Raw genomic sequence first — 1,104,579 nt, forward strand, 5'->3', positions numbered from 1 at the left:
TACCCAGCTTCAAGTATTCTGTTATAGCAACAAAAAATAAATGAAAAATGAACACACTTTACAAGTGAAGAAACTGAGGCATGGGTAAATTCACTTGCCCAAGTTTACATAACGATTAGTAGAATGAGGATCCCAGCAGAATAAGCTACCTGCAGAGCTGTGTGTGTATCACACTATTTCCTTCCATGGATTAGATGTCATGATTATTTTGTTGATAAGGAAGCTGAAGCTCTAAAAAATTGTCAATCATGACAGCGCATGCACTAGAGTAAAAAATCAAGCCCAAGTTTGCCTGATGTCAGGAACCACATGTACTTGGGGATGGGGTGGGGGCAGGAGGTGAATTGAGGTCCAGATTCACTGCAATCTCATCCTTTAATCGTTTTGATTTTAGGTAATCAGCAGTGAACAATGAGCAACAAGTGGGGTTTACAAAAAAAAAAAACACATTTGTCTTTAGTTTATTTCTTTATTTCAACATCAAATAAGTTGAGAAAATGGTTTACAGGTGCTCCAGCTAGATTCTTTTATTAAGGTGCAAAAGAGGTTTACAAGTGTAAATTTCATTAAACAAAGCAGTGCAGCGACAAAACAGAATCACATTGTAGTATGCATTGGTAGAAGGGCATAGTAATCTGTCAAACACAATTTGGCATTTGAGCCTTTTCCCATAAAACAAGAGCTCTACACTGGAGAGTAGATAGTGCACAAAAAGCATTGTTTATAAGTTGTGAGAGAACATAAACTGGCAAAAATGTCACTTATTAATTCAAGTCTGTATGACCAATGACCTCTCTGTGAATGCAAAGGGGTCCATGTCTGAGGCACCTGCTCATGGGACTGTATGTTGTTTTCAGGGTGCACAGTTTTGTACACGCACACACGAAAGATGGTTTTGGGACATGGCAGCATTTACGTATTTTAAAAGTTCAGGCACATTTGGATGCAAAAAAAAAAATAGAAAAATTTTTTGAGTTTCCAAAAGACAGTGCAAAATTGAAGTGCCATACTAGAGGCAGCAATAACGTACGAAACAATCTTGAATGACTTTAAAAGAGGCCACAGTCTTTACATGGAAAGGCAATGCAGCTGGAAACAGCATAGTCACACGAATGAAAAGATGAATATTTGGGACCACAGTTAAATTCATTTGCTGCAGTTGAGAATGAGTAAAGTTCAGGGGTTAACCTGGGAAGTGTATGTTATTATCTGGATCAACCACCCAAGACATTCCCCAAAGAGAATCATGGTTGCCTTGGGAGCTACTGTCTGACTCTGTCTTTAAAATGATTGGGTTCTCCAAGCCAATACACCTGTGACTATTGGACATTACCACTGTCATGAAATCATTCCCAGTGTCCAGAGTCCATCTCAGAGTTGGAAAGTATGATAAGAGGTTTGTAACTGGTTCTAAGTAGGGATAGAGGTACTCTAAACCAACAGCCTAACTCATTGGCTTTTTTAATGTAGAAGATTCAGTGTGAGGATACTTCAGTGTGATTAAAAGTAAAGAGTCTTGTTCAGCCCCGAAAAGGCATCGGAAATGCCTTGGCTAAATTCAGGAAATCTAAACAAAGGCTGCATTTGCTTAGGGGCTGGGTGTTGCAGTCCAGTTCAATGGGGTTTTCTCTCTGGATGAGTTTGTATCTCCTACTGCTACATGGTAACTACAAAATCACTGCAAGTAGGCTAGGCAATGGCTAAGAAAAACATGGACCATTAGCTGTTCCTTGGACTCACAGCTGAGGCCCTTGCTTCTTCCCCATGATTGATGTTGGCTTTTGGGGAACGGCTGTCAGTGGAGTCCTTAGTTTTGGATAATTGTGTAGAAGTTGAATACCAAAAACGGGTACACAATCCAGGTACCAGAAATGATCTGCCTCAAAATACTTTCAATATTTTGATCACCATATTTCCCATTCTCCAAATTCCCTAGCCCATTTTTCCACCCTACCCCAACCTCCTGGGTATATCATGCCTTTCAAATTGCAAATGACCTCAGAGTGAGGGAAAAGCACAAATTTCTCCAGCAGGGCCCCTCTACCCCACCGCAACATCAGCTGGAAAAAGTCAGCTGCCCATTAGTGACACTTCAAATAAGAAGCAAAACAGATTTCTAAAACACTGAGACTCTTGGGCTAATATTTCAACCATCTGATGTTCTCTGCCCATTGCAAATGTAGTAGTTTCTTAACATGAATACAAGTACATTAGATGAATAATGTAAAACCCTCCACTGTATTATTGTTTGGATTTAGCTGGTATTACATCATCTATAGTTCTAAAGTTTTTTTGTTGTCTTTTTATTTTTTTAAAAGAAAAATCTAAGTATAAACATTAAAAAGAACCCACTGACCCATTAGCTACTGTCCAAAAATATTACTACTGATATTTTGGTAGAAGCAAAATTAGCTGCCCTGAATAATTTTCCTTTTCAGGCATAATCTCTGCTACATAAGATTGTCTAGCATTCAATATCCAACAATAGGCATCTGGATTAGTGCTATTTTGTCTACTGTGGATACAAAAGTTGATATGAAATGTGATCTTCATTTAAATGAATAAATCACAAGGTTTAGGCATCCATGACTGCATACATGACAAGGTAGCTTGAAAAGTATACAAAAAAACTAAAGATTTCCCCCTTGGTTTTCACATGTTAACCCAGTCAGTCAAATTAAATCCAGAACATAATTATTACATTCAATTGTCCAATAAACAAACAATGCAATTTCAAAAAAATATATATTATACTATATAAGGTGCTTCTTTGATAAACAAAAGAGTCACGTTCTTAAACATATTCTTAACGCAGATACATAAAATTGTCCCCAAATTTAGATGCACATATAGGAAAAAAAAAGTTTTTGGCCCTCCCAGTCTCCTAGTTCTTTGGTGCTCACTTAACTGGGCAACCAGAAAATAGGGCAACCCACTTATCCAAGCAGAACACACCAAGGGAAACCTAGCAGCTCACCTCTCAATAGGGTTTGAATTCTAAGCAGTGAAGTTGCTGGAGGGAAAAAAACCCTTTTTAGTTAATTAAAAAAAGAATAATTCATAATTGTACTAGGGAAGCCAAGACACAAGGGAGGCCCTATGTGTGGGATGAGCCATTTGTTTTCAGGGGCCAAAGGATTCCTGTGGCCCAATTCTGGTTTTCTGGTTCTCCTGGCTTAGGAAGTTTAAGGGCATGGTTTGGGGGGGGTGGGGAATTAGGGGGGTGGAGCCAAACCCTGATTTTTGGTGAGCCCTAAACCACCAAAGGCATGTGTGGTCTGACCAGGTGCCCAGCAGCCTGAGCAGTGAGTGGGCTGATTCCAACACTCTTCCCCTGCCTGGGTGTGCAGGATGAGATGGAGGAATGCAGCTGTCCCCTGCACCTCTTTGTATCCAGGCCATGGTGGGCAGGGAAGAAAGGGCGGACCACCCAGCGCAGTCCAGCTGTGTGGTGCAGGGCTATGGGGAGCTTCCTCCTGCAGCAGGGCCACCCTGAGCAAAAACTCCTCCCACCTCACAGTTTCATGCAGATCTGACTCGATTTCCCTTCTCGTTCTCTAGCAGCCACAAAAATCACACGCATTTACTTAAATCCCCGTATCCCAGGGCTTTAAAAAAAAAATCACCAGAATGCTGGTGCTGGCTCATTGAAATTGCCTGGGGTGGTTCATTGGCACTAATAATTCACCTTCAGTGTCCCACATTGGGAAGAGCCAAGTAGAGTGCCCTCTGCTGGTAAATTTGAGATTCTCCCCTCTCTCCCTACCCGACCACAGCTGGTCCTGAAGTTGACTTTACTCCAAGACCTGGAAGGAGGTTTTCTCCTACAAAATGAAAATAGGGACAATGAAAACTGGAGCTCACCCCTCATATAGGGATATTGATATATGTGGAGGTTACTTTACTTAGATCCACTTTTTGTTTTTCATAGGTCTGTGGGCAGCAAGAATGAATGGGAACCCAGGACCTGTACATGGTGCCCTGGAATGCCAGCAGTAGTGCTTCAAGCCTGAAGGTGCAGTGTACTAAGGTGCTGTCGTCTTGAAAGGGGTTCTTCCTTTCCTTTGTGTATCTTGTATTCCTATAGGTGAAATGGATCGATAATCACCAAACATTGTGCTACAGCCATGCAATGGAGCAACAGGTATCATCACTTTCATAAAATGATGCATGACTATAGGAATACAAGAGGATGCTAGAACTAACTCTTGTGCTAGCTTTCTCCAAGTCAGCAATGAAAGGAGCCACTTTGAATTCTTTCCTGAGGCTATTACAAAGTGCTTTTTCAGAGGTGAAATAGCTACTCCCCAGGCCTGGCTCAACAAATAGATTCAATGCACATAGTCATCCCATAGGCTGAGTTCCATCATCAAGAGCTACAGGAATCCTCATGCTTAGTCATGGAGCAATGGGGAGAAAAAGAGCTGTTACCAAGATTTAGCCCTGGAATCCCTGTGGCTGTTCCCAACAGAAGACGTGTCACTAAGAACTGAGCAAGCAAATGAATGGCCACTCATATTAGAAAGCCACTGGTGATGGATGCATGCCAGAGTGTATGCAGGAGACAGGATTTGGCTACAGTGATGCATGGCTTGGGTGAAATGCTGCAGGGATTCACAGAACCTTGGGGGAGCTGGGGAGCTCTTAGATTGTGCTGGGGAAATCCTCAGCCTCTCCAGGGATATAATAGGTTTGCAAGGAATGTGCTGAAGCAGCGCTGGTGGTAGTCAGCTGGCCCTGGGCGGGCTCCTCCATGGGCACACCCCCACGGTTGGCTGGAGCATGCAGGCGGTGGGCATCCAGCATCTCCAGCAACAGGTCATACAGGGGCACCACGTTCTTGCACTTCATATTGTACAGATGTTCCATGCCTTTGTTACTACAGGGGGAGGACACAAAAAGGACCACATTAGACTTAAATCCTTAGCAAGGAAGAGTAAGAAGAACCACAAAGAGACTCCAAAGCCAATCTGTTTGGGGCAGGTGGCTGGGACTCATTTGTGCACAATGTTTATCTCCCATCTCCTACAAAGATAGTCCCACCCTCCAAAACCCTCCCTCCATTCCCTTTCAAGGTCTTTGCTACACAGGTGAACTCAAGTGAAAATCACCTCTATCCCCAAGACAGAGAAGAAGAGAACGGGGGGTACAGTGAGGTTTGCAATGTGGGATGCAGTTCACAAGACCCCCTTGTTTATCCCTCTTTAGGAGCCTCCCTCCTCATAGAGCTTGTCCTGCCCCTTGGAGGAATGAAGCTCCCTCCAGACTTAGGGCATCTGCACTCATTCCAGATGCACTTTCCCCAAATCTTCCCATGCCACCCACTCTGAGAAGCCTTCTAATACATCTGTGGCCACTGCCTCAAGCCCTATAGCAGCCTCAGCCATTCTATTCCATATTATTCCATTTTCTATATCATATTTGTCACAAACTAAAATTCTTCTTTCTACAAGGGGTCTTCAAGAAGTTCATGGAAAACACATTCTGAAAAAAAAATTATACCAAACTTATCTTTTGATTCTATTCTCCATGAACTTCTTGTAGTATGCCTGTATTTGTGTTTCTTCTCTCTGCCCCAAACACACACACACATGAACTCACACTGCAACCTCCAGGATGACAGGGATTTGTCCATCACTTTGGTTAAAGGCTCAGAAAACTGGGGATAAGTGGGTAGAGGGGAATATAGGCAAATAACTTCTTCCTTGCCTTCTCTACCAGAGAACACTGTCCCCTCCACACCACCAAAGGGAAAGGGTGGGGTGGGAAGAACAACCACTATCTAGGTAGAAATTTTTTCATAAAGATTTATGCCTCATGAGTAGGTAGGGCCTAGAGAATGTCCTAGAAAATGTCTGCATTATTAGGAGGGGAAAAGTCGGCACTATTTGGAGACACAGCCTGGAAACACAGCATCAGAGCAACCCAGGCCAACAACACAACCTGAGTTAGGTGTTTCTTTGTTTTTGTTTTGCTTTTTAATCTAAAATGTTAAAGTTAAATGCCCCCTGGATCTGCCACTGGCTTCCTCATTCAACCAAATGAATCACATTTACAATTAGATGAAACCCACTATTAAATTTTCTGAGTAGCAACATATGGCTGAGGCAAAGCTTAACAAAACAGTTCTGTGATTGAGATTGACTGCAGTGAGGCACCAAAACATCATTGTGTCTATATGTGTGTGTGAGAGGGAGGGAAGGAGAGAGAAAAGGAAGCTCAGAGCTTCAATAGACTAGCAACATCTCTCCAGCTTTTCACACAATTCCAGAAGAAGCTCTACAGAACTCTCATCACTGCTGCCCTCTGCCAAACATTGCTAGCAAAACCAGCCAGGGCTGAATAGTGAAAATATATGTAGTATTAACTAATTAGGCTTGCTAGTGCTGACAAACAGTAAATGGATGTGAAAAGTCAGTCATTCCTGTCAACAAACAACATTTCCTTATGACTACAGTTTCTACAACATCATCGAAATTGCTAGCTCAGAGTACAAGGCAATGTTTTTTCCAGGGATAGATTACTTTTACACACAAGTGACATGGCAGATACCTCATTCTGATCCTTTTCCTGCTTCCATCCCTGAGCTAGTCATGAAAAGAAACAAGCAGCAATGTAGGGAAATTTTTACTCTGAATGCAGGCTCTTACTCTGCCTGGCAAATGGGAGTCCTTCATCTGCTATGTAGGGATTCTTGGGGAGTCCTAAGAAGAGAGACTGATCGTTTCTTTGCCAAGTGCAATCCTTCAAATTCCAAATTTACAGGGCAGAGAAAAACCTGCCATGAGTCGTTCGTCTGTTCACTCATCCATTCTTTGATTTGCTCAGTGATGATATTAGGAGCACACACTACATGTAGAACATCTATTATCAGAAGAAATGATTCTGCAAGACTGTCCCTGGAAAAGGTTGGCACCTTCTTGAGCCACAGTCTCGGCTTGAATGCTCCTTAAAAATTAATGAAGGACTAAAATGCTCAAAAGGTGTTTGGATTAAGAGACAGATGCTTTTTTTCCACTGCTTGGGTCCCAGCATGAGACCAAGGTCACGTGGGCTGCATCACCCATGACTACCTGTTCCTCTAGTATGTGTCACTACTTCATGCCATTGCTGTGGTCTTTCTGGAATCTGCGGAAATGACTCTTCCCTGCAGGGTGAGCTCCTCTTATGAGAATGGCATCCCCTAAACTCTCGGCAAGCCAAAGTACACGATTAGAATGGAAATGAGGCTAATTTCAGCATTTGACACAGAAAGACTATTTCCTCTGCTGGTGTCTCTACTTGATTCCTATAGAAATTACTTACTGAGTCTTTTGCCTAGCACTGCATTAGGTGATATTGGGAACACAGAGTATGCGAGACAGATTATGATGATTGCCTCACAGAGCTTACTGTTCTATGGACAAAAAGAAAAGGGGCAGTTGCAAGAGGGTAAAAGAGGGTGTAATTCGCAGTATGTCAAAAGGGTCAGGGGATGATTTCTACAAGAAGTGATATCTAAGCAATAAATTGATGACAGCTCAAAAATCACTCCATCTGCCGTATGTTCATGATCCTTAACTATAGGTTCTGACATGTCATTTGCTTGACCAGTGGAGTGTTAGTAGACGTGATTTAACCAAAGGGTTCAAATACACTTGCCCAAATGTGTGCTTTTTCATACCTTGACCATCACTAAGAGAACATATTCAAGCCAACCTCCATGTACCAGGAGGCGAAAGGCCTGAAACTTAGGGCATAGGCTCGCCTCTCCAACCTGCAGAGCTGTGGTTTAGAGTCTCCTATCTCTACCCCTCTGATGTATGGATGAGCCCAGCCGTGATACACAGGGCTGCCAAGCTAGGCTGCAGCCTACAGTAAAGCCTCACAAGGAGGTCTCAGTACATTAAGCAAGGGCTAGATCACAAGGAATATGGTATACATACAAAACAAAGGGATTTATCTTTTATCTCAAAGCAACAAGAAACTACTTATGGTTTTAGGCAAGAGGACAGCATGATTAGATTTGGCCTTAGAATGATCATTCCAGCTACATCATGGAGAACATGTTAGAAATAACCAGGAATGAAGGCAGAGAGACATGATAGGTAGCTGGCACAGAAATCCAACAGGAAATGATAGTGACTTGGAACAAGGTGATGGCAATGGGGTGACAAGGGGTTTGAGAGGTATGGGGGAGTCTGCATTGAATCTCCTAGAGGCATCTGGTCTGAGAGCCCCTTAATTGCTAGGGTAAGAAGGGAGAAAATGAGATGGGAGCAGTGATGGATGTACCCCATGCCTGCCGAGTAGGCTTACAGAGCCCCCTAGGCACCCACACTCTAAGACCCTGCATGTGCTTCAGTTAGAGTGACAATACCATTTATAACCACTCTTGTCCTACACTCTTAATGCCACCCTCTTCTGTCCTCCTGTAGCATTTACACTTACTATATACCAGGAACTATTCCAAGGGCACTCTGCATATCCAGGCATAAACCCTATAGTTTAGTGCAAGCTTCCTTTATGTCTCCCCCAGGAACTCCTGGACACCTCACCTCATGTGGCGGATGTGGGAGAGGATGAGGAGGAGCTGGGCCAGGCGCCGGTGTTGCTGTTGCAGAGTCAGACCCGCCTTGGCCATCAGGTGGATCAAGGTGTCTGTGATCTTGTCCAGGACACGATGGATATGGTCCTTCTCTTCCAGAGATTTGAGGGTGCTGGACAGAAATGTGTACACTCCTGAATGTGCAGAGAGAAAGAGAAAGACTCTCAGAGATGAGGTCTAGGAGACTGGGATTGTCCATGGGACATAGTCATCAACCAGGATCCATATTTGCAGAGTAGGAAAACCATGGGGGTGTTTAGGACCCAGATGAACCCAAATGACCATGTGTAACTCCTAATGAATGCACATGTCTGAGAGCACCCAGAACCAATGTGGCCTCCTATGCATGTGCCCAAGTTCCTGCAAAAGGACAGGGCCTTGGGGGCCATAATAGAGAGGCTGACCATGCCTTCTCAGACAGATACCAACCCACGCTGTGCATTTAACACTGACAGTCCTGAGAGGGAGCCATTATTGTCCCTTTTCCATGGAGATGCCTTAATCCATGAGGGTAGCTTGGACAACAGTCCCCGAGCTCAGACTGGACACAGTCTGCTGACTCCCTATCTGCTAATAACACTAGGGGCAGCTGAAGCTCCTGGTGAGATTCACAGAGGAAGGGATGAGGGATTGGCCACCTGAAAGGAAAGTTTCCAAGAACTTGTTTCTCTGTTCCCAGTGAAGGCTGGGGCATTTGTCAGCCTCCACTGAAAGGTTTGTGACAACGGTGGGTATAGGGACCTTGGAACAACAATTTCCACTGCCATGCAAGTTGCAAGTTTTCTCTCTTGTTTTTCTTCTGCTTTCTAGGCCACAGTAGACTCAGAACCAAAGTCAAGACCATCATGGCACTCCAGGCTTCTAGACCCCATTAGTCTCAAGCTAATAGGTCTCAGGACCACTCTGCGTTGAATACACAGGTTGTAAGGCAGAATTCTCTCCTCTAGGGTTGCTAAGCTGGGAGAATCAGACAACTGTACATGGCTGTGAACAACCTTCTTCTCAACACATGGAACTCCTGTCTGCAGAAAGGAATAGAACAGCAGGGGTGGTTTGTCGGAGGAGGGATGGGGAGAGGGAAAGCGGGAGGGGCAAGGATCGGGGACAGAAAAAGGCAGAGTGAGGGAGAGAAGGAGGGGGAATAGGGAGAGGGATGGAAGGGGGGAGAGAGCAATATCCAGTTGCAATCACAAGGTCCTACTTTTTATAATTATCATTTGACCTGGGTCCTTTCATAGTATCCTTCCTAACATATGAATCAACAAATTCCCTTTTTGCGCAAATAATGTAACTTAGGTTTATATCATTTGTTAATGGAAAGAATCCTATTTTAGTAAGTTATGAGCTCAGCCCAAGGACGAGGAAGGGAGAATGGAGCAGGCCTTGGGTCACAATGATAGATTCTTCTCTTAAGTGAACTCTCCAGAAATAAGCTTCAGCCTGCTTGACCACACTGCCTGGCAGGGACAGATGGTGCATGTTTTCCAGCCAGATGCTGTGTGTTTAGCAACATATTTTTGGTCTTCTATTCTACTCACTGACCATCTCATTCATATATTTCTTCTCCTCTCCCACCCCATCCGCTTCAGCCCCTTCATGTGAAAAGCCTCCCAAGGCTATGGACCCCTGACTTTACATTGGTCATGTGGAGTGGAGGTACTGCTCACTTAGCATCCTGGAGGCTGGAAATGAGGAGAACACCTACACAGCAGAACTTACAGTAAACAGGGCTGTCATTGCACAGAATGGAAAATAGCTAAGGTTTAAACCAAACCGAACAACAACAACACAAAATGGCTAGAATCTTGGTTTACAAGACAAAGGGCAAAGTCCTGTAGCTTTTGCTTTGATTGAAAGCTCAGAATGAGTATGTAGTAGACAGGCAGGGGATAAGAAAGGAATTGCTAGATGGCTTCATTATATTTCATGTGGGCTTTTAAGAGGGAAGAATGTGTCCATCAGAAAGACAGACATCCTGTGGTCATGGGGTTGGCTTGGAGAAAGCAGGTGGCAGGGGGAAAGAAAGCAGGCTGGAGTCTGGGTCAGCCCCAGCTGAGTCCCCATTGGCTCTGCCTCTCCAGGTCCTCTGTGTCATCATTCACATCTCAGTCTCACATCTTCCAGAGGTCCTGCCACTGGCTGAATTCCCCAGGAACCCAACACACTCAGGCCACAGAGCTGAATTAGTCCAATTGGATGATGTACTTTCTACCAATTTCCTTCTTGGTTACCTTCCAGGATGCTGGCCTCATTCACAGAGAGTCCTTTCTTGTTCAAGGAAACCAAAGAATGGAGGATCAAAGGGCTCGGATGTTCCTCCCTGGGAAGGAGACACTGTGCGTTTTACTGTGTGCTCAGTGTTACAACACAGTGTGCTGGAACTACAGCAGTCCCGACGACCAGCCTTTCCAACAGAGGTAAACGACTTGGCGCTCAGCCTCCAGCAAATCAAGCTTTCTCTTGGGCTGCCAATCCCCCATCCCCTTCAGTGCGCACACACATGTGTGTTCCTTCATCCAGTATGCATTTATTGGGAACCCATTGAGTGCATGCCTATGTTAAGAGACAGGGATTCCTTTCAAGTGTTCATGTTTGAGAGGAAGATATTGCCTGTGGAGAGAAAATTTTCTTAGCATGGCCTCTCAGGATGCAAGCCATTCTCAGAGCAAGCCTGTTTTTCCAGTCCTGTTTTGGCACCAATACAGCTTATCATCTCATCCTTGTCAGCAGATGCTTGCTAGCCATGCAAATATACTTAGAAATAAAAATACAGTCCTGTTGAAATTCCAATAATTGACAACAGCAGCCATCATCTTTTGGACTTTTCTGGCAAAACACAGTTGGTGTCAGCTACCTGTTGCCCCTAAGCCATCTGAAAGATACTACAGAAACACTAATTCCCAGAATGCTTCAGGGGCTCTGGCAACTGCTGTTAAGAAGCAAGAGCAAAACACAGAATCTGATAATTTCCAAGTCCTTGGTGATGTCTGCCACCCCCATTCCCAGCAGCACAAAGTCAGTGAGCAGACATAAGTGCCTTCAGAAGGATTCTTGCAGCAAAGCAAGCCGTTGCAACTCTGGATCCTGCTCCAAGTCCAACAGATAAAATCTGTATGTCATTAGTCAGTCTTGAGGCATTGCAGGCAAATCTGAGCTTCCAAGCATTCTGCATCCGGTGGCCAATACTGCAGACTTGGGAAAAGGCCTTGGGAAAGTCTCATGGTAGGAAAGAATGGAAACTGAAGCCACGTGGCACCCCCATGCGCTATGGGTCTTCATCAAGTTCATGGGAACCTGTACTATTAAAAAGGGAAAGTATATCTGGATTTCAAAATCTCCTGCACCAGAAAAAACTAAGCTTTTAATTTCACTTTGCCATGAACTCTTGGAAGTGCTCACACAAGAGAGATGGTGACTCCACCTCTTTCCTCTAACTACCCATCATGCTCTCCCTCACCTCCTCATTCGGCCAGGATACTCTCCCTCTTTCCTTTTCAGTCATCACCCCTATTCAGATAATGGAGTCTGCTGAAGGCAGGTGTGCCCCCTCCATTGCAGTGCACAGCATACCCGGCAGGCAGCACTGGCACTGCCGGGGGCCCCCAGCTCCCCCTGCCCTTGGCCTCCACGAGGGTCACCTCTGACTGTTCCTGGAGAAATGAGGATTGCTGACACTTGTAGCTTACCAGAAGCTTGAGGATACTTTTCAAGCAAAGCCATGCTTTTTTTTCTTTCTTCCCCTTCCCCCCTCTCCCCACCTTCTTCTCCTCTCTCTCCTCTTTCTTTCTTTTCCAAAAGGAATAATGATACAACAGACCCTGGGAGAATTCTGCCTTTGACTGCTTGGTTAAAAAAAATAGAAAAGGAAAGGACTCAAAGGAAAACAAAGAAAATTGCTGTAAGCCTGGGCCAGAAAGCGTCCAGCCAGCTTGGATAAGGGACAATTTCCAGTGACCATACAGGATCCAGTGGTTAATCAGCACATCAGCCTTTTGGGGTTTCTATTGGGAATTGCTCCCAGGACCACAGAGCGTATTTGCTCAGAAGTAGTTTTGAGGCTAACAGTCTGAGGAGCACCATGTTTGCTGTGCACTTCACCTTCTTTGCTGTTCTCTTGGGAGTGATTCTGTCCCCAAATGGACATTTGGGCAGCTTGCTGTCTCTGCTGCCACTCAGGAGAGGCTGTGTATGGTTTGTTTTCACTCTTTATTCTGCTGAAGCTGAATGTTGTAAAAGGAGATTCAGGTTCAATATACCATGAGGGCTGGGGTATGGAAGGATAATCGAGGTGAGTGGGCTCTGGACTTCTGCCACCATTTCTCCTGCTTTAATCAGAATAGTTTACTTCACCCGATTTATAGATGTAAGTTTCATGAGGTTCTTTGTTCATTTACAAAAGAATTTTGATTCTGAAAATTATTTCAAAACTGCTATACCATTGATTTTAAGACCTTTTAAAACCATAATCCTGGAATTCTGTGTCTTTAATTTTTTGCAAGGTAATGTTTCTGTCTTTCTTTTCTTTCTCTCTCTCCCTGTCCACTCTGTCAAAAAAAAAAAAGAGAGAGAGAGAGAGAGAGAGAGAAAGGTCTTCCTTTTCCATTGATTCACCCCCCAATGGCCCCTGCAGCCGGTGCACCACGCTGATCTGAAGCCAGGAGCCAGGTGCTTCTCCTGGTCTCCCATGTGGATGCAGGGCTCAAGCACTTGGGCCATCCTCCACTGTACTCCCGGGCCACAGCAGAGGGCTGGACTGGAAGAGGAGCAACCGGGACAGAATCCAGCACCCCAACTGGGACTAGAACCCTGTGTGCCGGCCTCGCAGGCAGAGGATTAGCCTATTGAGCCACGGCACCGGCCGGTAATGTTTCTTTAGTGAGATAAACCTGTCACAGTGTTATACTGTTTCAATACAGTTTGTAAGCACTCTAGTGTTCACTTAAAATGGTGTAACCCATATACCTAAAGAGTATGTATTCCTCCATATGTCCACTTCTTGAAAATGGCTATTTCTGGTACTAGTTAACTTTATCAAAATAACCAGAGAACTCAGCCATTTCAATTCTATATGTAGGATAAACAAGGAAAATATATCTGAAGTTTTGTGACTCAAGAGATAAATATGCAACTCAGAACCAAAAGATGATGATGCTATTTGTTGGTGACTGGCGCTGACCACCAGAAGGTACTTAAGTGCCCATTGCCCTCAGGACACATGGACATCAACCAGTGTTGTGTTCTTAGACGGTATGTCATCTTTTTTCCAAAGCTGAGGCTAAGTAATAGTGTTGATTTTATATATAAAAACTTCTATCTATACTAGCTCTGTTCATTGATTTTAGCAAGGGGTGGAGGGACATTTTTTCATTATTTTATTCATATAATATCTATTCCACAAAGAATTTTAAATTGTTTACCCATTTCACACAAGGAGTAAACCAATAGCTGACATAATCTGGATAAATGGAGAATAATATGAAGAAAATAACAAGCCCAGGAGTCAAATTAGCACACAGAAATTCATCTGTATGGTTCCCAACAGGGGCCGCAAATCTGGCCGCAGCAAAGAGAACATATTCCATTATAAAGTTTACAGGCTTTTAATAAAAGTAAAATAAACTAGGCCAGTTGTTCAACATAAAAACCCTCCTTCAGGCAAATCATTACAATGTCTGCTTTTCACCACCAGGACTTGGTAAGGTCATGCAACTGAAAAAGTTAACTAGTCTGGTAAGAGACTAGAGTGCAGATTTTGGGTATTGGCAATTAGGGCTGCTCTGTTTGTTATGATAACCATATGGGCTTTGGGCAGGCCTCAACGTCTCATGCTGTATCTGCCAGGATGGACTCCAGTCCCTATGCCTTATTATGACTGCACCAGCATGGCTGGGACAAGGCACTGATAGGCAGCAGGATTCATAAAATAGGACAGTGGTACAAAAATGCTATGACCTCTCATGGTGTAGCAGATTGGGAGTCCAATCTGCCTGTTTTCAATCACTTTCACTTGACTGGTATAGATGTCTATGTATGTTCTGGTTACTGTACTGTGCAATAAATTAACTCAATGTTGAGAGGTGAAACAAAGGTTTAGATTCCATTGGTCATGAATGGGCATGAATTGGTCATGATGGGATGCAGAATGAATGGTTTATCTCATCCTCATGATGTCTGGGGCCTCACATAGAGAACTTCATCAGCTAGTGATCATTTGATGGTTACAGGCTGGAGTCACACTGGTTCATCTTTACTCACATCAATTGAAGCATGAAAATACTAGGAGTTTCCAGGATTTAGATGGACAGACTGATGAATAGGAGCACAGAGAAATTTTAGGGCAGTATAATATTGTATATGATACTACAATTGTGGATACACTCATCAAAAGTCATAGGTTGTACAACACCAAGGATGAAAACGAGGGGCTTCAGGTGATGTGATGTGTCAACTTAGGTTCACTGACTGTAATAAACATACCACTCATATAGGGATGTTAACCATGAGGAAGGCTGTGTGTTTTGGAAGGCCAGTTTGTTGTATGGCGTTTCTCTGTGAACATAAATCTGTTTCAAAAACCAAGGTCCATTAAAAAATAAAGTAGATGTCTAAATGTAAATTTAAGAAACTGATTCAGTTCAACTATAATAAATTGTTGGGAAGTAGATACCCAAAGGAGTTAAGGAACTGGGGCTAGTAGATGCTAAAGCAAGGAGTAGGTTTAGGCAGGGCAGCTACCCTAGGCTTGCCCAAGCTGGTAACATGAAGTGGCAGAGCTGGAAGTAGAACCTGAACCTCCCTTACTCCTGGGTCAGTGCTCAAAAGCTACATAAACAATTTTTGAATTTCAAGTAGAAACTGGACTTCCTCCAGAGATATTTGAGAAAACTCATCCTAGAATGATTCAGGAGCCATTCTGATTTTCAAAATGTGCAGGATGGCATGGAGAAAAGAAAGAATTGAGATGCTCAGGCATCTTCTAAGAGTTTCTTGAATTAAGGACTTTCATCAAAACATAAAAGAGGGAGAGAAGGGGAATGAGGAAAGGAAAATCATTATGTTCTTAGAGTTTTATCTAGGAGCTATATTGAATCTGTTGAAAACTAATTAAAATTTTAAAAAATAAATACTCACTTTGAGGTGGTAAAATTATGTTGACATGGGAGACTTTTTTTTCTTGGTGGCTTTTCTGTATTTCCCAAGTTGTCTGCCTAAGGCATATTACTTTTATAATTTAGTGGAGGAAAAGGCTATTAAAACACAAAATCAAAGTGCCTCTCATTCCTGTAATTTCATGAGTTTTGTCAATACCTCGCCTGTGGAGAGGGAAACATGGCTGGTGTATGGATAGCCCAAAGCAGAGGAGCTTGCTGTGGGGGTATTGCTGATTACTTTTATCATGTTTACATAATTTCTAAGACTGTTCACATTTCTGAATGTCTTTAAGGCTCCTCACTGCAGCAGGACATGGAGCTAGCAAATCTGTTGCTAGAGATTTTTTGAATTTTCTTAGTTAGGAATGCCTCTGCCATGGGCATCATCAAAACTCAAGCAATGTATCCGAGTACAAATCCGGGCATCTAAGACTGACCGTATGTCATTCCTGGAGGACTTGCAAGTCAGGGTGCTGAGAAAGCACAGCATTAAGATTTGATCAGAAGGTGCTAAGGGTTTGATTTCCACTTAATGTGAAGGCTGTGTGATCTAACTTAGTGACTAACACATGATATTCCAAGAGAAAAGGGCAGATCCTTCCCTTGTAAGATGCAAATGAATTCTACACTCTGGGTGTTACTCATCGCTGTTGGTGATGCCAAGTTTGAAGACTAAATAAACTTCCCCTGCCAGTCCCCATGACATGCATGCTTAGCCGTCCTCAGAGCTGACCACCTGGACCATGGAGCCCAACATCTACCTTCAACTGGAGAGGAGCTAGACGTTAGAAAACACCTGCTCCTTGTGTCTCCTTAGGATTGACAGGGTGCCATTTGAATGATCAATGGAAAAGGCCATGGCTGGAGTGACAGTGTAGCCACAAGCTGCTGCTTTCAAGCTCTTTACTGATCAGGAGGAGTCACATCAACTAACCAAGCCCTAGTACACAGAGCAAGTGAAATCGTGGGGCAGCTAGAAAAGTTTTGAAAGAGAAATGCACTTACAGCTATTCAATCTCTTGTCTTTCAGTGGCAAAGGGCCAGTGGCAGAAGGTGAGATATAAAATGGTCCTACTGCTTTGAGCACCTGCCTGCATGGAATAAGGCAAGTTTGCCAGTAGAGTGTGCAAGTAACAGGATATTTTTCAAAATATTGATTTATTGGGTCCGGTGCTGTTGCGTAGCATGTAAAGCTGCTGCCTGCAGTCCCAGCATCCCATATAAGTGCTAGTTCAAGTCCCGGCTGTTCCACTTCTGATCCAGCTCTCTGCTGTGGCTTGGGAAAGCAGTGGAAGATGGCCCAAGTGCTTGTGCCCCTGCACCCACGTGGGCGACCTGGAAGAAGGTCCTGGCTCCTGGTTTTGGATCAGTGCAGCTCTGGCCATTGCAGCCATCTGGGGAGTAAACCAGCAGATGGATGATCTCTCTCTGTCTCCCTCTCTCTCTGTGTAACTCTGCCTTTCAAATAAGTAAATCAATTTTAAAATATTGATATATGTATTTGAAAGGCAGAGTTAGAGATCAGGATCTTCCATGGCAGGGCTGAAGCCAGGAGGTAGAAACTCCATCTGGGGTCTCCCACACAATGGTAGGGGCCCAAGCAGTTGGGCCACCTGTTGCTTTCAAAGGTGCATTAGCAGGGACCTGGATTGGAAATGGAGCAGCCAGGACACGAACAAGTGCTCATATGGGACGTGGGCGTTGCAGACAGCTACTTAATCTGTTGTACCACAACACCTTTCCCCTGAAGTTATGGAACTTAAAGTTTACTTAACAAGCACCTGTACAGATCAGAAAATAAAGCACAATTCTGTGATAAAAGATACTTTTCTTCAAAAGGAGATGATTTTAACATAAGCTGTGTAGAACCCTTGACTGGCTGGCAAGAGGAAGGGGTGTGTTCTCTGGGCTGCAGGCAGCTCTGACGACTCATGTTCCACACTGTCAACTGATAGACAACGTTTGCTGGACTGTTTGGCAAATGCTTCCAGAGCTTTAAACATGTTTACACTCCTTTCAGCCAGTAGATAGACTTTTTTTTTTTTTTTTGACAGGCAGAGTTAGTGAGAGAGACAGAGAGAAAGGTCTTCCTTCCACTGGTCTTCCCCGGAAATGGCCGCTATGGCCGGCATGCTGCGCCAGGAACTAGGCGCCTCCTCCTCGTCTCCCATGCGGGTGCAGGGCCCAAGCATTTGGGCCATCCTCCATTGCCTTCCCGGACCACAGCAGAGAGCTGGACTGGAAGAGGAGCAACCAGGACTATAACCCGGGGTGTTGGCGCCGCAGGCGGAGGATTAACCTAGTGAGCCGTGGATAGACTAGTAGATAGACTTCTAGTAACATAGGCAAAAGTAATAATCAAAAGTGGATAAGGGCCTGCATTGTAACACAGTGGGTTAAGCCACTGCCTGTGACACCAGAAAACCATGTCAGAATACTTGTTCGGGTTCCGGCTATTTTCTGATGCAGCTCCCTGCTAATGTGTCTGGGAAAGCAGCAGAAGATAGCCCAAGCACTTGGGCCCTTGCCACCTCTGTGGGAAACCTGGATGGAGTCCCAAGCTCCTGGCCCCACCCTGGCCATTGTGGTCATTTGGGGAGTGAATCAGCAGATGAAAGAGCTCTTTCTCTGTGTCTCCCACCATCACCTTTGTCTCACTTTGCCTTTCAAAAATTTAAATTTTGGGGACCGGCAATGTGTTGTAGTAAGTTAGGCCTCTGTCTGTGGTACCAGTTCATGTCCTGGCTTCTCGTCTTCCCAACCAGCTCTCTGCTAAAGCAGTGGAAGATGGCCTAGGTGCTTGGAACCCTACATTCACATGGAGACAGGAAGAAGCTCCTGGTTCCTGGCTCCAGATTGGCCCAGCTCTTGTCATTATGGCCATTTGGTGAGTGAACCAGCAGATGGAAGACTTCTCTGTGTCTCTCCCTCTCTCTGTAACTCTACCTCTCAAATAAACATTTTTAAAAAGTGAACAAAAGGCATAAAAAGATTTCAAAGCAATTAGTATTCATAATACTAAAGGAGAAAAATCACTTGTTTAACAGTTTCAAATTTGTTGACTAAATCATGTTATGTCCTCACAACTGATTACAAAGCCGATCAAAAATGCATTTTAAAGAAAAATATATGTACAATCCTAATCAAACTGTGTAAATATAATCATGTGGTATAACAAGGTTTCTAGCTACTATATGCCGCATATATGACAATGGTCCCAGAAAATAATAAGCTGAAAAATTCCTATCTCCAGCTGATGTGATAGCCAGAGTAACATCATAGGGCAATACATTACTAATATATTTGTGATGTTGCTGGCATAAATAAACTTACCATGCTCCAGTCACAAAAAACTATAATACATACCATTATGTACATTGCATCATATTGATGATAAATAATCATATTGCTGGCTTAAGTATTCACTATAGTGAAGATTTTAGAAAATTATAAATATTAAAAAGTTTACTATGAAACAGTGTGCTGGATTATACCAGCAGCAGCCTCACCAATCTCATGCTTGCTGCATGTTCTGATTGTATGAAGAGGCCATCTTCTAAGTGTGTGTAAGTGTACTACATGCTGTTTATACACAGACAAAATCATAGTTCTCCGAAAGAATCCCTGATATTAAGCAGCTCATGACCTAATTAAATGCATACACAGTATGGCTAGGAAAGAAAATAGTAGGTAACACAGAAAGCAGGCCTTGTTCTAAGAGCTAACTGGCACTAACAATACCCTGTGAGGTAGGCACTTTAATCTCCATTTCATGCACAAGGAAATGGAAGCACAAAATGTTTAAGCAACTTTTCTAATGTCTTAAAAGCAAGAAGTTGCATAAAAGGGATTTGAAGGCCGGCACCGCGGCTCACTAGGCTAATCCTCCGCCTTGCGGCGCCGGCACACCGGGTTCTAGTCCCGGTTGGGGCGCCGGATTCTATTCCGGTTGCCCCTCTTCCAGGCCAGCCCTCTGATGTGGCCAGGGAGTGCAGTGGAGGATGGCTCAGGTGCTTGGGCCCTGCACCCCATGGGAGACCAGGAAAAGCACCTGGCTCCTGGCTCCTGCCATCAGATCAGCGCGGTGCGCCGGCCGCACTGGAGGGTGAACCAACGGCAAAAAGGAAGACCTTTCTCTCTGTCTCTCTCTCTCACTGTCCACTCTGCCTGTCCAAAAAAAAAAAAAAAAAGGGATTTGAACGTGGCATCAAAGTCCATTGCTCTTAACACTTACAGGATATTCCATTAAGATGCCTCAAAATGTCAATATGGTTGGTTAACTTCAGGCGATTTTATATTTCCTTAGTTACATTTTATATTCTTAAATTATTTAAATTGAACATACTGTTTTATAATCACAATTTAATATTTTAGAAAACAATTCTCATGCTATGTCTGTCTGTATTAGCAGACCATGAGGTCCTTGACTTAGGGGCTGAGTTTTTTTTTTTTTTTTTTTTTTTTTTTTTTTTGACAGGCAGAGTGGACAGTGAGAGAGAGAGACAGAAAGGTCTTCCTTTGCCGTTGGTTCACCCTCCAATGGCTGGGGCTGAGTTTTTAATCAAACATTATTTCTGCTATCAGTATGACCATGAAGTCACCTCTGTGGAGCAGCCCTGGGGTTCCAGGGACTGGTTCTCATGCCTCACTTCATGTAAACCACAATGTAGGAACTACTCTTCCCAGCATTTTCTAGATGGGACAAGCACAAGCAATTTTGTGTTTCTAACATTTAGCACAATGCCTGGGGAGTAGTCAGTCCTCACAAGGAGGTGGACCATAGGTGTCACTCATTTCAACGGCTGCTGCAGTCTTCCTTGTAAGCCAGAAGAAAAACAAAACCCCTAAGTGAAAATAACACAAAAAATCTGAGAAAATAGAGTTGAGTCAAACTGCATGAAGCTCAACACATAAATACAGCCCCATGCCTTCTGGGGAACGTGTGGAAGGAGGCTCCAGAGGGGGAGACTGACAAGAGAGAGAACTTGGAGCAGAGGTGTGCTTTAATAAGCTGCTTCGCTTGGGTCAGAAGGCACATAAGGGAGAAATGGAGACAACAGTGGAAAGAGAGACGGAGAGGTAAGTCTTCCAGCTAAGTGCATGATGCATGGCTTAGACTCAAAGCTTTGTAGAACAGCCTGAAGTTAGACTTCAGTTTTCCAGGAACTACACATACCCTGAAACATACACAGCTCATCAACAGGCTTCTATCACTCCCACAAGTAAGTGGCAGAATAGCTTCTCTCGAATCCAAGTACTTTCTGATGGCAAAGTCTAGGACACGCCACATTTCCAGGAAGCTAATGCAGATCATGAGGCTTGTTTAAGCCCATCCCAGAAATTGTAGCAAGGAAAACCTCCAGAAGCTGACTTGGCTGCCTGCAGAATCCACTCAGAGAGACAGAAAAAAGGATCCACTTAGTAACTCTGAAGTTTTGTTTATCTCAAAATAATGACAATAAGCAGATGCCCTGGAGAGGAAGCTTGGCATTACAAAGAACTCAAAAGATAATAAAATCAAATCTCCCATGTGACAACAATGGGCATCCCTGACAACGTGCCTGTTCCAGTCAGAATTCTACATTCAGTGCTGAGAATTAATGATTCTCAATGTTGACAGTCAATATGTTTTCAAAACTTTCTTTCATCTAAATATAGGGACTGTCTGAATCATTGGCTTATTTATAAATCAAAAAATATAAATGCTCTGAGTAACTGCCTAATAATACAGAGTGAGCACAAATAACCCTGCTCTGGAGGGAAGATACATTTTTTGTGGCAAGAGCTTGTTGTAATAAATCATGAAATAAACATTTCGATGACCAGAGTGTGGCCTGGGATGAATATATTTAAGCAAAAAAATAGGAAGGAAGCAGCTTCAGCATCATGCATTTCAGCTGGCCACCATATCAACGAAACAGAACTAGGTGACAGACAATGGCTCACACCGTTTTGATTGTGATATATATATATTCCGGCTCAACATCACATGTCCCATTTTTATGCTAAATGTAGGCCACTATGCACACTTCAGAGATACTGCCATAATTCTCTCCAGTATCCTGATTTTTTAACTTTTCAATTTGGATTTTTAAGCTTCTATGGATTTGGCCTCATTTTCCTACTTATTATTCCATTAATTAAAAGAAAAATGTTGCTTAAAGATCGGCTTTGGGTGAACAGGTGATCACGGCTACATTTCAATAGCATAAACATTGCAGGTGTAACAAGTGGTGCTGCTAACTGTGACACAGAGAAGAATCTGGGCAGCTGCAAGTGGCTTGTGGATGAGAAGAGGAAACAGCACCCACAGGAAATAGAGGACCAAGGAGCTGGAATCTGCAGTCTGACCAGCTATGCCGGGAACCAACTGAAGAAAGTTACCAGGGAGTGAAGAACATGAAGCTCTTCAGAATCACATATATGGCCTCAGAAAGAGGCTCAGACAGCGTGTAGAAACAATTATTAAATTGAATTTGAAGGTCAAACTAAGCACTTATTAGAGATCGTGAGTCTCGAAAAGCGCCCTCAGAGAGAGTTGTGGTCTGACCTGCGAGGATGGCGAGGAACAGGTCGACTGAAGGGTGGTGAATGAGCACGTGGTGGCTCCGCGGTGGCTCACCTCATTTTCATTACGGTCTTTCAACACTGAAGTTCATATCGCGTCACTCTCAGTCACTATCCATGGGATAGGGCTCACTAACTTTTTCTTTTTTTACAGGAAGAGTGGACAGAGAGAGAGAGAGACAGAGAGAAAAGTCTTTTTTTTGTTTTTTTTTCCATTGGTTCACTCCCCAGTGGCCTCTGCGGCCGGTGGGCTGTGGCCAGCGCACTGCACCGATCCGAAACCAGGAGCCAGGTGCTTATGCTGGTCTCCCATGCGGGCGCAAGGCCCAAGCACTTGGGCCATCCTCCACTGCACTCCTGGGCCACAGCAGGGAGCTGGACAGGAAGAGGAGCAACCAGGACTAGAACCCGGTGTGCCAGCGCCACAGGCGGAGGATTAGCCTATTGAGCCACGGCGCCAGCCAACATTTTCTAAACATAATTAAATACTATTGAGGAACAGCAGCTTGCTTTTTCTTCATACCATTTGTTGAACTCTTAGTGTACAGTTAATATTATGAGTATATAGTAAACTGAAAAATCTTTGTAAAAACTAAGCGTGGGAATAGGGGAGGGAGGAGGAAGAAAGGTGGGAGTGTGGGCAGGAGGGAAGGTGGGGTGGGAAGTATCACCATGTTCCTAGATATATTAATATGAAATACATGGAATTTGTATATCTTAAATGTTTTTTTAAAAAACTTAAGTAAAATAATTTAAAAGCCTAGGGTAAGGTCACAGTCTCTATTATTATTATCATCCTTGAGTTCTGCATTTTTTTTGTCAGCCTCACTGGAGGTATTTATTTGTTTATAAGATTTATTTATTTTAAAGGCAGAGTTGCAGAGAAAGAAGAAGAAGCAGAGAGAAATCTCCCATCTGCTGGTTCACTCACCAAATAGCCACAAAGACCAGGGTTGGGCCAGGCTGAAGCCAGGAGCCAAGAGATACCTCTGAGTCCCCACATGGGTGTCAGAGGCCCAAGGACTTGGGCCATCTTCCACTGCTTTCCCAGGCACATTAGCAGGGAGCTGGATCAGAGTAGAGCAGCTGAGATTTGAACTGGTACCCATATGAGATGTTGGCACTGCAGGCACCAGCTGAACCTGCCATGCCACAGTGCCGGCTGCTCTACTTCTGATCCAGCTCCCTGCTGGTGTGCCTGGGAAAGAAGCAGAAGATGCCCCAAGTCCTTGAGCTCCTGCAACCAAGTGGGAGATCTGGAGGAAGCTCCAGGCTCCTGGCTCAGGATCAGCCCAGCTCTGGCCATTGTGGCCATTTGGGGAGTGAACCAGCAGATGCAAGACCTCTCTCTGCCTCTGCCTCTGTCTCGGCCTCTCTGTAACTCTGCCTTTCAAATAAGTAAATAAATCTTGAAGAAAAAACCCAAAGAACTAAAACTCTTAATTATTTTAGAAAAAGACTTTGGCTTACACCAAGTGTATGTACTGAGATTCTAATCAATGATCACAGCTGTCATTGACAGAAGGGTACTGAAATCCATTAACTGCAAAAGACACATTAAATACAATTTCTCCTTTACTCTCAGTGACAGAAGATGAGCATTATCTCTCCCATTCAATAGTTTGATCTGATCTAGATCCCTGGCACACTGAAAAGGATAACATGTCTCAGGATGGTGGAAACATTGGGAAAAAGAGTACTTCTAGGTCCTCCTGGCCATGTTTGGCACATAAGCATCTATTAAGTGATTGATTGAATGATGTTGGATTTGTTGACAGTCCACAACCTAAAGAATGTGAGGAATAAATAGTTTATTGGGAAATTAGAATAAATGTTGAATTATTGGCTAAATGAATGCAACTATTGAGTAAATGAGTGAAATCATCATAATATAAAGTATATACTGACTCAAGGAATTAAAATAGTCCGAAGAAGGAAGATTCATTATGGACTTCGGTAGCTGCAAGACTTCCTGAATAAGGGGAGACTTTATCTAGGTCTAGAAGATTTATAAATATTTAAATGATCACGAAGAAGAACTGAAGTCACATTGGCTAGAAGGAATGCCATGAACATGCACAGAGCCTTCTTGGTCCCTGTTCATGGCTCTAATTCCCCAACCCTCCCCTCCACTGCTACTTTTCACAGCCTTTTTCTCTTAGTGCATCTTACAATTCTTATTCTCAGAATGCCTCAAAGCTGGCATTGATTTTGCAAAGCTGCCTTTGGATGGATCAGGAATGTCTCTCTAGGGTGGCATGGAAAAACAGTATTTGTCCTATGGATCATTCTGAGATTTCAAAAGCAAAGTAATAAAATCTTCTTAATGAGGCAGAACTCATGGCAAATGTCTCCCACTCCCAAAGAGCCACAAAGAGTGCTTCCCATGGAAATCCCGGCATTTGGGAGATCCTCGCAAGGCTTCCAAAGGGACATTCCTAGCAGGTTCTCACAACAGCCTTTCATTTCCCCTCATGCTTCTACCCCAAAGTCAGGGCCAATATGAACACAACCTCCTCAGCCTCTGGCAACTGGGGCTTCACATGAAACCATGGGTTCCTCTATACACTGAAGTTCTGCTTCCTGGTCATTGGAAGGCCTCCTCTACTCAGGTTTCCTGAAGCATTGCCAGCTTGGCTTCTCTCAGAAATTCCTGAAGTTAGAGTCACTCTGTAATCTGCCTCATGCTAGGTAAAGAGTAACCCCAGCCTGGAGTCATATGAGTCAGCTGGAGTTTTAGAAAAATTCTTTCCTCTGGTTGTGGAGAGGAAAAGTGCTCATGGCAGCAAACTTCACAGCAGGGATTGCTTTTTTCACTCTGAAAAAAGGCCCTTGGTACCAATCCCCTTGTGTTTCAGAGTCTATCCTCCTTGATTCTGTTTTTCCAGGAGCGGTGTCAACCACCAGGAGCTGAGCTCAGCTGGAGATCCACTCTTCCAAAACATAGCTCAATTTTGCATTGAGCAGAGCACTTCCCCTTGTTACAGGGTGTAGGGACGGCTTCTGTTTTGTTACTCCTTTCCTGAACCAGCAGCATTGCCTTGAGAGAAAGATAAACTGCTGCCCCATTATCTCATTAAAAAACAAACACAAATGGTTAAACTGTGTTAGCATACAGTGTCTTGCATTTCCAAAACAGTGTTCCAACCTTTCAAGAGCAAGTAAATGCCCAGAAGATCCTAAGAAAGAAGTGAGAGGACAGAGGTTGAAAGCTCAGCCTGTGTGAAATGTCCCATCAAGGCCAGATCCTAGAATGGGAAAGATAGCATTGAGGCTCTGGTGCTAGTATTTAAGAAAAGATTTTCCCTTGAGCACTGCAAGTGCTTCCCCCCTGGGCTGTGAACTGGGTCCATGAATCCAATGCTCTCATGGCAAAAGTCTTGACTTTTTAATATTTTTTCAAAAAAGAACCTACTCTGTCCCAGAAGCTGAAACAGAACAATAATGCAGAGAAAGGTTAGATGTGTCAGAAGGAAATATTTTTAATGACCAAGATCAGAGCCCTTCACTTGTGTTGTCAATACAAGTCTGGCTGATTTCAGTTCCTATCTGGGGTATTCTTCCTTAACTAAAGTGGGTGGGGGGAGTCATTATCCCTGATAGACCTGTGTTTGCTGAAGTTAACACATTGCCCACACGAGAGCTGGCCGCACGTGCCAGGCCTCCACCAGAGGAGGAGCAGGTTCAGGACCTGGCACCATGCAGCCGAGTGGCACTGCTCCCAGAATTCTCACCCAATAAAGAGCCATTGTGAGATCTGGACCCTTCAACATATTGGACAAGTGACTCAAATGAAAGGCACAATGCGTGTGAGTGGGACCTGAAACTTGAATGGAGTGGCAATCACTTCCTTAGTGCAGATCACAGTATTTATCAAGCAACTTCACTGTGCAAATCAGCCCTGGCCCAGCATAATATTACAGACTTCCTTTTATCAGATGATAAGTGAGAATGATTATGGTGAGAATCATTCAGCAATATGAGTTACTAGCATTGGTGGGAAAGAGAAGTGGAAAATTGTGAGGGGAGGTGCAACAGGATCTATATTCATGAGGAAGAGTCAAAAACTCCAGAAGAGAGAAGGTGGCACTGAATCTCCATGTCTGATTGAAACAAAGTTCAGTTGTGCAACTGAGAAGTTGAGACTGTAGACAGTGGGAGAGGAAACTACAGTAGGTCTAGGTTTGCAAACAGCTCTGATTACCGTAGGTGAGTGAGTGTGAGGCACGAAGTGGGGCCAGGGGTACGGGCCCAGGTGAAGTGCACCTGCTCTGCAGCTGACACTCAATCGTGAGCTGCAGGTCCCACAGGCTGAAGATCAGTGCTTAGGCCCAATCACTGGAGATTTGGGAGGATTCAGGTGCCAATTCAGGCTGAACCACAGTTTCCATCCAGGGGAATGCAGTGACCCTCACAGAAGAGCCAACCCCTTTCCAAAACAAAACAAAAACAACAACAAAAAAACACAAACAGATGTTCTCTTAGTGAAGGTTTCTCGAATGAATAAACAGGAAGGGCCAATAGAAGCAGACCCACAGATCAAATAAAAATGCTCTTCCACCTGGATGCATATACTTCCTTGCATGTTCCTCAGTTTTGGAACCAGAAAGCTAAGCCAACTATAATTGTGGCTCATCAATTTTTACCAGAAAAAAACGTGGTCTGTTTCAAGTAACCCTCTTTCCTTATTATGTGGAGCTTGGAATTGGTCACAATACCTTAACAAGGTCACTGTTCTACTTACTTTCTGACACACACCTATGTCTATTAACACATATCATTTTAACCAAACATGCTCATATCTATGAAAAGATACACACACTTCAACAAAAAGGCCATGTGATTCAGTGTCCAATTACCATTTTTCATTCATCATATTTGACCAGCACAGTTCTCCCTCTATAAATAATCTATACTACAATAGTTTATTTTAAATGTGTGTCACTATTTTTTGAATTTATTACACTATGCTTTTGGAGTGGGTAGATTGTATCTGGTTGAAAAATACATATTAATATTTCTCCTAGCAACCCAGCATTAAATTCATGTTATCAACTCACCAGAATTAAGTAAAATGATAGATTTGAGGCACACAAATTCCTCTCCCTGCAAATTCATCATACGTAACCGAGACGATGTAGCCAGCAACATGTCAAAGATTTCCACCATGCCCTCTACACATTTCCCCTGGTTCCTGTGAAGACACAGCAAAGAAAAAAAAAGTGTTAAAGAACATAAAAGCATTCACAAACATGATCAGGTTTGCACAGATAAAAATCTACTGGCTCCAAATTTGTGTTTTGTTTGTTTGTTTGTTTCTTACAGGCAGAGTGAAGAGAGAGAGAGAGAGAGAGAGAAAGGTCTTCCTTTTTGCCGTTGGTTCACCCTCCAATGGCCGCCACGGCCGGCACACCGCGCTAATCCGAAGCCGGGAGCCAGGTGCTTCTCCTGATCTCCCATGCGGGTGCAGGGCCCAAGGACTTGGGCCATCCTCCACTGCACTCCCTGGCCACAGCAGAGAGCTGGCCTGGAAGAGGGGTAACTGGGACAGAATCCAGCGTCCCGACCGGGACTAGAACCCGGTGTGCCGGCGCCGCAAGGCGGAGAATTAGCCTATTGAGCCACAGCACCGGCCTGGCTCCAAATTTGTAACCACACACTGCAGTCCCTTCTGCTCCTGGAGCAGGAACATTCATTTTAATTAGAGAGGGTAACAAAAAAAAAAAAAAAAAAAGAGAGATTTTCCATCAGTAAAACATTGTCACTTTAAATTCTTAGAAGAGATGTATTGTTAAATTCCCAAATATGCCATGCTATTATGAGTGGAATTCTTCAACCAAAAAAAAAGGACAATAAAAATGATTAGAATTCAGATAAATTACTTTATATGTTAGTGATCTACAGCTGTATTCTAGGCATTGTAGTAGTTATGGAAAGAGAAAAAAACACAGCCTTTCCTCTCAAGATGCTTATGGCCTTGAATTAATAGAATAAGTCCCAAATGATGTATTTTGAAGTGCTTTTGAAGTACAGGAAAAACAACAATAACTATAGACTATGGTTGGGCAAAGACCATTGATATTGCAAAGGAGGGTAGGCAAAGATGTGCCTACTACGTGCTATTTGAATTAACATTCTAAGAGAATGAAGGATTTCATCAAAGAGGTGTGGCTGCATCATGGAAGTGTGTCCGTCCTATTCACAGGAAGCAACATGAAAGAACATGGAACAGTGTGTGGTATAAGGAGACAGGTGATGAAAATGTCAGGTGAGAAGGGATGTTCTTTGGCTGTTGAGGAACAGTTTCTTTTTTCATACTATCTGTTGAGCTCTTTACTTAGTGTAGGGTTAATCTCATGTGTATAAAGTTAATTGAAAATAGATCTTTGTAAAAATTAAGAATGGGAATAGGAGAAGGAGGAAGAAGGAGGGTAGGAGTGTGGGTAGGAGGGAGGGATGGGTGGGAGGAGTCACTATGTTGCTAAACTTATATATATGAAATGCATGAAGTTTGTATACTTTAAATAAAAGATTTCTAGGTTAAAAAAGGCATCTATAGATAGGGGCTCACATTTTGGCATAATAGGTAAAGCTGCTTCCTACAATGCTGGCATCCCATATGGGCACCAGTTTTGTCTCTACTGCTCAACTTGCTATTAGCTCCCTGCTAATGGCCTGGGAAAAGCAGCAGAAGATGGACCAAGGACTTGGGTCCTTACCATCCACATGGTACACCCCAGGATGAAGGCTCCTGGCTCCTGGCTTGGGCCTGGCTCAGCCCTGGCCTTTGTGACCACTTGGGGGAGTAAATCAGCAGATGGAAGGTATCTCTGCCTCTCCCTCTCTCTCTGTAACTCTTTTAAATAAATACATTTTTTAAAGGAAGAAAAAAGAGAAAGGATGTTCTACCCCATTCTAAGAAGTTCAGGGCTTTTTTCCTTTATAAGACAGCCTTAAAATCAAGGATTTAGCAATAATAGTTGCAAATATTAAATAAGCAAACTAGAAGGTTCATACATGTAATATTTAAAAATGCAAATGTCACTATCTTTTTCCATAAAGTTGTTGCAAAAATTAATGATACTACATATAAAGGAATTTATTCATTTTTTGTTGACAAATTGAATTTTATGAGATCAGGAAAAAGTTAAAATGTCCTAGGAATATGCATGCATATATCTTGAAATACATAAACATTTGAAACACATTGTTTAGCATCTTGCTTTTTAAATTAACTGATTAAATTATTAATTACATAATCAACTTTTAAACAATCGAATAGTTTCTTCTTTTACTTAAAATGCTATAATTTTTAACATCTTCTTGTTCATTGACATTTGATTTCAAGGATTTTGCTGTCACAAACATTTCATTTAATGACCATCCTTACATTTATGTCTTGGGACACCTGTATAGACAGCTACAGAAAAGTTCCCAGAGGTAGAATTGCTAATTAAAAGGAACTCTGTGTTTTCAGTTTTGATAGACAATCAAACACTACTTTGAAAAAGCTTATGTTAATAGATTATTAGTAGGGGATCTATTGGTATAAGCTCTTCCTCTGAGATGTCTGCTTTTGTCCCATGCCCATACTTTTTTGTTGGGTTACTGTTTTTTTTTTTTTTTTCACATTGATTCATTTTTTTTCCTTTTTCTAATTTTAAGGGTTTTATTTAATGAATACAAATTTAATATGTACAGCTTTTAGGAATATAGTGTTTCTTCCCTCCATTCCTGCCCTCACACCCCCACTCCCATCCCACCTCCTACTTCCTCTCTCATTCCATTTTTCATTAAGATTTGTTTTTAATTGACTTTATATACAGAAGACCAACTCTATACTAAGTAGAGATTTCCACTGTTTGCACCCACACAGATGCACAAAGTATAAAGTACTGTTTGAAGACAGATTTTACTGTTAATTCTCATAGTATAACTCATTAAGGACAGAGGTCCTATATGGGGAGTAAGTACACAGTGACTCCTGTTATTCACTTAACCATTGACAGTCTTATTTTTGATGTCAGTGACAATCCAAAGCTCTTGACATGAGCTGCCAAGGCTGTGGAAGCCTTTTGAGTACATAAATTCTGTTGGTATTTAGACAGGGCCATATGCAAAGTGAAGTTTTCTCCTCCCTTCAGAGAAAAGTACATCCTTCTTTGAAAGCCCCTTATTTCCACTGGAGTCCCACTTACAGAGATCCTTCATGTAGGTTATTTTTTGCCACAGTGTCTTGGCTTTCCATGCCTGAAATGCTCTCCTGGGCTTTTCAGCCAGCTCTGAATGCCTTAGTGGCTGATTCTGAGGTCAGAGTGCTATTTAGGGCATTGTCATTCTATGAGTCTGCTGTGTGGCCTGCGTCCCATGTTGGATCATTCTCTCTCTTTTTTTAATTCTATCTATTGTTATTACCAGACACTTGGTTTTATTTATCACATTGATTCTTAACAGCTATTGATATATTAGAGCAATTGACCCTCTCTCATATGTCATAATTTTAATATTACTCTGTCTTTCTGTGTTCTTTTTTCTTGTATTTTCTTCTGCAAAAACAATTATTACAGAACCAAATTTATTAAACCTAATTCATGGACCTAGAATAGTATATCTTGTTTGAAAGGATTCCTTTCAATAACAAACAACAATTATACTTCCATCTACTATAGTTTAATATTTTTGTTTAAATGTTTGTCCTAATTAATGGGATATATGAATTTTTAATAAAACTTTTCTTACTGAGATATAATAATATACTTTATAATTCACTCATTTAAAGTAAAGCATTGCAGGAAATTAGTGTATTCATAGAATTGTGCATCAATCAATTGGGATTTATTTTGGTGTTAAGACATGAAATAACGATTCAGCTTAATATTTTTCCAGGTAGCTAGCTTTATTGATACTATATATGGTATATTTTTCACACTGACTTGAAATTTGATAGATACTTTTGATGTATTCATTTACTTCTTTTTTTAAAAAAGATTTATTTATTCATTTGAAAGTCAGAGTTACACATACAGAGAAGGAGAGGCAGAGAGAGAGAGAGAGGTTTTCCATCCACTGGTTTACTCCCCAACTGGCTGCAACATCTGTAGCTGTGCCGATCTGAAGCCAGGAACCAGGAGCTTCCTCCCGGTCTCCCATGCTGGTGCGGGGACTCAAGGGCTTGGGTCATCTTCTACTGTTTTCCCAGGCCATAGCAGAAAGCTGGATTGGAAGTGGAGCAACTGGGTCTTGAACCGGTACCATATGGGATGCTGGTACTGCAGGCGGTGACTTTACCCACTATACCACAGTGCTGGTTCCTCATTTACTTCTTACAATTGATATCTAAGGCTAGCATTATTTTTAATATTTTCCAAATGAAAGAACTAGGGCTCAATACTGTGAGGCAACCACACTGCCTACCAAGCAGAAGAAAAAATTCCTACAGGATGTTTTTGTCTCCCTATTTTGTACTATGTTAAGTCATTCAACAAAATTATGTATTTCAGTCCTATACTAGAAATTAGAGTACAGAGAAGAAAACCATGGATATTTTTGTAAGGAGACGTAGATCAGGGAAAAGACAAACCATAAGAAAGATGCAGTGCAATGGGATTCATGCCCTGGAAAAGGTATAGAAAGAAAATCCCTTATATCAAATGCCAGTCCCCCAAATTAACCCATAGGAAAATGAAAGCAACTATTATAGCATTCACAGAGCAGATAAAATGAGTTTTCATGTCAAGTGCTTTGAATGAAGTGTGGAACCAGGACTATATTTAATCTTTAGTTATAGGTACAGCATTGATAAATACACACTCATAAACACCAAGTGAGGGATTGGCCTTTTTAAATTTAGCATTGAGAAAACAATTTCCATGTGTATGTTCTTTAACTGTAGAAATATAGATATTCTTGATAAGCAGGGAGGAAAGTTTAAACGCTATCAATATGGGATGACAGTAGTAACAACAAAGGCCAGATGGCCTTAAGTGGGGTAAACCCACTAAAAGTGGGTTTTTGTTCATGTAGCTGAATCCTTAAAAAATTATTACATTTTCTTGTGTGTGATAAAATAAATAAGGATGAGAAAAATGTTTGGAGGATGGAGCTTTAAAAATAACAACCCATAGCCAAAATAGAGAAATGTTCCTTTCTCAGGATAAAGCCTCTGTTTTCTTAACAGACTGTACACCGGCAGGGGAGGAAGTCTCAGTGTGGGAGGGAGCCTGTGTTCACCTGCTGTGAGCAAAAGTTCAGTTCAGAAACTGAGAAAGTGGATTCTTAACAATTCTCTCTTCTTATCCCTTTTAAATAGTCTCCCATATTTTCCCATGAGGAGCTTGTTCTTAACTCTTTCATCAGAAGTATATTTTTCTCAGCCCCTTCGCAGTGGACATTCTGTTATTCGCAACCAGTGATTATTGCCCATGTACCGTGACATCCTTGCTGTGTCACACACATAAGGAGGTGTAGGTTGTGCCCTTGGGTACATGTATACTACAAACTCTCATTTGAGTTCTCAATGTGTGCATGCATATGTGTGGAGGGGTGTGGAGGGGTCAAGTGCTGACCATTTGTCATACAGACATTATTACGTAGGACCCTAGAACCTGCCTTCATGTGAACATGCCATGTTCCGTGTTTTGGTGGGCTGTATGTGAACTTGGAGGTCTCCTGGAGGGATATCTTCATGGTGGTCAAGCCACAGTTACTAAGCCATGATGTGACAGGCTGAAAGAAGTTAACCCTGATGACTCCACAGGAATGAACTCACTATCCTTTTCAATAGGAACTAAATTGGTCTAAATACTTCAGCCATTTCACTATTTCTGTAATAAATAAAATTATGCATTTTAATTTCTCTGATGAGATTTTCAGTAAATTATTAAAATGCTGCCTGGATCCCAATGACTCCTTACTTATGCGGTACCTGTGGACCTCTCAGTAGTGCTATTACAGGGTGAAAAATCTTGCCATATAAGCTAAGGAGCAAGTGACAAGTCAACCTGTGATCTTACATGAACCTATGTGGACTCTGAAGGCATTAGACACCTGCCTGACACAAAGAATCCCTCACTTTCTGCCAGAGTCATTACACATTGTGGTCAGGTCTTCATTTTCCAAATCCTGTCGAGATACTCTATATGGCCTTTAAGGAGCAAATTAGAGCAGTTAGCTCAATTTCAGAGGGAAAGGATGAATTGATGGAATCTGAAATGAGATGATTACTAGGAATCTCGGGGTAACATTAGTATGAGATTAGGTTAGTCTAAAGACATAAGGTGGTCCTGAAGCTGATAAACATGTAGGGGTGGAAAAACAAGATTATTTTTAAAGAAAGCACAGCCTCAGTCACTGATCAGATGTAGTTCCGTGAGCAGACCAGCCTACGACTCCCACTGTGAGACGTGACAGCCTGCAACCACGAACTCCTCCACTGATTGTATCAGTCTGGTTTTCAGTGTACCTTGAAATCCCCTAGTGGGGAGGCTTGTTCTGCCACTTAACACTCTTCAAATGCAGTCCATTTGCACTTAAGTAATGAGGGAAAGAACAAGTCCTGAAAGAGCATTTTCCTATTGCATGTCCTGAAAGTTTCTGCTCTATAAAAATGAGAGCTTGTTTATCTGAAGCCCTAAGGTACGTCTTCCAACACATGGGAAATAAAGAGCTCTAATGAGAAGACCAAACCTGCACTTGTAAAAAATATACCTTACCAACTGTTGTTACCCATTAACCTCTCTGTATAAAGAAAATGGAGCAGTGAAAACAGAAAATCCAGGAGACCAATCCAAGACATTTAACGTAACTGTCCTGAAAGAAAGTATAATACATTTAGGAAAGAGATGCTGCTTAAAATTAATAGTGGCAAGATTATTTGTATTTAAAGAGTTTCTGTGTCTGGATGGTACAGAATTTCTTAGCATGTGCTCTGAAGAACTGTGATGCCACAAATACATGATCAAGAGGTTTGTATTTATAACTCTTGGAAACATGAAAGAAAGCACTAAAGATGGAAAATTGTAAGTCATATATATCTTGAAAGAAACAAGAGTTAAAGAAAAGTGGTTCAGACTCTGGAGTGCAGCAACCTGGGTTCAAGTCCTCATGCCACTATTTTCTAACTATAAATTCTGTATGCATAAATGAACCACCCACATTGGACTATAAGTTGAATAGAAAGTAATTAAGCAATAGGGATACTGTAGTTATTGATATAGAAGCAAGCCCATATACAACCAAATCAGAGCTAAAGGAGAGTAATAAATTCTTAATGCTTCATGGCATAGCAGGGAGATTATAGTTCACAATAACCTAGTATGTATGCTCCACGCCTGCAGTCATAAAGTAATGTCAAAGTAGAGTGTCAAAATTACTCTATCTTGATAAATAAACATTGTATACATGTATTGAAATGTCAAAATGTAGATCATAATCATGTACAATTATTGCTAAAAATTAATGAAAATAAAGAATTTGATACTGGGATGTGGAGTACTGCCATTTAAAATGTTTACTTCCTAATGGCATGTAGGAATGTAGTATGGAAACTGATATTACAGCAAGCTAAGAAGCTATGTTACAATACTGCAGAATATCTAGTTTGAAATAAGTTAGCAGGTAGACTATGCACATGGAGAAATGGTCAGAAGGGGTTGAACTGACTGTGTGCAGAGTATGCTAGAGGTGCTACAAGAAAGACATGAGCTTCAGCAAGAATTGAATGATTCTCAAGCAAAAACTAAAGAGAATGGAAAAAGATCAAAGTTAAATGGTCTTACAAGTTTGGAAAAGATAATTGTTTCTGGCCAGAAAATATTAAGAGATGAAATTGAAAACCAGCTTGAATATGAAAAGGTCCAGTAAGACTTTCCACTTACAAGGTAACTCAGTCTTGTGGGAAAGGGTGATATCAAAAGGATATGATCTCCCCATCCAAGTGAATTGTTTCAAATAGACTAAAGAAAGTCACCAATAAATCATTAGGGAAATGTCAAAAGAGTAAGAAGCAAACATAAGAATATTAAGTTTGTTGTAGAGGATGTGGAGATAGGGGAACCATTGTATACTAGTAATGGAAATGTAAATTGGAATAGCCATTATGGAAAAAATTGTAGATGGTCCTCAAAAAGTCTACAAAAATCTACAGGATCCAGCAAGCCTACTTCTGGGTATATATCCAAAGGAAATAAAATTGTTATGCTAGGATATATCTGTACTCCCATATTCACTGAGGCATTACTCACACTAGCCAGTAGATGGAATCCATCTAACTGTCCATAAAGTAATGAACGGATAAGATCACACACACACACATACACACACACAGTGGGACACTACTCAGCCTTAAAAAAAAGAAGGATACCTTGCCATTTGCAATAACATTAATAAAACTGGAGGACATAAGTTAATGAAATAAGCAGACAAGACACAGAAAGTCAGATAATATCACACAATTTAACTTTTATGTAGAATTTCAAAAGCTTTGACTGACAGAAGCAGAGAGGAAACTGGTGGTTACCAGGGCCTGGAGGTTGGTAAGGAGCTATTGGTCAAAGCATATAAGACTGGAGTTATACAGGAAGAACATGTTAAAGAGATCTGTTGTTTAAGATGGTGGTAATGATTAATAGTAATGTATAGTACATATGAACAATGCCAAGAGAATAGATTTTAAGTGTTCTCAATACAAATAAATAATAATTAGGTGAGGTAATGCTTATATTAATTATCTGGATTTAGTCATTCCACTATGTATACATATTTCAAAAAACATTATACTCCATAAATATATACAATAATTATTTGTCAATCAAGAAAATAAATAACAATGATTTATAAAAAAGGCTTGAGAACAATGTTCAAGAAAGGACTTTGGGTGTGGTTCTAAGTGGATAGGAATGACAAAAAGTAAGTAGACATTTCTTATGCTTCTGAAGCAACTACACTGCCAAAGAAATTATAAACTGAACCATGAAACAAAGATTTTGCTATTCAAGAGTATAACCCTTAAGTCACAAATATCTACTGACAAGAGGGATTTGACCATCAAAAGGACAAGATTCTCAACATCCACTTCAGATGTGGCCAAGGAGAAAAATACAATGAAAAATCTGGTAGAAGAAAAGAAAAATATAAAGCTAGCTTTTCCCAAAGAACATTGATTAACCTAAAAACAGTCCAGCCCTTCATAAGAGAAGCCACTTCAACTCTACCCAGCGAAATACTGTAACTTCTATAGAAAAGTGATGCTAGCTCTTTCCTGCTTTTCTTTTTCTGCATGGAAGTTTTCACTGCCATTGTTTTGCCCTTGCTCCACCACCGGGTATTCCATGCATCTGTGGGGTGAGGCTGCCAAGCCAGCAGGAGCTACAACATACCTGACAGACAGGACTACATATCATGGCAGACTATTGAGCTGGCTGCCATGAATGGATGTGACTTTGGTTTGTCTCTCTTGGGGAGGCACAGAGTATGTTCCAGGTATGGGATGAATTGATAATCAGAAACCAGAGTGAAGACTGTGACAAAGAATCTTCTGTTCACCAAAACATGTTTCCTTGTCCTGTGTTACTTCCTACAGTCTACAACATTTCCAAGGTTTCCTTGCAGTGAAGAGTGTGCATGTGACAAAGTTCTGACCAATGGAGAGTTAGTGGAAGCTGTTTATATATCACCTCTGTGAATGAATTATTTGAGAAAGAGATGTGTCTTCCCAGTCCTTATCCCCATCCAGGGCACTTCCTGTACCCAGTAGAGGGCAGAGCTACAGGTTAGAAGAATTCTGGGTCCCACAATAGGGTGGTCACTAACCAAGGACAGTGACTTGAACAACAAATAAATTATTACTGTGTCAAGCAGTTAAAATTTTAGGAATATCTGATTTCTCCCTGCCCCAACCTACTCTTAACATACAGAACCACAAGAACACATATGACACAAAACTATATTTATCTTCTGTAAACATGGTTCTTGAATAACCAGAGATATGGAAGATGTGTCTTCCAGAGAATCTTTCTATATTGATGCCAATCCCTTCCAACTGGCATGATTAGTAATGGCATAAACGATTGTGTAACACTTGATGAGGGTCTTAAAGGCTTGGCTGAGTAAGGAGGAAGGAAATTCATCAATAAATAGCTTAGAGGTGGGAGAAGAAAAGGCATATTTGAGGAGTATTCAGTAATCTGGCTCATGGGGTTTGGTATTCATAGGAAGAGAAACTCACACAGTAACTCAGTCAGTGTGTGAAGTGTTGATAATAAAATGCTAAAGAGATAATAGTGAGATGGTATGGAAGAGAAGATCATTAAAAGCTTACCAGTGAATGACATATTCAAGCAAACACTTGGGTATGATCGATTTGGCATTGGTTTTCAAAGAGAGAGAGAAAAGGAGGTTGGAAAAGACTGTAGGAATCAGGAAGGCAGATAAGGAAGAGACAGAGACCAGGGCCATTCAGAGAATTAGGGAGTATTTTGAGAATCCTTAGTTCAGGAAGAAGCAACAGACTTAGATGAATGGTCTACATTATTGGACAAATAGAGATTTAAAGACTCTTCTGACATTTTGTGTTGGGATGTATGGAGATATAAAATAATTAAAGATACTGATACTAGCGGAAAAGGAAGTTCAGAAGGTTTGTCATTTGCCATTAAGTAGAAGAAAACAACTTCTTTTAAAATTTTTTATTGAATTCAAAATTTCATAGGATGATCTAAGTAGAGATGACAAGCAGAAAACTGAGTATGTCACTCTGAAACTTGGGGGGAGAACAGGGTTAAACAAATCAGTTTGCACCAGATTTTTTTACTTACCATAGTAGACATCTTTTCAACTCAGTACAAAAAATGCATCTCATTTTTAAATGGGTGTCCAGTCTTTCACTACATGAATATTTATGTAAGTGTTCCCCTATTGATAATCATTTATATTATTTAAAATATTTAAAAATACAGTGTGTTTTTGAAATTATTCCATTCTATTTTCTCACATAAATAACTTTTATTTTTTCTGGGATAAACCTTTTCAAAAACTTACATAAAGAGTACAAATTTTATGTATATCACATACAGTTTTTAGAACATAATGATACTTCTTACCCTACCCACCCTCATTCCTTCACCCCTACTCTCTCTCCTCCTTCCTTGCTTATTTGTCCTTTAATTTTTACAATGATATACTTTCAATTTACTTTATAATCACAAGCTTAATCCTCTACTAAATAAAGAATTCAACAAGTAGTAAGAGAAATACCACTGTCTCTCAGAAGTATAGACAAGGTCATAAGCAATAATCAAATCTCAAAAATGTCAATGAAGTTATTCTTATATGTGTGTTTTCTACACTTGCAAAAGCACACAAAAATCCTTAGACATGTAATAGTGGAGTCTAAAGAGTATGAATATGCAACATTTCACTAAATATAGGCAACATGTTTCCCAAAAATGTTATACCAATTTTCATCAGCCCCACGAGAACATGAAGATATCTGGAAATAAAAAAATTTTTTGAAATCCCTGAATAGATCCCTGAATAGAGGTAGATGAAACTTAGAAACAAGATGTGCTTACTTGGTCGGTTGCAAGGATGGAGAGGGAAGGAGAGAGGAACAGGCAAACAGGAAACAGGGGGAGCAGCAGCATCTCTGGCACAAGAAAAAAAGTCGAGGCAATCGAGATGAGGAATGGTCAAAGACATAGCAAGACATGCTGCAAGTCATAAGGTCAAAAGTAGCGCTGGAGAATGAAATAGACTAAAGGAAGGGATTGAGGGAGAGAAGGAAGGAGAGAGTCACAGAACACAGACAAGGACAAACTAAATATCTTCCTAGAAGAAGAAATGCCTTTTGCTAAGAGAAAAAACACGCAAATACCAAATTCTGAGAGGTTAATGGTAGAAAGTTCCATGTCAATTTTTTAGTAAATGAAAATTACACTGTTTGCAGAAATCATGGGAAGGTAGGCTGAAGCTGATACGGGAGCTATCAGTAAAAGCTGATGGGGCTTTGGGATTGGATGAGGCTCAAGTTCCTTAACAGTGCACCCAGACTTCTGGCTTTGTTCAGTTTCTCCAAGTCCATTTTTTATCACTTACATAGAACCTTATATTGCAGAATATTCCTGAAAAATGCAGATATTTCCAGAACACTCATGCTATCTGCTCGGATTATCACACCCTACCCCACTTCAGTCCATTTTGCCCTCAGATATCACTTTCTCATCTTTCAAGACTAACATAGTTTCCAAAATTCCTATGACAGTCTGCCATTGTCTATTCTTTTCTCCCTTGAGTTATATAATTTTCTAATGTGCTGTGAGACTATCCTTTTTATCAGTGCCAACACACTTTTTCTGTAGAAGACCAGAAGGTAAATATTTTAGGCCTTGTAGGCCATATAGTCTCTGTTGCATACACTGAACTCTGATATTCAAGGACAGCCATAAACAATATGTAACTAATGAATATGACTGTGTTCCAATGAAGCTTTATTTTAAAGTGGTAGCAGGTCAAATTGCCTTGTAGACTATACTTTGTCTCCCTGCCACATACAATCTTATTCAACATATTGCGTACTGACAATGCTTTGAGTTGATTGAAAAAAATATAGTGAAAAGCAGGATAAGAATGTGCCTCTCTCAAAAGGAGTTTACAATCTATGTGGATGACAGTTTGTAAAAAATAAAGTTGCGTGAAGGAGAAAATTATGATATTTAACTATAGTGTGATAGTGAAAAATAGGAACCCTACGTGGGAGAGAAGTTGAGACAGCCACAGGAGGTTAAAGCAGACCTTAGAGAGTTACGGAGCTGAAGATCAGAGAAACGTTTGGTCTGGGAGTTGCCGAGGAAAAGTATCTGCCTGCACAGAGGGACAGGAGACAGCATCTTGGGGAACAGAGCCTAAAATGAAGACAAACCTGCAAAAGGCACACAAGAGAAGCAGGGAAGGTGGAAAGAAACCAGGGGGGAGGGGCATCACAAGCTCAAGGGGAGGATGTTAATAGTGTTGATAGTTTAGGGAAATCAGGGAATATAGGAAAGAATTTGTGGACCAGATTAAGATGGTGTCATGGCTTTTTCGAGCAGCATTGCACAGCCAAGTGATGAAAGTGGAAGAAGTGGGTCTGATCCAAGGTAGAAGATTGACTCTCAGGGCATGAAAAAAACGTTGAGGGCTTAGAGATTCTAGAAGGTAATTTTAAAGTGACTGATCATGGGGTTTGGGATGGACCAGGAGGAAAACTGTATCAGAAAATTGTTTAAAATATGGGTGGATACTTTGTGGAGCAGATAACATAGCACCGGGATGCCTGCATTCTATATGGGAGCACCTAGTTTTAAGTCCTGGCTCTGTTCTCAATTCGAGCTTCCTGCTAACGCACACTTTGGAAGGCAGCAGGTGATGTTCAAGTACTTGTGTCTCTGTCACACACGTGGGCAATGTAAATTGAGTTCCCAACTCCTGACTTTGACTTTTCCCTGACCCAGCTGTGGTAGGCATTTTGGGGAGTGAACCAATAGCTGGAAGATACCTCTCTTTCTTCTTTTCTCTGCCTTTCAAATAATTATTGTTAAATATATAAATATTTTTAAAAAAAAAAACCTCTAAAGTAATAATACAATAGCAGTAGTAAGTATTATAGCTCGAATAGGTTCAGTAGGAATGGGGTTGGAGAAGTGGAGGCTACAGAGCATAAAATCCTTGACTGGGAGCTTCTAGCTTAAAATACACTGGTCATGGAGTTCCTGGGGCAGAGGGTGTCTCTATTACAACAGAGAAGAAATCAAATAAAAGAAATGTAGGAATGTAAGATCACTGAGATTAAGGTCATTATCATCGTAACAAAACACAATGTATTTTACTTATTCAGAAACACATACATACACAGAGGTATACGCTCTAATGGTTCACTCCTGAATATCAGCAATAGCCAGGCTGGGTGAGCTGAAGCTGGGAGTTCAGAACTCAGTCCAGGTCTCCAACATGGATGTAAGGAACCCAATTACATCAGTCATCAGCCTTCTGCCCAGTCTGTGCATTAGCAGGAAGCTGGAGAATGAGCCAATGCAGGGATTGAACTGAGGTGCTCTGACATGGGCTGCAGGCAGCTTAACTGGCATCTCAGTCCCTCGACCAAAATTCTGCCTCAATACATGATATTTCATGACTGATTACCAATTGACAAAAGGACTGGCTTCTGAAAATTCCAGGGCTCGCTCCTTCCTTCCTTCCTTCCTTCCTTCTTTTTTTTTTTTTTTTTTTTTTTTTTGACAGGCAGAGTGGACAGTGAGAGAGAGAAACAGAGAGAAAGGTCTTCCTTTGCCATTGGTTCACCCTCCAATAGCCGCCGTGCCGGCCGGTGCACGCACTGATCCGATGGCAGGAGCCAGGTACTTCTCCTGGTCTCCCATGGGGTGCGGAGCCCAAGCACTTGGGCCATTGTCCACTGCACTCCCTGGCCACAGCAGAGAGCTGGCCTGGAAGAGGGGCAACCGGGACAGAATCCGGCGCCCCGACCAGGACAAGAACTCAGTGTGCCGGCGCCGCAAGGCAGAGGATTAGCCTAGTGAGCTGCGGCGCCAGCCAGGGCTCATTTATTTCTTACTTTTCAAAGCCCTCCATACTTTGATGTCTTTTCCTCTGCAGACTCTTCTGAACAAATGCAATGATCTGAAAGTTATAGGAATGGGCTTGATAAGCCCATCAGAAGAACATGCCTTTCTCATGTACAACCTTCCTCCTACACAGTTGTCAACATGTGAATCTAACATCCTTAAACCACATCTGTCCTTGTGTGTTAGTGTCCTTTAACTACCACAAGTTATATGCCAAGGCAAATAAGCTTAAAATGTATAATAACAACTAGCAAAAATCTTATTCCTCTTAGAGCAATGTTTAGATAGGCAACTAAAGGAGAAAAATAGAATAAAAATTAAAAAAGAGAAATTTAAAGAATATGGCCAGAGGATCATCTTTTTAGAGTTATTATGAGAAAATAGAGATAAAAACTATGTTGTATGATTCATTTGGAAGGATTAGGTTTCAAGTGGAAATGACTTTTGGTCCATTACCTTGAGAAGAGTTGCTATGAGACAGGGAGCCAGTATTTGCTTCTATGAGAGTATAAGAAATAAATGCGTGGAGCAATTTTGCTAGCATATTAGAAACATAAAATTCTCAAAAGGCATGCTCTGAGTCTACCAAAACTTGCCAAAGAAGATGGGCAGCATGACTACAGAAAGTTTTCAGCCTCTTGCTGTCCTTAGCATGAGTTCATATTTACCTTTGTTGCTGTTGTCTATTTTGTTTATCTTTAAACATATTGCTTTGTTCAATCTTCCATTTTAGAACTGGGAAAGTTAGAGATCAAATAAGTGAAATGTACAACCTTAAGAACACTGAAACTTGGGCTGGTGCCATGGCATAGGTTAATCCTCTGCCTGCGGCATCAGCATCTCATATGCACGCCAGTTCTAGTCCTGGCTGCTCCACTTCCAATCCAGCTCTCTGCTATAGCCTGGGAAAGCAGTAGAAGATGGCCCAAGTGCTTGGGTCCCTGCACCCACACAGATGGGCACAGCTCTGGCCATTGCAGCCATTTTGGGTGTGAACCAACGGAAGGAAGACCTCTCTCTGTGTCTCTCCCTCTCACTGTCTATAACTCTACCACTCAAGTAAATAAATAAAATCTTTAAAAAAAGAACACTGAAATTAAGGTCTTTATCATAAAAAGGCCCATATGTAATGGCTGATTAAGGTTATAAAATAGAATAAGTATTCCTTGTAGTATGTATATATGTATGTTATTTTGGAAAGGAGGAGGGGAAGAGCAGAAGAAGAGGAGGAAGAGAAGGAGGAGGAGGGGAGAGAGGGAGAGAGGGAGAGAGGGAGAAAGAGAGGATGTCGGTAGGGGAGGAGGGAGAAAGGATGAGAATTATGCATGTACTGGTTTGCTCTCCAAATGCCTACAACTAGGACTGAGCCAGGCCAAAGCCAGGAGCCTGAAATTCAATATAGATCTCTTATGTGTGTGTCAAGGACTCAAGGAACTCACATACAGTCCCCCAGAGTATGTATTAAAAGGAAAACTGGATTTTGAACATAGTGGGGATTCAAACACAGGAACTCTGACATGAGATTAAGGTGTCCAAAGTGGTAACAACTGCTGCACCAAATGCTCACGCCTCTGTTGTGTGTGTGTTTAATTTGAAATATGTGGAAATCTATTAGCAAGTAAAGACAGTCAACATAGGTGCCTAGTGACTACATTTTTAATGAAATAGAAACAAAACAGAGCTAGAAAGATACTTTTAGTCTAAGAGAGTCCATGATCATTGAAAACAAAGAAAAGGGTATTTCTCTAAGACAATGTCATCAGGGTATGACTTTTCAGATTGAGGGAGAAAAGTCATTTTTCTTCAGAGACTTGCTTTACTGAGGTACTAACTCACTGATTACTACAAATCTAGTTCTGTATCTAACCTACTCCCAGAATGAAAGCCCAGTCCATGCTGTCCAACCATGACCCTGGCCGAGAGGACTCTCATCCCCTCCTCCTCTTTCTTGGTTACCATCTCCTAGGGTGGACCTCAGCCTTGGGAGCTTCCCTCCAAACCCCAGTCACAGTGGACAGATAACTGATCCATCTCTTCCCCGTGCTGAAGGATTCAGACTCTGAATGGTGCAAATGGGTGTTGCGGAAATGACAGGAAATGTTATATTGACCTATCTGAAATATGTGCCTGGATTTTAACTTCAAACACTTAATCACACAAGGTCCAATTATCTTTATTAAGCTACCTGACAGACAGAGTAAGGATCCATGGAATAGTTTGCTGTTTACTTTTCTCACATAAGGGGGCTGATAGTCAAAAGTGTTCTTAAGCCAAGAGATATTTTCTAATAGCTAGAACAAACCTTAACATGTACTCTTTTCATATACTTTTGGGTGCTAAAGTGGCAAGAAAGGAGGTTGGAGTCGGTTATTACAGATGCTTCTGTCAGAATGTGTAAAACACACTTCTGGGTTTGAATAGCTTTGCCAAAGAGAGATGGAATTCTGCACTTCTTACAGATAATAATCCACTTAAGTTTCCTTGTTGAGTTTATATAGTTTAAGAGCTAAAGTAAGTCCATAGAGGAAAATTCTGTAAAGGTTGTGTGTACTCCAATACTCAGCTGAAAAGAAATTCAATCAATCTTCAAAGATACCATATCAAGTATGTAACATCAAGAATATAGCATTCATTTTTCATTGGGATATTCTGAAATTATACAGAGTAATTAGGCAGTTTTCTCCACTGCACTTAGAGAAACCAACAGTAATGAAGGAAATGAGTACACAAAGTGCTAGTGGGGTTTGTATTTTTGATAAATCAAGAATCGTTTCTCTGTAAAGAAAATAGGATTAACACTTCATTTGTTCATTATGTAAATTTTAGTTGAGTACTCTTTCCCTAGTCCATTATATGGTATAGTCTCTTCTAGGCACTAGTGACACAAAACTCAATTTCATTCATTCATTCCTATATAAATTCAGATATTTATTGTGTCAGAATCTAGTCTGTTCCAGGAATTGAACTGAGCACAGGGGATCTGGCAACAAGCACATCAGACATAGTCTTGCCCTGCAACAGTGTACAGTTCAGCAAGAGAGCAGACACTGAGTACATACACAATGATGAAATAAAATAAAACTATGAATTGTAATGAATGGCAAAGCACATGGAGATTAATGAAGGAGGACTGCAAGGGGATGAACTTTAAGGTGGAAGGTGGTTGTCAGGAGACCTCTTGGGAGATGTGACATTTAATCTCAAACTAAAGATTTTGAAATTGGCAAGAAAAAAAATTGAGAAGAATATGCCAAGGAGAGAGAATGTTGGACTTTAGAAGCAAGTGAGGCAGCTGAGAAACTGAAAGAAGATGAATGTGTGGGAAGTTAGCTATCCCAGGCATGCAATTGGCACTGGCTGAGGCCACAGGACAATGCCACAGGAGGGCACTCTTAATCCCGGGAGCCAAGAGAGGTCATTGCAGTTTTAAAAGTGATCAAGATCTGTGTTTTCAATGGATAAGACTCTGGAGGAGGGCATTTAGCCCAGTGGTTAACATCCCAGTTAGGATATCCACTTCCCACATTGGAGCACCCAGGTTCCATTCCTGGCTCCAACTCTTGACATCAGCTTCCAGCTGGTGCAGATGCTGGGAGGCACAGGTGATGCCTCAAGTAACAAAGTCCCTGCCACCCATGTGTGAGACCTGGATTGCATTCCTAGATCCTGGCTTTGTTCTGGCACAGGACAAGCTACTGTTGTAATTTGAGGAGTTAACCAGTAGATGGGAGTTCTCACTCTTTATGTTTCTCAAATTAAAAAAAAAAGAAGACAGACAAAAGGGAAGAATAGGAATCTTTCCTCAAGGAACTCACAGACAAAATATTGTCTCAATTCTCTATGGCTGTCAGAAATTAAAGTTCACATTTCTTAATCTGGACATTGCATTGGCAAAAGATCTTGTGCACTCAAGAAGTCAAGACAATATGCACCACAAAAAACATTTCTGAATCAGTGAAACGTAAACATTGAAATGTCTTAAGAAAAACCAGTGCCTTTCTTTCCCCTCTTCCTTCTACATAAAATTTCAGTCTACTCACTATCCTTTAAGATGAGTGACACTTTTCCAACAATGTTAGAATTCCAACAATCAAACGAATGGGCCAGGGGTTCTCATGTTGACCTTTTAGATTTTCTAGAATTAAGTAGTACCCATCAGGCTTTTACTAGGTCCTATGCATCTTGCTCTTGGTCAAGGCCCCTCACCCTCCTGGAGCTTATAGTCAAGTAGTGTGGGCAGACTCAGACTACTCACTATACCTATAGGAACAAAATAATCTCCCCTTGTAATATGAGCTGTAACAAAACAAAGAGCATCAGGACAGGTTGGCTAGCTTTTACCTGAGACAGTCAAATAAGAAAGAGTGGCAAGCTGTTTTGAGGTGATCCTGACTGCAAGTTTAGAACAAAAATTTTAAGAGTTTTTCATTAGGGTAAGTAAAAAGTAGTTAAGGCTACAAAAAGGTATACTGATCTTGAAATCCAAGAAGGAAGACCAATAAATGCAATGTATTAGGCCAAATGATTCAAGAAACTTGATATTATAAAGTAGAATTAAAAATGGCTTAAACATTGTCTTCCACTTAGAAACTCAAATCTTTTTATGCCAGAGTTGGAATTGGAACCCTTAGGAGAGTGATGGCTTTGTCTGAATGTCTGATCACCCATGAGGGCCACAAATCAACTGAAGATGGAAGGCCTTCTTCCCTCACATTCACAGCTCTCCTGTTTAACTGAATACATCTTTCCTGCTTCCAACTCTTGCATACTTTTGTTCCTTCATTCCCTTTATCATGTCTTTTTAAAATTAGTATTAGTGTTGTGGAAACTCTCTGCCTTGAGTTTACCAAATAATTTCTAGTCTAACTTTTCATAATTCTACATTTTAGTCAAATAAAAATAAAAAAGTAAAACAAGCACATTTATTTGAAGTTGGGCAAGTTTCATTGTGTTGTTTCCAGTGGGGTGGGGAAAGTGGCTATGCATCCACCTAGCCAAATACTAATTTGGTTTTTGAAGATCTTGCATATATGGGCAGATTTGGGAGCATATTTTCTAAAATTTTTCTTTTGATTATGCTAAAATATAACAAGCACAGCATTTGAGAGCATCACATAGTGGGATGAGCAGTGTATTGGGAAGGAATGGACCTGCGTCCTTGGATCCACTTTGTTGGCTAATGGCCTTCCCATCCTGGGCAAATCACTTACCCTTTCTGGAATTCCCTTTCTTTATCTTCAAACAAGGAGGTTGGACTATGTCAATGGTTCTCAAATCATTTTTAGAAGTAGGATCATCTTAATCAGTTAAATAATATGGGATGCCCCAATCATGCAACTGAAGCTCTGGTAGAGCTGGGAGGATACCCTAGAGGCCCAGCCTTAATTTCTGCTTCCATCTAGCTTGCAATCATGAGCAGCTAACTTATCTGCTACAAGCCTCCTTCTTCCTGCAGGAAGATGTGTTTTGCAATATCTTAGAATCCCCAAGGGCTCTTTGAAGGATACATGAGAGCACGTGTGGGGTAGCACACTGTAAACCACAAGTATGATACAGAATATCAAATTGTCACTGAAATTTACCTTTGTTTTCTATAAGGATTGACTCTAGGTATTTTTTAAAGCAATGCAATATGGAAAAAGGAATATAATAGCTTAAGGATGCATATGAAAAACTGAAATAAAAATTAATAAAAATTCATGGAGTTTTATTCACAGCAAGGCTCACCAACACCTATATGGCTTTAAGGACAAGAAGGACCCTTTGTAGTCCTACCAGAGGCTTTACTTCTGTAATCATGTGTGTTGGCATTTTCAGGGAAGAAATAAGAGACCAAATGGATGTGTTTATGGATCAATATGCCTTGTTCATCAGAGTACCACAAAGGATAATGTTTTGTTTTTGTTAGGTTTTTCTTTTTGATTACATATTCCTTCTTTCTCCCCCTCCCTCCCACTGTCTTTCTTTCCCTACCTCCATTAAATATTTCCATGGCTTCAAGCTACCGTACACACACAAACGATATCTTTAATCTAACAAAGCAGCACTAAATTGAGCCAGTGGCATTTCTCTGGTTTACCAGAAGCCTCTACAAGAAACAAAGGTGAAGCAGGGCCCAAAGCACAATCCTGGCTCTACAATATACTATCTTGGGAACAAGTGGTAAACAAAATTTGAGCCCATTTCTGGGCTTTTAGACAAAAACATTGTTATCTTTTCTTCCCCCAGTCTATTCCCAAGGACTTCATGCTGCACTCTGCCCGCTCCCTCACCAGACTCAATGATGGTTAAAACTGATTCTGAACCAAGGTAAACAGGGTTCCTCCCAACAGTCTGGAGAGCTCCAGTCTGCAGAACGCTAATGAAGCCCTTGAAGCAGCTTGCTTCTCTTCCACCCACACTTCATTGAAATGCTTTTGAGTCTTATTGTGTTGTAATTACATGCTATAGAAAACTCAACAAACATCTATTTCAAGGATTGGGCATGTGACTCTTGCTAAAACATTTCAATTCCATTTTCCTGAGCATCCAATCTCTAAATGCATCAGTAAGGGTCCTCCACAAGTATTTCCATTTCACATTTCAGAAAACTTAAAAAGTGATGCAGGTTCCTGACTTGATACTGGATGTAAACTGAATGCCATTATCAGTGATATAGGTTTATTTCTCTTTCCTTAATATATTTTTAGTGCAATCTGGTCCACATAAAAATTGTATAAGTACATGGTATAAATCATAATAAAAATAAATACCCATTTCTCTGGCAACATGTTTTCTTTTTATTTCTTTTATTAAAGTTCTTTAAAGAGTGGATTTTATAGCTATTTCTTTGATGATCATTACTTTTTGCATCTTGTTTAATACCTAAGATAGATATTTTCCTGAAAAGTCTTAGTTTTGGCTCTCAATTTATTTATTCATTCAACTGGAATTAATTTTTCACAGGATACAAAGATCATATTGTTTAGTTTAGACAGCATCATTACTTTAATTTCCTTTTCCTCATACTCTCAATGCTCACTCTGCTGTTGGTCAGCTTTTCATGAATGTGGGGGTTAGTTTCTGAACACATTTATATTCTACTAGTCATCATGCTATTTCTATACCATCACATTATAACTTTATGATTTTTATAACAAATATACTTTTTATCTAGTCTCCTAATCTTCCTTTTAGTCTTCAAAAGCATTTGATTATATTTGACCCTTAACCTTTTCCATATAAATTTTAGAATGAGCTTAATATTTTTGACTGAAAATACATTTAATTTGCAGATGAATTGGTAGAGATCTGACATATTTTGAAGAATGAATCTGTCTAGCCATAAATACAGTGTAGTTTTCTTTTCAATGTAGTATGTCTTTGGTGTCTTTTAACAGAAATCCATAATTATTTCTATGGAGCTCTTCAATTTCTTTATTCAATTTATTTTTTTTAAACTTTTATTTAATGCATATAAATTTCCAAAGTACGACTTATGGATTACAATGGCTTCCCCCCCATACCGTCCCTCCCACCCACAACCCTCCCCTTTCCCACTCCCTCTCCCCTTCCATTCACATCAAGATTCATTTTTGATTATCTTAATATACAGAAGATCAGCTTAGTATACATTAAGTAAGGATTTCAACAGTTTGCTCTCACACAGAAACATTAAGTGAAAAATAATAGATGATTTTTTTTAAAATGATGATGAAATCAGATCAGACCTATTGTCATGTTTAATCCCAGTGAGAGTCAAGTTGGGAATTGATAATTTCTTTTTTTTTTTTTTTTTTTTTTTACAGAAGATCAGTTCAGTATGCATTAAGTAAAGATTTCAACAGTTTGTACCCCCATAGAAACACAAAGTGAAATATATTGTTTGAGTACTCGTTATAGCATTAAATCTCAATGTACAGCACATTAAGGATAGAGATCCTACATGAGGAGTAAGTGCACAGTGACTCCTGTTGTTGACTTTACCAATTGACACTCCTGTCTATGGCATCAGTAATCTCCCTATGCTCCAGTCATGAGTTTCCAAGGCTATGGAAGCCCTCTGAGTTCTCCGACTCTTATCTTGTTTAGACAAGGTCATAGTCAAAGTGGAGGTTCTCTCCTCCCTTCAGAGAAAGGTACCTCCTTCTTTGATGACCTGTTCTTTCCACTGGGATCTCACTCGCAGAGATCTTTTGCCAAAGTGTCTTGGCTTTCCATGCCTAAAATACTCTCATGAGCTTTTCAGCCAGCTCCGAATGCCTTTAGGGCTGATTCTGAGGCCAGAGTGCTATTTAGGACATCTGCCATTCTATGAGTCTGCTGAGTATCTCACTTCCCATGTTGGATCACTCTCCCCTTTATTTACTCCATCAGTTAGCGTTAGCAGGTACTAGACTTGTCTATGTGCTCCCTTTGACTCCCAGTCCCTCCACCATGACCAACTGTGAACTGAAACTGATCACCTGGAACAGTGAGATGGCATTGGTACATGCCACCTCGATGGGATTGAATTGGAATCCCCTGGTATGCTTCCAACTCCACCACTTGGGGCAAGTCAGCCTGAGCATGTCCCAAATTATACATCTCTTCCCTCTCCCATTCCCACCACCATGTTCAACAGGGATCACATTTCAGTTAATTTTCAACACTTAAGAATAACTGTGCATCAATTACAGATCTAAACCAGTCATATTAAGTAGAACAGATAAAAAAACTACTAAGAGGGATAATGTATTAAGTTGTTCATTAACAGTCAGGGCTATGCTGATCAAGCCACCGTTTCCCATAGTGTCCACCTCACTCCAACAGGTTTCCCTCTTGGTGTTCAGTCAGTCGTCACCGATCAGGGAGAACATATGGTATTTGTCCCTTTGGGACTGGCTTATTTCACTCAGCATGATGTGTTCCAGATTGCTCCATTTTGTTGCAAATGACTGGATTTCGTTGTTTCTTACTGCGGTATAGTATTCTAAAGAGTACATATCGCATAATTTCTTTATCCAGTCTACTGTTGATGGGCATTTAGGTTGGTTCCAGGTCTTGGCTATTGTGAATTGAGCTGCAATAAACATGAGGGTGCAGACCTCTTTTTTGTTTGCCAATTTAAATTCCTTTGGGTATTCCAAAATACATTATAGTTTTGGTTGCTAATATAAAGTATGTGTAATTATAAATAAGTTTATATATAATTATGTTTAATATTAGATTCTGCTATAAATATTTCATTTTTTCTTCATTAACTTTTTTATTAACATGTATCACTGTACTTTATGGAGCACAGTATAATATTTCTAGAGCTGCATACAATGTAAACTGATCAAACCTGGCATCCCTCCCTCCCCATCCTTTCTCTGTTTGGTGCCTACAAGCTCATCTCCTCCTGTTCTTTACGTAGTACATTCTACATTATGATAATCTACAAGCACTTCAGAGTACTGTGTAACTCTACAACCTAAAACTTCTGTGTTTTGATACCCATTATCCAACCTTTCTCAATCCTTCTATTCCCTGCCCTTCTCAGTCCCACTAGTCACTATTCTAAATTCAGATTAACTTTTATTTTTCTGTGCCTAGTGTATTTCACTTAACATAAGGATCTCCAGCTTCATCCATTTTGCTTCAAATGTCAACATGTCACTAATTTTTATGGATGAGTAGAGTTCATGCCAGATTTTCTTTACTCATTCACCCATTAATAGGCATCTAGACTGTTTCCATATCTTGGCTTTTGTGAACTGTGCTGCAATGAAGGTATCATTTTAATATCCTAATTAATTTCCTTCAGATGTATACCCAGAAGTGGGGTATCTGGATGATATCATAGGTATACTTTTAGTTTTTTGAGGAAACTCCATACCTTTTTCCATAATGGCTGTACTAGTTACATACTCAGAAGTATGTATCATTTTTAAACTTAGGGATAAACGCCATTCTAACTGGAATGAGTTGATATCTCATTGTGTTTTAGTAGATTCTAGCATTTGTTGGTCATCTGTATTTCTTCTTTTAAGTGTCCACTTTTTGCCCATTTCTGAATTGTTTGTTTCCTTGTTGAATTCCTTGAGATCCTTATGTATTCTGTATATTAATCCTGTGTCATATGAATGGTTTGAAATCACTTTCTCCCATTTTGTAGGTTGTCTCTTCACTCTGTCGATTGCTTCCTTTGCTTTGCAAAAGCTTTTTATTTTGTTATAAACTCACATCTCTAGCTTTGCTTTTATTGACTGTGCTTTTGGACACTTAACCAAAAAATTATTTTCTTATTTCAAATTGTTCATATTTTCTAACGCTTTGAAGTGTTTCTCCTAAGTTTTCCTCCAGTAGTTTCACAGTTTCAGGCCCAGCATTTAGGCCTTTCTCCTACTTTGAGTTGATTTTTAAACAGGCTGAGAGACAAAGATTGAGTTTGTCTTCTGCTTGTGAAAATCAGTTTTCCCAGTAACATTTATTGAAGATACTATCTTTTCTATGGTGTCTGTTTTTGGTGCCTTTGTCAAGAATCAATTGGGATACGGATGATTGGGTCACTTCTGGGATCTCAATTCTGTTCCATTGTTCGATGTGTCTGGGTTTCGTGTATGTGTGTTTGTGTGTGCGTGCACGCCAGTGTCATGCTATTTTGGTTATAGCAGCTCTGTAATATACCTTGAAATCAGGTATTGTGACACTCTCAGCATTTTGTTGTTATTGTTGCTCATGATTGCTTTTGCTATTTGGAGACTTTTATGCTTCCATCTGAAATTCTGGGTTGTTTTTTTCTAGTTCTATGAATAATGTTTTTGGTATTTTGATGGGGATTTCACTCAATCTGTAATTCACTTTGGGTAGGATGAACATTTTAGCAATATTCTTCATTTTAATAATATTAATTCTTCCACAAACATGAGAAATCTTTCTACTTTGTGTGTGTCTTCAATTTCCGTTATCAATGTTTCATAATTTTCATAATTATATATATTGTGTATATATATATATATGCAATGTATTTGTGTGTGTATCTGTATGGTGGCCATTATGAATGGGAAAACCTTTATAATTTTTTTCTAGTAAGTTCTTTATTGGTATACAACAGTGCTGAGGATTTTTGTATGTTGATTTTAATCCTGTCACCACTGAATTTGTTCATCACATATAACAGTTTTTGGCAGAGTCTTGGGTTTTATATGTATTTATATATGTACATCTATTCATCTAAAGTCATATATAAAGACATACAATTTTGTCATCTACAAGAAGGGATAATGCTGCTTCTTCCTCTCCTATTTGCACACATTTTATTTCTTTTTCTTGCCTAAATGCTCTTGCTAAAACGTCTGATAGAATATTAAACAAAAGCTGTAAAAATGGATATCTGCAAGATTCTATCAAATGATCCAACATACAGATCCTAGGAATTCCAGAAGGCATAGAAACAGAGAAAGGATTAGAAGGCTGTCTTAATGAAATAATAGCAGAGAACTTCCCCCTTCTGGAAAAAGAGACATCCAAGTTCAGGAAGCACACAGAACTCCCAATACACATGACCAGAAAAGATCCTCACCTAGATACATAGTGCCAAAGCTCTCCTCAGTAACATATAAAGAAAAGATCCTAAAATGTGCCCAAGAAAAATGCCAAATCACATTCAGAGGAAACCCAATTAAACTCACCACAGATTTCTCATCACAAACTCTACAGGCAAGGAGAGAATGGCGAAACATACTCCAAGTCCTAAGAGAAAAACACTGTCAACCCAGATTATTGTACCCTACAAAACTCTCATTTATGAATCATCAGAGCTGTATGCCAACAAACTGGGAAACCTAGAACAAATGGATAGATTCCTGGACACATACAACCTACCTAAACTGAGCCATGATGACATAAAAAACCTAAACATACCCATAACTGAGACATAAATTGTGTCAGTAATAAAGGCCCTCCCAACAAAGAAAAGCCCAGGACCAGATGGCTTCATTGCTGAATTCCACCAAACATTTAAAGAAGAACTACAATTCTTCTCAAGCTATACAACACAATTGAAAGGGAGGGAATCCCCCCAAATTCCTTCCATGAAGCCAGCATCACCTTAATCCCTAAATCTGGAAAAGGTGCAACAGAGAAAGAAAACTATAAACCAATTTCCCTGATGAACACAGACACAAAAATCCTGGCCAATCAAATTCAACAACACATCAGAAAGATCATTCACCCTGACCAAGTGGGATTTTCCCTGGTATGCAGGGATGGTTCAACATTCATGAATCAATGTGATACATCACATTAACACATTGAAGAACAAAAGCCATATGATTATCTCAATAAATGCAGAGAAAGCATTTGATAAAATACAATACCCTTTCATGATGAAAATTCTAAGCAAATTCGGTCTAGAAGGAACCTTTCTCACCATAATAAGGGCAATTTATGACAAACCCATGGCCAGTATCCTATTGAATGGGGAAAAACTGGAAGCATTCCCACTGAGATCTGGAATCAGAAAAGGATGCCCACTTTCTCCATTGCTGTTCAATATTTTCCTAGATGTTTTAGCCAGAGCCATCAGGCAAGAAAAAGAAATCAAAAGGATTCAGATCAGAAAGGCTGAAGTGAAAATATCCTTATGTGCTAAATGATATGATTATATATATAGGGGAACCGAAAGACTCCACTAGGAGACTACTGGAACTCATAAAAGAGTTTGGTAAAATAGCAGGATATAAAATGAACACACAAAAAACAACAGCCTTTGTATACACAGACAATGCCATGGCTGAAAAAGAACTTCTAAGTTCAGTCCCACTCACAATAGCTACAAAAAAAATTAAATACCTTGGAATAAATTTAACCAATGAAGTCAAAGATCTCTATGACGATAATTACAAAACTCTAAAGAAAGAAATAGAAGAAGACATATAAAGCCAGACAAAACTTCCATGTTCATGGATCAGAAGAATGAATATAATCAAAATGTCCATTCTTCTGAAAATAATTTACAGATTCAATGCAATAGCAATCAAAATACCAAAGACATTCTTCTCAGATCTGGAAAAAAATGATGCTGAAATTAATTTGCAAACACAAGAGGCCTTGGATAGCTAAAGCAAACGTATACAACAAAAATAAAGCCGGAGGCATAACAATACCAGAATTTAAGACATATTACAAGGCAGTTATATTAAAAAAAACCTGATGCTGATAAAAAAAAAAAAAGATGGATAGACCAATGGAACAGCATAGAAGCATCAGTAATCAATCCAACAATCTACAACCAATCTACATTCGACCAAGTAACTAAAACCATTCCCTGGAGCAAGGACAGTCTCTTCAACAAATGGTGCTTGGAAAACTACATTTCCACATGCAGAAATATGAAGCAACACCCCTACCTTACACCTTACACAAAAATCCATTCAAAATGGATTAAAGACCTAAATCTACAAGCCAATAACATCAAATTACTAGAGAGCATTGGGGAAACCCTGCAAGACATTGACCTAGAACAGGGTTCCTGGAAAAGACTTCAGAGGCACAGATTAACAAGCGCGATTACATCAAATTGAGAAGCTTCTGTACAGCAAAAGAAACAGTCAGGAGGCCGGCGCCGCGGCTCACTAGGCTAATCCTCTGCCTTGCGGCGCCGGCACTCCGGGTTCTAGTCCTGGTTGGGGCGCCGGATTCTGTCCTGGTTGCCCCTCTTCCAGGCCAGCTCTCTGCTGTGGCCCGGGAGTGCAGTGGAGGATGGCCCAAGTGCTTGGGCCCTGCACCCCATGGGAGACCAGGAGAAGCATCTGGCTCCTGCCTTTGGATCAGCGCGGTGCGCCGGCCGCAGCGGCCATTGGAGGATGAACCAACGGCAAAGGAAGACCTTTCTCTCTGACTCTCTCTCTCACTGTCCCACTCTGCCTGTCAAAAATAAATCAATAAATAAAAAAATTAAAAAAAAAGAAACAGGAAAGTAAAGAGACAACCAATAGAATGGGAGAAATTACTTGCAAACCATGCAACTGATAAAGGATTAAAAATCAGAATATATAAAGTGATCAAAAAACTCAACAATAGCAAATCAAACCACCCAGTCAAGAAGGAATTAATTCAAAGGAATTAAATAGACATCTCTCATAAAAGGAGAAATGGCCAACAGACACATGAAAAGATGCTCAGGATCACTAGCCATCAGGGAGATGTAAATCAAAACCACAATGAGGTTTCACCTCATCCCAGTTAGAATGGCTTACACACAGAAATTAACAAACAACAGATGCTGGCAAGGATGTGGGGAAAAAGATACCCTAATCCACTGTTGGTGGGAAGGGAAACTGATAAATCCACTCTGGAAGACAGTTTGGAGATACCTCAGAAATCTGAATCTAGTCCTACCATGTGACCCAGCCATCTCACTCCTCAGAATTTACCGAAAGGAAATGAAATCAGTAAATAAGAGAGTCATCTGCACTTCCATGTTTATTGCACCTCAATTCACAAAAGCCAAGACACGGAATCAACCTAAATGTCCATCAACAGAAGACTGGATAAAGAAACTATGGGATATGTACTCTAAGCAACACTACACAGCAGTAAAAAAAAAAAAAAAAAAAAAAAACGAAATCAGGTCATTTATAGCTAAGTGGATGAATCTGGAAAATATCATACTTAGTGAAATAAGCCAGTTCCAAAGGGACAAATACCATATGTTCTCCATGATCTTTGACAACTAACAGAGTACCTAAAAGGAAACCTGTAGAAGTGAAACTGCCATTATGAGAAGGAATTGCATGAACAGCCCTTGTCTTGACTGTTGAGGAACAGTTTATTATTTCATTTTATTTATTTATTTATTTTTATTCTTTTTTTCTCAACTTAATACCATTGGTTGAACTCCTTACTTAACATAGAATTTTTATAGATATATTAATTCAATTGAAAGTTGATCTCTCTCTCTCTAAATGGACACTATGAGAAACAATGACTTGATCAGCCTTTGTCCTGACTGTTGATGAACAACTTACTATTTTATTCCTTTTCGTATTTTTTGTTCTACTTAATACCATTGGTTGAACTCTTTAACACGCAATTATTTTTAGGTGTTTAAATTTAACTGAAAAGTGATCCCTGTTAAATATAAGAGTGAGAATAAGAGAGGGAGGAGAAGTATAGTTCGGCATATGCTCAGTGAGACTTACCCCTAATGGTAGCGTTAGAAACATGCCAGGGGATTCCAATTCAATCCCATCAAGGTGGCATGTACCAATGCCATTTGACGAGTCAAAGTGATCAGTTTCAGTTCATAATCGATCATAATGATAGGATTACGTGTCAAAGGGATCACATAAATAAGACCAAGTGCCTGGTAATAACAACAGATAGAATTAAAAGGACAGAAAGTTCTAACATGGGAAGCAGGCCACACAGCGGACTCATAAAATGACAAACACTCCAAACAACACTCTGACTTCGGAATCAGCCACTAAGGCATTCAGATCTGGCCAAAAAGCCCATGAGAGTATTTCAGGCATGGAAAGCCAAGAAACTTTGGCAAAAAAAAAAATGACCTAAATGAAAGATCTTTGTGAGTGAGATCCCAGCGGAAAGAACAGGCCATCAAAGGAGGTACCTTTCTCTGAAGGGAGAAGAGAACTTCCACTTTGACTATGGCCTTGTCTAAATAAGACCAGAGTTGGTGAACTCAAGAGCCTGCCATAGCCTTGGCAGCTCATGACAAGAGCCTTGGGTGATTACTGACATTATAAATAAGAGTGTCAATTGTTAAATCAACAACAGGAGCAAGTCGCTGTGCACTTACTCCCCATGTAGGATCTCTATCCTTAATGTTTTGTACTATATGAATTAATGGTATAACTAGTACTTAAACAGTACTTTATACTTTGTGTGTCTGTGTGGGTGAAAACTGTTGAAATCTTTACTTAGTATATACTAAATTGATCTTCTGTATATAAAGATAATTGAAAATGAATCTTGAATGGAATGGGAGAGGCAGTGGGAGATGGGATGGTTGAGGGTGGGAGGAGGTTATGGGGGGAAAAAGCCACTATAATCCAAAAGCTGTACTTTGGAAATTTATATTTTTTAAATAAAAGTTAAAAAAAAAAAGAAATCAAATGGGGAAAATAAAGATGTTGATCTCGGGGCCAGCACTGTGGTGTAGGGGGTAAAGCCAACCCCTGCAGTTCAGGCATCCCATATGGATGCTGTTTAGAGTCCTGGCTGCTCCATTTCCCATCTAGTTCTCTACTATGGCCTGATAAAGCTATAGAAGATGGCCCAAGTGCTAGGGCCCTTGCATCCATGTGAGAGACCCAGAAGAAGCTCCTGGCTCCTGTCTTTGGATCTTGGTACAGCTCTGACCATTTGGGGACTGAAACAATGGATGCAATACCTTTCTCTCTCTCTCTGCCTCTCCTTCTCTATGTGTGTAACTATGACTTCCAAATAAACAAACAAATCTTTTTAAAAAATAGATCTCACTTAAAAATCAGAGTGGGAATGAGAGAGGGAGGAGCTATACAGATCGGCACACATTCCCACAGATTTACCCCTAAGGGTGAAGCTAAAATCTTGCCATGGGACTCCAAATCCCATTTAGCTGTGTGGCAGTAATCACATCTTATTTGATAATATGATCATATTAAGTATGGAACTGATCATATAGATAGTACCATAAGTCAAAGGGATCACATAAATAAGACCAAGTGCCTGGTAATAACAATAGATAGAATTAAAAGGACAGAAAGTTCCAACAGGGGAAGCAGGACACACAGCAGACTCATAGAATGACAAATACCCCAAACAGCACTCTGACTTTGGAATCAGCCACTAAGGCATTCGGATCCGGCTGAAAAGCCCAGCAGAGCATTTCAGGCATGGAAAGCCAAGATACTATGGCAAAAAATAACCTACATGTAGGATCTCTGTGAGTGAGACCCCAGTTGAAAGAAGGGGCCATCAAAGAAGGATGTACTTTTCTCTAAAGAGAGGAAAGAACTTCCACTTTGCATATGGCCCTGTCTAAAAACCGGCGGAGTTTGTGGACACAAAATGCTTCCATAGCCTTGGCAGCTCATGTCAAGAGCTTCAGGTGACTACTGACACCATAAACAAGAGTGTCAGTTGTTAAATAAATAACAGGAGTCACTGTGTACTTACTCCCCATGTAGGACCTCTGTCCCTAATGAGTTGTAATATGAGAATTAATGGTAAAACTTGCCTTCAAACTATACTTTATACTTTGGGTGTCTGTGTGGGTGCAGATAGTTAAAATCTCTACTTGGTGTAGAGTTGGTCTTCTGTATATAAAGTCAATTAAAAAGGAATCTTAATGGAAAATGGAATAGGAGAGGGAGCGGGAGGTGGGATGGGAGTCAGAGTGGGAGGGTGGGGGTAGGGGGAAGAAAGACTGTATCTGTAAAAGCTGTACATATAAAATTTGTATTCATTAAATAATAACCTTCAAAAAATGCATGCATTTTAAAAATAAAGACAAATATATGTAGAAGTAAAAGGATGAGATAAGTTATTCCACACAAACAGAAACCAAAAGCAAGCAGGCATAACTATATTAATATGAGACAAATAAAAGACTTTAAGAAAAAACTGTAAATAGAGCCAAAGAAGGTCACTATATAATGATCAAGGAATCAATTCAACAAGATGACATAATACAGGTTAATGTATACAAATCTATTGCTGGAGCAGCCAGTTTTATAAAACAAATATTACTAGGTCTCAGTAGAGACAAAAACTACCAAGTAATAGTGGGAAACTTCAACTTTCATCAATGGAAACAAAATACCACCATTCAAATATATTGCAGAACAAATACCTAACAAACATCTACAGAACTTTTCACCCAACAGCTACAGAATATACATTGTTTTAAACAGAACAGAGAACATTCTCTGCAGTAGACCATTATGCCACAAATAAAAAAGTTTTAATTGAGACTCAATGCTATAATGAGTACTCAAACAGTATATTTCGCTTTGTGTTTCTATGGGGGTGCAAACTGTTAAAATCTTTACTTAATGTATACTAAACTGATCTTCTGTAAAAAAAAAAAAAAAGAAGAAATTATCAATTCCCAACTTGACTCTCACTGGGATTAAACATGACAATAGGTCTGATCTGATTTCATCATCATTTAAAAAATCATCTATTATTTTTCACTTTATGTTTGTGTGGGAGCAAACTGTTGAAATCTCTACTTAATGTATGCTAAACTGATCTTCTGTATATAAAGAGAATCGAAAATGAATCCTCATGTGAATGGAAGGGGAGAGGTAGTGCGAAAGGGGAGGGATGCGGATGGGAGAGGCGATATGGGGGGGAAGCCATTGTAATCCATAAGATGTACTTTGGAAATTTATATTCATTAAATAAAAGTTAAAAAAAATAAAAATCATCTATTTTTTCTGACCACAATGAAATAAACTACAAACGAATATCAAAAGAAACTTTAAGAATCAAATAGGTAGAAGCTAAACAACAGATGTCTGAACAAACAATGGGTCATTAAAGAAACCAGAAGGAAAATTATTTTCTGAACAAAATGGAAATAGAAGTTATCAAAACTTGTAAGATACAGAAAAGCAATATTAAGAGGGGGAAGTTAATTGATAAAATTTTTAAAAAATTTATTTGAGAGGGTAGAATTAGAGGTGGAGGTAGAGAACGTGAGCAAGCTAGCTATCATCTACTGGATCACTCTCCAAATATTAGTAACATTCCAGCAGGTATTGAAGTCAACAACTAAGAATCCAATCCAGGGCTCCCACAGAGGTGGCAGAAGCCCAATTACTTGAACCATAACTGACATCTGCATTTGCCAGAAGCTGGAATCAGGAGTTGCAGCCCAACATTGAACCTAGACACTCTGATGTGGGACACAGGTTTTCTGACTAGCATCTTAACTGCTAGGTCAAAATTTGATTTAGTGTATTTATTATTAAGCAGACTTTCTTTTAACATATTGACAGATGTCAGAAAAAAAATAAGTTCTAATCTAAGAATTCTTCAAATGATGTATTAAATCTGTCTAAATCATTCATGGTTTTAAAAAACTCTTTTTTTTATTTTTTGGGATTTAACTTCAAGACATTATAAAATAATCTGATTGACTTTCTATCTCATGACTAACAGATTATAAAAACTGAGTATATAAAATCTAAAGTGGCTTCTTTGTGCAAACTTGAACTACATATAAGCTTAGCAATCATCTATTGCTCAAAAAGACATGCCAACCAAGGAAAAATGGACTTTGCAAGCCCTATGTGCTGGCTCAAAGTCTGTCTGATGATGGATAATGCTGAGTCTGTGGCATTTTTAGCTTGTATCCTTTGATAGTTCCTGATAAACATTTACTGTGATTTGGATCTATGATTTACATGAGTCTGTTTTGACAATTTAGCTCTTGATATATTGCTATCCACAAATTCAATGAAAAATGCAATCGAGTATTTCAGAATGAATTAAAAATACTAAAGAAGAGGAGAGAACTTCCACTTTGACCATGGCCTTGTCTAAATATGATCAGAGTCGGTGAACTCAGGGGGCTTCCATAGCCTTAGCAGCTCATGACAAGAGCCTAGGGTGATTACTGAGGACATAAACAAGCGTGTCAATTTGTTAATTCAACAACAGGAGTCACTGTGCACTTACTCCTCATGTAGAATCTTTGTCCTTAGTGTGCTGTACATTGTGATTTAATGCTATAACTAGTACTCAAACAGTATTTTTCATTTTATGTTTCTGTGTGGGAGCAAACTGTTGAAATCTTTACTTAATGTATGCTAAACTGATCTTCTGTATATAAAGAGAATCGAAAATGAATCCTCATGTGAATGGAAGGGGAGAGGGAGTGGGAAAGGGGAGGGTTGCAGGTGGGAGGGACGTTATGGGGGGGGAAGCCATTGTAATCCATAAGTTGTACTTTGGAAATTTATATTCATTAAATAAAAGTTAAACAATACTAAAGAAAATAGTCAAAGCTTTGAAAGAATTAGTTGTATATTTTGGAACTAGAGAACTCAGAAATGATATGGTCAGATACCAAAAAAAAATTAGGAATTGAGACATTTTAAAAACAAATTTCAATTAAAGAAAAAACATTGGGAATATAAATTAAATTATGCAGAACTAAACACCAAATAGATACACCTTCAGGGGCATAAAAAATAGAAAGGTAAACACTAAAAGAAAACGTGGCAGGCATTCGGTGCAGTGGTTAAGATGCTACTGAGGATATCTGTATCCCTTATTAGAGTGCACTGAGTTCAGCTTCCAGCTCTGTCCCAGATTCCAGCTTCCCACTAATGTGAAGCCTTGGAGGTAGCAGGTGATGACAAAAATTCTTGGGTCCCTGCCACTCAGTGGCAGATAAAGACTGAATTCCCAACTCCAGCTTCAACCTGAACATTTCTGACTGTTGTAGCAGATGGGAGCTATTTTTCTCTGTTGTTTCTTTCTTGTATGTATTTCCCTCTCTGCCTCTCATATTAAAAAAAATAGTAGAGCAAAAGAACAAAAGAATTTCAGAGAAAGTAATATAGAAGACAGGTTAAAAATACCTCTGTATGTAAAATGGAGCCACCATAGAACATAGTTCAGTTATTTCTCAAAAAGTTAAATGTAGAAGTGCTTTAGATCCAGCAATTCCACTCCTAGGTGTACACTCTGAAGAACTGAAGACAAGTATTCAAACAAAATCTTGTGCACGAATAATCACAGCATTAGAGACAACTTAAATTCCTATAAGCAAATGAATGGATAAACAAAGTATGGTATGTCCACTCAAGGGAATATTATTCAGTCATGAAAATTCTCGCTGGTACACATTACAGAGAGTACACACATCAGAAACACCATGCTAGGTAAAAGAGCCCAGACACATTGAGGCACATATTGTAAGATTCTATTTATATGAAATATTCAAGATATAAAAATCCACAGGAACAGAATGGAAAGTACTAGTTGCCCAGGTCTGTTGGGGAGGAATGTATGGGGAGTAACTGTTTAATAGGTAACTGGGTTTCCTTTGGGAGTAATGAAAATGTCCGGAACTAGATCATGATGATGGCTGTACAGCTCTTTGGATGTGTTAAATGCTACTGAATTGTTCACTTTAAAGATTGAAATGGTGAATTTCGTTATGTGCTTTTGCCACAGTAAATAAATCAGTCAATTTTTAAAATTAAAAAAAAATACCTCTCTATGAATAAATGGGTCCTGAAGAAGAAAACCAAAGCAAAATAGCAAAACAATTATTTAAAAATAAATGAAGAGAATAAACAAGTAAATGAAGATTTCACTCAATATATCCAAAAGAGCATGTACCTGAGAAAAGTGTATCTGTGGGAGTAGTAGACACATTGGAATTCTCTGTATCATCTGCTCAATTTTGCTAAATCAAAAACTGCTCTAAAAATTAAAGTCTATTTTTTAGATCTCAATCACTATTAAGAGAAAGAAAATCAGACTCTCTTCCAATTTCCTAACAGCAACACTTTACAGCAAACAATGAAGCAATAATTTAAAAACACTTAAAGAAAAATGAGCCAAAGATTTTGTATGCAGCCAAACTTTTCAACTGAAAGAGCATATAAAAACAATTAGAAACATTTTAAAATAAAATGTTGTCCTCATGAGTCTTTTCTGAAAAACTTTCAAGAAACGAAAGAGAGGAAGAAACTCAGGACTATCAAACAGATTAGAGAGGCATTAGCATATGGTTTGGGGGCAGATGTTAAAAATTGGGATCGAAATGAAAGAAAACAGCAAACAAGTATTATAAACTCTAGTAATATACAAAATCAGTCAGTAATAAAAATGAGAAAGGAATAGTCATAGAAATTATTAATAGTTTATTATCAATTACCTCATGGATATTAGCTGGGAGTAAATGAGTATCACCTGATTCTGACAAACCAAGTAGTAGACTTAATACTTCAAAGTTTCATATTAATAGCTAAAACTATTGGCTAAAATTGGAAAGTAGCCAGGGTGTTAAATTACTTGGCTAACATCACTTCTGTGTATAGTAGGGAATGAACAGTTTCTAAAGGAAGAGTTGGTTTAGGTAGATATAAATCTAACAACCAGAACAAAACTAAAAAACACCTACAAACAAAACAAATCAATTAAATCAATCAATAACTAGCAATGAGATAATATATGACAAATATAAAATACAACAGAACTTGAATCAAACAAAATGTTGATATCTATAAATTGTATTAAACCACCTATTAAAATATTCTCAGATTGGCTAACAAAGTAAAATTTAGTTGTAGACTATATAAAATAGAAAGCAAAAGCAGTTATTTCACTTTTGAAATAAAGAACAGGAAAAGATATTTTAAGTAGGTGAAGAATAAAAAGCAATTAGTGATCATAACCTTGATGTCAGACATGGTAAAATCCAATTCTCCTAAATAATGAACCAAAAACTTTGTAACACAGAATATATAATTCATAATAGAGATAAAGGAAATACAAATATTTATGTAGTAGATAACAAATTATGCTTCCTTGAAGGAGAAACTACAGGTACAAGATAGATATAGGCATATAATCTTGGACCTTGTATCTTAATAAGAATAAAGTGAACCTTCATTTCAAGTATATATGTAACATTTATAAAGGCTGAAATTATATTAAGCTATCATGTCAAATTTAATAAGCACCCAGAATAATTGAAATCCAAGCAATATTCCCTGATCCACAGGCAAAAAATATTAATAATAAAACAAAAATTGCTCTGACAACCTAGAAATTAAATTATTTAAAAGTTATATGAAAGGAAAAATTAAATATTCAACTGCAAGATTCTTAAAAGATAATTATAATGAAAGTAAAATATATTAGAATTCATGAAACAGTTTTGAGGAAATTCAGATTATTTACCTAAATCAAAAAATGAGAATAAATGAAGTAAATATCAAATCTAAAAGCAAGAGAAATAACTAAAATTTTACCTGACACAAAGCTTAGAGGAAGACTTAATAAAGCTCAGAACATAATTTAATGAATTAGAAAGCAGAAAACCAGCTTAACTAATTTTTAAAATAAACTAGTTCTCTGGGGAAAAACAGCCAACAAAATAGAGATATTGAGATTAGTATTTTACTTGCTGATCTCTGCTTTCTAACAAAGATAAACACACAGAATAAATTATAAGGTAAAAATAATCATTAAACCGGAGGAAATTTTAAAAATCATCAGCAATCATTAGTCCAAACATAATAAATTTGAAAACTCAGATGAAACATATAACTTTATTGGAAGACCTCATACACAAAAACTGACTCTTTAAGGAACAAAATTCTGAAGAGATCAATTACTACAGGAGAATACACTTTACATAGAGCTCCCCTGTAAGAATACACCAGGTTTAGATGGTTTCAAATGGGAATTCCACCCACATTTTAAATTTCAAAAATCAAATAATCTCGGCACTATTTACACTTTCCTGAGCAAAAAAACAGAAAGAAAAATTCCAAGTGATTTTTGTAATGCATGGGTAATGCTGATAAATAAAGAGGATACAGAGAAAACATTCACACTAAAGTTTCATATGAATTTTGACACAAAACAATAACCTTCATTCCTAAGAAAAACTTAGTAATACAGAAATGCCTAGAAACTTGTACTATGAATATATATATATATAGAATATGTATATAGAGAATATATATATATATAGAATAAGAAAATGGTATCTAGGATTGTCACTATTTTTATAAGATATTATTATTGGTGTTGTTCATGCAACTGGATAAGAAAATAGATGCTTAGGGATGCAAAGTAAAAGTCAAACACTCTTTTTGTAGAGATATGCTTTTACACTACCATGAGAATTAATGGAAAAACAAAATAATAAGCATGCAGTAAAGTAGTAGCTTATAACAACATGTAAAAATAAATTATCTACCAACAAAAAATAATCAGTGAAGAGAGATAATGGAAGAGGAACCTCTATTTATATTAATATATACAATAAATCTCTCTATGTATAGTAATATGCTATAAGTACTATATATTTACATAAATATATATATAATATCAAGGCATAATCTTGAAAATATGATGAAAAGTACATTTAAGGATACTTAGAAACACTGCTTGAAAGACATCCTTGTGTGGTCCTGAATAGGAAGGTTCAATGACAAAACCATGTCAATAATCCAATCTGTGTTTAACACAATCTCCAAAACATTACCAATACATTTTCTTACAGGGCTAAACAAGTTAATTCTAAAGGTCTCATCAAAAAAAGGAAACAAAAAAGAACCATCTTTAAAACTCTGAAAATTCAAGGGGAAATAATTGGGGTGATAATACGGCCAGATTTAAAACAATTTGGAGATTCTATAAATAAAATGTTCCATATTGATTTATAAATAGACTAAAAAACTTCAGCAGATAATTAAAATCTCAGAAAATGATTTAAGTTTATAGAGGAATACATCTCAAATCACTTGAAACAATATTGGCTTTGTAATAAATGGTGTTGGGGCAACTGAATAGCCATTTAAAAATAAAAAAGTCAATCTTTATTTCACACATACATCAGGAAAAATTGATTTTAAGAGTTCCACCTGATGCTACTGCCATCAAATACTAGAGCCCTGCTGCTTCCCTCACTGGCAAATGCTTTAAAGAGCTGATTTATTGTGAACTGGGATCTTTCCTTGGACTAGCGCTAGGTGGTCCCATTCTCTTTGCTGATGCTGGGCGGTAGCAGCCAGCACAGCTCCCAGGCAGCCTCTGGATTGTGAAGGGAAAATACCTGATGATGCTCCGCATTGTTGAGCTATGATGTAGGCTGAGGGTATTAAATGCATTTTCTACTTAGAACATTTGCAACTTATATTTTCAACATAACCCCAACAGTAAGTCAACGAACATATGTATAAAGAAAAATTCACATTTCCCACACATAAATTCTTCCTCTCATCTTCTAATCTTGATAAATACCATCACCATCCTCTCAGTTGCCAAGATCACAATCCAAAAAACCCTCCTCCCTGCTCTCCAGATCACGCTCACACAGAATTCAAGCACTCTCTCAGGTTCTGCTGCCCTCACAAACAGTGATCTATCTACATGCTCAATTGCACACAGGAGTCAGGCTTGTCTTAACCAAACATAGAAACACATAACCATAGATATATAGTATATAGGGTGCCAGGGTATGGTAAGGATGCAATGAATAGCCCCCTCATCATAACATGTACTTTGCATCCTATTTTTCAATGATAAAGTCACAATGAATCTTGGCATCTATGCCAATGGGAGAGTGGCAAATACAAAAGAAATACGAAAGTCGGTTCAGAAATGGATTCTCTGCTGTGGTGTAAAATCGAACATGAAACAGACAGTGGGAACTTTACATCTCCTTTCTATCTGATAAAATGAAAACAGAAAATAACAACTAAGAATATTAAATAAGTTTCAAAAATGCCTCTAAAAGCATCACAAGAAACATCATCCTTATTCTTTGTAGAAGGAGCCCACAAAGAAGTTTTATAAATAATACCAGCATAGATATTGGAATTTAATCACAGACCATGAGGGCATGTAACCAAGACACTACTAATAAAGACAATTTCAACTTTTAACAATAAAGGGGTATGGGCATGCTAACTCTATTTACTTTGAAGCTGAAACTCTATTCACTCATAAAATGAAGAGCTGACATAAGAAGAAACTAAGCACTATTCACACATCGGCCTATAGAATATTTCCAGGATATGGAAACAGTATTACTCATCTACCTGTCAACACCTTTTGCTTCTCTCCTTCCAGACTCCAGAGGGCCAACATATAGAATAACTCCACTTTTAAACTCAGAGAGATTAGGATATACTTTCAGACAAGATAAATACAAAGCAGTATGGTGTATTCTCTGCATGGAAATGTCAAGAATGAATGCAAGTTTATAAATGCAAGCATAAGCCAGGGATTGGTTTTTGCTTCAATCCATTGGCTTTAGAAAGAGGTAGAGAAAGATGGACTAGAGATGAATGATGCAAGGTGTGGTGAGGGCCTGCTTCTCGCCTCACTCACTTTTTTACTATGTTACTCCACACTAGATAGTAAAGTCTCCTAGGGTGTATCCGTCTCTTACATATCCATTATTTTGTATCCTCCAGAATCATTGAAAACCCTGTGGATAGGTGAGTGCTTAATATATACCTACTGAGTTGGATTAAACTGAATCCTAACACAAATTTAAATATAACCTCCTGTATAGCTGGATTTTAACAGTAAATATAAGACTTTCAAATATCAACAAGGAGAAGTTGCAATGAAAGGATACATGAGGATGGAATTACTTGGTTATCTTTGTAGTATGTGTGACTTAATACTACTATATTTTAAATTAAACTCTCAAAATATACTTTGACCATATTTTGAGAAATTTACCTGATGTTTAATTGTTCATAATACTTGGGAAATAAAAAAAAAATGTGTGAAAAATGTAAGAACAGTCAAATTAACCTCCTACACAAGATTAATTCTCTGGCTGGAGTTGTGTCTGCTCCTCTGGAGCAATTTTATACTGAGTGGATTCTCGCTGCTTACAGGCTTAATTCTCTTAAGGATTTAAAGACTTGTGGCTTAGAAAGTTTTATAAAATAATGTTGCTTAACTGTTTGTGTTTTTAAGGAAAATTCCTGGCTTGAATTTTTTTTAACTTTCTTTCTTTCAATAGAATCTTTTCAAGCACTTTCACAACTGACGGCCCTGTTGCTAAATTGAGTTTTCCTAAAAGTCCAACATCCTTGTGATTGCATGTGCTTCATATATGTACCAAGATGTTCATATGCGATACTTGAAGTGTACAATTCAATTGGTTTTAAATCTAATAGAGTTTTTGATTCATCTTTAATTAGAAGTAGTAGTAATACTGATAGTTTGGCTAATTTCTTCCTTGTTTTGGCCCAATTTTTCTCCTTTACAGTTTCATATTCCCAGGATCTGTCTGGGTACTAAGCCACTTTCAAGAACTAATCAATTGGCACCTGCTGTTGAATAATGAAGGGCTCAGAACTGGAAAGAATCAATGGATCTGAGGCCAGAATATAAACCATCAAAACTCTCTCCTGCCTGTTATCTCACACTGAAGAAAACACAAGCCAGAACAGGGCTGAATACATTAAAAAGATAACCACATGTTGGTCCTTTCTTTTCATTTATTCACCCAATTATATATGATAGTTCCGAGAAAAGTTCTTAAGATATGAATATGGTAAAGAAGCATTCAAACCCAAATGCACAGGCCTAAGCCTTCCTGGGAAATTGAGCAGGAAACATCAAAACTACTGGGGCTACGGAAACTGTCTCTTGCCCAGAACAGACCTCACTCATAGGTGAGTCGCTCACTGTGCCGTCTCTTCCCCCATTTAAACCTGCTGCTCCAGCTGTTATACTGTGTGGGGCTCTCCCCTTCAGTGTAGCACTCTGTGTCCTTCAGTGCAGCATAGAATTCAGAGAATTCTGAAAGGAGACCATAAAGGGAAGTCTTTCTCTTCATGCCCAAAAAACACAAATGGATGATTTATATTCTGAATTCATCAACTCACTGTAGAACTTCATTTTTGTATTCTTCCAAGAACAAAACCAGCAAAGAATTTACACAAAGTCTTATATGAAAAAAAAAAGCCAAGAAAAATATTGCTACAGCATTGCTTTTTTTTCCTAAAATATTTACAAATAAACAACCTAAAATGAGAATGATCTCGTTTCTAGGAAAATGGCTTTCTTTAGCTGAAAATTAATTTGTAATTGGAAAACAGTACCTTAGTAGAAGAGGCAAACATTCTCTTTCATGCACCAACCTGTTTTTCTCTTAAAGAAGAGAATTCATCCCTGTTCCTTGCCTACCAGTAAAAGAATTTTTGTGTCCAATACTATTTCCTGCAGGCAAAGCCTCTTGATGCTGCAGAATGGAAACACCTAGATCAACAACTCCCTGGCCAGACGCTTGGTAGAGGAGAATTTCTGCTTGTCAAATTAGTCCCTGCTTTTCAAATGGATGAATAGTTCCCCACCACCACCCCCAAGTGAACAGGAGTCAACAGAGAGCACTTTAGCTTCTCTGAAAAAATCCACAAATATTTCTCAGAATTTGTTAGTACAGATGGTGCCAGCAAAAAAGAATTAGACATCCCTTGGAAAGTGGACAGTCATTCTGCCTTCTAGTGATAGTAAACTTCACTCTTGGAGCAACAGAGACTCCACAAAGAAGGATGCATGATGAACTGTTTTGCCCCTGTTGTCAGCCTATATTTTTCCCTTATGAGCACTCACATGGAACCAAGTGAGAGATGCATTCCTAGTAGTCACAGCAGACATACTTTATGTTTTCTGTTGCCAAAGCACACCAAAGGATTAGGTGCTAGAATGGAAAATGAGTTTTTTCCATGTCCTGATGATTTTCACAGGCATTATTTTAACCTTCCTCTTGTGAAATATACATACACAGAACAAGAAAAATCACCAGGCTCTTTATTTATACCTTATAATAACCTTTATTTCTCAGTATTCACAAGAAGAGATGACTTCATTAAGTGCTGGGACTTCACTGCTGCAGGACACAGCGGGAGACTTAGAAATTGTGGGCAGCCTAAGCATGCATAAAACTAGCTTTTAAGCATATGTCTACCAAGAAAGTTATAAAGTACCAGAATCAAGATATCATCGGGGTGTAAATCAAGCAATAAATTTTTATAAGTGCATTCAAGATAGGAAATATATCCTCTGGTCACAAATATGAGGTGGCAACACAGTAGGTTTTCCTTTTCCAATAATAATCAAATGCCACTGGCCAATGCTAAATAGTTACCAGGAAAGACTGGGGTACGGTCTGTTTTCCTGATGGCCTTGTAAGCACAAATGCCTGGATTAGCTGGGAAGATCTGAGAGAACAGGACATTGCTATAAGCCACTGCAGAGAAACACTGACTCCAATTAGCAGCATTGGTAACCCATGGACAACAGGGATACTTGTAGCTTCAGGCTTTCTCTTGTCCCCATTTTCATGCCAATAAAAACGGTCTGTACGGGTGACTGACCTTAGCATCATCGAGATGTAATAAAAATGATCAACCTAATACATGCCTGCTGCCTCCCAGTCCTTGATCAAACACTTAGCTTTGGATTTCACAGATATATACATTTTGTTACTAAAAGGGTTACTGTATACAATGTGCTGAAAGCCCAACAGGAAGATCAAGATTATGTATGCTAATCAGAGAGTTCTCTTTTATCTAAGGCATTGGAAACATACAAGGTAAAAACATAAATGGCATTCTCAGCTACCACTCAAAAGCCATTGTGCATATGTATAAAATTTCAAATAGGCTATTAGTCCAAATATTTTTATTATTATATATCCATCAATGTTATCAAAACCAGTTATCCTCACACACTAAGACAAAATGGTAAAATTTAATAATAATAAAGAGAATTGAAAATGAATCTTGATATGAATGGAATGGGAGAGGGAGTGGGAGTTGGGAGGGTTGTGGGTGGGAGGGAAGTTATGGAGGGGAAAAGCCACTGTAATCCAAAAGCTGTACTTTGGAAATTTATATTTACTAAATAAAAGTTTAAAAAATTAATAATACTTATGCACATGTTGATGATTATAAAAATAGATAATTTTATACAATGATAAATATTTAAACAAATATTATTTAAATATTATTTAATATTATTTAATTTTATTTAAATATTATTTAATATTATTAATATTATTTATTTTATTATTATTAAATTTATTCTGTACTTTATACATTAATATTTACCAATTACTTTTAAATGTAGTGAGATCTTTATTTTATTTTATAGTGGGTTCTGTTATGGAAAAATAAGATCCTCTGATTATCCACATTTGGAATTCAGAAGAAGTTACATAACAAGTTTATAGAATATAAAGAAACATATAAGTCCAAATTAAGTGCACTTATAAATTAAGAAAATCCTTCCAAAACAGATAGATGTAATTTCTACAAAGTCTCAAGGAATAATCCAAAAATTAATGAATAGTAATGACAAGTGAGTTTGATGACAGTAACAGCTGCATGACAACTGAAAGATGTGGATTCTCTTCCAGACTCTGCAACATGTAACCTGGGTGACCTTGCTGGTGCTATTAACATTTGTTTGTTATCATGGAAAACTTTGTACACTGAAGGTAACACAAAGATGAACAAGATCCAGTTCCTGATCCCAAGAAGTTTATGAGCTTGTAGGGGAGATAAAACATACAATTGAAACGTATAGTAGGATAAGACTAAAACTTTTAGAGAAATACAAAGTAACTACATTGAGAATTTAGATAAAAGGAAGATGACTAATTTTTGCCTAGGAGGAGAGAATTTGAAGGAAAGTTTAATAGAAAAGTGGCATGAGCTTTTAAGAATGGGTAATACTCTGAAGAAAGGAAAGAAAAAGAAAAAAAGGGAGAGGGGGGAAAAGAGGGAGGAAGCAAAAGACCACATATTCTTAGAATTGTGACTGTCAACTACACTGAATCCGTTCTCCTTGTATTAATGTGACATTAAAATGAGAATTGATGAGAACTATGTTTTAGTAATTAACATGTATTTGCTGTGACCCTGAGATCTAGCATATCAGTAAATTTCTTTAAAAATAAAGTTAAGAAAAGAATGTATAAGATTCTGACAAGGAATCCTACAGGTAGAAAACTTCTCACAGAATTTGACTGGGTGATGTTACATTCACAGCCCTCAAGTCAAACTCAGCTGCCAGATGAGCTTAGCCTGTACAAGTCTCCTGGTCATCTAATCCGCGCACTCCCTTTGGGACTCTCACCAACCAGCCTTCTTCATGTATATAATCTGACTGGCTTAGCAGATAGTTGTACTAATGACACTCAGAGAAGAGATACAGAACGATCAAGGTGAAGAACCTACGGGGTACTTTCCAAGAATTGAGAGGCCACTGGGCACTGAGTTAGGAAGCATCATGATCACAGCTATACTTCAGAAAGCGTCTAGCAGCACTACAGTGGAGGGACTGGAAGAAGGGGAAGACAAGAAAGAGAGACAGTGATAGAGACAGGCAATCTGAGGAGGAGACGACCAGAGCCTCTGCTAGGGCAGGGGAGTAGAGATGAAGGGGATGGATTCAGAAGCAGCTCAGGAGAGTCCTGATTAACTGCATAATCTAGTAAGGGAGGAAGTGAACTCAATAGTTAACTTAAAATCTATAGCTCCAGTGTCCAAAGGATTGTTGATGTCACTAACATAGAGCAGAACAGAAAATAACAGGCTTGATGAAGAGCATAATCTATTCAGTTTTAGGTATGTGTGTTTGAAGAGTTTGTTTATAGGGCATTGAAGTTGGCAAGTCTAGAACAGTAGTTCTCAACAGAGAACAACTGGCCCTTCTCCCAGCCGCTGCCACACCCAAGTGTGGTGAACATAACCTGGTAGGTGGGCGGGCTTGCTGTCAGCATCTGCAGGTGGAATCCAAGGGATGCTGCTAAACATCCCAGATTGCACAGGACATCCCTTACCAGAAAGAACGATCTGACCCCTGTGTCAGCAGTACACAGGTTGATAAATACTGGTCTAGAAACAGTAGAAACTTCAAACATGGAGTTTTAGAAAGCAGGAATGGATAATGATGAGAATTTGGTCACACATGCCTCACTGAGAGCTACAATGAGTTTGCGAAAAGGAAAGCAGGAAAGGTGCGGATACATTCCTAGGCAGTGACACCTCATTGGCAGTATGAGTTCACTGGGGTGAAGTACTCTGTCAGAAACCCTTTCATATTCAAAATGCAATGATTTTATGAATTTTTCATGTGTGAACTCAAGAAGATATATATAACTGAGAATGGAAATATAGAGTAGGTAAGTTCATCCAAAAACTACCAACATCCAAAAATCTAAACAAAGACACATTCAATTTGAAGCAGGTAAAGATCATATGTGGTCTAGGACTTTTATGTGGTATAACTTGGTCACAGAACCATACTACTTTAAGTCAAGAAACTTTTTAAACAGATACAGGAGGAATAAAGAAGAAATCAAAGGAATACAGAAGAGAATGAGATTGCAAGAGAAAAATGACAACACAAAGACAACAAAGAAAGGGATGAGAACAAAGGAAAAAGAAATAACAAAAGATAGTAAAGTGTCAGTGAAGTTATAAGCAATAGCACCAGTGACCATTCAGTAACTTTGTAAAAGTGTGATACCAGAATACACTGCATGGACAGAAAAATCTGCTTCTTGACCAGAATCACCACAGTTCTCTAAAAGTTATACTGGGGTAGAGCAAATGGTGGCTGAATAAGATGTTCCAGTGATATTCTCTCCACAGAGGTAACAGTTTGAACAGCTTTTCAAGTGCCAAGCCACCTTTACAAAGGTGAGAGACCACAGTGGTTGGTTTTAGTACAATTTTTTTTTTAAATATGCATTCGAGAAGGCAGGAAGGTAATAACTGCCATGTCACCCCTCTCCTAGCTCTAAGTAGTACAGTGTGTGTAGAGATGCCTGGCTTCTCAAATCTAAGAAGGAAGGGAATTAAATCCAGGACTTAGACTTGAAAACCAGTACCAGGCCTACCCCAGTAAATCATAGTACTAGGTAGACCCCTACAGCCCCTGTTCCCAGGCCAGTATCACTAGACTCTATCAGGAGGCTTTTAAAGCCTACTTAGCCAGGTAGCCAAAAGATGATTTCCACCACCCCTCCTGCAACCTGTGTCAGAAAGTGGAGTAATGTTCCAGCCATTGGGAAGTACAGTGGGAAACTGAGCTTAGGACTTTGCCTTGGAGTTCAGAGCTCAGGCTTTGGTAGTGAGACCTAGCACTGGATAAAGCCTCAAAGTCACTACTCCCAAGCCAGTATTCACAGTCTAGGCTAACCCTGACATCATGCAGAAACCTATGCTGTGATGTGATGAACTTCAAAGGATGGAATCATTCTGGTGTGTATCATGGCCAGACTCACCTCTGAGACTGCACATACCACTGACACTGCACAAGTCTGGTGACTATGAGACCCAGATGTGATCCAGCTTAGAATCAGTGTAGAAAGCCGTGGGGTTACATTTAACACCCCTCCTTCAATCATGAGCAGATAGCAAAGACCTCTATGATATACCTGGAGACTCAGTGCCACATTGGTGAAATCCAACATGGAGCAGATCCGAACAGTTCCCATACACAGTCAAGTCCTATGGACAGAGCCTCCGGACCCGCCCTTGGGCAAGGTAGGGTCCCAGTGCCCCAGTGGATTAGGTTTATATCCCAGTTGGCATCACCAGGAGCTGGCTGCAACAGGCTCAGGCTGTGAGTCCACCTCTGCAGCAGGCCATCCCTAGCAGTGTGGACTTCAGACCGGGTTGTGCTGGGGTTGGTAGGATGTGGGCTCCAAGTGTGCTCTAGCTGTATGGCATTGGAGACTACACAAGATATCTGGGCCTACTCCAGTCTAAGAGAATCTTGCAGGGATGGACTACATCTTTTTAGATACCTCAACCCTGTTGATTCTAAAGAACCCATAATTGTAGATTTGGGGCCAATTTGGGGTATCCTCTAAAGTTAAAGCAGCAATCACACAACAGACTCCAAACAAATTTTCACTTAGGGTGCTATATAGTATTGAATTAGCTGAAGTGTCCACAGACTCACAGAAAATAAACAGATTACTTAGGATTTCTAGAAGGACAGGGACAAACAATGCCATATTTCAAAAATTAATAAACCTAATCCTTCAAAGTGTAGACAATGTTATATACCAATGAATGCCAAGAATTGTTGTCCTTTTAAAAAGATTTACTTATATATTTGAGAGACAGAGTTACAGAGAGCAGAAGAAATAGTGAGAGGTCTTCCATTCACTGGTTCACTACCCAAATGGCAGCAATTGGGGAGCTAGGCTGATCTGAAGCTAGGAGACAAGAGTGTCTTCCAAGTCTCCCACGTGGGAGCAGAAGCCCAACTATTTGGGTCATCCTCTACTGCTTTCCCAGGCCATAGCAGAGAACAGATCGGAAGAGGAGCAGCCAGCACTTGAACCAGCACCCATACTGGATGCCTGCACCTGGCAGAGGTTTAACCTACTATGCCACAGCTCCAGCCCCAAGAACTGTTGTCTCTTGCAACAAAATGGATGCAATTGAAAACCATTTTGTTTAGTGAAATAAGCCAGTCCCCAAAAGACAAATATCATGTTTTCCCTGATTGGTGGTAACTAATATAAATAGTACATAAATTGCAATACATATTAATGGAATTGACATTTTGAGATTTGATTGTTGTTTAGAGCTCTTGTCTATGCTCTTGAGGAACAGTGGTTTTTCTACTTTCTACTTGTTAACTTCTTTATTTGTTTGAGAGCTAAGCTTGTTATAATAAAATAAACTGAAAGTATGTCATCGTATAAAAATTGAAGGAGAAAATAAGGAAGGAAGGAAGGAAGGAAGGAAGGAAGGAAGGAAGGAAGGTAGGTAGGTGGGACTGTAGGTGGGAAGGAGGGTATGGTAGGAAGTATCATTATGCTCTTTTCTGAATATATATGAAATACATGAAATTTTGTCACCTTATATAAATAATTTTTTAAAAAGAACATTAAGAGAAACATGATCTCATTTAACACATAAAATAAGGCATCAGAAATCAATTAGACATTGCAAATTATCAGACGAAGAACTCTGTCAGACAGACTTAATACAGAGATGGAAGTAATTTTTTAATATCAAACAGAGATCCTTGATCTAGAAAGTACAGTGAATTAAATTTAAAATGTGATACAAGTCATCAATAACTATTTTTTATAAAAGAAGAAATGATGAGCTTTAAGGCAGTATATTTGAAAATATACAGTTGGGGAGGATAAAAATAAGAGAAATTAATAAAGCTAAGGAGAACTTTGGGACATTAAAATATCAAATATCCAAGTTACTGGGGTTCAAAAAGCAATTGAGACTGCCAAAGAAATAGAAGGCATGTTAAAAGGCATGTTCTTTGTTCTTGCCTAACCTAGAGATACAACTCTACAGGTACAGGAAGTTCAGAGGTTATAGGACAGATTCTAATTCTACCCCAAGATATATATTATAATCAAGGTCTCCAAAATTAGAGAGCAAGTGAAAAAATAAAATATAACACATAAAGAAGGCATAACACAACCTAAAATATAATGTAACACATAAAGAAATTCACCTGGCTGCAGACTTCTTGACAGAAATCTCACAGTCTAGAAGGAAGGAGGAGGAGACTTTGGCATTCCTGAAGGAAAACAATCTTCCAATCAAGAATATTATATCCTGCAAAGCTATAATTCATATATAAAGCAGAGATAAAGACATCTCCAAATAAATGAAATTTGAGACAATTTATGACCATCAGGACTCTTTATTATAAGAAATGTTAATGGAAGTTCTTCAAACTGAAAGAGACTTTAATAAAGTAAAAACTTCCTAAAGTAGAAAACTCACTAGTAAGAGTAGCTATTCCAGGGGCCGGGGCCGTGGCTCACTTGGCTAATCCTCTGCCTGTGGTGCCGGCATCCCATATGGGCACCGGGTTCTAGTCCCGGTTGCTCCTCTTCCATTCCAGCTCTCTGTTGTGGCCCAGGAGGGCAGTGGAGGTTGGCCCAAGTGCTTGGGTGCCTGCACCCACGTGGGAGACCAGGAAAAGCACCTGGCTCCTGGCTTCGGATCAGCGCAACGTGCTGGCCATAGCGGCCATTTCGGGAGTGAACCAACAGAAGGAAGACCTTTTTCTCTGTCTCTCTCACTGTCTAAATCTGGCTATCTAATTAAAAAAAAAAAAAAGAGTAGCTATTCCAGAAAAATTCAGAATGTTCTAATATTGTTAACATAGTGAAAACATTCATATGTTTAGCATGGAAATTAAAAAATAATTTAAAAAATAATAATTGTATGCTGAGATAGAAAACATAGAAAGACATTATTAAATTTCTTGAAACAAATGGAAATATAAACACAACACACCAAAAGCTTGGGATGTAGCAAAAAATGAGGAACTTTATAGAAACCAAGGCATACATCAAAGAAGCAGAAAGATCTTGCATAAAAATCAGAAAATAAGAACAAATCAAACCCAAAATTAGCAGAAGGAAAGAAATAATAAAACTCCAGGAAAAAAATAAATGCAGATTTTTTAAACTATCCAAAAAATCAACAAAATGAAAATCTGATTATTTGTAATGATAAACAAAATTGACAAACACTTAGATAGTAAGCTCAAGTAAACAAAGTTTTAAAATAAAAGATAAAAAGTGTTGAAGATTTGGAGAAAAGAGAACTTTTGCACACTCTCGATGGAATAAATTTGCAGAGACATTGTAGCAAATACTACAGAGGAGCCTTACTAAACTAAAACAGAACAACCATATGATCCAGTAATCCCACTACTTGGTTTATAGCCAAAGGAAATGAAATGACCTTGCTGAGAGATATATGCATGTCCATGTTTACTGCATTAGTCACAATGGCCAAGAAAATGAAAAAAACCTACTTCCAATAAAAAATAAATGAATACAGAAAATGTGGTATGAATACACAAAGGAATATTATTCAGTCATTAAAAATGAAATCTTGTCATCTGCAACAACATGGATGGAACTGGAGGGCATTACGTTAAATGAAACATGCCAAGTGCTGGACAAATATCGCATCATCTCATTCATATATGGACTCTAGAAAAGCTTATCTCATAAAAGTTGAAGGTATATTGGTAGTTATCAGAGGCTGAGGAGAGGAGAGGAGAGGAGAGGGAGTTACCAGAGGCTGGGGAGTGCAGCGAAGAGGGTAAGCAGGGGGAAGTTTATTTAATACCTAGTAAGATATAGTTAGATAGGAGTAAGAAGCTCTGGTGTTCCATTGCACTTTAGGGGGTGATACATAATGGTCATACACCATTTATTTCTCTTAAAAATGGAAAGAAAAGATTTTGAATGTTTCACCATAAAGAAATGATAAATGTTTGAGGACACAGATATGTTTACCTTGATTAGACATTACACAATGTACATCCGTATGCAAGCACTACATGGTGCCCCCATAAATATGTCTCAGTTAAAATTTTTTAAAAATTTTGGGCTGATGTTGCGGTATAATGTGTTAAGTTGCTGCTTGCAATGCTGGCATTCCATATCAGAGTGCCGGATCAATTACTGGCTGTTCTGCTTCCAATCCAGCTGTTTGCTAATGTGCCTGGGAAGGCAGCAGAAGATGGCCCAAGTACTTGTCACCCATGTGGAATATTCAAATGGAATTCCTGTCTCCTGGCTTCAGCCTGGGTCAGCCATGGCTGTAGTGGTCATTTGGGGTGTAAGCTAGCTGAAGGAAGAGTGCTTACTCTCTCTCTCTCCACCTCCCTCTCTCATCTTCTCCCTCTTACTCTCTCCCTATCACTCTACTTATTTTAAAAATTCATTTGATTAACCAAGTGAGGCATTCGGTTCCAGCTAAAAATCCCATGAGAGTATTTTAGGCATGGGAAGCCAAGAAACTCTGGCAAAAAAAAACAAAAAAAAAAAAAAAAAAAAAAAAAAAAAAAAAAAAAACACCTAAATGAAAGATTTCTGTGAGATTCCAGTGGAAAGAATGTGCCATCAAAGGAGGAGGTACCTTTCTCTGAAGGGAGGAGAGAACTTCCACTTTGACCATGACCTTGTCTAAATAAGGTCAGAGTTTGTGAACTTAAGAGGCTTCCATAGCCTTGACAGCTCATGACAAGAGCCTAGGGTGATTACTGACGCCACAAACAAGAGTGTCAATTGTTAAGTCAACAACAGGAGCCACTGTGCACTTACTCCCCATGTAGGATCTTTGTCCTTAATGTGTTGTGCTATGTGAATTAACGGTATAACTAGTACTCAAACAGTACTTTACACTTTGTGTTTCTATGTGGGTGCAAACTGTTGAAATCTTTACTTAGTATATACTAAATTGATCTTCTGTATATAAAGATAATTGAAAATGAATCTTGATGTGAGTGGGATGCGGGAGGGAGCAGGAGATGGGAGGGTTATGAATGGGAGAGAAGTTATGGGGGTGGGGGAGCCACTGTAATCCAAAAGCTGTACTTAGGAAATTTATATTTATTAAACAAAAGTTACAAAAATCATTTGATTTTAAATCTAAAAAGCTATATTATTGCAAAATGACAAAACAGTAAACAACACCTTGTCTAATTCTCTTGAACTTCATAAATTTTGCTGTACTCTGCTCCAGGAGGTGCTGATGCAGGGATCCCTAGAGTAGGGTTGGGAATGGGGAGGTAGTATCGTGCCCCAACATGAAGGACTGTGAGAAATCAGGGTCTTGGAGCGCTGGGCACAGAAGCAAAATAAATCTGTAAGAAACAGTAAGTTTATGGTTCCTTCCCAAAAAGCCAAGATATACCTGGAAGCAGAGCTATGGCAGCAAACCAAAGGAGGCAACACTGGATAGAAAAAAGCAGGAAGAACAAGTTCCCAGGATAGAAGGTCACAGGGCGTTCCAGAGGCAAAATGATTTTAGATTCAGATCCTCATCCCACCATCAGCTGGTTCTGTGCTTTTTGTCTCTGTGATGCAACTTCCTTTCCAGCAAAATGTGAATGATAAGCTTTCTGCCTCCCAGGAATGTTGTCATGATTAAATAAGACCATGTGCGGCCGGCGCCGCGGCTCACTAGGCTAATCCTCTGCCTTGCGGCACCAGCACACAGGGTTCTAGTCCCAGTCGGGGCGCCGGATTCTGTCCCAGTTGCCCCTCTTCCAGGCCAGCCCTCTGCTGTGGCCAGGGAGTGCAGTGGAGGATGGCCCAAGTGCTTGGGCCCTGCACCCCATGGAAGACCAGGAGAAGCACCTGGCTCCTGGCTCCTGCCTTCGGATCAGCGCGGTGCGCCGCTGCGGCGGCCATTGGAGGGTGAACCAACGGCAAAGGAAGACCTTTCTCTCTCTGTCCCTCTCTCTCTCACTGTCCACTCTGCCTGTCAAAAAAAAACATGTGCCCCAAGTGTTTAGCAAACTTCTTGGTATAAGGTGCAGATGCCTGTAGTGTTAGTTGATGTAGAATAATGCCTAAATCCCATTATTCCAAGAAATGACTGATACAGAAAAATACGATCTACATTCTCAGGGATCCCAAGGATGATTTTTTAAAAAAATATTTTTGAAAACTGAAACAAATTTATAGAACTGGAACTGGCCTTCAGAACTTTTTGGTCAAATTTCTTCATTTTATTATTGTTAATACTGGAGAAAGAAATGAAAATGCTATTGTGGTTTGGATCAACACTTGATTTTATTAAAGGGAGGCTATTCATCAATTTTATATAACTCAAGAAGGCAGTTAGGAAACTGTAGTTCATTGTGTGTATGTGCAAGTGCTTGTGTGTGTGTTACAAATAATAGAGGTCCCCTCAGGAGCTTCTTGCAGAAAATAGCTCTTAGCTTTCTGTGAACTTAACTGGCCTTTAGTACCCAAATTCACCCATTTATAAAGCAAACATATTTAAGGGTTCCCTGAAGATTCACCGAGTTCTGAATAAAACAGTTTCAGTGACCATGAGGGATACGCTTCTCCTAAACCACAGTCAGGCCACTCACCTGTCCAGGAGTAAGTTAGGAGCAAATAGAAGCTTCCCTGGGTGCTCCATGGAGCGCCAGACAAGACCGATCATCAGGATCTCTAGCCAGGCACATTCCAGAAGGTGGACCTGATCATGAAGGGTCAAATCCACAAAGCCTGAAACAAGACAAGAGAAATTCTGCTCACTGAAAATGAAAACTATTTATTACCAATCAAATTTATGCAACTAGGGATTTGAACTGGAAGAGTCTGCTATGAATTGAATGTAACCAAGTGTGATAGAAGCAGGTTTTATAGGGAAGTAACTATTTTTTAACCTATTGATAACAATGAATCTCAATGTGGCATTAAGTTTTCTAGTGCCTTAGTGTCATATCTACAGAAATATAGAACTTATGCAACCCACTCAAGTTTTCTATAATGTTCTGATCTAAAATAGAGTTAAAACCTCAATTTTCTTCTTAGTCATTTCTAATAGCCTTGAGTGACTGTTATTATTCATTTTGTTTAGTTGAAGACAGAAAGTATAAGAAATATAAATTGCTTACATAAAACCATACAGTCATGACCAAATTACTACGTCTCTATTTCTTTGCAAATCCACGACCTTTTATCTTAATGTGTAATGACAGATCAGTGATGCCAGTGTATGTAAATATATCACTTATAATGAATCAGATGAACAATGATAACATGATGATTTCTTCTGGTAAAAACCATTGAAGTGCTCTTTAAGTCCAAAGTTATTGCACCTCCCACTACTGCCTCACTGAGCCATGCCAACTCCAATGAGAGTGTAACCTTTATCAAAGCAGGCTTCTTTTCACTAGAACGAGAGGATTCCAGTTATATAGAGCAGGGTTCACATCCAGAAAAATGAGAAAGTGAATGGCTTTGTTCATAAGAAAATCTAAAAGATTAGAAAGCAATGATTGGGTATCAGAATACCTGGGGGTTAGGGGAAGGCAACAGGTGTTACAAAAATATACAGTTATTTACCTATTGAGCACACTTGGATCAAAACGGATGAAACTGGCTCTAGAGAAACATCACCTGATCCAACAACAAGCACTTTTCTTTCTCAGTATTGTCTAATGTTTATATTCACGAGTGAGATTCTTTCTCTGTTCTTATGATATTCACTGTTTTCTGTAGGAAAATATGTAATCATGTAGCCATTGAGTTCTCCAATTTATCTATGAAGAAACCTACCAGAGATTATTCAATACGCTAAACAAACTTCAAAAATTACACATGATGAAATCTGGAAGTGCCTCTTGAGTTTCCAGAACTTTAGTTAGCCAGGGAACCAATCAATTTTGGAAACCAAAGACCTGCTTTACAGTAGCAACTTTACATTTAAACACAATACTTCCTAATTCTCACTGTAAGATTTCAACGTTATTTAAATCTGCCAGTATAGTTGTCTTCCAGGAGCCAGAAAAGCTCCCTATAATCATTTGTAGCACTTAAGCAGGGTAATTATGAGATCTGCCTCAAGTATGTCTGACTCTTCTGTTGGAAGTCAACAGGATTGCTGGGCCCTTTTGTTGAAATGTTGTAGGCTGCTCAAAAGAAGTGTCCACTTAATTATGTTTTCTGCCTGTTCGTATTGCTGGCACATAGGGGTTCTGATTTCTGTTGCCTGGTGTCCCCTGCAAGTTCCTGGGACAGAATTGAGGGGAAGGTACAGAAAAGACTGTCAATTAACTTTCTCAATAATACAAGGACTGTGAAAGAAAGTTGTAAAATGGAGTGTCTCCTTTTTTCTAATGTCCTAGTTTTGATATTATTTTTAACCATGTAGGAGCTAACTATCATTTTGTTGTGGAACAGATGTTCTCAATTCATAGCCAATAGGAAAATTAACATAAATCTGAAATAAAGTTAAATAAGGCCAATTATGTACAGATATTAATTTTCAGTCCCTTTTTAATGTTTGGCATCTACTAAGGGGGCTACAACATCCACTTATTTCTGAGGACTGATCTATCAAGGGCAAGAGGCTTCTCTTCTGAGGAGCTGTGTCAAGACTCCTTTCACATCATTGTTCTTCAGGCTGTGGATGAAGAGTACAGTATGGGGGTGACCACAGTGCACATCACTGAGGCAGTTGAGCTTAAGGAACAATGAGTAACAGCACAGCTGAGGTAGACCCCAAGGTAGACCCAGAACAAGGGGAAAACCCAGGGGTGAGAACCATAGGGGGAACATATTTTATACTTGCTTGCATTGGGGGTTAGCTCCATCCTTGAGGAGAAAACCCTGAGAGTAAGAGAAGAGAAGCCCAGTGGTTGAAACCAATCTGTCAATACAGTTGGCATCTACAAGATGTTACTGATAAGGGTATCTGATCTAGTCACCTTGAGAATTTCAGTGCCAAAAGAGAAGGCCAATCACATCATGAGGAAAATGTGGACCAGGCTAACCCAGTAGGTGGTGAACCAAGACATGTGGATCAGCAGGCCACAGAAGCAAGGGTTCATGATGACTGGGCAATGGTTGGCAGATGGCCTCACATTATTCAAGGGCCTGTGTGGTTAGATGTAAACTCTCTGTTCCAACAAAAATCTTATAAATATATACCCAAATGAGCCATCCTCTGCAGGACATGTTATTGTTATGTCTGGTTGTTCACCAGCATTTTGGAGACTGTCAGAGATGTGAAACAGATACCAGCAAAGGACAAGTTGTGGATTACATGAAGATTCCAAATGGATCTTTTATAATAACTTTGGCCATTCAAATTAACCAAGCCTCTTGTCCTTGATAGATCAGTCCTCAGAAATAAGTGGATGTTGTAGCCCCCTTAGTAGATGCCAAACATTAAAAAAGGACTGAAAATTAATATCTGTACATAATTGGCCTTATTTAATTTTATTTCAGATTTATGTTAATTTTCCTATTGGCTATGAATTGAGAACATCTGTTCCACAACAAAATGATAGTTAGCTCCTACATGGTTAATTTGGCCATTTCAATCTATCTTGAATAATTGAAAGTGTCATAAATATGAAGATGGGATCAGTGCAGTGGCTTTGGGATTTTGAGATACACACTCTTAGAGGAGGCACAGTAAGCACTGTCACATGTAGACCTTCACCTTAACGACAATGACCAGGGGGTGGTGGGCCTATGGATTCCACACCAGAGGGCCAGAATACCTAACTAAAAAATAGTTAGGATAGTTTCTTGAGGCAAGGTGAAATCAGATACTTAGAAATCTCATTTTTATAAAATTTAAAAAATTAGGAAAACAAGGATCTTTTCTCCCTAGTCTACATTCCCAGTCCTAATACTAGGGTATTCAGAGGTGAAATACACTACAAACAGAGAAAAATGCCTTAAATCCCACCCCCAGCTCTCTTATGGATAGTGATCTAGTTAACTAATGAAATTGGGGGAGGCCTCTTATATAGAGAAAGGCACCTCCCACTATCCACTCAACCGGCTCATTTTCAGCCTCATCACCAAGTGAAGACACGTCAGCCTGTGTCCTCCAATATACAGGAACCTTTTCCTCATATCCCCAAGATATTTTTACCTTAGTTTCAGCTTAGTTTTGATGGCATATACACCCCCCTTCTCGCCTCTGCTCTACTAGGGATTGCTGCACATATTGCTTAATTTTCCTTGGCACACAAAGAGATCCTTAAGGGCCCATCCTCCCTTACTGGGTGTGGCAATGCCCTTAGAAATGATGTTGAAAAGTATACAGAGATCCTTAGGCAAAATGACTCACATAATCTGAACGCTTGTAAAGTTCTACACTGCCTTAGAAAAAAACATAAATCAGAGTAACCCTTCAGTAGACACATGAGAAAAATTAAGTTCTATAATAATTATATTTTTTATTTCCACAGAATACAATCTTTAAAGACACAAAGCAAAATAGAAACCCTGTGAAAGATAAAGGCAGCATATTTTTTTCTGGGGAATGCTATCTATAAAACTAGAAGCCAGGTGGTTGGTTCCTTTCATAAATCCAGTGGAAAAAATATTGGTCCTTGACCTTCAAAAATTAATCATTTTCTCAGTCATAGGATGACCCCAATATTCTCCAAAATGTCAGTTTTGAAATTGCCTGTTTCATTTTTTTTCTGTATAGCCTTCTTCCTCAATGTAAGATGAGTTGAATAATGTATCTCTTTTCATTTTGATACTAAAATTCAGTGCAAGAGAAGAGTAAACTGGGAAAAAGAAGAAATCACGGAAGGTGAGATTATAGAACAAGACAAATATAAACTGAATAAAACTCGAGATTCTGGGAGAGAATCTATGGCACAAATATTATCAGAAGAACCTAGAACTCTGTTCAAATGCCAAGCAGTTTTCCTGTCCTAATTTTGTAATTTTTTCCAGAAAATAGTAATTTACTGCTATACCATGAGACATGGACCTAATGGTATAGTTGAAAATGACCTTTGTTTCCTCCAAAATGTTTCTGGACTCTCTCTTATATGTGGTTCTGACATAGAGATTCCTAATCTATAATAGGTGTTTCCAGCAGCAACAGAAACATTGAAAAATTATTTTTGTAAGAATAGGTTCAATTTCTTTACTCAATGTATGCTAAACTGATCTTCTGTATATAAAGAGAATCGAAAATGAATCTTGATGTGAATGGAAAGGGAGAGGGGGTGGGAAAGGGGAGGGTTGCGAGTGGGAGGGACGTTATTGGGGGGGAAGCCATTGTAATCCATAAGCTGTACTTTGGAAATTTATATTCATTAAATAAAAGTTAAAAAAAAAGAATAGGTTCAATTCATTTAAATCAATTATGCCATTCATAATTCTTATTGAATATTTATTTCTGTTAGAAAATTAAATAAATGCAGCACACATCACCAAAATAAACAGTAACAGGATCAACATTCACTTTTTTGGAAATCTTGTAAAACACAATGCAAGGGCATGTGTTTCCTCCCAAACCTGCCTTCCCTTGTCATCCTCTGTGTTCTGGTTTTCCCTTACTATAGTAATGGAAGTGTTATGTAGGCTCCACCCTGACCTCATACCTCATCGTATCACCTTTCTAATGCTCTTACAGAGACACCATATTAATATTCACCTTACTAATTCCAGGCTGACTTTTTCTTGAAGCTACAACAGCCCTTATCCTCAGGCCTAACAACTGGCTACTTCCAAGTCATGACCCAACATGGGACAAGTTGGGTATCTGGAAGGAGCACCCCAATCACCACTGCCAGGAAAATAAACAGGTCAAAAGCTAGGAAGAGAATGAGCTGAACAGTCAAGCAGACCTGACTTGCAATTCTTCGGTGGCTTGCAGCCAGTTCCTGAAGATGTCTGAAAGCCCGCCCCATCTGTAAAATACAGATGGATGGATCCATCCATAAAATTCAAGGGGTTAGCAGAAGTCCCAGAGTACCACAGCAGCTACTCTCTTCCCTACTTCACCCCAACAGGTTGCAACTTGCGCCCAGTAGAAGGGAGAACTGGTTTTGAAAATACCAAGAGAAATGTTCTGCTTTAAAATATTTTAGATTTAGAACTTCAATGGTAAATGGGCATTTTGTATTTTCCCTGACTAGTTCATGATGTCATGTTGTGTTTTCTGTTTATTTTTTTTCTTTTTATTTATATAAAAATAGACTAGTTTAAAAGGCTTCCTGGACATCAAACAACTCTTAAATCATAAAAAATGTTGTTTTGTAAAAGTGGAGGGAACAAGATCATGTGGATTAAGTTTTACTGAAAATACACATGCAAAAAAATTAGAAAAGAAGGCACATTTTGGAATTTATTATACCCAAAGCATTTCAAGATGTTCAACATTTCCAGAATGCAGCTGTCTTTGAATACCCCCAATATAGATATGTGATGTTTTCTATTGAACCCAGTCACCTTCTACACTCCATTCTCTCCTCATTACTTGTCTTGGAATAGGCAGAATAAACTAGCCCTGGGGTGACAACCTGCCTTGAGAAACAAAGCAGTGTTCTTCAGGCAAACTCTAAAATGATGTCACACTTAGTATAGTGGATAGCCTTATTAGTTTGCCTTGCATTACTATAATGAAATGCTTGAGGCTGGGTAACTTTATAAAGAAAGGAGGCTTATTTTTCACACAGTCCTGGAGGTTCAAGGACTCTTAGTTGGTGATGGCATTCTTGCTGGCTGCATGGCATCACATAACAAGGAGACAGGGAACATGTGTGTTGGTGCCTCTGTGTGTTCTAATAAAGACACTGGTGTTCAATTGTAGGGTTCCACCTAGAGAACTTTATATAATCCTAATCACCCCCCACAAAAGCCTCAGCTCTAAGCACCATAGTCAGATTATGTTTCTGCCTTCTTACCACCTCACAAATGGGATTAAAATCCAACATGATTTTTTAGATGGTAAAACTATATTCAATGCATAGCAACAGCCAGTGAATCTGAGTAAAACTTGACTAGTTCAGTTCAGATCTTTTAGGTATTGCTTCTTAATTTAATGATGCAAAACCTCAACCCATATTAACCGAACCCATATCTTGAAAGAGTTATGGAAGATGACAGTTTTATCTAGATAAACTACAAACTTTACAACCTTGACCATGCAGTCTGACAACAGAACCATGTATTATTTTACATGACAGAATGAATACTTTTATGATACCGTTATCAGATAATTCAAAACAATGTGGTAGAACTTAACACACCTTACCCTGAGAATTATTTTTGCATTTACAGATTAAAAGTTGATGGTTCTATGGCACATCCAAAGTAAAAGCTGACAGTATTATTTGTAGAAATTCTACTCCTTCCTCATTGCTATCTAAACAAAAGAAAAAAACCAACAGAGGGCAAGGGGTGTTTCCTGGACCTCTGTCTTGCAATACATACTGGCTGTAGAAACTAAATGCAGGAGACTATCTTTCCTTTGACAATGTCTTAGATCAAGTGAGTGGCCTACTGACTGTATAAAGGAAATCTAATAAAGGAAATCCAAACACAAAACAGATTTCAGGTTTGCAAACAAATGTCACCTGCTTTTAAATCCCATCCCAGAGCTATCTTCCAGGAAGTATACTCATTACAATGCTCCCCTAAAAACCTATTAGACTTAACCCTAAAAGTGTATCAGACTCTACTTCAAAAATTTTCTAACAGTTCTTGCCTACTTTGGACATTGGTTCATGTTTATTGTTTAATCATCACCTATATTTCTGACAATGTGTTTTTGTGTTTAATATTGTTTTTGTATCTCCTCATACAACAGAAGTTGACTATGTTTACACATCAACATATGGAATATAAAAATGAATTACTTCTGCTCTAACACAGTCATAATAGACCATCTGTGTTGAGAAAGAAAAATGGACTACAATGGAAAAGCCCCTCAAGGCTGTAGGGTTTAGAATTACAACCACTGTGGATGTAAAATACTTAGAATATAGAGAAATTTCACTCCTAAGAATTTACCCAAATGAAATGAGCATATGAAAGGGTTATCTGTACTCCCCATGTTTATTACAGATCAATTCTTAATAGCTAAGACATCAATCAACCCAGACGTTCATCAACTAATGACTAGATAAATAAAATGTAGTATATATACACTATGGAATACCACTCAGCTGAAAAAAAAAGAATGAAATTTTATCTTTGCAACCAAATGGATGCAACTTGAAACCATTATACTTAGTGAAATAAGCCAGTCCCTAAAAGAAAAATGGCATGTGTTTTCCATGATCTGTGGTAACTAATAGAATAAAAAATAATATCATGTATATTAGTGAAATTGACATTTTGAGAATTGATTATTACTTAGCACCCTATCTCTAATGTTGTGGTACCTTGGCTTTTTTTTTTTTCCTCTTACGGTTTGCTGAATTCTTTACTTAGTGGAGGGTTAATCTTATGATAATAAAACTAACTCAAAGTATGTCATTGTAAAAATTAAAAGAAATAAGAAAGGAAAAAGAAGAGAGGGTGGAGGTGTGGGCGGGAAGGAGGGTGGGGTGGGAAGTACTATGCTCCTAAATCTGTATTTAGTAAATACATGAATTTGTTCACCTAATATAACTTTTAAAATTTTGTTAAAGAAATAGTCCCGTTACCCATTATTTATTTATTTACTTTGCAATATGTCTTTTAATGGCTATTTTGTTTTTTTTCCCCAAAGTTGGCTGTATCTTAATTTTGATCATAGCATAAAGAAATCTGAAATATTGTATGTATTCCTTTAAAAATTATGTCCTCATTTTGTGCAGAAAGTTGATATGTGAACATACCATTGCATCTTGCAAAGCAGAGGGTGAAGATAAAGGGCTGTTTCCCCCATGTAAGCAATCATTTATCATATTTCTCTCTCAATGTAGTAATAGGCAAAGGTTTCTTCTAAAGAATTGATATGTTCCTTTCTGTTCACTTTGAAAAATGAAAAAATCGACTGCATTTTGTATGCAGTCCTACCATCAGAAGCATAGATATTAACACAATGTTCAGAAGCGAAAACAAATTTTCCTGTTGCTTCCTAGAAAAATTATTGACTTATTAGTCCCCTGCTCTGGACCTCACTGTCAACATCCACTTCATACCAGCCTATACAGAGAAATGTCATGAAAATATGTATATTTGTTTTCACACACACATAATTATCCATCTTTGCCTCCATTTAACAAAGGTTAGGGTATGTGATGACAGGTGAGGAAGTAGTTTAACAGGAGAAAAGAAGTCAGCTATATCGACTCCTAAAAGAAAAATAAGTCAAGACTTTCAGATTTGGGGATCAAAAAAAAAAATGTCCCTCAGAGAAAACAAAGCAGATGGCATGTCTACCTTGTTACCAGCCCCATCTGTATTACACTCTGAGCCTTGGTTTATGAAGAGAGGGTTGTCATGACAATAAGCATTTGAGAAGAGTTCTAGAGAAGCTAATGAATCTAAGAGTGTCTCCTAGCTTCCCAATTTTCCAAAAGCACATGAAAAACCAACCTCCCTCCCCATCCAAATAAACAATTCGATTACTTCTGGTAGGGCTACAATTATTCATATGAGATTTTGCACTCAAATCAAAATCCCCCAGCAAGGCACGAAACAGGACTCTATTCTGATACCATATAGCTTGAAGGTAAACTCATCTTTTATTTTTTATTCAGCAAAAGCTATTATATTAACTACAGTTTAATTTTTCCCCTTATGAACTCAGAAAGAAATCAATTTCAGCTTAAATGAGAAAGGGGGAAAAGTAAAAGAAATTATTTTCCTGTTTCTGAGAGTAGATGGCAAACTAAAAGAGGAAAAAATTAATACACCATGAAGTAAAGTACTTAAGACCATCCTTTTAAGTGCTCGTCAAATGGACAGGAAGGCCGGCCACTGTGGAGTAATTCTGAGTTACCTGACGAAGAGCACAGACTGGCTGCATTTGAAAAGTCAACAAGCACTTGTACTTTGGAACATACATTTTTTCCTATCTATCTACCTAGAAGCAGGCCTACAGAGCATTTCAAATACAATTGTCAGCAATCTGAGCTTTCCGGATAACTATATGCTCTTGGTAAACACTACAAATGTCACCAACACAAAGACCTTAAGAGGAAGGCAGGATCCTTTCTAGAGCAAGTCCCCCAAGCAAAGGAACAACAATGGCTTCCTCCCACCTCCACGGGGCTCAAGCCCTCGGTGAAGCCAAAACTGATGATGACGACAGCCTGATAGTGTTAGTGAGGGCTTCATCACACATACACCTGCAACTATCTGACACATGCAAAAGGAAACCTGGTGTGATTAGCGACTCGGGGCATTCTAATTCCACAAGCTCTAGGAGAATAAAGGGGGCTTATGCTCCCATTGTTTCACTTCAATTCAGAAGGAAGAAATGGAAGTACCATAGAGCAAAGTCATCAACAGGTATCAGAAAGTCTGAGTATCCAATCACATAATTGTGCTTCAGCTGAGAATCAGGGGACAAGTCACATGTTCTGTACAAAGAAGGGGTGTGCCAGGAAACCTGGGGTCCTCTAAGAACTGAGGGTCTCACAAGTGCATGGGATATTTATTTAGAAAACACTGTTTATTCCCTCTCATCTTCTTACAGTTTCCCACCTCCCACGACTGTTCCATTATCCAACACAAATATCAGTACCAGAGACCATAACCAACAATAGGAAGGAAAAAAAAAAGATTATTTCACATCAGAAGTCAGTGGTCTCTGAACTTATAAACATCATTCTAGGGGCCAACGCTGTGGTGTAGCAGGTAAAGCTGCTGTTTGCTGTGCTGGCATCCATTTGGGGAGTGAACCAGTGGATGGAAGACCTTTCTCTCTGTCTCTCCCTCTCACTGTGTGTAACTCTTGTCAAATAAATAAATAAATCTTTTTAAAAAAATCATACTAGAGAGAGGCTGAAAGGATATTAGAGACCCAGAAAACTATTTGCATTTAACCTATGGTGAATCTTTTTTATAAGCATAGATCTTGCCAGATCATTAAATAAGCACTCTAAAAATGATGTAGGTAGATGGGCCAGCCTAGATGAGACATTCTAAATTCTAATTACCTTGAACGCAAGACAATTCCATCTGATGCTGGCTCAACATGATCCCTGGCTCAGAACTAGATTCCATCAAAAATTATGATTTTCTAAAGACTATAACAAGAACTACAATTGCATTGCTAATAAAGAAAAATAATTGTATCAGTTTTCTAAGGCTTCCATAACAAGCACCTAGGGTGGCACAAACCTGACCTAGTAGTAAAATTATGTTCAGTCCTTATGATACCAAAACCTCTTGGTTTCAGATCACAAATGAGATATGGTCTGAATTGGGATACCTAAAAAAGACCAACAAAACCCCACACAACAAATGACACATACACCACACACACCAAATTAATAGGAAAGTTTATAAATATTTAGCAAGGCAAAGGAGTAGGTTTCTTTTCTTGACTATAAGGACATACGGATGCCATGACTGAAGTGGGATACTCTTACTCTGTCATGATTACAAGTGAGGTTTAATCCTGGAAGGGAATTGGATTACTCCAGGAAACCCCTGCTTGGGCATTGATTCATTCAGACGATGCTTGAATGAAGAAAGGTAGAACTACTACTTCCCAGAAAGATCTACTTATATTTCATGTCTATATAAAGAGAAAAATATCTGTTGGCTACCTCCTTAGAGGTCCACATTTCTCAACCAGATTTTTAACTTTTTCAGTGTAGAGTAAGTTATTATGAGATACAATATGCAGTGGAAAGGATGATGGCCACTGCTGAACTTTTCCATTGGATACTTATGTGGCATTGGGTGAACTATTTGATCCCTGGTATAATTCCTCTTAGTTTATACTCTATGAATTGTTTTGAATAAATTAATTATTCCAGGCTTCAGTTTCTTTATCTGCAAAATGAGAATAATACTGTCCATGCAGTATGTTACTATGAAAACTAGAAAGAATATATAAGTGAAGATCTTATTATAGTGCCTGAACATATTGGTGCTCAACAACTAAATAATAGCTATCATTGCTATTAGGTCATTTTTAAATAATAAAACAGTATCAAGATATTTTAAGTAGTAAAATGTGCCAAATATTATTCAAGTGATACATTTTCTTCTTTCTGCTTGACCATTAGTTTCACATTAAAATTAATAGTTTGAGACATATTTATTACAAGGTTCCTAAATATTTTTGTTCCATTTGGAATCCTGCTGAAGTCTATGAATGCCACCTCAAAATAAGGTTTTCAGGGCATAAAACAAATGTTTTTAAAAAACACAAAGTGAAACAAATTCTACTGAAATCCAGTTCTTCTTAAGGATTATGGGTAATCATACAGCCCACATTAGGAATCTCTATTAGGGTAAAGATAGAAGTCAGTGACTTCCCAGATAACAAAACTACTGGAAGCTTATCTTGTTACATTCATTCTGAAAACTGTGACATAGCTTGAGTCATTGCATATCGACTCCTTAACCTAAAACACAACAGATGGAAAGAACATTTCTGGTATGCCACAACACAAATAAGAAAGTCCCTTTGTTCTTGTGATACTCTTACAAAGTTATTTAAGAGCAAAGAAAGTATTATTAACTATTAGAAATACTTGGTATAGGGGCTGGCGCTGTGGTGCAGTGGGTTAAAGCCCTGACCTGATGTGCCAGAATCCCATCTAGGAGCTGGTTCTAGTCCCGGCTGCTCCTCTTCCAATCCAGCTCTCTGCTATGGCCTGGGAAAGCTGTAGAAGATGGTTCAAGTTCTTGGGCCCCTGCACCTATGTGGGAGACCAGGAAGAGGTTCCTGGCTCCTGCCTTTGGATCGGCACAGCTCCGGCCATTGTGGCCATGTGGGGAGTGAACCACCAGATGGAAGACCTCTCTCTTTGTCTCTACCTCTCTCTGTAACTGTCTTTCAAATAAATAAAATAAATCTTTTTTTAAAAAAAGAAAAAGAAATACTTGGTATAAATGAAGCAAAGTTATTTGAAACAACATTGTAATAATTATCTAGTAAAACAGCTACTAATTTTAGAGCAGGTACAGGAGTTGGCCTTAATGACTCATTTTCAATGACTCACTTCATAAGCTATTAAGGGAAATCAGTAATATCCTTATCTAGTTAAAGAATGCCCTTGAAAAATCATCAGCATTTGAAAATTAAACAATTGAGCTCTAAAATGCAGACTGTTATTTTAATCAATCATAGAATTATTTTCAAAAAATATATTTTATTTACCTTTAAGAGATAGCAAAGCCTGTTAATGAAGAGTTATTTATGTAATAAACAAGTAAGGAGCTTCCTCTGTGGCCCAGTGGGTTAAGCCACTATGTACAGTGCTGGCATGCCATATGGGTGCAGGGTAGAGATCTGGCTTCTCCACTTCTGATCCAGCTCCCTGCTAATGCACCTGGGAAAGCAGCAGAGGATCACCCAACTGCTTGGGCCCCCTCACCCATGTGGAAAACCTGGAAGAAGACCCTGACTTTAGGCTGGCCCAGCCCTGGCCGTTGTAGTCATTTGGGAAGTGAACCAATGGATCTCTCTCTCTCTCTTTCTCTTTCTTTCTCTCTATGACTCTCCTCTCTCTCTGTACCTCTAATTTTCAAATAAATAAATATTTAAAAAAGAAATAAATAGGTAAAACCTCAAAATTACATATTCCTCATCTTTCAAACCTCCCATGAAATTTTTCTTATTTATGATAAACTTTCTGTTTCATGAATATTAACTGGCCAGCCAAGGACAGACAAGGAAATCAGGACACCCATTTAGCCATTGACTTTCACACAACCATTATAGAGGCTACTAGAATAGGCTGATGGACTGTTCACTAAACCTGCTTAGGAGACCATTTATGGATTCTTCCCATAAGATCTTAAACACCAATAAAAGTCAAATTTTAGGACTAAGGATCAATGACAAAATCAAATTGTCTACAAGTCATGCAAATGCATGAAGGATTCTGCTACGGATGGTAAATGGAAGTGAAGAATACCTATACTTTGGAATGCAAGCTGAGAAGAATAATACAGAAACTATTCATAAATGCATGGGGAATCACCAGTCAGGGCAGAACTGCATATACTTGCTTAGAGAGAACAACAAAGAGTTTCTATTTAGAGTCTGCAAGACTGTGAATGCACAATGACATGCACTCAGAAAAATGTAATTATTGACTTAAAGGTTTCTGATCCTTTTCCTTAACCTTTTCATGGTTCTAGAAGATGCTCCTTCCCCAGTGCATGATTTACTGGGTCATATATGGCACTAGACTTAAGACAGAGAAGAATGAAGTTTCATTTATCTATTGCTTTCTTCAAAGATTTCTAGAACTGTGCATTTTTACAAATATTATATTCAAAAAATACAGAAGGGAAAAAAGAAAAAAAAGGTGATTTTATTCATAACTATAATATACATTGGTGTGGCCCACGAGACTAGGCATAACCTTTGAGGTTATGTGTAAATGGCACATTTTTTCACATGGATTTTACCTAACCATTTAATACTTCCTTAAATTGGCATTCTTCAGAGAGATAACCAAGGTAAGGGTAACAAACTATTCCTAATCACACAATACGTATGGGAGCAATTTTTCTAGTAACCAGCCCAAGGATAATATCTAACTTGTTAAATGGAATATGAAATCAATATCCTAATGCTAAATTTTCAAAAAAACATAGATAAGAAATTTGAAAGATACTCTAAAACAAGCCTCAATCAGGGGGACAAAATGCCAACAAGTGACCAGAAGGGATAGGATTTCTCACTTCACTCATGAGAGCTTTCAGGGACATCTTCCCTTAGCTTTCCTTGGTTTGCTTCTGAGTGTCCTGAGGAGGGTGACATTATTAAAACTTTTCCATTCCCTTTTACTGCCCTTATTGTATTTCTGGTTTTTTTTTTTTTCCACTGCTGCATCCAGTCGAGTTCTAGCAAAGTGAACATGACTTAAAATCTGAACTCTAACAAATGTTCCGGATAACTTTTGCCCTCCTAAAAGCACAGTCAGTGTCAGGAAAGAGACAGAAAGAGGAATGATGACTTGTTGAAAAACACCTTAAGTTCTTGGGCCTATTAGCTTTCAGCAATCATAGCTATTCTACGCTTTATTCTTAGGGTGGATTTTTCTCTTGATGCATCACTATTAGCAGTCATAATGGGTTATGCTTGTCCATTTGAAGTTCCTACAAGTATGTTAATCCTAGAAGACCTTGGGGTTTTTTTCTCATTTTGAAACACATGGACTGTGGTTTTAAAAAATTATCAGAGTGTAAAAATCATCCCAAGTGCCCCAAGGTTGTTGGAAAAAGAGATCACTTAACTTGAGCACAGGGATTGGAGTTTGCCATTACCCAATGTCTCAACTTCTATTAGTCATCCACAGAACCTTTCACTTACTTAGCAGTTAGTAATTATGGATTAATAAAATGTATTTTAGAAAATAATTATATTCTGAGAAAATAAATATAAAAAAATAAATCCAGAATACAGACAATATTGACTGCTTACAAGGATTAATCAAATCCATCCCATTCACTAGATTTGGCCCAAACAATAGTGAGATGTTGTTCTTCACATGGTTTTTATTTTGTGTTCAGCTGCTGTTTTTGGTTTTGTTTTAGCCAGGACTAGAAAGGGTGCTTACATAGGGAGATATAGCACCTGCTTTTTGAAAGGCTCTTATTAGCCCCATTTTGGTAGCTAGGATGAAGTATTAGAATGACATCCTCAGATGCACTGGAAAATTTTTTGTCACTCATTTCCATTTTGTCCTTAATAGGACAGGTAATGAATGGCTCCGTACCTGTTTGAAACAACCCAAAAGATGGGATGCCTTACATTTTCCTCTGAGCATGGCCCTTTCGGCTTTCCTCAGTGCAATCAATGTAACACAAATGTCATCACACAAATGTTTACTGAAGGCCTATTACACCCAACGTGCTGTGGTTTCAGTGCACTTTACTTCAAATATTGTGATGGACTCCAAAGCTCTAATTTTGCCTCTTAGTGCCATGCTTATTGCTCTTTCGTGCTAGCAAATGAATGGTACACAAAGAGTTTTATAACACAACTGCATATTATAAGTAGCAAAATAAGATATCACAGGACTGAGTGTTAATCCAGAGTCATGTCTTGCAAGCCCAAAGGCTTTCAAAAGAGAGAATTGATTGTAAGTCAATGGGGAACTCCCTATGGTAGAGGGGTTTAAGCATGGTTGACCATAAGACATAAGTGAAGACAGCAGGGTGGAGGAGGGGTGTCACATTTCTGTCACAGAAAGCAATGTGCAAACCACACAGGCAAGGACTTGTGGTTGGGAAGGAGCATAACACAACCCGAAGACAGAGGGGAAGCTGCTCCAACTAAAGTAGAGTACATAGGTTGAGAGGAAGAAATCATTGTCTGGATGAAGCACAGGCCAACTGACAAAGACCTCAAAGCTTGGATGAGAAATCTGAAGGTGATTCTGTGGTAGCCACAGAGGTGACCACATCAGGCAATCATGAGGTCCCAGTGCTTTGCAAATATAGATGTTGATCATGAAAGATGTTAATGTTCTTGAGAGGCAAGTTCTCTAAGGAAACTGCACTGTAGGTAGATAATACATTCAGTGTGATACAGCAGTAAGTACTTAAGAGTATGGCTGCAAACAGATGGGCTTGCCTGTGACCTCAAATCAGCTGCTTCATAGAGGAGACACCTCAAGAAGGCTATTAACCTCTCCATGCCTTGTGCTCAGTTTTTCATCTGAAAAGGGAGCTACAAAAAAGAACTTTCCCCATCAAGTTCTCATGATGAGTAAATGAGCCAGTAGGATGTACTAGAACGGTGTCCAGTACCTGGTGAATCACTCACTAATTTGTTAGCTCAATAGCATTAGTAGATCTCGTTATGATTCAAGGTGGAAGAATGGGTTCTGTTGCCATTAGGGAACTCAATTTCCTCTAAAATTCTGGTCATTCATGTGAAATCAAATGAAGTAATAATGATAATTCAGTTTTTGAATATTTAAGAAAAAAGTGTAACTAGAAAATAGAAAGTGAGAACACAGTATACCTAAAATTTCAGTGTTGAACTTAAAAAACACTGTCATTAAACATTAGATGTATATTTTAGGTCATACGCAACTTTGCCAAACTCTCTTATTAGTTTTAATGATCCCTTAAAAGAGTCCTTTGGTTTGCCTACATAATAGATCATGTCATCTGCAAACAGGGATAATCTGATTTCCTCCTTTCCCATTTCTATCGCTTTTATTTCTTTCTCTTGTCTAATGGCTCTGCCTAAGACTTTCTGAACTATATTGAATAGTAATGGTGAACGTGGTTATCCTTGTCTGGTTCTAGATCTTAGTGCAAATGCTTTCAGCTTTTCCCCATTCAGTATGATGCTGGCTCTGTGGTTGTCATATATTACTTTGATTATATTGCGGGGTGTTCCTTCTATACCCAATTTACTTAAGGTTTTTATCATGAAAGATGTTGTATTTTATCAAGTGCTTTCTCTATATTCATTAATATAATTCTATGTTTTTTAACTTTTATTTAATAAATATAAATTTCCAAAGTACAGCTTTTGGATTACAGTGGCTTTTCCCCCCCATTACTTCCCTCCCACCGGCAACACTCCCATCTCCTGCTCCCTCCCCCATCCCATTCACATCAAGATTCATTTATCTTTATATACAGAAGATCAATTTAGTATATATTCAGTAAAGATTTCAACAGTTTGCACCCACACAGAAACACAAAGTGTAAAGTACTGTTTGAGTACTAGTTATACCATTAATTCATAGTACAACACATTAAGGACAGAGATCCTACATGGGGAGTAAGTGCACAGTGACTCCTGTTGTTGACTTTACAAATTGACACTCTTGTTTATGGCGTCAGTAATCACCCTAGGCTCTTGTCATGAGCTGCCAAGGCTATGGCAGCCTCTTGAGTTCACCAACTCTGATCTTATTTAGGCAAGGCCATAGTCAAAGTGGAAGTTCTCTTCTCCCTTCAGGGAAAGGTACCTCCTTCTTTGATAGCATGTTCTTTGTTCTTTCCGCTGGGATCTCTCTTACAGAGATCTTTCATTTAGGGTATTTTTTTTTTTTCCAGAGTGTCTTGGCTTTCCATGACTGATATACTCTCATGGGCTCTTCAGCCAGATCCAAATGCCTTAAGGGCTGATTCTAAGGACAGAGTGCTGTTTAGGACATCTGCCATTCTATAAGTCTGCTGTGTATCCCGCTTCCCATGTTGGATCGTTCTCTCCTTTTTAATTCTTTCACAGTTAGTATTAGCAGACACTAGTCTTGTTTATGTTATCCCTTTCACTCTTAATCCTATCATTATGATCAATTATGAACTGAAACTCATCACTCTGACTAGTGAAATGGCATTGGTACATGCCACTTTGATGAGATTGAATTGGAAACCCCATTGCACATTTCTAACTCTACCATTTGGGACAAGTCCGATTGAGCATGTGCCAAACTGTACATCTCTTCCTCTATGGTTTTTATTCTTGGATTTGCTAATGTCATATATCAAGCTTATTGATTTGCATATGTTGAACCATACCTGTATACCAGAGATAAATCCCATATTTCTTATGCTTATTGTTTATAGTCCTTGCCTATACTCCTGAGGAACAGTGGTTTTTCTAACTACTGCTTGTTGAATTTTTTATTTAGTGGAGTGTTAAGCTTCTAATGATAAAATAAACTGAAAGTATGACATTGCAAAAATTTAAAGAAAAATACAAAAGGAAAGAAGAAGTGAGGGAAGGAGGGAGGGAGGGTAGGATGCAAAGTATCCTCCTGTTCATAAAACATTCTATGTGAAATACATGAAATTTTCCCCTTGACATAAATTTAAAAATCTAAATATTTTTTTAAACATGGACATAACATGCATCCTGCAAGCTTTTCAGAAGACTCTATACTGCATTATGTCAAGAAAGGAACAAGAAAGCATCCATCCTTACTCAGATTTTTGGGACTCACTTTTGATAAAGGGCTTTTTTATGCTGCCCAATGTCACACACTGAATAAGAAAGAGAGGGCCTGTCATCCCATGCCCTGAATCAGCAGCACATTGTACATGTTAGGAGATCAGCAGGCCACTGTGTTTTTCTTTGAGTTTTATTTGAAGGAATATTTCACAACTTAATTCCACAAGTTTATATTGAGTGTATGTCCTTGGGTTTGCCAAAGCTCATCAAGTGATACAAACCAGAGGCCAGAGATCATGTGTAGAAAGTTCTCAGCAATCTGAGCAGAGGTTCTGTGTTGTTTTGAATGCTGATGTGCTCTGAATTAGTGTCTCCCATATCATGCAGGAATGAGAGAATCTAACCTTCAGGCTGGAATGGTGCCTAAGACTTGTCAAGCGTAGTCCACTTGAGGTGTCAATGAGGAAGCTTAGGCTGAGAGAGAGGAAGGTACTCAGCATGAACCATATCTCACAGATTGTCTAGATTCAAACGGAGTACATTTGGACTTTGGCCACCAATCAGACATCTCTGTGACCTCAGTAACTTATTTCATACCTCCATATTTCAGTCTCCCAATTTCTAAAAATAATGATAACGATAGTAAATCTACTGCAGGTCTTTGTGGGGGGGGGATTAAATAAATTTCTATATATCATGCTCATTCCACCTGATACAGAGTTAGTAATCTGAAACTCTTCATTACTATCACCATTGCTACTTTTAAATATAAAAAAGCCAAGAGACATCTGTGGTGGAATGGAATTTCTAGTACCACTTTCTTTAGAAAGAAAAACTAAATGCTAAAATAAGTGACAGTGTGGTCTAAGGGAGGACATCAGTGCACATTATAGTTCCTATGTTCTAGCTGCTCCACTAAGTAGCTTGTGTAGCTTTGGTTGACCCACTCAGCCTATCCAAACCTCAATTTCCTTATCTGAGCAGTGGGGATAACAACACCAACTTTACTTCCTGCCAGACTGTTGAAACACTCAGCTAAGATAGTGGATAATAAGGCAAGCTGTCAATTGCTATTCTGTGCCTCCTAAAAACTGCAGAGTAGAAATCTGGGGTCAAAGACCAGGAACCCAAGAAGAGAGTCGACAACAAGGAGCTAGAGCTGGAGCTATGCCCAGGGCCCGGGAATAAGTCATGTGCCCTCATTCTTCTCTCAACCACCCCTTGGCTTGTTACCTTTGTGGTTCAACTTTTGTAACTCAATCAGGAAGTTGTGACCTGAGAGGGGTAGATTATCATCACTTGTTCTGGGCCAGGTCTGACTCAAAGAAGTTAATATTAGACCCACATATTCTGTTCCACATCTTTCTGACTGGATACATATAAAACTTTTGGGTTATTAATATAAAGATTATGTATATACACATATTATATATGCATATATACACTTAAAACCTTTGAATTAAGGAAGAACTAATTATCTAGTTTATAAATTAGCCATCTAAAACATACCAATTTGTTTATATCAAGGAGAAAATTAATTAAATACAAAGTTCCCTTTCCTCCTCATAATTTTATTTCTAAAAACTTTGAGCAGGAGCAAGTGTTTATCTTAGTGGTGAAGACATACGCATCCCACATCGGAGGGTCAGGGTTTGATTTCTGGATCCAGCTCTTGATTCCAGATTCTTGTCCATGAAGACCCTGGGAGACAGGGACGATGGCCCAATTGATTATGTTCCTGTCATACATATGGGAGACCTGGATTATGCTCCTGGTTCCTGGTTTTAGCTCCAGCCAAGCCCCAGTCATCACAGGCTTCTAGGGATGAACCAGTATATGGGAGTGTTCTCTTTCTCTCCCGCTCTGTTTGTGTGTGTGTGTGTGTGTGTGTGTGTGTGTGCCAGCCACTCAAAACTGTGAGTGGATGCAAGCACTTCTCCCACATTCCATTTTGCAGGTCAAGCAAAAAATAAACAAAAACAAAAAAAAAAACACTGAAATTAGCAAGCTAGGTATGCTTAACCACACAACACAGTGAGTACCTGCACAGGAATGAAAAGTAATCTGAAACTCTTCATCACTACATATATAGTGTATCAGATATGTTTACAAAAAATACTACATGCCCTATTTCCTGAGGTTTGAATGCCTATATAATCTGCTTCTCTTCTCTACCACTGGGGTAGGTGACTAAGACAGTATCCCTCACACAAGCCACAGAAACAATCGTTCTTACAATAGGAATAAGGTACCCAGGAAAACTGAAGACATTTGTCTCTGCAAAACTTTATGTTAGTGCCCCCCTGCAACAGAAGCTGTTCCAACACTTCAACAAGGCAAGCCCTTCCCAGTTCTGCCCAACCACCTTGCCCAACCTCATCTCTCCTATTCCTTTTCCAAACTCTATGCCACCATCTCTCTCTCCATATAAGAGTCTCAAGTGCCCCTTTTTCTTTCTGGCATTATATTTCCATTCAAAAAGCATTAACAGGGGCAGCCTACTGGGTAAGATACCCATTTCCCCTAACAGAGTGCCTCGGTTCTATTCTTGGCTATGGCTCTGGCTCCTGACTCCCATTTCCCACCAATGCAGGCAGCAGAGATGGTCCCTAACTGAAGTAGTTCTGGCGACTGATAGTGTTGATGGTTGCATCACAATATGAATGTAATTAATGCCATTTAACTGCACCTAAAATGGTAAATAATATATAACGTATACGTTACCAGGATAAAAAAAAGTTTAAGCATTACAAAAAATTGAATAAAACACTAAAGTATCTGCCCCTAAAGAGCTGGGATTGGCAGATAACCATAAAACACAGCAGTGGGTGCAGCAATAGACAAACTTGGGGCTCACAGCTTGGTGTCAGGGAAATTTCCTTCAAGGCATGATGGCCTGCTCATGTTATTTAAAAAGATGGGGTATCAAGTCAACCAGGAATGTGGAGATGTTTGGAACAAGGTGAAGGAGTGAGTAAGGGGCGGCCAGCCAATGGAGCACTCCCGTCTGAGAGCAGTCTGCTAGAGTTCCCTATGGCCAGGTGGGGAGAAGGCTTGGAGTTTGGGTAGAGAACTTCACACATGTCAGTGCTGCAGAAACAAAGAGGAAGCAGAGTCACAAGACAAAGCAGAAGTGGTGCCTCAAGCTTTTGCTTGCAGTATAATTTTCACTGCAATATCTTTTTCCTATCTGGCCCCTGATTCTGCACTCCATCAAGACAAATCTGATCAATCTTCCCCAAACCAGTCCAAGGCCCATTTTCTCTGTGAAACCCTTTCCAATATAATTCGTGATTATCTATCCTTTCTCTCAACTCTCATAACGCTTCCCTACTACCCATTTGCTCCTAATCACTTGCTGTTTCTGGGTCTTATTTTCCCTTAACTGTATTTGGAGCCTTTGAGGGCAGAGACCAGTGTTATTTTGTTCCTTGCAGCATCTGGAAAGTGATATTAGAAAATTCTTTTTTAATCAATTTGTTCAGAGTAGAATTCTTCTTGGGTTTCCAACTACTAGTTCCTAAGGCAATAAAATAAAATGCAAAACCTAATTCTACATAAGGCATGTTTCTTCCTGAAAAATAATTCATGTATGGATAAAGAAGTTCACAATTACAACAAACTGAGATTCCATATTTCCACACCTCAGAGGTATTAAAAAGTCAAGTCAACATTTCTTCTGTGTTGTCAAACAAAATCAGGAGTCATAGATTACTGAAATTAATATGCAATCAGTATCAAGTTAATAGCAAACAGGCTCTTTGCTTAGCATTCTCCTTTAAAACACCATTTTCTTAAGGGACTATATTTTGCAAAGATTCAGGGAACTGAAAGAGATGTGGAGGTAGACTTACATTTATGAGTTCTAGTCTTTTTTCTGGGAGTACTTGGAGGCTTTGGGCAACTAATTTAATTCTTCTTCCACATATTTATTCTTGGTATAGGATAATGTCCTGTATATCTGTTTATAAATAACTTACAATCTACTCATAGCTGTAATAAGTAGCAACTAAGCAAAATTAAATCACACAATTAAAAATGGAAGTGAAGGGCTGGTGTTTGGCACAATAGGATGATCAGACATCTACATCCTGTACCAGAGTGCTTGGGTTCAAATTTTGACTCTGACTCCAATTCCAGTTCTCTGCTAATGCACATTATGGAAGGCAACAGGTTATGGCTCAAACACTTTAGTCCCTGCCACCCATGTAGAAGATCCTGATAGAATTCTAGGCTCCAGTATTTGGCTTGGTCCAGCCTTGGCTGTTCTTGGTTTTTCAGAAGTGAACCAGCAGATGGGAGATATATCTGAGATCTCCCTCACGCCCCTCTCTCTGCCTAAATAAAAACCAAATTATTAAATAACTTTAATAGAAGGGAGAAATGACATGCTTGTTCATTGACTTTTACTGATAATTATTCATACATTTATATCATATTATCTCACAAAGGCAAAGCTGAAGCTACATCATTTCACTGTTGTGCTGGGGATGATTCACTGTCCACTAGAATTCACAAGAATTCTCCATTCTCTTCCAACAATGTATAGTAAATACTGGGAGGAAACTCCTTGCCCAGGTACCAAACTTATTCACCCTCCCACACCACACAGATACACAATAGTTTTAAATATAGTAATTTTATAATACTTATGAATTTATATGGAACTATAAATATGAGCACTCCTATTATTCTGGAGAAAACAGCAATAATGAAAAGTGAATCTTCTATACTCATGAAAGCATATATTGAACTTTCACTGCATTCTCTTGCTTCTGATAGGTATGTATTTTGTTTTTTTATAATTGAGAAAAATACATTGCTGATGGTAGATCTGCTTACCAGGACTAAATTTCATTTTTAAAGACCTTAAGTAGACAACATTAGGAAAAAATCCCAAATAAATAAAAGTATTCCAATAATTCACAATGACTACAACTCTTTACATAGAGTTAATACATTAACACACACATTTTAGTGTGAAATTTCATGTCATGAAATTTTTGGAGCTGAAGATCCAGATAGCATCAGGATGATTGACGGGTGATACAGCGGGAAAAGAAGGAGCAGCTAAACTAGACTAAAGCATAACACAGACTCGAAGTGTGGGAGGCCCTGTTCACAGCAAAGCCCACATGGACCCAGGCTGCAGGATGAGAAACAACCTCTGAAGAAGTGGCAGAAAGCTGCCTGTATAAGGCCATTGCCCCCAGGGTAGGAATTCTTAATGTAGGGGAGATGGGAGGGTGGGGGAGAGCTACACTAGCCAACCTTCCAAAACTAGATCCTGCTTGCAAAATAGATATAAGCATGCACACACACACATACACACCCACGCACACACACCGCCCCAAACACACACACACACACACACACACACACATAGTGTCTGGCCATGCAACGAAACTCGAGAAAATGGCTCATACAAACACAGAATATGCCTATAAGAAATACAGTGGCTTATTTAAGAAAGATAGATAACCCAGCTCTGAGACAAGAAAGTGGAATCATAGGAATAATGCTTATAGATAAGAGTCCACCAGCATTCCAATTGCACAGACCTGTGTAGAACACAGGCAGCAGAGTTGAGCTGTCTACTCAACACCTTCAGTTCATAACAATGATGAAAATCCTGTATAAAACGTTCTGCATTTGTATTCATAGATACCATAAGTGTTGATGTTAGCCTAGCTTCAAGTGCCAAAACTGATTGTCTCACAAATTGAACCTATTAAGATTTATTACATCCTTATAGTTGAGCATGAAGTGTCATTCTAGCTTTCTATGAAATCTCTCTGATATCACTGTAACCTATGTTTCTCAGAGACAAAAGAAATTTTAACAATGTTCAGACATAGCAGTAGTATAGACAACCAATGGGGTTAAATTTTGAGACAGCCTCCTGTGGTGAGAAGGATAAAGATACACTAAAAAAGCACAATCAAGGATGACAGCAAAAATTTCCCTTTCTGAATATTTTAAAGAGTAGACAGTTATCTTGTAGAGAACAGTTTTGAGAACATTTCTAGATTCACAGCTTGTTCCTGTCTGTGGGTTTGCTGTTTTATTTTTATGTTGAAATTTTATGTTTATTGTTTTATTTTTATGTTTTATATTGAAAACCTTCAATATGGACCTTGTCATCTTAGCCAATCACAGGCAATGAGATGAGGGATGGAGGTTTTGTTTAAAAAATGTTTTTACCACTAGAAATGAACAAAGTAAATTTGCTTATAATGAAAATATCTTATTCATGAGGCAACCTTGAAAATAACAAGTTAAAAATCTGAGCTACAGGAAGCAACCACAATTTACACCATGGTCACATCCATATTCACCTCTCTGAAAAATGAGTACCTGAATGATATGTAGACTCTAAGCTACCTGAGCTCAGGGACTGAATCTAACTGAAGAACCAGCACCCAGTCATGCCCCACATATAAGTAAATTTGCAATAAGTTACTGGCATAGTTTGTTTCTGTTTTGAATTTAGTTCCCACATAAAAGGGAGAACATGTGGTTATTTGAATTTTTGTGTTCATCACTCAATATGATTTACTCCAATTGTATCCATTTGGCTGCAGATGGTAGAATTTCATCTTTCCATTTTATTATTGTTGATATAGCCCTTGCCTGTATTCCTAATAAAACAGAGTCTTTTTATTGTTGAACCCTTTATTTGGTAGAGCATTAAGCCCTTGATTGTTCTGTAAATTAGAAATATGTTATTCAAAAACCAATGAGAAAGGGAGAGATGGAGGAGGAAGGAAGAAGGAAAGGAATATCATTATATCCTTTGAATTGTATCTATGAACTATATTTCCTGTAATACTTTATCCATTTTAGTATTTTTTTCTTTTTTGGTTCTAGTACCATTGGTTGAACTCTGTAATTAATACACAATTATTCTTAGGTGTTTAAATTTTAACTGAAAAGTGCTGAAACTTAACTGAAAAGTGATTGCTGTTAAATTTAAGAGTGGGAATAAGAGAGGGAAGAGATGTGCAATTTGGGACATGCTCAAGCTGACTTACCTCAAACGGTAGAGTTAGAAACATACCAGGGGATTCCAATTCAATCCCATCAAGGTGGCATGTACCAATGCCATCTCACTAGTCCCAGTGATCAATTTCTGTTCACAATTGATCATAATGATAGGACTAAGAGCCAAAGGGATCACATAAACAAGACTAGTGTCTGCAAATACTAACTGATAGAATAAAAAAGGGAGAGAATGATCCAACATGGGAAGTGAGATACACAGCAGACCCATAGAATGGCAGATGTCCTAAACAGCACTCTGGCCTCAGAATCAACCCTTAAGGCATGTGGATCTGGCTGAAAAGCCCATGAGAGTATTTCAGGCATGGAAAGCCAAGACACTCTGGGGAAAAAAAAGAAAAAAAAAAAACTAAATGAAAGATCTCCGCGAGTGAGATCCCAGTGGAAAGAATGGGTCATCAAAGAAGGAGGTACCTTTCTCTGAAGGGAGGAGAGAACTTCCACTTTGACCATGGCCTTGTCTAAATATGATCAGAGTCAGTGAACTCAGGGGGCTTCCATAACCTTGGCAGCTCATGACAAGAGCCTAGGGTGATTACTGACGCCATAAACAAGAGTGTCAATTGTTAAATAAACAACAGGAGTCACTGTGCACTTACTCCTCATGTAGGATCTCTGTCCTTAATGTGCTGTACATTGTGATTTAATGCTATAACTAGTACTCAAATAGTATTTTTCACTTTATGTTTCTGTGTGGGAGCAAACTGTTGAAATCTTTACTTAATGTATGCTAAACTGATCTTCTGTATATAAAGAGAATCGAAAATGAATCTTGATGTGAATGGAAGGGGAGAGGGAGTGGGAAAGGGGAGGGTTGCGGGTGGAAGTGACGTTATGGGGGGGAAGCCATTGTAATCCATAAGCTGTACTTTGGAAATTTATATTTATTAAATAAAAGTTTTAAAAAAAAACTAAAAAAAATAAGTAAAGTTAAAAAAATTAGTATCTAATTGGATCTGCTGTTGCTATGTTTCGCTATTTCCATAGATTGAATTGGAGCATTCTCCCTCTTCCTCTCTATGTAGTTAATTCCTATTAGCTTTTCAAGACCAACTGCCTTGCTTTCTTTTTTAACACCCCAGAGCTCTGTGTTCGTGTGTCTAATACAGCACTAATCAATTATATATTTGTCATTCTATAGCTATATTATCTGATACGATACAGTAGCCACTGGACACCTATGGCTGTGGAACATTTAACATGTGATTATGCTGCTCAGAAAACAAACACTAAATTTTACTGAATCAACTTACATTTTAAAACTTAGAATCCAGTTCTCAAAATATGTTAAGGACACTTGAAACAACTTGAATACATAAATATGTTTATTTGATCCTAAAATTCAAGTGATCTAGCTTCACATCAAATATGTCAGGTGAAAAGATTTTTTTTTCCATTTTAAAATATAATTTATTTTCATTATAATTAAAAGACAAGGAGACAGATGGGTAGACAGAGAACTTCCATACACTGATTCACTCTACAAATGCCCACAAGAGCTGAGGCCAGGCTGGGCTAAAATCAAGGGCCAGGAACTGAATTTGGGTCTATCATATGGGTGACAGGTCCCAACTACCTGGGCCATCACTGCTTATTCCCAGGATTCACAGTATCAGGAAGCTGGAATTGCAAGAGGAGCCAGGACTGAAATCCAGGGCCTCCAACATGGAGTCACACTCACCAGGAGTCACCCTCACTACTTCACCAAATGACCACCTCTCCTGTGACACTTTAACATCCAAATGAAAAAAGCTGTAAGTGTTGTAAAATGTAAATTGGTATTCAAAGATAGAGCATAAAAACAAGAATTCAAAACAGTTTTATATTGATTACATGATGAAATGCTATTTTTAATGTATTTGATTAAATAAACATATTATTAGAATCAGCCTAACCTGTTGCCTTTTTACTGTTTTAATGTGGCTAGAAAATTTTACATTGCACATGTGGCATGAATTACATTTCTACTGGACATGCACTGTTGCAGACATTCTACAAACTCTTTCTAAATGTTACTCACTGAAATCAACATTTTTTACTTTACCAGTAAGGAAACAGAATAGACCCAGAATAGACCCAGAAGCACATCTGAGGAAGAAGCTGAACCATTCTCCAGGGATCCTAGGTCCTAGCTGTGATCATTTTCTTCCCTGGTATTCATGCCTCAAATGGCTCATTAGACTATAACCTCCTTCAGCACAGACCTATAGTTCTGTTACACACTCAAAAGCCTACACTAGGGAGACAGTCAAGAGAGTTTTGAGTGAATGAATTAATGAAATCAGATTTGCCTATGTCAATATGCTTTTAACATGTAAAGGAACTTACATATTTTTGGATTAAATATAATCTTAAATTCAAATTCACTACTAATACAGACTGGATGAAAAAGGATCTACTACTTTTTTAAGAAGCACTGAAGAACTCCTTAAATATTACTCTTGACCAAAGAAATGGCTTCCCTTTTGAGGAAAATGGGTTCTGTCTGACATGAAGAGTATGACTCAATGACAGACAAGCTGCTGGGAAGACAGATGGGGCCAAGAAATGTCCACCAATGGAGGAAGGATATTAAACAATGGCACACATCTGCTTTTTTAAAGGTCAAATAGTTCAAATTGCTAAAATTATTGTAGCAATCATTTTATCTCTCAGGTCTACATTTCAAAAGACTTTTTAACAGGTACTCCATACATATTTTTCAAGTCCATCCTATTGGACTTGATCTGTCACCAAGCAATATCTTATGTTTAAATGCAGATTCGTTTCTCAGGGAGAAAAACTTAAGGTGCTTCAGGAGAAGCATATAGGAACTTCAGCCTTGAAATTTCCCTGGAATTGAACACTTCTTTAATACTGTTTTCTATATACCCATTTACTCATTTACTCTAAGAACAATCTTAATTCAATTCCACAAAACTTTGGACAAACGCATGATGGGTGTCACTCACTGTGCTTGGTGCTGGTTAGTAAAGAGTGAACAAGACCATGAATAATAACTCTGGCTTCATCATTTCTTTTGCTTTTTACACCGCCTTGAAAATGAGTCATTACTTTAAGAAAGGCTATATGGGGGAAAGGGAGTGGCAAATACAAGTTAGAAGCAAAGCAAGATAAAATGCTCCCAAATCTCAAAACACAAGTATAGAATGAACAAGAAGAACAGAGCTACTGTATAACCACAGATAGAAACTATTCAGAATATACTGTAAGGACATAAGAAATGAAGTCTAACCCTAAAGTTCATGGTCCGGTCATTCTTTGTAATCATCAGAAAATAAAATTAGTCTCCTACTAAGACACCTGCAGCTATTTGAAAACTTCAGATGGCTCCAGTTTGCAAAACTCATCTATCTGGATTTCTTTTCGGTAAGATAACCTAGGCAGGCCACATGTTACAGACTGCTAGGCTAATTCTGCCCTGAATGGTCACTCCCAAGAGAAAAGTTCTCAATAGTAGCTAACTATGCCAATTACTTATCTACTTGTCACTTGTCTAGAAAAAAAAAAAAGCTTAGATCATCTAGAAAAAAAATATGTTTTTGTCTCCTATTTAGGGAAAATTATATTCTTTCCTTTTTTGCTACTCCCACCAGCGAAGTTAAGAAATGGTCCTTGAACAGATGCCAGACACTGAAAATTACTCCAGGCATTATAGTGACACATCAAAGAGAGAAGCAACTGGGAAATTAATTGCCAATGAATTTTTTGGACACTCTAACAAGTGCTTTAACTGGTGTGTAGGAGTGTCAAAATCTAAAAATGCAGAAGGGGAAGACATCAGAGGAAGAATACGAATAGGATGTAGCTGACCATTTAAACTTATTTTCTTGCCTAATCAAATTAGCAAGCAATGTGTTCCAAGAAAGACCATCACTTACCAACCAACTGAAGAGCTATTTCCCCTAAGAACCCTTTCTAAAATGTGACAACTACAGAATGCATTGTTTGAAGGAATTGTTCCATTGCAGGCAAGCAAATATTTAATAAAATGTCCCTCATTTTAAAAAAACACACTGTTGAAAATAACTAGGCAATAAATAGCCTCATGTGATTTGGAAAATCTGTCCTGACTATTTTTAAAGTTCTTAAGTAATCCACTCTACAACACACACACACACACAAAACTCTTATTTAAAATCGACAGTCATCAAAGAGTGTCTGTATTAAGGTTATAGCAGGAAAAGCTCATTAAATCTGAATGCCAAATGTGCCCACGAAAAAATGATTAATAAAAAAGCAATATTGCAAAAAATACAGACGAGGAGGAGGACTTACTCTAGTCAAAGTGATTATTTTCAAGAACTTCAAGAGAACTATGTATAATTAATTTTGAAATGGCCAATCATTATTATCTATCCAGTGAAGCAGGCTCCACACTCTACTTTCCCAATCTGAGTTTTTATACTTTCCATACAATAAATAAAAATTTGATTTTATGTGATTTTATTTATATAGGAAAAGAAGAAACAAGGGTAGTTTATTTTATTGAGGTTTAAGAAAACTCGTCAATCCACTAATAAAATCGTAAAAGGGTAACTCTGGCGTATGAAGGTACTTCAAAAACTCATAGAAAGTGGAATTAAAAGATAATTTTATTTTCAGGCAAAACATTTTGAAACCCATAAATAGAGGAGTCTTCAAAAAGTCCATGGGAAATATGCATTATGAAAAAGTATGCATGGATTTAAAAAAAATTTTGCACTAAAATAAACATTTTAATTCTACTTCTACCAGAATATGCTTGTTTTCATTTACATAAAACTGCTTGATGTAATACCCATTTTCTCTGAAAATCATCTTAGGATAAAGAGCCAAGTTTAACCCTCCAAAAGAACTTTGTTCCCCATGTTTTCTGGAAGGAGGGATTATACCATAAACTCATATTTATAATTGCTTTGGCGGCTCCCTGTCCCCTCAAAAGTGATATGCTGAAATCTTAATTCCCTAGTACCTTAGAACATTACCATATTTGGAGACAGGACCTTTAAAAAGGTGAATAAGCTAAAATAAGGTCAAGGGGGTGGGGTTAGGATAATCTAGCACAACTGGTGTCTTTATAAGTGGAAATTTTGATACACCAAAGGGACACCAAGAGTGAAGGTCATAGAACTTGTCAGCATCCCCTTCCCAATTTATATGCTATCATTGTTCCATCTTTCAGTTCTATGTAATTATTAAACCTTCAAATTCAATGTTTATAGATGCATTAGTCAATGCTTATTTTCCTGTGCTGGCATACTTCTCAATATTTTACTCACTGTTCCTTCTTATATATAAGCATTCTTTCTAGAACTAAATTTCTTAAGCCTGAAATACATCCTGAAAAATATTCCTTAGTGATTTTTTATAGGAAACTATTCTTAATCTGAAAATACCATTACATCTTAGTCATTCTTAAAACTACTCATTAATAAATGAATCATTCTTAAAATGATTTTACTATGTACACAATTTTAAGTTGAAAATTATATTCTCTCAGCATATTGACAGCATTCTACCAGCTTGTCATTTTCATTGTTGCTGTGGAAAAACCAAGCATCTAATTGCCTTTCTCTGAAGGTTATCTGTCTTTTCTCCCTGGTTGTATTTAAGATACTCATCTTTGATGCTTTCCCATGCTGTAAGACAGTCTTGAATTTTTTTTCTTGCTTGCAATCTGTAGGGTTCTGCATCTGAGGATTGGTATCTTTCAATATTTCTGGAATATTCTCAGCTATTTTTTTGAATGCTGTGTTTTTCCATTCTTTTCACTACTTTTCTATGGTTCCGGTTACAATTTGTTACATCCTCATATAATCTTCATATCTCTTAAACTAGTGTCCATATTTGCCCCCTCTCTCTAAGCTTCATTCAGTGTGAATTCTCTGCTTATATTTTCCAGTTCACTATGTCTTTGTTTTGTAACATTCATTCTACTCTTTAACCCATCAGTGACTTGAATTTTCAACATCATTTTCACACTTTGTTGGTTTTTTATTTCCAAAGGCTCTATTTTATGATGTTTTCAAATCTTCTTGGTCATTTTTCAGCTTCTTACTTGTTCTTCTCATCCTTAATTTCAAATACATTTCACCCACTTTTACTTCTTAAGTACCTTTCACATTTGTTTTGGGTACCTAAACCTCCAGTATCTGCACCTTATGAGTCTAACAGTATTGTCTTTTTTGGATTCTGGCCCCCTCATGCTAATTTGTTTTTGAAAGGGGTAGTTGGTTTGTGATTTCTGACAATGGGTGCCTATTCTGTGAAACATTTTTAGTGAGAGATCTTTGAGAACAAACTTTCTTCAGTGAGGATTTGTTTCATTTCCCCAGTCCTGTGAGTCACTATTGACCCAGGTCCACACGGAAAGCACACAGCCTTGCTGGAGCATTTTTTTGAACTACACAGCTGACCTCAATCCTGGTCACAAATCACATGATATGGCCAGCCGGTGGTCAGCATTCTCCAGGAAGATATTCCTTTCTTCTGCCTAGACCCAACGTTTTATCAGGTGAGTTTAGTTCCTGTCCCCTTCTGCCCAGAAAATGCATCCCTCATTCATCTTAATACCCCAAGGTGAAGTTTTTTGGAGCCTCAGATTTATGTAGGGATTTTCTGCTGGACCATGTGCAAGTCACAACAGAAACCGTTGGGCTTCTCAAACCTCTTCAGGCTCTCTTGCCTCCCAGGATTTCTGCTTTCACCTCCTTTTGTTCTATACAATGGTATACTTTCTTGCCAGCTCAGTGATGCATTTTAAAAATACTTTTAATATGTAATTTATCATTTATACTGTTTTCAATCAGTTCTCCAGGTTACCTTGCCATCAAAATACCAGCCAAATCAGTCTCCAAATGAACTCAAGGATTTCAAAAAGCTTTACTTCAAAATTTTCTTACCATCTTGATTGGTAAATTTAATTTTAACTATATACTTGTATAATTACATATATTTGTGCATAAACAAAAGTACTTCAAAAAGTTTGTCAAAAATGGGGTTTAAAAAATTGTATTTGGGCACAAAAAATTCTGAAATCTGTGCATATGAGGAGGTCTTCAAAGCACACTAACATGTATATTATGCAAAAAACTGCGTGGCTTTCAAACATGTATCACTCCAAAATAAACTTATTTTTAATTTCATTTTACACAAACATTTTGAATAATGTTCATATATTTGTGAAAATTCTGGAGTTTCTATGAGTGGTAAAAGAGGGACAATCATCAGAAATATTTTGCTATGAAGGGAATATACATGAGAAAAATGCTACATAAAAGGTTATGTATTTAAGAAATTGAGTGAGAATGACTAAAAGATTATTTCATTCCTATTAATAGTTAAGATGTTATTTTTTGAATTTTATTAGCTCTATGTTGGGTTTGTCTCAATAGAAAATAAAAACTAAAAAAGAGGAAGAAAAGAAAAACTAAATATAAGAGAGTTAATACTCTTATGGCTTTCTCAATTAAATCATAAGAAATGTTATTCTCATGAGATGCTTCACTATACTTTCGACAATCCAGGACCTTAAACAACAAGTTCAGTCAACTTTCTGTGAAGAATTTTAGTTTAGTATCTGGATTAATACCTCACAACAACTGTATTAAACCCTGTACAGATAAATACCTATATTAAACCCTCAAAAAAGTGTAGTCAATGGACTCAGTGTTTTGCTTTTAAACTAATAGTGGTTGAAAGCCAAAACCTCACATAAGTATTACAGAATCTGAGTCTTAGATGAAAATAAGCTAACGATGCTGCCAAATAGCAGACAACCACACTTCTGTAAGCTACCTACCTCCTCCCTCTTCACCATGGATGTCTTTTACATTCAATAATGAAACTTATTTTATTGAACATAAAATAAAATCACAATCTCTTTTTCAAAAAGGAAGAAATCTCTTAAAATTCTTGGACTAATTAAACCAATATACACTATCATCAACCCCATCGTTGGCAAACAGCATTATTCGAAATTTATCAGCATATTATATATGTCCAAGTCAGGCTGGGGAAATCTACCAGTGGGTAAAGAACAATGAAACTATTTCAAGCTGTTTCCTGAGGAGGCTTGAGGGGCCAGCATTGTGGTTCAGTGGGTTAAGCAACTGTCCGTGGCCTGTGATAGAGCATTTCTGTCAGAGCACTGGTTCAAGTCCCTGCTGTTCCACTTCCAATCCCAGCACCCTACTAATGTGCCTGGGAAGGTAGTAAAGGATGGCCCAAGTGCTTATGCCCTGGCCAAATGTATAGGAGACCCAGATGGAATTCCAGGCTCCTATCTTCAGCCTTGCCCAACCCCAGCCATGCAGTCATTTGGGGAGTGAAACAGCAGATGGAAGATCCCCTCTCCCTCTTTCTCTCTCCCTCCTTTCCCTCTCTTCTTCTATCCCTTTCTCCATCTTTTCCATTCTCCCTCCATGTGTCTGTGTATAACTGCCTTTCAAATAAATAAATAAATCTTTACAAATGAAAAATAGAAGGCTTGATTTCTGTGTTACACAGGACACTGCCCAGAATGACCAGCATTTTCCCTATTTCAGGTTTACAGACATACAATGACAGGTTGTTTTTAATATGAAAGTCAAAAACACAGAGTTTCCATCTGGTTCACTCCCCAAATGCCCACATTGCTAGGGCTGGACCAGGACCAAAGCCAGGAGCCAGCTCCCTTACATGGATGGCAGAAACCCAATTACCTGAGCCATTTCCACTGCCTCCCAGAGTCAGCATCAGCAGGAAGCTGGAGTAATGATCTGGGGCCAGGAATACAAAGTAGGTACTCCAATGTGAGACGAGGGTAAATGTCCTCTCCATGATGGCTAACACCATATCAACTTGGTCCCCGGTAATTGGCCAAACACTACTCTAGATGTTACTGTGAAAATATTTGTAGATGTAATTTACATGTAAAAATCTACAACCGGTAGACTTTACGTAAAATAGATTACTCTCTAGAAGGTAGGTGGATCTCACCCAATTTGCCAAAATCCTTAAAGACTAAGGTTTCCTTAAGATAAAGGAATTCTACCTCAAGACTGCAACATAGAAACCCTGCCTGAGTCTCTAGACTATTGTCTTATCCTGTAGGTTTCAGACTTGCCAATGCTCACAACTGCATATACCTCATTCCTTAAAAATAAATTTTTCTATCCATAGATAAATGATAGCTAGATAGACAGATACACACACACACTGGTTCTGCTTCTCTGGAGACCTCCGACTGATATAGCAAATGGATTTAGGCTCTTACTAGAGGGAAAGAGGGGTAGGGAAAAAAATAAGAGGGGGGAGTGACTAAGCACTGTGACATAGAAAAGGAGCAGCACTGGGCCGGCGCGGTGGCTCACTTGGTTGATCCTCCGTCTGCGGCGCTGACATCCCATATGGGTGCTGGGTTCTAGTCTCGGTTGTTCCTCTTCCAGTCCAGTTCTCTGCTGTGGGCCGGGAGGGCAGTGGAGGATGGTCCAAGCGCTTGGGCCCCTGCACCTACATGAGCGACCAGGAGGGAGCACCTGGCTTCCGGCTTCGGATGGGCGCAGCGCTGGCCGTGGCAGCCATTTGGGGAGTGAACCAACGGAAGGAAGACCTTTTCTCTCTGTCTCCCTTTCTCACTGTCTATAACTCTACTTTCTAATAGAAAAAGAAAGAAAGAAGGAAAGGAAAGGAAAGGGAAGGGAAGGGAAGGGAAGGGAAGGGAAGGGAAGGGAAGGGAAGGGAAGGGAAGGGAAGGGAAGGGAAGGGAAGGGAAGGGAAGGGAAGGGAAGGGAAGGGAAGGGAAGGGAAGGGAAGGGAAGGGAAGGAAAAGAAAAGAAAAGGAGCAGCGCTCAAGTTTGTCTCCATTCCATGACTTTGTGGGGAGATATGCTTTCTTTTTATCCCAGCCTCACTTTTTTTAAAGAAAACTTTTATTTAATAAATAAAATTTTGAAAGTACAACTTTTGGATTATAGCAGTTCTTCCTCCCATAAATACCCTCCCACCCACAAACCATCCCATCTCCCACTCCCTCTCCCATCCCATTCTTCATTAAGATTCATTTCTAATTATCTTTATATACATAAGATCAACTCTATACTAAGATCCCAACAGTTTGTACCCACACAGGCACACAAAGTATAAAGTACCGTGTGAAGACTAGTTTTACCGTTAATTCTCAAAGCACAACACATTAAGGACAGAGATCCTACATGAGAAGTAACTGCACAGTGACTCCTGTTGTTGACTTAACAAATTGACACTCTTAATTATGACATCAGTAATCACCGGAGGCTCTTGTCATGAGCTGCCAAGGCTATGGAAGCCTCTTAAGTTCACAAACTCTGACCTTATTTAGACAAGGTCATGGTCAAAGTGGAAGTTCTCTTCTCCCTTCAGAGAAAGATACCTCCTTCTTTGATGTCTTGTTCTGTCCACTGGGATCTCACTCACAGAGATCTTTCATTTAGTGTCGCTCCCCCTCTTCGCGGAGGAATGACACTAAACCCTGCCTAGGTTTCCTATCCTAGTCACGGCACCATTATGCCTCCTAGGCTTCCTATCCGAGTCACGAGTCACGGCACCATTATGTCGCTCCCCGTCTTCGTGGAGGAACGACACAGGACCCTGCGCTATTCTTTTGTCTGCTCGGCCCTTCCCGGGTTTCCTGCTGGTTCTTCCCGGGTTGGCTACCATCCCTTCCACCTCCGTGGAAGGGCGGTTCCCCCTGCCACTTTCCCCACTTCCGCGGGGGAGCGGCACACCGCCGGCCGGCTCTCTCAGGGGCTGCTCAGGTGTTCCCTTTAGATGTTCCTTCAGATAGATGTTCCTGGTGCATGTTGTCTCTCTCCTCCTTTATAGTCCTCTTCCACCAATCCCAACTCTGCTACCCACACGCCGAGTACGCTGCTCTCCTCCAATCAGGAGCAGGTCCTGCTGTTTATTGGTTGAACTGGAGGCAGCTGTGTAGAAGCTGTTTACTCCTCTCCCAGCGCCATATTGTGGGAGAGCAGATGCATAGAATAAGTCTTAATTCCAGTAACAGTCTAGTCCGAGTTGCTCCCCACAATTTAGGTCATTTTCATTTTTTTGCCACAATATCTTGGCTTTCCATGACTGAGAAACTCTCATGGGCTTTTTAGCCAGATCTAAATGCCTTAAGGGCTGATTCTGAGACCAGAGTGCCCAGCCTCACTTACACCCACTTCATTTCCTCTGGCTGAGTGACCTAGAAAAGTCCTTTTGAAAAAAAATTAAGCCCTGTTCAGCAGAGCAAAGGATGGAGAGCAGGAATGGGCCAGTCTCCTTGATAGCATAGTTTTCACAAAGTTCAAATTTATGATGCAGATTGAACTGTCTTGCTAAAGATCGACATAGCTGGCACAGTTTTGAGTACCCATCTCCCAGTTCCTTTGATTTCATCAGCATGACCTCCAGGAAAATGTTAGCAGCTTACTCAATGATAGCATCTAATAGGCATAACACATATTTTTTTTTCTGTGCTTTAAATCAGGAGTTGGGAAACTATAGCCCAGCCTGATCTTTCATTTTTTTTTTTTAAGTTTAATTGGAACACAACCATGTCCCTTGTTCATATACTACCTATGACTGTTTTTGTGCCACAATGGCAGCATTTATGTGGTGCCACAGTGACCAAATACTCACAAAGTCTAAAATATTTACTATTCGTCCCTTAACAGAAAAGGTTTGCTGACATCTATTTTAAATTGAAGGTGAAAATTGAAAGACACACACCACACTGCTGGGTATCTAGCATGAGGTAAATAAACCAATGGGAGCAGAAAAAGTCCAAGAGCCATCTGTGAGCCAGGAAAGCCTGGAAGTGTATGCTGCCAGTCCCACTAACGTTATCCGTTTTAGGAAACCTCCCATGAGTGTTTACGACATATGAAACTCCCCTTTCTACTAAAGTTGCACTTAGCACCCCTCCTATGAAACTGCAGCTTGATCTCAGAAGCTTTTGCAAAGTTATGGTAACTTGTACACTGGCTTTCTCAGTGTCTGCTTCTAACACAGCAGGGGAGGGATGGATTTGCCAAGGCCAGAGGTGGGAGCATAGTAGGCACTCAGGTAATGACCACATCACTTGACTTCATTGGCAGCTCACTGATTGCTTTGCATAACTCAGACATGCAGCCTCAAGGACTCCCTGCCATCTCCCAGAGCAAGAAAGCTCACTTCTGTAGAACCTGTCATGTAGTCAAATCCAAATATATTCTTTAGCTTGTTTACAATTCAGGAACTAAAAAAGTAGCACACACTTTTTAAGAAGAGATATATGCATTTATTTATCTGAAAGAGTTATCAAGAGAAGTATAAAAATTATTTATATATATATATATATATCATACTTCCTCGATGGCTACAGCAGTATTAGGGGAGTGGGTAGAGACAATAGTGTAGTTTGACTTCATTGAGTTACAACATTCTGAAATGATAAAATATCTAAGGTGTTCATGACTCACAGTAGAAATAGTAAGCAAGTCAAGTTGCAGCTGTCCCCACTGCTGTTTGGGGAACCTGTCTGCTTCAAGAGGAGAAGTAAGTAGGAGGGAAATGCATTTCCTGCTAGCTGGACATATTACTCCTATTGTTGGCACTGGTGGCTCCTGCTCAAGTCTTACCAGAAGCATTGTCACTGCAAATGGTGAAATTACTGCCTCCACCCAACACTTGGCTGCCTACCTCTGCTGGATTGGTTAATGAGAGTAGACGTGGAGAAATGTTCCATGTGTGTCTATGTGTCTGTGTGGAAGTGAACATAGGGAGAATCCAAGATGGCTGAATAGGGAAAAGACATGCTGATATTGACCATAGGAAGATAATAGAAGAAAAGGAGGGCAAGTACATTTCCAAGGGAGAGTTGGAGAGAATTTTGCTGTGTAAATTCTACAAAAAGACAGACACAGTGGAGCAACACGGACAGCACAAATAAACAGCAGCGAGCTGTGACCCCACATCTGGAGGCTCAAGGAGATGCCATATTCTGGGAGTGAGGTGAGAGGAGACTGCAGCAGGCTATGTCACTGGTGATACTGCCCGAGTGAGAAACGTGTGGATGATACTGCATCTGAGTCCAGTCTGGAGCACTGGTGTGGGGCAGGGTGCCCACCTAACCCCATGAAGGGAGAACTCATTTCTTTCTCCCCATCCCACAACAAGGGTGCCCAGTGACTAGCAAGGAAAAACATCATCTCAATATCGTGAGCAGAGGCTGCTACAGTTCACGCATGTGTGGCTGGGCATTTTATCAGAACCACTGACATTGAGTCTGGCCTGTAGGGTTGGCAAGGGGTGCGTGCTCACTTAGGATTGTGAGGAAGTGCCCTCTACTCACTCTGCCACAGGCACCCATGCTCAAACTGCCAAGGTAGAGCAACAACAGGCAACTGGCTCTGGGAATGGCTCGCTCTGCTGTCTCCATGCACAGGGTGGTCTCACAGATACCCTACACCCTGTGACTGAAAGCCTTGTGTGCTATGACTATGGGAATTCTCTGACTGCATGATAGGGTGTGGGCACTCACTGAGCATTCACTGTGTCTGGCTTCAGAGGCTCAGAGTTTCCTGAGTTCCTGGGATGGGTCATTGCAGAGGATTCCATGCTCCCATAAGGACCACACAGATCCTTTGTGTGGCTCATGTGCCTGCATGGGTGGGGTGTGTAGCCACTGTGGGCTAACCTCAGGCATTGATCACCTTGGCAGAGAGGAGGTGAGGCTATGATTAGCCCAGCAGATGTGAACATAACCCTCCCTCCTGCTGACAAAGAGGATACCTACCACGCCCAACTAAAGAGTCACCCTGGACTCTAGCCCCACCCTCGGGCACTGACTTGAGCTGACCCCACCCAGCACACCCTGATGGATATCCACAGAAGGAGCTGACACTCCACTAAGTCAAAGAGGCATAGTTCAAAGATAAAAGCCACCAAAGGAGAAAACCAACGTTTCCAAAAATGTCTAAAAATAAATGCAGAAGCACAAGAAACATGAACAAAGACGACAATATAACTCCCTAAAAGGAACACTTCAATGAAAAAACTTCAATATTAGAATGTGAAGATGAAGAGATTGGTGAAATGCCTGAAAAAGAATTTTGAAGAATGATCATAAGATAACTCAAAATCACAGAGAAAAAAATTTCAGGAAATAAAGAAATCAACACATGAAATGGATGAAAGACTTTCCTGATAGAAATATTGAAAAGAAATGTTAGAAATGAAGAATTCAATATGATAAATAGAAAAATAGGGGAAAAAAACCTTAACAAAAGACTTGGTGAGGCAGAAGAAGGAATATCAGAGTTGAAAACAAATCTTTGAAAATAACACAGACCAAAAAACAAAAAAGAAGAAAATTTAGAAAAACATAAAATAGTGTTCAAGAGTTATGGGACGCTAATACATGCCTTAATATATTTAACAATGGCTTAGTAATTTCTGAAGACGTTGAAAGACAGGATGGATTAGAAGACATATTCAGTGAAATAGCAGAAAATTTCAGTAATTTGGAGAAAGGGATATCCAAGTAAAAGATATACATAAAAATCCTAATAGATTTGATCAGAAAAGATCTTCACCATGACACATTATAATCAAACTTTCAAAAGTAAAACATAAAGAAAGGATTTTAAAACGTAAATGAGAGAAATACCAAATTAACTTCAGAGGATCCCAATTAGACTAACAGCTGATTTCTCCCAGTGATCAATTTCTGTTCACAATTGATCATAATGATAGGACTAAGAGCCAAAGGGAGCACATAAACAAGAATAGTGTCTGCAAATACTAGCTGATAGAATAAAAAAGGGAGAGAATGATCCAACATGGGAAGTGAGATACACAGCAGACCCATAGAATGGCAGATGTCCTAAACAGCACTCTGGCCTCAGAATCAGCCCTTAAGGCATGCAGATCCGGCTGAAATGCCCATGAGAGTATTTTAGGCATGGAAAGCCAAGACACTCTGGAGGAAAAAAAAAAAAAAAAAAAAAAACACCCTACGTGAAGATCTCCACGAGTGAGATCCCAGTGAAAAGAACAGGTCATCAAAGAAGGAGGCACCTTTCTCTGAAGGGAGGAGAGAACTTCCACTTTGACTACGACCTTGTCTAAATATGATCAGAGTTGGTGAACTCAAAAGGCTTCCATAGCCTTGGTGACTCACGACAAGAGCCTAGGCTGATTACTGATGCCATAAACAAGAGTGTCAATTTGTTAAGTCAACAACAGGAGTCACTGTGCACTTACTCCTCATGTAGGATCTCTGTCCTTAATGTGCTGTACATTGAGATTTAATGCTATAACTAGTACTCAAACAGTATTTTTCACTTTATGTTTCTGTGTGGGAGCAAACTGTTGAAATCTTTACTTAATATATGCTAAACTGATCTTCTGTATGTAAAGAGAATTGAAAATGAATCTTAACGTGAATGGAAGGGGGGAGGGAGAGGGAAAGGGGAGGGTTGCGGGTGGGAGGGAAGTTATGGGGGGGAAGCCATTGTAATCCATAAGCTGTACTTTGGAAATTTATATTCATTAAATAAAAGTTAAAAAAAAAATAAGAAACCGTACAGGTTGGGAGAGAATGAAGAGACATAGTCCAAGTCTTAAATGTAGGAAAAAAAAAAAAGAACTGTCAACTTGGAATACTGTACCCTGCAAAGCTATAATTTATAAATGAAGGTGAAATAACAACCTTCCAAAACAAACAGATACTAAACGAATTTGTCAACACTCATTCAGCCTTGCAAATGATACTGAAGTATGTGCCAAACACAGAAACAGAAATTTTTAAAGTAACGTTATGTTAACCAGTTATTTTCTTTTCTTTTTCCAGATTTATTTATTTGAAAAGCAGAGTTACACTGAGAGAGAGAGAGAGAAAGAAAGAAAGAAAGAAGAGAAAGCGAGAGAGAAAGCGAGAGAGAGAGAGAGGGAGAGAGAGGGAGAGGGAGAGGGAGAGGGAGAGGGAGAGGGAGAGGGAGAGGGAGAGGGAGAGAGAGAGAGAGAGAGAGAGAGAGAGAGAGAGAAAGAAAGAAAGAAAGAAAGAAAGAAAGAAAGAAAGAAAGAAAGAAAGAAAGAAGAGAAAGAAAGAAAGAAAGAAAGAAAGAAAGAAAGAAAGAAGAGAAAGAAAGAAGAGAAAGAAGAGAAAGAAGAGAAAGAAAGAAAGAAAGAAAGAAAGAAAGAAAGAAAGAAAGAAAGAAAGAAAGAAAGAAAGAAAGAAAGAAAGAAAGAAAGAAAGAAAATCTTCCATCCACTGGTTTACTTTCCCAAATGACTGCCATGGTATTCAGTGGTATGGGTTGATATGAACCCAATAGCCAGGAATTTCTTCCAGTTCTCCCACATAGACTTGGGCCATCCTCCATTGCCTTCCCAGGCACACTAACAGGAAGCTGTATGCAGTGAACTGGAGCAGTTGAGCACCCAGGACTCAAACCCATGCCCATATGGGATACTGGCATCTCAGGCGGCAGCTTTACCCACTACGCCACAACACCAGCACTAAGGAACAGAAATTGATAATCACTATTATGAAAGAATATGAAGGCAGAAAGCCTCCTTGTAAAAGTACAAAGCAAATCCAAAGCAAACATCAGGAATATTTAGGAGAAAATGGCAGGTACAAAGTGTTATTTATCAATAGCAACCTTGAATGTAAATGGCCTAAATCTCCAATTAAAAGATACAGACTACCTGAATGGATTAAAAAATAAGACCTGTCTACTTGTTGCCTACAAGAAGCATACCTCACCAACAAAGATACACACAGATGGAAAGTGAAAGGATGGAAAAAGATAACAGAAAGCAAAAATGAGCAGGTCTAGACATCCTAATATCAGAAAAAATAGACTTTAATAAAAAATGTTAAAAGAAATGAAGAAGGGCATACTTAATGATTAAGGAGCAAATTCAACAGGAAGATGTGACTCTAGTAAACATATATGCAACGAACCCTAGAGCACATAGATATTTAAAAGAAATGTTAATGAATCTCAACAGAAACATAATATTCAACACAAAAGTAACAGAGGACTTTAAAACCATACTTTCATCAATAGACAGAACAATTAGACAGAAAATCAACAAAAATACAACAGAGCAAATTGACATTATGCACCAAATGTACCTAACTGATATCTGCAGACCATTTCATACCACAGTTGAAGAATATAAATTCTTTTCATCAGGTCATGGAAATATCTCTAGGATAGACCATATGCTAGGGCACAAAGAAAGTTTCAGCAAATTAAAAAAAAAATTGAAATCATACCATGTATCTTTCCTTACCACAATAGAATGAACCTGGAAATTAATAATTTAAGAATTTCAAGAAAATATCCAAACACATGGAGACTGAACAACATGCTCCTCAAAAAACAGTGGGTCATAAGGGAAATCAAAAGATTCTTAGAAATGAATGAAGATGACAATACAACCTGTCAAAACCTATGGGACAGGCTGGTGCCATAGCTCACTTGGTAATCCTTCGCCTGCAGCACCAGCACCCAGGTTCTAGTCCTAGTTGGGGTGCTGGGTTCTGTCCCAGTTGCTCCTCTTCCAGTCCAGCTCTCTGCTGTGGCCCAGGAGTGCAGTGGAGGATGGCCTAGGTCCTTGGGCCCTGCACCTGCATGAAAGACCAGGAGGAAGCACCTGGCTCCTGGCTTTGGATCGGTGCAGCACGCCGGCCGCAGCACACCAGCCATAGCGGCCATTTGGGGGATGAACTGACGGAAAAGGAAGACCTTTCTCTCTGTCTCTCTAACTGTCTAACTCTGCTTGTCAAAAAATAATAATAATAATAATAACTATGGGACACAGCAACAGCATTGTTAAAAGAAAGTTTAAAGCAATTAGTGCCTATATAAAGAAATCAGTAAGGTATCAAATACATGGGTTATCAATGCATCTCAAGGACCTAGAAAAACAGCAAACCAAGCCCAAAATTAGTAGGAGGAAGGAAATAATTAAAATTAGAGAATAAACAAAACTGAATTAAAAATAGCAATACAAAATAACAGTGAAATGAAGATTTTTTTTTGAAAAAAATAAACAAAATTGATATACCATTGGCCTAACTAACCAGAAAAGTGAACAAATGAGAAGATCCAAATTAATAAAATCAGAGATTAAAAAGGATATATAACAGCAGATTCCACAGAAATAAAAAAAAATTATCAGGAATTACAAACAGCTATATGCCAACAAATTTGAAAATCCAGACAAAAAGAATATATTGCTAGAAACATACAGTGTACCAAAATTGAGTCACAAAGACATAGAGAACCTAAACAGGATGATACCCAAGACAGAGACTGAATCTTTAATAAAGATCTTCTCAACAAAGGAAATCCCAGGACCACATGACTTCACCACTGAATTCTACCAGACTTTCTTTTTTAAACATCATACGCTGTTGTTTTTAGCCCTTGTTTATACTCCTATGGAACTATGATCTCCCTACCTTTTATTTGTTGAACATTATGGTTAGTAGTGAATGAAGCCTATGAATATGCAATTGATTAAAATTATGTCTTTGCAAAAACTATTGAAGGAGCACAGAGGAGGAAGAGAGGGAAGGACCTAGGGGTGGGGGAAAGGAAGGAAGTGTAGTTGTGTTCATGGAACTGTACCTATGGAATGCATAAAATCTGTACACTTTGTATTCAATTTTTAAAACTACACATACTGTGTTGTGTGTGTGTGTGTGTGTGTATCTGTGTGTATGAACACACACTCCCTTGCAGGGACTCATGCTTGCTGTATATCTGAATGGTTCATTTAGAAAAAAATATTTTAAAGTATTTTGGAAAACAGAACTTACTACGATTTGCACCTTCCTTGCACATGAAAATAAAGGCCAATTTTTCATTATAGGTTTACAAAGGAGTCACTCTGGACCAAAATATATGAATAATATATAACAATAAAGTTCATGAATCTATAGAAATACAAAGCCTTACTATGTGATTCTTGTAAGACACTGACTTTTAGTAAGATGTTATCATCCTGGAAATGTAGTTCTTTATTGCATAGCAAAGTAAAATACATGTATGAAAAAATAAACTAAAAATGAACATGAAAAGAAAAATAATAAATAAATCTGAAACTGAAAAGTGATCACTGTTAAATATAAGAGTGGGAATAAGAGAGGGAAGAGATCTACAATTTGGGACATGCTCAAGCTGACTTACCTCAAACGGTAGAGTTAGAAACATACCAGGGGATTCCAATTCAATCCCATCAAGGTGGCATGTACCAATGCCATCTCACTAGTCCCAGTGATCAATTTCTGTTCACAATTGATCATAATGATAGGACTAAGAGCCAAAGGGAGCACATAAACAAGACTAGTGTCTGCAAATACTAACTGATAGAATAAAAAAGGGAGAGAATGATCCAACATGGGAAGTGAGATACACAGCAGACCCATAGAATGGCAGATGTCCTAAACAGCACTCTGGCCTCAGAATCAGCCCTTAAGGCATGCAGATCTGGCTGAAAAGCCCATGAGAGTATTTCAGGCATGGAAAGGCAAGACACTCTGGGGAAAAAAAAAAACCTAAATGAAAGATCTCTGTGAGTGAGATCCCAGTGGAAGGAACGGGTCATCAAAGGAGGTACCTTTCTCTGAAGGGAGGAGAGAACTTCCACTTTGACCATGGCCTTGTCTAAATATGATCAGAGTTGGTGAACTCAGGGGGCTTCCATAGCCTTGGCAGCTCATGACAAGAGCCTAGAGTGATTACTGATGCCATAAACAGGAGTGTCAATTTGTTAATTCAACAACAGGAGTCACTGTGCACTTACTCTTCATGTAGGATCTTTGTCCTTAGTGTGCTGTACATTGAGATTTAATGCTATAACTAGTACTCAAACAGTATTTTTCACTTTATGTTTCTTTGTGGGAGCAAACTGTTGAAATCTTTACTTAATGAATGCTAAACTGATCTTCTGTATGTAAAGAGAATCGAAAATGAATCTTGATGTGAATGGAAGGGGAGAGGGAGTGGGAAAGGGGAGGGTTGTGGGTGGGAGGGACGTTATGGGGGGGAAGCCATTGTAATCCATAAGCTGTACTTTGGAAATTTATATTCATTAAATAAAAGTTTAAAAAATAAATAAATAAATAAATAAATAATTCAGAGGGGATTCCATACCAATGAAAGGGATAGAGAATACCCATATGTTTCTTCTCTCTCCCTTTCTCCCAGTGTAGGAAGCAGATGGGATCTACTACAGCAGAAATTCAAGTACAGGAAATCACAGCTCAGCACACCAGAAGTGACACTGTTCTCCCTAGAGGACACAGTTCACACCCTAAAGTGAATGCTAGCACATTTCACTATGCACAGCCTTCACAACAGCTTGGGAGCTGTGTCCTCCCCTCTCTCTCAACCAATAAACCTGAGCCATTAGCTTTCATGTAAAGCCTGAGTTCTGCGTGTTAAAACTGAGTGATCTGAGTGAAGAAGTTTCCTTTCCAGAGGTTCTGATGCCAAAGAAAGAGAAAAATGAATTCCAACCCCCATTGTAGACAAACTGAAAAAAATAAATAAACCAAGAGACGGTTCTGACCAAGACTATGCCCAGAGAAATTCTTTTCTATTGACATTATTCCAGCCTGTCTTCTACTTGCTCCCACCATCAGCCTAAAGCTTTTCCTCAAAAAAGAAGTGCTCCATCTACTGACCCAGAATCAGATCAGCTCTCCCAGTGTGGGAAATGCAGGGAAACAGGTTCAACAATCATAATAACATCACAGAAAAGCTACCCTTACCCAAGTTGACTCTAAGTAGTATTAACACTATAAATAGACCACTAGGATCCACAAAAAATGGGCAAAATCAAGAACAAGAAAGAAAGGACACAAAATGGGCAAACAACACAGTAAGTCATGAAAAAAAAATCAGAGATAATTCTATCCATAAAGCCGGAAAAAACTGCAATGAAAAAGGAATGTACTGAGGTTAGTGGCTTCCCCCTTTGCAGTCTTTATTACTCGTTACATTCCAAATAAGGTACATAAGACAGGATCATCAATGAAGATCTGAGTAATGACAACATGAGAGAAGGATGTGCTTGTCCAACTGCAAAAAGTGAGAAGGATGTGCTGGTCCAACTGCAAAAAAACAAAAAACAAAACAAAACAAACAAACAAAAAAAACTGGAACTTAAGGGTGAAGGTACAGGGTAGGAAAGAAAAAAAAAAAAGAGAGAGAAAGGGAAACTGATGGAGATGATGACTTCTGGGCTTGGCCAGGACCACTAACAACTGTTTACCCCATCACATCCTGCTCTCAGAGTGAGCTCTTAATCAGCTGCAGGGAAGAGTGAGTTCTTTCTGATTCTCGCAGGGTGTAGAGTTTCAGGAAAAAACAGAATATAAAAAATTGATTCTCAGAAATTGAAAATGTAATTGCTAAAACTGAAAATAAAAAGACACAGAAAATAAAACTGAAAACAGAAAATACACAGAAAGAATAATATAACTGATGTGATCTAGGAGATGGTGTTCTAGACGTAAGAGTATTCTAAACATAGCATAAAAGGCAAAAAACAGAAATATGCGATCATCTCAAAGATGTAGAACATACATAATGGGAATTTATTATCTATCAAAAGGATATTCATAAAATAAAAAAATAGAGAATAAAGAAGAAACCAAACAAAACAGAAAATTTCACAGTCTTTAAGAAAGTTGATCCTTTAATTGAAAATTTTATTGAAGGCTTACATGACTGATGAAGAAAGAAAAAAAAAAAACACTCACACCTAGAGACATGATAGAGAAATTCCATCAGTCAGAAGATGAATGGCATTTTCCTAGATGACCAGGCCATGTGATCTCAAAGCAGTAAGATTCAGCCTGACACAGAAATTTCTCTTTACCAGAAATGGATTCTAGAATATCATTGTAAAGTATCTTCAAAGTTCTAAAAGGGAAAGAATTTGGACCTAGAATTTAAACCATCAGAAAAAGTGAAGGCAAACTCTTTGGACATGTGAGAGAATAGAAAATTTAAAAACCATATTCATATTCTAAAAAAATTAATGATATATTCTAATCAAGAGAAAGGGGAGTAGGAATTTGGCCTAGTGGTTAAGATGCCAGGGAAGACTTCACATCTCACATCCAAGTACCTGGGTTCCATGCGTGGCCCTGTACTTCAATGAGCCTCCTGCTTGTGTAGACCCTTAGAGGCAGCAAGTGATGGCTCAAGTAGCTGGGTCACTGTCACCCATGTGCAGACCTATATTGTGTTCCCAGCACTTGGCTTAAGCCCTGGCCCAGCCTTGGCCATTGTAGGCCTAATATGGAATGAACCAGTGGATAGGAAAAATCTCAATCTCAATCTCAATCTCAATCCCTCCCTCTCTCCCTCCCTCTCTCCCTTTCCTCTCTCCCTTTCCTCTCTCCCTCCCTCTCTCCCTTTCCTCTCTCCCTTTCCTCTCTCCCTTTCCTCTCTATCTCTCATAGGAAAAAGTAAGAAAAGGAAAGGAATTCAAGAAAGATGATGCAACATATAAGAGTGGCCATCTAGTTATACCCAGAAGAAATAAACTCTATGTTTAGTAAATGCTTCTTTGAGCTTCACTGCACAATTACAAATACTAAGTTACAAAATAATATTGTGAATGCTAGTTGTACTCAACTTTTCTCTAAGTCATGAAATAAATTTTTTAAAATTTATGTATTCATGCCAGCGCTGTGGCTCACTAGGCTGATCCTCTGCCTGCGGCACCAGCACCCCGGGTTCTAGTCCCGGTCGGGGTGCTGGATTCTGTCCCGGTTGCTCCTCTTCCAGTCCAGCTTTCTGCTGTGGCCCAGGAGGGCAGTGGAGGATGGCCCAGGTGCTTGAAAGCCCTGCACCCACACAGGAGACCAGGAGAAGCACCTGGCTCCTGGCTTCGGATCAGCTGCGCGCTGGCCATAGCAGCCATTTGGGGTGTGAACCAATGGAAGGAAGACCTTTCTCTCTGTCTCTCACTCTAACTCTGCCTGTCAAAATATATATAAAAAAAATATGTATTTATTGGAAAGTCAGAGTTACACAAATGCAGGGAGGGGGAGGAGGAGGGAGAGGGGGAGATCTTCTATTCTATTAACTGGTTCACTCCCCCAGGTGTCTGCAATGGCCAGAACTGGACCAGTCCAAAGCCAGGAGCCAGGAGCTTCATTTGTGTCTCCCACATGGGTGGCAAGGACCCAAGCATGTGGCCCATTTTCTGCTGTTTTCCCAGGCACATTAGCAGGAAGTTGGATCAGAAGTTGAGCAGCTATATGTGAACTGGCTCCAATATGGTGTAGTCTTCTGCATCACAATGCTGGCACCAGGAGACACACTGTATACCTAGAGAACAGTAGCTACAACAAATCGTGCTGATCCAAAGGCAATAATAAAACTAATAAATGGGATAAAAGGAGAAAGAGGAAAAATAAATGTGCAGATTCTTTCATCTTTTATAGCCAGCCAATAGATATGTCTAGAGATGATTAATGAAACATACCAATTTATGTATTTTTTTATTTTTTAAACTTTTATTTAATGAATATAAATTTCCAAAGTATGACTTATGGATTACAATGGCTTCCCCCCCATACCGTCCTTCCCACCCACAACCCTCCCCTTTCCCACTCCCTCTCCCCTTCCATTCACATCAAGATTCATTTTCGATTATCTTAATATACAGAAGATCAGCTTAGTATACATCAAGTATGGATTTTAACAGTTTGCTCCCACACAGAAACATAAAGTGAAAAATAATAGATGATTTTTTTAAATGATGATGAAATCAGATCAGACCTATTGTCATGTTTAATCCCAGTGAGAGTCAAGTTGGGAATTGATAATTTCTTTTTTTTTTTTTAACAGAGGATCAGTTTAGTACGCATTAAGTAAGGATTTCAACAGTTTGCACCCCCATAGAAACACAAAGTGAAATATATTGTTTGAGTACTCGTTATAGCATTAAATCTCAATGTACAGCACATTAAGGATAGAGATCCTACACGAGGAGTAAGTGCACAGTGACTCCTGCTGTTGACTTTACCAATTGACACTCCTGTCTATGGCATCAGTAATCTCCCTATGCTCCAGTCATGAGTTTCCAAGGCTATGGAAGCCCTCTGAGTTCTCCGACTCTTATCTTGTTTAGACAAGGTCATAGTCAAAGTGGAGGTTCTCTCCTCCCTTCAGAGAAAGGTACCTCCTTCTTTGATGACCTGTTCTTTCCACTGGGATCTCACTCACAGAGATCTTTTGCCAGAGTGTCTTGGCTTTCCATGCCTGAAATACTCTCATGAGCTTTTCAGCCAGCTCCGAATGCCTTTAGGGCTGATTCTGAGGCCAGAGTGCTATTTAGGACATCTGCCATTCTATGAGTCTGCTGAGTATCTCACTTCCCATGTTGGATCACTCTCCCCTTTATTTACTCCATCGGTTAGCGTTAGCAGGTACTAGACTTGTCTATGTGCTCCCTTTGACTCCCAGTCCCTCCACCATGACCAACTGTGAACTGAAACTGATCACCTGAAACAGTGAGATGGCATTGGTACATGCCACCTCGATGGGATTGAATTGGAATCCCCTGGTATGCTTCCAACTCCACCACTTGGGGCAAGTCAGCCTGAGCATGTCCCAAATTATACATCTCTTCCCTCTCCCATTCCCACTCCCATGTTCAACAGGGATCACATTTCAGTTAATTTTATTTAACAATAGAGGAACTAAAACTATAATAAAAACCAATACATAGATAGAAGGGAATACAGAGAAAGAAAAGGTAAGAGTACAAAATTTCTCATGTTCAAGAGTGGGAATGTGACAGAAATGGTCTAAAGTTAAATGATTTTTTCGAAACAGATGCACTGAATAATGTTCTGAGAATAATCTTCCAGGTAATGGAACTGGAAGAGGATTACAGAAAGAAAACTTGTATTTATTTTTACAGTCTTTTACATTGAATTTGTTTACCATTTGCATTGTTTATAGCATCATTTATATAATTAATATAATTTTATTTATAGAATTTTTAAAACTACAAAAATATATTCAAAGTAACAAGCAAACAAGTATTTTACACACAAACACATATATACATGTATAAATAAAGATGTTGAAAACCAGAGCATATTTGAAAAATTTTTAGAGCTATCAAGATGTACTTCAAAAGATTCATGGGAAAATGGAATTAAAGGATAAATTTATTTTTGTGCCAAAAATTCTGAAATCTATGCAAATGTTTTCACAATATATAATTTCCATTAGCTTTTTCAAGATACCTCACTTTCATGGATTTCCAAAAATTTTTATACCAAGATAAATTTGTTTTTTAATTCTGTTTCCATAAACTTTAATTATGTTAATGCATGGAAGTAATTTTGGAGGAGAAGAAAACATAGCTTTTGCCTCTTAAAATAACATCCTTTATCATTTCAATTTTTTAACAAGACTGTATATATCACACAATTAAGGAAATAGAAAAGGATAGTTGTTGCTTGCTGAAGATATGATCTAATACTTTGAACAATCCCAAAGAGGCCACCAAAAAGGCGTTAGGACTGATAAATGAATTCAATTAACTTGACAGATACAAAATTAAAATACAAAAATCAGTAGTACTTTTATACATTAATAACAAACTTATCTAAAAATAGTTTTTTTAAAAAACCTATTTATAATAATTTAAAAAATACTTAGAAATAACAAGAAAATCAAAGATCTCTATACTGAAAACAATAAAACACTGATGAAGAAATGAAAAAAAATACAAATGAATGGAAAGATATACCATGTACACAAATTGGCAGAATTTATATTATTTAAAATATCTATTATACTCAAAGTCCTATTGATTCAATGTAATGCCTACCAAGTTCCAATATTATTTTTCACAGAAATAGATAAAACAATCCCTAAATTCATATGGAACCACAAAGACTATAATTAGCCAAAATAATCTTGAACATTAGAACTAAACTGGTGACATGATGCTCTCTGAGTTAAAAGTATCAAAGTGGATATCCCAGTATGCAGGGATGATTCAGCATTAGAAATCAACCAATGTGATATACCACATTAACAAATTGAAAAACAAGAATCATATGATTATCTCAATAGATGCAGAGAAAGCATTTGATAAAATACAACATCCTTTCATGATGAAAACCTGAAGCAAAATGGGTATAGAAGGACCATTCCTCAACACAATCAAGGAAATAACATACTATATAAATATATAATGCATACAAATTGGAAAGGAGAAAATCAAACTATCACTATTTGCAGATGACATGATCCTATAGATAGGGGATGCAAAAGACTTCACTGAAAGACTACTGGAACTCATAAAATAGCTTGGTAAAGTGGCAAGAGGCCGGCGCCGTGGCTCACTAGGCTAATCCTCCGCCTAGCGGCGCCGGCACACCAGGTTCTAGTCCCGGTCGGGGCGCCGGATTCTGTCCCGGATGCCCCTCTTCCAGGCCAGCTCTCTGCTGTGGCCAGGGAGTGCAGTGGAGGATGGCCCAGGTGCTTGGGCCCTGCACCCCATGGGAGACCAGGAAAAGCACCTGGCTCCTGGCTCCTGCCATCGGATCAGCGCGGTGCGCCGGCTGCAGTGCGCCGGCTGCGGCGGCCATTGGAGGGTGAACCAACGGCAAAGGAAGACCTTTCTCTCTGTCTCTCTCTCTCACTGTCCACTCTGCCTGTCAAAAAAAAATAAATAAAAAATTAAAAAAAATAAAAAAAATTAAAGTGGCAAGATATAAATGAAGCACAGAAAAATCATAGCCTTTGTATACATAGACAACGTTATTGCTGAGAAAGAACTTTAAAGATCAGTACCATTCACAATAGCTCCAAAAAGAATCAAATACCTTGGAATAAATTTAACCAAGAATGTCAAAGATCTCTAAGATGAAAATTACAAAACACTAATGAAAAAAATAGAAGAACACATTAGAAAATGGAAAAATCTTCCAAGTTCATGAGCTGGAAGAATCAACATCACCAAAATGTCCACACTACCAAAAGCAATTTAAAGATTCAATGTGATACCAACCAAAATACCAATGACAATCTTTGCCAATCTAGAGAAAACTATGCTGAAATTCATATAGAAACACGATACCCCGAATAGCTAAAGTAATCTTTTACAACAACAAAAAGCTGGAAGCATCATAAAACTTGATTCTAAGACATACTACAGAGCAGTTTTAATCAAAACAGCCTGGTACTAGCACAAAAATAGACTTACAGACCAATGAAACAGAATAGAAACTCCAGAAATCAATCCATGCATCTACAGCCAACTTATCTTTAATAAAAGAGCTAAAATCGTTCTGTCTCTTTTAAAAATGGTACTGGAAAACTGGATCTCCACATGCAGAAGTATGAAATTAAACCCCTACCTTACATCCTAAACAAAATCCACTTAAAATGGATCAAAGACCTAAAACTACAACATAACACCATCACATTATTAGAGAACATGGTGGGGGCGGGGGGGGGGGACTCTACAAGGCTTTGGCATAGGAAAAGAATTCTTGGAAAAGATGAAGCACAGGCAATCAAAGCCCAAATTGACAGATGGAATTACGTCAAGCTGAGAAGCTTCTGCTTCATCAAGCAAAAGAAACACTCAGCAAAATGAAGAGGCAACCAACAGAATGGGAGAAAATATTTGCAAAATGCACAATTGATAAAAAGTTAACATCCAGAATATATAAAAAGCTCAAGACATTCAACAACAAAACAACCTATTAAAGACAAGGACAAAAGACTTGAACTGGCATTCTTCAAGAGAGAAACTTCAAATAGCCAACAGACAATTGAGAAAATGTTCAGGATCACTAGCCATCAGGGAAATGAAAATCAAAACCACAACAAGGTTTCACCTCACTCCAGTTAGATTGGCTTGCATACAGAAATAAACATATGACAAATGCTGGCAAGGATGCAGGAAATTGATACCCTGATCCACTCCTGATGGGAATGTAAACTGGTGCAACCACTGTGGAAGACAGTATGGAGATAGCTCAGAAATCTGAATATAGACTTACCACATGTTCCAGCCATCCCATTCCTGGAAATTTGCCCAAACCAAAAGAAATCAGTATATGTAAGCATTATCTGTACCCCCATGTTCATTGCAACACAATTCACAATAGCTAAGATATGGAATCAACCCAGATATCTATCAACTATTGGCTGGATAAAGAAATTATGGTATATGTACACAATGGAGTACTTCTCAGCTGTAAAAAAAAAAAAAAATCCTTCTTTTTGTAACAAGATGGTCACAACTGGAAACCATTAGACTTAGTGAAATAAGCCAATCACCAAAAGACAAATATATATTTTCCTTGATCCAATGCAACTAACAGAATACCTGAAATGTAATGTATTGGAGCAAAACAGACATTTTGAGAATGGATGATAGTTTATAGCCCTTGTCTCTTCCATTGAGGAACAATCTTTTGTTTAGTTTTGTTTAATTAGTTTCATTTCCTTTCTTTTCATACTATTTGCTGAATTGCTTTACTTACAGTAGGGTTAAATATATGATCACTAAGTATACAGATAATAGGTCATTGTAAAAATTAAGAATGGGTACCTGAAGGGGTGGGGAGGGTTGGAATGTGGGGAGGAGTGAACAGAAGTCACACTATGTTCCTAAATCTGTATATATGAAATATATAAAACTTGGATGATTTCAATAAAATAAAAAGGAAAAACCTAAAAACAAAAATAATTTTAAAAATAAAGCTACATCTGCTTTATTAAAAAAAATTGAACATTGAAGGAAGAATTGATTAATGGTGCTGAAAATACTGGATGTCCACACACTGAAGAATTAAAAGGACCCCTTAACTCACATCATATACTAAAATTATTTAAAAACTACTTGAAGATTTAAACATAAGAACTGAAATAATAAAGCTACTAGAATAAAACATTGATCAACTGCTTCACAGCATTGGTCTGAGAAGTAATTTTTTGGATACAACAGGGAACAAAAACAAAAACAAACTCATGGGATTGCATAAAACTAAAAACTTTCTATATAGCAAGCATGCCAACTGGCAAAGTGAAAAGCCAATCTAAAAAATGTAGTAAATATTTGCAAGCCATACAACGTAATATTCAAAGTACTTAAGGAACTCAACTCCTACACTCCTACCTTCCTTCCAGAGAAAGGAAGCGACTCAATCAAAAATATGGTCCAAGGATTTGCAAACAAATTAATAAGCAACTCAATCAAAAATATGGTCCAAGGATTTGCAAACAAATTAATAAGTATCCATTCTCGATGGGGGAATCACTCTATCCTTAATTCTACCTCCATAAAATAGTCAACTGGTCTTTTACCTCAAGAAAAAATGACAGACCTCAGAAGTTAATCAGCCCCAGAGGAAATATTGAAATAGACCCCATTTACCTAAAAGCCCTAATGAAGTTGCATACAAGCTGCAATGTGTATTTTAAGTCACTCCTGGTTGAAAATGAATGACTGCCCAAGTATTTATGATAAGCCTCAAAGATCAACAGCAAGAAGGAAAAAAGGGATGGAAAATCTACAGGAAAAAACAATTCAGAGAGCAGGAGAAAAGTATATTCTTAAAGATTCTTAAATTCTTCTGTTAATGAATATCCTGACAGATAAAAGGAGACATTATAAGAAAGAATCAAATTATATAGAAATATATGTATATATCCAATTTATATACATATATTAAAATTTTTTGATGTCTGTTAGAAATTAAAAATAAGCCAGACTTAATTTTTAAAATTTCATTAGAAGAGTTAGAAGATAAAATTCAATTAAATATTAGAAAGTAGCATTGCCACCTTCCCATTAGAGATAAAGTGAAATGGTCCACTGAGTGTGCACCCAACACAACAGCACAATGAAGGACAAAGAGCACAAAATTAGGAAATTTCAAAATGCTGGCAGTAAACAAGCCAGAAGTCTTGGATAAAGCGTGGAACCATGATAAAATTCATCAAATTTGGTTGGTTTGGTTTGGTTCCCTTGGTTGTGGCTTTTGTTTCTACAGGAAAAAAAAATCACTATTTAATTCTTTGCTGGATTAAGGGTAAAAGTTTCTATTTGAAAAGGACTTGCACAAACCAGCATCCCACACTATACCTGGTATGCATGGTGATGGCTTAGAATCTGCCCAAAGCAGGCTGGAGGGTAGGAAAACAAAAAACCCATTACAGGGGACCCCAGGGCTCTGCTCAGGGAACACAGAGAAGATCTATTCTGGTCTCAGATGCCTACTTCTGTTTTAAGCAATCACAGAAATTCTCCCATCTAAACCACTGCAGGACCTCAAGACAAGACTATAGAGAATGCAGGACTCCAAACACATCAGGAGCACATTCCAAGGCTTCCATGCAGAGTCCAGCTTCTGGGACTGCCTGGAAGCAGAACACCTGGAAGATGCAATAGCTCTTTTTTACACATAAAAAGAAAATATTTCTTATGAATTAATAAATTACTACATTTTCATTTGAGAGGCAGGAGTGCAGAGATTGAAAGAGAAACAGGTATCTCATCTACTGGTTCACTCCAGCAACAGCCAAGGTTGGACCAAGGCTACAGCCAGGAGTCAGGAACTCAATCTGGGTCTCCCATTTTGGTGGCAGGAACCCAATTACTTGATCCATCACCGCTACCTCACAGCATCTCTGTATTATAAGGAAGCTGAATTCGGGAGCTGGAGCCAGAACGCCAACCCAGGCCTTCCAATATGGGACACACGACATCCCAGCTGGCATGTAAACCAGTATGTGAAGCCAAATGGCCCAACCCACAAGAACTGGCCTGAATTATAAGGGATAATCAGTACCCGTGAGTCCTACTCCCTTTTCCCTACCCACTAGCCAGTTAAAATCCACTCTCCCTGCTCACCTACATAGTTTTCCATGCACACTCATTAATATCACTCTCCATAAACCTACTCAAATCCCTGGTCTCTCTCTTGACTCATCATTCTTATGTCCCAAAATTGTTAACTCAGTTAAATTCCACACTTTGATACAAATACCCTTCATAACCCAAGCAACAAATGAGTCTATAAGCATCTCAGGTGCCAGATTAATCAGTTATGACCCATCCCTCTCCATCTCTACTTGATGACTGTTTCTCCTACTCCTGCCATTTCAACCTCTCATTTCTTCTCCCCAACACTCACTCTTAGAAGATGGCCTGAAGCAGATGGAATTGAGACAATCACAAGAGAATCTCACAAAATTACTTCTGCTGTGCTGTGGGCACTGTACCCATACTCTGCCTTCCTGATTATGCAGCACCCTCTGTGAAAATAACCCCTGGTCCAGTGCCCTAGATTCTACCCTTCTATTTTATTGACAATACAATAGCCATTTTTTCTCTCTCCTTTGAAATCAATACAAATGGACTTATTATTTTTATTTATTTGAAAGCTGGGGACAGGGAGAGAGATCTTCTATGCTCTGATTCATTCCCCAAATGCTTGCAACAGCCAAGGCTGGACCAGAACAAAGCCAGGAGCCAAGAATACAATCCAGGTCCCCATGTGGATATCAAGTATTAAATACCCAAGTATTTAAACCAAGACCTGCTGCCCCCAGGGTGTGCATTAAGAGGAAGCTGGATCAGAAACAGAGGCAGTTCTTGAGGCACGTTGATATGGGATACAGGCATCTCAAACATTGTCTTCCTCTTCTTCCTCCTTAGAAAAAGATTATTATACTTGTTTCTTCTAATTCTTTCCATCATATTATCTCATGAACTCACTCCAAATATGCCTCCACCCCACCTCTCCAATAAATATGTCTCCACCCATCCCTCCGTCAATAATGCTGTTGATAAGATGGACAATATCAATTCTCATTGTATGTGGCCTAACAGCAGCATCTGGTACAGTTATTCACTTCTGCTTCCTGGCTCTTCATTTGTCTTTCAAGGAGCCACAGTGAAACAAATTCCATCTCAGGCTCCTTTGCCAGTCCCTCTTCTTCTCTCTGACTTAATGTCAGAGCACCTCAGTACTCAGCCTTTGGTATTCTCTTTGTCCCAATTCTCACTCCCTTAGCCATCTCACAATCTCTATGCTGTGCAATCATAACATTATATCAAGCTAGACTCTCTTCCAAACTCTGGCTATCTCACTCAAGTTGTCTAACAATACTTCTTAAACTCTCCATGGCCAACACTAGGTGAAAGGTATCCCCATATCAGCTGTTTGTGACCCCATCTTGTAATTGCTCAGGCCAAAAGCATTGTCCTTGACTCTATTCTTCTCACTCCACATGACATCCATAGCACAAGAAAATCAGCTCCATCTTAAGTTTTATGCAAAAATACAAGCCCTCCCTACCACCTCTCCATTGCCACCTTTGCCAAAGCTGCCATTAATTCTCAGGTATTACCTACTTTCTTCCTCAACCTCTTGGTCCCCATTAGGTCTCTTCTGAATCCAGAAACCCATGTAAACACTTGTAAAAACAAAAGTCAGTTATGTCTCTTAAAATCCTGCCATGATCCCCCATTTATTTCAGAATAAAAGCTAAGATTTAATTTCCACAATTCCCACAGGAACTCACATGACCTTCCAAATCATATCATCTCTGATGCACTGTTATCCCATCACAGTCTCATTCCCCTTTCCCACTCTAGTCACATAGGCCTCCTGTTCCTAGAATATTCCAGAGCTGTTCCTGTTGCCAGGACTCTGCGCTTACTGGCATGCTATTCCACTACACAGCTAATTCTCTCCACTGCACCAGTGGTTTCTTCCTCCCTCAAGGTTTGCTCCACTTATCTCTCAGTGAGTCTTCTCCAGCTTGGAGCTCTCATCCCACCTAGCACACCTGCACAGCTATCGTTATCTTCTGTTTGCCTTTGTTCCTGTCAACTTCTAAAAAAAATACAATTGACTTGTTTTTTTTCCTGTTTCCCCCGCTGGAATGTAAACTGGATGGAGACAGAACTTGATGGTTTCGAAGCACTCAGAACAGTGCTGGTCTCAGGGCTTGTTCAATAAATTGCTGAATGAACAAAACAACCAGTGAATCTGCTGTTGCCATTTCCAAACCACAGGCTCATTAAGGCTGCATTTTGGGCTTTTTGCAAGTGTGGAAATTCCATTTGAACATTGTCGAAGTCTGAGGACCTATCACTAACACCTGCCACCAAAACACATATATTAGTTCATGTAATTTTAGTGAATGTTGATTGAGAAAATATATGATAAACAAAAATCCATTGGGATCAACAAAACATGCATAAACTAAACATGTATTGTTACCATTCAACAATTATTTATAAGTGCTTACTATGTTCCAAATATTGTTCCAGGAACTAGAAATAAAAAAGCAAAATAAAATGATAAAAATGTTTGCCTTCATATAATTTACATTCTCCCAGCCCTTCGGGGTTATAGATGGTTGGTGACATATTTCACACATGCGCACCACATATTACTCAACGTTGGTGTTCATGAGAGTAGTGGACATCTAACATTAATGCACAAGTTCTCAGTAAAGATAATCATCATCTCGAGGGGGCCAAGGTTAATTTTGATTGGTCAAGAAATCTTAACTATAAGGGTGTCTTGTGTTCTTCTAAAGCTCAACCTGTTAGGCAAAATCTTGTTCCTTAGTATTTAGTTGTTGTCTCCAAATTCAATACAACTAAATTTTTCTCCTTGATGTGGAAGAAGAGTGGGAAAAGGTTGACAATATGACAGGCCCCTTGGGTTCATGGATCTCAGATTTACCACCCATTCCCCAGTGAATCCTCACCACCTTCACAACCTCTGAGAGCTGCAAGTCTGCAAGTGCCTCAAAAGCTGTGTCTAGGTAGGAGTCACCCACCACACAGCACTGCCTTTCAGGCCTGACATGCTAGAATGTAGAGATTGAGAAAAAGATTAGTCTGGGAGAGGGAACAAGGAAGGAGCATGGCTGTGATTACTCAAACAAAAATAAAAAGAAAGGGGGAAAAGGGGGGAAATGGGGGGAAAAGGAGAGGAAGGGAAGGAAAAAGAAGGAAAGGGAAGGGGAGGGGAGGGGAAGGGGAGGAGAGGGAAGGGGAAGGGAGGGAAGGGGAGGAAAGAGGAAGGGTTAAAGGAAGGAGAAAGAAAGAAGGAAAGAGGTAGGAAGAAAGGGGGTGGAAGGACTCATGAGAGAACAAATATTTGCATTAGTTCACCATAGAGAAAGGTGTGTGCCACACCAGTGGTTCCTAACAATGAAGAGCTCATGCCTTCACAGATGACTGAGTGGTCTTTCACTGAGCTTGATTAATGGGCTGACTCAAACAAAGATGGAGGAAATAAGCAAAGCTCTACACCTGAGAAGGCAAGGGTTTAAGAGAGGACATTTCCTGCTGAATGCTACATACTTAGTAGTCCAAGCCCTCCTCTGCACCCATTCCATTCTCCTAGATAAAGCCAGGACCCATGCAGGTGCATAGAAAGTCTCTTCAACTAAGCACACACACACACACAATGGTTAAAATAGGACAACATTCCAAATTCATCTTTGAATCCCAATAGGGGCAAAAGCAGAAGTCATTCAAAAATGTCAGGTGATAGAACCTACTGTCTGTCCATCAACAAAGAGCTAGACTCTGGAACTCAAGAAAGTGGTGCTTCTTGAAGACAAACAGGTCTTCAAGTTGCTTAGAACACATCCTCACAAAAATAGAAGTTGACATTTTGTAGAAAGAAATCTGCCTTAAAAATAAGGATAGTTCTCAGATGTTAATGAGAATGTACACCTTTTGATGTACAAAACACATTTTAAAACTCTGCATACAGTACAATCCAGTATGAACAGAATCTAAACAGTTGGGCCAGAATAGATGACAATTAATCCTCAGATGACCAACTGCAATGTTTGAAACTGGTTTGAATTGCAAAATGCAGCCATATCACAGGAAGTAGACTGCTCGGGGCTCTGCAACTCCTTCCTTCACGACACCTGTGGGAAAGCTACTCATCATATGGAGCACTCTGTTTCTTTATCAGTAAAGTGGCCACAATAATACCTGACTTATGGGGGTACTGGGAAGTTAATAAACACTAGACAGGTGATAACTTCTTTCCCCAATATGGTCTTCCTTGTGAATTTTATATTAATGTGTTCTGATTAAAAAAAAAAAAAAACTTATTTTGAAAGCCAGAGTTAGAAGAGACAGAGAGAGACAGAGACCTTCTATCTTCTCGTTCACTCCCCAAATAGCCACGATGGCCAGGGCTGGGCCATGCCAAAGCCATGAGCCAGAAGATTCGTCCAAATCTCCCACATGGGTGGCAGGATTTCAAACATTTGAGCCATCTTCCACTGCTTTTCCAAGACCATTGGCATGGAGCTGGATCAGGAGTAGAGCAGCTGAGAAATGAACCAGTATCCATATGGGATGCCAGTATTGCATGTGGCAACTTTAACTACTATGCCACAATGACATCCCCATGATCCTTAAAGTTCTGAAATATCTATAATATGAAGTGACATTTGGTAAGTTAGAATACTCATTAAATAGGCAACAAACTTCTGAAATTAGTATGTGAAGCCTGGTATGATAGCAGAAACTTATATTTGCCTGTCAAAGGTCTGTTCAACTCTTCATATTGGTAGAACTCAGATATTTGTCCAGAACCAATGTGGGGAGCTTAAACACTATTTCCCAAAATCTCTTGCAGCCAGAGGAATTGTAAATTCTGACCAAAGGACATAAAAGCGGGGCTGAGTAACACTTCCAGGAAAGCTCTGTGAGAAGACTGCTCTAGCAGGGCCAGGGTCCCTACTGCTTTCCTGTCTTCTGCTTTCTCACTGTGTGTACCACGCCTGTGATGGCTGACTCTCCATGGCTGAAGCAGAGGATCACGGCTGCCTTCACATTCTTCATGCAATAACTGGCCTAGTAGAATGGAAGCTCTCTGAAGGCAGAAATTTTCTCAGTATTATTCATACATAGGATAGTACCTAGCACACGAGAGGAACTCATCAAATAATTGTTGAATGAATGAAATCATCTGTAATCTCATTGTGGAAGAGACTCCATAGGTGCCTAAGTTAAAACCTATTTCTATTTATTCCACCCTCATTTCATTAGTTTATCAATATATCATCTTATAAAATGTTTATGTTCTTTAAAAATTAAAATTAAAGTTTTGCATGAGGGAAATCACTTCCAAATTCAGTATAATTTTTATCTATTTCTTTTTCCATAAATTGGTTTTTAACAAAGTATTAATTTTTTTCTTAAGCCAAAATATCCTGAGCATAAAATTTCCATTTTAACAAATTTTAAGTGTGCGATTTAGTGTCATAAGTATATTCACATGGCTATGCAACCATCACCACTATCCATCTCTACAATCTACCTTTTTAAGGCAGATTTCTTTCTACAAAATGCCAACTTCTTTTTTTTTGTAAGGATGTGTTCTATGCACAGCTGCAAACAAATGCAACTTGAAGACCTATTTTAGTTTAGTTTATTAGAAATAGTCAAGGGGCTAGAGCTGTGGCGTAGAAGGTAAAGTCACCATCTGCAGTGCCAGCATCCCATATGGGCACTGGTTCGAGTCCCGGCTGCTCCACTTCCAATCCGGCTCTCTGCTATGGCCCGGGAAAGCAGTAGAAGATGGCCCAAGTGTTTGGGTCCCTGTACCCACATAGGAGGCCCAGAAGAACCTACAAAACCTGGCTTTAGATTGACCTAGCTCCTGCCATTGCAGCTATTTGTGGAGTGAAGCAGCAGATGGAAGACCTCTCTCTCTCTTTCTCTTTCTCTTTCTCTCTCTTTCTCTCTGCCTCTGCCTCTCTGTAACTCTACCTTTAAAATAGATAAATAAATATTTAAAAAATAGAACTAGTAAAGAAAAATCAGAAACTGGTTAACTGGATTAATAATTGCCCATTTAAAATTATTTACTTATTATTTACCTATTCATTTGAAAGAGTGACAGAGAAAGAGATATGGGGAGAGAGAGAGAGAGAGAGACAGACAGACAGACACACTTCATACAGCTGCAACAACTGGGGCTGGGCCAGACTGATGCCAGAGAACAGAAACTCTATCTTGTTCTCCCACATAGGTGGTACTGACTTAACTACTTGGGTCATTTGCCACTGCTTTCCCAGGTGCATTAGCAGGAAGCTGGAAAGGAAGTAGAGCAGTCAGGACTCAGACCAACAGTTAGATATGAGACACTGCATCATAAGTGATAGCTCAACCCATTGCATCAAAATATTGGTGCCAATAATTACCCATTTTGACAATCACTGTCCTGCTAAAGAGCTTGTCAAATGGGTCATGCTATTTGTTATGTAAGAAAATTACAGGTATTTAGGTAGATGATTCTAATTTCACAAGATTGGAGTCATGTGTTCTGATATGTATGAGATATTAGTTGACTGTTTTATTTCATTTGTTTATATATCTATATATTAATTGCTAAGCCCTTCATCACCAATCTTAGCAGAGCCCCTGACTTCTGCAGACCTAATGTCAGGGCAAGACTGTTCTGAATCACAGTCTGGGGAATTCAAAAATCTAATTGGGAAAGGACAATATATTTTTCAGCTCATATCTCTGAATTGTAGACAGTAATAAAAGAAACCAAACCTGATTATATCCATTTCTGCCTTATTGGTACAAGAAGGAAAACTGACATATAAAACTTGAATGTGTGCTATTGTACAATATCCTTCCACAGCTAAAACCCTTGAATGATTTTTAGATTCAAAGCATTTATCGACTAGTTTCAAATGTCCTAAGTAAATTTAGGCAAGCATCTTGACCAGGTAAAAAGAACCAAGTGTTATGATGTGACACACTATTCCAGGAACAGACACTTTAATTCCCTCCAGAGTAGGAAGTGCCCACCATTTGATTAGATTTCATGTTTAAGTAATAGTCAATAATGAGCACATACACACTACAAAGAGAAACTTGAATTTCCTCTAGAGAAGGGCACTGCCACCATTTTATTAAATTCTGTCTTTATTTAGCAGCCACACTTCTAATTTTTCCTACTATTGTATTGGGGGCTCCCACAGATACAACTAAGGGATAAATCCTAGTCCAAAAGTCCAGGCAACTTGCTTTCTGAACCTGGTGAATTGGTCTCAACAACTTTCAAATAGAACTTAGATTTTTCGAACATCAACAACCTATTTACAAAGGAGAAGCACCCACTAAAGGCTGAGCAAACTTCATGGAACAACATGGTAACCAAGGCAGCAGAACTGAAACCCTAAGACTCCCCAGAATGAGGGAGGTGCTCCAGGAACAGTCAAGTCCATCACTTTCTTTTTTGTAGAAGATGAACTGAACACTAAGCACCTTGTGGTGACTCTGTTGAAATTAAACATCAAGAACCCCAAGCCCGTGTTCCGTATTTCAGGTTCAAACACCATAAGCAATACTACAACTTTACCTCTGCAGTTTTTCTAACTCCCCATCTTCTATGTAACTGCAAGGGTATAGGGTGGGCACCTGTTTCCCTAAGGATTATTACCTTTCAGTTATGAATCCCATTAAGAGAACAGTCAGAGTGTCTGATCTGGGCAACAGATACCTTGATTTAGAGAAATTGTTATTATTTGATATAGAGAAAAAAAACATCTATGATACATCTAGTCTAATACTTTTCAATTAGTTTCAGTGATTAACTGTCTGCTTGAAGAAGTGGATCTATTTTCAAACTAGTAAGAAAAGTGCTTAGCAAGAGTATTTGAAAGCTAGGAGTGTAATAAGGGGAGAGAAATTATAATTTTTCCAAAAATAAGCAATCAGTTTGAATTGTAGCCTAGCATAGAGACTATGGTGAAATCCTATTGATTGGAGACCACTGATTCTTGTAAAAGACAGTGATAGCACAATGGTGTCGGCAACCAAATTTCAAATCCATTTATGAGGTTTCTCTAGAAAGCTATTGGTTCTATAGGGAATTACACAGGTAAGAGGTAAATTCTTCTCTCTTTACCATAAGATTCCTACAAAGGTGCTCATTGTTTTTGATAGCTCCACCTGCCTAGACCTCATTAAGGCCAATACTGGTTTTCTTTGCCTTTTTTGCAGTTCTCTGGCCTTTCAGTCCTAAAGAAATATACATCTTATACAGACTGATGATACTGATGTGACACAAGGATCTAAACATGCCACTGTTGGTGACACATGGATCCCAGGGATCTAGATACAGAGTCAGTTATGCCAGAAAAATTCAGCGCAGTCACCCAGAATGTCAGCTGCATATATCTTTGAGAAGCTGTAGAGCTTCAAGTCTAAGTGTGCAGTTGTAATATGGACAATCCAAATAGTCACTGTTAATCTTATGTGAAAACTTGTTTTTCAATAAAAAAGAAAAGATCTGTCAAATAATGCTCACCTCACAGGAGTACCCTGTCACAGGTTTTATTTAAATGAAAGACATCCTTCTTACATTAAAATATGATTGAGTATAAATTCATTGTGTATACAAATGACTTTTAAAGAACAAGTTCATGACTTAAACAAATTAAAATCAGATCACAGAAATAATTTTCCTTTCACAAAATCCTCCAGACAAAAATAGAAACCCAGTCAACAAAACCTATTCATGTTTCCTTTTCAAAACCAAAATCAACTATACTATTATCAAAAGTTATAACAATTTCTTTGAAGGGTCTTAATTGGCTTTATTTTGCTATTATGGAATCAAGCAATACTTCATTCCATGTAACAGAATAAGTGTTTCAACGAGCAGAATAGACAAGATTGGTTTTATAGACAGAGAAATGCTGACGAACAGAAATAAAGAACAAACTGTGGATTGGTCATTCCAAAGTTACTTTCCTTGTAAGGGAAGACCAGGAGACCAAGCAATAGAAAAAGCTGATTGGTTAACCTCACATTACTTTATGTCACATTCTGTAAGGACTAAGAGGGTAAGAATTAAAGCAGAGGGAATCTTATTCCCATGCCAATTGAAACTGCCCTTTTGGGAATTTTGGCTGCTATTCCTTTCTCTCCTGGATTCTCGGAAGGTCAGATAACAATTTAGTTTCAGTTTGACTTTTACGATGACTGACTCCATTTTGATATTTTAGTCTGTTGGTACCCAGTGCAGGAGCTTAGTCCAAAACAATGACTTCCCATAATTTTTTATTTAACAATGTAAAAGAATTACTTAGCAAGAAGTCCATCATGAATGAAATAAGAAAATATTTCACAGCTGTTACTGTGTTTTTTAGCCCCAGTTGATTCAGTTATGCAGTGCACTTCCAGCAAGATATCTAGGACCAAAGACTTGTTGTCGTGGTAGAGAGAGGGGGGAATGGGGCAACCTCAATTGGACATTGTATTGTTAAAGTAATCTAAGGTTTCAGGAAGGGAAAAAAAAGCCTAGAATATGAATAGAGAGGGGAGAGATTCAATTGAAGACAAAAAAAAAAAAAAATGATACACTTTGTGAAGGGGAGAAGCACAGGGAAAAGGTAGACCAAGATTGCCTGACATAAGCAGATCATATTGGAAAGTAGAAATCAAATGAGGACTCTTCTATAATGGCCTTTCCCAAGAGTTTGTCTACACGAGGTTCATTTAGGTTAGGCACCTTGGAGCATAACCTGGTTCTACACCTTAAGCTTCAAAGGACACTATCATTTATGTTAAAACAATTGGTAAATTAGATAATAAGGTCCCGATGCTAATTTTTAACTGAATAGTTGCCCCCTTAATATTCAATATCGAACTAGAAACTCTGAATGCAACCTTATTTGGAAATTGGGTCATGGGAGGTGTAATCAAGTTAACCTGAGGGTAAATCCTGGGTATTTGTCATCCTTTTAAAAAGAGGACAATTTGGACACAAAGACACAGACACAAGGAAGAACACCAGGTGACGCCTATAGCAGAAATTGGAGAGATACAGCTAAAAGCCAAGCAATGCCAAAGATACCCAGCAGCCACCAGGACTGGAAAGAGAGAGGCATGGGGCCTCTGGAGGCCATGGTCCTGTGCACCCCTTGTTGTCTGACTTGTAGCCCCTAGAACTGTGAGTGGGAGAATACAGCAGCCACAGGAAATCAACACAAGGAGGAAACCATTTTGAAATGATGATTTACAGAAAATACTTTGGGGTGACAAGCAGGATGAATTGAAAGAGTCTGGAACCAAAAAGACCAGTTAGGAGGATATTACAGACATTCAGCCTTGTAAACAAATCAGAAGGTAGACCAGGCTGGGCACAGGGGAATGGGAAACCATGGAGGTGTTGTAAAGAAAGAACGGGTGGTAAATGGTGAAGAAGAGCCAGGCCCTGAGCTGATTTCACAGTTGGATAAAGAAGAAGGATGGAGTTCCTGGAAGATATCAAGGGGACCAAGGTAAACAAATGAGTTTGCTGGTGAAGTAGAGAAAGGGAATGATGGCTAGTTTGGTTTCAGACATATTGGTGCAAACGTGCCATTCAGTTGTTGTCTGTGGCTAAAGTAGGAATGGACCAGTTAGATGTTTAGACTTCTGTGAATCATGAGCCTAAAAGTGGATGGCTGATGCTCTGACAATGCTTCCACTTGACTAAAAGTAGCAGCACACACCAGGTCGTGTACAGGAACCTTTGTGGGGTCATTTACAACAGACAGGAAAAGACAGCAGGGAAGCCTCGCACATCCTTTGTTTGCTCTCCTAGGGGAACGATTTTGATGTCCTATGAAAATGAAAAGGTAACTCCCCCTATTACCTCTTAGCACTGGTATCTAAACATCTCATGTCTCATGATGTCTGCCTTTTATTTCCAAGATGAATGGAAGGTTCCTGGATATACTTGAGCTAGCTAAAGAAAAAGAAAAAGAAAAGAGGCTCAGGTAGCTCACAGTTTTGATTTTTAATTTCAGATCTGAGAAAAATAACAAAATGCATGGATCATAGCCTTCACACTACTTTAAAGACTCTGTTAAACAAATAGTCAAATTTGAAGGACAACTATGAAAGAAGTCTTGAAAAGACTTCTGTAGAATACTGCTTAACAAATGGAACTGCAGGGGCTGGTGCTGTGACATAGCGGGTAAAGCTGCCGCCTGCAGTGCCGGCATCCCATATGGCCGCCGGTTCAAGTCCTCGCTACTCCTCTTCCAATTCAGCTCTCTGCTATGGCCTGGAAAAGCAGTAGAAGATAGCCAAAGAGCTTGGGCCCCTGCACCCATGTGGGAGACCTGGAAGAAGCTCCTGGCTCCAGGCCTTGGGTAGGCCCAGCTTCAGGCATTGTAGTCATTTGGGGAGTGAACCAGTGGATAGAAGACTTTCTCTCTATCTCTCTCTCTGCCTCTCCTCTCTCTGTGCAACTCTGCCTTTCAAGTAAATAAATAAATCTTTTTAAAAAATGGAACTACAAAGCTGGGCAGCTCATTGAGTAAAAGCCACATTGTAATCACACCTCATACTGTAGACCAAGATGTATTCAAATAGAACAAAGACACAAATATACAATGAAAAACTATTAAAGCACCACATAAAATATTCTTCTGTATGTTAAAATCTTTTACAAGGCATTTACCAGGTGGATGTATGGTACTAGCACAGTGCTAAATGAACTTAAAGCCAGAATTCAGGGAACCCCTTAGGAGACCGAAGAGGGAATACACAGGACTATACCCCACAGCAAACATTCCTCTTTAAATCAACAGCTCTTTACTGCTTTGCTGCAGAATTACAAAATAAGAAATTAGTTTTAATACACTTTTTTATTAGTTTCCTAAGGGCACTTATTCAATGTACGAAAACTGTGTGGCTTTTAAAATAACAGGAATGCATGGTCTGACGTTTCTAGATACTAAAAGCCAACATTCAAGGTGCGAGGGCGGCCAGGCTCTCACTGCAGGTCCTCGGGAAAGACCATTTATGCCTCTTCTAGATTTGGATGCCTGCCAGAAAACCTTGGTATTCCGTGCTTGGAGAAGCATCACTCCAGTCATGACCATCTTCTCCCATGTGTCTTCACACCATCTGTTCTCTGTGCACGTCTATCTCCTTATCCAAAGTCCCCTTGCAGTAAAGATGCCAGTCTTTGAATTAGGGCTCTCATGTTGATGACTTAATTTGAACTTGATCCTTTAGAAAGACTCTACTTCCAAGTAAGGTCCCTGAGGTTTTGGACAATAGGACTCCAACATATGTTTTCAAGGAAACACAATCCAACCCATAAGACTTCCATAGTAATATTCCTTTTTAGCCAACAAACAGTTAATAAAACCAGACATTCTCCATACCAAATTATCCTTGGCACGTCATAGCAACACTTAGGGTGGCCTCGGATGACAGCATGTTCTGTGCTCAGGGGAAACATCTAGATTCTGAGGTCCAACCCAGACTCATTGAAACAGAGCTGTGAAGGTGGGGCGGAGGCCCAGATGGGACATTTTTCTCAAATACTCTCAAGATGAGAAAAGGATATTTCAAGGCTTTGTAGCACGCAGGCCAAGACGAATTGATGGGGCTTCAAGTTTCACATGAAGGAAAAATCAAGTAAGTAGCTTCTTTCCTTGGACTCTGCCCACAGCTTCCGCAGGAGCCATGGAAAGCTGGGCAGCACTGGCTTGGAATCAGAGCCCTGCTGGGCGGTGCCAGCCAGAGGGATGTGCCTACATTCACACCACAGTATGCAAGCCCTGGCCAAAGGCTCTCATGAAGCAAAGGCTGCAAAATCTAAACCACAGTTAGTGCCTTTCAGCATTTGCATCTGTGACCTCTCCAAAGAGTTACGATACTTCCATGTCACCTCTGTGCCACACTGAAGCAGGCTGGAACACATGGACCACCTGGGAGCAGGGGCTGGTGGCCTGACTGCAGTTAGGAAGCAGGGTACTGGGCAGCCTTTCCAAGTCCCTGGAATCCACAGGAGCCTCCCAGAATAGAATGTTTGCCTTGAAAATGCTCCCAATTCCCAGATTGAGGGGTTGTGCCCTCTCCCTGCCCTCTTGTCCCTACCCACTGTGAGTTTTTAAGTACACTCACTATGTGGAACTCACTTGCCAATAACAAATGGAAGAATGTCCGAGTCATCGGAGCTCCTGTCTCTACATTCATCCTGGCACCTCTCTCTGCCCCTTACAAAAGAAAGGTTAGAAACAGAGTCTTACTAGGACAGCTGCCAGAGATTTCCGAGCAACAGGTAGATTCTGAAGAGAGGTGAAAAGGGCATATCACAGCCTTGACAAGCAGCCCCAGGTCATAGCAAAAACTGAGTTCTAACAGGGCTCAGAGATTTTGTAAATGAGTCTTTAAAGTCGCCATTCAGTTGTTCACTTATTCCTTTATTCAAGTCCTTCCTGTGCTCAGTTCATTGCTAATGATAGATGAGGATGCTATATTAGAGGCAGGGAAGCTAATTTCTGGATCCCTGGGAAGACAGTCACACACTATCAGAGATACCACAGAAACTTCTGAGAAACCTGAGCTTGGAGATGGTTGCAGGCATGTCCAGAAAAAGTGGATCCTGGGTCCATGGCCAACACTGAGCAAGGAAGGAATCTAAGGTAAAATGGTGTGGAGCTGGGGATTAGGGACGCCCCTAGCACTGGATCAAGAGGGCATTGGTAGGAAAGGGGAAGGAAAAGGTTGTTTGGCTTGCCACTAACAGAAAGGAAGTGGCGAAGGTAGCACATCTCCAGCTCACCCAGCCAATTTCCCTCCCAGTCCTGGGCTCAACCCTCCATGAGGCAATAACAAGCCCAGGACTAGACTTCTCCTCAAATCTTGACTTAAATATAGACCCAGGACACAAATTTGACAAATGGAGTGCCTTTTGAACTATGTAAAATTATAGTGAACTTTGAGAAACACTTAATTTTTAACAATTCGAAGTGACATTTTGGTGACGCATTTTGAGCTCCTGCTGAAAAAAATCAGATGTATTTCATTAACACCAGAACTAAGAATCCACCACTCAATGATGCAGAAATTAAAGATGAAACGCTTTTGGCAGTCATAGTGTTTTTCCTTATTTGAGCCTCAGTTAAATGAGTTAACATTTACTCACTAGATTCACTATGTGTAAGATAATAATAAATTAAGATTTCATAACTTGATTGCTTAATACTAAATCTCCAACCACAGATTATAAAATGCCAATACACATAGATTTCAAAGCAAACTGAAAAGAGAAAAGCCTTCTCTACAACTAAATATCAAGGAGTAAATATACAACACAGGCTACTTAAAAATCCTTCTCGGAGCTGGCTGAGTAAATTTTATGTTTCTTGTTGCCTCTGTGGTTTATAAATCACAAAAGGAAAAAAATAAGTTCTTACTTCTGTCTTTGTTCAGATCTTACACATGTACTTTACAGAGGAGCTTGTCTATCATAATGTGATGGTATTATGAATGATTATGTTTTATGATTGTATTATGCTCTCCATATCTAAATTCTTAGGAAAGAGAAATATCAAGTAAAGACATAACTTGCAAACATCAAGAGAAAGGAAAATTCAACTTATAATCATGTTTACAATTCTGACAATATTGTTAGTAAAAAACATGGTCTATGACTACTATACTGGTTGCTCAAAAGTGTTAATTAAATTTTGTCATTTAAAATTAAATTAATTCAAAACTTCAGTTCAATTCACAGTCATCCTAAGAATTATCCCAATATCCTCTGCAGGTTTTTGTGTCATTTAGCTAATCACAGGGACTTTTAGAACTGGCTTCCTTGTTATTCTTCTTGCCAATGATATATTTCATTCCCTCCTCTACAAGTTGCTATTATAATTATCAAATGATTACCACAAAAATATAATATTGTCTATATTAGATTTTATTGAAAGCTATTTGTTTAAATAACAGAGGGTATTTGGATCTATGTGGCTTTGTCAAATGTTCTGAAGACATTCTTCTTCATAGTCCTTGCAGAAAACATTTTTCTTTCCTCATTTTTCATCTTTTTTAAATCAATGGCAAGTTTTAATTTGCTTGGTCAGGAAAGAAGTCTTTTGATGTTCAACAGCTGTATTTCAGTGGCACACACACATACACACACACACATACAAACATGTATATATATATAACTGAATTTTCATCTTTATAGTTATCCAAATCAACAAATAACAAGATGTAATTTGGTCCAAGGATTTTTGAATCATCCAGGTCTTTTAAATGAACGCCATGATGTTCTATAGAATTTATTTCCATAAATTTGTCTAGTTCTGGGCTTATCAGTAGGATGGTTATGCCTGGTTATTATTTCTTCCTTCCCTGATTTATGTCTCCACTTTTATTCCTGAATTCAGAAGATAATTGTCATGAATTCTTTCATCCACTAGTAATGTATTTTAACTTACTTTGAGTTACTTCAAATGCTCTTCAAAGTTTTATAATTATAATAATAGCAGGATGGGAATCTACTGATAAGTATGAAAAATGTAATCTTGTATTCAGCAGGCCAAGATTTCATGAGGGAAAAATATATGCTAACAGGACAATAAAACTTAACAGTAACCACACTTGGCTGTCAGGGATGTGGCCATTAGTTTTTTTCTTTGCTTGTTTCTCTTCTCCCAAAGGATAAAAACAAGAGCATAGCAAATATAAAGGAAAAAAATCTATAGCCATATTAAGTTTAGATCCCAATATGTGCATTTAATGTATCTGCTTCGTTAAGAATGCTAGAACATGTAGGTGAACGAGGAAACTCTTAAGCCAAAAAATGACCAGGAGTTTTTGTTTGCCAGTTGGACTGACTTTGAAAACCCAAATTTGCCCATTATTACCCATGCTTTCAAGCAACCCAATATCCACCACTCCATTCACATATGCAGATGCCTTCCAACAAGTGGATCTCAGACCTGGTCTCCCACCCCACCCCCATTTAAAGGGCTGCATGCTTATATCTTGGTTTATAAAAAACACAGGTGAGAATCTCTGAGGCCAGACATATATTCACTTGGTCTATCTCATATCAGTGACTCTTGAAGTACAAACACCATACTCTATATCTTTCGGTTCACTTAAAATATCCATTAATTAAAGGCAATAGTTTCACTCATGAAAATGAATCAAATGAGCAAATCTCTATATAAATCCATCTCTCACTTGCCCCGTGAGTCCAGAAAAGAGATTTAACTTCCTCCCACTTGGTTTTATCCTTATTAATTCCTGAATGGGTATACTGGGCTGTGGAGAAGGTCATTTCCTAGTCTTGTTTCCATAATAACTAGAGTTATTCTCTCCGATCAACAAGAACAGCAGTCAAGTTTTACAGAAACACCACTTCTGAGAAAAATCAATGTGAGGACAAAAGCATCACTTGAACCATTGTGTCTTTGTACCAGCTCTTCTCTAGGATAAAACTCTAATTGATTTTTCTATTTTAGTTCCCTTTCTCCTAAAATACTAAGTAAAAACCATGTTAGATAAATAATTGGCACAGTTCATAAACCTATCATTATTGCCTTAGTCCACAGAAAAGATTTTAAAGGTAAAATGCTTATTAGTAATTGAAGTATTTTGGAAAAATAGTTCTCAATATTTAAAAAATGTTGTGGCTCATTTAATGTTAAACTCTTCTGAAAAACTGTGAACATATGATAGTGAATGTATTTATCATGTAGGGTCCACCTTAAATCTTTTTGGCAAATACTCTGGGTTGAAAATACTTAAATTATGTCAAAGTAATGCTTTTTAACTGTCTATATTTTGATTATAAAAGATTGTTTTCTGATTTCTAAGAGAATCACAGTGCACTGATATTAAATATTAAGAAATTATGATGCAGCCTTGAAATCAATGGAATAGTAAGGAATTACTTCCTTGTCTCCTACAGTTTCTCCCATGCCATCACAACCAATCCTTGAAAAGCTGTTGAATCAAAATAAAAATGAACTTAGTCTTCTTACCTGGAACCCTCTTTGCCCAGTTGATCATGTGAACTAGCTCTCTGTCTGCCAAGTTGGTCAGTAGGCCCATCATCGAGGCCTCACTGAAGGGTCTGGTAGGGTCGTACTCAGAATAGATGATGGGGGGCTCAGCTTCCAACAAGGCACTGACCATCTGATCGGCCGTCAGAGACAAGGCTGGGCTATTCTTCTTAGTGTGCTTGATCAACAGAGGGCTTGGCCAGAGGTTGGCAGCCCTCATGTCTCCAGGGGGCCCTGTTTCATTCCTGCCTTCCCCATCATCTCTCTGGCGCTTGTGTTTCAACATTCTCCCTCCTCTTCGGTCTTTCCGTATACCTGAAAACATGAATGAAAATATTAGTTTCGCTTTTTTTCCACAGAAACTTTTATACAAAAACCAACTTCAAAGATAATATCTTTTTATTTCACTTAAATAAATGCTTAAGGTTTAACAACTGGCTCTCCAAAAGAAAAAAAAAAGGAGTTTGGATTTGTAGCTTTTGCCAGTCTCCATGGTGTAAATATTATCACCATAACAAACTTCAGGACACTTCTCTGGAGTCAGGTAGCGTAGAAAACTCCTGAAATTTAGTAGCAGGTTTGGTGAACCATTAGAATAGAATCTGGCTCTGACATACCAGTGTGTGTGTGTGTGTGTGTGTGTGTGTTTAATAGATGCTATAAAATAAAATTATAATAGTTATTATTGGGGGGTGGCGCTGTGGCACAGTGGGTTAACGCCCTGGCCTGAGGTGCTGGCATTCCATATGGACGCCGGTTCAAGACCCAGCTGCTCCACTTCTGATCCAGCTCTCTGCTATTCCCTAGGAAAGCAGTAGAAGATGGCCTAAGTCCTTGGGCCCCTGCACCCACTTGGGAAACCCAGAAGAAGCTCCTGGCTCCTGGCTTCAGATTGGCGCAGCTCCAGCCATTGCGACCAATTAGGGAGTGGCCCAGTGGATGGAAGACCGACCTCCCTCTCTCCCTCCCTCCCTCTCTCTCTGCCTCTCATCTCTATGTGTAACTCTGACTTACAAATAAATAAATCTTTAAAAAAAGAAAAAAAAGTTATTTTTGACATACAACTATCAGACTACTTCTATAAATCAGTATCGTTTAAGTAGTAAATTAAAAGGACTTTTTTCAATAATTAGGGGGAAAAGAATATGACATAGTATAACCCCTTAGTGACTGCCTCCCCACAGAAATGTCTTAAACAACTAATCACTTAGAGTATTACTTTACTGGGAACTATGGAATCTAGGTGAGAGAACCTGGTAGTAGTTCAATAAGAAAGGATTCCTTGAACAAGGCAGGAAGGAAAGAGCTGCCCAGGTCACCTGTCTGCCAACTCCAAGCACTGCAAAATGGAGACAACAACTCCTTGGGGGAAGGAAGTGAATTAAGTCAAATCCTTAGACTTGGAATCCATGCCAGAACTTAGGACAGTAAAATCCAGTACTGGACACAGCCCCATAGCCCTTACCGCTAAGTCAGTGCCTGAGGTTGGAGCCTCTGGATCCACCTTAGCCTTGGCAGCCAAAGGATTTCCTGTTCTACCCCTCCCCAACCTTGAGAAGCATAGGAAAAAAACTGTTGGCAGGAGGGAAGAAAGTACAGGACTTTGCCTATGAACTCAGCCCTGGGTTCACCATGATGAAACTCAATGCAATGCGCAACACAGTGGACCCTGTCCAGGCCAATGCTGAAAGACAGACCCTCTTAACCTGCTCAGAGCCAAGCAGAGGCCTTGGTGAGACAGACTTTTCCAGCCAGCATCACCTCAAGGTGGCTGTAGCAGCCTCAAGCCATGAATAGATCACACCAGCACACAGGCCACAGCAGTATGGACTTTGATTCTCCCTCAGTGCTACACTGGTCATCATGATCTTTGAGCTCTGGGTATGATTTATTGTTGCTAGATCTACAGAAGCCACAGCACCTCATCCCACTTCCAACTCCAGGCAACATAACAGGGAGAGTCAGTTTCTGTTTATGGAAAGAAGAAATTTGTAGGTACAAGGGTACAAGTATTGATTTGGAATCTGGGATCAGACACTCTACAGCATGGCCCAGTGCCAAACAGAACCCTTCAGTGCCTCATCACATAGTGGTGATGGTGGACAGTTCCTCTGGACCCATCTCAGCCTCAGATGGAGGCTGATGGAGAAGGCCTACCTTTCCAGGCACTCCACAATTAAGTCTGCAAGAGAAGTAAGAAGGAAACTACAGAAAGCCAAGGCCAAGGCGACAGGGCATGTGGGCCCATGAGAGCTCCCTACAATGTGGGCCTTCATTGACCCCGCCCTTCTGTCCATTATCCTCAGTCTCTGATGCTGGGCTGTGGTTGGATGAGTGTTTGAGGTCTGTTTTGCAACAGGGCTTTGAAGGTGCCCTGGAACTCTTTTATAATGATATCAGTTAAGGACAAGCCAATGGCTATTATTGAAAAATGAAATGAAAAGCTAGAAGTTTCCAGAAGTGGTCATTGGAGGGCACAACTCTCCTCCCAGGGAAGGATCTAGTTTGAAGCATTGATAATATCAGGATAATACCAGTTCTAAACAAGCCTCTACCAGAGTTCCATGAATTCTACTAGAATTGAAGAACAAAAATCAAATTTATAGTGAAGTTTGAGTATTATATTGGCAAAGTCATTAATGCTTTATGAAAAGTTTGTTGGAACAGTGCTGCCTGCACCAAACCATCATTTTGAAAATAGATAACTCATTTTAAGAAGGAATGAGATGATGTGGAAGATGAAGTGTATAGCCGCAGACCATTATACAAATTTGCATAGATAGAATCAATCTTGTTTATGCCTCTATTGAAGAGGACCAAGGATTAACAGCAGAAATAGCCAACATCATAGACATCACCACTGGTTCACCATAATCTGTAACTAAAAGACTGAAGTCAGGCAAATTTTCACTTGATGGGTGCAAACACTTTTGCTCCAGTTGCAGATGAGCAGAGCTTTCAGTGGAAATTTTAAGCAACTGGAAGATCCTGACACATTTCTTCAAGAATTGTAACAAGAGATGAAGCAAGGTTTTATCAATATGATCCTAAAGACAAAGCACAATCAAAGCAATGGCTATCACGGGGTGCAAGTGGTCCAGTCAAAGTAGAAGTAGACCTGTCAAGACCAAAGGTCAGAGGCCCATGTTTGGCACAGCAGATAAGATGCCACTTGGGATGCCTGCATTCCATATCAGAGGTCTTGGATTTGAGTCCCTACTCTGCTTTCAATTCCCACTTCCAGATAATGTACACCCTGGAGACATGGATTAAATTTTAGACTCTGGGCTTTGGCTCAGCACCCCTGTTGTAGGTATTTGGGGATTAAATAAGAAAATGGAAAATCACTATCTGCCTCTGCCTCTCATTTTCTGTCTCTCCAATTTTCAAATAAAAATAAACAATTTTATAATGAAGCTACAGAAAACCTTGAAAATAAAACAAAATGACAGTAGTGAGACCTTAGCTAGCAGTAATTACTATAAATGTAAATGAATTAAATTTTCCAAAAAAACTATATAAAAATTGAATTAATACCCCAAAAAGGCCAGATTTATGCTGATGATAAAATATTCATTTCATCCCTAAGGAAAATTCATAGACTGAAAGTGACAAGATGGAAAATTATACTTCATGCAAACAGGCTGTAAAAGAAAACAGGAAGCCAGTGCTGCGGCTCACTACGCTAATCCTCTGCCTGCAGCGCCAGTACACCAGGGTTCTAGTCTAGTTCTACTTAATACTATTGGTTGAATTCTGTAATTAATACAGTTATTCTTAAGTGTTGAAACTTAACTTAAAAGTGATCCCTGTTAAATATAAGAGTGGGAATAAGAGAGGGAAGAGATCTACAATTTGGGACATACTCAATCGGACTTGCCCCAAATGGTAGAGTTAAAAATATACCAGGGGATTCTAATCCAATCCCATCAAGGTGGCATGTACCAATGCCATCTCACTAGTCCAAGTAATCAATTTCAGTTCACAATTGATCACACTGATAGGTTTAACAGTCAAAAGGATCACACAAACAAGACTAGTGTCACTGATAGAATAAAAAAGGGAATTATCCAACATAGGAAGCGAGATACACAGCAGACTCATAGAATGGCATATGTCCTAAACAGCACTCTGGCCTCAGATTCAGCCCTTAAGGCATTCAGATCTGGCTGAAGAGCCCATGAGAGTATTTTAGGCATGGAAAGCCAAGACACTATGGCAAAACAAACAAATAAACAAACACACTTAAATGAAAGATCTCAGTGAGTGAGATCCCAGTGGAAAGAACAGGTCATCAAAGAAGGAGGTACCTTTCGCTGAAGGGAGGAGAGAACTTCCACTTTGACTATGACCTTGTCTAAATATGATCAGAGTCAGCAAACTCAAAAGGCTTCCATAGCCTTTGCAACTCATGACAAGAGCCTAGGGAGATTACTGATGCCATAAACAAGAGTGTCAAATTGTTACGTCAACAACAGGAGTCACTGTGCACTTACTCCTCATGTAGGATCTCTGCCCTTCATGTGCTTTACATTGTGATTTAATGCTATAACTAGTACTCAAACAGTATTTTTAATTTTGTGTTTCCGTGTGGGTGCAAACTGTTGAAATCTTTAATATATACTAAATTGATCTTCTGTATATAAAGATAATTGAAAATGAAGCTTGATGTGAATGGAATAGGAGAGGGAGCGGGAGAGGGGAGGGTTGCAGGTGGGAGGGAAGTTATTGGGGGGGAGCCATTGTAATCCATAAGCTGTACTTTGCGAATTTATATTCATTAAATAAAAGTAAAAAAATAATTAATGACAAATCTTTTCAATTATTCAAAAAAATTGAAGAAGAGGAATTCTTCCAGATTCATTCTGTGAGGCCAGCCTTTACCTGACAAAATCCAGGTAACAAACAAAAGAAGCCTATAGGTCAGTATCCCCAATGAACATTGAGGCAAAAACTCTCTACAAAATCCAATAAACTAAATCCAACAGACATCAAAAAAGCATTATTCATCATGATCAAGTGGATCATCCCATAGATGCAAAGATGATTCAAAACACACAAATCAATAAACGTGTTACACCCCATCAACAGAATGGAGAACTCAACAGACTCACAAAAAGTATTTGATAAGATTAAATATCTATCTACTTACGATCAAAGCTCTGAACAAAGTAGGTATAGAAGGATCATACCACAATATAACCAAGGCCATATGCAGCAAATTAACCAACCCACAGCTAATGTGATACTGCATTGGGAAAACCCAACAAATTGATCTCTTAACATTTATAACAAAATCAGGATGCCCACTTTCATCAATCCAGTTCAATACAGTACTGGACATCCTAGCCAGAGGAATCAGACAAAAGAAGACATGCAAATCAAGAAGGAGGAAATCAAATGATCACTGTTTATAGATAACATGATCTTACATATAGAAAACTCCAGATACCTCCAGAAAAGCATTGTAACTAATAAATGATTCAGGAAAGACATAGCATACAAAATGAACACTCAAAAAATTAGTGTTTCTTTATACCAATAATAAATCATATGATAAAGAAATCAAGAAAACAATCCCATTTTAATAACAACAAAGAATACCTAAGAAGTTGTCGCTCCCCCTCTTCATGGAGGAACGACACTAAGTCCTGCCTAGGCTTCATATCCGAGTCACGGCACCATTATGTCGCTCCCCCTCTTCGTGGAGGAACGACACAGGACCCTGCGCTGTTCTTTCGTCTGCTCGGCCCTCCCCGGGTTTGCTGCTGGTTCTTCCCGGGTTGGCTACTATCCCTTCCACCTCCGTGGAAGGGCAGTTCCCCCTGGCCACATTCCCCACTTCCGCAGGGGAGCGGCACACCGCCGGCTGGCTTTCTCGGGGGCTGCACAGGTTCCCTTAGATGGTTCCCTTAGATGTTCCCCATAGATGTTCCTGGTGCATGCCGTCTCTCTCCTCCTTTATAGTCCTCCTCCACCAATCCCAACTCGGCTGCCCACACGCCGAGTACGCTGCTCTCCAATCAGGAGCAAGTCCTACAGTTTATTAACTGAACTGGAGGCAGCTGTGCGGAAGCTGTTTACTTCTCTCCCAGCGCCATATTGTGGGAGAGCAGATGCATAGAATAAGTCTTAATTCCAGTAACTCAGTCTAGTCCGGGTTGCTCCCCACAGATCCCCCTTTCTTTTTATTTTTGGCGTTGATACGCGCCTGTCTTCGGTGTCCCGCGGCACACACTCTGCTCTACTTGCTAGAGTTGCCACAGGCTCTTACAAGTCCTATCAGGCAAACCGAATCCGGGTCCTCTCTTCGCCATGTTATGAGGAGGTTTTTAGGCGCTGATGCGTGCCTGTGTTCGGTGCCCCGCAGCGCATGCTCTGCTCTGCCTGCAGGGGCTTACAAGCTCTATCAGGCAAACCAAATCCAAGCCTTCTCATTGCCTTATTGTGGGGGAGACTTATTAGTGTTGGTTCGTGCCTATCTTCGGTGACCTGCAGCTCATACTCTGGTCAAGCTGCTTGCTGGCGCTTACCGCCTTAATCAGGCAGACCGAATCCAAGCCTCCTAATTGTTGCATTGTGGGGAAGCCTTACTGATGTTAATTCGTGCCTGTCTTTGGTGACCTGCGGCGCACAAGCTGCTAGCCGCCCAGGTGCTCATCGCCTCACTAAATCAGGCAGACCGAATCCAAGCTTTCTTATTGCCATGTTGAGGGGAGGCCTTTCTATTTCTCTATTTCTCTATCTCCGGGCATTCCTATTTCTCCCATTCCACTTCTATCTTCCAGCATTCCTATTTCTCTCACTTTACTTCTAAAACTTCTGTTTCTCTTATCCCTGCGGCTTCCCGCTCTCATTCTTATCCCCGCGGCTTCCCGGCTGCGCCCGCCCCGAGGCTGCTTCTCGGCAGCTTTCCGGCTGAGCCGCTTCAGCCCGCGCCTCTCTCATCTGCGCAGCTTCCCGGCTTTGCGCGGCTTGGCTTCGCGCGCTCCGCGGTCTCCACGCCCTTCGCGTCTGCACCACGGCCTACGCCAGCCCCGTTCCCTATCTATTCACGCCCCGTGCTCTCTCTGCACACGGCGGCTTCCGCGAGTAACACAGCGTAGCTTACGTGTCCGCCACTAGCATTCAATCTAAGTTCCCCGGGCTAGCCTGGCGAATTCAACCCAGCATACGTCTCCGCCCCACGATTTGGCTTCCCGTCCTTTGCTCCCCGGGCTAATCAGACGGATCCCAATCTGGCTTACGTTTCAGCTTCTGGTTTCAACTTTTCGCCCCCTATTCCCGGGCTAACTTGAGAATCCCAAAGTGGCTTTCGTATCCGCCTCGGCCTGCCCCCCGCGGCTTCAATTTCCCTAACATTTTTCTCTACCCGGTATGTTTCCCTAAGTTTTCTTCCAACAATATTCCTCCCTCATTTCTCCTGGCCTCTCCCCACAGTCCGTATCCAAGTCTAAGTTTCTTATAGGTTTCACTTTCACTTTCAACCTCCTAGCTTCCCTGCCATAGTCCGCATCCGAGTCTATGAAAGCTTTCACTTTCGCTTTCAATCCTAACTTCTTTCCCACAGTCCATATCCGAGTCTATGCCTAGGCTTTCAATAGCTTCTTCTGGCACCTAGGCTCTTTGCTAGTCTCTCTCTCCGGTATTTTCCCACTTCTTTCCGTTTCTTCCCTCCTAAGTTTCCTATCCGAGTCATTTCTTCCCTCCTAAGTTTCCTTATCCGTCCTAGGTTTCCTATCCAAGCTAGGTTTCCTATCCGAGTCACGGCACCATTATGTCACTCCCCCTCTTCATGGAGGAACGACACTAAGTCCTGCCTAGGCTTCATATCCGAGTCACGGCACCATTATGTCGCTCCCCCTCTTCGTGGAGGAACGACACAGGACCCTGCGCTGTTCTTTTCGTCTGCTCGGCCCTCCCCGGGTTTGCTGCTGGTTCTTCCCGGGTTGGCTACTATCCCTTCCACCTCCGTGGAAGGGCAGTTCCCCCTGGCCACATTCCCCACTTCCGCAGGGGAGCGGCACACCGCCGGCCGGCTTTCTCGGGGGCTGCACAGGTTCCCTTAGATGGTTCCCATAGATGTTCCTGGTGCATGCCGTCTCTCTCCTCCTTTATAGTCCTCCTCCGCCAATCCCAACTCGGCTGCCCACACGCCGAGTACGCTGCTCTCCAATCAGGAGCAAGTCCTACAGTTTATTAACTGAACTGGAGGCAGCTGTGCGGAAGCTGTTTACTTCTCTCCCAGCGCCATATTGTGGGAGAGCAGATGCATAGAATAAGTCTTAATTCCAGTAATTCAGTCTAGTCCGGGTTGCTCCCCACAGAAGTGGCCAGTATTGTGGTTCAGTGGCTTAAACTGCTGCATGCAATATCACCATCCCAAACTGGAGAACTAATTCAAGTCCCTGTTGCTCCACTTCCAATCAAACTCCCTGATAATTCACATGGAAAGCAGCGAAGATGTTCCAAGCACTTGGGCCCCTACCACACACGTTGGGAGACCTGGATGGAATTCCAGTCTTCTGGCTTTGACTTCAGCCCAGAACTGACCATTGTGCCAATTTGGGGAGTGATGCAGTGGATGGAAGATCTTTCAATATCTCCATCTCTCCTATAATAAATGGAAGGCCTAGAAATATGGAACTACTCAACCAAAGCCAAAAAAAGAAAAAGAAAAAGAAATAAATGGCATTACATCAAAATAAAGGAAACAATCAAGAGTGAAGAGAAAGCCTACAGAATGGTATAAAGTTGTACCTCTGACAAGAGGTTACTAACTGGAATATAGAAGGAACTCAAGTCAAGAGCAAAAAATAGTAATAATAATATAAATAAATCCAATTTTAAACTATACACTAGATCTAAGCAGACATTTTTCAGAGTAAGACCACAATTGGCCAGCAGACGCATGAAAACAAAAACCCAACATTACTAATAATGAGGGAAATCCAAATCAAAACTCAGAGAGCATCTCAATTTACTTAGATTGGCTATTATCAAAAAGACAAAAAAAAATAACAATTTCTGGTGACAATGTGGAGAACAGGAAACACTTACACTGTTGGTGAGAATGTAAATTAGTACAGTCATTATGTAGAACAATATAGAGATCCTTTTTTTTAAAGATTTATTTTTGTTATTTATTTGAAAGAGTTACACAGAGAGAGGTCTTCATACGCTGGTCCACTCCCCAGATGGCCGCAACAGCCAAAGCTGTGCCGATCCGAAGCCAGGAGACATAAGCCTCCTCTGGGTCTCCCATGTGGGTGCAGGGGCCCAAGGACTTGGGCCATTTTCCACTGCTATCCCAGGCCACAGCAGAGAGCTGGATCAGAAGAGGAGCAGCAGGGACTAGAATCGGCGCCACAGTGCCAGCCCCGTAGAGATCCTTTAAGTTATTAAGAAGAAAACCACTATATAATATAGCAATTCCCCTACTGACTATGTTCCCAAAAAATGAAATCAATACATTGAAGAGATGTCTGCACTCTCCTGTTTACTACATCACTATTCACAAAATCCAAGAGGTAGAAATAACCTAAGTGTCCAAAACCTGATGAACACATTTAAAAAATGTAGTATACATATACACATGAAAATACTATCCTGCCATTCAAGGGTTGTAATACTGTCATTTGCAAAATATGAATGAAACCAGAGGTCATCATGTTGAGTGAAATAAGCCAAGCACAGAGACAAACACCACATGTTCTCATCCGTATTTGGAATCTAAGAATGGTGATCTCATAGAAGTTGAGAGTAGAACAGTGGTCACCAGAGGCTTGGGAGGGTAGTGGGTAGCAGGCATGGTGAAAGGTTGATTAATGAGTCCTAACTTATAGTTAGATTGGTAAATAAGTCCTTGTGTTCTACTGAACGTGGGATAACTAAAGATAATCATAATGTACCATACATTTCATAAACAGCTGAAAGAATCCTGAATGTTTTTACTACATAGACACGATAAATATGCGAGGAAATGGAAATGCTCACCCTGATCTGAACATTACAGAATGTACTAAAACATCATGTTACTCCATAAATGCTTACAATTTTATGTGTCCATTAAAATTATTCTAAGTTTTTTAAAAAAATTATAAAAATGCACATTTTAAAATCATTTAGTAAACATCCTATCATCCAAGTAGAGCTCTTAATGGAGAATATTAAAGAACAATGATTTGCCCAAAACACACATGACAGCCTCTGGATCCCACGGATGTGCAATCTCTCACTTCTACCCAGCTACCTGCACTGTATCACCTTTAAACTGACCCCCCTTCACCAAGTAGCTTAAGTGGTCTCCAGCTTTCCACAAATTCTCTTCCCAATATAAAAGTTTTAAATAGTTGAAAATATTTTCCCCTCAAAAGTACACCCAGTTGTTGTTTTCAGCAACTAAATGATGGAATGGGAAGGACAAAGGGGATCCAATCTCTCTGATGCGATTACTCAAGGACTCGGCTCAGCATCTTAGCCTGGAAACGACCATGCTGTGCTTCTGAAGTGTTATCTGCAAAAGCAAATATTTCTCCCTATGTTTTCAAAAACTTTACTATCTACAAAATTTGTCAGACAGCAACAGTTCTTAGATTTATATCAAGGAGACAATCATTTGGGTAGAAAGTTTACCACTTATTTTTTATATTAAAGAAATGAAAAACAAACGCTTTTAACATATTACTCTTGGGGCCGGTGCTGTGGCGCAGCAGGTTAATGCCCTGGCCTGAAGTGCCGGCATCCCTATGGGTGCCGGTTCGAGACTTCGCCACTCTACTTCCGATCTGGCTCTCTGCTGTGACCTGGGAAAGCAGTAGAAGATGGCCCAAGTCCTTGGGCCTCTGCACCCGTGTAGGTGACCTGGAAGAAGCTCCTGGCTTCAGATCAGCTCAGTTCCAGCTGTTGCAGCCAATTGGGGAGTGAACCATTGGATGGAAGACCTCTCTCTCGCTCTCTCTCTGCCTCTCCTCTCTCTGTGTAACTCTTTCAAATAAATAAACAAATCTTAAAAAAGAGAGTTTTTTTAAAAAAAATCATATCAATCCTAAAATGTTATATATTTTTTTTACTCCATCACAAATGAATAGCTAATATGAAAACTTCATTATCTTTGGTGAAATCTGACAAGGATTTGAAAAAATGTGTTACTATGAATTTCTTATAAATATATTTTCTTTTAAAATTTATTTTCTTTGATAGGCAGAGACACAGGTCTTTCATCTGCTGACTCACTCTTGAAATACTTGGAACAGCCTAGGACGGGCCAGGAATCATTAATGGAAGTAATACTCCCACTCTACCCTTGGATCAAAAGAACATATCCGAAGTACTGGGCTCATTGTTGGATGTTGCACGTACCAGGGTAATTCAGAAAGTTTGTGGACAATCACAAAAACAAATTTGAGGCCGGCGCTGCGGCTCACTTGGCTAATCCTCCGCCTGTGGCGCCAGTACCCTGGGTTCTAGTCCCGCTTGGGGTGCTGGGTTCTGTCCCAGTTGCTCCTCTTCCAGTCCAGCTCTCTGCTGTGGCCCGGGAGGGCAGTGGAGGATGGCCCAAGTGCTTGGGTCCTGCACCTGCATGGGAGACCAGGAGGAAGCACCTGGCTCCTGGCTTCAGATTGGTGCAGCGCACTGGCCGTGGCAGCCATTTGGGGGGGTGAACCAACAGAAGGAAGACCTTTCTCTCTCTCTCTCCCACTGTCTAACTCTGCCTGTCCAAAAAAAATTTTTTGAAATCTGTACAGTTTTGTCATAATATGCATTTCTATGAATTTTTTAAAGACCCTTATATGCATGGGCTTCTTTTTTTTGCACCAAAACAAAAAATTCATTTTCAATGTACTTTTTGAACTATCCTCATTTACAAAGGTATTCAATTAGAGTAACTAGAATGTAGAAGAGAGGTGAAATCAGGTCACATGGAGAAAACTGAGTAATAAAGAGGGGTCCACCTAGAGAAAAGCAGCTTTGGAGGAAACATGAACACTGACCTCAGATGGACTGTACTGTGTAAGATATACTTAACTCTTCCTTTATGAGCTCAAGGGCTAAAAGATAAACAATGTGTATGAACCATGGGTAGCAGTTACAGCTTAATATAAGGAAATTTTGCACTAGTCAGAGCTGCAGCAAATGACACTGCTACCATGGGAAATGCTGGCTTGGATCAGGAGGGTTTCAAGAATAAGATGAAAACTTTGCAGGGTGCAGTGTGGCAAGTCATGAATGTTCCCTTCTTGGAGGGATATAGAGATAGACCCCCCCCCCCAGTTCTGCCATATCACTATTTAGAGAAGTGAGTTGAACCATCACACCATTTGAGTTGTTGAACACAAGACAAAAATGACCACGGGTTTGCGATTTAGAACTATAAAATACAACTGGTGAGATGAGAAGAGAGGTGACTATAAAACAATCAGTCAGATAAGGAAAGGTAGATTCCAATAACATTCTCCCTAGTTTACTCCAGATATATTATATGTTTAGGAGCAAATATCCCTAAAAATGTACAAACAAAACAAAAATAGAAAATGCTATATATTGTCTGGCCACCATACATGACAGATTTCAGGATATGACTCAGTGACGAAGAATTCCTTTTCTACTTGTAAATGGCAATTATAAATATTATGGTGAAAATATTGCAGGGATATTTAATAATTGCTTTAAAAAATCCTATTTCAACCTGAATGGCAAAGGATGAAAAATAACTCAACTTCCATTTCCATTTTGCTCTAGGTTAAGTCAGAACTGAAGATCAGAACCAATGATTACAGGCTGCATCATAATGGAACATGCAGATAATTCTTAATTATGCAGAGTGGCAGGGTAGAGAGATGGCAAACATTGAAACAAGAATAAAATCAGAAACACATGTAATAATCTCTTCTAAGACAATTTCCAGAATTATGTGGGGAATTGCAACAGAGTGATGATTTTTTGTTTAAGCTCACTCTTTTTTGTCTACTTTTTTTTTTAATTATCAAAGGAAGAAGTCAAAAGACTAAATGACAGTTCATAAAGCAGAGTGGGGAAAGAAATCAAGTAACTTAGATCATGACAGCCAAGAAATTTATTTGTGGCAAACAGTATTTTGGCTTGTAATGCCATATAAACAAGATGTGTTGCCATTCAGTACATGGAGATGTTATTTTCCAGAATGGTTGAGCAATATATTCAACAGCATAATACACATGTCATACAGTGGATACATAGTATACTCAAAAGTTGTATCACTGATCAGACAGTATTATAAAAATTCAAGTTGAGCAATTATTCAAGGACTTTCTCAACAAGGCCACAGGATTTTTGTGAGTAATTGAGAAAGCAAACTTTCACCTGGCAAGCTCACCATTAAGTGTGAAATACCATCAGTTTGAATTTTATCTCTTTGGGTTAAGGCAACTCTAATATTCTCATCACACTATAGTAAGGGTCTAAAAAGGCCAAAGATAGAACCTCCACTTAGTAGTACTCCACGTGGATCTGAGTGATTCTAATCCATCCTAAGAAGAGTTGGCTCAAGGGAATTTATGCCAGTAAACACAAGCGATGGGAGTGAAAATGAAAGAGAGTGGGGGGATGTATAAGGCGCTCCCTGGAGAAGGGAGCTCCCAATGAATCTTTTCAAAGCCTGCCTGGGCTTAGAGAGGCCAGCTGAATCATGGTGCATAGACTGGGTCCTGGCAAGAGGAAGGGAGGTGAAGACGTGTCAACGGCTTAAACAGCTATGCTCAGGCCTTAAAATAAAAAGATTTTTCCTAATGAGTCAAATGTCTGAGATATTTTGAAAGACTACCTCGGATTACTGTGGAGTTTCTTTGAGCATATTCTTGTCGCTATTTATACTCTTTGGCTTGGCCATTGTACCTCAGGAATAATTAAGACAGTGTCTGAATATTCATTAAGGATAGAATTCATTGGATTACTTGCCTTAAAGGCATTCTATTTTTTAAACCTTTTTTTGAAATGGTCTTTTTTCTCTTATTATCCTCTGCCTCTACACAAAACTAGTATAACATTAGTAAAGTTATTTTTCCAGTTTCCTATAACTAATGTATCATTAAATATTTCAAAAATTTGCATAATCATTTTTCTTTACTTTCTCAATAATGACACATTACTCATGAGTATTAAAAAGTCAGACAAAGAAGTACACTAAAAGCTTTTTTAATTCAACATGTTGAAGAAAACAGAAGTGCTGATTAGTGAAGAATGAATAAGATAAGAACTCATACAGCATGCCCCAGAGTAGCTCCCTGGATTAGTTCTGATGCTCTCCCTTAAAATTCTTGAGATAAATCCTATAAGGTGAATAATGTTATTATACTTGATTTAACAGAGAAGAAAGAAACATCAATTAATCATCATGTTCAAGATCATACCAGGGCAGCATAAGGATCAGAATTGAGATTCATCTGATTCCAAAGCCTCTGTACCACAACAGCATTTATTATACAGCTTCCCTAGGACTGTTATATCATTAACTTGGGCCAGGCCAAAGCCAGGAGCCAGTAGCTTCATCCTGGTATCCCTTGTTGGGTGGCAGGGGCTCAAACACTTGGGCCAGGCTGGCATCGTGGTACAGGTTAATCCTCCACCTGCGGCACTGGCATCCCATATGGGTGCCAGTTCTAGTCCCGGCTGCTCATCTTCCAATCCAGCTCTCTGATGTGGCCTTTGAAAGCAGTAGAAGATGGCCCAAGTCCTTGGGCCCCTCCACCTGTATGGGAGACCAGAAAGAAGCACTTGGCTCCTGGCTTCGGATCGGCGCAGCTCTGGCCATTGCAGCCATTTGGGGAATGAACCAACGGACAGAAGACCTCTCTCTATGTCTTTCCCTCTCACTGTCTGTAACTCTACCTCTCAAATAAATAAATAAAATCTTAAAAAAATAATCACTTGGGCCATCTTCTACTGCTTTACCCAGGCTATTAGCAGGGAGCTAGATTGTCCTGGATTAGCAGGACACTGACCAGTGTCCATATGTGATGCTAGCATTGCAGGTGATGGCTTTACCTGCTACACTACAATGCCAGCCCCTATCTTAAATTTTAAAAGCCTACCGAAAATAAAACCAAACCTTGAATTAGGATCCATGAGTTTCCACAGAGTCTCCTAAGGTACCATTCAAATCTATCTTCACAAATCCCTTTCACAGCCTTTATTTTGTATGAAGCAGGGTTAGGCCATGTCTTTTTTATACTACTTGTGAATACCATCGTGCTGGGCTCTTTTTGCCCTCTTTTTCTGTAGGCTTTAAAAACTAATTTAAGTCCCATTTCATGCACAGTCGCTCTTAGACTTCCGCCTGCTCTAGTGGTTCTACCACCACTTTCATGTAGTTTTTCTTCCCTGTGCCATTCACTGGGCAGCTATCATGTGCTGATTTCCATATTAAATTATACCCGGGTTCCTCCTCACTTGTTGTGGCCTTGAACATCTTCAGACAGAAAGTTGGGGAAATCTTACTGCTCAGCCCATTTATTTTCTCTTTCTCAAGAAACAGTATCCCACAGTATTTCATACCCAAGGTTTACAAACAGTCATTTCATACATTTTGTCCAATTTTTTATTTATTTGCTTGTTTCATGCTTCTGATGCATGGGTAAGTTTGGTCTCTGCTACTCTATCTTTGCCAGATGCAGAAGTTCCCAATAATTATTTGGGTCATTAGGTTTAACAAAATCCTTTATCCCTATCTTTTCTATGTTAACAAACAAACTACCAATTTGAAATTGTGCATTTCTTCTGTTAGAGTTTCATTCATATGGATCCTGTTAGAATTTCCTTTTTATCTCCTTACATTTTAATGAATAAGGAAAATGTCAATCCCAATTTAGAAAAAATGAGTGTAAAGGAGGTAAAATTTATCTTCAGTAAGTACAGGACACCATTTACCTCCCCCAATCCAGCCCTCTCCTCAAGTGGCAAGTTTAGGGGCCTCATATCCTGAATGCTTCTCTCCATGCTTCCTAGAACCGTGGTCCTAGCTTCAATCCTTACCCTTCTCATCTGCCAACCTTGAGAACATGTCCATCCTCACTCGTCTGAAGATCCTCTCCAATTCCAAATACAACAGTCTGAAGACAAGGTTGTTGTTAGGCTCTTCACGGTGGCACATGGAGGAGCAGGCACCTTCATGATGACCCCAAATGAAGGATCTCTCCTGAGACATGCAGCCTTATGCATGCTCTTCCTGTTTCACCTTGCAAATATAACTCTTTTTTATTCAGTGTAATTATTTATCTCCCTGTGTAAGAGCCAGTCCCCAGGGCAAGTTAGAAAAGTCTTCCTGGCTCACTTCACATAATGGAAAAGGCATAGATTAATATGACTAAACTGTCCTAGGACTTGAACAAAATCCAAAGTAAAAACTTTCCTTTTCTGGAAGTTCAGAATCAGTATAAAGAACCTAAAGTTACAGAAATTTAGCAAAACTAAGAACAATGGGAGATTCTATCATTTAGGCAAGTACTTCAAAATGACCTGCTATTTATGGGGCATTGTCTGAACATTTTTGAAATATGCCATTTCATTAACTACTTGGTGTAATGAACATTTTTTTTTCTTGATTTCCTGGTATCGCAATGCCTTCCCACATTTGGTGAACCCTCTAACATGTGCACTGCTAGATGTTAGGACTCATCTGGGACAGTTACTTCTGGCTGTGGCTTCCCTCTGAGACCATGAAGCCAAGACACACAACAACCCAATCCTCTATCCTGTGAAGGCTCTAGTGCCCAAGAGTGGAGGCAGTGGCTGCTTCCAGACTGCTCCAAGGAACCACATGTGGAAGTGGGGCCCATGCTTCTCTCGGTTTCCACTTAGCTTCCATGCCTACTTCTTCAGTCTTCACAGCAAACCTGGGACCTAACCAAAATCACTCCAGTAATTTCTATTTCTGCTTAAGTGACATATAGTTTTTGTTACTTGGGACAAATAATAATAATAGTTCATAATTATTGACTCCTTGCTATGTACCATGGGCTCATCTAAGTTCTTTTCCTAAACTATATCATTTAATTTTCAAAACCACAGTGTGGGGGCTACCATTTAGTATAGTAAAGCTACTGCCTGAAATGCTGGCATCCCATATGGGTACTGGTTTGTGTCCCAGCTGCTCCAGTTCTGATCCAACTCCCTGGCTAAAGGCCTCAGAAATATAGAATATGGCCCAAGTGTTTGGGCCCATGCCAGCCAAGTGGGAGACCTGGAAGAAGCTATTGATTCATGGCTCTGGCCCGGCCCAGTCCTGGCCATTGCTGCCATCTGGACAAGAGGCATAAACAAGGAGGAGTGAGGTGTGTGAGGCCAGTCTCACAGAGCCACAGAGACCAAGGGGGAGACTTCACATTGCATTCTGAGAGGGATGAGAAACCGTCACTTTTGAGCAAGGGAATGGCATTATAGGATTTAAGGTTTATTTATTTATATAAAGGGAACAGGTTTCATATATTTCATTTTTACAGTTCTAAGAAAAAATATTTCCTACCTTCACTCTCACCTCCCTCCTCCCTTTCATTTTTGCTTTTAATTTTTGCAATGACATACTTTCAATTTGCTTCATGATTACAAGCTTAATCCTCTACTACATGAAGAATTCAACAAGTATAAAGCAGATTGACCACTGTTCCTCAGGAGTATAGACAATGGCTATAAACAATAATCAAATCTCAAGATGTCAATTTCACTTATAGGCTTTTTTTTCTCTTTTGTAGCTCAGGGGACAACTTAAAGTCAAGAGTGGATGCTACAAAATAAGTTAGGAAGCCACTGATGTGATGACAACACAAAGACAGAAGGGAGCAATTGGGAACGCTATATTATAATGCACCAGTACTACACAAAGGTAACCTTTAAAAGACACTTGCATTAGGGTGGCAGCAAAGATGCTGGGAAGTACTGAGTTTCTGATATATTTTGTAAGTAGTCTCAACAAGATTTGCTGAAGGACTGGACTTGGAATGTGAGAAAAGAGAAAATTTTTAAATAATTGTGATTAAAGTTCAATGTCAAGAGTACAAATGGAAAAAGTAGACAACATACAAGAACAGATGGGTGAAATAAGCAGAAAGAAGTAAATTCTAGGAAATAATAAAAAACAAATGTTATAAATTAAAGACACTGTAACAGGAATGAATGATGTCTTTCACGCCTGATGAAAATACCTTCTCAGCAGTCTCAACACGGCCAAGGAAAGAGTGAGTAAACTAAAAGATGTCAATAGAAATATCCCAAAATGAAATGTAAAGATCCAAAATAATGAAAATGCAAAAGATGTAATATATGCATAATTGAGATATCAGAAGGAAAAAAAGGAGAAGAAATATCTGAAGCAATAATGACTGGGATCACCAAAATTGTTGACAGCCACAAAACCACAGACCCAGGGAGTTCAAAGAACATCAAGGGGAATAAATTCACCCTCCCCCACAAAAAGCTACACCTTTGAACACCATATTCAAGTTGCAGTAAGCCAAAAGCAAAAAGAAACTCAAAAAATTTAGGAGTAAAAACACCCTCACATAAAGATCACATAAGAATACAGTGAGCTTCTTTTCAAAAACCATGCATGCATGAATAGTAGGATGCATGCAGAAAATATTCAGAGTAAAATGACCAACATAGAATTCTAGATCTAAGGAAGTTATCCTTCAAAAGTAAAGGAGTGTCCTTTCCAACATGGACCTGACAAGACGGCTCCCACAAAGAAGGGTGCCAAGAAGAAGTCTGTTCTGCAGTGGTGACCTGGGAGTACACAACATTCACAAACACACCCAAGGAGTGTGCTTTGAGCAGAGTACCCCTCGGGCACTCAAAGAGCTCCAGAAGTTTGTCATGAAAGAGATGGATACTCCAGATGCGCACATGGATACCAAGCTCAACAAAGCTGTCTGGGCCAAAAGAATGAGGGACGCGCCATAGCGCATCTACTAGAGATGGTCCAGAAGACATAATGAGGATGAAGGTTCACCAAACAAGCTCTACACTTTGCTTACCTATGTACCTGTCACCACTTTCAAAAATCTATAGACAATCAATGTGAATGAGAACTAACTGCTGATTAAAGTTGAAAACTGAAAAAAGTTAAGGATACATAAAGACAATCAGAGGAAAACTGAGGGAATCAATCACCAGCAGACTTGCTCTGAGGAAATGTACTAAGATGTTCTTCAAGTAGGAAGAAAATGATAGAGCTCAGAAACTTGGGTCTACATGAAGCATGGATCAGCAGAGGAAGAAATAAGTGATTCTTTTACAAACGTTAATCAATTTATAGAGTAACTCCTTGGCAAAAGCAATAACAGGAAATACATTAGGTGATTATACTTCTAGATAAGTGAAATTAATGCCAGCACAAAGAAAAGGGGGGAGAAATTGGGAATGCTCTATTTATATCATGTAGTACCAGTACTACATGAAAATGGAATAGTGTTATTTGAAAGTATACTCTGACCAGATAAAAAGGTGTACTATATAATTTAGGGGGCCACTACAAAAAATATAAAGAAGTATAATTGAAAGTCAGAGAGAAAATAAAGTGGAATTATATAAAATGTTCAAATAAACTGGAGGGGGGCAAAAAGAAATATTTTGGAACAAATATGAAATAGTCATAAATATCATTATATCAATCCAAATATATCAAAAATTACTTTAAATGTAAACGGTCTAAATATACCATATAAAGAACAGAAATTATAAAGTGGAGAAAAAAACAAAGAAAAAAAACATGAACTTATATATTGTCTACAAGAAACCTACTGCAAATATAAGGACTCTGATAGGTTAAAAGTAAATGTACAAAGACAAGCATACTATGCTATTATTAATCAAAATAAGGTTGGCATATATATTAATTTCAGGGAAAGTTGATTGCAGAAAATCATAAGGAATACAGAGTAGGATTACCTAATAATAAAGATGCCAATGCTACATGATATGAAAACAGTAAATGTCTGCATACCTAACAATGGCCCAAAGAAAATACATGAGACAAAATAGTAAGATATGAGAAGGGAAGTAGATAGCAACTGGTGCTTCAAATCAGCAGAGAATCAATACAGATATAATTGAATCAATACAGATATAACCAGAACCACATTATCAAGATATTAATTTAGTTGATATTTTTAGAATAGTCTGTCAAACAACAACTCAATATACATTCTTCTCAAGATCCAATGGAAATTCACAAAATAGATCACATTTGGGGCCTACAAAACATCCATAACAAATTTTTTAAAGTGGAAATCATACAAAACATTTGTCACACCAGAATGGAAATAAATTGGAAATCAAAACTGGAAAGATAGATGAAAATTTCCAAAAATTTAGAGATTAAAACTACACTTTCAAAGAAAATGATAGCTTGTTTTACATATCATAATGATCTACAATTCCACTGATTTTATTGCAACGTAAAGATCTCATTCTTTTTATAGCTAAGATTTATTCTATAGTACATAGCATACATATATGTATATAATATATATACCGTATATTCTTTATTCATTCATCCAGTGATGGACATCTATGTTTATTCCATATCTTTGTAATTATGATGCGGGCTGCAATAAACATGGAAGTGCTGGTATTCTTCCATATGCTGACATCTTTTACTTTGGATATATTCCCAGGAGTTATCACATGTTTTCTCTCATATGTGGAAGTTAAATATATATATAATAGAATATATAATAATATAATAAATATAATACAGCATCCATGATTTTTGAGATTATAGATATAATTATATATGTATATTTACAAATGTGTCTTCATTGAATTTTAATCTTTACATAATAATATACCCTTCTTTCCTCGTTTTAGTGTCTTTGTTTTTAATTTCACATTATATGATATTATTATATCTAACCTACTTCTTTGTGTTTGCATTTTCCTCATGTATATTTAATTCACAAGCTTTCTAAATCTTTCTTTCTGAAAGTATTTTTTACATATAGGAAAAATTAATTTGAAAATTATTTAATCTTAATAAATAGCTTCATTTATTTTAAAAATGCATACTATTATGGGTCAAAACAAATATGAAGAGAAATTTCAAAAGATTTTGAAACATGTGAAATGGTATTTCTGGGTTATATGGAAAACAATACTTAGAGAGAAGTCCACTGAGTTGAATAAATAGATAAGAAGAAAAATATAGTATCAATAACCTAAGTAAGTTTCCATCTTTGGAAATTAGAAAACTAGATAAACTTAAAGGAAGAAGAGATAAAAATAATAATTAAGACAGAAATCAATAAAATTGAAAGCAGGAACACAATAAGGAAAATAAATTAACTAAAAACTGGTTCTTTAAAAAGATGAATAAAATTGATAAACTTCTAAGACAGGCTAATTAAAAATGAGAAAGAAAATATAAATTGTCAATACTACAAATGAAAGAGGAATCACCACTACTATAGCCATGTATATTAAAAGATAATAAAGAAATATTGTAAACAACTCTATAACCCAAATTTGATAAGTGAGATAAAGTGGACCAACGTCTTGGATAATATAAACTATCAAAACTCATACAAAGTGAAACAGATAACTTGAATGTCACTATATCTAGTAAAGAAATTGAGTTAATAATTAATAAATGTTCAGAAAAGAAGTCACCAAGCCCAGGATTACACAATAACTTCTAACAAACATTTAAGAAAGACATTTCTCTAACTCTTTTAGAAAACAGAAGCAGAGGAAAAACTTCTTTATTCATTATATGAATCTAGTGTTATTACTCGAAAATAAGTTTAAAGCATTACAATAAAGGAAAACTACATAAATCAGTATCTTTTCTGAGAACTGTCACAAAATTTCAACAACATGTCAGCAAGTCAAATGCACCATTGGATAAAAGAATATACACACCATGACCGAATGGGATTTACTGATGAAGTTCAATTGCATACTGTTACGTGAATGCGGCCAGTCTGAAGAGGCCACATTTTTTATTGATCTAACTATATGGCATTTTAGAAAAGACAAAATGAAGAAACATCTAAACAGATCAGGGACTGCCAGTTCAAGGGAGGATGGAGGAGAACAATAGGTAAAGCATGGAGAATTTTATGGGATGGAGAAATCTGTGTTACAATAATAAAAAACACTTTATTCTATAGTAACTATGCTAATACAGTGGTGAGTACAATACATCAAATACTGGTCTAAACTCTTGAAACATACAGGACAAAGAATAAACCTTGACGTATACAAATTTTAAAGTAATTTAGGAAGTCAGAGGATATTGGGATAGAGAACAGAATATTGCCAAAGAATCCAAATACATAACAAACGTATCTCACTGCAGGCAATGGGAAATAAGGTGCTAACCTACATTAATTTTAAGTAGATTCTGAAAAAATAAAAGAACTGTATGTAAACTTTGTATTCTAGTTGACAAAGCTGTTACCTATCTAGTATGAGACAATAATTCTGAGCCGGCGCCGCAGCTCACTAGGCTAATCCTCTGCCTTGCGGCGCCGGCACACCAGGTTCTAGTCCCGCTCGGGGCGCTGGATTCTGTCCTGGTTGCCCCTCTTCCAGGCCAGCTCTCTGCTGTGGCCAGGGAGTGCAGTGGAGGATGGCCCGAGTACTTAGGCCCTGCACCCCATGAGACCAGGATAAGCACCTGGCTCCTGCCATCAGATCAGCGTGGTGCGCCGGCTGCAGCGCGCCGGCCGTGGCGGCCAATGGAGGGTGAACCAATGGCAAAGGAAGACCTTTCTCTCTGTCTCTCTCTCTCTCGCTGTCCACTCTGCCCGTCAAAAAAAAAAAAAAAAAAAAAAAAAAGAGAGAGAGAGAGACAATAATTCTGAAAAATCTTTACATATATACTGGAATTAAATAATTAAGAAAATGAATAGAGGTCGGTTTAGAAAGTGACAAATAACAGGGGAAGATTGGAATTAACCATGATACAAGAATTAAAATTAATGACATTAGTATGTTTATTTTAACAAAGATACAGAAGGCATATACAGATATTTCTAGATATGGATAGATAGGCAGATGGATAGAAAGACAGGTAGGTAGGTAGGAGGTAGATAGAAAAATAGATAGATAGATAGATAGATAGATATGGCTTAGTACACATACATACACACACACATACACACACAGTTTCTTGCATTGTCAGTTTAGAGGTTTCAAAAATAAAAACACTGTATAATAAGCATACTGCCACATCTTGGTTCCCAATCAAGGGAACCATCATTCCTTGGTGAAACAGCTGACTAAAGGACCAGAGCAAGAGACATACAACAAAGTCTGAACCCACTGTGTAGTGACAGAGAGCAGAAAGTAAGAAGGCAGAAGGAGAAAAAAAAAAAAAAAGCAATAAAAGCCCCACAACAGTAAGTTTATGTCAAATAGATCCAGAAGCCAATGGAAAGAACTCCCAAACATCAAATCTGAAACAACATAAGCAACAAAATATCCAAAGCATAAAGTAAATATTCATGAGTTATTTATATTGAAAAAATGATTGAACAACTAAATGGAGGAGAAATAGACAATTCAAGTAATTTAGGTAGATACTCCACCCTGAAGGAGGTGGAAAATTACTCCCCATTCCTTAAGAATGAGCTGCACATAAGGACACTTTTCCACAGAGTGCTGAATGGAAAGGGAGAAGCAAAGAGTATGCAGTCGAGAATCCCGACAAATACTACCTGAGTCAGCAATCAATGTTAACATCAACATAGATAAGTCACACTCATACATAAACCACTGACACGATATGGGCGGTGAACCAACGGAAAAAGGAAGACCTTTCTCTCTCTCTCACTGTCCACTCTGGCTGTCAAAAAAAAAAAAAAAAAAGTATCTCACTTAACTTCTGTATCTCCCTCCCTAAAGCATATCAAGTTCAGTCTAGCCAAGAGAAAAAACATCAGACAAATCCAAATTGAGAGGCATTCCACAAAATATCTGATTAGTTCTCCTCAAAACTGTCCAGGTCATTAAAAACAAAGTCTCAGAAACTGCCAACACCAGGGGCAGCCTAAGGAACCATGATGACTAAATATTGTGAACCCTAATGACACCCTGGGACATGAAGTGAAAACTTAGGATGTCTGAATAAAATACAGATTTTGTTAATAAAGAATCAATATTAGTCCATTAGCTGTGTTGAATGGGTCATATAATTAAGATGGTAATAACAGAGGAAACTGGGTAAGGGTTATATGAGAATCCTTACTATCTTTGAAATAATTCTGCAAATCCATAAATGATCTACAATTAAAAGTTATTTTTTAAAAAAGTAGCCAAGGGTGAAACATTGAACGGGAAGCATTTTTATGTAATACTAACATTGGTTTCATACTGCCCCTCCACTGCCTAGAATGATCATGAGTGTCTGCCACTCAAGCTCTATAGTGAGTTTCAGCTAAGATATAATTTTATAACAATGATTGCATCATATATGAGGAAGACAATCAAGTTGGTAAAGAGGGAAATTGAAGTTGTCAGAAAATCCAGGATGCAAAGCAAAACAACAAAGATTTTATCTGCACTACATAAAACACTCCCATCTATAACTTTAGAGTGCTGCATAAGCTTTGCTAACTGGGTTTCAGTTTTTGATCTTTTCCTGTGGGAATCAGACACATGCACACTTGCACCTGGGGGTAATGGGAGTGGGAGGGCTTCTAAAAGCTTGTGGAAAATGGAATCGAAAGAGAAGTTTATTTGGTACAAAAATTTCTTTGAAGTCCTCACACAGTTTTTTTTAAACATAAACTTACATGAACTTTTAGAAGATCCTTCCTACATATACCTATAGATATACCTAGAACATGTGCCTAAAACATTCTTTCTCCCTCATGGGTCCCCTTCTCTCCCTTGCCTACTTAATTCTCATTCATCTCATTGAGTCCAGCCGACTGTCCTTACTTCAGTTAAATTTTCTCAGGCTCTCCATTAGTCACACAAAATACTGCTTTCATAGCACCCAACGCTTCTCCTTTACGGCACTTGTCAAAATTAGAACCAAAATTACAATGCAAATATCAACTTATACTTCAATGCTCAAAAGATTGTGTATTCCCAAACATGCTCATCACGGGGTCAGCACGTTATAACCTGAGTCTAATACAACATTGTAGTGGGCCTAAGTTAGGAGTTGTTGTATGAATGAATAGATTATTTTCAAAGCTAATAGCTCCCAAAAGTCCTAAGACCACTAAAAACCCTATTGTAACAAAATTGGCTCCCAGATAATCAACTATATGATTCTAAAAATCCTAACCTAAGTACCTGGGACACTAAATTTTTTTCTAAATGAGAAATGAAAAATCAAAAGTGCTAATGAGTCCCATAAAAGTACATTTTTATTCCTTAACAGTGAACATAACATGCATTTAAATTAAAACCTTTTTCCAATTAAAGAAGTAGTCACTATAAAATGTCAAAGACAATTAGATTATAAATTGTATGGGTGCTTGTGCAACATGTATCTTGTTCACTATTGCTTCTGTCCAGAATATGTTAGACTTCAGTAGGCATGTGTGAATTAAATAGATAAAGGAGGCTAGTTAGGTGTGATGTCAAATCAGATTAAGGGTATATTAATAATCCAACTTTGATATATTAAAATATCTTGTTCATTATCAATTGTTAAAATTTTATTATAGCAGTCCTCAAAATAGACCTTTCTGATAAGGTACCTCACTCTTTATAATGAATGTAACAAAATTTTACCATTGCTAAGTCAAAAAATAAGTTAGAATCCACCCTGGTGCACAAACCCCTTCATCTGTACATATTGGCTAAATAGTATGAGACTTCATTATACAGCTGGGCTAGGTCTTTCTGTTCTCTTCCCATATTGCTAAGTTTTGTTTTCATTATCTTATAAAACTTTGGAATACATCTTCTAATAGTGAGGGGGAAGTTGCACACATGGTATAAATAGGACTGGCCCATTAGTTCAGTTTTCTCTAAAAGTGATGTTGCCAAATTTTCCACCACGCAACTACAACAGCCATCAGTGAATCTCAGTTATTCCAGGTCCCATTTATGAACTGACTTTGTCCTTTTCTCCCCTCCTAGCAGCCTATCGCCCACTTCTCAATAAACAGCTATATGGATAGGTAATTACAATGCCCCACGATGTCACCCACCCACATCCTAATTCAGAAAGACTGGCAAGTCCTCTCAAACCAGGATCCCCTGGGGTGATTAACCAAGGAGGATCAATGGCCCTTGATGAGTGGTCTATTTTCCCCCTCCTCCTAACCTAGAGCAGCCACACTTGTGCTGTTTCACGTGCATAGGGAGTAGCCAAGGCCCATTCTGGAGACTGGCCCTGCTCCCCTTGCCCAGCCTAGGTTCTCCTTACGCTATGGCCCAGAGCCAGGTGCCTCCTGTGGCAACAGGAACTCAGCAGGGAGGGAAGGAAGCAGCTGCAGCAGTGTGACTGAGGAGAACGTAATTAACTTGTTGTCAGCCCTGCCTGGCCATGGCCGCCCCACCACAGGGCATGTGCCCACAAGTTGACGGCAGCCCAACTCTGCCCTGCCGAGCTCATACGTTCAGACAGAAAAGCACTAGACAGACACAAATTCCAGGAAAACGCAGAGATTTTCTCTGCAATTAGCATGTAACAAAAACTTTGTGGAAAAATCTAACTAAATGGTGAATTTATTTTGCTGAAAAAAATGGTAATCCATGCATAATTTTCCCATACTATGTAATTTCCATAAACCTTTTTTTTTTTCTTTTTTTTTTTTTTGACAGGCAGAGTTAGACAGTGAGAGAGAGAGAGCCAGAGAGAAAGGTCTTCCTTTTTGCTGTTGGTTCACTCCCCAAATGGTCGCTATGGCCAGCGCACTGCGCCAATCTGAAGCCAAGAGCCAGGTGCTTCTCCTGGTCTCCCATGTGGGTGCAGGGCCCAAGGACTTGGGCCATCCTCCACTGCCTTCCCGGGCCACAGCAGAGAGCTGGACTGGAAGAGGAGCAACCGGGACAGAATCCGGCACCCCAACCTGGACTAGAACCCCGCCGCAGGTAGAGGATTAGCCAAGTGAGCTGCGACGCCGCCCAATTTCCATAAACTTTTTGAAGATTCCCTTATATGCATGGGTTTCAAAATGTATTGGTACCAAAATAAGTTTATCTTTCAATTCCATTTCCTCCAACTTTGTGAAGTACTCTCTTAAGTCTTCTGCAAAGCAAATACATAGAAGTGCTAATCTCCTCTTTTGCCAAATCATTTTGTAAAATCATAATTTATTTTGATAACACTTGTTTCATACTTAATCCTTTAATGGCATTTCATTGTTCCTGTCCTGACTGGTTATATACTGCTTAAAAACTGTCCCTGTGGAAACCAAAGTGATTGAGGGGGTAGTCCTTGGATAAGAAGGAACTGCTTTGGAATGTTCCCAGTAGTCCAGGCAGGGAGTATAGAGAACAAGTAATCAATCACAGGTTGCCACATCTTGATTTGCATATCAAATGATGTTACCTTATTCCAGTCACCAAAAATAAAAGTCAAGGGCCCACCGGTACCACGGCTCAATAGGCTGATCCTCCACCTGTGGCGCCGGCACACCAGGTTCTAGTCCCAGTCGGGGCGCCGGATTCTGTCCCGGTTGCCCCTCTTCCAGGCCAGCTCTCTGCTGTGGCCAGGGAGTGCAGTGGAGGATGGCCCAAGTGCTTGGGCCCTGCACCCGCATGGGAGACCAGGAGAAGCACCTGGCTCCTGGCTTTGGATCAGCACAGTGCGCCAGCCGCTGCGGCCATTGGAGGGTGAACCAACGGCAAAGGAAGACCTTTCTCTCTCTCTCTCTCACTGTCCACTCTGCCTGTCAAAAAATAAAAATAAAAAAGTCAAGGGCCAACCACCCAACAGGTTCCCAGTGCTCTCCACTTAGACTCAAATGTATAATTTTTACTCTTAAAACTACTATGTATATTATTTTAATAAAATTTCTGCTAGTAGAACCCTAATTCTAAAGACAGCTGTGGCAGGCTATTCCATTAGAATCTGATTTATTAATAACAAAATTGATAGGGTGAGGAGAAAACCAATGTGTATTTTTCTTGCCTGGCTTCATTTCCCTGTAATATCTTAGTGACAAGTCTCCTGCTGGCAGGCATTCTGTAGCCAAGAGGAATAAATAAGACACCAAGGTTCTCCCATTCCTCAGTAGTTCTGCTGCTCAGAAATGTGGTTTTTCTTCTCTAACTTGTAAAAGAAACAGTTTGTTTCATCACTTCCCCATGTGACTCTTCTTTGTCTCATGCAGCTCTGAGAAGTGTTAAATACAAATAAAGTCCCTCCTGTCTTTTGTTTGGTCATGGAGGAATCTTCTCTGCCTTGCTTATGGGTTACCAACATGAAATTACACTCTCCTGGACAAGAAGTACTTGCCAGTGGGACAGTCATCACTCAACAGTCCTACAACTGGATTACAAACTGGCTCCCCCGAGCTGACAGCTGAATCCACCAGTGGGTGCATGTCATAGATCTTAAACAGTGAGAAGAGATATTCATTTACATAAAGTCTTATTTGTGAATTATGTTACCTTAAGTCTCTCATGGATGTCGAATTATTCTGAAGCCCAGTCCTGGGCAAATTGTATATTGAATGTTTGTCTTTCCTGGTGGTTAACAGAAATTTCTAGGGCCAGCAAGCATGATTCTCTTCTAAATTACTGATCTGTACAGTGTTGGTAGTATTAGAGGATGATAAGACGGAGAGCTGTGAAAAGCCTCAATGATCACAAAGTTCTACTACTATAAGTTTAGTAGCGAAGCCATCAAGAGACAACATCTCACTCTTATCATAAGCAATTCCTTCTCGTGATGCTTATTCCAAAGGACTAACCTCTAGTTCCCAGCCAGAGAATTTCTAAAACATGCAAAATTTAAAGATGTCTAAACAGGGACAGGAATTGTGGTGCAGAAGGTTAAGATGTCATTTGCAACACCCACACCCCCTAAATAGGGACTAGTTCAAGCTCTGGCTGCCCAGCTTCCAATCCAACTTCCTGCTGATGTACCTGGTATGTAGTTCATGATGGCTCAAATTCTTGGGCCCCTGCCACCAGGTGGAAGACTCAGATGGAGTCCTGGGCTCCTGGCTTTGACCTCCCCCAACCCTGGCTGTTGTGGGTACTTAAGGAGTAAACCAAGGAATGAAAGGAATGGAAGATTGATATCTCTCTTTCTCTCTCTCTCTCTCTCTCTCTCTCTCTCTCTCTGTCTCTCCCCCCCTTTCTCCTTCTCTTCCCTCCCTCTCTCCCTCCTGTCTCTCTCCCTCCCTCCCTTCTTTTCAAGTATATTAAACAATAAGTATTTTTAAGTGTCTTAACAATAAGGGCCATGTTTAAACTCTTTTTACTTTTCACTACTCAATTCCATACCTTATAAATAAAGTACCTTTCCTAAGAATGATCAACGAAAACTCCATGCATGAAATTGAGCCAGTACCTTTTAAAGATGACAATATTCCGACAATATTCCACACAGGGCAGTAGTAGTACCCCAAGGCCATCCTCTCTTCTATAGAATTTGCATTTCTTTTTCTCTGACTGCCTCTCAGCATTAGTGACTCCTCAAGGATTTAATCCAAGCAAAGTAGCGGATTTATTATACTGTGATTCATTCCTGAATACCAAATATCTTGCCCCATCTGATTTGAATTCCATTATTCATTCTCACAAGTTCTTATCCACTTTTCAGAAAAATTAATGCATCTTGATGCAGGCAGCATGTCCACATCTGTTTACTTCACCAAATACCAACTGGATCCTTTGCTTATAGTAGTCAAAGCCGAAATTGTATTGAAAATATCTAAGCAAGCTTGTACATCAAATGTCAAATGCTAAATATGCACTGCTCCAGAATACTTATCCTTCAGTGGGAAGACACTTAGCAACCTGACATGACTAGCGGTTTCCTATAAAAACATATTTTACTGCTAGAGATGGAGAGAGGGAGAGAGAGAGACACTTCAGTTAAAACACAAAAATTGGTTTAAGCTACATCTGTGACAGTTAGGGAAACAGATGAAATTTCAAAGTAAGCTAACCAGAACTGTTAAATCCAGGTAAGACACATTGAAAACTTAAAAAAAAAAAACTGTATATAGGTAATTCTTCAGAAATAGTTAACAATCCAATCATAATAAGTACAGCAGCATAGAAGGGTACTTCAAAATTTCATGGAAAATTGAATTAAAATAAGTTTATTTGGATGCAAAAAAAAACGAAATCCACGCAGTTTTTGTATACTATGCAGTTTCCAGAAACTTTCTGAGGCTCCCTCATTAGAGATAGTTCCATCTCATCATTCAGTTTTTTGAAGTCCTAATACCTTGTAAAGATAACTAAATGGGTTCTTGGACCTGCCTGTATTGTACCTGTGTTCATTTTGAAAATCAGTTCATTCTGCCTGTGTGTAGTAGAAGTCACAGGTTATGACAAAGGATTGAGTATCAGAATGAAGATTTCAGCTTAAATTGAAAGGCAAAATGCTTTTAATATAATTTCAGGAATAACTTCTTAGACCTTATTTACTACGATCACGGTATGTTTCTAAAAAAGTTACAGGTAGAAAATTAATAAACATATCCCAAGCTTTCTTGGCAATGAGGGCTTCCCCAGATGCATACTTTCCCTTTTGGGAGAAATCACAGCAGGAACGTGAGCCCTTTCACTCAGGCTAGTGCCACATAAGTAAGCAACTTCATCAAATTTTTTGGTACTTGGCAACCTTTTTTCAAGCTCACTGCATTTTTTGAAGTGATTTCGGCACATAAAGTATACCTTCATTGTGACTGTAGGTCCCCCATAGGCAATCTGGAAGTATCCTATTTAAGTTTGCAAGGGGCTTTGAGGTAACAAGAAAGAGACAAAAATAGATAAGTTTGTGGACCTTTCGGTGTATTCCTAAGGATTCTTCAATGTCTGAGGCTCAAACCTTCCAGATATGTCTGTGTAATAAAAAGACTAACAAAGGCAGCTGAATGCTCGGACCCCAGCATAGGTGGGAAAAAAATTATTTGCAGCAAAGCGACCAGGCTAGCAACATTTTAAAAAGCTTTAAGGATATTTGGTTGAAATTTTATCAGAAATGACATTCAATCTGTTACTTTATTTAAATTTGATACCAAGTTGTGTGGTGGCAGTGAAAAAGTCAGTTTAGCAACCCACACAAAACACTTATCAACCATGATTAACAAAAAATGTTTCCTTATTGAAGTAAATATGATTGCCTATTCTGAATTCAAAACAGAAGTGCCATTTTCAGGAAGTATGAGGGAACTTCTGAAATATTTACTGTACCATATGCTTTGGTGGTGCTTTATATATCACTTCATTGAAATGTGAGGTATTATTCCTTATTTTATAAACGGAAGAAAGTAACAATTGCTTGGCCCAAAGGCACGCAATTTGGGACAAAAACTTAAAGCATTTCATCATAATGTCCATTCCCTTTTCCCTGCTCCACCATCCCCACTAGTAGCATGATTTATTACATTTCCAATAAAACGCTGATTTGCCCTTGTAGGCTTGTTGACTCAGTCCACTATATATGCAGATTCTCCTAATTACTTCTTGGTTTTGCATTCATTACAAACCATTTCACTTCAACTTCACTACACACAATGTAGTAACTTAAATATGCTAGAAAATTATTTCACGTTATGTGATGATTTGAAAGCTTCAGGATTTACTTCACTCTGATTAAGTAGGATGAGAAGTTTGCTTTAATCAATAAGCAGGTAGGTGTTAAATATGGCAATATACAGATGAAGTCAAAAGAAGACTAAAGTCTTTTTTTAATGAAAAAAGTAGACAGAAGTACAAAGGATAATCTGAGAAGCTCAAAGAAATTGTGGGCCTGAATTGCAGAGAATGGAGCTGAGTAAAAAGTTCCTTAGAGGAGACACAAGAAAAAGAGAAAATTGGCTTACAGAAAATGACGAGGGAATTGGACACAGGGATAAAGAAATGACAGTTATTTTTCCCATGATGTTATAGTGAAGGAATAGAACACAGAGCTCCTGAAACTAAAGATTTTATTTTTCAAGAAGAAAGCACATTAAGACCGCATGCAGTACAGAAAAGAAAAATTTAAATTCTGATTAAATGTCCTGAATGGAAACAAGAAGAGAAATAGGGGAAAAAAAAGTTCCTAAAGATGCTGCTTGGAAAATTACAAGATTATCACAACTGTTAAAAAGGAATCATTTTTGAACCAAGGAGCTGATTGTTAAAAGCATTTTCTGGTAATTTGGTGATGCTTATAATTTTTAGCCCAATACATGAAAAAAAGATATAGTCTTATTTTTCCTCAGAATATACTTTAGCAAAATCGGAAATGCTACACCAGAGACTTGGCTTTCTTTGAGACAATGAAATTATAGCTGAAGATTTCTATACACTAAAATGGGGGAAGCAACCGCTTTGGTAAACAGCTCCAATAGAGTAAGTTGTTCTGCTTAAGTTTTATAGGAATTTTTATAGAATAAACTTCCTACAGTTATTACCTATATATTATGAGCTAATTACTACTGAACACAATAACTGGCTTACTTCTAAAGATATTAAACTATCATTTTAACAATTCTCCCTTGTGCCTGTAAATGTCACTATTCAAAGGAAGGTGAAACTTAACAGAATGAACTTGTTAAAAATAAAGTGTATGCATCTACAAAATCTTAATTATAATTACACATCATTTGTGATCATTTTCAATCGTTCGTGGCAAAGACAAATGAGCATAATGAGATCCATTAATGGACCGAAGTGTTCTGTTTATGTGTGAGGAGGGACTTAATAAAAGTGTCATCAAGAGCAGGAAGGAATACAGAGTGAACCAAGAGCCAGAGGGGGAAATCTGAGCCATGGTGTGACTACAGGTATCATGTAATAGGGTTTCAAGAAACATGAGAAAAAGATTCTTACCAAAAGTCAGTAAATACTCAGCTGGTAAAATGGTTCCTTGTAGCTTTGAGCATGTCAATAAGTAGAAAAATATTAAGAATGTGAGTCTGCTACTTCTAATAATGTTCCTGATCCCAAATGACTCCTCAGTAGTATCCTATTCAGATGTTTATATTGCTGTATTATTAGAGCATGAGATTTGTCCCTCCCTAGGATTTCACAAATGTCATGGTAGAAAGTATTACTGATACCATATTTTCCTTTGGTGGGATGAGAAACCTTGGGGTTATTTTCACCAGCTGTCCACCTCTTCCACAAAACAATATAGATTGCAGAATGAATCACTCCTATGATTAAACTGTTTTTAAATAGTGCACACAACTCCAAACAGAACACATGGAGTGAGTTCTGCTGTACTGACAAAGGAGATATATTGAACAAAGGCAAGCAAAGCCAATCTTGTAAAATTAAAAGACATCTCGTCATGTACTTAAGTGAACCCAAATTTCTTGCACTTGAATTTGAAAGTTTAAAAATTGGAGTGGGGGCTGTGGCTCAGCAGCTATAAACATCATTTGAGACATCTGCAAACCATATTGGAGTGCTGGTTTAAGTCCTGGCTGCTCTGTTTTCTATCAGGCTTCTTACTAATGCATCCTGTGATGCAGCAGATGATGGCCCAAGTGCTTTGACTGCCGCAACCCACATAGGAAGCCCAGATAGATTTTCAGGCTTCTAACTTTTGTCTGGTCCTGCACTGTGGGCTGTGGGCATTTGAAGAGTGAACTAGCAGATGGAAAAAATCTCTCTTTCTCTCCTTCTCCCTCTCCCTTTGCCATTCAAGTAGATGAATATAAATAAACAAACATTAAAACATTTTTTTGGATGTAATATAAGCTACAGCACCAACCAGCCCCACAGAAGGCACTGGAGTCTCCCCATTCACAGTGTGTCCCAATTGTTCTGCTATCCGACAGAACTCTCTGTGCTGACAGAAAGGTTCTGCAGCTGTACTGTCAATATGGCAGCCACAAATCACTGCTTAAGATTATTTAATTTGAATTCATTTGCCTTTCAATGGCCACCTGTGACTTGTGGCACCTACAGGACCACACAGTAGACTAATTTGCAACAACTGAGAACTATCTCTGATGCTTCACAGTGTTGGGGATAACACACAGCAGCTTTGTCAGCACTGTTCAACTTTGGAGACACGATAAAGGGCCCTGGGTAACTGGGACCCCAACCCTATCCTCGCCCTGAGAGTCAATCTTAACTGATTTGGGAAGGAGCCCATAGTGGTATTGCTCTCTGAATCAGAACAGTACCTGAGGCACTGAGGCAATGTAAGGATGAGGTTCCAAGAGCTCCTACCACTGCATTCCTGGATACAGGCAGCTGTGAGCAGAAAGGGAGGCCTCCCAGGGGTGAGTCAGAGCAGGTGACAAAGGGAGACTGCCCATTCTGAAGTCTCATTGCTTTTGAGAGAAAGTTGGAGGAAGCTAGAAAGATAGAAGGCAATGAGACTTGTAAAGGGACACAAAGCAAAAGGAAAATTCACTGAACACAGGATAATTTCAAGACCTATAACAAGAAAACCAGGTAAGATAATTATTGGAACTATTATAAAGAGAAACCCATTCAGTAACTACACAAGGATACATCAGAGAGTTCACGGAAAACAAAATTAAAATATTTTATTTTGATGAAAAAATAATTTTAGATCCATGCATATGAGATGTCTTTCAAAAGCTCATGAAAAATGTGACTATGAAAAAAATGCATGAATTTCAAAATGTTTTGTGCCAATTTAAAATTATATTTAAATTCCACTTTTTATGAACTTTTTGAACATTATCTATTACTAAATTATCAAAATATCCGAGAATAGGCTAAGTGTCAGGGTTAGCCTTTCTATAAAATAAATTATTTGAACAAGAACTCAAAATTTTTTGATTGTATATTTCAATAAGGTAAATATATTTGAGTAAGCATTCCCATAAAATGTAGACACTATTAATGTACTAGTTATACTAATGTATTACGTGCACACAAGACATAAAAGCTAAAATACAATTTTCTACATGACACTAAAAATTATTTTATTCCCATACTTGAATAGACTGCATTACCAAATTCCTGTTTCCCAAACTACTTTTGATATGACAACTGTACAATTTGATAAGAATGTTTACAATCTGCCCATTCACTGTCTATTGCTTAACACAGCATCATTAAGATTGTAAGCATCTTTTACAGATAGACATACTGTGGCACTAGGAGAGTCTTGAATTCCATGAGTGTGTTGGGTCTCTATAAGTAGATGGATTTTATCACCCCAGGCAAAGGCATTTACATTTTATAAATTTAAAAAATGAGTACTGAGTCTGGCATTTAAGGCACTACCTGGAACACCTACATCCCATATCAGAGTGCCACTTCTCACTCTAGCTTTCTGATAATGCATAGCCTGAGAGGTATCAAGTGATAGCCCAAACACTTGGGTCCTTAAACCCACATGGGAGACCAAGATTGAATTCAAGGCTCCCAGCTACTGCTTTGCCCATTTGCCCAGTTTCAGCTGTGTGGTCATTTGGAGAGTGAACTGGTAAATTTAAAATGTCTGTTTCTGTCTGTCTGTCTCCCTCCCCACCCCCCACCCCCCGTCATTTAATCTCTCCCCCTACCCTCCCTCCCTCCAACCCTGGCTTTCCTTCCCAACCTTTCTCCCTCTTTGTGTGTCTGCCTTTCAAATAAACGTACATAACTTAAATAAATACAACTTTTAAAAATGAGTGCTACCTATTTGTGGGTAGCCACAAGGCCAAGGCCAAGGGGAAAGATACATTTGTGTTTTGTCCTGATCTTTCATTTATAATTATTACTTTACATGTATGCATTCTCAAATCAAAGGCTTGCCGCTGCTATTTACTCTAGCACCTAGGTCTACTATGTCCAATATAACAGCCACTAGCCACATGTTGCTATTTAAATTTACATTGAATTAAAAACTGAGTTTCTCAGCCACACTAGAAACATTTCAAGTGGCCCAAAGCTCCTTGTGGCTAATGGCTACCAAACTGGGCAGAATACTCTGTCATCATAGAACATTCTATTAGACAATGCTGTACTATATATGTAAAAGGGGTCCTCAACAGGCTTATAGAGAATGAGTATTAGGAAAAAGCTACACATGGATTTCAATGTTTTTGCACTTCATGATGTAATTCCACTTACTTACTGATGTGCCCTCAGAGTATGCTATAATGGAAACATTTCAGAAATGAAAACTAGGCTGCTGTCAATAGAATATAATCTCTATGTAGTTTTGCCTACAATGTTGATTGGTTCAGTATTCTCCCTTTGGTCCTTCTGTGTCCACATTCATATATTCTTGCAGTTGCACGCATTGGTGGCCTCTACCTACAGTTTAGTCCCTCCTTGGCCCCATGCCAGGTATATCAGCATCCCTAGCCTATCAATCTGGTGAAGTTAATTAAATCATGCTTACAGACACAGCGTGGATTATACATCCATAGTCAAGGCCTGTTACAGACAGCTGTGCAGCTCACAAAACATCCTCCTCTCCTTACCTACACCACTCCATGATGGCTGAGTTGGTCAAGTTCCAGGTGTCATGCTTCTGCCCAGGTCCTCCAAGGTGAATCTCAGCCTGGAACCCACTGGTAGGTAGTTCAGGGACTCTTTTTATGGCATTTGCCCATGTCTTAGGGATACACTCAATCTCCAGAGATCCTCCCTGATCGTAGGTGCCCTGTTCCCAGTAGATAGCCTGACACTAGCTAATGCAGCCCTGGCCACCTGAAAACTCGCCTGGAATCAAAAGGCACACTCTTCTTTGTTACATGTATTGAATACCTACCTCCTGAAGAAACTTAACTTTTTCCCTTCCTCTGCTGTGCCTGGCCTAAAGGGATCTAGAATCTCCCCATCAGGCCTCAGCTTCAATCCCACAAGACTCAAGTTGGAGACTCCTTCAGTCATGACCTGATTCACTTAAAAAAAAAAAAAATTACACTGCTCTGCTTTGCCCAGCTGAGAATAGTTAGCAGATGCCAGATGCCCAGGGAGTCTCTGCCAATGACATTGTATTTTTTTCTCTGAGATTCACTGTTGATAATGAGATAGCATCCATGACCTTGGTGTCATTAGCACCAAGCTCACCAGCTGAGCTAACCATCTCAAAGTTTCAGGAGAAGTTTAAGGTCACAGAGATTGGGTTGCCTTTTTTCCATTTTATTTTCCAAAGATAGGGTAAATTACTTTGATTGCAAAAGTTGCCCAAATAAAAATATTACAACTCTGAGATTTTTCAGAACAGTATGTACTGGTAGTGGATTTGGAGCCAGCAATCAGAATGAGTTTCCATGTATCTGTTAGGAAAATCATCTGAAAAGACACCTAATGACAGCGAGATGTCTTGCTAGAAAAAAAAAAAATCTTGAAACATAAAATCAAACGCATTTCCCATTATTACTTTAAGAAAATGCATTGCCATAAAAGGACGATGCAGGCAAGGCAATTGTCAGGACAAGTTTTTCTCAATGGTTTAGACAGTATTAACTGTTCCTTATCTAGTACTGCCCCCATACTTTCAAGAAAGGTGGAGAATGTCTTACACAGAATTGGAAAAGTTAACTTCTCTACATCTTCATGAAGTAGCTTCTGAGTGACTCACACCAATCATTTGTGCTACAGGATTAAGCAAGGAGGGAGAAGACTATAGAATTAGCAGCTTATCAATATTCTTGCCATTTGGAATAGTGGCTGGCTTCCATCATTAGAAATCACAAATGTGTAAGAAACAAGCACATTAATATCCAACAAACTATAGAAACCAGTCATTTGCTATTGGTATCTCAATACCATGATGATGAATCTGAATGAGTCCATTCAATGGCTCACCTAAAATATAATTAAATATCAAATGGAGAATAAAATAATTAAACTGTTAAGTTCAGGTGCTGGATACAATACAGATCATATACACCATTGTTATAATAAGACAGTAGGCCAATTACACATATAATCTTTTGGGACAGGAATAAGCAATTAAAACATTTAAACATTTAAATAGAAAAATAATTACCATAAAACATTCCTGTGGCCGGCGTCATGGTTCACTAGGCTAATCCTCTGCCTTGCGGCGCCGGCACACCAGGTTCTAGTCCCAGTCAGGGCACCGGATTCTGTCCCAGTTGCCCCTATTCCAGGCCAGCTCTCTGCTGTGGCCCAGGAGTGCAGTGGAGGATGGCCCAAGTGCTTGGGCCCTGCACCCCATGGGAGACCAGGAGAAGCACCTGGCTCCTGCCATCGGATCAGCACATAGCGCCGGCCTCAGGGCGCCAGCTGTGGCGGCCATTGGAGGGTGAACCAACAGCAAAGGAAGACCTTTCTCTCTGTCTCTCTCTCTCACTGTCCACTCTGTCAAAAAAAAAAAAATTCCTGAAAATTAAAGAAATCAGAGAAATGTTATCTCACTAACATATATAAAATATAAAAGAATTTACATTTTATTCATAAATAATGCAGGTACATTATTGCATTGTTTAAAGAAAAAAATCAAATCATACAAAATTCCCTTTTTTAGGCTAAGTGCTGCCAACTCTTTCATATATCCTCCAGAATCATTTATTCATTCATCTATTCAGTCTCTTCCTTATAGCACAGATAACCCTATATAGCTTAAAATGCTTAAATATTATGTATAATTTTCTTTCTTCATGATACATTCCATATCAATATATACCTATTCATTATAATTTGTAACACTTGAGGAATAAACTATTTACATATTAATATTGTGGGGAGCAATCCGGACTGGACTGAGTTACTGGAATTAAGACTTATTCTATGCATCTGCTCTCCCACAATATGGCGCTGGGAGAGGAGAAAACAGCTTCTACCCAGCTGCCTCTCACCAACTTGACAAGCTGTAGGACTTGCTCCTGATTGGAGGAGAGCAGCGTACTCGGCGTGTGGGCAGCCGAGTTAGGATTGGCGGAGGAGGACTATAAAGGAGGAGAGAGACGGCATGCACCAGGAACATCTAAGGGGAACATCTAAGGGGAACACCTGTGCAGCCCCCGAGAGAGCCGGCCGGCGATGTGCCGCTCCCCCGCGGAAGTGGGGAATGTGGCAGGGGGAACTGCCCTTCCACGGAGGTGGAAGGGATAGTAGTCAACCCGGGAAGAACCAGCAGCAAACCCAGGGAGGGCCGAGCAGACAGAAGAACAGCGCAGGGTCCTGTGTCGTTCCTCCACGAAGAGGGGGAGCGACATAATGGTGCCGTGACTCGGATATGAAGCCTAGGCAGGATCCTGTGTCGTTCCTCCATGAAGAGGGGGAGCGACAAATATGATATATTGTCATATCGAAACCAATCACTTTTGGTTTTTTGAATATATATAGATGTATGTGTGTGTATATATGTATATTCAAGAAAATATCATACTTTGACTTAAGCTTTCAAATTCTAGGAGTGACTCTTAAATGAATAATTACTGTGATATGCAAAATTAATGAAATAGCTGTTTGTAGAGATGGGTGTTTGGTACGATGGTTAAGTGGCAGTTTGGGATTCCTGTATCTCATATCAAAATGCAGATTTGAAGCTACTCCACTCCTGATCAAGCTTTGTGATAATGCATACCCTGTTAGGCAACAGATGATGGCTCAAGTATGTTATTAGTCCCTGCCACCAATGTGGGAGAACTGGCTAAAGCTCCAGGGTCCTGAGTGCGGCCTTGTTTGGCCACTCTGGACTGTTGAGGATGTTTGGAAGATCCATCTGTCTGTCCTCTCTGTTTCTCTTTCTCTGTGTCTCTGCCTTTCAAATAAAATTAAAATAAGTCTTTTTAAAAACTGCTCCTATCTTTTGCACCAAATAGATGCGACTGGAAACCATTATACTTAATGAAATAAGCCAGTCCCAATAAGACCAAAACCATATATTTTCCCTAATCTGTGGTAACTAACAGAGTACAAAAAAAAAAAAATAATACATAAAAGTTGCTTATAGTCATGCTTAAAATTGTGCAAGTGATCTGGCACCATGGCTCACTTGGTTAATCCTCCGCCTGCAGCACTGGCATCCCATATGGGCACCGGGTTCTAGTTCCAGTTGCTCCTGTTCCAGTTCAGCTCTCTGCTGTGGCCTGGGAGGGCAGTGGGGGATGGCCCAGGTTCCTGGGCCCCTGCACCCGCATAGGAGACTAGGACGAAGCACCTGGCTCCTGGCTTCAGATCAGCGCAGCGCCAGCCGTGGCGGCCATTTGGGGAGCGAACCAATGAAAGGAAGACCTTTCTCTGTCTCTCTCTCACTGTCTATAACTACCTAACAAATAAATTGAAAATTTAAAAAATAAAATAAAATTATGCAAGTTAGAAATAAAGTATCTATCTAATAATTTAGGAAATAAATAAATGATAGTATTCCATGCTGGAATATTAATGAAGTCCCAACAATCCTGTGCTAAAGTATACCCACCAGCATGAGAAAATGTTAATGAGTAGGCAATGTAATCCCAAATTTGAAACATTATAAAAAAGACATGATATACATTGTGGGGAGCAACGCAGACTAGACTAAGTTACTGGAATTAAGACTTATTCTATGCATCTGCTCTCCCACAATATGGCGCTGAGAAGGGAGTAAACAACTTCTACGCAGCTGCCTCTCGCCAACTTGAGTGTTGACCTGCAGGAGCTGATCCTGCTCCTGATTGGAGGAGAGCAGCGTACTCGGCATGTGGGTTGCAGAGTTGGGATTGGTGGAAGAGGACTATAAAGGAGGAGAGAGAAAACATGCACCAGGAACATCTAAGGGGAACATCTGGATAACATCTGAGCAGCCCCCGAGAGAGCCGGCCAGCGGTGTGCCACTCCCCCGTGGAAGTGGGGAAAGTGGCAGGGGGGCCCACCCCTCCACAGAGGTGGAGGGACGGCAGCCAACCCAGGAAGGACCAGCAGCAAACCCGGGAAGGGCTGAGCAGACGAAAGAACAGCACAGGGTCCTGTGTCATTCCTCCGCAAAGAGGGAGAGCGACAATACATGATATATCTAAACCAAATGGACAATGTAATTTTAAAATATGTCTAAAGTGTCAATAAAATGAGATAGCTATGTAAAATATTAAAAATGTGCAAGATCTTTTGGGGAAAATTGAAAAACTTTATTGAAATTCATTTTAAAAGACCTAAAATAAATGGAGAGCTATATAATGTTAATGAGCAAAAAGACTACAATCACAAAGGTATTAATTCTCCTTAAATTAGTTTATAAATTTAATACAATTTCATTAAATGTTGATTTAAAAATTCATATAAAAGCAAAAGTTGCCATAAATACTAAAGACTGTTTTGAAGATGGACAAAGTCCCTTTCTAGAAGAATTATAAATTCAAAATAATTACAAAGTTCCAGAAATTAAAACTCATGTAGTGTAAACATTGACAAATAGAATAAAGAAATAGCAGAGGAATGAGAAACAGATTCTCACACATAGAAGAACTTCATAGAGAAGGGAGTTACTTTTCCAGATCAGTGGATAAAGAGCACATTGTTTAATGTGTAGCCCTGGGACAAATCACAAAAAATGAAATTATACTGCTCTTTGCCAAAATACACAATTATATTCACCAGGTAGAATAAATAACATGTGAGAAAGATAAAATTTGAATGCTTTAAAACTGAAGATCGGGGCCATCATGTGTTGCAAAGGGTTAAGTCACCTGACAGCATCCCATGTGGGAGCCGGTTCAAGTCCTGACTGATGCATTTCCAATCCAGCTTCCTGCTAGTTCACCTGAGAAAGCAGTGGAAGATGGCACAAGTACTTAGGCCCCTGCATCATGTAGAAAAACTGAATGAAGTTCCAGGCTCCTTGCTTTGGCCCTGCCCAGCTGGTGACACTGCAGCCATTTGGGTGCTGAATCAGCAGATTGAAGGTATTCTCATTCTTTCTCTTTCTCTCTCTCTCTCTCTCTCTCTCTCTCTCTCTCTCTCTCTCTCTTCCCCCCCCAACCAGTAACTCTACCTTACAAATAAATAAATAAATCTTAAAAAATTAAAAATTGTGCCAGGGGATTCCAATACAATCCCATCAAGATCGCATGTACCAATGCCATATCACTAGTCCAAGTGATCAATTTCAGGTCACAATTGATCATACTGATAGGTCTAAGAGTCAAAGGGATCACACAAACAAGACTAGTGTCCACGAATACTAACTGATAGAATAAAAAAGGGAGAGAACGATCCAAGTGGGATCCACAGCAGATTTGTAGAATGGCAGATGTCCTAAACAGCACTCTGGCCTCAGAATCAGCCCTTAAGGCATTCAGATCTGGCTGAAGAGCCCATGAGAGTATTTTAGGCATGGAAAGCCAAGACACTCCGGCAAAAAAAAAAAAAAAAAAACAAACCTAAATGAAAGGTCTCTGTGAGTGAGATCCCAGTAAAAGAACGTGCCATCAAAGAAGGAGGTACCTTTCTCTGAAGGGAGGAGAGAACTTCCACTTTGACTATCATCTTATCGGAATAAGATCAAAGTTGGCGGACTCAAGAGCTTTCCATAGCCTGGGCAACTCATGACAAAAGCCTTTACTGACGCCATAAACAAGAGTGTCAATTGTCAAGTCAACAAGAGGACTCACTGTGCACTTACTCCCCATGTAGGATCTCTGTCCTTAATGTGTTGTCCAATGTGAAGTAATGCTATAACTAGTACTCAAACAGTATTTTATACTTTATGTTCTGTGTGGGTGCAAACTGATGAAATCTTTACTTAATATATACTAAATCAATCTTCTGTATATAAAGATAATTGAAAATGAATCTTGATGTGAATGGAATGGGAGAGGGAGCAGGAGATGGGAGGGGTGCGGGTGGGAGGGACGTTATAGGGGGGAAAAAGCCATTGTAATCCATAAACTGTACTTTGGAAAATTATATTTACTATATAAAAGTTTTAAAAAAATTAAAAATTAAAAAAACAAATACCTAAGCAGGGAAGGACACAAAGTACAAAGAAAAATTATTATAAATTCAGAATTTAAAAATTAAAATTTTTGTTAAAACATACAACATGTTAAAGTGGCAAAGTTGAGCTACATACATAAAATAACCTAAAAATCAGTATGCAGATCATATAAAGAACTCTGAAAATCAGTAAGAACGGCAACTTAAAGTTTCTATATTTTTTCTTGCTGATATTTGTTGGTATGGTAGTAACAAATTCAGAGCAGTTATGTGTTTCTCTGGGGGATCAATTTTAAAATCCAGTCAATTATTCATTTAACTTTTGTGCAGTCCATTTTCATGAAATGTTACACATATTTTATGATTCTGGGATAAAATTCATTATCAATTTATTTTTAATGGTAATTATATGTTGTTTATTTCCATTTCAGGATTTTAAGCTATTTCCTTCCTAACCATTCCTCTTTTGTCCTTGTTGTCTTTCAAAGTAGTATCCACTCATCCATACTGCTCTGGGCCCTCTCATTCCTGGAAATTCCCTGGGTTTGCTCCAGCAAGCTCCGCCTTCTCCTCTTTGACTTATTTTCAAATGGACTTGTGTGTTCTGCTGGAGTTTTATTTTTGAAATACATGCAGTGTTTTGGAAATTATCTTGCTGAGGTTTGTACTGTTGCTTTTTTGTTTTGATTTTGCTTGCAATTATTTGACCTTGTATCAGATAACTCTGATTCTTTTAATTGAATTTAAATCTGAGAAATCGTGTAGGACTGCTGCTCGCTCCCCCTTTGTCCCAGTTGCTAAAAATTGCAAAATGCAATCAGTGAATAAGCATAGATACAGATATGCTATGTATATGGACACATACAAGGCACTTTCTTTGACCCATTACCACTATTAAAAGTCTGAAACTAATATCTCTTTGCAGTAAATAGTACATCTGTCAGAAGCAAATCAATTCCACATGTATGATATTTATAATTAATTCAGGGAAAACTTAAAAAATGGTAAACTACAGCCCTGGAGCAAGTAAAATAATTATTGCAAAAACAGTTATTATTAAAGAAAATGCTTAACATATTTTAATCTCATTTAATTAACTGAAATCATATTCATGGAAAGAAAGAGTATGTGTGTGTGTCAATGTGCTGAAAACCAAATGGAGCTACTATCCACATAAAAGAAAGATAGGAAATTCATGGTGAAATGTCAAACTATAAATAGAAATTTAAGAAAATCCTCTTATATACATATTTATTCATCTATAAAAAGCAGTAAACATAAAAGTTAAAGCTAAAGCAAAAATAAACAGAAAAAAAAAACAGAGGAATTCAACAGTAAAACTTAGATCTAAAGCTTTAGAAAAAAAAATCTTTAAAGAGTGTTATCTGTCAAAAACTATTTATCTTGACTATGATATTAAATATTATTAAAATAATTTAATAGCAGCCAGCGCTGTGATGTAGCAGGTAAAACCTCTGCCTGCAGTGCCAGTATACCATGTGGGCACCAGTTCAACCTCTGGCTGCTCTACTTCAGATCCAGCTCTCTGCTATAGCCTGGGAAAGCAGTAGAAGATTACGTAAATCCTTGGGCTCCTGCACCCAAGTGGGAAACCTGGAGGAAGCTCCAGGCTCCTGGCTTCAGATCGGCACAGCTCTAGCTGTTGCAGCCATCTGAGGAGTGAACCAGCAGATGGAAACCTCTCTCTCTCTCTGCCTCTGCCTCTCTGTAACTGTGCCTTTCAAATAAATAAATAAATAAATCTTTTTTAAAAGATTCAATAAGAAAGCTTTACTTTGATATAAATTTGCAAATGGGTTTTTAAACCCTAAAACTTGCTTTTCTTTAAGTTAATGTACACGTTTATTTATTGTTATGATAGTTGTAGTATTGGTGTCAATATTATTTATGACTATAATAAGATTCCCACAGATCTATTCATTATGCTAAAATAAATAAAAAATACAGGAAAAAGGCAGATAGACAAGAAGATAATTATGGTATTACAATTATGAGATCACTTCAATTATGCTAATGTAACCTGAATAACAGTGTTAGTCAAAGAATGATTTAGCTACACTAAGATAAATCATCTCTTCTCGTTTTTCAATTTCCATCTAAATTGAACATCAATAATGAATGTTTACAAAGGAATAAAACAGGAATATGTCTGTGTCTACCTCTAGAAATTAAAGTTGTATAGAGATATATATTTTTTAAAATACTAAGTTGTTACCTTGGCTCAACTTTATTTGAAATATAGAAGGCAAATTCTATATCTCATTCAATTAATTTTTCAATAAAAAAAAGATATATAAAATGGAGAGCCAATTAGTCAGCTGAGTGTCAGCGGAAGAGCAAACCAAAGAGCCCAGGGCTAACTGGCATGGCCACTCTGCAACTCAAAAAGCCAGCCTGGGATTGGAGTTGGTGATATTACTGGGATAAGAACTGAGGGGCTGGCAGATCCATATGTGAGTCTATACACAAATCTGTACACAATTAAGTCTTTCAAGGAAAGAAAACTGGCAGTCAGAATAATGACATCAAGTACAAACTTCAAGCCTAGTGCAGATGGAATCACGCCAAAGATCAGAAATGAAGGTGGAGCATAGGGCAGTGCTTGAAATATATGTTAAAACCCAAGGGGTGAGGTCAGGCATGAGCTGAGAATCAACAGTTATCACTGACTGCAGAAACTGCTCTCCCACTGTTCAAAGTGACTGCACACAGAGGCGTCTAACTTGTCCTCAAGATGGCCAGGAACAAACCGTTCAAAACGTGGGTTATCACAGGGGCTGAAAGCAGTCAACCCAACCTTCTCACCAGATGCAGGGAAAGAAGAGCTAAGGAACTCAGAGGGAAACTTCCAGGGAGGTATAAATGAGTTAAAGGGAAGGTGTTCATAAACAGGGATGTTTATCAATATTATTATTACTAATATTATTAATAACTAGCTTCAGATTCATAAAGGCACAATGGGACAAAATATGTTTAGTAGTTAAATAGAGAGTTGGGAGCCCAAGATAGCAAAAGGATAATCCGAATCACATGGGGCTAAAATAGATAATTAACAAGGAGAGAGGACACAGGCCAGAGATAGAGCCATGGGAAATTCACACAAGGAAGCTCAGGTGTCCAACAGAGACTGGGCAGGTCCATGCTGAAAGAGCAAATAAGAAAGGGAAGCAGTGGAGGTGTGTGTGGGGGGGAGGCACAGCAGAGACTCGAATGGGAAGGCTAACACCACCCCCCAGTAGACTAGGGTAGACAGGAAATCGAAAGTCCACAGAGCCATAGATAGCAGTGGGACTGGAAGCTTGGTGAACTGTGTTTTAAATTCTACGCAGGAAGAAAGAGAAGGTATCTGAGAACCGAGAGGTCAGGCATGCTCATGCAATCTACGTCTCCTCCCTCCCCCCAACAAGACCTGCAGCTGGATGGGAGAAGCCATATTGATCATTTACATTTTCAAACATAAGTAGGGGGCTACTGCATTTATCTCATGTGCACACACCTATCAATTATGGGGACCACCTCCCCACACCCCCCCACCTAAAAATGAGGACCACTTCAGAGTAATTTTTTCCACACCACGTAAACTGAACAAGAAGAAGCCTTGAACACTGAAAACTCAAGATTGTTTCATGCACCAGCAAGAAGCAAGCTGGACCCCCCAGTAGGCAGGCTTAGTGCACTAGAGCTGGGTTTTTGAAAAAATAAGCAAAATTGAAACAGCATTGGCCCAACTAACCAAAAAAAGGAGAGAGAAGACCCAAATCAACAAAATTAGAGATGAAAAGAAAATGTAACAGACACCACAGAAATATAGAGAATCATCAGAAAGCACTACAAACAGCTGTATGCCAACAAACTGGGAAACCTAGAAGAAACAGATTCCTAGATGAGTACAACCTACCTAAATTGAGCCATGAAGACATAGAAAACCTAAACAGACCCATAACCAAGATGGAAACTGAATCAGTAATAAAGGCTCTTCCAACGAAGAAAAGACCAGGACTGGATGGCTTCACTGCTGAATTCTACCAGACATTTAAAGAACTAACCCCAATTCTTTTCAAGTTATTCAAAACAATTCAGAGAGAGGGAATCCTCCCAAATTCATTCTATGAAGCCAGCATCACCTTAATTACTAAACCTCAAAAAAGATAAAACAGAGAAATAGACTACAGACAAATTTCTCTGATGAACATACATGCAAAAATCCTCCAAAAAATTCTGGCTAATCAATCCAGATGATCATTCACCTGGACCAAGTGGGCTTTATCCCTGGTATGTAGGGATGGTTCAATGTTCCCAAATCAATCAATAATATACATCACATTAATATTGAAGAATAAAAACCATATGAGTATCTCAATAGATGCAGAGAAAGCACTTGACAAAATACAACACCCTTTCATGATGGAAATGCTAAGCAAATTGGATTTAGAAGAAACATAGCTCAACACAATCAAGGGAATTTATGACAAACCCACAGCCAGCATCATACTGAATGGGGAAAAGTAGAATGCATTCCCATGGAGATCTGGAATCAGACAAGGATGTCCACTATCACCATTGCTATTCAATATATTCCTGGAAGATTTAGCCAGAGCCATTAGGTAAGAAAAAGACATCAAAGGGATATAAATTGGGAAAGAAGAAGGCAAACTATCCCTATTTGTAGATGACATGATTCTATAAATATGGGGATCCAAAAGACTCCACCAAGAGATTATTGAACTCATGCAAGAGTCTGGTAAAATAGCAAGATATAAAATCAACACACAAAAAACAACAGCATTTGCACACAAAACAATGTAACAGCTGAGAAAGAACTTCTAAGATCAATCCCATTCACAATAGCTACAAAAATATCAAATACCTTGGAATAAATTTAACCAAGAGTGTCAAAGATCTCTATGATGAGAATTATAAAACATTAAAGAAAGAAATACAAAACACTAAAAAATGAAAAAAAAGTCCATGTTCATGGATTGGAAGAATCAGTATCATCAATATGTTCATTCTTCCAAAAGCAATTTATAGATTCAATGCAATACCAATCAAAATACCAAAGACATTATTCTCAGATCTACAAAAAATTATGGTGAAATTCATTTGAAAACAGGAGAACTCAAATAGCAAAGCAATATTATACAATAAAAACGAAGCCAGAGGCATCACAATACCAGATTTCAACACATACTACCAAGAATTTAAAAATCAGAATAGCCTGGTACTGGTACATTGGACAGATTAATGGAACAAAATAGAAACACCAGAAATCAATCCAGGCATCTACAACCAGCTTATATTTGACCAAGGAGCTAAAACCAATCCCTGGAATAAGGACAGTCTTTTCTACAAATGGTTCTGGGAAAACTGGATTCCCACATGCAGAAGTATGAAGCAGGATCCCTACCATATACCTTACAGAAAAATCCATTCAAAATGGATTAAATACCTAAATCTATGACCTGGTACCATCAAACTATGGAGAGCATTGGGGAAAACCTGCAAGATACTGGAACAGACAAAGAATTTCTGGAAAAGACCCAAGAGGCACAGGCAATCAAAGCCAAATGGGATTACATCAAAATGAGAAGCTTGAGAGTCCTCTAAGTTGGCAGAATAGGGAGGGAGTACACTGATAGTCCAGAAAAAGACAGCCTAATAAAAGTGGAGATATTGTAGTTTCAGGGAAAAGTTAGGGAAAAAACTGCAGAGAAAACTCTTCCGGAACTAGTGGGACATGGTAGACCTACGTGGAGGGCACGGGCGCCCACAGCTTGGGACCCCAGCCACCGCGTCTATGCACCAGCGCTGGAAAGGGAGGTGAGGCAAAACCTCAGTAGCCTGAGACATTGGCGGGGAAGCAGCAGAAAGAGCCTACAGGGAATGAGGCTTGAAGCTCCTTGGGGGAAAGTTCACCAGGCTAACCAGAAGAGAGAGAAAAATAAATAAATAAAAGGGACTGGTATGGACACGATTTTCTCTCTCCACTCACCTTACAAAGGTGAGAAAGACAAAGAGCAGGCACCATTTTGGACATACATAAAAGCTGCACCACCTCAGGGCTGCGCCCGCCCTCACCCAGACAGAAAAGCCTGACTCTGGTGGGGAGAAATAATAGGAGGTTAGGACCTACAGAATGTGTGGAGCTTATGAACTGAGACCGTGAAAAAAAAAAAAAAAACCTTAGGTTGTGGGAGAGAACTCATGGAGTATCTGAGGCCTGAGTACTCTCAGGAGATGCCACAAACTCGGTAACCTAGGCAACCCAGTGGGAGACTGCAGGGGAATATGAGCTTCCGCTGAGGACTGCACAGATCCTTTGTGTGGTCCTTGGGACAGAGCAGACAAATATTATACCCACAGGGGCCAGAGCTCAGACACTGACTGCTTTCAATTCCACTCAGCTATGTGGAATTACTTCCCTTCTGATTAAAAAAAAAAAGAGAAAGAGAGAGAAGATTTACCACGCCTAACCTGAGTATGTCACGTTTTGCACACCCTTAACCCTGAAGAACCGAACAACCAAACAGAGCTCTCTGGCCACACCCATCACAAGCCTCAAAGGATCCATAAAAAGCAGACAGGCCACTTAATCTAAAGTCATAGTATAACGAGAAAATCCACCACAGCAAAAAAAAAAAAAAAAAAAAAACAACCAAAAAAACAAATAATATCTCCACAATGCCAAGCAACAAATGCAGAAACTGAGGAAACAAGAACAAGGGAGAAATTATGACGCCCCTAAATGAAATGAACAAGACATTCCAATTCAAGATTATGAAGATGATGAGATAGAAGAAATGTAAGATATGGATTTCAAAAAATTTATGATAGGAACATTTAGAAGTTCTCAAAAACAAATTCTTGAACCACAGAAATCCTTAATGGACAGGGTAGAAAATCTTCTTCATGAAAATGAAATATTAAGGAGGAATCAAAATGAAATGAAGAAACTAGTAGAACATGAAATTGTGATATTGAAGAGAAATCAAAATGAAATGAAGAATTCAATAGATCAAATGACAAACGCAATTGAGAGCCTTAAAAACACAATCAGTGAAGCAGGAGAGAGAATATCAGACGTAGAAGACAGAGAACAGGAAAGCATACAGTCAAACCAAAGAAAAGAAGAGGAAACTAGAAATCTAAAAAATATTGTCAAGAATCTACAGGATACTATTTAAAAAACCAACATTCAGGTTCTGAAGGCATGGAGAGAGAGAAAGGATTAGAAGGCCTTTTTATTGAGATACTAGCAGAAAAACTTCCTGGGTTTGGAGAAGGACAGAGACATCCAAGTACAGGAAGCTCATAGAACCCCTAATAAACATGACCAAAAGAGAGCCTCACCACAACACACTGTAATCAAACTCACCACAGTGAAACAGAAAGAAAAGATTCTAAAATATGCAAGAGAGAAATGTCAGAGTACTCTCAGAGGATCTCCAATTAGACTCACAGCTGACTTCTCATCAGAAACCCTACAGGCTAGGAGGGAATGGTGAGATATAGCCCAGGTACTAAGAGTGAAAACCAGCCAGCCCAGAATATTATATCCTGCAAAGCTATCATTTGTGAATGAAACTGAAATAAAGACCTTTCATAGCACACAGAAAATGAAAGAATTTGTCACCACTCATCCAGCCCTGCAAAAGATGCTTAAAGATGTGCTACACACAGAAACACAGAAACATAATAATCAATATGAAAGAAGGTAAAGGAAGAAAACCTCCCAGTAAAAGATCACAGGAAATTCAAAGCATATATTAGAACTTATCTTTGGCAAATGGCAGGGCAAAGTTACTACTTATCAATAGTCACATTGAACATTGAACTGTCCAGTTAAAAGACACAGACTGGCTGAATGGATTAAGGAACAAAAACCCATCTATTTGCTGCTTACAAGAAACACATCTTTCCAACAAAGATGCATACAGACTGAAAGTGAAAGGTTGGAAAAAGATATTCCATGCCAACAGAAATGAAAAAAGAGCTGGCATAGCCATCTTAGTATCAGACAAAATAAAATTTATCACTAAAACTGTTAAGAGAGACAGAGGGGCACTATATAATGATTAAGGGATCAATTCAACAGGAAGATATAACGATTATCAATGTATATGCACCTAATTACAGGGCACCAGGTTATTTAAAAGATATGTTAAGGGACTTAAAGGGAGACTTAGACTCCAATACAATAGTACTGGGGGAATTCAATACTCCACTATCAGAAATAGACAGATCAGCCGGACAGAAGATCAAAAAGGAAACAGCAGATTTAATCGACACTATAGCCCAAATGGATCTAACAGATATCTACAGAACTTTCAAACCTACATTTAAAGAATTTACATTCTTCTCAGCAGTGCATGGAACCTACTCTAGGATTGACCACATACTAGGCCATAAAGCAAGGCTCAGCAAATTCAAAAGAATTAGAATCATGCCATGCAGCTTCTCAGACCATAAAGGAATGAAGTTGGAAATTAGCAACTCAGGAATCCCTAGAGCATATGTAAACACATGGAGATTGAACAACATGCTCCTGGATGAACAATGGGTCACAGAAGAAATCCAAAGAGAAATCAAAAACTTTCTGGAAGTAAATGAGGATAACAGCACAACATATCAAAACTTATGGGATACAGCAAAAGCAGTGTTGAGAGGAAAGATTATAACAACAGGTGCCTACATCAAGAAATTGGAAAGGCACCAAATAAATGAGCTTTCAGTGCAGCTCAAGGATCTAGAAAAACTGCAGCAAACCCAATCCAAAACTAGTAGGAGAAGAGAAATAATTAAAATCAGAGAATAAATCAACAGAACTGAATCCGAAAAAACATTACAAAAGATCAGCCTAACGAAGAGCTGGATTTTTTAAAAAAATTTAAAAAATTGATACCAGTGGACCAACTAATAAAAAAGAGAAAAAACCCAAATCAATAAAATCAGAGATGAAAAAGGAAACGTAACAACAGATACCACAGGAATAAAAAGAATCATCACAAATTACTACAAGGACTTGTATGCCAGCAAATAGGGAAATCTATCAGAAATGGACAGATTCCTGGACACATGCAACTTACTTAAATTGAACCAGGAAGACATAGAAAACCTAAATAGACCCATAACGAAACAGAAATTGAAATAGTAATAGAGGCCCTCCCAACAAAAGAAAAGCCTAGGACCAGATGGAGTCACTGCTGAATTCTACCAGACATTTAAAGAAGAACTAACGCCAATCCTTCTCAAACTATTCAGAACAATTGAAAAAGAGGGAATCCTCCCAAATTCTTTGTATGAAGCCAGCATCTCTTTAATCCCTAAGCAGGAAAAATATGCAGCATTGAAAGCAAATTACAGACCAATATCCTGATGAACATAGATGCAAAAATCCTCAATAAAATTCTGGCCAATAGAATGAAACAACACATCAGAAAGATCATCCACCCAGACCAAGGGGATTTATCCCTGGTATGCAGGGGTTGTTCAGTGCTCACAAATCAATTAATGTGATATACCACATTAACAAACCACAGAAGAAAAATCATGTGATTATCTCAACAGATGCAGAGAAAGCACCCTTTCATGATGAAAACTCTAAGCAAATTGGGTATAGAAACAACATTCCTCAATACAATCAAAGCAATTTATGAAAAACCCACGACCAACATCCTACTGAATAGGGAAAAGTTGAAGCATTTCCACTGAGATCTGGTACCAGGCAGGGATGCCCACTCTCACCACTGCTTTTCAATATAGCTCTGGAAGTTTTAGCCAGAGTCATCAGGCAAAAAAAGAAATCAAAAGAATATGAAATGGGAAGAAAGAACTCAAAATATCCCTCTTTGCAGATGATATGATTCTTTATTTAGGGGATCCAAAGAACTCTACTAAGAGACTATTGGAACTCATAGAAGAGTTTGGCAAAGTAGCAGGGTATAAAATCAATGCACAAAAATCAACAGCCTTTGTATACACAGGCAATGCCATGGCTGAGGAGGAACTTCTAAGATCAGTCCTGTTCACGATAGCCACAAGAACAATCAAATACCTTGGAATAAACTTAACAAAGGACGTTAAAGATCTCTATGACGAGAATCACAAAATCTTAAAGAAAGAAATAGAAGAGGATACCAAAAAAATGGAAAAATCTTCCATGCTCATGGATTGGAAAAAACAATATCATCAAAATGTCCATTCTCCCAAAAGCAATTTATACATTCAATGCAATACCAATCAAAATACCGAAGACCTTCTTCTCAGATCTGGAAAAAATGATGCTGAAATTCATATGGATATACAGGAGACCTCAAATGCTAAAGCAATCTTGTACAACAAAAACAAAGCCCGAGGCATCACAATACTAGATTTCAGGACATACTACAGGGCAGTTGTAATCAAAACAGCATGTTACTGGTACAGAAACAGATGGACAGACCAATAGAACAGAATAGAAACACCAGAAATCAATCCAAACATCTACAGCCAACTTATATTTGATCAAGGATCCAAAACCAATCCCTGGAGTAAGGAGAGTCTATTCAATAAATGGTGCTGGAAAAATTGGATTTCCACATGCAGAAGCATGAAGCAAGACCCCTACCTTACACCTTACACAGAAATCCACTCAACATGGATTAAAAAACCAAATCTATGACCCGACACCATCAAATTATTAGAGAACATTGGAGAAACCCCACAAGATATAGGCACAGGCAAGGACTTCTTGGAAAAAAACCCAGAGGCACAGGCAATCAAAGCCAAAATTAACATTTGGGATTGCATCAAATTGAGAAGTTTCTGTACTGCAAAAGAAACAGTCAGGAAAGTGAAGAGGCAACCTACAGAATGGGAAAAAATATTTGCAAACTATGCTACAGATAAAGCATTAATAACCAGAATCTACAAAGAGTTCAAGAAACTCGAAACTCCATAGCAACAAAACTTAAGAGATGGGCCAAGGACCTCAATAGACATTTTTCAAAAGAGGAAATCCAAAGGGCCAACAGACATATGAAAAAAATGTTCAGGATCACTAGCAATCAGGGAAATGCAAATCAAAACCACAATGAGGTTTCACCTCACCCAGGTTAGAATGGCTCACATACAGAAATCTACCAACAACAGATGCTGGCGTGGATGAGGGGAAAAAGGGACACTAACCCACTGTTGGTAGGAATGCAAACTGATAAAGCCACTATGGAAGTCCATCTGGAGATTCCTCAGAAACCCAGCCATCCCACTCCTTGGAATTTACCCAAAGGAAATTAAATTGCCAAACAAAAAAGCTGTCTGCACCCTAATGTTTATTGCAGCTCAATTCACAATAGCTAAGACCTGGAATCAACCCAAATGCCCATCAACAGTAGACTGGATAAAGAAATTATAGGACATGTACTCTATAAAATACTATACAGCAGTCAAAAACAGTGAAATCCAGTCATTTGCAACAAAATGGAGGAATCTGGAAAACATCATGCTGAGTGAACTAAGCCAATCCCAAAGGGACAAATATTATATGTTCTCCCTGATCGGTGACAACTAACCAAGCACCAAAAAGGAAACTTGTTGAAGTGAAAGGGACACCATGAGAAACAGTGACTTGATCAGCTCTTGTCCTGAATGTTGATGCACAACTTAATATTTTATCCCTTTAAGTTTTTTTTTTTTGTTCTACTTAATACTATTGGTTGAACTATTTAACTAACAATTATTCTTAGGTGTTTAAATTTAACTGGAAAGTAATCTGTTAAATACAAGAGTGGGAATAAGAGAGGGAGGAGATGTACAATTTGGGACATGTTCAATCAGACTTGCCCCAATGGTAGAGTTAAAAATGTGCCAGGGGATTCCAATTCAATCCTATTAAGGTGTCATATACCAATGCCATCTCCCTAGTCCAAGTGCTCAGTTTCAGTTCACAATTGATCATAATGATAGGTCCAAAGTCAAAGGAATCACACAAACAAGACTAGTGTCTGCTAGTACCAACTGATAGAAATAAAAAGGAGAGAATGACCCATCATGGGAAGTGGGATACACAGCAGACTTATAGAATGGCAGATGTCCCAAACAGCACTCTGGCCTCAGAATCAGCACTTAAGGCATTCGGATCTGGTTGAAAAGCCCATGAGAGTATTTTAGGCATGGAAAGCCAAGACACTCTGGCAATAAAGGGCCTAAATGAAAGATCTCTGTGAGTGAGATCCCAGTGGAAAGAACAGGCCATCAAAGAAGGAGGTACCTTTCTCTGAAGGGAGGCGAGAACTTCCAATTTGACTATGATCTTGTCTAAATAAGATCAGAGTTGGCGAACTCAAAAGGCTTCCACAGCCTTGGCAACTCATGACTAGAGCCTAGGGTGATTACTGATGCCATAAACAAGAGTGTCAATTTGTTAAGTCAGCAACAGGAGTCACTGTGCACTTACTCCTCATGTAGTATCTCTGTCCTTAATGTGTTGTACAATGTGAATTAACACTATAACTAGTACTCAAACAGTACTTTACACTTTCTGTTTCTGTGTGGGTGCAAACTGTTGAAATTTTTATTTAATATATACTAACTTGATCTTCTGTATATAAAGATAATTGGAAATGAATCTTGATGTGAATGGATTGGGAGAGGGAACGGGAGAGGGGAGGGTTGCGGTTGGAGGGAAGTTATGGGGGCTGGAAATGCCACTGTAATCCAAAAGTTATATTTTGAAATTTATATTTATTAAAATAAAAGTTAAAAAAATTGAGAAGGTTCTGTACTGCAAAAGAAACAGTCAAGAAAGTGAACAGGTAACCAATAGAATGGGCAAAGTTATTTGCAAACTATTCAACTGATAAAGGATTAATAACCAGAATATATAAGGAGATCAAACTCCACAACAAAACAAACAACCCAGTTAGCAAATGGGCAAAGGACTTTAACAGACATTTTTCAAAAAAGAAAATCCAAATGGCCACAGACACTTAAAAAATGTTCAGGATCACTAGCAATCAGGGAAATGCAATTCAAAACCACAATGAAGTTTCACTCATCCCAGTTAGAATCACTTTCGTACAGAAATCACAAACAACAAATGCTGGCAAGGATGTGGGGGAAAAGGTACCCTAATCCACTGTTAGTGGGGATGTAAACTGGTAAAGCCACTATGGAAGACAGTTTGGTGATACCTCAGAAATCTGAATATAGACCTACCATACAACCCAGCCATCCAACTCCAGGGAATTTACCCAATGGAAATGAAATCAGCAAATAAAAGTTATCTACACCCCAATGTTTATTGCAGCTCAATTCACATGGATAAGATATATAATCAACCTAAATGCCCATCAACGGAAGACTGGATAAAGAAATTATGGGATATGTACCCTATGGAATACTACACAGTGGTAAAAAAAATGAAATTTTGTCATTTGCAACAAAATGGATGAATCTGGAAAATATCATATTTAGTGAAATAAGCCAGTCCCAAAGGGACAAATACCATATTTCTCCCTGATCTGTGATAGCTAAAAGAGCACCTAAAAGGGAACCTACAGAAGTGAAATTGACACTATGAGATTCAATGACTTGAACATCCTTGTCTTAACTGTCAAGTAACAGTTTATTTATTTATTTATTTATTTTCCTTCTTAATACCATTGGTTGAACTCTTTACTTAACAAAATTAATCATATGTATATAAAGTTGATTGAAAATAGATCCCAGTAAAAAGTAAGAGTAAGAATAAAAGAGGGAGGAGCTGCATAGTTCTGCATTCATTTCCATGGACTTACTTCTAAAGTTAAAGCTGAAAACTTGCCATGGGACTTCATATCCCATTAATCTGGGTGGCAATAATGCCATCTTACATGTTAAAGTGATCATATTTAGTGTTTAATTGATCATATAGATAGGATTAAGTGAAAGGGATCATATAAATAAGGTCAAGTGTCTGATAATAACAGATAGAATTAAAAAGGAGAGAATGTTCCAACATGGGAAGCAGTCCACACAGCAGACTCAAAGAATGACAAATGGCCCTAAACAGCTCTCTGATCTCAGAATCAGCCCTTAAGGCATGCTGGTCTGGCTGAAAAGCCCATGAGAACATTTCAGGCATGGAAAGCCAAGACACCATGGCAAAAAAAGTCCTACATGAAGGATCTCTGTGAGTAAGACCCTGGGGGAAGAAGGGGCCATCAAGGAAGGATGCACTTTTCTCTGAAGGGAGGAGAGAATGTCCACTTTGCTTATGGTCCTATCTAAATACTGATTAAGATTGTGTACTCAAAAGGCCTCCATAGCCTTGGCAGCTCATGTTAAGAGCCTTAGGTGATAACTGACATCAAATATACGAGTGTTAATTGTTAAAGTAACAACAGGAGTTATTGTGCACTTACTCTCATGCAGGACCTCTGTCCTTAATGAGATGTACTATGAAAATTAACTGTAAAACTTGTTCTCAGACAGTTCTTTATGTTTTGTGTGTCTGTGGGTGCAAATTGTTGAAATCTTTACTTAGTAGAGTTGGTCTTCTGTATATAAAGTTAATTAAAAATTAATCTTAATGAAGAATGGAATGGGAGAGGGAGGAAGAGTTGGGATGAAAGTAGGGTTGGGAGTTTGGGTATGGTTGATCCTCTGCCTGCAGAGCCGGAACCCCATATAGGCACTGGTTCTAGGCCCAGCTACTCCTCTTCCAATCCAGCTCTCTGCTACAGCCTGATCAAGCAATAGAAAATGGCCAAAGTACTTAGGCCCCTGCACCCATGTGGGAGATTTAGAGGATGCTCCCAGATCCTGGCTTCAGATGGGCCCGGCTACAGCCATTGCAGTCATTTGGAGAGTAAAACGGTAGCTGGTAGACCATTCTCTCTGTTTTTTCCTCTCACTCTCTGTAACTTAGCCTCTCAAATAAATAAATATTTTTTTTAAAAAAAGGAATATAGGAGAGAGAGCCTAAAAAGGTAGGTGTGAGTCAGAAGGTGGAGAACTTTGAATGCCAGAGTTAGCAGGAGGCTAAATTGCAGATTCCTCACTGTGAGGTCCTACATTTCACACATCACTGATTATCCAAATGGAGCCAAACACACAATAACTAATTACTTAATAATTCTTACTTAATTATGGCAATTATAGTAAACTGGAATTGCATTTCATTTGGAGTTTAGATTAAGTACATATGGCAAATTTGAGGATATTTTACATCAACTAGCATAATAAACCCATATAGAAAGCTCACTACAAGCCAAATACAACATTGAAAACTTTATATTCATTCTTCTGCAACCTTTTAAGCTTATGATATTGTTATTCTTTTTGACAAATAACAAAACTGAGGACTAAAGAGGTTAAGTATTTTATTCAAGATCATACAGCTAGAGATGGAGCTAAGATTCAAATCCAAGCTAGGATTCCAAAAACTAAGTAATTAAACCACAACAATACACCATGTATTATTAATAATACCTAATATCTGTGTCGATTTGTAATTAATAAAAAGCAGTGAAGGGCTTTCAGTCTCAGAATAGCATTATAAGACAGTATTTTCACACAGATATTTTCCAAGAGAATGGAACCATTCAAGAGTGATCATTATCTTAACAACAAGCCATGTCTCTACAAACATTAACAGGAAGTATAAACCACAAACTACAAAGAGCCAACAAACCTGAGCTTGTTTGATCCCTGGAAACCAAATCAGACCAGTGGGCAAGCTGAAATTAAGAGTTTTAAGGCCAACTCCAAATCCAGGTCTATTGAGGAAATGATGAAGTTTTGTCATTTTTATGTAAACTGTCTCTCCATCACCAAGTTGCCAAGTCTCTGTGGTAAGTCAGTGACAACATCTAAAATCCCCCTTAGGTCTCCACGACTTTTACATAGTAGATGTTCAAGAAAGGTTATCTGTAAATTATTTAGGCTAAGAAGTTTGCAATGGGTTTGACATATATTATGTTAGATTTTTATAATAAAACACCAACAATTTAAATAAAAATAAATAATAGTGATTAGCCCCTTAATGCAAGCTTTCAAAGATATAAATACTTAAATATAGTTCTGTATGTTTCCCACTAATTTTTATTTGCCCAACTAAACATAAATTCAACCATGTGTTACCTCCAGGCCTGACCAGCATATTTGTTTATAAACAGCTTTTTGCATACTTTACTTTAGGAACCCTCTAAGGGCTATGGTATATTTTTGTGATCATCAAGAAGTCAGGCCTCAAAGGTATTGGTTTACACCCACTGGATAATTTTTCAAGCAAACACCCCCAGACCAGCCTATGTGATGTTCACCAAAAACTTCTCAAACATCACTATCTTTCTAGCTTTTTTTTTTTTTTTTTTTTTTTTTTTTTTGACAGGCAGAGTGGACAGTGAGAGAGAGAGACAGAGAGAAAGGTCTTCCTTTGGCGTTGGTTCACCCTCCAATGGCCGCCGCGGCCGGCGCGCTGCGGCCGGCACACCGCGCTGATCCGATGGCAGGAGCCAGGAGCCAGGTGCTTCTCCTGGTCTCCCATGGGGTGCAGGGCCCAAGCACCTGGGCCATCCTCCACTGCACTCCCTGGCCACAGCAGAGGGCTGGCCTGGAAGAGGGGCAACCGGGACAGAATCTGGCGCCCCGACCGGGACTAGAACCCGGTGTGCCGGCGCCGCTAGGCGGAGGATTAGCCTAGTGAGCCGCGGCGCCGGCCTCTAGCTTTTTTTTTTCTTTTTTCATTCCACAAAGCAGAAACTAGAAACGCGGCAGTCACTAGCTCTAGGGACTCAAGCCTCAGCCACATCCATCATATCAATAATAACAGAGAATCCAGGTACCTTTGGTTACCCCAACACACTTTGTTCTTGAGACTTTTCATGTGGTTCAATAACTGTAGCAACAATATGGTCATCTGCTTATGCCACTACAATGATAATAGCATAATCACTTTCAGAAGAGATTCAGTTTTTGCACTAATCAATGAAGAAAACACTCTTGTTCATCCCAACAGCTTTCTCCATTCCTAATCTGTAAATCATTAAATATATCTGAACATGGTGAAAAACTTCGGCCTGATAAAATGCCTTTTTTGAAATTATAAAAAATACTAAACAACATCAACCAACTAAATAATAAGATTTTTTAAAAACAGCCATCATGTACTCCATATAAATTTTATTGGCAACTTCTACCATATAGCTAAGCCAAACGTATTGATTGATGTTTTTGTTGAAGAGGACTAGTATTTTGTGTACACAATGATTCCTAAGTCACAATTTTGGTCTATGGGATACTAACACTTACTATGCATGCACCAATCATTCATGATGATCTATGTCATTAAAAGGTCAGTGAGGCAGTGCAGTACAATGAAAAGAGCATTGAACCACAGTCAGGCAACTTGGCTTCTTGCCTGAGTAGTTAAGGAGCTATACGACCTGGACAAGAACAATGAGCTGAAAAACAAAAAGGCAGACTAGTGATCTTCAGTTCTTTTCAGCCCTAAAAATATTCATTACCCTAATCACAACTATTGAAAAAAAAGAATCATAGGGAAATTCTTGGGGTCTTAGGCTTACAGAATTTAAAAGTTGCAATTCCCTCATATAATTAGTATACCAAAATTTCTAAATTTTTAGGTTCTATCATCTGAAAGAGTCCTTACAGCTTATCAAGAATCATCTAACTTTTTGAAAAGCAAATTATAGGAACAAGAAAAACACATTCTAAAATGTTTGCCTGGCCTTGAGACACTGCCAGTATTTCTTCCAACTTTCAAGGTAAGACATACCCATTTTTAAAATTCATTTGAGGGAGAGGGAGGGAGGAAAAGAGAGAGAGCAAATATGCTTCTATTTCCTAGTACACCCTCCAAATGCCCATAAAGGTGGGGACTAAGCTGGTCTGAAGCCAGGAATTGGAAACTCAGTCAATGTCTCCCATGTAGGTGGCAGGAATCCAATTACTCAAGCCAACACCACTGTTTCCCAGGGACTGTATGAGTAAGAAGCTAGATTCAGGAGTTGGAGCTAGATATACCACCTGGGGCTACAACCAGCATCTTAACCACAAGGCTAAATACCACTCCAGCCATTCTTGTAAAAGTAAATGAGATCCCCATTTTTCCTTCTTTTAAGAGACAAAATGGGGACAGGTATTGTGCAACAATGTGTTATGTGGCCGCTTGGGATGACCACATCCCATACTGGAGTACCTGGGACAGAATTCCACCTCCACTTGTGATCCAGCTTCCTCCTAATATCCCCGGGAAGCAGCAGATGATGACTCAAGAACTCCCTGCCACCTTGCAGGAGACCCGGATGCTGATCCTGGCCTTGGCTTCAGCCAGGCCCAGCCCCACCTGCTGGGGACATTTAGATAGTGAACCAGCAGGTGGAAGCGATCTCTCACACTCAGATAAACACTCCTACACTCTGCCATTCAAATTAATAAAAATAAATGAACTTTTAAAAACGATAATAATCTCCACATAGGCTATCAAATTACTCAGCATAAAAATGTAATCAAAGTTTTTAGTTTACAATAGTTTGTTAGGATTATGTTTTATGTAAATTTTGTAATAATCACAAGGCTATAATAGAAACGCAAAAGACAAAAAGAATCCTAAGCACAGCACTAGAGAAAATCACCTAATCACAAAGAAAAATAGAAAAAAGAATAAAGGAAAAGAGGATCTAAAAAACAACCAGGAAGTAAAAAAGTAACAGTAGTACATCTTTAACTATCAATGATCACCTTGAATGTAAATGGATCAAATTCTATAATCAAAAGACAGACAGTAGGGAGATCCAAGCTGGCTGAATAGGATATAGCCACACTAACTTAGGCTGCTCTGGGATATGAAAAGAACAAAGGAATAACTATGTTTCCGGGGTCTGACTGATTGAATTTTGGGCAAAGAAGTTAAAAAAGAAAAATGAAGACTCCAGAGGACAAGAAGAGAGAAAACAGAAACACTATAGCCAGCCGTGTGGTGCAGCCAGCTGCCATCAGTAGTAGGAAGAAATTGCCAACCGCCCCATGACCTGCAGTTTCAGCTGAAAGGGAATTCCACAGTCACACACTGACTTTTCCTTCAGCCTGGAGAACTGACTAGGGACTGAGCAACTTCCAGGCTTGGATCAGGAAAGCCACCTTGCATCCTTCCCCTTACCCACTCCCACAGAGCACTACACTCAGCAGCAGAAAGTCACACAGAATGCCTCTGCTCTCCTACCAGCATTATAGCCAGACTCAAGGCAAGCTGTGGGGGAAAGAACAGATCCACTGTATCCTGCAGCTGGGAGAGGTTTTGGGCATTAGGCCCAGAGCTACACTCACATACTCTCTGTGACCAAGAGAGATTAACCTTAGTTTCTGGGGGCTAACACCAAAATTAGTGCATAAAAAAATCTGTTCCTACTCTCGGAGGTCTAGGTAATGACCCCACTATACCATGAGACACCAGGATTGCAATATTTCATTCTAAATTTCTTAGTGCCACTGGAATCTACTCAGTGCACATAGGAAAGGACCTACCTGCATTCCACCTCTCTGGACTCCTAACTTCCAGAGTAAAATCTCATGTATACCTTGTAGTCACTCTGTCAGACGGTAATAGGGTTCAGTTCATATCCCCTAATCCTAAGAATAGGGTAGTTGGTATTATAAGTCACAGCACAAGTTGGACTTTCCTAGCAGGACCTCAGAAAGGGTCCATATGTATCACACAGTACTAGCACCACAATGCAATAAGCAAAAATAAAGAAAAGAGAATGAAGAAAGTCTACACAAAATATGGGATATCATTAAATTTTGAATATTCATTTATAGGCATTCCAGAAGGAAAAGAAAAAGGCATTGAGAACCTGCTAAATGAAATAATAGTTGAAAATTTCCCAGGTCTTGAAAGAAACATGGACATCATCCAGATTCAAGAAGCTCAAAGAACCCCAATCAAACTAAAAACAAAAAAAAGCTTCTCCAAGGCATATTGTTGTAAAACTGTCCAAAGTCCAAAGTTAAGGACAAGATGAGAATTACAAAGACACTAAGAGAAAAGAATCAAGTTATTTATAAAGGAAAACCAATTAGATTAACACCAGAATTCTTAGTAGAAACACTACAGGCCAAAGATAATTAGATAATACATTCAAGGTCTTAAAAGAAAAAACTCCCAACAAAGAAATTTTATCCAAAGAAGTTGTACTTTAAAAGTGAAGAAGAAATAAAGTATTTTCCAGAAATGCAAAACCTGAAAAAATTCACCACTACCAGACCAGCCTTACAAGAAAGTATGAAAGGTATCCTACATTAGAAGGAAGCATCATGAAAACACATGACACCACCAAATTGACTAACAGAGCAGGTAGAATCATTGTCCAACCAACAAAATAACAGGTCTTAGTTCTTATCCATTTTTTTCCTTTTTTGTTAAAGATTTTATTTATTTCTTTGAAAGGCAAATTTACAGAAAGAGAGAGAGGGACAGACATAGAGAGATCTTCCATTCACTGGTTCACTCCCCAAAAGGCTGTAATGGCAGGAGCTGGGCCAATATTCAAAACTGGAAGCCAGGAGCTTCATCTGGTCTACCACATAGGTGCAGGCACCCAAACACTTGGGCCATTCTCTGATGATTTTCCAGGCACATTAGTAGGGAACTTTAGAAGTGGAGCATCTGAGACTTGAACCAGTGCCCATATAGGATGCTGGCACCAGAGCAGCAGCTTTACCTACTGCACCACAGCACCAGCCCCAGTTCTTATCTATGAGTACTAACCTTGAATGTAGATCGATTAAATACACCAACCAAAAGATTTAGATTGGCTGAACGAATAAAAAACACAACCCCACAATATACTGTCTATAAAAAACTCACTTCACAAATAAAGATACACACAGACTGAAAGTGAAGGGTTGGAAAAAAATATACCATACAAATGGCAGTCAAAAATAAGCAAGCATAGCTGTTCTGATTTCAGATAAAGCAGCTTTTTAATCAACAACTGTAAAGAGAAATAAAGGACATTATATTAAGATAAAAGGTTCAATTCAACAAGCTATATCAGTCATAAACATATATGCACCTAAAACAAGACCACCTAGATATATACAGAAAATATTATTATACATAAAGGGAAAGATAGATTCCAATACAATAATGAGTGATTCTAACACCCTACTTTCATCATTGGAAAGATCACTCAGAGAAAAAAAATCAATAAAGATACATCAGAGTTGAAATACACTATTCAGCAAACTGGCCTAACAGGTATTTACAGGGCATTCCACCCAACATCTACAGGATAAACTTTCTTCTCATCAACACACGGAACATTTTTAAGGATAGACCAATATATTGGGCCACAAGTCAAGTCTCAGCAAATGTAAAAAGACTGAAATAATATCATGTATCTTCTCAAACCATACATGGATAAAACTAGAAATGAAAAACAGAGTATAAAACTCATAAATACTTGGATATTAAGCAACATACTATTGAGTGATCAATATGTCACTGAAGAAATTAAAAAGGAAGTAAAAATCATTCTTGAAATAAATGAAAATGAAACAGAACATATTAAAAACATGTGGAATACAGCAAAAGCAGTATTAAGAAGGAAGTTTATAGCATTAAGTGGTTATATTTTTAAAAAGAAGAAATGTCTCAAATTAAAATTTAATTATGCAGCCGGTGCCATGGCTCACTAGGCTAATCCTCCGCCTGCGGCACCAGCACACTGGGTTCTAGTCCTGGTCGGGGTGCTGGTTCTGTCCCGGTTGCTCCTCTTCCAGTCCAGCTCTCTGCTGTGGCCCGGGAAGGCAGTGTAGGATGACCCAAGTGCTTGAGCCCTGCACCAGCAAGGGAGACCAGGAGGAAACACCTGGCTCCTGGCTTCAGATCGGCACAGCACGCCAGCCATAGTGGCCATTTGGGGGGTGAACCAATGGAAAAGGAAGACCTTTCTCTCTGTCTCTCTCTCTGTCTAAATTCTGCCTGTCAAAAAAATCAATTATGCAAATCAAAGACTTAGGAAAATAAGAACAAACCAAACCCCAAATCAGCTGGAGATGAGAAGTAATAAGGATCAGAGAAGAAATAAAATTGAAACTGAAAAAATATAAAAGATCAATAAAATCAAAAGTTGGTTTTTTGAGAAGACAAACAAAATTTATAAACCTTTAGCCAGACTAATAAAGAGAAAAAATTCAAATAAATAAAATTAGAGATGAAAAAGGAGATATGACAACTGATATCACTGAAATACACAGGATAAAAACAAAACTATGAACAACTATTTGAAAGTAAACTGTAAAATCTCAAAGAAATAGATAAATTCCTGGATTCATATAACCTACCACCTTAAATCAAGAATATATAGATAATCTAAACAGATGCATGACAAGAAGTGAGATTGAAGCAACAACCAAAAGTCTTCCATCAAGGAAAAGATAACTTTATGACTTTGATACTGAATCCTACAAAAAATTCTAGGAGGAAGTAACTCTAATAGTCTTCAAACTATTCCAAAATATTGAAGAGGATTGAACTCTACCAAGCTCTTTTATATGAGAACAGCATCACACAGATGCCAAAACTGAAAAAATATACAGCATGAAAAGCAAGCTACAGACCTAAATCCTTGATGAACATAGGTGAAGAGATTCTCAACAAAATACTAGCAAATCAAATCCAAAGCCAGATCTAAAGATCATACATCACAATCAAATGGGATTTATCTCAGAAATGCAAGGATGGTTGATCACTCACAAGTCTAATAAACATCATAAATTATATCAGTAGAATAAAGAAAAAACATATTTACAGAGTTATAAAAATCAATCCTAAAATTCATATGGAATCACAGAAGTTCCAAAATAGCCAAAGCAAACCAGAGCAAGAAAAATCAAGCTGGACACATCACAATTTCTATTTTCAAAGCATTATACAAAGCTATAGTAATTAAAACATCTTGGTGCTGGCATAAAAACTAATACATACATCAAGGCACCAAATAGAGAGCCCAGAAATTAATCCATGTATATAGAGCCAACCAATTTTTGGCAAAAGTGCTTAGACCATACCGTGGAGTAGGATAATCTCTTCAACAAATGGTGCTGGCAAAATTGGATGTATATGTGCAGAAGAATGAAATTAGCTCCATATCTCTCAACATATATAAAAATCAACTCAAGATGGATTAAAGACCTAAATTGAAGACCTGAAACTATGAAGTTACTGGAGGAAAACATAGGAAAAACACTCCAACATATTGGTGTAGGGGACTGCTTCTTAGAAAAAAAAAACCCTAAGTATAAGCAACAAAAGTGAAACTATACTATATCAAACTCAGAAGCTTTTGCACAGCAAAGGAAATGATCAATAGAGTGAAGAGACCTCCAACAAATGGGAAAAAAGTATTTGCAAACCGCCTATCTGATAAAGGATTAATATCCCAAAATATCAGTGACTTTCAAAACTCAATAAAAAAATACAGCTGAGAAATAGGCAATGGAGTTCAATAGACAATTCTCAAAAGAAGAAATACAGACAGCCAACAAACATATGAAATAATGTTCAATATCACCAGCTGTCAATGAAATGCAAATCAAAACCACAATGAGGTATAACCTCATCCCCATCAGAATGGCTAAAATAAAATACAGGGAGTAACAAATGCTGGAGAGAATGTGGAAAAAGGAGAACACTTATACACTATTGGTGGAAATGTAAATTAGTACATCCAGTGTTGATATTTCTTTAAAAACTTGAACTAGTCTTGCCATATGATCCAGCAATCCCTCTACTAGGTATATATGCAAAAGACTTGAACAAAACATATCAAAAAGATACCTGCACCGCCAGCGCCGTGGCTCACTAGGCTAATCCTCCACCTTGCGGCGCCAGCACACCGGTTTCTAGTCCCGGTCGGGGCGCCGGATTCTGTCCCGGTTGCCCCTCTTCCAGGCCAGCTCTCTGCAGTGGCCCAGGAGTGCAGTGGAGGATGGCCCAAGTGCTTGGGCCCTGCACCCATGGGAGACCAGGATAAGTACCTGGCTCCTGCCATCGGATCAGCGCGGTGCGCCGGCCGTAGCACGCCGGCCGCGGAAGCCATTGGAGGGTGAACCAACGGCAAAGGAAGACCTTTCTCTCTCTGTCTCTCTCTCTCACTGTCCACTCTGCCTGTCAAAAAATTAAAAAAAAAAAAAAGATACCTTCACCACCATGTTCATAGCAGCATGGTACATACACAATAGCCAAAATCACAATCAACCAAAGTGTCCATCATCAGATGAATAAAGAAAATGAGGTATGTGTACACAATGGAAAGTTATTCAAATATAAAAAATAATGAGATTCTGTCATTTGCAGCAAAATAGATGCAACTGGAGAACATCATGTTGAATGAAATAACCCAGACACAGAAAAACAGATACTGCATGTTCTCCCTCATACATGGGAGCTAAAATTTAAAAAACAAACTAAAAAAAGAAAAAGAAAGAAATGTCTGTGTGCATCAAGACTGCTGCAAATACAGTTCTGTAAAAATTTGTTTTATAAATTTGTCAAACCAGTGATTAAGAATGTTATACTACTGTAGTTTAAATTATCAGTGATTACTTTAAAATTTACTGTAATTGATGAAATGGTCACTTTTCCATCAATTTTTGCTAATAGCTGCTGTCAATATTCCCACTAAATTAGGGTCTTTTAGGTTTTTTTCTTACCAAACCTCTCATTTGGTGAAGTACTAAGCCTTTTGACTATAACGTAAATTTGAAATGACAGATCAAAAACCACAACAAGGAAAGAGATGGAAAGAAGATGGGGGAGAGAGTAGGTAAGGGAGGGAATCAAGTTCTTGGAACAGTATTTACACATCACACTGAATCTATAAAAACTAATTATAAACTAAACTTAAAAATTTTAAAAAACACACAGACAGTAACTGAATGGCTAAAATACTAACAAAACCCATTGATTTTCATGTCTATTTTTGTGCCAGTACCAGGTTATTTTGATTATACAAATTATTATTATTCCTGTGTTATGTACTGAAATCTGGTACTGTGATGCCCCCAACTTTGTTTAAGATTGCATTAGCTCTCTGGGGGGTCTCTTGTGTTCTCCTATGAATTTAAGCATCACTTTTTGTAGTTCTGAGTAGAAGGTCATTGGTAATCTGATTGGGATTGCATTGAACCTGTAAATTGTTTTCAGTAGTATGGACATTTTGATGATATTAACTCTTTCAATCCACAAACATGAAAGCTTTTTCCATGTTTTTGTGGGTGTCTTCTTCTATTTCTTACTTTAATGTTTTGTAATTCTCAGAGATATTTTACCTCCTTTGTTAAATTCATTCCAAGGTATTTAAATTTTCTGTAGCTATTGTGAATGGGACTGATCTTACAAGTTCTTTCTCAGCCATGGCATTGTCTGTGTCTGCAAAGGCTATTAAATCTTGTGTGTTGATTTTTTTAAAGCTTTATTTATTTTATTTGAAAGTCAGAGTTACACAGAGAGAGAAGAGGCAGAGAGAGAGGTTTTCCATCCACTGGGTCACTCCCCAGATGGCTGCTACAGCCGGAACTGCACGGATCTGAAGCCAGGAGCCAGGAGCTTTTTCCAGTCTCCCATGCGGGTACAAGAGCCCAAGGACTTGGGCCATCTTGTACTGCTTTCCCAGTCCATAGCAGAGAGCTGGCTAGAAAGTAGAGCATGGCCAGCACCGCGGCTCAATAGGCTAATCCTCCACCTGCGGTACCGGCACACCAGGTTCTAGTCCCGGTGGGGGTGCCGGATTCTGTCCCGGTTGCCCCTCTTCCAGGCCAGCTCTCTGCTGTGGCCCGGGAGTGCAGTGGAGGATGGCCCAAGTCCTTGGGCCCTGCGCCCACATGGGAGACCAGGAGAAGCACCTGGCTCCTGGCTTCAGATCAGTGTGGTGCACCGGGTCGCAGCGTGCCGGCCGCGTCAGCCATTGTGGGGTGAACCAACAGAAGAGGAAGACCTTTCTCTCTGTCTCTCTCTCTCACTGTCCACTCTGCCTGTCAAAAAAAAAAAAAAAAAGAAAGAAAAAAAAAAAAAAAGAAAGTGGAGCAGCTGGACTAGAACCAGCACCCATATGGGATGTCGGTACTTCAGGCCAGGGTGTTAACCCGATGCTCCACAGTGCCAGCTCCTTGTGTGTTGATTTTATATCCTGCAACTTTACCAAACTCTCTTAAGAGGTCCAGCAGTCTCTAAGAGGAGTCTTTTGGTTTCCCTATAATAGGATCATGTCATCTGCAAACAGGGATACTTCCTCTTTTCCAATTTGTATCCCATTGGTTTCTTTTTACTGCCTAATGGCTCTGGCTAAATCTTCCATAACTATATGGAATATGAATGTTGAAAATGGGAATCCTTGTCTGGTTCCAGATCTTAATGTAAATGCTTCCAACTTTCCCCATTCAGTATGCTATTGGCTGTGGGTTTGTCAATAGAAACCCAGAAATCAACCCATACATCAACAACCAACTTTGACAAAGGAGCTAAAATCAATCCCTGGTACAATAGCAGTCTCAAACAAATGGTGCAGGGAACATTGGATCTCCACATGCAGAAGTATGAAACAGGACCTCTACTTTACACCTAATAAAAAAATGAACTCAAAATGGATCAAGGATATGAATCTATGTCCTGATACCATCAAATTACTAGAGGAGATCATTCGTGAAATTCTGCAAGACCTTGGCATAGGCAAAATCTTCTTGGAAGAGATTACAGAAGCACAGGCAATAATTGCAAAAGTAAACAAATGGGATTATATCAAGCTAACAACCTTCTGTACTGCAAGGAAACACTCAGTAAAGAGGCAACTGACAGGATGAGGGAAAATGTAAACTAGGCAACTGATAAAGGATTAATAAATTTAAGAAACTCAACAACAACAAAACAAACAATTCAGTTAAGAAATGGGCAAAGGACTTGAACAGGCATTTTTCAAAAGAGGAAATTCAAATGGCCAAGAGACACATGAAACAATGCTCATAAGGATCACTAGCCATCAGAGAAATGCAAATCAAAATCACAAAGAGGTTTCACCTCACCCGTTAGAATGGTTCTCATACAGAAATCAAAGAACTATAAATTTTGGCGAGGATGTGGGGAAAAGGTTACCCTAATACACTGTTGGTGGAAATGTAACCTAGAACAACCATTGTGGAAGACAGTATACAATTTCCTCAGAAATCTGAAAATCGATCTACCTACTATATGCCCCAGACATCCTACTTCTGGGAATTTACCAGTAGGAACTGAAATCAGCATGTGATTATCTGTATCCCCATGTGTACTGCAACACAATTCACAATAGCTAAGATATGGAATCAACCCAGATGTCCACTAACCAATAACTAAAGAAAATGTGGAATATATATATACTATGGAATATCACTCAGCCATAAAAAAATGAAATCTTGTCTTTTGCAACAAAATGAATGCAACTAGAAATCATTGTACTTAGCAAAATGAGCCAGTCCCAAAAAGACAAATATCATGTTTTCCCTGATTTGTGGTAACTAACAGAGTACACAAAAATGTAACATATATGACAAAAATTAACATTCTGAGATTTAATAATTCTTTACAGCCCTTGTCTCTGCTGTTTAATAAATTATTTACTTAGTTGAGGGTTAAGATTATGATTATAAAATAAACTGAAAGTATGTCATTATAAAAAATAAAAATAACAAATAACAAAACCAACTGTATGTTGCCAACAATTGATTCACACATTGGCTAATGGTGAAGGAGTGGTGTAAGATATACCATGCAAATGGAAGCCACCAAAAGCAAGATATTTATACTTAATCACATAAAATAGACTTTAACTTAAAACTATAGGATAAGCAGTGAAATCCATTATATGAGGATAAAAGGGTCAATTCTTCAAGCGGTCATAAAAACTATAAATATACAGCATCCAATATCAGAGCACCTAAATATATAAAGCAAATATTAATAGACATGAGGGAAGAGATAATGTCATGATTTAAACAGAACTTGGCTACCCAAACTCATGTAGATGTCTAAATATTAAAGTCGTGGATTAATGAATAATGTATTAATTGTTGATATTAAGGACAGAGGCTTGATGGCTTGATCCAATTATGGTATAAACCTCTTTCTTTACTAAGTATCTCCTCTAAGGTATTTTTTATATATCAGCAAAAAGCTGATTAATGCAGAGATATTATAATATAATAATAGGAAGAGGCTTTAATACTCTACTTCCAGCAGTAGACAGATCATTCAGACAGCAAATCAATCAGTATGTCTCCCACTTAAACTACCTATTAGTTGGGGCCAGTGCTGTGGCACCACAGTGCCTGAAGCGCTGGCATCCCATATGGGCACCTCTTCCAGTCCCGGCTGTTGCTCTCCTGATGCAGCTCTCTGCTATGGCCTAGGAAAGTAGTGGAAGATGGCCCAAGTCTTGGGTCCCTGAACCTGCGTGGGAGACCCAGAGGAAGCTCCTGGGTCCTGGCTTTGGGTTGGCACAGCTCTGGCCGTTGCAGCCATCTGGGGAGTGAACTAGTGGATGGAAGACCTCTCTCTGTGCCTAGCTCTCTCTCTAACTCAATTTATTCACTCTATTAATTCATGCATACAACTCTTTATTGACTGCCTGTGATATGCAGGCTCTGACCAAGTGTTTATTACATACATCAGTGAACAAAAAATACAAACACACTTTACTTACTTGTAAAGCTGCCTTTTAAAGCTTATATTTTAGTGAGAAGACAGACATAAGAAACAAAATTTTAAAATTAACTATATGATATGAGTGTTGGGGGTGAGTCAAACGTTTTGGCTTAAGTAGTTTGCAACATGGAGTGATTAAGTGAGATGGGTAAGATGGCAGAGAAAGCACTGAATGCAGGGAAATCAGATTTAAGCTTGAACAAATTGAATCTGAGATATTTTAATTATTTTCATACTCCAGTGAAGAGGAAATGAACAGTTGTATATATGAGTCAGTGACTTGGGAGAGGGTTTGGGCTGGAAGTATGAATTTGGGGGTCATCACCATACAAATGGTATTCAATGCCATGGGACTAGATGATATCACCAAGAAGTATAAGACAAAGAAGAGAAGAGTTCTCCAGACTGAACCCTAGAGCATCCCAACATTAAGAAGCCAAGAGGGTCTTCTCTCACCAAGCATCCTCTTGAGAGTGACATTATCTTTAAACCCTGCATAGCAATCCCTGATGTGCCAAGGTTATGCCCAGGGAAGACAGGGCAACCTGGAATACAAACTATTTCCTTAAAATAACCAACTTTCAGTGACTACCTAAAATGCTTCACTGTGGGAGCAGACACATGTGGGGTCCATGCAGAGTGCAGCAGATTCATACATCACTCCAAGGAAAGGCCAGGGTGCCTGTCAGAAAGTACACCAGGATACACAAGGCCATCCAAGGGTCTCTGGCAAACAAGCCAGCCCTGGAGAAGTTATTGCCTCACATCTGGGGAAGTGTGGGTTTTGTGTCCCCAAGGAGGACCTGTGATCAGGGTCATGCTCCTGGCCAATAAGATGCCATCTGCCACCTGTGCTGGTGACACTGTCCCCAGAGAAGTCACAGCACTAGCCCAGAACACTGGTCTGGGGCCCAAAAAGGCCTCCTTCTTCCAGGTTTTAGGCATCACCAATAAAACCTCCAGGGCACCACAGAAATCCTGAGTGACATGAAGCTGACAAAGTGGAGCCAGGAAAGTCACACTGCTGCACATGCTGAACACCTCCCTCTTCTCCTTTAAGCTGATCATAGTACAGGTGTTCAAAGCTGGCAATATCTAAAACTCCCAGGTGATTGACAACATCAGTGGGAATTCTGTATTCTTGAGTCCTGGATGGAGGGTGTCCTCACATTTCCAGTGTTTGTCTGCAGCTTGGTTACCTCCTATTGCTGCGGTACCTCATTCTGTCATTAGTGGATACTAGTGGGTCCTGGCTTTATCTGTGGAGACTGAGTATACCTTCCCACCACAGGTACTAAAAAAATCAAGGACTTCTTGGCTGATGCACCTGCCTTTGTGGCTGCTACCTCCATAGCCTCCACGACCATCGCTGCCACTGATGCTGCTATTGGCAATAGGACATTAATCTTTGAATTGAGCTGATCCCATCACACTATCAAAGTTGCTCAATCTACATTAAGGTATCTGAAAGTAAGACAGTTTTTACAAGGATAATTCTGCTCCCTAACAACTGCACCAACAGTCATGGGGGCTTTCATCTTTCATTCCCATCAGGTAGCTGGGTATAGCTATCAAGGACATCTCCTGCATAATTAGTCATCCTATTTTTACCATCCATGCTACACTAATGGACATTTCCTTTGCCATGGAAATTCATAGCCATAATTCCTTTGTCTTGGAATATGATCTGATTATTTTGTCTGACATCAATGTGGTCATTACCTACTGACACATTTCACACTCCCTGCTACTACCAGAGCTGCCACCACTACTAAAGCAGAAATGAATAGCTATCCATGCATCAACTATGAATCTGCTAGGCAAATGCCCTTATCTCCCAGGTCAAAAAACAATTGATGCTGTAATCACATCCAGAAAAATATGATGGCTAATTACACCCCACTGAAGTATATATATATGTATTTGTGTAAACTGAATTATTCATCAACCATATTTTTAATCAATTTTTCATGACAAATGTGAGTGGAAGCATAGCAAACCACAATAAAGAAATGTGCTAGAAAGAAAAAGAACTCTGGGGGCTGGTATTGTGGTGCAGAAGGTTAAGCTTTTTGCCTTGCCAGTATCCCATATGGGCGCCAGTTCAAGTCCTGGCTGCTCCACTTCTGATCCAGCTCCCTGCCAATGTGCCTGGGAAATAAATGAAGACTGCCCAAGTGTTTGGGACCCTACAACCATGTTGGAAGTAGCTCCTGGCTCCTGGCTTTGGCTTGTCCCATCCCTGGCTGTTGTGGAAGATATCCCCCCTTCTGTCCCTTCCTCCCTCTCTCCCTCCCTCCCTCCCTCTCTACCTCCCTCTCCCTACCCTCCCTCCTTCCCTCTCTCTTTGTAACTCTTTCAAATAAATAAATATTTTTTAAAAGAGAAAAGAATGAAAAAACACTTTGAGGGACCAGCGCTTGATGTAGTGGGTGGGGCTGCCACCTGCAGTGCCCATGTCCCATGTAGGCACTGGTTTGGTCCCAGCTGCTCCACTTCCGATCCAGCACTATGCTGTGGCCTGGGAAAGCAGTGGAGGATGGCCCAAGTGCTTGGGCCCGTGCATCCGCATGGGAAGACCTGGAGGAGGCTCCTGGCTCCTGGCTTCTGATCAGCTCAGCTCCAGTTGTTGCAGCCAACTGGGGAGTGAACTAGTGGATGGAAGACTTTCTCTCTCTGCCTCTGCCTCTCTGTGTAACTCTTTCAAGTAAATAAATAAATCATTAAAAAATAAAAACACTTGGAGTCCAGAATATAGAATTCCAAGTTTACTTCTGCTCCATAGCTGTGGGTCTTGGTTTTCTTATCTAAAAGATGATGGGGCTAGGTTGATCAGTGGTTTGCAAACTGTGCTCCTTGGAACTGGAATTCCAAGATTTCTCATGAACACCATGTTCGACTGAGGAAAGGCTATGACAAAGCAGTCTGCTTTAATCTGTTTTTCTACACTGAGGATCTGCTTCTCCTTCTAAAGAGTTTGATTGGTTGAAAATGTTGCAAAGCATAAGATTTGTTCATCTTATGGTCCTATATTTGATTCAATTACTGATTCAGAATGTTTCTCGTTACAAATGCAGAAGGATGTAGAGGAAATCTTTGGGTATATTAACTGTATATGATATAAATTGATAAAATGTTTTAATGTCATAAATATTTAGGTTGTTGCTTAAAATAACCAGAATCTCTTTGGTGAGGAGAAAATATCTTTTCTTTACGGTGTTTCTTAAATCAAATACTAAAAATGAACACCCAAAGCTGCCTTTTGCAAAAAACTTGAAATTATATGCAGTTACCCTTCAGAAATTACTGGGTAATCTCAAGAAAGTAATTTCCATTTGTGCTTTCAATTTATTGATTTGACTGTCACTTCTTTTTTTTTCTTTTTTTTTTTCTTTTTTTTTTTACAGGCAGAGTGGACAGTGAGAGAGAGAGACAGAGAGAAAGGTCTTCCTTTTGCCATTGATTCACCCTCCAATGGCCGCCGCGGCTGGTGCGCTGTGGCCGGCGCACCGCGCTGATCCGATGGCAGGAGCCAGGTGCTTCTCCTGGTCTCCCATGGGGTGCAGGGCCCAAGCACCTGGGCCATCCTCCACTGCACTCCCGGGCCACAGCAGAGAGCTGGCCTGGAAGAGGGGCAACCGGGACAGAATCCGGTGCCCCAACCGGGACTAGAACCCCGTGTGCCGGTGCCACAAGGCAGAGGATTAGCCTATTGAGCCATGGCATCAGCCTGATTCTGTCACTTCTAACATTAGTAATTTGTTGTTTAGTTTTGCTAAAATATAAGCAAAGTCAGATTAAAGAGAATTGAAAACCCAATCCTGGGTTGAAATTTCATCCCATAAATAAAGCAAATTACAGTAACTCACAACAACAAATATTAAAATTAGGAAATAAGGAAGTAACTTATTTTCTAACTCTTTAGCATTTGAGTTATCCCAGATACATACATATACTTTATCTATATTAGTTGTACCAGGATATTTCAAAACACTCATGGAAAAACAAGCTTATTTGGGGGCAAAAATGTTGAAATGATGTATAGTTTTCACATAATATGCATGATTGATTATTGTTTTAAAATATTTCTAAAAATCAAATAGCAACACCGTCACCAAAATAAACCAGAACTAGCTTAGAGCTGCTACTTTGACTCAAATTCCTCCTTCATGTGTTATGAGGAAACCCTTCAGGTTGCACCATGCCAGAGCCCTGTACATTATTTTATGTTGCCAGTTTCCTTATCTGCCAAATGAAAATCTGGCTGCCAACACACTTTTTATAATATTATAAGGAAATAACTTCAACAAATTTGTGAAATCATTAGCATTATAAAATGGTAACAAATTGTATTCATCCTGCAGATATATCCAGCATGTGAGACCAAAAAGATTTTTTATGTTTCTACAAAGAAATTAGATACTCAGAAGTGATGAAACTGCCATTTCTTTCTTTCAATTGAAAAAAAAAGTGCTCAGATATGATGAAGCTCAACTAAGATGAGGATTAATAGGGAAAGATGTAATCACTAGCACTCATGTAGTACTTTAAGTTTGTATTTACAAACGTTATGATTTCTGATCTTCACAACAAATTGGTTAAACAGAAATTATCTGTCTCTACTTTATATCAGGACAGGCAAGCTCATAAAAATGGCTTCAATGGTGTTGCTCAGCAAGTATAAGGAAGAGCCAGTATTTGAATCCATACTTTCACTTCCTCAGGTCACTACCCTAAGCTATAATACCAAATTCCTGAGTAAGAATATGTAACCTGCAAGTCAGATGGTCTGCGTAGTGTTCTGGTTTGGACCAAAGCCAGAGGTGGCCCACAAATGCTCTGGACTTCCATTCTGAACCTTCATTCTCTCTTCCCACCCAGTCGAGTCCCAACTCATCTTCAAATGCAGATGTCTTCATTCTACCATGAGGACTTTGGTGCAAGGGATCAAGATCTTATTCCTTCCGGTTTTATCCACAATAACGTGCGTGTAAAGTACTCTAAACAAATAACCATGTGAATGAATTGAGACATTTCATTAATCCATAAAACACTTTTTCTGAACACCTACTTTAGGACTTATATAGTCGCTTGATCAGAGGAGGGGACAGAGGCAAGCCCCTGCCATCATGGGGATGATGAACTTCATAGGAAGACAGACACTGTACAACTGATCATAACAGTGATGGGGACTCAAAGATGTACTTTTGAATTTTCTATACATGCAATAATGACATTTGCTAGCAGTTTTATGTCTTCCTTCCCAATATGTATGCATTTTGTATCCTTTCTTTGTGTTACTGCACTGTCTAGTAATTCCACCATAATATTGAAAAGTAGTGGTGAGAAAAAGACACTTCCGCCTTTCCCCAACTTAAGGGAAAACTGTCCAATTTCACTATTAAAGTTGGTTTTGGTAGATATTCTTTATCTAGATGAGGAATTTCTCTTCTGTTTCTTGTTTGCTCAGTTTTTTTATGCCAAATATCTTTTACAAAAGTTGATGTAACCATTTAACATTTTTGCAGTTTGTGTAGTATGTCCAATTTATTGATTTTTTAAAATGCTGACAGCCTTGCTTACGTGGGATAAATACCACTTGCTTGTACTACATAAAATTGTTGGATTTTACCTATTATTTAAAAAAAAGAGAGATTTCTAAAGGCAACCCAGAGGAATCCTTAATCCAGTTCTTCATTAGAAGAGATGTGCAATTCGGGACATGCTCAAGCTGACTTACCTCAAACGGTAGAGTTAGAAACATACCAGGGGATTCCAATTCAATCCCATCAAGGTGGCATGTACCAATGCCATCTCACTAGTCCCAGTGATCAATTTCTGTGCACAATTGATCATAATGATAGGACTAAGAACCAAAGGGATCACATAAACAAGAATAGTGTCTGCAAATACTAGCTGATAGAATCAAAAAGGGAGAGAATGATCCAACATGGGAAGTGAGATACACAGCAGACCCATAGAATGGCAGATGTCCTAAACAGCACTCTGGCCTCAGAATCAGCCCTTAAGGCATACGGATCCGGCTGAAAAGCCCATGAGAGTATTTCAGGCATGGAAAGCCAAGACACTCTGGGGAAAAAAAAAATGAAAGATCTCCACGAGTGAGATCCCAGTGGAAAGAACGGGTCATCAAAGAAGGAGGTACCTTTCTCTGAAGGGAGGAGAGAACTTCCACTTTGACCATGGCCTTGTCTAAATATTATCAGAGTCAGTGAACTCAGGGGGCTTCCATAGCCTTGGAAACTCATGACAAGAGCCTAGGGTGATTACTGATGCCATAAACAAGAGTGTCAATTTGTTAAGTCAACAACAGGAGTCACTGTGTACTTACTCCTCATGTAGGATCTTTGTCCTTAGTGGGCTGTACATTGAGATTTAATGCTATAACTAGTACTCAAATAGTATTTTTCACTTTATGTTTCTGTGTGGGAGCAAACTGTTGAAATCTTTACTTAATGTATGCTAAACTGATCTTCTGTATATAAAGAGAATCGAAAATGAATCTTGATGTGAATGGAAGGGGAAAGGGAGTGGGAAAGGGGAGGGTTGCGGGTGGGAGGGACGTTATGGGGGGCAAGCCATTGTAATCCATAAGCTGTACTTTGGAAATTTATATTCATTAAATAAAAGTTTAAAAAAAAAAAAAAAAAAAAAAAAAGCTACTTGCTATGAAAACCTGAACACAATTTTCAAACCTAGACATGGGAACAGAATCTAATCTGCAGTTTAAAGTTGAAGGAGAGGGAGATGTGTATAGAGGAAAAAGCAAAGGCAATAGAGCACCCAGCACATGCACTAAGATGGAAAAGCACCTCATCTAAGCCACATCTTAAATACTGCAATTCTAAGTGCACTGCTCTGGTTCAGAACAAAATCTCCCGATGATGTTGGGATGTTCAGGGACTACAACCATCCTTACAGATTAAAATTGATTCTTAATGTGGACAAGCATGCACTCTTGGATGTTTGAAATAATTTCTCAGTAAATTCATTCATACTTGCTATGAATATAGGCATAGGTATGTGGTTCTATTTTAGCTGAAATCAAGTTTTTTATTCCATATGTGGAGATTCTATATCCTAATTGGTAGCCACTCTAAAAAAAACCAGATTGCTGTAAAGTCAGTTGGAAAATATTGTAAATATGTATTCAGTTACTGCTATTCTTTACAACTACAAATTTTAGTTACCATTGTATTTCTAGTTGTAAGTTAACTCTTTAGTCAATGGGAAGTCGAGGAGCTGTTATTCAAGCTGTCATGAGACTATGTGTGTATTATCCTGTGTAGTTGAAACTACAATAAATCATATTGCTTTCTGAGATGTGCTCATATGCCATAGTTTTATGAATTTAAAGTTTGGCTTAAAAGTTGTATACATGAGTATTTAAATGGACATAAATAAACGTATTCATTATATGTAATCACTGAGTAATCCCCATGGGATACTGTGAGTCACTAAATTGTGGGTCTCCCCAAGAGTCCTATGTTGAAATCCTAACCTCTAGGACTTCAGAATGTGATTTTATTTGGAGATGGGGGCTTTAAGGAGGTAATTAAGGTCAAATGAGACACTGAGCTTAGGTCCAGAATTCAGTATGACTGATGTCTTCCAAATAAGAGACACTGGGAATGTGTGGGCAGAGGAAAAGCCAAGTGAAGACACAGGAGCAGGTGGCCATCTGCAAGCTAAAAAGAAGGGCCTCTGGAGAAACAAACCTGCTAACCTTGATCTCAGACTCCAGTATCCCACAGCGGGAGACCACTAATTTCTGTTATTTAAGCCACCAGTCGGTGAAATTTTGTTAAAGTAGCCTATTTGGGCTGAAGAATGTCTCCCCACCAAAATTCATATGTTGACCGCTTTATGAAAATATTAGAAGACAAGGTCTTTACAGCGGTAATTAAGGCTAAGTGAGGTTGTAAGATTAGGACCCTAATCTAATGGAATCACTGTCTTTACTAGAGGAAGAGTGCATTGGACAGAGAAAATACCATGTGAGGACCTCAAACATAGACTTTCAGCCTCTAGGACCATGACAAAAGCTAATTTCTGCTGTTCAAGCCACTTAGTTTGTAGTATTTCATTATGGCAGCCCTGGAAAATAATACAGATAAATATTTTGTAGGCATAAATATAAATGTATGAGTACATGCATGCTCAGACACACTGGCTATGTCAAGTCAAATTATCTCAATTTCTATTTGAAAATAGAACCCTGGTATGCAGGGATGGTTCAATGTGCGCAAAACAATCATTGTGATACACCACATTAACAGACTGCAGAAGAAAAACCATATGATTATCTCAATAGATGCTGAGAAAGCATTTGATAAAATACAACACCCGTTCATGATGAAAACTCTAAGCAAACTGGGTATGGAAGGAATATTCCTAAATACAATCAAAGCAATTTATGAAAAACCCACGGCCAATATCCTATTGAATGGGGAAAAGTTGGAAGCGTTTCCACTGAGATCTGGTACCTGACAAGGATGCCCAGTCTCACCACTGCTATTCAATATAGTTCTGAAAGTTTTAGCCAAAGCTATTAGGCAAGAAAAAGAAATTAAAGGGATACAAATTTGGAAGGAAGAACTCAAACTATCCCTCTTTGCAGATGATATGATTCTTTATTTAGGGGACGCAAAGAGCTCTACTAAGAGACATTGGAACTCATAGAATAGTTTGGCAAAGTAGCAGGATATAAAATCAATGCACAAAAATCAACAGCCTTTATATACATAGGCAATGCCACGGCTGAGGAAGAACTCCTAAGATCAATCCTATTCACGATAGCTACAAAAACAATCAAATACCTTGGAATAAACTTAACCAAGGATGTTAAAGATCTCTATGATGAGAATTACAAAACCTAAAAGAAATAGAAGAGGATACCAAAAATGGAAAAATCTTCCATGCTCATGGATTGGAAGAATCAATATCATCAAAATATCCATTCTCCCAAAAGCAATTTATACATTCAATGCAATACCAATCAAAATACCAAAGACATTCTTCTCAGATCTGGAAAAAATGATGCTGAAATTCATATGGAGACACAGGAGACCTCGAATCGCTAAAGCAAGCTCATATAACAAAAACAAAGCCCGAGGCATCACAATACCAGATTTCAGGACATACTACAGGGCAGTTGTAATCAACACAGCATGGTACTGGTACAGAAACAGATGGATAGACCAATGGAACAGAATAGAAACACCAGAAATCTATCCAAACATCTACAGCCAACTCATATTTGATCAAGGATCCAAAACCAATCTCGGGAGTAAGGACAGTCTATTCAATAAATGGTGGTGGGAAAATTGGATTTCCACGTGCAGAATCATGAAGCAAGACCCCTACCTTTCACCTTACGCAAAAATTCACTCAACATGGATTAAAGACTTAAATCTACGACCCAACACCATCAAATTATTAGAGCATTGGAAAAACCCTGCAAGATATAGGTTCTGGCAAAGACTTCTTGGAAAATACCCCAGAAGCACAGGCAGTCAAAGCCAAAATTAACATTTGGGATTGCATCAAATTGAGAAGTTTCTGTACTGCAAAAGAAACAGTCAGGAAAGTGAAGAGGCAACCGACAGAATGGGAAAAAATATTTGCAAACTACACAACAGATAAAGGGTTGATAACCAGAATCTACAGAGTTCAAGAAACTCTACAACATCAAAACAAACAACCCACTTAAGAGATGGGCCAAGGACCTCAATAGACATTTTGCAAAAGAGGAAATCCAAATGGCCAACAGACACATGAAAAAATGTTCAAGATCACTAGCAATCAAGGAAATGCAATCAAAACCATAATGAGGTTTCACCTCACCCTGGTTAGAATGGCCCTCTTACAGAAATATACCAAGAACAGATGCTGGTGAGGATGTGGGGAAAAAGGGACACTAACCCACTGTTGGTGGGAATGCAAACTGGTTAAGCCACTATGGAAGTCAGTCTGGAGATTCCTCAGAAGCCTGAATGTAACATGTAACCCTACCATACAACCCAGCCATCCCACTCCTTGGAATTTTCCCAAATGAAATTAAATTGGCAAACAAAAAAAGCTGTCTGCACATTAATGTTTATTGCAGCTCAATTCACAATAGCTAAGACCTGGAACCAACCCAAATGCCCATCAACAGTAGACTGGATAAAGAAATTATGGGACATGTACTCTATAGAATATTATACAGCAGTCAAAAACAATGAAACCCAGTCATTAGCAACAAGATGGAGGAATCTGGAAAACATCATGCTGAGTGAATTAAGCCAGTCCCAAAGGGACAAATATCATATGTTCTCCCTGATCGGCGACAACTAACTGAGCACCAAAGGGGAAACTTGTTGAAGTGAAATGGACACTATGAGAAACAGTGACTTGATCAGCTCTTGTCCTGTTGATGTACAATTTAATACTTTATCCATTTTAGTATTTTTTTTGTTCTAGTACTATTGGTTGAACTCTGTAATTAACACACAATTATTCTTAGGTGTTTAAATTTTAACTGAAAAGTGATCCCTGTTAGGAATTTGGAAAATGTTATGCTGAGTGAAATAAGCCAGTCCCAAAGGGACAATTATCATATGTTCTCCCTGATCAGTGACAACTAACCGAACACAAAAAAGGAAACCTGTTAAAGTGAAATGAACACTATGAGAAACGGTGACTTGATCAGCCCTTGCCCTGACTGTTGATGAACAACTTAATACGTTATCCCTCTTAGTATTTTTTTGTTTGTTCTACTTAATACTTTTGGTTGAATACTGTAATCAATACACAGTTATTCTTAAGTGTTGAAACTTAACTGAAAAGCGATCACTGTTAAATATAAGAGTGGGAATAAGAGAGGCAAGAGATGTGCAATTTGGGACATGCTCAAGCTGACTTGCCCCAAACAGTAGAGTTAAAAACATACCAGGGGATTCAATTCAATCCCATCAAGGTGGCATGTACCAATGCCATCTCATTAGTCCAAGTGATCAATTTCTGTTCACAATTATCATAATGATAGGACTAAGAGCCAAAGGGATCACATAAACAAGAATAGTGTCTGCAAATACTAGCTGATAGAATAAAAAAGGGAGAGAACAATCCAACATGGGAAGCAAGATACACAGCAGACTCATAGAATGGCAGATGTCCTAAACAGCACTCTGGCCTCAGAATCAGCCCTTAAGGCATTCGGATCTGGCTGAAGAGCCCATGAGAGTATTTCAGGCATGGAAAGCCAAGACACTCTGGCAAAAAAAAAAAAAAAAAAAAAAAAAAAAAAAAAAAAAAACAAACAAACACAAAACTAAATGAAAGATCTCTGTGAGTGAGATCCCAGTGGAAAGAATGGGTCATCAAAGAAGGAGGTACCTTTGACCATGGCCTTGTCTAAATATGATCAGAGTCAGTGAACTCAAAAGGCTTCCATAGCCTTGGTAACTCATGACAAGAGCCTAGGGTGATTACTGATGCCATAAACAAGAGTGTCAATTTGTTAAGTCAACAACAGGAGTCACCGTGCACTTACTCCTCATGTAGGATCTCTGTCCTTAATGTGTTGTACATTGTGATTTAATGCTATAACCAGTACTCAAACAGTATTTTTAACTTTGTGTTTCTATGTGGCTGCAAACTGTTGAAATCTTTACTTACTATATGCTAAACTGATCTTCTGTATACAAAGAAAACTGAAAATGAATCTTGATGTGAATGGAAGGGGAGAGAGAGCAGGAAAGGGGAGGGTTGCGGGTGGGAGGGAATTTATGGTGGGGGGGGAGCCATTGTAATCCATAAGCTGTACTTTGGAAATGTATATTCATTAAATGAAAGTTAAAAAGAAAATGGTGGGGGATGCTTTTACTATGTATTTGCATATTTGAATTTGTTAGATTAAAACTGAGAATGTACAATTTATGTTTATATACCCAGACTGGACCTAGATAATTAGGGGGATAAAATAATTATATCTATAAAGTGGGATATGCGGACAATCTCAAATTTAAAAATAAACATATTTTGGACACATTTACAAGTTGATTATTACTATCTTTCAGAAAGCCTGGGCTATATAGAATTACCTATCTGTAATTTCCAAAGAACAATATTAAGCTTGGCTTAAAGTGCTTCAAACTAAACTTTTCTCAGATAGCTGTTAAATTCCTGTCGCTTATCAAGTTACCTCCAGAAGCTTTCTGTGATTTTAATTAAGCTTGACTAATATTCCAACAGTACAAAGAAAGATGAATTCCTTAAATATTTAATCCATTTATGACTCAAAGTGTCATTTTCTGAATGTGGCTGTTAAATACTTAGAATTAATTACCCTTTTATTAAAGCAGCTTTTTCAGACATTGAAGACATACAGTCATAGCTCACCCAATGTGTAAATGTCCTTTGTTCTCCAGGAGAATTTATTCCAAATTCTGCACTCAAAATCTCAACCTGGTGAGCTTACTGAGGACCACAGAACTAAACATATAGCACATAATCATTGTAACGACCAAGTGTGCCTACTTCTCAATCTCATTTCTGTGTTTTTCCTCTCCTACCCCTCTATCTATTTAGGAGTAAAAGATTAGCTGCCTTCTATTTGTAAAGTACAATTCTTTCTTTGCTGTAACTTTGCTCTCCCAAACACATCCCATGACTGCACTTGCCATCTTCAGAAAGCATTTCCTTGCTACCATTAGCAGGAAGCACAGTCATTGCCCCTCCCTCCTTCTGCATAATCCTGAAACACAGAAGGTGTGTGTGACTTTAGTTTAATGATGCATTCCCTGATTGTTCACCTTTGCTGTGTTTAAAGTTATCCTAGATGAATAGCAATGTTTCACAAAATTATATTCCTAAGAACGTATGGATATCAATCAGGCAACCACACTTAAGGAGCACCTAATGCCTTCAGGATGGGACTTCTGATCCCCAAATAAGAAAACTGGAAGAACAAGAACATTAAAAGACAGACACATGCACAGCCACAAATATAAGCACACGGGAATGACTCCTGAGTTCTTGGTCTTTGTCAGAGCTCAGCAGTCATTGAACTGTTCCCAGCACCATGCTAGACTCTGAGGCCAACGAGACTGGTAGTTGACTCAACTTCTAAAGGACAAAGCTCAATTGAAAATAGATCCCAGTTAAAAATAAGAGTGGGAATGAGAGAGGGAGGAGCTGTACAGTTCGGCACACATTCCCACGGACTTACCCCTAAGGGTAAAGCTGAAAACTTGCCATGGGACTCCCAATGCCATTAAGCTGGATGATACTAATCCCATTGTACAGGATAAAGTGATCACATTAAGTATGGAATTGATCATATAGACAGGATTAAGTGTCAAAGGGATCACATAAATAAGACCAAGTATCTGCTAATAACAATAGATAGAATTAAAAGGAAAGTTCCAACATGGGAAGCAGTCCACACAGCAGACTCATAGAATGACAAATAGCCCTGAACAGCACTCTGACCTCAGAATCAGCCCCTAAGACATTCTGATCTGGCTGAAAAGCCCATGAGAGAATTTCAGGCATGGAAAGCCAAGACACTGTGGCAAAAAATGTTCTCACACAGATTTTCAGTGAGACCCCAGTGAAAAGAAGGGTCCATCGAAGAAGGATGTATTTTTCTCTGAAGGGAGGAGAAAACTTCCACTTTGCATATGGCCCTGTCTAAACACAGAGTTTGTTTACTCAAAAGGCTTCCACAGCCTTGGCAACTCATGTCAAGAGGTTCAGGTGGTCCCTGACATCAAAAATAAGAGTAATTTTTTAATCAATAACAGGAGTCACCATGCATTTACTCTCCATTTAGGACCTCTGTCCTTAATGAGTTGTACTATGAGAAATAACTGTAAAACTTGCTCTCAATCTACACTTTATACTTGGTGTGTGTTCCCGTGGGTACAAACTGTTGAAATCTTTACTTAGAGTAGAGTTGATTTTCTGTATATGAAGTCAATTAAAAACAAACCTTAATAAAGAATGGGATGGGAGAGGGAGTAGGAGGTGGGATGGGAGTGGGGGTGGGAAGGCAGGAATGCGGCAAAGAACCACTATATTTCTAAAAGTTGTACATATGAAATTTGTATTCATTAAATAACAACCTCCTAAAAATAAGTTAACTTGCTAATGAATACTCTAAAAATAAAGGACAAAGTTGCTTTGATTTAAATTTAAATTCTATAGGAGCTATTAAGAAATTGAAAATCTATAAATTAGCTATTTAGCTTTCACATGAACTAGCCTCAATTTAAGGAAAGCATATCTCCAAATATCATATTCTAGCATTAGCAACACAAAGAGCAACTGGAAAACATTTCCTGAATAATTCAATGAGCAGTCTTCCTTCCCTTCCACCACCTCCCACACACTTTTGATTTAAATACAATTATTTACATCGAAAATATAAAACACTAAATGGCAAGTCAGAATTTCCAGTTGCAGATGCTTCTAATTTTTTTTAAAAAATAAAGTGTATTATGAACATATTTTTGCGGCAAAGAAAAATAAGAATAGAAGGAAGTTAATTAGATGAAAAAACACAAAATTCCCACTGCTATTAAAACAGACACAGCTAGCACTGGGCAGTAGCCAAGGCCATCTGTATCAGGCACCTGAATGAGATGTACCTACCACCTTTCATCATTCCCACTTCGTAGCATTTTCGAAGCCTGCAGGCCTGGCAGCTCTTCCTCCTGTTTTTGTCAATTGTGCACTGGTTGGTAGCTGGACACATGTAGTCATTATGCCCTATTAAAAGCAAGAAGACAGAATTAATATAATTTCAGGAAACTCAGCCAGCCAGAATCTACAAGGAAATAGTTTGCAGGAATCACTCCTATCACTTCTTTGGAATTGCCTTGTTGCAACTTGGGTCTGCCTTCTCTGCCCTTCTGCAAATGTAGATCAAATCTCTCCTAGTCTTATGTTCTACCTCAGTCAATTGCTTCAGGAGTTCTTTGGGCACATCACCTTTCCTTCAAAGAGTCTATATTTTACAGCACAGTATTTTATGCATACTCACAAGGCTAAGTTTTCTCAACATCTAAATTCTATCTATAGATTAAGCCCAGAGTAGAGCTATTTACTAGAGTAGAGCAGTTAGAAACTTAAGGACCCAGCATGGTAGAGCACAAGATTAAGCTACTGCCTGCAGCATATCTGAGCACTGGTTTGAATCACGGCTGCTTCACTTTCAGTCCAGCTCCCTGCTAATGCACCTGAGAAAGTAGCAGATGCTGGCCCAAGTGCTTGAGCCCCAGCCAACCATATGGGACACCCACATGGAGTTCAGGCTACTGGCCTTGGCCTGACCCATCTCGACCATTGTGGACATTTGGATAATGAACCAACAGATAAAAGATCTCTCTCTCTCTCTTTCTCTCTCTCTCTCTCTCTCTCTCTCTCTCTGTGTGTGTGTGTCACTCTACCTTTCAAATAAATATTCTTTAAAAAGAAAGAAATACAAACTTCAGATATAGAGTTTCAAAGTAGTTTTTCCCAAAATGTAAGTTAAGGGATCTTTAAGTATATTCAAATGATGCACAGGGGCAGACATTTGGCCTAGCAGCTGAGATGCCAGTTAAGACATTGCATCTGGGTTCCCAATTCCAGCTTCCTGCTAGTATAACTCTAGGATATAGCAGGGGTTGAGTCCAGTACTTGGGTGCCTGTCACCCAGATTGAGTTTCCAACTCCTAGCTTTGGTCTTATGCAGCCCTAAATATTGTGGCCACTTAGGAAATGAACCAGCAGATGTGAGCTCTGTCTCTCTTACTCTTGCTCTTATTCTGGCTTTCCTCCTCTCAAAAAAGCCAAATGCATTTAGAAAACGAAGCATACCTGAATTCCATTTGAGAGTGATGGGATGGGCCTTTAGAAGCCTCCAACTGTATGTCAGTAAGTTAGTCCATCACTTACTAGCTAGAGGATGCTGAGCCAGCTAGTTAGCATCTCTGAGTCTCAGCCCTCTCCTCTCTAACTTAAAAGAAAAACAGTACCCACAACATACAAGTATTGCAGGTACTAAATGTGAGGATATATGTCTAGCATGTACCACCATGCCCTGGAAGCAGTAAGTACTCAGATAGCAGCTGTTATTGTTCCTGCTGTTTTATTCTTCATCATCTTCCTTTTCTCACTTGTATGTTGAATCTCTGGCTCAAACACTTTTTTCTAGCTTCTAGCACATGCGGGTCTGTCCTGTAACAATGGTTGTCCTGGTTCACCTGACTCTTTAATTCCCACCTTATCTCTTGTCCTTTCTGCCAGCTGGACCCCTCAAAAATGTCCACCTTTGCTCCACTTCAATCCATGCCGATCTGTTTTCCACCTTAGCTGTCTCACCACTCAGCTTCCCAGAGATCGTCAATGATTCCTGTTGCGGAATCCAACAGTTTCAGTTCACACCACATGTGACCCATCAGGAGCAGCTGAGAACAGTGACTGCTCTCTGCCTCTGAAAACCTGCTTTCCCCTTGGTGTCTATCACACCATCCTCTCCCAGTTTCCTTCTGCCTCCCACGCTGCTGCTTTCCAGTACTGCTGGAAGTTTCAATCTTCTCTATCCAATCCAGGGCTCAAAGGTAGGCCTGCTTATCCTCTTATTACTCTGTGTTCCCTCACAAGACAATCAAGTGTGTGTGTGCAGCTTCCATCACCACTGAATGCACAGTACTCACAAATGTATACTCCCAGCCCAACCCTCTTCTTTGAGCTCAGGGTATCTAAAAAGGAACTTCAAACGCTTGTCAAAATGGAATTAAGAAAAGTTCATTTTTTGAAATGTGTATATATAGGAGTCTTCAAATAGTTCTTGAAATGTGCATTATGAAAAAACCATCCGGGGATTTCATATTTTTTCACCAAAGCAAATTTCCCTTTTAATTCCATTTTTCCACATGCCCTCAACCATCCAAGTGCCCACTGAAGCACCTATTTAAGACTTGGAAGTCACCCCTATTTCCGTATCCGACAAAACAAGTCTGGTTTGTAGCGTACAGAATATACAACTTCACAGATTAAAAAATATGGACATTTTTATACAGAAGGCTGTTTATTTATAAATCTCACTTGCCACACATCTTAAAGAATGTCCCAAATTTAGAATAAGGAGCCAATGAAGATTTTTAAAACATGTTTCTCACGTTTCTCCAAATAAAATCAAAAGTGAATATATATTCCACCCTCGAATTCAGATTCTCGGCTTACGTCTCTATTTCCCCATTTACTAAGGGCAAGATGCAACATGCAGTGATATATCTTAACTGCAGAACTCTTTGTTCCCTATTCAACTTAAGGGTCAGTTCCAATTAGAAGAGGGTGGAGTAGGGACTTAACAAGAGACGCTGGTCTCATAAAACTTAGTCCTCCCTCTTTAGGTATACATTATAAAAGTCACTGTATAAACAGGCTTTAGATCAAATTAACTCCTGTGTTCTATTGTGTAATAGAAACCAGCATACTAGGCAGTGGAGTTATAGGCTTGGAACTTTAGTAAGAGGCCAAATGCTGCCCCAAACATCAGGAGGGTGTTATTGTTTGAATTGTCTACATTAAAAGGGAAAAAATTAAGAAACTACTAGAACTAAAACAAAATGTATTTAAGTCAGTACTTATTCTAAGGAAAAGATATATTTTCTGATATCTTAAGGAAACTTCTAGTGTTTGGTCTTCTATGGTGTACATTATGCTGTATATGTTGATATATTTTAGTTGTAAAAATAAGAGTATTCATGAAGTCTCAGAATAAAATAGTTAATAGACATTCAAACCAAATATCACTTTGGCTTACTTTCTCCCCCAAAGTCAGGTGCTTTGCAAGCCAGACAAAGATGGAAGGAGTGAACTAGGTCACAGGCTGGTTGGCTGAGTCTTATATTTGGATTGGCCATCCACTGTAGATGTTTATCTTTATAGAATCAACTGACATTCCTGAACTAACATGTCTAATGTATAAAATACACTGCACTTGTGCAACAAAATTCAAAACAAAACAAAAATAGATGCACAACAGAATCATGTTCCCAATGCAAATTTTCGATGACACTGCAAGGTTTCCCCATCCAATGACATATTACCATTTTAAAATGCTAAATTGGCAAAGAGAAAAATTTAATAAGTACATTTTAATGTCTACAACTAAAACAAATTCTTCCTAACTAAACATTATTAGCAATTATTTGTAAGGCTTCAACTTACATCAGAAGAAGGAAAACAAAAAATTGGGTTATATTTTCTTTCCTTAACGAGTATAACTTGGCCAATGTGTGTTATTTATATATATATTTTTTTGACAAGCAGAGTTAGACATTGAGAGAGACAGAGAGAAAGGTCTCCCTTTTTCCATTGGTTCACCCCCCAAGTGGCCACTACGGCCAGCATGCTGTGCTGATCAGAAGCCAGGAGCCAGGTGCTTCCTCCTGGTCTCCCATGTGGGTGAGGGCCCAAGGACCTGGGCCATCCTCCACTGCACTCCCCAGCCACAGCAGAAAGCTGGACTGGAAGAGGAGCGACCGGACAGAATCCGGCGCCCCAACTGGGACTAGAAGCCCAGGTGCTGGCGCCGCAGGTTGCGCCTAGTGAGCCATGGCGCCGGCCTAATGTGTGTTATTAAAGAAATTGAATTAAGTTGCTTTAAAGGAAACTTCTAAATCTCATTATTTGGTCTTGTAAAACCAAAGCATGAGAAAAATCCTATTGAAGTAGAATTTTTTTTTTTTTTTAAAAAGAACTCTTACCAATTGTAATAGTGAAACATACAATGTTTTTACTGGGCAGGAGAACTCTGTATACCTGTGACCATGTTGGCCCAAAAGGTTCTTCTGCACAGGTCTAGATGAAGTATATATTGTCAAAGTCAAGATGCTAGTAATGATTTGAAAACATAATCGTCACTGTTCTCTTTTCCACCAAACATCAAAATGAAAAGCCTTTAAGGAGATCTATGGTTTGAGTAATAGAAAGCAAAGTGGAAAGGAAACAACTGAAAGAACTAGAAAGAAAAAAAAAAGAGTGGAAAGAGAAGCTCCTGAAAGCAGGGATTGCCAGGCTGACTCCAGCTCCTGGGGCAGCAGAAGGAATTGCACTGAGTTTTTCTCCAAGTTTCTCTGGGATTCCACTCCCTGGACTTTGGTTTCCAATTCTCTTCTTATTTTCCCTCCTTCAATAGCACCTATTTTTTTCTGTTATCATCACAAAGAAAGTCTACACTTATGAATTATGAAAATAAACAATGACTCAAGAAGAATGCAAATACAGCCAAATTAAAACAGTAGCACTAGAGAAATCCAATATTGTGGTTCTTTCCTTGTCATCCTTGTGTCCCATTCTCCCTCTGTAATCTGGCATCACCATGGATCAAATCCCTTCCCTGAACTCCAGCTGCCTCTGTCCATGCAGACAGGACTCTCTCAGACCCCTCAAGATGGACATGTTCCAAGCACAACAGATCTGCTTTCTTCTAGATGGCTGTAGCCCCTGCACGACCCCTGCATGACCCCTGCCTCCAACCTTCCCCTGCTAACCATTGTGCACCAAGTTATTAGTGTGATTTTTCTAAAATTATATACCATCATGACATGCTCCTGCTTTAAATTTCTAGGGATCCCGAGTGTTCTAAGGATAAAATTTAAATGACATCATAAAGCTTTTGAAGCTCCTCCCAACTCTGAGCCTCTCTCTCCCAACTCTCTTTAAGTCACACCCAAGTTCTGGCTATGCCTTCTGTTCAAATGTGTCATGATTCCTCTTATCCCTGGACTTTTCACATGCTCTTCTTCCTCACAGGAACAGTTTCCCTACTCTTGTCCCAACAGTCTTCTGTTTATCTATCAAGCATGCCAGTCAAAGTATTGATTCATGTGCTCCTCCCACTGTGCCTAGTCTGTGTGCTGTTACAACACTTATACATTGGATTGGGTTTTTTTTAATATTTTTTTTGACAGGCAGAGTGGACAGTGAGAGAAAGAGAGAAAGGTTTTCCTTTACCATTGGTTCACCCTCCAATGGCCACTGCACTGATCTGAAGCCAGGAGCCAGGTGCTTCCTTCTGGTCTCCCATGCGGCTGCAGGGCCCAAGCACTTGGGCCATCCTCCACTGCACTCCTGGGCCATAGCAGAGAGCTGGACTGGAAAAGAGGCAACTGGGACAAAATCCAGCACCCTGACCGGGACTGGAACCTGGGGTGCCGGCGCCGCAGGCAGAGGATTAGCCTATTGAGCCACGGTGCCGGCCATACATTGGATAGTAATTGCTTATTTCAGTCCTCAAGTCAAGTTAGGCATGGCAAGGGATGACCACATCTTTCTCATCTGCCACCACTGATCCTGTATCCTGCATATTCTCAGGGACATGGTGGACCTCAAGCAGAGATGTTAAAGCTTCATACTGTCCCCACGCCCCCAGCCCCATCTGTAGAACACATCTGAGTGGGAAGATTACAGTCCTACAAGTGATGTAAAAATTGAGAAGCACAAATTAAAGGCTGCTGCACCCAGGAACTCAAAACTCAGTTCCACAAGAACAAGACTGGCTCCTGAGGTGGTACCAGAAGCAGGAAACCCTCTCTTGGAGTGAAGCCCCCCACTTCAACCCTGGGTGGGGGACAAATTTTACTATAAAGGAGTTCTCCCCAGAGGAATAGTGATGCATAAACTTATGTATTCTCCATGAATTATCCCCACTACTATTTCTGTTTTGATGCCTTGCTGATTTCCTAATAAGTATATTTTATGGTTATTTCAAATAAAAATCAGCATATGCTAACAATTTAAAAGTTTACTGTTTATAGAAATGTGATCCTGAATTAAAATGTTACTTTTACTGCTCTAACATTTTGGTTATGTATGATTTTAATAGGGTAATTTTGTTATTAATGATTTATTTTTATAGGATGTAAAATTCTACTTCATGGTTTTACTAAAGCCTACAGGATTAGCACTTCCCAAAATTTCTACCTCCTTCATAGCTATCACCAGTGAACGCACTTAGCGTGAATATAATGAATCTCTTTTATTATTTACCTTAGAAAATAAAAATTCTTATACATGCCCATAATTTTTTATGAATAAAATTCCAGCAAATGTATTTTTAACAAGGTCAAAGCTCTTCCTAATTCCTCTCTTAGCCTCTCTCCCCACGCTGAAATAACACCCAAGTTCTGGCTGTGCCTTCTGTTCAACTTTACTTTGCACTCTCTCAGTCCCTGGGCTTTACATGTGTTATTCGTAAGGGAAGTACACTTCCCCTGTTACTGGCCCCATAGACTCCTCCACATATATATTTATTAGAGGAAAGGGGTCATTTTGTTTGAAAGGTTTCCTAACCATGACATATATACACTATTCAGTAACTGACTCGTTTAAAAGAGAAGCTGAAGTTCAAAGAGCTTCATTCATGGATGAATATGAAGTTATTAAAAATAGTTGCTCAATAATAAGCCATAAAGATGAAGATCAATTTTCCTCAATAATGCAGTCCTGTGACAAGTATACAGTACAGTTGTTCCTTCTTTTTTCTATTATTTTCTAACTACATGGAGTCAGGAGTTGTGCTCCAACGGGGATTTCCAGCTGAATCTGCCTGTAATTGACATTTCAAAGTGCTTCTCAGCTCATAGTTCATCTAATGAAGCACACACAGCTTTAATTCATGGCCAGAAAACTTTAAAATATGTGACATCTACTCTCATTTTATTACTTTTTTTAAAATAAATGAACTCACTAAAGATGTGTACAGTACTTTGAAAAAATACACTAAAATCAAGGAGTGTTTCATGAGGATAGGCAAAAAGCCAAGTGAGAAAACTGTGAAAATGTTCTGCATGCCAAAGAATAAATATTTAACATTGCCTATCATCAGGGATGAACATTTAGCTACTTGCTCAAATTCTAAGCCATGTAAAATAAGATGGATTCTCAAAGATAAGTTAACTCTCCAATGTATAAGCACGCAAACAAAGCCAAATTTAGTTAATTATATCTAAAAGCATCGTTGGAAGATTCTAATAAAATAGTACTTTATTTTCAAAGCCCTATTATTTTACCTCTGATTTATCCACAAACTTAGATAAGATCTATAAAGCCTGACTACCAGGGTGCCATTGTGGTAAACTGCTACCTGCAAAGTTGTCATCCCATTTGGGTGCCTATTCAAGGTCTGCCTGATCCACTTTTGCTAATGGATCTGAGAAAGCATCAGAAGATGGCCCAAGTACAGGGGCCCCTGCCACACATGTGGGAGACCTAGATGGAGTTCTAGGATCCTGGCTTCTGCCTGGCGCAGCCCCAGATGTTGCAGCCATTTGGGAAGTGAACCAGCAGATAGAATATGCCAGCCTTAAAATTATTCTTAGGTGTTTAAATTTAACTGAAAAGTGATCCCTGTTAAATATAAGAGTGGGAATAAGAGAGGGAGGAGATGTACAGTTCACACATGTTCAATCAGACTTGCCCTTAATGGTAGAGTTAGAAACATGTCAGGGGATTCCAATTCAAGGTGGCATCCATCAAGTTGGCATGTATCAATGCCGACTCACTAGTCAAAATGATCAGTTTCAGTTCATAATTGATCATAATGATAGGATTAAGTGTCAAAGGGATCACATAAACAAGACTAGTGTCTGCAAATACTACTGATAGAATTAAAAAGGAAACGATCCAACATGGGAAGCGGGATACACGGCAGACTCATAGAATGGCAGATGTCCCAAACAGCACTCTGGCCTCAGAATCAGCCCTTAAGGCATTTGGGTCTGGCTAAAGAGCCCATGAGAGTATTTCAGGCATGGAAAGCCAAGACACTGTGGCAAAAAAAAAAAATGAACTAAATGAAAGATCTTTGTGAGTGAGATCCAAGAGGAAAGACCAGGCCATCAAAGAAGGAGGTACCTTTCTCTGAATAGAGGAGAGAACTTCCACTTTGACTATGGCCTTCTCTAAATAAGATCAGAGTTGGCGAACTCAAGAGGCTTCCATAGCCTTGGCAGCTCATGCCAAGAGCCTTGGGTGATTACTGACGTCATAAATAAGAGTGTCAATTGTTAAATCAACAACAGGAGTCATTGTGCACTTACTCCCCATGTAGGATCTCTGTCCTTAATATGTTGTACTATGTGAATTAATGGTATAACTACTACTAAAACAGTCCTTATATATTAAATTGATCTTCTGTGCATAAAGATAATTGAAAATGAATCTTGCTGAAGAATGGGATGGGAGAGGGAGTGGGAGATGGGATGGTTGTGGGTGGGAGGGAGGTTATGTGGGAAAAAGCCACTATAATCCAAAAGTTGTACTTTGGAAATTTATATTTATTAAATAAGTTAAAAAATTTTGGTAAAATAATAGGAATCTGCTCATAAATTTTCAAAACACTGTTAAAGATATTAACAACTACCCAGTCCTGGGTAGAAGCTTCCAGAGGATGCTCCTTCTCTGGCTTATTCATTTAACCCTTGTGCCAACTTCTGGCCAGGAAGGCTGTCTGAGCATGAGATTGTCTGAGCACTCCCTCCAAGACAACTGACCTTGTTAGGTAATGACTATTATGTGTCAGGTTCTGTGTTACACATGAGCTTTTTTCATTTAATTCCCTAACAACATTTTGAGGATGAATTTATATTAATCTGCATATTATTGATATAAAACTATTTTAAGAGGTACAAAACCCCACAGCAAGCAAGTGGCATATTAGTTTTTTTGTTTTTTGGGCAATTTTATTTTATTTAATTATTTTTTGACAGGCAGAGTTAGACAGTGAGAGGGAGAGAGAGAGAGAAAGGTCTTCCTTCAGTTGGTTCACCCTCGAAATGGCCACCATGGCCGGCGCTGCACCGATCCAAAGCCAGGAGCCAGGTGCTTCCTCCTGGTCTCCTATGTGGGTGCAGGGACCCAAGCACTGGGGCCATCCTCCACTGCCTTCCCGGGCCACAGCAGAGAGCTGGATTGGAAGAGGGGCAACCGGGACAGAACCGGCACCCCAAACAGGACTAGAACCCGGGGTGCCGGCGCTGCAGGCAGAGGATTAGCCTAGTGAGCCGCCGCACCAGCCCAAGGCAGATGAGTTTTTTAACGAAGTCCTCCCTCATTCTAGAAATTGCACTGTTATGTGTTCTAGCAACCTACATCTATGGAGGGCCAAACTTCCCCCAAGGACAAGATCTTCACTCAAGAGCAGTCTGTATCCATGATCCAGATGACGTTAACAGGAGTATTCTCCACAACTGACTATTCGGTGTTCTGGTTCTTAGAAAACTCATGCATCTGAAAATTAAAAGTGAAGCACTAATGCAATCAAGTCAATGCTGTTGACTTCTGTTTAACATATCTGCAGGATAAGTGCTAATACCAAACCAATATTCAATTCTTTGGGCGATAAATTCTGACTTATAACACAGTGAAGAAATGTGCAGTCCAACTCTCCTGTACATGACTGAACTGAGAAGCAGAAGTATATCTTCCCTTACATTCTAGGAAAAAATATCAACTTGTTGCATTATCTGCAGCTACCCCAAAGCTGTACTCATGAGCAAGATTTTATCATGCTGGTGCCACACATATATTTACTGTTACCAAAAGAAGGAACTGCTGGCCGGCGCCGCGGCTCACTAGGCTAATCCTCTGCCTTGCGGCGCCGGCACACCGGGTTCTAGTCCTGGTTGGAGCACCGGATTCTGTCCTGGTTGCCCCTCTTCCAGGCCAGCTCTCTGCTGTGGCCAGGGAGTGCAGTGGAGGATGGCCCAGGTGCTTGGGCCCTGCACCCCATGGGAGACCAGGAAAAGCGCCTGGCTCCTGGCTCCTGCCATTGGATCAGCGCGGTGCGCCGGCCGCAGCGCAGCGGCCGCGGCAGCCATTGGAGGGTGAACCAACGGCAAAGGAAGACCTTTCTCTCTCTCTCTCACTGTCCACTCTGCCTGTCAAAAAAATAAAAAAATAAAAAAATAAAGCAGCCTTGAAAAAAAAAAAAAAAAAGGAACTGCTATGGGAATTGCTGAAAAGAGTTGAGCATTCAAAAAGTTTTGAAGTCTATTAAAAAAAAAAAAAGGAAAACTAGCAGGGAATTGGTTATAGACATAAGAGTTTAAAATACTTTTAGGGGCCAGCACTGTGGCATAGTGAGTAAAGCTACTGCCTGCAGTGCTGGCATTCCATGTGGGCACCCATTCGAGTCCCGGCTGCTCCACTTCCAATCCAGCTCTCTGCTGTGGCCTGGGAAAGCAGTAGAAGATGCCCCAAGCCCTTGGGCCCCTGCAACTACGTAGGAGACCTGGAAGAGGCTCCTGGCTCCTGACTTCGGATCAGTGCATCCCCGGCAATTGCGGCCAACTGGGGAGTGAACCAGTGGATGATAGACTTCTCTCTCTCTCTCTCTCTGCCTCTACTTCTCTGTGTAACTCTGATTTTCAAATAAATAAATAAATAAATAAATCTTTTTAAAAAAAAGACTTTTAGGGGCCAGTACGGTAAGGAGGCAGGTAAAGCTGGCACTGTAGTACTGGCATCCCATGTGGGCATCGGTTTGAGTCCTGGCTGCTCCACTTCCAATCCAGCTCTCTGTTGTGGCCTGGGAAAGCAGTAGATGGTCCAAGCCCTTGGGCCCTGCACCCACATCAGAGACACAGAAGAAACTCCTGGCTTCAGATCAGCACAGTTCCGGCCATTGCGGCCATCTGGAGGAGTGAACCAGCAGATGGAAGATTTGTATTCATTCATTCATTTTCTTTCTCTCTGTCTCTCTCTCTCTCTCTCTCTCTCTCTCTCTCTGCCTCTGTCTCTCATAACACTACCTTTCAAATAAATAAATAATTTTTTTAAAAGATTTTAATGAGGTAATACATGATTGTCATAAAAAATGAAGGGTTAAATGGGGGGGGACTTACTAAACATGCATTAATTATATTAGAGTAGTAAAGTACAGCAGGCAGGAAGAAAATGTGATGAAGATGGAGGAGGAAGAAGTCAAACTCTTGGATAGGTTGCCAGATCGTCTTGAAAACTGTTTCTATCATTATTCTCTAGAAGGAGGATCTGATTTTGGAGCAGAATGAGATGTGAAACAATTAAACATATTATGTGTGAGATTTTAGTAGTACACTAACAAGCAGCTGCCCAGCAAGCTGCTATCAATGCAGCACTGAAGCTTGGAAATCATATCCATATGAAGTGGGAAACCATATTTCTAGCAATTCCACTTTAAAGTGCACATCCAAAAAACTAAATGGAGAAGGACACTCTCTTCAACAAATGGGGTTGGAAAAATTGTGTCTCCACATGCAGGAGTCTGAAACAAGACCCCTACCTTATACCTTGTTTAAAAATAAACTCAAAATGGATCTAGAATATAAGCCTTAGACCTGAAATCATCAAATCACTAGAGGAAAACATGTGGGGAAACACTGGAAGACACTGGCAGAGACAAATACTTCTTGGATAAGAACCCAGAAGAAGAAGCCATAAGCAAAATAGGCAAATGGGATTATGTCAAGCTATGAAGCATATACACAGTAAAGGAAACACACAAAAAAGTGAAGAGGCAACTTACCACATGGGAGAAAATATTTTCAAATACATCTGTTAAATGATTAATAATTTATATATATATACACATATATATATGAAGTCAAGACACTCAACAAAAAGAAAATAAACAATACAGTTGAGAAATGAGCTAAGTATATGAATAGGCATTTTTCAAAGGATGAAATGCAAATGGCCAACAGACACATGGAAAGATGCCCAGTATCATTAGCCATCAGGAAAATGCAAATAAAAACCAACAAGAGGTTTTACCCCAGCTACACATGGCTATTATCCAAAAATCAAAAAATACTGGCAAGAATGTGAAGGGCAAATTACCCACACTGTTATGGGAATGTAAACTAGAATAACTATATTGAAGACAGATTCAGACTCTTTTTTTTTAAAGATTTATTTTATTTATTTTAAATACAGAGTTTCAGAGAGAGGTAGAGTCAGAGAGAGAGATAGAGAGATCATCCATCTGCTGGTTCACTCCACAGATGACTGCAATGGCCAGAGCTGAGCTGATCTGAAGCCAGGAACCAGGAACCAGGAGCCAGGAGCTTCCTCTAGGTCTCCCACGTAGGTTCAGGGGCCCAAGGACTACGGTCACCTTCTAATGCTTTCCCAGGCCATTGAAGAGAGCTGGATCGGAAAGGGAGCAGCTAGGACTCAACCAGTGCCCTTATATTATATGTTTTCCTTGATTCGTGATAACGGAGTACAAAACATGTAATAAATATGAGTGAAATTGATATTTGAGATTTGATTATTGCTTATAGCCCTTGCCTATACTCTTGGGAACAGTTGTTTTTCTACCTACTTCTTATTGAATTCTATATTTAGTGGAGGGTTAAGCTTGTTATTAAAATTAATTGAGGGCCTGGTGCTGTGGCTCAGCAGATTGAAGCGCCAGCCTGAAGCACTACCCTATTTGGAAGCCAGTTCTAGTTCTGGCTGCTCCTCTTCCAATCCAGTTCTCTGCTATGGCCTGGGGAAACAGAATATGGTCCAACGCCTTGGGCCCCTGAACCCATGTGGTATACCTGGAGGAAGCTCCTGGCTCCTGACTTCAGATCAGCTCAGCTCCAGCCATTGCAGCCATTTGCATAGAAGACCTCTCTCTCTGTCTCTACCTCTCACTGTAACTCTTACAAATAAATAAAAGTAAATCTTTTAAAAAATTTAAAGTATGTCATTACAAAAGTTAAAAGAAAAATAATAATAAAGGAAGGAAGAGGGAGGGTGGGAGCAAGGGAGGGAAGGAGGGTAGAATGAGAAGTTTCAATCTGTTAAAATTGTATATATGAAATACATGAAATTGGTTCCCTTTATATAATTAAAATAATAAAAAATTGAAATGTTTATAAACATATAAATGGATAAACAAAATGTGGCATATAAATACTATGGCACATTATTTACCCTAAAAACTTACCCTTAAATTCTAATTCATGATATAACACAAATCAGCCTTGAGGACATTATCATAAGTGAAATAAGCCAGACCCAAAAGGAGAACATGAAGTGATTCTACCTACATGAAATAACTAGCATAGTCAAATCCACAGATACAATGCAGAACAAGGGGTCAGCAGGAAGTATAGGAAAGATGAATGGGAAATTGTTGCTTAATGAGGACTAGGTTTTAGTTTGAGATGACCAAAAAGGTCTGATTGCACAACAATGTGTATGTACTTACTGCCACTGAACTTACATACTTATATACATATATACTTATATATATTATATATAACATAATTTTTCAAAATAAAATTGGAGTTGTAGCAAGCATCTACATGAGGAGGGGCAGGAAAGGGAATCATTTGCATCCTTAAAAGTGATCTGTTCAGATTTTCTTCCATGCAACCAGTACTGGGTTCAAGCACTGGCTAGCAGCATGGGTCATGTGTTTCCTGTGGTCCAAGTGCTGTGCTAGGTGAATTCAGATCATTATCTCACCTAATCCTCACAAGCAATGAATTAGGCTACCCTCATTCTCACATTATAGAAGCAAAAACTAACACTCCAAGAAGCTGACTAACTCATGGTGATTTGGATAATAGATGGGAGAAACAAGATGGAAATCCAGGACTATTTCATTCACAAGTCCTTGGAACCTGGAAGTTGGAATACCATGGTAGAATTGGTGAAATAGAAAGAACTTAATTAATGTTCAATCAGAACCCCTAATATTAAATTATGCTTTAACAATAAAAATATAAACCTCTAATGGAATTATTATATGGTATCACTGGGAGAGAGTTCAGAAGGAACTATTAAATTAATTCCAGATTCCATGATTCATAACACTCCCATCATTCTATCTCTCAAATGTGTGAGATTAATCACATGAAAGGTATTCATCAGATTATGGTATCTACTATAAAAATATTTCTGAAAAAACTCCAGTATATAATAATGAAAGAAAAAGAGAATCAAGCAGGGTATTGAGGAAATAAATAAGAAATTTACATCCTGTGAAAGAACAACTGCAATATTATGCTTGGAAATAAATTTTGACTCAGATATTAAAGCAAATATTCTGCAATTTACAGCCAACGCAATGAGCCAAACAAAATGAAATAAAATTTGGCTCTGTCTGTGAACACATTCCTAAAAATCCAGTGAGGACATTCAGTGTGCCATGATTTGACCTATTTCACAACCACATCTGTATGTAATGGCATGCAAATAAAAATGACATGCTTTAATAATGCATTCCAAATCATATTTTTACAGTCAGTCAATTCTAGTTAATAGTATCTGTGAAAATAACCAACTCCAATTGGCACTTTATTTTTAAATGAAACAAAAAATGTTACTGATATGTAAATGCATTTTCAAAGGAATAGTTTTAAAAGGAATTATAAGGAAGAAATCATCTTGGCAAGTTTCTTTTTCTAAATGAATGTGAAGCAAAGAGTTAATCTTCTATCTATTTGCCCACACCAGCCCTAGCCTGCTAAAATTTTTGGCCAGGAAAACAACATGATCCTTCTTTATGTCCAGCCTCTCACTTACAATCTGCAAAACCAGAATTGTTTTAAGCACCTGGCACAGCATCAAACCAACAGCTGCAATAAAGCAAAACATAATGAAATCAGTGACCACTGTCTCATTGTAATACCTCAGAGACAATGAGCCACCTTTAATAATTCCTCTCCCTGCTCCACAAATAAGCAGGCATTGTGCTACAGACCAGAAAAGGACTTTCTGAAATTTCTCCATCTGGGACCAAAGATAATCATCAAGCAAACAGGATAGAAGTATGACAACTGGTGTGATCAGTCAACAGCAGGCAGCATTCAGCTCACCTTTAGAACCCCTCCCTTGCTCTGTTAAACTGTTTCCAGGAAGTTCTCCAAGGTTTCTTCCCATTTGAACCCATTGAAAAATCCAAACCCCGATTTCCAAAGTAGTAGAAACAATTTCAAACTGCTCTTGACCCAAGCTGAAGGAGCGAGGAAAAGGAAGGAGTCTAGTGAGGAGAAAGAGAGCATAAAACTCGGAAGCCCTGAGCAGGGCTGTGCTTCCTGCCCCAGATTCCTAGAATCATGAATAAGTGCCTCTTTCTACCCTCCCTTTTCTGAGTCACATCAGTGCTTCAGGAGAGAATGGAAAAGATTATATCTCCTCAATCTTCCCTTGTCAACTTTTGACTCTCTAAGTGCCAAATACGGAATTTCACTCATCTTCAAGAATCCTACCAAATTCATGTTCTAGGCAGTTTATCTACAGCATCTCAATAAGGGTAATGCAGAACAATCAGGAGCTTCTGATTTAATGGGATGAGAGCTCTCCAAACACATCTTTTAAAAAATGTATTTAGTTATTGAAAGGCAGAGTTACAGAGAAAGAGAGATTGATTCCATCTGCTGGTCCCCTCCCCAGATGACCACAACAGCCAAAGCTGGGCCAAATGAACCCAGAAGCCAGCAGCTTCTTCAGGGTCTCTCATGTGGGTTCAGAGACCAAGTACTTGGGTCATATTCTGCTGTATTCTCAGGCACATAACCAGGGAGCTGGATCAGAAGTGGAACAGTGGGGCCGGCACTGTGGCATAGTGGGTAAAGTTGCTGGCTACAGTATCAACATCTTATATGGACAGCAGTTCAAGACCCAGTTGCTCCACTTCCGATCCAGCTCTCTGCTATCGCCTGGGAAAGCAGTGGAAGATGGCCCAAGTGCTTTGGCCCCTGCAACTGAGTGGAAGATCCAGAAAAAGCTCCTGGTTCCTGGCTTCATATCAGCACAACTCTGGCTCCTGTGGCCATATGGGGAGTGAACCAGCAGACGGAAGATCTCTCTCTCTCTCTGCATCTACGTAACTCTGCCTTTCAAATAAATCAATTAGTTTAAAATTTTTTTAGAAAAAGTAGAGCAGCTGGGGATCAAGCAGGTACTCATATAGAATGACAGCATCACAGGCAGTGGCTTAACCCTCTAGGCCACAATTTACAGTTTATAAATGAGCTCAGCTAGGTGCTGGTGCTGTGGCATAGCAGGTAAAGCCTCCACCTGCAGCACCAACATCCCATATGGCCACTGGTTGAGTCCTTGCTGCTCCACTTCTGATCCTCTCTGCTATGCCTGGGAAAGCAGTAGAAGATGGCCCAAGTGCTTGAGCCCTTGTACCCACATGGGAGACCCAGAAGAAACTCCTGGCTCCTAGCTTTGGATAGGTGCAGCTCCAGCCATTTGCGGCCATCTGGGGAGTGAACCAGTGGGTGGAAGACCAACCGATCTCTCTCTCTCTCTCTGTAACTGTGCCTTTCAAATAAATACATAAATAAATATTTTTTAAAAATGTATTCAGCCATTATTTTTACTTGAGTCCACTTCAAAAACAAGGAAACAAACCAAAAGATAGTCTCTTAGATTTGGAAATTACTCACCTACTTTCTCAGCTGAGATAAAAATTTCTCCTAATAAAAAGAAATAGGGCCGGCGCCGTGGCTCACTAGGCTAATCCTCCGCCTTGCAGCGCTGGCACACCGGGTTCTAGTCCCGGTTGGGGCGCCAGATTCTGTCCCAGTTGCCCCTCTTCCAGGCCAGCTCTCTGCTGTGGCCAGGGAGTGCAGTGGAGGATGGCCCAAGTCCTTGGGCCCTGCACCCCATGGGAGACCAGGATAAACACCTGGCTCCTGCCATGGGATCAGCACAGTGCGCCAGCTGCAGCGCGCTGACCGCAGCGGCCATTGGAGGGTGAACCAACGGCAAAGGAAGACCTTTGCCTCTGTCTCTCTCTCTCACTGTCACTCTGCCTGTCAGAAAAAAAATTTTAAAAAAAAGAAGAAGAAATAGATCAATGCCAATTTCCACCCATTTTATTGCCATTAAACCTTTACATGGTGGTTGTCAGTAAAAACAAAACCTTTGCATGAGGAGATTTTATTTATATTTACTTATACTTATTTTTATGATAAATTTAACCCCAAGGAGCACAGATAACCTCATGCATTTGATGATCTTCATGATAAGGGCCAGTGTCTGGGACATACAAGGGAACTATTTTGTTACCAAAAAAAAACAATTAGATCCATGTATAGCTTTTCATGAATGCATATTTCCATGAATTTCTTGAAGACTCCTCATAGGCATGGATTTCAAAGTTTTTTCATGTATCTAAACTTATCTTTTAATTCCATTTTCCATGAAATTTTTTGAAGCAATGCATACGCTGGCAGGCTGGCCAAGAGCCATGTGAGTATTAGACACAGAGTGCAACAAAAGCAGATGTAGCAGGCAAGCCAATACTGACTATGAATCCAGACAATTGGAGTCCATGTGATCACACTGCCTGCTGGGAAAATTCTCTCAGAGGAGCTGTGTCACAACACTTGGAAGGAGTGTTCTCACTCTTCAATGGCATTTGGCTCCTGGGTTTACATTCTGTCCATACCCATTTCTATCTCATGAAAACAAGCAAGACTGGAATAATCTAGAGTGTACTTGTACTTGTCCAGAACTAAACTTGTCCAGTGTGTGCCCTGCAGATGGTATATAAGGTGTGCAAGCTATTGCCAGATTCCCCCAGTAAAAGAAAAGAGATCGACCCACAGATCGTGAGAGCCTACCTAGTTCTAAATTTCAATTATTCTATTTTCCCACTCTTCTGAGGCCCACAATTCCTTGTTATCTGTTTTCTTGATATTTTGAGTAGTAACATTTATACTGATCCCAAACATTTAGCTCAACTTTATGGTCACTGCTACAAATTGTGAGAATAAAATGTATTTAGGGAATTGTATTCTATTTGATTTCCAGGCTCCACGCAACTCTGGCTGAACCAGGTAAGCCCTACCTATATTAATAACTATGGTTTGGTCCAGTAAGATAATAAATTCTTTGTAAACCATGGAACTGTGCCTATAAAAAGTTTTACTCCATATTATGGATAGCCATTTAAAAAGAATGAGTGACAAGCCGGCGCCATGGCTCACTTAGTTAATTCTCTGCCTGTGGTGCCGGCATCCCATATGGGTGCCAGGTTCTAGTCCCAGTTGCTCCTCTTCCAGTCCAGCTCTCTGCCTGTGGCCCGGGGGGGGCAGTGGAGGATGGCCCAAGTCCTTGGGCCCCTGCACCTGCATGGGAGACCAGGAAGAAACACCTCGCTCCTGGCTTCAGATTGGTGCAGCGCCAGCCATAGCGGCCATTTGGGGAGTGAACCAACAGAAGGAAGACCTTTTTTCTCTGTTTCTCTCTCTCTCACTGTTTATAACTCTACCTGTCAAATAAAAAAAAAAACAATAAGTGAAACCTTCATGTACTCCAATCTATATTATTCCGTGAGAAAAACTGGGTAAAGAATAATGTGTACAGTATAATTCTGTGTGTGTGTGCACACACATGAAAATTTTAACTTTCAGAAGAAATAGTTAATAGTTTTTACCTATTGAGAAATGGACAGTGGATTTTGGTATGAGACCAAAGGAAAACCTCAACGTTTCATCATGTACCATGTTGAACTTCTTAACAGTTAACCTTGGTATTTGTTTACTGCTGTTTTTTAAAATAATTTTAAATGTAGATATTTCAAACTAGCACCGGCCTGGCATCAACAATTTTTATTTCTTTCTTGGCTCTGCTATCATGCTATTCAGTGGTTATTTCTCTCTACTCTGCATCTGCAGAGTAAGCAATAAACTTAACCACTAGAACATTATTAAGCAACAGGAAACCATCTCATTTATTTTATACAGAATAAAGGCTGAGTGAACTGTGAATTTTTAATTATTTATTCATCTATTTATTTTATTTATTTTGAGAGACAGGGAGATAGAGAGAAAGAGAGAGAGAGATTCTATACACTGGTCTACCTTCAAGGAACCGGGAACTCAATCCTGGTCTCCCATGTGGATGGCAAGGACCCAACTACTTGAACTTCCCAGGGCACACATTAGCAGGACACTGGAATCAGGAGCAGAGCTGAGACTTGAACCTAGGCACCCAATATGTGATATGCACATCCTTACTTGCATCTTAATCACTGTAACAAACACCTGCCCTGACCTCTGTATTTCAATCTTGATACTCCAGCCATGAAAAAGTAGTAGAAAGTCAAAGTGCAGGCAGATGTTCAGTCTTTTTCTACTCCATTTGGTCACAAAGTCATCCAAATACATGTGTGGCTCTCCTCCACTCCAAACTGTGCTAGAATCCCTTTTTTCCCTCCAACCAAAACCTTTATTGCTAAGGAGCACTGGTCTTCCCTCCAGAGAGAGCTGGCATCATCCTTGACCGTCCTCTGCCTGGTAAGACAGTAGAAGGCACTTAGGAGCTTTCCTGAGGTCTACCCATGGCATGATAACAGCCCTATTTCCTGCTGGCAATAGCCCGAGACAACACCATGCCTCCCTTCTCCTGCCTGTCAACCTAGGGACACAAGGAGCTAGTAATGGTCAGGTGACAGTCTTGACTTCCAATGTTCCTTGTAGAAGCACTACTGTCCTAGGGGACAGTGTAGTGACACAGCAGAATAAGCCATGTTCTGCAACACCAGCATCCCTTATGGGAGAAGCAGCTCATGTCCCAGCTGCTCTGTTTCTGATCCAGCTCCCTAATAATGCACCTAGGAAAGCAACAGCTGATGTATTTGGGTCTCGGCCACCCACGTGAGAAACCCAAATGGAATTCCTGGCTCCTCTGCCTTCCACTTGACCCAGCCTCACCCATTGCAGCCCTTTGGGGAAATAACCAGTGGATGACAGGTCGGTCACTCTCTTTGTCTCTCTTTCTCAAATATTTTTTTTTAATTTTTAAATAACTTTAAATTGAAAAAAAAAAAACAAGCATTGCAGTCCTTTGGGAAGGCAATGGAACACATGGTTTAAATCAGGCTCTGTAGTCAGACCAGTCAGGTTCATAACTGGTTTTGTGTCTTACATACTTGTTTCCTTGTCTGGAAAATGAGAGTAATTAGAGTCCTGTCTTCATAAAACGTTGTGGAGGATTAAATGAGACAATGCATATAAAATACATAATACAGAGCCTGGGGCAAGACAGTTACTCATTAAAAGTTAAACATCATCATTATTATTAGATCCTAAATCTGAGCAGAGCTCAGATTCATAGCATCTGAAAAACAATATACTCAAACCAATCTATAATAGCATTTTCTTAGTAGTTAAGCAATCCATTTTTACCCTAAAGTGGTTCTCTTTACCTCATATAACTTGCAAAGCTAAATTCATGCAGTCAAGTGAAAATCATACACACATGTGGTCCTATCCAAAAAATCAACTGCAATCAACATAAGGCTGTCAGAATTGGAAATGATTCTAATGCTTGAGAAAGCAAATTAAAGTGGAAGAGAACAGCCATTTATTTGAGCCTGTTAACAAAATATATTCAAATATCTTTTTAAACAGCCAAGAATTACAGTCCAGGAATGTGAGAAAGTCAGAACATGCTTCCGAGAAGATCTGATCTAGATTAATAATTTGCTCCTGGGCTTTAATGTGAACATGGTTGCCTCTCCTATTCAAGAAGTTAAAGGACAAAAAGTGTCTGTAGTCTGAGGTAAATCTAAATCTGTCAAGCCAATCTGGAACATAGGAACATACTATTTCCCAATGCATGCTACCTGGATGTTCTTTATTGCCTACCAATGAGAACAGAGAAGAAGGATTATGTTTTATCTAATGGAATACATTTCAAAATATAATTTGTATAATTACCTTTTTGAAATCTATCTCTTTCTACTAATTAATAATTTGATGCCATCCCAAGTTATCATTTATACAGGTTATTTTGAAGTTTGGGGTTTTTAAAATTTACTGAAAATGCTTGGTTGTTTGGCAATACAGCCAACTCTTAGCATATGTTCTCATTTGAAAGAGAAAATTATATTCCTTCGTGTCACTGTCAAAGACACAGAAAACTGTAGGGAGTGTTAGACTAATCCAGTGATAAAAGAAAGCATATTTCAATAATTCACGCATTCAAAAAATTTTAATTTAAAAGTTGTTTATCTCTAATTCCAATCTCTACCTTGATTATATTGTGAAGTATATTTTAAAGTAAAGGATTCCTAGTTTACAAAAGGAAATGAAATAGATAAAAGAAAATTCATTCAGGAATAGTCTAAGTATCTGCTTTATGTAAGAAGCTAGGAACTTGGTATTATAAGATGCCCAAAGATAAAATCAACTCTGCTCCAAAAGTTTGATATTCTTAAGGTAAAAAAGCATAGGTTAGAGGGAGAAGTCCAGTGAAGTTTTCAAACTAATATTTTATAGCAGAAATGATTACTAATTCTCAGGTGCTGGCTATGAGAAAAATGTGTTTATGCAAGAACATTTTTCTTTCTGAGTCTGGCTTATTTCACCTAGCACAATGTCCTCCAGGTTCATCAATACTGTTACTGTCACAAATGGTAGGATCTCCTTTTCTTAAGACTGAATTATATGTATATGCACACACACACATATACAGTGTTCAAGAAGCTTGTGGAAATGCATACTACAAGAAAACAAACTAGGCATAAGTTTCAACAGCTTTTCATTCCATTTTCAATTAACTTTCCAAAATATACATGTATGTTTATCAAGACATTGTGCTGTTTACCTTAAATATACGTAACTTATTTTAAAATAACATTTAAAAACAAATAAGAATAGACTAATGATAGCTTTAGAGAAAAAAATAATAATATGTTGAGTGATTTGCTCTATTTAGCTTCAGAGCAGAACAAAATCAAAACTAATTCAAAGAAATGATGACATTCACTCTCGACAAAGAACCCACTGTGGTTACTCCAGCACTAACCCTTCCATTAATGCAACAAGGTGGGACTACTGAACCATTGCAGGAATTATATAATCAATGAATTGAAGGTTCAGAGATATTAGGTTTGGGAAGAGGATGGAAGTGGGGGATGGTAGCGGGTTCACAATGATCTCATGGGGTGAGCCCCCAAGGACCACTTCTCTGCGTGTGACTCCACCTTCAGATAACCATTAGCTGGTGCAGAGGTGTGTCTTGAACAAAGCTGGGTCAGTAAGGGTGCTTCCCAAAAATTTGTTAACTAGAAGAATCTCACAGAATAGGAAGCTCAGCTGCTGTTGTCAGCTGTGCTTCCCTCCGTAGGGAAAACGGAGGTTGACAGCCAGAGAGCCTGAGGCTACCACACCAAGAGCAGCAGAGTGGGGACCTGCCGGGCTCTGAAGTCCTGCACTCTTGTCACTGAGTGCTGGCTGCTTCTCCGTGCTGGCTGCTGTTGGCCACAGACTCAAATAACCTTCCACAAACATCCATTCCTTTTCTTTCACACGCCTTTCCCAAAAGCTAGTTTGAGCTGCTCACTCCAAACTAGAATCCCTAATGCATGGACTAGGCAAGATGCCTGTGGGGATTTATGATTTGTAAAATAAGTTCTCATGTTATGACCACTTTTGTTAGTTACACTTTATATATTGTGAAAAATATGATCTAGATTTTACAAATGAAAAAACTGAGGATATAAAATGGTCATGCTATTTTGCATCTCATAAGTCAAGAAAGTTCAAAAAATTGAAGAATGGGAAAAGTAAAACTTAATGAACCAGAAACCCTGTTTTTCTGACTTTTTAATATCTACTAAGATATTGGCAAGTACGAATCAGCTGCACAATGAAGACTGCTGCAAAGTTTTTTCTTAGAAGAGTGCTACTGTAACCTGACTCACAGGCCTTTTTAGAACAGGTCACTCCACTCACTGGGTAACTAAAACAAAGCCGACCTTGAAGAAAAGCACACGACTCTACTAAGTCATGCAGAAATAAATCCATCTGACCTATTATTTCTTGGAAAATGGTTCAGTCTTTAATTTCTACTCTTTTCATTTCAAATATACTATTAAGTATTTAAATGGCTTCATACCAGGAGCCATAAATCACAGTGATTCAATCTAGTTACAGTATTGAGCCAAAGGGGAGTCCTAAACAAGACAGCAGGAGACCAGGTAAGACTGTGGTCTTGTATCTGATTAAAATACAAAGCTAACTTCTTGGAAAACATGAAGCCCTCGGAAGGAATCTATTAATCCACAGATAAAACACAAAAACATTCAGGGAAGGATCAAGAGGCAGGTGGTGGGCCAGAGCACATTTCAAATTCAGTTTGCTTCTAATCCTAGTGCTCAGTGGCCCACATATATCATTTTTAAAAAGTTCTTTAAGTCTCACCCTCAGTATCTTTCAGCCTTACTGATGCAAACTTTCAGAATCATCAGTCCCCCTTTTCTGTCCCCTCAATTCAATATGAGGTGAATCACTGTCAATTTCACTTCCGAACAGCCATGGCCTCTCCTTGGGCAAAGCAGACCTTCTTCCACATGGAGAGGGTACAGCTGCCGTCAGCTGCCAGTGCACATCCTGAATCCTTCTGTCGCCCTCTCAGCTCCATTCAACTTCCTTTACCTCTCCGCTTGTCTATTTCAAGGGTTTCTTGACTACAATATATTTCACTACATGCAAAACAAACTGTACAACAGAAAATCAACTCAACTCTTTAATATCACCATCATCATTATCACCATAATCATTATCATCATTTTTAAAGAACTCCCTTTCTAAAGAGATTAAAATGAAAATATTAAAAAATGAATGACCCAAAAACTAAAAATAATTTGGATATGTGAGTTCCAGCCCTGAGAAAATTTAATATAGGTATATCTAAAAAGATCACAACCACATTCTTAAAAGAGTAAACTCTTAGAGTTGATATAACAAAATATTCTGTTTCTGCTCTTAGGCCAAAAAAATGCAAATGAAAGAAAAACAGCTCATCACAGGGGCACATTAGCACAGAGAAGTTGACTTTCAAGGATCTCATTCCACAACCGAGCCTGTCCTGGAGCAGGTAGAAGCCACCAGGGCCAAGCTCAGAACTCCCTGGAACTTCAGGCGATTTGACTCCAGAAGACCATAACATCAGTTTCTTGTGAGTAGAGAGTTTTGTGTCCCAAGGCCTTCTTAAAGGTATAGATTTAGTTGAAGGGGGAGTAGCACAAGTACCAAGAGGAGAAGGAGGAGAAAGGAGAACAGCCACCACCACCATTACAACTCTCAGTCTATGATAATCAAATATAACTCACTGCTTACAATTTCCCAGGTGCTTCAAGATGAATTTTTTATCATTTGTCTAACTACTTTTCTAATTTTAAAAATTCATAATTTCCAAACAAGTAGGAGAAAATCAATTGCTAGAGTCTATACCCTGAGTCCCTTTTGGTACCTTGGGTATGTGGAGTTGTGGCTCAGGGCAGACAATCAAGGATGAGGATCAAGCCAAAGCACCTAGTCCACTTGCGCAGCATGCTTTTCAGTGTGTGTAGAGCTTATGGCAGGCATACGTGCAACTGCAGTCAATGACTGACAACAACCAAAGTTCCTCCTCCCCAGGATTTTGGTTGAAGCAAACACTCACTGACTGGCTACATGACTGAAATGCTCCACCTTTGCAGGCCAGCCCAGCATCTCTAACAATTTGAATTCCTGGTAATATTAATACAAGGCCATTCACTTCCTTTGCTATGGTTTCACAACAACCCAGAAGAAATAATATTGTATTAGCCTCAGCTATCTAGTTTTTACTTGATGCAATTTAACTTGGGCTCATGAGTCATAAAATGAAAACTGCACTTTAGTACAAACTTGTCCTCTTACTGAGAGTAAAGGTATCTTGAAAACAAAGAATGGGGGCCAGTGCTGTAGCATAGCAGATAAAGCCACTGCCTGCAGTTGCTGGCATTCCATATGGGCACCAGTTTGAGTCCCGGCTATTCCACTTCTGATCTAGCTCTCTGCTATTGTCTGGGAAAGCAGTAGAAGATGGCCCAAGTCCTTGGGCCCTTGTACCCACATGGGTGTCGCTCCCCCTCTTCGTGGAGGAACGACACAGGACCCTGCGCTGTTCTTTTGTCTGCTCGGCCCTCCCCGGGTTTGCTGCTGGTTCTTCCCGGGTTGGCTACTATCCCTTCCACCTCCGTGGAAGGGCAGTTCCCCCTGGCCACATTCCCCACTTCCGCAGGGGAGTGGCACACCGCCGGCCGGCTCTCTCGGGGGCTGCACAGGTGTTCCCCTTAGATGTTCCCCTTAGATGTTCCTGGTGCATGCCGTCTCTCTCCTCCTTTATAGTCCTCCTCTGCCAATCCCAACTCGGCTGCCCACACGCCGAGCACGCTGCTCTCCTCCAATCAGGAGCAAGTCCTACAGTTTATTGGTTGAACTGGAGGCAGCTGTGTAGAAGCTGTTTTCTTCTCTCCCAGCGCCATATTGTGGGAGAGCAGATGCATAGAATAAGTCTTAATTCCAGTAACTTAGTCTAGTCCGAGCTGCTCCCCACAATGGGAAACCCTGAAGAAGCTCCTGGCTGCTGACTTAGGATCGGAGCAGCTCTAGTCATGGCAGCCATCTCGGAGTGAAACAGCAGATAGAAGATATCTCTCTCTCTCTCTCTGCCTTTTAAATCAATAAATAAATCTTTAAAAAAAGAAAAAAGAAACCAAAGTATGAAGAGTAGGAGGATAACACTCTTTTTGTACCCAGGGAAGAGTAAATAAAATTACAACACAGACCTTTAAAGTGATGTTTTCATTATACAAGTAAAAGATATTCATTGTAAAAAATAAACATACCAATATGCAAAAAGAAAAAAAGACTCATATCCTATCAGTCAGAGATAGTAACTGTTTGTATTTTGTACTACAAGTTTCCAAGATTCACACACGCACACACACACGTACATGCATGCATGAATACTTAGCCTTTCCTGTCTGCAGGCTTTCCATCCAAAGAGTCAACCAACTTTGGATAAAAAAAAAATACTTGAAAACTAAGTACATCAGTGCTGAACATGTGCAAACTGATTCTTTGACATTATTCCCTAAACAATACAGTATAACAACTGTTCACATAAAATTCACATTGTATCAGGTATGACACGTAATCTAGAGAAAGTCCACAAGAGGATATGCAGAGGTTATACACAAATCACACTGTTTTACATGAGGGACTCGAGCATCCTCAGATTTTAGTATCCTCTGGTTTCTTGGGACCAGTCGTCTGCAGGTACTAAGCAACAGTTCCACATGTTTATGTTTGTATTCATGTTTATGTTTTTTCAGACACAACACACATACACACACACTCACACACACCATAAACGGAAGGTTTGCAAGAAGGCTTTGAATCATATTCTTTGCTTCCTACTCAGAAAAAGTGGAAATGTACAAAGAAGTGTTTTAAAAGCAAAAGCTCTTACATCGGGCACTTACTAGTACACTTATTTCTAGGAAAATAAAATCAAAGAGAGGGACAATGATGCCCTTACTTGGTTCATTCAGGAGATACAGGAGTAAAAGCAAGAAAAAGCAGGAGGGCATGTTAACCCCCAACTGTGCCAACACATACCTTGCTCTTCCAGCTTGTCCCTCAATCAACACAGAGACAGGAGGCAAATAAATGTAGGAGAGGTGGCACAGTGTAGGAAGTCTATTTCTGGGATCTAGATTCATATTGTACCATTCTCCTACGTGTCTACAACAGCTACACAAATGGTAACAACTTTAAGAAAACATATTATACAGGCAGAATGGATGAGAGGAACTGAAATGTTTCAAGCATCCTACAATAAAATATAATTGATAAAAGCTGCCTGTGCCATTTTCTACCTTCTCTGAGGTCAATTTTATGGCCATAATTTTAAAAATTAAAGACTGTATCTAAGTTGTTTATCTACTAAATGTTCATGTTGTGAGAAAATTGAACATTGACTCTTAGAAGCAAAAGTCTCTAGCTATTTTTTAAAACATCCTTTCATAAATATCTTACAGAATTAAAACCAGGAAAAAAATCAAGAAAGCTGAAAACCAAAGAATTATGGAGTCTGTGCACTTACTCCTCATGTAGGATCTCTGTCCTTAATGTGCTGTACATTGAGGCTTAATGCTATAACGAGTACTCAAACAGTATATTTCACTTTGTGTTTCTATGGGGGTGCAAACTGTTGAAATCTTTACTTAATGTATACTAAACTGATCTTCTGTAAAAAAAAAAAAAAGAAGAAGAAGAAGAAGAAATTAGCAATTCCCAATTTGATTCTCACTGGGATTAAACATGACAATAGGTCTGATCTGATTTCATCATCATTTTAAAAATCATCTATTATTTTTCAGTTTATGTTTCTGTGTGGGAGCAAACTGTTGAAATCTTTACTTAATGTATGCTAAACTGATCTTCTGTATATGAAGAGAATCGAAAATGAATCCTCATGTGAATGGAAGGGGAGAGGGAGTGGGAAAGGGGAGGGTTGCGGGTGGGAGGGACGTTATGGGGGGGAAGCCATTGTAATCCATAAGCCGTACTTTGGAAATTTATATTCATTAAATGTTAAAAAAAAAAAGGAAAAAAAAAGAATTATGGAGTCTAAGCTGGGCCCACCAAAATAAATCTTAGCTAGAGGCCAATTGTTTCCTTCAGATCATAATAAAGAAATTCAAATACAATGAATTTACCTCTATATAAGCTATATCATATCTGACTATAGAGAACAATATTTAGATGTTTCTAGTATTACTTCCGTGTCCAACTTCAAAGGTAAGATGGACTAATATGTCACTCACATCCTGTAAATGAATAACGTATTATTGAACCTCAGGTGACAAAATAGACTTCTTGCTAATGACACTGAAAAATAGGTAGGTAGGTAGGCGGGCAGGAAGAAATAATATGTTTAAAATGTATCACAAATAGTTTTATGACCACACTATTCTAAAATGCTGTATAATACTACCCTGTATTGAGCAAGAGAATTGAGCACAATTCACCAGCAACACAGCACAGTGCAATGAAAATGAAGCAGAACTCCCTTCATGGCACTGTGTACAGATAACAATTTAAACACCATCTCATCTATAAAGTGTCTAGTTCAATCCAGAGGACCATGTTTGTGCCCTCCTCTGTGCACATAACACTTTGTCCTGAGATACCCCTTTGTCCCTTTACACTGCTTTAAGATGCCTCTTACAGTGCTGGACTTAATTCTTCTATGGCTTAATGTATTAAAAAAAAAAAAAAACTTTTGCTGTATACACAAGCTGGATCCTTAGTTGGATTTTAAGTTCTATGAATGACATATCTTTGCATTTATCCCAAAATTAAAATAGGATGTTCATTCAATACATATTTATCACAAGAAAAAATATATATATTCCTAAGCGCAGCAAGTTAAGCCCCTCTAGGGAAGAGCGTGTAAGAAACTTGACCAGGGAGGTCTCTACATGCACACAGAGTACCCACGTGTTAGGAAGAGTGACATGAGGCAAAACAAATCAAGATGCAGGAATGAGGAGGGGGCTGTTGGGTAACTGCTTCTGAGGCAGGAAGAGTAATCAGTAAAAAATAGGAAAAAGAAGAAAACACCCCTGAGGTGATTATACCACTGAGGCACTGGCTAACACTAGTGATAAAATGCATGTTTACATCATGTTCAAATGAAATTTCTCATCAGTATCTCTGCAGTATCAAAGATGCAAGCTAATTATGAATTTTGACAACCTTTAAAACTATAATTTATCTCCTAAGGTGCATAAGGAAAATATTATACATATCACTTCATGAAATTCCCTGAAGTGGCACATTCTTCTAAATCAAAATTGCACTTAGAGTTCAGTCACTCTGAGTTTATTCACTCTGGTCTGATTAAGAAGAACAAATGAACCAGTTAAATATAATGTGCATTTGGGTAAGATTTAAAATCTGTGTGTTCTTTCTCAAAGAAAACAGAGCAAGATCCTATTACACAGAGAAATTTTAACTTAATAATTAAGTTTTTTCTTTTGTTCCTTTATTTCTTAGCAACTGAAAAAATAAAATGTTTATTTCAGATAAAGGAAGATGGAAATATGAGAAAAATTATGAGTACTTTTCACACCGTATTCTTGTTTTTTCTTGAGTATGGTATATCTTCCCTTTAAAAAATAAAGCAGTATGTTCTTAACTTACACATGAGTGGAGAATTACCATAGTAGCAGCAGAAAGTTTTGCAAAGTGGACGGTACACTTGTGAAATAAATTTTTCTAGCATGTAACTTTTCAGCCAAGGAGTCAGACAAGCAGGTTACTGTATAACCTGAGTACATACTGCTGAAATCACATAGTACAGAGTTCAGAATGACCATCCTGCATCTAAAAATCTATTTTCCTCTGAATGAATACCAGAAAAACAGACCTTTCTCTTTAAAGGTGCATAGAGGCAATGATAGCAGTATTATATGGGAGAGACTGAAATTTGGCAGGATTAGTCAATGGACCATCACTAGAAGGTTTGTAAGAACAATGTCAGCAATAATTTTGAGGACTATTCGATGCCCTTTGAAAATGTGCCCATTACCTATAATTTTTGTGGGAAATTATTGCCACTCATAAACAGGGCTTTCTAATGGAATTGCTGATGAGCTCAACCACTATATAAGGGCACAACCCACCACTTTCATAGAAATAGTCAATGCCATGACCAAGACAGTACCACTTAGTAGGGAAATTGGAAATTTAATTTCAATCAGCTGAACAAAAAGTGAAGAAGAATGCTTGAAGTGGGAGCATGAAAAACACTGGCGATTAAAAACATTTGGAACCTTTGCTTACCCTTCAAAGGCATTTGTTGCCATGGTTTTTAAAGACCTTTGAAAGCTTCATCTCTGTCCACAAAAGCTGCCAAGAAATAGGGGTTCTATACTGATTTTATTTGTCAGATGCATTTTATCTTAATTATCTACAAGATAAAGATTACTTGGCCAAAGGGAGGATTAAAAAAAATGAAGAAACACTGTCATGTCACAGGTAGAAAGAGTGTGACTTTACTTTTCTGTAAGCCCTTCTTGAAATGCACACAAGCATGTGTGTACACACAAGTGTAATATTCATCATATTGCACTAAAGAGTAACAAGAACCTAGCAAAGGTAACAGCAAAGCCACTCTCACTAGGAACAAAGCTGTCAGTCTTAAGTTGCACAGTGTGTCTCTTTTTCTCTAATAAGAACCAAGAGCAAAACACCTAGCAAAGTTACCAATACCTGCAACAAATGCCTCCATTTCTAAAAGGCTCATTATAAACACTTTTTAATATAAAGAGGACAGATGTCATGTGTTCCGTAAGTACAGTTCTAAGACTATAAGCATACTTCCCTCCCTCCTACACTCCCTCAATTCCCCTCCTTCCTTCATTTTTTCTCTTTAGTTTTTGTCAAGACATAATTTCAATCCCCTCTATAATCACAGGCTATCAATATTTTCATTTGAAAATTACCTGAAGTGGGCCTAGTGACTAAGATGCCAATTAATACACAGTATGTCCCACATTGGAGTTTCTGGGTTCAATTCTTAGCTCCAGCTCCAGACTCTAGCATCCTGCTAATGCAGACGCTGGGGGTCAGCAGGTGATGATGGGTCAAGTAATTAAGTTCTTGCACCCACATGGATTTTATTCCACACTCCTGGATTTCATTGGGCCCAGCCCTGGCCACTGTAGGCATTTCAAAGTAAACCAGTGGATGGGAGTCTCTCTCTTCCTCTCCCTTTCTTTCTCTGCCCTCCCTCTCTCTCTTCCTCTGTCTCTCTCCCTCTAACCCTCTCTGTCCCTCTCTCCCTCTCCCACTCTCTCTGCCTCCCTCCCTCCCTCTTCTCCACTCTTACCCTTCCTCCATCTCTCAAATAAAATAATTTCTTAAAAGGAAGAAAATTACATGATAGTTTTTCTGTGTATACACACTAACTCTTCTGACCTTGAGCCTCAATAGTTTGGTTTCTGTGTTGCACAATATGTATATTACCAGAAGATGGAAAGTAAAAACTAGAAGGTGAAATAACGGAGAGATTAAGCAAACTCTACAGCAGAGAAGGAGGCTATGATCTCCTGGTTTATGAATAATTTGCCAAAAATATCTTGTTTATTGTTTGAACACCATAAAAATACTTTCTTCCAACAGTTCATTATGTGTATAGATTAATGTGTTGTTATTGACATGCTCTCTTTTATATTGTCAAAGCCCCTGGAAAGGATCACTTGGCCCTGGTGGGCTACTTTGTGTTTTCTTGTTAAGCAAGGCCCTGAGACTACACTTTTGATATTAAGAGTGTTTTTTACAGGGTTTTGGTGAGTTCCAAGACACCTTTCTAATACGTTATTGTGAGAGTCAAGAGGAAGCTTTTGGAGTTTCTTCTCCATTACTGATAATATGCCACCTTCAAGGAGTGTTTAAACCATGCTTTCCATAAAGTCCCTTTGAAATTCATTGATAAACTGATTCAAATCCCCAGCCTTGGAAAACCTGAGGAAGCAGCAGGTAAAAGCTCAATACTTGGGTTCTCTTCTGTCCATATGGGAGACTCAAACTGTTCCAGACTCCTGGCTTCAGCGTGACCCACCCCCGGCTGTCACAGGTATTTGGGGAGAGTGAATCATTAGATGGAAGATCTCTTTCTCTCTCTTTCCCTCTCTCTGTGTGTGTGTGTGTGTGTGTGTAGCTCTGACTTGAAGATAAATTTTAAAAATTTAAACAAATTTTCCTCTTCTAAGAATATCAGTCATATTGGATTAGGGGTCGGTCCTACTCCAGTATGACCTCATATAAACAAATTACATGTGAAATTACTTTATTTCCAAATAAGGTCACATTCTGAGATACTGGAATTTAGGGCTTCAACATATCTTTTGGAAGGACACAATTCAAACCACAGCAGAAATGTGTGAGATTCCATAGGAAACTGGCTAAAGAAATGGATGAAAGAAAAATAAAAAGCAGCAGAGATGACAGCCCCTGTAGAATGCCTACATTTAGAGACTCAAAGAGGGAAAACAGACATAGAGGATACCCCTCTGTCCTCTCAAGGCCGAAGACACCTTACTCAATGTCTTGGTTTATGCAATTTGACAATTCTGAAATTTTCTTCAGAACTTCTTATTGCCTATTTTAAAAATCCTCTATTTCTTTTCAACTTTATATCAATACCACATATCAAATATATCACTTCCATTAACACTTCTCTTGTCAGTAAATCCCAATGAGATTTCTTCTCTCTGTGAGATCCTCTAAGAGTTTTTACTAATTATTCTTTTGACCCCTTGCCAAATTCCACTATTTACCAGAGACATGTCCAACATTACTAAAAACACTCAAGCTATAACAACAAGCATAGCAAACCAGAAATCATCTCCCACTGAGTTTTCATCCATGTTTGAGTGGGAATTTGGGGAGGTAGTACCTGGTACAAATAGAAAATAAATTAAACAAAGGAATAAACAGGATAATTTCACAATGATTTTAGTGCTTAAAGAAAAACCATGAAGAGGCAATCCACAAAATGTAAGAAAACATTTACAAATGATACATCTGACAAATGGTTAATATCCAGAATATGTAAGGAACACAACTCAATAGCAAAAAAAATGGAAACAACCCTATGGAAAATGGGCAATAACTTAGACATTTCTCAACAGAAGACATATAAATAACCAACAGATACTTGAAAAAATGCTAAGTAGCACTAATCATCAGGGAAATACAAATCAACACCACAATGAGATATTACCTCACTCCAGTTAGACTTGCTACTAACAAAAAGACAAAAGATGTTTCTAACTCTTAGAAACATACCAGGGGATTCCAATTCAATCCCATCAAGGTGGCATGTACCAATGCCATCTCACTATTCCAAGTGATCAATTTCAGTTCACAATTGATCATAATGAAAGGACTAAGAGTCAAAGGGAGCACATAAACAAGTCTAGTACCTGCTAACACTAACCGATGGAATAAATAAAGGGGAGAGTGATCCAACATGGCAAGTGAGATACTCAGCAGACTCATAGAATGGCAGATGTCCTAAATAGCACTCTGGCCTCAGAATCAGCCCTAAAGGCATTCAGATCTGGCTGAAAAGCCCATGAGAGTATTTCAGGCATGGAAAGCCAAGACACTCTGGCAAAAGATCTCTGCGAGTGAGATCCCAGTGGAAAGAACAGGTCTTCAAAGAAGGAGGTACCTTTCTTTCTCTGAAGGGAGGAGAGAACCTCCACTTTGACTATGACCTTGTCTAAACAAGATAAGAGTCGGAGAACTCATAGGGCTTCCATAGCCTTGGAAACTCATGACTGGAGCATAGGGAGACTACTGATGCCATAGACAGGAGTGTCAATTGGTAAAGTCAACAACAGGAGTCATTGTGCACTTACTCCTCATGTAGGATCTCTGTCCTTAATGTGCTGTGTATTGAGATTTAATGCTATAACGAGTACTCAAACAATATATTTCACTTTGTGTTTCTACGGGGGTGCAAACTGTTGAAATCTTTACTTAATGTATACTAAACTGATCCTCTGTAAAAAAAAAAAAAAAAAAGAAAGAAAGAAAAAGAAAAAGAAAAAAGAAATTATCAACTCCCAACTTGACTCTCACTGGGATTAAACATGACAATAGGTCTGATCTGATTTCATCATCATTTAAAAAAAATCATCTATTATTTTTCACTTTATGTTTCTGTGTGAGAGCAAACTGTTGAAATCCTTACTTAATGTATACTAAGCTGATCTTCTGTATATAAAGAGAATCGAAAATGAATCTTGATGTGAATGGAAGGGGAGAGGGAGTGGGAAAGGGGAGGGTAGTGGGTGGGAGGGACGGTATGTGGGGGAAGCCATTGTAATCCATAAATCGTACTTTGGAAATTTATATTCATTAAATAAAATTTAAAAAAAAATCAAAAAAAAAGACAAAAGATGTGATGAAAAGGAAACACTTAATCACCTTTGGTGAGTAAATTAATGTAAACGTAATGTAAATTAATGTAGCCATGGTGAAAAACAGTATGGAGATTCTTCAAATAATTAAAAGTACATAATGGTCCAACAATCCCAGTAACAGGTATATATCCAAGGATATTAAATCAGTCAGTTGGGGCTGGCACTGTGGTGTAGCAGGTAAAGCTGCTGCCCCCAGTGACAGCTTCCCATATGGGCACCAGTTCATGTCCCAGCTGTTCCATTTCCCAACCAGTTCCCTGATAATGGTTTTGGAGAACAGCAGCAGCTGGCCCAAGTACTTAGACTCCTTCACCCATATGGGAGACCCACAAGATGCTCCTGGATTCTAGCTTCTGGCTTCAGACCAGCTCAACTCCAGCCACTGAAGCCATTTGGAGAGTGAAGCAATGGATGATAGATCGATATCTCTCTCTCTCTCTCTCTCTCTCAATTTCTGTATCTCTCCCTCCCAATTCTTACAAATAAATCTTTAAATAAATAAATAAGTCTGTCAAAGAAACATTGTCACTTCAACATTTATCAAAAGCCAAGAAATGGAATATTTCACAAAAGCCAAGAAATGGAATCCACTTTCATGCACATCAACTGATAAATGATTTTTAACAATGTTATATATTGATATAAATATATATGCTATACATACAATATAAATGCTAGAATACTATACAGTCATAAAAGGATAAAATTCTATGCAATAACATGGATGAAATAAGAGGACACTGTTTTTTAAGACTTATTTATTTAAGAGGCAGAGTTACAAAGAGAGAGGGAGAAACAGAGAGATAGAGAGATCTTCCATCAGGACCAAAGCCAGCCACATGAAAATCTGGGGACTCCAAGCAAAAGAAAATGGAGAATCATGCATGTGTAGGTTTTAATGAAGGACTATAAAAGTTCCTTAGAGAAATATAAAGATCAGTGTATCTTTATTGCAGTGAAAGGGGGATAAGTAAGCAGGAGTAGCAATATGTAGAATGCTTTAAGTTTTAAGCCATAGAAAAGAAATACTACTCTACGTATACTGAGAGTTCTAAGCTTACAAAGAATATGATCTGAGACATTTAAAAGATCTTTCCTCCTGTTGTTGCACGGAGACCGTGCCATGTGCCAATATGGAGACCAAAGATTTAGGATTTTTGTATGCAAATAGTTTTAGGACCCCTGAAAGGCACAAAAATAAAAACGGTCATGTGATGAGAGAGAAGCTTCCACTTCTACAACATTCTCTCATGTTTTGCAGATAGGATAGATACATCAAGCCAGAAAGGTGATTGAATACCAATATGAAACTAAATATGAACACATTAACTAACTTTACTAACAAATGAACAAGGGTGAGTTGCCAAGATTGAAAGAACTAAGTTCTCTTTACACAGAGCTCTCCAAATCAGGTAGAGCCAGTTCAATGGGCAAAAGGATTTTCTGGAAAATTAAGTCTGTACTTAACCTGAGCAGCTGTTACAGGAGCTATCCAGGGTGCTGGACTGTCTCACCCTGGAGCTTTTTAAGTTCTGTGAATCAGGCTCCCAGTTACCCTTTTTGAACCTAGGGGTATCACTGCATGGAACCATCATCAGACTCCACCATGAAACCATATCCTCCTGGTCTTAGAAAATCTGTAAGCTAACAGCTGCCTGGATGTTATTAGATGCCTAATCTAATGTTGAGCAACTTCTATATGCACCTTACAGAGAGAATATCAAGTGGTGGCATAGCTACTGGTTGGTAGGTAGGCTTGAGCATCCTAGTATGCCTTAGGATCTCTTGAAATAGTAATTAAAGATAAGAAGTGAGCTCAATGGAGTTTCTTTTTCCTTGAAATAATATGCAAAGGTACTACCTGGGCTGCTGAACCCATAACCAGGATCTGCTTGTATAATTCATCCCAGAATCTCTCTCCAAAACACATTTTAAGAAACACGAATTCTATGTTCAAAATGATTAATAAATTCATAGAACCAAATTTCATCTTTCTGACTTAAATAGTAACATTGACTTTGCTTTTAATATATATATAATACATAATATATATATATATTCAACTGCAAGCCACTACTTTATTTCTTGAGTAATCAAGGTTGTACACTAAGTAGCAGGTGAAAATTTGTATGCTTTCAAGCCAAACACTTTAACTCTTCAGCCAAAGCACTTAGAACACTAGAATAATCTGAGATTTATACTTATTCCTAGCTCTTTTCATAAGTAACAAGAAAAACAGAGAGAGCTGTAGCATCTCAGAACTTTCCATCTGTGTGTCAGGTCATTTTCTGTCCTTAAATGTGTTTGAGAGGCATTAGGATTTATAAAGAGCCGAAGATATTCAGTGCAACTTCTTAGTTCCAAGTTATCGAGACTCTGATGACTGACTACACAGGACTAGAAATCCTTAAGTTTGCCCTGGTATTCCCATGTATATGCACAAATATATCAAACACGTGGAAATGCCACTAAAATGAAATCAACTACTTTGTTTTGACACAATGCAAGATTAAATGTATGGTCCAGGAACATCTTTGTCTAATTGGTAGCCAATTAATTTTGTTAATTCTAGTTCATAGAACTTCCAACATCCTATCTTTCCTCCTGCTCTTTAATTCTTTGCTCATTGATATAAATGAACGTTAATCATCCACCAGACAGAATTTTAGTCAAGAGACCTTCCCTGAGAGCCTGATTTTCCCCCATAGTAGGACTGAGTAAAGTTTGGACTCCAGAGATACCAAATTCACCTCCATCTTCATCCTTATCACATTGTGATTCATTTGCAAGTTTATTTGCCCATCTCCATTTCTACAGAAGCTCAATGAGGGTAGGAATGGTCTGTTGTATTATTGTATCTGAAGGGCCTTGCACAGTGATTCACTTAGCAGAGGTATTCAATGAGTAAATGAATTAATTAATGAACTTAATAACTTTAAGTCCCTCATTATCTTTAAAAGTTAACAACTCCACTATGTTTCTAGGCTCCTTATACAACTTTAGATTGAATGTTCATCCCATTTAAGAAGCATTGTATAAGTGACTTCACTACATGATATTTAGGAAGTTCCTAAAATCAGGAAATTGTATTTTTATGGTAAAATTTCAGTGAACTCCAACTGGTTACACTACATATACAAGATAGGAAATAGATTTTTTGAAATCAGCACATCAATGCACTGCCATGTTTATTGTAACACTGTTCAAAATAGCCAAGATACAAACTCAATCAAGATGTCTAATGATTGATCAATGGGTTGAGAAAATGTGGTATATTCATATATACACAATGTAATATTATTCAGCTATAGAAAAGAATGAAATCCTGTTTGCAGGAAAATAGATGAAATTGGAGGGCATTTTGTTAAATGAAATAAGTCAGACACAGAAAGAAAAATACCTAATGCTACCTCTCATATTAAAGAAGGTAAAAACTTACCATAGAATAGTGATTGGCCGGCGCCACAGCTCACTAGGCTAATCCTCTGCCTTGCGGCGCCGGCACACCGGATTCTGTCCCGGTTGCCCCTCTTCCAGGCCAGCTCTCTGCTGTGGCCAGGGAGTGCAGTGGATGGTGGCACAAGTGCTTGGGCCCTGCACCCCATGGGAGACCAGGATAAGTACCTGGCTCCTGCCATCAGATCAGCGCGGTGCACTGGCCGCAGCGCGCTGGCCGCGGCGGCCATTGGAGGGTGAACCAACGGCTAAAGGAAAACCTTTCTCTCTGTTTTTCTCTCTCACTGTCCACTCTGCCTATCAAAAAAAATAAATTAAAAAAATTAAAAAAAAATAGTGATTGTTAGAGGCTAGGAAAACGAGAGAGATGGGGGTATAAACAGAAGTTGGATATCAGGAACCAAAACACAGACAGAAGGAATAAGTTCTAGTGTTCCACAGCAATATGGAGTCACTGCAGTTCATAATAGCATACCCATTACATGTCTTACAAAGAACTAGAAGAGACGTTCTTGAGGTCTCCACACATTAAGGAATGATAAGGAGATGGAAATTCTCATCACCTGATTTAATCAGTACATGATGTATGCATGTGTTGAAACATGACCTTGTGCCCCATAAAAACATGCAACCCAAAATAAAAATAAAAAATATTGTATTTGTATTACTTAAATACCAAAAACTAAATGCTTAAATTTTCAAAAATATTTGATTTTGACAAATTCTATACTAATAAATACACATTTTTACAACTCACATTTTCAGCACTGACTTTTCTTAAGTATATCTTGCATATGTATGTGTTTTCTGTTTTGTCTTTGGCTTAGAAATGACACTAAATGTGATGGTAATTTATATAATATCCTCCTAAATGCTGAAAAAATGTAATGAAAATAATTTGTGAGGATATCATTATTTTTTTTCTTGAGGGAGAGACATTTCTACTTTTCATAGCAGTAACTTCCCAATTACAATTAACAAAAATTTCTTTTCTTATCTTCATCTATTGTGTTCCTTACCTTTGTCATACAGTTAGCACTCCCTCTATACTCATCTATTTTCTAGTTGTGTCATGAGCCTGCCTCCTCAGATGAATTCCAAATGTGGGATTATGGGTTGCATGTTTACACATCTTTCAGTTTCCCTGACAACATCTAGACAGGCACAAGGTTAAATTCTCAATAAAATGTGAATAATCGGAACTTCAGATTTAAAGCCATCTATTCCCCTTCCATAAATAATGGTATTTATATACACGAAATCAATCAAACATTAAATTAGAGGTCAGCAAATTTATAGCCCACAGGCTAGTTCTGTTATCTATTTTTTTGAAAAAAAAAAAAAAAAAGCTTAATGGCGCAGCCACTCCCATCTATTTACATATCATCTATGGCTCCTTTCAGGCCACAATGCCAGAGTGGAGTATGCCCTGTACAGCTTAAATTAGTTAATGCCTGACCCTTTGCGGAAAACTATTACTGACCCCTGCTCTAAATCATTCTTTCCGATGAGGGAATTCAATCTCAGATAAACGATATATCAAAATGTGTTGTGAAATCTGTCCACCAACTATATCACTGTCAGATACTTTTTCACAACCAGATTAAATGTATGGTAAAAATAACAGCATTTTAGATTACAGAAAGCCAAATAAACTGTAAAACCACAAGTTAAGATGGTTGCCAAAAGACCTTTAAGGGCTTAATTAAAGTAAACCAAAATGTAAGTATTAAATTTGTGAATTAAATTTATCAGCTGGTATAATTAAAGAGTTGGTATGTACATAAACACATGAGCACACACATACACATATTTTTCTATCAGGGAATATTAATTTTTATAAAAATATCAACAAAAAAGTCCAAGTCTCACTGAAGAGTTGTAAAAGATGTTGAAAGCAATAAGTGTCAAGGAAAATGCTTTTAAAATGGACCACATTGACCCCACATGCTACTCTATTAAGAGATAAACAGCTTTAAAAAAAAAAAGAAAAGAAATCTCACTGTCAATGGAAGAAAAAACTAAACAGAGTATACCATCCCCCAGCTTTCATCTTCTATTACGGCAGGAATACAGCACAAAGTCCATAAAAATCACTTTTTCAGTCAGTCTCTATTAATTAATCAAATCTGGTTGTCAACAATTTACTTAACTCTGGATTTCTGAAGAGGAAATCATAAAAACTCCATCTGAAATATTCTTGTATTTATTACACTAAGCTTCACTTAAGCTTAAGTAAAGCAATAAAAGAGAGGAAAGTGACCCACTATAATGATCAAAAGTGAACTCAGGAAACCTACATCACTCTCAGACTCTGTTCCTGGTAGACAAAGATTGTACAGCATACATATTTTAGGTAGTAAAAATGATGTTTTCCCAGGCTATCATACACAAGGGGTCCTCCAAAAGTTCATGGAAAAACTGAAAAAACTATGCCTGGATTTCAAAAAAATTTTGCAACAAAATAAATTTATCTTTCAATTCCATTTTTCCATGAACTTTTTCAAGTGCCCCTATATAATACAATAATACAGGCACTTCTGGAGTAGAAATGAAATGCAACTAGCAGTATATTAAAAAAACTGCAATTGGTGAACTACAGACAGTATAAGTTTAAACTGGGTAGAAAAATTAGATGTTACAGTTGGATCCTTAAGATGGTCTGTCCCCTATCACAAGTCACCAGACATTGAGTATGCTCACGTTAGCAAGAGCTCACATCTTCCATTTAGACAAGAAAGGGATGGAAGAGGGAAGAAAAGAACAAGCTGAATCAGTATGGACCAAAGATCAGAACAGAATATTTATGTAGAAAAGTCCAACATAGAGAGATAACAATGTAGGACAATTAATATCACACATAGAAGCCTGGATACCTAAAAAACACAAACGTCCCCCTCTGCCATCTCCCGATTATGAAAGAAACAGCATTTCTGTATTCCTCAGACAACCAGCTATTGAAATCCTTCTCAGATAGGATTTGTTCAATATTGTTTAGACCTTGCCAAGTGGAGGAAACAGAATTACTGAGCCTCAGCTGCCTTGGCATCCATCGACTCCTCCTGAAATCCTGTCACTTCTCCATGTTTCCATCAAAGATACTAGAGAAACTATCAGGTAGCAGGTGTGTTTTTCAAATGGCTGATCATGTCTTCCTTCCTCCGCCCCATCTGCTCATAGGGTTAAAAATGGAGTAAGTGGTTTTAAACACACTATTACCTTGAATACTTCTCTTGAAGAAGGCCTTACAACCCTCACAGGACCAGACTCCGTAATGGTAGCCTGAGGCATAATCATTGCACACTGCACAGTAGCGCGTCTCCTTGGCAGATTCCACGGCCATGCCTCCTTTGTCACCAGTGCTGGCCAATCTCTCCCGGCCACCTTGGCGTCGGTTATCTGAACTTGGCCTGGGGAAGAAAAATGGGGAGAAAAAGACCACAGTGAATCCATTAACATTAGAAAAGCAAAACATTCACTCTCCTCTAAAGAATAAGAGGTTTGGGAGATGCAGCAGATCCACTTTATTCTGACATTTTGATATAATGAATCATAATGTAAGCTAATCTTTCATTACCACTTGCCTTCTGTTGCAGCAAAAGGTGTTTGACTATTATATTAACCTTGAAGGGAAATTGTTCATTGCAGACTTGCTAAAAAAAATAGACTGCCTACCCCAGAATATATTACCAAGAAAACAACAAAGTAAAATTAGCTGGTTTCTAATAGTCTTCATTTGCTCAGGGATTCACAATCAATGTAGAACCATCAGAGACCAATATTAATTCCAATTCTCCATCACACTAAGTGTCTTCAGGAAACAAAAGCAAGGCATAAAACAGCTGGAGCTTTTGGGGCTCAGAAGAACTGGTGAACAATACAGAACACATGTTGGAAAAAAATAATTCAAAATTTTATGCCATTATTACCAAGTAACCTTGAATATCAGTTTTTATAATATGGCTCTATCATTTGAGGATACTATTCAGTACCCAAAACTCCTCTTTAACAACATGCAGCATGCAGAACAAGAACAGAGAAACACAGGTGACCCCAACCCTTTAAAGATTCCATGGAAGAAGGATGTGTAAAAAAAAAAAAAAAAAAAAAACTAAGAGTGAACAATAGGAAATTTCTAGAAGAAGCAAGAAAATGGGAAAATAAAAAGCTCAGTACTACTAATTGGGACAGAGAAGTCCAATAAAACAAGAACTCGTAAGCTAAACATGGAAGTTCCAGCTAAACATGGAAGTTCCATCAGCTGGAAGAGTGGATGCATGTGAGGAAATAAAAATGAGTAAAAGCCATTCCTGTGAGAATTTAGAAGAGAACCAGAAGAGAAAGAAATGGGGTGGTAGCTAAAGAATATAAGACAAAGGGATTTTTAGAATGAGACTTGAGAAGAGACTCAAAGAATGGACCAGCAGAGGGAGAAAGGATGAAGATCCAGAGAACATGATAAAAGGATAAAAGCATGAGGGAAATGACAGCAGTTGAGATTACAGACACAGATGCAAGAAACAGCCTTAATGAAGACTCCTTTAAGCAGATTGGGAGAAAGAAGCTAGGAAAGAATTAGATGAGGTAAGTCTGTACATCTCATCTGACCAATATGGGGCATACAATATATTCACCCATGATTTGCTAGGCATATGTAAATAAAAGTGGCATGAGGGAATTAGAAGTACATGGCCAGAGACAGCACAATGCCTGGTGTGTAGCTGGCACCCAATATTTTTAGCCCAATGGAAGAGCACTTGAAGGTGTACAGGAAAGAGATATAGATACTAGAAGACTAGATGGAGGGGCCAGCGCTGTGACATAGTGGGTAAAGCCGCCGCCTGCAGTGCTGGCATCCCATATGGGTACCAGTTCAAGCCCCGGCTACTCCACTTCCAAAAGCATTAGAAGATGGCCCAAGGCCTTGGGCCCCTGGACCTGTGTGGGAGACTCGGAGGAAGCTCCCGGCTCCTGGCTTCAGATCACCGCAGCTCTAGCCATTGTGGTCAGTTGGGGAGCGAACCAATGGATGGAAGACCGACCAACAGACGGAAGGACAGACCGACTGACCGACCGACCTCCCTCTCTCTCTCTCTCTCTGTCTCTCCTTTTCTCCGTGTGGTTCTGACTTTCAAATAAATAAATAAATCTAAAAAAAAAAAAAAAGGAGACTAGCTGGAGTGGCAGTTCCTATAACATTCTTTTAAGCTTAAGATGAGATAAGGTAAATTAAAGATACATCTTGCAAGGGCTCTTGATTAAAGAAACTCAGGCTCCTGTCTCCATTCCCCACCCAGATAACCAGGACATACTAACCGTCACTGGTCTGTATCTTCACAAGACATATTTCTTTTTTGCTCAGATTTTACAACTGTCTCTTCCTCTTTATCACTCATCAATATGGTGTAAAACTTCGTGATGGAAGTTCTAAAACTACATTTACTGTGGGGAGCAACTGGGACTAGACTGTTACTGGAATTAAGACTTATTCTATGCATCTGCTCTCCCACAATATGGCGCTGGGAGAGGAGGAAACAGCTTCTAAACAGCTGCCTCCAGTTCAACCAATAAACAGCAGGACCTGCTCCTGATTGGAGGAGAGCAGCATACTCGGCGTGTGGGTAGCAGAGTTGGGATTGGTGGAAGAGGACTATAAAGGAGGAGAGAGACAACATGCACCGGGAACATCTATCTGAAGGAACACCTGAGCAGCCCCCGAACGAGCCAGCCGGCGGTGTGCCGCTCCCCCGCGGAAGTGGGGAAAGTGGCAGGGGGAACCACCCTTCCACAAGCCTTCCTGTGTCATTCCTCCGTGAAGAGGGGGAGCGACATAATGGTGCCATGACTCGGATATGAAGCCTAGGCAGGGTTTAGTGTCGTTCCTCCATAAAGAGGGGGAGCGACATAATGGTGCCGTGACTCGGATAGGAAACCTAGGAGGGAAGAAGCGGGAAGAAGTGGGAAAATACCGGAGAGAGAGACTAGCAAAGAGCCTAGGGAAAAGCTGGATGGAAAAAGTGCCGGAAGAAGTTAGGATTGAGGGCGAAGGTAAAGGCTGGAGGAAACATAGACTCGGATGCGGACTATGGCAGGGAAGCTAGGAGATTAAAAGCGAAAGTGAAAGCTAGAACAAACAGACCCGGATACGGACTGTGGGGAGAAGCCAGGAGAAATGAGAGGGGAATGTTGTTGGAAGAAAAGTTAGGAAACATACTGGGTAGAGAAAAATATGTTAGGGAGGATGAAGCCGTGGGGGCAGGCTGAGGCGGAGACGTAAGCTAGCTTGGGATTCATCAAGTCAGCCCGGGGAGCAAAAGGCGAAAAGCTAAAGCCAGAGGCAGAGACGCATCAGCTAGGTTGGAATCCATCAGATTAGCCTGGGGAGCAAAAGACGGGAAGCCAAACCGAAGCGGAGACGTGAGCTAGGTTGAATTCGCCAGGTTAGCCCGGGGAACTTAGACTGAATACCGGTGGCGGAAACGTGAGCTAGGCTGTGTGACTCGCAGAAGCCGCCGCGCGCAGAGAGAGTGCGCGGGGCACGAACCGGGAGAGCGCAAGAGGTGCGAGTAGAGAGAATGCGGGGCTGACGCGAAGGCCGTGGTGTGGGCGCAAAGGGTGCGGAGACCGCGGAGCGCTCGAAGCCAGGAAGCCGCGCAGAGCCGGGAAGCCACCACGGGGCAAGGCGCAGAGAAGCAGCCTCGGGGCAGGCGCCGGGAAGCCACGGGGATAAGAGAAACAGAAGTTTAGAAGTAAAATGAGAGAAATAGGAATGCTGGCAGATAGAAGTAAAATAGGAGAAATAGGAATGCCTGGAGATAGAGAAATAGAGAAAAATAAGGCCTCCCCACAACCTGGCAATGAGAGAGCTTGGATTCGGTCTGCCTGATTACCGAGGTGGTGAGCACCTGCGGGCGGCTAGCAGCTTATACGCCGCAGGTCACCGAAGACAGGCACCTTATCAACACCAATAAGTCTCCCCACAATACGGCAATGAGAAGGCTCGGATTCGGTTTGCCTGATTGGTAGGGCTTGTAAGCACCTGCAGGCAGTTCTAGCAGAGCAGAGCATGCGCTTCAGGGCACCGAACACAGGCACACATCAGCGCCTAAAAACCTCCTCAAAACATGGCAAAGAGAGGACCCGGATTCGGTTTGCCTGATTGGTAGGGCTTGTAAGCACCTGTGGGTAACTCCAGCAAGCAGAGCAGAGTGTGTGCCACGGGGCACCGAAGACAGGCACGTATCAACGCCAAAAATAAAAAGAAAGGGGGAACTGTGGGGAGCAACTCGGACTAGACTGTTACTGGAATTAAGACTTATTCTATGCATCTGCTCTCCCACAATATGGTGCTGGGAGAGGAGGAAACAGCTTCTACACAGCTGCCTCCAGTTCAACCAATAAACAGCAGGACCTGCTCCTGATTGGAGGAGAGCAGCATACTCGGCGTGTGGGTAGCAGAGTTGGGATTGGTGGAAGAGGACTATAAAGGAGGAGAGAGACAACATGCACCGGGAACATCTATCTGAAGGAACACCTGAGCAGCCCCCAAGAGAGCCGGCCAGTGGTGTGCCGCTCCCCCGCGGGAGTGGGGAAAGTGGCAGAGGGAACCGCCCTTTCACGGAGGTGGAAGGGATGGTAGCCAACCTGGGAAGAACCAGCAGCAAACCCGGGGAGGGCCGAGCAGACGAAAGAACAACGCAGGGTCCTGTGTCGTTCCTCTGTGAAGAGGGGGAGCGACATAATGGTGCCGTGACTCGGATATGAAGCCTAGGCAGGGTTTAGTGTCGTTCCTCCATGAAGAGGGGGAGCGACAATTTACCATAATATTCCCAAAATATCAGTTCCATGGGTTGAGTATGTCTAGTTTGCTCTGAGGTTGGCTGCCTCAAATAGGACTTTTTATTTTTTAATGATCGTTAGAGAGCACTGGCTTACAGTTGTCAATCCTAGTCCATGTTGTGTTATTTATCTCATTCTTTTTCACCATTATGCTGCTGAACTCCCCCTACCATCAGCCTCAAATCTTTTTATTCTTTATTTACTAGTATCTTATGCATGACTCAAGCCAATAGGTAACACTGGGAATTTTTAATGATAGAAGCATAGTGCCTTTGGGAATGACAAGTAGGGGGGCTGACAGATTCAGTGCCTTATAAACCTTAAAACTGTTGCAGCCCCAGTAACTTTCTTAGTGCCCCTCACATAGCAGCATTTAATACATGTTTATTGAATGAATGATTGAGTGAGTGAAGGAATAAATGACTGAAGCCAGTGAATAGTATATGCATAGGCAAAAGTTTCAAGGTATCAAATATCCTTCCACCCATCCCTGCATAAGAAGCAAGGTACTTTGTAATTGCGGCAAGAATATGCAGAAAATAAAATTTACCATTTTAACCATTTGCAAGTGCACAATTCATAAGTGTTAGGTATATTTACACTGCTGTACAACAAATCTTCAAAATTTCTCCATCTCACAAAACTGATGCTTTCTTCCCATTCAATAGTAACTGCTTTTTTTCCTCCCATCAGCTTCTAGCAACCACCATTCTACTGTATGTCTCTATAAATTATTCTTTAATAGCTAAATTAGAGAATCATACAATATTTATCATTATGCATCTGGCATATTTCACATAGTATAATGTCCTTAAGGTCCATCCTTAAGGTCACAGCATGTGTCAGAATGTATTATAATTTCTTAAAAACTGTATTTTATACCTTCCTGTGTATATACCCCGTTTTGTTTACCCAGTCATCCATCAACAGACATTTGAGACACTCCCATCTTTTAACTGTTGTAAATAATACTGCTATGAACATGGGCATACAAATATTTCTTTAAGACCCAACTTTTTAATTATTTTAGATATACACTTAGAAGCAGAACTACAGCATCATATGGTAATTTCATTTTTAATTTTTTGAGAAATCACCATATTGTTTTCCACAGTGGTTACATTCCTCTCAACAAGTCGCAGGGTTCTAATTAATCCATAATTTCATCAACCAATATTATATTATGTTCTTTTTTATAGTAGCCATTCTAATGAGTGTGAGAAGAATACTGAATTTTTTAGGTCAACTTTTGCAAGAATTCCTCTATTACCAGCTATGGCTTATCCTACCAACTCATAAGCTCTTTCCCATTCTGAACTCTATAGCAAGTTCTTCTTTCCTTCTCTTTTGCTACTAACACATCATTGTTTTCTTTTTTATTTATTTATTTTTTTATTTAATAAATGTGAATTTACAAAGTGCAACTTTTGTATTGTTGTGGCTCCCCCCCAACCTCCCTCCGTCCCGCGGCCCTCCCCTCTCCCACTCCCTCTCCCATCCCGCCCTTCATCGAGTTTCATTTTCAATTACCTTCATATACAGAAGATCAACTTAGTATACACTAAGCAAGGATTTCAACAGGCTGCACTCACACAACCGCACAAGGTATACGGTATTGTTCGACTAGGAGTGTTGTTTTTAAGTTTCATAGTAAAGCACATTAAGGACAGAGATCCCACGTGGGGAGCCTGTACTCAGTGACTCCCGTTGTTGATTTAACAATTGGCACTCTTATTTGTGACATCAGCAATCACCCGAGACTCTTGCTATGAGCTGTCAAGGCTATGGAAGCCCCTTGAGTTCACCAACTCTGAACTTGTTTAGTCAAGGCCATATCACAGTGGGGGTTCCTTCCTCCCTTCAGAGAAAGGCGCCTTCCTCCTTGATGGCCTGTTCCTTCTGCTGGGGTCTTGTTCACCAGGATCTTTCATTTAGATCATTTTTTTGCCACCGTGTTATGGCTTCCCATGCCTGTAACACATCATTGTTTCCATTAATTCATCACCTTCTCCACTGAAGTCTGCATAGTTCCTGGTGTCTTGTTTATCTTTGAAAGCCAAGTACTTCAAGCATAGTGCCTCAGCCAGAATAGAAGTTCAATAAATATTGATATCAAATAAATAAATCAATTGCTGAGCCAATGTGATCATTTTCATAATGTAATTTTTTAAAAAGTTTTAAAGATATATGAAAAGATCACTTTCCATAGAACTAGGAGATATGCATGCTGTCAGCAAAATATCATTCATTTTTACTTTTATGTTTGAGATAACTACCCGTGATTACTGAAAGTGAAATGCAGATACAGTGTATAAGTAAAGGGTATTCAACAGAGAGTGAGGGATAACACAGGCCATATTTACTGTCCATAAGGCAACTTTTTAGTCAACATGGAAAAAAAATATGTGTATTGCCAATTACCATTTGGGCCCACAGACCATGACAACACTTAAACTGTCATGAGAAAGCATATCAAGCAGATTCAACTAAGAGGTAGGAGAGGTCTTCCCCTGGGCTGCAGAGCCCTGTGGCACCTTGAAAATGTCTTGAGTATCCATCATATAAAGTTGATTTGGCATAACTGCTCTGGACAGAGAGCTATGTCTTAACTCATCCAAATTATTCTCAGTGGAAAAGATCAGAGTGTGAGCTGTCCATGTCTGGGCTCAGATCTGATCAAATATTGGGTCAGGTACACCTAGGCTTATCAAAAGTACTGTGTTTGTATCATTCCCAACATATGGGCTTGGTTGGGGATCTCAGCCTCACCTCTGTCTGCCTCTCTTCTTTGCCGTGGCTCACTGAACCTGTCATAAACCTGGTATTTTTAGCTTCACATCCCTTATTATGAAGTGCTTATTCCACATTTAACTTAATCTTCCTTTCTCTTACCCAGCCTGATGTTCTTTGGTTTCTATTTTTTTTTTTCCCCGCAAAGAAACCTTTTATTTAATGAGTACAAATTTCATAAGTGCAGCTTTAGGAAAATAGTGATTCTTCGTGGCATACATGCCCTCCAACCCCTCCTGCCATCCCACCTCCTCCTCCCTCTCCCATTCCCAGTCCTAGATTCCATTAAGATTCATTTTCAATTAACTTCATACACAGAAGACCAATTCTATACTAACTAAAGATTTCAACAGTTTGCACACGCACACACACACACACACACAAAAGTGTTTGAGAACAAGTTTTACAGTTAATTCTCATAATACAACTTATTGAAGACAGAGGTCCTGCATGGGAATTAAGCGCACAGTGACTCCTGTTATTAATTTAACAACACATTTATGTATGACGTCAATGATCACCTGAGGCTCTTGACATGAGCTGCCAAGTCTATGGAAGCCTTTTGAATCCACAATCTCTGTCAGTATTTAGACAAGGCCATAAGCAAAGTGGAAGTTCTCTCTTCTCTTAGGAGATAAGTACACCCTTTTTGGATGGCCTCTTCCATCCAGTGGGGTCTCTTTCATAGAAATCCTTCATGTAGGACATTTTTTTGCCACAGCATCTTGGCTTTTCATGCCTGAAAAGCTCTCATGGGCTTTTCAGCCAGACCAGGATGCCTTTAAGGGCTAATTATGAGGTCAGAGTGCTGTTTAGGGCCATTTGTCATTCTTTGAGTCTGCTGTGTGGACTGTGACCCATGTTGGAACATTCTCTCCTTTTTAATTTTTTTTTTTTGCTTGGATCCTGTCTTGCAATTCTGATCTTGTGTCATCATCTTCTGATCTTATTCTATTTATCCTATTTTTGTTAACTCTTAAAACATGCATAGAGATATTCAGCTTTCCCTCAGTCTCTTTACTGCTGAGATTCAGCCATGTCCAAGCACCCGTAACTGCACAGTCAAGTCCCTCCACAGGGGATCCCAGGTCTGATCTACTCAAGAAGCTTCTGTAGATTGCTAAGAGTCAGCAAGTCACATTTTCCTTGTTCTTGTGACTGTGAATATCTAAGTGGTGATGCTGCCTAAGATTCTTCCTTCTCCATTAAAATTCATGAAATTTAGCTACAGGCTGGTATCCTAGGGAAAGGTTTATCATGCATTATGGATTTCAGTCAAACCTCTGCTCTGTGAACTCCTTGACCCACAATTCCAATGGTAAAAGTTTAAAGGACTTGGAAGATAGAATGGTACCTTAAGAGTTTGACAATAACCTGAGTCTTATTTTGGTACACAGAAATTATGATACTTCCTTTGTTTTAATACACAATATCTTTTTTAACTTTTATTTAGTAAATATAAATTTCCAAAGTACAGTTTATGGATTATAACGGCATGCCCCCCATAACTTTCCTCCCACTCGCACCCCTCCCATCTCCCAATCCCTCTCCCCTTCCATTCACATCAAGATTCATTTTCAATTATTTTTATATACAGAAGATTGATTTAGTATATATTAAGTAAAGATTTCATCAGTTTGCACCCACATAGAAACACAAAGTGTAAAATACTGTTTCAGTACTAGTTATAGCATTACTTCACATTGGACAACAATTAAGGACAGATCCCTCATGAGAAGTACACAGTGACTCCTGTTGTTGACTTAACAATTTGACACTCTTGTTTATGGCGTCAGTAATCTCCCTAGGCTCTAGTCATGAGTTGCCAAGGCTATGGAAGCCTCTTGAATTCGCCGACTTCAATTTATTCAGACAGGGTCATAGCCAAAGTAGAAGTTCTCTCCTCCCTTCAGAGAAAGGTACCTCCTTCTTTGATGGTCCCATTCTTTCCACTGGGATCTGACTCGCAGAGATCTTTCATTTAGGGTTTTTGTTTTTTTTTTTTTTTTTTTTTTGGCCAGAGTGTCTTGGCTTTCCATGCCTAAAATACTCTCATGGGCTCTTCAGCCATATCTGAATGCCTTAAGGGCTGATTCTGAGGCCAGAGTGCTGTTAAGGACATCTGCCATTCTATGAGTTTCAAAAGAAACAGTCAGGAAACTGAAGAGGCAACCGACAGAATGGGAAAAAATATTTGCAAACTATGCAACAGATAAAGGGTTGATAACCAGAATCTACAAAGAAATCAAGAAACTCCACAACATCAAAACAAACAACCCACTTAAGAGATGGGCCAAGGACCTCAATAGACATTTTTCAAAAGAGGAAATCCAAAGGGCCAACAGACACATGAAAAAATGTTCAAGATCACTAGCAATCAGGGAAATGCAAATCAAAACCACAATGAGGTTTCACCTCACCCCGGTTAGAATGGCTCACATGCAGAAATCTACCAACAATAGATGCTGGCGAGGATGTGGGGGAAAAGGGACACTAACCCACTGTTGGTGGGAATGCAAACTGGTCAAGCCACTATGGAAGTCAGTCTGGAGATTCCTCAGAAACCTGAATATAACCCTACCATACAACCCAGCCATACCACTCCTTGGAATTTACCCAAAGGAAATTAGATTGGCAAACAAAAAAGCTGTCTGTACATTAATGTTTATTGCAGCTCAATTTACAATAGCTAAGACCTGGAACCAACCCAAATGCCCATCAACAGTAGACTGAATAAAGAAATTATGGGACATGTACTCTATAGAATACTATACAGCAGTCAAAAACAATGAAATCCGGTCATTTGCAACAAAATGGAGGAATCTGGAAAACATCATGCTGAGTGAATTAAGCCAGTCCCAAAGGGACAAATATCATATCTTCTCCCTGATCGGTGACAATTAACCAAGCACCAAAAAGGAAACCTGTTGAAGTAAAATGGACACTATGAGAAACAGTGACTTGATCAGCCCTTGTCCTGACTGTTGATATAAAATTTAACACTTTATCCCTTTTAGCATTTTTTTTTGTTCCAATACTACTGGTTGAACTCTGTAATTAACACACAATTATTCTTAGGTGTTTAAATTTAACTGAAAAGTGACCCCTGTTAAATATAAGAGTGGGAGTAAGAGAGGAAGGAGATGTACAATTTGGGACATACTCAACTGGATTTGCCCCAAATGGTGGAGTTAGAAATGTGCCAGGGGATTCTAATTCAATCCCATCAAGGTTGCATGTACCAATGCCATCTCACTAGTCCAAGTGATCAATTTCAGTTCACAATTGATCATACTGATAGGTCTAAGAGTCAAAGGGATCACACAAACAGAATAGTGTTTGCTAAAACCAACTGATAGAATAAAAAAGGGAGAGAATGATCCTTTTTAATTCTCTTACCAGACACTTGATTTTATTTATACGATGCCTTTAACAATTAATCCCATCTACATGATCACTTTAACACTTAATATGGTCACTTTAACACTGAACATGCCATTTTTACCAGCCAGCTTAATGGGATTTGGGGTCCAATGGTAAGTTTTTACACTGTACCCATAGAAGTAATTCGTAGGAAGGAATGCAGAACAGTACAGCTTTATGGTTACAAACTTCCTCCTCCCTCTCTTATTCCCACTCTTATTTTTTACTGAGATCTATTTTTTTTTTTTTTTGACAGGCAGAGTGGACAGTGAGAGAGAGAGAGACAGAGAGAAAGGTCTTCCTTTTGCCGTTGGTTCACCCTCCAATGGCCGCCACAGCTGGTGCGCTGCAGCTGGCGCACTGCGCTGATCTGAAGGCAGGAGCCAGGTGCTTCTCCTGGTCTCCCATGGGGTGCAGGGCCCAAGCACTTTGGGCCATCCTCCACTACCTTCCTGGGCCACAGCAGAGAGCTGGCCTGGAAGAGGGGCAACAAGGAAAGAACCCGGTGCCCCAACCGGGACTAGAAACTGGTGTTCCAGCGCCACTAGGTGGAGGATTAGCCTATTGAGCTGCGGCGCCAGCCCTGAGATCTATTTTCAATTGACTTTGTATACATATAATTGTGTTAAGTAAAGAGTTCAACAAATAGACACTTCTCAAAATGTCAATTTCACTTCTACAGATTTTCTTTAGGTGCTTTATTAGTTCTCACAGATCAGGGAGAACATACGGTATTTGTCCCTGTATGACTGACTTATTTCACTAAGTATGTTTTCCAGATTCATCCATTTTGTTGCAAGGACCAGATTTCATCTTTTTTAATGCTGTGTAGTATTCCATAGAGTACATATCCCACAATTTATTTAAACAGTCTTCTGCTGATAGGTATTTAGGTTGATTCCATGTCTTACCTATTGTGAAATGAGCTGCAGTAAACATGGGGGTACAGTTAACTCTTTTATTTGTTGATTTCATTTCACTTGGGTAAATACCCAAGAGTGGTGGCTGGGTTGTATGGTAGGACTATGTTCAGATTTCTGAGGTATCTCCAAACTGTATTCCATAGTGGTTTCACCAGTTTGCATTCCCGCCAACAGTGGATTAGGATATCTTTTTTCCCCCCGACATCCTCACAGCATTTGTTGTTTGTTGATTTCTGTATAAAAGCCATTCTAACTGGGGTGAGTGAAACCTCACTGTGGTTTTGATTTGCATTTCCTGATGGTTAGTGATCCTACACATTTTTTCTTTTCTTTTTTTTCAATTTCTTAAGCAATTTTATTTCCTTTAAGATTTGTTTTCCCTTCAATTTTAACTTTTTTTTAACTTTTATTTAATGAATATAAATTTTCAAAGTACAGCTTATGGATTACAATGGCTTCCCCCGCATAACGTCCCTCCCACCCGCAACCCTCCCCTTTCCCTCTCCCTCCCCCCTTCCATTCACATCAAGATTCATTTTCGATTCTCTTTATATACAGAAGATCAGTTTAGCATACATTAAGTAAGGATTTCAACAGTTTGCTCCCACACAGAAACATAAAGTGAAAAATACTGTTTGAGCACTAGTTATAGCATTAAATCTCAATGTACAGCACACTAAGGACAAAGGTCCTACATGAGGAGTAAGTGCACAGTGACTCCTGTTGTTGACTTAACAAATTGACACTCTTGTTTATACACATTTTGTCATATGTCTGTTGGCCATTAGGAGTTCCTCTTTTGAAAAATTTGTTTAGGTCCTTTTCCCATTTCTTAACTGGGTTGTGTATTTTGTTGTTGTGGAGTATCTTGATTTCTTTATATATTCTGGTTATTAATCTTTTATCAGTTACATGGTTTGCAAATATTCTCTCCCATTCTGTCAATTCCCTTTTCACTTTCCTGTTTCTTTTGCAGTGCAGAAGCTTCTCAATCTGATGTAATCCCATTTGTTAATTTTGGCTCCAATTGCCTGTGCCTCCGGGGTCTTTTCTGAGAACTCTTTGCCTGTGCCAATATCTTTCAGGGTTTCCCCAGTGTTCTTTTAATTTTATGGTATCAGTTCATAGATTTAAGTCTTTAATACATTTTGAATGGATTTTTGTGTAAGGTGTAAGATAGAAGACCTTCTTCATACTCCTCCATGTGGAAATGCAGTTTTCACAGCACCATTTGTTGAATAGACTGTCCTTGATCCAGGGATCAGTTTTATCTCTTTGGTCAAATATAAGTTGGTTGTAGATGCTTGGATAGATTTCTGGCATTTCTATTTTGTCCCATTCGTTTATCCATCTTTTTATACCACTATCAGTCTGTTTTTATTATAACTTTCTTGTAGTATATCCTGAAATCTGGTAATGTGACGCTCTGACTTTGTCTCTGTTGTATGATATTGCTTTAGCTATTTGAGTTCTTCTGTGTTTCCAAATTAATTTCAGCATAATTTTTCTAGATCTGAGAATAATGTCTTTGGTATTTTGATTGGTATCACATTGAATCTGTAAATTGCTTTTAGAAGAATGGACATTTTGTTTATATTGATTCTTCCAATCCATGAACATAAAATTTTTTCCATTTTTTATCTTCTTTTAGTTCTTTCTTTAAGATTTTGTAATTCTCGTCATAGAAATCTTTAACGTCCTTGGTTAAACTTATTCCAAGATATTTGATTATTTTTAGCTGTTGTGAATGGGATTGATCTTAGATGTTCTTTCTCAGCTGTGGCATTGTCTGTGTATACAAAGGCTGTTGAATTTTTTGTATTGACTTTATATCCTACTATGTTACCAAACTCTCCTCTGAGTTCCAATAGTCTCTTGGTAGAGATTTTTGGATCCCAAATATATGGAATTATGTCATCTGCAAACACGAGTAGTTTGACTTCCTCCTTCCCAATTTGTATCCCCTTGACTCCATTTTTTGCCTAATGGCTCTTTGCCTAATGGCTCTGTCCAAACCTTCCTATTAATTTCTGATGATTCTTTTTATTTCTGTGGTGTCTTTTACATTTCCTTTTTCATCTCTGATTTAATTGATTTGGGTCTTCTCTCTCCTTTTCTTGGTTAGTTGAGCCAATGATGTGTCAATTTTTTTGTTGTTTTTTCAAAAAAAACAGATCTTCATTTTGCTGATTTTTGCATTTTTTGTTTCAATTTTGATGATTTCTTTTCTAATTTTAATTATTTCTTTTCTCCTACTGGTTTTGGGTTGGGCTTGTTTTGTTGTTTCTCTAGATCTCTGAGATGCATTGATAGCTCATTTATTTGGTGCCCTTCCAATTTCTTGATGTAGGCATCAATTGCTATAAACGTTCCTCTTAACATTGTTCTTGCTGTACCCAGTAAGTTTTGATGTGTTGTATCATGTTCATTTGTTTACATAAGTTTTTTGATTTCTCTTTTGATTTCTTTTATGACCCACTGTTCATTCAGGAGCTTGTTGTACAGTCTCTATGTGTTTGTGTATGTTCTAGAGATTCCTGAGTTACTGATTTTCAGCTTCATTCCATTGTGGTCAGAGAAGATGCAGGGTATAATTTCTTTTTTTTTTTTTTAAATCTACTGAGACTTGCTTTATGGCCCAGCATGTGCTTAGTCCTAGAGAAAATTCTGTGCACTACCAAGAAGAATGTATATTCTGCAACTGTAGGATGAAAAGATCTGTAGCTATCTGTTAGGTTCATTTGGTCTATAGTGTCGATTAACTCTGCTTTTTCCTTATTGATTTTCTGTCTGGTTGACCTGTCCATTGCTGAAAGTAGGGTATTTAACTCCCCATTTATATTGCACTGGAGTCTATGTCTCCCTTTAGGTCCCTTAACATTTCTTTTAAATAGCCAAGTGCTCTGCAATTACGTGCATATATATTTATAATAGTTACATCTTCCTGTTGAATTGATTCCTCAAGCATTACATAGTGCCCTTCTTTGTCTATTTTAACTGATTTTGTGTTAAAATCTATTTTGTATGATGTTAGGATGTCTACACCAGCTCTTTTTTGGTTACTGTTAGCATGGAATATCTTTTTCCATCCTTTCACTTTCAGTCTGTGTGCATCTTTGTTGGTGAGATGCGTTTCTTGTAGGCAGCAAATAGATGGGTTTTGCTTTTTAATCCATTCAACAGGTCTGTGTCTTTTAACTGGAGAAGTGATGCCATTTACATTCAACGTGACTATTGATAAGTAATGACATCGCCCTGCCATTTTTCCATAAACATCCCTATTTTTTACTTTGGATTTCCTTTGTACTTTTATTTTTTTTATTTTTTTGACAGGCAGAGTGGACAGTGAGAGAGAGAGACAGAGAGAAAGGTCTTCCTTTGCCGTTGGTTCACCCTCCAATGGCCGCCGCGGCCGGCGTGCTGCGGCCGGCGCACCGCGCTGATCCGATGGCAGGAGCCAGGAGCCAGGTGCTTTTCCTGGTCTCCCATGGGGTGCAGGGCCCAAGCACCTGGGCCATCCTCCACTGCACTCCCTGGCCACAGCAGAGAGCTGGCCTGGAAGAGGGGCAACCGGGACAGAATCCGGCGCCCCAACCGGGACTAGAACCCGGTGTGCCGGTGCCGCAAGGTGGAGGATTAGCCTAGTGAGCCGCGGCGCCGGCCCTCCTTTGTACTTTTACTAAGAGATTTCCTTCCTTTGCCTTCTTTTGTGGTGATGATAATATTTCTGTGTTTCTGTGTGCAGCACACCCTTAAGCATCTTCTGCAGAGCTGGATAGGTAGTGACAAATTCTTTCAGTTTCTGTTTGTCATGGAATGTCTTTACTTCACCTTCATTCATAATTGGGAGTTTTGCAGGGTATAGTATTCTGGGTTGACAGCTCTTTTCTCTTAAGACTTGGAATATATTTTTCATTTCTCTCCTAGCTTGTAGGGTTTCTGATGTCAGCTGTGAGTCTAATTGGAGATCATATGAAAGTAATCTGGCATTTCTCTCATGCACATTTTAGAACCTTCATATTTTTCTGTGGAAAGTTTGATTACAATGTGTTGAAGATCTTTTCTGGTCATGTCTATTAGGAGTTCTATGTGCTTTCTGTACTTAGATGTCCCTTTCTTTCTCCAGATTAGAAAAATGTTCTATTATTTCACAAAAAAAAGGCCTTCTAATCCTTTCTCTCTTTCCACACCTTCAGGAGCTCCTAGAACATGTATGTTGGGTTGATTGTATCCTATAGATTACCAACAGTGTGTTTTAGTTTTCTAATTTCTTCTTGTGTTTGGTCTGACTGTATAATTTCCTGTGTTTTTTCTTCTAAGTCAGATATTCTTTCTGCTGCTTCACCAATTCTATTAAGGTTTTTTATTGCATTTTTTATTTGTTCTATTGAATTCTTCATTTCCAAGATTTCATTTTAAGATCTAAATTTCATAGGAGAAATTTTCTTTCATATCATGTATGAATTTCATTAGTTTGTGCATTTGCTTCTGATTACTTCTAAGTAATCATATTATCAATTTTTTTAATTCCATTTCTGGCATTTCTTCAGTCTCATCATCTTCACAATCTAGTATTGAAGTATTGTGTTATTTGGGGGTTGTCATGTTGTCTCCCTTATTCTTTATTCTTGAATTGGTACATTTTTTTATTCGGCATTTATGGAGATACTCATAGGTTTCTTTGTTTTTTCAATGTGGCGGCTTTTATCTTCAGACTAAGTCTGTGTGGATTAGTGGAGTGTCCGATTTCAGGGAATACCTAGAAGCATGTTATGGGAGTGGCCAAGGAGTTCTGTTCAATGCTCCAGGATGAAGGGCGTGTCTGAGGTGACACACCATGTTTGGCATGGTAAATTATTTGTTTTTAAATCAGGCTTGTTCTTGTTTATTGGCATAGACTCAGCTGAGCTCCTTTCCTCAAAGGAGACCAGTGCCTGAATGCTAACCCCAATGGGTATATTATTCGTCTGCTCTGCCATAAGGACCACATAAAGGATCTATATAGTCTTCAGTGTAAGCTCAAATACCCCAGCAATGTCCCTCACCAGATAACCGGGGATCCCTGAGCATGTGGAGCCTCCCACAGTGACTGTCCAATCTCCCAGCCACACACTGTCCTCCCACACTGTCTCAGGTTTTCACAGTCCCAGGACACAAGCCTCCCACAGTCACAAACAGCCAGCACCCTGTCTGTTCTCCCCACCAGTCTCCTGAGTGTCTGCTTGGCCGGTTGCTGGGTGCGGACATGAGCTGGCGCAGCTGTTATGTATTTCCAAAATGGTGCTTGCTCTCTACCAGTTTGTTACAGGATGCCATTGCAGGATGATTGGTGAGAGAGAAAACGTGCCCCTCCTTTGTTTTTTCTCCTCTAGTCTGGCAGGTGCACTATCTCCCACAAGGCTCCAAGCCGGATTCCCTCTAGGCTCTTCCTGAAGCTTTTTTGCTAGTCACTTGGGCTGCTGCTGTGTGGTCTCACCTCTCTCCAACTCTGATGCAGAAGATCTCAGCTGCTGGGGTCCTAGGTTGTGCACGTCCTCACCCTCCAAATAGGTCCACTGTGTCCCTCCAATTTGTGTAGAGTTTCCTCTGCTGTTTTCTCCCTAACTCTTCCCTGAGATTGCCTCCACCTCCACCTTTAACCCGTTAGGTCTGCCCCTCTACTTTTATAAGACCAAAATTAACCACTATCATTATTTTCCTGTTCAAAATCGCTCCAAGTTCTGCCTTCCAAAAATGGTGCTTCACAAATCCTAAGAAAGCTTATCCTGTATAAGTGAAGGTTTGACTATAATAAATAAAATTTACTTATACATATTTTATAAATACATAAAATGATTCTTTATCAAACTTGCTAAAATACCTCCTTTCTTGTAAAATCTTCATCTCTTTCTCATTGAATTGTCAACAAACTTATACAATTTCTTATCTTGGGTAAAGGCTTTCTAATAAGAATCAAGCTAAGAAGTTGACCAGCTTACCAAGCTACATTTCCGAACATTAGATGCTCTTCAGTCTCACAAACAACTTTGAAGATTATCTGGGGAGAGGGGCCAGCAATGTAGATTAAGCCTCTATCTGAGCTGCTGGCATCCCATATGGGTACCTGTTCATGTCCCAGCTGCTCCTCTTCCAAGCCAGCTCTCTGCTATGGCCTGGGAAAGCAGTGCAAGATGGCACAAGTGCTTGGGCCCCTGCATCCACACAGGAAGAAGCTCCTGGCTCCTGGCTTTGGATTGGCCCAGCTCTGGCCATTGCGGATATTTTGGGGAATGAACCAGTGGATGGAAGACCTCACTCTGTCTCTCAAACTCTCAAATAAACTCTCAAATAAATAAATAAAATAGATTATCTGGGGAAAAGATAGTAGAAGCTTAAATGAAAAATTAAGGGATGTCTTATATGAATACCTCAGCACACTAAAACCATGAAGCACACAAGTGGCCAAGAAACAGAATATTCACAGAGCACGGATGGCCAGAAGCCTGGGAGGCAATGCAAAACGGACAGCGGCATCACTTCACCTTTGCAAACTAGAAATTCAACTGCTGGGGATCAGTTCCATGTTCATTACACTAATTGACTACTAAACATTTCCAATTGGATGTCCAACTGATACTGCACATTTAACATACCAAAGGGAGATATCTGAAGACATCCATATAGGGTCCAGAAAACACTCTCTTGGACAACGTAAAAATGTAGCACAATAAAAAACATTTGAAATGGTTTTTATTAAGCAAAGGAAAAGTGTGAAGTTTACTGAAATCAAATACTGTTGGTTGTTTTCCCAACCATATATAAGGATACCAGCTATCCAAAAGCATATGATTAGCCAAGCATTTTTTTATTTAAAATCCTTGATTTCTAAAGGAAATATTTTTGCAAAACTAAATTAAAAGAATTAACATATGTCCACTCCCTAGAAATGTGGTTTAATTACGTGCTAGAGAGAGAACTTTTTAAGGTTCCTTTACCAAATCAAGCCCCCAAAGTTAAGTACACTCAAAATTCTTTTCACTTTTTCTTTTCTAATTTTTTTCTTTTCTTTATTTGAAAGGAGAGGAACACAAAGAGAGGGAATGACAGAAAGAGATGTTTCTTCCACTGGTTCACTCCCCAAAAGGCTGCAATGGCCAGAGCTGGGTTGATCTGAAGCCAGGAGCCAGAAGCCTCATCCTCCTCCCACAAGCCTGTGCCAGGCCAAAGCCAGGAGCCTGAACTCAACCTGGACCACCCACGTGGGCGGCAGGGAATCAAATATTTGTGCCATCTTCTACTGTTCTCTCAGATACATTAGCATGGACCTGGATTGGAAGCAGAGCAGCCAGGAATCAAACAAGCACTCTGATATGGAATGCCAATGTCTCAGGTGACTTAGCCAGCTGTGCCACAATGCCAGCCCCTTCCTCTCTGTTTTTTCTTTATGGCATTTACTAAAATTCCCAATCCTGTATTTACATGGTCACTGACAAATGTACATTCCCCTAGTAAACAGTATACTCAAAGAAGGTGTGCAACATGTCTCATTTGCTCCCAATTTTAACTGACACACAGAGATCCTCAATAAATATTTGCTAATCAGGCCCCCTGCAGCTAGCCCATCATCAAACTTAGTTGATTCTTTCTTTAAAACATTCTCCCTCTCCTTCTTAGCACTGCTCATATTTATCATTCTTGTCCAAGAGATCAACACTACTCCATGTTTAAATTACTAGAATTCCTTTTCTGGATCCTTTTGTCTCTCAGACTCATCCAGCAAGCTACTGCCTGAAGAATTATCATAAAACACCACATTCATTCATCTGAGTAACTTTTCATTGTGTATATCTGTTGGTCACTACTTTTTCTTGGGTCATGGACCTGTTTGAGACTATAATTAAAACTCTGAAACTATCTTTTCTAGAAAAGACCTAATAAACAAAACTCTCAAACTTCTGGCTATATTTTTAGAGGGGTGGTGAACCAGAAGAACTCAAAATTTTAAGAACCCAGCAATATAAACAATTAAACACAAACTCAGATTTCCCACCCCAGCTGACACTGCTCTCTTTGCAGTTCCCTAAGCAAAATTTTATCCAGTTACTTGCTCAATGCTCCCACATATTCTCAATGCTTCCTGATACCTATGCACATCTCATCTCTCCTAGAAAACCAAGATTCAGTCAAACATCATCCATGAGCCTTAGCCTAACATATCCAGCTCACACCGGTTCCACTTTGAATTCTTTCAGCCCCTAAAATCTTCACTACATCTCTTTAACATCTCATTAGAAACTGGCTTCCAGGTCTGGCATCCAGTCCATCTCCATTTCTTTTGCAAAATTTTCTTCCTCCACCAGGCTCCAGAGGGATGTCAATGTCCCTCAGTGTTCTGCTCTCAATCCTCTGCTGTCCTAAGTTGACTTTGCTCTTGCAGCATTTCAGCTTGACAGTGAACTCTCAGCAGCCTCCTGCCCCCTTCTCCTGGTCTTCAGACTTCTAGGCTAACTACCCACAATGCTCACTTGAACCAACCCAAAACAGTCAAACTTATTGCCCACAAAACTCTGAGTTGTTTCCAGAAGCCTCTTTTCTGTACTTCACTGGGCCCGTTAACCCACCTCAGGCACTCAAGCCTGCTGCTAGCTCTGCCTGAGCTATGCCTTCTCTCTGAATAAGTACTGTTTATTCTGTTTCAGTTTACACTGGATTTCCTCCAGCGAGCTCCGCTGGCTCATCAGGTAATCTGGACCCTGATGTCCCTCTTGCAGCACAGGTCTTTTCATTCCCCTACTCACAGCCCTCAGCAGCTTCCAGCTACATCAAGAGGAAACCTCAAAGTCCATTTGGTGATGTGTAAGACCAGCACTGCCTGTCCCTCCACTTTCTTCTCCAAACACTCCAGTCCTTGTGCACCCAGTCCCAGGGGGTTGCTATTGCCACTGCCCATCGACCATGCCAAGGACTCCCTGGGCTCAGATCTTGTCTGTGACTTGCTACCTGGCTTCATGAATGTGTGCAGCCTTTTCAGAGCAGCTTTTCTGATCATGCTAAGCTGGCCTCCCCATGACTTCCTACCCTCTTACACGTGTCTCTTTATTTTCTTTACAACACTTGCTACCATGCGACATCAAACCACATTTGAATGTGTTCCTTTCATTGTTTGTCTTCTCTACCAACATGTAAGCTTCATTGCCACAGTACCTTGAAGAGGACTAAGCAGAGAAATAATTGGACAAACAAGAGCATCAATAAATGACTGATAACAAGGACTCTCCCTTTGCTGTGCTCGGTTGAATGACCTCTTTCACCTGGTGTGCCACAACCTCCACCATGCCCAGGGATGCCTCCCTTGCTGGCTGTGATTTCCCACTTCATCCTTAGAGTCTGACACCAGGAATGTGTTTAACAAATATTTACCACCTGAATTAATGTAGAGACATGGCAAATCTCCCATACCTACCCAATTCCATGCCTGCCACATCTCCATATCACAACCCTGTCCTCCACACTCCAGCAGGAGCATGGTTTCTACATGCAAAAGGGACCCTCATTCAAAATCCTTCATGTTTTATCAACTGCAATAAGGCTTCTTTTTTATATAATGGTGATTTTTAAAAATTCATTTATGTGAGAGAGTGAGAGGGTGAGAGAGAAACAGAGAAACAGAGAGAGAGCGAGAGACAGAGAGAGAGAGAGAAACAGAATTATCATCTGCTGATCTACTTCCCCAAATGCCTGCAGTACCTGGAACCAGGATGGGCTAAAGCCAGGAGCCAGGGACCCAATCCAAGTTTCTTACATGAATTGTAAGAACCCAGTCACTTTAAACATCACTGTTGCCTCTCAGAGTCTGCATTAGCAGGAAGCGCATCAGGAACCAGAGCCAGGCATCAAACCAAGGCTGCCTGATATGGGAAACAGGCAACTGGTATTTTAATCACCAGGAGAGATGTCCATCCCCACAAGAAGGCTTCAATCTTTAGGTGGTGAAGCCCAGGAAAGATCCCTTATTTACAAACACACACACACACACACACACACACACAAATGTTGTTTATATTCTTAGGGTATTCACAGGCCCCTGTGAAGTCCATGAATATCTCTACAAAAGATCTTAGACTAAGAATAACTGGCCTGTGGAACAAACACAGATTTCTCAGCACCAGCTCATGTGGCCTAACTGCCATCAGCCTCTCTAGTCCTGGACTCCCTGTGATGGTTCATTTGATATGTCACACTTCTCCAACCAAGCTAGGACCTATCTGGCCTTGGGCAACACTACTTCCTATCTAGGCCAAAAGGCAAAGATCTCCTGAATTAAAGTCTTCCTTCTTAGAAGTCAAACACTGACTTTCTAAACATAACTCACATGTGCCACCAGAGGGTCATGTGTGGACTTGGAGTCTTTCCTGTCAACATAGAACTACATGAACTGTGAGTTTCCTGGAAACAGATCCTATGGTAGCATCATTATTTCCCAGTTTCCAACACTCTAACAAACAGCAGGCACTCAACAGATGGCAATGGAATGAGCAAAATTCTTCATTCCAAATGGTGTGTCTTGTCTTCCCAAGTAAGTTGTAAGCCATTAGATTCTAAGTATTTCTATGACTTTCAAAGAACATGGCATGGTTTACTATACTCAGAAAGTATCCAATAAATACTTACTGGACAAATTAATCAATACAAAATTAAGAACATGGTTGGAAGAGTCACAGCTGAGTTTATCGTTGTACCAGAATGATGTGTATCAAGGTAATGAGAAGCCAAGTATTGAGGCTTGTACAAGAACCAACACACAGATCAATTTAATGTGATTTCTCATGGCTTTAAATACCGGGAGGGACAGATATCAGCTGAAGGTGCTTTGTGCATATAACCAGAACGTATCTTCCAGGTATTCCTAACCTCTATACAATTTTGTATTTAGATTTAGGCATAACCTCTATTTTCATGGAAGCAAATAGCCATTATTTAAAAGAATGGACTCTATAAAAAATGGTGGAGACTGGAGAGGATTCATTTTTAGGGAAGTTCAAGTTAAATGAATCCTGGATCAGGTCTGGACGACCTATAAGTCATGTGGTAGTTATCTTCCAGAATGGGCAAGTTCAAAAATATTTTCTCACATGACAAAATATGTCCTTTAAAATCCTTGTGGAAATTGTTCTAGTGCCTTTACTCCGTTAAGGTGAAAACAGATATGTCTATGTCTTGCCTCAAGTTATCCATTTAATAAATTTCTATTTTATTTTTGTTTGTTGAGTCTTTTGCTAACAAATGGAAGCAGAGAATTCTCTGCCCTCAAATGTGCAGAAGAAAACTTCTTAAAAAAATGACTGGAGATATATGCAGTTCTAGACAATTCTGCAAAATTAACTAGGGAGAAAGGTATACTCATGACTTCAGCTTCTGCCCAAAATTGAGATCAGACCATAGACTTCTGGAAAACCCAATCTGATATTGGTGCAAAAAAGGAGCTGTTGCAATAGGCAAGAAAATTTTCACACTAAATTGATGGTTGTGACAGGCAGTATTTTAAGTATTTACATGTATTCAGATAACCACTAAGACTACTCTAAGCAGTGCTATTATAACTTCAGTTGTTTTAGAAATGAGGTAACCAAGGCACACAGAGATTAGGCAATTTCCAGTCATGCAATCAGAAAACATGGGAGTCAAGGGCCCAGGCAGTCTGACCCTGGAGTCCTGGCTGCCCACAGAGGACAGAATCCTTGGGAACTCCACCCAAATGCATCACAAGCCAAGGGCAAAGTATTTCACATCTGGGAACAAAGTCATTGCCTCAGAGCTCATCCCTAAACTCATAAATCCCACTACAAATCGCCTGCAACCATTTGTTACTAGATCAATCATGGTTTTTTTCCTTTAGGGAAAATGCTAATTTAATTACTAGTGCAAAGAGACTGCTGAATTCCCTGAAAACGGGTGATGGACTGAAGACTTATAGAACAGCTTCATGAAAGTTTGAAATTTTTCTGAAAATAGGATTATAGAAAATGTCTATTTTAATCCAAAAATGGTGCCATTAGCGTGCATATGCAAGAGTTCTGAAATTCTTCATGCACAAAGAACATTAGCAGTCACCATTCAAATTTAAGTTTCCTTGTAAAAATGTCAAGAGGTTTTCCCACTCACTTAAACAAAATGTCTTCACTGCAACCTAGAAACAAGTGTTGATTTTCCACACTAATGGGAAATAAGAGGGGCCTGGCTTGGAGTCCCCTAAAAACCCCATTTAGTCAATATCTTTTTATCTTTTATCAGTTACTAATGTGTAACCAAGTGACCCAATTTGAGTTTCATCACCTCTCTTTTCCCTACTCACACCCATCCGTAACAAGTGCTAATGAATGATGAAGTCTAGGAGCCCAAAGATTCAAGAAACAAGGCACATGGATGACCAAAAAAAGATAAGTTGAGAGAAAGACAGAGAGAGAGAGAGAGCACTATAATTTGATACCACACTTTTTTTTAAGTCTGGTTTTCCATCTAATTTCCACAGAAAATATGACTGCTATCATCAGAGCATAATAAGCTTACTTACATGCAGAATTATTAAGAAATTCATTCATTTGTTCAACAGCACTGAGAGAGCATCTAGCTATCATCAGCGAGGGAGTACCCTGGGATGGAGGACAGATAAAAGAGGAGGAGGAAGGGTGTGGGGGAGTGCGGAATGTAAGGAAAGAGCACAGAAGGAAACACAGGAGGCCAACATCTGGCCTGGAAAGCAGACAGCTCCAAGAGGAAGCCTTGAGTCTTTGGGAAAACTGACTCCAGGCAGCAATCCTAGTCCCACTAACACTAAAGCACAGAAGTCAAAAAGCCAGAAACAACCTCACTTCAACACTGCCTCTTGGCTTGCTTTTGATTGTGATCTACAAATCTTTTTATTTATGATCCCATCCAAGAGCTATAACCATTTATGTCACCCTGTTAGAAGTCCACATAAACATGTCCAGAACTGCAAATGGAAATTTTGCCTACAAAATTTATCTGGGAACCTGGATGTCATTAGGGATCACATTGCTGCAAATGGGATAACCCAGGACAAAGTAAGGGGGGCAGGGTATTGTGGTGGTGAAGTTCTAGACTGAGTCTGCCAATGACAGCTGCATGGTATAAGCAAACCCACACACCTCTTTGTAACTCAGTTTCTTCTTCTATAAAATGAGAAATTACAACTGTTTCTTAAACTCCTTTCTGGCTCTACAACTGTAACCATGATTCCATCCCAGTGCTCTGACGAACAGTAACATTTATAACCAGCTAGAGTGTCTCCAATGGAACCCATGAGAGCATTGCCCTTTTTTGAAGACCCTTTCTGAAGAATTATAAAACACATGAAATACAAGTTGGGAAGAGGCAGTAACACTCAGCACTCTATCATGGGAAGCTGTCAGTAACAGCATTGTGTTTGCTCAAATGACATGCCCACAAAAATGTCACTTTTCTAACATGAGGCATGAGAAAACAGAAAGGAAAAGAAAACCAAATGGAAGGAAAAATGGATAAAGAGAAGGAGAAAAAAAAGCATTTCTCTGCATCTGACATAGCCTTAGTTCACTGAACTCTATCAACAATGACTGAGGGGTAACATGCATGGAAGAAAAAGGAATTGAGACATCAAAGACAAAGGAAGTGTATTACATCTATTATGGCATTACCCATTTTGGCACACAGGGCCGGAGACAGTTACAAAGCAAATGAATAATTCTGGAATAAGAGATCATTTGGAGAGTATAAAATGAAGACAGGTTCTTTGACATTGAACAACTTCATCATTGCAAGGCTAAATTATTTAACATGATCATGGACCAGAAATTTTGACACCTCTGGGTAGGTGCTAAGGGCTCTCTTAGATATGTAAATTAAAATTAAATCTTCAGGGTTGTGTCTCTTTGATTTTCCCATCCACATGACAGAAAGCAAGCTCAAGAAGCAATCTATTCTTTTTTTTTTTTTTTTTCTGGTAAAAAGTAGTCTTGCCTTCTTAGAAGATATTGTAGACCTCTGCATGCTGTAGCAATGAAAAACTGTGCAGATAGGGCCATCTGGACCCTGGGAACACATACTGCAGTACAAATAGCACTGCAAACTATATGGTTCTCATGGTGAGAGGAGGCTAGGGTTGATGTATTTGATCAACCTTATTAAAGGTCACAACACTAGAACTTGCCTAGAGTTGGGACACACTATTACTATTTCCTTGGCCTGGAGCAATGAGCAGTTTCTGGGATATCCCAACTTCTCTTTCTCACTCTTATCTCAAAGCTCCTCCACCCTTCTTCTGTGTGCTTTGCAGTATGCAACCAATTATGCACCTTTCCCCAACTTGTCACCACCCCCAATACCCTACCCCACCCTACACCCTATACCCACCCTACTGCCACCCCCAACCATCACACACTAACTCATCATTTTCTGCCAAATAGAACCTTTTGCAGCCCTTTTGAGCCTGGAGAACACCTGACCATACTCAGACCCAAGTTCACCAAGCAATTCTGCACTCGCATCTTCTTGTCCCCCTTCACACTGCGTTGCAACACACAGCTCCACAGGTTGCCTATTGTCACACTGTGGGGTCCTTGTAAGCAACATCTAATAACTGGGAAGCAGCCAAGAAAACATCTGAATATATTTAAATTGAATTCAATACAACCAAAGTATATGGAACCAGCTCCATGATATCCCTTGAAACAATTTTAAATGCCTTGAAAGGTTAGTAAATCAGTCCTGATATGTACCCATTTGCCTGCCCAAATTTCCCACAGGAAAGAACAGATAATAGAGCAAACAGAATTATGAGTTTGGATAAGTCACATGCAGTTTACCAGGATTTTCTTAACCACCACCCAAGGGGCTTTAGAGAACAACGTATTTAACAACTAAGTAATGAGGTGCCATTTTCCTCATTTGAAAATAGGACCAACATTTTCTTTCTCTGCAGAGTTGATGGCAATGGACTATGTTTATGAAAAGAAATTTTAAATGAGGAAGCCAAATGCTTGGATGTTAATCTTTAAAACCTACTTAGAAGTACATACTTACTGGTCTCAGTAACTGTTCTAAACTGAAAAGAATTTTAACTGCTGTCCAATCCTTGACAGCATAGGCCATATCAAACCTGTTAGAAAATCCCATCAACCTAAACTTCAAAGTATGAATCAATTCAAATTCTTGATATTTAAAGCTATAATTTCCACTTCTAAAATATAATGGCTATTAGAGTTTTTTTTTTTTTTTAAACTAATCCTGGGAGGGCTGGCCTGCAGCACCAGCATCTCATACGAGCATCAATTCAAGTCCCAGCTGCTCCACTTCCAATCCAGCTCCCTGCTAATGCACCTGGGAAAGTAGTGGCAGAAGGCCCAAGTGCTTTGGCTCCTGCACCTAGAGGTGAGATCTGGAAGAAGTTCCTGGCTCCTGGCTTCTTCCTGGACCAGCCCCAGTCAGTGTAGTCATTTGGGGAATGAATCAGTGGATGGAAGATCTCTCTCCTGTCTCTGTAACTCTGCCTTTCAAATAAATAAAATAAAACTTCAAGAAAAAATCCTCAAGCGTTAGAAGTGTATATGGAAATATTTACATATCAAACATAATTGGTAAAACTAGGTGATGAGTGCATGAAGGGTCACTGTATTCTTCCATTTATGTAAACGTTTGGAAACCTGTACAATAAAAAGATCAGGCCACTTCTCTTTTCAAAACCCTCTGTTGTATCTCCAGTCCACACAGACAAAAATCCGGATTCCTCATGCTGGTCCACAAAGACCTTCCTGGCTCTCACCACACATTCTTCTTGTTTACCTACAACTGCTTACTCCACTCCAGCCGCACTGACTTCTCTGCCTTAAACACATGGCATGCTCCTACCTCACACCCTTCTTGCTGCTGTGCCTTCAGCTTAAAATGTTTGTCACCAAGAAATCCTCATGGTAGCTTCCATCCCCTTAAATGGCACCTTCACGAAGGAAACTTTACTGATCTGTTTGACTTGTTCACTTGCCTATTCCCAGATCCTGACATGGAAGAAATGGTCAGTAAATATTCATTGAATGAATGAACGAGCGAACTGGGTCAGCCATCCAGTGAAGCTAGCAAGACATTTGACATCAACAGACTTGGGAAACAGCATGTTAGGCAGCCTGTGTCGGTTGCTTAAACCAGATTGCCAAACAGCCGTTTCAATGACTCCTTAAAAGGAATGAGATCAAGAGTCTAATGTGGTCCCTAGCAAGTTAACAAAGTTAATGCTGCAAGATTTTCCTAGAGCCTGGGTATCAAGCAGCCTGCAGATAAAGCTTCCCTGCTACTCTCCCTTTGGAAACAGAGGCTTGCCAGCACAGGCTGACACTTCCTAGCCTCTGCACGTGAAAAGCCTGCTCTCATCTCTAGACAGCTTCCTCTGATGGCCATGTATAGACAGTGGAATCAGAAGGAACCTGAAATCTGAGGCTAACAGTTCAGATTTCCAGCCTCGTCCTCATCGACTCTAAACTTTGACCTTGCACAGAGGAAAACCGGCATTATGTATCTTTATTAACCTTAGAAGTGTGTTTATAACTCTTTATATTTAGCTCAGAAATATTTTCCAGATCCTCCTGCAGTAGTTCTCCAAGGTATCAGCAGCATATTAAGCCAAAAACAAACTAGCACTGGTTTCCAATTCACTACTATCTCTCCCACCGTGCTCAGCACAAGCTTGGCTCACACCCAACTGGGGCAAAATCACTCCACTGTTAGCCAGTGGCTTCAGCTGCCACCAGCTAAAGGAACAAGTTTCTTAAGCCCTGGAGAGCACACTACCATTTCTTAGTGGTTATTTATTTATTTTTTTAAGATGGAGAGACAGAGCAAGAGCATGGGTGCTCCTGTCTGCTGGCTCACTCCCCAAAACCTCACAATAGTCCCCCATTGGGGCTAAGCTGGGAACTTAATTCAGGTCCCTCATGTGGGTGGCAGGAACCCAATCACTTAAGCCACCACCTGCTGTCTCTCAGGGTCTACATTAGCAGAAATTTGGAGTCAGGAGCAGAGTGAGGTACTGAACATAGGTACTCCAATGTTGGCCTGAGTCTTAAAATCAGTGAGCTAAAGGCCCACCCCCAGGCTTCTATTCTTACTACAAGTCTTCCTTCAAGCTGCATTTCCAGGAGTTGACCCTAGGAGTGACCCTGGGAGTTCTTTAATATCCATGGGTTAAGACAAAGTGAAAGAAAATATTTCAGAGGACTTGAAGATTTTCAAATTCTATTCTCCACGGTCTTATCAAAAAGACTTCAGATAATTTCCCTTCAGAAAATTACACAGACCAAGACTCAAAACAAGCCCGCAGCATTTCTTTATCTCAGTGACTCCCATACATGCTGCTTTTTTACATCATGGCTTCGATTGCATTGCAAACCCAACCATGCTTGGGAGATCCCCATGCCCACAAGCTCATGATAGCCATGTGTCCCCCTACACAGCACACAGCCTCCTAAGCCATCATGGTCAAGCTCAAGTTCTTCTGCTATCCATCCATCCCCCAGAAAGTGCTGGAAATTGAATGAGTACAGGAAGGGGACTGAAGATCTGTTTAATGTTTTATCTAGAAAAGACGTACACTTTTCTCCTTCTAATATTTCGAGCTTTGAAAAGTATTTCAGGGATTTATTTTTCCTAACTACAAAAATGACACAAAAATAAGAGAATGCTCCCAAGACAATCAAGATAAATGATACTTCTATATTCACCATTACTCACTCCAAGAAGTTACCTAACCCAAGGTTTTAAGGCAAGGTCTCTTTTCACTGGCCCCTGTTCCATGGTTTTCCCCTTATGCATCATGATATTACCTTTACACTTCAATTATCTATCTTCACAATAATTGAGATTGACAATTATCAAGCATAACAATTATCAGAACCATGTCATTTTCTATTTAATTCCAGCTTATGTGGCATCCTATGTTTTAATCTGTCAACCCTAAATAGGATGCTTTTAATAGAAGATGCATAAGTCTGGAAGCAATTATTTGAGTTCAGGACAATAGAAAAAGTTAATCTCCTAATATCCTCACATGCTTACTTGTATTTTTCTCAACAAGTGACAAAAGTCTGTCTGGAACGTAATTAGGGATTTTAAAGGTGCACTTACTCTTTGGCTGGTAGGTTGTCACAATAAATTAGTGTTCATAGCTTATGAATATTACCTGGGAGTTTAAAAGACTAATGGTAGCTCCTGCTTCATATAGCTTGAGCTCAAAGAGGAGCTCCATGACCAGTAAGGACTGGCACAGTAACATGAGGCATGTGGCTTTAATTTATCTTTCTCACTTTCTCCCCACCTGCTGCCACTCTCCTTTGAGAAGATTAAAATGATTATCTTTCAAAGAGAAATACTTAGACAAAGTTGTCATTGAGCTAATCTGCCTCTGGATGGCATTCACTGTCACCAAGGAGCCACCAAAATGCAGGACACATTCCACAAAATGCATCTCAAATTAGAAGGAGAGTAGTTTCGTCTTCAACTTTTTTAGTAGAAGTTATTTTTGCTAAGATGGTGATACTATTTAAGAACCAAAAGAAAATTTTATTTTGCCTAATTTTTCACAAAAGATAAATGTGAAGGCCAATCTCAAGTAGTCCATCCTGTCTTCTCCTACCTCAAGTGGCTTTTCTTTTGCACATATAAAAGTGTTAAAATATTGGTACAAACATATTTAATTCCTACATGCTCTACAGTGTTGTGAATTGTTAAGATTATTAATATTTCCTTTTCAAATGTTTTAATGGGTAATGCTAACAGTTAACTTATTTTTAAAATAACAGTGAAAAATGTTATAGTCTTATGTAATTATGAATCCCATCTTATAAATATGAATGTCTAGAGAATAATTTTGTCAAATTATCTTGCATTAGCACACTTATAACCCATTAGTCATGTCTTTCTTCAACAGGTTTATCAAGAACATTAATTATACTTCAAACATATGGTTCCATCAATTGCCATTCTTATTAAACTTACATTTCATTTCCTGGAACAGTATTGAGCTACAAGGAGAAAATTTTAATAGTAAACAGAATATAACCAACATTGGGCTCCTTAATTAGCCTCAGAGAAGACACCTTTCCAACATAGAAACTACGCAAGCAAAAGTTCCATGTGGAACCTGGCTGCTGAATCAAGCATGGATTAGATTTTTTTTAGACTTTGCAAATACTAAGGTGAAGTATCTATGATGAATTAATGCAAGTTCCATTTTATCACTGTAACAGAATAAAAATAGAGCCAACTGTTTAGCAATCTGAAAGGAGTCAGCAAATCTCCAGGGAAATCTGGCAAGGTAATTCCTAACCTCTAAATTCTGGAAGCAGAAAAAAGTAAAACAAGAAAAGGAGTTTTCAATCAAAAAGTAAACAAGATACAATTATTAGAACTGAGAGGAAACAATCTAAATGGAAGTGGAGAAAGTAATCCCCCGAGACCTAAAACTGAAGAGGCAAATAAAATTCTCATGCAGCATCAATGCAGGTCCAGGAAGCAGCCGTGATTCTTCAAGTAACTGGGTTCCTGTCACTCAAGAGGAAGACCTGGATTGAGTTCCCAGCTCCTGGCTCTAGCTCAAGCTTAGCCTAGGGAGCAAATGAATGGATAGAACCTCTTCCCCCCACTCCCCACCCTTTCTCTCTCCCCTTCTCTCCCACTCAAACTCTCAAATAAATTTAAAAAATATTTAAAATCCTCACATGACTCATTAGCTGATAAACATGACCAGTCCAAAGAGGCATGGCCAAGGCATTCATTTACCCATCGTTTTAATTTTCTAGCAACTAGAACCAAGCATTCCGTCATTCAATTCTGTTAAGTTTCCACTATAAATACTAGAAACACAGTAATGAGTACAACATGGCCTCAATGCCCTCAGTGAAGAGGAGCTGGCCAGGCTTCCATTCATTAGGTGTAGGCAGTGGACAGGAGTCAGACCCACTTATCCTGGCCCTGGCTCTGCCTCCACTAGTTGGAACACTTGTAGAAAACACTTCACCTATCTAAACTTCAATTTTTTCATCTGGAAAATGAAAAAGATAGGAATGCATAATGCCTAAGATCCTGCATCATGCTGGGATCCTTTGATTTCATCTGTATAAAACCAAGAAGGTTGAGTTGGATTTTAATGTCCCTTCTAGATGAAAATACTGGAAATTTCTGATTTTATCTGTGCATAAAGAAGATTGGACCAAATAAACAGATTATAATGCTGTCCAGACTTTAAATCCTTGGATGGTGTTCACACATAGAGAAATGAATAAGGTTGCTATCAGTAAGTCTTTTTTGGATTTTATTTAATGGCTTCTGATACTAGGAGCAAAAACAACCCCCCCCCCATTAAATGGAAATTTGTTTAAACATACTTTTAGCAAGCATCATAAAAATAGCCATTTCACATAAAACTAAAAGCAGCAGCCTCGGGACATAGCCTAAGATGAAAGCATTGTCAGAACTAAAATAAAGACATTACAAGAAATTAACAAACCAAGTGGCCAGCAAGCTGATCAGCAGAGACAGTCTGCCAATCTTTCCACATAGTATAGTTTATTCAAAGTTTCATCCCAGAGTCCAATTTAGAATCCCGAACCCTCCACTACTGGTCATGTGACCTTGGGAAACTGACTTTCCTTCTCCAGATCTTAGTGTTTTCATGTATAAAAAGAAAATAACAACAGCTCTAGCCTCTTATGATTGAAGTAAGGATTAAACAAGTCCATCCACATGATTTCAGCAAGACACCTGGAACACTGGGCTCAAAAAACACTAGCTATCAGTAGTGGAATCATTTCCCTAATTCTTTACAATCTGTACTTATTTTGTTAATTCAATATTTTGACTCTATAAGTTATTAAACATTTATTCTGTCCAAGAACCCGAGACAGACTATGGGGAGTAGCAGAGTAAACAAGACTCAGCTCCTTTTCACAACCTCACCCGTCTTTTTTTTCAAAGATGTATTTATTTATCTGAAAGTCAGAGTTACATAGAGAGAGGGAGAGTCAAGAGAGAAATTTTCCACCTGCTAGTTCACCCCCGAGATGGCAACAACAGCCAGGAGTGAGCAACACTGAAGCCAGGAGCCAGGAGCTTTATCCAGGTCTCCCACATGGATGGTAGGGATCCAAACATGTGATCCATCCAACACTGCTTTCCCCAGGCCATTAGCAGGGAGCTGGGTCAGAAGTGGAGCAGCTGGGACACGAAGCAGCACCCGTACACGATGCCAACATCGGCTTTACCTGATACACCCACAACACTGCTCTGGCTCTATCCTGCTTTGCTTTGCCTGGCAGAACCCTCTTTTTTTTTTTTTTTTTTTTTTTTTTTTGGACAGGCAGAGTGGACAGTGAGAGAGAGAGACAGAGAGAAATGTCTTCCTTTTGCCGTTGGTTCACCCTCCAATGGCCAATGCGGCCGGCGCACTGCGCTGATCCAATGGCAGGAGCCAGGTGCTTCTCCTGGTCTCCCATGGGATGCAGGGCCCAAGGACTTGGGCCATCCTCCACTGCACTCCCTGGCCACAGCAGAGAGCTGGCCTGGAAGAGGGGCAACCGGGACAGAATCTGGCGCCCCGACCGGGACTAGAACCCCGTGTGCTGGCGCTGCAAGGCGGAGGATTAGCCTAGTGAGCCGCAGCGCCGGCTCAGAACCCTCATTCTTAAAAACTCAACTGAAAGTGTCACTTGTTCACCAGCCTTTTAAGACCTCTGCCTCAATAGATGTTCTACTTGGTTAACTGCCTGTCTTTGACTCTCCTAGAGGTCTCTTCTCTAATGCAATTCTTATTTCACAGTTTTTAAACTGTCTATATACTCATCATCTTCCTCCCTAGACTATAAATTCATCAATGACAGCCTGTACCTACTATTGAAGCCGTTATACAGTCAGCATCCATTAAAGCTTGCTGAATGAGTGAATGCATAAGCGATATTAAATCACTCTAATCTATGACACTGATGAAACCTATTAAACAGAAGGGAGAGACAAATCTATTTACAACCAAAATGAATTCAATTGTGACTACAATAAAGGTACCAAGAAAAGATAGTATATGTGCTCAATGTAACTAAAAGAATGCCACATGAACTACTCGCCAGATAAAGTCAGCATTCCGCTGATTTCTGGAAAGAAGTGGCCTAACAGAGATGCAACAAGAAGAAAGGGACATGGTACAGATGGGAATAAATCAAAGAACAAAGTAGGACAGTGCCATTTAATACGGTTTTAAGCAAGAGCTTCTCAGAGTGTTAATAGGATTTCGATTAGAATCCAATTACATGGGGCCAGTGTTGTGGCACAGCTGGTTAAGCTGTTACCTGCAACGCCAGCATCTCAAATGAGCACCAGTTCCAGTCTCAGCTGCTCCATTTCTGGTTCAGCTACCTGCTATACACATGAGAAAGCAGTGGAAGATGGCCCAAGTGCTTAGGCCCCTGCCATCCATATGGGAGACCCAAATGAAGTTGCTGGCTCCTATTTCAGCATGACCCAACCCCGACAATTGTGGCCATTTGGGGTGTGAATCAGAGGATGGAAGATCTCTCTCTCTCACACTGTCTGTCTCTCTCTCTCTCTCACTCTTTCAGATAAATAAATTTAAAAAAAAAAAGAATGTAATTACAAAGGTTTGAGTGCCACACCATGGAAAATGCATGTGTTCTGTGACCAGTAAAAAGATACTAAGAATTTGTAAGCAGAGGAAGGATCAGATCAAGTGTATGTGCAAGTTCATGTCACCTTTCAAGTCCACTCTTCCATGAACTTTTTGAAGTACACTCTATAGAACTTTAAAAGCTCTTAGAAAAAAATGTAATTAAAAAGCATTTATTTTGGTACAAAAGAAATGAAATCCATACATAAGAAGTTTCTTCAAAAAGTTCATGAGGAGTGTATATTATGACAAATCTATGCACAGATTTCAAAAAAAGTATCAAAACAAATTTATCATTTTATTGCATTTTCCATGAACTTTCTGAAGTACCTTGTGTGTGTGTGTGTGTGTGTGTGTCTGTGTGCATGCGTGCACTTTGGGTAGCACCCTCTGGTGGCAATGAGAGATTAGAGTTTGATAGCTCAAAAGCTGTAAAACCAGTGGGGAACTTACAACAGCAATAAAAGAGGCTTGCCATGTCTAGAGAAAAGAGAATGGCAGGAAAGACATTTGAGAAGAAATGTTTCCATCTTTTAAGCTATACCAGAAAATGACAGATACTACACTTAGGTCAACTGCAGTTGTTCACAGTAAAACGTTGAGAAGCAGAATGCTTCTACCTGTCACTTGATCACTTTGCTAGCTATTTCCTAATGTCAAGCACAGACTTCTCAGAAAAGGATTCAACTCATTATAGAAAAGCAATTTTCATTTCATCTATCACAATTGCTAAGCATCAAAAACAAAAGAACAAAGAGCCAAGGAGCTGTGGGCCAGTGGGTTGCCCTCTTCATGTGGTACTAGAACCCGTTAGTCAAGTAGTCAAGCTAGAGAAGGCCCATGTACACTTCTAACGTAAGAAGGCACATTGACACATACATCTGAGAGCTCAGAGACTGGCTTTCAGCTGTGTATCCTGGGCAGGGTCACGTGAGGAAACAATGGCCCTGAGGACTGAACAATTCAAGACAGGAGGCTGAACAGACTGTGCCCAAAGCTCCAGAGCCGACCTGGAATGCCTAAGTGCCCCTCCCTCACCAGTAACTTAGCTTTTTAAAATGCAAGGTGAGTGCATTTAAAATAGCCCACATTCTGCTTGGGTTGAGAATCCTACAAATATGTCAGACAGGAGTATGCCAGGAGAGCGTGTCTGTTTAGAGAAGCAGAGAGACAGGAAGAGCTCTCATCCACTGGTTCACTCCCCAGATGCCAACAATATAGCTCCTGGCTGGAGCCAAAGCCAGAGCCTGGAATGCAAATTAAGTCTCTCACTGGGGTGACAGGGACACAACTCTTTGAGCCATCCCCTGCTAAATTTCAGGATCTGCATCAACAAGAACCTGGACTGAGGAAGTGGTGGTTGGTATTAAACCCAGGCACTCGAGTGTCAATGCCCTAACTGGCATCCCAACCACCTAGCCAAATGCCTGGCCTCCAAGAGAACTTTAATTGAGTTCTCCTCCACACTGATGATTTGTTGAAGGGTCTGAACTTACAGAACTTACTAAACACACAACTGGTACTTTTGTGTAATCATGCAATTGTTCCATTCAGGATTTTAAAATTGTAGAAGCAACAGTAGAGATTATATCTACCAGCAACTCTCTATAAAGAATCTGAATGAAAAAGAATACTATTGTGGGAAAGGTATGAGGACTTCAGTCACCCTCAATTATCTTTATAGTCATCAGAAATCTCATTATGCAAGGTGTATGTTTATATCCATGTTTCAGGTTCATAGCCTGTGGCACAACTCTATAGTCTCTTCAGTCTGCATTCTTTGTATCTGATCAATACCAAAGGCAATTACTCTCCTCAACTTATTTTGGAAGGACTGTCATCTTCCTCCTCAGCACCCCTGTGACCATCTGCTTCTGAAATCCAAGAGCACCAGAAAAACAAAGATGTGGAAATCAGGCAGACCTAGGACAGGACATTGCCCCTCAGGGTTCAGATACAGCAAATCCTGAGTTACGCCTTGGACTTTTCCTACCTCCCCTCTTCCATCTTTAAAACACAGAAACGTCATCTGTCTAAAGTCGCAAGAAGATGAAATGTGGTAATACTTAGACATGCTGGGAAGCTGCAGACCAGTGAATAGCACAGGAGACAAAAATCTCAGGCATTTTTTTATATGTTATTGTTTTTTTTTTTCTTAATTGCCTGTTTCAGCTCCAACTCTCAAGCAATTATCCGAACCACTGAGATAGAGCCCCAGTCTCAATAGTTTTTAATCGTCTGAATGATTCTGCAATCACCCCTGATTCCACTGTGCAGCCAGGACGGAAAATCCCCCTCTGCAAGTGCTCCAGAAACCTCAGCTTCCACCCCTCATCTTTCCCCGAGTTCCTCTGGTCCATGTCACAGAGCAGTGCCTTCCTTGCCATCAGCACTCACAGCCTCACCTTCTTCCTCCGGGATTGCTTCACTCCCCAGCACTTCTTGTGCCCCACTCTTTTATATTGATTGATTTTTACTTCTTTGGAGTTCATTAGAGTTTTGCTTTGTTTTTCCAGCCAAGTACCTGGCATGTAGTAAGTACTTCAAGAAATACTAACTTCCTGCTTCCTTTTGGTTGGAAAAATTTAACTTCTAATCACAATAGAGTACTAAAGTTGGTCCCTTGAAGACAAATCAAGCACAAGGAAGTTGCAAACTTTTCAAACTCAGAGAGCTCCCCTATTCATCTTCATCAGCGTATACTATGCAAATCTCTTTTGAAGAAGAAATAAAAGATAGTAGCTTCCTGGGCATGTGCTGGGCATGTTTTAAGCCCTAGACATGTATAAACTCATTTAAGCATCACAATATGTGAAATATGTAGGTCCTAGTCTGACTTGGTATTTATAGATACAGTTAGTAGTAACTGAGGTACACAGTAGTAGCTTGCCAAAAATGACAACCAGATGGAAATCAAGCCATGTTAGAAACATAAGCTGTTTGTCTCCCAAATATGTGCTTAAATCACGCTCTAACACAGGGTCAGTTCTCATTGTTCATGGAAACTATGTTCCATAAAGTCAGAGTTAATGCTGAATTACTGAATACTGAAACATTGCACTTGGTAAACAAGATGGTGGTTCCCTGGGAGCCTCTGATCTTGGGCTTTTTTATCAACCAAACATAACCTCGTTTTATGTATGTGTCTATTTAAAAACACTTTGTTTAATACATAGTGTTCATTCATTAACTGTAAACTCAGCCAACAGTAGGACAACCCATGCCTGAACGAAGTTTATCAAACATATGTAATTTCTCTGGAAGACAAACCACAGCCTTGCCTCACTTAGGAATACTAGAAATTCTTTAGCATTACGCTTGGGGGCCATTTTAAGCAGTGAAATCACCAACCAAATGTACAAAGATGCAAAACCCCACATAGCCCACAGCAAGGGGGCTGGTTCAGCAGGAGCTGACGCAGACAGTGTCACCTTACTGAGACCCAGGTGGCAACATGAGCAGGTGGCTCAACACTGATGCCTCTCACCTGTCTCACAAGGGATCAAGAAAGCATCCATTGATGTGAAGTTTACAACTAAGTTTTAGCAAGTAAGCCAATTTGCAAATAAAAATATCTGTGAGTAATAGGAATGCCTTGTGGAGTCCTATTTTTATTCCTGAGAGAAGGAGATCCACAGATTTCTCATATTCTCCAATGACATACAAAACCCCTTCCTGAATGGCCTTGTTCCCAGCCATATCTGTTAACCCGAGCAAATCCACGTGACTCATGCTTCCTGCTAACCACCTTTCATTCATTCAACCTGCAGCTTCTTCAGACTGTCATGTGTTACAGGATTTTGCTAATGTGTTGTCTGTTCAAGCCAGTGGCCAGAGATTCCTCCAGTTAGGAACAAAGAGGTTTCCAAAGGTTCCACATTTTTTTAACTATAAAAAAAATAAAATAACTTCTCAGTGTAGCCAAACTGTCTCATACTCAGATTGGAAGGCATATCCCTTGCACTCTGAATTGCTTGAAATATTCTAGAAGAAAGGAAAACAGGTATGAAGGGTCTTCAGAAGGTTTACAGAAAATGCATATTATGAAAAAACTATGCATGAATTTCAAAATTTTGTACCAAAATAAACTTATCTTTTAATTCCATTTGCCAATAACTTTTTGAGATACTGTTGGATTTATCAGGCCTTCCAAAGAAAAACAGAAACAACCAAAAAATCAAAGTCACCATAAAGAACCATTAAAATCTATTTTGATTCAGACAATGCAGCATTGTCTGAAAATCTGCCCCCAAAAAGTCACAATTTAAGATATCTTAGTGATACAAGTAACCATGGATGCATTCATGACTGCTCAAAAAATGAGTGACTTTGTTGATTGAGTGGGAAATTACAGTTGCCATAAACACCTTGTGCACATCCACATGAAGTAAGAACTCTGAAACAGGAACCTTGAAAGACAAATGCCAGGACCACACTTTCATTAATCTCCATTCTACCCTCACAAGCAGAAGATGTTGGTAATAGAATTTCACCCATTCAAACTGTAAGATTTCCAACAGCCAAATGCAATACTATTATAAGAACACCCGGGAATGCAAAAATGCATTTTATGTAATCTATGTCCTCTATGAGCTACTCAATTCGGAATAAAATAGCCAAACGAATAAACTATCAGTGCAATCCCTTACATGAAAATTTCTTCCTGATTTTAAATTTCTATTCTTATAGATAAGGGACAAAAGACACTTTTCAAACTTTTAATATAGTTATTATCAGTCTGAGCTACTAAAGCATTTCTCATGCCACTGGCTTTGCTATGGTTGGTAAGAATTCTGTTGAGTTTCTTTCCAAATTTTATTAAAATAACAGCTGAAACAGGTCAATAAGAAAATAAATCAGAAAGAAGAAAAAAAAACTTGGAATACACAGACAGAACAACTAAGGCAGAAAAAGAAAAAAGGAAGTTTTGTAGGAGAAAGGAGACCCTAAAGCATTTAAAGGGAGGTGAAAGCTTCTATTTATGAGAAAATAAAGCAAAGTAAACAAGAAAATATGAGAATGCATTCAAAATTTTAAAAAATCTGCAGAGGAAAAAGGAGGCATGCCAATAAAAAATGATGGCTTCTAACATCATTTTGTTGCAGGAAATTAAAAAAGAAAATTGTCTTTAACTTTCAGAGCCTTAGAGGATATCCCTTCTATAAATGATTCAACGATGCAAGAAACCTGCCCAAGAAATACACACTTGAGCTGGTGGGGCCCCTAATCAAGCCACTGTTTGGGAACCAGCAGAATGAGCCCAGGTAGGAGAGGGGCTGTTGGGGCCAAACAGTTGCATGGCTTCCAAGCTGGAGGTAAAAACTGACCAACACACTACAGAGGCCCTTCACTCCTCGTGGGGCTGACAGCATCTGAGCAACTCTCAGAAGGAACCCAAGGGCTCATGTGGAAATGTCTAGTCCTGGATGTTACTCAGTAACTTTATTAAAGTGAACTACAATTTTCTCAAAGAATTCACAGGAACTTCGGAAAGCAGAAAATTACAGGACAAAGAAGTCAACTCCTTGAATAAAAATGACACATTCAATTACAATAGAAGATGCTACAGCAACAAACTAATGACACAATTTGTCCCTCCAAAGAGTTCAGAGGAAAAGAAAAAAATCCAGACTTTACTTTTTAATTTCCTGTATAACAATCATAGGTCTATGACATTATTGGTCATATGAATCAGAATATTATACTATAACCAGAAAAAATTAACCAACAATCTGTGAAGGATTTGATTTTTGTTGAGGAAGTACCCCCATGTAAAGGGATACCTACACTCCAAGCCATCGCATGCAGCAGCTTCCTCACCATCACCATCATCATCATCAATCATGGATTTCCCACACCACATCACCATACCACTCACAAGTGGCAGCCATACTCATTTTTTTATAATTTAGCCAAGTTCCTTTAAATTATTTTACTAAACAATGTAAAATTTTGTCAGTCGGAACCAGAACAGCTACCTTCCTAGCCTTCATTTTTTTTTTAATACGGCCTGAAAAATACACAAAATGCAAAACATTTTCACAAGTCCTAATACTATTCTTCAAGTTACAAAACCCAGCAATCGTGGTGCCTTCCCTCCTGGGATCAGGAATGTTTACAGGAGGTGCTTCCCCCATCTTCACTCCTCTCAGTCCTCAGATTTCCAGAACAACGTGAGGATGTTGTAGGAACAGAGTAGGAAACAGTGTACGGAACACTTGGCTTTTTAATGATGTTATCCGTCCATTCATGGGCAGAATTTAAAATATAAAATAAAACTAGTTTATCACTTTGATGAATTGCCTCCTGTCTGTGAAACCCCCTTACACTTTCACTTTGGTTTGTGTTCAAGTGACTCTGTGTGCACAGTTTCTTTGGATTTATATAGCATCTTTCTTGGGAGGATGCATTTTGGTTCTAAACAAGTTTAGCCACTGCATGTTTTCTTCTCTCCAATAAGCAAACTGAGACTTAGAATTAAACTAAAATTCTAATTTTTTCCTCTCCATTCAAAGTATCCTGGAAAAGAAAGGGACGTAGTGAGCCCACTGCTTTCCCTACTGGGTTCTTCCCAAGTCATATTAAAATTAATACCAAAATCACGAGCAGGAGTTAGACATATTAATTTTGTGTTGCTTAAGGGTTTTACAAAAATGTAATTAATATTCATGTATTTCTTTATGTAAAAGTGTTTTCACTTAGTCAGGCTTTGGGCACTTTCAAAATGTATCTATAAAGTAAATGTTCTCTATGATGACCCAGGCTGCACAAACTAATGGCACAGATGGTAATAAAGATCTTACCTAAATGTGGCTTCCATTGGAAAAGATTTTATATTATCATCATCCTATATGAGTATCAAAACTTCTGACCACTAAAATTTGTTCTCCTCTACCACGTTTTAGTTTGCAAAAGCACTAAGACACATATTAACATGTGGCTAAAATAGTAAAAATATATATATATATATAATATTATACAGCTTACATACCACTTTCACAGATACAATCTTATTCTTAATGGGAAGTTTGATATCTTTTATAGTTTTTCCTAATGGTCTCTGCCTTTAATATCCTCAAAACTCTAAGAAACCGAAACCCTGAACCTGAATTTTTCCCAAATTATGATTGTCGTAGCCCAAATATATTCACAAAAGTAAATCTCAAGCAGCTATAACCAAGGATCCAAATTAACTGAGTGTAGGAAAGATTAGAATAAGTGGCAATTATCCTTCAGGGGCTCTCCACCAAACAGGCACAAGCCACATGGAGGAGGTGAAAATGAAATGGAGATTGAAGATGTGATTCCGTTTTCAACTGAAAATACACTCATTCCCCAGGCAGTATGTGGCTCCATGGACTATTCTTAGCCCAGCACAAAGTATCAGGTAATCAGTAACAATTAACATGATGAAAAAAGTAAGAACAGGAAGAAAGGAGGCTAAAATATCACCTAAGTACAAGGAAGGAATAGGAAACTTGAAAATTAGCCATTCATATTTCTCCCTGGAGATGATCCTCTGTTCAAAGTTGACTCATAGGTTTCAGTGATCACCAATGGACAAGCTTGTTATCCAAGATACACAGAGTGACTATATACAAATTACCAGAGCTTTACTTTGATGCAGAAGTTTTGTGTATTTACCAAGTTTTTTTTTTTTTTGGAGGAGATGGTGATTATCCTGTAAAAATACTGAGCAATAAAACTGAAATAAGCATATAGCATTAAATACCCACATTGAATTTCTAAAACAAAAAACAGTAAATATAATTAAATTTCATCTTAGTTTTACTTGAAATCCTTAAGTTGTTTGAACTCCAAAAATGAACACCAGGATAAAATGACTTCCAATTATCTTATGAAATTTTAGATAAAACCCATCTTGCAAAATCACTTCCCGCTTGTCTAATAACAAATTTATCACCTCTTAATAACAATGTGTTGACATTTGTAACAATTGTTCTCACATTATTATATGCCCAGAGAAATTTAATCTATTACTTTTCTTCCTACATATTGTGGCCCATGGGAGAGGAACCATACCATGCTAATGCTAAATAATATCAACTTCACAGAAATTCTGTGAACATCACCATGGGATATTCAACTGGATAATCCCTGTGACAGCATCATTTTACAAAAGGAAAAGGAAGGAATCAGAAATAGTAAAGCTTAGTCTAACTGACCTAAAGACACCAGATTAATTTATAACAGAAAAATAAGATAAAAACTAACAAAATAGCTTTCTGGTTTGTGTAGAGAGAACAACACCCTTTGCCTGGATTTTTTGTTTTCCTCTGAACATAACAATTTAGGCCAGTATCTTTCAAACTGCTTTGACCTCAACCCACAGCAAGAGATATATTCTATGTCATAATCAGCGCTCGCAAGCACATCAACTAAAACAAACTGAAAGAAAACTCATCCTTGGTAAGTATCATGCATGTTGATATTTTCTATTATATTCTTTTCCACTTTATTTATTTTAAAAAGAATGTTATAGATTCACTAAATCGATTTCGTGATCCCCTGGCTCAAGACAAGAAGATTGAAAACGGCCCCAAAACTTTCGATAACTAGTTCAGAAAACTAAAGTTTCCTAAAACCACTACTCGATTCACTTAATTCTACCCGCAGTTTTTCAAAGAGGAAAACTGAGCGGGGAAAACATATAATAACATCTGACCCTTTGAATCACTTCCATAAACGTTTCTTCTTCCTCGAAGAGTCGGAGGTAGAATCCAAACCAAAGAAGGAGGATGTTGTGGGAAATAAACCCTGGAGGGAAAAAAACCACTCCAGGACTGATTTTCCACAGAGAATCCCAGTGGTATGAGTTCTTTATTTTTAAAAGTTCCTTGGCAATTTTTTTTTATTATTCTATCTAAAAGTATTTGAAAGTGATTTAATGCAAAAAGTTTGAGAGGGTATATTATAGTGATATTATTTGCCACTGAGATGATGAACAGTTTTGAATAAAATGTGATCCTCTCTTTATGTGACCATGTTCACTTTGCAATTATTAGTAACACAGTAAATAATCTGCCAAGGAGCTGCCTCATTAGTGCCCATTGAAATTCAGTGGCATTAATTTGCAATGAAAGAACTGAAAATTAAAATGGAAAAGAAAATAGTGTCTGGAGTCCACCATAAGGTTATGGAATTCACATCCTACCAATGCCTTCCTTCACATCAAGTAGTTTAAAACATTATGTGAATTAGACTTAATCGCTGTGTTTTGTTCTTTTATCCAAAAAAAAAAAAAATAGTGAGCAGAAGAAAAATTTTTTTTCATTTTAACCTTGAACTAAAACAAGGGAAATTAATTTGAAATAGGCCAACTTTTTAAAGTTTTGTTCAGTGTGTTCCATGTGATAGCAGCTTGGCTGTGGAATGTTCTAGAATCCTCTAAGGAGACTGAAGATGTTATGTTTGGACACCCCAAGACCTATCCTTCCATGCCCTCTGGGACCAACCTGCACCGTGGTCTTATTTCCTCTGCTATAAATATCTCTGGAAATACTACACTGAACAGAAGACTGTCCAAGGCTTGTGCTGCAGTGCCCTGGGGTCTGGATCCGAGCAGGAGGCAAGGGCAGAAGCCAGGGCGCAGCAGGGAAGAACTGAATTTCACCCCCGTGCCTGGTGCAAGGGCGCACAGGTGTTTCCCCGGCACGCCCACTTCGGCTCTCTGCAGGCCCATCAGCAGAAGCAAGGGGAACAGTGCCTATCAGGAGGAAAAAAACACAAGAATACAAAATACCCGCCGCTTCAGCCACCAGCCATGGAGGAGCGTTGTCCTGCATCCTGGACAAGCCCTGGAGGAGGGCGTCTCCCCAGTGAGCGCAAGTCCAGCCTCTCCAGGGCCACACCGGGCCCTGCAGGCCAGCCTGGCCGCTGATCCAGCTGGCGGGGACAGTGCCGGTACTTCTACTAGGCTCCTTTGAAACTCACAGGATATCTATAAATTCCCGCTGTCAGAAGTCCTGTGCCAGGATCCGCTCCGACACGAACTCAGTGGGACAGCAGCGACTTGCGGGGACCCCTTCACCTGCTGGGGCACGCGATCCCGCCCTGAAGCCCAAGCCTGGGGCTAGGAATCGCTGCCCCTAGAACCCACTTCTGCATCGCAGCCCGCGTGTTTCGCGGCCCCAATTCTGGCTGAAAGGCAAGATTGTGCGAACAAAACAAGGTCGTGAACTAACGGCAGTGATAAACAAAAGTCTCCTGAGCTCCACTAAGCCCAGACCACCTGCAGCTTCGGATACCAAAGTGGGACTGCAGGGACTCCCTCAAAGCTCCTCGCATCCTGGCGCGTGGGGCACTTCCCCCCAGATAACTGCGGCGGTACTCGGTTGTCTAGTTAGGAACCACGAGGGCTTTCGGATCCTTCTCTTCCACAGACTGCAGAGGGGCGGACAGCCCGGCTGCCCACGGAGAGGACGTGGCCTCTGCGAATTACCGCCAGGCTGGGCCGCGCGCCCGCCCCGGGCTCCCCGCGCGCACTCTCGGGTCGCGCGTGCAGCGGCTCAAGGAGACCGGGACTACCCCGGGACCCCAGCCCCGCAGCCTGCGGCCTCCTCCGGCGAGCCCCCTCGTCCGCCTGCTCCCTCCCGCCCAGCGCGCGCTAACCACCCCGACGGGGCGCGGCGTCGCGGGTACCTGTAGAACGCTGGAGGGCCGGGCTCGCGCACGCCGAAGCCGCTTGGCTCGTTTTCCAGGTAATAGGGCACCTGCTGGCTGTGGGGGTGCAGGAAGGGCGAGAGCTGTGGCGGAGGGTGCAGCAGCATCAGCGGGCTCGGAGACACGCTGTTGAGCTGGGGGAAGCCCCCCAGGCCGTTGGAGCCGAATGCCGCCTCCGAGCCCGGGCCGTAGGCGAGGCCGGACTGGCTGTAGACCGGCGCGGTGGCGGCGGCAGCGGCGGCCGCTGCGGCGTTGAACTCATACGCGGCACCCTCGGGGTAGTTGTACACAGCCGGCTTGCTGCTGTCCACGTACACTTCGCTCAGGGGCCGCTCCAGGGGCATCTTGAGCTGCGGGCGGTTCAGGGGCTCCAGCTCATTCCCTTGGATCTGGTGGAGCAGGGCCATGCCGGATGCTTTGGTGTGGAGGGTCATGGTCATCCTCAGTGGCCGCGGGCAGGGCGCAGACCGTGTCCCCGCGCGGCGGAGGGCTCAGCAGCCCACGGGCCACCTGGAAGAAAAGCACAACCCGCAGTTAGAGGCGGCGCGGCGCATGTCCCGCTGCGAGCTCACTCCGGCCCTGGCCCTGGCCCTGGCCGGGAAGCCGGCAGGTCCAGCGGAGCCAGCAAGCAAGTGCAGCGCTGGTGCAAGTGCGCTTGGCCAACTTCTGGGCTCCCGGGTCTCCAACTTTTAAGTACTGGTCTCCCAAGCTCATATGCATTACAAAGGCGCTGGAAGCCGTCCAGGGACTATTGCCTCGCACTGACATTGGTTCAAACATCACTCTAGGCGCACAACTCCTTTTGGAGCAATCCCAAAGAGCAGATTCCCTGAACTTTACTTTACTTGGGATCACCGCTGGATGGAGGCTGAATTTCACTGCAGGGGAACGAGAGCGCACAGTGATCTCCTAAAGGTGGTCCAGGGAAGGGATTTAAAACAGACGCGGAATATCAAGCCAGGGAACAGCTTTTTCTAACATGCTGCCTTATGTGCCCAGTGCCAGACTCCAATCTATCTCTGTTTGTCTCTCCTCCTGTTTGATTCACCCTCCTTGTTGGCGAGAAATATGTCGTGTGTACATAGAATGACCCTGGGGAGGACTCCTCTGTTACTGCGATATGGCTGATAGGATGGAGTGTGCAGTTGCCTATGCAGCCAGCCACAGACAGCTATATTTAGCAGCTGCAGGAGCTGGTAGGAGGCATGGGGACAGAGAGGGGAGGAGAGGTAAGGGGTACATTTGGGAAGAGGTACATTTTGCAATCAGGAGAATATTCCTGGAGACCTGTTACCTCATCTGCAAAATGATCCCAGAGCAGTGGCTTCCAGACAGGAACTTCTAAAGATCCCCCCCCCCCCAGCACACACACACACACACGCACACACACACACACGGAATTTGGCTGTGTTGGACTGCAGCATTGCATTTGCTCCCATCAGAAACCCTCATGTGAATGGTGATTCAGAGAAACCTTTGCTTAAGCTCACATGGGTTTTCATGCCTTCCACAGGTTACACAGCCAAAACTTTAGATAAGTGAATATGAAAGGTGACTTTTTCCTACAAAAGATAACCTCAGGTCATTAAGCAAGACTTTGGCAATTGTGTCACCCTACTGGTCTCACCAACAAACTTAAAATGCATTTTTGTTCTTTAATCCCACCACTGGCCCCTTCTCGGTTCACTTAAGCTAGGAGACACAGGCTAAAATATATGATGAAAAAGTTTTGAACTGAGTTACAAGAGTTTTGAACTGAATTACAAGGTAAGCATTTAAGCACACACACACACACACACACATCTATTAATGAGACAAAAAAATGCAGGTAGTATATCATACATCCAAAGTCTTAGATAGTTAATAGTTTTTAATCACCTTCCCTGGCTCCAGCCTAGTATAGCCATTAATACTCTGCAGAGTACCTGACAAAATGGTCATAAATAAATGCCAAGGTTGCTGTTAGGAACTGTAATTTTTTTAATTTTATACTAATAAGCATACATTTCTAATTATTACCAAAACAAACATTTTTGGATAATGTGCAAATGCAGCTGATTTAATATGAAGCCAAGATTGAGTTTAGCACTAGTAACCATAGATTATAAGCAAAGAAAGGGTTAAAAACAGATTAGGTGAATCACAGCTATTTCTCTTTATGGCCAGCAACCATTAGTTTCCAAAGCAATTTTTTTTACAGATGATTTAGTTTCCGTAAATCACACTTTCAATTTTCAAATGCCTTTTTAAAACACATGCAAGAGCACTTCATGGGGCTCTTAAAAAATCTGAACCTGCCAAATTATGTACAAATGACACAAAGACCCTACAACTCCTCAGAGATAAAGGAGACACACATCTACCCCCCCCCCCCATGGCAAACAGCAAATCCTCATCCCCCAGATAAGATACAGACCCTGGCCAGGAAGGTAAGTTGCTTTCTCAAAACGCTCAAGCTACAGAGAGAGAAATCAAAACAATATTACCCTGCTGGATCAAGAGTGTCTTTCCAGAAATGTTCCATGGGCTCGCGGACGTCAAGGGGCAAGAGCGTGAGAAGGAAGAAAGGAATGTGCTTGCATGTATGAGCGGCTTGGAGTGTGAGCGAGGCAGAGCGTGTGTGGATGTGTTTGTGTGTGGAATGGCAGGGAATCGGGAAGCAGCCAGTAGGCAGGGCACTTGGCAGCCCCTCCCGGCAGACGCAGCAGCTGGGCTGCTGCACGGAACTGGATGAATGGCAGTGAGGACTGAGGGGGAGACACTGCCCATGGAGAACAGTGTGGCACAGCTAGAGTGAGCCTCACCCAGCCAAAGAAAGCCAGCCCCCTGGGCTCCCTACCTGTGGAGCCTGGAGCATGCCCCGTGCTTTCCACTGCCACCCCAGGCAAGAGGGAAAACAGGCTGGCTATAAATCACAGGCTCACAGCTAAAATAGAATGCCAGTCAAAAGTGCATGGATATCAAGTTTACAAAATGTGACATGGGTGGTTTTTCCTAAAGAATATAACCTAACAACAAAAGCCTTCCAGGATGTACTTGAATCAAATGCCTTGTTGGCCCCAGCTCCCAGTGTCAGAACAGACACACGATTGCCATGCCTCCAATTTGCATCAGGAAATCAGACTTAGAATAAATGTTTTGGCATTCTGAGGATGTGTTTCCAGCAGAAATGTAATACTTCTCCACTTCATTGACCAAACCCACAACCTTTCCATGAACAGTTCGTTGACTGTTTTCTGTAAATATATGAAAAAATATTACTAAAAACCTAGGGTATGAAGATAAGGCAAAGTTGGGTACTTTGTTTTAAACTAATTTTAAGCTTTCATAGTGCACTGGCATTGATAGTGAAGAGAGGTCTCTTGGTTCCCAGTGATGCCCACATGAATCTGCCTGTTCCTCAACTTTTCTCTTGACCATGGTGGTAGCACACAGACCATAAGGTGTCCCTAGTACACCCAAGGTCCCAGGCCACGTGATGCCTAGTGGAGCCTTTGTTGCCAGACATTAGTCACCACCTTGGGTATTAAATGACTCTAATCACAATGCCAGGAGTGGCTGGTCTCTGGCTCTGAAACCCTGTGCAGTTACCAAGAGATTTATGAGTGGCTCTGGAGCTCAGAAGAAAGAAGTTGTAACTGTTAATAATGTCACAATGCAAATATATATTCAAGCTTTGAAAGATCCAAAACTATTATAGTAGTGCTCCCTCTAGGATCAGCAATGGCAACAAATCTTGAATATAAATAAATAGGAAAAACACAAGACTATTCCACTTCACTGGTGACAGTGGCTCCTCCTATAGGTCAACAATGGCCACCATGAACTAGGCTGGGCCAAAGTTAAATGAGTGTGCAAAGAGGGAGGATAGGAGCAGAGAGAAGAGAGGAAGAAGAAAAAAAGGAGGGAGTGAGGAAGGAAAAGGAACCTGCTTGTGTTCATCTTGAACCCAGCATGAATGAAAAGCCTCAGTGGCTCCTCATTGACTTTGTTTACTCAGAAACTTACAATCAAAGTGAATCTGAGATGTCTAATAGTCACATCTTTCTTGGCCTCTTTCTCCCTGGCACTTTCTTTCACACCCTTCTTGGCGAGCCAGTCCCTTGCTTGGTGAATAAAGGTGGGAAACACCCTGTACTGTGCAACATTTTCACAGGTGCCTCTGGCATAGCTTCACACCCACGCCCCCTCCACGTGTCCCCTCTAGATACGCTCCTGCTAGGCATATACAGCCACTGCCACAACCTATGGGCACTCCCAGGTGAAGAGGGATCTTTCTTTCCAGTGTCAATGGCCAAATGCATTTCCAGACCCAACTTCCAGCACTCTCTGGGGTAATGTTGGCCCGGTCAAACACAAGTTATCAAGCTCACATCCTCCAACAGGGTTTCCTCTGAATGTCCCTTGTCTCTGTACAGCCTTGCTATCCCTCTGCTCACCCAGATTACCATCTCACCCTCTGCTCTGAGGGCCAGCCTTCCCTTGCTGCCCATACCTGACCAAGAAGCAATTATTGAGCATTCTGGCTGTGCAAGCCTGCCTTTCCCAGAGCACTTCTATTGCCCACTTTAGCCTTTCGTGACCTCACTTGTTCTAAGTGCATCCTAAGAGCCTCTCTGACCACTCTCTTCACCCACCTCTTCCTAGAGCCCTCTGCCCATTTATTTTCATGGTTCCTCATGCTTCTTCAGGATGCAACTTGTCATGACCCAGCTCTGCCTCAAACCCAGATCACAGCTTCTCCAGGAGTTGGGGCTGTCATCCTCTCTCCCTATAGCCAACCTGTCTGTTCTGCCCACGCTGACATGTTGCCTGTGCTTCAGCCAAAGGAAAACCTGACATTCCAAGAACTCAACACTTCTCTTTTCCACCTAGAACCCTCACCTCCCTGGCCCACCAGGGAAAATCATCCCCTTTTGAAGGCACAGCCTAAATGCCTCCACCTCCTTTCATTCCCTATTCAAAGAGAATTTCCTCTCCCTGAACTCCAGCGGTAGTTCTCATTCATTTTATCATGTTCCGCCTTGAATTAGAGCTATTTGTGTATTTGATGCTCTCATTCTGCTCAGAAGCTCCTTAAGGACAAGGTCTAATGGAAGGTATTTTATGAATATGGGTCTCTCAAACTGTGCCTGGTCATATTCGGTCATCAAATTTTAGCCAATTTATTAATCCACATATTTACAAAGATAAAATAATACCACATTGGTCTGAATAACAATATCTAAAACCTAAGTTTCCATGTGACATTCTAGGATTTTCAAAACTGTTGTTGCTAGAAGATTATCTTTGTATCTTCATACCGACTAAGGCCATAAAGTCAAAATTCAAATTCGTACAATCTCGAGGCTTAAGCCTGCAATTCTTGGCAGCATGATTCACAAGAGAGCTCTGAATTTTTAGTTTGTAACCAGATAATACTATGACCAAACATTGCTTCTTCTGTAGCGCCATTAAAAGCTTTTTACATTTGCAAAAACATTATTCCTCCAACAGAAACACAAAAGAAAAAGATGTGAAAAATCTCCATTATACCTTATTCTACTAGAAGTGGTTACTTCCCTCTAAAATGTGAAGGTTTAACCATGTTCAAATTGATCATTACACTGATTATAAATGCTCTGTTTGGAACCTTGGCTTTGAACATGTATTTGACACCATCTGTTTTCCTCTAATATCAAAGAAAAATTAGGAATTTATTTTCAAGTCCCTGATTAATGATTTTAAGATGATTTAGTCACTTACTTTAAGGGCTTCTTTTTTGTTAGCTTCTAGACTACTTTTCCTTGACCTTGGATTTTGTTTTGGAATTGAAATGTGCATACAGTGGAATGTACATATTTTAAGGGCACAATGAAGTGAGTTTGTAAAGCTGCAACAACCATTCCAACGGATGTGTATAGCATTTCCATCACCCCAGGAAAGTCCCCTTCATGCCCATCCTAGTACATCCCTAACCCCTATATGTCACCGTTGCTCTGATTTCTGTTACCATAGACTTATTTTGCCACCTTGCCCAAGTGATATTTACAAACTGGAGCATACATGCCCCATTTCCAACCATTGGCACAACCAAGGCTGGGCTTGCACTAAATTACCGAGCTATTCTCCTGTTAGATCCCTCACCCTGGAATAGGGGTCCTCATAGCCACAGAATTGTACTAACATTCTATTCATGGACCTTTGTAAGTATGGCAGTTTAACATCTTCAGTTGTTACCTAAGCCTGCTATGTCACGCACTAATGGAAAGCTAACTGTGACCAATATCATAAGCATGTTTCTAGACATATTTTGCTTCCTCACTGCCACTCCAAAGAAGAGAGGCATGATTTGTGCACTAGGAATCAAATGAAGACCCTTATTCATACAAACTGCAGATGAGACTTCCTGGTTTCTTACCCAGGACTTGATGAAGATAGTTTGAATTTTTGGTTGTCAGGTAGAGTGTCTACTCTTTTGTTATGAATCAATGAATGAATCAGATTTAATTCAGCAGCTTAATAGAGTTTAGTTACTTTCATCTTACATTTTCTTGGAAAAATTTTCTATATTGCATGTGGTAGAAGACAATTTAGAAAGTACTTTCACCATAAGTGCCTTGAGTGATACAAGAATTCCAATTATTCTAATTATTGTTACACTGTGTCCCTCTTCCTTCCTTTATCTGTTATTTACTTGAGGAATCTCATTGCCAGCTTGGGGTATTATTTCTTTGTGGAAAGCAATAACTAGAGTGTGCCTAAATCCACTTAGATAGTCCAGTCCTATCTAATGTAGACAGGTCCTTTCCACATACATACAAAGATACACATACATGGAGTTAGGGGGAGAGAGAGTCAACCAAACACAGTTTCAGAGCCAGGTCTAATCAAATAATATTTTACAAAATTAATAAGATTTGTGCATTTTGAGCCTTTTCAGGTTGTTTCTTAACAATTGTATTACCACCACTGCCTCCCACTCCCACAGAGCACCCAGGACTCCCATGCAAGCAAGTGGTCAGTTCTTCTCCCAACACACTCAACTACAGTCACACTGTGTTGAGGGAGACATACATTTGCAAAGCCATGCCAGTGAATGACTCATTCGTTTAGTTCACTCAAAAATATGGATCACTTCTGTTTACCAGGCCATTTCTAAGTGCTGGGCACTGGCTTGGTGAACTGGGGCTACTGTAACAAAATGCCACAGACTTGGCAGACTTCAGCAGCAGCAATTTATTTGCAGTTTAGGAGGCTGTGAGTCTAACATTAAGGTGCCTGCATGGTTGGGTTCCAGTGCGTACTTCTTCCTGACTTGCAGATATTCACTTTCTCCCTGTGTTCTCCCATGACAAGGGGAAGAAAGAGAGGAGAGGAAGAGGCAGAGAAGGCCCTTCCTCTGTGATAAGCTATGGTTCTATCACAGTGGGGTCCCATTTAACCTTAATGACCTCCTTTATATACACTCAAATTGCAGGTTAGAATTCAAGATATAAATTTGAAGGCGGCATGATTCAGTCAATAGCAATTACCTTAAAATAAACAAAACAAAATACTGCCTTCATAAAGTTATGTATAGGGGTTCATATCTAGTCCTATTCCAATGGTTTCTCCTACTCACTCTTCTGGGTGTTCCTCTGCCTCCGCTTACTGTGAGATGTTGCTGCTCCTCTGGCCCCAGCTCCTTCAACTCTTTTCTTCTCCACACTCCTTCCCCTGGATGATCACAACCACTCCCAGGGTCTTAAATTTAATCCCTACATCAAAGACTTCAAAATAGGAATCTACAACCAAGATCTCTCTTCTGGCTAGGAGATCCACGTTTCCAGATACCTTTTCGACATTTTTGCTTGCATGCTCATTCATCCAATTTATCCAATTAGTTTGTGAGGACCTGCTAAGCACTAGTCTCTTAAAGCTCAACTTGTTCAAAATGAACTTCTTATTTTTCCCCAGAGCTGCTCCTCTGCCTCTATTTCCTATCTCTGCAAATGTCACTACTGTTCAAGAAAGTGCAGGTGAAAAATCCAGTCTTCACCCTTGTACCTGTTTATCTTGCTCCTTATATTTGACCTACTGCAGATTTTTATTTCTGTCTGCTTGGTACACTATGAATCTGCCCTCCTTTCTCATCCTCATCATCAGGCCACCGTCTCCTCTCTAAAGATCATTGCCTCGGCTGGCGCTGTGGCTCAATAGGCTAATCCTCCGCCTTGCGGTGCCGGCACACGGGGTTCTAGTCCCGGTCGGGGTGCCGGATTCTGTCCCGGTTGCCCCTCTTCCAGGCCAGCTCTCTGGGGGTGCAGTGGAGGATGTCCCAAAGTGCTTGGGCCCTGCACCCCATGGGAGACCAGGAAAAGCACCTGGCTCCTGCCATCGGATCAGCGCGGTGCACCGGCCGCAGCACGCCGGCCGCGGCTGCCATTGGAGAGTGAACCAATGGCAAAAGGAAGACCTTTCTCTCTCTCTCTCTCACTGTCTACTCTGCCTATAAAAAAAAAAAATCATTGCCTCTATCCTTTTGTTTCTATTATCCACCCCCTGCATTGCAGGACATATAATTTATCTCAAGAGTAAAAGAATGTGAATTACTGTCCTCATTTCTAAAAACTCCCCATCCTCTCCCACAGTTACTGTACTCTTGACATACAGAATTCTTTCAAATTCCCCAAACCCTCTAGACTTTCTCTGGAGCTAAATATTCACACGGGGAACACCTTTAATCTTCCCCCCCACCACTTCTAACCTGATTTACTCCTGTTTATCCTTCCAGTATCCCTTGAGACATCATAGCCACCAGGAAGCCTTCCTTGATTTCCTGATGGGTTCCTCTCCTAGAAATGTTCCTCTCCCCCTTAGTCAGTTTTCTGCCCCTACAACAGAATACCACAGAGTGGATCTATTTCAAGCAATAAAAGCTTATCCAGATCACAGCTCTGGAGACTGGGAGGTCCAAAACTGAGAGGGCTCATCTCGTGAGGGCCTTCTTGATACACTATAACATGACAGAAGGAAGAGCATCAGATGGTAAGGAAGTTCATCCAAGACAGAGAGAAAAACTGGACTGAACAAATCCCTTACGAGGAGCCCACTCCCATGAGGATGGCCTTAATCCATTCATGAGGGCAGACCCTACACCACCTATTCTTAAAGGTCCCACTTCCTAATTTTGTTACAGTGGCCATGAAATTTCAGCATGAGTTATAGAGAGGACATTCAAACCTTAGCACTCCATAAACACTCCCTGTATAGCCCTTATCACACTGTTGACTTTCTATTTATTCCTCTGGATTGACCCCCTCACTGGCTTGTAAATTCTAAAAGGCACACAGGGACTGCATTTCATACAGTGACAATTCCATTGCCTTGTACAATGCATGATGCATATATGTAACCCCAAACAAATACTTATATATCATGTTTGCATTGTTAGCTGATTTCCTCAATGACTTAATTCAAAAAGGGTGATTACGATAGCTGAAATTTAGAACTCAAACCTGGAGGGAAATTTGAAAGCAGATTTATGTTTTCTAGAACAAATCACAATTATTTTTACCTCCTAAGACTACCTATTAAAGATTTATTTAGTTAGTTGAAAGACAGAATTTTTGAGATAGAGTGGGGGACAGGGAGAGATCTTCCATCTATTGGCTCATTCCCCAAATGAGAAAGGGAATCATATGGGATGTCTGTGTCACAGGTGGCGACTTACCCCACTGCACCACCACATGCCAGCACCATAACAAACTATTTTTAAGATTTAGTTATTTATTTGAAAGGTACAGTGGAGATAGGATAGGACAGAAAAAGAGAGAGCGCGGGAGAGAGAGCCCATCTACTGGCTCATTTCCCTAATGGCTATAACAGCCAGGGCTGAGCCAGGTAAAACCCAGGAACCAGAAACTCTATCCCAGTCTCCTCAAAGACTGGCAGGGGCCGCACATTTCCCAGTGCCTCACGAGTGTATTAGCCAAAGCTGGATCAGAAGTGGAGTATCTGGGACCTAAATTGGCACTCTGACATGGGATGACAGCACTGCAAGCAGTAACTTAACCCATTGCACCACAACACCAGCCCTACATAGTAGACTATTAGAATTGACAGTTCCTTTGAGTTGTTAGGTTCAAACTCTTCAGTGTACTTAGAAACTGAGGCTCAGAAAGGTACAAGAAATCTTCTGAAGATATCCCAGCTAAAGAAACTACATTAGCATATTTGTCCTCTTCCGCATGTCTTTCTGTATAGATCCTGTATCCTGCTTGTAGTGTTGTCCGTGCTCAGCATAAATCAAAATAAGGCATAAACTTCAGTGGGTCATGAGCTATTCTTAGAGTATTAAAAATCCCCAACTCTTTAGAAAACGCAAAACTGCTTCCACATTCCCAGATCACTGGTAAAGAAATGGTTTGAGAAGAGTTTGAGAACATAATGTTTTTAAGAAACATTGAAACTACTCATGCTCAGAGACATGACGTGCCTTAACAGAACATGAAGAAATGAGTAATCTACCTCTCATTCATTGCGCCTCAGAAAAGAGTTCATTAAGGTCTGTTATACCCACATAATTTGAATTGAACTTTCTAGTTAAAGAACAAATTTGAATCCTTCCCATATCTGTTAAATTGTATAGACTTGCAACCATGACACCTTTAAGCAAAATAAAACTAATTGTTTTACCTTATTGGATACATTTCAATTTCTAATAGAATTGGAATGACACCAAATCTCCTTTCCATTTTGCCAACTTCCTCTTCAAGGAAACTGCTCTATAATCAAAAGGTAAAGCCTTCCTAAATATTATTACTTTCTTTGCAAAGTTGGAAAGGTTACTGGGAGTGACAAACACTCAAAAGTTAAAAAGAATTTGATAGCAAAATTTTGGTTGATTCTTGAATGAAGATATTACTTTTAGAGAAAAAAACTGGTGTTTCCATAAACACTCATGCCAAATGCCAATACATGCCTAAACTGTACAAATTTTATATTTCCCCCTTTTTTCCACTCTACCCGTCTTTTTCAATTTTCTCAACCTAATCTATATCTACTTCTTTTTTATGCAATGAAAACTGTCCTTTTTGAGGTCTTTCCAAGCCAGTCCTATTCAACCCCTATTAAAAGTGGGTCAGTCACCATATTGAGACTCAGAATCTAATCAAAACTCACTGGAGAAAGAAAAAAAAAGTGACCAGTCAATGTGCTCTCCTTTACGTGTGTGCCCTCAACTCCCTCAGCCTATTTTTCAATAGGGCCAGTCCCCGAGATGTCTTCTCAAGGCTCTCTCTCCAACACAGCCTTCCCAGGCCCCTATTTCAATGAGATACCCAGAGTTCAAATTTTACAACTACACCCTCCTCCCATCCTCAATCTCTTCAAAACCCCAATTTTCCCAAGATCTTTATTTAGTTCAGCCTCCAGTTTTTAGATCTTATCTCACTGGAATAGTTTTCATCCCTACCTCACATGTTGGTATTTGAACTTCAAAAAGGGAAATCTTACTAAACTAAGGAAATCCTCACTTGTCGAACTTCAGAAGAACAAAAAGGAAAACAGAGTGCCCAGAAAGATCTATGCAATGCATATGCCGATTTTCTTTCTCAACAGGCTTGAAAATTCACAGGAAGAATGAGCTGTGTCAAGTCATCTGTTGATTAGCTCTTCCAGTGCCAAAGTAAGTTGTCCACATCTCAGTAAAGATGTGTTCCTCTTACCCTCAAAGGGATCATCCTTGCTCTTGCGTAAGCAATTAATAATATACATTAAACAAGCACAAACAGTGCCTGGGGCAGAACATGTGCTATAGCAGTCAGATCAGAGGGGCTAATGATTTACTCAAAGGAAAACTGAGGTGAGAGGATTCCAAATACCAGGAATTTACTCCCTTGCTACTTGCAATGCTAGAAACAAAACACAAAAATCAATAAAGTCCTTTTCTAGAGTAAAATACCCAAGAGTTTAAGTCTAAAAATCCTATTTAAATTGGCTTTTCCTTCACGCAAAATGTGATCTTTAACTCCTTCTGACGTGATAATTTAGCTGTTTCAGAATGGGCATAAGAACAATTGAATTAAATACAGTTCTTGCACAATCACTCTGGACATGCTTATTCTTAACAATAAATTCTACATTCATTCAAATGAATATTTCCCAATCAGCTAAAATTCATCTTTCTTTAACTTTTATTTAATAAATATAAATTTCCAAAGTATAGCTTTTGAATTACAGTGGCTCCCCCCCCCATAACCTCCCACCCACCCACAACCATCCCATCTCCCGCTCCCTCTCCCATCCCATTCTCATCAAGATTCATTTTCAATTATCTAAAATTCACCTTTCACTATGTACTCAGCAGACCTTCCCCTCTCCTCCCAATGGAATCGTGTGTCATTTGGAGGCAATTTAGAACTTGCTGAGTGATCAATAAACCTCCAACTCCAGTTATAGCCACTTCATTTTGTTTAAAGGAATCTGAGTAGAAGCCTTGAACTATAACATGTGTCCGAGCCTATGACATTATATGTCACCATGGCCACAGTAGCATTGTACATATTCTTCATAGTTTTATTCCCCTCGGTCTACAGGTGGGGATGAAGGAGGTTGGCATATGGAACCAGACTGCCTTGGCCTCTTTGCAGCTGGGGTTGATGGGGAAGATTATTTCCAGTGCCTCCAAACTACTGCAGTATGAACACGATCACCAGTTTTGAAGAATTTTCATTCCAAAGTGGTTTGACCACAACTACAACATCTTTTCCAGAGTTGATTTCATTACTGTTGCCTCCCTTCTCAAGCTTCACCACCAGATGCATAAGGTTAATCCTGATAGCTGTTAACTGAGTTTCTATCATGTGCTTTCCAGATGTTATTTCATTTTAAAATATGATTTTATTTGTTTTTAGGTATATCATGTAGTTCATGTTTTAAACTTAAAAAGACCTTTCTGAAGCCATACTGGAAAAATCTCCCCTCTTTGGAGACAACCAATGTCATCATTTTTAATGTAAAAGTATCCTTCCTGAAAGGAGCTCCTCCAAGTCAATTCTACAAGGCCAGAATTACTCAGATACCAGAATCAGACAAAGACATGCACCAAAAAGAGAACTGGATACCAGTATCCCAGTAAACCCAGAGGGAAAAATTCTCAACACAATACTGGAAAAAATTACATTATAAATGGAATTTATCCCAGAGACACAAGGGTGGTGCAACATATGCTAGTCAAAAGTTTTGCAATACATCACATCCACAGAATAAATCAATGACACAATAGATCCATTCAATAAAATTGAACATCACTCTACGATAAGAAAAAACTCAAAAAATAGACACAAAAGGAAAGTATCTCAACAAAATAAAGGCTATATATGACAAGTCCGCAGTTAACATCAAACTGAATGGGAAAAACTGAAAGCATTGCCTCTAAGATCCGTAACAAGACACAGATATCCATGTTAACCACTTCTATTCAGCAAGGTACTAGAGGTTTATCCACAGAAATTAGGCAACAGAAAGAAACAGCATTCAAATTGGAAAGGAGGAAGTCACATTATTTCTGTTTGCATATGACAAGATTTTATTTAAAGAAAAACCTAAAGGTTCCTCCAAAAATCTGTTAGAACAAATAAACAAATTCTGTGATGATGTACTAGTGCTGCAGCACAGTAGGTTAAAGCCACAGTCTGCAGCACTGGCATCTCATGTGGTGGGTGCCGGTTCAAGTCCCAACTGCTCCACTCTGGATCCAGCTCCGTTAATGCACCTGGGAAAGCAGTGGAGGATGGCCCAAGTCCTTGAGCCCCTGCACCCATGAGAGAGACCGAGATGAAGCTCCTGGATTTACACTTGCCCAGCTCCAGGCATTGCAGCTATTTCAGGAGAAAACCAGTAGATGGAAGAGCTCTCCCTGTGTCTCTGTAACTCTGACTTTTAAATAAATAAATAAATCTTTAAAACAATAAAATAAAATGATGCAGGATACAAAATCAACATACAAAACTCAACAGCAATTTTACCCACCAATCACAAACTTGATGAAAAAGAAATAAAAAAAGGTATTTAAATGATATTCACAATGAAAATTACAGAATGCTGATGAAACACATTGAAGAGGACACATGAAAATGTGTGTGGATTGAAAGAATTAATATCATTAATATGTCCATGTTTCCCAAAGGAATTTACATATTCTATGCAATGCAATCCTCAGAGTTCTAATGAAGCTCTTCATAGGTTATTCTTTTTTTTTTTTTTTTTTTTTTTTTTTTTTTGACAGGCAGAGTGGACAGTGAGAGAGAGAGACAGAGAAAAATGTCTTCCTTTTTCCATTGGTTCATCACCCCAATGGCCGCTGCAGCAGGCACGCTGCGGCCGGCACAGTGTGCTGATCCGAAGCCAGGAGCCAGGTGCTTCTCCTGGTCTCCCATGCAGATGCAGGGCCCAAGGACTTCGGCCATCCTCCACTGCACTCCCGGGCCACAGCAGAGAGCTGAACTGGAAGAGGAGCAACCGGGACAGAATCCGGTGCCCCAGCTGGGACTAGAACCGGGGTGCCAGCACCACAGGCAGAGGATTAGCCTATTGAACCGTGGCACCGGTCAGGTTATTCATTATTAACACATAGAAATGCAACTGATTTTTTTTAGTGTTCAGTTTGTATTCTATAACCTTGCTGAATTTGTTTGTTAATGCTAATATTTGTGTGTACGTGCATCCCTTTGTGTTTAGAAACCAGGAAATTTTGAGGAAATTATAATCTTTTTTAAAAACTTTTATTTAATAAATTTAAATTTCCAAAGTAAAAAAAATATTTTTAAATCCTAAAATTCCTATGGAAACACAAAGATCCCTAATAGCCAAAACAATCCTGAGAAAAAAGAACAAACCTGGACATACCACAAAACCTGACTTCAAGATATACTACAAAGCTATGATAACCAAAATATGGCAGTGGTGTACACAGTAACATATAGAGAAATGAAACAGTGAACCAGAAATAAGTTCATTTATCTACAATAAACTTATCTTTGATAAAGGCACCAACAATTGCACTGCTGAAAGGGTACTCTATTCAATAAACAGTGCTGAGAAAACTAGATACCCATATGCAGAAGACGGAAACCAGAGCATGTCCCATCTTTCACCATATGCAAAAATCAACTCAAAGTGGACCAAAAACCCAAATGTAAGACCTGAAACTATGAAACTACTGAAAGAAAACAAAGGAAACACTTCAAGATATCTAAATAGGGAATGGTTTTTGGATAAGGTCCCCATAACACAGGTAATAAGGCAAAAATAAATAAATGGAATTATATCAAACTAAGAAGCTTCTGCACAGCAAAGGAACAATCAACAGAGTGAAATGACAACCTGCAGAATGGGAGAAAACCTTTACAAATGATTCATTGACAAGGGCTTAAAATTCAGAATACATAAAGAACTCAAAACACCAACACTAAAAAAAATCCCACCGTAATTTTTAAAATGAGCAAATGGGGAAGGTGTTGGGTTTGGTTAAGATTCCATGCAGGACACTATATTCCGTATTGAAGTGCTGCTTAGAATCCTGGTTTCCATGCTGCTGATCCAGCTTCCCGCTAATGTGCACTCTGGAAGGCATCAAGTGATGGCTCATGTACTTGCATCTCTGCCACCCATGTGGGAGACCTGAACTGAGTTCCAGGCTCTGGGATTTGGCCTGGTCCAGCCCTAGGATATCTGGGGTATAAATTGATAGCTGGACAATCTCTGTGTCCTTCTCTTTGTGTCTGTTTGCCTTTTGAAAAATGAAAATAAATAAATACTTCTATATGGACAAATGATCTACTAGCCATTACTCAGATATGCAAATACTTAACACAAGTATATGAAAAAATGCATATCAAAACCACTATAATATATCATCTCCTGCAAGCTAGAATGACTATAATCAAAAAGACAAAAAAAAAAATAACAAATGCTGCCAAGGATGCAGAGAAAGGAGAATTCTTATATACTGTTAGTATGAATGTAAATTGATACAGCCATTATGGAAAACAGTATGAAGTTTTCTCAAAAATAAAAAAGCACCAAAAATAGATCTATCATGTGATCAGGCTATCATCCCTCTACTGGGTATATTTCCAAAGAAAATGAAATCAGTATACCAAAGAGATTACTGCATACCTAGTTTGTTACAGCCTTAATTCACAATATCCAAGATAGAGAATCAACCATGTGCCTGTCCATTGACAGGTGAATGTATAAGGAAAATGTATTATCTATACATAATGGAATATTTTTCAGTCACACGAAATAATGAAATCCTGTCATTTTCAGTAACATGGATGGAATGGAGGACATTATGTTAAGTGAAATAAGCCAGCTACAGAAAGACAAATACTGCAAGTTTACATATGTGGAAACCCAGAAAGTTTACTTCATATAAGTATGGTATAATAGTAATCACTAGACTCTTGGAAGGCTAGGGGAGAGGGATAGAAGGAGATTCGACAATGGGTACCAAAATATAGTTACAAAGGAATAAGCTCTACTTGTTCTGTAGCACAGCAGAAAGACTTTAGTTCATAAAATTTATTATATGTTTTATAAATAATTAGAATAAAGGTGAACATTTGGATGAGTGGTCAAGATCTCACTTAAGGCTCCTGCATCCCATGTTGGAGTGTTGGGTTTGTGTCTTGGTTCTACCTCTAAATCCAGCTTCCTGCTAATGTGCACCCTGGGAGGCAGCAGATAATGGCTCAAGTTCTTGGGACCTTGCCACCTTCCACCCCCATAGGAGACTTGGATTGATTTCCAGGCTCTTGGCTTAGGCCTGACACAGCCCTAAGTGTTTCAGGCATTTGAAAATGAATTAGTGGATGGGTGATTTATCTCTGTCTCCTTCCTTCTGTCTCCTTTCTCTCTCTCTCTCTCTCTCTCTCTCTCTCTCTTTATCTCTCTCTCTCCCTTTTTCCCCCTCTCTTTTCCTCTCAACTAAATAAAAAGAAATTTAATAAAAAATTAGAGAAGAGTTAAAACAGTTCCCAATATGAAGAAATAATTAATACTTATAGAAATGGAAATGCCAATTACCCTGATTTGACCTTTACACATTCTATGCATGTATCAAATTGTCACATGTAAAATTATTAACATGTCAATTATATTTCTTAAATGATGACATTTTCAGGCAAATAAAATTCCTAACAGAGACATTCCACGTACACAAAAACATGTACAAACATACACATCCACATCCTCTACAATAAAAATTAGTAACATGCACCCTGTTTTGTGTCATGGGTTTTTCATTAATAGTGTATATAGACTATCTGCATTTTGCTACATAAGCATCCTCCTTTCATATGACTGCATAGTATGCTGCCATGGAGGTATTATAATTTATTTTACCAGTTCCTCATTAATGACAATTAAGTATGTTCCCAATCTTTTACATTTATAAGCAATGATATAATTAGTAACTTTGTGCAGAAGTCAATTCTGTCATGACTAAATACATATAATTTTAATTTTGAGAAATGCTGCCAATGTCCTCATAGTCACTATAGAGTTTGAACTCCCACATCTTCAAAAATATGGTGGATCTTTGAATTCTTTAGTGTTGTTCATAATAGTATCTCCATGCAGTTTTATTTAGCATCTTTTTTTTACTATGAGTGAGGCTGAGCATCATTTTGCATTTTTTTTTAATATTAGCTCTACTACTGACAGCTTATTTGGACTTGGACACACTAAGGCCTTTAAAATGAACTTATAAAGTTGGGAACAAGGAGGACAGTGATGTGGCATATTGGGTTAAGCCTCCACCTGCAGCGCCAGCATCCAATTTGGTCAACTGTTCTAGTCTTGGCTGTTCCTCTTCCAATCTAGCTCTCTACTATGGCCAGGGAAAGTAGTAGAAAATGGCCCAAGTGCTTGGGCTCCTGCACCCATATGGGAGACCTGGAAAAAGCTCCTGGCTCCTGGCTTTAGATCAGCCCAGCTCCAGCCATTGCGGCCATTTGGGGAGTGGACCAGTGGATAGAAGACCTCTTTGTCTCTCTCTCTCTCTCTCTGTGTGTCTGTAACTCTATACCTCAAATAAATAAATAAAATCTTTAAAAAGAATTTTTTTAAGTTGGGACAATTCCCATCACAAAGAGTTGTCACAAAGAGTTTTCACAATGTTGAAAATAAATGTCAGTTCTTGGTGGTTTGCACATCATTTTCCCAGTAGTTACCAATTACTGGGGCCCCAGAAGAGCAAGCTAATAATGAATTAAAGGTGACAGGAAATGTGATTGAGTCCAGAGTTGAGTGACCTGCAAGTTTTAGATGAAGCAAAGAGTTGTTATCAAAGGCTTGCTTACCCTCATTCCAAAGTGACAGTTTGCCTAGCACAACATCATTGAAATTCAGTGCAAATCAGGACTATTTCCCCATGGATGAAAAATAACTATGCATAGTGACACCTTAGGTGAGAAGAACATTAACATCAGAGGTTACATAAACTTGGAAATCAAGCTCACTTATGAGTCCAGTGTGTTTTTGAAAATGAATTGTTGCAATGCCAGTTTTTACTGTTTTACTGTTTTCAGACCTTTGCAAGCCCCCTCCTATTGCTCCCACAGAGGCATTACACAGTACAAGTAAATAGCCATCATCAGATTTTAAAGCTCCATAAATAAGTGGTAGATTGTTGACAAAATTGTGGCTGTCATGTAGAGACAAGGACTGTGGCTTTCACAAACATAAAAAGAAATATTTTGAAACAGACTGTCAACTATCATATTTTAAGATGCTTTGACATACAGCTAAAATGTTTGGGACTCAAATGGCAAATGTGTCTGCAGGCTAATTTGAATCCTTTATGTACAAAATCATCAGCAAAATTGAAACTGCAAATCAATGAATTTTTCTGATGCATTAGGTTTACACCAAAGAACTGATACTAAAATTCCTTTCCATATTCAGATATCTTCTATTGCAAATTTTGTGAATCAGTGAAGAGAAAATCAAATAGCCTATTAATAATAACATTATACTCCTCCAATATTTGTTTGAAATATGTTTTATATTACAATACCTGGACCTAAAGTTAACAATTCAGTAAATATAATTTCCCCATAGGGAGTGGTTAGGCAGCCTATTACAGGATTTGCCAATTTTTTAAGAAAAAGATTCATTTTTTCAAAGGCAGAGAGAGAAAAAGAGAGAGCTATCTTCCATCCACTGGCTCACTGCTCAAATAGTTGCATGGCCAATGCTGAGCTAGACAGAAGACAAGAACCAGAAATTCCATCCAGGTCTCCCATAGAGGTGGCAGAGGCCCAAGCACCTGGGCCATCTTCTGCTGCTTTCCCAGTGTATTAGCAGGAAGCTGGATTGGAAACAGTGTATCCAGGATTTGAACTGGCACTCTGATTTTAGATCTGTCATCATAGGCAACAGCTTAACCTGCTATACCACAACACCAGTCCCAGGACTTGTCACTTTCAAGGACACACATTGGTTTAGTGTTGTTTTCTTACTAGCCTTTTGAAATCCCTGTTTGCCCCTAGAAAATTGCCTGGCACATATTGGGTGTTCCTATAAGTATATTAGAAGAGAACAAGTGAACAAATAAAATTACTTGATCTTGCTGCCTAGATTCATGTAGCTAGAAAGTCGTTCCCATATTTCCCCTACTGCTGAGCATTTAAAATGGTCTGGGTAGCATTTGAGTACATCCCCCTGAGTTCATGTGCTGGAAGCTTCATCCCAAGTGTCGCATGTTTTGAGTCACTGGAACCTTTTTGAGATGGAACCCAGTGGGAGGTGATGAGATCTTTAGGAAAGATTAATACTTTATTTTTTCAGAAGTCAATTTTTACTCCCTCAAGAATTGCTATGAGAGCAGGTTATTATATGCAAGACTGACATTTCCCCTGAATTTCTCTTGCTTTCTGCATTGCCATTTCATCTTTGTTTTCTGTATGCACTCCCACCATCGTGATGTTATCTGCTATGAGGCCCTCACCAGACAAGCAGATGTCAGTTCCAGGACTGTGAGCTAAACAAACTCTGTTCTTTATGAAGTCCTCAGCCTCAGGCATTTTGTTACAGCAACACAAAACAGACTAAGACAGGATCTTGTAGCATTTGCCAGGTGTTTATTCCTATCTGGAATAGGAAATAATATCTATTCTTTAAGAATTATAGGGCAATAAGGCAGGTTCTGGCCAGCAGTTACCCTGAAACCCACATGTCTCATACGTCCCAGCTCAAGATAGGCCGTTAGTGGTGATTGCACTGACTGTGACTCAGTCACCCCAGATCCACTGCACAGCTGATAAAGTCAAGAGCATAAAGAGGAGAATGGATGTGGGCTGTCTTCAAGGTGCTGTCTGAACATGACAAAATGCAGCAATCCTGCTCAACCACCATGAAGCCTTCTTGATCATAAATAGCAATCACTACTCCTGTCTGTACGTTATGCACTATCTTTATGCACTATCATTTTTAATGTCCAGAAATTTGGTCAAATAAAATCATAAATCCCTTGAAGGTGAAAACACAGCTGAGGAATCAATTTATGAGTACACAATAATGATTTCAGGGTTGTAGAAATATTAGTTTCATTACTTAACTTTTTATTAACTGAATCAGGTGAGTTCATAACACATTTAAAAAGTTGGACCATCTCTATTCAGTCAATGTACACATATATACAACAATGTTAAAATGGAGCACTATGGTTTGAAAGTGATTTGGTCCCCAAACTCATGCAGATATTTAAACTCAAGGTTGTTAAGTTAATGGCTCTAAGAAAGTAGATATTTCTTCCAATTATGGTGTTTTGGAGGTGGGGTCTAGGTCAGAGGTCCTGGGATCATTGGGATCATGACCTCAGAATGCACATCTCACACTCTCTCTCTGCCCCGCCCCCCGGCTTACCCTTTGATTCTTCATCTGCTCTGCTTTGCCATTGCCACCTGCCACCCTCACCAGACACCAAACCAATGCGGTCACCTGACTTTGGGCTTGAACCTCCAAAATGGTGAGTTAAAAACGTCTTTTCTCTTTACAACGTTCATTACCTCAGGTACTTTGCTGCAGTGATGAAGAGATGACTAATGCATGGAGCCATTTACTCCTAGTGCTGGGCTGAGATCCCCAAATATTAGGTAGTATATGGCAAAGTGAAGTATAAGGCCAGTGTTCAAGATTCAAAAAAAAAAAAAAAAAAAAGGTTGTGAACGGGAGTTTCACTCTTCTATGTTACATCCATGGGTGAAAGGATCAGGAGTTAAAATTAGAGAATTTTTGCAGAAGGTGTTTGCCGTGAGTTCCCCTCCACATCAGGTGGAAAAGGCAAGGTATGCCCATCTTCATCTGAAGCCAGAGAAAGGGGCTTCACCACTGCCCCCCAAGGAAACATGAAGTGCCTGCTATGAATCAGCAAACAATGGTCACTGATGTCTGGCCTACCTCAAAATCTTAAGCACAAAAGAACTCTGGCCCACTACACTGGTGACAAACAAAACAAGTTGGCTGTGTTGGGGCTGAGCTGTGTTTCCAAAGTGTGTGGCAGCCGTGGGTGAAGCTAACACGGGTCACATACAAGTGCAGGTTCATTCTGGGTTCAGCCTGATGGTGATGCCGAGAAGGGACAGCCTCTCTGAGAAGTGCAGTAGTGATGCTTGATGCTGAGCAATGCCCACACATCATCAGCCAGTGGGTGTGTTGTTAACCGCGTGGAGGGACTCCCTGACGCTGGGGTCCAAGAAGCAACCGCAGGACACAAGGGCTGGGGAGGACTTGGGAGACATTTAGTTTACTGGGTCTCAGTCTCTTCCCCACTCACACAAAGGATGACACTTACAGAAGCTGAGCCCACTCCATCACTGCACAGCAGGTAAAGCCGGCATCCCATATTGGCACCAGTTCTTATTCTGTTGCTGTACTTCCGATCCAGCTCCCTGCTAATGGCCTGGGAAAAGCAGTGGAAAATGGTCCAAGTGTTTGGGCCCCTGCCACCTATGTGGGAGATTTGGATGTAACTCCTGGCTCCTGGCTTCAGTCTGACCCAGTGCTGGCCATTGTGACCATCTGAGGAGTGAACCAACAAATAGATCTCTCCCTCTCCTTCCTATTTCCTTCCTATTTCTCTCTCTCTCTCTCTCTCCTGTAACTCTTTCAAACAAATAAATAAATCTTTAGAAGAAAACAAGCTTATTTCACTCCTGTGTATCACCCTGGATTTTCTGCAATCTCTATTGCAGCAAGATTTTCCTCCTACAGAAAACTTGAGAGTGGAAAGAACATGAATGGAAGAGCAACCAACTCCTTCACACACAGCACCCATACCACATTTGATAGCAAGGTCCTTGAGTCACACCTCCCAACAAATCCCACTGCTCATGTTACAGAATTGCTTTTCAGTTATCACCTCTACTTGGTGCAGTTGGAGAGCTGAAGCACTGATGGGTTTGGTGGCTTGCCCGGAGTGACAATCCAGAGTCATGGCTTCATCTCTCACTAAAGGGGATGGGATTTGTGTTCATGGTCACCTCAAGGCAAACTTAGTCCTCGCCTGCAGCAGTCTGTCCCCCTCACTGTGTCCTAGGACCTTTTGAAGCTTCCCTCATGAGCTCTTCTCTTCTGCCACTTAGTTGCCAGCTCCAAAGAGTACATAAAGCAGGCACTTGGAGGAATGGACTCACATTGATATGTGAATGGGTCTTCCCAGAATGAGTTGAATAACAAAAATATGCACCATTAATCAGTGGTTCTTAAACATCATTATCATGTGAGAAACTGCAGAAATGCGGTCTTGGAGTAGCTGAGTCCTTCCCTTCCTTAATATCTTTTTGCATTTCAGCTCAAATGTCGTCTCTTGATCACTCCTTCTAAAGGGCACACCCATTACCCATCTCCAGGCCTTCCTCTCACCATCCTAACAACTATTCCTGTTCATAGGGGTCAGTATGACAGTTTTAGATGTTAACCTGGCTAGGCTGTAGAACCCAGTCATTTAATCAAACACTAACTAATTTCACTGTTGCTGTGAAGGTACTCTGTGCATGTGGTTAACATCTACAATCAGGACTTAAGTTCCATCCATAATGTGGGTGGGGCTCACCCGATCCGCTGAGGCCTTACCAGCAGATAGGTTTCCCAAGGGAGAGCTTTGGCTTCAAACTACAGCATTAACTACTGTGCAAGATTCCAGCCTGCAGCCTACCCTATGGACAGCTAAGTTCAGACTACTCAGCTCCCACAACGTCACAAGGCAGTTGATAATTATCAGATGCATTCAACAAGTTCATAGAAAATATATATGATTAAAAAGTATGGATTTCAAATTTTTGTGCTAAAATAACTTTTTCCATTAACTCTATGAAATATTCTCATACATATTGGACACCCTAATCCAAAAATATGAAACTGCTTCAAAATCTGAAACTTTTTGAACACTAACATGAAGTCACAAATTAAAAATGCCACACCTGACCTCATGGGATGTGTATCAGTCAAAATACAGGAGCACTAGGAATATTGAATAAGAGGTGGACATTTAACACAGTGGTTTTGATACTGATTATGATGCCAGCATCCTATACCCAACTGCCTCTGTATGAACCCATCTCTGACTCTTAACTTTAGCTTCCTGCAATGTAGACCTTTGGAGACAATGATAGCTCAAGTAATTGGATCCATGTGACAGACATGAGTGAGATGAATTGAATTCCCAGGTCACGGCTTCAACCTGGCCCCACCCCCAACTGTTGTGGGCATTTAGGTAGTGAACCGTGAATAGGAACTCTCTGTACATCTGTCTCTATCTTGTTCTCCTTGTTTCTTAAATTAATTAAATGATTTTTTAAAATATTGTATAAAATTACATTCAAGCCATGTGTATACAGTGCATATAAAACATAAATAAGACACCAATATTGTTGCATAACAGCTTAAACCAACACTTGCAATGCCAGCATTCCTTATCAGAGCACAAGTATGAGACCCAGGTATTCTGCTTCCAATCAAACTTCCTGATAATGTGCCTGGAAAGGCAGTGGAAGATGTCCTAAGTACCTGGGTCCCTGCCATCCACATGAGAGACCAGAATGGAGTTCTTGCCTCCTGGCTTTGGCCAGCCAGTCCTGGCTTTTGTAGCCATTTGGAAAGTGAAGCAGCAGATGGAAGATCTCTCTTATTCTCTCTCTTTCCCCTACTCCTTTGTCTCTCTCTCTCTCTCTCTCCTCTGTTGCTCTTTTAAATCAATTAATCTTTTAAAAACATAAATGAATTTTGTGTTTAGACTTGAGTCTAACCCTCAAGATATCTCATATATGCAACTGTTCCAAAATACAAGAACTGCAAAATCCAAAATACTTCTGATGTCAAGCATTTCAGATAAAAGATACCAACTTGTAATAAGAAATATATGAACAAAAGACAGGGTTTCGGGTGGGTTACATTTACAGGGGGACCCAGAAGAGTGATGCATATACACAAAAGACCCTGGTGAGAAAGATATAAATTAAAATAATTCAAGTTAGTACTAACTGGAACCCATGGAGTGGTTGCAGTGGTCACAGTGACTGCACCATGTAGCCCAAGGACATCCACAGAGGGTGTTATCTTTACCCTATAAGCAGTGGCCTCCAGGGAGATTTGGAGAGGAAAACAGGAGAGGTATTCCTTATAGCCCTGAATTGTATGTTGCCTATGTTAGCTTTGCACACTTGTCAATTTTCTGATCTTAGTACATTAAAATACAGACACTTATTATTAGATGACAAGCAATCAATAGAATTTTATTTGATGGAAAATGGTATGAATAACACCCATTAAGAGAAAATTTCAAAAACATTTCCTTCTATTGACTCTGTTTTTTACAGAGATTTTTACATTTAAAAATACAACTTCTCCCAAAGCTGGAACAGCTTTAGCAATAAAATAAAGTAGTATTGAATCATATCCCAAAGTATAAAATAAATATCCCTGAGTCTATACCAACATAAATGAATGATTGAAAAAATAGATAAATGGGGGAAAACAGACAAATTTCCCATGCAGAAGTTCCAAATAATTTATATTTCATGTTCCACCATGAAGGAGGAGAAATGTAACTCCACACTCCCTAAGTGTGGGATGCACACAGTGACTCCTTCCAAAGAGTACACTGTGGAGAGGGGCCAGAGAGAAAGTTTCTGGTGGGAACCCTGACAAACACTCCATTAGCCAGATGGTCAAGGTCAACATTAATAGCCATATGCCATGTTGGCCATCTATATGCTTGCTATGGCATGATAAGAACAGCGCCTCACCTCTGTGGTCTTCCTCCAAATACAAAGTCTATAATTCCATTCTAATCACATTCTATCAAATGCCTGAGCAGTACTCCTCAAAACTGTCAAAAAACAAGGGAAACCTGAGAAAATATCACAGCCAGGAGGAGATGACTAAATGTAACGTGGCACTCTGGATGGGAACCAGGAATAGAAATGGGACATGAGGTAAAATGGTACACTGTACTAAATTATGAACTTGAGTTAATAATGCATCTGCATTTGTTCATTAATAATACCATGTTAATGAAAGACATTACTAATGCAGGAAACTGAGTGTGGGGTCGACAGGAAACCTTGACTATCATCCTGATTTTTCTGTAAAGCTATAACTCTTCTAAAATAAAAAAAAAATTATTTGGAGTCAATATTTGGTGCATTAGATAAGAACCACTTGGGATGCCTGCATCCCACATCACAGTGCCTGGTTCAGGTTCTGTTTGTGCTTCTGATTCTAGCTTCCTGCTAATGTGCATCCTGGGAAGCTCGAGTACATGAGTCCCTGTCATACATGTAGGAGATCTCAGTTTGTTTCCAGGCTCCTGGCTTTAGCTGTTGTGAGCATTTGTGGAGTGAATCAATAAAAGGAAGTGCACGCGCTCGCTTTCTCTCTCTCTCCCCACTCCCTCCCTCCCTCCCTTTCAAATAAAATGAAAAAAAAAAGTTTATTTAAATATGTACACTTATATCTTCTGCAAACAGTAAAGTATGAAATATGAAATAATTTTCTAAATATACAGAGATTAGAACACCACTCTGAAAATAACTCATCTTAGTTATTGTTGACATCTAGGGTTTATAGGGCTCCTTCAACCCTGAGAGGTTTTCTCTTCCTGTCTTGCTCTGCATCAACCAATGGCACTTAAGAGCCAGGCTTCTTGACGTAGGCATTTGACCTAGATTTTGAGACAACCTGTGGGATGCTGGCATCCCATATCAGAGTACTTGGGTTCAAGTCTTGGTTCTGCTCCTGATTCCTGGGAAGCAGTGGCTGATGGCTGGAGTGGTTGGGTTCATGCCATGTATATGGGAAACCTGGATTGTATTCCCAGCTCCTGGCTTCAGCCTGCTCAGCCTCAGCTGTTGCAGGGATTTGAGGAGTGAACCAGCAGATTGGAACTATCCATCCCTCCCTCCATCCCTCCCTCCCTTCCCCTCTCTCCCCCTCTTTCAAATAACTAATAAAATTAATGAAATAAAAATCTTTTAAAAAGAACCAAGCTCCTGGCAATATATTGTTGACCCTCTCCATCCAGCAAAACAGCTGGAAGCTCCCCAGGAAAAATTAAGGCAGACAGGGGGCTGCTGATGACTCCCCTTGGGCTTTTCAGGGAGTTGGCAGGCATTGCTCCCCTGTGCCAAGGTATTTTGATTTGGGGAGCAGATTAGGGCTTGATGTCAGCCATCACTTACTCTCCCAGCCAGTACAAGCTGCTAAGCAAGTCAATGTAATGTCCTGGGGGGCACAGGATGACATGCAGGCTACAGCAGATGATGTATGAAGGTAGTGCTTCTCCAGTGGAGGGGTCAGTTCATGCTACAAGAAAACTCACTTAAATAAGCCAGCTAGACTTTGAATAAAAACTACATTTAAAAGATTGAGGCAATTCCTTGTTAGAAATCTCTACAATCCTGTGATTATAGGAATCAAGTAGCAAAAACACTTCCAGGACTACAGAAAGTTAGAAGCAGAATTCAAATGACCAGTTTTGTGTCATGATTTTGGCACCCAAATGTTCTCCTGGGACATTTTGAATGCACTGAGCACCAGCACCAAGAATAAATGACATCAAGCATATGCCTAACCCTCAATGAATTCTGCCCAAGTCATGGATGCACCTTCTTGGTGGGATATAGAAAACTTTAAATTCCATTGATTTCAACTCTGGCTGCACCTTAGGATCAATAGAGTAGTTTTCAAATATGATACCCAGGCCTCACCACACCATTGAAATAAAAATTCTGGGGGAGTTAGCTATTGGTGGTTCTTAACTCCCCTGACTAATTCTACTCTGCTGCCAGTTAAAAACCACCAGATTAAATAAGGAAACACATGAGGAAAAGGAAGGTGTTAGAACTGTTGGAGCTAAAAAAAATACAAGCTCTACTTAGCAACCTATAGGTGTGTGTGGTTGCTCTTGCTACTCCATACTCTGCACTGTGCACAAAACAATAATCTGAACCAAGAAAACTCACAAAACAGTAAAATGAAAGAATTCAAGAACAAGAACTGTTGGTGATTTCTGAGGAAAGTAGAAACTTCTAAAAATTATACTGGGAACTAATTGTGTCTCGGGTAGTTAACTGTCATGTTGTGGGTTTCCTGATTTTACAGTCTCTCGTACATATTTACCATCCAGTCATTCCTTTACTTGTGTCGCTCCCCCTCTTCATGGAGGAACGACACTAAACCCTGCGCTGTTCTTTCGTCTGCTCGGCCTTCCCCGGGTTTGCTGCTGGTTCTTCCCGGGTTGGCTACTATCCCTTCCACTTCCGTGGAAGGGCAGTTCCCCCTGGCCACATTCCCCACTTCCGCAGGGGAGCGGCACACCGCCGGCCGGCTCTTCTCGGGGGCTGCACAGGTGTTCCTTCAGCTAGATGTTCCCCTTAGATGTTCCTGGTGCATGCCGTCTCTCTCCTCCTTTATAGTCCTCCTCCGCCAATCCTAACTCGGCTGCCCACACGCCGAGCACGCTGCTCTCCAATCAGGAGCAAGTCCTACAGTTTATTGGTTGAACTGGAGGCAGCTGTGCGGAAGCTGTTTACTTCTCTCCCAGCGCCATATTGTGGGAGAGCAGATGCATAGAATAAGTCTTAATTCCAGTAACTCAGTCCAGTCCGAGCTGCTCCCCACAGATCCCCCTTTCTTTTTATTTTTGGCGTTGATACGCGCCTGTCTTCGGTGTCCCGCGGCACACACTCTGCTCTACTTGCTAGAGTTGCCACAGGTTCTTACAAGTCCTATCAATCAGGCAAACCGAATCCGGGTCCTCTCTTCGCCATGTTGTGAGGAGGTTTTTAGGCGCTGATGCGTGCCTGTGTTTGGTGCCCTGCAGCGCATGCTCTGCTCTGCCCGCAGGGGCTTACAAGCCCTAACAATCAGTCAAACCGAATCCAAGCCTTCTCATTGCCGTATTGTGGGGGAGACTTATTAGTGTCGGTTCGTGCCTATCTTCGGTGACCCGCAGCTCACACTCTGGTCGAGCCGCCGGCTGGTGCCCACCGCCCCAATCAGGCAGACCGAATCCAAGCTCTCCCACCGCCGTATTGTGGGGGAGACCTACTAGTGTTGGTTCGTGCCTATTTTCGGTGACCTGCAGCTCATACTCTGGTCGAGCTGCTTGCTGGTGCTTACCGCCTTAATCAGGCAGACCGAATCCAAGCCTCCTAATTGTTGTATTGTGGGGAGGCCTTACTGATGTTAATTCGTGCCTGTCTTCGGCGACCTGCGGCGCATAAGCTGCTAGCCGCCGCAGGTGCTCATTGCCTCACTTAATCAGGCAGACCGAATGCAAGCTCTCTCATTGCCATGTTGAGGGGAGGCCTTTCTATTTCTCTATTTCTCTATCTCCGGACATTCCTATTTCTCCCATTTTACTTCTGTCTGCCAGCATTCCTAGTTCTCTCATTTTACTTCTAAACTTCTGTTTCTCTTATCCCTGCAGCTTCCCGGCGCCTCGCCCTGCCGGCAGCTTCACGGCTCCGCCTGGCTTCCCGGCGCCTCGCCCCGCCAGCGGGCTCCGCCCCGAGGCTGCTTCTCGGCGCCTCGCCGGCTCTGAGCCGCTTCAGCCCGCGCCTCTCTCATCTGCATGGCTCGGCTTTGCGCGCACACTCCGCGGTCTCGCACTTAACCCTTTCGTGTCTGAACCACGGCCTCGCGCAAGCCCCGCGTTCCCTATCTATTCACGCCCCGTGCTCTCTGCACGCAGCGGCTTCCGCGAGTAACACAGCGTAGCTTGCGTCTCCACCACTAGCATTCAATCCAAGTTCCCCGGGCTAGCCTGGCGAATTCAACCCAGCATACGTCTCCGCCCCACGGTTTGGCTTCCCGTCCTTTGCTCCCCGGGCTAATCAGACGGATCCCAATCTGGCTTACGTTTCAGCTTCTGGTTTCAACTTTTCGCCCCCTATTCCCGGGCTAACTTGAGAATCCCAAAGTGGCTTTCGTTTCCGCCTCGGCCTGCCCCCCGCGGCTTCAATTTCCCTAACGTTTTTCTCTACCCGGTATGTTTCCCCAAGCTTTCCTCCAACAATACTCCTCCCTCATTTCTCCTGGCCTCTCCCCACAGTCCGTATCCGAGTCTGTTTGTTCTAGCTTTCACTTTCGCTTTCGACCTTAGAGATTTCTCCCAGCTTCCCCCCGTAGTCCGTATCCGAGTCTATGCCTAGGCTTTCAACAGCTCCTTCCGGCACCTTTTTCGTCCGGCTTTTCCCTAGAGTGTTTGCTAGTCTCTCTCTCCGATATTTTCCCTAGGCTGTTTGCTAGTCTCTCTCTCCGATATTTTCCCAGTTCTTCCCGTTTCTTCCCTCCTAAGTTTCCTATCCGTCCTAGGTTTCCTATCCGAGTCACGGCACCATTATGTTGCTCCCCGTCTTCATGGAGGAACGACACTAAACCCTGCCTAGGCTTCATATCCGAGTCACGGCACCATTATGTCGCTCCCCCTCTTCGTGGAGGAACGACACTAAACCCTGCGCTGTTCTTTCGTCTGCTCGGCCCTCCCCGGGTTTGCTGCTGGTTCTTCCCGGGTTGGCTACTATCCCTTCCACCTCCGTGGAAGGGCAGTTCCCCCTGGCCGCATTCCCCACTTCCGCAGGGGAGTGGCACACCGCCGGCCGGCTCTTCTCGGGGGGCTGCACAGGTGTTCCTTCAGCTAGATGTTCCCCTTAGATGTTCCTGGTGCATGCCGTCTCTCTCCTCCTTTATAGTCCTCCTCCGCCAATCCTAACTCGGCTGCCCACACGCCGAGCACGCTGCTCTCCAATCAGGAGCAAGTCCTACAGTTTATTGGTTGAACTGGAGGCAGCTGTGCGGAAGCTGTTTACTTCTCTCCCAGCGCCATATTGTGGGAGAGCAGATGCATAGAATAAGTCTTAATTCCAGTAACTCAGTCCAGTCCGAGCTGCTCCCCACAACTTGAGTTAATTACTCTGCCCTTTTATGGTCCTTGAATGCCCATTCTCACATTACTACCTTTCCACCATAGCCCCTTGCTCCCCAGAGCATTAATATTCAGCAAATGTGCTCAGTGAAATTCCCAGCTCCCCTTTCCTGCCAGTTTCTACAGCCATAATCCAAACCAATACCTTTACTGGAACTGGCAATCACACATACGTGATAGCTAGACTCCATTGCTCTGTATTTTTTCATACTCAAAGCTGATGTTCCTGCAAGCTTGGATTAACCTTCTTTAGATGCCATTTGTACCCAAAAATGTCATGTTGAACATCTTTATCTATCACATATAACCTGACATGCCCACTTGCTGGCCTATCCATCAACTCAACTTCTTATTTCTCCATATACAAAATTATTTCTCCAACCAAGCCAATCTGCGGCCTGTCTCCTGAACTCAACATTTTATCCTTACAGCCACAGGAGAATGCAATGCTATTACTCCAAAAATAGCCGTCAGTGCCTACTGCCCTTTATTTCAAACAATCCTGCCAATCTTTGTTCACCTCTGCTTTGGTATCTCCCATCATAAAATTATTGCAGGAACAATTAATATTGCCTTACACCCCTTCAACTCTGAATCCCTGGGCTTCCTTTTCCTAATGGGAGGGGTCTTCAAAAAAGTTCGTGTGGGCAGGCATTTGGCCTCATGGTTGATATGCCAGTTAACATGCAAACATCCCACATTGGAGGGCCTGGCTTCAATACCCTGCCCTGGCTACTGACTCCCATTTCCTGCTAATGCAGACACTTGGAGGCAGTGATGGCAGCTCAAGTGGGTGAGATCCCTCATGGGGTCCCTGAATAGGTTCCCAGCTCCTGGCTTTGACCTAGCCCAGCCCTGGCCATTATGGGCATTTTAGGAGGGAACCAGAAATTGGAGATTTCTCTCTATCTTGGGGTGTGTGTGTGTGTGTGTGTGTGTTTGCCTCTCAATTTTTTTTTACTTTTCTTTCAAAAACAGTTCATGGAATATGTGTATTATGAAAAAAACTAATTTTTCCATGAATTTCTTGAAGAAACTTCATATTTCAGTATTGTGGTCTTTGACTACTTGTGCCACTTGTGCCAGCCTCTTTCAACTTAGGCTCTGTTTTCTACTCCTCCTTTCTGTCCTCTGAACATCCAACTAATATTTCTTTTTTTTAAGATTTATTTATTTATTTGAAAGTCAGAGTTACATAGAGAGGAGAGGCAGAGAGAGAGAGGTCTTCCATCCAATGGTTCACTCCCCAATTGGCCGCAACAGCCGGAGCTGCGCCGATCCGAAGCCAGGAGCCAGGAACTTCTTCCTCCAGGTCTCCTGCACGCAGGTGCAGGGGCCTAAGGACTTGGGCCATCTTCTACTGCTTTCCCAGGCCATAGCAGAGAGCTGGATCGGAAGAGGAGCAGCTGGGACTAGAACCAGCACCTATATGGGATGCTGGCATTTCAGATCAGGGCGTTAACCCACTGCACCACAGCGCCGGCCCCCCAACTAATATTTCTGGTATCAGGATCAGAGACCCTCTGGCCCAGCCACTTTCCTTTAGCTTGCACTGCCTGTTCCTTGCCTCCACACTCAAGAACCTCTCTACTTATGATCAAAATCTCCCATTCGGGCCGGCGCCGCGGCTCACTAGGCTAATCCTCCGCCTAGCGGCGCCGGCACACCGGGTTCTAGTCCCGGTCGGGGCGCCGGATTCTGTCCCGGTTGCCCCTCTTCCAGGCCAGCCCTCTGCTGTGGCCAGGGAGTGCAGTGGAGGATGGCCCAAGTGCTTGGGCCCTGCACCCCATGGGAGACCAGGAAAAGCACCTGGCTCCTGGCTCCTGCCATCGGATCAGCGCGGTGCGCCGGCCGCATCGCGCTGGCCGCGGCGGCCATTGGAGGGTGAACCAACGGCAAAGGAAGACCTTTCTCTCTGTCTCTCTCTCTCTCACTGTCCACTCTGCCTGTCAAAAAAAAAAAAAAAAAAAAAAAAAAAAAAAAATCTCCCATTCATTCCTATGCTCTTCACTTTGTCTCCCACCTGGGATTTAAAGTTTTCCCACACCCATTCTTATATTTAACTGACTTGCTCACCACTAACCTTGTTATTCAGATCATAATAAAAATTCAGCACTTCTTCTGAGAACATCACACTCCTGGGCCTGACTTCTGATCTGCCCATTTCTGGTGCAATCTAAGACCTAACATGATCAGGCCCTGAGCCTTATCTTCTGCAGGAGGTTGTGTGTTTCTGCCTGCCACTCTGGGCTGTAACATCCAAGACTGTTTTCACTAGTTCAAGCAAACGCCTCTCAACTTACAGTGGGGATACATCCTCACAAACCCACTGTAATTGCAAATTGCTGCAAATTGGAAGTGCATTTAATATACTTGACCCACTGAACATGGTACAGCATTGGATCTTTTTTTTTTTCTTTTTTTGACAGGCAGAGTGGACAGTGAGAGAGAGAGACAGAGAGAAATGTCTTCCTTTTTGCCATTGGTTCACCCTCCAATGGCCACCGCGGCCGGCGCGCTGATCCGATGGCAGGAGCCAGGTACTTATCCTGGTCTCCCATGGGGTGCAGGGCCCAAGCACTTGGGCCATCCTCCACTGCACTCCCTGGCCACAGCAGAGAGCTGGCCTGGAAGAGGGGCAACCGGGACAGAATCTGGCACCCCGACCGGGACTAGAACCTGGTGTGCCGGCGCCGCAAGGCGGAGGATTAGCCTAGTGAGCCGCGGAGCCAGCCCAGCATTGGATCTTGCCCCTTGTGAGGGACCTGACTGAGCTGTACTCATGGCTATTGCCCTGTAGCAGACAGAGGATGGAACCACAGAGTGGTAGCTGGGAAAGATTCAAATTAAATATTCCAAGTACAGTCCCTACTTAATAAGGATAACTTTTGCACCATTGTAAAGTGAAAAAATCTTCATCTAAACCAAATGAGAAGTCAAGGATAGTCGGAGAGTCTCTCTTCGTTGAGGAGCTCTTCTGTTGCTCTGTGCATGTGTTCTTTTGTAATAGCTGATACTTCTCTGGACATCTACATTCTGCCCGACCCTCCTTTTAACTCTGCGGCCACTCCAGTTCTTGCTCAGTGAGGGAACTGCATGCCGAGAGCACAGCTATGCAGATAGATGTTGGAGTGTGACCTGTGACCTTTCCCAAAGTTAAAAAGATCCACTGAACGAGACATTGCCCACCCTCAATCTATTATTTTCTTCTTGTGAGATGAGGGATTAAAAAATAACCCTGAAAACAAAGTTAGTGACAAACCAAGCAAATAATTTGAACAAATGTATCATTATTTCATGGTAATAACTGAAAGCTTCTTTAGCCCTGAGTTTTTCCTACCTATATAATCAGCTAGTTCTGTTTCTGTGCCAATAAGGATTTAGAAATATCTTGAGTTCTTTTGGTTTTACTTGCAAATGCTCAACACCAAGGATGGAGTACACCGTTCCTAAGCATAGACGGTCTTCAGCAATCATCTCTAACCACAGTGATCAGCCCAGACTTCTACAGATGCAAAGTAGTGATGAAAAGCAATGACAACCCAGCCCTCCTCCTACTGGGTAGAAACCAAGCTAAGACTCCTTCCCAAGCCACTTACACTCTCCGATATTAAAGAAAGACTACATGCAGAGCCACTACCCATTCATGACTAATTCATCCCCAGTGATCCAGAAACTGTTACCTGTTCTTGGCATACAATGCCTTGTTCAGGGGGAAAAAAAGTTCAAACAACAAAATTTAACTTCAAACAAAATGTCAAAGTTACTCATTATTCACATAACAACTATTTGTGCTTCCTTGCAACCAACTTCATTGTTTTCTGTGAGATGCTATACTTCCCAAAATGGCACATTTCAATGTGATCAAAGCAAGCTTTTGGAAGAACAGCAGAGTACAATTGAGTGATAATCCCTATCTCTGTTTGCTAGTAAATGTTACCAACTAGTGAAATGAGTTTGGTCCAAATTCATTACAAGGAGACTCAAAATTGACCCAACCTGTCCAGAAGCCTTCTCCAACTCCCTTGTGGTAATGCTTCCTATAACAGTACTTGTTGTAACTTTACAAGTACTTATGCAACTCCAACTTTATGCAAAGCAAAGCACTGTTGTGTCTCAACCTATTCCTCACTCATTTTAGGAAGCTTTCCCTTTACCAAGGATGGTAGGTATGCTTATTTGGAAGCCATCTGACACTACAACATTACTATTAGAAATCCAAAAGAGAAACTCACCCATCAGAATTGTTCTGGGAGGGCTGGGGAGGACATTTAACCTAGTAGTTAAGACACCAATTAAGATGCCTGTGTCTCACACTGGAGTACCTGGCTCCTGACTCCAGCTTCCTGTTAATGCAGACTCTGAGAGGTAGCAGGTGATGGCTCAAGTAATTGGAATCCAGCCAACCACATGAGAGACCTGGATTGAGTTCAGGGCTCCTGACTTTGGCTGATCCAGCTTCAACCTTGCAGGCATTTGGGGAGTTGAACCTGCAGATAGAAATGCTCTCTGTATGTCTCGCTCTCTCATTCTCTCTCCCTCCCCACTTCCTTCCTTCCCTATCCAATATTTTTAATTGATCTAGGGATAAATTTTCTGATCAGAATCTCCACAGTTCAATGATTGGCCAAAGAAAATGAGAGATTATGTTTTATAAAAATAATTCAATTCTGTCAGCAATTTCTGCATTGACTCTACAACAAGCAGGATACCCCCCCCAATAAGTCAGTGAATAGGCAGACACCAAAGTTCCTACTTGAACAAAGACCCATGGAACGAGGAAAGAACCATAGCTTTTCTGAATCACTGAGTTGTCTTCCAAGAAAGCCACCTGTGTTGTGGGTATAGGTCTTGTCAACTAGGACAAGAGTAAAAGCCTCCAGATGCCTCCCAGTGACTGCTTTCAAATCCACACTTCAGGCCCGGCAGCAAGGCTCACTAGGCTAATCCTCCACCTGCAGCTCTGACACTCCAGGTTCTTGCCCCGGTTGGGGCACTGGTTCTGTCCCAGTTGCTCCTCTTCCAGTCCAGCTCTCTGCTGTGGCCTGGGGAGGCAGTGGAGGATGGCCCAAGTACTTGGGCCCTGCACCCACATGGGAGACCAGGATAAGCACCTGGCTCCTGGCTTCAGATCAGCACAGCACCGGCCATAGTGGCCATTTGGGGGGTGAACCAACAGAAGGAAGACCTTTCTCTCTGTCTCTCTCTCACTGTCTAACTGCCTGTCCAAAAAAAAAAAAAAATCCACACTTCAGGAAGAGAATTCTTCCTTGGCAGGCTTTTAGCTTCCACTAAAGAATATCTGAGCTGTCCCTGGGCTCCAGTGATATCACAGATTATGTAGTAAGGGCTAGCAGCTAGGGCTGCTGTAACCCAGCACCACAAGCCAGGGACTGAGCCATGAGAAGCATTCTGTTTCACATGCTCTGGAGGTCAGAAGCCCAAAACCAAAGTGGTGGCAGGGTGGGTTCTTTCTGAAGGCAGTCATTGAAAGTCTTTTCCATGCCCCTCTGTAGCTTCTGGTGGCTTGTTGGCAGTCTTTGCTGTCCCTTGGCTTGTAAAAGCATAATTCCATTCTCTGCCTTCAACACCATGTGGTTTTCTTCTCATGTGTGTGCCTATGGCCAGTCTTTTCCCTTTTGAAAGGACACCAGTCATATTGAATTAAGGCCAACACTTAGGACCTCATTTTAACTCTATTACCTCTGCAAAGACCTTCTGTACAAATTAAGTCACATTCTGAAATAACAGGCTTTAGGACTTCAACATATCTTCTCTGAGGGTAGCACAATTTAACCTTTAACAAAGAGTTTTTAAGATGTTAGAGAAAAGGGATGTTTAATAATTCAAGAAGCAATAGATTTCACACATAGTACAATGAGAAGAGAGACTATTTTATGAGCTGATGAATGGAAGAATAAGCTTACTACTAAAGCATGACAATTTACAATGCAAGAATTCCAGCTTTTATCTTTGTAACTCCCCTTTCAAACAGTCTGCTATCATTTATGATTGTGTTATTAAGGCTGTACATCTGATAAGAATTTAAACTCTATAATGGTTGATTAGCTAATCTGGATTTCCCATTCACTAGAATCCAGTTTTAAACTGATCCTTAGCATGTAGGTTGTAATGGAACAATAATGATTCTTAGCCTTTTTGTCACTCTGGCCTCACTGCATTCAAATTTCCCCCAAAAGGTGCCTTTATGATAAATCCTCAAAAAGTAGATAATATCTGTTTGATGGATAGTTGAAGAATTTTCCATGTGTGGCTGAATCTTGCCATAATAAATGAAAATTTTATCTTTAATGAAAATTTTTTTAAATTTTATTCAAGATACAGAAATTTCATGCATTTCATATATACAGACATAGGAACATAGTGATTCTTCCCACCATACCATCATTCCCACCCATGCTATCAACATTCTTCCTCCTCCCTCTCCTATTCCCACTCTTAATTTTTACGAAGATCTATTTTCAGTTTACTTTATACTCATAAGATTAACAGTAAGTAAAGAGCTCAGCAAATAGTATGAGGTGGAAAGTCACTGTTCCTCAACAATAGAGACAAGAGCTCTAAACAATCATGGAATCTCAAAATGTCAATTTCCCTCCTATCCATTACATTTTAGATATGGATCTTACTATAACCCCTCTCCCTTCTTGTTTTGTGCACATCAATGGCCACATAAAATGCAGCCTGCCCTTTATATCACAATGAAAAAGTGGTTTTTCTCTTCATACTATTTGTTTAACTCTTTACTTAGTGTAGGGTTAACCTTTTGAGTATCAAATAAACCTGAAATAGATCTTTGTAAAAATTAAGAGAATAGGAGAAGGAGGAAGAAAAAGGACGGCAGCATGGACAGGAGGGAGGATATGGTGGGAAGAATCACTTTGTTCCAAAATCTGTATATATGAAATGCACAAAATTTGTAAACCTTAAATAAAATTTTGAAAAATAAATTTCTCTTTGAACTTAGAAAAAAAGTTATTGGCAACAATTTTTTCTATTATTTTGTGATAGAATAAAAAAAAATTGAAGACATTCAGACTGGTGTATACATTGGAAAGTCACTTTTTCATGACATTTGGGTGCCATGTCACAGTGCCCAGTACAGTTGAAACCACTACTGGCACCCCACTTCTCGTCTTCCCAGCTCTCCCTTCCTGCTTCAGTTTGATAAATCACCTGTTACAAAAGCATAGTTTTCCATTGTACTTCCCTGTTAAACACCCACATTCCTTGATTTACCATAAAGACTCGCCTGTCACATTTGTTACTAACAAAACCAAAATGAGGCCTTTAGGCAGAAGGTGGGAAGGTTGAGCTGTTCATTTCATTAGAAACATTTACCACTCTTTTCAAAGCAGCCTCCTGAGAAAAGCAGGGGGAGTTTTGATTTAGCAAAAGAAAATAATAGTCAAGCAGCATATCATCAAATTAATTATTTAAACATATTCTCCTCTAAGTCATTTCATACTCCCTGTAGTTATTTACCAGTTGTTTTTAATTACAAAATAACAACTTGCTCATTTTAAAAATTCAGACAATATAGAAGTTTAGAAAGAATAATGTAAAAAGTGAAAGTCTCACTTCACTTTTCCTAACTTCACTCCCCATGAGTAATCACTGTCCAAAATTAAGCAAACATCTCAACGTGTATTTTTAAACACTACATCTACAATTGCTTATTTAAAAAAAATAAGATTGAGAGCAAGCATCTGGCATAGCAGTTGAGAAGCTGTTTGGGAAGCTGGCATCCCACATTAGAGTGTCTGGGTTGGAGTCCTGACCCTACTCTAGATTCCAGATCCTATAAATGTGCACCCTAGGAGAAAGCAGTTGGTTCAAGTGGCTGGGTCCCTGCCAACTATGTTGGAGACCTGGATTGGGATCCCAGCTCCTAGTTTCAGCCTGGCCCAGTTCTCACTTTCACTTTCTTCTATCAAATAAATACATTTTTTAAAAAAATAGATAAATCTGACATTTGCACTGAAACTTTCTTTTTTCATTCCATGATATATTTTGGACTTTCTCCTTGTCATACCATATTCTTTTTGAAAAACTACAATTTTGTTTTTTGATAAATGGTGAAAAAGCAATGGAAGATATAACCATACAAACATGAACAGCTACTGCCACAAAAAAATTCCAGCTGTATTTCGAGCACAAGACTGAATTTTCAACAGGTTATCCTGGGAAAAGTGGAAACTTTAGAACAAAACTGACTGAAGAGTATTTCCTGTGCTGTGGACAAAGGTGGGGGATTTCATTACTTCCAAGTGCCCAATTTTTCTACTAAGAGAGGATAAACGCTTTCAATTACGTGAATTCCCATCAGGCAGACAACAATAGGCATGGGTACAATTCTATAGCTCTTGAGCAATAAAAAGTATATCACAGGATGGAGAATGGGACAAAGAGAAACAGCTCTGTCTTCATAATAAGGTGGAGAGTGAGAGTCGTTATCTACAAAATGCTGCTGAAGCACATTAGTGGAAAATTTTAAGCAAATTAGTTGTGCACTATTTCTCAGTGATTTGCAATACTTTCATAGAAAACTCAGGTACAAACTATGTCACTGGTGCCTATCTGAGCTGTCTCCCTGGTTTAGGAGCTTGCTTTACATTTCTACTGTTCTTTTTGTTTTTTCTTCTTTTGCTCTTCTTTGTCTCATCTTCAAACTTTTTTCTCTCTAACCTGAACACTTTTATCTTTTCATTAATTTTTTTGTGCTCAGAAATAACTGAAATAATCAAACTGTTCAGGCCCAGGTGAAATTTGAGAAGCAAGATAGATTTCTAGAAAGAGTCTTCATCTATCTAAACTTCTTTTGCTTCTATCATGACAGAATCTTTGGGGGGAAAAAGAAGACTTGAACAGATATATAACAAAAAAATTACATATATAACCAACTAATTATTCCCAAAGCACTTTTGCCTAGCACTCCCAATATTGGGTTAATTCTCTCTTTGCTTTGTACAAATAGACCCATTCACATTTTACATTCCCCTCTTGGAATGAAGAGATCAATTTAAGGATTCTTCATGGTTTAACTTTAAACTCGCTATTATGTTCATCAATTACATTTAATCTACATTTATATTAAATTAAATACTAGTTACAGTGACATATCAATTATATTTAATAACTAAAGTATCATAAAATGGTTGCAATCATGTCTAGCATTGTTAGCAATGACTATATTTTTAATTCTGTGTGATAAATATTTCAAGAGCATCTTACCAGAATTTAATAAACATTTATAATGCAGTCTCTTCCAAACAAAACAGGGTTTTTCAATTTTAATTTCATTAACATTCTGAGTTCACCTCTTAGGAAAACATGGCAAGTATTGCATAATATTTTGTTATTTATAAATGAAAAATTAAGAGCGCCTAATGCTGAAGTGAATTGTCCCAGATCTATCAGAATGTCAACACATAATTTAGATTTGTATCTGGGTTGGTTGTTAAGGCAAAAATTCCTCTTTACTCAACTATGATGAATTGCTGCTGTCTTCCCACCACTTTTTTTCCATTCAGCCCAATATAGCCTGAATTCTCTCCATTTCTCTTTAGAACTTTGATCTACAACTCTTTTGTAAGCCACCGTGCCATCACATCTTACCATAATCTTCCTTTTCAGATGTTCAAAGAAGTCTTAAAAATTTCATTTTCTCTGAAGCTTATTGATTCATGAGAATGCAGACATAAAATCCAACTCCCAATCGGACATCTTCACATGAACAATTGACATAGGCCTAATATTTTTCTTTGGTATTATTTATGATTATTGAACTTGTTTTACTTATATGAAGTCTACTACTCCAAATAGAGTAGGAGGGATGGATACCTGGATTTTGTTTGTCATCTTCACAAATATATCAGTGTCCTTTGGTCTTTGAATAGTTTTCCCTGCCAGTGTTAGCCACTGATTTCTAAGGCAAATGATAAACTTGTTCCAACAAATTTAATCCCCAACAATATTCATTAAAATGAGTTCTTGGGGCCAGCACTGTGGAGTAGCGGTTAAAGCCGCCACCTGCAGTGCTGGCATCCCACATGGGTGGTGGTTCACGTCCCGGCTGCTTCATTTCTGATCCAGCTCTCTGCTACGGCCTGGGAAAGCAGTAGAAGATGGCCCAAGTCCTTGGGCCCCTGCATCCACACAGGAGACCCAGAAGAAGCTCCTGGCTTCGGATCAGCACAACACTGGCTGTTGTGGCCTTGTGGAGAGTAAGCCAGCCAGACAGACAGACAGAGACAGCCAGACCTCCCTCCCTCCCTCCCTCCCTCTCCCTTTCCCTCTCTAACTTTGCATTTCAAATAAACAAATAAATCTTTTTAAAAAATGAGTTCTTCTCCTAAAATGCGTCTATCATGTTATTGATTACCTAAATATGAAAAAATTATAATTAAAAATTACATAAGAATTTTCACTCTGCTTTAATTTCTCCCATCCATAATCTCACTGGCATGGGCAAAAGAATACATATAATCAAAGTCAAGATCAAGGGTACTGATAAAATAAGTTCAGTACTAAGTCAAAATTTCTAAATGATATGGAAAAACTATAACTGGGGCAGGTATTGTGGTGCAGAAGTTTAAGCCACCACTTGGGAAACCTGCCTGCCACATCAGGGTACCTGGGATAAAGTCCCATCTCCACTTCCAATCCAGTTTCCTGCTAATGTGATCCAGGGAGGCAGCAGGGGATGGCTCAAGTAGTTGAGTCCATAGCCACCTACATGGGATTCTCAGATGCAGTTCCTGACTTTGCTCTGACCCAGCTCCAGCTGTCCAAAGTACGGCTTATGGATTACAATGGCTTCCCCCCCATATCGTCTCTCCCACCCGCATCCCTCCCCTTTCCCACTCCCTCTCCCCTTCCATTCACATGAGGATTCATTTTGGATTCTCTTTATATACAGAAGATCAGTTTAGCATACATTAAGTAAAGATTTCAACAGTTTGCTCCCACACAAACAAAAAGTGAAAAATAATAGATGATTTTTTAAATGATGATGAAATCAGATCAGACCTATTGTCATGTTTAATCCCAGTGAGAGTCAAGTTGGGAATTGATAATTTCTTCTTTTTTTTTTTTTACAGAAGATCAGTTTAGTATACATTAAGTAAAGATTTCAACAGTTTGCACCCCCATAGAAACACAAAGCGAAATATACTGTTTGAGTACTCGTTATAGCATTAAGCCTCAATGTACAGCACATTAAGGACAGAGATCCTACATGAGGAGTAAGTACACAGTGACTCCTGTTGTTGACTTTACAAATTGACACTCCTGTTTATGGCATCAGTAATCTCCCTATGCACCAGTCCTGAGTTTCCAAGGCTATGGAAGCCTTTTGAGTTCACCGACACATATCTTGTTTAGACAAGGTCATAGTCAAAGTGGAGGTTCTCTCCTCCCTTCAGAGAAAGGTACCTCCTTCTTTGAAGACCTGTTCTTTCCACTGGGATCTCACTCACAGAGATCTTTCATTTAGGTTTTTTTTTTTTTTTGCCAGAGTGTCTTGGCTTTCCATGCCTGAAATACTCTCATGGGCTTTTCAGCCTGATCGGAATGCCTTTAGGGCTGATTCTGAGGCCAGAGTGCTGTTTAGGACATCCACCATTCTATGAGTCTGCTGTGTATCTCGCTTCCCATGTTGGAACACTCTCCCCTTTATTTATTCTATCAGTTAGTATTAGCAGGTACTAGACTTGCTTATGTGCTTCCTTTGACTCTCAGTCCTTTCATTATGATCAATTGTGAACTGAAATTGATGACTTGGACTGGTGAGATGGCATTGGTACATGCCACCTTGATGGGAATACAAATTGAGAAGGAAGAAGTCAAACTATCCCTCTTTGCAGATGATATGATTCTTTATTTAGGGGATCCAAAGAACTCTACTAAGAGACTATTGGAACTCATAGAAGAGTTTGGCAAAGTAGCAGGATATAAAATCAATGCACAAAAATCAACAGCCTTTGTATACACAGGCAATGCCACGGCTGAGAAAGAACTTCTAAGATCAATCCTGTTCACAATAGCCACAAAAACAATCAAATAACTTGGAATAAACTTAACCAAGAATGTTAAAGATCTCTATGATGAGAATTACAAAATCTTAAAGAAAGAAATAGAAGAGGATACCAAAAAAAAAAATGGAATAATCTTCCATGCTCATGGATTGGAAGAAACAATATCATCAAAATGTCCATTCTCCCAAAAACAATTTATAGATTCGATGCGATACCAATCAAAATACCAAAGACATTCTTCTCTGATCTGGAAAAAAAGATGCTGAAATTCACATGGAGACACAAGAGATCTCAAAGCTAAAGCAATCTTGTACAAACAAAACAAAGCTGGAGGCATCACAATACTAGATTTCAGGACATACTACAGGGCAGTTGCAATCAAAACAGCATGGTACTGGTACAGAAACAGATGGACAGACCAATGGAACAGAATAGAAACACCAGAAATCAATCCAAACATCTACAGCCAAGTTATATTTGATTAAGGATCTAAAACCAATTCCTGGAGCAAGGACAGTCTATTCAACAAACGGTGCTGGGAAAACTGGATTTCTACATGCAGAAGCATGAAGCAAGACCCCTACTTTACACCTTACACAAAATCTATTCCACCTGGATTAAAGACCTAAATCTACGACCCGACACCATCAAATTATTAGAGAACATCGGAGAAGCCCTGTAAGATATAGGCACCAGCAAAGACTTCTTGGAAAAGACCCCGGAGGCACAGGCAGTCAAAGCCAAAATTAACAATTGGGATTACATCAAATTCAGAAGTTTCTGTACTGGAAAAGAAACAGTCAGGAAAATGAAGAGACAACCAACAGAATGGAAAAAAATATTTGCAAACAGATAAAGGGTTAATAACCAGAATCTACAAAAAGATCAAGAAACTCCACAACAACAAAACAAACAACCCACTTAAGAGATGGGCCAAGGACCTCAATAGGCATTTCTCAAAAGAGGAAATCCAATTCTAGTTAAGGTAGGGAATCAACCCAAATGCCCATCAACAGTAGACTGGATAAAGAAATTATGGGACATGTACTCTATAGAATACTATACAGCAGTCAAAAACAATGAAATCCGGTCATTTGCAACAAAATGGAGGAATCTGGAAAACATCATGCTGAGTGAATTAAGCCAGTCCCAAAGGGACAAATATCATAGGTTCTCCCTGATCAGTGACAACTAACTGAGCACCTAAAAGGAAACCTGTTGAAGTGAAATGGACACTATGAGAAATGGTGACTTGATCAGCCCTTGTTCTGACTGTTGATGTACAATTTAATACTTTATCCCTTTTAGTAATTTTTTTGTTCTAGTTAATACTATTGGATGAACTTGTATTTAACACACAATTATTCTTAAGTGTTTAAATTTAACTGAAAATTGATCCCTGTTAAATATAAGAGTAGGAATAAGAGAGGGAGGAGATGTACAATTTGGGACATGCTCAATCGGACTTGCCCCAAATGGTGGAGTTAGAAATGTGCCAGGAGATTCCAATACAATCCCTTCAAGGTGGCATGTACCAATGCCATCTCACTAGTCCAAGTGATCAATTTCAGTTCACAATTGATCACACTGATAGGTCTAAGAGTCAAAGGGATTACACAAACAAGACCAGTGTCTGTGAATACTATCTGATAGAATAAAAAAGGGAGAGAATGATCCAACTTGGGAAGCGAGATACACAGCAGACTCATAGATTGGCAGATGTCCTAAACAGCACTCTGGCCTCATAATCAGCCCTTAAGGCATTCGGATATGGCTGAAAAGCCCATGAGAGTATTTTAGGCATGGGAAGCCAAGACACTCTGGCAAAAAATAAATAAATAAATAAATAAATAAATAAATAAATAAATCTCTGCATGTGAGATCCCAATAGAAAGAATGGGCCATCAAAGAAGGAGGTACCTTTCTCTGAAGGGAGGAGAGAACTTCCACTTTGACTATGACCTTGTCTAACTAAGATTGGAGTCAGCATAATCAAAAGGCTTCCATAGCCTTGGCAACTCATGACTAGAGCCTAGGGAGATTACTGACGCCATAAACAAGAGTGTCAAATTGTTAACAACAGGAGTCACTGTGTACTTACTCCTCATGTAGGATCTCTGTCCTTAATGTGTTGTCCAATGTGAATTAATGCTATAACTAGTACTAAAACAGTATTTTACACTTTATGTTCTGTGTGGGTGCAAACTGATAAAATCTTTACTTAATATATACTAAATTGATCTGTTGTATATAAAGAGAATTGAAAATGAATCTTGATGTGAATGGTATGGGACAGGAGATGGGAGGGGTGCAGGTGGGAGGGAAGTTATGGGGGGGAGCCATTGTAATCCATAAACTGTACTTTGGAAATTTATATTTACTAAATAAAAGTTTAAAAAATAAATAAATCTAAAAAAAAGGAAATCCAAATGGCAAACAGACACATGACAAAATGTTCAGGATCACTAGCAATTAGGGAAATACAAATCAAAACCACAATGAGGTTTCACCTCACCCTGGTTAGAATGGCCCTCATACAGAAATCTACCAACAACAGATGCTGGAGAGGATGTGGGGAAAAAGGGGCACTAACCCACTGTTGGTGGGAATGCAAAATGGTTAAGCCACTATGGAAGTTAGTTTGGAGATTCCTCAGAAACCTGAATATAACCCTACCATACAACCCAGCCATCCCACTCCTTGGAATTTACCCAAAGGAAATTAGATTGGCAAACAAAAAGCTGTCTGCACATTAATGTTTATTGCAGCTCAATTCACAATAGCTAAGACCTGGAATCAACCTAAATCCCCCTCAACAGTAGACTGGATAAAGACATTATGGGACATGTACTCTATAGAATACTATACAGCAGAAAAAAAAAACGGTCATTTACAACAAAATGGAGGAATCTGGAAAACATCATGCTGAGTGAATTAAGCCAGTCCCAAAGGGACAAATATCATAGGTTCTCCCTGATCAGTGACAACTAACTGAGCACCTAAAAGGAAACCTGTTGAAGTGAAATGGACACTATGAGAAACAGTGACTTGATTAGCCCTTGTCCTGACTGTCGAGGAACAGTTTAATACTTTATCCCTTTTAGTATTTTTTTGTTCTACTTAATACCATTGGCTGAGTCACTGCTTTGTTAATAGCCACCCAGGAAAACAGATGGGAAGTAACTGCCCTAGAATTTGTGTGTCAAAAAAGCAAATTCTCGCTGTGCTGAGATTTATGATGTTATTAGTCTGACAGTTACGTTATCCTATCCTGACTACTACAGAGAATACAGTTGCAAATGTGTAAATTATATGCAAAGAAAGATGGTTGAAGTCATGGGATTAGGCAAGATAATTAAGAAAGGTAAGTTAAATGTCCGTGTGGTCCAATGTGATTTGTCGATTCAGTGTAATCCCTATCAAAATACCAATGATATTTTTCACAGAACTAGAAAAAATACTATGAACATTTGTGAAGAACCACAGAATAATCCTGACTAAACATTCTTGAGCAACAATAAGAGAGTAGAAGTCATTACATTATCTGACTTTAAAATGCATTACAAAGCTATATTATTGAAATAGCACATAAAACAGACACACAGACAAACAGAAAAGAATAGAGGCCATGGGGCCAGTGCTGTGGAGCAGTAGGTTAATCCTCCAGCCTGCAGTGCTGGCATCCCATATGGGCACTGGTTCTAGTCTCGGCTGTTTCTCTTCCAAACCTCTTCCAATCTAGCTCTCTGATATGGCCTGGGAAAGCAGTAGAAAATAGCCCAAGTCCTTGGGCCCCTGCACCCACATGGGAGACCCAGAAGAAGCTCCTGGCTCCTGACTTCGAATCAGCTCAGCTCTGGCTGTTGTGATCATTTGGAGAGTGAACCAGCAGATGGAACACCTCTCTCTCTCTTGCTCTCGCTCTGGCTCTGGCTCTACCTCTCTCTGTACCTCTGTCAAATAAATCTTAAAAAAAAAAAGTAAACCTACACATTTACAGCCACCTGATCTTTGATAAGGCACTATGAACACACACTAGGAAAGGGGCAGCCTTTTCAACTCATGGTGCTGGGGCAAATTGGAGAATTAAACTAGCTCCCTCTCTCACACACAATGTACAAAAATTCAATCCAAGATGGATTAATGACCTAAATATAAGACCTTAAACTTGGAAACTCCTAGAAGAAAACAGGAAAGATGCTTCAGAACATTGGAATGAGCAAGGAGTACTTGGATCAGACCCCACAAGCGCAGGAAGCAAAAGCAAACCTACAAATGGAGTCATGTCAAATTAAGGAATGTCTTTCTACATAGCAAAGAAATCAATCAACAGTGAAGAGGCAACTTGCAGAATGGGAAAAATATTTGCAAGTTATACATCGCCTAAGGGGTTTGGGGTTAGTAACCAGAGTATATAAGTAAGGCAGACAACTCAGTAGCAAATAATAATAATAATAATCCAAATTTTAATTGGCAAATGGATTTAAAAAGTCATTTCTCAAAAGACATACAAATGAACTAACAGGTCCATAAAAAAGATACTCAACATCACCAATCATCAGGGAAACGCAAATCAAAACCACACTGAAATGCCTCCTCACTCCATTTAGATTAGCTATTACCAAAAATGAAAAAGATAGCAAGCGCTGGTGAGGATTCACAGAAAAGGGAATCCCAGCACATTGTTGGTTGGATGTAAGTCAGCACAGCCTTTGTGGGGAAACAGTGTGCAGGTCACTCAACACTGGAAAAATAGAGCTGCCATAGGACCCAGCTATCTCTCTACTGGGCACGTATCCAAGGGAAAGGAAATCAGCCCATTAAAGAGACATCTGCAGTTCTATGTTTATTGCAATAATATTCATAATAGTCAAGAAATGGAAACAATACAAGAGTCTACTTCCTGATGAATGAATACAGAATAAGTGGTACATATACACAATGGAATACTATTCAGCCACAAAAAGAGTGAAATCTTATCACTTGCATCAACATGGATGGAACTGGAGGCAATGTTAACTGAATTAAGCGAAGCACATAAAGATAAGTATATGTAATCTCACTCATATGTGGAGGTTTAAAAACAACTGATCCTATAGAAATTAGGAGTATAATGGTGGTTACCAGAGGCTGTGGCGTGTAGAGGAAAAGGAAGATGGGGAAAGTTTGATAAGTGGGTCCTCAGTCATATTTCTATAGGATTAAGAAGTTCTCCTCTATAGGAAGGTAGGGTGACTAGGAATCATGATAAGGTACTATATATTTCTCTTTAAAAAACTAGAAGGAAGGGTCCTGAATGTTTTCACCATAAAGAAATGTTAAAAGCTTGAGGACATGTTTTTACTGATTGGATATGATGCAGTATCTATATGGCTAGAACATCAGCAAGTACCACATAAATATGTGCATTGTTATGTCATTTAAAAATAACTTTAAAAAAAGAACAATGAAAAACTAGAAGTATTGAATTTAGGGCATTTGTTACATTTTAGAAAGGAAGATAAAATGATGCTAAGGAAGCAGATGAAAGAGTGGTCTGAATATTCAGCCAATATTGTGGTGCGGTGGACTAAACCATTGCTTGAGATACCACACATCCCTGCTAGGAATGCCTAGGTCAGGACCTGACTACCCCACTTCCAATATGACTTCCTACTAATGCACCTGGGAGGCACAAGAGTAGGGATGAATCACTTGGGTCCTTGCCCAAGATAGAATACCTGGGTCCTGGCTTCAGTCAAGCCTACCTCTGGCTGTTGTGGACATTTGGGGAGTGTACCAGTGAAGAGAAGTCTCAGTGTCTGTCTCACTTTCTCTCCCTTTCAAATAAATAAATCTTTAACTACAACAAAAAAACAGGCTGAATAGAAGAAAGAGAATCAGAACCATGTGGTGCAGGAGATTATATAAATCTAACACTATATTTTTAAATCTGAGATGTCTTCAATTTAAAATAAACCCTCATATGAAGTCTCTGCTAAAAAAATAATAAAATTAGATTTTCTCAATTGCATTTGTCATTTATGAATTGGTAAGTATTCTGTTTCCCTATGTGTAAGTTTTATCTATAAAGAATAGTTCTATAAAGGACATAATATAAGTAAACACAGACACACTTAGTACAACTTACAAATGTGCCCGTCACCAAAGCTACCTATCTTTCTCCCCTACTCCATGCCCATTAGCAATCCATTTCATACTTGAATGTTTTGAAAAAAAATTAAAGTGTATATTAAGAAAACTCTAAATTTTTCTTGTCAAAAGCATATCACTTTAGATTTATTATACTAGCCACTATAGTAACTTTTTAACTATAAAACTAAAATATGCAATATTGATATTCTAGTTGGGAAACAGATTGGGAACAGAAAAGGGAGACTATGATTTTAAAATGCCAATCAAAACTACATAAGACATCAAACCACAATTTGCTGGGGTTAGTCCCAGAGTTCTCATGTGCTTAGACAAGGATGCACATGGGTCTTCAAACTCCAAGTATGAATCTTTCCACATTCTCCTCAGTTCCTTACTAATTAGCTCACTTTCTCTTATCATAAATGCACTGGGGAGGTCAGGGTGGGGGTGCTTCAGAATATAAAAACAGGACTCCTCTACAGCTCCATGGAACATGAGCTCTATTTTATTAAGTTCCTTTAACACTTGATGATGTACGCATCGTTTTTTTTGTTTTTTGTTTTTGTTGTTGTTTTTTTGTTTTGTTTTGTTTTGTTTTTTGACAGGTAGAGTTAGAGAGAGAGACAGAGAGAAAGGTCTTCCTTCCGTTGGTTCACCCCCCAAATGGCCGCTACGGCCGGCGTGCTGCGCCAATCCGAAGCCAGGAGCCAGGTGCTTCCTCCTGGTCTCCCATGCGGGTGCAGAGCCCAAGCACTTGTGCCATTCTCCACTGCCTTCCCGGGCCACAGCAGAGAACTGGACTGGAAGAGGAGCAACCGGGACAGAATCCGGCACCCCAACCGGGACTAGAACCTGGGGTGCCGGCACCGCAGGCAGAGGATTAGCCTACGTATCTTTTATTAAGTTTATTTTTATTTATTTGAAATGCCAGAGAAAGAGAGAGATTTTCCATAATACTAGTTCACTGGTTCACTCTTCGAATGCTCACAACACCCAGGGTTGGTCCAGACTGAAGCCAGGAGCCAGGAACGCCGTCCTAGTCTCCCATATGGGTGGCAGGGACCCAAGTACTTAAGCTAACATCTGCCACTTCTCAGGTGCATTAAGAAGATAGGTCAGAAGTGGAGGCAGGGTCAATCCCAAGCTCTCCAAAACAGGGACACAGAGGTCTCAAGCAGCAGCTTAACCCACTGTGCCACAATCCCTGCCCCACGGATGAGACCCTGGTTATAATCTGTAAAATGTAATTAATGTTGCCACAGCATGTGAAACAAAACTGCCTCATCTACTTTGAAAGATTTCATTAAGTGCACTTAGAATTAATATCCCTGAGTGTGAACATGAATGACAAAAACGGTAACGATGGTTCTTTAATTGCATCCCTGTTCTCTCACCTTAGAGCTCCTCTCTTACCTCAAACTGAGGAAGGAGCAATTTTGCCGAGTAGACACTGACAGACTGTTTTCATCATCCACAGCCACCTGTGAAGAGTAGCAGTAGAGCTGGAAAAATTCTAACCTATGCCACCGAAGAATTTTCCGGAGAAGTGAAACTCTGTATGAAAAATGCCGGAATGTATGTGAAGAGTCCTAGCAATGTCTCCTCCTTATAGCTTCAGGAAGAAAGTGCTGCCATCTACAGGGAGTCTATGGAACTAATGCCTGCACAGAGGGAGAGAATTGGATTGTACATTTGTAAGCGGCTGCAGAGAAAATAAGGTCACAGGGAAGTAGTCAAATGAGCCCACTCTAAAATTCCTAAACCCAACATATTTTATATCTCTGCCATCCAATGCAGAAGTCAATAGCCACATGCGGCTATTAAGTGCTTGAAATGTGACCAATGTCTTAAATGTTTTTATTGAAGAACTAGTTGGTTTAGATTATTTTCTAGATAAGAGATAATAAAAGACACTTGAAATTTAATATTTAAAATCTGAATCCAAGCCATGATAAAAATGTCATCTTGAAATTTTGGGGGAGCAATTATTATTTCCTATAAACAAAAATATGGGTTGGCCTCTAATTTTCTTTATTAAATTTTAAAATTTATAAAAGGGGAACAAATTTCATGAATTGTATATATTCAGATTTAAGAGCATAATGATACTTTCCACCCTACCCTCCCTCTCTCCCTTGCCCCCTCCCTCCCTCCTCCTTCCTTTTTTTAAAATTTTTACAATGACATACTTTCAATTGACTTTATAATCCCAAGCTTTAACCATCCACTAAATAAAGAATTCAACAAGTAATAAGCAGAAAAACCACTGTTCCTCGCAACAAGGACTCGAAACAATGATTTCAAAATGTCTACAGTCAGAACATCATTATCCCTAAATCCATTGTTACTATATTCTGGTTTTGAAACTGTAAGCAGGATCTGGATTATTAGTATAATACAAAATTTTCTTTGTGAGATGAAAGCCACTTTTGTATTCTATAATTGTCCTGCACCTACAGTAAATATTTCCAAGGCTGGGTGTGTGCCTCTTCAGATAGGATTTGTTACATTCTTAGTTCCATCAAAGGCTGATTACAAAACCTATAATACCTATAGGGTCCAATTCTCTCTGAGGAAAGGTTTCATTAAGTCCAACTCACTAAAAAAGAAATTTATTTCACTGCAATCAATTTAATCAGGCTAAATATTAACACTAATAATTTGGCCACAGAAAACTTTCAAGTATGTTCATAACAACTTAGATATATAAATTATATTACATTTTTCAAAAGTAAATTTTCAGATATCTTCCTTTACAGATCAAGTATTCCTAATGAAAATTTACAGTCTGAATTTAGATTAGCTGTAAGTGAATAATGCTCACCAAATTTCAAATTCAACACAAAGCAAAAAGAAAGGAGTATGTCTCAGAGATTTTATATTGATTATATATTGAAATAATATTTTAGACCTAACCTGTCAAACAAAATACATTATTAGCATTAATTTCATGGTTTCTTTTACATTTCTTAATGTGACTCCTGGAAAAATGTAAATGACAGATGGCTGATATATTTCTGTTGCACAGCACTGTTTTGATTCAAGGGTCAAGAAAAGAGGAGGGCAAATGTGTTCAGTGCCTTCAGAATCACAGGAAATGCTATATTTACAAAGGTCCCACTTGACCCCACGATTATTTTAAAAATATGCAGCAGGCACCAATATTAACAATATAGCACAATTGTATGAGGAAATGATTCAATTTCATCTTCAACGATCATCGTTGTGACTGAAGTCTTCAAATGGTGTAGCATTTGGATCCTGATGAAGAGAACTACCTAACATTCCAGGGTTAAAGAGCTGATGACAGGAACGACACATTTTTAAGAAAAACTGTTTTCTATTCCATTTCTGCCATCCATCCCCAATACGTTCTCCCCTCCCATACATTCATATATTGTGAATACTCTCCACGCTCAGTAGCCATTCTCCTGGACACAGAGTGTGCACTCCCTGGGGTCCCATCCAGCAGCCTTCAACTATGGGAGCCGGCCACCACCGCCACCTCCTCCCCCTCCTCCTCCTCGCACCCTCCTCCTCCTCTTCTTCCCCTCCTCCTCCTCCAAAGAGCAAACATATCTTTCATCAAAGATGTCTTCATCCAGTCTACAAAACATCCCTTCCCTTTCCTTCTTTGCCATGTTCCATCTTTAATAAATCCTTCTGTTAGACAAGAAAAACAAAACAGACCAGACAGGCACACGGTTCCGCTGGCAGATACCCACACAAAGATAGGGTGTTCAACCGCCCTGGTTTGTTTGCTCAGGACTGTCTTGGTTTTGGAAACGCAAGTCTCATCTTCCAACTGCCAGTCACCCAACTGGTCGCTCCTGGTGACAGCCGCAGTCTGTGTGCTGCAGATACCCTGCGATACCCTGCCTGCCTGTCCCTGCAGGTGTCAGCCGCCTTCTCGCCAGCCACCCGCATCGTTGTCCTTCCCTTTACCTCCCCCGACCCTGCCTGACTTCCAGGAATCTTCCAGGCAGAGTTCCCTCGCCAAGTCCTATTACTCTCCTCCACACTGAGACAAGTCGTTCTTCCCACGCTGTATTATAAACTTCTGCCTAGTCCCCAAGCCTCGAAGCAGCTGTGAGCTCCCCAAGTCAGGAGTCCAGCCGTTCATTCTTGTAATTTTCACCCACATGAACTGAGTTTGTGAGCGAATGAAAGTACACATGGCTTAGAGAGACACCCGAGCCGCATGTAATGTCCTCAGCCTTCCTTCACCTAATACAACCAGTCTTCTGACGTAACAGCAATGAACTCTTCTCAAGACAGGATGTCTCCACACTCCCAGCTGTGGAGAATCTTTGCCTGTCATCCCCTCCAACACAGAGTTAACTTCATCCATCAGTACCAACGCACTCCACCCCGGGAGTCAGGGTGGTGGGGGGAGGTAGACACAAACACACACAACAAACAAAAATAGCAAGAGCAGCAACAACTGCCCCCCTTTGGGAAAAAAAATCCAAAACTCTCACTCTCATTTTCTATACAAACTAGTGATGTTTGCCTTTGGGTGCTGGGATGGCCCAATATGCCTGTTTCCTTCCAACATGGGAATCTTTGCCACTGAGAAATGCAGCCAAGTGGGGAGAATGTAGAATGAGGAAAGCAGCGAGCCAGCAGGGGATGGCCCATGGAGCAGCACCAAGGATCCTTGGCATGGCAGGTGCAAGGAGGACACAAGAGGACACATAGCCCTGCTTTCCCAGGAGCCAAAGGCCATCACTTGCAAGTCACCTGAGTGTGTTTGATAAAAGTTACACAACACACAAGGAAACAAATTGCCTTTAGAAATACAGAGAAAAATTTCAACATAAATACTTTAACAAAAGGGTTTATATATTTATGCATTTAAGCTTATCTATTTTAATATATTTAATGTATTTACATGTCTTTATATGTTAAAATATAGCCAAAATGTTTTCATTTTAATTTTTTACTTTTTTCACTGAATTTGAAAGGTAGAAAAACAGAGATCTTCCATGTATGATTCACTCCACAAGGATCTGCAACAGCCAGGCCTTGGCCAGGCCAAAGCGAAAAGCCCAAAACTCCACTTTGACCTCCCTTGAGCATGGCAGGGACTTGAGCCATCACCTACTGCTTTCCAGGGTGACATTAGCAGTAAGTTAGAACTGGAACCAGAGCCAGGAGTCAAAACGAAGCAGGCCAATGTGGAATGCAGTGTCACAGACAGCAATTCAACTACATTTGCACCTCTATTTAATATATTTAAAATGAAATTTTCATATCTTTATATATGAAAACACAGCTAAAGTAGTAACATCTTAAAGAGAATATTAATGGACATTTTGAGAGCTGAGTAAAATAATGACTACAAAACTTTACAAGGTAGGTTCACTAATTATGCCCATTTTACAAAGCAACCTGTGGCACAGAGAAGTGAAAAACTTCATCAAAGGTCATGTAATTTGTAACTGCAAGACTAAAGGAGATACCATAAGGGCTATAGCAACTCCCTGGGCTGCAGAGAAACATATTCGCACCTCTCTCCGATAATCAAACAGCATATCAGAAAAGCTAATTTATAAAAGCAATCTGCAAAGTCCAAGGCAATATTGCAGCACACACCAGGCTGTTTTGCTGCAGGCTGTACAACATGTCCCCAGTGGAGGCTCTAAAATTACACAATCACCTTAGTAAAGAAATGCATATTTCTCATAGGATAAGCCCATGCATTGAAGAATAGTTAATGGGAATATAATAACAAATTCACTTTCTCCTCCACCTAAAAAATTATTGTCCTTTTTAACCTGAAAGAGACCTTGAAAGTGTTATCAACTTCCACTGCTCTTTGCAAACTCCTGGAGAACTTTAAAAGCCCCTGTGGCCCTGTTAAACCTACTGAGGCTATTATTTCCTTAGCCAGAGATAGCTTGAGCACTGGGATTTTGGAACTCCCCAGAGGGTTCTATTGTGCAACCAAGATAAAGAATCAGTGCACTATTTAAACTCTGGGTTTTCAAATCATAGTCTTTAGGTCAGCAACATCAGCTTCACCTAGGAACTTGTTAGAAATGCATGCTATAAGGCAAGCATTGGCCAGCAATTAAGACACCAGTTAAGAGGCCCACATCCTGGCAGTGGACTAAGCCACAGCACCATCATCCTATATGAGCACTGGTTCGAGTCCTGGCTGCTCCTCTTCCAATCCAGCTCTCTACTATGGTCTTGGAAAGCAGTAGAAAATGGACCAAGTGCTTGGTCCCCGCACCCCTGGAATAAGCTCCTGGCTTCAAATCAGCACAGCTCCAGCTGTTGAGGCCATTTGAGGAGTGAACCAACAGATGGAACCAGCAGACGTCTGTAACTCTGCCTCTCAAATAAATAAATAAAATCTTTAATAAAAAAAAAAAACACATATCCCATATCAGAATGCCTGGGTTCAAGATCCAGCTCCAGCTCCTGATTCCAGCCTCATGCCAATGCAGACCCTGGGAGGTAGCAGGTGATAGCTGACGGTTAGGTCCCTGCCACCCATTTGGGAGACCCAGATAGCTTTCCCAGATCCTGATTTCAGCCTGGCCTACCCCTACTGTTGCAGGCATCTGGGTGAACCACCAACTGGGAATGTTCCCTCTAAGAAAAAATTTTTTTACAAATGCAGTTTATTGGATCTCATCCCAGATCGACTGAGTCAGAGATTCTGAGCACGAAGCCTGGCAATAAATGGGGGTGGGGGGGGGCCTTTTTAATTTCATTTGATTTTTATTTTGTTTCTTTATGTTATTGTACACTTTCATGGGGGTTCAATATGAACCCTCAATACATGTGTACAACACATAATATTCAAAACAGGGTAGTTAGTACTTTCATTTTCCCTAAACTTTTTTTGTTAATTCTTTTATTTTTTTTTTTATTTAATGAGCATAAATTTCCAAAGTACAGCTTATGGACCACAATAGCCTCCTGCCCCCCGTATCTTCCCTCCCATCCACAATGCTCCCCTCTCCCACTCCTTTACCTACACATAATAATTGTCCATATTTCTTGGGAGCAATATGCGTTTTAACACACCCTCCAGGTGATTCTGATCACAGTTGAGTTTGAGATCTGATGATCAAGTCCAACTCCATGATTTAGAGATAATTGAAATCCAGAGAATTGAAGTAATTTGTTTAAGGCCACATGACTCATCAGTGGTGGAGCTGCAACTAAAATGACAATAATAGTTAACATTTATGGAGGGCTTACTGCTCTAGGAGTTCTGTTTTCCACTGACTAATTCATGTAATCATTACAACTATTCTAAAGAGATGAGTTCTCTTATCATCCTGCTTTGCAGATGAGGACACTGGGCCACAGAAACTGCTCGGGATCCCAGAGCTGAGGAGCAGAGAAGCAGGGCTTTGAACACCTCTCCAGTCAGCAATGCATAGCCCTGAACCCATGAATGTTATTCTAAGACAAGTGATTGACATAGAATGAATCTCTCCTGCAAAGGTTTAGGAATATGAGTGAAGTTAGGAGAATGTATACTCAAGTGTTCATTTCCATCATGATTGTTCCTATGATTGCAAAGTACCCCAAGAGGGGCAGGCATTTGGCTAGTGGGTAGGTCACTGGTTGGGACACTCATTTTCCATGTCTGAATGCCTGGGTTTGAGTCTCAGCTCTTCTCTCAATTCCAGATTCCAGGAATTCATACCTTTGGAGGAAGCAGGTGATGGCTTAAATAGTTGGGTTCCTGTCACCAACATGGGAAACTTGGATTGAGCTCCAAGCTCCCAGCATCAATGCCATTATGGGCATTTAGGAGAATGAACCAGCAGGTGGGAGCTCTCTCTTCTTTTTGTCTCTCAGTAAATAAATAAAAATTGAATCCCTTCATGAGAATGTTACTATTTTTAGTTACATATTTAATACACGCCCAAGAAAAATATCTGAAAATAAGGAAAAATAATACATATTAAAATGATCAAATACATGATAACCAGGAAGTTATTATCTTTTTTATTTTTAACATATATTTCTACATGTTAAATAATTAGCAGTGGGAAAATGATATTGTGCCATATATTAAGAAATATGTGAATACCTTTTGCCCAACTACTATTCCTCAGGAGTAGAATGAATGACATGACAGTGAAGAATGATATACTCTTTTTTTTTTTTTTTTTTTTTTTTGGACAGGCAGAGTGGACAGGGAGAGAGAGAGACAGAGAGAAAGGTCTTCCTTTTGCCATTGGTTCACCCTCCAATGGCCACTGCAGCCGGCGTACCACGCTGATCCGATGGCAGGAGCCAGGTGCTTCTCCTGGTCTCCCATGGGGTACAGGGCCCAAGCACCCGGGCCATCCTCCACTGCACTCCCTGGGCACAGTAGAGAGCTGGCCTGGAAGAGGGGCAACCAGGACAGAATCCAGTGCCCCGACCGGGACTAGAACCCGGTGTGCCAGTGCCACAAGGCGGAGGATTAGCCTAGTGAGCCGTGGCGCCGGCCAGAATGATATACTCTTGAAAGCAATACCCCTTAGCCATAATCCATGAAATGTAGACTGAAATATATTGATACACAAAATATGTTTATATAAATATTCTCCCATGACAAGTCTCAAGCATAGAGTTTGGTACCATTGAAGAAGGGCAATGAAAGTTTGATCATCCATGGATCATTGAGCATCTTATTGTGACAAAGTCTACCGATTTCTCTAGCACTTATGAAGAGCCTATCGTTTCACAGCTAGCTTCCAAGTATTTCTCCCAACTGTATGTGGGTCAGGATGTGCAGTGAGTTTACTGCCATGGAGTTGGGGGGGAGGGGATTGGAGGGGGTAGAACATTCTGGGAGGAAGAAAATAGCTTAGGAGGACATGGGGGGCAGCTTCTCACAAGAGAGCCCAGGGAGCAGGGTGAGGATGCAGGAAGAAGTCCATCTGAGAATCCCACATTTACTGTTCACAGATCCAAGAAGGGCAAAACAAAAAGAGGCTGAACCAAAATGCTGTTCATATGACAGCAAATAAAACCCAACAGAGGTTAGGACTGCCCTCAAGAGGGAAATAAAAGGAAGCAAGACAGGAGAGAATGTGAATGATGTTGCAGTCCAAATGGGACAATGGACTTTTTTTACTTTTTTTTTTTTTTGACAGGCAGAGTGGACAGTGAGAGAGACAGAGAGAAAGGTCTTCCTTTTTGCCGTTGGTTCACCCTCCAATGGCCGCCACGGCCGGCGCGCTGCGGCCAGCGCACTGTGGCCACTGCACCGTGCTGATCCGAAGGCAGGAGCCAGGTGCTTCTCCTAATCTCCCATGGGGTGCAGGGCCCAAGGACTTGGGCCATCCTCCACTGCACTCCCTGGCCACAGCAGAGAGCTGGCCTGGAAGAAGGGCAACCGGGACAGAATCCAGTGCTCCGACCAGACTAGAACCTGGTGTGCCAGCGCCGCAAGGCGAAGGATTAGCCTAGTGAGCCATGGCGCCGGCCGGGACAATGGACTTTTAAGAAGAGGAATGTTAATATTCTATCTCTAGGTACCTGTTTGTTGTGATGCAAACCCTTTCTTCTGTAGTGACACCTTGTTGGGTGGGCATTTGTCAAAATTTAGAAAGGAATAAGTTCTACTTCTGAATCCAGTGTGGAACAAGGTCAGGACCCACAGGAGGGTAAAAAGATCTGTCGATGATTAATTTAGGAATGGGGATCTTAGAGTGAAAGATAGCCTGTAGAAATGTTTCCTGGGAATACATATCTATTAACAGGCTAAGAGAATTGGTCTTTACAAACTGAGGCTTGAGCCAAGCCTACATAGGTTTTACATTGCATCATGCTTCCTGAGAAGAGCTCACACATACACACATGCTTCAGTTAAAGTGTTTAGTAAATGTGCATAGATTCATCCGCTATACAGATTGGGACACATTTGACTAAGCTTTTACTGATTTTGCAACACAGTGAAGTCTACGAGCCCTTCCAGTGCTGATGAAAAGAAAACGAGACCCAGATTCTAGGATCAGAGAAAGAAAGCCGCATCTCCCTGAGAATGGTTCCTGGGGAAGGTCTGTTCCTACCTGAGATACCCCCTAACATATATCTGCAAAAACACCTCTGAAACATATTCACAGAGTTTGCCCCTTTTTTTTACCGAAAATGAAACTAAGACCCAAGATTTGTGTTGTCCAGATAGCCATCCAGTGGTATTCTGCAGCATAAACTTGTATAGGACATCAAAGCAATGAAGGCTCAGGAAATAGTAACATAGCTCACATTATATGAACATTTTAACTACAGCACAAAGAATCTAACTTATGAATACAATCTTCAATATTTTATCAGGGCCAGGTCACCTTATGCACTAGAAATCACAGGAATACTCTGATTTTGTTTGGTTTTCTAGACCATCAAGTAGATTTTGATGAGTTTTTTATTGTTGTTTCTATTCCAAAGTTGGTAGTAATTTTTATTTTAACTCACTGTGGTGAAAAGAACATGGGAAAGATTAGGAAAGGCTATTTTCTTTAAATGTTTGATGCATAAGAATTGCACATATTTCTGGGACATCCTGTGAAGCTTGGATATCAAACATACATTGTGCCCTATTCAATGCAGGGGAAAAATAACTACAAAGAGGCAGCTTTAAATGCCCACCTCTTCCAGCAGATCAGTGTGAATGACAGCCCTTCTTCAACCATGGCTTCCTCTTCTGAAAAAGAAGGGTGTGGGCAAGGTGTTCTCTAAAGTACCCTGGAGCATCAACATACTACAGCTTCCTGATGCTAAATGCACCATTATCATCACATCTCTTGAAGAATTATGGAGCACCTTATGAAGAACAAATGAGTTGAAGACTATTAAGTGAATTCATAAAAAGAAATAGAGGAGATAATATATTTTAAGTCACACTGATGAAAGGAGACCCCCCCTGAGGTATCTATAATAATAAAGTGATTTACATCTTAGCACCTATTTTTCTACATTTATTAAGAATAACAAACAACTCAGCCCATAACTAACAAAATTGCACACAAATTCCTACTAAATTTCTATCATGCAGAAGTCTCTAAAGAATACTAACTAGCCAAAATCCAAAACTATAGAAAATTTATATGGCATGAACATTCAGAACTCACAGGGAATCTGGAGATTTGCAAAACTTTACATTCCTAAAGTTTTATAATATACCTCATAATTTATAAATTGACCCAATTCAGAATACCTTTGAGGGTACATATCATTCTGCATTAAGACCTAGAAATGGCCTCTGTTTAGAAGCACTCTCCAGCGGTTTCCTCAGGGTCAGACCATTGCCTTCTTAAAGGAAATAATTGAAGCCATTCCTGGCTCCATTTTTTCTTAAAAATTACCTGCTTTCTCAGTTCACCACATCATATCCCGCCATCCATCTCCCTCTCTTTCTCCCTCTCTTTCTCTCTATTGTGTGTGCACACATATGTGCTTTTTGGGGGCACCTGCTTTTAGAACCAAAGCCTTCAAGAAGTCTAAGTGAGAACATCTACTTCTGAATGAAACAATAGCCAAATGAGTGCTTTGTAATAATAAACACACACAAGCCCAGTCTTCCAGAAAGTGATAATCTGAGCACCAAGTCTGAGGTCAGGATCCAGTGTTCAAGGCCAGCTCCAGCCTGGTCTGATCTGACCGTAATACATTTCCTCCAGACTCTCACGGACTTGCTTTCAGCCACTTGGGGCACAAGGAAAGAAGATGAGAAGGAAGCAAGAGACAAGAGAGATGGAAACTTTTTAATATGTCCTTAAAAGCCTCTTTATAGAGATGAGTAATAAAAAGATTGGGGCCAGCAAACATATTCAACCTTTCCACATTTTCTCTAAACAGTTATAAAACTGAGTGTCTTCTAAGGTCAGAGTTAAAGTAATACAGCCTTGTTTTTGAATTTTAAATGCTTTTTAATGGAATGTTAAAATAGCCTCAAGTGCTAGTAAAAGGTGTACACAGAGTATTGATTTGACTCAGAAGAGAGACAATGGAATCCAGCAAGTGAGGAGACTGCATACTTTTGATATCACCTCCACTTGAATGCTGCATGGGACTCTGAAAATCATGTCCCTCCCATGTACACATTTTCTCTTTTATCCAAATAACGATATGCCATGAGGTCATTTCATTTATATGAACCAATTATAATTCATTATTTTCAACTTATTCAAAACACATTCATTAAATACCTACCACATGCCACAGACTATTCTAAATGCTTCAAATATAGCATTGGACAAACAGGCTTACCCTCATACAGTTTATATTCTCATATGGAGTGACAAACCAATAAATAAGTGAAACCTACAGTAGACTAGAAGGTTACAGGGGGTGAATAAAGTAAGGTTAGGGAGAAGAGTGTCTATGAGTAGGAGAGACACAGAGAGTTGCAGTTTTCAATAGAGTGGTCAAGGAAGACTTGGCTAAGATGATATTTGAATTATCACCTGAAGAAAATGAAGGAGTAAACTATGCATTTGAGGACGTAGTGAATGCAAAAGTTCTGGATCAGAAGCATATGCAAGAAACAGCAGGGAGACCAGTGTGCCCAAAGCAGAATGAATATTACTCAGCAATATGTCAAAGAGGCAGGGGTGAGGGCAGTGTGGATTTGGCTTTTACTGAGTGAAAACGGAGGCGATTGGGAGGTCTTAAACAAAGGAGTCATAGCATGGTCTGAATTCCATTTTTAAAGGAGAGAGTTGATTGTGGGCAAGAAAAACAGGAGCTGGGAAATCAATTCTGGGGCTGCTATAACAACCCAGGCAGCACATGGTGGCAGCTAGGAGCAGGATGGCAGGGATGGTAGCTGTAGGAAGTGCTTAAAATCTAGATAAAGTCTGATCATAAGCAAACAGGATTCTCTGATGAATGGAAGCCAAGAGTTGAGAATCATTCTATGGTTTGGGGCCTGAAACCTGAAAGGAAGGATCTGCTGTAAACCAAGATGGGACCAGTTGAGAGAAGAGGAGGTTTGGGGGAAAGTGGGAATTTGATTTTAAACACATTAAATCTGAGAAACTTCTTAGATGCCTAAGTGGACACTGCAAGTAGGCAATTGGATGTGTTGTGCAGAGTTCAAGGGGAGAGGGAATGATAGGCTGTGCTTAAAGTCATGACAGCATGTGTGAACGAGACAAAGGAGAAGTGAAGTCCAAAGACCGAAGCCTAGGGAGCTTCAACTTTGAGATTGTGAGAGTAAGAAGCAACCAGCCAGGGAGTCGGAGAAGGTGCAGCCAAGGAAGGAGGAGGAAAAGCAGGAGAGCAGAGTATGCTGGACATCAGGTCATGGGAGGCCTCAAGATGCAGGAAATGGCCAGTTGGGCCAAAGGTGACTGAGAAGTCAAATAAGACAAGGACTGAAAATGAGCAGTGGACTTGGCAACTGTCCCAGGTAAGGTCAATGAAGAATGACCAATGCTGTAGTACAGCTGCTAGCCTAAGTGAAAGAAATCATCTAAATAATTAGAAATTAGGAGAAACACCACCTTCAGTTGTCCTTTGTTTCATGAGTCTGTCTTTATAGACCAAAGACTAAATAGAATAAACATCTATGTTTCTATCTCTTATGGAAAATGACAATGACAGACTTAGTAGTAATTATACAAATTTACAGAAGTTTTTTTTTTCTTAATTAAAAATAAACTATTATTTCTCTTCCAAATAATAACTGCAATGCAAAAATGTTCAAATACTTGTTTCCATTAACTATCTGGATGTTGGTTCCTGCATCCTCTCTCTCCTTCCTCCTACTTCTGAAGGTTTTGTATGAACATCTCTGGCTTCTCCCTTTCTCATCCCCTTGAAATCTCAGACTCCTCTCCTGATCTTTGCTCTGTACTATCGTAACCAACTAGATCTCAGGTACCTTATCCTACTCATCCCTACAACAGCAACAATACTACCAAAGGCACATAGTGGATTCTAAGAACAGGCTACAAAGAAGGAAAATAGGTATAAGATAGAGAAGCTAAAGGTGGGGCATACTTAATAACTCGTGTGTTGTCATTATCTTCCAAACAGGTTAAACCAGAAATTGCAGCATTTAGAAATTCCATATTGACAAAGTCTCTTACTAAATAATGTTACATGCTTAATAAATAAACACTAGGGCAATATTTATGCACCCAAACTGATGGTGCTAGCTAGAAGCCAAGCCATTAAAATTCAAATAACCAATTTTGAGAATAATTTTCTATTTGCACTTTTTCCAAACTGCTTTGTGTAATCAAAATTGCCTAATTCTCAATGGGCAGCAGTACAAATCAAAATAGTAACAATTTGTAAGATCTTTTTGGCAGGATATCATAATCCTAACTTTAAAGCATGTCAACAATTGTGGAAGCAACACAGTTAAGTGACCATGTGGCTATTCCCAGTGTAATGAGTATGCTTAAAAAGCTACAATTTTAATATTTCCAATTGATTTTTACAGTAAAACCAAGAAGGTGATCAGCAACTAAAAGTTCCTGTATGTTCTACATTAGTTTTGATTATTTTGTGTTCTTCATTCCTTTAAAAGAATAACTGAGAATAAAGGAAGGTGACATACTCCTGTCACAATGAAATAAATTATTTCATTAGTCTGTTAACCTAGTAACTTCAGAAAATAGTTTGCTAAACACATGTCTTTCTTTTTCAGTATCCTTTAAGATGGAAAAATAAAAAGCAATAAAGTATAAAAAAGAAACATCATATGCCCCAGAAACCTCAGCAATGTTTTCTAATATGAACATTGTCAGAAAGGCTACCAAATGTTTAGGGAGAAAATGCTGGAAACATTTTAAAATAACTCAAATACATTAAAAATAACACTTAAATAGTATGTTGCAGTCTCTTCCAAGTGGTGAATGTGACACCATGAAAAGAAGTCTAAGAAAACATTTTTACTATGTTGAGATTTGGAAATGATGTTTTTACTATCCTTATGAGAAGGTTTGGCAGAAATATCACAGAAATGGCCATAGGGAGCTTATGGCAATATTATAAATATCTAAAGAATCAACCTCAAAGTTGCTTAAGTTAATTAAAATTAAATTCAAAATTAGGAAGTAAAATGTAAGAAAACAGTATTTTTAAATAATGCAGTTTACAAGTTCTACTGCCTGTACATTTTGCCTTATAACTCATATTAATAATACATTGCAGAGTGCTTCCATTTTGCCACTGCTAATTTTTCTTTATTTCTCCAGAGTACAAGATTTTTTGTTATTTTTTAAGGATACATTAAGATTCAGCCTCATAAGAGGCTGAATTCCTAGTAACTGCAGGTGCATGGCACTTACTGCTAATTGGACGTGGCTGCTTTTAGCAAATCTGGTAGCTGCTAAAAGCCGTTGTTACTGTGGCACCACCTCTCCCAGTACTATTGCCTCTCCTCTGCCAAAGCTGCGTGTCTGCCAAATTTGCCAACCAAAACACGGACCCAACTCCTTCACTTAAATACATAGAGACAGAAATCTTTAAGAGCCACCTACAAGGTCACTGCAAGAAAATGTGGATTGCTTGATGTACATTAAAGATCCCCCTTTAAAATTTTTTGAGCCTGGACCTCAGAATGGGTTACAAAATGCAATGCTATTAACACATTCTTACTTCTCTTTATGTGCCATAACAACTGACTGGTACAGTCAAGTTTTGGAAAATATTGTGAACCATGTTATATCTCTGTCTCACGTCATCATTTGTTAATGTAAGATGTTTGTTCTGAGAAAACTAAAAATAATTTGTTTAAATTGGATCACAGTTTTACCAAGGAAGTTAAACCTACTAGGTTTAATTTCCTGATTTGAATATTAACTCTTTCTGATTGAATTTATTTTGCTTTGCTTCTAAATTTACAAATGGTCATTTTTTTTAAATTTTTTTTTTATTTGAAAGCGTCAGTGAGAGAGAAAGAGAAAGGTCTTCCTTCCCATTGGTTCACTCCCCAAACGGCCACCACGGCCGGCGCTGCACCAATCTGAAGCCAGGAGCCACGTGCTTCCTCCTGGTCTCCCATGCGGGTGCAGGGCCTAAGCACTTGGGCCATCCTCCACTGCACTCCCGGGCCACAGCAGAGAGCTGGACTGGAAGAGGAGCAGTCTAGGACTAGAACCCAGTGCTCATATAGGATGCCGGCGCTGCAGGCGGAGGATTAACCAAGTGAGCCACAGCACCAGCCCCCACATATGGTCGTGTTTTATCAATATCCAGCAATGATTTTATAAAACACTCAATGTTACACAAAGCTTCTCTGTCACCATCATCCTTCCCATTCATTTTCTAAGACTCTTTGTGTCTTACTGTCTGCCTTTGACATATTCTGTGACAGTAATCTGATATCAGAAAGCAGTTACTAAGAAGGAAAGAAACATTTTTTAAAAGTAGCATTAGCATAGTCAAACCTATACTCTCAAATAGCCAGCAAATGAATTGTCTGATATACAATTATGAATGAAATGTAAATATTATACCAATGAGCACTTGCTATGACCCCATACAGCTATGACCCCATCACTCACAGCCTTCAAGAACTTCCAGCAAAGAGACTTTTCCTAAAGAAGTTACTATCACTCATTTTAGGAAAATTTGGCCAAGGCCATATGGCAAAATCAGGTTCAGCCAAAAATTGTTCTCTCAAAGGCTGAGGTCTTGTTATCATGACTCCTTATATACCTAAGTTGCCCATCGAATGCTGTTGCGGGTGTTGGGAGACTAGTGCTAAGATCCTATTTAAATTTCAGTTGTCCAAAGCTGCCCATTTTCACTGCATTTCACATAAAAGCCAATTTTTTCTCTATTTGGGTTATTTTTCTGGATTTCTCCTCAAATACACCTTCTGTTCCTACAACAAAAGTTTATAAAGGCAGGATGAAATCTGAACTCTGACCTTTGTTTTCCAGTTGAGAGAACGTGGGGTGTTTTTCTAATCACAGTCATAAAATTAGGCCTGATTTCCAGAACAAAGCTGACCTGATTGGCAATGACTTCTCAAATCCTGTATCTTCAAAAATAACCCATTTGGTGGCAAAACAAAGACCAGTCTGAAAACGTCTTGTTTTAGGGTTAGCACTAGAAAGAAGAGACTTCTACTTCAAGAAAATCAGAGGATTGTTTCCTAAAGGAAAATTTGGCAAGTTTTAAAACAAAAATATTTAAAAATTTCAAAACTTCAACTTTTTCACTGTAAATCTGGGGAATATTCTTCCTTCTGTTCCAAAAAGGTTCCAAAAGAAAATTTACCAAATTGCACTTTTCAGATGTGCAGAGAGGGCAGGTTCAAGTCCCAAATCCGCTCCCAATTCCAGCTTCCCACTAACGCAAACCCTCTGAGGCACCAGTCGATGGCACAAATACTTGGCTTTCGACCACCCACGTGGGAGATCCGGATTGTGTTCCTGGCTCCTGGCTCCCACCCAGCCCAGCCCTTACCTTTGTGGGCATTTGGGAGCAAGTTGATGGAAGTACACTCTCTCTCCTCCTTCTCCTCCTTCTCCATGTTTTTCCCTATTTGAATTTCTGCCTTTCAAATAAATAAAATTGGAAAACAAAACTTGTCTTAAAATACCTAGAGAATAGGCACAATCCCTATTTAAAAGTCTGAAAGCTCCATACTCATCAGCATTGCAAGCAAACTCTGCCCCAAATCTGGAAAGGAGAAACTAAAAACCACCTCTCCTTGCCTATTGTGCAACTGACCACAATACAAATTACAAGCCACCATCAACATCCAAATTGCCACTGCTTAAAAGTACATATTACACAGTATGTATAAGGGATGGTAATTAGGTTACTTTTGCTTATCAGAAAATGATGTCATAGGAAAAAAAATGCACTCAAAAATGTACGAAAAAAATGAATTTCATGGAGAGTATTGAATTTATAAAATCCTTGGGTCCATGCTAAAAAACATGGCATGAATATGTATCTCAAAAACTAGGCATAAGTTTATCTACCACAATAGCAAACATATCTTAAAATTCTTGACAACACTCACCAATGCACACGCCTCCCTCTCTCTCAGTCCTCTTGTATTTGAGCAGCGTCATCCAGTTATCATCTTACATAAATCTCTTTTTAAAATTTATTCAAGAGACAGAGAAGAAGACAGACAGCAAAAGCTCTCCAAATGCCCACAAAACCAGGGCTGAGGCTGGGGGCAAGGAACTCATTCCAGGTTTCCCAAGGACTCAAGTACTTGAGCCATCACCAGATATCTTCCAGGGTGTGCATGGACAGGAAGCTGGAATCAGCCAGCATCTTTACAACTATACCAAAAACCCACCCCCATAAATCCTTTGCATAGCATTCATTATATGATCATGTGAATTATATTACCATGTACTATAAGATTTTACACAGAATAGTTTTATTCATTAACCATTTTGTGTCTCTAAAATTTGTTCATCAATGAAATTGAGAGTTCCATGTTCACAGGGATCTGTTGAGCAGATCCGTTGCCCCTGTGACACTAAAAACATCACAGTGGCACAGGTAGATGCCCTTCTGCCTGCCTCCCAGATAATGCACACTAAAACCACACTCGCTTTCCTCCAGAGCTATATGGAGGCACAGGGCCACCCAGTTAGACTTTATTTTCCCAGCCTTCCTTGCAACCAGACGTGGTTTGCCAATGGATTTTAAAAAGTAATGTGTAGGCCAGTGCCGCAGCTCAATAGGCTAATCCTCCACCTGCGGCACCGGCACCCTGAGTTCTAGTCCTGGTCAGGGTGCCAGATTCTGTCCCAGTTGCTCCTCTTCCAGTCCAGCTCTCTGCTGTGGCCCGGGAGTGCAGTGGAGGAAGGCCCAAGTGCTTAGGCCCTGCACCCGCATGGGAGACCAGGAGAAGCACCTGGCTCCTGGCTTCTGATCAGCGCAGCGCGCCAGCCGCAATGGCCATTGTGGGGTGAACCAACGGAAAAGGCAGATCTTTCTGTCTCTCTCACTGTCCACTCTGCCTGTCCAAAAAAAAAAGTAATATGTACAACTTCTGTGTTTTTCAGTTAAAAGGAAATTACTTACTCCAGCGGCTCACTCTTTCCTGTGTTCCATAAGCTTTTATTGTTCTTTCTCAAAAGCAATATTCAAGTATACCGGGGGGGGGGGGGGGTGTCTTTTTCCACTACAGCTAAGCCTCTAGTCTAAGTATATATCCAGCCCATTGCATTTGCCTATATTTCATGTTCCTTAAGCTAATTGGTTTATATGTATATCTCCCTCGCTAGACCACATATTACTTGTAAGCAATATGCATTTCTTATTCAATCTTTTTTAGCACTGCCTGGCCTGACATACAGTAATTGTTCAATAAATGCCAGCTGAATACATAAATGAGCCAATCACTTTACTTATTTAACAAATGATCATGCTATGTATTAAAGCAAATTTAGACGCAATGTCTGTGCCTGCATTTATTCCAGAAACTTAAAAGCTTCAACCATGATATGGAATTCAACTTCAATACATTTAAAAAGTTGAACTTCAACCTTTATAATAACATACAGTCAATTTAATCTTTACAGGTCAAATTCACTTTCATTAAACTATTTTTTCATGCATCACATTGGCCAAAATGGAAAATTCTGATAATACACAGGGTTATTTTGGAGAAATTTGGGATAACAAGTACTTTCATCCCCTACTAGTGATAGTATAGAGCAACAAAATTTATTTTAACTATGAAAGTGTTCACAAATGTACTCAAAGACAATTATATGTCAATGTTCCATGGGAGCATAACTTATAATGGCAAAATACTAGAACCAATCAAAATGTCCTCATATAAAACTTTTTATGTGAATTATGGTATATCCTCACATAGGAATATTCTTCCAGGAGCAAAAAGCTGGATTCAAAAGATCACATACAGGGGACGCTGCCTGCAGTACTGGCATCCCATATGGGTGCCAGTTCGAGACCTGGCTGCTTCACTTCCGATCCAACCCTCTACTATAGCCTGGAAAAGCAGTAGAAGATGGCCCACGCCCTTGGGCCCCTGCACCCACATGGGAGATCTAGAAAAAGATACTGGCTCCTGGCTTCAGATTGGTGCAGCTCTGGCATTTGCGGCTAGATGGAGAATGAACCAGCAGATGCAAGACACCTCTCTCTCTCTCTCTCCTTTTCTCTCTGTGTAACTCTTTCAAATAAATAAATAAATTTTTAAAAATAAGATCACATATTGGAATTTTTGTATTTATATGAAATGTCAAAAATAGAAGTCCAGAGAGAGAAATTTGACAATGTTATAAAATGAGATCATGGTAATGGTTGCACAATCTGTAAATAAACTAAATAGCATTGATCTCTACACTTTAAATTGAAGAATATCATATTCTTATGTGAAATGGACCTCAATAAAACCATGAGAATTAGTTTCTGGAAGTACTGTCACACCCATGTTCACATTTGGGCTTCACATTGGTCCTAAGTGATGATGGTTGTGAAGAGAGGATAAGATCACACAGATGAAAAAATACAGAAAAGAAAGCCAGCAATTGCTTTCAAATGAAAGAGTGTTTATCATCATGAATAGTGCTCTGGGTGGTTACCTCTCAGAAATACTCTGTAGTAAAAGAAAACATCTATTCAGGATTTGCCTCCCACAGCCCATCTGCCAATTCCATGATTCATTCATTAAAAACTCTTACAGTCACCAGAATATATCTGTGATGCACTCACTCACTAAATCTTCCAAGTGTTTCCTGTGTGTTCACAGTCTAAAAGCTTTTGGGGTACAAAATGTTCTACCCATCTCTTTCAATTTATGTATTGCTAATGACTACAAAGAGGGGTTTTCAGACTTTTAATCCATTCACATTTTAAAACCATTCAATGAAAAACCATATATTCATATTTGCAGATAAAAATATCAATGCCAGGAACAATATAAGGAAGGTAGAACAACCTAAAGATCCATGGTTTATGTTAGAAAATAAGTAACAAATTTTCATATAGCACCTTTTCCGTACAAGGCATTGCTCTAGCACATTTTATCAGTTAATTCCTCGATAAGCCCCAACACCCCATAATTAACTGTTTCACAGGAACTTGAGGTTGTAGGGACATTATGCAGGGTCCCACAGCCAGGAAGTGCCAGTGCCTGGATTGATACCAAACCCGTCGGCTATGGAATCTCTGCTCTGTACCTCTATTCTACCCACTCCTGACCTAAACCCAAGTTTCTTACACATAAGAGTTGCAACAGACTGACTTCCTCTCAAAATATTTTTAGTCAAAGTAAAAGTTAAAACCCAGTTCAAAGCTGTCCTAATTTGACCTTCATTGCCTCAAACTTCTGTAAGTGAACTTGGTAAGAACAGCGTTTATGGCACACAAAGCATGCAGTTTTTCCCACCATTACAAATGCAACAGGGATCATATCATCAGTTCCCTGGAGGGCTTTATCACATACCTATTCTCTATGGTTTGATGTAAAACCCATCTGAAATATTAAAACGTTTAACTTCTGAATTAAAATGCATAGATTTTTTTTTTTTTGACAGGCAGAGTGGACAGTGAGAGAGAGAGACAGAGAGAAAGGTCTTCCTTTGCCGTTGGTTCACCCTCCAATGGCCGCCACGGCCAGCGCGCTGCGGCCGGCGCACCGCACTGATCCGATGGCAGGAGCCAGGAGCCAGGTGCTTTTCCTGGTGTCCCATGGGGTGCAGGGCCCAAGCACTTGGGCCATCCTCCACTGCACTCCCGGGCCACAGCGGAGAGCTGGCCTGGAAGAGGGGCAACCGGGACAGAATCCGGCGCCCCGACCAGGACTAGAACCCGGTGTGCCGGCGCCGCTAGGCGGAGGATTAGCCTAGTGAGCCGCGGCGCCGGCCTTGCATAGATTTTTTTTTATCAAACACTAAAATATTCATGAATCGCCTAAGAAAACTATAAAAATCCCTCTTAGTTCTCACAGGGACAATTTTAGCAATCATCCTCTTCATGAACTGTGTTTAAAACAGTACAAGTCCAACATGTTAATAAGATAGGGGCTGGTGCTGCGGTGTGGCAGGTTAAGCTGCTGCTTATGATCCAGCATCCCACATCACTTTCAATCCGGCTCCCTGAGGATGTGCCTGAGAAGACAACAGTTAAAGATCCAAGTACTCGGGCCCCTGCCACTCATGTGGGACACCAGGGTGTAGTTCTTGGCCCACGTTGGTTTTAGCCCAGCCCAGCCCAAAGTTGCTGCAGCCATTTGGGGAGTGAACCAGCAAATGGAAGATTTCTCTTTTCTCTCTCACTTGCTCTCTCTCCCTCTTTCTCTTTCTCCCTCCCTTTCCCTCCCCTCTCTCCTCTCTGTCTCTTCCTCTCTCTCACTCTGCCATTCAAATAAATAATTAATTTAAAATGATAAAAATACATTTAAATCAATCATATTTTGGGTATACGTGTTTCTTACATGGGGAAGTAGGGATTCATTTGTGCCTTTTTTTTTTTGTGGACATAATATATTTTCCCCCAAGTTAAACAATGTTTTCCTGTAGTAATACAGAAATAGCTAACATCCCAACAGTAATAACCATGATTGATCTACTCATATTTTTAGGTCTGCAAGTTTAACTTCAGAACTTCCCCTGGAGTTTGTTCATCATAACACTAATGAGACATGTCTACGAAGAAACAAAATATAGAAGTAGAAATTTTCAGAAAACAATGAAAACCCCAAAGTAGGAAATAATCATTGGCTAAGCATTGATTACTTAGTTAATTTAGGAAGATGTTAATAGTCATTTCAGAAAACCTGGAGGAAAATAAACCACCCTCATTTGATTATCCACATGGTTGATTACAAAAATTCAGCCTAAGACAGAGACTCATTTTCTTTTATAGTCATGTCAGCTTCTGCAACTCATAAAAGTACAAAGATGGAAAAAGGTGGTTTACTACTTTTCTATCAGTAATATACCTCTTACAGATACAAAGATATTGGAAATACATAAGTAATACTAGAGATAAAAGCCTCACTTATGTTCCTGTTAGAGAAGATAAATTTAAAGATTAATGACTTCTTGGGAAATATTAGTAGCAATATAAAATGGTACAGTTGCTATGGAAAATAATATGGCAGTTCCTCCAAAAAGTAAAAGTAGAACAACTATGTGATCTAGTCATCCCAACACCACTTCTGGGTATATATCCAAAAAAACTGAAAGTGGGATCTCAAAAGGATACTTGCACACTCATGTTTAGAGCAGCAGTATTCAAAGTCAAAACATAGAAGCAATCCAAACATCTACAGACAGATGTACAAAGAACATGTTGCATACCAATAATGTTATATTATTCAGCCTTAAAAAGGGTGGAAATTCTGTCACAAACTACAACTTGGATAAACCTTGAGGACTTTAGTTAAAGGAAATAAGCCAGTTACAAAAACAAAAATATTGTATTATCCCATTTCTGTGAGGCTTCTAAAGTAGGTAAATTCATAGAACGACATGGAGAGAAGTGTGGTTGCCAGGGTCTGGGTAGAGGGAGAAATGGGGAGTTGTTCAATGAGAACAGAGTTTCCAGTTATGCAAGATGAAAAACTTGTAGAGATTTGTTGCACAGCAAGGCGGAATGCACCTAATATTGTGGATCACACAATTTAAAAAGGCTAAGATGAAAAGCTTTGAGTTATTTACTATAATTTTTAAAATAGGGGGAGAGACAGGCATATTGATCAATGGGTACTCTGTCAAAGTTAGATAAGAGGTATAGGTTCTGGTGTTTTGTCACACAGTGGGATTACCATAATGATGAGGTATTGTACCTTTTCAAAAAGCTAGGAGAAAAGATTTTATATATTTCTACCATGAAAAATGAAAAATTTTTGAGGATACAGAGGTTCTTATGCTTATTTGAACATTACTCAATGGATATATATATCAAAATATCACATGGTACTCATATTTACATTTGTACAATTTTAAAACAATTAAAATTAATGACTTCTATTTTTACTTCAATGATGAGAGCCCTAGTCTTGAGAAAAGTTTGAAGACTTGAATAAAATAGGCATCAAAATGTGAAACTCTCTGAATTAGGATGGTGGATGATTATTTAAAATACAACCCAATTTCATTTGTGAATGTGACTCTATTCATAAAATAATAATTTATTTGCTTCTAAGTTGTCATAAAATAGATCACTCTTCCTAAAAATTTGCTTTCTTGAGATTTCTTCAAGTTATTTCATAAGAGAAGCGTGCTGATCACACCTCCATTAATCAGTCAGTGGATTTCCCATAACACTGTTGCCAAAGTAAGCAAGCAAAGCCATGATGAGCATATGTATATAGTCCAAGTGTCACAACTGGGTCAGGAAAAGACAGGCTGTGTAACCAGAGACAGCTGGATGCTGGAATTTTCCCAGTAAAATTAGGAGATAGATTTGGTTCAGGATATAGAAAACCATGAATTATATGTTGAATGTTTGAAATATTTTATGAGGACCAAAGGAAGAATCAGTGTTTTGATTAAAGAGAGGGCGTAATCATATCTGTGTGTAAGGATAGCTGAGAGCATGGTGAGAGATGCAGATGGACACTAGAAGAAGGGCTAGAAGTGGAGAGAGCTATCAGGAGGCTATTGTAATAGTCTGGACAAGATGAAATGGAAACCTTAAAACAGATTAGACATTTGGCAAAGGACACCGGATAGCTGCATACAAAAGAATTATTTTGACTTTCTACCTCCCACCATATATAAAACAGAGGGCAAAATTAATCCAAGACCTAATTGTGGGAACTAAAACTATATAACTCTTAGAAGAAAACCTACATGTATGTCTTCTGTCCTTAAATTAGGCAACAGTTTTCACATATACACAAAAAGTACAAACAACCAAAGAAAAACATATAAATTAGGCTGCAGGCCATTCATTTGGCCCAGCTGTTAAGGCTCTTATTGTACATTCCCATCCCATAGTAGAGTGCCAGTGTGAGTCCCAGCTCTGCCTCCAATTCCAGGATCCTGCTAATGCACACCATGGATGGCATGTGATAGCTCAAGTACTTGGGTCTCTGGTGCTCCCATGGCAGATTTGGATTGAGTTTCAGGCTCCTGGCTTTGACCTGGCCTCTAGCTCTTGCTGTTCCAGGCATTTAGGGGATAAGCCAGTGGGTAAAAGATAGTCACATTCATTCATTCTCTCCCTCTCCCCACTTCCTCCCTTTCCATTCAAATACAACACAAAAACTTTTTAATGTGTTATCTTCATACAATGGAGTATTATTCAGTCACAAAAGTAATGAGGGGCTGATTCATGCTGCAATAGAGATGAACCTTGGAAATACAAAGCAAAGTGAAGGAAATCAGTCACGATAGGTCATGTGTTCTATTGTTCCATTTATTTAAAATGTCCAGTATAGGATGCCTGAGAGACAAAAAGATGACTGAATGCCAGGGGTTATGACAATGGAAAAATAGGGAGGGGCTAATAGTAGGTATGAGTTTCTTTTTGGAGGTGTTGAAAGTTTACTAAACTAGTTATTGGTTAAAGTTGAACACCTGAGAATATTCTAAAGAATACTAAACTATGTTTAAAATGAGTGAATTCCATGATATATGAATCTTATCTCAAATTTGTTCATTTTAAGGAAGGATTGCAATACATAAAAAAGGGACTGGGATATTGGGAGACTCCTAACAGGAGAACTTGGTAACTACTTGTTGTAGTAGAAGTTCACCCACTGAAATAATGCAAATCCTGGAGATATGGTGAATTGTTACTGTGATCCCTGTGATATCAGAGGACAAATTCTTTGAAATATGTAAACTCTGAACATGAAATGTAGCCTTTCAGTCCATTTTTAGGATATTTTCTAAGTCACTGGGCCAAATTCATGATGCCATGATCAGCAGCACTTCCCCATATTCATTCACACAATTATTTGCTTATACATTTGTCTTAGAATCGTAAGTACACGTGAAGCACTCAATTAATAGAAGAATTCAGGTACTTTCGAATACATGGCTCTTTTATACTTACTATGGGACTTTGTTGAGCACATCAGGAGCGAAGCAGCTGATGGGCAGGAAAATATAACAGAACTTCTCTACTCCACTCAGATCCACCATGGCCAAAACTGTAACCTGCTGGTCCTACTTCCTGTTCCCAAGTCATGCAGGTACACCTCTTTCGCCAGACCTTTCAGCACCTCAGCCTGCACAGCTCTCTTCCTCTTCTGATCGCCCGTATATTTGACTGTCTGTACCTGTGGATCCCAAACATGGCTGCTCACTGGAATGGAATGGGAACTCTTGGGTAATATATGTTCCTTGATCCCAATCTAGATCTACTGAACCAAAACTGCTGAGAGTTCAGCTGGAAAAAATCTGTAATTTTATTAAACTTTCCAAATGATTCTAAAGAGGCAAAATTGAAGAGACTCAAACTAGCAAATGAGCACACTTCTGTTACCATTTTATCTGTCTTGCATTCATAACCAATCAAAAGGTCTGGAGGAAAGAAATAAGGCATAATTTTTTGTCTATAATGTCTAGTCCATTATTCACTCTCTCAAAAATATTAACCAAATGCTATATCCATCCATTTTTCCATTAATATAATGGAATTCTTGAGACAGAATCATGTAAATAAAGGAAATTTATGTAGCTCACAGTTTTGAAGCACAAAAACCCAAAAGTCATGGCACAGGGTCTTGTGTCCTCCCAAGTCACCTTGGTTGAATGACAATCATGGGAGCACATAAAATAGTGAGAGACCCGTATCACTTTGTTTGTATTTTTGCATTGTTACTTTTTTATTTATTACTATATAGAGAACAGATTTCATGAATTTCATGTATATGATGCCAAGAATATAATGATACCTTTCCCCTTATCTCCCTCTCTCCTTCCCTCCTCCTCCTTTATTCCCTTTTTTCTTTTTCTTTTTTGTGATAACATACTTTCAATTTGCTTTATAATAACAGGCTCAACATTCATCTAGCCAAAGAGCTCTACAAGTAAAAAGTAGATATATCACTGTTCTGCAGGAGTATAGAAAAGGATTATAGACAATAATCAAATCACAAAATGTCAATTTAGCTCAACATGCATTAAAATTTTTTGGTACTCTATATATTAGCTACAACCAATCAGGGAAAACACATGATATTCATCTTTTTGGTCTTGCTTACTTCTCTAAGAATAATGGTTTCCAGTTCAGTTGCATCCATTTTATTGCAAAAGACCAGATTTCATTCTTTTTATGGCAAAGTAGTATTGCATTGTGTATATGTACCACATTTTTTTAAAGATTTATTTATTTATTTGGTTTTTTTTTTTTTTTAATTTTTGATAGGCAGAGTGGACAGTGAGAGAGAGAGACAGAGAGAGAAAGGTCTTCCTTTGCCGTTGGTTCACCCTCCAATGGCCGCCGCTGCAGCCGGCGCACCGCGCTGATCCGATGGCAGGAGCCAGGATCCAGGTGCTTTTCCTGGTCTCCCATGGGGTGCAGGGCCCAAGCACCTGGGCCATCCTCCACTGCACTCCCTGGCCATAGCAGAGAGCTGGCCTGGAAGAGGGGCAACCGGGACAGAATCCGGCGCCCCAACCGGGTCTAGAACCCGGTGTGCCGGCGCCACAAGGTGGAGGATTAGCCTATTGAGCCACGGCGCCAGCTTGATTTATTTATTTATTTGAAAGTCAGAGTTACACGGGCGGGGGGGGAGAGGACTTCCATCCAATGGTTTACTCCCCAGTTGGCTGCAACGGCCGGAGCTGCGCCAATTTGAAGCCAGGAGCCAGGAGCTTCTTCCGGGTCTCCCATGTGGGTGCAGGGGCCCAACGACTTGGGCCATCTTCTACTGCTTTCAAAGGCCACAGCAGAGAGCTGGATTGGAAAAGGAGCAGCCAGGTATCGAACCAGTGCCCATATGGGAGGCTAGGGCATTAACCCACTGTGCCACGGCACTGACCCCTACCACATTTTCTTAATCCAGTCATCAGCTGATGGACATCTGGGTTGATTCCATATCTTAACTATTATGAACTGAGTTGCCATAAACAAGGGAGTACAGATAAACGTTTCATATGCCGATTCCATTTTGTTTTAGTATATTCCCAGGAATGAGATAGCTCGATCATATAATAGATCTATTTTCAGATTTCCAAGGAATCACCAGTTTCCTCCACAATTTTCTATTAGACGGAGCTGGTGCTGTGGTGCAGTAGGTTAATCCTCTGCGGCACCAGCATCCCATATAGGCGCCGGTTCTAGTACTGGGTGCTCCTCTTCCAATCCAGCTCTCTGCTATGGCCTGGGAAAGCAGTAGAAGATGGCCCAAGCCCTTGGGCCCCTGCACCCACATGGGAGATCGGGAAGAGGCACCTGGCTCCTGGCTTCAGATTGGCACAGCAACAGCCATTGCGGCCATTTGGGGAGTGAACCAGTGGACAGAAGATGTTTCTCTCTGTATCTCCCTCTCACTGTCTGTAACTCTAAATAAAATTTTCTACTAGCTTACATTCCCACCAGTAATGTATTAAGGTATCTTTTTCTCTGCATTCTCACCAAAAGTTGTTACTTTTAAATTTTTGAATGATATTCATTCTAATTGGGCTGAGGTAAAACCTTGTGTTTTTATTTGCATTTCCCTGACGGCTAGTGATCTTTTCATGTGTCTGCTATCCATTTGTATTTCATCCTTTGAAAAATGTCTATTCATGTCTTTTACCCATTTTTTTTTTTGACAGGCAGAGTGGACAGTGAGAGAGAGACAGAGAGAAAGGTCTTCCTTTTGCCGTTGGTTCACCCTCCAATGGCCGCTGTGGCCGGCGCGCTGCAGCCGGTGCACCGCGCTGATCCGATGGCAGGAGCCAGTACTTATCCTGGTCTCCCATGGGGTGCAGGGCCCAGAGGGCCCAAGCACTTGGGCCATCCTCCACTGCACTCCCTGGCCACAGCGGAGAGCTGGCCTGGAAGAGGGGCAACCGGGACAGAATCCGGCACCCCGACCAGGACTAGAACCCGGTGTGCTGGCGTGGCAAGGCGGAGGATTAGCCTAGTGAGCCGCGGGGCCGGCCTTTTACCCATTTCTTAACTGGACTGTTTTGTTGTTGTTGGGTTTCTTATATATCCTGGATATTAATCCTTTATCAGTTGCGTAGTTTGCAAATATTTTCTCCCATTCTAGCAGTTGCCTCTTCACTTTGTGGAGAGTTTCTTTTGTCGTGCAAAGCCTCTCAGCCCATTTGTCTATTTTTGATTCTTCCCCTGTTTCTGGGGGAGGCCCACACCTGGAAATAGGATCCCACAGCAGAAGGGAGTCCCTTACTGTGTTCTGAGTACACATCCCCAGTTGACCTAAGGACCTTCCCCTGGGCCCTACCTCGTGAATACTGACCTCCCAAAACCACCACATGAGGATCAAGCCCTCAACGTAGGAACCTTGGAAAACAAACCTCATCCCAACCATAGTGCTTCCATACCATATCCCCAGTCCTGTTCTCTGAGTAATGACCATTAAAGAACAAAACACACACCTTTACTCAATAAATGGCTAGTGATTCTGATTATAATGACTCTATTAAGCTGAATTCCACATAAAATAGAAAACATTTAATACAACTTCTTTTTATGTCAATAACTGTTCTAAACATCATTATTATTACCCCCAAGTTACAAAGGACAAAACTGAGGCAGAGAAAAGTTAAGCAACTCGCCCAGGATATCACGGTTAGAAATTTGCAGGGATAAGGTATGAACAGGAGTAGGCTGGTACCAAAGTCAGTGTTCATAACCACTCTGCTGTGATTCTTTAACACACACACACACACACACACTGCTAAGCTTAAAGGAAACAGTGTTAACACCTTGCCTTCTATTATCAACAAGTGTCAGTGAGGGTACAGAAAAAAGGGAATTATTGTACACTGTCGCTGCAGATGTACATAGTGTAGACAATATAGAAAAATAAAAAATAGAACTACCATGTGGCCCAGAAATCCTTCTTATTAATATAGCACCAGAGAAAATGAAATCAGCACCCCCATGATCTGCTCTCGTGTTCAGAAGCAGCATTATTCACATTAACCAAGATACAGAAACAACAAAGATACGGAAATATCCACCAATAAATAAGGAAACTCTCTCTCTCTCTCACACACACACACACACACACACACACAGATATTAAAAAGTTAATGGAAATGAAATCAAAAACAAGTTTATCAGGCTTATTTTAGTGAAAAAAAATTTGAAAGCCATACAGGGCCAGCACTGTGGCGTAGTGGGCTAAGCCTCCACCTGTGGCACCAGCAACCCATATGGACACCAGTTGGTATCCCAGCTGCTCCACTTCTGATCCACCTCTCTGTTATGGCTTGGGAAAGCAGCAGAAGAGAGTCCAGGTCCTTGAGCCCCTACACCCACATGGGAGACCCAGAAGAAGCTGCTGGCTTCTGGCTTCAGATTGGCCCAGCTCTAGGTGTTGTAGCCATTTGAGGAGTGAACCAGTGGATGGAAGAAGTTTCTCCCTGTCTCTCCCTCTCTCAGTCCATAACTCCACTTCCCAAATAAATAACTAAAATCTCTTAAAAAACAGAAATCCATATGTAGTTTTTGCATGATATACATTTTCCATAGACCTTTTGAAAGCTCCACGTGTATACTCCGAAATGCTATTCAGCCTTAAAAGAGGAGATCCTGACAGCTGTCACACATGACTAGACATGGAGCACATTATAAGTGAATGAAGCAGACACAGAAATATAAATATTGTATGATCTTATCTATGTAGAATCCTTTTGTTAAAAGTCAAATACTCAGAAATAAAGAATAAAAGAGTACTTAACAGGGGTGAGGGAGAGAGAAAAACGAGGAGCTTAGTTCAAAGATACAAGTTGTACGCCTGTGACACCGGCACTCTGGGTTCTAGTCCGGGTTGCTCCTCTTCCAGTCCAGCTCTCTGCTGTGACCTGGGAAGGCAGTGGAGGATGGCCTAAGTGCTTGGGCCCTGCATCAGCATGGGAGACCAGGAGGAAGCACCTGGCTCCTGGCTTCAGATCAGCGCAGTGCACTGGCCGTAGCAGACATTTGGGGGGTGAACCAACAGAAGGAGGACCTTTCTCTCTTTTTCTCTCACTGCCTAACTCTGCCTGTCAAAAAAAATTTAAAAAGATACAAGTTGTAGAAAATTAGGATGAGTAAGTCTAGAGATCCAATGCATAATAGGAGAAATGCTCTATCTCTCTCTCTCACTCACTAACTCTGCCTGGCAAAAAAATAAAAATAAAAAAACTTAATACATTATCCCTCTTAGTAGTTTTTTTTTTTATCTGTTCTACTTAATATGACTGGTTTAATTCTGTAATTATCACACAGTTATTCTTAAGTGTTGAAAATTAACTGAAATGTGATCCCTGTTGAACATGGGAGTGGGAATGGGAGAGGGAAGGGATGTATAATTTGGGACATGCTCAGGCTGACTTGCCCCAAGTGGTGGAGTTGGAAGCATACCAGGGGATTCCAATTCAATCCCATCAAGGTGGCATGTACCAATGCCATCTCACTGTTCCAGGTGATCAGTTTCAGTTCACAGTTGGTCATGGTGGAGGGACTGGGAGTCAAAGGGAGCACATAGACAAGTCTAGTACCTGCTAACGCTAACCGATGGAGTAAATAAAGGGGAGAGTGATCCAACATGGGAAGTGAGATACTCAGCAGACTCATAGAATGGCAGATGTCCTAAATAGCACTCTGGCCTCAGAATCAGCCCTAAAGGCATTCGGAGCTGGCTGAAAAGCTCATGAGAGTATTTCAGGCATGGAAAGCCAAGAAACTCTGGCAAAAGATCTCTGCGAGTGAGATCCCAGTGGAAAGAACAGGTCATCAAAGAAGGAGGTACCTTTCTCTGAAGGGAGGAGAGAACCTCCACTTTGACTATGACCTTGTCTAAACAAGATAAGAGTCGGAGAACTCAGAGGGCTTCCATAGCCTTGGAAACTCATGACTGGAGCATAGGGAGATTACTGATGCCATAGACAGGAGTGTCAATTGGTAAAGTCAACAACAGGAGTCACTGTGCACTTACTCCTCATGTAGGATCTCTGTCCTTAATGTGCTGTACATTGAGATTTAATGCTATAACGAGTACTCAAACAATATATTTCACTTTGTGTTTCTATGGGGGTGCAAACTGTTGAAATCCTTACTTAATGCATACTAAACTGATCCTCTGTAAAAAAAAAAAAAAAAGAAATTATCAATTCCCAACTTGACTCTCACTGGGATTAAACATGACAATAGGTCTGCTCTGATTTCATCATCATTTTAAAAAAAATCATCTATTATTTTTCACTTTATGTTTCTGTGTGGGAGCAAACTGTTGAAATCCATACTTGATGTATACTAAGCTGATCTTCTGTATATTAAGATAATCGAAAATGAATCTTGATGTGAATGGAAGGGGAGAGGGAGTGGGAAAGGGGAGGGTTGTGGGTGGGAAGGACGGTATGGGGGGGAAGCCATTGTAATCCATAAGTCGTACTTTGGAAATTTATATTCATTAAATAAAAGTTTAAAAAAAAAACATAAAAAAATAAAATAAAATAAAATAAAATTGTATTAAATTTTTTGTTTAAAGATGTTTTAGTGTCCCTTGCCACACACACACACACAAACAAAAAAATGGGTGACTATGTGAGATGATGGATATATTAATTTGCACCTTTACAATATCCATTTCACTATATGTATATATACTTGCCATAAAATGTTGTATAACTTAAATATACATAAAAATGTATTTTTAAAAAACAATCTAGCCGGCGCCATGGCTCACTAGGCTAATCCTCCGCCTTGCGGCGCCAGCACCCCGAGTTCTAGTCCCGGTCGGGGCGCCGGATTCTGTCCCGGTTGCCCCTCTTCCAGGCCAGCTCTCTGCTGTGGCCAGGGAGTGCAGTGGAGGATGGCCCAAGTACTTGGGCCCTGCACCCCATGGGAGACCAGGATAAGTACCTGGCTCCTGCCATCAGATCAGTGCGGTGCGCCGGCTGCAGCGCGCCGGCCGTGGCAGCCATTGGAGGGTGAACCAATGTAAAAAGGAAGACCTTTCTCTCTGTTTCTCTCTCTCACTGTCCACTCTGCCTGTCAAAAAAAAAATGCCTGTAACTATAGATTTCTATCTCAAGCCACCCTTGATATTAGAAGGAAACTTCAAAAATTAGGGGTGGGATTGAGCACCCCCTTGGCTGACATCCTAAAGGCTGCCTCTGTGGTCTGCTTTAACAGAGAGCAGGAGGAAGAACAAGCCAGGCAGAAGGAGCAACGTAAAGATAGGTGGCAGGCCAGCTCATAGCTGCTTTACATGGTGATCTGCCATCAGGGAGGCCCAATAAGGTCAATCCACTCCCAAATTACATCTGTTTTCAATGTGGGAAGCCAGGGCATTAGGCAAGAAGCTGTTATGACAGAATTTGGCCTCTACAGAAGCCATGTCTGTTCTGCCAAAATCAAGGCCACTGGAAATGGAACAGCCCCGAGGATCTAAGGACTCCTGGTCAGAACTGCAGATCTGCTGGTCCTAAACTGGTCCCTTCACTCCACATGGCTTCCAAGTTGATCAGCACTATTAAGGGAACAGAGCCTACCTACATCCATTGTTTACACAGCGCGTAGGACCATGAATTTCCTATTAGATACGGTAGCTGCCTACTCTGCCAACCTCCTTTTCAGGCCAGCTCTCTTCTCAGGGCAGCCAGGTAAAGGGAGTCAAAGGGTTATCTTCCTAAGGAGGTTAATACCTTCCTTGTAAAGTCTCTTCCAGTACCCCATGTGAAGAAATACACTTAAAGATTAATCCACAGGCCAGGGCCTAAGGCATTTCTTTGGGCATTAAAGACCATTCCATTATTATTTAACCTAAAATCTCCTCTGTGACTGCATATTTGCTTTTAAATGGGTGAGTAAATAGTGTTTAAAGTGACTGCTATCCTGGACAGTGCTACCATAAGGATCTATCTATAGTCCTGCCCTTATCTGGGCAGGCGTTCTTTTGAGAGGGTTGGGAAGATAATCCAGTATGTCGATGACTTGACCATCTGTTCCTCCACCTGAGACTCTGATCTTGGACACTTCATTAACATCTTTAAATTCCTAGCAAAACGTGGTCCAGTCAGTCTGCAGGAAGTTAATTATTTGGGCTTATCCTCTCCCCCACCCCAGAAAATGAAGATTAGCCCCAGGAAGTTTACAAGCCATTCAGAAAATTCCTATTCCTACAACCCTAAGACAGCTCTGAGCATTGCTCAAATTAACAAGTTAAGGATCCGTAGGTATGGGGAAATAGTGAAGCTTCTATATTAAGCTCTCAAGAGCAAGAGAGAACAGGTCCCCATGCAGCCTTTGCTCAGTTAAAGTCTGCGTGACGAGGGCCCTGCACTAGGGTTGCTAAACCCAATTCTTCAAAACAGGCAGGCCTTATATACACCAACTAGGTCCAAGGGGTGCCCATGCCATGCTCCATGAAGAATGCTGTTTTTGTGTCAAACTGGACAAGGACAAAACCATATTCACTATTCCTTGGATGAGGCCAGATCATTCCAGGACCAGGCCACACGGGACCAGAACTTCTGGTCTAATACTGAATCACGGAAATCATGATTGTTGTCTCTCCTTGTCCCTTTAGCTTCCATACTCTCAATGCTTCTCTTTAGACAATGTATCTTTAATGTACTTGTTTTGTCAAACAGCTCCAGATGACCATGAAACAGGGCTTCCAGCTTATCCCATTGGATAGTATAATCAGCCCAATACATATGGGTGTGTGGGTGTGTGTGGGTGTGGCTGTGTGTTTTAAATGAAAAGATCTCAAAAAACATCTACATCTATATATAGGGGAACACTGGTAGTAACATAGGTTTCATAGATTAGAACCTACTTAATCTTCAGTGACAGAACAAGCAAAGACAGTTCTCTCATGCAGTAGGTTCTCATTGGTAATGGGGAAAAAAAAAGGATGGAGGCAGGAAGAGAGGGATGTCACAGCAAATGAGGACCATTTAATGGAAAAGTTATGGTAAATTTCTTTTGACAGGCAGAGTGGACAGTGAGAGAGAGAGTGACAGACAGAAAGGTCTTCCTTTGCCGTTGGTTCACCCTCCAATGGCCGCAGTGGCCGGCGCGCTACAGCTGGCGCACCACGCTGATCTGATGGCAGGAGCCAGGTGCTTCTCCTGGTCTCCCATGGGGTGCAGGGCCCAAGCACTTGGGCCATCCTCCACTGCACTCCCTGGCCACAGCAGAGAGCTGGCCTGGAAGAGGGGCAACCGGGACAGAATCCGGTGCCCCGACCGGGACTAGAACCCGGTGTGCCGGCGCCGCAAGGCGAAGGATTAGCCTATTGAGCCGCGGCACCGGCCGTGATGGTAAATTTTTAAGAGAGGAAACTAAAAGGTAAGAAGGAAAGGGCTTCTAGCTGAAGGAAATTGAAGTACAAAACCTCTAAATAAAGGCAGAAGTTCAAAATGAGCTCAGAGCATGAATAATCAGGACACTAAGATGAAATAAAATTATTTCCTTAATCCACAGCATGGTTATATTTTGTAAATGGGATCAAAGGGGTTTAGAGCTAAAACCTGCAAGGACTTCCTTGTCCTTTGAGAGTAAAGGGCAGTGACTTTGTATTAGTCAAGTTTTTTTTTTTTTTTTTAATTTGGCAGGTAAAGTTAGACAGTGAGAGAGAGCAACAGAGAGAAAGGTCTTCCTTCCATTGGTTCACCCCCCAAATGGCCGCTACGGCCGGCACTGCGCTGATCCGATGGCAGGAGCCAGGTGCTTCCTCCTGGTCTCCCATGCGGGTGCAGGGGCCCAAGCACTTGGGCCATCCTCCAACTGCACTCCCAAGCACAGCAGAGAGCTGGACTGGAAGAAGAACAACCAGGACTAGATCCCAGCACCCATATGGGATGCTGGTGCTGCAGGCGGAGGATTAACCAACTGAGCCATGGCGCCGTCCCCAGTCAAGTTTTTATTACTAATATGCCTGAGAAGAGCTGTTGATAAATAAAGGTTCATTTCACACAGTTTTAGAGGTTTGCAGTTTAACTTGGGGGGGGGGTCCTATTAATATGGCATCTGATAAGGGATGGTGGGATGGAAGCATAGGAAGAATCACAGGGTGATCCAAGAAGCAGACACACGCATACCTGTGGTCTTCAATTACTCAACTTTCTCTTGCTATAACTGATATACTCAGAGGAGCTTCTCAGGAAGGAAGAGGTTCTATTTCAGCTTACAATTTTGTGGTTTCACAGTCCAAGATTGAGGGTTCACATTTCTGCTCCAAGATGTTCCACTGACATCTAGCATCTGGCATCTGATGATGGAATGCAAGTGGAGGGAGGATAGTACGAGAAGCCAAGAAGCAGAGAGACAGGGAGCACACTCCTGCTCTACCCTGTATGTGATCTCTATGATGCGATCATTATCCAATCATGGGCTCCCCTCTTACAACCTATTCTAATCCAATCATTCCTCAAAGGTCCCATTTTCAGATATCACAATTGGATCAAGGTTCCATACTTAATCAATCCACCATTAATCTATTAGCCTTTAATGTAAAACTTTGGGATTAATCATATGCGGGAAACAAATATGGGGAGACAAATCTTGTTCAAACCATAACAATCTACCCATGACTCCCCCAAATCCATGACATTTTCACATGCAACATACTCTCAAGGACTGACACTGTGATGTAGTAGGTTAAGCCTCCACCTGCTGCACCAGCATCCCATACGGGTGCCAGTTCAAGGCCCAGCTGCTTTTCTTCTGACCCAGATCTCTGCATGTAGCCTGGAAAAGCAGTAGAAGATGACCCAAGTCCTTGGGCCCCTGAACCCATGTGGAAAACCTGGAAGAAGCTCCTGGTTCCTAGCTTTTGATTGGCCCAGCTCCAGCTGTTGAGGCCACTTGGGAAGTGAACCAGAGGATGAAAGACCTCCCTCTCCCTCTCCCTCTCTCCTTCTGTCTGTAACTCTCCCTCTCAAATAAATAAATAAATCTTTTTTTAAAAAAAGAACATACTATCATTCTATTTCCAAAAGTCTCAAGGTCTTAACTCAATCCAACATCAATTAAAAAGTCCAAAGTCCCATCTGAGATTCCAGGCAAACTCATTCTGCTTTGAGCTCCTATAAAATCAAAAACAAGTTACAGACTTCCAACATACAGTGGAAGTGGGGGAGTCATGGGTAGATTGTTATGGTTTAAACAAGATTTGTCTCCCCATATTTGTTTCCCGCATATGATTAATCCCAAAGTTTTACATTAAAGGCTAATAGATTAATGGTGGATTGATTAAGTATGGAACCTTGATCCAATTGCAGGACAAGCACAAGGTACAAAATTCCATTTCCAAAAGGGGATATAGGGAAATAGAAAGGATTAATTGGGCCAAAGCAAGACCAAAATGCATCTGGGCAAACATTAAATCCTACAGTTCCATGTCTGGTATCCTGGGCACAGTGTACTGGGGACTATCCTGCCCTTACAGCTTTGCCCGCTGCAGCCCATGCTTCAATTCTCACAGGCTAGTATCTCACCTCTCCAGCTTCTTCAGTAGGCACGGCCATGGGAAGATTCTGCATCACCTCCAATCCCACATTTCCATTTGTATTGCCCTAGTGGAGGCTCTCAGCTGTGGTTCTGACCCTGAAGCAGGCATTTACTTAGATGACCATTTTGTTCAAAACTTCTTTCTGAAGTTCAAAACTTCTTCTCCATTTGTCTGTGCACAAGAATACTCAGTGAAGCTGTGCACTGATGTCTACAACTTTCCCAGGTTTGCCTGGCACATTGCTTGCAGGTTTTCTCAGTGGGTGTCTCACATTGTTGGCACCTCAGTTTTTCTAGGATATCCTCCGCAGCTCCACTCTCACAGCTCCACTAGGCGTCACTCCATGAGGGGCTCCAACCCCTCAGCACAATTCAGCCTGGCCCCCCACACTTTCCTTTGGAATGCTAGTGGAATTTTCCATAATCCTGTAACTCTTACAAACTGCATACCAAAAAAGCATCATATAGATGACCCCAGCATCTGCCACCAACAACAGCCACACTTGACTTGCTTGCATCAGTGACCTCCAAGTACTTCGCAGGCAAGTCGGAATGTGGAGTTGGCCTTGGGAAGAAGTACAGTCCAGGGCTCTTTCCTGAGAGGATTTTTCCCAGAAAGATCTTTGAAATAAAGTTACATTTCCAAATCTCTTATAGAATTATAACGTAAGAAGCCACCTCAAAAATCTCAAATACTTTTGGGGTCTTATTGCCACTGCTGGGTTCATTTAGCACATGGATCTCTTTTACCTGAGCTAGTCTCTCCATCTCACTTTCCTATCCCAAACATGCTTTTCTTCTTTCCTTCCTTCCCTGGCCAAACTGAATTCCCAAAATCTTTCTGCTCCTTTTTGCTCCTGATTCTGTCAAATTACTAACAGCAGTCCATAATATCCATGCTTCCTCAGGATTTCTCGTACCAAACAAGCAGGTCCACCGTCTTAAAGTTGAGCCTTCCCTGGTAACTCATGACGAGGGCACAAAAAGCCAGGTTCTTTGCCACCATGTCACTTGGATGACCTTTAGTCCAATTTTCAATGAACTCCCTTTTACATCTGAGATATCATCAGCCTAGCATTTACCACCACAATTATCTAAGCATTCCAGGCTTCTAACGCTTCACCAGAATCACCTTAACATCCTCTATAGCATTCTAAACTTCCTCTGGCCTGCTCCTCCAGACTCTTCAAACCTTTCCCTTTAAACCAGTTCCAAAGGCTCCTCCCCATCTTTAGAGTCAGCTAACAGTAACAACTCCACCTCCCTATTACTAATTTTCTGCCTCAGTCAGCTAGGAGCTACTTATAAATGAAAAGGGTTTTTTTGGATTATACTTTTAGAATTTAATAATCCAAGACTGGATGCCCTCCTTGGTCTGCCATCTGATGAGGGCAGTAGATGCTGGAATTCTTGTGGAAGGAAGACTTCATAGGTAGCCAGGAAGCATAGAGACAGGGACCATGAACACTCATCTATGTGCTCTCTCCTTAAAAGCCATCATGACTCAACCATGGGGTTCCACTCCAGCAACCCAGCCCTACCCAATCACCTCCCAAAGACCCCACCTTCAGACACCACAATTGGCTCAAGCCTCTACCTTGTCAGCACCATTAATCCACAACTCAGGGATTTAAACATCTACATGAGTTGGAAGCCAAATCCCATTCAAACTATAGCAGGCTTATAGAAAACAACCTTTCAGGCATGTTACAAACAGCACCAGAAGACTTTTACTGTTGTGGGTCTGCTGGCAACAGCTGTTTTTCTCTTTGCTTTACAACTACTCAAAACTAGGCTTGGAATCCCTTCACGTTCAGGAGAAGGGAAGGAAGGAGGAAGATAGAGGGGAGAGGATAGGAGTAATAAACAGGAGATATCAAGGGCTAGTAAAATATCTGAAATAATGAATGAAATCTCATTGACCTCAACAATGATCACAAAACATATCATCAACAGTAACTAATATTTTGTAATGATATGCCAGGAAATTTGCTAAATGCTTGTCATGCCTTAGCTCATTTAATCCTCATAATTCATGAGATAGGTGTTGATATTATCATCCCTGTTAGCATTCTTCATATTTTAAATATTGAAAACTGAGCAATTCAATTGAAAATTTAATAATGACCAAGATAAGAAACCTGACCTTGATCACCTAGTAGTCCAGCCAGGACAGTTTTGCTCAATGAAGCCCCTTATGACTAACACAAAGTGTGAAATGTTAGAAGGGACTCAGGGTAGAGATGTCTCTACCAATAATCCACATTCCACAAAGTGGAAATTGCTGCAGGTGTGCTTCTTCCCTCACACACCAGGAAAACCCTTCTGGGTGCTGAAAGCAACACTAATATTCCAAGCTAACAGAGGTAGGAATGGAAGTAAACAGTTTCAACATTGTCCCAATTCCTGCTAAAATGACATTAAACCACCAGCATCTCCCCAGCAAATATATAACTAACTAATCATTTTGTCTTAATCAACTCCAATTCAAAATTAAGCCTACTTTGACCATCAGCTCATGTTTATTAGAATATCAGCACATGCTCATTAGAAATTATTTAACAAATGAGGAAAATATAAAATGAAACTAACCCATAGAATAAAGTCTTTCATCTACAAGTTTTCAGACTGGTTCTAATTTGTGATATTCTTTTTATGGAATAAGTGAAGCTGGAAAGATGTCACTGGGAAATTATTTTTTCTTAAATTGTGACAGAAACATTATATTCAGAATAATTTATCCTCACACACAATAGCATGGTAACTATTTTTTTAAAAACAGAAAATAAAGTATTGGTGAAGATATGGAGAGTCAAGCCTTCATGCATGATTGGTGGGATTGTAAAATGGTGCAACTGTTATGGGGAACAATATGGTAGCTCCTCAAAACTTGAAAATAGGAGTCCTACACGATCCAACAATCTCGTATCTGGATCTGTATCCAAAAGAATTGAAATCAGGTTCTAAGAAAATAAAATTATCCACTCACATTAATAGCAGAATTATTCACAATAGCCAAACCCTAAACAAAAAATTCCATGATAACAAAAAGATGATGACAGTCTTTGATCACCCAAGAAAATCATCCACAAATCAAAATCAATAAAATTGACAAAAGATTTCTCTATATTTACATGAAAACAACCACAAAAATGCCACCATACAACAAAATTAAACAAAATATGAAATAAAATTTGTATCACTTGATGCAAGTGTCTTTGTAATTTTAACTTCACAAAGACTTAGAAATTATCATAAATAACCCAAAAAAACCCACAATTTTGAAAATATCTGAAGAACACTAACAAGCAGTTACAAAAGAAGAAATGTCCTTTGCCAATAAACAGATGTGAATATTTGCAATCATCCCCTTACAAAACAATCATACATAGACATCAAAAATAGCAGGATAATTCTTTGTTTACTGGTATGGAGTAATCTCCCAGGTATATTGTTAAGTGGAAAAAAGCAAGGGGCAAATCAACATGGATATCATGTGTCTGTGTGGATAAAATGTGCATGTATGTGTGCACACTTCATGCTTGCAAGCTTGTATGTATATGCATGACAATTTTAGGAAGACTGCTCAAAAAAATGGTAGCAGATATTGCCTCCTGCGACAGTCGCTGATGGATGTGAACAGCAGACTTTGGAGGTATAAATGTTTTTCACTGCAGAATATTTTTTAGTATTTTGAACCATGTACATCTATTCAAGGAATAAACAACTTCAATTTTGAACTTGCTACAAATAAAAAATGCATATTAAAAACAGAAACTTTTTGTTTTATCTATAAAATAAAGTAGGAAGAAGAATAACTCCAGGGCTTCCAGTGTCCAGGGAACTAGGCAGTCTTGTTCACTGCCAACATTAACAGAATTTGAGACCATTTTTCTGGAGGACAATTGGTGAATGGTGCATCTCCCTTGCTTCAGCCTCAGTCACTCAGAAGTGATTCTAGGAATCTGTTGTAAGTATCAAAACATACGTCTAAAATTATGCATAATGACATTTATTGATGGTTTGGAAATAACACAGATGTCTTTCAGTAAGAAATTTAATTATGGAAATCATGTGCTTCCAAGCAGTAGAGCATCCCAAAAAGGCAAATATCAAGTCTTCCATTATTTGTGGTAATTAATATACAGAGCACAAAAAAAATGTAATGTATATGAATGAAAAATAAATCATTGCAAAGGGGCCAGCACTGTGGCGTTGTAGGCTAAGCCTGCACTTGCAGCTCTACCATCCCATATGCATGCCAGTTTGTGTCCTGGCTGCTCCTCTTCTCATCCAACTCTCTGCTCATGGCCAGGGAAAGCAGTGGAAGATGGTCCCAGTGCTTGGGCCCATGCACTCAAGGGGGAGAACCAGAGGAAGCTCCTGGCTCCTGGCTTCAGATTGGCCCAGCTCCAGCTGTTGCAGCCATTTGGGGAGTGAACCAGCAGATGGAAGATCTCTCTCTCTGTAACTTTACCTCTAAAATAAACAATTTTTTTAAAAATTCATGGCAAAAAGAATTTTGACCAAAGAAAGTACCAAAGAGGAGCTGTTTTGTATAACAGCAAGTGTCAAGAAACTATCATTTTGATTTTTAAAAGCTTATATGCACATAAAAATTCTGAAAGTGTATATAGCTATTTTAAAAGTTTCTTTATAACAAATAACTTTAGTGGGAAAATAGGTGATTTTTTTCTCTTACTTTTCCCCTTGTTTTTGAACTTCTCAGTGTTAAACAAATACAGCATGATTTTTAGGAGAATGGACTCAGAAGCCACACTTCCAGGATTTAAATGCTTACTCTGCTACTTGCCACAGGGGGAATTTGTGCAAGTTAATAACATCACTGTTCTTCTTTCTTCTCTGTAAAACGGAGATAATAGTTACAATTGTAAAAGGTTATTGTGACTTCAGTGAACGAATGGAAGTAGACCACTTAAAACAGTGCCTGGAATATAGCGAATATGTATCATTGCTGCTATTTTTAGAGTTGGGAGGGAAATATTTTTTAAAAAGGATTTATTTAATCATTTGAAAGGCAGAGTTATAGAGAGGCAGAAAGGGAGACCAATTGGCTGGAGCTGCGCCTATCCAAAGACAGGAGTCAGGAGCTTCCTCTGGGTCTCCCATGCAGGTGCAGGGGCCCAAGACTTGGGCCATTTTCTACTGCTCTCCCAGGCCATTGCATAGAGCTGGATCAGAAGTAGAGCAGCTGGGACTCGAACCGGAGCCCATATGGGATGATGGCACTGCAGGCAGCAGCTCCACGGGCTACTCCACAGAGCCAGCCCTGGGAAATCTTTTAAAAATTCAATTTTATGATCTATTATAGAAATTCAACTTTCACTTGATGACATGTTACTAATAACAAAAAAAAGGTATAACATTTAGGGTATAATGAATGGAAAACATTTAATCAGAAGATTCCTAAACTGGAATAGACCAGTATTAATTTGACTTTCCAAAGCCAAAGACATAAGCAGCTTTCTATCATCATTCATTTCCTAATGCAAAATCAAATAAAACAAGCCTATAAAAACTAGAACGTTCCCCCACCAAGGTGAGATTTCTGCAATCATTTTCCAGGAGGAGGCATTTCACGGAGATTCAGGAGTTGGGTATATTTTTCTACTAAAGCAGAACAGGCTCATGGGAGAAAAATACTCTAGGAACATTCTGTGGGTGATAAGAAACACAAAACTTTCACCAACCAGTGGGAGACTGGTGAGCAAGACCCTTCCTATTTAAATAAGAAATCTGTTGCTAGGATTCTAGCACATCAAAAATCTGCAGGACAACAGGGGACTGATGGAACAGGCTTGGCAAGAAAGAATCAGAGACCATGAGGACTACAACATGTAGTGCTCAGAAACCTGGTCCAGACCTAGGAAATAAATCTGTTGGTGTTAGATTTTCCCTATTAGCTATTCCCCAAAACAACACAGTTATGGAAGATAGGATCCTTGTCTCATGACGGAATAGCCAAAGAACATAATTTGCCTGTTCACAGTCTGCTTCATAGACGTTTTATTGTAATAGATTTTTGTTAAATCATCCAATGCCCATTAGGAATGAGGCTTCCTTTCAGTTTATGAGTTTGTTATCTTTGGGGGCTTGGCTTTGCTCTTGAACAGGGAGCACCAAGCTGCCAAGAAGTGCAGCAAGAGGCCCTAAGGCTTCTCCCTCGTTACGAGGCCCACGCCTCACATGGAATGGGAGCAACAAGAAAGGTCCCACGTCACGGCTGCACCAGACCACAGGTGGAGCTTTGTCAGCCAGAATCGGGGCCGTCTGTGACAGTAAGTGAGGTGGCCAAGACTGCATTGCAAGCCAGTGGCAGTCTCCACAGACAGTTCAGAAGGAAATAAAATCCCATCTGCAACTCTCACAGCCTGTAGCTGCCACCCTGGCTGTGGCAAATCACAAAGAACGAACTTGACTTCAGATTCTGCCCTCTTGGTTTTCCGCATCTCCTGTACACGATTGCTCTTTCTTATTCTCTCACAAGCAATCAGGCCTCAATCAAGCAATCAGAAGGCCACTGGCTGCTCAAGGAAACCCACAAAAAGGCTTCACTATTTAAATGTCAGGTTGACTGTCTTTTTAAAATACATACACATATTTATTTGAGTTACAGTGAGAGAGGGAGAGACAGAGAGAGAGGTCTTCCGTCTGCTAGCTCACTCCCCAAATGGCCACAATGGTCAGAGCTGGGCTAGGCCAAAGCCAGGAAGCAGGAGCTTCCTCCAGGTCTCCCACATGAGTGGCAGAGAACCAAGTACTTGGGCAATCCTCTGCTGCCTTTCCCAAGCCATCAGCAGGGAACTGGACTTGTGGTGGAGCCACCGGGACAGAAACTGATGGCCATGTGGGATGCCAGCATAGCACACAGGTGGCAGCTTTACCCACTATGCCACAATGCCAGCCCACTTCACCTTTCTTAAGGCACCCTCACACTCCAAAATAATCTCATTTTGACAGCTAACTAAAATTTCTGCCCTGGTATGGGCTGGGGTGTTACAAGACAAATAATTAGATTAAAGAGCTTCATACTAAATTGGGAACTGGGTGAACTGCCTCTCAGTTCTAAGATAGGAGGGATAACCCAGTCATCCCAACTGAATTTTTTTAATCAGCTGAATGAGTAGAAGAAAATAATGAAAGGTGAAAGCATCAATGGGGGCAGAAGGATCACTGTGACTCCAAGTCAGAGAGGATGCACAGTCCAGTCCTTTTTTTCAGAGACAGCTGTACACAACCTGAGCCCTCTGGAATCTAGCCAGAGGAAAAAATAAATCCTAGCACCTGGGGAGGCAACATTCATCACATCATATGATCCTCTTCCCTACTCAGCTCATATGGTCTTCAGGAATTGAGCATATAGTGAACAGTGGGTAATGAGAGGATTCTGGAACCACATGAAGGAGTCTCAAACTTCCTCAAGGCTAAGTCTTTTCAACTACGAAATTGGGACAACATGAACCTCATTAAATTGGTATGAGAATTAAATCCAATTTATGCAAAGTATGCCTGATACATATACATGCCTAATGGGTAGCAGGTGATTATGATGATACTGATGATGACGACAATGGTAATAACTAAGTTATAGGTCACCTGCTTTGTGTGGCCCCAGGTGCTGGAAATGGTGCATATTCTTCATAAGTAACATAAAATTAAACAGAGATGGACATGTCACTGATCAACTCTACTATGCAATAGTGCCATATGTTTATTTTATTTGGGTATAAGGTACAGTAGAGCATGCAGCTAATAACATGGGTTTTGAGTTAGATACCCTGGGTCCAAATCCTGGCTCCACTACTTGTGGTCATGGACAAGTTGTTTATCCCTTTAGTGCCTCAGTTTCTACAACTGTAAAATAGAGGTATGAGTAGAACCTAGTTCAATGCTGTGAAGATTAGAAAAATCAGTATGGATAAGTTACTTAGAACAGTACACGGTATATAGCAAGTGTTCCATATTAATGTCATCTGTTGTTGTTATCTGGAATTCTCACAGGACCACAAGATGAGAACTCTGACATAAAGGAACAAGAGAGATATATGGTGATGATTGTGGGAGGGGTGGGAGGACCTGGAGTACAAGGTTTGTGACTGGGCCGTTCTGGAAGAGGTGGCTGGAGAGGTTAGGCTCACAAAAACAAAAACCTTGAGCTCTACTCTGTCCAAAGGCAACCGTCCTTTTCAATCCCAACATCAAGGGTCATAACACCCTGCTTGGGTCATTGTGGCAGTAGCCATGGTCTGAAGGATGGATCTGATAGTGATGGAAAGACCGACTGCTCCAAATTATACCCCTACTAGCATCCGTGAAAACCCAAAAATGTTTTCAAAATTGGAATTCTAGGGTAAGCCACTACAAATGAAAGATTCTCTTATAATGCAGTAAGTCAAACAAAAACACAGCCAAACAGAACTAACACCCACTAGCCCAAAAGCATAAGAGAGGGAGGAGGGAGGGGGAGGAGGAGAGAGAGATGGAGGGAGGGAGGAAGGGAGAAAGAGAGAGAAAGAGAGAGAGAGAAAGAAAGAGAGAAAGAGAGAGAGAGAGAGAGAGAGAAAGAAAGAGAAAGAGAAAGAAAGAGAGAGAAAGAGAGAAAGAGAGAGAAAGAGAGAGAGAGAGAAAGAGAGAAAGAGAAAGAAAGAAAGAGAGAGAGAAAGAGAGAAAGAAAGAGAGAGAGAGAAAGAGAGAGAAAGAAAGAGAGAAAGAGAAAGAAAGAGAGAAAGAGAGAGAGAGAAAGAAAGAGAGAGAGAGAGAGAAAGAGAGAGAGAAAGAGAGAGAGAGAAAGAGAGAGAGAGAAAGAGAGAGAGAGAAAGAGAGAGAGAGAAAGAGAGAGAGAGAAAGAGAGAGAGAGAAAGAGAGAGAGAGAAAGAGAGAAAGAAAGATCTTCCATCAGCTGGTTCACTCCTCAAATGGCCACAATGGCCAGGACAGAGCCAAGCTGAAGCCAGAAGCCAGAAGCCTCCTCTAGGTCTCCCATGTGAGTGCAGGAGCCCAAACATATGGAAAGCCCACTGCTTTCTCAGGCCATTAGCAGGGAGCTGGATCAGAAGTAGAGCAGCCGGGACGCGAACCAGCACCCTTATGAGAAACCAGCACTGCAGATGACAACTTAACCCACTGTGCCACAGTACTAGTCCCTCCTTTTTCTTTTTAATCTGAGAAATATTTTTTTATTTTTATTTTATTTATTCGAAAGACAGAGTTACAGAGAGAGGTAAAAACACAGAGTCTTCCATCCTCTGGTTCACTCCCCAGTTGGCCGCAACGGCCGGAGCTGTAGCGATCCGAAGCCAGGAGCCAGGTCTCCCACACCAGTGCAGGGGCCCAGGCACTTGGGCCATTTTCTACTGCTATCCCAGGCCATAGCACTGAGCTGGATCAGAAGAGGAGCAGCCAGGACTCGAACCAGTGCCGATATGGGATGCTGGTGTTTCAGGCAGGGCTTTAACCCGCTGTGCCACAGCGCTGGCCCCAGAGAAATATTTTTCCTTGCTCATAAACAGAGCAACTTCAATTAGCAATAAGAACTAAGACCAGAGTTCTTTGGCATTATATTGGCAAGTTTATGAAATGATTCTATTTTTCTGACAAAGAGAATTACATACATCACATGACAACAAGATATCAGTTACTTTTCTATTTTAGTTAAATGACTCATATTTTTTACAATGTAAATTAACTGCCTGATGAGACTAATAACCCTATGAACTTGAGTTGGCTATTTATAGTGGCAATGTTATAATTGAAATAAAAATGTTATCCTTGAAAAGAAAAAGAATCATGTCTTTCCAAAACTCTATTATAAAAAGTTGCCAGTTTCAACTTGAAAAGACTTGCATATTCAGATTTTATATCTTTTAAAAAGTTATAGAAAGACCTTTAGAACAAACAGCAGCCAGTTAATAATAGAGATCTAAGATGCACGGGGGAGACAGAACTCTACACGTCTATCACTGCTCACAATTCCAGAGCCTGCTCTGTTTCTCATCTTCTGCTTCACGGTGAACCCATTTCATTAGGATTAGCAATTTCTTTTCCTGATTAGTGGGAAAACAGTATTTTCTACTAATGTAGAAGCCTGCAATACTCTATCAAGATGTAACTGTGGAGTTAACCTCTATCTTGTTCTGGCATAATGAAACAGGTAATGCAGACATCTTATTAAGTCTCCTTGATAAGAGAAGAAAGAAGATTATGAAGGTTATTAAAAACTAAAGACCCTGTAACTCAAATCTCCCAGCCATCATATGGCTAATGTGCCCCATAGCCAGGATAAACCAAATCAGTGATGCATTGTGGGCGAGCCTTGGCTGAGGCACTAAGTTGATGGAAACTCTGGGAAGAGCTATGAGTCTTCTACAAAGATGTATGTGCAGCACTGTGCAGCACTGCCCAGCACTGCCCAGCACTGCCCAGGCATGAAGCAGCAGGTCTGACACCATCCCTAACCACCTCCCTGTGACCGACTCTCCCAGGCTTCCATGTGGAGACTGCAAGGAGCCACTCCACATCCACATTCCTCCAGATGCCTGATCCCAGAGCCACTCCTTCCAAAAACTTACCAATAAAACAAAATCTTATCTGCATCCTTGATTCTGTCTGTTAATCAATTTCCTGGGAGGAAATGAATACAACACAAAAGAATGAGTGTGGCTCCTACCCTGGGACAACACAGGCACCTTTCTTGAGAAAAAGGGAAAGCAAGATGTCACTGTTGTGATGATATTTAAAGATTTGTATATCTATTTGAAAGGCAGAGTTCCAGAGAGAGAAAGGACTAATGGCTACAACAGCCAGGGCTGGGCCAGGACATAGGCAAGAGCCTGAGTCTTCCATATGGATGGCAGGGGCCCAAGAACTCAGGCTATCTTCTGCTGCTATCCCAGGTACATTAGCCGGGAGCTGGATCAAAAGCAGAACAGTCAGGACTCAAACTGAACTCATATGGAATGCCAGCATCACAGGCAGCAGCTTAATAGGCTGCGGAATGATACCTGCCCCTTTGATGAACTTTTACACAAAGATCCTTCAAGTTGCAGTTTGGCTACACAGAATACATTGTATCTATTTAATGTAGTGACCTGTTAAAAATGGCATGAAAGTGGTCTTGGTGATAAAAGGACAAATAAAGATAAATATTTCACCATTCTCATAGGAATGTCTTCAATGCTCTACTTTATTCTTGTAACCTGTTCACATCATATAATTACTACCAGTGAAACAGCAAACCTAGTTCCTTATAATGATACTAAACATCAATATGAGCTGCTGCTCCTATGTAATCTAATGAATAAGAATGGACATGAACCTGGACGGAATTAATTGTGAAGACACTTGTTTGGTTGTTAAAGGTTCATGCACCAAGGCCAAAGCTAAATCAACAAAGAAAAGAAATTCCAACAAGTGATGGAGTCAAAAGAGGCAGGTATAGAACTGGCTGGATGTGGAAAAGCTAGAATCTGAGCCCTTCTGAGAAGGAGCAGACCCTGGGGACAGACCAGCTGTGAGAACTGGGAGGCTGGACAAGAGAAGAAGATGGGCAGAGAAGGTGGAGCCAGTGAATGAACCAGACCAGGCCTGGGGCGGAGGGAGGACATTCCCAAGGGGGTACTGGACAAGTAGGGGTCAAAAAGGGAGATGTGAGTAGGAAGAAATCAGGGACAGAAACAGCAGAGGGTCAGCATCAGGGAGGGAAGCTGAGCGCCAGGGCTGGGGACCAGGACGCCTGGCCCTGAAAGGGCGACAGGGGCTGGGCCCTCAAGTATTCAGGGGCTGGTGTTTATAACTGGAACAAGGTCCCCGGAACTGGACCCAGGGAGAAGGCAGAGGCTTGTAGTAGAAACCAACAAGGAATTAGTTACTAGACTCAGGGCCCCAACTCGGAATAGGGGCAGCAACACACAACTAACGGCATGCTGAGTCACAGAAGTGGTCCAGGCTCTCTTCATTCACCCTATCAGCGACAGCCATTTACCATCTGCAACCTTGCCACTGCTCATCCCAAACCCTTCAGTAGGTTGTCCTTATTTTTGTAGATAATCTATTTTTATTTTAAAGGCAGAGTTACAGAGAGATGGGGAAAGACAGAGAAAAAGAGATTATCCATCTGTTGGTTCACTCCCCAAATGGCTATAACAGCAGGAACTGAGCCAGTCCAAAGCCAGGAGCCAGGAGCTTCTTCAGGGTCTTGGGCCCAAAGATTTGGGCTATCTTCTACTGCCTTCCCAGGCACATTAGCAAGGAGTTGGATTGGAAGTGGAGCAGCTACGATTTGAACCAATGCCCATTTGGGACACTGGAGTCCCAGGCAAGCACTTTACCTGCTATGCCACAGCACTGGCCCCTCATTAGGTTCCCTAATCTCTCTGAGTCTCAGATGCCCCATCTGTAAATAGGCTAAGGAAACCTACCCTATAGGGTGCTGAGTGGTTTAAATAAGAAAATGTATGCAAACCATTTTAACACAGTGTCTAGCTCATAGTAGGGCTCCTTTACCCTCTTGCTCTTTTCAGTTTATCCCCACTAAGCTCTAAGGTATTTTTATCCTTAAATTTTATTAATATAAACAGAACAGATTTCAGGTATTACATATGTACATTATTTTTAAAAAAAGATCTACTTATTTGAAAGAGTTACAGAGAGAAGGAGAGACAGAGAGATCTTCCATCTGCTGGTTCACTCCCCAGATGGCCACAATGCCCAGGGCTGGGCCTGGCTGAAGCCAGGAGCCCACCTGGGTGCAGGGGCCCAAGCACTTGGGCCATCTTCCACTGCTTTTCCCAGGCCACAAAGCCGGCCCTCATAGGTACAATTCTAAGGTAATAACCATATTTCCCTCCCTCCCCCCTCCCCGTCTCAATCCCCCCTCCTTTCTTCCTTTCTTCTTTTTAACTTTTACAAAAATATACTTTCAATCCACTCTATAATCACAGGCTTAAAGTTCCAAGTTTTCAAAAGATAAGCCCAAGTATCATTAATCCTCCTGTGGAACCTGCCCAGTTCCCACCTCAATGCCAAGGACACACAGGCCTTGTAATCTCCACAGTGAATTGAGCTGGCATGGAAGGATGTCTTGGTCCATTCAGGCTGCAGAAATCAAACACCCTAGGTGGGATGACATTCCTATGTGTCTCACACTTCTGAAGGACGAGAAGTCCAAGACCAAGGCAGTGTGTGTGGGCCCACTTCCTGGCTCACAGATGGCACCTCCTTGCTGAGTCCATACATGGTGGGAGGGACCAGGCAGCTAGCTCTCTGTGGTCTTCTGCAAGAGCATGAACCCCACTCCTGAGGGCTTCACCCCTGTGGCCTAACCACCTCCTAAAGGCCCTACCTCCTATACCACCGTCCAAAACTTCACTATGAATTTGGGGAAACAAACATTCAATCCATGTAAGCATCCACTGCAAATGAACACCAAGAGGGAGGTGCAGTAGCTTTAGACTGTAAGTGAGTGTATGTCATTGCATACCTAATGATCTCTCTCTTTGGTTGCTGAAACTTGGACAAAAGAAAGCGTGCATCTGCATGTATTTTTAATGCCACATTTTTTGAACAAATCCTATCTTTTAATTCTGATATACTTGGCTCACGCTCTATCTGTGCACTGCAATGCAGTTGAACTCCAGAGTAGAGCAGCACTTTTGCTGTCCTTTTCTACAGGGTTCTCTAGGCAAGGCCAGGCTGCTTGCAGCAGAGCCAGATATTTCTGATAGACTGTAGGAGAGGAGTGGGGTTTCAAAAGGAGGCCCATCCAAACGTGAGGTGGAAAAAGCATTCCTTATGCTGATTGTGGTAATGGTTTAAGGGTTGCACACAAACATCAAAACTGTTCGAATTATGTAGTTTATTATGTGACTTTATTATGTCAATTGTTTCTCAACAAAGCTGTTTAAAAAAATATGGAGGTTGGAAGGCCTTGTACAGTTCAGATAGCATAAATAAGTTCTGAAAATCACACAAGGTTTTGGATGAAGCTAAAACATCAAATTATTCAATATTTTCTGTTGATGAAAATCTAAAAAACAGATTTTAAAATTTCTCAATAGTCAGTTTAAATTTCCAATTACAGGATGTCCTGGTGGAGTTTTTGTTCTTTCTAGTGTCCATTAATAGTAATAATAACTGGGGAAATTATAATCACTGTGGGCTACAAATCGCATATGCTCTCTAATGTGCTGTATCATTTAATCAATTGTATAACTTGTACATAGAGCAGTATCCTCGTTTGTAAAGAAGGACTCCTAGATGGGAGCTCACACACCAACGAAGAGCCAGAGTGGCCTTTTGAACCAAACAATGTGAGTGCAGAGGTCCAACTTTTTAAGCACAAAGTTGTACTGCCTCCCCTTGTGCAGGAGTGTCCCCTGGATAAGAGCATCCCCTCATGTAAGGCTGTGGGGAAAAGTCTCCTCTCCTGTTGGATGCTGTCAGGCAAGATGCTCTGCCTTCCTTTGCTGTCACTGCTATACTGCATATTTTTTCTTCGCAAAAAATAACATGTCCCTTGACAGAAGGCCATACATCACAACCAAGTTGGATTTAGCTCAGAAATGAAAGATGTATTTGAAAATCAAATAATGTAATTCACCAGATTAAATGAGGGACAATATTCATACAATCATCTCAATAGTTGTAGAAAATGTTGATAAATTTATATTAATTAGTAGGATATAAAAATATTAACTGAATTTTATATTAACTCATTACTTTAAAATAACCATTAGCCAACCAGTTAGGATGAACTACTTTAATCAGATAAAAGCCTCTACAAAAATCTATACAGCAAACACCAATCATAATGGTGAAATATTGCAATCTGTCCTGCTGCGTTCAAAAATGAGAAAAAACGCCTGCCATCACCCTCTATTCACATTGCATTAGAGAATCCCAATAGGTCAAGAAAAGGAACAAGGCTTATAGAGTTAGGAAGAAGAAATAGCAGTACCATAATTCATGCATAGCATGGTTGTATATTTAGAAAATTCAAAATAATCTACACATAAAATATTATAAGTTAAATTGGAAAGTCTACTGTATACAATTTACAAAAATTGGTTGTATTTCCATGTAGCAACAACTGTTAGAAATTGAAATTTTTAAAAATATCTTTAATAATAGTATAAAATGTCAAATATCTAGGAACAAATGTAATAAAAGATGTACAAGTCTTCTACATAGAAAATTATTCAAACCATAAAAAATAAAGAGAAATTAAATAAGGCTTAACATAAGTACAGAAATATATCATGGTCATGGATTGCAAGACCCAATATTGTAAATTCTTTTTTTTTTCTTTTTTTTTTTCTTTTTTTTTTTGCCCAAAGGAGCCAGAGCTGGTTTAGGCTGTTTATACCTCCATGGCACCCTCACTGCTCCAGGGGTTTTGAAGTAAGGGTGCCCTTTCTCCCTTACAACTAATTTTCTTGCTCTCTGTCCATCAAACAGACCCTGCCCTTTCTGTCTCTATATTTTCACTCCTCTCTTTTTTTTCCATCTGCCAAAATCTATTCAGTCAGCATAAGTCCATCTTTTTATAAGTTCTTCCTTGTGCAACTCAGTTTAAGTTCATTTCTTTTGCCTTGAATTTTACAATTTTAACATATGATTAGTCATAATAGTTTGCAAACTTCTGTATTGTCTGTACATAAACATTTGTTATTTTTCACATCTCATTCCCCAATGACAGTGTTCTCTCCAAGATGACGAAACTCAGATCTCACATTTTTTTTGTTTCACCCTCACATAATGCCTTTCACATAGGAAATGTTCAACACATTTACAAATATGATTTGTTTTGGAAGCATTATGTTGCCACAGTCACTGGATAAGAATTAGATGACAAATTGGTTCCATGCCAAAGAGATACAATAGCCCAAGACATTTAAAATCTAAGATTTATACGCTTTTTCCCTATTAATTAGAACAATATGACAATTATCTTGGGAGACTTCTTAAGAATTTACCCAGAAAACAAGAATTGGAATCTTTACCCAGAAACTCTATAGTTCTAAATCAAAGAACATAGCCTTAAACAAACAGAAAGACTCAAGACCCCTTTAAATAAATTCAATGTTCTTTGAATTTTACAATGCTAGAGGGACACAATTAAATACACCACCCCCACATGACCTTAAAACACACAAATGGTAGTTCTGTAAATACAAAAGTTCAGCTGCAATCAATACAAACACAAACTAAGAGCAAACCAACTGTCCTGTGGGAAAAATATGGATTTAATGAGTTGTCATGGAGAAGAGTCTGCAATTCCTTAGGCCAGATGTAGGAGAATTTTAACAAATCTATAGCAAAAAGTCTTCCATGAGCTCACATACAAAATTACTCCAAATTTGAATATGAGGAGAGATGAATCAAATAGCAGTTAATGTCCTCCGTAATTTTATGTGTTGATGATACAGGATAAAATACTTAAAATTCGGGGGCACCGGATTCTGTCCCGGTTGCCCCTCTTCCAGGCCAGCTCTCTGCTGTGGCCCGGGAGTGCAGTGGAGGATGGCCCAAGTGCTTGGGCCCTGCACCCCATGGGAGACCAGGATAAGTACCTGGCTCCTACCATCGGATCAGTGCAGCGCGCCGGCCGCGGCGGCCATTGGAGGGTGAACCAACAGCAAAGGAAGACCTTTCTCTCTGTCTCTCTCTCTCTCACTGTCCACTCTGCCTGTCAAAAAATAAATAAATAAATAAATAAACTTAAAATTCGGAAACTTAGCTCTGAAAATAACTAAACAAAACCATATATAATAGGTTTTCTGAGATTCCTAGAAGCTGGATTATGAAAACAGAGGCACAGAGGCCAGTGTCGTGAAGTAGTAGGTTAAGCCTCTGCCTGTGGCACTGGCATCCCATATGAGTACTAGTTCAAGTCCCAGCTACTGCAGTTTTAATCCAGCTCCCTGCTAATGGCTTGAGAAAGCAGTAGAAGATTGCCCAAGTAGTTGGGCCCCTGAAACCACATTGGAGACCTAGATGAAGCTCCTGGCTCCTGGCTCAGCACAGCTTTGGATCAGCCCAGCTCTGGCCGTTGCAGCCCTTTGGAAAGTGAACCAGCAGATGGAAGACCTCTCTCTGTGTCTCTCCCTCTATCTGTAACTCTGCCTCTCAAATAATTAAACCTTTAAAACAAAAAAAAAAAGCAGAAGCATGAAATTTTCCCAGGTGCTACCATCTGTAATAACACTAGCTTTGAATCTAAAAATGAGAAAGAGCAGGGATAGGAACCAGGATGGACCTGGGACAGACACTGATGCTGCAGAAATTGAGCAGATTTTCACTGTCACAAAGATCTCTCCTCAGGATGGAGCTGGCTTAACCAAGAACACACACATCCAACCTGTTTGGCAAATGGTAGTTCAAGAAAGATACAAGATGTTCTTCATCCTGTGTGATTCCTCTCACAGATCGGAAACGTGTGTGAGTGTGTAGAATGTGTTAGGGTGTGAGTGAGCATATGAATGAGTGAGTTTGGGTACCTGCTTTTCATGGGACAATTCACGGGTGATCCTGAATTGTCCAATCATGTTTCTGTCATCAGGTGAGGACCTAGTCCCTTCAATGTCAGTTTCTGAGCTAATTATTTTCCAGCTTTCTCTTGGACATAATAATTTCCTCAGAGACCATTTCTTCAAACTCCTTCCCCGGTGAGGTCAGGAGAGGCACAAGCTTTGCTGGCAGTCTTGAGGAGCAGGGGCTGGGGAGCTCCCCCTCAACGTGATGGTCTTCATTTCTCTACGTTCAGAAAGACACTTACTTACCCCCCTCCACTGAACTCTAGATGGTTTGGGAATCTGGAGAGTGTCTGTGGCTCTGATTGTTCCTATGAAACACTTTCACCCCAATTCTGTGTTCAGACACATCCCGATCGTAGCCTTTGGAGGCAGGCATTGCCTCTAATTCTAGTGTCTCTGGGGTCCCACAGTTTGATGAGCTTGCCTTTTGTACCCCTAGCCCCACATGCTTTTGTTTCACCTGCACTAGTCTTTGAAGCTGGTCTCCAGTCACCCACCAGCTTTGCTCTCTTCTACATGCTGTGTATCACTCCAGCCTGCTGTCTTCTGCTCTATCATCTTTGTTCAAATGAATTGATGTCTTTTTTCATTCTTTCATTGTTAAATAGTAGCATTTTCAAAATGGGTTTTCTTAGAAGCTTCTAGTTACATTATATATGAGTCTAAAGGAAATCTTTCTATCAAAACAGTTCCACATGCTCAATGCCCACTCCATCTCAATTCCTTTGTAATCCATAGATCAAATATTTTTTCCATCTTGCCTTCATATACATTGAAAATAAAATTAGAAGATATAAAAAATGTATTTCAAAAAAACTGCAAAGTTCTTTATGCCCTGAGACTTGAACACACCTAAACCTTAGTGTTCTGTGCCCGTTATTTCTACGTAAGTATTACCTTTAGTATACATTACTGCCACATTTATAGACATTTTCCAGGGGCAGAGAAAGGCTTATTATTTTTTTTTGACAGGCAGAGTTAGACAGTGAGAGAGAGAGAGAGACAGAGAGAAAGGTCTTCCTTCTGTTGGTTCACCCCCCAAAATGGCCGCTATGGACGGCGCGCTGCCAGGTGCAGGGCCCAAGCACTTGGGCCATCCTCCACTGCCTTCCTGGGCCACAGCAGAGAGCTGGACTGGAAGAGGGGCAACCAGGACAGAACCAGCACCCCAACCGGGACTAGAACCCAGAGTACCAGTGCCGCAGGCAGAGGATTAGCCTAGTGAGCCATGGCGCCGGCCGAGAAAGGCTTATTATAATTGTTATGAAATATAGTTAACAAGAAAGGACTGTTATTCTGCCCTCCATATCCCCTTCCTGTCATACTATATACCAACAACTCAAATGATGAGATTTAAAGAGCATATTGCCTCAGCGGCAATATGAAGAGGTGTATGCTACTTGTGATCATTTTATACAAAGATAATAATTTTGGAGAAGTCTGGGGATTTCCACTTTGACACAATAAAGCCATAAATTTTATCAAAAATCAAAATTGATCAGAAACATATCAGGATCTGTAAACATTTGGGCACATCAGTGGCAGAATTGCCATCAGTAGAGGGACCATACTTCAGGAATTCAGGCCCAGGGACCACTTTGATTGAACACTCTTCATTCTCACTCATGTTAGCTTGCATGAGTCTCACTTTCTCTTTTATCCCAAAGGTACCAGCTGTCCCCAGCGCAGTTTCGGGTCACATTTTTCAGTTCCTCTATCCTCATCTAGGCCTGCCTTTTTCTCTGCATTGACATGGCCTAAGCCAGGCTCTTCCAAATCTACTTCTCCCTACACACAGGGATTTCTCAGCTGCAGCACTTAAACAGACTACTTCCCATTCAAGAAGTTCTAATGGCTGTGCCCTACAGGGAGAAGGCAAAACTTTCCATCAGGCAGGTCTGTCAAAGTTTCCACAGTCAGCACATCTACATATTCAAGTTTAAGCCCTCACTCCTCCCAGGGTCTTGAACATGCTGTGCTTACCCCAAAGCTACTGATAGTCTTCTCAGGAGCTATCCCCATTGTCCCAGAATACACTTCCCTGCCTCAACTATCCCTACCAATTTTCCAAGACCCTAACTGTAATCTATCTCAGTAACAAGTATCTTCCAATGCCTGCCAGGCAAGTCAGTCTTAAAATTAATCTATCTCTATCTGTTGGAAAGAAAAATCACACTTGCCTAGTATTATTAGGCTAGTTTACATGACTGTGGACTTACGCTACATAAAATGAAACATCCTTGAGGTGTACACCCAGTGCCCAAAGAAACTACTATGATCTGTATACATTGATCTAAAAAAATGCTTTTTGGATGAATTAGCTGCTTAGGATTAAGAGTGGAATCTTGCTGGATGGTTATGCCAAAAGTCCCTGGTTGCAATTGCAATCCAGCTAGACTCTCCTAAACCACAGACCTGTGAGGGGAGACCAGAATCTCTCCGTATCGCACCAGGTCTTATTGCCCCAACATTGGCACGATGCCTAGGATGGAATAAATACTCACACTGGTGAAATGAAAGGAAGGCTAGCTAGCATAGAACTTTCCAAACACTGTCGGTCCCGTGATTTCCGAAGAGTTAGTGGGTCTGTCCAAGTTTCACTACCTAAAATTTCTTTTTCTTTATTTTTTTAAACATTTAGTAAATATAAATTTCCAAAGTACAGTTTATGGATTACAATGGCTTTTCCCCCCATAACTTCCCTCCCACCCACACCCCTCCCATCTCCCGCTCCCTCTCCCATTCCATTCACATCAAGATTCATTTTCAATTCTCTTTATATACAGAAGATAAATTTAGTATATATTAAATAAAGATTTTATCAGTTTGCACCCACAGAACATAAAGTATAAAATACTGTTTCAGTACTAGTTATAGCATTAATTCACATTGAACAACACATTAAGGACAGAGATCCTACATGAGGAATAAGTACACAGTGACTCCTGTTGTTGAATTAACAATTTGACACTCTTGTTTATGGCGTCAGTAATCTCCCTAGGCTCTAGTCATGAGTTGCCAAGGCTATGGAAGCCTCTTGAGTTTGCTGACTTCGATCTTATTCAGACAAGGTCATAGTCAAAGTGGAAGTTCTCTCCTCCCTTCAGAGAAAGGTACCTCCTTCTTTGATGGCCCATTCTTTCTACTGGGATCTCACTCGCAGAGATCTTTCATTTAGGGTTTTGGTTTTTTTTGTTTTGTTTTGTTTTTGTTGTTGTTGTTGTTTTGCCAGAGTGTCTTGGCTTCCCATGCCTAAAATACTCTCATGGGCTTTTCAGCCAGATCCGAATGCATTAAGGGCTGATTCTGAGGCCAGAGTGCTGTTTAGGACATCTGCCATTCTATGGGTCTGCTGTGTATCCCACTTCCCATGTTGGATTTTTATTCTATCAGATAGTATTTGCAGACACTAGTCTTGTTTGTGTGATCCCTTTGACTCTTAGACCTATCAGTATGATCAATTGTGAACTGAAATTGCTATTTCTAATTTTAAAATACCACCAGATGGACTTATGTGGCCCTACACTCGTCTCTCCCCAGGACTCTCACTCCATCAATTGTCCATTATGCTCCATATCACAGCCAGAGTGCTGTCTCTATACTCACATCTGAGTTTTGTTATTTCTGCATTGGAAGTTTGTCAGGTTTTACCAAACCCCCGAATGATCTGCTTACCCCAAATCTCTTCAGAAAGCCCTGCTCTCCAGCCATGAGGAACCACTTAGAACTCTCCCCAAATGCCAAGTCCTATCTTGTTACCCAAACATGTTTCTTGTTGTCTCTTTCTCAAATACTCATCCCCAGCATGTTTACATGATCCTCTTGATAATAATGTACGCATCCTTTTAGATTCAGCTCAAACAGCACCTCTTCCCAGAAGACTTTGATGGGCATGGTTAAGTTCTTGTGCCTTTGTATCCATAGCACTTAATGATGTGGGACTTATTTCAATATTATGTTTGTTGTAGTCAGTATTAGTCCTTTTCACATTACTATAACCAAACACCTTAGACAGACACACTTTATGGGGGTCAGAGTTTTGGAAGCTGAAAGCCCAAGATTTGGTGGCCTCATTGTTTTGGCCTCTGGTGAAGTCCTCAGTGCATGGCAGCAAGAGCAATTGCAAGGCGAGTGATGACATCACCAAACAGGAAGCCAAAAGCAACTCAAGGTTGGTCTTACTCTTACAGCTTGCTTTTGGGAAAGCTAAAGGCTCCCACAAGAGCTACCTTAATCCTTTCTGAGGGCAGCTTACTGAGTGGCCTAAAGACCGCCCACTATAATCCACATCTGAACGTTTTATCACTTCCCACACTGCCACACTGAGAACCAAACTTCTGAAACATGAAACTTTAGGGTACAAATCACATCCAAACTTTAGCAGTGTCTCTCACTCTGCTGTGAGTCCATCCCAGAAGATCTGTCTATATGCTTGCTTTATATGACCAGCACCTAGCATAATGTCTGACACTTAACAATGGTACAGTTAATTATTTACTTATGTAAAGTATTATGAATGTCTGAAGAAAATATAAATAACCAAAAGCATATTGTGTCATTAGTAATATATCAGACCATGTAAAAACGAAATTGATGTTTTGTTGCAAAGTATTGTCATTTTTAAAGAATTCATTCTATTTTTGAATTATATATTTTCACATAACACTTCCCTAATTGTTTCCCAAATAATATTAAAAGTTATTATACTAATTTTTTAAAAATAGTTTGCATGGTCGAAAAGTTTGGGAGAAAATAGGATAAACAAGTTAATCAGTTTTCTTTGCCACAAACTCAGAACACTTCATGTGCTGATCAGTATTTTAAATATCAAAAGGAAAACCAGAGTTTCAGCATTTTTCTAAAATTATTTAAACAAGAATTTTGCAACAGAGCATTTGTGAAACTCATTTAAAAAATACTATTGCCTAAAGATAAAGTTAGGTTTAATCAAAGAGAAACTTAACAAAATTGAAGCATTCTACTTAGCAAATGTGTATATGATCCTGAACTTATTTAACCTCTCTGTACCTCAGTGTCCTTAATCCATGAAGTTAATAAGGCAGAATGCATGTACATTTTGAACCAAACTATAGACAGACAAGAGCGCATTGCCAGGCAGATGATAGAATCTTAACAATAGCAATTATTATCTTGTACCCTTAGGTTGACCAGAAAAATGTCAATGTATTACCCAAATCATAGTTTCAAAACATTTTTCCTTCTTGTTTGTTATCACCAACCACTAGGTTTTGACCTTGCATTCTCTCTGAAAGCTACTCGTTCCATCATGTAACTAGTTGAGTCACGTTTCAAAACAATCACCTATCCTAAGTCAAGTGTTTCTGCTCCTTCAAATAGTAAAGAGAAATCTGTAAGTATACTCAGTGGTAACTTGAACATGGTTCTACCTCCATAGTTCAGGGAAGACCCTCCCATGATTTTCTGTGGCTCCTTTACAACTGTTTTCTCTATTGGTGGATGAACAAGGAAGGGTTTACAAAAGAAAACTTTCCTAGAGCTCAAAGGCAAGAACACAACTTGCAATCTGCTTGCCAATCAAGTTTTCACATGGATGTGAATTAGATAGATAGTATCGAAACTATTTTGAGACAGTTTTCCTTGAAATTTATCCAAAGCATTACCTTTTGAAGTCTCCAACCAAAAAGCAGTTCACTGCCACAATCCCTTCCAGACTTCTCTCTTACTGGGCTCCAAGCCCCTCTGGCTTCCTATGACTCTCTCTCCCACAGGAAAGATCCCACCTCAAGATGTAGCACTATCTCTGCCTTCTGCCTGGGCATTTCTTCACAGATATTCACTGTCTTCTTCCTCGCCTCCCTCGTAAATTTGTCCAAATGTCCCTTTTAGGGAGGTTCGCATTCACCATCCTTTTGCATCTTCCCTCCACACCTACCTGGTCACGCTGCTTTTGCTCTTTCCCTAGCAATTGCCACTTCTGACATCTACAACTATGTGGTTTTTTAAATTGTCTTATCCCCTTCTACCACAGATGTAAGCTCCACCAAGGCGAGACCTTTGTCCATGTTGTTCATTGGTGGACCTGAGCTTCCAGAACTCCACCATGTTGTAGTGTAGTATTCTTCACATGGGTGAATGAACACTTCGACTGGACATGTCTAGGATTACAGATGAAAGCAGAGCTTGACAAAAGGGGAATGTCAAAGGCAGGAAGAAGGAACTAGCAAGGCTGGGTTCTTCTTTCCCCACTTCTTACTATTGTTCATTTTAAAAAAATTTATTAACAGTAGTTGTACATATTTGTGGACTATGGTGTGATATTTCAATACATGCACTGTACATGTACACTGATCAAAGCAGAGTAATCAACATTTCTCCTTTTTCAGCACTACTTTATGAATGGAGACTTGCAGCTTCATTTTTCTAGTTGTTCTTATAATATATACCAGATTAAGGTCCAGCGCTGAGGCATAGCAGGTAAAGCCGCCGCCTACAGTGCCGGCATCCCATATGGGTGCTGGTTCGAGTCCCAGCTGCTCCACTTCCTATCCAGCTCTCTGCTATAGTCTGGGAAAGCAGTAGAAGATGGCCCAAGTCCTTGGGCCCCTGCACCTGTGTGGGAGACTCAGAAGAAGTTCCTGGCTTCGGATAGGCGCAGCTCCGGCCATTGTGGCCAATTAGAGAATGAACCAGTGAATGGAAGATCTCTCTCTCTCTCTCTCTGCCTACCCTTCTCTCTCTGTATAACTCTGACTTTCAAATAAATAAATCTTAAGATATATATGTATAAATATATATATATATACATATACACACCAGATTATTGTAAGATACAGCCTCCCCTTTGTAATGTATAACACTAAAAACATTTCTTTGATCTAGTACCTGTTATCCAAATTTCCCCTATCCCATGTACTTTTCCCAGTCTCTATTAACCACCATTCTCTGTTGAGACTGAGGTTGGTTGTTGTTTATTTTTCACTTCCACATGAGCAGGAACTTGGAGCATTTGTCTTTCTGCGTTTGATTTATTTTTCTTAACCTGGTTTCCTTCTAGTTCCACCCATTTTGCCACAACTGAAAATTTTTCATTTTTCATGCTGGAATATTATCCTATCATGTATGTGTACATTTTCTTTATCCATTCATCTATTGATGGACACCTTGGTTGACTCCATGGAATTTGCCATGGTGCACAGTGCTGCTATATAGTGGAGAAGGTATCTCTTTGAGTTAATATATTTTGGATATATACTGAGCAGTGAAAGAGCTAGATCATATAGTATTTCTATTTCTAGTTTTTAAAGAAATCTAGCTTTTACTTCTTGGAAAAATACCCCAGAAGCACAGGCAGTCAAAGTCAAAATTAACATTTGGGATTGCATCAAATTTAGAAGTTTCTGTACTTCAAAAGAAACAGTCAAGAAAGTGAAGAGGCAACCGACAGAATGGGAAAAAATATTTGCAAACTATGCAACAGATAAAGGGTTAACCAGAATCTACAAAGAAATCAAGAAACTCCACAACATCAAAACCAACAACCCACTTAAGAGATGGGCCAAGGACCTCAATAGACATTTTTCAAAAGAGGAAATCCAAATGGCCAACAGACACATGAAAAAATGTTCAAGATCACTAGCAATCAGGGAAATGCCAATCAAAACCACAATGAGGTTTCACCTCACCCCGGTTAGAATGGCTCACATGCAGAAATCTACCAACAATAGATGCTGGAGAGGATGTGGGGAAAAAGGGACACTAACCCACTGTTGGTGGGAATGCAAACTGGTTAAGCCACTATGGAATTCAGTCTGGAGATTCCTCAGAAACCTGAATATAACCCTACCATACAACCCAGCCATCCCACTCCTTGGATTTACCCAAAGGAAATTAAATTGGCAAACAAACAAGCTGTCTGCACCTTAATGTTTATTGCAGCTCAATTCACAATAGCTAAGACCTGGAACCAACCCAAATGCCCATCAACAGTAGACTGGATAAAGACATTATGGGGCATGTACTTTGTAGAATACTATGCAGCAGTCAAAAACAATGAAACCCTGTCATTTGCAACAAGATGGAGGAGTCTGGAAAACATCATGCTGAGTGAACTAAGCCAGTCCCAAAGGGACAAATATCATATGTTCTCCCTGATCGGCGGCAACTAACTGAGCACCAAAGGGGAAACCTGCTGAAGTGAAATGGACACTATGAGAAACAGTGACTTGATCAGCTCTTGTCCTGTTGATATACAATGTAATACTTTATCCATTTTAGTATTTTTTTGTTCTAGTACTATTGGTTGAACTCTGTAATTAACACACAATTATTGTTAGGTGCTTAAATTTTAACTGAAAAGTGATCCCTGTTAGGAATTTGGAAAACATTATGCTGAGTGAAATAAGCCAGTCACAAAGGGACAAATATCATATGTTCTCCCTGATCAGTGACAACTAACTGAGCACCAAAAAGGAAACCTGTTAAAGTGAAATGAACACTATAAGAAACGGTGACTTGATCAGCCTTTGCCCTGACTGTTGATAAACAACTTAATACGTTATCCCTCTTTGTATTATTTTTGTTTGTTCTACTTAATACTTTTGGTTGAATACTGTAATCAATACACAGTTATTCTTAAGTGTTGAAACTTAACTGAAAAGTGATCACTGTTAAATATAAGAGTGGGAGTAAGAGAGGGAAGAGATGTGCAATTCGGGACATGCTCAAGCTGACTTACCTCAAACGGTAGAGTTAGAAACATACCAGGGGATTCCAATTCAATCCCATCAAGGTGGCATGTACTAATGCCATCTCACTAGTCCCAGTGATCAATTTCTGTTCACAATTGATCATAATGATAGGACTAAGAGCCAAAGGGAGCACATAAACAAGACTAGTGTCTGCAAATACTAGCTGATAGAATCGAAAAGGAAGAGAACGATCCAACATGGGAAGTGAGATACACAGCAGACCCATAGAATGGCAGATGTCCTAAACAGCACTCTGGCCTCATAATCAGCCCTTAAGGCATGTGGATCTGGCTGAAAAGCCCATGAGAGTATTTCAGGCATGGAAAGCCAAGACACTCTGGGGGAAAAAAAAATGACCTAATGAAAGGTCTCCACGAGTGAGATCCCAGTGGAAAGAACAGGTCATTAAAGAATGAGGTACCTTTCTCTGAAGGGAGGAGAGAACTTCCACTTTGACCATGGCCTTGTCTAAATATGATCAGAGTCGGTGAACTCAAAATGCTTCCATAGCCTTGGCAACTCATGACAAGAGCCTAGGGTGATTACTGATGCCATAAACAAGAGTGTCAATTTGTTAAGTCAACAACAGGAGTCACGGTGTGTCGCTCCCCGTCTTCGTGGAGGAACGACACAGGACCCTGCGCTGTTCTTTCGTCTGCTCGGCCCTCCCCAGGTTTGCTGCTGGTTCTTCCCAGGTTGGCTACCATCCCTCCACCTCCGTGGAGGGGCGGTTCCCCCTGCCACATTCCCCACTTCCGCGGGGGAGCGGCACACTGCCGGCCAGCTCTCTCGGGGGCTGCACAGGTGTTCCCCTTAGATGTTCCTGGTGCATGCCGTCTCTCTCCTCCTTTATAGTCCTCCTCCGCCAATCCTAACTCGGCTGCCCACACGCCGAGTACGCTGCTCTCCTCCAATCAGGAGCAGGTCCTGCTGCCTATTGGTTGAACTGGAGGCAGCTGTGCAGAAGCCGTCTCTCCCTTCTCAGCGCCATATTGTGGGAGAGCAGATGCATAGAATAAGTCTTAATTCCAGTAACTCAGTCCAGTCCGGGTTGCTCCCCACAGATCCCCCTTTCTTTTTATTTTTTGGCGTTGATACGCGCCTGTCTTCGGTGCCCCGCGGCACACACTCTGCTCTGCTTGCTAGAGTTGCCCACAGGTGCTTAGAAGTCCTACCAATCAGGCAAACCGAATCCGGGTCCTCTCTTCGCCATGTTGTGAGGAGGTTTTTAGGCGCTGATGCATGCCTGTGTTCGGTGCCCTGCAGCGCATGCTCTACTCTGCTAGAACTGCCTGCAGGTGCTTACAAGCCCCACCAATCAGGCAAACCGAATCCAAGCCTTCTCATTGCCGTATTGTGGGGAGACTTATTGGTGTTGATTCGTGCCTATCTTCGGTGACCTGCAGCTCATACTCTGGTCGAGCTGCCTGCTGGTGCTTATCGCCTTACTAATCAGGCAGACCGAATCCAAGCTCTCTCATTGCCATGTTGAGGGGAGGCCTTATTTTTCTCTATTTCTCTATCTCCGGGCATTCCTATCTCTCCCATTTTACTTCTATCTACCAGCATTCCTATTTCTCTCATTTTACTTCTAAACTTCTGTTTCTCTTATCCCCGCGGCTTCCCGGCGCCCGCCCGGAGGCTGCTTCTCGGCGCCTTGCCCCGCGGCGGCTTCATTTTCCCTAACATTTTTCTCTACCCGGTATGTTTCCCTAAGTTTTCTTCCAACAATATTCCCCTCTCATTTCTCCTGGCTTCTCCCCACAGTCCGTATCTGAGTCTAAGTTTCTTCTAGGTTTCACTTTCGCTTTCAACCTGCAGTCGTATCTGAGTCTAAGTTTCTTCTTGCTTTCACTTTAAATCCTAACTTCTTTCCCACAGTCCGTATCCGAGTCTATGCCTAGGCTTTCAATAGCTTCTTCCGGCACCTTTTCCGTCCGGCTTTTCCCTAGGCTCTTTGCTAGTCTCTCTCTCCGGTATTTTTCCACTTCTTCCCGTTTCTTCCCGCTTCTTCCCTCCTAGGCTTCATATCCGAGTCACGGCACCATTATGTCGCTCCCGTCTTCGTGGAGGAACCACACAGGACCCTGCACTGTTCTTTCGTCTGCTCGGCCCTCCCCGGGTTTGCTGCTGGTTCTTCCCAGGTTGGCTACCATCCCTCCACCTCCGTGGAGGGGCAGTTCCCCCTGCCACATTCCCCACTTCCGCGGGGGAGCGGCACACTGCCGGCCAGCTCTCTCGGGGGCTGCACAGGTGTTCCCCTTAGATGTTCCTGGTGCATGCCGTCTCTCTCCTCCTTTATAGTCCTCCTCCGCCAATCCTAACTCGGCTGCCCACACGCCGAGTACGCTGCTCTCCTCCAATCAGGAGCAGGTCCTGCTGCCTATTGGTTGAACTGGAGGCAGCTGTGCAGAAGCCGTCTCTCCCTTCTCAGCGCCATATTGTGGGAGAGCAGATGCATAGAATAAGTCTTAATTCCAGTAACTCAGTCCAGTCCGGGTTGCTCCCCACAATGGTGCACTTACTCCTCATGTAGGATCTCTGTCCTTAATGTGCTGTACATTGAGATTTAATACTATAACTAGTACTCAAACAGTATTTTTAACTTTGTGTTTCTGTGTGGGTGCAAAATGTTGAAATCTTTACTTAATATATGCTAAACTGATCTTCTGTATATAAAGAGAATTGAAAATGAATCTTGATGTGAATGGAAGGGGAGGGGGAGCGGGAAAGGGGAGGGTTGTGGGTGGGAGGGAAGTTATTGGGAGGGGGAGTCATTATAATCCATAAGCTGTACTTTGGAAATTTATATTCATTAAATAGAGGATAAAAAAATAAAAAAAAATTTACAAGTGGACAAAAAAAATCTAGCTTTTAAAATTTTCTACAGTGGCTGCACTAATTTACATTCCTACCAACAGTGTATAAGCGTTCCCTATCTCCACATCCTGGTCAGTTTTCATTACTTTCTATCTTTTTGATAATAGCCATCCTAACAGAGGTGAGGCAATACAATCTCATCGTGTTTTTTTTTTTTCCACTTTTCCTAATAGCTAGTAATACTAAGCATTTCTTCATAATATTTTTGGCCATTTGTACTCCTTATTCTGAGAAATATTTAGGTCCTTTACCCATTTCTTAACTGGTGGCTTGTTTTACATTGTTAGGTAAGCTTCCTATTCTGTAGAATATTTCTTCACTCCATTGTCTCCTTTGCTATGGAGCTTCTGAGTTTGGTATAATAAAATCTGTCTAGTTTTGCTCTTGTTGCCTGTACTTTTGGGGTCTTACTCAAGAAATCATTGCTTAGGTCAGTGCTTTGGTGCAGTAAGTTAAGCCACCACCTGCGGAACCAGCATCTCACATGAGCATTCTCTCTGTGACTCTTTGAATTAAATACACAAATCTTAAAAGGAAAAAAAGAAAGAAGGAAGGAAACTCCATCATGCCAGTTGTACTACACCAGTTGCCTTGTAATGGGAGGGGAGGGCAGCCATCCCTACAAAGGGGAACTGCCACCTTTGGAACTCTCCTACCCACTCAGCACAACTGAGAAGCGAGCAGGGCTGCAGCAGGTGGGGACTTGGCACGATGCGAACCACAGACATAACCAGAGAAAAACCCGCCTTCCCCACCAACACCAAATCTAGCTGGGAGGACCACACACAGACAGCAGCTCTGGGAATGCCTCAACTTCCTCCACTGGCAAGCAGGGTGGAGAGGATCCACTGGCACCCCACGACATGGAGAGCCTTGGAGCCGAGTCTGAGAGTCTGTAACAGTGACTACATAAGAGGAGGCAACGTATGCCTAGGTTCTGGGAAACCACAGAGCACTTCTCCCCACTCTCTGAGCTCCTCGGCTGCAGAGACCATACTCACAGGAAAGACCGCACAGATCATGTGTGTAGTTCAGAAAGTGGTATGGGTGAGTGTTGAGCACATTGGGGACTTACTGGGTATGCCTCATCTGGAAGGAGAAGGGCTGGTCGCACCAACAAAGGTGACCATTCCTCTCCGTCCTGCCAACCAGAGGTGAGCTGCCACACCCAACTGGGATCTTACCCTGGATAGTCGCCCCACCCTGGAATACTGAATAGAGAACCCTGGCCACACCCAGGACACACCTCTTGATATTCATTGAAAGCATGGATGTCCTACTAAGCCATAGAGACAGAGATCAAAGATAAAATCCATCAGACAAAAAAAATTCTACAAATGCTGAAAATAAAGGCAAAAATTTAAGAAACAAGAATAAGCAAGACACTATGAGTCCCCCAAACGAACACTACAACATTTCAATATTAGAATGTGAAGATGAAGGAAATGCAAGAAACAGAATTTGCCGGCACCGTGGCTCACTAGGCTAATCCTCCGCCTTGCGGCGCCAAAACACCGGGTTCTAGTCCCAGTCGGGGCGCCGGATTCTGTCCCGGTTGTCCCTCTTCCAGGCCAGCTCTCTGCTGTGGCCAGGGAGTGCAGTGGAGGATGGCCAAAGTGCTTGCGCCCTGCACGCCATGGGAGACCAGGAAAAGCACCTGGCTCCTGCCATCGGATCAGCGCGGTGCACCGGCGGCAGCGTGCCAGCCACGGCAGCCATTGGAAGGTGAACCAAAGGCAAAAGGAAGACCTTTCTCTCTCTCTCTCTCTCTCTCACTATCCACTCTGCCTGTCAAAAACTAAAAAAAAAAAAAAAAAAAAAAAGAAACAGAATTCAAAAAAACTAACCCTTGGATTACTCAGAAGCAATCAGAAGCAAATTCACAAACTAAAGAAAACTATGTATGATATGAATGAAAAGTTTTCCCATGAAATGGAGATCTTAAAGAGAAATTAAAATCAAATACTGGAAATGAAGAATTCAATAGATCTGATAAAAAAATGAAGTGAAAAGTCTTAATAACAGAGTTGGTGAGGCAGAAGAAAGAATATACGAGTTAGAAGGTAAATCTTCGGAAATTTTACAGCCAGACCAAAAGCAACAAGAATAAATTATAAAACTAAAAAATAGTGCTGGGGATTTACAGGATATGATCAAATGACCCAGTGTACATGTCTTAGGAGTTTCTGAAGGAGTGAAAAGAAAAAAAGGATTAGAAGGCCTTTTTACTGAAATAATAACTGAGAACTTCCCTACTGTGGAGAAAGAGACATCCAAGTACAGGAAGCACATAGAACTCCCAATAGACATGACCAGAAAAGATCTTTACCATGACACATTGTAGCAAGATATAAAATCAATATTCAAAAATCAACCTTTATATACACAGACAATACCATGGCTAAGAAAGAACTTCTAACATCAATCCCATTCACAATAGCTACCAAAAAAAAAAAAAAAAAACACCCTTGGAATAAATTTAACCAAGGATGTCAAAGATCTCAATGATGAGAATTACAAAACATTATAGCAATAAATAAAAGATACAAAAAATGCATAAATCTTCCATATCATGGGTTGGAAGAATAATCATCAAAATGTCCGTATTATCAACAGCAATTTACAGACTCAAGTAATATCAATCAAAATACCACGGACAGTCTTTTCAGATATAGAAAAAAAAAATCACACTGAAATTCATATGGGAACATAGGAGACCCTGAATAGCTAAAGCAATCTTTTAAGATTTATTTTATTTATTTGAAAGATAGAGTTACAAAGAAAAGCAGAGCCAGAGAGTGAGAGGGCTTCCATTCCGCTGGTTCACTCCCCAAATGACCACAATGGCCAGAACTAGGCCAATCTGAAGCCAGGAGTTTCCTCCAGGTCTCCCACGAGGGTACAGGGGCCCAAGGACTGAGGGCGATCTTCTACTGCTTTCTCAGGCCATAGCAGAGAGCTGAATTGAAAGAGGCAGCCAGGACTCAAACAGGCACCCATATTGGATGCTGGCACTTTAGGCTGGAGCTTTAATCTGATGCACCACATCATCAGCCCTACTAAAGCAATCTTATACAATAAAAGCAAAGCTGGGGGTCACAACACCAGACTTCAAGACATACTACAGGGCAGCCATAATCAAAACAGCCTTGTACTGGTATTAAGCAGATGGATCAAACAATGGAATAGAATAGAAATGCCAGAAACCAATCCAAGCATCCACAGCCAACTTATCTTTGACCATAGAGATAAAATAAGTCCCTGGAGCAAGGACAGTCTTCAACAAATGGTGCTGGGAAAACTGGATCTCCACATGCAGAACTATGAAGCCAGATCCCTACCATATACCTTATACAAAAATCCACTCAAAACTGATTTAAGAGCTAAATCTATGACCTGATACCATCAAATTACTAGAGAACATTGGGGAAACCCTGTAAGACGTTGGCATAGGCAAAGATTTCTTGGAAAAGACCTCAGAGGCACAGGTAATCAAAACAAAAATTGACAAATAGGATTACATGAAATTGAGAAGTTTCTGCACTGCAAAAATAGCACTCAGCAAAGTAAAGAGGCAACTGATAGAATGGGAGAAATTATTTGCAAACTATACAACTGATAAAGGGTTAATCATAAGAATATATAAAGAGATCAAGAAATTCAACAGCAACAAAACAAACAATCCAGTTATGAAAGAGGCAAAAGGACTTAAACAGACATTTTTCAAAAGAGGAAATCCAAATGGCCAACAGACACATGAAAAAATGCTCAGGATCACTAGCCATCAGGGAAATGCAAATCAAAACCACAATGAGGTTTTACCTCACCTCTATTAGAATACCTTTCACACAGAAATCAACAAACAAATGCTGGTGAGGATGCAGGGAAAAAGGTACCCTAATCCACTGTTGTCAGGGATGTAAACTGGTAAAACCACCATGTAAGACAGTATGGAGATACCTCAGAAATATGAATATACACCTACCATATGACCCTGCCATCCTGCTCCTGGGAACTGACTCAAAGGAAATGAAATCATCATATGAAAGAGTTGCCTGTATCCCCATGTTTATTGCAGCTCAGTTCACAAGAGCTAGGACATGGAATCAATCCAAATGCCTGTCAACTGAGGAATGGATAAAGAAATTATGGGATATGTACACCATGGAATACTATACAGCAATAAAAAGGAAATCTGGATATTTGCAACAAAATGAATGAAACTGGAAAATATCATACTTAGTGAAATAAGCCAGTCCCAAAGGGACAAAAAGCATATGTTCTCCCTGACCTGTGATAACTAATAGGCACCTAAAGGCTATTTGGAGAAGTGAAATTGACACTTTTAAACCTAATGAGTTGAACTGTCCTTGTCACGACTGTAGAAAGTTTTTTTATACTATTTGTTTAACTCGTAACAGAGTTATCATATGTATATAAAGTTAATTGAAAATAGATCTTAGTAAAAAATAAGAATGGGAATAAGAAAGGGAGGAGGAAGCGTGGGTGTGACAGTGGGCACAGTGGGAAGAATCACCATGTTCCTAAAGTTATAACTGTGAAGTATATGAAATTTGTAACTATAAAACTATATAATTCTGCATACATTCCTACAGACTTTAAGAGTACAGTTTAAAAACTTTCCATGGGACCCCAAATCCCCTTAAGCTGGGTGGTAAAAATAGCATTTTGAAAAAAAATAGCATTTTGAAATCTTTTCTTAGAATAGAGTTGGTCTTCTGTATATAAAGATAATTAAAAATAAATCTTAATGAAGAATGGGATGGGAGAGGGAGTAGCAGGTGATACAGGAGGGCGGGGTGGAAGATCAGGTATGGGGGGAAGCACTGCTATATTCCTAAAGCTATACCTATGAAATGTATATTTATTAAATAAAAGCTTTCTAAAAAAAGTTCCATCCTTTTCAACATTTTGGAATAATTTGAGTAGTATTAGAGCTGGTTGTTCTTTAAATGTTCTGTAGAATTCAGTTGTCAAGCCATCATGTTGTTTCTCCAACTCCCAAAGCTGGAGAGGAAGAAAAGAAAGGCTAGGGTAAGAAAGAAGATGGGATTAAAATGATAAGATGAGAAAGAGAAGAGGATGAACTGCAAAGGGCACTCACAGAAAAGAAATAGAATACACTTGAATCCTCCCGACTGGACCTTGAGCAGTGATACATTCTTCCTTGCCAATTTTTTTTTTTTTGATCAAGTTGAAACTGGCAGAAAGATATTTTTAAGGTCTAATAAAGCACATGTCTCACTAATTGTCAGCAAACAATAAAGACTTGTTGGAACACCACAACCTATTTTTCAGTCACATAGACAGCAAAATCACTCCATCACTGCTATACTTTCATCTCATTGACAAGGATAATGTGATTTTTTTCTCCTAGTCCTCACATAATTTTTCCCATTAATACAACATTTTAGAAGCAGGTAGAGAGGTGGGAATCTAATGTAGCTTTTCAAAAATAGTAAACACAATTCTTTGATGACAAAACATAGCTCAATATTATTTATTAACTTGACAACATTCCTTGACTGTTTATTAAGTATTCATCCCTGTGCTGGGTGCCAAAGTGTTAAGATGGTAAGATATGATTCTTGATTATTTTATTATACTATTTCTGACACTTTACATCAAAAGATAAACCTTATGATCTTTCTCCAGACAGAATGTTTTGGAGAGAATTGGAACCCTTGGGACAATTTCTTCCTACTGATTCATAAAATAGAGGTGTACCTTTTTAATATTTTCATAAACCAACAATATATTTTTTGAATTTAAATTTCCCATTTTATATAAGGAAAGCAATAGACTTTGGGATTTTTTTCCAAATATGAAATGGTATAACGTTTTGTTCTAATGATTTATGACTGATTTTTTTCACTTGTCAAATGTTAATTGCATACACTAATGCCAGCTTGATGCAATGTTTAAAATGAGTAATAAAGTGCTAACTTTAATTGTATATAAAGCATCAACAAAAAGCTCCTCCCACTTCCACCATTTTTCCTCTTTCAGAATCCAGTGAGAAACCATTGAATTATTTTTTAAAAAAGATTTATGTATTTATTTGAAAGGCAGAATTACAGAGAGAGAAAGAGAGAGAGGTCTTCCATCTGCTGGTTCACTCCCCAAAAGGCCACAACCACCAGAGCTGAGCCAATCCAAAGCCGTGAGCCTGAAGCTTCTTCTGGGTTTCCCACATGAGTGCAGGTTTCCAAGCACTTGAACCATCTTCTACTGTTTTCCCAGGTCATAGCAGAGAGCTGGATCAGAAGTGGAGCAGCCAGGACTCTAACTTGTGCCCATATGGGATGTTGCCACTGCAGACTAGGGCTTTAACTCTGTGTCACAGCACTGGCCCCATGAAACCATTGAATTCTATGCAAAACTCATATATGCAACTTTCTAAGACACGATTATTTCAATTCCATTCTAAATAAATTTGATTAACTCATTATAAAAATACATTTTTCATATGGAATATCTGAAAAATATATAAAAGGTAAAGGAGCAAAAATAATTCATTCACAATATCACCAGTAGGACAAATCATGCTTATGGTTTAATATATTTCCTTCCAGTTTCATACATCCTACCAGATTATTTTTATTCAAAAAAGGAATCTAGCAAGACTGATATGAGACCAATATGAAGAAAAATGTATCCTATGAAAACCCTAAAACAATGAAAATAAGAAAATACCAAAGACTATCTAACTAGTGAAAATTAGGATATAGTTTTAAGTTAATTACAATCATAAAAAATTAAACATGCTTATTTTCTCATGTTCTTTTTTCAACTTTTATTTAATAAATATAAATTTTCAAAGTACAACTTTTGGATTATAGTGGCTTTTCCCCCCATAATCTCCCTCCCACCCACAACCATCCCATCTCCCACTCCCTCTCCCATCCCATTCTTCATCAAGATTCATTTTCAATTATCTTTATATACAGAAGATCAACTTAGTATATACTAAGTAAAGATTTCAACAGACTCCACCCACAAAGTATAGAGTACTGTTTGAGTAGTAGTTTTACCATTAATTCTCATAGTACAACACGTTAAGGACAGAGATCCTACATGGGGAATAAGTGCACAGTGACTCCCACTGTTGATTTGACAATTGACACTCTTATTTATGACATCAGTAATCACCCAAGGCTCTTGTCATGAGCTGACAAGGCTATGGAAGCCTCTTGAGTTCGCCAACTCTGATCTTATTTAGACAAGGCCATAATCAAAGTGGAAGTTCTCTCCTCCCTTCAGAGAAAAGTACTGTCCTCTTTGATGGCCTGTTCTTCCAGTAGGATCTCACTCACAGAGATCTTTCATTTAGGTCATTAGTTTGTTGTTGTGATCTTTCATTTAGGTCATTAGTTTGTTGTTGTTGTTGTTGTTGTTGTTGTTGTGTGTTTTTGGTTTGGGTGGTTTTTTTGTTTTGTTTTGTTTTGGCCAGAGTGTCTTGGCTTTCCATGTCTGTGAAACTCTCATGGGCTTTTTAGCCAGATCCAAATGCCTTAGGGGGTGATTCTGAGGCCTGAGTGCTGTTTAGGGCATCTGCCATTCTAAGAGTCTGCTATGTATCCTTCTTCCCTTCTCCTTTTCAATTCTATCAATTATTATTTTCAGACACTGATCTTATTTATGTAATCCCTTTGACACTTAATCCTATCTTTTTGATCAATTATGAGCTTAAACTGATCATTTTAACAAGTAAGATGGCATTGGTAATGCCAACTTGATGGGATTGAATTGGAATCTCCTGCACATTTCTAACTCTACCATTAGGTGTAAGTCCAAGTGAGCGTGTGCTGAACTGTACACTCCTCCCTCTCTTATTCCCACTCATATTTAACAGGGATCACTTTTCAGTTAATTTTAAACACCTAAGAATAATTGTATGTTAATTAAAGAATTCAACCAATGGTATTAAGTAAACAAAAAAATACTAAAAGGAATAAAATAGTAAGTTGTTCCTTGACAGTCAGGACAAGGGATGATCAAGTCATTGTTTCTCATAGTGTCCATTTCACCTCAACAGGTTTCCTTTTTGGTGCCCAGTTAGTTGTTACTGATCAGGGAGAACATTTGATATTTGTCCCTTTGGGACTGGCTTTATTTCACTCAGCATGATGTTTTACCCAAAGGAAATTAAATTGGCAAATAAAAGAGCTGTCTGCACCTCAGTGTTTATTGCAGCTCAATTTACAATAGCTAAGACCTGAAATCAATCTAAATGCCCATCAACAGAAGACTGGATAAAGAAATTACGGGATATGTACTCTATAGAATACCATGCAGCAGTAAAAAAAAATGAAATCTGTTCATTTGCAACAAAATGGAGGATCTCATTTTCTTTTTAAATAAAGCTGCATAAAATTTGAAAGTAATCCTGAGCAAAAAATAAAGCCAGAGGCATCACAATATCTGATTTCAAGATTATTACATAGCTATAGTAATTAAAACAGCCCAGTACTGGCATTAAAACTATCATATAGGTCAATGGAACAAAATAGACAGCCCAGGAGCTGGCATTGTGGCATAGTGAGTTAAGCCATTGCCTGTGATGCCTGCATCCCATATGCGCACCAGTTCATGCACCAGCTGCCCTTCTTCCATTACCACCCCTGTTGATGGCCTAGAAAAGCAGTGAAAAATGGCCCAACTTGTTGAACCCCTGCCATTCTGATGGGAGAACTGGAAGAAACTCCTGGCTCCTGGCTTCTGCCAGGCTCAGCCCTGGCCATTGCAGCCATGTGAGGAGTGAACCTGTGGATAGAAAATATCTCTCTCTCTCCCTCTCTTTCTCTCCCTCCCTCCCATCCTTCTTCTTTCTATGTAACTCTGCCTTTCAAATAAGTAATATTTTAAAAAACTGAGAGCCCAGAAATTATTCCATATACATACAGCCAACCAATTCTTGGTAATGTGCCCAAAGAAAACATTAGATAGTTTTTTCAATAAGTGCTACTGGCAAAACTGGATATACCTATGTAAAAGAATGAAATTACATCCCAGTCTCTCACTATATACAAAAGCAACCTGAAGATGGATCAAAGATGTAAACGTAAGACCTGAAAGTATTAAATTGTTAGAAGAAAACATAGAGGAAGACACTTCAAGACATTAGTGTACATCCTGACTTCTTTGAATAAGATCCCAAAAGCACAGGCAATAAAAGCAAAACTCTACAAATATGATTATATCAAACTCAGAAGCTTATTTACAACAAAGAAAATAATCAATTGAGTGCAGTGACATCCTACAGAATGGAAGAAAATATTTGCAAGCCCTTTATCTAACAAAGGATCAATGTACAGAATACATCGGGAATTCAAAAAACTCCACAAAAAAATAATATCCAACCCAGTTAATAAATAGGTAAAAGACCTAGATATATAATTCTCAAAAGAAGAAATCCAAAGACCAGTCATATATGAAAAAATGCTCAATATCACTAGCTATAATGGAAATGTAAATCCAAACCACAATGGGATATCACATTTTGATAGAATGGCCACTATCAAAAATACAGAAAATAACACATACTGGCAAAGTTATGAATAAAGGGGAGCTCTCATACACTGGTGGAAGGAATGTAGATTAGTACAGTCACTATAGAAAACAATATGGATATATCTTTAAAAACTAGGAACATGGGAGCCAGCACTGTGGCACAGTAGGGAAAGCCCTGTTCTACAGTGCTGGCATCCTATATAGGTGCCAGTTCAATCCCAGCTGCTCCACTTACAATCCTGCTCTCTGCCATAGCCTGGAAAAGCAGTGGAAGATGGCCAAAGTGCTTGGGCCCCTGCACCCACATAGGAGACCCAGAAGAAGCTCCTGGCTCCTGGTTTTGGATTGGTGCAGCTCCAACCATCGCGGCCATCTGGGGAGTGAACCAGCAGATAGAAGATCTCACTATCTGCCTCTGCCTCTCTCTAATGTTACCTTTCAAATAAATCTTAAAAAAAAAAAAAAACCTAGAACCATATGATTCAACAATTCCATTACTGGTATATCCAGAAGATATGAATTCATTGTATATCTAGCATGTTTATTGCAGTACTGTTGCCAATAGCCAAAATATGGTACAAAGTGCCCATCATCAAATGAATGGATAATGAAAATATGGTATTTATACTCAATAGAATACTATTCAGTCATAAAAAAGAATGAAATCCTGTCATTTGCAGTGAAATGGATGGACCTAAAGGACATCACGTTAAGTGAAGTAAGTCAGACACAGAAAGATAACATATGCTCCATGTTCTCATTCATATGTGAGAGGTAAAAAAAAAACTCAATCTGTATGCAAAATGTTGACTATTAGAGGCTGGGAGGCTTGGGAGGGATAAAGGAGGTTTGGATTAAAAAATAATAGAGAAAGCTGGATATGGTTCAGTAATTGTGGCAATCACATTATACTAAAATAAGATGTTATAATAGGAGAAGCTGAGTATGGCTTATAGATTATGACAGATATGTTCATATAAGATGTTAACAATAGGGGATGCTAGGTAGGCGGGTACCTGGGAACTCTGTACTACATAAATTTGTTTTGTAAATTTAAAACTATTCTGAAATGAAAATTTTTTTAAACTTTTTAGTCAATATAAATTCCAAAGTACAGTTTAAGGATTACAATGGCTTCCCCCACCCATGACTTCCCTCCCACCCGCAACCCTCCCCTTTCCCAGTTCCTCTCCCCTTCCATTCACATCAAGATTCATTTTCAATTCTCTTTATATACAGAAGATCAATTTAGTATATAGTAAGTAAAGATTTCAACAGTTTGCACCCACACAGAACATAAAGTGTAAAATACTGTTTCAGTACTAGTTATAGGATTAAATCTCAACGTACAGCACATTAAGGACAGAGATCCCACATGAGGAGTAAGTACACAGTGACTCATGTTGTTGACTTAACAATTTGACACTCTTGTTTATGGCGTCAGTAATCTTCCTAGGCTCTAGTCATGAGTTGCCAAGGCTATGGAAGCCTTTTGAGTTCACCGACTTCAATCTTATTTCGACAAGGTCATAGTCAAAGTGGAAGTTCTCTCCTCCCTTCAGAGAATGGTACTGGGATCTCACTCACTCACAGAGATCTTTCATTTAGGTTGTGTTTTTTTTTTTTTCCAGAGTGTCTTGGCTTTCCATGCCCAAAATACTCTCATGGGCTCTTCAGCCATATCCGAATGCCTTAAGTGCTGATTCTGAAATGAAAATTTTTTAAAAATGTCCTATACCCAGCCATTTACCCAAATGAAATGAAATCAGCATATGAAAGAATTATCTATAACCCCATGTTTACTGAAGCTCAATTCAGAATAGCAAAGATATGGAACCAACCCAGATGTTCATCAACCAATGATAGGATAAAGAAAATGTGGTATACATACACCCTATGGAATACTACTCAGCCATAAAAAGAATGAAATCCTGTCTTTCACAAGAAAATGGATGCAACTGGAAAACATTATACTTAGTGAAATAAGCCAGTCCCCAAAAGGCCAATATCATATGTTTTCTCTAATTTGGTGTAACTAACAGAGTACAAAAAATATAATGTATGAGTAAAATTGACATTTTGAAAATTGATTATTGTTTATAGCCCCTGTCTCTACTGTTGAGGAACAATGTTTTTTTCTTCTTACTATTTGCTGACTTCTTTACTTAGTGGAGGGTTAATCTTATGATTACAAAACAAACTGAAAGTAGATCATTGTAAAAATTAAAAGAAATAATAAGGAAGGAGAAGGGAGTGTGGGAACATGGACAGGAGGGAAGTTAGGGTGGGAAGTATCACTATGCTCCTAAGTCTGCGTGAAATACATGGAATTCTTTTACCTTATATAAATAAAAATTATAAATAAAAAATGTCATGTAAAGATAAAATTTTACTTCACATGGAAGATTGTTGAAAACTGGGCCCAAATTATGAATAATTATCTTGATAAGAGGCATCAATTTAAAGCAGTGAAAACATACTATACTATTACAATCAAAGCCATGTGTCCCAGGATTTGCAATAGAAAAATAGATGATAAATTGAATAAAAAAGAATTTTCCAGAAATACTCATCTAATTTAATTTGCTGGATAAAAGACATATTATTTCATAGGTGATGCTTAACAATTAGCTGTCCATATAAAATGAAATAAAGTTGAAACTTCTACTTTTCCATAAAAACAAATTCTAGATACTAAAAAATACTAAAACAAATCCTTTTAAAACTATCCTAAAATATTAAAAATAGAAAATTAAATTTTTAGATGAAGATTTCAGAATATATTAGGTGGGAAGAATTTTTAAAGTAATACAAAAAATTCTTTAATCTTTAAATAGAGATCTGATTTTGTAAAACTAATTTTGTTTCAGAAAATAACAAAAATAAAATTAAAGGAAAAATTTTAAGAGAAAGAACAGTTATTTATGTGACAAAATGATCTATAAAGAGTACTCAACATTACTAATCATTAATCATCAGGGAAGTAGAAACTAAAACCACAATGAGATATCACTTCACACCTGTTAGAATGGCCAGTACCTAGAAATCCAAAGATAGTAAGTGTTAGCAAGGGCAACTCTTTCACCCTGTTGCTAGAAATGTAAATTAGTACAATCACTGTGAAAAAACAGTAGTCAGTTCCCTCAGAAAAAAATAAAAAATATAATTACCATATGACCCAGCAGTCCCACTATTGAATATAAAGTATATTCAAAGAAAATGAAATCAGTGGGTCAAAGGAGTATCTTCACTGTCATATTTATTTCAACACTATTTGTAATAAATAACCAAAATAGGGACTCAAACTAATTGCCCATCAATTGATGGATGGATAAAGAAAATGTGATATATACGTATAATGGACTACTATTCAACCTTTTAAAAATAAGGAAATCCTATAATTCACACAACATGGATGAACTAGGAAGACATTGTGCTAAGTGAAAAACAAGCACAGAAAGACCTATACATGTTCTCACTCATGCGTGGAATCTAAAATAATGGATCTTACAGAAGTGGAGAGTAGAATGGTGATTGCCAAGGGATGAGGGTTGAGGGAGTAGAGGTTTGGGAATGTGTTGGTCAAAGGACACTGAATTTCAGTTCTATGAGGGGAATAAACTCAAAAGGTCTATTAGTATATAGTGTGGTGATGATAGTTAATGACAAGGTTTGCTGTATTTCTGAAAAGTGCTAAAGATGGAGTTTAAGTATTCTCACCACAAAAGCAAATAAGTTGTGAGGTAATACATGTGTCAATTAACTAGATTTAGCCTTTCCACAACAAATATATTTCAAACTATCATGTTGAATATTATACACACATACAATTTTACCTTTCATTTTTTAAATCTATAATATCCAAAGATTTGATAACTGAATAAGGAAAAGGCAAACGTGGGGGGGTCAAAGATAAATATAGGTAGTTGACCGATAAGGAACCCAAAAGAACAAAAATAATGTAAAATGCTGCTCAACTTCATAAAAGTCAAGAAAATGAATAATAGGTTAACAACTAACTCATTAGGCTAGAAAAATTAGGAAATGAAGGAACAGACATGCTAGTGGAAAATGAAGAAAATGATACTCTCAAACATCATAAGGAATTCTGCAATTTTCTATAGTATTTTTAGAAAATAATATGGGAAAACCTATTAAAATTTAAAAATATACAGACCCTTTGAACTAGCAGTCTTGTTTCTGGGAATTACACTATAAAAATAAAACCATCAATAGCTAAAAATATATGTCTAAGAATATTTATAATGACAGGACTTTTTTATGTGTTAAAAACTTTTCTCAACAGAATATCTATTGATGGAAGATTGAGTAAATCTTAGTAAAAATTCATACTCATGCAACTGTTGAAGAAAATAAGGTATATATTGCTCAGTATTTCCAAGATATACAGCAAAGTGAGAAAGTCAAGATACACAGTGATTCACACACATTGTGCATGCTGAGCCCACATTTTAAGATAAATGGGACTATTTCCCAGAATTTCAGCGTGTGTTTTTGCATCTGACTGTGTGAGCCTGCAGAAAAGCATAGAGGATGCACATCAAGCCCTGTTAATTGGCTTATCTGAAGTTGATATGAGCAAAGCAAAGAAAAAGTAAAAATGGTAGACAAGGCCGGCGCTGCGGCTCAATAGGCTAATCCTCCGCCTGCAGCGCCGGCACCCCGGGTTCTAGTCCCAGTCAGGGCACTGGATTCTGTCCTGGTTGCTCCTTGTCCAGTCCAGCTCTCTGTGGCCCAGGAGTGCAGTGGAAGATGGCCCAAGTGCTTGGGCCCTGCACCCCATGGGAGACCAGGAGAAGGCACCTGGCTCCTGGCTTCAAATCAGCGCAGTGTGCTGGCCACAGCGGCCATTGGGGGGTGAACCAATGGTAAAGGAAGACCTTTCTCTCTGTCTCTCTCTCTCACTGTCCACTCTGCCTGTCAAAAAAAAAAATGGTGGACAAAAACAAATGAGACTCTAACATCATAGCAAATATGCACAGTACAATAAAAAAATAAAGAAAACATAGAAAACAAATTTTATTGTGTCAACGAATATATTCAGTGATAGAGTAATTTCATAGGCAAGGACCAGAGGTGACCTAGCCAAATAAAACAGTGGCCTAATTTCTAGAAGGAATTATAGACAGGCTTTGCTTGGAATTTTTCAAGAACTACTTCTTTGAAAAAATTATTATATTGTAGAAGTTAAGAAATCTGGTAATTTCCTTTAGAATCTTTAAAAATATCATTCCTTTTTGATATTTATTTTTAGAAATTAGTTTTAAAAAATAACAAGATTAAAAAACACTCTTTAAAACATCTAAATTGGGGTGCACATTTGATATAGTAGTTAAGTTGCTGCTTGGAAGACCCACATCCCATGTTGGAGTCCCTGGTTTGAGTCTCAGCTCTTCTTTCAATCCAGCTTCCTGCTAATGTGCTCTCTGGAAGGCAGCAGATGATGGCACAAGTACTTGGGTCCCTGTTACTCCTGTGAGAAACCCAGATGGAGTTCCCAATTCCTGGCTTCAGCTTGGCCAACCCTGGCTATTGCAGGCATTTGGGAAGTGAACCAGTGGACAGAAGATATTTCTGCTTCTCTTTCTCTCTCTCTCTCTCTACCTTTCAAATGAAATGAAAATTTTTAAAAACTTAATTTGTTTGATATGTTTCAAAGATAAATTCCACAAGATAAAACATAATTTCAATTTGCCAAATATATATCAGTACATGTGCATGTATGTGTGTGTTTCACATGTAAGAGAGATTTGCAAAAAGTTCATGGGAAATGTGTACTATGCATGAGTTTTGAATTTTTTGCACTAATACAAACATCTTTTTTGAATTTATTTGACTATATAGTCATGTGAGAGGCAGAGGGAGAGTCCACCTGCTGCTTCACTCTTCAAATGCCCACAATGCCTTGGACTAGGCCAGCTCAAATCCAGAAGCCAGGAACCCAATTCCTCAATCCGGGAATATCACAGGAGTGGCAGGGTCCCAACTACTTAGATATCATCTGCTGCTTCCGAGGGTGGGCACCAGCAGGAACCTGGAATCAAAAGCAGAGCTGTGCCTCAAATCCAAGCACTCTAATATGGGATATGGACACCTTCACTGACAAGCGCAGATCTTAACTGCAAGGTCAAACACCAGTCCTAAACTTATCTTTTAATTCCATTTTCTGGCTGGCGCCGCGGCTCACTAGGCTAATCCTCCGCCTAGCGGCGCCGGCACACCGGGTTCTAGTCCCGGTCGGGCGCCGGATTCTGTCCCGGCTGCCCCTCTTTCAGGCCAGCTCTCTGCTGTGGCCAGGGAGTGCAGTGGAGGATGGCCCAAGTCCTTGGGCCCTGCATCCCATGGGAGACCAGGAGAAGCACCTGGCTCCTGCCATCGGATCAGCGCGGTGCGCCGGCTGCAGCGCGCCGGCCGCGCCGGCCATTGGAGGGTGAACCAACAGTAAAGGAAGACCTTTCTCTCTGTCTCTCTCTCTCACTGTCCACTCTGCCTGTCAAAAAAAAAAAAAAAAAACACTAAATAATTCCATTTTCCACGAACTTCTTGAAGTACTTTTGTATGTTTTACCGATATGCCACAAATATATGAATAAACAATCTATAAACCAAAGTAGAAATTGTAGTGTATCTTGGATTCTCATTAAAATAGTGTGGGAATATTTTATGTTATTCAACCCATTCTGTCAGTTGTCTCTTCACTCTGTTGATGGTTTCCTTTGCTGTACAAAAACTTAGTTTGACAAAACTCCACAAAAAAAAATAACATTCAGTATCATTAGCCATCAGGCAAATACAAATGAAAATCATAATGAGATACATCTTACTCCAGTTTAAAAAAATGGCTATTTTTAAAAAGAAAAAATCATAAATGCTAGTGAAGATGTGGAGAAAAGGAAATCATAAAACACTGTGGTGCAAACTCAAATTAGTACAACAATTATGGTGAAAAGTGTGGAATTTCCTCATGAAATGAAAAATACGTGTGCTACATGACCTGCATATCGCAGTTCTGGGAACATATCCTAGGGACATAAAATTGGAAAATGAGAGAGATGCCTACAACACTAGGTTAATTGCAGCATCACTCATGATAGCAAAGTTATAGAATCAAACTAGATGTCCATGGATGAATGAATAGATAAAAAAATATGGTGAATATACATAATGGAGTATTATTCAGCCTTTAAAAAGAATAAAATCCTGAAACTTGAAGGAAAAAGAAAGGAATTGGATATCATTATATTAAACGAAATAATCCAGACAAAAACAGAAAATACCACAAACTCTTTTATATGTGGACACTGAATAGATATGTATGCACACAAACACACAAATCAATATGGTTGTAAAATAGTGTTTATTAAGGCTGAGAAGAGTGGAAGGTGGGGGAGATCTGGCAAAGGCTACCAGAGCACAAGCAAGGTAATGGGTTCTTGTGTGCAATGGAAAAGTAGCTAGTAGCATAACTTCAGTCTGTGATAAAGGAAATGCAAGCACTAATAGCCTGGTGTGATTGGTTTATGCTGTCTATATCTGTTGGAATATTGCTCTATGTACCATAAAACACACAGCTTTGGATGTTAATCCAAAAGTTTTTAAAATAAATAAATAAATTTTTGAAAGATTTCAAAAACCTAATCATGTATCTTAGCATCACTTGGATAAGGGTGGAAGCACAGAGCCCCCAGAGAGGCAAACCATCCCTCCAACACACAAATGCCAGGGCACCGCAAAACCTCACATTCTGAGGATGAAGCCTCAGGAAGGCGGTTCTCAGACAGTCTGCACAGAAAGCCTTCCTAGGATTCAAAATCAGCACACCTGTTGTTTCTATTACCTCTAATCAACAAAATTTGCCAGCTATTTCCTCAGATTCCCAATTAGAGCCGATTTCCAAAGTTTGATCTGAGGTCTCAAAATTGGAAACATTTCTTCCACTTTTTCTCTTTTCTCCTAGGTAAAAGGACTTCAGCTGAGATAGGAGGCAAGCGCAGTAGTGTGGGAAGGCAAACAGGTCTGCAACAAGGACCTGATGTGCTCTAGTGGCAACACAAGAACAACCAATAAGCTTTGTTCTTATCCCAGAAATCTACCTGAGAGGACTGGACAAGACAACAAGATATACATCAGCCCTCTGAGGCCTGCTTCCTCCCTTGGAAGAACATCTACTTCCTGACTGACACAGATGAGTATCCCCTGCTCCCTCTTTCCCCCATGGCTCCGTGAGCCTGCAGACAGACCAACAGAGACATGCCTGGATTTCCTCACTGTGGATATGTGCACACATGTACTACTTATCCCATTCCTGCTCCCAGAGGCTGGCCTTCTCTGGCTTCATGAACTCAAACTTCCAGATGAGTAAGATTCTCACTTGGATTTTATATGTGTAGCTTCACACTGCATAGAAAATTCTGTTCCACCTTATTTGCTACCATGTATCAGGTCAATAATATGAGTATAAAACCAGCATAATTACCTGCATGGCACTGTTATGTAGATGGGCCAAAATAAATAGAATATACCAAACTGAATATTTTGATTCAATCAACCATAAGCAAAGTGTGCATTAGGGTTCCGGCTGGTGCATGTCCTGACTGATGAGTTAATAAAAGAAGTCCCTTCCTGCTACCACCTTATTTAAAGGAGGTGATTACAAGGTACAATACTGGAATATATTTACTGAGTTAGAGTTACTTAGAGACAAGATTGAGTCTACAAGATAGTCAAAGCTGAGAGAAATCACGGAAAATAGGTACTAGTAAGAGTGCAAATACAGTAGAGAATTTGTCCCAATTAGAGAATGAGGAGACAAAATGGTAGCTTATTAGTGGAATGAACACAGATTGCTATGCTGCAGCCAGTTCCTGGTTATTCTTATGTGATTTACCAATTTTGTGGATTATCCCTCCTTCTGCCAGCCTTTGTACATCTGTGCCAGGTTCTCCAGCAAAGACCACACAGTCGTGTTCAATGTTAACCTATTTCAAACTGATGGTGTGGGCGTGGGTCACTGATCAAAGACCCCTTCACCTCTCTCTAGATTGTGATCCAATCTACTGGTGCATTTTCACTATTGAGAGAGAAGTCATCATGGAAATTGAGCTTGATAAAAATGAGCAGAGTAGGCAGCTAACCTATGCCTGCTGTATTTTGACAAGGTAAATTTGATCCAGATATATATAATCAGTCAATTGTATTAAGTGTCACTGACAGGCAGAATACACTCATGAAGTGATGAAAACTAGAAAGGCTATTGTCCATGCCCTGTGAAGTCTTGGACTCAGAGTTCTTCACTTGAATAGAAAAGCATTTAACATTAATGAGAAAAGATCATAGAGATCTGCCCCACAAGACAGAGATGCAAATATCTTCTCACAGTGCACAGTCAAGCTTCTCGGTGAGACAAGATCTTTCCTAAATGCTTCCGTATTCCCTTCACCATCTCAGCCTTTGCCTGCATTCATAAACTGTAAAACCATGTTTACCATGGCCAAGATCTTGCATTACTGTGCTAAGTTCAAATCCTATCTTACCATTCACTAGCTGGGTTGTCTTCAGCAAATTATTTGGTTTCTCTAAGTCTTGACTTGCTTCCCCCAGAAAGTGGGAATAATGATACCCACTCCTAGTGCTGTTGTAATGATAGAATAAGCTTTCTCTTCTAGCATAAAGCACTGAAAAATAATGTGATGGAACAACGCATAGCTGTTGTGGCTGCCATTATATTAACTACTTGACTGAACAGGAATGACAAAAGTAGGTCATAAAATAAATTGAATTTGAAAGAATTGATTTCTGTAACTTGAGTGTTTTATCTGAGAAAAAAAAAAAGAGTAGAAGTCAGGAAGGGACAATTCCATATGTGAGTTTCAAACTACACTAGCCTTCTAACAATTTATGTATTTTACTTTTAGCCTTTAGACTCTTTCTACTTATAGCCAAAACTTAATGGAGTCAAATATTTTGAGAATATGAGAAACACTGATGACTTCAGTTGTTTTTATAAATGGACAGGCAGCAAAAATGGGAAAGAATGGATGATATCACTAAGTGACACAGTTCCCCGGGAGACGTGCCGCAAGCCCCCGGTTCCGTGGCATCCACGATCCCAGACATGTTGTTTCAGATCTCTCTCAAAGTCCCAGCAGCAGCACAATCTCACATCTTTCTGGGGTGAACAGCTTTGAATCCAGGACCTCACAGCAGGAAAAGGCATACAAGAGAACTTAGAGACTGACAAGTGTATAGAATCACAAAAACGGAGAAGGGAGGTAGCACAGGGTATTTTTTAAATTTTGGAATCCAAACTCCCAGTGGTTTGCATTAGTTCTCCTACAACTGGATAGAGGACTCATTCATTTGTGAAAGTCTTTTCCTTTCTCTTTCTGCAGGGCCTTTTCCTTGCCGTCCCACAGAGGAATCTAACTAGCTGTCAGCACTATGCTGGCAAAACCACAGGCAATAGCCACTTGGAAATGAGAGGTTGCATCAGTACTTGTGTGATTCACCTGATAGTTGACTGCAGATGGATTAGAACTTTTACCGTTTCAAATTCCTGAGCCAGAGAAGATCTGGAGAGGAGGTACCTCCAAACCGCCTGCAGTCTGCCCTGCCCTTTGAGGCCAGGCCCTATGGGTTCTGCTTGCCTAGCGAGCAGTGTTGGTCTCCAGACTGGGAAGACTGGCCTGACCAGTCCCACAGTACATTGGAAGACAGTGGCTAGGAACTGGAGATGTTATTTAACATTTTGGTTAGTCAGTAAGTAAAGTCTTTCACCACGAAGTTTCACTTCCTCTATAGTCGCATGGTCAAGGTCCAAAATCAAAAATGTTCCTGAAAAATTTGCCCCCAACGACCCAGTTCCACAGCTGGGAAGTCACCACAGTGAGCAGTGGGTGCCCCTTGGGCGCTTAGTGAAGCCAGGTTTAGTCCATCTAAACCTATAGGAAGACCAAGGCCTGCGCCCTGCCCGACCCTATCACTCCACTGACTCAGCCTTCCTGCGCTTTTGAACATTTTGAAGGATAGCCTGGTATTGACAACTCCAGAGGCTTTTCTTTTATGCCAAAAGCTTGCTCCTGGGTTCATAGCCCGAGAAATAAATACAAGGTCCCTCAAGTTGGCCTCTGAGCAATGCTGTCAATTTGTACTTTCACTCAAGAGGTTTGTGAACTAGTTTTAAAATGTTCTGTGGAAGAAATGAGAAATGAACTTGAAGATCAGTAAATTATTTTCTCTCTTAAATTTTAAATTACAATGATGTGGTTATTTGGGGACGACAAAGTAAAGTGCTTGTTTGTCCATCTAAATGGCTTTTTTCAAATTATTTTTGTTACTAAGTATTCAAATGCCACTTGTCACTTGAAATAATTAAATTTAATAGAAATATTTCTTGGGGGGAGCCAGTGTTGTGGTGCAGCAGGTTAAGCTACCACCTATGTTACCAGCATCCAACATGAGCACCTGTTCAAGTACAGGCTGCTCCACTTCGGATTCAGCACTGTGCTAATACACCCGAGAAAGCAGCAGAACATGGCCCAAGTGCTTGGGTCCCTGCTATCCCCAGGGGAGACCTCATGGGAGTTTCTGGCTCCTGTCTTGAGCTTGGCCCAGCCTGGGGAGTAAACCAGCCAATGAGAGATCTTTCTCTTCCCTCTCCCTTCTTTCAAATATATAAAATAAATCTTTTTTTTAAAAAAAAAGAAACATTTCTTAATGGTTTAGAGTGTTATAATTATGTCTCCACTTAGTGTTAAATTAATGCACTCTGACTAGCACTCAACCGGCATGGCACAGCAAGACAAGGAGGAGGCGATGAAATGCCGGTCAGAAAATGGTTCCACTTGCTGGCAGCTATGGAAAAGCTCTGAGAGAAGAGACAATGGAATACAGGAGCTTTATTTTAAAAGTCTGGGTTTTTTGTCTTTAGAGAATTAAGCATTGTAGATAAATTGAGTAACCTCCATGGTAACATGGAAAGGAACTTCAACTACACAGAACATGCAGGGAATATTTAAAATGAGGGTTGTGGGACCAGTGCCGTGGTGTGGTAGGTTAGACCTCTCTGCCTGTGGCACCAGCATCCCATGTGGGCGCCGGTTCATTCCTGGTTGCTCCTCTTCCAATCCAGCTCTCTGTTTATGGCCTGGTAAGGCAGTAGAGGATGGCCCAAGCGTCTGGGCCCCTGCACCTGTGTGGAGACCTGGAAGAAGCTCTTGGTTCCTGGATTCTGGCTTCGGATTGGCTCAGCTACAGCCAATGCAGCCATTTGGGGAGTGGGCCAATGGATGGAAGTCCTCTCTCTCTATCTCTCCCTCCCTATGTCTGTAACTCTGTCTCTCAAATAAACAAATCTTTTAAAATTAAATAAAATTAGGGTTGTTCATACATTGCATCCTTTCTTTCAACTCAAGAAACACACATAGAGCGCTTATCATTACTGCTCTATCCCTGGCAACAAGCTTGATAAAGAAATTAAATAAGAAATCATCTTCCAAACTGATTGCCAAATTAGCTGTTACAGTTACATATTCATGGATGAAGTCAGGAGAGAAAAAGGAAAAACTTAAAGGTTTACACATAGCCCACTTGTAGTTAAAAATTTAGATTAATATCTACTTTCTGTTTCAAAAACAGTTATATTGAGATTTGGTACTATGGTCCAAGACAATGTGAAGAGATTTTAATGCTTATGTCTTTCTAATAATCTTCTTCTTTTTGTTTTCTAACAGAAAAAGAAAAGGTGACATGGCGACCTCTAAAGATTTCCCAGGGCCGGTGCTGTGGCATAGCAGGTAAAGCTACCACCTGCAGTGCTGGCATTCCTTATGGGCGCAAGTTCAAGGCCCAGCTGCTCTACTTCCGATCCAGCTCTCTGCTATGGCATGGGGAAGAAGTCGAAGATGGCCCAAGTCTTTGGGCCCATGCACCCACATGGGAGACCCAGAAGAAGCTCCTGGCTCCTGGCTTTGAATGAGCTCAGCTCCATCCATTATGGCCATTTGGGGAGTGAACCAGCAAATGGAAGACCTCTCTCTCTGTCTCTGCCTCTCTGTAACTGGCTTTGAAATAAATAAATCTTTAAAAAATATATTTCCCAAATAAAAATGGGTTTGATTCCTCACTTAAGGAAACAAGGCATTTAAAAATAAATAAAATTAATCTCAGGGTGGGCCTTTGGCTTAGCAGTTAAGATGCTACTTGGGATGCCTGTATTCCATATCAGGGTGCCTACATTGGCACTCCAGCTCCACTCCAGATTCCAACTTCCTGTTGTTGAACACCTCAGGAGACAGAGGTGATGGCTCAAGTATTCGGATCCCTGCCACCCACGTGGGAGACTCAGATTGAATTCTGGTCTGCGCCAGTGCGAGCCACTGAGGGTTCTGGAGACTATACCAGCAAACTGAAGATCTCTCTCTCTCTCTCTCTTTGTGTGTGTGTGTGTGTGTGTGTGTGTTACCTTTCATAAGAAAGAAAGAAAAGAAAGAAAGAAAAAAAAAGGAGGGAGGGAGGGAGGGAGGGGAAGGGAGGGAAGGGGAGGGAAGAGACCGAGGGAAGGAAAGACTGAATAAGTAAAAGGAGTCTCACTTGTCAATAGGCACTGAAGAATCTGTTTCACTTATCTGTTCAAATCAAATTCTTGATTATATTTTTTTTTTACAAATCTAAGACATGGGCTATTTTCCACTGACACAATTCACAAACATTAATTCATTTCTGCACAGGGCATCATCCACTACATCAAGCCAGGAGTGTAGAATGGCTTCTATTTCTGAAGATCCATTTTTCCTATTAGAACAAAAAGCTGGTCCTCAATGTCTCAATTGCGTGCAGCAGCACAGTAGCACCTGCTGTGACCATTTAGATGGTTTTACCACAGACATTCAGATGTTGCTATATGACAGAAAAAGTAGCCACTGCACAGAGCAGGGGACAAATTTAGTAATGATACTTAATACACAGCTTTGTATCACTACTTACAAAACAACTTTCTTGATCTTTACTTGCACCAAAAATTCTTCTTGAATTTTGATTTGACTACAGTGTATTTCAATAGATTTCATGAGGAGTTTCAAGGATTTTCCACAGGGCATTTTTTACTGTGAGTTTCAAACCTCAGTCAGAACTATTGAAAAACTGCTCTGGGTTATTTTTATTTTCTAAAATTCTATATAACAGCTTCAAATGCAGCGGACATGATAGAAAAGAAAGAAATGTATTCCCTTCTTTACTTTGTTTTTCCATGTAAGATCTTAGCATGCCTGCACGTTTTCCGGATTTGAAGCAAGAGTGAACCTAATCTGTAAAGATTTTTTTCTCAATTGAAAAAACAAAGGTTATTTAATGAGTATTAAGTTACAGTTAGATAGGAGTAAGAAAGGCTAGGGCTATTGCACAATAGGAAGACTATAGATAATGACAAGCTACTGTACACTTTTCTAAAAAGACAACATCAAATGGAAAGTTGTACATTGAACTAACGAGTCTTTAGAATTAGCAGGTGCACATTGAAAGATATCGAGGGGGCACAGACTACCAACTATATTTTAGGAGTTAGAAACATCTGCTCAAAATAAGTAGTTTATGGTATCCATATAAAAGAAAAGAAAAAGACTGCCACAGTGACACTTAGGTCTTGGTGGTTGCTTAATATGAAAAAAAAAGTAATTCAAATCCTATTCTTTTGGGCTTATGTAATTCATTGCTATGTTCTACTTAAATATTAAGGAAATATGAAATCTGCCACCTAAAGAAATGATAAAGTAAAAGAGCTTTAGTTTTCAATGGAAAATTCATAAGCACATACGTGGAGGGATAGGAAAAGGTGGCTAGTTAAATATACCACTTAATAATTAACCAAAAAAGAAATTTTTATCCCCATTAGTCAGTTTATATGGGCTTCCTCTATGATTTCAATCCACTAATCTAAAATAGCGAAATCCAGTCCCTGGAAATACTCAAAATTAAACACTCACAGATAATACAGATACGGCAAAATTTTGCACAAGCATGCAACAACCTTGGTAGTGAACTTTTTTTAATCCCAGTCTTTTAGTCTTGTTCTAAATAACAACATGAAGCTAGGAGTTGGCCATTATACAGTAAATTTGGATGCTGGACATTGACCAAATTGCTTGACATTCTACCCCCACTCCTTATCCTATTTTCAGCCCACATTTTCCCTCCATGGTGACTTTCTGGTTATGCATTATCTGCTTTGGCCGTCTCTACTGCCCACTTCAGATAATTGTTTAACTCTCCACTTGGCTTCTTGCTGGATAGGCTTGACCTAACAGAGGTGATGAAGAAAGAGCCAGCATTTTCCTTTGATCTCTTAGAATTCAGGATTCCCTTATATAACCTACTATAAATCACAGCAATCAAAATGACATCAACTTCCAAACTTCCCATAATATGACACCCTTACTTGATTCACTGTGGATTCTGCCATTTCTTCATTACTATGAACTCAATACTTCAGTTTGTCAGTGATAACACATTTTTCTTGGTTGCCTTCTCAGTATTTTTGAAGGTTTCTTTTGATTAATTTTTCCTTCGGCAATCTAGGCTTCATATGCCAAATGTTCTAACTGGCTATCTGCCACTAAGGTTGAAACACACAGATGTTTCCTTGTGGCCACAACAAATACCACTCCTTTGAGAATAGGTTTGATAAATAAAACTGGCAATAAATTTAGTACTAAAGAACTGGATAAAGAAATCAAGTGCAGCCCACGTTAGCTACACTTTCGTAAATCTACAAACTTGTCTGGTGTAGCCAATTCTCCACTACTGATGGCAGCAGATTCTAGGAATCCCATCAACGAATTAAACCCTGAAATAATCCCCAAACCTTCTTCTAAGTAACAGTATAAATCTCTTTTCCTACTAAATATATTAGAATAGCTTCTAACAAGTAGAAAATTGGCACATTTAAATTTCACTTCCATTCCAAGTGCCGAGGGAGGAGTAAAATGGACAGAATCCAGATGGTGAGAAAGAAGTAAAACAAGGGTCCTGTAAAGTCTAAGCAGGAATAATCTGTGAACCATTCTAAAGGAATAATACTTAACCACGTTAATACTGCTTATGCAACATGAATGCCATAGTAAGCATACCTTTGCTTTCTACTCTTTGATTTTCCTAGAAAACATTGTCCTGTGAATTTTTTCCTGCTCAAACTAGATTGGAAGTATCCCTCTGCTTGATCTATGAATGCCGAATGACCCAGAGGAGTTGGCCATGAAAGCAACATGGCCATGTTCTGGGTGCTAAACATGTCCTGACGTCACTCTGCCTGTATTTCTCCACTCCAAATACAAAGAAGAGGTGTTGTCCACCACAGGCACACGCAGAAGCCCAGAAACATCACAGGCAACTTACTGTGATTCAAATTAAATGGCCGAGTCTGCTTGGCCTTCCCTGTCAACACCACCCCCACCCCCAGTTGGTTCTTTGCCATTGTTGTTACCTTTACCTTTCACATCCCCTTAGAAGACGAAAAAAAGAGAGGAAGGAAGAAGGCAGGGTCTTCACCCTTCCCCCTACACCGAATCACTGGATTCCATCCCCCACTCCTACAATGCAAAGCACTTAGGTGGCTAAAAGAGATATCAGTCTTCCTTGGTAACGAGGGTCCTGTCTCAGTGGGACAATGACATCTGTCTTTTGTTGCCAGACAGGTGCCCACTGGTTTGATTGTACAAGTGACAGTATCAACTCACCATCATAACAGAGGTTGCTGAAGGCAGAAACTGTATCATAAAATGGTACAACTGCAAGAACCATTCCCATCTCCTAGTCCAACGCCTTCATCAATTTTGTGAGGAAAATAGGCCTCAGAAGTCAGAATCGTTCAGTATCCAATATAAAGGACCTATTTAAGAACCATAGTAATTCTTATCCTAGCTAATAAGCATGAGCTATTTTCTGAATCTGAAATCGGAAAAGACCCCCTAAAATTCACACTGAAATGTGGCCCCTTAAAGTTCCCTAGAAGTGCTATCTGGGGTGCCACATGTGCTACTGGAATTTGGGGTGCCTTACGATTTCACCACGGGCTTATTACTAAATCCCCAATATTAATAAGCCCGAAAGGGTTCTTGCCTAATAGTTAAAGAAGAATTCTAAATACCAGCACAGATAAACGAGGCAGCATGGTATGTTTTAAGCTTTTATTGAGTGAGAAAGATGCATAGGAAAGTGAGAGCTTTATTTAAGAGAGAGGTAAATAGGGGTTCCTACCGAGCACCAGGAACCAGCCGCGTGGATGAGCATCTAGGCCTGAGGCACTTTCAGTCTGTTTGGGAGCAGACTCCAGTACAAACCTTAAAGAACCACAGCAGGGCCCTTGCAAACATTATTAATTCTTTAAATAAAATTAGGAAGAGAATTTAACTCTGCGAGTCAAACTGAACTATCTTGGATTCTGACAAACTCTAATCCTTAAATCTCCTTTAGCAAAGCTGAATGCAAGTAGAGTTCCAAAAGTCTTTACAAAAAATTACATACATCTGTATGTGTCACATGGTTTAAAATGAAAGGTATTAGAGTGGATTACTATTCATTATGTACTCATCTGTATTAATCTTCTGTCATTACCTGATTTCAAGGAAATGAATTCTGTCAGACAACTGGTTGTTGTAAATAAAAATTAGAGCTCAAAAGACAAATTTTTCTGCCAGATGACCTCAAATTTTCTTGTACATTTCCCACTGTCCTTACGGAAATTCTGAAAAGAAATATCCCAGAGAGACCACTTTTTTGCACTGCTGAGGGATAAAAGTCTCAGAAAGACATCACCATTGGCAAAACGATAATAGCTCCGACTGACCCAGCCTCAGGGAAGAGGTACCTTTGAGAAGAGAACGGTTGCACGAGGTCCAAGTAAAACGAAATGTCAACATCCAAAGACATTCCAGAAAAGGGCAGGAACCAAGGCCACACAGTCCACTCACACTTCCACAGTGCCCCAGAATCGCCATCCTGTTGTAGTCTCTCCATCGTTGTGATTAGCAGTTGTCACACAGGCTCTGGGCATTATCTTCAAGACAGCAAGAAAACAGAAGCAGTGGAAGATGGCCCACAAGATTACAGTTTCTAATCTCATTCCCCATTCTCAGCAGAAAATCCCAAAGACCTGGGAGTCACTGCCAGATTTTGATAGGAGACAGAAGCCAGAGGAAGCTTTTGGAGGTTGCTCTCGGTAAGGGAAGCCCCAGGTGGACAGCCGACGAGCATCGTTATGATTCTCACAGCAGAAAGGCCAGGGCAGCTCCCAGCCCCTCGCCTTCTCAGAAGCAATCGGAGTGTAGCCCCCAAGACTGCAGCGATGCCTCCAGGAGAGAAGTCCCATTTCCCTCCAAAGCTCCAGGCACCCTGCTGCCCTGCTCTCCCACCTAGGAGGCCAAGGCGTTCTGCCTGCACCTCCAGCACCACATCACTCTTCAGCAGCACAAGCCAATCTCCCCTCATACCCAGTTCATGGCGCACACATCCCCATTAGTACCAAGACTTCACAAGGTACTAGGTAATCATGTATGCATTCAAAGCTCCTTTATGTACATTATTTCATTTAGTCCTCATCAATAACCACAATACTTCTATAGGTCAAATACCATTCCCATTGTACAGATAAAGATATTGAGGCTTAGAGAGAGTGTAATATCACACTCCTTCTGCCCCAGATACACAGCTTGCTTCTCCAAAGCAAGTTTCGTATTGATCAGAAACTTTAGAAATTAATACTGTATCAAACAGTAGCTGAAAACACGGGTTTTGCGATTAGATCAGATCATCTTCCAGTCCTGGGCTATCATTGATAATGCCACATCACATGGAACGGGTTACCTAACTTTGCAAAGCCTCAGTATCCTCATTTGCAGAATGGAATCACCATGTCATTTAGTGGTTGGGGCCATTGTGTGGTTTAAATGTAACAATACCTATAAAAAGCACCACATTAAGAGCTCCCCAAATCATAGATGCTAACAACTATTCTTATCCCCTCATGGGCACCAAAGCATGCTATGGGGTCAGTAATGGAGAGACTGTCTCAAGTCTTTGGCACATAGAACTAGAACTTCAGTGCACAACTCTGTGTGTGGTTAGACATGTTGCCCAACAACAAAGTAAAAGGCTTCTTTTTAAACTTTTTACTTATTATTTGAGAGATGGATAAGCAGAGAATTATTTTCCATCTGCTGATTCACTCCCTAACTGCCCACAACAGTTGGGGCTGGGCCAAGCAGAAAACAAGAGTCCAGAATTCAATCTGGGTCTCTCATGTGGGTGGCAGGGACCAAAGTCCTTCAGCCATCACCTACCGCCTCCTAGGGTGAACAGCATCAGAAAGCTGGAAGCAAAAAGGATCCAGAATTCAAAACCCAGGCACTCCATAAGGTGCAGGCATCCCAAGCAGCATCCTCACCTTGGAAGCAAACACCCACTCCCTCCAAATGCCTCTTCTGACGTGAAAAAGCAGTGTGAAGCATCTCTAACAAAACTCTGGCATGCTCACCTCAGCTAGACATCCTCTGCTGCCCATCTTGCAAAGGGATGCGATGGTCCTTACAGTCACACAGGGAAGCAGTGTTAGAGGGAAGCATACCGCAGGCTTCCGGGCTTCCTCCTCCAACCTACACCCATTAACAAGCAGCAGCATTTCAACAGGTGCCATGCATAGCTAGCTGGAGTGACTGCCCTTAACTTTTCAGGTCAAGTTCCCACCCACTATGGTACACGGACTTAAAATCCTAGCACTTGTGGTGCTGACCTGGAGTTCTTAAGTTCTTATTCATGTACTCAATCAACATTTTCTGAGTACCAGAAGTGGTGTGAAACGCCTTCCTCATATTGAATTTCAAACACTTGAAGATAAAAAGACTTTTAAGGAGTGGCTTAATCTCATTTATTCCACATGATTATATCTAGTAGCTACTGTTAGTATCCGTACTTTGCAGATGAGAAATTTGAGGTCAGAGGTGAAATAAGTTGCACACCTAGAAAGTAGTGAGAGTATGCGGCAAAATATTTTGAGGAATGAATGAATAGGGCAACCCCATTTGTCCTCCAAAATAGTCACAAACATTCAAAAAGAAAAACAAAATTTTCACTGCTTGGTAAGATCCAGAAAATCCACTGACATGCAAGGTTTCACTATATTGTGGTCCACCGAGAAGGATTCAGAAGAAATCTACTGAGACAGTGCCCAGAAAGCAAACGCACGACCAACACTATCATCGCAGCAAAAGCGAACAGTGAAGCACTTGTCTTTTAAAAGAGCACTTTATTAGACACTGTGCAGGGGTGAGGCGGGCTTCACACTCTTTCTTAGGGGATAGTGATGGAGACCCAGCCCTGCTAAAGGTGGTAGAACAGAACCACAGCTCAGGTGCCATGGATGAAGCGTGTGCTGTAAGTTCTTATAAACAACATGATGGTCTCCCCAGAGCTGGTCACTCTCCGTCCTGCCTATTTTGCCTTGTATCTAATATGCAACCATGGAACCAAGCTATTCTCTATTCAAAAGAAACTAAAGCCCAACCACCTGGCCCTTTACACAGCAGCTGCTGTGACCAACAGCACTAAACGAAAACAGAAAAATACTCAGACATGACCCATGGACAACCAAGCAAAAATGGTCAGCAGGTACCTGGTGTAACACTTACAGCACACAGGGTGTAGAGTGTTTGGGGAAAGGAATAGGATCTGGTTAGCTCTAAATCCTTAACTGGATGAGAAACAGTTCACTGAAATCAGAGAGTTGTTTAACTTTCTCTTTGCTGAAAGTGTAAAACACATGAACTTTACCCCTTTCCTTGACTGTCACAAAAAATACAAGTACTTGCAACTGAGAAAAATATCCTGCCAACAAATATAACCTTTGTGTGCTCATATCTAGAATTTTCCCTGCACATGGTATCTCTGATGCATACATATTTATTCCTAATTTCCTCGGAAATCTAACCACCTCTCCAGTATTGTATCCAACCTCTGCAGTACTATATCCATACATATCCAGGCCCAGTGGGCAGTCTTCACAGGACAGTAACAAAAATCATAGCAAACATTTGCTTTTGAGAAATAGGAAGGAATTTTGTGAAACTGAAATGGGCTCTCAAACTCTAGATCTCAGACATTCTCGCTCAACTTTATCTCATCTGGCTCTCTGTACATTTTAATTCTGTTTAAATGCTTCTACCTGGAATTCCTAAATCACTTGACATGAATTTGTACATATAGAAATCACATTCAAAACCAGAGGAGTCTCCCAGCAACCTTCTGCTTACAGTTGTTCGGCAAACTTATTCTCAGAGGTGCATAAAACCGCACCTTTGAACAGGAATCAGTGTGGTGATCTAAAGTCCTGAGAGGGCCCAACCCAAATTAAGGAATTTTTTAAAATATTTTTTAATCATCTTAGTGTCTACGGGCATGTCTGTGAAAAGAAAATATGATTTCCTTCTTGACCAAACATGAAATTTGCAACTTAAACTAAGGTTCCTGAAACATATGGCATTCCTCTCACCAAAACGAAAGTAGCCTGCCCTGTCTTTCGGGACTCCCACATCCTTACTTGAATAGCACACTCTATGTGGTGGGGTCATTACACACCATCCTACTCCAAAAGTCATCAGTAGTTTCTTTTCACCTCCAAGAAAACCAAGACAGCAATATTCAACAACAACAACAACAACAACAACAACAACCCTTTCCTAAAATTTTAGGGTGATTTCAAGACAGGCTGTCTCATTCGCGTTATTGCTAGATTGTGGAGCTTTGTAGAAAACCTGACTGCCTTCAGGAAACAAGTAAAGGGTCATTCCGATTGCTTAGTTCAGACTCACATAAGTTACAGCACCAAAGATTAAGAAAACAGGTAGGGAGTTCATGCTGGTGCACGATCAGTCCAGAGATGAAGTTTCAAAATTCCGACACAGTTCAGCCATACAGTATCTCGTAGCAAGAGCTGGATCCAACAAATATAGGATATCTAGGGCAGGCAGGAAGCTAGTCAGTGCTGTACTGAGCAAAGGGTAATGGTGCTGCCCTCTGACTCAGCTGAATATTACTCCAAAAGTGAACTTCCACTGTACCAAGTTTAGAGTTCATATTTTTAACATTGCAGCAATGGTTGCCAGCAACTTTGCAAAATATTCTGGGGTGGTATGAGAAAAATGAACAGCTTTTCACATGAGAGGAAAGCTCTGGGGTTCCAGCCTGCTTGTAAACAGTAGCACATTACAGCACAAGGAAAAATATAAAGAAAGAAGAAATAGGAGTACCTACTTGAGAAGAATGTCATTCAGAGACTGTCTTCTTATGCTACAGAAAGGGGCAGGAGAAAGGAGCCTGAACCTTTCAAGCCTGTGAAAGAGCTTCTGTGCATGGAGCCTGCATTTTCAGTTTTGGTAGACTCTGCTCTGAAGCTGTTATGACCATGAAATTAGGAAATGCAGTAACTCAAAAATAAAGAACTAGCACCACCATTTGACTAGGATTGGAAAGTCTCCTTTAAAAAAAAAAAAAAATAGAGGAGGGGGTGGCCTTCCTTTCTCGAAGCCAGGCCTAACTGTAACTTTCCTAGCACTTCCGTGAAGATAGATGTTTAACAAGGGATGAGTTATGCGTTAATCTACCCCCAATTTTTTACATAATTCAGCCAACTCTTTCTTTACTCATAAATAAAGCTTGAAGTCTAGACAGACGGATCAAGTAGGGAAAAAACTAATAAAGCATTCATTCAGGACATAAATTTTGTTCACCCAAAATTGGCTACAACTGAAAGCAAGGGCGAGGCCATATCTTCTGCAGGCCTTTTCGTTACTTTCTTATTCACCCATGGGCTCCACCGCCTGCTCCGCTCCTCTCGTCACTGATTAATTAGGGTCTCGGCGATGTGCACACGTTTAGCTCCTCTGTGGCTTTTAAACTCTGCCGTATGATCCTCCCCTAAAATGCCTGGCATTTCCTGCAGTGATATAAAGTGGTGGCCTTTTTGTTTGTGTTTGTTTTGAGCATGGAGATAAGCATACTAAAGTAGAAAATGGGCTCAAAAATACTAATGAATTTTTTTAAGTACTGAAACTTTAATAGCTTATAAAGTCCACTGCGGCTTATGTAATACATTCTTTAAAAGACATTTTAAAAAATATATTAGTTTTTCTACAAGTCTTAAGAAAGACAATGTACTGGAAGTGAGAACGGTGGAGGAAAGGGGCAGAGGGAAGGTCTCTGTTGCCGTATTTTAGTGACCCAGTGCAGGTTGACAGGTGTTGAGTAAGAGACAAGTCTCAATTGGCCCAGCAAAGAGAGAAAATCGAAAGTCTCATGATTAATGCTTTCAGACATCTTGAAATAAATATTAACAGTCTTCAGTCTTTATATTTGTGAGCTGGCCCATAAAATAAGTAGAATATGCAAAAAATTTGAGATTAACTTGCTCACACTACATGGAGCAGAATATTTCACTTTAACAAAGAATATTTCAACAAGATTCACTTAAGAAATCATTCTGTATACTAATGCATTGTTGCAGGATGTTAGCTTTTTAATGTTTTGTTATGATTTCAGGTGAAAAGAATTATTTAACAAAATGTTTAACAATTTAAGTGTTTTTACAGTAAAATTTCTCTAAATTAATTAAATACCTCAGTTATTTTATTTGCCAGAATCAGTGAACTATGCCTTTCTAACAGCATTTAGCTAACTGTTAAAATCAGTATACATATCAATACGGGGGAGAAAATTACTTACATAAGCAATTCTCAAAATAGGATATCCAAGGGACTCTGACCTGAAGGTATTAGATTATTTGTTTTATTAGAAAATATAAATATGTAAGGCAAAAGTTACATAAAATATAAATCAGATTCATTACCCTCAAAAAACTATAATCGCTCTATTTGCCTTGAAATATGTGCTTTCTTCAGCAAGAGAAAATAAAAATAACAGCAAATGTTTACTGGGCAAATACAGATGTCAGGTACCAAGTACCAAAGCACTTTCACAACAACCCAGTGAGGCAGGTACTACCAAAAATCCACAATGCAAATAAGGAAACCACGGGGTACTGAAGATTAAGTACTCATATCAGCTGGAGCCAGGGCTCAAGTTTAGGTGGTCCATCTAAACACCGCATGCCTTCAGCACTCCACTGTAGCACACAGAAGGCAGCATGAGGACACACCGAGGGAACACACATGCCTTGTGTGTGACATGAGAAGAACAGATGGACAGACTCATCTGTAAGTGGTGAGAATATTTCCATCAAATCAATACAGAAAAGCTGTCACAAAGTTATTATTTTAATGAAATCACAGAAAAAGAAAAATGTATCTTTGGACTAACATTATTTTAAAATATTCTATACTACCTAATTGAAAAAAAAATTTTTGGGGACAAGTATCTGACTAAATTATATTCACCACAATTAGACCACAATTAGACTGAATAATGAAAAAAAAGAATATAAATGATGTGGTATAATAAATGATGTGGTATAATACAATGTAAACATAGGACCACTTCAATTTCATAAGTATAATTTGAAATGTTACCTATGATTCTCTTACGCACATTTTTCAAATTTCAAAAAGCCTGAAAAAAAAGCCTGACATTTCAAATTCATGCTATCCATTAAAAATTATCAATTTTTAAAAATAAGATGTAAATGGTCAGCATACATACACATTCCCTTCTAGTGTCATAATGTTGATTTTAAAAACACAAAACAGAATCTAGAAATTTTTTTCAGGTTCCAACCTTTTTTTTTTAATGATAATTCATCCTACCACTCCAGAAGAACAGCTAACAGCCTGGTTCCAGAAGCAAAGTAAAACAGAAAATTGATGTAATCTGTCTGGGTCATTCAAGCAAAATCCTGCTGTGATTCAGGCTAAAATAAAAGTAGTTTTTTTTTTTTTTGTAGTATGTATTTTTATCGGATACCTTGGATGATAGCAGGGTTTGGGCCTCAGTTACATAGTTAGTTGCCCAAATTCTCAATTGTCCTTAATAGCAGAAGAGTGGCTGAGAGCTTCCAGCTTTCTCATGAAGAGAACCACAGTTGAAACTGCTGGCCTGGAGATATCAATCAGTATCTGTCCACCCACCACTCCTCTTTCCAGAGGAAAGTGCCCTGCCCTCAACTCCAGTTTTCTAGGCAACCAAGTGACGACCACATGGCCTCCCACCCAACCAAAGAACAGCCAATTGGACCGCTGGTGGCTGAGGACATGACCCTGTGTGAAAGAGCTGAACTTGCCCACTCACCCTCGGACCCAGGTAGTGAGCCCCGAGGACAGAGAGCACACCCTGCACTGGAGCGAGGCCCAGGGAGCAAAGGCCCTTAGCAGGTGCAGCCAGTCACTCCATGCAGGGAAAACCAGCGAGCTGGGACAGACAGAGGTCAGGGCCTGGACCCATGGTCAGGGCAGCTGCTGCAACCCAGGATGGACTTGCCAAAATCGCACAAATCCTTCAGCAACTCTTACTACCAGGTATCCAAAGGGCCTCTGTTCCTTGCTAATCAGAAGACTATGACTTAAATGCGCAGTAGGATTCCAGGTGTTAGTGTTCATAGCAAGAAGTGCAAAATCCTGTTGTCTGCTTTTCCGCGTGCAGGCTCAGGTGTTGGACAACACAGCGAAATTACCCAATGTTACTATATACTGTATTTTCTCAGTATTAAAGCTCAAGTTAAAGCATACAGGGATAACATCTTCCTTAGGTAAAAATGTCAAGCAGAAAGTACTTTTGAGAAAAGTTCAACAAATTCAATTAAACCTTACACTTTGCCTATAGAATGACTTTTAAAATCTGCCTTCAGAAATCATATGCCTCTTTATATATAGAAAAAGATATCAAGCTATGAACATACTATAAGAGGGATTATTGAAAATTTTCCATTAAAAGAATAAATGTGTTTTTAAAGTGATAGAATCATTTATTCAGTGTTTTAGAATGGAAATGTTATTCACTCTATTGAATAAAAATGGTTCCTTGGTCCCTCTTGTTCCCCCAAGCTCCGCCCCTCAGGTCTCCTTTCCCTCCAGTCCCATCCCACAACCCTTGCACCCTCCCCAACATCAGAGACAGAAAGCATACCCTGATCCATGGGAAGCAAGGTTAAAATTAAGACTCAGAGAAGGCTGGCTTTTGCAAAAGTGTATTTTCATCTACTACTAAGGTGCACAACTAAGCGAGAGGAGAACTCAACAGATTTCATCCAAAGACAAAATGCAGCACACAGTCAGTAAGTTCAATTCCCAGCTTGAACAAACACTGGCTTCATACTGAAAAGAGAGTTTGCTTTACCAAAGGAAAATCTCAGTAAACCATGGGGAACAAAGGGTAGCCTTGATTCCTGATAAGAACAGAAATCAAGACCCAGATAACAAATAGAGTCCTCCCCATTGTAAGGTTTCCTGCACCAGCATAGTTAGCAGCACAGGTGGATCCTACCCATGAAGATGCCTTTGATTAGCTTCAGTGGCAGCAGTCTTGGCCAACCACACTGATGGTTTTCAATAGTCTGCAGCAAGGTGCAAGTTCTGCAGTATCTAACTCACAAGCCCCCCAGGAAGCAAGAATTTGGGCTGCTGGTTGTAAAACAGGTGATGGGGAGCAGAGTGAGAAAGCTATTAACTTTATTATTGTTATTTTCATCCTGATTTCTTCCCTTGGGCTGGTATATTCTAGGGAAGTAGGATAAAGATTCCAAGCATTTTAAACTCCAAACTATCTCCAGCATCTGTCCTTTGGATTTCTTTCCACAAATCACTACTCAGCCTCTTCAGCTTTCAGCTGGGCTGGGAACAGCGTCAACTTCTCCCCTTGTAATAGGTCAGACACACCTTTACCAGACTCCCTTCCTATTAACATTTTCACCATGCCATTACAAAATGAAATTAAGTACAAATCACTCACCATGTCTCTGGTGAGTCATTCGGCCCTAGTCCATCTCGCTGGTCTCGCACGGTGATCAAGAGCCCTCTTCCCTGTTCCCAGTATCCATCACTGAGGTGTTGCCTCTTCTCCACTTGGGCCAGTTATGATACAACTTCTTCTTCAACACTCATCTCACAGAGCACCTTCTCCAAGGAGCACTGCCTGATGGCCTTGCGTTGCCTGGTCTCTGCTTCCTCTGCAGTCCATGGTGCAATGCTGTGCTTCTCTCTGCTAGCAACAGTGCTTGTGGAGTCTGTCCTCTGAGCCAGGAAAGGACAAGCAACAGGACCCTGAGGAGCTTGTCTAGGAAGGGAGACAGACATCCTAACAGAGGAACAGAACGGCAGCCTGATACCTGAGTAGAACTCACACAGCTACAGAACATTCAGTCGTGTGCTAAGGTGAGAGGCAATTTCAATCTAGTCCTAGGTGACTTAAAGACCTCCCATACCTCCCACCGGCACTTGATTGCAGTTGGTTGCAGGTTATGTGGGACTATGTCTTTCCACCTGGATCCTAGCAGAAATTATCACAGTACGTGCTGAACAGACCTTTTTTCTTTTCATTAAAATTAATTTCAACTTGAATTGAAGGGGTAGAAAGTCCTGTTGTCCTCCAATCCACAAGCCTCCATTTTCACAGTGGTTAAGGAGATCTACATTCACCTCGCTCTCCAAGCTGGAGAAACATGAGACTTTGACCATACACATGGTATTGAATAACTTCAACTTCTAAGTCCATCCCTGCTTGAGTTTAGAAAGCTTCTTCTACAAGACCAAAATCTACACTGGAAATTATTTCCCCCCCAGGTCTCAGGACCTCCAAGGTCTTAGAAATAGGATCAAGAAGCAAAAGATAAGAAACAAAGAACAACCCTAGATAATGATATCAGAGACAGGACATAAAAGAATTAAGTTGCATGATATTGGCATTGAGTAAATAAGAGAATAATAGAAAATAGAAAGCAGTCATTTAGATTACTAGGTCATCATAAGTATAAAGGGTGCTTAAAATGGAAAGCAACATGAGTATAATTTTGAGTATAATTTTGGGCTGTAAAAGTGTTTAACATCATTTTCCTCACAACTAAATTTTGGCTGATTATCACATTTTCTCTTTCATAAAACCATTCTAGCCTCTACTGCTTTGCTTATTCCACCCTGCAAAACAAAGATCCATATGGGTAGTCCCAGGGCATTTGGAATCCTCCCAAAATCATATCCAATTTCTTGGATCCATGTTACTTGTAAAAGTCTGAGAGATCGTTGTTTTCTAAAACTTCAGATCTATTGAGAAATTTCCAAGTTGTGATGTGAACCAGCCCCCAAGGTTCCAAATGAGTAACACTTGGATCGCGCCCCCTCCGAGGAGATCCAATTCTGTCCTTGCCTTTGAACCATTAAAGGTTTAACTCTGAGGGAATGGAAGATGTGAAAGTCAATCTGAGAACATGGAAGTGTGTCAGTCTCTACTGGGCAATGCAATCGTGCCATTTGTTTTCCTCATATGAGAAAACAAAGGAAATGCAGTGAAGACAAAGGTGTGAGAAAATTAAACAACAGGTTACAGAAGGAGTCGTCTGGACATAGGAAAATGATCCATGTGAAAACCCGAAACCTATACTAGGAAATAAGAGTTGAATGCTGTATAAGCCAAGAGGTCAGATTAAGTTTTCTTCCAGAGGGGTGGAAAGCTGATAAGCCTGCGAGAGTTTGTAACTGATTCTGCCCCTTGATTTGTCTAAGCTGGATCCACAGCCAACTTCCAGCAACAGATGGCCTGGCAAATGGTGATGAGGAGGTCTTCGCAAAGCCTTACAACTGCCCAGGTGAGCCATGTTTGCTACTTGTTGAAACATTCATAAGGTGTTGGCAGAATCCTTATTCCAAACAGGAGGTGTAAAAGAAGATCTGGCTCTGTGTCCACCTGTGGGTCAGCACTCAAGAAAGCCACTGACCCCTTCAAAGCCCCAGAGAGGAGGCAGCCGCCTGTCCTGAAGAGTTCATGCACTGTTTATTCAGGCAATGAAAGAATATTCATCTCAACCAGCAAGGGAAATGTTAGGTTATGTAACTCTGGGAATGTGGAGAATGGGGTGTCTTTTTTTTTCCTGGAGAAAAGTGTTGTGAAATCGTCCAGGAACAGCTTCCAGTTTCCACAGTCACTTGTGTTTCTAGAGGTTTCTATCTGAGAAGATCAACAGGCAGAGCTCTGGGCACATCCATAATCCTGAGAAGCCAGAGGAGGGCTGATGGACACAGACCCATCACCCACTCTACCACCGCCCTTCCCCCAACAGGATCCTGGGACACCCTGGCCATACATTCAACCCATCATCTGAGACAACTTCAGACCACTGACTCAGAGGCATTTTTCCTACCTTCTCACACTTCACAGTAGCCTTAAAAATAATTATTTATAAGGTCTACTGCACAGAGCCAGCCTGAAGCACAATTAAGAATCATTCAAGGGGTGCCCTGGCAAGACCAGGATTAACCAGTGAATCAAAATCCCAGGAACTAGGCAATGAGGGCTAATAGGTATTTACTTAAGGGAAAAGGAAGAAGGTGGGCTCAACTGTGATCTCATCCAGCAGACTGGTCCACAAAAAGGAGAGGCAGGTGGGGCATGAGTGCTGTAAGGAATGGGGCCAAGCCAAGACTCCAAACGTCTGGCTGGCTGAGCAAGGACAAGGAAGTGGCCAGCAGTCATCCCAGGCCATTGGTTGGGCTCCAGGTGGTCAGGACCATGACAAGGAAGTGTAACAGACCGTGAGAGCCTCAGGTTCTCCCACAAATGGGAAATCCCACCTCAGAGAGACTAGGGAACGAGGTTATCATGTCATGCCCTGTTGTAGGATTTAGGGACACAATAGTCATCAAAACAAAATCCCTTAAGTGTATTGGATCTAGATGTATCAGAGCCAGCGTTGATGCAATGCTCATATGAGCACCAGTTCCAGTCCTGGCTGCTCCAGCTCCCTGCTAATGTGCCTGGAGAAGCAACGGAAAATGGCGCAAATGCTTGGGCCCCTGCACCCACGTGGGAGACAAGATGAAGCTCCTGGCTTTGGTCCAGTCAGGCTCTGGCCGTTGGGGCCATTTGGGGAGTGACCCAGTAGATGGAAGAATTCTCTCTCTGCCTCTGTCTTCTCCCTCTGTAATTCTGCTTTTCAAATAAAAATTATTTTAAAAAAATCCCTGACCTCATGGAGCTTGTATTCTGGTAGAAAGGAGACAAACAATAACTATTACAGACTAAAAATTTGTGTGCTCCCAAAATTGGTATGCTGAAATTCAAATCCCCAGTTCCATGATATTAGGAGGTAGGGCCACAAGGGTAGCATCATGATGGGGTTAGGGCTATCATGAAAGCAATCTGGAGAGAAAGCGGCCTTCAGCAACCCGAGGGCCCTCATCAGAAGTGAGCCGTGCCAGCATCCTGGTCTCAACCTTTCAGCCCTGCAACTGTGAGAAGGAAATGTCTGCTTCTCAAGCCTCCCAGTTTGCGGTACTCTAGGATGCAGCCCATTCATAGAATAGTGACAGTGGTAGGGAAGAGGGGAAGGAAGAACAGGAGCAAGGGCTGAGCTCTTCAGTGGCCAGGCAGAGTGACTTGAGAACATGGCATTGAGCACCTCCCTGAAGATGGGCAGGAAGCAAACAGCCATCTGGGCAGGGCACTCTGGGCATATAACGTCCAGAAAGGCAGCAAGCGCAAACATGGGAGAGTCCCAGGGATACCTGATGGGAAACAGAGAGGAAGACAATATGGCTGTGCCGGTGCTAGAAAGGGGTATACGGAAAAGACATATGAAAGTTAACAGCAGTCACATTGCGTAGGGCCTCCTAAGCCATCCCACATGGCTTGACGTTCACTCTGAGAGTTCTGAAACCCACTGGAGGCTTCTGAGCAGGAGGGACAGGATCTGGCCTGTTTCAGAAGGCTCGCTGTAATTGGCGGGACGGGAAAGACCGGAACCAGGCAACAACCCTGGTGTCACTGACCATTTGCACTACTATACCAAGAATGCCACAGACTGGGGGGCTTACACAGTAGAAATGTGTTTCTCCCAGTCTTGGAGCCTGGCAAGGCCAAGAGCAATAGATCAGCTGCCTGGTTAGGGCACTCTTCCTGGTTGTGTCTTCACATGGCAGAGAGCAGACAGAGGAAGTAAGCTCTGTGTCTCTTCTAAAAGAAAATAATTTGTATTTATTTATTTGAAAGTCAGTTACAGAGAGAAAGGGAGAGACAGAGAGAGACCTTCCTTCCACTGGTTTACTCCCTAGATGGCTACAGTGACCGAGGCTGGCCCTGGCCAAAGCCAGGAGCCAGGAAATTTATCTGGGTCTCCCACATGGGTGGAGGTGGCCTAAGCACTCGGACCATCTTCTGCTGCTTTTCCCAGGCCATTAGCAGGGAACTGGATGGGAAGTGATGCATCCCCTATGGGGTACCGGCATCGCAGGTGGTGGCTTAATCCACTATGTCACACATTGGCCCCATCAAGCCTCTTCTTTTAAGAGCAATAATCCATTCATGAGGTATCTATCTGCCCTCAGGACCTAATCACCTTACATGGGCCACACTTTCCAATACTTCCTGATGCCATGACACTGAGGGTTAGTATCTCAACACTTGAATTTGGAGAGACACAAACTCATAGTGCCAGATCAAAAGCAATGGTGCTTAGACCAGGGGCTGGTGGTAGACGGATCTGAGTGCTTACACTGAGTACCTCTGAAGGTGGAGCCAAGGTGTTCTTGGAAGGTTGGATGTCTAAGGAGTGAGAAATAAAGAGAAAAGCAGAACATCTCCTAGCCTTTTGGCATCTAGAGCCCCAGTATAGAGCTGTCACTTACTGAGACTAGGCAGCTCCTGGCATGTTCAGGTTTGGAGAAGAGGGGGTTCCATAATCCAGTTTAAGATTTGTAAATAGGAGACTGAGTTAGGCAGCCAGATGGACGTGGTAAGTTGGCACCTGGAGGTCAAAGAAAAGAGCTAGGACACAGATGCAACTTGGGAGTCATGGGTCTATCGACAGTATTAGAAACTTTGGAGACTGTAACTCAAGCTAGGTGACATGGGACCCTAGCATCTCTTCCCTGCCATTCATCCCCGCAGGGTCCATGCCCTCGCAGATCGCGGGCTGCCTGGGACCTCTCTCTTACCTGGATCAGCCTGTGTTTGCCTTCCCTGTTCCTAACTGTTACCTTCTTATTTGCCTCCAAAACATTTCCCTTTTCCAAGTCCCATTCTTTCAGAGCTCTCAGATGACATAAACTAAATTCAGAAACTGGTGAAGCAGACTGAGACAGAAACTAAATTAAAGCTCCGTCTGCCTGTAAAAGTACATTTCCAAGCTACCGTGAGTGCTTTTTAACAAGGGACTTTTTACCTATGTCAAAAGAAAGAAGCAGGGGCCAGTGCTGTGGCATAGCGGGTAAGGCCACTGCCTACAGTGCCTGCATCCCATATGGGCACCGGTTCGACTCCCGGCTGCTCCTCTTCCAATCTAGCTCTCTGCTGTGACCTGGGAAAGCAATAGAAGATGGCCCAAGTCCTTGGGCCCCTGCACCCATGTGGGAGACCTGGAAGAAGCTCCTGGCTCCTGGCTTCAAATCATTGCAGCTCCGTCTGTTGAGGCCAACTGTGGAGTGAACCAGCAGGTGGAAGATCTCTCTCTCTCTCTGCCTCTCCTTCTCTCTCTGTGTATAACTCTGACTTTCAGATAAATAAATAAATAAATCTTTAAAAGAAAGAAAGAAGCATGTCGTGTTTGGCCACGTAGTATCCTTTAAGATTCTTGGGACATGTGATCCTTTGAGTCACAGGGGAGGACAGCTAGCTCTGTGACTGAAGGCACTCCCTAGAGATACAAAACAGATGTGTCATCCACACTCAAAAACAACTTTTTCACATTTGGAGCAGGACCTCTGAAAACATTTTTATTGAAAATTTTATGGAAATGTCACTGCAATTTCAATAAAGGCCATTAATACTTCTATTTCATGCCACTTCATTCAGCGTTTTCATAGTCCTAAAAACTCCAGGATACCAACTGAAGAAAAATACTTTTAATAAATCAGGAAGAACCAGATAGCACAGGAGCAGTACCAAAAGAAGAGGCTCACGGAGAGTAAGAGAAAATCCACAGAGGTGGGCCCAGTCAGGTGTCTGGAAGTGAGCTGCTCTGGTTTGGGTGTGGTTTGTCCTCTGAAGTTTCACATGTTGCCTGCTTGGTCCCTGGTGTGGGGGTGGCAGATGGTGTGGAATCTTCAGAATCTTATGTCCTTAGGTCACTGAGGGTGTGCTCCAGAAATGATTAAGGGACTTCTCAGGGGACCCCTTGCTACGTCTTTCTTTTTTAATTGACTTTTTTAAAGATTTATTTACTTATATGCAAGAGTGACAGAAAGACAGAGAGAGATCTTCCATCCACTGGTTTACTCCCCCAATGCACAAACAGTCAGGGTTATACCAGGCCAAATCCAGGAGCCAGGAATTCCATTCAGGTCTTGCACATGGGAGCCAGGAACACAGGCTCTCAGGCCATTAGCTGCTGCCTCCCAGATGAGCTAACCGGAAGCTAGACCAGAAGCAGAAAAGCCAGGACTCAATCCCACGCACTCTGATAAGGCTGACTTAACCCTCTGCGCTGCAATTCCCACCCCCTTACTGGTTTCATGAGAGTTTTTATAAATTCCAGGGCCTGGCCTAGCCCAGTCCCTCTCTGCTTCCTGCTCAGTGATGGAATCCCTGCTCCTGCACACACTCCCACTATTGCCATCCACTTTGATGGGACACGCCCACGAGGACCCCCACTGTAACTGGGCCAGTGCAGGCATTATGCCCATTAACCTATGACACAGGTGAACAAAATAGACCTCTGTTCTGTAGAAAGTTGCTCTGTCTCAAGGTATTTTGTTAAAGTGATAAAAAACTGACTAGTACATAGGTGAAGACTCCTTTCCTGGAAAAGCTTATGAGAACTATTTTTCTATTGGCTCTTAGTAGCTCCCACTCTTGGTTAAGGAGATTTTACAAACGTCTGTGCCAATCCATACCCTCAGATGTTCTGATTTCTAGGGAAAGATGTAGGCATCAATATTGTTTTTAATCTCATTTTAATCTCCAGGTGAATCTAGGAGATTTGAAAACCAGTAAGCTGAACTCAACTTTCCTCACCATTTCTATAAATCTGTCCAAATCAACCCCATTCCTGTACCTCACACGCATATAACCAAACCAGACCATGACACAGCCGGTGCCTCACATCATCCTTTCTAGCCACTTCCTGCTTCTTTCCATATGTTTGTTTTAAATGTATTTTTTGGTTTTTCTTTTTTTAAAAGATTTAACACATGTAACAATACAAATCAAAGAGAACTGTGGGCCCAGTGCCGCAGCTCAATAGGCTAATCCTCTGCCTAGCGGCGCCGGCACACAAGGTTCTAGTCCCGGTCGGGGTGCCGGATTCTGTCCCGGTTGCCCCTCTTCCGGGCCAGCTTTCTGGTATGGCCCGGGAGTGCAGTGGAGGATGGCCCAAGTGCTTGGGCCCTGCACCCCATGGGAGACCAGGAGAAGCAACTGGCTCTTGGCTTCAGATCAGCGCAGTGCGCCGGCCGCAGTGCACCAACCGCGGCAGCCATTGGAGGGTGAACCAACAGCAAAGGAAGACCTTTCTCTCTGTCTCTCTCTCTCACTGTCCACTCTGCCTGTCAAAAAAAAAAAAAAAACTGAATTTTCATTTGTGAAAAAAAGTAACTGATGAGAAACAGTTCCAGTATTTATGAAAATGAAGCTACTACAACACAATATTCCAGATTCCTACCAAGGCCTCCTCCCTTTACAAACTCCACTGCAGAAATTACACTGCGCAACCGTTCCCAGCATGACTCTGCTATTGACAATGTGGGTAAAGAGGTAAACAAAGAAAACCATGCTCATTTCAAGCCACTAAGAAACACAGGCCAAAAGAAAAATAAAATCAATCAACTTTTGCCAAGTGGAAAAGAACAAAGCCAGCAGGGACTGAAATTCTATATTCAGCTTTTTAAAGAGTATCTTGAACAATAGAGACCAAACACTGTGCAATCAGTCAAAAGATTTGCCAACAATGCAACAGAACAAAGCGAACCAAGTAAACATTACTACTGGGTGTACATTTACTCTACAAAGAAAAACTGGACACCCTGAACTTCATTAATAAAATTTTGTAATGTTTCATACACTGACATTCATTCACACTAAACTTGTTAACTCAGAGAACCCTTGGTCTGTCCATATCACTCTGTTCTCACCTTAAAACTCCTTTTTTTTTTTTTTTGAAATATTATCAGCAAACACTTTAATTCCTATTTTATAGAAAGGGAAATAAAGGCAGGAAAAGGTTAATGACTCTGATCAACAAAGTGGAAGTTAGGCACAGCCAAGGGTAGAAACCAATTGTTCCTGGTGTCACCACTAACCCCAGATTTTCCATCTATTTTCTCAAGGAAAATCAGTGTCTATAGTTTGGTGTTCCAAAGCCTAACTCATATTTTTCTTCTTTTCCAAGAACTCTTTCATGTCTTCTCCCTTTGTCTCTTTCTCCACACTCTGTCCCCATTCGTAAATTGCCTTACGCAATTCAAACTCTGTTATAATTAGCCCTAAGGCACTATCCAAAAGGCTTTTTCTTCTGCTAGGATTTTGGGGACTATAAGCATCTTAAGTTAAGCAGCCATCTGTTAAGATGGCCTTGTTCTTTATTGGTAACAGTTTCTTCGGTGAGACAGCTTATGTGAGTGGCAGGAAGAGGGTGCAAGAAAGAGATCTCCAGAATGTCTTCCCACGAGGGGTGCTGAATGCAGCGTGAGAGGGTGCCAAGCCAAGGGGAGGGAAGGCTGCCCACGGGTTGGCTCTGTTAATTAGCACAATTTGAAAATAATTACGACAAGACCACACAGGGAGAGCATGGCGTTTCCAGTGTAGTAGACCACTAAGTAAACAGGAGCAATGAACAATATTTCCTTGGTGACTATGAAAAATCTTCCAAAAGATGGACAGTGGGATGCTGAGGGCTTTAGTTCTTTGTGGTACCCAGAAAGAAACACTGGACAAGACTGCACCACCACACCCTGATGGCTACCCAAGTGGTCCCAAGTATTCGCAATGCATTTCAACATTTGTTCTTAAGAACTTTCATTACAATCTCAGCTACAGAGAGACCAGTGGCTGGCCTCTCTCAGTTCATTCAGAGCCACTGCCCTTGGAACACCAAGCAGGACCAAGAAGAAGCCTGGTCCATCATGGCGAGAAGGTGCTGGAAGAGGCTGCGTTCCTCTGGCACTTCCTGTCTACCCACCCACCCTCACCTTCCTGTTTCTCCTGCTGCCTCTGCTCTCACCGCGAGGCTTGCATCAGTCTCTATGCTACTTCAGCTTCTGCTTCGCTAGGTTCTGATCTGGGTAATGTTTCTAACTCTGTTGCTTTCCTCCATTCTTCTCAGATGCAGAGTCAAAGCCTTGACTTTTCCTTCTAATTCATTGCCACCTCCATTCTCGCCTTGAAATTCAAGGGCATGTGTTCACCAGCCATGTGATAGGCCTCCGCCAGCTCTGGGCTGCCCCCACCTGCTCCCTGGCAGACCTGTCATATGCTGACGCCACCAATTCACCCTTAAATCCAGGGATGCTTCATCCGATTCCTGCCAGCAACTCGAACTTTGCCAATTTTGCTTCATCATAGTCTGACTTAATTTAAGGGTCCCAAGCATTCTTAATGTTTAATGGCCAGGATATGCTAATGATTAGAGGAGCTCCTTTAGGGGAAGCATTTTATTTTTTAAGGCAATTGCCAAACAGTGGTAGCAGTGTGAGTACGCAGAGAACTCCAACCTAAAAGGATGGCTTATTACTAATCCCAAGGACACACTACAATTACTCCACAAAGCAACCATTTATGTAATGTTGATTTTTTTTTCTTCCTTATATTTCAGATTTCCAATAATAGTAATGGAGGAAAGGGGGAGGAGGAGGAGAAGGAGAAGGAAATGATTCTGTCCTAGTTCCCCAAACACTTCTAGATTTTAAAGCTTCTCAGAAACTTACTAGATAGTTCCAGCATCTGAAGCCACTAAACTCACTATTCAACTTTCACACCCAAAGCAATGGCGGGAGCCTCAGGGCACACCTGACCTGTGCAGTTCTCCAGAACAGTCTCTGCCTGGAGTCAGGTAGGCAGTTGGCCCTCATCAGTGTGTTCAACCCATCAGTGAATGCACATGAAGCTAACAGCACCTGGTAAATCATACGTGCATTCATTCCACTGTAAATATTTATTTTACACAGCCGAGCAACTAACAGCACTTGTTTGTAATATTCAGAAATTCCACAGTACGTGTGCCATTTTCCCCCTCTCTTATAGTCATAATTTTTCTAACCTTCATGCTCCAAATTAATGGTCAAAAGTTGGCTTTTGATTGAGAAAAATATTAATTTTCATAAGTCACCAAAGCACTTCAATGCTCCGGTTGAAAAACAGCAAATGACCTCAGGGGCAGCTGAGTTTGGATGGCTTAGGTAGAATGCAGCTGCAACTTAAGCCCAATAGAAAATATACATTTTCTTCTATAAAGAAGAAAAACCTCTTGGTTGGAATTAAAGTCCAAATTAAATACACTGTGGATAAATATGTAAACCCTTCCCCCAAAAAGGCAAAAATTACATGGAATTGTTGGTAGATTATTCTAATAGATTCAAGGTTGAGATATACAGTCTTAGAAAGATAAATTCTGAAGGCCCAGTACTATTTGATAGGAGTAGAGTTTCCTGACAACTTTGAAAAAGAGTCACTTAATGCCATGTCATTTTAATTAATTACGGAAACACTGACCAAACAGGAAGGCACGCGTTCATGAAGGAGAGACAGCGGTCGAGGAGGGCCCTGCCACCCTAGCAGCTACATACGTAAAGCTAAGATATTTAGAAATCCAAGGGCTTGATTAGAGTGAACTCATAGTGGAAGATATTAATCATTTGATTTAGAAGTGAATTAATATTACACTCAATTATCTTAATTTCCTAATGATAGGGAGACCTTTAAAAATTCTTATTTATTCATTTAGTTAGTTAGTTGCTCACTTATATATCATTCAGGTAGAGAGAGAGAGAGACAGACAGACAGATGGACAGACTTACAGAGAGAACCAATGTGCCCAGGCATATTCACTCCCTAAATGTCCACAATGGCCAGGACTAGGCCATGATCAAAGCTAGGAACTGGGAACTCTGTCTGGGTCTCCCATGTGGGAGATAGGAACTCAGTAACTTGAGCTATCACCGTTGCTTCCCATTACATTAGCGAGAAACATGAGCTAGGAGCCAGAGCCTAATATTCAAACCAGGTGCTCTGATCCAGGATGTTAACCTCTGAACTGGCATTTTAAACACAAGGCTAAAACTTTCTCCTGGTAGAAAGATCTTAGAGTTTTTAATTAGAGAATTTTTGTACATTTATCCACCACTTAGAAAATTGGACTGAATATGGGTACAAAATATTATTTTTAATTTCAAGAAAAGTGGAAACTTCAGGGCACATAATCTGATAAAAGTCTAAAATCTGCATAAAAAGAGATAAGATCTTATTTGGAGATAGGGGACTGAACCTAGTGTGCCGGCGCCGCAAGGCGGAGGATTAGCCTATTGAGCCGCGGCGCCGGCCTTAACAATTTTCAAGCATAAAGTATTAAGCCACTATGCTCCACACTGGGTCTCTAGAACTCAGTCCTCCTAACTAAAACTTTGTACCCTTTAGCCAGCAACTCCCAATTCTGCCTCCACACACTCAGCTCAGAAGCAGACAGTATGCTAGTGGGTTACTATCAGTTTGATGTTTTTTTATATTCTATCTGTAAGAGATCCTGCAGTATTTGTCTTTCTGTGCCTGGCTTATTTCACTTAGCATAATATCTTCCAGATATACCCACGTGGTGAAAATGATAGGACTTCCTTCTTCTTAGAAGCTGAATAGTTTTCCGTTGTGTGTACATCTACCACATTTCCTTTATCTGTTCATCCTTTAATTGACACTTAGATTGATTCCACATCTTATTTGTTTTTCCCCCCATGGTCTTTTTTTTTAATTTAATTTATTTGACAGATAAAGTTAGGCAGTGAGAGAGAGAGAGAGAAAGGTCTTCCTTTTGTTGGTTCACCCCCCACATGGCCACTACAGCCAGAACTATGCCGATCCGAAGCCAGGAGCCAGGAGCCTTCTCCTGGTCTCCCATGCGGGTGCAGGTGCCCAAGCCCTTGGGCCATCCTCCACTGCCCTCCCAGGCCACAGCAGAGAGCTGGACTGGAAGAGGAACAACCGGGACTAGAACTGGCACCCATATGGGATGCTGGTGCCGCAGGCGGAGGATTAACCAAGTGAGCCATGGCACTGGCCCCATTCCACATCTTAACTGTTATGAATAGTGTGCCATTATACATAGTGATGCAAATGTCTCTTCAACATACTGATCTCGCTTCTTTTAAGTATACCCAGAAGTCTAACCCTATTCACTTTCTACAAATTGTATTACTTCATGACTTACAGAGAAATGTAAATAGGACTCCACTTCTTCAATTCCCTTTTTTGCCACATCAAAATCCATCTTCTTCACCTAACTTGCCCCCTATTTTTCTCACATTTAAGAATAAGCTGTATTTATTTATTCATTCAACAAGCATCTAGCTCCTATCATGTGCCAGAAGTAAAGGATGGAAACCACAATAACCAAGCAGAAGAAGTCTCTGGCCCACTGAAGCTTATATGTTAGCAAAGAGAGGCAGACAATATTTGGATTAAAAAGCAAGCAGAAGGGGCCAGCACTGTGGCGTAGCAGGTGAGGCCACCACCTGCAGTGCCAGCATCCCAAATGGGCTCTGGTTTGATTCCCGGCTGCTCCACTTCCAATCCAGCTTTCTGCTATGGCCTGAGAAAGCAGAAGAAGATGGCCCAAGTCCTTGGGCCCCTGCATTCGTGTGGGAGACCAGGAAGAAGCTCCTGGCTTCAGATTGGCCCAGCTCTGGCCATTGCAGCCATCTGGGGAGTGAACCAGCAGATGGAAGACCAGTCTCTCTCTCTCTCTCTCTGCTTCTCTGTAACTCTGCCTTTCAAATAAATAAAATAAATCTTAAAGGAAAAACAAAAGAAAATATGGGCTAAGATGCAGTATCTTCTGTCCTCTGCAACATGACTGGGAAAATACTTAAAAAATAAAAAAAAAAGCAAACAGGAGAACTTCAAGTGATGATGAATGCAATGCAAGAGAGAGGGAAGGGGGCGGTGTGATGGACAACAAATGGCTGCCTTGCACTGGCTGGTCCAGAAAGCCTTTCAAGAATGTAAGGTGAGAGCCGAATGACACAAAGGACCCGAGGGAAGCTTGAAGCAGGAAGATAGAGGAGATGAGCAAGGCCCACACCAGAGCAATCTTGGCACTTCTCAGAAAACGCAGGAAGTTCTCACGGCAGTGGGGATAATGGAGGAGTTAGGGCTACAGAGGCAGGCAGGATCCCGCCCCTCTCCAGGCTTTGGAGGCCTAGGTAAAGAGCCAAAACTGGATTCCAAGTGCAAAGCAGAACCATCTGTCTTCTCTCCAAGACTAAGTTCCCCCATACCTTGAGCCTGGGTCTGAATTTATCTCCAACAAATCCCTGACGTCTTCCACTTCTTCCCTCTCCCAAGTGTCCTTCCTTTCAACTTGAACATGCTTAAACATCTCCCACTAATTACAAGGAGAACCTTCGCTGGATTCCACCACTCACTCCAGCTAGTCCCCTACACAAGGGGCTTCAAAAAGGTAATGAAAATGGGATTGAAAGATACATTTAGAAGCAGATGTTTGGTCTAGTGCTAGTTAAGATGCTGATTAAGACACCAGTGCCCCCTCCTGCCTCAGAATCAACCCTTGGGACATTCGGATCTGACTAAAAGGTCCATGAGAGTCTCGCAGGCATGGAAAGCCATGACACGGTGGCAAAAAAAAAAAAAATCTAAATGAAGGATCCTGGTGAACAACACCCCAGCAGAAGGATCAGGCCATTAAGGAGAGAGGCGGCGCCTTTCTCTGAAGGGAGGAAGGAACCTCCACTGTGATATGGCCTTGACTAAACAAATTCAGAGTTGGTGAACTCAAGGGGCTTCCATAGCCTTGACAGCTCATAGCAAGAGTCTCAGGTGATTGCTGACATCATAAATAAGAGTGCCAATTGTTAAATCAACAACGGGAGTCACTGGGTTCATGCTCCCCACGCAGGATCTCTGTCCTTAATATGTTTAACTTTGAAACTCAAAAACAACACTCCTAGTCGAACAATACCCTATACCTGGTTCGGTTGTGCGAGTGCAACCTGTTGAAATCCCTGCTTAGTATATACTAAGTTGATCTTCAGTATATGAAGGTAATTGAAAATGAAACGTGATGAAGGGCGGGATGGGAGAGGGAGTGGGTGAGGGGAGGGCCACGGGAGGGAGGGAGGTCGGGGGGGGGGGAAGCCACACAATACAAAAGATGCATTTTATATTCTACTTAAAACTATTGGTTGAACTCTGTAATTAATACACAATTACTCTTAGGTGTTTAATTAATGCTATAACTAGTACTCAAATAGTATTTTACACTTTGTGTTTCTCTGTGGGAGCAAAATGTGGAAATCTTTACTTAACATACGCTAAATTGATCTTCTGTATACAAAGATAATTGAAAATTAAAAAAAAAAAAGACACCAGTGCCCCACATCAGAGTGCTGGGCTTGAGTACCAGCTCCAGATCCAAATTCCGGCTTCCTGCTAATGCAGACTCTGGGGGTGACAGTAATGGTACAATTAGTTGAGTTCCTGTCACACATATAGGAGACCTAGACTAAGTTCCTGGCTCTCAGCTTCAGTCACAGGAACTGTGCATTTGGGGAGTGAACCAGAGAATGGGAGCTTTATATCTACCCTTCTCTTTCTCTATCTACCTCTCAATTAAAAAAAAAAGAGGTTTATTTTGGTGCAAAAGAAATTTGAAATCTATATGTATTTAGTTTTTACATTATATGCATTTCCTATGAACTTTTTAAACACCTACTCTGTGCATGTGGTCAAATTATTTGTACAAAAATAAACAAATTTTTTTAATTTTTTTATTTACTTGAAAGGTAGAGTAACAGAGATAGAGGGAGATGAGTATAAAGAGATCTTCCACCTGTTGTTTCACTCCCCAAATAACCATGATTATCGGGGCTGAACCAGGCCAATGCTAGGAGCCAGGAACTCCATCCAGGTCTCCCATGTGGGTGTCAGGGACCCAAGCATTCAAGCCATCTTCCACCGCCTTCCCCAACACATTAGCAGATAGCTTCCTTCCAAACACATTAGCAGAGAGCTCAATCAGAACCAGAGCAACTGGGACTCGAACCAACGCTGATATGGGATGCTGGTATTGCAGGCAGTGACTTAACTTGCTGTGCCATATTACTAGCCCTAATCAACTTATCTATTAATCCCGTTTTCCATGAACGTTTTGAAGTATGCTGTGTAGTTGTTCTTTCTAAACTTCTTTAAAGCCATCCTGACAATAACAAACACCTCCATGGCTTATCATATACCAGGCTCTGTTCTGAGAGCTTTATGTTCAGGAACCCATTTCACACTCACAACTGCTCCCACCGTTATACAGATGCAAAAACCATGACACACACAGTTATATCATGTCCAGGGTCACCCAGAGGGCAAGTGAAACCCCAAGATTCAAACTCCCACAATCCAGAGCGGAGTCCCTGCCCTTCACTCTCCGTTGCCCGTCACACTTTGCAGTCGGGACTTCACCTCCCCAGGTTCCCCGAGCAACTTTCTCAAGAACATCGTGGCCCTCTTTTGGACAATCTTTCTCAAGTTCTCTGTGACTTAGAATGATTGATTGCCATCTCCATGGTGGGCTCACTCCTCCCGCAGCTCCTGGGAAGCTCCTGTTGAAGTCCCACATCCTCCTCCAGACACTAGGCCATTTCCAGAATCCCACGCCCCGCCCAGACAGCAGTGCAATCCCTGCCTGACTATTCCCGCTCTCACCGGGCTTCCCAGTGCTCAAACAACTCCACCACCACTGCCACGACTCTCCCGGAAGCCCAACTCCCTGCTCTGATATCTGCTATGGTTCCAAGTTTTCTACACAACAAAGCCTGGTCACGACCTGCATTTCCAAGCCGGTTTGCCCTCAGTCAGCCTCTTATAAGTGGTTATGGCTGTACTGAACCCCATTATCTCAGAAATGCAAGGAGCCTTCCACTCCCCCTTGCTCTGCATTCCACCTGGAATGCCACCCCCAATCTCTAAAAGCCCCCGTCCTGTTGTGCCTGAAAGTCAAACTCAAATGCCATTTCTCTGATGGAGCAGCAGTGTATCTTTCCTTTCACTTAACTGGAAAACCAAGTGGAAAGGACTGGTAGGAAATGGGAAGGCCTGACTTCTCCCATCTTCTCAGCTGCCCTTCACCATGACTAGGCCCTTCTCCCTCAGCCAGATCTCAGGATCCTTGGGGCCAGATTTATCTTTGTACTCCCTTTGCCCCTTGCCTAAAAATGCACTTAACTTGCTGACTGAATGAATGCATGCACACAGCAATAGATGCATACAGACCTAATTCGTTGCTTTCTGCTTTCTGGACCATTCTTCCTTAGCACTCCAAAGAGCAGGCTTGTCTCTGAAACACCTTTGTAATGAGCTCGTCATGGCTCATCAGCCCACCTTCATATCCCCGGTAGATGTATGTGCAACACTTTCTTTCCAGAGAAATGGCTCGTTGCTGTCATCCCAGGCCAGCTCAAGGTCCTGTATCAACAGTCTCACAGGAAGCCACAGCATAGCTTACAAGGCCTTCGGAGTCTTTGCAGGCTACATCCCTGTTTTCTTGAGTTAAACTGCTTATGGCATCAGGCAGGAGGCCCTGTAGGTCCAAAATCACAGAACACTGGGTGTCAACTAGAACAGCTCTCTCATGGCACGATGAGAGCCCTGTGGTCCATGGAAATGAAATGCCTTGTCCGAGATTCTGGCCTTCAACAAATACTTAGTTATTTATTATGGGCACCTGGGTTAGGTGCTGGGGCTTCTAAGATACAAACAGTCCTGCCTCCGTCAGGTTGACTATCTAGTTGAAAAGGAAGCTAACAAGCAATTTTAACTGACAACAGGTGCACTGACAGGTAAAGTATTGGTTTCCACAGGCACATACAGCCTCCCTATAGGAGACACAAATGTTGTTCATAAAGGTGGAGGAGAGATGAGTCAGCAAAAAGGGATACAGGCTCTAGCTTATAAGACCTAAAGCAGGCAGCAAGTCTAGGAATTTCTGTCTGTGTCATCCTGGGATTTTTTTTTTATTTGTTTTCGCTTTATTTGAAAGGCAGAGAGACAGAGTCTGATAAGCAGAGAAAGCCCTTCCACACTGGTTCTCTTCCCAAAGGTCTACAATAGCCAGTGCTGGACCAAGGAGCTAGGGACTCAAGCCTGGTCTCCCATATGCCTACCACAGACTCATCCACTTGAGCCATCAGCCACTGCCTCCCAAGGTGCACACAGGGAGGAAGCTGGAACTGGAGGTAGACTGAGGACTTGAACCCAGGCCTCTGATATGGAATACAAGTGTCCCAAGCAGCATCCTAACCACTGCACCCTGTTTTTCACTCCTAGCTCCCTCTTCTACCCTCTAATCCTCCTAATTTCCTGTGACATTGTGACTCCCCTTCCATTTTCCTCACTTATCTTCTGCTCCTCCCTCCTTGTCTCCTTTCCTCTCTGTTCTTCTAGCCCCTCCTGCTGACTGTCTTACAGCCTGCATCTACTCACCTGAGCACTTAACAACCCTTCCACTGTTTAACTTCTCTGGGTTGAGGTGCACTGAGAGTGCCAACAGAGCCTCATCCACTGTGGCCATTCATGCATGTCCCCATTCATCCCACAAATGCTGCAGCCAACCATACGTTTCCAGGAGGACGAGGAGGAGGGGAAGAGGACTCAGCAGGGAGGGAAGAAGTCAGTCAGGGCACAAGGTCCAAGGCCCAGAGCTGGAAGCCACCAGGCCAACTTGGCCTGCTGCCTGCCTGGTCAACTCTCTGCCCCACAGCTTGTTCGTGGCTCCCTCCCTGCTGGGCACCCTGGCTTAGGGGGAGTGGAGGTTGTCTCTGGACATTAAATGCAGGATCATTCTCAGCAGAGGTGCTCCGGCTGCAGCAGCAGCAGAAAGAGATGTACAAAGGCCAGCAGTGACCGCTCTTTGAATGAGCACAGCACTGATAGAGGAATGCCAAGGCGAGGACAGTAGTGGAGTCCAGATCAAGGAGATGGGTGGCCTGAGAGCTACAGGTCCTTTGTCATTCGCATCTACCATGAACCTGATTCTTTGCATGGTGCCTCCACCAGAGACAGGGAACATGCAGTTTTCCCTAAAAGAACAGTGGAGATTTTTAGGAAGAAAATGCATCATGAAGGCAATGGCTGAAGGAAGCCTGCCCCTCTGGCTCCACACCAGCTATGCAACTTCTCCTCATTTCTAACAGCTGAAAAAGAGTCGATGCCTTCAGTCCTCCAGGTGTGGGACTTGTTGGGTTTTCTTAATATCTCCAAATCTAAGACTTGATTTTTCAATATAGATTTTATCCACCCACTCCAGTTTTAAATCTGTTTCAGAATGGTAGTTACCCATGGCAGACACATTTCAACAATTTTCTACGAGTTCAAAGAAAGTGAAATTAGCCAATTTCTTCCCATCACTATAGTTCTGCTAATGGAATTTTTTTCAATAATTTCTTAGTTTCTCGATGAAATTCTTTAGACGCTGACCAAGTAAAATGTAATTTTTAAGTGATACAAGAAAATATGGAAGGAAATAACCATCCAAGAGATTTAGGTGAAATGAAATAAAATACCTAAAATGATATGAGTAGTAGAATGGTGCAAAATTCTAGTCTCTTGTCTCTTTGGAGTAATAATTTGAGATAATGTCTCGATACGCCTAAAAGAGAATGTGGATAAAAAATGAAATTGTTTCTTAATACGCCTCTGTGCTTTCGGGAACTATAATACAACATTATATGTTAGTCCTCTTAAGGGATTTTGATATTTTTTCCCAAGTAGTTTAAAACTTTTAAGTCATAGCTCGGGGGTGAAGGGGCTATATTTAGAAAAAATAAAAAGAAGAAAAAAAGCTGCATGGGGAAGTGGGGAAGCTGCAGGAGGACCCAGGTGTGGTCGTCCTCTCGCCGTGCCCTCTCCCCAGCCTCCCTCACTGTCAGTTAAGTTGATCCTGATTTAATGTCCAGAGGCAACCTCCACTCCCCCTAAGCCAGGGTGCCCAGCAGGGAGGGAGCCACGAACAAGCTGTGGGGCGGAGAGTTGACCAGGCAGGCAGCAGGCCAAGTTGGCCTGGTGGCTTCCAGCTCTGGGCATTGGACCTGGTGCCTGGAGTGCCCAAGTCACCATCCTCCAAATGCGTTGTCTCTTTAAAACAAAATCTCTCTCAGGCCTATTTAACGATGACATTAACAATGATTTATAGGTCATGACAGCCATTTCTAAAAAACAAACCACTTAAAAAAAAATCCCTGGACTGGATGAAGCCCAGGTCCGGGTCCAATTCCCTGTTAGCCTGCTATTTCTCTGACCCTCCCACCTCGTTTTCTTGTTTAGTGGAGGCGTTGAGCCAGGAAAATTAGCCCAGGCCCAACCCGAGAAAGCAATTGCGTCAGAAGCCGCCGCTGTGAGCAAGGAGGAGCCTTTTTTTTTTAACTTTTATTTAATGAATATAAATTTCCAAAGTACAGCTTATGGATTACAATGGCTTCCCCCCCATAACGTCCCTCCCACCCGCAACCCTCCCCTTTCCCACTCCCTCTCCCCTTCCATTCACATCAAGATTCATTTTCGATTCTCTTTATATACAGAAGATCAGTTGAGCATACATTAAGTAAAGATTTCAACAGTTTGCTCCCACACAGAAACATAAAGTGAAAAATACTGTTTGAGTACTAGTTATAGCTTTAAATCTCAATGTACAGCACATTAAGGACAAAGATCCTACATGAGGAGTAAGTGCACAGTGACTCCTGTTGTTGACTTAACCAATTGACACTCTTGTTTATGGCATCAGTAATCACCCTAGGCTCTTGTCATGAGCTGCCAAGGCTATGGAAGCCCCCTGAGTTCACTGACTCTGATCATATTTAGACAAGGCCATGGTCAAAGTGGAAGTTCTCTCCTCCCTTCAGAGAAAGGTACCTCCTTCTTTGATGACCCATTCTTTCCACTGGGATCTCACTCGCTGAGATCTTTCATTTAGGTTTTTTTTTTTTTTTCTTTTCCCAGAGTGTCTTGGCTTTCCATGCCTGAAATACTCTCATGGGCTTTTCAGCCGGATCCGCATGCCTTAAGGGCTGATTCTGAGGCCATAGTGCTGTTTAGGACATCTGCCATTCTATGGGTCTGCTGTGTATCTCACTTCCCATGTTGGATCATTCTCTCCCTTTTTTATTCTATCAGCTAGTATTTGCAGACACTAGTCTTGTTTATGTGATCCCTTTGGTTCTTAGTCCTATCATTATGATCAATTGTGAACAGAAATTGATCACTGGGACTAGTGAGATGGCATTGGTACATGCCACCTTGATGGGATTGAATTGGAATCCCCTGGTATGTTTCTAACTCTACCATTTGAGGTAAGTCAGCTTGAGCATGTCCCAAATTGCACATCTCTTCCCTCTCTTATTCCCACTCTTAGAGTTAACAGCAGTCACTTTTCAGTTTTTCAGCACTTAAGAAGAATTGTGTATTGATTATAGTATTCAACCAAAAGTATTAAGTAGAACAAACAAAAAAAATACTAAGAGGGATAACATATCAAGTTGCTCATCAACAGTCAGGGTGAGGGCTGATCAAGTCACCGTTAAGGAGGAGCCTTAATGCTGTGATTCTGCACAGTCCTCACATTCACACAACACACACAAACACAACACACCCACAACACACACACAACACACACACAGCACCATACACACAACACATATACACAGCACACACACACAAACACAACACACAGATACACACAACACATACACAGCACACACACACAAAACAACAAATAACACACATAATTGATTCCCCCTATACACACAACACATGTCAACCCACACATGGAATTGAGTCCACCCTACACACACACAACACATATACACATACACATGTGGAATTTGTGGTGTTCACAAAACTTGATTTGATTTTTATCCCGGCTATTCCAATTCAGGGTAGTAATAATAATAATGTTTCAAAAACTTTTCAGGACTGCAAGCTTCTGGCAGCTACATTGACATGTTTGTTCTTTCGTGTTACCTGTTTAACAATTGAAGGCAGTAATTTGGAAAGTACTTATTACCTTGTAAACCCAAACTTGTCAAAATCATAAAATCTTTCTGGACATTATTACTCTTCTTCCAAAGTCATTTTACAGACAATGCAGTCTTACCTTTCTATTCCTTTCTCAACTTAGAAGTGGGAGGGTTGTCAGAGGTGTTTAAAAGAAAAGTCAAAAGCAGAAAAAACAAACACCTCACATTTTTGTTAACTGACTTTCAACAACAATACCAAATGATCTCTAAAGTGAAAAAGAAAAAGCTACACACAGTGGACAGGAACATTTGCTCTATGATTTTTCAAACTTCAAGAAAACGGGGTCGTATAGGTTGAGGAAAATGGCATCACTGTATTAGCAGGTGCCATGTGTAGGAACTTGTTGGGGTGCTGCACGGCTAACCTTTATCAGATGGGCTGGGGAAGCGAGATCTTGGCAGGTTGCTCTGGCAAACATGAATCTGTGTGCAGTATTCTTCTGCCAAAACAAAGTTGTGTTCTCATGTTACCTAAAACTCCGTCCTTATCATAACCTGATATATTTTCATAATTATTGATTTAGTGATAGTCTTTTAGTAAGCTACTAGATTGAATAACAGGTCATAATTTAGAAATTATATTAGGATTTATGTAATTCCTCTGATTTAAATAGAAAGTATGGTAGTGGTGTCCTTGTTTATTTGCTGTGACAGCAAGTTGACCTTCTCCACGGGGTCAAGTTTTTTCACCTCTGTCTTTCCGCCCCTTGAAAATGCTGTTTGCCCAAGGAAGGAGTCTGGGATATAAAGAAAAAATTAAACCATCCGTCCTCTATCATGATTAGCCATGATTACTATGTTCCAGATCTTAAAGCAAACCTGTGGGGTTGTCCATAAATTATACGCTGATAACAGAGGAAAATGGAAGAAGAAATAGCAAAACTTCGACTGCCGTGGTAGGTGGTAAGCAGAGCTCACATGTGCACACCACCAAGGCCATACTGATTGCTAAATGTCTAAACAGCTCCTCACCAGTTTTTAATGTCTAACCTGGGCCCCTCTCCTGCCACCCTAGCTTCTTTGTTCCCCCCTCCACCCAAGACTGCCCCCTCCTACCCCACTCCCTCAAGCAATAAGGGGTTAGCTCCTAGCACAGCAGTGGACGAAGGGTGAGGGAGAAACCAAGGTATTTGCTCCTGTGCGGCCAGCCTACATCCCTACAAATAAAAACGCATACATATAAAATAATTTTTGTTAGTCTGCATGGAAAATGAGCAGTGTTTTTTATTTCCATTTTTCCATCTTTGAAGTATGCTTGGACACAATGCAAAAGAGAAGCAAGACTAAGCTGTGAAATCTTTGGAAGAAATCCAATTAAGTTCTGAGTTGTCCCACAATATCTACATATATGCTGTCTTTAAGATATCAAAGTTGATAATTCTACTCTAATTAACTCTTCTCCCTTTTTGCTTAGTGCCTATTGCTCTAGCTCTTAGGAGGTTATACCAGTATTGGTCAATTTTACCTTCATATTAGAATTACCTGGGAAGCTTTTATAAAAAAAAAAAAATACTGATACCTGAGCCCAACTTCAAATCTGTTCAATCAGAAGGCCTCGGGGGTGGCAAGCCAAGCATCAGCCTGTATTAAAAGCTCCTCAGAGTGACTCCTCAGGCTTCTGGCTAAGATGGAGTGTAAAGCTGCCCAGGATGCCCAATGCAGCCAGGGTTTGAAACCACTGTCCAGGGATGGAAGCTGGGCCTAGAGGTTAAAAGGCCAGCATCCCACATCAGAGTGCCCAGGTTCAATTCCCAGCTCTGGCTCCAGACTCCAGCTTCCTGCTAATGCAGACCTTGGGGGGCAACAGCAATGACTCAGGTAGTTGGGTCCCTGCCACCCATCTGTGATGCTGGATTGAGTTCTCAGCTTCCCACTTCAACCTTGGCCCAGCCTCCTAGCTGCTGGGGTCATTTGAGGAGTGAGCCAGTAGATGAAATCTTGCTCTCTTGCTCGCTCTCACTTTCTCTCCTCTCAGTCTCTCTGCTTTCCAAATAATATTTTTTTGGAAGATGAGTTTATTTTGTGATGAAAAACTTTTGGAAATTCATGCAGTTTTTCACGTACCCCTGAAGAACACAGATACAAAAATTCTCAATGTTAGCAAACTGAATCCAACCACCCATCAAAAAAGATCATTCATCCTGACCAAGTGGGATTTATCCCATGCATGGTTCAACGTACACAAGTCAAAAGATATATGATATCATATCACCAGAATGGTAAAAATCATATGATCATATCAAAAGACACAGAGAAAACATTTGATAAAATACAACATGCATACATGATTTAAAAAAAAAAACTTGGAGGCTGGTGCTGTGGCATAGCGGGTAAAGCTGCCGCCTGTGGTGCCAACATTCCATATGGGTGCTGACATCCCATGTGGGCACCAGTTTGAGTCCTGGCTGTTCCACTTCTGATCCAGTTCTCCGCTATGGCCTGGGAAAGCAGTGGAGGATGGCCTAAGTCCTTGGGCCCCTGTATCCATGTGGGGAAGCTGCACCAGGAGGAAGCTCCTGGCTTCTGGCTTCAGATCAGCACAGCTCCAGCCATTGCGGCCATTTGGGGAGTGAACCAGCGGATCAAAGACCTCGCTCTCTCTCTCTCTCTCTTTGCCTCTGCCTCTCTGTAACTCTGCCTTTCAAATAAATAAATAAATCTTTAAAAAAAACTTGAAGAAAATTACATATAGAAGAACATACCTCAATACAATAATGGATATACATGAAAAGCCCTTATCCAGCATCATATTGAATGGGGAAAAGCTGAAAGCATTTCCACTAAGATTTGGAACCAGACACAGTGTCCACTGTTACCACTCTGACTCAATATAGTTGTGGAAGTTCTAGCCAGAGCAATTAGGCAAGAGAAAGAAACAAAAGGCATACCAATAGGAAAGCAGGAAGTCAAATATCCACATTTGCAGATGACATAATTCTATATTTGGAGGAACCAAAACCACTCCACTATTAGAACTAATAAGTGAGTCCAGCAAAGTTGCAGCATACAAAATCACCACACAAAATTGGTAGAATTTTTATACACTAACAATGAGCTCACTGAGAAATAATTCGGGTGCAGAATCCCATTCCCAATAGGTACAAAAATAAATTAAACATCTTGGAATAAATTTAACCAATGATGTGAAAGACCTCTACAATGAAAATTACAAAACTCTAATCAAAAAATTGAAGAAAACATACACAAAAAATATGGAAGGAACTGCCACTTTCATGGAATAGAAGAATTAATAAACCAAAATGTTCATATTACTCAAAGCAACTTATAGATTAAATGCAGTCTCCATAAAAATACCAATGACATTCTTTATAGAAGTGGAAAAAATCCTAAAATTCATAGATTTTCATAATATTCATTTTCCATGAACTCTTTGATGATGCTTCTTGTGTATATTATTCAAATAACAACAGTAAAACACCCAAAATGCAGTCTTTGCAATCAAAGGATGAGATAGAACATTTCCAAAATACACAAAGCATGTTTTTGTTGCACACTTCCATGCACCTGCTTTCCTGTAAGCACCACCCAGATTTTATTTTTATCCTTTCTTTTTCTTTATAATATTTTGTCAAATACTTCACTCCCCAAATGGCCGCAATGGCTGGAGCTGTGCTGATCTGAAGCCAGAAGCCAGGAGCTTCCTCCTGGTGCAGCTTCCCCACATGGATACAGGGGCCCAAGGACTTGGGCCATCCTCCACTGCTTTCCCAGGCCATAGCAGAGAACTGGATCAGAAGTGGAGCAGCCAGGACTCAAACTGGTGCCCATATGGGATGTCAGCACCCATATGGAATGTTGGCACCACAGGCGGCAGCTTTACCCGCTATGCCACAGCGCCAGCCTCCAAGTTTTTTTTTTTTAAATCATGTATGCATGTTGTATTTTATCAAATGTTTTCTCTGTGACTTTTGATATGATCATATGATTTTTACCATTCTGGTGATATGATATCATATATCTTTTGACTTGTGTACGTTGAACCATGCATGGGATAAATCCCACTTGGTCAGGATGAATGATCTTTTTGATGGGTGGTTGGATTCAGTTTGCTAGTATTGAGAATTTTTGTATCTGTGTTCTTCAGGGGTACGTGAAAAACTTTGCATGAATTTCCAAAAGTTTTTCACCACAAAATAAACTCATTTCCAAACAACTTCTAAACAAAATATCATTTACTTCTGCCTATTTTCAAATTTTTATGATGAAATTCCTGCTGTCTGTCTTGATCTGAATCTTTTTTTCTAAATACTTTATTTTGATGAATTCCACACAGTTTTCATCTAATCCTAAAGTGAACAGTTTGACCAGCGTAACATTCAACTGGGTGGAAAAAGTGAAGTCAGACCATAGATTTGTGTCTGTCAGAAGTTTAGCCAGCTGAATGATACTGACACTAACCATTGTACTGAACTTGTTGCAAACCCATAAGCATATGAGAAATAAAGCCATTGGGCCGCAAAGGTAAGAGGTTAGGAACACAACTGTGCCTTTTTACCAAGTCTAAACTCTGCTATGTTCACTGAAGTTGCAAGAGCAAGCCATAAAGTCCTGTGGAGTTTATTGGGAACTTGGTATTTAATTAACTTGTCAGTTAATTTTGCCTACTAAGTGAGCATATAGAATTGTTGCTCATTCTAATTTATTTGAAACTATTGAATTCTAAAGTGCTAAACTGATGACTCTACAGACATATCTACTGTGATGAACATACTGCATATAGGGAGGTGCTAGCAAATCCTTTACTCTTTTTTTTTACCATATTAAGATAAGCAACTATCAATAGTAATGTGTTAGTTTTAAAGATTAATAGCTACCTTGTTTCTACACATTTTTCCCTTTGAATTTGACTTTCATGATCAGCCAGAGATGTGCTATGAATGTTAGCTGTGAACATTTAAATTAATGTGACAATGCATATATTTTACACATTTTTTTAACTTAGTTGAAATTCACACTCTAGATCTTGGACTTCTCTTTACTAGAAAGCCCTTGAAGAGGAGGGCGTCTTTGCAGGGAAGACATTGCCTTATGAACTGCTCCTACCAAGGGTGTAAGTCCCAGAGGTGCCCAAAGTTAAGGAGTGGAACCTTCTTTCAGAGGTGGGCTCAGAGTGCTAGAGATAAATCTGAATGTCGTGTATTCGTTAACGATTAAAAAAACTCAATAGTCAAGGAATTTGACACTTGCTTCATTGGACAAACCAAATGGAAAACCACTTTATGAGTGGAGTGTTTGCAGGATGATTAGACACCAGAAAAGGGAGGAGTTGCTGGCAGATTAGCACTAGGAGAGACCTGGCGTTGGGACTGGTCACTCCCTCTAGTGGTCAATGATTGCTTTAGCACTTATTAGCTGGCGCTCCTCTGGCTTCCCGCAGTAGAACCCTAAATGGGCCATCTACAAGATAACCTGTTCTTATTTATGCACATATGTAATGCAGTACTTAAAACCTGTGTTTAGATGTAGGATTTGCTGCTTTACTGGCATTGTGATCTGAGTTAGATACATAAATTCTTTAAGCTTCGGTTTCCTTATCTGCCAAGTAAGAATAACACTCAGGATTATGTGAGGACTGAATGAGATGAGAAATTCATTGTACTTTCAACACTGCCAGCACACAGTAACTGCTTAATATGTGATATCCACTATTAAACTGACATTTAATTAGTAGTGTTAAATGCACATATTATTTATAAATTATTTGTAAATATATGTTGATATTTATATTTATAAATATTTTTATATTTATAAATATTTTTATATATTTATAAATATATATTAAATTGACATTTAAATAGTAGTGTTAAATGCACATATTATTTATAAATTATTTGTAAATATGTTATATTTATAAATTATTTATATATATTTATAAATATATATTAAATTGACATTTAAATAGTAGTGTTAAATGCACATATTATTTATAAATTATATATTTAGTATTGGCATCTAACTTACATGGAAAGGAAAACAAAGTGATGTCACTGACTCAATGACATGATCGACTGTCCTTAGAACAGTGTTTGGTGAATACTGAGGATGAACTGCTTTTATTGTATAAGGAGAACTAATGGGCACAACTTTAGCCAAGACATAAACAGCAGTGCACTTGTTATGGGAGGGAGGATATGTGAAACACTTCTTAATTGCAGAGCTCAGAAATACAGGAGGGGGATGGGATTCAGAATCAAGTAAAGCGTTTGTGAGCCATTCCATCTACATGGAAGAGAATATTTAGAGAAACAGAAAAGGTCAAACTAACCTGAAACCCAGTTTTATTGACAGAAGTTTAAGTTACCTTTTGCAATTTCATCATACCGTAATCAGGACCATCAACAAATATTTGCTGAGCACCTGCTGCACTCAGAACACTGGTGCTGACTGCATTTATGTTCCAGTGATTTGGAGAATGGCTTAAAAGTACCAAAAAGGTAGCATTATCGGATGATTAAAATCTAATTGGGGAGACAGACATAGCATAAAAATAAATCTATGGGGGGAAACTGAAAAAAATACTACAAAGCTTTCCATTATTTTTTGGAATATATTTACACTGTGTTAACATTGAAAAATATTTTAAAACATGGGGCTTAAGGTAAGAAAAAAGATTCAACAATTGCCCAGTCATCACAAATTTGTTTATTATTTATTTGAAAGACAGCATTACAGAGAGAGGGAGAGACAGAGACAGATCTTTCATCAGTGGGTTCACTCCCCAGATAGCCACAACAGCCAGGGCTGGACAAGGCCAAAGTCAGGAGACCAGAGCGACTTCCAGGTCTCCGACATGGGTACAGGGGCCCAAGCACATGAGCCATCTTGCACTGCTTTTCCAGGCACATTTGGAGGGAACTGGTTGGGAAGTGGAGCAGCTAGGTCTCCAGCAGGTGCCCATATGGGATGCTGGCATACAGCCAGGGGCTTACCCTACTATGCCAGCCCCTTCCCCCGGCCCTGCCCCTGACCCTAAGTCATCACAAACTTTTTGCCAAGAACCTCACAAAAGAAAGATAATAGATTGAAAATGTCAACATTCAATCATTTCTTGCATATAACAAGCTAGAAATTTTATATGGCTCAATTCTAATTTCAGTAAGCCAATTTTTAAAGCTGAATCCATATCGTAATGTGTGTAAAATTTATTGTCTGTCTGCTGTGATGCCATGCTAAATTCTTCTGGGACCTTTTCAGACTCAAGGTAGATCTGAAGAAGAAAAAATTACATGTTTAAGCTGAGGCATTGGAAAATTAGCAAAAATATTTATCAGTGGTGCACAAATATCACCCACTGCATTTCATAAAGAACAAAACCTTACATGCACATCATAGATTCCTCTCCAGGAAATCATGTCAGTGGGTGATACTACCCACCAATAAAATTTAAGAATAATTTTTCCAAATACATGAAATTCGTATACCCTAAATAAAATCTTTAAAAAGAATAATTTTCCCCAAAAAAGATTAGGTTTGCTTAAAATATTATATAAATTATTAACAACGATGAAATATAATTGTCACCCAAAATATTTAACTTCACATTAGCTGGAAAATTATTGCAATGTAATATAATTAATACTAAGATTTTATTTTTAAAGGTTAATAGCTTTAAAAGCTGTCCAGTTTGATAAATTGTCCTATTTCAGTGGTGCTGTGGATCTTAAATTTGCTATGTAGTCTCAAAAAAGTTATATTCACATACTTCTTTCCAACTATAAGCCTAAAATCTGAGTTTTTTTTTTAAAGATACATGATAAATTTATTTGAAAAGACAAAGAAAAACTAAAAGAAACAGCAAACAAGTTCCCTCTGTGTAAGATATTGACAACCTTGGGGCCGCAATTGTGGCATAGCAGGTTAAGCTTCTGCCTGCAACACTGGCAGCCCATATGGATGCCACTTGTATTCCCAGCTGTTCCACTTCTGATCAGGTTCCTGCTCATGCGCCTAGAAAAGCAATGGAAGATAGCCCAAGCACTTGGGCCCCTGCACCCACATGGAAGACCCAGGTGGATTCCGAGGCTCCTAGCTTCAGCCTGGCCCAGCCCTGGTGGTTATGGCCATTTGGGGAGAAAACCAGCAGATAGAAGATCTACCTATCTCTCTCTCTTTCTCTCTCTCTCTTTCTCCTCTTTCTCTCTCTCTCTTTCTCTGCAACTTTGCCTTTGAAATAAAAATAAATAAATCTTGTTTTAAAAAAATGTAGACTACCTTAATTTGGGTGAATAATGTAGTTGTGTGGCTACCATTACTTTCTAATCTAAAAATTCTAATTTGAAAGACTGTCATCATAGTTTAGGAGCTCTGAAAAATCCAGGAACCACCCATCAAGTATTTAAAGACATCAACCATTATGCCCATATGTATCCCACATCTATGGCCTCAGCATCAACACAGGAGACATAAATATTCTTTCTACCTCGTATGACTTTAATTTGATATTGGATACCTTGGTCTGATTGCATCATTTCATAGAAATAATAATAGTAGATTATCTAAGGTAAATTTAATAAAGTAGAAAAATTGAAGCCTACCTTCTTTGGAAGCTACAAGATATAACTCCAGACCCCAGTCAAATCAGTTAGTGTCAGACTGCGGAATATCTGAGGCTTCACATTAATTTACCTAACTGCTTAGAACCTTAGAGCCCATCAAAACAAATCTATTATGCAAATACCATTTGTTCTGCACTACACTAATCATTTGGTCAGTCATTGCTAATATGCCTATTGAATTTTTATGCTCTCAGGTAAATTTTGTTCAGTGAGAGAGAGCACTAAATAGTTGTCTCAAATCAGTGATTTTTCTAAAAGATAGTAAATGTGCCCTTCACAGTGAATGAAAACCCTGGCCACCACTGGTGTTTGTGATGAATGCTTCCATTCAGAGCCCTGGATTTGAAAAGTTGTGTCTAGAAAGGAGATCCTGGAAATAGTAATTATAATGTAAAAAGGGTCTGTTACCTTAATACAGAAATGGCTCTTAAAAGTTTATCTCAAATTAGATCATGCAAAAGAAAAACTAGCACAAGATTTACAAAAGGCCGATAAACATAATGACTTAAAGTTCAATCCCAGGGTTCATTAAAGAATTACAGTCTCTATCCGAATATCTATGTTCCTTTCAAATAAAATGAAAACAAATAAACACATTTTATAGGGAGTGCAGGTATTTTCTCAGTGTCTAAGAGTTAGAAACGGGCCAGGGGATTCCAATCCAATCCCATCAAGGTGGCATGTACCAATGCCATCTCACTAGTCCAAGTGATCAATCAGTTCACAATTGATCATAATGATAGGTCTAAGAGTCAAAGAGATCACATAAACAAGACCAGTGTCTGCAAATACTAGCTGATAGAATAAAAAAGGGAGAGAACGATCCAACATGGAAAGCGGGATACACAGCAGACTCATAGGATGGCAGATGTCCTAAACAGCACTCTGGCCTCAGAATTAGCCCTTTAAGGCTAATCTGGCTGAAATTCTGTAGATACCCATTAGGTCCATTTGGTCTGTAGTGTTGATTAACTTTGCTATTTCTTTGCTGATTTTCTGTCTGGTTGATCAGTACATTGCTGTGGGGCATTGAAGTCTCCCATTAATATTATATGGGAGTCTGTGCCTCGCTTTAGATCAATTAACATTTCTTTTAAATAGCCAGTTGCCCTGTAATTAAATGTGTATACATTTATAATAGTCACATCTTCCTGTTGAGTTGATCCCTTAATCATTGCATAGCACCTTTCTTTGTCTCTTTTGACAGTTTTTGTGTTAAAGTCTATTTTGTCAGGCCGGTGCTGTGGTGCAGTGTGTTAAAGCCCTGGCACTATGTTGTTGTTTTTTTTTCCTGTGATGGCTTTTATATTTTTTGGACTATGCCTCTGTGGATTAGTGGAGTGTCTGATCTTTCAGTGAAAGCCCTGAGGCGTATGCTGCGTGTGGCCAGGGAGCTCTGTTCAGTGCTCCAGGTTGAGGGGAGTGTCCAAGATGATACACAAATTTGGCATGGTAAATATCTGTCTTTCTCTCTGTCTCTCTGTCTCTCCCTCTCTCTTTAATCAGAGGGGAGATTTCATCTACTCTATTAACATAGTCTTACACACACCTCCTCTTCTGCCTGGCTGCTAACCCCAGTGGGTATAATATTCATTCACAATGCCACAAGAACCACACAAAGGATCCATGCAGTCTTTGGTGTGAGCACGGACCCCACAACAATGGCCCTCACCAGGGAATCAGGGAGCCCCGAGTGTGTGAAGCTGCCCCAGTGACTGCCCAAGGACCCAGCCACACCCTATGCCCTTACACACAGCCACAGTGTTTTCATAGTCTTAGTACACAGGGCTCCCACAGTCATGAGCACCCAGCCCCCTGTCAATTCTTCTAGCCAGACTTGGACATCTCCTCTCAGCTGGTTTCTGGGCCTGTGGACATGAGCTGACACAGCTGTTTTTCATGTCAGAAATGTCACCTGCCTTCTCTCAGCTAGTTATAGGATGCCAATGTGGGGTGGTTGGGGCAAGAGAAACATGACCCCCCTTCTTTTCCCTTTAGATTGGCAGGTACACTGTCCCCCATAGGGCTCCAAGCTGGACTTATGCCAGGCTCTTCCCACAGCTTTATCGCCAGTGGCTTGGAATACTGCAGTCTGGTCTCACCTCACTCTCCACAGCTGGTGCTGAGGCTCCTGGCTGCTGGGGTCCTGAGTTACGCAGGTCCACACCCTCCATGTAGATCCAGTGTCCCTCTAATTTGCATGGAGTTTCCTCTGCCGTTTTCTTCCTAACTCTTCCCTGAGATTGCACCTTCTCCAGGTTTTTTAAACTGTCTTCCCCTAAACTAGAGCAGTAAGCTCCCTCACTATTCTGCCATCTTGGTCTCTCTGATAATGAGACTTAATATGAAACTGTCATAATTATGGTGGTGTGGTCCTGACATACAAACATTATTTCTCTGTAACTGCCTTTCAAATATATCTTGGGAAAAAAAACAGAAACTTAAGAATAAATATAGCACAATTTATGGAAAAACTTGGAGGACAAAAAAATCATACAATTTTGAGAGATGTTAAAGAAGACCTAAATAAATAGTTTTGCCATACTCATACATAAGAAGATAGTATTTCAAAGATGCCAGTTCTACCCAAATTTATCTATGTATCAATACATGTCTAGTGAATATTGCAACATAATTATTCAGGACACTTGCTAAACTGATTCTGAAAATTTTCATAAAAAGGTAGCGTTAAGAGTAGCAAAACAATATTTGACATTTAAGTCTTCAAGACATGTGAAGTTTAATTATGTACATGATGAAAAGTAGGAATTCAATTTTAAATTACATCATTTCACAAATAACCATTTTTATTTAGTTGCACTTCCAGAATAATCCTCTAACATTCCACCTCTTTTATGTATCAGACTGATTCCTGGGCTTTCCAACATATCTTTGGGTCAGTATTTTTTTTCCAAGGTTTATTTGAAAGGCAGTTACAGAGAAAGAGGGAGAGACACAGAGATCTTCCATCCATTGGTTCACTCCCAAGATGGCCACAACAACCAGCGCTAGGCAGGCTGAAACCAGGAGCCAGAAGTTTCATCTGGGTCTCCCACATGGGTGGCAGGGGCCCAAGTACATGGACCATCTTCCACTGCCTTTCCCAGGCCATTTAACAGGGAGCAGAATCAGAATTGGAGCAGTCAGGACACAAACTGATGCCCGTGTAGGATGCCAGTAAGCTTTACCCCACTATGCCACAACACCAGCCCCAGGTTCTTGATAATTTTTTTAAGATTAGCATAAACTATGTCTTTTTTGTCCAGCCTTTCTTGCTATTGCATTGAAATGACACTAACTTTTGTATTAATTTTTGTATATATTCATCTTGTTGAACTCTCCTATTGGATTTAATTTGCCTGAAGTTTCTTTAGAGTTTTCTACATAAATGAGGATATCATCAGAAAATAATTACAATTTCATTTCTTCCTTTTTAGTTTTTATGACTGTACAATTCTTTCAATTTTTGTTTCATTTAATCTAAGTCAGTTTAATTGGGTGCTCACATGCTAAGAATTGATGTATCTTCTTGGTGAATTAAAACTTGGACCTTATACATCAATCTTCTTTGTTCCTAATAATGATTGCTGTGTAAAAGTGAGCTGTGTCTGATATTCATATAATGACATCAGTTTTCCTTTGGTTAATATGTGCTGATTTCCAGGGCGAGTGTTTGGCACAACAATTAAGATACCACTTGGGACGCTGGCAACCCATATAGGAGTGCCTGGGTTCAAGCCCCAGGTCTACCCCCAGAATGGGCACCCTGGGAGGCTCAAGTAGTTGGGCCCTGCCACCATGTGGGAGACCTAGATTGGGTTCCCAGCTTCTGACTTTAGGCTGGCCCGGCTCCTACTGTTGTGAGCATCTGGGGAGTGAGCCAGTGGATAAGAAATCTCTCTCTCTCTCTGGTCTGTCCCTCTCTGTCACTTCGCCTTCCAAATAAATAGATAAATCTTTTTTTAAAAAAATCTGAACATAATCTCACATTCCATGGCCTTTCTCCACATCTTCATCAATTCCTTAATGTTGATATGATCTAAATTTTTAAGACTGAATAATTATAAATGAAGTGGGGCTGGTCCTGTGGCATAGTGGGTAAAGCTGCGGCCTACAGTGCTGGCATCCCATGTGGGTGCCAGTTTGAGTCCCAGCTGCTCCACTTCCGATCCAGCTCTCTGCTCTGGCCTGGGAAAACAGTAGAAGATATCCTCAGTCCTTGGGCCCCTGCACCCACATAAGAGTTCTGGCTTCAGATTGGCCCAGCTCCTGCTGTTGTGGCCATTTGGGGAGCAAACCAGCAGATGGAAGACCTTTCTCTTTCTCTCTCTCTCTCTCTGTCTCTCTGTATCTTATAACTCTGGCTTTCAAATAAATAAATCTTTTTTAAAATTATGAATGAAGTTTTTCCCTTTTATGTTATTTGTTAAAATCTTAACAGATCTTTCTGAGGTATTTGAGCATCTTTATTTCTCTCTCTCTTTTTTTTTTTTTTTTTTTTTTTTTTTTTTACAGGCAGAGTGGACAGAGAGAGAGAGAGAAAGGTCTTCCTTTCGCCATTGGTTCACCCTCCAATGGCCGCCCCGGCCGACCCGCTGCGACCGGCGCACCACACTGATCCGAAGGCAGGAACCAGGAGCCAGGTGCTTCTCCTGGTCTCCCATGGGGTGCAGGGCCCAAGCACTTTGGGCCATCCTCCACTGCACTCCCTGGCCACAGCTGAGAGCTGGCCTGGAAGAGGGGCAACCGGGACAGAATTCGGTGCCCCGACCAGGACTAGAACCCCGGGTGCCGGCGCCGCTAGGCGGAGGATTAGTCTATTGAGCTGCGGCACCGGCCGAGCATCTTTATTTCAACACATCTTAAGTGTCTGTGTCTGTGTGTGTGTGTGAAGGCAGAGAGTTTGGGGTTCCAGAAAACCACAGTGGATCATTGCCTGCCACACCAAATAGGCCACCACATCGACACCTCATTCCCAAGTCTGTCCAGGCAGTCAGCATTGGAAGGAGACGTACCTTGGATTATAACTCACCACCCTCTATCATTGACTAACTACTTACAGACAGCATCCTCAGTGCAGGACTCTCCAGAGGGAATCTACACTCGGCAAAATGAGAACTCCAGAAGGTCTACTTATCACCCCACACCACACCGGAGGCAGCTGCTCCCGGCGGCAGCCCCATCCCTTACACACAGAAACACACACTGAGTCACACAAACACACATTCACACACACAAACATACATACACACTTCAACTCAAGACGAGTCTGGTGTTTTTCTCCAAAGCTTGATGTTTTTCTTTTATAATTTCTCCTGATGTGACAGATGAGAATCTATTACTTGAGCCTCTTATAAGAAGCCAAACTTAGAAAACTGTATATACAGAAATGTTTCCTCAAATATTAAATTATTATTTTTCAAAAATCCTAGTAATACTTTTAGAAAATTATTTTTGTACATTTATAGAATAAAATATAGTATATTATTAAGTAAATCACATTGTAGAAAAACAGCAAATGATATGGAAAAATAATATATAGATAAAAGGAAGAGAAATCACATTATTAAACAAGCTTCCCATGGGATTTGAATTCTCCATACATGTATGTATATATATATATACACACACACATATATATATGGATATATACACACATATATGAAGAATATTCAAAAAGTTCATGGGAGTGCATACTATAAAGAAACTATGCATGGTTTGCAACTTTTTCCACAAAAATAAATTTATCATTTAATTCCATTTTCCATGAACTTTCTGAAGCACACTCACAAATATAAATATATATACAAACAAACATGTGCTCACATAGAGTAAATATAAAAATTTACAGAACCAGAATAGGATCTGTAGTTCAGTATTCAACCAATGTCAGTTTTCTTATTGTAATGATGCACTACAGTTCTGTAAGATGCTATTTACTATTGGGGACGCTGAGTAAAGGTTGCATGGTAACTGTCTGCATGGTTTTGGCAACTGATTATGAATCTAAACTTACTTTAAAATAAAAATTTTTTGAAAGTACAACATTATAACAAACCTTTCCTGAGGTGGAAGGGCTGGCTTAGCAGCCCTTCCTCCTTTCTGAAACCAATCTATTTCCTTTTGGAGAATAAGGGAATAAACATCCCCACTGTGGCGACCGACTTGGTGGAATTCTACACCCTTCTTATTTCCAAGCCAAATGCATCCACAGGGTCTATCACAGGAGACTTAAGTAAGAATGCTTCGCTCATAACCGAGGCAGAGTGACAAGCACGACCCAAACTGATCTGAGCAGACCCTCTCCCGGGGGACTTCTCTTCTTGATCAGCGCCAAGCAGTGAAGAAAGATGGTCGGAGGCTGTTTGGTCCCAAGTGCCCAGAATAACTCTTGTGGCCAGATTCCAATTTTTATCCTGGCTGTCCAACTTCTTTTTATTCTATGATCTACTATGCACCTGCCCAATATAGTTTCATTTTGTCTGAGTTAGCTGAAGCAAGTAAGCAACGAATGCTAACTTATCAATGGTGTCTTATCGTTGCCTTTCTAAAACAAAGATTTAAGCAAATTGTTGTTCTTTGAATTCCCTTCTTACTAAAGAAAATGGGTCCCAGATTGTCATTTCTTTTAGTGAAAGCTCAAATTAAAATTCTTCCCAACCTTGCCAAAAGCCAATTGTCAGTTCTTCTAATTCAAGTCTGTTGGGTCCAGACCATCACTTTTAAAATGCAGTTGTGTCCAGCAGATCAGTTTTGGGGCCAAACACACTTTACAAAAATTGGTTTCATGTCAAGGAAAGTGAACCAGCAGATGGAAGATCTCTCTCTTCTTCCCTGTGTCTCCCTCTCTCTATGTATACTGTCAAATAAATGAATAATTTAAAAAAAATGTTTCCATAAATGAAGGGGCCATCAAATAAGGAGGTATCTTTCTCTGAAGGGAGGAGAGAACTTCCACTTTGACTATGACCTTGTCTAAATAAGATCGGAGTTTGTGGACTCAAGAGGCTTCCATAGCCTTGGCATCTCATGACAAGAGCCTCGGGTGATTTCTGATGTCATAAATAAGAGTGTCAATTGTTAAATCAACAGGAGTCACTGTGCACTTACTCCCCACGTAGGACCCCATCCTTAATGTATTGTACTAAGAATTAATAGTAAAACTAGTCTTTAAACAATACTTTATACTTTGTGTGTCTGTGTGGGTGCAAACTGTTGAAATCTTAGTATAGAGTTGATCTTCTCTATATAAAGATAATTAAAAATGTCTCTTAATGAAGAATGGGATGGGAGAGGGAGTAAAAGGTGGGATGGTTTGGTGGTGGGAGGGAGGGTATGGGGGGAAGAACCGCTATAATCCAAAAGTTGTACTTAAAAAATTTATATTTATCAAATAAAAGCTTTCTATAAAAAAAGAGACAAAAAAGTTTTCATAAACATAAAAAAGTCTACTCAAAATTTTCTAGCACTTTACTTAAGAAAAGGAAACATTTTCTTTTTAAGATTTATTTATTAATTTGAAAGGCAGAGTAGAAAGTGAGCAAGATGTGCTGGTTTACTCCCCAAATAATCACAATGGCCAGGGCTGGGCAGGCCAAAGCCAGGAGTCAGGAACTTCATTCTTGTCTCCCACATGGGTGACTGGGGTCCAAGTACTGGGGCCATCTTCTGCTGCCTTTCCAGACACATTAGCAGGAAGCAGAATCAGAAATAGAGGATCCAGGACTCCAACTGGCATTCTGATGCGGAACAAGGGTGTCATAAGTGGCAGCTTAACCTACTGTGCCACAGCAGCCCCAGGAAATTTTTTCTTAAAAATCTGGCAACTTATCACAAGTAAGACCACAGACCATGGCATCAGGAAGACCAGAATTGAAACCTGTCTTCACTGTTTGTTGGGACTCAGACCTTGTGCAGCTCACCGGACCCTCTGAGCTCTTTCCTCCTTTGAAAATGAATGGTTATTGCATTGCCTTGTGGATTATTTGGAGGACTACGCAAGAACTTCTGTAACAATGGAGTAGGTGTTTGGTGCAGTGGTTTACACTACTCTGACACCCACAACCCAAATCATTGCCTACATTTGGGTACCAACTCTTCTTCCAATTCCAGCTTTCAACTAGTGCACTCCCTGGAAGACAGCAGATGATGGCTCATGAGTTTGAATGTCTGACATCCACATGGAAGATCCAGATTGAGTCTGGGTTCTTGGCTTTAGCAGAGCCCAGGGTGTTACGGGCATTTATGTAGTGAACCAGTAGATGGAAGGTCTCTCTGTCTGTCTCTTCACCTTCCAAAAAAGCATCTGTAATGCTCCAGAAGCTGTCAGCACAGCACATTCATACGTCAAGCCCTTGGCTGTGCATCAGACAACTCAAAGGAAGAAGAAGATGAAAAGGAAGAGGAGGAGGAATACAATTAAGAATCCACTTATCAAAGAGTTTAACTAGTAGATGGAAATGTATTTCAAGAGAGGCTCATAAAATGCTATATTTTAAGGCACACTAGAAATGACTTTCACCACATCATGAATCCAAAGAACATTGACGTTAAGTAACTTTCTAAGCTAATGCAAGGCAGGGCAATATGATGGAAAGAGATCAAGGTTTGGAGGCTGGAATTAGAGTGTACCTCTGCACCATGCCACTTCTGTCATCTTTCTTATGTCATTAAATAATCTACAGTAAATTATAGTTTGAAACATTGGGAGAAAATATTCTAACTGCTTTCTCATAATTACATGGTATAATAATATGCAGTGAGAATCAAACACTTAGTAAACCTAAAAGTACTTGATAAACTGTAAATTACCAAGTGAATGTTAGTTATTAGTAATAAGACACTTCATGAAAAAATTCCTGCTGTTCTCTCAAACGCCTGGATTCCACAGAGTTCCCAAAAAGCCATGATTATCTTATCATTGATCATCAGAATCAACACAATACCTGGTATATAAAAGGCACTCACAGGTATGTAGCATGGGATGTTTTTTTGGAAATGATGTAGTCAGAATGAAATAGAGGACATCTTATCTCCATAATTCACAGTATTAGATAGTTCTCTGATGATTTTTGATTCCCAAGGAAAATCTCTGTGACACACAGAACAGGTTTTTATGTCACCAGTTTAAATTGGGTGGGAAGGAAAAAAGGTGGAAGACTGCACCACCTCTTCCTCAACTGCACTCCCCTAAAAATGGGAAGGGTGGGAAGTAGGGACCTGTTGACATGCTTTACGTCCTTGAGACGCATTCGGGTAAAATTCTTTGACTTGCTCTTCAAGCACAGTCACTCACCTCTCCCTGAGGTGTTTATTGGTATTTAATGATGCCTATTCTAATACAGGGTTCTATGTCTTCTGTTAACTGTTTCTGTCCTGAGTTTGAAACCTTTTTTCTTCGTTGGCAATGTTTTCCCATCAAGACTTTTAGTTTTGGCTGCATGCTTATCTTTGTTTTTTTTAAAAGATTTTTATTTACTTATTTGAGAGGTAGAGTTAAGGACAGTGAGAGGGAGAGACAGAGAGATAGGTCTTCCTTCCATTGGTTCACTCCCAAGATGGCCACAATGGCCAGAGCTGCGCCGATCCAAAGTCAGGAGCCAGGCGCTTCTTCCTGGTCTCCCATATGGGTGCAGGGGACCAAGCACTTGGGCCATCTTCTACTGCTTTCCCAGGCCACAGCAGATAGCTTTGTTGGAAGAGGCACAGCCAGGACTAGAACCGGTGCCCATATGGGATGCCGGCACTGCAGGAGGAGGATTAACCTACTGCACCACGGAGCCGGCCCCTGCATGTTTATCTTTTAAGTTGAGCTCTATCGTTAGCTTACCTGTGAACACCATATCTTTATTAAAACCTACCCATATCGTCTTCCTTATGTCATTTAATGATCTATACATAGCCAATAATAATTTATATTTTGTCACTTCTGGGGAGAAATAGTCCAACTTTTCTCATAGGTTTCTGGTATAATGATATGCAGTGAGAATCTACAATGCCCTTTGTACTAAAAAAAAAAAATTACATTTTTGAAGCACATTTGTAGACCATCAAGTACCAGGTGAGATGTGATGCAACAGAGTAAAGCAAATCCTAGTTTGGGGTGTGGCACCCCCATTACTCAAAGTGATGCCGGCCAAGCCACCACACGAGTAGCTGCTGCAGACTGACAATCTGCTGGTAACTGCCTGGCTGCTCCCTGTCTCTTCCTGGGATGTGCCTTAACCAGGCATGCTCTTCATGGTCCCCTTGGTCCCCTCTGATGAGAGCACCTCTGGGATCACTGCAGTCTTTCCATCATCCCCCCACCCCCACCCCGTGATAGCCTTGGGGATTATTTCTCCCCCATCAGTTCAGCTCATGACATCTTTTCAGTATGTCTGGATTTTCTCATAGCTCTTAGCTTATCAAGGTACCCTGTTCTAATGGTGATTATTAACTAATTTAAAAAATTTTTTATGCCAGATCCAAAACTTCTAATGTTTGAAAATGAGTGCCTAGAGGAAAGAATAGAAGTAATGGAAGAGAGGGGACGCTAAATGCAATAATAATGAAATACTCCAGAACAAACAAAACACTTTCAGACCAAAAGACAAAGGTGAATAAAAAAATAAATCACGGGGCTGGTGCTGTGGCATAGCAGGTAAAGTCACTGCCTGCAGTGGCAGCATCACATATGGGCACCGGTTCGAGTCCTGGCTGCTCCACTTCCAATCCAGCTCTCAACTGTGGCCTGGGAAAGCAATATAAACCAAGTGTTGTGCCCCTGCACCCACTTGGGAGACCTGGAAGAAGCTCCTGGCTCCTAGCTTCATATCAGGGCAGCTCTGGCCGTTGTGGCTGTTTGAAAAGTAAACCAAAGGATGGAAGATCTCTCTCTCTTTCTCTCTCTCTCGCTCTCTCTCTCTGCCTCTCCTTCTCTCTCTGTGTAACTCTGACTTTCAAATAAATAAATAAATATTTAAAACAAGCAAATAAATAAATAAATCACACCATATAGTACTGTAAAAATTTCAGTACACTAAATATGAAGAGAGAATCCTAAAGTCTGGCAGAGAGAAAGACAATAGAAACAGATTATCAACTAAGAAAACAGAAACAGGGGCCGGCACTGTGGTGCAGTGGGTTAATACGCTGGCCTGAAGCGCCGGCATCCTATATGGGCACTGGTTCTAGTCCCGGCTGCTCCTTTTCTGATCCAGCTCTCTGCTATGGCCTGGGAAAGCAGTAGAAGATGACCCAAGTCTTTGAGCCCCTGCACCTGCATGGGAGACCTGGAAGAAGCTCCTGGCTCCTGGCTTCAGATCGGCACATCTCCGGCAGTTGAGGACACCTGGGGAGTGAACCAGCAGATGGAAGACTCTCTCTGTCTTACCTCTCTCTGTAACTCTGTCTTTCAAATAAATAAAATAAATCTTTAAAAAAAAACATAAACAGACTGATGTCACACTTCTAGTCAGTTACCCTATGGGAAAGATAACAATGAAATAGACATTTCGAAGGTCAGAATACAGAAGCGGGTGTTTCGACAATGTGGTAAGCCACCAGTTCCACAGTAGAAGTGCCTGGGCTCAATACTTGCCCCTGGCTCCTGACTCTAGCTTCCTGTCAGTGAAGAAAGACCGTGGGAGGCATGGTGTTGGCTCAAGTGATTTAGTTGCCAGTCACATGGGCAATCTGGATTGTGTCTTTGACTCCTACATTTGGCCCTGGCCCAGCCCCCACTCATGTCTCTCTCTCTCTCTCTCTCTCTCTCTCTCCCTCCCCCTCTCCCTCTCCCTCTTTTTCTCCCTCTTCCTCTCCCTCTCTCTCTCTTTTCCCTTTGACTTCCTCCCTCTCCCCACCCCAAATAAATAAATGAATAAAAAATTTTAAAGTTCAGAATACAAACATCTCTAAACCTCTCATAAATATGAGAGCAAATGAACTTCTTATCAACTTACAAGGTCATGGAAAGTTCATTAGCCACAAACTATCATTTAAAGTACTACTGGAGATATTCTTCAGAGAGAAAGAAATTAACCCAAGACACAGAAGTGGGACCAAAAAAAAAAAAAAAAAAAACTGATGACTACTAGCATAAGGATAGACTTACATTGGTGGAATAAAATTTAGAATTTAGAAATAAACTGAGGTGTTTGTGGTTGATCAATGGTGACAGAGCACCAAGACAATGCAATGCAGGGAAAGAAGGGTCCTTTCAACAAACAGGATTGGCACAGCTGGAGAGAGAACCTCATGCAAAAGAATTAAGTTGTCCATCACCTCCCATTGCACAAATGCTAAAAATACACATTTCTTACAAAGGGCAGGCATTTGAGGCATTGGTTAATTTGCATGCATTCTGTGGCTTCTAGTCAAGGCCCCACTTCTAAGCCAGCTCCCTGTGGATGCACACCCTTGAAAGCAACAGGTCAATGACTCAGTATTTGATACCTACCATCTGCATGGGAGACTCATATTGAGTTCTGGGCTCCTGGCTCTGATCTGGCCCAGTCCTGACTGTTGCAGGCTTTTGAGGAGTGAACCAGTGGATCAAAGAAATTTCCCTTTCTCTCCCTCTCCCTTTCCCTCTCCCTCTCTCTCCTTTTTCCTCTTCCTCCCCCTATCCCCCACTTTCAAATAAATAAAAAGAAATAAATAAGATTTCAAAAATATATGCTTAGAAAAAAACAGAGGCACAAATCTTTATGACTTTATATTTGGCAATGGTTTATTAGATTGACAGCAAGAACACACACAACAAAATAAATAATAATTTGGATTTCATCAAAATTTAAATGCTTGGCTTCAGGGACACTATTAAGAAAATGAAAGACAAACCCAGAATGATAGAAATTACTTGCAAATCATATATCTGATAAAGAACTTCAACTTAGAAGATATGAAAAGTTATTTTTAAAAGATTTATTTATTATTTATTTGTAAGTCAGAATTACACATACAGAAGAAGCAGAGAGAGAGAGAGAGAGAGGTCTCTCATCTGATGGTTCACTCCTCAATTGGCTGCAACAGCTGGAGCTACACCAATCCAAAGCCAGGAGCCAGGAGCTTCTTCCGGGTCTCCCACGTGGGTGCAGGGGCCCAAGGCCTTGGGCCATCTTCCACTGCTTTCCCGGGCCACAGCAGAGAGCTGGATTGGAAGTGGAGCAGCCGAGTCTAGAACCAGCGCCCATATGGGATGCCAGCGCTTCAGGCCAGGGCGTTAACCCTCTGGGCCACAGCACTAGTCCCCGAAAAGTTCTTAGATCTGAATAATACAATAAGGAAAAAGCCAAAATGTGTTTACATCAGCAAAAGATATGAGTAGATATCTTTCTAAATGGCCAATGAACACATTAGGTATACTCAACATCACTAGTTATTAAATATGTGCAACCACAATGAGACACCATTTCTGGCTACAATCATGTTTTGACAAGGGTGATGAGAAACTGGAACCCTCAACCATCACTGGTGGGAATATAAAAATGGAATGTATAATGTGCAATGCTGTATAATGATGCAACTGCTTTGGAAAAAAAGTTTTGCAATTCCTCAAAAAGCTAAATATAGAGCTATCATATGATCCAGTAATTCTACTTGTAGGTATATAAATAAGAGACATGAAAATATATATACCTACAAAAACTGTATGTAATGTTTTCAGTAGCATTGTTGATAATACTCCTAGTTACTAAAATTTATTTATTAACCAACTAATAAATAAATTAAAATTAACATGTATTTATTAACCAACTAATAAATAGATTTAAAATGTGATATATCCATGCAGTATAATATTATTCATTTCTTCAAAAGCTATGAAGTACTATGACATGGACAAAAATTCTACACTCAAAAAGCCAGTCACTAAAGGCCATAGATTGCGTGATTCCATTTCTATGAAATTTCTAGAATAAGGAAGTGACCAGATGGCAATAGGGTATTTAACTTAATAAATCATTTTAAATATAGCTTATAAAAATATTAACAAATCTGGCTGACTACTATATGTTGATAAATATTTCATAACTGGTTATGGCTTTTCTTTATCACATAACATCAAGATTTAGACAAATGAGTTGAGTTCTGTATTTTAATTTGCTGTATAGTTACTTTAATAAAGACTTGAAAATCTTCCAAAATGAGGCATCAACTTTTTAAAGTGAGATTAAAAAAAAAGATGATAAAGCAGAGCTATAAAAAGTCAGCCAGGCCAGCGCCACGGCTCACTAGGCTAATCCTCTGCCTGCGGCGCCGGCACACTGGGTTCTAGTCCCGGTCAGGGCGCCGGATTCCGTCCTGGTCACCCCTCTTCCAGTCCAGCTCTCTGCTGTGGCCAGGGAGTGCAGTGGAGGATGGCCCAAGTCCTTGGGCCCTGCACCCCGTGGGAGACCAGGAGAAGCACGTGGCTCCTGGCTTCGGATCAGCGCGATGCATCGGCCACAGTGTGCCGGCTGCAGCAGCCATTGGAGGGTGAACCAACAGCAAAGGAAGACTTTTCTCTCTGTCTCTCTCTCTCTCACTGTCCACTTTGCCTGTCAAAAAAAAAAAAAAAAGTCAGCCAAAAGATCAACTCAAACTTGGTAGCAATAAATGAAAAATCAACATACAAGATGGTTGACTCGTGAGAAGCCACACTGACTTCAGCCACACAAAGATACCTGAGAACCAAGGGGAGGACCGTGTTTCCAGAAGACTGACTGAGAGAAATTTTCAGTGGACAAAACAGAACAGAGACTGCATGGAGCAGCGAGGAAAGAGGACAGACATGTTGCCATCGGCCACTTGGCATCCAATCGGCCAGCTCCTGAAGGGAGAGCACCATCGTCCCAGGGCAAGGTGAGAAAGACTGCCATGGCCCCAGCCACCGGCGGCTTTGATGGAGGGAGAAGTCCATGGTCCCCACTGGCTTTGAGTCTTGCATGGGGAGCTGGGCTGGATGACTACTTTGCTCCATGAAGAGAGGCCATTTTGCTTCCCTCCCCTGTCCCCACCAAAGAGCCGGACCAAATTCGCTGAGGTCAAGAGGCAGCCCAACTCTGTTCTGACTTGGAGAACAGTGGGCAGCTTGCATGAGGGACACAGCAGCCCACATGATGGAGAGTAAACCCCCTGCACTCCCTGCCTGTGGGAGTTCTGGAAATAGGCCATGAAACTGAGAGGGATGTGGGCTGGGGGGGGGGGGGGGGGTTCCTGCGCATCCTCCTGTGATTAGGATCAATCAAATGAAAAAATACACAAGTTATAGGAGTTCATGAATGTATGGGAAAAAAAGAATGGCTTATAAAACTTAATAAGTGAAATAATAACAAAATTCCACAATTTGGAGAAAGATATGGACATCCAAATACAACAAGTGCATAAAACCCTAAATAGACATGATCATAAAAAATCCTCACCACCACACATTATAGTCAAATTATCAAAAGTAAAACATAGGTGCTGTGCTGGTGCTGTGGCATAGTGGTTTAAGCCGCCGCCTGCAGCACCAGCATCCTATATAGACACCAGTTCAAGACCAGCTGCTCCACTTCTGATCCAGCTCCCGGCTAATGTGTCTGAGAAGGCAGTGGAAGATGCCCCGGTCCTTGGGCCTGCACCCACATGGGAGACCTGGACAAAGCTCCTGGCTCCTTCCTGGCTTTGGACAGGCTCAGCTCCAGTCATCATAGCCATTTGGGGAGTGACCGGGAGGATGGAAGACTTCTCTCTCTCTACCTCTGCCTCTGCCTCTCCCTCTCTGTAACTCTTCCTTTCAAATAAATAATTAAATCTTTAACAAAAATAAAATATAAAGAGATTATTATAAAATTTGCAAGAGAAAAACACCAGGTCAACTTTAACAGAAATCTCATCAGATTGACAGCTGATTTCTCAACAGAAACCCTACAGGCCAGGGCAGAAGGAGAGATATAGTCCAAGTCCTAAAAGGAAAAAAAATGCCAACCCAGAACACTATACCCAGCAAACCTCATAAATGAAGGTGAAATAAAGACCTTCTAAGACAAGCAAAAATTAAAAGAATTGTCACTACCTAAGAAGCTTTACAAATTATGACTAAGGATGTACTACACATAGAAACAAAGGCAGATAATCAGAATCATTAAAGAACATAAAGGTAGCAAACTTCCTAGTAAAAGAACAAAGGGGATTCAAGACAAACAACAGGAATATTTATGGGAAAATGGGAAGATAATTTTTATTACTCATCAATAATAACCTTGAATGTAAATGGACTAAATTTTCCAAAGATACAGGCTGGTTGAAATAATTAAAAAAAAAAAGACTCTATCTTTATGCTGCCTACAAGAAATACACTTCACAAATAAAGATACATAAAGACTGAAAGCTAAAGGATGATAAAAGTTATTCCATGCAAATGGGAATCTAAAGCAAGCAGAAGTAGCTACTTGCATATCATGGAAAATAGACTTTAAGACAAAAACTGTTAAAAGAGACAAAGAAGATCATTATGTAATGACTAATGGATCAATAAAACAAGAAGATATGACTATAGAAAAGGTACATGTATTCAGTGCTAGTGCACCAAGTTTTATAAAACAAATGATAATAGATCTAAAGGGAGACATAAGCTTCAATACAATAATAATGGGGGAATTCAACATGTCACTTTCATCACTGGACAGGTCAACCTGACAAAAAGTCAACCAAGAAACCACAGAAGTAATCTCACTATAGACGAAATGGACCTAACATATATCTACAGACCATTTCATCCCACAGCTGCAGAATACACAATCTTTTCATCAATACATGAAACATTCTCTAGGACAGACCATATACCAGGCCATGAAACAAGTCTTAACAAATCTGAACACCATGAAATCACATCATTGATCTTTTCTGACCACAATGGAATGAAACTGGAAATTAACAACAAAAGAAACTCTAGAAAATATGCATACACATGGAGACTGAACAACATGCTCCTCAATTAACAGTAGGTCATAGAAGAAACCAAAAAGAAATACAAAAATTTCCTTGAAATGAAAAAAAATTAAAACACAACATATCAAAAAACATGCAATACAGCAAAAGCAGTGTTAAGAGGAGAGTTTATAGCAATGAGTGCCTACATCAAAAAATCGGAAAGGCATCAAATAAATGATCAAGCAATGAATCTCTAGGAGATAGAAAGACAAAAACAAACCAAACCTGAAATTAGTAGGATGAAAGAAATAATAAAAATTGAGGAATAAACAAAATATGTGTGTGTGTATATATGTATCTATATACAACACAGTATCAGTGAAATGAATAGATGAACTTTCTTTAAAAAAATTAAATAAAACTGATAAATCATTGGCCCAACTAACCAAAAAAGGGAGAAGACCAAATTAATAAAATCAGAAATGAAAAAGGAAACATGACAAGTGATATGACAGAAATATAAAGAATCATTTAGAATTATTACAAACAGGTATATGCCAACAAACTTGGAAATACAGAAGAACTATATAAGTTTATGGACACATAAAATTTACTAAAATTGAGGCTCAAAAACATAGAAAACTTGAATAGACAAATGGCCAAGACTGAGATTGAATCAGTTATAAAGAGCCTCTCAAGAAGGTAAACCGAGGATCGAATGGCTTCACTATTGAATTCTATCCATTTTGTATCTCAAGAGATGCAGAGAAAGCTTTGATAATACAACATTATTTCATGATTTAACATTCCTCAACACAATCAAGGTAATTTATGGTAAACCCACAGCCAGCATCATATTGAATGGGGAAAAGCTGGAAACATTTCCACTAAGATCTGGAACCAAACAAGGATACCCACTCTCACCACTATTATTCAAAATAGTTTTGGATGTTTTATCCAAAGTCATTAGGCAAGAAAAAGAAATCAAAGGGGTATAAATTACAAAGGAGGAAGTCAAATTGTCCCTGTTTGCAGAAGACTTGATCTTTTCTACAGGGGAACCTAAAGTCTCCACTAGACTGTTGGAACTCATGAGTGAACTCAGCAAATTTGTGAATATAAAATCAATGCACAAAAATTAAAGTATTCTTTTTTTTTTTTTTTTTTTTGACAGGCAGAGTTAGACAGTAAGAGAGAGAGACAGAGAGAAAGGTCTTCCTTTTCCATTGGTTCACCCCGCCAAATGGCCGCTACGGCCGGTGCACTGTGCTGATCCGAAGCCAGAAGCCAAGTGCTTCTCCTGGTCTCCCATGGGGTGCAGGGCCCAAGTACTTGCGCCATCCTCCACTGCACTCCCGGGCCACAGCAGAGAGCTGGCCTGGAAGAGGGGCAACCGGGACAGAATCCGGTGCCCCAACCAGGACTAGAACCCGGGGTGCCGGCACCGCAGACGGAGGATTAGCCTAGTTCCGCGGCGCCAGCCAAAGCATTCTTTTTTAAAAGATTTATTTACTTATTTGAAATTCAGATTTACAGAGAGAAGGAAAGGCAGAGAGAGGTCTTCCATCTGCTGGTTCACTCCCCAATTGGCCCCAACAGCCGGAGTTGTGCCAATCCGAAGCCAGGAGCCAGGAGCTTTCTCTGGATCTTCCTACCCCCATGCAGGGGCCCAAGGGTTTGAGCCGTCTTCTACTGCTTTCCCAGGCCATGGCAGAGAGCTGGATTGGAAGTAGAGCAGCCCAGACTTGAACCAGCGTCCATATGGGATGCTGGAACTTCACCCACTATGCCCCAACACCGTCCCTTAAAGCATTCTTATACATCAACAGTGCTCTGGCTGAGAAAGAACATGCAAGATTTGTCCTATTCAGAATAGCAACAAAAGAAAATTAAACACCTTGGATAAATTTAAACAAGTATGTGAAAGATCTCTTTATTGTAAATTACAAAATATTAATGATAGAGGAAATCACAAAAATGGAAAAATCTTTCATGTTCATGGATTGGAAGAATTAATACCATGAAAATGTCCATTTTCCAAAGCAATTTATGGATTCAATGTGATCCAAATCAAAATACCAAGGACATTCTTTATTGATCTAGAGAAAACAATACTAATATTCATATCAAAACACAGAGAAGATCCGGAATAGCCAAATAAATCTAAAACAATTAAAACAAAAAGCTGAAGGCATTACAATACCAGATTTCAAGGCATAGTACAGGGTTGTTATAATAAAAACAGCCTGCTGCTGGCACAAAAATAGACATGTAGACCAATGGAACATAATAGGAACCCCAGAAATTAACCATCCATCTATAACCAACTAATCTTTGATAAATGAGCTAAAATTATACTCTGGAGAAAGGACAGTCTCTTTAACAAATAGTGTTGGGAGAATTGGACTTCCACATGCAGAAGTATGAAACAAGACCCCTATCTTACATCCTATACAAAAATCAATACACAATGGATCAAAGATCTAAACCCATGACTCGAATATATCAGATTACTAGAGGAAAACACTGGGGAATGCTAAAAGACACTAAAATAGGACAAGATTTCTCGGATAAGATCCCAGAAGCACAGGCAATGAAAGCAAAAATGGACAAATTAGATTACTTCAAGCTAGGAAGCTTCTGTACCACAAGGATACAATAAACAAAGTGAAGAGACAACCAACAGAACGGGAGAAAATATTTGCAAACTATGCTTCCAACAAAGGATTTTATCCAGATTATATAAGGAGCTCAAGAAACTCAACAGCAACAAAATCAACAACAAATTTAGGAAATGGGCAAAGGGTACCAATAGACATTTTTCAAATGAAAACATACAAATGGCCAAGAGAGACATGAAAAAATGCTCAGAATCACTAGCCATCAGGGAAATGCAAATAAGAGCCATAATTGGGTATCAATTCACCCAGTTAGAATGACTATCATCCCAAAATTAAAAAATTAAAATGCTCATGAGGATGTGGAGTAAAATGTACCCTAATACACTGTTGGTGGGAGAGTTAGCTAGTACAACCACTATGGAAGACAGTATGGAGTTTCCTCAGAAATATGAAAATAGATCTACCATATGTCCCTGCTATCCCACTCCTGGGAATATATCCAAAGGAAGTGAAGTCAGCATATGAAAGAGTTACCTGTTCTTCCATGTTTTTAGTAGCTCAATTCACAATAGCTAAGATATGGAATCAACTCAGGTGTCCATCAACTGATGAATGGATAAAGAAAATGTGATATAAATACATGATGGACATAAAAGTCATAAAAGAATGAAATCCTGGCTTTTGAAACAAAATGGATGCAACTGGAGATCATTATGCTGAGTGAAATAATCCAGAACCAAAAAGGCAAATATCACATGTTTTCTCTTATTTGTGGTAGTTAAAAAATTGCGTGGATGTCATATTACTTTGTATATAGTTACAAATATTACTTCCCTGAATCATATCATGTAAATTACAACATGATCTTATTTCACATTAAAATAAAAAGAAATGGATAGTAGGGAATATTGAGGACTCTTGGGATACTAGTAATATTTTGTTCTTATTTGGGTGTTGGTTATAAGTGTGATCAGATGATCAAAAACACCCACTGATCTGTATACTTATATACATTTCTTGGTATGTATACCATATTTTAATTAAATGTCTTTAAAAAGAATTTTAAAAGAAATGAAAATTAACATAATATGGTTGAACTTCTAGAAACAACATAATTTCAATATTGGCTCAAGAATGAATACACCTAGAGCCACAGAACAAATTAGAAAGTCAACGTCTCTTACCTAAAAAAGATACTGGGTCCAAATAATTTTACAGGAAAATGCTATAAAATTCTCAAGAATCAGGAGTTGTAAATACAAACAGGCACCTCCTTGTTGGGAAGTACAGGACATGTTGGCCCATTGCCTATTTTCGTGAATCAAGTTTTCTTGGAAAAAAATACTCAGTCATTTTTGTAGTCTATGGCTACTTTACAGCTACAAGGACTGAATAGAATAGGTGTGGCAGGCTGGGTTAGCCTAAAATACTTACTACCTATTCCTTTACAGAAAACATTTGCCAAACTGTGTAACAGAGTTACAAATAGCTAAAAACAACAGGCGCGGCGACCATGAAAATGTACCACTCAGATCTTCTGCTGTGACCAGGATAACTGACAGATGCCCTTGCTGTTGTGGTCCAATCCACTGCTGTGGACACGGCGGCCATGCTTCTTGGGGGCCGTTTCAGACTAAAGTCTAAGCACGCAGGACTATTAATGTGGATTCACTCCTGTAAGACACAGGACTCCTCTGACCGTGACTGTGGCTCAAGGCTCCACAGCAGCCTACAAAGGTTCTCAGAATTGTGCTGTGATCTGCAAATCTGCGTACCCTGATCTCCTCTCCTCCCCCTCCACAGGGCCAGGCCTGCATCCAGTTCTGACAGCTCCCACAACATCCGTCTGCTCCTTCCTCTTTTTCCATTGGAAGTTATTCCCCCTAATAAGCCTCATTGACACTGAAGTGTGGCCTTGGTTTCTGTTTCTCAGAAGACATGAGCTAGTGCAACATAAAAATCACTGCCCCTGACTATCCATGCATCAGGGAAATGTAAAATACAGCAGTAACATGCCACTCATCACTTGATCAGATCATCAAAATGTCTAAATGTCAATGGTTGATGTCTGTAGACAGATGGATTTCCCCACACTTTCTGGAAGTGAATTGGTTGGACCATGAAAGAAAATCACTGGACCAATAAATGCACGCTTTAGCACAGTAATTCCATACCCCTATGACAGTTTCAGAGAAATATTTGAAATATGTATAATGAAGCAAATAAGAGAAAGTTCAAAAAGTTTAAGGAAAATAGAATTGAAAGATAAGTTTGTTAGGCTGCAAAAAATTTGAAACTGATGCATAATTTTTCATAATACACATTTCCCATGAACTTTTTGAAGGAATATGAGGAATTTCATTGCAACATTTTTATAACAATGAAAACAACTTGGGGCTATTCAACAGTATGGTTAAATAAATTATAAAACATCCATGCCATGACATACCACACATGATACCATGGGAATTGGTACATGAGCAGTGAAAGGTAGATTTGATGTGCGTGTACTGAAATATCTCTAAGACATTCTATTAAGTGATTCTTATAGACTGAAATGTGTCCCTCAAGTATACATTTGTTGAAGCCCTAACCCTCACATGTGTTCTCTCTCTCTCTCTCTTTCTATATATTATATATATATATGTATCTATGTATATAGTATGTGTGTGTGTCTTGTAAAGCTGATATCAGTGGTTGTGTTTGGATGAGGGAATAGAATAAGGGTAGTGAAAGGAATTTTAGCTTTACCTGATATTTTGGTATTCATAAGAACCTATCCATATACTATTTTCATAAAATGTACATATTTTTAAATTCAAGTGGTAGCAATTTCTTCTCCTCTCAGTGGGCTATTGGGTAATATTTGAGACTTCATAAACACCACACATGCACCATGCATACAGGACTCAGGAATCCCTCTAAAGACCAAGCAATTACATAATCTGAGGGTCCTAATAGTCCTAATTCAGTGTAAGAAAATATACCAGTTATTAGAAGTATTCCATACAATACCTTCTTCCAGTAAACTCTCTAATAGACAGGAGAGGCAGACATACACACACACACACACACACACACACACACAGAGGGAGGGAGGGAGCGAGGGAGGGAGGAAGAGAGAGAGAGAGAGAAGAAACAGAATAGATAAGCAAGAAGAAATATACATGTATTCAACAACTGTATAGAGATATCAAAATACAGATTGCAGTGCATGAGCGCTTTGTGATTTGTTGTCAGTGTGACCCAAACTAAGTATCAGATCACAAAACCTGCTGTGTTTTCTGAGCAGGTTTTACAATGGGAGCGGACATGTCGTGAGGAATTGCGAGAATTGTGCTGTCATGATTTGAATGTGGTGGATGCCTCTGTCCTGTGACTCATCTTTGCATCAACCACTCTGTGATGGCCACGCTGAGACCAAAAGAACCTTTCCCAGGCCATAGGCTGACCTTTTTCCCCTTTGGCAGCTGCACTTACATGGGACTCATTTCCTTAAGATGAGCCAATTTATTATCTTCCATAATTACCCACCTGCTCCTGATACCTCTCCAGTGAAGCCTTTTCATACTATAAAGTGCACACCAATGTCTAACGGCAGCTCCAGTCCATGTTTTGACTTCCTCTGAAAAACATCAATAACTCATAGAGCTAATGTCTTGTCAACCTTAGTGCTCTCTTCCATATTAGACCTTGAGCAAACCTCAGAGCAGGATTTGGTAATCATGGAAGCAACAATGTTTTCTTACTGTTTGGGGTTTTATGGTTGTAGATAGCAAACTAAGAGGTCACTGGCTGTTATGGACCTATCTGAATCCCAGAAGTTGGTGACTCAAGCTCTATAAGCCTTGTGTGGGGTCCATAAAGATGAGCAGATCACTGCCTGCAGGAGGCCATCTGGTAATGAAGCCAACCCATAACCGTGCCCTTTAACCCACCTTTGCCCTGGATATGGTAAGAATAGACCTGCTCCATAGAAGATACTTAAGCATAAATATCCTTGGTCTAAGGCAACCACAGTATAGAAAAGGAATATCAGCAGAAAGATAGCAAGCCCATGTACCCTGCACCCAGGCCAGGCTCACCCCTGTCCTCTAATGCCCGTCTTATTCTAACCAGGCCTCTGAATTCCCAGGGAAGCCTGTCTCTTCCAGGAAGTCCTGGTATTCCTCTCTCTGCTTGTACAAACACAACATTATTGCTTGTTCATCACATTCACTTACACAGCATGAAAGCAGTTAATCGGGACTCACAGTGGGATCTTTCCCATTTCATAGCTCAAGCTTTTGATCACTCAGCAACACAGGCTCCAAATGTGTCAGTGCCACAAGCTATTCATCAAAAAATACTTAAGATTGCTTTGGCCAAATCCAACTCCATGGAAATTTAAGAATATATCTAAATTAGTAAACATTCATGTATGTATTCATTCAAAAACCATGTACTGAGAGTCTACTGTGTCTCATCCCCGATGCGCCACATATCAAAGGACCAGGAAGAAAGCACATCTCAGAATCTCAGAGTCCAGTACAGGAGACAGATGCACAGGCAGCCATCACACAGGGAGACAGAAGGAATTCTATGGGCACACGCTGACAGCTTCCTTTCTTTCTTACAGATTTTCCCTATTGCTGAGCTTCTATTCCATTACATAATCTTTGGGAATTTTCATAACTACATTTTTGTAACACAAAAAATTTTATGATATTATCTTTTTTCATTAAATTTTTCTTAACCATTAAAGAATCAACAACTTAATATTTTCCCAATATTTTGATCATGATAGCCAGTATATTTTTTCTCTTTAAAATACATTTTAATTGGTGTGTTTACAGATGACAAAATGGATTTAAGTCACTCAAACATTATCACTTTTTTAAAAAAGATTGTTCTAGGAGTAAATATCTACTAATGACATATCTGATAGTGGACTGTCATCCAAAATGTACAAAGAAGTCTAAAAATCAACAATAGGAAAATCAACAACCCAATTTCAAAAATGGGCAAAAGATCTGAACAGACACCTCAACAAGGAGGATCCATACAGCTGGCAAGTCAGCAAGTGGGAAGATGCTCAGCATCGCGGGTCACCAGGGAACCGCAAGTGAAAACAGCAGAGGGATTCCACCACACACCTACTGGCAAAGCCAGAGCACCGATGCTGATGTGGAGCACAAGTTCTCATTCATTACCTCTGGAAAACAGCCTGGCGTTTTTTCACAAAACTGAATGTACTTTACCATAAGACCCAACAATCACGCTTCTTGATAGTGACCCAGATGAGTTGAAAATCTATGTCCACACCAAAACCTGCACACTAATGTCTATATCAGCTTTATTCATAACTGCCAAATTTTGGAAGCAACTAAGATGTCTTTTGCAGATGAAAGAATAAGCGTTTTTTTTTTTTTTTTTTCGATTCAGCACTAAAAATAAATGAGCTGCCAAGTGCTGAAAAAACACAGAACCTTAAACGTGTATTACTAAGTAAAGAAAATCACTACAGGGGCCGATATTGTGCCTCACTAGGTTAAGCTGCCACCTATAATGCCAGCATCCCATACAGGTTCAGGTTTGTGCCCCGGCTGTCATGCTTGCTATCCAGATCCCTAATAATGTGCCTAAGAAAGCATCAGTAGATGGCCCAAGTGTTTGAATCACTGTACCCATGTGGGAGACCTGGATGAAACTCCTGGCTCCTGGATTCGATCTGGCCCAACCCCAGCCATCATAACCATTTTGGTAGTGAACCAACAGGTGGAAGAGTCTCTCTCTCTCTCTCTCTCTCTCTCTCTCTCTCTCTGTGTGTGTGTGTGTGTGAAATAAAAAGGAAGGAAGGAAGGAAGGAAGGAAGGAAGGAAGGAAGGAAGGAAGGAAGGAAGGAAGGAGGGAGGGAGGGAAGGGAGGGAGGGAGGAAGGGAGGGAGGGAGGGAGGGAGGGAAGGAGGGAGGGAGGAGAGGGGGAGGAAAGGAGAAGGGAGGGAGAGGAAGGGAGGGGGAGGGAGGGGGAGGGAGAGAGAGGGGAGAGGGAGAGAAGGGAAAAGAAGGGAACGGAAGTGAAGTGAAGGGGAAACCCATCCAAAAAGGATACATACTGTATGATTCCAAGTATATAACGTTCTGGAAAGAGAAAAACTACAAAAACGGTAAAATGATCGGTGGTTGCTAGGGGTTAGAGAGAGTAATTAGGGGTATCACATAGGATTTTTAGGGCAGTGAAATGGTGTAATGTTCTAACAGTAGATACTTGTCATTATTTATTTGTCTAAAACCATACAATATACACCAAGAGTGAACCCTAATGTTCACTGTGGTGTGTCAATGTAGGTTCATTGATTATAACAAATGTATACTCTAGAGCCAGATATTGATAATGAGGGAGGCTGTGCATGTGTATGTCGAGGGAATGTTGGGGAAAAATGTATGTTTCACTTGATTTCAATATGAACCTAACCCTGCTCCAAAAAAGTAAAGTCTAAAAAATGTGCTGAGCTAAAATTGACTTCTTCTTGATTACTCTAACCTTCTAGTAATGAATTAAATGTGTTTTTCCCTGAAGATTTATAATCCTCTCCATGTCCAACACTCAATTCATGTTATCTAGCACAATGAATCAAAAGCAATTCAGAAACAGGAAACTGAGCCAATGGGAAACAGCAGTGTTGGTACATGCACCCGGGCCATCCCCCATTCCCAGCCAGGCCATCCCATGGAGCAAGAGCAAGTAGAATGACACATCATTCAGCAGCCACAAAGCACACAGGCTCATATCATCCAAAGTACAATAATGTTCAATTTTGTTGAGTCAACTTCTTAGAGCTCTCTTAAAATAACCCAAATCCCTACTCTACTCTTCTTACTAACCACATACTCTTCTTACTAACCACATGTTTTGGAAAAACACCATTAGGGTGAAACTGGCACAGACATTTTCCAAATAAAACATTTCTTTCTGAAAATATAAATTGTGCTGTGTTTCTGTTGTAAACACTGGTTTGGTTGGCAAATGGAAATGGGAGTTGCAATTATTGTGGTGAGGTGGTTGGAGTGCCTGTGGTTTGCTTCATATTTCCACAGGCCAGCAGTCACAGTGCTGGCTTTCCCATCATGTAGGAGTCCTGGCAACTCCCTAGGTGCCTTCTGATGGACTTCTTGGCAACAAGACGTGGGCCTATGATGCAGATGTGCTTTGAGCTTTTTGAAAGCGCTTCTCCTTCACTGCAGCTGTCCACTGGCCACTGGGATGATAGCATTGCTGTTTTCTTTTTGTTAATATGACATTGGTGAAAGGTTATGTTTCACAGTATTGTGCAAGCATCATGGAGGGTTTTGAGTCACTCGTTGCTACATAGCAAACCACCCCAAAAAATCAGTGGCTTAAAACAACCATAATTTATTACTTCTCATCACTCTGTGGGTTGACTGGGCTGTTCTTTTCACAACTAGAGTCCCCTGTGTGGTTCAATTCAGTTGGAAAATTGATTCAGGTTTGAAAACTGACTCAACAGGGACACTTGGGTGGCTGGGCCTCTGCCTGCATGTGGTCTTATGGTCCCTCACCACAAAAACTACCCTGGTTTGCTTTTCTTGCTCTGCATCTGGCTTCCAAGATGCAAAACTAACTGTGCAAGTTAGGCTTACCAAACCTCTGCTTGCCGTACACTCACTGATGTCTTAATGCCCAAAACAAGTCACATGGCTGAATCCAGAGTCAGTGTGGGTTGGCAAAGATCGACTGCACAAGGGCATTAATACCAGGAGGTAAGTCCTTGGAGAATCCATGGGACAGTCTACCCCTGAGAGAGGGAAAAATCAGTATTTGATTAACTGTGTAAACATGACTTGGCATCTTGAGGGGCTAACATCAATAACTAACACAATAGTGCTTTGAAATGTTTATGGAAAAGCATATATAAGTTTATTTTGGTGCAAAATAATCTTGAATTCCATTTAATAAGTTCATGAAAACTGCCTAATATATAAAAATGTATGCATGGATTTCAAACTACATTTTGCACCAAAATAAACTTCACCTTTTCTGCTTTATTTATTTATTTATTTCACTCCCCAAATGCCCACAATAGCAGGAGCTAGGCTAGTATCAAACTTGGGAGCCAGGAACTCTGTCCAGGTCTACCTTGTGAGTGGCAGGAACTCAATTACTTGAGCCATCATTGGTGCATACCTCGGCTGCTACTACAGGAAGTAGGAGTCAGGAACCAAAGTGAAGAGTTGACACTAAATTCTCTGATGTGGAACACAGATGCCTCAACTGGCATGCTAACTTCTAGGCCAAATGTTCACTCCAAATTTATCTTTTAATTCCACTTTCCACAAACTTTTTAAAGTACTCTCATACATATTGATAATGATAATATCCCAGGTACTAAACTAAACATTATTTCATATCTCTTATTTCACTTATCCCTCACACCAACTGTAGGAAATTGATACCACCCTCAATCTTAATTTTATACATGAGAAGACCAATGACCAGAAATGTAAGCAGCAGCCAAAGGTGGGTCTGGATTAGAGTCCAGTCAGTGTACCTCCCAACTCTGTGCTCTTAGGCACCATGCTATCAATCCTAAACACAACGGTACAGAAGTCCCCACTACATAATTCAAAATTCACCTTTGGGGCTGGTGACGTGGCACAGTAGGTTAATCCTCCGCTTGCAGCGCCAGCATCCCATATGGGTGCCAGTTCTAGTCCTAGCTGCTCCTCTTCCAATCCAGCTCTCTGCTATGGCCTGGGAAAGCAGTAGAAGATGGCCCAAGTCCTTGGGCCCCTGCACCCACATGAGAAACCTGGAAGAAGCACCTGGCTCCTGGCTTCGGATCGGTGCAGCTCCAGCCGGTGTGGCCATTTGGGGAGTGAACCAATGGATGGAAGACCTTTTTCTCTGTCTCTTCCTCTCCTCTCACTGTCTGTAACTCTACCTCTCAAATAAATAAATAAAATCTTTAAAAGAAATTCACCTTTAATATACAACTGAAGTCAATTAGCCCAGTGTTCCTGGAAACACAAAGATCTTTGCCAAGGCAGACCTCTCCCCTCTTTGTCTGACTCAAACTTCTGAGAACTTGGCTGAAAACTATGCTCACAGTTCCTGTCTCGGGTAGGACAAGGCCAGGCCCTGGTTAGGCGCCCACCTTTAGGGCCTGACAATGGGCTCCTCCAAGGAGGCACCTCCACCCTAAGACCACCCAGCAATGCAACATGACACCAGCCACTTCTATCCTCCTCTCTTTCTTCAGCTTTAGAACAAGGCTAATCACAGGGTCTGCCTACTATTCTGGGAAAATTTAGATAAGCTTTGCAATGTGCTCCATGCAGTTTCTGGTGCATAAACAGTAACTCTTATCACTAAGATTACGATTATTAAGTGGGTTCCAGAACTTGTTTGGAAGCTCTGATGATTCTCTGAAATGCACCACATACTCTGAGAGAAGCACATACAGGCTTTTTTCATCTCTGTGAAGGACATCATGGCCAGCTCCTATCAGCACAACCTTGTAGACTATGTGTTAACATACATGTATGAAATAAGCATGGAAAGATTTAAAATAGGCTGCTTAGCCTACAAGGAACATGAGTCTCAAAAGTATGGGGCCATCTTTCTCAAAGTCATATACCAGTGGATCTACTGGTATGTACATCAACTCAATCTCTGCACTGAGGGTAAGTAAATCAAATTTCATGAGTGAAAAGTCACATTGAATTGTGCACTCTTTATAGCTTACTTAATTTTATGTAAGTAAAATTTAGAAATAAATATTGAGTCAAAAGAGTTTTAAACATTTTGTAGAAATTTTTCTCATATTTACAAGCTTAGCATTCTTCCCATGGCTGTAACTATAAACTACCACATATATGACAGTCTATTATGCTAATTCTACAAAATAGAGGCACTTAGGGGAATATTTTGAATATTTTGCTATCACAATCAACTAAGGCTGCCATAGTAAAACATCACACACTGAATGGCTTAAGTAACAGAAATGTACGTCTGACTATTTTGGAGGCTGGAAGTCTGAAATTGGTGGCAGCACTGTTTGGTTCTGGTGTTGTCCTCACATGGTAGAGACGGAGCAAGCCCGGGCCCCTTCTTCTGCCAAGGACACTAATGCCATCACAGAGTTTGACCCCTAAACCTAATTTCCTCTCGAAGGCCACACCCCCAAACACCATTCCACTGAGGGGGTAGGGCTTCAACAAATAAATTTTGTAAAGACATAAACATTCTGTTCACAAACCTCACAAGTCTCTCCAGTTCCTAGACATGATCGCAGCTAAAGGAAAATCACGCATGATATGAAACTAAAATAATGCCCACAAATTATCTTTTCAAATCTCTATTGTACTTAAGATATCAGGGCCCTCAAGCAGTAAAATACAGCTCAGGAAGCTTTTAGATGAAAAGGGAAGTCTAAGCACCCATTATGACATCTCCTTTTCCAAGATCTAAAAAGTTTAGTTTTGCAGATAAAGTCTGTTTGGGGTATTTTTTTTCACTTATAGTCACCCTAAATTAACTGCAAATTATACATTCTACACTTTTCAGTTTTATGAGTGATGCCCTTCAAATCACATGATCCTTTTTCCCTCATCTGTAAAACTGAGAATTATATTCTTCCTTTAAGAATGGACGTGTGGGAGTGGGCATTTAGCCTAGCAATTAAGACCCACCTGTGTTAACATCAGAGTGCTTGGGCTTGATTCCCAGTTTCGCCTTCCTGACAATACAGTTTCTGGGACTAGTGATGATGACTCAAGAGGTTGGATTCCCACCACTCACATGGGAGGCCCGGACAGAGTTCCCCACTCCTAGCTTTGGCCTAACCCAGCCCTAGTTGTTGTGGGCATTTGGGAAATGAACCAGTGAAAGGGAGTGCTCTATCTGACTCTCTCACATATTTCTACCTCTCAAATAATCAAACAAATAATTTTAAAAGGAATATTGTGAGTATCACATGTGTTGCTATATGTGGCAGAAATACTTGGTATTCCACTTGGCACACAATAGGCACTTTGTGAAGTGTTTATATGTTCTGCCTCTTTGATAAGCTTTTCCTTTTAAAAACAAAATACCTTCAAGCCTACACCACATTTTTAAAACATTCTTATGAATGCCTCAATAATTGGCAAGTATAAGATTTTACCTTAAAAATAAAGGAATTAAGTTCTTTACATAAAGGAATTAAGTTCTTTACAAAACTTAACAATGAAATTAACAGCTCTCCTTCCAAAAATGGGTCAAGTGAGCCAATCGTACATTTTACATCCAATGCATACTTCCATGTCCTAGAGCTAATCATTAGGTTTTACAGCTATATGGGAGACCAGGAACTAAAGCAAAGCCAACTAATATTTTTAGGATAACACAAATGATTGACTTGGGCCTTTGTCACTTTGTCATCAAGACTACCTTGTGAGCCTAATCCATCTCTACTAAACTCCTAAGGTATTGATTTCCTTTTCTGCAGTTGTTCAACCAGGCCAGTGTCAATCAGGTCATTACAGCACAGAGCTACTGCAACTCTCTCATTATGGAGAAACCGCTGCCCCAAGGACAGGAAGCCTTCTCCTGCTCCTCAAATCACCCCACGCTATATCATATGACTAAGTCCTCTGTGCGTGCCCTTAAATGCTTTTTGTTAATTCTGGGACAGGGTAAGGATCAATACAGAATAGTGAATGTTGTGGACTAGGACTCAACATCCATTTGTCTCTTCTTGCAGTGAAGTGTTTGTTTCAAATTGTCAGTTGCCATCCATTAGTCACTCAAGAAATCAACTTAATGGGTCAAGGCCAGCATTTCTTAATGGAATAGCCTAGAGTAGCATGGCATCGCACAGTATAGACTAGAAACCAAAGGATACAGCATATGGTCTCCTGAATCTTTTTTTAAAGATTTATTTATTTATTTGAAAGGTAGATTTACAAAGAGAAAGAGAGAAACAAAGAGATCTTCCATCTAATGGTTCACTCTCCAGATGACCACAATGGCCAGGGCTGGAGCCAGAGCCTGGAAATCCATCTGGGTCTCCCATGTGGGTGGCAGGGGCCCAAGCACTTGGGCCATCCTCTGCTGCCTTCTCAGGCTCATTAGCTGGGAGCTAGATTGGACTCAGAGCAGCCAGGACTTGAATTGGAGCCCAAGTAGGATGCCAGCATCACAGGCTGCAGCTTAACACACTGCACCACAGCACCAGTCCTCTGGATCTTTTATTTTAGGTATATATGTGTATGACTGTGTATATGTGGAGTAAGATTGATTGTGCAGTAGAGTAGGTTTTGAAAGCTGTAAAAACTCTTCCAGTATACCTTTCTGTTTCCTGAAATCCCAAAAACTTCCAGACTTCCAGATGTCATTTGGGTTTGGCCAGCCAGATACTCAAATGTGAGATCTGAAAGACGGCATCAGTCACACCTCTACTGCCAGTTATTTTTCCGGGCAGGCATGTGGCAGACACTGGGGTCTTCTTTGGCACCCCTAGCAGGGATCCATGAGTTCTAAGAGGCAGGGTACAAAGCCTACATTTCCTGGTCCAACTAGCATTAGCAGGAGTTGGGGGGAAGGCACCCTGAAAGCAAGGATTTCAGATCAAGGTAGTATCAATGGTATCCTGGATTCAGTGGTGTTCTGATTGTGACAGAGCAGGGGCTCTCCTGCCATGGAAAGCTTAACATCAAGTCGGTTTCTTGAGCCCTCACATGTCCTTAAGTCACCTAGCCCTATAATAAATACCTTCTTGCCTAAGCTACTAGGAGTAGCATCCATTCTGTACTATACTCATTGCAATTAACAGGAAGGGGAAAATGAGCAAAATATTTTTCTGGTTTTCAACATTATATGGAAACCAGTTATAAATTTCCCTGAAGAATTCTGAAAAGCAGCAGCAAAAAAAGTGGTTTGTCAGAGTTTTGGTTTGTTTTGTTGCTTTTGGCTTTTGTGGAGGTTATAGCACCAAGTGATGAATAAATGCTTATTGACAGACTGATAAAATTACCTCATGGAAGATATCAAATTGGCTTAATATCTTCATAGCTAGTTGTAGGGGAAAATGAATGAACCTGTTTTCAGTTGGGAGAATGAATGAATCTATCTTTGGTCAGGTTTCTTGCCTGTTGATTGCCCTCTTGGACATCTTACAAAATGACACTTCAGAGATGTCCTGCACCGAAGGAAGAGGCCCAGGGCTGTGTGCTCCTACATTGAGCAGTCAGTGGATGACAGCCACCCTTGGAAAGGCTCTGTGACCTATGATGAGGTAGCATCCTTCATCTAAGGGCAAAGTCTTGGGAGGGACTCAGCCATGGATTGTCTCCACTGGAAAATGAGTACTTTAATCCTGGAGGGGAGGCCTGAGATGCATATAGCATTGGCTGTGTAGCTCAAAGAAGCATTTGTCTTTATCATGTTGGTAGAGTGTCCTAAGTGCCCTGTGAGGACATTCATTCCAGCCCTATAAGGAGACAATGTTCTGGGTAAATAAATTAGTCTCAGCATGATAACAACACAATCCATTTTCCAGTTAACGATACTCTAAAGCTAAATCTGTTTTTCAAATAGAACTCTGTGTCTATAGAGCCGGAGACCATGAGGCTAAGTTTTCATAGTCGATTTTCTACTTCCAGATGAAATAGCAGTTCAATCTCTAGGCTTTTACTTACCATCGTTTGAGTGGTAGCTTTCTCTATGCTACCTTCTTCCTTACTTTTTGCTAGATCAGAAATTAACCACAAGGTTACCCAAAGGATTTAAGGGTAAGTAGCTTTGTGAAGTTGAAAATTCAGGGGATCAGGAGTCAGTAAATCTGAGATCTATTCATAATTCTGTTAAATCTTTTTCTTTTCCTTTATTTTTCTTGTTCTCTCTCTCTCTCTCTCTCTCTCTCTCTCTCTCCCTCTTGTGTGTTTGTGTAGTGTGTGTGTGTGTGTGTGTGTCCTTCCCCTCTCCATTCCCTAAGATTGACCATGTATGGTATATTAAAATTATTGTATGGAGCAAAAATAGTAATATCCATACATGGAGACACTGTGGTAAATAAGAATTCTAATTCCTCTGCAAGCTATTATTATTAATCATCTACCTATTTTGCGATTGCTCACACAAATCATTGTCCATTGATAACTCATCCAAATCTGTATACAGTTAACAGTACTGATACAGAGAGAAAGATCCAACCCTTCTGAATATTCAAATTCCAGCCCTCCAGCTCCATCACAAATTCAACAAATGCTCATTGAGCATCAACCATGGGCCAGACATTTGACATGTAATGAAGAAATGTGCAGGAGGCAGCATGACTGAACGTGAATAATATGGACTTTGAAGTAAGAGTAGCCTCATTGTTGATTCCATGTAGTTGGCTATAACCTTCACTTGCCTGAATCTCAGTGTTTCCGTGTTCACAAAAGGAGGTATTACCATAAGGGGATGCTGTAAATAAGTGCCGCTCAAGTTGTGCAGAAGATGCAATGAAAATCCACAGATATGTTGCCTAACCTAATCTTAGGATACCAAAGAAAACTCTGGAGGGACGACATCCAAACTGAGTCCCTAAGAATAAGCAGGAATGAGTCCACTGAGGACAGGAAGTATAGTCCAAGAAGTCCAAGAAGCCAGTTGCAAAGCTCAGGAGGTGAGCAAGCACTTGGAAATTTAGAAAACTTGGCATTCTCAGAGAATACAGAGGGTAGAGAATGCGTGCCTCAATAGCAGGAATGGTTGAAGCACACAGGGAGTCACAGGATCACTTCTGAATTTTTTTGAATAGTCAGCCTGCCTAATCTGCCTACAAAGGAGGAGGGGCAGTCCCTAGTTCCAGGAACATCAAATTGGAGTCTGAGCGAATGGGTATGTAGCCTACCCATTAAGAAGCCCATGCTCCACACGGGAGCACCTGGGGTCAATTCTTGGCTCCAGAGGCTCCTCACTCCAATTTCCTGCTAAGGCAGATTCTGGAAGGGAATAGTGATGGCTCAAGTAGCTGGGCTCCTGCTACCCACATGGGAGGCCTGTAATGCCCTCTGCCTCCTTACTTTGGCCCAGCATATCCCCAGTCACTGAGGGCATTTGGGAAGTTAACTTATGGATGGGAGTGCTATCTATCATCCATCCATCAATCTATCTATCTACCTACCTACCTACATATATATCTTCTATCTTCCTCTGCGTCTCAATATAAACAGTTTTTAAATTGAGGTCAAGTGAGGAAAAGATAATGGAGTACAAAAGTGTTTATGTAGAAGGAGAAACTTAAGAAAGCAGCAGGTGGAAGAGACAGGGCTTTGTGATTTACCAGATGTGGAAGTGAGAAAGGAGACATCACAGTTCCCTCTCAACATTGTTACTGGGTAACCTGTGCAGATGCCAGGTCATTCCCTGAGGCAGGGAGACCAGGGGAGATGTATGTCATGGGAAGCAGGCAGAGAGATAGGAGAAGATGGAGGAAGTTTAAGGTATAAAGAGTTGCATATCCTGGGCTTGAGAAGCCTGAAGGACAGAACAGCATTCACTGAGCATTTGTGCCATACAGGTTCTCAGTGATGCACCTTACACCAGTGTACCTCAAAAAGTTTACATAAGATGAAACTAAAAGTATGAGCTCATTTTGGTGCAAAGACATGTTTGGGTGCAAAAAAAAAATTTTACCAGGACATATGAATATGCTAATTATTAAAGTTATACATAGATTTCAAAATTATTTTTGCCCCCAAATAAATTCATATTCTTAATTGCTTCAACTCATTGAACCCCTACAAGGACCTTATGAAGAAAGTACTCTTGTTATTCCTGCATAGTCCTGAGGTCTAGAGCCTGTCTTCGAATCCAAGTCTGTTGTGCTTATTCCGCCTAGCATTTCCTCCACACCAACCTACTCTACATATGGATGAGAAGATCATGGCAGAGATGTGATCACAGAAATAAAGTTTGGCTTCATGATCACATAGATGGTCATTAAAGCCACCAGATTCTGTGGAACTGGTTAATAATGTTGACAACAGTTTACTTGATGTGCACTAAGTACCCCCTACATGCCAGGACATATTCTGTTTTACATTATTTAATTCTTAAAAGTTTACAAGGTGTGGCCAGGGAAGTGCGTTGGAGGATGGCCCAAGTACTTGGGCCCTGCACCCCATGGGAGACCAGGATAAGTACCTGGCTTCTGCCATCGGATCAGCGCGGTGCGCCAGCCACAGCATGCCGGCCGCAGCGGCCATTGGGGGGTGAACCAACAGCAAAGGAAAACCTTTCTCTCTGTTTTGCTCTCTCACTGTCCACTCCGCCTGTCAAAAAAAATAAAAAATAAAGTTTACAAGGCAGTGTATTGGCTCTCTAGGCCTTCTATTACTGAACAATAGAAATGCATTGTCTCAGTTGTGAAGATAATAACTCAAGACGTCAAGGTGTCTGCAGGGTTGGTTCCTTCTGAGGACTGTGCAGATGGTTCTTTCCTGGCTTCTAGCATTTTACTGGTAATCTCTGGCATTTCTTCATTTTGTAGATTCATCCCCATTATTTCTTTTATTGTTGCATGACATTTTCCCTGCACCTGTGTCTCTCTACCTAAATTTCCCTCTTTTATAAAAACACCAGTTACATTGGCTTAGGGCTAATCCTATTGAATTCCTCCTCACTTGATCATCTGTCAAGATCTTATTTCCAAATAAGCTTATATTCAAAGGTACATAGCATTAAGACCTCAACATCTTTATATTGGGAGGGGGATATAATCCAAAGCCTAACAAGGTACATATTATCTCTATCTTACAGATGAGGGAACTGAGGCATCAGACAATTAACTTGCCTGATATCCCAAGGCTAATGCACTCAACAATATTACATAAAGTGTAGGAAAAGAGGACCAGGACACATGCCCAGGAAATGTTCACATTCAAGACACAGGCACATGACCCCAGTGTGAGACCATGATGAACTGGACCAGAAATACCATCACTGCCTTCTAGTTCCTGGAATGTGTGATTGTTCTCCACTGAGTCCTGACCATAAGGTCAAGATCCCCATCCTGAGGGAGCGCATCTGGCCTAGTGATTAAGACACTCAGATCCCATATCATAGTGTCTGGGTTTGATCACAGCTCTAGTTCCCAATTCCAGCTTCCTGCCAATGCAGATCCTGAGAAATAGCGGACAGTGCCTGAAGTAGTTGGATCTCTGCTGTTCACGTGTGAGGAACAATGCAATGAGTTCCCACCTCACTGTTTTGGCCCTGCCTGGCCCCAGCCATTGTGCACATTTGGGGAGTGAACGAACAGATGGGAGTTCTGTCTGTCCTTCTCTCTTTCTCCTCTAATAATTTTTTTAAAAAAGATTCCTACCCACACTCTTGTCCTTAACATAAACCCATTGTTCATTCGTTTTTGTTTCCTATAATCTTTAAATTACTTAAATCAAACTCCCAGAGAGGAGAAAAACAAGTGGAATGTCACACCATAGTAGCTATTGAAAGAGAATATTTCAAGAAGGAAATGCTTGCCTGTATCATTGTTACAGAAAGATTAAGTAAAATAAGTACTTTAATGGTAACAGCAATTTGCTAACGAAAATGTGAGTTAGAAGAATGAGAGAGACCTGGGTTGCCAAAGCATAAATGGGAAGTGAGACCAGAAAGATAGCAATATAAATGCCACTGTCAAAGGCCCAGCTGTAAAGTAGAGTAGGGAGATAAAGCTCTATGGAGAAGTTGCTGTGGAATGGAGGGAGTGAATTTTTTTAAACAGGAGAGAGACTTTAACAGATTTAAATACTGACAGAAATAAGCCACTAATGCAGGAGAAGTTGAAGACATTTGAGAGAGTAGAATAAAACAATGGATGGGACCAAGTTGCTAAGGATGCAAGTGCCCACATAATGGAAATAACCTGAGACAAGAAGACAAAAAGAGGTAAGGATGGGAGTGGACCAATATAAGGCTAAATTAGGATGTGGTATTGGAGGTGTTTCCTGTAATGGCTTCTATTTGCTGAGTGAAATCAGAGACAAGATTACCTGCTGAGAGTAAAGAGGAAGAGACAGGAGAAAAGCCTTGAGAGAGAGAAGAATATTTACAATAGTCATTTTGAAAAATAGCAGTGAGGTCTAACTGGGAAAACAGTGCAGGATTACCAGTTAGTGCAGAGGACTCTACTGAGATCAAAGGTCATGAATTCGGGATGCCACTTAGCTCTGATTTTATGTGATTTTCTCCGGCCCCTTTCGGTGAGGCAGAAAAGCAGCAGAAACATTGGTAGTTGGGATTAATTCAAAGTTGAAGATAGAAGATAAAGGGAACAAGAAGTTTAGGGTGTTCAGAAGAGAATGGTTGAAGAAATAAACCATAATATCTAGGCTGCTTGCAGGAGTGAAGATTGGCAAGGCTAGGAGAGAGAAAATGGGAGGATCAAGGAAAACTCAAGGGCTTAAAGAACAGCTATTTAGGACTAAAAGGTAAAAGTCTGGGATGCTAAGAGACTGCAACAATTTCCATTGGAGACTTCAGACCTGGAGGAGTCCCAGATGATCAGAAGGTCGGAGTTTGGCCGTGTGTGTGTGTATATGTGTGTGTGTGCATGTGCGTGTGTGTGTGTGTGTGTGTGTGTGTCTTTGGAGATCTTCCCTCCATCATTATATATGGTCCTGAGTCTCACTCTTCCCAACCTCTCTGCAGGTGTTGGCAGGAGATGCTGGCTGATAAGTTCATCCCCTGGTTACAGTGCTGTGTTCAAGGATGAGCACATGGCACATGAACAAAAACTCATCGGGCTCTTCTCTGAGGTTCTGTGCATAGATGCTTGGGGAACAGAGAGATTTTCTGCTTATGAGTTACAAAGACTGTATAGCTGCTTCTACCTCTCTTACCTGGTAACAGGGAGGAATCCACCTGCAGAAGCAAAAGGTAATGCCAACAAGCAAAGACAAGCAAAACTGAATAGAGATGGGACACAGATGGGAGGAAAAAAGAATCCAGACAACAATTTTGAATCCATGGGATGGATCTAGCCCAGCAGAAGCTAGTCTGTCTCTGAATCTTTCAAATGAGCTCCCAAATTCTTCTTTTGGCTCACAGGAATCTAAACTGGATTTCTACACAGTAGGGTATGAATGGCTGAACCAAAAGCAGGTAAATGTATGAGAGCTTTGAAGACCCAGGACCTAAGGATGAGATGCTGCCTGGATTGCCTTACAGGCACTAAAGCCGTCTAGGATGAAGGCAGGATCCAATAGGGGCGGAGAGGACACCAGGGAACTATTCACAGAAGTTTAAGTAAGAATAGACAGGATGTTAGTGGGTAACTGCAATGTTATTTGACATTTGCCAGGATCCTCAAAAGACCAAGGAGTGTGTACCATAGTGTTGGTGAGAGCAGTCATATGACCTGGGAGGGGCCTCCAACTCCAAGGTTAGATGAGCATGATCACTCCCCTAGTGAAAATGGACTCTACCTGCAGGTCCTTAGAATGATGACAGTATCAGTTATACAGACTTCCTTAATGGTCATCAGCCTACCACCCAGTGATCTTAAATCACTTGCTCTTCATGTGTAAAATAGACAATCAGATCAGGTTAAAAACTTCTCCTAATTGAGATGTCTTAAACATCTGACAGCTCAGACAGTGTCCGGAATAACCACCTGAATAGCCGTTATCGCCCAAGTGTATTTTGTAGAAGAGTATTAAATATTTTAAATCTTATCTAACCTCTTGCCCTTATATAAAGCACATTATATTTTATTAGACAATATAAATTATACATGAAAATTGCTGGAGGATAAAATCTGACATAAAAATCAGAGACTGGCCAGCCAACTTCAGAATAAGTGCTATGAGGGGAAGCTGACAACCCACTGGCATTTTAACAAGGAAGGAAATGACTTTATTAGAGGACACTCAATTTATCCAAACGACAAGAAGTTGATGTGTATATGGACTAATACATGTACAGAATTTGTCTTATCCCATGTGCCCTTTCTACTAGAAGTCCCCAAGGATTATACTCAAGCATTTTTACCACCTCCATATGTATGAAAGATGATTGTGTGTACACTTGAGTCACACAGTAGAAATAGTATATATAAATGTGGACAAACAATGAAACTTCATGCAGTGGAGAAGACACGGTACTATCCACTGGGTACTATTTTTATTTTGCTATATGAATCCTGATGCAGAATTAAAGTCAAAATTAGAAAAGTAATATAACTCATTTCTGTTTTTTAAATCATATCTTTGGCCAGTGTAGAAAATAAATTTAGGGCCAGCGCCATGGCTCACTTGGTTAATCCTCCGCCTGCGGCACTGGAGTCCTATATGGGCGCTGGGTTCTAGTCCCGGTTGCTCCTCTTCCAGTCCAGCTCTCTGCTGTGGACGGGGAAGGCAGTGGAGGATGGCCCAAGTGATTGGGCGCCTGCCCCCGTGTGGGAGACCAGGAGGAAGCACTTGGCTCCTGGCTTTGGATCGGCGCAGCGCCTGCTGTGGCAGCCATTTGGGGGGTGAACCAACAGAAGGAAGACCTTTCTCTCTGTCTCTCTCTCACACTGTCTAACTCTGCCTGTCAAATAAGTAAAATAAATAAATAAATAGAAAATAAAGTTACACAGAAAGTACACCAAATTCATTAAAGATTGTATTTGAAAAATCCAAACAGAATTACAAAAACAATCCCCTCTCCCCCCCCCCCACACACACACAGACCCACAGCTGCACCAACGGGTATACGCTAGAGAGAGCCAGCGATGTCACTTCCTCCACTCGAGTGGGGGTGGGCGTACAGCAGTAGCCACCAATCCTTGGAGAATGGGAGGGGCCCTCCAGAGACTGCAGGCCCCCCTCTGAGAAAACTCGATGCTGCCTCTCTGGCCTCTGGCTGCTCTGGGTGCTGTCCTCAGTTGGGCTGCACAGGTGTATTTATGCACTTGCAAACACTACTTATCCTGTCATTGCACATGAAGGAGAACACTGGACAGAGCACAGCCACACCCTCTGTGGGGTCTGCTGCATCCACCCTACACATGCTGAGCTCCTTAGTTTTCTTCTGCATTTGTCATTTTCTCCGTTTTTCACCATCCATTCTGCATTCATTAGAGAGTAATTTTTTTTAACTTTTATTTAATAAATATAAATTTCCAAAGTACAATTTTTGAATTATAGTGGCTTTTTCCCCCATAACCTCCCTCCCACCTGCAACCATCCCATCTCCCACTCCCTCTCCCATCCCATTCACATCAAGATTCATTTTCAATTATCTTTATATACAGAAGATCAACTTAGTATATACTAAGTAAAGATTTCAACAGTTCACACCCACACAGAAACACAAAGTGTTAAGTACTATTTGAGTACTAGTTATACCGTTAATTCGCATAGTACAACACATTAAGGACAGAGATCCTCCATGGGGAGTAAGTGCACAGTGACTCCTATTGTTGATTTTACAATTTACACTCTCATTTATGACGTCAGTAATCACCCAAGGCTCTTATCATGAGCTGCCATGGCTATGGAAGCCTCTTGAGTTCATAGAGAGTAATTTTTTTAAAAGAAGATCTTCATTCCCCACCATCTCACTTATTTTGTGTAGTACTATGAATTCTTCGATTTTTGTTTATTATTATTTTTGATTATTGATTATTTTGATTATTTTTGATTAAGACAAACAACAGTAGTGCATTTATTAAGCTTACAAAATTAAAATATAAAAATGTCATCTAGTATCAAGTCTATATTCAAGTTTACCAAATTGTTGAAAGAATATTTTAATGTTTTTTTACGCACAACAGGATCCAATCAAGTTTTAGCCCTTGCAATTGATCATAATGTTTTGTTTTTTTAAGATTTGTTTATTTTGAAAGTCAGAGTTACACAGAGAGAGGAGACACAGAGAGAGAGGGAGAGAGGTCTTCAATCTACTGGTTCACTCCCCAATTGTCTGCAATGGCCAGAGCTGCACAGATCCAAAGCCAGGAGCCAGGAGGTTCTTTCAGGTCTCCCACATGGGTGCAAGGGCCCAAGGACTTGGGCCATCTTCCACAGCTTTCCCAGGCCACAGCAGAGAGCTGGATCGGAAGTGGAGCAGCTGAGACTCGAACTGGCACCCATGTGGGTTGCCGGCATTGCAGGCGGCAGCTTCACCCACTACGCCACAGCGCCAGCATTATATCTTCTTCATCTCCTTGGTTTAGAAGTCCGTGCTTTATACATGACATCAACTTTGGAAACTCATGAACTACTTGTATAGTTTTAATTTTCTCTTAATGTTTGAGTGCACTGAACCTATTTTTTTTTCTGTTTCCTTTAATTAGACACTAGTGTTTTTTCAATGATGATTAAAAAAATACATTTCAGGCCAGCGCCGCGGCTCAATAGGCTAATCCTCCACCTAGCGGCGCCGGCACACCGGGTTCTAGTCCCTGTCGGGGCGCCGGATTCTGTCCCGGTTGCCCCTCTTCCAGGCCAGCTCTCTGCTGTGGCCCAGGAAGGCAGTGGAGGATGGCCCAAGTGCTTGGGCCCTGCACCCCATGGGAGACCAGGAGAAGCACCTGGCTCCTGTCTTCGGATCAGCACAGTGCGCTGGCCACAGCGTGCTGGCCGCGGCGGCCACTGGAGGGTGAACCAACGGAGGGAAGACCTTTCTCTCTGTCTCTCTCTCACTGTCCACTCTGCCTGTCAAAAAAATACATTTCATATGGTAGAAATAAGATAAATTGTCCAAAAGAGTAACATGTGTTTCTCGGTCAAGTTAAAAATATGTCTTCCTGGACATTCATAGAAACAGAAATTTTAAAAGAAGGCAGGGTGAACAAAATTAATAATAAAGCCCTTAGCCTGAAGAAGAACTTTTGCTGTGGATGCACTTGATATATTAGTAAATAAACCAACTAGGTGTATTACCTTTTAAAGAAATTCTATAGGTTACACTCCTAAATCTATAACTACATCATATAATTCACAATTATATGGATATTTTCCTTCTTTAATGTTGGATTCACATTAAAAACTTCATGATCAAAGTACTGGGATCAGCCCTGCTTAAACACTAAGAATTACCAGCCTGGAGGAGGGGTTAGGCTTAGCATTTAAGACACAGGTTAGGATGCTTACATCCCATACAGGAGAACCTGGGCTCAATCCCTGGCTCCACTACTGACTTCAGCTACCTACTAATGCAGATCATGGAAGGCAGCAGTGATGGCCTAAGTAGTCACTCCTGCCACCTACCAGCTCTAAGCTTTAGTCTGAACCAGCCCCAGCCACTGCAGGCATTTAGGAAGGGAACCCTGTCTGTCTCTCTCTGTCTCTCCCTCTCAGTCTCTCTGCCTCTCAAGCAAACAAACAGGAAATTACCACCAGGTGTCATCTGGTAGCAACATTTAAAACAGGTTAGCTTTCTTCCTTGACTTCATACCTATCTAAGTTTTATCCAGGTAAATTAGGTGTATTGCCTTTTAGAAAGGCTGAGTAGGTTACACTCAAAGATCTGTCACTTGGGACTTAAGTTCATGACCACAGGGATGGTTTCTTCCTTATGCAGGAGAAGCTGAGGCTGTGGAGCAGCAGGAGAAGCAGGGCCTTTGATGCAGAGCCAACTGAACTCAACATCGTCTTTGAGCCCCAGAGAGATTGCAAAATAAAACCATTAAAGCTTTTCCACATAGTCATTGTGAGCATTAAATTAGCTGGTAAAGAGCCTGACTCATAAGCAAACACCCTGGACATGTTAATCCCCTACTCCCATTTCCAAGTCTAGATGTGCAACCTGGTGGAATTCTTCTCAGTCCCAAAGTGCTAGCAAATAAAATAATAGGTGGTTTTAGTGCTACACAATTATCTAAGGCTGGCACGTTTGAGATGCTTTGGTCAATGATGCATTCTTACCATATGAATAAAGTAGACAAGATTCATATACAGATTACATTTAAAAGAGATGGGGAATTGTGTCCCATCTCTTAGCCCCACCTCACTTGAGAGACCCAATGTTCAATGAGGAAATTTTAGGTGGCTTTGCAGGTGTCTATCTTGCCCAGTAGTCACATCTTTGATGCAGGCACAGGTGACAAAATGATGCTGATGTGAATGGATCAGTCTTTCAAGACATTTGATGATTTCATAGTCAGGAAGAGCGAGATTGGTCACATTCAAGCCCAACATCTTGGACACAACTTCCCTGAAATCCACCAGCTACAAAATCAAACAGAAACACATTAACTGGGAGCTCAAGATGTATCAGCTACTGCTGGGCCAGATGCAACAACAAAACAAAACAAACTGGAAAACCTAGGTTTGCATGATGTAAGCAAATTCCCGAATCATTTTAGCCTTAATTATTTCACTCACTAAATAAGTCAACTTGCCTAAGAAACACTTCTAGATTCCCTTAAGGTGATGACCCAATTGATATTGTATTGGCTACCAAGTCAAGAATCCCAGTTAATGATGGAGTTTGTGGACTCAAAAGGCTTCCATAGCCTAGCCAGCTTATGTCAAGAGCCTCGGGTGGTCACTGACATCATACATAAGAGTGTTAGTTGTTAAATGAACAACAGGACTCATTGTGCATTAACTCCCCATGCAGGACCTCTGTCCACATTGAGTTGTATTGAGAGTTAACTGTAAAACTAGTTTTCAGTGTGTGTGTGTGTGTGTGCAAATTGTTGAAATCTTTACTTGATATAGGATTGGTCTTCTGTGTACAAAGTTAATTGAATCTTAATGTAAAATGGGACCGGGAAGGGAAGACGGAGGAGGAGGAGGTGTGGGAGGGTGGGTATGGTGAGAAGAATAACTATATTCCTAAAGTTGTACTTATGAAATTTGTATTCCTTAAAAAATAAATTTTAAAAAATAATAAAAAATGAATCCCAGTTAAGGAACCATGAATGAGACTCTGACCTCATTAAAACTATTTTCTCAAGTCTAGGATGGGACTAACCATCTAATGATTTCAAAGGCTGTTCTGCGATCCATCATGGGAAGCAGGATACACAGCAGACTCACAGAATGGCAGATGTCCCAAGTAGCACTCTGGCCTCAGAATCAGCCCTTAAGGCATTCGGATATGGCTGAAGAGCCCATGAGAGTATTTTAGGCATGGAAAGCCAAGACACCCTGGGAAAAAAAGAAAAAAAAAAAAAAAGAAGACCTAAATGGAAGATCTCTGTGATCCCTGTTGGAATAAGATCGAAGTTGGCGAACTCAAAAGGCTTCCATAACCTTGGCAACTCATGACTAGAGCCTAGGGAGATTACTGACACCATAAACAAGAGTGTCAAATTGTTAAGTCAACAACAGGAGTCACTGTGTACTTACTTCTCATGTAGGATCTGTCCTTAGTGTGTTGTCCAAAGTGAAGTAATGCTATAACAAGTACTGAAACAGTATTTTACACTTTGTGTTTCTGTGTGAGTGCAAACTGATGAAATCTTTACTTAATACATACTAAATTGATCTTCTGTATATAAAGATAATTGAAAATGAATCTTGATGTGAATGGAATGGGAGAGGGAGTGGGAGATGGGAGGGATGTGAGTGGGAGGGAAATTAAAAAAATACACAATTACTCTTAGGTGTTTAATTAATGCTATAACTAGTACTCAAATAGTATTTTACACTTTGTGTTTCTGGAAGGGGAGAGGGAATGGGAGAGGAGAGTGTTATGGGTGGCAGGGAAGTTATGGAGGGGGGAGCTATTGTAATCCATAAGCTGTACTTTGGAAATTTATGTTCATTAAATAAAATAAAAATTTTTTTAAAAAAGGCTGTTCTGAATATTGGCAAATGAAATGATGACTGGGTATACACTTCATATATTAAAAAAGATTGAAGTGTTTGTGTCAATGGATGCTAAATTCTATGCAATGGAATTTTAACCAAGCAATGAACTTCTTTTCTTTTTTGGTAAAGATGTGTTTATTTGAAAGTCAGAGAAAGGAAAGATAGTGGGGAGAAAAAGATCTTCCATCTGCTGATTCACTCCTGAGATGGCCACCATGGCCAGGGTTGAGCCAGGCTGAAGCCAGGAGCCAGGAGTTTCATCTGGGTCTCCCATGTGGGTGACAAGGGCCCAAACATTTGGGTCATCTTTCATTGTTTTACCCAGGTACATTAGTAGGGAGCTGGATTGGAAGTGGAGCATCCAGGACTCAAACTGGTACCCATATGGGATGCCAGCATTGTGAGCAGTGGCACTCCCCACTGCACCACAATATCGACCCTCCAATGAACTTCTTAAACCAAAGGGAGAACAAATGGCAAGTTTAAGCTGATGAAAGTAGAAAGACTTCCCATTATTAACAAGTCACATCACACATATTGACACCTCACAACCCATAACATTGCACAATTCTGAGATAGTATTTGTTTATCACAAAAGGAAAACTGGGAGGCCAGGAACAATGGCTGCAATATACCTCATGAAGATCAGTGTTGAGGTGCAGCAGGTTAAGCCACCACCTGCAACATAGGCACCCCATATCACAGCACCAGTTGGAGTCCCAGATTCTCTGATTCTGATCCAGGTCCCTACTAATGCACCTGGGAAACCAATGGAAGATGGTCCAAAAACTTAGACCCTGGCCACCCACATGAGAGACCTGGATGGAGTACCAAGCTCCCAGCTTCAACCTGGCCAGCCCCAGATGTTGCAGCTATTTGGTGAGTGAACCAATGGTGAAAGATCTCTTTCTCTTTCTATCTCTTGCTTTCTCTCTGCCACTCTTCCTTTCAAATAAATTACAAAGTAAACCTTTAAAAAAAAAACTATGTCTCATAGCTCTTTGAATTCTTGTAGGCTTCTCTCTGTGGTTCTAGGCCAATGCAGAAGCTGGCACATCAGGGATGTCTGAGCAATACCTCAATAAGGTACCTTCCATTTTGGAAAAGATGTGATGCAGCCTAGATGCAGTTACACCTACAAGAACTGCCTTCCCAACATTCCCATTCCAGTTGCTTCCCAGCCTACTTCCCATGCAGAGTCCAGTTGGAGAATTGTAATATTCTCTTTACCTACTATGGTCTAAACACTCGTGTCCCCCTCCCAAATTCACACATGTTGAAACATAATCATTAATGGGACAGATTAGGAGGAGGGGCTTGGGAGGTAATTTGGTCTCCATGATGCTAGCATGACTGGAGTCTCCATGATGGGATGGGAGCCTTTGCGAAAGAGGCCTCAGAGAGCTTCCTTGCCCCTCCCACCAGGTGACGACACAGTGAGAAGGCACCACCTATGAACCAGAGGCTGAATCTGAACGCACCTTGATCTTGAACTTACCAGCCTGCATAACTGTAAGAAATATGTGTCTGTTGTTTAGAAGCTACTTGATCTATGATAGCAGCCTTAGGGGACCAAGACAACTCCCAAGTCTCCCTCCAGCTTTACCACTCTTTCAAAGGTGGCCAAAGCTCTTCATTCCTAGGAGGTTTCATCCTTAGAACACTCACTCTCAGTTTGACTTTTCCCAACTCTGCCTGACACATGAGCCAAAGCAGAGGCAGCCAGAAAGAAAGAAAGAAAAATACCCTAGGACCAGAGTCTACTCTCTGCCCCTTTGAGCTTCAGAAAAAGAGTGACATGAAAGCCAAGGCAATGGGGGTCAAGCTGCCCCGGACATGTTTCTTTATGCTTGACCTCCTGATGTGGTCGCCAGATAAAAGGCGCAACCAGCCAGCCAATGAGTCCTTTTTTATGGCTAACATCTGTGCTTGGTCGACCATCAAGTCTGAGTGCCACTGTTTGAGACATAGGGCTGTTTCCTGCCCCGATCTCCACTACAGATAAGGCTTCTCACCTGAGGTCCAAGCCTTGGTTAACGTTAAAAAATCCAGGATGATGCAAACTTCAGAGGCACCAAACACAATAAAAACCTGACCACGAACAGAACTTGGTTTCTCACCAGCTTTCCACTGCTTTGATAACTTTACTTCTTTTTACTCCCTTACAAGCCATGTCATGAAAATGTTCAGTTATTTTTCTTCACAGGGTAAATCATAATGGTTATTTGAATGCCAAAAACATGCTGGGAGGGAAGGCAGATGTGTTGAAATGAAATGGAAGCTGGTTTTGAAGAAATTAATGAATAATGCCCTCTTTGGCAGCCCATATACAAAATTTGGAAGGATACAGAGATGAGCATGGCCCCTGGGCAAGGATGACACCCACATTCACGAAGCAGTCTAGATTTTCAAAACTAAAAGGAATGGTGAATAGTGATCAAGTTTGGGATTATGTTGTCATTTCCTAAACAAGGTTTTACCACCAGCTTCCTACCCACCTGCTTTTCTCTCTTTTCTGCTTCTTCCAGAGATTTTTTTAGTGTCTTCATTTCACTTGTCACCACTTCTATCATGTTTCTGGCCCTTTCTTTATCCTCCTTGGCATCATGCTCAGTGGTATCCAGTTCTGACTTGACAGATATCAGCTTCTTCTCAACTTTCTCCTTCATCTTCTCCAGCTTGTCTCTGGATTTAGTTAGGTCTTCAAGGGCTTTGGTCTGCTCCAAAGTTTTAATCTAAGAAATCAAGAGAATATTGACCATTTCTATTGTATTTATTTAGAAAAAACATATAAGCAAGACAACCCAGAAGTCAATGGAATTCACTTAAAAACTGTTTTATGAATAAAGAATGGAATTCATCCCAAACAGCTCAATAGATTTTGCTAGCCATTATGTTCTGGATCAACATATCTTGAGACAGCCACAGTTTATAAACAACATATAGAATGTCTTCACTGGGAAAGTCAATGAGATAAAATTGGAGACAGCATGATTCTGGGGTTAGATATTAAAATAAAGTCCTCAGGCAACTTGTCCTTTGTGCTCCAAACAATGGTCATCTCCTATACACAAACATTAGGAAAAGTAAAACACTTTCACTTATAATTGCATCCCATCTAAAATGCCCTTGATGAGGTTTCTTCATGGCTGAGAGGATAATTTAGATCGGTGATTTTCCAGAAGAATCTTCTAATTTCATCAATGAGTATGGGAGGTGGGAGGTGGCATGTGGCGACTGCCTTCCCCTGCAAACAAAGGAGCAGGGTCCCTCCTCCCTCCAAATTGCTGTCCTGGGGTCCTCAAGAAAAAATCCAGAGTGTCCTGGAGTGTGAGGCACACATTTCCTATTAGCTCATTGTTCAAAATCAAACCAGAGCTGGTGACAAAAAGAACCTCAGTAAAGAAGGAATGGTATTCTGACACATGCTACAATGTGCATAGGCCTTGAAAACACTATGCTAAGTGGAATGAATCAACACAAAAGGAAAAGTATTACATGGCTGCTCTTCTGTGAGGTAGCTAGAAAGGATACTAACCCGGGGGTGGGGGGAGACAGAGAGACAGAGAGAGAGAATGGGGGAGCTGTTGGTGGGAAGATGGAAATACTCCGGAGATGGATGATAGTAATGGCTGCACCAAAGTGTAAATATCAAAATTTCACACCTGATAATGGATAAAATGGCAAATTTTAGGTTATGTTTATTTTACCATTATAAAAAGAATTTGTAACAGTTTATCAGAGACACACAAAAAATTTTTAATGATCACTAAAAATAACCACTTAACATCCACAAGGATGGCTAAAATACAGACAGACAATAACAGTGTTTACAAGGATGTGGAGAAACTGGAATTTTTACACACTATTTCAAAGAATATAAAATGATATAGCTACTATGAAAAATAGTTGACCAGTTTTCAAAATGTTAAACATAGAGTTACCACATGACTCAGTAATTCTACTCCTAGGGGTATATCCAAGAGAATTGAAAATTTATGTAAATGCCCAAAGAAGCAATATTCACAATTTCTAAGAAGAAGAAGAATCTAAATGTCCATCGGATGAATGGAAAAACAAAATGTCATATAGGGGCTGGCACTGTGGTGTAGCGGGTGAAGCTGCTGCCTGCAGTGCCGGCATCCCATATGGGTGCCGGTTCAAGACCCGGCTGCTCTTCTTCTGATCCAGCTCTCTGCTATGGCCTGGGAAAGCAATAGAAGATGGCCCAAGTCCTCAGGCATCCTGCACCCACATGGGAGACCCAGAAGAAGCTCTAGTTCCCTGCTTCAGATCTGCTCATCTCTGGCCATTGCAGCCATTTGGGGAGTAAACCAGCAGATGGAAGACCCCTCTCTCTCTCTCTGCCTCTTCCTCTCTAACTCTGCCTTTCAAATAAAATAAATAAATCTTTTTTTAAAAAAAGTCATATAGCCACACAATAGAATATCATTCAGCAATATAATGAAATATAGTAGCATGACATGATGCATGGATGGGCCTTGAAAACATTATGCTAAGGGAAAGGAGAGAGAGACAGACTTATGTCACTTATGTCATTCATTTATTCCCCAAATACCCACAATAACCAAAATTGGGCCAGACCAAAGCAAGGAGCCAAAAATTCAATCCAGTGGCTCACAATGGTGGCAAGAACCCAAGTACTTGAGCCATCATCTAATGCCTGCTAGGGTGCACATTAACAGGAAGCTGGTTTGGAAGCAAAGGTGGGACTCTGATATGAGATGCAGTGTCCAGGTGGCTCCTGACTGCCTCACCACAATAGCCACCCCCACATATTGCATTATTTCATTGACATAAAGCACTTGGAGAAAACCAGGGACTGATGGGGAGTGAGTGGGTGAAGGGACAGAATGCAGAGTAACTAGTTATAGGCAGGGCATTTCTTTTACAGGTGATGAAATGTCCAGAAATTAGATAGTGGTGGTGTTTGCACAATTCTGTGAATAAACTAAAAACCACTGAATCTTACACTTTAGAAGACAAATGGCAGCTGGCGTTGTGGCGCAGTGGCTAAGCTGCCTCCTGTGATGCCAGGATCCTTCATGAGTGCTGTTTGGAGTCTCTGTGCTCCATTTCCAATCCAGCTACCTGCTAATGTGCCTCGGAGGCAGTGGAACATAGCCCTGCCACCCACGTGGCAGGCCTGGATGGAGTTTATGGCTCCTGGCTTCAGCCTGGCCCCGGCCCAGCCATTTTGGCCATTTGGGGAATGAAACAGTGGATGGAAGATCTGTCTTTCTCTGTGTGTCCCTCTCTCTTTGCAACTCTTTCAAATAAATAAATCATTTTTAAAATGTTTCATATGTGAATTATATTTTGATGAAGCTGTTATCTGAAACTACATGTATAAAAAAGCCCTTAAATGGCATCAAAATTAATTACTTTGAAATAAACAAACACAGACACACGGAATGAACAGAAAAACTGCAGAGTCCAGCAGAGCTGTGAATCTAACTCTGAGCTCCCTAACAGTTCAAACCAGGTCTGGAGGCATATTCTCAAAAAAAAGGGGGGGGGGGCAATATCTTGTGCTTTAATTTTGGTTCAAATCATTTTCAGAATAAATATAACGAAATAAAAGATATCAAATAATCCACGTTGGGAGTCCTGTGCCCCCGTCCCTCCTTTGTTAGGAAAGAAGGAAGTTCTCTCACTGCATCTCTTCTCATCCTATTGCTCCTGTGGCAGGATGTGACTAAGAGGATGTTCAAAGGAAGCAAGCCAGGGAGGCTTAGCTTATCCACAGGATAAAGGGTTGAGAGACCGGGGCCGGCGCCGTGGCTCGCTTGGTTAATCATCCACCTGCGGTGCCGGCATTCCATATGGGCGCCCAGTTCTTGTCCCGGTTGCCCCTCTTCCAGTCCAGCTCTCTGCTGTGGCCTAGGAGGGCAGTGGAGGATGGCTCAAGTGCTTGGGCTCCTGCACCCACATGGGAGACCAGGAGAAGCACCTGGCTCCTGGCTTCAGATCAGCGCAGCACCGGCCATGGTGGCCATTTGGGCAGTGAACCAACAGAAGGAAAACCTTTCTTTCTGTCTCTCTCTCACTGTCTATAACTCTATCTGTCAAATAAAAAAAAAGAGTTGAGATAAAAGGGGAGGGTAGAGGGAGCATATGAGGGTCTATGCTATCAAGGCAGCAGGAAATGCTTCTCGGAAAAGGTTGAAATGGTTCACAGAGAACTGGAGGTTCTCTCTAGCGAGGTGGTACCTTGCAAGATACACACCAAAAAATGGGAATAGATTCTCTTGCTTTAAAGATTTATTTTATTTTTATTTGAAAGTCGGAGTTACACACAGAAGGAAAGGCAGAGAGAGAGAGGTCTTCCATCCGCTGGTTCACTCCCCAGATGGCTGCACCTGCCGGAGCTGTACCTATCCAAAGCCAGGAGCCAGGAGCTTCTTCTGGATCTCCTACACAGGTGCAGGGGCCCAAGGCCTTGGGCCATCTTCTACTGCTTTCCCAGACCAAAGCAGAAAGCTGGATCAGAAGAGGAGCAGCCAGGTCATGAACCGGTGCCCATATGGGATGCCGGCACTGCAGGCGGCTGCTTTACCCACTACACCAAAGTGCTGGCCCCAGGAAATAGATTCTTAAAAATGTTGCTATTCCTGATAAGTGAAATCCTTCTTTGAAATTTTTTAGTAACATTAAAGTTGTTGAACTATTGGTTATTTCTTGACAAAATGTTTGAATTAGAGCATGTGCTCACCTGATCCAATCTTGGACAGTTCTTACTATCCCACTAGAAAGCCGGAGGAACGGGGCCGACATTGTGGTGCAGTGGGTTAAAGCCCTGGCCTGAAGCGCCGCATCCCGTATGTGCGCCGGTTCTAGTTCCGGCTTCTCCTCTTCCAATCCAGCTCTCTGCTATGGCCTGGGACAGCAGAAGAAGATGGCCCAAGTCCTTGGGCCCCTGCACCCATGTCGGAGACCCAGAACAAGCTCCTGGTTCCTGCCTTCGGATTGGCGCAGCTCCGGCTGTTGCGGCCTATTGGGGAGTGAACCAGCAGATGGAAGACCTCTCTCTTTGCCTCTACCTCTCTCTGTAACTCTATCTTTCAAATAAATAAAAAAGTAAAAAAAAAAAAAGTCGGAGGAATGGTAGAAATTATTCTAAGACTGGAACTAGGACATGACATGGAAGAGACATGACTGCTTGGAATATGGATGGCCAGATGGAAAGTCCAGTTTATATCTTCTGTGTCCTCATTAAATTGAGAAAAATATCTGCTGAACTCACAAGCCAATTTTTAACTACTATAACACATATAATTTCCAATGAGATAGTTATTTTTAAATATTTATTTATTTATCTGTTTGAAAGGCAGAGTGACAGAGAGGGGGAGACACAGAGAGAGATCTCCCACTCACTGATTTACTCCCCAAATAGCTGTGACAGCCAGTGCTGGGCCAAGCCAAAGTTAAGAATTTAAAACTTGCCGGCGCCACGGCTCACTAGGATAAGCCTCCGCCTTGCGGCGCCAGCACACTGGGTTCTAGTCCTGGTCGGGGCGCCGGATTCTGTCCCAGTTGCCCCACTTCCAGGCCATCTCTCTGCTGTGGCCAGGGAGTGCAGTGGAGGATGGCCCAAGTACTTGGGCCCTGCACCCCATGGGAGACCAGGATAAGTACCTGGCTCCTGCCATCGGATCAGCACAGTACGCCGGCCGCGGCAGCCATTGGAGGGTGAACCAACGGCAAAGGAAGACCTTTCTCTCTGTCTCTCTCTCTCTCACTGTCCACTCTGCCTGAAAAAAAAAAAAAAAAGAACTTGAAACTTCATCCAGGCCTCCTTTGTTGGTGGCAGGAACCCAAGCACTTGGACTATCTTCTGCTGCTTTCTTAGGAACACTAGCAGGGAGCTGGATCAGAACCAGAGTAGCTGAGACTCAAACAGGTGCTCTGATATGAGATGTTGGACTCACGACTGGTGGCTTAGCCTGCTGTGCCACAATGCCAGCCCCATAGATGAAATTCTTTTTGCTATGGTCTGAATGTTTGTGTCTCCCCCAAATCCATATGCTGCAATCCTAACCTCCAATATGATTTTACTAAGAAATGGGCCTTTTGAAGGTGATCAGTGGCCTTATAACAGACCACAGTGAGCTGTGCTGCCCCTTACACCATGTGTGGTCACAGCTAAAAGGGGCCATCTGTGAACCAAGAAGTGAGTCCTCATCAGATGTTGGATCTGCTAACACCTTGATCCTGACCTGTGCAGCCTCCAAGACTGCGAGTTATAAATCTGTGTTGTTTATAAGACACTCAGACTAGGACACTTTATTTTTTTTAAGATTTATTGTATTTATTTGAAAGGCAGAGTTATAGACAGAGAGGGAGGGAACAACAGAGAAAGAGAAGCAACCTTCCATACTCCGGTTTGCTCCCCAAATGGCTGCAATGGCCAGGGCTGGGCCAGGCTGACACCAGGAGCCACGAGCTTCTTCCAGGTCTCCCATGTGGGTGCAGGGGTCCAGGCACTTGGGCTGTATTCTGCTGCTGTCCCAAGCGATTAGCAGGGACCTGAATGGGAAATGTAGCAGCCAGGACTGGAAACAGCACCCAAATGGGGCCAGCACTGCAGGCGGAGGTTTTATCTGCTATGCCACAGTGTGGGCTCCATAGGGCACCTTTCTAGATAGGTGGCTGATGGCAGATGTTACTGGACAGGCTCACAGCCTTTGAACTGGTTCCACTAAAGGGAGACAAGTTCCCTCGGGAAACTGAAGCAGCTGTGGGACTTAGAATCAAGAAGGCATAAGAACAATGCTGCAGCTCAGGAGATAGAAAATAAAATGTCCACAGCTGCGAGAAAGGACTCTGTGTGCATTGGCATCAGTGAAACGGCAACACAAGAGCAGACACTTGAGACAAGGAAATGCCACCTATCAAGTGTAGGTGCTTTCAAGGGGCCAACTCTAGGGATCACCCATGGATCCCAAGTTACAAAGCTCATATCTGAATATGGACTGAATAGCAGACACCGGTATATATTTGAAAGTCAAAGTTACAGAGAGAGGGAGAAGAAGAGGGAGAGGGAGAGAGGGAGAGAGAGAGATCTTCCATCTGCTGGTTCACTCCCCCAAATGGCTGCAATGGTCGGGGCAAGGCCAGGCTGAAGCAAGGAACCAGAAGCTTCTTCAGGGTCTCCCATGTGATTGGCAGGGGCCCAAGCAGTTGGGCCATCTTCCACTGCTTTCCCAGGCACATTAGCAGACAGCTGAATCAGAAGTGGAACAGCTGGGACTCGAATAGGTGCCCATATGAGATGCCGGTGTCACAGGCAGTGGCTTTAACTGCTATGCCACAATGCCAGCCCCCAAACCCCTTTTCATAAGAAATACATGGGCGGGGGTGGGGGGGCAGCACTGTGGCATAGCAGGTAAAGCTGCCACCTGCAGTGCCGGCATCCCATAGGGGCGCTAGTTTGAGTCCTGGCTGTTGCACTTCCTATCCAGCTCTCTGCTATGGCCTGGGAAAGCACCGGAAAGCATTGGAAGATGGCCCAAGTCCTTGGGACCCTGAATCCATGTGGGAGACCCAAAAGAAGCTCCTGGCTCCAGGCTTTGGATTGGCCCAGCTCCAGCGGTTACAGCCACTTGGGGAGTGAACCAGCGGATGAAAGACTTTCTCTCTCTCTCTCTCTCTCTCTTTGCCTCTATGTAACTCTGCTTTCAAATAAATCTTTAAAGAGAGAAAGAGAGACAGATACATGGGAAAGTCTTCCCCTCCCCCACTTTCTCTGCTTCTCTCTCTCCCTCCCTCTCAAATAATTTTTTAAAAAATTTAACCATATTAATAGAAGAGATAATTCAGCCTTTCTGTTCAGATGGGGAAAACGGTTACAGTGGGCTCCTTACCAAAAGTGATGGAACACAGCTTGGAGAGCTACATGCAAGCTGAATCAAATCCTAATGAGAAGATTGTGCTGCCAAGAATTTCTGAAAAATATGAGACTTTATCACAGTCCTGAGGGCTGCCTGAATTCTTGTTGTCAGGAAGCAAATACTGGAGCTCAGAGCCAAGCCATCAGGACAGAACTGGGAGCCAGCAGTAGTGACAGAGGCCTCAGCTTCCTGAAGTCAAACCAGCCACAGATTCCTGGGAGTGGGGTAGGACTCGGTGTCTTATTCCTGCAGAGGAAACTTCTCAGAGCCCAGAGTACAGTGAGAGACTGTGCCCCTTGCTTTCTGCTGTGGGATGGAACTGGTAGTAAACAAGATTGAGGAGCGAAGGTTCTGAAACTGCTTCCCTTGGGTACACACACTACCCATGGTCTGCTTCCTTAAGGGAAAGGATTTCAAAATATGGTGAACAAATCTCTCACGTCATAGAGGCCAAAGGCCCAGAAAGAAAAGGTGATTATATTTGAAAATCAGATGTGCTGGCTCCCACAAGGGTCTAAATTCTGCTGCTGGAGGGTTCACGGCTGCCCTCCAAGGGCCAAGGCAGGAAGCAGCCGCGGCTGCACTGGCTCTGGGAATGCAGTCAGACAGTGACGTGGGAATGGCCCCCAGGGTCCCCAGGGAGGCTGCACCCTCATTGAAGAGGACCACAAAGAGCTAACTGAGACAGAAATGTAGCAGACATCAAAGAAAGACGTCTGTGTCCTCCGCTCCTCCATAGTGGCTGTCTTGCTGTGGACATATCAAGAGAGTCAGAAAATGGGGGTGACTTGTGCTGGTGGCTCAAGAATATTAGCCCCTTTGGGTGCCTCCTTTGGAGACCAGTGAAGGTAACAAGGGTTTTCTACTGGTTTTGATTGTCTAACTGCTGATCTGTGGGCACAGGTCCCTAACAGCTTTTTTTAAATTTATTTTGACAGGTAGAGTTATAGACAGTGAGAGAGAGAGACAGAGAGAAAGGTCTTCCTTCTGTTGGTTCACTCTCCAAATGGCCACCACGGCCAGCACTGTGCCAGCCCGAAGCCAGGAGCCAGGTGTTTCTTCCCAGTCTCCCATGCAGGTGCAGGGCCCAAGCACTTGGGCCATCCTCCACTGCCTTCCCAGGCCACAGCAGAGAGCTGGACTGGAAGAGGAGCAACCGGGACTAGAACCTGGCGTCCATATGGGATACTGGCACCACAGGTGGAGGATTAACCAAATGAGCCACGGCACCGGCCCCTAGTCCCTAATAACTTTATGCCCTATGGTACAGCTGATGGCTGATAGCTCTTCACCAAAGATGTCTTATTCCTTTCTTTCTTACTGTTCAGAATACTCATTTCTTGGGGTGACTCCATTTAAGGGAAATCCAGGGACTAAATCCTGCCAATGGAGACACAAGAAATGTATCATTCCTGGAACGCATCACATAGGGTATCCTTCCACCCTTCCTCCTGCCTGGTGACTGCAATGAGGCTGGAGTCCCAACAGCTACTGTGGGCCAAGAGGTGGTATTGAAGATGAAAGCTATTGCTAGTACCCTAAAGCAGAAACAGAACAAGCCTTGAATGCTTATGACAATGGAGTGAGTTATCCTATGGGTGGAACGTCCCATCTCCTTCCATACTTCTTTTCAGTGAGAAAAAATAAACATTTCTCCCATCTAAGCCACTGGCATTATAGGGTGTTTCAATATATTCAGCTCAAACTTGTAAGTGATGCAAGCCATGAAGCAGCTGGCACTTTCCACATCCTCTGGAGTTCTGCCACAGGATCTCAGTGACTGTACTTGCATTTGTGAGTAAGCCTATGCTTGTGCCAACTAATACTACTACTTTAATTATCCTAGGTTAATAAGAAAAGAGCAAAGGTAGAGTTACTACATAAATAATATGCTCATGCAAAGTTAAGGCCAAACTATGTCATAGTGTATGTACAAATAAAGTATCTACAATAGTAAAATAAGCACATGGTAGAATAACTGCCTTTTCCTTAAGGAAAATAAAATGCAGGCATGCCCAGCTCAAAGAAACCTGCACCACAGGCAGTCAGTACTACACATTCTTTATTTTTATTTTTATTTTTTAACAGGCAGAGTGGACAGTGAGAGAGAGAGACAGAGAGAAAGGTCTTCCTTTTGCCGTTGGTTCACCCTCCAATGGCCGCCGCGGCCAGCGTGCTGCAGCCGGCGCACCACGCTGATCCAATGGCAGGAGCCAGGTACTTATCCTGGTCTCCCATGGGGTGCAGGGCCCAAGCACTTGGGCCATCCTCCACTGCACTCCCTGGCCACAGCAGAGAGCTGGCCTGGAAGAGGGGCAACCAGGACAGAATCTGGCGCCCCGACCGGGACTAGAACCCAGTGTGCTGGCGCTGCAATGCGGAGGATTAGCCTGGTGAGCCGCGGCACCGGCCTACACATTCTTGATTTTGGTGATTTCAGTAAAATAAAATAATCATATGGAAATATATCATTAATTTTTAAATTCCATTTTTATCCTTTGACATAAATTGGTTTGGATGTCATAACAGTAAATGCATAATAAGATTAATAAATGTTTGGGGCTAGTACTGTGGCATAGATGTGACACCTGCAGTGTCAGCATCCCATATGCGCGCTGGTTCGAGCCCTGGCTGCACCACTTCCAATTCAGCTCTCTGCTATGGCCTAGGAAAGCAGTAGAAGATGGCCCAAGTCCTTGGGCCCCTGCACCTGCATGAGAGACCTGGAAGAAGATCCTGGCGCCTAGCTTCAGATCAGTACAGCTCCAGCCATTGCAGAAAATTGGGGAGTGAAACAACGGATGGAAGACCTCTCTCTCTCTGCCTTTCCTTCTCTCTTTATGTAACTCTGCCTTTCAAATAAATAAATAAATCTAAAAAAAAAGTATACTTTTTTTTTTACTTGAAAGAGTTACACAAAGAAAGAAGGAGAGGCAGAGAAAGAGAGAGGTCTTCTATCTGCTGGTTCACTCCCCAGTTGACCTCAACGGCAGAGCTGCACCGATCCGAAGCCAGGAGCCAGGAGCTTCCTCTGGGTCTCCCACATGGGTGCAGAGGCCCAAGGGCTTGGGCCATCTTCTACTGCTTTCCCAGGCCATAGCAGAGAGCTGGATCAAAAGTGGAACAGCTGGGACACCAACTGACACCCATATGGGATGCCAGCACTGCAGGCAGGAGCTTTACCCACTACACCACAGCGTTGACCCTGAAATGTATACTTTTAAGTTTGTACATGAGTACATAAGCAACACTGTAATAAAATTATCTTAATGCAACACAATTTAGAGGAATCTGAAAAAAATGTCTTTCAAAAAGGAATATCTATAATACTTCTCTTCACATGCCAAATTAAAATTTGATAATTCATCTGGAAAGTTGTAATTTTTCTTGGTCTAAAATTCAGGGGAAATTTTACTGCATGGGTTTTATATGGAGAGAATCTGGATAAACTAGAAATCAATACATTCAGCCATAGTTTTGAAACAGACATGGAAATATATATATATAAACATGCATATGGGGATACACAGTAAGCTCATAGAATGGCAGATGCCTTAAACAGCACTCAGGCCTCAGAATCAGCCCTTAAGACATTCTAATCTGGCTAAAAAGCCCATGAGAGTTTTACAGGCATGGAAAGCCAAGATACTGGGGCAAAAAAAAAAAAAAAAAAAAAAAAAAAAAAGACCTAAATGAAAGATCTCTGTGAGTGAGAGCCATTGGAAAGACAGGTCATCAAAGAAGGAGGTACCTTTCTCTGAAAGGAAGAGAGAACTTCAACTTTGATTATGGCCTTGTCTAAATAAGGTCAGAGTTGGTGAACTCAAGAGGCTTCCATAGCCTTGGCAGCTCATGACAAGAGCCTCAGGTGATTACTGACGTCATAAATAAGAGTGTCAATTGTCAAATCAACAACGGGAGTCACTGTGCACCTACTCCCCTGTAGGATCTCTGTCCTTAATGTGTTGTACTATGTGAATTAATAGTAAAACTAGTACTCAAATAGTACTTTATACTTTGTGTATCTGTGTGGGTGTAAACTGTTTAAATCTTTACTTAGTATATACTAAGTTGGTCTTCTGTATATGAAGATAATTGAAAATGAATCTTGATGAAGAATGGGATGGGAAAGGGAGTGGGAGATGGGATGGTTGTGGGTGGGAGGGAGATTATGGGGGGAAAAGCCACTGTAATACAAAAGTTGTGCTTCTAAAATTTATATTTATTAATAAAAGTTTTTAAAAATGCATATGAATGTTCATAGCAATGTTATTCATAAAAGCCAAAATATGGAAAAATTCAAATGTCCATCAAATGGTAAATGGACAAACAAAATGTGGTATATCACAAAATAAATATTATATGGAATATAATAGTATATGGTATATCCATACTATAGATACTATATGGAATATTATTCATCCATAAAAAGGAATTGTGATAGTTAATTTTACATGTCACCTTGACTGGGCTATGATGCCTAAATATTTGGTCAAACACTATTCTGGATATGTCTGGTAAGATTAACATTTACAGGTAAAGTCAAGACGGCAACCATTTCCCCATGAAACACCAGTGTGAACAGCTATACACACATCAAATCACCTCCACAAGAGCCACAGATCTGCTTCAGTGCCCGGTACAGTCATGTGGTCCTGGTCAAATACTCTTAATTCCCAGCCAGCAATACCAGTGGCTGACAGGCACAGCAATGGGCAGTGAGTCCACCTCTGCAGCTGACATGCCACAACCTACCTCAACAGAACAAAACACTTAGAACTTCTAGAGGAAAAGATTACCAAAACACATAGACAACACCTAGACAACGTGGCATTCAACAACTTCAACAAGCACCAAAACTTCCCAAGATCCACAATCTCACCGAAAGAGCTAACTAAAGTGCCAGTAGCCAACCATTTAGGAATTGAAATTCCCATGTGCTCAAAGATTTCAAAATAGCTCTTTTAAGAAAACCTAACAAAATTCAAGAGAACACAGAAATCTTACTAACAGAAAGATTTGATAGAGAGATGGGAATAATAAAACAAAATCAAACAAATTCTTCAACTAAAAAAGACACTAAATGAAATTAAAAAGGCAAGGCATCAATAGCAGACTAGATCAAGCAGAAGAAAGAAACAGGAACTCATAGACTGAAAAATGGAAGGACGGAATAAGATAGTCCATGCAAATATAACCCAAAAGAAAGTAGTAATAAGTATATTTCCATCAGAAAAAAAATGGATTTTAAATCAAAAGCAGGTAAAAGAAATCTAGGAGGTCATTATATAATGATAAAGGATTCAATCCAGCAAAAGAAAAGAACACTTGTAAATATATGTGTACCCAAACTGGAGCATTCAAATACATAAAGCAAATATTAATAGACCTAAGGAGAGTCATAGACTCTAGAACAATAATGGCAGGGGACTGTTTGTTGTTTTATTTTTTTTGTTTTTTTGTTTTGTTTTGTTTTGTTTTTGTTTTTGTTTTTTTGGTTTTTTTTTCCTGACAGGCAGAGTTAGACAGTGAGAGAGAGAGAGACAGAAAGGTCTTCATTCCTTTGGTTCACCCCCCAAATGGCCACTATGGCCGAAGCTATGCCGATCCGAAGCCAGGAGCCAGGTGCTTCTTCCTGGTCTCCCATGCGGGTGCAGGGCCCAAGGACTTGGGCCATCCTCCACTGCCTTCCCAGGCCACAGCAGAGAGCTGGACTGGAAGAGGAGCAATCGCTACAGAACCGGTGCCCCAACCAAAAGTAGAACCCAGGGTACTGGCATCGCAGGTGGAGGATTAGCCTAGTGAGCCGCAGCACCAGCCAGCAGGGGACTTTTTAACACCCCATTTTCAAAAATGGACAGGCCATCTAGACAGAAAATCAACAAAGAAACAGCAGAGTTAAACTGTACCCTAGATCAGTTGGACCTAACAGACATCTACAGAACTCTCTAACCAATGGCTGCAGAATACACACTCTTCTTGACAGCACCTGGAAAACTGTTCAGGAAAGATCACATAGTAGGTCACAAAACACGTCTTAAAAACTGTAAAGGACAGAGATTATATCAAGTATCTTTTTTAAGATTTATTTATTTATTTAAAAGCCAAAGTTACAGAGAGAGGGAGAGGGAGAGAGATGTCCCATCCACTAGTTCATTCCCCACACAGCCACAGTAGCTAGCACTGGGCCAGGCCAAAACTTGTTCCAGGTCTCTCACATGGGTTCAGGTGCCCAAGAACTTGGGTCATCTTCTGCTGCTCTTCCCAGGCAGCTAGGAGGTAGATCAGAAGTAGAGCAGCTGGAACATGAACCAGCAGCCATATGGGATACTCGTGTTGCAGATGGTGGTTTGACCCACTACTCTACAATGTCAGCCCCTATATCAAGTATCTTCTCTGAACAACATGTAATAAAAAATTATCAGCAAGAAAAATGTAAACTACAGCAATATGGGATATTAAATAACTTACCCCTGAACAACCAAAGGACCAAGGAAGAAATCAAGGATGAAATTTAAAAATTTCTTGAGGGGCTGGCACTGAGGCATAGCAGGTTAAGCTCTGCTTCTGATCTAGCTCCCTGCGAATGCACCTGGGAAAGCATAAGAAAATGGCCCAAGTACTTGGAACCCTGCTGTCAACAAGAGAGATCTAGATGGAATTCCAGGCTTGGCTTTGGCCTGGTCCTCCACGAGCTGTTGTCATCATGAAAGTGAACCAGCAGATGGAAGACATTCTCTGTCTCTGTCTCTCTCTCTCTCTCTCTCTCCTCACTCTGCTGTTCTTTCAACTAAATAAAATAAATCTTAAAAAATTATTAAAATCAATGAAAATGGAAGCACTGCATATCAAAATCTATGGGATACAATAAAAACAGCACTAAGAGAGAGGTTTACAGCAATCAATGTCTGCTTCAAAAAACCAAAAGAACAGATTTCAAACAACTTATTACTGCAGCTCAGGGAACTAGAAAAACAAGAACAAAGCAAATCCAAAATTGGTGAAAGGAAATAAATAATAAAACTCAGCACAAGTAGATGACATAGAGACCATAAAAGTTTAAATAAAACATGAAACAAAAAGCTGTTTCTTGGAAAATATAAACAAAATTGATAAAAAAAAAAAAAACAAGCTAGACTAGCCCAAAAAAGACAGAGACGTTTCAAATGAACAGAATTAGAGATAAAAAATGGAAGCATTACCACTGACATCACAGAAATACAAAGGACTCTTAGAGGTTACTATAAACAATTATATGGCAACAAATTCAGTAACAAGACAAACTCTTGGGTACATATACCTAAACCAGATTGAATAAGGAGAAAATAGAATTCCAAAACAGACAAAAATCAAGTAGTGAGCCTGAATCAGTCATACAAAATCCTAAACAGACAGCTTCACTGCCAAATTCTACCAAACATTTAAAGAAAAATTAACAGAAATTCTTCTCAAATTATTTAAAAACACAGAAGACAAGGGAATTCTTCCAAAATTCATTCCATGAGGCCGGCATTACCTTGATACCAAATCAGACAAGGACACACACAGAAAAAAAGAAAACTACAGGCCAGTATCCTTGATAAACACAGATGCCAAAATGCTCAGCAAAATACCAGCAAATTGCCTCCAACGGCACAGTAAAAAGACCATTCACCATGATCAAGTGGGATTCATCCCAAGGATACAAGAAATGTTCAATATACACAAATCAATAAATGTGATACATCACAGCAACAAAAATCATATGATCATCCCAACAGATGCAGAAAACACATTTGATAAAATTCAACATCCCTGCATGATAAAAAAAAAAAAAACACTGACCAAAGTAAGTATAGAAGGAACATAGCTCAACATAGTAAAAGCCATATATAACAAGCCAACAGCTAGTATCATATCAAATGTAGAAAAGCTGAAAGCTCTCTCTCTAAGATCTGGAACAAGACAAGAACACCCACTTTCACCACTTCTTATTCAACATAATGCTGGAGGTCCTAGCTGGAACAACTGGGTAAGAGAAAGAAAAAAGGGCATCTACATTGGAAAGAAGAAAGTTAAACTGTCACTATTTGCAGATGACGTGATCTTATTTCTAGAAAAACCCCAGGACTTCACCAAAAAGCTGTTAGAACTAATAAGCAAATTTATCAAAGTTATAGGATATAAAGTTAATGTACAAAAATCAGCAAATGTAGTTATACACAGTTAGTGAATTATCTTAAAATGAAATCAGGAAAGTGATCTCATTTTCAGTAGCACAAAAATCAATTAATTAAATATCTGGGAATAAATTCAACTAAAGAAGTAAAGATCACTATAATGAACAGTAGAAAACATTGTTGAAAGAAATTGAAAGGGACACCAAAAATGGAAGACATTTGTATTAATGGATTGGAAGACTCAGCATAATTAAAATACACATACTACCCAAAGTGATTCAATGTAATTCCTATAAAAATCCCAATGACATTTTTCACAGAACTAAAAAAAAAAAAAAAACTACTGAAATTTGAAAGGAATCTCTCAAAGACCCCAAGCAGTCTAAGCAATCTTAAGCAAAAAGAACAAAGCAGCAGGCTTTTATTTGACTTTAAAACATATTACAAAGCTATGGTAATTATAACAGCATGGTATAGATATAAAAACAGATCCATACACCAACAGGATAGAATAGAGACCCTAGAAGTAAACTCATGCCTCTACAGTCAACTGATCTTTGACAAAGACCATGCACTGTAAATAGAATGGTCATTCTGATAAGTGTACTGGGAAAACTGGATATCTACAAAACAAGGTATGAAAAGAGACCCCATCTTTCACCATTTACACAATCATCTCAAAATGGATTAGACCAAATGCTAGTTCTGAAACTTTGAAATTATCAAAGCATAAATAAAACACTTTAGGATATGGGAATGGACAAGGATTTTCTGGATCAGACCCCAAAAGCATAGAAAATAAGAAATAGAAAACTAGGATTTCACCAAATAAGAGAGCTTTTGCACAGCAAAAGAAGCAGTCAACAGAGTGAACAGACAACCTACAGAAAGGCTGAAAATATCTGTAATCCATACATCTGCCAAGGAGTCAGTAGCCAGAATATATAAAGAACTCCAACAATGAGCAAAAATATCCCACTTTAAAAATGAGCAATAGACATTTAAACAGACATTTGCCAGGGGAAGATACAGAAATGTCAACAGATACATGAAAAAATCCTCAACATCACTGATCATCAGGGAAATGCTAATTAAAATCACAATGAGAGATTTTAATTAAAATCAACTAAGATTGACTATTATCAAAAAGACAAGACATAAATATTGGGGACGATGTAGAGAAAAAGCAGCAATCGCACACAGTTTGTAGGAATGGAAATTAGCTCTAGCATTGTGGAAAATGATATAGTGATTACTCAAAAAACTAAAAGTAGAACTACCATATGATCCCGCAATCCCACTTCTGGATATATATCCAAGGGAAATGAAATCAATCTGTTGAAGAGATATCTGTACTCCCATGTCTACTGCAGCATTGTTCACAGTATGCAGGAAATGGACACAACCTGAGTGGCCATGAATTGGTGAATGGATAAACAAAATGTGATACATAAACACAATGGAATATAACTCACGCATAAATAATGCTGAGATCTTATCATTTACAACAAAACAGAAGGATCTGAAGGTCATTATATGAAGTGAAATAAGCCAAGAACAGAAAGACAAATATCATATGATCCCACTCATATGGGGAGTCTAAAAAACTGCATGTTCATGATCTCATATTAGTTAAAAATATAATGTGGCTACCAGAGGCTTGGGAAGGAAATGGGGAGGGAGGGATGGGAAAAGGCTGAGTGAAGAGTACTAGGTCACGGCTAGATGGGAATAAGAAGTTCTGGAGTTCTGTTGTATGGTAGGGTAACAACAAACAATATTAAGTTACTATGTACTTCTCTACGCAAAATTAGAAGATGGGATTTGGGGATATTTTTACTATAAAGAAACATTAAGTGCTAGAAAAGATAAATATATTTACCCTGACTGAACATTACACAATGTATGCATGTAATGAACTATCAGATAGTTTCTTATAAATATGTATAATTTGCATATGTCTGTTATTTTTTTAAATAAAAAATTTTAATATTAACATTTAAATGAGTAGAGAGTAAGGCAGATTGCCCTCTATAATGTAAGCAGGGCTCGTCCAATCAGTAAAAGGCCCAAATAGAACAAAAGGATTCTTCCCTTGAACATGAGGGAATTGTGGCAGCAGACGACCTTCAGACTTGAACTGCACATTGGCTCTTCCTTAGTGTGTCCACACTGCTAGCTCGGCCTGCAGACTCTGGACTTTCCAGCTTCCATAATCACATAAGCTGCCTCCTTACTACCTGCCTGCCTACACACACCTCCTACTGGTTCTGTTTGTCCAGAGGACCCTGACTAGATGGGCACAAAGTACTGGCACCTGCTACAACATGGATGACCCTTGAAACCACACAAAGTGAAGGAAACCAGAGACAAAGGACCACCTACCGTACAATTCCATTTATGTAAAATGTGCAGAATAAGCAACTCTATAGAGACAGAGAATGGATCAGTGGATAGAGGAGGCTGAGGAAGGAGTGAATGAGAAGTAACTGCTGACAAGTAGGGAATTTGGGGTTTGTGGGGGAACGGTGGTGTAAGTGCTCTGGTTCAGCTGGTGCTGTTGGTTGCACAACCTTGTCAGTGTTCTAAAAATCACTGAATTACACATTTTAAAGGAGTGAGTTTTATGGCATTTTTCCCAATTGTTTTAAAGGTGTCAGAATAAATACATTACTTTATCAACCTTCTATTAGTGGTGGAATTAAGGATTTAGTAAGAGTAGCAGGTTGAATATTGCCCCTCTTTAAGAGCTGTCCACTCAGAAGCTCCGAATGTGAACTTTATTTATAATAAGGACTTCTGAAGGGGTAATTAAGGTAAAGAGTTCACGATGAGATCTCCTGGACTAGGATGGGCCTGAAATCCAATAACAGGTCCCCACAGAAGTGAGAGAAAAGGAAATACACACCGAGGAAAGTCGTGAGAACACAGAGGCAGGGATGGACTTGTGCAGCTATGAACCAAGGATTGCTGGCAGCCACCAGAAGCTGGGAGATAGGAAGAGAACAAACTCTCTCAGAGCCTGCAGAAGGAAGCAGCTCTGGTTTCAGACTTCCGGCCTCTGCAATTGTGGGAGAATATACTTCTGCTTCCTAAAGCCACTGAGCTCATAGCAATTGGGCAACCTTAGGAAACAAATACAGCAGGGCCATTTTCGCTGCTGTTTAAAGTGGTGCTTTCCAAATAGTGGAACTAATACAGGGATAAGCTTCGACCATACACAATGATGGATGTTTGATATTACTAGTCTTTCTTGGACTATAATATCAGATGTTTCAAATAAATAGATATTTTGAATTTGAAATAATACAAATGCATAAAGTTAGCATTTACTGTGCTAGTAAATTCTTTTTATGGTTTCTATCCTTTTTACAAATTCTATGTTTAATTTATAAAGAATTTTCCTTTATTTGTATTTGCTAAAATGAAGAGAAACTCAGATCTCACATCTATTGGTTCATACCCCAAATGCCTGCAATAACAGGGCAGGGCCAACTGAAGCCTTGAGCCAGGAACCCAATCCAGGTCTCCCATAAGAGAGGCAAGGAGCCAACTACCTCCCAAGCTGTGCATCAGCAGGAAGCTGAGTTTGCAAGCAGAGTTGTGACTTTAACCCAGGCACTCCAGTATGGGATGCAGGCAATCCACGCGGCAGCTTAATCACTGTCCCAAACGCCTGTCCCTAATTCTTTTATTAAATTTAAAGATTTTCATAAATATTTATTCTCCACTGGAAGGCATATTAACACCTCATTTAAATGTTTAGGGGCCTGAGTAATTCCTGAGTCAGCCAAACCCAGTTTCTCCTCTTCCTTCCCTAGATCTTCTCTGTAAGAGTAGAGATCTTCTTATGTAAAATAAAACAACAGAGTAAACACTCAAGCCAACTTTATTTACAATCCTGAGTTTCTTCCCTTTTTTTTTTTTCCCAAGCATCCAAGAAGAGTTGAGAATACGCCAGCATCGCTGAGTTTGGCGTATTCTCAAAGCCCTCATCCTCTCCCTCCCCTGCCACCATCTACTACTCTACCTGCTTGAGTCATAGGTCTCCCAGAGCCAAGTGCAGTGGACCATGCTTCAGTCTTTGTCCTCCTGCTGCACCTGGGGGTGTGGATCGTGGGCTCTAAAGACCTCTGCCCTCTGTCTCTGTTTCTTTTCAGTCTCTTCTCTAACAATTTCAGCCTCCTGCTTAAAAATCCTTCCATGGCTCCCCAGGACCTGGAGGATGCATTCAAGCATAGCAGGACACACAAGGCCCAGGTGACAGGGGCTCTTCCCACTGCCCAGATCCTTCTGTCACTCCCAGAAATGACCAAGGTGTCATCAACTAACCAGAACTCGATCCACCTGTCTTCATACATTTAACTGTCACTCGTTTTCATTCTCCACTCCAGTATGAGGTGATTTTGTAACAAATACCATGACAGCACTGGGAAGTAATCTGTGTTTGAGAAGGCTTGGCAAAAGTTGTATCAGAAATATACAAGAGGGGGCCAGCAGTGTAGTGCACAAGGTTAAGCTTCTGCTTGAAACACAAGCATCCAGTATCGGGCGTCAGTTTGTGTCCCAGCTGCTCGATTTCTGATCCAGCTTCCTGCTAATGAGCCTGGGAAGGCAGCAGAGTATGGCCCAAGTGCTTGGACCCCTGCCATGCACATGGGAGACCCAGATGGAGTTCCTGGCTTTGGCTTGGCTGTTGTGGAGTGAACCAATGGATAGAAAATGTTCTCTCTCTCTCCATCTCTTTCTCTATCACTCTGCCTTTCAAATTAATTAATTATTTTTTAAAAGATACGGGAGAGAGAAGAACAAGATAGCAGAATAGGGAATGGTGTACTGCACTAAGCTAGGAATAAGTAGGAAGAAAAAATCGTAGGAAGTACATTCTCAGGGAAGGGTTAGAAAACAGCAGTGGAAATTCCACAGAAGGAAGAGGAATGCCGTGGATCTGTGCTCAAGGTGCGAGTGTGCAGCAGACACTACACACAACTCCAGCAGCCGAGAGCCAGAGAAAGCACCAGCTTTGGAGACTGCGGTGAGATCAGACTGCAGCAACCTGGGCAGCCAGAGAGAGTATGTGGCATTAGTCCAGCCTGGAACCCTAAGGAGGAGGAGAGGGTACATGCTAACCCAGTAAAAAGGGGGGGGGGGGCACGTTTCTCTTACCCCATCCCTTCCCCCCTCAGCAGTGCCCTGCAACCTGCCGAGAGAGGGCGTCCGCCATGTTTGGCATAAGCTGCAGCTGTAGAAGCCCTTGTGTGTGCACAGCAAGTGGCCGAGACAAGGTGCCATCTTCTCAGCAGTACTGGTGGCAGCAGCTCCAAAGCAACCAGCAGGGAGAAGGCAGCATCTGGCCAGGGGCTAGTGGAGATTCCAGCAGAGGGAACAATCTGCGTTGCCCACTGACTTTGAGTCTGGCTGGGAATTTGACAGGGCCTGGGCATGCACAGAGGACTATGAGTTGCCTCCAGCCACCAACATAAGACGGGCCCCAGGTTAGCAGACCACCCACTGGTAGGTAGCTCTAGAAACATCTGTCTCGCTGTGGGACGGGCAGACTGGATCCTCTGTGCCCCGTACTACGGCAGCCTTGTATGCTGGCTGTGAGGACTCTGACTGCACAAGAGGGCACAGAGTGTAGCTGGGTCTCTGGGCAATCACTGTGCGTGGCTCCACACACTCCAAGTTCCCAGACTGCCTGGGGTGGGTCATTGTAGCAAATTCCATGCTCACAGTAAGGGCTACACTGATCCTTAGTGCAGTACATATGCCAGCATAGATGAGTATGGCACCCACTGAGGGCTAACCCCAGACACTGATCACCTTGGAAGAGAGGAGGTGAGGCTGTGATCATACCAACAGAGGTGCCATACACCCTCTTCTGTTAACAACAGGAGATCTAAAATACCCAACTTGTATGTCACCCTGGATACTCTCCCCACCTTGGAGCACTGGCCAGAGCTCCCTGGTCACACCCAGCACACACCTATGAGTATTCACTAAAACTGCAGAAGTCCACTAAGCCACAGAGGTATAGTTTAAAGATAAAAGCTATCAGAGGGGAAAAAAAAAGTAGGTCAACAAATGCCTAAAAATCCACACAGAAATTCAAGAAACAAGAATAAAGAATATAACAACACTTCAATATTAGAATGGGAAGACCAAGAGATTGCTGAAATGTTTCAGAATTCAAAAGATTAATAATAGGATTATTCAGATGCAATGAAAAGCAAATCTGTGAATTAAAGAAATCCATACATGACATGCATGAAAATTTTTCTCTTGAAATTGAGATTTCAAAGACAAATCAAAAAGAAATATTACAAATGAAGAATTCAATAGATCAAATTAAAAATGCAGTGAAAAGTCTTAACATTAGACTTGGTGAGGCAGAGGAAAAAATATATATGCTAGAAGACAAATATTTCAGACAAAAAAAGAAGAAATTAGAAAAATTAAAAATAGTGTTGGAGACTTATGTGATACTATCAAATGCCCAACATATGGATCTTAGAAGATCCTGAATGAGTGGAAAAACAGAATGTATTAGAAGGCCTATTTAGTGAAATAATTACAGAAAACTTCCCCAATGTGGAGAAAGAAAGGGACATCCAAGTATAAGAAGCACATAGAGCTCCCAACAGAAATGACCAGAAAAGATCTTCACCAGACACATTATAGTCAAACTTTCAATAGTAAAACATAAAGAAATATTCTAAAAATGTGCATGAGAGAAATGCCAGATGACTTTCAGAGGATCTCCAATAAGACTTACAGCTGAATTCTCATCAGAAACTACAGGTTATGAGAGAATGGAGAGACATAGTCCAAGTCTTAAGAAAAATAAACTGTCAGGGTTGGCATGGTGGTATTGTGGGTAAAGCCACCACCTGCAGTGCCAGCATCCCTTAGGTGCACCAGTTTGAGTGCTCCTCCAATTTCAATCCAGGTCTGTGCTATGGCCTGGGAAAGCAGCAAAGGATGGCCCAAGTCGTTGGGCCCCTGCACCAACATGGAAGACCTGGAAGAAGCTCCTGGTTCCTAGCTTCAGATTTTCCCAGCTAAAGCCATTGCAAACATTTGGAGAGTGAATCAGTGGATGGAAGAATCTCTCCCTCTCTGTGTGTCTCTGTCTCTGTCTCTCTCTCTCTCTCTCTCTGTCTCTCTCTCTCTGCCTCTTGGTAACCCTGCCTTTCAAATAAATAAACAAATCTTTGGGGCCGGCACTGTGGTATAGCAGGTAAAACCGCCACCTACAGTGCCAGCATCCCATATGGGCGCTGGTTTGTGTCCCAGCTGCTCCTCTTCCGATTCAGCTCCCTGCTATGGCCTGAGAAAGCAGCAGAAGATGACCCAAGTCCTTAGGCCCCTGAATCCAAGTGGAAGACTGGGAAGAAGCTCCTGGCTCCTGGCTTCAGATAGGCACAGCTCTGGTTGTTGCAGCCAATTGGGGAGTGAACCAGCAGATGGAAGACTTCTCTCTCTGTCTCTCTGCTTCTCCTTCTCCCTCTGTGTAACTCTTTCAAATAAAATAAATAAACCTTAAAAAATAAATAAATCTTTAAAAGAAAAAGCAATCAACCCAGAACATTGTACCCTGCAAAGCTCTCATTTATGAATGAAGGCGAAATAAATACCTTCCATAACAAACAGAAATTGAAAGAATTTGTCACCATTCACCCAGCCTTACAAAACATACTTAAGGATGTGCTACACACAAAAACACATAAAGATAGACATCATTATGAAAGAATGTGAAGGCAGAAAATCTCTCAGCAAAGTACAAAGGAAATCCAAAGTTAACAATAGGAATATTTATGGAAAAATGGTAGGGCCAATTCATTATTTATCAATAGTCACCTTGAATGTAAATGGCCTAAACTCTCTAGTCAAAACTGGCCAAATGGATTAAAAAACAATACCCATCTAGTGGCTGCCTACAAGAAACACACCTCACCAACAAAGACACATGAAGACTGAAAGTGAAAGGATGGAAAAAGTCCATGCTAATGCAAAGCAAAAAAGGACAAGTGTAGCCATCCTAACATCAGACAAAATAGACTTTAACATAAAAACTTTTAAAAGGCACTATGTAATGATTAAGGGGAGGTTAATTAAACAAGAATATGTGACTATAAGAAATTAATATGCTCCCAATTACAGGACACTTGGCTATTTAAAAGAAATGTTAATGGATCTAAAGGGAGACATAGACTCCAATATAATAGTAATGGGGAACCTCAACACCACACTTTCATCAATGGACATATCAACTAGACAGAAAACCAACAAAAAAAAAACACATACCTAATAGACACTGTAGACCAAATGGACCTAACTGATATCTACATAACTTTTCATCCCACAGTTGCAGAATAAACATTCTTCTCATTGGCACATGGAACTTTCTCTCTAGGATAGACCATATACTACGTCATAAAGCAAGTCTCAGCAAATTCAAAAAAAATGAAATCATACTATCATCTTCTCCTGCAACAATGAAATGAAGCTGGAAATCAACAAACAAGCCAGGAATCTCTAGAACATAGGCAAACACATGAAGACTGAACAACATGCTCCTGAATGAACAGTGAGTCATAGAAGAAATCTGAAGAGAAATCAAAAAATTGCTGGAAATGGATGAATAAGACAATATGACATATCAAAACTTATGTGATACAGCAAAAACAGTGTTAAGAGGAAAGTTTATAGCAATTAGCACCTACATCAAGAAATTGGAAAGGCACCAAATAAACGAGCTATCAATGCATCTCAAGGACCTAGAAAAACAAAAACAAAACAAACCTAAAATTAGCAGGAGGAAAGAAATAATTAAAATTAATATAGTCCCTGGAAGTATTAGCCAGAACTATTAGCCAGCAAGAAAAAGAAATCAGGGGTTGGCACTGTGGTGTAGTGGTAGAGCCTGCAGTGCTGGCATCCCATTTGGGTACCGGATTGAGTTCTGTCTGCTCCACTTCCAATCTGGCTGCTACAGCCTGGAAAAGCAGTAGAAGATGGTCCAAGAACTTGGGTTTCTGCAACCAAGAGGGAGACCCAGAAGAAGCTCCAGGCTCCTGGCTTCGGAATGACCCAGCTCTAGCTGTTGCAGACATTTGGGGAATGAATCCACAGATGAAAGATGATCTCTCTCTCTGCCTCTGCCTCTCTGTTACTCTGCTTTTCAAATAAACAAATAAATCTTTTTTAAAAAATTCAAAGGGATACAAATTGGGCAGGAGGAAATCAAACTATCCCTATTTGTAGATGACATGATTCTATATATACAGGATCAAAAAGACTCTACTGAGGGACTTTTGGAACTCACAAAGGAGTTTGGTAAAGTGGCAGGATATACAATTAACACACAAAAATCAATAGCCTTTGTATATACAGACAACACCATGGCTGAGAAAGAACATCTAAGATCAATCCCATTCACAACTGCTACAAAAATTAAACACCTTGGAATACATTTAACCAAGGATTTCAAATATCTCTATGATGAAAATTACAAAAACAATTTAAAAAGAAATAGAAAAAGACACAAAAAAATGGAAAAATCCTCCATGCTCATGGATTGGAAGTACTGGTGTCATCAAAATGCCCATAATACAAAAATCAATTTGCAAATTTAATACAATCCCTATCAAAATACCAATGACATTCTTCTCAGATCTAGAAAAAAAATGATGCTAAAATTCATCTGGACCTGGAATAGCTAAAGCAATCACATATAATAAAAAACAAAACATATAATAAAAAACAAAGACAGAAGCATCACAATATCAGATTTCAAGACATACTACAGGGCAGTTATAATCAAAACAGCCTGGTACTGGCACAAAAACTGATGGATAGACCAATGGAACGAACAGAAACTCCAGAAACCAACCCAAGCATTTATAACCAATTTATCTTCGACAAAGGATCTAAAATCCCTGGAGCTAGGCCAGTCTCTTCAACAAATGGTGCTGGGAAAACTGTATCTCCACTTGCAGAAGTACAAAACAAGACTCCTACTTTACACCTTACACAAAAATCCACTCAAAATGGATCAAAGACCTAAATCTATAATCCGATACCACCAAATTACTAGAGTACATTGGGGAAACTCTGAAAGATATTGGCGTAGGCAAAGACTTCTTAGAAAAGACCCTGAAAGTACAGGCAATCAAAGCCAAAACTGACAAATGGAATTACATCAATCTGAGAAGCTCCTGTATTGTAAAAGAAGCACTCAGCTAAATGCATAGGCAACCGACAGAATGGGAGAAAATATTTGCGGACTATGAAACTGATAAAGGGTTAACATCCAGAATCTATAAACAGCTCAAGAAATTCAACAACAACAAAATAATTTAGTTAAGAGATGGGCAAAGAACTTGAATGGGCATTTTTCAAGAGAGGAAATGCAAATGGCCAACAGACACTTGAAAAATGCTCAGGATCATTAGAAATCAGGGAAATGCAAATCAAAACCACAATGAAGTTTTACCTCACCCCAGTAATAATGGCTCTCACTCAGAAAACAAAAAATGCTGGTGAGAATGTGGGATAAAAGTACCCTAATCCACTGTTGCTGGGAATGTAAACTGTGGAAGACAGCATGGAGATACCTAGAAATCTGAATATAGACCTGTCATATAATCCATCCATCCCAGTCCTAGGAATTTACTCTAAGCAAAAGAAACAAGCATATGAAAGAGTTATCTGTACCCCCATGTTCATTGCAGCTCAATTCATAATAGCTACAATATGGAATCAACCCAGATGGCCATCAACGGATGACTGGATAAAGAAATTATAGTGTTGTACCCTATGGAGTACTATTCAGCTGAAAAAATGAAATCCTGTATTTTGCAACAAAATGGATGCAACTAGAAACCATTATACTTAGTGAAATAAGCAAGTCTCAAAAAGTCAGATATCATGTTTTCCCTGATTTGGGGTAACTAATAGAGTACTTAAAATATAATGTATTGGGGGCCGGCACCGCGGCTCGCTAGGCTAATCCTCTGCCTGCGGCACTGGTACCCTAGGTTCTAGTCCCGGTTGCTCCTCTTCCAGTCCAGCTCTCTGCTGTGGCCCGGGAGTGCAGTGGAGGATGGCCCAAGTACTTGGGCCCTGCACCCACATGGGAGACCAGGAGGAAGCACCTGGCTCCTGGCTTTGAATCGGCGCAGCGCGCTGGCCATAGCAGCCATTTTGGGGGTGAACCAACGGAAGGAAGACCTTTCTCTCTGTCTCTCTTTCTCTCTCAATGTCTAACTCTGCCTGTCAAAAAAATATGTACATATATAATGCATTTGAACGAAATGGACATTTTGAGATTTGATGATTGTTTACAGCCTTTGTCTCTTCTGTTGAAGAACAGTGCTATTTCCTTCATACTATTTGTTGAACTCTTTATTTAGTGTAGGTTTAACCTTACGAGTGTAAAGCAAACAAAATAGATCTTTGTAAAAATTAAGAGTGAGGGAGCTGGCACCGAGGCTTGCTTGGTTAATCCTCTGCCTGTGGCGCTGGCATCCCATATGGGTGTTGGGTTCTAGTCCCGATTGCTCCTCTTCCAGTCCAGCTCTCTGCTGTGACCCGGGAAGGCAGTGGAGGATGGCCCAAGTGCTTGGGCCCTGCACCTGCATGGGAGACCAGGAGGAAGTACCTGGCTCCTGGCTTCGGATCAGTGCCAGCACACTGGCAGTAGCGGCCATTTGGGTGGTGAACCAGTGAAGGAAGACCTTTCTCTCTGTCTCTCTCTCTCATTGTCTAACTCTTCCTGTGAAATAAAAATAAGTAAATAAATAATAATAAAAAATTAAGAGAATGGGAAAGGGAGGAGGAAGAAGTGTGGGTGGGAGGGAAGGTAGGATGGGAAGTATCGCTATTTTCTTAAATGTCTGTGTATGAAATACATGAAACTTGTATACCTTAAATAAAATTTTAAAAATATAAGAAAAAAAGAAATACTATTAATAAAAAGATACAGGAGAGGATTTCATTTTTTCCTTCTATGTCCATGAAAGCCAAGCCAGTATAGCTCCTGACTGGCCCTATCCTGTCTCCACACAACCCCTCTGTAGGAGTAAGAGGGATTCTTCAAGTATTAGATCAGGCCTGTGACTTCACTTTACTCTGGAGCCCAGCATTTTGCTTCATTTTCAAAGCTCTACATCACACATTGGAGATATCCTTTCTTGTTCCACGACATTCCCCAACTACTAGCTCTTGCCACTGGTTTCCTTTTTTGGTTTCTTTAAAAGTATGCAGAGGCCCTTTATTCTTTCTAACTAGCAATGCTGCCATAGCCCCAAGTTCCAGGAAGGCAGAGGAGGACAAGGGTCTGCAGGCTGGAGAAGAACACAGCACACCCTACAGTCAGAAGCAATGTCAGGCAGGGTCCTGGCCAGATTAGCCACGAGATATACGGCCGGGTTCTTTGGAAACCAACTCCCCACTGCCCTCACTCCAAATTGTTAGGGTAGTTGGTACTTATAACTTTCTTGGTTCAAAATTTGTTTTCTAGAAAAATCAAATAAATTATGAAATTCCTATCAAACAACATAACACACCCATACTTTAATCAGAGTTATCTTCTCTTTTCCTTAATAAGGTTCTAGAGTTTTCTCCATAAAAAGAATAAAATAAAGTAAAATTTTGCTGTTCTTCATATATTGTTCAATCTTTTGGGGACTCTTCTCTCTCTTGCTTCTTCCTGAGATAGTGTCTGGGTGAAGAAAAAGCTTTGTGGTGTCAGGAGAGGTGACTCTGGCCCACAGGCTGTCCTCAAATCACTTCTGCATCTACTGCTTGGGGAAACTTGTAAGGGTTCCCTCATCAGCGCCAAGGCCCCTGTCTCTGACCTTTGCTCATTCAAGGCTTGGCTGTGACTGCCATTGGATCACAGCATAGGAGATCACCCCACAGCCTCTGACTGAGGAAGGTGGAGAGGGGGTCACTGTCCCTCCTCTGAAGGCACCACCCCCATCTGGCCCATAATCAGCTGCCCAGCACATATCTTCAATATCATCCTCATCCCCCACCAGCATGAATGGGGCTCAAGCTCTAGGGAATCAGGTGAAATCTAGGCCCCCTGCCTTCGTACCTCTAGCCAGGGTGGGAACAGCTGACACTGACTTCAGGGCTTCTACCTCCACCCTACTACACCCCCTAGAGGTTGGTCTCGAGGCAAGAGGGGGCGTTAGAGAAACACTGCTGAAATCTTCCCCCACTCAAGGCACCCCATCAGGCGCTTTCCCTTGCTTATCCCTCCCCCTGTATGCACATATGTTGTGTGTTCCCCCAGGACCAAGTTTGCACTCTCGTTCTCTAGGGAAATTTGCCTCCACATCTTGGCCTAGTCCTGATGACAGAAGGGCTTGTGTGGGAGGAAGGGAGCTAATTAGTCAAAAGGGAAAATGCAGTGGGAAATGTTTTCTACAATATTGTATTCTGTCCACATGTTCAGCGGCTGGCTTAATTCCAGAGTCTCTTTCTTAACTGGTTTCCAAATTCAGAAACATTCCAAGAAGACAGTTTAAGAGTACTGGTCTGTGTGGAGCCAGGATTTTATTTTTTTGTCTGATGTATCTGTGCTGTGCACATCTGCTGGTGATGACGTGTACATATGGAGTCACACATTATTGCTAGTGGTGCATGTATGACATTTAAATATTTTGATAAAATTCTTGTCATTTTAATTTCTTTCTTCTCTGTATTTCTTCTCTGTATTCATCAGAACACAAATTTATATGGCATAAATCCTCGTATAACCTCTAATCCCACAGTCACCTATTAGGGTACTTTCAAAAGTCTGTAGGAAATGGAATTAAAAGATAATATTGGAGCAGGTATTGTGGTACAGCAAATTAGGTCCCTGCTTAAGACACCTGCATCCCATGCCAAAGTCCCTGGGATTAGAGTTCTACCTCTGCTTCCAATCCAACTTCCTGTTAATTCACTCTCTGGGAGACAGCAGATGATGTACTTGGATCCCTGCCACCCATGTGGGAGAGATAGGCAGGTAGACAGATCAATAGATAGATCGATAGATCAATAGATCGATGATAGATAGATCATTCTTTTTCTGCCTTTCAAATCAAACAGTAAATAAAAGCTTTCAAAAATATAATATGGGGTAGGCATTTGGCATGGTGGTTAAGTCATGGCTTGGGCATCTACCTCCCATATCAGCGGGTTTAGTTCAAATCTTGGCTCCATTTATTATTCCAACTTCCTGCTAATGCACACCCTGGGAGGTAGCAAGTGATGGGTCAAGTACTTGGGTCCCTGACACTCACATGGGAGACCCAGACTGAGTTCCCAGCTCCTGGTTTAGTAAAGCCTAGGCAAGCGCAGCTATTGAAGGCCTTTTAGGAGCAAAGCAGCATATAAAAGATATCTCTCTCTCTCTCTCTCTCTCTCGATCTCTGCCTTTCAGATAAAATGAAAATAAATACAAGAGCTTTTTTTTAAAGGCAGTGTACATTTTTCATGAACTCTTTGAAGACTCCTGGTATACTATTTTCAAAAACATCTATGTATTAATTTTTACTAATTTAAAAAGCAGAGTGACAAAGACAGAGATCTTCTGTTCGCTGATTCACTTCCCAAATGTTCACTACAGCCAGGGCTAAGCCAGGCTGAAGTCAGGGGCCAGGCACTCCATCCAGGTCTCCCACATGGATGGCAAGGAACTCAAGTACTTGGGACATCATCTTCTGTCTTCCTGACACATTAGCAGAAACTGGATCTGAGGCAGAGGCAGGACTTGATCCCAGGCACTCCAGTATAACAGGCATCCCAAGTAGTGGCTTGATCCACTGCGCCACAATGTGTGCCCCTCCTGGTACATTTTCAAGACATATTTTTCTTTTCTGTACTTAACACTAACATTTTTTATTTATTAATCACTTTTGTGCATTGACATATTCCACAAGAATTTTATACACACTGAATGTAATCATGTACATGTAATAATTGTACATAGTATTTATGGGGTGTGATATTATGGAGTGGGATATTTCAATACAAGTAAACAGCATGCACTGAACAAATCAGGTAATTAACATTTCTATCTTCCTCCCTTTTATGTTTAGAGACTTCCAGCCCCTCTCTTGTAGCACTTCCTAAAACACATGATTAGAGTCACTCCTCCATAACCTTTTATTTGTCTATTATTTCAATACAATTCAAGTTATTTTTAAATTTTAATTGACATGTAACACTTGCACATTTTAAGAGGTATAGTGCAATATTCTAACACATGCATACAGTGTGGCTCAAAACAACCAAAGTGCTAATTGCCTGTTTTTATCAAATGACTGACTTTTCACACAGCAGCAGTGGCTTCATTAAACATATTGAAGAGATCCTAAATGGATAAAATATGCTGATTTTTATACTTTCTGCATTTTTCTACACCTCTAGAAAATCAGAAAATGCTTATTTTCTTTATTTTTTCTATATTTTCTTTCTGAACCCATTACAAAGCCACCACTCATTTGCATATATTTTTAAAATTTTTAAAGATTTATTTATTTTGAAAGTATTAGAGAGAGAGAGAGAATCAATCGATCAATCTTCCATCCACTGGTTCACTCCCCAAATAGCTGCAAAGCTGCAATGCCCAGATCTGGGCCAGATGAAAGCCAGAAGCCAGGAGCCTCCTCTAGGTCTCCCATGTGGGTGGCAGGGGCCCAAGAACCTGGGCCACCTTCTACTGTTTTTCCCAGGCCATTGGCAGGGAGCTGGATCAGAAGTGGAGCAGCCAGGACATCTGGGATGCCAGCATTGCAAGTGGCAGCTTTATCCACTATGGGACGCACCAGCTCTTAAATTCTTTTTAAATTTATTTATTAAAGAGACAGAGACAGTAAGAGAGAGAATGCCTATATCCTAATTCCACAACACACAGGGAGCAGAGAATTTTATCCAGGAGTCCCATGTAGGTGTCAGGAACTCAATCACTTGAGCTATCACTGCTGCCTCCCTAGGTTTGCGTCAGTAGGAAGCAGGAGCAGGAGCCAGGAATCCAATAGCAGGTCTTCAGATGTGGGACATGTATATAGAATGCAGGCATCTTAACCAAAAGGCCAAATGCCCACCCCCTCATTTGCATATATCTTGACTGTAACTAGAGAAAAAGTAATAAGGAATAGAAGCTGTGCACTTGCCTTAAGCTCATTGGTATCAGCCAGCTTGGCTTTGAGCTCCGTGTTAGAGTCTCGACACATGCTCAGATCCTTCTGCAGCCTCTCCACTTTCTTCTCCAGCTTCCTGATGGTGAGATGGGCCTCGTCCCTCTCCACCAGCAAGGCCGTGCGCACCTGCTTCTCCTCCTCCAGCTGGGCTATTTTCTGCCGGAGAAGGTTCATGTGTAGTTCTTTACTCTCCAGTCTTTCTTTCTGAGTCTTTAGCTGGTTTGATACAAATAGGGTTTTGGTTTTTTTTCAGTAATTGAACATCAGTAAACATAAATGAATTATGTCGATTTTTATCTATGCTTCAATAGGACTAATTTGTAAACCCTCAAAAAAGGTCACTGGGTTCCTTTTTTGATTGCATATTTTATTAATATTTTTTCCAAGAATTAATTTTGCAGTTGCAAAGTAAGGGACAAAAGAACCACAGAAGATGTGCAAAGGAGTTGGCATTCAACGTGTGATTCTCTGTAACATTATGTGCATAATAAAATACGAAATTACTTTTAAGGCTACTAAAATGGGCTTCTCAGAGCAGAATATAATGACAGAGACAAAATGCTCTCCAACTCTCAATGACTATGATATCTGCACTGGTGTTTTCTGAAACAAGATAGGGTGCAAGTTAGTACTGGCTAATTTCAATCCCTTAGAACTGAGCTGAGTGGCACCCAACATGAAAGTTACTATGTTTCTCAAGTAGGATATACCAAAGAAATCTTTAAGAAAGTTTTGTTTATATGTTTAAAATCTTGGAAATAAAACAGATTTCAAGGAGGTTTTAGTTCACTGGTTCCCTTGTTATATGTCTGCCCTGTAAGATTCACAAACCAAGCAAAAAACAAAGTCCTCAAAAATCACTTACCATTGACAATCAAGTGAGGGAAAGCAGAATGACTTTCAGAAAACAGCCATGGATTCTACGAGGGAAGAAGTCCTCCTGGGTCCCCCATGCCACAGTGAGTAAATGTATATTAAATACAGAAACCCCTGCCACCCCCAAGGGAGACTGGAATGGAGTTCCCTCCTCCCTGCATACTGTAGAAATGTTGGGAAGCTGGGATGGACATACGGCACAGAGGCACCCACATCCCACATTCCACCTCAGAGGACCTGGTTCAGCTCCTCTGAGCTAATCCAGATTCCTGCTAATGCCTGCCCCGAGAAGTAGCAGGTGATGGCTCAAATACTTAAGTCCCTGCAAGCCACATGGGAGACGTTAACTGAGTTCTAGCCTCCTGGCTTGCATTTGAGGAATGAAGCAACAGAAGATTCTCTCTCTCAGAGAGAGAGAGAGAGAGAGAGAGAGAGAGAGAGAGTCTATCCATCAAATAAAATGAAAATAAATAAAATAATTTCTAAAATACCAAAGAAATATTGGGAAACAGAATCATGTAGAATCATTGAAAGTGTGAGCTGAAGATCATCACATTTTCCCTAAGTATCTACTCTGTATCTGTCACATATTAGAAGGTGGAAGGGGCTAACTGAAATGCTGCTTTGAGTATCTTGACTCATGGCAAGAGCTGTATTCAAGTCCAGATCAATTTGAGCCTCTTTTAGTATTTTTCTAACCAACCTCCCTTTCCTGTTCATGTCAAACTCCACTCATTTGTAAACTTATACGGGTAATTTTAATAACTATATAATTATTTTTAAAAACATTTTATTTATTTATTTGCAAGGTAGAATTACAAAGAGGCAGAAGCAGAGAGAGAAAGATCTTCCATCCGCTGGTTCACTCCCCAAATGGCCACAACAGCCAAAGCTGGGCTGATCCGAAGCCAGAATCCAGGAGCTTCTTTTGGGTCTCTCATGCAGGTACAGGGGCCCAAGAGCTCGGGCCACCTTCCACTGCTTTCACAGGCCATAACAGAGAGCTGGATTAGAAGTGGAGAAGGGGCTGACACTGTGGAGTAGTGGATAAAGCTGCCCCCTGCAGTGCCAGCCTCCCATTCATGCCCTGGCTATTCTTCTTCTATTCCAGCTCTCTTCTATGACCTTGGGAAGCAGTGAAAGATGGCCTAAGTGCTTGGGCCCCTGCACCCACGTGTGAGACCCAGAGGAAGCTCCTGGGCCCTGGTTTCAGATTGGCCCAGCTCTGGCCATTGAGGCCATTTGGGGAGTGAACCAGCAGATGGAAGACCTCTCTCTCTCTCTTTCTCTCCCCCGCCCATAACTGCCTTTCAACTTTCAAATAAATTAATAAACCTTAAAAAAAAAAAGAGTGGGGCAGCTGGGATGCAAACTGGCACCCATGTGGGATGCTGGCACTGTAGGTGGCAGCTTTACCTACTATGTCACAGGACCAGCCCCAATAATTATATAATTCTTAAGAAGGAATTGGGACCAGCACTGTGGCGTAGTGGGTAAAGCTGCCAGCTGCAGTGCCAGCATCCCATATGGGTGCCGGTTCAAGACCCGCTGCTCCACTTCTGATCCAGCTCTCTGCTATGGTAGAAAGCAGTAGAAGATGGCCCAAGTGCTTGGGCCCCTGCACCCACGTGGGAAGAAGCTCCTGGCTCCTGGCTTCAGATCGGCGCAGCTACGGCCATTGCAGCCAACTGGGGAGTGAACCAACATATGGAAGATATCTCTCTCTCTCTCTCTCTCTCTCTCTCTCTCTCTGCCTCTCCTTCTCTCTGTGTAACTCTGACTTTCAAATAAATAAATAAACCTTTAAAAAAAGAAAAAAAGGAAGCTCTCTCTTTAAAAAAAAAAGCAATCATATTGGATATTGAGAAAGAAAATCAATTATCTGAGGTAACTCTGGAAAGAATTGTATCTTACTTTAAAATTTCTGACAAAGAGAGTTATCTGCTTGCTTCTATAAATCATTTCAAAATATATAGTAAATGGAGAAGAGGCCAGATGTGACTTGAGCCAGGAGTTCAACAATGTTGTTTATTATAAGTTAATAATACCTTGAGATTGGCATCATTCTCAACTTAAATATAAGGAAACAGAGACAGAAAAGTAGAGAATTTGTCCAAGGTCACACAGCTTGGTGGAGTGACACTGGGAACCCAGATGTGATTCACAATGCAGCCTCTATATTAGAATTATGCCACAGAATTTTCTCCTAAAAATTTATTATAAGAGTACATCTGTGTTTTCCTATTTCTTTCCTCCATACCAATAATTACACAACTAATAATTATACTTTATCCCTTTCACCCATTCACTCATTTACTTAATCTAAACTATTTCTAGCTTTTCCTCTGAGTAAATGAAGAGGGATCCATCTTCCATTTTCTAGGTCAGTAGAGTTCATAAATGCAAGCATTGCTGCACATTCCTCTGGTTCTCCTCTTTCCCAAAGGAGTAGAAACTGAATTTCTGAAGCTACACAAATGGCTACCCAGAGTTAAGAATACATTGTCAAGCCTGCCTTACGGTGACATTTGACCTTCAGAACATTCAGGCTAAGGGTATAAACCAAAGTTCACATAGCAAATTATGGGCACCTTCTTCAAAAGACAGCTTTGCATGTTCTTTTGCATTCTCTTATTCCTCCCTTTCTTCTCCAACATTATGGCCAGAACCAGATATAATGGTTCTAGACATGATTTTGAACCAAGACAATAAGGACCATCCTATGGATGGGATATTAGTTAGTTGAAATGAGCTTGACTCCTTAAAAAAAAAAGTATACAGCAAGGCTAAGCTGCCTGTTTCCAGAAATGCATTTGAGAAAAGAAAAAAAAATCACTTTTATTTGTTTAAGCCACTGTTACTGGAGTCCCAGTTACTCATTTTTGAAGCAAAACCTTGGGTGACAGACATACTTACCAACTCTTTGGACTTGGAAGCAAGACTCAAATCCTAAATATACATCTTTCTATGTCTCTTAGCCACACTGGTAAATATGGTGGGTGCATGTAACTTGTTTTTCAGTGTTTGGCCTTTCATAAATCCCCTCTCTCAACTCTAGCCAACTTGCAACATCCCTACCTTTCTCTGTAAATTGTGGGCAATTGTCTTGTTCTCGATGACTGCGTTGCTCTCAAGTCGGACCAGCTGCTCTGTGCGAGCTAAAACCACATCCAGACGCATATCAAAGCCAAGTTCAGCAGCCATCTGGTCCAGTTTCATTTTCTCTGAAAGCTCGTCCAGAAATTTAAGATACTAAACCCAGGAACAAAAACAAATTAGGTACAAAAGTAACATAAATGAACAATCTCAAGAATCCTTTTCTTGCCCCCAAGCTGACAGACAGTTCTCTTCAAACACAGCACAGAACCCAGATCATGACCTCAGTACTTGGCTATGAATTCCTGAACCAACCTGCCAATTCCTGCCCTGCTGCTTATCCAAATACTCTTTGGACTCTTCTGGTCAATGTTCTTGATGTTCAACTTAATATTATGCACTGTTCTCAACCCAGTCATATGACAAATCTGGCTATGCTCCCAATTACATCCTCTTCTCTCGACTTTGGCCACCCGATACAGCAACCATGTCCCTCTACCCTGGATAATCCAGTCCCTGGAATCCGCCCATCCATGCACCTTCCATAGAATTTAGGAATTTTCCAACCTCACTGGACCCTCAAAGGCAGAAACTGACAACTGAACTCTTGTCAGGCTCTACAGATGGTCCCACAGTCAAAGCTCTTCATACAAGCACAATTTTAACAACATTTTGAGTTTTCTTGAAATTATAATACTTTGAAAATAGCTTTCAAAATGTTAATGCATCAGAGTTAAATGAACAACATCCTCAAATGGAGCTAGATGAGGGAAATTAAGATCCATATTTTAACAGAGTAAAATTACTAAACTAGTTAAGGTCTTCCTCCATTTGATTTCTACAGCTTATCTGGCCATGCCCAGACACATAATACTGCTTACCAAGTGCGTCCTGGATGAGTAAATCAATCAGTGGCTTTCTATATTGTAATTTCATGATTTGGGTTCTATCTTTGCTATTTTCTTCTCATTGGAGTCACTTTTCATCCATCTGGCATTTTCAGTCAACTAAATGTTTAAATATTATAATTTCCTACTGACTGAAGCACACTAGCTTAAAGCCCAGAATTATCTATGTTTTAATCACCAGGATGAAAGTATTTGTGTCTACTTTCCATTTTGCTAAATAGCACACATATAAATGCAATTTAATCTCTTCTTTATGGGTCATACTTGTTACACATATATCCTATTGCATTCTTCTGTAATATCATAGGTTGCTTTTTGTCTCATCAGGTTGTCACTACTTAAGGTTGTATCACCTCTCTCTCTCTCTCTTTCTGGAACTGTTCATTTCCAATCTGCATGTATGAAAGTGACCTAACTGCTCTTGCTTGTATTTTACATAAAATAGACTTGTATTTCTATATGAGATCCACCTTCTTAACAGGTAGGGGTCTACTTAGGGGAAAAAGGATTAAGATGGGACCATGCCACGACTGCACAGAGGAAGCACCTATTTCAAGGATTTTAGCTATACCACACAGAAGATTCAGACTGCTGGAAACTTCTAACTCCATAAAAGTGAAGGATGACTACATGTTTTGTTCATGTGAATCACAGTTTAGCAGGAATGGGGAACTGTGCATTCCTTATCTTGTGCAAGCCTAAATCACCTGCATTTAGCATTTAAACTCAGTACAACTTGGCTTTTCAGTTTTCCATAGTACCACCCTTACAACAATATGCATTTCATATGCAGTTATCAGTAGAAAAGTCACAATGGGCAAAATTATGTTATATAAGGTGCTTCCATAAACCAGAGTTACTTTGGCATAATTCAAGTGAAAATTAATAATTCAGTTACATGGAGAGAATGGAAGAGGTACAAATTCATCTGAAATTCTTGCCTTTGATACATTTCTCCCATAATTCAAATAATATATACTGACACTTATTCTAGACCCTGGAGAAACATAGAATAATATGTTTCCCCTAGCCTCAAGCAACTTAGAACATATCAGAGAAAAAAAACTTAAAAGCAATCCAGGATTAGGCATTTGACCTAGAAGTTAACATGCCAATCCAGATGTCCACATCCCAGTAAGAGTGCTGAGTCTGAGTCCCAGTTCCAGCTCCTGAATCTAGTTTCTTGCCAATGCGACCCTGGAGAGCAGCAGGTAAAGGATCAAGTAGTTGGATCCCTGCCACCCACATAGAAGACCGGGATTAAGTTCCCAGCTTCCAGCTTTGGTCTCCCAGGCATTTAGAGGGTGAATTAGCAGATGGGCGCTCTCTGTCTTTCCACCTTTTAAATGAGTACAGAAAAGAAATACTGAGGACGGTTTGGGCAAGTAGAGACAATTACCACCATCACTGAAACAGGAGGGTGTGAATCTGAGAAACCATTTCTGTCTTGAAAATATGTAAAGTGCTCATGGGCCATCTAGGGCCAGCTGTCCAGCCAGCAGTTAGATTACCTCCAATTTACTATATTGTACTCAGGTACAATCTTTCTCTTCAAAATCAAAATTTTGATTTCAACCACATACCTTTCATATATCAAATAGGAAAAAAGTCTTACTGTCCCAAACTTCCCAAATCTTCCCATATCTTCATTCACAAGACTTCTCTTTCATCCAAATCACTATTATCTTCTTTTTTTAAGGTGTACAATGCTATACTTACTTTATTTTCTTAAAGATTTTTATTTATTTTATTTGAAACTTGGAGTTACAGAGAGAGAGAGAGAGAGAGAGATCTTCCATCCACTGGTTCACTTCCCAAATGGCCGCAATGGTCAGGGCTGGGCCAGGCTGAAACCAGGAGCCAGGAGCTTCTTCTAAGTCTCCCACAGGGGTGGCAGAGGCCAAACATGTGAGCCATCTTCCAACGCTTTTCCCAGGCACATCAGCAGGGAGCTGGCTTGCAAGTGGAGCAACCAGGACACAGGTGCCCTTATGGGATGCTGGCATCACAGACTGCGGCTTTACCTGCTACGCCACAATGCCAGTCCCCACTATTATCTTATGATCTGGATTTTTCTAATAACCCACTGACAGAGCCCCTACCTCTGACCTCTAGGCCATCTGAACCAGCCTTCCTTGAAAGGAATCTCTTTTACTGAGAAACCTCAAATGGTTTCCCATTTCCTGTAGGATTAAGCCTGAGAAGTTTCCCTGTCCTGTCTCCACCATTCCCACCTGCCTCCACGCCATCTCACACCTCTGGCCTCCACCGGGCCTGCTGCTCCATTCTCTGGCATCTCATTGGCTGGCTAGGCCATCTTCATACCCCTCCCTTGCTTCATTCCTCCTGTTCTTTCTACCTCAAATTCTTCTGCCTGACAAATTCCTGCCCCGTCAAATCTCACCTCTTCTGTGAAGGCTCATTTTCTCTCACACAAGGAATGCAGAAGCAGCCATCACTCCTCTCTTGGAGCTCCTGTCACATTTGCTACCCGTCTCTGCTATGGCACTAACAGTACTGCCCAGAACCTGATCTGCCCATCTCACCACAAGACAGTGATTTCCAAACACCTTTTGTGCATATTTTCATATCCAACCCTCAATGGAACATGAAGGTTTTTTAAATACAGAAGAAGGAAAGTGAAGCATAGAATATTTTAGCCTGAGAGTGTCTTTCACACCAAATTCTGCGTCTTTGCTCTAGATCCCATCTGCCCCTCTTTCCCATCCCACCCTCCCTCTTGCAGCCCACACACTTCTTCCCCATCCTGCCCAATCTTCTTTGGTCCTGTTTCTCGGCTGCTCCTTCATGCCTCTCTTCTCTTCAGTCTCCAGACTTTGCACCAGTGCACTTGTAAGTCTCCCTCCCCTGTCTAGGTACCCTCAGTTCAAAGCACATTGGCTTCCATGACCCACCACTCCATCGGCATTTCCTCTCTGAGGTCATTGATAATTGCTGCATTACTCAAAATCTCACTGTAGACCCCTTCTTTCCCCATTCCACTCTCCTCTCCCTGTGTGCTACTGACACCCATTTCTCAGTCTCTCCACTCTGCAATTTCAGCTCCACAGTGGCATTATCTTCCTAAATACTGAGACACTCATAATCATTTATTACAAGTTCACTGCTACAAAATAAAGAACACTGAATCTTATAACCAAGCCTGTCCAGTCTTCTCTCTTGCCAGACCAACAAAATCAACATGTTCTGACCAAATGGGATTCACCACTCTGCCTTCTCTGAAGACAGACTCTTGTATCCACAAGATTTCATTTCCAAATCCTTTCCCCTACAGTGTCTCTCTTTTCTCTACATAATCCTAGTCTTTAAAGATAAACTCAATTATCTTTCCCCTGTAAAATCTTCCCTTTATCCACAAGCTCCTATAACACTTTTATTAATCCAATACATTCATTATAACACTTACAGCTTTAAAATACAGCAAATTATCTGAATGCCTGCCTCCCCTATTGACTTATGAGTCTTTTAAAGATGAGGAACTATGTATTATTCATATTTTAGTCCCTCCAAAGCTTCAGGGCCTCACATATATTAGTGTTACTATGCCTGTTGACTTTAATTAAATTATTTTAATATTTATTAATTTATTTGAAATGCAGTTACAGAAAGGCATGAAGAGAGAGAGAGAGAGAGAATCTTCCATCCACTGGTTCACTCTGCAAATGGCAACAGTGGCCAGACCTGAGCTGATCTGAAACCGAGTCAGGAGCTTCTTCTGGGTCTCTCACATGGGTTCGGGGTTCAGTCTTCCATCCACTTGTTCACTTCCCATATGGCCACAAGACCCAGAGCTGAGCCAATCTGAAGCCGGGGCCAGGAGCTTCTTCTGGATTTCCCATGCAGGTACAGGGGCCCAAGGACTTGGGCCATCTTCTAATGCTCTTCCAGGCCATAGCAGAGAGCTGTATCACAAGTGGAGCAGCCGGGACTCAAACACCCATATGGGATGCCAGCACTGCAAGTGGTGACCCTACCCACTACACCACAACATCAGCCCCAATTCAATTAATTTTAATCAAGGAAGCTACAAACAATGGGAAGAGATCCAGTGATTCTTAGAATTTGTTCACTGGGGCCGGCATTGTGTCATTGTGGGTAAAGCCACCACTTACAGTACCAGCATTCCATATGGGCACTGGTTTACATCCCAGCTGCTCCACTTTCAATCCAGCTCCCTGCTAATGTGCCTGGGAAAGCAGGAGAGGATGGCCCAAGTCCTTTGGCCCCTCACCCATGTGGAGACCCAGATGACGCTCTTGGCTTTGTCCTAGCCTAGCCTTGGCCATTGTGCCATTTAGGTAGTGAACCAGCAGATGAAAGATATCTCCCTCCCTCCCTCCCTCTCTCTCCCCCTCCCTCTTCCCCTCTCTGTAACTCTGCCTTTCAAATAAACACATCTTTAAAAAAAAAAAAGAAAAGAATTTGTTCATGGCGCAGGATTTAACCAGTCTGATATCTGTAAAACTCAGGATACATTCATGGAAAGCTTTGTATCACAACAGATGTTTCCACCCAGGAGCATGCCCTCAGGGTATTACTTTTTGTTTCTCAAAATTCAAGCTGTCCCGCAGAACATCTCCAGAAACCAGCTCTCCCTCCAGGTGTGTCAGCCGGGCCTGCAGAGTCTCCAACTGGTTTTCTGCTTTCCGGGCCCTCTGGAGAGCTTTCTGGTGAGACCCAGACTCGCTGCCCAACTGTCCAACAAGCTCAGATATTTGAGCTTCAAGCTGGGAGACCATCTGGAGACAAAGAAACAGAACAAAGGAGAGTTTCATTTTTTTTTAACTTATTTGTAACAAGTGTTCAAGTCTAGCAGTGTCTGGTATAGGTAGCACAACTATAAACCTTTGATAAAATTAAATTTATTCCAGATCTTTGATAAAAGTTAAACTTAAGATGAGTCACTGACAGCTGTCATTGCCTGTTTGAAATACATTTAAATGCATTATCGAATAAAGTATTTGGATGGGCATTTTTAATTTTTATATTATTCCTTCAACAGGGTACTCAACAAATGTTTATGAACAGCACTGATTTATCTCCAAAACGACCATTAATTTGGGAGTTTCCAAGCTTAGTTGGAAAAAAGAGGCAAGACAAAAAGTACTCTCAAAATCTACATGAGGCACTCCCCAGAGAAACTCTTCCACCCCATATAGGTGATTGAAGACATTTCAGTGTGATGGGGCCAACGCTGTGTCGTAGCGGGTAAAGCTGCCACCTGCAGCGCTGGCATCCATATGGGCACCAGTTCGAGTCCCGGCTGCTGCACTTCCAATCCAGCTCTCTGATATGGCCTGAGAAAGCAGTAGAAGATGGCCCAAGTCCTTGGGCCCCTGTACCCAAGTGGGAGACCCAGAAGAAGTTTCTGGCTCCTGGCTCAGATCGGCACAGTTCCAGCTGTTACAGCCAACTGAGGAGTGAACCAACAGATGGAAGTCCTCTCTCTCTGCCTCTCCTTCTCTATGTTACTCTTCTGCAAATATTAGCTGATAGAATAAAAAAGGGAGAGAACGATCCAACATGGGAAGTGAGATACACAGCAGACCCATAGAATGGCAAATGTCCTAACAGCACTCTGGCCTCATAATCAGCCCTTAAGGCATGCGGATCCGGCTGAAATGCCCATGAGAGTATTTCAGGCATGGAAAGCCAAGACACTCTGGTGGGGGGGGGGGGACCTAAATGAAAGATCTCCACGAGTGAGATCCCAGTGGAAAGAATGGGTCATCAAAGAAGGAGGTACCTTTCTCTGAAGGGAGGAGAGAACTTCTACTTTGACCATGGCCTTGTCTAAATATGATCAGAGTCGGTGAACTCAGGGGGCTTCCATAGCCTTGGCAGCTCATGACAAGAGCCTGAGACAGAAATTGAAACAGTAATAAAGGCCCTCCCGACAAAGAAAAGCCCAGGACCAGATGGATTCACTGCTGAATTCTACCACACATTTAAAGAAGAACTGACTCCAATTCTTCTCAAACTATTCAGAACAATTGAAAGAGAGGGAATCCTCCCAAATTCTTTCTATGAAACCAGCATCACCTTAATTCCTAAGCCGGAAAAAGATGCAGCATTGAAAGAGAATTACAGACCAATATCCCTGATGAACATAGATGCAAAAATCCTCAATAAAATTCTCGCCAATAGAATGCAACAACACATCAGAAAGATCATCCACCCAGACCAAGTGGGATTTATCCCTGGTATGCAGGGATGGTTTAATGTGCACAAAACAATCAATGTGATACACCACATTAACAGACTGCAGAAGAAAAACCATATGATTATCTCAATAGACGCCGAGAAAGCATTTGATAAAATACAACACCCGTTCATGATGAAAACTCTAAGCAAACTGGGTTTGGAAGGAACATTCCTCAATACAATCAAAGCAATCTATGAAAAACCCACAGCCAACATCCTATTGAATGGGGAAAAGTTGGAAGCATTTCCACTGAGATCTGGTACCAGACAGGGATGCCCACTCTCACCACTGCTATTCAATATAGTTCTGGAGGTTCTAGCCAGAGCTATTAGGCAAGAAAAAGAAATTAAAGGGATACAAATTGGGAAGGAAGAACTCAAACTATCCCTCTTTGCAGATGATATGATTCTTTATTTAGGGGACCCAAAGAACTCTACTAAGAGACTATTGGAACTCATAGAAGAGTTTGGCAAAGTAGCAGGGTATAAAATCAATGCACAAAAATCAACAGCCTTTGTATACACAGACAATGCCATGGCTGAGGAAGAACTTCTAAGATCAATCCCATTCACAATAGCTACAAAAACAATCAAATACCTTGGAATAAACTTAACCAAGGACGTTAAAGATCTCTATGATGAAAATTACAAAACCTTAAAGGAAGAAATAGAAGAGGATACCAAGAAATGGAAAAATCTTCCATGCTCATGGATTGGAAGAATCAATATCATCAAAATGTCCATTCTCCCAAGAGCAATTTATAGATTCAATGCAATACCAATCAAGATACCGAAGACCTTCTTCTCAGATCTGGAAAAAATGGTGCTGAAATTTATATGGAGGCACAAGAGACCTCGAATAGCTAAAGCAATCTTGTACAACAAAAACAAAGCCGGAGGCATCACAATACCAGATGTCAGGACATACTACAGGGCAGTTGTAATCAAAACAGCATGGTACTGGTACAGAAACAGATGGATAGACCAATGGAACAGAACTGAAACACCAGAAATCAACGCAAACATCTACAGCCAACTTATATTTGATCAAGGATCTAAAACCAATTCCTGGAGCAAGGACAGTCTATTCAATAAATGGTGCTGGGAAAACTGGATTTCCACGTGCAGAAGCATGAAGCAAGACCCCTACCTTACACCTTACACAAAAATCCACTCAACATGGATTAAAGACCTAAATCTAAGACCTGACACCATCAAGTTACTAGAGAACATTGGAAAAACCCTGCAAGATATTGGCACAGGCAAAGAATTTCTGGAAAAGACCCGGGAGGCACAGGCAGTCAAAGCCAAAATCAACTATTGGGATTGCATCAAATTGAGAAGTTTCTGTACTGCAAAAGAAACAGTCAGGAGAGTGAAGAGACAACCGACAGAATGGGAAAAATTATTTGCAAACTATGCAACAGATAAAGGGTTAATAACCAGAATCTACAAAGAGATCAAGAAACTCCACAAAAACAAAACCAACAACCCACTTAAGAGATGGGCCAAGGACCTCAATAGACATTTTTCAAAAGAGGACATCCAAATGGCCAACAGGCACATGAAAAAATGTTCAAGGTCACTAGCAATCAGGAAAATGCAAATCAAAACCACAATGAGGTTTCACCTCACCCCTGTTAGAATGGCTCACATACAGAAATCTACCAACAACAGATGCTGGCGAGGATGTGGGGAAAAAGGGACACTAACCCACTGTTGGTGGGAATGCAAACTGGTCAAGCCACTATGGAAGTCAGTCTGGAGATTCCTCAGAAACCTGAAGATAACCATACTGTTCGACCCAGCCATCCCACTCCTTGGGATTTACCCAAAGGAATTTAAATTGGCAAACAAAAAAGCGGTCTGCACCCTAATGTTTATTGCAGCACAATTCACAATAGCCAAGACCTGGAACCAACCTAAATGCCCATCAACGGTAGACTGGATAAAGAAATTATGGGATATGTACTCTTTAGAATACTATACCGCAGTAAGAAACAACGAAATCCAGTCATTTGCAACAAAATGGAGGAATCTGGAACACATCATGCTGAGTGAAATAAGCCAGTCCCAAAGGGACAAATACCATATGTTCTCCCTGATTGGTGACAACTGACTGAACACCAAAAAGGAAACCTGTTGAAGTGAAATCGACACTATGGGAAACGGTGACTTGATCAGCATAGCCCTGACTGTTAATGAACAACTTAATACATTATCCCTCTTAGTAGTTTTTTTTTGTCTGTTCTACTTAATATGACTGGTTTAATTCTGTAATTAATACACAGTTATTCTTAAGTGTTAAAAATTAACTGAAATGTGATCCCTGTTAAACATAAGAGTGGGAATAAGAGAGGGAAGAGATGTACAATTTGGGACATGCTCAAGCTGACTTGCCCCAAATGGTAGAGTTAGAAACATACCAGGGGACTCCAATTCAATCCCATCAAGGTGGCATGTACCAATGCCATCTCACTAGTCCAAGTGATCAATTTCAGTTCACAATTGATCATAATGAAAGGACTAAGAGTCAAAGGAAGCACATAAACAAGTCTAGTACCTGCTAATACTAACCGATAGAATAAATAAAGGGGAGAGTGATCCAACATGGGAAGCGAGATACTCAGCAGACTCATAGAATGGCGGATGTCCTAAACAGCACTCTGGCCTCAGAATCAGCCCTAAAGGCATTCCGATCTGGCTGAAAAGCCCATGAGAGTATTTCAGGCATGGAAAGCCAAGACATTCTGGCCAAAAAAAAAAAAAAAAAACCCTAAATGAAAGATCTCTGTGAGTGAGATCCCAGTGGAAAGAACAGGTCTTCAAAGAAGGAGGTACCTTTCTCTGAAGGGAGGAGAGAACCTCCACTTTGACTATGACCTTGTCTAAACAAGATAAGAGTCGGTGAACTCAAGGGGCTTCCATAGCCTTGGAAACTCATGACTGGTGCATAGGGAGATTACTGATGCCATAAACAGGAGTGTCAATTTGTAAAGTCAACAACAGGAGTCACTGTGCACTTACTCCTCATGTAGGATCTCTGTTCTTAATGTGCTGTACATTGAGACTTAATGCTATAACGAGTACTCAAACAGTATATTTCACTTTGTGTTTCTATGGGGGTGCAAACTGTTGAAATCTTTACTTAATGTATACTAAACTGATCTTCTGTAGAAAAAAAAAAAAGAAGAAGAAATTATCAATTCCTAACTTGACTCTCACTGGGATTAAACATGACAATAGGTCTGATTTGATTTCATCATCATTTAAAAAATCATCTATTATTTTTCACTTTATGTTTGTGTGGGAGCAAACTGTTGAAATCTTTACTTAATGTATGCTAAACTGATCTTCTGTATATAAAGAGAATTGAAAATGAATCTTGATGTGAATGGAAGGGGAGAGGGAATGGGAAAGGGGAGGGTTGCGGGTGGGAGGGACGTTATTGGGGGGAAGCCATTGTAATCCATAAGCCGTACTTTGGAAATTTATATTCATTAAATAAAAGTTAAAAAAATGAAAAAAAAAGAGCCTAGGGTGATTACTGATGCTATAAACAAGAGTGTCAATTTGTTAAGTCAACAACAGGAGTCACTGTGCACTTACTCCTCATGTAGGATCTTTGTCCTTAGTGTGCTGTACATTGAGATTTAATGCTATAACTAGTACTCAAACAGTATTTTTCACTTTATGTTTCTGTGTGGGAGCAAACTGTTGAAATCTTTACTATGTATGCTAAACTGATCTTCTGTATATAAAGAGAATCGAAAATGAATCTTGATGTGAATGGAAGGGGAGAGGGAGTGGATAAGGGGAGGGTTGTGGGTTGGAGGGACGTTATGGGGGGGAAGCCATTGTAATCCATATTCTGTACTTTGGAAATTTATATTCATTAAATAAAAGTTTAAAAAATCAAATAAATAAATAAATCTTTAGGAAAAAAAAGATGATCCAGTGTTTCCCTTGATGAGTAATCACGAGGCCTTATTGGAATTCAAGGGCAGAAATATAATTTCCAGTATTTTTCCACCTTCTATGGAGGACTGGTTACTCATGCCCTAAATCCCACGGTGCTGACCCAACATGATATGGTTCTGTAGTAATATTGCCATCACAGCATTTGGAAGGTCAACATCTCTAATATGCTGACATTGGAGGAAGGCAGCAACGACGTCCAGCAGGCAGAGCACGCTGATGACTGCCCCCTCCTCAAGAGCATAAGAGTAGGGCCCCTCCACTAAAGTCTCTCATGGTTCTCACAGCCCCCCAACTTTGCCCAAGGCTTCCTCTGTCCCAGAACGTCCCCTCCTAGTCCTGAGTGTGCCCTAAAACCAAGAGTGTAAGTTTCCCAAAGACCTCAGGTGCACTTTCAGCCTACTCAACCCAGTTTTATTAAACCCAGTTTTCTCTCTCGGTCTCTGCGGCGCTGACGGTGGTAAGCGGTGGACGCAGCTCGAGGCGCTTGCTGCACGTGGCTCTGGCCTGATTTGAGTGGTGTGGACGCTACCCAGTTTCCAGACTTTCCCCTCTCTCCTACCTGAACTAAAGCCTTCACTTTCCTAGATATCTCTCACACTAAATAAAAGCCTAACACGTAAAATAAATAAATAAACAAACAAACAAACAAATAAATCCAGTTTTCACCAAATGTTGAATTCCATGAAACCACTGAATCTAGGGGAATATATGTGTTTTCTCTTGATGGATTAGTTTGGAAGAGGAAAAGGAAAAAGCAGTAGATACTTTCATAACACTACAGTTCCATCCTCACACTTTTATAATCTAAAATACAAAAATTAAAATCTCTGCTTGCCTACTTCTAAGCAACATTCAAATTGTCTTCAAATTTTTTGGAAAGCTACTACATGGAAGAATAATATAACTTGTTGATTTGCCCCAAGAGCTTCAGTTGAGGACCAATAGGTATAAATCAGAAAGGCAATTCCACATCTGTGTAAGACAAAACTTTCCCTGGCCTCCACTCTAATAAAGTAACATGTGACACTAACAATCACTCATCAAGGACGACATATAAACAGGCAGGAAAGAATCCCCTGGGATGGGCATTGTAGTAAAGAGGGTTAGGATGCCCACATCCCATAGGTGAGCACTGGTTCAAGTCCAGCTCCTCTGCTTCTGACCCAGTTTCCTGCTAATGTCCTGGAAAGCAGTGGATGATGGCCCAAGTGTTTGAGCCCCTGCCACCTATGTGGGAGACACAGATGGATTTCCTGGCTCCTTGCCTGGCATAGTTCTACCTGTTGTGAGCATCTGATGAGTGAGTCAGCAGATGGAAGACCTTTTTCTCTCTCTCCCTTTCTCTCTTCCACTCTTTCCAATAAATAAATCTTTAAAAACAAAAAAAGAATCCTCCAGGATCCCACCACCCTAGAGGCAACAACTACTGATATTTTTAAACAATTTGCTTTATATACTGTAAAAATATGGTTGAGATTATATTTTACATGCAATTTTTTGTCTTTGCTTTTACATAATTATATTATAGGCATACTCTTAGGCCACTCAGATTTTTCTTAATATTTCCTTATTCATTTGAAAAGCAGAGTTACAGAGAGAGAAGAGAAAGAGAGATCCTCCATCCGCTGGTTCACTCCCCAAATGGCTGCAACAGCAAGATCAGTCCAGGCCAAAGCCAGGAGCCAGGAGCTTTATCCAGGTCTCCCATGTGGGTGCAGGGGCCCAAGGACTTGGGCCATCTTCTGCTGCTTTCTCAAACACATTAGCAGAGAGCTATATGGAAAGTGGAGAAGTCAGGACTCAAAACTGTTGCCCATATAGGATGCCAGTAACACAGGTGGCACTTTTACCCACTACACGACAATGCCGGCCTCCCAAATTCCCTAAGAATCCAATATGAGGATATGCATCCCTCATTCAGCTTTCCTTAATAAGAAAGGGAAAACTTTCTTTTTTTAAACTTTTATTTAATGAATATAAATTTCCAAAGTACAGCTTATGGATTACAATGGCTTCCCCCCCCGCCCCACCATAACTTCCCTCTCACCCGCAACCCTCCCCTTTCCCACCCCCTCCTTCCTTCCATTCACATCAAGATTCATTTTCAATTCTCTTTATATACAGAAGATCAGTTTAGCATATATTAAGTAAAGATTTCAGCAGTTTGCACCCACATAGAAACACAAAGTGAAAAATACTGTTTGAGTACTAGTTATAGCATTAAATCACAAATGTACAGCACATTAAGAACAGAGATCCTACATGAGGAGTAAGTGCACAGTGACTCCTGTTGTTGACTTAACAAATTGACACTCTTGTTTATGGCATCAGTAATCACCCGAGGCTCTTGTCATGAGTTGCCAAGGCTATGGAAGCCTTTTGAGTTCACCGACTCTGATCATATTTAGACAAGGTCGAAAGGGAAAACTTTCTAACATCAGATCTCTCAAAACATCAATGAGCAGGCAGTAGATTTCCAGTCAATAAAGATGGCCAGAAATTAGCCAATGACTTGTTCAGAATGTTACAGAGCTGATGAAAATGCTACATGGTGGGTTAGACCTGAGCTGAAACACTCCACTCCTGTACTTCCAGGGCTCTAGAGGTTCCAGGCATGTCATTCAATTAGTTCTGTACTTAAAGGAGTTTTAAATCAGATATTTGATGGCCAACTGTTCAGATTCAAATACAAGGTATTATATTTCCCAAGGATCTTTTTAATTCATTTAAGAGACACAGAAAGAAAGAGAGTTCCCATCCTCTTGTTAACTTCCCAAATGCCCACAACATTAAGTGCTGGGCTAAAATCAGAATCAGGAGCTGGGAAAACAAACCAGATTTTCCCAACTCAATTATCTGATCCATCACTTCTGAATCCCAAGATATTAATTAGTGTAAGCCTAAGTCAGGAGCCAGAGCTAAGGACTGAACCCAGGCACCGTGATATGGGATACAGGTATCTCATCCACTAGGCTAACAGCCCACCCCTCCAAGGAAATGTTTAGGGCCATCACAGAACCAGAGTCTCTTAGAAACCCCATTCCATATTTCCTACCCTGAGTTCTTGCTAACCATAGATCAGATCTCAACATAAGGGAAATGCTGGGGCTGGCATTTTGCTGTGGATGGTCCAGCTGTCACTTGTAACTGTGGTATCCCGTATTAAAGCACCAGTTCAAATTATTACTTCACTTCTGATCCAGCTCCTTGCTAATGTGCCAGGGAAAGCAGCAGAAGGTCCAAGCAGCTGGTCCTCCACCACCCATGTCAGAAACCAGGATGGAGTTCCTGGCTCCTAGCTTCAGCTTGCCTGGGCTTCAGCCTGGTCAGGGCTCTGGCCATTTGGGTAATGAAAATAAATAAATAAATAAATGTATTTTTTTCAAAAAGAGAGAAACATGGTACACTTGCACTGATACAATATCCAAGGGAAGATCCGGCATTCTGACTTCACAAATTACTAACAGGTGGGAGAGCTGTGCAGAATCTACCCAACTGCCACGAGACAATTCTGGTGTTCAAAGAGGAGCAAACAGCTGAGACCCTCCCCACTCCACTGCACCACAGAACTTAGCTTCATAAGCTTAGGGAGTGTCAGTACACATTATACCACCAACTTTGATAAGAGCTAAATGTACATAAATTTTCAAATAAATTAACATCCCAATCTGACTCAGTTATTGAGAATATCAAATGCCAGTGTCTAGATGAACATACAAGGGGACTTTGAAAAGTTTGTGGGAAAGTGAAATTTAAATTTATTTTGGTACAAAAAAAAAAAAGTTGAACTCCATTCACACAAGGAGTCTTTAAAAGGATTAAGAACATGTGTATCATGAAAAATATGCATCGTGGAGGGTTTTGTGGTGCAGAGTTAAGAGTTAGCCAGCTGCTTAAAATGCCTGCATCCATATCAGAATACCAGTTTGAGTCCCAGCTAATCTGCTTCCAATCCAGCTTCCTGTTAATGCATCCTGGGAAGGCAACAGAAGATGACTCAATTGCGTGGGTTCCTGCCATCCACATAAGGGACCCAGATGGAATGCAGGCTCCTGCTGTTGCAGCCATGTGAGCCACGAATCAGCACATGGAATAGCTCTCTTCTTTCTCTCCCTTACTTTCTGTCAACTGCCTTTCAAATAAATAAATAAATCTTAAAAAAAAAAAAGAAAAAGAAAAACTATGAATGGGTTTCAAAAATTTTTGTGCCAAAATAAACTTAAATTTTAATTCCATTTTTTCATGAACTTTTGGAACACTCATGTAGGTGTCCCACCAAAACTGTAAACTCATGTTGTTCTTAACACCAAGAAGTCCAAAAAATCAATACACATTTTTGGTTCTCTCTTTTCTTGTGCTTTTTCTTAGTGTCTGTTATCACAGAGCTTATATTCTGTATGGCAAAATGTGCCAGGGAGTCCAACACTAACTATGTACTAGGGGACATATACCTTAATTTTATAAATAGAAAAGACAGCGAAATAAACTATATGGCAGGAGCAAGCAGCTTGGGTTTTGAAAGCAAAGTCAAAATGCCCTAAAAGAGTTAATTCACTTTCCAAGGACAAGTGCTTGCTGATTTCACCGGAGAGGCATTTTGCCCTAAGATTAAACCAAACAGAAGCAGGAGAGCTCTGCACTTTCTGGGTCACCTAAGCACCGGAGCCTTTGGACATAAACAACTCTTTTCCAATTACTCAAACTACTATTTTCACTTAGAAAATATACAAATAAATTATCAGGTACCAGAAATTTAACATCAACCAAATTCTCCCTCCTGTCCCTGTGTGTGGTTAGCATTGTTGACCTGCTAACCAGGTCAACTTCCATTTGGGGTTGAATTGGGTTCTTCCAGAAATGATATATTTAAGCCCCCGCTCCAGTACCTCAGAATGTGAGCTTATTTGGAAATAAGATCTTTATAGAGATAAGTTAAAGTGGAGTTATTAGGATGGCCCTATTCCAATATGACCACTGTCCTTATCACAAAGGGAAATCTAGACCCAAAGATGACATTCACAGAGGGAAAATAATGTGAAGACATAGGGAAGGCAGCACCCATGAGCCACAAAATGCCTGAGGCCACCAGAAGCCAAGGGAGACACATGAGCACATGCATCTCTTCTTCTTAGAGGCTTGCAGAAGGAGCCCACTCTACCGATTCCTTGATTTCAAAGCTCTAACTGCAAGAATTGTGAGATAAGAAATGTGTGGTTTAAGCCTCCCTCCCAGTCTGGTATTCTGTTACAGCAGCCCTGGGAAAGGAATACAATGAGACAGGCTGGGAAAGCTCGCGAGCCTCTCTGTTCATTCTCCCAGATGCCCTTGCAGCCAGGGGTGACTGTGGAATGCAACATTGGACCAGGAAATGCCAGTGGAACCATGCTGCCTCTTCTGGGGAACCGTTGGCTTCAGCAGGTGGAGGGATCATGAGCAGAGCAGGACGGTGATGATCCACTATCAGACCAGGGATACACATCTTGTGTACCAGAGCATCAGCCTGGGTCCCCACAGCTCCTGCAGAGCCCCTGGACAAACAAAGAATTTAATGGAGAAAATAAAACCTTCAATGTGCCCAAAGTGAGCCAAAAGGCTGTGCAGATAGATGTTTCCAAACCTGTATGATCTTGTCTTTAAAAAGACACAGAGCTTGGTCATGGTCATGTTCTCTCCACATACAATTCATTCTCATCCAGATGATTAGTCAGCTAGGAAATACCTCAGAGCAGGGGAGAAAATGTGCCTCGAAAATTTCACATAAAACCTGAAAATGATGGTCAACATTTGGCATAGCTGTTAAGATCCCCACATTCTCATCAGTGCCTGGATTCAAGATCTACCTCTGGTTCCTGACTCCAGCTTCCTGCTAATACACACAGATCCCGGGAGGCAGTGGTGATGGCTCAAGTGACTGAGTTCCTGCCAGCCTCCTGGAAAACCTGGATTGAGTTCTCAGCTCCCAGCTTCAGTCCTGGCCTGAGGCTATTGTGGGCATTTGAGAGTGAAATGGTAGACAGAATCAATCTCTCTCTCTTTCTCTCTCAAATAAATCAGTAAATGTTTTTTTAAAAAATATGAAAATGTTGCAACTTTCTGGTATTGCATGAAGTCATAATAATTTCATAAACACATATAATTTCATAAACAGGTGTCCTGAAATTTCACAGCTCAATAACACCTAATACTCATCTAGAACCCTAGAACTCCTGGGAATTGGCCAGCAAATGTTCCTCTAAGAGGTAGTTTTCAACTTGTAGTAATTCTGCCCTCAGCAATGTCTAGAGACATTCGTGGTTGTCTCAAGTCATGGAAGAAGTGCTACTAGAGTCCACTGGGTGGAGACCACGGATGCTGCTAAACACCCTGCAGGGCAGCCCCTCCAGATCCCAGTGCAAAATGTCAACAGTGCCAGGCTAAGGAACCTTGCTCTCAGACTTAGGAAGAATTTTTAAAACAAGATTGAATCTTGGCAGAAAAAGAAAGCAAGGAACAAGTAGAAATGACTTACTGAAAGCACATGGGAGCTAGCCTCAGTTACAATGAGAACTACAAATACAACAGAGGGAAAACTGGTAGCCCAGGGCTACAGGAGAAAGCAACAGGCGGTAGGAGGAGTGGACTGGAAGTGGTGGGACTGCAGGGCCAACCCTGAACCAAGCCTGAACCCGTCATTGGGCCTTCACGGGGGTTTTGCTCATCTGGGGACTGCGCTGTAGCCACGGCAGCTGGCAGGCCTGTGCGGCCTCCTCAACAAACAGCTTCATCAATTTGTAAAGCTTCCATTCTTCAGAAACATTTCTAAGACAATACACAAAATCCATTTTCTCCTGATTTTACTTGAAAATGAATCACCCAAGACACTAGCTATATGCTTGATTTCAAGCTTTTAAATAGGGAGAGCAGCTATTGAAAAAAATTACAGGGTAGGAAAGGCAGACAAAGGCACTAAAAAGACTGAATCATTCTCGTGTTTATGGAGAGTGGGGGGAGGCATAGCCAGCTTCACCAATTTGCATCACTTTGCTTTAGAAAATAAACATACACATCATGCTGGCAATTGTATGGCAAGCTTCACATGCTGGCACTAAAACTGTTTTAGGAAAAAACCTGGATATTACATAGAAGGGGGAGCAATACAATGAAATGACAAAACCCATCAAGCTACTGAAGTTTATCTGTTATCATTCAAGGTGAATAAATTAAGGATGTTTCTCTCGGTCCTACACATAATTTCCTTGCTCAGTTGAGCATCCCTACATAGACTGGATCACAAGAACACCTGACTTACTCTCAGAGAACATCTGAGGTGATCTCCATGTGTACCGAAGGGAGGTTGGCCTCCAGCACCCTGTGCAAGAAGCTTCCATATCCACAGACAGAACCTGCACATGGCCATGGCAGTTGCTCCTAGGGCACGTGTGAATTTTGAAAATTCTTGAAGGGAATTTAAATTTTTTGCTTGTTAGAGAAAATTTACAGATGCATCCTGAACTTTGAATGAATGATCACTCTAAGTTTTTTCTAATATTAAAAGATGGAGCCGGCGCCGTGGCTCAATAGGCTAATCCTCCACCTTGCGGCGCCGGCACACCGGGTTCTAGTCCCGGTTGGGGCGCCGGATCCTGTCCCGGTTGCCCCTCTTCCAGGCCAGCTCTCTGCTATGGCCAGGGAGTGCAGTGGAGGATGGCCCAGGTGCTTGGGCCCTGCACCCCATGGGAGACCAGGAAAAGCACCTGGATCCTGGCTCCTGCCATCGGATCAGCGCGGTGCGCCGGCTGCAGCGGCGGCCATTGGAGGGTGAACCAACAGCAAAGGAAGACCTTTCTCTCTGTCTCTCTCTCTCACTGTCCACTCTGCCTGTCAAAAAAAAAAAAAAAAAAAAAAGATGGGGTGAGCATTTAGCTTCCTTAAGACATTGATTAAGGGGCCGCCACTGTAGCACAACAGGCTAAGCCTCCACCTGAGGTGCTGGCATCCCATATGGGCATCAGTTCATATCCCAAAAGCTCCTCTTCTGGTATAGCTCTCTGCTATGGCCTGGGAAAGTGGTAGAAGATGGCCCAAGTGCTTGGGCCCTGCACCCACGTGGAAGACCCTGAAGAAGCTCCTGGCTTCAGAATAGCCCAGCTCCAGCCTTTGTTGCCATCTAGGGAGTAAACCAGCAGATGGAAGACCTCTCTCTCTCTGTCTCTCTCTCTCTCTCTGTCAGTAACTCTAACTCTGAAATAAATAAAACCTTTTTTCAAAAAATAAAAAGACATTTATTAAGACACACTATGTCTCACATCAAAGTGCTTCAGTCCAACTCCTGGCTTCTGTTCCTGACTCCAGCTTCCTGCTAATGCAGACCCCAAGAGGCAGCTCAAGTGTTTGGCTCTTTGCCATCCATGTAGGAGACCAGGATTGAGTCCTGACCTAGCTCTGAACATTGCAGACATTTGGGGAGTAATCAGCAGATGGGCGCTAACTCTCTCTTGATCTCTCTACCTCTTAAATTGAAAAAAAATGAAATGGAAAATGCATTTCCTCATTTTGAATAAACATGACATCAGTAGAAGAAATAGTTCATAATGGAATTATACATGGAAGTTGGTTGTCATTGAAGGTCTTATAATTAAGACTTCAATCACTTGAGTTTGATATAGAAACAGAGATTGGGCTAAAGATGACTGCTAAATAAACCTTTGTGGAAAATGACAGTTACTGACAGTATAAAGAAGATGACAAAATTAAACAAGCTTCAATCATGTGTGAATTAAGTCATATTTCTCCATTTGTTGAACTGCCCCCTAAAATACTGCTCCAGGCATTACTGCATTATGGAAACGAGGATATCAGTTAATACTTACAGCCACGATTTGCCAGACAGTGTGGTAAGGACTTCATAACAATTTTTTTCACTTAATGCCTACAATAACACTAACTTATTTAGCAGATACTGTTACAGGTCTAAAAATCCTTATCTGCAACTACAAAATCCAAGGGTTTTTTGTTTCATTTTGTCTTGTTTTTGTAACACACTTACTGGCAAAGCCTGGCCTGACCTGACCTAGCTGGCAGCAAACCCTGACCTGAGTGCCATGGGCTATTTATAGTCTGCATTTATCCCACTCAGAACTGCTCCCAGGTTTTGCTGCAGAACCAGGAAAGCCCTCATGATGGGGTCAGTCCCCAGATGACTGTGGAGACTCTGTAAGGCTGCTTTCTGTACTCTCTGGATACTGTCTTGCCTTCTCAAACCCTGAAAGGCACAACAAATACTTGGGATGATCCATCCCATATCTTAGTGCCTGGATTAAAGTCCTGTCTATGCTCCTGATCCCAGCTTCCTGCTAATGCACATCCTGATGGACAGCAGGTGATGGCCCAAGTATTCACATCCCTGCCACTCATGTGGGAGACCTAGCTTGAGAGTTCTTGGCTCCTGGCTTCAGCCTGGCCCAGTCCTGGCTGTTGTGCACATGTGGAGAGTGATCAGCAGATGGGAGATGCCTCCCTCCCTCCCTCCCTCTTTCTCTCTCTTTTCTCTCTCTCTCTCTCTCTCTCCCCCTTTCAGATAAAAAAAATGATAAATAAAAATTGTCAAAAAAAATACATTGAGGGTCCAGCACTGTGGCATAGTGGGTAAAGCCACTGCCTGCAGTGCTGGCATCCCATATGGGCGCTGGTTCGAGTCCCAGAATTAAACAAGCTTTTAAATTAAATTGAAGCTGCTCCACTTCTGATCCAGCTCTCTGCTATGGCCTGGGAAAGCAGTTGAAGATGGCCCAGGTGTTTGGGCCCCTGCACCCACATGGAAGACTTGGCGTAAGTTCCTGGCTTCAGATCGGTCAGTTTCAGCCATTGCAGCCATCTGAGGAGTGAACCAGCAGATGGAAGACCTCTTTCTCTCTCTCTCTCTCTCTCTCTGTCTCTGCTCTTTGTAACTCTGCCTTTCAAATAAAATAGAATAAATCTTTTTTAAAAACATACATTGGGAAAAGCCGCTAAAATCCATAAGTTTGGAAATTTATATTTATTAAATAAAAGTAGGAAAAAAATACATTGAGCTCCACGGGTATCAGGAAAAGGGTTGAAAACCTTATTCTAGATGCTTCAGAGCTGAGGAAACAGCTCAGGCTGTGATCTCTGGAAGCTTCCCAGGTCACACAGCCAGCAAGCGGGTATCAGTGGAGACAAGATGCTGCGCTGAGTACCTCAGACCCTGGAACCCACATCAAAGTCAACTGCTGCTGGGTGACTCTAGGCCCTTCCTGAGTTCTGGGAGCTATGGATTGGATGTGGCTGGAGTGGGTGCTCCCACAGTGCAGGTGTTGGAGACTTGGTCCCCAGTAGGGCAACATGAACAGGTGGTGAAATCTTTAAGAGGCAGGGTCTAGCAGGAAATAATTAGGCCAATGGGGGCCTGGTCCTCCAAAGGGATTTATACTGAACCACGGTGTGAGTTAGTTTCCACAAGAGTGGGCTATTAAGGCTCTGACCTCAGAATCAGCCCTTAAGGCATTCGGATCTGGCTGAAAAGCCCATGAGAGCATTTCAGGCATGGAAAGCCAAGACACTGTGGCAAAAAACGACCTACACGAAGGATCTCTGTGAGTGAGATCCCAGTGGAAAGAACGGACCATCAAAGACGGAGGTACTTTTCTCTGAAGGGAGGAGAGAACTTCCATTTTGATTATGACCCTTTCTAAATACTGATGGAGTTTGTGTACTTAAAATTCTTGAGCCTTGGCAGCTCATGGCAAGAGCCTCGGGTGATCACTGACGTCATAAATAAGAGTGTTAATTGTTAAATCAACAGGAGTCACTGTGTACTTGCTCCCCACATAGGACTTATGTCCTTAATGAGTTGTACTATGAGAATTAACAGTAAAACTAGTCTTCAAACAGTACTTTATACTTCGTGTGTCTGTGTGGGTGCAAACTGTTGAAATCTTTAGTGAGTATAGAGTTGGTCTTCTGGATATAAATTAAAAATGAAACTTAATGAAGAATGGGATGGGAGAGGGAGTAGGAGGTGGCACAGTTTGGGGATGGGCGGGTGGCGATGGGGGGAAGAACCGCTTATTCCAAAAACTGTACCTATGAAACTTATATTCATTAAATAAAAGCTTTCTTAAAAAAAGGAGTGGGCTACAATGAAAGAGAAAGTCAGCCCTCTCCAGTCTCTGATTCCCACGTGACCACTCTCACACGTGCTCCCATCACTAAGGGACCATTTGCCAGGAGGTCATTGCCAGGACACAGCAGAAGCTCCTGGACCTCCAACACTGTGAGCTCAATCAACCTCGTTTCTTCACAAGTACACAGGCCCAGGTATTCTGTCACAGCAACAGCAAACAGACTGTGATCGAAAGGATTACAACCGGATTTGAACTACACTTTCCAGTGACGCAGATGCACATTTGCTAAGACACGACAGGGACTGTGTTTGCTGTTCTTACGCAGCCTGGGAGCTGCGTCCTTCTCACCCTTTTCCTGCTGTCCTCCTGGCTGCCCATCTCTCGAATCCTCTCCAAAAGGGCATCCTCTGCGGTTCCAGTTACACCCATGCTGCCTCTCAGGAGGGCTGCGATGTTCTCCCTAAATGAAGAGTGCTGGCTTCGTGAGGCCTCCAAACTCTCCTCCAACTCGTGGGCGCTTTTCTGCAGGATGCTCAGCTCCTGCTTCGAGGCCTCCCAGGCCCGCTGGCCAGCACGCAGCCTTTCTTGCAGGATCGTAACTTCCTTTTCAAGAGCTGCTTTTGCTTCCACAGCACTGAATAAGTCCTAAAATAATTATAGGAAGTGAAGATAATAACATTAGCAACCAGCAGAGTATACCTGCATTTACTACAGCAGTTACTTCCTTTACCAAGCACTCCAAGGAGCTGGGGTGAAACCCTCGTTCCATCCTGAACCCTGAAAGTTCCCTAATCCCAATACCAGTTTACTGCTAATGAGCACCCTGGGAGGCAGCAGGTGATGGCTCAAGTACTTGGATCCCTGACATCCCTGTGGGAGACCTGGATTGAGTTGCTGGCTCCCATCTATGACCTGGCCTAGTTCCAGCTGTTTTTTGCAGGCATTTGGGGAGTGAACCAGCTCTCTATCTCTCTCTTCCTCTCTCCCTCCCTTCCTCTCAAATAAATTATTTTAAGGCCTCTTTCATCTTATTTTTAAAAACACAAGAGTAATTCAAACAGTTCATGGGGAAAACAGAATTGAAAGATGATTTGATTTTATTACAAATTTAAAATTCATGCATAGCTTCCTTATAATACATATTTTCTGTAACTTTTTGAAGACTTTCTTATAGATTAGAATTCTCATAAATGCATCATTACACAAAGGACAACTCAATCTTTCTCGCAATGTTCATAGACTCTGCACACCCTTGTCTCATAGAGACAAAACTAATACTGGGGGGCAGCACTGTGGTGTTGCAGATAAAGCCGCTGAGTGAACCATTAGCATCCCATATGGGTGCCTGTTCATGTCCTGGCTGCTCCACTTCTGATCCTGCTTCCAGCTCTCTGCTGTGGCCTGGGAAGGCAGTGGAGGATGGCCCAAGTACTTGGGCCCTGCACCTGTATGAGAGACCAGGAGGAATCACCTGGCTCCTGGCTTTGGACTGGTGCAGCACGCCGGCCACAAAGCGCTGGCCGTAGCAGCCACTTGGGGGGTGAACCAACAGAAAAAAGGAAGACCTTTCTCTCTCTCTCTCTCTCTCTCTCACTGTCTAACTCTGCCTGTCAAAAAAAATTGTTTAAATCACTTGTTGACATCGCATTCCAAATACATGAATTCACCTCAAATAAGATCAGAAACTTGGTTAGCCAGCATTGCTACAGTATTACTATATAGTTAACTGGCAATCCTCTGAAAGTAACCTGGAATTTCTCTCGTGCACATTTTAGAATATTTTCTTTGTGTTTTACTGTTGAAAGTTTGACTACAATGTATCATGAAGATTTTTCTAGTCATGTCTATTAGTTTCATCTGCCTCATGTTCTTGGATGTCCCTTTCTCCAAATTGGGGAAGTTTTCTGTGTTTTCCAGCTAGGATATTCTTTCTTCTGCCTCTCTAATTCTGTTGTTAAGGATTTCCACTGTCTTTTTTATTTTACATATTGAATTCTTCATGTCTAATATTTCAGTTTGATTTCTCTTCAAAATCTCAATCTCATGGGAGAATTTTTCTTCCATGTCATGTATGGATTTCCATAACTTGTGAATTTGCCTCTCATTGTTTCTGAGTAATCTTATGATCAATCTTTTGAAATCCTTTTCAGGCATTTCATCAATCTCTTCACCCTCACATTCTAATACTGAAGTGTTGTGTTTTTTGGTGAAGTCATGTTGTCCTCCTTATTCTTGTTTCTTGAATTTCTGTGTTTATTCTCAGGCATTTGTGGAAATACTTGTTGGTTTTCTCCTCTGATGGAATTTATCTTTGAACTATGTCTCTGTGGCTCGGTGGAGTGTCTGCGCTTTCGCTGAATACCCAGAGGTATGTGCTGGGTGTGGCCAGGGAGCTCTGGTCAGTGCTCCAGGGTGGGGCAAGTATCCAGGGTGACACACAAGTTGGGCATGGTGGATCTCTACTGTTGGCAGAGGGGAGGGTATAATCACCTCTGTTGGCCTAATCACACCCTCACCTCCTCCCTTCCAAGGAGATCAATGTCCTGTGTTAGCCCACAGTGGGTGCAACATTCACCCACACTGTCACATGAATCGGAAAAGGATCTGTGCAGGCCTCGTGTGAACATGGATCCCACTGCAACGGCCCCGCTCAGGCGATCGGAGCTCTGAGCCCTTGGCACTGTTCACAGTGATTCCCAGAGACCCAGCCATGCCTGGGCCCCTCGTGCAGAGTTCCCACAGTCTCAGCACACAAGGCTCCACACTTTGTTTTTTATTAAAAACAGTATGTTGGGGGCAAAAAGCACTAAAAAAAAAAAAATACAGTATCTTTGAATAGCGCCCTTTGCATCTAACTGGGCTGGTAATATTGCTGGCTGCTGGTTAAAACACAGGCATTGCTTGGGCATTAGAACTAGACTTTGAGGGGCTGGCGTTGTGGTGCAGCGGGTTAAAGCCCTGGCCTGAAGCACCAGTATCCCGTATGAGTGCCAGTTCTAGTCCCGGCTGCTCCTCTTCTGATCCAGCTCTCTGCTGTGGCCTGGGAAAGCAGTGGAAGATGGCCCAAGTCCTTGGGCCCCTGCACCTGCACGGGAGACCCAGAAGAAGCTCCTGGCTCCTGACTTCAGATCGGCTCAGCTCCGGCTGTTGCAGCCATTTGGGGAGTGAACCAACAGATGGAAGACCTCTCTCTCTCTCTCTCTCTCTCTCTCTCTCTCTGTAACTCTTTCAAATAAATAAAATGATTAAAAAAAAAAAAGAACTAGACTTTGAAAGGAATTTATGTCCACCCACAGTCAGGAAACAGGACAAAGATTAGCTGAAATACTAGTTCCAAAGGTAATTGAAAATGAATCTTGAAGAAGAATGGGCTTGAAGAAGAATGGGATGGGAGAGGGAGTGGGAGATGGGATGATTGCAGGTAGGAGGGAGGTTATGGGGGGAAAAGCCACTATAATCCAAAAGTTGTACTTTGGAAATTTATATTTATTAAATAAAAATTTTAAAAAAAAGAAAACATAGAATGTTGCTTTTTTTCTTCTGGTGATATTTTTTAAATCAAGGGAGTTTCAGGCAACAATTTGAAAGAAAAAAATCACAGAGCGGCTGGGCAGATACAGAAGCCTGCTCTTTGCAGAGATGTAATAACCAAATTCATTATGCAGTCTATTTAGAAAAATGTTTTGCTTTTCAAGATCTTGGTTGCCTCTGTCTAAGCCAGTTATCCCTGTGTCGAAGGCCACCAGTGCTAGTAATTACAACACGGACCTCAAAGTAGAAGCAAGGACACTTGACCACACATACAGTGTTTTATCGGCTTATCAATTTCTCCTCAAACAGTTCCACAAAAGCTGCTCATTTTCTCACTCAGAGTAACCAGTATCTGCACTGGTGAACATTTTTTGTAGAAAGTACCAGCTTATATAGGTTAGAAACCTGAGGCCCTACATTCAATGATGCAGGATGAAAATTAATCCTAATCAGTTTGAATTCTAAAACCAGAAAGAATAGCATATTGGTTGAATACTGCTTATCTGAAATGCTTGGAACTAAAATGTTTCAGATTTTTTTTCAGATTTCAGAATACCCGTATATCCATAATGAGATATTGTAGGGTTAAGGCCTCAGTCTAAATATAACATTCATTCATGTTTCATATACTCCTATCCACATAGCCTGAAGGTAATCTTATACAGCATTTCAGTGCACCTGTGTTTCGACTGCTACCCATCATACGAGGTCAGATGTAGAATTTTTCGCTTAGTGTCTTATTTACTTAAAAAAAAAAAAGTAGATTTTGGAGCACTTCCAATTTCAGGGTTTTGAATGAGGGATACTCGACCTATTAACTTTTATATGGAAAGCAAGCCCCTAATACAAAAGGAGGTGTTTCCATGGTGAATAGGGTGCTGTTTTTAATCTATTACTTAGAAAAGGTCTTCAAAATACACAAAAGACATATTAGATGCGTGAGTACTACTGGTCTACTGCAAATCCGGAGTGAACTAATCATGTACAGCTGCCACCAGAAGACCAAGCACCAGTGAAAAATCTCAGCCAAGAGGACTTCGCTCCCAGTAGAAGACTTAGCCACGGGAGCCACAACACTGGCAACTCAAAGCACTTTTCCCTTTTACACCTAAGCACCAACACCTGTGTCTAGTAAAAACTACACAAGTAGTTTGCAATCACACAACATGGTGGTGCCTGTTAGCAGGTTATATTTCTTTTCTCTGGATGCATTCAGCCCAGTAAGTTACATGCTGTTCCCTGTACAAAGGCCTGGGGGATAGCCACTGCCCCCCAGAACTCTGACTCAGTGCTGTGGGATTTAGGGGCCCTGAGCTGAACTGCTGGAAACAGGATGTGCTCAGTGTGAGAATTCAGTTACCTGTATAGCTCTTGGGGAAGAGCCTCCAGGAAAGGCTGCCTGCATGGCTACCTCAAGTGATGTGACTTTGGTAGCACCGGCTGCTGTCAGACCACACCGACACAGAACGACAAATGAGAAGCTCCCTCCAAGCAAACTCAAGGCTGACCTCCGTGGGAGAAAGCACATTTTCAAATGAGGGCAAGCCCCACAGAGACAGTGATAGGGATCACTTAAAACATTTTTATAATTAATAAATCTTTAGTTATAGTCTGACATGGGAAATGAATACGACTCCACACTTTTAACAAAAACAGTTATAAACCATACAATTTATGCTTTCAATTTCACTTCCCAATTAAGAACAAGTAAGGGCTGGTGCTGTGGTATACTAGGCTAAGCTTCTGCCTGCAGCACCAGCATCCCATATGGGCACTGGTTCAACTCCCAGCTGCTCCTTTTCCAATCCAGCTCTCTGCCATGGCCTGGGAAAGCAGTAGAAGATATCCCAAGTGTTTGGGCCCCTGCACCCATGTAGGAGAGCCAAAAGAAGCTCCTGGCTTCTGGCTTTGGATTGGTGTAGCTCTGGCTGTTGCAGCCATTTTGAACCAGCAGAAGGAAGACCTTTCTCTCTGTCTCTCCCTCTCTCTGTAATCATAATTCAAAAAAGTTAATAAAATCTTTTAAAAATAAAACAAAATAGAAGCATGAGTATTCATTAAGTAATAAAACCATTCAAAAGTTTGTATTTTTAAAGCAGTTGAGTGATTATATTAGACTAAAATTATGTCTGCAAAAATTCAAGAAAAAAGGGGAAGAAAGGAGGGGGATGAGGGAGGGAGAAAGGGAGGAAGGGAAGTATGATTATCTTCTTATAACTGTACCTATGAGGCTGGCGCCGTGGCTCAATAGGCTAATCCTCCACCTAGCGGCGCCGGCACACCAGGTTCTAGTCCCTGTCGGGGCGCCGGATTCTTTCCCGGTTGCCCCTCTTCCAGGCCAGCTCTCTGCTGTGGCCAGGGCCCTGCACTCTATGGGAAACCAGGAGAAGCACCTGGCTCCTGCCTTCAGATCAGCGCAGTGCACTGGCCGCAGCACGCCAGCCGTGGCGGCCATTGGAGGGTGAACCAACGACAAAAGGAAGACCTTTCTCTCTTTCTCTCTCTCTCACTATCCACTCTGCCTGTCAAAAAAAAAAAAAAACTGTACCTATGAAATACATGAAATCTGCTCTTTTTAGAGCAATAAGAATTAAAAAAGAAAAAAACATAGTTGATTCCATATGTTATGTTAACTTACTCATATGTTAGCTATTACATGGATGTTGATACCCTGAGATCAAACTGCCCCTCAGAAATATGACTAATTATCAGCCAGTGAAGAACCTCTGAATGTGGCTTAATTCCTCCAACACTAGATGAATTTGGCAAATTTACAAAGTTGCTTGCGTGGCTGGCATTGTGGCACAGCTGGTTAAGCTGCCACTTCTGAGGCCAACATCCCTCATGGATGCCAGTTCAAGTCCTACCTACTCCACTTCCCATCCAGTTCCCTGCTAATGGCCTGGGAAAGCAGCAGAAGATGGTCCAAGTATTTGGGTCCCTGTACCCATGTGGGAGACCATGATGAAGCTCCAGGCTTGGGCCTGGCCCTAGTCCTGTCTGTTGTGGCTATTTGAGGAGTGAACCAGTGGATAGAAGATGATTTCTCTGTCTCTCACTCTCTTTCTGTAACTCTGCCTTTCAAAGAAAGGAATAATCTTTTTTAAAAAATCACTTGGATAGTTTTACCTAATGCAGTTAAGAAATTCCCCCAACAGGCACTCTCGTACAGTGCCAAGGTAAGTGTGACTAAGTATAATTTTAGTATAAAACAAAACGTAATATGCACATAACTTTTAGCCCTGCAATTCTAGCCCTAAGAATATTTCTACAGGATATACTACTAAATTTGGAAAATGAGGTCCATGCAAAGTTATTCAATTATAGCAAAAGATCAAGTTCTACATTAATACTTGTTGAAATGTGACTTGTTAAACAAATATGAGACATTCATACCACTGAATGCTGTGGAGTCTTTTTAAAATGAGGAAATTTTCTATAGACTGATATGAAAGACTCTCCAGTACATACTTAGTAGGGAAAGTAAGATTCTGAACAGTGTGTCTAGGAGAGTACCATTTACATCTATACAAAAAAAGTATCTCTAGAAACAGGTAGAAGCAACTGCCAATTCTGGAAAAGAGGATTATAGCTGGGGAGTAGAGGGAGCTACGGAAAGAAGATGTGACAGAACTGTGGTAACTACGAAAATAGCCTAGGAATTTGGATCTATTTATGATGTCAATAACGACACAAACACCTGCATGTGCATGTATGCACACCCACTTGCACACACAACTTAGGCTGCAGCAGATGTAAAATATCCAGAACACAGGAGGTGATGTCTGCTCTGTTTCTCTTGACCTAGACCATGGCTAGAGTTCTGGGGATCCAATTTTAATATAGATAAACACCTCCCACAACAGTGTTATTCAAAATGTGTGTTACAGTCTAGTGCCATTCCTGCACCTGTTTGTTCCCACCATCAATAATTCAGAAATTGAGGTGAGAGGTTTAGTGATTTCCATGGAAATTTTACACTGAAGCAAGATCCAAGCACAACCAGGGGACTCAGTTTGGGCGTGCTGTGGACCCATTTCAGCTTTACTGAACGTGTGTGGTCAGTGGCAAAGGGTGTGCACTGCATATCTGTTGGTTCTTTTAGGAATACATTAAAGCATTGACATTTTAAGGTTTGTTTTCCATTTACAATATAAAAGAAGTATGTAAAATCCAGAATTAATTTCTTTCATCAAAAAGTAATTCAATATACCTTTATGGAATAAATTAATTAAACTGTCCACAGATAGAGTATTGAAAATAAATTTTGAAAACATGTTTGTTCCTTTTTGGATACAAATTGCAAAAAAAAAAAAAAAAAAAAAAGTTGAGCTTGCTGAAATGGTTTTGAAATCTCTTCTATTTTCAACAAATGTCAATACTAGTTTTCTACTATAAGAGATTTACGGAGGCCTGACCTCGACCCACTCGAGCTCGATTGGCCAACCTCCATTGGCTTCCGTGATGGTCGCGGGGGCGGGGCCGGAGGCGGTGGCGAAGCCGAGCGGGCCGGGCCCGGCCAGGCGGCTGAGGAAGATGAAGATCCAGTTTCGCACAGGAGACTCACTGGCCGATCATTTCATTAAGATCATCTTGGATGAGCAGGTGTGACGTGCAGGAGGAAAGAGATATGGCTGAGGCAACTCAGATTTTTTTATTGCCAATCTCCACTTCTGATTCCACTGTGTCTCCAGCATCCCCTAAGCCCAGCAGTCCAGTCAGTTATCAGACAAACTCATGGCTGAAAAGCAGCAGGAAGAAGCAGAATGGGAGAATATAAATATGCTGTTGATGAAGCATGGCTTAAAACCATTGTGCCTGGTCAAGAGAAAAGATCTTAAAGAGTTCATCATTTTTGACAAGCAGTCATCACAAAGGATGAGACAGAATTTGAAAACATTGGTAGAAGAAACAGCACGTCAACAGAGCCTGATACAGGAGCTTATAGAAACTAATCAGCAGCTTAAAAATGAACTTCAGCTAGAACAGAGCCACACAGCACATCAGGAACAACGTGCCAATGACTTGGAACAAATTATGGAGAGTGTGAAATCCAAAGTTGGTGAATTGGAGGATGAATCCCTAAATAGAGTTTGCCAGCAGCAGAATAAAATAAAGGATCTTGAAAAGGAGCAGAAAACTTTACAGGCAAAATGCCAGCATTATAAGAAAAAACGAATGGAACAACAAGAGACAATTGCTTCTTTGCAAAAGGATATCTATAGATTAACAAAGGAGGAAGAAGAGCGCATTTTTACTCAAAACAGAGTGTTTGCCTATCTCTGCAAGAGAGTTCCTCATACCATCTTGGACAGACAGTTGCTTTGCCTAATTGATTATTTTGAATCTAAAATTAGAAAAATCCATACACAAAGGCAATATAAAGACGATGAAAGTCGGTCAGAAGAAGAGAAAGAATACAGAAGCCTGAACGCCTCACCAACTTATAAAGGCCTTCTAATGTCATTACAGAATCAACTCAAGGAATCAAAATCAAAGATTGATGCCCTTTTAAGTAAAAAGCTGAACCTCCAGAAAGATTTGGAATCCAGGCCCACACAGCATGAATTACAACTATATAAACAACAAGTGAAGAAACTGGAAAAAGCCCTTAAGAAAAACATCAAGTTACAGGAGCTTATCCATCCTAAAAAGACTGAAGATACAGAGAAGAAGGATGATCCCAGCAAAGATAACTGGCAAAAGGCCCTGATTGACCAAAGGTACTGTCAGGTATTGACAGAGAATGAGCCCTGGCTTCGTTGCAGTATAGTACTGTGTAGCATCAATTCAATTATTCACAACCCAAGAGCTCCAGTAATAATTTATAAGCAGAGCAAAGGAGGAGCCCAGCATTTTAAAGATCTTGTTCAAGATCGTGGATTTGAGCATCTTGTGCCAATAATAGAAATGTGGGCAGATGAACTGATATCCCTAAAGGATTTGTATAAGTCCTTGAAAATACTATCTGCAGAGCTGGTACCTTGGCATAATTTAAGGAAGCAGGATGAAAATGAAGGAATCAGAGTTGGTGATCTGTTATTTATGGTAGATACCATGTTGGAAGAAGTTGAAAATAAGGAAAAGGACAGCAAAGTACCAAACTTTCAAACTTTGCAAGCTATTGTCTCTCACTTCCAAAAATTATTTGATGTACCTTCTTTAAATGGAGTCTATCCCCAAATGAATGAAGTTGACACTAGGCTTGGAGAAATGAGCCATGCTGTGAGAAACCTCCAAGAACTCCTAGAATTAGATAGTTTGTCATCAATGTGTGTGTTGGTAAGCTGTGTAGGCTGATTAATGAGGAGGTGAACGAGCAGGTTAAGCAAGTATTAGGACCTGAAGGTCTCCAGAGCATTATCAAGAAGTTAGAAGAACATGAGGAATTTTTCCCAGCATTTCAGGCATTTACCAATGATCTTCTTGAAATCTTAGAAATTGACGACGTGGATGCCATTGTACCTGCAGTAAGGAAATTAAAAGTACTTTCATACTGAAAACAAATCAAATCATTTTTACTGTGTAAATTGCATTCTTCACATTCTAAGAATTGTCTAGGATCTTATTTAGAGGCAAGGGTTATATAATGTATTTGTTCTCAGAATTGATCACCTCCTGATTGGGTCACTCTCCATCCATGCAGTTTTTAGTAACTTACATTCTTATACAACAAATAGTTCTTAAGTTATCGAAAGTAGCAAATTCACTTTAGATCCCTCAGTAATTTTTTAAGTTATTCTTGAGTGCTTAAAAGTTGTTTTAAAGTATAGTTTGTAAGTAAAATGAGAGAACAGTAATAGAAAGGTTGGATTTAAGTTCAGGGCTTTAGTGACTTTTGGGGTCAGGGCAGATGTTCAGCCAGTGAAAGCTACTGCCTCCTGATAAGGATTAATTGACACATTAAGATATCCCTCATGGCCATTGTCATTTCAGTGCAGGAAGGGCAAAAGGAAAAAAAGAAAAAAAATATGTTACTGTGTTAGGCTAGAAAATGAATTATGGGGTAAAAATTTATAAGTAGATATCCCTCATCTTTAAAAGTGTCTTTTTTTTGCAATCTTGATGTAATGTATTTTTTATAAGGACCTAAGATTTCAAATAAAGTTTTTGTAAATAAAGAAAAGAGATTTACAAGCAAAACATAATCCTACAAAGCATTGTCTTCAGTCCAACCTTGCTAAGATAACAAGCAAGAAACCAGCTGTCACAAGGAAACTTTACTGACATGTACCATATTAATTCAGAGCATGCAAGCTAAAAGTTAGTGCAAGAAATTTTAGCCATAACTTTTTGTTCAGATATTCTTGCAAAATAACAAAGGCTATGATCATCAGATGATTCTCTATATTACTGACCCACACACATACTTTCAAGGAAGAATATGTACAGTTTATGTAATTCAATTATTTTCCCCATTTATTCTGATTATATTTATTGAAATTCACATTATATCTGTTGCATTTTTATTTATTTTATTTTTTTTTATTTTTTTTTTTGACAGGCAGAGTGGACAGTGAGAGAGAGAGACAGAGAGAAAGGTCTTCCTTTGCCGTTGGTTCACCCTCCAATGGCCGCCACAGCCAGCGCACTGCGGCTGATCCGATGGCAGAAGCCAGGTACTTATCCTGGTCTCCCATGGGGTGCAGGGCCCAAGTACTTGGGCCATCCTCCACTGCATTCCCGGGCCACAGCAGAGAGCTGGCCTGGAAGAGGAGCACCGGGAAAGAATCCAGCGCCCCGACCGGGACTAGAACCCAGTGTGCCAGCACCACAAGGCGGAGGATTAGCCTAGTGAGCCACAGCGCCGGCCATATCTGTTGCTTTTAAAACTAAAAATGTGGCCTTATGCTTTACATATCTTGTAAGTAAATTTTTCTATTAATTCGTTTTTGCTGTATTTTATAGAAGTATTGGTCAGCAATGGGTTAACAATATAGAAAATTAACCTTTTCCATAGACAGTCTGAAACAAATTGTCCATGGCACAATCAGAGCTCAGGAAAGAGAATGGTGAAAGGTAAAAAACATGTTCCAAGAGGAAATGTGGGAAAACTTCCCTAATTTGAAGAAAGTGATGTACAAGTACAAGAAGCACACAGAACTCCTACAGACATGACCAGAAAAGATCTTCACCAAGACACATTGTAGTCAAACTCTCCACAGTAAAACATAAAGAATACATTCTAAAATCGGTATGGTTACTTTCAGAGGGTCTCCAATTAGACTCACAGCGGACTTCTCATCAGAAACCTTACAGGTTAGAAGAAAATGGCAAGATATATTCTAAGTCTTAAGAGAAAAAAACAGGGGCTGGCGCTGTGGTGCAGCGGGCTAATGCCCTGGCCTGAAGTGCCAGCATCCCATATGATTGCCAGTTCAAGATCCAGCAGCTCCACTTCTGATCCAGCTCTCTGCTATAGCCTGGGAAAGCAGTAGAAGATAGCACAAATCCTCAGGCCCCTTCACCCACGTGGGAGACCTGGAAGACGCTCCTGGCTCCTGGATTAGGAATGGCGCAGCTCCAGCCATTGCAGCCAATTGGGGAGTGAACCAGTAGATGGAAGACCTCTCTCTTTGTCTCTACCTCTCTCTGTAACTCTGTCTTTCAAATAAATAAATCCTTAAGAGAGAGAGAGAGAGAGAGAACTGGTCAACCCAGAATACTGTACACTGAAAATTTACCTTCTGAATGAAGGTGAAACAAAGACCTTCCATAAAAAAAAAAAAAAAAAAAAAAAAAAAAAAAAAACAGAAACTGAAACAATTTGTCACCACAAGTCAAGCCTTTAAAAAAATGCTTAAGGATGTGCTACACACAGAAACACAGAAACATGGTCATCACTGCAAAAGAAGGCAAATGCAGAAAATCTCCCAGTAAAAGTACAAGGGAAATCCAAAGTAAAAAATAGGAAAATCTATTGGAAAATGGCAGAGCAAAGTTGTTACTTATGAATAGTCACCTTGAATGTAAATGGCCTCAACTCTCCAGTTAAAAGACATAGACTGGCTGAATAGATTACAAAACAAAACCCATATATTTGCTGCCTACAAGAAACACATCTCACCAACAAAGATACACACAGACTGAAAGTGAAAGGATGGAAAAAGAGCAAAAAAAGAACAGGTGTTGTCATCCTAATACCAGAATAGACTTTATAACATTAAAACTGTTAAAAGAAACAAAGAAGGGCACTATGTAATGATTATGTGACCAATTCAACAGGAAGATGTGACTATTATAAATGTACACGCACCTCATTACAGGGCAGCTGGCTATTTAAAAGAAATGTTAATGGATTTAAAGGGTGACAGAGATTCAAATACAATAGTAATGGGGGACTTCAATACCCCATGTTCAACAGTAGATCAACCAGACAGAAAATCAACAAGGGAACAACAGAGTTAAAGAAATCTACAGACCAAACAGACCTTTCCATCCTAAAGTCTAGAATACACATTCTTCTCACCAGTGTATGGAACTTTCTCTAGGATTGACTACATGGTAGGCCATAAAGCAAGTCTCAGCAAATTCAAAAAAAAAATTATAATTGTACCTTGCACCATTTTGACTATAATGGAATGAAGTTGGAAATTAATAACTCAGGAATCTCTAGATCATATGCAAACACATGGAGACTGAACAACATGCTCCTGAATGAATAGTGGGTCATTGAAGAAATCAAAACAAAAATCAAAAAATTTATGGAAACAAATAAAGATGACAATTAAATATATCAAAACTTATGGAATACAGCAAAAGCAGTGTTAAGAAGGAAGTTTATAGAATTAAGAAATTGGAAAGGCACCAAATAAATGAGCAATCAGTACATCTCAAAGACCTAGAAAAACAACAGCAAACCAAACCCAAAACTAATATGATGAAAGAAATAATTAAAATTAGAGAAGAAATAAACAAAATCAAAACAAAAAATACAAAATATCAGCAAAATGAAGAGTTAGCTTTTTGAAAAAATAAACAAAATTGATATATCATTGTCCCAACTAGTGAAAAAAGGAGAGAGAAGATCCAAATTAATATAATCAGAGATGAAAAAGGAAATGTAACAGACACCACAGAAATGAAACAAATCATCAGAAATTACTACAAAGAACTATATGCCAACAAACCAGGAAACTAAAAGAAATGGATAGATTCCTGGGCACATACACATATTGAGCCATGAAGACATAGAAAACCTAACAGACCAATAGCAAAGATAGAGACTGAATCAGTAATAAAGACCCGCCCAACAAAGAAAAGCCCAAGACCAGACGGCTTCACTGCTAAATTCTACCATACAGTTAAAGAAGAACTAACTCTGATTCTTCTCAAGCTATTCAAAATAATTGAAAGGGAGGGAATCCTCCCAAAATCTTTCTATGAATCCATCATCACCTTCATTCCTAAACCTGAAAAAGAAACAACAGAGAAAGAGGACTACAGACCAATTTCCCTGATGAACAAGACATAACAATCCTCAACAAAATACTAGCCTTCAAATCCAACAACACATCAAAAGATCATTCACCAATAAAAGAGGGTTTTATGCCTGATATGCAGGGATTTTTCAACACTCACAAATCAATCAATGTGATACATTAACAAGTTGAAGAACAAAGTCATATGATTATCTCAATAGATGCACAGAAAGCATTTGATAAAATAGAACACTCTTTCATGATGAAAACTCTAAGCAAATTGGGTATAGAAGCTACACTCCTCAACACAATCAAGGCAATTTATGACAAACCCAAGGGAAGAATACTATTGAATGGGGAAAAGCTGGAAGCATTCCTACTGAGATCCAGACCAGACAAGGATGCCCACTCTCACCATTGTGATTCAATATAGTCCGGGATGTTTTAGCTATGGCTGTTAGGCAAGAAAAATTAATCAAAGGGATACAATTGGGAAGGAGAAAGTAAAATAATCCCTATTTGCAAATGACATGATTCTATATATTGGGGATCCAAAAAACTCCATTGAGAGGCTACTAGGACTCATAAAAGAGTTTGGTAAAGTAGTGGGATATAAAATCAACACACCAAAATTAATAGTCTTCATGTACACAAACAATGCCATGGCTGAAAAAGAACATCTAAAATCAATCCTATTCACAATAGCTACAAAATAATCAAATACCTTGGAATAAATTTAACCAGAGATGTCAAAGATCTCTACAATGATAATTACAAAACATTAAAGAAAGAAATAGAAGATATCAAAAAATGGAAAAATCTTCCATGTTCATGGATTGGAATAATTTGGGTCATCAAAATGTCATACTACCCAAAGCAATTTACAGATTCAAAGTGATACCAGGGACATTCCTCTCAGATTTAGAAAAAAAAAATGACTCTGAAATTTATAGAAACACAGGGGACCCCAAATAGTTAAAGCAATCTTATACAACAAAACAAAGCTGGAGGCATCACAATATCAGATTTCAATACATACTACAAAGTAGTTACAATCAAAACAGCCTGGTATTGCACAAAAATAGATGGACAGACCAATGGAACAGAATAGAAACACCAGAAATCAATCTGCACTTCTCCAACCAACTTATATTTGACAAAGGAGCTAAAACAAATTCCTGGAGCAAGGACAGTCTCTTCAACAAATGGTGCTGGGAAAACTGGATCTCCACATGCAGAAGTATGAACAAGACCTCTACTTACACCTCACACAAAAATCCACTCATAATGGATTAAAGACCTAAGTGTCGCTCCCCCTCTTCGTGGAGGAACAACACTAAACCCTGCCTAGGCTTCCTATCCGAGTCACGGCACCATTATGTCGCTCCCCCTCTTCATGGAGGAACGACACAGGACCCTGCGCTGTCCTTTCGTCTGCTCGGCCCTCCCCGGGTTTGCTGCTGGTTCTTCCTGGGTTGGCTACCGTCCCTTCCACCTCCGTGGAAGGGCGGTTCCCCCTGCCATTTTCCCCACTTCCGCGGGGGAGTGGCACACCGCCGGCCAGCTCTCTCGGGGGCTGCTCAGATGTTATCCGGATGTTCCCCTTAGATGTTCCTGGTGCATGTTGTCTCTCTCCTCCTTTATAGTCCTCTTCCACCAATCCCAACTCTGCTACCCACACACCGAGTACGCTGCTCTCCTCCAATCAGAATCAGCTCCTGCTGCTTATTGGTTGAACTGGAGGCAGCTGTGTAGAAGCTGTTTCCTCCTCTCCCAGCGCCATATTGTGGGAGAGCAGATGCATAGAATAAGTCTTAATTCCAGTAACTTAGTCTAGTCCGAGTTGCTCCCAGTTGCTCCCCACACCTAAGTCTACTCAAATTATTAGAGAACATTAGGGAAACCTCACAAGACATTGGCATAGGCAAAGAATTCTTGGAAAAGACTCCAGAGGCACAGGTAATCAAAGCCAAAATCAACAAATGGGATTTCTTCAAATTTACAAGCTTCTTAACTGCAAAAGAAACACTCAGCAATGTGAAGAGGCAACTGATAGAATGGGAGAAATTATTTGCAAACTATAGAACCGATAAAGGATTATAATCAGAATATATGAAGAGACCAAGAAATTCAACAACAACAAAAAAAAATACCCAGCTATTAAATGGGGAAAGGACTTAAACAGGCATTTTTAAAAGAGGAAATCCAAATGGCCAACAGACATATGAAAAAATGCCCAGGATCACTCGTCACCAAGGAAATGCAAATCAAAACCACAATGAAGTTTCACCTCACTCCCATTTGAATGGCTTTCATACAAGCATAAACAAACAACAAATGTTGTTGAGGATATGAGGGAAAAGATACCCTAATCCACTGTTGATGGGAATGTAAACTGGTACAGCCACTATTGAAGAAAGTAAGGAGACACCCCAGAAACCTGAATATAGACCTACCATATGACCCAACCATCCCACTCCTGGGAATTTACCCAGGGGAAATGAAATCAGCATATGAAAGATTTATCTGTACTTCCATGTTTATTGCAGCTCAATTCACAATAGCTAAGACATGGAATAAACCCAAATTCTCATCAACTGAAGACTGGATAAAGAAATAGGATATGTACATCATGGAATACTACACAGCAGTTAAAACAAATGAAATTGGATCATTTGCAACAAAATGGATGAAACTGGAAAACACCATACTTAGTGAAATAAGCCAGTCCCAAAGGAACAAATACCACATGTTCTCCCTGGCCTGTGATAACTAATAGAGTACCTAAAAGGCAATCTATAGAAATGAAATTGATACTTTGAGAAGCAATGACTTTGAACAGCCCTTGTCTTGACTGTTGAGCAACAGGTTTTTTTCATACTATTTGTTGAACTCTTTACTTAACATGGAGTTAATCATATGTGTATGAAGCTAATTGACAATAAATCTTAGGGGCCAGCACTGTAGTGTAACAGGTAAAGCTACCACCTGCAGTGCCGGCATCCCATATGGGTGCCAGTTCGAGTCCTGGCTGCTCCACTTCCAATCCAGCTCTCTGCTATGGCCTGCAAAAGCAATAGAAAATGGCCCAAGTCCTTGGGCCCCTGGACTCGCATGGGAGACTCAGAAGAAGCTCCTGGCTCCTAGCTTCAGATTGATGCATCACTCGCCATTGCAGTCATCTGGGGAGTGAGCCAGCAGTTGGAAGATTCATTCTCTCTCTCTCTCTCTCTACCTCTACCTCTACCTCTCCTTCTCTGTGTTTAACTCTGACTTTCAAATAAATAAATAAATAAAATGAATCTTAGTAAAAAAAAAAAGAGTAGAAATAAGAGGGAGGAGGAAGTGGGTAGGAATGTGGGTTGGGAGGATGGGCAAGGTGGGAAGAATCACCATGTTCCTAATGTCGTAATTATGAAATGTATGAAGTTTGTAACTATAAAGCTGTGCAATTCTATATACATTCCTACGGACTTACTTCCAAGGGTACAGTTTAAAAACTTGCCATAGGACCCCAAATCCCCTTAAGCTGGTTGGTAAAAATAGCTTTTTTAAGTGTTAAAGTGATCATATGGATAGGAATAAGTGTTAAAATGATCACATAAATAGGATTAAGTGTTTGATAATAAGATAGAATTTAAAAGGAGTGAATGCTTCAACTCGGGAAGCAGTCCACACAGTAGACTCACAGAATGATAACAGCTTTCAGTAGCACTCTGACCTCAGAATCAGCCCTTAAGGCATTCTGTTCTGGCTGAAAAGCCCATAAGAACATTTCAGGCATGGAAAGTCAAGACACTGTGGCAAAAAGTGTCCTACATAAAGGACCTCTGTGGATGTGAACCCAGTGGAAAGCAGTGGCCATCAAAGGAGGATGTACTTTTTTCTGAAGGGAAGAAAGAATTTTCACTTTGCTTATGGCCTCGTATAACTACTAAAAGAGTTTGTGGATTCAAAAGGCTCCTATAGCCTAGGCACTCATGTCAAGATCCTCGGGTAATCACTGATGACATACATAAGAGTGTTAATTGTTAAATTAACAACAGGACTCACTGTGCACTAACTTCTCATGGAGGACCTCTGTCCTCAAAGAGTTGTACTATGAGAATTCATAGTGAAACTCATTCTCAATGATTTGCTTCGTTTTAGTATATTAAGTAGAGGATATTCTTACATTTCATAAGTTATAGTTATGCCTAAGTGCTCACAAAAGATATATCATTCTTGGGTTATTTTTTAAAGTTAATTAAGTTTCTCAAAAAAAGAATACTTAAAAAAGTGAAAATAATTTCAAGATGCAATGACATTAAACAGCTCTGTTTCAACTGCTGAGGAACACTTTTTAATACAATTTCTGTAACTCTCTACTTATCATAGAGTTAATCTTCTGTGTATAAAGTTAATTGAAAATAGATCACAGATCTTAGTAAAAAAAATATGACTGGGAATAGGAGAGAGAGGAGAAAGAGGGGTGGGAGTATGGGTGGGAGGGTGAATACGGTGGGAAGAATCACTGTCTTCCTAAAGTTGTATTTATGAGATGCATGAAGTTCGTATTCCTTAAATAAAAGGTTTCCTTGAAAAAAAAACTCTAGATGAAAATTATAAAACATTAAAGAAATAGAAGACATTTAAAAATGGAAAAATCTTCCATATTCATGGATTTTTGAAGAATAAATATCATCAAAATGTCAATATTACCAAAAGCAATTTACAGATAGATTCAACACAATCCCAATCAAAATATCAATGACATTCTTCTCAGATCTGGAAAAAAAGTGATGTTAAAATTCATATGGAAACACAAGAGACCCTAAATAGCTAAAGCAATCTTATACAACAAAAACAAAACCAGAGGCATCACAATACCAGATTATGCTATTGGGCAGTAATAGTCAAAGTATCCAGGTACTGGCACAAAAATAGATATGTAGACCAATGGAACTGAACAGAAACTCCAGAAATCAATCCCCGCATCTATAAACAACTTATCTTTGACAAAGGATCTAAAATCAATCCCTGGAGCAAGAGCAGCCTCTTCAATAAATGGTGCTGGGGAAACTGGATCTGAGTGCAGAAGTATGAAACTAGACCCCTATCTTACACCTTACACAAAAATCCACTCAAAAACCTAAATCTATGAACCAATACCATCAAATTACTAGAGAACACTGGGGAAACTCTGAAAGACTCTGGCATAGGCAAAGACTTGGAAAAGACTCCAAAGGACAGGCAATCAAAGCTAAAATTTAAAAATGGGATTACATCAAGCTGAGAAGCTTCTGCACTGCAAAAGAAAAACTCAGTAAAATGAAGAATCAATTGACAAAGAGTGGGAGAAAGTATTTGCAAACTACACAACTGATAAATAGTTAACATCTAGTATCTATAAAGAGCTCATGAAATTCAACAACAAAACAAACAATCCAGTTAAGAAATGGGCAAAGGACTTAAACAGGCAATTTTCAAGAGAGGAAATTCAAATGGTCAACAGACACTTCAAAAAATGCTCATGATCACTAGCCATCATGGAAATACAAATCAAAACTGCAATGAGGTTTCACCTCATTTAAATTAGAATGTCTCTCATACAGAAATCAACAAACAACAAATGCTGGCAAGGATGTGGGGGGAAGGTACCCTAATCCATTGCTGGTAGGAATGTAAACTGGTGCAGCCACTGTGAAATATAGTATGGTGATACTTGGAAATCTGAATATAGACTTGACATATGATCCATCCATCCCATTCCTGGGAATTTATCCTAAACACAAGAAATCAGCATATGAAAGAGTTATCTGTACCCCCATGTTCACTGCAGCCAAATTAACAATAGTTAAGATATGGAATCAACCCAGATGTTCATCACCTGCTGAATGGATAAAGAAATTATGGTATATATTCACTACAGAGTGCTACTCAGCTGTAAAAAAAAAATGAAATCCTGTATTTTGAAAAAAAAAAAAAAGCAACTGGAAAATACTTAGTGAAATAAATCAGTCCCAAAAAGACAGATATCATACATTTTCCCTGATCTGAAGTAACAAATAGAGTACCTAAAATGTAATGTATTAGAGTGAAATGGACATTTTGTAATTCAATCACTATTTAAAGCCCATATCTCTTCCATGGAGAACAGTGTTTTTTCCTTCAAACTACTTGTTGAACTCTTTTACTTAATGTAGGGCTTTTTTTTTATTTGACAGATAGAGTTAGACAGTAAGAGAGAGAGACAGAGAGAAAGGTCTTCCTTCCATTTGTTTACCCTCCAAATGGCTGCTGCGGCCAGCACTGCACCGACCTGAAGCCAGGAGCCAGGTGCTTCTTCCTGGTCTCCCATGTAGGTGCAGAAGCCCAAGAACTTGAGCCATCCTCCACTGCCTTCCTGGGCCACAGCAGAAAGCTGGACTGGAAGAGAAGCAACCGGGACTAGAACCCAGCACCCATATGGGATGCCGGCATTGCAGGCAGATGATTAACCAGGTGAGCCACGGCACCGGCCCCGTAGGGCTAACTTTATGATCATTAAGTAAACTAAAAATAGATCTTTGTAAAAATTCAAAGTGAGAATGAGAGGGAGGAGGAAGAATGGTGGAAGCATGGACAGGAGGGAGGTAGGGTGGGAAGAGTCACAGCATTCATAATCTGTATATATAAAATACATGAAACTTGTGTAACATAATAAAAATTTTTAAGGAGAAACCTAATGCTAATGGACAAAAAGGATTTTTGTCCACCCAATAAATTGATCACAGAACCATGATCTACCAGGCTATCAGAATCCAAGTCCATGTCTTGGCCACTACACTGTGTAATCTTCAGCCTGTTCAACAATCCAGCTTACAGTTTCTTCACTCGTAAACTGGAGATAATTATATATTTCTCAAACTATATGTATTTTAAACTATAACTGAAAAGTGTCTACCACAATATTTCAAACATAGTTGTATTCAATAAATAACTCTCAATAATACAAAAAAGAGGATTTCCATTTATTCTGTGTACTAAGACATTAACAAGGTGAGGATGGGGACCATGGGGACTCTGTTCCTCAACTGCCACAATGACCAGCTGTAAATCAGAACTGCACAACAAGGAGGTGGACCGCAATGAACACAAAGAGTTCTCCGCCTCTAGAGGAATTCAAGGAAAGGCTGGGCACCACCTGGCCAGGGATATTTTCATCCTTTTTAAAGCCTTTCATTGAAATACAGTATACATACCAGGTAATATACATAAGTATACAGATACATTAGAAATCTGGTCTCTGAGCACATTCATAGCCAACACTCAAACTAAGAACAAAACATGACTAGCACCCCAAGAGTCATCATTATTTCTCCCCATTTATTTTTTTCTAATGGGGAAAAAAGGGCATCCTGTTACTTACATGCTGATTCAGTGAAGCAATATTTATAACTACATACTAAATGATATGAAATCACGCCATTTTTATACTATCTCTATACATGTTATCTCTATATATACTATCTCTATATATTAACCTCCACAAATGAGAGAAAACACATGCTATTTGTCTTTCTGAATTTGGCTTATGTCACTTAGCATAATGATTGAAAGTGATTCTTATTACCTAAATTACCTTAAAGGTCACTTCCAACATTATGATTCTAGAATTGTAAACACAATTTTAATTTCTGTAGTAATTTACTTTGTCTAGTTTTTGCTCATTTCCAAGGATTATTCCCATATGTCTGTATTCTTAAAATAATTTCATGTTTACTTCAATCCCTATAAAAGTAAATAACTAGGAATGGAAAAACAAGAATACTGACATCGACTATGTACCAGACATATAGTGAGTACTATGTGTACATGCCTGTCAGGGTTCTATATCTGTGGTTTCAAAAAAAATGTATCTGTACTGAACATGAACAGACTTTTTTCTTGTCATTATTCCCTAAGAACACAGTATAGCCACTACTGACGGAGCACGAGATTACTGATATACCTAACACTGTAAATGCTCTGTCAGTATATGGGAGGATTGTGTAGGTTCCAAGAAAAAACTACACTGTTTTATATAAGGGACCTGAGCAACTGTGGATTTTGATAACCATGGGGGTTCTGGGACAAATGCTTTATGTATACCAAGTGAGGACTGAATATCATTTAATCCTAACAATATTTTATAAGATTTATTTATTTATTTATTTAGAAAGTCAGAGTTACAGAGGAGAGACAGAAAGACAGATCTTCTATCCACTGGTTCACTCCCCAGATGGCTGCAATGGCCAGGGCTGGGCCAGGCTGAAGCCAGGAGGTTCATCCAGGTCTCCCACCCTGGTGGTAGGGGCTCAAACACTTGGCCATCTTTTGCTGCTTTTCCCAGGCCGTTAGCAAGAAGCTGGGTGAGAGCTGGAGCAACCAGGATACAAACTGGTGCCCATATGAGATGTTGGCATCATAAGCAGCAGCTTCACCCACTATGCCACAACACTGTCCCCAGTCCTAACAATATTTTTAAGAGACTAGGGCTTACATTATTTCCACATTTAACAGATTAAGAAAAACAAGGTTCACAGAGGGAAAGTCACGCACCTGAGACCACATAGCCAAGCAATTCTGGAGGCTGGGTAAAGACAGACCCAAAAAGCCTGATTCTAGAGCTTCTCTACTCCCTGTCTCTCTCAGCCTCTTTCCTTATAAATACTCTACTGCAGGACACACACCAAAAAACAGATGAAACATCATTCCAAACCCAAGTGGCCTAAATCCAAAACCAGTATTATTTCCTAGCTTTAAGTATAGTTACCAGAATCACAGAAGATATGAACAGCTTGACAGGAAAGTTGTAGGAAATTAGTGCACGGCTTCTGTAGACAAGGTGACTGCTTTTCTCAACTTTGGAGTTTTTTTCAAAATAACCAAGGAAGGCCGGCACTGCGGTTCACTAGGCTAATCCTCCGCCTGCAGCGCCAGCACACCAGGTTCTAGTCCTGGTCGGGGCGCTGGATTCTGTCCCGGTTGCTCCTCTTCCAGGCCAGCTCTCTGCTGTGGCCAGGGAGTGCAGTGGAGGATGGCCCAAGTGCTTGGACCCTGCACCCCATGGGAGGCCAGGAGAAGCACCTGGCTCCTGCCAGCGATGCGCTGGCCGCAGCGTGCCAGCCGCGGCGGCCATTGGAGGGTGAACCAACGGCAAAAGGAAGACCTTTCTCTCTGTCTCTCTCACTGTCCACTCTGCCTGTAAAAAAAAAAAAAAAAAAAAAAAGGAAAAGGTACCAATCTTTGATAGTTTTTAAAATGTACTTCGATAATAACTATGGCCGGCGCCGCGGCTCACTAGGCTAATCCTCCGCCTAGTGGCGCTGGCACACCGGGTTCTAGTCCCGGTTGGGGCGCCGGATTCTGTCCCGGTTGCCCCTCTTCCAGGCCAGCTCTCTGCTGTGGCCAGGGAGTGCAGTGGAGGATGGCCCAAGTGCTTGGGCCCTGCACCCCATGGGAGACCAGGAAAAGCACCTGGCTCCTGGCTCCTGCCATCGGATCAGCGCAGTGAGCCGAGCGGCGGCCATTGGAGGGTGAACCAACGGCAAAGGAAGACCTTTCTCTCTGTCTCTCTCACTGTCCACTCTGCCTGTCAAAAAAAAAAAAATAACTATGAAGGGTTTCCAAAAAGCATATTTATTATATATGATAAACTTCCTAGGTTTTTATTTGCAAAGTTCTCAGGAAGTAAAATAAGCAGACTCTTTGCACCAATCAGAAAAGCTGAGTGTGGTTAAAAACAGCACCCAAATCTGTGTTTCCCTCTACTTATGCAGTCCTTCTTGACTTCTCTTAAAGGGTAAGTTTCCTACATCAAAACAGCACTTTCAAAGCATTGTGAAGACTTCCTGAGGCCGTTACTGTGTCAGTAAAACCTCTTGACAGTGTTTTTCAGCAGTAAATCTTTGGAGTCATAATCCTATGAATGAGCACTTTATTAAAGACCTCAAGTATTTTATTGCTCATTTTTTTACAATTTTTATTATCTTGGCAGGAACCTCAAGCCAAAATGAATGTATTTCCAAAGTCTGAAAAACACTGCATTAGTCATTTGCAAGTAAAGATGGTTACATAAGAAAAGGAATGAATTCTGGTTTTTTAATGTATTATTACAACATATTTTCTTACTCATTTCCTACTATAATCTCCAGAGATGCACTTTCATAGATAAATAATAAATTCACCCTAACTTCCAAGTTTTGATAATTTCATAACCGTTTTTTAAATATTGATTTATTTATTTGAAAGGCAGAAAGAAACAGAGGGAGGGAGAGACAGAAACATAGAGAAAACTTCCACCTGCTGGTTCACTCCCTAATGCTCCCTAACAGCCGAGGGATGGACCATGCCAAAGCCAGGACCCTGGAACTCCAGCGGGGTCTCCCATAGGGGTTGCAGGAAACCAAATACTTGGGCCAACATCCACTGCCTTCCCAGGTGCATCATCAGGAAACTAGATGGAAGGTGGAGTAGCTAGGTCTAGAACCAGCACTCCACTATGGGATGAGGGAAGCCTGAGTGACAGCTTTCCCGCTGCACCACAATGCTCACTCCCATAACTATTTTAATTGAATTAAGTTATTTATTTAGGAAAAATGCATAGCTATTTTTATTTTTGTTCCACTGACTAATAAATAATTTCTGGCATCAGACTTGTATGTAAGGATACAACTGTGAATATATAGTACAAAGGTTATTGTGCCAGCTGGTCAAGCTGCTGCCTGCAATGCCCGCATCCCACATGGCTGCAGATTCAAGTTCCAACTGCTCCACTTCCAACCCAGCTCCCTGATAATGGGCTGGGAAAAGCAGCAAAGATGGCCCAAGTGTTTGGGCCCTTGCCTCCCTCATGGGAGACATAGATGGAGTTCCAGTTCCCAGCTTTGCCTCTCCCTCACCCTCACCCTCTCCCTGACCCTCTCCCTCTCCCTCTACCTCTGTTTCTCCCTCTCCCCCTCTCCCTTCCCCTCTCCCTCTGTAACTCTGACGTTCAAATCAGTAAATAAATCTTTAAGAGAGAGAGAGAAAGAGAGAAAGAAATAGATCACTGATACAGGCATAGTAGTGTCATGACTTGGGTTCAAATCCCAGCTTTGCCATTTAATAGCTGTGTGCACTTGAGCGAAGTGCCTAACCTCTCTGATCACTTAGCACAATGACTGTGATAATGGTAAGTGTTCAATAAATGAGCCTATGTGCAGCATAAAGTGTGGTGTCTAAGCAGCAATCCCTGGTAAGGGACCCAAAGCTCCTTAGAGAACCAACTGGTTTAGTACTTCTCTCTCTCTTCATTTCCCTCTCCTGTTTACCACCCCCCTCCCACCATCAAGTGAAGATACAGCTAGGAAGAGGGCCCTCGCACTCTGATCTTGAACTGGCAACCTCCAAAACTGTGAGAAGTAAACCTTTGTTGTCTAAGCCAACCAAGCCTGTTAGGGCATTCAGAGCAGGTGATGATGGTAGACTCAGCTCTTTCCACAAAGCTGGTGTGTCAAGGGAAGAAAATGAGTGGTAAGAGGCATTTTTTATGCAGGGAATAGAAATCGTCATCATTACTGCGGGTCAGTGACTATCACCGAGCTCACTGGCAATGACACTGTGGACAGGGGATCTCAGAAAGACAACCACTTCTGGGTGCCTGTAGCTCTGCCCTCCCCCTGCCTCAGCCTGGTGGAATTTCCGGGTGTTTGCCTCCATTTCCTATGCCAGGGCATTTATTTTTCTTCCACACAGTTTTATTAACCAGTTACACTAGCTTATTTCTGCTTTTAGAAATGGACCCTTGTTACTAATCCCATAATGAATCTGCCATGAAACTTAAATAATTATAGGATTATGTAGGTTTAAACATGCAGCATTAATTCCCATGCGTAGACAAGTTCTGGCAAATTTTAAAAGATCAAGCAATTCATTGTATAAATAAAAATTCAGGCTTGAGTCACTTCCCTTTGGCAGTATTTCTCGAAGTTACAATATTCATATCCTTTGATCAACAAGCCTGCTTCTAGGATTTTGTCTTCTATGACACATGACACACGAGAACTGATATAGGATTATTAGCAGCCTTATAGATAAGAGTGTGCAGTACACTGCCATTTGTGTTAAGATAAATAAAAAGAGAAAAATACAGTATGCAGAATGTGTTGCCTCTTGTGTTAATGCACATAGTATGTATTACATATAATATATATATATATATTGCTTTATGTGTATATACATATATATCAATGGAATACTTCCAGAAGGTTACATGAGAAATTGTAACAAGAGTTACTTCCAGGGAGACAATTGGGTTGGGTAGCTAAGGGAGAGATTGAATATAAGAATATCTTATATTTGCTTTGTACATTAAATCTTTTTTGTACATCTAGAATTTTGTAAGTAGGGGTGATAATTCAGTACAGTGGTTAAGTCACCACTGGGATCCCCATTAAATATAAGAGTGGGAATAAGAGAAGGAGAAGATGTACAGTTCAGCACATGCTCAACCAGACTTACCCCTAATGATAGAGTTAGAAACATGCCAGGGGATTCCAATTCAATCCCATCAGATGGCATGTACCAATGCCATGTCACTAGTCAAAGTGATCAGTTTCAGTTCATAATTGATCATAATGATAGGATTAAGAGTCAAAGGGATCACATAAACAAGACCAGTGTCTGCTAATACTAACTGATAAAATTAAGCCAGTTCTGTCCTGGTTGCTCCTCTTCCAGTCCAGCTCTCTGCTGTGGCCTGGGAAGGCAGTGGAGGATGGCCCAAGTGCTTGGGCCCTGCACCCGCATGGGAGACCAGGAGGAAGCACCTAGCTCCTGGCTTTGGATCAACACAGCGCGCCGGCCATAGCAGCCATTTGGGGGGTGAGCCAACGGAAGGAAAACCTTTCACTATGTCTCTCTCTCTCTCTCACTGTCTAACTTTGCCTGTCAAAAAAAAAAAAAAAAAAAAAAAAGGAGAGAACAATCTAACATGGGAAGCAGGATACACAGCAGACTCATAGAATGGCAGATGTCCTAAACAGCACTCTGGCCTCAGAATAAGCCCTTAAGGCATTCGGATCCAGCTAAAAAGCCCATGAGAGTACTTCAGGCATGGAAAGCCAAGACACTCTGGCAAAAAAAAAAAAAAAAAAAAAAAAAAAAAAAAAAAAAAAAAGACCAAAATGGAAGATCTCTGTGGATCTCTGTGAGTGAGATCCAAGCAGAAAGAACAGGCCATCAAAGAAGGAGATACCGGCCGGCGCCACGGCTCACTAGGCTAATCCTCCGCCTAGCGGCACTGGCACACCGGGTTCTAGTCCCGGTTGGGGCGCCGGATTCTGTCCCAGTTGCCCCTCTTCCAGGCCAGCTCTCTGCTGTGGCCAGGGAGTGCAGTGGAGGATGGTCCAGGTGCTTGGGCCCTGCACCCCATGGGAGACCAGGAAAAGCACCTGGCTCCTGGCTCCTGCCATCGGATCAGCGCGGTGCGCCGGGGGCAGCACGCCAGCCGCGGCAGCCATTGGAGGGTGAACCAACGGCAAAAGGAAGACCTTTCTCTCTGTCTCTCTCTCTCACTGTCCACTCTGCCTGTTTAAAAAAAAAAAAAAAAGAAGGAGATACCTTTCTCTGAAGGGAGGAAAGAACTTCCACTTTGACTATGACCTTGTCTAAATAAGATCAGAGTTGGTGAACTCAGGAGGCTTCCATAGCCATGGCAGCTCATGACAAGAGCCTCGGGTGACTACTGATGTCATAAATAAAAGTCTCAATTGTTAAATCAACAACAGGAGTCACTGTGCACTTACTCCCCATGGAGGATCTCTGTCCTTAATGTGTTGTACTATGTGAATTAACGGTATAACTAGTACTCAAACAGTACTTTATACTTTGTGTCTCTGTGTGGGTGCAAACTGTTGAAATCTTTACTTCGTATACACTAAGTTGGTCTTCTGTGTATAAAGATAATTGAAAATGAATCTTGATGTGAATGGGATGGGAGAAGGAGTGGGAGATGGGATGGTTGTGGGTGGGAGGGAGGTTATGGGGGGGGGGGGGAAGCCACTATAATCCAAAAGTTGTACTTTGGAAATTTATATTTATTAAAAGTTTAAAAAAAAAGTCACCACTGGGTTGTTCACATCCCAAATCAGAGTACCTGGTTTGAGTCCTGGCTACTCTGCCTCCAATCCAGCTCCCTGCTAATGTACACCCTGGGGGGCAGTAGGTGGTGGCTCAGGCACTGGGTCCCTGACACTCACTGGAAGACCTGGATGGAGTTTTGGGCTCCCAGCATCAGTGTGGCCCAGCCCTGGCTGTTGATAGCATTTGAGGAATAAACCATCAGATGAAACCTCTCTCCTCTTTCTCTCTCTCTTTCCTCTGTGTGTGTGTGTGTGTGTGTGTGTGTGGTGTGTCTCCTCACCCTTTCAAAGAAAATGAAATTTAAAATTTTTAAAGCTTTGTATTTTGTGAATGTATTATTCACTTAAAAATAAAATTCAAATTTAAAAACTCCTTATCACTAAATTCTAGTAAGCCCAGTAAGCCCTCTCTGCTTTAAATTCTCTTTTGTTTCCAATTAGGAAAAATATGTTTATTGAATGGCCTGTTCCAGTCACTCAGTTCTACCTGGCCCCTGACCCTCCTGCTGAGAGCAGCCTTTTGAAATTGGGGTCCCAACTCTTTGTGCTCACCACACACACACACACACACACACACACGGTCTGTACCCCACTTCTGCCTCATACGCAGGACCACAGGTGCACACACCCTTCGCAGACTGTACCTGCTCCAGCCGGCCTTTCTCCTCAGCGAGGGAGGCAGCTTTTCTCTGCTCCCTGTGGACTTCTGAAGCCAGCCTCACGATCGTCTCTCTGTTAGCTTTTGCCTCCATCTCATGGACGTTTATAGCCTCTTCAAGAGTAACGATTTGTCCTTTCACCAAAGCGTTTTCTTTGCACAGTTCCCTGAGCTGCAGGGAAAGCAATTACTGCTTAATGTAGCAATTAACAGTGTCACTTTCTCTAGGCAACTCACCATCTGTTCCCCAGCGACTGCATTATCATAGGGAAAGAGTAAAACCTACCATGCCTATAGGGACTCAAAGATCACATTTTCAATGGCAACCTGGAAACTGCTGTCAGGCACAAACTCAGAGGCCAAATTCCAGTGATTTAAAGGTGGCCACAAGGCAGAGGTTTTAGGAGATTCACCAAAAGCTTCCCAGAGGAGCTGGCATCAGCGAGCCTCTGGCTGCCGACCACTCAGGAGGTGCTATCCCACAGACTTCACAACATACAGCTCAGCAAGAGGGGTGCCCAGCACACAACCACTCAGGCCTGCTGTATGCAAGGTGCCATGTGGCACTGGTGGAACTACAGAGAATAAGATAATGGCTTTTTTAAGAGAATTATTTATTTGAAAGGCAGGGTGAGAGAGAGACAGAAACAGGGGTGGGGTGGGAAGTCTTCCATCTGTAGGTTCACTCCCCAAGTGCCCACAAGAGCCAGAGCTTGGGCCAACCTGAAGCTAGAAGTCAGGAACTCCATCTCAGTCTCACAAGGGTAGCAGAGGCTCAAGCACTTGGGCCATCAACGGGTGCCTTTCCAGACACATTAGCAGGGAGCTGGATCAGAAGCCTACTAGCTAGAACTCAAACTGGTACTCCAATATGGGATGCCAGTATTTTTTTTTTTTTTTTTGACAGGCAGAGTGGACAGTGAGAGAGAGAGAGACAGAGAGAAAGGTCTTCCTTTGCCGTTGGTTCACCCTCCAATGGCCGCCGTGGCCGGCACACCGCGCTGATCCAATGGCAGGAGCCAGGAGCCAGGTGCTTTTCCTGGTCTCCCACGGGGTGCAGAGCCCAAGCACTTGGGCCATCCTCCACTGCGCTCCCTGGCCACAGCAGAGGGCTGGCCTGGAAGAGGAGCAACCGGGACAGAATCTGGTGCCCCGACTGGGACTAGAACCCGGTGTGCCGGCGCCGCTAGGCGGAGGATTAGCCTAGTGAGCCACGGAGCCGGCCCGTGGATGCCAGTGTTACAAGTGGCTTAACCCGCTGCACCACAACACCAGCCCCAGGACTATTTTCAAGCTCTCTCTTGTATTGATATAAGCATAGAAAAATTCAGAATAACAAGCTCCAACAGTGTTTTACACAGTGGCAGGGGGAGGGGCTGGGATGACAGGCCTCTTTGCCTTCTATGTTGTGCTCTGGAAGTTACTGGGAGCTTTCATAAGCTCTACAAGGAGAGATTAAGAGCAAGCAGGCTCCTTGGCCTCAGGCAACTGGCCAGCCCCACATGACAGGGCCAGCGTTTGTGTTACCCCCTTAGCCTCAGGACTTTGCCATCACTGCACGCTCTTCCCAACTCAGCACTGTCCCCTCTCGAGGACACTCTTCCTCACAGTTGCATGCTCTCTTCCCCACCCTCCTTCAAGGTCCCCACCCAGGGCTCACTTAAGCCAGCACCCCACTGTCTACATCTGAATGCTGACTCATGTGTCTCCATTGCAGCCTTCACTATGATACATTAGATGCTTATTTGTTTATTTCTTCACCATCTTTACTCTATGATGAAGAAAACTCTACAAGGGCACACACTGTCTACTGCTGTGTCCCCAGCACCCAGAACAGCACCTAGCATATAGTAAGCACGCACTGTGTAATTTGTGAAATGGATGAATGAATATCAAATAAATGATGAGTAATGCCTCCTGTTCCACCGAGGTTCTTGGAGGGTGTGGGTGCACCTGTGTGAAGTGAAGGAGTGGCGTTGAAAATGGAGTTATTTTGTTCTACTTCTTGGGCAAACACCGGCGAGGCTGCAGTCTTCATCAAGGCAACAGGCTTTCTGGCCTTTTTACCAACAGGCACCTGCTCAGCTGGCTGGGGCTGGAACTCCAGAGTCCAGCTGTGTGTTGTGACATACAAGTTCTATCACCATTCAGAGATGGTGAGGCCAAGAGATCAGGAGACACCTGCCGCAGAGAAGACAGTCTGGTACAGCTCCTGAGTAGAGGGGGCACGCCAGGGAGGCACCAGGGCCATGCAGGAGGCTGAGAGTGTGGGGCAAACATGAGCAAGAGCCTTTACTGTGGGGCTGGCACTGTGGCATAGTGGGTAAAGCTGCCATCTGTGCTGCTGGCATCCCGTATGGGTGCTGGTTCGTGTCCCAGCCACTCCTCTTCCAAACCAGCTCCCTGCTAATGTGCCTGGGAAAGCAATGGAAGATGGATCAAGTACTTGGGCCCCAGATCCACCTGGGAGGCCTGAAAGAAGCTCTCAGGCCCTGGCTTTGAATCAGCCCAGGTCCAGTCATTGGAGCCATTTGAAGAGTGAACCAGCAGACTGAAGATCATTCTCATTTTCAATCTCCTTCTCCCTCCCCCTCTCCCATCCTCCTCCCCTCCCCCTCCCTCCCTGTCTCTCTCTGTAAACTTTGCCTTTCATATAAAAAGAAAAAAAGAGCTTTTACTGTGATTTCCATGGGAAGGAAGCATGGAAGGTCAAAGCAGGTCAGCAGGCTTCGACTGGCTCATTTGAGTCATTTCAGTGGCTCTGGGGAGTTTGGGCTGTCCAGAGCTATCTGGAATTTGGCCGTGGGGTGAGTAGGGCAGGGGATGGTGGCTCAACTGTGAAGATCCAGAGAGAGGGCTGAGGGTTGGTGAAGTTCGCTCCCAGGAGACTCATTTGCCATCTCTAAGAATTGCTGAAGCCTCTCCTGGGTCAGCCAAGCCCCAGATGTCAAGAAACACAGAAAATCAAAGGCCAAGGCTGATACAGGGCAAACGCCCAGTCTAGCACCTAGCAGGCATCCTTGACAGAGGAAGGGGTGTTGTGAAAGAAGGAGCTTCTGAATTAAATCCACTTTTCTTTACCCTGCTGCTTGCCTTGAAAGACAACCCCTCGAACCACTCTGAAGTGGACTTTTACAGTGTGGGTCACGTGTCAGCTGTGCTTAGAGGGAGGGAGGCACGCACCCAGCACCCACCAGGGCACCAAGCCAACCATACCCGTGAAGTGACGTACTTTCTGAAGTTGCAGGAATTGCCCTGGAAACTTAAAAGTATACAACTGAGAGGCAGCTTTTAAGAATGGCTGCATTGAAATCTGTCAGGAAGCCAGGATGGGAAATGTCTGGAAATGAGCAGATATTCTGAGAACACAAATCCTTCCAGGTGCTCCAAAGAATCACTGATGTGAATTCTTCAGTTGGCATCATTGCTTTCCATTTAATGGCCATCTACCATTAAGGGAGGATTTTTATTATTTGGTTTTCATATAGAATTTAAAAAGCATTTTAAAACTAATCTTAACCTTACACTCAATAAGTACACCCCAAAACAACACACAACTGATTTTTTTTCTGTGCCTGTGTTTGTCCGTAACCAACAAACTCCCTAAAACACATCACAGAAATAAATATTTGTTAAATTTGACAACTTAAATATATTTTAGACAAAATAATTAATCCCTCTTGGAGAAAAATTAATCCCAACAAATGCTAGAAAGAATCTTGTAGGAAGGGAGGCCCAGATAGGTGATGTGGTTTGTCCTGTGTCACACAGTTAATGCTACACAGGCATGCTGCCCTGTAGCCCTGCCACGCCCAGACTCAGACACAACACTTCCTGTCATGTGTCTGAATGACCACTGCACTGACAGCCTGGTTAACCTGCGCACAAACACCTTCAAAATGACGTCTTCGTCCGACGCCTGTTCATTCTTCTTGTCCGGATCCAGGCAGTCACGAAGCTGGGTTAGGAATTCCTGATGTTTCCTGCCATGCTCAGAGATTTGGTCCTTCTGCTCTTCATTTTCCTTCAAATGCTTTCTATCAGGCAAATAACAGATAACGAAGGGCTTAATACCACGGAAGGTACATTCGTCAGCCTGAAGAACTTAGGCTCTCTAAGGGAAATCATGAATTCACGCCGTTTTCAACCACAGCACAGTCTCCCAGGCCACAGCCAAGCCCTATCAGGAAAGGAGAGGCATAGAAGAAATTTCAGGGCAGCTACACTTTGCAGAAATGCGGGGAAATCCCCTGGTACCCCTTTCCTAGTCACAGGAAAGGAGATGGACTCTCTGCCTCCTGCCATGGACCCTTTAGGCTCTGTGGAGTGGAGGCTTATAGAACTTATAGACCCTGTCCCTGGGTCTCCTCACAGTGCACACAGCTGAGGGTCTCCACTGGAGTCTCCAGGGTAGGACAGTGCTGCTCCACTGGTTCTAAAGGACCTTGCTTTGCTTTGTTTTCAAACACTGTACATGAGCCCTAACGGTCTTCGGTCATGGCCAAGCACACTACCATAACTAAAGAGTATATCAGGAGCAGGGGGTTCCCACTTCTGAAAACAGTGGTGTTCAATCATTAGTAGCCTTCACACAGCCAGAATCTTTCAAAAGTATCGAAAGAATAGTGAAATGGGATAGTCAAGGAAAATCAGGAGATCTATGGCCTGTTGTGAATACTATATTTCAAATCTCAGAAAGCTTTTTAACATAATGTGGTCTTTTTTGAATGCTTTAAAGGTAAAATAAAAACCTAAGAGATCTTAAAAATAGACTCACTTCAAAGGACAATTAGAATCGTTTCAGTAATTTAGTATCATTTTTTCAATATACTAGATAATAAACATGATTATTGCCTTACTGCTTTACCATGTTGAATGTGTATTGCAAATTTTTCTCTCTATTCAAAGATTAACAAAACATGTAATTGCATATACTCAAAAACATATCATATTTCCATTTAGAAAAAAAAAAGATGTAACAATAAAAGACTGACATCAATGTCTCTGAGTTCTCATTTTCAACATATGGAAGGTAATATTTATTGGGTCTTCTGTGCTCCTGAAAGGCAGTTGATGCTATGACTCTAGTTGGTTTACACGTATGATCCCATACACTAACCCCACGATTTCAATCTTCTCCACTCCAAAGGCTCCTAAGCCACATCCACACCTATGTGCATTTCACTTGATCCAACAGAGTACCAGGAATCTATTCGGCCATCTTGGAATCCATAGTAAATCTTTTTTTTTAAGATTTATTTTTGTTTATTTGAAAGTCAGAGTTACACAGAGAGATGAGAGGCAGAGAGAGAGAGAGAGGTCTTCCATCCAATGGCCACAATGGCCAGAGCTGCCCCAATCATAAGCCAGGAGCCAGGAGATTCTTCCAGGTGTCCCACACGGGTGCAGGGGCCCAAGGACTTGGGCCATCCTCTACTGTTTTCCCAGGCCATAGCAGAGAGCTGGATTGTAAGTTGAGCAGCCGGGTCTTGAACCAGTGCCCATATGGGATACTGGCACTTCAGGCATTAACCTGCTGCACCACAGTGCCTGCCCCCACAGTAAATCTTTTTTTAAAAATTTCTATATCGCAAGCTGTGATGAATAGCCATGCCACGTGTGCCACGTGTGCTCATACTTCCACAATTATGTGATTATGTCTAATCATAAGAAAAGAACATGCTGATTTTGCTGAGGGGAAGACAGCAGAAGAGAAGCAGAGGAAGTGCACTCCTGGGGAGAGCTGGAGAGACGTTTGCCGCGGAAGTTCCACAGAAAGAACAGGACACGTGGATCAGTATAGAAAGAGCAGACATGCAGCAGCAAGCGGGGACACCACACATGACGCCTGCAGCCGGGGGCTAAGGAGACTCCAGCTTCTGAGAGCTAGGTGAGCGCAGCCTGTGGCAGCCTTGCCACTGGTGATACTACAAGGGAGAGGACCTTGCAGGCCACACTGACTTTGAGTCCTGCCTGGAACCTAGCAGGGAAGCAGTACACCCTCCTAACGCAGTGATGGGAAAGCACATTTCCTTCTCCCCGTCCCTGCACAAGGGTGCCAGGCAACCAGCGGGGAGAAGGCACCATCTTGACCCCAGAAGAGGCTGCAGCAGCTCTCATGAGCATGGCCAGAGGATTTTATCAGAGAGGGAACAAAGCGTATTTCTCACTGACTGTGAGTATGGCTAGGAGGGTTGACTGGCAGCTGAGCATCCACCTAAGACTATGAGGTACCCCCATGCTCTCAACCTACCACAGACTCCAGGGCTCAAAGTGTGAAGACAGAGCACCTGCAAGAAGCTGCCTCTGGCTATGACTCTGCTCTCTCTGTGGATGGTGCAGGCTTTTGGGGCAGAGAGAGGATCATCTATACCCCATAAGCATGGGAGCCTTGCACACTGTGACTGTGGAAATTCTATAACTGCACAACAGGGCATGGGGTGTAGCTGGGTCTCCGGGCAATCACTGTGGCTGGAGTCATAGGCTCAGAGATCCCCAATGGGTTAGGTGGGTCATTTCAGAGATTCCCTGCTCACACTGAGGTCCGCACAGATCCTCTGTGCAGTTTATGTGCCAGCGTGGGTGAGGACTGTAGCCACTGTGGACTAACTCCAGGCACTGACCACCTTGGAGGACAGGAGATGAGATTGTGACTATACCAACAGGCATGATCATACCCACCACCCTGCTGGCGATAGAGAAAAGCTATCACATACAATTTGGGTGTAACCCTGGATTCTCACCTCACACTTGAGCACGGACCAGAGCTCCCTGACCCCATCCACCACTCGTCTCTGGGTATTCACTGAAGGAGCAGATACTACATTAAGCCACAAAAGCAAATTTCAAAACTAAAAACAATCGGCTGGCGCCGCGGCTCAATAGGCTAATCCTCCGCCTGTGGCGCTGGCACACCAGGTTTTAGTCCCAGTTGGGGACTGCCGTGGCCCGGGAGTGCAGTGGAGGATGGCCCAAGTGCTTGGGCCCTGCACCCCATGGGAGACCAGGAGAAGCACCTGGCTCCTGGCTTTGGATCAGCACGGTGTTCCGGATGCAACGCGCTGGCCGTGGCGGCCATTGGAGGGTGAACCAACAGCAAAGGAAGCCCTTTCTCTCTGTCTCTCTCTCTCTCTCACTGTCCACTCTGCCTGTCCAAAAAACTAAAAACAATCAGTAGAGAAACTAATTGACAAGTGTTTCCACAAATGCCTAAAAACAAATGCAGAAATTCAAGGAACAAGAACAAGGGAGATAACATGACTCCCCCAAAGGAGCACAACAACACTTCAATATTAGAATGTAGAGCTGGGGGTCAGCACTATGGCATAGTGGGTAAAGCCACCACCTGCAGTGCCAGCATCCCATATACGCACTGGTTCAAGTCCCAGCTATTCCACTTCCAATCCAGCTCTCTCTTATGGCCTGAGAAAGTAGTAGAACATGGCCTAAGTCCTTGGGCCCCTGCACCCGTGTGGGAGACCTGGAAGAAGCTCCTGGCTCCTGGATTCAGATTGGCACAGCTCTGTCCAATGCAGACATCTGAGGAGTGAACCAGAGGATGGAGGACCTTTCTCTCTCTCTTTCTCTCTCTCTCTCTCTCCTTCCCTCCCTCCCACCTTCCCTCCATCTCCTTCTCTCTGTGTGTAACTCTGACTTTCAAATAAATAAATGAATATTAAGAAAAAAAGAATGTAGGGATGAAGAGATGAAATACCTGAAAAGGAATTCAAAAGAATGATTATAGGGTTACTAAGAGCAATGAGAGGCAAATTCATGAGTTAAAGAAATCAATACATGACATGGATGGAAAATTTTCCCATGAGATAGAGATTTTGAAGAGAAATCAAGCTGAAATATTAGAAATGAAGAATTTAGGGGCTGACGCTGTGGTGTAGTCAACTAAGCTTCTGCCTGTGGTGCGAGCATCACATATGGGTGCTGGTTTGAGTCCCAGCTGCCCCTCTTCTTATCCAGCTCTGGCCCAAGTCCTTGGGCCCCTGCACCCATGTGGGAGACCCAGAAGAAGCTCCTGGCTCCTGGCTTCAGATTGGCCCAGCTCCAGCCATTGTAGCCACTTGGGGAGTAAACCAGAAGATGGAAGACCTTTCTCTCTGTCTCTCCCTTTCTCTCTGTAACTCTACCTTTCAAATAAATAAATAAAATCTTTTAAAAATAAAAATAAGAAATTAAGAATTCAATATGTCAAATAAAAAATACAGTGGAAAGCTTTAACAACAGACTTAGTGAGGCAGAAGAAAGAATATCCAAGCTAGAAGGCAAATCTTTGGAAATTTCTCACACCAAAAAAAGAAGAAGAAGAAACAAAATTAAAAACAGAGTTTAAGATTCATGGGGTACCATCAAACGACCCAACATAAGGGTCTTAGGAGTTCCTGAAGGTGTGGAAAAAGAGAATGGATAAGAAGGCCTCTTACATGAAATAGTAACAGAAAATATCCCTAATTTGTAGAAAGAAAGGGACATCCAAGTGTAAGAAGCACATAGAACTCCTAATACACATGACCAGAAAAAATCTTCACCATGACACATTACAGGGAAACTTTCAACATTAAAACATACAGAAAAGATTCTAAAATATGCACAAGAGAGATGCCAGATGACTTCTAGAAGATTTCTATTAGACTCACAGCTCACTTATCAGCAGAAACTCTACAGACTAGGAGAGAAAGGAGAGACACATCCCAAGTCTTAAGGGAAAAAAAACTGTCAATCCAGAATATTGTGCCCTGGAAATCTCATTTATGAATGAATGTGAAATAAATATCTTCCACAACAAACAAAAATTGAAAAAAGTCACCACTCATCCAGCCTTACAAGCAATGCTTAAGGACGTGCTACACAGAGAAACACAGAGTCACCATTAGGAAAGAGTGTGAAAGCAGAAAATCTCCTAGTAAAAGCACAATGGAAATCCAAAACAAACAATAGGAATATTTACAGGGAAACAGCAGGGCCAAGTCATGACTTAACAATAATAAACTTGAATGTAAATGACCTAAATTCCCCCAATTAAAAGCTACAGACTGGCCAAACAGAATAAAAAAAAAGACCCACCAATTTTCTGCCAACAAGAAACACACCTAACCAACCAAGATACACACAGACTAAAAATGAAATGATGGAAAGTTTTGGTATGTTGTTATAAGATACCAAAACTTATAAGATACAGCAAAAGCAGTGTAAAGGTGGAAGTTTATAGCAATTAGTGAATACATCAACAAATTGGAAAGGTACCAAATAAAAGAGCTATTGGTACATCACAAGGGTCTAGGAAAATAACAACAAACCAAACTGAGTAGCAGGAAATAATTAAAATTAGAGAAAAATTTTAAAAATGAAACCAAAAATAAACACAATAGATCAGTGAAATGAAGAGCTGATTTTTTGAAAAGATAAACAAAATTGATACATCATTAGCCCAAATACCCCAAAAAAAGAGGGAGAAGACCCAAATCAATAAAATCAGAGAGAAAAAAGACGACATAACAATCATTACCACATAAATAAAGTAATCATCAGGAATTACTATACAGAACTATATGCCAACAAATTTTTTTAAATCTAGAAAAAATGAATAGACTTCTAAACACACAATCTAACAAAATTGAGGCATGAAGACATTGAAAATCTAAAGAGATCAATAACCAAAACAGAAATTGAATAAATACAAAAGATCCTCTGAATAAAGAAAAGCCCAGGACCAGATAGCTTCACTGATGAAGACTTTAAGAGTGTACCATGCTTTTAAAGAACTAATTTCAATCATTTTCAAGCTATTCAAAACAATTGAAAGGGAAGGAATCCTCCCAAATTACTTCTAGGAGGCCAGTCAGCATCACCTTAATTCCAAAAATAGAAAAAGATACAACAAAGAAAGAGAACAATAGACCAATATCCCTGATGAACATAAATTCAAAAATCCTTCACAAAATGCTAGCCAATAGAATCCAACAGCACATCAGAAAGATCATTCACCAGACCAAGTGGGATTCATCCCTGGTATGCAAGGATGCTTCAACATTCACCAATCGATAACTATCACACTTCACCAAAAAAATTCAAGATTGAAAACCATATGATTATCTCAATACTCAAAGAAAGCATTTGATAAAATACAATATCCTTTCAGGACAAAAATCTTAAGCAAATTGGGTATAAAAAGAATATTCTTTAACAAAACTAAAGCAATGCATGACAACCCACAGCCAGCATTATATTGAATGGGAAAAAATTGGAAACATTGCATCTAAATCTGGAACCAGACAAGGATGCCCACTCTCACCATTGCTATTCAGTATAATCCTGGAAGTTTTGGCCAGAGCCATTAGGCAAGAAAAGCAAATCAAAGGGGCACAAACTGGAAAGGAGGAAGTCAAACTGTCCCTGTTTGCAGATGACATGATTCTATGGATAAGGGATCAAAAAGACTCCACTGAAAAACTATGGGAACTCATAAGAGTTTGGTAAAGTGACAGGATATAAAATGAATGCACAAAAACTAACAGCCTTTGTATATACAGATATTGCCTTGGCTAAGAAAGAACTTGTAAATTCAGTGCATTCACAACAGCTTCAAAAAATTTTTAAATAACTTGGAATCCATTTAACAAAGGAGGTGAAAGATCTCTACAATGAAAATTACAAAACTTTAAAGAAATAAATAGAAGAAGACACAAAAAAGGAAAAATCTTCCATGTTCATGGTTGGAAGAATAATTATCATCAAAATGTACATAATAACAAAAGCAAATTACAGATTCAATGCAATCCCAATCAAAATACCAACAGCATTCTTCTCAAATCTAGAAAAAGCAGTGGTGAAATTCATATGGGAACATAAGAGAACCCAAATATCTAAAAAAAAAAATCTTAAAAACCAAAACAAAGGCAGAGGCATCACACTACCAGATTTCAAGATGCTACAGTGCAGTTATAATCAAAACAGCCAGCTACTGGCACAAAAATAGACATGTAGACCAACAGAACAGAATAAAATCTCCAAAACTCAATCCATACACCTACAATGAACTAATCTTTGACAAAGGAGGTAAAATCAATCTCTGGAGAAAGGAAACTCTTTTCAACAAATGGTGCTGGGAAAATTGGATCTCTGCATGCAGAAGCATGAAACAAGACCCCTACACACCTCATGCAAAAATCAATTCAAGGGGCCAGCACAGTGACGCACTAAGTTAATCCTCCATCTGCAGCACTGACATCCCATATGGGCACTGGTTCTAGTTCCGGCTACTCCACTTCCTATCCAGCTCTCTGCTATGGCCTGGGAAAGCAGTGAAAGATGGCCCAAGTGTTTGGGCCCCTGCACCCACATGAGAGACCCTGAGGATTTCCAGCCATTGTGGACATTTGGGGAGTGAACTAGCAGACGGAAGACCTCTTTCTCTTTTTTACTCTCTCTCTCTCTCTCTCTCTCTCTCTCTCTATCTCTATCTCTTCCTCTGGGTGTGTAACTCACTGTCTGTAACTCTACCACTCTAATAAATAAAATCTTCTTAAAAATCAATTCAAGATGGATCAAGGATCTAAATCTATGACCTGATACCATCAAATAATTAGAGAACAATGGAGAAACTCTGCAAAACATTGTTATAGGCAAAAATTTCTTGGAAAAAATCCCAGATGTGCAGACAATCAAAGCCAAAATTGACAGATGGGATTACATCAAGCTAAGAAGCTTCTTCACTGCAAAGGAAATACTTAACAAAGTCATGAGGCAACCTATAGAATGGGAGAAAATATTGGCAAACTATGAGACTGATAAAGGATTGATATCCAGAATCCATAAAGAACTCAAAGAAACTAAAAAAAAAAAGCAATCCAGTTAGGAAATGAACAAAGAACTTAAATGGTCATTTTTCAAAAGAGGAAATGCAAATGGCCAACAGACACGTGAAAAAATGCTCAGGATCATCAGCCGGCGCCATGGCTCACTAGGCTAATCCTCCACCTGCGGCACCGGCACCCCAGGTTCTAGTCCCGGTTTGGACCCCTGGTTCTGTCCCAGCTGCTCCTCTTCCAGTCCAGCTCTCTGCTGTGGCCCAGGAAGGCAGTGTAGGATGGCCCAAGTGCTTGGGCCCTGCACCCACATGGGAGACCAGGAGGAAGCACCTGGCTCCTGGCTTCAGATCAGTGTGGTGCGCCAGCCGCAGCACGCCGGCCGCAGCGGCCATTGGAGGGTGAACCAACAGAAAAAGGAAGACCTTTCTCTCTGTCTCTCTCTCTCACTGTCTAACTCTGCCTGTCAAAAAAAAAAAAATGCTCAGGATCACCAGCCATCAGGGAAATGAAAATCAAAACCACAATGAGTATTCATCTCACTCCAGTTAGAATGGCAAACATATAGAAATCAACAAACAATAAGTACTGGCAAGGATATGGGGGAAAAGGTACTGTCATTAGGAATGTAAACCAGTACGGCCATCGATGAAGACAGTATGTAGATATCTCAGAAATCTGAAAATAGATCTACCATATGACCCAGCAATCCCACTCCTGGGAATTTAACGAAAAGAAATGAAATCAACATATGAAAGAACTATCTGTTCTCTCATGCTTATTGCAGCTGAATTCACAATAGCTAACATATGGAATCAATCATAAGATTTCTATTAGCTGAAGACTGGATAAAGAAATTGTGGTAAATATACATTATGAAATACTACTCAGCCTTAAAAAAGAATGAAATCCTGTCTTTTGCAATAAAATGGATGGAATGGGAAATCATTATACTCAGTAAAATAAGTCAGTCCCAAAAAGACAAGTACTACATGTTTTCCCTGATCTGTGGTAACTAAGAGTACAAAAAAGTAATGTATATGAGCACAACTGACATTTCGAGATTTGATGATTGTTTATAGCCCTTGTCTGTACTGTTGAGAAACAGTGTTTATTTCTTCTTACTGTTTGTTGATTTACTTAGTGTAGTGTTAATCTTTTTTTTTTCTAAGATTTTTTTATTTATTTGAAAGTCAGAGGTACACAGAGAAAGAGAGAGAGAGAGAGGTTTTCCATCCGATGATTCACTCCCCATCTGACTGAGCTGCATCAATCCGAAGCCAGGAGCCAGGAGCTTCTTCCGGGTCTTCCACGTGAGTGCAGAGCCCAAGCACTTGGGCCATCCTCCACCACTTTACCAGGCCACAACACAGAGCTTGATAGGAAGTGGAGCAGCCAGGACTTGAACCAGCACCCATATGGGATGCTGGCGCTCCAGGTCAGGGCCTTTACCCTCTGTGCCACAGTGCCAGACCCAGTGTAGTGTTAATATTATGAGCACAAGCTAAACTGAAAGTAGAGCACTGAAAAAATTAAAAGAAAGAATAAGAAAAGAAGGAGGAGGGAGATTGTGAACATGGCAAGAAGCGAGGGTTGAATGTGGGGGTGATAGACATAACGATGGTGTGATCATTACACATTGTCTCCAGGCATTGAAACGTCAAACTGCACCCCACGTACATGTACAATCACTACATGTTAAGTAAACAACAGAACCAGATGCAGGAAACAGGTTTGGTGAGTCCTCTGCATAAACTGGAAACAAAACCCCACAAGAAGTATTCAAGGAGCTCTGGAACCAACCAGCATCCTAATGAATGGGGAAAAGCTGGAACCATTCCCACTAAGATCCAGGACCAGACCAGGATGCCCACTCTCACCATTGCTATTCAACATAGTCCTGGAAGTTTTAGCCATAGCCATTAGGCAAGAAAAACAAATCAAAGGGATACAAATTGGGAAGGAGGAAGTCAAACTATCCCTATTTGCATATGATATGATTTCATATATAGAGGATCCAAAAGACTCCGCTAAGAGACTCTATAAGAAACTCTATAAGAGAGTTTGTTAAAGTGGCAGGATATAAAACTAACAAGCAAAAATCAATAGGCTTTTATATATAGACAATGCCACAGCTGAGAAAGAACTCCTAAGATCTATCACATTCACAATAGCTACAAAAAAAAAGTGAAATACTTTCGAATAAACTTAACTTCTGAATAAACATCTCCCATCTCCCTCTGTGCACTACCAGCCACCTTGGGTTAAATTTTCACTTAGATAAATCTTCCCAACTGTATATAAAACAATTTGTATTGGAGCCAGTGCTGTGCGTAGTAGGTAAATCTGCCGCCTGCAGTGCAGGCGTCCCATATGGGCACCTGTTCAAGTCCTGGCTGCTCCACTTCCCATCTAGCTCTCTTCTATGGCCTGGGAAAGCAGAAGAAGATGGCCCCAGTGCTTGGGCCCCTAAACCCACATAGGAGACCTGGAAGAAGCTCCTGGCATTCGGCTTTAGATCTGCATGGCTCTGGCCATTGTGGCCATCTGGGAAGTAAACCAGCAGATGGAAGACAGCCCCCACTCCGTAACTCTGTCTTTCAAATAAATAAATAGATCTTTAAAAAAAAAAAACAATTTGTATCCCTAAGCCACAAGACATACACCTGTTTAGGATCGCACTGTATTTGGAGACTCTTGATGTCATTTAGAAACGAACTTGGGGAAAACACTGGACTCCAAAGATATGGAAATCAATAATTTTTTTAGAAATTCAGTTTCAGGGTCAAATTACGCAAAATGCCCATAAGAGACATATATATCCTGCTATCAGAAGCTAGTATCCTTACAGTAATGAACCTGTATCCTTACTGTAATTTCTCACTGAGTTCCACAACTTTCTTCTTTAGTTCCTGGTTCTCTTTTGTTGTAGTCTGAACTGTGATTTCTGTTCTGATTTTAGACGTGGCAAGTGCTGCTGATTCCTCCTCTAGCTCCTGCACTCTGTCTCGCAAAGAGGTGAGGAGGGATGACTTTCTGGCATTGTTTTCTTTATAGCTCTCCATTTCAGCTTTCAACTCTTTAAAAGAAACTTCTTTAGAAAGCATCTTGGATCGGAGGTCTCGGAGCTAACATGAAAAGTAAAAAGAAAAAAAAAGAGCAAAGGAATGTGACAGTATATGCTTCACGTACCTTTAAGAAACACAAAACCCCAATTTAAATTTTCAATTTTTTTATTCAAGACTTAATCCAACTGTATTTTCTTTTTTTCATATTTGTAACTAAATAATATAGTTCATATTTTTAATGCCATTTTTATTCTATTTTCATCTACTTGAAAGGAAGAACAGTACAGAGAGAAAAACAGACATATCTTCTATCCATTGGATCAATTCCCAAATGCCTCCAACAGCCGGGGCTGGCCCAGGCCAAAGCCAGGAGCCAGGAACTCCGGACGGGTATCTCCGGTGGGTGACAGCGACCCAAGTACTTGATCTGTCATCTGTTGACTCTCAGGATGCATTAGTAGAGGAGCCAGTACCTTTTGATATGGGATTCAGGCAACCCAAGTGCAGTTTAACTGTTTGCACAACAACGCGTGTCCCAGATTTCATATTCAGTCTTGTTCAAAACCAACTGCACAATGTTTGGTTGACTCAGTCTCATTCAGGAGACATTTGTTGTGCATATTACAAAAAGCAACGAAATATGTTGCAATGCTCACCTATTTCCTAAATCTGTTTTGCTGCTGATAAACAATGAAACATGGATCCTATAAGACACACTATTTGTGATTTCCTGTGATTTCCACAACTATTCCCCAAGTAAATACAGGCTATTTAGTGTATCAAAAAGTTTCTCCCATTTGCCTTCTGGACTATAATTGTGAGTGATAAAAAAATACATATTTACACTTCTGAGAAAGACATTGGAAAAAGGAAAAATCCTTATAGCACTTGTACAAAAGAAACATTTTAACTTTTATAAATTCTGTAGTATCAAAATGCTGAGCAATGTAAAACGTTCTTCAAAAAGTTAGTGGGAAAATGGATCAAAAGGTAAGTGTTAGGGGCAGACATTTGCCTGCAGTTAAAAGACCAGTCGAGATGCCCACATCCCATATTGGATTGTCGGGGTTTCAGTTCTGGCTCCACTCTCAAGTCCAGCTCCCTGCTAGTGTGCACTCTGGAAGGCAGTATGTGATGGCTCAAGTGCTTGGGTCCTTGCCACCCACATGTCAGACCTGGATTGAGTTCCCAGCTCTTGCTCAACCTGCCTGGGCCAACCCCAGCTATTGCAGGCGTTTGGGGAAGTGAAACCAGTGGATGGGGAGCATGTTCATTCACCTCTCTCTCTCCCTCTCTCTCGGTCCCCTGGCTCATGAATGAATCAATCAATCAATGAATAATTTTAAAGGATAGTTTCATTTCAGTACAAAAAAAATTTAAATCTACACATGCAAATGACCTTCAGAAAGTTTCTTAATGCATGTAGTGCTTTGGGACAGTGAGTGTGCATGCACACATTTGTTCATAAACTCACACATATCAGCTGTAGTGAGATTGATATAATCTCACAGGCCAACCTAGTTCTCCTCAGGACCACCAGGCCATGAGCATAATAAGGCTATGAAGAATCTCTCCAAAGCTCCACAATAGGCCTGCTGGAGCCCAGAGCACAGGTGGACCCCAGTTATCTTCCCAGAAGCTCCCCAACTGGTCAGCACTACCACAGGAAAGAAATTCAGAATTCCTCCTAAGAACGCCAGGCTGTAGGCAATCAACATTAAAAGGGTGTTCTGCCGGCACCGCGGCTCACTACGCTAATCCTCCACCTGTGGCACAGCACACCGGGTTCTAGTCCCGGTCAGGGCGCCGGATTCTGTCCCGGTTGTCCCTCTTCCAGGCCAGCTCTCTGCTGTGGCCCGGGAGTGCAGTGGAGGATGGCCCAAGTCCATGGGCCCTGCACCCATATGGGAGACGAGGAGAAGCACCTGGCTCCCGGCTTCAGATCAGTGCAGTGCGCCGGCCGCAGCACGCTGGCCGCGGTGGCCATTGGAGGGTGAACCAACGGCAAAAGGAAGACCTTTCTCTCTGTCTCTCTCTCTCTCTCTCACTGACCACTCTGCCTGTAAAAAAAAAAAAAAAAAAAAAAGGGTGCTCTAAGAGGTCTTAAAATTCTCCAAGACCCACGAGCTTCAACCCAAGACCCTCAAGTGCAACTCACATCTCTCAAGGCCGTAGAGCCCCTCTGTGATCTAGGCACCAGCCCAAGTCACCCTGCAACCACACACTAGGGAACCTATTTTTCCCTACCGAGGGCTATTTGGATATTTACAACATCATCTGCAGCCCATACAAAATATTCAACTTAAAAGTTAACTTGCTATAGATTTATTGAATTTCAAGTCCCACCGGGTCAGACCAGATGATTTTGCAGGCTTTATACAGCCTGTGTGCGGATGTTCCCGATCTCTGGAACCCCTTAAGAATTACAGCGGATGGGCACACTGTAAGAGAATAGGCGTGAATCTTTGTGTTACAGTCCTGTTCCTAATCCCCTCCGCTCTGCTTCATTTTACAAGAATCTAGAAAGGCCGATTCCAGGTGATGAGCATGCGTAACCTTACCTCACTCTGAGCGCACTCGAATTTGACCAAAGTCGCTGCAAGTTCACTGTGAGCATTTTCAGCCACATTCCGATAATGGTTTAATTGCTCCCGAGAGACCGGGATTTCCAAAAGATGATCGTAAGTTTTCTGGTAGAGTTCCCCAAAAGACAAAATATAAAGAAGAATGTTAAACAGTCTTTGCTGTGCAGCTGTGCAAAGACAAAAACAGTCTGTGTAAACCAAATGAGTCAAAAATACTACCCATAAATGTGTTGTTTTCAGATCATTTCGTTTTCATTCTCAAAACTCAGAGGCAGCCCAGGAACAAACCACATGCTCTTTCAGGATGGTGGTGGGATTTCACATTTAAGCCTTCTTTCACCCAACTCAGGCACTATTTAACTTCTTCCCAGAACAGGAAGCGTCAACAAGGAACTATATCCTGTGTAAGCAGGAGACAGTTTTTATTGTTTGTCTGTTTACAGACTACACAGATGATCAACTCTCCTGTTGTCTGTTGAGTACAGTGTCTTGTTAGCTAACCAAAGGGCTCACAAGAATTTAATGGAAAAGGATGCCTCCTTCATGACGATTCGTGGTGCCTTTTCTCCTCCATCTCATGTCCCCTCCTTGGGCCATGAAGGTGATTCACAGGAACGCATGAGATTGGAGGCTATGTGGGGATGCAGGGCCAACTCCTACACCATATAAAAGGGAACAGCTCCACAGATGGTGCCCCCAGTAGAATAAGGATCCCAGCCAGGCCAAATCATTCCAGTTTTTTAAAGACAAGTCATATGTCCAGATTGAAGTAAAAATTCCCAGTTTTTGTAGCTTGAAAACTAATTTAAGTGTTTTCTAAAAACACCATTTGATCCAAATAAACACACCTGCAGAGCAGATTTGGAGGACTGGGCTGTGGGTCACAGTCTGCAACCTCTGTTTCTGTTTCTGTGCTATGCAGGCCATATGCCTACATCCTTCCAGAATTATTCCCTACTTTGGACAAATACCCACATTCACTTCTACAAATATCCAGGCATGGAGTCTTTGTGAAAAACAGATAAGAAAGCCACTCAGTTTTGAAGGATCAGGCAAGAGGTCACACAAAGGTGTATTTCCTGGAATATCTCAGTGGCCTCAGGCAACACGTCAGTAAAACTGGCTTATAACTGTCAAAGGTTACTCAACTGCCAGCAGCTACTGTGTGAGATACTCAGGAATGCAAAAGTCATCTTAGAGCCCTTAACTGGACAACAAGCTTTGTCATAGTATGTTGCAATCACAAGTTGCCTAACAAAACCTCAGGGCACCTAGTAACCGCCAGTGTTTGCTGATCACAGCACATCCAAGGGGATGGTAAATAAGTACTCCTGGGAGAAAGTGCAAGAGGGTTAACGGACTCCCTCACTGGAGCTGCACATCCTGTTCAACCCCACTCAGTATTCACAAGGGTCCTTGCCACCCCAACCGCCACAGCTACAGTGTCCAAGGGGGACCATGTGGAGACACAGGTCACTCAGCACAGGACTGAACTGCAGGGTATGTGGTGCAGCGTTTCACAACGTTCATTAGGGAAGCAAGCTCCTCCACAGCTGTGATTCTTTCTTTCAATGACTGATATCTTTTTTAAGGAAGTTACATAGTCATACTATTGAGGTACGAAGATAGATATTATCCTAAAGGGGCCAGAGGAAAACAAAGCCCCTGTGGAAAGCAATGCAGCAGCCATGGAAGCACCAAGAATTTTACACCACACTACAGAGTCCTGCCCGCACTTCAGTAATTTCACAGGTGGCCCCAGCCTTTATTCCAAGAAAAAAACTCGCGGAGAATCCTCTCTGCTAAGCAGGCCACCAAGTCTGATGACACCGGGAAACAAAACCTTGGGAGGGACTTCCCCAATTTCACACCGAGGAAGTCCTTTGTTCAGGAGAAAAGGGTGGGGTGAAGGCATGGCAGGAGGGCTAGACCCCTTTCCCTATAAACCACTGTCTGAATGTAGGCTGGGCACCCTCTCCCTCAGATTCGGCTGAACAGGTGCCCATTCATTCCTACAGATGCCCCGCCTCAGCAAACCTTGCTACCTTGCTTACTGCTACTCTCTGTCACATCTGAAATTATTCTTCTTACAATTCCAGCCATCTGCAGTAACAACACCATCATTCGGACCCCCTTTGTATGAAAAATTTATTTTCTCTATTGAATATAATATTAAGAAATAGACAAGACAGTTCAGAAATGCCCTTCACTGGGGCTGGTGTTGTGGCGTAGCAGATAAAGCACCACCTGCAATGCCTACATCCCGTATGGGCACTGGTTCAAATCCCAGCTGTTCCATTTCCAATCTCGTTCCCTGATAATGTGCCTGGGAAAGCAGCAGAGGATGGCTCACATCCTTGGGCCTCTGCACCCACGTGGGAGACCAGGAAGAAGCTCCTGGCTCCTGGCTTCAGACTGCCCAGTCCACCATTGCAGCCATTTGGGGAGTGAACCAACGGATGGTTCTCTCTCTCTCTCTCTCTCTGTAATTCTGCCTTTCTAATAAATAAATAAATCTTTTAAAATGTGAATGAATTTAAAAATTCAAAAAAGAAATACCCTTCATTTTAAGAGATTATAGTCTAATGCAGAACAGTGCCATCTTCAAATGCTCACAGATGGTCTTGTCACTGCAGCAGGGCCAGGAGGACTCTTGGTTCCTGAGTTGAGAAGACAGCTGCTAGGTCTTAACTACTCTTCACGGTCCAGCAGACCGGAGACCATTCACCAACCAGCATGTACTGAGGCTTACCTGGGCCAGACACTGAGCTTGCACTGCAGTAAGGGAAAGAGTGCTTGTCAGACAACACCACTCATGAATGCATAACTACAAACTGAAATAAATGCACAGAAAGGAAAAGCAGATGGCAGAGGAAACTGACTCAAGATGGGGGGGGGTGGAAAGAAAGGGTTCTCTAAAGAAGTGATGATTAAACAGGAATTAAATAGGCAAGGGGTATTAAGACAGGAGCAGCATATGTCATTCAGGTAGCAAAAAGGCCGTGCATGGGCCCTGTAGCAGGACTACAACCTGCATGGCCAAGGATCTGAGAGAACATGGTGAGGTCAGGAGACAAAATCAGGTGACAGATAGCAGCAGCAGAGCCTGAAAGACTGTGCCCAGCTGATTCATGGATTTTAGGATCTGGTAGGGTTTCCTTTCTAGAATGTTCTTGGCTGTTGTTACTTGTTCATTTTACCACCTGAAATTCAGAATCAGTTTGTCAAATTCCAAAACAGCCTGTTAGTGTTGTCATTGGGATGATGTTAATTGTATAAGCTTATGAAGAATTAACTTCTTGTAAATATTGAGTCTTCCAACTAAAATAATTTTGTCCTATTAGTTCAAGAAGCCAAGTAGCAACTTGGAAGTATTATATTTTGTGGTTCATCTTTAAAGATATTATTTTTGTTGGTACTATTAATGGAATCTATATATTCCAGTATGTTGAATATGCACCTGGATAGCTTTTTGATATTTCTTATTCTTTGGGATATTTTTCAATTGATTCTCCTGGATTGTGCACTGTAAACATGCCAGTCATCTATAAATAATTTCATCCCCTGATTTCTCATTTTTATAATCCTAATTTTTTCTTAATAACCCTGGAGAGGAAAGAGTTAGGGATAAAACAGCAGAGGAAACTACACAAGTTGGGGTAACCCAGTGGACCTGCATGGAGGGCGAAGATGTGCACAACTTAGGGCTCCAGCAGCCAAGAGCCTTCACACCAGCACTGAAGACTGAGGTGGGACCAGACTGCAGCAGCCCAAGCCACTGGAGAAAAAGCTGCAGGAAAAGCCTGGAGCGAACCCAGCTTGGAACCCTGTGGGTGACAGTGTACCTGCCCAACCAGAAGAGAAAAGACAAAGTGGGGCACATTTTCTCTCTCCCGATCACCCTGCAAAGGTGAGCAGGTGCCATTTTGGACAGACTTAACAGCTGCACCAGCTAGTGTCCATGCCCAGCAACCAGCCAAGCGGAGACTCCTGAGTCTGGTGGGGAGAACAGACAGGGGACTGGGTGCTCCTGACTGTGGGAGGTTTGAGTGCTGAGACTGTGAAACACTGAGGCTGTGTGAGAGGACTCTGGGTGTGGCTGGGACATCGGGCAGTCACTGTGAGAGGCTCTTAATGATCGGCGCTGCCTGGTTACCTGGTGAGGAACACTGCTGAGGAATCTGAGCCATGAGGACTGCACAAATCCTTTCTGTGGTCCTTGTGGGAAGAAGACAAATAATATACTCACTGGGACTAGTACCCAGGCACTGGTCTCTGTCAAGGAGAAGAGCTCAGCTTTGTCTATGCCAACAGAAAAGAAGAAACCTCCCCTTACCACACTAAACCTCGGCGTGTCACCTCAAACATGCCCCTCGCCCTGGAGCACTAACAAAGCAACCTGGCCACACCTACCACCCCCCTCTACATATTCCCTGAAAGCAGACACTCCACTAATCCACTAATAGTCCAAAGATAAAACCTGCCACCGAGAAAAAACAAAGAAGAAGCCAACAAGTATCTCCACAAATGCTGAATTACAAATGCACCAATTCAAGAAACAAGAATAAGGAAGACAACATGACACCCCCAAAAGGAACACAACATTTCAATACCAGATTGTGAAGATGATGAGACAGAAAAAATGCCAGAAATGGAATTCAAAAAATTGATCATAGGATTACTTAGAAGTAATCAAAGCAAATGCATGCACTAATAAAATCCATACATGACATGAAACAAAATTTCTCCCATGAAAAGGGGATCTTAAAGAGAAATCAAAATGAAATCTTGGAAATGAAGAATTCAACAGGACAAATAAAAAATATGGTGGAAAACCTTAACAACTGAATCAGTGACACAGAAGAAAAAATATCCAACTAAGAAGACAAAGCATAGGAAATTATACAGTCAGACCAACCACAAGAAGAAGAAATTAGAAAACTAAAAAACACCATTTGGAATCTACAGGACATTATCAAACAACCCAACATACAGGTTCTAGGAGTTCCAGAAGACGTGGAAACAAAGAATGGATTAGAAGGCCTTTCTAGTGAAATATTAACAGAAAAGTCCCCTATTTGGAGAAAGGGACATCCAAGTATAATAAGCACATAGAACCCCAAATAGACATGACCACAAGAGATCTTCACCGCAACACATTGTAATCAAACTCTCCACAGTAAAACATAAAGAAAAGATTCTAAAATGTACACAAGAGACATGCAGATTACTTTTAGAGGATCTCAAATTAGACTCAGAGAAGACTTCTCATCAGAAACCACACAGGGCCAGCGCCGCAGCTCACTAGGCTAATCCTCCGCCTGCGGCGCCAGCACACAGGGGCGCTAGATTCTGTCCCGGATGCCCCTCTTCTAGTCCAGCTCTCTGCTGTGGCCCGGGAGTGCAGTGGGGGATGGCCCAAGTCCTTGGGCCCTGCACTCGCATGGGAGACCTGGCTCCTGGCTTCGGATCAGCACAGTGCACTGGCCACAGCACGCTGGCTGCAGCGGCCATTGGAGGGTGAACCAACAGTAAAGGAAGACCTTTCTGTCTCTCTCTCTGTCCACTCTGTCAAAAAAAAAAAAAAAACAGAAAGAAAAGAAAAGAAACCATACAGGCTAGGAGAAAATGGAGAGATATATTCCAGTCTTAAGAGAAAAAACTGTCAACCCAGAATACTATACCCTGCAAAGCTCTCATTTATGAACAAAGGTGATATAAAGACCTTCGATGACAAACAGAAACTGAAAGAATTTTCACCACCCACGCATCCCAGCAGAAGATGTTTAAGGATGTGCTGCTCTGACCTCAGAATCAGCCCTTACAGCATTCAGATCTGGCTAAAAAGCCCATGAGAGAATTTCAGGTATGAAAAGCCAAGACATTGTGGCAAAAAGTGATCTACATGAAGGATCTATGCGAGTGAGATTCCAGTGAAAAGAAGGGCCCATCAAAGAAGGAGGTACTTTTCTCTGAAGGGAGGAGACAACTTCCATTTTGCTTATGGCCCTAAGTACAGACAGAGTTTGTGAACTCAAGAGGCTTCCATAGCCTTGGCAGCTCATGACAAGAGCCTCGCATGATTACTGACGTCATAAATAAGAGTGTCAATTGTTAAATCAACAACAGAAGTCACTGTGCACTTATACTCCACGTAGAACCTCTGTCCGGGGCCAGCGCTGTGGTGCAGCAGGTTAACACCCTGGCCTGAAGCGCAGGCATCCCATATGAAAGCTGGTTTGAGACCCAGCTGCTCCACTTCCAATCCAGCTCTCTGCTATGGCCTGGGAAAGCAGCGGAGGATAGCCCAAGTCCTTGGGCCCCTGCACCTGTGTGAGAGACCTGGAAGAAGCTCCTGGCTCCTGGCTTCAAATTGGCACAGCGCCAGCCATTGCAGCCAATTGGGGAGTGAACCATCGGATGGAAGACCTCTCTCTCTCTCTCCCTCTCTCCCTCTCTCCCTCTCTCCCTCTCTCCCTCTCCTTCTCCCTCTCTGCCTTTCCTTTCTCTCTGTAACTCTGACTCCCAAATAAAATAAATCTTTTTTTAAGACCAGGCACTTCTTCCTGGTCTCCCACATGGGTGCAGGGCCCCAAGGCCTTGGGCCATCTTCTACTGCTTTCCTAGGCCATAGCAGAGAGCTGGACTGGAAGAGGGGAGCTGGGAGTAGAACTGGCACCCATATGGGATGCTGGTACCACAGGCAGAGGATTAACGCACTGCTCCATGGAGCCAGCCCCAAATAAATAAATAAATCTTTAGAAAAAAAAAAAAAAGGAACCTCTGTCCTTAATGAGTTGTACTATGAGAATTAACAGCAAAACTTGTCTTCAAACAGTACTTTATACTTTCTGTGCCTTTGTGGGTGCAAACTGTTAAAACCTTTACTTAGTATAGAGTTGGTCTTCTGTATATAAAGTTAATTTAAAATGAATCTTAATGAAGAATGGTATGGGAGAGGGAGGAGGTGGGACAGGAATGGGGGTGGGAGGACAGATATTGGGGGAAGAACTTCTATATTTCTAAAGCTGTACCAATGAAATTTGTATTTATTAAATAAATAAAAGCTTTCTAATAAAAAAAAAGGATGTGCTGCATACAGAAACATGGTCATCACTAGAGAAGAAGGTAGAGGAAGGAAATCTCCCAGGAAAAGTGCAAAGGAAATCTAAAGTAAAAAATAGGAATATTTATGGCAAAATGGCAGGGCAAAGTTGTTACTTATCAATAGTCACCTTGAATGTAAATGGCTTCAACTTTCCAGTTAAAAGACAGAGACTGGCTGAATGGATTAAAAAACAAAACTCATCTTTTGCTGCCTACAAGAAACACATTTCACCAACAAAGATGCATGCAGACTGAAAGTGAAACGATGGAAAAAGATATTCCATGCTAACAGAAACCTTAAAAGGGATGGTGTAGCCATCCTAATATCAGACAAAACAGACTTTAACACAAAATCTATTAAAAGAGACAAAGAAGGACACTATGTAATAATTAAGGGATCAATTCAACAAGAGGATGTAACTATTATAAACATATATGCACCTAATTACAGCACCTGGCTATTATGGCACCTGGCTATTTAAAAGAAATGTTAAGGGATCTAAAGGGAGACATAGACTCAAATATAATAGTAATGGGGGATTTCAATACCCCAATTTCAGCAATGGACAAATCAACCAGACAGAAAATCAGTAGGGAAATACCAGAGTTAATTGACACTATAGACCAAATGGACCTAACAGATATCTACAGAACTGTTCGTCCTACAGTTACAGAATATACATTTTTCTCATCAGTGTATGGAACTTTCTCTAGGATTAACCACATACTAGGCCATAAAGCAAGTCTCAGAAAATTCAAAAAAATCAAAATCATACCATGCAGCTTCTCAGACCACAGTTCAATGAAGCTGGAAATCAGCAACTCCAGAATATCTGGAACATATGCAAACACAAGGAGACTGAACAACTTGCTCCTGAATGAACAGTGGGTCATAGAAGAAATAAAAAAATTTCTGGAAACAAATGAAATTGACAATACAACATATCAAAACTTATAGGATACAACAAAAGCAGTGTTAAGAGCAAAGTTTATAGTAATTGGTGCCTACATAAAGAAATTGGAAAGGCACCAAACAAATGAGCTATCAATGCATCTCAAGGAATATAAAAAGAACAGCAAACCAAACCCAAAACTAGTACAAGGAAAGAAATAATTAAAATTAGAGAAGAAAGCAACAAAATTGAAACAAACAAAACAGTACAAAAGATCAGCAAAACAAAGAGCTGGTTTTTTGAGAAAATAAACAAAATTGACACACCATTGGCCCAACTAACCAAAAAAAAAGGAGAAGATCCAAATCAATAAAATTAGGAATGAAAATGGAAATGTAACAACAGACACCACAGTAATAAAAAGAATCATCAGAAATTACTACAAAGAGCTGTATGCCAACAAAAACTGGGAAACCTAGAATACATGGATAGATTTCTGGACACAATAACCCACCTAAGTTGAGCCATGAAGACATGGAAAACCTAAACAAACCCATTACCAAGATGGAACTGAATCAGTGATAAAGACCCTCCCAACAAAGAAAAGCCCAGGACCAGATGGCTTCACTGTTGAATTCTATCAGACATTTAAAGAACTAACTCCACTTCTTCTCAAGTTATTCCAAACAATTTAAAAGGAGAGAATCTTCCCAAATTCTTTCTATGAAGCCAGCATTACCTTAATTCCTAGACCCAGAAAAGATGTAACAGAGAAAGAGAACTACAGGACAATTTCCCTGATGAACATAGATGCAAAAATCCTAAAAAAATTCTGACCAATCAAACTCAACAATACTTCAGAAAGATCATTCACCCAGACCAAGTGGGATTTATCCTTGGTAGGCAAGGATTACTCAATATTTGCAAATCAATAAATGTGATACATCACATTAACAAACTGAAGAACAAAAACCATAGGATTATATTAATAGATTCAGAGAAAGCATTTGATAAAATACAACACCCTTTCATGATGAAAACTCTAAGCAAATTGGGTATAGAAAGAACATTTCTCAACACAATCAAGGCAATTTATGGCAAAGCCATGGCCAGCATCCTATTGAATGAGGAAAAATTGGAAGCATTTCCACCAAGATCTGGAATCAGACAAGGATGCCCACTCTCACCATTGCTATTCAACATAGTCCTGGAAGTTTAGCCAGAGCCATTAGGAAAGAAAAACAAATCAAAGGGATTCAATGTGATTCTTCTCCTCCTCCTCACCCCTTTCTGCCCTTCTTACTACTTTGAGTTTTTGGTGTTTGTATGGTTGTTAAGTACTTCCCATGCTTTTGTAACAGCAAGGTATGAAAGAGGACAAAATCAAAATGCTTACACTACCCCTCACTGCCTTCTCACGTTCCTCCCTCTTTTATGCTACCTAGGTCTGTTTTCAGGGAACTCCAACTATACATGTACTTAATCTCTTTTGCATGAATCTTCTTTCACTTGTTCTTTCCTATTTCTTTTTCATTCTTTATCATCTCATCTCTTCTCTGTGCCTGCCTATCTCCCTCTGAACCTTCCAACTTTGCTCTTATTTCTGTGATGCTTTGTCCCTTTCCCCAGCTCTGCTGGATCATGTTTCATCTCCTCTTCTTGAGGTCCTGTGGCTGTGTTTTCTGAAGCGCTCCATGCAAATGCTGGCTTCATGCAGATGTTGACTGAAATATTTGGTCCCAGTTTTTATGTGCACTATAGCAGGTTTTCTGGTAGATATTGCTTCCTCTGTCATATTTATCCTACTCCTTTCCCTATTTATTATTATTGTTGTTGTATACTTAATTGCTGCTTAAGGGGTGAGATTTTACTGCTCTAGCTGAGTGGCAGAGATCTGTGTGTGTGCAGGGCTAGGAGAGTAGGGTCAGGTTCCACACAAGCGGGAGTTTCCCAAAGACACAGAGGTATAGTGTGTAACTTCATGTGCCCCATACAATGTTCCTGCCAAAGGAGAGAGGCAACCAGGGGTTCATCACAACACAGACTCTGGAGCTTCCTACCCAACTGTGTCCCAATGGGAGCTTCACTGAGCACTCCCTCTGCTGCTTGTTGGAACTAGAAGCCCACACTGCTAGTCCACACACTTCCTCTTCTGTTGCAAGCAAGAGATTGGGACTTGACTGCTCTGCTTGTCACTGACCTCTGAAAAAGGAGCTCTCCAAGCCCTGTCTGCCACTTGTAGCTTTGGTGCCTCCTACACGCGCTTCTGCTCAACCTCTCTGGGAAGCCTTCCTCTTATCTCACATTTTGGGATTTCAGCCATCTCACTGTTGTCTCAAAAATAGTTTGTTTCTCAATTTCTTTGTTTCTTGTGGCTAATTTCCAGGAACAGAAAAAAGAAATGCTAACTGAATACCAACATTTTCAAACTAGAACTACATAGATAGGTTTTTAAAATAAATAGCACTTTGGAAATTTATATTCATTAAATAAAAGATAAAAAAAAAGAAAAAAAGAAAAAAAGAAAATAAAATAAATAGCCCTTTGGTGGTTTAGAAGAATTTTTTAAAAAAGATTTTAGTAAAATTTTTTAAAATTCTTATATTTCAAAATAATCTAAATCAGGTTATACTCATGCAGGAAACCAACAGAGAGGTTATCAGAAACCCAAGGACAGTCTTTAGTCTATAACCCTCAGAAAAAAGTAGTGTTGGGGGAGAGAGGCATCACAAATAGTGGTGAAAGAAAATATTAGTCAATAAACAGTGAAGTTAATCACTAATGGGAAAAAAAGATGAGTGCTGTACTACACATTATGCTTTTTTTATTTTTTTTATTTTTGACAGAGTTAGACAGTGAGAGAGAGAGAGACAGAGAGAAAGGTCTTCCTTCCATTGGTTCACTCCCCAAATGGCCGCTACAGTCAGCGCTACACCGATCTGATGCCAGGAGCCAGGTGCTTCTTCCTGGTCTCCCATGTGGGTGCAGGGGCCCAAGCACTCAAGCCATCCTCCACTGTCCTCCCAGGCCACAGCAGAGAGCTAGACTGGAAGAGGAGCAACCAGGACTAGAACCAGGAGCCCATATGGGATGCCGGTGCCGCAGGTGGAGGATTAACCAAGTGAGCCACGGTACTGGGTCCTGTACTACACATTATAAATGCAAATAATTTAACATAGTTTAAAGCGCTGAATATACAAAAATAAGGGGCAGGCACTGTGGCATAATGAGTGAGGCTGCAGCCTGCAATGCCGGCATCCCATACACACGCCGCTTTGAATCCCAGCTGCTCCACTTCCAAACTAGCTCTCTGCTATGGCCTGGGAAAGCAGTAGAAGATGGTCCAAGTCCTTAGGCCCCTGCACCTGTGTGGGAGATCCAGAAGAAACTCCGGGCTCTTGGCTTCAGATTGGTGCAGCTCCAGCCATTGCAGCCTTTTGGGAAGTGAACCAGCAGATGGAAGACCTCTCTCTCTCTCTCTCTCTCTCTCTCTTCCTCTCCTTCTCTCTCTCTGTGTAACTCTTTCAAATTAATAAATAAATTTTTAAAAAATAAATAAATAAAATACTTCAATATTTATCTTACCATGAGAATAACTCTGCCTAAGTCTGTTTCTGGCTGCTATATCAAAATACCATAGTCTTTGTAATTTAAAAGCAACAGGATTTGTTTCTCACTGCTCTGGAGGCCACAAGTCCATGATCGAGGTACCAGCAGGTCTGTGTCTGGCGAGGGCTCAGTCCCTCCTGGACAGACCTTGCTATTTCCTCATAGAGTGGAAGGGACAAGGGAGCTTTGACAGCTGCCTTCATCAGGGCACTAAAACCATTCACCAAGGCTGCACCTTCATTAGCTGATCACCTCTCAAAGGCCCCAGCCTGTAAAACCTTCACCTTGGGGTTAGCTTTCAACATATAAATTTTGAACAGAAACACAAACACTAAGATCATAGCAAGACTTTCTAAGCATAAAAGCAATGAAATAATATCAAAGAAAAAAGCACAAAGACAACAAAATTTTAAAACTTAAAGAGTTTCAATTTGTTAAGTCAACAACAGGAGTCACTGTGCACTTACTCCTCATGTAGGATCTCTGTCCTTAGTGTGCTGTACATTGTGATTTAATGCTATAACTAGTACTCAAACAGTATTTTTCACTTTATGTTTCTGTGTGGGAGCAAACTGTTGAAATCTTTACTTAATGTATGCTAAACTGATCTTCTGTATATAAAGAGAATCGAAAATGAATCTTGATGTGAATGGAAGGGGAGAGGGGGTGGGAAAGGGGAGGGTTGCGGGTGGGAGGGACGGTATGGGGGGGAAGCCATTGTAATCCATAAGCTGTACTTTGGAAATTTATATGCATTAATTAAAAGGATGGAAAAAAGAAAAAAAAACTTCTATACATCAAAAATATGTATACTGACCTTAAAATGAAAGATCAAATTAGAAAAATATTTTCAGAAATAATACTAGACTAAAAAACCTTAATGTGCAAATAACCTACCAAAACAAATAAGGAAACCAATGACCTAAGAAAAATCTATAGAACTAACAATTATCAGAAAAAGAGGCACGTGCCACCTAAGGAGTACTGGTCATCAATTAAATACAAATTATATCAATGAGATAATCTTTATGGTCTTTAAAACCAGCAAAATATTAAATATATTAAATAAATGTATTAAGATATAGCTCTATAAGGAAAACAGGCTATCACATTTCCTTGAAGAAAAATAGACTGGCACAAAATTTCTAAAAAGGAATTTGACCACATACATTAAAAACATGAAAAGCTAGTATCATTTGTCTCAGTAAGTTTTCTTCTTATATTATCAAGACAAATGGAAACATGTGAAGAGATAAAACACATAGATATTCAAAAAGATCAAAAAGACAATCTTTAGTAAAATTTTCCAAAAATCTACAGTGGCAAAATATTCAAATCAACTAGATCTCAAAACAGAATGTTAACATGAAGAAAAATTATATATTCACATAATAAAATCAAATTTACCTTAAATAAAATTTTTCAAAAAAAAGAAAATGGAATGGTTTTCTTAAAAAATAAATAAATAATTTCAAAAGAGGAAATCCAAATGGCCAACAGACACATGAAAAAATGTTCAAGATCACTAGCAATCAGGGAAATGCAAATCAAAACCACAATGAGGTTTCACCTCACCCCGGTTAGAATGGCTCACATTCAGAAATCTACCAACAATAGATGCTGGAGAGGATGTGGGGAAAAAGGGACACTAACCCACTGTTGGTGGGAATGCAAACTGGTTAAGCCTCTAGGGAAGTCAGTTTGGAGATTCCTCAGAAACCTGAATATAACCCTACCATCCAACCCAGCCATCCCACTCCTTGGAATTTACCCAAAGGAAATGAAATTGGCAAACAAAAAAGCTGTCTGCACATTAATGTTTATTCCAGCTCAATTCACAATTGCTAAGACCTGGAACCAACCCAAATGCCTATCAACAGTACACTGGATAAAGAAATTATGGGACATGTACTCTATAGAATACTACACAGCACTCAAAAACAACGAAATCCTGTCATTTGCAACAAGATGGAGGAATCTGGAAAACATTATGCTGAGTGAATTAAGCCAGTCCCAAAGGGACAAATATCATATCTTCTCCCTGATCAGCGACAACTAACTGAGCACCAAAGGGGAAACCTGTTGAAGTGAAATGGACACTATGAAAAACAGTGACTTGATCAGCTCTTGTGCTGACTGTTGATGTACAATGTAATACTTTATCCATTTTAGTATTTTTTCTTTATTTTGTTCTAGTACTATTGGTTGAACTCTGTAATTAACACACAATTATTCTTAGGTATTTAAATTTTAACTGAAAAGTGACCCCTGTTAAATGTAACAGTGGGAATAAGAGAGGGAGGAGATGTACAATTTGGGACATGCTCAATCAGACTTGCCCCAAATGGTGGAGTTAGAATCGTGCCAGGGGATTCCAATACAATCCCATCAAGATTGCATGTACCAATGCCATCTCACTAGTCCAAGTGATCAATTTCAGTTCACAATTGATCACACTGATAGGTCTAAGAGTCAAAGGGATCACACAAACAAGACTAGTGTCTGCTAATACTAACTGATAGAATCAAAAAGGGAGAGAACGATCCATCATGGGAAGTGGGATACACAGCAGACTCATAGAATGGCAGATGTCCTTAGAATTCTGATTCTGGCCTCAGAATCAGCCCTTAAGGCATTCGGATATGGCTGTAGAGCCCATGAGAGTATTTTAGGCATGGAAAGCCAAGACACTCTGGAAAAAAAAAAAAAAAAAAAGAAGAAGACCTAAATGAAAGATCTCTGCTAGTGGGATCCCAGTGGAAAGAATGGGGCCATCAAAGAAGGAGGTACCTTTCTCTGAAGGGAGGAGAGAACTTCCACTTTGACTATGACCCTGTCGGAATAAGATTGAAGTCAGCGAACTCAAAAGGATTCCATAGCCTTGGCAACTCATGACTAGAGCCTAGGGAGATTACTGACGCCATAAACAAGAGTGCCAAATTGTTAAGTCAACAAAAGGAGTCACTGTGTACTTACTCCTCATGTGGGATCTGTCCTTAAAGTGTTGTCCAATGTGAAGTAATGCTATAACTAGTACTGAAACAGTATTTTACACTTTGTGTTTCTGTGTGGGTGCAAACTGATGAAATCTTTACTTAATATATACTAAATTGATCTGCTGTATATAAAGATAATTGAAAATGAATCTTGATGTGAATGGAATGGGAGAGGGAGTGGGAGATGGGAGGGGTGCGAGTGGGAGGGAAATTATGGGGGGGAGAAGCCATTGTAATCCATAAACTGTACTTTGGAAATTTATATTTACTAAATTAAAAAAAGAACAAATAAATAAATAAGATAATATTTAATCATTTAAAAGTATGTTTTGGTGAATATTTAATGATATGGAAAATACAATTTTTAGTAAAAAAATACAAAATGCAATATTGTACATATAATTTCATCACAGTTGTATACAAAATTATAGAGACATAAACAACTGAATGAAAGACTGGAAAATATTGTTTTATATGTATTAAATCTAGAATTTTTAAATAGCTACAATTAATAAGAAAATCACAAACAACCCAGTAATAATGAGTGCATATATACAAAGGAGATTTCCATGAAGATAAATACAAATGACCAAAAAAAAAAATTAAAAGATGCCCAACCTCCCTAATAATCAGAGGTGCAAATTAATGAAGATACACTATTTTTTTGAGAACCAAAGTAGCAAGGTTTACACCATTTTTTTACATTAGATTGGGAAAATAAGAGATTTAATAATATGAAGTGTTAGAAAGTATAAGGAAGATGCTACTTCAAGATTATTTTAATTTTAGTTTTATTGTATTGCACTAACAGAATAGCAGGACAGTTATATAGTTTCCTCTCTCATTCCATTTTAAACACCTAACATACTTGCAAATTCTTAATACCTTTAACACCAGATTAGAACAGTGAGCATAATCATTTTTTTACTAATGTTTTACAAATAAAAATAAATTTAAAATAGCTTTAAATACATTATTTACAAATAATTCAGCATTTTTTACATCATGTTCATTTAGGCTTAAGAATTGAAGCAAGTATATTTCTCTGATGGAACTATGGGAAATCGTTCATTCATGCAATATACAGAGATAATACTCAAGTTGAAGGGGGAAAAAATCCCATTCTTATTTTTCTAAGTGTATCCATAATCATCTACATGATAGATGAGGAAACCCATGAAGCTTCCCACAAGTCAGATACACATTTTTCAGTTCATCAGAAGCACCTGATATCTACAGCTAATTTGTAATTAGACAGCATTTCAATAAAACCAAAACAAGCCCTAGAAGTTCCCATATAGAAAAGCTTCCAATGGGCTAAGAACTGTCAGTAGCTGATGCAGTCATTCAGAGGATTATGGCTGGTCCTTAAACAGTGCAAGTTCAAACTTGTAAACACCAGAGGGAATCATTTTATATTAACTTATATGCAATTCCATTTAAATTCTTTATCCAAGTGTAACATATGAAAATAGCCTTTCTACAAGCCAACAATGTGGAAACATTTTAAAAAATAAGGAGTCACTTTTCAAATAACTGATCAGTTTTGACAGGCTACTCCTACAAACAGGATCTTGCTGGAAGGAGTCCATTCTCGTGGTGACTTTTGCATGCACTGCACTGAACTGGACCAGTTCTTTTGTGTGTTGTTCTAAGAGCTCATCGAAACATACACCATGCCAAATAGGTAGTAAAAAAAAAAATGTTAGAATATCTGCATTCATGATGGTTGTGGGGTCATAGAGTCCTGGTCCACTCATCACTGGTCTACTCATATACCTCCAAATATTGAAGGCCAAGAAGGGTATATCAAGACCCAGGATAAGCCATTCTGCCTCACAGAGAAACACAACGCAGAAGCAAGTGTGGACGAGGTATTCTGGAAGTGCAAGAGGATCAGGGTATTATATCTATGGGATTCCTGTAATTAGTCTTCAGCTCATCAAATGCTATAATGTGCCAGATGGCAAAGATGAGTGTGGCAGTGGCAGCAGCAGCAACATGTAGCAGAAAGCAGCCAATGTGAGCACCATGACCAGGTTGGAGAAGCAGGGAATGGCACAGAGCTACTGATTTTTCTGAAAGTCAAAGTTACAGAGAGATGGAGAGGCAGCGAGAGAGATCTTCAACCCACTGGTTTACTCCCCAAATGGCCACAGTGGCCCTGGCTGGGTCAGGCTGAAGCCAGGAGTCTGAAACTCCATCCAGCTCTCCCATTTGGGCTATTTCTGCTGCTTTCCCAGGCATATTAGCAAGGAGCTGGATCTGAAGTGGAGCATCCGGGACTTGATCCAGTGTCCATACGGGATGCTGGCATCATAGGCAGGGGTTTAACCCTCTGCACCACACCAACCTCAGAAGATGTTATTCTCCTACAAAGCTGTCAGAAACACAAAACGGCTAAACCCTTTGGATGCCCTACCACTTTGGCAGGATCTATTAAAAATTTATGTAATCGCTTCTCAGCCTTTTGGCTAAGATCAAGTGTAAAATTTATGTAAACCCTTTCTGATCCAGTAGTTCAACTCCCCAATTATCTCTCCTTGAAAAATAATTTACACATGTGCATAGAAGTTTCTAAAAGAATAATCATTTTCCTATGAGCTGTAATAGCAACAAAAGGGGTGGACAGTGAAACCATGTAAATTTCTATTGACAGGGCAATGGCTAAATAAGGTATTTCCATACCATAGAATTCCACACAACAGGTAGTATGAGATATATCTGTATGCTTTGGCTTAATGCTATCTCTAGGTAAAGTGTAGGGTCTTCAAACAATTCAAGGAAAGTACATATTGTGAAAAAAAATGTGCATGGATTTCAAAAATTTTGTACCAAATTAAGCTTATCTTGTAATTCTATTCTCCCATGAACTTTTTAAAGTACCTTCATACCAGAGAAAAAAAGAAAGAAAATATAGACTCATAGTTTGATATTGCTTTGCATAAAACATTCATGGGAGGAAAAGTACTGTCTATATGTTTCTACAAATGTATTTAGAGATAAAAGAAGAAAAAATAAAAAAGGGGGCTCTGCAGCAGACGGTTGGTCAAGCAGTTAAGTTGCTAGTTAACTATATCATCCTGTATCACAGTACCTGGGTTTGATACCTGCTTCTGGCTCCTAGCTCTAGCTTCCTGCTAATATAGACCCTGAGAGGCAATGGTGATGGTTCAAGTAATTAGGTTCCTGCCACCTATGTGGGAAACCTGGATTGAGTTCTTGGTTTTGACCTCAGCACCCAGTCTTGGCCATTGGGAGCATTTAGGGAGTGAATCAGCAGATAGGAGCCCGCTCTTTATTTCTCACTTTCTCTTTCTCTTTCTCTCTCCCCCCATTCACATTCATCTCAAATAAATAAACAATTTTTAAAAATAAATAAGGGGTTGGTGTTTTATTTCAGCAGGTTAAGCCACCACTTGCAATGCTGGCATCCCTTATCAGAGGGCCAGTTGGAGTTCTGGCTACTCTGCTTCTGATCCAGCTCCCTGCTAATGTGCCTGGGAAAACAGCAGAGGATGGCCTCAGTGCCTGGGCTCCTGTCACCCATGTAAGAGACCAGGATGGAGTTCCTGGCTCCTGGATCCTGGCTTTAGCCTAGCCCAGCCCTGGTCATTGTGGTCATTTCAAGAGTGAACCAGGGATAGAAGATTCTCTCATTCATTCATTCATTCATTCTCTCTCTACTCCTCCTCCCCCATTACCTCTCCCTCTCAGCCTCTCTCCCAGTCGCTCTGCATCTCAAATAAATAAAATAAATATTAAATAAATAATAGAAGCTCGGACAGAGGGCACAGCACCTGTTAACAATACTGATTTCTGGGGATTACACTGGAAGCAGAGCTGGGAGAAGGTGGCAATGGTTTAAACTTTTCAAGGATGCATTCATGCATTATTTGTACATTTATGACACATAACTAAAGAAAAAATTATGGGAAAGAAAATGTTGTCTGTTATTTTGTGTAAACAAAAGATCTTTACAATGATCCTGTATTACTTTCATAATCAGATAAACATCTCCTCTTAAATTAAAAAGAGGGAGAGGACAAGGACACAACCAACCCTGCTATTGGGCATCTTTATAAAGAACATAAGGACAATGAAACAGGGGCAGCCACTGGAACACGTATGAAAGCTGACATTTCAGGTGGGGTTGCTCTCCCGATTAAGCCCTCCTGTAGTTCATAACATTTTTTGAAAATTCTTCAACTTTTCTAGTAAGTATTAAACAATCTTTGCTTTAAAAAAATTTTTTTTGCCCTATTCAAAATGACAAGATTAAGAACCCATCCATTTATCCTCACATGAGGACAATTTAAGTTATTAGGCACCTCTCAGCTAACCCGTGAAGCAATTTTATATTAATTTTAGAGAGCCAGCTACATATGATTTGATTCTGCTACTGATATTATTATGATAATGATTGAAATTGCCTCACAGGGTGGCTCATAGTCTTTTCAGAATAAAGGATGGTTCCAAAGCTCAATGGCATAAAGCAGAGATAAGCTTATTCATAATTTAGTACACAATGTGCCCAATTATCTGACCTGGGGACAATGTCTTGGGCCAGTCCTACTACTATGGCATTTAGTTGTCTTATTATCCCATGGACCAAAAAATAAGAAGAAAATCACTGCCTCCCTCTGACACACAAAAGCTCCTAAATCTATTCCATTCTCATCTTGCAGTCCCATAACCACCTCGTCTTTGTTCCTGGGTACAATTGTATTACCGCAGGCTCTTCCATTACGGAATGTTTTCCTGTGCCACTCTGCCTCTCTCCCCCTCTCTCTCCACTCCAAGCTCCCAGTGCTACTCGGGTACCAATTCCTTCTGCGATTCCCCCTATTCTCCAACTTCTTCCCACCAAGTAGAGTTCCTTTCCTCATTTACAATGGATACATAAGGTCTTGCAAGTTGCATTTCACCAACCTCATCATTTCTCCACTCCAAGGTTGACTACGCATCAATTCTTCCCCCTACCTGGGTCTTTCCTGTACCACTGCCTTTGCTGCTGCTTCTTCTATCTGTGCAGAGCTGGGGTTCACAAGGGGCTTCAAGGGAGAGTGTAATAGCTGTGGGTCCAGGAAATAAATGTGAGCATCTACAGCTTAGCAACTGTGGGAGGCTCTTTGGAAGAGATATTTCTGCATAAAACTAAGTATTGAAAAAGCTGACTGTATTATCTGTATTATTTTTACATTATTTTCCCATCCTTTTTCTCTTAGGTATCCCATCTATTCACCTAAAACCCCTTTTAACTCAACTTTCCTATTGAAAAGAAAATAATATTCTAAAATGTTCTCAATACATTTCGCTACTACAAGATTTTGAGTCTTCTTTTCATTTGGGTAGGAAGGATTTAGGGGATAGATACACTTAGTACCAACCATTTGGGGTTTGCTTTTAGTATTATTTCTGATATAATTCTTCCATGTGTATGTGCATGCGTGTGTGTAAACTAAAACTCACTAAGGCAGAAACTCTTCACATTCACTCTTTACAACTCAATGAATGGGGTCTGCTTTTAGGCCCACAGCTGAAAAGGAGGAAATTAAGCCAAAAAGGAAATTATATTGCCAGATGGACAATAACTAGTAGTAAAAATAAAACTACAAAATAAAGAAAAACAACCAGTAGAAGATCTGGAAGCAATGACTGTTTATCTGTGCTGTGTAAGTTTAAAAGCAAATGTAAAATATGCTCAATGAATGTACATGTAACCTGTTCTGGCCATTCCAGGGGGCACTTGGCATCCACTACACGACCCACAGTTCTTCCAGTTCCACAGGAATGTTCACGGTTTGTAGTGTCCATTACTACTGGAATTGGCAAACTATAGTATAAAATGAGAATCAAGAAAGCAGTTAAAAGAACTGAACTACAATTATTTAGAGCAATGTGGATAGACCTCAAAAACATACAAAAACATAAATTGCCACCTGCAGTGCCGGCATCCCATATGGTTGCCGGTTTGAGTCCTGGCTGCTCTACTTACCCGGCTCTCTGCTGTGGCCTGTGAAAGCAGTAGAAGACAGCCCAAGCCCTTGGGCCCCTAAACCTACATGGAAGATCTGGAAGAAGCTCCTGGATCCTGGCTTTAGATCTGCTCAGCTCCAGCAATTATGAACATTTGGGGAGTAGATGGAAGACTCTCTCTCTCCCTCTGCCTCTTTGTAACTCTGCCTTTCAAATAAATAAATAAATAAATACTATATATATATATATACATGCTACTTTTTAAAAAAGATTTTATCTATTTATTTGAGAGGTTGAGTTACAGTCAGAGAAAAGGAGAGACAGAGAGGAAGGTCTTCATCCTGGTCTCCCATATGGGAACAGAGGACCAAGCACTTGGGCCATCTTCTATTGCTTTCTCAGGCCATGGCAGGGAGCTGGATCGGAAGTGGAGCAACCAGGACTCAAACCAGCAGCCATATGGGATGCTGGCACTGCAGGCAGAAGTTTAGCCTACTATGCCACAGCACCAGCCAAAACATACTTCTTTTTAAATACAGTACAAAACTAATGGTATACCGGCACTTATGTTTAAAAATACATGCTAAACAATAATTTTTAAGTATTAGGCTGAATATTTAATACTCATACATGAAAGCAGGGTTCATTACATTGACCTACTCACAATAATGGAATTCACAGAGAAGAAGGCAGATTCGAAAAACACACAACCAGTCTCTGACATGCTACTCCCTCTAGTGAAATATGCTTATGCAAGTACAAGTATGACTGTAAAAGTGATTGGTTTTTTGGGGAGGGGGGATGTGAGTGTTTTGAAAGATACCTATGGAAACTTACATAATAACTACCCCTGGAGAATGGAGGAAGAGGATCATGCTTGGACATGAGGGGCTGGCATTCAGGCATAGCAGGTTAAGCCACCACCTGTGATGCCAGCTGTACTGGCTGCTCCACTTCCAATCCCACTCCCTGATAATGCACCTGGGAAAAGCAGAACACAGAGATGAGGAACACAGCCCAAGTGTTTGGGCCCCTGTACCCATGTGCAAGACCTGGAAGAAGCTCCTGGCTCCTGGCTCCCCATTTTAGCCTGGCCCAGCCCAAGGCATTGTGGCCACTTGAGGAGTGAACCAACAGATGGAAGATCTTTCTCTCTCTTTCTCTCTGTCACTCTGCCTTTCAAATAAATAAATATTATTTGAAAAATTAATTTCTTTATTAAATATCCAACAACAGAATGCATTTTTTTATTTTTTAACTTTTATTTAATGAATATAAATTTCCAAAGTACAGCTTATGGAGTACAATAACTTCCCCCCCCCCATAACTTCCCTCCACCCACAACCCTCCCCTCTCCCGCTCCCTCTTCCCTTCCATTTACATCAAGATTAATTTTCAATTATCTTTATATACAGAAGATCAATTTAGCATATATTAAGTAAAGCTTTCAACAGTTTGCACCCACACAGAAACACAAAGTGTAAAATTCTGTTTGAGTACTAGTTATAGCATTAAATTACAATGTACAACACATTTAGGACAGAGATCCTACATGAGCAGTAAGTGTACAGTGACTCCCAACAGAATGCATTTTTAAAGAGTCTGATTTAAGGGACTGCACTGTGGCATAGCAGATTGGCACCGGAATTCCATATGGGCGTTAGTTCTAGTTCCAGCTGCTCCACTTCCAATCCAGCTCCCTGCTAATGTGCCTGTGCCTGGGAAAGCAGCAGATGACCCAAGTCATCAGTGAGAGACCAGAATCAGCTCCTGGCTCCTGGCTCCTAGCTTCAGACCGGCCCAACTCTGGCAATTGTGACCATTTGCAGAGTGAACCAGTGAATAGAAGATCTCTGTCTGTCTCTCTTTTCTCCTCTCTCTCTTCCCCCCTCCTCTCCCTTTAACTTTGCCTTTCAAATAAATAAATAAATCTTTTTTTAAAAAAAACAGTCTGACTTACTAGGTTCTCAATTTTCATGCCCTAATGTTCAAGAAATGAAATACTATGTGAATTCCTTATTATCTGCACAGGCAAAAGGAAAACCCTGAACTTGAACCCTGGCACATAAAACATAGAGAGGAGAATCACCGAGTTGCAGCAGTCCTTGGGAATATATTTGCTGTACAAGGACAACTTATGAGACAAGAAAGTCACTGCTAACAGAAATGGAATATAAACAATGTCACAGCCACAATAAAAGAGTCTTCAGTGATTACAATGAGAATTCAATGACTTTTAATGCCTTTACTTGCTGTCAAGAGATCTTCAATTAACAAAGAAACCAGTGAGATCCCTGCTTCCTCTTACAAGGCAGCCTTTAGTACAGCCCAAAGAAAGTTCAACAAAAACGATGGGGCTCCTAGCAGCACGTCTTCTGTGAGAAGGAATCCACGGTCTGTCTCTCAGCACACAAACACCTGACAGCAAAAAAGCCCCCACAGCAGGCTACCACCAAAACGAAGGTTCAAAACCTTGGCAAAAGATCATCTCTCCAGGTTTCACTTTAGAAGGAACCCAAGGGCCTGCTGATGTGGGGTAGTGGGTTAAACTGCTGCCTATGATGCTGGATTCCTATACTGGTGTCAGTTCAAGTCTCAGCTGCTCGACTTTCCAATCCAGCTCCCTGTTAATGCACCTGGAAAAGCGGCAGAAGATGGACCAAGTACTTGGGCCTCTCGCATCCATGTGGGAGACCCAGATGGAGTTCCAGGCTCCTGGTTTCAGCCTGGCCCAGCTCCAGCCATTGCAGCTTTTTGGGGAGTGAACCAGTGATGAAAGATACCTATCCATCTATATCTATATCTCTGTCTCTGTCTCTCCTCTCTCTGTAACTCTGCCTTTCAAATAAATAAATCTTTTTAAAAAGAAATCAAATAATTTTATGGACGTTATGGGGGGGAAGCCATTGTAATCCATAAGCTGTACTTTGGAAATTTATATTCATTAAATAAAAGTTAAAAAAATCAAATAATTTTTATCTTCCTATAAAAATTCTTGCAAGGAAACAAAGATTCCCAACTAAGTATTTAGAATTATTGTTTCTCTATTTCTCTATTTTCTTCTTGAAATAACTCAAGTTAAAGGCAGGTTTCAACCCTCATATTCTTGTGCTTAGCAACTCATTACTTAGTATAAGGATGACAAGAATGTCATCAACACACTCTAGGACAGACATGGGTAGATGTCTGTTTAGGAACCCACGTTTTTTTTGAAAGACGGAGATAGAGACAGAGAAAGACAGGTCTTCAATCCATTGGTTCACATTCCAAATGCCTGGTGCAGCTGGGGCTGGACCAGGCCAAAGCCAGGAGCAGGAAGTGAAATCTGAGTCTCTTACATGGGTGACAAGCACTCCAGTACTGGGGTCCTCATCCTCTGCCTCCCAAGGTGCACATTAGCAGGAAATGGAATCAGAAGCAGAGCCAGGACTCAGATCTAGGCACTCTGACACGATATGTTTGTGTCCCAAGCAGCACCTTAACCACTTCATTAAATGCCTGCCCTAAGAACCTGACGCTTTAGACAGATAAAGCCCATAGTCTGCTTTATAACCAGAGATCACCCTCACTCCTGGCCAAGCTTCATATCATATCACAGGACCCAGTAAACAGGGTAGTAGGGGCAGCTGGAGAATCAAAGAAGGATCAGAAGCAGACATAGTGGTACATCAGGATGTCTGCATCCCATATCATGTGCCTGGATTCCAGTCCTGCCTCCACTTCCAGTCCAGCTAATTTGCACCCTGGGAGGCAGCAGGTGATGGCCCAGGAACATGGTGCCCTGCCACTGGGAGACCTGGATGGAGTTTCTGGCCAATGGCTTCAGCCTGGTCCTAGTCCCAGCTGTTGCGGGTTTTTAAGAAGTAAATCAACAGATGGAAGATTCTCATTCTCTCTCTCTCTCTCTCTCTCTCTCACACACACACACACACACACACAGCCTTTCAAATAAACAAACTTTAAAAAATAAGTAACAGGCCGGCACCGCAACACACTAGGCTAATCCTCCGCCTGCGGCGCCAGCACCCCAGGTTCTAGTCCTGGTTGGGGCACCGGTTCTGTCCCGGTTGCTCCTCTTCCAGTCCAGCTCTCTGCTGTGGCCCAGGAAGGCAGTGGAGGATGGCCCAAGTCCTTGGGCCCTGCACCTACATGGGAGACCAGGAGAAGCACCTGGCTCCTGGCTTCGGATTGGCGCAGTGCACCGGCTGTAGCAGCCATTTGGGGGGTGAACCAATGGAAGAAAGACCTTTCTCTCCATCTTTCTCCTCTCTCCGACTGTCTAACTCTGCCTGTCCAAAAAGAAAAATATTTTTAAAAAAATAAGGAACAAATCAGAGGCATAAAAACAAAATCCACTAATTGTACTAGTCGGCCTTTTCATCACTGTAGAGAAATACCCGAGACAGGCTAACTTATAAAGAGGTTTATTTAGCCACTTTGGGGACTTCAAGTCCAAACAGCTTGTTATAGGTTCTCACAGGGGCCCCTTTAGCTGTATGACATCGTGGTGAGAACTCGTGTGTCTGCGTCTGTCTGGTCTCCATCTCTCTTCTTATAAACATGACGTTATCCAAACCAGTCACTTTCCAAAGACCCTACCCCAAACACCATGGTCAGAAGTCACTTTCCAAAGTCCTCTGCTCCAAAACTTTATCACCTTCTTAACACAGTAACATATTCTGTTTTTTTCATCTCAATTAGCATATGGCTTTGGGGATTAACTCCAACATACCTTTCAAACCACAGCACAAATGATCAGTGTAGCACTTCAATAGTAATTCTCTCGCGCTTCTAATATTTATCACGGAAAAGAGCCATGTTGCCTCTGCTCAATTTTCTGCAGAACATGATCAAACTCCCATGGACCACACTGCAGCTTTGCAGCTGTCTTCTCACATCAGTCAGTGCTTCTCCTTCTCAGCACTAGCAAGGCATCAGAAATCCTTTCTGAGTAACTGAGTATTCAATGTCTCCCTTCCTCCAAAGCCTGTGAGGTTCACTAAGTCTCACCTAGCTCCTAGGACCTCCCAATATAAATTTTACCTTCCACACTACTTTTTCTGTCAACCCACTAGAATGTAAGATGCACAAGAGTAGACCTTCTGTCTGTCTCTCAGGACTGTGTCTGCCACTATGCTGGGCACATAGATGCACCCATGAAACACATGTTGGGCCCTAAGAAATGAGTAGATGACTCAGCTACGAGGTTGTGAATTCAAGGGAAGAACTTAGAAATCAATTATACTTGCATGCTTAGCAGCAAACATATAATGTCTATCGAATGAATATACATACAATGTTTGTTAAATAACTGAGTGGATGGATAGGTGAGGAGACAGGTACACGAAGAGATACACAAACAAAATGGAAAGCTTTCCTCCTTCTGGTCCTCACTAGGGTTAGCATTGCAAATATTAAAAGACCTGGAGGCCAGCACTGTGGTGTAGCAGGTAAAGCCACTGCCTGCAGTGCCAGGATCCCATATGAGTGTCGGTTCGAGTCCCGGCTGCTCCACTTCCAATCCAGCTCTCTACTATGGGAAAGCAGAAGATGGCCCAAGTCCTTGGGCCCCTGCGCCCACATGGGAAACCCAGAAGAAGCTCCTGGCCCTGGTTTTGGATTGGTGCAGCTCCAGCTGTTGAAGCCATCTGGGAAGTGAGCCAGCAGATGAAGACCTCTCTCTCTCTCTCTCTCTCTCTCTCTCTGCCTCTGCAACTCTGCCTTTCAAATAAATAAATAAATCTTAAAAAAAAATTAAATGACCTGGCTGTGGGGCCAGCACTGTGGCTCAGTGGGTTAAACCACCATACGCAATGCCAGCTTTCCATATGGGCCCCAATTCGAGTTCCTGCTGCTCCCCTTCTGATCCAGCTCCCTGCTAATGTGACTGGGAAAGCAGTGGGAGATGGCCCAAGTACTTTGGTCCCTGAACCCATGTGAGAGATCCAGAAGAAGCTCTGACTCCTGGCTTTGGATCAGCTCAGATCTGGCCATTGTGGCCACTTGGAGAGTGAACCAGTGGATAGAAGATTCTCTCTCTCTCTCTCTCTCTGTCTCTCCCCTTTCTGTCTGTAGGCAATCTCAAATAAATAAAATCTTTTAAAAAAGAAAAAAATCTAGTATGCTAGGTCTGTATAAGCATGATTCAAATACAATGTCATTTTTTTCAACTTTGATTCAATAAATATAAATTTCCAAAGTACAACTTTTGATTTATAGCAGATTTCCCCCCCAACCTCCCTTCCACCCGCAACCATCCCATCTCCCACTCCCTCTCCCATCCCATTCTTCATTGAGATTATTTTCAATTATCTTTATATACAGAAGATGAACTTAGTATATACTAAGTAAAGATTTCAACAGACTGCACCCACATAGACACACAAAGTACAGAGTACTTTTTGAGTTTTACTGTTAATTCGCATAGTACAACATAATGCCATTTTTTATTGACTGATTGATTGAGAGGCCAAGAGACAGAGAGCGCTCCCAACCAAAGGATCACTCTTCTCCAAGTGCCCACAATGACTTGGACTGGCAGAAGCCAGAAGCCAAGAATTCGATCTGGGTCTCCCACATGTGAATCAGGAACCCAGCTACTGGAGCCATCAGTGCTGCCTCCCTGGTGTACATCAGCAGGAAGCTGGAGTCTGGAACTGGAGCTGGGAATTGAGCTCAGTCACTAAAGTACAGGGCGTAGGCTCTTGACCGCGAGTCCGAATGTCCATTCCCTACAAGGTCATATTTCTGAGAGCAGCCACTAGCCACACTGTATAAGAAGGAAACAGATTCAAAGGGGCTACAGAATTCTCTCCTCTCCAGCTCTTACTGCCCTTGCTCTGGCTCACTCTGACAGTCCACAGGGGCCTTCTGTCAGCCCTTCAATTGGCTTTCTCTGACCCCCATCTGAATTAGGCTTTTCTGTTATTTCCTCTAATTATACCCAATACTTAACCATCATGTTACCATCCATTGCAACTACTTTTTACCTGTAGGATTCTTTATTTAATATTTATTTTCCCAACTGGATCTCATACCCCAGAGGCAGAGAATGTCTGCTTTGTCTACTGCATCCCCAGTGACCGGGTATCAGTAAATATCTGCAAATGAACAAAATGGCACAGGAAGAATTCAAACCAACACCATGTGATTCCAAAGTGTATGCTCTTAATTGTCGCTCCCCGTCTTCGTGGAGGAATGACACAGGACCCTGCGCTGTTCTTTTGTCTGCTCGGCCCTCCCCGGGTTTGCTGCTGGTTCTTCCCGGGTTGGCTACTGTCCCTTCCACCTCCGTGGAAGGGCGGTTCCCCCTGCCACTTTCCCCACTTCCGCGGGGGAGTGGCACACCGCCGGCCGGCTCTCTTGGTGGCTGCACAGGTGTTCCTTCAGCTAGATGTTCCTCGTGCATGTTGTCTCTCTCCTCTTTTATAGTCCTCCTCCGCCAATCCCAACTCAGCTGCCCACACGCCGAGTACGCTGCTCTCCTCCAATCAGGAGCAGGATCAGCTCCTGGAGGTCATCACTCAAGTTGGCAAGAGGCAGCTGCGTAGAAGCTGTTTTCTCCTCTCCCAGCGCCATATTGTGGGAGAGCAGATGCATAGAATAAGTCTTAATTCCAGTAACTTAGTCTAGTCCGAGTTGCTCCCAGTTGCTCCCCACATTAATCACTATATTATTGTTCTACATATTCTTGTTAAAATGAAATGATCATTTTTCATAAATGGAATTATTTTGTTACCCTCAGTATCATTATCTACTTGTCTGGCTGTTGGAATAATGACTTGCATTTCCACAAATAAGATTAAATTCAAAAACTTTAATTCAGAAATTCTTTTCAACAACTTTTAGGAAGATGCATGCTGCCTTCTACAAGTCCATAAATGTACAAGTCAGTTATAGTCAATTTGGGAGCTTATGTAAAAAATTATTTAAGTTAATAAGATAATTTCTTAGGATGGACTCAAAGGAAGTTATAGGCAAATTTTTTAACTTCAGATCCTATTTTGGGCAACTCAGATTTTAGAAATCCTTCTCCTTAGGAGGTATTGAGTGTAGCCATCAAGACTAATAATGAATACAAAATTAGGAACATTATCACATATAGAATAGCTTCTGAGAGAGGAATGGGAGAAACAAAAATCCAAGTTGACAACTAGATGGGAAATTTTATTACTCTTTATCATACAGAGAGAGAGAAACTGGTTGATAGATATCTTTCCATGTGCTAAAGATTCCAGAATTCTTTACAAATGGGATTTTCCCACTCTACATTTGATTAAATTATTCTAAAGGAGAGTTTTAGTCATTATATAATATTTTAGTTCCTCTGTTGAAGAATGTGCCTTAAACTTTAGTAAACTATTTATTCAAATTAGCTCCTCAGGAATATTTTCCATAGAGAGTACGTGAAGTATTCTATCTCCCAGAAGTGCAATTCTCTAGTACCACAAAATTGTTGTAGGGAGGGTGCACACTAATGGGACACCATCTCAACACTCATTGGTTTCATAACAATCTATAGAAGAAGGTGCAATTTTAAGAGAAAATTTTCCATGATGTGTTGCTTAGTATTCACTGTCCTATTACTTCTCAATGCCTTCGATGAATTTCTCTACAGAATTTCAGCTCCCTATAGGGCTACATTATAACTCTTCTGGGCACCTTCTTCCATAAAAAATATTAAAAATTATATTTTATGGATGAATATATTTTATAATAGCATGAAACTTTGTTTTGTGACTGGTACAGATGAATATATCAAAATACCATGTATTAAAATGGATTTTTCACATTAAATTTTTTCTCTTCTGATTAAAAACAATTAAAACACTCTCATAGGTCCCTAAAAGTATCATGGGCTGGGAGCCAGCACTGTGGCATAGTGAGTAAGGCCACCATCTGCAGTGCCAGCATCCCATATAGGTGCCAGTTCGTGTCCCTGCTGCTCCACTTCCAATCCAGCTCTCTGCTATGGCCTGGGAAAGCAACAGAGGATGGCCCAAGTCCTTGGGCCCCTGCACCCACGTGGGAGACCCAGAAGAAGCTCCTGGCTTTGGATCGGCCCAGTTCTGGCCATTGTGGCCAACTGGGGAGTGAACCAGCAGATGGAACATCTCTCTCTCTCTCTCTGCCTCTGCCTCTGCCTCTCTGTAACTTCGCCTTTCAAATAAATTTTTTTTAAAAAAATCTTAAAAGAAAGAAAGTATCATGGGATGCAGTGAGCACCAATGGGCAGATCAGCTCTGTCTCTCTCAGATTAGGCAGGGCTCTTTCCAGGGTTCTGCCATTGACTATGGCCTTGGGTCTGTGTGGAAAGTGCCCCTGGGCCTAGCTATAGCCTGTCTTTTCTGGTGGGCCCCAAACTCATTCAGTCCAACCAACTCTTCAAGCCTGGAGGACTCAAATGACGCATCCTTGTGTATCAGTCAGGGCTCTCCAGAGAAACAGAAGCAACAGGATGAGGACGTGCACAGAGTGGTTCACTTTAAGGAAGTGACTTGTGTGACTGTGGAAACCAGCAAGTCTGAAGCCCACAGGGCAGGCTGTGGGCTGGGGACCCAGGGAAGAGTGCACGCTGCAGCCTGAGTCCAAAGGCAGCCTGGAGGAAGAGTTTCCCCTTCCTGAGGGACCTCAATTTTTCCTCTAAAGACGTCCAAGGATTGGGTGAACACCACCCTTGTTTCTGGGGGCCATCTGCTTTACACTGAGTCTGTTGATTTGAGTGCTTATCTCATCTTAAAAAGAACCTTCAAGATGATACATAACATTAGCCACTACATTCTGCATTTGCAAAGAAGCAGGACCATAGAGTTGAGATCTGACTTTAGATAAGGTTACAAAACAGTGATCATGTAGAGATCACTGCCAGCAAAAAAAGGAATAAACTGTCTCCAGGTCAAAACAATGTGAAACATGTGTTTTTGGTAAATCTAGTTTTTTAAACTTAAACAAATCTCAATTTTAATTGTAATTTTGCTTTTAAGTCAATGTCAGCCTCCCCTTTACCTTCATGAACAGGAGTGTGGCATTCATCTTTACCAAAATGGCATGGAAATAACTTGTTTCTTTTTTAAAGACAGATGTTTTAGGTAGGCAACTTTTTTTTTAGACAGACCGACAGAAAGAGAGTTCCCATCTGATAGTTCGATTCCCCACATTCCCATGCCGACCAGGGCTGGACCAGGGCTGTGATCTGTGAATTCACTCTGGATTTCCTACTTGAGTTACTGGAACACAACTACACGAGCCACGACTTGCTGATTCCCAAGATTTGCATTCCAGTAGGAAGCTGGAATTGGGACCAGATCTGAGATTCAAGTCCAGGAACTCTGATATAGGATACAGTAAGTAATCTTACCTGTAGGCCAAATTCTCATCCAAAAAATGGCTTTAAATTCTTAGTTAATAACTACCAGAAAGAAACACTTAACAGTCAGTATAGTCAAAACCATAATCATCACATTTGGCAGCTACTTCCTAAAATTTTAATTGTCAGTTCTTAATAAAAATCATCCAATAAGTCAACCCATTGCATTACTAAGAGGTATACTTGGTGGGGAGATCTTGGGAGGCCACGAGGATTTAGCTCAGGCCCATTTTAGGAGATCAGCAGAAGCTTTCTACCAGCATAGGGATCTTGATTTTCTAGAACAGGGCTTTCTAAAACATAAGAATTATTTTTATTTCAAAAGGATTACATCAAACTGAGAAGCTTCTGCACTGCAAAAGAAATACTCAGCAAAATGAAGAGGCAACCAAAAGAATGGGAAAAAATATTTTGCAAACTGTGCAACTGATAAAGATTAATATCCTTTGGGCTGGCACTGTGGCACACAGGGTTAAAGTCTTAGCCTGAAGAACCAGCATCCCATTTGGATGCAGGTTCAAGTCCCAGCTGCTCCACTTCTGATCCAGCTCCCTGCTGATGCACCTGGGAGGGCAGCGGAAGATGGCCCAAGTCCTTGGGCCGCTGCACCCATGTGGGAGACCTGGAAGAAGCTCCTGGATCCTGACTTCAAATCAGCTTAGCTCCAGCCATTGCAGCTATTTGGAGAGTGAGCCAGCAGATGGAGGACCTCTCTTTCTCTCTGCCTCCACCTCTCTCTGTAACTCTGTCTTTCAAGTAAATAAAATACATCTTTAAAAAAGATTAATATCCAGAATCTATAAAGAGCTCAAAATTCAACAACAATAAAACAAACAATCGAGTTAAGAAATGAGTAAAGAACTTGAACAGGCTTTTTTCTAGAGAAGAAATTCAAATGGTCAACAGACTCATGAAAAGATGCTCAGGATCACTAGCCATCAGGGAAATGCAAAGCAAAACCACAATGAGGTTTCACCTCACCCCAGTAAGAATGACTCATTCAGAAATCAACAAACAACAAATGCTGGTGAGGAAGTGAGGAAAAAGGTACCCTAATCCACTGTTGGTGGGAATGTAAACCGGTGCAGCCACTGTGGAAGACAGTATGGAGATACCTCAGAAATCTGAATATAGACCTACCATATGACCCAGCCGTCCCATTCCTGGGAATTTACCCAAACCCAAAGAAAGCAGTATATAAAAGAGCCATCTGGACCTCCACGTTCACTGCAGCTCAATTCACAGCAGCTAAGATATGGAATCAACCCAGACGTTCATCACCACATATTTTCCCTGATCTGGGGTAACTAATATTTGGAGTGTAAATATTTGTAATGTAATATTTGGAGTGAAATGGACATTTTGAGGTTCAATGACTGTTTATGGTCCTTGTCTCTTCTGTTGAGGTACAGTGCTTTTTCTTCATATTATTTGTTGAACTCTTTACTTAGTGTATGGTTAACTTTATGAGTTAACTTTATGATCATTAAATAAGCTGAAAATAGATCTTCATAAAAATTTAAAATGGGAATAGGAGAGGGAGGAGGAAGAAGGGTTGGAGCATGGGTGGGAGGGAGGGTGGGGTGGGAGGTACCACTATGCTCCTAAATCTGTATATATAAAATACATGAAACTTGTATAACTTAAAAGTTTTTAAAGTCAAAAAAAGAAAGAAGCATGACTGCATATAAATAGCAAAGCTTTGAGGATTCACAGCACAGAAATCAACTATTTAGATCAAGAGTGAGGCCGGCACCGCTGCTCACTAGACTAATCCTCCACCTGCGGCACTGGCACACCAGGTTCTAGTCCCAGTCAGGGCGCCGGATTCTGTCCCGGTTGCCCCTCTTCCAGGCCAGCTCTCTGCTGTGGCCAGGGAGTGCAGTGGAGGATGGCCCAAGTCCATGGGCCCTGCACTCACATGGGAGACCAGGAGAAGCACCTGGCTCCTGGCTTCGGATCAGTGCAGTGCTACGGCCGCAGCGCGCTGGCCACAGCGGCCATTGTGGGGTGAACCAACGGAAAAGGAAGACTTTTCTCTCTGTCTCTCTCTCTCTCACTGTCCACTCTGCCTGTCAATAAATAAATAAATAGTGAAAAACAGGGGCCGGCGCTGTGGCACAGCAGGTTAAAGCCCTGGCCTGAAGTGCCAGCATCCCATATGAGCGCCAGTTCTAGTCCCAGCTGCTCCATTTCCAATCCAGTTCCCTCCTATGGCCTGGGAAAGCAGTAGAAGATGGCCCAAGTGCCTGGGCTCCTGTACCCATGTGGGAGACTTGGAGGAAACTCCTGGCTCCTGCTTTCTAATGTTTGCCAATTCCAAGCTTGGAGTCTATCAGGGGTCCCCTGGGAAGAACAGTTCTATCTCTACTGCCACCTTCCCCTAAATGTAGAGGAGGCTTTCTCTCATGTACTCGCCTCATCATGATGCCACTACCTACACGCTTTTCAGAATGGTACAAATACTGGGTCTTATTCCCAGCACACTTGTGGTCTGGTTGGGTTTTCTATTCCCATCCTCCTTTTTTCTTGGGATTTAGAGAAGCACAAGATATAAACACGCATACTCAGGCCACTGTCTCAAGCCAACCATCAGATCAGGGATTAATACTCCCATTTTCACAAACAGGACATAGAGACCTAGAGGGTTTAAGTAACCTTCCCAAGGTCTAACATTTAGCAAATGGTGGGGCTGGACTTGCACAATCTCTTCTAACTTGTACCTAAGCCTTTCATTCAAGGTGTCGTAAAAGATGCATTCATAAATTCCTTCCACGATTTATAGCCAGAAAAGAAAACTATTTCTCCAAATGAATGTACGTAAGGATTATCCTGAAATCCCATTGTTATTTCTATAAGCTGCCAGACAGCTCAGCATTCAACTTAGTTTGGCAATTTCATGCCATTTTCCTAGCATATCTAACTCTTCTCATCTACTAAATGGCTTCTAATCTCAATCTCTCACTCTCTCGCTCTCCCCTTCTCTCCTCCCTTTCTCTTTATAAATGCTTCCTTCATAAGCCTCTTCAAGTTACTATAATAGAGGTTATTAGTTTTAATTAATATTTGCTAGAAATTCTGAAATAGAAATGAACCTTAAGAGATAAAGACACCAGACCTACAGAGAGTAAGCAGTACGCTCAAGATGACGAAGTCAGCTCATTTCAGAATCCAGAATACCCAGGTCTCTGGAACTCCAGGTGAATATGCTTTTCAGGCCAACAAATATTAACTAAATAAATTAATGAATGAATTATCAGAGTTCTTACTAGATGCCTATCACAAAAGAATCTGTTCCTTTCAGATCCTTCAGCTGCCCTTATCTACTCGACTCCAAACAACACGTGGTAAAATTCAACATAATCTAAAAATTCCTCCGTAACCTCTCCCTGAAAAGCCTCTTACTTCCATGGCTATCCTTCATCCATGCTCTCAAGAATGATCTGTATGCCTGGAAGATCAAATCCCAACTCCTAGAAAGGCCTCCATGATGTGACGCATGCTCACCTCACCAACCTCATTTCCTGCCTCTCTGGTCGCCTCATGGTTCCACCCAGCTACACTCCAGCCACAAAGGCCCTCACTTGTTCCAGGGCACGGTGCTTCATACCTCCCACAGCTCATCTTCCTCCGTGAACTACTCCTTGTGATATTTGCTGGGTTTTGTCCTTGACAGTCATCACTCAAAACATCCTCATTCCTCACTGGCTTACTTCATGCCCTCCTGTGATTTCAACGCCTTCTACTATCTGATGGTTCACAGATACGTATGAATCTATTGCATATCACCTGTATGTCCTGGTGGCACCTCCAAAGGAGCATCACGTCAGCAAAGGTTCCTCTTCCGTAGTCCTCTCTGGTCTGCTAGAGCACCCTAGGTACTATATCTTTCCCTCTGGACCCTAATCTGAAATAATACATTTACTCCAGCCATGCTTACCATCTTTAAAAAAAATGGGGGGTTTACCGGTTAGAATGGCTCACATACAGAAATCTACCAACAACAGATGCTGGAGAGGATGTGGGGAAAAAGGGACACTAACCCACTGTTGGTGGGAATGCAAACTGGTCAAGCCACTATGGAAGTCAGTCTGGAGATTCCTCAGAAACCTGAATATAGCCCTACCGCTGGACCCAGCCATCCCACTCCTTGGAATTTACCCAAAGGAATTTAAATTGGCAAACAAAAAAGCGGTCTGCACCCTAATGTTTATTGCAGCACAATTCACAATAGCCAAGACCTGGAACCAACCTAAATGCCCATCAACGGTAGACTGGATAAAGAAATTATGGGATATGTACTCTTTAGAATACTATACCGCAGTAAGAAACAACGAAATCCAGTCATTTGCAACAAAATGGAGGAATCTAGAACACATCATGCTGAGTGAACTAAGCCAGTCCCAAAGGGACAAATACCATGTTCTCCCTGATCGATGACAACTGACTGAACAACAAAAAGGAAACCTCCTGAAGGGAAATGGACACTATGAGAAACGGTGACTGGATCAGCATAGCCCTGACTGTTAACGAACAACTTAATACATTATCCCTCTTAGTAGTTTTTTTTTTTTTGTCTGTTCTACTTAATATGACTGGTTTAATTCTGTAATTAATACACAGTTATTCTTAAGTGTTGAAATTTAACTGAAATGTGATCCCTGTTAAACATAAGAGTGGGAATAAGAGAGGGAAGAGATGTACAATTTGGGACATGCTCAAGCTGACTTGCCCCAAATGGTAGAGTTAGAAACATACCAGGGGACTCCAATTCAATCCGATCAAGGTGGCATGTATCAATGCCATCTCACTAGTCCAAGTGATCCATTTCAGTTCACAGATGATCATAATGAAAGGACTAAGAGTCAAAGGGAGCACATAAACAAGTCTAGTACCTGCTAATACTAACTGATAGAATAAATAAAGGGGAGAGTGATCCAACATGGGAAGCAAGATACTCAGCAGACTCATAGAATGGCAGATGTCCTAAACAGCAGTCTGGCCTCAGAATCAGCCCTAAAGGCATTCCAATCTGGCTGAAAAGCCCATGAGAGTATTTTAGGCATGGAAAGCCAAGACACCCTGGCCAAAAAAAAAAAAACCTAAATGAAAAATCTCTGTGAGTGAGATCCCAGTGGAAAGAACAGGTCTTCAAAGAAGGAGGTACCTTTCTCTGAAGGGAAGAGAGAACCTCCACTTTGACTATGACCTTGTCTAAACAAGATAAAAGTCGGTGAACTCAAAAGGCTTCCATAGCCTTGGAAACTCATGACTGGTGCATAGGAAGATTACTGATGCCATAAACAGGAGTGTCAATTTGTAAAGTCAACAACAGGACTCACTGTGCACTTACTCCTCATGTAGGATCTCTGTCCTTAATGTGCTGTACATTGAGACTTAATGCTATAACGAGTACTCAAACAGTATATTTCACTTTGTGTTTCTATGGGGGTGCAAACGATTGAAATCTTTACTTAATGTATACTAAACTGATCTTCTGTAAAAAAAAAAAAAAAAAAGAAGAAGAAATTATCAATTCCCAACTTGACTCTCACTGGGATTAAACATGACAATAGGTCTGATCTGATTTCATCATCATTTAAAAAATCATCTATTATTTTTCACTTTATGTTTCTGTGTGGGAGCAAACTGTTGAAATCTTTACTTAATGTATGCTAAACTGATCTTCTGTATATAAAGAGAATCGAAAATGAATCTTGATGTGAATGGAAAGGGAGAGGGAGTGGGAAAGGGGAGGGTTGCGGGTGGGAGGGACGTTATGGGGGGGAAGCCATTGTAATCCATTAGCCGTACTTTGGAAATTTATATTCATTAAATAAAAGTTAAAAAAAATAAAATAAAATAAAATTTAAAAATGGGGGGTTTTATTACCAATTATTATGTATTTAACTAAAACTGTCAGCTCAACTGTTAGCAAGAATCTTCTGTTTTGCACCCCTTTTGTTTCTTGAATCATAAATAATTTTAAAATTTTTATTTCAATCCTACAGAAAAGTTGCAAGAATACCCCAAGGAACTCAAGTATATGCTTCGTTTATATCTGCCAACTGTGATACCATTGCACTACTTTTGATATGTTCTTTTCTGTATGTGTGCATTATGATTGTGATGCTGGATCACAATTTGATCAATTTGCAGACACTTGGTGCTTTATTGCTAAATGCTTCCACAACATCTCCTAAGTGCAAGAATGTCCTTCTCAAACAACAGTCAGATTCAAGAAATTTAATAAAGACACCATGTTATTCAGTAGTTACCCCAATAATGTTCCTCAGCACAAATATAAATGTATTGCACATGTTCACTAACTACCCGCAGTCTGTTTAATCTGGAACAATCTTTCAGCCTTTCTTTGTCTTTCATAACAGCAATAATGAGATAAATGGGTTTGAGGCTCCTTACTTGATGCTCTGAGAATGCAACACCTCTCATACAGAATTGTCAAAAATGCCACAAATTGGCCGGCGCCTCAGCTCACTAGGCTAATCCTCCACCTGCGGTGCCGGCACACCAGGTTCTGGTCCCGGTTGGGGCGCCGGATTCTGTCCTGGTTGCTCCTCTTCCGGTCCAGCTCTCTGCTGTGGCCTGGGAGTACAGTGGAGGATGGCCCAGGTCCTTGGGCCCTGCACCCACATGGGAAACCAGGAGGAAGCACCTGGCTCCTGGCTTCGGATCGGCGCAGTGCACCAGCTGTAGCGGCCATTTGGGGAGTGAACCAACGGAAAAAGGAAGACCTTTCTCTCTGTCTCTCTCTCTCTCTCTCACTGTCTAACTCTGCCTGTCAAAAAAAAAAATGCCACAAATTATTAACCTGAATCTAATCATAATAAACATTGACACAGCCAAATTGAAGAACATTCTACAAACTACACTCTCTTCAAACACATCAACCTCAGTCCCAGCTAGCACCTCCAGCTGCTCTCACTATTCCTAATACTCTCTCCTAGCACATTCCATTCTCGGCACAGACATTGCCTTGGGAAATCAGCCTACCCACCCATCCTATCCAACCTAGACCCCATCCTTCATCCAACTCAATCTCCATCCTGTTAACTTGCTTTTTTTTCTTCTCAAAGTATGTACCACTCTGGAATTACCTTGACAATCTTTCTACCTTTTTAATCTATTTTCCCCACAAGAATATGGCTTTATGACAGTGTGACTTTATTCAAAACAGTGCCTACTTTAAAATAGGCACTCATTTTACAGTTGCTGAAAGAAACAACTTCTGAATTGTCAGTGCCTAACAGAGTGTCTCAGATACAACAAATGTTTAGCAGATGGGTAGGTGTTACAATCTGTGATCCATTAAGCACAAAGTTCGAGGCTCACATTTGCCCCTAAGTTCTCATTTTTCTTACTCTGAATATTCACAAGATTCCTATGTCAAGACTTTCTTTTTGATATTCCATTCTCCATTTCTTCTAACCCAAAGTAGAAGAGATTTGGGGGGATGTGATCATTATAGTTAAGTCCTAAAATAGTTTCACTTTGCAGTGACATTGAGGTTAGGCAATGGTGACCTTAATATGCTAAAAAATACACTTCTGCACAAAGCTAACTGGAAAGAGTAGAGGCAAAATATAAGGGTAAATTCAGTCTCAATAATTCAAAAATACAACTTAGAGATTTATTTTGTATGAGATTGATATGCTTCCACCATGCTAAAAAGTAACTCAGCTATTTATATTTTAAATACTTCATTCAAGTACTATCTAAACATGTAGCTATTAAAGCTATAATCAATAGCCTTGCTGATATCAGTCAGAGAACGTGAGGTGGTCTGGTCTGCTTCAGCAATGACTTTGAACTTCTCTGTTGCTAGATCAAAGCCAGCAAATCACCAGTTTCAAAAGGAAAAAATTGGAAGCAAAACAAAGAAACCTTGGGTAAAAGCACATAGCATAAATAGTTCCTGGTGCAGCAAACACTACTCCTTTTTTCAATTAAAAAATTTTAAGTTTATCCTTGAACATGAAAAATGGCAAGTCCTTATAATTAGTCAACCTAATTGAAGTACAGACCAAGGAGTATTCAGCATTGTTTGAAATATACACATTCTATTTGCCAACATCAAGTGAATGTACAATCTCTTTAAAATCTGAAAAGAAAAGCTTATGCCTTCTCTGCTACCTGTCCTTGGAAGGCTTTATCTCACAAAGCATTCTAAAGCCAGGCAGTCAATGAGCAAACTACCAGGAGGAGCTAAATATTATAGTGAAAATTTTAAAAGTCAGATGTGTAAATGAGTTAACTAGTCACCATTTATCTTTTGAAATTTTCTATTCTTAAATAATTTTAGAATCATAGAAAATGTTTATGAAACAGAACAGAGATTCTGTATTCCTTTTACCCAACTTCTGCTAACATGAACCATTTAGATTACCAGGAAATTAACATTGTGGCAATATATTAACAAAACTATAGACCTTTTATCAATTTCATCAAGCTGAGACTTACTTAAAGAGCTTCAGAGAAAAATTTCAAATTTATGCTAATTCTAGAAGTGAAGTGTTTATTACAGTCAAAACCAAAGGAAAACGCAAGATAAGATAGTTCCAGGCCTCCCACGTGGGTGCAGGGCCCAAGCACTTGAGCCATCTTCTACTGCTTTCCCAAGCTATAACAGAGAGCTGGAGTGGAAGTGGAGCAACCAGGACTCTAACCGGTGCCCATATGGGATGCCGGCACTGCAGGTGGTGGTTTCACCCGCTACACCACAGCACCAGACCCATACAGTGGGACTTGTCCAATGTTCTCCTGTGATTTAATAATTATTTATTTATAACAGTAGAAAGCCCCCCTTTTATTAAAACAAGAAGAAAACATATAATTACTCATCTAATTTAGTTTCCACCAATCAATGGTACTTTCTAAGCTTTTATCATCTCACAGTATGAACACACTTATGCCCCTGGACAAATGGGGGAAAAATTACAGTGGATTCCTATTACACATGGTAGACTTTGATTGTATTCCCCCACTCTCAGCTTTGGCCCTGGGCCAGCCCCAGCTGTCACAGGCATTTTGGGAGTAAACCAACAGATGGGAGCTTGCTATCTATCTATATATGCCTCTCAATTAAATATTTTTAAAAGGATACATACAATACGATTCCACTTAACAGAAAATCAGAGAGACAGAAAGTAGATTGGTGGCTACCAGGGTGGTGTGGAGGAGGAATGCCAAGTTACTGTTTAATGAGTACAGGGTTTCAGTTTTGCAAGATGAGCAAGGATCTGGAGCTGCATGGTGCCAATGGAGATGCAACAATGTGAATGCACTTAATGCCACCCAACAGCAGGATGGTCATTTTTGTGCATATTTTATACAATTTTTTAAAGTGGAAATGGCAGAAGGAAAAAGGAAAGCAAGTTTGACTTCCTTTATAATTGTACATGATCAGCTGACTGTTGCTGTTAACATTTGCTTCTAACAACCCAGTCATTCCTGTTAAGCTCTGTTCTACAGAGAGGAAACAGATTTGCTCAGTATTCTATCCACTGTATATTCTGGGCCATAACTTAAATTCAGGTCCTCTAGGTATGTGACAACACTGCTGTAGCTTTTGGCTGACTGGTGATACTACTTTATAATTCAGTCCTATTTCTCAGTGAGCAACTGTATTTCAAATACGTGGCAAAGTTATACCATCCTGCTGAAAAGTTAGGTTTGTAAATTTCCCCAGCACAGGACTCTGTCCTCCTTTGACCTGTTCACTTCAACGCTCATAGCATTGCTCTCAGTATTTGTCCTGCTTTCTCACCTAGTGAAACTCTGCTGATGATTCCATTGTCAGTAAATCTAACTTGAGAAAAATTCAGCACTAAATTTAGTGCCTGAGAACCAATGAAACAGTCATCTTTTTTTGGATCTGTTTCCCTTGACTGTTTCTATTTCTATTGATCCTTCCTTGAGAGCAAGGACTGTGTCAAATTCATTTTGTATCCCCCGTCCCTCCCATAGCTCCTCAATAAACTGCTGGTTGAGATGGTGGCTGAGGCATTGACTGAGGTATTGGTTGATGGTGGCAGGAGGTGATAATGGTGTTGACATTAAGGAAATTCCAAAAGTTAAAAGAACAATCATACCCAATTTTATTAAGTACTTATTCTGTCAGATATCCTCTTAGGGACCTTCCATAAATTAACTGTAAAATCCCAAAACCACACTATGTGATGAGTATTGCACCCCATGTTTCAGATGAACAAAGAAAGTTCTATGACCTTAAGTAACTTTTTTGCCCAAGGTGTCACAGATAAATATATATCATCAGGGACGTTTGAACATGTCTTGATTCCAAAGGTAAACCTCAGTTACTAAAATATTGTATTTCTTCAGAAAGTAGCATACGATTCTTGCTTTGTATATATTTTTTACTTTTTAAATCTTTATTTATTTTCAGTGTTGTGGCACAGTGGGTTCAGTCACCACCTGCAATGTCAGCATCCCATGTGAGTGCCAGTTCGAGTCCCAGTTGCTCTTCTACCATTAGCTCCCTGCAAATGCACCTTGGAAAGCAGTGGGAGATGGCCCAAGTGTTTGGGCCCCTGCCACTCATGTGGGAAGCCTGGATGGAGTTCCAAGTTCCTGGCTTCACCCTGGCCCAGCCCTGGCCATCTAGGGAGTATACCAGCAGATGGAAGATCTCTCTCTCTCTCACACACACACACACACACACACCCATAATTTGGCGTTTCAAATAAATAAATAAATATTTTTTAAAATCTTTATGTTCATTTTATTTGAAAGGCAGAGAGACAGAGAGATCTTTCATCTGTAAGTTAACCACCCAAATCCCACAACAACGAGGGCTGGGCCAGGCCAAAGCCACGAGCCCAGAACACAATCCAAGTCTCCCACATGGGTGGCAGGGACTCAAGTACTTGAGCCATCATCTGCTGCCTTCACAGGTTGCACACTAGCAGGAAGCTGGATTGGAAGGCAGGAAGCAGAACTCAAACTCTGCATGGGATGCAGGCACTCAAAGTGGCGTCTAACTGCTGTGTCAAACATCCTCCCTGCCTCGTACTTTAATCTGTTTCCAATGCAGCGTGCTGGTAAAAGTATAAAGCTTTCGAAGGAAAGATGTTTAATTCTCTGCTTCATCAGTTGCTGAATAAGCCTTTTCCTCATCTACATGATGAGAAGTATCTGCTTTGCCTACCAAAGATTATTTCAGACAAAGTATTTTGTAAAGTGAAATTTTAATTGTAATAAATGATGGCCTTTCTGCTTCTACTTTTGATCTTAATAAAATTTAGCTTTCAAACCAATTCACGTCTTGGGTTGATGGAAATTTTCCTTTTTGTGGGTAGAGACTTATCCTAAAAGTCTTTATCTGAATTGATAAGATTATTCAATTAATATGATCATTTATTCATTCTTAAAAGAGAAAAGGTAACTTTACAGAGAAAAAAATCTGATACCACCAGTTGGAGACATCACCAACAATGGAACAAGATGACATCATGCATCTGGTGAGGAGATGAACTGAGACACAACAGCTCATAAACAGTATTCCTACCCAAAATCTAGCCATGATGAAAAATCAGATTTTTAAAAAAGCTGAAGAGTTTCAGATTTAAACAGAAACAATAACTAAATATAATGTGTGATTCTGGAATGAAAAAAAATTGTAGCCGGCACCACGGCTCACTAGGCTAATCCTCTGACTTGCAGCGCCGGTACACTGGGTTCTAGTCCCGGTCGGGGCGCCGGATTCTGTCCCGGTTACCCCTCTTCCAGGCCAGCTCTCTGCTGTGGCCCGGGGGGTGCAGTGGAGGATGGCCTGAGTACTTGGGCCCTGCACCCCATGGGAGACCAGGAAAAGCACCTGGCTCCTGCCATCGGATCAGCGCGGTGCGCCGGCCGCAGCGCACCGGCCGCGGCGGCCATTGGAGGGTGAACCAACGGCAAAGGAAGACCTTTCTCTCTGTCTCTCTCACTGTCCACTCTGCCTGTCAAAAAAAGAAAAAAGAAAAGGAAAAAATTGTAATAATTGGGATAACGAGCAAAATTTTAGTAGACAGTGTGCATATGGTTGTAGTAATGCTAAATAGCCTGATTTGATCATTATATCGTGGTTAGAGAATGCCCTAACTGCTAGGCAATATGGAGCACCTGGGGATAAAAGATATGTAAATTACAAATGGGCTGTCATGATTCACAGAGGATACCATGTTGGAACAAAATGTAACAATGTCAAATACAAAAGTGCCATATGGGAGAAAAATTAGTTTTTCCTGTGTATCTCCAGACCAGTTATCCACAGATTTGCCAGGAATCAGAGAAACCTCAATAGGAGTTGGATATAAGGTAACAACCAAAAACTGCTGACTAGAAGAATTCCAACGGCATGAAGAATCCAACCCACGTCTGCATCTGACATCGCACCAGGGATGTATACAGGCAGTGTGGCCACACTGAGGACACCTCTTGGGCCAGCATTTCAAGGAACACAAAGTCGTCCTCTCTGGGAATCGCTCCTAACAACACAGGGTACCTCAGGGAGCTGATGGCAGCCCCTGAGCGGATGCCAAATAGACTGAGACGGTCAGGACTTCAGAATGTGTGTGCTGTGTGTGCGTGTGACTGTGTGTATGCATGTATGTGTGTGTCTCTGTATGTGTGTATGCCTGTTATTTGACCGTGTCTGTGCATGTGTGTCTATGTGCATGCCCATGTGCGTATGCATTTATGAGTCTGCGCGTGGTTGTGTGAACGAATCTGTGCATCTGTGTTTGCATGTGTGTGCATGCATGTTGTGTTACTGTGTACATGTCTCTGCGCCCATTTGTGCAACTCTGTGTGCACTGTATGCATGCTTGCTGTGTGACTGAGGCATGTGTCTGTGCATGTGTGTCGTGTGAATGCATACATGTGTGTGTCCCCAAGGCTTAAGGAACACCTGGGAGTCAACGACTACGTGGTCCAGAGACACCGGAATCATCAGTGGTTCTGGACACCCAGGTGAGCGACACAGGGCAGCGGCCGCCCCGAGGCCAGCACTCACCCCCCACACACACACCTCAGTCTGTGAGGAAGTTGGTTGCCCGGATCACCACAGACAGCCCAAGGGCCAACAGGTAGGGAGGCAGCTTCTGCCGGAGTGGGTGGGGAGAAGCCGCTGACCCGCTGGACGCCTGAGGGAGGCGCTTGCCAGGGGGACCCGCGCTCCCTGGGGTCCGCGGCGAGCTCGCGGTGCAGCCCTACGCTGGGACATCGCCGTTTGGAGGGAAAGGCGCCGAGCGCTCCGCGGGATGCCTGTGCCGGGCTCTGGCGCCGCGGACACGGAGGCCTCGGGCACGCGGGCCGGCCCACCCCGCGCGCGGCCGCGGCTGGCAGCGCACGTACCTCAGGTGCGGGCGGCGCGGCGGCGCTGGTCCCGTCCGGGCGCCTGGAGGCGGAGGCGGAGGCGCCGCCGCGGCTCATGTCTGCTGGCGCCGCGGGCACGTTCGGACCCGGAGCCGGCCCGGAGCGAAGCGATGCGGCGGAGGCGGCGACGGGAGGCGGCCCGGGGAATCTCCTCGGCAACCCGTAAACACTGCGGGGCGGCGGCGGCGGCGGGGCCGCCCCGCGTGCGCCTTGGAGACGGCCCCGGGCGCACGCAGTCCGCGAGCCGTCGGGCGCGCTGAGGAAGAAGCCGCGGCGAGTGGTCGCAAAGGTGAACCGAGCATTTGTTGAGCGCCCACTGTATGTAAAGCAAACTGCGTTCTCTGGTGGCCCTGCAGACCCGGAGGTTGCACAGGCCCGGCCTCTGCACTTGGCTTACGGCTCAGCGGTGCCAGTCTTGAAAGTCTTAGCAGTTTCCGATCAGGGGGCCTTGCGGCTTTTATTTTATGGGGAGCTCTGCCAGCTGTGTGATTCTTCACCCTTCTCAGCAGCCCGGCCAGGAAATCTAGGTAGCGGTGATGCAATAAATTGTCAAAGGGGACGCAGCTGGTAGAGTGACCCTGCGACCCCAGACCGCAAAACTAAAGCACACGGTGCGTGAGCAGCAGTTCAAGGGAGACCCTGAAAATGGATCCCACATTCACGTGGCGTTAAGACCCGCGGTGGGCCCAGGTGCTGCTGATGACTCCGGTGCCAGCAGCGGCTGGGTTCCAGCCAATCATCCTGCAGGCATCCCTGACTGCCCCTGAGGACTCCTGGGCCTTGACGATGGCTTCTGGCCTTATCCCAGCCAGAATCACCTAAAGAAAGAGAGAGAGAGAAGAGAAAGAGAGGAGAGAGAGAAGGGGGGGGAGGGAGGGAGAGGGAGGGAGAGAAAGAAAAGAGAGAAAGGGAGAGGGGGAGGGAGAGAAAGAAAAGAGAGAAAGAAAGGAGAGAGAGAGAAAGAGGGGGGAGGGGGGAGGGAGGGAGAGGGGGGAGAGGGGAAAAGAAAGAGAGGGGGAGGGGGAGAGAGAGAAAGAAAAAAAAGAGAGGAGAGAGAAAGAGGGAGAGGGAGGGAGAGGGAAAGAGGGAGGGAGAGAGGGAAAGAGAGGGGAGAGAAGGAAAGAGAGGGGAGAGAGGGAGAGAGAAAGAAAGAAGGGAGGGAGGGAAGGCAGGGGAGGGGAGGGGAGGAAAGGAACGGTGAGCCAACAACTGATGAAAAGTGGAGGCGCCTGGTAGAGAACCAACCGGGAGAGTCCCTCCTCTACCTCTCCATCCGTTAGTTTTGTTAGGCCCAGTTCAGTGGTCCCTAAAGACCACCAAGGAGCCGATACCGCTGTAAAGCACACGAGAGTTTTATTGTAGGTCCGGGCCTGGTCTCTCAATCAACACCGACCCTTCAGTTAACAGGGTTTTTATAGGCTTTTCAGAGACATTCTATACATCATGGTACCATTTAGTAAATCACCTCATCCCACGGGAAATTCAAAGGACATCTCTTAGAATTGCTGAGTGCAGCAGACTCATAGAATGGCAGATGTCCTAAATAGCACTCTGGCCTCAGAATCAGCCCTAAAGGCATTCGGATCTGGCTGAAAAGCCCATGAGAGTATTTCAGGCATGGAAAGCCAAGACACTCTGGCAAAAGATCTCTGTGAGTGAGATCCCAGTGGAAAGAACAGGTCTTCAAAGAAGGAGGTACCTTTCTCTGAAGGGAGGAGAGAACCTCCACTTTGACTATGACCTTGTCTAAACAAGATAAGAGTCGGAGAACTCAGAGGGCTTCCATAGCCTTGGAAACTCATGACTGGAGCATAGGGAGATTACTGATGCCATAGACAGGAGTGTCAATTGGTAAAGTCAACAACAGGAGTCACTGTGCACTTACTCCTCATGTAGGATCTCTGTCCTTAATGTGCTGTGCATTGAGATTTAATGCTATAACGAGTACTCAAACAATATATTTCACTTTGTGTTTCTATGGGGGTACAAACTGTTGAAATCTTTACTTAATGCATACTAAACTGATCCTCTGTAAAAAAAAAAAAAAAAAGAAATTATCAACTCCCAACTTGACTCTCACTGGGATTAAACATGACAATAGGTCTGATCTGATTTCATCATCATTAAAAAAAAATCATCTATTATTTTTCACTTTATGTTTCTGTGTGGGAGCAAACTGTTGAAATCCTTACTTAATGTATACTAAGCTGATCTTCTGTATATTAAGATAATCGAAAATGTATCTTGATGTGAATGGAAGGGGAGAGGGAGTGGGAAAGGGGAGGGTTGTGGGTGGGAGGGACGGTATGGGGGGGAAGCCATTGTAATCCATAAATCATACTTTGGAAATTTATATTCATTAAATAAAAGTTAAAAAAAAAAGAATTGCTGAGTGCATCCAGTGGCGGGAACGGACCTACTAAAGGTGGTTGGATGGCTTTGGGGTTGATGCCTTTTCAATTGATTGGCCGAAGCATAGAGTCCGAGCTGCTGGGATGTACATGCAGGGTCTCAGGTAGCTATCAATCACCTCATCTGCCCTGAGAAGACACCAGGAACTCTAGGTATTTCTCTGTTATCTGTTAATCGGCTGTTGCTAGGAGAGTTTATCGCAAGGGGAGTTCATTTATTTACTTTTAGGAGCTTCTGGCTTAAGGTTCAGGGCCTGGTCAGGCCCAAGTTACAAGATGGAGGCCTAATTAAAAAATAGTTACACCTTGATCCAGGCTCAGGGCTCACAGTTTCAGAATCCCTTTTCGTAAAATCTGATTCTGGCCACTTGGGTCAACCTGTGTCTCTCCTCCACGAGAACAGAAGATATGCATCTTCACCGTCTTTAAAAATTGCTGTTAGGCCAGCGCCGTGGCTCAGTAGGCTAATCCTCCGCCTTACGGCGCCAGTACACGGGGTTCTAGTCCAGGTCAGGGCGCCGGATTCTGTCCCGGTTGCCCCTCTTCCAGGCCAGCTCTCTGCTGTGGCCCGGGAGTGCAGTGGAGGATGGCCCAAGTGCTTGGGCCCTGCACCCCATGGGAGACCAGGAGAAGTACCTGGCTCCTGCCATCGGATCAGCGCGGTGCGCCGGCCGCAGCGCGCTGGCCGCAGCGCGCTGGCCACGGCGGCCATTGGAGGGTGAACCAACGGCAAAAAGGAAGACCTTCCTCTCTGTCTCTCTATCTCTCACTGTCCACTCTGCCTGTTAAAAAAAAAAAATTGCTGTTAATGGGACCAGTGCTGTGGCATAGCGGGTTAATGCCCTGGCCTGAAATGCTGGCATCCCATATGGGTGCTGGTTCAAGACCCGGCTGCTCCACTTCCAATCCAGCTCTCTGCTATGGCCTGGGAAAGCAGTAGAAGATGGCCCAAGTCCTTGGACCCTGCACCCATGTGGGAAACCTGGAAGAAGCTCCTGGCTCCTGGCTTCGGAATGGCACAGTGCCGACAATTGTGGCCAACTGGGGAGTGAACCAGCAGATGGAAAACCTCTCGCTCTCGCTCTCCCTCTCACTCTCCCTCACCCTGCCTCTCCTCTCTGTGTAACTCTTTCAAATAAATAAATAAAATCTTTAAAAAAAAAAAATTGGACTGGCGCCGTGGCTTACTTGGTTAATCCTCCGCCTGCTGCACCGGCATCCCATATGGGCGCTGGTTCTAATCCCAGTTGCTCCTCTTCCAGTCCAGCTCTCTGCTGTGGCCCAGGAAAGTAGTGGAGGATGGCTCGAGTGCTTGGCCCCTGCACCCACATGGAAGACCAGGAGGAAGCACCTGGCTCCTGGCTTCAGATCAGCACAGTGCTGGCCTTAGTGGCCATTTTGGGGGGTGAACCAACAGAAGGAAGACCTTTGTCTCTGTCTCTCTCTCTCACTGTCTAACTCTGACTGTCAAATAAAAAAAACTGCTATTAAACAGATGGTTTGCTCTGTGAAAGCCAGGCACTTTGGTTGTGAATTGGGCAGAAATGATACTTGCCCTGGCTCCTGCGCAGATGCCTTGGAACTCTCTGGAAAATGAAGATGTGAACCAAGTGACTCTTGAGGACGGCATCTGTTGAGTGGGAGGTCTCTGCGAGCTGGGCCCTGGAGAAGACAACCATCTGCATCAGCTGGGTCTGTGGTGGCAGAACATTGCAGGCTGGGATCGAGGGCACTCTAGCTGTAAGGACAATTCAAGCAAAAGGGAGAGATAAAAAGGCAAGAAGTGGGGAGGGCATTTGGCCTTGTGGCTTAGACACAGCTTGAGACACCCACATCCCGTATCAGAGTGCCTGGATTCGAGTCCTGGCTCAGCTCCCATTTCTGCTTCCTGCTAATGCAGACTCTGGGAGGCGGTCGTGATGGCTCAGGTGGTTGGATCCCTGCCGCCCACCTGGGAAACCTGCATTGGATGCATGGCTCCTGACTTCAGCTGCCAGGCCATTGCAGGCATTTGGTGAGCGCACCAGCAGATGAGAGACCTCTCTGCATCTCAGATTTTAAAAACTTAAAAGAATACACAAGGCATGCTTCAGTCCAGACTGGTAAAACTCTGTGTGGGCAGTGCATTATGACCCAACATCCCCCAGCAGAGACTTCTGTTCTCCCTCAGGATGGCAGCAGACAGGAAGCTACCATGGTGTGACCTTGTGTCCTTCACATAATGGCCTCTTGATAGATGAAGGGTACTCCTAGTCGGATGATAGGCTGAGTGTGGACCAAGTGGTAACACAAACTCAAGCTGGAAAGTTTGGAGCGAGCAATGCTGCGAATGCCATCCCCAGAGGAGAGACCCGATCAGCTGCAACGCAGGAGGTGAAGGAGGGGCTGTTGCAGGCCAGGTGAGAGCTGGGACTAGAGAAATGGAAATGGTGAGGAGGAGGAGGAAGAGGAGGAGGAAGAAGATGATTTTGGGAGAATGACTGGAGTGTGAGCTTTCCTGGCAGGCTGGAATGTGAGGTGGTCTGGCCAGGCAGCAGGGAGACAAAGCTAAGAGAGGAGAAAGTTCAGCTGGGGACAAATCGTCTGAGGTGCTGATAGGAGAAGACACACAGAGCTTGCAGGCAGTCCCAGACACGTCCAGCTCAAACCAGAATATGCAGCTCATTCAGCCGTCATGTTAGAGCTTACCCTGAAATACAGGAAGGAGCCTGGCTTGCTGAGATATGCTAAATCCACAGGGCATCTGAGACAAGGTACAAGCGTCTGGAAAGTAGTCCTGGAGGAAACACGAGCTGTCTTTCTTCTAACATGGGGGCTCCCGTTTTGGAGGATTCTCTTTGGTGTCCTAATTCTATTTCTCTGGCTTCCTCCTTTTGTTGATTTGCATGTTTCTTTATGCATGTATGTTTCTCAGGAAAATCGGTCGTATGATAACTTGTAGAGCTTTTGGTTTGCATTTAAAAGCTTGTCACTGAAACCACTCCTGTCACATTTTAGTTGTTGGTTTAGAAGAGCATGCTTGATTTACATATTTCCCTAAACAACTTGCTGTCACCTGGATGTTGCTGGGAAGGAGGTTAGTGTTCCTACACAAGTGGCTGAAGCAAGCCCCCTTGCCTCTTCTGCCATGTGAGGGGGCAGCGGGATGTGCCATCCATCCGTTGGAACAGGTGGGGCTCTCAGCCAACTCCGGCTCTGCTGGCGCCTTGACCTTGGAATTCCAGGCCCCAGAACTATGAGAAATAGATTTCTGTTTTCATAAATCACCCGGCCTAATGTGTTTTGTTAGAGCGTTCTGAATGAAGACATAACCGAACAAAAATGTTGCCAAGGCTGCCAGCCACTGTTTTACTCATCAGATGGAAGATGACCTGGTGAAATACAAACCAATGACATCTGCTGCTGCTGTCCTAAGTGATAGCTTTTAAAGGGCTTTGAATCCATTCCCAGGCCTTTCCTAGAGTGTTTCAGTTTTGTTTTTTGTTTGTTTGTTTATTTATTTTTGCTGATCCCTGTTTGATCTCTAATGAATGAGCCCTTCTTCAGCAATAGTTGTAAGTTTTTATTAGTTTGTCCATCATTTATTCTATCGTGATCTACAGCTGTTTTTTTTTTTTTTTAAGATTGATTGATTTGTTTATTTGAAAGGCAGAGTTACAGGGGCTGGTCCTGTGGCACAGCAGGTTAACGCCCTGGCCTGAAGCAGCAGCATCCCATATGGGCAGCAGTTCAAGTCCCAGCTGCTCCATTTCCCATCCAGCTCTCTGCTATGGCCTGGGATAGCAGTGGAGGATGGCCCAAGTCCTTGGGTCCCTGCACCCACGTGGGAGACCCGGAAGAAGCTCCTGGCTCCTGGCTTTGGATTGGAGCGCAGCTCCGACAGTTGTGGCCAATTGGGGAGTGAACCGTCGGATGGAAGACCGACCTCTCTCTCTCTCTGTCTCTGCCTCTCCTCTCTCTGTGTAACTCTGACTTTCAAGTAAAATAAATAAATCTTTTAAAAAATTGCCCAACATTTGAAAAATAAATAAAGATTAAAAAGAAAGGCAGAGTTACAGAGAGGCAGAGAAAGAGGGAGAGAGGTCTTCCATCCCTGGTTCACTCCCCCAGATGTCCGCAATGCCTGAAGCTGCGCCAATCTGAAGCCAGGAGCTTCTTCCAGGTCTCCCACACAGATACAGGGGCCCAAGGACAGGGCCATCCTCCACCAGTTTCCCAGGCCATAGCAGAGAGCTGGATTGGAAGTGGAGCAGTCAGGATTCGAACTAGCGCCCACATGGGATGCCGGCACTGCAGGCAGGGGCTTTACCTGCTAAGCCACAGAGCTGGCCCCTACAGCTGGTTTTAAACAATTTATCAGTGTCACTTCCAAAGGTCTTCAGAAGTTTTCATTTTATGTATTGTTAATGTCCATTTTCTTTCTTTCACTCATATATATGGCCATATATAATTTACAGCCTAAAATAGATATGATCTTAAAACTGTAGGCCAAGGTTATGGGACCCCTGAGAGCTCACTTAATGGAAAATAATCCACTCAAAGACCTGTTGCATTGTGGAGATAGATTATAATTTTTCTCTAAAGAAGCAAAATCTTTCTTATCAGAAAAGTAAGATACATTGAAAGATATTTTAGCTTGGTAAATACAAAGTTTGGAAAACATCTATGATACGGGTATATTTTCCAGATTTTATTTGGCCATAAATTCAATACATTTAAGCCATTTTAATTGATATTTCCTCAGCTCTTCAAAGTATTTGTCACATACACTACCATCACTCATGGCCTTACTGAAATATTGCAAAATTGCAAGTTCTAAATAGTTTAATATTTTAGGAAAAACTTGGAGGGGTAAATTGGGCAGGAAGTGTTCATATTTTTCCATTCTAAGGAGAGAGAGACTTCCTGGCAAACTGGAGGAAGAATGGCCTCCCCAGGAGTCTAGGAACAAGTGTCAGCCAGTCAGGAGAGAGCTGGGGAGTGTGGTGAAGCAGGAGCCCCAGAGCCTTCTCTGACTTAGCCGTCCTCTGAGTCCCCTCACAGCTAATTATTCCTGTACCCCTTTCCCCTTGGGGTTCCCCTGGAGAGCTACAGCTGGGGATTCTTAGGAAGGCGTTTACTGACGAGTGCTCTCAGGACACAGAGGGAAGCAGGACAGAGCCTGCCAGCGAGCCAGTGGCCAAACCCCAAACCCGGAAGCCAGCTGCCCACACTGAGGCAGGGGCAGGCTCCTCATTCCCTGCCCCCAGCCGGTGCGTCTGGGCCTCACTGGCAAGAGAGCAGTTCCCTGGAGAAAGGGGCAGCCTTTGCAGTGAACATAGCAGCCTGCGAAGGATACAGGTGTCAGAAAGCCATCGTCACCTTCAATGACACGGTTCAACCTGGGGTAACTCTTCAGTCTGCTTCTCCTTTCTCTGTTCTTGGTGTTGCTGAGAATAGCTTTCTGGGATTTCTTTCTTAAATCTATGCTTTTCCTCCACCCTGCTTCTAACCCATTTTCAAACTAATACAAACATTATTTTCCTAAATCTGAATCTCATTAGATTATCCCACATTCTAAAAATGTCAAGGAAAGTATGGCGTTTATAGGGACAAAGGGAGAGTCTTTTTTTTTCTTTCTTTCTTTCTTTCTTTCTTTCTTTCTTTCTTTTTTTTTTTTTTTTTTTGACAGGCAGAGTTAGTGAGAAAGAGAGACATCTTCCTTCCATTGGTTCACCCCCCCAAAATGGCCACTATAGCCAGCGCGCTGCACCGATCCAAAGCCAGGAGCCAGGTGCTTCCTCCTGGTCTCCCATGTGGGTGCAGAGCTCAAGCACTTGGGCCATCCTCCACTGCCTTCCCGCACCACAGCAGAGAGCTGTACTGGAAAAGGAGCACCCGGGATACAACTGGTGCCCCAACCGGGACTAGAATCTGGGGTGCCGGCGCTGCAGGCGGAGGATTAGCCTAGTGAGCTGTGGCAGCGGCCTCAACTCTGCCTTTTAAATAAATAAAATAAATCCTAAACCACTGCTTGCAATGCTAGCATCGTCCCATATGAGCATAAATTCAAGTCCTGGCTGCTCCACTTCTGATCCAGCTCCCTGATACTGTGCCCAAGAAAGCAATGGAGGATGGCCCAAGTACTTGGGTTCCTGCCACCCATGTGGGAGACCAAGATGGAGTTCCCAGCTCCTGCCTTTGGCCTGGCCAAGCCCTGACCTTCATGGCCATTTTGGGAGTACATCAACAGACGGAAGATCTGTTTCCCTCTCACTGTCACTCTTGCCTTTCAAATAAAAAAGATCTTTAAAAATAAAAAAAAAAGACATTGCCTTGTAAGTCCAATATCTGGACTTCTACAAGGATGGTTTAAAAAAAGAGCAAGATTGTTTTCTCTAGGCACATTTCTTTGGTGGCGGCACACAAGCCTGATTTAATAAACTCACTGTTAGTCGATGGGACAAATGAGCCACTCAAAAAGTTACTTTGGCTGCAGCTTCTATCATTTTTTAGTTTTTAGGGAAATTCTTCCATGATAAGATTCCATTTAACTTATCAAATTTTTCTAACTGTAACTTACTTTCCTGCGAGTTGGAAATGTCAAGAGTGCTTAGTCTGTGTATATCAATGTGTATTGTTTTCTTTTAACAATCTGTAGGTTATTGTGTAATAAACATAATACTTTTACATCTAACTCTGAAAAATGTGTTCTTTACTGTGTCTTAAAAGCAAAACATCCCAAATCCATTTTCTTCTTATTATTTTGATATGAAAGGTCAGCACATAGTTGTCACATAAGGTCAATGCACATGGCTCTCCACACACACTGGGGAGTTTTAGCTTCATCCCTGCAACTCGGAGCTCATGGATCAGCAGGACACAATGATAGTTGCACCATGTGTTGTCTATTTTATAATCTTCAAATCTGCTGTTGTAGAATGAAAGCAATCACAGGCAAATATAAATCAATGTGGCTATTTTCCTGTAAAACTTTACTTATGGACCCTGAAATTTGAGAGCCTCAAAATTTCCTATGTGAAAAATATTATTATTCTTTTAATTCCAATCAATTAAAAATACAAAAATTCCTCCTTAACGCAAGGACCATTTAAAAACAGGGAGCATGTTGGATTAGACCTGTAGCCCATAGTGTACATTTTCTATTTGAATCAATTCCAGGTAAATTATTTAGTAAATCATTGAACAAGCAATATTCAGACACACCAAAACCCCTATCAGAGATAGAGAAATGACTAGAGTTGGGGAAACACTATACAGGGAAACAAGTGGAACTTCCTGGTCATATTGAGTGAGACCTTAAGATTTATGGTCATGATGTTCAAAGGAAATCAGTCAACTGCATTGGATGATTTTCTCCACTATGTCTCAGTTGTTTGAGAAAGTGGAACAGAGTTACCCTCAACCAGGTCAAGGTCATGCCAAGCAAGTGAGATAAAGGAACTAGATAATTGTATTTGCAAGGGAATGTTTATAATGATAGAGCACAGAATTTAAGCTGGAGAATAAAGAAAATGAAGATAGGGGCTGGTGCTGTGGCACAGTGGGTTAACACTCTGGCCTGAAGCACCAGCCTCCCATATAGGTACCAGTTCAAGACCCGGCTGCTCCACTTCTGATCCAGCTCTCTGCTATGGCCTGGGAAAGCAGTACAAGATGGCCTAAGTCTTTGGGAAACAGAGGAAACTCCTGGCTTTGGATCGGCGCAGCTCCAGCCATTGCAGTCAATTGGGGAGTTAGCCATCAGAAAGAAGACCTCTCTCTCTCTCTTTGCCTCTCCTCTCTGTGTAACTCTGACTTTCGAATAAATATTAAAGAAAAAAATAAGAAATGAAGATAGTAGGAAAATGAAGGAATTTGGAAGATTGAAAAAAAGGATCCATGAATGAGAGATCTTGTTGAATCGAAACACTGTTGAAATGGGTCTATTATAGTGAGTGATCTGAGAGGACAGTAGGAGATGGTCTGAGTGAGATGCTTGAAACCAGAGATGGTACAATTCCTGGTCTAGGCTATAATCATGGGAACGGGGAGGGCTCAGTGAAATACAAAACACAAATCATTAATTCAAAGGCAACTAATCAAAAACCAAGTGGCCAAGATATTGGATGAGTCACACATTTGGATGCTGATATCACCAAAGATGATGACAGAGGAAGACAGCCACGCACAAAAGAATAAATTCTTAAATCATTTACTTTTGGAAAACAAGAATTTCAGAAAGGGATTGAAAACCACATAATGACACCTCGTCTCCAAGTACTTAGAAATCCATTGTCCTCATATGGTTAAAGTACAGCAGAGATTTGCCAAACACTGTGTAAGGATGCTATCTCCCAAGCCAAGACAAAACTTTCATTTATTTGAATATATTGACATCTACCAATAAAGAATATGGTAATCCCAAGAGAGGGTATTCCACAATGGGAGCTGGGGGTAGGGGACCTCAAACGCTACTGTCTTGTCCATTTGATAGCTTTCTGTCTCATGTAAGTTCATAAATAAGCTTTCAGATTTCAAGATTCCACCTCCCTCGCCTGCAAACTTGTGGCCACAGAGCCCTTTAAAGACCTCATCTTCCTTCAAGGTCTGTGTCCATTCTCAGGATGTGCCGAGTGGTCAAGAGAGCAGCAGGTTAACCCTGCAGCAGAGACCACCTAGGTGTGGGTTAGTCATTGCCAGCAATGAAAAATGAAGGCAGTGCTTAGGATTCTATCTGTGTAGTTCTTGGAAGACCAATGTTTAAAATTCCTCAAAACAAGATAACTTATCAAACATTTTGTTAAAATCAACTTTCAAAAGCAAATGTGATTTCTAAATTAAGAAAACAATGCAGCTTCTTCTGGAGCTTTAAAATGCCCTTATTATTTTGGAAAATCTTGAGGCTTTGGATAGAGAGAGTGTGGGATCTTCCTGACCCCTTTTTAGACATGTCTTGAATTTCTTTAAAAATTGTGCCAACTTTCTTTCAAAAGGCAACAAATAAATCCCTGCTTTTAGAAGTTGAGAGCTAAGACTGTCCCTCATCTGCGCTTAGCGCTCTGGCCTCACTGCGTTGCCTCGAACTTCCTGCTGAGGTTTCCACCGAAGCCTTCAAGAGCATTGTGGTGGCTCTTCTGATTCAGACCAGCCTCGATTTTACTGACAATTGAAGTGTAGCATATACACTCTATTTAGTGGTTCTCAGGTACCCCTCCTAGAAACAGCCTCATAATAAATCAGTCTGATTTTTAGAAAGAGATTTTATCTTCTACTGATTCACAGATTTGACCTCAATTAAATATCTTATGTATATGCCTGCTTTACTGATCCTAAATTTGCTCGGTCTATAAAATCTCCTCTTGCAAAAGGGAAAGAGAAGGAAGCAAGATGGAGGGAGCCAAGCAACCAGCTCATCCTTTAAAAAAAAAAAAAAAAAAAGAGAGATTTATTTATTCACTTGAAAGAGTTACACAGAGAGAGGAGAGAGAGAGAGAGAGAGAGAGAGAGAGAAAGAGAAAGGTCTTCCATCTGATGGTTCATTCCCCAGTTGGCTACAATGGTCAGAACTGTGCTGATCTGAAGCCAGGAGCCAGGAGCTTCCTCCAGATCTCCCACACGGTGTGCGGGCCCAAGCACTTGGACCATCCTCTACTGCTTTCCCAGGCCATAGCAGAGAGCTGGATCGGAAGTGGAGCAGCCGGGTCTTGAACCGGCACCCATGTGGGATGCTGGCGCTCAGGCCAGGGTGTTAACCCACTGTGTCATAGCGCCAGCCCCTCATCCTTTTTTTTTTTTTTTTTTTTAAAGAAATGACTGTCTCAGACTTCCCAAGGACAGAGACATCTTGAGATCATTCCAGAAAGCTCTGTCCCTGGGTACAAAATACTGACTTAAGAACATCAACCGCCTTTTCTCTTTTGATAAATCAGCCTGCTCCATATGAGCACTGATGAGAAATGTAGGCTGAGTCAAAAAGAGAGTAAGAAGGGCTTATATTTAACTCTGCAGCCATGGACTTACAGATAAATGAGGAATGATGAGACTTGTAAAAGAGAAAAAAAAAAAACATAAAACATGCCAAGAAAAAAAAATCCACCACAGAACAACCCTGTACAGGGGGTAAGTAACAGCTGAAGTTGGAGAAGTATTGAAGACAGGAGGGAGAAGACGTCACTAGAGAGGTGGGTCTCCGTGGAGCTCTGAGAGCTAGAAGGAGGGAAAGTAAGTATTTTCCCAACAGCTAGTGCACCAAAACTCTGAGTCATCTCTGATACCTGAGCGCCAGCATCCCATATGGGCACCGGTTCGAGACCCAGCTGCTCTACTTCCAATTCAGCTCTCTGCTATGGCCTGGGAAAACAGTAGAAGATGGCCCAAGTCCTTGGGCCCCTGCACCCGCGTGGGAGACCTGGAAGAAGCTCCTGGCTCCTGGTTTTGGATCAGCTCGGCTTTGGCCATTGCAGCCAGTTGGGTAGTGAACCAGCAGATGGAAGACCTCTCTCTCTCTCTCTCTCTCTGCCTCTCCTCTCTCTGTGTAACTCTGACTTTCAAATACATAAACAAATCTTTAAAAAAAGAATCTAAACTTACATGCAGCCTGATTTGTCCCAGGCAAACACTCTGCTCCAAGACCCAGGTTTATGTTTTCCAGTCTCTTCACTGCAGTCATGTAGGTGGGAGAGACTGGCTTGCTGTTTTCTAAACCTGATGAGGTATGACCTTAAATTCTTCTGACCTTTGCTATGTGTGCAGAAGCAAAGTGCATCGTTTCCAGGTTTGTTCCAGAAACACCTCCTGTGTGATTCTGTGTGCTCTCTCCTCCCCGTCCTTAAGGTTGCCTCTTTTTGTTCTGTTTTTAATAGTGGGAGCTTTTTAAAAAATGTTTGTTTGCATTTATTTGACAAACAGAGCGAGAGAGAATGAATGAGCAAGAACTCCCATCTGCTGGTTCACTTCTCAAAATGCCTGCAAAAGCCAGGGCAAGCCAGGCCCAAGCAGGAGCCAGGAACTACATCCAAGTCTCCCATTTGGGCGGCAGGGACCCAGGCAACCCAGCCGTCTTCTGCTGCCTCCCAGCATGCACACCAGTAGTAAGCTGGATCAGAAGCAGAGGTGGGACTCCAGGTGCTCCAGTATGGGATGCTGGCATCCCAAGCAGTGGCCCAACCAGCTGTGCCATGACACCTGCTGCCTGGCCAGATGTTGATTCCAGGGTGAACTCCAAAGCCATATATTGAAGGTAGCACAGCCTCCATCATCCCTGAACCTATGCACCACCACTTACCACTCACACATCCTAGCCAATTAGGCTTCATAAGAGAACATGCCATTCTGTTTAGCCACTGAGCTTTGGCTGTTTGTTTGAACAGCTAACATCACCTTTATTATGCAATTTATCATTTTTTAAAACAAAAGGAAAGCAAATGCCATGCATACTCTAGTTTCTCTTCATCCACTTTCCTTTGTCCACCATCAACCTCAATCTAAAAATATTTTTTTAAAGATTTTTATTTATTTATTTGACAGGTAGAGTTACAGACAGTGAGAGAGAGAGAGAGAGAAAGGTCTTCCTTCCTATGGTTCACTCCCCAGATGGCCACCATGGCCGGAGCTACGTTGATCCGAAACCAGGAGCCAGGAGCCAGGTGCTTCTTCCTGGTCACCCATGCGGGTGCAGGGGCCCAAGCACTTAGGCCATCCTCCACTGCTTTCCCAGGCCACAGCAGAGAGTTGGGCTGGAAGAGGAACAGCTGAGACTAGAACCCGGCTCCCATATGGGATGCCGGCGCCACAGGCAGATGATTAACCCAGTGCGCCACCGCACTGGCCCCCTCAATCTAAAAATATTAATATTTGTCTCAACTTTTCAAGAGCAATAGAGACCACATTCACGTAACTCATTACAGTATATGCAAGGTCTCCAAAAATGCCATGGAAAACACATATTATGAAAAAGTATGCATGAATTCTAATTTTCTTTGCACCATAATAAATGTTTCTTGTAATTCCATTTTTCAAAGAACTTTCTGAGGTACCTGAGTGCTTGGGCCTCGGCACCCATGTAGGAGACCTAGAAGCTTCTAGATTCTGGCTTCAGCTTGGCCCAGCCCTGGCTGTTGCAACCACTTAGGGGAGTGAACCAGCAGATGGAAGACTTCTTTCTCTACCTGTCTCTCTCTCTGTCTCTCCCTCTCTCTATGCAACTCTGCCCTTCCAAGTAAACAAGATAAATCTTTTAAAAAATTTTTTTATTTATTTTATTTGAAAGGCAGTCTCTCACTCACTAGTTCACTACCCAAATGCCTGTAACAGCTGGAGCTACGCCAGCCTAAGACCAGTAGCCGGGAACTCAATCTGGGTCTCCCAAAAGAGTGACAAGAACCCAAACACTTTGAGCCATCACCTGCTGCAGCCCGGTGTGAACACTGGCGGGAAGCAGGAATTGGAGCAGAGCTCAGACTCAAACCCAGGCATTCTGCCACGAGATGTGGACGTCCCAAATGGTGTCTTCACCACTAGGTCGAATGTCCATCCCTATTTCATTTCCAACAGTAAAAATACTGGAATAGTGAGTATAACTCACAATCAAAGTGAGTATGAGAAAGAGTGGGGTAATAAAATTATTTAGAAGGATAATTTTTTTTTGTATTGGATCAGACCTGTAACATTCAGAAGCTGTGCCCTCCCTTAATATGTGTTGGAGGCCAGAGAGCCCGAGTTCTTGTCCTTCCTTTGTTGAGCAAGAAGTTTTCAACTGTGTGGTTTCCCTCAGGGGACCCTCCCCTTTGATGATACAATACATCACTCTACTGAAGTTCTTTTTTTTAAAGATTTATTTATTTATTTGCGAGTCAGAGTTACACAGAGAGAGGAGAGGCAGAGAGAGAGAGAGAGGTCTTCCATCCACTGGTTCAGTCTCCAATTGGCCGCAATGGCTGGAGCTGCACTGATCCAAAGCCAGGAGCCAGGAGCGTCTTCTGGTCTCCCACATGGATACAAGGGCCCACTTGGGCCATCTACTGTTTTCTCAGGCTGTAAGCAGAGAGCTGGATCAGAGGAGGAGCAGCTGGGACACAAACCAGTACCCACATGGGATGTTGGTGCTGCAGGCAGAGGTTTAGCCTACTGTGCCACAGCACCAGCCCTCACAGCGCCTCTTAGGAGCACAGCTTGAAAGTCACAGCTTCTGCTACTACAATCACAAAATCAGATACAGGTCACCCCAAACACCCTGAGTTTCCCTTATAAACACATGAGAGTTTTCTTCTACTGAGACTTCAACACATCAGTAATCCATAATATGGCTTATCGTCCACATCATCATGGCCCAAATTTCCATTGATCTTATATTCATTAATTTTTCAAAAGAATTTAGGCACCAGAATTGTGACACAGCAGGTTAAGCAGCTTTCAATGCCAGCATCCCATATTGGAGTGCAAGTTCAGGACTTTGCTGCTCTGTCTCAGATCCAGCTCCCTGCTATTGTAGCCGGGGAGGCAGTGGAAGAAAGCTGAGTGCAAGGGGCCTTGCCACCCACACGAGAGATCCAGAAGAAGTTCCTGGCTCCTGGCTTCAGCCTGCTGCAACCTTAGCTGTTGTGGCCATTTGGGAAGTGATTCTCTCTCTCTCTCTTTCTCTCTCTCTCTCTCTCTTTCTCCCTCCCTTCACCTTTCAAATAAATAAATATTTAAAAATCAAAATAATTTAATTAGATGGCTACCAAGTATGCTAAAAGAATGGTAACTTCAAATACTACTACTTCAAATAACTATAACTTGAGTTTTGGAGTGCAGCAGATAAGAGTTCAAATCTGGCTCTATCAACTCACCTGGAGGCCTTGTGCCAGTTACTTAAAATCCAAGACTTGATAACCTTGTGTACATAATGGAATAAAAGCATTGCCTCCATGATTTCTATGAGGATATCATGCCACAGTATGACTAAGCACTTAATACAATGATGGTGCTTCATAAATGGCACTTTGAGACTCATAATATGGCTCTGTGCTTGATGTCACTGGTTACCAAAGACTATCCAAAAGTTGAGAATACACATGAAAGACACTGTTGTGACCTTTGCTTCTTGCCTCATATTTTAAACAGCCCTTTCAGGGTTCTCATTTTTAGGAACTTTAAAATACTTTAAGAAATCTAAGGGCCAGCGCAGTGGCATATCAGGTAAAGCCGCCACCTGCAGTACCAGCATCCTATGTGGGCACCGGTTCGAGTCCCGGCTGCTCCACTTCTGATCCAGCTCTCTGCTATGGCCTGGGAAAGCAGTGGAAGTTGGCCCAAGACCTTGGGCCCCTGTACCCACATGGGAGACCCAGAAGAAGCACCTGGTTCCTGGCTTCGGATCGGCAGAGCTCTGACCACTGTGGCTATCTGGGGAGTGAACCAGTGGATGGAAGATCTCTCTCTCTCTCTCTCTCTCTCTGCTTCTCTGTAACTCTGCCTTTCAAATAAATAAATAAAACTTTGAAAAAAAAACACAAAGGAAAAAGGTGCATTGAAATACTAACTAAAACAGTTTAAAAAAGACAAATTTGTAATAAAGTAAATAAAATACACGTGATTATTACTGTATGAAATAAGATCTAACGGGGCCAGAGCTTTGGCGCAGTGGGTTAGCACCCTAGCCTGAATCGTCAGCATCCCATATGGGAGTCAGTTCAAGTCCCAGCTGCTCCACTTCCGATCCAGCTCTCTGCTTTGGCCTGGAAAAGCAGTAGAAGCTGGCCCAAGTCCTTGGGCTGCTGCACCCACATGGGAGACCCAGAAGAAGCTCCATGGCTCTTGGCTTTGGATCGGAGCAGCTCTGGCCATTGCAGCTAACTGGGGAGTGGACCATCAGATGGAGGACCTCTCTCTCTCTCTCTTTCTGCCTCTCCTCTCTCTGTGCAACTCTGACTTGCAAATAAATAAATAAAATCTTTAAAAAAATAAAATAAGATCTAACAATGAGCTTCATTGTTCTGATTTTGACATAATGATGAAACGATGTTTTAAAACTGCTGAAACAACCAATTTAGTATGAAAAACCCATGATTTCTACAGGTGGCATGGTACTGCTTTAACTGCTGAGGTTTCTTTTTATTGGAAATTGAAGGAAATATTGAGAGTAAAGAAAATAAAGATGAATTTTTTTCCCAGCCAAGTTCATAGGTCACCTGAATCCTATCAAATGAATGAACCACTTGGGCACCAGTTTTAGAATTTCTATATTTGGAGCTGGCGTGGATCAGCAGGTTAAAGCCGCTGCTTGAAACACAAGCATCCCATATTGACCCACCCACGTTTAGAATCCCAGCTGCTCCACTTCCCATCCAACTCCCCGCTAATGCGTCTGGGAAAGCAGCAGAAGATGGGCCAAGTACTGGGGCCCCTACACCCACATGGGAGACCCAGATGGAGTTCCTGGCTCCTGGCTTTCACCTTGTCCAGCCCAGGCTGTAAGAGCCTTAATCCCTACATTAGAGACACACCCAACCCAAATTGTATCCTCTTAAATGTAGAATGGGATTAAAATATTAATTCCTTTAAATCTTCTCAATCATGATAAAAATTAATTCATTGTACTATAATTAACAACTTAAGGAGAAAAAATGCAGTATTTCTCCTTTTCTTGAATTTCTCATATGAAATATCCAAGCAAAGTAAAAAGAAAGCAATTATTTTTGTTGTCTTACAAAGTTTTTTCTAGTGTGACTTTTTTATATTATTAAACAGAATTCTGTTTCTGGTTCCTTCACCTATTTTATGACATGTTATGATAAATCACTGTAATATTTTGTTGCAAGAATTTGTATACATTAAAATTAAGGCAACAAATAAATGAGGACATATCCAACTTTATTGTTTGACCTGACTGTGCCAGAATCTTAGCTCCTGGGTAATGATTTTACAATGGAAACCGCAAGAATGTGCCAGTCAACAACAGCTTTTCTTGCCGAAACCTCTGTACTAAGTAGCACAGAAGAAAAAAAAAATCAGCCACTTTATCGTGCTAAAGGATCTCCCCCTTGTGCCTAAGCTTTGTATTAAACTCAGGCAGAATTTGAGAGTCATCAGCATGACATATAACAGAGATTAAAAGACAGAGAGGGGAAGCAAGTTTGCAGTCCTTGATAAGTGACTGAGAGTTGAGGCTTACAAATCCAATGCAAACACTATTCCAGGAGGACTAGAACAACTGGGTGACTCCAACTAATAAGCAGTGCCTGAAGAACTCTGTCTTAATGAGTATTGGTTGTTTGAAGATGTTCATTCCATCCCTTTAAAATAATAGAAAAAAAACACAAATGATCTATTTAGCAAAATAAAAATGATCAAGCCATATGATGAAGTAAATGTTTGTGGCCATCAAAAGTCCCATTTTCAAGATTTTTAACACATGGAAAACTGACAATATTGAAGGAAGAAAGCAGTATTTGAAGATGCATTTGTTGAAAACCCTGGGCCAGTGCTGTGGCACAGTGGGTTAAGCCACTGTAGCAACCTGGCATCCCACATGGATGCTGGTTTAAGTCCCAGCTGTTCCACTTCTGATCCAGCTCCCTACTTATGTACCTGGAAAAGCAGCAGAAGATGGCCTAAGTGCTTGGGCCCCTGCCATGTGTGTGGGAGACCCAGATAAAGCTCCTGGCTCCTGGCTTTGTTGGAGTCTAGCCCCAGCCACTAACTCCATTTGGGGAGTGAACCAGCAGATAGAAGATCTCTGTGTCTCTCCTTCTCTCTGTAACTCTGCCTTTCATATAAATAAATATTTGTTTTTAGATTTTTCTTTAGAGGTAGAGTTACAGACAGGAGACAGAGAGAAAGGTCTTCCATCTGCTGGTTCTCCCCCAAATAACCGCAGCACCCAGAGCTGAGCCAATCCGAAGCCAGGAGCCAGGAGCTTCTTTCAAGTTTCCCTCGTGGGTGCCGGGGCCAAAGCATGGGGCCATCCTCTGCTGCTTTCCCAGGCTATAGGAAAAAGCTGGATCAGAAGAGGAGCAGCTGGGACTAGAACTGGTGCCCATATGGGATGCCAGAGCCATAGGCAAAGGCTTAGCCCACTATGCCATGGCGCTGGCCCCCAAATAAATAAATCTTAAAGAAAAGGATACCGCAAATTAAGAAATTATGTACCATATGTTCCTTTAGTCATTCAACAAGTACTAACTGATCTCCTAATGCGTGTCACATTTTCTAGTAGATGCATTTCACTTTTCAGATCCCAGTTTAAATAGCATCATCTCAGAGGTTGAAAGTATTATTTCAGAGGTGGGCATCTGGTGCACCATTCCCTGTCCGGAGTGCCTGTTTGAGTCCTAGCTACTCGATTTCCTGCAAATGTGCACCCTGGGAGGCCGCAGATGATGGTGTGAATGCTGCCTCCCATGTGGGAGACCCAGATGGAGTTCTGGGCTCTGAGTTTTGGCCTGCCCAGCCCTGGTTGTTGCGGACATGGACATTTGAGGAGTGAACTAGCAGATGAAAGATTTCTCTGTGTCTGTCTCTGTCTTTCTGCTTTCCAAATAAAATGAAAATAAATTAGAAAATGCAAAGAATTATTTCAAATGGTGGAATTCCTCATTGAGCACCCACTCTGTGTTCGTGGTGTGCAGCACAGGCACACAGAATAGAAGGTCGTGGCTGCCCTAGAAATGTACCAGTGGGAGTCAGAATCAACATGCTAGAAGTGTCTTCCATATAAACTGATTTTCCCCTTTATGTTCTAAAACTTCTGAAAATGGGGAGAAGAAACATTAAATAAGCTGAAGGGGGGAAATGGGGCACACCTAAGGAGAGCAGGAAGGAAGCAGACAACCTGCACGGTAATGGCTTAGAGCAAGCTGACTGCAGCTCCACCAGGTTCCCTGTGCAGTTCACAAAGGTAGGGGCCAGGCCAGATTCTAGGAATATTCAGGTGGCCACCAGGGGATGCCAGAATGCCAACATCTTTCCATTTTCCTGGGGTCAGTGAGCGAAAATCATTTTCTGTGCGGTATGATAGTGAGAATGGAACTTAGGGGCACAGTTAATAGGAGGCTGGTACTATGGCTCTGGGTTAAAACTTAGTGGCCGAAGTGATGTCTTTAAGAGGGGATCAGGTCCCCAGGGAACTCTCACCTCTTGAGAATAGGTCCAAGGGCCCTGTAAAGGGGGTTTCGGATAGCTCAGCTTGTTTCCCCCCTGCATGTCATCACCTGAGGACACAGGGCTCCTCCTCCCCAGCACCTGGGATGCTAACTGGCCCTCACCAGACCAGGAAACCACCTGTGTCTTTATCCCAGGTCCTCGGCCTTCAGAACTGTGAGAAATGCATTTCTGTTGCTTTAAAATTACTCAGTGAGGGGGCCAACATCGTGGCTCACTTGGTTAATCCTCCGCCTGTGGCACTGGCATCCCATATGGGCGCCGGATTCTAGTCCCGGTTGCTCCTCTTCCAGTCCAGCTCTCTGCTGTGGCCCCGGAAGGCAGTGCAGGAAGGCCCAAGTGCTTGGGCCCCTGCACCTGAATGGAAGACTGGAAGAAACCACCTGGCTCCTGGCTTCGGATCAGCGTAGCTCCGGCCATAGTGGTGATTTGGGGGGTGAACCAACGGAAGGAAGACCTTTCTCTCTGTCTTTCTCTCTCACTGTCTAACTCTATCTGTCAAAAAAAAAAAAAAAAAAAAAAAAAGACTACTCAGTGAACAGTATTTTGTTATAGCAGCACAAATAGACTAAGAGAACTGGAAATTACAAATCTAGAACTCAAGAGTCCCAAGCCAGTACTAAGTGCCTGGTCATAATCCTATCTAGACCAAACGTCTATTCCTCCAGCAGGAACTAATTAGTAGACTACAAAAAAATTATAAAAATAAATGACAACAATAATAAAATCAATCAACCAACTAAAATCAAGAATTGGAAAATATTCAGATTTTTTAAAATTTGACATTAGGATCCTATATTTTTTAAAATTTATTTAAGAAATACAAACTTTATGCATTTCATATTTACAGATTTAGGAACATAGTGATTCTTCCCACCCTTCCACCCGCCCATATTCCCACCCTTGTTCCTCCTCCCTCTCCCATTCCCATTCTTTTATTTTATAAAGATGTATTTTCAGTTAACTTTATAATCATAAGATTAAATCTATACTAAGGGGCCGGCACTGTGGCACAGTGGGTTAATCCTCCACCTGCAGCGCCGGCATCCCATATGGGCGTCAGTTCAAGCCCTGGCTGCTCCACTTCCAATGCAGCTCTCTGCTATGGCCTGGGAAAGCAGTAGAAGATGGCCCAAGCACTTGGGCCCCTACACCCATGCAGGAGACTCAGAAGAAGCTCCAGGCTCCTGGCTTCAGATTGGTTCGGCTCTGGCCATTGCAGCAATTTGGAGAGTGAACCAGTGGATGGAAGACCATTCTCTCTGTCTCTCCCTCTCACTGTCTGTAAATCTATCAAATAAATAAATAAAAACTTCTTTAAAAAAAAACTTCTCATAAAGAGAGAGTTCAACAAATAGTATTAAGAAAAATGAAAAAAAAATTGTTCCTCAACAAAGGGCTATTCAAAATCATCACATCAAAGAATGTCAATTTCACTTCTGTAGATTACCTTTTAGGTATTCTACTAGTTACCACAGATCAGAAAGAACATACAGTCTTTTTATTTTGGGGACTGGCTTATTTCACTTAAATTATATTTAAATGGTTTATAGTTATACCTGTTTTGTTGCAAATGACAGGATTTCATTTTTTACTGCTATGTAGTATTCCACAGTGTATATATACCATAATTTGTCTACCCAGTCTTCAGTTGATGGACATCTGGGTTGATTCCATATCTTAACTATCGTGAATTGAGCTGCAATGAACAGGGGGGTACAGATAACTCTTGCATATGCTGATTTCATTTCCTTTAGGTAAATTCCCAGGAGTGGGATGGCTGGGTCATATGGTAGGTCTATATTCAGATTTCTGAGATATCTCTATACTGTCTTCCATAGTGGCTGCACTAGTTTACATCCCCACCAACAGTGGGTTAGGGTACCCTTTTCCCCACATCCTTGCCAGCATTTGTTGTTTGTTGACTTCTGGATGAAAGCCATTCTAACTGGGGTGAGGTGAAACCTCACTATGGTTTTGATTTGCATTTCCCTGACAGCTAGCGATCTTGAGCATTTTTCATGCACCTGTTGGCCATTTGAATCCCCTCTCTTGCCCTCTCATGCCTGTTCATGGGCCGGTGCTGTGGCTTAGTAGGTTAATCCTCCGCCTGTGGCACCAGCATCCCATATGGGTGCCGGGTTCTAGTCCTGACTGCTCCTCTTCCATTCCAGCTCTCTGCTGTGGCCTGGGAAAGCAGTAGAAGATGGCCCAAGTCCTTGGGCCCCTGCACTCGCATGGGAGACCAGGAAGAAGCACCTGGCTCCTGGCTCTGGATCGGCACAGTTCCGGCTATTGCGACCATTTGTGGAGTGAACCAGTGAAAGGAAGACCTTTCTCTTTGTCTCTCCCTCTCACTGTCTGTAACTCTACCTCTCAAATGAATAAATAAAATCTTTAAAAAAATGTCTGTTCAGCTCCTTTGCCCATTTCTTAACAGGATTGTTTTGTTGTTGCTTAGTTTCTTGAGCTCTTTATAGATTCTCAATATTAATCCTTTATCAGTTGTATAGTTTACAAATTTTTTCTCCCACTGTCGGTTGCCTCTTCACTTTGCTGTTTCTTTTGCAGTGTAGAAGCTTCTCCGTTTGATGTGATCCCATTTGTCAATTTTGGTTTTGATTGTCTGCTTTTGGGGTCTTTTCAAAGAAATCTTTTCCTATGCCAATGTCTTGTAGGGTTTCCCCAGTGTTCTCTAGTAATTTGATGGTATCAGGTCATAGATTTAGGTCTTTGATCATTCTGAGTGGATTTTTGTGTAAGGTGTAAGGTAGGGGTCTTGTTTCATACTTAGGCATATGAAGATCCAGTTTTCTCAGCACAATTTGTTGAAGAGACTGTCTTTACTCTAGGGATTTATTTTTGCTCCTTTGTCAAAAAATAAGTTGGCTATAGATGTGTAAATTGATTTCTGGAGTTTCTATTCTATTCCATTGGTCTACACATCTGTTTTGTACAAAACAGTACTAGGCGGTTTTGATTATAACTGCCCTGTAGTGTGTCTTAAAATCTGGTATTGTGATACCCGCAGCTTTGTTTTTGTTGTATAAGACTGCTGTAGCTATTCAGGGTCTCTTGTGTTTCCATGTGAATTTTAGCATTTTTCTAGATCTGAGAAGAATGTTGTTAGTATTTTGATTCAGATCACATTGAATTTATAAATCATTTTTGGTAGTGTGGACATTTTGATGATACTGATTATAGGAGATAATAGAAGATTTTCCCATTTTTTTATGTCTTCTTCTATTTCTTTCTTTAAAGATCTTTGACATCCTTAGTTAAATTTATTCCAAGGAATTTAATTTTTTTGTAGCTATTGTGAATGGGATTGATCCTAGAAGTTCTTTCCCAGCTATGGCATTGTCTGTATATACAAAGGCTATTGATTTTTGTGTGTTTTTATATCCTGCCACTTTACCAAACTCTTTTATGAGTTCCAATAGTCTCTCAGTGGAGTCTTTTTGATCCCCTATGTATGAATCATGTCATCTGCAAATAGGGATAGTTTGACTTCCTCCTTCCCAGTTTGTATCTCTTTGATTTCTTTGTCTTACCTAATGGCTCTGGCTAAAACTTAGGATCCCATATTTTAAAACCTGGACATGTAAAATAGAAGACTGGGGGGCAGTGTTGTGGTGTAGCATGTTAGACTGCTGCCAGTGATGCAGCATCCCACATGGACACCAGTTTGAGTCCCAGCTGGTCCACTTCCAATCTAGCTCCCTGTTAATGTGCATGGGAAAGCTGCAGAAGGTGGCTCCTTGGGCCCCTGCACTGATGTGGGAGACCTGGAATAAGCTCCTGGCTCCTGGCTTCTGCTTGGCCATTTGGGGAGTGAACCAACAGATGGAAGATTTCTCTCTCCCTCCCTGTGTAACTCTGCCTTTCAATGAATAAATCTTAAAAAAAAAAAGATAAGCCTATACATACAGAAAAACATATATATACATATAAAAACATATATATATATATATATATATACACATCAAAGTCTTGATGGTATATATGGAAGTGGTGATGTTATGTTCTTGTTGTTTTTCCGGTTTTTTTTCCCTTCTGGTTTATCCATTTTCTACAAATTCAAAATATCATTTATTGCTTACCCAAAGTGTCAGGCCTTACATTAGCACTTTATCTAGGTTATGACAGGCATGTTTAGAAGTGTTCAAAGTCTTCCCCACCCCTAATCTAGAAGGAGAAGGGGGAGGGGTAACGGGGAGTGAAGAGGAAGAGGGGGAGAAGAAAAGTGTCGTGGCAGGGAATATCCTGGAACAAAACAAACAAAAGTTTGTACAAAGAGAACTGTATTAGAAAAATCAAATGTGTGGGAGAGGGAATGTTAAGCAGTACTACTTTGGGGATAGGCTTTTTGCATAGCAGTTTAGTTGTGCTTGGGATGCTTGCATCCCCTAATCAGAGTGCCTGGGTTCTAGTCCTGCCTCCATTTTTGATTCTAGCTTCCTGCTGAGGCATACATACCCTGGAAGGCAGCAGGTGATGGCTCAATTCCTGAAATCCATTTGGGAGACCAGATTGAGTTCTGGTCTCCTGGCTTCCATTTGGTACAGCCCTAGCTGTTGGGTGGCATTTGGACAGTGAATCAGTGGATGGATGATCTCTGTGTCTCTGAAGTAAATATAAAAAAATAATTTTTTTCAAGTATCACTCTGAATTGTATTTTCAGTCCACCCTGGGGTTTTCTTAAAAATGCAAGTAAAATTTGAACTATGTTGATGTTGTGTCTTGTGTGAATTTCTTTTATAAAAACAAACCTTGAGATTGAACAATGGCCAACTGTGGCTTTAGAAAGATTCAAAAACATCATTGCATTTTGCCAAATGCCAAGCATTGCTTCAAATCAGAGAGAAAAGCTGGATCACGCCCATAAATCTTGTCTGTTGCTGTTGAGTAAAATCCACCATCCTCTGCCTGTTTGCCTGCCCTTCACCCATGTTTCCATCCTAAGGAACCTGGGAAACTGAATCTCTGCCTTGATAAAAATCTGTTGCATGAGATTTACAAGCTGCATTTACTTCATACCTAACCGTGTGTGTGGCATTATCAGTAACTGAAACAAGTTAATATGCTATTTTGGGAAAGTTTCTCAAGATCTCTCAGCTCCTCAGAGGAAAACCTGCCCACGTCTGATTCCAGAGCTCCAGCTCCCAGCCTGCCACCCATGCTACTCTGCACCTGCGCCAAACAAGCTAGTTCGTAGGCCACATTTGCTCACATGGAAAGACCAGTGGGGAGCTGTAGGCAGAGCCCTGGCCATTGGGTTTCTTGGCCCCTCCCTTCAGCGGCCCTTTTAGAGATTTTTAGAAAGCATTTCAAACACCAGTTTTATAACAAAAGAAAAAATAAAGAAGACTTGTAAACATCACTTGACATGCCCATACCTCATATCCCAGTGACTGGGTTTCAGCTCCCACATCCCAGCCCCCAGTGCTCTGCTTCTGATCTCACTTCCTGCGAAGGCACACCCTGGGAGACATCAGCTGATGGCCCAAGTACTTGGGTCCCTGCCACTCACATGGCAGACCCAGATGGAGTTTCCAGGGTTGTGACTTTGGCCTGGCCCAACCTTGGTTGTTGTGGACATTTGGGGAGTGAACCAGCAGATGGAAGATCTCTGGTCTTCCCCTGTCTCTCTACTTTTCAAATAAAGTGAAAAATAAAAGTGATTCAATTAAAAAAAAATGAAAACAGTGTGGTGAATGAGAGAAAATACTTGAAATTACCTATGTGGTAAGAGGTTTATGGACATGCTTTAAAGATCTTACAATAAAGATATTTTAATTTTAAATGGGTAGAGAAGACATTTCCCCAAAAAAATATACAAATGGCAATAAGTACATGAAATTATGCTTGACATCACTATTCACTAGGGAAATGCAAATAAAAACCACAAGGCAACACTTTCTATCCAGCAGCACAGCTACAATAAAAAAATCCAGAGAGACAGAAGGCAGATTAGTGTCTACCAAGTGCTAAGGAAATGAAGAACAGGCAATGACTGCTAAGGGGTATGAGGCTTCTTTTAGGGGTGAGAAAAACGTTCTCAAACTGGCTTGTGGTAACAGTTGCACAATCTTGTAAATATAATACTGTCATGCAATGGATTATCTGTATGTGAATCATATCAATAAAGTTGTTCTAAAAACTCAACTCATGGGGTGGACATTTAGCCTAGGAGTTAAGATGGTGGCATCCCACATCAGAGTTCAATACCTTGCTCCAAGTCCTGACTCCAGCTTCCTGCTCATGCAGACCCTGGGAGGCAACAGGTGATGGCTCGAGTAATTGGATCCCTGCACTGAAATGGGAGACCTGAATTGACTTCTCAGCTTCTGGCTATGGCCCAGCTCAGTCCTGGCCATTGCAGGCATTTGGGGAATGAACCAGCAAATGGAAGCTCTGTCTCCCAATCAAAAACAAATTTTATATATATATATATGTGTGTGTGTGTGTGTGTGTGTGTGTGTGTGTATACATATATTCAGGGACCCTGTTCCTCCTAATATTTTTTTAAAAATCCTCCCCCGCCCTTTCTAAAGATTCACTTATTTATTTTAAATGCAGAGTTAGAGACAGACCTTCCATCTGCAGGTTCATTTCCCAAATGGCCACAATGGCTGGAGCTGGGCCAGGCTGAAGCCAGGAACTTCTTCCAGGTCTCCTATGTGGATGCAGGGGCCCAAGCACTTGGGCAATCCTCTGCTGCTTTTCCCAGGCCATTAGCAGGGAGCTGAAAGGGGAGCAGCCATAACTTGAACCAGTGCCCATATTCATGCCAGTGTCACAAGTAGTAACTTAGCTCGCTACACCATGACACCAGCCCCTAAAACTCCCATCCTGAGTGGCACTGCCATCTTCCTTCCTCTTTCTTGGGAGGTGGTGGTGAATGACCTCCTAATATACTCACACACTAAAATGTCATGTTCTTAATAAACATAGGGGGAAAAAATGGCACTCTGGAAAATGTAATATATTACACAATAGCTCATGCTGTGACTATGGAAGTCAACCATTATTCAACTGTGTTCTAAATTACGTCGTAACTACAGGTAATTCTAATGGGATAGATGTTTTTAGTAACAATGTTTAAAACATGAACACTTGCAGATAAGGAAACAGAGTAAATTAAAAATGTGTACCTATATAAATAAAAAAAATTTAAGCATTTAGCTATCACCTCATTTGCTAGACACATTATTTAGGAACTGTTATTGGCAACATCTATGGCACACATTAAAGGTTTCTTCAGTATATAGATCTCATTTTTAGTATTTTCTTGATTTTTTTCCCATTGGAAAATAAAAAACAATGAGATTCTTAGTACAATTCACTTTATTATTCCAGTGCAAGAAAACATTTCCAGGTTATTTTCCAATTTCAGTTTCAAAACAAATTGAAGATTTTTAGTCTTTAATATCTGCAATGATAACTAATAATAAATGTTTAAGGATATAAAACAGGAACTGATTCATTGTTGTTAATACTCCAAATGCATAATAATCTTCTAAAGTAGCAAACTAAAAAAATCTGCTCACTTACAACACTTATGGGGTAAAATAATTTCAATTGCTTACAGATATCATAAATAGAATGTAAAATATATTATATTTCTTCAAATACCATCTGTTTCATTGTCCAATTTTGTGGTTTCCTAACACTTGTTCCACAGGTCAATAAACATTCATATACATGCAAATAAAATGGGTTATTGAAAAGAAATAGAATCCCACAGGAACAAAGTTAGAATTAATTTATGAGGTAAGTTTTGCTTTTATGTGTTCAAACATGACAATGTAAGAAAAGCCTTGCTTTACAACGAATCAAGTCAAATAAAATCCCATGCTTTTTAGAATGTTAAACACAATGCAGTATATCATTTAAGAAAAAACAACTTAAAAAGCAGAATACATTTCTGTTTTGCTTTCTACCCAATAAAGCTCATTAAAGCTACTTGAAATTCTGCATTTAACTTGAAATGCCACTACAATTCCAACATATATGTAAAATCGGTAGTGAGCCTAAATCATCCAGCCCCAGACCGGTGTGGTGGGCCAAGACATCCCCAAGAAACACTACCGAGAGAGCATGGAAGGCGCACCCAGAAGCTAAGCTCCCCAGGGCTACTGCAGAGCGGCCAGGTGATTACGTTCACTGCTTTTCTGGGGGTGAAAAAGGGCTTGCCACATCTTCTACACAGCTGAGGGTTCCTTGACCGCGTCAAAGTGGACCATCGAACTGAAACACGCCGTACTTCCCACCGGTCAGCCAGCTGGGCTCAGCAGCTGTGAGCTGCTCCCCTTGCCCAGGCTGCAGACCGACCTGGATCTCAGCTTTTAATGTTCGGATGCTGCACAGAGGTGCAGGATGGAAGCCATTCAGAGCCTGATGAAACGGAACGGTGAACTCCCATTTTCTGTCGCCTGTCAGCTTCCTGTAATTCAAATCACCCTTGAATAAAATCAAATGTGCCTTTTGTAGTTCGGCATATAAGTCAGGAGCGACCTGAGGCATTGCACAGTATTCGTGGGGCAGAGTCCAAAATATATGATCGTGGTAAATCCATCTACCCATTTTAAGGTACTTTCCCCAGTCAGCCCCACACTTGGACATCCATTTATGGTTACAAGACTTGACCTGCTCAATCAACCAATTGAAATCACGTATGGTCGTGTCAGAAACAAACCATGGAATAGTTTTTCCATGAAAATGAATCTCAGTGGCCAGTTTAGAGGACAAGAAGAAGTCGGCTAGTACTAAATCAGTGACGAGTTCAAACCCAGAATTGTCCAGAACAATGTCCACTCTAACGAGAGGGGTGCTTCCTCCTGCTTTCTTGTATTTGCTAAGCAGTGACCAAAGCTGTTCCAAGTCATTCACTAAAATGAAAGGTTTCAGGTCTTCCAAAGAATTTAACACGTCAGTCTTCTGAGAACTACTTTCCCCACCCGATATAGAGAGATCACACTTATTTCCCCACAGCGAAATCTGCAAAAGAAAAGCACAAAGCATTCATTTGAAAGAACCAACCAAAACTCAGTTATGTAAGATGTGAGGGGAGGGTCACTAAGCATATTCATAAAATTTATTTCTGCAGCATTTTTTTTTTTTTGACAGGCAGAGTGGGCAGTGAGAGAGACAGACAGACAGAAAGGTCCTCCTTTTTCCGTTGGTTTACCCCGCAATGGCGGCTGTGGCCAGCGCGCTGTGGCCGGCGCACCGCACTGATCTGAAGCCAGGAGCCAGGTGCTTCTCCTGGTCTCCCATGTGAGTGCAGGGCCCAAGGACTTGGGCCATCCTCCACTGTACTCCCTGGCCACAGCAGAGAGCTGGCCTGGAAGAGGAGCAACCGGGACAGAATCCGGCGACCCAACTGGGACTAGAACCCGGTGTGCCGGCACCGCAGGCGGAGGATTAACCTATTGAGCTGTGGCGCCGGCCCTGCAGAACTCTTAAAAATGTCCATGGGGTGGCGCTGTGGCACAGTAGGTTAATCCTCCACCTGTGGTGCTGGCATCCCATATGGGTGCCGGTTCTAGTCCTGGCTGCTCCTCTTCCAATCCAGCTCTATACTATGGCCTGGGAAAGCAGTAGAAGATAGCCTAAGCACCTGGGCCCCTGCACCCATGTGGGAGGCCCGGAAGATCTTGGCTCCTGGCTTTGGATCAGCCCAGCTCCGGCCATTTGTAGTGTGAATCAGTGGATGGAAGACCTTTTTCTAGGTCTCTCCCTCTCACTGTCTATAACTCTACCTCTCAAATAAATAAATAAAATCTTTAAAAATAAATAAATAGTCCATCAAGTAGGTATTTTCTCTAATAATGCAAAGATTGTGTTTACATGATGCTATATGAAATAAAACAATGACATTTTAAAGTAGTACATACATAAAACATTTTTTAAAAACTGGTTTGAATGACTTAAGAATCCACACTGTTGGCGCCAGCACTGTGGCGCAGCAGGTTAACACCCTGGCCTGAGGTGCCAGCATCCCATATGGGTGCCGGTTTGAGACCCAGCTGCTCCATTTCCAATCCAGCTCTTGGCTATGGCCTGGGAAAGCAGTACAAGATGGCCCAAGTTCTTGGGCCCCTGCATCCACGTGGGAGACCTGGAAGAAGCTCCTGGCTCCTGGCTTCAGATCGGTGCAGCTCCAGCTGTTGCAGCCATTTGGAGAGTGAACCAGTAGATGGGAAGACCTCTCTCTCTCTCTGCCTCTCCTCTCTCTGTGTTACTCTTTCAAATAAATAAATAAATAGTTTAAAAAAAAAATCCACACTGTTTATTCAGAATGAAAATGTATGCACCTTGGAGATATCAGGACATCATCAGACACTATGCAGAGGGAGGCTCAGTGAAACAGAGAATCAAAACTGTTCTTTCTTCCTTCTCAAACCCCCACTAAAACTGCCTGGTTTCTTCTTCTAATTGTAATTGTAGGAATAAAACCTTAGGCCGCCTCTCTGAGATTTAGTGCTCTCATCTGTAAAATAAACAAATGGGACAAGATGATGTCCAAAGACCCAATGCTTCAGATAAGGTGAAGCCAGTTAAGGACCTACTGTAATCAATGATCTATTATTTGGCTTATATCAAAGTAATACTCAAATAGTATGTAGCCCTGTTTTCTTTAATCTATAAAATTACATGTTCAGGACTGCAGACTTCAGAGACACACCTGGGTTAAAATCCTAGCATGGTCAACTAAGATCTCTAAGGCTCAGATTCTGCAACTGAAAAATGAGACGCTACTTACCCCAGAGAATTAACTGACATAATACATGCAAATAAACCAAATATCCTGGACATATAAGTATTCAGTAAATATTGGGCAATACAGAGTCAACTCATTTGTGATTTAGGGTGAGAAAAATTCATGTTCTAACCAAGAATATTATTTTTAAAAAGAAAGAAAAGAACACATTTTTAAAATGCATAAGGTTTAAATAATAACTGAAGTGTCTAACTAGGGCTGCACTTCTGTATGACTTGTTGGGGAAACACATACCATGGCACCCACTAGCTAAACTAAGGTTGTCTGCTGGCCTGCACTTTTCCTTCACACCACCTCCCAGTTCATAACCACATAGTTATCTGAGCGAATACTGAACTGTCTCAAGATTACAAATTCTAAGACAGCGAAGAATCTGCTGGGTTTGTTTTTTTTTTCCTAATCCATGAATCTAAAGAAACATTTATTCACTAGTAAATTTTGTGGCTTTTTTTTGCAGCTAAACTAGAAATTTATAGTTTTTCCCCTAAAAAATGCAGTGGTGTCCTTTCTTATGAATAAATTCTCTGATTGTCTTGTCAGCCTGCCTCAAGGAAATGCACGGGTTGAATATGCTTGCTTGCGTTTGGGCCCATATCAAATGGTTATTTAATCCAAATTCTGAGCTGCAAACTGAGCTGATCCTTCCGGACAAAGAATGTTTGAACAGATGACAGCACTGGGTAATAGAAGAGAAGACCACTCATCCCGGACACGGCCGAGAACTGGAAACACGGTCTCACCAGACACTACTGGGCCCAAACCATTGTTCTGCCCGCCACTGCCACGAGCACAGCAGGAATGCCAGCCCTACTTCCTACTGAGCTTTAATCCTCGGGGTTTCGTCCGGTCCTTTATGGGCAGATGTTACACGGAGTTCACATGGGATTCCAAAAGCTTCACAAGCCTTCTTGATTTGTGCACAGTGAATGAGATCGGAAGTCGAGCCCATCAACACTACAACCCTGCATCCACTTTCTGATTTCAGAAGCAACTCCACGCTCTCTGCAACCCACTCAAAGTTTTTCTTTATCATCTGGAGCCCTTCGGGAGTCACTTCTTTGAGGTCGCTGTTAAGACTGTTTTTCTGATGGCTTCTCTCTCCTGATGGCCAGAATCTCCAGGAATCATTATCAGTAACATCGACAAGAACAAATCCTTTGGTGGTTACATCAACACCAAATTCAGTCTTTTTATCCACCAGTGTAAGGTCTGGGTGGACCGGGACTTCTCCAGTATTTGGAAAACAGCCTGCGTGGTGTGACTCATCAGGTCCGCTCAGTCTGACCTGTAAGGCCGGCAAAGCAAAATCTGGCAGTGATGAACTGTTCCTCAGACCACTGTGGATCATGACTGGCATCATCCTTAAAAACATCTCCACTTTAGGAGGGTAAAACCTGATCCTTCCTGGACACAGATTTCTTCTGAGAAAACAGCCAGTTGCTGTCCCTCTGCAAACCCACTCAGTGGGCATGATTTCACGCTGGGCTGCAATGAAAGCCGTCTCCCCGTATTTTCTGGTGAAAGCAGTTCCGATACCTCCTTCATGTAATAACTGAAACATACAACTGGTAATTGTATTGAAACCGAAGCTTTTCCTTCCACATAGAGGATTGTTTCTGGCCACATTTCCTGCTGTAATGTGGTCCTTGGACTGCAGGAGAACTTTTCCCAGATTATCTAACAACTCATAGGCTTCTTTTGTGTTGTCCTGGTAGAGTTTCTGACCAGTCTTCAGTACCTCAGCTGTTGCCATTAACCCAAGTGTAATCTGCTTGCTTCTTCCACCGCCACCTGCCCAAGGACTAGAACAACGTTAGACCCAACAGGCCCGGAAATACTCCAGTGCACAGCTGTAGGTGCTATGAGCTCTGGGAACGATCATTGCTCCCTGCATACTAAATGTCTTCAGGCTTCTCTTGGGATGTTACCGTGAGACTCGCTATGGCCACGAAAGAAAGGCAACTTTTGCCTTTACTTGGGAGCGCAGGCAGTGTGGACCAGGAGGCCAAACTGCATGGCAGAAAATAGATGAGCAGTCATTGTTCTTCACAACTTATTACACTGAAGGGATAAAGAATACATTCAAGAGGGCCAGCACTGTGATGCAGTGGGTAAAGCCACCTGCTGTGACACTGGCAGCCCATACAAGCACCAGTTCGTGTCCCAGCTGCTTTACTTCCAATCCAGCTCTCTCTCTGCTAATGCACCTGAGAAAGCAGCAGAATATGGCTGGGTGCCTGGGGCCCTGACACCCACATAGGAGACCCAGATGAAGCTCCTGGCTCCTGCCTGGCCTAACACTATCATCTGGGAAGTGAACTACCAGATGGAAGATCTCCCTCTGTCTCCCCCTCTCTCTAACTCTTTCAAAATACATAAATATTCTTTTAAGGATTTTATTTTTTAAGGATTTTATTTACAGATAGTGAGAGGGACAGGCAGAGAAAAAGGTCTTCCTTCCACTGGTTTACTCCCCAAGAATGGGCGCAACGGCCAGAGCTGCGCCGATCCAAAGCCAGGAGCCAGGTGCTTCTTCCCAGTCTCCCATGTGGGTGCAGGGGCTCAAGGCCTTGGGCCATCTTCTACTGCTTTCCCAGGCCATAGTGGAGAGCTGGATTGGAAGAGAGGCAGCCGGGACTAGAACCAGCGCCCATATGGGATGGCGACACCGCAAGCGGAGGATTAACCTACTGTACCACAGAGCTGGCCCCTACATAAATCTTTATTAAAAAAAAAAAATGAAACACGGCAGCATCAAATCTATTTAAAAAAAAAAAAAAAAAGGAAGAAAATATTCAAAGCAGACTAATCCCTGAATGTATGGGCTACCCAGGAATCAAGAGCTGGCATGCTAGGTTTTTTTCCTTTTCAGTTCCAAGCTAAGCCTAAAGCATAATTCAGAGAAAAAACAAAAACAAATCTAGGTTTAAGAAACTGGTAATAGGCTTCACAGAACTGAATACAAAAGATACTCATATTACCTGCAGAAGTTTAAAAAACTCATTTTTCAGCTGATTTTCTTCTAGGTCATCAATAGTTCTCGTCAACTGTTGCAGGTGAGTACATAAAGCAATGACAGATTCCTGTGACTCAAAAAAATTCTGGTCTTTGGATTCTTTAAATACATCAAAGTCATCAATTGGTGGACTAAAGGAGGAAAACATAAGAGATCCATTTATATAAGTTTATATTTTTTAGAAAAATATTTTTGGTAACTTTAAAACAAAGATAACAGCACCATTGAGTCTCGATAATGAGTAGTAACAGATACTATACACCATGTAGACAACAAAGTTACACAAAAGTAGATACTCCACACTCATTTTAAGTAACTATTAAAAGTTTCCAGATCAACTTTCTTAGCAGAAGTATTATTAAATAATTATAATATACTAGCAGGAATTCCAAGGTAAAAGAAGAAGAAAAATAAAATATCAAGATAATTGCTTTATTTCAACAAAACTTTTTTGAAAACCCAACATAGAAGGGTCCAAGTAACAACTACACAGTTACAAACAGAGCACGTGAATACAAATGTAGTTATCACATAGAGTCAAACACAGAATAATGTGACACACAATGTAAACGTGAGACAAATCAGACTTCATATCACTGTAAATCTCACTAGAACAAATCACTTATAAATAGATATTTACTGATCAACTTTTATGCCCAGGTTGATTTCTACCAAAGGTGATGTATGTGCCACGGCTGTTTCTTCATGCCATCCAATGAAAGAAACCTAACTAAGACACGACCTGTACAGGCTGAATATCCTTTATCTGAAATGCTTGGGAACAGAAATATTTCAGATGTCAGTGTTTTCATAGTTTGGGATATTTGCATGGACTTTTTGATTAAGTACCCTTAGCCTGAAAATCTGAAATCCAAAATGCTCCAAAATCTACAACTTTTGAGCATCGATATGATGCTAGTGTTTCTGTTTGTTACATAGGTTATGATGCAGCTTGGGATCCACGCATCCCATACCACAGCGCTTGGTTTGAATACCAGCTCTGCTCTGATCAAGCTTCCTGATAAAGTGCACCCTGGGAGGTAACAAGTGAAGGTTCAAGTACTAGGAGCCTACTGCATGGGAGACCCAGATGGAGTTCCAGGCTCCTGGTTTCGGCTTCACCCTGGCCTAGCTCCAGCTGTTGAAGGTATCTGGGGAATAAGCCAGTGAATGGAAGATCTCTCTCCCTCTCGCTCTCTGCCTTTCAAGTAAAGTGAAGAAAAATAAATAAATAAATGTTTTAAAAGATGCGATTTTTAAAAAAAAAGTTTCTACTTTGGAGCATTTCAGATGTTCCGATTAAAGATCCTCAACCTATAATAGTTTTCATAGAATTGAATAGAAAAGACATTCATATTATCTGATCTAAATTAGCTACTTTTCTTGTGAGCCAGTAGAAACAAATTAAGACTCACATAAGGGGACTGATTTCTTAAAACAACATACCAGGCTTCATACACCAAATGCTGGCTGGCTCCTCCTGGCCAGCGGTAACCTATGCCAAGGATGCTGCCACTGCTCAAAGCGCTTTTGGAATTCCTTTTTGAGGATTTTCTGTATCAATTTTTAAATATCTTGTCATTGACCACACAGCTTCGTCTTTTGTACTCCATTCGTTTTTGGAAACAGCCAAAAGTCACTCAGAGCCATTTCAGGAGAATGAGGTTCAGAATCAAACTGAATACAAACATTTTTGGTTAGAAAAGAGGAGTGACTAAAAAGTAATGAGACAAAGTTTTCTTTTCGAGGCTTTTAAACTGGCAGTGAAGAGCTTTCACAGAATTCAAAGATGTTTGTAGCAATGGCAGCATTGCTGGGATCAGTCTCTGTAGGGGCCTTGCAGGGATAAAAACTATTTAATAGATGCTTAGTTTGAAATGCAGGGGTCCTTACACCAAAGCTCACAGACCCAATCTGCCCTACCACCTGTTCCGTAAAACCAGCTAAGGATGGTTTTCATATTTCTGAATGTGACACATGAAATTCAAATTTCAAGGTCACAAGTAAAAGTTTTACTGGCACACCAGCCAACCTTGTTCACTTACTCCTTGTCTATGGCAGAGCTGAACAGCTGCAACAGAGAATATAGATCCACAAAGCCAAAGTACTATTTGGCCCTTCATAGGAAAAATTTGCCCACCTATGTTCCAATGTTTTACTGACAAATAATTCATTAGCTTCAAGTCACACCTCATGTTAAGAAGGAGCCCTATGTCTTTATATTTAAGAGTATTGTGGGGAGCAACCCGGACTAGACTGAGTTACTGGAATTAAGACTTATTCTATGCATCTGCTCTCCCACAATATGGCGCTGGGAGAGAAGTAAACAGCTTCCGCACAGCTGCCTCCAGTTCAACCAATTAACTGTAGGACTTGCTCCTGATTGGAGAGCAGCGTACTCGGCGTGTGGGCAGCCGAGTTGGGATTGGCGGAGGAGGACTATAAAGGAGGAGAGAGACGGCATGCACCAGGAACATCTATGGGGAACATCTAAGGGAACCCGTGCAGCCCCCGAGAAAGCCGGCCGGCGGTGTGCCGCTCCCCTGCGGAAGTGGGGAATGTGGCCAGGGGGAACTGCCCTTCCACGGAGGTGGAAGGGATAGTAGCCAACCCGGGAAGAACCAGCAGCAAACCCGGGGAGGGCCGAGCAGACGAAAGAACAGCGCAGGGTTTAGTGTCGTTCCTCCACGAAGAGGGGGAGCGACATAATGGTGCCGTGACTCGGATATGAAGCCTAGGCAGGGTTTGGTGTCGTTCCTCCACGAAGAGGGGGAGCGACATAATGGTGCCGTGACTCGGATAGGAAACCTAGGACGGATTAGCAAACTTAGGAGGGAAGAAATGGGAAGAAGTGGGAAATTACCGGAGAGAGAGACTAGCAAACAGCCTAGGGAAAAGCCGGACGAAAAAGGAGCCAGAAGAAGCTATTGAAAGCCTAGGCATAGACTCAGATACGGACTACGGGGGGAAGCTGGGAGAAATCTCTAAGGTCGAAAGCGAAAGTGAAAGCTAGAACAAACAGACTCGGACGCGGACTGTGGGGAGAGGCCAGGAGAAATGAGGGAGGAATATTGTTGGAAGAAAACTTAGGGAAACATACCGGGTAGAGAAAAGTGTTAGGGAAATTGAAGCCGTGGGGGGCAGGCCAAGGCGGACACGAAAGCCACTTTGGGATTCTCAAGTTAGCCCGGGAATAGGGGGCGGAAAAGTTGAAACCAGAAGCTGAAACGTAAGCCAGATTGGGATCCGTCTGATTAGCCCCGGGAGCGAAGGACGGGAAGCCAGATCGTGGGGGCGGAGACGTATGCTGGGTTGAATTCGCCAGGCTAGCCCGGGGAACTTAGATTGAATGCTAGTGGCGGACACGTAAGCTACGCTGTGTTACTCGCGGAAGCCGCCGCGTGCAGAGAGAGCACGGGGCGTGAATAGATAGGGAACGGGGCTGGCGCGAGGCCGTGGTGCAGACGCGAAGGGCGTGGAGACCGCGGAGCGCGCGAAGCCAAGCCGCGCAAAGCCGGGAAGCTGCGCAGATGAAAGAGGCGCGGGCTGAAGCGGCTCAGCCGGGAAGCCGCCGAGAAGTAGCCTCGGGGCGGGCAGCGGGAAGCTGCGGGGATAAGAGAAAAGTGGAGTGAGAGAAATGGGAATGTTGGCAGACAGAAGTAAAATGGGAGAAATAGGAATGCCCGGAGATAGAGAAATAGAGAAATAGAAAGGCCTCCCTACAACACTCCAATGTGAGAGCTTGGATTCGGTCTGCCTGATTAAGTGAGGCGATGAGCACGATGAGCACCTGCGGCGGCTAGCAGCTTATGCGCCGCAGGTCACCGAAGACAGGCACGAATTAACATCAGTAAGGCCTCCCCACAAAAAGGCAATGAGAAGGCTTGGATTCGGTTTGCCTGATAGGGCTTGTAAGCCCCTGCAGGCAGAGCAGAGCATGCGCTGCAGGGCACCGAACACAGGCACGCATCAGCGCCTAAAAACCTCCTCACAACATGGCGAAGAGAGGACCCGGATTCGGTTTGCCTGATTGATAGGACTTGTAAGAGCCTGTGGCAACTCTAGCAAGTAGAGCAGAGTGTGTGCCGCGGGACACCGAAGACAGGCGCGTATCAACGCCAAAAAATAAAAAGAAAGGGGGATCTGTGGGGAGCAACCCGGATTAGACTGAGTTACTGGAATTAAGACTTATTCTATGCATCTGCTCTCCCACAATATGGCGCTGGGAGAGAAGTAAACAGCTTCCGCACAGCTGCCTCCAGTTCAACCAATTAACTGTAGGACTTGCTCCTGATTGGAGAGCAGCGTACTCGGCGTGTGGGCAGCCGAGTTGGGATTGGCGGAGGAGGACTATAAAGGAGGAGAGAGACGGCATGCACCAGGAACATCTATGGGGAACATCTAAGGGAACCCGTGCAGCCCCCGAGAAAGCCGGCCGGCGGTGTGCCGCTCCCCTGCGGAAGTGGGGAATGTGGCCAGGGGGAACTGCCCTTCCACGGAGGTGGAAGGGATAGTAGCCAACCCGGGAAGAACCAGCAGCAAACCCGGGGAGCGCCGAGCAGACGAAAGAACAGCGCAGGGTTTAGTGTCGTTCCTCCACGAAGAGGGGGAGCGACAAGTATAAACTCACGTATACATAATTGGTTTTAAAACGTTTGCTATTTTTAATAAGACTACTAAAGCTGTACATGTGCATATACTACAAGCTGGTAATAAAATCCTAGATATATAACCAACAGAAAATCACACATATGTTCATCAAGAACATAACAGTGGCTGGTGCTGTGGTGTAGAAGGTTAAGCCTTCATCTGCAGTGCCAGCATCCTATATGGGTGCCGGTTCAAGTCCAGGCTGCTCTGCTTCCAATCCAGCTCCCTGCTAATGGCCTGGGAAAGCAGTAGAAGATGGCCCAAATTCACCTGGCACTCATGTTACAGTTAAGACTCTCAGGGCCTTGGAATATGGAAGTCAGTGGACAAATGCTTTCTCTGGCTCTACAGACTGTTGATTATACAGTCCCTCCACTTCTGCTCCCTTGAGACACCCTCAGAGATTAAGAAATCTGCTTGCTGCTAAGCTCAATAAAACACTTCTTTATATATCCTAAAAACAAAAAAAAAGAAGAAGGAAGAAGAGGAGGAGGAGGGAGGAGGAGAAGAGGAGGAGGAAGAAGGAGAAGAAGAGGAGGGGGAAGAAGGAGAAGAGGGGGAGGAGGAAGGAGAAGAGGAGGAGGAAGGAGAAAAGGAAGAGGAGGAAGAAGAAGAAGGAGAAGGAGGAAGAAGGAGAAGAGGAGGAGGAGGAGGGAGAAGAGGAGGAGGAGGAAGGAGAGGAGGAGGAGGAAAAAGGAGAAGAGGAGGAGGAGGAGGAGGAAGAGGAGGAGGAGGAGGAGGAAGAAGAGGAGGAAGAAGAAGAAGAAGAAAGCCCCAAGTGTTTGGGTCTCTGGGAGACCTGGAAGAAGCTCCTGGCAACTGGATTCACACTGGCCCAGTTCTGGCCATTGTGGCCATCTGGGGAGTGAACCAGCAGATAGAAGACCTCTCTCTCTGTGTCTGAAACTCTGCCTCTCAAATAAATAAATCTTAAAAAGAAAAAAAATTGTCATAATGTTTACAGCACCATTCTTCATAATACTGCCAAACTGGAAACTACTCAAACTACTACACAATACAATAACAGATTGTAACACACTCATATAGTGCTCATATAATGCATCCCTATACAGAAATGAGAATGCACACAATATGGATGAATCCCACCTACATCATCATGAGTGAAAGGAGCCAGGCACAAAGCCACATACAATATAATTTCTTCAAACTCAAGTTTATAAACAGGTTAAATTGGGGCAAGCATTGTAGCACAGCAGGTTGTCACCACATTCTGAGTGCTTGTCTTAGTCCCAGCTACTTTGCTTCTTTTTGTTTTTTATTTTTATGACAGGCAGAGTGGACAGTGAGAGAGACAGAGAGAAAGGTCTTCCTTTGCCGTTGGTTCACCCTCCAATGGCCGCCGTGGCCAGCGCGCTGCAACCGGCGCACCGCGCTGATCTGAAGCCAGGAGCCAGGTACTTATCCTGGTCTCCCATGGGGTGCAGGGCCCAAGCACTTGGGCCATCCTCCACTGCACTCCCAGGCCACAGCAGAGAACTGGCCTGGAAGAGGGGCAACCGGGACAGAATCCGGTGCCCCGACTGGGACTAGAACCCGGTGTGTGGCGCTGCAAGGTGGAGGATTAGCCTAGTGAGCCGCGGCACCGGCCCGCGACTTTGCTTCTAATCCAGCCTCTTGTTAATGTATCTGAGAGGGAGCAGATGACAGCTCACAGCTTGGGTCCTGGCCACATGGGAGCCCTGGGTGGAGTTCCTGGCTCCTGTTTGGCCTTGCCCAGCCCTGGCTGTTGCAGACATTTGGGGGAGTGAACAAGAAGATGGAAGATCTTTCTCTTTCTCTGTCTCCCTCTCTTTCTCTCTGTTGCATTGCCTTTCAAGAAGATGAAAATAATGAGTAAACAGTCTTTTGAAAACAGGCAAAATTAACACAGGCCAGGAAAATGGTTATCCACTACAGGTGATGCTGGCAGTGACCAGCTCCTGAGGGACTAGCAAGGGTCTGTCTGCCTCTTAATGTGTGCACTAGGTGCATGGACATGTTCCAGAACATTTAACGCATGTACATTTCTCTATATGTACATTATACCTTAATAAAAAGTGTTAAAATGCTGATTTTCTCTGTACTTTCATTTTTCTATATCTGATGTACATTTGCTTAATATTCTTACATTTCACATATGGCCAAAACAATGAATCTTGGGGCTGGCGCTGAGGCATAGTGGGTAAACCCATGGCCTACAGTGCTGGTATCCCATATGGGCACCAGTTCGAGACCTGGCTGTTCCCTTCCAATCCAGCTCTCTGCTATGGCCTGGGAAAGCAGAGGAAGATGGCCCAAGTACTTGGGCCCCTGCACCCACGTGGGAGACCAGGAAGAAGCTCCTGGCTCCTGGCTTCAGGTCAGTCCAGCTCCAGCCATTGCAGCTATTTGGGGAGTGAACCAGTGGATGGAAGATCTCTCTGTCTCTGCTTCTGCCTCTCTCTAACTCTGCCTTTCAAATAAATAAATATTTTTTTAAAAAATTGAATCTTAATTCAGACTTGCAGGCTATTTGATAAAAATCAAACATTTTGGGGGCCAGCACTGTGGTACAGTAGGCTAAGCCTCTCCTGTGGCGTCAGCATCCCATATGGGCACCTGTTCATTTCCTGGTTGCTCCTCTTCTGATCCAGCTCTCTGCTATGGCTTCGGAAAACAGTGAAAGATGGTCCAAGACCTTGGGCCCCTGCACCCACATGGCAGACCCAGAGGAAGCTCCTGGCTCCTGGCTTCAGGTCAGCCCAGCTATGGCCACTGCAGCCATGTGGAGAGTGAACCAGCAGATAGAAGCTCGCTCTCGCTCTCTCTGTCTCTCCCTCTCTCTGTTACTCTCCCTCTCAAATAAATAAAATCTTTTAAACAATTTTTTTAAATCAAACATTTTGGCAAAGAAAACAACATAAACACACTGTGAAACGACTGTGTGCTTTAGGATCCTGCAAAAATCACCTTGGAGTTGCCATTGACCCAGACAGCAGTCCCCCTACAAGAACCTCACAGACTGGACATTTAGAAACCCCTTCAGAGGTGGACAGCTCTTTGTCACACTGTCTCAACATTGAGTTCTTGCACAAAATAACATGGATCCCCAGGCCTTCAAATGCCTGCCCTAGAAGCCACTTTGAGGGAGCTCCATACCCAAGGCTAATATTCCAGTTTCTTGAATTTAAAGCAAAATCCTCCCTACATCCTTTTTACAGGCTGTCTACTGGACTGGTTGCCAGAAACCCCATCTCCCTGACAGGCCCCAGAAAAACAGACACCCAGGCTCCATCTCACAAAAATTAAACCATCAGTGTTAATGGCTTAAAAATCTGCTTTTTGAAACGACCTTTCTTTTCCCCAACTGAGTTGTACGTGTGCAGCCAGATCTGGCAACGTTCTCCGACCCTGACCCCCTGCTAAATCACACACAGAAACGGCATTCCTTTTGCTTCCAACTCCACTAACCCTGCTCACACACCACCCAGTCTTTCAACACTTTGTCCCCTTTGGCTCACAGCACAGATATTTTCCAAATTAGAAAACCATCATCCGGAATTTTGCACTAACCTTAGTCCTCAACAGGCAATCAAACCTACTACCTGGAAAAGACGGTCTGATGAGGTGGCTCATCTAGTTTATGCCCACTGGGCTCCAACTCTGGCCCTTCCCCTCACTAACCAAGTAATCAGGAGGAAGTTAAACCACTGAGCCTCAGCTTCCACACCTGTAAAATGGAAATCATAACAGCTGCACTTCACTGGGTTGCACAGTGCCCGGCACATAGCTAGGGTTCAACGTGTGACAGCACCGTCCGTCTCCTGTTGGGGGACCTTGTGTTCGCTAGGCAATGTGGCAGAATTTTAATCTTGCATTTTGCTTTCAGAGCAATTTTAAATATACCTGTTCAGCACAAATAATAAACTGTGATTTTGTAACATCATTTATAAAGGACAGAAAAACGAATACTAAGCAGTAATGTTTCCCAAAATAATTTTATTTTACAGTTTGTGCTGGTTGGTCAGCTGCTTTAAATCTTCCTACCATTTAGGAACAGAAACTAAGAGTCCTCTTACTCAGCAAACCTCTATTTTTGGAACTTGTAAGCTAAAAGGGGCAATCTATGCTACTTCTTTTGCACTATGAAACAATTCTGTATCAGAATTTTCCCAAGGGAAATGAAAAAGTATAAATAAGCCTACAAAAGTTTTTTTGAAACGTGTTTCCAAGTGTGTAAAACAATAGTGACTTAACATTCTGAAGGCACCTTACACCACAAAAATTCTGACATACTATTTTCTTGAAGAAAATACATGCTTACTTTGTCCCGTCTTGATCTGTCATACATACATATGATTTCAAATTAACATATTTTGCTCAATAAGCATAGAAGTCTTCCTGATAATATTTAATTAGTTCATATTTCACATTTTCTATCCTAACTGTAGGCAAGTGGGTTCCAATAGCCAAGAATCTATTTAATCAGTATCACTTGTGGAAACATCCACCAGTAAGTACCATTAACATTTGCTGAGCTCAGCTGAATGCAAGCTCCCACAGGTGTTTATTTCCAAACTTACCCTCTTACAGTTTCAAGAGAAGCACAAAGTATCTAAACATTTGCTATTTGATGGTTATGCACTTACCTCTGGATAATTGCTTCATGAATTCTACGGTACATGTAGCATTCTACAAACAACCACGGGGATTGGAACCAGCTTGGTTTTCCATTACTTTCATTTAGAAGACTCTGCTGATATTCTAGGTACTGATTCCATATGTCAGTATCAGCAAATTTCTCAACAAAGGGGACAATTGGTTTATCTGTTTGCAATTCATTCCGTAACTTAGAAAGAAGAGAAATAGCTTTCTTCTCAGCTTCCATGCCTTCCTGTGGGGGAAAAAAAAGAAATTTAATGTATTTCTGTGTGTGTGTAATTCCCTCTAGAGTAATACATTTCTATGGATCTAAACTTAAGGAAAGGAAAAATAACAAATTTCCAAACTACATTTTGTCTTTCATAAACTACTGTAAACATTTAAATTTAGAATGCTTTTAAGCTGAAAAATCAAAGACTACACATAGATGTCACACCAACGTAATTATGCCTTACCTGTCCTACCTTTTTCTTCTTAAAGTTCTGGCCTTGATTAACATGATTCTATTTCATATGTTACATGAAAACCAGATACACCTTTACATTTTACATGAAAACTGAAACTTTCAATACCTGTTAGTGTTTCTGTTAACTAGAAATTAAAGTTAAAACAATTCTTACCTCCCCATGTTTCTCAAAAAATTCACTTTTATGTCGATGCAATGTATCAATGACCTTTGTTAAGATCTGTGGTATTCTATCCTTAATTGTAAGGTATGCAAATGATCTAGAAGAGAGTCACATACAAAATATTACTCAGTAGCACCGACACTAGAAGGTTGGCCATCTTTTAGTTTCTGTAACACTTCCTTTAAATTAAACTTCCAGGGCCCATGCTGTGGCATAGCAGGTAAAGTTTCCGCCTGCGGCCCTGGCATCCCATATAGGCATCGGTTGGAGTCCCAGCAGCTCCACTTCTGATCCAGTCCCCTGCCAATATGCCTGGGAAAGCAGTGGAAGACGGCCCAAATGCTTGGCCCCTGCACCCTTGTGGGAGACCCGGAAGAAGCTCCTGGTTTCTGCCTTCAGAGCTGCCCAGCTCTGGCCATCGTGGCTATTTGGGGAGTGAACCTCTTTCTCTTCCTCTTAAATAAATCTTTAAAAAAGAAATTAAAATTCCTTTTCACACAAGTATTAGAAGGTAAATCAGAGAGTCATTATATTCTTAGAATTGTATCTATAAACTATAGTGAATCTACTAAAAGTTAGTTAAAAATAAATTAATTATAAAGAAATGGTCTTTCTAAAGTGCTGCAAAAAATGACTTCTAAGAATTGTATATTATGCAAATGTTATACCAATTAAAGTGGAGTTTAAGGTAAGAAATAAAATAAGACTTCAGAAGAATATTTCATTATGATAAGTGTCAGCTCAACAAGCTATTACAATGCTAATTTCATTGTGTATCATGGCAGGTCCAAAACTGTAATGGCCTTTTTTCTTGGATAAACCCATAGTTACCAAAATTCCAATCAACTGAATTTATACTACACTAATGTGAATAAATGAATAATATACCAAAGTGGGGGGGGGAGGTAAGCTAGTACTGCCTATTATATTGATACAGGAATGTTTTTGGGAAAAGTTACTGCTGTGACATGGAAGCTAGGTAGTTTGTGCTTTAAATGCTGGGTTCTCTCTGGAGTCTGTCTATTCTTCTCATTTTCCTGAATCAGAAACTAGTTTAATAGTGTGAAATATCTGTGTTTCCAAGAAAAAAAATTGGATACGTGTGTATATACATATATAAAAGTCTACATATAAGTAAATGTAGCAAACTGCTAAAATTTGTTAAACATTTATTGATTTATTTGAAAGTCAGAGCTACAGAGAGAGAGGGAGAGACACAGAGGGAGAGACCTTCCATCCACTGGTTCATGCCCCAGGTGGCTACAATGGCCAGGGTGGGTCAGGCCAAAGCCAGGAGCTTCATCAGGCCTCCCAGGTGTGTGGCAGTGCCCCAAGCACTTCCACTATCTCCCACCTCTTTTCCCAGGCCATTAACAGAGAGCTGCATCAGAACTGGAGCAGCTGGACATGAACTGGCAGCACAGGCAGTGGCTTCACTTGCTGTCACAATGCCAGCCCCTGAAATTCAAATTCTAAAACTTAAAAATAAACTTACTTTTAAAACTGTGACAGGACAGGAAAAGATGGCTCTAGAAATCAGTAAGGCTCCTCTCCCAATTCTTCACACGGTTAGAAAGATGAATGAGGTAACTGATATAAAATTATCTTTGCCTTAAAACCCTTAAATATGCTTGAAGAACACAGAGAACCTAAAGATATGTAAGAACCCCCTTCTCTCTCTTCTCTGTCTATATTTTTAGCCTATTCTAATCCTTTTCAAAGGTCTCCCTTGCTGCACAGTAGACTCTTCTATGCAGATCTGCTCCTAAAACAATTAAGGCTCCCTACTGTCTTGTTCTCCCAGGCAAAAAATTAAGAGATTTTCTCTAAGTGTCCAAAAATGAAGTTGGAGGTAAAAAAAATACTTGCATTAAAAAAATCAAAAGGGAGGAGCCAGTGATGTGGCGCAGTGGGTTAAAGCCCTGGCCTGAACCGCTGGCATCCCATATGGGCGCCGGTTCTAGTCCCAGCTGCTCCTCTTCCCATCTAGCTCTCTGCTGTGACCCAAACCCTTGGGCCCCTGCACCCAGGTGGGAGACCCGGAAGAAGGTCCTGGCTCCTGGCTTCAGATCGGTGCAACTCCGGCTGCTGCGGTCATCTGGGGAGTGAACCAGCGGATGGAAGACCTCTCTGTCTCTACCTCTCTCCGTAACTCTGTCTTTCAAATAAATAAAAATAAAATCTTTAAAAAAAAAAAATCAAAAGAGGCCAGCATTGTGGCTTAGTCGGTAAAGCTACCACCTGCAAAGCTGGCATTCCACATGAGAGCCGGTTTTGAGTTCTGACTGTTTCACTTCTGACCCAGCTCCCTGATAGCGGCATGGGAAAGGCAGAGGAAGCTGGTCCAAGTGCTTGGGATCCTGCCACCCAGCTGGGAGACCTAGGATTTGTAACTTCAGGTCATCAGAGACGAAGTAACAATAAAAATGTTCACAAGATACTCTTTAAAAAAACCAAGAAGTCCGGGCCAGCACTGTGAAGTAGTGGGTAAAGCCGCCACCTGCGGTGCCAGTATCCCATATGGGTTCAAGTCCCGGCTGCTCCACTTCCAATCCAGCTCTCTGCTATGGTCTGGGAAAGCAGTAGAACATGGCCAAGTCCATGGACCTCTGCACCTGCGTGGGAAGACCCAGAAGAAGCTCCTGGCTTCTAGCTGCAGATCGGCACAGCTCTGGCCCATTGCGGCCAGTTGGGGAATGAACCAGCAGATAGAAGACCTCTCTCAGCCTCTCCTCTCTCTGTGTAACTCTGACTTGCAAATAAGTAAATAAATCTAAAAAAAAAAAAAAAAAAGTCTTTACCCAAATCAACTATTTACAATTTCAATCTGAGATCATCACACTTCTGAACTCATGATTCTTATTTCAATTTTAAAATTATTGTTTGTGCTTTCCTCAAAAGGAGTCCTGAAAGGACAACTATAAAACTTGAAGAAAAACTTGCCAAAACAGGCATATTCTCATTCCGTGCTGCTCTGAGTATCCTACATTGGTAATCGGGTTTTAGCATGCAGAGTAATTACTCTGATCAGAACTTGTTTTTTAAAATCACTAATACTCTGGAGAGAGAGAAGCAACACTTCCTTAAGCCAAGTGACACTGGAATAACCCAAGAGGGCAGGGACAAAGACACCCACCCTTGAGATCTCGCTTCAGTGGTGAAGAATCAGCCCCTTCCCCAGACCCAGGCCAGCGCCAGGGGGCGGCCCGAGGCAGCCAGGAAGGCACTCACTACCGAGTCCGCAGGACGCTGGGGGTGCCGCCCTACATGCCTCCCCTCCCGGGCCTCACCCCGGACAGGCGCCCAGGCAGGTGCGGCGCCCGCAACACTCTGAGGGACCCGTTTCCAACATCGACCGGGCCGTTGCATCGATGCACACAGACCTTGCACTCGTGTGCCTCCGTCCGCAGTGCTATCTAGAATCGATCAGGCGACGCGCCCGAAAAAGTCGGAAACCGCAGCAGCCCCTCCCCCTCCGCTTTCCTAGAAGCGATCGACTGCGGTCTGAAGAATGTTAATCGGAAAACTCCAAACATAAGCGGTACACGCAGGTCTTCATTCAACAGCTTTGCCACAGCACGCTAGGCTCCACTTTCTCGTTGATTATTGCCTCTTCCTGAGCCTACCTCGCAAGGTAAGCTTCACCCAGGTCTGTAAGAGCATCCACAGGGTCTAGACTCTCCCAGGCTTCAGCCACCCACTGGGGGCCTCGGAACATTTACGGGGGGCACAGACATTGCTGTGAGACTATCAACCGACCTGATCAGCAAAAGGAAGAACACGCGTTTCTCAACAGACCTGGGAGTCCCAATTTTCCCTGGAAAAATCCTAATTCCCCCACCCCCACCCCGCCAAGGCGAGTTCACTAAAACGGACGGAAGCTGCCGCCGAGGAAGCGCCTGCAAAGCCAAGTCCAAGCCGCGCCGGGCTCCCCGCGGCCGCCGGCGAAAGCCGAGCCCGGCGGCGGGCGCCCACCGCTGGTCCCCCACAGGCTCCCCTCGAGGCCGGCTTAGCCCCGCAGAAGTGAGGCGAACGAAAATGAGACGAACCCCACGTCCTGGCCGGAGAGAGACGCCGGCGGTCCCGCCATCACGCCCCACGACACCGGCGGCAGGGGCAGCAGAGCCGCGGCCGCCGCGAAGGAACCCAGAAAGAGAGCGATGTGGCTTTAAAAAAAAAAAGTGATTTTGAATGAAGAAACTTTATTGCTAACCGTACAAACAAGCAGCGGGTGGCTCTGGGACAGGGAAATCTTCCGGGGACGAAGGCGGGGACAACGGGAGGAGACGTGAGGAGCGGAATAGGAAGCGGGCGGAAGGCGGAAGCAGGCAAGGACCGGGAGGGACCAGGAACCAGGGACCGGAAGAAGCCGCGCCGCGCGGGTCACGTGGTGGGGCAGTCACGTGGCGCCGGCAGCTCGCGCGGCCCGGGCCTGGAGTTCTCTGCGCCTGCGCGGTGCCGCGCGCTGGGAGGGTGTTCCCTTCGGGGAGAGGGTTGGCTGTGGGGACCGGAGCTGAGTGGCCGCTGCGTGGGCGCTCTTCCAACGCAGTCCATCCGCGGAGCTCTGCGCTCCAGGCGCTTCTTTCTTCCTTTGCGGCGGAGAGGTTAGTGCGCCGCCTGCCCCGCGCAGCCTGTGTGGTCCCGCGCAGCGGCAGGGGTGGTCTCGGCTCCCGGCACCCCGACCCCCTCTGGCTTTGCAGGTTTCCGGGCGCCGCTGCGATGCGCCGTGAGCGAGCTTTGGCCTACCTGGCTGGCAGTGGAGGGCGCTCAGCCAGTGGACGCTGGTGAAGCTCCGTTTTAGAGCCAGTGCAGCGCGGTAGCTGCGAGGATGAGTCAGATACTTGGGCGCTGCAGGGACTGGGAGGCCGGCTGCAAAGCCGAGCGCGCCTCTCCGTTGAATGGTGGTGGCGTAGCTGGAGTCGTTTTCCTGGTTGCTGTCGTTGCTCTCAGAAAGCTGAGACGTGCCCAAGAACTGAGTAGCTGTCTTGTGTTTAAAAAAAAAAAAATCAGTTTATGCCAATGCACTGGGCGCTAATGTCACAGAAATACGGTGTGATAATATACAGAACTCTCCCTCTGGGAGGCGCTCACGTTCTAGAAGGGAGAGCGGAAAATCTGTCCTCCCGCTGCTATTTTGTCTCGGCGGCGTTGTCCCTGATGTGTGATTTGCCACGCTTACTGTCTGCAACTCCCGATGTAAGCCCAAGTTCAAAAAATAGGAAGTTTTGGTCCATTTTCTTTAAAGCTGCGTTATCAGCGAACTAGCACAATGCCCGGCACGTGGTAAGAGCCCAGTCCCTGCTTGTTGAATGAATTGGCAAGCTGGAAAAGGTATGCAGGTGATGTTAGGTGTAATGGGGAAGTAGGAAGTGGAGGAAGATAGAGAACGGGTGCTGGTTGTACCTGGTAAGTGAAGCGGTTGGGTTAAGCCTCACTGAGTCAGAGCCGTGAGAGCAAAGCTTGAGAGAAGGGATGCAGTAACCAGGTGGATCCCTGGGAGGGGGGCACAGGGAGAGAGTACAAAGATCAGAGGCCAGAGTGATTGGAGCAGAATGAGCAATCGAGAGAGCTGTGGGCGATGTCAGACGTTTTAGGGCCACGCAGGCCATTTTAAAGGCTTTGGCTTTTATTGTAAACAAAGTGTGAGGCCATCTTCAAATTTTGCTCCAAGGAAAAAGAACACCCAACTTAGGTTTTCAGAGGGTGGCTTTGGATGCTGTGTGGAGAAGAATCTATCGAAGACAGAGAAGCGGGGAGAGCAGTGAAGAGCAGCGGGAAGAACCCATGGAGAAGACAGGCACTGGTTGTGAGAACGGTACCGAATAAGGCCAGTGTCATGGGGAATGAAGGCAGGAGCCAAGGTGGACTCCAGGGTTGTGGCCTTAGCAAATATGAATGTGATTGTTATTTACAGGGAGATTTCAGAAATGCAGGGTTTTTTGTTTGTTTTTGTTTTTTTGTTTTGTTTTGTTTTGTTTTTGACAGGCAGAGTGGACAGTGAGAGAGAGAGAGAGACAGAGAGAAAGGTCTTCCTTTGCCGTTGGTTCACCCTCCAGTGGCCACCGTGGCCAGCGCGCTGCGGACCAGCGCACCGCGCTGATCCAAAGCCAGGAGCCAGGTGCTTCTCCTGGTCTCCCATGGGGTGCAGGGCCCAAGGACTTGGGCCATCCTCCACTGTACTCCTGGGCCACAGCAGAGAGCTGGCCTGGAAGAGGGGCGACCAGGACAGAATCCGGTGCCCCGACCAGGACTAGAACCCGGTGTGCCGGTGCCACAGGCGGAGGATTAGCCTATTGAGCCACGGCGCCGGCCTGAAATGCAGTTTTGAGCTCCTTGCATCCTTGATGCTTCTCAGATGGGTTTAGAGATAAGTGTTTGATATTCGTCAACATATATCAGTGTTCTGTAAAAACAGCAGAAGCGGAGCAGCCGGGACTCTAACCATTGCTCAGATATCGGACGCTGGCATCACAAGTGGTGACAACCTGCTGTGTGACAATACCAGTCCTAAAAGTTCTTGTAATTACGTTCTTGAAAACTCACGTTTGGGGCTAGCACAGTGGTATGGCAGGTTAAGCCACACCGCTGCAATGCCAGCATCCTGTATAGGCACAGGTTCAAGTCACGGCTACTCCACTTCCAATCCAGCTCCCTGCTAATGCACCTGGGAAAACAGCAAAAGATGGCCCTAGTGCTTGGGCCCCTGCACCCACGTGGGAGACACGGAAGAAGCCCTGGCTCCAGTCTGGCCTAGCCTTGGCCATTGCAATCATTTGAGGAGTGAACCAGCCGATGGAAGATCCCTCTCTCAGTATCTCCCTTTCCTCTAACTCTACCTTTCAAATAAATTAAATCTTAATTTAAAAAAATAAATAACCCACTGGTTCAAGTGATGAGGCATGGTACTAATCAGAGATGAGCTACAAGAATTAATTGAACTAAGACAGAACACCAGCTGCTGAAGATAATTGTGAAAGCAGCCTGGAGCATGTTCTACTTAAATTCACCATGACTCATATTTTTCCTTACCCTTGAAAACAAAAAATATATTTATTTGAACATCAGAGTGACAGTTTCCAACCACTGGTTAAATTCCAACGGCTGCAGCAGCTGGGGCTGGGCTGGACCAAAGCCGGGAGCCTGGAGCTCTGTTTGAGTTTCCCACATGGGTGGCAGGAGTCCAAGGACTTGGGCCATCACCTGCTGCCTTTCCGTGCTTGTCAGCAGTGAGCTGGATTTGAAGTGGAGCAACCTGGACTTGAACTGGCACTCAGATATGAGTGAGACGCAGGCAGTCCAGCTGACACCTGCAATACTTGCCCTATGTTTGTCCTTTCTTAAAAGATTGTTTGAAAGGCAGAGTTACAGAGAAAGAATCTTCATCTGCTAGCTCGCTCCCCAAATGGCCACAACAGCCAGGGCTGGGCCACATCAAAGCTGGGGACCTGAACTCCAGCCTGGTCTCCCACATGGCCGGCAGGGACCCAAGTACTTGGACCATCCTCTGCTGCTTTCCCAGGTGCATTGGCAGAGAGCAGGATCAGAAGAGCAGTGAGGACCTGAACCATTGCTCATGTAGGATGCCAGTTTGCAATGGCCTAACCTGATCGGCCACAATGCTGGTTCCAGGGCTTAGTTAACATCTGTTTTACCCTGTAAATATTTGGGGGGTGGAATGCCTCTGTGACTTGCCCCAGCCTGAAAAGCATTTCCCCTGCAAGAAACAGCATGGTCTTTCCGGTACTTTCCACCTCTCCTGTACAGTCAGGTACATTTCCTGTGTTTCCTCAGCCTCATTCCTGTTTTAGCTGTCTTCAGTTGAAGTATAGTGCACAGATGCAAATGCAGTCTCCTTAAGGAGGTCTTCGTGCCACGGTAGCAGGGAAATCTACCCTGCCTTCAGCTCCTGCTTAGCTGGTTGTAAAAGCTGGATCAGTAGACTCAGTACGGGAAAAGCACAGATCTGATAAATGTCGATATGCTAATGAAGGAAATGAAGGGTCCCACTTCATGTCAGTGGCTTTACAGTCTTGTCCTCCAGGAAGAAGGCCAGAACTGCATGAAAAGTGCTATATTTTTAAGATTTATTTTATTTATTTGAAAGAGTTACAGAGAGAGGTAGAGACAGAGAGAGAGGTCTTCCATCCGCTGGTTCACTCCCCAGATGGCCACAACGACCAGAGCTGTGCTGATCCAAAGCCAGGAGCCAGGAGCTTCTCCTGGGTCTCCCACGTGGATGCAGGGGCCCAAGGACTTGGGCCATCTTCTACTGCTTTCCCAGGCCATAGCAGAGAGCTGGATGGGAAGAGGAGCAGCCAGGACTAGAACCCGGCACCCATAGGGGATGCTGGCACCACAGGTGGAGGATTAACCAAGTGAGCCACAGCGCTGGCCCCATATATTTATTTTTTTAACCTTGTTCTTTTATTAGAATTAGGTCAAGATGTATCTGTTCTACAAAAATTTTTAAGAGAAATATGCCTTTATCTGGGGAAATACAAATATATATATATATATTTTTAAAGGCTGGTGTTTAACGCAGCTGTTTAGGTGCCACTTGGGACACCTGCATGCTGTATCAAAGTGCCTGGGTTCAAGTCTCAGCTCTGCTTCTGATTCTAACTTCCAGTAATGTGCACCCTGGGAAGCCCGTAGGTGGTTGAGTTCCTGCCATCCATGTGGGAGAACCACGTTCGGTTACCAGCTTCCATGTGGGAGTGAACCCGGGGATTCGAGAGCTCTCTGTGTGTCCTTGGCTGCCTTTCAGATAAGTGAAAATCAAAATCAACAAAACCAAAAACTCTTCAAACTTTGAATTGATTTTCTTTTAGCTTGGGATGTGGTGATGCCTGCCAGACTTCTCCGAGCCCTGGCCGGATCTCACAGTCTATTACCCAAAGCGCATCAGTGCCGAAGACCCATTCATTGGATGTTAAGTCCACGTAAGGAATTTGAAACTACAACATGCAACACCCTGACAATACGTCAAAACTTGGATTTGTTCTTTCCTGATGCATCGGCTGGTGGTTTGAATAAGTTTCAGATGCTGGGAATGAATGAGAAAATATTAAATACAAGCCTGTTCTCTCCACTAAATATTGCACGTTGCCAGGGTGAAAGAGTGCAGCTTCCAACCCTGAAGTCATTGGATACTTGCAGGAAAGTGACCCACAAACCAAACTTCTTGGGTTCTAAGTGGTTTATAAAAATATTAAGGAGGAATTACTCATCTGTATCAACCGAAACCTTTGTTCCCAAACAAGACGTTCCTCAAATCAAGAGACCACTGAAAGCTTCCAGGACCAGGCAACCATCCAGGACCAACCTCCCAGTGCTGTCCGTGAATGAGGTAAGGTGGGTGCGTTAGTGATTGTCGCTCACACTAAACTAGTGTGCTTGTACCACAGCCTCGCTGCTAACCTAAGAGAGCTAGCAACCCACTCAGTGTTTGTCATCAAGGTCTTTGAATCCTAATATATCCAGGAGGAATCACAGTGTTAATTTTTGAGAATGGATGAAGGCTGGCGTGGCACAGCAGGTTAAGCCTCTGCTTGTGATACTGGCATATTGGAGCACTGGTGTGAGGCCTGGCTACTCAGTTTCTGATCCAGCTTCCCACTAACGCACCTGGGAAGGCAGCAGATGATGGCCCAAGTGCTTGGGTCCCTAACACCAATCAGGGAAACCCAGATGGAGTTCTTGCCTCCTGGCTTTGGCATGGCCCAGTCCCAGCTGTTGCAGCCATTTGTGGGGAGAGCCAATGGATGAAAGAGCTCTATATCTCTATATCTCTTTCTGTCTTTCCTTCCTCTCCCTCTGATTCTGCGTCATTCAAATAAATAAATCTTTTTTTTTTTTTTTTTGACAGAGTAGACAGTGAGAGAGACAGAAAGGTCTTCCTTTACCATTGGTTTACCCTGCAATGGCTGCTGCGGCCAGCACGCTGCAGGCAGCGCACTGCGCTGATCCGAAGCCAGGAGCCAGGTGCTTCCTCCTGATCTCTCATGCGGGTACAGGGCCCAAGGACCTGGGCCATCCTCCACTGCCCTCCCGGGCCACAGCAGAGAGCTGGACTGGAAGAGGAGCAACCAGGACAGAACCCGGCACCCCAACCGGGACTAGAACCCGGTGTGCAAGCGCCGCAGGCGGAGGATTAGCCTATTAAGCCACGGCACCAGCCAATAAATCTTCTTAAAAGAAGAATATGTGAAACATTAAAGCAAAATATAAGCAATAAGATATATAAAAATATAGTTTATGAAATATTGGCCAAAAGCGGCTGAAGAAAGAGGACAGTATTAAGTCCAATCTAGGAATGGAGCTGCAAGGAAAAAAAAGTTTTTAGAAAATCAAGCTAGAAATTCTTCATCAGATTAAAAAGCTAACCGTGCAAACAGGCAGCATTCATTAGCTGCTCACTGTGCGCTGGTGGCAAGTTGACTTGGCAAGGTAGAATCAAAAATCAGCAACAAGGTGTTTGTGTTTTCATCCTCTGAAGCTCCAAGGGGGTAGTTTTTACTCACCAGTAAGGCTTTCAGGATTTTTAGCTACGGTTTGGCACCTCTCTCAAAAGAGATGAGCTAATTAAGGGTCGAGATCAAGCCCTTGTTATCCTTTGTGTCCTGTAGGATGCCTAGAATTGTGCCTTGAGCTGATAAATGCTTATTAAATTGGAAAGGTTGGAAAAGAGGCAAAGGGATCTTTAATGTCTGCGGTCACCAGTACCAGCATTAGAAATAGGAGTGCAGATATCTAAAACTTGACTAGGCCTTCTGAGACAGCCAGGCCTTCCTTTGCATCTTGATTTTTTTTTTTTTTTTATTTGAGAGGTAGAATTACAGATAGAGGGAGAGACAGAGAAAGGCCTCTTCATCTGTTGCTTCACTCCCCAAATGGCCACAATGGCTGGAGCTGAACTGATCTGAAGCCAGGAGCCTCTTCCAGGTCTCCCACATGGGTGCAGGGGCCCAAGCACTTGGGCCACCTTCCACTGCTTTCCCAGGCCATGGCAGAAGCTGGATCAGAAGAGAAGCAGCCAGGTTAGAACCGGCACCACAAGTGATGCTGGCACCACAGGCAGAGGCTTAGCCTACTGTACCACAGTGCTGGCCCTGCATCTTGATTCTGAGAATAGAACTGAGCGTGTCTGATTTTGGCTGTTTGTTTTCCTGTGAGGACAACAGCCTTTGATCAAGTCCACAACTTATTACTCATCCTCAGGTTGTGAAATCAGGGGTCAACGAATGCTTGTTATTAAGTCTCACATTTTGCCTGGATTTTCTGCACCCAGACGTAAGGAGTGGCAGTGCTGGTGTGGGTGCTACACTCAAGACTGCCTCTTTCCAGGCGCCTGGTTCCCAGGGCCTGGAGGTAGGCTGGGAAATTTCTGTTAAGTAGAAAAAACTGCCTTGGAGGCAGATCCAGAAAAGAGAAAGTTTGTTTTTTCCTTTGTTAAATCTAGCAGCACAGTGTGTCCAGTTTCTTAGGAAGGAGGTGATACAAAGAAGATACTTTTTTTATAGTTATGGACTGAGAGCTATCAAAAGAAGCTTTGCTTTATTTCTTTGGGGTGGCCCTAGACTTGGAGGCAATTCTCCTGAGTTCGATTTTCATTAGGATTTTTTTCTGCTTGCTTTCAGGAAAGAATTTGAAATAGATTTTTAAAATTCAAGGCAATTCCATATGAAATAATAAAGTAATTTAAATTTAGCAGAGCAAACAGTTGATGTGAACAGAAAAATAATTGTTATCATGTACCTGGTGTGAGTAATCTAGTTGGACACTGAGTATTAAGAAGCTTAGTATTTAAAGGAAGGAAGAAAGGGAATCTCCACGGGTTATGTGTCTCTTGTCTGGGTGGGGTGTGGAGAGTGTCAGAGCAAAACATAAAAAATGTCTTTTTAGAAAGGAGTTTGTTTCATTTATTAGAAAGAGGCAGACAGAAAGATCTTTCCTCTCTAGCTTACTTCCCAGATGCCCTCAGCAGGTGGGGTTAGGCCAGGCTCGGTCCAGCCACATGGCTGTCAGGGACTCTTCCACCTGAGCCCCCATCTGCCGCCTCCCAGGGTGCACATTAGCAGGAAGCTGGATTGGAAACAGAGCCAGGCCTCAGATCCAGGCACTCTGATGGGGGTACAGGCATCCTAAGTGGCATCTCAACTCCTGCACCCAGTAAAAAATGTCTTAAGGGAGTTGACTTTCTCCAGCACTGAAGTTAAGAAGTCATTTATTTTATTTCATGAGTCCTTTTATTATAGGAGTTGTGTAACAGACAATGACTGCAGCTGCAGTTTTGGGAAAACGAGAGAGATGTTATCCTTCAAAAAGCACAAGAAAATTGTGGGAAATCTTACTTCTCTGAAGTAATCTGAGGTGATATAATTTCAGAACAATGTTTTCTGAAGGTTTTACTCTTCATGGGAGAAATCAGTCCTGACATGTGGCTATGTAGGTGCTTCAAAAAGTTTGTGGAATGGAATGAAAAGATGAGCTTACCTTGGTGCTGAGAGTTTTGAAATCCATGCATAACTTTTTCATAATACACTTCTCCCATGAACTGTTTGAAGACCCCTCATATTTTCTCATGACAGAAGACAGACTTCTCTGTCCCCAACAGAGGGCCGCTCCACTTTCATGTGGGTGTGGTGGGGCTGGAAATCCTTGTAACCAGATGTCCTTTTTACCACCCTTGAATGGGACGAGGGAGGGCCTCTGCTCAAGGGCTGTTTGTCCTTTCCCACTCCTGCTCCTGAGCCAGCATTGGAAACTGAGTGGGTTTCACTCATCCTGCTTTGGAATTAACCCCTTACCTGGTCTCATTCGTAGAGACCTACTGATTTATTCGCCTGCCCCCCCCCCCATCCCATGGGCATGAGAGCAATGGTAGTGCTCCTTGTTGTTCATGTCCCACACTTTAGAAGAATGCTGGAGGATGAAAATCACTGGTCTCAGCAGTAAGGAGCCCGGCAGCAGGAGAGTGAGAGGATGCCCATTAGTGATTTCCAGTCTTAGCGTCACAGTGTGCTGTAACAGTAGCTACTGAGCAGTCAGTCTTTAAAAAATAAATAGATAACATCTAAGTGCACTGCTCCTAATGAAGCTAATGACTGGTATGTCGAGCTTGTATATGGCAGTCACTGGTGTGTGTGCATAGATGTGTGTGCAACATGATTTCTCATCATAGGGTGTAGTCAATAAAGCCTACAAGCAAAGCATTATACAGTAGCCCTCCTTTATCCATGGGGAAGCCGTCCCAAGATACCACTCCCTGCTCCATGGATGCTTGAAACTGCAGATGCCTTTTCCATCTTTTAAAAAAAATATTTCTGGGGCCGGCGCTGTGGCACAGTGGGTTAAAGCCCCAGCCTGCAGCGCCAGCATGCCATGTGGGCCCCAGTTCGAGTCTCGGCTGCTCCTCTTCCTATCTAGCTCTCTGCTATGGCCTGGAAAAGAAGTGGAAGATGGCCCAAATGCTTGGGCCCCTACACCCACGTGGGAGACTGGGAGAAGCTCCTGGCTTCTCTCTTTGGATCGGCACAGCTTTGGCTATTGTGGCTAATTGGGAAGTGAACAAGAGGAAAGAAGACCTTTTTCTCTGTCTCTCCCTCTCACTGTTTGTAACTCTGCCTCTCAAATAAATAAATAAAATCTTTTAAAATTTTCTTTTAAAGATCTATTTATATTATTTGAAGGTAGAGAGAGAGGGCTTCCATCTACTGGTTTACTCCCCAAATGGCTGCAATGGCTGGAGCTGGGCCAGTCCAGAGCCAGTAGTTTCTTTCAGGTCTCCCACATGGGTGCAGGGACCCAGATACTTGGACCATGGTCCACTACTTACCCAGTCACATTAGCAGGGACCTGGATCAGGAGTGGAGCAGCTGGGACATGAATTGGCACCCATTTGGGATGCTGGTGGCACACTGTGGTGCCACAGCACCAACCCCTCCCCCAAAAATTATTTTTTTATTTTGGAAAGACACGCACAAGCACACACACACAAATTTCCATCCGCTGGTTTACTCTCCAAATGCCTGCAACAATGAGGGCTCAGCCAGGCAGAAACCAGGAGCCCAGAATTCAGTCTGGGTCTCCCATATGGGTAGCAGAGACCCAAGTACTTGAACCATCACCATGGCCTTCCAGAGTGCACATTAGCAGGAAGTTGGAGTTGGAAGTGGAACGAGGTCTTGAACCAGGCAATCTGATATGGGATCCCAAGCAGTGTGTTAACAGTTGTGCCAAATATCTGCCCTGCCTTTTCCATTTTAACTACGTACATAGGCACTGTGGCTATAACTTTGGTGGTTTGAAGTGTCTCAGCAAAACTAGCACAGATTCTTGTCCTTCCTTCACAATTTCAAAAATAGAAGATTGATTCTGGGGCTGGCATTGTGGCACAGCAGCTTAGCTGCAACACTGGCATCCCATACCACAGTGCCAGTTCAAGTCCCAACTGTTCCACTTCTGATCCAGCTCCCTGCCAATGTACCTGGGAAAGTAGTGGAAGATGTGGAAGATATCCCACGTACTTCAGCCTTTATTACAAATGTGGGAGAGCTGGGTAGATTTCCTGGTTCTGGCTTTGGCTTGGCCCAGTTGAGGCCATTTGAGGAGTGAACCAGCAGATGGAAGATCTCTCTCTGGCTCTCCCTGTCTCTCTGTAACTCTGCCTTTTAAATAAATAAATTTAAAAAAAGAGAGATTCATTCTTATTGTAGACCTTAGCAACTTCAGCGTATGATTTTTTTCTTTCTTTTAGTTGGGAACTTTCACTTTTTCATTTAAAGGAAGCACATTATAGCTCTTCTTCGTCATATCCAAATTGCCAGCCTCACTAGTCATGCACTTTGGGGCCACTGTTAAGTAGAATAAGGATAATTTGAACATGAGCACTGCAACACTTCAACAGTCGATCAGATAACCAAGACAGCTTCTGAATGACTAACAGGCAGTGTATGCTGCATGCCTGTGCTGGACAGAGGGATGAGTCATGTCCCAGGCATGGTGGAGTAGGATGGTGCGAGATTGCATTGGTCACTCAGAATGGTGTATACTTAAAAACTTAGAAATTTGTTATTTCTGGAATTTTTTTAAAAAGATTTATTTATTTGAGAGGTAGAGTTATAGACCGTGGGAGAGACATAGAGGTCTTTGATATGCTGGTTCACGCCCCAGATGGCTGCAACGGCTGGAGCTGAGCTGAGCTGAGCTGACCCGAAGACAGGATCCAGGAGCTTCTTCTGGGTCTCCCACATAGGTGCAGGGGCCCAAACACTTGGGCCATGTTCCACTGCTTTCCCAGGCTATAACAGAGAGCTGGATGGGAAAAGGAGCAGCTGGGACACAAACCAGCACCCATATGGGATGCCAGTGCCACAGGCAGAGGCCTAGCCTACCTACTACACCACAGTACCAAGCCCCTGGAATTTTTTTTTTTTTTTTAAAGATTTACTTATTTGAAAGGCAGAGAGGGAGAGGTCTTCCATCTGCTGGTTCACTCCCCAAATGGCTACAGTGGCCAGAGTTGCACTAATCCAAAGCCAGGAGCCAGGAGCCTCTTCCAGGTCTCCCATGCAGGTGCAGGGATCCAAGCACTTGGTCCATCCTCTGCTGCTTTCCCAGGCCACAGCAGAGAGCTGGATCAGAAGTGGATTAACCGCCATTCAAACCAGCACCCATAAGGAATGCCAGCACTACAGGCAGCAGCCTTACCCACTAAGCCACAGCACCAGACCCTGGAATTTTTCTTTTAACATTTCAAATTGACCATGGGTAAGTAAAACCATGGTTTCAGGACTGGGGAAGGGGGGGCACTATCATCCCAGTAATGTAAAATGTATCCATGTTTTATAACTTCCATCTACAATCAGTGTATAGCAGAAAAGTAGGCGTCTTCCTCTTGGTAAGTACACCTGTTTCTACTCACTGTCCTCTTGACACCAAGATGTGGGGTTTTCTCATCCCCCCTCACCAACCTCTTGTCCACCTCTCCAGCCGCAGCTCAGTTCAGTTCTGGCAGTGACTAAAGAGTTAGTTTGGACACTGCAGGATAATTTCAGGTCCATGAGACTACCCCTCACATCAGACACGCGATTCAAGTTCCAGGTTGACTCCTGTACCATACTACTACTACTACTACTACTACTACTACTACTACTACCTTTTTTTTTTTTTTTTTAAGATTTTGTATATATTTTTTAAAGGCACAGTTAGAGGAAGAGACACAGAAAGCAAGAGATCTTCCCTCTGCTTGTTCACTCTCCAAATAGCCACAATGGCCAGGGCTGGGCCAGACTAAACCCTGGAGCTTCTTCCAGTTCTCCCATGTGGGTACAGGGGCCATCCTTTGCTGCTCTCCCAGGTGCATTAGCAGGGAGCTGGATCAGAAGTGGAACAGCCAAGACTCGAACCAGTGCCCAGATGGGATTCCAGCATTGAAGGCAGCAGCTTTACCTATTACGCCACAACACCTTCCCGACCCTGTACTTCTAACAACCAGCTGTCATTCGGGGTCTCGGTGACACCGTCCTCTGGTTTGATGATTTGCTAGAATGGCTCACAGAGCTCAGGGAAACATTTACTGGTTTCTATAAATGTGGTTATAAAGGATACAGATGAGCAGCCAGAGTCAGAGGCGTATCAGGCAAAGTCTAGAAGTGCCCAGGACACAAAGCCTGTGTTCCTGGGGGGTTGGGGTTTGCCCCCACCCTCTACACAGAGGCACATTGTCCAATCTGAACCAAACTTCTTGTTGAGGTGTTTACATCACGTAGACATGGTCAACCGTGGGCTGAATGCAGCCTTTCTCCCTTTCCCAGGGATGGGCTGGGGGCTGAAAGTTCCAGGGTTCTCATCAAGGGCTGGTGTTCTGGCAGGTGGCCCCATCCTGCCGCCATCCAGGAGCCCAGCAAGAGTGACCTTGCTTGAGCAGACATTCCTGGTGCTCATGGAGTGACCAGGGTGTCGGAGCTCTGTGCCAAGAACCACGGACAGAACCCAAACATAAACTCACTGTTAGAACACGGCCATGTAACAGCAACATGGCCATAATATACTAATTTTCTTCAAGAAAATTAGCAATGCTACTAAAACACAAATTGTACATTGATTTATGGCCGCATCTGCTGGAGCTTTGTCTTCTGTACCAGAAAAACAAAACACAACCGAAATAAAGTGGTTTGGGCTGCTTTTGTATTTTAAAACTGGAAGTCCTAAGTTTAGGCCCTAAATGCAGTGACTATTTTAGGTTGGTTGGTTGTTGATCTCCATCCTGAAACCTGAAATTTGTTTTACATATATGTGCAATTAGTGCTAAATATAAATTCACTATAAAAACCCAGAAAAACCATTTCTAAAAATGAAAGCTTTTCGCAGAGTGACAGCATCCTTGGTTCATGGGGGTAAAATGGAAAGAAAAGACATTCTGTGGTTCTCTCTTCCTTCTCTCATCAGGCCTTAATAAAAACTTGAAATTAAAAGCACAGGAAACAAGATGACAAAAAAAGCCAATTATTGGGCCAGCGCCGCAGCTCAATAGGCTAATCCTCCGCCTGCAGCACCGGCGCACCGGGTTCTAGTCCCGGTCGGGGCGCCGGATTCTGTCCCGGTTGCCCCTCTTCCAGGCCAGCCCTCTGCTGTGGCCAGGGAGTGCAGTGGAGGATGGCCCAAGTGCTTGGGCCCTGCACCCCATGGGAGACCAGGAGAAGTACCTGGCTCCTGCCATTGGATCAGCGCGGTGCGTCGGCCACAGCGCGGTGGCCATTGGAGGGTGAACCAATGGAAAAAGAAGACCTTTCTCTCTGTCTCTGTCTCTCTCACTGTCTACTCTGCCTGTCAAAAAAAAAAAAAAATTATTAAAACGTGTGAATTGTTTAATAATAGAACAAGCCCCACAACTTAAACAGAGACTCAGATCCAAGAAGTTGAATTCAGGGAGAGCAGGGTGGCAGCCATGTCCGCAGTGCCACTGAGTAGAAATTCGAGCCAAATGAATCAGAAATACTGCAGGAAGGTAATAAGGTAACAATCTTCGAAAAATGGAACAGAGATCCTTGGAACAGTTGAATGAAGACAAGTTGTTTTTATTTATTTATTACATTTTAGGCTTTTATTCAGTGAGAGAAATCATAGGGATGTGAGAGCTTTATCTAAGAGAGAGAGGTAAATCTGGGTTCATACCAAGCACCAGGAACCAGCCACGTAGAGGAGCATCTAGGCCAGGAAGCCTAGGGCAGGTGGCCTGAAGGCCACGCGCCCTGGAGGCACAGGGCTACAGCAAGCCCCCTCCTGGCAAGAGGCCAGGGAAAGGAAGAGAGGCGCAGGGCACACCTTGTCCCAGGCTTCTAACCCACTTCCAAAGGGGAGTGGTTAATTAAACAAGTTGTTTTTAAAGATGTATTTGTCATCTATTTGGACATAAGAATCTATTTTCTCATAAACATGGTGATTGAATACTTCAGCTCGTCTCATCCTTGAGAGTTCAGAGTTCCATGTATTATAGCATGGGTGGACCTGGCCAGTAACAAACTAGAGTGAAACCAGCAAGAGACAGCGGGGAGGAAGGGGCTGCGTGGGCTGGAGACCACGCGCTGCCTACTCTAGTTCGTGATTGCCACGTCTTCCACTGGGTCAGGAGATGGTGGGAATCCAGATTTTATGCAGTGTCTCCACTTGTTGTTGACAATTAGCTCAAACTTTAGAAATGCTATGTAGGTCAACTCTTGCGTCAGATGTTTCTTTGAGCTGCAGGTTTACAACCCTGATTCTAAAGACACAGGCTCCACAGTTTTCAGTACAGTTATGGGAAAATAGCTCCACTGGACCCACTCTTGACCTTTTTAATCCCCTGTCCTCCTCTGGTGCCTCTTCTCCCACTTCAGCCCAAACGGAGTGCGTCAGCTGCAGCAGTCACGGAAGTAATTCTGAGGTCCACCCTCATAGTCTGCAGTTTTGCCTAGCGAGGGTCAATCTGTTAGTTGTCACAGGCAGGCTCTGCCTGCGCTGGCCGTACCAGATGCCTTTTAACAGGACTCCTCCATTCCGCCAGCTTAATCGCTGGGTTCACATCACGTCTGCTCTTTTCACTGCTCAAGGCCATGAAAAAATAGCCAGCACTCGTAACCCTTCAGCACCCACGTGGTTCCCACACTCCCATCACCACGACTTCTTCCACTCTCTTGATCCACGTGTATGTGACTGTGTCTGTGTGCTCCTCCCTCCCTACACAACCCTGGAAACTAGCCCATCCGTTCTCTGAAAACAGGGCAATACGTCCATGCGTGCCCACTTATCCAGAGACAGAGTTCGTCTGACTTTGCAGTTTTTCTGATTCAGGTGCACTGATCTTGTTCCTGAGAGGGTATTGTATTGAGTTTAGACTTTGCCATTTGTGTGGATCCTCAGATCCTCTGTGTTCATTCATCTCCTTTTGAGTGTAGACAGATTGAGGACAGAGCAAAGCAGGGTTAGGCAGGCAAGAGAATGAGAGGACTCGTGGACTGGGTCTCTAAAATCTTACCCTGGGAATGCACCGGAGCAGCCAAGGATCTAGGAGCCAAGAAGGTAGGTCCTAAGAATGACTCAGAGCTCTTTTTTAAAAGATTGACTTATTTTTTGAAAGTCAGAGTTACACAGAGAGAGAAGGAGAGGCAGAGAGAGAGGTCTTCCATCTGCTGGTTCACTCCCCCATTGGCCATAACGGCCCGAGCTACACCAATCCAAGGCCAGGAGCCAGGAACTTCCTCAGGGTCTTTCCATGAGGGTGCAGGGGCCCAAAGATTTGGGCCATATTTTTTTTTTTTTAAGATTTTTATGTATTTATTTGAAAGGTAGAGTTACAGACGGAGAGAAAGGTCTTCCTTCTGTTGGTTCACTCCCCAAATGGCCGCTACAGCCGGCGCTGAGCCAATCCAAAGCCAGGAGCCAGGTGCTTCTTCCTGGTCTCCCATGGGGTGCAGGGCCCAAGGACCTGGGCCATCCTCCACTGCACTCCCTGGCCACAGCAGAGAGCTGGCCTGGAAGAGGGGCAACCGGGACAGAATCTGGCGCCCCAACCGGGACCAGAACCCAGTGTGCTGGCACCGCAGGCGGAGGATTAGCCTGTTGAGCTGCGGCACCAGCCCTTTTTGCTTTTTAAAGCTGACTTAAACCAACTAAATTGATAACAGAAATCACTAATGGATTGTGTCCTGCAGTTTGAAAAAACATAGCCATGGGCCATATTGCTTACTGTGTGTGTTACCGGTCGCGAAGGGGAAGGCGGTTTCCAGAGCAAGTCTCATGGACTCTTCCTCAGCCTAGTATTGAAGTAAAAAGCCGGGAAACAATTTGCAAAGAGGCAGAAAGTTTTATTCAATTGGCAAGTGATAGGTAAAGCGTCTGGTCTGAGAGGAGACCAGGCAGGGTGCTTGAGTGAAACACTGGCTTTGAGGAAGTGTCCAGGTTTTTAAGTCATTACTGTTGTTTTCCAGTGGGTCATTCTGTGGGGGCACCCATTGGATGGGGGTTTCACATAGGTATGTTGATTGGCTTGGGGCTTGGAGATGGGGGGGCGGGTCACCTGGAAACTGTCTCCTCAGGGGCTCAGCCCCCTCCTCTGCTAGCTCTAGGTGGAAGATGGCAACTAACTTGAAGAACTAGTTTAAAACTGCAAGGTCACACAAGATAGCCAGGGCCTCTCGGACCGTCTAACTCTCCCCAGGTGCTCAGCCCCTTCCCTTGCCAGCTCTGAGTGAAAACCTGCACCCACCCTGAAGGTGTGATTTAAAGCCACAAGGTCATGCATGCAGCACGAGAAGCTATTGTGGGGGAGATGCCAGCTGGCCTGGAGACAGGCTTTCCAGCCACAGCGGGCAGCCTGCTCGTGAAGGACATTCTCCGTAGGTCTGAAGAGGCCCACAGACTCCCAGCCCCACTGGCTGGCCTCAGTATGTATGCCATATAGACACACACAACATGATAACTATGTATGCACAGTACAGGAACCAAAGCCCTAACCAAACCGGGAGGCATTTCCAGTTTTACAGGCAAAAAAATTTTGAAATCCCTGCATAGTATTTTCATAACATTTTTGCGTTTTTGGAGCTTCCTCATTTGATAAGGAGTCTGTATCTTGCTCCATCTTTTTTTGCCTTGTAGGGGCAAGATCTTTGGTAGAATGAGCTGAAATTTGTCTCCAGGTCCCTCTGTCTCTTCATCCTTGTCGCATCCTTTGTGTGAAACCTTTGAGGTTTCTGAAGACAGTTCTGCAGCACCAGCTTTGCAGCTGGAGTCGCGTAAGGTGACACAGCTGCCGTCACACAGGTGTGTCAGCCTCTTGGTAAACCGTGTTGTGCTCCTCTCTCTGCAACAGGACCTGATGCACTGCACAGCATTCGCGACAGCAGACGAGTATCACCTGGGAAGTCTGTCCCAAGAGCTGACCTCCCACGGATACGTGGAAGTAACAAGCTTGCCTAGAGGTACTTCTGCTTGAACCTGGGGCCAAGTATGTTAAAATGCATTAGAAAATCATTTTCTGTTCTGTCGTCTGAAGCATACACCTGTTTGCCTTTCATTGTCTGTTGAAAGGATTTTATCATTAAAGTGGCATTTAATCTTTTTATACAAATAACATGTAAAGAAAAGAAATTGTATTTACAGAGGACTTAGTTCTCAGAATAAAATCAGTGTGCTTTTATTAAGTTTCAGTTATAGGATCACTCTTCCTTGAGATGATCAAAGGCCAAACAGCTTCCTGTCATGTCAGAAAGTTATTTTAGTACTGCAGAATGCTAAAACTGATAGAAATAGGAAGAGCAAAATAGACAATAATCACAATGAATATAAGAAGAAATATTTCGAAGATTTTAGGTTAGTCTCAGGAAGGATTCTCAAGAAAGTAGTGATTTAATTAAAAATGAAAAACTTAGGACATTTTGATGGAAGAAAATTTTATAGTAAAACTCAGATATCTTCATAACAACAAAATTTATGAATTTAGCCCAGAGTAGCAAAAATAGCAGGTTGGAAATCTCCCTGCTAGCGGAAAATCTTTTTTTTTTTTTTTTTTTTTTGACAGGCAGAGTTAGTGAGAGAGAGAGAAAGGTCTTCCTTCCATTGGTTCACACACACACACCCCCCAAAGTGGTTGCTACGGCAGGAGTTATGCCGATTCGAAGCCAGGAGCCAGGTGCCTCCTCCTGATCTCCCATGCAGGTGCAGGTGCCCAAGTGCTTGGGCCATCCTCCACTGCCTTCCCAGGCCACTACAGAGAGCTGGACTGGAAGAGGGGCAACCGGGACAAAACTGGCACCCCAACCAGGACTAGAACCCGGGGTGCCCACGCTGCAGGCAGAGGATTAGCCAAGTGAGCCAGGGCGCCGGCCCCACAGAGGAAAATCTTAAAGAGAGTCATTGAGTCCATATAAAAACAGCTGTGGGGGCCAGCGCCGTGGCTCACTTGGTTAATCCTCCACCTGTGGTGCCAGCATCCCACATGAGCACCGGGTTCTAGTCCCAGTTGCTCCTCTTTCAGTCCAGCTCTTTGATGTGTTCCAGGAGGGCAGTGGAGGATGGCCTAAGTGTTTGGGCTCCTGCATCCGCATGGGAGACCAGGAAGAAGCACCTGGCTCCTGGCTTCAGATCGGCTCAGCACTGGCCGTGGCGGCCATTTGGGGAGTGAACCAATGGAAGGAGGACCTTTCTCTCTGTCTCTCTCTCTCTCTGTCTATAACTCTACCTGTCAGATAAAAAGAGGAAAACAACTATGATGTCCGTGTGGTTTTTCCAGCCTTGACCATTTGAACAGATGATCTGTGCCATTTGATAACAAAAACAAGTTGTAGCTGACTTAGAAAACCAGCTGTAGAGGCCAGGGCTATGGCATACTGGGTAAAACTACCACCTGCAGTCAGCATCCCATATGGGCGCTGCTGGTTCAAGACCCATCTGCTCCATTTCTGATCTAGCTCTCTGCTATGTCCTGGGCAAGCAGTGGAAGATGGTCCAAGTCTTGGGCTCTTGCACCCATGTGGGAGACCTGCAAGAAGCTCCTGGCTTCAGATCAGCTCAGCTCTGGCTGTTGTAGCCATCTGGGGAGTGAACCAACAGATGGAAAACCTGTTTCTCTGCCTCTAACTCTCTGTAACTCTGCCTTTCAAATAAATAAACAAACCTAAAAAAAAAGAAAATCTGTCCAGAGCCCCTAAGATGAAAACTTGCCCAGGTGCATCCCTGGCTAAGATGCCAGCAGCATGGCTCAGTGCCTTGCAGACTGGGGGTCTCCATGCCTGGGTCTCTTCTTTTAATTTGTGTTACTCTGGCTACATAGAAAACCTCTGACTGGTACAGCATGTAGTTCCATGGGAAGTTAGAGCTCATTAAAAGAGGTACTTTAAGACTTGGGCTCTGTCTGAAGAACCTGTCCCCTAACTTCTCCCAGAAATTCTGAAATTTTGAAGATAGTAATTTATATTTAGAAATATATGTTTTGCAAGTTAATAATATATTTTTGGTATGTTAACATTTATAATGTGCATTATAGAATATGTGTGTATAATAAATATTATTACCTTAATATGCAAAGCAACTATTCTTGATAAATTTTGGTATATTAATCTGTTTAATAATACTGATTATTTGAATGTGAAAACTTAAAAATAACTACAAATGATTTTAATGGTAGTTTTCATAATTAACCTGGAAATCAGATATGTTTAGAAATGTTCAGTATTGGCCGGTGCCTCAGCTCACTAGGCTAATCCTCTGCCTGCTGCGCCGGCACCCCAGGTTCTAGTCCTGGTTGGGGCGCCGGATTCTTGTCCTGGTTGCTCCTCTTCCAATCCAGCTCTGCTGTGGCCCGGGAGTGCAGTGGAGGAGGGTGGGCCCTGCACCCACATGGGAGACCAGGAAGAAGCACCTGGCTCCCGGCTTCAGATTGGTGCAGCGCACTGGCCATAGTGGCCGTTTTGGGGGTGAACCAATGGAAGGAAGACCTTTCTCTCTGTCTCTCTCTCTCACTGTCTAGCTCTGCCTGTTAAAAAAAAAAAAAAAAAACGAAAGAAATGTTCAGTATCTTTTATTTCTGTATATTTTCTATTGGGCCACACTTCATACAACAGAATTTAAAAATCATCAGAGCCTGGGAAGAGTGTGGGGAAGGGAGGGATGGAAAGAGGATGGTTAATGGGTCGCAGGGCTGCAGTTCGGTAGGAGGGATAACATTTAATGTTCTGTAGCTTGGTACGGTGAATGCAATTGACAATAATTATTGGATATTTCAAAATAGCTAGTAGAGAAGATTTTGAATGTTGCCAACATAAAGATATGATATGTGTTTGGGATGTTAAAAATGCCAGTTACACACCGTATACATGCACTTAAATGTCATACCATACCCCATAGATATCATTATAATTATGTGTCAATTAAAAATAAAAAGATAATTTTTAAGTTCAGTAGAACGATTAATTTGAGAATATTCAAATTACATTATTGATGAAATGGTGTTTAAAGGAAGTTATATTAATACTTCAGATTTTAGTTTAATTTCATAAAAAGCTTAATTTGTTAAAGATTTATTTTACTTGAAAGGCAGAGTTACAGAGAGGCAGAGAAAAAGAGAGAGATTTTCCATCCTCTGGTTCAGTCCCCAAATGGCCAGGACAGCTGAAGTTGGGCTGGTCCAAAGCCAAGAGCCAGGAGCTTCTTCCTTGTCTCCCACATGGGTGCAGGGGCCCAAACACTTGAGCCATCTTCTGCTGCTTTCACAGGCCACAGCAGAGAGCTGGATTGGAAGAGGAGCAGCCAGGACTCAAACCAGTGCCTATCTGGAATGCAGTGCTGTAAACCCGCTACACCACAGCGCCAGTCCCAAAGCTTAATTCTTGAACCTTAGTTGTATTGAACCTAGCACTTTAATAATTGGTAGCTGGACTGATTACTTAATCAAAAAGGGTGTGGGTGAACAGTTTTAAAATGTACTAACAATAATAGCAAAGTAATTTAATATGAAAATAGTTTATTTCAAAATAATATGGGAGTCATTTAATATATTAAAGCCTATCAAACTTTAGTAGAAAGAGAGATTGAGTTATGGGCATATCATGGTAGATAAATGACCTTAAGTACTTTATAAAAATGTTGTTAAGTGACTCTTAAACCTATGTCACCCTGTGAAATAGCTTTCATTCACTGATCTTTAAACCACAGATGCAGCAAATATTTTGGTGATGGGTGTGGGAAGTTCTGCAAAAGAAGGTGATCCTGGAACAGTGTTCTTCTTCAGGTGAGACAGGAGAGAAACCTCAGTGGGAAACAGGGTCATGGGCAGGGAATGGTGGCCGCCCAAGGTGCAGGTATACCTCTTTAACAAAGGATCTGTTCAGAAATGTGTACGTGATTTAAAATCAACATTTGGTTCTTGTTTTAGCTCGGACAGTTCATCAGTGTCAGGAATCCTCTGATAAATCCTGTTTTGAAATAGAGTTTCGAAACTAGTGATCTTCCCCTGCTTTGTCTGTAAATGTGGGTTTCCATTGACTGCTGATGTAGACACCACTCCCGTTGTCTTCAGTGCTCTCAGCCTTGGCCCGTGCCCTGTCTCCTGCTGTCTTTACATCCTTGCCATTCTCTTTCTGCCCTTCTGTAGTTTCTCAGCTAAAGTTTAGCCCATCTTACTTCTCCAGAGACTTCAGCTGGTGAGACCTCATGTGCGAGTACACCTTAAACTCTCTCTAGGCTCTTATGTTAGCAAGTCTGCCTAGGGACTATATTGTCAAATCAGTAAGTGAATCATATTTTTTGAAAATTTCATTCTGGAAACATCCTATAAGTTATCTGAACGTGGCCTTATTATCACCCTAAAGAATGTGTTCTACCTTTAACTTAGTTGATTGCTTTGTTCTTTTAAATCAGGGAAGGAGCTGCTGTGTTTTGGAATGTGAAAGACAAAACTGTAAGTATAAGTGAAATATAGAACTATAAAAAGCCTCTAAGAGTACAAATCTTTAATTAACCCTCACTAATTTAAAATATTGGATGGAAAGTCAGAACCATCCTAGCTATACAACCGACAGAAGTATTTTAGCATGTGATAATGTATAAAATGAATAATGTATACAGTTACTTGCAAGTAATACATTTTCTAAGCTATATCATTCATGGGAAGTGATTTCTTCAGTAGCCAAATCGGGATTTGTTTAGTATGTACACAGCCTTTTTAGAAGCAGTTGGGTGGCCAGGGTGAGTTAAGCCACAGCCTGCAGCGCTAGAATCTGATCTAGGTGCTAGGTTCAAGTCTCAACTGCTCCATTTCCTATCCAGCTCCCTGCTAATGCACCTTGGAAAGCAGTGGTGGGTACCCTAGTGCTTGGGCCCCTGCTCCCATGTTGGAGACCTGGGAGAATCTGCTTCTGACTTTGCCCTGGCCCAGCCCTGGCTGCTGCGCCATTCGTTGAATGAACCAGCAGATGGAAGACTCCCCTTCTCTGTCAAATAAATAAAGCTTCACCAAAAAAAAAAAAAAAAAAAGCCGCAGTTTGGTAATAAACATCAAGGTTTTATATTTAACTCAGCAGTTTTATACTCAAGAAGTTATCCAGAGGAAATAATCACAGTTCATGCATGATGAATTATGAACAAATTTTCATCGAAGCATTATTTACAATATCAAATATTATAAATAGATAAAATATGCAATAATGGGAAGCTTGTTACATATCCATAGGATAAAATATACTACAACTCTTAAGAATCATATTCCTAGGAAACTGCCTAGGTATATGATATAGTTAAACTCAACGAGCAGATTACAAAATATAACCAACATAATATCAGATCTTATTTAAAAATAAGCTTCATGGAATCACAGTTTAGGAAATATACCCTCATGTAATGGGGAGGGGGAAGATAGTCAATAAATAGGCATTTGTATAAAAGTACAAATGCTTGAGTTCTAAAATTGGAAAAACCGTTTTGGACAGCAGTTTAGCGATATTTATCAGATTTATAAGTGTGTGTGTCTTTTGAGCTAATATTTCCTAAAGAAATACTCCCACAAGGCCATGAAGATAGATGCATAAATAAAGATGGTGTCTTGAGGCATTATCAGAGTAAAAAGTAAAAATAATCTCCCATGGCACTGGCCTTGTGGCACAGCAGATTAATCTGCCCCTGAGATACCAGCGTCCCATATCAGAGTGCTGGTTTGAATCGCAGCTAATGTGCTTCCAGCCCGGCTTCCTACTTAGATGTGTAGGAAGGCAGCGGAAGACAGCACAAGTGTTTGAGCCTCTGCCACCAGTGTGAGAGACCCAGATGGAGTATCTGGCCGCTGGCTTCAGCCTGGCCCAGCTGTGGCTGTTGTAGCCATTTAGGGAGTGAACCAGTAGATGGAAGATATCTGGGTCTCTGTATCTGAGTCCCTCTGTTTTTGTCATTCTGTCGTTAAAATAAATAATAAATCTTTTAAAAAAGATATCTCCCATGAATGGCCATTTAAGATGATGAAATAAATTCTGGTTCCTCCATTAAGGACACTAGTGTTGAAAAGATTCACATGTATAGTATGATCCCATTTCATATAAAAAGTAAAATGAATAAAAAGTATGGGAGAAAATTCATCATGTCTAATCATGATTGCCTCTAGGGACTAGGATTTCACACCAGAAGAAAGTCGTTCACTTTCTACTTCTGTGTTTTCGAAGATTAGATTTTACAAGTATGTTGGCCTTTGCTTTTTCTTTAGAGATTTACCAAACTATGTTACTGCTGGTTTCCTTTGGGTTGTGGGATATTGATAATTTTTTTTACTCCTTTATGCTTACTTGTTTTTCCCAAACATTAAAAAGAAAAAAAAAAGGTCAACCTGATTGGTATAATGTCACAGTGAACTTGCCTTTTCCTTAAAAACTAAGCAATAGAAAACACACTGTTAAATGTAATGGGAAAAAATGTTATAATCATTAACATTGTGACGTTCGCACTGCGGGAATTAGTTTTTAATTTCAGTTTTAACCTTCCTTTTCTTTTAGAGGAAACATGTGATGCAAGTTCTAGAAAAACATGAAATTCAGCCCTATGAAATTGCGTTGGTACACTGGGAAAACGAAGAGCTTAACTACGTAAAAGTAGAGTAAGTAACTTTAATCACTTGAAATAAAGCAGGTGAAACAGTGGAGGAGATAAACATGAACATGGGAGACTTAAAGTTTTGTAGGCAGCCTACATCAATAAAATAGTATACCTTCATCAGAATGAACTGATCACGTTATTTCAGAAGAGTTTTCTCTCTAGTAAGTCCACATCGTTCTGCTGATTTGGGATGTGTAAAGGGAGTGTAATGAGGGCTGGGTATGAGAACCCTTGGGGAATGTGAGCCTGCGGGGCCGTCCCAGGTCGGGTGAGTGGATGTCGTTGGGCCAGCGGATTTCCTTCTCAGCTGGGTGGGGAAGGTGGAGAGCAGTGAGCGCGGCAGAAGGCAATGGGCAAGAGACAGAAAGGTCTTTTTCCTTGTGGAGCTGCTGTCCAGTGAAACAGGAGAGATGGTTGCTGTGGATTAAGAAAGGAAGTGTAGAAAGCAGAGCTTGGAACGTTCCAGAGACTCAGCAGCTACAGAAAGACCACGAGAGAAGACAGCCGATGACAAGAATTACTGTTTCCAAGCGTTCTTCCGTGTCATCTCCAGTCTGACAAACCCCTGCCAAGGCAGTTACCTGGCTTTCAGATGGGGCTCAGTGAGGCTCCTGCCTAAGGCTCCTGCCTGGTGACTGAGGACCTAGGCCCAGGGGCTGCCAGGGACTGAGGGTGTGAACCTAAGAGACAACAAATGGAGAGCTGATGGGATTGTATTAATTACTAAGCCCTCGGCCCTGTGGCCCGGTTCCATGCATTCTCCTCCTTCACTCTACTTCCAGATCACACTGTTGCTTACTGGGCACTCAGTTCTGCAAACATGTGCTCATACACGCGTGCACACACATACACACATGCACACTTACAGTTGCTGGAGGGGTAAAACCTTCTGCCCTGCTCTTTGGAGCCCAGGTTCCTGCTGGCTCCAGTAAAGCATCTTGTCAGCTCTGCTCTAGGTCTGCATTCCCTTCCCTCTGGTGTTGTCAGGGCAGGCTCTGCCTCTGGCAGGCCCTGTGTCCACCTCCCTAGTCTCGGCTTCCTGGGTGGACGTTTACCTGTCCCCTTCATGCTCACTCGTGATGTTTATGTTCACCAGTTCCTTCCCCCCTGTCCCAAGTCCCTACCAGAGCCCTTCGGGCACTCCGTGAGTTCTCACAAACTCCCCTGTTTCACTCCCTTCCCGGTCAGGTCGGTGTGATTTTTAGATTGCACTGTGTGTATAGTTTTATATTTGGAATCATTACCATAGCAATTTATTATGAATGTTTTCCCTGTCTATTAAATATACTTCTAAATACGCTTTATAATTTTTGTTCTTAGAAAATTAACTATTGTTGAAGCATTGTCCTACTGAATATTTAGTTTCTTTTCTAATTTTTTACTGTTCAACTTTTAGACATAAAAAGGTATATTCACAAAGTGTTCTTTGCATCTTTGAATGTTTTCCTAGGATAAATTCCTAGAAGTGGAATTATTTGCATCAAAACATATGAGAACATTTATATGACTGATAGAAACTGTCAAAATGACCTCTAGAAAGAAAAATTGTAAAGTGGCTTTTTCCAAAGAAAACAAAATGTTTTCACATTTAGAAGATCCCCTTTTCTTTGTCTGTGCAGGGGGCAGTCAAAACTTCACAGAGGGGAAATCAGGTTAAACTCTGAGCTGGATTTAGACGATGTCATTCTGGAGAAATTCGCTTTCTCCAATGCTCTTTGTCTTTCAGGTGAGTGAGTGCTGTTGACTGTTGCCATTTTCTCAAGGGAAGATTAGACCTTTAGTAAAAATTCTGACTCGTTTTCAAAGATCATTCAACAAATCCTTAGCATTCCTTTTTCTCCCTCAATAGTAGTTACTATCAGAGACAGTATCTAGTATCTGTGTTGATCAAGCCTACCATCTCCAGAAGTATTTTACCCGTGCTTTTTACTGCCTTTGTTCTCCTTTGCTTGTCTTGCTGTGTGACTGTTACACTTAGGTAGCATGTAACCCACACTGAGAGCCCAGGCCTGTGTGTAGAAAACCACCCTCTGGCATTTCACAAGAAAGGGGCAGAGTGTCACAGCAGCTCTAGTATTGTGGAAGATCCGTGCTCCTGAGTAAGCTGTCTCAGTCCCCTGAGCCCGCCTTTGGCTGCTGCTGCAGCGTGTCTGTACCTTCCTGGGAAGCTCAGAGCTTTTTAAGCTTCATGGAGAGCTCCCACAAGTGTCCCTCCTTCCCCATCTGCAAAGCTGCCACAGCGTCAGGGTGTCCTTTACCCCATCTGGGTTTCCGAGGATGTAGAATCGGAAATTAGAAAGTCGGGAATTGACTTATATGCACCTGTGTTCTGCAAACAGGGCTTGGAAACCCGTTCAGTTTCCTGGATCTTGTTCTACTTCAGTTCTGTCCTCTACAGTAATAACTATTCTTAAATTTCACTGTCAGATTTTAACTCATTTGCTTCTTAAACTGTCATTGAAATGACAACAAAGGTACTGTGTAATTATGCATTTCGTGTACACATGAATATGATGATAAAGAAATGTTCCATTGTTAATTTTTTTTCCCAGTGAAACTGGCTATTTGGGAAGCAACACTGGATAAGTTTATTGAGTCTATTCAGTCAATTCCAGAGGTAATTATATCAATTTTATGCTTGCTTTCAAGGATTGATTTCTAGTTAGAGAAAATATAAAATTTCCCAATACAACAACACATGTTAACAACAAAAAAATAGTCACAACAATAATAAAGCTATACTGAATTTAAGCACAAAGAAAAAGCTTCCCAGTTACATATAAAATGAGGAAATAAATTTTATATTGATTATTTTCAACTTTTTAAAACTTGAAATTGTTTTCTTGTGACAAAGCAATTTTTTTTTTTTTTGGTAAATTTTATTTTTTTGAGAGGCAGAGAGAACGAGCAAACTCCCATCTGTTTCACTCACCAAACAGTTGCAATGGCTGGAGCTGGGGCCCCAAAGCTGGGGGCTGAGAACTTAATCCAGGACACCCACGTGGGTAGCAGAAACTCAGTAACTTGAGCCATCTTGACTGCCAGGTTCTACATCAGCAGGAAACTGGAGTCAGGAGCCAGTGCTGGGTATCAAACGCAGGTACTCCAGTGTGGATGCAGGCAGGCATCTTAACTGCCAGGCTAAATGCCCACTCGTTGAAATATTTTTAATGCAACTGAATTAAAGTACAAGAAAATAAATCTTTCTTAAGAAAGAAGACTATTACCTCTTGTTCTTGATGAAAAAAATATTTAGCTAAATTATGAAAGAAATAATGTCATGAATAATAATTATAGTCAAATATTTTAGTATGTAGTTATAGATATATTGTAATATTAAAATTTCAGTATGTTAAAATTATTATAATTAATTTTGTTCTCACTGGAACAGAATAAGGTAATTATACTTAGGAAAAGAGACCCTGCTTTTCCAATAAGAGTTTAAGACTGTACAAAGATATGGAAATGCTGCTGAGGGGGGAAACTTAAAATATAAAGCTTCTACTTAATAAGATTGGGGGAAGGTGACCTTGTGACACAGCAGATTAAGCTGCCACTTGCAACCCCAGCATGCTACATTGGCATGCTTGTTTGAGTTCCAGCTACTCTGCTTCTGATCCAGCTCCCTGCTAACGTACTAGGAAAGCAGCGGAAGGTGGTCCAAATGGTTGGCCCCTGCCACCCACAGGGGAGACCCAGATGGGGTTCCTGGCATCTGGCTTCTGCTCAGCCCTGGGTGTTGCAGCCATTTGGGGAGTGAACCAGCAGATGAAAGATCTCTGTCTCTCATTCTGCCTTTCAAATGAAAATAAATCATTTCCAAAAAAAAAGTTGGATATATTTCAGGATGAATTAAAACGCATCTGGGAGACAGTCATCCACAAGATGTTTGCATAGTGTCAGAATGATGCTTCTTTACAGTTTGCTTTATGGACCTAATACTTATTAAAAATATATATGTGTGTGTGTGTATGTCTGTATACACACATATGTACATACATACAGTCATGTCTCAGAATATGTAGGGGATTAGACCCCCTAAGGACACCAAAATCTGTGGATGCTCAAGTCTCTTCAGGAAAATATTGTAGTATTTGCCTATAACCTATGCATATCTGTTGTATGCTGTGAGTCATCTCTAGGTAATTTTTAGCAGTACAATGTATGCGCCTTATAAAAGTTGTTACATTGTGTTGTCTAGGACATCATGACAAGAAAAAGAAATCTATACAATACAGATGCTTTTTTGTTTTTTTGTTTTTGTTTTTGTTTTTGTTTTTGTTTTTACTTTTCTATCCAGGTTGATTGAATCCATGGATGCAGAACCTCTGGATACAAGGGGCTGGCTATTTATGTGGGCTTTTTTCCTTCTCTCCCAAACAGGCTTTAAAAGCTGGGAAGAAAGTGAAACTATCTCACAAAGAAGTCATGCAGAAAATGGGTGAACTATTTTCCCTAAGGTAAAATTTGTGTTGTAAATAATATACTTCATGCATTTCACAATCTCAAGAAAACATTCTAATAATTCTGGAAGGATAGTGAAGAGCAAACATTTGTACCTTTATAGGAATTACAGCTATTTTCATTTCATTGATTATAAGCAGGAAAACCATTACCCGTGAGAAGCAGTTGAACTGTGTTAGGAATACACTGGAAGAAATTTTGCATGTGCAGGAGATCATAATTTACATGAAACCCATCTTAAAGAGCGTAGTAGCTGTACTTTGAGGGAAGAAACATTCTGGAGTTTTGGTTAATGGGAATTTTTAATACAAATATATCGCTGCATCGTGTATGCTAAATAGACATAATTTGCTACAAGAAAGTTTATGTATTATATTTTATTGAATCTGAGACATGATACAATGTCACAGGCCATGCAAAATGCTGCCAGTTAAACTATGATGGTGTGTTTTATCACAGAATTTAAATCTTAGACTTACTGAAATGGCATCTTACTTGGATATAGATTCTGTCACATTCCCTCTTGGGCATACCTTAAAAGGAAAGCATAAAGGATATCTTCATGCACTGACTCACTCCCCAAATGTTTGCCAGCATTGGGCCAGGCCAAAGTCAGGAGCCAGGAACTCCATCCTCGTCTTTCACATGAGTAGCAGGGCCCCAATTACCTGACCCATCATCTGCTGATTATGGTTCCTAGGTACATTAGTAAAAAGCTGGATCAGAAGTAGTAGAGGCAGGACTTGATCCCATTCACTCCAGAATGGGATGCAGGTATCCCAAGTGGTAGAAAGTTAGGATTAAATATACTGAGGTTTCTGAATAGTTTCTATAATGGCTTACTTTTTTACCCCCAGTTTTCTTATCTTTACAATAAAGTGCTATATGTAGTTAGAAGGAATGTAATATATCTGTGAAAACAAATCTAGAAAGTTAGGTGAAAAATTCAGTCACAGATCATTTAATGGTACTTCAAAAAACTCATGAGAATTACACATTAATTCAATTTTTATGAACTTTATTTTTAAAGATTGATATATTTATTGAAAAGCAGTTACAGAGAAAGAGAAATCCATTGATCTTCTGTCTACTGGTTCACTACCTAAATGGCTGCAACAGCCAAGGCTAGACCAAGCTGAAGCTAGAAGCCAAGAACTCTGTTAGGGTTTCCTCTGTGGGTGGAAGGGGTCCAAGCACTTCCAGTGCTTTCCCAGGTACATGGGAAAGGAACAGGGAGCTGGATCAGAAGTGGAGCAGCTGGGATTCAAAGCAGCACCTCACTTCACTGTGCTACAGTGCCAGCCCTTTTCATGAACTCTGAAATACCATTATATATGGTATCCCCTTTGTGTCAGCAAACAAAAATACATTTCATATTTATCTTGATATATATATTTATATGTACACATGTGTGCTTGCGCATACTCCTATGCATGGAAGAACAGGAAGACCTCATTAGAATGTTTGGAGGATCTGTCCATGAAGAAGAAAGGGTTTGAGTTTGTAGTTGGGTGGTAAGAGGAACTACCACTGTTTTTCTCAATTCTTCTTTAGGGTATTTTTATACTGAAGAGCTATTTATACCTTTTACATAAATTTTCATCTAATTAAAAATTTTAAAGTAAGCTTAGATCTCTTGTTAAAAAAGGATAAGGTAGGTGTGGGCACAGCAATTCAGTCACTGCTTGGGATGCCCGCATCGCATATTCAAGTCTCTGGGTGCAGTCCTAGCTCCTCAGATCCAGTGTCCTAGTAATGTGCACCCTAGGAGGCAGCACATAATGGCCCAGGAACTTAGGTCCCTGCCACCCACATGGGAAACCTGGATTGAGTTCCAGGTTCCTGGCTTTGGCCTCGTCTAATCCTGGCTGTTAAGAGCATTTAGGGAATGAGCTAGAGATAGAATGTCTGTATATATATCTCAAATAAAATGACAATAAAAATCTTTTTAAAAAAATTGCTTAAAATGCAGAAAAAAGAGAGAGAGTGTATATGTTTGTATATATGTATTTGCTTATCCAGTGTTTCCATGTACATGGAGGGGTACTGAAGAAACTGACAATTACCCACAGGGAGTCGGGGAAGGGGGAAGATGTGTATTTTTGATGTTTGAGCTATGTCCCCAAAAAGTGTGTGTATATTGTAACTTTCCTAATGAAATAAAACAAGCTTAGAAATTTAAAACAAAAAGAGATTTCTCTCTCTCTATCCACTTAATAAGTAATATTGGTATTAAATATTAGATTAATTTGGATGAAAATTTTGAAATTCTTTAGTGTTTTAGCTTGCATGTTTCTCAGAAGCATTTTGCAAATGTCAGCATTAAAAATTTTTTCTTGACACATCATGTAAATATGGAATTAATAGAAACAATGATTTTTACTACAAAATAGATTAAAAAATTATAATTTCCCTTTTTTAAGGCATCGTATAAACTTGAGTTCAGACTTCTTGATCACTCCTGACTTCTACTGGGACAGAGAAAACCTGGAAGAGCTCTATGATAAAACCTGTCAATTCCTTAGCATTGCTCGAAGAGTTAAGGTATGTATTTTGTACTTTCACTGAGAGACACACATAATTTGCCCATAATTTATGTGATTGTGTGAAAAGAAATTTTAAACTAAATAAGTTTGACTCCTTGCTGACAAATATTTTGTTTGATTTCTTTAGGTCTCTTAGATTTCCCCTCCTTCTTGTCCTCTGCACACTTTTGAACTTTTTGTGTCAAAAGATCTTCTGGTATTTGCTCTGTAAGCTAGATAAGGCCTGGGAGCTTGTAGCCTCTGTTAAGTTTCAAGCAAGAGTTTATGAGGTCCTGAACAATAATGGTAACGGTGAGAACAGAATGGATTTAACAAAGGATCTTGTAAAACAGATGGAGTGACAGCCAGGTATTGAACTATGCTATCACATAAAGATCTCCTTCATGCTGTCCCCTTATCATCACACCTGCTCTCTTCCCTCCATCACCCTGAACCCTGTCAGAGAGTAATCTATCCCCATCTCTTTACTGAGAATGTTCTATAGAATCATATAGACTTTGACTTTTAAAAACTGGCTCTTTTCACTGAGTGTAATGCTCTTGAATCCATCTGAGCTGTTGGGTCTATCAATTCCTGCCTTCCTGGGGTTACCTGAACATCTTGTGGAACCCCAATATGATTTAGGTGTATTATTTTTGAAGTTATCTGTTTGCACAAATAGGTAGTGGTTGCTGTAGGCATTACATTTTACATAAATAAGTTACAATAATCTCCTGGTTTCAACACCTTTTTATATCAAATCATGCATAGAAACTTTTTTTTCCATTACCCTCCATATTTTTAACTGTTACTTAACTATTCTGCAGACACACTGCATCAGATAATGCTAGAATTTTTGCTTCAACCACCAAATAGAATTTAGAAAAGAGGGGAAGGAAAATCTGTTCTAATTACCCATATCTTTATTCTTTCTGTGTTTCTTGTTTCCTTCTGACATTCAACAGTTTCTTTTATTATTTCCTTTCTGTTGAGGAGTTTTGTTTGGCTTTTCTTAGCTAAGTCTGCTGAGACAGATTCTCAGTGTTCCTCCATTGGGGAATTTCTTGATTTCCCTTTCATGCCTGAAGGGTACTTCCACTAACTGTGGGGTTCCTGGGCTGACAGGTTTTTTTCTTTCAGCACCTGAAAAATGCTATGCCACTTCTGACTGCCTGGTTCCCAGTAGGAAATCTCTGTCTTCTAATGACATGGGATGTCTGACCATAATTGCATTCATACAAGTCTTTGAAGCACTGTTCATTTTTTTTTCCCACCAGCATCTTTTCTCTTGTACTTTTCAGATTGGGTAATTTCCATTATTCCATCTTCAGTCACCTTCATCATACTGTCCAGGATAAAAGAAAATTAGGCCTACAAGGTATAAAAGAGGAGTATTACAAGCTTCATAGTGATGAGTTACTGCCTGTGGTTGGATTAATTAGCTGTTGCTGTGTAGCAAATTACCCCAAAAGTTAGTGCCACAAAATACTTTTTATCAAATGCCTTCTCTGCAACTACTGAGATAATCATAGGGTTTTTGTTCTTCAGTTTGTTAATATGATGTATCACATTGATTTGCGAATGTTGAACCATCCTTGCATTCCAGGGATAAATCCCACTTGGTCAGGGTGAATGATCTTTCTGGTGTGTTGTTGGATTTGAAGGCTAGTGTTTTGTTGAGGATTTTGCGTCTGTGTTCATCAGGGATATTGGTCTGTAGTTCTTTTTCTCTGTTGTATGTTTTTCACATTTAGGAATTAAGGTGATGCTGGCTTCATAGATGGAATTTGGGAAGATTTCCTGCCTTCCAGGTGCTTTGAATAGCTAGAGAAGAATTGGAGTTACTTCTCTGAATGTCTGGTAGAATTCAGCAGTAAAGCCATCTAGTCCTGGGCTTTTCTTTGTAAGGAGAGTCTTTATTACTGATTCAATTTCTGTCTTGGTTATTGGTCCGTTTAGGCTTTCTGGGCCTTCATGACTCAGTTTTAGGCAGTTTGTTTGTGTCCAGGAATCCGTCCATTTCTTCTAGATTTTCCAGTTTGTTGGCATACAGCTCTTTGTAGTAATTTTTTTTTTTTTTTTTTTTTTTTTTTTGAGGACAGGCAGAGTGGACAGTGAGAGAGAGAGAGAGACAGGGAGAAAGGTCTTCCTTTGCCGTTGGTTCACCCTCCAATGGCCACCACGGCCGGCGCACCGCGCTGATCCGATGGCAGGAGCACTTGGGCCATCCTCCACTGCATTCCCTGGCCACAGCAGAGAGCTGGCCTGGAAGAGGGGCAACCGGGACAGAATCCGGCGCCCCGACCGGGACTAGAACCCGGTGTGCCGGCGCCGCAAGGCGGAGGATTAGCCTAATGAGCCACGGCGCTGGCCCTGTAGTAATTTCTGATGACAATTTTTATTTCTACTGTGTCTGTTGTCCTTTGTCATCCCTAATTTTATTGATTTGTATCTTCTTCTTCCTTTTCTTGATTAGTTGGGCCAGTGATGTGTCAATTTTATTTATTTACTTATTTTTCAAAAACCAGCTCTTCATTTCACTGATCTTTTGTATTTTTTTGTTTCAGTTTTGTTGATTTCTTCTCTAATTTTAATTATTTCTTTACTCTTACTAGTTTTGGGTTTGGTTTGCTGTTGTTTTTCTAGGTCCTTGAGATGCATGGATAGCTCATTTATTTCTGCCTTTGCAAAGTCTTGATGTAGGCACCAACTGCTACAAACTTTCCTCTTAACACTGCTTTTTCCCCTGAAGCTTTGATGTGTTGGATTGTCATCTTCATTTGTTTCCAGAAATTTTTTGATTTCTCTTTTGATTTCTTCTGTCACCCACTGTTCATTCAGGAGAATGTTGTTCAGTATCCATGTGTTTGCATATGTTCTAGAGATTCTTGAGTTGTTGATTTCCAGCTTCATTCCATTGTTGTCAGAGACGATACATGGTATGGTTTCAATTTTTTGAATTTGCTGAGACTTGCTTTATGGCCTGGCCTGTGGTCTATCTTAGAGAAAGTTCCATGCACTGGTGAAAAGCGTGTGTATTCTGGAACTGTAGGATGAAAAATTCTATAGCTATCTTAGTTCCATTTGGTCTGTAGTGTCAATTAAATCTGTTGTTTATTTCCTTGCTGATTTTCTATCTTCTTGATCTGTCCATTGCTGAAAGTGGGGTAATGAAGTCCCCTGTTACTATTGTATTGGAGTCTATGTCTCCCTTTAGATCCATTATCATTTCTTTTAAATAGCCAGGTTCCCTGTAATCAGGTGCATATATGTTTATAATAGTCACATCTTCCTGAAAACAGCGCTTGTTATCTCATGGTTCTGCTGGCCAGGCATCTGAGGGCAGCTTAGCTGGATCCCGTGGCTCTGCATCTGTCACACAGCTGCAGTCATCTCAGGCTGGCCAGGAAGGACTCACCTCCTTGTTTACTCATGTGGTTGTTGACAAGATTCACTTCCTCTCAGGCTGTGGGGTTGAGGCTTCAGTTCCTCATGAGGTTTTGGCCAGGGACGTCCCCCCAGTTCCTTGCCAGAGCTTCCTCCATAGAGCCTTTGAAACACAGCAGCTGGTGGTGTCAGAGCGAGCACCTTCAGGATCCAGAAAGACTGTCCACTAGAGAGAGCGCTGGCAAGAGAGGAGGCACAATCCTTGTAATTTCATCACGGCAGTGATGTTCCAACACTGTTGTATTCTGTTTGCTAATGACAACTCAGCAGACCCAGCCCACACCCCAGTAAACACACACACCCGAGAACAGCAGGAGGTGGAGAATCTTTGCTGGCATCTTAGATATCTGCCTACCAAAAGGTTTTGAAAAAGACGGAGGAAATTGTAGAAGTCTACTTTGTGAACACTGAGCCACATCATCCTCACACTGCCAGCTATCTTTGATAGTGATAGGCCACCGAAGATGCTGGACCGTTGCTGATCTCCTTGTGTTCAGAACCATGTGACACTGCATAGACTAGAAAGTTGATGCCAAAAGCAGTGATATTCTAGTTTTTGGCCTTGGTGGAAATTTTTAAAGATAAGTAAGACCTGTGTCCTAAAACTGCAAAACATGGCTGAGAAACTAAAGTTCTGAGTGAATGAAATGTACTTATATGTGTATCATGTTTGTGACATAGATGTTACTTCTGCAAAGTGATTTGTAGATTGAATTCAATTCCAATCAAAATCCCAACAGGCATGCACTTTTTTTTAGAACTTGCAGGCTGATTTTATTTTATTTTTAAAATTTTTATCTGCTTATTTATTTTTATTTGAAAAGTAGAGAAAAAGAGAAAGATCTTTATCTACTGGTTCATTCCCCAAATACCCAGAGCAGCTGGAGCTGTGCCAGGCCAAAGCCAGGGGCTGAGAACTCAATTTGGGTCTCCCATGTGAATGAGAGACCCAACTACTGCCTCTCAGAGTGCACATTAGCAGGAAGCTGAAATGAAGAGTGGAGCAGAACTCAAACCTAGGCAGCTCTGAAATGCGATGTGAGTGTCCCAAGTGGTAGCTTTTCCACTCTACAGATGCCTGTACCTCAAAACTTTATTCCACCAAAATAAACTTGACCTTTTAATTCCATTTTCACAAACATTTTGAAGTAGCAACATAAAAAATTTTTATCTACCTCCATTTATTTATTTAAAGATTTATTTGACGACAAAGTTAGAGAGAGAAAGATACCCTCCATCCTCTGGTTTACTCCCCAAATGGCTGTAACAGGCCAGGCTGGGCCAGGCTGGAGCCAGGAGCCAGCAGCTTCTTCAGGCTCTCCCATATGAGTAGCAGGGGCTCAAGCACTTGGGCCATCTTCCACTGCTTTCCCGGGCTGTCAGCAGGGAGATGGGTTGGAAATGGAGCAGCTAGGACAGGAACCAGTGCCCAAATTGGATGCCGGCATCACGAGAGGTGGCTTTACTCGATACACCACAATGCCAACCCCTTCTCTATTTTATTTTATTATTTTTTTTTCCAGTTTATTTTAGAGAGTTCCCATCCACTGATTTAACTCCCTAAATGCTTGCAACACCTGGGGCTGGGCCAGGGTGGAAGAAGGCAGCCAGAAATACCCTCCAGGGTTCTCTGGGTGGCAGGAGCCCAATTACTTGAGCCATCACAGCTTCCTCCAAGGATCTGTATTAGGAGGAAGCTGGATTCAGGAGCCAGAGCTGAGTATCAGTCCCAGGTATTTGTTTAACCCATGTCTTAACCATTTTACACACACCTGCAAGCTAATTTTGAAATGAAAATGCCAAGGGCCTAGAGGCCTAGACTGGCTAAAGCAAAGCACAAAGCTGAAGAATTTTATTGCCTGATTTATAAAACTCACTTTAAAGCTACAGTAACCAAAAAACAGTTAAATACTAGCATAAGGATAGACATACATGTCAGTGGAACAGAAGAGAGTCCAGAAATAGACCCAAACACTTATGAGCAGTTATTTTTAACAAAGATGGCAAGTTCAATAGCAAAGGGATAGTCTTCTCAACAAATGATGCTGGAAAAACATGTAAAAAATAACCCTACCCCATACTTGATACTGTTTTGAATTTGATCAGAACTAAATATAAAATTATGAAACTTCAATAGAAAAATAGAAGAGAAAAACCTCATGATCTTCAAACAAGATCTCTCAGGATTGATTAAAAAAAAAAAAAGCACAAGCCATGAGAAAGAAAAAAACTTGAAAGTTAAACTTTATAAGAATTAAAAACTTCTCTTTAAAAGACTTAAGACCATGAAAAGGCAAGCCACAGACTCACAGGAAACATTCTCAATAAATCAACATGACAACAGACTTGTTCAGAACATACAAAGCACTGTTTCTACATAAAGACAGCCCAGTTATTTAAATGGGCTTAAGATTTGAACAGACTTTGCAAAAAGATATATGAATGGCCATATGAAAAGATGTTCCAAGTCATTATTTGTCAGTGATTCAAATTAAACCTCAGAGACTTTTTAACCCATTAAAGCTGCTAAAATTTATTTTAATTTGAGAGGCAGAGAGCTACCATCCACTGGTTCACTCCCCAAATGCACACAGTGGTTGAGGCTGGGCAAGGCCAAAGCTGGGAACCAGAAGCTCAATCCAGATCTCCCCAGTGGTGGCAGGGAGTCCATTACTTGAGTCATAACCACTGCCTCCCAGGATATGCATTAGCAGGAAGTGGAATCGGGAACAGAGTCTGGACTTGAACCCAGTCACTCGGACATGGCATTAAGAGTGCCTCAACCAGTATCTTATGTGCTAGATCAAACTTCTAGTCCAAAATGGCCAAAACTTTAAAAACTGACAACACTGAGTGTTGGTGAGGATGTAGAGTGATTGAATTTTCATGCATTACTTGTTCAATACAATTTGGTACAACCACTTTGCAAAAGAAGTTGGCAGTTTCTCATAAAGTTAATCATAAACTTACCATATGACCCAGTAATTCCATTCTGTTTACTCATGAGAAATTAAAACATGTCCTCACACAGATTTGTACCTGTGTATAGGAACATTATTTATAATAGTCAAAAGCTACAAACAGGAATGCATTTGTCAAGAATCCCCAAGTCGTAGGTCTAGAATGGGTACATTTTATTGTATGTAAATTAATTTGAAAATACAGTCTTTTGTGAGAATCCTTTAGAGACAGCTATATTTACTGGGGACATGATTGAAAGTATTTGGCACTAAATGTTCTTGAGTATCTCTCCTTTTTCTCTGGGTATAGAGACTTCTGGAGGAATCATCATGATGAGATACAGGATCATTGCCACCAAGCAGATGCAGACCTCTCTCCCTCTTTTGATAACCAGCCTGCTCTGCTTAATTAAGGCAATAAAAGTGACTGAGCAATAGCCAAGCTGCTTGGAGAGGTTGAGCTCAGGCACCCTGGGGCATCCTCAGATCCCAGTTCTGTTTGACATTGGTGCCTCTGGTATATTTCGCACGTGCCTCCAGGACAGAAGTATAGGGAAAGAGAACACAGTGACAGTCCCCAGTCATGGTTTGAGTAGAGGAGATACTGAATACATGGCCTAGACAAAGAGAAGTATAAAGATAAAGGTATCTTTCTAGAACTTACTCAGATCCCTTAGGTTCACCATGGCAGCCACAGTAAAAGATAAGAAATGTTAAAAGGTCAATGAAAAGGAAAGTGCGTGAATAAGCAACTAGTTGGGTAAAAATTAAACTTCCAAGAAGGAGAAAACCTGGAGAAAGTACCACTGTCTTGTTGCCCTGTTAACCCAGATGCCAGGAAGGGTACCCTGGACTTGTCTGGGGACAGAGCTCGTCTGAATGCAAGGGCTCCTCTGTACCATTGGGCAGTCTCCCAAGCAGCCCAGAAAGCAGGTAGAGCAGGTATCATTCAGTCCAGCTGGAAGATTCTTTTGACAGCTCAATTCTCTGGCAGAGATTTCTTTTTTTAAAGATTCATTTATGTATTTTGAAAGAGTTACAGAGGGAGAAACAGAGATCTTCCATCCACTGGTTCACTCCCCAGATGGAAAACTTCATGATACTCTTCAGGCTCAGCAAGTCACAGATGACATATGACAGTAATTTCATGACTATCTCTAGGACTGTTTTCCTGGGGAAGTCCTGTGTCTTTAGGGTCTCCAGGATATCCGAACACACAGCAGGCTTCATGAATGAATGAAAGCTTCTGTGAAAAGCTTTAGCCAAAGAATGGGAACATAGAGAAAAATGCTTTCCCTTACTGTTTCTCAGAGGTCTCTACCAGCAGAGGTCTCAGGCTTCTCAGGCAGCTGAAATGCCTATTTTATTATCTCCACCACTCACATGTCAATTGTTCTTTTTTTCCTTCAGTGGTCTTACTCTGAGACATAGCTTTGGTGTTAAGATGTGTTATTTGAAAGGCAGAGAGAGAGAGAGAGAGATCTACTCATTCTACTAGTTCACTGCCTGAATGGCCACAGTGGCCTGCCCTGGGCCAGACCAAAGCAAAGCCAGGAGACAGGAACTCCATCCATGTCTCCTACGTGGATGGCAGGGGCTGAAGTCTTCTGCTGCCTTCCCAGGCTCATTAGTAGGAAGCTGGATTGAAAGCAAGACTACTGGGACTAGAACCAGTGTTCCCATATGGGGTGCAGGCAGCACAAATGCAGCTTAACCCATTGTGCCACAACACAGCCCCCACATGAGTTATGAGGCACACCTAAATTTTCTCAGACTGTATCTCTCAGAGTACCTTCCTGGTGTCCCAAATGCAGTTAGACTAGTTGGCTTACGTGATGATTATTCAGAGGGGATCAGTTTACCCTCCCTCATTGTGGTTACTGTGGTGTTGGCAGGATAGGTTCTAAAAGGTAAGCCCTAGCACTGACCTTCAGCAAGCAAGCATGGAGGTAGTATGAGGAGAAAGTTGTTCCATGTTCTTTCCTCAAAAGATAGAGCAGGGGCGGGCACTGTGGGGTAACTGATGAGGCTGCTGCTTGCAGTGCTGGCATCCCAATACGGTGCCGGTTCGAGTCCCTCTTCCAATCCAGCTCTCTCCTATGGCCTGGGAAAGCAGTAGAAGATGGCCCAAGTCCTTGGGCCCCTGCACTTGTGTGGGAGATCCAGAAGAGGCTCCTGGCTCCTGGCTTTGGATCTGCACAGTTCCAGCCGTTGCAGCCATCTGGGGAGTGAACCAGCAGATGAAAGATTGATCTCTCTCTGTCTCTCTCTCCCTTTCTCTCTTCCTTTCTTTCTTTCTCTGCCTCCCTGTAACTCTGCCTTTCAAACAAATAAATCTTAAAAAAAAAAAAAGGCAAGGAGTTTTGGGAAAATAGGAGTGATTGGGCATAGGCCATGCTGAAAAGAAGCCAAAGGTAAAATCATTTTTATTTGGTAATTACGTCATGGGAAAACATTAAGATAGCAGTTACAGAAGTGTTGTAAGGAAAGCAGCCAGTTTGTGCCACATTTTCTCAAGCTGGTTCCCCAAGGTTGTCACTGATTCCTTTTTTTTTAAGATTCATTTTGTTATTTGAAAGTTAGAGAGAATCTTCAGTCTACTGGTTCACTCCCCAAATGGCCACAAGCCAGGAGCCAGGAGCATCATCTGGGTCTCCAATGTAGGTGGCAGGGCCCCAAACACTTGGGCCATGTTCTGCTGCTTTTCCCAGGCCATTTGCAGGGAGCTTGGTTGGAAGTGGAGCAGCAATGAGACATGAACTGGTGCCCATCGGGGATGCCAGTGTTGCAGGTGGCAGCTTCGCTCACCACATCACACTAGTCCCCACTGATTCTAATTCATGCTGTATACACAATGCGCATTTGTTCTCATGAGTTCTCCCTTTTCTTCCTTGTAGTTTTCGGATGTGTGTCTTGAGCCCCAAATATTTCATAGATCCTCCACATTTAGGTATTGCTTCTTTTTTAGAATTATGTGATTCCTCACTAGAATGTACGCTTTATGAGATCAAGATCAGAGACCATGATTATATTATTTCGTTAAGAATATAATAACATAGGGAGCCTGGAACACCCACATCCCAAATTAGAGTACTGGGGTTCTATCCTTGGCTCTGGCCCCTTACCCCAACTCCCTGCTAATGTACACCCTGGAAGGCAGGAGCTGATGGCTCAAGTAGTTTCCCTGCCACTCACATGGTAGACCTAGACTGAGTTCCTGGCTCACAGCTTTGGTCTGGATCAGCCCTGGCCATTGCAGATATTTGGGAGACTGAACCAGCAATGAAAAGAATTAAAAGAATACTCTTGGCAAAGACTTTACATATAATACCTACTTGAAAAGTATTTGTATGGTTAATCAGTGATTAAGATTTCAAAATGAGGATCCAGCATTGTACAGCAGGTTAAGCCACTGCCTATGACACCAGCATCACATATGAACATAGGTTCAAGTCCCAGCCGCTCCGCCTCTGATCCAGCTCCCCACTGATACACCTAGGAAAGCAGTGGAAGTTGGCCCAAGGAATCAGGCCCCTGCCACCCATGTGAAAGATCCAGATTAAGTTTCAGGTTCCTATTATTGGCCTGTCCCAGCCCCAACTGTTGGGACCATTTGAGAAGTGGCCAGGCAGATGGAAAATTTCTTTCCCTCTCTGTAACACTACCTTAAATTTTTTTTAAATATGGAGCCTTCTCTGTTGTTTCAGCTAATGGCAGGACCACCTAGCCTCATCTGTGTAGTTGGTTATCCACAAACTTAAGTCACCTGGGTGTCCTCTCAGCCACATCCAGTCATTTTCATTTTATGCATTCCTATATTGATTTCTCTCAAAATATCATTCACTCGTTGGCAAATATTTGTGGCAAGTTTGTGCAGTAGACCCTGGGCTGGTGAGTGGTGCCATACTGACCCCTGCCTTCAAGCTTGCAGGCAGGATGAGTGTGCACCCCCTGGCACTCACCTGGACTGGCCCCCTACCCACTTCCCTGCCTCCAACGCTCCCCACAGGCCCTTTCCAGGCTGTCTGCATCTGCTGACCTGAAGTCAAAGAGGTGGTATCTTACCTATTGGTCAGTCTCCTCTGCCCAGGGTTGAACAAAGGACCTGCAGAGTAAATTCAGACCCTAGAGCACTGCATATTTGTTTTCTATTGCTGCTATAAAAAATTACAAGCCTAGCAGCTGAACACAAATGTGTCATCTCACAGTTCTGGAGGTCACAAGTCTTCAAGTGTTACTAGGACAAAAATCGAACTGTTCCCCAGGCTGCATTCTTCTCTGTAGGCTGGAGCCACTTCCTTGCCTTTTCCGGCTCCTAGGGGCCATCCACATTCCTTGGTTTGAAGCCCCTTCCTCCATCTAGCACAGGTTAGTTGGGCCTTCACTGCGTCATTCTGAATTCTGCCTCCTACTTCCAGTCCTATTACGTTGTACTCTCCTGGAAAACCTAGGGATTTTGCAGTCTTTTTACAGTCTCCTTTGCCATATTTTACCCATAGGCACATCCTAACTCCATGAATCTATCTATGGGGTAGGAGGAGCTTTATTTCTGCCTGTGCTACATGGGGTATGCAACACCTCAGTTTGGTACTTACCTCCTTAACCTCATTTCCACGTGCTTCTTTCCAAGTTGTCTAGGTCTAGTTGTGTTTGTTTCTGGACTGTTTCTGCTGTTTGAAAAGCTTCCCTTCTGCCCCCACCTCTACACTTGCCATCCTAGGAACTGCCTACTTACAGCCTGACCCACACTGAGCGTGTCTGTGATGGTTTTTCCTGCTTCCTCTTCTGCATGCAAGTAGGATGCATGCCTAGCTAGCTAGCTGAAATAGGAAACACATAGTAGCAGCAGGGACTCATGTGGGCCCATTTCACCGTGTAGTCCAGTGCTTGGATTAACTGAACACTGGAACTAATAAAAGTTATCAGATTTAATAACTGGGAGTTTCGAGGTTTTGGTAATAGTACAAATAATACAAATTGCAAAAGATGGGAAGAGGAAGAAAAGGTTCTTTGGTCAGAGTTGAAGCTAAATGGAAGAAGACTGGGTCAGTAGTTTGAGAAGAGAAGCAAATGCACACCAGGGTCAAGCAGCTCCTAGAAATGAAAAAAGATGAAAGAGATGGGAGAGGAATATTCTGAACATTTACTCAGGCTAGAAACCACAGGACCCTAGGAATCCCTAAATAAGAGCAAATCATCTCAGAGTTTCAATATGTTAACTCATTAGTAAAGGCAGTTTCATGTTGTGTGAGAATCATAAAAATGAGAATACGCTAACATGTTCCTATCAATACCTGCACTTGCAGTAATGGTAACTGGTCTCCTGATTTTCACTTACCAAACCTGCACCCTCCCCAAATCCCATGAGACTATTAAATAGTCCTTTTTCTTTTTTTGGATTTATTTATTTTACTTGAAAGTCATAGTTAGAGAGAGAGGAGAGGCAGAGAAGAGAGGTCTTCCATCCGCTGGTTCACTCCCCACATGGCTGCAACAGCCAGAGCTATGCCGATCCAAAGCCAGGAGCCAAGAGCTTCTTCTGGGTCTCCCATGCCTGTGCAGGGACCCAAGGAATTAAGCCATCTTCTACTGCTTTCCCAGGCCATAGCAGAGAGCTGGATCGGAAGTAGAGCAGCCAGAACTCGAACCCCGGCACCCACATGGGATGCCGGGACTGCAGGCGGAGGATTAACCTACTGTGCCACAGCACCGGCCCCAATCAAATAGTCTAAAAAAGTTTATTAGCAGACTTCTCAATTGCCATAGGAAAGTGAGAAATATTGAGTAGGGGGGCCAGTGCTGTGGCATAGCAGGTAAAGCTGCAGCCCTTGGTGGTGGTGTCCTGTGTGGGTGCCGGTTCGAGCCTGGCTGCACCACTTCTGATACAGCTCTCTGCTATGGCCTGGGCAAGCATTGGAAGATGGCTCAAGTCCTTGGGCCCCTGTGCCCATATGGGAGACCTGGAAGAAGCTCCTGGCTCTGGATCGGCACGTTGTGGCCATTTGGGGAGTGAGCCAGTGATGGAAGACACCTTTCCCTCTCCTGCTCTCTCTCCCTCTCTGTAACTCTGCCTTTCAAATAAATATTTTTAAAAAACTGAGTAGGTATATAGGTTGCCAAGTCAAGTTCAGGTCTAAAAATCAAGGTTTATTTTCTGTGAACTACAATATGTTCATGAAGCATCCTAAAACAGAACCTTTGCATTTCAAAGTAGTGCCATCTGGTGGTGAGTGTGCAGCAGGTCAGGTGTTAAGTATTTGGGGTTTTTCAGATGATAATCGCTGTTTTCATGACCTTTAGGCTGTGCTAGTTTCAGGGCTGCTTTGTTTGTTTAAAATTTGAGAGGCTTCTGCTGGTTCACTTCCCAAATGCCTGCAACAGCCAGTGCCAGGCTGGAGAGAAGTCAGCTCCTACATGGGTGGCAGGACTCCAATTACTTGAGCCATCACTACTGCCTCCAAGGTTTGCATTACCAGGAAGCTGGAGTCAAGAACAGGAGATGGGCATCAAAACCACCTCCTCTAATAATGGGATAAGGATGCCTTACTTAGCATTTTAACTGCTACACCAAATACCTGCCCCAAGGATGCCTTTTTAAATTGCTAAACATCTAAGATCAGCTACCAAAACTAGGACTTTTCAGAAACATTTTCAGGTCTTTACCAATATTCACAAATAGAGAAGTTTTGGTATGCAAAGTATTTCTTGCAGTTAAGTCTGCTTTACAGGATGTCTCCCAGATGGAATCACAAGGCTGGCTGTCCTTGGCTGGGTGACCGAGGACCAAGAGTGGAAGGGATGATTTCCACGGTGTACCTGCAGAATTCTGCAGCATGCAACCAAAATAATTTTCCTAGACATGAACACTTGACTATACTTTTAAAAATACAGGTCATGAATGAAAAACTTCAGCACTGCATGGAACTGACAGATCTGATGCGGAACCACCTTAACGAGAAGAGGGCCCTGCGACTCGAATGGATGATTGTCATCCTCATCACCATAGAGGTGAGCAGAGCCCTCCTGGCCCACACCCACCATCTCTGCACAAACACAGGGCTAAGAAAGAATTACAGCACGAAAGAGGATGGCCTTGTTCCAATTACTGATTCTACTTAGAAGTGAGGCAAGTTCTCAGTGATAGTATTTTGCAGCTGCATTCAATGCAATATTTTGAAGATTCCACATTTGTGAAGGTAGCATCTGGGAAAAGTTGTAGCTGCTTCAAACAGCCCAACACCAGGAATCCGTCTCTCACCGGCAGCTTGCCCTGTAAGGAAGGCAGATATTCACTCTAACATTTTTAATTAATCAGTCTTGGAAAAGTCATTTTAGTTTGCTCTGATAATTTACCTGCCAGGAAGTAATTTTTACTTTTTTCATCCTAAGGTAATGTTTGAGCTGGGACGAGTATTTTTTTGATCAAGTGTAACCAAAGTGTCATTGCCAAGATGCTTAAGTTCTACAATCAAAAGTGAAGTTCAACATTGGGTAATCTCATTTAATAGGTTATTTTTTAAAATAAAATTGTAATAATGGGCTGTTTCAGCTCCCAAATACATTGCTGCTTGAATAAAAATTATTAAGAACTGGTATGCGGCTCTCCATCACTAGCAGTTCAAAAAGGAAAAGTTTATTTCACCTTAAAGAACTTTGAGAACTCTTAAAAAAAGCATTCCTTAACCTGTCCCTGAATCCCAATCATTGTAATGAGAGCCACACAACTCAGGAGTGTTGAAATCAGTATATGCAACAAACTAGACCTTGGATGGCAGAAATGGATTTTGTATAACTACCTCAGTGGTGTGATTTGTGTTACTATTCACTGGCACTTCACTTTGTATTAATATTTTGTCTTTTTACCACTCAAGAGTTTTAGATTTATATATTTGAAAAGCAGAGAGAAATTGGGCCTCTGGGTGGCAGGTGATAGACTGAATTTTCCTCCGCTAGTCTGGTCTCCAAATGGCTGCAACAGCCAGGGCCAAGCCAGGCAGAAGCCAGGAGCCCAGAACTTCATCCACGTCTCCCACCTGGGTGGCAGGGGGCCAAGTCCTGGGGACCTCATCACCTGCTGCTTTCCCAGGCGCATCAGCACGGAGCTGGTTTAGAAGCAGAGGAGCCGGCACTCCACACAGTGCTCCAAAATGGGACGCTGACATCACATAACTTGCTTTTCTGCAACACTGGCCCAGTCACGTCTGGGTTCCCAGAGACCTTTTATTTAATTTTGCATATACTTTGGCAAAATTAAAAAATACTGAACACAATTAACATCCTGAGTGTTTTTTTTTTTTTAATCTTCGTTGACGTATTTTTACACACAATCCCACCCACAATCCCACCGGAGTAAATTTTTCTTTTCCCACCCACAATCCCACCGGAGTAAATTTTTCTTTTAAGGTTTCAAAGAGTAATATACTGGTTCACTTCCCAAATGGCAACTGACTGGGGTTAGGCCAAGAACTCCATCCAGGTCTACATAAGTAGCAGAGGCCCAAGCACTTGAGCCATCTGCTGCCTTCCTTAGGCACAATAGCAGGGACCTGGATCTAAAGTGGAGCAGTCCTAACTCAAACTGGCACTCACATGAAATCTCTGTGTCACAGGCAGTGGTTCAACAATGCAGACCCTACTGGGTGAATTTAATGTTCCCTTTATCTTATGTACAATGGTTAAGTTAGTAAGACAAGCCCACAATTTTTTTTTAATTACCACTAACTTTTTAAAGACCCCTCCTATGCATATCCATGATCAGTCATTTTAAACTTAATTGCTTCAGTGCCCCATCAACATATACATTCATCACCTTATTAGTGGCCATTTACTTGCCAAGTGCCAGGGTGAACATCTGGTGGCATTTTGAGGTGTGCATATCCCAAAGGTATCCAATAACTTTCCAAAGGGATGTAGGCTTGGATAGCTGGAAGAAAATTTTCCGTAAACCAAATTACATGGCTCTAAAAACTCAACATGCTATGTACCCATCTGCAATCAATGAACCAAGCCTGTTCTTTCCCATCTTTTCTTCTAAACAGAAGGAGCTTTCTCCCATCCTGAATTATCTGGCCCTTTATACTTAAAATCCTGACCATCTATTTACCCTATATATTAAAACCTTTGTGAAGCTACAAGAGAAAAATGTCAAAGACTTGTCAATAAAACTCTTCTTTCCCCTATCTATGAAGAGGTGTACTTCCAGTAGTATTTCACTCTCAAGTATCAATGTGTACAACTTGCTGTTTATATTTTTTAAAATTTATTTATTTGAAAGGCAGAGAGAGAGGTCTTCCATCCGCTGGTTCACTCCCTAATTGGCTGCAACAGCCGGAGGGAGCTGTGCTGACCCAAAGCCAGGAGCCAGTATCTTCTGGGTCTCCCACATGGATGATATGGGCCATCTACTGTTTTCCCAGTCCATAGCAGAGAGCTGGTTCGGAAGTGGAGCAGCTGGGACTCAAACTGGCGGCCACATGGGATGCTGGCACTGCAGGCAGCTGCCTCGATTATAACAACTTAATAAGCCAGAAAAATCATCAACATTTGGCGCCTTTTAGTCAGAGCATACTGAAATTTAACAATTTGTCAGAGTAAAGGATAAACCAAAGACTTTCATAAACATTTATTAAAATAATGTGGGGGAAATGCAACATATACAAATATTAAGAAAAAAAGAACAGTATTAAATTTGAATAAAACACTCATGTGTAAATGGATCATGGTAGACATCAATTCAGTTATGGTAATATATCCCACTAAATAATAGTCTTTGAAAGGTGCCGTTATAGCTTTATTTTGAAATGTCAATATTTGATACTTTCAAAATAATCTTTTTCAACTATTTAAATTTTATCTGAAAGGCACAGTTAGAGAAGAGAAAGGGAAGGAAAGAGAGTATCCCAAAGGTATCCAATTTTGGATACTTCCATCCACTAGTTCACTCTGCAAATGGCCAAAATGGCTGGGGCTACGCCAGCAAAGCCACAAGCCTAGAACTCCTGCCACCCCATGTGGATGGTAGGGGCCTGGAAGTCCTTGGGCCGTCTTCCCCTGCTTTCCCAGGCCCGTTAGCGGGGAGTGGAGCAGCCAGAACGCAAATCAGCACATCACAGGCAGCAGCTTCACCTCCTGAGTCACAATGCTGTCTCCTAACTTTAATTACGACTAAAAACTTCAACTTAAGTTGCAGAAGAGTTCTGAAAATGTTACAACACAACAACAACAAAAAAAAATGACCAAAAAAAACTATACCTGAATATTGAGAGCATACAGGAAGTATATTCACCATCACCTTTGGGCACAGTTCTCAAAAATGGTATGGGATTTCTACCACCTCTTTGGGTTTGGTCTAAAAGGCTGAGTTAGCAAGAGAGGGAGAAAGATATCTTCCACCCACTGATCACTCCCCAAACGGCCTCAAGTCAGGGCTGGGTCAGGCTAAAGTCAAGAGCTCCATCTGGAGCTCCCACATGGGTGCAGGGGACCAAGGACTTAGATCATTTTCGGCTGTTTTCCCAAGCGCATTATCAGGGAGCTGGATCAAAGTGGAGCAGCCAGGATTCCAATCAGTGTTCACACAGGAGGCCAGCATCACAGGCATAACCCACTGTGCCACAGGAGTACCCCTGGATTTGAATTCTTGCTTCATCACTACTTACTGCCTATTTAAGAGTGTTATCACCCTGGCGCAGCAGGTTAAGCTGCAACTCCTAATGCTGGCATCTCCTATCAGCGCTGGTATAAATCACAGCTGCTCCACTTCCAATCCACCTTCCTGCTAATGCACCTGGGAAGGAAATGAGAGGATGCTTCAAGTGCTTGGATCCCTGCAGCCCACAAGGGAGACCCAGAAGGGCTCCCTGGCTTCTGATTTTTGGTTTGCCCCAGCCCTGGCTGTTGTCATCTTTTGGGGAGTAAGCCAGCAGATGTAACTCGCTCTTCCTTCGTCACTTTTTTTTTTTTTAACTTATTTGACAGAGTTATAGACAGAGAGAAACAGCAAGAAAGGTCTTCCTTCCGTTGGTTCACTACTCAAATGGCTGCTATGGCCAGCACTGCGCCGATCCGAAGCCAGGAGCCAGGTGCTTCTTCCTGGTCTCCCATGACGGTGCAGGGGCCCAAATACTTGGGCCATCCTCCACTGCCCTCCTGGGCCACAGCAGAGAGCTGGATTGGAAGAGGAGCAACCAGGACTAGAACCCAGCACCCATATGCGATGCCGGCACCACAGAGGATTAGCCAAAGTGAGCCACAGCGCCAGCCCCTCCCTAGCACTCTTTCAAATAACTATTAAAAAAAAAAGTGTACCACTTTGGGCAACTCATTATCTCTTTGGGCCCCCTTTCCTCATCTTTCAGTTGGTTTTAACAGTACTATCTGGTTGGGGTGCTGTGAGGATTAATGGACTATATATGAAGCAGTGAGACAGTTAATTACTACAGGCACCTTATGTGTGCGTCTTTCAAAAAGTTTGTGGAAAATGGAATTGAAAGATGTTTATTTTGGTGCAAAAAGATTTTTTTTTTTTTTTTTGACAGGCAGAGTGGACAGTGAGAGAGAGAGACAGAGAGAAAGGTCTTCCTTTGCCGTTGGTTCACCCTCCAATGGCCGCCGCGGCCGGCGCGCTGCGGCCAGCGCACCGCGCTGATCCGATGGCAGGAGCCAGGAGCCAGGTGCTTTTCCTGGTCTCCCATGGGGTGCAGGGCCCAAGCACCTGGGCCATCCTCCACTGCACTCCCTGGCCACAGCAGAGGGCTGGCCTGGAAGAGGGGCAACCGGGACAGAATCCGGCGCCCCAACCGGGACTAGAACCCGGTGTGCCGGCGCCGCTAGGCGGAGGATTAGCCTAGTGAGCCACGGCGCCGGCCCTTGGTGCAAAAAGATTTTGAGCAGGCAGTTAGTGTGGTCAGAATGCCCAAGTTCAAGTTCCAACTCCATTCTCCATTCCAGCTTCCTGCTAATGTGCGCTGGGAGCGAGAAGGTGATGGCTTCACTAGTTGGGTTCCCCACCACCCAAATGGAAGACTCAAGCTTAAGTTCTCAGCTCCTGGCTTTGACTTGGCCCAGCTCTGGCTATTGCAAACATTTGGGGAGTCAACCAGCAGACAGGAGACCACTGTTTCTATCTTAAATTAAACAAAAAAAAATCCTTTGGAATGCATGCATTTGAGGGGTCTTCAAGAAGTTCATGAGATGTATATTATGAAAAAAGTATACATGAATTTTCCCACATATGGTTCTGAAAATAAATGGAGGCCAAATGAGAATTTCCAGGATTTCCTCTGAATCTTTATGTTTGAGACTGAAAGGAGAGATGTTATTGAATCCTGCCTGAGAATGGAGTGGCTCACCTAAACAGTATTTCCACTGTTTAAAATGGGCTGGCTCTTCAATACAAGTCCAAACAATCTTTTTTAGATTCTACAAATTTTGCATAAACCAGGTGGCTGCCAACAAATATTCTGGGGCACCTTCTTGAATAACCACAGCAGTTAGCAGCAAAGATTTTTTAAATATACAAAAATCAATATATTTCCAGTTTCATAATTTAACTACACCACAAGTACCTATTTTAAATTACTGTGCACCATGTAAAGCATTTTCCAAAACATTGTCCTCACACAAAGTGCATCAGTACACCACCAAGCTGTCCCGCAACATTACGGATGTCTCAGTGCCACACCACAGTTACTAAACAAGAACCTCTGGGACTGCAGCCAGGGAATGAGTTTCCTACAACTCCCTGCAACATTCTTATGTTCACTAAACTCTGAGACCCATTAACTTAGGAGCTATCTATTGATATGTACCAAGGTTATATAGATTTAAATGATTCATTAGCACTCATGCTTACTGAGTACCAAATCCCAAGTGACTAAGTTTTCTTTCCCCAACCTAACCTCATATCCCACTCTCGCTGCTGTTAAAAAATGTGCACATTGGAAAGTGATGAGGATGAGAAGTAGAGGGAAATTTTCAAATTCCATCAATTCAAATCCATTTACACTTTCCTCTCCCCACAGGTTCTGAATTACTATTTTTAAATATTTAAGGTCATTCTAAATTCCCTTTCCCTAGAGCATTAACAACAAAAATTTAAGAACACATTTTCACTACCTCTGTACAACTTGAAACAAAACATAGATTTAAATGATTCTTCAGTCCATACAGCAGACTCATAGAATGACAATCACTTTAAGTAGACTATGACCTCAGAGTCGGCTTTAAGGCATGGCATTCTGGTCTGGCATGGAAAGCCAAGATACTGTGGCAAAAAATGTCCTACATGAAGAAGGACCTCGGTGGGTGAGACCCCAGTACAAAGGAGGTACTTTTCTCTGAAGGGAAGCGAGAACTTCCACTTTGCTTGTGGCCTTGTCTAAATACTGATGGAACTTGTACATTCAGAAAGATTTCATAGCCTAGGCAGCTCATGTCAAGAACCCTGGGTGATCACTGACATCATATGTAAGAGTGTTAATTGTTAAATTAACAACAGGAGTCACTGTGCACTAACTTCCCATGCAGGATCTCCTCAAAGATTTGAGTTAACAATAAAACTTGCTCTCAAAGATTTGTCTCATTTTAGTCTATTAAGTGAAGGTTATTCTTATGTCTCATAAGTTATAGTTATGTCTAGTGCTTGCAGAAGATGTATTGGCTGCTGCTTTAAGATCAAGTTTCTCAAAAAAAAAAAAAAGTGAAATTAACTGAGACGCAATGACTATGAACAGCCCTTATCTCTACTGTTGAGGAACAATTTTATTTTTTCCATGCAAACTGTTGAATTCTTTACTTAGTACAGAATTGGTCCTCTGTGTATAAAGTTAATTGAAAATGAATCCTAGTGGAAAATGGAACTGGGAATGGGAGAGGGAGGAGGAGGGGTGGGAGTGGGGGTGGGAGGGCAGGTATGGTGGGAAGAATCACTATATTCCTAAAGTTGTATGAAGTTTGTATTCTTTAAATAAAAGGTCTCTTTGAAAAAAAGTAAATAAATATATATTATAAAATTAAAAAAATAAATAAATGCTTCCTTAAAAACAAAATGCTTCAACATCCCCTACCCTATTGTAATAATACAATCTGGAAAGCATGCAGCATTGTAAAGCCTACTCATTGAGACAGGCATTGCAGCACAGGGGATTAAAGTCACTGTCTATGATGCTGGCATCCTATATGGGCTCATTCAAGTCTCAGCTGCTGCACTTTTTTTTTTTTTTTTTTTTTTTTTTTGACAGGCAGAGTTAGAGAGAAAGGTCTTCCTTCCACTGGTTCACCCCCCAAATGGCCAATACGGCCGGTGCGCTGCGCCAATCCGAAGCCAGGAGCCAGGTGCTTCCTCCCGGTCTCCCATGCGGGTACAGGGCCCAAGCACTTGGGCCATCCTCCACTGCCTTCCCGGGCCACAGCAGAGAGCTGGACTGGAAGAGGAGCAACCAGGATAGAACTGGCGCCCCAACCAGGACTAGAACCCGGGGTGCCGGCGCCACAGGCAGAGGATTAGCCTAGTGAGTCGCGGCTATGGCCAACTTCTGATCAGTTCCCTGCTAATGTACCCGGGAAAGCAGTGGAGGAGGGCCCAAGTCTTTAGGCCCCTGCCACCCATGTAGGGGTAAACCAGCAGATGGGAAAATCTCTGTATCTATGTGTAACTCTTTCAAATAAAATAAATAAATCTTAAAAAAAAAAAAAACTACTTATTGATAATCATCCTTTCAGCCAATTCACTAAATAGAAGTTGCAATGTGCTAGTGTAGGCTCCAAGAACAGTGGTAACCATGACAGATCATGGCTCTTGCTTTCATGAAGCTTACATTCCTAAAGAAGTCAGCAGAAAACAAGCAAATGACAGTAATCTTCTTACAGACACTCTATAAAAAAGTCTATAGAAGACGTTCAGGGGTGGTATGAAAAGTCAGGAAAGGGAACAGACTAGTTAAACTAAAGAACTTAAAATTTATTTGAGGTTATAAACATCACCATCTAAATTTTAAAACTCAACTCTGGTTAAGTATAAACTACTCTATACATGAGCTTTGGGGATCTGCTTACCATAACAATTTTTCAAAATACTGCTGGTATAAAAAGATGAGTACCTCTGGAACTCACCAAATGAAGACGTACAAAAGGCAGAAAACTAACAAAAATTAATGTTACTTCCAATCAAATCTACATCTCTAGCCACCTTAAATTCAAGGTATTGATCTTAAAAGTCCCATGTGGCATGGATTCTGGTTACCTGAGAGATTTTGATTAGGGACCTTGATTGCAATTAATTAGTTGAAATGCGTGTACATGGTTCACTGTTGAAACCTGATGAACTGGAATCCTTTAATTTTCTTTCCATCTCCCTTTTTAGGTGGAGTGACCAACCATCCTGGGTTTTCTGGAACACAGGGGTTTCCTGGGAGCAGCTAGACTTTCAGTGCTAAGATAGCAAGTCCTAGACAAACCAGGACTGGTTACCAGACCTTCAGAACACATTTTAGAAATGAATGAGGTTTAAATAGCCATGTTTTTTCAATTCAGGACTTTGCTGCAACTCTATAGGTCTCTAATGTGGATCAACTACTAAAAATAAGGACCTTCATACAATGATCAATCATTTTCATAAAAATGTGCTGATACCATACACAGGCCCCAATTATTCATCAAGGAAATCAAGATGCTCCTCAACTCATGATGGGGTCACACCCGAATGAACCTCTGGTGAATGCCCTTAATGCTCCTAACTACACACAGCACACTGCGAAGTGCTGGCTGTTTCCCCTCACTAGTGCAGGGCTGACTGGGAGTTGTGGCTGCTGCTCTAGGAAGATCCAAATTCAAAGTACAGTTGCTCCCGTACCTGTAACCTTTGCACTACTACAAAAAATAAATAAGAAATAATTTTTAAAAAATCTTAAACTGAACCACTAAGTCAGGGGCTATATGCAGCAATTTTTCCCTCTGAATTTCATTATTTACCTCATTTTTAAACATGAAAAACCCAAGTCAAACACAACCTGAAGTCTGTAAGAATTCAGATCCACTGAATTTAACATCTTTAAAAAGGAGGTATGAATTACTGATACTTGCAACAACTTGGATGAATCTCTCAATTTGGCCAGTCTGAAAAGGCTGTATATGCATAATCCCACTTATATAACATGCTAGAACAGACAAAACTAGGGAAGGAGAACAGATCTGTGACCACTGGGGTCAGGAGTGGAAGGTCAACCCTATAAAATAGCAACAGGGAATTTTCTGCAGACAGACTTGCCCTGTATCCTGGTAGTGGTACAGATGTACACAACGTTGGAATTCACAGAACTATACAACTAAAGGAAAAAGTCAATTGTACTGAATAAAATCTGTTTTTTAAAAAAAGTGGTTACTTTTAGATAGAATTAATTTACTGAGGTACTGTGCTAAGACCCTTTACATAGGTAATTTAGACTCACAAGCCTCTGACATAAATATGTATTATCCCTGCTTAAGTAAAACAAAAAACTGGCTAGGAAGTAAACATCCAAAGCCAAAAAGCTTGTAAGGGATGGAGAATGACTCCAACCCAGATCTGACCCCAAAGCCTATATTCACAGCCTCTGCAACATACTATACCCACTTCCCTCCACTCATAAATACCAACCACTGTCTCTCTGAATGATACAATCAGGACATTAAGTTTATTCTATTCTGAACAAAACACACTATATACACAAAGTGAAAAAACAATTCTATAACCCCATTGTCCAGAACTTCCTGCAACAGTAAAGTTCTACAAACCACACTGTCCAATACAGTAGCCTCTAGCCACATGTGACTGTTGAGCACATGGCTGGTGTGTCATTAATTTGTAAGCCACATGTAGCTAAGTAGCTACTGAATTGGACAGCACAGTTCTAGAGAATGATACACAAATGGGGGCCAGTGTGGTGCATCAGGTTAACCCTTGGCTTGAGACAATGTTATCCCATACTGGAGTGCTAGTTTGAGTCTCAACTGCTGTTTCTGACTCAGCACCCAGCTAATTCACCTGGGAAGGCAGAAGAGGGCCCAGCTACTTGCACTCCTGCTGCCCACGTGGGAGACCAGGATGAAGTTTCTGGGCCTTGGTGTTGGCCTGGTACAGACCTGGCCATTTGAGGAGTTTGAGGCCATTTGAGGAGTAAATCATCAAGTGGAAGATCTCCCTCCCTCTCTCTCTCTTGACACTCTACCTTTCAAATCAATTAATCAATTTTTTTTAATAAAGAAGAATATATATGCCACAGAATGAAGAAACTTGTTAAATTATGATGGTAACTCACCAACAATAAGAGGAAAACAATTCAAGATACATGTAACAAATGCATTATGCGCAAACACATCACAAAAGCATGTCTACCTTTTGAACACCTGCTTACCACTTCAAGACTCAGCCTAAATACCAACTGTATCTACACTACCCCAGCACTGGGTACCTCTGCAGAGCAGAACAAACTGTACATTAAGTGTCTGAGTGTGTCTCCCCACCCACTGCGCGTGTGAGCACATTCAGCAGAAACAGCTGTTCACATATATCCCGCCGTGAGCACCTACCAACTATACCCAGAGGCTCTCTGTAGCAATAAACACTTTTTCACTCAGTTCTAGTGATCACCTTAGGTCCTGGAGTTTTTGAGAACCAGCAGTATACATAAAAGGAAGCCCCTGCCCTCAAGGCACTTACAGTGGGGGGTGAGGGGATAGGAGTGGAAAGACAGTAGACAAATAACAAGAATAATCAAAATAAGTGTGTACAGAGCTATGGATCAGAACAGGAACTGTCAGGAACCAAGATGGGAAGAGAAACTGGAAAATGGTTTAAGAAAAAAGGTAGCCAGTATCCTGCTGTGTGTTTAGCAAAAGCATAATGTAACTTAACTGTATTATCTCCAACACTACTCAGAAAAACCTAATGAACTAAAAAAGAAACAAAACCAGGGATGGCCTCGAAGTTTATCCTGGTTTCATCCACACTACCAACATCAAAGTCTCATCCTATTCTTTGTACCACTAAACCAAAACCAGTCTTAGAACAAAAGATTCTATGAAGATTTCACAGCATAAAGAAGCAGTGCAGTAACTGTTTTTACACTTGTCTTGATGCTAACTCAAGATAGTTTGAATTCACTTAATATATTTTCCGTTTCCTCTAAAAGTTAATAGGGTGAGAGAAGTATTAACATGAGGAACTGACAAATCCAGACACATGGAATCTGTAGTTTAAATATCACATAGGAACCTGCAAGCTGGAACAGAGGACTAGAACAGTTCTAACATTGTAACTTTTTTCAAAAAGACTTTTAAAGTTTACCAGCCAAATTTCTCATTTTTATCAGCCCACAGATTGTTCATGACAAAGGTCAGAGAAAATTTGTTAAGTTTTCCTAGACTTAATGGCCCTGGGCAACTTAATTACTTAACTTCTTGGACTTGCTGCCTTAAAATTGAGAATGGAGTCAGACTAGATGCCCTCAGAGACAAAAATGACTTCATTAAAAAAGACTGACCTCAGCAAGGTTTTTGGTTGAATCCTAACTCATCCATAAACTGGAAAAATATAGAACTGCAGCAGTTATTAAATGATGTTCATGAACTCTTTGTATTCCTCTCTTAAAAAGGAGGAGCTTAATTCTCCCCCTTAAATTCAGGCTGGACTTAGCGACTTGTTGCTGATAGAACACGGCAGAAGCGATGATATGTGGCTTCCTCTTGCTCTTGCTCGGATCAGCTGCTGCAGGGACAGCCAACCACTACCATGTTGTAAGCATACTCTAACAGTGCAATGGAGAAGACCTCAGACCTGCTGCAGTCAGCCAGCACTAACTTGCCAGAGCATGAGACACTCTGAAAGCAGTTCCTCCAGCCCCTGTCAACAACGGGACTGTAAACTCATGGAAGACTGACCCAGGACCACCTACCTTAGCTACTCCCAGATTTCTGAGTCACAGAAACCGTATGAGATAAAAACATGCTTATTGTTCTAAGCCACTAAATTTGGAGTTAATTTATAACAAGAGAACTAATACACCAGCAGTGTTTTTCAGACTATGGGACCTGCCCCATTTGTGGTTGATGAAATCAATTTAGTGCAGCACAATTAATTTTTTTAAATGAAATCCAAGATAGCAAAGTTCATCACCCATAACAGTAAGTAGTATTCCCGAAAATCTTCAGTTTTACATGTATGTGTGCACTAAGTAGCAACTTAAATGTATTTCTTACAATCACAGTTGAAAACACTGAAACCGAAAGGTCTACACCAGTAAGTTTAAAATAAACAGCTCCCTAAAGCATTAGGGAATTCCTTAAGGAAATACTGTCAACAACAGCCAACTATAAAACAAGAACTTCTTATAAACTTTATGACCAACCAACGATATTTAAGAAACTTAAAATATATCTTATTTGTTAAGCTTGATATTAAACAGGATATAGTATATACCCTAGACTTAACATTCTAACATGTAAAAGCTTGTCATTTCCCTAACTCAACAGGATATCCTTTATAAAATTATTTAATGAAAACACTGCTTGGGGCCCTAAATACATTTATTTTCTCCTACTATTTCTTCTATTATCAATGTTAAAGGAAATTCTACCTTCAACTTGAGCAAAACTAAGCACATATAAATTGTTTTCTGCCCACTGTCCAAGTCTCACTGGAGCTTTCTTCAGAACAACCAAGTATATTTTTATGGTTGTGCCTCAGCAGAACACATACCAAAAACTTTCAGTAACACAGAACTTTGCAGAATATTTGTGTGTAACTTCTAATGAATGTGTGAAAACTATTTTTGAACTCCTAATTTGCCACATTTCCAAAATACCAAAAATAATTTGGTACATAGACTCAACAGTGATTTAGCATCTTATTTTTCTTATTACTTAAAGCATTTGTGGTTCTACAACAAAGACTTATTAAACAACCAACAGTTTCTCTTGGACTTACCCTGATACACACTAACTAGCCCTCTCTGCAAAGGTTACTACTGTTTTCTATTCAATCTTTGCAAAGGGATAAATGTTGCTATTTCAATGAGGAGCCAGCAGTCTGACTAGCTCTCTTTAGGATACTGTTATTCCATAATGGTGACTAAAAATCAAAATAACCTGCATACTTGGCAAAATTTAAGTTTGTCTCCCTATGCTTTAGCAGCCAAATTCTGAAATCAAGAGCAGCAGCTCTTGACAGAATTATCTCTAGGAAGGATGCCCAGTTTCAGGGCTTACCCCAGATTTTTTTTTTTTTTAATGTATTTATTTATTTATTTGAAAGTCAAGAGTGACAGAGAGAGCGAAGTCTTCCATCCACTGATTCACTCCCCAAATGCCTACAACAGCCAAACTGGATGGATCCAAAAACAGGAGCTTCCTCTGAGTCTCCCATGTGGGTACAGGGGCCCAAGGAATTATCCTTTACTGCATTCCCAGGCCACAGCAGAGAGCTAGATCAGAAGTGGAACAGCTGGTTCAAGCCGATGCCCATATGACACCGGCACTGCGGGCTGCAGTTTTACCTGCTATGCCACAGCACCGGCCCCTGGATTTACTTTTATAAATCTATACAGGAGCATAATACTGGGAAACCAGTCACTGGCCTTAAAAACATAGTTATTCTGACTTAAGGCCAATTCTAACCACATAGCCAAGTTTCTGCTCAAGGGCCTTTACCACTGGGGCCAGCATGGGTCTGTAGTTTATGACACGGACTGGGATGTGGGATGACAGCATCCATTCTGTAGTGTCTGTGTTCCCACAGGCTCTGCTCCCGATTCCAGCTTCCTGCTAATGTGAACCCTGAGAAGCAGCAGGTGATGGCCCAAGTGGTTGGGTCCCTGCCACCCGTGTGAGAGACCCAGACTGAGTTCCCTGCTCCCAGCTTCAGCCTGGCCAGGCGCTGACTGTTGCAGGCATTTGGGGAGTGAACCAGCAGACAAGAGCTCTCTCCCCCTCTCAAATAAAGTAATGAAAAATTTTAAAAAATCTTTAGAATCAGTTTTGCTCAGTTTTTTCTATCAGTTTCTCTTAAGTCAGCTTACTGTTCACCTGGGTACTCCATCAACACCATCAACTTGAACGTTTTCAGATTCAGGGTCTGGAAGAATCAAGACCTTAGTATCTCTGTAAGTCTCTGTGAAACAATCAAAATCACTTCAGCTTCCTGTTAAGATGAAACAGATCTGGATTCTAGAGCCAGTCCAGGGAACCGCCTACCAGTCAGAAGGGCAACTCTGATGATCCAGCGCTGGTGCGCTAGAACAATCGGGGTCAGAACTCAGTTTTGGGGGCAGATAGTCAAGCACCCAACAATCACTTATCTAGTTGATCAAGGCAGGTATATACTCAATTACTCATTTGGGGGCCATCAAGTTACACAGTTGCTTACTTCGCCTTCAAAGAAGAAATTAGTCATCAGCAGTGTGTGTATAACTGGATTGCTAAATCAAACTCAAGTTTTTTAAAAGGGACACTGTATATTAAATTGTCGTTAAGTTACTGAGCTTGCCTAAAGTCTTATAAACTATGTGCCAGGCATTGTGCTCGGCAGAACAGCTGTATGATCAAAATGGGTTAGACACCAGTCAAATCACGATACTTACAAACAGGATGGCTTAGACACCAATCAAATCAAGGTTCTTCAAAACAGGTCAAGATTCAAAACCAGAGATCCTGTAAACTGCTGCCTCCTTTTCCTTACCAATCAAGTCTTACACTCTACACTGTAGACATGTGCAACAAGTCAATCATTAAATTCCAGTCATCAAGACTCAACCCTACTTCCACAGATTTAGCAAAACAGCAACACTACAAAGTGATTTATAAAACGTTAAGAACGACCATCAAGGAATCCTAACTACCCTGCCCTGTGGCCATGTTTTGGAGAGTTCCCTGGTGAACGTTTTCAGACCTCCAAATCTAACAGAATTGCCAACTCTAGGATCCACTCTATCAGCACCTCAGAAACCAAAACTTACCAGGAAAGTAAACCATTCTCAAACCACAAACATGCCCTGCAGACTCTGGTTTTTTTTGGAACCAGAGCTTCATGAACTAAAATCCAACGCCTAGGATGAGCGTCCACTCCTACCCAGCCAGGCCCGCCTCACATCGCACCTCCAGCCCTCTGCACTTCACCTCGACTTCCCATCACTACGGGTGACAGAAAGGTACTGGTGATTTACAGTATCTCCACGGCTCTCAAGTCCAAGCTCACACGGGGAGTCAAGGGGACAAAGGTGTCAAGCACAGGCGGAGCGGCACTTCTCCATCCCTGCCCCGAGCGCCTGCAGGATCCGTCCGACCCACACACTCTGTCAGCAAGAGGGCCGTGCGCGGGCCGCAGCCCCAGTCGCTGCAGCGAAGTTTCCTCGCCTCGGCTGCACATGGTCTGCAGAAGTTTGGCTGGAGCGGGGCGCCGAGCTGGTGGGAGCGGCTGCGTGGTGAGTGCTGCAGGCGGCGGCGGCGGCGGCGGCGGCGGAGCAGCAGGAGGCGGAGGCGGGCGGGGGGAGGGGAGCGGCTGGGGGGCGGAGGGGGCTCTTGCCGCCACTGCTCTCTCGCCGCCTCTCCCCCCCGGCGGGAGCCGCTCGCAGCCTCTTTGCACTAGTCGCTCCGCTCTCTCGGTCATGTGACCTTAACGTAACCGGACAGGAAAAGCCCCGCCGCCGCCGCCGCCGCCGCGCCGGAGACACCGACCGCGGCGGCAGCAGCAGCAGCAGCAGCAGCGGCGGCGGCGAGAGGCGGCGGCGGGGACAGCGTGGCCGACGCTGCCCAGCTGTGGCTCCTCCACACCCCCCGCCGCAGCGGCACCGGCGACAGGTAAGCGCGCACCGCCGCCGCCTCCCGGGGCCGGTGCCCACGTGCCGCCCCCCGGCCCGGGCTCCGGGAAGACCGAGGTGGGGGGCGGGGGCCACCGGAGCTCGCAAACGGTTCCGGCTGAGGCGGTGGCAACAAAGACGGCGAATGACCGCCCCGTCCCGGGGCTCCGGGTGAAGGCAGGCGGAGGGCCCGGGCCACTCGGGGCCCCGGTTCTGGGAAAGCGAGGGCAGGGGCGCCCCGCGGGGGCGGCGGCGGCGGCGGCGCCTGGCGCCGGGTCTCTGGCCGCCTGACAAAACCATCCCCCGGAGCCAGGCGGCGGCGAGTCGGCGGCGGCTCCATCCGGGGCTTTGCGGGAGGGGGAGGGGACGGAAGCCGAGAGGGCGGGCGGCGGAGCGGAGGAGGAGGGAGGGAGGGAGGGAGGAAGGGGAGGGGGGCGACTCGCGTTCCGTTCCCCGCCGCCGGTGCCTCCCTTCCCGCCGCCACCGCGAAGTGCGTCCGAGCGGCGGCGGCGGCCGGCGAGCGTCCCGCGTGGGAGCCCCGAGAGGCGGGCCCGTCAGGTGCGTAATCCTCCCGCCGCCTCGCCGTCGCCTCCTGCTGCTGCCGCCGCTGCTGCTTCGGCGGCCAGGCCGCGAGCTGCGGAAGTGGGTTTGGGGGAGGGGAGCGAGCAGGGAGGGGGAGGGGAGGGATCCGGTCGGACCGGAGCAGGCCCGGCCTCTCTGGCGCTTCTCCCAGCTGCAGCGGCTCCTACAGCTGCTGCCGCTCCTGCTGCGGCTCCGCCTCCCCGCTCGCGGGCGGGGGCGCGCACGCGCGCTTCCGGCCTGCTCGGGTCTCGCGCTGTCTCCGGCTCTCGCGCGCGCTCAGCCCCTCTCCCAGGCCGGGCCCCCCCCCGCCCCCGGCGCCGGGGCTGCTGCGCCGGCCCGGGCGTCGCGCACGGCGTAGGCGTCGCATTGTGCTAAACTCCGCGGGACTTGGGGCGAGCGAGCGGGCGAGCGCGCGCGCGCACGCGGGGCTGAGGCGAGCGGCGAGGCGTGCGGCGCGGCCGGAGTGCGTCGCCCCTCCCCTCCGCTCGCCTCAGCCCTCGGGGGTGAGGCGGGGCGGGCGGGACCGGCGCGGCCTGCGGGCGGCCTGGGGGCGGCTGGGGCCGCGGCTCCGCCCCCGGCCTGGCTCCCGCCCCCTGGGGCGGGGTGGGGCCGCGCGGCGGTTGGGCCGGCGCTCCGCGGGCAGGGGCGCCCGGGCCTCTCAGGGCGCCGCCGGCGCGGAGCTGCGGCCCGGAGCTTCCGCCTCGGGAGCGATCTGCGCCTGCGATAAAGCCCCGGGGGCCCGCGGCGGCGCTGCGCTGTCTGCTGCCCGCCTGGAGCCTGGGGCCGCCGCGGTCGGGCTCCGAGGAGCGGAGGTGGGGGCGGCGGAGCCGTCCCCCGGGGCCGGAGTCGGCTTTTTTTCTTTTTCTTTTTCTTTTTTTTTTTTTTTTTTTTTTTTGCGCTGCAGCGAAGTCCCGCGACCATGCATTTTTTTTTTTTAAGGAAGGCCGCGGATACGACTGTTCGGTCTAGTTGTCGCCGTCGGCCGGGAGGGAAGAAGCGACTGGACGGGGTGCCCGGGCTGCGGCCGCGGGAGCTCACGCCCTCGGCTGCAGCCCTGGCCGTGCCTGAGGGGACGACCCGGGTCCCTCGCGCCCCGCCCGTCCGCACCCGCGGTTTGCTCTTTGAGCAGACAATGGGCCCGCTTAGTGTGTGAGCCTGGGCGCGATCCACCTCCAGGGGTTACTGTTTTCGTAAATTCGGCCTAAAGAGGTCCGAATTGCAGCCCGCGCAGCTCCAGGGTGATCGGGGATGCCCTGACCTCCAGGGTCCGCCGTCCACGTTGACCCCGAGGGAGTGCCACAGCAAGGTGTGGCCTGAGAGGACTGACATTTTCACGTAAAAGCAGAACTAGGACGTTTTCGTCCTCACTTGTCACAAGCAGAATTCATTGGTCGGTTCTGTTTTGCGTTCTGAGTAACCTTGGTGTATATGCAGCACGTTTTGAAAAAGGTAAAAGGTAGTTTTCAGAAAGGAAGTACCCCAACTAACAGCGCATCTCTTTGCAGTAGGCGGTTCTCGTGTCAACCTCGTGGTCTGTACATATTTTCCTGGCCAAACAATTGGCCTGTTACTGACACCAGAATATCTGAACCACAGGCAGTGATGCCAGTGTGAAGTGGTACCGGTAGTCAGTAGTGCAGGAGCCCATGAATGAGCAAGGTACAGCCCAGCTGCTTCCCTGCCACCCTCTCTAACAGGGAGGTCTAACTGATGCTCTGCTTGCTCTCCCCCCCCCCAACAGTCTCATGGGGGGGGGTTGCCACGGTAGCACACTTTTTGTGCCTCAAAGAACTCTGCCTTTTTATAAACCCCCTGTGATTCCCTGTATCCATAGCAGGTCCCCGAGTAACTGGATGTGCTTTCCCCAGCTTGAGAATTACCTGAATTCCAGGGCACTTGAACAAGTTGGTGGGAAGGAGAATTAAAAGATGATAAGTTTGTTTTGGTGTAAAATTAATTTTGAAGTCTGTGCATGGTTTTTTCACAAGGCACATTTTCCATAAACTTTCTGAAGAAGTCTCTGTGGATTTCAGGTTTTTTGTGTGTGCCAAAAATCTTTTCATTCCAGTTTTCACAGCCTTTTTGAGGTGCCCTCAGGGGGTAGGAAGTGAAGGAAACATCTGAGGCTGCCCTGTGGCGCTGCCTTGGGATCAGCTTCTTTGCAGCTAGTGATGATCCCGCCGACTATTGCTGTCTCTTAGAGCTTTGTCCCTAGGCCCACTCACCTTTCCCCATAGGAACTGAAAAGTGGGGCAAGCAGGCTGTCATAGGAAAGGAAGGTTGAAAGAACTGATCTGGGGGTTTTTACCATAATTTCAAAATGCATTTTCCTATTTCTCTGTGCTCTTTGGATATCCAGCCATGATTCTGAAAAAGGGAATTGAATTTTTATTTTTCTGAAGGGGAAAAAAAAAGCTGCAAACATTCTAAGCCTTAGATGGAGGTTTTTTGCTTTGAGAAGTAATGAGTGAGAGGCTGCTTCCATGCTTGTCCACTCACCCAAAAGGCCACAGTGGCCTGGGGTGCTGAAGCCAGGAACCAGCAACTCCATCTAAGCCTCCCAGTGGGTGGCAGGGCCCCAGCCACTTGAGCCATCACCACTGTCTCCTAAGGGTATGCATCAGCAGGAAACTAGAATGAGAACAGGGATCAAACTCAGGTGCTCTGAAGATGGGACAAAGGCAACCTAACCAGGGTCTTAACCACCAAGCCAAACACCTACTCCTGGAGAATATTTTCAAGATCTTTTTATGCTCACGTAGATTATAGTTTTTATAGCAAATCGAGGCTGGTGTTGTGACAAAGTGGACTAAGCCACGCCTTGGGACACAGGCATCCGATATCAAGTGCTGGTTTGGGTCCCAGCTGCTCTGCTTCCAATCCAGCTCCCTGTTAACAGGCCTGGGAAAACAGCAGATGATGATGGCCTAAGTGCTTGGGTCGCTGCCACCCACATGGAAGGCTCAGATGGAGTTCCAGGCTCCTGGTTTCTACCTGGCCCTTGGGACCATTTGGAGAATGAGCCAACAAATGGAAAATATATATTTCTGTCTGTTTTCTCCTCTCATTCTGCCTTTCAAATAACTAAAATATTTTTAGAAGATAAATTCTACTTTGATTATTAGAAGCAGATTAGGGTTTAATTTGTCTGTATGATATTAACGTAAATTTCCTTAAATTTCCTTATAGCACAATGTCTTTAGAATTAATCACTTTAATATGAATGCTTTATTACCCATAAATATCTGACCTAGTTTCTACTTGACACCTAAAATGTCCCTGAACTGCCTACTTTTGACTGCAACTTAAATTTTGAAACTAGTTTTTAATGTAAACATAAGCAAAATATAATTTAAAAGGCAGATCTTTTACCCATGTGATACTTTCCAATGTGAAAATAAGACTGTTAGTTAATTTATGCGCTTCCTTTTTCCAGTTACTCTGAAAGAAGGTTGACTAAAGAAATGTTAAGCATGCCAATCTGTCATCACAATAAATACGATGCATTTCCTATCTTTGAAGTAGGGGGTTTTTGTTTGTTTGTTTTTAAGATTTATTTATTTATTTATTTGAAAGGCAGAATTACAGAGAGGCAGAGGCAGAGAGAGAGAGGTCTTCCATCCGCTGGTTCACTCCCCAGATGACTGCAACAGCCGGAGCTGAGCCGATCCAAAGCCAGGATCCAGGAGCTTCTTCCGGGTCTCCCATGTGGGTGCTGGGGCCCAAGGACTTGGGCCACCTTCTACTGCTTTCCCAAGCCAAAGCAGAGAGCTGGATCAGAAGTGGAGCAGCCAGGACTCGAACCGGCGCCCATATGGAATGCCGGCACTGCGGGCGGAGGCTGTACCCACTGAACCACAGTGCTGGCCCCTGAAGTAGTTTTAAAATATATTGAAATTCAAGTGATCAGCCTCATTCAACTTTACTTCATGAACACTGCAATATTAATTATTAATAATACTAATTGGAAAAGCAGCTTTTCATCCTGGTAAGTGGTCTAAGCTACTTGGAAGAATCTGTCTGACTTGTGGGTAATGCTTCTCCTGTTAGTGATGTGCCCTGTGCATTACCGTATTCATTTATGCTTCACTTAAATAAAATCAAGGACTTCAAAGGACCCTTTTAGTGCACTTGACTCGGGTAGTCTAAGTGGTATTTAGTGTCTCTGAAAAGCTATTATCTTTAAAAAGTGAATTCACCAATTCCCAAAAGCTGTTTTGATCTCATGTTCCTATAGTGAAAGCAAAGGAGGAATTTAGATGGTCAAAATATAACTTGATTGTGGGTTTCCTCTTCAGCTGCACGTTTGAAGATGAATAACTGAGATGGGCATTTGTCACAGCAATTAAGATAGTACTTGGGAATCTCATATCCCGTATCGAAGTGTCTGGGTTCCAGCTCTGGCCCTGCTCCTGATTTCAGATTCCTGCCAAAACGCACCCTGGGAGGCAGCAGTTGATGGCCCAAGTACTTGGGTCCTCTGCCACCCATTTAGGAAACCTAAGTTGAGTGCTCCCTCCTGGCTTTGGCCTCACCCATTTCCGGCTGTTGCAGGTATTTAGGGACTGAACCAGCAGGTGGGAGAGCTTTCTGTTTCTCTCTGTCCCTCTGCCTTTCAAATAAAATTTAAAAAGAAGAAGAAGAACTTTAAAACTCAAAACCAAAACCAAGTTACTAGCTAATGGATCAGCCACACATGGTGTGTGGCAGAGACTGAAAGCCTTGACCACAGATGGTCAGCATCCTTCCATCCAAGTGGGATGGAAACCACAGCACCACATAGCCTAAGTGATCATTGATTTTCGACTTTGGAAACTGCTTTTTTGGTTTCTAAAGCTTCAACATGACTACTCATATGTCTTTTTTTTTTTTTTAAGATTTTATTTTATTTATTTGAAAGACAGAGTTACAGAGAGAGGTAGAGACAGAGGGAGAGGTCTTCCATCCACTGGTTCACTCCCCAGATGGCCGCAACAGCCGGAGCTGCACCGATCCAAAGCCAGGATCCAGGAGCTTCTTCCAGGTCTCCCACATGGGTGCAGGGGCCCAAGGACCTGGGCCATCTTCTACTGCCTTCCCAGACCATAGCAGAGAGCTTGATCGGAAGATGAGCGGCTGGGACTAGAACCGGTGCCCATGTAGGATGCTGGCGCTTCAAGCCAGGGCGTTAACCCATTGCGCCACAGTGCCGGCCCCATCATATGTCTTACAGTCCTTGAATTTACTTAAGAAAGAGACTACCTGTGGTAGTTTTCCATAATTTCCTGAAAACCCCTTCCTCTTTACTTGAATTTCAAAATTTTTTTGCACCAAAATAAACTTAGCTTTTAAATCCATTTTTCCATGAACTTTCAAAGTTCCCTCCTACATGAAGATGACATTCCATAAAAACCCACTTGGAAGCATTGCCTCCCCTCTCCGTCTCTCTTTTTCTTCAGTTCCTCTCTGCTCACTATTCTAATTTAGGAACAGCTTGATAGTTCTCGTTTAGTTGACATCTTTAAAAAATTCCACTTATCGGGGCTGGCATTGTGGTCTAGCAAGTGAAGCCACCACCAGCAACACCAGCACTTCATGTGGGTGCCAGTTCGGGTCCTGGCTGCTCCACTTCCAGTCCAGCTCTCTGTTGGTGTGCCGGGGAGGACATTAGAGGGTATCCCCAGTGCTTATGCCCCTGCACCGACGTAGGAGATCTGGAGGAAGCTCCTGCTCCTGGGCTTATCCTGGCCATTGCAGCCATTTGGGGAGTGAACCAATGGATGGAAGATCTCTCTCTCTTTCTCTTTCTATATATATATATATATAGATAGATAGATAGATAGATAAAATTATAAATATTGTGTGTGTGTGTATATATGTATATATATACACTGCCTTTCAATTAAATAAATCTTTAAAAGACAGTTCCATTTATCAGTATTACATGGTTAGAGATTTTGTACAGGTCTTTAGTTTCATGTCTGATTGTCAGCCCTTTGAGTAGGATCAGTAAGAACTTTCAGGAGTGCTCTGTGGAGCAAGGCGACGTAGAGGAAAGTGGGGTTCAATCTCAACTCTTTATTGACAGTTTTAGCCTCTCGGACCCCGAGTAGTGATTTAAGAACATGGCTTCAGGAGTTGGGTACAGCTAGTTTCTCTGAGGAATCTCAGAGATAAATCACAGGACTTCTCACCTCCAGACCGATACGACCACACATATTAAACGTCTCTGCTTGGGGGTCTCCAAAGCATCTCAAACCCAAGATACCTGAACCTAACCTCAGACTCTTCCACACCAAACTGGGCTCTTGCCCTGTGTTCTGCCCCAGTAGAGAACACAAGGATCCACCAGGATCCATCCATCCAGTTATACAAATAAGTCTGGGAATCCTCTTCGTCGCTTTGATCTTCCCCATCCTCCTCCATCTCTACCTGATCCACCCAGCAACCGATTCTGCTGGTTTTCATTCTCCTAAATATCTCCTGAATCCTGCCTATGTCCTGCCATCCTCAGCATCACCACCTCAGCTGTCATCTCTTTTTCAGGCTACTAGACCATCTGCCCTGAAAGTCACTTTTTAACAGATCTCCCCTCACCACGTTTTACTCCCCAGTTTCGTGAGTTCTGCAGTGGTAACCACCTGACTGCACAGGTCAGGATGGCCTTCATAATTGTGGCTATCTTATTGTGTCACCAGGCTAAAAATCCCCTTCCGGAACGTCTCATTTTTAAGATGAGGACCACAGTCTATAAGGAGACCTGTGTCTCCAGCCTGGGTCTCTGGTCTCAATCTTCTGAGGCACTTTATCCTACAGGGTAATCACAAAGTAATAAAGCACTATTCAGAACTTAATTATTAGCAAGAAAAAACAGAAGGTCCCTTTTTTGTAGGGTTTTGTGTTTGTTTTGTTCATTTTTGTTTGCTTGTGTTTTGGTGGGAGGCAGAGAGACAGCTCCCATTCACTGGGTCATTCTCCAGATGCCCACAGCAGGTGGGGCTGGACCAGGCTGAAGTTGGGAGCTGGTCACCCAATCCAGGTCTCCCACATAGGTGACAGGAATCCCAAAGTAAGCATTAGCAGGATGAGATCACCTAAGAGAGGCTATAGAATGAGAAGGGGGCTGTGGCCTAGACACTGAAGGACTGTAGCAAGTGGAATAGCCAGAGGGCATACAAAAACCAGAGAGCCTTGGCTTGGAAGCAGAGATTCATCACAGCAAGAGAATGGGTGCAAAACTCCACAGAGAAGTCAAGTGAGCTCCTAAGTCCATACAGCCCTGGCTGACCCTGGTGAGCCTGCTCTGGTGAGGAGTGGGCAGGAGCCCAACCCAACCACAGCCAGTGAGCCAGTGATGAGCTGGAAGGACTGCCAGCCATTTCCATGAAGGAGGGGTAGCCTGGACCAGAGCCATCTTCCGGTGCTGTGTCCTTGGCACGTGCAGCACTTCCATGCGTGTAAAGCCTCATGGAGCCCATGAGCGGGGGGACAGTGATGAGGAAGGAGAGAAAAATCTGAAGATGTTGGCTGAGTGGGCCAAGAGCTGCTTGTGATGCACTTCTGGATAGAATCCACCACCCTCTAGCCCCATTTTCTCAGGCTAATTCTCACATGGAAGAGTCTAGGGATTCCATTGTTCTCCTTGAGAAAGGCTTTCTTGGTCTCCAAAGTAAGATTTTAAAAAGTTGATCTGTGAGTTTTCTCCTGTGAATTTTAAGCATGTGACTTGTTCTCTTTTTTTCTTTCTTTTCATTTGGCTTTTCTGCTTCTCTGGAGTCACACGGGCAGGGGCATTCTTACTTCTGTTTAAATACCTGAGTCCTTTGGGCTTCCTAGTTGCTAAATTGAGGACCTAAAATAACTCCAAAACTCCCTTGAAAAAGCAACATTAAACATTTTTATCATGGCTTCATTCTTAGGGTCTAAGTAGAATACATGTATATTAGTTTGCTTATGGAAGGAGAGAGAACCATGTATTTTGATTCATTGAAGGAGATAATATACATCCATTAATGTAAAAGCCAAAATCCTCTTAGAAATATTCATTAATTTGATGACAAGGGCTGGCATTGTGGCATAGCAAGTAAAGCCACTGCCTGAGACACTGGCATCCCATAAAGGCACCAGTTTGTGTCCTGGATGCTCCATTTCCCATCCAGCTCCCTGTTAATGGCCTGGGAAAAGCAGTAGAAGACGGCCCAAATGTTTGGGCCCCTGCAACCCACGTGGGAGACCTAAAAGAAACTCCTGGATCCTGGCTTCAGCCTGGTGCCGCACTGGCCATTGCAGCCATCTGGGGAGTAAACCAGCAGATGGAAGATATTCTCTCCCCCCACCCCCCAACTTCTCTCTCTCTAACTCTTTCAAATAAATTCATTAACTAAAAAAAATTTTTAATGATGTTAAAGCAAAATTATATGTGCCAGAAATCTCTATGGGGCAAGCATTTGGTGCAGTGGTTAAGGCCTCACTTGGAATCCCCACGTACCATATTGGAGTACCTGGGTTCATAACCCAGTTCAACTTACAATTCCAGCTTCCTGCTAATGTGTACCCTGGGAGATAACAGGTGATGACTCAAGTCCTTGGGTCCTTGCCACCCACATGGGAGACTCAAGTTGAGTTACCTGTTCCAGCTTCAGCCTGTCCCAGCCCTGGCTATTGTGGGCAGTTGGACAGTCAGTCAGCTGATAGGAGATCTCTTGCTGTTTCCCAAATAAAAAATTAATAATTAATTATATAAAAATATAAAATCTCTATAAGCAGAAGAAAATGAGGAGGCCAGTATTGTGTAACAGCCTGTTAAGCCTCTGCTTATAACACTTGCATCCCATATTGGAGAGCAGCTTCAAGAGTCCCAGCTGCTCCCACTTCCGGTCTATCTTCCTTGCTGATGATGCCTGGGAAAGCATTGGCTGCTTACTCAAGCACTTGGATCCCTGTCTTCTCTGTGGAAGACCTGGATGCCATTCCCTGCTCCTGGAACACCAGAGTCCATTGAGCTTTTATTTGTATGCATGTGTTACATCCCTACAAAAAGAATCCCAGAATTTTCCCTCCTGTGTGTTTCCATCTTCTTCATGGTCCAAGATGCCAGCTGAGGTTGTCAGTACAATGAAACCAAACTAGTGGGATGCAAGCAGATTATTCTGCCATTTTTCTAGATCTTTAAACTGTGTTGTCAACTCAGAGGCTGATCACTCCACACTTGCTTAACCTGCACGCAAGATTCACAACAATTTTCCCGGCTCTGTGATCATCAGGGATTTCAGATTCGCCAGTGTAACCATGCTTCATCGTCACAGTTAGAAACTTGATGATGACTTTGGAGCACAGCCCAATAAGAACCTGGCACTCACCTCTTTTTTCAGCATTGTTGATGCTCTTGAGAGCAAAGGCCAGGACGTACATGCCCACCATGATGGCGGCACAGAAAGATGGCAGGAAAGAGCTAAATCTCATTTCTTCAATTTATTGCTGCTATAATCTTGAGCAAGCTACCTACCTGCACTCTCTAAGCCTATTTCCACATTTATAAAAATGTAGGTACCAGTGCCTTGAATATCTCACTTAAGTTAGTGTGAAATTAAATGAAGCAGCATATGGAAATGAGTGACTGATGGTAGCACTCCATAAATAACAATGAGTCAGTCCATCTTTATCCTCAAGAGAGAAATAGGAATGTGGTGTTAACACTTGAAGCTACCGTGATGAAGCCTAAAGCTGGACACACAGGTGAACCTGATCAGGATCAGAGAACATTGACAGAGTTGTGCATCACGGTCTTTGGAGAAAAGCAAATTAGTAAGGTGGAAAAGGAAATACTGTGACACAGAAAAGAGCCATAAAGACAAGCTTCCAAGTTGCCTCCTGGTGGAGGGCATGTTCCTCTGAAATCCCAGCCTCATGTCTGGCTCTCATCCTGAGCCCCTTGCCTTTCATGCATCCCCCGATCCCTAATCTGTGTGGTTGCGCCTTTTCTACATGGAGTGGTCTCACAGGTCCTGTACTTGGTTTCCCCTGGTGGAAACATCATTCAAAACTGTAGTACACAGCCAGGATACTGACATGGACACAATTGAACTGCAGAAGGTTCTATCCCTACAAGCATCACTCCTATTGCTCTTCTGTAGCCAACCCACTAGGAATCTCTTCTCCATGTTTTATTCCTTAGCCCACCGCTAGGAATCTATCCGCCATGTCTATAACTTTCAAGAATATTATTATATCAAAAGAGTCATGTAGTCTGTAACCTTTTAGGATTGGCATTTTTCACTGAGCCTCAGGAGTTGTTTTTTCTATGGTTGAGTAGTTACCCTTGGTATGTAGCTATTCAGCTATTGAAAGACCTCTTGATTGTTTATAGTTTTTTATTATTAGGAATAAAGCTGTTAGGACATTTGTGTACAAGTTTTTTATGTGAACTTAAGTTTTCATTTTTCTAGGATAGATGCCTGGGAGTGCAGTTGCTAATCATATGGTATTTGCGTGTTTAGTTTTTTAAGAAAATCCTAACTTTCCAGAATAACCTCACTTTTCACATTCCTACCGGCAGTGCATGAGTAATCCAGTTTCTTCACCTCCTTGCCAGCATTTGGTAATGTGACTGTTTGTTGGCTGTCCTGATAGGTGTGTGGCGATTGTGTTTTTAATTTGTATTTCCCTGGTGGTGAATGACATTGAATATTTTCATGTGTTTATTTGTCATCTGTATATCTTCCTAGGTGAATTGTGTCTCCAAATCTATTACAAGTGTTTTACTGATGAGTCTTGAGAGTTCTCTATATATTGCAGATAATAGTCATTTGTCAAAGGAATAGTTTGCAAAGATTTTAAAACATTTTTTCCAGTCTTCAGCTTATCTTTTCATCTTTTTACAGAGCAAAAGTTTTTAATTCTGAAGACCACTCTAACAATTTCCCCTTTTAAGAATTCTGCTTTTGATGTCAAGTATAAAAATTCTTTGCCTAGATTTAGAGCCCTACAATTTTCTTTCTTTTTTTTTTTTTTTTCAAAAAGTTTAATAGCTTTGTATTTTATACTGAAGCCCATGATCCCTTTTTGAGTTTATTTTTCTATAAGGTACAAGACTAGGATTGTTTCTTTTCTCTTCTTTTTATTTTTTGCTCATGGAAATTCTATTGACCCAACACCATTTGTTCAGAAAATTACTCTCCTGAATTGCTTTTGCACCTTTGTCAGCAGTCAGTTGTGCGTATTTTGTGGGCCTGTCTCTGGGTTCCAGCTTCTCTTTCATTGACTTGCATGTCTACCTAGTCTTGAATGCTAAAGCAGTGTGACACATCTTGAAACTGGATGGCTGATTCTTCCCTCTCCATTATTACATCTGAAAAATGGTTTCAGCTATTTCAGTTCCTTTGCCTCAAGGTAAACATTTTGGAGTAGTCTTCTCTATATCTAAAAAAAAAAAAAAAAACTTGCTGAGATTTTGATAAGAATTGTGTCAAACTATATATCAATTTGGGGAAAAATGAAACCCTCTGTATGAGAGCCTTCATAAACGTAGTATGTCTATCCATTTATTTAGATCCTCTTTGATTTCTTTCATCATTATTTTATAGTTTTCAACATGGAAGTTTTATACACATGTTTTGTTAGATTTATACCTGCTATTTTTTTTTTAATTACTGTAAATGGAATGATACTGTTAAGTTCAATGTCCACATGGCCATTGCTGGTGTATACAGTTACAACTGATTTTGGGTTTTTTTGCATGGTTATGACCTTATGAGACTCATATGTTAGTTCTGGGAGTTTCTTGTAGGTTCCTTGAGATTTTCTATGTTACAATTATGTTATCTGCCAGACAGGACAGTTTTCTTTCTTTCTTTCCCATCTGTTTGCTCTTTATTTCCTTTCTTGCTTTATTGTACTAGTTTGTTCTTCCATTACTTGTTGAGTAGTGAGAGCTGGCATCTTCGTCCCAGTCTTAGGGGGAAGGCTGTTTCTCCCCATCAAGCATAATGTTTAGTATAATGCCGATCTATGTACAGAAAGCTTTTATAAATGCTGCTTGTGGAAAAAGGAGCAGTCTAGTGACTAGAGTGGTTCAGGCCAGAGTGCTTTCCTAGGGTCAAGTGTGAGCAAAGACAGAGAATTTAGAGTCCATATTTGTATTTAAACTTTGACTCCCCTACACTCTAGCTGGAAGGCCTGGAGCAAATTGCCTGTATGTATTAAAGCCCATTTTCTTCTCTACAACAAAGGGAGCAGAGCACCAACCCTGCGTCCCTCACGCTTTTGAAGTGTTAACAGCAAGGGGATAACAGATGTGTCCACCATTACGCATCCCTGGAAGGTGCATACTGTCGGAACAAGAAAATTGCCTTAAACTTAGTAACATTTTCATCCTGCTTCGCGATGACCCCAGCCCACAACCCTAATTTGTCACTGTGGAAGCTTTGACAAATTCTGATGCATCAATAGCATTACTATTTGGGGTCTTAAATGACTGACTAGCCCAGGAGTAGTTGCTGTGTCAAGCACTTGAAAGCACACCACTGCTTTCAAGTTTCCTGGCTTCTCTGACATCATCAGTAAACCAGGAGTAATGACAGAACCACCGCAGGGGGCTGTTGTGAATTCTAAATGAGTTAAGTTATAGATCGTGGTTAGTGGCGCCTGACAGCTATGATAATTACTGTTGGTGACTTTAAAGGACACATTCTTATTTGTGAATCACCTTTCTTAAAAATAAAATTGTTTGCTTTGCAGATTTTTTAAAAAATGGATTTGGCCAACCATGGACTTATTCTACTGCAGCAGTTAAACGCTCAGCGAGAGTTTGGTTTCCTGTGTGACTGCACGGTTGCAATCGGCGATGTGTACTTCAAGGCACACAAATCAGTTCTTGCTTCATTCTCCAATTACTTTAAGATGTTGTTTGTCCATCAGACCAGGTAACTAAAGTGGTTGATGATAATCTAATGACTGTAGCCTCCCTCACTGCCTGGCCCCTCTTCCCACGGAGCCGGCTCTTTGCCCACATCACACCACGGGCTCTGCCTCTCCTGGGCTTCCAGGTGCCCAGATCCCTTGTGGTTACCAGCACGTGCTTTCAGGAGCACTTGAGGATGCCCGCCGCACCTGCTAGCTCCACGCAGCCCCCGCCTGCACAGTCAGGCTGGGCAGGGTCCGTCACGGAGCCCGCCTGCGGGAGACCTCAGGGGACCCCTCTGTCGGGAAGCTTTGTGGACTCTGTATCTGAGGCCTTTCTCTCACTCCTCCAGTCCCGATGCCGTAAGCAGACCCCTGACTTCCAACACTTGTTCTTGTTCCCTACTCTCAGGAGGCACTTGAGACTGTGAATTTCTCCGGGGTCCCTCTTGTCTGCCTTAAGACCTCTCTATATCTTGGCCCAGTACTCTCTTTCCCATCACTCCTTCTGAGAGTAAAAGGCCTGTTAGTGTCCGAGGAAAGCCGTCGTCCTCCCTGCCTGTGTTCCGAGATCTTGCCCCCTGCCATTGCCGTCATCCTGTGCGTTGTGCACTGATAGTCTCCATCCTCCCCGGCGTGCAGTCTGCAGGGAGCAGGATGCCTCAGGCCCTGCTGTCTACCTGAGTTACTCCTGGATTTTACCGTGGAAGTTCTCAAAAGGCTCATCATGTCCTTGTGTGTGCTTTCCTCATCCCACACTCTTCCTGTCCATGTGCACGGTGGTTCCCATCCCATCACTCTGCTGAAAGCATTTCCCAAGGTCACCCCCTCACCAAAACCACTGTCCTCCGCAGCCTTCGCTGTTGTGTTCCTCATTCTTCAGCTGCATCCTTACACCCACTGTCGGTGGTCTTAGCTCCTTCATGCTGTGCCCTGGGTGTGGGTCTTGAGCCCTCCCGGGTCCCTCCTGCCACTCTTCTAGGAGTGCTTATTTTTCCCCTGTATCTTGCCTCTTCTGCTAACTTGGAATTTATAGCTCTGGCCAGGATCTGTCTGTCTCCAGAACTTTGTTCCAAGGCCCCAGGCTGCCTCTTGGGCATTTAGGATTGAATCTACATCAGATCTCTTCCCAGAAGCCCCTTCTGACTTGCCTGTGTTCTTATCTTCGAGTAACCCAAGCTGAAAATCTCTCAAACCACATCGGAAGGGTCCCAAATCATATTTCCTCCAAAATGCCTTTCACCTGTTGCCTTCCCTTCCCTTTGTCACTTCTGTTTTCCAGTCATTCATTTCCTCCGTTATTCTCAGACTAATATTCCTAAGCCCTGCTCTGACTGTGGTGTGTACCTCTGATTAGTGTTCTTCCTTTGATCAACAACCACAACGATACCTGTTGCATATCAGATACCTGTTGCATATCAGATAAGATGCAGTCTCCTTACTCTGTCACTCAAGGTCCTGCAGGCTCAGAACCTGTCTTTCCAGCCTCATCAGCTGGGCCCTCTGGGACATCCCCACCCTTCATCTTCACCACCCCCACCTGGCCATCATTTTTGGTTTTTGTTGTTGTTATTATTGTCGTGTTTTTGGTGCCACTTTACAACAGCTGCACTGTTTGCCTAAATTGATGCTTCTATATATACTTAACCCGCTTCCTTTTACGTAAGTTTTCTGAGGGCAAAGACTGGGCTTTACAAGTCTTGGGGCCACCACAGAGACAGAATAACAGGCGCAAAGGCGAGGGCAGTGGCGGAGGAGGCGTCCTCTGAGCTTCACTGTGTCAGACACTTTGTGGCTCTTGAGGGCTTTGTAGTTAACATTCTCACCACACTGATTTCAACTGTCTTGCAAAGGGGGAGGGGACTATTTTGAGGAGGAAAGATACACTGTAGTAGATTTTAATTAGATGCAAGGGGCTTATCTCATGTAGAGGGCAGCAGGTGAATGCCTTTCTAACCAGGAAATGTGATATTTGTGTAATTGAAGGCCCAGGTTTAAGCAGTAGTGGGTGTTCCTGCAGCAGATGTGACTGACACATGCCGTTTGGGCTGCTGCCTGGTGGCCGGCCGTGCCCACCTCCGCGTGCAGAATTCGAGCTCACTGAGACACACACGGGACGGAGACCAAGGGCTGCTTTTACACTTCACTTCCTGTGCCAGGCGCTGTGGCCTAGGCCTGACTGCTCACTCAGATGTCTTCAGGTTAGTTTAGTGCACAGTTTATGTCCTATACTTGCCACTAGGGGTCTCTGTCTTCTGTGCGCTACACTGAGTTTAAATCACATAAGGCTACAGACTGAGCTGGCAAAAACAAACTAACCAAGAGGGACTGGCCTTGCTAACCACAGTGCTTAACATCACTTGTAAATCCTTATATTAAAATTCTAGTGAAGGAAAATATGAAAGTGGAAATTACTGTGAACGTGTAAGCAGGCTAAAACTGTACTAAAACTATATAAAAGGTTCATGTCAAACACATCTGCAAACTAAGCCTTGCAGATATATAGAATTATATTGTGGAGGGCAGGGAGATGAGCCAAGGCTGCCCACAGCGAGTGAGTAAGAGAGAAGTATAGGCTGCCTGCCTGGCAGGAAAAGCCATCAAGGATGGTGAGGACTGAAATATGACTTAGGAACCTTGACAGACTCCACCTGTTCTTCCAAGTGTGTGTGTGTGTGTATGTGTGCACATGTGTTTCTGCTTAAAAAAACATTTCTTAAAGTAAACAAATCAAAATAAATTGGTGTCTGGAGACATCCACGGGCCCCAGGGCTCCTGGCTGTAGCCCAGAGACTGACTGCATCCTCCTGACACTCAACAGCCCGGCAGGCCTTGGGAGCCCCTTCTCCCTCCAGGCCTGGCTGTGGCATGGGCCGTGTGCTCCCCAGCTCTCTCCTTTCCCTGCCAGCAGGGACTGCACAAAGTTCTTTACCCTTTGAGAGGTTTGCTGTCGGGTTGACCATTCACAGGCAATAGGCAGGACAGTCTAGCAATAAATGAGAGAAAAAGTTGTAAAACTTGCACCAGAGTTTGTGTGGGAAGGGGCTCTGCTCAGTAGAGCCTCACACGGATGCTACAATGCAAGTCTTCTTTGACTTTCCACCCTTTCTCCTTTGGCGGGGGTACGGGGAGGTAGGAGTAGTAGTCCACCAAGAGCCCCCAACTCTGTCCCCTCCTTCCCCTGAAGAACCCTACAGTCCTTGCACAAGGAAAGGAGCCATCAATCTGGGGTAATCCACGCCTCTGAAGGCGGAGGGTTTCCTCGTTCCTTCGGCCTCTGCCTGATCCTGGGAAGGCCCCAGTTTCTTCTTCACCTGAGTTATTGTATCACTGAAGTCTTCTTTACTATACACAGTCCCTGAAGCTTTATTTGAAATTCTGAATTTCCCCAGAGTACTTAACTATGGTGTACCTTACATACAGTACTGTTGGAACACATCTTGTGCTTAAAGGAATATTCTGAAACGCCAAATAAAGATATGAACGATCTGTGTGTCTTTTTTAAAAGAAAAGAGAAATAAAGTCACACATACTCATATTCTTCTCTTTATACTGTCAAAGGGGTACTAGTTTTTAATGCTTGATTTTTTTCCTTTGGCTTATACACTTTGTAGTCAAACATTTTTCATGCAACTGTATGTAGTCTCTTAAATCTACACAATGATAGCAATACCATATATATTCAAATCTGTCAAAATTTCTGTTAAAGTCACTTTTTTCTTTTTTAAATTGCATAAAATAAATTTAGAAGTGAAGGGTATGTTAGTATTTTAATGTACTGAAAAATAATGAACATAATTGCTCAAAGGGCCAACAAGAGTTATAATAACAAAAAGTCATAAAATCAAAACTAATAACCCTAATGGCATTCAAGGAAGCTGTCTTTGAGGCTAAAAATGCCTTGGCTCTAGGTAGATTCACTTAGTGGATGATCATCTGTACCTTGTGATCCGTGGATATTTATGTACCACTGGGTTTTAGGATGCATTAGAATTTGTCATTACTGACTGTTTGGAAAGAGATCCTGGGGACTCCTCATTTTTGCCGCTCCATCAGAGTGATGTTTCTAAAATGATACACGGTAGAATCTGAGCTAGAAAATGAGCGGTACCACCAACTGCTAGTGACACCTCAAATAAATCCCTCAACTTTTGGGGGTTTCAGTTTCCGTGGCTGGCAGTGGGAATAACCAAGTCCACCCTGTCTGCCACACAGCACCACTTTAACAGTCAGAGGACCTTGGTGAGGCGGCTTTGGAATTGGACGCAGATTCAAAGCCCAGCCCCAGCGCTCTCCCCTTCCATGAAGCAAAGCTTCCAAACCGTTACTTGTCAAATGGGTGCTGATGACTGCACTTGATAAGGTTCACCTGTAGGTTCCCTGTGATTGTTCGAATCATGCAGATCATCTGACTCATCCTGAAAGACCTGCTGTGCTCTGAATTGCATCAGTGCAGAACCCCAGACTTTGACCTAAAAGATCCGCCAGGGTCAGTGCTTCTAACAGTTGGGAATGGGAAGTGTTTTGTTCTTGGAGCTTTATGTTATCATTTGAAACATCCCTTGACATCTGCCTAACAGGCTTTTTCTTGTTTCTTTCAGTGAGTGTGTCCGTTTGAAGCCCACGGACATTCAGCCCGATATTTTCAGCTATCTCCTGCACTTGATGTACACCGGGAAGATGGCACCCCAGCTTATTGACCCTGTCCGCCTAGAGCAGGGAATCAAGTTCCTGCACGCGTACCCGCTGATTCAGGAAGCGAGCCTCGCCAGCCAAGGAGCCTTCTCGCACCCTGATCAGGTTTTCCCGCTGGCTTCTTCCTTGTATGGCATCCAGATTGCTGATCACCAGCTGAGACAAGCCACTAAGATTGCTGCGGCCCCTGAGAAACTTGGGCGAGACCCAAGGCCTCAGAACTCCAGGATGAGCCAGGAGCCAGTGCCAGAGGCGTCCCAGCTCTCCCAGCTGACGTCCAACGTGGCCCAGGTGAATCGGACAAACATGACCCCTTCGGACCCGCTGCAGACCTCGCTATCTCCAGAACTGGTTTCCACTCCCGTGCCTCCCCCTCCCCCCGGAGAGGAGACCAATCTGGAAGCCTCCTCCTCTGACGAGCAGCCCGCGTCCCTCACGATTGCCCACGTCAAGCCGAGCATCATGAAGAGGAACGGAAGCTTCCCGAAGTACTACGCCTGCCACCTGTGCGGCCGGCGCTTCACTCTCCGGAGCAGCCTGCGAGAGCACCTGCAGATTCACACCGGAGTACCGTTCCCGTCCAGCCAGCAGGGCGAGAGCCGCGTGCCCCTGTCTCTCTGTAGCAATGCGGCCGACCTTGGCAAAGACGCCATGGAAGTGCCTGAGGCTGGCATGATAAGTGACAGTGAGCTACAGCACATCTCCGATTCCCCAGTCATTGACGGACAGCAGCAGTCGGAAACACCACCCCCCTCCGACATCGCCGACATTGACAACTTGGAGCAGGCCGACCAGGAGCGGGAGGTGAAGAGGCGGAAGTACGAGTGCACCATCTGTGGACGCAAATTCATCCAGAAAAGCCACTGGCGGGAGCACATGTACATACACACCGGGAAGCCTTTCAAATGTAGCACTTGCGACAAGAGTTTTTGCAGAGCTAACCAGGCTGCCCGCCACGTGTGCCTCAACCAGAGCATCGACACCTACACCATGGTGGACAAACAGACCCTGGAACTGTGCACGTTTGAGGAGGGCAGTCAGATGGACAACATGCTGGTGCAGACCAACAAGCCCTACAAATGCAACCTGTGTGACAAAACGTTCTCAACTCCCAACGAGGTTGTTAAACACTCATGCCAAAACCAGAACTCGGACGTGTTTGCCCTGGACGAGGGGCGGTCCATTCTCCTGGGCAGTGGAGACTCAGAGGTCACAGAACCTGACCACCCAGTGTTAGCTTCCATCAAAAAGGAACAGGAAACTGTATTGTTGGACTGAATGTTACTTACCATTTTTAAAAAAAAAACAAACAGAAACTGTCGTTTTTACAAAGACTGTCTTCCTTCCCTTCCCCCAAGTTCAGAGCTGAAGTTCTCCATGGCATGATACGAACAGGTCCCTGTTCCCCTCTCTTCCCCTTCTCCCCTGCCCCCGCCCCACCCCTGTGAAGGCTTTGTGCATTATAAACCTGGAATATATTTACTTAAATTCAGGGGATTTTGAAAGGATAATGGTCCATAATACTTATAAACTCAAATAGATTTGGAGACATTTTAGATTACTTGAAAGCATACTTGGAACTAATGAAGGGTATATAACAAACCAAAACAACCAGAATGCAATTTGGTAAACTAAAATTATGACTTTCCCTGGGTAATAAGTCTTCCTTCTGAGAAAGTGTCAGAAAATGCAGCGTTCTCCCTGAAGTAAAGCTGGGCTCTGTACTATGCAAAATCTGGAAGGTGTCGGGGAAGCTTCCACCCCAAGAAAATGCTCGTAGTGTTTACCCTCCAGGTGTCTTACTTCAGAATGCTTCCTTTGAGATTATGTCCCGTTCAGAAAAATCACTAGTTAAGAAATCTACCTTTACAAAACACGAAAGAAAAAGTAATAATGTGATGGCAATCTTAATTTGTGGATAACACATGACAAGCTGTGAGTGTGTGTGTTTGTAAGAGGAAGCGTGTGGGTACTTGCTAGAAACAGGTGAATTAATGCGCATGCCTTATCTAACTGCTGGCTTCTTTCCAAGTTGAACAACAACAAAACGCTGTATTCTAGTTTCCGGCAAATTTATTGTTTTCAAAAATCAGACTTGAAAGTACTGTTCTATAGATTGTCTCTCTGTATAGAAACCGGTATGCCATTTCCTAGCAGTTGCCAGTGGTAAATTCATTTTAGGACCAACCATCTGTCTGTACTACAGGGAAAATCAGTGTGTGTACTCCAGGGAAAAGGACATAGGAATGTGTGCCTCTTGTAGGGAAAGTGGCGAGCAGATACAGTAACCATATTGACTTTACCAGTCAACACTGATAGTTTAGTGGCAGCATTCATGAAGCATCAAAAATGGCAAAGAGAAATCAGGACCAAAAAAAAAAAAAAAATCTAGTTGCTGTTTGGGGAAAATGAAAAACTTGATTTTGAAGTTTATTCTCCAACTTTTTAAATGTCTAAAATTTTCTCCATTGGCCTGAAAGCAGTAAAATTTGTCCATTGCTCTTCCTTTAGGCCAATAAGAGAATAGTCCCTCAAGACAAAGTAGGAGCCAGAAATAAGGACCGAAGGGGAGAGGGACGGGGGGAGGGGGGGATAGTTGATAGCTATACTGTACGCGTATGTTAAAAACTGAATATCCCACCATCCTATCCTATGTATAGTTGAGTTCTCAGATTTGTAAGTTTTTATACATCCTTTCATTGAATAAACCTTTAATTAAATGGCTGCATGACTCTCTGTGTATTTGTCTACCCAAAGAGATGCAGGAAGTGTGCGGAGCCTGGCGCCCTGCATTGTTCTCACTGCATCTCCTGCTGCGTGCAGGGCTTTGAACCCTACCCTGGCTGCCATTTTCCATCTTTGTGAGATGTTAACTGTTCAGTGCAAAGGATTAGACGCTCCATGAAGATGCTCTGACGGTCAGAATTGGCCTGGAATTGGACCCAGAGGTTCCTCTTACCCAACACTTACAAGAAGAAAAAAGGAGACCACAAGGAGTTTGCCTCAAGATGACACAGATTCAAAGTGCGGTATAATCCTAGATTAAGTATCAAGTGGTTTCCACCGATTTTATTTATTTATTTTTGAGAGAGCTCCTATCTGCTGGTTGACTCCCCAAATGCCCACAGTAACCCCCGAGCCTGGAGACAAGAACTCAATCTGTCTCCCATGTAGATGTCAGGAACCCAATTACATGAGCCATCACTGCTGCCTCCCAGGGTCTGCATTAGCAGGAAGCTGAGCTGGGCTTCAAACCCAGGTATTCTGATACAGGACACAGGCATCTCAACAAATGACTTAACCGCTAGGCTAAATGTCCACCCCTATCTTTTTTTTTTTTTTTTAACCATATTCACATTGCCTAACTTAAGTGAGAGCCTTGTACCAAGTTAATTTTTTGAATGTCTATGAAAAAGTAAATCAGGGTATGCCTCATGCGCTCCCATGCAGCTTTGAAGGAAAAGGAGATACAGTCAAAGGGCAGGGTCTGAGACCCCAGGAAGTTGTGAGAACCACGAGGGACAATGAAGGGTGAAGACAAGACGCCAGCAGGTGGGGTGGTGTGGTATAGTGGGTTAAGCAGCCGCTTGCAACACCAGCATCCTGTATCAGAGGGCTGGTTCCAGTTCCCACTATTCCACTCCCCCAATCCAGCTTCCTGCTAATGTATCTGGGAAGGTATTGGGCCCCTGACACCCGTGTATCAGTTCCTGGCTCCTGGCCCAGACCTGGCTGTTGCAGCCATTTAGGAGTGAACCAGCAGATGGATGACCTCTCTCTGTCTCTCCCTCTGTCACTCTTTCAAATAGATCAATAAATGAAAGAAAAAAAAAAGCAATAGAAAGAAAAAGAAGAAAAGAAAAAGAGAAAAGACATTGACAGCTGGCCCCAGTTCAGCTTTCAAAGTTGGTGGTGGGGGATGAGCAGCATTGTGTTCCTCTAATTATGTTTGGGATGCAGTGGCTTTAGCAATAACTCATGGCCACCGCTTCTGCCTGGCAGACCTCCGTCCACCTTCCAAAATAAAGAAAAGCTAGGTATCAACACTGAAGCCCACCCACCCCACCCTGCAAAACTTAGTGCCTGTTCCCATGTTCTCTTATGACCAACAGGTCAGAAGTAGCAATTCTAAGTCTTTGATGGTACCCATTTGAACAAGCTTTGGGGATCTCAGTGATGGCCTAGGCAATCTGAGTGTGCAGGCTTCACAATTCCTGTGGACTGTCACTCTCTGTCCCTTGTTAATACCATTGCTGCTATTGCCTAAGGAAAACAAGTGACTCCATTCATTCATTCATTCATTCATCAGATGTTGCTTAAAGATAGATCTTGTTAAGTGCTATACGGTTTTGCCATAGGAAATCAGTCTTTGGTGGGAAGAAAGCATTGTCATTAAAAGGGGCCAGTATTGGAGCCGGCGATGTGGTGTAGCAGGTAAAGATGCTGTTTGCAGTGCCGGCATCCCATATGGGCTTTGGTTCAAGTCCCAGCTGCTCCTCTTCTGATCCAGCTCTCTGCTATGGCCTGGGAAAGCAGCAGAAGATGGGCCAAGTCCTTGGGCCCCTGCACCCACATGGGAGACTTGAAAGAAGCTCCTGGCTCCTGGCTTCAGATCAGCGCAGCTCCAGCAATTATGGGGGAGTGAACCAGCAGATGAAAGATCTTTCGCTCACTCTCTCTCTCGATCTCTCTCTCTCTGCCTCTCCTCTCTGTGTGTAACTCTGACTTTCAAATAAATAAATAAAATCTTAAAAAAAAAGTGGGGGGGTGCATTGTTTTGGCTCAGTGTGTTAAGCCACCTCCTGCAAGGCCTACATTGCCTATGAGCACCCATTGAAGTCCCGGCTGCTTTGCTTCTGATCCGGCTTCTTGCTGGTGTGCCAGGGAAGGTAGCAGAAGACAGTTAATGTACTTGGGCCCCTGCCACCTGCATGTGAGACTTAGATGGAGTACCAGGCTCTTGGCTTCAGCCTGGCCCAGCCTTGGCTGTTGGTGGCCATTTGGAAAGAGAACCAGAAGATAGAAGATCTCTCTCTCTCTCTTTGTCTCTCTCTGTCACTCTACCTTTCAAATAAATAAATCAATCTTTGGAAGAAAAAAAGTTTGCCTTTCAAGAAAGAGTGGCCCCTTTAGTTCAAAATTTCAGACAAAACACTACACTGCTACAGTTAAGAAGCTGGGTGGAGGCTGTTGCTGTGGCATAGTTGGTTAGGCCTCCGCCTGCAGTTCTGGCTTCCCATATGGACCCCATTTCATGTCCTGGCTGCTCTACTTCCGATCCAGCTCCCTGCTGATGGTCTGCAAAAGCAGTAGAAGTTGGGCCCCTGCACCCCATGGAAGACACGGAAGAAGCTCCTGGCTCCTGGCTTTAGATTAGCCCAGCTCTGGCTGTCGCTGCCATTTGGGGAGTGAACCAAATGGTTCCATTTGGGATGGAAGCTCTCTCTATGTGTGTGTCTATCTCTCTCTCCCTCTCTCTGTCTGTAACTCTGCCTCTCACATAAATAAATAAATCTTTAAAAAAAAATGGGTGGTAAGCGGCTTCCTGCAATTTGGTTGGGAAATATGATGGGGAGGGAGACTCCTCACTAGGAGTGAATTCTAAAACCACCTTATTTGTATGGGCTTGTAATTTACTGTCATGGAATGCAACCTATTTTTCAAGTTGATACTTGGATTTTTATGAAAATTTTCAGAACCCTCTGAATATTTAAATTACATGCTGCTTGGTTTTAGTCCTCTGTCTTGGTCTAGAATAAAGGATCATTGTGTTTGTTTCATCTGCAGGCAAGATTTGGTTTTAGAAATCTTCAAGCCAGGGGCCGGTGCTGTGGCATAACGCATAAAGCCGGCGCCTGCAGTGCCAGCATCCCACATGGGCACCGGTTTGAGTCCCGGCTGCTCCACTTCTGATCCAGCGCTCTGCTATGGCCTGGGAAAGCAGTAGAAGATGGCCCAAGTCCTTGGGCCCCTGCACCCACGTGGGAGACCTGGAAGAATCTCCTGGCTCCTGGATTTGAATCAGTGCAGATCTGGTGTTGCAGCAAATTGGGGAGTGAACCAGCAGATGGAAGACCCCTCTCTCTCTCTGCCTCTCCTTCTTTCTCTGTGTAACTGTGACTTTCAAGTAAAATAAATAAATCTAAAAAAAAAAATCCTCAAGCCAATAAAAAGTCAATTACCTTGTGATATTCATACAGAACAATTAATCTTCCTTTTCTGGAATGAGCCCCTTAAATACACCTGTAGAGGTAGGTGTTTGGCGCAGCAGTTCCAATGACCCTTAGGAAGCACACAGCAGCTTAATCAGTGGTGCCACAATGCCCACCCCTCTGTGACCGGTTTAGTGAAGGAAAACAGACAACAGAATTCTCTATTTCCAGTTGGAAAATGATGCTCATAAGCAGACCAAGGGGCAGGCAGTCGGCCTGAGAACCCACGGTCTGAGCAACACGTGGTCTGCAGGGAAGTGGGAGTGGCCAGGAGACTGCAGGTGCGGCCGCCTCCTCCCTACTTGATGTCCCCCGCCCTCAAGGAGCTGTGCTAGCTGGCTGCAAATGCCCAAAAGGCAGCTGAGGAGGAGGAACGAGACCAGATGCAGCTGACCTGCAAAATGGATGTTGCCCCTTTAACTGAGAGTATGTCTGCATGTGACATACACTTAGATAATTTTAAGGAAGACCAGAGCTGTTATTCTGAAGAAACCAAAATATCTGAGAGAGCAGCAGCCATAAAGTTGCTTCTGGTGGAAAGTTTCACCAAAATTGCTCTCTTTGAATTCCTGGTATGAATGCATTACAGTGCGTTTTGCTTTCTAGTTTATAAAGAATTTTCATAATGAAGATCTTGTGACAGATTAATAGATACACTGAAATGAATGGGTTAAGATAGGGCAAGTGAACTCTAAATCCTTGTCTTTCTCAGTCAACAAGCCAAAGTTTATACATGAATTTTTAAGAAATGTTGCAAGGATCTGTGTGTATTATTTTCATCTATGTGTCTCCAAGGACATAGAAGACAACAAAGCTGTTGATGTCTCTTCCTGGGTTGAGTAGAACTTGTCTCCCCAAAACTCTTGCAAGATGCTTCAACTCTGATGTCTTGATGCTAATGGTTGATAGATCGAGGGTGGACACTTGACCATCCTGGTGTCCTGAGAGATGGGTCTGGTGGGAGGTCTTTAGTCATTGGGGTGTGCCCTCCAAGGAGATTCTTTTGAGTTCAAGTGCAGTATAGCTATTCTCACTCTGTTTCCTGGCTCACCATGGGGTCGTTCCTTCCACATTCGCATGAGCATCCACCATCAGTCACTGAACTAAGGGATCACCCAGTCCTGAACTGTAATCTCTGAAGTATAAGCTGAAATAGAACTTTCCCTTCTTAGGAAGCTCCTCCTGAGTACTTTAGCGATAGTAACAAAAAGTGGACTAATACAGTCCCAAACTTTTTTATTCTGTTTGTGTGTTCACCTGTTAACTCCACATTTACCCTGAATCTCATAGGCCTCTCAATTTGAACTTTTCCAAATCTGTTCTCTCTCTGTGGCCTGTGTGAGTGGCTCCCTAGCCAGGTTTGCAATGCAGAAGCTTCATTCTTTTTTTTTTTTTTTTTTTTTTTTTTTTTTTTTTTTTCAGAGTGGACAGTGAGAGAGACAGAGAGAAAGGTCTTCCTTTGCTGTTGGTTCACCCTCCAATGGCCGCTGCGGCCGGCGCACCGCGCTGATCCGATGGCAGGAGCCAGGTGCTTCTCCTGGTCTCCCATGCAGGTGCAGGCCCAAGGACTTGGGCCATCCTGCACTGCACTCCCAGGCCATAGCAGAGAGCTGGCCTGGAAGAGGAGCAACCGGGACAGAATCCGGCACCCCGACTAGGACTAGAACCTGGTGTGCCAGCGCCGCAAGGTGGAGGATTAGCCTAGTGAGCCGGGCGCCAGCCTAGAATCTTCATTCTTTACTTCATGCTATTCATGCGACAGTCTTCCAATATTGTGTCCTGTTCATCCTGCCTAATAGCTCTTGATCTAGCCCCTGGCTCCCCAACCAAACTGCCACAGTACTAGAGGCTATTATCAGCTCTTGCCTGGATGATCCTAACAGGATGTGCAAAGTTAGTTTCCCAAACTCCAGCCTTAGTTCTGTAGAAGCTGGGAACCACTGGCATTTTAGGTAGAAACTCCTTTCTCAAGACTAGTCCATGCCTTGCAGGATGTCAGGCAGCTCTGACCTCAACATGCTACATACCAATAACCCCTAGCCGCTGTGGTACCTAATACAGGGGCAGCCAGTACAGGAGGCGGAGTGGGGCAGCATCTCAGCCCCCAGCACTGCCTGGACTCACGTGGGAAAGTCATCACTTTCCTGCTAAGCCATGTTATTGATGTCCTAGGACAAATCCCCTACAGTTATTGTTTCTGAAGAACCCTTGTTATGTTTAGGTGTCATTTTCAAAAGGCAAACCCATCTGCTTTTCTAGGAATTAGGTAAGCACCTGAAGCTAATAGGGTTCAGTTAGAGCAAGCTCCAGTTTTAAAATTGGCCTAATTTTCAGTATTGCCTCTGTGTTCACAAATTATACCAAGTTGTTGGGATTAATAGAATAAACAAGGAAAAGCACAAGGTTAAGAATTAGGGGCCAGCGCTATGGCGTAGTAGTCTAAACCTCTGCCTAAGGCACCGGCATCCCCTGTGGATGCCGGTTTGTATCCCGATGGCTCCTCTTCCGATCCAGCTCTCTGCTATGGCCTGAGAAGGCAGTAGAAGAAGGGCCAAGTCCTTGGACCCCTGAACCCTTGTGGGAGACCTGGAAGAAGCTCCTGGTCCCTGGCTTCGGACTGGCCCAGCTCAGGCTGTTGCAGCCATTTGGGGAGTGAACAAGTGGATGAAAGATCTCTCTTTCAAATCAATCTTTCTTTTAAAAAACTCTTGACATCAACAAGCAACAGACGAGTATGCAGTATTCTAAGACAACTTCACTCCTAAATGTGGAACACTAGAAAAGCCGTGGAACTTTCCGGTAGACAACAGTGCACGTGACAATTGTCTGACAAGGTTCTGATGACACAATTCTGATGTCCAGATGTACAAAATAAAGGTGGGGAGGGGTGTGGGCATTTGGCTTAGCAGTTAAGATATCATATCCCATATCTGAATGGGTGGGTTCAAGTTTCAGCTGATTACAGTTCCAACTTCCTGTTAATGTATACACTGTTAGCAGCAGCAGGTGATGCCTCAGGTAAGTAGGTCATTGCCACCAATATGGGAGAAATGAACCAAGTCCCTGCTCCCAGCTTTGGCCTATCCACCCCTGGCTGTGGCAGAATATTTGGGCAGTGAACTAGTGGATGTAAGCTCTCTCTAGCACTAAAAAACAAAGGAGGAGGGTGATGAGGGTGCATTAAGTTGTGACAGTATCCTTTTTAAAGAAAAAACAGGCCGGTGCCTCGGCTCACTAGGCTAATCCTCCACCTGTGGCGCTGGCACCTGGGTTCTGGTCCTGGTTGGGGTGCTGGATTCTGTCCCGGTTGCTCCTCTTCCAGTCCAGCTCTCTGTTGTGGCCTGGAAGGGCAGTGGAGGATGGCCCACGTCCTTGGGCCCTGCACCTGCATGAGACCAGGAGGAAGCACCTGGCTCCTGGCTTCGGATCGGCGTAGCTCCAGCCATAGCGGCCATTTGGGGGGTGAACCAACGGAAGGAAGACCTTTCGGTCTGTCTCTCTAACTGCCTAACTCTACCTGTCCAAAAAGAAAAAGAAAAGTGTTTGCCATTATGGTATCCTCATGTCCTGAATGACTTAGCCCAGCCCCATGATGCCACTTAAAAGTTGTAGCTTTCTCATCTCATATGTGGAAGAGGGCACAGATTGTTTTCCTAATTCCAAATACAGAGACTGGAGGCAGTGAGAGATTTGGTAGTGAGGAGAAGCTTGCATCAGATGCTCAAGAATCCCAATAGAGAGAGAGTTTTGGATTTGGATTTCTGTGATACTGGTTTTATGTTCAGGTCCCAACCTCTTACCATGTGCGGATCCCTGGACCGTGTCCTCTTCTTAGACAAAGGGGGTCTAACTTTCACTCTGGCTATTGCTCGCCATTTCGGAGGGGGTTTCTGTGATGATCCAAAACTTGTATATAAAACTGTATTTGGGGGATTCAGAGGTCAGCCACAGACCCCAGGTTCTATTAAAGGGGCCTGGGAACCAAAAGGCTAAAAACCACTTGCAAAGACTTTAGTGTATCCACACTTATCTCATTTATAAATCTTCACTTCAAACTCCCAGGACTCTGTGGACCGCCTCACAAAGGCTGGCTTAGAGTTGAAGATAAAACATGTGTGATGAATCCAGGTGAAATTACAGAAAGAAGAGCCATGGCATTTAATTAGATTGCATTTTATTTAGAGAAATGAAAATGTGCCCCCAAACAAAACTAGGAATCAAAAATTGTCTGGCACTAGAGGTAACTGCTAAGCTTGAAGCTTATACTGAAAGCTAAAATTCCAAGCCCTTGACTATCTTTAGCTCCAAACATCAAAAGAAAATATCAGAACAATATCTATATACAGAGAGAGGCAACACATGGGAACCATAAACAAAGTCACCTGAGGAGGAACATTTAATATTCCTCAATTACAAGAAGCGAAAGAGTTTACAAGTCTTGCATTGCCCTTAATTGTACATGGTTCCACAGTGATGCCAAAAATAGCAAAATTGAGGCACTTGCTTCAATGTCTGCAGTTGACACTTGATTATGATGCTCATCAATTAACAGCTTTAGAATTACAAAACAGGACTGTATTTCATGCTGCTGTTGGTGTTCCATGTACTAATGAAACAATGGACCCAGATGGAGAGCTTGCACAGAAGCAATTCACGACACACTCAGATATTGAGAACACCACAGAAAAGCCGATGTGGAGACCAGAAGCATCTGGCTTAATGTGGCAAGGAAATGTAACTTCACAAGGGTTGAATCTGTCGCAAACAGTACAATGTGTCTTCTCACCAGAGACAAAGTTAATCAATATGAATCCCTTATAAACTGCCAGCATCTCCAGTATTTTTTAGTTGATCTTCAAAAATTGACTTTAGCACTTGTTAAAGTCTCAGTTGGCAAAAAGAAAAAAAAAAGTGTTTTAATTTGGAGATTTTTAACATTGAATATTCAAACACAAGTGGCTATGATATACATATGAAAATAACTCCTAGGAAGGTATTAAATGTTTTCTGACTACAAGCCCATACACAGGTATGATGAGGTGTCTTACTAATAGAGCCAATTACTATGTGGTTGGGTTTGCTAACTTAGGGAAACTACTTACAACTGAAATGTTATGCTTTAAAGATCATCAATTGACAGTCAAAATTTTAATTTTCAACTTTGAGCGATGAGTTTGAGTAAAACTTAAGCACATATGTCAGACCCATCGTATCTGTGAAAAAGTGGAACTTCACACATGTAGATGGGTGACAAACTGTTCTTTATGTGACAATTGTCTGACAAAGTGCTTTATGTGTCAGCATGACTCATTGATTTTTGACATTTAAAAAATTTTCCCAAGATGATCATTTAGATAGGGATTTTCACTATTAAACCCTTGTTTCTAGAGACATTTGTCATTGTTAGAAACCAAAAATACTTGTATTAATGCAGCAAACTGACTCAAGAATTACCAGATGGTAGAATTATATCAGCAATGCCAGTCTGAAAAGCTACTGGTTCATTTCAACAGAAACTTCTGTGCCTCCACTGCCTCTGAGACATTCAGCTCAAACCAGCGCAAAGTGAGTCTTCCTGTGGTTGACTGTACTAGAAACTTCCGGCTTATCTGGTCATTATAATCTTCATCTCATCATTGCGCTCATCTTACCATCCTAACACACTAAACATACTCCCAGGCTTCCTAGTATCTAATAAACCAGAAAAGCTAAGTGAAACAAATATTTTATTTAAACCAGTTGTCAAATGACAATTTATCCAAATGAACATAATAATGCAACATTGTTCTTAAAGAAGGAGTACAATTATGGCACAGACACAATCCAGTATCTATCAAAATACCATTTATAAAGAACTTGACTTATTCTTCTCTGTGTGTGAATGTGGCCCAGCACGTGAGAGTTTTAAAACCAAAAGCTTACAATCAGTTCTTTTCTTCACCACATGAAAAACATCTCACGACTCTGCCTTAGGAATTCAGCCCACTCATCTGTCCGAACAGCCATTACAATTAGGAGAAAAGATGTTAATCCACCACTGAAAAAAGTTTCTTTCCAAATTCTGCTGGACTAGAAAGAAAAATTTCACAGTAACAATGCGACATTCTGCACACTTCAAAATGCTTTTTATTTTTAGCCCACTGTGCATAATAGGAAAGTGACCAATTTCAGAGTATTACTAAGCATAGATCTAATAATCAATAGTGGATTTTTTTAAAATAAGAATTGCACCTGCCGATCAGGAATGTTAGTTGTAGGAAGCTCTGTTTTTCACATGTTATAATTGAGGCTCGAAGCTTTCCGAGGTTTCACTATGGGTGCATGCCCCATCACCTACTGGGTGGTAGAAAAGGCTTGTACTGTCCTGCACATTTCCTTAAACGTTAAGAAAAAAAAATATACACTAGATACAGAAGGAGGGTTACATAAAACATACACGCACACAAAGAATGATACTCCAGTTTGAGAAGCAGAACTAGGTATTGCCAACTCCAGTTCCAGGTTAGGAATTCAGGACCTTAAATCAGAAACATTATATGGTATCAAGGTAAAATAACAGGAGGGTCTTGAAAAAAGGAAATGTTAAAAGGCTGGAGCTCCTGATGCGGCCTCAGGATTGTCGAGGGCTCTCCCGAAGCGAGAGCAGAGGATGGGCTGCTCTCCCAGCTCGCTGTCTCCAACACTGGTCTTGAGTCTCAGTAGCAGCAGCACTCCTTTTCTTCCACCAGCCGTCTTCACAGTCTGCTCTTGCGAGTACACACCGAGCTTAGCTGTAGAAGGAAGACCCACAGTAAATCAATCTCTTTTTCCTCTCTTTTCTCCAAAGAGTAGTTGGGAAAGTAGACTGCATCAGGTGGGAACCCTAACAATACCATAGTTTAACTCTGCTAAAATGAAAAAAGATGGGGCAGGTATTTGGCACAGCAGTGAAGACGCCAGTTGGGGCACCTGCATCCCATCTTGGAGAGCCTGGGATCAAGTCCTCACTTTGCTTCCGATTCCAGCTTCCTGATAATGTGCACCCTAGGAGGCAGCAGATGATGGCTCAAGTGCTTGGACTTCTGCCACTCTCATGGGAGGCCTGGATGGAGGTCCAGTATCCTGGCTTCAGCCTGGCCCAGACCTGGCTATAGCTGGCAAATGGGGAGAGAAGCAGCAGATGGGAGGTCTCTCTGGCTTTCAAATAAAAAATGAAAATACATTAAAAATCAAAAGCAAACTGTGTGACAACATTTCTAAAAAAGATTTATTTTTTTTAGTTGTAAGGCAGGGTTAAAGAGAGACCTTCCATCTGCTGGTTCACTCCCCAAATGGTTGCAAAGGCCAACACCAGGCCAGGCTGAAGCCAGGAGCTTCATCCCGCTCTTCCTTGTCAGTATAACGGTCCAAGTACTTGGGCCATCTTCCACTGCTTTCCTAGGCACATTAGCAAGGAGTTGGATCAGGAGCAGGACCCATATGGGATGTCAGCATTGCAGGCAGAGGTTTAACCCCCCTTGCCACAATGCCAGCCCCATGATCTAACATTTAAAGATGAAACATGATAAAAGCCCATATTGTTTTATGCTGTGCTACTACAAAACTAATGGCTGCAGTAGCACAGTCATGGTCACCATGTTCACTGAAAAATTTTAAAAAATGCTTGCTTATACTGCTGGTGAAAAAAAAAATCCACCATTCCTCTTCCTGCAAAGAAATATAAGTGAAATTTCAAGCAGTCTGACAGAAACCTACTTTTGGCTCCTACATTAAAACAATAACAACAACAAAACTCAACAAACAAGCTAGTTGGTACAGTGCTGAGTGAACAACACCTCCCCCTAGACATGCCCCTTTATTTTCTTGGAAAGCAGTCACGTGAGAGGAAAAAAAAAAAAAAAAACACGGCACCTTTATTTCCATATCAATGATCCCAAATGAAATTTCTGAAAGGAACAAAAGCCATCCTGGGGCCGGCACTATGGTGCAGGGGGTTAAAGCCCCAGCCAGCAGTGCCAATATCCCATATGGGCGCCGGTTCGAGTCCCGACTGCTCCTCTTCTGATCCAGCTCTCTGATGGCCTGGAAAAGCAGTAGAAGATGGCCAAAATCCTTGAGCCCCAGCACCCGCATGTGAGACCCGGAAAAGCTCCTGGCTCCTGGCTCCTGGCTTCAGATCAGATCAGCTCTGGCTGTGGTCATCTGAAGAGGTAACCAACAGAATGGAAGACCTCTCTCTCTCTCTCTGACTCTACCTCTCTCCGTAACTGTCTTTCAAATAAATAAAATAATTCTTTAAAAAAAAAAAAAAAAAAAGCCATCCTAGATCTTTGACTCTAGTCAATAGTTATTTCCCAAACTGAAGGCTCTCTATAAAATCATAATTATTTGAACTCCCAATTTCTTTCTCTCTCTCTCTCTCTTTTTTTTTTTTTTTTTTTTTGACAGGCAGAGTGGATAGTGAGAGAGAGAGACAGAGAGAGAAAGGTCTTCCTTTGCCGTTGGCCGGTGCACCATGCCAATCCGAAGCCAGGAGCCAGGTGCCTCTCCTGGTCTCCCATGTGGGTGCAGGGTCCAAGCACTTGGGCCTTCCTCCACTGCACCCCCGGGCCACAGCAGAGAGCTGGCCTGGAAGACGAGCAACTGGGAAAGAATCCGGCACCCTGACCAGGACTAGAACCTGGTGTGCCAGCGCCGCAGGTGGAGGATTAGCCTATGAGCCGTGGCGCCAGCCCCCAATTTCTTTATAACAAATTTGCTATTTAAAGATTTGAAAGAAGAAAAATTATTTTAGGAGAAAATGAAGCTTACTTACACGATGTTCTGGGATTCTGCAAGTTCGGACTTTGCTGGCTCTATCTCCTGTTTCTGTGTCTCCTCCTGCATTTGGGTTTTAATCTCCTTGTCTGACTCACTATGCACTCTTCCTTCCTGAAACTCTACTTCCTGGGTGCCTTCCATCTCTTTGAGTTTTGGTCCATTTGTATCCGAGGACTCTTTGGTTAAGCCTTCTGCAGCATCTGTGTGTGCCACGGCTGAGCTCTGGTTCTCTGGGTCACAGACAGCATCACCTTTTTCGCCTTCTTTGGACTCCAGTTGCGACTTCTCTGTTCTTTCTCCTAACATAGCTTGACCCTCTTCTTCTGGTACAGACAGTGCTGTGGTGCTGGCCTCCTCGTCCTTGGATGTGAGAATCTCCTCTTCAAGCTGCTGGTCAATGACACTGGAACTGTCTACCTCACCGGTCAGGATGGTCTCTGAAGCTGCACTGGCATCTCTGCAGGGATCTGCATGCACCTGTCCCACTGCACTGAGCTCTGACTCCTCTGCAGCTTCAAGAACAAGTGTTTCTTCCTGTGCACACACCTGATGGTCACTGCCTGCCTTCTCTGGTTTCTGTCCAGCTGCCTGGCTGTCAACTGCCACCTGGTGCACCTCTGTCTGCAAGTCAGATGTCAGCATGTCAGTGACTGTGTCTTCTGTGCGTACAAACTGGTCCACAGCTGTCTGAATGATGTTTTGGACAAGTTTACTGCTCTCACTCTCAAGTTCCAAAATCTCATTTTCAGCCTTCACCCCTTCCTCTTGCGCTGCACTCACTTTGACATCCTCACAAGCCACCTGCTCACCATCTTTCTCTGATGTCCACTTCTGTGATGTGGTTTTGTCTCCTTCTGGCTCAGAACTTACATCTTCTTCAGTACCAGCACCTGCCATCACTGGTATCGATTCTGCCTGAGCATCAGGCACTGGGGACACAGCATCTTCTCCTGGCTGAGTCATCAAGTCATCTTTTTCAGAGGATTTCTCTTCTGGTACTAAATGTGCACCTGCAGACACCAAAGTCTCACCTGTTTCTAAAATCTTGACAGTTTCTCCTAAGACCTTCTCCTCCACTGCTACAGCTGTAAGAGGTAATGATGCCTCAGAGCTTTGAACTTGAACTTCTACACATCCTACCTCCTCTTGCTCTAGGCAAGCAGGACTTTCTTCTAAACTCACTTCCTTTTCTGTGTCTGTGACGGTCACATCATCTGTCTGAACCAGCTGCTTGGTGAGCTCTGTGGACATAGGAACAGCTGTTTTTTGGTCAAGTCTCTCTTCACTCACCTGGGTTGGCTTTGCTTCACTTTCCTCACTTTCTACTTCAAATTTCATCTCTCTCCCCTCTGGACTTGGAAGAGACTTAGCATGACCCTTGAGTTCAAGATTAGCATCATCTGGACACTCTGCTTCTTTAACTACTTCTTCTTTGAAGGGGACTTCTGTTGCCTTTTCCTGCCCAACTGTTACATCTATGTCTGCAGACACCTCACTTCCTTTGTCTTTCATTTCATCAGCAAACTGGCAGGCCTCTTGTGTTGCCTCAGTCTGGGACAGAATGGGTGCAGTTTCCACTGATGGTTCTTCTTCTGAATGTTCTAGAACTTCTTCCATTTTTGTTTGTTCTTTATTTTCTTCCTGGGACTGAAGAGTAGATGGTACTGGAGGGCTCTCTTTCGGTACAGACTCGGCCTCTGCTTCTTTGATCTGTGATTGGGTGCCAGTTGCGACCTCATGGAGCTCCATGACCTCAACTTGCTGTATTGTATCTAGAGTTTCAGAATCCGCCACAGGGGTGCTTCCATTCGTCTCACTGTCTGTAAGGGTTTCAGTGGGGTCAGGGGGAACAGCCTGCTCCACTATAATTTCCTGGGTTTTTTCCTCAGCTAAGGTTTCAGCTTGGCAAGTGCTTCTAAGCAGCTCACTAGACCCTATACTCTCTATGACTTGAGGACCTTCTCCAAAGCTTTCAGTGGTGGTCTGCACAATCACCTCTTCATGCATAAAATGACCTGTTGTAGTTTCTTGTATGTGTCCTTCCAAGTCTACATGTATCTCTTCCTTCAGATCCACCTCCACAGAGTCCTCCTCTGCTTCTTCCACCTTCTCTAATGCTTTCGATGCTACTTTCTGCAAGGTGGGAACTGTGTCCTCTGGGCCACTGGTGTCTGGCAGCTGTGATTCCTCTTTCACTTTTTCTGCAACTGCTCGTAGAACTGCATGAGTCCGCCTCTCTTGATCTTCTATGTCCAGCCCGGCACCTTCTACCTCCTGAACAGGGGTGGCTTCCTCTGTGGTGTTGGGGGAGTCAGTCAGTTGGGAAACTGCCGACACCATTTCAGTGGTCTCTTCAGCACCAGATGCTTCGGTGGTTTCTTCGGCAGCAAACACCTCAGCAGTTTCCACTGCCACCACAGCTCCCGGAGTTAATTCCCTGGCACCAACCACTGTGTCATCGCAGGCATCTGGACTCTCTGGTACAGCTTTGGGAACCTCAGGGCCTTCTTCTGCAATGACTTCTTTTTCCAACTCCTCCCCCATGGGTGCTGTGGCTTCCTCTTCTGCTGGTTCAAGAGGTCCTGTCACTGAAGTGGATATCCAAGAAGGAGATCTTTCTTCCACGCTAGTAACCATTATTGTATGAACCTGACTCTTACTGAGCTCCTGGGACACGGCAACAGCCATTGGCTCAGCCTTCTCTGGGCTTGTCTGGGCTTGCTGTGCTTCCATTTTCTCCCTTTCCACGGCATCGTATTCAGACAGAGGCACAACGGCTGGGACATCAGGGTCATCTTCGTTGGCGTCTGCTGGCCCTGCATCTTCAGCAGTAGCCTGTTCATGTTTCCCATCTGGCCTTTTCTTTCTTCGTCCAGGAATAAATTTCTTAATCGAAACCCAAGATTCTTCTTTCCCAGGTTCAACATCTGAGACTGAATGTTCTGGAGCAGAGTCCTCATTTTTCTCTTCCATTTTTGTCTTCGATTTTTTCCTGGCGGTGACTAATCTTTTAAATGACTCCCAGGTGGAAACGCCCTCCCCTTCAGAGGGGCTTCCAGCTGGCTCAGGCGAGGAGCTCCCTGGCCCTTGATCACGTTCTTGGGAACCCGTGAGGATGGCATCTGACCCTGCTTCTTTGTCTTTCCCGGCCTCCTCTGCTTTCTGGCCGTCTCCACCCGTCGTTTTGGGTCCCCCTTCCTCATCAGAAGACGATGCTTTTCTTGCTCTTTTCTTGGACGATCCCACACAAATTAAAGCTTCCCAAGAGACTGAAGTGTCCACCTTGCGCTTGGGCTCTTCCGGCTTGGGCTCCTCGCCTGTTGCCCTGACTTCTTGAATTTCGGAGGCCGCGCTTTCTGTGGAAGACAAGGTGGCGCTCTTGACCTTGTCCAGCTCGTCTTCTTTGTCACTTTCGGAAGGCCTCCTGACGCGTTTCTTGGGCGTCACCATCTTTTTGAAGGAAGCCCAGGGAGTAACACCTTCTCTCTTCTTCTCTCCGTCGGAAACGGCTCCTTCTTCAGCGTCCCCTTCCTGGTGTCCTTCCGCCATCCCTTTCTCCACACAAATGATCTCCTCCGGCTCGTCGGGCGAGGAAGCAGAGCTCTCGCCCCGCTGCTCGTCGGCACTATCCGGGGACTCCGCGGGAGCCTGGCTGTGTTCCCCGGACTCTTCGTCTCCCACCCGCTTCCCTTTCTGTCGCTTTCCGGAGAGCTTTTTCAAGCCAGTGCTGGTAAACAGCTTCTTCAGAGGGCTCCCTTGCACCTTGGCCCTCTCCTGGGCGGACAGCGCGTCCGCCTCGCTGAGGATGCCCTCGGGGGGCTTTGCGAGCACTTTCTCCTCAGGACTGGGTTCCGGCGGCTGGGTCTGGTCCGCGCCAGGAACCAACGCTTCTGCGGGCTCCTCAGCAGCTTCGGCGTCGTCGGGTCCGGCGCTCGTCTCGGGCGATTTTGCAGGCGGCAAGGACTCTGCGGCCTCTGGCTGGCGCTCGGCCTCTGGCTCCTCCGGCGGCCTCTCCACGCTGCTGACGTGGACTTCGGCGACGACCTCCTGGAAGACTTCGTCTTTCTCATCGAACACCTCCGTGGCCAGCGGAGCGGCTCTCTCGCCGCGCTCGTCCAGGGGCAGCTCGACCTTCTCGTACTCGGCCGACAGCCTCGCCTCAGCCGCGCTTCCGGCGGCGTCCGGCTCCTGGGCGGGCGGCTGCTCCTGCTCGCAGGCCGGCGACGCTTTCTCGGCGCCGCCTTCCATGTGTCCGTTCTCCTGTGCGGCTCCCTTTTCCGGCTCTTGGTCCTTTTTCTTCTCGGCGGCCTCCGGCTCCTCGTCCTTGGGCTTCCTGAAGCTGGTCTTCTTGCGCCAGCCGGCCCAGCCTTGAGTGAAGAATTTCCTGAAGGGTGATGCTGTCTCGCTGGCCACGGGGCTGCTGGGAGACTCCGGGGACTTGGTGGGCTCTTTCTCTCGCTTGTCCTCTCCTTCTTCATCTCTGCCCTCCTCCGCCACTGGGCCAGCCTCGGCGGGAAGCGAAGTGCCCGTGTCGCTCTGCTCCTGCACCGGGCCGTCCTCCGGCTTCTCCGTGGACTGCTTCAGTTCGCTCTCTTTGGACGCTGCTTCCCCAGTCTCGCCGCTGGGCTCCTGGTGGTCGCCAGCCCCAATGGACCCTCCTGCGCCATCCCCTTCATCTTTTTTGACAGTGATCAGCTGGACGGTGTCAGACTTCTCGGTCTTATCCTTTTTCACGGTGAATTTGAAGCCGACGAACTTGAACACTTTCTTAAAGCCAACATCGTTAGCCTGGGACTCAGCAGGCTGAGCTAGCTCTTCCAGATTGCTCTCTGAAGAAGGGATCTGTTCAATGATCTCAGGCATGTCCTCCTGCCCATCCTTGGTGATGTCTCCAACAACCGCCGAGTCTGCAGCCATTTCTTTAGCCGAGTCTCTCTCACTCACATCTTCAGACTCTCTCTGTCCAACTGTTAACAAGTGGGAGGGCGGAGAGAAGGGGAAAAAGGATTACGACTCAAGAAAATCAAACGTTTTAAATCATCCATCAAGATGCTCATTAATGTCAGGAAAGGGTCTTAGAGATAGCTATGAATCTTAACAGATTAGGTTATGTCTGCTTCTTCCAGGTTCCAGGGTACCACCTCTGGTCTTTCTGTTCCCTGTCAAAGGGAATGTAAACAGACTCAACTAGCAAAACATTAGGCGCCAGGATCTGGCACAGTAGTTGAGCTCCCACTTGACACATACCTGCATCCCATATCAGGTGCCTGGGTTTGAGTCCCAACTCTGTTTCTGACTCCAGGGCCCTGCTCACCTGCACCCTGAGAGGCAACAGGTGATGGCTCAAGTGCTTGGTTCCCTGCCACCCATGTGAGAAACCTTAGAGTTCTGATCCCAGCTTCCACCTGGTCTAGCCCTGGCTATTGCAGGCATTTGATAACTGAACCTGCACATGGCAGATTCTGTCAGTTTTTCAAATAAAAGTTAAAAGTTACACATAAGGAGGCAAACTTCACTAAGAGCGATCAGGTGATCAACCAGACAGCATTATCTTCTGTTACAAGGTAAAAGGAATCACATTTCATACCCCAGATTTCAAAATAGAATCTATCAAGTCTGAGAGATATAGGAAAATCTATATATTATATAAATATATTTATGAAATATCTATCTATATTGGGTTAGATGAATAAGCTAAATAGCAGCACAATGCTAAAGGAACTGAACTCCTTGGAAATACTCCAGGCGGGCTCATAGAAAGTATGACGAACATTTTATTGTGACAGAAAGGAAATGTTCACTAACCATCAGGGAAATGCAAATCAAAACCACAATGAGATGTCACCTCACCCTGTCAGAATGGCTATTATACAAAAGACAGCAACAAACGCTGGTGAGGATGTGGATGTGGAGAAAGGAGAACTCTTATACACCATTGTTAAGAATATAAATTAGTGCAGCCACTGTGAAAACAGTATGGAGATTCTTTTTTTTTTTTTTTTTTTTAAGATTTTTTGTTTGTTTATTTGAGCGGTAGAGTTACAGACAGTGAGAGGGAGAGACAGAGAGAGAGGTCTTCCATCTGCTGGTTCACTCCCCAAATGGCCACAATGGCTGGAGCTGTGCCAATCTGAAGCCAGGAGCCAAGAGCTTCATCTGGGTCTCCCATGTGGGTGCAGGGGCCCAAGGACTTGGGCCATCCTCCACTGCTTTCCCAGGCCACAGCAGAGAGCTGGATCAGAAGTGGAGCTGGATCTATTATATGGGAGCAGTATATGCTATTCATTGTATTTTTTAAAGTTAAATCTTATATATTTTTTGGAAAAGGTAACAAATACACAGTACAAAATGACACACTGACACACCACCCACACCCTACCCAGTCTTCCACCCCAGAGGCATTGTTAAGAATCTTGTGTCTGTTTCCAGAAACATTCCATGTATTTTACAAACCTAAAGGACTGACACCCATAAGGGATGCCGGCACTGCAGGCCGAGGATTAACCTACTGTACCACAGCGCCAGCCCCTGGCTATTTCTTTAAAAACTAGAAACAGAATTTCCCTGTGATCCAGCAATCCCACTGCTGGGTATATATATCCAAAAGACATGAACTCACTGTATCAAAGAGTTATCTGCTCCACTATGTTTATAGCAGCGTTGTTCACAACAGCCAAAATATGGAATCAAGCAAGGCGTCCATCATCAGATGAATGGATAAAGAAAATATGGTGTGGGGTTTGTGTGTGTGTGTGTGTGCGCGCTAATATTTTCCACTATAAAACAAAATGAAATTCTATCATTTGCAGCAAAATGGTAGGAACTGAAGAACATCATGTTGCCCAAAATAAGCAAGACACAGAAAGATAAATGCCACATATTCTTCCTTCTATGTGGGAACTAAATTTTTTTTAATTTAAAAAAAGCAAATGCCCATGTGTGTCAGTTTTGCTATAAATACAGTGTTTTCTCAAACTTTGGTTTGTTTTTATTTATTTAATATTTATTTATTTATTTGAAAGAGTGAGAGAGAGAGAGAGAGAGAGAGAGAGATTCCATCCACTGGTTCACTCCTCAAAAGTGGCCAGCCACCGTAGGGAACCAAACAATCATCCATTGCTTTTCTCGGGCCATTAACAGGGAGCTGGATTGGAAGTAGAGCAGCTGGGCATGAACTGACACCCATATGGGATGCCAGCATTGCCGAAGGTAACAACCCACTGCACCATGATTTGTGATGTTTTAAATCTTTGGCAAATAAATTCATAGGAATTACACATTACTAGAGTTCTAATGACTTTGTGACTTTTAAAATTTGAGAGAAGTTGAATATCTTTTCCTTTGATTGCTGCTTATAGCCCTTGCCTATTTTCCTGCTGGACTATGGTCTTTTTATTTACTGCACTCAAGATAGTAGAGTGATTAAGCTTTTGACCATAATTTAAATTAATGTTATTTCAAAAATAAGTAAAATATTCAGAAAAAATAAAAATAAATATTTGTCAGATAATTATTTTAAAAAGAGGAAGGAAGCAAGGAGCTCAAATATGGTGGGGGTGTGTCAAAAAAACATAAGGGGAGTTGGCGCTGTGGCGTAGCGGGTAAGGCTGCTGCCTGCAGTGCTGGCATCCCATGTGGGCACTGGCTCGAGTCCCGGCTACTCCACTTCCGATTTGGCTCTCTGCTATGGCCTGGGAAAGCAGTGGAAGATGACCCAAGTCCTTGGGCCCCTGCATCTGCTTGGGAGACCTGGAGGAAGCTCCTGACTTCTGTCTTCAGATCAGCGCAGCTCCAGCCATTGCAGCCAACTGGGGAGTGAACCAGCAGATGGAAGACCTCTCTCTTTCTCTCTCTATCTGCCTCTCTTTTCCTCTCTGTGTAATTCTGATTTTCAAATAAATAAATAAATATTAAAAAAAACCAAAGGCACAAGGGCCAGCTGGAAGGAACGCCCACTGACCAAAATTTGAAGTATAAAATTATTTTGACATTGATGTTACAACACATTGAATAACATTTAAAAAAAAATCCAATGAATTGAGAGTAATTCTTCTTTTTTAAAGATTTATCAGAGAGAGAGAGAGAGAGAGAGATCCCTTCCATCTGCTGGTTCACTCTCCAAATGGCCATAACAGGCCTGGGCTGGTCCAGGCTGAAGTCAGAAGGCAGGAACTCCATCCCATGTATCAGGGACTCAGGGACTCAAGTACTTAAGCCACTGTCAGCTGCCTGCCAGGACGCACATTAGCAAGAAGCTGGATGAAAAATGGAGCAGCCAGGATTCGAACCAGCATTCCGGTATGTGCCACAATACCTGCCCCAGCAGCATTCCTTTTTAAAGCATGTATCATCTCCTGAGGTGAGAATGCTTTAGGTTCCCATTTGTTCTTATTTTTTTAAGATGTATCTATTTGAAAGGTGGAGTTACAGAAACACAGAGGCGGAGAGAAGGAGAGAGGGAGAGGGGGAGAGAGAAAGATTGATCTTCCATCTACTGGACACTCCCCAAAAGGCCATAACGGCCAAGGCTGGGCCAGGCTTGAGCCAGGAGCCAGGAACTTCATTCGGGTCTCCCATGTGGGTTCAAGGGCCCAAGCACCTGGGCCACCTTCCACTGCTTTCCCAGGTGTATTAGCAGGGAGCTGGATCGGAAGTGGAGCAGCCAGGACGTGAACCAGCACCCATATAGGATGTTGGCACTCTGCAACTTAACCTGCTACGCCACAGCTCCAGTTCCCCATATGATCCTATTATACATCAACATTGTGATCAACTCCCAGGTAAATCTAAGAATTTCTTGAACATTTCCATACAGTATTTAAAATTCTCGCAATTATAAAAGCATACTTTCTGCACACACTTCTAACGCAACACAAGGGATGACATTTTTTAAATGGTGGATGCCATCACTGGGAACATACTGGGTAAGAATGGCAAACTCCAACAACAAACTCTCTTCCAGCACAATTGCATTAAGCATATAAATATAAGACATATAAGTATATAAATAAGTAGATAAAATATATAAGTATATAAATATAAGGCAAGTATCCTGCCATGAAGCTGAGGTTACAAATGAACGCTGCTAACATCGTAGGAGAGAGCAGGTGTTTCCACACACCACTTCCCCTCACTACTCTCCCTCCATCTCCCAAATCTGTTCCCACAAATACTTCTTTTTTTCCTTTTTCATTCTAGGAGAACTGAAATATTTGCAGTCAAACCTAGGGGGCCAAAGATGATATTGTTTTCGCCAAACATAATTCAGTATAGCTAAGCAATAGTCACATGTTCTCTCTATAGAGTGAGTGACAAACTGAGCACATTAAAAAAAAAAGGCATACAGGAATTTAAATCCTAACTGGTCAACTGGTTCGTTGTTTCTTGGCTCTAAGTAACCCTAAGAGCCACTGCAGGTGGACCCCTCCTTGCATAGGCTGGACACAGAGAGCAGGGCCCTGAGAGTCAGCCATGCAGACTTCACAGGGAGACCCTGATCCGTGGAATACGGCTTCCACCGCACCCTCAAGCACCTGTCAGGCACCTAATGGTTCAAGTCCTGTGGACAGGCTCCTACACGACCTGCTCTGGCAGCCAAGGCCATTCAAATCATGTCAGAGGGAAAGGCAACTGCCCTTGCACACCTGCACATGATCTGCCCCAACCATGTGCACTCACCATGGCTGCCCACTCGGTCAAATCCACATGGAAGCCTGCCCTCTCCCCCGCCTTTTAAAGTTTAGTTCATTTATTTGAAAGGCACAGTAAGAGACAGAGGCAGACACAGAGAAAAAAAATCTTCCATCCCCTGGTTCATTCCCCAAAAGGCCTCGAGGACCAGGACTAGGCCAGCGGGAAGCTAGGAGCCTAGAACTCCGTGCACGTCCTCCACCTGGTGCAGGGATTCAACCACTGCTTTTCCAGCCCGTTAGCAGGATGCTGGGTTGAGAGCAGAGCAGCTGAGACAGGAGTCGGGCTCACCAGAGATCCAGCATCACAGCCACTACACCACAGCACGGCCCGCCCAGGTTCCATCATGTCACGCAGTGCGCAAGGCCTGTTCCGTCCCATTCAGCATCCCACCCTTGGCTCGCCGCCAGGCTCTCGTCCCTTCCTACCCCCTCGCTGCACCCTACCGCTGTGACTTCCCCCTGACAAGGAAGAAGGATGGAAAACCCACACACCGCGTCTGGCCGGCACTAAAGGCCACGTTCGCCGCTCCCGGGTTCCGCGCCTGCAGTCGCCCGGGCAAGGCGAACAGCCGCTGGGGGGCGCCCGCTACTCACAGCAAAGGTTACTCCACCAGGGCATGGCGCGCGGCGGCCGGCCGGGGCAGGTGCAGCCGGACGGGGGCCCGCGAGGCCCGACCTGCCCCTCGCGGCTGCCCCATCGCTGGGCGCAGACTGTGCTCCGCAGGCACCGGCCACGCGGCTGACGGGAGTGTCCGTGGGGGTCGCCGTGCACGTCACAGAGGCCGGCCCCGCTTGCGCTACTCAAGCCGCCACAGGTGTGGCTCCCAGTGGGACTCGTGCATCATACAGGGGAGCAGAAGCAGTCCTGGCCAAAGGCCTGCCCGATCCCTGCCAACCATCTTCACCCCCGGTGCATAAGGTGCTTCTCTTACCCGCCACGCCCATCACGTGGTCAGCTCTGAAGTCCACACTGCAAAGCCAAGGCGCAAGGCATGGCAGAAAGCTGTGTGTGGACCTGAGCTGTAAAAGCTTTAAGTTCTGAACGAACATCAGGGTACAGCTCACCTGGTCACTACATCCAGGCAACACCGGCAGCGCTGATTACACAAACGGTACAGTTAATTCGCAGGTGAGCCCGGCGTATTAAGCAGACTCTTGCCGTGTGACCCAGCAGTCAGAGCCCCTTGGTATTCACCCAAATGAGCTGAAAAAACTTTCTTCCATACCAAGGACTGCACAGAGATGTTTACAGCCACTTTATTCACCATTGCCCAAACTTGGAAGCAACAAAGATGGCCATCAGCAGTTGAATGGACACACAGTGGAACATCCAGACAATGGATTATTCAGCATTAACACGAAATGAGCTGTCAAGCCATGCAAAGACCCAGAAGCACCTCAAATGCGTAATGCTGGAGCAAGCACCGGCACAGGGCAGGAATGCTCACATCCCACAGTGGCGTGCCCAGGTCTGAGTCCTGGCTCCAGTCTCCATTCCAGCTTCCCTAATGCACACCCCGGGAGGCAGCAGGTGACGGCGTGCTAGATGAGGGGGAGGTGTGTGGCAGCAGGATCTTTACAGGCTTATTGGTTGAAGGGAAGAGGGGAAAACCAGTTCTACAGGGGGAGAAATGGGTAAAACCTCAGCATCAACCTAGGAGGGACAGATGGGCCTTGCATGCAACACCCTGAGCAGGGCTCTACAGTGTTCTGTGTAAAAATGAGCAACCCAAATAGAATCAGGGGGAACCACACACAGACTGAGGGATGGAGTAGGAAGGGGAGAGGAGACAATATGCTTAGAATACATCCATGTCTCAAGGCAAAGGCTACAGCAACGTTCCAGATCAAAACACTGGCACAAATATGCACCCTATCACATCACCATCCGAACCGCTGCGCAGGCTTTTGAACAGCAGAGGGCAGCATCGAGCAGCGTGTGGCTGCCTACCTGCCGCTTTTCATGCCGTTCAGGCTGGAAGAAGCTGCAGAAACCTACTGTGTGCCAAGTGGAGGTGTGCTTGGAGATTCCGTTAAGATGGATGTCCAACTGCACCTATTACCCCTGAATTCCAGAAGAAGCACTGCTGGGAGAGTGAAGGGGCGTCGACATCTCCCATTAGCTTCCTGCCTTCTTTTTACTTGTGGAGATGCAGGTCCTTTCCCCCACTGTGGACCCAGTGCAGGTAAAAGGTGGCTGGTGCACTTACCCTCCTCGCTTCCTCTGCTCTCCCCAGCTCTACTGTATCCAGTGCACCAAAACCACGCCACACTGCCCAGATCTGGCTGGAGGCAGATTCCCCAGGTGACCCCAGCATCATTTTCCATCCATCATTCCCATCCAGTTTGTGGTGAGCAGAAACCTTTGAAAAGATGTTTTTACGTGCCCCTTGCTTGCTGATTCTGGGTGAGTTACGATCTGTGGCTGAGTGAGCAAACAGGGAGTCAGTTAAATGCACTAAACACACACACACACACACAGTATCTCATGAATATGTATGTTTTTTTATTACTTAAAAAAAAATTAACAGAGGCAGGCATTTGGTTAAGATGCTACTTGTGACATCCCCTGACACCCCATATTGGAGTGCCAGGTTCAAGACCGGACTCCCCTCAGATTCCAGCTTCCCGCTATAGTGTGCAACCTGAGAGGCAGCAGGTGACGTGTGGCTCAAGTACTTGAGTCCCTGTCAACCAGGTGAGACCTGGATTGACTTCTGGGCTCCTGGCTTTGGACTTGCTCAGGCCTCAATATGGCAAGCATTTGGGGAGTGAACCAGCCCCCCGTTTCTGCCTTTCAAATAAATTTTTAAAATTTTTAAATCTAGGGGCCAGCATTGTAGCATAGCAGGTTAAGCCTCCACCTGTGATACTGGCATCCCATATGGGCACCAGGAAGAGAGAGACGAGGTAGGTGCTGTAGCACAGCCAGTTATACCACCTCTATGGCATGCACGTCCCATACTGGAGTGCCTGAGATCGAGTCCTGCCTCTGCTTCCAGCCCAACTTCCTGCTAATGCACACCCTGGTAGACAGCAGCTGATGGCTCAAGTACTCAGGGTCACTGCCATCCACGTGGGAGACCAGGACAGAACTCCTGGTTCCTGACTTGGACCTGCTCAGCCCTGGCTGTTGCAGGCATCTGGGGACTGAACCAGTGGACAGGAAGATGTCTGTCTCTCCCTGTCACTCTGCCTTCCAGATAAATAAATAAGTAAATCTTGGGAAACAATGATAGAGACAGCTTCCAGACAAGGGAGTTCATGTTCACGAGCTCACACTTAACAGAGTAGAATCCAGGCACAACTACACTTCATGGAGACTTTCCATTAACACTGACTTTTGGGGCCAGTGCTGTGGCACAGCGGGTTAACGCCCTGGCCTGAAGCGCCAGCATTCCATATGGGCACCGGTTCTAGTCCCGACTGCTCCTCTTCCGATCCAGCTCTCTGCTATGGCCTGAGAAAGCAGTGGAAGATGGCCCAAGTCCTTGGGCCCCTGCACCTGCATGGGAGACCCAGAAGAAGCTCCTGGCTTCGGACTGGTGCAGCTCCAGCCATTGCAGTCATCTGGAGAGTGAACCAGCAGATGGAGGACCTCTCTCTGCCTCCCCTCTCTCTGTGTAACTCTTTTGAATAAATAAATAAAAAAAAAAAAACCAACTTTTAACTTAAGGCTTCAAAACCTCCCTCTTGTGCTATGCTTTTCGACACATCAGCTCCCCCATGGAATTCTCTGCCTTAGATTGGTCCAACAGGAAGCAGCAAATCAAAAAGCCTAAACCTCAAAGCATCATCGGTGCAGGGGTTCCCTTTTTTTGGCCCCCAAACAAGTCCTTCCCCAGCCACCACCAGCTTCAGAGTGGGCCTTTGTCACCAACACACAATCACCATCCTGGCAGGACAGAGAGGGGCCATGCTCGGGACGGACATCACTATGCATCCAGCAAGCCACCCAAATGCCCACGGATTCACCAGTGCCGGGGTCCTGCCACAAACAGCTCTGCCATCTCCCTGGGGATCAAAGATGCCCAAAATGGGAGTGGCCAGGGCGTCCACCGGGCCAGGCAGCTACTCCCCTCCTCACCCGGTCCTGCTAGCCACTGTTTTCCTCCTGCCCTACAGATGCCTAGCAGGGTGGGGACAGGGCCGCAGTCCTTCCCTGTGGTCACCCCCACAGCCTTCTGTACACCCCAGACACTGCATTACAGGCACGTTCCGTGCCAACAGATTTTCCCACTAGAAGCATTAGTGCAAGCAACATCACACGTGTCGTGCATCTCCGAAGAACATCACCACAGAAACCAAATATTTTTATTCCCTTTTTCTGGGTGGAGACAGGGATCATATGCTTGTGTGGGACAGTGTCTGTGTGTTGAAAACATCAGTTGGAAAAAAAGTTGATTTTAAGAATGATGGTGAAAAGGCTATCATTGGCCAGTGCTGCAGATCATTTGGCTAATCCTCCGCCTGCAACGCTGGCACTCCAGGTTCTAGTCCCGGTTGGGGTGCCAGGTCTGTCCCGGTTGCCCCTCTTCCAGGCCAGCTCTCTGCTGTGGCCCAGGAAGGCAGTGGAGGATGGCCCAAGTGCTTGGGCCCTGCACCCCATGGGAGACCAGGAGGAAGCACCTGGCTCTTGGCTTTGGATTGGCACAGCGCACCAGCTGTGGTGGCCATTTGGGGGGTGAACCAATGGAAAAAGACCTTTCTCTCTGTCTCTCTCACTAACTCTGCCTGTCAAAGAAAGAAAAAAAAGAAAAAGAAAGAAAGAAAGAAAGAAAGAAAGAAAGAAAGAAAGAAAGAAAGAAAGAAAGAAAGAAAGAAAGAAAGAAAGAAAGAAAGAAAGAAAGAAAGAAAGAAAGAAAGAAAGAAAGAAAGAAAGAAAGAAAGAAAGAAAGAAAGAAAGAAAGAAAGAAAGAAAGAAAGAAAGAAAGAAAGAAAGAAAGAAAGAAAGAAAGAAAGAAAGAAAGAAAGAAAGAAAGAAAGAAAGAAAGAAAGAAAGAAAGAAAGAAAGAAAGAAAGAAAGAAAGAAAGAAAGAAAGAAAGAAAGAAAGAAAGAAAGAAAGAAAGAAAGAAAGAAAGAAAGAAAGAAAGAAAGAAAGAAAGAAAGAAAGAAAGAAAGAAAGAAAGAAAGAAAGAAAGAAAGAAAGAAAGAAAGAAAGAAAGAAAGAAAGAAAGAAAGAAAGAAAGAAAGAAAGAAAGAAAGAAAGAAAGAAAGAAAGAAAGAAAGAAAGAAAAGGCTATCATTCAATTAATTTCCTTTTTACAAAAAAATTGTTCATTTATTTGAGAAGCAGAGGAACAGAAAGACACAGAGAGCTGCCGTCCTCTGGTTCATTCCCCAAATGCCCACAAGAGCCCCTGGCTGGGGATGAGGCCAGGAGCTGGGAGCTCAATCCAGCTCTCCTGTTGGGTGGCAAGAAGTCGGTTACTGAGCCATCACCACTCCTCCCCAGGTCTGCATCGGCAGGAATCTGGAGACAGGAGCCAGGGGCAGGCATTAACTGCTGCCTGGCCCTCTGGTACAGCACGTGAGCATCCTAACTACTGGGCCAACACCCACCATCTTAATTTTCTGCACATACTCTAGGAGGCAGAGTCCACAGCAGGTGCATCTAAGTGTGTAAGATGCAGAAGGCTGGCAGGGGAAAGTGGTCAGGCCCCCATCGCCAAGCCGAAGACCCAGACTGTGTTCCAGCTTCTGGCTTCCACCAGACCCAGCCCAGCCTACCCCAGCTCTTGTGAGCATTTGGGAGGAGAACCAGTGAACAAGAGCTCTTTCATGCACACACACTCCCTCTCTCACATGAAAAAACAAAAGTTGAAATTTGCAGCACAGAAATCCCATTTTGTCAGAATTTTCAGGAGTCTCACACTAAGATGTTATTTTCTACTACATTGACCTGTAAGAAATACCACCACGGCGGCGCCGTGGCTCAATAGGCTAATCCTCCACCTTGTGGTGCCGGCACACCGGGTTCTAGTCCCGGTTGGGGCGCCGGATTCTGTCCCGGTTGCCCCTCTTCCAGGCCAGCTCTCTGCTATGGCCAGGGAGTGCAGTGGAGGATGGCCCAAGTCCTTGGGCCCTGCACCCCATGGGAGACCAGGAAAAGCACCTGGACCCTGGCTCCTGCCATTGGATCAGCGCGGTGCGCCGGCTGCAGCGGCGGCCATTGGAGGGTGAACCAACGGCAAAGGAAGACCTTTCTCTCTCTGTCTCTCTCTCTCACTGTCCACTCTGCCTGTCAAAAATAAAAAAAAATAAATAAAAAATAAAATAAAAAATACCACCACTTAGAAAATAAATCCCAGGAGATCCACACTGTGTGTGTGTGTGTGTGTGTGTGTGCAAATATACTTTTTTTCTTGTGAAAATACCCACAGTTCCCACTAAGGTATCAAAAGCTCCGTGATCCCATAGCCAGGGAAGGCCCTGATTTGCCACGGGGCACCGGCCCCACAGCACCTCAGCTCACCTTTCTCCACTCTTCCAGATACTTGGAGATGAAGAAATAATGCTATAACTTGTTTCCTTTTAAAAAGCTTTAGGGGCTTAAAAGAAAAAAAACCTTTTTTAAGGAGTATGTTGAATTATGCTACAAAATGTTCGTGTTTTCATCCAGAGTTTCTCATTGTATTTTGGTGACATAACATCATCATTCCTGGCAGAGAAAAGTTAAGTACAATATTGCAAAAAGAAAAAGAAAAAAGGTAATAGACCTCTTCCAGGCTCACAATAACCAGGACTGTCAGGAGGACGGTTTACTGGGACATCTGGAATTGATTAACTCCACACACCCCCCCCCCCAAAGATTTGTAAGCATTGTTCTGGAATTCTTCCAGGAATTCTCTGCATTCTACATCTAACCCCTCCTGTCCTACACACCCAACTCCCCTTGTTCTAAAGCTCATTAAGCACAAATCCTCCATGTGGAGGTGATTAACCAGGATTCAGACTCAGAGAAGCCAAGCCCTGGACAGGAGCGCGAGGTGACATCATCGTAGGCTCTGGTTTTCACAGGGATCTTTCACTGCAGGGCCCTAAACGTCTGCGCATCACCGAGCAAGCGTTACATCTTTTGCACAACAAGAAACAGGTCTTGTAGGAGGGAAACCTGGTTAGGCGTCCCACGAGCTGTGAACCCACGAGATGCCTGCTTGATGAAAAGGAGGCGAACTAGCCCCTTTCTGCAGGATTATCATGAGGAATACACGAAAACCTCCACAGAGCACCGGCGCTCCATACGTGCTAATTATTATTATCAAATGAGCAGGTGCAGAGGTATCCAGGCCATATCCCACAAGTCAGCTTGACAACCAATTGGCCTCCAAAGCAGACTGCAAACAGCCACAAGCAGGGTGTGCTTTTGACTTGCAATCCAGAAGGAGCGTGCACCACCGCTGGAGGAGCCCTCCCCCCTCGGTTTACCTTAGCGATAAGGACTAATGTTGCCCTAATTTCTCATGCTGTTTCACAAAATTTGTAAATCATTACTATCAGTGAATCCCGACAATCTGTTTCAGAGAAAACAGGAAAACCATTTTGCTAATTCAAGAGGTTTTTTTTTTTTTTTTTTTCAGGCCTGTCATTGAGATTGTGTGGGAACAGGGGCGTCTTTTTCACCATGGTGTCAAATCACTTATTTTCTGGTTCTCAAGCTATATCATGGCTCACGGGAGGGGAGGCATCGAGGCTTCGGGAATGGGGAAAGTATGTGATGCCGACAGTCATTTCACACTCCAGGTTCCACTGCACACATTTCAGCACGAGCCAGGCAGAGGGGAAGGTTAGTGTGCGACAGATGTTCCCTCCTTTCAGAAATGAAAACTTGTCCCTAAGTAGTCCCATTCTCAGATTGTGGGATTTAAACCCAATCCTCCTCAAACAGTCTACTACTAAAGAGGACCCCAGCATTCAAACAAGTAATCCCAAATGTGCAAGAGACCTTGGACACTTAACTAATTCTTAACATGGACATTTTACAAAAAGCCCTGGTTGCTCTTCAAGATGTAACCAGCCTTTTACAGGCTCTGATTACAAATCTGCCTTATCAGCACAATTCACAGAGCAGAGAAGAAAACAGAAGACAGCTGAAAGGCCCTTTAGGCTTTACTTCTTCCATTATGAAAACATTTATTTGCTGTTAATTTTTTGAGTTAAGATTTTATGACCAGAAAAAAAAATAAACACTTTGCCACATCCTTCAGATTGTAATAAAGGTAAAATTCAGAAAGTGATAGATCAAATTACCTGAGACTACCTTAAAAATTAGAGCATCCTTCCAACTTTTTCCATTCATTTGTCATTCTGTTGAAATTATCTGGATCAACTGTTAAAAGCCCCAATGCCCCAAATTTATGAGCCCTTAATGACTGCTAAAAAGGACAACTTTCCTTTCCCTAAGAAACGCAGCATAAGGTAAACTAATCAAATAATGAATAGGGTAAGAATCGCATTGCACACTTAAAGTACTCAGGGAAAAAATGATGACTGGAGAGGCTCCACCCCCAGCTACTGCTCCTGTCCCGGGGAAGCCATGGTCAGGGTTGGGCATTTGCATATTTCATTCATAAAAAAGTTAATGATCTGGATAAAGCAGAGAACTGTCTTGATTTTTAAAAATTTTGTCTACTTAATAATAGTTTTTAGGTATCAGGTGAATCTTCCTGCCAGATAAACAGTAGAGAGGTCAGTCAACTTGGGGAAGGAATTTGAAGGAAATCTCAAAATAAACAAGCTAATCTATAGGAAGTGAGAGGTATTTTTAGCTCTGCTACACTTTCACATTCATTTAAAATTCCATAGGAAGACAAGACTTTGCAAAAGCAGTTGCATTAAGAAAATTATTCAGCTCTAGAGATTCTACCCTGCACTTTTAATGCTTAGGACTTGGCAGTAATGATCTCAAATATTTTAAAGAGCTGTGCTTACAACTTAAATTACCGATTGGAGTTGAATTTTCTGGATCAGGGGAGGAGGGAGAGAGGAACGAAGACACACCGGAGCTGGGCAGCAGTACAGGTGCATAACATACAATTAGGTATAAGAACACCCTCAAAGTTTGATGTATATAATCTATTGATAAGTGGGTAACTCATATTCACAACCGGATTTCTAGAAAGCATGCTGGAAAGACCACTTCTTTTTTTTTTTTAATCACTGCCTACATGGTGTTGCCACCAAACTGACCCAATTGCGGCTGCACAAGTAGCCCCGCTTAAACCAGAGGTCAAGTTTACTCCCCCGCAACGCCAAGTGTACCTCTCCGGGAAGTGCACCCGGAATAAGCGAGTTAAAATGCCAAACCTAGCGAGCGGCTTACTTAGCGCACGACCCTTCCGAGGGACTCAGCCACCACAACCCATTTCCCCGTTCACACCAACCGCATGTGTTTCTGTGCAGGCGGCTGCGAACAGAAACCGAAGCTCAAAGTCTCCAGGACACACCTTCAGGGAGACTCCCGCTCGCGCGAAAATCAGACGCTGGGTCGCTGGGGCACTTTGTGCACCAAAGAGGCACGAACGCGGGCACCCGGGCGGAGATAGTGGCCAGCCACGGGCCTCCGGACCGCCACCCAGGGCCCCACCTGCACCTTACCTGTGATGGTGATGGTCCCCAGCATACTGGACCCGCACGGCCGCGCCTCGCCCTCCGCCGCCGCCTCGTCCACCCGCGGAGCAGTCTGGCTGGGATGGGAAAGCAGCAGGCGCCCGGCCACCCTCGGAGGATCGCGGAGAGCGGGAAGTGCCCCGGCAGCTGCGGCCCCGCGCTAATTATAGGAGGGCCGCCGCCCACCGCCCACCGCCCACCGCCCACCGCCCGGGGCTCCGCCCCCGCGGCACCCAGCACCCGCCCCGGCCGCGCCGCGCGCTCGGGTCTCCACGGCCAGACGCTGCCCGGCGCGAGTGTCCCGCTCTGCAGAGACCCGCGCAGGGCTCGCGAGCCAGGGGCGGCCGCCCGGGACCTACACGACGACTCCATGCCTGGCGCCGAGGGGCTGTGTGCATCTCAGCTTTTCAAAGTACTGGAAGGGAGGAATTCCTCTGCAACTGTTACCACTGTGTCCTGTAGGAGGTGCAAAACACGGCTCCCTTTCTAGCACCTGCAGGATTTTGTTCTGTCACCATCTGCTCCTCACGTGAGGGCTGGTGCGTCTCTGCATTTCGTTTGCTAAACTCCTGGAAAAGGCGAGACGTGTGCCTTCCAGCACTGGATCAAGGCAACCCTGAACAGGCACAAACACTTGAACATGTGTTTGCTTTATTTTTTTAAATGGAAGAAGTTAGCTAAACCTTTAGCTCCCACTGCGCCTGTTCCCCCCCCCCCCACACACACACCCACAAACGTGCATCTCTAATACACAAGCTCCCAGCGTGGAAGCCAACCACAAGCTACGTTAAACCTCCCCCAGAATTTCTGGCAGCTTAGTACCGTCCCTGCATAAACCGCGAGGACCCAGTGCACCGGCGTGGGCGCTGGCTCGGCTTTAACGCACGCCAGGTTGCGGCCAGGGAAGATCTATGCGTCCCGGGGGTCGGTCCCTGCTTTTCCTGCTTTTCCACTGATTTCTCCACGCCTTGCCCGTCCGACCCCATTAGCCGCCGGCTCTTCCCCTAAGCAAACAGAAAAGTTTCGCCGTGGCTCTTGTCTCCAGACGTGAAGATCTTGTCAGTGTCTGCTTGGGGACACGGAGTCGGGGCGGGGGGCCTCGGCGCGGACCCCGGTGCAAACAGTCGCGACAAGGCGAGGGGGAGGGGAGGCTCCAGGCGCAGCCGGGGCGTAGGGGCGCGGCGGGCAGGGCACGCAATGGCGCCTTCTGCACACCAGGGGGCGAAACGCACCACATCCAGGTCCAGGGTGAACAAAGCTCAGCCTGCTTCCTTGCTGGCTATCTGACATTGTTAAAACAATCAGCGAGGGGGACCTGGCTTCTGTCTTCTATGCTGGCAAACACGCAGCCTGGCCGGCAGGCACGTGCCAAGAGAGAGTGATGGGCCTTGTCCTGAGCTGGCCCCTCAGCAGCTTCCTAGCTTGCATCTTCCCTAGAGGGGCCCTAACCTTAGCTCACAAGTGCTTCCAAATACTGAGAACAGAACAAGCAACCGCTATTCCACTGAATAAAGACAGCTGCACTTGTTACAAATTAAGCCCCGAGACAACACTGGGAAAGGTAAGCATGCTGCTGTTCAACCCGAGCACTGAAACTTTTTTCTTTTTATGACCCTGGTACTGCACGAGCACATCGGATTTGATGTTCTTACAGGGGAAGTGAAAATCTCAAGACAGAGCAATAGATCAGGCGGTAAGCTGTTGCCTCCTGAGCAGACAGTTCTCCTTTGATCTCTGCCTCCGAGAGTAATCAAGGACAGGATGCCTGCCGCAGCTGTCCGGCAGCCTCTGTGTATCTGGATTTACAAAGAAACGCCATAAATCAGGGTTAGAGCAGGAGTGGGGCTCAGGCACAAGGTCAGTGTGCATCACAGGCGACCTTCTTTCCTCACCACTTCCAGGCTCTGTTAGTTTTCGTTGAACCAGATTTTTAAATTAATTAATTAGAATGAGAGAAAAAAGATCTCAGCTACTGGCTCACGGTCCAGTTATACACCCTGGCCAGGGCTGAAGCAGATAGCCAGGAACTCAGTCCACGTGACTGGCAAGGACCCAACGACGTGAGCCCCCACTTGCTGTCTTCTAGGGTATGCATTAGCAGGAAGCTGGAATCAGAAGTAGACCTGAGGCCTGAACCCCCAGGAACTCCAATACAGGATGCAGGCAGCCCAAGCAGGGTCTTAACCTCTATGCCAAATGCCTGCTCCCAATCAGAATTCTTAGAGAAAGACATCATCACTCAAAGCAAAAACTATGGGGCCAGCACTGTGGCACAGTGGGCTAAGTCTTTGCCTGTGGCACTGGCAACTCATAAGGCCGCGGGTTCGAGTCCTGGCTTCTCCACTTCCAATCCAGCTCTCTGCTATGGCCTGGGAAGGCAGAGGAAAATGCCCAAGTGCTTGGGCCCTGCACCCACATGGGAGACCACGAAGAAGCTCCTGGCTTCAGATAGGGCCACCTCGGGCTGTTGCAGCCAATTTGGGGAGTGAACCAGTACAGCAGTTGGAAGACCCTTCTTTTTGTCTCCCTCTCTCTCTCTCTCTCTCCCTTTGTAACTCTACCTCTCAAATAAGTAAATAAAATATTTTTTTTTAAATTATAAAACATTTCCCATATCATTATAAGTAGATAGATGATGGAATATGTCTTCTCAACTCTGACTGGGTAATTCAACAAATACCTCCCAAGTCCTTGCACCTTATTTATTATGCTAGTGTCCAGAGGTACAATTGGGAATTGTCCCTGGTCTCAGGGAACTGAGTCTACACTACAGCTCACCTCTGAGCTAAGACTCCTAGCCTCTGGAAGCTTGGGGGACAGCCCTCCCTGGGGCACTGAGAAACACAGCAAGGAGAGGGGACAGCAAGGCAAAGGCACAAAGAGCCAGCGTGCACTCCTTAGAGCAACCAGCTCAGAGTCCACTTGGGGAGACCAGGGGAGGGACGGGAGGGCCTGGGATGACAACCAGCAAGACTAGAAACCTTAGGAAGGTTTCAAATGACATTTCAAGAATTTTCTAACAAGGCATTTCTAACTGGTATTGTGGCACAGCAGGTTAAGCCTCTGCTTGTGATGCCAGCATCCTAAATTGGAGTGCCAGTTCCAGTCCCAGCTGTTCCACTTTCAATCCAGCTTCCTGCTAACACTCCTGGGAAAGCAGTGGAAGATGGCCCAAGTGCTTGGGCCCCTGCAGCCATGTGGGAGACCTGGATGAAGCTCCTGGCTCCTGGGTTTGGTCTGGCTCAGCCCTGGCTGTTGTAGCCATTTGGGGAGTGAACTAGTAGATGGAAGATTTCTCTTTCTGTCTCACCTCCTCTCTCTGTAATTCTGCCTTTCAAATAAATAAATAATTTTTTTAAAAGAAAAGAAGTGGTGCAGCTGCTTTGGAAAGCAGCCTGGCAGTTCCTCATGAGGCTGAGCAGGGACTCAACATACGACTCAGTGAGTCTCCCAGCTATTTCCCAACAGGAATGAAAAGCCATCCATACAAAACCTGGGCGTGACTGCTCACAGCAGCGTTATTCACAGAAGCCAAAAGGGAAGCAGATCAGCTGTCCATCACAGGGTACAGGGGAAAATATGATCTGGCATATCTATACAATGGGATATCAGCAACAATAAAGAGGAATAAAGAAAGAGCTGGAACAGAGACGAACAGTGAAAAAAGTAAGTCAAAGAAGCAAGTCGCAAAAGACAGCACAGTGCTTGATTTCATATATATGAAATGCCTCCAAGAGGCAAACCTGCACACATAAAGTAGGTCCGTGGTCACCCAGGACTGGGGAGTTGGGGGAGGGAAGGAATGATTTCTAACCTATACAAGGTTTCTTTGTAAGGTAATGAAAACACTCCAAAGTTAAATGTAGTGATGGTTATACAACTCCGTGAACATACTGAAAACTACTGGACTGTGTATTTGAAATGAGTAACTGCATGGTAGGTGAATTATGTCTCATTAAAGCTGGTTGAGGGCTGGTGCTGTGGCGTGGTGGGTTAAGCCACCATCTACAATGCTGGCATCCCATATGGGCACTGGTTCCAGTCCTGCCTGCTCTGCTTCCAATCCAGCTCCCTGCTACTATGCCTGGGACAGCAGCAGAGGATGGCCCAAGTACTTGGGCCCATGCACCCATGTGGGAGAACCAGAAGAAGCTCCTGGTTCCAGGCTTTGGTCTGGCCCAGCCCCAACTGTTGTGGCCACTTGGGGAATGAACCAGTACACGGAAAACCTCTCTTTCTCTATCTCTCCCTCTCTGTCACTGTGCCTTTCAAATAAATCACTAAAAACAAACACATAAATAAAGGTGGTTGGTGGAGGGGGCATTTAGCCTAGTAGTTACAATGCTGGTGATGACACCTGCGACCCACATTGGAGTACCTGGGTTCAGTTCCCAGTTCCAGCTCCTGGTTTCAATTTTCTGCTGACACAGACACTGAATGGTAAAAATTGGGTTTCTACCACCCATGTGGGAGGCCTGGGTCGAGTTCCTGGCTCCGAGCTCTGGCCTCAGCCCAGTCCTGACCATTGTGGGCATTTGAAGAGTCAATCTATAGGTGGGAGCTCTCTGTCCCTGTGTCTCAAATAGACAAATATCATCCTTAGATTACTTATTTTTAAACGCACCTGGTTTGTTTGTATTTTGTAAGCAATGATCGTTCTGAAGGAAACCCACTGGAGATTGGGAGGCAGGGGTTGGTGGCACAGAGTTTGACCTGTGAATGAGAAAAGGCAACTGGGCAGGAACAAGAGGGAGAAGACACTCAGGGAACGAAGCAGATGGCGGCGGCAGTGAGGCTCCCATTCCCCCCAAAGATGCTGGGCAGGCAACTTGAAGTGCTGGTGTCCAAGAAACAAGGAAGGCCTGGGACCCCAAGGAAGAGGAATCTGAGAGATGGCCCTGAGTATGGACATAACACAGAAAGAGGGGTTGGACACAGAAGCTGGGGAGGCCTGCAGACAGAAGCAGCAATGGCAGCCTTGGTGGTCACTTAGCGGGGACAACAGAGCAGAGCCGGAACAATGGATTCAACACCAAACCCAGCCCCCAGGGGCCTCCTCTCCTCTTACTTTCCTTTCCTCCTGGCCACACACTTGGGAGAAAAAATAACCCAAAACCCATTGGGGCCTTGAGACGATGAACTCGCGCACTACGGGGAATCTTCACCACTGCTCTCCCTTTGGAAGGCTCCCAGATAATTTCAAATTCAACTGGAAACTGTCCCAACCTGGCTAACTGTAAGAGGCGATAAGCAGGCCTGCAGCCATCCCTTGGTATCCCGGGGTGGCTCCGGGACTCTCCAAGGACACTGCCATCTGCAAGCACTCAAGTCCCTCATAAAAAGGGAAGAAGTATTTGCAGAAAACCCACACACATTCTCTCCTCTACTGTAAATCATCTCTACCTTACCTACTAAAATGTCAGTGCTATGAAAATAGCTGTTTTATTGTATTATTTTAAAAACTGGACATGTTCTTTTTTAAAAAAATAAAAAAGAGCATTGTGGGTTTCTTAAAGACATATTTATTTGGAAGCCACAGCAATAAAGAATGAGGGAGAGGAAGAAAAGAGAGAGGGGCCCGGAGCTGTGGCACAGTGGGTAAGGCATGTGGGCGCTGGTTCAAGTCCCAGCTGCTCCACTTCCGATCCAGCTCTCTGCTATGGCCTGAGAAAGCAGTAGAAGATGACCCAAGTCTTTGGGCCCCTGCACCCATGTGGGAAGACCCAGAAGAATCTCCTGGCTCCTGGCTTCGGATCAGCACAGCTCCGGCTGTTGCAACCAATTGGGGAGTGAACCAGCAGACGGAAGACCTCTCTCTTTCTCTCTCTCTCTCTCTCTCTCTCTCTCTGCCTCTCCTCCTCTCTCTGTGTAACTCTTGCAAATAAATAAATCTTTTTATTTTTTATATGGAAGGAAGAAAGGAAGGGAAAAATAGAGGCCTTCCATCCACTGGTTCATTCCCCCAAATGGCTGCAACAGCCAAGTCTGAGCCAGGCCAATGCCAGGAGCTGGGAACTCCATCTGGGTCTCCCATGTGGGTGCAGGGGCCCAAGCACTGGGCCATCTTCCATTGCCTTCCCAGGTGCATCAGCAGGAAGCTACAGAGTAGCTGGGACTTGAACCAGAGCTCAGATAGGGGAAGACTTGTGTCCACAACACTGGCCCATTTCTAATAGTTCTGATCCTTGGTGAACTGGATCCAAGGATGTGGAACCCAAGGACAGACGCCAACGCACACTGAATCTAAACAACACTGCCAAGTTAGACACAGGATGCGCTGGCTCTTAGGCTCAGTGCATCTTCAGGTCTCTGCCCCATGCTACAAACACAAATAACAGTTAATTGAATTTTATGGTCCAGTTGACTGGCTAGGCCTGTATAGACAAGGCTATTTCAATCCAGAATCCCCACAACAAATAATTCCATGAAAAGTTCCTTAAAGAGGCTGCTGTGATACAACAGAAAAGCTAAAGGGAGATTTTTAAACCACTTAAAAATCAAGGGCAACATTGAAAACTGAATCCAAATACAAGCAGAATATAGAATAAACATTGTTCCCTTTGGAGTCTGTGCATATTTATTCCCCATGGTTTGTCTATTTTCTTTCTGGGATCTTTTTACCTTAGTTCACATACGTACAATTATATATATATATATATATATATATACACATACATAATATAATATATATAATAAGGTTTTTTTTTTAAAAAAAAGACTTATTTTATTTATTTGAAAGAATTACAGAGACAGGTAGAGACAGGTATTTCCATGAAACAAACCAAGGGAAAGGTCTATAGATTAGCGTATGAGAATGTGCACTTCCTGGGACATACAACACTTAAAGAAACTAAGTGCCCCAATTATAGGGAAACAGCAGATCTAACTCTTCAGTGGAATATCTGGAAAAAAACACATGTTTGAAGGTGTTCATTACAAGGAAAATGCCTATGCTGACATACAAACTCACACCCCTCTGTTTCCATCTCAAACCTTATACAGAATATAATTCTAATTTTGCTTTCTTTTAAAACTCATTCCTTCCTCTCTCCCTCTTTTTCTCTCCCCACCCTTTCTTTCTTCCTTCCTAGGCAGAGAGAGAGAGAGAGAGAGACAGACAGACAGACAGAGCTTCCACCTGCTGGATCACTCCCTAAATGCCTGAAATGGCTGGGACTTCATCAGGCCAAAGCCAGTAACCCAAAACTCAATCCAGATCTCTCATGTGGGTGGAATGGAGCCACATACTTGAGCCACCACCTGCTGCCTCCCAGGGTGCACATTAGCAGGAAGCTGGCCTTGGGAGAGAGCTGAAACTTGAACCCAGGCACTCAGTGCAGGATGCCAGCACCCCAACCAGCATCTTTTCTGCTTGACCAAATGCTCGGCCCCTAACTTCGCTATGTAAAATGCATAGACGAGGCCAGCGCTGTGGCACAGAGGGTTAAAGCCCTGGCCTGCAGTGCCAGCATCCCATATGGGTGCTGGTTCAAGTCCTGGCTGCTCCACTACTGATGCAGCTCCCTGCTAACGTGCCTGGGAAAGCATTGGAGGATGGCCCAAGCCCCTGCACCTGCATGGGAGACCCATAAGAAGCTCCTGGCTCCTGGCTTTAGACCAGCCCAGCTCTGGCTATTGGCAGCCATTAGTGGAGTAAACTAGTGGATGGAAGATCTCTCTCTCTCTGTCTCTACCTGTCTCTGTAATTCTTTCAAATAAATAAAATCTTTTTTAAAAAAAAAAAACTTATAAAATGTATATATAACTGTACATATGTGAACTAAGGTAAAAAGATCCCAGAAAGAAAATAGACAAACCATGGGGAAATTTGTGTCTCAACATGTTTCCAATTTTACAAATCTGTGTGACAAACCTCGGCTCCTTTGATGACCTTAGCCCACGGCCAGGGTTGTACATGGTGGCCCAGCTCCATGCTCTAAGGGGAGAACCTGAGGACAATGCCTTTGATTTTGTCAACAATACAAAATTACCCAAATCAGGATCTGATGCTCTCAAAGCACTGGAACACCTCCATTAGCAAAAGCCAAAAGCTGACTGAAGTCACGGTGTCATCCTTTAGAAACAATGAAAGAAGAAAAAAACACTCGCTCTTCCACCAAGTATGCCCAGGTATATAGGAACGGGAATCCAGTTCTTTCCTCAGTACCATGTGGTTCCAATCCTGTACACCTCATAAGACTCTGTACTCCTAATAAAGTCAAAAAAGGAGTGCAGAGTCTGAAAAGCTGATCTCTAGACCTGCATCTTCTGTTAGCTATGTGACCAGAGGCAAAGGATTTAGTTAAGCCTCAAAGCATCGACTGATGCGAGAATAAAAACAGCACTGTGGGGGCATGCATTTGCTATAGTTGACGCACTCATCAGGACACCTAGATTCCAAGTCCCAGTGATGGAGTTCCAGTCCTGGTTCCATTTGGGATTCCAGTTTCCTGTTCACACACCCTGGGAGGCAGCAGGTGGTGGTTCAAGCCCTTAGGTCCCTCGTGGGAAACCCGGGATTGAATTCCAGGCTCCTGGCTTCAGCTTGGCCCAGCCCTGGCTGTTCTGGGCACTTGGGGAATGAACCAGTGGGTACAAGATTTCTGTCTGTCTCTCTACCTTTTAAATAAGTAACAATAAAATAAAACTTATGAAAATGCCATTATATTAGTGCTATTCTGAGGCACAAATAAAAGTCAACACTAATACTGTGGAATATGTTCCAGAAGGAGAATGTTCTTTTTTTAATATAAAAAATATTTATTTATTTGAAAGGCAGAATTATAGAAAGAAAGGGAGAGGCGGAGAGAGAGATCTTCCATCTGCTGGTTCACTCCCTAAATGGCCTCAACAGCCAGGGCTGGGCCAGGCCAAAGCCAGGAGCCAGGAGCCAGGAGCTTCATTCCAGTCTCCCAGATATGTGCAGAGGCCCAAACACCTGGGCCATCTTCCACTGCTTTCCCAGGCCATAGCAGAGAGCTGGATTGGAAGTGAAGCAGCCGGGACTCAAACCCACGCCCATATGGAATCCCAGGTGCCACAGGCAGTGGCTTTACCCACCACGCCACAGCACAAGCACCGAATGTTTGTTCTTGGGCTCACCTTAAATCATGCACTCCCCATGAAGATGACAGTGTCCTCAATGGGGTGAAAACTGTCTCACAGGACTGAGTGGGGTGGGGCTAAAAATGCCTTGCTCCTTTTGTAAAAAGCAAGAAGGTCTCTTCATTATCAGCTTTTCAGGAATGCACCCTAATCAGAGATGCATCCTCTTGAGCTGTAGGTAATCACTTGACAGAGCCCTCTAACCTTCCCCGAGGGGAAAGGCCGGATCTCCCGTGTGCTAAAGTCTGAACTTTTCTGGGGGGAGAGGCAGGCGGAAGCAGAAGCCACAGACTTGGAAGAAATAATGGCGACAGCACACCCAGCACTGACTCTGGACAACAGGGAGATCCTCCCCAGCCAGCATGTGAACCCCTTGCTGCCGCATACATGACTTACAACCTTCCAGCAGTCACGTTAAAAAGAAACAGTCGAGGGCGATTTAACTATGATTAACCCCATCTACCTACAATGCTGCGTCAACACATACTCCTTGGTGAAAAAGTTATTAATGAGCTATTTTATATTTTTTTGTCCTAAGTCTTTGAAATCTGGCGTGTATCTTACAGATAAAGCACAACTCCATGCTATCAGCCGCATTTCAGCCGGCGCAGCGCTCTAACAGTGCAGTAACTGAGTGGTCAGCCCCACCTCCAGGCTAACGCGCATGAGGACTGCCGCTTTCCCACCGACCAGCCCATCCCTGCCGTCATCTCCTTGCCTCCTGGATTGAAATGTGCAAGGTACCCAACCAAGGCATTGCCTCACTTCCTCAGTGTGCTAGGGTTTGGATATGGGCTGAGGTGCCCTCAAGGGTTCCTGTGTTGAACTGTACCCCCCATTGTGAGGTATGAAGATGCCACGAAGCTAATCCACTGTGATGTTTACAGTGAGGCCAGGATCGAATCCTGGTGCCTTATAAGAAGAGGAGATGGGGTTGGGGTTGTGGTACAGCAGGTTCAGCCACCCCTTGTGACGCCAGCATCCCACACTGGAGCACTGGTTTTAGTCCCTGCTGCTGCGATTCCAATCCAGCTCCCTGTTAACGCACCTGGGAAGCAGTGAATGATGGGCCATGTCCTTGGGCCCTGGCCACCCACATGGGAGACCAAGATGGGGTTCTTGGCTCTTGGCATTAGACTGGCCCAGCCATGGCTGTTGTAGCCATTTCTGGAGGGAACCAGTAGATGGAAGATCTCTCTTTTGTAGTTCTGCCTTTCGATCAATCAATCTTATTTTTTATTTATTTAAGATTTTACTTATTTATTTGAGAAGTAGAATTACAGACAGAGAAAGGGGGAGACAGAGAGAGAGGTCCTCTATTCACTGGTTCACTCCCCAAATGGTCGCAATGGCCAGAGCTGAGCCAATCAGAAGCCAGGAACCAGGAGCTTCCTCTGGGTCTCCCATACAGGTACAGGGAGCCAAGCACTTGGGCCATCTTCTACTGCTTTCCCAGGTCATAATAGAGACCCTGGATCAGAAGAGGAGCAGCAGAGACATGAACCAGCGCCCATATGTGGAGGCTTAGCTCACAATGCCACAGCGCCGGCCCCTAAATCAATCTTAAAAACAAAAGAAGGGGGAGAGACCAGAGAAGAACCCCATGTCTGTTCCCTGACTTCGAGTCAATGCCCGGCGCTGCCTCAGGACCCTGCAAGCAAGAAGACCACCGCCAGATACCGACCCCTGGACCTCCAAAACCATGAGCTAAAAACCAGATAAGCTTTTCTTTATTAAAGCTACCCAATTGCAAGGTTCTCACCATCATAACGCAAAGTGGACTAAAGGACAGTGTCCAGTCCGGAACCAGGCTTCACGCCCCCACTCTTCTCAAAGTTACCCAGCACCAGCTCAGATCCTAGACAAAGGCCCTCCCCACACCCATGACCTGACACCCATGCAGGAGTCCTCCCCTTCTGCGTCAAGCTAAGTAAAGCTAACTTGGTCTGACCACACATCGAGTTCCTGACAGTCTCTAAGTGGCAAAGAACTAGGTTCCCATCAACAGATTTATTCGATACTGCCTCTTTATCTGAGTAAAAATAGTCTATCATATACACTGACAGTGCATGGAGATGATTTTTTCCCCCTTACAAACTGAACCGTCTAGTATAGACTGGTTCAAACATAAAGGGGGAAAAATGAACATTTGCAGAAGTCATAGGTGTGAGGATCAGTTTCCTAGGAGATGACTGGGTGTTTATATTCCTAAGATGGTTAACTTAAGGGTCTGGGTTGGGGAGGAGGAAGACGGACACACCCAGGCCATCATCATGAAAAGCAAGGTGGCATCCACGCACTGGCTCTCAGGTCTCCTCACGCCAGCCTCCTGCCATCATCGGGCTTATACCAGTTAGGCAAATCCACTCCAGAAATGAGAATAGAAGCCTTCCTGGAGAGCTGGAGCAGCCTGACAAATTCCTTTACAGCGACACACCAGTCAATCTTTAACTATGAGAAACCAGCCCCAAATCAGACATGGAATGAAAACATCTAATGGGAGAGACCGACAAAACAAACAAAAAAGCAATTTGGAGGCGACAGAGGCTATGCAGAGGGGGAGAAAAAAAACCCTCAGAGACAGAAAAGATATTGTAGGGGCCGCCTGCAAAACCAGCATCACATATAATTCTCTCTAACTCTGCCTTTCAAATAATCTTTTTAAAAAAAAGAAAGAAAGGATATTGTTGTCAAGAAAAAAATAGGAAACTTTCCAAAAAGGAATATTTAGAACAAAAAATGAATTTTTGAAAATTAAAAATACAGTAAAAAAATTAAATCTAGACTTGAGGACATTTTCTGGAAAATGGAGCCAAATACAAAGAGATGGAAAATTGAAGGGGGGCCATTATTTACTTATTTGAAAGGCAGACTTACAGACAGAGAGGGAAAGATGAGAGAGTGTGAGTTGCTCTTCCACAAACTGGTTCACTCCCCAAGTGTCTACGATGACCGGGGCTGGGCCAGGCCAAAACTGGAAGCCCAGAATTCCATCCAAGTCTCCCATGTGGGTGGCAGGGGCCCAAGCACTCAGGCCATCTTCCGCAGCCTTCCCAGGCCATTAGCAGGGAGATGGCTCAGAACTGCTGCTCATATGGGGTGTCGGCGTCAGGCTGAGTGTGGCTTAACGAGCAGTGCACCACAATGCTGGCCCCGAGCGGGGAATTTTTCATCAGGAACATTCTAGAAGGTCTAAAATCTGAGTAATAGCAAATCTAAAAAGAGAACAAGGAAAAAGAGGGAAATGGGGAAAAAAATCATTTCCCAGGTATTAAGTTCGTGATTTTATAGACTGAATCAGGTCAGAAGAACCTGGCGAGCGGAAAGAAAATGGACTCACGGGAGGTTTCCCATTGGAGCAGCTTCAGAACACTGAAGACCAAGGGCTTCCATGAGTTGCACGGGACGGAGATCAGAACACCACCAGGCCGGCGCCGCGGCTCACTAGGCTAATCCTCCACCTTGCGGCCCTGGCACACCGGGTTCTAGTCCCGGTCGGGGTGCCGGATTCTGTCCTGGTTGCCCCTCTTCCAGGCCAGCTCTCTGCTGTGGCCAGGGAGTGCAGTGGAGGATGGCCCAAGTCCTTGGGCCCTGCACCCCATGGGAGACCAGGAGAAGCACCTGGCTCCTGCCATCGGATCAGCGCGGTGCGCCGGCCACAGCACGCCAGCCGCGGCGGCCATTGGAGGGTGAACCAACGGCAAAGGAAGACCTTTCTCTCTGTCTCTCTCTCACTGTCCACTCTGCCTGTCAAAAAAAAAAAAAAAAAAAAAAAAAAAACCACCAGATCTCAGTGGCAATTCAGCCATCAAGACAGCACTGACAGAATCCTCACGTGTGGACAGACCGCACCGAAATTAGCTCTGCGGGTGCTCAGGGTCGAGACTTAGTGAAGCATGAGGAGAATGCGGTGCTTTCAGAACACGGTCATTCTCTGAGTGCCTTTGTCCCCTCAGGCCGCTATTACAAAGCACCGTGGAGTGGTAACTCATAAACTGACGTTTCAATTTACCTATTTTATTTGAAAGGCTGAGACCTCTCATCCACTGTTTCACTCCCCAAATGCCAGCGAGATCCTGGGCTAGGCCACGCGAAAGGCAGGAGTCAGGAATTCAGTGTAGGTCTCCCGCATGAGTGGCAGGGATCCAACTGCTTGAGACAGCACCTGCTGCCTGCTAGGTCTGCTAATGCAGGAAGCTGGAATGGGAGCCGGGACTCAAACCCTAAACTCACATTTAGTTCTCGCAGGTCTGGAGATCAGGGTGCCAGGATGGCTGGGTTTTGAGGAGGGTCTCCATCTGCACTGCAAATGTTGACTTCCCGTCGCGTTGTGACGTGGTAGAAAGGGAGCAAAAGAGTTCTTTCACTTTAAGTATTTCGAAACACACTGAGACAGGCACTCATCCCACTCCCGAGGACTCCACCCTCTGAGTCCTAGTTGCCTCCTAAGGGCTCCAAATACTCCCCTCTTAGGGGCTAGGATCTCAACATGAATCTCGGGGCGGAGGGTGTTGGGGGACATAAACATCTGGTCGGAGACACTGAGACACGGAGAGGCCACGAGCTTGGGGTAAGGTAAGGGGTTCTTACAGGAGGCTGCACACAAGGCAAAGCTGGTCTGCCACCAGAACATGCTGCCGGAGACCTCGAGTCTTCCACTGTGTTTCTGAGTATTTGAAACCAGCAGTTCTCTCACTCTGATCTCGGGCTGCTGCGTCGTGGAAGACTGGGTGCTACAGATCGAGTTGAGCAAGGTACCAATAGAGCAACTGGTAATTTCATGTTAGAAATATATGTCAATATAGATTGATATTTTCTTCACTCTGTTTGGCAGTAGCCCATTTAGCAACATCTTTGGAACCCCTTTATAGGTGATACATACTTCAGGATCAATTACTCATCTCCTTAATCAATCCTTCCAGTACATAATACTCACTTTAAAGCAACTTACGTTGTTCTCATGTTTTAAAGCATTTGAGACATAAACTGTTCTTATACTGAAACCGAAACCCAGTTGTGCTTGGCAAGCATCCATCAAACACATTCCTATTTAAAATATATATAAGCCCTGGCATTTTTCTTTTTATGTGCGACAGCTTATTTTCTCTGGAGATGTTTTGCCTAGAGAAGAAAAGATGAAAGGAGAGACACGATAAATGTTTTCAAATACTTAAAGGGCTGCCATGTGGAAAGAGGAGGTGAGTTTGTGCTGGGTAGTTCCAGGAGGCAGCGCTGGGACAGAGGAGAGCAGACAGAGGGAGGTGTATCTTAGCTCCAGTGGACTAACTGGCTTCCTTTTATGGAGAAAACTCCCCCAAATTTTCCACTGTTTGAGCAGAAGAGCCTGCTGCAAGGGGCAGGGGCGTGCCTCAGATGCCGTCAAAGCTCCCGCCATAAGAATGCTCACTGCCGACTCTTGACTTCGCTGTTGGGCAGTCGTGGAGGCGTAGTCTGGGCTCAACTGTGTACCCCACCAAATCACTTCCTGAAGCTGTAACCCCGGCACTGCAAAATGTGAGTGCAGGGGCCGGCACTGTGGCATAGCAGGTAAAGTTGCCACCTGCAGTGCTTGCATCCCATATGGGCGGTGGTTCAGGACCCGGCTGCTCCATTTCCAATCCAGCTCTCTGCTATGGCCTAGGAAAGCAGTGTAAGATGGCCCAAGTCCTTGGGCCCCTGCACCTGTGTGGGAGACCTGGAAGAAGCTCTTGACTCCTGGCTTTGGATCGGCACAGCTCCGGTCACTGCAGCCATTTGGGGGCATGAACCAGTGGATGGAAGACCTCTCTCTGTTTGCCTCTGCCTCTGCCTCTCTGTACTTTTGCCATTCAAATAAATTTTTTTTAAAAGTGAGTGCATTTGGAGAGAAGGACTTTAAAGAGATGACTGAGTTAAAACAGAGCCAACAGGGCAGATCCTAATCCAACTGCACTGGTGTCCTTATATGAAAAGGATTTTTTTTTTTAACTATTTATTTATTTGAAGGGGGAAAGAGGGAGAGAGTGTGTGTTGGTTCACTCCCCAATGGCCGCAGTTGGGCCAGGGCGAAGACAGGAGCCCAGGTACTTGGGCCATCCTCTGCTGCTTTCCCAGGCGCATTAGCAGGGAGCTGGGTCAGATGCAGGGCAGCCGGGACTGGAACCAGCGCTCCAAAATGAGATGCTGTCATTGCAGGCAGCAGCTCAGCTTGCTGGGCCACAATGCCAGCCCAAGAAGGGGATATTCAGACACAGGGAGACGCCAGAGAGGCGTACACAGAGGAAACACCACGGGAGGACACACAGAGAAGGCGTTCACAGCCAAGGAGACAGGCCCTAAGAGAAACCCAGCTTGCCAACACTGTGATCTTGGACTTCCAGCCTCCAGAACTGAGAACACACACGGCTCTTGTTTAAACCACCCCGTCTGGTAGCCTTAGCCGGATAACGGCCTTGTGCTTGGCATTGTTCTAAATAGTGCACCGTCCGCGTTAAGATATATTAAAGCAACTGGAGCATTCAATCAAATCTAGCAAATGTCACTTTTCACCTATATAACTAAAGCATGCACACTGTTAACACAGGGGCCCAGGGAGGACTACTTGATTTCACTGTCCTGACACTTAACTACAAAACCAATTGGAAACAATTCAAAATGTGGTCTTTAGGAACAAGTCTTAAAGGACAGGCTAAAAGGGTGTTGAATTCTAAACCCAGAGAAGAAGCTCTCTTTGGGTGTTATCAAACTTTTTATAATATAGGGACATTGTGTTCTAGAATACACCCCTGCCAGAACTGTTTGGGGGTTACTATATTAGGTGAGATTGCAGCTGTTTCACTCTGAAAGTGAGTCAGTCCTTGAGAAAACAGCTAAAGGATTTTCATTAAATAAATAAAATGGCTGCTATGGTGTAAATGTTTATATTCCCATGAGGTTCATGTTAAGACCTAATCCCCAAGGTGATGGTGGGAGAAGGAGGGGCTGCCTTGGGCGGTGATTCGGAATGAGAGCCCTTTCAGCACAGGCGGAGCACTAGGGAGCCCCTCTGCCCCCTCATATGAGGGACACCTGTGCGTGCGCCACCCACGGGAGCACCTTGGTCTTGGCCTTCTCAGCCTCCAGAAATGTGTTGTTTATAGATGACCTGGCCTGAGGTATTTTACAGCAGCCTGAGGGCACTAAGAGAACAGCTAAAATAATAGGATGTTCCCATGAGTGGCTTAGTACCACTGGAGAAGCATTCGTTGTGAACCACCTGCTATGTTACTGGGCCGGGCGACCAGCTGCCCCTCCTTGCTCCTCCGCCAGTGGACCAGAACATTAGCCCTATCCAAGGGTGGACCTGAACAGCCTCAACACTCGAGAGATCCTAGATAACATCTCTCAGATTGGCTGACAGTCTTTAGGGCAAACAGCTGCAACATTTAGCAACAGTTCTCACCCATCCTGGGCTATTACCTATCCCTATTCCATAGTCCTGACCTTCCAGTAAGTGCAGAGCTAACACACAGAGAGACTGACGCCTTGGGCTATTACACTTGAGCTATTACCACCGTCTTCCAGGGTCTACATTAGCCGGAAGCTGGAATCAGGAACTAGGTGCTGAACCTAGGTACTTCGGTGCAGGATGCAGGTATATTAACCACTGAGCTAAATGTCTACTGTATACTATTTAATTTTTGGTGCTCCTATTACTGATATTAGTCACAGAATTTCACACATAAATGGAGAGGATCATTTTATGATGAAAATTGACTCTTAATGAGATAAGGGATGTTTCTGAATCAAGATCACATAGAAAAAGTGATGAAAGCAACTTCACTATGTTTCTCTGTCCTGGAATTAGGTGGTTTAGAAAAGATTGCATTGTGGGGGTTGGTGCTGTGGCATAGCGGGTAAAGTTGCCGCCTGCAGTGCCAGCATCCCATATGCACGCTGGTTCAAGTACTGTCTGCTCCAGTTCCCATCCAGCTCTCTGCTATGGCCTGGAAAAGCAGAAGATGGCCCGGAGTCCTTGGGCCCCTTCCTGCACCTGTGTGGGAGACCTGGAAGAAGCTCCTGACTCCTGGCTTCGGATTGGCTCAGCTCAGCTCTCAGCTTGTGCAACCATCTGGGGAGTGAACCAGTGGATGGAAGCCCTCTCTCTGCCTCTGCCTCTCAGTAACTCTGCCTTTCAAAATAAATAAAAATAAATCTTAAAAAAAAGAGAGAGAGAGAGCATTGTGGCATAGCAGATTAAGTCGCTGCCTGTGATGCTGGTAACTCATATGGAAAAGCCAGTTCGAGTCCCGCCTGCTCCATTTCCCTGCTAATGTGCCTGGGAAGGTGGCCGAAGACAGCCCAAGTACATGAGCCCATGCCATCCATGTGGGAGACCCAGATGGAGTTCCAGGCTCCTGGCTTTTGCCTGACCGCAGCCCCTGGTCATTGCTGCAATTTGGGGAGTGAATCAGTGGATAGAAAAATGTCTCTGTGTTTCTCTCTGTAACTCTGACTTTCAAATTAAAAAAAAAAAAAGGCAAGAGAAATGAATAGAAGTCTTCCTCTCCTTCTTTCTCACCCCTTGTCCCATTGTTTTGCTTGGTCAGAAGGAAAAATAACAGTTCACAGAACCGACTTTGGAGGACAATAGTCTTATCTGTACATCTGGGCTGTTGGGTACTGAAAAACAAATCTGTGTTTCCTTAAGGATGAAAGCAATAGAATATTTGCCCCGGAAGTTAGTCAATGACATAAGTAATTTCAGAGCAGCCTCCCTGAACCGAGGGAATGCATTCCAAGCAGGTCCCAGAAGCTGCGCACCACAGTACTTTTACCCAAGTGCAGGGCCCATTTTGTGTGCGTTCTATCTGGTTTTAAAGCATATCAAACCAGGACGCAGCTTGAGAAAATGGCATGCAGTAACACTGTCTCTGACATGCCCAAGTGGGCTGGGGGCCTCTGTCTGCTGAGCTCCTGGTTGATAGCATTACCGGGACTCATTGAATCACAGGCAGGTCAGGGTTGGATTTCATGTATCCAGGCAACACCTGGCCAGGCAGTAAGCACCTGTGAGAGCCCAGCGTGGGGAAGTGAAAAGGATTTGGCCTTGTTAGCGCTCATGCCACAAAGGAACCAGGCCTTGGATGAAATCAATGAAGCTGCAGCCGGTAGCGATGCAGGAAATGACTTGATATAAAATTAAAAGCAAACAGATCCCCCCTCCCCACAGGGTTAAAAATATATACTATTTTGAACTCTAAAACCTGAAACCGTGTCTTCATTTACGCAACTATTCATTGAGCACTTACTGTGTTTCAGATGCTATTCTAAGCCCAAAGAATTCCAACAATAAAACAAAACGAAATAGAACACACTGCCCCCAACTGTATCTCCAAGAAGCCTCTGCCCCCGCAGCTCTTATCTTCTGCCGGGGTGGAGGTAAGAGACAGGGTTCCTAGATGTGGAGAAAAGCAAAGGAGGAGCAGAGGGCAGCGAAGCAGGTAACAGGCATGTGTATCGTCATGAAGAAACTAATAAGACACCGATTATGTCATGAACTGAAATACAGAAAGAATCAAATCATAAAAATATTTCTGAGTACAGAAGGTAGCCTCTTGCAGAAAAACAAGTATGGGGGAAGGGGAGCATTCATGTGTTAAAGAGACCCAGAGCAGGTGCTAGGGGACCGCGCTCCAGATAAAGCCATTACACCTGCAGAGCGAGGAAGCACGCCTTTCACTGCAGGATGGATTTTCTGTAAGGTAACAAGATCCACGGGCAGGGCGGTGATTACTTGGCAGTAACCTTTTGGCCTTGCCCTATCCCAAAGGAACCATACACCAGGAGCTGGCGGGTGCCAGCAGCAAACTTAATTAAGGCAAAGACAGTGATGTGAAGCACCAGGAGAAAAATGAAATACTCCTAACTGTTGCAAATTAAACCATTAAATAACTGAGCAACGAATCCGCCATTTGTGACTGTATCTGGAGGGAAATATCCAGTTGTAGAAAAGTGGAGCTCTGGAAATGGAAGAAATGCACTCCCTCTAAGAGACTTTTGCTTCAAGCAACAACAATTAGGTTTTTGGCTTTTTTTAAGATCTTTTTTTCCCCTGGGTGCAAGGAGTCCGGCCCAGGATTGCGGCAGGTGTAACAATGGTGGTGGTGCACCTGCAACTTACAGAAGCAGCCTCCTCACTGTTCCCTGATCAGCATAAACACGGTCTGGCCCATCTGGTCCACGGGCCGATCCTTTTAAAGCAGTTGGTCCCAGAGCGGCAAACGCCAAGGGCAGAGCACCCAGCCGCTTGCCGCTTCCTTGTGGCTGGTGCGAACATCCTCAAGTTTGGGTGTACGAACAGTACAAAGATGTGAACAAAAATTATTTGAAAACCAAGGAGAGGACCACCATTGTTTGCTCACATCAACAAGTGTGATGCAGAAGGACAGACAGAACACGGTGTCCACGTGCTGTATGTCTTCTGCATATACTCTGCAGACGGGGAATCTCAGGAAACAGAAAGAACTGCCCTGTAAGTGATTAATGTATCAAGATCTGAGACAATCACTTGATAACTTGAAATGGCAATGAATTCTGCGGGTACTTAATTTCATGACTGATTGCATTATTATCAAAACAAATCAGGTGTTAAGTTTTTTTCATTTTGTAATATTGATTTTCCCAAGTCTGGCAAAAAATAATTTAACAGGTACGAAGATTAAATCTCTTTTTGAGCCGGCACCACGGCTCACTAGGCTAATCCTCTGCTTGAGGTGCCGGCACACGGGGTTCTAGTCCCGGTCGGGGCGCTGGATTCTGTCCTGGTTGCCCCTCTTCCAGTCCAGCTCTCTGCTGTGGCCCGGGAGTGCAGTGGAGGATGGCCCAGGTCCATTGTTTTAATTTGCATGAGATTTAAGTCTAAAATTGACTCCAGACTGTGATATGATGTTTCTTTTTTTTTATGATTGATTTATTTATATTGAAAGTCAGAGTTGCAGAGAGAGAGAGAGAGGGAGAGACAGAGAGACAGGTCTTCCACCCACTGTTTCACTCCCTAGATGGCCACAATGGCTGGCGATGGGTCAGGCAGAAGCCAGGAACCTGGAGCTTCATCCGGGTCTCCCACGTGGTTGCAAAGGTCTGAATGTTGGGACTATCGTTTGCTGCTTTCCCAAACAGATTAGCAGGGAGCTGGATTGAAAGTAGAGCAGCGGGGCCACCAACCAAAGCCCTGTGGGATGCCAGTGTCACAGGTGATGGTGCTACCTGCTTTGCTACAACACTGCCCTACATGATGTTTCTAAAATCACTGCTATTTAGGTGTTTAATGTACAGAAAGCCACAGAAGCCAGAGACTATGAAGCACACGATGAGGGCTGGCACTGTGGCCCAGCACTTAAAACTGTTGCCTGTGATGCCGGCATCCCATATCGGAGCACCAGGTTCAAATCCTAGCTGCTCCATTTCTAATCCAGTGCCCTGCGAATATGCCTGGAAAAGCAGTGAAAGATGGCCCAATTCCTTGGACCCCTGCCACCCACTGGGAGACCTGGATGGAATTTCAGGGTCCTGGCTTCAGCCTGGACCATCCCTGGCCATTGCAGTCATTTGAGGAGTGAACCAGTAGATAAAAGATCTCTCTCACTTCTCTCTCTTTCTCTCTCTCTCTCTTGATCACTCTTCTTCCTCTCTCTTTAACTCTGCCTTTCAAATAAATAAATCTTTATAATTTGCATGGGGGAACTTTATTTATTTTTATCTTTTTCATCAGAAGATAAGATTTGCCACAAAACCGCTGTCACCTGTACAGCCCCTGTGAATGCTGGGAGTGGCAGCTGCAGCCAGGTAGCCAGGCTGTCTTTCTAGATAAACAATTTTCATAAACTGCTAAGTCACCTAAAAACAGTTCAGAAGAAAACAGGCTTAATCTCCAAGGGAAGCAATTTGTTGTGACTTCTTTTTTGCAAAATTGCAAATAAATGTTTGTGTCCTTGCCTGATTGAATACACTCTAAAAGATGGCCTCAAGTTACATACTCTTTAGGGCACCTCCCAAACATGCATACGTCTCTTGCCCCACTTTTCTGTTTAGAAAATACATAGCAGACAGTCCCTTCTTTCTGTTTTTTACCAAAGTCCACACGGACCCAGGAGCCTGCTTTCCCCACAGAGGAGAGGACTGGCTCCGAATTACCAGCAGTTCTGGTTTCAGAAACAGTGAGTGAACCCATCGGGAAAAACAGGTTCACTCCTGGCTTCATACAACCAGCTCTGCCAATCGAAAGTAAAAACTCCACAGCAGAATGCCCGCTGATCTGTTATTTAACTGTAGCGAGACGAATCCCACTGTCGTCCTGGGCCCCAGAAGGGTCAGGCTTGTTCTTGATTTAGGTGGAAACCAATGTGCCCCAAATCCCACTGTGGGGAGCAGCTCGGACTAGACTGAGTTACTGGAATTAAGACTTATTCTATGCATCTGCTCTCCCACAATATGGCGCTGGGAGAGAAGAAAACAGCTTCTACACAGCTGCCTCCAGTTCAGCCAATGGACTGTAGGACTTGCTCCTGATTGGAGGAGAGCAGCGTACTCGGCGTGTGGGCAGCCGAGTTGGGATTGGCGGAGGAGGACTATAAAGGAGGAGAGAGAGAACATGCACCAGGAACATCTAAGGGGAACACCTGTGCAGCCCCCGAGAGAGCCGGCCGGCCGGCGGTGTGCCGCTCCCCTGCGGAAGTGGGGAAAGTGGCCAGGGGGAACCGCCCTTCCACGGAGGTGGAAGGGACAGTAGCCAACCCGGGAAGAACCAGCAGCAAACCCGGGGAGGGCCGAGCAGACGAAAGAACAGCGCAGGGTCCTGTGTCGTTCCTCCATGAAGAGGGGGAGCGACACCCACAATTAAGCATTTACAAGGCAAATGATACCTTGTTTCCTATAAACCTCCCTGTAGATTCATGGAAATAACCATGAACTCCAACCATATCCTATCACTGATGTCAAAAGAAAAGCATGAAAAATAGTATTTAATAATTTAGCAGGAAGATTCTGTCTGTGTTTACACTGCCTGGCAGACAAGATAAAGAACAAGTGGACCACGTTGCCTCAGACACTCCGATAAGCCAAGGCAGTAGCAGCTTCACTACACAGAATTCGGCCCAAGAACAAGGCCTCCAGAATGCCTCTGGCCTGGAGCCAGCGTTGTGTCCAAGGGGTTAAGACACCACCTGCAATGCCACCATCCCATGTCAGAGCATCAGTTCAAATCCTGGCTGGGCACTTCTGCTCCAGCTCCCTGTGAATGTGCCTGGGAAAACAGCGGAAGATGGCACAAGTGCTTGGGCCCTGAACCCACGTGGGAGATCCAGATGGCGTTCCAGGCTCCTGGCTCCATCCTGGCCCAGTCTTGGCCTTTGTGGCTATTTGGAGAGTGAAGCAGCAGATGGAAGGTCTCTTTGCCTTCCCCTCTCTCAGTCACTCTGCCTTTCAAATAAATAAAAAAGAAATCTTAGAAAAAAAAAGGGAAAAACAAGAAATGCCTCTGGTGACACAGGGGAACAGCTAGCTCTGCCTTTCCTTGGGGACAAGGATTTTTCAGGACTTTCTGAAGGACAGAGTGGATTAATGACCACTCTTCCTGCAAGAGGCGCTTGGTATTTGCTCAGACAGAAGGTCAACCTCGGTTAGAAGCTTGGGTCAGCTCAGGGAGACAATGGAATAATCGCAGGGTGGGGGCAGAACCACTTTCTATAAAAATCAGTGTTTACTTATGTGGCTGAAATGTAAAAGAATCACATCTGGCTTGGAGGAAGAGCCGGCAGATCTGTAGTAAACAGGCCACAGATTAGCAAGAGTCTCCAGCTATCTGGGAATACTTGGGAACACCTCCCTGTCCCATCCCTCCCTCTTATCCACCCAACACATCAACTAAGTCAGATAAGAAGCCTGTAGCCTGGTCCCCCTGGGTGGCCTGTTTCAGGGACCTCACAGTGCTCACTGAACGCTCTCCAACCCATACCCTGCTTTAGAACCCTCCTATCCTATGCTGCCCCAGCGTTCCTTTCTGGGCTGCCACTCTACGCCCTTCAGTAAAAATTCTTTGCTGGGATTATGCAGTTCCAACAGACCAGCCGTGAGACACGCCCTGCACAGGCTTAGCTCCGAGGAATTTGCTGAATTGGGTGTCGGTCTTGGGCACCACGCTCTCTATCTATGGGTTAACGTAACTATTCAAGGTGACAATGCACAGGAGGCACAGTTCCTGGCCCCAGCAGAAAAGCCCTCAAAGCCCTGGCTATTATTATCCTAAATACTTTTGCTGGTTTCCCTTGTTTTGATTTATCTAGGTCCAACTTCCCCTATCCTCTGACCTCAAGGGGTTGCCCCACCTAGTCTCAGGTTCTCAACCCTTGCAAAATTCGTTAGGTTATCAACGAGTGGGTTTGTCTTAGCCTTGTTTTTATCTCACTGAATCTTCCAGAGACCATCTTCCCATCTCTCTGGGTAGTGGAGCAGCCATTTGTTAACTTTCTTCATCTTCCCTAAAGCACCCAGTATGGTGACTTGGCCACAGTGAACTCAGAGACTGCTGTGGCTTGATTTGATTCAAAGTTAATCTGGGAAAGGACATAGCGTTGGGAGTTTGAGTTGGGTCCATTCCAACTATTTGGAGAGAAATTATGTGAAACTCTCACACAAGGTCATGCAAATACTCTGTCTGTGAGACTTGTATTCCTAGCTCTATATTGTGCCTGTGGAGCTATATAAAGATCAGTATTCCCACCAACTTCAAAAGCAGCTCCCTGCTTGAAGCAGCTCTGTGGGGGCATCGAACAAGAAGAGAAACAGGTTCCACATGTTGGAAGAATCTCATCTAACCAAGGCAATATCGAATCTCCATCCACAGAACTCTTCCTTCCATTTATCTCTCTTAATCATGCCACACAGAAGGGTCAACTAACTAAATGCTGAGTCACCATTTTATGTATCTTCAAAAAGCGTGATTAATTATCTCATGATTAAACAGGAGGATGAAACGAGAATTCACAGTACAGGACAGTCCTTCTCCAGCATACAATCTTTTGGTTTTCACAAAAGATGTTCTGGCCATGGCTTGATTCAGACCCCCAGGCATGGATCCTTCCTCCCCCCGACATGGGCTAAAATCAGATGAGCGGGACGTGGCAAGAGACTCGCTTTCCAACAACAGCCCTTCCGGGGCCTCAGTTCAGGGGAAGGGGGTGTGCACCTCACAATGGATCTATCTGAAAAATCTATGTAAACATAGCAGGCTTCCTTCAAATGACAGATACAGACTCTTGTAAAGCAATCATGACTTCAGTGTGCCCACCAAGCATTCCTATTCAGCACTAGACAACCAGTTGGCACAAGGAAACAATAATTTTAAAAGACATTAAGTTCCAGAGAAGGATGTCTAAGGGAGAGGAAATATAACTTTAGACCTAAGTACTGGGGTATTCACTGACAGATGGTCAGGTAAATACTTCCTTTGGGAACCAACTGATTGTTCTGGTTGTGAACAGCATCTACCACGGGGGACTATAACGGTGCATTTTCTGTGAAACCACACGAGAACCGAGTTCTTCACTGCTCATTGCAAGTGTTGTTGGCTCTCCTGTCCCTCGCGTTCTGCCTGGAGCCTGGAGGAGTGGCTTACCCTCTGTGAGGACAACTGGCTCTTCCTCCTGGCCATTCAGGGCTCCCTCCTCGAGGCCGAGCTCGCCTTGTTCTGCTAAGCCATTGAGAGTGGACAGCTGACCATTCTTCTGCAGGAGCTGTGGGAAGACAAAGCCACGAAAACTTAATTGTGCTCTTCGGGACCTACAGTGAAAACAATGCATTCCAGAATACAAACCCCTTCAAGGAGAAACGCGGAGAAGTGGGGGTTCAACAGCAATGCAGATGGAAGTCCTGCATTTGTCTGAAAGATCCAGCGACCTCACAAAAGGCACAAGCAGGTATGCTATCTCACACACACAGATCCTAGTATCTGCACGAGTTTCAGCCAAGTCTTTCACTCATCCAGTCATTCCTTCGTTGATCTGAACACCATGCAGGAAACACGCTCTTCATTCCAGGTGACTGGGGATCTAGTGATGAGGAAGTCAGGTGTGATCCCTACAGCTCTGAGCTTACAATCTACTACGGAAGGCAGACTTCTCCAGAACAGTTTTTACATTAATGTCTCCCTGTGATTAGACTGGGATACGTAAGTGACAGTGTGGTGTGTCCTTCTCAGGAAACAAGGCAGGCCCAGCACAAAAGAATTACTAAGCCGCAGCTACGGCAAGCATCATGAGGGAGGCAGATGTACAGCAAATGGCAGTAACCACAGGGAGCTCACTCAGGCCAGGGTTCTCCAAGGAGGAAGCGGAAGGCTGAGATCTGAGCTCCCTGGGGCCGTGGCTGGGTGGGCCTAGAAGAGATGAAAGGTAGAAGGCCCTGGAGCATAAAACTCAGTGTGGGGCCCAGCACTGTGGCATAGCGGGTAAAGCTGCCACCTGCAGTGCTGGCATCCCATGTGGGTGCCGGTTCAAGTCCCGGCTGCTCCACTTCTAATCCAGCTCTCTGCTGTGGCCTGGAAAAGCAGAAAATGGCCCAAGTCCTTGATCCTCTGCACCCACTTGGGAGACCCAGACAAAGCTCCTGCCTCCTTGGTTTGGATTGGCCTAGCTCCGGCCATTGTGGCCATTTGGGGAGTGAATCAACAATGCAAGACACTTCTCTCTCTCTGCTTCTGCCTCTGCCTCTCTCTAACTCTGCCTTTCAAATAAATACATAAATCTTAAAAAAAAAAAACTACTCAGAGTGTCCACAGCCCAGAGAACAGAGAACAGAGATAGGAGATGCATGCATATTAGTTATGACCTTTTCCTTAAAAATATTATGGAAATGCTCACTCGCAATCCTCCCATAGGAAGGCCTCCACGCTGATAGCATCAATGGCATGCCCAGTTATCTTTTTACTCATGTGACCAGATGTAGAAAGTTTTAAGGCAACTAAGAACGGCACAACAACCACTAGGAACCTCAAGGTTTCGACAATGTTTTGTAGTTTGTACACATTTCTCGCTTATAAGCAACATAGGCAGGTACCATCATTTCCAGCTTACAGGTTAAGGACTCTGAGACTCAAGGTGGTGATGGTGAGGTCGGGCTGTCCTGCCACAAGCCCCACAGCTCTGCAGTGTGACCAAGCCAGACAGGTCTGTCACAACACCATGAATGGCTGAAGGCCCCCACAGAAAGACATGTACCAGGGCTTAAAGAACCTGTTATTGCACACAATGATAAAATGACTTAAAGAGAGTTCTGTGGTAACCAGTCCTGATGGCTACAAAGAAATCTCAAAGCATTCCCCTCCCTCTGACATCATTCCATCCTGCTTATGGTACAGGGCTAACTCTGGCCAGCCAGACCATGGGCTTAGAACAGAGTCTTGCAGGAACACGCAGTGCAGAGCCTGGAGCTGTGCTAAATTGATTTCACCTGGCTATCCCTTGCTCCCAGCAAAGCTGCCCTTCAGCTGCCTGAGTCTCCTCCTGAAATAATACCATTGTACTTTCATACTGACATCACAGATGGAAGAGTTGGCTTCAAAATGCTCATGCTGAGTCTATATATTAAACAGAATACTCAGATTACATTTCCACTTAAAGTCTTCTCTTACCAAAATATGAAAGATCGGAATTTTAAATGAAACCCAAAGACAAAAGCAAGGGGCAGAGGGGTGGTGTCTCCACAAGGCCCATCAGCAAAAATGTCAGAATACTTTAAATATCATCAGTCACATGCACAGGTCAGACTGCAATTTGATTAACAACATAAAGAAGAGCCAGAGGAGGAGGCAGGAACCATATACCACTGTGGACTACATGGTAGTGCAATGAATCTTGAATCTGCAAAATGCTGAAGTATGCATCGTGATATATACGGTGAGCTAAATAGAGAACAGGAGAAAGTCATCCCAATACCTCAATTTCAATGCAATAAACTCTGGTCAAGTGTGGCCCTGGTGGGAGAACCAGACCAGAACGCTGCATGTCTATGGAGTTTCTGAGTTCTACAGAGTTTCAATAATTCTTAGGAATTTTCTCATAATTGTTGGTAAATTGTTCAATTCAAGCTATCTTCAGTTGGGGCCAGAGTGAATCTCTCCAAACATGAGGGATCTCTGTGATATCTGCACAATCTTCCTTCTGCTCTTTTTGAAATGTTATACCTACATAGCAAGATTCAGCGCATAGAGAATGAGTCTGAAAAACTAAGACTAGGGACAGGCTTTGTGCACAGCAGGTTAAGCCACTGCCTGCAATGCGGCAACCATATGAATGCCAGTTCGAATCCTAGGTGATCCAGCTCCCTGCTGGTGCACCCAGGAAAGCAACAAAAGGTGGCCTACGTGTTGGGCCCCTGCCACCCACATGGAAGATCCAGATGAAATTCCAGGCTCCTGGCTTCGGCCTGGCCCAGCCCTGACTGTGGTGGACAGCATTTGGGGAGTTAACTATTGGATGAACATTCCCTCTCTCTCTCTCTCTCACTCTCCCTTTCAAATAAATAAATCTTTAAAAAAAATTTAAAAAGCTGAGTCTAATAGCTTGACTCCCTTCTGTATGATGATAAATAAATTATGGAGTCATCGTTTGTAGTGACTGGAGTTGACTGTGTCTGCCTCCAAAAACACTCAGTGCCCTATTAACTTTGTTTACAGACAATGTATGACAGTGACGTTATGGAAACTGAGTTTGAGTGTATTTTATTATGTGCATAGCTTGGGTCCAACAGGCACACGACATGACCCACGGGTAAGTATTTGGAGCTCTTGCTGCACCAACATTCCATACAGGACGGAGACTTCATTCTGGGTCATATTCAGACTTTCCCACCACTCTATCCTTGCATTTACAGATGGTTTTGCAAAATTTCACGTGTCCTGGAAGATGGATGACTCCCTTTCTTCACTCACCCCCCCCCCAGTAAAGTATTTTTCCTTTCTTTTCCTCCCATCTCCAACCTTCTACATAGTTTTTATATTGTTAGAAATTTTGGCCGGCGCCGTGGCTCACTAAGCTAATCCTCCGCCTTGCGGCCCTGGCACACCGGGTTCTAGTCCTGGTCGGGGCACCGGATTCTGTCCTGGTTGCTCCTCTTCCAGTCCAGTTCTCTGCTGTGGCCAGGGAGTGCAGTAGAGGATGGCCCAAGTGCTTGGGCCCTGCACCCACATGAGACCAGGAGGAAGCACCTGGCTCCTGGCTTCGGATCAGCGCAGTGCACTGCTGTAGCGGCCATTTAGGGGGTGAACCAACGGAAGGAAGACCTTTCTCTCTGTCTCTCTCTCTCTCTCTCTTTCACTGTCTAACTATGCCTGTCAAAAAAAATTTTTTTTTTCAGTACTTCTGAGAGCTGTCAAAAGGTTAAAGTCAACTCTATTCATTAGAAACCTAATCCAGGTTTGCTTAAGACGATTCAGTCTTTTCTACGTGAGGTTAAGACACCCATGTCCCATATCAGAGTGCCTGATTACAACTCCTGGCTCTAACTCCTAACTCCAATAGTAGCCTATTACTGCAAACTCAGGGAGGCAGTACTGATGGCTCAAGTAATTGAGACCCTGCCACCTGAGAGACTCATATTGCATTTTAAAAAAAATATTTATTTATTTATTTGAAAGGCAGAGCTACAGAGAGGCAGAGGCAGAGAGGCAGAGAGGCAGAGGTGGGGGGAAAGAGAGAGAGAGAGAGAGGTCTTCCATCTGCTGGTTCACTCCCCAAATGGCCAAAATGGCCAGAGCTGAGCTGATTCCAAGCCAGGAGCCAGGAGCTTCTCCCATGTGGGTGCTGGGGCCCAAGGACTTGGGCCATCTTCTACCGCTTTCCCAGGCCATAGCAGAGAGCTTGGATCAGAAGTGAAGCAGCTGGGACTCGAACCAGTGCCCATGTGAGATGCCGGTGCTGCAGGTAGCAGCTTTACCTGCTGCGTCACAGCACCGGCCCCTCAGATTGCATTTGTAGCTCCCAATTTCAGGTCCCACAGGCATTACAGACATTTGAGAAATGAATCAGTGATGGGCGCTCTCTGTTTCTCAGCCTCTCTAATAAATATTTAAATTAAAAAAATACATAAAAATAGAAATGGGAATACATGCTGTTTTATACTATAATGGTTCCATTTTTTAAGGTTTATTTAATTATTTGAAAAGCAGAGTTACCCAAATGCCCACAACAGTTGGGACTGGGACACATTAAAGCCTGGATGGAGCCTGGAACTCCATCTGGGTCTCCCATGTGGGTAGCAGAGCCCAAGCACTTGGGCCATGTTCTGCTGCTTTCCCAGGTGCATCGGCAGGAAGGCGGATTGGAAGCAGAGCTGCTGGGATTTGAACCTGTGCCCTTAGGGAATATCCATATCACAAGGGGTGGGTAGCCTAACCTGCTATGCTACAATGCGGCCTCAGACATGTTTATCAATAAACAATGTACTATGCTTGTCTTCTGTCTTCCTTTTCCCATAATTCAAATAGCCACAGAAGACAGGATTTACACACACTTCTACCCAGCGAGGCCTAAAGGATGAAGGACACAGCTTAGTGACAGTGGGAGAGCCAGGAGGACATTCAGGGGCCACGTGGTTCAGGGAGGAAAGCAGCACTGATAGTTCAGATTTTCAAATGAGAAAGGAGCAAATCTGTGTTCCACGGTGTCACCCTGAAGCTTCCTCACAAAGCCTTTTCCACCCATGAACCTCATTTCATGAATACATTTATATCTTGAGGCAAGAATTGGCCTTGAGAAACACTCCTTACACTTAAATATGGTAAGCACCAGCAAACCCATTTTCCCACTGGATTTGTTCTTCAAAAAGCATAAATGCCTCCTTTGAACAAATCAAAACCCTCAGTGTTTTCAGGCTTATATCCTTTGAGTGGGTCAGCCAGAGTTTATTCCCATCAAGTGTTACCACATTACAACTACAAAAGCATTTTTAGAAAAGAAAAAAAAAAAAAACTCAAATGCTTCCAGCCACAGTGTTTTCTTCTCGTTTCTGTAAGAACAACTGAAAATATCCAAAATGGTAGCCAAGGCATTGCAAAAGCAAACACAAAAATATCACGCTTTGCCTTTTCCCTGTTCTCTACAAAACTGCCCAAAACTGTCTTGAACCCACTTTGCAGAGAAAGTGATAGGAGTACCAAGCTCCTTAATGAACGTGTGAGACAATCAACAAAGAAGACAGGCATCAGGATGCTGGGGGCCGAGGAGGGGAGCCTGCTCAGGCAATGACTGTTTGCACACCAACAGCGATGCTCCCAAATCTACAATCTCACCAGACAACCAGCTCAGGTGGAGGTGGCCGGGCATCCAGTGGAAACCATCACACCTATGGTGTAAAACCCAAAAGCAGGACTGCTAAGTGGTCATAACTGGGAAGGAACCAGAGTCAACAAGTACACACACACAGGACCAAGACAACAAAGACATCTGCAAGGAATTTTAAAGCCTAGGGAAAAATCTAGTCAGGAAAACCCTTCCATGTGTTTTTTCTCTTCATTCTAATAGAAAATGTTTTAAAAGTAAAAGATCAAATAGAAGAAAACAAAAATCAGAGTATAAATCAGCAAACAGTATCCTTGAAGAGCAATTTGAAACAGGTACACAAATTTTAAATATACATAAACCCTTAGCTCCACCATGCCATTCCAACAAAGATGGCACTTCATACCATGCAGGAATGGGCACAATGATGGGCAGGCTGAAATAATTCATGAAAGAAAAAAAAAATAAGTGTCTACGAGTAGGGAGAAACAGTCAAATTACGCGATATCCGTACAATGAGGGAGAATCGGAAAAGGAGATAAATCCAGGCAGGCTGATGCAGGAAGATGTCCCCAGTATAAGTAGAAAAAAGCAGATTGCTGAGAATGCTGGATTCTTTTATGTTTTCAAAACAAAACAAAACAAAACAAATATAGCCCACTTAACAGAGAGGGGGAAAGGGAGGGAAGGAAGGGGGGGGAGGGAGGATGTTTGTTTCTGCAAGCATTAAAAAAGAAAAGTCTAGAATAAAACCTACCAAATCTTTAACAATGGCTGCCTCTGAGGAACTGGTGTCCTTGTTTGGGTTTATCCTTGGGGGCAGGTAGGGGGAGGAGAAGTCAGGAAAAGCAACAAAAGTGAAAACACACAGAACCCTAAAATCCATAGATTCCTGGGCCATAAGCATCTTAATAACCTGGCAATCTAGAGTCCATACATCTTTTAAGGTCATGAAAACCAAAAAGCAACAACTGTTGAAACCACAATTAGCATAACGTCCTTCATTGAAAACATGGAGCTAAGACCATCACAGCCCTGCAGCAGACCACTAGCAGCTCGTGCTATATGGACACCTGCTTTCCGTAGCGTGCACTCTTCACAAACCTGTGTCTTACCTGCATTCGCCTCCACCTGAAGGAAGTGAAGATCATGACCTTGAGCGTGTTTTCATCTACCTCAAAGATTATTTGGTGCATCACGCCGCACTTAAGTCCTTAATGTGTCAAATACAGGTTGAGTAGCTCTAAGCCAAAATGCTTAGGACCAGAAGTGTTTTGGATTTCAGATATTTTTTGAATTTGAGAATATTTATATCTATGTAATCATAATATCTTGGGAACAGGACTAAACTCAGCATTCATTTGGGGCCAGCGCTGTGGTGTAGCGGGTGAGGCTGCCGCCTGCAGTGCCAGCATCCCATATGGGTTCCGGTTCCAGTCCCGGCTGCTCCACCTCTGTTCCAGCTCTCTGCTATGGCCTGGGAAGGCAGTGGAAGATGGCCCAAGTCCTTAGGCCCCTGCAGCCACATGGGAGACCTGGAGGAAGTTCCTGGGTCCTGGTTTTGGATCAGCTCAGCTCTAGCCTCCCTCTTGCTGCCTCTGCCTCTCTGTAACTCTGCCATCAAATAAATGAATAAATCTTAAAAAAAAAAAAAAAACCAGCATTCATTTATGTTTCTTATACATATAGGGTGGAGATAATTTTATACAATTTTTTAAAGATTTATTTTACTTATTTGAAAGGCAGAGTGACAGAGAGGGAGGGGAAGGAACAGAGAGAGAGAGAGAGAGAGAGAGATTTTCCATCTGCTGGTTTATTTCCCAAATGGCTGCAACAACTGGAGCTGGGCCGGGCCAAAGCCAGGAGCCTAGAACTCTATCCAGATTTCCAACATGGGTGGCAGGGGCCAAACCACTTGAGCATCTTCTGCTACCTTCCTAGGCACATTAGCTGGGAGCTGGATCTCAAGTGGAGCAGCCAGGACTCAAACCAGCACTCATATAGGATGTATCTGAGCTTAACTCACTGTGCCAAAACTCTCTCTGTCCCTCCCCCATTCAATATATTTAATGGTTCTTTGCATGAAACAAAGTTGCATGGTGAATTTTGTACCTGTAGTGTTCTGTCAGCACCTAGAAAGTTTGGGTTTTGGAGATTTCAGATTAGGATGCTCAACCTGTATTAAGATTTTGCTGATTTGGGGGCTGGCACTGTGGCGTAGCGGGTAAAGCCACCACCCGCAGTTCCAGCATCCTATATAGGCACCAGTTCGAGTCCCAGCTGCTCTACTTTTGTTCCAGCTCTCTGCTATGGCCTGGGAAAGCAGTAGAAGATGGCCCAAGTCCTTGGGCCCCTGCACCCACGTGGGAGACCCGGAAGAAGCTCCTGGCTCCTGGCTTCGGATTTGGCCCAGCTCTGGGCGTTGCAGCCATTTGGGTTCTGCCTCTCTGAACTCTGCCTTTCAAATAAATATTCCTGATCTGTACTCAGCAGAACACTTGGCAAATGACAAAGACTTCTAATCCTTCCAATCTCCTAGACCTGGGTGGAGAAAGAACAATTTGTACAAAGATCTAAATGGGGGAGAGCTACCTGAAATTTTACTTCTCTTTTTTCTAACCATGGAGGTATGGGAGAAACACAGACAGCACAGCATATTCGAGACCTGGGCTGGAGACCAAGCACCCCTTAACTGTGGACTCTACAAATTTAGACCTATGCCACCCCTGTTTTCAGATTCTGAAATGAAGTAGTACTGGGGAAGCTCACTCTCTCTACACAGAAAGGCACTGAGCAGCCACTTCACGAGTCTTGGTCCATCTGATCAAATCAAGGCATATGCGCTATTCCACTTTTTCCCAGCCTTTATGTCACACTAAGGTGACCTTTATTTATTTTTTAAACAAAATGGTACGGGCCGGCGCCGCGGCTCACTAGGCTAATCCTCCGCCTAGCGGCGCCGGCACACCGGGTTCTAGTCCCGGTTGGGGCGCCGGATTCTGTCCCGGTTGCCCCTCTTCCAGGCCAGCTCTCTGCTGTGGCCAGGGAGTGCAGTGGAGGATGGCCCAGGTGCTTGGGCCCTGCACCCCATGGGAGACCAGGAAAAGCACCTGGCTCCTGGCTCCTGCCATCGGATCAGCGCGGTGTGCCGGCCACAGCGCGCCAGCCGCGGCGGCCATTGGAGGGTGAGCCAACGGCAAAGGAAGACCTTTCTCTCTGTCTCTCTCTCTCACTGTCCACTCTGCCTGTCAAAAAATAAAATAAAAAAAAAAAATGGTAGATTTAATGCAATAACAACAATAATCTGAGGATGAACAAATCAACACACAATAGACTTTGAAAATTCTTTTCCTTTCTTTGCAGAAAGAATGGTTGTCTTGAAAACACATAGGACTGAAGATGTCAGAACAAAACTTTAATTTTAGGGTGGGTAGGTCTGGTGCTCCCTGCTGTCCTCCTAGCACTGGCCACTGGCCACCAGCCATGGGCACGGCCTCCCCTGTGGCCCAGGGCGGATGTGAGCTTCAAGAGTAAGTGGGTGGGTTGTTTCCTGAATCTCCTCTTGTGAGCCCACACTCTTGCACAAACCGGCCGCTCGTCCAGCTCTGTGCACTTCAGCATCTCCTGATCCACGTGCTGGAGTACGGCTGGGTTGTTGTATTTCTCAGGGTTGTCATGGAAACTGACCATCCCGTCCATCTGATTAATACTTGCAAAAACCTCACCATCTTCTATCATGTGTAGAACATTGTTTTCTGCCTCGGGAGGGCCAGCCAGCTGCACGCGACTCGCCATGTCTTGTAAGGACAGCGTTAGGAGGTCTGTGTCGGCCTCTGGATGTCCTTGTACAGTGACGACAGGCACTGCTTCACCAGCCGCATGTGGTCTTGGCTGAACGCCTCCCTGTGCTTGTTCCCCAGGTTCCGGGGTCCTGAGGGGTTGTTGGTAAAATTAACTGTGCTAACTCATGGTAGGCACTGCTGAGGGTCTTAACGAATCCACCCACAATCTGGGACGTATATTTTGGTAGCTGTTGCACTTTGCCAAGTAATATCAAAGACACCAGAAGATCCTTTCTGTGGAATTCCAACACAGGCTGACTGACGGCCATGGCAGGAGTGGTAATAGCCTGTTCGTAGAAGCACAGCCCGTGTCGATCATGCCTCCGTATGAACAGGAACACAAGAAGTGCTCTGCGTCATAGGCTCCATTCTCTTGACAGATGTCCATTATGTCCACATCAAGATATGGAAGGGCAGGTTTAGAGATTTTGCCAAGGAGCCGGCGCTGTGGCGCAGCAGGTTAACATCCTGACCTGAAGTTCTAGCATCCCACATGGACACAGGTTCGAGTCCCAGCTGCTCCACTTCCAATCCAGCTCTCTGCTATGGCCTGGGAAAGCAGTGGAGGATGGCCCAAGTGCTTGGGCTCCCGCACCCGTGTGGGAGACCCAGAAGAAGCTCCTGGCTCCTGGCTTTGGATCGGCGCAGCTCCGGTGTTGTGGCCAATTGGGAAGTGAACCATCCAATGGAAGACTCTCAATCTCCCTCCCCTCTCTATGTGTAACTCTGACTTGCAAATAAATAAATACATCTTTAAAAAAAGGTTTTGCCAACACACAGAGCTGGCAGAGGGCAGCTGGCTCGTGTTCATCTGCATCTTGTGGACGGCTTGCTTAAGGACTCACAGGGGCTGCGTTCTTTCCACAAGTGCATGTGTGAGCTGATGGCAAAGCCCAGCAAAGGTGTCTGCTGCGTGTCGAACGTGCTCCCCGCTACAAGTCCTGATGGAAAGCTGAACCTTGAGAACAGCATCTCGAAGTCGGGAACGCTGCACACAGAAAACTCCACAAACCTTGAGCAAGAGCTGTCAGACACTGCTCACGAACTGCTCCAGGGCAGACACCAGGTTTCCCCCCAGGCAGCCCGAGTGGCAGAGGCTGCTCTGGGAAGAGGGGCTGCCGCGATCCACCTAACTCTCCTCATACTTGTGTTTCAAAGGAGACGCATTGGATTTGGGTCTTAGAGATGAGACGACAATGGAATCTAACCAGTCAGATGCAGTTCTGTCCAGAACACACCTCATTAAGTCCAATCACACATCATGCAGTCCAAGACACGGGTCACCACTACAGGCAAAAGGGCTATACAGCCTTGAACTAGACTTGGCCACAAGGAGAGGAAACAGTGACTGAAGACATGCAGGCTACTTTTCCTGGGGCTCCTTGTGGGTTCAGATCCTGAGATTGCAAAGGGAAGTTACCTGTGTGTAAGAATGGGCCCGTTAGTGATGCCCCGGGCCACATACACAGTACCAGGGCTATGTAGTACAGTGGGTCATCCATCAGCATGACGGCTGATGATTCTTTTTTTTTTTTTTTTTAACAGGCAGAGTTAGACAGTGAGAGAGAAAGACAGAGAGAAAGGTCTTCCTTCCGTTGGTTCACCCCCCAAATGGCCGCTACGGCCGGCGCTGCGCCAATCCAAAGCCAGGAGCCAGGTGTTTCCTCCTGGTCTCCCATGGGGTGCAGGCCACTGCACTCCCAGGCCATAGCAGAGAGCTGGACTGGAAGAGGAGCACCCGGAACAGAATCTGGCACCCCAACCGGGACTAGAACCCGGGGTGCTGACGCTGCAGGCAGAGGATTAGCCTAGTGAGCCGTGGCGTCGGCCTGGCTGATGATTCTTTCCTTGGTTCCTTCCTTCCTTCCTCTATTCCTCCTACCCACCCTCCCTTCCTTCATTTTCATGTATTTGAAAGGCAGAGTGAGAGAGAGGAAGAGAGGGAGGGAGGCAGGGAAGGGAGGGGGAGAGAGGGAGGGAGAGAAAGAGAGGGAGAAATCTTTTATCTGCTGGTTCACTTGACAAATGGCCACAATGGCAGGAGCAGGGCCAGGTAGAAATCAGGAGCCTGAAACTCCATCTGGGTCTCCCATGTGGGTGTCAGGGACCAAGTACTTGTGTCATCTTCCACTGCTTTCCCAAGTGCACTAGCAGGAAGCTGGATCAAAAGTGGAACAGCCAGAAACTCACACCAGCCCTCCAATACTGGATGCCAGTGTCACAAGTAAGAACTTTGTGCCACAACTCTGGCTCCTAAAATATTTTTATATGCTTTAAAATATGCAAATAATTTTTAAAATTAAAACTAAACAAAATAAGATTGATAAAATGTCAAATACAGACAAAGCTGGGTGACAGGCATGGACATTGATTATATTCTTTTCTACTTTTCTGTATGTTTTGAAATTTTTTCAAAATTAGAAGAAAAATGTTTTCTTTCATGAAGTTTCTCACAGAGTTTAACTTTGGGGTACAGACAATAAAATCTGTACAAGTTGATGAAACGTCAATATAACCAGTGAAGAGTTAATCGTTATCTATTTGAAATAATGATATGCTTCATCCCTTGGTATTGATATAACTTCTAATTAGCTCACAGACCTAAGCAGTGCTAAGAGAATCAGGAACATATATTTATAGCCCATGACTTTTAGAAAGGTGTAAGCCAATCTGTAAAGACAACTATGAGGAAATCTTTTACTAGCAAAGTTCTCAGAGAGAAAAGGAACCGTTTATCAAATGTCAGAAGTGTTATCAAAACGCAGAGCCAAAAGCCCTCTCCAACCGCATGAAAATGAGAAGAGTACGCAGCCTAGGGTGGCAGTGACTCTGGTAACCTCTGACTATCAGAAGTGCTTGTCCCTGAGAAAGTGAGCTTTAGCCATCTCCCTCCCATCTCCGTCTTCCTTGGGGCAGAGGAAACAGGGCCTCCTGTGCATGGCACCAAGTGCCAGCTCTCAAAACACAAACACCCAGAAGTTCTTTTTGTTGTTGTTAAAGATTTATTTATTTGGGCCAGCACCATGGCTCAATAGGCTAATCCTCCACCTAGCGAGGCCGGCACACCGGGTTCTAGTCCTGGTCGGGGCGCCGGATTCTGTCCTGGTTGCCCCTCTTCTAGGCCAGCTCTCTGCTGTGGCCAGGGAGTGCAGTGGAGGATGGCCCAACTGCTTGGGCCCTGCACCCCATGGGAGACCAGGATAAGTACCTGGCTCCTGGCTTCGGATCAGCACGGTGCGCCAGCCGCAGCGCGCCAGCCGTGGCAGCCACTGGAGGGTGAACCAACGGCAAAAGGAAGACCTTTCTCTCTGTCTCTCTCTCTCACTATCCACTCTGCCTGTCAAAAAAAAAATTATTTATTTGAAAGGAAGGTTACAGTAGGGGTGGCGGGGGAATCTTCCATCCTCTGTTCACTGCCCAAAAGAAGCCAGGAGGCTGAAACTCCATCCGGGTCTCCTACGTGGATGGCAGGGGCGTAAGGACTTGGGCCATCCTCTGCGGCTTTCCCAGGCGCATCAGCAGGGAGCCGGATTGGAATCGGAGCAGCCAGAACTCAAACTGGTGCTCACAGGGATGCCAGCTCCACAATGCTGGCCGCGGTCCAGGCAATTCTGACCTTTAAATCAAACCACTGCCACTTGTGGCTTAGGGTCTTTCCACCCATGCCTAGCACAACAAAGCCAGCAGCAGCAGCAGCAACAAAAGAAAACTCAACACCACCAAAAACCTCCTTGCTGACTTGTGACATTAAACACAACTGAGCTCATCTGAAGGGCCCAGAGAAGGGGGCGGCAACTCCCAAAATCATCGAGAGTCACCAGGACTCCCCCGTCCCCAGACCCACACAATGGAAGCAGCACCACCAACTACCGACTGGACCTCTGCATCCGTCGGGTCCAGCTTGCAGGTGCTGGGCTCGTGAGACCCGACTTGTCGTTTCAGCATCGCCCAACCCAGCGGCGCAAGTGAAAACCCTGACCCCTCTGCAACATTTATCCAATGTGTACACTTGATTGGCTTAGAGGAGTTTCACCGTGTGGTCACTGGTTTCATCCATTTAATCCCAGTGTCCACATTCTGATTTTCAGGATGCAAGGATGAATCTTGCTTTGTGGTGGTTTTTGTGAGATTCCACCAGGACGTACCATGGCCGGAAAGTGCAGAAGGTGATGGTGTAGCCCATCGTGTCTTACTCAGCATGACGGGACTGGAGGTTCAGGGCAGGCGAGAGCAGGCTGGAGGGAGCCCCATCCCATGAGCCCCCAGGGCAGCCGAGCCCGGAAGAAAGCTCCGAGATCTCGGATTCAGGTGCGGCTCTAGGAACAGGGACTATGTGGATAGAGGACTGTATCGTTGGTGTTGATGAGTACATGCACCTCAGATTAAATGATACAGAAGGGGTTCATTCTAAAACAAAGCCAAGAAAATGACTGAGTTGGATCATGCTAAAAGGAGATAATATTACTTTGCTACAAAGTGTCTCCAACTAGAAATGATCGATGAAGTGAGAAAATATTGAGAAGGCAATATAGTGGTTTTTGGTTTGTTTTTTTTTTTTAGGTGCCTTTTTATTGGGAGTACAGGTCCAAAACATTTGTTCATATTGTTTTGATTACCATTATATTATTACAAGACAATAAATACTGTTAGGTTTTTACTTTTAAAAAAATTTTGGGGCTAGTGCTGTGGCATAGCAGGTAAAGCCACTGCCTGCAGTGCCGGCATCCCATATGGGCACCGGTTCTTGTCCCAGCTGCTCCACTTCCGATCCAGCTCTCTGCTATGGCCTGGGAAAGCAGTAGAAGATAGCCCAAGTCCTTGGGCCCCTGCACACGCGTGGGAGACCCAGAGGAAGCTCCAGTTTCCTGGCTTCAGATCAGCACAGTCCAGCCATTGCAGCCATCTGGGGAGTGAACCATCCAATGGAAGACCTCTCTCTCTTCCTCTGTAACTCTAACTTTCAAATAAATAAAATAAATCTTAAAAAAAAATATTGTTTTGCTTTTGCTGTGGCAGTGCTTACTAGTTAAGGAATTTTCTGGAATGGTACACACTGCAGCAAGGGGATGGGCCTCTAAGTAGCAGGTGCTGAAGAGTTTACACACCAGACAGTCCTCGGCTGTTGTCTACACATCCCTTTATTTCTCCTATTTCCTGTAATTTGAGTAAAATTCATGAAAATTAATGTAGGTTCAAAAGGAATAACCCAATTCACCTTTGGACATAAGAATGAACACTAAGAGAGGTCCACTATAATCATCAGCCTGCAGAGCTAATTTAATTCAATTGGGCACTAACTTCCAAAGTTTGTGGGAAAATGCAAATAGAGGTAAGTGTATGGCTCGGTGTTGTGGCACAGTGGTGAAGCCACCACCTGTGACGCAGGCACTGTTCAAGTCCTGGCTGCTCCACTTCGCATCCAGCTCCCTGCTAACATGCCTGCCTGGGAAAGCAGCAGCAGATGACCCAAGTACTTGGGCTCCTGCCACCCCTGTGATACCCAGATAGGGTTCCAGGTTCCTAGCTTCAGCCTGGCCCAGCATCAACTGTTGGCGGTCATTTGGGGAATGAATCAGCAGGTGGACTGTCTCTGTCCATCTCTCTCTCTGTCTATACCTTTCAAATAAGTATGTTTTCTTTTAAGAAAAAAAAAAGTAATTTTACGGAGCAGTACGTCATGCAGCTGTTAAGTAGCTACTTGGGATGCCCACATCCCGTATCTGAGTTTCTGAGTCTGGTCCCAGCTACTCCAGTTCCAACCCAACCCCCTGTTAAGGACACCTTGGTAAGCAGCAGCAGATGGCTGGAGTAGTTAGGTCGCTGCCACCCATGTGGGGACCTGGATTAGTTTCCAGGCTCCTTGCTTTTGCCTGACCCAGCCATGAATATGAATACTGCAAGTACTGGAGGAGTGAACCAGCGGATGGAAGATCTCATCTGTCTCTTTCTTTCAAATAAAAAGAAAAACTTCTGTAGAAGTCAAAACATTAGTTTAGTGCAAAAGAATTGGAAATCCATGAGTATTATTTCATAATATACATAAGCCATATATATTATTTTAATCACCCTTTATATGTATGAAGTACCCTTGTGTTCAAATATTCAAACTGAGTGTATTAGAAAATAATGTATCTCACATCCTTAAGTCAAGTCTATAGGACTTGGCCACTGCAGGTAAACTCATTTCATTAGGAATTCTGTCTATAAATTAAACTTTTAAATCTCAAAGAAAAGCATTTTTCAATCTGATTTCCAAGAATACCAGTAGAGGAGCTGCCTCGACACCAGCATACCAGGCACATCACCTGAGAAGCAGTCTGTGCACAGCTCAGCTTGGGAAAGTGTCTAGACAGAGTTAAGCAGATCTGCTAAGAACTTGAAAGCTCTGAAATGTGTGTTCTGAACTCCTAGGGAGGAAATCACTATAGCATTTTCTCAAATGATCTGCCCATAGGACACTTTCTGAGTCACATCTGTTAACACCCCTGCTACTAAAGAAACCATGATACGTGCAGTATGCTTTAACACACATTTCAGCTAAGTGTTCCCCTGCTTTAAAAAGTTATAGCTGTTTTTAAAAGTATTAAAACTCCTGGGTTCTGTGGGAAAGTATGCAAAAGAAAACACAGAACTCTAAATCCAGTTAGGTGGGAGATCAACCATGCTGATTTCAGGCAAAGGGAATTTATAACATCTCTGCTTGAGATGAGGAGATAAAAAGCACTACCTATCAACAGCAGTGACCTACGGGGACACAGGGCTACCAGAATTCCACTCCCAAAACGCTTCCCTCGTAACGTTAGCCTGCAATGCCCGTGACATTGAGGGCCGCGCTACTTAGAACAGAGACGTGGCTGTGGTTTGAATGTTAGCTGGAGTGCACTGCCAGAGAGGTGGCCTCCATGATCAAACTGGGTGGCTTTATTTGGAGAGGCACCGATGCACGTGCTTCTTCCTGCCACATGAGCTCGGTGTCCCCTTGGGACTCTGCTAGTGAGAACGCCATCGCCAGACAACGCCCGACCTTGGATGTGAAGCCCCAAAACCTGGAGCTGAAATAAACCTCTCTCCTTCCTTAATAGCCCGCGTCAGGTATTTTGTTACAGTAATGGAATGCTCAAAAAACACAACAGGAAGAAATGTGTGACTCCCAGTCCACACCTCTACCACATCCTCTTCTGCGTGGACGTTGTGCACACAGGAACTACAGGACACGGGTACCTGTGGTCACCCCTGAAATGCGTCAGCTCTCCTGGGACTGTGGCGATAACAGTCCTGGATAAGAACCACTACGGTCCATCTCACAGAGCCAAGAACTTTCAGAACTCAAAGAACTGCTCTTTCTGTTTGTTTCTTTTTCAAGATTTATGTATTTGAAAGCAGAGTTACAGAGAAAGCAGGAGAGACAGACACAAAGTGGGGAGGAGGTCTTCCAGCTGCTGGTTCACCCCCCAAATGGCTACAACAACCAGGGCTGGGCCAGGTTGAAGCCAGAAGCCTCAAACTCCGTCCAGGTCTCCCATGTGGTGCAAGGGCCCAAAGACTTGGGCCATCTTCTGCTGCTTTCTCAGGCGCATTAGCAGGGAGCTGGTTAGGAAGTGGAGCAGCCGGGTCTCGAACCAGCACCCATGTGGGATGCCAGTGTCACGGCTGGTGCCTAAACCTGCTGCACCACAATGCCTGCCAGAAGAACTGTTTCTTTCCATCCCCCAACATGCCTTGAGCCAGGAAGACGCACCCTTACTTCTAGTACGCTGGATCTATGCGAGAGCCCATTGGACAGCTTCCTATCTGAGCAAACGATGGCTGAACTTGGGAGACATGACGAAGCAATGCTACAACTCAGAGCCTTGTGTTAAAGTAAGCTCCCCTCTCGCATTACTAATGCTCTCCTTAAAGTTCAGGCAATGCTGAAGTTCCACGTCTGGCAGTAAAGCGAGCATCTAACATTTCCTGGGTCACTGTTTGACTCCGGACCTCAGACCTCATCAAGGCAGACAGAGGCAGACCCCTAGAGCTTCACACCCCGGTGCCAGGACCTTCATCAGGAAACTCTCGGGTAAATTTCCCCATTTCGGAGCCCTCGAGCCTCCAAGCAGTCCATGGCACATCAACTGCCAACATGACCCCCTCAGCCTCCACTGATTCCAAACGCAAAACAAGCAACATGTCACTGAGAAGAGCTAAAGCAATGACAATGAGTAGCCTCGAAGCACAAACTGCATTCAGACACAATTCTAATAATTCCGGCAGTTTCCACGGCTGGTTCCTTTGAAGGCTCTGCGCCAGAGAATTCTACAAGGTTCTCATCTGCCTCCTGCGCCAGAGAATTCTACTAGGCTTTCACCTGCAGCAGGCATAGAGTCGAGATCCGGATTCCCGCTTAACGCCTGCACACCATGTCACAGTCAAGAGCTTACTCTCGCAGCAAGTGGCTGCTTCTCTCCAAGGGATCTGCCATTGGGTGGTAGAATAATTACAACACATCCCTGCTTAGGAATTTGATAATAAAATATGTTTTGAAATCTACTGCATGCCACAGAAAGGCTAAATAGTTTCTTAGCCTGATGGAGAAACAATTTCAACAAAGCAAGAAACCAGCATCTCAAGCTTAGAATTTAAAGTTCAAAAAATCTTAAATGCTGACATTATTTCTTCTGCTCAAAAGTGCGTCCCTAAAACATGGGTGTCAGAAACTCTACCATGGAGGGAATCAGACATGTAAAATACACACACATGGTGCCTAAATCTGGCACAACCATCTCCTGCTTATGGGAGAGGAAGCAGAGACAGGCAAGGGAGAGACACAAGAGGGTCTCTCTCTCTTTAAGGTTTTTTTAAAATTTATTTGAAAGGCAGAGCTGCAGAGAGGAGGAGAGACAGGAGAGAGGGGGAGAGAGAGAGAGAAAGAGAATCTTCGTCTGCTGGTTCACTCCCCAAAAGGCCGCAAAGGCTGGGGCTGGGCTAGAGGGAAGCTCCCTCTAGGTCTCCTATGTGAGTATAGGGTCCCAAATACTTAGTCGTTTTCTGCTGCTTTTGCAGGTGCATTAGCAGGGAGCTGGACTGGAAGTGGAACCATCAAGTCTCGAACCGGTACCCATATGGGATGCTGGCGCCACAGGTGGAGGCTTTACCTGCTACACCACAACACTTCCCCCAAGACGGTTTCTTATAAAATGATCTCCTGGAGTGAGCAATTAGCCTAGTGTTAGAATACCGTTAAAATGCCAGTGTCCCAATTTGGAGTTCCTGGGTTTCAGTCCCGGCTCCAGCTCCGGACTCCAAGTTCGTGCTAATGCAGACCCTGTGAGGCAGTGGTGACCGTTCAAGTAATTGGATTCCTGCCACCCACGTGGGAGAGAGACCTGGATTAAGTTCCCAGCTCCTGGTTTCAGCTCCAGCCCAGTTCTGGCCATTGCAGGCAAGTTGGAGAGTAAACCAGCTTGCTCTCTCTCTCTCTCTCTCTGTGTGTGTGTGTGTGTGTGTGTGTCTCAAATGGGAAAAATAGATAATTTACACACACACACACACACACACACACACACAGAAACCCTCTTCTCCTAGGGACGCCTGTCTGTTGTAAGCAGCCCAGGATTTTGTAAGCAGCCCAAGATAGCTTGCAGCAGCACCTCTCAGGTTCATGTTGACGGCTGCTGAACAGAGACGGGGAACAGATATTTCCTCTTTGCCCAACACAAGCAAAGTATTGTTTAATTAGAAGGATAATGGAGACCACTGGCAAAGTGGCCAGGGTGCAAATTCAGCAGCTAAACTGCCTTTGAACCACACTGCTTTAAATGATTCTGATTTCTTTTTAAACCCAGTTAGAATTTATTGACCACCCCTTTGCTATTTCAATCTTTAAACGATTTATTTATTTATCTGAAAGGCTGAGTTACAAGGGAGGGGTGGAGCAGAAAGAGAGAAGAGAGATTTCATGCTCTGGCCACAACAGCTGGGGCCTAGCCAGGCCAAAGCCAGGAGCCAGACCCTCTTCCTGGTCTCCCATGTGGGCGGTAGGCGCCCAAGTACTTGGGCCATCTTCTGCTGCTTCCAAACACATTAGCTGGGAGCTGGATTGGAAATGGAGCAGCTGGGACTCAAACTGGCACTCATAAGGGATGCCGGCATCCCAGACAGCAGCTTAACCTGCTACACCACAAAGTGGGCCCCTGCTATTTCAATTTTAAGTCTGTGCACTATTTGATTGAAAAGAAAAATGAACACGGGGCCAGCATTGCGATGCAGCAAATTAAGGGGCCTGTGACGTCTGTATCCCTCATCAGAGTGCCTCTTCCAGTTCTGGCTGTTCCACTTCCAATCCAGCTCTCTACTAAAGTGCCTGGGAAAGCAACAGAGGATACTCCAAGTACTTGGGCCCTTACCACCCACATGGAAGACCCAGATGGAGTTCCTGGCTCCTGGTTTCAGCCTGACCCAGCCTGGGCAGTTGTGGCCATTTAGAGAGAACCAGCAGATGGAAGATCTCCCTTTCAGTTTCTCCCTTTTTCTGTCACTCTGCCTTCCAAATAAAAAATAAATCTTTAAAAAGAAAAAAATGAACAAGCAAAATTGCTTGTTTTATTTGCAACAGAATGCACTTAATTTGGAAAGATGGCCATCTAAGATGATGTGATGTAGCCAAAAATCAACAGTTGCTGTACCATAATCTCCTACTCCAAATATTTCTAGCACAATCACAGAAAAGCTTAGGTTACAGAATGGAAAAAAAAAAAAAGCAGTAAATTACTAATCCTCAAAGAGCCATGCCGTGATTGCTAAAGAGGCGCCATGGCCCTGCCTGCCGAATTCTAAACGGCTTTTCAATTGATTAACAGTCTCTGCCTCACATCTGCTCCACTCTGGAGCCACTAAGCAGGGGCCTCACCGCCAGACCTCTCCTGGCTACAGTGTTCAGCATGGAAGAGAGAGGAAGAGGTCAGTCAGCTGGCCAGCCTCAGAGCTCCATGAAGCCACTCCAAGGGAGTTTGCAAAATGCCTCCTTATATGTAAAACAAAACAAAAACTAAAGAAGCTGCCCACACCCCACGACATGGATTATTTAATAAAGTCATCAAACATCGAGCTCTCATAATGGACTGGCTGATGCCATTCGAGTGAATCCATTTAGGGTCTGTGGATGGTTAATAGCAAAATCAAAATGATAAATTGAAATGGGCTTCTCTGACGTGTGTGCTGAGCTCTGCGCTCCATGGAATTGAAATGCCTGCTGCACACCAAGCAAACAGTGGCGAGACTCCAGTCCCAAGGATGCTCGGGCACCGCCAGTGTCCATCAGTCAGTCTGCTCGGGAGGAAACAGACAGCCCAGGTGCACTGACTCATAAGAGGCGGCTAACAGCAGGAGCCGCTCGTGGATTGGAAATTATGACATGATCCAGGTTTCTCTGCACCAGCACAACGCCAGCACCGAGACTATAAGGAGCCCAAGCTGCCATGAGACCCATGGGGAGAAAACCCCAGCTTAGCCACTTACTGGCTATGAGGCAGCTCAGCAAATTTCTCATCCTCTGAGCCTCAATTTGTTCATCTATGAAATGGGGAAGCAATGCTTCTGCAGGGTCCTTGCTGTAGCCACACTCCAAACCTACAAAGTCAGAACCTCTCTCAAGGAGAGAGAGGCAGAGGTTGATGGTTTTAAGGCCCCGAGACGGTGCCAACAGGACAACTGGTGAATGGGACATTGGATGAGGTCATTTGCAGGAACCAGGAAACCAGCTCTCAAAACGAAAGCAGATCTGAATGCAGAGGCAGGGAAGTTTATAGGAGACCCAGAGTGAGCAATTCTAAGGTGGAGGAGGGGAGGTTATTTGCTGGGGGCTTGAGAAGTAACACAAGAACCTGGTGAAGAGGGCCATTGCTGTGGCACGGCAGGTTAAGCTGCCACTTGGGACACCGGCATCTCACGGGGAGCACCAGTTTGAATCCTGACAGCTTGGCTTCTGATCCAGCTCCCTGCCAATGCACCTGGGAAGGCAGTGGAAGATGGCCCAAGTGCTTGGGTCCCTGCTACCCACGTGGGAGATCTGGATGGAGTTCCTGGCTCCTGGCTTCTAACTGGCCCAGCCCAGCTGTTTGGGGAGTAAAACATAGGATGGAAGATTCTCTCTCTCTCTCCCCAAACCCCCTTTCTCTGGCTTTCAAATAAATGAATTAATCAATTAAATAAAATAAATATTTAAAAGGAAACTGTTGGCCAGCGCCGCGGCTCACTAGGCTAATCCTCCACCTGCAGCGTTGGTACCCTGGGTTCTAGTCCCAGTTGGGGCACTGGATTCTGTCCCGGTTGCCCCTCTTCCAGTCCAGCTCTCTGCTGTGGCCCAGGAAGGCAGTGGAGGATGGCCCAAGTGCTTGGGCCCTGCACCCCATGGGAGACCAGGAGAAGCACCTGGCTCCTGGCTTCAGATCGGCGCAGCGCGTCAGCTATAGTGGTCATTTGGAAGGAAGGAACCAACGTAAGGAAGACCTTTCTCTCTGTCTCTCTCTCCCACTGTCTAACTCTGCCTGTCAAAAAAAAAAAAAAAAAAAAAAAGGGAACTGTTGATGCCTGGGAACAAACCACCATGGAGGGGAGTAGGAGAAGAAGGTGGCATTCAGGAAATAAACAGACCTGGCGGAGCGCTAACTGAACGCTGATACTCACTGCCAGGGTCGATCTGCTTGTCTTGGGTTTTCCTCTGCAAGCACCCAGCTGTGTGCATGTACCTGTGGAGAACAGGCTGCAGAGCTGGATGACGGATGTGACAGCTAGCATCTCTCCATGACATCTGGCCAAGTCCAGCCTGGCATTTAGTTCTTCCAGGTGCCCAACTGATACCCCAGTGAACTAGCTGAGACCCCACCACCCAGCCCTCCCTGGAGGGTGCACAGATGGCCTTGGCCTTCACAGACAACGGCCAGTGTTCCCGCCACACAAATGGCCCTAATCAGGCCAGCTGAACTCAGCGGAGAAGTAATTCAATGACAGTCCCTGTAAGTATTAGCAGGTGCTAAAATGATGTTTCCTGCAAAGAAAACACATTCTTCAGTCTCCACCGGAAGCTTCCAAACCACCTTGCTCACAGGCCTCTTCCCAGCCAATGCCCAATCTTCTGAAAAGTGGACGTCAGCCACAGCGCACTAGCCTTCCCGCTGCCCTCGGAGGCAGGAGCCACAGTCGGGGTCACACACCAGAGTCCCCAAGCTAGGCATCACTCAGCCTTTGCTTTGAATGAGCTGAGTGCAGCCCATCACCAAAACTTCACGAGTGAAAGGACATCTGGGCAGCTTCACCCTCACTTACCAAATCAGCCTGCCACAGCACCCACATGCAAGAGCTCTGGGGCTCCCCGCTTACAGCTCGGCCTGGGCTGCACATCTCTCTCTATTTCAAACTCTTCTTTCTATTTTTTTTTTTTTTTTATTTGAGAGGCAGAGAGAAAGGGGGGGCGGGGGGTGGGGGTGGAGATAAAGGGAGAGTGAACTCCCATCCTCTGCGTACTCCCCAAACACACTTGCAAGGGCCCTGGGCCAAGGCCTTAGTCAGCTCAGTCCAGGCCTCCCACATGGGTGCCGGGAACTTGAGTCATTACCATTGCCTCCCAGGGTCTGCATTGGCAGGGGGCTGAAGTCAGGAGCTGCAGCCTGCTAAGTACCCAGGCACTCTCACACGGGACCCAGGCTCTTAACCGCTACACAGAATTCTCACCACCAATCGAGTCGTGCTGACAGTGCCTCGATAGAACAATGTAACTCTGCAGCCTTTTTATATTTTCTTGGTTTTTAAAAATTATTCAGGGGCGCCTTTCCGGGAAGCCGACAGGACGGCGTTAGTGGACCTTCGGTAAGTTCACCTGCCGCGGCGTGGACCTCGACCAGCTTCTGGACGCGTCCCACCAGCAGCTCAAGCAGGCGCGCAGCACCGGGCGGCAGCTGGGCCGGGGCCTGCGGCGGAAGCAGCACTGGCTCTCGAGGCGCCGCCCTTGGAGAAGCCGGGGGTGGTGCAGACGCCCCTGCGGGATGTGATCGCCCTGCCCGAGACGGTGGGCAGCGTGGTACGCGCGTACAACGTCAAGACCTTCTTCAGCCAGGTGGAGCTCAAGCCAGAGATGATTGGCCACCACCTGGGCGAGTTCTCCATCACCCACAAGCCCGTGCCGGCCGGGCCCATTTCCCTAGTTAGTCCTCAATGAAGGCGCCGGTTCCTATATGTGTGTGTGTGTGTGTGCACGCACGCGTGTGTGCATGTGTGTGTGTGTATCCAGGGGCAGGCATTTGGCACAAAGATTAAGTTGCTGCTTGGGATGCCTGCAACCCATCTCAGTGCTTGGTTTGAATCACAGCGACTCTACTTTCAACCCAGCTTCTCGCAAATGCACACCCTGGGAGGTAGCAGGTAACAACCCAAGGACTCCTGCTACCCATTTGGGAGTCCCACATAGAGTTCTGGGATCCTAACTTCAGCCTGACCTAACCCTGGCTGTTGCAGGCATTTGGGGAATAAACTACCAGACAGAAGATCTTGCCTTCAGTCTCTCTGTCTTTCAAGTAAAAATGAAAATAAATAAGTAAAATGTAATTATGCAGCAAAGAAGTCAGTGTATACCCCCATTAACCTTCTAATATCAGATGAAACGCTACTTGAGGAAAAATGAAAAGTGTCGCTAAAGAAACAGACACTAATACATAAGCAAATGCTCCAAAAAGCGTTGCCTGATTAAAAATGCATTCGCAGTCTTGCCATGTACAGTGCATTTGTGGGGGGTCTGGACGCTGTATCACCATCTCTCTCAACATCAGGGGTGGAGACGCTCAGCTTGAATCTCTTAATCTGTTCTCAGGGGCTGGCTGGTGCAGGTTATTTTGGGAAAGGTAATGATTACGGCCTTGCTATTAGTCTCTCATGGCAAATTTAAACGATTCTGATTCTTTGTAATCTGCTGCAAATTTAATACAGAAAAAATAAAATTTATGTCCTGTAATGCCTAGTAAAAAATAAAAAATTCTCCAGAAAGATACATTCTCCGAAGAAAGCACTCGCAGTAGGTACTTTGTTACGACTTGAATATAAGCAATCTTACACAAGAGCATTTTCCACAAAAGGAATCATTAACCTAATTTATAAATCATAAGTTACAGTTCTCAAAATAGCTTTCAGAGCTGCCAGCTATTTTAGAGAACAACTTGACATGCCATTAATACCTTAATTCTTAGCTTTATCAGTAGACAGACCAAGTCTCATTCTCCACAAAAACACACTCAATTCGTTAAGACATTAATTTAGGAAAAATTCATGCGGCTCTCCCAAAGCATATGGGGGAAGGGTGGAGTTGGGATAAGGGGTGGAGGTGGGAGGAGTGATGTACTCCAAGCCCAATGAAAATGTGAATTAAATATTTCAGGTGCCCTTGGTGATCCTAAATTATAACTTTATTAACTCTGGAATAGCATTTCATTTATTTTGACACTCATGGTTGGAAATGTTGGTCTGCACAGTGTGTTTGTGATTTAACCAAATATATCTACCCCCATCTTTGCCACCGACAATCGTAGGACCTTGGTCGAGTCAATGGCAGTAGCTTTGCCTCCTGTTTGATTGTTTTTCTCTGTAAAATAGATGACCCAAACTCTCCTGGGCTCTGAACTCCACTCTTCTCTGTATCAGATCGTGTTTAGGACAAGATGGGAGAGCTGCTCTGCTTTTACTCCTGGACAAGAATACAAAATAGCTTGGGTAGCCCAGACCTGCATAAATACAAATAATGGACATCACCCTGGAGATGGCTCATTTCTCAATGACTTGCTTCAAAACCTGAAAGAAAATTCCACGATTTCACAAAGTATAGGCTTTTTAAATTTTTTTTAAGATTTATTTATTTGTTTGAAAGAGTAACAGAGAGGCAGAGGCAGAGAAAGAGAGATCTTCCATCCTCTGGTTCACTCCTCAAATGGCCATAATAGCCAGAGCGGGGCCAATCCAAAGCCAGAAGCCAGGAGCCAGGAGCTTCTTCTGCATTTCCCATGCAGGTGCAGGGGCCCAAGGACTTGGACCACCCCCCACTGCTTTTCCATGCATATTAGCAGGGAGCTGGATGGGAAGTGGAACAGCCGGGACTTGAACTGGAGCCCATACGGTAGCTTTACCTGCTACGCCCCAGTGCCAATCCCCAAGAAGTAGAGGCTTTTAATTGCTAGTGGAATAGTCTCCAAAAATACTCACATCTGAGCAAGCAAAAAGGGAGAGCTTTGTTTTGTTGAATTTTTTGTCATTTATTTTATTTATTTGACAGACAGTGAGATTAGAAAGCTTGAGACAGTCAGCCAGCTAGACAGACAGACAGAGAGACCTCGCACCTGCTGATTCACTCCCCAGATGCCTGCAACAACAGCTGAGGCTGGGCCAGGCCAAAGCCAGGAGCCAGCAACTCAATCCAGGTCTTGCTCGTGGGTGGCACGAGCCATCACCAGGGCATGCATTGGGAGGAAGCTGGAGTCCGGAGTGCAGCCAGGACTCAAACACCAAGCACTCAAACACTCTGATACGGGATACGGGCATCGCAAGCAGCATCTTAACCACTATGCCAAATGCCCACTCTTGTTTTTCTGTTCAAGAATGCAAGCCCACACTTCATCTAACTAGGGACAGTACATCCTCGCGAAGTGGCAGGGGCTTCTGGGAATGCCTTCCCCGAGCTGCTGCTGGTCTTGGACCTTCAAAGCCCTCAAAAGGAAATGCATTTGTACAATAAGAGAGCAGAGGTGGGGAGGCGGGTGCCAGCTTCCCCTGCTCACTTCCTCTGAAACACAAACAGCCCTTTCAGCTCAGTGCTGTTCCTGAAGCAAGCTTCCTTCTCTGGGGAAGACAGTGGCCCCCAAGCAAATGCCCAATCAATGACTCAGTCTCGAGACTTCATGGCACGGCAGGTTAAGCCGCTGCATCCCACGAGAGTGCAGGTTTGAGTCTCGCTGTTCCAATTCTGGGAAAGCAGCAGATGATGGCCCAAGTGCTTGGACCCCTGCCACCCACATGGGAGACCTGGATGGACTTCTAGTCTCCTGGCTTTGGCTTGGCCCAGCCCCGGCCATTGTGGCCATGTGGGGAGTGACCTAGGATGGAGATTTCTTTCTTTCTTTCTTTCTTTCTTTCTTTCTTTCTTTCTTTCTTTCTTTCTTTCTTTCTTTCTTTCTTTCTTTCTCTCTCTCTCTCTCTCTCTCTTTCTTTCTTTCTTTCTTTCTTTCTTTCTGTCTCTCCCTCTCTCTGTACCTTGGTCTTTCAAATACATAAATAATCTTAAAAAAAAAAAAAGACGAGCCGGCGCCGTGGCTCAATAGGCTAATCCTCCACCTTGCGGCGCCGGCACACCGGGTTCTAGTCCCGGTTGGGGCGCCGGATTCTGTCCCGGTTGCCCCTCTTCCAGGCCAGCTCTCTGCTATGGCCAGGGAGTGCAGTGGAGGATGGCCCAGGTGCTTGGGCCCTGCACCCCATGGGAGACCAGGAAAAGCACCTGGATCCTGGCTCCTGCCATCGGATCAGCGCGGTGCGCCGGCTGCAGCGGCGGCCATTGGAGGGTGATCCAACGGCAAAGGAAGACCTTTCTCTCTCTGTCTCTCTCTCTCTCACTGTCCACTCTGCCTGTCAAAAAATTAAAAAAAAAAAAAAAAAAAAAAGACACACACACACACACACACACACACACACAATGTAGTGCTCCAACATGCACCTCTTGGCAAAGCAAAAAATAGCAAACTGGATAATGCAAATCATTGCCAAGACAGGAAAACAGCCATTCAGTATCCATTCATAAAATAGGTCAGAAAATATCCTATAAAACTGCTTTCAGTTGTTGTCTCTGGGGAGGGAAGGGAACTTACCTGCCTGAGTACGAAAGGTTTTGGAGCCTTAGCCTTCTGCACTCCACTGCTTCCTGCACGGTAACCGCTCGGAGATGGTCTGCAGGTGGCTCACAGGCCTGAAGCCCGGTCCTCAGTGTGGTGATGTTGAGAAGGCAGGAAGCTCTAGCAGGTGGGGCCTAAACTCTACATAGTCCATTCAGTATGGAATAGACAAACCAGCATCGAGAGCTGAGGCCTCGTGGTACAGTGGGTTAAGCTGCTGCCTGTGATGCTGGCATCCCATGCAGGTGCTGGTTCACGTCCTGGCTGTTCCACTTTCAACCCAGCTCCATGCTAATGGCCTGGGAAAGCAGCAGCAGATGTCCCAAGTGCTTGGGCCCCAGGATACATGTGGGACACTTGGATAAAGCTCCTGGCTCCTGGCTTCGGCCTGGCCCGGTGCTGGCCATCACAGCCATTTAGGGAGTGAACTGGCAGATGGATGAGCAATCTTCATCTCTCCATCTCGTTCTATAACTCTTTCAAAATAAATAAATAAATCTTTTATATATATATATATATTAAAAAGCCCAGTGCACAGTAAGTAGGTCCTGAGGACGTTGCCCTAGGGGCCAAGGAGTAAGTTAACTCTCACAAGAGCACATTGTTATAAACCAGGGCCACCCTACACAGTTTGCCCATTCTGCACAAGGCCAGATTCTTTCTGCTTGTCAGCCATGCTGTGACGTAGTCGGGAGTACTGCTGTACCACACTGTTTAGCTCCTCCAGCCACCAGAAGAATGACCAAATAAACCCCCTTTCTTTCTCTCTCTCTCTTTCTTTCTTTCAAGATTGTATTTATTTATTTGAAAGGTAGAGTTACAGACAGAGGGAGGGAGAGACAGAGAGAAAGGTCTTCCATCTGCCTGTTCACCCCCAAAATGGCTGTCAAGGCTGGCGCGCTGCGCAGATCCGAAGCCAGGAGCCAGGTGCTTCCTCCTGGTCTCCCATGCGGGTGCAGGGCCCAAGCACTTGGGCCATCCTCCACTGCACTCCCGGGCCACAGCAGAGAGCTGGACTGGAAGAGGAGCAATTGGGACAGAATCCAGCGCCCCGACCGGGACTGGAACATGGAGTACCAGCACCGCAGGCAGAGGATTAGCCTAGAGAGCTGCGGCACCAGCCCTTACATAATTCTTAAAAGAAAGTGCCTGGATAATACAATGCGGACCACTACACACTCCTACCGCATCTGATGTTTCCTTCTCTTCACTGATCTCCTACATTCACTCTGTGCAGCTTCTGAGTCTCCACTGCTTTTCATAAGCCCTAACCCTACTGTATGTCCCCGACATCATTCAGCACTTGATTAACCCCGGTGATGAGAAGATCAAATCGAAAGTAAGCCCCAACATATCTGAGACCAAAAGCAGTGATATGCAATATTCAACAGGGGCGGATCCTTGTTAACTGTATTGATATCAGAAGGTGCCCAGTAAGAAGTGAGTTTGAGCTGGGTCTTGCTGGGCAAAACTACCAAGGGCAGGAAGAAGAGAAAGACATTAGCTGTGTTGCTTTTTATCTCAGGCCAGGCATGGCAGAGGGTGCAGTGTCAGGGTGAAGCCAAGGAGCAATGCTAATAGCAGGATTCAGTTTACAGGGTGAGATCACTTTGTACGTGCAGAATGGTGTACACAGCTGTTTATGTGTGTTCAAGGAAGTCAGAACCGTCGCTACATTTTGGACAGCAACAACTGGAAGGAGCTACAGGAGGACTGGAAGGCTCTGGTTACTTTCCACATAACCTGAGCGGGGAGGCAGTTATGTGCCTGTGTTCACTATGTAAGAATTCATGAAGCTAGGGGCATTTAGCCTAGCGCTTAAGATATCTGTGTCCCATAGCCAGGTGCATGGGAGTGATTTCTGGCTCCAGCTCTTGTTTCCAGCTTCCTGCTCGAGGAGATCCTGGGAAGCGGCAGTGGAAGCTCAAATTCTTGGGTCTCTGCACCCACGTGGGAGAGCTGGATTGAGCTCCCAGCTCCTCGCTCCGGCCTCAGCCCAGCCCTGGGCACCAGTGGGCATCTGAGGAGTGAACCAGCAGATGGGAGAGCTCCACTGGCCTCTCTCTCTTTCTCTCTCTAATAAATGAAATAATAATAAATTTAAAAAAAAAAAAACCTTACCAACCTAAACACTTAAGACTTGTACACTTTACTGGCTGTAAGCTGACCATAAGCAAACAGCCCTAAAAACCCACAAACCACCAATCTTGCTGTAGAGTGCAGGGACTGACTACAGGAGGCCAACAGTGAGGCAGGAAGTTGCTCCTCCAGTCCCCAAAGAAGCATGGCACCAGGGAGGAGACCCTAGGGGAAGGAAGGATCAACTTGAAATATGTATTTGAAACAAAGCCAAGAGGACTCACCAGTGGAAAAAAGACCCCCAGGCCAGAGGCTGGTTTAGGTCAGTGGCTGCTGCTGAATTCCAAGGAACACGCTTGTCTCTGTTCCTTACCTGTAGCTCTCTGTATCCTGAATTCTGTCTCAAGCATTCTCTGAGCCAGAATGCCGAAGCTGGAAAGAAGCGCTTCACCCGTATGCTTGCTTCCACATTAGCAAAGCGGGGATTTACAAAGTTCCATGTGCAACAGGCTTAGGGCAGCGTTGATTAAGGTCACCAAGATCACAAGGAGCAGATCACTGTGCTTGTCCCCCGCTCCCTCAACCTTCCAGGTCAGTGGTTTGGCCGTTTCTTTTCTTGGTGCTACTCTTTTCTAGGAAAGGAATAATTTCCTACAAGAGCCTAGACACTTGGGGTCAGCAGGGGCGTGCCCGTGTCCTGTGCTGGCGTCTTCTCAAGTCCTCTCTCTCCTTTGTTTTCAGTGCTGTCTGCACCCATTCCTTGATTTCTCCCTAACGCAGGCTTCAGCCTGTCCTGTTGGATGGAACACAGCGCCCTAGGAGCTGCTCTCTGCCTCTCACAACTCCACTTAGCTTTCTCCTTGTTCTCAATCTGTCCTGCTGGCCAGCCTATCATTTCACTCTCATCAGACGGAGCCCCTGGGGCCAGTGCTGTGGCATAGCGGGTTAAGCCGCCGTCTGCAGTGCCAGCATCCCATGTGGACACCGGTTCGAGATTCGGCTGCTCCACTTCCGATCCAGCTTTCTGCTGTGGCCTGGGAAAGCAGTAGAAGATGGCCCAAGTCCCCGGGCCCCTGCACCCACTTAAGAGACCCGAAAGAAGCTCCTGGCTCCTGGCTTTGGATTGGCACAGCTCCGGCAGTTGCGGCCAATTGAGGAGTGAACCAGCAGGTGGAAGACCTATCTCTCTCTCTCTCTCTACGCTTGCCTCTCTGTAACTCTTTCAAATAAATAAACTAATCTTTAGAAAAATAAATAAATAAATAAATAGAGCCCAGCCTCCTTTTTTTTTTTTTTTTTAAAGATAGAGTTAGACAGTGAGAGAGAGACACAGAGAGAAAGGTCTTCCTTCCGTTGGTTCACCCCCCAAATGGCTGCCACGGCCGGCGCACTGCACCGATCCGAAGCCAGGAGCCAGGTACTTCCTCCTGGTCTCCCATGCGGGTGCAGGGCCCAAGCACTTGGGCCATTTTCCACTGCCTTCCCGGGCCACAGCAGAGAGCTGGACTGGAAGAGGAGCACCAGGACAGAACTGGCTCCCCAACTGGGACTAGAACCCGGGATGCCGGCGCCAGAGGCAGAGGATTAGCTTAGTGAGCCACGGCGCCGGCCCCCAACCTCCTTTTTATACCATCACCTCTCACCACCCTCTTTTGTAATCGCTTAGTCCTGAGATACCAAGTCAAAAAGACATCTTCAATGTTCTCTCATAAACATTTGTTCACAACAAGAATTCAAGCTACACTGGGGATGTTAATAAGAGCTAAGCCAACATAAAAACTCAATACACTCCATGAGGGTGGGGACAGCATCACTCTTACACATCCGGCACTCAAACATCAGACACTGTCAATAATTACCAAATTCAAGTCTGAGCAGCCTGAACTTGAAGAGCCACCAGAAACTAATAACATAACCACGATGCAGACAGCAGGGAACGGATCATCAAGTTAACAGACTGCAGGAATTAGGGGGAAAGCAATTGCTTCAAATAATGCACTTGACCAGTAATGCCATTAAACCCAGGAACAGAGCCCCTAACTACACAGAACCCCAGACTGGCCCTCTGTTACCTGCCTGCTACCTTCACAGGAACCAACAGCGCAAACCTACCTGAAATGAAAAGGACCCAGGATTGTGGCCTCCCCAGGGCCTGTGCATGCCTCTCCCCCAGGCACCCCTGCAGCAGAGGGGCAGCCAAAAGGCATCCTTTTCAGTGGAGTTTGGGAGCTAGAAAATCCGATGCATGAGCTGGAGGTCCCTCAAGGTGTAGAAGCAGCCAGGAGTGGAAACCAAAAGGAGGACAGGCTGGAGGCTGCCACTCTGGTATCACACACCCCAGCATGGAAGGACCAGGCGTCTAAGGAGTCTAATTCCAGACCTGGCCTTCTGGGTGGTGGTGACGGCTTCACTGTCAACCATGGTGGCAAGAACATTTTACTTCACGGTTTGTTAGCTTGCTTTATAGTGTTCCAATAGTGCGCCAGATGGCGGATGTATCTTCATTTGCAGCCTTGCCCTGGGTTTCCCAAATCTTAAGAGTGAGTCTGCATAAGGGTCCAACCTAGGGTATAAGCAACCAAGCCATAATGAGAAAATGAGCACACTCTGCTATAGCGTTAGTCTGCAGAGGGAAATGGCATTGTCCCTGCTGCCGGACCACCAGGTTTCCCACCCAGGCTCCACTTACTAGAGCCATGTGACCTTAGGCAAGCTGTTTCACCAGTTAGGCTGTGCCTCAGTTTCCCCAACTATAAAGTGGGAATAACAGACCACTACCCCTTAAGTCTCTTAAAAGGATTCCAGGGCCAGCATCGTGGCATAGGGGTAAAGCTGCCACCTGCGAAGTCAGCATAGCATATGGTCACTGGTTCCACCCTAATTGCTCCACTTCCAGTCCAGCTCTCTGCTGATGCAGCTGGGAAAGCAGAAGAAGAGGGCCCAGGTCTTTGGGCCCCTGCACCCATGTGGGAGACCTGGAAGAATCTACGAGCTCCTGGCTTTGGTCTGGCACAGCCCCAGTCATTGCAGCCATTTGGGGAGTGAAAGGATAGATGGAAGATTTCTCTGTGTGTGTGCAAATCTGCTTTTCAAATAAATAAAAATAAATATGTATTAAAAAAAGAGGATTCCACGTGTTAATATATGAAGTGTCTGAAGCAACCTCCGAAAAACATAGTAAGCATCACAGAAGTTGTGTAAAGAACAAATGTGTGTGGAGAAAAGAAAGGGGCCACAGGAAATCAGGTTCCAGTCTCACACGCAATAGCTAAAACCCAAGCCTTAAAACTACCATAGCACCAAGACACAACGAGTTAAGACCGAGACTTTGTCGGGAATCCTGATCCCAATGGAGGGAACTTCTTTTAAAAAAAATTATTTATTTTGTTTGAAATTCAGAGTTACACAGAGAGAGGAGAGGCAGAGAGAGAGAGAGAGAGAGAGAGAGAGGTCTTCCATCTGCTGGCTTACTCCCAATTGGCCACAACGGCCTGAGCTGTGCCGATCCAAAGCCAGGAGCTTCTTCCGGGTCTCCCACGCGGGTACAGGAGCCCAAGGGCTTGGGCCCTCCTCTACTGCTTTTCCAGGCCATAGCAGAGAGCTGGATAGGAAGTGGAGCAGCCAGGACTTGCACTGGCACCCACATGGGATGGCGGCACTGCAGGTAGCAGCCCTAACCCCTATGCCACAGCACCAGCCCCCAGGAGGGAACTTCTAAGGAAAGATGTTTCCAACTACTAAACTCACAGACAAAGTCTGGGAAAAAACTGTGATCTGAGAGACTACTTGCAAATGTGGAAGTAAAAACCATTAGTTTTAAATAATAAGAACCCTGTATATAAAGTGGGCAAAAAATACTATTCATACCATGAAATTAAATAGTGAATGCCAGTACTGTGGCATAGCAAGTGAAGCCACTGCCTGCAGTGCCAGCATCCCATACGGGCACTGGTTCAAGTCCCAGCTGCTCCACTTCTGTTCCAGCTCTCTACTATGGCCTGGGAAAGCAGTAGAAGATGGCCCAACTGCTTGGGCCCCTGTACCCACGTGGGAGACCGGGAAGAACTCCTGGCTCCTGGCTTCAGATCAGTGCAGCTCCAGCTGTTGCCGCCATCTGGGTGTGAACCAGCAGATGGAAAACCTCTCTTTCTCTCTGCCTCTGCTTCTCTTAACTCTGCCTTTTAAATAAATAAATAAATCTCTCTAGAAAAATGAAATTAAATAGTGAATAAATACATGGACTTATTATCTGCTCTAATAAACAAAAGACAAGCAAAAAGCAAAGCAAATTTAGAACACTATCCTTCTTCTGTCACAGTTAAGTCACCAAAATCAGGGTGGCCAAGGTGAAATCTGTCATTCGTTCATCAAACGTGCATCACGATTAGCCTACTCATAAAAACACCCCCGATTTAGTCTGTAGAGAGAGGCTCACAAGTTAAGCCTCTAGTCTGTGGCATAGGCGGGGACTTAGAGCCACATCTTAACTGCTCAGCACACACCCTTGCAAGTATGCCATGAAGCCTGCATGTTTACACAAAGCAAATAGCAAGAGCAGGACACAGAAAGAAAGCTACTTCCTGCGGGGTGGAAATAAGCTGTCAGTGTGGTCACTGGCACATAACAAGAATGGCTTCATCAGCTAATCTATTTTTTAAATTACATGGAGAGAGGAGGAATAGTTACTCCATCCGTGAAAGCAAAATGGGAGTGTTTCAAACTAATTGCAAGGCATATGCGTATAAAAGATGATTAATAAAGTTAGGGAGAGGAGGGTTATTTTGCAAAATATCTACTATTATAATATTTTTCAAACGATAAGAGTGCTCACTTTGGCAGCACATATCGTAACGATACAGAGATTAGCATGGCCCCATACAAGTATGATATGCAAATTCATGAAGCATTCCAGGTTTTTATATACAGTGTGTGCTGAGAGCAACTGGGAGCTGAAAGTATCCAGCATATTTTGAAGCTGAAATCATTTCTTGGTTAACAAATAAGTTTATAGAAATTCATCATAATAGCAAAAAACAGAAGAGTGGGATATTTCTTTTCACTCAGAAATTAGGCCTACAGAAGTACTTGTACAGCTACTAGTTAATAGGTATAGTAGATATAATTTGCATTATATATACATTATATTATATATGAAAGGATGTTCATTTCAGCATTATCTATAATAGCAAAACAATGCAGTCAACCGAAATGTTGATCTGTAGAAAGACTGGTTAAATAAATTAGAGCGGATCCTTGTCACTGAACCTACAGCTGTTAATCAGATAGCCGGGTCTGCATGAACTGAACCAGAAGGGACTCCGCCTGTCTGCAAAGCGGCATTCCCCTACCGAGCATCTGTGAAAGACTAGCGCGGAGAGGATGCTTGTGTGCGTGTACGAAGGTCTCAGACGAAAACAGGAGGGAATGCAGGCACTTTTCTTATTTGGTGCTGACATTTCACGACCACAATGTACATCTTTATAATTTTAACAAGGTTGTTGCAGAACAATTTGAAAATTTTACTTTCACTTGCTCTTGTCTCCATTCTGTTTCTGTCATTCAGAATGCCTTGGCCTCCTGTCTTCTCCCGGTCAGATTTTTCTCCCTTTAGCATCTGCTCGGACTGCTGTTTTCTTCTCGCGATACGTGGCAAACGGTGTGCGATTTTTCTTAGGTCAAGGACAGCCGCATGTACATGGACTAGGTTAATCACACACACAAGCCCCAACCCATTGGAGCATGGACCTCTCCAAGGTCACCTAGAACAATCCATGTTACTTGTGCAAGGTCACAGACCTTGTTAGGAAAAGAAACCACATTAGAGAAGTCTTTCTCTATCTCCACATTTTTTTTAAATCACATTTTGATAAAAACAAGGCCAAGGAATGCGATCTTCTAAAATGCTAGAGCAATGAAGACAGTCTTCCTAAGAGTTAGGATAAGGTTTTGGGTGGGGCCTTCGAGGCCAACAAAGCAGCATGGACAATAAAGTCGGAGCTCCGGGTTCGGTTTTGTTGTCCTCAGCTTCAAACCCACTGCGACTCTCTATTGAAAAATGCACTCAGGAACCTTAGGAAGTGAGAAAGAGGTACGTTTTGGTGAAGAACACATTCAAACTCAATGTTCTAGGTTCAGTCATAAACTAGACACTGTCTTTTATTAGCTGTGGCACCAATACCATCATTGCAGAGAGCAAGTGATCTCCAACACATCTTTTGGAGACTTCTCCAGGAATGCCTCCAACTGGACTTAGAATGCTGTAATTCTTCTTCAATAATAATAAACTACAGTTGGGTTTTCTTTCATTGTAAGTCTATCCACATCAATACATATGGACTTACAGATTGTCTTCTACATAGAAGATAATATGAAATTAACACACGAACCATTCAAGTACTACCTTAACTGCTACATTTCCATTATCCTAGGTTCTAAATAAAATATGAAAGAGAAGATAGACAGATCCTATTATTTCCCTTCCACAGTAGTAGAAGAAATCTTTGCTTCTTGCTAGAAAAATACACACACACACACACACACACACATATCCTCTGTTAGCTCTTCTCTAAGGATCTGAAAAGGGAAAGCTTAATATATTTTATGTATTTCAGTGACCAAAGCTTTATTTAATGTTAGGAAAAACATTAGTGCCAGACAAACCAATACAACAGAAGAATAAATCCTTACAAAATCCATACATTACTCGTAAAATGTGTCTTGCCTTGATTCTTATTAGTGCTTAAAATGCCTTTTATATTTGTTTAAAAAGAAGATATAGGGAAAGCTAAGTGAAAAATAGGATTTACAGCCCTGTTAAAATATAACACAACACACCAAGGAAAACAGGGAAATAGTATGCAATAGTCCTTTTGCTCATTTTTTGTTTTTAAAGGAAACTGGCTAGTTCTAATTAACACCTGAAGTTAAACTCATTCAATAAATACCTATTGGGCAACTACCATTCACCGGGCATCACACTGAGCCAAAGGAGTCTAACATGTACTGTTTCAGATTATTTCAGTTCTACAAAGTTCTCCCATTGTAAACTTTCAGATTTTAAAAACAAAATGCCAGGAGTCCTCTTTCCAGTTATTTTGCACTTTAAAAATTCTTCAAGAGGAGCAGTTCCAGAAACCAAGTTTTATCTGTATGGGTGTGGTTATCTTAGGAGCACTCCACTCCCCCACAAAAGGACAAAAGCCAGGCTTTCTTTTAAACCAAGAACACACATTTCTGATTAGAGCATCCCAGCCTATGCAGCCCCATCCATTCACCAGCGTTTGCAGACACGGGTATCACATCTGCACGGGCTCCAGTGGAGACTGGGGGACCCAGGGCACGGAACCCACCTTCAGACAGCTGCAGAAGTGACCACCCCTGGGGAAAGGCGCGTCCATTGTCTTCTGTCTCTTCAAGACTGTACAGGTTTGTTGGTTTCCTTTCTCACTTAATGACTAAGAACAAGATTTGATTTAAGCTGCATCCATGGAGCCTGTGCCCGTGGAAATGCACAAGCCAAGAATTCCACCTCAAAACTGTCAAGAAAAACTCAACCCTTAGGTACCAGTCCATTATGATAAGTCTTTTAAAAGACAGGTCCCCTCACCTTCTTATTCTAAAGAGATAAAAAGGGACAAAGACACTGATGGGCCATGTGAATCTTTCATAAAAGCAATGACTTCCTAGGGAGAAGAAAGAGGCAAACAAATAAGTAAGTTTCTTCAAATCGTGGCTCTCTGGTGTGTCGAGCTCCTGGAGCCACTCCCAGCTGTGCTGGCTTCTTTGTGTGAGGCTGGGGGGGGGGGGGGGGCGCTGACCACCGGTGATCGCACTGCAGTGACTGGGAGGCGCGTTCACATCCCTGCCACGCACGCCAGCGGCGCTGACTAAGCAAGGTGGGATTAATTAGCCATCCTCCTCTCAGTTCCGCTAAAGCCCCAAGCAAAAAACACAGACATGGCCTCGAACACGCTGGCACCTATGAAAATGTCTTAATCACTTTCAAACATCAAGCAAGTTCTTGGAGGGGGGAAAAAATCTACATTTTCAACTCCATTCTGGCGCTGCCAAAAAGCATTCATTTCCAATAACTACTACGAGCACCAGGACATGATGCTACTAAAATTAACTTCTACAGTTTTAGCTTTGCTGCTTTTGAATTTTATTCAAGATTTTTAAAAAGGTGTTCAAGGACGTGGAAAGATGAAGAGACAAGATTTATTGTTCTGCACTGAAAATTGAATTTCAAGATCTCCAGGCCAAACACTACCAGAAGTAACTTCACAGGCAAAATTTCCATCTGACCCATTTGCTAACCAACAATTGTTGGACCAAAACAAACGGCTGGTGGTGTCCTCAATTAGTAATGAAGTTCAATCTGATTCTTCTTTACAGCTATTATCTTCCTACAGAGATAAGTGCTAAACAACTCAACCAAACCAGTCTGGATGTCTACATATGACTTTCCAGGTCAATGAGGTAGTCTACTGATTTCATCTGCAAAAGGGCATTAAAAAACAAGAAAATCTGCCCTCCTTCCTTGCCACCCTGCAGTGGAAAATACAAATGTACAACTTGGCGAGTTTATCATAAATTCCATGGAAGGGAAAGGATGTGCAGGTGGTGCCACTGACAACAGATGGCAGGAAAATAATCCTATAAAACCTTCCTCCTTCCAGCGACAGCGACGTTGTGAGAGATTTCTCATTTTAACGTTCTGAATCAACATAAACGACATGAAGTCCGTTGATAAGAAAGGTCGTTAATGATTCATTCCAATGTCTTCTACAACAAAATCCGAACTCCAGCCACGTGAGTCTTGCACAACACAGTGTCTGAGTAAGAAGGGCTCAGTACAGCTATTTTTGTGTGCTACCTCCTTGGAAGATTTTCCAAAATTCTCCTCCTGTGTGAAGTCAAATATATTCACATTCTTAAAGCATCTGTTACTCTAAGGACACAACACCCGACAGCAAGGAAAAGTGAAAACTTTCACCTATGCACTTCAGGGACACCTCTTCCCAGCACCAGTCTCCCCTGTGTGCAACACCTTACACCTTTCAAGAGACACAGCGAGCCGAGACTGGGAAAAGAGCTTGGGGATCCTTGCTGGTGGACACATCTCACTCGACTGCATATGGCCTCACAGATGCACCAAGAGACTTTAACAGTCTGGCTGGAAAAGCCAAGACACTGTGGCAAAAAAATGCCCTACATGAAGGATCTCGGTGGGTGAGACCCCAGTGGAAAGAAGGGGTCATCAGAGAACTTCCACTTTGCTTATGTCCCTGTCTAAATACTGACGGAGTTTGTGGATTCAAAAAGCTTCCATAGCCTTGGCAGCTCACGTCAAGAGCCTCGGGTGATCACTGACATCATACATGAGTGTTAATTGTTAAATCAACAACAGGAGTCATGGTGCACTAACTCCCCATGCAGGACCTCTGTCCTCAAAGAGCTGTATTATAATTATATCTAAGTGCTCACAAAAGGTGTATCACTCTTGGGTGCTTCTTTAATTAAAGTTAATTAAATTTCTAAAAAAAAAAAATAAAGAAGTGAAACTAACTTTGAGATGCAATGACTATGAACAGCTCTTGTCTCCACTGTTGAGGAACAGGTTTGTTTGTATTCATGCAAATTGTTGAACTCTTAGTATAGAGTTGGTGTTCTGTGTATAAAGTTCGTCAAAAATGGATTTTAGTGGAGAATGGGACTGCGAATGGGAGACGGGGTGAGGGGTAGGAGTGTGGGTGGAAGGGCAGGTATGGTGGGAAAGAATCACCATATACCTACCTAAAGTGGTACTTATGAAATGCATGAAGTTTGTATTCCTTAAATAAAAGGTTTCTTTGTGTGTGTGTGTGGGGGGGGGGTCTACCTGGAATTCTTACCTTCATTTTTATACCACTGTTTCTATGAACCTGGGTTTTTTAAAAAATGCCTTGAAGCTAGAAATTGATCATAAAATTGTAAGATGAGGGTGGATGTTTGGCCTACTGGTTAAGACACCCACATCCCATACTGTAATACCTGGATTCAATATCTAGCTCCAGTTCCTGACTCCAGCTTCCTGCTAGTGCAGACCATGGGAGGTAGCAGCAATGGCTCAAGTAATGGGGACCCTGCCACCCACATGGGAGATTTGTATTGAGTTCCAGCCCTTGGCTTTAGTTCTGGCACTACCCTGGCTACTGTGGGCATGTGGGGAATGAACCAGCAGATAGAAGAGCTGTCACTCTGCCTTTCAACTAAATGAATAGATAACTCTTTAAACACATACACACAGAAGTGATAATGCTTGTGTTGAGCTTGAACTTCTATTTTTCTATAATTTCTAGTTTCCGTATTTATAATGTCTAAAGGCCCTACTTTGCCAGGGACAGGATTTATTTTTGGCATTATCTAACTCACAACTTTCAGGAGAACATTCCTGACAATGTATTTCTGATACACATTAATGAAATTAAGATTTACGAGTCTAGTTACCCACTTCCCTGCAAGCTGGCCCCGCCATCACCATCACCACATGCACCCAGCCAGTCCTCAGGAGCCAAAAATCACCTTGACCAAGTCTTGTGGGCAGTCTAACAGGAACTTCAGAATCCTCCTCTTTTTCTGCTAAATGTCCTACCAAAAGGGTCTTTGAATTGGCCCAATGGAGGTCTCCTTCCCTGAGGCAAGCTTGAAATTAAAGGGGGAAATATACAACCTGACTGCTGAGGGAAAAAAAGGTTTTTAACTTTAAGGGAAAAAGGGGAAAGAAGAAGGTAAAAAGGAAGAAATCATTGAAAACATAGAATACTGGGGCCGGCGCTGTGGCGCAGTGGGTTAACGCCTTGGCTTGAAGCACCGGCTTCCCATATGGGTGTAGGTTCTAGTCCCAGCTGCTCCTCTTCCGATCCAGCTCTCTGCTATGGCCTGGGAAAGCAGTAGAAAATGACCCAAGTCCTTGGGCCCCTGCACCCACATGGGAGACCCGGAAGAAGCTCCTGGCTCCTGGCTTCGGATCAGCACAGCTCTGGCTGTTGTGGCCATCAGATGGAAGACCTCTCTTTCTCTCTCTGCCTCTCTTCTGTCTGTGTAACTTTGACTTTTGAATAAATAAATAAATAAATCTTTTTTTTTTTTTTTTAAAGAAAATACAGAAGACTAATAGCTGAGAGAGTCCTTGCAATGATTCAGGCAGGGACCAGCTAAGACAATACAACCAGCAACACAAGAATGACTTTCAAATGACTACAGGATCCTCCAGGGAAAAGCACACCTTTATAATGAAGTGTCCTGGTGGAAGTCCCTCACCGATTGATCAAACTCAGCGTCCCCAACGATGGGGCACCCACAACTCGTGGTGAGAGCAATACCACAAGTACTCAGGGTCATCTGGTGATATTGCTGCGAAGCATGGTCAACCTCACCCGAGCGTGGTCATCCTCACCCGAGCGTGGTCAACCTCAACCGAATTATAAAACAGTTTACCTGGCAGATCCACCATAGAAGACAACTGGCCAGGCCTCATCACAAAATAAATCCCATGAAAAACAAGAAAACAAAGGAAATAGTCTGGTTTAAAAGGCGTAACCAAGGGCAACGCGGAGACCTGATTATAGTCAGAGAAGTAGTTTTTTGAGAACACAGGTAAAAGACGTATTTAAGGACTAAAAGGAAGCCTGAATAGCAACTCTGTGTTAGATGACATTATTAAATCTCAGTGTGAGAATGGGACGGAGAGCTGCCAAACCACCTAGGGGCAAAGTGTTTTGATGTCTGAAGCTTACTCCAAATCAGCAACAAAAAAGGATGTAAATGAGAGAAAGAAGCAAACATGGCTGAATGTTAATGCCTGGTAACTGCAACAGAAGAAACTTCTGTGTGTTTGTTGAAGAAAAACATGTTTAAACTACAGGAGACCTCCTCGCTGGGACGGACGTCTTGTGTAGGGGTTAACGTGTCAGTATCCTGCATCAGAGTGCCTGGGTTCCAACAGATGTTGGCGCAAGTAACTGGCTCCATGCCACCCATGTGGGAGACCCGTATGGATGTCTCAGTCTCCAGCTTTGCCTGGCCCAGCCCTGCCCTAGCCATTGAGGACCTCTGGGGACTGAACAAGCAGATGGGAGTTCTGTCTGTCTTTCAAATAAATTAAATTAAAAAAAGAAACTCTCCGTACCATCCCAACCCTCCCCACCATGGGAACATTTTATTTGATTAACTCCCCAATCCAGAAACGGTGCTTCTTATCTAAATACTAAGTCAGGATTGCAAGACCCACATTCACAAGCCAGAAAAAGCACATGCTCTGATTGCCAAGGGTGCAAAATGTTCATTTGCATTCCTCGTGTGTTTTTGCTTACACATTCATTTCAGAAGTCATTTTTAATTTTCTGCATTACTTTGGTATACGAGACTATCAGAAATTTAGCTCACTAAAAACAAACTGGATCAACATTATTAGCCAATCTGGGAAATGCAAGTTGAAATGAGAGTGACCCCACTTCACTAGGACGTCTGTAATGCAAAGGGCAGATAGCGAAGATGTGGAGGAACTGGAAGCATCGTACACTGTGCGCCAGGGTGTAAAAGAGGGCAGGTGCTTGGGAAGACAACCCGGTCGTTCCTCAAAAGATTAAACAACGGGGCTGGAGTGGTGGCACAGGGGGTTCAGCCACCACCTGCGACACCAGCATCCCATATCTGAGCGCTGGTTGAAGTCCAGCTGCTCTGATTCCAATCCAACTCCCTGCTAATGCACCTGGGAAGGCAGTGGAAGATGGCCCAAGTGCTTGTCCCCTGTCACGCCTGTAGGAGATCTGGAAGAATCTCCAGGGTCCTGCCTTCAGCCCGGCACAGCCCCAGCCACTGTGGCCATTTGAAGAGTAAACTAGTAAATGAAATATTTCTCTCTGTCTCTCTGTACCTGCCTTTCAAGTAAATAAATAAGTCATTTGAAAAGTGTGGGCCAACCTTGTGGCATAGCAGGTGGGGTCAGCATCCCATAAGGGCACCGAATTATGTCCTGGCTGCTCCATTTCCAATCCAGCTCTCTGCTGGTGACCTGGGCAAATCAGCAGAAGATGGCAAAAGTGTTTGGGCCACTGCCAGCCACGTAGGAGACCCAGAAGAAGCTCTCGGTTCCTGGCTTCAGCCTGGCTCAGCCCTGTATGTTGAAGCCACTTGAGGAGTGAACTAGAGGATGTAAAACATCTTTCTCTCTCTCTCCCTCTGATTTTCCCTCTCTATCTCTCTCTCTCTCTCTGTAACTCTTCCAAATAAATAAGTAAATCTTTAAAAAAAAAAAAAAGATTAAACAAAGTAACTCTATTCCTAGATAAATCCGCAAAAGGAATGAAAAGATTATGTTCATATGAAAACTCGCACACTTACAGCAGTCAGCTGTATAATTCACTAGAGCCAAAGAGTGGAGACAATCCAAATGTCGAGCAGTTGATGCAGGAATAAACAAAAGTGGAGTTTAGCCACACAATGACTATTACTCAGCAACTAATAAGAAATGAAGTGGGGTAGGTACTGTGGTGCACAGGGTTAAGCCACCACTTGGGATGCCCACAGTGGCTGCTCGACTTCTGACCTAGCTCCCTACTAATGCACCTGGGAAGGCACTGGAGGATGGCCCATGTCTCCAGGTCCTTGACAATCACATGAGAGATCTGGGTGGAGTTCCAGACTCCTGGCTTTGCCTGGACCCATCCTGGCTGTGGCAGGCATTTGGGGAGTGAACCAGTGAGGGAAAGCTCTCTCTCTCTCTGTCCTCTGTCTTTCAAACAAATAGATCACTGTTTAAAAAAGAAATGAAGTATTCACACATGGATGAATACTGCAGCTCCTACACTAAATGAAAGAAGCTAAACATAACGCCCACAATGTGATTCCATTTATGTGAAATGTCCATAATGGGCAAACATGGAGACACAGAAGGCAGACTGAGAGTGAGTGGGGATAGGGAGCTGGATGACTACTCACAGGTGTGAGATTTTTTGGGGGGTGAAAATGTTCTAAAATTACTCATCTCTGTGAACCTGCTAAAAATGACTGCATTGTAGACCTTAAATTATGAATTGTTCAGCACCTGAAGTATATCTTAATAAAGCAAATTTTTATTTTTTTAAAGATTTATTTGTTTATTTGAAAGTCAGAGTGACCAAAAGAGAGGGAGAGACAGAGAGAGAGATCTTGCATCTGCTGGTTCACTCCCCAGATGGCCATAATGGCCAGGGCTGGGCTAGGCCAAATCCAGGAGCCAGGATCTTCATCCAGGTTTCCCATGTGCATGGCCGGGGCTCAGACACTTGGGCTGTCTGCTGCTGCTTTTCCCAGGCTGTGATCTGGGAGCTGGATTGGAAGTGGAGCAGCCAGGAAACAAACTAGTGCTCAGATGGGATGCTGGTGTCATAGGCGGTGGCTTTACTCCCAGGCCACAATGCTGGCCCCACTAAAATGCTTCAGAATTAAAGTTTTCCAGCATCTGAGGGGAGGGAGTATTCTGGAAGGAATCCTGTTCCTGGGGTAAAGAGATCTGCTGCAGTGGATTCTCTGTCTGCTAATCCCGACCAACAGCTACAGTGCTTCCCAGCCAGCGGGAAATCGTCACAACCACTCAGAGTCAAGCAGCGCTGATTTCTAAAGGAAATGAAATGCATTCCTTAATTATGAAATCCTCCCCAGATGTCCTGGCAAATTCTTAAGATGGAAATAAGCTCCTTTCCCACTAACTTTGGAGAGGAAACTGAATAGGTAGACAATCAAGTCTGAAACACGGAGCTAAAAATCTTCCCTAAATAACAGGGAGGATAACACAGCTTGAACACACAAAAAGTATCTCAGATTCAGCTTGCCATTGTGGGATTATCATCCGTCCTTGCACGGGGAATTACTGATGCACTAGAGCCATCTTCAGAAAGTTGTACTCCAAAACTTGGGAACAGCCATTCGTAGGATTCAGATTCAAATACATGCAGGAAACTTTCATGAAGAAGATTTCGACTGAGTATCTTTCATCCTGATCATGAGATGTAATCATTAGACACAAATGCTCCCCACTCCTGGGACTGGGAGCTGTAAGGACAGCCTCCTTTCACAATGCTAACAGGGTATCCACATTACACTAAACCGGGATATGTCCCACATTTCAATTTCCCTGCTCTAATATTAAGACAAGGACTTGAGAGTTGATAAAACATCCCTATAAGCCATCAATACAAGTCTGCTCCAAATGGAAACACTGCATAGACTCGGAAGTTTCCATATAACATAGGTATTGAGTAAGACGTCCTACATAACCAGAAAAGAACTTACAGATTCACACTGTCTGCTTTTAGACGGCTGCCAAAGCTTTGATTTCGCTTTAAATACATATATTTAAGAACACATAGTCATATTTTTAAAGATTTATTCATTTATTTGAAAGGCAAAGCACCAGAGAGAGAGAGAGGCAGACTGGAAGAGAGAGCAAGCAAGTGAGCTCGCTTTTAACCGATGATTCACTCATCAAATGCCCACAACAGCCAGCCCCGGGCCCAGACAAGGCCAGGAGCCAGGAACTCCATCCAGGTCTCCCACACGGGTGAAAGGGGCCCAAGCACTTGGGCCACCCCCTGTTGTCTTCCTAGGTGCATCAGCAGGCACGCAGCCGGGACCCTGGCGCTGCCATGTGGGATGCCAGCCAGCCTCACAAGCAGCAGCTTGACCCTGCAGCACAATGCTGGCCCCACACTGTTCTCCTGATGCTCACTTGCTTGGTCCCTTTAGGGTTCCTGGATCTAGCGTTTGAGGAGAGGAGCCAGAGCCTACAGGGCAGGCTACAGAGCGCTCAGGTGACTCCCTCCATCAGCAATCCAGCAATGTCTACAGAGCAGGATTCAGGCGGCTGCCTGCAGAACAGGAAATCTGGTGGCCCGGGGACTGTGCCTTTGAACTCTCAGCTGCTGCTATGAAGACAGCTTATCCTACACATTCCTACTGAGTTCCTGCCACAGCCCCTGTTATTTTTGCATATGCAAAGCCTGTAGTAATTGACAATGATAGCTTGCCTATCTATGAGAATAGGTATGGTGTCACTTGATGGCTGCATTCTAGAAATTTAATCAGTCCTGATAACAGGGATCAAACGTGGCATGCAATGGCTACAGACACAATGTCTTGCCCTTTGCTCTATAAATCTCTAACTTATTTTGTAAAACTTGTCACAGGTAAAGGGCTGGCATGCGGAAAACCACCTGGTTTCCCTATTCCAGACTCCCCTTCTCACTACTGGTCATGGTTTGGCATTTTGTGCACTCTGCTAAATCCTGAAGTATTATCGGTGCTCCGGCACCTGTCCAAAAGGCCTGAAAATGTTCATGAGTCTCTTAAAGACCAAAATCTACACTTCTCATTTGCATATGGCACAACCTGGAATTCTGAGCTTGGGAGTTAATTAAATACAGTCAGCCTGGCCTAAACACCAATTCCACATCTGTGGATTTGACCAACCACAGGTAGAAAGTAGTTGGAGAACTGGGAGGGGGTTGTGTCTGTACTGCATGAGTGCAGACTTCTCTCCTGTCATTACTCCCCAAACCACACAGTGCGACAACTATTCACACAGCACTGACCTTGCAGTAGGTTCTGTAAGTCTTCTAGAGATGATGTAAGTATAAGGAAGGGTGCGCATGGGTTACACACAAATATTATGCCATGTTTTACAAGAGACTCGGGCATCCAGGATGTTTGTAGGGGTCCTGGAACCAATCTCCCTCAGATGCTGAGAGACACCTGTGCTCCAATGGTCTCTGAGCGGGGTAGACCACAGTATGAATCTAAGGGTCTGGGGCGGACGCTGTGGCGTAGCAGGTAAAGCCGCCGTCTGCAGTGCCAGCATCCCACATGGGTGCCAGTTCAAGACCAGGATGCTCCACTTCCTATCCAGCTCTCTGCTACGACCAGGTCATTGGGCCCCTGTACCCATGTGGGAGACCCGGAAGAACCTTCTGGCTCTGGACTGGTGCAGCTCTGGCTGCTGCAGCCAGCTGGGGAGTGAACCAGCAGATGGAAGACTCTCTACCTCTGCTTCTCTGTAACTCTGCCTTTCAAGTAAATAAATAAAATCTCAAACATACACAAAAATTAAAAAAAATATTTTAAAAAGCATCTAAGGGTCTATTTGCACCCTCTCACATTTTAGCTTAGAGTGAATATAAATTCAACTAAATGCCTAGCTTATTTCACTCCCTGATTGTAAAGGGGGTTGTCTTTCATCCTCAACCCCCTGCCATGTTGATCTAACTGCTAGTTTTTCAAGTCTTGAAGCGGGAAAATGCTGGGGTCATGGTTGCGGCACAGTAGTTTAAGCTGGCATGCCGTATGGACCCTGTTTCAAGTCGTGGATGCTCCACTTGTGATCCAGCTCCCTGTTGATGTGCCTGGAAAAGTAGTAGAAGAGGCCTGAGCATTTGAGCTCCTGTCACCCATGTGGGAGACCTAGATGGAGTTACAGACTCCTGGCTTCAGCCTGGCCCAGCCCTGGCTGTCCCAACCATTTGGGGAGTGAACCAGCAGATGGAAGATGTATCTCTCTCTCCCTCTTTCTGCCAATCTTTGTATTATTTATTTGAAAGGCAGAGAGGCAGAGAGACACAGAGTGAGAGATCTTCCATCTGCTGGTTCATTCCCCAAATGGCTATTATCAGCCAGAGCTGGGCCAGCTGAAGCCAGGAACTTCATCCAGGTCTCCCACATGGATGCAGGAAGACTCTCACAGGGGTGGAAATCTTCCACTGCTTTCCCACATGGAGCAGCAGGAAGCTGGATCAGAAGTGGAGCAGGAGCTGGCGCTGTGGCATAGCGGATAAGGCCGCCGCCTGTGTGGGTGCCTGTGCAGTCCTGGCTGTTCCACTTCCAGTCCAGCTCTCTGCTATGGCCTGGGAGGGCAGTGGAGGATGGCCCAAGTCCTTGGAACCCTGCACCTACAAGGGAGACCTGGAGGAAGCTCCTGGCTCCTGGCTTCAGATTGGTGCAGTTCCAGCCACTGCAGCCATCTGGGAAGTGAACTGGCAGATGGAGGGCCTTGGAGGACCCCCCCCACCTCTCCACCTCTGCCTCTCTGTAACTGCCTTCCATATAAATAAATAAATCTTAAAAAAAAAAAAAAGGAAGAAGAGCACACATATGGGATTGTCAGCTGTGCAGGTGGCAGCTTAACACACCGCACCATGGTATCTGCCCCTAAAATAAATCTTTAAAAAAAAAAAAAAAAAGCAGAAGGGAGACTGTATGGGCCTGGTGTTGTTATATGCAAATTAGAAAAGTGATAGCAAGTCTTAGCAGGTCACATGACCTGCTTCTACACCCAAACAGCCCTAAGTGCCTGGCAGCAGCTGTCTCCAGGTCATGATGAGGCTGAGAAGAGAAAGGGGAAGGTCTGACATAAGAGGTTGAGCACTAAAGATGTCATTGTCCATGTAGCTGCAGGTCTTAGTAATATGTCCCCAAATAATAACACACCCCTAGAAAGGCAGAGCACACTGGGGTCTTAGGAGTGGTCTACTATCCCAGAACTTAAAACATGAGAGAGAGCTGATCAGCATCACAGCCAAGGCCAGCTGTGCAGTGGTCTCATACCCACTGCTAGCCCCAAGACTAGGAGGAGACCTAGCAGGTGTGAGAACTCTGATACTGAACTCAAGGGCTAAGGAAACAAAAGCTCTATCTTTTAGTTAATGTTTCACATTATTGTCTCATTTTAAAAATGAAAGTGATCTAAGCACTTTACAGAAGTTATAAACTATTGGTACAATAGAGAAAAAACAAGCATAGGTGCCCAGAAAAACCACCTACGAGATACTCAAACCCAACAAACATAGACCAATTGACAGGCATGGAGGGAAGCAACTATATATTTAAGATGAATTCATTTATTTGAAAGGCAGAGTTACAGAAAGAGAGAAAGGGCCGGCGCAATAGGCTAATCCTCCACCTAGCGGCGCCGGCACACCGGGTTCTAGTCCCGGTCGGGGCGCCGGATTCTGTCCTGGCTGCCCCTCTTCCAGGCCAGCTCTCTGCTGTGGCCCGGGAGTGCAGTGGAGGATGGCTCAAGTGCTTGGGCCCTGCACCTGCATGGGAGACCAGGAGAAGCACCTGGCTCCTGGCTCGGATCAGCGCGGTGCGCCAGCCGTAGCGCGCGGGCCGTGGCAGCCATTGGAGGGTGAACCAACAGCAAAGGAAGATCTTTCTCTCTGTCTCTCTCTCTCTCTCTCTCTCTCACTGTCCACTCTGCCTGTCAAAAAAAAAGAAAGAAAGAAAAAAAAAAACAGAGAGAAAGACAGAGAGAGAGATTGATTAATTTTCCATCTACTGGTTCATTCCCCACATGGCCCCAACAGCCAGAGTTGGGCCAGACTGAAGCTAGGAATCCAGGAGACAGGATCTCCATTCAGGTCTCCCATGGGTGCAGGGGCCCAAGTACTCAGACCATCTTGTGTTGCCTTCTCAAGCACATTAGCAGGAAGCCGGATCAGAAGTCAGCAGCTAGGACTTGAACCAGTGCTCCAGTGTGAGATGCCAGCAACGCTGCACCACAATGTTGGACCCAGTATTTCTGCATGCACCTGACCCTTAACATTTCAACACAAAAATACACTCCAGACAGGAGTGAAATGCCCTAAACTTGTTCATCCAATCCCATCTCTTTTACTCAACACCAAGTTAAAGTTTTGTGCAAGAATCAACACATAAAGTTACACTGAAGAGAAGGGCCCATAAGTGGGTATGTTAAATATATGTGCAAACACAAATGTGCTAATCTTTTTTAAATAAAATTTAGTAGTTATTTATTAGGAAGCAGGAATCAGTAGATTGTTGATGCCATTTACAAAGTCATCTTACAAAGAATAACCCTCGATGCATTTTAGGTTTCACAACTTTCTTAAAAGTGAGGTTATTATCCCAGAATTTGGGGTTATTATCCCAGATTATAGTTATTTGCTTTTTTAGTCATCAAACTATGAGACTTACAGTGATCAGACTCAAGGAAAAAATAAATCAGGGTCTTTCTCAAGTTCTTATCTGAGGCTGAAATAAACCAGCTGGGCAGCTCACAGCAAAGGAATCACGAGCTCTGGGGATTTTTCCTTCTTCATGACCATAAAAAGCAAAAAATGAGTGACATTTCCCTCTACTCCTATTTGCCAGAGGAAGAATTCGCAACTCCATTCAAGAAGGCGTTGTTTGACCTTCCCCGGATCTTCGTTCAAGTTCACATACAGTTACAATACCTCCAGTATTCACTGCAGGAGCTGCAGAGAGTCTGAGGAACCCAATCCTTCACTGCTTTTAACCCCACAGTTGTACAACCGTCTCTGGCCCCAGAAAAGACAGCTAAGGGAAACTCTGGGGCATAATGCGGTTTGCACCAGCATGCTTTGCACTATGCACCATGAAGTGCCATAGAAATTGAGTCTGTAAACAGTTATTACTGCAGACTGAAAACAAAACACTGAATCTGATACAATTATCCAGATGATGCTAACAACAAAATTAACCCAAAGGGTACTCAATCCAAAAAATTCGGAATTGTCCTATTGTGGCATCGATTTTCAACTTCATTTTCTCCTGTCATCCGTCTCCTTGTCCCTAATACCAGCAAGTCTAATAAGAAGGTAAAAAAATTCAGGGTGGGTGCTTGCCTGGTGGGTAAGATGCTGCTTGGCCAGCCTGAGTTCCAGCTCCAGGCTCAGCATGGCCAGCTCTGGCTCTGGTGGGCAGTTGAGGAGTGAACCAAAGGTTGCAGTGGTTGGAAGCTAGCTCACTGTGAGGTAGGCAGGCACACATGGTTCTCTCTCCCTCCTTCTCTCTTTGTCTCTGTTCCTCAAATAAATACATAAAGAAATAATTTAAATATATATATTTATATTTTCATTTCAGGATAACCAGAGATACTTCCCAATTAATATACATTTAAAAGGTGTGACAGACATATCACACATTTTTCCTAGAGGGTAAGAATTTATGTTTGGTTAATTTAAAAATTAAAGGAAATAAAAATCCACTCTTTCTCCTCCAGAAAAAGAGAGAGAAAATGCCTAAATATCCTAGAATTACCCTCGCAGCCCCGGCTCAGAACTATAAAGCCAGGCTTGGAGTTCCCACGTGCGTCCTGAAGGTTAATTACTGGCTTCACATTGCTGCCGGTAATAAATTCAGAGGTCGCACTCTGGTATTCAAAATTCCACACAGCAAAGCCACAAAAGACCTCTCAGGCTTCTCAATTACTACTCTAATTGCACTCTTTTCTCCAAACCCGGTTTTTCACTGTATTTAGGTAAAGACGCATATTCTAATTCCCCTATTGAAGATGGATAATTAATATTAACATGCTAAGCAATTGAGAAACAAACCTCCTGAAGGTGAACCCACACCCTGAGGGCCGTTCCCGCCTCACTCCTGAGTGCCTCCTTTTCTCAAGCAACTCATTCTTCAAAGATTCACCCTAAATTCTGTTTCCTCCATGCCTCCTTGCCCCCCATCAGTTCTCTCCCTGCCTTTGACCCCTCTGACGCCTGTGCCTCTTGGGCAGTATCAAGTAGAGACTGTGGGTGCTACAGCCACCCCTGACTACACAGGCACTCAGATGGGTCCCCAGCAATACTTAATATTGGTAGCAAAGACCCCAAGTCCTTTCAAAGGACCCGTAGGTCTTCCTCTTCTTCCGATATGGATTTAAACACCATCTGCCTATTACCACTTGCCATCACTCTCTAAATACTTTTTAAAAATTTTATTTAGTTTTTATATTTTATTTGAAAGACAGAGACAGGAGGGAGAGACATACAGAGAGATCTTCCAGCTGCTGGTTCACTCTTCAAATGCTTGTAGCAACCAGAGTTAGGCCAGGCCTTGGCCAAGAACCAGAAACTCAATCCAGGTCTCACATGACCCAGCCACTTGGGCCATCATTGGTTGCCTGCCAGGGTGCACATTAGCAGGGAGCTGGATTTGACAGCAGTCGGGACTAGAACCGGGCACTCTGATGTGGAATGCCACTGACCCAAGAAGCATCTGAATCATTACACCAATCAATGCCATACCCTCTTATTCCAAAATCACTCAGTGAAGAAGCAGGGGCGGCATTGTGCATAGCGGGTTAAGCTGCCGCCTGCAACCCAGGCTTTCCATATGAGCGCTGGTTCGAGTCCCAGCTGCTCTGCTTCTGATCCAGCTAGGGAGCAGGGCTAACGCACCTGGGAAGGCAGCAGAAAATGCTCCTCCAAGTCCTTGGGCCTCTGAACCTACATGGGAGACCTGGAAGAAGCTCTAGACTCCTGGCTTCAGATCAGCCCAGCTCTAGTCATTGTGGCCATCTGGGGAGTGAACCAGTGGATGGAGGACCTCTCTCTCTCCCTCTCTTTCTCTCTGCCTCAGTAACTCCACATTTCAAATAAATAAATAAATAAATCTTTAAAAAAGAAAAAGTATTTCACCCATGACATCCATTTTTCTCTAGGCATTAGCTGATAGCCCTAACGCTTTATTTTGGGGGTTGAGAGTACAACTGCACAGGGCAAATCTGTGACTTTTGGTCCAGCCCCTCTTGAGGGTAAAGAGTTAATTCTGCCACCACTCTGGTGGCACTCTGGGTAAGGCACAAGCTGAGTTGCAAGGGCCACAAGCACTGGCTGAGACTTTCTCTGCCCAGTGCAATCTTTCAACCATGACCTAGTTCCCTGGATACTTGAGCATTCTCCGCATTCCTCTGTGTCATGGAGGGATGGTTTACTTGAAATTCGTACTGTCGCAACCCTAGATAAAACAGCAGGGCCTTTTCTGTCAGCACAAAGTCTCCATACAGGACAAAAAAACTTTCCTGCTTTCAAAAGACTTCAGCATATCTTTAATTACTATCAAAAGAATAACCAATCTTAATTTCAACCAAAGCAAAATTTTCTATATTACAAACAAAACAAAGACTGGTATACAAGGGCCATCAAGCTAAGTTCAAAGCACACTTTTACTGTGAGGGTTTAGAATAAAAAAAAAATCAGCTATAAAATCAATCAACTGAGTTTTTACTCATTACAATCAAGCATTTTTTGTTTAAGCTATATATACATACCAGCTCTGGCTAGGGCTGAAAAAGATACTGTAATAATCTGGATTTATTTAGTAAACATTAGTGGTGACATTTTCCACTGCTTTTCAATAACTTATTCCATATTAAACAAAGCAGAACCAGAACAAAAATTTCCATTTAAATATTTAGATTAATGGTATAGAAGTCAGGAACTCGTGCCTAAATAAGGATTAAACATGTTATTTCTGAAGTAATTAAGAAAAGTTCATTACAGAAAGACTGGCTACATGTTCGCAATGTCCTGCTAATCAGAATCCCAGCCTTGCCTTTCTTGTGTGACACCCCACCCCCAACCCAAGCTGTCTTGCACTGCTTCTCTATTGAAAGACCATAATCTGATGGTATTGAAAAAAGTAGACCAGGGACTGGCCTCATGGTGCAGCGGGTTAAACCAGCGTCCTACACTGAGTGCAAATTCAAGGCCCAGCTGCTCAGATCAGAGCCAGCTCCCTGCTAATGCACCTGGGAAGGTTGTGGGAAATGGCTGGAGTGCTTAGCCCCTGCCAGCTGTATGGGAGACCCGGATGGAGAACCCGGCTCCTGGCTTCGGCCTGGCCCAGCCGTGGCTGTTGGGGCCATTTGAGTAGTGAATGAGTAGACAGAAAATCTCTCTTATCTCTCTCTCTCTTTCTCTCTCTCCTCCTCTCTCTTTCTGCCTTTCAAATAAATAAATAATAATAATAAATACATAAAATAATAAATACATAAATAAATAAATCTTTTTGGAAAAGACTGACCACATGCAATGTTGAATTTTCCACAGCATTCACTGTGACTGGTGTTGTGAAAACTGTTTTACATATAGCCCCAAGTGAAGGATAATTTCAAACAAAAGTTTCCAAGGAGGCAGTCTTCAAGAAGCTTGTCATAACTCAAGAAAAAATTATCCCCATGAACTGAAAATGTTAACAGGTAAAGAACCACCAAAGACATCAATAATCTTGTTTTATGTATCACAACAAATTATACTTTGTAGAGGACCGCAAACTACCCAGGAGGCAATGAAGCAGGCCTTAAACAAGGGTGGCCGTTACCAGGGAATCACAATAGCAAATGAGCACTGTGGCCAGCAAAGCCCAGAGTCTCCAAGCCTAAGAAGTCATAGGCTCAGGCACAAAGCGAAACAGCAAACCATAAATCGCCGTCTGCATGACAAACCAACGAGCAGACAGACCCTGGAGATGGGAAACATTTCAAAGAAGAAATGCCTTCCTTGGAAGTAAAGATAAGCATCCCCCAAGCAACCTGAGTTCTCTGCCTAAAATGGAAGGAAGGAGGCCACCAGCAGGCTCTTTCCTTTTCCCAGGACCCAGATGCGCTGGGTAGAAGTCACCGCTGCAGGACAGAGCCCTGCTGGGCCAGCTGCTCCATCCAGAGGCGTCCGTCCTATCTGCTCTTCCGTTCCACTGATACTCACCTACTCTTCCACCTGACCGCCCCCACGACCACCACCCATGGGTCCTTCCACGTCACCATCTCTTGGCCCAGGACGCTTGGCCTCCCATTGTGCTCACCTGCCCACCACTCCACAAGCCCGGACTGTCCCCATGCCGAGGGGCTCTGCCCTGACACAGGCCACCATCAAAGAGCTACAGAACTCAAGAACCCCCTCAGTCATGACCTAGAGTAGAGAGTGTAGGGCGAGGGGCTGGCGCTGTGGTGCAGTGGGTAGAGCTGCTGCCTACAACGCCAGCATCCCATGTGGGCAACAGTTCAAGTCCCGGCTCCTCTGCTTCTGATCCAGCTCCTTGCTAATGCACCCAGGAAAGCAGCGGAGGATACCTAGGCCCCTGCCCACAATGTGGGAGACCTGGATGGACTTCTGGGTTCCTCCTGGCTTTGGCCTGGCCCAGCCCCAGTCACTGCAGTCATCTGGGGAGTGAACCAGCAGATGGAGGATCTCTCTCCTCACTCCTTCTCTCTTTCTGTAATTCCTTTAAAATAAATAGCCATGGCTCAGTTGGTTAATCCTCTGCCTGTGGCACCGGCATCCCATTTGGGCACTGGGTTCTAGTCCCAGTTGCTTTCTTCCAGTCCAGCTCTCTGCTGTGGCCCAGGAAGGCAGTGGAGGATGGCCCAAGTTCTTGGGCCCTGCACCCACATGGGAGACCAGGAGGAAGCACCTGGCTCCTGGCTTCAGACCGGTGCAGTGCCAGCTGTAGCGGCCATTTGTGGGGTGAACCAACGGAAGGAAGACCTTTCTCTCTATCTCTCTCTCTCACTGTCTATAACTACCTGTCAAATTAAAAAAAAATTTTTTTAAAGAAAGACTGCTGCAAACCTCTTCTCTGTGAGTCCCAAGTTCTTACTATCAAGTTACCGTCTCCTCCTGAAAACACCTTGACTGCAAACAGTTGTTGTCTGGCACGGTTGGTTATACGCCAACAGGAAACTGAAACCCCACGTCAAATCTAAACCCTGCACCAAATCCCACTGCACCTGCAAATCCCTAGCACCTCACCATATGAAATTGCTTGCACACAGTCCCCCCACGCACCCCTTCCAGCTCACTGCCCTGCGCTGCCTCCTAGAAGCTCACTATGCACTTGGTGGCATCTGGGCGGCTGTGCTTTGCTCAAAATGCTTCAGCAGCTATCTGCTCACTGTGCTGCCCTTAACCTGATCAGCTGCAACTTCATTTAATCTCCGAAACACGCCCAGGACTTGCTGTCCTCCTGCCCAACAGCCTTTTGTCTGCTTGGTACTTCCCCCAAAATGTTCTCTTCTTTTTACAGCAGTTATCTGGACAACTCGCTGAATGTACCCATAGCACCTCACAGTGATTCTCCTATTATCTGCCAGACTTATCTGAAGCTTTGTTAGTGAGCATTTCATGCAGAGAAGCCTCGCCAACCTCCCCAGATTAGGAGTGCTTAAGGTTTATGCGATTTTGCTTTTATTTTCTTATTTTCCAAAGCATCAGGACTGCTGCTTTCCATATGGTAGGTGGTTGGGAAATTCTGAGTTGACCACTTTTAATGCATAAAATTACTACATACCAAGAAAACAAATTAAGTTTAGAAGATCACACCTGTTTCCCACTTCTTTATATTTAGGTATGTATGATTTCATCATGACCATGAGAGAGACCAGGGTAATACTGGAAATACAGAATATAAAACTACTTTAGGGGCCGGCGCTGTGGCATAGTAGGCTAAGCCTCAGCCTGCAGTGCCAGCATCTCACATGGGTGCCGGTCCATGTCCTGGCTGCTCAACTTCTGATCCAGCTCCCTGCTAATGGTCTGGGAAAGCGACATAAGGTGGCCCAAGTGCTTAGGCCTGCACCCACGTGAGAGACCCAGAAGAAGCTCCTGGGTTCTGGCTTCAGATCGGCCCAGCTGCGGCCATTGCAGCCATTTGGGGAGTAAACCAGAGGATGGAAGACCTCTTTCTCTCTCTCTCTCTCTCTCTCTCTCTCTCTGCCTCTCTGTAACTCTGCCTTTCAAATAAATAAATAAATCTTACAAAAAAAAAAATCAGCACTCTGATATGGGACGCTGGTATTCCACGTGGCGGCTTACCCTGCTGCACCACAACACCAAGGCCAGGACGGAGTTTCCCTGCTTACCCTACTCCCAGTATAGATCTTGGACTACAGGCACCAGTAGAGAAGTATTCATGGAAGAGTGAATCGTAAGCAAATGGCCAAGAGAGCCATAACCCTATCCTGATCTTCAGCAACTTGGTTTGAAGAATTCTTTAGAGATTTTGCACTGGCTAAATGCAGTAAACTAAGCCCTTGGCTACCTGTGCTCACCCAGCACAGCACAGGGAGTTTTGCGTTGAGAACTGAGTACGTGAACACTGAGAAAAGCTCCTTCTTCCCGGTAAGGCTAACAGCACTCAGTTCAGCACCTCTTTGCCCTGAACAGCACAGTCTGTTTGGACAAGCCTGGACTGGCAGCACACTTGCGTGCAATACAGTAGCACCAAGGATGGAATGATGGAGGGGAACTGTTTTCCTTTATACTCCTGCAGATGTGTGGAGAAATTACCGATCTGAATCCCTCCCTGTTAGCCACCCCAGCTCCAACCTCAGTGAATCTGTGCACGCTGTCACCTAGGCCAGTGACACCTCTCCCCACCCCCACCCTGTCAGCTTGAACCCCTAACCTCTGATGACCATTTCAAGACTACAGAAAGACTCTGACATTGCCTGCCTGGGATTCTGATCTGGTAAATCTAGGAGGGTGGCCAACACACCAGTTACAATGCCCCATGCCACACTGGAGTAGCTGGGTTCAAGACCTGGTTCCCGACTCCTGCTTCCAGGTCCTGTAGACCTTGGAAGGCAGTCATGATGGTTCAAATGATTAGATTCCTGTAACCCATGTAAGAGACCTGGTTTGAGTCCCTGGCTTCTGTCTCTCATCCTGGCCTAGTCCTGGCCATTGCAAGCATTTGAGGAGTAAATCAGCTGATGGAATCTCTCTTTCCTCTCTCTCCCTCACTCACTGCCTCTCAAGTAAGTATAAATACTAAAAAAAAAAAAGAAAAAAATCATCAAAACCTCCCCATGTGACTACACTGCACAACCAGGCTAAGGAACCAGGAAGTGTCCTCTCTCTGGCTACCCAGCAGCTTGCAATGTCTGCATGGAACACACTAAAGACCAACCAGCGACTCGTAGTAACCTCCCCTTCTTAAATTTTGGCTTATCTTATTTACAGATTAAACAGAGAACTGACACTTTACTGAAACCAGGATTAAAGGTAGGCAGAATGAAACTACTGGGTTTCCCCTCTTTTTAAAAATATCATGGAGAAACCACGAGGAAGACAAAAACCTTTGAACTTGAATGAATACTTACATTGAGAGAAGCCTACTGGTGTCTGGGAAAGATTCCGGTTTCCATGCTTTGAACACCTACGTCTTCCTGGGAAAACAGTTACTCCAGTTAACTGAGCCAGGCTGCTGCGTATAAGAACGCAGAGCGAGTTGGGGGAGGGCCTGCAGCCGACTGCTTCCCCAGGGGCTGACTTCTGCTGTCCCCACTGCCTGATCCCAACATTTCACGGTTCAGAAATATGAAGAAATTTCTGGCAACTGCACGATTCTAGATTATTCTCAGGGGAGAAACTTTAACATGGACAGCTAAAGAAGTAGGTCATTGTCTGAGCAAATGAAGTTAGAAGCTGTTTACTAATTTCAAAAGGAAGAGGAGGCAGTAAGAGCAAGACTGCTCGGCCCCAGCCACATCTTCGCTCTTACACAGGTCTTTCCCCCAGCTTACCCTTTGAAAGGAAAAGTCTCTACAAATTAATAGTAAAACAAGCCAAGGCCTTCAGTCCTCCGAAAGCCAGCTCAGGCCACACTCGAGCAGCACACAGAAGACACATATGTGATCTGCTGGACTGCACGATGGAACCAGAGGCAGACAGACCAGAGTGAAGGCAGGGGAAAGCAGGTGCTGTCCTCCACAGAGCCAGAGAACCTCTCTGGAAAGTCAGTTTAGCAAAGGCTATCAAAATATAAGATGCAGGGGCCAGCGCTGTGGCAAAGCCACCATCTGCAGGACTGGCATGGGATATGGACACTGGGTTGTGTCCCAGCTGCTCTACTTCTAATCCAGCTCCCTGCCTGAGAAAGCAGTGGAAGATGGCCAAAGTCCTTAGGCCCCTGCACCCATGTGAGAGTCCTGGATGAAGCTCATGGCTTCTGGCTTTGGCCTGGCTCAGCCCTGGCCATTGAGACCATCTGGGGAGTAAACCAGCATATGGAAAATATCTATCTCTCTCTCTGCCTCTGCCTCTCTGTAATTCTGACTTTCATATAAATAAACAAAAATATAATGCATTGATATCCTTCTGTTGTGGGGAGTGGGACACTCAAATTATATTGTAGGGATAGAGAGTCCTGGCTGGGCTGGGAGAGAACCCCCCCCCCCCAAGACTTACTACAGGTGCTTAAGAGGTGAGCAGAAAAGAGAAAAGCAGGTTTTATTGAAAGGCAAATGGCCAGTGTACACTCAGATGTAAGGAAGAATCACCCCACCCAGGCTGGGGTCATCGTTTTTTTATAGGATGAGGGGCGGGGCCTGATTGAAGAGCCAAAGGAGGCAGGGCTTGGGAAGAGACGGCCGCACACGTGGTGATCTAAGCTTCGTGGTGTCTGCTGCCTGATGGAAGCCGAGCTGCGCTGCACGATGAGGAGTGGGTGTGCTGAGCGTTCAGCCCTGCTGATTCAGCGTGGACGGTGACGGGATTCGGGCGGTGCAGGTGGCTTGGGTGTTGGCAGTCCTCAGCTCCTTGTCTGTCACTGACTCCCTGCCTAGCCACATCACTTTAATTCAACAATTCCACTTTCAAAAACCTACCCTAGAGATACTCTGGGGCCCATTAACACACAAACAGATATCTGAAAGTAGCATGTTCCTTGCATCGTTATTACAACAAAACACTGGGAACATTTAAACACGTGGGACTGGCTAAATTATTACAGCGCTATTTAACCCACAAGAGAGAGAGCGACAGCACTCACTTCGGCAGCGCATATATAAAAGCTGGAAGGATACAGAGATTAGCATGGCCCCCACATAAGGATGATACACAATTTGTAAAGCATTCCATATTTTTTCAGGAATGTGCAACAAGTTTTGCCCCTTTTAGACACCCACATCCCACACTGGCAGGTCAGTTCAAGTCCCAGCCACTCCACTTCCAGTCTAGCTGTCTGCTAATGCGCCTGGGAAGGCAGCGGACAACGGTCCAAGTCCTTGAGCCCCTGCCATCCATGTGGGACACCAGGATGGAGTTCCTGGCTCCTGCCTGGTTCAGCCTTGGCTGTTGTGGCCAGTTGGGGAGCCAACCAGCAGACGGAAAATCAGTCAATCTTTCTCTCTCTCTCTCAGCCTTTCAAATAAACAAATAAATAAATATTTACTAAAGAGAAATGTATGTAGCTATGAATAAGAATGGCAGTAGAACTTTACTTTATGATAGGATATCCAAAACTTTTTTAATAGAAAGCTTTTATTTAATAAATATAAATTTCATAAGTACATTTGGATTATAGAGGTTCTTCCCCCTCATATCCGCCCTCCCACCCCCAAACCATCCCACCTCCCACTCCCTCTCCTATCCCATTCTTCATTAAGATTCATTTTTAGGGCCGGCGCCGCGGCTCACTAGGCTAATCCTCCGCCTAGCGGCGCCGGCACACCGGGTTCTAGTCCCGGTCGGGGCGCCGGATTCTGTCCCGGTTGCCCCTCTTCCAGGCCAGCTCTCTGCTGTGGCCCGGGAGTGCAGTGGAGGATGGCCCAAGTCCTTGGGCCCTGCACCCCATGGGAGACCAGGAGAAGCACCTGGCTCCTGGCTCCTGCCATCGGATCAGCGCGGTGCGCCAGCCACAGCGCGCCGGCCGCGGCAGCCATTGGAGGGTGAACCAACGGCAAAGGAAGACCTTTCTCTCTGTCTCTCTCTCTCACTATCCACTCTGCCTGTCAAAAAAAAAAAAAAAAAAAAAAAAAAGATTCATTTTTAATTATCTTTATACAGAAGATCAACTCTATACTAAGTAAAGATTTCAACAGTTTGCATCCACACAGACACACAAAGTATAAAGTACTATTTGAAGACTAGTTTTACCATTAATTTTCATAGTACAACACATTAAGGACAGAGGTCCTACATGGGGAGCAAGTGCACAGTGACTCCTGTTGTTGATTTAACAATTGACACTCTTATTTATGGTGTCAGTAATCACCCAAGGCTCTTGTCGTGAGCTGCCAAAGCTATGGAAGCCTCTTGAGTCCACAAACTCCAACATTATTTAGACAAGGCCATAATCAAAGTGAAAGTTCTCTTCTCCCTTTAGAGAAAGATACCTCCTCCTTTGATGGCCCCTTCTTTCCACCGGGATCTCACTCACAGAGATCTTTCATGTAGGTCATTTTTTGCCACAGTGTCTTGGCTTTCCATGCCTGAAATGCTCTCATGGGCTATTTAGCCAGATCCAAATGCCTTAAGGGCTGATTCTGAGGCCAGAGTGCTGTTTAGGCCGTTTGTCATTCTATGAGTCTGCTGTGTGGCCTTTTTTCCACGTGGGATGGTTCTCTCCTCTTTAATGCTATTAATTATTATTATCAGACACTTGGTCTTACTTATGTGATCCCTTTGACAATCCTATCTTTATGATCAGTTATGAACTTAGGTTGATCACTTTAACTAGTAAGATGGCATTGGTACCTGCCAACTTAATGGGATTTGGTGTCCCCATGGCAAGTTTTTAGTTTTACCTTTAGGAGTAAGTCCAAGGGAGCGTGTACCGTAACTGTCCATCTCCTCCCTCTCTTAGTCCCACTCTTTTTTTTTTTTTTTTTTTTTTTTAAACAGGCAGAGTGGATAGTGAGAGAGAGAGACAGAGAGAAAGGTCTTCCTTTTGCCATTGGTTCACCCTCCAATGGCCACCATGGCTGGCGCGCTGCAGCTGGCGCACCGCGCTGATCCGAAGGCAGGAGCCAGGTGCTTCTCCTGGTCTCCCATGGGGTGCAGGGCCCAAGGACTTGGGCCATCCTCCACTGCACTCCCGGGCCACAGCAGAGAGCTGGCCTGGAAGAGGGGCAACCGGGACAGAATCCGGCGCCCCGACCGGGACTAGAACCCGGTGTGCTGGCGACGCTAGGTGGAGGATTAGCCTATTGAGCCGCGGCGCTGGCCTCCCACTCTTATTTTTAACAGGGATCAACTTTCAATTGGATTTAAACACCTAAGAATAATTTTGTGTTAAGTAAAGAGTTCAACCAATGGTACTAAGTAGAAAAAGAAAATACTAAAAAGAATAAAATAGTAAGCCATTCCTCGACAGTCAGGACAAGGGCTGATCAAGTCATTGCTCCTCATAGTGTCAGTTTCACTTCTACAGGTTTGCTTTTAGGTGCTCAGTTGGTTGTCACAGATCAGGGAGAACATATGATATTTGTCCCTTTTAGGGACTGGCTTAGACTATCCAAAACTTAAAGCTACAGATCTAAAAGTTATGATCTTATTTGTTAAAAAGAAAAGATGGTGCTATTGTTGTCTTTTTCTTTTAAAGACTTATTTATTTATTTGAAAGGCAGAGTTACAGGAGAGAGGAGAGAAAAAGGGGAGAGAGAGATCTTCCACCAATTGGTTCACTCCCCAAATGGATGCAACAGACAGCCAGGGCTGGGCCAAGCTAAAGCCAGGAGCCTGGAACCCCATCCATCCAGGTATCCCACATGGGTGGCAGGGGCCCAAGTACTTGGACCATCTTCCCTTGCTTTCCCAGGCGCATTAGCAGGGAGCTGGAAGAGAAGTGCAGCGGCCAGGGCTTGAATGGCCACTATGCTGGCCCCATCATGTTATCTTCTTTCATGTTTCATAAAGTTTCTGAAATACTCAAGGAATCTTCAACACTAGTTTCACACTATCATCAACCTAAAAGGAGTAGGAACTTCCACCACTGATTCTAATTACATATTTATTTACACTCTCAACCATTAACATTTCTTAAAATATCAAAAAAATCCTGTTATATAATGACTGTAAATAGGAATTATTTTAATAAGAGTAAACAAATGCTTTTATATGATAAAGCCCTTGTGATTCAAGATTAATATCAGATGTAGTCAGCTGCAAATAAAAAAAACACTATTTGTGATGTGAAATATGAAAGTATGTATAATTGAAATTTACTACAAATTATTAGTATTTTACCCACATTTTTCCATTAGCTATCCTATTGCATGAGAAACAAAAGTATATTTTTATGTTCAAAATCTTACTTACATTGTATAATGGGGTTCTATTCCAGGAACATGGCCCAAGATCTAAACAGACAAGTCAAATTACTGTAACTATAGATTCTTCAAGAATGTATTGATAACCAGTATACACATTTGCATGGGACTTCTAACTTTCCTCCAGCTTTTTAGATGTTTTCTACGATATCACTTCATTAAAGTTAAGCTTATTTTAAATTATAACTTTTGTTAGGTTATAAGGGAACTAGGCATTAGGTTCAAGGATATTTAGGTTTTTTTTTCCCAAGAGATAAAGGGACTAACTATATTTTTTTGAAGAATGCTGAGTACCATAAGCCAGTTTCTCACCTCACCAACAACTACAGCACCTGCAGTGGCCAGGAATGAACACCACTTAGCTTCATTCTTCTCCCCTAGTGTTGTCTAACCTCAGAGTACAAGTTACAGCTGATGAGGACAACATAATAGACAGTACCCTTTTTAAAAATATATACTTATGAGCCGGCGCCGTGGCTCAATAGGCTAATCCTCCACCTTGCGGCGCCGGCACACCGGGTTCTAGTCCCGGTCTGGGCGCCGGATTCTGTCCCGGTTGCCCCTCTTCCAGGCCAGCTCTCTGCTATGGCCAGGGAGTGCAGTGGAGGATGGCCCAGGTGCTTGGGCCCTGCACCCCATGGGAGACCAGGAAAAGCACCTGGATCCTGGCTCCTGCCATCAGATCAGCGCGGTGCGCCGGCTGCAGCGGCGGCCATTGGAGGGTGAACCAACGGCAAAGGAAGACCTTTCTCTCTCTGTCTCTCTCTCTCACTGTCCACTCTGCCTGTCAAAAAAAAAAAACAAAAAACAAAAAAAAAATATATATATATACTTATTTTATTTATTTGAATGAGTTACAGAGTGAGGTAGAGCCAGAGAAAGAGGTCTTCCATCCACTGGTTCAATGCCCAAATGACCGCAACGGCAAGAGCTGAGCTGATCTGAAGTCAGGAGCCAGGAGCTTCTTCCAGGTCTCCCATGCCGGTGGGTGCAGGGGCCCAAGGACTAGGGCCATCTTCTATCGCTTTCTCAGGCCACAGTAGAGAGCTGGATAGGAAGTGGAGCAGCCGGGACTCAAACAGGAGCCCAACGGCACTGCAGGCCGGGCTTTAACCCACTGAGCCACAAGGTCGGCACTGTAATTTTGTCTTTTAACAATGTGATGTGACCATCGTCACAACCACACCTCCAATTTCTGGTATCTTTTCTAATCGGAAAGCAGTACTTCTTAGCTGGGAAAAATCCATAGCAATACAGGTAATCACACAAACAAAAACATCACTCTTTAAGCAAACATCTAATTCTCTCCTAATCACCTTAAATTATGGCCCTTTTAGTGTAAAACTATAAGGAGAGGAAGCACCCTGTGTTAGGCTGCGTTAGGCTGGGGGAGGAATTATGAAAGCAGCTGGCACCTTAACAGTTTTGACACACAAACACATCCTTAAATCTACGGACCAGACACTGGATTCTTCTGTTTGAGTTCATCTCTGCGCTTTGCAGAATCGTGGATCCTGTAAAGAAATGGAACCAAAGCTGCAGGGCTGACAAGAGTCCTCACCTCCCTGCCTGCCTGCGACACTGGCCACACCCTGTTCCATCTCCAGCTCTGAAGTCACTATACCGAAGCAGGAAATACAGCCAGGCTGAATCAGGGCGTGTGAAGTCAAGATTCGCAAGTCATTTTGTCATCAACCATCCCACCCTGTGGAGCCACCTGAATGAAAACACTCTTTCCAAGACAAATTTTTAAAAACAGACAATTGAGAGAAAATGGGAGGCTTTGCTCACCACCTGTGGTTGGGTCACCTAATCTCCCTGACCCTTGCAGTGGCTAAAAAACCCTGGCCAGGTCTCAAGGTCAATCGAACCCGACAAGCAGCTGATCAAGCCATTTCCTCCCAGAATTTACATATGAATACTGCAAATATTACTGATTCCTCCGTTTCAATTTACATGCACCATAGATAAAACCAAGACTTCTTTCTCCTGCATCTAAAGGTTGAGTAAGTTTTGATTAATACAGGAGTCATCAAAAGTTTAACTCTCCATTTGATCTGCTAGGTCTGAGAATTCAACTAGTCTGATGTCTTTTGAGCTATGGAAACTTAATGAATAAAATTAGCAGAAAAAAAAAAAAGAAAGCAAAATGCACTGCTAAATAGCATCAGATAGGAAATTTTTTTTAAATGTGCTAACAACCTCTATGTAACGCCAACCATTCTATCCAAAAAGGTGAAAATGATGTCTTAGCCTCAATCTCCCCAAATGTCCACAGATCTCAAGAAAGTTAAAGATAGCTAAAGAATCACAATCACGTAGCAGTCTTATCTGAGCCGTTTAATGTATTTGTCTATTTAAGATTAAAGTCAATTTGAAATTGCAATGTTAACAAGCACTCTTTCTAGAAAAAAAGAAACCAAAATCTGACTGTTTCTTGCCAAATTGCTCACTTGATCTATCTTGATCTATTAATAGCCAAACAGACAGTGACTATCTGATACATGAGACTGATCATATTGAGAGGGTCAAAGGTTAAACAGAAAATGTGGATTGGCCATTGCATTCCCCAATGTGATAATCTCTAATCAAAACCAGGGAGCCACCAACATCCCTTCCTTCTTCCCTTAAGTATTTTTTTAAATATTTTATTTATTTATTTGAGGGGCAGAGTTACAGACAGAGAGAGGGAGAAACAGAGAGAAAGGTCTTCCATCTACTGGTTCACTCCCCAAATGGCTGCCAGAGCTGTGCCAATCCGCCCAGGAGCTTCTTCCTGGTCTCCCACGTGGGTGCAGAAGCCCAAGCACTTGGGCCATCTTCCAGTGCTTTCCCAGGCCATCCGCGGGGAGTCAGATTGGAAGAGGAGCAGGCAGGACAGATGCCTACATGGGATGCAGCGCCCCAGGCAGAAGCTTAGCCTACTATGCCACAGCACCTGCCCCACCTTGGTATTTATGGAGTGCCCACTGTGTGCTGGGCAGCATGCCCATGGTCAGCACACTCCCTGCCTTTGTGCAGCACTCAGAACAATCAGGACAACACTTGGCAAGCCCCGAAGGCCATCAATGTGGGAGCGGCTAGGAGGAAGAGTCCATGGAGCTGTGGGAGCCCGGAGTGCCCGCTGCGCGTACTTGGAGTCAGAAATGCAGCCAACCAGGGCAGAGTGATGGGTGCTGAGTCACTCTCAACTCAGACGTCCTTTTGAAAAGACTTAGGTCTTCAATACCTGAGCAATAAATTCTGCCAGTGGAAATGAAAAGCTACATATTGGAATCAAAGATGCATGTAAGTGTATTGATTTGTCTCCAAATTGATAACTGGGCAGCACGCCAACAAGTTCAATGATATGCTGGATGTCATTTAAGTAATTTTTTTTTTTACAGGAGGCTGGTTGGCTGCTTCAAGATGGTGGTGGCTAGGAAAGGGAAGGATACAGTTATGGAAGAAGGAAAAAGAAGACAATGGGAGGAATATCTTCAAGAAATTCAAGTCTCTTGGGAAGGGAATAAATCCCACATATTTCAGGGCCCACAGTTAACACCTGAAGGAATATAAAAGTGTGGCGGGGGGAATGGCCCACGACTGCCAGTTTTTTTAATAATTATACCATAAAACCACTGTCAGCACCAGACTGTAAACACTGGCCGTAGAGCCATTTTGATAGTTGCTGGCATCAGTGAGTAAATGTGACTTGGACCTCAAAGGACCGCATATTCCTGAGGCTGGCTTAGAAAATCTAGATAGCGGAGGCACAGCACTTCTGGTTGCCTAGAGACCACGAATTTCACAAGTAGCTGTGAGTTAAGACTGGAAGGAAAACTACTATTCAGAACAGTCTGTTTGCCCCAACTAGACCAGGACGGCTAACAGCTCAAGGCACTGAGGTCACAGCTCTACCTAGATTGCAGTTTTCAATTTTACCTAGATTGCAATCCCCTCCCCCGCAACTACACATCTACACCTCTAAGATGTCTCAAAGGTTCTGCTTTACTCGCTGTACCCCTCCCCCCGTTCCACGCATTCGTGTTTTAAGTAGGGTGACCCACGTCTGCCTATAAGGATGTCACAGAGCGCGCTGGGTGTGGCTCGCTGATGCACACACAGGTTGGATAATGGATCTGAAATCCACGGATCCCAACAAGCCACAGCCCCGAAGGTAGTGGGAGAGTAAGAACGGAGCCCAAAGACCGCGAAACGCAACATTTCCAGCAGTTTGTGCGCGGGGAACGCTTGCTCGCTCGCGCCTGACCACATCCTGGGAGAACTTCTAACTACTCCTCCGGTATCTGTTTATCCCGCGGAGTGCACAGGCCACGAAGCGAGCGAAAGCCAGGGCAGGACGCCGGCTTGTTTGCGAAACCTGTCATTCGTCTTGGAGACGCAGCGTCCGCCCAGGTCTTTGCCCTGGCTCCCAGCGAGCTGCACCCCGGGCGCGCAGCACCAGGAGACAGTGTCTGCTCCAGCCCCTGCCGCAGAGGACTGGGTACCAAACCGCACCCTCCGGGCGCAGCTGGTGCCACGGGCAGTGCCCGGTAGCTCCGCCAGCCCCCAGCACCTGGGTCCTGCATCTTGGGACCCCGGGCCCGGAGAGGGAGGGGGAGGCTGCAGACGCTCGACTGGGGGGATCCATCCCCCGCAGATGCCCCACGCCCCACTAGAGAGCGAAGGGGGAGCGAGAGAGAGAGGTTCAGGAGCAGCAGTAGCAGGAGGCAGATTTTATTACTGCGGATGGCGCAGTCGCCTCCCCGGAGAGACCCGCGACAAAGATGCAAGCCCCACGCCGCGCGCTCGCTGCGGTGCCGGCCCCGCCCCGGGGCAAAAGACCCTGAATTCTCACTCCCGAGTTCGCAGAGGGGTCGGACGGGCTGGGAAGTTCTCGCTGGCGGGACTCCGACACCTCACCCCTTCTCTCCCAGCCCCCCACCCCGCTCCCGCCTCCCCCAGGCAGGTGGCCCAGCGCGCCGCCGGTACCTTGCTGGCGGGGTCTGCAGCAGTGATGGCGGGATCCCCGGCAGTGCTGGGCGCCGCCTCAGCGGAGGGGCTGCCGCGGCTGGCCTCGGGCTCCGCCGGCGTGGCGTCTCCAGCCTGCGGCGGCTCCGGGCTACGCTGCTCGGTGGAGCTCCCGGCGCCCATGGCTCCTCGGTGGTTCTCCCGCGCCCTGCCGCAGGGTTACGCCTTCCGCAGGTCGCGGGGCTGCAGCCGGAGCGCGGAGCGGTGCGCTCGCGAGGTCCCGGGAGCGCCTTCCCTCCGCCGTGCTCCTGCGGACGCGCCCAGACTGCGAATGCAGGAGACGCGCTCGCGGCAAACTCCTTAAAAGAAAAAAAAAAAAAAAGCCACCTCTGAGCCTCCTCCCCCGCCCGGTTTCTCCCTCGCTCCATCACATGAGCACGGCCCCGGACACGCCTTGCAGTAGCATCGAGGACCAGAGGCGGGCCAGACGCCAGCCGGGGCCGGGGAGCCGCGCGGCCCGCCCCCGGGGCGTCTCCCGCGCCTACCCGGGGCCAGCGAGGCCCGGCAGAAGCAAAGCACGCGCCGGGGGGCGCGGGGGTCAGCGGGGCTGCGCTGGACGATGGCTCCCCCGAAGCGGGAGCGAGCCCACACCCCGTTCGCTTTCCTCGGCCTGCGTTTGAACAAGGGCTCCCGCCTCCGCCCCGCATGCCCCGGCGCCTCGCGAGTGTGACCATATTAGGGCGGCTCACGTGGCCGGAGCGGGGAACAGGGAGGTTAAGGCCGTCGGGCCCCGACCTGGGAGGTGCTGCCTGGGGTCCCCCTTGCGTTCGCACCTTCGGAGCCGGTGGTGCCAGCCCATGCCATCCGCAGGGGAACGCGGGGCGAGGAGGCGGCTCTGCAACTGCACCTGTCCTTTGAGGGCCCGAGGCCGGAGGTCACCGCTCCAGGCCTCTTCTCGCGTGCGCGCTCCAACAGGAGGGCCTGGATGTGATGGTTTGCCTTCTGTGTTCCTCAGAAGGTCAGGACTTGGAATTATATCAACCCCAATGGCTTGCATTGTACCCCTTCGTTCCCGTTATACCTACATAGCAGGCAGTCGGTTTAATTGAGACTCAATTTAAATTTTAGCTGGATTGGTTGGCCGGAAGCACTAAGTTGATGGGGCAGCGAGACCAAAATTCTCCCAGCCGTAACTGGCCACTAAGTGCCTCAGTTTTCACAAGTAGTTGAAATCCCCGTTAAAAATTAACAAACTGGGCCAGGCGTTGTAGCCTAATGGGTTATGCCACAGCCTGGGGAGCCGGCAACCCTTGTGGGCCTCAGTTCAGGTCCCAGCTGCTCCATTTCCACTCCAGCTCCCTGCTAATGCGCCTGAGAAGGCGGTGGAAGACGGCCCAGGTACTTGGGCCCCCACACCCACGTGGGAGACCCGGAAGAAGCTCCTGGCTCCTGGCTTCGGCCTGGCCCAGCCCCTGTTGTTGTGGTCATCTGGGGAGTGAACCAGCTGATAGAAGATCTCTATGTGTCTCTCCCTCTCTCTCTATTAATTCTGCTTTCAAATCAAAATAAATCCTTTTTTTTTTAAATAATAAAATACAAAGATGCAAATAAAAAAATAAAGAAGCGTGTGAAATACAGGCCTTAGATACCAGGTAACTCTCTTATGTCCAGCTTTTGTACAATTGAGCACAGAGTTGGTATAAGCTGTGGTCAGCTGTAGGATATTTTGCATATAATTTATCCCATGTAGTGCAATGGCACCTTGGGAACTATAGGCTTGGTTTTTCCAGTATAGAATTTGTTTTCTGAATTTGTTCAGTTTTTATTCAAAGGTCATCATTTTTTCCTGGAATTTATGCCCTGAGAGACAGTACACTGGAGCAGAGGATGGTGGCACAGCAGGTATCAGCCTGCCAGTCGGAGTCGCAGCTCCTCGGCAGACCCTGGAAGTCAGCAAATGATGGCTCAAGTAGTCGGGTCCCTGGCCACCTACTAACTGGGGAGATCCGGATGAGTTCCAGGCTCCTGACTTGAGCCCAGTCGCACTCAGGCTGTTGCTGATATCTGGGGAGCGAACCAGAAAATGAGAGATCTCTGTTGCTCTGCCTTTCAAGTAAACAAAAATAAATAAATGGGCATGAAAAAGATAAACACTACATTTGGAAAATGCTTATTTTTAGGAATTTTATTTGAATTTCTACTCATTTTAACTTTCCTCTGGGAGTCATTAGAGTTCTTATACTGAACCAGGTACTATTCAAATCACTTTGCATCTTATCCCGTATAATCCATCTTTACAATAACCCCATGTGTGGATACTCTATTTCTCCTATTACCGATGGCTGGGGGAGCAGGCTCAGAGAAACTAAATCGGAATTCAAGGTTCCATGGCTGCGGATGGGATAGCAAGGCATCCAACCCGCATCTGACTAGAAAGTCCACACGTTAGCGCTGCACAGCCCTTCCTCCCCTTCTGTAAGGAACTTCCAACTGTTTCTCTCTTCTCAGGGATGTCAGTGAAAAGCAGGGCTTGGCTCCCGTGCAAAACAGTAAGAGCTACACAGGCTCTTAAAGCCCATTTGAGGGTGATTAGCATCAGCACACTAGGAAAATGTATCCATCGGTAGTACAAAAACTATCAACATTTTCACGTTCTGTGAGATTCTATTTATTCGATTCTTGGGAAAATCTTAACAAAAGCTGTTCTCATCTGTTGGCCTTTAAATGTCTAGCAAGGATTACAAGGTCAAAGACTGCACCCAACACTACACAACGCACAAGCTGAAGGAAGACATTGACCATGGCTACTTAATCAGCAGCTGCTTGCTTGGTATCTATTTTCCACCCTATGAAAATTCACATAATTTTATTTTTAAATTTATTTGAGATACAGACAGAGCTCCCAACCACTGGTTCATTCCCCAAATTCATGAAGAAGCGAGAAACAACAGCTAAGACTATGCCAAGCTGAAGCTAAAAACCTGGAACTCAATCCACAGCTCCTACTCATATGAGTATGCAAGGACTCAAGTTCTTGAGCCCTCACCTGCTGCCTCCCAAGGAAACTGGAATTAGGAGCAGAGCCAAGATTTAACCCAGGGTATGGGTTATGGACAGCCCAAGCAGCAGCTTAAGCTATAGGCCAAATGCCTACCCCATAATCTTATGTTTAAAAAGCAAAATTGTATTTTAAGGGGCCGGTGCTGTGGCATAGCAGGTAAAGCTGCCACCTGCAGTGCTGGCATTCCATATGGGCACTGGTTCAAGTCCCAGATGCTCCACTTCTGATCCAGCTCCCTGCTAATGCACCTGGGAAAGCAGCAAAAGATGGCCTGAGTCCTTAGGCCCCTGCACCCATGTGGGAGACCCAGAAGAAGCTCCTAGCTCCTGGCTTTGCATTAGCCAGGTCCAGCCATTGCAACCATTTGGGGAGTGAGTCAGCAGATGGAAGACCTCTCTCTCTCTCTCTCTCTCTCTCTGCCTCTGCAACTCTGCCTTTGAAATAAATAAATAAATCTTTTTTAAAAAATGTATTTTAAGCAATGTACACACTTCAGTATTCTGTATTCTGCCCAAGACAACTCTGAATAATAGGATCATTTATAGAGCCATAGAAGCACAGGTATAGCCACATTTTGCTTCTAGACTGACCCAAGAATCATTTCCATCTTACTGACCAGGGAGTTATTTTGGTTAAGAAAAGTGGTTATGTTGGGGCTGGCATTGTGGCTCAGTGAATTAAGTTGAGGCCTGTGATGCTAGCATTCCATATCAGAGCACGGTTTCAGTACTGGATACTCCACTTCTGATCCTGCTTCCTGCTTAATGTACTTGGGAAGGCAGCAGAAGATGGCCCAAGTGCTTGGGCCCCTGCCACCCATGTGGGAGACCAGGATGGCATTCCTATCTCCTAGCTATAGCCCGGCTTAGATTTGGCTGTTGCAGCCATTTGAGGAGTGAACCAGTGGATGGAAGATCTCTGTCTCTTTGTATCTGTTACTCTGCCTTTCAAATAAATACTTAAAAAAAAAAAGTAGTAGTGTTATTAATTTTCTCTAGCAATAAGATATCCCAACTTTTTGGATATGCTACTTAATATCTGAGAATATTACAAAGCTCATCGGTTCAATCATTCATTCTTTCAACGCATACTTATTGAGTGTTTTCACTCCAGGCTCTGAATAAAGTGACTAAGGGGGCCAGCGCTGTGGTGTAGCAGGTAAAGCCACCGCCTGCAGTGCCAGCATCCCATGTGGGTGCCAGTTCGAGTCCCGGCTGCTCCACTTCTGATCCAGCTCTCTGCTATGGCCTGGGAAAGCAGTAGAAGATGGCCCAAGTCCTTGGGCCCTGTACCCGCATGGGAGACCCTGAGGAAGCTCCTGGCTCCTGGCTTTGGATCGGCGCAGCTCCAGCCATTGCAGTCAGTTAGGGAGTGAACCAGCAGATAGAAGACCTCTCTCTCTCTCTCTCTCTCTCTCTCTGCTTCTTCTCTCTCTGTGTAACTCTGACTTTCAAATAAATAAATAAATCTTAAAAAAAAAAAAAAAGGCGAGGGGGGGGACTAAAGTTTTTTTCTGCCGTTTCAGAGTTGCCTGCAGAGTTGCTGGGATTGGCGTCACTGGTGAAAGCAAAGGCAGCTGGCCTCTATTTTGCACTCCTTGGTCCTGTCTGTCAGTTACCAGATGTCTCACCAGCAGCCCTGTCTTGGTCCTGCAAACAGCAGGATGCACACGTCCCCACACAGCCTCTCCCAAGGGGCAGTGGGTGGTAAAGGCAGTTCCCTGAGATTGCTAATTCTCTCATAAAAACAGTTCAAATCTCTCAAAAACAAACACCAAAAAAAAAAAAAAAAAAAAAAAAAATGGTGCCCCAGTAACAGGCTGAACTTGTACTTATGCTTACTTCTCCAGAAAGACTGGTCACACAAGGTTTTCCAATAAAATTTGGAGTCAGAGTTGAGCATCTTGTGTACACACCAAAACATGTTCAAATACAACATTAAAGGAATTTGCGAATGTCTAACATTTTACAACCGAGTTAATATCTTCCTTTCAAAGAGCGATAATAATTACAATTATTAAAACAATCTAAAGCCCACTCTTAATTCTACCCCAGAGAGTCCTGCGCTAGCTTCAAAGCCCTCAGGCAATCTTACTCACTCTTGGCAACTCTTTACCTTGAAACTACCTCTCTTATCACTTCTTTGTCTTCCCTGAATAAAACTCCTACTTCTTTCTGAACCAATTGCCGCAATCAAGATATCCAGTCTTCTGGGGGTGGATGTTTGGACCAGCAATTAAGGTGCCACTTGGTACAACTGCATCCCATATCTTTCAAGTCCTGGCTTCCTGCTAACGCACACCCTGGGAGGCTGCAGGTGAAGACTCAAGTTTTGGGTCTTTGCCATCCAAATGGGATACCCAGATTGAGTTCTGGGCTCCTGGCTCTGGCTCCAGCTGTTGCTGGAATTTGGGAAGTGAACCAGTGGATGGAAGATCTCTGCCTGTCTCTGTCTCTCTCTCTGCCTTTTGAGTAAACAACAAAAAATTTTTTTTATATCTAGTCATTTAAGAATTCTACCCCTACTCTCTTCCCTTGCATTTGTGAATTTTCAACTAGAGGGGTTAATAATTTTAGTCAGTGTAGAAGTAACTAATAATCCACTAGGTACATGGAAACTACAGAAAATGTCCAATTTACAGACGAAGTTCAAGGTCAGCTGTGATATACATCATATATATATGCAAGTGCTATCCTTGTACCTAAGGAATGTATGCATTTGAGGTCAGTATCCAGCTAGTTATTAGAATAACAGTTTCATGTACCAAGATTTAAGATCGGCTCAGCACTCAAATTTAAGATTACTTGAACATAATAACAAAGAAGGAGAGTTTATCTTTTCATACATATTTATTTTTTAATCATATCTTTCCAACCACTATGGAAGCCTTTATAGAAGCAGTTATTTACAAAGAACTGATCTAACATAGCTGCAATGCTTTGTTCAAAATGCTTGGGACTTTTCAAAGCTGGAAACTTTGGTTTCATAATTCAACACTGCTTACTCAAAAAAAGACACGCATTGTAAATTAAAAGATTTTGTGTCCCTCTACCAACTGGAATCCCTTTGTGAGTTTTTAAACTCAAATTTTGCTATACTCACCTTAGTACTTTCTGCATGTGATTTAGAATCCAAGAAAAGCCTAAGGCAAGACCTGAGCAAGAATTATTGAATCTGTGTAAGACAGGGGGTCACTATTCATCCCTCTGTGCAGATCTCCCACGCAAATTTCAACTGATGTCCAGAGGAGGTTTTGCATTCCTGGGAGTGATCTCACCTCTAACAGTTGCTTTTTTCGCCCCCTTAAACAACTTCCTGCCAGTCCCACAAATGCAGTATCTGTAGCAGGAGTAACTGATAAATCGGAAAAGGAGATAGAAAATCAGTAGTGGAACTAAGTACACGTTTCTTTCTCCCCTTCTTCCCAACCTCATTCCAGCATCATTGGGAGCATAAGTGATTACACGACAAAGACTCCAGAGTCTGCAGCTGTGTGTGCTGCTAAATCAATGAAAACTTTGGCATAAAACATGAAGTCATTGCCTGGGTGTGTTGTTTTTTATTTTATTTTATTTTGTGCTTGAGGATTCTATGAAATAAATTACAAATAAATTACTTTTTTATGGGTGAACTTGAAATGTTGATTATTTTAGAGTGCAAAATTATGGGTGGTTTTCCAAGCAAAAAAAATTTATTGGTGAAAATAACATTCAGTAAAGGATTGCAATCTCTAGTATTTCCAACACTGCAGAACAAATTCCAGGATTGTCAACAATCCCTTAAGATATTTTTTGACAGCTTTACTGAGGTGTAATTGACATAAAAGGAATTGCATACATGAAAGTCTACAATTCGATGAGTTTTGACAAATACTGTATCCTTGAGCTCTTCACAATCGAGATAATTAATCTCATAACTATCGACTCTTGAAATCTCCCTATGTGTCCTGCATTCCTTCTCCAGCCCTTCCTGACCCTATCCCGACATTCCAAGTGCCTCTCTGCATTTTCGAGAATTTTATAGAAATGGGATCAGTAGGTATACAGTCAGCATTCTGTGTCTGTGGGGTCCACACGCAAAGGTTCAGCAAACTATGCATCAAAAATATTTGGGAAAAAAACTACATCTGTACTGAATATGTAAAATCTTTTCCCCTAATGAGTCCCCAAATAACAGAATACAGCAGCTACTTACCTGGAGTTTACTTTGTATTAAATAGTACAAGCAGCCTAGAGGTGATTTTAAGTATAGAGGAGGATGTATATGGTTATAAGCAAATATTGTGGCATTCTGTACAAGGGACATAAGCATCTGCAATTTTGGTATCAAAATTTGAGAGAGCCCTGGACCCATGTATATTGAGGGACAATCATGTATGTTTCCTTCTCTTCCTCTTTTTACTCGGCATAATTATTTTGAGCTGCATCCATGTGGTTGCCTTTATTAGTAACTATAGGTTATATTTATCTTATAAGATGCTTATACAATTTTTCTAAATATGCTATAAATAGCAATGGGCATTTAGCCCAACAGTATCTTAGCCCACATCCCTTGCTAGAGTACATGGGTTCGATTCCCAATTCCAGTTCCTGATTCCAGCTTTTTGCCAAAGCAGACCCTGGGAAGCAATGGTGATGGCTCAAGGAATTGGGTTTCTGCCACCCACACAGGAGACCTGGATTGAGTTCCTGGCTCCCAGCTTCAACCCTGCCCAGCTCCAGCAATCGCAGGCACGTGGGGAATGAACCAGCAGGTGGGAGCTCTGTCTGTTTCTCTGACTCTCAAATTTAAAAAGAAAAAATTATTTTAAATAATAAATATCATTTCATGAATATGGATTAGATTTTTCCCTGTAATGAGAAGATTTACCACACATGCATGATCTATGCATCTTCACGCCTAAGTTCAGTGAAGAAGAACAAGTTGGCTGGCACTAGAGCCTCAGGGAGGAAAGTGGTTCTGTTCTGGACCCAGTGAGGCTGTAATCAACTCACTCTGTGTCTTTCCTCGTTCATATCCATACCCTAATCAGGGCAGCGGAAGGATTTAGGGGAAAAATGATAATCTTAATATCTTTACATTTTATATATATATATATATTTTTTTTTTTTTTAGATTTTATCTATTCATTTGAGGGGGAGAGACAGAAAGGTCTCTGAGAGAAAGGTCTTCCATCCACTGCTTCACTCCCCAGATCGCCGCAATGGCCAAAGCTAAGCCAATCCAAAGCCGGGAGCCAGGAGCGTCTTCAGGGTCTCTCATGTGGGTGCAGGGGCCCAAGGACTTGGGCTATCTTTTGTTGCTTTCCCAGGCCATAAGCAGAGAGCTGGATTGGAAGAGGAGCCGGGGTCAAACCTGCGCCTGAATGGCATGCTGGCACCACAGGCGGAGGGTTCGTCTACTGTACCACAGCGCCAGCCCAGAAAGTATAGTCTTGTACCTTATTGTTTTATAGCAGCTTAAAATAGCCTTAGTAATAAGCATATATCTTAATTGCTTTTATCCATGTGTTGACAAGATCAGAGTTTATTAGATTATAGCTATGGCATTGGCGCTGTAGTGTGGCAGGTGCAGCTGCTGCCTGCAGTGGCAGCATTCCATGTGGGTGGCAGTTCAGGTCCTGGCTGCTCCACTTCCAATCCGGCTCTCTGCTGTGGCCTGAGAGAGCAGTGGAGGATGGCCCAGGTCCCTGGGCCCCTGCCCCCTTGTGGGAGACCTGAGGGAGGCGCCTGGATCCTGGCTTCCAATTGGCATGGCTCCTGCCATTGCAGCCAGTAGGGGAGTGAGCCAGTGGATGGAGGACCTCTCTCTCTCTCTCTCTCTCTCTCTCTCTCTCCTTCTCCCTCTCTCTCTGTGTAACTCTGACTTTCAAATAAATGACTAAATCTTTAAAAAATATATAGTTATAATCAATGTAAAATAATACTAATTTCAAATTTTCTATTATTGATATTAATAATTGCATCCAATTATCAGATATCTAAAATCACTTACTAATCTATATTTAGAATATCATCTTAACTTTGAAAGGATAAAAGCTGAATTTATATATGAAACACTCATGTGCATGCATTTTAACAAGATTAAGTGAAATATAGATATGTATGTTCAGTTGCCTAGAAAAGACTAGAATATTATAGTAATTCTCCCTGGGAAACAATTTCAAATTACATTAACCACCTTTATTATGCCTGCCTGAGTTTGTTTGGTTCCATATTTTCCACATTATATATGTGTTACTCTTGCCAACAGAGTAAAAAGAATGTTAGAAAATTTTTTATTAGCCAAGGAAGTAAGAAACTTGAAAGATATGTGCATATAATGCATTATGACAACCTGGTACCTCATATTCACAGGTTTGAATGATAGATTATAGCAGCATTCACTTCACAAGGAAGTGGACAAGAGCCTGCAACAGTTCTTAACCCTCACTGAATTCTGGAACCACCTGGGCGTTTTTACAAATTCAAATGCCTGCATCCTAACTTCAGAGCCGCTGATTTTGTTGGTCTTGGGCGCAGCCTGGGTACTGGGTTGGAAAAAGGTTCCCTGGATGATGGAAGTGTGCAGCCGAAGCTGAGAGCCATCGTTCCAAGATCTTGCGATGGAACTGGCTGTGTTGAGGCTGCCTGAGTTCTCCTGATGAGAATTAGCAAAACCACAAACAGAACAAGCACAGGACAGAAAAGCTACCTCCTTTAGCACGGTTTTTTTTTAAAATGATATTAAGGGAAATAGTCTATGCCCTGGAGCCATCACAATTACATTCAATCTGGTCCTTCCGAAGAAATCAATCCCCCTGGAAGGGCTGCACAATGGGCCTCAGGCAGGATGAATTGTGTTTTACAGTGGAATTATTTCATTACGAGAATGTATTTTCTAAAATCATGTCAAAGAAGATAGCTATTCCATTTCTATATATAGTTATAGAGAAACATAAAATGATACATAATTATCTACTACTTAACATATTCCTAGGCAGGAATATGACTAGGAAACCCTGAATATTCGCACCTAAAAATGGAATAGCTATAGAAAATATTTGGTTAATCAAAACCCACATCTGTAATGAAACAGACTGTGAACTCAGAGACGTTTTAGCTGGGAACGAAGTGAGGAAAGGCAGATAATCTAACATTTTTTTCTTACTCTTTTAAATTGACTTACTAAATGCTTTTTTTTTTTTAAAAAAAGATTTATTTATTTATTTGAAAGTCAGAGTTACACAGAAAGAAAAGAGGCAGAGAGAGAGAGAGAGAGAGAGAAAGAGAGAGGTGTCTTTCATCCGCTAGTTCACTCCCCAACTGGCCGCAATGGCTGGAGCTGCGCCAATCCGGAGCCAAGAGCCAGGAGCTTCTTCCGGGTCTCCCATGTGGGAGCAGGGGCCCAAGAACTTGGGTCATCCTCTGCTGCTTTCCCAGGCCATAGCAGAGAGCTGGATCAGAAGTGGAGCAGCCGGGACTAGAACCGTGCCCGTATGGGATGCTGGTGCTTCAGACCAGGCTGTTAACCCACTGCACCACAGCACCAGCCCCACTAAATGCTTTTTAAAAATGTTAAATCACTTTTAATGATAACAATAAAGCCATCCAGATATGGCCAAGCGATTTTTGACAACGACAGAAAAGTAACTTAATGGAGAGAAAATGGCTTTTTCAACAAATAGGGCTGGAGCAATTCAACATTCACAGGCAACAGATAATAGTGACTTTGACTTGAGCCTCCCACCTCATAAATAAATTTAATTCAAAAGGATCACAGACTTAAATATAAAGCTTTTAGAATAAAGGAGAAAGATCTTAGGGACCTAGGGTTTGGCAAAAACTTAGACTTGACAAAAAAAAAAGTTGATTCATGACAGAAAAGAAGCTGTTAAGTTGGACTCCACCAAAATTGGAAGCTTTTGCTGTATATAAGGCCCAATGAGCAGGATGAAAAAAACAAGTTACAAACTGGGGGAAAAATGTGTGGAGACCATCCATGCTGTAAAGGACTACAATCTAGATATCAAAAGAATTCCCAGAATTCAACAGTGAAAAAATGAACAAGGGTGGGTGTTTGGCACAGAGGTTTTGTCACCCCTCCCCCCTTGGGACACCCCCATGCCCCATCAGAGTACCTGGGACAGTCTCATCTCTGCTTCGAACCCAGCTTCCCACTAACACCTACCCTGGAAGGCAGCAACTGATGGCGCAAGTACCTGGGTCTCTCCCACCCACATGGGAGACCCTATGTGGGATCCTGGCTTTGACCTGGTCCAGACCTAGCAACAGCAGGCATTTGGGGAATGAACCAGGGAATGCAAGATTCACCTGTTTCGCTTTCTGTCTCTGTCCCTCTAATAAAAGAAAAATAAATAAGTATTTAAAAGAGTCGAACAATTCAGTTATAAAGTGGCCGAAAGACTGGAAGACCCATCTCACCAAAGATGTCAAATAAACTCAAGAAATTGTGCATTTCGGGAAAAGCAAATTAAAACCACAATAAGATATCACTAAACAATGACCAGGCCAGCTAAAATTAAAAAGCAAAAACAAAAAACAGTAATAACAATACCTCCTTCTGACAGGGATGGAGATCACCTGGATCACTCCTGTTGCTGGTGAGAATGCAATATGGACTAATGACTGCAAAACAGGAAACATATAACTACCTCATGACCTCACAGTGCACTCTTGGAGTTGCATGGGCTCACCTGCAGGCAAAAACCCACACTGGAGTGTTTGTCACAGCTATATTTCTTTTTTTTTTTTTTTTTTTTTGACAGGCAGAGTGGACAGTGAGAGAGAGAGACAGAGAGAAAGGTCTTCCTTTGCCGTTGGTTCACCCTCCAATGGCCGCCGCGGCCGGCGCGCTGCGGCCGGCGCACCGCGCTGATCCGATGGCAGGAGCCAGGAGCCAGGTGCTTTTCCTGGTCTCCCATGGGGTGCAGGGCCCAAGCACCTGGTCCATCCTCCACTGCACTCCCTGGCCACAGCAGAGGGCTGGCCTGGAAGAGGGGCAACCGGGACAGAATCCGGCACCCCGACTGGGACTAGAACCCGGTGTGCTGGCGCCGCTAGGCGGAGGATTAGCCTAGTGAGCCGCGGCGCCAGCCGTCACAGCTATATTTGTAATAGCCCCAAAGTGGAAACAACCCAGACATCCTTAAACACCCTTACTGGTTAAAACAACAACAAAATACTATGTTCCATCTATACCATGAAAGACTACTCAACACTGAAAAGAAACAAATTTAATTCTTGAAACAACCTGGATTAATCTAGAGAAGTTTTTCTGGATCAATCCCCAAGGGTTATAGCCCGTATGATTCCATCTGTAAGGCACTCTTGAAATAACAACGTTATAGTAATAGAGATTGGTGGTAGGCATGGGTCAAGAAAGGGTAGCAGGTGGAGGGCAGTGAGTGGGCTGTAGGCAGGCAACAGATGGATCCCTGCGGGATGGGCACGTTCTGTACCTTGACAGTGTCAGTGTAAGTATCTTGGTTGCAATTTTGTATGAGTTTCTGCAAGATGTTTCCACTGGGAGAAAACTGAGTGAAGGGGATATGGAGCTTTCTCCATTATTTCTCACAACTGCATGGCAACCTGCAACGAATAGGAAAAAGTTACCTCCTTTTCTGGAGGCAATACATTTCAACACCCACAGAGGGTGGATAGTAGCAAATCCTGTACATATAGGAGTTTGTTCCTATGATAAATTTAAATTATAAACTATGCTCAGTAAGAGATGAGCAACAACAATAATAAAAGAGAGGCTGGCGCCGTGGCTCAATAGGCTAATCCTCCGCCTTGCAGCGCCGGCACACCGGGTTCTAGTCCCGGTCAGGGCGCCGCATTCTGTCCCGGTTGCCCCTCTTCCAGGCCAGCTCTCTGCTGTGGCCCGGGAGTGCAGTGGAGGATGGCCCAAGTGCTTGGCCCCTGCACCCCATGGGAGACCAGGAAAAGCACCTGGCTCCTGGCTTCGGATCAGCTCGATGCGCCGGCTGCGGCGGCCATTGGAGGGTGAACCAACGGCAAAAAAGGAAGACCGGGCCGGCGCCGCGGCTCACTAGGCTAATCCTCCGCCTAGCGGCGCCGGCACACCGGGTTCTAGTCCCGGTTGGGGTGCCGGATTCTGTCCCGGTTGCCCCTCTTCCAGGCCAGCTCTCTGCTGTGGCCAGGGAGTGCAGTGGAGGATGGCCCAGGTGCTTGGGCCCTGCACCCCATGGGAGACCAGGAAAAACACCTGGCTCCTGGCTCCTGCCATCGGATCAGCGCGGTGCGCCGGCCGCAGTGCGCCGGCCAAGGCAGCCATTGCAGGGTGAACCAACGGCAAAGGAAGACCTTTCTCTCTGTCTCTCTCTCTCACTGCCTGTCAAAAAAAATAAATAAATAAATAAAAAAAAAAAATAAAAGGAAGACCTTTCTCTCTGTCTCTCTCTCTCACTGTCCACTCTGCCTGTCAAAAAAAAAGAAAAAAGAGAGAGAACAATTAATAAAACAAACAAACAAGAGAACAATTATAATAATATACTATAAGAAAATTTATTTTGAAATTATGAATTATTATTTCTGGGATTTTTCATTTAACCTTTTCCACTGTAGTTGACCCCAGTAATTGAAATCTCAGACAACACAACTTCAGAGAAGGGACTACTGTTATTTTTAAAGGGTAAAATATATTTTTTTTCAGATGGGCTAAAATAAAGGTCCAACTTAACTGTTTTTATTCAATTTACAGACTCCTTAGCTTTCCAGCACCTTGGCAATACCCTTTAAAATAAAAAATAAACCAAATGAGATGGTAACACAGCATTAGGTTGGTGTTTTGTTTCTCCTGTAAGCTTGTTGACTCTGAAACAATCAGACTTGATCAAAATTCAAACAGACTTCCTGTGCCCTGGACTCCAGGGCACCAACAAAGCAGCATCAGGTCCACCTGCAGGCTTCCTGGCCAATATCATTTCCAAGTTCTGCTCTGCAAGGACCTCAAGGGAACCATCTCAAACCAGAAACCAAGCAAAGGGAGCCATCCACTGCTCGGTGAGCTCACCCCCAGGAGAAGCCTGCACCACGAAGCTGCTTAGCCTTCTTATTGCTGGAGCTGCAACATCTCACTTCACCTCCTCTCAAAGCCTCTTTTGTTATTTTAATTTTTTCTGGCTCTCACTATCATCCTGGAAGCTGCTGTTCTGATTTCAAGTCCTTATCTGCTCCACCCCCCATCCCCCCACCCCCCCAACTCCCCACCCCCGCCCGCCTCCTCCCCTCCTCCCGGGTGCTCTCCTGTGCCTTCCTCCCAGGACACAGTTAGGGGAACTCATCTTGGGCTTGGGACCTCTCAGGCACAGTGAGGAGTGCCTCTGGGGGTGGGGGAGGGGAAGAGTGCTGAGGCAGGGCCCAAGGACACTGAGGTCACTCTCGTGATTAGCCTGGCATATTTTAAGTCAGCACATTGGTCTTTGGTTTTTTTCTCTAATACTACAATTAAACAACATGATTTAGGTCACTGGCAATTGTGGAGCCAGGGGAACGAGACACAGAAAGGCACTGGGGTGCAGCGGAAACAGGAGGGCGCATTTGTAATGCATTCTAGCAAAGGCCTTTTAAAGAAAGGCGATTCTCCCGGCTATGAGAGTTCTGTGCAACAACGCTGGACACTGATGAGTATCACAGGCATTCACACGTGGGCAACCCCGTGAATCTGTCCTTAAGGCCTATGAAGTGGGATGAAAATAATCACTGGGTAGTATCTATCCAGCACCCGTGTTTCAGCTTTCCTTCCAGTTGCACTCTGTGCCTTTTAATTCCCACCAACACAAGAATTCTGAGACCAAGGGGTGCCGTTTGGCTCAGGGTAACCCGGAGCTGTGGCACAGTAGGTTAAGCCGCCGCCTGCAGCACCGGCATCCCATTTGGGCATTGGTTCGAATCCCAGATGCTCTACTTCAGATCCAGCTCCCTGCTGATGGCCTGGGGAAGCAGTGGAGGATGGCCCAGGTGCTTGGGCCTCTGCACCCATGTGGGAGACCCGAAGAAAGCTCCTGGGTCCTGGCTTTGGATCAGCCCAGCTCCACCATTGTGGAGTGAACCAGCAGATGGAAGACCTCTCTCTGTGTCTCTCCCTCTTTCTCTGTAACTCTACCTCTCAAATAAATAAATAATTTTTTTTAATGCTGCTTGGGATGCTTGTGGATGCCCACATTGCATATGGGACTGTATGGTTTGAGTCTCAGCTCCTCCTCTTCCAATTCCAGCTTCCTGCTAATGCACACACAGGGAGGCAGCAGATGATGGAGTCCCTGGTTCCTTGCTTTGGCCTGTCCCAGCTCTAATGCTTGTGGGCATTTAGGGAGTCAATCGGCATATAAGAGATCTCTTTCTCTGTCTCTCTGCCTTTCAAATAAATTGAAAAAAAAAAAAAAAAAAGAATTTGTAGACTAAGGTTCTCCAGGTATTACCATGAGAAATAGTTGAGTGGCCCCAAGGGTGCTCCACACAGGACTGTAACTAATCAGTAGGCTCTCAGAGGACTCTTTTAAACACAAGAAGAAAACAGGTATTTCTATTTATGTGTAATTAATTTCATTCTATTTCAATGACTAAGTCCCATATACCATATATCTAACATATTAGTGCTACAAGAATACAAGTGTAGTTTTTATAAGTAAATACAAATATATAGATTGATCTAAATGCTCTTTGGAAAATAATTTCTATTTATTTGAGAGACAGACAAGAGGAAGTTTGAGGAGCTGGTTCTGTGGCTCAGCAGGTTAAAGGTCCAGCCTGCAGCGTTGACATCCTGCATGGGCGTCAGTTCCAGTCCCGGCTGCTCCATTTCCAGTCCAGCTCTCTACTAATGTGCCTGGGAAAGCAGTGGGAGACGACCCAAGTGCTTGGGCCCCTGCACCCACGTGGGAGACCCGGAAGAAGTTCCTGGCTCCCTGGCTTTGGCCTGACTCAGTCCTGGCTCCTGTGGCCATTTGGAGAGTGAACTAGCACTTGGAAGACCTCTCTCTCTTAACTCTTTCAAATAAATAAATAAATCTTTAAAAAAGAAAAGAAGGAGTTTGAGTTTGCCTGGATTTGCATCTTGGTCAGTTGCTTAATAGCTGTGTGATTTGGGGCAAGTTATCTAACCTCTTGGTACTGAACTGTTCAGTGGGATTAATGTTAATCCTCCCTCGTGAGCTCATGAGAAGTAAAGGTGAGGATAAGCGGGAAGGATGAGAACCGTGCCTGGCACCAGCAAGGTGTTTCCAAAGCCAAGTTTCCTCTTGCCTAGGGCAATGGTCTCCAGTCTTTGGGATCGTATACTCCGTCAATTAAAAAAGATCATTCTGCTCCAACATAATGGATTTGCACTTATTTATAGCATATTCCTTCTATTAATCCATGACCTGAGCATTGGTTCTATAAAGGAAAAGCCCATGTGTTATTTTGCCAGGGCTAGACCGTGTTTCCCAACAGAATATGGCATGACTTATGAGACTGAAAACTTGGGTTCCATCTTGGATTCTCTCTTTCTTTCTGAGAAAAGCATGAGCTCATCCTGTGGACAGCCCAGAGAGGCCCTGGGTAAGGGGCTGAAGTCTCCTGCCACAGCCACTAAGAACTGGTGTCTACCAACAACCAGGACAGTAAGCTTGGGAATGGATTCTCCCGTTCCAAATGAGCCTTATTTTGTTTATTTGTTGAAAGGCTGAGTGACAGAGGGAGTGAGAAACAGAGGGAAAGAGATCTTTCCATCTGCTGGTTCACTTCCCAAACGGCTACGATGGCCAGGGCCAGGCCAGGCCGAGGCAGGGCCCAGGAATTCTATGTGGCATCGCACACGAGCGACAGGGGCCAGAGTGCGTGGGCTGTCTCTCACTGCTTTCTCTCCTGCACCAGCAGGGAGCTGGGTCGGAAGTGGAGGAGCCGAGACTCAGTGGGCGCTCTGGTGTGGGATGCCAGGCTCACAGGCAGGCAGCTCAACAGGCTGTGCCACGATGCTGGCCCCCACAGCAAGCCTGGACGTGATAGCGGCCCTGGCCAACAGCTCGAGAACAATTTCCTGGGAGACCCTGACCCAGGGCTTCCCTGCCATTTCCACTGTGAAATAGTGAATGTCTGTTATTTTAAGGTATTACAAATTAGATGTTCAAAATAGGTATTGAAAGTTAAGATAAAAGGTATTAAGACAGTGGTCTGTTCTTAGGGTTTTTGAAAGCACATACTCTTAGTGGTTACCAGACTTTTCTGAGTTAAGGCCTCAATGCTTTTGGTGCCATGGTTTGGCGAATGCCACATCCTGGGAGGCTGTGGCGTCACACGATTGCCAGAGAAGATCAGGGTCAAGCTCTCAGAGGCACATGCGTGACTAGGAAAACAGTTCATTAAGTGACAGGCAGAGTCCCAGAACAACTCCGCCACCAAGATGTTGCTATAAAGAGGACCTGTGCAGGGACCACAGAAGCTCAGCTGTGAAAATGCTACGTGCAAATTAAAAAACCAGGAGGGGCTCAGTTGAAACCCACTTAAAGAGGCCTAGAGGTGTGCTGGCTTTTTCCTTGTATGTGGGGGCTGCTGGTGAGGTGGCAGAATCCCAGATAACACTGAAACACTACTATTTTCAGAGCTCAGTTCAGAATGAAAATGTAAAACCTTTTTTTTTTGGAGTGGCAAATTATATGTAAATTTAAATATCATCATTTAATATGGAATAGTCTTGGGATCCGAAAGATGTTTCTCAAGAGGCTGAGGAGGCATTGGTACCAGCAACCAAAAAAGCTAAATAGACATTGTGGAAGGAGAGACTCTGCGAGGGAGGCCAAGGGGAAGTTCACAGTTTATTCCCTATGGAGGGAACTGCAAAGCACTGTCAAGGCTATGGCTAAAGTCACTATTTGTAAAGGACACGATAGCTTGACTTGCAGATGACAATTATGCTAATAATTTGAGATGAACTTTTAGCACCACTGAAGCCCTGCCTTTTCATTGAAGTAAATGCTTTAATACAAATTCCAGCTTTATTTATTTATTTACTTTTAAATTTTCTTTATTTATTTGAGAGGTAGAGTTACAGACAGAGAGAGGGAGAGACAGAGGAGAGAGAGAGAGGTCCTCCATCTGCTGGTTCACTCCCCAAATGGCCCCATGGCCAGAGTTGAACCAATCCGAAGCCAGGAGCCAGAAGCTTCTTCTGGGTCTCCTATGTGGGTGCAGAGGCCTAAGCACTTGGGCCATCTTCCACTGCTTTCCCAGGCCACAGCAGAGAGCTGGATTGGAAGTGGAGCAGCCGGGACTTGAACCAGCACCCATATGGGATGCTAACGCCGCAGGCGGAGGATTAACCCACTGTGCCACAGCATTGGCCTCTTTATTTATTTTAAGAAGCAGAGAGACAAAGAGATGGCTCCCATCTACTGGTTCATTCTTCCAGTGCCTACCATGGTTGTCTAGGGTTGACCCAGTCTGGAGCCAGGAGCTGGGAGTACAATCCAGGTCTCCCATATGGGTGGCAAGGACTCAATTATTTGAACCATCACTGTTACCTATTACGGTATGCATTAATTAGCAGGAAGCTGGAATTGGGAGCGCAGCCAGGAATTGAACCCAGGCACTCCCGTATGGGATGGGCATGTCTTAATTATTAGGCTAAATACCTGCCTCCAAACTCGAGCTTTAACTGTGAAGTTTCAATTATACTCAGCTTTAATTTAGTGAAGACAGTGACTGTGATATGACCTTTTCTGACACCGTGATCTTTGATAATAAGTTGTTCCCTCTTTTTCTCATGGCAAAATTAATTAGTAGATCTCTTACATTTCACCATTATTTAACTGGTAAATACTGGGTCTTTTGTTTTTGTCTAGCATTTTGTTATGGTATAGTCCATAGTCAGATGTGAAGAAGAGGCTATTGATTGGTTGTTATCTGTCAGTCACACTGGTTTCCCATGCACTGTAGGAAGCTTGTGCCTCTGTGTGTCCAGGTAACGTCTCCCATGTGGGAACTGTAAATACAGGTTTTCCATCTTTTTTTTTTTTTTTTTTTAAGCCCCAAACAGACTATCTCCTATGTTTCCTTGTCACTCTGATACCATTAAAACTCCAACTTAGCCATACGGGTAATTCCCCACCTTGACTTAAACATCATAATAGATGGAGGTAACCTGTATTACCTTTATCAACTTATTACTTTATTTTTTTAAAGATTTATTTATTGATTTGAAAGGCAGAGTTACAGAGAAGGAGAGGCAGAGAAAGAGAGGTCTTCCATCCACTGATTCATTCCCCAGATGATGGCAATGGCCAGAGCTGCACAGATCTGAAGCCAGGAGTCAAGAGCTGCTTCCGGGTCTCCCGTTCAGGTACAGAGGCCCAAGGACTTGGGCCATCTTCCACTGCTTTCCCAGGCCGTAGCAGAGAGCTGGAATGGAAGAGGAGCAGCCAGGACTGGGCCCACAAGGGAGACCTGCACTGCAGGCAGTGGCTTTGCATGCTATGCCACAGCACTAGCCCCAATACTTTATTTTTGAGATAACATATTTACGTTATCGTCAAGGGCTTAATGGCTCTGCTAAATAAAGAGTTCAACAAATGAAAAGGAAAAAACAATAGATCAGCAGGAAAACAGGCAAGGGCTATAAACAATAATCAAATGAAGAGATGTGACCTACAGTATCGTATAAACACTAAACTCATGATGTTACATGGGCTCCATGGATAGCCTGCCCCTCACCCCATCTTCAATCACTTCTATTGACTTTTATTCATACAAATGTTTAAGTTTCTTTTTGGAAAAAAGACCTAACATTATCTCTCTGTACAGATGACAGCTTATATGTAGCAAACCTAATGATTTTATGCAAACAAATGAAAAACTGTTAAAACTAATAAATGTGGTCAGCAAAGTTGCAGGATACCATATCAGGCAAAAATCACTCGCTTTTTTACACAATAACAATAAACAATCTGAATAGAAATTAACAAAACAATTAGAAGGAAAAATAATAAAATATTTTGGAATGAACTTAATTAAGGAGGCAAAATATTTATAAATTGAAAAGTACAAAATGTTGCTAAAAGAAATTAAAATAGACAAATGGAAAGCCATTCCATGTTTGTCAATTGGAAGACATATTATTGTTAAAATGTCAGAAGTGGGCATTTGATGCAGTGGTTAAAATGCTGCTTAGGACCCCCCCATCTCATGTGGGAATGCCAGGGTACAAGTCCTGACTGTCTCCCAGTTCCCTGCTACTGCACACCCTGGGAGGTAGCAAGCGATGGCTCAAGAACCTGGGTCCCTGTCACCCACATGAGAGAATCAGCCTGGTCCAGTCTCCTGGCTTCAGCCTGGTCCAGCTCTGGCATTTTGGCTCTTCAGGGTCCCTTGAGTTTACATGTGAATTTTTCTATTTCTACAAAAATTGCTCTAAAGATTTACATTTTTGTTCATTTATTTTAAATTTATTTATATTCATTTCAGAGGCAGAGGCACAGAGAATTTTCCTCCTTTGATTCACTCCTCAAATGCCTGCAGTTACGGGGCTGCGTCGGGACAACGCCAGGCATTCCGTTATGGGCTATGGGCATCCCAAGTGTGGTCCTAATTGCTAGGCCAAATCTGTAAGTTGATCTAGGTGGTGCTGACATTTTTATTTGTTTGAAAGGCAGAGAAGCAAAGAGAGAGAAAGTCAGAGACATGGAAGACAGACAGGGCTGATCGTTTGCAGCAGTGGCTAAGATGCCTCTTAGGATGCCCGCATGCCCTGTCAGAGTGCCTAGCTTCAAGCCCTGGCTCTGCTTCCAATCTGGCTCCTGCTAATGTGCACCCTAGGAGGGCTTCTGGCTTTGGTCTGGCCTACCTGTGAGGTGTTGTGGGCATCTGGGGAGTGAATCAGCACATGGAAGGTCTTTCTCTCTCTCTGCATTTTAAATGAAAATGAAAATAAATAAATAAAATTATTTTTTTAAAAAACCATACCACTGGGGCCAGCATTGTTGTGGAGTGGATAAAGCCTCAGGCTGCAGCACTGGCATCCCACATGGGCTCCAGTTCCAGACCCAGCTGCTCCACTTCTGATCCAGCTCCCTGCTAATGCATCTGGGAAAGCAGCAGCAGATGGCCCAAGTGCTTGGGCAGCTGCACCTATGTCGGGGACCCTGATGGGGTTTCTGGCTCCTGGCTTTGGGCTGGCCTGGTCCTGGTCCTGACCATTATGGCCATTTGGAGAGTGAACCAGCAGATAGAAGATCTCTCTCAATCTCTCTCTCTCTCTCTTTCTCTCTCTCTCTAACTCGGCCTTTCAAATAAATAAATTAAAAAAAAAAAAAGAACATATAACTTTGCCCAATGGCTTAAGAGACTTTGTGTCTTTCATAATGAAGTTTCTCAGAAAGGACAGTCTGCGGAGCCCTTGGTCTTCGCCCCACTTCATTCCTCAGACTCTGCCATCTGGCGTCTGACCCCGCTGCTCCAGCAGACAGACACCTGCCGGAAACTCACCCCAGCGTCTACCTCTGCTCGTTCCCGCAGCGGCTGACGCTGCTGATTCCTCCAAAAGCTCTTCTCCCACTGTCCTTCGGTCTCCATGGCCGGCTCCTTAGGACTTTCCTTCCATGAGCCTCTGCCTCAATGCCCAGTCTTACACCCTCTTCTTTTCTTTCTTTGTCTCATGCACTATCCCCTACCCAAGGACCTCAGTCCCTCCCACAGCTTTGCTAGTATCTGCAAGGAAACACGTCCACCTTCTTCTTTTTAAAAGAGATCTATTTATTTGAAAGGCAGAGCAGCAGAGAGAGAGGGAGGGAGAGACAGAGAGAGAGGAACAAATTTTCCAGCTGCTGGTTCACTCCCCAAATGGCCGCAACAGCCAGGACTGGGCCAGCCCAAAGCCAGGAGCCAGGAACCCCATCAGGGTCTCCCACATGGGTGATAGGGACCCAAGCAGGTGGACCATCATCCACTGCCTTCCCAGGTGCACTAGCAGGGAGCTGGATTGGAAATAGAGTAGCTGGGAGTGGATCTTGCACTGACGTGGAGCACTGGTGCCACAAGTGGTGGTCTAACCTGTTGCATCACAACGCTGGCCCCACTTCTATCTTCTTAAGCTAAGTTATTTGGGGGCCTGAGAATAAAAGTGGCCATGAGAAAGAAACAGATTTTTACTTACATACATGAGGATTCAGAGAACAATGTGACTTAGGGAGGTGATTAGAATTAGGGGCTTCTATGTAATTTTAGAAGAGGAAGAGTTGCAGGTGGAGGGTATTCGTGGGAATACTGAATACTGTTAGGAGAGATAAATGACCCCTGCGGGGAGAGACAGGAATGTGATCGTCTTGCGACATTTTTGGTTTGGGTGTGGTCCTGATTCCTCTCTGTTCTCAGGGAGGAACTTCTTTTGGAAGGCTCTGCTTTTAGGGAGAAAAAGAGGTCAGACAAAGCTTTTTCTCCAGTGTCTTCAGTTCTAAAAGTGTTTGTGCCCAGTGGCAATTTCTGGGTCCTCTCTCCAGCCAGTTCCTTGCTGAGAATGTCCATGCGTGTCCTTAGCCACCCATGTGGTACATACTTTTCTGTTCCTATAACAAAGTATCTGGGGCTGGGTTCTCCACTAAGAAGAAGGAGTTTATTTAGCTCACAGTTTTAGAAGCTGGAAGTCCAGGGTGGGGTGGCCCTATCTGTTCCTCCTCTGGCGAGGGCTCTCTGGGTTGTGTTCTAACATGGTAGAGAATGAAAAGGGAGCCAGCCAGGGCAAAAGGGGCCATGGACATGGGGTGGCCTTGGTTTACAGCTAACTCATCATGCAAGACCAACGGTTCTGAGAGGTACTCCCCCCAGCCACCAAGCCTCACCCATGTAAAGTCCCACAACTTCACGGCCACGCTGGGACCAAGCTGCCTGTATGTGAACCTTTGGGGGACAAGCCATACCCAAGCCATAGCTGCACATTTTGTTCTCTGATCCAGAGCAGATCATCCGATTGCCTTGTTGTACCTTGCCAATACTTCCAAATGAATTTACCTGCTTCCCCTGAAATCTTACTCTTTCTATGAGTTGTATTCCAGATCCTGCTACCTCACCATGCCAGCAAACTTGTTGAAGTTATGCAAAATCTCATCACGTCCCTCATCCCCTCATCCAAATGTGGTCCCCTGAGAGAGTCCAGCACTCGCTCCCTGCTGTCTGTGGTCACTGCCACAGGCCCCTCTTATTCGCTGTATCCGTTGTTCTCATTGACATTTTCAGCACAGCCATACAGTCTGACATGTGGAGGTTTGTGTAAGTTAACTTCAGTCTACGTTCTAGGGAAAGCTGCTTGACATTTAAAAGATCCTGCTCATGACATTAGCCTTTAAAAAGAATGGAATTCTGATATCCGTTACAACATGGGCTTACCTTGAAAACACTATGCTAAGTGCAGTCAGCTGCAAAAGCACAAATATTGAATGACTCCACTTAAAGGAGATCCTAGAATAGTGAAATTCCTGGGGACAAAAAAGTTGAATGGTGGCTTCCAGAAGGCGGCAGAAGTGGGTATTGGGGTGTCAGTGTTTCGTGGGGACAGAGTTTCAGTTTGGGAGCTGAGGGGGTCCTGGGGATGGATGTGGTGATCCCCACACAATATTGTGAATGTGCTGGATGCTTCTGAATTGTACCCTTGAAAATGGATAAAGTAGTAAATTGTATTTGTGCATTTTGTCTCAATGATTAAGAAAAAAAAATTGACCTCAAGCAAAAGTTTACCCCCTGAAGATGATATGTGGAAAATAGGCAGGAAGATTAGGATGAAGTAGGTGACCTACCTAATTAAGATTTTCCGGGCCAGCGCTGCGGCTCACTAGGCTAATCCTCCACCTTGCAGCGCCGGCACACCAGGTTCTAGTCCCGGTCGGGGCGCCGCATTCTGTCCCGGTTGCCCCTCTTCCAGGCCAGCTCTCTGCTGTGGCCAGGGAGTGCAGTGGAGGATGGCCCAAGTGCTTGGGCCCTGCACCCCATGGGAGACCAGGAAAAGCACCTGGCTTCTGCCTTCGGATCAGCACGGTGCGCCAGCCGCAGCAGCCATTGGAGGGTGAACCAATGGCAAAAAGGAAGACCTTCCTCTCTGTCTCTCTCACTGTCCACTCTGCCTGTCAATCCAGTACACCCACTTTCCCATGATGCACCTGTGCCTCATCTAGGACTAGGAAGGAGGAAACACCACTATGGTCATGTGCAAGTTAAGTTCCATGTGGGGGTGCCATGAAACTCCCAGAAAACCTCATATACACCGGACCCCACCAAGACTCCGTCCCATTCGTAGATTCAACTAGAGCTCCAGCTCCTCCCCCTTAAGGGGACTGACTTTTGCTTTTGGCTTCCGACCCTTGCTTTTGGTTCCTTCTCTGGCCTTCTCCCCTGTTCTTCCTGTGGGTTTCTCTGGTCCACTCATGACAAGTGTCCTTCCAAGTGGTGTGGCGTGAATATATTTCCACTCTCTCACTTTACATAAATCCTACTCTTACTTGGGAACTGTACTTATGCCTATGTAGAGACAAGAACTTGAACTAAAAATTAAGATCCATATTCCCATCACAGAGGCACTGCAAATATCTCATTCGATCTGCGTTAGAGGATATATTGGCCAGCAGAAGTGATGTCACCCATCATTTTTGGTTGGCAAATGAGGTAATGAAGGCAAGAAATTGCTAAAGAGAATTCCACACGCCCTTCCCCTTTAGCACCAATGTGTGCAAGAACCACGTGATCCAGGGAGCCCAGAACCTTCCGAGTGAGTCCTTAGTCTAGAAATACATGTGTGCACACATGTATACACATGAATACACACACAAACTTCATGGAAGCTTCCGTCAGGATAGGCTTGTGGATACCCTGCCTTCAGGATGCTGCTGGACTTGCCATGGGTTGAGTTTTTCATGGGAATCATCTCTGTCCAAAAGGACCGAGAGCTAGGATTTCATTGCCTAACATAAGCTGCATGACTGTGTCCGTACCTGTTGCTCCAGGACAGGTACCTGTTGGAGAACTCTGATCAAGGGTTGCTTTTGTGTGTGTGTGTGTGTGACATCAACTGGAGGGGAGCTTGCTGGGAGGCTGTGCGGCTGCTGAATCTCTCCAGTCACTTTCCTATGTGAAACTAGGTCACATCAATTTCTCACTCTCAGTCCCTTGGTGAGCCTCCCCACCACTCCCTGCCCCAGTACCTTCAGAGTAATTCCCAGCTCCTGGCCTGGTTCACAGCCTTTCTGCACCTGCCTTCTTTTCCCTTCCCCTCCCCACTCTCACTCTCCACCTCATCACGCTACACTGACACCGCCAAGGCAGCCCTTGAACCATCTGCGTGTTTCCCCGCTCCCTCCCCACCTCTGCACCTGTCATAGATTCTGCCTGCAAAGCTCTCCCTCCTCCTCCCCCTCCACTCCATGGGCTTTTGCTTCAGGGAACACAGCCAGACCCAGGGACACCTAGAAGGATCGCATCTGTGCCTGGAATTCTACCTTTTCCGCCACATTTTCAGTACCAATGGAAGCATCTAGTTTGCATCGCAAGAAGGGCAAAGTAGTCGCCGTAGACTCAGGCGGCTGCTCAGAGAGAGAGACCCGGAGGACAGCCGCCTTTGTTTTTAACTGGTCCATTTGTGGGCTCCGTTCCTCCCGAGAAGCTCCTAGGCTGCCTGTCTTACGTTTTGGAAGCTGGTTGGGCAGCTCTTTGTGGCCAGTTGAGGCTACCAGGTCTACAGATCGCCCCTCTCCTGGTGGTGATGCCAGGCCCCAGCCGCACTGGCACTGCTGGCTTGAAGGGACTGTGACTGCTCCCCATGCACTTCCAGGTGTGGCCTGTGCCAGCCTGAGCTCTGCTTTGGGAAGAACTGGTTTAGCAATCTGGCATCTTAAAGTCAAATCAGGCAATTTGATTTTCAGTTCTTTCAGCTGATCATCAAGAGGATTTTAAAAGCTGAAAGAAACTGTCAATGATTTCATCAAGAGGAACATATCTAACCTCAAAAGGCTAGAAAGAAAAGCAGGGGAGGCTCTTAAAGTCACAACAGAAACCCCAAGGAAGCAACCCAGAAGCTGCTGTTAACGCGGCCTCTCCTTCGGTACGTTCTATTGTTTCCTTTTTAAAATTTTACTTATTCAAAAGGCAGAGTTGGAGAGAGGAGGCACAGAGAAATCTTCCATCCACTGGTTCACTCCCCAAATGGTTGCAATGGCTGGGGCTAAGCTAGGCTGAAGCCAAGAACTTCATCCGGGTCTCCCACACGGGTGGCAGGGGCCGAAGCACTTGGGCCATCTTCCACTGCTTTCCCAGGCACATTAGTAGGGAACTAAATGGGAAGTGGAGCAGCTGAGACTCCAGATAACAGCTTCCCGGGGTGGCTTAACTCCCTGTGCCGCAGTGCCAGCCCCTGGGCCTTAATTTAACGACATCAATAAAGATTCAAAAGAACATCTTGACACCAATACGTAGTCATACAGAGCTGTGTTTGCAGCTGATTTCCGGTGTGAGACGCAGAGAGTTATGGCTTTAGAGCTTCCTCCAGGAAAAGGGGTACCTTTGTCTCCCCACTGTGCTGGGTTGAGGCATCCTCACCTGCTCCTCCAGGAACAGGAGCCAGGCCTGCAAGCTAATTTGCTGCACACACACAGAGGCAAGGAGCGGAAGCGAGGAGTCAGATCTCCAGGGAACACTTAATCAGACTGTCAGAGCCGCTGGGCTTCCTGGGAAAGGGAGGGTGGAGTAAGCACCAGCTAGGAAGCAGCTCACTGGGAACAAGGGCAGGATGCACAGAACGAGTGCAAAATAAACCTGAACTCTGTCTGTCACAGTCAACAGTCGGCCACGAGAAAGCAGCTGGAAACAGAAGGCAGCCACCTCACCTGCAGGTTCTTGGGACTGTCCTGCTCATAGCTATTCTTAGTCACCATTCGTCCCATCCTGGTCTGGAATAGAAATGAAAAGACTGTTGGGAGTAGGCATTTAGCCCAGTGGTTGGTACCTGGGTTTTGCCCCTGAGTCCAGCTTCCTCTCAATGCAAACCCTGGAAGGCAGCAGTGATGGCTCAAGTGCTGGGGTCCTGCCACCCACATGGGAGACCGGGACTGAGTCCTGGGCTCCTGGCTTGGGCCTGGCATCTGTGCAGTGAACCAGTGGATGAGAGATCTGTTTCTCTGTCTACAATAAATCTCGTTTCTCTCTTCCTCCCAGAATAAAGGGCTGCCATCCCGTCCCCCTTTGTTTCTTCATTTTTACCTTTTGTTCTGTAGTTTCTGTCCTGGACAAAATGAAACATGGCTAATTAACTCAAGCGAAAGCTGTGGTGAGCTGGCAAAGCATTAGCACGATGAATCAGAGGACAAGCAGAGGGTAAGAGGAGATGGAAGCTGCCTTCCCTGCTCTAGAAAATCCGAACTCCTTTCGTACTGATTATATTAGCTGTGCATTTTTTGAGCCTCTTTGACTGAAGCTGTGTGAAAATGTATTTCGTGCAAATGTATATAATCATAGAGCTACTTAATACGCTCTGTGTGGTTTCAACGACTATAAGCACTCCCTTTAAATCAGCGTCATTTTAAAATCAAAATGTTCTGAAGCCAACAGGAATGGTCATTCCTAGATAACTGTGGCGTCAACAGCCTCGTCTGTGCTCCCATTCTCTCTTCTTCGGCAACGCTGGCTGGGCTGTGTTACGAATGGCACAGCTCGAATTAGGGAGGCCCTCCAACATCTTCCAGGTCGAGTACATGGAAGAAGCAGGCAAGACATTTCAGACAGCAGTTACGATGCTGCTTGGGAGGCCCCCATCCCACACTGGAGCACCTGGGTTCAAGTCCTGGCCCGGCTGATTCCAGCTTCTTGCTAATGTGCACCCGGGAAGGCACCAGGCGATGGCTCAACTACCCGAGTCCCTGCCACCCATGTAGGAGACTTGGATTAACTCCTTGGCTCCCAACTTCTGCCTGGTCCAGCTTCAGCTGCTATGGACTTTTGGGGAGTGGATCAGTGGACTGGGAGTACTCTGTTACTCTCTTTCAGATAAATAAAATAAAACTTTTTTGAAAAAAGAGAAACCACATAAAAAATGGAATGAAAAGTTTATTTTGGTACAAAATATTTGATATCCATGCATAGTGTTTTCATTCCTGTTTTCCATGGGTGTTTTAAAGATCCAATGTTGGCACTGATATTAATTTCTCTTGGCACCAAGTGATACTCTTCTTTGAATTCCATTTTCCATGAAATTTTTGAAGTAACCTCATGTGTCTGGTAAGATTTAGTTGAAGGGGCAAGAGAGGGACTGCCAGTGTCAGGAGCACGGAGTCTCCCAGGCTGGCACACGTGCCAGGAAAGCATGCTTTGCTGGGGGATGGGGGGAGGTGAAACACAAGGACACAACTTTACTGCCAGGGAGACCCTGCTGCACCACGATGGGACTTCGGGTGACTGTTTCTAAAGATTTATTTATTTGTTTGAGAGACAGAGTTGGGAGGGGGAGGCAGAGAGAGAAAAACAAAGAACCTCCATTGGCTGGTTTACTCCCCAAATGGCTGCAACAGCCAGGCCTGGGCCAGGCTGAAGTCAGGAGCCTGGAGCTCTATCCAGGTCTCCCACATGTGTGCAGGGGCCCAAGGACTTGAGCCATCTTCTGCTGCTTTCCCAAGCACATTAGCAGAGAGCTGGATTAGACGTGGAGCGGGGGCTGGTGCTGGGGCCCAGTGGGTTAACGCCCTGGCCTGAAGTGCTGGCATCCCATATGGGCACTGGCTCGAGACCCAGCTGCTCCACTTCCAATCCAGCTCTCTGCTATGGCCTGGGAAAGCAGTGGAAGATGGCTCAAGTCCTTGGACCCCAACACCTATGTGGGAGACCAGGAAGAAGCTCCTGGCTCACGGCTTCGGATTGGTGCAGCTCCAGCTGTTGTGGTCATTTGGGGAGTGAACCAGAGGTAGAAGACCTTTCTCTCTCTCGCTGCCTCTCCTTCTCTCTATGTAACTCTGACTTTCAAATAAATAAATAAATCTTAAAAAACAAAACAAAACAAAACAAAAAAAAACAAGTGGAGCGGCCAGGATTGGAACTGGCACTACATGAGATGCTGGTATTACAGATGGTGGCTTAATTTGCTGTGTGACAATGCCTTGAATGGATTTGTTAAAATATTTGTTTATTTTCTAGAAATATACACAGAACTCCCATCCGGTGGTTGTGGGCTCACCAAATGCCTGGCTGAGGTTGGGAGCCAGGAACTCAATCCAGGTCTCCCACATGGGTGGCAGGAATTCTATCACATGAGACATTGCCTGCTACCTCCACATTAATGGGAAGCTGTAGTCAGCAGCCAGAGCTGGGAGTTGGACCCAGGACTCCGACGTGGGCTGTGGGCATCTTTAAGGCTAGGATAAATGCCCACCCCTGAATGATTTCTTAATGTTTTCTCCATGTCTTCCTGTTCTGTTTCCTCGGATGGGAAGTGCGGATATAAAATCCAGTTCACAGCAGGTTGTTAAAAGAATTGCAGGCGACGCGAGATGTAAGACAGCAAGCCTGGCAGATGAGCACTGGCTGTTACTGTGGTCCCAGTACCAGCCCTGCCACTGGTGACCCGGGAGGGTCAGGCAGAGCTGCTGGAACATGGCGGTTGATTTGTACAGTGGCGCTGTTAACGTGCGCGGGGAAGGATCACCGGGACGATGGTGTTTTGCCGAGGGCCTGGCACGGAGCACAGGGCCCGTCAACCTCTGAGCCTCCTTCCCACCCCTGCTCCTTCCAGAGGCTCAGGATTCAGAGGAGACAGGCCTCGCAATGGTTCAGGCTGCTCGTACGGAGGCAGCCATTGTATCTGGAACCCCATGGAAGGACTGCTCATGCAGTCGTTTAAAGACCATGGTCACAGCCGCTTCCAGTAAGTTTGGGTCATATTCATGAGGTTAGAGAATCATTAGGTCATTCTGTCTGCAGACTGGCTCAAGGCCCCGGCCCTGAGTGAGACACAGGACATGCAGAAAAATACACCGATGTCTGCCGCAGGAGTTTGTGACTTGTGGCTGGACGCACAGTGAGCAGAGACCTGAAGATGGGCTGGCATCCGCAGGCTCTCTGGGGAGTCCTGGAAGTTGGGCCTGAGCAGGTGACCAGCTGCACCAGGAATGTTGGCAGGTGAAGGAGGAGGCACTGAGCAGCCACGTGGACATCAGAAAGGCTCTGAAAGGCACCCAAAGAGGGAAGGGCACGCACAAAGGCGTGAGGCGATGAGGCGAGCTTGGCAGATCTGGGGAACCTGGTGCAGCGGGCAGGACTGGGACACGCGGTGTCTGTGGGCATATTTGGGGGTGAGGGTTGCAAATGGCATCTGTAGGGCAGATACAAGTGGCGAATTAGGGTTAGAAGCTCAACAGATTTTTTTTAAAGGTTTATTTATTTGAAGACAGAGAGAGAGAGTGAGAGCAAGGGGGCGGGGGGGAGTCTTCTATCCACTGGTTCACTCCCAGATGGCTGCAATGGCCAGGGCTGGGCCAGACTTAAGCCAGGAGCCAGGAGCTTCCTCCAGGTCTCCCACTTGGGTGCAGGGGCCCAAGCACATGGACCATCTTCTACTGCTTTCCTACACGCATTAGCAGAAGCTGGCTTGGAAGTGGAGCAGCCAGGACTTGAACCAGTGCCCATATGCAATGCTGGCATCACAGGTGGTGGCTTTACCTGCTACGCCCCAGCACCACCCAGAAACTCACAGATCTTATAAGTGGTTAGGACATTCTTGAATTGCATTTAGGGGTTCATTGAAGAGTTCTGTTTTCACCTATAAAATTGATTAATTCACATATTCTATTCCTTTTGTCATATTTATTTTATCTTAAGATTTGCTTACTTACTTGAAAGGCGGAATGACAAATATATATAGAGAGAGGTCCTCATTCGCTGGTTCATTCCCCAGATGCCTGTAACAGCTGGGGCTAGGCCAGGCAGAATCCAGGAGCCGAGGACTCCATCTGGGTCTCCCACACGGATGGCAGGAACCCAAGTCCTGGGTCATCATCTGCTAACTCCCTGGTGCATTAGCAGGAAGCTGGATCAGAAGTAGAGCAACCGGGCTTGAATTGCACGTGGCAGCTTAACCCTCTGTGCCACAAAGACCCCAACTCCAAGTGTGGAGCTTCTTTGATTCAGCTCAAGGCCTTTGCTGTTCATCTGAGTTGGGGTCAGTATCAGCGCTTCGCTCCTGTGTGTTCCTGGGGAGCGTGCCCACGGACAGACATACACAGCTGGTTTAACCACTCCCCCTTAGTTCATGCTGTCCTAAGCAATGGGAGGGACCTGGAAGCCAGAACAAGAGGGCACTGATTCGGAGAGGGGTTTCAAGGAGAGAACAGACAGGTCGGAATCTCCCATCAGATGTGGGGCTGGAGGGGAGCAAGTGAACCCAGGGTGGAGCTCGGGTTCCTCATCTGGAGGAATGGTGGAGTACAGATTAGAGAACTCAGGAAGAGAAATGTGATGCAACCCAGTCCGAGGCCAGCTTTCACTTCCCTACAGAAGCCCCTCGAGGAAGGATGAAAATACCCAAGGCCCCAGCACACAGCAGAGGCCCTAAGCAGACAGACGGCGCAGCCTCTGCTGTGCTCCAGGCATGGGGCTAACACTGCAGGGGCAAAGATGCAGAAGACACAGTCACTGGCCCTGAGGGATCAGCTCTGTGGACACACAACTTTAATACAATTAGGAGAAACCAAAGTCGTGGACTCTCTGGGTGTGAGACACTCGAAGGAAAGAGAAGGGCAGGGGAACGGGAAGGGAAGAGGCAACGACTCTGCAGCTGGTTCTGGTGTGACGTCAGGGGAAGACCTTGCAGAGCCTTGGGTTAGCAGTGGAGCCCAGGGATCCTGACATTATCTGCCCCGATTGTCACAGCAATGGAGTTTTCATCCTCACTCACGCCAGCTGATGTCCCAGCGGGATGTGGAGCAGGTGCACAATTGCCTAGCTCATCCTTACTCCTGCAAATGAGCTGGATTAGGTCGCTAGGGTTGCCACGACAAAATACACAGACTGGGTGACTCAGACAACAGGCACTTACTTCTCATAGTTCTGGGAGCGGGGCTCCGGGTGAGGGTCCTTGTCCAGCCCTGAAGGGGGCTTCTTCTCTTTGTGTCCCCACACAGCAGAGTCGGGGGACACGCTCCAGTATGTCTTCTTATAGGGGTACTAATCCCATCCCGAGGTCTTGACTTCTGACCTCATCTAAACCTAACTACCTCCCAAATGCCCATCTCCAAGTAGCATCCCGATGGGGGTTAGGAATGTTAGGAATACAAATCCAAGGGAGAACTCAGTTCAGTCCCTAGCATCAACTCCAAGAGTAGGTCCCATTCACTGAGGGTTGGTTGTCCTTTGTAGACGGATAACTCACAACCGATGAAAAAAGCAAACTGAAATGTAGGAGTTTCATAAAACGGCAGTAATAGGTAGCCTTTGTAGAGCTCTTACTGTGTTCCAATCTTGCAAATATGTGATTTTTTTCTACCTTTCTAACAGCTCTAGGAGGTAATTATGGAATAGGCCCATCGTTACTTGCTCAGGGTTGTGCCTGTCCCAGTGACTGTGCCAACGGATTCCAAACTTCATTTTTTCCATTGCATCAAATGGCCTTGAAAGATCTGTAATGAGTACAAGAGTGAGCAGTCAGAAGAATGGCAAGGAAAAAGGAATTCGATACTTAGGAACATAATAAATTAGGTAGGGGAGATAGCGAAAACTAAGCAAGTGAAGGAAGAATGAATAGAATTTAGGGCAAGCAGCTACTAGCAAGAGACTGCAGTCTCAGGGACTCTTTCCTTAAAAATAATGAGGTAGGCCCGGCATTTTCCGACTTGTTTTACATGCGTGCCTGGCCTGTGTCCACACTTCTTCCCGAACACTCCTTTCTTTACTTCTCCTTTCTGGTCTCAGAAAAATCCGTCTAAAGAGGTTGCTTCTGTCACCTCCAGCTGCCTCAGTTGTCTGTCAGACTCAGCTATGCTTTCTTTGAGGTTTCGTTGGCTCTGAGTGCACCTTCCGTCCTGTCTTGAATTGTCCTAGAAGCAGAGGGCTAGGCACAGACCTTGACCTTTATAGTACGCTGACCTGTGTAAGGGGTCAGTTGACACACATAGAAAGCCATGGAAGAAAGAGCAGCAGAAAAATGGGCAGAGGCATATCAAAGGAGGAATAAGCAGACAGAGAGCAGAGCAGGCTTAACTAAGAAGTCCAGGTTCACACAGAGCACCGAGGGGCGGCTTTCAAGCAAGCCACGTAGTCACAGGAACGGACAGCAGCCACTCCCCCTCACCCCTGCCCCAACCAGGACCAACAGAAGGGAGTTAAATATACCTTGGAATTTAGGTCAGATATATGAAAGATCTTTTGGGGAGAAAGGTTTATTTAATAAAGGAAGAATTATTGACAAGGGTTCATAAGTCACTCTGGATCAGGCTGAAGCATAATTAGTAGCTAAACACTTGGCAGTGTCCTAGACACTTAAAATGCATTCTTTGCTTCATTTAGTCTTTTTTGGAACTCTCCAGGGTGAATACTTTTACCCACATTCAACCGAAAAATAAACTGAGGCTCACAGATGGTAAAGGGCTTACCAGTGACATTTGCAGTGAGTGGCCCAGTTGGGTGTAGATCGAGTTCTGTTTGATTCTAAAGTCAGTGCCTTTGCCACCAGCTCAACAATTCAGGGGCAGCCTAGCAGAATGACCACATCTACTCAGGTGGCCCTGAACCTTCCTTCTCTAGGGATTGGGTCGGGAAAAGAGAAAGGAGGAGAGAGGAACTGACAGTGATCTTACATAGGCAGGTTTCCTGCTACTGCCCACGAAGCCAGATTTGTCCCAGGGAAAATCCTTTCAGATTTGAATAATGATGTCAAGAAATCCAAGATCAAGTGACAGCTTTAAAAAAAAACTTTGGGCCGGCGCCGTGGCTCACTAGGCTAATCCTCCGCCTTGCGGCGCTGGCACACCAGGTTCTAGTCCCGGTCGGGGCGCCGGATTCTGTCCTGGTTGCCCCTCTTCCAGGCCAGCTCTCTGCTGTGGCCAGGGAGTGCAGTGGAGGATGGCCCAAGTGCTTGGGCCCTGCACCCCATGGGAGACCAGGAGAAGCACCTGGCTCCTGGCTTCAGATCAGCACAATGCGCTGGCCGCATCGCGCCAGCCCTGGTGGCCATTGGAGGGTGAACCAACGGCAAAGGAAGACCTTTCTGTCTCTCTCTCTCACTGTCCACTCTGCTTGTAAAAAAAAAAAAAAAAAAAAAAAAAAAAAACTTTGATTTTTTTTTTCAAGATTTATTTATTGATTTGAAAGGCAGAAAGAGAGAACAGTGACACAGGGAGAGAGAGATCTTCCATCTGCTGGTTCAGTCCCCAAATGGCTGTAAGAGCTGGGGCTGGGCCAGGCCAAAGCCAGGAGCCACAGGCTTCTTCCAGATTTCCTACGTGGGTGGCAGGGACCCAAGTACTTGGGCCATCTTCTGCCACTTTCCCAGGCAGGGAGCCAGATCAGACTGGAGCAGCCAGGACCATATGCAATGCCAGTGTCCTTGCAGGTTGTGGCTTAACCCATTCCACCACAGTGCCAGCCCCAAGGTGACACTTATCCAGTTCCCTGGTGAGCACTTTCTTTGTAGTCTGAAGGCAGTGGCTTTGATGCCTTTGGAATTGTGAGAATTCAATGTCTGTCGGATAAGCCACCCAGTCTGTAGTATTTTTGTGACAGCAGCTTGAGCAGATTAAACACTGAGCTTCTGACAAAAGACCAGGGGACACAGTGAACAGAACGAGTGAAGCTCCTAACCAGGTTTGACATGCAAGATACAAAGGATATCAGAAAAATGGCTGAGAAGGGGCCTCTGAAAAGTCTCTTTTCTATAAATATCACGAGAAAACTGGCAAAAATTGTGACTTTTTTGGGGGGGACTCTGGAAATTAACCAAAGACTTAAAGGAATTCATGGAGCATGTGTTCAAGAAAAATGCCCAGATTACAGTAAGTACGGAAGTTGTTGGTCTGTGGACTTGCTGTATTCCCATCTCTATAATTCCATGGCTGCCTTGAAAATGCAGGTGAGCCGGCGCTGTGGCTCACTAGGCTAATCCTCCGCCTTGCAGCGCCGGCTCACCGGGTTCTAGTCCCGGTCGCGGCGCCGGATTCTGTCCCGGTTGCCCCTCCTCTAGGCCAGCTCTCTGCTGTGGCCAGGGAGTGCAGTGGAGGATGGCCCAAGTGCTTGGGCCCTGCACCCCATGGGAGACCAGGATAAGTACCTGGCTCCTGGCTTTGGATCAGCGCGGTGCGCCGGCCTCAGCAGCCATTGGAGGGTGAACCAACGTCAAAGGAAGACCTTTCTCTCTGTCTCTCTCACTGTCCACTCTGCCTGTCAAAAAAAAAAAAAAAAAAAAATGCAGGTGAAAACCAGCAGACGGGCAGTCACGGAAAGCGGGGAGCAAGTCTGGGGCTCTGAGAATGGTCATTTTGTTGGAGGCAGGCAGATAGCATAAAACTGATCAGGTTTGTGAGCTGGAAGATCACGCCTTCACCATGCCCCTGTGTGACCTCCTGCCCCTACCTGGCCACACCTGTGTGCCCACCAGCCAATCGGACTAATTAACCACGCCCCTTTGGAAGTGGATTAAAGGGTTGGGCCAACCATGTTCCAGCCCTTTTTGGCCCTTTTGGTCTTTTGCCTGTTTCGCCATTGCGGGCACATGGCCTTTGGGCCACCTGCCCCATGCTTTCTGGTCTGTATGCTCCTCCATGTGGCTGGCTCCTGGTGCTCGGTGTGAATCCAGATTTCCCTCTCTTTCTTGGGTAGGGCCCTCGCTCTCCTATGCATTTTTCTCACTGAATTTAAAGCTTAAAACTTATAACACTGCCTTGCTCATTTATACTGGTATTCAGAATTCTTCTCTGAATATTAGGCAAGAACCCACAGGCTTATTAATATTCTGAATCGGCCGGTGCCGCAGCTCACTAGGCTAATCCTTCGCCTAGCGGCGCTGGCACACTGGGTTCTAGTCCCGGTCGGGGCGCCGGATTCTGTCCCGGTTGCCCCTCTTCCAGGCCAGCTCTCTGCTGTGGCCAGGGAGTGCAGTGGAGGATGGCCCAGGTGCTTGGGCCCTGCACCCCATGGGAGACCAGGAAAAGCACCTGGCTCCTGGCTCCTGCCTTCGGATCAGCGCAGTGCGCCGGCCGTGGCGGCCATTGGAGGGTAAACCAACGGCAAAGGAAGACCTTTCTCTCTGTCTCTCTCTCTCACTGTCCACTCTGCCTGTCAAAAATAAATAAATAAATAAATAAATTAAAAAACGGAGATTGTCCAGTGTCTCCCTCTGATTGATCATGAAGCTCCCAGTGAGAAGGAAGTGAAGGCCAGGGTGGAGTTACCAACTGCCTCGTCCCACACACACAGAAACTCTCCCCAAAGACTGGGAGGGCCATTTGTTCTGCTTAAGGAAATCTCTGATCACTAAGTGACACTTCAGCTCGCCCAGCAGAGACTACGGTGGCCACACACAACAAAGCTGCAGGCGTTACAGAATACTTTCAGAGAAAGCCACTGGAAAAACACAACAAACCCTGGATGGGGTTGTAAACTGATTCCAGAGTTTATGTATTATACAAAATTTCCAGATTATACATTCAAGGACATGAGACTCTGGGACTCAGGCATAGGGGAACAAAAACAGTCAGCAGAGATGTCTCGGAGGAAGCCTAGATACTGTAACTATTAGACAAACACTTTAAATGAGCCAGCTGCGGCGGCCAGTGGAGGGTGAACCAACGGCAATAGGAAGACCTTTCTCTCTCTCTCTCTCTCTCACTATCCACTCTGCCTGTCAAAAAAAATTTTTTTTTCTATCAGCTTCTTTTCAGATATATTATCTTTTCAGATATGTTACTTGCAAATATTTCCAATCATTCTGTAGGCTGCCTTTTAGCTTTGTTGATGATGACCTTTGATGCACAAAGGTTTTTAAGTTTGATGTGGTTCTACTTGTCAAATTTTCTAAACTTCCTTTTGTAGTTGATTTCTCTCACTCCAATCTTACTTTGAAAGCTGATTTCCCACCTCGTATTTCCTATACCTTGATTTGGTAACTCTCAGACTTATGGATCAGGAGCTCTTGCTGGGCTTGTGTACCATAAACTGCTGGGTCCCACACTAGAGTGTTTGGTGGGGTGGGGATTGAGGATTTACATACCTACCAAGTTCGCAGAGCATGCTGGTACTAACGCAGGGGCCACACTTAGGGAACTGCTGCAGGGCAAGGCGGTCCCTCCCTGTTTGTCTGATGTGGCTGGTGTGCTGCGAGCTTTGCCCCTGCTGGTTTCTCCATCCAGCACGTCCTTTGTCCTTGACCTTCTCTATGCACTTTCACTCAATGCTCGAGCTGGAAGGAATTCTCCTGCGTTTGTCACTTTCCATTTTCTCACTTACCACCTTTAGCTTTCAATTATACAGTTTATGTGCAAGCCACAGTCTCTATTAGCATAATAAGCTTTCTGATGCCAGTGCTCAGGTTTTATCTTTGTGTGGTCCCACAGTGCCTAGCAAAGTCCTTCCCTTGAAGTAGGCACGGGATGGGTGCTTGTTAAATGAATGAAAAAAAAAAAAAACAAGGAAATTCCCTGTGAAGAAAAAACAAGAGAGTTTAAAGAAAAAAGAGATAAGAAGGGAGGGAATGCATGTGGTAGAGTGAAGTGGGGCGAGAATCCTTTCCAAAGTGAGTTTTGTTTTGCCAACTAAATGGAAAACAAAAAGAGGCCAGGTCCTCCCAGCTGTTATGTTTGTCTGTTTTCTCACAGCTGTGCTACAATTCTTGTTGTTGTTGTTTTTTTTTTTTTTTTAAAGCTAGAATTGTTAATCATCATGCCAGTAGGGCTCTTGTGATTTAAAAAAAAAAGAAAGAAAAGAAAAAGAGAGAGCGAGAAAGAGGCCAGTGATTTTAGCTCCCAAATACATAGGGTGTTAGTAGAGAGCAGCGCGATATCTAGGCACAGCAACCAAAAATCTATGTCATACTTTCCTTTTTTTTTTTTTTAAAGATTTTATTTATTTATTTATTTGAGAGGTAAAGTTACAGACAGTTACAGACAGAGAGGGAGAGAAAGAGACAAAGGTCTTCCATCCCCAAATGGCTGCAATGGCTGGAGCTGTGCCGATCCAAAGCCAGCAGCCAGGAGCTTCTTCCTGGTCTTCCGCATGGGTGCAGGAGCCCAGGTACTTGGTGTTGTATCTTAATGTTAGCCATCGCAAAGCACACCGGACACCGGAATAAGGGAAAGGGTTTATTGGGGAACACCCTACAGACCGGAGTGAAGGGGCGGCGAAGGAAAAGAGAGAAAGAGAATATAAGAGAGAAACAGAGAGGAGAGGAGCTAGCAAGGAGAGAAGAGAGAGCAGAGAAGAGGAGAGAGGAGAGCAGAGCCAAGAGACCAGAGGAGGAGGCTAGAGAGAGGAACCGAGAGAGCGAGCAGGAGAGAAGGGCCAAGAGAGCAACAGGTCCTTTTAAAACTTTGCCTGAGGGCGGGCAGGGAAGCAGGAGCAGCGAATCCCGTTAGGATGGGGGTGGAGCCTGGCTCAGGTAGCTGGGCCATGTGTGCCAGTTTCCTAACACTGGGGTCATCTTCTGCTCTCCCAGCCCATAGCAGAGAGCTGGATCAGAAGAGGAGCAGCTGGGACTCGAACCGGCACCCATATGAGATGCCTGCACTGCAGGTACCACAGTGCCGGCCCCTATGCCATTTTTTTCTTCTGAACATAACTCAAGACCCTTTTCCTTGTGGAGAGTGAGACATGAGCCACTGTAGTGCAAAAAGTAAGTTTTGAAGATATAGGAATTCTAGACTTAGTTGTGTATGCATAGAATTTTAAATCAAAGGCTATCATCCTGATTACAACTATGGTCCCACTTCTTTGGCTGGGTATGATTCTTTTTTTTTTTTTTTTTAAGATTTATTTATTTATTCATTTGAGAGAGTTACACAGAAAAAGGAGAGGCAGAGAGAGAGAGAGAGAGAGAGAGGTCTTCCATTCGATGGTTCACTCCCTAGATGGCCGCAACGGCCGGAGCTGCACTGATCCGAAGCCAGGAGCTCCTTCCAGGTCTCCCACGCGGGTGCAGGGACCCAAGGACTTGGACCATCTCCTACTGCTTTCCCAGGCCATAGCAGAGATCTGGATCGGAAGAGGAGCAGCCGGGACTAGAACCAGCACCCATATGGGATGCTGGCGTTTCAGTGCCACAGCGCCAGCCCCTTGGTTTGATCACTTGCTTCTTGGTTTGATCACTTGTTAGGATAATCTTCCTTTAAGGCAAAAATACACAATGAAGTGTCTTCTCTGGCTGCTGTGCCGTATGGACTGGTAGAGAGATTTCCAGTGGCTTTTGAAAAGGCTCATGGGCCTGGGAAGGCAGTCCCACTGCTAACACTCTGCGCTCAGGAAAGACCAAACCAGCGAGAGCCCAGAGATTTCCTCCGGAGCCGTGCCACGCTGAAAACCACTTAGAAGGTTCTGTGAGTTTTGTCTCTACGGCAGTGGATTACCCGGAGGTTGTTTTCTTCGGCTGTTTGCTTGCTGTTTGGACAGTTAGGCAGATTCCATTGTGTTCTCCAGATGTTTCTATCCCCAGGTGTCCTCCCAGGACGTTCTAAGCACTGGACATGTGTTGCTCTTTAATAGTACATAGAAAATTGAGAGAGTCTGGAGAGCTGGCCTGAAAAATTTGCCAGGCTCTCACTAAATCTTCAGTTTTAAAGTCGTTTCTCCATGGTGTGGCTGCACCTGGAGGAACAGGAAATCAACCACTCAAGTGTGAGCCCAAGAGTCCATGAAATTAAACATTCGCAGAAATTAATGGTTTTTCTGCTTCTTTACTATGAGTGATCTCTCAGTAGCCAAAGTATGTCCCGCTGCCCCAGGATGTTCCTAGGGAAGAATTTGGATGATCTTACTAAAGGGCTTTACACAAGACCTTAAATAGATTCTTTGCATTTATATGCAAATTGATCTATTAAAAGTGTCTCTCCATATGGGGAGGGAAAAGATGCGGCTGTCTAGGTAGCTCTGTGGGCGGAGCAGGAGCCTGCATTTTTTCTGGTTCATGGCTGAGATTAAATTGGGGCTGCAACTCTGGATAAAACATGACCCCAGTGGTGATAATTCTGGAGGAAATGAACGTATCAAACATGAACCTGTTCCAACATCAAATGAAAGGACTATCACGTTGCTCAGCCCCAGGGAAGCCGAAGGTGACTCCGGGCTGGACAACAATGGCCCGGTTCTTTGAGAACTTCTACACAGATGACCGTGTTTAACCACACGTTTGATGGAGATGCTCACAGACATTAAAACCAAGACAGGGTAGAAGTACAACTGGGATAAAAGGATTTTTTTAAAGTACGTCAAGTCCTTTCTTTTCTTTTGAAAAGTTATGATATTCTAAAATTTGGGGAAATAAAAAAACCACAGCTACACTTACATTAGACAAGTGTTTTTTTGATCTTCCCATTACCAACTCTTCTTCCGGGAACTGCTCCTTCCATTGCTTCAACCCTGCAATTCCCAGGGGACTGGCTGTGCTCTTCCCTGACACGGCCTCCTGTCTGTGGTTCATTAAAGGGAAAGCAACACCAAAGAGTCTCATCTCATCTCTGAGATATTTGGACCTGGTTCCAGGGAAAGCTTCCAATATCTGTAACAACCAGGGAGACCAGGGCATCCACCAATCAGAACAGAGATCGGCTGGAAATGATTGACACATGTGTAGCAGCATGCTGGCGGTGGAGCACCTGTGTCTGACGATAGACAGTGTGTGGAGTCCCTGTTCAGAGGGAGAAGTTGCAGGGTGTGATCTGGGGAAGCCACGCCTGTCTGTGTAGACAAAGCCAATCGCACTGAACAGGAATGAGGCCAGTGTCAGGATCCAGAGATGGAAGAGAGTCTTGAAGATGTTGAAACTCCTGGTCTCAGTTGTTCCAATAGGCCAAAGGCTTTACTGCTCAACCCTTCCTCAGATCTGGAGCAAACAAATTGCATTTTTGGGGGCCGGTGCTGTGGCACAGTGGGTTAAAGCTCCAGCCTGCAGTGCCGGCATCCTATATGGGCACTGGTTCCAGCCCTGGCTGCTCCTCTTCCAATCCAGCCCTCTGCTGTGGCCTGGGAAAGCAGCAGAAGATGGCCCAAGTCCTTGGGCCCCTGCATCTGTGTGGGAGACCTGGAGGAAGCTCCTTGCTCCTGGCCTTGGATTGGCTCAGCTCTGGCCATTGCAGTCATTTGGGGAGTGAACCAGCAGAATGGAAGACCTCTCTCTCTGTGTAACTCTGTCTTTCAAATAAATACAATAATTCTACAAATTGCATTTTTGGCCTGTTATTTTGAATTCAGTCCCCTGCCCCATTCCCCTTTCCTGGTAACAAAGAGTCCTAATAGATACACCATTAAATAACAATATAACTATATGTATATTTTTATTGGGGTATAAAGGAAGAAAAATTTTATATTATTAAAATGTTTTGATATATATACACATAGTGAAATAATTACCACAATCAAGTTAGTTAATCCATCCATCACCTTACATAGTTATCTGGTGTGTGTGTGTAAAGACAATACTTAAGATCTGGTGTTGTGGTGTACCAGGTAAAGCCACTGCCCGTGACACCGGTATCCCATATGGGCTCCAGTTTGAGTCCTGGCTGCTGCTCTTGCAGTCCAGCTCTCTGCTAATGCGCCTGGGAAAGCAGCAAATGACCGAAATACCTGGGCCCCTGAATGGAGTTCCAGGTTCCTGTCATCAATCTTGACTCTTCTGGGCCACTGAGGCCATTTGGGGAGTGAACCAATGGATGGAAGATCTCTCTCTCTCTCTCTCTCTCTATATATATATATATATATATATATGTTTTTATCTCTCCCTCTCTCTCTGTCACTCTGCCTTACAAATAAATAAGTTTTTTTAAGATTACACTCTTAGCAAACCTCAAGTATACAATAAAGTATTGTTAAAGTTAGTCACGGGCTGTACACTCGATTTCCAAGGCTTATTCGTCCCAGATAACTGAAACTTTGTATCCTGTGACCAACATCTCCCCTTCCTCCCACCCCAGCCCCTGCAACCACCAGTCTACTCTCTGCTCTCTTATGTTCAGATTTTTTAGATTCCACATAAAGTGAGGCCATGCAGTACAAGGGGTCTTCCAAAAGTTCACAGAAAATATGTATTATGGAAAAACTAGGCGTGAATTTTGCACTGAAATAAACTTATCTTTTAATTGGATTCCATTTTCCATGAACTTTTAGAAGTTATCTCGTATTTTTCCTTCTGTGTCTGGCTCATTACAGTCAGCATCATGGCCTCCAGGTTCATCCATGTGGTTGCAAATGGCAGGATGTCATTCTTCTTTTAAAGCTGAATACTACTCCATTTTATACTTGTAAATAACCCCCCCCCCATGTTCCTGGCCATCATTTAGCTTGTTTCCATACCCTGGCTATTTTGAATAATCCTGCCATGAACCTGGGAGTACACACATCTCCTTGATATTCTGATACCACTTCCTTTGGGTGCACACCCTGAAACTGGATTGCTGGATCATGTGGTAATTGATTGCTAATGTTTTGAGGAAACTCCATAGTATTTTTCATAATGGCTGTGCCAGTCCACATTGCCACCCACTCCCTGTGTACAAGGGTTTGCTTTTCTGCACCTCCTCACTAACACTCAGTGTTATCTTGTTTCCCTGATAACAGCCATTCTAGCAGTTGTGAGGTTATGTTTAGCTGTGGTTCTCATTTATGTCTCCTGATAGTGACGAAGAGCACCTTTTCATGTACCTGTGGGCTATTTGCATGACATTTTTGCCAAATGTCTTTTTTATTTTTTGGACGGCAGAGTTAGTAAGAGAGAGAGAGAGACAGAGAGAAAGGTCTTCCTTTTGCCGTTGGTTCACCCTCCAATGGCGCACCACGCTGATCCAAAGGCAGGAGCCAGGTGCTCCTCCTGGTCTCCCATGGGGTGCAGGGCCCAAGCACTTGGGCCATCCTCCACTGCCTTCCCGGGCCACAGCAGAGAACTGGCCTGGAAGAGGAGCAACCGGGACAGAATCTGGTGCTCCAACCAGGACTAGAACCCAGGGTGCCAGCACTGCAGGTGGAGGATTAGCCTAGTGAGCCACCGCGCCGGCCCACCAAATGTCTTTTCAGATCTTTATCCACTTTTTAAAGGTTAGTCTAGGGTCTTTCATTTTTTTGCTATTAAGTTTGTTGGACAGCTTATTTTGGTTATTAAACCCTTATCAAATATGTGCTTTGCAAATATTTCCTCTGTATCTTATCATTTCATTCTACTGACTGTTTTTTTGATTTGATGGAATCCCTTTTGTCTATTTTTTCTTTTGCCTGTGTTTTTGATGTCATATCCAAAACAATCATTATCCAGACTGATGTCTTGAAACTTTCTATGTTTTCTTCTAGTAGTTTTATGACTCCAGGCCTTACATTAAGTCTTCAGTTCAACGTACTCGATGTGCTATATGGTGTGAGATAAGGGATTAATTTCAGCCTTCTGCATGTGGATATCCAGCATCCCCAGCGCCATTTATTGAAGAGAGGATCCTTTCCCCATCGTGTATTCTTAGCAACTTTGGAAAAGATCAGATTCTGTTGCTGTAACACAGTGTCTAAGACAAGCTACTTACGGAAGAGGAAGATTCAGGGGTTCACATTCCAACACTGGCCGGGCCTCATTAGTTCAGCGTTCCGGTGAGGCTGGAGCATGGCAGTGAGGAATGTGTGCAGTGGAACAACTGCAGGGCAAGCCAGGAAGCTGCGTGTGGCTGGACTTTCATAATCAGTCCCCTGGCAAGAACTACCTTCCAAGGGTACACTTCCAGTGACCCAAGGATCTCTTACCACGTCCAACTCCCAAACAACATAATTGGATTGAAGTTCGATCCTCTTATTATCATTAATTTAGGGTTTTGGGGATTAAACATTTGCACGCATTTGGGAACCACATCCGGTTTAAACCATAGCATTCTCCTCTGGTTCCCTGAAGCTCCTGTCTTTTCCACATTAAACATACCATCATCCCATCCCCAATAGTTCCAAAGTCTTAATTTGATCCAATATTAATTTAAAAGTGCAATGTCTCCTCTGAGACTCGAGGCAAACTCCCTTAACTGTGAGCCCATTTAAAATCCCAAGCAAATTACACACTTTCAAGATACAATGGTGGGACAGATACAGGGTATACATTTCCATTCCAAAAAGAAATACAAGGCATGTAAACAGATTAATTGGACCAAAGCAAGGCCAAAAACCAGCAGGACAAACATTGACTCATAAAGCTCTATGTCTGGCTGCTGGGGCACACTGTCGCGGGGACAAGCTCCCAAGGTCTCTGCTGGTCACAGCCCAGGCTTCAGTTTTCAGAGGTTGGAGTCTTGTCTCTGCAGTTCCACGAGAAATTGCCCTGATAGGGACCCTCTGCAGCAGGTCTGATCCCACTTGTTCCCTTGGCATTGACCTAGACGCGGCTTTTTACAGTGGCTCTGCCTCTGGGACGGGGCTCTGTCTAGCACTGCCCCCTGGTTCTCTGAGATAGCCTTTGAGGTGTAAGTGGAGGCCTCCAGGTCTCTTCTGGTCTCTGCTCACATAGCTGCTCTCTGAGGCTGCTTACAGACGTCTGTAGCTTTGTAAGGTTTACATGGAACTTTGGCTGGTGGCCATTTCACGTTGCTGGCACCTCTGCCTTTGTGGGGTCTCCACCGTGGCTTCAGTCTCAGCTTCACAAGGGCCTCCACCCTGGCCACCCAAGATTTTCCTTTGAAATCGGGGTGGAAGCTACTGTGACCCCATTTACTCTTCCATTCTGCACGTTTTGCAAACCCAGCATCAGAGGGATGACACCAAGATTGGCCACCAGCAGGAGCAGCACCTGGGCCCACTTGAACCCTGGCTGCAGCAGTCTTTTTAAAGCACTTTGCTGGCAATCCCTAATCCATAGCTGGCCCTAGAGGAGCAGGACACCCTGGAGCTCTTTTCTAAAAGGATTCAGCTCTTGAAAAATCTTTGAAATAAATGTACATTTCTAGGCCTCTAATGGGACTGTGATGGTAGGGGTTAGCTTAGAGGTGTCTGAAACCCCTTCGAGGCTTCTCCCATTGTCTTGTCTACAAGTACACGATTGTCTTCTCCCTGTGCGAGTCTCTGTAGCAAGATTTCTCCTCTGCACAGCCCCTTCTCAAACCTACTTTTTTTTTTTTTTTTTTGACAGGCAGAGTGGACAGTGAGAGAGAGAGAGACAGAGAGAAAGGTCTTCCTTTTACCGTTGGTTCACCCTCCAATGGCTGCCACGGCAGGCGCGCTGTGGCCGACACACCGCGCTGATCCGATGGCAGGAGCCAGGTACTTCTCCTGGTCTCCCATGGGGTGCAGGGCGCAAGCACTTGGGCCATCCTCCACTGCACTCCCGGGCCACAGCAGAGAGCTGGCCTGGAAGAGGGGCAACTGGGATCAGAATCCGGCGCCCCGACTGGGACTAGAACCCGGTGTGCAGCGCTGCAAGGTGGAGGATTAGCCTAGTGAGCCATGGTGCCGGCACTCAAACCTACTTTTTCTTTATTCCTTCTCTGGCTAAGCTGTGAAATTTCCAAATCTTGATACTCTGCTCATTTTAAAACAGATTTACTTATTTATTTACTTGAAAGGTATTTAAAGAGACAGAGTGAGCAAGAAAGAGAAATCTCCCATCCACTAGTTCATTCCCCAAATGGCCACAATGGCCAGGATTGGGGCAGGCGGAAGCCAGGAGCCTGGGAAACTCCACGTGACTCTCCCACATGGGTGGCAGGGACCCATGGGTGGCACTGGGCCCTTCATCTGCTGCTTTTTCAAGTGCATTAGCAGGCAGCAAGATCAGAAGTGGAGTAGCCAGGACTTGAACTGGTGCCCGTAGCGGGTGCTGGCATCACAGGCAGTAGGTTAGCCCCCTGTGCCACAACGCTGGCCCCCACTCTGCTCGTTTTTGCTTCTGATTCTCTGCACAACTTACTAACAGCACCAGTAACACCCCTGCTGCAGCCTGAATGCCTTGCTGCCTTGAAATCTCTAACAAACTGTTTACATTCAGCCTCCCACGAAGTCTCTGGAGGGGCACACAATAAAGACGGGTTCTTTGCCAGGATACAACAAGCCTGGCCTTAGTCCAGTTCTCCAGAGAAATCTCTTTTCCGTCTAAAACTTCATTAGTGTGACTTTTTTTTTGGACAGGCAGAGTGGACAATGAGAGAGAGAGACAGAGAGAAAGGTCTTCCTTTGCCATTGGTTCACCCTCCAATGGCTGCCATGGCAGGCGCTCTGCAGCCGGCGCACCGCGCTGATCCGAAGCCAGGAGCCAGGTACTTATCCTGGTCTCCCATGGGGTGCAGGGCCCAAGGACTTGGACCATCCTCCACTGCACTCCCTGGCCACAGCAGAGAGCTGGCCTGGAAGAGGGGCAACCGGGACAGAATGCGGCGCCCCAACCGGGACTAGAACCCGGTGTGCCGGCGCTGCAAGGTGGAGGATTAGCCTAGTGAGCCGCAGCGCCGGCCTTAGTGTGACTTTTTTTACCTACCTTCCTACTAGCAGTCTGGGCTTCTAAGCCCTCACCCAAACTGCCTATGTCTCTGTTTACAGGATTCCAGGCTTTTCATAGCCTGGTCTTCCAAACTCTTCCAACATCACCAGTTGATCAATTCCAAAAACTCCTTCCCTTTCTTAGGTAGTTCTAGTAACAACCCCACTCTCAGCTACCAATCTTGTCTACAAGTCAGGTTTTTGTTGTCATAACAAAGCACCTAAGGCTTAAGCCACTTCTGAAGGAAGGAGGTTTATTGTGGCTCACGGTTTCAGAGTTCACCATTTCAGACTGGGCAGACCCCCTTTGGAGGGGCCGTCTGGTGATGCTGAGGTCGTCATAGTGGGGCATGTGTGGAGGAGCAATCACACAGTGAGCCAGGAAGCAGGTCCAGGCCTGATTCAGCTTTTATAACCAACCTTCTCAGAAGAACAGCCTTCTGAGGGCATGCCCCAGTGACCTAAGGACCTCTCACGAGGCCCACCACCTAAGCACCATACTTGCATTGAATTCTACCCTCTTAGTATCACTAACTTGTGACTTTGGGGATTAACTCTGTGTGAGTTGGGGCTGGCTCTGTGGAGTAGTGGGTTAAGCCACCGCCTACAGTATCCCACATGGGCACTGGGTGGAGTCAAGGCTGCTCCACTTCTGATCCAGCTCCTTGGTAACGTGCCTGGGAAAGCAGTGGAAGATGGTCCAACTCCTTGGGCCCCGATCACTGACATGGGAGACCTGGAAGAAGCTCCTGGCTCCTGGCTCCTGGCTTCAGCCTGGTTCTGCCCCAGTTGTTGTGGCCATTTGGGAAGTAAACCAGTGGATGGAAGACCTCTTTATCTCTCTGTAACTCTGCCTTTCAAATAAATAAAATAAATCTTAAAAACAAAACAAAACTGTGTGGGTTAGGGGGCCATATCCTAGCCAATCCATGGTAGACCATAAATGTATTAATTTATTTCTGGGCTCTATTCTGTTCCAATTCTATATGTCTGTCTTAATGCCAGTACCATAGGTCTTTTTTAAAAATTTTATTTATTTATTTGAAAGTCAGAGTTATACAGAGAGAGAAGGAGAGGCAGAGAGAGAGAGAGGTCTTCCATTCACTGGTTCACTCCCCAGTTGGCCATAATGGCCGGAGCTGGGATGATCCAAAGCCAGGAGCCAGGAGCTTCTTCCTGGTCTCCCACATGGGTGCAGGGCCCAAGCACTTGGGCCACATTCTACTGCATTCCCAGGCCGTAGCAGAGAGCTGGATCAGAAGTGGAGCAGCCGGGACTTGAACCGGTGCCCATATGAGATGCAGGCGGAAGTTTTACCTGCTATGCCACAGTACTGGCCTTGATTACTGTAACATTGTAATATGTTTGGAATCAGGAAGTATAATATCTTCATTTTTTTGTTCTTGGTTATTTATAGTATTTTGTGCTCCATATGAATATTAGAATTATTTTTTCTTCTACTGAACAGAATGCCTTTGAAATTTTAATAGGGATTTCATCAAATCTAGATCATTTTGAATAGTGTGAACATTCTTACAATAAGAAAGGTCTTCAGGGGCCGGTGCTGTGGTGCAGTGGGTTAAAGCCCCCGCCTGCAGTGCCGTCATCCTCTCTCCCTCTCCCTCTCCCTCTTTCCCTCTCTCTGTCTCTCTCTCTGTAACTCTGTCTTTCAAATACATAAAATAAACCTTATAAAAAAGTACATTAAAAAAAATCATTGCAATGGCCGGAGCTAGGCTAAGGCTGACCCAAGCCAGGAGCCAGGAGCTTCTTCCAGGACTCCCATGTGGGTGCAGGGGCTCAAGCACTTGGACCATCTTCCATTGCTTTCCCAGGCCATAGCAGAGAGCTGGATGGGAAGTGGAGCAGCCAGGATTCGAATGGGCACCCATATGGGATGCTGGCACAGCAGGCAGTGGCTTTACCCACTTCACTACAGGGCCAGCCCCTCCATAACCATTTTGAAGTCCATTTTAATTCTAATTCATGAACATGGAATGTCTTTACAATTACCATGTGTTCTTTAGTTTTCTTCTTCAACACATTATAGTGTTCAGAACACAAGACTTTCACCTAAGGATTTTATTATTTTTGTTGATGTGTAAATAGGTCTGTTTTCTTAGTTTTCTTTTCAGATAACTGGTTGTTCATATATAGAAATGCCATTAATTTTTGCATGTTGATGTTGTGTAGTGCAATTTTGCTGAATCTGTTTGATTATCCTAATATTTTGTTAATGTTATTGAGTCTTTACCGTTTTCTATTATATCACCATATCACCTACAAATAAAGATAATTTGACTGCATTCTTTCTGATTTGAATGCTTTTTACCCCTTTGTCTTGTCTCATTGTTTTGTCTAAGACTTCCGTTATTATGCCCATTAGAAGTGGTGACAGGGGCTGGCATTGTGGCTCAGTGGGTTCAGCTGCCTCCTGTAATGCTAGCATCTCACATGAGCCCTGACTGGAGTCCTGGATGCTCCACTTATGATCCAACTACTTGCTAATGCACCTGGGAAAACAGCAGAGGATGGCCCATGTGGTGGGTCCCTGCCACCCTTATGGGAGACTGGGATGGAATTCCAGGCTTCTGGCTTCAGCCTGGCCCAGCCCTGTCTGTCGCAGCCATTTGGGGAGTGAACTTGTGGATAGAAGATCTCTCTCTCTCTCTTTCTGGCTCTCTTTCCAACTCTGCCTTTCAAACAAATAAATCTTAAAAAAAAAAAAAATAAGTGGTAGAGTGGACAACCTTTCCTTGTATCAGATGTTAGTGGAAAATCTTTCAGTTTTCTCTATTGAGTATGCCGTTAGCCATGGGCTTTGCATACTTGTATGTGCATTTATTGTGTTGGAGTAAGTTCCTTCTAGATCTATTCTGTTGAGAAAATTTACCATGAACGGATGTGAACTTTGTCAAATGTCTTTGCTGCATCTGTTGAGATGGTCATGTAGCTTTCTTATTTCAATCTGATAATATGATGGATCACGCTGATTGGCTTGTGTGTGATGAGCCATCCTTGCATCCCAGGATAAATCCCATGTGGTCACAGGGTGTAATCCTTCTAATGCGTGGCTGAATTCAGGTTGCTAGGTTTTTTTTGTTTTGTTTTGTTTTTTTTCAGGCAGAGTGGACAGTGAGAGAGAGAAAGACAGAGAGAAGTCTTCCTTTTGCCGTTGGTTCAACCTCCAATGGCCACCACGGCAGGCGCGCTGCGGCCGGCGCACTGCGCTGATCTGAAGGCAGGAGCCAGGTGCTCCTCCTGGTCTCCCATGGGGTGCAGGGCCCAAGCACTTGGGCCATCCTCCACTGCACTCCCGGGCCATAAGGTTGCTAGTTTTTATTGAGGAGTTTTTCCTCTTTGTTCACCAGGAATAGGGTCCTGCAGTTTCTTTCTTTTTATGTGTGGAGTCTTTGGTTTTGGTATCAGAGTAATGCTGACTTCATGAGTTCAAGGTGCTTCTTCTACTTTAAGATTTTTTTTTTTTTTTGACAGGCAGAGTGGACAGTGAGAGAGAGACAGAGAGAAAGGTCTTCCTTTACCATTGGTTCACCCTCCAATGGCCAGCGCACTGTGCTGATCTGAAGCCAGGAGCCAGGTGCTTCTTCCTCATCTCCCATGGGGTGCAGGGCCCAAGGACCTGGGCCATCCTCCACTGCACTCCCAGGCCACAACAGAGGGCTGGACTAGAAGAGGAGCAACCGGGACAGAATCTGGTGCCCCGACCGGGACTAGAACCTGGTGTGCCAGAGCCGCAGGCAGAGGATTAGCCTATTGAGCCACGGCGCCAGCCCCTACTTTAAGATTTTAAAAAATATTTGTATTAATTTTTCTTTGAATATTTCAGAGAATTCAACTATGAAACTATCTGATTCTGGACTTTTTTGGGGGGGGAAGGAAGGTTGGAGTTTTTGCTTTTTTTTTTTAATGTTAATACTTTTTAAAGAGATTTATTTATTTATTTGAAAGACAGAATTACAGAGAGACAGAAGCAAACAGAGACAGAAAGATCTTCCATCCAGTGGTTCACTCTCCAAATGGCTGCAATGGCCAGAGCTGAGCAGATCTGAAGCCAGGAGCCAGGAGCTTCTTCTGGGTCTCCTACATAGGTAAAGGGGCCCCAGGACTTGGGCCACCTTCTGCTGATTTCCTAGGCACATTAGCAGGGAGCTGGATTGGAAGTGGAACAGCCAGGACTGGAACTGGCACCCATATGGGACGCTGGCACTACAGATAGTGGCTTTACCCAGTCACCACATTGCCAGCCCCAAGAGTTTTTGTTTTTTAACAATTGATTTGATTGGAAAGGCAGAGAGACAAACAGAAAGAGACTAATAGAGATCTCCCGTCCATTAGTTCACTCCCCAAATGCCTGTAACTATTAGGGCTAGGCCAGGCAGAAGTCAGGAGTTAGTAACTGAATCTGGGTCACCCACATAGGTGGCAGGGACCCAAGTACTTGAACCATTACCTGCTGACTCCCAGAGTGTGAGTTAACAGGAAGCCGGAGTCAGGAGCACAGCTAAGACTTGAACCCAGGCACTCTGATACGGGGTGTGGGTGTCCCAAGTGAAATCCTAGCTGGTAGGCCTCATTCCTGCCTGTTTGTGGTTACTGACTCACTCTCCTTATTTGTTATTGGTCTGTTCGAACTCTTATTTCCTTTTGATTGAGTTTTGGTAGGTTATATATTTTTAAAATTTACTCATTTCTTCTAAGTTATCTAATTTGTTAGCATGTAACTGTTCCTACTGGTCCTTTATGGTCCTTTAGCTTTTGGAGGCATTTGTAATAATAGACAACTGTGTTCTTACTTATATTTTACCCTTCAATATTGTCACCAAGTATCCATAATTTGTTACACAGTCATAACTGAGTTAGCATAATCACTTTAATGCTTGTGTAATATTCCATCTCATTGCTATAATGGTTGAGTTATGCTTTATTGAATGTTCCTTCTGCTTCTATTTGTAGAATATGTATTCCTAATGACAATCATAGATCAATTTTCATTTCCAGTGTACTGACTTCTTCCTCAAACTCACATAGAACATAATAGGTTAAATCTTGGTCTGTCTCATTCAAAGTCATCTCTACCATGCAGTGGGCTCCCTACGACCACATGCTATGATCCGAATAGCTTTTGAGTGTGTCCCCTGAGATTCACGCGTTGACATTTAACCTCCACTGTAAGGTATTAAGAGAATGGAAACAGGCACACCATGGTACTTAGATGTAGAGCTTCGTCTGGGTCTCCCACTTGGGAAGCAGGGGCCCAACCACCTGGGCCTTCTTCCGTTGCCTTTTCAGGGACGTTACTAGGGAGCTGGGTGGGAAGTGGAGTAATCGGGACTCTAACCAGCGTCGCAGGTGGCAGCTTAAGCTGCTGCACCACAGCACTGGCCCCTGTCTGGAGCTTTCAGTTAATAAAGAAGAAAAGACAAAAAGCACCAGTAATGACAATAACAGGAACAAAGGTTTCAAGTACACCTTAAGGGACACACAGATAAATATTGTGGACATTCAGAGGAAAAGACTTGCAGCTGGGAACGATTCGGGGAGACTTTCGGAGATGTCTTTGGGATCCGAGTCGTGGGTAGCATTTGAACCTGTGATGGACGAGGGTACTCAGGAGCAGCGGTCAGCCCCAGTGCTGTGTGAGTCAGACAGACCTGGGAGGCCAGCGTCCTCCAAAGGAAGCACCAAATGAGGGCCCAGACGTCTCCAAACAGGAGGAGGGGGAAGAGGTCAGCACCATGATCTGTCAGCCACAAGCATATCATTAAGTCAGAAGATGCCGTTATTTTCTTTTCAGATAATATCAGCCTACTTACTCACTCCCCATTCATCCCTCCACCCACTGCAATCTGACTTCTAAAGTCAACAAAAACCCCCCAATTACCAAATCCAGTGGCCTGGGCTCTCCTGGTATCCCACTTACATTGCTGTGGTGTTCTGTAACTATTCTCCTTTTTAAACATTTATTTGTTTGTTTGAAAGGCAGGCAGGCAGACCAAGAGAGATCTTCCATATACTAGTTCACTCCCTAAGTGCCCACAGCAGCTGGGCCTGGGCCAGGCCATCGCTGGCAGCCTGGAACTCAATCGGGGCCTCCCATTGATAGCAGGGACCCAGTGCTTGAGCTGTTTTCCACGGAACACATCAGCAGGAAGCTGCAATTGGGAGTGCGGCCAGGGCTTGTGAGGTCAACATGATAACCACTACTCTATAGAAACTGCGGCCAGGGCTTGAACCTGCGCATGCCCACAGGGGACGTGGGTGTCATAACTGCGGTGCTAAATGCCCACCCCATTTCCTTCTTTGCCAAACTCTCCCCGTCCCCCCTACCCTCACCATCAACAGAAGAAAACTCAGTGGGGCTCTCTCTGGTCTCTCCCTCTAAAGTGAGCCACATCTCCCTTCGTTGCTTGTTTTCTCTTAATGCTCATTGCTGGGTAAACCTCTGGAATATTTCACTTACTCATTTATTGTCTGTCTTCTCCACAGAGCAGACACCCCCACCCCCCTTTTTGAGACTTGTTTCCCTAGTACCTAAAGCAAGGTCTGGCATTTTAAACGCATTCTGCTGAATGCCAGCACCAATCATCTGTAATGCTCTGATGTTGCCTAGGTCATTTACCAAATCATGTATTGCTCTTATTCCGCCGTTTTTGAATTAGATACATGAATGTGGTAAAAAGTTCAAATAGTACCAAATGGAATGCATCATTTAGTGTGGGTTCAATGATGTCACCCCTAAAATATATATGTCAGAATCCTAATCCCCAGGACCTTGGGATGTGACCTGATTTGGCACTAGGCTCATTGGAGATAATCATTAGTTAACTGATGTTGTACTGGAGTAGGAGGGGTCCCTGTGACAGATGCCCTCATGTGAAGGCGCAGAGACATGGGGGAAATGCAGTATAAACATGAAGACTACATACATGAAATGTGGCATTGGAATATGGCACTGACGAACCAAGCAGTGCAAGGGCTGGCAGGAACCACCAAAGCGTGGATGAGACAAGGAAAGCCTTTCTTTTTTTTCTTTTTTTTGACAGGCAGAGTGGACAGTGAGAGAGAGAGACAGAGAGAAAGGTCTTCCTTTGCCGTTGGTTCACCCTCCAATGGCCATTGTGGCCGGCGCGCTGCAGCCGGCGCATTGCGCTGATCCGAAGCCAGGAGCCAGGTGCTTTTCCTGGTCTCCCATGGGGTGCAGGGCCCAAGCACTTGGGCACATCCTCCACTGCACTCCCTGGCCACAGCAGAGAGCTGGCCTGGAAGAGGGGCAACCGGGACAGAATCCGGCGCCCCAACCGGGACTAGAACCCAGTGTGCCGGCACCACAGGCGGAGGATTAGCCTACTGAGCCGCGGCGCCGGCCAAGGAAAGCCTTTGTTAAAGCTTTTGGAGGGAGGTTGGCCTGCTGACAAGTTGCTGTCAGAATTCCAGTCTCGGGAGCTCGGAGACAGTGCATTTCTGATGTTCAAGGCATCCCAGTTGTTCTGCTCTGTTTCAGCAGCCCTAGGAAATGGAAATCTCATGTAAGACATTCTCTATAGGTATGTGATTATTTCCTTTGTTTAGCGTGGCCTCTCCTGAAGTTAGGCACTGAAGTATCTACTGGATGAGTGAATTCATTAAGAAGCGTTCTTCTCAGTAGCTAGTTCCCTTGAAAAATGGGAAAAAAATGTTAACATGCACTGCAATTTCAAATCAATAGTTATTGATTTGAAGTAAATTTGCTGAAAAATAGCCTGTGATTGTGCAAAGTGATGGACGTTTAAGGATATTTATTGCAGCATCGTTTATGGTAACAAAGGGCTGGCAACAACTGAAATGTCTGTGGATGCAGGAAGCAGCCAACCATGCGTGGTGCAAGTGCCCCCTGGGAATGGCGGTGCTGATCACATTCGCGGAGTTTCCTGTGCTTCTGGTCTGAAGGGGAAACTCTGTGATGAAGAACCAGAGGAAACCGAACAGTAAAGGAAGAATACAGTGTCACTAATTAATGTGGCCCTTAGTTTAAATTTTTTAAAAAAGATTTATTTACTTATTTGACAGTCAAAGTTACACAGAGAGAGAGAGAGGTTTTCCATCTGCTGGTTCACTCCCCAATTTGCTGCATTGGCCAGAGCTGCACCGATCCAAAGCCAGAAGCCAGGAGCTTCCTCTGGGTCTTTTCATGCTGGTGCAGGGGCCCAAGGACTTGGGCCATCTTCTGCTGCTTTCCCGGGCCATAGCAGAGAGCTGGATAGGAAGTGGAGCAGCCAGGACTCAAACCAGTGCCTGTATGGGATGCTAGCACTGCAGGTGGCTTCTTTATCAACTATGCCACAGCGTTGTCCCATAGTTTAAAATTTTAAGTTGAATAATCCAAACAGATCACTTCTTGTTATGTGAACTGATAAAATTGAAGTGGGACAGACAAGTGTACCACCAGCTAAGAGAGTGCCTTCCAGACCAGGTTCTAGAATATTCTGACTTGTGTCTTTTCTCAGTCCTTTTCTCCACACAGACAGCCACTGTTCTGACCTTTTCCAGTAGAAAATCGTTTTGCCTGACTTTGAACTTTATATACAGGCCTGATCCACATATCCATGTCTTGCTTATACTGTGGTGGTCACCAAAGATTATAATGAAGCTGCAAATTCCCCATCTCCCGGTGACACTGGAGTCATGATGATACCCTGATGTAACACATTTCTCACATGTTTGTGGTGATGCCAATGTGAACAAACCTATTGCCTCTCAGTTGTATGAAAATAGAGCATTTGCAATTACGTACAATATATAAGTACTTGATACCTAGTAATGCTGACATCAAGCGCATAATATTCACAATGACAATCAATAGCCATGTTACTGATTGATGAATTTACCATGGTAGAATGTTTTGTGGTTATTTTGGAGTGTAGCTTTATTTAGTAAAAAAAAAAAAAAAAAGTTCACTACCCAACAGTTTGCTGTGTTACTCCAGCAGCAGCCTCATACGTTGTACCTTTGATGAATTTTTTTATTAATTCATTTGAAAGGCAGAATGCCAGAGAGAAGTAGAGACAGAGGAATGAAATTCCTTCTGCTGACTCACTCCCCGGATTGCTGGATCAGGCTGAAAACAGGAGCCTGCAGCTCCATCTGTGTCTCTCACATGGGTAACAGGAGCCCAAGTACTTGAGTCATCATCTGATGCCTTCCTAGGCACATCAGCTGGAAGCCGCATTGGAAGTGGAGCAGCCGGGAGTTGAAACAGAGCTCCAATATGGGATGCTGGTGTCTGAAGCAGTGGCTTACCCTGCTGGGCCCTCTGATGCAGTTTTGATTGCATCATTTTTCCCGTGGCTTGTTTTTTTCCTTATGGCCCTAGGAGTGACGGTGATACCATATATATGGTTTTTTTTAATATTTATTTTTATTTTTATTTGAAAGACAGAGTCATGGAGAGAGGTAGACACACGCACACACACACACACACACACACACACACAGGTCCTCCATTCACTGGGTCACTCCCCAAATGGCCACAGTGGCTAGGGCTGGGCCAATCTGAAGCCAGGAGCCAGTAGTTTCTTCCAGGTCTCCCACATGAGTACAGGGGCCCAAGGACTTGAGCTATCCTTTACTCCTTTCCCAGACCATTAACAGGGAGCTGGGTCAGAAGTAGAGCAGCTGAGACTAGAATTGGCATGCATATGGGATGCCAACACTGCAAGCCAGGACTTTAACCTGCTGTGCCACAGCACCAGCCTTCTAAATATACATTTCTACAGGTACCATATCACCTAGGTATGCAATAGCTGTAGGTCTGTGTAAGTGCACTCTTACAAGTTTGTGTGATGACAAAATCACACTTCTCGGAACCCATTCCCGTTGATGTGCAACTGGAATGGAACCTTATGATGTCTTTTCTTCCACACATCCTCATAAGTATAAGTAGGATTAGAACTCACTGTAGCCCAGCCAGGCCTATGGGGCTCGCTTGTGCAACTGCCGCCTTCCTCTCTTCTCCCTGCTGTGGGTGCTCCCACCCTGTGGCTCTGCCAGGGGATTCACAACCTGTTATGGGCATCTGACTTACTTCTGATTTTATAACACCACTCTGAGCATCACAGTTTGGTATTGTATTAGTTTTCCCTTGCTGCCAGGAGAAATCACCACCAACCTCTCAGCTTAAATCAGCACACAGTCATGATCTCGCAGTTCTGTGGGTCAGAGTCCCGTGTGGGTCTCAGCAGCTCAAACCAAGGCTCAGAGGGACTGGGTTTCTCTCTAGAAGCTCCAGGGAGGATCTGCATCCTTGCTCCTGTAGGGTGTTGGCAGAATTGTTTCTTTTGTTGCAGGACTGAGGTCCCCATTTTCTTGTTGGTTTTCATCAGAGGGTCATTCCCAGCTTCTAGAAACTTCTGCATCCCTTGGCTTGTGGCTCTTTTCTCCATCTTCAAATCTGATAGTGGTAACTTGAGTCCTCTCCCAACCCCCATATGTCTTCTTCTCTCCTGTTATCAGAGTGTCTCTCTCTAGCCACAGCTAGAAAGGTGCTTTAAGGAATCGTATGTTTGGATCAGCCTGCTGTGTAACTTAGGACAATTCCCACCCCACCCCACTTCAGGATCCTTAACTTAACCATGGCACAAGATGCCTTTTGCCTTATAAGACGACACATTCACGAGTTCCCAGGATTAGGCTGTGGACATGTTTGGCAGAGGGGATGGTCTTTATTCCACCTGCACAGGTGTGTACCTGGAGGGCTGGGTCAGAGTGTGAGTAGATTCAACCACAGTACATTTTGTCCACAGTTTTGCAACTCTAATGGTTCCATTCCCATTGGTACTGTGGGACAATCCAGTTGCCTCACATCCTTACCATTCTCAGTAGTGGCAGCTTTCTTTCTTTCTTTTTCTTTTTAAAATATGTTTGAAAGGGAGAGAGAGAGAGAGACAGAGAGAGAGAGAGAGAGAATCTTCAATCCACTGGTTCACTCCCCAAATGGATGCAATTGCTGGGACTGGACCATGAACTCCATCAGGTCTCCAACATGGGTGGCAGGGGTCCAAGCGCTTGGGCCACCTTCCACTGCTTTCCCAGGCACATTAACAGTGAGCTGTATCACAAGTGGAGCAGCTGAGACTCTAATTGGTGCTCAGATATGAGATGTGGGTTCAGGGGCCTGTGCTGTTGTGTAGTTGGTAAAGCTGCTGCCTGTAGTGATGGCATCCCATATGGGCACTGGTTCGAGTCCTGGCTGCTCCACTCTGATCCAGCTCCATGCTAATGCACCTGGGAAAGTAGTGGAAGATAGCCCAATCCTTGGGTCCCTGTACTTATGAGGGAGACCCAGAAGAAGCTCCTGGCTCCTGGCTTCGGATTGGCTCAGCTCTGGCCATTGCAACCATTTGGGGAATGAATCAGCAGGTGGAAGATTCTCTCTCTCTCTCTCTGTAATTTTGCCTTTCAAATCAATAAATAAATCTTTAAAAAAATGTGGATTCAATTTGTATTGCCTTGGTGATTAAGCATGAGCACCATTCCATTTGTTTATTGGCCTTTTGAATGACTTCTTTTGTAATGTGCCTGTTCAAGTCTTTTGCCCATTTTTAAAAATTGGGTTGAAAGGACACCATTTTTGGGGCTGTGAAAATGTTCCTTAGGGTGAGCTTTTCTATCATTATTAAAATGCCTAAAAAATTTAAATTATCCTGCCCTGCACCGTGGCTCACTTGGCTAATCCTCCACCTGCGGCACCGGCACTCTGGGTTCTAGTCCTGGTTGGGACGCCGGTTCTGTCCCGGTTGCTCCTCTTCCAGACCGGCTCTCTGCTGTGGCCCAGGAAGGCAGTGGAGGATGGCCCAAGTGCTTGGGCCCTGCACCTCCATGGGAGACCAGGAGGAAGCACCTGGCTCCTGGCTTTGGATCAGCGCAGTGCTGGCTGTAGTGGCCATTTGGGGGGTGAACCAGCGGAAGGAAGACCTTTCTCTCTGTCTTTCTCTCACTGTCTAACTCTGCCTGCCCCCCCCAAATTAAATTATCCTAATGTATTTATGGTGACAATCCAGGGTTAAAACAGTATAATTTATTCAGTTTGTTGTTTATTCTGTTTTCTTTTCAGTAACATTTGACCGACAGTGAAATCAGGAAGAACAATCCACACCTCTGCTTAGTGCTTTATATTTATGAAGTATTTCTGATCTATTTTCTCATTCTGTCTTTGTTAGAAGGAACAAATGAAATGCTGCTTGCCAGTCTTGTTTTCATAGTACATATTGCTTCTACCAAAAGCAAAAATGAAGGCAAAATGCATATATTAAAAATAACTACAGTTGGGCTAATTGGTAATATATTTTGTGAATTTGGTGACTTTCCATTGTTGCTCACCATTACCTCTAATTTGGTAATAAATGTGATCTATGCTTGGAGAATGCCAAATGAGCTCGCCATCCTCTGATGCTGAAAGGCACTGGGGCTTCTGGAAGTCGCTGTATAAATCAGGAAGACAGCATAGGTCACAGATCCCAGAGACTGGAAACATGTCTGGTGCGATGAGAGTAAGTCTCTATTGTTTTGAGCAGCAGAGAAGTACAAATCAAGCAGACATTTTATTTTTTCCAAGAAACAGATCACAAAAAATCCTTCTACATTACAGATGCTATTTTCCTTCCTTTCAGACTAGACACTAATTAAATCAGCCTTCTGAGGTGCTTCTGTAAAGAACTGGGTTTCCTGTTTGATGCTGCATCTTTCCCAGGACTAATCTGTGTGTCCAGAGTGAGGGGGTTTCATCTGTGAGTATGTGTGAAATGAGAGGAGGAACCGTTGAAGAAAAGCAATCAACATGCAATAAAATTCTCAGCCTATAGGGTATTCCCCCTTCCCAATTTTTCTTGCTTCTTGACATTTTAAATACCAGTATGTTATAAAAATACATGACCCATTTCCCATCAAGTTTACAACCTTCAAAGACAAAGACAGGCAACGGTATGATAGAAAAATATAAATTTAATGATTTTTTTCATATGGCCACCTCAAAACTAGAGTCATATCTCAGATGATGTGAAGCCTTCTCATTGTAGTGTAAACCACCATAGAAGATTTTTCGTGTCCTTTCTCTCTGTCTCTCACTGTCCACTCTGCCTGTCAAAAAAAAAAAAAAAAAAAGGCCGGCTCCGCGGCTCAATAGGCTAATCCTCCACCTTGCGGCACCGGCACACCGGGTTCTAGTCCCGGTCGGGGCGCTGGATTCTGTCCTGGTTGCCTCTCTTCCAGGCCAGCTCTCTGCTGTGGCCAGGGAGTGCAGTGGAGGATGGCCCAAGTGCTTGGGCCCTGCACCCCATGGAAGACCAGGAGAAGCACCTGGCTCCTGCCTTCAGATCAGCGCAGTGCGCCGTCCGCAGCGCGCCGGCTGCGGCGGCCATTGGAGGGTGAACCAACGGCAAAGGAAGACCTTTCTCTCTGTCTCTCTCTCTCGCTGTCCACTCTGCCTGTAAAAAAAAAAAGAAGAAGAAGAAGAAGATTTTGCGTGCAAATATACCCATGGTAACCATATGGGTTTCCCCTTTAAAAAATGTTTATTTGTTCTAATTATTTGAAAGGCAGAGAGACAGATACAGAAAGAGACTGCCTATTCACTGGTTCATTCCCCAAATGGCTACAACACTTGGGGCTGGGCCAGACTGAATCCTGGAGCCTGGAACTCAATCCAGGTCTCTCTTGTGGCTGGCTGGAACCCAACTACTTGAGTGCTTTCCTGCTGCCTTCCAAGGGTGTGCATTAACAGGAAGCTGGAACTGGAAGTGAGTTGAGATTCAAATCTAAGCACTGTCACGCTGTATTTTTAAAAAGATCTATTTATTTATTTGAAAGAGTGCCAGGGAGACAGAAAGAGAGAGTGAGCGAGGGATACATCTTCCATCCATGGGTTCACTCCCAAAATGGTTGCAATGGCCAAAACCAGGAGCCAGGAACTCCATCCAGGTCTCCCACATGAGTGAGTGGCAGGGTCCCAGTACTTGGACCATCTTCCATGCTTTCCCAGGAACATTAGCAGGGAGCTTGATCAGAATCCAAGCATTTGGCACTCAAATCTGTACTGATATGGTATATAGTGATGGAGGTGGCAGCTTAACCCCCTCCACACAACACCAGCCCTAGCACTCCCATACTGAAAGTGGGCATCCCGTGCAGACTGTTCACTGCTGTGCCAAATGCCAGCCCCAGTTCTCCCTCATCTTAAATCACTGTGTACATCAACACCGATTATTGTCTTGTGCCATCTATTTCTTTTTTATATCCTATTGCTATTACATCATTGCATGGGACATCACGGTGCTACCAGACGTGCAAGTTTCCTTTTTTTTGTTCACTGCTCTCTTCAGGGCCCATTCAGGCGTGTGTTCCTTGTGATTCCAGGTGACATGGGCCCTAGTTCATCAGCGTAACCATTTTCTTGGCCAGGAATGGACAACATGCTCTAACTTTGCAGAGAAACTTACTGAGGCACTTGGGAATTTCCAGAAGAGCCTGGGCCCCTTCCCCAGGTTTACGTAAGGAAGTGTGTGGTTCTGGGAGTGAGCATAAGAGACTGAAAGACATGGAGTCCTCCTGGACAACACCGCAGACTGGAATAAACCAACCCTGAAGGCTGTCCTAACTCTCAACTCACAACATATCTCCCTTATGGCTTAAGGCACTTTGAATTGGGTTTTCTGTTACTTAAACAACTGAATGTGTCTTAACTGGTATATTGTTTCTGAAATCCAGTGTATTAATGGAAAAACAGGTGTGATAAGCCGCATAGATCCAGAGACAATTATCAATAGAGGGAGTTTGTTACAGTTTCAAGAAGCCTGGATATGCTACACCACGGGGGCCACACCTGGCGGCACCAGGACTGATCCTGTGGCAGAGAGGGAGGGAGAAACTGCGGGTGAGGGTCTTTATTGTGGTTTCTGTGGGAGGAAACAGAGGAGGAGGATAAACAGCTTTGGACTGGTTTCTCTGCACAGTCCCCGTGGCTCTGCCTGGTAGAGGCCGTCCCTGGTTGTCTGAGACCCGGCCCTGGCAGTGATTGGGGTGGGAGGATGATGGCCTGGGGGATGGGGTGTGGGCCTGGCTTGTTTGGTGTTACTTGAAAGGTGTGCTTGTGGGCGAGTGGCTTACTATCCCTAGGGACTGGGGTGAAGTGGGGGAGGGGTGAGGCAGCCAGCAAGGCCCCAGATGTCAAAGCATCAAAATACAGGAAAGAAGACACGGTTGACAGTAAAGCACCTAGGGAGTCACATTCTTATGATCAATATCGCACAAAGGACAGGAAAACAATAAAAGCGAATCTTTTGTAAGGCCGCCACACATTTTATGATTAAAATGCATATATCATCAACATGGAATGAAACATTCAGGATTTCCAAGTTCTCCATGGAGTGAATAATTATTTGGGCATGATTACCTTGATTTTTATCAAAGAAGTCCTTTATTCTTTCTCTTTTATTCATTTAACTACATTTTGGAGCACTTAGCATGTGCTGTGTACCAAAGACACACAGAGGACTGCAAAAATGCCCCTTCTGTCTTGCGAAGGAGAAGGATCTACTATTAAAAATACAACAACCTAATTACAGAAGGCCATTTAGGTACTGATAAGTGCTAAGAGATAAACAAGGTGAGGAGGCAGTAGGAGATGTGAGATGAGGCCAGGAGGGGAGGGTGTCTATTTTCAATCGGGTCATCAAAGGTGTATGTTGCGTAGCTTTCTCCTCCCCCTTCCTGTCCCCTGCACACACATTCTCAGGGTGTCTTCCCTTGAACTTGGCCCTTTGAAGGCATCTGAAACAAAGTGCAGATGCTTTTGTCCCACTGTGCCCATCCCACTGACCTAGATGTTGAGATTTTTCCTCTCCATGTCTTTTGTCAGAACAAAGGCAATTCAACACCATAGAGACCCTTTCTTCCGCTTTCTGCTCTCTTGTTCATAAATTTGACCTCACCATTGCTTCTTGTCCCCTTGGGTATAACACTGGGCTAGGTGCTGGGTCTTCTACCCTCACCTGGCTCTCCTTGTCTCCATGTCTTCTGTCCCTTAAGGGTGGTCCGTTGGAGTCTCACTGTCCTTTGCTATGGGAAAGCAACTAGTTCAGAGCAGCTGTGTAACTGTACCTTTGATTTGTGCAGCTCATGGCTGGACTCCTGTGTTTGGTTGGTTTTGACTGAGCACTGATTCAGAGATAGTCCAGAGGCTGAGGGCCCTGGGAGCCTGGTTTCTGTAGAGGACAGATTTATCTTTCTTTCTTTTCTTTTATTTATTTAACAGGTAGATATATAGATAGTGAGAGAGAGAGAGAGAGACAGAGAGAAAGGTCTTCCTTCCATTGGTTCACTCCCCTAATGGCCACTATGGCCTGAGCTATGCCGATCCGAAGCCAGGAAACAGGAGCCAGGTGCTTCCTCCTGGTCTCCCATGCAGGTGCAGGACCCAAGCACTTGGGCCATCCTCCACTGCCTTCCCGGGCCACAGCAGAGAGCTGGACTGGAAGAGGAGCAACTGGGACAGAATCCGGCGCCCATATGGGATGCCGGAGTGAGCCACGGCGCCAGCCCCAGATTTATCTCAAGATGGCAGGAGTCACTGATTCAGAGTCATGAGGGAAATCTACTGAGAACTGACTGCTGCACCTTTCAGCTGCAATCTTTGCATTTTCTTTAAATACTAACACTTAAAAAATCCCAAATCCCCGTGCTTCATTGCTGCCCATTAGACAACAGTGAATGCTACAGACACAGTACTGTAATCCCAGTATGTCAGAATGGGACTGTACTTGGAGGTAATTAAGTTTAAACAAGGGCAGCTATTTCATTCCTATAGTGAAGTGCTGAGATTCAATTCTGGCTCCCACTCCTGACTCCAACTTTCTAGTAATACAGACCCTGGTGGGCACGTGATCTGATTCCTGCCATCCATAGTGAAGACCTGGATGGCTCTCTGGGCTCCTGGCTTTGACCCTGGTCCAGCCCCAGTTGTTGTGGGCATTTGGGGAAGTAGAAATGGGAGTTCTCTTTCTCTCTCCACCTCCACCTCCCTCTCACATAAACAAAAATTTGTAGAAAGAATATATGAGGAGGTCTTGTCCAATATGACTGGTGCCCTAATTCTTGCGTGAAGATGAAGAGGCCTGGGAGGATGTGTGAACAGAGGGATGACCACGCAGAGACAGCCAGAGGGTGACCACCTGCAAGCCACAGAGCAAGGCCTCAGAGGAAACCAACCCTGTTGACACCTTGATCTTGAAACTTCGGGCTCCAGAACTGTGAGGAAGACCTTTCTATTGTTGAAGCCGCCTGTTTAGTTACGGAAGCTTAAGCAAACCAACCCAAATGAGGAAGGGGGGTCCCCTGCTAGCACACTTGTTGGCCTACACGAATGTTCTTTTCCATTTGGCTTGGCCCGTCTGGCTCACTCTAGACTTTGCATCTTTGCTTTTCTTCTCTGCCCTAAAACCTGAAAAATATTCTTCCCAGCATCCATCTCAGGTTTGCTGCCAATAGCTCCTCACTTTTCCTGTCGAGAGCTATCCTCTCACACTCTCAGTCCTTGCAACGTGGGTGGGATTGAGGCTACTGAAATCCTCCTCAGCCTGCCCACTCCAGGGGACAGAGGGCACACAACCCAGGCCTGCATAATCAGAGTCACAAGGGGCCGGGTAGGTTGGGGACTTTGCAACCCCAAGGGTGGAGGTCCCTGGGTGGCTAAACCGATAGCACCTAATCACCCAGCTGCCACACGCAGCCCCTCGCCTCGTGAAAACACAGTGAACTCGGGAAAGCAGAGCTGAGACCACCTCCTAATAACATCATCTGGTCTCCATCCAGTTTTCTCTGAGCTGACTTCTTGCCTTTCTAATTACATGATCCAAGCACCAATCCCTTCCCACCTGCTTTTTTTCCTCCAGCAGGATTAGGTCAGGTTTTCATAACTTGTAGATCATCAGGTCCATCCCTTAAACACTCAGCCCTACTCGGTCTGCTCCGCCTATCCTCTGGCCATCCGCTCCAGTGCTTGGACTTTGTCCTCTCTGCATCCTCAAGGAGCTTCAGGTCCATGCTGGGCCCTGTCCCTGCCCCTCCTCCAGCACCGCAGGAGACGAGAAGTGGATACGTTTTGTGTTTTAGCTTTATCCTTTTCCCAGCCATGCTGAGTCAGGCAGTCCAGCTGAAAGGCCCACGTGGTTTCTCCCCGGCTCTCGCTGGTTTGTACCATTGTGGTTTCCCAGCCACTCTGGGAAGGTTTAAGTCACTGGCCGAGGGTCACGTGGGGGAAAGGAGGCTTGTAGAGCTGTGCCCCTTCAGCACTTTAGCACTTTGCTTGCAGTGTCAAAACCCCAGGATGACAATGGCTCAGAATGGACAGCAGGTTACTTCTCTTTCACCTGCGAGCATGGTTGGAGGCTGGCAGTCCAAGGGGGGATGTGTGCCACGTGGAGGCTGTTCACTGGGTGACTTCTCCCCTGCGGTTCTGTGGCCAGAGACCTCCAGAGCACAGGTCCGCACCATTCGCGATGGCCGCTGCACTTGTCAGTTCTGTGTTCATGCTCTTTGCTATGGTTTGAATGTTCCCCGAGAGTGTGTGTGTTATGACCGTAAGGCGGGTGTTTGGCATAGGTGTTAAGCTGCTGCTTGGAACACCCGATAGCATATTGGAGTGCCTGGGGTCAAGTCCTAGTTTTGTCACTGATGCTACTTCCTGCTAACGCAGACTATGGGAAGCAGCAGGTGATGCCCCAAGTACTTCAGCCCTGGCTACCACGTGGGAGATCTGGACTGAGTTCTGGGTTCCTGACTTCAGCCTGGACCAGTCCAGCAGTTGTGGGCATTTGGGAGTGAGCCAGCAGATGGCAGATCTCTCTCTCTGCCTTCCAAATAAATTAAGTAAAATAATTTAATATAAAAAAAGGAAATCCCCAAATTCCTATGTTTATGGACTGTAGAGGCAAGGTCCTTAAGAGGTGTTTGGGATCAGAAGAGGCCATGGTAGGGTCACTGATGGTTTAGTGGCTTTATGAGAAGAGGAAGAAAGCTGGCATTGTGGCACAGTGGGTTAAGCTGCCGCCTGCAACACTGGCACCTCAAATGAACACAGGTTCAAGTCCCAGCTGTCCCTCTTCTGATACAGCTCCCTGCTAATGCTCCTGGGAAAGCAGTGGAAGATGGCCCAAGCACCTGGGCCCCTACCACCCACGTAGGAGACCTGGATGGAGTTCCAGGTTCCTGGCATTGGCCTGACCCAGCCCTAGCTATTGTGGTCATTTGGGGAGTGAACCAATGGATAGAATCTCTCCCTTTCTCTGTAACTCTGCCTTTCAAATAAATAAATCAGCCTAAAAAAAAAAATGAAGAGAGCTGAGCCATTAGGCTTGCCCTGTCTTGCTGTGTGATGCCTCCACCATGCGATGGCCCAGCAAGAAGGCCAGGCCCTCACCAGACACAGAGTGGATGCCGGTGCCTGCAGCACCATGAGCCAAATAGACTTCTATTCTTCAGGAGTTACCCAGTCCCGGGTATTTTGTTACAGCAACGGAAAACAGACTAAGACAGCACTGGGTGGCATTTCCTTACTCCAGCTGCCAATGGAGCTGGAGATGCAGTGGATTTTCCAGGAGCTGAAGTCCTAGCTCACAGTGGGCAGTAGGAGGTGGACCCAGCACAGGAGAAAGGGAAATGAGCCTCTGGGCGGGCGACTTCAGGAGTCCCTGGCATTGGCTGTAGAGCCCCGCCTCCCCTGAGGTCGTCCACTGTTTGGTATTTGGGGTCCCGCAGAGTCCTGAATGGCAAAGCTTGTGAGCTATTCTCTTGCCTTCCCTGTGTGTCTTATGTTGCATCTTGATGATAGGAGCTCTCTGCTTTGTGAGAAGAGGAGTTGAAAAGGAAACCCAAAGCTGAGTAGTAGCTTAATGATCCCCAAAGACACCACCCAGCGTGACGCCAGGCTGCAGCCTTGCTCTGGCTTTTTTTTTTTTTTTTTCCGCATAACTGCATTTTTTTTATCTTTTATTTAATGAATATAAATTTCCAAAGTACGACTCATGTGTTACAATGGCTTCCCCCACCATACCGTCCCTCCCACCCACAACCCTCCCCTTTCCCATTCCCTCTCCCCTTCCATTCACATCAAGATTCATTTTCGATTATCTTAATATACAGAAGATCAGCTTAGTATACCTTAAGTAAGTATTTCAACAGTTTGCTCCCACACAGAAACATAAAGTGAAAAATAATAGATGATTTTTTTTAAATGATGATGAAATCAGATCAGACCTATTGTCATGTTTAATCCCAGTGAGAGTCAAGTTGGGAATTGATAATTTCTTTTTTTTTTTTTTTTTACAGAAGATCAGTTTAGTGTACATTAAGTAAAGATTTCAATCGTTTGCACCCCCAGCTCTGGCTTTGATATCAGACTGTCCAGTTCTAGAATCCGGACTCCACCTCTTAAGACCAGATAGTCAGGGCCGGTGCTGGGGCGCAGTGGGTTAAGCTGCCATCTGCAGTGCCAGCATCCCATATGGGTGCCGATCCGTGTCCCAGCTGCTCTACTTCCAATCTAGCTCCCTGCTAACAGGCAGAGAAAGCAGTGGAAGATGGCCCAAGTGCTTGGGCCCCTACACCCACGTGGGAGACCTGGAAAAAGCTCCTGGCTCCTGGCTTAGGCCTGGCCCAGCCCCAGCTGTTGCAGCCATTTGGGGAGTGAACCAGCAGATGGAAGATCTATCTCTCTGTCTCTCCTTCTCTCTTTATTTGTAACTCTGCCTTTCAAATAAATCAATAAACCTTAAAAAAGAAAAAAAAAAAAAAAACAAACCTTGACAGTCATGAAAAAACAGTCAAAGCTCTCACAGTGTTGTTTTCTTTAGCTACTAAAGTAGGGATAATGGCATCTTGCTTTCAGTGTTCCAAGGACTCCGAAGATGATTTGTGTAAAACGCCCAGCACATTATGGGTTTAATTTATTCCTTCTTTAGCCTTCGGTGCATGATAATGGATCGGGGGCTGCTCTGGGGCTGGTGCTGTCTAGCTTCAGATGCATTTAACTCAACAGACGGCGATTACTCCAGGGCATGAGAAATGTGTCTCCTCTTTCTCTGACTTTTGCATTTAAGACTTCATCTTTGTCTTCCAAGCGAAAAACCAAAGACAGTCCAGAATATGATTACAATGCTAACCTAAGAAGTATCTGGGTTTGCACACAAGACTGGGTGAGTAGCATCTATTGGAAGATGGCCCTGCAGTGACTTGCAAATAGCAACTGTAACTTAATTATGCAGGCAAATGCCAGGAAGAGCCCCTTTGCCTCTCTGCCTCTCCCTCTTCTGGAACATCACAAATCATTCTCTGGGTGACTTTCAGCCAGTTATTTGGAAAGTTATTGCAGCTTGAATATGGGACACTCTTGGTCCCCAGATACCAGAATTATATTAGAATCAATTCTTGGTTTTTGTCAGCTTCTTAACATTTCCGTAAATGAGCCAATAATTTTTGCCTTAACTCTACTAAGTCATATTTCTGATATTTGCAGTTGGAAGAGCCTAGCATGCAGGGATTATAACAATTCCCCTCCCACCCCCACCCCAATCAGGCCAATTTCCCCTGTATTTCAGGCCAGCATCCTAGCCATCCAATGCAAATCCAAATAAATCAATAATCAATAAATTACAAGCCTGTCTGCATCCTGACATTTCTAATGTTTAGAAGGAGAAAGGAAGCAGTCACAGCTTTACGGCTTAGACTGAGCCAGGAGCAAAATCATTTTAACAGATGCAACTCCGCTGCCCACTCTCTTCCAGTCTTTCGGGCAGGGTCCTTCTTCTCTTTCCTTTAAACGTCCTCTTAAGACTCACCTACTCTAGCACCAGCCACTCCCCAAGCCATTTCCGGTGCCTCCTCTCTGGACTCCACCTGGGATGGGAATATTGTCTCTGTCACATACGCAGGAGCAGCAACATTGTGACCAGGGTGGCTGCATTCCGGTCTGTTCCCCTCAATGGTTCTGACCCTGTGGCCACATCTGCAAAGGAGTCCCTCTTAGGAAGAAGTTGGTGAAGAGGGCTTAGAGACATCCGTTCCTTTCTTTCTTTTCAAATCAATCTGGGACTGGTGTCGTGACGCAGTGGGCTAAACCCCTGCCTTCAGTGCCAGCATTCCATGTGGGCACCTGTCCGAGTTCTGCTGCTCCACTTCCGATCCAGCTCCCTGCTAGTGCGCCTGGGAAAGCAGCAGAAGATGGCCTCAGAACCTGGATCCCAGCCACCCATGTGGGAGACACAGGTGGAGCTATTGGCTCTTGGTTTTGGTCTGGCCACTGCAGCCATTTGGGGAGTGAACCAGCAGATGGAAAATTTCTCTCTCTCTCTCGCTCTCGCTCTCGCTCTTCCTCTCTCTATATAACTCTGCCTTTCAAATAAAATGAATACATCTTTAAATAAAATAAAATCAATCTGTCCCAGCAATCTTTGGTTTTGGGATTGCCTTCTCCTGTCCCTTGTGACTGGAGTGGACTTGATTATAAAGCCATGCATCCTCTCCCCTCCAAGATGTGACTAACTGGTCAGTGTGTGCCATTCCCCGAGTTACAGTCATCAGTCTGCACCAAGATACCAGCATGGCCAGGAGCGGTTGCTTTGGGAGGCTGAGTTGTTGTAGGAGGGAGGCTGATCTCTGCCTTCCTTCTGCGACTGTGGTCTGCAGGGACTGTAAAGTGAGTACTGCCTGTGGAAAGAGCCTGCCTGAGCAAACGCAGCAGAGAAGAAGGCAGGACCAGCAGAGGGGAGTGGCCAACACCAGGTGTTTAACCCAGTCTGGACTTCTCATAAACTAAGCCACTAAGTTCCTTTTTTCTTCACTTATATTAAGTCAGGTTGCTGATGCCTGCAAATAGGAGAGTCAAATACACAGGGAGGGTGAAGAATCTTTCTCCAACTCCTCTTTGTCAAGCAGTCTAGGCCAGTGCTCTAGTGCTCTTTCCATCTAACACGGTCCTGTACAATTTTGGGCACTCACATGTTAAATATTCATAGGCAGTATTGTGTATCTGTTCACTTCAATGCAGACCAGGGTTATACATTTGCATAAAAGCTTATTTGAAAGGTTTTGAGTGTTTCCTGTGCATATATTTTGCCATCTTAGTTTTGGTTGTGAGCTCCTGCACTATAGCATGCATATTTCAGTCTTTTTGGTCTCCCAGGATACTCCCCAGTGCACTGCAGAAACATAATCCCTTACCCAAAACCCTGAGGCCATTTGTTTTCAGAGCTCCTAATATTCTGGATTTTAGAAAGGAGCATAGCACATAAAACCCCCCAGGGTGGCTTTCAGAAGTTACTTGTGATAAAGTGCACTGGTGTATTTTCATAGATATGAATATTGATGCTAATGAGGTTAATGAAGATAAAATATTATCTCACAACATTTAAGGCCACAACTCGCCACCAAATGGGCTTGAAAACATTTCTGTGCTCTGGGGCTTGTGTTCATTAGCTTTCTCTCACTCTAGCTACAATGACTGAGAAGAACTGCTTAGCAAGGGGGAAGGTAATTTTGGCTCACAGTTTTGGAGGTTCACAGGCCAAGATTGGGCAGCCTTGTGAGTCTGGTGTCTGATGAGGATGGTGAATGGCCAATGTGCTGAGGAAGGATCCCATGGCGAGCCAGGAAACAGAGAGAGATGGGGCGCACCCTTGTCCTCCGTGTTCATGTGGCTGTTTTTATAAAGCCACAAGGAATCAGTCACAGGTCCCACGCCAGCAATGTAAACCAATCCAATCACTTCCCGAAGACCCCACCTTGAGAGATCACAGTTGGATTAAGTCTTGACCCTTAATCTATTAACCATTAACCACATACAATTTGAGGAGCCAAGACCCTAACATGTGGTTCTTTTGGGGTCATCTGAACTGTAGCAGAGCTGTCTGGGTCCTGGAACTTCATCGGCTTTAGAACCATGGTCAGACTTTGCATCTGGGCAGAAGTTCATTCCTCATCATATTCTCACAGTGGGGACCAGGATTTCTGCTCAGGTAATGCTCAGAAGCCCCTCTGTAGGATCAAAAATCATTTATATTTCACCTAGAATTCAATGGCAGTGTAAGCAGGGATGTCTGCAGTAAATGTCTTATATATATACACTCACACAGAAGGACCCAAATGTATGTGCAAAAGCATAGTGGAAGATAAAGCCAAATTGTTCATTTCTCGATAGTCTCCTCTGGTTAGAGGGATTAGGGATGACTTTTGTTGTCTTGTGTCTTTATCATTTAAAAAATTAATTTTTTGGATTTGTTTGAAAGGCAAGATCATACACACACACACACCGAGAGAGAGAGAGAGAGAGAGAGAGAGAGAGAGAGAGATCCCATCCACTAGTTCACTCCCCAAATGCCTGCAACAGCTGGGGCTGGCCCAGTCTAAGCCAGGATCCTGGAATTCCATCCAGGTCTCCCAAGGCGGCAGGGACCCAAGTATTTGAGCGATCATCTGCTGCCTCCCAGAGTGCTCGTTAGCAGGGAGCTGGAACTGAAAGTTGAACCAGGACTTGAATCCAAGCACTCTGATATGGGATGTGGCATCCCGAGTGGTGACATAGGGCTGTGCTAAATACCTCCCCCTTTTCTGTATTTTTGAAGCTCCCACTTTAGATATGTCTTCTTGTCTCCTTGTAAAATAAAAACTTTCTGGGTAGTCAAGCATCTCGTGTTTAAATGGCCATATTTTTATCTCTTCCTTTCTAGCTCATGTGTCTTTGTTTCCTTGGCCTGACCTCATTGGCTGAGATTCCAAAGGAGTGTTGAGCACCAACCACAGGGACCGTTCTCACCTTATTCCTGACCCCAGTAGGAAAGAACATATTTAAAGAATTAGCAATTAAATGAAAAACATTTGTAAAAGCTTTTATACTGTTGATTTATAGCACACAGGAAATCTAAATGGGATAGATAGCCTATCTTTCCATCCAAAGAAGTGTGTAACATGAGTCATTGCACAATCACAGTACTCATTCTCTAAAGGACAGAAATTGGAAGAGGAAAATGTGAAGTCAATATCCACCCAGCCATTGTTGTCTATTCGACTGTAGATAGTTCTAAGTTGATGACTTGATTGATTTTATTTATCTGAAAGGAAGAGAGACACACTCAGAGTCTCTTATCCTCTGGTTCACTTCTCAAATGCCTGAAACAGTTGGGGGCTGAGCCAGGCCACAGTCAGGAGCCCACAACTCAATTCTGGTCTCCTGCATGGGTGGCAGGAACCAGGTTCTCTGTTATATAATGCGGACCTCCTAAGTGTACAATGAATGTCTACCCTGATAACTGATTGAATTCGCCTCCTCTTCCTCCTCCTCCTCCTTCTTCGATATATTTATTTATTTAAGAGGCAGAGGTACAGAGAGAGAGAGAGAGAGACCGAGAGAGAGAGAGAGAGATCTTTCCTCTGTTGGTTCACTCCCCAAATGGCCACAATGGCTAGAGCTGAGCCAATCAGAAGCCAGTAGCCAGGAGCCAGGAGCCAGGAGCCAGGAGCTTGGCATTTGGCCATCTTCTACTGCTTTCCCAGGCCATAAACAGAGAGCTGGATTGGAAGTGGAGCAGCCAGGACTTGAACCGGCACCCATATGGGATTCTGGTGCTGCAGGTGGAGGCTTAACCTGCTAAGCCACAGTGCCAGCCCCCTTCCTCTGTGTCTGACAAGCTTCCTGTTCATGTCCACCCTAGGAAGCAGTAGCTGATGCCTCAGGCACCTGGGTCTCTACTGGCCAAGTGGTGATCTGCATTGAGTTATGGGTTCCTGACTTCAGCTTGGCTCAGCCTCCAATGGTTGCAGCTGTTTGAGTGAGCAAGAGGATAAATGATTTCTGTGTCTGTGTGTCTTTCTCTATCTCTTTTCCTTTCAAATAAATAAGTTTTTAAAAATATAAAAGTAACAAGAGAAAAATTGAAAAATATAGTATTAATAAAGTACTCCTGTAAGAAAATTTGGAAAATTAAAAAATATAAAGCAGAAAAAGTTCTAGAGAGAGTCTAACAGCCATCAAAAAATCAAACCAAATCCTGCCCCCTCCTCCCACCAAATCTTATGTATTCATGGCTAAAGAACAGAACATTTGAAAACTGCATTCTACTTCAAAAAGTTTGTGGACAATGGAATTAAAAGGCAAGTTTATTTTGGTTCCAAAAAATCTTGAAATCATGTGTATATCTGGCACTTCAAAAAGTTCACAGAAAATGTGTATTATGGAAAAACTATGCATGGATTTCAAAATTTTGGGTCAAAAATAAGTCTTTTATTCTTTAATTCCACTGTCCATTAACTTTTTGAAACCCCCATATTAGATACATTTGATACCCAAGTTTGCGAGACAAGAATGAAAGGAAAAAGCAAAATAAGAAAGAAAAACACACCCACCGGCCCCAAAGCAAAGAATGACCTGTATATATCTGTGAGCCACACTTGTCTGTGCACGGCCATGTGAAAGTTGTGAACCCAAGGTTCCAGGAATCTGAAATTCAAGTCCAATGTCTTTCCTTCCCCCACCCACCCTCAGGCATGAGCAGGTGTTATTCTGAGGTTTTCATTGACTTGTCACACTTCTGAAGGGAGCCAGAAATATCTAAGAAAGTTAAGTTTTTTTCTTAGCCACTAGCGTGTCTTTTATTCTAGAGATGCGCTTTGTAACGAGAGTGAAGGAGCAGGCATTGTGGCGCAGTGGGTTAAGCCACTGCTTGTGAGGCTGTTCTACATCAGCACTGGTCGTCCCAGCTGCTCCGCTTCCCAGCCAGCTCCCTGCTAATGCACCTGGGAAGGGAGTGGAAGATCACCCAAGTGCTTGGGCCCCGGTCACCCATGTGGGGAACCCTTGTGGAGTTCATGGCTCCTGGCTTTGGTCTGGCCCAGCCCTGACCATTGCCTCCATTTGGGGAGTGAACCAGTAGATGGAAGATCTTTTTCTGTCTTTCCCTCTCTGTCACCCTGCCTTTCAAATAAATAGTAAATCTTTAAAAAAAGAGAGAGAGAGAGAGAGAGAATTAATCTCTGTAGAATCACGCGGCTCATGACATTTTGAAGGAAAAACAAAATTCTATTTTAAGGGAAACTGTGGAAACAATGCTGAGACCAGTTATTTTTGGATCACGAGATAATTTTATTTCTTAACGGAGAGACTATCCCGAAACTTGAGCAGTTACAGGAAATTTTAACTATTAAAACATTGTTGCTATTCCACTGTTTACTTGTTTTCTTAAAAGGATTTTCTTAGCCTGATCTACTATAGCACTGTTGCTTCTCTTAGAGTGTTAAGCTTTAGCTTGTCCAAAGTACCCAGATGATATTATTGCGACTTATCAGATGACTTGTTTTTGGTGGGAAAAGTCAGGTTTGGGCTCTTTCCAGAAGCAGTACAACTTTAGGAGAGAAAACTTCCTCTCAGAAGGACCCAAAGAATGAAGCAAAAGTCTACGTACAGGGTTATTCACTGAGCACTTACAGCCAAGCCCTTACGGCAGTGAGCCAGCCCCTCACTCTCACTGCTGTCAGCAGTGGGGACCTGGAAGAGGGTGACCTGCTCCCCCACCCTCCCACCCCTGCCTTCTCCAGCCCCTGTGATAGGATTTCCTTCCGCAAAAACAGGAGCTGGAAACAGGCGGTTGAGGGCTCGGGGCTAAGGTGGAGCTGAACCTTATCAAGCATATGCATTAACAGGAAGCTGGAATCAGAAGCGGAGTTGAGACTTGAACCCAGGCACTCAAATACGGGTGCGGGGGCCCAAGGACTTGGGCCATCTTCCACTGCTTTCCCAGGCCACAGCAGATATGGGATGCCGGCACCGCAGGCAGCATCTTTACCTGCTACGCCACAGTGCCGGCCCCCAGAGACGTCTCTTTTCCTGTGGAGCTGATGCAGCTAACAAGTAGTTGTGATGTTACTGAGCGCCAACCAAGTGCAGCCACTGGGAGAAGCACCTTGTGTGAGTGGTGTCATTTGATCCTCTCCACAGTCTATGAGCCAGATGACATTACTGGCTTCCAGGTTATAGCCAAGGAGGCTGAGGTGTAGGGAGAAGTCGGTCATCCAGGGCCATGAAGGGGGTAAACAGCAGACTTGTCCATGGACCCAGGTCAGGAATCCTTACCCAGATGACCTATACGTGGTCTTTGGGCTTCCTGCAAACTTCATGAAATTGATGTGAAAATTTGTATTCTATGCAAATATTACTGGAGAAAGAATCTACGTTTCTCATTAAATTCCCAAGGAGTTGTGACCTCAAACGAGGAAGAACCGCTCTAGAACAGGTATTGTATGGGCTAAGTGGCCACTTGGTAGGACTGCAACTGTATCAGAGTGCCAGTTCAAATCCCAGCTACTCCGCTGCTGATCCAGCTTCCTGCTAATGCGTCCTTGGAGCAGAGGATGGCTCAAGTGCCGAGGCACCTGCCACCCATGTTTGAGATCTGGACTGAGTTTTGCACTCCTGGCTTTGGCGGGCATTTGGGGAGTGAACCAGCAGATAGGAGGTTCTCTGTGTTGCTCTGCCTTTCAAGTAGGTGAAAACAAATATTGGAAAAAAAGATCCACTGTGAGATAAAGGAATTGCAAATACAATGGATTATAATTTGGCCTAGAACAGTTACTATGCTGCCTGGCAGGCTGGTTCTGATCCCATATCATACTTATCTACGTTTGGGGGACTTTACTTTCTCCAGTCTGTTTCAGGACAAAGGAAAACAACTGGTCTGTTCAAGATGCTTTATGAGACAACACCCCTCCACCAAGAACCCTAGACAGTTCTAGAACCCTAGACTGTTCTAGAACCCTCGACTGTTCTCAAGGGCATTCCGTTCAGTCTCTGCTCTCCTGAGAGCTAACATTTCTTTTTCCTTCAGTGCCTAAATGGCAAAGTGCACACAAAGCCTAATCCGTATGAGAGCTCCCTGGGAGAGGAATATTTCTTGGAGACCTATCACCTACCGGACTCTTTGCTTTTTGTGAGTCTACCACCATGTACGCAGCATGCTCTACTCCAAGGGTTCAGATTTGAGTAAGGGGACAGATACTTAGGAGCACTTTCCTTATTTTATAAGGAGTTCCAATAAATCAACATGAAAGATTAACTTCCCAGCGAGAAGGTGGCAATGCATATGAAGAGAAAAGCCGTGGAAGAGAAAACACACGTTGTCCTTATCCATGAAACAATGTTTTACCCAACTTGCCATCTGAACCACACAAATTAAAACTATTGAAATTTTACTGCTTGCCTGTTTGGTTGGTAGAAGTTAAAAAATAAAATACGCAGGGGTGTTTGGGGCAGTGATTAAGAATATGCTTGGGATGTCCAAATGCTATATTAGAGTGCCTGGGTTCAAGGCCCAGCTCTGCTTCCAGACTCCAGCTCTCTGGGGACGCACACTCTGGGAGGCCCGAGCTGATGGCCCACGTACTTGCGTGCCGGCCACCATGTGGGAGACGTGGCCTGAGTTCGAGTCTCCTGGCTTTGACCTGGTCCAGCCCCAGCTGTTGTGGGCATTTGGGGAATGACCCAGCACATGGAAGATCTCTGTTTTTCTGTGTCTTGCTTTCTCTTTCTTTCACCCTTTCAAATAAAAAAAATGGTAATGATAAGGTTAATAGGTGGTCAGGTTAATAGGTGTGTTGGTGATGGGAACATACATTAATAAAACATTTGTGGAAGGCAATTTGATAATGTTCATCTACATTTAGAATACACATATTGGGATGAGCATTTGGCCTGATTGTTAAATCACCACTTGGGATACTTGCCTGGGTTCGAGTTTCACTCAGCTCTGCTCCCAATTCCAGCTCCTTGCTAATGCACACCCTGGGAGGCAGCAGGTGCTGACTCAAGCAGTTGGGTCCTTGTCATCCACATGGAAGGCCTGGATTGTGTTCCAGGCTCCTGTCTACTGCCTGGCCAGCTCTTGCAGACATTTAAGGAATGAACCAGCAGGTGAAAGTCTTTCTCAGTCCATCTGATTCTCTTTGGGTCTCTCAGATAATTAAAAATTTAAAAATTAAACAAATGCACATACCTCTTGCTCAGAAATTTTATTTCTAAGAATGTTTCCAGTAGATTTGCTGGCACATGTACAGGGTTTTGGATATCCTAGTTTATTCACTGGAGTTTTTAAAGACTGGAAATGATCATCCATCGGTATAGGACTAGTTTAATTAATAATACTACATTAGGGGCCAGCATCTTGGCATAGCAGTTAAGTGGCTGCCTGCAATAGTGGCGTTCCTGGGCACCAGTTCATGTCCTAGCTTCTCCACTTCTGATCCATCCCCTAATGCCCTGGGAAAAGCAGCAGAAGATGGCCCAAGTCCTGGGGCCCCTGCCACCAACATGGGAGACCTGGAAGAAGCTCCTTTTTCCTGCCTTCAGCCTGGCTTAATAAGCAAATAAATCTTTTTTAAAAATTTTATTTATTTATTTGAAGGTTAGAATTACAGAGAGAGAGGGGAAGAGATAGCAATATCTTCTATCAGGGCCGGCACTGTGGCGTAGTTGCTAAAGCCACCACCTGCAGTGCCAGCATCCCATATGGGCGCTGGTCTCAGTCCCAGCTGCTCCACTTCTGATACAGCTCTCTGCTGTGGCCTGGGAAAGCAATGGAAGATGGCCCAAGTCCTTGGGCCCCTGCACCCCTGTGGGAGACCCTGAAGAAGCTCCTGGCTCCTGGCTTCGGATGGGCTCAGCTCTGGCCTTTGTGGCCATTTAGGGAGTGAACCAGTGGATGAAATACTTCTCTCTCTCTCTCTCTCTCTCTCTCTCTCTGCTTCTGCCTCTCTGTAACACTGCCTTTCAAATTAAATAAACAAATCTTAAAAAAAGAAAAAGAAAAATCTTTCATCTGTTGGTTCACTCCCCAAATGGCCACAACAGTTAGGGCAGGGCCAGGTCAAAGCCAGGAGCCAGGAGCTTCTTTTATGTCTCCCACATGGGTGGCAGAGGCCCAAGGACTTGGAACATCTTCTGCTGCCTTCCCAGGTGCATTAGCAGGAAGCTGGATCAGATGCAGAGCAACCTGGGACTGGAACCGGCACCCATATGGGATGTCAGCGTCACAGGCAGCAGCTTTACCTGCTAGGCCACAACACTGGGCCCCCAAAGAAGTCTTTTTTTTTAAGTTGCATTAATTTCAATAGGAATACAAGGAAGTCTTTACAAAAATGAAGGTCTTTATTCTTTATTATTGAGTCATCTTCAAATGAATTGTTAGCTGAAAGAAGTGAAGAGGTATAAAGAACAGCATTATCTACGTGAAACATCTCTGCAAGAAAAATAAAAGAAACCAGCAGAGGCAGCCTTTGGAGAGCGATCTGGCAGGGATCAAAGAAAAGTCTTACTTTGAATTATTCACCCTTTTTAACCTTTTTTTTTAAAAAAAAGATTTATTTATTTATTTAAAAGGCAGAGGCAGAGAGAGAGAGAGAGACGTCTTCCATCTGCTGGTTCACTCTCCAAATGGCAGCAATGGCCAGAGCTGGGCTAATCTGAAGCCAGGAGTCTGGAGCTTCGTCTGGGTATCCCATGTGGGTTCAGGGGCCCAAGGACCTGGCCATCTTCTACTGCTTTCCCAGGCCACAGCAGAGAGCTGGATCAGAAGTGGAGCACCCGGGACTTGAACTGGTGCCCATATGGGATGCTGGCACTGCAGATGACAGCTTTACCTGCTATGCTGCTACACCACAGCACTGGCCCCTGAACTAAGTAGTTTTTGGAAACAAAGTATGTGGGGAGAAAGTCCCCTGAGAGAGGCTGAGAGGCCATACGCAGAGAAGAAAAGGAGAGAAATATGTCTCAGCAGCCAGGGGTGAGACGTCCTGCAAGATGCTGTCTGTCCAAACTCCGCCCGCACAACGGGGCCAACAGGACAGGTGTGATGAGTGCCCAGGGGGCTGGGGGTTTGGGAGTGGTTTCTTAGCAATACTTTTGGCTGACACAAAGCCCTGCTTGGTGACTTCTGTAATAGTCACGCGACATCTTGTAGCCAGCCTTCTTCCGCGTGGGCAATTTCTGCCTTGAGTCCTGACTGAGGCAGCCAGAAACTCACTTGAACCAGCGTCCCTTGGGGCCAGGGTTCAGACACTGGTACATCTTCACCAATCAGATAAGCCCAGCCAAGGCTTATTCAGGAAGAGGACAACGTAAGAACAGGCTGGGGTGGGTGGGGAGGCGGTGTGGAGCAGGGGTGGGGAGCAGGGGTGGGGAGCAGGGGTGGGGAGCAGCTTCTTGCCTCCATCCTGGGCAGAGCACGGCCTGGGACAGCAGCAGAGCCTTTGCCAAATCAGCAGTGCTACCTGCAGAACCCCCAAAGCTCATGTCGCACTCCCATGGCCATGCTGGCCGGCTACTTACTCATCCCATGTAACAAAGTCCTTGTCTGCCTTAAATAACAGAATGGGTTTTGTAGTGATTTTGAAAGGGACTCCAGGGGCCCCTGGGAAGGAAGAAACATACATGAGGACCCTCCAGAAGCCCTGAGGGAGGGGTTTGAGAAGGGAGAAACAGGTACAATGTAATCTTCTGATGTTCTTGCCTCTGATGAACAGGTCTGTTTGAGCACTCTGTGAACTTCCGTGCAGAACAGGCTCCTCCAATGTTAGTTTCCTGCTTTAGACACACTTAAAAGTCAGAGACAGGCGTGGTGATCAGCAGTTCAGGGCAGGCAGCCCCTTGTGGGCTGCAGGGAGACTTCCCTCTGCTTCTTTGAATAAACACCTTTTCCTTCTGTTCACCGTTGCCTCATTCTTCATGGTCACAAGATGCAGAACCCAGCAGTGAAGAGGAGCAGCAACCCGGAAGGCTGCAGCACTCCACAGACCCAGCAGAGAGAGGCTGTGACGCGCAGAGCTGCCACACAACGGGCTGTAACCCGGGGCTGTGCTGTTGCTGGAGAATTCAGCAGAAAGCAGAACCCGCCACATCCCCTGGGACGAGATGCAGCTCCACTTGCCACCACGTCTGCAACCCTAACACCGGATCTGCTGCAGCCACTGTGGTGGTAAGGGAGGAAATGTAGGTTGCAGAGAACTCAAGGATAAACGGATGGAGGGTTTGGGGGCGCACGTTTCTTGCTGTTGGTGGGGAGATCACAGGTGAGAGGAGGAGGCCACAGAGATCCCTGTGGCACTGGCCTGGAGTTGGAGACATCAGTGTGCACTCATGTGTTTAAAAACTGGTTTTTATTTTATTTCAAAAGCAGAGAGAGACTTTTTTTTTTAAGATTTATTTATTTATTTATTTGAAAGTCAGAGTTACACAGAGGAGATGCAGAGAGAGAGAAGTCTTCTGTCCGATGGTTCGCTCCCCAGATGGCCACAACGGCCGGAGCTGCGCCGATCCGAAGCCAGGAGTCAGGAACTCCAGCTGGGCTTCCCATGTGGGTGGCAGCGGTCCAGGCACTTGAATCATCTTCTGCTGTTTTCCCAAGCACATTGGCAGGAAGCTGAATTGGAAGTGGAATAGCCAGGACTTGAACCCGTGCTCCAATATGGGATGCCAGTATTCTGACAGTGGCTTAACCTGCTATGCCGTTGTGGCATAATGAGGGCCGTGTCAGTTCTTGTCTCACACTGAAGGACTGCCACGCAGACAGGGACAGAGAGCAAAGTGAACTTTATTGAAAGCAAGAAACCTCCTGCCACAGCAGTCAGGATGGGGACTCCAAGGGAGGAGTTGCCAGGGAAGCCTGCAAGGGCTGGCTCTTTTATACACAAAGTGGCTCTCTTTGATTGGTCCCTTTCTGAGACGTGAGTAGAGATTTAACCAATCAGGAGGACACAATAACCGAAATCAGGAGGCCAGAATAACATCCAGTGAACAAGCAGGGGTTAGTAAATGTGCATTAGTCTGCTTTTACTCACCCTTCCAGGGACCCCAGGCACACCAAAAAAATACGTTGCAGGAGTTCTGGCGTGGGTGTTGCAGGAGTAGAGGCAGGAGTCTGGCTGCAGACACAGGTCTGCGTCTTGTCTCAAAGATGGGCAAGGTTTTTCTTCTCACCAGATTCTCCAGGAGCAGCACAGCTCTGGTGTTACAGCTCTTGCCTCTCTGCCAGATCACAGCTTCTCCTCTTGGCTGGGTTTGCCTACCGCTGCTGCCTTCTGGGTTGCTGCTTCTCTTCTCTGCTGGCTCCGTTGAGAGGTTAGAGAAGCCTCCACCAGCAGGGAAGGCCTGCCCTGGAGAGCTGGCTGCCCCAAGCTGCTGCTCAAGGCTTCCTGACTCCTGGCCAGCGCTGTGGCGCAGTGGGTTAAAGCCATGGCCTGCAGAGCTGGCATCCCATGTGGGTGCAGGTTCTGGTCCCTGCTGCTCCACGTCCAATCCAGCTCTCTGCTAATGTGTCTGAGAGGGCAGCAGAGGATGCCCCAAGTCTTTGGGGGAGACCTGGAAGAAGCTCCTGGCTCCTGGCCTTGGCCTGGCTCAGCCCTAGTCATTGTGACCATTTGGAGAGTGAACTGGTGGATGGAAGATCTCTCTCTGTCTCTTCTTCTCTCTCCCTGTAACTCTGCCTTCCAAATAAGTAAATAAATCTTAAAAAAAAAAAAAAAAGACTGCCTGACTTGTGCTTTTATGCCTAAGACAGAAGTTCTCACCAATTGGTTAATGTGCATGCTAATGAGGTATACTAAGTCTACCAATCAGGGAAATGACATTGGAGTAGCCTGTTTTGCACAGAAGTGTGCAAAGTTCTCAATAGGTCCATTTGGCAGACTCAACAACATTTGAAGATTACATTATATATGGATCCCACCCCACCCCAGCTCCTGTCTCTCCTCCCTCAGGGCTCCTGGAGAGTTAAATCATTTTTTTTTCTTTCCTAGGTTTTCTTGTATTTCCAGGGTCTGCTGGAATCCCTATCAGTACCACAACTTTCAGCCCTGAGTGTGCACTCGCATTCAATACAGAAACATTACATAGCACACACACACACACACACACACACACAGGTTAGTACACATGCCATCCTTTGCTTTTCAGCTATGAGAGTCTAGAAACTGCAATGCCACAATTACACTGACTACATCTATACTGAAAACCTTGGCTTTATTTTTGAAGATTTATTTATTCGTTTGAAAGAGTCACAGAGAGAAAGGGAGAGACAGAGACAGAGGGAGAGAGCTTCCATCTGCTGGTTCACTCCCAGATGGCCACAACACCCAGGGCTGGGGCAGGCCAAAGCCAGGAGCCAGGAGCTTCATGTGGGTCTCCCATGTGAGTGGCAGGGACCAAAACACTTGGGGCATCTTCTCCTGTTTTTCCCAGGCCATTGACAGAGAGCTGGATTGGAAGTGGAGCAGCTGGGAAATGAACTGCCACGTACATGGGATGCTGGTGTTGCAGGCAGTGGCTTTACCTGCTACACCACAGCACCGACCCCAGATCTTGATTTCTAATGCCACTCACCAATAAAGTAACCAGGGCTCCTTGGAGAAATGGTTGATGTGGGGACTGAGGCAGGAAATATACAAGCTGAACCTGCAGCATTGGGTAGTGCCAAACAATAAGGAAGTAATAAAAATAAAAGAGAAGAAATAGATCCAAAAGGACAGATGAATGAATGGAGAAAGCTCCCAATGGTAAAACTGGAAGAGTCTGAGCAAAAAAATAAATAAAACAGTGTTAGAGAATTCCATGGGGCTGGCGCTGTGGCTCAGCAGGTTAAAAGCCGTGGCCTGAAGCACCGGCATCCCATATGGGTTCTAGTTCCGGCTGCTCCTCTTCCTATTCGGCTCTCTGCTATGGCCTAGGATAGCAGTGGAGTCCTTGGGCCCCTGCACCTGCGTGGGAGACCCGAAGGAAGCTCCTGGCTCTCGCCTTTGGATTGGTGAAGTTCCGGCTGTTGTGGTCATTTGGGGAGTGAACCATCGGATGGAAGACCTCTTTCTCTCTGCCTCTCCTCTCTCTATGTAGCTCTGACTTTCAAATAAAAAAAATTCCTAAAGTATAAAATAAATATCTGTGAGTCCATGCTGACATAAATAGTGAAATAAATTATTGAGAAGAGTGAAATCTTCCATGCAGAATTCCAAGTAATTCATACAGATGTTCTGCCCTCAAGGAGGTGGAACATAATTTTCTACTCCTAAAGTATTGTCTGTGTGTGACCACTTCCTTCCAAAGAGTATAGAATGGAAGGGAGATGAGAGTAATTTTAGAGTGGAGAAAACCAGCACACCCCATCTCTGCTTGGTGATCAAGATCAGTATCAGCAGTGATGGGTTATGTGCCCCCGATATGATGTCATTGAAATTATGTACCCTTGATATGATGTCATCGAAATTATGTACCCTTGATAGGATGGCATTGAAATTATGTGCCCTCGATATGATGGCATTGAAATTATGTACCCTTGATATGATGTCATCGAAATTATGTAATATGATGTAATCGAAATTATGTACCCTTGATAGGATGGCATTGAAATTATGTACCCTTAATATGATGTCATTGAAATTATGTACCCTGGATATGATGTCATCAAAATTATGTAATATGATGTCATCGAAATTATGTACCCTTGCTATGATGTCATGGAAATTATGTACCCTTGATAGGATGGCATTGAAATTATGTACCCTTAATATGATGTCATTGAAATTATGTACCCTGGATATGATGTCATCAAAATTATGTAATATGATGTCATCGAAATTATGTACCCTTGATATGATGTCATCGAAATTATGTACCCTTGATAGGATGGCATTGAAATTATGTACCCTTAATATGATGTCATTGAAATTATGTACCCTGGATATGATGTCATCAAAATTATGTAATATGATGTCATCGAAATTATGTACCCTTGCTATGATGTCATGGAAATTATGTACCCTTGATATGATGGCATTGAAATTATGTACCCTTAATATGATGTCATTGAAATTATGTACCCTGGATATGATGTCATCAAAATTATGTAATATGATGTCATCGAAATTATGTACCCTTGATATGATGTCATCGAAATTATGTACCCTTGATAGGATGGCATTGAAATTATGTACCCTTAATATGATGTCATTGAAATTATGTACCCTGGATATGATGTCATCAAAATTATGTAATATGATGTCATCGAAATTATGTACCCTTGATATGATGGCATTGAAATTGCATCTTACTTCTGGGCCTTAGTCCCAGTGACTTCACAACCTTAGTCTCATCATGAGAAAAACATCAGGAAAATCCCGTAAGAGGATTTTCTACAAAGTCCTTGACCAGTGATACTCTATGTGCATTTTTTTAAAAAGATTTATTTATTTATTTGAAAGTCAGAGTTAGAAGGAGAGGTCTTCCATCAGCTGGTTCACTACCCAATTGGCTGCAACTGCCAGAGCTGTGCCAATCTGAAGCCAGGAGCCAGGGGCTTCTTCCGGTCTCCTACGCGGATGCAGGGGCCCAAGGACTTGGGCCATCTTCTACTGCTTTCCCAAGCCATAGCAGAGAGCTGGATTGGAAGTGGGGCAGCCGGGACTTGAACCAGTGCCCATATGGGATGCTGGCACTGCAGGCAGCAGCTTTACCCACTATGCCACAGTGCTAGCCCCCCTCTGTGTGTATTAAGGCGAAGCTGATGGGCAAGGGGACAAAAGGAGCTGACCACATACAAGCAAAAGGAGCAGTGGGTGACAACGGGCCCAGTTGAGATGAGGAACTATTTATTTCCAGTGACAACGTCTGCTCTTCCCTGTTCTCTCTAAGTAGCTTGTGAGCAGGAGTAGAGGACGGGGTGAGTAGATGCTGGATTTGTACAGGGAGTGAACTAGAAGGTCAAGGTGTTGAGAGCTGGGGAGCAGTAGATTGAGGAGGGAAGAGAAGATCACAGACCAGGAGAAGCCTGGAGCTGGGGGAGGAGGGGCAGAGGAGCGGGAGGCCTGGACTTGGCTGTGACTTGGGCATTGGGAAAATGGAGTGAAATTCCAGTTCTGGTCTGAGAGGGGTTATTTGAAACATGGGAATTGAACACCACACTGCAATGATAAACAGTCCCATCAGCAAGTATTAAGTAGCTCTTACGCAAGACTAGTGAGAAAAGCAGAGAAAAGTGGTGGGAACATGCGAAGGGTGGCTGAAAAAATGCTAAATTGTCCAGTCTGGTCAGAATGGAACGTCTGGTGCCCCTTAAAAATGTACAAGTACTGCATGTTAGTCAAAAGATAACAGAATTCTAAGAAGTAGAGGGTCTATATATGGATTACTGTGGGCCATGTGAGAATACTTCAAATAGTTCACAGAAAATGGAACTGGAAGATAAGTTAATTTTTGTGTATGAACATAAAGGCTTACAATTTGCTGGTAAGGATGGAGCGTGCTACCTGGAGAATCGCTGAGCACCTGTCAGGTGTCCCAGTTGCTCCACTTCTGATCCAGCTCTCTGCTGTGGCCTGGGAAAGCAGTAGAAGATGGCCCAAGTGCTTGGGCCCCTGCACCTGCGTGGGAGACCTGGAAGAAGCTCCTGGCTCTTGGCTTTGGATCTGCTCAGCTCCTGCCATTGCTGCCAATGGGAAGTGAACCAGCAGACGGAAGACTTCTCTCTCTGTGCCTCTGCCTCTCTGTACTCTGCCTTTCAAATAAATAAATAAATCTTTTTTAAAAATTGAGTTTGGGACTGGCACTGTGGCATAGAAAGTTAAGCTTCTGCTTGCAGGGCTGGCATCCCAGCCAGTTCGAGTCCTGGCTGCTCCATTTCTGATCCAGCTCCCTGCTAATGCACCTGGGAAGGCAGCAGAACATGGCCCAAGTCCTCAGGCCCCTGCACCCACTTGGGAGACCCGGAAGAAGCTCCTGGCTTTAGCCTGGCCCATTTCTGGCCGTTGTGGCCGTTTGGGAGTGAACCAGCCGATGGAAGATGCCTCTCTCTCTTTCTGAATCTCTGCCTATCAAATAAATAAATCTTCTTAAAATATTAGATTATATTAGATATATTAGATTATACTGAGCATGTACAGACTTTTCTCCTTATTATTATTCCCTAAACAATACTACAGCTATTTAAACCACATTTATATTGTGTTGGGTATTATAAGCAATCCAGAGATAATGTAAAGTTACAGGAGAATGTGCTAAGTTATATGCAAATACCACCCCATTTTATTTTTTTCTATTTTTTTGAATGAAGTCGTACAGATTTTCTCCCCTAAGAGACAGAGACATAGAGGTCTCCTTTCTGTTGGTTCGCTTCCCAAATGCCCCACAACAGCTGGGGCTGCACCAGGCCAAAGCTAAGGGTCTAAAACTTCATCCAGGTCTCCCACATGGGTGGCACAGACCCCAGTACTTGAGCCATCACCTGATGCCCAGGGTACCCATTCACAGGGAGCTGGAATCAAGAAACAGAGTCAGGGCTTGAGGTCAGACCCTCGGACATGGGATATGGGTGTCCCAAGTGGTGGCTTAGCTGCTGTGCCAAATACCTCCCCTCCCCCATCCCATTCTCTGTAAGGGACCTGAGCTTCTCTGGGGACAGATGTGGTGGATGAGTGAGCGCTGGAACCAAATCCTCAGCTAGGGGTGCTTCCTCTATGAGAGGCCAGGACGACAGCGTCCCAAATCCTCTGTGAAGACAGAACCAGGTAGGTGAGCAGAGGCGGCCAGTCTTGGCAGCTGTTGAGTGTGAGGTCTGTCCGCCACGGGCTCTACTTCTGAGGATGTTTGGAAATTTGTATAATACATTGGAAAAGGACAGCTGACAGCCGCCTTGGGTTGAAAGTGGTTAGGCTCGCTCCACCTGCCATCCCAGGGTGGGAGAGCCCTGACGGGACTGCCCCACTGTCCGGCCGAGCCAGGTGGCCTTGGGCCTGGCTCTGGAGTGGAGAAAGTGTACTTGACCGCTGGAGAACCCTTTCCGCCTCTTGGCTCAGTGCCTGGGAAACCCTGCGACTCCTTTTCTTGGGGTGGCCAGGGGCCCGGCTCTCCAGCCCATGGACAGCCTGGAGGGCAGAAGGAACAAAAGCCCCCAGCCCACATGTGTGTTTGCGCTTCGTAGCCGATCCTGCCACCCTAGGGCGGGGTGATTACGGGCAAAGTTTTCGATGTTTGTTTTTTCCAAGATCAAAACCCCGTCTCCCCGCTGTTAACAGAAGCCATCAGAAGTTGATCTGTATTTAATTTTCCTTGGGTGGTCCTGGGTTGACATCTTGCCCTTTTGTCTCACCATAGGAACTTGGGAACCCAATCCTTTGTTCCATCTGCACCTCCTGCCGCTGGTCTGGCCGTTCCAGCGTGGATTCTGTGTTTTGAAACCTCGTCTAAAGTTACAGGAAACAAGAGCGCCTTACGTTTCATGTGAACGCTCTCAGCAATAAGCGTGGGCCCTGGCTACCCTGACGCAGCGCCGTCCGCAGGCACCACCCCGCCCCCACGTCCTAGACCAGGCCCCGCCCCCCACACCGCCGAAACTGTCCTGCTGCTTGGAAAGGACCTGCAGTCCACTTCGGACGGAGCAACTGAATAAGCCTCTGATGGCAGGTGACCCGGTTTGTGGTCAGCTGTCCCCTGCCTAGCCCGAGGTGGAGCAAGGGGAGGAGGCGGGGGTGGGGTGCCAGGACAAAAAGTTGCCACAATAGCTGGGAACCTGAGCTGAGCGCATTCGGGAAGCGCCTTTGCACCTGGACTTCTCCCGGGGCGGCCACTCCTCTTTCTTCAGTCTGAGCACAGCCTTGTGTCCGCCCAGTCCCTCTGCAGAATGTGTTTCTCAGGCACCTGCAGGGTGGGGCTACCCCAGAAATTCTGAAACGTGCACAGGGCCTCATACACTGGTAACAAGCAGCCCAAGGGCCCCCCGGGGGCTAGGGAGAGGGGCACAGGAAGGTCACCTGTCCCTGTGCATCTGTTACCTGGAACCATGCACTCAGCAAAGCCGTGCACTCGGTTCTTTGCTGGCTGCAGCTCCAGGACAGCAGCGCTGGCACCTGAGACTGTACACCATTATCTCATCCCCCCTGCATCGAAGTCTGTTCCTATTGAAAAACCCGAAGAAGGCGGGATCCCAGTCATAAAATCCGGCGTGGATGCAGAATCGCTGCGAAGGGGCATCTTGAATCCATTACACCTGTGGTTTTATAAGGTCTCTTTAAAATGTACACGCTAAAGTGAATAGAAACTTGATGATTCATTTTGTCCAAGGCAGGGAGAAGAATGAGAGGAAATTAAAGTTGTGCCCCGGTCCATTCTTGGGAGAGTCTCTGGATGCAGCTGGCGATTCGGATTGCAGAGGTCCGCACGGTGCTTCCCTTCGGGAGCGCTCTGTCTCTTCCGAGGCGCGCCGCTCCCATGAAAGCGCCTCCTGGCTCGGAGCGGAATTGTTACCATTTTTCAGGTCTATGGCTGCCATTAGGCATGTGACGGGGACTGTGGCTCACCTGTGCGTGGGCATTTGTCAATCACGCCTGAACCTACCTGGAGATGGGTCCGAAGATAAACTCCTGGGGGCCTGAGGCTGGAGAGCAGACTGGAAAAATGCCTGTCCAACAATGTGGTTTTTCAGGTGAGGCGGAACTCCCTGAGTGGACTGGCCCCGAGCCCCGAGCCACGCGGGCCCATCCCGGCCCTTCCACTCCCCGGATCGTCCTGAGAGTCACCTCTGGCCACTGCTCCTCTGGAATCAATACCGTCTGCCACGCTCATCAAGATATGCAGGGCACTTAGCGCGCTGACTGGCACAGGGGAAGTGCCCCACAACGTCTGTCTCAAAATCTGCTTTCCGGCCGGCGCCGCAGCTCAATAGGCTAATCCTCCGCCTTGCGGCGCCGGCACACCGGGTTCTAGTCCCGGTCAGGGCGCCGGATTCTGTCCCGGTTGCCCCTCTTCCAGTCCAGCTCTCTGCTGTGGCCAGGGAGTGCAGTGGAGGATGGCCCAAGTGCTTGGGCCCTGCACCCCATGGGAGACCAGGAGAAGTACCTGGCTCCTGCCTTTGGATCAGCGCAGTGCGCCAGCCGCGGCGGCCATTGGAGGGTGAACCAACGGCAAAGGAAGACCTGTCTCTCTGTCTCTCTCTCACTGTCCACTCTGCCTGTCAAAAAAACAAAACAAAACAAAACAAAAAAACTGCTTTCCAACGAATGGGAACTGCTTCCTTCTCTCTTGTCCTTTCTTTTCTTCCTTTCTCTCATCTCTCAAGATCTAGTTTCCCAAAGAATGTAAAATATTCTGTTTGCCTATCATCTATTTATCTAGTCTATCAATCATCTATGATCTATCAAATGTAGTTTCCAAAACAACGTAAACTTTTTTTTTTTTTGACAGGCAGAGTGGACAGTGAGAGAGACAGAGAGAAAGGTCTTCCTTTGCCGTTGGTTCACCCTCCAATGGCCACCGTGGCCGGTGCGCTGTGGCCGGCGCACCATGCTGATCCGATGGCAGGAGCCAGGTGCTTCTCCTGGTCTCCCATGGGGTGCAGGGCCCAAGCACTTGGGCCATCCTCCACTGCACTCCCTGGCCACAGCAGAGAGCTGGCCTGGAAGAGGGGCAACCGGGACTGAATCCAGCGTCCCGACTAGGACTAGAACCCGGTGTGCCGGCGCCGCTAGGCGGAGGATTAGTCTAGTGAGCGGTGGCGCTGGCCAAAACAACGTAAACTTTTATTTTTATCTGATCTTTCAATCAAAATCTGTATTTCCAACACGATATGAACTGCTTTATTTCTTCCTGTCCTCTATTTATCACCTATTTCATCTATCATCTATCAATTACCTGTCCAGAGACATTGGATTTGAATCCTGTTCCTGTCACATTGTAGCTGTGTAACTTAAGGCAAGTTAACAATATCTCTTTGTCTCAGTTTCTTTATCTTTTTTTTTTTTTTTTAATTTGATTTATTGGCCGGTGCCACAACTCACTAGGTTAATCCTCCGACTTGTGGCACCGGCACACCAGGTTCTAGTCCCGGTTGGGGCGCCGGATTCTGTCCCGGTTTCTCCTCTTCCAGGCCAGCTCTCTGCTGTGGCCTGGGAGTGCAGTGGAGGATGGCCCAAGTGCTTGGGCCCTGCACCCCATGGGAGACCAGGAGAAGCACCTGGCTCCTGCCTTCGGATCAGCGCGGTGCGCCGGCTGCAGCGCGCTGGCCACGGCGGCCATTGGAGGGTGAACCAATGGCAAAGGAAGACCTTTCTCTCTGTCTCTCTCTCTCACTGTCCACTCTGCATGTAAAAAAAAAAAAAATTGATTTATTCATTTGAAAGAACCACAGAGAGGCAGAGGCAGAGGGGGAGAATGAAAGGTCTTTGATTTGCTGGTTCACTTCCCAAATGGCCGCAACAGCCAGGGCTGGGCCAGGCCAAAGCCAGGAGCCAGGAGCTACATCCAGGTCCTCCACATGGGTGCAGGGCCCCAAGCATTTGGGCCATCTTCCATTCTTTCTCAGGCTCACTAGCAAGAAGCTGGATTGGAAGTGGAGCAGCCGGGACACGAACCGGCACCCATATGGGATGCCAGTGCTACAGATGGTGTGAACTTACCCGCTACATCACAGTGCTGGCCCTAGTTAGGTAAGAATTATGAATAGTACTTATAATACTACTTTGAGGATTAAAATGTGAGTAATTATCAAAACTCCTGGAGCAAAGTCAGGATACAATAAGTCATCTCTATGTGTTAGCTTTATAATTACCGAATCTGGAATGACAAGTACATGTTCGTAGTAGTATTTCTGAGTGGTAGGATCAGGGGTGCATCTCTACTTCATTTCATCTTGGCTAAATTAGGCTTCTTCCGGGCAGGGACCTTTTTCTTGGCCTGACTGTGTGCCTGGCTTACAGTAGCTGCTTAACAAGGGCTGAACACTAATGGCTTCTTGGCCTTTTGGCTAAGATCAAGTGCAAGGGTTGAACTCAGTGCACTAAGACTGCACTGGGTGATCAGCATTCTCCCAGCTGTCTCTGATCAGTGTCCCTTCTTGTTATAGCTATTTAGTACTTTTCTGGAACCAAATTAATAAAGGGAGATTAAATCAGGCTTAGTAAATACCAGTCAAAAGGAATGTATTTCTCATAAAATTGTGTCTCTTTTTCAAGGGCATAGATAAACGGTTCTGGACTTGCCCTCACAAATGAGGCCGCTCTGTAAGCCAGCACTCTGTGGTTTACCATAAACATAACAAACAAACTACTAGTTAATCATCTGCATATGTGGTCCATGTGCACCCCTAGGAATGGTAAGTAAATGGATTTTATGGCAGTCAGTCCTCGGAACAGGCAGTGAAATTGGCAGTCAAGAACATAAACAGAAAACACAAGTTACAGAAAAGCATGTGTGGTATGATTGCTTATGCCTGGAAACCTACACGTAGAAGTCTCTAGGTGCACGGATGTAAAGAATGTCTTCCCTGAATGTAAATGGCGGTTTCCTTGGTAGTAGGATTTGGGGTGATTTTCCCTTCATTTATACTTTTTCTATACAGAAAAATATGAGACATAAATATATTGTGTATATGAAAAAATAACCATGCATTTTGTTAAGCGTTCACCAAGAGAACTGCTCTATTCTCCCAACTTCAAAAATTAGCTATAAGGATATTAAATATTATCTTGTAGAGTTCCTAGATTCCTCTAACAAAAATACAGGACACTCAGTTCAATCTGAAGTTTGATAAACAATGAAAGGCTTGTCCAGTGCAATGCTTGAGACAGAGCCTCTTCATTGTTTTTCTTTTTCTTTCTTTTTTTTTTTATTTATTTTATTTATTTTTTTTTTTTTGACAGGCAGATTGGATAGTGAGAGAGAGAGACAGAGAGAAAGGTCTTCCTTTTGCCATTGGTTCACCCTCCAATGGCCGCCACGGCTGGCGCGCTGCGGCTGGCACATTGCGCTGATCCGAAGGCAGGAGCCAGGTGCTTCTCCTGGTCTCCCATGGGGTGCAGGGCCCAAGCACTTGGGCCATCCTCCACTGCACTCCCAGGCCACAGCAGAGAGCTGGCCTGGAAGAGGGGCAACCGGGACAGAATCCGGTGCCCTGACCGGGACTAGAACCTGGTGTGCCGGTGCCGCTAGGTGGAGGATTAGCCTATTGAGCCGCAGCGCCGGCTCCATTGTTTTTCTTTCTTTTTCTTTTTTTAAAAAAATTTTTTTTTAGGGGGCAGTGCTGTGGCACAACAGGTTATAGCCCTGGTTTGCAGTACCAGCATCCCATATGGACACCGGTTTGAGTCTCGGATGCTCCACTTCTGATCCAGCTCTCTGCTCTTGCCTGGGAAAGCAGTAGAAGATAGCACAAGTCCTTGGGCCCCTGCACCACCATGGGAGACCTGGAGAAAGCTCCTGGCTTTGGATTGGCCTAGCTCTGGCCTTCGCTGCCATTTGAGGAGTAAACCAGTGGATAGAAGATCTCTTTCTCTCTCTCTGCCTATGTCTCTTTCTAACTCTGACTTTCAAATAAATAAATCAATCTTTAAAAAATAATTATTTATTTGAAAGGCGAGAGAGAGAGAGATCTTCCACCCTCTGGTTCACTTCCCAAATGGCTACAACGACCAAGGCTGGACCAGGCCAAAGTCAGCTGCCAGGAGCTTCATCCAAGTCTCCCGGGTGGGTGCCAGGCCCAAGTACTTGGGCCATCCTCTGCTGTTTTCCCAGGTATATTAACAGGGAGCTGGATCAGAAGTGGAGCAGCTAGGACTCTACCCAGTGCCCATTTGGGATGCCAACACTGCAGGCGGCAGCTTCACCCATCATGTCACAATGTTGGTCCCTCTTCATTGGTTTTTATAGAACAAGAGAAAACACAATAGTAGAGGGGCCTATATTCTGCACTCCTTGTTTATATTTATTTTCCTTCTTTTCTGTGTAAATAGATTTTGTCTCACATGGTAAAAAATCATACTGTGTGCGTGCCATTTTCTTTTCTTTCTTTTCTTTCTTTCTTTCTTTCTTTCTTTCTTTCTTTCTTTCTTTGACAGGCAGAGTGGACAGTGAGAGAGAGAGACAGAGAGAAAGGTCTTCCTTTTGCTGTTGGTTCACCCTCCAGTGGCCGCCGCGGCAGGCGCACCATGGCCGGCGCACCACGCTGATCTGAAGGCAGGAGCCAGGTGCTTCTCCTGGTCTCCCATGGGGTACAGGGCCAAAGCACTTGGGCCATCCTCCACTGCACTCCCTGGCTACAGCTGAGAGCTGGCCTGGAAGAGGGGCAACCGGGACAGAATCCAGCGCCCCGACCGGGACTAGAACCCGGTGTGCCGGCGCCGCTAGGCGGAAGATTAGCCTAGTGAGCGGCGGCACCGGCCGCCATTTTCATTCATTTACCAAGTCTGTAGTGAACTGCCCTGGGTCAGACGCTGCACTGAGCAAAAGGCATACAGCCGGATGACATGACCTTGACTTTGTCTCGACGCTATGCAAAATCAGTCCACATGGTTTTTGTGCAAAAATCTTTAAGGAAAAGCATGCTATGCCATCAAGTTGAAATGTCCATTTCAGTTAACTAATTTCCATTGTGGATTAATTTATCCATTCATTTACACTGGCTTTTTTGCTATTGTAAATAAACTGCCCTGCTGAAAGTCTTAGTTTGTCCAGATTTTCTCACATTTGGACATTAATTTGTTTTTAGAATAAATATCTAAAATATTTTATTTTTAGGCCAGTTAGAATTTCATAATTTGTTTAGAAAAGGCTATTTTAGGGGCTGGTGCTGTGGCCTAGTGGGTAACCAGCACCAGTGTCCTAAATGGGTGCTGGTTTGAGCCCTGGCTGCTCCACTTCTGATCCAGCTCCCTGCTAATGTGCCTGGAAAAGCAGTGGAGGATGGCCCTAGTCCTTTGGCCCTTGCACCCACATGGGAGAGCAAAGAAGCTCCAGATCTGGCTGTTGTGGTCATTTGGGGAGTGAACCAGCGGATGGAAGCTCTCTCTGTCTCTCTCTCTGTAACTCTGCCTTTCAAATAAATAATTAAATCTTTAAAAGGGGGGGGGGGAAAGGAAAAGTCTCTTTTGATAGAGTGGGGAGAAGATTCTATATTTCTTTGTTCTGTACATCTCTCTATGTATGTGTTCACTAATGACTGCTGCATTGCCTACTTATTTTTAGGAGATGGTGTTACTGATTTTTCTTATTAATTTATAAACTCATAAAAAAGTTGTTAACTTTGTGTCATATTTATTATTTGAATTTTTCAGTCTGTTGGTGTGTTGCTTTTGCTTATTGGTTTTATTTTTATTTTTGATCTAGAACAATTTAATACCCTATCTGTTAAAATCTGTTCATCTTTGGATTTCCAATTTTAGTGTAGAATAACATTTTCTATCCAAATGTTTACTATGACTTAATTTTCCTTCTATATTTTAAAATATATTAAAACTTTAAGTCATCTGGAACTATTTTAGTGTAGGTTTGTAGTGAATAACTGATGAGATTTATTTTTCCAGGTGACCTTTCAATTATTCTCAAAGAAGACTTCACTTTTCTTTATCTTTCCCTTTGATTTTTATGATGAATATTTATCATATATCTTTATATTTTTATCATTCTTATACAATAAAACTTATCCTTTGATCTAGCTGTCTGGATGAAAACCATTGTCAAACTATTCTATATTGTAAAATCTAATAACACGGTATTAGAAAGTGTTACAGCATTATAAAGTGTATTGAATATAAATTACTACAGTTTTACAATGTGCTTTTCATTGTTAAAGTTGTTTCCCTAATTCTAGACTCTTTCTGAAAAAAAAAAAAAAAGTGCTACAAAACTCCCATTGGGATTTAGTTGAAATTACATTAAAGCTATAAATTAATCAAAGAATGGTGGACATTCTTCCACTCGTGGACATAGAATTTCCCCATTTATCCAGTTTTGCTCCTACATATGTTAATAAAGTCTTTATTTACTACCTTCCCCATTTCTCTTAGGAAAGTTGCATCTGGGTCTCTCATATCTTTCATGGCAAAGTCCCACCAGATCTCTGATGATCACTTTTGTCTGATTGATTGTCTCTAGGTAATCCTTCAGTTAAATAAGGAGTTCTGAGGTTTAACATGATTGGGCAAATCACTGCACTAGACCATCTATTAAGATCCTTTTTAGGCCGGCGCCGTGGCTCACTAGGCTAATCCTCCGCCTAGCGGCGCCGGCACACCGGGTTCTAGTCCCTGTCGGGGCTCCGGATTCTGTCCCGGTTGCCCCTCTTCCAGGCCAGCTCTCTGCTGTGACCAGGGAAGGCAGTGGAGGATGGCCCAAGTGCTTGGGCCCTGCATCCCATGGGAGACCAGGAGAAGTACCTGGCTCCTGCCATCGGATCAGCGCGGTGTGGAGGGTGAACCAACAGCAAAAGGAACACCTTTCTCTCTGTCTCTGTCTCTCACTATCCACTCTGGCCTGAAGCGCTGGCATCCCATATGGGCGCCGGTTCAAGTTCCAGCTGCTCCTCTTCCGATCCAGCTCTCTGCTATGGCCTCAGAGAGCAGTAGAAGATGGACCAAGTCCTTGGGCCCCTGCACCCTCGTGGGAGACCCAGAAGAAGCTCCTGGCCCCTGCCTCTGGACCAGCTCAGCTCCGGCCATTGCAGACATCTGGGTAGTGAGTCAGTAGATGGAAGACCTCTCTCTCTGTGTCTCTACCTCTCTCTGTAACTCTTTCAAATAAATAAAGTAAATCTTTAAAAAAAAAAAAAAGATCGTTCTTAACTCCTGAAATTCTCAATTCTATTATCCCCTGCACTCAGGGCGCTTTCTTGCTTCTGCCTTTGCTGATGCCTTTTCTGACCCGCAGTGGATCTGAACTGAGCAAGTCTCTTCCCCTCTAGTCAAGTCCCGCCTCCTCTCTTCCTGCCACTCAGATTCCAGAGGGCTGTCAGTCTGTCCGCTCCCTGGGCACCTAGTCACATATGGTCTTACATGGTCTTAGATTGCTTCTAATTGCCACATCTGGATTTTTCAATCAGATTGCAAGCACTTTGAGAACAAGAACAGTGCATTGGCACCTGTTACACCAACAGAGTACTTTGAAAGTATTCGATTATCGCTTATTAAATGAGTAAAAGAAACAAACGGTGGGCATAGAATTGCATTTGTTTGCTTGCTTGTTTTGATCCTACAAAAATTTAGATAAAACATTTGTTACATTTCTAGTGTAAGTAAAACTTCCTGTCTTAGTACAAATGGAACACTCAGCCACAATATAATTTGTTTCTTCACTCATAGCATTCACTGGCCTGATAAATACAGTGTGTACCCGTGACATCATTGCTGGCGTTCAAGCAGATGTGAGAGATGTGGCAGAGTAGCTTCATGTCTAGATGCCTGCCAGTGCTAAGATGTTCTCATTTATCAGATATTACATGGTTGAAGAAAAAAGCTGATTAAGACATAGTCCCTGTGACCGGCGCTGTGGAGCAGTGGGTGAAAGCCCCAGCCTTCAGTGCCGGCATCCCCTGTGGTCATTAGCTCCAGTCTCGGTTGCTCCTCTTCTGATCCAGCTCTCTGCTATGGCCTGGGAAAGCAGTGGAAGATGGCCCAAGTGCTTGGGCCTCTGCATCCATGTGGGAGACCCAAAAGAAGCCTCTGGCTCCGGCTTCGGATCAGCTCAGCTCTTGCCATTGTGGTCATTTGGAGAGTGAACCAGCAGAATGGAAGACTCTCTCTCTCTCTTTCTCTCTCTCTGGCTCTACCTCTCTCTATAACTCTTTCAAATAAATAAAAATAAATCTTTTTTTTTTTTTTAAAGACTCAAGTCTTTAAAGACTTAAAGTCTCAAGGAGTTCACAGCCTAGATGGGAAGCAATTTCATCAGAAAAACAAAAACAAAAACGTGCTATATCGTTTGGTAGATGGGTGTAAGGTATAGAAGAAGAAAATGAAAATTTTCAAGGAGATTTTGGGAGCAAAAGTTAGAAAAGCTTTCATTGGAGGGGAGAAGTGGCTGAGGCTGGGAGCTTGAGCAAGGTTTCCCAGGCAAACAGGGAGTGGATTTCTCTGGAATGAGAAAAGTGAACAAAGGCGTGCAGCTGTGAAACCAACTGTTCACCAGAGCTGGGGTGAGAGATGGGTCTTGAAAACCCTAGATCTCTCTGAGTGTGGTGGATTCAGACAACAGGCTGGAGAGGCTGGGTCGGCTTCCAGGGAAGTGCTGGGCACTGGTCAGTTCACCAGATGGAGATGGCCGGATCCTGCAGCCCTACTGACCAGTGTGGTTAGCTCTGCCACCAAATCCTTCCTCCCACAATTAAGATATCCTAGTGTATATACTTTTGTTTTGTAAGATTTTATATATATAAATATTCATAGAAATAAATGAATAAATGTCTATAAAATGTCTATATAAAATCTATAAATAAATATATAGTTAATATATGAATATATATCCTTGGATAAGATGCAGAAGGAACAAACTGCATTCTTATTACTTAATCTATAGCAATGAATTTTAGTTGCTTCCCAGTATCCATTTTATCCACCCACTCATATTAAAAATGTTGATTGTACCCATCCTCTTTTGATAAATTAATCCTTATTTTTTTAAACTGGAAATCCTGCTGCCCAGCAGTGTCCATTGCTAACCTCCTCTGCAGCTGAGATAGCCAGGGACAGCAAAGCAGAAGCGCAGTGCAGCGTTTCTAGGACGTTCCCTCAACAAGAAAGCCCACCCCCTTCCTCCCTCTCCTCCTCATCCCTTGCCCCCTGGAGCAGATGCTGGGCGCCGTGCTATGGCACAGAGGACTGTGGCCCTGCTGGCATCTCATATGCGTCCAGGCTGCTCTGCTTGCAGTCCAGTTTCCTGCTAATGGCCTGGGCGGGCAGTAGAAGACGGCCCAAGTGCTTGTCCCCCTACCATCCCTGTGGGAGACCCGGATGGAGTTCCTGGCTCCTGGTTTCATTACAGCCATTTGGGGAGTGAACCAGAGGATTGGAAGATCTCTCTCTCTCTCTCTTCCCCTCTCTTCCTGTCACTCTGCCTTCCAAATAAATATAATAAATATTTTCAAAAATACAATATGCTGAAACTTGAATACTTTCTTGGATCCTAAAGTGAGACTCAAGGTGGGACAGCTTAGTTGGAACAGCAAGTTCCGGGCTCTTTGGTGACCATGGAGCTGCCCTACTGGCTCTCAACTACCTACACTTGTCCTTCATGAAAGACGAAAAAAGTTGTATCTTGTTTAAACTTTGCTTATAGGTTTGTGGTTGTTCCGTGAGGCTCACCCTAATTCTGACCGCTGGAAGATCTCTGTGTCACCTCCCCCCGCCCCCTGCCCCATTCACATATTGAAGTCCTAACGCCCCATTTCTTAGAATGTCACAGTCTTTGAAGAAGTGACTAAGTTTAAGTGAGGTCATTAGGGTGACCCCCACCCAAAAGACAAAACTACAACAAATTTAGTTAAGGATCTAATTGGTTTTATTCTTGACTCATGAATCATTCTTAGGGCTGGTGCTGTGGCGTAGATGGCAAAGCCTCCGCCTGCAGCGCCAGCATCCCACATAGGTGCTGGTTCGAGTCCCGGCTGCTCCTCTTCCGATCTAGCTCTCTGCTGTGGCCTGGGAAAACAGTGGAAGATGGCCCAAGTGCTTGGGTCCCTGCACACCTGTGTGGGAGATCTGGAGGAAGCTCCTGGATCCTGGCTTCGGATTGGCCCAGCTGCAGCCATTGCAGCCATTTGGGGAGTAAATCAGCGAATGGAAGACCTCTCTCCCTCTGTCCCTGTCTCTCTCTGTAACTGCTTCTCAAATAAATAAATAAAGTTAAAAATTAAAAAAGTACATACTATGCAAAGTTAATTAAAAAAAAACACACACACACACACACACAGTGGCTCCCTAGGCTAATCCTCCGCCTTGCAGCGCCGGCACTCTGGGTTCTAGTCCCAGTCAGGGTGCCGGATTCTGTCCCGGTTGCTCCTCTTCCAGTCCAGCTCTCTGCTACGGCCTGGGAAAGCAGTGGAGGATGGCCCAAGTGCTTGGGCCCTGCACCCGCATGGGAGACCAGAAGCACCTGGCTCCTGACTTCGGATAGGCGCAGCACCGGAAGTAGCGGCCATTTGGGGGGTGAACCAACAGAAAGAAGACCTTTCTCTCTGTCTCTCTCTCTCACTGTTGGTAATTCTACCTGTCAAAAAAAAAAAAAAATTGGCCGGTGCCACGGCTCACTAGGCTAATCCTCCGCCTGTGGCGCCAGCACCCCAGATTCTAGTCCAGGGCGCCAGATTCTATCGCAGTTGCTCCTTTTCCAGTCCAGCTCTCTGCTGTGGCCTGGGAGTGCAGTGGAGGATGGCCCAAGTTCTTGGGTCCTGCACCTGCATGGGATACCAGGAGAAACACCTGGTTCCTGGCTTCGGATCAGCGCGGTACACCGGCCACAGCGCACTGGCCGCAGCGGCCATTGGGGGGTGAACCAGCGGAAAAGGAAGACCTTTCTCTCTGTCTCTCTCTCTCACTGTCTACTCTGCTTGTCAAAAAAATAAAATAAAAATAAAAAATAAAAAATAAATTGAAAACATTTCCACCAACCTGTCTCCCAATACCTTTTAAGATCTTGTGTGTTCCTGACACGCTCACTCCTGATTCGCATGAACAACGAAAGATTTCTTGAAGCATCCAGATTTATCTTTTGCAAATACAGTTAGCTTCTTCTATTAGAGTGAGATAGAGACATGGGTTTGGAGATTCATTCACAAGATGATGAATCATTGTCATCTCACCTTGTGTTAGTGTGAAAGTCTACCTGTGACCACGTTCACACAATCTCTAACTATTAGAAAATGTGCAAGCAATTGCCCCTTGGGGTGAGGGGGTGCAGCCGTGGAATTCTTTTTTCCAGCTGGGTTTTCCTCTGAGTAAGAAACATGGCGCACACAGAGAAGGAGTTTCAGGTAAAGCAAGGACTTCCGAACAAATGCTTCTCAAGGAAGTCTTTGCAAGCTGACACTTTAGCAAACATCTGGCAGAGGACTGAAGACAGGCCGGTGGAGCTGGCCTGGGGAGTGGGGTCGGTGGTAGTGGTCATGGCCGTGAAGCTCCTGTTGAACTGTTTCTTCAGCTCTTCTTTCTGTAATATTTTCAGGATGACAATTTCTTTTGAAGGGGCTGCTCTGGCATGCTGGCATCCCATAACAGAGCACTGGTTTGAATCCTGGCTGCTCCCTTTCCAATCTAGCTCCCCACTAATGTGCCTGGGAAGACAGCAGAGGATGGTCCAGGTACTTGGGCTTCTGCTACCCATATGGGAGACCCTGTTGGAGCTCCAGGTTGCTGAGTTTGGCCTGTTTCAGCCCCAGCTGCTGTACCATTAGGGGATTGAACCAGCAGATGTTAGGTACCATCCAAAGTATTCCTCTGGCCCAGTCTTGGTCTACGCCTCTACTTGACAATGGCTGGATGTAACGTACTATGCTATCATCACATGGATTTTGCTTCTACTTCCTGGCCCTCCCCGCCACCCCCGCCCAGTGTCATTCATTTAGATGTTCATCTCCTAAACATAGCCAGGAAAAGAGCGTGGTGATTTTTGCCCCTTTCAATCATGTAAGAGCACCCGTCATACAACTGAAGCCAGAGAATATCTTAGAGGCTGTTCATTTCCTAGGGCTGCCAAAGTACTGAGAACTGGGTGACTGAAAATAAATTTTATTGTCTCACAGTTCCGAAGATCAGAGGTGTGCAAAGTTTCTGCCGTATTCCCTCTGAAACTTGGAGGAAGAGTCCTTCCTGGCCTCTTCTGGCTTCCATGTTTGCCAGCAGTTCTTCTTGGTGTTTCCTGGCTTATGGATACATCACTCCACTGCCTCTGTCCTCAGGAGCTCATCTTCTCTTTGCTTCTCTGTCTCTGCGCCTCTTCTTTTTTCTTATAAAATCACCAATTGTATTAGATTAAGAGCCCATCCCATTCCAATATGATCTCATATGAACTAATTCTATCTACAATGACCTATTTCCAAATAAGTGTATTGCTTCAACATCTCTTTTTAGTGGATACAGTTATCATCTCATTCCTTTTGCTGCTTGTCACACTGGACCAGTCAGGGTGGCCTGGTTCCCAACTACCTGGCAACAAGTTTAGCCTGAGGGATTATAAGTTTTCCAAAGCAGCATGTTCTTTCCTTCTTTGCTCCAATGACAAGCCAAGTGAGGCAAAGGCAGATCCCTAATTAACCAGTTTATTGCAATGCACGCAGAAATAATATAGGAAAATAAAGGCAAAAGGTGGGTAAAAGGCAATCACTCGGAGCACAGAGGACTAGTATGGAGCCAGCACCATGCATCCATGGGGAAAATATGCATAGTGGCCTGGGGAGACACTTCCCCTCAAGGTGACATTCAGGTGTTTACATTGGGGGCTGGCATGTGGCACACGGGCAGAGCTGTCACCTGGCATGCTGGCATCCCGTAACAGAGCACTGGTTTGAATCCTGGCTGCTCCCTTTCCAATCTAGCTCCCCACTAATGTGCCTGGGAAGATAGCAGAGGATGGTCCAGGTACTTGGGCCCCTGCCACCCATTTGGGAGACCCTGTTGGAGCTCCAGGCTCCTGAGTGGCCTGTCCCAGCCCCAACTGTTGTACCATTAGGGGATTGAACCAGCACATGGGGGATCTCTTTCTCTCTCTCACTCTGACTTTCAAATAAATAAATAAGTCTTAAGAAAAAACTTTCACACAGTGGCCTTAGGGAGACACACTGCTTCAAGGTGACACTCAAATGGGTCCAGACTGCCATCAAACCATCAGCACCGAAGTAAAGGACTTTTCACCTCGGTATCGCTTCTGTTGGCCCAGGCCTTTTCAGAGTGAATGCTTGCCGAGAGTAGAGTCCCAGCAAGATGTTTCTCTAAAGGCAGTCAGGAGGCGTGGGTATTTATCCGAGGGTCTATTATCTCTGCTTCCAGATGTCAGTCTTGGAGGGAGAAGACCCAGGCCCTCATTATCTCGTTTGCACAGAAATCCTAACATTGCAAAAACACACATCACAGCACAGCTGTCTGTTGTCAGGGCCCCAGAGCTCGCGTGGAGAGTGCATTTGTGGTTCTCTCATTCTCTTCTCCAGGCGTCACCCTCTGTGGGAAGGATTGCTCCTAGAGGTAGGCAACACGGCTGCTGGCGGCTCCCTCGTTTCCCCCACAGGCTTCCTAACACTAGATCTGGCATCTGTTTGATGCCAGAGCCCAGAGCAGACACCCTGGGGGCAGCCAGCAGCCCAGGGGTTGGGGGCCAGCATGAACCAGTGAACTCTGGCTAGAGAGCTGGAACAGCCATGGAGGGGGACAAATGAAGAGGGAGCAGAACAGACAATATTAGATGTCCACTGTAAAAAGACAATTTCAGAGAAAAAAATCCAATTTTTATGTAAATTATCCAATGGGATCCAATGCTTATCCGTATTCAGTAGAGAAAGTGCTCTGCTATTTTGTGTCAGGTCCCTATCAGCTCCCGAGGGCTGTAACCCATGGCATTTACTAAATTTGAACTGAAGTAGTAATTGCAGATTAATTTGAAAATTGATTAGGTCAGATGTTTTTTTGCAGACATGTTTCTGCTCTTGTGGAGCAGGGAAGAGGTCAACTATCCAATCACGGACGCAGCATTTATTCGTGAAAACAGACTTTCAAGTCAATTACCAACATCCATGGGAGTTTAAACATGACCATTTTTAAAGCGCACATCTTATTGAAGATGTCCTTCTTTCAATTTCTCAGAAAGTATTTGTTTAACTGGGAGAAGCAGGCAACTGCGCAAACATTAATTTCCTCTAAGACGATGAGTGCATTAAATGTGCTTATCTATTTCTAGATTATTACTACTGATTGGCTAAATCAATTATAGAGAGTAACGGCAATTTTCACCTCCTGTTGAACTACAGAGAATAAAGTGATTATGGGAAAACGATATTTTCCTGCCAAAGCAGCAAACTCTCAAGGTCGTCAAGGACAAATGGCCCCCCTGAGCGCCCAGCCTGATTCCCATCTGCCACAGAGACACTTTCATCTGGATGTACACGGGCACCTCACGCCCAGCTGGTGGAAATGCAACTCTGTGCCTCCTCCAGTGTTCCGTTCCCCTCCCCCACCCCACCCCCACAATGATGGAGAGGGCTCAGAATCCTGTTTCCCCTTTATCTCTGCCTTCAGTGAGTCATCAAGTATTTACATTTATTTATTTATTTATTTAATTTACTGAAAGCCAGAGAGACAGGGAGAGAGGCAGATAGACAAGAGATCTTCCATCTTCTTGTTCACTCTCTGAATGCCCACAACAGCCAGGGCTGGCTCAGGCCAAAGCCAAGAGCCCAGAGTCTAATCCAGGTCTCCCACTTGAGTAGCAAGGACCCAACTACGTGAGTATCACTGCTATCTCCCAGTGTGCATGAGCAGGGACTAGAACTGGAAGTGGAGTAGGATCGTGAACCGAGACACTGATATGGGATGCAGGTGACCCAAGTGGTGGCTTAACTGCTACACCAACCAGCAGCCCCCGTGTTTTTTTTTTTTTTTTTTAATAACACTCTGCTATAATAAATCTTGTCTCTTCACCTGTCACTTTATTGCTGTTAATTAGAGGTTACCTAGCTGGAAGTGCCCATTTTATAGTACCAGACCACTTTGCTCACGTAGGTGAAGTGTTGAGCAGTGGGCGTGTTTGCAGCCGGCACTGAGAACTGTTCCTGCCAGCAGGAAGCCCAGCCACCCTGCAGCCAGCCTTCTCTAGCCCAGTGGACTTCCTGCCCTTGGGCCGGTGTCCTGGAACTCAGCTGTCATTTCCTTCTTTTCACTTTAACCCTAAAACTTCCGATTCCCCGAAGTCCAGGCTGTCACTTTCCAAAGACCTCAGAGTTGGAACAGCCTGCCCACCTGCAGGACTGAAGGCTGGGATGCTGTCCTTTTTTATTTGTACGTATATCTCCTTTATTAAAAAAAATTAAGAATTTTGATTTACTTAATTTCATCATTTAGAAGGCAGAGAAAAAGACAGAGAAAGATCTTCCATCTGCTGATTCACTCCCCAAATGCTTGTAACAGCCAGGCTGAATCCAGGAGCCTGGAACTCAATCAGATTCTCTCACAGGAGTAGAAGGGATCCAAGCAGTTGAGCCGTCATCTATGGCTCCCAGGGTGTGCATTAGCAGGGAGCTGGCATTGGAAACGGAGCTAGGACTCAAACCCAGGCACTCCCTCGTCTTAAACACTGTGTTAAACACCTGTCCCAGCCCACTGGTGTTTAAAGGGTGTGATTTTATTGGAAAGCAGAGTTCTCAAAAGCTTTCATGGCTTTTCCCTTGGTTATGGAACAAAAATCCCATTTTGTGAGCCTGTCCACCAAAGCTGGGCTGAATTCGAACCGTGTTCTTCTACCTGAAGCTGGTGCCCTGGGAAAACGGGACCACCTGCCCCCAGTCCATGCCTCCTGCCTGTTGGCCTTTGTTTTCACGGCCTCCCCTGCCTGGGACGTCCTTCTACCAATCTCGTCTGGGTAGGTGGCCACATCTCCATGCTTCAAGTCCAGTGTCAACAGGGGAATAGCACCCGGTGGGGAGTCATTGTGTGCTTTGTCACTCCCAAGCTGCACGATACTGGGCAAGGCTGTCCCATCATCTCTAAACTAGCTTTAACAATAATTACCAAACAGTTCTGAGAATTTAATGAGAAAAAATGCTTATTAAAACATTCCCAGATGGAGGGTCTCTTTCTTGACATGGGTGGTTACACAGGTATTTGCTTTGTGATACTTCATGGAACTGTGAGTTTACGTTTGTGTGCTTTTCTGTATGTGTGTTGACGTCAATTAAAAAGTTAGAGGCAATTGTCTATTCCAACTTAGTGGGATCTTACTATTATAAATATTGGTTCTCTTTCTTCCTTGTCTTTTCCTGCTAGTAGGCAGATGACCAGAGCTGGGTTGCGTGGTTAATACAAGAATGTCAGGTCAAAATTCACAAGAGCTTCCATGTGCTACATTGAAGTACTGACAGCCATAAGAAGAAATCTAATAAGAATCAATATGCAGGAGAAATAGCATGGATAATGACTAGGAGATGTGTTTTAAGAAGAATTATTATGAAAAAGCTCAAGAGATTTCAGCTGACTGCAAACTTGTTCCGTGTCAACAGTCTAGCTTGGCTGTTAAACTCTATGACTCCCCTGCAACACAAACAAGCAAATAAACCAAAAGCAAACCAGAACAAAACAGAAATCTGAACACAGTTTTAGTTTTTATTAGGGATGTAATGCTCAGCTCCCAAGAGGTAAGTGTGCCATTGATTTCCACATCCATCAGACCATATCCATGTGTTCATTTGTGGAAGCTTTGGCTTAGAATGGGCTTAGACAATAATCACATCGAGAGCCCAGTGACCAGGATCCTAAAAAGTTATCAGGGTGAAAAGACATCTATTTAGAATTAGCCTGCAAGACTCAATTTAGATGATCCCAATGTTATTGGCATCATAATCAGGAGCCAAGCCAATGCCACTTTTCTCTCCTTCAGACAGGCTCAGAATATTGACTTTGGCTACACCAATGTCAGGCAACATCTTCAGAGCCTGTATGATCTGGACATCGACAATGGACACAAGTGTGTTCCTGTCTTCCAGCTTCTCCACTGGTGGGGGAACCTACTGGTGGCATCGTGGGTCTAGCTTGTTTCTGTTGGGGATGGCATTTCCAGGATACTTGGGCTGCCTCCAGAGCCACTGTGTCTTGGGCCACTGGAAGGTGGGTGCCGGCGGATTTTCTTCTTCATGTGGCTGTGGACACCTTTTTAGCACCGCATTCTTAGCCTTCAAAGCCTTTGCTTTGGCTTTGGTTTTCGCTTTGGGAGGGGCAAGGAGCTTCTCCTTCTCCTTCTCATCCTTTTTTTTTTTTTTTTGCCTTGGCTCCATGTTGGTTAAATGGTCAAAAGGGGTATCCCATGCATATCTGGAGAATTTAGCCTTGAGAAAATAACTGGAGGCTGACTGGGAGGGTGCTACATCTCTTGAAGGATTTTGCTGAGAGTGATTAGGTTTATTCAATATGATCCAATGGCAGAAAACTGCAGTTGTGGAAGTTCTATGGTGACACATCATGGCTTTTGTGGATTACACCCTTATTTTGGGTGGGAAGATGGATTATGCCTTCCACGGTGGGGTAAATTATCCTAACCCCGATACCTGTCAATGTCACCTTATTCGGAAAGAGGGTCTCTGCAGAGGTATTCACATGAAAATGAGACCATTAGGGCTGTCCCTAATCTAATAGGACTGGAGTTCTTGTAAGAAGAGACCGTGGACAGGAGAAGGCCAGGTGAAGACGCAGATCCACAGGAGATGGCTGTGTGACAACAGAGGCAGCCAATACAGTCGTGCATGCCAAGGAATGCCACGGATTGCTGGCAACAGCCAGAGGCCAGGAAGAGGGCCTGGCTCTGCTGACACTTTGATTTCAGACTTCCGGCCTGCAGCACTGGGAGAGACTACCTCTCTGTTGTCTTAATCCACCCAGCTGGGGGTGGTTCCTAACTGCAGCCCTAGGAGAGGAATACGCCACTATCTATTCCTGTTCATAGCTTCTCTGTCTCTGTTAGCCAGACAGCAGCAGTGAAGGCAGGCCTAGCTGACAGAATTATCTGGACACATATGCAGACACTTCTGGCCCTCTATAGCCATGCCACGGTGACAGTCTGAACCCCTGAAACTCTTACCCTTGGGGCCTCCCTCAACAACGCCCAAGGCTGCTGGACCCCTGGGACACTCTGCTGCAGCCCGCCTCCCCATTCCCTGCCTGCTTTGAGGCCCAGTGTTGCCCAGGATGCAGATGTGGGGGACCTGTGGGCGCAGGGAGCTATGACAGCTCCGTCTTGCACACAGCAGGAATCAGCAGACCATAGGGTCTCTAGCCCAGCCTGCATGGGAAAAGGCTTTCTGAGAGGCACACAACTCACCTACGCGTGAACTTTCCGAGAGCAGCACTCGCGAGTTCAGGGACAGTGTGTTTGACACTCAGGCCTGGTGCGGAGATAAGGTTGTACATCGCACAGATTGTAGCATTCACCAGTCCCGACACATGCTGAAAGAGCTCATAAAGCAACTCATTTTTCCTCCCACTGAAACTCAGGAATGTCCTCTGAGGACACTTGTTGAGATATGTGAGTGATTTGCTTTTCAAAAAACTGTAAATCAGGACCTCCGTGGGACGCTCGCCCAAGTCCCGCTGATTATGTGTGGGGTTTCTGGGGCCCCGATCTTCCTCTCGGTCACAAACAGAGGAGGCCTGCACAGGCGGGGATCAGATGCAGAGAGGGAGGGCCTGGGAGCTTCTCCCCGAGGACAGCAAGCACAACCTGGCCCGCCCTCTGGCCTCCTGAACAAGACGTTGAGGACCTGAGTCTCCTGTTCCAAGGTGCCCTCGATCCAGTGCACGCTTCGGCCTGCTCGGCTCCTGCACACCTTCTCAGCCAGGTTGTCAACACCACCACTCTACGACTTGGGTGCCACCTAAGATTGCATTCCACATCTATGTGTTTATTTCAATTTATTTCAGAGAGAGAGAGAGAGAGCGAGCGAGCTCCCATTTGCTGGTCAATTGCAATAACTGGACCAAGTTAAAGCCAGGAGCCCAGAATTCAATTCAGGTCTTCCTTGTGGGTGGTAGGAACCCAACTACTTGAACCTTCACCTGCTACTCCCAGGGTGCACATTAACAGGAAACTTGAATTGGAAGCAGAGCTGATGCAACCTATGCACTCCGATGTGGGATGCCAGTGTCCCAAGGGGCATCTAACAGAATGCCTGCACAGGGATTGCATTTTAAGAGAGAGTCAGTAGCTTGCACATGTCTGCTTGCATGAGCTAATTTGATACCCACTCCTTATGGGCTGAAAGGACACTGCAGTGCATTGTATAGTGGCCTCTGAAAAGGTTATGCCCTGGCCTGAACCCCTGGACCCTGTGATGTGACCTTGTTTGGGAAAAGCATCTTCGTAGATGGAATTAAATTAGGAGTCTTGAGTTCAGATCATCCTATGCTATTCCCATGAGCACTACATGGGATAACAAGAGTCCTCAGAAGAGAGAGAAGAGGAGAAAGCAAAGACAGAGGGAGAAGTAGAGACTCCATGTGAAGACAGAGGCGGCCTGGAGGGAGGCAGCCACCCACCAGCAATGCCTGGAGCCACTCAAGCTGGCTGAGACAAGGGGTGGGCTCTCCCCTGGGGCCTGCCAACTTCTCGACTTTGGATCTCCAGAATCCAGACACAGGATCTTTGTTTTTTTAAGCTACCACCTGTGTGGTAATGCATCAGATCAGCCGCAGGAAACCAGGAGAAACATCCCGTGGCATTTGCACAGGTGTTGAGAGGGGAATGGTGGCTTCCTACCGTGCCTAAGCCCCCCAGGGGCCTGTGCGCCCTGGTGCCCACCAAGGATCTCAGTGCCACATTGAAGGAAGACTGTAATTCTACTTCTGCAAATCTATCCTGAGGGACTAACTAAGAACACTTGCAGGGACATAACTAAAATGCTCATCCCAGGGCTGTTTGGAATAAAGTTGGAAGTCACCTGAATGTCTCACATAGGGGATTAATTAAATCCATTAATGTACAGCCACACGAACAACCCTTTGTAGCCATTAAGATAACTTTACAAAAATCTAACTATTGATGTGGAGAGATGATACCAATCTACTTGTTTAAAAATACATTATGAGGGGCCTGCGCTGTGGTGTAGTGGGTAAAGCTGCCGCCTGTAGTGATGGCATCCCATATGGGCGCCGGTTTGAGTCCTGGCTGCTCCACTTCCGATCCAGCTCCCTGCTAATGCACCTGGGAAAGCAGCAGAAAATGGCCCAGGTCCTTGGGTCTCTGCACCCATGTGGGAGACCTGGAAGAAGCTCCTGGCTCCTGGCTTCAGATCAGCGCATCTCTGACTGTTGTGGCCATCCGGGGAGTGAATCAGCGGATGGAAGATTCTCTCTCTCTCTCTCTCTCTACCTCTCTACCTCTCTACCTCTCTGTAACTCTACCTTTCAAATAAAATAGATAAATCTTTAAAAAAAATACATTATGACATGATCTCATTAAAAAACACTGAAGTACATATCTTGTGCATATATACAAAAAAAATCGAGAACGCAATGTTAGCATTGGTTTTCCTTGAGAAAATCAGTATTTTTTATTCTTTTGCTTCATCTATGTTGTCTGTAACTATATATAATTTTAACAATAATAATGAAAAAACTTGTAATAATAATAATCCATCCAAAGATATCTCATTTGAGGAAGGAAAAACTCTGAAATCTGTCATTTAGCCAAAACTATGGGGGGCTATTATTTTGCCACAAGGGGACTCAGGGGGCCAGGCTGGTGCAGCCCCAGGAGGTTAGAAAGACACGGTGGAGGCTGGAGTGTCGGGAAAAGCAGGGCAGGGGAGTGCCGAGCCAACAACTGCAGGCACTGATGCCACCGTAAATCTCCGAGACGATGGGTTTACGACTTCTCTCCCACCTGATTTGATCACTGAGCCAGCAGCAGAGAACTCCTGCTCTAAGAAGAACAGTTTGGGAAACTGGAATACTACTTGGCAAAAGCCAGCTCAGCTGAGTTAAGGGCAAGACTCCCCAGACATGAAACGAGGAAGAGTGTTTTTAGTTTATTCTGTTGCTGAGAAATGCCGGCTGCTTTAAACAGAACACAAGTGACAGGGAGCCATGCGCGGAATTCAGGGGACAGCAACCTAGGGCAAGAGTAAGGGTCTGGGAAGCCGGAACCACAAGCCCGCTGGTGAGCGGGTTCTTGGGGCTGTTTGGACTCTGCATTTCAGAAAGAAGGGAGATGTTCTGGAGGGTCCTGAGAACAGTGGCAATCAGCAGGTGCGTAAGGGCGTGGAGGAGAGGGTGAGCCACAGCGTGCGGTTTAACCACAGGCTCTCTGTGTCCCAGTGTTGGTGCACATAAAAGCAGCCTGCCGGGGCCGGCGCTGTGGTGCAGCAGTTTAACACCCTGGCCTGAAGCGCCAGCATCCCATATGGGTGCCGGTTCGAGACCAGGCTGTTCCACTTCTGATCCAGCTCTCTACTATGGCCTGAGAAAGCAGCAGAAGAAGGCCCAAGTCCTTGGGCCCCTGCACCCACGTGGGAGACCCAGAAGAGGCTACTGACTTCGGATTGGCACAGCACTGGCCGATACAGCCAATAGGTGTGAACCATTGGATGGAAGACTTCTCTCTCTCTCTCTTCCTACCTCTCCTCTCTCTGTGTAACCCTGACTTTCAAATAAATAAATAAATATTAAAAAAAAAAAAAGGCAGCTTGCCCAGGGTTGTGTACTGGGGTTAGAAAACCAGCTTATCCTGAAAATGGGACCAAGGGTTGACCTCAGCTTTCAGAAGGTGTTCCCGGAGCGGCTGTTGCAAGCTGCCGCTGCCATCTGTTCCTTCTCCTTCTCCTCTTTCCTTTCCTTTCCTCCCTCCCCATCTCCTTCCTTCAGAATAAACCTTTAGGGACTCTATCTGCAGCTCGGCCGCGGCCCGGGTGACCGGAAGTCAGTTCTCTGCAGGGGCCTCTTTAACAGACAGGAATGTGATGGGACTTCCTGTGTCGGTGGACACTCCTGGATTGTCACTTCCGGCCTCGAGACCAAATGTCCTCTGTTCCCGGCCTTTGGTGCCTCCCTCTTTCCTGTTGTCCTGTCCTCGCTCCCAGTCCTTCCTGTCTCTCTGCACAAGACACTTAGCACGAGGGACAGGCGTAGGTGTTTTTGTAAAGGTGGTGGTGAGCTGTTTATGACTCTGCCTCTGTTCTGTCCCTGCTCCCAGGAGAAAGTCTCTGCTCGCGTCCCTGCAGACCCAGAGCAGCCTGTGCGTGAGCAAAGCTGCTGCCCCCTCGCTGGACCCCTGCCTCATTCAGGATCCTGCTCTATTGATCTGTTTGGGCCTGTGGTCACCATACTCCAAGGACAACCACCTGAACAGCTTGTTAACCCTCAGTTCCCCAGGCTCCTCCTCTGGGAGCCTGATTGGGTTAGAAGGCACAAATCTCCGTTTCTGAAAAGCCCTAGTGATTCTGATGCAGAACCCCTGACAGCAGGCTGTCACCTGCCACACACAGAACGACAGGACTCTGACGGCCTCCCCTCTCCCAAGGCAGAATTGGAATCCTATGCATTTGTCCATCGTAATAGTTCTCAAGTATGTCCTCTTGTCTTCATCTCCTATGCAATTTGTTGGATGAAGTCCAAACCCTTAGCCCAGGGCGCTCTCCTCTGAGTTCCTTGTGTGTGAAATCTGTCACCTGTGGATTGGGGCTGGCTTTGTGGTGCAGCAGGTTAAGCTACTGCGTGTGACACCAGCATCCCACATCAGAGTGCCGGTTCTGCTTCCAACCCATCTCACTGTCAGTGCACCTGGGAAGTTACTGAAGAATGGTTCAAGGACTTGGGCCACAAGGGAGCCCCAGGCTATCATGACCATTTGGGGGTGTGACCCGGCCGATGGAAGAGATCACCACCCTCTAGCTGGCACTGGACATCCTGCCTATATAAAGAAAAAGCCTTACCTTGGAAGAGGCAGGCCCTTATCTCAGGCCCCATATTGATTTTCTATCTAACTTAGGGTAACTTAATCTAATTGTATGTTCGAGAGCTTCATTTTCTCAGCTTTAAAGCGAGGCTAATCCTAGGGATTAACAGACCTGTGGTGAAGTTAAAACAGAACACAGTGGAGCTGGTGTTGTAGCACAGTGGGTTAAGCTGCCGCCTGTGACACTGGCATCTCATAGGAGTGCCAGTTTGAGTCCTGGCTGTTCTAGTTCCTTTTTTTTAAAACTTTTATTTAATAAATATAAATTTCCAAAGTACAACTTTTGGATTACAGTGGCTCCTCCCTCCCCATAACCTCCCTCCCACCTGCAACCATCCCATCTCCCGCTCCCTCTCCCATCCCATTCACATCAAGATTCATTTTCAATTATCTTTGTATGCAGAAGATCAATTTAGTATATACTAAGTAAAGATTTCAACAGTTTGCACCCACACAGAAACACAAAGTATAAAGTACTGTTTGAGTACTAGTTTTACCATTAATTCACATAGTACAACACATTAAGGACAGAGATCCTACATGGGGAGTAAGTGCACAGTGACTCCTGTTGTTGATTTAACAATTGACATTCTTGTTTTTGGAGTCAGTAATCACCCTAGGCTCTTCTCATGAGCTGCTAAGGCTATGGAAGCCTTTCAAGTTCACTGACTCCAATCTTATTTAGACAAGTCATAGTCAAACTTCTCTCCTCCCTTCAGAGAAAGGTGCCTCCTTCTTTGATGGCCTGTTTTTCCTCTTGGATCTCATTCACAGAGATCTTTCATTAGTTGTGTGTGTGTGTGTTTTTTTTTTTCCCCCACTGGCTGTTCTACTTCCAATCCGGCTCCCTGCCAGTGTGCCTGGGAAGGCAGCAGCAGATGGCCAGAGTGCTTGGGCCCCTGCCAGCCATGTGAGAAACCCTGATGGAGTTCCAGGCTCCTGGCTACCACCTGGCACAGCCCTGGCTGTTGCAGAAAAAACAAAAATAAAACAGAAACACTGTTTGGTGGGCGTTTAGCCTAGTGGTGAAGATCCCAGTGATGATGCCCACATCCCACATTGAAGAGCCCTGAGCCAGCTCTTTTTTTTTTTTTTTTTTTTTTTAAGGGAAAGGTAACTGGCAGGTGGGGGAAGCCCAACAGGCTGGGGGTGAGGGCGAGAGAGTAAGAGAAAGTTGAGAGAGAGATCAAGAGAGAGCCCTCTGCAGCTTGGTTCTGGACTTTTAGCCTCTGGAACGTGGTTTTGAGCCACTCAGTTTGTGGTACGTCATTACAGAGCCCTAGGAAACGAACACACACTCTGTGACCATGCCCTCCAAAGGTATAATGGTAGCATGTACTCACCCCCAGGTCTCTCTGACTGTAGACACCCTTCCCTCCTCTGTATGCCATCATCTGTCACCTGCTGCTAAGGTGTGACTGTGTCCACCAACACACATGGTGAAATCGAATCCGCCTGGCAAGCACTAAGGGGTGGGGCTTTCAAGAAGTGATTAGGTCATAGGACTCCGCATAGGTGGACTAATGCATACGTGGAGTCATGGGTCATCTGAGACAGTTTGGTTCTTTTCCTTGTATGCACCCCTCTTGTCACGTGATGCCCTGAGCTACCCTGAGGCTCTGCACAGTGTCCCCCCATCAAGAAAGTCCTCCCCAGAAGCAGCCCCTCCCACCTCCAGACTGGTAAGAAATAAGTTTCTTTTCTTTATAAAATATCTGCTCCCAGGTATTCAGTCATAGCAACAGAAAACCATTAAGACACCTGCTGTTCTTTGAAGTCTCTCCATCTTTAACTGTGTCCAAGGATACATTTAATAAAAGCCCCCTTTCCGCTTGGATTCTATTGCAGAAGCCCAGGCAGCGATACAAAATAATACGATGCTCTTTGAAATTCATCTGCAGTGGTTTTCCAGGGATACTGTTTGTGGAGAAAAGCAAGAGGCAGAACAGCCTGAATGTGCTACTGAAGGAATTCACGAGAAACTGATGACATCGGGCAGCTCTGGGAAGAGGAACTTGAAGCTGGGGCCAGGAGTTTGAAGAATGACTGTCAGTGTCCCAGGGCTGATTCCAAAACTGAATGGCTCTGAAATCGAAGTGCCTGTCAATCACTTTCTCAGTGTTTGGGGTGGGATGGGGGAGGGGGGATCCTCTCCTAGTCCTAGGGGGTGCCAGCAATTCTTAGCATTCCTTAGCTTGCAGATGCAGCGCCGCACTCTTGGCCTTCATCCTACAGGACGTTCTCCCTGCGTGGCTGTGTCCACCTTCCCCTCTTTCTAGAATACCAGTCCCGTTGGATTGAGAGCCTGTTCTAAACCAGGATGAACTCACTTTAACCTGATTACACCTGCAAAGGGCCTATTTCCAAATAAGGTGCATACACGGATTCCCAGTGGACATGAATTCATTGGGCACTCTTCAACCCAGCACAGGGAATTTTGCCTGCAGACTCTTTCATATCTTTTGAATTTTGCATATTAAATATTTCTAAGGATTCAATGCCTATCTGATGAATATATTTGGACCACATTAGATTGCAGATTAAACATCTCTAAACCAAGGCATGGCATCCCAAACCAGGTGCTGGGTCCCAACACTGCCTGCCATCCCCTTCTCTTTGAGCCATGATTGTAATAATTCCTGAGGCTATCAGCCCTCTAAGGGACAGGCCAACCCTGTTTTCACAAACCCAGCACTTAGCTCAGTGCCTGGGTCCCCATAAATGTTCATTTGAAGAATAGATTCAAGGAGAAGGGCTGAGTCATTTGTGTGGATTCCAGAAGCCTGTTGGAAGTCATCTTGAGCCCTGGCATTTTTAAGCATGACAAATGGCAATTGAAAAAGATAATAATTTGCATGAACATACCCTCTGAGCGTTTATAAAGTCCACTCACAAATGCTTCATTCTGTTCCTTGCACGCTCTTGAAGGAAAGCTGAGCCCCATAGAAATCAAGTTTCTTGCTCGAGTTCATGGGGCTCCCGCTCAGCCAATAGGAGCCAAATCTGTTCAGCTTTGTGTCTTTTTCTTCTTTCAACAGACAAGGTGTGATGAAACACAGTCCTTCTTCCTCAACCCCTCAACCACGCCTACGGTGTAATAAATTTCAATAAGGAAGGCTCCATCATTGCTTCTCCTTCAAAATGACCAAAACATGGCTGGAGCTGTGGCGTAGTAGGTTAAACCTCCGCATGCAGTGCCGGTATCCCATATGGGTGCTGATTCAAGCCCCGGCTGTTCCACTTCCAATCCAGCTCCCTGCTAATGCACCTGGGAAAGCAGCATAAGATGGCCCAAGTGGGAATCCAAGTGGGAGACCCAGAAGAAGCTCCCAGCTCCTGGCTTCGGATTGCCCCAGCTCCGGCTGTTGTGGCCATTTAGGGAGTGAACCAGTGGATGGAAGACCTCTCTCTCTGTCTCTCCCTCTCTCTCTATAACTCTGCCACTCAAATAAACAAATCTTAAAAAAAAAAAAAAACACTTTAAAATATGAGTTTAAAATTCCAATTTAAAAATGAGAAAAAACAAATGAGATTTTCTTTTCCTAAGCTAAAAAGGTTTTCATTTGGATTTTCTAGTATCAAATTGGAATTTTGACCTCTTGTTTGTGAATGTATGTTTTATTATATTTTTAGATATTTATTATAGACATATTTGCTAAAAAATAGCCCTGGGGACTAGTATTGTGGGACAGTGGATTAAGATGCCACATGAGATGCCAACATCCCATATTGGAGTGCCAACTGTAGCCCCGACTACTCTGCTTCCGATCCAGCTTCCTGCTGATGAGCCTAGGAAGGAAGTGGAAGATGGGACCTTGCCACCAATGTGGGAGATCAAGATGTGGTTTTGGGCTCCTGGCTTTGGCTTGGCCCAGCTCCAGTCATTGCAGCTGTTGGAGGAGTGACCCGATGGATGGAAGATTCTCTCTCTCTCTCTGTGTGTGTCTCTCCTTCTTTGTCTCTCCCCCTCTTTCTATCATTCTGCCTTTCAAATAAATAAATAGATCTTTTAAAAAAAATAGTCCTGAGATGCACAGGTTAGATTATTCTTAATGGTCATTATTCATCAGATTTAAATGATTCTATTTTCCTATTTCTTATCCATGACGGTCTCACCACTGGTAATATTTCCTACTAAATTCCAAATGCAGCTAAAAATTTTTTATGGGTGGTCTATCTCAGGGGTTTGCAAACTACAACCTGAGGCCTGTTTTTGTCAGCCCAGGAGCTAAGAATGGTTATTACATGGATAAGGGTTGTAATAAAAACATACGACTGAGAGAATTTATGGCCTGCAAAACCTAGGATACATATATACTGAAAAAGTTTGTTAATCCTTGGCAAGTATTAAAATGCATATATTGAAAATCTCTCTCTCTCTCCTGTCTACCAATCATCTACCTGTTCATCATTTGTCATGTCCTCCCTCAGTGTCTGAGGTGCATTGGTTATAAGACCCCTGAGGATACCAAAGTCCAAGGATGCTCAAGGTTTTTACATGAAAAAGCATTAAAAGTATTGGAAATGCTATGTGAATAATTATTGTGCTATATTGCTTAGAGAATAATGACAAGAAAGAAAAGTCTATACATATTTAGCATAGATGCACATATTTACAGTCTAAGGTTGGTTGAATATGTGAATGTAAAACCCATTAAAATGGAGGGCTGATTGTGTATGTATGAGTACAATTCTTGGGCCAGAACCCCTTGTGTCTATCTATATGTAAGGTCCTGGAAAATATGCATTATGAAAAAACCATGAGTGGATTTCAAAAATATTTTGCATCAAAATGAAACTCTTAGAGATTTTGATATTTTAATCAAAATTAGAGACAGAGACAGACAGATTGTCAGACAGTGCTCATCCACTGGTTCCCTCTCCAAATGCCTGGTCAGGTCAAAACCAGTAGCCAGGAATTTAATCTAATTCTTTTGTGTAGGTGGCAGGGATCCGAGTCCTTGAGCCATCACCTGCTGCTTCCCGTGCTGCATATTAGCAAGAAGTTGGATCAGAAGTGGAGCTGGGTCTCAAACACAGGCACAGGCACTCTGATGTGTGATGCTGGTGTCTTAACTGGCATCTTAATGGCTAGGCCAAGGCTTGCCCCTAAACTTACCCTTTTTTTTTTCTTTTTAAGATTTATTTATTTATTTGAAAGGCATAGTGGTTGATAGAAAGGGAAAAACAGAGAGAGATCCTCCATCTACTGGTTCACTCCTCAAATGCCCACAACAGCCAGGGTTGGGCAAGCTGAAGTCAGGAGCTAGGAGCCCCACTTGGGTTTCCCACATGGGTGGCATGGACCCAAGCCCTTGGGTTTCATCTGCTGCCTTCCCAGGTATAAGCACGAAGCTGGATAAGAGGCAGAGCAGCCAGGACTCAAATCTGCACTCTGATATGGGATGTGGGCACAACACCTGTCCCTCAAACACACGTTTTTATCTCCCCACCATTTCCTCTGACCACGGCTACTTTCATGTCCTGTCACAGCATTCTACACATGCTTAAATCCAAGTAAAGGGCGGGGATCCATCTTTGAGAAATAAACAACATTCTGGACAACACATTCTTGGCGACGGGACTCGGACAGAATTTATTAAATACAGTCAGGGAAATTCCTACTCTGCATTGTTAAACAGGACAGTCCGATACCAACTGGCACAGAAATGAATAAGATGTTTTTTTTTAATTTTAAAGACTTATTAACCAGTTCATTTGACAGGAAGAGGGACAGAGAGAGACAAAGACAAAGAGACAGAGAAAGCGTTTCCAACCACTGGTTCATTCCCCAAATGGCTGTAACAGCCGTGGGGCTGAGCCAGGCTGAAGCTCGGAGCCAGGAACTCCAACCTGGTCTCCTACACGGGCCTGAGAACTTGGGCCATCTCTGCTGCTTTCCCAGGTGCATCAGCAGGGAGCTGGATCTGAAGTGGAGTAGCCTGCACATGAACTGGCTCTTGGATGTGGGATGCCAGCTTTGTAAATGGTGGCTGAAACAGCTGCATCACAACGCTGACCCTGAGACAGGAAATTTTAACAAACTATTTAGACTGCTTTCTTCAAAAGATTCCTCCACTGCCAAAGATCTGGGATGGCCTCCTACACATCTGGACTCAATTCTTCATCCAAGTGATGACCTTGGCTTCCACTTTGGGAAGAGAATCCTCTTTTTCTGTACTTGCATGCAGTGTTGCGATAATGTCTTCTACAGAACTAAGTCTTTTGGTGTTTTAGAGTTTTTTCTTGTTTATTGGAAGAACTTTGGGCTTTTTGGTTTCAGTGTTGGCGACTTTGAGTCTTTTCCATTCTAGCTTGATTTATGTGCATTCCGGGCTGGAGAAATTCACATGAATTTATTCACTGGAGCATCTCCAGTTTGCTCATCGTCATCATTCCTCATGGTCATCTTCTTCAGCAGCGGGTTTACTTTCTTCTGTGGTCCTAACTACCCACTCCAGGGGCTGACGGTCTTCTGAATACACATAAAAGTTTTGCATCCTCCTCCTTCTCTTTGTCTTCTGACTCTGCATCTTCCTCTGCAGCTACTAAGCGCTGTCCACTCCCCCTGCACAGACCCCGAACCACACTTCAACCTGAAGAGCACAGGAAACTCCCAAGGGAAGTTGCCAGTGATTACAAGGAGTAGACTCCCTTCACTTCCCTTCATAATGCATTGCCTCCTCTTCAACAAGATGCAATTAATCCTTTGCATCAGTGCCTAAACTAGTCATTCTTCTCCATTTTTTTTTTTTTGAAATAGAGAGAGAAACACACACAGAGATGAACACACACATACACACACACAGAGAAAGGGCTCCCATTTGCTGGTTCACTCCCCCAAATGCCTGCGTCTCAGATGGAGGCCTGAAGCCAGGAGTTGGGAACTCAATCCAGATCTCCTACGGGATTGCAGGAACCCAAATACCTGAGCCATCAGTGGCGACTTCCAGGATCTGCATCAGCAGGAAGCTGGAGTCAGGGATCAGAGCTGGGAACGGAACCCAGGTCCTTCAATGTGAGATGCAAAAGGCAAAACATCTGCCCCAACTCATTTTTCTTAAAGACAACTGGTGCTCTTGTCCATCATTGTCCACCTTAAAGTGATCATCGTTGTCAGCCTTTAGTTCCCAACTGAAAAGACAGTTCTGGGACCTACATCCATCATCTCTTCTGCGGGGTGGTGGCAGATGGGGATAGGTGAGCACTGCTCCAGGGGACAGCCACACAGGACAGAATCAGGCCACCTCCAAGAGCTTTTGAAGGCCTCTCCCTCATCACACGTAGGGTTCCATCAACCCAGATGGCCCCCGGAGGCTTCCTGGGAATTCTGCAGTAGCAGCCCCTTCTGCTGCACAGGCACAGCCTCTGGTGTGCACAAGTTAATGGGGAGAACAGCAGTGAACGGTCTGCCGTGTTCAACAACAGTCACGAGGTGTGAGAGAGCCCACGGGAAGAAGGCTGTGTAGAAGAGCCACTCCCGCTAGGAAAGAAGATTTATGATCGTTATAGAACTTCATGTTTTCACAAGTGTATTTCGATTCCCTTTGATCAATTTTCCAGTAACTCATTGATGGTTTGTGTGATGTTAGCAACCGGAAAATCAATGAAAAACACAATGGCCTAAGTGGGTGCTAAGCAGTGATCTGTTGGCTGGAAATTTGTTTCCTGGTGCCAGGTTGATACAGAGTTTAAATATCCTGCCTGTGTCCAGAGGTGATTGGATTGAGTTCTGATGACCATCCCTGTTCTCTTCTTCTGAGATTTGAAAGTGGTTTAATAGGACCAGTTGCAGGAGTTTAAGAGGGAGAGGGCAGGGCTGGGTGGCAGGGCAAATGGAAAAGACAAGTTTGTGATGGGCTCTGGGCCTTCTCTGCTTCGTCCAAAGCCACACACAAAGCAGGCTTTCATGAGGTGGGGGGTGGCAAGAAGCAAGTGGAAGTGGGTAGAGGATGGAGGAAACCATCACACTACACACCTGGGGGAGCAGTGGCTTACAGGAGCAGAAGCACCACAGGTGTCCCTAGTATCAGGAGCTGGCGCTCCCACGGCCAAAGCAGAACATAGTCAACATAGCTGCAGACAATTTGTTCATCTGGCTCTTCAGGGACATAGGAGGGATTTTTTTTTAAGTTTATTGATTTTCATTTTATTTGAAAGGCAGAGAAAGAGAGAAAATGAAAAAACGAGGAGCACTGGGTTGAGCCGCTGCCTGCAGCGCTGGCCTCCCCTATCAGGGTGAGTGTTTGGGAGCCAATGCTGTGGTGCTGTGGGTTAAGCTGCCATCTACAATGTCGGCATCCCATATGGGTTCCTGTGTGAGTCCAGGCTGCTCCACTTCCGATCTAGCTCCTTGCTAATGCACCTGGGAAAGCAGCAGCAGATGGCCCAAGTCTTTGGGCTCCTGCACCTACTTGGGAGATCAGGAAGAAGCTCCTGGCTTGGCTTGGCAGGGCCCTGGCCATTGTGGCCATTTGGAGAGAGAACCAGTGGATGGAAGATCCCTCTCTCTGTGTGTGTGTGTGTGTGTGTGTGTGTTTCCCTTTCTCTCTGTAACTCTGCCTTTCAAATAAATGAATAAATCTTAAAAAAAAGTAAAGTACCCATTTGAGTCCTGGCTACTCTACTTCTGATCCAGATTCCTGCTAAAGCACCTGAGAAGGCAGCGGATGATGGTCTAGGTATTTGGGCCCTGCCACACTTGAAAGACTTGGCTGGAGTTCCTGGCTCCTGGCTTTGACCTGGCCCAGCTCTGGCTGTTGTGGCTATTTGGGGAGTGAACCAAGGGATAGAAGATTTCTTTCTCTGTTGTCTCTCCCTCTCTCTGTAACACTGCCTTTCAATAAATAAATAAATAAATAAATAAATCTTGAGAGAGAGAGGGAGAGAGAGAGAGAGAATCTTCTGCCCACGGGTTCACTTCCTAAATGCCCCCAGGTGCTGGGGTGTCCCAAGTGGGTGACCAGGACCTGGGTGTTTGAATGATAACTTGCTGCATCCCGGACGGCACATTACAGGAAGCTGGCTTTGGAAGCAAAGCTGGGCTTAGCACCCAGGCTCTTCAACAGGGGATGTGGCCATCCTAAGTGGCATCTTAACTGCTAGGCCAGACACCCACTCCAGAAGTGATCTCGGAAGCATATTGCTGCAATAACACCATTTGGCCTGTGGTTCACTTTGATGTCTCCCCTCCCTACTTCCTTAATGATCGGGTGGCTGAGTGCACGCAATTCTTTAGTTGCCAGCAAGAAGAAAGAGGAAAAAGCTGAAGTGTACGAATCAGATCAGTTGTGTGCCTCAAGCTAATTTTTTTAATCAGGTGAGTTGGTAGCCCCATGCTTCTGAGTGAATTCCAGGGACAGATAGGGGACTGTTCTATGACCGTCTATACCCACAGGCTCCGAAGCCAGGCTTTCAACCAACCACAGATGGAAAATATTCAGAAAAAAAAAGTTGCACGTATCCTGAACATGTACAGACTGTTTTCCTATCTTCATTCTCTAACCAATACAGTTTTCCAGCCATTTACATGTATTTACATTAAATTAGGTATGATAAGTAGTCTAGAGGTATTGCGATTGTGTGTAGGTCATACAGCAACTAGAATGTCTGCAAATTTTGGAATCCATGGGGGCTTCTGGAACAAATCCCTACTATATTAATTTGCTAGGGTGACCCTACCAAATGATCACAAGCTGGATCACTTGAACAACAGAAATTTTCTGTCTCAATGTTCCTGGGGCTACAAGTTTGGAATCAAGGTAGTGGTAGGGCTGATTCCTGCTCCTGCCGTCTCCTGGGCTTGTGTATGGCCGACCCCTTCCTTTGTCTCTTTACTTCTTCATCCCTGTGTGTGTGTCTATCTCCACATTCCCCCTTTCTTTTCAAAATTTTAATTTATTTTTATCTACTTGAAAGGCAGAGAGAGAGAGAGAGAGAGAGAGAGGCAGACAGACCGACAGACCAACCTTCCATCTTCCTAATGTCTGCAACAACCAAAGCTGGGCCAGGCTGAACGCCAGAGTCAGGGACTCCATCTGGGTTTCCTACAGGGATCAAAGTGCCTGAGCCAGGAGCTGCTGCCTCCCAGGATGCACCAGCAGGAAGCTGGACTGGAAGCAGAGGATCATGGACTTGCACACTCCTGTATGGGATACAGACATCACAAGAGGTGGCTTCACCTGCTATGCCATCACGCTCCCCCACACTCCCCCTTTTGATAAGGACCTCAGCTGTGGTGGGTTAGGGCCTGCCCTAGGCTCCTCCTAGGCTCATCCCTAATGAAGCCTCATTGGCAGGCACTGCGGTTAGTGCATCAACACGTGACCTTCTAGGGGTCAGGAGCACAGTTCAGCCCATGACAGCAAGACAGAGAGGGGGCACAAAAATTACTAAAGGGTTGGAATGATCGCTGAAGGAAGAGAATTCACCAATCACAAGTAAAGTATCAGTTAAATAGTGTGAAGGTCCAGCCAAAGTTTAAAATAAAAATAATTTAAAAACTAAAATTTATCAGACTGCTTCTGTATGTGAAGCATTACATTAAGCACTTTATGGCGCTATCTCGTCGATTCTTTTGATACTCTCATGAGGACTATTGTTTCCCCTGTCTTTACTGTTGAGGAGGGCGAAGTCCACCCAATGTCCCATGTTAAGTAGTTTCTCAGTGTGGGTGTGGGAGCGTGGAGTGAGCACTTGACAGATCCATGGCTGTGCGTCTGTTGGATGGGATGCAAGAGAGAAGAAGCCAAGAAACCGCAGGGTTTACTCACTCACTCAGCACCACACTAGGCCGTGAGAAATGAGTTCAAGGGACTACTTGGAAGATCCAAATGGCTCTGTCATAGAACTTTCTGCTCTAATGAAAATATTCTGTGATTTGTGCTATAGCCAGTATAGTAGCCTTTACCTACACTTGTCTGTACACTTGGGAACTGAACTTTCAATATGCTGTTAATTTAAGTAGCTGCATGTTGATGGTGACTAGTAGCTAGCCCAGAGGGCATAGATCTATGGCATTCTGGAAAACAAATAGCTATCTGACTGTGCTTTGGACCTTGGCAATCACATGATAAACAAGGTTAGATGAGTACATTAGGGTGACTCTAATTCAATAAGACTTGCGCCCTTATAAGAAGAAGAGAAGGGGCTGCCATTGTGGCATAGTGGGTGCAATTCCAGCATCCTTATGTGGGTGCCAGTTCAAGTCCTGGCTCATATACTTCTGATTCAGCTCCCAGCTAATGGCCTGGGAAAAGCAGCAGAAGATGGCCCAAGTGCTTGGGCCCCTGCTACCTATGTGGGAGAGCTGGAAGAAGCTCCTGGCTCCTGGCTCCTGGCTTCAGCCTGGACCAGCCCCTGCCTGCCATTGAAGCTATCTGGGGTGTAAACCAGTAGATGGACAATCTCTCTCTCTCTGTCTCTCTCCTCTTCTTCCTCCCTCTTCTCTCTCCCTCCCTTTCCTTCTCTTTGTAACTCTGATTTTCAAATAAATAAATTATTTTTTATTCATTTAAAAAAATTTTTTTTTGCCAGGCAGAGTTAGACAGTGAGAGACAGAGAGAGAGTTATAGACAGAGAGAGAGACAGAGAGAAAGGTCTTCCTTCCGTTGGTTCACTCCCCTAATGGCCACTATGGCCGGTGCTGCACCGATCCGAAGCCAGGAGCCAGGTGCTTCCTCCTGGCCTCCCATGCAGGTGCAGGGCCCAAGGACTTGGGCCATCCTCCATTGCCCTCCTGGGACACAGCAGAGAGCTGGACTGGAAGAGGAGCAATGGGGACAGAATCCAGCACCCCAACCGGGACTAGAACCTGGGGTGCCGGTGCCGCAGGCGGAGGATTAGCCAAGTGAGCCACAGTGCTGGCCAATAAATAAATTCTTTTTAAAAAGGAAGAGAAGACATGGAAGGCAGATGGTCATGTGTGGATGGAGGCAGAAGTTGCAGTGTCGTAGGCACAAGCCAGGGAAGGCTGGGGCCAGCAGAACCTGGAAGGAACGAGAAAGGACTCTCCGAGGGGTTTCAGAGGAAGCATGGTCCTGTCGACACTAGGATTTCTCTCTTTCTTTCTTTTTTTTTTTTTTAAAAAGATTTATTTATTTATTTGAAAGAGTTACACAGAGAGGAGAGGCAGAGAGAGACAGACAGAGAGAGAGATATCTTTCATCCAATGGCTCACTCCCCAAATGGCTGCAACGGCAGGAGCTGTGCTGATCTGAAGCCAGGAGCCAGGTGCTTCTTCCAGGTCTCCCATGCGGGTGCAGGGCCCAAGGACTTGGGCCATCTTCTACTGCTTTCCCAGGACATAGCAGAGGGCTGGATCGGAAGAGGAGCAGCCGGGACTAGAACCGGCGCCCATATAGGATGCTGGTACTTCAGGCCAGGGCATTAACCTGCTGCGCCACAGCGCTGGCCCAACACTTTATGATTTCTGACTTCTGGCCTTCAGCAGTATAAGAGGATAAACTTCTGTTGTTTAAAGCCACAGTGACTGGTACCTTGCTGCTGCAGTCCTAGTAGATGAACAGTCATTCAGTGAGTGAAGAATAGCGGCCATTAGTTGCGTAATGTCTCAAATTCTTGCCCCTTCCTCTGATAATCCATCCCTCATCTCAACTTGTCCACATACCTCCGGCTATGGTTTGAACATACATTGGCTCCCATACTCATGCTGGACTTGAAAACCCAAAGTCATACATTAATGAGACTTTGCAGGTAGACACCTAATCCAGTTATGGTGTTCGGGAGGAAGACCTAGTGGAAGATGATTTGGTCATTAGCAGTGGATCCCCAGAAAGTTGTTCTACTGAGAGGGTTGGGTATAAGGGTCCGCTTGGGCCAGCCACAGCAAGAGACAATTTTCCTGTTCAAGGCTACTCCTCCACTTACACCTCTTCCCAAGGCCTTACTCTGTCAGTCTCATTCTTCCTTCCTCTTCCTCCTCCTCCTCTGCTTCTGATCCCCTCCCCTCCCCTCTGGCTTGTTCCTCAGGCCATAAATGTTCTGACCCTCTAGCCCCTTCCACTCAGTCTGCACTCATGCAGTAAATCTGATTCCATCACTCTTCCAATCAGTTCCTGCAAGTTCATCAGTCCACACCAACTTACCAAACACAATAAGAGGACACTGTCTGCCATTCTCTTCCCTGCTCCTTCTCCTCTTGTGGCCTCAGCCTGTGCTAACCATTTTGTTTTGTGAACCTTTCTTCTCTCGGCCTCTGGAGGCACACTCTGGGCTTTCCCTTTGCTGACTCCCCTACCGCTATCCACACTTAGGTGCTGATATTTCTCATGGCTTCTCTCCCTTTATTTATCGCCTACAATCTCATGAGCAGTCTCATTTACTCTCACAGTTTTAACAACCCTTTGTGCTGAGCAAAGCTGGAGAGAGAGGTGGAAAGGAGCAAGATCTATAGACCCGAGTTACTCGATAAAGCTAGCTTCTCGCTTGGGATTTTTAAAATATGCGAGCCAACACACTCCTTTTATTGGTTAAGGCTGTTTAAGTCAAATTTTCTGTCTCTTGTAGCCCAAAGCTTCCAAACAGATGTGGTGGCCTGGTCTGGATGATTCTGAGTTCTGTATGTAATCCAGAACCACCGCATCCCTGTCTCTCCTAATCATTACATTTTCACCTCCCCTACTCCTAAAGGGGAGAGGCATTTTTAAACTAAGCATTTTTTTTTTTTTTTTGACAGGCAGAGTGGACAGTGAGAGAGACAGAGAGAAAGGTCTTCCTTTGCTGCTGGCTCATCCTCCAATGGCTGCCACGGCCGGCGCACCGCACTGATCCAAAGGCAGGAGCCAGGTGCTTCTCCTGATCTCCCATGCGGGTGCAGGGCCCAAGGACTTGGGCCATCCTCCACTGCACTCCCGGGCCACAGCAGAGAGCTGGACTGGAAGAGGAGCAACTGGGACAGAATCCTGTGCCCCGACCAGGACCAGAACCCGGTGTGCTGGCACCGCAGGCGGAGGATTAGCCTATTGAGCCACAGCGCCGGCCTTAAGCTAAGCATTTTTAAGTCAGGGAGGGGGTACTTTTCTCAGAGTGAGTAATTCTTTTTTTTTTTTTTTTTTTTTTTAGATTTGAGAGGTAGAGTCATGAACAGAGAGAGGGAGAGACAGACAGAGGTCTTCCACCTATGGTTCATTCCCCAAATGGTGCAATGGCCAGAGCTGGGTTGATCTGAAGCCAGGAGCCAGCAGCTTCTTCAGGGTCTCCCATGTGGGTACAGGGGCCCAAGCACTTGGGCCATCTTCTACTGTTTTCCCAGGCCATAAACAGAGAGCTGGGTCAGAAGAGGAGCAGTTGGGATAGGAACAGGCACCCATATGGGATGCCAGTGCCACAGATGGAGGCTTAGCCTACTATGTGAGCCATAGTACTGGCCCGGGTTAAGTAATTCTTTGTAGAATGAGGCAGGTCTACTTCAAGGTTATGTATTTTAAAACCTTTTAGGCAGTAAAATGAGGAAAAAACAAAACATAATTTCTGGGGATTCCCTTTGGTAGGGCACTTGGATTTCTGTGGCTGCTGCAACAAATTAGCACAAAATTGGTGGCCTCCAATGACAGAAATGTATTCTCTCAGAGTTCTGGAGGCTGGAAGTCTGAACTGAGCTGTCAGCAGGGCCGCACTCCCTCCAAAGTGTAGGGAGAGGCCTCTCCCGTATTTAGTGGTGACAGGTGTTCCTTGGCTCGTTGCATCACTCCAGTCTCTGCCTTCTCCATCCTCCCAGGGCCTTCTCTGTGTGTGTATCCCCTTCTGTCTTGTCTAAGGACACTGCCATTAAATCTAGGATTATCTCATGTCAAGATCCTTAAATTAATGCCATCTGTAAACACCTTTTGTTTTCAAATAAGGTTGCATTCACAGGTTCTGGCTGGACATATCCAAGGAACCTACTATTCTATGCAGGGCAGGCACTTGGCTAAACAAATATAGCTTGGAGATGCTCTGTCACTCTCCTGGGTTGCCCTGTGGTCATTTCTGGCTTATCCTAACTCTGCTCACCTCTGGTCTATCTCCTGGGCTGCAGAAAAGGGTCTTTTCACGATATGAAACTGATCGCATGGCCCCTCTGCTTGAACACCATGCTTCTACAGAGAGACAGCTTTGAAAAGTGAAAGGACACTCTAACTCTGAAGGTTTTAGAAAATGTGTTGCGCTGGCACCGCGGCTCAGTAGGCTAATCCTCCGCCTTGCAGCGCTGGCACACCAGGTTCTAGTCCCGGTCGGGGCGCCGGATTCTGTCCCGGTTGCCCCCCTTCCAGGCCAGCTCTCTGCTATGGCCCGGGAGTGCAGTGGAGGATGGCCCAAGTGCTTGGGCCCTGCACCCCATGGGAGACCAGGATAAGCACCTGGCTCCTGCCTTCGGATCAGCGCGGTGCGCCGGCCGCAGCGCGCCAGCCGTGGCGGCCATTGGAAGGTGAACCAAAGGCACAGGAAGACCTTTCTCTCTGTCTGTCTCTCTCACTTTCCACTCTGCCTGTAAAAAAAAAAAATGTGTTGCAATGGGAACATTTCCAGGCTTTCATACTATAGAGAATTTACTCCAATGTATGGATTTAAATGCATATTTAAATTTAAATGCATATTTCTGTGTGATGCCTGTGCATTACCTCCCACGTTGATGCCTGAACTAATGAATTAATATCAAGGCTCCAGGTTCTACCCAGCTGCTCTAATTGGATACAAATTGAATATGCATACTTAGTACAGTGAATTTGGAAACTCCACAAACCCTCAGAGGGAACAGACTTTCAAATGTTCAGCATGGGCCAACTAGATCCTTTAGATCCCAACATGAGATAATTTTCTTACGTTTCACACACTTCATCAAAAATGGAGGACACAGGACTCCCACCATACATGAGCTATCACAGGATGGAGAAATGTTCAGCCCAGGACCAAACTCAATTCATCTGAGACCACACAAAACAGCTATACTTTAGCGAATGCAAAGAAAAAATAGTACTTGAAAACTAGCTCAGTGCTCTATATAAAATGCTAATGCACAAGAATGCACTTCTGATCCAGTTCCCTGATAATGGGCCTGGGAAAGTAGTGGAAGATGGCCCCAAGTCCTTGGGCCTTGACACCCACGTAGGAGACCTGGAAGAAGTTCCTGGCTCCTGGCTTTGGCCTGGCCCAGCCCTGGCTGCTGTGACCATTTTGGGGAGTGAACCAGTGGATGGAAGATCTCCCTCTCTGTCTTTCTGTAACTCCGCCTTTCAAACAACTAATTGTTTTTTCTTAAAAAAAAAAAAAAAAAAGAAAAAAAAAGAAAGTTACTGAGCTCTGATTTACTGAGTGTTTGGAAAGCACAGAGGTGTGTTCTTTGGAACCTACCCCTATGCATCCATTACCGACGGCAGGAAAGCCACACTCACTGTTTATGGAGCCCTGTTCTTCATGATTGAATCATTAGCAGAATCCTGTCTTCACAGGCTGATCAGAGACATCTTAGGTGAAATGTTTGAATTGAAAAATCAAATCCACCCTACTTCCCACTTATTGACTGAAACCCCTCTATACCGTTTCTTGAGGGTCGTCAGGCAAATCCTGCCTAAGCACTGCCCACGGGAGGGAAGCCCCTGCTGAGACCGTCCTCAGCCCTGGTCATGGCTGAAAGCTTCATTCAGGAAAGGTTCTCTCCCACACTGGTCCGAAGCTGTTCTCTCTCCAACACCCAGCTCTGAACTCCACAAAGCAAGTTCTGAGGGACCGCCTGTGCATCTTTCTCGAAGATCAAGGTTTGCACTTCACACGTTTTCTCGGCTGTCTTTGGCTGTCTCTTTATGAGCCACAGGATCGTCATCTTTATTTCACATCGGTACCAAGGCGGGCTCTGGAATGTGTATATGGCTTTGGTATAAACAGTCCCCAACCTCATGTATCAACCTGACAAGGTCTAGACTCAAGAGTTTGTTTCAAGAATTAAAAAAAAAAAAAAAAAAAAAGGCAAGCCAGCCATGATAGGAAGCATTGCGAACCTACACATTGTGCCGAGGTGTGTTTATGTAACTAGATTAGAGCTTAAATACAGCAATCCAAGAGCAAACTAAACTCCAGGTCGTAGTCGTGAGAGCCATCTCCAGAGGGTCAGTGGAAAGGACAGGATCATGTCTTGATTGTGCCCACACGCTAATGCAGATGCCCGTGCAGATGGCCGGCACCTCAGGACACGGCTTCCAGGGAGTACGTTTCGTCACTACCATTCTCATCTTGAGACACTGACTTTTCAGAGACACAAGTGACTGCCTCAAGCCAGACAGAGGCCTCGTTTCAGGGGCCAGGAATACCTGGGCCACCCTGACCCACTCCAGGTGACAACCGACAGCTGACCGTGTTGACTCGCGCCCATTCCTGAGACAGCAAGCTCATCTGGAAATGCCATTGCTAGCTGTGAATTCTCACCAGATTCTTCGAGATGCCTGTGAGACACCCTCTCCTCTCCCCATGAGTGTTCTGAACTCCCGAATCACAGTTCAACCATCAGTCAAGGTTTCTAGGGTAGCAGGGACATAGTTTGCTTGGTGAGTTTGGCTTATGCTAAGGGATAAGCAAGTCGGAGGGAGGATAGAGGAATCAAGGTCATATAGTCAAGCGAAACATTAATGACAAGTCCCAGCAGGGGTTGAGGGAGGAATGTATGGGGTTTATAAGCACACTCAATGCTTTATGAAATTTCAAAGCCTCGTGTGAAGTAAGTGCAATTTGAAGGCAAACTGCTTTACAATGCATGTGTATAATTTTTACCAACACAAGGATATGCAACTGACCCTGCATATGCACGGGCCCTGCCTCTCAGCCAATCTTGGATCAGAAATATTCAGAAAAAAAAAATGTTGCATCTGTACTGAACATGTACAGACTCCCCGTCTTCATTCCCTAAACAACAGAGTGTAACAACTATGCCCATAGCATTTATATTGTAAGTAATCTAGAAATAATTTAAAGCCTAGTGAGGGTATACACAAGTTATATGCAAATTCTATGCTATTTTATATAAGGAACTTGAGCACCCACGGATTTTGAGAACAGTAGGGGGTCCTGTACCCATCCTGCATGGTACCAGTGATGATTCATGCCGTGTTGTGTATCTTTAAGACCTATGATCCGTTATTGTTAGATGCTGCAATTGTTTGGGTCCTGGCTGAGTTTATAATTAGCCAAGAACAAAAATGGACAGATGGTGTCGTCTGGTGGCCCAGAGGTACAGATAAATAGCATTTTCCAGACTCCTGACATTTCTCACCTGGACTGCTCTGATCAACTCCATTTGTCCTCTTGCCTCCTGGCTCTCCTGTCTCTCATCCATCCTTCCCAGGGCCAGGAGGTCAGCACTCATTGCTGGAAATATTTTTATGTCCCCTGGAATAAAGTCCACACTCCCTGTTTGTCACTCAGGGCTCTCTGAAATCTAACTCTAGTGTACTTTTTCAGTCTCATCCTCCATCTTATTACCAGACACAAAAGTTTCCCTTTAACCCGTTAGGATCTAAGATTCGCAGTGCAGTCATTGGCCCAAGGAGATCATCTCTACAGAAATCAGCTTTAGGGGTGTTTGAGATGTGAGTTGAGAAGCCTGCATCCCATATCAGAGTACTGGGTTCAACTCCTGGCTCTGCTTTGACCCCAGCTTCCCGCTGTACACCACTGGAGGCAGCAGGTGACGGCTCAAGTAGCCGGATCCCTGCCCCTCAGGTGGGAGACCCAGTTTGAGTTCCTGGTTCCCACGTGTGGTCTAGCCCAGCCCTGGCAGTTGTGGCATTTGGAGGACTGAACCAGTGGATGGGAGCGGTCGCTCTCTCTCCGAAATGACGATGATGCTTTTCTGCCAGCGTGACTGGCATGCATCCCAGGGAGATGGGACACAGTGGGTCTGTGTTCCCTTCCCTCGAAGCCGGGGAGAGGCTTGAGATCAGCCTGAGCAGCGGAGACAATGCTGTGAGACTTCCAGGTGAGGTCACACCAAGAGACTGCTTCTGTCTGGCTCCCTCGCTTGGGAAATTTGCCCTTGGATCTCACGGCAGCGTTGTGAGGAAACCCAGGCCACGTGGAGAAGCCCCGTGTGCGTGTTCCAACCCCCGGCTCCAGCTGGGCCCTCGGCTGACAGGCAGCAGCAGTTACCAGACGCGTCAGTGAGCACGCCTTCAGGGGGCTCCGGCTCCCGCCGCAGTCATCGCGGAGCAGGGATAGAAGTGTGCTCCCGCTGGGCCTCTCCCGAGTTCTGACTCCCAGAAAACAGGAGAGGTGGGAAACGACGGCTGCTGTCAGTCACTGGGGCAGTTCATTAGGCATGGATGCTAATGAGCACACTGCTGCTACCTGGCGTTACCTGCAACAGGCAGTAGATCTCGGTTATCAGTGGGTAGCACTCACATGGAAGTATACACATATATAAAATGGTGCCACAAAGGCCCTTCTAATCCTGAACTTGGTAGCAATAGAGGGAATATTTGAATCCTGATGAAAAAAATAAGGTGTGTGTGTGTGTGTGTGTGTTATCCCAGAAATGAATGAATGATGAATGAACGAAAACACAATAGAATGCAAACACCAGTCGGTGGAGCTCTGATTACAACCATCAGTTCCTTCCCTGAGCTCCAGTGAGGAGTTCTGCCCAGGCGGCGCTGAGGGAGGCACACTTGGAGTCCTGCTATTTGCACTTGAGCTGCTTCTCTGCTATTCTCCCAGGCGCCTTGTTGTGGCTTCGTTACTTCTTCTTCTTTTTTTTTTTTTTTTTAAAGATTTTATTTATTTGAAAGTCAGAGAATTACACAGGAGAAGAGAGGCAGAGAGAGAGAGAGGAGAGAGAGAGAGAGAAAGAGAGAGAGAGAGAGGTCTTCCATCCACTGGTTCACTCCTCAATTGGCTGCAATGGCCAGAGCTGTGCCGATCCAAAGCCAGGAGCCAGGAGCTTCTTCCAGGTCTCCCACGTGGGTGCAGGGGCCCAACGACTTGGTCCATCTTCTGCTGCTTTCCAAGTCCATAGCAGTGAGCTGGATCAGAAGTGGAGCAGCTGGGACTCAAACCAGCACCCATATAGTATGCCGGCGCTTCAGGCCAGGGCGTTAACCTGTTGTGCCACAGTGCTGGGCCCAGGTTACTTTTCTTTTTTTTTGACAGGCAGAGTGGACAGTGAGAGAGACAGAGAGAAAGGTCTTCCTTTGCCGTTGGTTCACCCTCCAATGGCCGCCGCGGCCAGCGCACTGTGCTGATCCGAAGGCAGGAGCCAGGTGCTTATCCTGGTCTCCCATGGGGTGCAGGGCCCAAGGACTTGGGCCATCCTCCACTGCACTCCCAGGCCACAGCAGAGAGCTGGCCTGGAAGAGGGGCAACTGGGACAGAATCCGGCGCCCCGACTGGGACCAGAACACAGTGTGCCGGCGCCGCGTGTGGAGGATTAGTCTATTGAGCCACAGCGCCGGCCCCCAGGTTACTTCTTGTTCAAGGATCTTCATACTAGTTTAACTTGACTTCAAGTTCCAAAGCTCTGTTGATAGGCTTGGTACTCTCGTCAACTGAACTCCATTAAAGAGCTGATTCAGGGGTTGGTGCTATGGCATAGAGGGTCAAGTCACTGTCTGCAGTGCCGGCATCCCATATGGGCACTGGTTTGAGTCCCGGCTGCTCCACTTCGGATCCAGCTCTCTGCTAGGGCCTGGGAAAGCAGTAGCAGATGGCCCAAGTCCTTGGGCTCCTGCACTTGTGTGGGGGACCTGGAGGAAGCTCTCGGCTCCTGGTTTCAGATCGGGGCAGCTCTGGCCATTATGGCCATCTGGGGAGTGAACCAGTAGATGGAACACCTCTCTCTCTGCCTTTCAAATAAATAAATAAATCTTAAAAACAAAGAGATCTGATTCATTTGTAGCAGTCATGGAATTGTATACCTCCTAAAAAATGTTTGTTATTCATTTCCCAGGTTTATTCTCAATGATCCTTGTCAACAAAGGCAAACCCTGCATGGTTTCACCAGATCCCATAGGCAGCCAGCTATGTGCCTGCCTTTTCTTGATTTTCCTCCTGCTTCTCCGGCTGAGGGTCACCGGGCAGCATGTGAAAATGGGTATTACCTAGAGCCTTGATTACTGCTGTGGTTTAGGAAGGCACAGAAACTATGGTTAAGAATAGACTTGGAGGGGCCAGTGCCGTGGCTCACTTGGTTAATCCTCCGCCTGCAGCGCCGGCATCCCATATGGGCACCGGGTTCTAGTCCCGGTTGCTCCTCTTCCAGTCCAGTGCTCTGCTGTGGCCCGGGAAGGCAGTGGAGGATGGCCCAGGTGCTTGGGCCCTGCACCCACGTGGGAGACCAGGAGGAAGCACCTGGCTCCTGGCTTCGGATCGGCATAGCTCCGGCCATGGTGGCCATTTGTGGGGTGAACCAACGAAAGGAAGACCTTTCTCTCTGTCTCTCTCTCTAACTCTGCCTGTCAAAAAAAAAAAAAAAAAAAAAAAAAAAAGAATAGACTTGGAGAATACCGGAAGGCCTGTAAACCTTTACCGCTGATCTGCGAATTACCTGCTGTCTGCTTCTGAGCCTGGATTCTCAGGAGAATCTCCCCTTGATTTTTTTAACATGGGAAGCAGCAGTGAGCGTAAACTAAACACCACACCTGTTTTGTCACACGAGAATAATTCAGAAAGTTCATGGAAAACAGAATTAAAAGACAAGTTTATTTTAGGGCAAAGCTGTTTTTGAAATTCATGTATATGTGGGATCTTCAGAAGAGTTCATGGAAAATGCATTATTATGAAAAAACTAGGCATGGATTTCCAAATTTTTGCACCAAATTAAGCTTATCTTTTAGGTTCATTTCCACCATATTTTTTAAAATGATTTTTTAAAAAATTATTTATTTATTTGAGAGAAAGAGAGAGCAAGAGCAAGACAAGAGAAATTTTCTGTTACTGGTTCACTCCCCAGATGTCTGCAATGGCTGGGGTTGGGCTGGGCTGAAGATGGGAGCTGGCAGCTGGGAACTAATCCATGTCTCCTTGGGGGTGCAGAAACCCAGTCACCAGCGCTACCACCACTGCCTACCAAGCTGCACTTTAGCAGGAAACTAGATGCAGGAGCTGCAGCCACATACTGAACACCAGCACCAAGATGTGGGATGCAGGCTTCATAACCTTTAGGCTAAATGCTTGCCTTTCCACCATCTTTTTGAAGTTGCTCCCATCCAAATGTTGATTACATTGAAATAAGGACGCCTCTAATCTTGGCATGTGTGTGTTGCACAGGCATGCTTGTGTGTTGGCACATGTGTGTGTATGTAGGGAGTGGCCTCCATTCTTTTAGCGAGAACTAACAAACACTACTGCGACTGCTTGGACAGCTCCAGCAGGCTGAGCAGTGCTCCTGTCGTGCCGCCTGCCCGTGCCCCACCCTCCACCCCTGATGACAGCATCGTCCATCACCCGGGAGGCAGCAGCACAGCGGCGACGGCTGTTCCTGTGCTTGGACTTGGATCTATTCCGGATAAGCACTTTCCCAGGGAGACAGCTCCTTGATGTTCTTCCTGCTGCAGGACTGGGCAGCAGCTGAGAGCATGGGCTTGGGGGCCCCCCAGACCAAGGTCCAAAGCCCACCCTACCCTCTCTCTTGCTGGACCTGGCCATGCCACAGAACCTCTCTCAGCCTCCCTCTTCTCTCCCTCCATTGGGGGTCATCCCACCACCCACACTGGGTGCTCATGAGGAGTAAATGAGGTGCTGTTTACAGTGTGTGGCAGGTGCTGGCACTCAGAAAATGGCTGTTACTAAACCCAGAATATCGGAGCTGCAGAAGAACATAGGACAATTCTTTTCAAATGTGTCATTTGACAGGTGGGGCAAGTGACCACCAGGGAGGCTCATTCAAGGCGGCATAACCAGTTTAAGAGGAATCTGGTCATCACGACCAGGACTGGGTGAACCCTGGAGACAATGTGCATAAGAACAAAGAGAGGGGCCTGTGATGTGGTACAGCAGGTAAAGCCGCCACCTGCAGTGCTGGCATCCCATGTGGGTGTCAGTCTGAGTCCTGCTCCACTTCTGATCCAGCTCTCTGCTGTGGCCCGGGAAAGCAGGAGAGGATGGCCCAAGTCCTTGGGCCCCTGCACCCTTATGGGAGACCCTGAGGAAGGCCCTGGCTCCTGGTTTCAGATCAGCGCAGCTCCAGCCATTGCAGCCATCTGGGGAGTAAACCAGCAGATGGACCTCTCTCTCTCTTCTTTCTCTCTGCCTCTCTGTAACTCTGACTTTCAAATAAATAAATAAATCTTAAAAAAAAACACACACACACACACAAAAAGACAGATGTGTACAGAAGGTTTGTTGGTGTCTGATAATTCATGTACTTAAATGTTTTCAAGGCAAAACATGCCCAGTGCAAACCTGAGCAGCTCTGTGCCGTGAAGGACATCACACTTGCGTGAGCATCCCCACCATCTGTCTCTGGAACTTTTCCCATCTCCCCAAAACAAAACTCTGTATTCATTAAATCATAACTAAGAGATTTTTTTTTTTTTACAGGCAGAGTGGACAGTGAGAGAGACAGACAGAAAGAAAGGTCTTCCTTTGCCGTTGGTTCATCCTCCAATGGCCGCCGCAGCCAGTGCGCTGCAGTCGCGCACCGCGCTGATCCGATGGCAGGAGCCAGGTGCTTCTCCTGGTCTCCCATGGGGTGCAGGGCCCAAACACTTGGGCCATCCCCCTGCCTTCCTGGCCGGGGCAACCGGGACAGAATCCGGTGCCCCGACCGGGACTAGAACCCAGTGTGCTGGTGTCACAAGGCGGAGGATTAGCCTAGTGAGCCGCGGCGCCGGCCATAACTAAGAGATTTTTAAGTCAGAATTAAAATTTTTTTTAGCATGTGTAACTCATTCAGTCCTCAGGATGCCCTTCCCCGCCCACATACTTTTGTAAAGACTTATTTTTTTGAAAGCAGAGTTAGACAAAGAGAGGGAGAGTCAAAGAGAGCGAGAGACCTTCCATCCACTGATTCACTCGCAAATGGCTGCAACGGCCAGAGCAAGGTTAGGCTGAAGCCAGGAGCCTGGAACTCCATCTGTGTCTCCCCCGGGAGTGGCAGGGACCCAGTACTTGGGCCATCTTCTGCTGCTGTCCTAGGCCATTAGCAGGGAACTGGATGGGCAGTGCAGCAACCGGGACCCAAGCTGGTGCTAATATGGGTTGCAAGCTTAACCCACTGCACCACCACACCAGCCTCCCAAATTAAAATACTTTGAATTGGGAAAATAAATTCCTGGGGTAATCCGGCACTGAGTTAAGACTTAAAATCTCACGAGTTCTCTTTACCTTCCATTCTTTGTGGATCATCAAATCATTGTTGATTACTTTACTCAGAGAGAATTTACTCATTTTCTGACTGTGGATGCTTTGGGTCTCTTGCCCCGTCCTGGGCCCAGCTGGAGAGCAGCTCCATGTCCAGTACGGCCCGTCACACCTGTCACTGCCCTGACCCCATCTTTCCTGGATTCTTCAGTCACTGAGAGGTCATCCAGAGCCTTCGACACGGACACCACAGTAGTGATGACGGAAGTGAGACCTGTGTTCGCTCTGCCCAGGAACGGCTAGATTTTATGTGACACACAGAGAAAAATGGCCTCCAGCCACAGCCACAGCTCTTACCCGGGAAGCGGTCAGGATGCAGTGATGGCCAGGCTGGTGACAGCTAAATCTCCCTCCCCCGAACTCCCGCCCATGGAGGAGCGCCTGAGAATCGGAAGTGGAGAGGTCGGCCAGGCTGGTGACGGCTAAATCTCCCTCCCCCGAACTCCCGCCCATGGAGGAGCGCCTGAGAATCGGAAGTGGAGAGGTCGGCGAAGGAGAGGAGAACAAGGCAATTTCTCTGCCCGAGCACATTCTTCTCTCCCTGGATGGCTTCATATCCAGCCTGACACCTTGCAGACCAAGCCAACGGTCATTTCAAATGCTGCCCTGTGTGTGTCACTGGGGACTGGGACAGAGGTATTGTTGTGCAGAGCTTGGAGGGATGAGGGGCGTGGAGGTTAAGGGGCCAAACTTCGCAGGATGCTGCACCCAGGAGCATGGGGACAAAGCAGCACTGAGCAAACAGGTGCAAAACAAGGGCAGAGACATGGAGCCCACTTGCCCCAAGCTGTGACTGGCGGTGCTGGGAGAAGCGGCTTAGCCGCACCCCCAGGAATGTTCGGGAAGAGCCTCGTGTCCTCCTCAACTCTAAGAACCCGGTCTCTTCAGGGGCCTTTGAGCATTCTCGACAGTTCCTAGCTTTGAATTGTTAGTGCTCCTTAATCACTCTTCCCCATCAATCACCTCCAAGCCCTGAACTTTTACGATGAGGTTAAGCAGAATAAAACCTTAGCCAGGAGCACTGACTGTGTTCCAGGCACTTTCTCAAGACACGCAGTTGTACCGTGCTTTATGTTCACAACACCTGCACGGTTCTTCCTGTGTGATGCGGAAATCACGGCATTGCGAGGCGGTGTTGCACAGGCAGTGCAGACTGTGCGGGAGGCTGGGCCACTCAAGCTCTGCTTGTCCTTAAGGGCTCCTCTCCTGTGCAGGAAATGTCGAGCCAGTCTACCGTGACATTGGTCACATCAGCTAAAGGCACTCAGAGCTGCAGAACTTAAAAAATGGGGGTGGGGGTGCAGACACTACAGCATAGTAGATTAAGCCTCCACCTATGATGCCAGCATCCCATATAGGTGCTGGTTTGATTCCCGACTGCTCCACTTCCGATCCAGCTCCCAGCTAATGGCCTGGGGAAGCAGTGGAAGATGGCCCAACTGCTTGGGCCCTGCACTCATGTGGGAGATGCAGATGAAACTTCAGGCACCTGGCATCGGCTTGGCCCAGCTCCAGCTGTTGTGGCCATTTGGGGAGTAACCTGTGGATGGAAGATCTCTCTATGTCTCTCCCTCTCTCTATCTGTAACTCTGACTCTCAAATAAATCTTTAAAAAAAATTGCAGTAATGTGCTGGAAATCAATGTCATTCCAACATCTTTAAATAAAAGCTACTAGGAGGGGCTGGCATAGTGGGTTAAGACGCTGGCTGTAACACCGGCATCCCATATGGGAGCCAGTTTGAGTCTCAGCTGCTCTACTTCTGATCCAGCTCCTTGCTAATGCACCTGGGAAGGCAGAAAATGGTCCAAGTACTTGGGCCTCTGCCACCCATGTGGGAGACCTGGTGTAGTTCCATGCTCTTGGCTTCAGCCTGGCCCAGCCCTGGTCATTGTGGTCATCGTTGGAGTGAAACAGCAGATAAAAGATCTCTTTTTCTCTGCCTCCCTCTCTCTGTAACTCTGTCTTTCAAATAAATAAATCAGTACATCTTAAAAATAAATAAATGAAAGCTAGCAAAAATAATGATTATTGTAGTAACCAAAGATCGAGCCACTAACACAAAGTTTGAAGTCTTCCAAATTTTTGTGTGAAAAAGCACAGAGCATTTACTATTTTAGTCACTCTTGAGCGTACAAGTCAATGGCTTTAAGTGCATTCACAGTGCTGTACAACCATTGTCACGATCTAAATGCAAAATCTTTCCATCACCCCAAACAGAAACCTGCACCCATTGAGGAACAACTCCCAAGATCCCCCTCTTCCCAGCCTCTGGTTACCTGCAGTCCACTTCGCATGTCTGTTCATGTGGCTCACTTGTGGATGCTGTCACATAAATGGAACCACCCAATATGTGTCATTTGGATTCTGCTTCCAAGGACCACCCATGGTGGACCATGCATCAGAACTTCACCTGCCGTATGGAGAGATCATATTCTGTTTCCACTTGTCTGTCGATGGTCACTTGGGTTGTTTCCGCCTTTTGGCTATCATGAGTAATATGAATACGGGAGTTCAAGTATCTGTTTGGGTCCTGGTTTTCAATTCTTTGGGTATATTCCCGGGAGTGGAATTTCTAGGCTGTATGGTAATTCCGTATCTGCTTTGAGGAATTCTTTTTTTTGCTATGGAAGTGACAGTTTTAAAAAAGGTGACATGCTGCAATTAGAATGTAGTGAATTCATTGCTGTGATGAAAACCTCCCCAAAAATGATGTTTGTGGTTGAGAATGGCAATGATATTTTTGACACTGTATTTTTAATTTTACAACTCAAAAATGAGAAATAATTGGATTGCTGCGGAACCGTGTTGCAAAATCAGCCAAATGGGAGTGAGTACGCCTGACTGCGTTCCAAGGATTGCCTGGGCCAACCAACCCCTTCTCCCACCACGTGACTCCTGCGCTTGCTGGGGGGCGCCTCTCAGCTTGCACGTCTCAACCCGCTTCCGGAATCGGACACATGGAGCAAGGCTTCAGGGCTTAGTCTTGCTCCTTTCACTGCGTACATCATCAGCCCTACGTTACTGCTGAATCCTGGACATGCCTCAGAGAGGGAGAGGTGACCGTGTCCATCCCGCACTGCCCTCCTCTACCAGGCTTCAAGACAAGATTTAGGCACCTGCACCTGCCTGGCATGTTCTCTCTCCATCCTGTTTTGTGCTGCGGTAGTGTTCATGTTGGCAGTGAGTTGGTGAATTCATTCATTCAGTGTAACACTCTTTGAACAGCCACTATAGGCCCCTAAACAGGACTAGAAATACCAGAAGTGACGATCGTGATGATCATTGCACTAACACTCATGGAGCACCCCATGCCCGACCGGGGCGGGAGCACTTCATCAGTATCAGCAAAGCTCTGTGATGCCGGTGCTGTTACTATTGCCACGGTGCAGACACCACGGGCGAGGCTGAGTTTCCTGCCCTGTGTCACACAGCTTGTGAAGGGCGGAGCCAGGATTCAAACCCAGCTCTGATCTGTCACTGATCTATGCCCATCCGGCAGGCAGGGGATGATGTATGTAGCATCCTAGTGTCGACAGACCCTCTCCATCACCGACCCCCACCCTCTAGTCTAGGGCTTGACACGGGCAGCATCTCCACCTCTCATGGGCTCCTTCGGACTCTGCCCCAGGGTCCTCCCTCCACACCTCCCACGCCCCTTTTCTGTCTTGGGTCCTATGGTTCTCTTTCACCCCAACGCGGAACCTCCCAAGGGCAGGCACCTCATCCGTCACTGTCTCATTCCCAGGGCACACGGGGTCTGCCGCACAGCTGAGCTGTGTAAGAGATGGGCGGACAGCAGGAGCACTCGCCATTCTGCACTGCTGACGGTCAGCCCTTGTCTGCCTGCAGGCGGCTCGGCACCGTGCACAGGGTAAGCAGTGTTTACACTGAACAAGGTGTCTGCGAATGACTCAGTTACTATTGAAACATCGACGTATCTCAGAGAAACAGTGAATCAGAGACGGTTCCAGAAGACCACAGGGTTTTAACCATGATTATCCCCAAAATATTTGGGCAGCAATATTATCAATTTTAAAGTTAATTAATTTCTGTTTTTGATCCATCCCACACCTCAGTTCAGGGCTTGGGGCTTCTCTTTGGAGTGTGTCCACACGAACGGTGCTTGTGGGGCTGTGGATGACGTGGTGAGGAGGAGGGGAAGGCTGGCCTCTGGGGACTTGAGCCCATTCAGGTCTCGCTGGGGTGAACGCCCTGGGGTGGACAGGCTCGTTGTGTGTGCAACAGGACAGGGGCTCCGAGTGAAGGTTCCTCCTTCCCCTCACCCCCTGGAAAGTCCGGCAGTTAGGAGCAGTCTGCCCGCGTTGGTCCTGTCTGCTTTACTCAGGCGTGTGGGGGCCAGGTGGCCTTTTAACATTTTACTTTACAACGTCTTTAGATTACTCATTTTGTTATTTACTTGAGAGGCAGAGAGACAGGGAGAGAGACAGACGGACGTAGAGAGAAAGGCAGGCAGACAGAGAGCTCCCATCTGCGGGTTCACTTTGCAAATGCCAAGGTCAGGAGCCTGGAATTCTACCCAGGTCTCCCACATCGGGAACCCCAAACCAACAGTCAGTTAACAGCTCCGTGCTCTTGCAGGAGAGAGGGGCTTTTGGGCTCACCTTCCCCCCTGCCTACTCTGCAGAGAGAGGCGGGGCCCATCGTGGGAGACTTTGGACGAGATGCTATTTCTCTGTGCACCGTCTCGCGGTTCCAGAAGGATCTCAAACATCTCCAGAGTTGCATACTTTTTTTTCCAAGTTGGCTGAGGGCACCACCACCTGTCACTTTAGCCTCCCTCAGTTCAGAGCGGTCAGAAACCAGAACCCACCACAACCTGCTCTTGCTGCAGCCTTTGCCGCTCGGCCACGTGCCCTGCCCCCGGGCCAGATCTCTCCCCTCCTCCCCACTAATCGGCCCTTGAGTGGATTTCTCTGTGCATCTGCAGTTTGTGGTGCAGCCTTGTTCCTGTCACTTCTGTTTATACATATTTACAGTTACTTCAATTATCCGTTCTAATGGCGAGCTAGGTGGCATGAATAATTGAGAAACAATCTACTTTGGCTTTGGAATGCTTCTGCGCTCACACTGGAGCTTGGGGTGTCTGGGAATTCAGTGTGCAAAGTCAGTCATCACGCAGCCGCCATCTCAAGGCTGGGGGGGGAGGAGGGGCACCTTTTCTTCCCCTGGCCGCTGAGGGCTGTTTTGGCACCCAGCTCCTGAAGAGGCTGGGACGCATCACTTGGCAGTGAGCTGGCGTGTTCTGGACCTAGGAGAGCCCGCACGGTTCCTTCAGGCTGTCGCTTGTCTGGTACACACCGTCTCTGTCCAGGGAGGAGACACACAGGAGGTGTACTTAGGAACAGGATCAGAGGAAGAAAGACGCCTTCGTGGTAAGACTTCGCCAACACTTTCTCCCAACCTGTCTGCTCGTAGGTGCGTACACACGTGAGCAGTCTGGCGGCTTTGAACAATGGTCTCTTCCCAGTCCTTACTGCGAAATACGCAAGCAACTCGATGTCTGCTTGAAAAGCTTAACGGGCTTTAAATGTCCAGGGTCCTTGCACGTGCGCGGGGTGCCCACACAGCCTTGAGTAAACAGACAGCATTATCCTTGGTGAGCTGGGCAGGGGTCTGCAGCCCTGACCGTGTCACAAGAAATATAGCAGTGGAGCTGATTTGTTATCCAAACACGCTAACCTGAAACGCAGTCAGAGCGATTGCCCTGCCCAAATGGGGCGCATGAGCCGCCTTCAAGACAACCTGCCTCTAGTCTCAGGTAATTGCTGGGTGAGGTATGGTTGGCAACATATTTGGAAGTCTGTACTTTTCAAGCAACCCAAGAGTCTGAAATACAAACCTAAGGTGCTTAAAAAAGCAACCAAGTCACGGCGGGTGATTTTGCGCACCTGCTGGCAGACAGGTGAAAAGCAACTCCCTGGTGCAAGCCTGATGCTGCTTGCAGGCGCTCCTGCCAGCCCAGGTCAACACAGAAGCCTCCCAGGGGCCTTGGGGACCATTAGAGGGGCAATCCCCCACCCCCAGACAGTCATCTTCCTTATCACTGGTTTGTGTGACTCCTTGCCAAGGGAGGCACTCAACCCGTCCTGGACTATCAGACAGGACTTGGGGATGGGAGAACTGAAAGACTCTATCCGTCCTGTTACGCTGATGTGGGTTAGGCAGGGAGTCAGTGAGGGACAGTGAGCTGACTGCTGACACTCAAGCCATAGGCACTGCCCAAATCCCATCACCGTCCACGCCCATTCAACATGGCTGGAGATCAGATGGCCCCATTCCTCATCATGCAGCCAAGCCTCACTTCCCTTCAGGCAACAGATGCCTGACAGCTTCTGGAGGCTCCACAGGCACTGCCGCTGCACCCCAAATCCCGCCTTGCTTGGGTTTTAGTCAAGCGTTGCCCCGAGTGCCACCCATACCCTATAAAAGGGATAAGCCCAGCCTGGGTGAGGGCAATTGTCCCTCATGAGGTTGCCCAAACTCACGTCTGTGTGCTATTCCTTTGCCTTTCAATAAATCCTGCTTTTCTGCTTACTCTCTGTCTCCTGGTTAAATTTTTTCTTCTTCTTCTAAGATTTACTTCATTTATTTGAAAGACAGAGTGGCAGAGATTTTCCACCTGCTGGTCCATTCCCCCGATGGCTGCAATGGCCAGGGCTGGGCCAGGCTGAAGGCAGAGGCCTGGAATTCCATTCTCAGTCTCCCACATGGGTGGCAGGGGCTCAAGCACTTGCGGCATCGTCGCTGCCTTCCTGGGAGTGTTAGCAGGGTGGAAAGTGGAGCAGCCAGGACTTGAACCAGCACTCATATGGGATGTGAGTCACAGGTGGTGGCTTAACCTGTTGCACCATCCAGCTTCCCTTCCCCTCGGTTGTATTCTATGCAGGAAGAACCTGGATCAAGTCTAGCTGGGGGTTTCTCTGAGCCCAGATAGGGCTCTGGAATCTTGGAGGTCCCATCCCTAAGAAGTTTGTGGTTCCCAAGGGGGCATAAGAATTGAATTTGGTGGGGCTGGTGCTGTGGCACAGCCAGTAAAGCCACCACCTGCAGTGCCAGCATCCCATATAGGTGCCGGTTCAGGTCCCGGCTGCTCCACTTCTGATCCAGCTCTCTGCTAATGGCCTGGGAAAGCAGTAGAAGATGGATGAAGTCCTAGGGACACTGTACCCACATGGGAGACCCAGAAGACGCTCCTGGCTCCTTGCTTTGGACTGGCCCAGCTCCAGCCATTGCAGCCATTTGGGGAGTGAACCAGCGAATGGAAGACCTCTCTTGTTCTCTTTCAAATAAATAAATAAACCTTAAAAAATAAAAGAGTTGAATTTGGGAGCCTTGGGTACATGAATGATCATCAGCTTGTTATTTCCATAATTCAGATGCAAGCTGAGGCCTTGTGTGGGCTCAAGGGACAGGGAGATGCAGGGGACCAGGTCAGGTGGGGAAGCCCTGCCCCAGAGCAGGCTGGGCTGGGAGCTGGCTCAGGGGTGGCACTGCTGACCATGCTGCCCATGGACTTGGCACTCTACAGTGTGCACAGCAGCTTACACACCATCTGGGTTATGCAGGGAAACTGGTGACAGGTACTGCCTCTGCGACTCCCAGAACAGCATCTCTAGTAGACCTGGGCCAGGCTCCTGGAGCAGGTGCCTTTGGGCTGGCCTGGTGCAGAAACAGACACAGCAGTCAAGCAGCCACACTGCCTGGACTTGGTTTCGAGAATTTCACCTCGGGGGTGGGTGTTTGGCTCAGTGGTGATGCCCACACCCCATACTCAGAGTCCCAGCTCTAGTTGGGTTCCTGCCACCCATGCAGGAGACCCTGGCCCAGCCTCCGGTGTTTCAAGTAGTTGGGGAGTTAAACAGTGGATGGAAGATCTCTTTGTCTCTAAAAAAGAAAATTAAATGAATTTCATCTGGTCCGGGGGTCAAAATTATTTTTGTGCCATGCACATATCTTTTTGAGCAGGATGGGGTCTCACGTACCCTTTCTTGGAAGAGTATTTCCAAAAGCCGAAAGAAAGAGACTTGATTGGAAAGCAAAGCAAGGATCGCAAAATGGGATTATTCACATACTGAAAAGGTAACCAAATTTGGGACAACAATAAACGTGCCTCTGTTTGCAGAACAAGGACAACGGCAGACGTGGTGACCACGGTTACACTGACAGTGACGAGCACAGAGGCTGCTGGACCCCGCGCTGACTTGTGATGTCTGGATGTCAGTGATTCCCGCTGGGGACAAAGACACAGGTTCTGCTGATGCTACTGCAGTGCGCTGAGAATATTCATGATGGAAGGAAATGCCTTATTAGTTAGTAAATTATCACAACAACTAAACCCTGGCTAATGTCAGATGGGAGCAAATGAACAAGGAAATAAGGCGTGTCTGTAAGTACCTACCGTATGGGGTGGATATTGTGGTACGGCAGTTAACCCATCAGTTGGGATGCCCACACCCCACATCAGAGTGCCTAGGATTGAGTCCCGCCTCTGCTTCCCCCCTACTACCCTGCTAATGGGAGGCAGAGATGATGGCCCAAGTATCTGGGTTCCTGTCATCCATGTGGGAGACTTAGAGGGGGTTCTTGGCCCCTGGTTTTGGCCTGGCCCAGGATGAACTGTTACCAGTGTTTGGGGAGTGAACCAGAAGAGGACGATCTCTCTTTCCCTCCTTCTCTATCACTCTGCTTTTCAAATAAACTTAAAAAAAAAAAACCAAAAAACAAACAAACAAATAAAAAAACAACAGGTTCTACTCTCCTTGGGAAGACTTCTAAGTGGAACCCACCATGCAAACAGTTCTGTGATTTTTTTTATTCTCATGCTGTGGCCTCAGAAGGCAGAGCTGATAACCAGCTTCCCCCATTGACCCAAAGAGCTTCCAGGGGGCTGCAGATAACCAGGCAGGGGCAGGGGCAGGGCCGTGAATCAGAGAAAATGAGCTCATCCCAGCCCAGGCAGAAGGCCTGGGGCTGCTAACTCACGCACACTGTGGGAACAGTGTGGTTCTCCCTTCCCAGATGAGCCCTGGGAAGCTCTCAGCACCTGCGTGTGCAGGGTGGAGGTGGGGGGCAGGCAGGGCCTGGTGAAAGAAACTCAACAAAGGAGTCCCTGACCCAAAGCCTGCTGAATGTCCGGCTCTTAGATGTTTTCTGCCCTGAAACATTAGAAATGGAAAGTAGCAAATGAGAGAGGAAAAGTAATAAAACTCTTGAACAGAAGGAAACTGCTTACAAATCAATGCATGGGCGGGAGTTGTGGTGTAGTGGGTTAAGCTGATGCCTGCGATGCTGGCATCCCATGTGAGCTCCACTTCCAATCCGACTCCCTGCTAATGCACCTGGGAAGGCAGCGGTAGACGGCCCAAGTATTTGAGCCTCTGCCACCCACGTGGGAGATGTGGGTGGAGCTCCTGGCTCCTGGCTTTGGCCTGGCCCAGACCTGGCTGTTGTTGCCATTTAGGAAGTGAACCAGTGGAGAAAAGGTTGCTCTCTCTGCCACTCTGATTTCAAATAAATAAATCTTAGGAAAAAAATTAATTCACAAGAAAAAATAGTTTCTAAGTATATGAAGTAGAGAGCAAATGTAGTGGTGATGTTTATACTCTTCAAATAGACTTGTATATTGACAATACTAGTTGTGTATTTGGAGAAGTAATACTGCAGGCCAGGGACAGGGAGAGACACTTTGGAACTGCCAAGTGAAATAATTCTTGGGATAGACAGCCGTTGAATGGGGAGGCCTTGCTGTTAAGAAACGGTGTTTTGGAACAAATTAAATGGCGCAGTTAACGAGCAGGTCACTGGTGGGGAGGGGGTGTAGGCAGGCGCCCTCAGGAAGGGTCACGCAGGATGTGCCCAAGGGACATTTTGAATCTTTATGGGGACTATTTCACTTACACAGCTTGGAGAACAATCCCTTCTTGTTTGTTCCTGAATCTCTGGTTTTGTTTTATCTTTTATATAATTTTATATTATTATAGGAAAAACCAGAAACAAAGAAGGGTCAGGAACTCCCAGGACAGGGGAATAGGCCATAGAACATTCTCTACTACGAATCCAGGGCTGGGCAAAAGGAAAAGATCTGCCAATCGCCTGACCTTTACAAGCGGCTTTTTCCTAGCCCTGTGGGTCTGAGAAAGCTTCATGGTCACTGAGAGTCACTCATTCACGGGAGACAAAGCACAAACCCATTTGTTTTATGCGTTAATGACGTAAATGCCACTGTCACTGATATGCTGGATATTCGAGAGAGCTTCCAAATGCAGGGGGAAGTCCTCTTCCTGGCCCAGTGGTCAAGTGCTGCTTGGGACGCCTGCATCCCATCCTGCAGAGTCTGGTCTGAGTTCTGGCTCTGCTCCTGACCCCAGCTTTCTGCTAATGGGCACCCTGGAAGCAGCAGGTCATGGCTCAAGTACTTGGGTCCCTGCCACCCACGGGGGAGACCCAAACTGAGCTCTCAGCTCCTGACTTTGGCCTGGTCCAGCCCTGGCTGGTGCAGGCACATGAGGAGTGAACCAGTAGATGGAAGATCTACTCTGTCTCTGGTCTTTGTAGGTTTCA

General features: G+C 42.8%; 6 protein-coding genes, 1 long non-coding RNA gene, 2 other non-coding genes and 7 pseudogenes across 57 annotated transcripts; 9 read left to right on the forward strand and 7 right to left on the reverse strand.

The window, feature by feature from the left end:
* Window positions 1-455: 455 nt before the first annotated feature.
* ESR1 (estrogen receptor 1) lies at window positions 456-479,104 on the reverse strand. Of its 15 annotated transcripts, XM_089332576.1 has the most exons (10): window positions 474,336-474,468; window positions 469,900-470,088; window positions 327,135-327,665; window positions 282,024-282,214; window positions 241,178-241,294; window positions 154,831-155,166; window positions 81,513-81,651; window positions 27,366-27,499; window positions 8,538-8,721; window positions 456-4,879 (listed from the first exon to the last, which is right to left on the reverse strand). In XM_089332576.1, the coding sequence occupies exons 3-10, from the start codon at window positions 327,593-327,595 to the stop codon at window positions 4,645-4,647; spliced, it is 1,797 nt and encodes a 598-aa protein (XP_089188702.1). In that variant the 5' UTR covers window positions 327,596-327,665; window positions 469,900-470,088; window positions 474,336-474,468; the 3' UTR covers window positions 456-4,644. The 15 variants fall into 15 exon arrangements, with proteins under 15 accessions (XP_089188702.1, XP_089188701.1, XP_069929500.1 ...); XM_089332575.1 differs by lacking the exons at window positions 469,900-470,088; window positions 474,336-474,468 and adding an exon at window positions 478,977-479,104 and having other exon boundaries at window positions 282,018-282,214; XM_070073399.2 differs by lacking the exon at window positions 469,900-470,088 and having other exon boundaries at window positions 474,336-474,520.
* LOC100347750 (putative ribosomal protein uL10-like pseudogene) lies at window positions 227,039-228,010 on the forward strand (annotated as a pseudogene).
* On the forward strand, window positions 326,971-378,224 carry LOC138849567 (uncharacterized). 2 transcript variants are annotated; one of them, XR_016233625.1, is made up of 4 exons: window positions 326,971-327,193; window positions 338,739-338,805; window positions 348,108-348,156; window positions 377,287-378,224. It is a non-coding gene; the product is annotated as an uncharacterized LOC138849567 (long non-coding RNA). The 2 variants fall into 2 exon arrangements; XR_016233624.1 differs by lacking the exon at window positions 377,287-378,224 and adding an exon at window positions 367,732-367,996.
* A 70,044-nt stretch (window positions 479,105-549,148) lies between the features above and the next one.
* Window positions 549,149-706,187, reverse strand: CCDC170 (coiled-coil domain containing 170). The gene is made up of 11 exons (XM_070073404.2): window positions 705,322-706,187; window positions 660,971-661,099; window positions 658,213-658,469; window positions 647,418-647,562; window positions 643,512-643,697; window positions 615,138-615,434; window positions 598,020-598,220; window positions 592,535-592,708; window positions 588,554-588,796; window positions 556,804-557,040; window positions 549,149-552,712 (listed from the first exon to the last, which is right to left on the reverse strand). Exons 1-11 carry the CDS (start codon window positions 705,397-705,399, stop codon window positions 552,512-552,514), a joined length of 2,148 nt encoding a protein of 715 aa, XP_069929505.2. The 5' UTR covers window positions 705,400-706,187; the 3' UTR covers window positions 549,149-552,511.
* LOC127493327 (U6 spliceosomal RNA) lies at window positions 556,614-556,715 on the forward strand. Its single transcript, XR_007923384.1, has one exon. It is a non-coding gene; the product is annotated as a U6 spliceosomal RNA (small nuclear RNA).
* LOC100350502 (centrosomal protein of 70 kDa pseudogene) lies at window positions 622,849-624,832 on the forward strand (annotated as a pseudogene). Its single transcript, XR_016233623.1, has one exon. The product of XR_016233623.1 is annotated as a centrosomal protein of 70 kDa pseudogene (transcript).
* A 27,021-nt stretch (window positions 706,188-733,208) lies between the features above and the next one.
* DCPH1 (damage control phosphatase 1) lies at window positions 733,209-753,933 on the reverse strand. 6 transcript variants are annotated; one of them, XM_070073412.2, is made up of 5 exons: window positions 753,815-753,933; window positions 749,593-749,698; window positions 748,960-749,204; window positions 739,647-739,812; window positions 733,209-734,879 (listed from the first exon to the last, which is right to left on the reverse strand). In XM_070073412.2, the coding sequence occupies exons 3-5, from the start codon at window positions 749,196-749,198 to the stop codon at window positions 734,112-734,114; spliced, it is 1,173 nt and encodes a 390-aa protein (XP_069929513.1). In that variant the 5' UTR covers window positions 749,199-749,204; window positions 749,593-749,698; window positions 753,815-753,933; the 3' UTR covers window positions 733,209-734,111. The 6 variants fall into 6 exon arrangements, with proteins under 6 accessions (XP_069929513.1, XP_002714989.2, XP_008261911.2 ...); XM_002714943.6 differs by having other exon boundaries at window positions 753,651-753,927; XM_008263689.5 differs by lacking the exon at window positions 753,815-753,933 and adding an exon at window positions 753,361-753,744.
* On the reverse strand, window positions 736,157-739,453 carry LOC138849568 (bifunctional phosphoribosylaminoimidazole carboxylase/phosphoribosylaminoimidazole succinocarboxamide synthetase pseudogene; annotated as a pseudogene). Its single transcript, XR_016234473.1, has one exon. The product of XR_016234473.1 is annotated as a bifunctional phosphoribosylaminoimidazole carboxylase/phosphoribosylaminoimidazole succinocarboxamide synthetase pseudogene (transcript).
* Window positions 753,100-798,700, forward strand: RMND1 (required for meiotic nuclear division 1 homolog). Of its 18 annotated transcripts, XR_016234465.1 has the most exons (14): window positions 754,075-754,205; window positions 755,273-755,462; window positions 758,433-758,950; window positions 770,951-771,059; window positions 774,790-774,865; window positions 775,495-775,534; window positions 777,227-777,298; window positions 777,612-777,712; window positions 779,331-779,437; window positions 780,264-780,328; window positions 782,095-782,171; window positions 784,599-784,719; window positions 797,999-798,115; window positions 798,497-798,700. XR_016234465.1 is itself a non-coding variant. In XM_089333606.1 (13 exons), the coding sequence occupies exons 2-13, from the start codon at window positions 755,315-755,317 to the stop codon at window positions 798,527-798,529; spliced, it is 1,512 nt and encodes a 503-aa protein (XP_089189732.1). In that variant the 5' UTR covers window positions 754,039-754,205; window positions 755,273-755,314; the 3' UTR covers window positions 798,530-798,700. The 18 variants fall into 18 exon arrangements, 8 of the variants coding, with proteins under 8 accessions (XP_017200912.3, XP_002714987.3, XP_089189732.1 ...); XR_016234466.1 differs by lacking the exon at window positions 755,273-755,462 and having other exon boundaries at window positions 754,000-754,205; XM_089333606.1 differs by lacking the exon at window positions 777,227-777,298 and having other exon boundaries at window positions 754,039-754,205.
* A 15,076-nt stretch (window positions 798,701-813,776) lies between these two features.
* On the forward strand, window positions 813,777-834,810 carry ZBTB2 (zinc finger and BTB domain containing 2). 8 transcript variants are annotated; one of them, XM_070073408.2, is made up of 4 exons: window positions 813,777-813,934; window positions 827,230-827,414; window positions 829,378-829,592; window positions 831,993-834,810. In XM_070073408.2, the coding sequence occupies exon 4, from the start codon at window positions 832,057-832,059 to the stop codon at window positions 833,362-833,364; it is 1,308 nt and encodes a 435-aa protein (XP_069929509.2). In that variant the 5' UTR covers window positions 813,777-813,934; window positions 827,230-827,414; window positions 829,378-829,592; window positions 831,993-832,056; the 3' UTR covers window positions 833,365-834,810. The 8 variants fall into 8 exon arrangements, with proteins under 8 accessions (XP_069929509.2, XP_051710188.2, XP_089189729.1 ...); XM_089333603.1 differs by lacking the exon at window positions 829,378-829,592 and adding an exon at window positions 818,092-818,503 and having other exon boundaries at window positions 813,795-813,934; XM_089333604.1 differs by lacking the exons at window positions 813,777-813,934; window positions 829,378-829,592 and adding exons at window positions 814,344-814,491; window positions 818,096-818,503.
* On the reverse strand, window positions 823,414-824,088 carry LOC149126420 (small ribosomal subunit protein uS8 pseudogene; annotated as a pseudogene).
* A 9,197-nt stretch (window positions 834,811-844,007) lies between the features above and the next one.
* On the reverse strand, window positions 844,008-959,100 carry AKAP12 (A-kinase anchoring protein 12). Of its 3 annotated transcripts, none has more exons than XM_008263684.5 (4): window positions 958,468-959,100; window positions 891,136-891,253; window positions 847,093-852,064; window positions 844,008-845,068 (listed from the first exon to the last, which is right to left on the reverse strand). In XM_008263684.5, the coding sequence occupies exons 1-4, from the start codon at window positions 958,627-958,629 to the stop codon at window positions 845,065-845,067; spliced, it is 5,256 nt and encodes a 1,751-aa protein (XP_008261906.4). In that variant the 5' UTR covers window positions 958,630-959,100; the 3' UTR covers window positions 844,008-845,064. The 3 variants fall into 3 exon arrangements, with proteins under 3 accessions (XP_008261906.4, XP_069929515.2, XP_051710197.3); XM_070073414.2 differs by lacking the exon at window positions 958,468-959,100 and adding an exon at window positions 948,544-948,656; XM_051854237.3 differs by lacking the exons at window positions 891,136-891,253; window positions 958,468-959,100 and adding an exon at window positions 866,388-866,575.
* Window positions 900,197-904,819, reverse strand: LOC103349957 (COP9 signalosome complex subunit 3-like; annotated as a pseudogene).
* Window positions 906,314-915,786, forward strand: LOC149126421 (small ribosomal subunit protein uS19 pseudogene; annotated as a pseudogene).
* Window positions 925,433-925,527, forward strand: LOC127493325 (U6 spliceosomal RNA; annotated as a pseudogene).
* LOC127493328 (U6 spliceosomal RNA) lies at window positions 950,206-950,308 on the forward strand. The gene has a single exon (XR_007923385.3). It is a non-coding gene; the product is annotated as a U6 spliceosomal RNA (small nuclear RNA).
* Window positions 959,101-1,104,579: the final 145,479 nt, after the last annotated feature.

The sequence above is a fragment of the Oryctolagus cuniculus genome, chromosome 5 (assembly GCF_051225735.1).
Source record: "Oryctolagus cuniculus isolate XC-2025 breed Fujian yellow rabbit chromosome 5, ASM5122573v1, whole genome shotgun sequence".
NCBI classification, from domain to species: Eukaryota; Metazoa; Chordata; class Mammalia; order Lagomorpha; family Leporidae; genus Oryctolagus; species Oryctolagus cuniculus.

Bases quoted from the DNA above. Each gene is read 5' to 3' on its own strand.
- CCDC170 (XM_070073404.2), bottom strand. From the start codon at position 705,399: ATGAGCCGCGGCGGCGCCTCCGCCTCCGCCTCCAGGCGCCCGGACGGG. The intron at 661,100-705,321 runs GTACGTGCGCTG...GAACTCTACCAG, and splicing joins CCGCGCCGCCCGCACCTGAG to AAAACTTACGATCATCTTTT. The intron at 647,563-658,212 runs GTAAGGATACAG...TTTGCCTGATAG, and splicing joins GAACTCAGTGAGAAATTACA to AAAGCATTTGAAGGAAAATG.
- ESR1 (XM_089332575.1), bottom strand. From the start codon at position 327,595: ATGACCATGACCCTCCACACCAAAGCATCCGGCATGGCCCTGCTCCAC. The intron at 282,215-327,134 runs GTACCCGCGACG...TTTCTTCCCCAG, and splicing joins GGCCCTCCAGCGTTCTACAG to GCCAAGTTCAGATAACCGAC. The intron at 81,652-154,830 runs GTAAGAAGACTA...GTCTTGTTTCAG, and splicing joins CTGGGCAAAGAGGGTTCCAG to GCTTTGTGGATTTGACCCTT.
- ZBTB2 (XM_051854228.3), top strand. From the start codon at position 827,242: ATGGATTTGGCCAACCATGGACTTATTCTACTGCAGCAGTTAAACGCT. The intron at 827,415-831,992 runs GTAACTAAAGTG...TGTTTCTTTCAG, and splicing joins TTGTTTGTCCATCAGACCAG to TGAGTGTGTCCGTTTGAAGC.
- AKAP12 (XM_008263684.5), bottom strand. From the start codon at position 958,629: ATGGGCGCCGGGAGCTCCACCGAGCAGCGTAGCCCGGAGCCGCCGCAG. The intron at 891,254-958,467 runs GTACCGGCGGCG...GTCTTCCCACAG, and splicing joins CTGCAGACCCCGCCAGCAAG to CTCCTGCAGAAGAATGGTCA. The intron at 852,065-891,135 runs GTAAGCCACTCC...ACTTGTTAACAG, and splicing joins GCCAGTTGTCCTCACAGAGG to TTGGACAGAGAGAGTCTGAA.
- DCPH1 (XM_070073411.2), bottom strand. From the start codon at position 752,953: ATGTTGGAAACGGGTCCCTCAGAGTGTTGCGGGCGCCGCACCTGCCTG. The intron at 749,699-752,891 runs GTGAGGCCCGGG...ACTCTCTTCTAG, and splicing joins TGCCTGGGCGCCTGTCCGGG to ATCATTTGCATACCTTACAA. The intron at 734,880-739,646 runs GTAATATGAGTA...TTTCTTTTGCAG, and splicing joins AGTTTTTTAAACTTCTGCAG to ATTTCGCTGTGGGGAAATAA.
- RMND1 (XM_089333606.1), top strand. From the start codon at position 755,315: ATGCTGTGTGGAGAAGAATCTATCGAAGACAGAGAAGCGGGGAGAGCA. The intron at 755,463-758,432 runs GTGGACTCCAGG...ATTTTCTTTTAG, and splicing joins GAATGAAGGCAGGAGCCAAG to CTTGGGATGTGGTGATGCCT. The intron at 779,438-780,263 runs GTGAGTGAGTGC...TTTTTTTCCCAG, and splicing joins CAATGCTCTTTGTCTTTCAG to TGAAACTGGCTATTTGGGAA.